The sequence below is a fragment of the Pseudonaja textilis genome, chromosome 1 (assembly GCF_049901715.1).
Source record: "Pseudonaja textilis isolate UNSWEBS1 chromosome 1, rPseTex1.2, whole genome shotgun sequence".
NCBI lineage: Eukaryota > Metazoa > Chordata > Lepidosauria > Squamata > Elapidae > Pseudonaja > Pseudonaja textilis.
Genome location: NC_141990.1, coordinates 82113785 through 83267217, shown reverse-complemented (window position 1 = coordinate 83267217; position 1153433 = coordinate 82113785). Strand labels below are relative to the sequence as shown.

The following is a 1153433-nucleotide window of genomic DNA, read 5'->3' as shown; positions in this document are numbered from 1 at the left end:
GATTGCATTAGCTTTTTTGGCTGCTGCTGCACACTGCTGGCTCATATTTAGCTGGTTGTCCACTAAGACTCCAAGATCCCTCTTACAGTTACTGCTATTGAGCCTGGTTTCACCCAGTCTATATGTATACTTTTGGTTTTTCTTGCCTAAGTGTAGGACTTTACCTTTCTGTACATTGAATTTCATTTTATTAGATTAGATACAGCCCAGTGTTCTAGACTGTCAAGATTCATCTGGATCTTGAGCCTATCTATCTTCTTGGGTGCTAGCTATTCCTGCCAGCTTAGCATCATCTGCAAATTTGGTAAATTCCCCTTCTATTCCCTCATCTAAGTCAATGAAAATATTGAAGAGTACTGGGCCTAAGAAGGAACTTTGTGGCACCCCACTGCTTACTTCCCTCCATGTAGACTTAGACCCATTAAGGACTACTTGTTGAGTATGGTTTGTCAGCCAGTTGTGAGGCCATTTAGTGGTGGTGCTATCTATTCCACTTTTTTCTAGCTTACTAAGAAGTAGGTTGTGGTCTACTTTGTTGAATGCCTTGCTGAAATCTAAATACTGATGTTATGTCCACAATATTTTGCTGGTCTACTAATTTAGTCACTAAGTTGAAGAATGAAATAAGATTGGTTTGGTATGATCTGTTCTTAACAAACCCGTGCTGACTGCTAATTATTACTTTACTTGTTTCTAGATGTTGGCAGATATGGTTTTTTTATGATCTTTTCCTGGGTATCTTCCCAGGTATTGATGTTAGGCTGATCAGTCTATAGTTTCCTGGGTCTGTTTTTTTTCTCCTTGTTTGAAGATGGGAACCACATCAGCTCTTTTCCAGTCCTTGGGTAGTTCCCCGGTGCTCCAGGATTTTTGAAAGATATGCTGCAGTGGTTCTGAGGTGACCTCTGCCAGCTCCTTTAAAACTCTGCAATGTAATCCATCAGGCCTTGGTGATTTGTGTTCATCAAGATCAGATAGGTGTTCTCTTACTATTTTTTTGCTTATTTTAACTTTTATTTCTGGTTTGTCTTTTACAGTTATGTTTTTGGTGGGTTGAGCTATAGTTTCTTTTTGCATGAAGACAGATGCAAAGAATGAGTTAAGCAGTTCTGCTTTCTCTCTGTTGCCGGCTACTTCCTTGCCGTCTTCTCTCTTTAGTGGACCGACTGTTTCCTTGATTTTGTTCTTGTTATTTATATGTTGGAAGAATCTTTTTTTTTTTTTACCTTTGACTTTTCTTGCAAGTTTTTGTTCATTCTGAGCCTTTGCTTTCCTGACTTTGTCTTTGCAGATTCTGGCTAACTGCGGATATTTTGCCTTAGTTGTATGTTCCTCTTTCCATTTTTTGTACTTGTCCTTTTTTTCTTTCAAACTGTCCTTCTGTGCCCCATTTTATGTCACCAATGAACCATGTTTTATATCAGAGGGTGAGCTTGTCTTGTCTTGGTCAACAAAGAACTAATTGTTAGTGGTCTTCTATCCATATTGATCCAAGGTGGGTGGGGAGGACTATCCCTTCCACAGACAGTCTTCTCATTATATACACTTATCTTGTAAGGAAATAACTGTATTTTTGAGATTCAGGTTTTGAAGATTGTTCTTCACACTTGGTTTTATTCATGTGAATTTTCTGGATTCCTCTGAAAACACACAAAATAAAGAGAAGTATGCAACTCGTTTTGCATCATTTTACTCATTTATTTAACACTGATAGTCCATAGCTTCTATTTTTAAAATTCAATGCCATGTGTCTACTTGTCAAGCAATATATTTAGATGTCAGACCTTTAATCTGTTTACCCTTTTTATTTCAACAAATCAATGTGGCAGCAATTAGATACTTTGCCTACAAAGCAATCATCTATATAAATGAAAACCAAGGGAATGAAAGGTCATCTGCTGTGGCTGGTATTCTAGCCTATATAGGGATGTTTCCCTAATTGGAAATTTGCAATTGGAGGTTTCATCCTACATCATGACTTCAATAATAAAGGATTCACAGAATTTAATCTGACTACTTCCTAATGAGTAATCTTTAAAAGTGTTACATTGAGTATCCCTAAAAATGTAAGAAGATACCATAATACTGTTGTTCACTACTCACCATGATAATAAGAACATTTTAGAACACAGGTTTTGCCACTGATCTCACTAATGGGTATAAATTAGACTCACACCTCCAAATCCAAATGATGAGTGTTATAGCTAAGAAATTTCAAAGACAAGTATCAGTTCTGTGTCACATACTATGGATGCCTAATAATGCAAATTATCAGCTATATGCATGTTACATAGTATGTATGAGCTGGTTTACTAATTTAGTGATCTAATCTCAGTTCAGTGTTCATTTTTAGTGGGTTAGGAACTCAGGACGATAAGCATAAACAGGGTTAAACACCACACATCCAGGATTTACTGCCTAAAAATAACATTTCCTGTATGTTGAACACATAAAAACTACACTACCTGTATAAGTTTTATAGCAGAGATAGCAAAATTAATATGTTGAAATTTTAAATGGTTGATGGCCTTAAGAACTAACTCAACTAACATAAAAGGTTAAGAAGATTATTAAAATGCTTTCAAAATTGTACTGACAAAGTTAGTCATCTGATCTGAATTATAATTTTATAATTTCATATTTTAACTAAAGATTTGGCCCCTCACCATTTGTTTTGATATGTTGTATTATCATATTTATCTAGTTGGTAAAATGACACAAAAAACTCCTTTTCTTAGAAAAACTAAAGAGATGGAGAGAGTAAACATAAAAAAGAAAGTAGCAAAAAAATGTCAACATTAATAATTGCAATCACAAATATACTTAAACTGAGGGAGGGAGAGAGAGAATAATCTGTCCATAATCTGCTAATGGAGAAATATAACTGGTTTGGTGGCATTTTTATTGTTTCTTTTTAATATACTACCAAGATTCATTTCTTTTTACATTAATATATAAATTTACAATATTTTGGAGTCTCTGCTGGGCTATTATTAACCTTTTGTGCCACCTTATCAGATAATGATCAACTTCATTGTACTAGAACATTCTTATTTTGTATCTTCATCCTGAAGTCTAAGTAAACATTGTATTAGTAAGCCAATTTTATACTTTTCTTTTAAGTTAATATCGGTGTCTCATGTTGACGTCATGATTCATTATTTTTTATCTTTTAAAGGTTGAAATTTAAATAATACATTCCATTTAGTCACTTAAATAGTATTAGTTATAATCATCAGTGGGTCAAAAATCTCCTGAGAATTACCTTACATGTTACTAGATATAGCTTTACATTGTATGTCATTTTTTTCTTTATAATTGTAGGTTCCTTCTTTCAGCCTATGAATTAAATAGGAAAATGACAATGGTGAGTAGACCAGCTCTTCATAATTCCTCTCTGGACAAGGGGACAACTTGAGATTGCCCACAAGTGACCCCTAAAGCTCCTCGTAAGGAGATCACAAAGCAGCATCTCCAGGATGTTTAGATCTCTCTTTGCTCTACTCATGGCTGCTGCCTTCAAGACACTGTGTTCTCATACTTCCTTTTCTAACCACTTTCAGATATTGCTTGTTAGCCAATTTTAGCTTTGGATTGACATGTTTTATAGGACTAGGTGAGTTTATTTCAATTCTTAGTAAAAGACTGTTTAAATATACTGTACATTTAAGGACTTTTTTAAAGAAAAAATCTGGATTATTAAAACTTTGATTTTAGAAAGTTACAAACAGACCAAAGATCAACATTAATTTGAAATAAGATTTTGGAATTAATTATAAGAATCCTACCAGGGGAAAATACTTTTGTTTTCAATTCTTAAAAAAATTAAACACCATGATGGACTGGGACATTGAAGACTGGACAATAGAGGGAACTAGAAGCAACTAATGATTATAACTAAGGGAGAATACTTAAATTTGATTTACTAATACAGAAAGGAGCAAAATACATTATGTCAATGTTCAATATATTGAAAGCAGGGGTGGGATTCAAAATTTTTAGAACTGGTTCTGTGGGCATGGCTTAAGTGGTGGGCATGGCTTGATGGTCATGTGACTGGGTGGTCATGACTTGGTGGTCATGTTATTGGCTGGGTGTGGCCAACTCAATATCACTCACATCGAGGCACGCATCTCACCTGGCCTCTCATGACTGTGGGGATGCTGCAATAGTCATAAGTGTGAAAAATGGTCATTAGTCACTTTTTTCAGTGCCATTGTCACTTTAAATGGTCACTCCACACAAGCAAAGTACCAGCAAAGGAGGGGAAAAAAATTCCAGAAAAGTTCCTGAGACAGGAAGTCTAGTCCTGCCAAGAATGTAATAAGAGTTAATGGAGAGGCAGTTTCTGTAAGCAACACCAGAATGTTTCCTTCCTGCCTTTCTTACAGTATTAGGCCAGTAATTTCTTCTAAAAACCGGTTCTCCAAACTGCTTAGAATGTTAACAACCGCTTCTAGTGAATAGGTGTGAACTGGTAGAATCCCACCCCTGACTGAAAGGTACTTTTGAACAATGGACCCAGAAGTTAATTTTAAGAGTGTCTGCCTCTATAAGTAGACTATATTTAAAACATGTTATGGAAAAGGAACATGTTTACTGGACAAGACTGAGGCAAATCTGAAAGTGGATCTAAAAATGACAAGATACAAGAGTGATATGGAAAAAGATGATACACTGGATATACAAAAGAAACTGCTGGTGTCTTTAGAATTAAAAGGAGTGATCTAGATAATTTTCCTATATTGGCTTTACAAAAAAAGCTTGTTAAAGTTTTGAAGAATTTTATGAAAAGGGACAAATGATGAAAAAAAAGTTTTAGAACATTATTTGAGGAACTAAAGATCAAGATATTGAAAAGTAAAAGAAAACAATATAAAGTTGGTTTATTTGATCCTGGTTAAAATAGAAATGTTATCTATGGTAACTCTTAAGAGACTTGCTGATCAGGACATAAATGATGAGATTTTTAAGGGTTTGTTTATAGATAAGTAACAGAATATGGAATGAAGAGATATTTGCTGTATTTTAAGAAAATATGTTACTAAATTATTTATATTTGTAAACAAGAGGGAAGTCATTTATTTCTTTTATTTTTCATTGTCTTATTCTTATTTTCTTTTCTTTTCTTTTTTGTTTTCTTCTTTTCTGGACCTTCTATTTTTTAGTTTGCATTATTTTTTTTATCACTGTGGTTGTAATTTCTAATAAAAGTACTATTTTTTTAAAAAAAAATATTTATTGTCCCCAATTATGTTTCACATTTTCGTCTTAATTCAGGCATGTAAAGTGGTGTTCAGGAGTGGGAGATAGGGACATAAATTTCTGGGAAGAGAAGGTTCAGTTTTCCCTTCTTCAAATCATGTTACAGTGACATGGTCAGAAACTCTATTTCTTAACATGTCACACAGTATCTATCTAGGCCAATGCTGCTCAAATTTGGCAACTTCAAGATTTATGAACTTCAGCTCTCTGGATTCCCTAGCCAGCATGATTAGAAACACGGTGATCTAGCCTTACTGTCATATCATCTATAGTAATACATTTTGCAAACAGCTCTTTCTCAGTATTCAGGTGTTAGTTAACATATAGCTGTTCTTGATAGGGTTGTTCAATTAAACCATATTTATTCATGTTGGCCCTTTGAAGTAGTCCAGATCAGAAAACAGATCCCATGAGAAATACTGTAACTCTGCTTTACTGGTATTGCTATAATAACACTCTTATATAGTGTTTTCCCTTCCATCCCTTTTATACTAAGTAGTCCAGACAGAACAAGTGTTATTGTTTTCCTGAATTGAGCTCCTGTTTTGCTAACGGTCGCTACATACCTATTCCAAGGTCATGTATGTCTCTTCTACAATTCTGTCAAAATGCTTCCATAAATTTTCAGAAAGAAAACAATTTTTCATAACTCAACTTCATTCATTCACGTGCCATAGGTTCATCATCATGGCTATAGTATGTTCTTACAATTAAGTTTTTTCTTTAATTGCTGTGTACATGTTGCAAGCTTGTTGTAGGGCTGTAGAAACTAGCCCCGTTTAATCACTTCCAGTATTTTCGGAAAAGAGGAAGTAATGAAACAGGGCTAGTTTTCGGCCTGGAAAGCCTGCAGAAGCCTTCCACAAGCCTTTTACCCACCTATTTTCTAAAATTATCCTGTGGTGCTTTAAAAGATTTTGTATTAAAGAGGTTAGTTATCTTCCAATTATTTCCATTTATCTACCCTAAACAGATAATCTGTTAATCATAGCTTCAGTGCTATAGAGGTATTTAGCATACAGTCAATACTGACATTACTAAAATAAGCAGTTTGTTTTATTGAACTTTAGACATAATATTATCTGAATGGCTTCTACTGATGTATATATCTTAAAAATTCAATAAACGTTCTCTTAAGAAATAGGTGGTAGGGCATGGGGAGGGGGTAAATTGGGAAACGTTCCTGGAAGAGATGAGTTAAAAACGTTCGAAGCAAGGGTGGGCTGCTGGAGGCTCAGGAGAGCTCCTAGCTCAGACTCTGCAGGGCTTGGAGGGCCCCCAAATAACCTCAGAAATACAAGCAGCAAGGGAACGCTCTTAATAGTCTTAATTGAACTTCTGGGCATTCAGCCAAGAGCAATTCACACCTTGTAAAGGTGTTGCAAGCTAGATAAACAATCCACTCAGGACTTGCCACGAAGAGCCTTGAGAAAATCAGATAACATAGCCACTAGCCTCTGAAGGGATTAATTCCCAAATAATAAGGATCACCAGAAACTCCACTAAGACTCCAAGATCACTCTTACAGTCACTACTATTAAGCCTGGTTTCACCCCATCTTTTATTTAAGTATTAAATGCACGAAATAATAAACAACTTTTGGGTATATATCTTTTTTTAGGTAATTAGGGCAAAGAAGCAATGTCGAGTTGGCCACACCCACTCAGCCACATGACCACCCAGCCACACCCACCCAGCCGGTCATTAGGGCAGAGAGCCCCTTGCTGAAAAATTTGAAGCCTACTCCTGGTTGGAGGTATAGAATCCCAGCAATCACCCAAGCAATGTATCACAGTTCTGAGCCTAGCCAGTGAGGGAAGAGACCACACTGTTAATAGAATAACTCTCTTATATTTTTTCTCAACAGCACACGGCGACACAGATAAGTAGAGTTACTCTACCAATAGCGTGGTCTCCTTCCTTACTGGTTAGGCTCAGAACCATGATAGTTAGCATTACATTCTTCTGCCTTCCAGCTGATTATGAAGGCTCAGCATGCCCCAGCCTCCAGGAAGGCTTTCTCCAGCAAAGAATTACCGGCATTGGACTCCTTGGCTCAGTGCTGGCCTCAAACGCTGCTGCTTCTTTACTCACTCTTCCGTCCCACCCTTCCATGCATCTGTCACAAAACCCAACATCCCACATCCATCCATGCGATCCCCTCCCTCCCTCCTCCTTGTGGCAACTATGAAACAGCGCACAGTGGCATTGCTTTGATGTTGCCATCTCAGACATTGACACAGTAGAGGTCATCCCTGCTACCCAACTAAAGCAATTATTTTGGGTAGCTGTGATATGGGTAGTTGCCACATGATCACTTCAGTGTTACAATGGCAAAGGCATTAATTCATTCAGTGTGGGAAAAGGCAATGGTAAACCACTCCTGTATTTTTACCAAGAGAACCACATGGCTATAAAATATAAGACAATACAGCACCAGATGGTGAACACCTCAGCTTACATGGCACTTGACATGCTCCTGAGTAAGAGTTGAGGATTATAAGTATTTCTTGATTTATGACCACAATCGGGACTATAATTTCCATTGTAAGATGGTGTGGTCATAAAATGACCACCATATAACCAGGTAATTATTTTTATCATGTTCATTAAGTCATTAAGTTAATCATACCTAGAAACCAATATATTAGAAAAACAGGTAGGGCAGTACAGTAAAGATTTGTACTAGGATTAACAACTAATCTAATATTGGAAAATAATTTTTATTACATGAATAGTAAAAGCATGTAAAGTATAATTATTGGCCTTCCGAGTCCATATGATCTTATATTCCCTGTGATAGAATTGCTTGTTTGAAACTTTGCTTGAATACTTAATGTTACACTGGGCTTTTTCTTTCCTTTTTCTTCAGATATTCCTAATTATTTTCTTGTGGTTTTTGTTCTACTATTTCATTTTCTGTAAAATTTGTCCTGGAATTCTAAAATTATTTCTGAGATTTGATGGTAGAAGTTTTAAAAATTAAGCGCTGGGCTTCTTTCTGCTCTGGTTCTTTTATCACCCTCAAGTTCAGTGTCTACGGAGATTCTCAGTGAACCAGGTCATGGTTGTCCCAAAGATGCTTTTTTCAAAAGGCAACTGGTCTTTGTTTTTCCTCGGAGATGTTTCACTTCTCATCCCAGTCAGAACTGAAGAAGCTTCTTGGATGAGAATCAAAATGTCTTCAACGAAAAACAAAGTCCAGTTACCTTTTGAAAAAGAGCACCTTTGGGACCTCAAGTTCAGTCTTTTTATAACATTTGTATTAATATATTCTCTACATTTTGTTTTGAATTCACATAAAAATTATACTTGACAAATTTCTTGTATTGTATGGCTTTCATTTCAACTTAGCTGCACCATTGAGTTATTTATTAGATGACAAAACCACAGCCATCTTTTCAAGTATGTATTTACCACAGAAAATGAGCTGTATGCATTATCCTTCACAGGTGACAGTTTTTGAAGAAACCTATAATATATTAACTAGACAGTGAAGCGTATTATATATAAACGGAATTGCATCGTATCAAAAAGTCCTGCGTGGATTGGAAAAAGGTATTTTCTACCCACCTCTTTGATTCCAGGAAAAAAAATGGCAAAAAAATTGTGATAGAAATAACATAAATTTTATTTAAATATATTATTGTACTATTGGTTGTATCATTAGCATATTTACATAAGCTAATACAAGGCAGGTATTGAAGAAAAGAAAAACTAGGGTTTTTTTAATTTGCTGCGTTCAGCAAATATTTGCCAGTGGTTTCCATCTTTTAGAAAAAAAATTGACGCAGGTTCAAAAGCACCTCAAGGACTACTGAAAAAAAAATCCTCCTCAGTCACTTAGAAGAGGGAGAAAGGCAGGGGAACCATTTAATAGATGCTTTTATATATTTGCTTTATAAAACAATCACTGTGTCTTTGAAAGTACTCAGCATGCAATATTTGCCTTATTTTCCTGTCACTTGGTTTTTATTCATACAATATTAAAAGTTGGACACAGCCTCTATCTCTAAGAAAATCTGCCTGTCAAGCTTGGTGTTTTATCCTTGCTCTCATCTCATGTCACAGCCACAGGGCCATATTCTTGAAGCCACAGGATCTGCCTGCTTCACTGGCTTCATTCAGGTGGATGGGGGAATTTCTATATGGAAGTTTCTTCATCACCATTTTTCTCAAGAGGTTGTCATTTAAACTTTCTCAAATGCATTGTCCTGCATTATCATACATGTAATTTTATCACCAATGAGGTTGAGGAAAAGGAGTAAACTGGATGGGAAATGGGATGGGAAAAGAGGAACAAATGGGAAAGAAGGAGATTATAAACATAGGATGAAGTTGGGGAAAAAACACTGGCTAGTGAGGGAAGATTTGATTAAGGCAGGGGTGGGGAACTATGGCCGTTTTATGCCCTGTGGACTTCAACTTTCAGAATTTTGGGAGTTGAATTCCACAAGTCATAAAGAGGCCGTTTGTCAGCGTTCCAGCTAACCTCCATTCCAATCAATAACTCTGAGACAGATATATCTCAAAGATACCTTTATTTGGATAGAAATCGGCACATCTCTGGAATCCCGAATCTGGAAGTTTTCAGGCTTCCTTGCAATATTCGTCACATCACGTGGCCCAATCACGATCCATGTTAAATTAAGATTCTTATTTCATTCTGCATCATACTCAATGACCTTGAACTAACAAAAGAATTTTATTTTGTCTACATAGAGATATTCAATTGAATCCCCCCCCTCCCAATTTCTCAGGCTTGTGGCAGCGTAGCAGCATCGAATCGCAATATGGCTTCCAAAGCTGACACCGTTGTTCTCCACCTCTGGGTTATGGGGTAGATATAAAAGACAGAGTGATCTACAGAGAGTAACAAGGTAAAAGCAAGGAGGAATGGGGAAGTGGGCATAACTGCTGGAAGAAGGAGCACAAGTCCAAAGAGGAAAATAATTTCAAGGTAAGAGATGATGGGAAGCATGGAAAAGGAATAGACAAGATAGCAGCAAAGAGATCAGTGCACAGATTCTCTTAGAAATGGTAACTCAGTGCAGGCAGAGAGAGATCTGAGTCACAGCGTTTCAAAGCATTCAGAGAAAGTCCACCTTAATTAACTCACTATAAATTAGACAAAGATATTCCTCTCACGATTTCCAAGACTTATATCAATCGGCCCAAAGCCATCTATTGGAATAAGAATATCAATGTGTTTTCTCCAAAGTTGTTATATTATTTCTTTCTATACCATATGCGAAGCAAGAGTTATTGCTGAGGCTAGATTCTAAATGAGGGCTTTTCAAAAAATTGGACAAAATAGCACGGTTTCTTGTTTTGCTGTGTTATGTTGCTGTTATTGAAACCACTTCCTTTTGTGTCTCAGAAAGCAAAAGGTAATCGCCAGAAGTGCAGTAAATATTTCTGAAACAAAGCTTGACATTATGTTCATTTTCATTGGATAGTGGCTGTCATAATGACATCATTCACTATTCCAGAATATTTTTTTTACAAGAGGAGGAAATGCCTGAAGAAATGTGAGTCTTAGAACAAATCCCCAGATATATTTCAAACATTAAATTCGCCTGATACCGCAGCACAAATGTTTGTCTTTCTGTGCATGTATGTATGCATGTGCATATCTGAACCTGTCCATGTTATAATAAATACAGTCCTCACTTAACAATCACTCATCCAGTGACTGTTCAAACTTATGATGGTACTGATCAAGTGGTACTGATGACCGGTCCTCATAGTTGCAGCTGTTCCCCATGATCACATGGTTGCAAACTGGGCGCTCTGTGATGGTCTCACAATTACAACATTGCAGTGTCCCACCGTCACATGACTGCCATTTCTGATCTTCTCTGCCAGTTTCCAACAAGCAAAGTCAACGGGGAATCTGTCAGAAAGAGGGAAATGGCGGCCATGTGATATTGGACTTTATAGCCATATCACTTAGCAACAGAAATTTCAGTCCCAATTACCATCGTTAACCAAGGATTACCTGTATTTACTAAATGTTACAGCTTGTCTTTTTAATGCAAACACCAGTTAAGACAACTAGCACCACCTAATTACCTATTTAAGATTATTTAAAAGAGAGAAAAAATCCTGAAAACACAAAATAAGGATATATTTTCTGACTGGGAGAGCTATGAAGTAGTTGCCTGCTGTGGTACTCTACCAATGGTGATTTTCAAGCAAAGGTTAGACAACCATTTATCCAGAATAATTCGAGGTCTTTTGCCTTGGGCTGTTGTTGGACTAGAAAGCTTCTAATGTTCCTTCCAACCTGTATGAATCTGTAAGCCTAAACACATGATTATGCCAAAACAACAACAGCCTAGTAATCACATCCTTTTTCACATGTATAAATTGTTTGTAAATATCTTTCTAACGAATTAGGATTTTTTTTAAAACACAGGAGCATAGATAGAGCATTTTTTTAAAAAAAATGGAAATTGTATAGGTTTTATAATTGGAACACTTAAATAAGGACTTAGGATTGTGATGGTGAACCTTTTTGTTGTTGTGTGCAGAAAGCATGCACATGCCAGCACCCACAATGCAATGCACCCCGCCCCCACTGTGCATGCATGTGCAACAACCCTCCTATACCTGCACTGCACATGTGTGCATCTCCCTGCTGATTTTCAGGCCATTTGAGGCTGTTTTTGCCCTCCCGGAGGCTCGAGGGAAGCCTCCGTAGCCTTTGGAGGCTGAAAAATGGGCCCACTTCTGGTATTTCTGGAAGGCCCGTTTTTTGACCTCCTGAGGCTGCAGAGGCTTCCCTCAAGCCTCCAGGAGGGCGAAAACGGCCTCAAATGGGCCGAAAATCAGCTGGGAGGCATGCGCATCTGCAATGCAAGTAAGTTTGGCTGGGGCTCGTGTGCCCGCACAAATGGCTCTGCATGCCACCTGTGGCACGTGTGCCATAGGTGGGCCATCACAGTCTTAGGATGTTGCTTGGTACTGCATTTTGCTATAGCTATTTTTATCTGGATAGCAAAAATCTGGATAATCCTTATGCTTGAATCCCTAGTAATCCCATTGTTTCTTAGTAGTCTTAATGAGTTTTGGGATTCTTTACATCACATGCTACATGTGTGCCTTAGGAAAGAACCAGATAATCAGATGCCATCTAGTGACTATCTGGATTTTAGAAGTTCCGATCTGTTAGCCTACTCACAATTCTTCCAGTTGATTTCTCAGTGTCTTAAAATTACTTTTACAGAAAGGTTTCCTGTAATAGCAGGACAAAGTAGAAAAGACTTGTGGAGAATTACCATCAAAATCTGTTCAGTAGAATGCAGGATATAAATCTATCTCTTTAAATGCTGAATAGTCTTGACAGAAATCCCTGTTGAGTTTTTTCTGTTTTTCAGCTGTATTGTTTATAGCCAAATGTCTTATTTTAAGCATCATTGGGTTTACAGAAGTAATGTTGCATTTAAAGAATGTTCAGAATTGCTGTCTCATTATTTCAAAGCTATAGTTTCCAACTGAGGGGCCAGAAGTACGGGTTGTCCTTGACTTACAACCAACCATTTAGTGACCATTCAAATGCACATCTAACAGCAAATCTAACCCTGTGTAAAACAAGAGGGGAAGAGTCCTTTTATGGCCTGATGACTAATTTTGCAAGTTGAGAAGTCTAAGTCAGGGGTGCCAAACACTGTGTTGTCACATGACTTACCTTGACTTTTTTCCCCCTTGCTAAACCGGGCATGGACGTAGTCAGTGCAAGGGCCACCAGTCATTGAGCAGTGATGTATAGTATTTTGAGAAAGAGCTAAGAACGTAAGAGAAACCATATGGAATCAAAATAAGAAACCCATCTTGTCCTGCATTCTGTCCAGATGTCTTTGGCAAGCCAAGCAGAAGATCAACAGATCAACAAAAGCACTTGGAAATAGAAAGAAAAAAATTCCATACAGCATTATTTACATAAATTGAGCACTTTAATTTTCAAGAAAAAAATCACTGTAGGTGTCCATTTTGTATATATTCCACAGATGCAGATAGTCCTTGACTTATGGTTGCTTAGCAATCAGTCAAAGTCGCAACAAAGTACCTCAAAAGGTACTTACACCCTAGTTCTGATGATGCAACAGCCAGTCATGTGACTGCATTTTGGATGCTCAGCAACTGACCTGCATTTATTATTTATTTATTAAATTTATATGCTGCCTATCTTGCTAAGAGGTGACTATGGGGCCATTTGCAGTGTCCTTCAGACACATAACTGTGATTTGAGATGTTTATGTCCAAAACTAGCATTTACTTCTGGGTTTTGGGGGTTTGTTTGTTTTTTAATAAAAATGTCCAATAGTGAACAATGGATTTGCTTAACAACTGTGGCACTTGCTTAAGGATCACTACAAAAAAGATCATAAAATTGGGTTAGTCATTTTATGACTATTGAGACTTACAAACATAATGGGCAGGTTTCACTATAATCATAAGTGATTACTATAATCACTTTTCCTTAACTATTGTATACCTTTAACAGTAGAATTTATGGGGATCTATAATCCACTGGATTTGAAAATAATGCTGCAGACCAGGGGTCGCCAACCTTTTGGACCTCAGGGACCACCAAACTCATAATTTCAGATCCCAGAGACCAATAACTGGTTCTGTGGGTGTGGCCTAGTTTGTGGGTGTGGCTTGGTGGTCATGTGACTGGCTGGGCATGGCTTGTATGTAAATAATATAAATATTTATTTAAATATTGAATTTTTTATTAAAAAAAGAGCAACTTTTACCCAAAATAAGGCAAAGCAGGCAGGCAGATTGAGTTGCTCACAGAATCAGATTCATTCAGATATCTATCTATCTGCCATTGGCTAGCTCAGTTTGTCACATAAAATTTGCTTGCAAGCAAACTCACAAAATTAACTCGCAACACACCATGCATGTAAACATTGAATTTTTTATAAAAAAGAGCAACTTTTACCCAAAATCAGGCAAAGCAGGCAGATTGAGTTGCTCACAGAATCATTCAGTGATCTATCTCTCTGCCATTGGCTAGCTCGGTCTCTCAAATTTGCTTGCCGTGAGTCTGCACTGAATTTGCTTGCAAGCAAACTTTAGTCCTAAGGGAGGTTTGGCTGTGCTGAGCCGAAGATCTAAAGATTAGCTAGAAAGCAAGAAATCAAACCATTTCCTGCTTCCTAGCTAATCTAAATCTCCCAGCACAGCAGAACAGATGATGGTCGGAAAAAGGAAAAATAGCAATTTAGCAGGCAAGTTTACTGAGTAAGGATGAATAGATGGGGAGGGTTCCCATGGGCCATGTGGGCAGCTCAGCCTTGTGTTTCTGCGCAGCCTGGATTAATTGCTTTGTGGGGGTGCTCTGGGGGTGCGATTTCTCTGTGGCCCACCAAAATTTTCTCACAGTCCACCAGTGGGCTATGGCTGGTGGGCACCAGTGGGCAACCAGTGGGCTACTGCCCACTGGTTGGTGACCGCTGCTGCAGACTATGCAAGAGGGTACCACTTATACATAACTCTTTAAAACAAACACATTCTTCCTAGGATTGATCCCAGAGAAAGATGCATTTGTTTTTAAAAGTTGCAGAAAGTTTTTAATATATTCCCTCCCTTAACGCACCTTTTTGTTCTTGAAATCTCAAGTACTGCACAGCTTCTCAGTCTAAGTTTTGAAATTGCCTTCCCTCAGTGAAAATGAAGGATTTGTATGCAAAGGAAATATTTATATTCCTTCTCTCTAGCTGTCTAAAAATTGTCCCAATTTTTGCTTGAATACCTGAAAAGTTCATTTAAAACTGAACTTATATATATATAATGACTACCCTTTAACCACTTTAAAGATTTCTCTCTGTTTCTCTGCCTGGTATATTTCCCTTCCCACACACATTTTCCTTTAAAGAGTTTGCAAACAACATTTTAAATTCAGAGTTTAAATTATAGTTCTGTATTTAATGACAGCAGGATCCTCTGCCTATTTATCAATACCCTTGTTCCCACAATCCTCTTAATTAGCAACAGGGGCTTAGCGTGTCATATAAAAAGGTGAGGGAAGGTAACTGCCTCACTTAACTAAGACTGAGAGGACTGGAATTAGCCTAAAGCTAACTGAGATTTATGTAGGTTTAATTGCAATCAATCCATATCATTGGAATACAACACCCCAACCCTTTTGCCCAACTATTCCTGTTAGTTTTTGTTATTTTTCTTCATTAATTTTTCAGGTATCCTTGCCAGGAATGTGAATGTGTTTTTCTCCCAATAGACTTCAGTTTGTAAGCACTGGCTCAAGAATTAGGACGGTAAAGGATTTTCAGTGTCCCTCAACAGGTTATCTTCTGCCCTCTCTAGCAGGTTTTTTTTTTTTTTTTTTGGTGTGGGGAAGACGATACAGTACAATATGAGAAGAAATCACAGCAGACAACAGCAAAATGTGACATTTTTAAAATCAGTGTGACAACATTAATGCGATTATCTCTCAAATAGCTAATTGAAATCTCAAAGCAATTAAATCCAGGCATAGTTACTGAACCAGTTTGTTCTAGTAGTTAAAGACTCCAGGTTAGAAACTGGGAGATTGTAAATTCTATTTCTGCCTTAGGGCCAAAAGGCAGCTGTGTGACTTTGGGTCATTCACTCTCCCTCAGCCCTAGGAAGGAGGCCATGACAAACCACTTCTGAAAATGTTACCAAGTAAACTGCAGGGGCTTGTCCAGACTGTTGTTAGGAGCCAAGGCTAATTTAGAACATATATACAATATATAAATAATTACAGAAAAATCAGTACATCTATTGAAGACCTCTTCTAGCAAAGAATAATTATGAAACAATTTCAGCATAAGGGTAGTCTTCAACTTATGACAAATTGTTCAGAGACCATTTAAAGTTACAATGCTGCTGAATGAAAGGACTTACATCAAATCCCTGAAGTTACAGACAGTCATTGCAGTGCCCCTGTGGTCACAAATAAAAATGTGGGTGTTGGTTGCTTGCCTTGACTTACTTACAATGGGCATTTAAATTCCCCTCACCTGCTTATCTCCCCAGTCTATTTCCTTTTGCCTTCTTCTAGTCCATGGTTCCTGTCCCCCTGCTGACCTTTGCTATCTTCTTGCTCCCATTGCTGACCAAGCATGCCTGGCCTCACCCATTGCAAGGCAGCTGCTGGCCATCCAAAACTTTCTTCTCCTGGTTGTGCATCATGGTTTCCTTATGAAACTTGCTACAATAGGTCCTGTTCTTAACTATGGGATGTCTTTAAACTGAGGAGTTCTTAACACAAGGACTTGCTATATAGTGGATCTATAACAATTCATGATGGATTGAATGCCAACTGGAATAAAATATAGCTAGCATTTTACCTTCTCTACAGAAAAAAAATCCATACTGGGTACAGACAGGGGTCTTTCACCTCTTCCCTTTAAAAAAATGTTATAAAGGTAAAATAAATCTATAGCCCTCAATTCCAGGATTTTCTTATGGTATTTTTAAACTATTGGTAGATTTTTTAAAATAAAGTTAGAGGCTGATTCCTCAAAACCACAAAAAGTTAGATGTTCTAAGATATTCTTCCCAGTTTTCAACTGGTAATGATATCCCAGTATCTGAGAATTATTATGGCTGAAAATAACTCTGTTACAACAACACCAAGTTAAAGGAAGGCTGATTTAAGCCATTTAATTTCAGAAAGAGCTCCAAGAGGTCAGCTTGATACCTGAAATCAGCTGCAGAACAGAAATAATAAAATAGTAATGCGCTGGTAAAAGGCTACTTCAAAATGAAAAACAACAAAATACTTCTAGAATTACTTGTAACAGATACTCTTCTGACAATGCTAAAAAGAAATCTTGGCATTTTCAACAGACTCTCTCTCTCCCTACAAATTGGTCCCCAGGCAGGAGGATATGATGAATTGCTGTGCTAGATTTTTGTTGCTGCATCAATATAACACTTAGAAAAATAAAAAGAACTACGTTTACTGACAGCATGAGAAATGACAGTCAGATCAATGAATGTTGGACTATTTGACACATCATATAAACCCACTGTTACTTAACTATGGCTTGTAGAGTAAGTCACAATTTCCTAGTTTTATACAGACACAAAATGGATGTTATTCAATGAAACAGAATTCAATAAATTATGTGTGAACTGTGCTGATTTGTATATATTGCATATTTGGTTTTGTATCAGTTTCTGTCTGTCTCCATTATGGCTTCTCCCAAAATCTAAAGCTTTCTTTTTGACACCAGCCTCTCATTTAAACATTGATGGCATACAGATATGTAACTCATCCAGTCTATAGAAAAACAGGTCAGTATATTTCTGGATTTACTGCCGGAGGTACTGAATTTCAAAATATTTCCTAATAGTTCCAATGGACCTTCCAAGAGCTCATAGCTTTATTTTTAATGCACTTTACTGTCTATACTTAAAACAGCCAGAGGCTTATATTGGTGGCTAACATATCATGCTAAAGATCTCTCATTTGGTTCCTAGTGGTAACATTATTGGAACTTGAATTAGAAGTTTACATTTGACGCTGGAAGGTAATGGAATATTTTCCTGCTTCTAAACCTAGCACTTTCTGACCTCAAATACCCAATTTATATAAGCCTGAGGGCTTCTGAATCCAAGTTTCCTAACCTGGTGCCCCCCAGATACAGATGAAATGAGTGCAATTCCAGCACATAGACAGCACTAGACTAGGATATCCTGGTCTTTATCAATTGGCGAATCCAAATTCATTTTTTGAATTACAAAATATGTTGTTTGCTTCCTGACTGAAAAGAATTATTTTAATTTTATACAATATTAATTTAGGATTGAGAATAGGGAATTAGAAAGAGAGCTTTCCATGTATTTGAGAAGTCTAGAAATATTCCTAGGGCTCTGGAAAGAAAGTATAAAGAAAAAGTTATATATTACAATATAGAGTAAAATAAGTAAATTAGAGCAAAACAGTTAGAAGAACGTATTAGTTGCAATGATAATCTTTCCATCGTAACAGCCTTCTCAGTTTTGCTGTGACAAATAAACACATACATACATACATACATACATACATACATACATGCATGCATACATACATAAAGCCAGTGCTCTATTTTAAAGGCAGCCCACAAAGAGCTACAGGGATCAGTGTGTATGTGGGTACATATACATGTTATTATAGTCTCTTTGGGAGACCAAAGGAAAGGAAATTCTGAAATATAAAGGACTCCCAGAGAGGCTCACATGATCTTGAGTCTTTTTCTTCACTGAACCACTAATATTAGCCCTAGTACGGGGAAAAGTAAGTCCTACACCAATTTTTCCCTTTGGAAATTTATAGCATTGTTGAGGTTACAATAGTTTGGCCAACAACCAACCCTAAATTTGGCCTTTTCTGATGTCTCCAGGAATGTAACTAGCATTACCATAATTGGATTGTAAAAATCCAAACCACCACTAAATGGTTGCAAAGGCAGACATTCACACTATTACAGCCCAGGCTTAGCTATAGCTTTATTTCCATTCAGACACTAATGGCTATTGAAGAGAGAACTTCCCTACCACTATTACCTGAGACTGTTTTCATCAGTGATGCCCTGTAATATAATATGGGACCTTTTGTGTGCAAACAAAGGTTTCTTGCCTGATGAAGGAAATTAAAAGATATGGCCCATCTCCAGGCTGCTGCAAATTAAAAGGCTTTCACAATTATTTTGCTGATGGGAATTTTATTAGTATCCTCCTTTCACACTCTAGAAAACGGGTTGCAAACAGTAATAATTTCAATACTACACAAATTTAAAGGACCGTGTTTGCTTTCTGCAAACAAATACAAGAGGATTAAAAAAAAACCTCAATCCTCATCTTGGCACAGTAATGCCATTTCCCTCTCTAAAATCCTTAACATTAAATCATTTTTGGAACAGGACATCTTTCTGTCCTGAAGGTGAATGTCATCCAGAGGGCAGAGCTGATTCTCTGCAGGTTATCCTGCTTTCCCAGTGCTACGCTACCATTGCTGCTGTTTTTTGCAGGATTTACTGCTTTTTTCCCTAAGCCATTGCAGGAATGAATTTGCACTGGCTCTTTGCCACACAATCAGAAGTCAGCTACTGTGCTACTGTGTTGTCTGAAGTGCACTGTATCTACTAGAGAGGGAGAAAGAGAGACTCCCCTCCTCTCTTGAAGCACTTGCATGTGATACACATGTGCACAGACGGGAAGAGAACATAGTGCAGCAAAAATTTGACTCTAAATGACGGCAAATAAAAATTAACTTGGCTGGAAGTGATGTATTATGGATGCAGGCTTTATAAATGGCAAATGGATTCAAATCCCCTAAAGACAAAAGATGGTGCCGCAGTTTCCATAGCTAACACTGGGAGTTGGGGAGCATGGTGCGGATTGCCAACTGAACTGAACCCCAAAGACAGGCATGTTTTCCATAGTCTGTTTACGCCAGCGAGGGGGCAAGCTGCTCCTTCACAGGAACGTGAAGCATCCCAGTGTGCTCAGGTCGAAGCCTCCGGGGGGCCCATTATGCTGCCATGATGATGAAACCTGCCTTGTGTTGTTTGCTCCTTTGCTGCAGCTCAGCAGGCTCTCTTGTTATTGCAGATGCTAAGGCACTCAAATAGATTGAAAACGAGAGAGGAAAAAGTGATATAAAGCAAGATGTGGAATTTCTGCCCAGCCAGAATCAAAGAAATGACACTTGATCCCTGCAGCTCTCCCTCCCTTTTCTCTGCAAAGGAGGCAGTTTTCCACATGCATGCAGCTGTGCCTACTGCTTGGCACAGAATGGGAGATGTTTGATCACTTTGCTTGTCAGCAGGAACATTTGCTGGGCGGAGATGGAGGTTGGGAAGGGCAGGGCTACATTTCTGCTGCACAGAATCTGCTTGTCTTCTGCCGCGGAAGGAGCAGGAAAGGCAGCCCTTCCTCACCTCTCCTACTCAGGAGGCTGCAAAGCCACTCATTTAATTAGTGGCCCAAGTGAGACAAATACAGGTGATATGTTGAGGGCACTTTTGAGAGTCTAGACATTGCAGTGGTAGTAGCTCTGTTTTAATGAGTCCCTCTCAAGCCCGCCCCCAGGCAGCAATTACAGACCCTTCCTTTTCTCATCTAATGAACTTGATCAAATTGCAAGTGACTTGAATGCAGCTCTTCTTTCCCCGCCTTATATGTAGGTGTGTGGATCATTTTTTATATGCCCCATCGAAAGTTCACAGCAAATGCATTTCAAGATTTGCTCTCGCCTTCTACTGAGCAGTATACCAGCAGAAATAGAAACCAATCACAAGAACGGGCAAGATCCAAGCTGCCAGGATCAGAATAGCTTGCTTTGATATTTCTGCTCTGTCAGAGCAAGCAACTGCACCAATAAGCCAGATGAAGTAGATATAACATCTCCCCTCCTTCCAGCTCCTTAACAACACCTTTTTTTAAAAAAAAAAATGGGTCTGCATTTAATGATTGGGATGACAACCTAACTTTCTTTCCTAGCCATGCAAATATTCTCATTGCTTCTCCTCTATTTCAATACATAGTCCGCAGTTCTACCCAGTGGGAAAGTTAGCCTTCCACAAAAGTTGGAGAGCCTCATCCACTTGTAATATATGATACTTCTTCCTTCTTGACAGCCAGTCTTGCATATTTTTGCTTGCAAAGATATTACTGGACACAGAGGAAGAGTTTAGGCAGTTTATGAGGAACATCATCTCTTTTTTTTTTGTAGGAACACATCGCTTGTGTCCTCTTTTCACCTCTGCTCAAACAGATTGCTCAGGTTTTGGGGCAAAAAAATAAAAAAAACTTGCTGAGTTTAGTCATCTAAGATAAAAATAGGAGGCAAATAAAGCCTAAAAGAGTCAGTTTTTGAACCAGTCACAGCTCCAGAGAGATGGCCTTCCACTTTTATCTAAGATATTTATCTACAGTTTCTTGCCAGGGGCTCCTACTCTATTACTCTTCTAGCAATCAGTCTAGCATATTTTTTTTGCAAGTTGCAGATAATGCTGTATGGAATATTTCTGAATCCCTTCTTTTTTATTCAATTAGATTTTCACCCTACAGCATTTTAAATGTATACGAAACTTGAATGCTAAATACTATTAAGTTAAATCAATATTTTTTTTAAAAAAAATGTTGCTTCCTTCCAAATGTGTCATAATTCTTACAGCAGCAGCTCTGCAAGCAGCAAATAATGAAGCCCTGGCTGTATCCAGTATGTTAGTAGGGTGACTAGATGTAAAGACTTGATTCCTTCACTGTGCAAAAGAGAGTATCTGTCAAGCAGAGATGAGAGAAGCTGGAATAACTTTTATATAAAGATGAAAGGAAAGGAGCTATCTTTTCCCTGTTTGCAAAAAAACTGTTTCCCAGTCTGATTTGAATCAGATCAGTCTTTTCACACAGGGATACAACCTAATTCTCCTGGCAACAGAACAATCTCATTTATTTTATTTTAATCCCAATAGATGGAAAAAAAATGGAAGTCAGAATTTAATGGGCAAATTCAACAAATGGTATCTCTGCATCAAGACCTTGTACAGTGTTGGTAGACCTGCCTGTTCTCCTCTGAGCTAAGAAGCCAGGTACAGTTGGGCCTTGTTTGTTTGGGAAATTACAAGGGAACACACATCTCTGAGCTGCACTGGAAAATTAAAAGAAAAAAAAATCCTGAAGGATTGTTCTAATCTGTTATAAAAGAAACTGTATTGATATAACCATGAAGCCATCAAAAACCAAGCTCAAGTTGAATGGTTTTGCCTTCCCTATAATAGAAATGTAGAGATTATATATAAATTGTCATTTCTGGATTTTTTTTTTCCCCTTTTAGTTTTCCAGTACAGCCCAGAGACCTGTGTTCCCTTGTAATTTCCCAGTCAAACAAACTTTCCTGAGCTTTCTTTTGCCAACTGGACCCACAATGCTTGCTAACATCATCAATCCATCTTGTTTTAGGTTTCTTTCATGGATGCTTTTTATCAAATGGGATCCATTCTATGACTGCCTTGGTCCACCTGCCACCAGTTCTTCTTGCTTTGTAATCAGTCCATTTCCATTTCAATTCTTTTACTCTCTTGATGATATTGTATACTTTCATTTGTTCTCCAATCCATGTGCAGATCTTTCTATTTTGTTCGACACACATACACACTTACACATACACACATGTGCATGTATATTTATACATGCATATACATATACAGTAGAACCTCAGGTGACGACCGTAATCCATTCTGAGAATTCGGTCGTCACCCGATTTGGTCATCACCATAAGCACATGAACATAAAAAAAAAAAAGGTGCGACATGAAAGGGCAAATCGAGGTGGCTGTTTGGTAGCCACCAAAGCACCCATTCATGACCAGAGGTAAGAAATTTTGGTTGTCACCCAGTTTGGTCATGAACGGAAGAGTTCATGACTAGAGGTTCTACTTGTATATGTAATATTTCTGTGTGTATTTGGCATAGAGGGTTGAGGGCCACATGATCTCATAAAATATCTCTGGACAATGCTGGCTCCCTTGGACAAGAAACGTAGATGAGCACCACGCCCTAGAGTCAGACACAACTGGATAGGGAAACCTTTACTTTTACCTTATATATACTATACTTGAGAGCTAGCTTGGTCTAGTACAGCGGTGACTAACCTTTTTGGGGCTCCTGTGCACCCAGAAGGCAACGCGCGCACCCCCCTCATGCCACCTGTGCAGGTACACGCAATTCCCCCACACCCCCTTACCTGCACTGTGCCTCACAGCTGATTTTCAGCATGTTTGAGGCCTTTTTTGGCCTCCCAGGGGCTTGAGGAAGGCCTCTGCAGGCTTTGCGGCCAAAAAATAGGCCCGTTTCATCACTTCCGGTATACAGGAAGTGATGAAATGGGCCTATTTTTCAGCCTGCAAAGCCTGCAGAGGCCTTTCTCAAGTCCCTGGGAGGCCAGAAAAGGCCTCAAATGCGCCAAAAATCAGTTGTGAGGCACGCACATGTGCAGTGAGATAAGTTTTCCTGCTGCTTCAGTGCCGGCACAAATGGCTCTGCATGCCACCTATGTCACATGTGTCATTCATACGTTCACCATCATGGGTCTAGTGGATAAGGTAACCAAGAGACTGTGACTTCTAGTTCCACCCTCAAATATAAGAGCCAGTTGGGTGACTTTGGGGCAGTCACTCACTCTCAGCCTATGACATAAGGCTCAAGTGTCAAGCCATTCCATCATTTCCTGTTGCAACCGATGAATGTTTGGTTGGTTTAAAGAAAAGTGGACCCTGCACCTGCAGGAAAATGCTAGAAAGAAAAATTTATCTATACCTGTTTTGTTAACTGGAGGAGAGTAAAAATATGGAAAACCGATCTTTTGAAGTGAACTTTGTCCACTCTATGAGACAGTGTTTCTCAAGCTTTCTTCAATCATGGCTCACTAGAGAAATATTCTGAATGCAATTAAAGGAACTGCCACTTCCTACATTTTCATCTTTAAAAGCATAGGAGTTCACACTTTTCAGTGAATAACATAGTGATTATAATTACATGTGTACAGTCCTGGCATATATCTTTAGATTGGTGTGGAGAACTTGCTGAACTAAAATATCCAGTAATTGCTAGCATTATGGCCAATGATGGGGGATGGTGGGAGTTACAATTCAGCAGCATATGGAAGAACACAAGTAGCAGCATCAAAAATTATGTTCTGTACTATTTCATTATTGTACATTATACTAATATTTCAAAAATCGGTAATAACACATATTAAATTGCAATTTCAGCAATGTCTACTTAGAAATAAGGAACACACAATTAATGGAATTTACTCCAAGATAAATATGCTAGGTAAATAAGCATAGGATTATAGCCCAAGAGTCAGTGTAAACATACATATGATTGTGCTGTAATGCATGAATTCATTCTAATACTTATCCAAGAATCTCAAAACAATCACTATTCATAAATCATTATATTTCTCTCTTTATTTCACAAGGTTTGTAAACTGCTTTAAACAACACTAAGTATCATAAACTTCCAAACTTTATAATTCAGAAAAATACCAGCTAACATAATATGAACAATAAGAATTCAGTCAATTCATAGACAGTGTGTGTGTGTGTGTATGTGTATACGTGCACGAATACACAAATACACACACACAGGCAGAGGAATACTAAAATCCATAATCTCAAATTAAAGCACAATTCCTTACAAAAAGGTACAATCATAATATTCTAGCTGCCATGGCCTGAATAAATTTTGTATCAAGGGAGCTACTTTCGGGTCTAATATTTCCTTAGGTCTCATTGACCAAAGGAAATATTAATATAATGCTTTCAAAAAAAGACTGGAGTAATTCAACATTTAAAGAGAAAGTCTGCTACTAGTAATTTTGCCATTCTGAATAGATGTTTAAGTGTGGCTTTGAAGAAGAAGAAGAAAGATTCCATTTAGTCCCACCATACAGCTGCCAGTCACAAATTAAAAATGTTGACAAACCAGTTTTGATGCTAGCGGGAGCAACATAGTGCAAGTCATGCTCATATTGACCTTTACCTTGTATAATTTGTGACTGAAAAACTGTAAATAGCAGTGAATTCAAAAATGTGGAAACAGAGTAACAAAATTGAGTTTTAATTGATAGAGGAGAATATTTGTAGAATAATTGATAGAAGAGAATATTGGTTTGAACTGTGGGGTCCTTGGTGCTCTCTGAGCTTGGCTGATTTTTGGAGACATTTCATTACCAAACTAGGTAACATCAGAAGTTCTTTAGCTGTTACTCTACATTTCATCATCCAGGCAGTCATTTCTAGAACTATTCATGTACATGCACTCCAATAAGTAACTCATCATGTCCAATGTTCAGGAGATTTGTGAAACAACCTGTAAAACAACTTTGTGCAAGATGCATTAGATACCAGCTAAGCTACCACGAACTTGCTCTTTGAACATGTATTTGTTCAAATTCATTTATTTTATTTACATACGTACCTACAGTACTAATCACTTTATTCTCTATCTGGGAAAGCGGTATTATGGGCAAGAGAAAAAAAAGGTATAAGTAAAAGAAATTGGAGGCAAGGAGCCAGAAAAAAAGGAAATTAAGTCAATTTACCATATACAGTTCCTAAATCCTCCTCATTATCTTCCATATGACACGGTCAACACCATAAAGATCACTCTCCACCACTGTCATGGCTTTGATCTATCAAGGATTTCACATTACATTTGTTAGCAGATAAAAAAAAAGAATAATCTAAGTAGCCTTAGCTGTATGAAAGTAACATGCAGCATTCCCTCAAAGGCATGATAACTGGCCAGTATGCAAAACATTTAACTAAAAATTAATTTATCCCAAGCATTATCATATTGCTCTATACAAAATAGGATCTCCAGGGATAAAATTTAAAGCGGTGTCTCTTCTGGTTTCAAATACTGATTCATACATGGTCACTATAATTTCTTCAAGGTCAAAGAGATAACTACAGTTAAAGCATGCAAATGCTGACAGACCCTTGCCTGAAGCTTTTTAATAGGGGCACACTGAAGAAAATTCCAAAATCAGTCCAAGTCTCCAAGAGCCAGATCACGGTTATCAGCCGGTCCAGACATCAGAATTTCTCAGCCAGCGTCCACACAAATTGTCATGCAAGACCTGGAAATCAACAATTGTTTCCAGCAAAGGAACATGAGTCAGGGTTGTAGTCAGGCTGCAGTCAACAAACATTAATCAAGAAACTTACTCCCTTGCTGGATAAGAAGCCTCATGGAATATCTTTGCTCTGCTATCCTCTCTACATACTGAGTACAGGGATGGAGGACAGGGACACCTGATGCTATCCTCTTCTGACTGCTCCAATTGTCCAGATGGTGCTTATTTTTCATCAGCCTCTGATTCTTGCTTGTCTCCTGAGGCTAAAATTCCACAGGTTCTGCTGGAGCATCTCCTTCAAAGTCAGAAATGGTATCTGAGTCCTAGTCCACTAGACTATCATTAAAATGTATTCCACTAACCATTAAAATGTAATTAAAGTGTTATGGTTGTTGACATTTATTTATTTATTTACTTGTTTGTTTGTTTATTATGTTGCCCATCTCACTGATGTAGTGATATTTTTGAGAAGTAAGAGAGTGAGATCAAAATGCATTACTTGGGAAGTGCATTCCAGATCTGGAGAAGCACAAAGAGATGGGCTGCTTCCTCAGTTGATAGGTCATAGATAGAATGAGTGTCTTATAACTGAAAGAGCTTCAACTGGTTCTTCTGCTTATCTAAATAGCTGACAAGAAAACAACACTATTTTCAGATGTTATTCTATTCCAAATGAATATTATAAATGTGCTAAATTCTATATGTACACCTAAAAAGTGCAACCTCTGCATAATTTTGTAATAATGGGACTGTTTGTTCATCTACAAAGTAGTGTAATTTAAAAGCAAAAAAATTATACTTTCCAGTTATATCTAGGGAAACAGAAAAGATCCTGGTATTTAAATGCTATTTACCATTTTCTAAGCAAGACAGTGGTAGAAAACTGAATTTGCTCTAGTTGTAAAGAACTATCACTACTTCTTTTTAAAAGCTATTGGAGACTTTTAAAATATTAAGTGATTTGCAAGTACTGTATGCAAAGCATTCAAATATCCTTGTTCTGCATGAATGTTCAGACAACTAGAAATAGCATTCAGAGCCTTCTACTAGATACATCTGCTGAAGGCTTTGAGGAAAGATACTTTGAAGACCAACACACTTTCAAATGCTTTCCACAGGCCTGTAGCAGTGCTATATGGCTTACAGACTGTCCAAGAATTCTAGCTAAGTAACCAGAATAAATAAAGAATTTTACATTCCAAGAAGCCACATAATTATTATATTTCATCTATGTGTCCTATGAATTTTATATAATAATAACTTCTGCCAGTTGTTATCAATAAACAGCAATATCAGAATTTAATCAGAATCATGGTAGGAATACACACCACCCCCATGTACTTGGAACAGGCAAGTCAATAAAGAAATACTATAAGTACAAATGGGAAAGGATAGCAAAGGTTTTACAGACCAAAGGCAGAAAACTTGCTTCAATCTGACAGTACTGAAATTAAATCTTAGCACTACCTCTTCATGCTATCCAATAGAACTGGAAGAAGATAATCTTTGTAAGATAATCTTTATTGTCATTTCTTTCTGTGAGCACACTGGCACACATTAAAAATGAAATGATTTGCCTGCTCTCAAAAGAAAGTACATATCTACTCTACCCATACACACGGGACCTGTACTTACCTGGCATCCAAAACGGGCCATGTGGGGACTCCTGGGAGGGGTGGGGAGGCACAGCTAGAAGTGGTATTTATTGGTTCGCTGAACTGGTAATTAAAAATGATGAAATTAGCTAGTGGTTTCTCCAATTTGCTAGTTGCCCACCCCGTGTGTGTGTGTGTGTGTGTGTGTGTGTGTGTGTGTGTGCCATCACTTGAGACTTTCAAGAAGAGATTAGATTGCCATTTGTCGGAAATGATGTAGGGTCTCCTGCTTGGGTGGGCAGTTGGACTAGATGACTTACAAGGTCCCTTTCAACTCTGATTATCTGTTATTTGTTATATACAGCATATATATATAGATATGTGTGTGTGTGTGTGTCATATATATATATGTATACTCCATATACATACATACATACATACATACATACATACATACATATATACACACACACATACATACACTATATGTATGTGTTTCTGTGTGCAGTGGTGTGATTCAACTGGTGTAACAACCGGTCGGTTGGTTGCTGCAGCCCCAGTGAGTAAAAACAGCTGAGGCGCGGCAATCAGTGTTGATCAGCTGGGCTTCAAACAAAGGAAATACAGGACAGAATAAAGCAGGGGTGGATGTGCAGGGCCAAATAATTGCCAGAACCACCAGTTTGGCCGAACCCGTCCATACCAGCTGATTCCCACCCATGTGTTTGTGTATGTATTTATATACATATATATACACCGTGTGTGTATAATATATATATCCCTGTCCATTTTGAATACATAGCAGAAAGAGGAAAGTTAAGAATTCATAAGGTTGATACTGTATGGAACAAAACTGTGACTGAATCTAGATGTTTGTTTAGGATACAATGTAACCTCCTCCCAGAAGGTAACAAGGAAAGCCTTTTATTGAGTTTTGGCCTTTGTTAGACAAGAAAGGGGAATGAGTTGGTCTGACTGATATTGGACTCTGTGGCACCCGGAAGTAGATATTTATTGAAACTAATGGACTTAAATCCTAATTTTCTATGTAATTTCTCAACAAATCCCTTAAATTGAACTTACTGTTTTCTCCTAGCCTATTCTCTCTAGTTACATTTTTCCTTATTAATGATGTTTCCAACACAACATATTCTAGCATTTGAACACTTGCCAGACTAATGAGGATATGGAAACCCCTAGAAGGCCTTGTTCAAGGTACCATGCAATGAATACTGAGTGGCTGGTAAAGGCATAAACAGCTAGCGCAAAAATGATCACTGATAGAAAGTGAATCATTTCACACAAAGACTGTATGGCAAAGGTAAAGAAGACAACAAAGTGGGAATAGGCAGAATACCATTTTATATCAATTATGGAATTCTATCCCTCTGCGCCCCACCACCACCACCACATGCACACATTCTAGAGGTACACGTTATTTACTTTTAGAAGGATGTAAACTCCTGTTTATTTAATAAAACAAGAATTGATGGAAGTGACAGAGAGTGGTGGTAGAGCTATTTTACTAGATATCTTATTAGTAAAGTCAGGTCAGAGGTAGACTTAGTTTTTATAAATGTTTAGAATTATTTTCATTGTAATTGTAAATATAATATTGTATGCATTGGTTTTATTCTTTCTGCATAATTTTAATTACTGTACTATTTTCTCATTTATCAATATTTACTGTGGTTGGATCATACTTCAATGGAGGGGTACATTATATATATTTTCTATTGTTAATATCCTTACTCACATGCTTACAAGTTAGATAAGAAGATATTTGCTGATTTGTTGAATTGCACCAGATATACATATAAAACCACTTTCATGAATCTTTCTTTTTACCCACAAACTAATGCGTTGATTCAAAATGTTCACTGTTGGAAATGCCAATGAAATCTTAACCAAACAAAGTGTACCATTTTGCTTTTCTGACTTCTTTATCAAGAGCCACTGGAAGAATATTCAGTTCAGAGTGTGATTTTTTTTATTGTTATTATGTATAGGCATATGCATACTTCATCAAAACATAAACACTCCTAGGTACACCAGTATAATTAAATAAAATCAGCACAAAACATTCTTTTTCCAAATACTTTGTTTTTCTAACAATAAACTTTAATAACATTGTCTCTGGGTTTTTTTAATTATTTTAAAACTACTGTCACAATTTCTTCAGCAAACATGAAAAATCACACATGTAACACAGCCTAGAACTTGATGTCTTAATCAATAGCAGAGCAATCTAATTTTTCAATTCTCCTGGTGCAGAAAAGCTGTGTATATAGGAATTGCTTAGTGAGAGTCCCACTTCTCTTATGAAAAATTCTGCAGACACAAAACTCTGTCAATAATCTTCCTAATAGGAAAAGCATAAGACCCCAAACTGAAAGTACTGGAGTACTTGGCTGCTAAAAAGTTAGGTTTATTAACTCAATAATAACTAGAAAAACCTCCAAGATTATTTCCAACTCTATGATTCTATGACTGTTTGTTTCCAGCCTCTCATTCTTTAAAATGAACAGTTTATAACATTTCTTTCCCATTTCTACACCCCCATGTCTGTGTCAACATTTCTGGTTGCCACAGCAGTGTGCAATGCATAGACAAAACAGATCTGTGGGTTTAAAATCGTGACATATTTGTTTGGGTTTGCTTCTGAAACCTTGACCCTGTTGTTAAGACATACCTAACTGCATTTAATTATACTTATTCTGAAAGGGTAGCACACAAGCTAAACAAACTTGATAAATTAAAATTATATCTAAGTTCCCTCATGTCAACAACCTATACCCACTATTAATTAGAATTAATAAGAGATAATCTTATGCACTGAAATTTAGCGGAAGCAGCCTCTCTGTGATTATGAATATAATTACATCCCTTGTATATAGAATATCCCTCAGAGTCATAATCAACAGTCAGTGGACAAAAGAAATTGCTTACATTTGTCTATATGATATTCTATCCAATGATTGTTTTGTAGTGTCTTGAAATATCTCATGCTCAAATATCATCTGATTTCTCAACATTTAAAAATATTGATTACTCGTTAGCATTCATGTTCAAGATTAGTTATTTCAAATGTTTTGAAATCTATAATTGAAGTGCTCTAAAATACAGCAGCATACATTTAAAGCTATAATTTGTTTTTTAAGAGCTTTTAAAATAATTCTATGTTTGCAGCTTCTGCACCTGATTCTAAATTACTCTCTTCAATAAAGGTACACTAGAATGCTAGATGCTCTTTTGCAATCTGATCTCATCCTGCTAGAGATTTTTGTAAGCATTTGAATCACACATCCAAAAGAGGATTCCCATTCCATCCTAATTCAATTTAAAGCTGAAAGATGACTATTTCTATAGATTTTTTTGAAATTAAATCAATCTGTTTACTTGAAAGAAGTACACATTTCCAACATGATGCGTGTGTTTTTAACATAGCCAAAATTCATCTGAGTTTTATGATGCTTATCTGTATGTATGTATGTATGTATGTATGTATGTATGTATGTATGTATGTATGTATTGGTAAGTGCAAAATCACTAAAAATCAGTAAACAAATTTTTGAACATCACACCTGAATTATACAGAACAAAGGGTAAAAATGAGTCTCAGAAAACCAAACCATAGTGACAGCCATGTATAATCAATTAGTTAAGTTATAGTTGCCAAAATAAATATACCTTTAACAAACCAGAAAAAGATAATTAAGGAAGAAACTGAGTGGATTATTTGCAACCTGAGACTCCTACAACCTCGTTCAACTGCAAAGAATGTTAGAAGTGATTTGTGTGTGAAGAGAGAAAATCTAACCAGAGTGAGAGCTAGTGAAGTAACTTTAATTTTAATAGAAAGATTTATTACTTGAAAGAAGGGGGTGGAGGAAGCAAAACCTACTTCCTACAACAAATTAAGCACAGAGTTAAACAGCAAATGTCCTTAGGAAAATAAAGGCAGGAAGGAAGTGTTAAGTTCGGAGAAGAAGGGAGGCCACACCAGAGCATTTCTCATAACACGCTTTATTCTAGGAATAAAGGGGCTGTCGCATCTGCAGCTAACAGCAGACCTGCCAGCGAACAGCAGCTGGCTCAACCTAGCAGCCGGCTTTTATAGCCGACTGTCGAAAGGAGCCAGCCAATGGGGACTAAGAACGCCCCTGCAGGAATTGCGGACCTGATGGGGAACTGGTGTCAGCCCCGAGGACATAACACCCCTTCCCCCCAGATACGAACATGAATAGTCTTTAAGGTATGAGGGCGGTTTGTGTTGCCGCTCTGACCGTCGTAGCTCGGGTGCAGGATCGGGTGGTACAGAGTTCGGGATAGCGGGGGTTTGGTCCATTGGGAGCTGTCCAGCCACCCGATCTTGCTCGCCGGTCGCCGGCCGGGTTGTCAAATCGCTTCGGTCTCCCGGTGCGGTAGAGGAGCTGCTGGGGACGGTTGCTGGTTCTGTAGGATGGTCACGGTCAGCCGTCTGCTCCCTCGGTTCGGTTGGTGGAGACAGGTCACTCTGAGTGTCCCAGCTAGGTGCCGGATGCGGTGCCTGGAATGTTGCTGTGGTCTCTGGGTTGGTGATGGCGTGCTCGTTCTGCCGGCTCCTCAACTGATCCAGGTGTCTCCGCCAAATGCGCCCGTCTTCTAACTGGACGTGGTACGACCTGGGTCCCGTGATGGCCACGATCCTGCCAGGTACCCACAACGGGTCTCCCGCGTAATTCCTGGTGAAGACTTGATCCTGTAAGACAAAACTCCTGACCCTACTGTTAGACCCAACAGGTGTGTCTGGGCAATAGTGAGGGTGCAGTCTGTTTAGTATTGTCCTTAAGCATCTGCCCATCAGTAATTCTGCCGGAGACTTGTTTGTGACCGTGCAAGGGGTCGAGTGTTGGCTTATAAGGAATCTAGAGAGTCTGGAGTGCCAATCATCTTGGGTGAACCTGGTGAGGGCCTCTTTAGTTGTTCTGACTGCTCTTTCAGCCAACCCATTGCTTGAGGGGTGAAAGGGAGCCGTTAGGATGTGCCGGATGCCCAGGTTGGCGACATACCAGCTGAAGTCTGTGGACGTAAATTGAGGACCGTTATCTGACACAATAGTGTCCGGGAGACCGTGTGTGACGAACAAACGAGTCAGTGCTTGGGCGATCGCTCGTGTGGTGGTTGAGAGTAGGAGTGCCACATCGATCCACTTAGAAAATGAATCTACTACTATTAGGAACGTCTTGCCATGGAATGGGCCGGCCAGGTCAACATGTAGACGAGACCATGGTGCGTTGGCGCTTTCCCATTTGGTGGGAGGGGTGACTGGGGGCACTGGTCGGGATTCTTGACAGGGACGGCAGGAGCTTACCCATTTCGCAATTTCGTCGTCCATGCCCGGCCACCATACATAGCTCCGTGCCAACGCCTTCATTCGTACAATGCCGGGGTGCCCTTCGTGCAATGCCTTCAGGACGGGTCTGCGTAGTGATTCCGGAATGACAACTCTGGTCCCCCATAGCAGACAACCCTGTAAACTGAAAAGTTCCTGTTGGCGGACTTTAAAGGGTGAAAATTCGTTAGAAGGGTTACTACCCGGCCACCCCCTCCGTACCCAGTCCAGGACCTGGGCGATCAGTCTGTCCTTCCTGGATTGGAAGGCAATGTCTCTCGCAGTGACTGGAATTCTGAACTCATTGGTGTCAAAAATGGTGTGGACTGGGGCTGGATCCTCCACGGGCGTTGGTAGTGGGCATCGGCTGAGGGCGTCTGCATGGCTGAGGTTTTTTCCTGGACGGTGAACTAACTTGTATGAATATGCTGCCAGGAATAAGGTCCATCTTGTCATTCGGGGGGACAAGACTTGTGGTGTTTGCTTCTCTCCGGAGAGAAGTCCCAGCAGCGGTTTGTGATCTGTAACCAGTTCGAAGTTGTGCCCGAACAGAAATTCATGGAATTTTTTAACCGCGGCTACGGCAGCTAGGGCCTCTTTGTCGATTTGGCTATAATTGCGTTCTGTCGTTGAAAATGTTCTGGAGAAGAACGCGATTGGGGCTTTGGACCCGTTGGGTAGTCTATGACTTAATACGGCCCCTGCTGCCAAAACTAGCGGTAGATTCTGGTTGAATTGAATCAGTACAGCGTCTGAAGTGAGGAGTGACTTGACTGCCCTGAAAGCGTATTCCTCTTTGGGTCCCCAGTGCCATGGAACATTTTTATCTAAGAGTCTATGCAGTGGTTCCGCCACTGATGCCTTGTGCGGCAGAAATGATGCATAGAAATTCAGCAGGCCTAGGAAGGCTTGTAGTTCTGGTTTGGAAGAAGGAGTGGGTGCCTCGTGAATGGCTTTAACCTTCGATTCTACAGGGTGGATGCCAGAGGCGTCTATTCGGTACCCAAGAAAGTCCACCTGCCCAGTGGCTATAGTGCATTTTTCTTTTTTTAGTTTGAGGCCATGCTGTCTGAATCTGTCCAACACCCCTCTGACTCTGAGAAAAGTTGTGTTCTGTCCCGGGCTGAAACCAAGATGTCATCAAAGTACGGAACCACGCCAGGGAGACCCTGCAGGATCCGTTCCATTAATGACTGGAATATGCCCGGGGCGACACTCACACCAAATTGGAGGTGCTTGCATCGGAAGGCCCCTCTGTGTGTAACAATGGTTTGTAATTCGGCCGTTTGGCTGTCCACAGGAAACTGTTGGTACGCCTGTGACATATCCAATTTGGCGAATATCGTTCCGGGTTCGAATGTGTGCAGTAAGTGCTGGATTACTGGCACTGGGTATGCGCTAGTCTGTAGATAGCAATTAATTGTGGTCTTATAGTCTGAACACATTCTTATACTACCGTCTTTTTTAAGGGGTGTGACAATAGGTGTCTCCCACTTGGCAAAATCCGTGGGTTCGATTACCCCTTGTTTTAACAATTTGTCTAGTTCCGCATCCAGCTTAGAACGCAGAGCAAATGGCACTCTTCGCGGCTTTAAACGGATGGGAACTGCCTGGGGTCTACTGAGAAAGAAATAGGTGTGCCCTTGTAGCACCTAATTCATCGCTGAAAACGTCAGCGTAATCAGAGAAAAGTGAGTCGGTGTCGGAGGACGAGACAGCATGCACCCCCGTTAAGCTAAGGCCAAGAAAGGGGAACCAATCCAACCCCAAAAGACTGGGGAGGGCACCATCAACTACCACTAATGGCAGGTGGCCTTTAAAGGTTCTGAATTTTACTAGGAACTTGCCTGTTCCAATTACTGGAATGTTCTTCCCTTGGTAGTCTCGCAAGGATAGGCGACTCTTCTGCAGCTGCTTTCTGGACAGGCTGGGATGTAGTTTCTTAAGTGTGCTCCATGAAATAATCGAGAGCGCTGACCCGGTATTGACCTCCATTAGGCAGGGTTTACCTTCTAAATGAATGGAGAGCTTAATTTTATTGGGTGTTAAGAAGGTATGGTTAGCTTGATAGCATGTAAAACAATTTTCTACTTGCCTGGATGGCCCTCAGGGGGCGTAAGATGGTGGCTTTTGTGGAGCCACATGCGCTGCCTGGCACACCCTGGTGATGTGTCCTCTTCTGCTGCAGTTGTTGCAGGTGGCAGTTTTGAACCTGCACGTTGCCCTGGCATGGGGACCCCACAGGAGAGGCACAGCTGGGTGTGCCTAGGTGCGTTGCCTTCTCTCGGCCTAGCCCCTACCTGTGGCTGCTTAAATGGCTTGAGACGGTGCACCTCAGATTGCTCGATGGGCTCTTCATCGTTCACTGCCTCCTCGGAATGCACAGTGACTGGGTTAGTTTTGGGGGTGCTTCCCTGTATCTCGGCCGCTGACTGTGTTGCCAACTCTGCAGCCAGGGCTTCTTCGATGGCTTGTGCGAGGTTGAGGTCCTTCCTTGCCAACAACCGCCTCTGAAGCCTCGTATCTTTGACCCCACAGACAAGTTGGTCCAGGAGCATGTCATCAAGGTAGCCTTTAAATTCGCAGTGTAGGGCTGCGGTTCTGAGGGCTGCCATATATTGGTTTATGGTTTCTCCATCTGCTTGCTTCCTCATGCGGAAGGCGAAGCGTCTCGCGATCTGTGACGGCTTTGGCGAATAATGATTGGAGAGGGTCTCCAGCAGCTCAGACCATGGGACATTCTTGAGTTCTCTTGGGGTGAGCAGTGCTGTTGCTGTGTCAAATACGGTGGCCCCACAATAGCTCAGGAAGAATGACTTCTTTTTGTTGTCTGTAGCATCGGCCAGACCCACAGCGTCAATATAATGGTTAAATCGGTTCTTGTAAGAGTCCCATTTACCTTCGTCTGGCTTGAATGGCGGAAACGCCGGATTTGTATTCATGTCTGGTTCAGTTTGCGGCAGGCAACAAGTCTCACTGGGAATACAGGCCCTGGGAAAGGTAGCAGCTACTGTTCGTAGTGCTATTTGACGAGTGTTCAGCTATTGAATTCTCTCTGGGTTGTACAGGTAGCAGCTGCGGCTCGCAGCGCTGTTTCGGTCTAGTGATTCAGCTCGAGGAATCTCTCTGGGTTTCTTGCTCTCTGCAGCCCTTGGTGGCTGGGAACAGACGTTATAACTGACGCCTGTTTGAAATTCGCGCCCTTACAAGGGCGAGGCGGCAATAGCTGCAGCTGCGCGCTGACAGCGATTTGAATTTCGCGCCTAGATTTCAGCGGTCGTGAGCGTCGCGCTGGGGCTCCGCTACACGGAATTCCGGCACACTTGCTAGAATACTACTGGGCGGCTGAGGCTTTCAGTGCCCTACTCTCTTGTAGCTCATTTGTGTTCTTGAGCGGCTACACGCTCCGCTTCGTTTCTCTTTGAAATGGCTGACCGAGCTCTCAGCGACGCGGCTGCGGTTCAGCGCTTCAGGTTCGTGACATTCAGCTCTTGTATTGCTGCTGGTTGGCCAGATCCCATCCTCGTCGCCAATGTTAAGTTCGGAGAAGAAGGGAGGCCACACCAGAGCATTTCTCATAACACGCTTTATTCTAGGAATAAAGGGGCTGTCGCGTCTGCAGCTAACAGCAGACCTGCCAGCGAACAGCAGCTGGCTCAACCTAGCAGCTGGCTTTTATAGCCGACTGTCGAAGGGAGCCAGCCAATGGGGACTAAGAACGCCCCCGCAGGAATTGCGGACCTGATGGGGAACTGGTGTCAGCCCCGAGGACATAACAGGAAGAATCCTCGTTTCTGAGCTGTCCCAACTTCAGCAGCTTTAATGGCTGCCTCTTTGCCGCTGGCAAAAAGAGCTTCTCCTGGATCTCCCAGGGACTTTGCGGTATCCCTGGGATCTACAGGATGCACTCTTTACATTCACCATCTCTTCGGGATGGTTTAGATCCGATTGGACTGTCCAGGAGCAAAGATATCGGCAGAGATCTCAGACCTCCAAGATCGCATGCCGTATTGTCGCGATGCCAGCTCTGCCCTCAGGAAGGAAGAATCCTGAAATGAAGAATTTCTCAGACAAGAATCAGGCAGGATGAAACACCTTAGATTATAAAATACAAATTACTCAGTGTAAGCTATATACTTCCACAAACTATTTTCCAAATATACTTCACATAAAAATAGCATATATATATATATATATATATATATATATATATATATATATATATATATATATATTTATATTTATTTATTTATTGTGGGGGCGGAATCTCCTAAGGTAGCTCTGAAGCCTGTCTTTAAGAAATCATCTTCAAGTATTTTGGTCCAAATCAATTAGAGCTTTAAAGATACAGGTAGGTATTACTTTAAAATATATTGTTCACTAGTTCAGTGGAAAACATCCTAGGCAAGGATAAACCTATTATGTATTTCATTGGAACCAGCAGAAAACATGGGCCTTTAAGTAAAGAAAATATCCCAGAAGGCAGGAAGGGCAAATCACACCAGAACTATTGCCAAGAAAACTGTGCAGATGTTTAAAAAAATAATCAGAAATCAAGACCAGATTAAGGGAGCTCTCTACCTCAAAGTAGCCTACAACTGAATCCAATTCAAAGTTCAGTTGCTCCGTTTTGTTGATAATAAGTTACCTGTGTGTAATGCTGTCACTCAAAGTTCTCTGCCTGGTGTATCTGCCAAATGAGGATGGTCTTTTTCAAATTGCCACTTGCCTACAAAACTCCCTAGAAGTTTTGTTCAACTCATATTTTCATTCATTTAGGAATGCAGGTAAAAATCTAATCTCCCAAGCTTTTTTAGAAAAGGCACTGCATTCTTCTTTTATACTGTTGATTTTAACTGCTATTATGCCATACTACTGTACTTGTTTTATATTTATCTTACATTTTAAATCCATTTAATTTAATTTATTAATGTAATTTATTAAAATTAATTTAAAGACCACAAAGCAAAGAGCTGGCAGACAGAAGTGATATAATTTTAAATCAATTTTGATGAAGAGGAATGTCATTCAAATTCCAAAATCTTAATTTCCTTTGGACAATATATATCTAAAGTTTATTATACATCCAGATAATACTTCAAGAGTGAGCAAGGAATAAATAGATAAATAAATATCACTGACATACACACAAATACACTTCTCATGGTCTACAGCAGGGCTGTCAAACTCACATCGTCACAGCGGCATCATGGGACTTTTTCCCCTTCACTAAATAAACCAGGCATGGCTGTGGCCAGCGCGTGACACATCCAAGCCACCGGCCGCGAGTTTGACAGCCCTGCTCTACAGTTTCACTTGTTAGCCCAGTACTAACCAACGTCAATTTGTGCATCACTATGTTAGTTTTACACATGCATGCTGATAGACAAGACCATATGAAAATTATCTCTGATGAAAATCAAGGTGAAAGGAAACCATGATTTGCTTTAACCACCATTACTGAATAAGCCACAATGACTGATTCACACAATATTCTAAATTATAAACTCATAGTTGAAAAACCAAAATAGCTATATTCACACATCATAACTAAAACTAGCCAAACCAGATAAAGCAAGACAAACAAATGAAAAGGAAAGCCAGCTAATATCACTCAGCCTTTTCTTGGTGGTATTGAATGGATGGTTACTAAAACAGAAGTGGGCTTGCCTTTCCCAAAACATTTCACACATTACATGACTGTGTAAAAATAAACAGTACAAATCTTAATTGTATTATAACAACTGTTTCAGAGTTATGCTTTTAAAGAACAAACTTTAGCAAATAAACAAATGTAAAATAAAATGCTTTCAAAGGTCATTAAGGTTTGCAAATTTCTATTAACACTGTCAATGCAAAAGCAGATTTAAATGAACACCATGGTGTTCTTTTGCCAATATAAGTGAGAAAAAAAAAACATCCCCAATAAAAATAAATTTTACCTAAACAGAATTTTCTGTGATAGCCCCCTCAATCTGCTAGGTTGTCAAATTTTTCAGCTTTCATTTTCCAAACATTAGGGGTGCTCAAAAGTTGTGATATGCCTTGGGGATTGTAAATATATGTTGGTTACTTTAATATAATTTCGATATGCTTAGTACCTGCATAAATATAATATTTTTAAACATTTTGTTTCATTAAAGTTAAAAAGTTATATAAATGGGGAAAACATGTCAATTGTTCACACTGAATAAAAATTTTCTAGCAAGCAGTAGCAGCTTCCTTTCTTGTCATTCTTCCTTTTTCTTAGTATAAGACCTGAAGCATTGTTTCAAAATGTAATAAATAGAAAACTAAAGATACCCATTCAGAAGTACATATAAGCAGGAGAATTTGTATTCTGCAGAGGTGCCTAAAAGCATTTATTTATTGGATTTTAATCCTGAATTTTTGGTTAACTTTTTGGTTAATACATATCTAATGTTTCCACTTCCAGTTTTCCCCACAACAACTCTCTGTGGTTAAGTAAGATAGATAGAAAAAGTGAGTGACGCAAAGACACCCTCCTGCCTTTCAAGATTAAGGGAGACCTAGAACTCATAATCTCATGGTTATTAGTCCAGCATCTAAGCCACTACTCCAGACTGACTCTCATAATAGCTACCACTTATTAAAAAACAACTCTCACATAATAACTGAAAACTCAAGGTATTAATCAATCTACCACAGCAAACATATCAACTACAGTATTCACTAATATTGATTCATTCAGCATTTATTTATTTATCCACAGTCAGAATCCCTTAACAGAAAACCATAGCATGTAACCTTTAAACAAAACTAAGAACCACATTAAATGGGGCATTAAACATGCCTTTTCATTTAATAAGCATTTTTAAAACAATCATGGCCATAGGACCTGAAGAGGATTAGGAACAAGGCAGAGATCAAATGGATATAGCTTTCTCAATTTGTAAAGCAATAATTCATAATAGCATGTTAGTAACTTTTAACTCTGAAAAAGTATATGCAACACTGATATATAATTTGTTTTCGTTTTAAACTAATTTTTAAACAAAATTTGTTGTTTTTGTTGTTTTGTTTTATTTTTAAATGTGGTACATGTTGGTGTCTATAATTTAACAATAACTGTTGAATACTACACATGAATTTTTCCTGTTATTTAATCTGTAATTCAGGTAGTTACATAAGAAGAAATCTCACTATATTCAGTTGAACATACCCCTTGGTAAACATGCTACAGGTCGGACTGCCAGTGAATAATAACTCATTCTGAATTTAATCTTGCAGCAATGCTTAGGTGGAGCTCTTATTTTATGGGAAATGGCAACTGTATGTAGTTAAAGTTTGCAGACAGGGTGTGCTGCTTCCAACATAATACACTAATATAAATCATTGTCTTTTTATTGCAAGGAATTGAGCTGGATTTTGTTATGCACACATGTCAAAAGAAAGAGTGTTTCTGAATCAAAAATATGCAAGCAGCTGTCAATTAGGAATACAGTAGGTGTCCATTATCTCCTTCCTTTTTAAATGGCTAGGTGTTTAAAAAGTATGTAGTACATTTTCTAGAATGTTTACCTTCATGTTAAAGATGGGTGGTACATTTTCACTTTTCAACAAGATCCTTAGCATATTTATTCAGAAACATTTTGTTTGATCTATGAGTTAACTAGTGAAGAGATTTCCTAGTATGGTGTGAAGTCTTGGTTGATGCATTCATTTTAATTTTTAATAAAATATTTATTGGGCAGGATGATGGCTCAGTTAAAACAATGGGCTTGTTGGCTGGAAAGCCGACTGCCCAGATTCGAGACCTGAGCATCGCACAATGGGTGAGGGTCTATCATCGCCTAGCTATCCACCTACAGTTTGAAAGTATGCAAATATTAGATAAACAAGTACCACTTCAATGGGGAGGAAACAGTGCTCCATGAAATCATGCTGACCACATGACCAGGGATGGGATCCGACTGGTATAACTACCGGTTCTGTCTATTAGTGTTGCGCATGCATGCGCGAGTCACGCGAGCGCAATTTACAACCTGCTGAGCTGCCCGGACAGCTGAGCAGCGCTGCGTGCAAGTGAGCAGCAGTTGGAAAAGCCCTTTTTTCCTGCTTTTTCAACTGCAGCTGTGTCGCACAAAGCAGCTGCAGTTGAAAAAGCAGGAAATAAAGGTCAGGTAAGAGCCCGGGCGGGGGGGGGTGGGCCACAACAGCAGCAGACATAGAACCGGTTCTATGCCTGCTGCTCTTCAGAACTACCGGTTCTACAGAGGTAGACAAAATGGGTAGAAACCCACCCCTGTACATTACCATAGAAATGTCTTCTAACAACGCTGGTTCAACAGCCTTAAAATGGAGATGAGGGCTGCCCCTATAGTCAGCAATGACTAGCAGAGTAAAATTCACAGGGACTCCTTTCTTTTCCATCTTATTTATTCTGTATATATATACCCACCCATCTTATTACAGTTACAGCAGTTCCCAGCCAAAAATTAAAATAACATAAATTGTAAAAGATTTTTTATTAGTTTTCAGTGTTTTGGAAATATATTGCAATATTGCTTCCACTACATTAATAAGATTAATGTGTTCTTATTAACATATAATAGAACTTCAGAAAGAATATTGTATCTATTTCATGGATCAGCTATCTTTCAACTAGACTTTACTTTTTGTTGTAAAAGGTTTACAGCTGTGCTAATGTACAGTCTTCCAGTTATCTTCACAACCTTCATTTAAATAGGTTATGTTTAAAAAGAAAATAACTTGAGTCATCCTGTGAATTTACAGCTAAGTAGACTGACTTTAAGAATTCTAAAATATGTGTGATCTAAATTTCATTATTAAAAAGGGGAGGTTAGAGATTATATATTGCTCTTCTTGATACATGTCAAAAACCAACTAGGATAAAAATAAATGGTTGTAGGATTGGACCTGGCCATGGCCTATTCAGCATAGCACCATGACCTCTGTGATGATTTGGCCCAGAAGGAAGAAACAAGTACTTTTCCTGAAGCAAGGAACATTTTTGAGGAAATAGCTCATCCTCTGAAATATATATAAACAATCACTCATGCCTGATAAAGAGGCAGGCAGAAAAAACTCAATTCTGAACCCTACAGGCTGTGTTCATTTCCCTGCATCGCTTCATTTATTGGTCTTTAAAACACACACACATGCACACTGTGGAGAGAGAGAGATTTGGAGATGTAATATAATTACTATTGAGGTCTGAAGGCCTATGGAATTGGAAAATATGAAAAGAGAAGCCATACCTTTATTCCAATGGTTCGCTTTTTCCCAGTAATCTGATCAAATTAATAAGATTTTCATAACTAATTTTAGAGACTGTCTTTCATCTGGCTTTCTGCGTCAGTATAGGAACACTGTCTCCAATCACTAGGCCACGGAGAGAATTAATATTATGGTGGCATGTGTTACTTTCTTCTCTCTTTCTCGATAAGGAACTGTAGTCTTCATTTCGCAAGAGTTTTGTGTATTTTTCCTATGAGGCCTCAAAGTAATTGAAAAGTATATTCTACAATCTTTATAGAGCAGTCAAGCCCAAATACAATTAGAGTGTCCTAAACAAAGATGCAGATTTTAAAAAAACATGATGAAGAGAAAATAGTACCTGAAATACTGCAAGCACATTGCCCATTGAGGTGGAGGAAAAGTTGCTCTGTAATTAACTTCATAAGGAAATAGAAATCCAATCCATTTTACAGGGAAGAAAGAAACTTGTCCTTATTTCCAAATACTATTAAAGAAAATTGAAAAGAAGTTAATTTCTGATCTGGCAAAGGGAAGAATGTAAAACAAGGACTTTTGAAAAGAATTCATCAGATAGTCTATTACTTCTAGGGAAGAGACTATTATACATGCAGTTCCTCACTGGCTAATTCAGCCTGAAGTCCTAAATACACATACTTGAAATCAATAAAATTTCAGTTGGGATTTTCATGTTGAGTCTAGACTTGGTGGTCATTAATATCTGACATATTCTCTTAAATTTGTGCCGAATTCAGATTCTGAACCTAAGTGATCACAAAATAATAATTAAAAAGGGGTCCACAAAAAAAGGAGGAAGCCTTTGGGATATCAGTTTAGATCTTTATGGACTCCCATACTTTAGGCTAGATGATGCTTAGGAGGAGTGAACTAGTCAGAACAACTCATAAGTTAAACTTTCCATATCTGCTACAAGTAATTTTTTTCCCCTTTGCTGTGGATGAATCAACCCACCTTTTGTACAATTAAACTTCCTAATTTGTTAGATTTTGCTAGGTATTATTTTCTAATCAAGTGGAAAATTTTAAAAGCACAGTGGGAAGGAGGACAACTAAGTAAAGGGAAACTTCACAACCAGACTAAGAGGAATGGTAAAGAAAGGTATAAAAACATGGACTTTATTTAAGAATGAAGACACATTGACTTGGTTGGCTATAGAGCTTCAATGACCTTATGCAAACATAAGAATCAACTAGTTAATGATTTTTCCCCCTTTTCCGCAACAGAAGTACAAGAAAAGATTCTTATAAGCCATCTGTCAGATCTAGCATGTGGGCTCTGGGACTATCTTCTATAGTGAGGGAGATATTTCAAATTGTCTATGAAAACTGCTGAAGGTATTTTTAGACTTGCAGAATATCCTCCTACACTACCAGGGAAGCCTGTCAAAAACATTTCTTCATTTGTTCTGCACTTCCAATTCATGCTTGTTTGCAGTAATATTTGTTGACCAAAGGTGGGTGGTTGAGCTTTTTGGCATCCATCTCAGCTAATGCGAAATTAAAAATATAATAGATCTTTTTGCAAAGTTGCTCAGAAAGTTTGAACACAGAAAATTTAAGAGAAGATAGGATGATAAAAACAATAGCTGTAAAATGAATAATGTAAGAGAGGTTTTACATTTCACACTAGAAAATTTTGGTGGGCCAAAGAGAAATCTCACCCCAGAGTACCCCCCCCCAAAGCAATTAATCCAAGCTGCACAGAAACACAAGGCTGTGCCGCCCACATGGCCCACAGGAACACTCCCCACCCACTCACTCCTTACCCGGCAAACTTGCCTGCTAAAATTGCTATTTTCCTCTTTCCAACCATCATCTGTTCTACTGTGCCGGGAGATTTAGATTAGCTAGGAAGCAGGAAGTGGTTGGATTTCTCTTTTCTACCTAGTCTTTAGATCTTCGGCTCTGCCAAACCTCCCTTATGACTGAAAGTTTGCTTGCAAGCAAATTCAGTGCAGACTCACGGCAAGCAAATTTGAGAGACTGAGCTAGCTGATGGTAGGTAGATAGATCACTGAATGATTCTGTGAGCAACTCAATCTGCCTGCTTTGCCTGATTTTGGGTTAACGTTGCTCTTTTTTTTAATAAAAAAATCAATATTTACATACATGGTGTGTTGTGAGTTAATTTTGTGAGTTTGCTTGCTAGCAAATTTTGTGAGTTTGCTTGCAAGCAAATTTTATGTGACAGACTAAGCTAGCCAATGGCAGATAGATAGATATCTGAATGAATCTGTGATTCTGTGAGCAAATCTGCCTGCCTGCTTTGTCTGATTTTGGATAAAAGTTGCTCTTTTTATAAAAAATTCAATTATTTATATAAATATTTATAATATTTACATACAAGCCAAGCCCAGCCAGTCACATGACCACCAAGCCACACCCACAAATTAGGCCACACCCACATAACCGGTTAGTGGTCCCTGGGATCAAAAAATATGAGTTTGGTAGTCCCTGAGGTCCAAAAGGTTGGTGACCCTGACTTAGAGGACCATGGATATTAACTATGAATGCAATGTTGTGGCAGCCATGGACAAACTAGGGGTATGTTCATCTAACCATATTTAATTATCTGATTTTATGATGACCAGAAATGCTTTATGGACCATAAAGCATCCTTTCCAAGGTTGTCATAACTTTAAAAGACTGGCCATTAGTTAGGAACAACCTGTCAGTACTTTTAATATTTTACAGAAAGCATTGTTATCTTAACAGGCATTATTATAAAAGAGTTATCTAAATCAGTAAAAGATACAGAAACTAAAGTATTAAGGTTATCTTGTTTGCTTCCAACTAGATATTTCCATGTGGCACTATACTTTAGGATGTATCCCGGTCAGCAGAGAAAAAGTATGAACTTGGAAAAAAATGCATTGTGAGTTAAAAGGTTTTGGAGTTAGCAAATGAGCAAAACAAATAGATGCATTGCTTCTATTTTCTATTCAAAAATTGTACACTGTCAAACATGAAGATGCACCAGTTTCACTCAAGTGGTACTATTTTACATTTTTTCAACTAAAATATGCACATTAAATTTGATTTAAATATACATACTTCAACATAGTAGGTCTTCACCACAAAATATGTTTAAGTCAACCAATTCCACTTCATTTTAAATATTTTGTTTGAAAAAAACCTACCTCTGTAAAGTAATTAAAACATTGACAAGTGTTATTAGATTTTGAAAGTGTGAACAAGGAAAACAGGCATGTTTCTTGTTTGATGACAACATTTAGAAGATTCCTGCCGATGACACCTTCAAATAGGTAACTCCCTATTCAAATAGGAACTTGTTTTCAAACAGGCACTTGAAGACATAAGAAAGAGGACTGTGCTGAATTCAAAAGGCAAAGTTGCTTTGGAGCATGCAAAATCCTCATGTAGCATTACTGGCAATTCCTTAAAGTAGCAGCTTCATTTCCTAAGATCAGGTGGCTGTTCTCCATAGTTACAGTGCAATCTTTTGAGACATTTATTTGACTTAAAGAATTATAACATTATAACAGTACTGTATGTGCTCCTAAATATACTGTACTTTTCACTTTGAAATCCTTGAAGATTGTTTTGTAAATGTTTTGCCAACATACTTCCCTTTAGTGTAATCTTAATGTACAAATCTCCTTATATAAATCCAAACACCAAAATGAACACAAATGGAAAGGAAATTTTAGGAAAGGTAGATTTATTGCAAATGTATAATTATAAGGTTCTTCACACCTTGACTGGATTCCCTCTGTTTCTTCCCCAAGGGGAAGAAACATTTCCATTTGGGAAACTATATTCTAGCTTGAGAGATATGAGAGCCAGTTTGGTGTAGGGGTAAAGTGCTGGCCAAGAAAGCAGGAGACTATGAATTGTAGGCCTGCCTTAGGCATGAAAGACACCTGAATGGGACACTCATTCTCAGCCCAACCCACCTCACAGGGTTGTTGTTGTGCAAAACATAGGAGGCAGAAGTATTGGTTATAGTCACCACCTTGTGATAGATTAGACAGACAGACAGACAGACAGACAGACAGACAGATACTGTAGATATGGAAAGATTACTGTATGATGAAAGACAGGGCTTTCCCAGACACCCTTTAACTAAATAAATACAATAATGTCATATTTAAAGAAATTTTGATACAATTTCTTTTATCAAATTGAATGAAATCTGATTTTAAAAAACAGCAGAATTTCTCTGCCTGGTAAATTAATTGCTAGCTGTACAAAGTACTAGTTGTGTTTTTTTTTTTCTTGAATTTTCTATCCACTGCCAATTTCATACTTTATACTGAAGTACTCACAGATACCACAATCTTTTAGACAACAAATGTTTTGTTAATATATTAAAGTTAATTGAATGCACCTGTGAGATTTATAGCTGTATTTCTAACCCTATTGCTTGGACTAACCTTCTTTTATGTCCCTTTTGAAATATATTTTCTTCATAGCTTTTTCAAATAAGATGCAACTATGGCATTTGAGCTATCATTTCATTAACTATACAGTATAGAACCAGGCTTGCACAGCCCCTCGTCCACCAAGCAGCTTTGTGCACCCAGCTGGCGTTTTTTTTTTTTTTTTAAGTAATAGATTCAGCTCTACTGTTGCCCCCTAAAGACACATTGCTGAGCACCTCCAGGACTCACTGCCGCCAACTCTAATACTGCCATAAATACAATTCAGGAAGACCTCGACTTATGACACAATTGAGCCCAAAATTTGTGTTGCTAACCGAGACATTTATTAAGTGAATTTTGACCCATTTTACAACCTTTCTTGCCACAGTTGTTAAGTGATTCACTGCGGTTATGAAGTTAGTTATATGGTTGTTAAGCAAATCTAGTTTCCCTGTTGACTTTGCTTGTCAGAAGCCACAAAAAGGGATCACATAACCTCAGGACAGTACAACTGTCATAAATATGAGTCAGTTGCCAAGTGTTTGAATTTTAATTATGTGACCATGGAGATGCTGCAACGGTTGTGTGAAAAACAATCATAAGTCACTTTTTTCAGTAACTTTGTAACTTCAAATGGTCACTAGATGAACTGTTGTAAGTTGAGGACTACCTGCAGTCAAACAACTGTTCAGTTGGTTGGTTGGCAAGTATTTTTAATTCCCTCTACAAGCTGTACAGGCCTGCACTCTTCTAAATACCTAACAGGACAAAACATGAAGCTAAATCCAACAGCCCCAGGAAATTTTCTTCACCTCATTTATAAACCCTATTATAACAGAAGATTCTCAATCATTATCATTATTATAAAATCATTATTTCTTTAGGAACATTTGTGCACTGTCATTGAATATTTTCAATGATGCATATATCCTAACAAATCTCAAGTAAGTAAAATTAGGTAGCCTCATGCCTTTGGAAGGATTGTCTATCCTATTTAAAAGAAAAGAAGCATGAAAAAAGTTGCTTTGAGATGTCATCTAGACCACAAATGAAATTTACATCTTTAAAGATGATAGGAATATGCAGCAGATACAAAACAACATAAAATGTTTGACCAAAATGATTCCTGCTTTTACATGAAAAAATAATTTAGCATTAAAATCACGTTCCTTTTGGGTCTATTTTTTTTAATTATTACTTTCAACAGATTTCTATAGAAGCTCAAGCAAGAACACTGCGTAAATGTTAACTATCTTCTAGAATTCTAATGTAATAGTAATAAGATCTATAATGTCAGACATTCTGCAAATGATATTTCTTATTCTATTTAGTAAGTTTTATATTTCAGTACTCATTGGTATATACACAGTGACATCATTCCTATTTTCTACCAGCTGGAGAGATAAGCACTGCTTCATTCACTCAGTAGGGTAGTTGTCATCACCAGAATTAATAAGACTGAATAAATCAGAATGGATTATTATTAGTCACCATTTTGTAGACATGATCTAGAACACTTTCTTAGTTGTGAATACATTATTAGGTTTATTGACTATGATCATGTTGTATTGTTTGATCAGCTGTTTGGTTCTTTGCCATGTAAATTAGGTTTTTTGTTAAATTAAAACAGTCGTCTGATTGTATATAATGGGCTGCTGCTCTGTTCTCCACATTAGAACATTTTAGTGATTATTTTGCATGGTATTTTCAAAGCTATATAGATACGTTTGTTATCAGAGATGAACTATTTGAAAAATTGTCACCATGCTTAAAGCATTTGGTAGAACAGAAAGGAATAAAAAAACAAAAGTATCATAAGTAACTTGCATTCAGTTTGCAGGAAAATGAAATAAGGAAGAAGTTGTTCTTTCTACCTAATGCATATGTCAACATACTTAAGAGCAGGAAGAATGTTTGTTGAACTAGATCTTAGCCTTAATTGTGTAGTTAAAGTGATGGAACTGAATTTTATTGATTTATTAACCTCTGGGATAGTATTTATCTCTCAGGTAATGTATTTATGACTTGTTTGTACCAGTATGTACAATTCCAACTCAAATAAAAAAATTCTAAAGGAAGTCTTTGACTTACAACTGATCTTATAACAACCAGCAAAAATTATAATGAACTTGAGAAAGTTACTTAGAACCCATTCTTGAAGTTGCAACTGCCGTATCACCCCCATAGACAAGTGATTGCATTTCAAGCACTTAGCAACTGGTTAACATTTATGACCAGTTGCAGCATCCTGCGGTCATGGGATTGTGTTTTGTGACTTTCTTGCCATTTTCCAGCAAAAGACACCCATTGGACAAGCCCCCGACTGCGTGATTCGCTTAACAATAACTGTAAAAACAATCAGAACATTGAGTCTGATTATGTAGTAACTCAATTTATGACTGCAATGACATGACCAAAATTTCAGAGTTAACTGTGGTTGTAAGCTGAGGGCTACCTGTAGATGTATTTCTGCTTTAGGAGTACAGGGAACCATTTGTCTGCAGATATTGCTTGATCATCATTCATGATCACTGATTATGCTAGATGGAAACCTAAAATCCAATACCATCTGGAGAACTAAACATTTTCAAATGACAACATGTACTCTAGTCTGATTTAATAAATATCCAATTAAAATACAATAAAAATAACATTTGTCACCTAACATGTTTTCTTAAAATGAAAAGTATTCAAGTAGGTGATAGTTTAAACATTCAAAGAATTAAAAAAGCTAGTTGTAAATGATGACATATGGAGTTTGCAGAACATAGCCCTCGTTCACTCTCAAATATGACCAGAGATCAGCTGGAGTATTAAAAAGTTAATATCTAACATTTAATCATAAAAAGGGAGAGACTATTATCTTTCAAATATGATTTATCTGTTCCTCCACTAGGCTGCTTGAGTTTATTGATGTTCAGAACATGATTCAGAGCTAAGACCTCTCCCAGATTTTTTTGTAAACTAAAAGACTAGACTGAAAATTGTAAATTTGTGTGACTATTCTACATCTGGAAAAAGATTAATATTGCTTATTTGTGTTATATCAATATATCTGAACTTGAAGAATACAATAGCAATTCTGAGAAAATTTCATCCTCTATGGTTTACTTCCTTTGGCTGGAGAATATCTTGCTCACATTGGAAAGGCTCTTCTAATCCTACAAGAAAAAAATAAGATCCCTTACAGCAGAACTACTCAAAAGGAAAGTCCCTTGGTTGAATTGGGCAGCTATAGAAACTGAATAAATAAAATAAACAAATCAATTATGAAGCAATAGTACTGGCAATCCTTGACATACCACCACAACTGAGCCAAAAATTTCCATTGAAAAGCAAGGCAGTTAAGTGAGTTTTCCATTTTATGACCTTTTCTGCCACAGTTGTTGAGTGAATCACTGCAATTGTTAAGTTAATAACATGATTGCTAAGTGAATCTGGTTTCCCCATGGACTTTGCTAGTCAGAAAGTAACAAAAGATTTTCACATTACTTCATGACTCATTGTAACCATCGTGTTAGTTGCCAAGCATCCAAATTCTGATCACGATTCTGGGGATGCTGCATCGGTCAAATGAAAAATAATTCTAAGTCACTTTTTTCAGTGCCATTATAATTTCAAATGATTATTAAACAGATGGTTGTAAGTCAAGGACCTGTATTAAATAGGCCATGCTTTGCTTGTTTGTGTTTAAAATTGATATGGCTGCCCAATTCAAATAAATGTAACTGAGCAGTGAACAGCATATAAAAATAAACAAATACATCTCATTATGTAACAATTAACAAATACAATATATAAACATAAAATAGCAACCAGTACCTCCTTCACAGGTATATATCAGCAGTGATAAGTAGATAAGTACATGAACTACATCTTACCACATCCAAAAGCTTTTGTTCACATAATTGTGTATATAACCATTTATTTGATTTGTCAATCGCTTACAAGATAATAGGAATACGTATAAACAGTTATGAATACATGAAATGGATACATATAAGAAAAATAAAAAGAAACAATAGGACAGGGAAGGAGTTCCCTTATTCATCCAAGCTTTTCTATTTACTTTAATAGAGGACCCTCCACAATGAATCCCGAGCATAGACATATTAGTTCAAAAGAAATGGGAGACATGATAGTAAACAACCAGCTGCAGTAAGGTTTTCTGAATGCAGCTGATCAGTACATGGATCTATGCATTCTTGAAGTATTTGTAAATCTAGTAGGCATATACTTTAACAATCAAAATAGATTTTTATCCTGCGTGATTGAAAAGATAATATGGTTGGCATATTTTTAAGTTTGTTTGCTTGCTCTTACTCTAAATGTATTAATAAAATACTCTGACATCAATCTTGGCAATATGGAATCTTCTCTGACAATTACAGATGAATTATAATGTGCAATAGGGGCTTAACATGGAAAATAATCATTCTATACCATTTGACTTCTTTTACTACTGCTTTTGTATGTTGTTGGGATAAACCTTTATATATACAGTATGTGTGTGTGTGTGTGTGTGTGTATACACACACACACACACACACACAATTAAAATTGTAAAATACATTTTATCAAAAAGCAGTTTCCCCGTTGAAACAGACACAGCTATACATTTCAGTGAAGTTCCAGAACAGTATTACTATTTTGAATGCGGTTTCACACATAGCAATATGTGCAACGTGCCAAAACAAAACCAAACAAATCATCTGGTATTTTAATGTCTGAATCCTATCATAATTTAGTCTGAAGAATTTGCAATATAAAATATTTTTAATATTTCAGTTTGCTTTAATTAGAAATGCCAGTGGTTGAACCTGTGACTTCATTATTAGAAACCAAGTGTTTTATTTAAGGTTTTCTTCTCCACTTCTTTCTATATATTGACTACCTTTAGGATAGATCTGCTCATCCAGTCATGTTTATGACAGTACTCTCAATCCTGGCTATTTAAAGAAATGTGGACTTCCCAGAATTCTATCCACAATTCAGTTAGGCATGATCCAGATTGGAAGGATGTGGTATTACTCTGGCATTGATCCCACTCTAAAACCAATAATCATCTAATTTTGAAATCAACTAATCTGGTTGATCAAAAAAAAGTTAAGTAGTATTAGAATTTTGAAAAACCCCACTGAAGATAAAAGCAAAAGCAAAGTACAGTATTTCCATATTGTTGCCCCAAAAAACTCAGGGAATGTAGAATTTCTAGTTGTGGCCATTTTATAAATTCAGGTCTTTTATTCTTTGTTACATTTATTAAAACAAGATTTAATTCATTTTAGTTTAATTAAATTCAAATCATTTACAGTATTCTAGCAAACAGATATCGTTTTATTATATATGCATTACTTGTGCCTACTCAAAATAAAAGCCCATCTTTTGAGTTCAATGAGATTTCATATGCCTAGGTATCAATATGCAAAACTAACACATTAATTTGACAGTATCTGTTGAAAGGAACAAGAATAACCTGTTAAGACCATTGCTAATTATTTCTAAACAGTGAGTTTATAGAAAATTTGCAGTAAGGAAAAAGTGGTAGTATATGTTAAACAAAATATTAAATTATATTTAGATGGAGGCAGAAAAAGCAATTTTCTTTTATTGGTAAAAGAAAAAGAAGCAGATATTCTTTGGAAGAAGTTGTCCTCATTAATTCTAAGCTGGCCAACGCTGATATGTGGTAGAAGACAGAGCAGCAACCCGATGAAACAAAAGGAAATAGTACTGTGCATTTTTAGACTGTAAGAAAGAAATTAATTAAGTCCTTGCAATGGTCTTTGGATAAGGAAAAAAAAATAGTCCTTTAGACAATGATACAATTACAATTACAAGAATGACCAGAAACAAATCTCAGGGAATTTACTCCAAAGGAAACCAAGCTAAAATCCTGAAGAAGAAAGAAAAAACACAAAATGAATTAGGGAAAAGAAAAAGAGGAAACATAATATTGTGTTCCAAATACGCTGTCCCATGCTGCTTTGAACACAGCTGCTATAAAACAACTGTATGTTCACGTGAGTGGGGTAAAAGACATTACCATGGTATGCTAAACTGTTCAGAGTAATATAAATGCAAAATCAAGTAGAAAAAATTTAACATAGATTTAGAATGCTCAGACCAATTAACCTTCAGGCTCATTTTGACAATAGGCACTCAGCCACCTTCTTCTCTCCATGCCTATCTGTCCCTGTCTCTCAGATCAATGTCTATCTTTATAGTGAAGAAAGTGAAATAATTATCTCCAAGAACTTTCCCATATGGCAGGAATGAAAGGTTTGAATTATGTGGGATTTAATGTAACATTGTCCTTTTGAAATACATAAGGGAACATGAACAAAATTTAAAACCAATGTAGGCTTGATTTCAGAAATCACAAAAAGTGTGAAATTATTTTCCTGCTTGCTTCCCTTAAATTGTTGTGGATTACAATTGGTAATCAGAATAGATGTAGCAATCTGACTCTACACTAACTCTGTATCTTTGAAGACAAACAGAATGGCTTGTGCTGTCACAACTGTAGTTGCAGCCACTGTTTGATTAGTCAAGTGACCACTGCTTGCCTCCATCATCTGCAATCCTCTTAGAAAAAAGTATCTGTGTCTGACAGTATTCTTTATCAGCTTGTCTGACAACACTAAGGTGCATCATACTCAATTTTTTCCTTCTGGCTTCTACAGAGTGCCAGGAAGTAACATTCAGTGTTTCTACTCTGGCAGTTATGTTCTTGTCATAGCAATACCACCTTCTTTGTTGTCCCATTTTCACATATTCCTCAAAAAGCCCACAATTCTTATGTAAACTCATAGACTCTAATACTTCATATAGATAATAGTAATCCACTTTCATTGCAGTGGCTTCTAAGTTTTTCAAGGCACATGATATTCAGTATGTGGTTATGAACATACTGCTTTTGACATTTTCATGGCATATTGATTATAGATATTATATGAAACCTTGTTGCAACATCTTTTAATAAAGCAAATGGCAATGGTTTATATTTCATGAAGCATATTAAATTTATTTTCATTTATTGCTATAACCATATATTTCACTTGTGGACAAGCTTGGTACATAAATGTCCCCTCTAAAACAAAATCTGGTGATGGCATGGGTAGAAATCAACAAAATTTGTTCCAAGCTCCAATAATTGAGGTATGACCAAATATCCATTGAACATTATGTTTAATATATATAATATAAATAGATCTCAAGGTTTACATACTGTAGAATGTGCTTTATATCCTCTTATGTAGAGAGCTACGGACAACCACTATTTAGTACCTTATTTATTTACATTTCTAAGATTTTGATAAAATATATTCTCCAAAAGTTGTATATTTAAAGCGTAACAATACAGCATAAAATCTAAAGCATAATAAATCCAAAACAATAGGCATTACAGGCATTACCTTGCCAAAACTGAGCAATTTAATGCTATTATATAGAATTTATAGCATATTATTTTTAAAGGAGAAAAGATAGTTTGGATCAAGATGAGCATACAAGCAAGTCCAGTTGGCATCTAGAAAATACGTTTTCACAGGATTGTGCTGCAGCTGTAGAGCACAGCTGCATGATTCAGAAAAAAGATGCAACTGCTTTAAAAAGTTGACAACAAATATCTATGAGCATTCCAACATCCTCTGACATACTTTTTTTCCTTTGAATCGTTTTGCTTCTTTAATCCTACAATTACATAAAATGAATACATAAATATGCCAAAATAAAATTTCAGAATTATGTAGTTTTTTTTAAATTAAATGTTAAAGTTTGTCATTTTTATAAGTTGTGGGCTAATTAGACACAATTATTTAGAAAAAGTACAAATAACCTTTTATTTTATTTTCTAATTTTGTGTTGTAATTTAAGTATGATTGTCTCAAGAATGAAATATTGGTTCAGCAGACATGATTTATGTATGGCTAGTCTTAGTTTTATATCAAAAACTGGATTTTGATGTAAAAGTCTTAAGTTTTTTAAATTCTAAAATGTGTCTTCCAAATTCAGTTATCTCCAAAAGTTACAAGTCTAATGCTTTTAAAGTCAGTTTTGCAGCAATCAATATAAATAGGATCTAACTTCAAACATACTTTGCTTTGATGTTCAAAAAACTGAATACTCACCTCTCTCATAGCAGGCTAAGCATACAGGAATAGGAATAGAATCTTAATGCTGCACAGCACAATGGAGGGGCAAAATATTTCTTGGAGCCAGTTTAGTATAGTAATTAAGGCACCAGACTAGAAACTGGGATACTGTGAATTCTAGTCCTGCCTTAGGCCCAGAATCATTTAGGTCATTTTGGTATACATGTGTGTTCCCAGCTGAAACATGTAAGCAAGGAGAAGGATTTGTCTTTTTCTTTGCTATATCAGACTTTTAAAATTTTACACAGTTTTTAAAAGGACCAGTGAAAAATGCTTCCAATAGCTAAAATTTTAGTGGAACTGTCTATATTTTCCTCAATATCAGAATAAAAGGATCAAACTGACTTCCATCAAACTGATTCCTGGTGGTTACATGTTCATGACTATGAATTGTTCTTGGCAGTAATACAGGTATCAATTTCCCTTATTTCTAGATGTTTACTTAAGTTCTCAATCCAGTCTACAGTCCTGTATTTTCTTAATTCAATCCTGAATACTATTGTTCAAGTTCAGCTAGCATTGATTAGGTGCTGCTACCAGCTTTAGGTCAAGATACAATACTACATATTTTCCCTTTAATTCCATTCCATTTTGATGTAAAACAGGCCAGGCTTATTCAGTTTCATGAGACATAAGTTTAACAGTTAACTTAGCTGTATTTTGGGAAATGAAAAATGACTGCTGAACTGCTCAATCTACAACAAAGCGAGAGACAGAAAGAGGCTAACAATGCTTATGGATATTTACTTTAACTGGGCTTGCAAATCTGCTATGCTTATGCTCAAAACACACTACATTCACTTACCTTGGAGTAAGTTTCCATAGGATTAAAGACTTAATTTATAATATCTGTTAAATTTCTGGGTCTGAAACAAGAAGTCTTAAGGTAACTAATACAACTGTTTTAATTAAAATAAGTTTCTGAATTAGTTTTAATGATTTCATGCTTATTTTATACTATTTTTCCCCTATTTTATTTTACACTTTACATTTGCTTTTGATTTAAAAGACTATTTAGATGTGGTGGGATAAAAATTTGTTCAAACACAACCATTTCCATATAAGCTAGCCTTAAACTGATCTAATAATTTCACTAGAAACTTGAAGGCACTTCTAAGATACATCACAGAAATCTGAAGAGAAATCCATTATGGCTATCTCCTGTTTACTTTTTTTCAAATTAACGGAAAGCAGGAACAAAACACCTCAGTTCTAAAAATATCCAAAGTCCCTCTGGAAAGCATAAGCTCGGTGGTACAGACATTCTGAGCCGAGGTCATTCCTGTCCGAGACTGGCCTGTCCTAATCTGCCTCTTACTCTGCTTTTACTGCTCCATGAATGAAAAAGCTTTAGCCCAGTATCAGCACCATCTTTTATTCCCCCACCCCATCCCCTCCATCGCTTCCTGCAATACAGCTGCCCTTTTTTTTCCACGCGGAAGAGAAGACTTCAAAGAAGTAAACAAACAAAGAAAGCTAACCACGTCGTCTCTTTTAATCATTTGGTCCCCACGGGGAACGGCCGTCCAAGTCACCTCGGGAGCGCTTCGACTTTTGAAGAGAGCAGCAGAATGTCCCTCTTACTGCCTCAACCTGAACGGAGGCGCACTGGCGCTCCGTCCTCACCTGGGCCATGCCGCCTTGCAAACCAGCAGGGATGCCCCTCCAGCCCCATCACCAGGCTCTGTGTGCCTGCATCCCTGGCGTTAGACGGACGCGGTCCAGAATGGTCGTGGGTCAGCGGGAACCTAGCCAAAGAATTGCCCTCCGACGACCCCCCCCTTAAAAAAAAAAAAACCTCTGACGCACATCCCACCGCGCTTCCTTGAGGCAAGGCGGGAATTGGGCTGCAGCCCCTTGCAAGTTTCCTCCGGGAAGCTACCCGAAATTTGGCCCGGAGACCGTCACTCGCCCGCTCAGCCCTTTCAAGGCGCGCTTTTGTCCCGGCGCGCACACGTCTGCATTCAAAAAGGGATTTAATTCCACCCCTAGCCCGGGCGCCCAAGAAAGCAACGCGCCCCGAAACCCCCCTGCACGCCTTCTAGGAAGGCCGTTAGGATCCTCCCCCCGCCCCCATAACAAGAAAAGACGGCAACATCCGGGTGCTTGCAGGAAGGCCTTGGACGGCGCATGCTCCACCTCGGTCGTTTCTGCTTTTGCCACTGCCAGCAGTTTAAAGGAGACAACAGCGATAGCTACCACAGGGGTGGTGGGGAAGGAGGAAGACGGTGTTGCCGCCGCCGCCGCTTCACGGTGGGGGTCGCCTTTCTGTGTTGTCAGGCGAGGAGAAGGCGGCAGCAGCGGCAGCAACAGCAATAGCAGCTGCCGGCATAGCCTTTGCAGGAGGATGATTGTGGGGGCGTGTGACAGCCGGCGGCAGCAAAGTCCCCAGGAAGCGCCGCTGGCGACACTCCCGGAGCAGGAGTCGCGTTGAGGGGCAGCGTTGCCGGCGAGGCAGGGTAGCCAGCCAGCCAGCCCAACTACCGGGCAGCGGGGAATTGCAGCTGCGCCGGGGAGCGAGAAAGAGAGAGAAAAAAAAACTGTGGTGGACACCCGGCGAGATGATGGACAGCCGCTTCTACTCCCTTTAAGTGAAAAGGGGTGGGAAGTTGAGGCGGCCGTCGCTGTCACTTCTAGGCTCGCAGCCGCACGAGGAAGAGGAGGAGGAGGACGGGGGGGGCAGAGGCAGGCTCGGGCTCCCAACGCCGCGCAGCGGTAGTAGCAAAGAGCGGGAGGGGTGGGCGAGGAGAGTCGGTGCAAAAAGAGGGCCGGGGCTTAGGGGTTTGTGCGGGAAAGGAGGCGCAGGCGAGACAGGCAGAGGGGCAGCCTGCGAAAGACGGTCGAAGCGGCCTTCCCGGAACCTAGAGGGCGCCCGGGGTGGAGGTGGGTGGGGGTCGGGGCAGAGGCGCCTGCCAGAGGCGAGCTGCTTCGCCTGAGTGTGGCGTGGAAGCGCGCTGGCGTGGCGAGCCGCCGAAAGAAGCCGCCGCGCTACGTTAATCTCGCTGCTAGATTTATTTACTTCGTGCGCTCCCCTCCTTCCTTTTCTCTTCCTGTTCGGCGCTTTCCTCTTCCTTGGTCAGGTCCACTCCCTCCCTCAGCTGATAAGGGTGACTGCTCTGCCCCCTTCGTCCGCGTCTGCCGCCTTGAGCAACCTCTTTCCCCCTCGCGCCTTGCCTTCCCACCCTGTGCCCAGACCGAGGAGGGAGGTGGGGGGAATGATAATGGTTGGGTGAAGAAGGCAAAGCAGGAGGGGAAAAAAGCCGAGACTTCGAAGCGTCCTTCCCTTTGCTTTCCCCTCCCTTTGCAGCGGGACCCTTCGCCCTGCCCGCCTGCTCCTTCCCTTTCTCCGCTCGTCTGGATGAGGTGTGTGGCCGGGCGGGAGTAGGAGCCACGGCAAGAGGGGGGTGGAGAGGGGGAGGAGGAGGGGGGGGAGGAAGAAGAAAAGGGTGCGCCGCCGGAGAGACCATGAGGAAATTTAACATCAGAAAGGTGTTGGACGGCCTGGCGGGCTCGTCGTCCTCCTCTTCAGCTTCCTCCTCCTCGCAGCAGCAGCAGTCTGCAACCCGGGAGAACGACATCCAGGAGACCCTCCAGTCCGAGCACTTCCAGCTCTGCAAGGTGAATGCTGCAGCCGGTTGGGAAGAAATGGGGGAGCAGAGGATGATGTAGCCATGATGGGTTCTGCAGACTCTGGACTCCGGTGCTTTTAAAGCTGTCAATTTAATGTGTGTGGGTTTTGTTTTGTTTTTAAATTTGTGGGTGGGGGAAGAGGAGCAACCGCGAGGATGACGTTATGAGGGACCCTCGGCTTTTATTGACAAGCATCTTCCCCTGAATGGCAATTTATCACTTGAATTTTAAGCCGCAGATATGTACATGTATATATCTAAGATGCTTGGAGGGAAGCCTCTAAATGTGTGCTTCGCTGTTGAACACAATTAAAATGCCACTGATGCGATCAGAGGACAGAGTACTAAATGCTCTGCATTACCAGCAAACCCGGGGATTTTAACAGTCTTCAGTAAATGTGGTTCCCTAAATAGAGGGAATAATTCTTCGTTTTGGGGATGGAGGAAGAAGTAATACTAATAGGAAGGGATATTTCTTTTCCAATGGGATGCAGTAAATGCAGTTGGAGCCTTAAATTCCAAAACGGTGATGCAGCAGATTAATTCACCAGCTGTGCCAAATTGAAACACAAAAGGAAGTGGATGTTCCTCTCCACCTTTAGACACCTGTGGCCTAAACTGCTGTAGGCTTGTGGATTGAATACTTTATCTAAATAATGGGTTAGGATGATCCTTAAGATAAAAAACATTTTGGTTTAACTGGCTTTGCCTGTGCTGCTTGCTCATTACCCCCCACAGGTTAAGTATACCTCTAATTGTTAAAAAATAAAAGGGGGACGTATTGGTGGCCATTGTAATGCATTAAATGCAGAAGTGCCTATGTGTGTTTTTAACTTTTGTGTCATTTAAGGCCTTCAGAGAAAGAGAACTCTCCGAAGAGCTATTTTAATAATTAGTGAACACTTAATTTACAGGAATGGCTGCATGGTCAAATTTCTCAGTCTGTCTCAGATTATAATAGTTGTTTAATTTCTGCAAGAGTTTGTAAAAATAGTAAAGTGAGAAGTGAATGAATTTATTTAAGCAAAGACTTTATTTTGTTATTTGTATGCTCAGTAAGATTCAAATGCATTCTAATCTATTTTCCCCCAAGTTAAAAAAAATTTTTGTACAGTAAATGAAATCATTTCTTCCTAAAACATTGGCTTTTTATTTTTCTTTGGTTGCCTGAATCACCACTGCTTCACTACCTTGACTTGATAGACTGTACGCCATGGTTTCCCCTATCAGCCTTCAGCCTTGGCTTTTGATCCTGTTCAGAAGATACTTGCCATTGGAACACAAACTGGCGCTTTAAGGCTGTATCCTTTTATGTTTTTAAAAGAAAATTCTTAAGAAGGCCGTCCTTGTGTTCTATTTAGTCCTGGAGTTACTGTGACAAAGCACTCTGCAAGCCAGGTATGCATTTGAATGGGGGAGACCAAAAAGTTGTTCCTTTGCATTTACTTCTGTTTGTGTAATCTAAGTATTCCAGTATTGGAAGTATAAGACATCATGGGAAAACATGTTGGTTATTTTTATTGTTGTGAGTTGATAGCTTTCCTGGAATATTAAAGCAGACTAATTATTTTCTATGTTGTAAACCAAAAACCTGAATTAGATTGTTGTGGGGGGGTGTTGCCTTGTAACCTTGTACCTTAAAATGTGAATCAGAAATGTAGCACTGGATTCTGTTATATAAAATGTTTTGTTAAATATTTTTGTTTAATGGTAAATGAAGTAGTTTTTGTGTGGCTTGCAACATGATCTAGTTTAAGATGATTTCATAACTCAATTCGAGAACCAAAACAGAGCCAATATATGGCTTTCTTGGTAGCACTGATAGTATTTAATGTTTCTCAATAGAAAAGGAATGGAAGTATATTAAGCACTAACAATATATTCTCCTTTGGGAAAACTTTTGAGATATAAAGGAATTGTTGGCTTATGTAGATGATCTAGGAGGTACATAGTTAATAAGTGATGGTGTTTCTTTAGTAGAAGTTTAAGGTAAACAAAAGTAATTCATTTGGGGATGGAGTAAAGAAACAGTAACTGCTTCTGTATTCTTGCCAAGAAAATTACATGGACATATCTATGAAGTTATTAAGAGATATTACCTTTTAATGACCTCTTCTGCTGTGGCAACATCTTAAAATTACAAAAATTATTGTAATGTTAATTTGTTAAAATTTTAATTTAATTAAAATGTTAATGGTGATTTTATTAAGATACCTATTCCATTTTTTTAAACTAAAAGATGATAGGGGTGAAGCCATTGGTCTTTTTACCAATTACAAACTATAAAAAATACTTCCAATGAAGTGTTACTATAATAAAATTATATTTCAAAGAAAGGTTGGATGCAATCTGTGCCTTCAATAATTAATCCGTTTCTCTGTTTACAAACTAAGCATCTTTCTGTCTGCATTGTATATTCTATCTGCAAGTCCTTCTCAACTCTTGGCACTTTTTGACTTTGCTTCGGAGGGAGGAATATGTGTTGCTAATTTAGAAAAATACTGAACATTTGGGATTGGTTTCCATATGTTGACCTGCCCTCATTGAGGGTAGGACTCATTGTGGAGGCTTATATTCCATGTGGAGTAAAATAAACAGTGTAGCCCCTTGGTGATTCTTTTTTTGACACTGCTAATACGTTAGAAACAAGTGAAGATGCATAGCAGTAAAATTGTGAGTCAGGGTAAATCATTTGTTGAAATTATAGCAAAATAACCAGTTGGATAAGAGCTCAACTGGAACACAATCTTGGAACACAATTTTATGTTAAAAGTCTTAGTTTTCAAATAGACAGCCGATAAAAATAACATAAAGACTAGAAAGGGCTATTGATTTCAATGTGCATAAGCAATTTTAATAATTGTATCTATGCCATCCATAGGGTGTTTGCAAGTAAGAATTGAAAATACAAAATGGCTATATTAACTGTAGAAAAATAGTTTTAATCTTGGGACATGTAACTTGATATACTTTTCAAATCTTTCTATACAATAAATAGTAGAGTGGTGTGGTTTTCTACCATTTAACATGTTCTCTAGCCTTTTAGTTGCAGCATATTTGCAGAATTGGAGTGTGATAATTAGATAGCTTATAATTTGTAAAATATTGTTAAGTCAGAAAAAAAATCTGGATTTGCAATGATAAGGTTGGTTTTTTTTTTCTACTTCCCCATGCAAGAAAAGGCATGGAGATAATAGATTGTTGAAGTCTAGGAATAGGGTTTTGTACTTGTCAATCACACATAGAAGCTAAAGAGGATTACTGCCCTATATTTCAAATTCCTGGAGTACGTACTTATTGAGACCAGCAGCACCATAAATAGTTTTTGGAAAGGTTTGCTACATAAATACAACTTGCTTCATTCACTATGGAAACTACAGTGAAAATTTTAAATTTAATAAACTGCTGAAAGCATTTTTCTAGTTTCTTTTAAATATTTAGTAAAATATATAGTGAGACCTACTTTCTACTGTTCTTTGCATAAATTCACCTTAAACAAAATTTTACTTTTACCAACTTTCATCAGACTAGTCAAATTCATCTCTAGTTTAAAGATCCTACATATAAAAATATATTAATAGGGGCTTCTACTGCTGCTTCCTTGTTCCTTAAGTAACTGCACATGACAAAGAGATTTCAAATCTGGCTCTTTTAAGGGCCCTGGAATTAATGGAATTAGTGAACTATACCTAACAATGTACATAGAAGTAGTCCTTGACTTACAATCACGCCCTAAATTTCTGTTGGCTAAGCAAGACAGTTGTTAAGTGAGTTTTGTCCCATTTTACATCATTTTTTGCTACAGTTAAGTTAATCTCTGCAGTTGTTTACTTAGTAACGAAGTTAAGTTTCAACTGTGCTTTTGTTTTAAAAAAATAATTTTATTGAACAAACACAAAAAAGAAAGAAAAGGACATTAAAAACAATGGACCTGGTGCAATCATCCTAACCCACATAGTTGTCTTACATTGCTAAGTCATATAACAATAGTACATATTTATATTCTATATACATAGCATATAATATATACATAAAATCATTTCTTATTTTCTTGATCCTTCCTCTTTTCTAACCAGCAGTAAAACTTATCCCATACTTTATAATAATCAGATTCATCCTTATTTTTTTAGGTCTTTTGTCAGTTGGTACATTTCTGCACACATCCAAATTTTCCTAATTCTATTTCACTTGGAGTTTCTTTAAATTTCCACTGTTGTACATAGGCCAATCTTGCAGCTGTGATTACATGAATTATCAGGTATATAGTATCTTTGTCATATTTTCCCACATTAATTCCCAACAAGGAAAATTCGCGTCTGTATTCTATTTTAAACTTACACATCTCTTCTAACCATTTCTGAATTTTCTGCCAAAACTTTTGGGCTTGTTTGCAATTCCACCATAAATGATAATACATTCCATTTTCCTTATTACACTTCCAACATACAGGGGAAAGATTTGGATACATTTTAGCCAATTTTGATTGCGGCATATGCCATCTATAAAACAATTTATATAAATTTTCTTTAAACGGTGTGGCCAAAGTCATCAAATGTGCTTTTTCAAAAGGCAACTGAACTTTATTTTTTCCTTGATGAAGACGTTTCACTTCTCATCAAAGAAGCTTCATCAGTTCTAACTGGATGGTGGGGGAATGGAAGGATTAGTTCTGATGTTGTTAAGTGAATCTGGCTTCTCTATTGATTTTGCTTGTCAGAATGTCACAAAAGGTAATCACATGGTCCTGGGACACTGCAACCATCAAAAATACATGCCAGTTGCCAAGTGTCTTGCATTGGTTGTAAATCTGAAAAAAAGTTGTAAGTCACTTTTTCAGTGCTGTTATAACTTTGAATGGTCAACTAAACGAATGGTTGTAAGTCGAGGATTACCTGTATTGCCTCTTCATCTAAAGTAAATTCGAAATTCATTCAGATGACAACATAGCTAAAATGCAATGTATAATTTTCTTTTGTAAAGTTTGCAAAGCTTTTCAATAATGAGATAACTAATTTTGTTGATTTCAATACATTGGCATTTTATACATTGCTGAATTGACACTGGCATTGATATTAATTGTATGCATTTTAGTAGCACTTCTATTTGTTTTAAATTTGTTTGGTAGCACCAATTGTGACCAAGATATTTTATTAAGGGATACATGCTTTTTACTAACTTAGTGCCCTTTCATTAGATGTTAAAGCGTGGCTACGTTGTCAAAGTACAGAAATCTGGCAACTTCAACTGCCCCACTATTCCAAGGATTGGAACCATCATAGCTTAAATATTGGGATTCATAGACCCCACAAATCTAGCCATTCCACTACCTCTAATTAAATGAGCTTAATTCACATGCTTTTAAGTAAAATTTATTAGTCAAAAATGGCTACACCTGTCTTCTGATTTTGGATACCGTAGACAAGCTGCCACTCAGCTCTTTTTTTACGGTATTTATTTTAATAATGGTTTATTATTATAGCATATTTTCAAAAGGTTTCTTTTCTATAGCTATTTACTTTCAAGCAGTGATCAATAACAATGTCCCTCCTGTCAAAAATAGTATTCTCTTAAGTCCCCTATAAGTTGTAGCCTAGTAACTTACTGGGTTTCCTATCTCTGAACAGTTGATCAATTTGAATCAGTTGACTTTGGGATTAGCAAGTAATGAGAGGGTTTCAGATGGGATCTGCAAAAATTCAACCTTAATAAATATAAATAAATATTAAAAAATTGCATGATTGCAAAAACCCATAAGCTATTTTAAATTTCTGATGACCCATAGCATTGAACAATATCACACAGTAGGATCTTAATTAGGAGACTTGTATCCCATTTTAGAGAGCCAGTTTGGTGTAGTTGTTAAGGCATCAGGCTAGAAATCAAGAGTCTGAGTTCTAGTCCTACCCTTAGGCACAGAACCAGCTGAGTGACCTTCAGCCATTTAGTTTTTTCAGCCCTAGGACGAAGGCAATGGCAGGCAGTCTCTGAGAATTTGACCTGATGGAACAACAAGAAAAAAACTATTTTGAATCCACTGGAGTGACTGAGTCAGATTCATCCAGATTCTGTTTTTGCCTAATTCTTAAATGTATTGAGGAGGTTATTTCTATTAGCACTCCAAATTTTGCAAGCTGTAGAAAAATAAAATTAGGATTTAACTATTGATTTAAAGAACTAACAAAACTCACAAAATACACAATAGAATAGAATAGAATAGAATAGAATAGAATAGAATAGAATAGAATAGAATAGAATGCTTTATTGGCCAAGTATGATTGGACACACAAGGAATTTGTCTTGGTGTAAATACTCTCAGTATACATAAAATAATATTTTTGATATTTGTCTATTATGAGCATAAAACAATATATTTGGGAAATCAGTTTTATACATTAGATAATACCAGGTACTGTTAGTTTCACATGTGATTAAATGATTAGGTGATTTCTTTATTTAAATTTTCACTATACATTTTTCAAAAAGACATTTCAGTCATAAAAAGAGAAGCAAATTCGTAACGGAGGCAAACAGCATCAGTAGTGCTATTGCTTGTTGCACATCATTCCAGAAAGTTGTCCATTTTTAATTTGTCTCCAATGTCCATATTGTATCTAAATTTTGAAGTTTATTCAATTAATTCTAAAATCCATTCATTCATTTGGCTTTAAATTTCCGGCTAAACATTTTAGGTTTTACATTTACAGTTCACAGTTCATCTTTGTTAACTCCTGTTATAACATTATTTGTGTAAAGTCTCTAATAGGTATAACTGTTAGGAAGTGTAATTTTTTTTAAGGAAACTTAGATATTCATCTGCAGTTTCCAGTATACGAATATGCCAGGACTTCTATTGCCTTGTTAGTTACCTGTGACAGCCTCAGTTCTGTTTTTCAATTGAAGCTTGATTACTTCATCCATTGAACTTTCAATAGTAATCTAGTGAACTTCAGAAAAAGTATGACTTGCAGTGTTGCTGATAAATACTAGATTGAATCCTAAGATCTAAGATCAAATTTTGTTCTTGTTGGTTGACAGTTATTGAGCAAAGAATCCTTTTTTTCATGATTGACCAAGTACTGCTACTGGTATTAGGATAAATAAAATTGCATAATAAAAGTAATAGATGTGAGTAACATCTTATTAACAAAATAAGTTAAACCATTTCAAAATAGATTTACAAATCTTTATTATGATCAAATTATTTGTGTGATCAATTCTGAAATTATTTTGTGTAAAATTTACATCTAGTCGCATAATAAGTTCTATGAAAGATTTCATAGATGCTTATAAAATCATAAGTTTTGCCTTATCTGGTAGGACTTGACAGAAAAGATGATAATATCCTAGGAGCAAATAAAAAGCATCAGTAGGCTTTTTATTGCAGTTTTCCCAATTTGCAAATAAAAACGTCAAAGAACAGGACTGCTTTTCCTGGGCTTGGGTCCTGGCAGGTAGTCTGGAAAAAAAAAACATGTTCCATCTGTTGCTTGATCTTGCTAAGGAAGCAAGATGTCAATGCCTGCAAAAAAAATGAAGCAGATTTTTTAAAAATCAAAACTTTACAGGAAAAATGTGATGAAACAGTGTTAGTTGTGCACTGTCTTCAAGAGATTGTTAAAAAGATCTCTGGTGTGTTTGTGGGCAGGTTCTTTTTTAATGACAGATTCCACTCTAAAGAGACATTCCAGTGGGTGGGAGCAGAGATATGCTGCTTGAGTCCTCAGTAATATTTTTTTGCAACTTGGTTGAAAGTAGCATTCAGGATGGGTTAGACATATAACAAGGAAATATCAATTCATATCTGGTTCACATTGCTTCTAATGGTCATAACATTCTAAATCTTTAAACTTGTAAGAGTGGAATAAAGAATACTCACATAGTTCTGAATTTTACTGAATAAGAACACAATATTTTGAATGAGGTATTTCTTTCTAAGCTTGCCTTCGTGCACACCTCTAGAGTACATTATAAAGGACTGAAATTGAGCATTCCACTAATGATGTACTTAGTGGCCTTCAATATACCGTACATGCTTTGTAAAATAATTCGATTGTTCAAACAACATGTTTTTGTGTAATCTTCAATTATATGAAGGCTGTAGTTCCAGACCACATTGTTCAAAGTTTATAGGGCAACCTGCTAGAATGGATGTTTATTAACTTAATTTAAAATATGAAATTTGATTTAAATCCCTTTGGTAATGAATAGAATAGAATTCTTTATTGGCCAAGTGTGATTAGACACACAAGGACTTTGTTTCTGGTAGGTAAACTCTCAATGTATATACAACAGTTGTGATATCATTAACATAGTCATTTTAAAATACATTCATCATAAAACATTAGATATAACACTTAGTGATAGTCATGGATACTAAATAAGCAATCAGCACAAATCATACTAGGATATTAAGTAAATAATATAAACTGTAAGATACAAGCAACAAAGCTATAGTCATAAGAAAATAAGGAGATAGGTAATAGGGAAGATGAGAATAATGATGTAATAATACTGCCTTTTTAGACAATTTGACAGTGTTGTGAGAATTAGTTGTTTAGCAGAGTGATGACATGAAGGGGGAGGGGGGAAACTGTCGTGTCTAAATGTTCTGACGTGTAGTGCTCTATAGTGTCGTTTTGAGGGTAGAAGTTAAAACTGTTTATGACCAGGATGTGAGGGGTGTGTAGATATTTTCATAGTCCTCTTTCTGGCTTGTGGAGTATACAGGTCCTCAATAGAAGTCAGATTGATAGCAATTATTTTTTTCTGCAGTTCTAATTATCCATTCAAGTCTGTGTTGGTCTTGTTTGGTTGCAGACCCAAGCCAGACAGTTATAGAGGTACAGATGACAGACTCAATAATTGCTCTGTAGAACTGTATCAACAGCTCCTGGGCAGTTTGAGCTTTCTGAGTTGGCACAGAAAGAATTCTTCGTTGTGCTGTTTTGATGATGTTTTGATGTTAGGTGTTAATGTTACCTAAGATTTAAAAAATGACAAAGTTCATGCTCTGTACTAAACCATTACAATTTTGTCAGATGTGTAAACAAGACCGATGTGGCGTATTCAACAAGTCATGATTAAAAAAATTAAGGCAAAGCATGCTGTGTGATTTCAGCTATAATTTTAAATGCGGTCACTGTAACTGTAAATGCTAAAATTGTAATAACTTTTTGAACTTTAGTATTTATTTCTTTATAGAAATTAATTGAAGATATTGTTAACAAAGTTTGATTGGAATTAAGCATTTATTATTATTGGTCATATAGTCAGACAGATGCTTAAATTGGATTTGGCATTTTTATCCACCTATTGAGTCTTTCCCTAAGGACCTGGAATAGGCAGAAGTTATTTAATGGTGTTTATATAAGTGGCTTCAAGCAAAGTTTCATTTTGCAATTGATTTATGGTGATTTTGACAATACCACTGGTGTACACTTGGTGCTCCAGATGCTCTGGTTGCACCCTAGGTGTGTATTACTATTCATACTATCTTTGTTTTTCATTGCTGTGGTGGCACAGTGGTTAGAATGCAGTACTACAGGCTACTTCTGCTGACTGCTGGCTGCCAGAAATTTGGCAGTTTGAATCTCACTGGCTCAGGGTTGACTCAACCTTTAATCCTTCCGAGGTGGGTAAAATGAGAACCCAAAATTGTTGAGGACAATATGCTGACTCTGTAAAACCACTTAGAGAAGGCTGCAAAGCACTGTGAAGTGGTATATAAGTCTAAGTGCTATTGCTATAGCTATTCTGTTTTTAGATCTTTGAATTTTGTTACTTTCTGCAGTTCTTTAACTTCGCCAAGTAATGTCACATCCATTATTCAGATTTTCTTTTGTCTTTCTTATCAACAATTGTTAAATCTAGGGCAGTGGTGGCTAACCATTTGGGCTCCTGTGCCAAAAAGCACCCAGAAGGCAATGCATGTGCTCCCCCAGCCCCCTGTGCATGCGCATGCAATCCCCTCCGGCTGCCCTCATACTGCACTGCGCCTTACAGCTGATTTTCTGCTGATTTGACGCCTTTTTTGGCCTCCCAGAGGCTTGAAAAAAGCCTCTGCAGGCTTTGCAGGCCAAATAATAGGCCCATTTTGTCACTTCTGGTATTACAGGAAGTGACAAAATAGGCCTATGGGAGGCCGAAAAATGCCTCAAACTAGCTGAAAGCCAGCTGTGAGGCGCGCACATGCGCAGTGAGGTAAGTTTGCCTGCGGCTCATGTGCCAGCACAAATGGCTCTGCATGCCATCTTTGACTCGCGTGCCATAGGTTCACTATCATGGATCTAGGGAGTTATGTGGCAGGTACTTGTCTGTCTAAATTCTAAAGTCCCAGAGTACTTTAGCTTCATCATTTTCTATTCATCTATTTTGTGATTTCACTGATTATTCTTGCAAACAAATGGTATTCTGCACAGAAACTGAAGAAACAGTGTACCATTGTTGCTAGTTTGTCATGTCCTTTTTTGTAACCAGTTTGTACAAATTTTCTTGCAGTGGTTAAATAGGTGGTCCACTGTTTCTTCAGTTTCTCTGCAGAAGCAGCATTTGCTATCTTTTGCTGCCTTCCCAATCCTGGCTTTGTATGCCGTTTGTCCTTTTTTGTAACCAGTTTGTACAAATTTTCTTGCAGTGGTTAAATAGGTGGTCCACTGTTTCTTCAGTTTCTCTGCAGAAGCAGCATTTGCTATCTTTTGCTGCCTTCCCAATCCTGGCTTTGTATGCCGTTTGTTCTTAAAGGTTGGGCTTGTGCCGCCAGAATTAGCCTTCTGTCTCTTATTTCAACTTTCCTGCTCTTAGCCATTGCCAGGTCTTGTTGTTATCTGCTTTGCCTGCTATTTTTTAAGTACTGTCTATGTAATATTTTGCTCTGCCTTGTATCTCTTTTCTATTCTTCATTTGGTCTATATTGTAGGCCAGTTTGGTCTTTCCAGTACTTGGTAGCTTTCATGGTATACTAGTTTCAGTGCATCTTCTTCACTGTCCTTCAGATATTCTTCCAATGACTTTTTTACTTCTTCAACTGTCTAGTGCACTTGCAACATTCCATGCCCACCAGTTTTCCTTGGTAAGTAGACTCCGTCAATATTACTGTGTGGACTTAGGGCATGGTTTATCATTCTTTTTCTGATCCAGATGGTTTTTTTTACTTCTTTTTGAATCCAGTCCATTATTTCAGCTGAGTATCTAATGATTGAATTGCCCCGGTATTAACTGCCCTGATGGTATTTCTGTAATATTCACTACATTGACTATTATATGAAATACTAATAATTATTTCATCACTATTAACAACATTTTCAAATTACTTCCAGAAATTTGACAGTGTACCTTTGAAACCCCCTTAGAATTGTGAGAAATAATTTGTTCAAAAAGAAAAGTGTGACTTGGAACTCATATGAGCATGCACCTGTTGAGAATACCTTAAACAAATTGATCTTTTCCTAGAATTGCTTATTGACCAAGAAGGCCACCCATGAAAACCCCACTAATACTGCAGCTACTTTAAAGCATTTCTGAGAGGTGATATAGGAACATCCCATCCAAGCTTTAAATCACATATTGCCCTTGAAATCCAGATCCATGTGCACCTATATTTTTATATTTCTTTATACTTGGTTTCTTTATCAAAAGTAAATGGAGGTCCTTCTTGAAGCTCCAGAAACCTAAGAATGCTTTAGATTAAAATGGAGATAAACACTTTGGCTTTGGCAGATATTTTGATTAAAAGCTATATTTTCTATAATTCTGGGGTTTGTGATTTTTTTAGGTTGATTCCTCCAAAGTCTTATGTACTCTTTGGTCACAATCCTTGCCTTTTTAGCAACTTTTACCGCACATTGCTCTCCTCTGAATATTTACTGCTGTGAGAGGAAAGTAATGTCATGCACATTTCTGGAAGTTCATCCAGGCATATATAAACATTGAGTTCCCAGTATGAGTCAGGACATTCAGTAGATGTAAAAATATTGCTTTGTGTTGTATGGGTCAGACAAATGCCAAATTCTCCTACAGTGGGCTCCAGCTATGGGGACTTCTTGGCTTCATTCCACCAACTGCTGTGGGCACCAGCTGTCACTAAGCTCTTCTGAGAATCTAATCAGCTGCCATATTTTGCTGGAGGAGGGGAATTCTGCTTCTTTTCTTGATAATTGGAGGAAATGACATACTGTCATGATTCTAGCAAATTCTTCCTTTTATTTTTGAGGAATTTAGCCACAGAATATTTTAGCTGAATAATTTGATTATTATTGGGCTTTCTTTGTTGCTGTACAGTGCTACAGATTTAACAGAAAAAATGTGCTTCAGAGTGACCAGACGTATGCAATAGTATCTACCTTAAAGAAGCTGAGTTTCTGTGGCTGCCTTGGTAAATTGCAGCACAATTCTAGGAAAAGACATATATTGTGTACAGAGTTACAAATAGATGCTGTGTTTTGTACCTCTGCAAGTACTGAAGGACCTTTTAGCCTTTGAACTCAAAACACTGCACAGTTATACTGGACATATTGTAGGAACTTATTTTTTGTATCCTTATGTTATAAAGAATTTCCATATGAGATAGGCTATAATTTTTTCTTACCTTACTGCCTAAGTTGATTGTTTATTGTGGCATCTCCATGTCTTATACTCTCAATTTGCAAGAAAAGATTCATAAGTGATCATCCAGTTTTATGCTTCTTGGATTTTTCCAATACTGTTTCTCTTGACTGATTTGCTTACTCCATTGTAACTCAGGGAGATAGCTTTCTGCCATGCGGCAGTGTGGGCAGTTAAATGTGCTCTGACATCTGCACATGTTACAACTCTGGTACATGAGATGTACTGATTGCCAATTTGCTTTGGGTCCAATTCAAGGTGCTGATTATAACTTTTAAAGTCCTACATAGCATGGACTGAAGATATCTGAGGGACTAACTCTTCCCAATTATATCTACATTAGCTCTGACAAGAGAGCACGTTGTGGATTCCATTGGGCAGGGAGTGTCATCAGGCAGGTCCCTAGGGAAAACGCCTTTTCTGCCATAGTCCCCACTCTGCGAAACATCATCTCTGCCAAGGTGAGACTGGGCCCAACCCTTTTGGCCCATCAGAAGGCCTTTAAAACATGCTTTTGTCAACTAGTTTGAAGATTGCATTACAATATAGTTTGCTGGATGGCTGTATCACAGTTAATGGAATGCATTTTCTCTGTTTTGTTGCCATTTTCATTTTTATTTTTTCTTCTAGTTTTTAGTTTTAATTCAGATTGGTTCTTTTGATTTTTTTCAAAATATATTTTGATTATCATGTAAGCTGCCCAGAGTTTCTTCTATGTGGGATGGCTGGCTGTACAAATGGGACTAAATAAATGAATAAATATTGTTTTAGTGCCACACAATTTATATTTAGTGATCAAATATAAATGGGAAAATATTTAAGTTATGAAGCTTTTCTATGCAATTTATAGTATTAAGCTTCAAAAGGAATGATAAAAAGTGCCCCACATACTGTATGTTGGCTGGTGCATTTTTATGTCAGAGTTATTACCTGTAAGAAATAATTTATTAGTTTGAATGGAACACTGAAGGCTATATATATAAAATCTGTGAATAATAAGTGAGTCTGCTACAAACTGTTTATGGCTTACATTTACTAGCTTTAGAAGCTATTTGTCTTAATGTCCACATTTCCTTTTCTTTTTTGACTTCTGATTCTCTTTCACAGCAGATAATAGATACAAATTTATATTAAGCTTTTTCTTTTAAGTCAAGGGTTCCCAAACTTGGCAACTTTAAGACTTGTGGACTTCAATTCCCAACTATGCTGACTGAGGAATTCTGGGAGTTGAAGTCTACAAGACTTAAAGTTACCAAGGTTGGAGACCTCTGCCTTAAGTTTACAACATAATTTTCATTTTTATTACTCTTTACCATTTTTGTAAACATCATATCCATATGTCATTTAATTATTTTTTGTTTCATGCAAAAAATCCAAAGGTGTTTTTTAACCAGCATTAAAATTAATGTCTTTCCTCTAATTGGAGCCATCGATTTTACCAGCTCCATCAACTTTATGATCCATTCTTCTGTTATACGTAATGTCCATTGTTGTGCATATAAAAGTCTTGCTATTGTTGTCATTTATGAAAACAAATGTTTTGATTTATCAAAAAATGTTTCATGTTTTCCAGCTGTTTGTCCATTAGTCCCAAAGTAATATCTCTGGGTTTCAACTGTATATTAGTTTTTACAATCTTATTATTATTATTATTATTATTATTATTATTATTATTATTATTAATAATTTTTTTGCTTTTGTACATGTCCATCTAGCATGATAAAATGTCCCCTCCTGTTACCTGCATTTCCAAGGTACATTTGAGGATGGATAATTTTAAACATTTTTTTCCGGTGGCAAATACCAGGAATACATCATTTTATAAAAAAACATTTTTAAGATTATAATGCAATGTGAATTTCAACCTTCTCATGCAGACATCTCATTGTTCCATTTGTATACTATATGCTAAAGTTTAGTTGATCTTATCATATGTTCTTTCCGTCATTCATTTTCTATTTTAAATATTAATAGCCGTTTATAAATTTTAGTAATAATACTAAATACTCTCTTATACATAATTCTATTTCAGATTCCTTCTTTTCATGTTTACTGCCCAAAGTCCTTTCATTTAATTTAATAATTATACATAGGAAAACCATTGACGAGTTCTAATATATCACTATAAGTTAACCATTATCCTTAATTATCATGCCTTTTTTGGTAATATGCTTCTTGTGGTGACAACCATAAACATATTTTCAGATATAACCTAAATGTCCATGTGTTCCATACTCTTAATAAGTCATGTTCAATAAAATGATTCTTGAACTCCACATTTACTTTAACTTTGTCATACCATAAATAAGTATGCCACCCAAAATCTCAAATCATGCCTTTCTACTTCTAATAACCTTCTATTCATTAGTGTTACCCAATCTTTCATCCATAGTAGATAACTTACGAACTATAATTTTAAATCAGCTAGACTTAAGTCTCTTCTTTAGCATCTTGTGATACCTTGATTTTTTTAAAAAAAAATAGTGTTCCAGAATTTTGCTTCCAATACTAGCTTTTTAACATACACATATTTTTGCACAATTCTGTATATTCAGTTCATATTCAGTTTGAGATCAGTCTTCCTAAATTCAGCTCTATTTTTAATAGTGTCTAATTTATTCCTCTTCAGGTTTGTTTAATCAAGCCTGAGATATCAAAAGCTGCCTTCACAAATGATGACTGAAGAGCTTAGTCCTTAAATGTAATTTCCAGGTTTCTAAATTGGATTAGCGTATTGCTGCCCACTGGTAAGATTTTTGTGCCTAGTCTTTCCACCTACTATCTTCAAATTGTAAAGGTATTTGTATATTGCTTCAGCACAAGTGCTAGTTCCAAACAAGACTTCATTTGCTATCTTTTCAGAGGAAGAGGCCTCTTGTGGAAGTATGTGACATCAGAACTAGCTTTAGGCTACAACTGAGTAGGCGCTGACCTAGGGCACCTAAACTCAGGGAGTGTCGGTACTGCCCCTCCTTCTGAATTGTCCTAAAATTGCAAATCTTTGCATTGGCAAGAATTGATACCATCGGCCAGTGTGACTTAAGAGTACATATATTCTTGAGCCAGACTTCCTGGCATATTTTGCCAAACAGTAGCTAAATCATCTGGGCTTGCACTGCAGTTTCCCAGTCAAAAAAGCTGGCAATGTAACAGTGATTGCCTATTGCCTTATTGAATCTGCAAAGCACAAAATTAGTAATAAAAGAGTGGAGGGGGAGGGTCTCGGAAACCTGAATTTTGACTGTTATTAAGATCAACCCCAACCCTATCAATTTGTATACATACTTAATAATTTGTCTAATTTGCTAAATGTGAAAACTGTAATTATAATAATGACTTACAGCATCAAGTATATTGCAGGAATCACTTAAATAATTGTTTAAACTAGATATATTGAACCCATGGCCCACAGACTGCATGTGGCCTTGGGCAGCTGATAATGTGGCCCCCACAAGATCGTAAACTTTTAATATTTTTATCTGATTTATATACACTAACTATATTGTATATTTTATATGCATCCCAAGACAGTTCTTCACTCAATGTGGCCCAGGCAAGCCAAAAAGTCGGACGCTCATGTGCTAAGCTAAGACTTTTTTTTCCAGCACAGCTGATAATGTAACATCTTTTAAAAGTTCAAACAACCAGTTTATGAGGGTTGAAAAAAAGCCTAATAGTTTTCAGAAACTTTGAGTGGGACATTACTGTTAAAAATAACAAATCTCAGTTACTATTGGAACTCTTTAGAATTTAATTGATATTGGAAAATCATTGGAAAAAGTGGGGGGGGGGGTTACTGTAACTTTCTACCCAGTCTATATCTCAGTTTGGTTGAATTTTCCTACAGAGTGTATTGATTATTTTTAAAATAAAATGATTACAGTAGAAAGGTTGCCAGGTTAAAAAATGTGGATTAATAAGTGCTATTTTGGAATCACTTCATGAGCAATATTGTTCAAGGCTCAGAGAGAAGATTGGGAAAAGTAACTAAAACATGCAGTAGGAAAGCACTGGAACATTTTAAACGTAAGTAAAAGAGGATGATGTTTTTAGACATTGCAGAGAAAGATTTGAGAAATTTATAAATGAAATTTGTAACTCCTAAAATACAGTCATACAAAATGCTCCAACACTGGAAGTTTTTAAAAAGATGTTGGATAACCATTTGTCTGAAGTGGTGTAGGGTTTCCTGCCTAGGGAGTGGGTTGGACTAAGAAAACCTCCAAAGCCCCTTCCAACTCTGTTATTCTAAAAAAAAAAACCAATTGTGAACTTTTATATTTACTCTTTAATATTGAATTTTGAAGAAAATAAGAAAACATTTCAGGCACTTTCAAAAATGATTTTATCAAAAAGAAAGCTATGAAGACAAATATTTGGATACTTCTAGAAATTTGGATTGAATTCCCTTTTAAACTTATTTTGCAGTATGTTTGTCTCTCTCTAAACATTTTCATTCTGTTTCAGTATGTGTTGGCAAAGATGTATATATGAGTGACAGTTATTAGGATTTCATTTCAAAGAGACTTAGGTAATCAGAGATGTTGTATATCACTGTCTATCATTTTCCACAAAACATTTCTTATCTTGCTGACTTGTTTGCATAAGGCTGATATAAAAGCTAATTCTTGTGGGCAATACCGTTGAGCCTCTTTTCTCCTCACAAAGTAATTTATTTTAAATAATCATATGATCATTATTCAGTACTAGGAGCCCTAGATATATTTAGAGTACAATATGTAGATTTTTTAACAATTGGTGGAAGCTGAATGCATCAATATATGTGTTTCTTGGCAGTCTATTAAAATAAGTATTGGGACAATTTTTGAGAAAATGTGGTGGTGCCACCAATTGTGTAAAATTTGCTAGAGGTAGGTTGTAGATATGAATATATTTAATATAAAATATATATTTTGCATTTCCCTTGCTTTATAGTGCTTTTATAAATAAACGAATTTAAAATGGAAGCTATATACCTAAGCATCTTACAAAAGAAATTGGGCAGTTAGCAAAAAGTCTCCCAAACCCCTAGAACTTTCAGGAAATGCTTAAACACATTAAAGAAAGATTTGAATTATGATGATGTTGATGATGGTTTGTCACACAGTCAACCAGTAGTTTAGAGTGGATTGGATATTTTATCCACCTATCAAGTCCTTCCCAAGAACCTGGGATATGATGTTGTTTGATGGCATTTAAGGTATCCTCTCAGGATGTAAGTGGTTCCAAGTAAAGCTGCATTTTGCAATTGGTTGATGGTGATTTTGTCAATGCCAGTGGTGTTCACATGGTGCTCCAGATGTCTTGAGATTGCCCCTAGGTGCTTATTACTATTGGTGCTATGTTTGCTTTGTTTTGCCACAGTTGTTCTATTTGAAGGTCTTTGTATTTTGTTACCCTCTCCAGTTTGTTCTCTTCAATTCTGCTTCTTCAGTTAGTATCACATCCACTGTCGAGATGTTTTTGACTTTTGTACAAAAGTTCTTAATTCATGGGTGTTATAGGGCAGGTTCTTGTCTGTTTGAATTCTAAAAACCCAGAGCACTTCTTCATTTCACGTTGTCTATTTTCTTCTGCAATTCATGCTTGCAAGCAAATGATATTTCTTGCAGATATTCCTGTTCACCTTTGTTGCCACTTTGTCATGTCGTTGCTTGTAAGTACAGTAGTCTGTGCAATTTTTCTTGCAGTGGTTAAATGGGTGGTCCACTGTTTCTTCAGTTTCTCTGCAGAAGCAGCATTTGCTGTTTTTTGCTACCTTCTCAATCCTGGTTTGTATGCATTTGTTTTTAAGGCTTGGTCTTGTGCAGGAGGAATTAGACCACTTGTCTCTTTATTTCACTTTTGCTGCTTTTAACAGTTGTCAGGCCTTGTTATTATCTGCTTTGCCTGCTATTGTTGTATGTACTGGCCATGTAAACTTTCATCTTGCTATGTCTCTTTTCAGTTCTTTAGTTGGTCTGTCTTGCTGGCCAGTTTGGGTACTCAGGAAGCTTTTGTGACATACTAGCTATAGTGCATTCACTGTCCTTCAGATATTTTCTAATGTTGATGCCATTAACATGGCTATTAGGATGAAGGGCATGATTCATTGTCCTTATTTTTTCTTCTATCCTGCCTTCCTGGTCTTCCTATCTAGGGATTTATTTCTGCTTATGCCCTATTCCAGTTGTTTATCTAATGACTGGAAATGCTGCTGTGTTAATTTCCTTGATGTATTTCCTCTACTGAGTTTGGGCTTTAAGATCTTCATTCTGATGATATATTCATTTTTAATGTTGTTGATTTCAGTGTGCTTGATGTTGTCAGTTTGAGGGATGCCCAGGTATTTAGTGTTATTTGCTGCTTTGTTATTTCCAGTGCTTCCTTAATCTTCCTTGTTTCTAGGTGATATTTCTTGATCAGGTATTGGTTCATTGTCTCATTTTTCAGCTTCTTTTCTTCCATCTGTTCTATCTTGCTTGCATCTGATCATAGCATGCTCATCTTATTTTCCAGCCTCATCTTCCAAATTAGTAATGTACTGTTTGAGTTTTTTCTTCTTTTTTGATTTTACATCCCAGTTATTCTGCTGTGTTGTTGTTCCTTACAATGAACTACTGCTTATATTTGATATTACAGTATTGGCATCATTTAACAGATAACAGATAATCAGAGCTGGAAGGGACCTTGTAGGTCATCTAGTCCAGCGGTCGCCAACCGATGGGCCGTGGCCCACTGGTGAGCCATGAGAAAATTTTGGTGGGCCACAGAGAAATCTCACCTCTAGAGCAACCCCCCCCCCCTCAAAAGCAAGTAACCCAGGCTGCTCAGAAACATAAGACTGCTCAGCTCACATGGCCCATGGGAACCCTCCCGCCCAATCACTCCTTACCCGGCAAACTTAGCTGCTAAGTTGCTATTTTTCCTTTTTCCAACTATCATCTATTCTGTTGTGCTGGGAGATTTAGATTAGCTAGGAAGCAGGAAATGGTTGGATTTCTTGCTTTCTAGATAAGCAACCTCCCTTAGGACTGAAGGTTTGCTTGCAAGCAAATTCAGTGCAGACTCACGGCAGGCAAATTTGAGAGACTGAGCTAGCCGATCACTGAATGATTCTGTGAGTAACTCAGTCTACCTGCTTTGCCCGATTTTGCTCTTTTTTTAAATAAAAAATTCAATATTTACATGCATGGTGTATTGTGAGTTAATTTTGCCAGTTTGCTTGCTAGCAAATTTTATGAATTTGCTTGCAAGCAAATTTTATGTGACAGACTGAGCTAGCCAATGGCAGATATATAGATTTCTGAATGAATCTGTGATTCTGTGAGCAACTCAATCTGCCTGCCTGCTTTGCCTTATTTTGGGTAAAAGTTGCTCTTTTTTTATAAAAAATTCAATATTTATATAAATATTTATAATATTTACATACAAGCCATGCCCACCAGTCACACGATCATCAAGCCACACCCACAAATTAGGCCACGCCCACAGAACCAGTTAGTGGTCCCTGGGATCTAAAATTATGAGTCTGGTGGTCCCTGAGGTCCAAAAATTTGGTGACCCTTGATCTAGTCCAACCCCCCGCCCAAGCGGGAGACCCTAGACCATTTCTGACAAAGCAGTCCAATCTCTTCTTGAAAGTCTCAAGTGATGGTGCTCCCACAACTTCCGAGGGCAAGCTGTTCCATTGGTTATTTAATAGTTGTGCTAGATTTTTCTTTGCAACAAGCTTCAGTGCAGGCAAATTTTGTCATGTTAGGCCCAAAGAACCAAGAGTTTCTTCTTTATAGTGTTCACCTATTGACACAATCTTGACAGACTAAAGCAATAATCTACCTAGCTATACTCTGTAAATTGCTATGGAAAGTGTTCCCTTGTCCTTTTACTGCATATCAAAGACACTCAGATTCTCTGCCTCTTTATTCTTTGGAAAAGGCCCCTTCCTCCTGCAACTTTGGACTACATTCCGCCACAGTTGTGTTATTTTTATGTTGTTCCTTGTTTTAATTTTTTCTTAGTTAGAAGGCATTCTTTTTGAGAAGGCAAAAGAAAGGGTACCTGATTTGGAAATTAAAATGATTCCATAGCTATGTTGGCTTCCTCTCCCATTTATTTTCCCTAGTTTGTCTCTACCGTCTGAGCTATTTCTGGAAAAGCTTTGATTTTTTTTTGCCCTCACTAGACCTTTGCAGTTCTTCCAATTCTGCTCCTGTGAGTAGTTTATTTGGTATTATAACATGACTGTGATCTGCTAGACTCTGTTATTTATAATTCTGGATGTTGTTCTTTGTAGAACTGATGTATTCTTTTCAGATTTCCTTCTCTTGTTGGACCTGATCAGATCATTATTTGTTTTCAAACTTTATATATTTCAGTATTTCAATTTCAAACACCTTGTCTTCTAATAGTCCTGCAGCTACTGGTCCTGGTTGCTCAATCAACAGTCCCAAGTCCTGCAGCCTTTTGTCATTGGATGTTCAGGAACTAGTACAGTCTTTGTTGGCCCAGGCAATGACCAATCCAATATGGGGTTCTGCAAATTACCTTTCACCATATTATTTATGGGATATACAGGTAGTCCTCGACTTACAATAGTTCATTTAGTGACAGTTCAAAGTTACAATGGCACTGAAAAAAGTAACTTATGACCATTTTTCACAGTTATGACTGTTGCAGCAACCCCCATGGTCATGTGACCAAAATCCAGATGCTTGACAACTGATTAATATTTATGACAGTTGCAGTGTCCAGAGATCATGTGATCACCTTTTGCAACCTTCTGACAAGCAAAGTCAACGGGAAAACTAGATTCACTTAACAACAGTGCTACTAATTGAACAACTGCAATGATTAATTTAACACCTGTGGCAAGGAAAGATGTAAAATGGAGCAAAATTCACTTTACAAATTTCTCATTTAGAAACATAAATTTTGGGCTCAGTTGTGGTTGTAAGTCGAGGACTCCCTGTACTCTTTGTCTGGATTCCCTGATGAGACTTGTCCAATATGATTGAATCTCTGACATAGCTCTCATCTTCTTCAGAGTTCAAAAGCCACACAACCACAGCAAGGGAGTGCCTCACTGGGGAATTATTATATTTTTATCATGTCTTTTATATATAACTCAAGGTGGCAAACTTACATAATATTTTTGCCTCCTTCTATTTTTTCCACAACAACGACCTTGTGAAATGGTCTGAGCTGAGAGTGACTGGCTCACAGTCACCCTGTGTTGGCTTTCATGCCTAAGGAAGGTCTAGAGCTTACAGTCTCTAGGTTACTAGATCAGCACCTTAACCACTACACCAGACTGACTCTCTAAGAATAACCATTTTGATTTTTTCTTGAGCTTTTGATAGAGATACTTCATAAGTTTTAATTCAGTCATGGATTCCATCAAGTAAGAAAGCAACTCAGGTGCCTTTGAAGCAACCAAGTATCTACTCCAAATTGATCTGTTAAAAATGCTTAAGTTCTGTTGTGAGCTGGAAAGGCCTAATTCAATTTGAGGTTGGAAAAATCCTTAAAATGACAATTATATAACAGTTAATATAAAATCACGACCCCAGCTTCCAATATAGATTCGGAGATGGGCAATTTCTTTTCACTCCAATTTCCCTCCAATTTCTTCAGAGAAAAAGGGGCAGGAAAATGGCAAATTTCAGTAGTATGATTTTCCCCATCTCTCTATCTCTTTTTCAAATTAATCTTCAATGTGTACATACTGGTCCTTTTTAAGGAAAAAAAAGTAACTTGCCCCCAAAGGCCCCAAATCACCCCACCAGTGATGTTACTAGCAAGTCACGCTGATCTTCATAGATAGTAGGTAGGTTGGTAGATAGAATGTACATTTCCAAGACAGCATGAGGCACTTCCTTCCATTATATCAAATTATTTGTAATGTAATTTATCTGAAACTTTTCTCTTTTTCACCTTCTGAGAGGAGTATGTTTCCACTGTAAAATTTTCTAATTTGGTGTCTTCCTTACCTCCATCTTTTTTCCTTTGTCTCACTAGCCCATTTCTCAGTGTCCCACATACATAACTTGGATACTTCCCTGTTAGAGGGTTCCTAGTGCTACAATCAGAACCACTGTTTGTTTTAATACCTATAATACTCCATCTGCTTTTCTGAAATTGATTTTTATGGAAAAAATGGCATTATGGTTCCACAATAAATGCATTTTCAGAAAATCCTTTATAGTAGGTATGCTGGATAATTGTTACTGTAATTTAAAATGGAGATGTGTGTAAGGATAAGTGGGAAGATCCAGTTCTGGGGGTATAAAGTCAATTGTGGAAGCTGATCAAGATTTCTTCTGGACTCTTGCATTCAGATTGTATAGGTTGGAGGTAAATAATTTATTGTTCTCTTAAAAACAATGTTATCCCTTAATAATTAAGAAAAGGCAATATATCTGGTTTTGGGAAGAAGTAAAATACGTTAAAATTTTATTTCTGGGAATTTCTTTTTGATTTTCTGCTTCATCATAATAGAGAATATTAGGTAAGCTTTATGCAGATCTGTTTGATTTCAGGAATGCATAGAGTGCCTTCAGATTTTAGGATTCTTAATGAGTTTGGGGCTTTCTGCTTTCAAAGTTTATTGTATGCTCACCTAAAATACTATGGGCAAAATTTTATCTTCTTTTCCTTTCCTTCTTGTGTTACCTTATTACTTACATCTCTTTTCTTTTGCATAAAAAGTTTGTAAGGAGCACAGAAGATTGAGTTGCTGCACCCTTTTGTGTGGAAGCATCATGTATAAGTCCAAAATAATAATATAGAGCATAAATGACTAAGTCAAATATAATAACTGAATAGACTTTTATTTTATTTGTTTCTGTAGTTTTCATTATAGTAGTACTAACTCCCTAAACTGCTGAGCCATTAAGATTCACAGGTAAACACTGCATAGAATGCATGAGTATGTGTGGGTAGAGGGAGTTGGTATTAGCAATCCTTGATTCACTCTTCTGCATTTCTGCAAACCAACTAAAACAAATACTTAATTTTCTACAAAACAATATAGGGAGTCCTACTAACTTATTCTATTAAGCGTTACTAACCCCCCTCCCCCAGATACACACACATACAGAGTATAAGAAATTGGCTTACTATATGATAACTACCATGATGCTAATATACATTTGGTCCAGGTGGGGCTAGAGGGATCCTAGTAGTTTGTTTTGCTAGCACTCTGCCAACAAAAATGGAGCTTGTGGGGGCATGTACACCCCTCTGGGCTCCATGCACACACACCCAGGTTCTGTTTTAGGCTGTGACGGCCTTCTGCATCTCTCTGCCAGCAAAAACAGAGCTCGAGGAGCCATGTGTGGCCTTCTCAAGCTCTGTTTTTGCTGGCAGAGGCACTGCGGGCCAGTCCTTCACTGTTTCCAGGGCAGCCCCACAGACCAGATCTAAGCACCCGCAGGCCTTGAGTTTGACATCCATGCCTTAACTACTATACCAACCTGGCTCTTTATCTCTACTTGTGATTATATGTCACTGAATTCAGGCTTCAGTCCTGGAATAAAATGGTAAAAAAAAAAGATGTATGCTAAGGAAAAAAAATAAAGTATTTATGTACAGTAAGAGAAAATTATGATTAAACCAGAAGGTTTTACTTTTTACTGAATGTTACTGTTATGTGACAAAATATTTCTCATGTACTCTCCAGATTTTTGCTGAAAAATAGTAACGGACTGTTCAGGATAAGGCATTAATGAAATTTTGGGCAAACTGTCATATAATGTGGCTATTTTGCTAATGAGATTCTTAAAATTTAGTATTCTGGATACTCCAGATGTCTAAAGCCAAACCTGTACATTTTTAAAAAGATTTTGTGCTCCATGGATTGTTGTATATTTATACTTCATTATAGTCTTAGATTAGCAATACTTTAAGAAAATACAGGCAGAACACGACAATGCTGTAGAAGTTAGTTACATTAATTCAATTTTCCTAAAGATAACATAATACAAGTTATTTTAAAGTCTTTTGCAACAGTTATTTAGCTTTAGCTTTTGATCTTTGAGGCAGTGAAAATAAAATTTCTCTATGTAACCTGGAATTTCTGTTAATAAAGGGCTTACATTAGCCTTAAGAAGTCAGAATAAACTTTACATCACAAAAATCACATGTTCAGTTCACTCAATCTCCTTATATTCACAAGGGCATCTTCACTGTGTAGCTTAGATATTATTAAATCTTCCTTCTAAAACTGCTGAGGAGAGAACATTGATACTGATTCTAGTAAAGGCTCATAGGATAAGTAGGTACTACTCTGATTTTGTCTAAAAGGTCAATACATTTTAAAAGTTTGACTGTTCACTTTGTGGCTCTGTATCACCCATCTTTGGCTTAATTCTTTCCTTGCCTCAATATAGTACATGCCAGAAGTTAGCAGCTGCTTCAATGAAAATTCCTAGTTTGCAGTTTGCCTACAAAACTGTCCCACCACTTGGATTTGTTTTCTTTCTAGTGATGTTGATGGTTGTCATTTTAATCCCTGATCCAGGCAATTACCATTGTTGGCCATGGATTTCATTTAGTTGTAGGTCAGGGGTAGAGAAACTTTGCTCTTTTATCATTTATAGACTTCAACTCCCAGAATTCCTGAATGAGCCATAAAAGGTTCTCCATTCCTACTGGTTTTTCAGTTGTGGGGGAAATCAATTTTTGACATACATGTGTATATATTAAACAGTCCCATTCAATTCAAAAATTGGTTTCCCCCACAACTGAAAAATCAGTAGGCCAGGGATGGGGAACCTTTTATGGCTCACTCAGGAATTCTGGGAGTTGAAGTCCATAAGTGATAAAAGAGCCAAGTTTCCCAACCCTGTTCTAGGGGGACACATTCTAATTTCAATGTTGCACTTAGGAAAATAACTTGATATAATAAAAAAAGTTATTTAAAAGCTTATCTGAATTTTTTTTTAGAGGTGTTGAATTTAGAAATACAATGCATTGGATACACAGAGATAATTCAGTAATGTTTTTGTAGTAAATATATTGATTTTGATGGTAATGTACTTATCTGTCTGGTTTTTATGTAGAAATTGTTTTAGAACAGCTAGTTTGACTACTGTATTACATTTTTAATATAGCATTGAGGAGACAAAGCCAAAGTAAGATCCATTCAGGAAAACAAACACTTGAATAAATAAATAAACTGTAGATTGTGCTTAATATAAATAATGAATGAGTGCAATTTGCTGCTGTTGGAAAGCAGGAGGTATATGAAAGTAATTACAATTGGTTGTGGTTTTTTTAGTAATAATAAGGCTGCAATTGTGATTTGAAATTTCTATGACATATAATACCTGCATATTGCTTTGTAATATAAGTCTAGTCATAATAATTTTTACTTTTAAATTTAGCAAGATGTTAAAATTATGTGAGAATATTTATGATAATTCTTAAAAGCTGAATGAGTGTTTCCTATTCAGTAACTTATTGTTCCCTTCAACTATTTAATGATGTATTTATTTATTTATTCATTCTTTTCCTTATATTTAATTGGAATCTACTTTTGTGTAATAGTTCTATTGCTTCACATCTTGCATCCTGGAATGGAAGAGATCTTGACTGTTTTCCAAGTGCTTGGAGAATGTGATATCATATACTTCATCATTCTTCGGAGAATGTGATATCATATATACTTCATCATTCTTTCCTTCTTAGGGCTAAATGGTTATTTAAATCTCTTCATAAGGATTAGTTGCTAGTTTCCTGGTCAGCTTTACCATCATTCTCTGAATCTGTTCCACATGACTAAAATTCATTTTAAAACCTGATCTCCAGAAACTGCATTTGCCACTTTTGTACCCAAATCATACTGCTGACTCACATTCATTATGTAACCAGGTTTTTTATTCCTATATTCATGTCACAAATATTGTTGCAAAGCCAATTATTTTCTATTCTTATCAGAACTGAATTTGGTGAGGTAGGAACCATTATCTTCCCTATCTTGAAATGTTATGGTTCTGTCTTTGCCAAGGACAGCCTTTGCAGTATTATATCTGCATTTGATTTCTGTTTTCTAACTGCATTAACCTGCATTTGTCTGGGTTAAATTATTCTGTTAGATCAGCCTGTTTATCTAACCTGTCAAAATAATTTTGAATGCTGTTCCTCTCTTCTAGGTTATTTGATTTCCTATCAGATTTTTTGTGATAACTAAATTTGATAAGGATACTTCCTATTTCCTCATTTAATAAAAATATAGCTCAGGATTGTAAATTCTCACTGAATTCCTAAATCTGCTTTGAAAAAGAGCCATTGATAAATTTTCAACTGCATTCAGCTTCTAGCTTTAGAACATTATTATACTCATGGTAGAAAATTTTTCAGTAGAAGTAATGTAATCATATAGCAGCTTACAACTATATCCAGAAATAAGTTCCATCTAATTCACTTGTAATATTTCTGTAATTTGTTTTCTGGAAGGACCTATAATTATCTGAGAGTATTAGGGGAGAAAGGAAGATATGTTTTAGCCAGTGCTTGAAAGTTGAAAGCCACAGTGGCCTTTACCTTTATTAAACCTGATTCAAGTTGTAAGAATGCATTAAAAACACAACAAAACATCTGAAATACCACCCTGAGCAATTTGTACTGAACAAGTTCCAAGGGGCTAAAGCTAGAAAATAGTGCCAGCTGAACTTTACATGTAAACTGAACCAGAGATTTAGCATGAAATATTAAAGCTGTTTCTAATTTGGGAGAAATCAGTTTAAATCTTAAGTGGGGTATCTGTAGATATGTGATACTTCAAACGTTACAGTATGTATTTCTATTGCTAGCAATGAAGAGCTAAAGGAAATATTATATTCACTGCAAAATGAAAAGGGTATATAGATAGTCCTCAACTTATGACCACAGTTGAGCCCAAAATAACCATTGCTAAGCAAGATTGAGTTTTGCCCCCTTTTATGACCTTTCTTGCCATAATTGTTAAGTGAATCACTGTAGTTGTTAAGTTATTAACACAGTTGTAATCTGGCTTCCGCATCAAATTTGCTTGTCAGAAGGTCGCAAAAGGTGATCACAGGACACTGCAACTGTCATAAATATGAGCTACTTCCCAAGTGGTTGGATTTTGATCACATGACCATGGGGATGTGTAAAAAGTCATAAATCATTTCATTCAGTGCCGTTGTAACTTCAGACAGATACTAAACAAATAGTTGTTAAGCCGAGGACACCCTACAATGAAGAATGATACCCTTTGTCAGAATTCTTTGACATCCTACCATTGCATCTTGTGTTTCTTTATAGATTGTTAAATCAACATTTGGTTTTTTTAAACATCATTTTATTGACATGAGGCTGCAATAAAGCTGGTATTAATATGTATTGAAGTAAAACTTAATTTGGAATATAGTATTTGGTTTTGCAGTACTTTTCTAAAATAGCATTTTAAAGATAATTTAACCTTTAACATTATTATTTTGTGCCTAAACTTGGTAGACATTACCAACTAGTAATTTAGAACAGATCAGAGAGCAAATAATTGTCATTGAGATATGTACCTCAGTCCAATGTTAAGATTGCCAGGCAATCTGTTTAATCTATCATTTGTTGTTTTCATTTCCTTACAAACAATTCTGAAGTCATATTTATAAAACTAAAATAAACTATCAAAATGGCCTTTTAACAGTCACCTTGATTGACATGGAACTGAATTTGAGAAAGAAAACACGTTTTCTTTTACAAAGAGTTTTTTTTTGGTCATTTGAAAATACAAATCACCAAGTAATACAGGCAAAGCAAAATGTGTTTATTAAGGGGAAGTGTCAAGTCTTTATAAAGGGTACAGAAACAAATGATACATACATTGGTATATGTGATATGTCAGAAATCAACAACAAATCGATTATATGTGAGTGAAGACAGAAGCCCTTAAAATATATTGATCTTCCCCTTTTTCATCTGTGCTTGTTTCTTTCACGCTTGCAACATTCAAAGATTGAAGGGCTCTCTATTGTTTAGTTTATAAATAGGCTAATTATTGTGTGTAAAAAAGAAGTGGATTTGGTTAAAAAGGAAACTTCCTGAACTTTTTTTAAAAAAAGCATGGATGTCATTCTAAAATGCTGTCACCTTTAATTAAAACCTAATAATAAAACCTAAAATTCAAATTAATAATTTGAAATGAATGTGTATTCCTTAAGTGTATTGAAAAAGTACAGTGCATATGAATGGAGCAACCCATTTTTAAAGCACTAGAATTTATAGCCAGAAGTGTCCTTTCTGATTTAATTCAGAGTTCTGTTTAGGCCTGGATTCAATACAAACACTCCAGATCAAATACATCTACACGTCTTATTTCTATCTAGACATAACATATGTTAGTTTTTGAGATGGCAAGTCTGTTAGTTCATAAGTAGATTAAGTACTTCCTTTCTTTAACTTTTTGTTTTAATAATGAAACTGTAAATTCAGATTATCTGGGCACTGTTCTTTCATTATCAATGGGCTTTTAGCTATTAATATTTCTTCCACGTTCATTCCATATTTACCAGTGTGAGTTACGTTCTTCATTATTTATACTGCTATTTCATGCTGAAAAAATTTAATGATGTACTTCATATGAGTGATATTATACCTAGTTTGATATTAATCAAATCAATTTTTGAATTGGAAAACTTTTAATTGCTATAAAGCTGTGATTTAGTAAATGAAACTAAAATATTGTGTAATTAAGTTTTCATACATTTTCCTGAAAATTAAAATAAGTTTAAATAAAATATTTGATTACATTATTTATTTTAGAATATTAAAGTCTGTGCAGAAATAAGCATTGAATATCTACTTTCCTTGTCATATCTTTTCATAATAGTGGAATTTTAACTTCATTAATTTTAACTTCATATTAGTAGGATTGAGATTACGTGTTGAAATATTAATATGATCCTATGATTATTCAGCTTTTCAGTTTTACATGCTACAATATTCTATACATTTTTATATAAGAAAATGAAAGAACTGTGTAAGTTTTGTAAACCAAAACTGAATTGGTGATTCATTGATGACAATGAGGTCTTTAAATTAACAAGTCTTAACATATTTTAATTATATATCATTTTCCATATTAGCTCAGTGAAAGATTCCAGTAGCTATTGTTGCTATTGTAGAAGCAATTAGTTAATAGATGAAGAATATGTAAAGTTTTGGAGAGTTTCTCATATTTTTATACAATGTTCCTTAATTAACCTAATGCCAGATTTGGTCGACCTGGAGTTGAATGCTACTGCCAACATGATAGTGGTGCTGCAGTAATCCAGCTTCAGTTTTTGATCAATGAGGTTTGTAAGCTTATGGTGTAACTCATATCTCTTTCCTTTACTAAGGGATTGTTTTTGTTTTTGGTAGATAGATAATTCAGAAACTTATTCTGTTGTAGTAGGTGGCTAGTTGCTATCAATGGTATATAAAAAAGAAGAATTTGCTGACTTGCTTTATTAACCCCCCCTCAAAATTAGGTAAACACTTTTTTTAACTTAAAAGTTGATGTATTTAAAAATTAGTTAATTGTGAATATCCTCATCTATTCAAATGTTATTTTTAACAGAACACTGAATATTTAAAATCCTTAGATTATGTGTTCTTTCCCCTCTTGGTAGTGTTTCCTTGTGATTGTTTATGTGTTTATTTGTACTACTTTTTATTATTAAATATGTGTTTAATTATTACAGTATGTATGATAAAATGAACAGAAATGACTCTGCCTGATCGAAAGAATAAGTTGTAGGTATTTCTGATAGTGTATACACTTGGGTAAAATGGCAAATCATATTTGTCATTCAGAGCTACTTTTACTTGTACACTGCCTCTTTAAGCATACAAATAAAAGAGGTCAGAAGAGCTTTGTTTTTCTGACATTCTTTTCAAAGCTATTATGAGATTCTAATATTAAATTATTGATTCTAAATGACATAATTAAAAATAAATGAAATGGATCTAGCCACTTTGTATTTACAAAACCAATAACTTCAAATACATTGATTTTACCCTTCAATTGCTACTATGAAACTGGTCTTTCTAAAAAGGACAATGTCCCTAAATCTCAACAGATTTTAACTATATTTTTCTCTTTTAAGGGTGCCCTTGTGAGTGCCTTGGCTGATGATACTTTACATTTATGGAACTTGCGTCAGAAAAGACCAGCTATATTGCATTCCTTGAAATTTAACAGAGAAAGGTAAATAAATAAATATACACATATGCACAGACTCATACATTTATTTTTTTCATGTTATATGATTGACATTACACACTTTTAGAAAGAAAACACTAGGATTCCTAAAAATCTTCCTCAGATTGGTACAGCCAAAAAAGGCATCTTGCACTATTAAAAAAGGCAAAAAGAATAGATGCATAAAAGATATTTTAAAAGGGCATATTCATTCATTCATTAATTTCATTAAGATAATAAAAAGCAATAAAATGAAATACAAGTTTAACAATGCTAATTAGGACGGGATACTCCATTGTTAAGTAAAATGGTTATAAGTAAAAGAAAATGTGATTGCATAGCTTATTAGTGGTAGCTCTGGCAGTCCTAGTTGTTATTGTTAAGTGAGAAGCTCACATGTCCATGATTCCCAACATTCTGCTGGCTTCCCCATTGACTTTGCTTGTGGGAAGCTGGCAGAGAAGGTAAGAAATTGTGATCATGTGACCACAGTGACACTGCAAAGACTTTTAAGTTCAAGATCCTGTCATTACTACTACTTATCTAGTACCATTGTACTGGTATTGATTAAAGAAGCATTTGGACTGTTCAATGAGAAATATCTGCCTCAACACCTGTAAAAGAGAAAGTGTCTCTAATATTAATGATATAGATCCTAAAATCATTTCTGTCTGTCACAAGGTGGGTTTCAATGCCTGAACAAGTAATGAAATAAAATATGAATTTCTAGACTGGATTTGTAAAACTGAAAACAAGTTAGACTGATATGTGAAAATTCCTTATTAGCAAAAATATAACTATGATCTTTACATTTGTTTTTCTCTTGACTAGAAAGAAGTCAAAGCAAGTTTGAGAGGGAATAATTTTAAACTACCGATTTCTTTAAAACCTTTAAAAAAATTAAAACCACCATTTTTCATGCAATGTACTGATAACCTCAGAGAATTTTAGGAAAAACATATAGTGTAACGCTACTATAATACTGCGGTTTGGTTAAGATCAAATGTACATTACTAAGCCTTTTCCCCCATAGTCTACAAATGCTATAGACTTTTTTTGCTTCCTTTTCAAAAAACTGTGATCCTTAAGTTGTAATTATTAAATTCTGATTGTGTTCCTTGATTGTCTACAAGCTGTGCTGTTGTGACTTTCTTCCTCCCTGATTCTAAAAATCAAAAGTATTTTGTTGCTTTTATGTTTTAATTGCATCAGATGATTATGTAGCCACCTTCTTTTAACTCTTGTGAGTAAAATGCACAGTATTAATTCCAGTATAAATCCATGGGGATACACCCCCCACCAAATCACTTGCCTACATAAGGCAGTTCAAGAGCCTTGGAAGAACAACTCTGTCAAAATAATCTAAGTAACCTATTAGATGACTCTTGAATATGTGCCTATTAAAGCACCAAGAATATAAAACTTATATTTACTACCAGGAGTTCAATTCCTGGTAGACAGTTTGGACCCCTCAGAAAAAAATCTCACTTACATATGTCTGATAAATCCATAAATAAGATGAAACCAATCAAGTGCAGCCTCCTGGTGGTCATTCTAAATAAAAATACTACACATGTCTAAAAATAGAAATTTTTCTCCACCCCCAACGGGGCATGGAAGTAATATAAAACCTCATGTGGCATTGGCATATGTAAGATCTCTCTGGTTTGAATGCTAATGGAAAGGAAGGTGGATTATATATTCCATTCTAAGAGGAGAGAATTGTAAAGATATTGACTTACAACTCTTAATGAAGAAAACTCATGGATTCTGAAAAGTATGAGCTCTTTTCACCAGAAACAAATATTTAGTTAATCCATTTGTAATTTGGATACCTTCTTAAATTGGCATATTTGCCCCTTTATTCCAATTTTTTAAATTGGAATAAAGGCAAGACAGATAACAGATAATCAGAGTTGGAAGGGACCTTGTAGGTCATCTAGTCCAACCCCCCACCCAAGCGGGAGACCCTACACCATTTCTGACAAATGGCAGTCCAATCTCTTCTTGAAGGTCTCAAGTGATGGCGCTCCCCCAACTTCCAAGGCCAGGCTGTTCCATTGGTTGATTGTTCTCACTGTCAGAAAGTTTCTCCTTATTTCCAGGTTAAATCTCTCCTTGTTCAGTTTCCATCCATTGTTCCTTGTCTGGCCTACAGGAGCTTTAGAAAATAGCTTGACCCATTCCTCCCTGTGGCAGCCCCTCAAATGTTGCACATAAAGACATAAATTGTTATTCAGTATAAAAATTATTATTCAAAACCAATTTTCAGAATTCCCATTAAAATGTAAAAAATAAAGGTTCAAAAGATGCAGAAACTAACAATAGTGATAATCTATCAGATTCAGAAAATGAGAGTGATAAGCAACACTTAATTGCGGCAAAATGTGTTTTCTGAGGTGGCTTATCTATCTCTTTCTCCTGAAAACTGGTGCTTTCTCTCTCTTGGATACAGTTGACAAAATATTATATATGAAGGCATGGGGAAGGGCCAGACATTAGCATAAAAAGCTCAATATGAGCAGTGCCTGTTTAGCAGCAAGAAGTTGCAGGGAGAGACAAAATTCTCTTTTCAAGAAGTCAACCAAGGCCTAGTGTCAAGACACAATTTATATGATATTCTAGAAGTTGTTCCAGTAGTTTCTAACACAGGTTTACATATTAAATACTTATTATTGATCCCAATCAAACTGACTGATGAAGTTTGGCTGTTCAGGATAATACTGTGCTCCTGAAAGTGGTAAGATATCTTTCCAAGCCGTCTGACAATGTAGATCAACTGTTTGCTCTTGTCTATGGAGATTCTCAGTCATCCAGGACATGGTTGTCTTAAAGATGCTTTTTCAAAAGGGAACTGGACTTTGTTTATTCCTGGAGGAAGATGTTTCACTTCTCATCCAAGAAGTTTCTTCAGTTCTTTTGAGCTAGTAGGTTATGCCTTTTTGATGAGATCAGGATTAGACAGCTGGGAACAATGGAGATACCTTTATTAAGGTCTAATCTCTGGCTCCTTTGGATCAAATTTAACAAAATTACTTACATTTTCCTATCTACATGGAAAAGGATGATGCGTGCTATAATGATGGAAAGTTGAAAGTATCCTTTATCAGCTTTGAGACTTTTTCATTTAGACTAAAATTAAAAACAAGTGCAACTTGTAAATGTTTAGTGAGGCTGTGGTGTTTCCTTCCTTTTCATGCTAATTAGTTGCTCATTCTTCAATCTTAGGCTACTAGATCAGGAAGAGGAATTTACTCTCTGTTTTGACCTTCCACACTTTAGTCCACATAAGAATGTTAAGTAGTTAATGCTTATTTGGTGGCCCTAGTAAACAGTTTTCTAAGCTTTTCCTGTTCTGGTTCTGATTGCTGTTCTTGCTGCTGCTTGACTTCAGTAAAATCAACAGGCTGGAAGCAATTGCTTCAATATGGGGGGGGTGGGGGGGGGAACAACTTTGATGTCCAACTAATGTTGAACTAAGCATTACCAGATTTGGGACCATTGTGATATACAGATATAAACTGAGCATGGATTATCTCTTCCTCTGCCATTGGTGATGATTCTACAATTCTACAGTTAGGATAATCAAGGGATTAGGGCAACTGTTTACTTAGTGTCAGTGAGGTTGTTGGTAGACTACAGGCTTGTGGGAGCAAACAGTATTTTTGTGATTGCTATTAGGATTACACTGTTAGAGGAGGGAGTAGTTGTGTAATTGCTTATTAGTAAGACAGTATATATTGTCTAGATAGTGATGAGAGGTCTTGGTTTACAGATAACCAAATTCAATGTTGCATAATCTTAGCTTGTTCCTTAATGCCAATGCTTTGTATATTTAGGATTAGACAAAAAAGAGTACACAAAGATTTTCTTGTGAAATAATTTAGTTGTTCTCCTTTTATTTGTAACATTTCCAGTATAAAATAAGACATTTATCAGCGAATATTAACTATGCTAGGAACATTTAGTCAAAGCATACAAGCCGATCTTCAGTTTCCCTTGACTTTTGTCTTCTGAGGAATACAGTGAAGTATTTTATGGCTAACTTCTCTACAATATCAATTATTAACTATCTCCATGCTGCCATAGGTTTGTTTCTGCTGCTGTTACATTGTATGTTTCTATCTTAAATTAGCTATTGCTATGTACATAGCAGCTACTAAATTCTCTATAGCAGAGGTGTCAAACTCAAGTCGTCATGGCGGCATCACGTATTGGACTATATTCCCCTTTGCTAAACCAGATGTGGCTGTCGCCAGCATGTGACGCATCCGACCCATGGGCCGGGAGTTTGATAGCCTGGCTTTATAGGGTTAATCATGGCTTAAGGTACAGTTTAGTCAGTAATCTCTAATTCTAGTACAACCATTATTATCATTTTGTTTCTGGATATTGGTGCATGATAGCAGAATCCTTGTCACATTAACTTCCTCTCTGGTGTATTAAATCACTCAGGAAGGTATGTCTCTTCAGCAAACTGATACTACCTAAATCTGTTTGCCTGCTAGCCATTTTTGTTTTTCTTATTTCCTCTGACTCCAACCACTTTTTGACAGCTCCTTAGCATGTTTCAGTTTCTCTTGCCAAGAAATACTATGCTTATGAAAAATGTGGTTTTCCTCTAAGCTGTTTCCCAGACTTAAGCTATCACAAGTAAAGTTTATGTGTCTGTCTGATCATGTAACAGGATGGTAAACAGCCATCTTCTCCACTCAGTCATACTGTAGCTCTATTCTCGTAGATAATCACTTTTTTTCTTGTTTTTTCCCAATGGTGCTACTAATGTTACTTCGTCTTTACTATCATTTCACTCCCTATAAATTATGGCTACAATACTTTATGCAGTTTGTGGACATCAGTTATTAAAATCACTAGGGGATGCTTTTAAATAAAGGCACGATTGTATTAGAATATTAAGGTATAAATCTCCACTTGATTATGAAAGTCAGTCATGAGCCTGAGCAAGTTATGGCCTTCAGTTTGGAAAATATGTATATATAGTAATTGATTTTATATTATTAGAATATCAATTGACAATATCTACCTATTATTTTTCTTCAGTGCCAATGATTAAATTGTAATTGAACTATTTAGGATATGTAGCATAATGTTGCTATTGCTGTTTTCTATATGTACCTAATTGTACTTTTAAGTAGAAGTTGTTCTGACCAAGGCTTCCTGAGAAACTAACAAACACACGTTAAATCCAAAACCCTTTTATTTTAGTTCAACAGCTATGAATTATCGTCATTCACAGCCTGTAATGAATCTCAACCAGTTATAAATAGTCCCATGGAAATCTGCCAAAGTTCTTCGGGAGAAGTCTGATAAGAATGCACCTTTATCTTACTTGACTAAAGTACCAATTAGTCTTTCAAAACCAAATGGAGCACAAATTCACCACAGAGCTTTCAGATTCCAAACAGACCAAAGCAAACAACATTGCTTCCTGCAAAGGTTCCTGTCCCTTTGCACTTCCTTTATATCTTATGGGAGGGGTAATCACCTCCAAGCCTTACTTCTAAGTCGCCCCTTTTGTCTTAACTGCTCTTGCCTTCTGGCAGCTCTGCGCACACGCGCACTGGGAACATGCTGCCCTTGCTGCCCTTGTTCCTCTGCCTCGCTGCTGTCAGATTCTGGAGGCTCCAGAGTCAGCACATAACTCCCAGATGGCCCTGGCCTCATCTCTGTATTGGATGCAAGACCTCCCCAGTCTCTAGCACTTGCCCATGTTCTTTCCCACTATCCAATTCTGCTGCTGTCTCCGCAGGCTGCCGGCGGACTACAACAGAAATAGCTGGGATTGTCCTTGAAATCATTTGAATAAGAGTTCTAAATAGTTAATGTATTTATTTTATTTATTAAATTTCTATATTGTCCATCTCAACTAAGTGCTATTATGCAGTTTACAAATAAAAAACATAAAAAGAGACATAGTTAAAAACAAAATTAAACAGAATTTGAAAATTATAAAAGTTAAAAAAGGCAGAGGGATTGTCTTCGAGCTGCCAATCACCTCTAGAATTGCATGCAGTTCTTAGACCCTCATGCCATAGCATATTCTACCTGCTTGATGCCATAGCATATCCTACCTGCTTGACTGGGTGGGACAGGTCAACAAGTTCCATAGGTAGCCCTATGTAGAGCACATTGCAGTAGTTTGTACTGGAAATGATTAGGGCAGGAAGGACAGAAAGAAGGACTTCTCGATCCAAGAAGGCACAACTGGTGCAAAGTCATTCTAACCATAACTGCATCCAGTTTTTGGAGCAGGAGTGGTGAGTCCAGGAGAAATTCCAGGTTGCACACCAGATTCCATCTGGAGCAGTGTAACCCCTCCCAACCCCAGATAAAAAAAGAGGTCCTACCTATAGCCACTCCATCTTACCAATGTTCATTTAAAACCAGTTGTTCTGCATCCAGACCTCTACAACCTCCAAATACCACTGGTTCACAAGAACATCCATAACATCACTACACCAGGGACGTGGATGTACTAATGCAGGGATCACCAACCTTTTGGATCTCAAGGACCACCATACTCATAATTTTGAATTCCACGGACTAGAGACCCTGGGAAAATCCCCCAAAAAAGTCTCCAGGAAAATTCCTCACCAGTTTTCCTACCGATCGATCATTCTTTATTTGGGATCGCAGGATACTGTCTCCAGCTCCATTCTCGGGGACAAAGAGAGGGAGAGAGAGAGAGAGAGAGAGAGACTTTTGGTTTCATGAAAGGAAAGCAGCAGAAGCAGCAGAAGTCTTTCTTTCTCTCCCCCAAACTCCGCCAGAAATGAGTCTTTGTGAGACTTGTCGCACCGGTGCAGCCTCTTGGAGCGGGATGCCTTGCATGGTCCCAAAGACTCATTTCTGGTGGAGTTTGGGGGAGAGAAAGAAAGACTTTTGCTGCTTTCCTTGCGTGCAGCCAAAAGCAGAAGAAGAAAGAAGAGGAAAGATGCAGCCTGGTGGCCAGGCCAGGCACCTGGGTTGAGTGGGGCAAGTTCACCCACTCTGCCCTTTCCCCCTCCCCTTACTACCTCGTGTTCTCAATGCAAGCGACACAAGCCTTGTGTTCCCAGGGGCCATGTGGGCAGAGCAGCCTTGTGTTCCTGTGCAGCCAGGATTAATTGCTTTGGGGAGTGCTTTGGGAGTAACATTTCTCTGCGGACCACCAAAATTTTCTCGTGGACCACCAGTGGTCCCTGGCCCACTGGTTGGCGACCACTTTACTAATGGATATCATCCACATACTGACAATCCCACTGTCATCCCATGGTGACAGATGATTTTACCCAGAGGCTTTATGTAGATGTTAAAAAGAAGCAAACAAAGCCCTGAGCCCTGTGGCACCCCACAAAGTAGGGGCATAGGCTGGATCTCTCACTCCCTATCAGTACCAGTTGGGATTAGCTTCGAAGAAGAACGTGAACACTATGAGCACAACACTATGCCCCGCTTCACCAGCATTCCAAGTAAACCCAAAAGTGCTATAGTTGATGGTATCAAAAGTTAGCAATAGGTCAAGAAGGGTCAGGATAGATTCACTACCTCCATTCCTCTCCTGCCAGACACCATCCAAAAACATAGCCAATGCCATTTGTGTCCCATATCCAAATCTGTAACATGACTGGAAGGATCCAGCTCCTCCAGAATCCTCTGCAGCTGCTGCATGATAATCTTTTCAATCACCTTCCCTAAGAAGGGGAGGTAGGAACATTGGATGAAAATTATCCAGAATGGTAGGGTCCAGTAGGGGTTTCTTGAGAAGGGGGTACATTGGTGCCTCTTTAAATAGTGCTAAGAAAACACCTTCCCTCAAGGATGAATTAACCATCTCTAGGACCCACCCACGTCATCTTCTTGGTGGTCTTGATGGTGGTCTTCATGGATCTAATTCATAGGCGACTATGGCCTTGTCCACTTCCTTGAGACTTAACAGGATCAAGCTGTTCCCAGAGAGCTGTTTTAAATAGTCTCCCAGGCATCTGCAAAAGAACATGCTTCTAAACTGAAAACAGATTATCCAATGTATGCATTGAAAATTGCTCAGTGCACTCCTGACAATAATACCTTTGAGCTTGTCCTACCCAGGAGGGTCTGAGTAAACTAAACACAGCCGCTGGGTGGTTCTCTGCAGACATAATAAAAACAAAGAAATCTTGGACATTTTGCTGCTAGTAGGCCTTAATAGGAATTCGTGATCAATTGGATTCATTCCTCGTGTTTCTCCAGTGGTGCTCTAGATATCTCTTTACCCTTTACAGCTTCTTGAACTCCTCTATAAACCACAAGAAGTACCAGGAGCAATCAGCCAAAAGAGATTACACAGGTGCAGTCCCATCCAAGGCCTCTGCCTCCCTGTTCCAGGCAGTGATCCAGGCCTCAGCAAGCAAAACCTCACATAGAACCACTAGTTCCTTTTGGAATCCCAATGGATCTATCAGTCACTGGTGGACTGATCAAATAGGCCCTACCTCCCTACAGAAGAGAGTAACAAGTGAATTTCAGCCATCAGGGCATGATCTGACTATGACAGAGAGAACAAAGATAGTTCTCTCCTCAGATCACATTGCCACTGCTCTGACAAGAAAGCCATGTCTGGTGTATAACCACTGTTTCAAGCAGGGACATAAATAACCTGAGACAGGCTCATGGCCACCATGGTGGTGATAAATTCCCAAAGTGCTTCCAAGGACAACAAATTGAAATTTCCCAAGACCATCTGCCTGGAGAATTCCACTGCCCAATTATCTACACATTCATAAATACATAAACATCCAGATTCAGCTCTGTCCCCTTGCTCTCACTCTATGGAAGGAAGGTCACCCCTACCACACCAATGGTTCCCCCATATTGAATTGCTGTCATATAGGGTCCCCACATGACCAGGACCTCAGCCACCAATCTCAAAGGTCTAGATTATTGCTGTAGCTGGTCCTGTGATTCCAGCCACTGTTTTATCTTGTTTGCTATGATGGCAAGTTAGCAACCTCACTGCAATCCACATGCCCGTCCCTCTAGTGTTGCTGCTGCCATCATCCCAACTCATTGCTACTGTTGGGTGCTAGCTGCTGGCCTGTTGCCCTGTCCTCCTATGAAGATCCAGCCACTTTCCTGGGCCTATTAAATCACTTGACCATTGCCTGCTCCAGCCTTGTGTGGCTGCTCCACTCCATCCACTAGCCTAAGCCTGATCCAGCCCTCTGCCTGGATAGCCCAACTAGGAACCCTCTAACTTCTTACCTGGGAGAGTTCAGTTGCCTTCCTGGGCCTGCATATTGCCCATTGCTCACTGCCACTCACTGCTCACTGCTCATTTTCCTAATTGTTCTGCCCCTCAGAGAGTTACCGACTGCTTGTTCGGTGAGTGCTCCAGCTGTTCTGTTATTATGGCATGTTTTCTGAGTTAGTATATTCTGAATGGCATTTTTAAATAATGTATTTTATCTTATAAACTACAACTAGTACAAAATAATGTAGCTAGATTGCCCAATAGTCAAATTATAGTAAACTATTTCATCTGTCCTGTAGTTATTGGACTGGCTATAAATTTACTTCCAAATTCAAGGTGAAGAAATCTGCTATAGTATACAAATCTATATATAGTTAGGATCTGGATATCAAGTGGTATGCTTACTCCCTATCAACAAAGATGTGGCAAAGATACCAGCTTGAATTTGCCAGGATTGCTGCCTTTTCATCACATATTGACTTGAAGGAGTGTATTCTCAAAAACCATACTGGTAGTTAGAGAATCATCTCTGTTTTGGCACCAAGCATCCAGTGCTAGTTTAAGGCCTATCTGTTTTACTTAGTTTTACTGTTTTACTTTACTTAGTTGATACTGCTATACGTTTTCTGCTTATTTTATTTAATAACTGTCCTATAGTCAGAGTTTTAAGATTTAAGTATCTTTGATTACTGATAATTTAATTTATAAACAATACATTATTTTGAACCATTCTTTTAACTTGTGATCAGTTTTTAAAAATGTATATATAATTGAATATTGTGATTATTAAAAAGCAATGTAAACATAGAGAAAAATAGACTAACACGAAAGCTAGTGCCTGCAAAGGTAGTATGTGGAACCATCTCGTTAGTATACACATTTGCATTGTACAAATGAATTTCATGTCAAAAAATTACTTTACACATGGTAATAGTGTCACTGCATCCATCATGAGGTGAATTAACCAGTTTTATAACATTTGAATAGTTACAGATATTTGACAAACTTGATTATGCATTAATGCATTTTTATTTGACCTTTAATGTTGAGATTTCACAATGAAGTTATTTTAGGCAACAAGTTTATTTGTTTAATTGTTATACATTATGCTAAGTTTTACAAATCATGATAAAGGTTTCTCTTAAGTAGCTTTGACAGTTTTATCAGAGGAGACATATGGCCTACAAATACCAAAGGAAATCCTTTGAAAACATCTGCAAATTGCCTCTCAAGTGACCTTGTTTTACTGTTAATACATTTTCATAAGTAATTATGCAGATTGCATTTAGACTCAATAATTTCATCATGTTTATTTTAATTAGAGCTGCATTGTAGAGCTACAATTTTACTATTTTATTAGCCACAGGCATGCCAATAAATACCAAGCTAAAACAAAGCCTAAATTAATCTAGTAAGTAGTACTTGACTTTTATTTACCATAAAAATACTCAATTATTGAAAAATCTCTTGTCATTGCTACATTTCCCATATACAGTTTGTATCTTTTGATTCTTGTGTTCCCAAAAGATTAGAAGCTAACAGAAAAATTATTAAAATTATTAATTTAAAATAACTCAGTTTAATTATTGAAATAAACTAAAACAAGACAACAGAATTGATATGAGTATTAAGATCCTTCACTCAAACCATGTATTTTATAGATTAAAAATATTGACTTAAAAATGCAAATCTCATAAAGAAGTATTCTGTGAAAGAAATGCTATTCAGTTTTTATGGTTGAATATAGTAGAAATAAATATTTTGGTAGTTTGCTTACATTTTTTTTCTATTGGATTTCATTTTATTGAGGAGAACATTTTAGTAACCAATTTTAGATTTGACATGTAGCAATTTGTCTCAGACATTTGTGACAAATTTGAAGAAAAAGTCATACAGTGTTAGATTTTCCAAAACGTTTTGGGAATATACTTACATTTTGTTGATCATAGAAAACTTTTAATTTCTTTCCATATTTAATGTAACAGAAGTATACTAGTTAAGAAGTAAAAGGTGTTATATTTTGTTTGTGTTTTTTAATAGAGGTACGTTTAGAAAATAACATCGTTGATGAAATTGAAAATTTGTGCTTAGCTTCCCTCTGGAGAAAAAAAAGCAGTTTGGATAATGTTGAATTAACTGCATGTGTTTTTGATTATTTTATGTGTCTGCATTTATTTTATTTTCAAATAAACTATTATTTTCAACAACTATGCATTTATTTTATTCTACTATCTGATTTTAGTATTTACTATTTTTAATATGTTCTCTTTCAGGATAACGTTTTGCCATATACCTTTCCAGAGTAAATGGTTGTATGTGGGTACCGAAAGAGGAAATATACACATTGTCAATGTGGAGTCTTTCACTCTCTCAGGCTATGTCATCATGTGGAATAAAGCCATTGAACTGTGAGTATGACCTGGGTGAAAAAAATGGATATAGTCCATTTGGACCCTGTTCTTTAAAATATATAAATAAATTAATTATACTTTTAATTTTTACTGTGGCTTTGATGCTTTGACTATTGCTGTCCAGTAAGTACAGACACTGCATAAAATAATAAAATCTGTCAGAGAAAATATGGTAAAACAAGGACTATTCCAATATTATTTTAAGTGGATATGTGCATAAAACTGTACTCTATTCCTTTACTCATTTATAATTTATTATAGACCCACGAATATAAACTGTTCTCTTCCAGTAGTCTCAGTAGCATTTCATTTAGGCTGTAAAAAAGGTGAATAAATATTGAATGAGATACAAAATAGGAAAATGGGCTAAATGGAGAGGTGGGATTTTGAACAATGTGGAGATCCATATTCTGCATAATGCTTTTGCCCAATTTTCCAACATGTTGACCTGCTTTACCCACTTCATCCTCTCAACAGAGATGCAGAAAAATATCTCCTAATAAAAATGTTAGTAAATAATGAAAAAGCAGTTAAATTGATTGAATAAGTGGGTGTTAAATAATTTTTAAGAATATGCTCTTTTAAGTGGAAATTTAAAAAATCACAATCAAAAATAATGCAAACTTACAAAAGAAAACAATAAAAAGAAAATGTAGAAAGTATAGAAAACGAGGAAGACATGATGAACTGAAGATGGCTCCCTGTTAAAAGTGGAGCCAATGATCATAGCAGAATGTAGAGGTAGCAAGTAGACCTGCAACAGGTTTCCATGTACTGGTGGGTCTTATAGCTGGTTAAAGTTTTCATGTGCCAGTGGGCTTTGTGGCCTGTGCTGGGCCTCCCGGAGATTTTCTCTACCCTCTTGAGGTACTCCTATGTGCCTTACCTCAGATTCTGCCTGCTTAATGACCATGAAATTGCTTAACAACCACAACAAGGAGTGTCAAATGTGTGAAATCTAGCTTAATGACCGCTTTGCTTCACACCTGAGATTCTGTCCCAATTGTGATCATAAGTTGAGGACTATGTATTTGAAGGGACTAAAGATCAAAATTATTAAAAGGAAAGAATATGATTTGGTTTATTTTATCAAGGTTAAAATAGATATGTTAATCTCAGATAACTTTTAATAGAGTTTTTCTGATCAGGATTGAATAACAAGATTTTAAGGATTTGTTTATAGATAAGATATGAGATATGAGAAAAAGAGAAAAGGTTACATACTGTACTTGTGATGAAGAGGAAAGTTTTTTCTTCACAACCAAGTGAAATTATAATAGCTGAAAGCACTTGGGCAGATGAAAAAAAAACCCTACTTAGAGCAGACTTGGGCATTTTATGGTCCCCGGATCACATCTGGCTCTTTGGTCGTCCCTGTCCAGCCCAGGTAGGGTCAGTCAGAAATTAGAAATAAAATGTAAACAAGCTACTGCAGAGTATATGCAGCTGGCAGCTCTAGCAGAGTGGAAAGAATTAGTGCTCCACGACCACCCCAGGATGGAAGAAGTTGCCTGTTCCTTTTTTAGGGCTCTAATGTATGACTAGCACCTTGACTTGGGCTCATTAATGGAAAGTGAATCTGCTTAATAATGATATTGTAGTTTATACTATAAATGTTGCAATATTCCATACATCTGTATTTTTGCTTCTTTAAAATATCGTTTAAATTTTAGGTCATCCAAGTCTCATCCAGGGCCTGTTGTCCATATTAGTGACAATCCAATGGATGAAGGCAAGGTATGTTTAAAAGAAAAAACATTAAACCAAATCTAAATTACATTGAAGAAGTTTGTGCTTTAGCACTAAAGTATGACAAATGCTTTATTGGATGTCCCAGGAATCACTTTTACATATATCAAGCATTAGAACAATGTATTTTTTGCAATTGTACCTCCAATGGCTATTTGCAACCATGTCTACTGACTATTCATAATTGTACTTTTAACATCCTGTGCTTCTAAAACAACTAAATGGAAACTCTAGTAAATGCTCAAATGTTTATTTTAATATGAGTTTGTATTATTACAAGCAATTACCAAACGGTTGCTTTTTAAAACATTACAGTAATTTTATTACTTTAATACATTAAAAAAGCCAAATATAGCAAAACGCAAGATAACAAAAACATGTTATAATGAATATAACTACGGTAGTTATGAAACACTGTACAGGTAGTCCTCAACTTACAACAGTTCACTTAATGACTGTTCGAAGTTACAACAGCACTGAAAAAGGTTACTTATGACCATTTTTTATATTTATGACCATTGCAGCATCCCCATGATGGGTGCAGAGTCCCGGGATCATGTGATCACCTTCTGCAACCTCTGACATGCAAAGTCAATGGGGAAACCAAGTTCATTTAATAACCGTGTTATTAATTTAACAACTGCAGTGATTCACTTAACAAATTTGTCAAGAAAAGACCTAAAATGGGGCAAAGCTCAATTTCTTAACAACAAAAATTTGGGGTTCAATTATGATAGTAAATTGAGGACTACCTGTATTACATTCTGAATCACACAGAATAACTCCATTTTAATAATAATCTTTCCACTGCTTCAGTAAATAGCAGGCAATTGACACACATCATCTAATCTGTGTTTGTATTTTTCCATGTTAAAAGAATCTTGTTTGCTATACCCTAAGTTTGTACATCATTAGATATTCATAAAATGATGAATTCTATTTTTTTTTTGCCAGGTTCAATGAACAACTTTAAATATATTGTTCTTTTCCATTGCTCTTTAGTTGTCTACTAAAAACACTATTTAGAATATTCCAAAATACAATTTAATAATAATTATTGTTAATAGTCTCATATTAATCAATTTTATCATATAATAATCATAATTGGGATGAATAAAATCTAGGTTATGCTTCACATTGAAAATATTTTTAAGAATTTATCAGTTTGCTTGAAATACTCTGAAGGTACAACAGTGGGAATCTTTTTAAGCACACATATTATCTAGGAAGTAATATTCATTTTGACAATATTTGTCTTTCCTTATAAGCTCATTGTGATTTTTAACTGTCAATATTACTCAGGTAAAATGTCTCTCTATACTGTACATATTCATTATATTGCTACCCTTCAGAAGCGGGAGGGGGTGATCCATTTTTCTTTTTACCTTTGGATCAATACTTTAAGCAGAGACTGTTATTTGCTTTTTAATTAAATAGCAAAACAGTTAAAAGATGAGAAGTTCCTTAAATTTGCAGAAAATTGGACTAGCAAATAATGTTTGAGGACATCAGCCAAAATTCCAACATCAAATTTTGGTTGATATTTTTAGGTAATTTACATCTTTTGTATGGAAGATTGATGTCTAATTTTCTATGTTTTCATTCATTCAGTTTGTATGCTGTTTTATTAGTTGAAATGGAATATAATGTAGAATAGCAGGATAAATTTAAATATTGGAAGATCTTCTCATATCTGATTTTAAATTTAAAAATTGATCTTCTATGTATTTGTGACTAAATGCCTTTAAACCATTTTGAGAAGTAAGAACATCAGATTGAGAATCTCAATTTCCAAAATGATATTGGTTGATCCGAAGCACAAATCTAAGCTTTTGTGTGCTCTTCATAAGTAATTTTCATCTGTTTTTTTTTTAACCTCATCTTGGTCCTCTTTGAAATTTTTTTTAATATTCTTAGAATCATTTAATATTCTTAGAATCATTAAAAAACTGTTTTAATCCTGAAATTCTATTAGATGTGGGGAAGGGAAGAAACCCCATTAAATCATCCATATTTATTTATTTATCTCAATAAAAATGTAGTACACACTAAATTCTATCAGTATAAATACTGGAGCTGATTTGAGATACTAGCAGAAACCCATTCTGTCTAAAACTTAGAAGTCTTCAAGGAAGTATTTACTTTTCGTTGGTCATATGCAATAACAACCTTTGCAGCTAATCAGCAAAGGCTTCTCCTTTCCCATCAAGTGGAGATAAACCAGGGACAAAACAGGACCATCCTTTGGGGAACTACTACCATTTTCAGATAATGTAACCTGATGAAATGTTTGCTGCTAGGTAAGATTGAAGAATCTAGACATCACTGTTATGAGACGAGTAGAGGGAAATGCAGTTTTCTATTATATTTAGGGTTTTTTTTAATGAATTGTTGTATTTGTAAATCTTTTTCTTGTTGTGTTTGTTTGCTTACACTCAGGGTACATTTTAAGAAGGGGTTTCATTCAAGTATGCTGTGATTTAGCTGCAGACTGTATTAATACAGGAGATGGTGTGCTTGGTGATGTTTTGTTATCTTAAGAGGTTCTTAAATATTCAAAAAGTTACTCACTTTAGTAGTGAGTAATTCAACACTATGTTGCACATTTTGAGTCAGACACAAAATTGCAGGTTGATTTACTTTCTATAAAAGAAAAAGAGACTAGCTATTTTAGAAACTGGTGGCAGAAAAGTGCAGAGGAATAATTTATTTTTCCAAATCAGTTTCTAGCATTTTTCAGCTCAGCTTCCACTTGAGGCAATAAACAGTTAAGCATGCCACATAAATCAGTGCAGTACATTGGTTTACTGTCTCCCTTATATATGTAGATATTTGTTAGTCTATCTACCTATTTACCTACTGACTTACCTTCCATCCTTCCACATGAACTGAAAAGGCAGTTATACAAGTTGTGCTGAGTTTCAGCTTTTGTCTCCATAGTTTGCAGAAGAAAACGTTATCTACCATAGGTTACAAAAGAGCTAAATAACTGTAGCGGGGGTGTAATATAGTGCGCTTATTTGTTTAAAATGCTAGCAAGATAATGATTCAGTTCACATTTTAGAAGCTAACTTGGGAAAAAAACCTGGTCTTGCCACTAAAATTATTGTGTCATAGGGAGATGGATTAGATCTTTTAAAAAAAAGAAGGAAGTAAGATAAAACAGACACTCTGACATATTTTCTACTGAAACATTGTTATGTAGAGAGTTTCTTAAGTCATATGGTATATTCTTAAAATAGACTTAAAAGTCTGAACACCATTTTTGCATCCTCCATTAAGTTTAAGAAATTCTAGAAGAAAAATTGGCTAACATATCACTCATTCCTAAACCTTGAAGCACTTCAAAAAGGTGCCACGATTGATGGTATCAAAACCCACTAAGACCTCAATAAGGGTTAGCCTAGGATGTATACATGACTACCATCCCAGACCAATCAGAGATTATCTAAAAGTGCATTCGATGCTGTCTCAGTGCTGTGTCCTGCTTTGAAAGGCAATGGGAAGGATAATTCATTTATTCAGGGCCCTCTGTAGTTGCACTCTTTTCAACAGCCTTCCCCCAAAAGGAAACCAAATAAAAATTGTCTTGGGAAGTTTTTTTGAGAAGGGGAGGGACCATAGACTATTGAAGAGCTGGAGATATCACTCCCCTCTTCAAGGAAACTTTTAACATCATTTGAATCCAATTATATACAATCTTCTGGGAGGCCTTAATTAATCTGCACTTTACATATTGAGGACTAGTCCATTTGTTTGAAATTGAGTTTAACTTACAGGTTCATTTCTAGTTGCTGTAAGAATTAATTTAGTTAATCTAATATTTGACAAATAAAGCAGCTTGAGTCAATAAACTATCAAGGGATGTGTTGAACTCCAAGGTACAAACCAGGCCAGGAAATGGACTCCTGGGTGGACTAAAAGTCTAAAACTACTTTAAGATGGACTGTTTTAACAGAGTCCTAAGGCATAAATTACTCTTGAGCATGATACCTTTGGATTGGTAGCACTATTTTTCTGTTTTCTCAAGACATATAATTTGCTTTCTTGGATTAGCAAGTTTGTCATGTACAAGTATCATGAAGAGAAAGAATAGGTTCCTTATTTGTATAACTGTAGTTCTTTATTTAGTTTCCTGTGCTTTTTGCAAGTATCTGTCAGAACAGTTTTTAAACTTCTGTGGTTGCTATGGCAGTTTCCATGATTCAGTGAAGGGGAGGGAGCTGGACTCATGTTGGATGTCTGCATTAAGAAAAATAGCACCCGTGAAAGTGCATAATGCATATTTTATTTATTCAAATAATCTGTAACATCTCCCCAAAATGACTCTGGTGACATACTAAGGTTAAAGCCACAATAACAATAAGTATTAAATGCCAAGGCCACAAATACAGTCAAACTCATACAGAATAATTTATCTACATTTAACCAGCAGAATTTGCCTAAGCACGTAGGAAGAATACCCAGAATCACAGCCATCCTAATCTCTGGACAGTGCTGTTCTATAGGACTAGTATCACCACAGAAAAGATATGACTTTGGGATACAGCAAGATAAGATTGTTCACAATAATGGAAAAGACATGTGAATGATCAGAGAGGTGACGATTCAGAACAGTTCAGATAAGCATCTTGTCCTTTCTAAAATCATCTACAATTTACAAACTTTATAGGATATCATATATTCAGGGAGTCCTCAACTTACAACCACAATTGAGCCCAAAATTTATGTTGTTACATGAGAAATTTGTTAAGTGGGTTTTCCCCATGTTATAAACTCTCTTGCCACATTTGTTAACTGAATCACTGCAGTTGTTAAATTGGTAATCTGGTTGTTAAGTGAACCTGATTTCTCCATTAATTTTGCTTGTCAGAAGGTTGCAAAAAGGGATCACATGATCCCAGGACACGGCAACCATCATAAATGTGGATCAGTTGTCAAGCATTCAAATGTAAATCCCATGATTATGGGGATTCTGTGATGGTCATAAGTATGAAAAATGGTCATAAATCATTTTTTTCCAGTGCTGTTGTAACTTTGAACAGTCACTAAGCAAACTGTTATAGGTTGAGGACTACCTGTATAGAATATTTATATGTATCAGAATATTCAATTATTGGATGTCCCAAACAAATGATATCTCAGTGATCATTTGTCTACAATACTTATTTAAATATTAATTTATCTAACATGCAGGTGTGCTTATAGTAGTGAATTGTATGGTAATTTGGTGAGCCACAGAATTGCACTGATTATTATGTACTAGAGTGACATTAATATAACTTGTAATTTATTACAGCTGTTGATTGGTTTTGAATCAGGAACAGTGGCATTATGGGATCTCAAATGCAAGAAGGCGGAATACAGATACACACATGATGAGGTAAAAAAAATTTATAAGTCTGGAATGTTTTGAGTCATACTGTAATTTTGTTTATTGGAGTTTTGCAGAAGAATTATTATTTAGTAAATGTTCACTCATCATTGTTACTTGTATTTATGGAAAAAATACATCTAGGTGCAGTCATCTCAATAAAGCAGGAAAATAATTTATTGATTAACATAGGAATTTAAAGATTAGTAAAATGGCTTTTAAGTATTGTAGTCTCTAAAATCTCATAGAGAACAGAGAAGATTATATGTTTTAACCACCCTTGTATACCTGGATTATGAGATGATTGGGGTACTTCATATGGCCCCAACCCATAATTTGTGTTTTCCCTCCAAGTGGGATCAAAACTATTGGACCAATTTTTTCCTGTTATATAGGATTTTGTGGAACATTAGTAAGGAAAATGAGTGTCTTAAAACTTACAGAAGTTATCTTAACATTTCTGACATTAATCTTTAAAAAGTGCCAGAAAACTGGGGAATAATAAAAATTGCAACTTTTAAAGAAAGGAGAAAGAAGTATCTACGGAATTAGTGATCAATCAGTTTAATATCTGTAGAGGCAAGAAACTAGTTATTAAACCAAAATAAGTGACTTTTTAACAGCATTGCTCTATCAGATAATTTTCTCTCCTTTATGACAGAAAAAGCTAGTTATGTAGTAGAAGTACACTGCTCAAAAAAATAAAGGGAACACTTAAACAACACAATGGAACTCCAAGTCAATCACACTTCTGTGAAATCAAACTGTCCACTTAGGTAGCAACACTGATTGACAATCAATTTCACATGCTGTTGTGCAAATGGAATAGACAACAGGTGGAAAGCATAGGTAGTTAGCAAGACATCCCCAATAAAGGAGTGGTTCTGCAGGTGGTGACCACAGACCACTTCTCAGTTCCTATGCTTTCTGGCTGATGGTTTGGTCACTTTTGAATGCTGGTGGTGCTTTCACTCTAATGGTAGCATGAGACGGAGTCTACAACCCACACAAGTGGCTCAGGTAGTGCAGCTCATCCAGGATGGCACATCAGTGCGAGCTGTGGCAAGAAGGTTTGCTATGTCTGTCAGCGTAGTGTCCAGAGCAAGGAGGCGCTACTAGGAGACAGGCCAGTACATCAGGAGACGTGGAGGAGGCCATAGGAGGGCAACAACCCAGCATCAGGACCGCTACCTCCGCCTTTGTGTAAGGAGGGACAGGAGGAGCACTGCCAGAGCCCTGCAAAATGACCTCCAGCGGGCCACAAATGTGCATGTGGCTGCTCAAACGGTCAGAAACAGACTCCATGAGGATGGTATGAGGGACCGACGTCCACAGGTGGGGGTTGTGCTTACAGCCCAACACCGTGCAAGACGTTTGGCATTTGCCAGAGAACATCAAGATTGGCAAATTTGCCACTGGCGCCCTGTGCTCTTCACAAATGAAAGCAGGTTCACATTGAGCACATGTGACAGACGTGATAGGGTCTGAAGACGCCGTGGAGAACGTTCTGCTGCCTGCAAGATCTTCCAGCATGACCGTTTTGGCAGTGAGTCAGTAATGGTATGGGGTGGCATTTCTTTAGGGGGCCGCACAGCCCTCCATGTGCTCGCCAGAGGTAGCCTGTGCCATTAGGTACCGAGATGAGATCCTCAGACCCCTTGTGAGACCATATGCTGGTGCGGTTGGCCCTGGGTTCCTCCTATTGCACGACATTGCTAGACCTCATGTGGCTGGAATGTATCAGCAGTTCCTGCAAGACGAAGGCATTGATGCTATGGACTGGCCCACCCGTTCCACAGACCTGAATCCAATCGAGCACATCTGGGACATCATGTCTCGCTTCATCCACCAATGCCAATTGCACCACAGACAGTCCAGGAGTTGGGGGATACTTTAGTCCAGGTGTGGGAGGAGATCCCTCAGGAGACCATCTGCCACCTCATCAGGAGCATGGCCAGGAATTGTAGGGAGGTCATACAGGCACGTGGAGCCACTGCTGAGCCTCATTTTGACTTGTTTTAAGGACATTACATCAAAGTTGGACAGCCTGGAGTTTTTTTTTCCACTTTAATTTTGAGTGTAACTCCAAATCCAGACCTCCATGGGTTACTAAATTTGATTTTCATTGATAATTTTTGTGTGATTTTGTTGTCAGCCCATTCAACTATGTAATGAACAAAGTATTTAATAAGCATGTTTCATTCATTCAGATCTAGGATGTCTTACTTTTGTGTTCCCTTTATTTTTTTGAGCAGTGTAGTTTACTGACTTATTAGTCTTACAACCTTATTAATAAAATAAAATACAATACATAGTCTAATTTCAGAATAAAATAGATAGGAAGCAATACAGTGATAAAATACCTATGTAGTGACACAAGGAGTTAGTAATCAGATAGATGAATCTCCCTCACAGGGAACACCAATTTGTTAAATATATCAGGTTCGTAGGATCCCTGCCTTAGTTATAAATTTACCTGTTTTGAATACAATGTGTACATTTGAGCCCAAGCGGAAATATGATTGTGGTTCGGATTGCAGTGGGCCGTTCTTTTCAATAAGGATGATAAGTATTTAAGTCTAATGGGGCATATAATTGAAAGTTAAACAATATTTGAGAAATATTTTCAGTAGCTGGGGCACTGCATATACAGGTTCTTTCATAATATGTCAAGTGGTGGAAATGCTCACATTTGGCCATGAAGTTCAATAATTCAAAGTTAAGTAGAGCAAAGGAAAGCTGTGGATGTTGTATGCCTTGATCTCAGTAAAGCATTTGACCAGGAGAATCATAATAGTCTTGTGAACAAGATAGAAAAATATTGAGTAGACGGTACTATAATTTGGGATATTTACAGCTGATTGAACACCTACATCCAAAGTATCCTCATGAGTGGTTTTGATCATTGTGATGGGAATGTTGAATGGAATCCTTGAAATTTTCATTCTCATTCCAATGCTATTCAACATCCTTAAATACCTGGCTTGCGGTAGTGCATATGATAAGAATCTATAAATATTGGTGTAGCACTAGCTACACCCACTCCTCATTTAGTGACCAAGTTCTGTTAAGCAAAATGGTCACTGAGTGAACATGAGAGAGAGAGGGAGGGAAGGAAGGGAGGGAGAGAGAGAGAGAGAGAGACAAAGAGAGAGATGTGTGTTGTAAAGATTACTGGTTGTTGCCATCTCATTCAGATAAAGTTCTTGTTCAGCTAGTAACTCCAGTATTACTTTGCCTCCATCATGCATTGTTGTCAAGTGCATGAAATTTTGTGGTAATTGCATGCATTAGTTGCAAAATGATTTTTTAAAATTACTGTGGTATTTGCTAATGGTCATTAACTGAAGAATGGGCATACATGTAAGCAATCTATGTGATGTAGCAACTAAAAAAGGCAAATTTCATCCAGATCAAGAGTCAGTAATTACCTGTGTACTCTGTTGATTAATCCTCATTTGGAGTACAATGGTATTTTGGTCCTCATCAGTAATTTGTTCCGGAAGGCTTGCTGAATATTAAAACTGATGGGTATTGAGAAAACCACATGACTTACCACTTGACCTGCTATTTTGGCCAGAAGAAATAGCGAGTCACAAGGTAGCCATCAGCAAGTTAATTGTTTGGTTGTCAGCTACTGGGAGAAAGACGAGCGTTGGACAAGATTTCTGCTTCAAAACACGTTGAATACCAAATTCACCAGGTTTTGACACATTGAGTGCCGAGGTATGACTATACTATTCCATTTTGGGCTGTACATTTTAAAAGGATAGAGACACTCCACTGAGTTCACAGGATATGTACCAGAATTATGAGGCCTTTGGAAATCGAGCCTTATGAAGAATGGTAATTTGTTTAGCTTACAAATAGAAAATTAATAGAAAATATGAAAGCAGAGAAATATCCAAAGTCTATCCCATTGCAGAACAGTGTATTGTTCTCTATTAAAACTGAAAGAAGAACAAGATTAATGTGTGTTAATTAAAGGAGATTGAGGCTAAATATCAGTAAAACATTCTTAATGACAAGCATCGCTAAAACAGTTTTCCTAAAACATTATCTGACTACCTTTCATTTGATGTTTTCAAACTGGCTGGATGGCCCTATTAGAAATGGTTTAGTGAATTTTTGTACTGTTCATCAATAACAATTTAATTCCTCTGTGGTTTCCCATCTGTATAATAGTTTTCCAGTTTTAAACATTTGCTTTTCTGCTATAGGTAAGTAGGTATTCCCATCACCTACTTCAAATAAACTGTAAATATTTTTCAACTGTGGCATATTCCAGAATGTAGAATTTCACAACTCATTTTATAGAATATATGTCCCCTAAAGCAAAAACCATTCATGTTCTCATATAAGTGTCTATAATATTGTTGCCTAATACATTTTGAGCATCTTTTATGCTCAAATGACAGCATGGATTGGATATAGGCATTAATAAGTTTTTAACCTTTTTAAAAAAGAAATTAGATGGAATATAATATAGTTCTTTTAACGTGTGGTTGTGTGTATCTGTTTGTGTGATATCTATAACTTAAAAATCTGATTAAATCTAAATTTGGCATTCTGCATATGGGAATCAATTCCTTGATTAATGGATTCTACAAAACTTTTGTTGTATTAGTTCAATTAATAATATTTTGTATCGACTGTGGTATTTTGCTATCTCATTAGTTTATTTCTAATTTTGGAGTGAATTTTGTATGCATATAATTAGATTGTCTAGCTCTTTTTCTTTCTTAATGCTTTGTTTTTAACTTTGGGGTAAGTTAAATTAGGTAGGCGGACATTTGCTGGACACAGTATTTAATTAATGTGGTGATAGTAGAAATTCTGTTCTGTAATTCATTATGCAACATGTATAGCAGATATACTGTGAGTGATAAAGGATAGGGAGATCATAAAAGTTTGTTAAAATATATTGGTTTAAAAGTCTTATAAAAACAACATCTTTTCAGTGATATGCAAGTCTGCTTTCAGAACTATAACCCATTACATATAAGATTTTCCTTGTCCTGTTCTTTGTAAAGGTACTTAAATTTACATCTCTTCTAGATAGCGAAGACCTCAGTTGACTGTAGGTTTTTCCTATCATCAGGAATGTACAAAATGTTTATGAGGAAAATGTGAGGAAGGAAGAGAGGGGCACCGCATTTATGATTCTTTATGAAATAAATGTTGTCATTTTTATAATTAATTGCATAAGCCATAATATTTTCAATATTATGAAAAAAATAGTGACCTTTTTCTAAGGCACATGCAAGGCTAGTATATGTTTAACATATTTAGGTTGGGTATTAAGATATAAACTCTTACCAGTGTTGATCATAGGGTGACATTTTACCAGTAATTAATAACAGTATGTCATAAAAGGTGGTAATCATAAAAAAATGGACATTTTACCCCTAAGTATTCAAAACCCATTCTGTTACATAAGAAAAAGGAAATAGAAAACAGTATGAGTCTTGAGAGTTTTCTTGAACGCTATAGGGATAGGACTTGGTCAATTTCAGTTAGTGAAGTACTCCGGAGATCCTTTAGGCATGGAGGAAAAAGAGGATCCTTTCCCATAGAGCAGGCACCCTGATTTGTTTCAAATGAGGACAGGTGAGAAGATATAAACAGCCTGGTAAGATTAAGGTAGTCTTTTAGGTAACTGGGCAGCAAATAATTTAATCTTTTAAAAGTTTTTAAATTGGGTTCCAACTAAACTGGCAATTAGCAAAGAGGTCACAATTTAGTGTCTCACAAATCATTTAATTCAGCAACAGGTATAGGTGGCAGTTTAAAAAAAGATTTCTGGCTGTTGCCATCTCTACCATCCCTATAAGAAACAAATGGTTTTGGAAGCCCAATCCTTCAGAGACAGGGATGCTCCTAGGTGACACCACCCAAATGTTGATTTCTTTATATCAAACATGGTGTTGATTTCCCTCTCTGAATCGCTTTTGTGTTTCCTGAATAAAATACATTTGCACCAATATGTATATATAGTGTATGTAAACATATACATGGAACTATATTGTACTCTTATATTAAAAGAAGACTCTTTACTCTTAACATTTCCATAAGAACAGTTACACTCCCACTTGGAGCCATATTAAATCCCACCTAAGTACTAAGATGGTAAATTGTTCTCATCTTGTTTAATCAGCATGATATTTAAACAGAAATTCCAATTTCTGGTATTTCGCAGTAGATGCTGCCTTGGTAACCATGATTAGTCCAAAGCAAGGAGCATATTGGCTATTTTAAGGGAGTATTCGGTAAAAGAGAGAAAATATTTTCCTTTTTTAGGACATCATATGGCGGGTCTTCAGGCCATTCAGGAGGCAGAAGCCTATTTGTGATGTGTGATGTCACTAATGTGGCCCTCTGCTGTACCCCAAGACTGGATGCCCTACATCCAAAGGTTAGTGAGTGTAATTAGGTTAGGTATTTATAGCTTTATTAGAAAGGAGATACCCACACATATTTAATTTCCTTAGAAATTTTATCAAGTCCTATGATTGAAGAACCTTAAAAAGGTCAGAAAATTCTTGAATTTAAAATACTAGTCTATGCACTGTAAGTTGGAAGTGCTTACCTTTAAGCTTGCATTTTATGTATCAACATAGCATATTCTAAAGAGATCCAAAATAAGATTTCTTGTAGCATTCCTTATGCAACTAGTGAGAAGTTAAACCTTACACTCCTATTGCAATAATAGTCCAAATTAGAACAGAGTAATTTTTCTTCATTTTAAATAGCAGCTTTTACTAGGAAATAGAAATACAGAATATACTATAGAAAAATAAATTAACAGTTTACTTCCCAAATGACTGAATTTTACTAATTTTTATTTTAAAAATGACAGAGAAGCAAAATATGATTTCAATATTCAAATCACCCCTATTTTCAAGTGTAATGCTTTTTAAAACAATATTTGATTACCATAGTGACCAAACAGAGATCTGCTTGCTTGTCAGAATATACCAATAACATCTACAATTTTAAAAAAAGGAATTATGGATTTTATAAGCAGTTGCTTTCCACAGTTGTCCAGTTGATTACTGCCCTGTCCTTGTTTCTCTGAAAAACTTTGCTCTCCAGGATTCTGTTGGCTGGGTTAGATCATTGCATTCTTTGAGATTGACTTTTTAATGCTGATTTTCAGATTACTGTTTATTTGTTGGAAGACTCAAGAGGAATTGTTTCAAACTATATTGCATATTCTTGTTTTGATTCTACATATGTAATCCTTTCTTTTCATAAATGAAGTTTGGAGAAGCAGAGTAGAATCTGCTTTGTCATTCTGTAACAAAACTAACTCTTTCTCAAACTCAACCATACCTCTAAAGTAAATAAGAATTTCTCATTGCAAAGAATTTTGGACAAACGAAATGCTATGCATTTTGTATCAGTTCTCAGTTCTTTCCCTTTTTAAAATGGCTACATTGTAGATAGTATATGTTTGGTGAATTGTTTTCTACCTCAGCTGGCTTTTGTGACATGCAGTATCTGCTGAAGTCTACTACTCTACAGCAGGGGTGTCAAACTCGCATCGTCACGATGGTGTCGTGATGTATTGGGACTTCCCCCCCTTTGCTAAACCGAGTGGGGGTGGGGCCAGCACATGATGAATCCATCCCGCGGGCCACAAGTTTGACACCCTTGCTCTACAGTAAAGGAGAATAGCATGCCCCCTTAATGTAAGCATTTTAATTAGATGCATGCTAGACATCATTGCAGAATTTTTTTTTTAAGTATCAACAACTATATAGTAAACAGCAATTACTGATAGCATGTTACAAGTACAACCTAGTACTAGTAATCTGTGGCACAAAATAAGTTTGCATGCCAAATGACACAATTTTTGTAGAAATTCTTCAGAATTTAAAAAAGAATGATTGCAGAAGAAACTAAAATCTGTTCAAAAGGTTGCTTCTCTGTGCTCTTTTGTGAAAGACGTTTCTAATAATACAAAGGCAAAAGAGATTCTTTTTACTATTGTTGAATGCTGGTATGTTACTTTTTTTTCTCTTTTCCCCCCTGATTAGTGTTGTGATACTTTTATCTTCTTAGTGCCTCTTTTGTCATGCAGATAATGTTCAGCATGTAAAGACTGGTGTAAAAGTTTTCTGAGGTTTTGAGAGCCAAAAGTAATAGAGCAGGGCTTCAAACCCCAGCCCATAGGCTGGATGCGTCACACGCTGGCCACACCCATGTCTGGTTTAGCAAGGGGGAAAAAGTTCCAATACATTTAAGTGTTGTGACTCCGAGATTTGAACCTGATCAGTCAGCAGATGTGGGTTCAAGCGAGGAAGAAGATCTGGCACTGAGATTCGAGCCTGCCTTAGAGGGGAGTCAAGTGGAGGGAGAGGAGTTGGATCTGAGATATGAGCCTGATTTATTGGAGGTTTCAGAGTCCACTCCCTCCCCTGAATCTACTTCCCTGATTGCACCTCAGTGTTAACTGTTAATCAGGAAAGTCTGTCAGAGGCTTCAAGCGGTGATGAAACTGCCGGATGCTGGCTGGATACCAGAACTAGGAGAAGATTGAGACGTCAGTCTCAATTAGAAAAGAGACATCCAGCAAAGGATTAATTAATGAGACTGACACGCCCTTTCTCAGAGGATATAAGGGAGCATACGAGTTCGTAATCTTTGCTAGAAACAAAGTGGATTTTGCCTTGGAAAGAAGTGTGTCTGACTACACCGTTGTGATTTACGAACTATACAGAATTGCCAGACAGATTCTAGGAGGATTGCCAAAGGACTGTGATAACAGAGCAATTGAATCTTCTATCTCTGGCTTTGTTTGCGTAAAGTATTTGAACTCTGTAACTTGAGATTCTCACCTGTGGATACAGGTGGGACAGAACATTTAAATATCTTAAATCTGTGTGTTTCGTTCTTGTTTTAACAGCAATATTTGAAGCCAATGTATTGCTGATTGGTTATCTTTGTAAACAACAATAGGATCTTTTACATCAATTCTCATATCAATTAATAATTGCTTATACAAAACTAAATCTGTACATAGTAAAGACAAACGTGAGAATTCAGCTTCCATTGTTGACAAACTTAGATGTTTCTGTCTAATAGATCTGCATCCAATTAATGCTTTTCCCAATGTACAGTACCCAATGTAGATTTTCGTGCATTTATGTCTGTAGAAAAACTTGCATCAGCATATGCAGTTAAATTCAGTTCATCTTTTGGCTCCAAATGCAATGCATAATGCATTGTTTGTTTCAGATATCTTAACACACGTTTAGCAGCTTGCCAGTGCCTTTCAGTTGACTCAGTGTTAAATCTCGCTAATCGATTAACACTGTATGTAATATCTGGCCTTGACCAATTACTGAGATAAGATAAACTACCAATCAAAGACTGATAAATGTTCTTATCAAAAACAGGACTTTGAACATCACTATGGCTAAATTCCTGGCTCATTGGTGTTTTAGCCGGTTTACAAAGTTCTATTTTAAAACTTTTTAGTAATTGGTTAATTTTATCTGCCTGTGAGATCTTGTATCCTCCCCTAGTTCTGTCTAACTTTAAACCAAGATATTGTTTGATTTCTCCTAACTGTTTTATCTTAAATTTATTTTCCAATCGTGAAATTATCTCGGTAGCTTCTTGTTCAGTTTTGGTGATTAATGCTATGTTATCAGTAAATAATAACAATAATGACACTATACCATTACTTTCCTTTTTTAAACAAACATGGATCAGCCATGCTAGCTACAAAGCCTATCTTAGTTAATTCTTTAACTATACATTGGTTCCACTCATATACTGATTGCTTTAAACCATAAAGACTCTTTTTCAATTTCCAGCAATCGTTATTATCAGTATTATCATTTTTGAGACCTAAAGGTTTCTTTAACTATATTGTGTGTTGCAATGGTGCATGCAGATAAGCTGTCTCTACATCCAAATGATTTACAATGTATTTCTCCTTAGCTGCCCACACTAATGCTGCCCTTAATGTAGTAGCCTTCAGACTAGGTGCAAACACCTCATCGTAGTCATTTGCTGTCTGATTGAACCCTTGTGCTACTAGCCTGACTTTATGGGTAACAGTCCCATCTACACCTGTCTTCAGTTTATATATCCATTTACATCCTATGGCATGTTTACCTGGTGGTAACTTAACATTTTGGTATACCTCTAGTCTTTTTAAAGATTTCAGTTCCTTATCCATTGCTTTCTGCCAAGCAGCCTGATCCTTAGCAGGATACAGTTTCAGTTCATTATAATTACTTGGAACTGTATTCACTTGGCATACAACACTAGCCTGATATCTATCAGGTGGTCGTGTTGCTCGGGTTGAACATCTTGGTAATACAGGGCTTACTGGTGGACTTTCCTGTGCCACCTGCTCCTGTTCATCTATTACCTCCTGTTTTTCCTCTTTAATGGCTATTTGTTGTTTACTGATATCATCTTTAGGGACTAATTGGGTGTCAATAATAATGTCATTGCTGGATTCCTGTTCCAGTTTATCCCATCCAACGTGCTCGAGAAATTTTGCATTAGCACTGCAATAAACATGAGCTGTGCCTCAATCCCAGAATCTAAATGATCTATGGTTGGCCTCATAACCACAAAAAATAACTTCTTAGCTCTATGTTGCCCTTTCAGTCTTTCTTGTGAGGGAATATGCACCATGCTAGAACTCTAAATGTGTGTAAATAACTTAAATTTGGCTTTCTGCCATGCCACGAGTGAATGGTAATTCTCCAGTTGTTGTATTTACTACATTGTTTAAAACATGGTTGCTACACATTATGGCTTCACCCCCACAGTGTTTCAGGTAAACCTGAATCAGATAACATAGTGCAAGCTATGGCTTGTAATGTTTGCCCTCTTCGTTCTACAAACGAGTTATGTTGTGGTCTGTAAGGTGCAGAACGTTTATGCTGAACACCAGCCAATTTCAACATAGTTTGGAATCTTTTGTTAACAAACTCAGTCCCGTTATCAGTTACTAAAGTAATTACTTTACTTTTCGTTTTTCTCTCAGCAAACCTTAGCCAGTTAAAGAAATATTGGAATGTTTCTGTTTTGTTCTTCATAAGATAGCAGAAACCGTATCGTGAGCAATGGTCCATAATACTCAAAATATAACAGGCACCTCCTAAACTTGGTTTCTTAGGACCAATTATGTCAGCAAAAAGGTTCTTTGGTCTTAAACCCATTAAGTCTGTTTGCAGGAGTAACCTTACTCTTTTCTTGACTACAAGCATTACAGTGTAAATACTTGCTACAGGGTTTCAATTTTACTCCCTCTGACAATTCAACAGTTTGTTTGAGCATTTTGAAATTAATGTGCCGTAGACGTCTATGTAGTAAATGTATACATTCATCATGTGGCTTAACTTTGTTATAAACTGAGTTAGTCATCTTCAACTGATCATCATGTATTACATATAAATCATTCTCTAATGTAGCAGTAACATTTTTACCCTCTTTCTCTATTATACAGTTATCTCCCCTAAAGGTTACTACATAACCAATATTAACTAAAGCCCTTACTGATAATAAATTAAATTTTAGTTTAGGTACATATAACATAGTTAAATGTTCATTTATACAAGAACAATATGCAGTACCTTCACCTGATGTGTTAATCTTCCATCCATTTGCCAATGATACATGTTGTTTACTCGTGGACATCTTTACAAACCTTTTTCTAACTTTAGTAATGCACTGTGATGCTCCACTATCAACAACTCACAAATCATTGTTTACAGTTGAATTGCTAGACATAGCTAAACTAACATTCTTCTTAGCCCCCTGGTCATTACCAGTATTCTGTTGTTTTCCCTTCTTACAGAATTTAGCTGTATGTCCCCTAGCCCCACAAGAAAAACATTTCCTAACAGTATAGGCAGTTGAAGATAAATCCTCTTCTTGTGGTTGTTCCTTCCTCAGTTGGTCCCTATCCAGCCATCTTCTTGCTTCTTCTAACAGTCTTCCAGTTATGTCAGTCAGTGTCAGTTTATCTCTGGGCATTACTTCCAGTGAAGATACATAATTATCATAACTTTCATCCAATGAGGAAAGAATGATGTAAACTTGATGCAGTTCTGAAAATATCAGTTCCTTTTCATGTAGCTCTTGAAAAGTTCTTTTCATGAAGTTTAAATGAGCTAAGATATCTCCACCTTTCAGAAGACGTGCTCTAAACAGTTTACGTGTAAGATGTATGTGTGCACCTACACTGTCACGAACATAAATCTTCTTCAAATTCTCCCAACATCTAGCAGCAGACTCTTCTCCATGAATATGGACTAGCTGCTGGTCACTCAGTGTTAGTCCAATTATACAAAGAGCTTGTTCGTTGTTCTGTTTAAAGTCAGCAAGCTTCTTGGCACCATCCCCATTTTCTGGATCCCAAGCATTTACATCTGGTGGGTCTTGAACTACATTCCATAAACCTCTACGTAGAAGTAGACTGCACTTCATAGACCAGGAAACATAGTTTGTTCCATCCAACCGGGTTATCAGTGATAGACTTGTTGATAGTAAACCACAATTAAACAGTAAACAGCTGTCTGTATACAGTACTGTGCATTCACACTAACTCTCAGTTATCTGAGCCTGGTATGACCTGGGCCCATAACCAGTGTTGAGGTAATGCCCCGTTAGGAGAATGAGCGCATACAGGGAGATGTATTTGAGAGTAGTGTTTGAATAATACACACACAGCACACAGATACACTGTACAGTAAATGTAGGGTTTTCCTTTCAATAAACGTTTAAGCAAAGTTCAAAATAGGCAGTCCAAAGTTATTCCTTCTATTTATTCCCCAGGACGGGAGGAGCTATTCAGCATCCACGTTTGATTTGCTTCCCAAGACAACTTCTTGTCCTCCATTGTTCACCTCTCTTATCTGCTCTGAGCATCCATGCATCTGGAACAGGCCCCAGCTGTTCTTCCTCCTCACTCATCTCTGACTACAAAGGCAGCTGCCTCTCCAGTGGCTGGGAAATGCCAGGTGGCCCTGGCTCTATCTCTGTATCTGACACTGAGCATCCATCAGAGCCTTCCCCAGGTTCCAGAACTGGCCCTCGTTCTTCCCCAACTTCCTCATTGTCTGAGTCTGCCACCAGCTCTGTTTGGAAATGACCCTATAATCCTTCCCAGGTTAATGGGCAGCAACTATCGCTTCTCTAAGACCATCACTGATGTCTTTCCTCTTTGGCATTGTGTTAATACACATCTCAGTGCTGGACACCAGCAAACTCCTAAAACTTAAGCTTTATTATAGAGATAGTCATACTTGCTGATAATTAATTAATGAAGGGCAGTTGATAGCAGCACCCGGCTGCATCTTGGCCTCTTCATACCTAAGTAGTAAGAGTGTACTTAGTTTTTCACACATGACATCTCCATTTTGACTTTGTTTTTGTAAAACAAATGATGACATTGTATAATATGTCATGTGGTGGTGTTTATCTGACATATTTATCTACTTTTATGAACTGCTAAGAACCAGATACTTTTTAATATGTCCTGATCCATAAAACCATAGAACTCAAAGAGCGTGTACTATTTCACATGACTGTATCATAGTAGTAGATTGGAGGTTATATTGTTATGAAATTTGAACGTACTAGTGGGTTATAAAATCTGGGATTTCTTACAGAGAATTCTTAAGTAAGAAGACCACGTTAGGGATAGGATTTCTTGAGAAGACAGACTACTTATAAATACCAATGTTCCCTGGTCAAATGTAGTGTTTCAGGAATATTGGATCTATTAACCGTATCTCAGCTGAATTAGTTGCATATCAAAAATATTTTTAAAATGATTGTACTGTGTAAAGAATCTGTGACTTTAGAAAAAGGTGGGTTTTTTTAAAAAAAAGAACTGCATGTATATATTTTAAAGTCATAGTTACAGATTTTTGAAGACTGAAAACTTTGTGATGCTTCTTTATTATTTTTAACAATATCAGTGTTTTAATTGTCCAAACTGCATCTTGTTCCACATACAGTATTTTAAGAATTCTGTTGCATTAGTTGATTCTAGCTGCTAATAAAAATCATTACCATTTTGTCCTGTTAAACATTGGTAATGCTCCAAATCTTCAGTTTAAGACTAGTAGTAAATATGTTACATATTTTATATATTAATTAATGCAATCATTTTAATATGTTTAGAAAGTAGATTTTTTTCAGAACTTTATTAATATAACATTCAAATGTTATTCAGCTGCAGATTTTCTTTTCTACAACGAAAACTCCCTGTAGTATATATATCAGGTTGCTTTTTGCTATATAAAATCAGCCAATTTTCCAATTATCCATAAAGGTTGATGAACTATGTGTGTGTTTAACATGCTATGACTATTTCTAATTAAGCTTTTGATGAGTTTTATGAACTAAGTGCTTCATAGATAATCACATAATGCAGTTATAATTGATACATCAAATTCTTAAATTCATGATATAAGAAAGATTTTACAGGTTGGTTTTCAACATGGAAATAAGTCTGCATATAATGGTCTTAACTAACTAAAAACATCTTTCAGAAGCTAAGTAGGGTGGGGAAGGACAAATATATTATTGCAAAAATAAAAATATACCAGGCTATCCTAATTTTCTGATCATCTACAAATGTAAAATTGAAGTAATATTTAACTGTAAGCAGTATGCTGCAGTCTAAGGCTATGATAAATAACCATTTGTATATGAATATAGGCTTACTTTCCTAATTTTCATCAGTGTAAAATTTTTGCATTAGAGCAGTATAAATGATTAACTGAAATGACATTAAATGATATAACTGATATAGCTGCATAAATAATACATGTGTCCTTTAAATGTGGAGACTTTTCCTTTCAAATTCATTTTGTATTAAAATATTGTTTTATGCTAAATTTAAGTACATTGAGGTATGTAAGCATATTATATACATATGCATGCATATTATGTTCAATTAATTGTTAGTTGCCTCTATGCTTAATTTTAGATATTATAATAGAAAAGCCATGTTAGTCTGTAGTGAGAAAAATCTGGCAGCACTTTTTCTGACTAACAGATTTTGTTAAAATACGTAAGCATTTTTGAGCTGCATTCACATCATCAGATCTATCTGATGACGTGAGCTGCAGCCACAGTAGCTTGGGCCTTTTAATGTTTGTCAGAAAAATGCTAGCATAATCCTGTGACTCCTTTGCCATGCTGTCTTTGTAATTGAATTTAATTAATTTTATATTTCTTAATATTTTAAATTATTGTTTTGCTCAGGCAATCCATTCTGTAGCTTGGCATCACGAAGGAAAGCAATTTATTTGTAGCCATTCAGATGGCACTTTGACTATATGGAATGTAAGGAACCCTACTAAGCCATTGCAGACAATCACTCCCCATGGTAAGTTCACAGTGTATGTGGTTTGTATTTAAGATGTTGGTACATTATACCTTAGGTTGCACTTCTATACATATCTGGAAGTAAATCCTATTGAATTTGCTTCCAGATTGTGCCTACAATGAATAAATGTGCCTAGATTGTTACATAATATTTGCATATTCTTATATGGACAAAAAGATTTTTCAGTGTCTTATTTTCAAATATATAGATTAGTGTAAGTAATAACAGCAATCACCATTTGCATATGTCCAGTCTTGCTTTATATTTTTTATTGTTAAACCTAATTTGACTTTTTAGAAATTAAAGCAAATATGATTCAGAATTAAGTGGTAGGTCATTACTACATTATAAGAATGTTACAATATTTCATTGTGTTTAAATACTAATATTGATTTTAATTTGGTCCTTATATGTAAAACCTTTTTTTAAGTATAAACGTTAGTATGACAAGAAAAAATGGTTATTAACTTTTGCCATTTTCCAGGTACAGGTTATATTAAATTCTATTCAATTGAGTAAGTGTTGATTACTGAAGGTTATTTTAGATAAATGCTCATTCCTTATAAAATACATGGAGATGATTCAACTTCTAAACATAACAAAACTGGACTAAAGAGATTTTCCTGCTCCTTCTTTCCATTGCATACTCTATTTAACAAAGACTCTTCTGAAAGATGGGAAGTACAGGTAGTTCTTAAGTTACAATAGTTCACTTAGCGATAGTTCAAAATTATAACACCACCCTGAAAAGTACTTATGATCCAGTCCTGAAGTTATAAATATTGCAGCACCATGACAGTTGTTCGTCTTTATGACTGACTGCAGAGACATTGCAATGTCCCCCCTGCCTATTACCCCTCCAGGGTCCTAACAGACACTGGCCCTGCTATGCTAGGCCACCAGCTCCTTCCCATCCTGTCGCTGATCGCTCGCTTACCTTTCAAAGATCTGCAGAGTTCAGGGCCACATGGCTGAAAAACAGCCATCTTCTCAGATGCTGGTGAAGCTGTTTTGGTTAGGTCCTGTGTTCTTAACCATCCTTCTGTCCCCTGTGTAAAAAGCTTTTAGCACAGATGACAGAGGCCTGCAGGAGCATGAGATTGTGCCCCCCCCCCCCAAAGATTTCCATCCCCTTCTCAAAAGGCTTTTGGCATGCAGAACAGAGGCCTGCAGGGGCACAAGATCGTGTCCCCAAAAGCTTCCATCCCCCTTTGCAAAAGCTTTTGGGGCAGAGAATGGAGGCCTGCAGGGGCATGAGTTTCCATTCCCTTTGCCCCTGCAGGCTTCTATTCTTCAGGCCAAAAGCTTTTGCAAAGCAGAACGGAAGAACATATGATCTAAAGAAAACACCTTCACCTGCATCTGAGAAGACGGCTGTTTTTCTGCCATGTAGCCCTGAACTTTGCCAATCTTCAAAAAATACATGCAGAGAAGACTGAAGCAGCTATGTGGACCCTAATGGGTGGGAAGGGGAGCATGAGATATCTCAGTGGGTGCAAGGAGGCCTTAGTTGGCCAGAGGCAGGTGGTCTTTTCCTGCCCCCGAAGTATCTCATGTGCGCTTAACAATCTGTGCATTTGATTAACTAATGCATTGGGAGTAAGAAGGATAGGGTTCATTTGTTTAAAGCGATTCAATTAACATTACAACCGTAATGGGCAGACTCCATTATGGCTGTAAATCAAGGAGTATCTGTATTCACTAGCAGTGATGCTCCATTGAAGTTTTAGGAACACCTAGCCACCGCTTCTCATCTAATTTCAATTTCCCATCCACTCTAACAATAAGGAGTTACCCTGAGAAGTTGAGAATAGGGATGGTTGTTCTCAGTAAGTCTTTTGCATGAGCATTAAGCTATATTAATAATGAATCTTGAAACATCATTTTCTAACATGGAACATACTGCTCATGGATATACTGTTCAGATCGTAATATAATTTCTAAGATTTTGATAACTTTCAAATCAATGTTAAATAAAAATAAGGCAATATTTTGTTTTAGGGAAGCAGGTCAAAGATGGAAAGAAGCCAGAACCATGTAAACCTATTCTTAAAGTTGAATACAAAACAACTAGAGTTGGGTAAGAATTGGGCTACAGTTATTTAATGATGAATTGGATATTTACTGTGTCTAAAGATGTAGTGTTTGAACCAGATGCCCTGGACAGAGTACCTTTGATGGGATATCCCATCAGAAGAGAGAAAGCAAGCAATTTCACTGAATTCCTTATTTTTTTCTATATATTATGACTTTTCCCATACTGTGTGAAACAATCCTCTGTCCTTCCAAATCTAGGACGCCTCAGAGGAAAGGCAAACAGTTCTGTTAGATCTCCCTTACAGCATCTAAAATGTTCCCTGAATCGAAGCCTGACTCTTTTCTTTTGTTCTCTCTGAATCCGGTCTACATTTTGCAAATTAAGATATGTCAAACAGGTATAAAAATATTTAATAAGAATGCAAAAATAACTATGTATTCATGAGTTCTTCAGTTTTATACAGTAAAAAATATAAAAATCTATATACTTAAACATATACAAATATCTGTAAATATATCACCATCAGAATTGTTACATCTCTCGAAAGATTTCATGAAACTTTATATTATGTCCCCAAATGTGATGTCCCCAAATTTATTTATGCATGGGAATTACAGAAAAAGAGCAAATTCCATTTCATGAATCGAATGTTTAGTACATTTTATGTGGAGTCTCTCTTTGATACAGGAGTGACTCTGCTCAATCCTTGACCGAGATATGAAGCCCAGGGAATCCCTACAGTTTATGTGAATTTGGTGGAATATGCTATGTTTGGGCACTAGGTTTTCCTTTTGTTTTTGTTTTTATTACTATTGCTTTTATTGTTATATTATTGCTTGTGAGTTACCCAGAGTTATGTTACATAAGACTTTTAAATGAATACATAAATATATAACATTCTTCGAGTGCTCAAATTATAGCTTGAAAGAGATGTCTTTTAAAAAGCACCCATTAATTCTTCATAACTCAGTGCATTGACAATTTTTTTCAATGTTTTATTGTTTTTGCTTTAATATGTCCAGTCCAATCCATATTGCAAGCCTTATAATGTTGTATAACAAGCAGGCATAGCTCACAGAGTTCTTAATATATTATTCTACTAAATCCAACAGCGTTCCATGTTTTTTAATGTTATCTTTCATTGCCTTAACTATTTATTTGTCTTGATTTTCAGAGAGCCCTTTATCATTTTGTCAGGTGGCTTATCATATGACACTGTTGGAAGAAGACCCTGTTTAACTGTTATGCATGGAAAAAGCACTGCTGTTCTAGAAATGGATTACTCGATTGTAGATTTTCTAACTCTGTGTGAAACTCCATACCCTAATGGTGGGTTCTTTATTTTTCTTTTCCTTTGTTCTATAATTCCAGAATTCCTTCATTACATTCTTTATTAACAGCATTCTCCACTCAACATCCAGCAGAAATGTTGGAACTAAACTCTAGAACTATCACATTCCAATCATGTTAGCTTGCAATTCTGAAATTTCCAACATTTTTGAAAACAAGTAGATATGTAAAGTAGCATATTCAGTTCAGATTTATTTTTGTTTATTTATTAAATTTGTTAGCCACTCATTTTACAGCAAGGTGACTCTGGGCAGCTTAGAACATAACTCTGGGCGGCTTACAACATCAGATTTACAACCTTATAGGCCATGAAATTGTACAAATATTTACCCAAAATATCTTCACTGATCACTCTACTGTAGAATAATCTACTTCGGGGTGTCAAACACAAGGCCTGCAGGCTGGATGCAGCCTGCGATGTGGTAGGATCGGGCCCGCAGGGCCGTCCTGGAAAAAGTAAGGGGCTGGTCCGTATCACTTCAGCCCAGTTTACCCAATGCGTGTAGACTGGTGGTCACATCCACCCAGTCAGTCACACCCACCCAGTCAGCCATGCCCACCTGGCCCCCGAGGTCAACCACAGCCGTGATGCAGCCCTCAGTGAAATCGAGTTTGACACCCCTGATCTATTGCCATGGTGATAAGGTTGAAAATAGATAAAGTGTATCGGAAAAAGTCATATATGAATTTTAATTGTTTGCAACGGTTTGACTAGTCCTAATTTCCAAGTTATTTACAAAGTGAGTCAATTTCTAACTCTGATTATTGCAATTAAAATGGTGGAAGAAATCCATGTAACAGAAGGAAAGTCCTTATATCAATTTTAAAAAATAGTAAATGAATAAATTAAAAAAGTAAAAGAATGTTTTAGGTGCATGACAAAATAGTGACTAGAAGTTTATGCTCTTTTTAATGGTTTCTTGTCCTGCTATTTTTATTATTGTTTATAGACCACTTATGGTTATGGTATATAAGATGGATATATAGATCCTATATAGATCCTATAAATAAAACCATATTTTTCATGATCTTTTTCTAATCTCACTTTTGGGATTTGGAGTTGAGAGCAAGTAGTTTCCTTTTTTCAAGAATAAGGATCTCTGTAATTCTAAACCAAATAGCACATTGGGCAGCATCAAACTTAATGGTGAGGAACAACCTTTCTTATGCTCTGAAGCTGATCTGAGTATTTTTCCATTTTCCATTCTCTTCTGATTTCACTCATAAAAATAGCTGTCTCTAATTTTCTATTTGTAAATGAGATGGTAATTTCACCACTTTTGAGCTTGAATACAATCTTACTGAAGTTCTAGAAAAAGAAGGCGGAGGGAGAGAGAAGGGAGATACTGTATTTGAAGAGTGGATATGGTGCACATTGCTGCAGATTAACAATGTGCTTTCCTGAGATTGCACAATTACCATCTAAATCAGAAAACATTGCAGCTTCTTAAACCAGGCCTAGGAACAGTGTGTGTACCCATGGCTCCTGAGAAGCACTTTGTGACCTTCAGATCTAAAGTGAGTCACATCTGTTATTTCTAATTCTTCCATTGATTGGCATGTAATTGGAATGGTGCAATGTGTTTGGGAAATTGCTAAGAAAGCCTTACAGAAAAATGGTAGAGATATTTGGAATGTCTAAATTGAGTGGCTTGGAAAATATGATCCAGATTCTTAAAATTAAAAATAGAAGAATCTGGTTAATTTTAGAATGGATCCAAGGAAAACTAGAGAGAGGTGTACTGGAATGAAAAAAATTGGAATATCCAGAATTTTCCTGTGAACTTTATGGGAAATTTCTTAGTTGCACCAATTTGCTCACTCTGCAAAGCTTCGATGCTGCTTGCAATTTTCTATCAGAGTTACTTCTTTTGGTCCATATGATTATCAGGCAGACAAGCAGAGGGACCTGGCAGTTGGCCAAGAGAAGAATGCAAGTTATATTGTCACTTGCATTTTTTTTATATTCTTATAAGAATATTGTGACTTACATTCTTCTGATTTTCCTTATCAGTGAAAGCTTTTAATCCTTTCTGCCAAGGATCAGCAAAGCTATCAGTTTTCTTTGAGGATTTGAGGAGTTCATTTTTTCTTGGTTTTGTTAGTTGTATATATGGCTGGTTATATATGGCTATTAATGGTTATTTGTGCTCATTTTGACTAGTTTCAATTGTTCTTAAATGTTAAACTGTGTAGTAATAAAGTTTTGGCAAAATAGATACAAAATACACATGCAAGTAAAATAATAAACATGAATTATTCTCATATTTTCTGATTTTTATTCACAATATTAAAATTGAAATAATCTCTTGTATGTCAATGCTTTACTGGTCTTATTATAGTCTGTGTGTGAAATCAACTGGCTAAATATTTACCAAATATGAATTATTAATTGACCTTCTTTGAATATTTGTATCTTTTTTAGATTTCCAAGAGCCATATGCTGTGGTTGTTCTTCTAGAAAAAGATTTAGTAGTTATTGACCTTGCACAAAATGGGTAAGATATAAAACTGAGTAAGATATAAATACCTATTCTTTGCTTATATTCCTATTCATGTTTAACAATATACTGTTTCTATAGTGGTCAATTATTGTTTTTTAAACAAATTTTATTAATTTTTGAAATCAATACACAAACAAACAAAACATAGAATATAAGAACATAAGAGATCTTTTCTGGAAAAACAAATAAGGCATCTTATTTAAAAACAAAATTCCAAATTATCATATTTCCTGTTCAACTTCATATTTTTTCCCAACTTCTCTTTATTCCTCCCTTTCCTTCTATTCAATTATATTTCCTTTACCTTGAATTATATATATTCATCGTATCCATCTGCCTTATTTACAATTTCATTATTCTCTTCCAACGTTCTTTTAGGGTTTCAATTCAAACATAGACAGACATAACACAAAACATAAATGCATAAAACTTCTTTTTGGAAAGCGGCTTACCCCGGGTTACATCTTTTTGTACAGACATAAATCAAATTCATGCTCACAAATATACCATTTCATATCTTATTTAACATTCTATATTTTCTATATATTTTCTCTCTTCTATTCACTCTCTTAATTCAATTTTATTTATTTCACCTCAGTTTAGATCATGTTACTTGCATCTTTTGTCCGTTCACTTTCAATTATCTATTTATCTTTTCTTTCTAATACAATATCTCTCCTGTGATTACTGGTTGAAGTATGACAACTTTTTATCTTTCCGCTAAATTAAACACTTAGAATAATACATACTTTCCATGATGATTCTGCTTAGTACATTCTAAATACTACATTTTGAAATAATCAAACAAGAAAAAGAGTATTGAAGTTTATAATATAGTAAAAACAATATTTCTTAGGAAGTTCAACTCTATTGTTAAGTCTTAAACATTTTTATAAATTCCCTTTATTGCATTTTTAACTCATGTAATATTTCAATTTTCTAACTCAGTTTCAAATACTAATATCTACAATACAGTCTTATGTACTTTCGCAGAATCATTTTTTAAGTTATATTTTACCCTTTATCTCTGAAAAAAACTTTTTTTTAACATCTTGTTTCAAACTTTTATGACTTCTCTTTCCTTTTCCCCTTCCTTTCTTATCAATTCTAGCCTTTTTGCCCCCCATCTCTCAAACTCCACTCTCTTAATCTTCCCTCTTTGTTGTATTTCTCTTTTCTGTTGCTTTCTGACATTATCTCGATTTTTCTTATTTTTCCCTTTCTTGGTTGCTTTTTTAAGTTCTGAATTCTCCATTCTCTTTCACCCCTCTTCTGTTTTCTTCTTCCACTAAGATTATTTGTCCATTAAAAATGGCTTCTTCCCAACCTTCTTCTTCATCCTGTTGTTGTATTTCTTGATAGGTGGAAATTGCCATTTCTAAAAAGTGGAAAATAGATCCAGAAGAGCCCTTGCCTTCATGTTCTTCTTTCAGCTTTTGAAATTCCATTTGTAGTTCTTCAACCGATAATGCCATTTTTAAAAAAAGAAAAAACAACCCAGATGTTTTTGATCTTTCAAGAAGTAGTTCCCAAGAATCCCAAAGTCACAAAGCAAATCCAAATCAGAACAGATTGTTTCGTTTAGCACTTTCTTCTTTTTATATTTTTTCTTTCTGGGGTAGAATTCAATTACACAGATCCAGAATAATTTTCTAGAAGTTTTATCACCATTTATTTCTAGTCTTATAAAGTCCAAGCAGTCTCCTTCAATACAATCTTAATAAGTTCTTTACCTCTTCCTTCCCACTTACAGCAAAAAAACAAGATTAAGAAATTTTTAAGTTTTTAATTCCAATATTCAAAAATCTTTTACCTCCTTGGCTTTAAGTTTCAGGTTTGTGTGCCCAAGCAGGTTTTCCAGATTCCCTCTGCTATTTCTGTGGTGAGGGAGAGTGAGAGAAAAAAACTTTCCCTTTAACTTTTCTTCCGCCGCTTTTACAGCCTTCTTTGGGAAACAATGTATCCTTCAAGCGGTTTAATTTCCAGGGTATTTAAGAGTTCCTTGTTGTCCCGGTTCAGCCAAAAAAAACCTTTCCCTTTCTCCAGCTTCCTCCTGCACAAATCTTACCTGGTTGCAGGCTTCTTTGTGGTGGCCATTGCTGACCGCCGCTCCACCGCCTTGGGAAAAAGGAGTTTTGCCAGCTGGGGAGGGGGTTTGCGATACCCCCAAATCCCTGTCCAGATCTCCTCTCTCTTCGGTTGCCTCTGTGGGGCAACCATATCCTCCAGAACCAACTGGATCGGAGGAACTTCGACAGCAAGTGCAGCAGGAACCATGCACGATCGCAGATTCCTGCCGCCGCCGAAGCCTTGCAAAACCGGAACCTATAGTGGTCAATTTTTTATAAACTAGGTTTACTGGACTCCTTTGAAGAAAAATATTTTATTGAAGTTTTTCCATCATTAAATTTAGTGAACTTATTTCTATAGTAATTGTACATGACATGCTATGGACATTCTAATTTTATCTAAATATCACTTTCTGAACTTAAAATTTGCATTTATTCACACACATGAAAAGTATTACTGCAGAGTTCAAGAACAGTCTTGAGGATCTTTCTCTTTGTTGAACCTTCTTAGAAGTCACTAAGCTTACATTTTTAATGTATTTCATTAACTGAAATTTTCCATAATAAAATCTTGTATTACCTTTCTGTGATGTACTTTTAATAGATCTCTTGTACTCCCATTTTTCATACACGTATTTTCTTATAAATACCAAATCTTTGGCACAAGGTACAATATACATGATTACACATGCACCAGTGAATGAACACACACATGAATCAAACTACTCTAAATCAATATATATACTAGTAATGATGTAGTGATTATGCTTCAAGTGTTCTTCAAGTGCTATATTTCTTCTGTTGAATTCATTTCTTTTTCTCTTTTAATATTTTTATCATAGAAAAACAATTTGAATAGTATCAAATTTAATATGTAAAAAATAACAATCCTTGTCTTTTCAACACCTCACTAAAGGTATCCTATATTTGAGAATCCATATCCCTTGAATATACATGAATCTCCAGTCACTTGTTGCGAATATTTTGCCGATTGCCCTGTAGATCTTATTCCAGCACTTTATTCAGTGGGTGCACGACAAAAACGTCAAGGCTATAGTAAAAAGGTAAAAAATAAGTGTTAATATCATATTCTGTTCTTTATATATTGGTGGGCAATTGTTGTTATGATTTAATTAATTATTTTTTAATAGGAATGGCCTATCAATGGTGGAAATTGGGGTTTGGTCACACAGAGTTATCCAGAGATTATCATTACTGGGTAAGTAATAAAATAGTAGATGCCAAATAGAACATATATTGAAAATCCTGTTCATAATATATATGTTATGTTTATTTCTTTTAATAGATTCCATTGATCATTCTAGTGTATTAAAAAAACATAGAATTGAGAACAAATACAGATAGGATTGACTTCTTGTGTAATTTAAAAATAACCTTGTTTGAATTCATTAGAGCTTATTCTCTGTAAGTATTAAGATCGTAGCCTTGGTTTGCCCTACTCTACAGAACAAAAAGGCTACAAACTGTAAAACGATTAATGAGACCAAAGACAACTAATCCTTCTAGATTCTAAGATGGTATAAAAAGAGGGGATTCTTTTTGCTTTTTAAGGAAGTTAAATCTCAACATTCAAAAACTATATTCCATGGGATAAAAAAAAATTCTCCAGACTTAGGTTGGAAGAAAAGAAGGCAATTCTAATTTCTCTTCAGATTACAGAGACACTTGTAATATTGCATCTAAGACTCTAAGCACAATAATTTGCTTATTATGTTGTTGAGCTATTAACATGTCAATGCTAAGAAGCCAATAACTATCTAAAGCTATACAGTTGTTACGTAAATTCAGCATAACTAAATAAATCTCACTACTCTTCAATTTCTAAAAATACTTTTTAAAACATTTCATATTTTAATAGACATGCAGATGGATCGGTCAAGTTTTGGGATGCTTCTGCAAGTGAGTGATTTGCCACTTTCAATAAGGTTCTTGCTTCCCCACACACCCAAAAAGCCATTTAACATGTAAACGCTAAGAGCAGCATAACATGAATAGCATAGTAGTGACATTACTTGTTTCTTTTTTTATTTGTTTGAATATTAAATATTAATATCAGTCTTGCTTGGATCCATTTGAAATGAATGTACTTTAAATTAGTTGTGAAAAAATTGTCTTTGTTGAATAGGACTTAAAACTTTTTGATGATGCATTCTATCTTAGAGCCATATCATAATTAGCAATTTTAATATATAAAATTAAGTACTCATGTCATTGAAAATCCTTTATTTTTCTTAAAAGGTCTATTTGAGACTCAGACTAGAAATTGTAAGGTGCAATATCTTTCTCACAATAAATGCACCTCAGACATAGCTCTTTCTGTGCATTGATATTTCAATCGCAGTTGAAATATCAACCGATATTGATGAAACTTAAACAGCCTGCAATATAACCTCTATTTCAGAATTGCATTGTTTGAATGATATTCCTATTCTCTGTTTTCAGAATTGCATTCCTTGAATAATAGTCCTATTTCTAAATGGAAAAATAGTCTCCTCAAAATGATTTCATTTAAATATATAACCAAGTTTATTTCTTAATTTATTCCTAGTAACTTTGCAAGTACTATACAAATTAAAAACAGCTAAAGTATTTGAAAAAACTCGAAATAAAGAAGATAGGCCAAGCACTGACATAGTAGATGAAGATCCATATGCCATTCAGATCATCTCATGGTGTCCAGAGAGCAGGATGCTGTGCATAGCAGGAGTTTCTGCACATGTCATTGTTTACAGATTCAGCAAACAAGAAATAACAACAGAAGTTATTCCGGTAATGGCATTCACTTAAGTTCATTTCTACTTAAGTGGCATTCACTTAACATTCATATCTATTGTTATCAAGATTCCTATATTTTAATGGTGAAAATACAGCAACAATGCCAACTTGCATAATTTTTTGTTTCATCATTTCTTCAGATTGAAGTTGATTAAAGAGATAATCATGTTTGTAGTTACTTCCCTGGGATTGGGAAATAAGTGGCCTTATTCAGTACAAATAAAAATACAATTGAACCAAATTTGATAAATTTAGCAATTAAATCATGCCTATGAAATGTTTATTTCTGATTACAGCTCAAGTCACAGGAAATCATTAGGCCCTATCCATTTTCCCTCTTGTGCTCTCTGCCATCTCTATGTACCTGTAGGACAGGAAGTTCTTGTACAGATAGTTCTTGGCTAACAGTCACTCATTCAGCAACTGTTCAAAATTAGGATGGCGCCAAACAAATGGTACTTACAATCTGTCTGTAAAGTTCTGGCTGTCCCAGCATTGCCATGGTCATGTGATCATGAACTGGCCACTTGGCAACTAGCTCATACCTATGATGGTTGCAGCATCCCACAGTCACATGATTGTAATTTGTGACCTTCCCTCTAGTTTACTACAATCAGAGTCAATGGGAATGTCAGTAGGAAAGGATGCAAATAGCTCCTTAAGTCATTCCCACTCCTGCTACTTTCCCATACATCCCATCCTCTGCACAGATGACCGAACTCATTCCAGGATACAGCATCCATCCACCCACCTTCCTTCACTCACCCCACTTTCAGACGTGCTTATGCCAGGCTGTAGCAGGCATGTGTGCACTCTTCCACACACTCTGGAGTACTCACCCACTGTCTGGCTGCACTTGTATCACAGCAGCCACTTACCCACCAGCCAGCTTGCTTGTGAGCCCCCTTGGATTTGCAACTTCCTGCCAGCTTCCTCATTGACTTTGCTTGCTGAAAGTCACAGTGAGGTCCTACGTAAATGAACTGCAATCCTCGCTTAATGACGGCAACAGAGACTGCCAGGATTGCTGTCACTAAGTGACATGGTTGCATGAAATTGCACTTTATGACAACATTGTCTAAGCGATGCAAATTCTTGTCCCAGTTATTGTTAAAACCTGTAGCTGCTTTCAATTGAGAAATGTTATAGTTTTTTGTCAGTTCATTTTTATCATGTTTAGGAAAATGGTTTATTCTACTATTGACTGATTAGGTTTATTGGCTTGATGGAGACTACAATGGGATCTCAGTATAAGAAGATAGAGTGTAAAAATCTGGCTGTCATTTATTCTAGATGGAAATGCTATGGAGTCTCTTAGGTGTTGAATGACAAGAGTAAAAAGACAATGATTCTTTAACCAGAGTAGGATGCTGAGCTAGTTCTGGCTGTCTAACGGTAATATTTGATTACTGCCTCAAGCTTGGAAACATGATATAGGAGTTCCAGTGATATGGAGTGCTGGAATTAGCTTAATTGACAAAGATGAGCCAAAATGTCCTGTTATTTCAGACTCATCTATTCTGGCTTCTTGTAAGCTTTTAGTAGCAGCTCAAAGTACTGGTGTTAATATTTAATGACATCACCTAGAAGCATTTGCCCTGTATGTAGCTCTCTAGTACTCAAATTTAAAAGTAGCATTCTTTAATGTCTGTCTTTATGGAAGTTAGAACCATGGATGACATCTTCATAAAATACCTGCTTTGTTTTTGTAATAGTTTGATGAATGCATTTCAAACTCAGGATATTGCCAAGATCAGTTATTTTCCTTTAAGAGAATGGGTCACTAATTTTAAATTCTCGTTACCAAGTTTGTGCTTTTTCATTCTCATTTGCAGATGCTTGAAATACGGCTGTTGTATGAAATAAATTATATAGAATCTCCTGATCCTGAGCAAATGCCACCATTGCCTACTCCAGGCACAGGTTCCAATCCTCAATCCATCATCCCCCAGTCTCATCCCTCCACTAGCAGTAGCTCATCTGATGGACTTCGTGATAATGTCCCATGTTTAAAGTAAGTATAATAGTGTACTCTAAATAATGGGCATTGCTTGAGTGCTTAAGCCAATGGAAATACTTCAGTGTATTTTGTCACGTATTGTTTTAGTTAGAACATTAAAAAATAGGCAGAGTCAGAATCTGAACACACAATGACTAGTGGTATAGAACTATCACTTGTTGATGCTGTGTGACTTCATCTTCTCTGCTTTAGGGGCTGACTGACAAGACATTGGAATTCTTGGCCTCCATCTATGGCCTGACGTGTAGATGGTCATACCTGAGATTTCATATTTGCCTTGGACTGATGCTATATCACCTGGAACTAAAAGGGATTTGATACCCTACCATATTGTTACTTAGTTACAGTTAGAGTCATCTCTTTAGGATGGCAAGATTATTTGAATGGCACATCCCAGTCACCTAATGGATTCTATTGATTTCTGAGGAAAGGGTCAATAGAGACCTCTCCTTTCAGGATGCTGTGACCAATTTACACAATACTTTGTTCACAAAATTGCTCAGACTCACCATAGTCTTGCATCTCCAAAGGCAGTGTCTGTAGTAATAACCGGGATATTATTTTGCCTTGTTCTCTGGAATTCCTTTTGGACTGTTTGCTCTGAGGAAGTGGACAGAGTGCTGTCTAGACTATCCATTGTTACATGTAACTTGGATCCCTCCCCATCCTGTCTGTTGTGAGGGGTGGTTAAAGGAGCATCCATATGAATCCATGAGCCTGTTACCACCCTCTTACATTTGGGCCAGGTCCTGGCTGCCAAGAAGAAAGCAATAAGCACTACCCTTGCTAAAGACAATGATTCTCGGAACATTCTCTATCCCATAGTCTTAGATAAATATTGTCTGATTTCGAATATTCATTTTCTGGGGAATGTCACTGAGATGGATGTTCTTTAATCTGGGCTCAGGCTCTCATTTGGACTGAGACAGCATTCAATTGCCTTTGCCATTTTAGACCTCTAGGCAGTTTTTGGATATTATTGATCATAGTACCTAACCAGGTGACTCTGAGCTTTGTGAAAGTTTTTGTTTTAATTCTTTTAATGTTTCATTATAACATCTGAGAGTGTAAGATTGAGGTGAAATAAAAACTGAATTAATACTATTCTTGTATTAATTCAAAAAGAGCATTTTTATGAATTAAATGTTTACAGTCATAAGCTTTGCTCTAAATATTTGCTTGTGCATGTTTATAGAATCTTCAAATCAATGAATGATTTCTCAGTAAATATTTACAGCTGCTCTAGCTTGCAGAAATATGTAAAACCAATAATGAAATATATGTCTTTTGAAAAAGACTTTCTTAAGGCACTTATTAATGCATTTTTCATTTATGTTGCAGAGTTAAAAATTCTCCCCTTAAACAGTCTCCAGGATACCAGACCGAGCTAGTTATCCAGTTAGTATGGGTGAGTGGTGAACCTCCTCAGCAAATAACAAGTCTTGCAATCAACTCTGCCTATGGATTGTAAGTAAACTGGTTTTACATTTTATCTCACTCAGATACTATATTAGAAAATGAATTCAATATTTTATCTCACACAAATTTTAAATGAACTCAGTAATTTTTATCCAGGTACTTTAAGATCATATGTAGCTGTGTTAATCTACTGGTATATATTACGGTAGTGCTATAGTCTTAGTCTAGAGTCCCCTTAATTACAATAACAACCTATTGCAATTCTGTATAATTAGTGGGAAAAATAATTATGGATGTAAGGTGTATGTGGCATTTTTTTTTGAGAAAAGATTATTTGCTTTAAAAATAAGGCACACCTTTGTAAAATTAATTAAACCCACATTTATACATGCCAATGTACATATATTTTCCTTTCAGAACAAATGTTTAAAAATAGAAATTTAAAGAAGTATGAATGATGTAAGGATGAAGAGGAAAGTGTAACTGCACTAGGAAGGGAACGAGAAAGAAAGAGAACAAAACTGAATGATAATAAGATGAGGGGAACATGTACAGTACAGGAGGAAAAGGAAATGCTTGTTTAAGTACTAGAGATAGGGTTAGAAATCGCTAGATAAGCAATCCTAGCTGCTGGCTAATCTTCAAAGACATCCTTACATTTTAGCAGAGATGCCTACAGTTAATTGCATCTTTGTCCATTGCTATCTATTCAATATTCTGTAAGAAGCCTCTCAATTCACATGGAATTATTTGGGGTGAAATGTCATTCTTTTAGGTATCATAAATAGTATTTATTCATATTGCCCAATTTGATTGGTGTTGTATCTGTTCATAATTAATTTTGTGAAGCTGTCTACATTTCTAGAAAATGTCAGCCAAAATATTCCCATGGCATAGCATAGTATTAATATTTTGTTTGTATTTTTAAAGTCATTGCTGTTTAATAAATTAAGACAGCCAATGTGGAACTTATAATTTTTTTCATAAAATAATGAAAGATTGATGTCAAAAATCTATGACTGTAATCAAATATTTATTTGTTTGATCTGTTGCTACGTTTTAGTCAAAAAATAGAATAGAAACTGATAATGATGAAACTGTGTATTCTGGAGCTCTAGCTAAAGGGAAGTATTTGCAAAAATTAAAATCTTTGATGAGAGAGTAAGAGCACCAGAATGTAAGAAGAGCAGGAAACCTTGGGGAAGAGGCTGATATTCAGATCCTTAAAATAAATCCATGTTACTATTACTAAAGTAATTTTTCAGTTACTCTTTTAAATGTGCATATTGGAAAATTAAGATAGAAAGTAGAAAACATTCATCTGAAATATGTTTTTTCCAATAACTCTTTTCCAGAGTAGTTTTTGGTAATTGTAATGGTATTGCAATGGTTGATTACATTCAAAAGACCATGCTTTTAAACCTTGGCACTATTGAATTGTATGGCTCTAATGATCCTTATCGGAGGGAACCTCGATCTCCACGTAAAAGTAGACAACCATCTGGAGGTAAGGGGCTGATAAAAATGTATACTTTGCTTTTTAGAAGTATGGATTATTAGGTTTTTCTTTGAAAATGACAAGTAATCAAAAGTAGATAGCAGCTATCTAGATAGTAGGATTTTCTTCTAGAAAACATCCCTTCTTGTTGTTATGGACAGACTTACTCCTACATAATTGTTAGGACACTAACACCTTTTTCAATTAAACAGTATGAGTTTATCATATTCTGCTCATTATTTCCAAATTCTTCCTCATGGATTTCTATATGTAAATTTCTGAACTAATTACTTCAGTCATAAACCCAACGCTTCTCTCATCTTTTTTTTTTAATTCCATACTTATTATAGTATATTAAATTTAATTGGCTAAAAAAAGTCAACAGTTTTTCTGTCATTAGGAGTGTGGCCTGTGTCTGAACAGACAATTCTGGAAATGCTGGATACTATTCACTAGGATTGGGCAGCTGTTGATACCTTCTTAAAGTAGCTCTCTTTACACATGTTTGTAAGTCTAGGATAGGCATGCTACAATTAACAGGAGTTGCCATGGGTTTGCCACAAATAAATCATGTGAGTTTAACTTTGTTTCCTTCTTTGATAGAGTTACTAACTTTGTAGACATAATGTTCAGTGTCTTAGTGGGGTTAGACGTTGGCAAGCTTTCAAAAGAGTACTGCATGATATTTCATTTATAAAACAGTAAAACAGTAGCTGGGCCTACAGTTGTTTGTATGATTTCTCGAAAGATTGATCATTAACATTTCTGCTTGGAGGGTGATATCAACTGAAGTGTCAGAGAGCACTGTCCTAGTCTCTATGCTGCTCAACCATTTTTTTTTAATTAATGACTTGGATGAGATTGTTTAGAGAACATTTGTCAGGTTTATAGATGATTCCAAACTAGGAGTAGGAGTAGTAGTTTAGATGAAAGAAAATTAAAAAATCTATACAATATTGAGCAGTTAGGCCAAATGGAATTAATAGAATGGAATTTAGTGGGCAGTAAAATTAAACTTGTAAATCCGGATAGGAAAAACATATAGAATGATGAAGATTTTCCTTGGCAGTAATACATGTAAAAAGGATCTGAGTGTTCTTGTTGATTACAAGTTAAATTCAGCCAGCCGTAGGGTACTGTTGCTAAAAGGGCAAATGCTATTTTCGGATGCATTAACAAAATAGGCTCTGGATCATGGGGAGTAATTATTAACTCTACTCTTGCCCTGGTCAGATCCCATTTGGAATACTGTCTAGTTAAGGGCATCGCAGTTCAAAAAGGATGGTGACAAATGAGAACAAGTTCAGAGAAGGACTTCCAAAATGGTGAAGTATCTGGAAGTCAAGCCTTGAAGAGTCAGCCCAGTAGAAAAGATGACTGAGAGATGATAGCAACTTTCAAATATCATATAAACAGGAATAGACTTTTTTGGGTTGGCCCAGAGGACAGGACCAGAACTAATGTTTTTTTCAAAGATTTTATAGTAGCTCTATATTGTGATCAACTGAACTAATTGTATAAAAGTGTATTTGTAGCTTTCTCCTAGGCAAATAATAGAAATCAGTAGCAGATTCTATTTCTAATATATTTTACTCAAATCAAGTCCTTCTGTAGATTTTCCTGGCTTCAAATGCAAAATGTTGGTGTTTTGTCTTTTCTTTTTATTGCTTCACTAAGGCATGCTGGCTGTTGTTTCTTGCATGTGTGGCCACTCTAGCTTATATTCAGACTCTATGAAAAACCTTCTCACCTCTAACATATGTAAGTTATCTAATGACAATGTAGTAGATTTAGGTTCAGCATAATTATTCGTGTGTCCTGAGATTTATTTTATGTTAGCACTTTTCTAACTGTTGTATGAACAAAAAATTGACTTTTATATTTACAAAGAAACATATTGTTATGCTTTTAGTGCAAGATAGAGAATACACATGGTTCCTCCATATTTAGTGCATCTCTTTGTGCCAGTTACACTGTGATGCACTGTTTTACAGCCAACAGTTGCCAAACCTCACCAGCACTATTTAGGTATTACAGGTACCTTCTGGTATAGACTTTGGAAAGAGGCTATGAGAAACTGTCTAATCTCTTTACTAGCCAGTAAATAAGGTGCCTTTCAGATTCAGTATTTCTATCATAAATTTTCCTGCCATGTAACATAGTTCATTCTTGTATCCTGGTACCAGATGAAAGTTAACTGTCAGATGAAAAAGGGAAAATTTAATTGTTGTTTTCAGTAATGCTATTTTCTTTTCTTTTCATAGCAATATCACTACAGATAGTTCTCGACTTATAACAGTTCATTTAGTGACCACTTTTTCAATGGTACTGAAAAAAATGACTTTACAACCGTTTTTCATATTTACGAGTGTTATAGCATCCCCGTGATCGTGTGATCAAAATTCAGATGTTTGGCAGCTGACTCATATCATGAGAATGACAATGGCAGAGTCCCAGGGTCATGTCATCCACTTTTGCTACCTTATAAAAGCAAAGCCAATAGGGAAACCAGATGTACTTCATAAACTATGTTACTAACTTGATTCATTTAACAACTGTGGCAAGAAATGTTGTAAAATGGGGCAAAATTCATTTAACAACTGCCTCACTTAGTAGCAGAAATTTTGGGCTCAATTGTGGTTATAAGTCGCGGACTATCTGTATATTGTCATTAACTGAACAGTATTATGTTTTTACGAACAAACATGCAAATAATGCTGCAGCTTTAAGCTAAATGCAAAGTAATTTCTTCCTACTGGATCCCTATGGATGAGGGATGGGAAGCCTATAAAGTCCACCATTTGGTGGTTATAGTTTCTCACCCTGCCATAATAGACCCCAGTTAGTATGTCTGCCATACATCTCGGTCACATGGTAGTTTTCTTTCTTGATAGTCTCAAAATTGATTCTACTCCATTTGTATTCTCTCTCAAGATTGGTCAACATATATCCTGCTAAGGGTTTGGATTCTTCTCTTAAGCATTATTAAATTGTTATCATCTCTTCCTACCCTCTTTGGTGAAATAAGGAGATGTCAATAAAGCAAGAACCCAGATTTCTTTGAAACCATCAAGAATTCACTAAAAGTTGCTTTTGCTCAAGAATGATTATTCTTCAAAGCTTTCTTATTTGGGGAATAGCTTGTCAGGGCTTTCTTCCAGAGGGAGGAGCAATTACACATATTTGGCATAGTAACTTTGAATTTGTCAAATATTTTAAATTTTTCACAAGGGCTTGTGAAAATTACCAGTTAATGGGAAAACACAATTGGAATAGTCTATAGGAATATACTATGAAGAAAAAGAGCATTTCTCTTCCAGTATGAATATTGCTTCCAGTATCTATTCTGACTTTCTGCAGGAATTTAAGGCAAGTTACTTGGAAGTTCTCCTTCAATTTGTCTCCACAGCAACAGAGTAATGCAGTTGGTTGAGCTGGATTTCAAATGGGTCATTCCAATCCTAATACAGCAGTTTAACCAATGCATGGTGCTATTTTTTGTTCTAGTTCTACAGTTTTACCTCAGCATCTCTCATACTACAACCCACCCATCTCCAATTTTATCTATGGACTGCCAGCATCTATTTCATTTTTGTGCTGGGTTCAGTTTTAATCTTTTAGGGGTATATTGAAGATGAGTTTTTGATTCCTGTGTTAGAGATAATATCCCCATTATTAAATTGCTTAATAGGCTTTCCATCTGGTTTTAATCAGCAAAAACTATTTGACCCTAAGTGTTTAAACTATATTATATACAACTCATTAAATTGTAATTGATACTGCTTTTTCACAAATGTAGTATTTAATGAAATTAAAAGGGTTATAATAGAAATGAAGCATAAACTATTTCTGTCTTTTCCAATCTGTTATCTTTCAACACATCTGAATGTTTCAAATGGAGAAAACAAAGTTTATGCTTTCGTGATGAAAGAAAGTATGGCTTATTCTTCCTTGTATTTGGAGAGGCCTGGCCAAATTCCATTATTAGAATTATTTTTAATGACTATGTAAACCAAATAAGAGTATTTAATCACAGTAACAACTGTTGTATCTTTTGCAATTCAAGAAGTATCATTGCACTGTGAACGATTTATGTTTTAAGGGTTTTTTATATTTAAAATGCACAATTGAGTTTCCCTGGGACAATATATAATAAAAGTGAAGTATTACTATAATACAAGGCTCTCTAATAGTTTGGCTTGGGTATTCATTTGAAATTTTTAGAAGTATCATACATGCCATTATAAAATGAGTGACAGTGGATGATTGGTCATTCATGAAATGCTACAATAATTGATTTTATAAAAAGGTTACTTCAAGGCTACAATAAAAATAATGTGAGACCCTAAATAAATAGCATAATTGATGCTTGGGCCTTTCAAATAAAAACTTGGTTGACTTAGGATTTTCTTCTGTATGACCATCACCAGATGCCACCCTCATATGCCAAATCCTCTGACAGCATAATTGAATCCAGAAGAGACTTTTTATGTGCACTATGTCATGCGCATATATTTCTACTTACCTATCTTGATGATTTTTGTTCTTTCATTCTCTCATCTTGATTTGTTCCACCTGCCTCCCTCACCTCCTCATAGCTCCTCATAGCCTTTTTCATTTTCTTTCCCTGGCTCCATCTGATCATCTACACTGTTCCCCTGGTGTTTTGTCACGCATGGGTTTTCCCTTCAATTACCAGTCTGGTCTGTACTTTCTATTGGGGCAGGGAGGCAATCGGGGCCTACAAAATGTTTTTTGGGGAAGCACTGTTCACTTCAATATGATAATCATCTGTCCTCTAACATGGAAATGTCTTTTACAAATCAGTTTGCAAAACTTTGACAAAAATATGCTATCCACACACAGTATTTGTGAGTATAAAGAGAAAGGAAAGATAATGTCAGAGACAGAAAAGGGAGTACTGGGGGTTAGAGATTAAAAAGGTGTTTTTAAATTAAAACAGTAGTTTTCCAGAATGGAGATTTCTGAAGTTTTAAATTTAAAAAATGGAGAGTAGTTATTCTGTTTCATTTGCTGTTTGTACCATAGATTGCATTATATTTCAGATTAATCATGTGCAGCTTCACTTTATATACTTATTACATTTATACACTTGGCCTCAATAAACAAAAATCTTATGTATTTTATTTTTCAAATTAAATCTTGTTAAAAATCTGAAAAAAGTCTATTGTATGCTTTCTGTTTGACAGCAGGTCTTTGTGATATCAATGAAAGTACTACAGTACAAGAGGATCGTTGCAAGTCACCCACTTCAGGTAATTAGTTAAACTTGCAAATAGTTTAAATAATACTTCAAAATGCTATATGACCTGGAGAGAAGTGTTCTTTGATTTTTGGGTTCCAGAAGGTACTTCACAATGAACTTCACAATAATTTTTCATATATACAGTTCAAGCAAGTATGTGGTCCTGTTAATATCTTTGTCAGGTGAAAAGTTGGTCCTTGATTTAATATACGAATTATCCTTATACCACATCCATTTCTGTGTACTTATAATTTATGTATATTATTGGCAACAAAAAATAATTACATTATGTAGGGGAAGTGTTTTAATTATCTGGGACTATGAGTTTAGATCCCAGAAATTTCAAGCAGTGTTTTTCTAATCATAGGCAAACGTGAACTTTGTTCTATTGAGAAGCATAATTTCTTTAATCATAAATGAAAGTTTGCAATTGAGTGTGATAATTTACTTTGGCATAAGCTTCAATTTATATATGAATGATATGATTTTTATATAGAAGACATCCAAGATTTTATCACGTATATATTAATTCTGGAAGTTAAGATGTAAAGATCAGAGTAGGGTCTAGAATAAAAACAAAAAGCCGTGATGATATCAAAAATACTCATAATTGGGTCAGCATATAAAATGATTATTTGTAATATGTTCCTTAAATATATGAGTGTAATGATATCTTTATCAATTAAAATTTTAATGGTGGTAGCAATCACTTACTTCATTCTATTCTATCATTTTTCCTGTAGCCTGAATTATTATAGTGACAGCAATCTGAGATGCAGGGAGGGAAAGGCATACCAAAGTACTATAAAAGGATCCACTACTGGTAGGAAGGAGTTTAGGAATTAGTAGTAAATTTGAAAAGAAAAAGCAAAAAGATCACACTGCCATAGATGATATAATTTGGAATAATTGCAGGATCTTCATAATTTTTTAAATGTATTTATTTTAAGAAGAGTCCCTTACTTATTTGAGCTTAACTGCAATCTTACCCGATATTGGAGAACAGAGTTAGCTATCATTTGAAAGAAGGAAATAAAGCATACTCCAAAATTCAACATAGATTCTTAGAAAGAAGTAGTTCAAAGTAGTATTTCCATCAGGTCTTGTTATTTTTAGGAGTAATTTTACAGGTAAGAAAAATGTTACTTCTTAAGAAGTTTTGATATATAGGAAAGCTTTAAATTTTGTTTAAATACTCCTGAAGAAATAGTAAATACAAGTACCCTTGTATTTTCATTTTTTTGCATGAGTCATCTCAATTTAGATAGGATCGCAATTTCTAATGGTAAGTCATCCTAGAGAATGTAATTGAGTTTTTTTCCCCTTGTTACTAACATGCAAATCCTAACCTAACCATTGAATATGTGCTAACTCAATTTTATTAGCCAGTTCTGTTACTCTTCATGGCTTCTATAGATTACACGTATGAGATTTGCCCTGTGCAGATGTTCTGGGAAGTTCTCTAAATGAGCTTTTTTAAAAGCAGGAAACTCATATAAATTAATCACTATGCCCAATTTTTTTTCGGTTTCTCTTCTACAGGTAATAGAAAAATCATTCTGCTTTGAAATGAAGAGCGTCACTTTATAATTTACTATTCAATAAAACTTTCACTGATCTATTTTCAGTCTTAATTTATTTCTTTTTTAAAAAAAATTAGATTGACTACATATATAATTTACCATTGGAATTTAAAATATAAATTATATTGTCTGTCATTATACACTATGAACTACTTTGTTAAATATAAAACAGTCTTGTCAAATTTTATTTTTCTTTACAGTATTAAGTAAATATGTATCTGCACTTGTTTAATAGATGGAGTTAGATTACCTTTCATTGGGAAATGAATACTTTAGCCAAAATAATGTTATGTGTCTGATTGAAAACGTAATGACATGGTGACATAGGAAATACAGAGTTGTCTATGAAACTGAGATCCCTTTACAAATTCTGTGGGCATCAAAGGAGTGAAGGAGGTATAATTGGAGAGTTCAATGTTATATAGACTTTCTTACCAGTACAAAAAAATTAAATACAAAAGTTATCCATTCTGATAGTATATATTTTAGACTATTATTTCATTTGATGCAGACTAGGACATTGTGTCCTTTCCTTATTTTTATAATCTGTTCCAATTCCTTACCTGTATGTATTTTGTTTTGAACCTCTTTATATTCCTTCATTCTTGTCTTCACTCATGTAGGTTCTGGTTCCCCCAACAATTCTGGTGATGAACAAAAAATGAATAATTTTATAGAAAAGGGTATAGTATTTTTATTTCTAAGAGTACAGTATTATCATTGATTTCACTAGTTTATCTTTTTAGTAAATTGACATTTTCTATCAAAACATTATTTGCAGTGAAAACCAAAAGCAGAAAGTTTTCCAAGATGATAGCCAGTGATATAGGTAGGAACTAGACAAAAATATCCTTTGCTCCTTCCTGGCACTTTATTCTATGCAGCGCTTAATTCAGTTGTAAAACAAAGCAAGCTGCAGTGCATTACTATTAAATTAATACTCTCCTAACCATTTATTTGCTTATTTTCTAAAATACTTCGCTTTGTTATTTAATCAAGGAGATGGGCTCTTAATTTTTTTCTAATTTTATGCACACATTCCTCCTCCAAAAAAATGGCTTCTGGTTTAAAATATTGAAGAAGTTCAATCGTGTAAACATTACTGCATAAAGCATTTGTAACTTGGTCCTCTTGAATAGATCTAATTATGTTGAAATGAATAGATCCTCTCCTATTTTAAGAATAAAAGCATGATACATTTTTATCTCTGAATTGCTGCTAACCAAACTAATATAATTGACAATAAGTTGAAAATTGTAACATTTGCAGTACATGTGAATGATGATTGAACCCTTCTGTTGTAAGGATGTAACTATGGTGAATGATGAATTAACATACAGGAGAGATAGGAATACTTTCTTGCTTGGATATGGTTATTTTGCTTTTTAACTTTTATTTTAAGGTATAGAGATACTGGTTTTCTGTTTAAATTAAAGCTGTAATTCTTTGGCCATTTATCTGGGAATACTTTACTTTAATTGAGTGGTGCTCACTTGAGTATATATTACATTATTGCACTATAAAGGCTTTTCTTCCCTATATTTCAGTTTCTGTCATTTTTACTTCTATGATTTTAGTAATTATCTAAGAAGATATATATGTTTGCATAGAGCTTGGCTCATTCTAAATTTCTCTTTTTATAGCACATTTGATAAGTTATCTCTTTTCTTTTAGACAATGTTCAAAGAATTTATATATATATATTTGGTTGCATATTTGATAAAACTAATGACTAATTACTTCCAGCTTTTGAGTGAGAGTGTTGAAATCAGTGACTTTCTTATAGTTCTTCTGAAATTAGAATTCAGTAAGTTCATGGTAATGGGTATTATAGCAGGTAGTTTGGAAAAATACATTTTTAAATCATACTAATGGCATTGAATAAACATTTGTTATATTTCATTTTGAAAAGGTTAATACTATAATAATAACCCAACCAGATAGATACATTTATGTTGTACTAGAAGTGTAATGTAAATTTTAAAATTGTATTATATGTTAGTTTAGGAGCATCAATATTAGGTTCTTTTGGATGTATCCTGTGCCATTCAGATAATGCTACAACTGAGAAAGATGGACAAATCTAATAGGAAATACAGTAAATTCAGTAGTTCCAATGCAATACAATACTTATGAAACAATAAAAAATAGCTAGTTTTAATGTGTTGGTTTCCATTAGTCTGGTGTCATCTATAATTAAAATAAAACTCTTCAAAATAAACACACTTATGATTACTTGCAGCAGTTGCTTTGACTAAATAGCAGAAAAAAAATAAAAATTAAATAATATCTAAAGGGAGAAGTAGTTCTGGTCATATAATTATTCCAGAAAAATAGTTACAAACTAATATTTCTGGAGTGGGAAAGAAAGAAGAAACTTTTTTTCCTCACAAAAAGGAATTTACATTTTTCCTGAAGAATTGGGGGGAATTAAACTGGACTGAAGAATTGGGGGGAAAGGTGATTTTTTTTTTTTTAGAATTATGAAAAAAATGACATTTTCCAGATATTGTAAACTTTTGTATTCCACCAATGATGCCTAATATCAATGCAACTACAAGCCTTTTCTGTACTGAATTATTCCAGTTCTATGCTTCGGACACATAGTCCTCTTAAAATAAGAGTTAGGATTATTGTTCTTGGGAAGTGGTGGGGGGATATTTTCATTTTCATAAGAGAAGAGAAAAGGATTAATTGCTTTTTTGTCTGACTCCTTATCTGCTTTCCTGCTTGCCTAAGTAGGTCTCAGAGAATAAACTAAGTTTGCAGTGAAGAACAAGAAAATGATTGCTTGATTCATGTAAGTTAGGGAAAGTTAGAAGGTGCACTCTGTTCCACTGTTTGCTCTTCAGATTCAAAATATATCACCGCAAATGTAATAGTTTGGAAAGAAAGCATCATATTTTTGTTGAAAGATAAAATGTTTACTTTCAGTGTATTGATCTTATTTTAGTTCCATTAGTACTTTGTAAATAAGGGTTTTTATTAACTTATTATTTAATGGAGAAATAATACAGGGATAATATGTTTGACTACAAAAACATTAATCAGTAAATCAAGATTTATATAGCATGTTTTATGTTTCATAGCACCACTTTATATTATTAAATGGTGGGGTTTTTTACTTTTTTCTCCAGGGTCAAAATTAAACAAGGTTTATTTCAAGATTAAAAATCTCTAGAAATGCTTAAATTCATATTCACAGGTCTATCAAAAAGTGCTTCCTACAACTACCAGCCTTGTGAAGTTTTATTTTCAGAGAAAAATATCTTTCATTTCCAGAGAATGGTTGGCAGTTTCAAATGCCATAAGGAAGTTCATTAAGATTACAAATGAATGCTAGTTTCTCAACACTAGAGAAGTTGACTGTATTTCCTCTTGCCATTCAAAACAGATGTAGATACACTAGAATTCTCCAAACCTCCTGTTAACAAGAAGGTGAGAAAGCAAATCTAAGCAAGAGGAATATCTAGTTCAGTTTGTACCCTAGCTGTAACAAACAATTTCAACAAATAAAAAGTTTTTATCTGCAAATGTCTGTCAAAAATGATAAACTATGCAATGTGATTTTGTTCCTGTATAAAATGAGGAAAGCATTGGATTAAATCTTAGTTTCTATAATAAGTGGAACAAGACAGGGGGGTCAGTTTGACAAATGATGTTTTGGAGCCAAAATTAGTCCGAACAGTGCATGGTTGTATTTAACACTAGTTGAGTAGAGTTGAGGGGAAAAAAACATAGAAGGATCAAATGGGCATTGAATAGTCTTGCATATAAAATTTTGAAGCAATAGATTTTAATAAACTTTCTATTTTTAATAAAATTATTATATACACAACAGTGTGAAATCTCTGCTTCCAATACTTTAGTTGGTATGGCCTTCCTATGCATCAAGTTCTCCCAAGAATCTAGGACTTTGTAGTGTATCAGCATAATAATGTGTTCCAAGTAGTATTATCTTTTGTAATTGAATGATGGAAATTTTTCCAGTGTGCAGATTTTCTAAGTGCCATAGAAATTTCCATTTGTCAATGAAAAAATTACAGACTTAATTATTATAATATATATGATCCATATATATGCACACACACACATCATATATATTATAATAAGTGTTTAATTTTTAATTAACAGATGGAAATCTAATATATGATATATAATTATTATTATGTCAGTATTTAGGATTTAGATGGATGATTTACATGTTATGCTATTGGTGACTATTTAATTTTTTTCTACTTTGTGGATTGTGTAGAATTTGCCCTGATAAGCACTTTTAATATATATTGATTATAATTCAATATATATTATAATTCAATATATTGGGCATAATAAAGTCCTGCTATTTCCGAGTGCGGGTAAATCTAATCAGATTATATTATTATTATTATCATTATTATTGACTATTGTCAATACTTTTTGGTTTCATTTATTAGACATTATTTGGCCATGTGTAAACTTTTTACTGGTTATTGTGCAGTATACTTGAATATTTACTAATGGATGAGGTAAAGGTACAATTTTTAATAGGAAAAAGAAGGAGAAATGTTGTATACTAATTATAATTTCCAGTCTTCAGGTTTCTAATGTCTATAGAAATTTAGCCTTTTAAAGCTGTTTGTGTGGATTCAAGTTTGCATGGACCTGTGTTGCTGTGTTTGTCTGTCTTCAAGTTGGTGAAAAGATTTCCATTGTGGATTTTGACCCCCGCACCCAAAAAAAATAAAGAGATAATTGTATTAAATTCTGTATAAACTATATGTAATAAGAATTAAGCTGCCTAGACGCTTAATTTAATACCAGAGACTGTGTTAAATTCTACAACTATTTTCAACTATATTTTAAGCTAAAAACATATAAAGTAATATACACAATATAATACAAACTGTGATTTTACATAACATAAAACAATAATTTTACTCCACTTACCTGTAAGCCAAATTAATTACTCTAAAGCAAAAAGCAGTAGGAAATAACAGCCTTGGAAAGCTCCAACCCCCAGGCCTTTTATTAGCATAAGTTGTATTTTTTGAAGAAGAAGGGAAATTTATAGAACTTCCTGGAAACAGTTCAGTAATTCCAAGGATGCTTGATGAAAAGGATATGTTTATAGTAGCTACAGTAGCTACAATTATGTTACAAGGGTTTTTCATTTGGATTCTTTTAAAGCTTTCTGACTCTAGATTTTAGCCACTATAGTGTATTTAATATTTTATTTTCCTGCAAAGCATGGCCTTGTCTTATTTAGTGATGTAAAACATGTTCATTTTATTTATTTATTTTTTAAAAAGCTGTATCACAAGATGCCTTAAGAAACAGTTTTATTCTTAGCAACTACAAGCTTTAAGGGATAAATCTTGTATTACATAACCAAATAATTGAATCCTCTTTATTCGGGTCATATCTGTCCTCAATAATAGGGACATAATGTCTCTTTGAAAACCTCTTTTCCTTTTCCCTACACAAGTTAGGAGTAAGAATACTGGGACACAGCGTTGTCATTGGAAAAATAATGCTCACTCATCCCAATGCTTGCTATAGCTGTCAGAAAGCATCATTTATAAATATGCTAGCAGTTTCTCCCATAGTATATCTCTAATAGCCTTGTGTAGCCCTATACCCTTTGTAGTGTTTTAAGTATAATTCTGAAACTTTCTAACATTCGGGGGCTTTTGGAGGCTCAATCTCCTGGCAATTTTCTGTGATCTTTGCCATTTTAGAATTGCAATATTTGGGACAGAATATTGTCTGTAAAAAGATATTTAAATAACTTTGGCTCCATCTTGATTTGTATTGTTTAAACATGTATTTGGGGGAACCCAAATATAAATCAGAATATCTAATGTGCCACAATAAAGACATTTGAAAACCTAATAATTTTAAATATTAATATTTTTAATTTGCTTTAATTCCAAAAAAGTAATTGTCATACTCTCATTGCACCTTTGTAATTAAACTTTTCATAAATATTTGTTTACATACACATACTTCCTTGCTTAGAACTAATATATGAATTCTGAATTTGAAAACTGACAATTTTAATTATTTCATATTCTCTGAAAATATGATCATTCTAGTTTTATTACAAAACTATACATTATTTTTCAGCAAAGATGTCTAGAAAATTAAGCTTACCAACTGAACTGAAACCTGAGTTAGGTAAGTATTTGTTCAAAGCCTGTATTAATGGTGTTTATAGTCTTTCAAAAGGCTATAAAATACACACTGTGTATTTTGAAATTTCACACATCTAAGTAGGGAAAATTTCCATTTATTTTTCATTGTTCAGTTCCAAGATTTGATGCAGTGCATGCTTACAATTTCTTTGTCCTCAATTTGGAACTACTTTTATGTTCCTCTTTAAAAGCCATGAAAATCTCACCCACAGAAGTATAATTTTGTTCATAGTTTATTTTTTAATTTTCATAATTTACACTATTACTTTCAATAGAAATCAAGAATATAAGGAAATCATACATAATTTTCAGGAATTAAATAATAGTAAGTAATTAGGTGGAAAATGCAAGTACAAATCTCTCTTTAGCCATAAATTTGGTGGAGAGAATCAGCTTTTTGGGGTGACATTATCCCATGTTCCATACTGAGGCATTAAAATAATGGAGAGAATCATATGTATAATACACCCTTTTTTGAGAAATAGCAGGACAAAAATATAATTTCAGACAATTTTCATGAAAATTATTTTATACATGGTACATGGTATGTAAACCTATATTTTATTGTTAACCTAGTACTTACGGAGAACTCTACTAATCTCTTGAAATGTTATTTTGCCCAGAAAGTGCTTCTTACAAACTATTTTATCCTGTAAAGCAAATAAAAATACATAGAAACTTAGTCAAAAAACGCTGAATACACCAGTTTACCTAATTCTCTATTTTCGGTTTTATATAAAACACTCAATTTTTGTTCATGGTAAAAAAATTTATGAATACTTTAGTAATTCTTCATCAATTCTTTTGTTTTATTTAAAAAGCAAAAACAATTTATAAAGCGCTATTCTAAAAACGTGCTGACTATATTGTAACAAAACATGCAAAACATTTTGATATTAAGAGGGACCAAGAATTCTTACAGTTCCAAATATAGAAGATCTGGACAATGAGTATAATCAGAAATCTCTTTCTGGTAACATAACCTTTTCTATTGGAAAAAGTGGGATTGGGTTTGGGAGCAATCCAAACCTTTAGAAAGCCTCAAAATCTTTTCTGGAAATTTTAGAAAGTTTCAGAACAGATTTGTGGGATATATTTGAGTTTGTAGGTGAGGAGGACAGTTATAAAAGAGCTATATTGCACAAGGAAAGGGTAGCATCTGTTCATGAGGCATGGGACTATTTTTACTTGGGTCAGTCTATATCCAAAAAGTTCAGCATACTCTTCTGATTTTCCATTTTCACTATATTTTTAAAAAGTGAAACAAATAGTACTTTTTAGAGTTTATTAATGTAGAGTGATGAGTGTATCCAAAAAGAACCTTAATTTTTTAAGGCATATTTAGTTTCTTTTGAAACACACTAGAATTGCCCCATCAAATATTGCTTATATAGTTGAGAATATATTTATAGCTGTATCCAATTGTCTGTTCTATATATTAAAATTACACTTTTGAAAAATATTAAATTTACAACTTAGGTTAAGGCGGTAATAAATAGTATAATTAAATATTCACAAAACCATCTGAAACAGCTTGATATTTCCCTATGCAAAGTTTTCTCAATTGGCATACTCTTGCCATAAGGACCCCACATGTGTTATTATTGCGCCTAATATATAATATAATATATACAATATAGCTCACTAGAGTAAATAACTTTTTAACCAGTATGTTCTCTAAAATTATCAGTCTACTTCCTGAAGATTAGATTAGAAATTTACAAGACAGACTCTAATCTTTAAAATGATACTGAAAACATGGTGAACAAATAACTTGCTACTTCCCTTCCAATAACTTCAAATAGATTTTTCACATGAATTCTTTTTAATTATGCTTCGGTACATTTACTATATTTTATCATAATCTTAATAGCCTTTACTATTCTGTAAACATATCTTCTCCAATCTCATCATCTTTAAAACCATATTCAGTAGGTTATGTGGTTGATGTTGATACATGCTTCAGTATCTGGATTTTTATTTTCTTCTGGATAACTATGCTTATTTTGGTTTTTGTCTGTGCTGTTTCCAATAATTAAACATTCATATAATTATTTCCTTTTTGTATCACTGATTGAAATTAGGTTAAAATACCATCATAATGATTGTTCAACAATAAAACTGGAATTTATAGTTTTGTATTTGTGTGTATGTATGTGTCAGAGAGGCAGATTTGAAAGAAGTTTTCCATTCCAGTGTGGTGCATCTAGTTTTCATCAAAATAAAAATGGCTGCATATATTTGAAGTAGTATATCATGTATAATATAACATTTATTTTTGAGAAAAGTATAATGGTAACTACTCTCCTGTTCAAAAATATAACTATGTAGTATGACCTAAGTATACCATACATGTCTAGGGTTCACTGCTAGATTTACAGTTCACAGGGAGCTATAGTCAGGTACCTGTCTAATGAACGTGCTTCTACATTTCCAATCTTATGTACTTCAGGTATACAATCCCTAAAAATGTAATTTCTGATATGAACCTAATATTACTGAGTTGAGATTTTGGAGGTGGATATACTATATGTAATACGTTCTGTAAAGTATGAAATAGAAACAGTAATGTTGTATTGCAGTATGTTTAATTAATGCAAAATCTTTCAGATATTAGAGACAATTCCTTCAGCCGATCCAGAAGTTCTAGTGTAACCAGCATTGATAAGGAATCCCGAGAAGCAATTTCAGCTCTCCACTTTTGTGAGACCTTCACCCGAAAAGCCGATACATCACCTTCACCATGCTTGTGGGTTGGGACTACTTTAGGCACCGTTTTAGTCATTGCACTGAATTTACCACCAGGAGGAGAACAAAGACTGCTTCAACCAGTAATTGTTTCCCCCAGTGGTATGTATTTAACAAGAAACAATGCACTAGCAAGACAATGATTTTACTATTATTAACTGATTATTACTGTGTATTATTAGTTCTCATTCTGCAATAATCTACAGAGAAGTCTCTTTAGTTATTTTTTTAGAAAAACTTTAGAGGGGAAATACAAGGTTTGGCTGATTGTTTTTGATCAGCATGCATTTCATTAGAAAAGGGAAATTTGTCATAAATGTCCCTTCATTTAACCTTTTTTTAAAAAAAAGATTTCACCAGCTTGGTTTTGGGAAGTACATATTTACTTTAAATTTGGACTTTAAAGACTTTTCAAAAATAAAATCTTAAATATAAAAGGCAGGTCAACAAACCATAAAAGCCTTAAACATAAAAATACCAAATAATCACTGTAAAATTTCACTGTAAAACACATTAAGGAAAAAAAAATGTAAATTAGATAAGGAAGAACATTCTAATAATTCCGTGTGAAGTCTCTTCTCCTCGAGAGATTGTCACTACTGATTGTTATTTCACACACATCAGCAGAAATACTGCAGCATGACACCAATCTTTTGTTGGTCTATTAAGCCTCTGGCTACCTATCTCTTCCTAATCATATGCCCCTTTGGCTGCTCTGCATAGCAGCATCACTGGCAGGGGCTAAAATAGAGGCCCAGGGCCTTCAACTGTCTCAGCCAGTTGCCACCACCCCAGGCCTCTCCTGTACTTCAACTCCAGCACAACCACTGCCACTGAGAAATGCCACTTCAAGCCTATTTACATTGTGAGAGTAACTGGGAACCAGTGTTTCCAGCTTGTATCAAGGAAATCCACCTACCTCCTAAGATTTAATGCTGCATTCTATATTTGAGATTTTAAGAAACCTTTAATTTACATACATATGAGCAGTGTAATATCATTTTTTAATGTGTGCCAGTATGTTCACAGAAAAAACAGACAACAAAGGTTATCTATCTTATAAAAGTTTCCTTTAACAAGAAGTAAACTGATTAGAAATTCATTTTTGTGTTTATGAATAGCTATCTAGGTTTCTAATGGTTTTGCAGTTTAAGAATTATTTTAAATACTTCCAATTCAGGAAATTTCTGTTTCACGTGTTATGTCGGAGATGCATGTAGTCTGTTATGAATGGAATATATACTAGAGTATTTTGCAGATAAAGTATCTACTAAAACATAAATAAAATACCCTTGAGCTATGCATAGCACTGAGTAATATCACTATTTTCTTCATCTTAGGAACTATTCTGAGGCTTAAAGGAGCAGTCTTAAGAATGGCTTTTCTGGACACAACAGGATCATTAGTTCCACCTGCATATGAACCCTGGAGAGAACACAATGTTCCTGAAGACAAGGATGAAAAGGATAAATTGAAAAAACGTCGGCCTGTCTCAGTATCTCCATCCTCTTCTCAGGAAATGATTGAAAACCAATATGCAGTGATATGCTCTGAAAAGCAAGCAAAAGTTATATCACTGCCCTCACAGAACTGTACTTATAAGCAAAATATAACAGAGACTTCATTTGTCCTTCGCGGAGATATAGTGGCACTCAGTAACAGTATCTGTCTTGCTTGTTTCTGTGCCAATGGACATATAATGACTTTTAGGTAAGGTGTTAATTGCTAAAAGGAGGGACTGTATCTGTTCCCTTTGAAATAAATTACAAAATAAAAATAGGAAAGGACAATTAATATTGTTACATAGATATCTAAATATGTTCCTAGATGGGACTGATTCCCTAGAATCTGTTTTACTTCAGATTACTTTTTTTTTCTTATGTTGCATTAAAAATATTCCTTTTTTATAGTGTCCCTTGTGCTGTCTGTAGATGTGCAAGGGAGCAAATCCTACTTTGGTTTCTTTTCTTGTGCCTGCAGACAGAGAGATGCCTTAGTCCTTCATCTTGTATTCTGGTTAATTTGATAATCAAACTATACTTTGTTTGCTTGGGTGATATAGTTTGAATTTTTAAAATAACATAGTATTTTTGCCTTTTTCCTTTTGCTGTCTTCATTTTAAGGAGAGGGTGCCTTGATTTGGTCTGAACTACTTAAAATTTAAATTAAAAACTGTCTTGATGTGACACTATAACAGTGGTTTAGAAGCTAGATTTTTTTCAGCAATTGGGGTTTATAACTGTTTGTCTGCTTTGCACTTCCATATGGTACAGAGTGTGACAAAGTCTCAGCAAAAAGTTAGTTGGAGCTCTAGGCCTAAAAGAATACCAGAAGGCCTCTGCTGGCCTCAGTGCTCACCCAAATAAGCATTCTGTGTATGTGCTAACGAGATGTGTCCAGAAACTCACAAGCAAAACATCAGAATAATGCTTCTTTTCCATTTGTTCCCCACTAAGAGTGTTATTTATGACTCAGGAAGTAATAGTTTATAATAATAATTGTTTTACTTCTATATACCCTTTTAAAAGCATTTAAATTGACGATCATCAATTCATTGGAGAATAGGAAATACTATTGTTTAACTATGCATTACATTAAAAAGGATTTTAATTGGTTTGGGATATATTGTCTTTATTTTGAGATTGGAAAGAAAGACTAAAATATTTCTCTCCACATTTCATATATTTATTTATAATGATATATTATAAGTAAACGATAAATAATAATCATAAATAAATGATATAATAATATATAAAAATAATTATTTTACCCATCTCTATAATGCTGCTTATCAAAAAGTACTAAACTTTGCTGTGCTTTCTTATGGGAAAGATGTTTTGATATTATGTCTTAAGCAGTAATATTTATTATAAAAGAACCTAGGGGAGAATGGCAGTTAGGATTGGTGTTATATTGTTGAATTTCTGCTAAAAAGTTTCATATTGGCGTATATTTGCAAACTTATTCAAATTATATTTTTTGTGACTTAATATATACATTTAGTAAGCTGCTTAAATGTCTAATGTCAGTCCTTCATAAACATTTATTTGTTCTAGTTTTCAGAATCAGAATGGTGTCTAATTGATTCCTTCTGCTGCCAACTTTCTTTAGATTGTGCAGCAGAAATTTTCTGTATAGGAACTCCTAGGAGCAGGGGCTAGATTGCAATATATTTTTCAGTATTGCTAATAGAAGTTAGAAGAGCTTTGTATTTCCAAGCAAGAATAACATAATTTTCTGTGACATTTATGATAAAGTTATTTGTGCTTTTCTATTTTATCTCCTTAGAAGCTTCTGTTAATATATTTTAATTGGGTGTTCCATCCACGGAGGAATTAAAGGGAGTATGTTATGAATTAGAAGAATCACATGGAAGTTTTATGTAGTGATCAGAATCCCCCCTCCCCCCCTCCCAAAAAAAAAAAAACCCTGTGATTTTAGTATTTGGTTATTTAGATTATCAATACTGTCTATTTAAAAAAAATAGATTATCAATACTGAATAATGGAGAATTTTCAATACAATTATTTAAACAGAATTTGGGAATATATGCATAATGATCTGTGAGTATAAATATGTTTGCTCTTTACCACTTATCAGATACAACATCAGTAAATTAAATATCAGCATTTTCTTTACTATATACCTGATGCAAGTTACCATGGAGTTGATTTGTTTCATGTACACAGTCACACAGATTCTTTGTTAAACATATTAAAACTTGTTTAGGCAGAACTTTTTAAGTCAAAGCTATGGAGTCAACAATATATGAGTACTTAAAAGAAAATGAAAACATAACCTATAAAACTTTATTAAAGACTAGAATAGGATACTGTGCTTTATTTTAACAAATTGTAATTCTGTTCTTTCAAGTTTGCCAAGTTTAAGGCCACTATTGGACGTATATTACTTACCACTTACCAACATGAGGATAGCCAGAACATTTTGCTTCACCAACAATGGACAGGCATTGTATCTTGTCTCACCAACAGAAATCCAGAGAATTACTTACAGCCAAGAAACATGTGAAAACCTGCAGGTAATTTTTAAATGTATTGCTATAGAAAAGCATTTATTGAAGAATGTGCTATTTATGTACAAATTGTAAATGTATGGTATATGTTTTCTTTTCTATCTCAGCATACATCACTTTAAGGTGTGGATATTTTAAATGCATCTTAAAGTTTCAATTTAATGTAGTCAGTAAATGTTACATTATACTGGGTATTTTTTCCTTCAGAAGAAAGTAAACTAAATCTTGTTATCTACACCCTGTAATAGTTTGGGATGAGCACAAGATGAAACCCTTATTCTCAAATTATGGACTCTGAGCAAATTGACGGTTTGCCAATTGGTGGCAGATTTGCTCATGCAAAGATGATCTCTGAAAATGTGGCCCAGCATGACCAAGTTCTTGCTTTGTATAGAATGATAGCTAAGGAACATTGGCACATCCACACATTCCTTCTTCAACCCTCAGTGGGCTTGAAAGCTGCGCTGTCTTTGGCTGGTTGGCTAGTGAGGTGGGAAAAGAAGGATCTTCATCTTTTTCCACTTTGAAAAATGTAGATATATAAAGTGGGCAATCTGGCACACTTGGAAAAATGTACACCTTGGAAATGGGCATGCTGGCATTGTGCTGCAAAGCAAAGGTACCTTTTTAGCAGAGTGGCAGGCACATGCAGTGGTTGTGCACATCTGCAAAACTGACAAATGAGAAGCAAGAGGATAGAAAGACATGTATAAAGCTTTATAGCATCTTGTTTACTTATTAAATTTATTTGCCGCCCATCTCGTTCGTTACAATCACCATTGAGTCCAAAATTTCTGTTAAGCGACACATTTATTAAATCAGTTTTGCCCCATTTTAGGACCTTTCTTGTAACAGTTGTGTCAGCTTTGAAATTCAGCTGCCACATTTTATTTGAAGGGATTGGAGGAGTTGAAAAGTTCAAGGTTATTCTGTATGTCATATTAAGAAATTCCAGTTGCACTTAATTGGTTCTTGTGATTTATGAAGTGTAGAAGTGAGAGGAGAGAAGGTGGATTCTGTGTAGCGCACAAAAATTTCACTTTGGGAAATTGCTTTAGACATACCAGATCTGTTTCTAAATAAATTAACTGGAGAGAAAATGTCTCGGAGTGATTGATATCATGGATACTTTCTGGATGCCTTACAAGTTGTTAAGTGAAGCACCTGCAGTTGTTAAATTAGTAACAAAGTTGTCAAGTGAATCTGGCTTCCCCACTTGTCAGGAAAGGTGATCACATGCAACCGTGTCATAAATATGAACCTTTTGCCAGGCACCTGAATTTCCATCACATGACCATGGGGATACTGCAATGGTTGTAAGTGTGAAAATAGCAATGGCACTTAGAATTATATGCCTCTTCATAGTGCTTTACAGCCCTCTCTGAAAAGTTTTACAGAGTCAGTATATGGCCCCCAACAATCTGGGCCCTCATTTTACCAACCTCAGAAGGATGGAAAGTTGAGTCAATGTTGAGCCGGTCAGGATCGAACTCCTTGCAGTCAGTTAGCCTGCAACACTGCATTCTGATCACTGTGTCCAACTACCTTTTTCATGCCATTGTAACTTTGAACGGTCATTAAATGAACTGTTGTAAATTGAGGACTAGTTGTACAAGGTGTCCAGGGCTGCATGCAACCCGTGGGCCACAGGTCAGATATGCCTGTCTTACAGGAAGGAGTGTAGTATTTCTAGGATGAATGGAAATCTGATCTGCAGAGTCCTCAAAAGACTGCCTTTTCCTTAGTTCCTCCCTGTTCATGATCATAGGAACAAATGATGCATAGAGGACTTTGCTATCTTTCAAGTATGAGATGCATCAAGACCCCTTTGGTGGAAGCAATTCATATAAAACCAGGGGCAAAGAATTAGTATGATGGTTCCTTGCAGCTAATGGGTATTCTTCTTCCTTCTTGGGCCCCAACAGGCCTGCTACTTGCATTGGAAGACGCACTCTAGATTTTATTTAATATTTTTGTATTTCACAGCCTCCAACTTTGTGGAGTAATACAGAGATTTGGGCACAGAACTTGTGTCCCTCCAAGTGATCTAGCTTTGTGTGCATAATTCATTGCCATGACAATAATTACACAAAGACTTTGCCAGAATTCTGAACTGGTATGCTTTCAGAAGTTACTCCAGTTTCTACCTGAATAAGCCAGGCTGGTTTGTCAGGAAAAGAAACAAGTTTTCCCAGTAATCTGAAATTTATACACAAACCATCAGGGTTGCACAGATAAAAAAAAACAGGCTCTTATAAAAAAATATTTGGCTCACCTAATCAGAGCTGGGTTATTGCAGAACCTGGTCCTATTCTTCCTGAATCAGCCAGCAACAGGACCAAATTTTAACATATTTAAAATACTGTAAATGTAGAAACATTTGAAGATGAGACCCTGAATTGGGAGACAAAGCAACCTTCTGATATGATTTAAAATGATTTTTATTTAAAGGAAATGTTGGGTGAGCTCTTCACACCTGTAGAAACACCAGAAGCACCAAACAGAGGGTTCTTCAAAGGTCTCTTTGGAGGTGGTGCGCAATCACTTGACAGGGAAGAACTCTGTGAGTTGATTTCATCTCTTTTTTTAAAAAAGAAAAACTTATGTCATATGAGGGGAATAGAAAATTAAACACAATTTATCAGTCCAACATAACTAAAAGTATGGAAAGAAATTGAAATAATGGAAACTATTGAAATATACTGCTTATTTCCTCTTACAAGTTGCTTTATTTATAAAAGGATGATTTTTTTTTTTGCAAAATTCTCACTCGTTTAATGTAGAGTTGATACAGTTGCATCAATATTTAAAGGTATATGTAATTTAAAAAATGGGATAGTCTCTGTGTTAAAACACTTTTTTAGTTCCATCCAGAGAAAAAACTAAAAAAAAATATTTCTAGTTTCCATGGGATGTAAAATGCACTAAAGTACAACTACAGATGTGGGAATAAGTATCCTGTAATCATTCCTCCTAGATTAGATACACTAAATAGATTTATATACTTTTGTATAGATTATTGTTCATTAATATATTTTCCATTTTCTTTGTTAAAAAGAATACAGAGTTTGCTACATGTAAAAAATAACATTAAAAGAATCCAAATGCAAAATTTAAATAGGTACTCATAAAACAGAAATTAATATCTCTGCAAGTATGTATCTATTAGAAAGATATTAGTGTTTTTTTCTGAAAACAAATGCAAAATATTTATTAGTTTCCAGTAAGGGAAAGCAGTTCAGGAGGCAGAAAAAAATAAAAATCTTGCAAATAGGGATTTACAAAGTTTAGAGAACATTATACTAAAATTAGAAGCACTAAAACATATTAATATTATTATATTTAAGACAAGTACTAAAAATTACTATGTGTGAGTCAGAACTGTGCTGATACACATTGTATCCACTTTTGTCATGTATATTCAGTAAGAGTGACTTTAAAATCTTCCAATACACGTAATATTATTAAAATATAATAATACTGATATCTTTTATTGGTAATAAAATACGGTCACTCATCACTTCATAGTCTCCTAGGAACATAAGAACCTCATATTAATAGTTTATTATATTACAATAGAACAAATTAAAAATATAAATCAGCAGTCTGGAAATCAGTGAAACAAAATAGCAAACCATTAGTGGTTTTACTGAATACTTTTCAGTTTCTGACTCATAAAGACAAAGGTGGTTGAAATAATACTTTTCCTCCTCTCCTCTTTCCTTTCCTTTCCTTTCCTTTCCTTTCCTTCTCTTTTGTTTTACATTTAGAAACAATGTTGCAACATAATGTGAAACAGCGTTTTTTCAAATTTAGCAACTTTAAAATGTATGGACTGTTGAAGTCCATACATCTTAAATTCCTGAAGTGAAGAACATGATGTAAAATATAAAGAACTGTTGAGGAATCAAACCAGTCAGTCTACACAACTAATAGCCACATCAAGGGCTTTAACTAATATTCTAATCCCCATGCCTGGAACACATCTAGATCTTAGGAACTTTCTGAAAAGCCAGCAACTCAAAGCCAATTTAATATGGGAAGGAGTTCTCCAAAGGGGAAACTGAGCAACAGAAAAGTCTTACTTTTTGGTTTACTACTTAATTATAAACTGAACAAGGAACAATTTATAGGTATATTAACTTTCTCTAAGTAATTTCAAATAATATTTTAAAAATCATGTATATAGTTAAATAGGGATAAGATATTGACTATATCGCTGTTAGGATTATTGAATAATTTTCAACACATTATTTTCATTTGGTTTTATCATAAAGTATATTGTTTCATCTCTCCCAGTGTGTAATTCTGCGTGCAAGTAGTAAGTTCTCCTCTGAAAGGAATGCAAACATAATTTGTTTTTTCTTGATATGATCAGTTGGTGAATCTGCTGCTGGAAAGGCATCAAGAAGCCTTGCCCAGCACATACCAGGACCTGGTGGTATTGAAGGAGTCAAGGGAGCAGCATCAGGAATAGTTTGTGAGTTGGCACGAGCCAGAATAGCATTGGATGAAAGAGGGCAAAAATTGGGAGAGCTGGAAGAACGAACAACAGCCATGTTAGCTAGTGCTGATTCTTTCTCAAAGCATGCACATGAGGTACGTCCTTCTCAGTATCAGTTTACTTTTTTTACAAGAAGACCAATTCTTTCGGTTTATTCTTTCCAGTTTGAATAGAGTAGCATGAACGTTAGTTCACTGTGGATATTCTGGGGAAGAATGTGAATATTCCCATTATGTCAGCAGTTATGATCAGATAGGCTTTCCTGGTCATCTTTATTTAAATTAATTGGTTGTTATATTTTTAGAGGTAGAAACTTAATAAAATGAATTTATGCAATTTATATTTGTGGGGTTCATTTTTTCTGTACTACTTTTAACTATCTATTCAGTTATTCACTCATTAATAATGTCATTAATAATGGATACTTTGTAGTCTTTAGAATAAATGGCATTGTGTATACTCTCAGATGCATTATTATATATTTTGTTCCTTTGTTTTGCTTTTAGATGATGTTGAAATGCAAGGATAAAAAATGGTACCAGTTCTGACAACACATTCTCAAATGCATCTCTATAACTTTACCTTGAAGAAAAATCTTTTCATTAACTTCTGCAGGACCAGCAAAGCTGGAAGGGTGTCAGCCAATGGGTACAGATGTTTCCTAGCACAAATTATGCACTGGTTTACCTCAGTCGTACAGCTTTAACTGAGGATCATTGTATTTAAAACTGACACCCACATCGTGAGGGTGTGTTTGCGCATCTGCGCATGTATGTGTGTTATCTGTGGGATGACTGGGAGCTTGAGAACAGAATTGATGGCAAAGAGAACACATGGACAAAAATAGAAAATTTGGAATCAAAAGAGCAGGGGCAATGCAGGATCTATCCTGTGTTAATATTTCATATGCCAAAAGTTTTGTGCTATTGTTGTTGCTGCCAGTGTTTCATCCTCCTCCAAGAGGCTGCAATAAATCAGGGGTCCAAGAGCTAGAATAAAGTTCATTTTATGGGACTATTAACTGATCTACACCTTTCCTCCTTAAAAGCACATTCATAAAGCTGTCTGAAAATGACTTATTCTGCTACCATTTCTCTGATCTGATAAACTGGAAATACACAAGTTCCATCTTGAATCTACACATAGTTCACATGCAGTCACATAGTCTCTTCTTGGACCCCTGATCTAATAGTATTGTCTTTGCATCTTTATATTGTTGCTGCATTGGGACTTCATAATAAACCATGGCATGCTTTTGCTTCAGTTTTTGTTTAACTATAGCTTTGTTCATACTCAACAAGATTACTTTTAATGCCTGTGACTTACTGGTCTGAAATAAGCCATCTTCATAACTCAGTTTGAAGCTAGCTTGTTTCAATAAACTTTAGGTAAGATTGACGACATATGACCATATAGCATTAAACTGCTGTTAATCAGATGTGAAAGCTTCCAATTTTGTATGGCCATATCTGAGAAGCAAAAGAAAGAAACTTGTAAGCTCAAGGCTTGCTGTAGCTCATTTCTCTCATAATAATCCATGTTTTTTGTGATGTCCACATGCAGCCAGCATCAAGTAAAAAATAAGATGATAAATTACTTTGCATCATAAAAACACAAGTGATTGACCTGCACATCATGCTAAAAGTTTTCATTTGTGTTATGGCTGTCTAATGTGAAAAGTAAAAATATCTCTTGCAATGATACATATTTGTCATCTTTCAACCAGTTATATATATATTTTTTATTTTCCTGCCAATATAGCTGGATCATTTTATAATTTTTTACATGGATACAAATTTAATTCATGCTGTACAACTTACTTTGTGTGTTTAACAGAATGTATTTGTGTAAGAATTTAAATATCAGGTATGTAGCTAGCTTACATGCCCAATCAGGTAAACTTGTCTTCAGTTCAGTGTTGAACTCTTAAGATACAACTTTCACAATTTATCAATTGCATTGTACTAAAATATATTCAGGAAAAAAAACAGAATTTAATTTGAAAATAGTTTCTAAGTCAAACCCATCAGCAAAGAAGTTGGCTCCTTAATTTGAGTGTGCTTATTTGGAAACAAGTCTTTTAATTTGAAAGGAATTTTCTTCCATGTAAGTGCCCTTTGATTCACTGCATAGATTACACAATAAAGGTAAAATCAGAGTGGATTGTTTTCAAAGCACTCAATATTTTACCACTTTAAGAACTGGTAGATTCTTATGTAGATTTGTACGAGAGGAGGGATTTAAGATGTGCCAAATTGAAGCAGTATATTTTTAGCTAATAAAGGCTGCACCAAAGCCATATTATAAAATAACTTATTTTAAAATATTTAGAAAAATACATAATTAAGAAATGTTTGTCATGTTGGAAATCAGAAATAGTGACTAATTTATGATCATTTGCAAACAGCCTTAATTAGTGTAGGCTTTATTTAAGCAAGTGCCAGTATATGGCCATTCGGAGGCTTGAGTTTTATTTTTCTAAACACTTGCCCAAACTCTGCAAATGTTGAATGAATTATTTGATATGCATGTCTGAAGTTTAAGCCAAAAGAAAATTTCCTGGTGTTGGTTAAGCAATGGTTTGGCTCAAAATATTATTTGGATATGCATTTATCTGTAATATGGTTCAGTCCACGTTAAAAGTTACTGACTGGCATTGTTTAATGAAGTCTTTCAAATAAATTAGACCTACTTCTGAAAGAATATGATTTAAGAAACCTTTCATTTAATAAAGCTAAGCCCTTTCAGTCTGGTTACAACACTGGGTGGATAATGTGCAAACTTCAGGAAAGCTGAAATCTGTTTCTCTCTTGGGGTTGCTAATATATTTTGCTAGTATATATAAAGCATTAGATTATTACCTCTCTTCAGTGCAGCTTTGGGTAAGGATACTATGAAATTCACTTAACGTATCAGAGAAGAAAATTTCAATATTCCTGCAAATATTGAACATTTGATTCAGCAAACGGTTCTTGCCACCAAATTTTGAGCCAGATATAAAATTACTTGCTTACTTATTTTGCTTGTATGACATTTAATTATAGTACAGTTGTGGGGTGTTTAAGGGATGTAAAATAAATTACTTGAGTTTATAAGAATATGTTGAATAAGATCCATAAGCCAAATTTTTTTAAAGATATGTGACATAGGCATAAAAATGTTAACAACTTATTTATTATTGTAACCTCCCTATGCATTAGTAATTTCACTTGTCAGTTGCTAATTTTTGTTGTTGTACAAATAGTATGATCTAGCTTAAAATTGTTAAGTTTGGTTGATTTCTGATGGAAACATTTAAGCACGTGCTAAAAAAACGTCCTATTGATTTCTTGGCTCTTACCTTGGCTTGATTGTATCTTGCAGTCTGAAGCATAAACCTTAGTACACTTAACTGAAACATGATTTCCTTTAAGGAAAAATGTTTTACAGCTACAAATAAACAGAATAGTAATTCTTCCAGTTGTAAAAGTGGATGGAAAAGAGAATGCTATAATGAATCAAGAATTAATGATGTCAGCTTTCTTACCTGCTGGAAGTGCTCCCACTCATTCTGAATTCTGAGGTGATCTCCATTATGCATTTGTGAACAAGTATTCGATAGATGACAAGCTTCATGAAGGAGATGCCAACAAACACCTTCTAAAATGTGCATTTTATACCATGAATGAAATAATTTAACTAGAAAATATTTGCAGAAAATAGACTTTGGCAAATATGCCATTTTACTGGTTATGTTCATTTAACACTATTTGTCAATTCTCCTTGAAGTAACATACAGTTGTAGGACAGTTTGCTTCATACATAATTTATTTGTTGTTGTATTAGGGACATTACCATTAGGTTCTTCAGTTGCATTTCATCTGGACAAGTAGTCAGAATAAGGCTGCATACATTTTCAAAATTTGGAATGCATATTAGAAATGTTTGGTGGTTCTGTCATATTGTGGTAGACATCCTGATGCTCTCTTTATTGCATGGCCAGTAATCATAAATTATGAGCTTTATATTCAAACTATATATGGAGCACCAAGTTGTATACTCCTAGTATGCACATTCATTTTTTGAGGCCTTCCACAACTCTATCAAATTAATTTGGGATAGTTTTCATAGTGCTGTGCTGAGCCATCTCTTATTTTGAATGTTGATGTGAAGGAGGAAGAACGCTTTTAGACTTGATGAAATTTCTTGAAAGGTTAGTTGTAGTTTATTAGTGGCAAATCCCTATTCACCAATCCGTTCATGCATTATTTAATAAACAAAACAAAAAGTGTTTTCTTTCTAGAAAGAGTTGGTTGCTTATGTAGACATTCAAACATGACAAGTAATCATTGCATTAAAGCATTACTATAAAACTTGTTTTCCTATGGTTACATAATCTGTTTCTAATGATTATTTTTAATGGTGTTGGAAGTAATTAATAGTGTCTGCAAACTTATTTAAAAGATACTGTGGGCAGAATTAAAAAACGGTGGGGAATGTATAAGAAGTTAATATATAGATGAGATAAATTGTAAGGACACATGAACACCTTGATAATATTTGAGACACTAATTAAAAATTAGCAAAATGGGAAAGCATGTTTTCATTCACAAAATATGTCCATATTTGCCCAGCACATTTTGTTTGGAAAAGCCAAAACAAAATACAAACAAAATCCTTCCTCATTATGGTTGTTGATTTTGAACTGTTGTAACTGCATTGACTAGTGAGAGAAATATATTTCACATAAATACGTATATCCTTTCAAAATCAGTGGAAAGAATGTAGTATTTCTTTTGAGGAAAATGTGTAGCTCAGAACTTTTTAGAAATAGATATAGTGGTTAAAATAAAGAATTAAAAGTGTGTTATCATTGTTTCTTTACTTACCACAACTGTGCAATTATTAAACCACTGATACTGTGTCAGAGGCTCATTCCACAATAGCCAGGACAGTTTGATAGCGTTGTAGAAAAAGAAGCAACTACAGTCCAGGAAAACTGCTGCTACCCGTCCTTCATGTAATGTAATATTAACAAGTTTAATTTTTAATAAACTAAAGACACAATTCTTCAGTTAAAAACTGCCAAACTGTAATTCCTGAATGTTTATGTAAATATTATTTCAAGCAAGCCTGAAAGTGTGATTCCATTATAACAAGAGTAAAGCAACTTTCCTGATTTGTATCAATAACCTTGAGATGATTTAATTTACATTTGTTGCTTGAGGTATTTCCTTCATGTGACATCTGTATATTAGAAGGCTATAGCCAAAGGTAATCTTGATGCAGTGGATTTTTTTTCTTTTTTTTTTTGCTTTCTATAGGACTGATCTTGTCTGAACTATAAACTTGAATTTCTTTTTCCTGCACTTTAAGTATTGCAAGCTTGAGTATTTCATTCTTTTCCATCTATAAATTTTAAATTCTATGTAGATATCATTTAGAAAATTAATTTCAGCAAACATCCAATCCATATACAGAATTCTACGTTTTCTCATGTATCAAGTTCCTTGTGGACAGGAGCTTCCAAGCTGGTAAAGGAAGGAGGCCTTCAGGACTAAAGACTTCACTGTATTAGTAGACAAGTAGAAAGTGCAGGAGGCACTGTACATTGAAACTCCAAAGGATTAAAATAAAATAATGTAAAATAATATTTTTAAAAGTTTTAAAACATCAGCATCAACTGAAACACTCTTTCGAATTTGTTTAATGGTCGCCTAAAGCTGCAGTGTTGTCCAAAATAAGATGTGCTTTTGGTTCTATATAAAAAAAAGTGAATTAAGCACAGGCTAAATTGAAGTTGTGATAATTTTTTTAATATAATGTGATAAGATATAGTTGGCTATCAAATCTGAAGATATTTCTCTTAATTAAAATTATGTTCAATTTGTCAAATATATATAAGAAGCATACAAAAGTTAAATCAGCTTATAGGAAAATTGTCATTTCATGTAGAAATGATAATAAGCATACCCAGTCTAATAAAATACTTCTGGCCTAAAGCAACATTATAACAATGAGAAGGGAGACATTTACATAATCCAAATGTAACATACCGAAAAGCAGCTTGTTGATGGATATCCATTATAACTCTTGTTTTCCATGAGTGCATTAAAACTGAATTCCATTTATTCTATTTTATTTCGGTTAGCTACAGTATTTTGTATTCTGAAATACTGTTTTCTCCATATTTTGTATTTGTTGGTCTTTGTCTTTAAAATTGCTTTTTTAATGCATATTCCTATGGTTGGTGAATAATCCCATTTTGTTAGTGCCCTGATGCATAGAGATGGAAATATGAGTCCACTAGTTGTGGTATGCCTAGTGACTGAAAAGTACTCATTGCTTGCCTTTGTTTATTGTGCAAATTCTCGGCTGCGCTTGTTCCCATAGTCTAGATACTTGTCTGTACAATGTTGTGAATTTCTTTCCCCTTGTGAATGTTAGTGATGTTACTACCAAAAATAAAGATCCTGTTAAATGAATTTTGTGGTTGGGGGTGGTGGATGATAAAAAGCTAATGTCCAGTCCATGTGAATTACCTTCATTTAAAAACTGCTTAATGTACATTGAGAATCAAATCAGGAATGCATGAATATGTTTCTTATGTAAATCATGTTCAAATCAGTGTGCTTTTTGAAGTCCAAATCAGTGTGCTTTTTAATTTTCAAACTAATTTGGTTATATGAATCAAAATGCAACTAAATCTGTATTAGCATTTTTCATAAATACATTTAGAAATTAGTATTTCTAAATGTCAAGCAACTGTATGTTTCTTCTTGACCTTTACATTTTTACAGATTAGTAAGTCTGATTTTTGGATAAAATCATGGCATCATCCATGGAGTTATTATTTAATATTGCAAAGTGGAGAAACGGAGTGTTAACTCCCCTTTTAAAAATGTGTAAATAAACTTGAGTTACTTCATCTCATATGCTGCTATTCATATTGGTTAGATCTAAGAAGAGCATTCTACTTTCTAGAATTGCTTCTGTTTCATTAAGCAAGCACCACTGAAGAAAAAGAAGAATATCAGTAAATGATTCTACCATTATTCTTTGGGAAAGCATGCTTGATATAAAACTTCTAGCTTAAATGTATTTTGCTCTATGTACATTGTGTATTTCATTTTTTTTATTGTCCTCTACCATTTTAGTCTTGCAGAGCCCCACTGTGTGTTCTGATGATGAAACTGGGAAATGCATTTTAGGATAGGGTTGCAGATTCATCTGTCTACAAACTTAGTTTCATACGAATGGTAAACCATACCATTACAAATGGAAATGTTAGATTGCATAATTTTACTTAAATGTACTTGATTCTAAACTATGTCATAACATTAAAATTAAGTATGGGATATTTTTGTAAATAAAAATACCTGTGCGGTTGGTATTTTAAAAAGGGGGAAATGTATATTATACATTAATGTTTCAGAAAATAATGTTCATATGTGTATATGAATGTGTCATTATGCTGAAGGGCTCTGACTGGGCAAAATAAACTTCAAATCTCTCCTGAAACAAAACTAGCTTTTGTTTCATGCATCATTAATGTATTCTTAATATGATCAATTCTTGAAGATCTATCCCACTTTCTTAATGCTTTCAAGTAGTAGACAAAGTGACAGAACTTAATGTAGGTTTAAAAAAGGGTCCAAATCTGAAAATAGTGCTAAGTTTAAGTTGCTGATTTCCTTGATTATGAACAAACACCTATAAAATGCTGCCTATTAAGTGTTGCATGTATTTCCATAATTTATCATTTGCTTTTTAGCTAAAACTCTTGGTAGAAAGAATCATCATCAAAGGGAAATATTTCCACATGTTAAAAGAAACATTACTTTATCCTTTTGTCAAATTGCCTTCATTTCCATGTTTCTGACCGAAGTATTGCATGTACTTTATTATTTGTGTTTATAAGATTTTGTAAGGCCTTATCAAGTTGGCCTTGTACCCTTCCCTTATAAGACCATGTAAAGTTAAAGCTACTCAGGTATTTATTAATTTACATATATTTATATACATTTACCTGTCTAGCCATTCAAAGTGGCTTACATAAAATAAGAAACATTAGATATGATACAAATTAATATATATATATATATATATATATATATATTAAACTCACATGATAAACATATAAGCCAATCTCTTATAATACATTTTAAAAACTACAAAGTTAAACTAGCCAATAATGTCAAACTGCCAGGAGCTATTTTAAAAACCAAGAGTTTTAAAAGGCATAAAATTTAAGATTACTAAGAATTTAATAATCTAATACCAGTTGATCTCTGTGGAAAGTATTCCATAACCCCAAAATCACCACTAAAAAAACATATTTTCATAGGTAATCTAGGGAATACATATGTATGGGGAATATATATAGATGAAAGCATTTCCACAGAAATAACATGCCTTCGAAACCACAACTGTAAGAATTAAGTGGCATGTAGTGCAAGGGAGACATGACTGCTTAAACATAGCTCAACCTTTTAATAAGGTTGAAACATAGTTCAACCTTATTAAAACTCTCATTAACAGCTAGAATTTCATAAGGAGTCCCATAGAGATCGCATTTCATGTATTCATACATGAGATTATGGGAGTGTATCTCTACAACCAAGATATCTGCCTAAAATCAGCGTTACAATGTATTCCCAAACACTTTAAATTATGAACCTGACTCCAAAACAATTTGAATCTTCATTGAGAAATTACATATCTACAAAACTGTCCTACCAAGTTTTTTAGAATTTTTGTAAGTAACAGCTCTTTTGTATCTTTGGCAAAGATACTTTGATATATAATATTACATACATACATACATCAGGGATGGGGTTCAAATTTTTTAACAACTGGTTCTGTGGGCGTGGCTTAGTTGGTGGGTGTGGCTTGGTTGTCGTGACTGGCTGAGTGTTGCCTACTCAAATCACATCAAGGCACGCATCTCGCCTGGCCTCATGACTGGGGATGCTGCAACAGTCGTAAGTGTGAAAAATGGTCATAAGTCACTTTTTTCAGTGCCATTGTAACTTTGAATGGTCACTCCACACAAGCAAAGTACCAGCAAAGGAGGGGGAAAAAACTCCAGAGATGTTCCTGAGATGGGAAGTCTAGTCCTGCCAAGAATGTAATAAGGGTTAACGGAGAGGAAGTTTCTGTAAGCAATACCAGAATGTTTCCTTCCTGCCTTCCTTACAGGATTAGGCCAGTGATTTCTTCTAACAACCGGTTCTCTGAACTGCTTAGAATGTAACCAACCGGTTCTAGTGAATAGGGGTGAACCTGGAGAATCCAACCCCTGACATACATACACATATACATTCATACATACATATCAAAAATGCTTTGATACATATTAGAGATTCCCATTTTAAACAATCTTTAAATATGACAAAATGCTGTTTTTGCATGTCTCAATAAAATATTAGCTATTAATTTAAGTCATTACCTTGAATGTTAAGTATTCATCTTTTTAAAAATACTCAGAAGTTTTTTATTCAAAGACTGTGTTCACTGTGTGATTTATGTCTCTAGTTCTATTAGTTTGAAGTATTGCTAGAACAAGCCTCTTAATCATTATACAGTTGAAATGCCATATTTATTTCGAAGTAACTCCTACTTTGAGATTAGGGTTAAGTGCAAGTATGTTTCTTGTAATTGTAACCTTGCAATTAAGGGCACCGTAATATAAAAGAATTTTCCCATAGAAGTATCTCTAATCTTAGAGACATCATTTGGAGCTTGAACAGTCAAGCCTTCAGGGGAAATATGGGAGCTTAGAGTAACACACTATACTTAAAACATACAGTTTCTACTAAAATAACTACTGAATTCAATGACCATGTCTTTTCTGAGGATAATATAAAGGACTGAAAAAAGATTGCTCCTTCCAATATCTTCTCAAAAAGCATTTCTGCAGTTCCTGAATAAAAGGTTAGTCAGAAAATGTAGAATCAATGTTAAAATGTGTATCTGTCATATAAGGTTCCTATAAATTTATTTTAAAACTATCGTCTATCTTGGAAGAGGTCAAAATTGTGTACAATACCAAGAATTTTTAAAAAATGAAACTTTTGTTGCTGTAATTTAACACCATTTCCCTCAAAAATATGAATATTTGAGTCAAATAGTTAAATGTTTACATCCACTGGTGAAATTTTCAAATTACAAGAGGATTTTTTTTTTTTAGCTGAGCGTGCATGTTGAACAGCATGGGTGCCTCTGCTATTACCCAACAGTAGTATGGTAAAAATGTGATATTGCAAGCTACTGGATCAAGCTATTTCATATATCAGAGCATGATAATGTTTTTAAGATCTTACTTTTTAAATCTAGAACAGGCTGTCATGGAGAAAATTTGTCTATGTGGTTACTAGGAGTTAAAAATGACTTGATGGCACACAATCAATTTTTAGAATATCTCCAAATGATCACTGAATTCAATAAAGAGTAAATGTCATATTTGAAAGACATTATGCTGGCCAATGTAGATCTTTTCCTATACTAGTTTTGCCATAGAATGTAATTTAGATTCAAAAATTGTTCCCAATATTAGATAAGGGAATATAGTTAGTACTCAGTTGAGGGATCACAATTGGGACCAGATTTCCAGTCATTATGGTCATAAGTCAAAGCACCTATTGCATTCAAAGCTTTCAAATTCCCAGAGATTGTTGGGAGGAACTGCTGGCTGCTTGTCAAGGAAGCAGAGGGTGAGTAGAAAGGAGAAAGATAGCGGCCTGCACGCCAACAGCACGCAAATCATATAACTATAAACCAAGAATACCAATAAGACATTTAGGGTAAGTGCGCTTGAGATTGTGATATTTTTTTTATTTCAAAATGACCGGCTTAGTTCAGTGTAATACTGGTTTTACCGCTGTCTTTCGCAGTACTATTTTCAAACTTGGATACTGTCCTGTTTGTAAAAAAATTACCAGTCTACATGGACAGATTACCCATCTAGAATCTCCAATCTGTGCTCTCCAAGCAGAAGTTAGGTGCCCAATCCAGCCATCTATTGAGCTGCCGTGTGACCAGCCCCCACTACCACAAAGATCCTACAGGAAAAGGGCAGTATGGACAACCGTGGGATCTGGCAGAGTGAGAGCTGTGGACCATAAACACAAAGCTTTTGACGTGTACCAGCATAACAGATACAGTGCCCTTGCTGACCTTAATAGGGACACTAAAGTGACAGGTCAAGGTAGTTGTGAAAATGATAACTTAAGTAAGTCAGGGATCATGGTCCTAGAAGAAGAACTTACTTTGGAAAGGAGAAAGTGTGAATCAGGTATTACGCACCAGTCACACAAGAAGAGCAAGAAATCCAAAAAAAGAAGCCACCTTCTGGTTGGGGACTCAATTGTAAGGGATGTAAATTTAGGAAAGGATACTGAGATTTTGAAAGAGATCAGGTGTCTACCAAGTGCTACTGCCAGCAGAGACAAGAAGCGTATTCCTAAGATAGTCAAGAATGCCAGCAAGGACTATGATGTTGATGCTATTATACATCTTGGTACAAATGATCTGTCCCAGAGGATGTACTTTCTGTTCAGAAAGACTTCCAGAGCTTGGGGTATGAACTTAGTAATATGGGCTGTAGGCTTATCTTTTCGGAGGTTCTACCAGTATACAGGGAATAAAAAGGGAAAGGGCAGCGTGTAGCAGAGTTTAATGTGTGGCTAAAGGAGTGATGTAAAAGCGAAGGCTTTGATTTTATTGGTCATGATGTCTGCAGCTGGTCCAATGAAAAACTACAAAAGAGATGGTTTGCATCCATCAAAGAAAGGGACTGAGTTACTTGGCATTAAATTCACAGATTTCCTGGATAAACATTTAAACTGAACAGCAGGGACAGAGAATTAATGGATTCAGAACATTTCTGTCCCCAGCAACCTAAAACTAATAAGGATACCAGTGCATGCAAAATAGATGTTTGTGCAAGTAAGATTATCAACCTTGATGCCAACCAAAACAAAGCATTTAATAGTGAGTGCCATACCATGTGCACTAATCAAACAGGTGTCAAGAAAGTAGAGACAGGCAGGCACAACACAGGTTATGTAGATAGTAAACACAGTGTCAGACATAAAGATCTCAAGTGCCTATATACAAATGCACAAAGTCTGGGGAACAAACAGGGTGAACTCGAACTATGAATACATGAACTATAAATGAATACAAACTATGATATAGTTGAAACTTGGTGGGATGAAACCCATGACTGGAACATACTGGTAGAAGGATACAGACTATTCAAAAAAAAAAAACAGATCCCATAAAAGAGGAGGTGGAGTTGCACTGTATGTAAAGGACCACTTTATTGCTACAGAAATGCATGAAACTAAAGATGAAAACCACCTATAATGCATATGGGTCAATATAAAAGAAAAAAAGAATGACATGGCCATAGGTGTATATTATAGACCACCCAATCAAGCAGAAAATATAGATGTCCTTTTTGCCAGCCAACTAACAAACCTATTCAGGAAACACACAACAATAATAATGGGAGACTTCAATTATCCTGATATCAATTGGAATACTAATTCTGCACCAAGTGAGAAATCAAATAAGTTCCTAACCAACCTAGCTGACAACTTTGTTGTCCAAAAGGTAGAGGGTGAAACTAGAGGGACAGCCATACTGGACTTAATTCTTATAAACAGAGAAGAAGTGATAGAGGGAGTTGAAACTGCAGGAACCTTGGGTGAGAGTGACCATGTCATACTAGAATTCAACATAACACAAACACAAGCAACAGAACATAATGACACCAGAGTCTTGGATTTTAAAAGAGCTGATTTCAGTAAACTCAGAACTTGGGAAAGATTCCATGGATGAAAATCCTAAAGGGGAAAACAACTCAAGAATCTTGGGAAACTCTAAAAAGTACGATCATAGAAGCCCAGACCAGCACAACAGCACTAAGAAAGAAAAACAAAAAATCCAAGAAGAAACCAGCATGGCTGCACAAAGATCTCTCTGGCAAATTGAAAAAAAAAGGACAAGTACAAAAAAATGGAAAGAAGGACATACAACTAAGGCAGAATATCAGCAGATAGCCAGAATCTGCGAAGTCAGGATAGCAAAAACTCAGAACGAACAAAGACTTGCAACAAAAGTCAAAGATAATTAAAAAAAGGTTTCTTCCAACATATAAATAACAAGAAAAAAAAATCAAGGAAACAGTCGGTCCACTAAAGAGAGAAGATGGCAAGGAATAACAGGCAACAGAGAGAAAGCAGAACTGCTTAACTCATTTTTTGCATCTGTCTTCACGCAAAAAGAAACTATAGCTCAACCCACCAAAAACATAACTGTAAAAGACAGACTAGAAATAAAAGTTAAAATAAGCAAAAAATAGTAAGGGAACACCTGTCTGATCTTGATGAAAACAAATCACCGGGGCCTGATGGATTACATCCTAGAGTTTTAAAGGAGCTGGCAGAGGTCATCTCAGAACCACTGCACCATATCTTTCAAAAATCCTGGAGCACTGGGGAACTACTAGAGGACTGAAACAGAGCTGATGCGGTTCCCATCTTCAAAAAAGAGAAAAAAACAGACCCAGGAAACTATAGACCAATCAGCCTAACATCAATACCCAGAAGATACTGGAAAAGATAATAAAAAAACAGATCTGCCAAGATCTAGAAACAAGTAAAGTAATAACTAGCAGTCAGCACAGGTTTGTTAAAAACAGATCATGCCAAACCAATCTTATTTCATTCTTCAACACAGTGACTAAATTAGTAGACTAGAAAAATATTGTGGACATAATATATTTAGTTTCAGCAAGGCATTCGACAAAGTAGACCACAACCTACTTCTTAGTAAGCTAGAAAAAAGTGGAATAGATAGCACCACCACTAGATGGACTCGCAACTGGCTGGCAAACTGTACGCAATGGGTCTAAGTCTACATGGAGGGAAGTAAGCAGTGGGGTGCCACAAGGTTCCATCTTAGGTCCAGTACTCTTCAATATCTTCAATTACGACTTAGATGAGGGAATAGAAGGGGAACTTACCAAATTTGCAGATGATACTAAACTGGCAGGAATAGCTAACACCCAAGAAGATAGATGAGCTCAAGATCCAGATGGATCTTGACAGACTAGAACACTGGGCCATATCTAACAAAATGAAATTCAATGTAGAGAAAAGTAAAGTCCTACACTTAGGCAAGAAAAACCAAAAATACACATATAGACTAGGTGAAACCAGGCTCAATAGCAGTAACTGTGAGGGGGATCTTGGAGTCTTAGTGGACAACCAGCTAAATATGAGCCAGCAGTGTGCAGGAGCAGCCAATAAATCTAATGCAATCCAAGGTTGCATTAACAGAGGGATACAATCAAGTTCAAGTGAGGTGCTAATACCACTCTATAAAGCCTTAGGAAGACACCTAGAGTACTGCATCCAGTTTTGGTCACATTATAAAAAAAATGTTGTGACTGTACAGAAAGTACAGAGAAGAGCAACCAGGATGATTAGGAGACTGGAGACTAAAACATGAAGAACAGCTATAAGAACTGGGCTTGGTTAGTCTAATGAAGAGAAGGACCAGGAGAGACATGATAGAAGTGTTCCAATATTTGAGGGGCTGCCACAGGGAGGAAGGGGTCAAGCTATTTTCTAAACCGCCTGTAGGCCAGACAAGGAATAATGGATGGAAACTGAACAAGGAGAGATTTAACCTGGAAACAAGGAGAAATTTTCTGACAGTGAGAACAATCAACCAATGGAACAGCTTGCCCTTGGAAGTTGTGAGAGCGCCATTCCTTGAGACTTTCAAGAAGAGATTGGACTGCCATTTGTCAGAAATGGTGTAGGGTCTCCTGCTTGGCTGGGGGTTGGACTAGATGACCTACAAGGTCCCTTCCAACTCTGATTATCTGTTAATCTGTTAAACCTACCTGACTACCCTATTTTATAACATTTTTGCAGCGTTGTTAAGCAAATACTGCAGTCATAAGTGCAAACCAATTCTTTTGATTAGGAGATTATTTTTGTATAGCAGGTCATGGTTACACAACTGCAAGATGTTATAACTGGTCATAAAGGGGAGCCAGTTACCAAATGCCTGAAATGTGATCCCATGACCAGAGGGGAGTGGCATCACATTTTACAACAGTCTGAGGTGCTTTACAAGCCATAATGTACCTGTTCTGGGTCTGTTGTAATTTCAAAGGTTGTTAAGCAACCAGTCTTAACTATAAAATATACTACCTGTCCATTTTATGGTTTTGTTTATCCACATGCCCTAAATTATTAAAGTTAATTATTGATTTTTAATTATTTTTGTTTCTTAACCTCAGCAAGTCTCAATTTTACATGAATGTTGTAGAATGGTTAAAAGAATGGCAAACATTTTAGGACTCCATTTGTTGATTCAATTACATTCCTGATGGAGGGAGAGTGGAGTTACTAGTTTGCTAAGTCACATCATGAAAGTTGCTGTTGTGGCCCACCAGCAGAGCTGGCAGCAGATTCAGACAGTGAGGAGCTTGGGGAGCAACATGGGCCAGTCCTGGAATCTGGGGAAGGCTCTGACGAGTGCTCTGCGTCAGAGGCAGAGATGGGGTCAGGGCCATCAGACAGTTATCAGCTGCCTTCAGAGTCGGACATCAGTGGGGTAGAAGAACAGCTGGAGCCTGTTCCCAGTATGCGCATGTGCAGAGCTGCCAGGAGAAGGGAATAGCTAAGGAACAAGGATCAACTTGGGAGTAAAGCCACAGGTGAATGACCCCTCCCATAGGGAATAAAGAGGAACAAAAGGAGAGTTGTGTTTGCAAGAGACAATTCGTTCAATTCATTAGGGTGAAGATCTGTTCCTGACTTCTTGGCAAGTATTGTCTAATGCAAGTATTATCGGACCTAGCAACTCTCCAAGCCTGATAAAAGGTCTGTAGTTGTGAAATCTCTTGAAAGACTGTTGGCCGGGATTTTTCTGGAGAGGAATTCACTTTAAATAAAAGGGGTTTTATCGGGATGAGGAGTCAGCTTCGTGCTTTTGGGAAGCCTAGGTCAGAACAGTTGCAAGTTGTTTTAAGCAACAAACACATAGTAATAAAATTTGAGTTTCACAATTAAACTCAGGTTGTCAAATGGTATAATATTTAAATTAAATAAAAGGGGTTTTATTGGAATGGGGATAATAATCTTCCTTAGTACACGTGACAGGAGTAATGATTTTTTCATATTCTGGATGCCCAAATTGGTAACGTGGATTAGTTCAGATTCTAAAAAATCTGGAACCAAGCAAGGCTGTTTTGAGTGGCAGCCACCTTGCCCTATTATAGGTAATATGTCATTTTGTCCTTTTCAGAGGAAGTGCAATAAGGGATTTGAATGCTGCTGAGAGTTTAATTCAGATAATTGGAATTACAAGCTCCAAGGCAATGACATTTAAAAGCATCCAAATTAGCCATTCTGTATCGCCTTGGATTTCTATCTTTCATAATTTGGCTTTTCAAATGATTTTATATTTATCAAATTTATATAGCTACCTTTCTCATGAGAAGTGATTCTGGGTGGCATAAAATAATACATATATAAAACCAGACATTTAAAAATAAATCAGCATTAGAACTAAAAGGATGTACAAATTCCAATTGGAAAGAGTACATCCATCTCAATAGTGGGGCTATATTCAAATTATTCTTTTTATTAATTTATGCTTAATTCAAGATTTTTTATTTTAATTTCATTTGTCTTTGTCCAGTTTTTTATTATATCACACTCTTTCAGAATACAGAATAGGCAAATAATTGTCATACAGTATTTAGAAACAAATTCTGTAATTTAGCCTTTGGCCACACGGTGGCAGCCTTATTTAACACTTTTTATTATCCAAGCCCATGTACAATGTGTACAATTGATGCCACTAATATTTGTTTGTTACACTAAAACAGTATATATATTTCTATTTACTTAGTTTTATCATATAAGAGATTATATATTTCTCAGCAATTCAAAATTATAGTGTAATTAGTATGCACAAGGTACACAGAACAGTTCGGCTTAGAATGGGACTTCTGGTAGAATAATTCTCACTAATGTAGGAAAAGCTCTTCATGAAATCTTACAAACCTCAGTATTATGCCAGCTTCTTGGTGAAAGAGAGGATTAATACTTGGATTCCTTTAATATTTATGTGTCTGTGTTATTTATATCACTGTACTGGCCACAAGTATTTTACAAACAATAAGGGGAAAAGGGATTATAAAGCCTCTTTATTTTTTTAAAAAAACAACAACAGTAACATCTGCTAAACACTTTACAAGCTTTGACTTGAGATGTAAAGAGAAGAAGTGAGGGTGCCAAACAAACGTTCTCTGGAATGACATTCCACAGATGGATGCCATCATACTTTATAAGGATCTTTAAAAGTTGTTGTTGTGCCATTGTTGATAGTTGTACCTGAAGATTTATTTAACTAAGCAGAAATAACTGTAAAAGGTGCTCTTTCATAAGCCATCTAGAATTTAAGATCAAACCAGTGCTTTGAATTGGATCAAAAGGTGGACTAGAAGCAAATATTAAAGCCTGTCTTATTTTTTTTTAAAAAAGAATTGAGATTCCAATGCAATTAACATTTAAATCTCACAAAATAGAGGCTACATCAGTGTTACCAGTGATAATAAGATAGATTTAAGGAGTCCCAACAGCAATGAATGATTTGTAAATCAGTAATAACTAGCCAACAGAAAAAAGGTTATGATATATGGCTTATTACATATAAAAATATATTTTGCATCTATTTTTGTCACTTTATGGAAGTATAGCATCAAAGAATGTCACATCATCTTAATTTACCAAAACATTATGCTAAATAAACAATTTTACAGTGTAACATGAAAAAAATGGTCTTAAGAATAAGAGAGGTTTCATTTTTAAAAGGTTTAATCAACATCAATTTAATTTTGAGTTTTCTAGTTAAAAACTTATCTGATGCAATTAATAAAGGGCAGTAATTTAAATAACTATAGTGGGTTAAGATACATTACACCACATACTCATTCTGCAAATAGATTCAATAAGATCCCAACTATCATAATTATTTACTTTGAAGTAGTTTCTTCAAATAGGTTTTTAAAAAGTATTCCTATGAATCTTACACCTTTTGCATTTCACAAGTCTTTAGAGGTCCATTAAACAACTGGTGTTAATTAGATTGCGTTGTCAGTTATGCCAGACCCTAAGCATGTAATTAGTTCAGATAATACATTTACTGATAATATTTTCTGGTAAAGGACACACATCTATTTTTTAAAATCCATATTTCCCTATTTCTACTTTAATGTTACTGCAGTGTTTTTTGGACTGCTGTGTCTGTTTTCTCCAATCTATTCACGTAGCTATTCCACACTGCTCTATTGTAGCTATATCTAAGCTACACCACAGCGGTGGTATTCCACCAGTTTGGCCTGGTTCTGCTGAGCTGATAGCGCCGATGAGCAATGGAATCTGAACTGGTTCTCTCCAACGCTTTGCTGTTGGGCCCGCCCACCCGGGCTCCATACTAACCTTTATTCCCTGCTTTTGAAGCACAGCTGCTTTGTGTGGCACAGCAGATTGCTGCACATCAGCTGCTGAAGCGACAGGGAGAATGCAGGATTGCAGGTGGTGAGTTGGAAAGCCTCTGCACCTGTGCAAAGTGGCGCATGCGTGCAAAGCACACCCACCAAGCCATGCCCACCAGTTTGGTGGTAAAAAGTTTTGAAAGGCACCACTGGTGCACCAGTACATAAAATCAAAATCAAAATCCTATAAAATAAGTAAACCCTACACTATCAACTCAGTTAAGCCACGGCTTCAGTTTTAGGAGAATGAAATAGATGGGAAATTTTTACACTGGATAACTATTTGGATAAAAGGAGCAGCGTGGTGATCTAGAGGTGAAGACACTCACCTCCCACTCGGAAGGTTGAAAGTTTGATCCCAGGCAGTGGCAGATGTTTCTCTCTCAGGGCACCAAGAGAAAATATTTGCTGTGAACTCCACATAGGTGTCAGGAAAAGCATCCAGCCAGTAAATGCTCAGCTCCACTCAGTTGCCCCAATGCCATCCTGACTAAAGGGATTAAAAAGTCGTAAGAAGAAAAACTATTTAGATAAAAGTGCCTCTCCCCCGCCATATAAAGTGGAGTTCTTCAAACAAGATTTATTTTCTGATGATTCTTTAGCTCAGACTGAAGAAGCTACTTGGATAAACAGCACAAAGTTTCAAACCAAAAAAAGTCCACTTACCATGACATAAGTCTGCCTGGATGACTGAGAATCTTCTCAACATATTTCTGATGCGAAGTTCAGTCAGGAAGTATTTAGTTTGACTAACTGCAGTTTTTGAAACATATATTACTCAAGAAGGAAGCCCCGAGCAGAGCCACATTTGGCAGAATAGGCCTTCCTACTTGATCCATTTTTCAATGGATCAAGCTATAGTTAGTTCCTACTTTGTATGAAGCCTAAGCTATAATGAGATTGGTTTGTTTTCAATTTAATAAGATTTCTGAATTCAGCTATAATGGTTTATAGTTTATGGCAAGAGTGAGCACCTTTTTCATCTGATGAATACTTCATTTTCTACTCATTCTTACTTTTAGCCTTAAGATTGTCCTTTTCAGAATGATGGGTGGTAATTAAGCAGTCCTCTTTACTTAGATAAATAATGCAAATTCGCATATAAAAATGCACTTTGTTTCATTAAACAAATACAATAAAATGGATTTTGTATTGTAGGTTGTCTTACCTGAAATCTATAAACCCATGTAAATTTACAAAAACAATAGTTATAAATAACATAATATTCCAGACAATCAAAACAGATGTTGAACACACATCAATTGCTATTCATTCAAAGCTTTGCTAATATGAAAATTGTATCTTGTTGCCTTCTATTCAGTGCAGAAAGCACCTAAAAATTGTGAATAGTAATGCTAGGATTACAAATGTGGTACAGGCAGTCCTCCACTTACGACAGTTCTCTTAGTGACTGTTCGAAGTTACAACAGCACTGAAAAAAGTGACTTGATCATTTTTCACACTTACGACCACTGCAGCATCCCCAATCCCCATGGTCTTGTGATTTACATTTGGATACTTGATACTGACTCACAGCGTCCCGGGGTCTTTTGCAACCTTCTGACAAGCAAAGTCAATGTGGAAACCAGATTTGCTTAATAAACGTGTTATTAAGTTAACAACTGCAGTATTTCCTTAACAAATGTGGCAAGAAAAGTTGTAAAATTGGGCAAGACTCACTTAACAAATTTATCTCTTAGCAACATAAATTTTCAGCTCAATTTTAATCATAAGTTGAGGAGTATCTGTATTGTAATTGGAATATGAGGACAAAATATTTCTTGAAATTAATCAATATAATTTATTTATTTTTTCTTAAAATTTGATAGCAGTAGCTTTCTATGTACTTTAGATTTGAGTATAGTTTGCCACTCTAGAAAATATTTCTACTGCATCACTAGGGAATTATTAATTTATCTGTTGCTTAAACACCTGTTTGGAGAAAAATCTTAAAATCTAGTATAGAAAGGGATAGAAAGCCAATGAATTGTATTCATATTGTGTTTAGAACATAGAATCATAGTGCTGGGAAGGACCTCAGAGGTCTTCTATTCCAATTCCCTAGTCAAAGCAGGAGACATCATACCATCCTGGTCCAGTCTATTTTTGATTGTCCAGTCTATTTTTGAAATTCCAGGAGGCAAGGTATTCCACTTATTGTTCCCACTGTCAGAAAATTTCTCCTTGCTTCTAGGTTGGATCTCTCTTTAAGAAACTTTAATTCATTACTTCTTGTCCTGCCCTCTTGTGCTTTGGGGAATAAGCCAATCCTCTCTTCTTTGCTATAGCCCTCCAAGTTATCATGTCTCCCCTAATCAACTTCAATAGGCTAGAAATGCTTAGCTTCCTTGACTGTTCATCGTACAGTTTAGTCTCCAGACCGTTTATCATCTTTGTTGGTTTTCTCTGTGCACTTTCTAAGATCTCACCATCTTTATTTGTATCATGTGACCAGAACAGGTGTGGCCTCACTAGTATAAAGTGGCATTGTCACTTCCCATGATCTCCTGACGTTATCCGTCTGTTGATGCATTGATGTTTTGTCAGTTGCAGCACATTGCTGGTTCACACTTCAGTGGTAGACCACTAGGACACCTAAATCTCTCACACAGTTGCTGCTATTGAGCCAGGAGCTACCCATTTTGTACCTATGCATTTGGTTTTTCCTGCCTAAGTGGAGGACCTTACTTTTTTCACCGTTGAACTGCATCTTGTTGGTTAGGGCCCAATACTCAAGTCTGTCAAGATCCTTCTTCCAAAATGTTAGCAATTCCCACCAGCTTAGCATCATTTGCAATTTAATGACTTTCCCTTTTATCTCCTTACCTGGATTATTTATGAAGATGTTGAAGGCCACTGGGCCCAAGACAGAGCCTTTAGGTACCCCACTGCAAGCTTGTCCATATAGCTATAGTTTCATTAAGGACTACAGGCTGGGTGTGGTTAGTCAGCCAGTTGCAAATCCATCTTGTGGTGGTACTGTCTATCTCACATTCTTCTATCTTATCAAGAAGTAGGTTGTGGTCTAATTTGCCAAATGCCTTATTGAAGTCAATTTGACAGTTACAAAGTTTAGTCTAAGCTTTTTTTTTTTTTTCTTAATAATGCAGCAGGGACTCAAATTACATTTTCACATTTGCATGGGAAATTTCAGTTGAATGTGTAAAGGAATAAATTCACCAAAGTCCAGTGGATAAATGTACACTAATATTTACAACATTTTGAATAGGGCTATCAGATTTGAGCTGTGAACATCCAGGTAATTACTGTACAAAATAGCAACAACAAAGAGAGATCTTTAACTACAAGGGTTGTCTTGAGTTTTGCAGCCCATATTTGATAGCCCAAATATTGAAACCTTTGCTCTTAGGATTCCTAACATACCTTTGGTAAAAGTAGAAGGGAGAATAACTTTTCCATAATAATTTGCATAGTTATATGGAAATACCTATTTTGCTCTTTTCGCTTCTTTCCAAAGGGAACCAGCATTTTAATAATACTGATTTATTGTGTAACATACCATTACACAACCTTATATTCTGAGATGTATTATTGGATATTGGCAACAAATAGAAAAGGACAATGCAAATGAGTTTGAAAAGCAATGTTGTCTTACATATCTCTATTCAAACGTCCACAAAATTGTACTAAAGAGTATTACTCTGGATTAGTTTTTAAAATTTTTACAAGGAAGCATACTGAAAGTATTTCAGCCCAGCAGCATGTTTTATTTTTAAAAAATTAATTTTTATACAGAAAGGCTTTAGTATGTCAAAGACTCTTTTTTCCCCGTGAGCTGATCTGGATGTCAGATTTTCATTTGCTCTCAGTAAAAGCACATTCATTCTATTGAAACAGATATAAAAGTTAAAAATGAAATTAAAAACCAGCCTAAGAATATCAATTCTTCAAGACACAAGGCCCACTGGAAAAAGCTTTCATTCTCTGAAGCTTCTAGAGATCCAGGTAGCCTTGCATTTAATGCCATTCTTATAACTTGATTCTTGCAGCCTCAAAGCAAATGGGTTTACCGCCACTCCCCTGTGCAGCTTTCACACGATATAAATTCATTCGATTTCATACTTTCCCTCTGTTACTTTGTGAAAATACTGTCCCTCTGTTACTTTTTGGAAACACTGTTTCCCTGTCTGTTACATTTTGGAAATCCCGTCCAAAAACAAACTATATTAAATGCAGCAGCAGCAGCAGCACTGAAACGAGAAGGAGTTACATTTTACATCAAGCGGCTGGAGGCGCTGCGAGCTCAGAATTGGAAGCGAAAACCCAGGCGAGAAAGGATAGCACTTACTGAAAAGGATGGGGTGGGGTAAGCGAAGAATTACTGGCGAAGTCTCCTCTTGTTTTTCCGCCTCTTCTAGACAACTCTTGTAGAAGTCCCGCCGGGGCATTTTGGATTCTTCCTCTCCAGCTAATTAAAGCGAAGTGTGAGTGCAAGACATTTTCAACCCACACCTACAAGCGTTGCTTTTGCAAGCCTAAGAGAGTTTTTTTTTTTTTTTTAAAGGATAAGAGACAAATTTCGGTGTTGTCGGTGGCGTCAAACCCTCCTCCTCCTCCTCCTCTTGCTCCAATTTTCCCATTCCAAGGCCAGTTCCGAGCGCAGGTTTGGTGCTCTTCCAGTAATAAGGAGCAAGGGCGTGATAAAAACGGCGCCACAATTATCCCGGCTTTGTCTGTTCTGCGACCGGCAATGCTCCCTGCAGCTTCGAGAAGCCGGCAATTCTCACCCCTGTCAGTGGCCTCCTCTCGTTCCACTTCCTGTCCCCCCCTCCCCACCGAAAAAAGCGCCTGTTGCTGGTGCCATTTGCGTCCGCAACCTCCGTTCAGCCTTTCGCTTTGCCTAATGCCTCTAAGGCGCTCCTTCCTCTCCCCATCGCGTCTACAGCTGTGGGAAATCCGGACTTCTCAGAACCAGGAGTAGCAGGAGTGAGTTAAAACAAGCGGGACAGAGGAAATCACAGCAAAACACTCCCGCCAGTCATGGCAGGGATGATCAAGACAGCTGGTTTTTTTCCTTCTGTAATGAAGGAAGTGAGAGAGATAATTCCCGCTAATGGCAAAGCCGGAATTGGGTAGTTTATATTTTAATCTGCGAATCAAGCTGTAGAAACTTTCCCCGCTTTTTGCTCTTCGGGAACCAACTGCGTCTCTCTCCCACGACACCCAGCTTCATCAGTCAAGGAAATATGTACCTGAAAGTCGATGGCACTTCTCAGGTCATCCCTGTCACGGTTGTCCCAAAAGTGGCTTTTTCAAGAGGCAACTGGGCTTTCTGGTTTTTCTTTGAAGACGTTTTGCTTCTCATCCAAGAAGCTTCTTCAGCTCTTTAGAAATTAACTTCTTGGATGAGAAGCAAAGAAAAACCAGAAAGTTCAGTTGCCTCTTACCTTTGTGATATGTCCCTGAAACTGATGGTTTTTCTTGATCCAAAAATAAAAGCTATACTCAGATGAAGTATGAATGATATATCTATAGAACAGTGTTTCTTAACCTTGACAATTTTAAAATGTGGGGACTTCAACTCCCAGCAATGCTTGGTGGGAGATGTTGGGAGTTGAAGTCCTTGAAGTTGCCAAAGTTGAGAAATATTGGTGCAGAAGTGGAGTTGTAGAGTTCTACAAGAGTCACAATTTCCTCTCCCTTTTCCTTCTTTGCTCCTGCAAGGGAGATTTATCAAGGCAAGGTGAGAAAGAACCACCAGCCAGTAAAGTCCAAGCCTCTGCATATCTGGATATTTTCCTCTGAATGTTTCCATTTCTGAGGCATGTCAAAAATGGGCAAAGGCTGCATCTCTTTGGGTTTCCTTGCCCATTTTCTGGGAAACTAGAAGAGAAGATTGGCTTACTATTCTTACTATGGTCATCTGTGCTGTCCCACCAGTTGGGATAGGCATAAACTTCTAGCTCTTTGTAACATTGTAGAACCAATCTTAGCAATCTTTCAGACTCATGGACTTCAACTCCCAGAATTCTCCAGCCAACATGGGGAATTCTGGGAATTGAAGTCCACAAGCATTAAACTTGCCAAGGTTGGACATCCCTATTGTAGAGGCTTTTTCCTTGCCACCAATTTCTAGCATCTTCTCGTGTTAGCCAACTCACCCTGTTCTGGATAAATTTATAATAGTCTTTCAATTGCTTGCCACAAGAAAGGTCAGGTCACACTAGTACACACTATAAAGCACTAATGATTAAATGACCACAAAGAGTAGGCCAGATTATAGACCTGAAATATCTAAACAAATAGGTTTCCATTGGAGTTTATTGAAATTGGGCAGCTAATAAATTCAAACAAATGTCTGTTGCCCAGAGTATTAGGGAGACATCTCTTACACAGACAGCAGGTTTTGCTGGCAAATCTGAGTTGAATGACACAAGATTTGGGTACCTGGATATAATCCTTGTGACTTAACAGTTTCACAAATGACTGCTGGATTAGAACATAGTTGGTGCCACAGAGAAAGGAAGTTGAAAGGAAGTGTTTTCTCATGAGCAGTAAATGTACCACACAGCCCTCCTTGTATGAATAAAATGGAAGGGCTACCATAAATTGTGGTATCATCATCTGTTCATTTGTCCTGGGAAGTAAAAGCCTTATCAAAGGGCTGCTAATGTTTTCAGACCACCTCACCAGTGTATACACCTTGTTGCTATGGTTTATCACAAGACATATATTCGGATGGGTGGGGAACAAGATAAACCCTTCAGGGAAGAGCTGCAGAGGATTCCTGAAGGAAAAGATTAAAGGAGGAAAGCGCCAGCATCTGTGTGGAGGCTGCTCCTCATCTTCTGATGTTAGGGTGTGTGCAATCCAACTTGTTTAATGAAGCATGAACGGGCAATTGAAGGTGAGAAAGAGATGAGACAGGCGCAGCTGCTGCTTTCTGTTGAATGCGCGCTTCCTTATTCCCCGTGCTCCAATATGGCACTATTCGGGGGCTAAAGAGATTCCGGAATTCCTGGCCTTGAAGCGGGACAGGCTGTTGCTCGGGAGAAAAGCCCCCTTCAATCCTTTTTTTCTAGCCGGCGGTTAATCCCGTGGAAAGGAGAGGCTGCTATTGGCTGCGGATTTACTATTTGCTCTGCGCTCTCCTCTCCAAATAACGGCGGCACTTTCAGAGGCACCTTTTTTTTCTTCCCCCAAATAAGGGGAGCCGCCTCCCGCCCTCGGCTCCGCGGCCGGCGTTAACGCGCGCCCGGTCTCTGGAAGGTGCGAGGCGAAAGGTGCAAATTCCAGCCTACGGGAAAAAAAAAAAAGGCGGGAGCCGGAAAACTTGATTTTCCGGCCTTTTCCCAGCTACACGGCGAGAGGTTTCTCTGCACCCCTCAAGAATATGAGGAGAGGCGAGGGACGCGGCTTGGAACATAAAGGTCGGGGGATGACAGGGTGGCTTGTCGGATGAGGTGTGTGGGGCGTTCTTCGCTTTTGGCACAAACCGGCGAGCGAGCGAGCGCCGGCAGGCAGCGAGGCAGCTGTTGCCGAAGAAGCAAGCAGGCGGGCGGGCGGGCGAGTGAGCGTCTGCTCCCGCCCCGCGTGAATACGAGGTTGGGTTAAAATGTAGGCGCGCCAAGCCCACGGAGCGCAAAGCGCTGCTGCGTTGAGGGGGCAACCGCGGGCGAGGAGGGCTGGAAAAGAAACGCCTCGCAAGCCGGAGAGCAGACTCCAGAGACAGCAGGAGCCGCCAAAGGTTGCCGAGACAGGCGGTCGCCGGTTTTACAGTTGACGATGGGACTAGGCGGGAAGCTCGCGGGAGGGGAGGGCGGGGGCGATGGATGGAGGCCGTAGTCCCCTTCTGAGAGCCGGGGACGCCCACAACTGAGGAAGCCGAGGGACTCGCCGCAAGGTGTGCTTGGCGTCTCCCGAGACTCGAGGCTCCCATCGCGCCGGGACTGAACCGTCTTCATTCCCGCGCAGGGGGCGGGGGGGAAGCCTGTTTTCGCCGAACGCGAGTTTCGGCGTTCCTCTCTCAGCAGATGCCTACATCACGTCCGGATTTGGCTGCCGGGCTTTGCCTTTTTCTGCCGGCGGGGCTGCGGGGTTTTGCAAAAGTTGCCTTTCGCACCTCCTCCTCCTCCTCCTCCGGCCACCCGGGCTGCTTTCCACCATGTGCGCCAACGTCGTTTACGAATGGTTGAAGACCCTGAAACTCACCCAGTACGCCGAGTCTTTTGTGGATAACGGCTATGACGACCTGGAGGTGTGCAAACAAATCGGGGAGCCGGACCTGGATGCCATCGGGGTGTCGCTGCCCCAGCACAGGCGGCGTCTCCACGAAGCCGTGCGGAGGCTGAAGGAGGAAGACGAGACCACCGCCGGCCTCTACTTCACCTTGGAGCCGCAGCCCCCACGGCGGGGCTCGCCGGGACCCGACATCTACACCAGCCGCCTGGTGGAGACGCGCCAAGCCAAGACGTGGAAGGACCCACCTCGTCAGACGCCCCCGCCGGGTCACTCTCGGGGGGCGCCGCGGAAAATGGAACTCAACTCCAAGGAGTTGATCACTTACCCCAAACTCAGACTGAAAATCATGATTAGGGATAAACTCATCCGGGATGGGATCGCTCTCAGCAAGCCGCCTTATTCCAGCCAGGTAAGGTAGCTGCGCCTTAAAAGGCCTGTTGGCTTTGCTGGGTTTTCTCGCCGTCGTTGCTCCTGTTGTCCCTTCACTCTCCTGGTTGGATGGAGAACGCACTGCCAAGAGTGGACCTGTTTCGCTTTCCTCACCACCTTGACTTCATTTGCTCTTTAAGTTTGTTTGCAGTTAGGCAGCGGGGTTGGTTTTGGTGTCGTTTTCTTCTGTGTGGAGTCGAAAGAGTGATTGTGGATTCCAGTTTCAGCACAATCCATTTCTGATGTGAAAAATAGTTCAGCATGAGGAACATAGGTGGACGTCCTAAGTCTCATAGTGGCTCAGTTCCGCTTCATTGCCTTGCCTTTCCCTTGGAATATTCGGGGAAAGGAGATGGCAATATGGTGAAGCCAGTGGTGTCCCTTAATGCTTCAATTTGATTCTTGAGGGACCAAAGTGTTTCCGAACAAAGCTCTCCAAATTGCCGTAGCATAAGGTGGAAATGTTTATTTATTTATTTGTTGAGGTATGTGGAAGTAACTGGCACAATCCACAAAAACATATTGAATTAGGAGAAAAAAGTTAAATAATGCATGTTTCTTTACATATTACTTTAAAACTGGGAACTTGCACCCAGTTTCTGTACTTGCTTATTCACAAGTAAGTGGCGCTGCAGTGGAAGTGATTGCCAAGAAAGCACAGGTAATCACTCAAGTTTGTTCTTTTATGGACAAAAATACCTGCCTTAAGTGATCTGAAAAAGGCACTGTATCTACTGACAATCAGTGTCAAGCTCTGAAAATTTTTAAGGAAGTGTCAAGTATCTGCAAGTCTTCTTTTTACCGAATTCAATAATTGTCTTGGTTCTTAGACATTTTAAAATCCAGGCTTTTGTATAAGGAGCAGACAATTACAGAATGTTTAATAAACTCAGTAGCACCACATGAGAACTTCAGGTTAATTTATTTTCACTGCAGAATTGGTTTGTGTGAGTGACAGGTAAAATCATTATCACAATCTTGTATATCTAATGTAATCTATAATATAAGCTTCTCACAGATGGGCATTGCACTCACAAAATGTATTTCATAGTTGTCATGGATAATGGATATGACTAGGTAGCATACAGGAAAAAAAACAGTTCTAAATGCAAATAAATGAATGAATGGATGTGAAAATCTGAAGAAAAAACATAATGTCACTCTGTCAAATAGAGGTATGCAGTGCTATAAACTGATATGAAATGAAATGGTGTTAAGGAAGAGTTGTATTAGTTGTGAAATGTATGTCAGAATAATTCAGAAATAATTGTAAAAAATATGCACAGGCACACATATACAGAGCTCAGCCATGTGATCTTTAGGAATACAGTAGGACTACAACTAAGAATATTGTATACTACTACATTAAAAATGAATAAAATCTTTCCTTTCCTCCCAGTTTTAGACAGATCATAGCAACTTTCTGACAAGTCAAAGAGTAATAACAACCCATATTCAGGGTACCAGATGTCTAATATGAATGGGCAAATAATGGTGTGTAAACTCTCATATTCACTATAAATGAACCGTTTTCTGAAGCAATTTACCCGTGGTGTTAGTCATAGAACTTTTTTACGGATCTGTTTACAACCTGAGCCAGAAATAGAAAAGCTGCTCCTCTATTGATAATGAGGCCTGAAATTATTTTGAAACGCACAAACATAAAATATGACTCTTGATAATACCTTCTAATCTAATAGGACAACATAAACACGTTTTGCATTTTGAGTTTTACAATAAATATTTCTTTCATTGGTTTCTTTTCATGAGAAAAAACAATGACAGGTATATGGAAAATATTAGGAAATCAGCAAGTATTGTTGCTTAGATTTCTTTAAGGTACGATATCTTGTATTTTCCTATGGAGAATATTTAAAAATTAGATGCTCTGACCAACTTTGGCAAGGAATCGTTATAATACTGGTTCTGATGAACAATATAAAGAATAATTGACTTATATCTCAGGCTTCTGAACTTAAAATGGCTAAATGCCCTTAGTTATTTCATTAAGTTCCATAGCGTTTCACATTTCTGTATTTAACATTTCTAATAATTGAAAACTATTCATTTATCAATTCCTTTTGTAGTCAACTATTTAATTTTTACCCTGCCTTTATTTATAAATAACTCCAACATTCCTAATACTCCTTTCACCTTTAATGAAAACTATCCCAGAATTGGTATATAAAATCACCAATTAAAAACATTTTTTAAAAAATGATAGACAAAAAAAATCATATTATAAATTTGAGTGTAATGATTACAGTGGGCCATTAATTAGTCATCAAGCATGTCAACAAAGTATGTAAATCTTAACCAGCGCTTAACCAAGTGCTGAATGAAAATCAAGTTAGTGCTTGGCACACTCTGTTTCAGATGCCAACAGACAGTGGTACTATCTCAAATCACTACCAGATGTGCCAACCAGCATTAGGGCAAGTTGGGACTTCCACCCCTCCAGTTTTGCCACCAGGTATAACAACACAGGCAGATCAGATTTCCATGTCCTAAGGCTGAAATGACTTACATGAGAAATAGCTGTTGTATAAATGTGGAACTGATATTGATTTTCAGAGCTTGGCTAGGAATCCATTGATTTGAAAAGACATGAGAAAAATGGGTGAGGACTTAAATCCCTGAGTCTGTCTGCTCCCCCCCCTTCCCCAACACACACAGAAAGAGTATGAGATTGTCAAATATACAGAGTATGTTTGGAAAGGAATTTCAGCTTGGCATGTATTGGATACAGACACAGACTGATTTTGTGACTGTAATCAAAATCATGATTCCTGGTGTTTTGATTCCAGCTAAATGCCCGCATTGCAAGCAGAGTTGGCTTATTTAAAGTAATGTTCCGATGACCATTTAGAATAGGATTTGATCTGTCCTTGTTCTTGCTCTATGAGTTCCCTTATTTGTTGTTGTTAAGAAAAAAGATGCTGTCTTACAAGATCCTGATCTCTGTAACTATTGGAGATCATTATCCTTTTCCCCTCATATTTGAACTCTTAGAGTGGCTGCCAAATTGGTCACCCTGAGTCGATAGTTCACGCCGGAAAGGGACATGGGGAATGTGACATGTAAGGTGCATCCATATATCTGCTTTGCTACGTTTTACTTCCATCTCAGAACTTTCAATATAAAACACAAGATGCCAAAAGGTGGTAATTGCCTATTTTCCCATGTTGAAATTTGAGTGTCACCAACCATGCAAAAAATTGCTGCTGATTGGTGTATAGAATGTGTGCTTGGGTAGCTTTTGGACGCTCCAGGTGCCTATCCCCCAAACCATTTTCTTCTGTTCTTTTCCAAGGAACTATTGACCTATCAAGCTAAAGATCACTAAATGGAAGCAAAGAGTTTTCTTCTCTTATCTGCACTGCAGTAGTTATCTAGATAATCCACAGCAGGGGTAATCCACAGTAGACATGGCAGGTCAATTTTAGTCAAACAGATTGGTGCCCCGGATTTTCCATCAATATACTATCCAGAGTATCTTGAATTTGTTAGCCCTACAAAGTAGTTCAGGCAAGAAGCATAACCAAGAGTCTTACTTCTATTAAAGAGCCCTGGTGGTGCATTAATTAGAATGTAGTATTACAGGCTAACTCTGCCGACTGCCAGCAGTTCGATCCTGACCGGCTCAAGGTGACTCAGCTGTCCATCCTTCTGAGGTCAATAAAATGAGGACCCAGATTGCTGGAGGAAATATGTAAACCACTTAAAGAGGGCTGTAAAGCACTATGGGGTGGTATATAAGTCTAAATGCTATTGCTATTACTATCTTTATCATAAGACCACATTAATAAAAATTTTCAAGACAAAGTATTTTCCAATAAGATCAAAACAGTTCATTACAGACTTGAAACAACTGTTTCAAACTTGAAATAAAGAACTTCAGATTTTAAAAAAAATATTTAATTTTTAAACACTTTGTAGACAAGTAGTTTGTACCATGTGTTAAATTGATTTACAATTTTATCAAATGCATGTTCCATCAATATTGAGGCCAGCAGTTGTGAGAAATGTACACAGGACTACGACATAATACTTTCTGAAGTCCTAGAAAGAGAGGCATGGAGAACTGTTTATTATTAGTCCTGATAAAAGTCTGAGGGCTGTACCTGAAGTTCCTGAAAGAGAATCACACCAAAAAATGTCAAGATTTATTCATGTATTTTATATCCCACCTTTATATATATATGTTTTACAAATAACTCAAGGTGAGATATCCTTGATACTCCTGTTCTTCCTATTTTCCCCACAACAACAACCATCTTGAGAGGTGGATTGGGCTGAGAGATGTGACTGATCATATGCCACTCAGGTGGATTTCATGGCTAAGGACTAGTACTCACTGTCTCCCGGTTTCTAGCCTGGTGCATTAACCACTAGACCTCTCCTCTCCTCTCCTCTCCTCTCCTCTCCTCTCCTCTCCTCTCCTCTTGGGTTAAAACAGGAAACAATGGTTTATTCCATTGAATATTTGAAAGAAGCTGGCACTGAAAGAGTAAGCTGATGGATTTATTTGTGGAGAGCTTGTTTATCAGGAAAGCTGTGGATTGAGATCTCACTGAGTAAAGATTTGGACTCAGTAGCCTAAATAGCCATTTCCAACTGATGATCCCATGAATCAACCAGGATGAGGGAGCACAAATAGTGTACCCAGTATTTGGTTGCAACTTTTATTGTTATTTTCTTTATTGTTAATATTTAATTAGGCATTATGGCTTCAGGAATGAATCAATGCAACTAAAAGATTGTTTTTCTTCTTCTGGATGCCATATGCCAATAGGCAGATGTGGCAGGCATCTGTTTGTTTTTATAATAGTTTTCATAGTTGTGCACTGCTTTGAGTAAACTATAAAAGATTTCCAAACATATTAGATGAATAAGCTTTCTGTTTCAGGAATATTCAGGTAAAGTAAGAAGGAATAATGCTTCTAAAACCTATGTGAAAAATGTAAAAAATAACAGTGATAGATATAGGCATGGTTGACAAATGATTTTTACCAATCAACCATCACGGTATGATGAATGCAGTTTCATTTTAGCTCAAAGCACACTATTCCACACCATGTAAAAAAAAACAGCAGAGATGGGAATTTATACAGCTAATGAATACTGATTATATAGCCAATAAAGAATGGTTAAAATGGCTAACAAATTATTAAAAATGAATGGAAGTTGGAGTTTCTCAATGTAAAAAAAAATTAGGGTTGTACAACTATAGGATATGTCATGAGGAATTAGGCATTCTATTCATCTTACATATAGACTAATTAGTATCTGATAGTTTAGTGAAATTTAATTAGAGCTTCTAATTGAAATAAATGACCTGACCTGACCTTATCCATTCTTGAGAAACTTTATTTCATTTCCCGCCCTGTGAGAATTGTACACGGTATGAGCAAAAATAACATTGCTTAAAGAGAGACACATATTAAATGTGTCCATCTCAATACATTTTAAAATAACTTTTAGTATAGTATAGAAGTTTTAACATAGATTTTAAAGTTATGATTTGTAATGCAGGAATATGCTTTTTGCTTGTGTTCAAACATTCATAAATGCTGATGTGTGGATCTTCTCTAAAAATTGCACTAGGTCTTAAGACATAAAAAGGAAAACTCATACAGATGGAGAAAATTATGCCTATGATTGTTATTAAAGTATCATACTCTAAATGGTGTAATTTTCTACTGCATTTTTATGTGGATTTTATCATATTAATTGCAAAAAACTTTTTACAGAGTCTCTAGATAATTCATTTGTCTTATATTTATAGAGTAATGGGTATGTTCTTTTGTCCAGAAATAAAAACTCAGATATGTAGGTAGCATCTGTCAAAAATGCATTTCATTATTTGATTCCAAACTATTTCTTGCTTAGTATTAAAATATACTTCATGTTCTTTGAAATAAAATAGACCTGTGTAGCTCAAGAATTACCATATTTTTTTCGTATATAAGATGCACACACACCCCCAAAGTGGGTGGAAATGTCTGTGCATCTTATACAGCAAATGTTGCCGAAGCCCTGCCCACCCGCTGGCCCCCACCCACTGGCCTATGCTTCCTAGCAATTTGTCTCCTTGCAGCAAGCAGCAAACAGCCAGTTTCAACTTCAGCACAGCCTGATAAGCACAAGTAGCTGATTGTCAGTTGGATTGGCCTCCTGACAACCAGCTGCTTCAGGCTGCAGAGATCGCCATCGCCTATAGCCCCTTCTGTGCACCCCATTTTCGGCCTCCACATCCCCTTTTCAGCCTCCGCACACCCCATTTTTGACCTCTGCACATCCCATTTTCAGCCCATTCCACACGGCGGGGATTGAAATGGGCGGAAAATGGGGCGCACGGAGGCAGCAATAGGCAATGGCAATCCTTGCAGCCTGAAACAACTGTTCATCCGGAAGCCGATCCAACCGACAATCAGCTGTTTGTGCTAATCAGGCTGTGCTGAAGCTCACCAGGCTGTTTGCTGTTTGCTTCAAGGAGGCAAATTACTGGGAGGCAGAGGCAGATTCCCCCCCCACCCCTGTTTTCCTCCCCAAAATCTAGGTGCATTGGATAGATACTTTGGAGTGTCTGTCTTATACTCTGAAAAATATGGTACTTTTTTGAAATTGTATATTTTAAAGTTAGATTTGATACATTTAGGTATTATTTTAGAATTGGACTAATGTTTTCATCTTTAATTTAGGAAGTATTCCCATTGACAAAACCCTACAGTATTAAATAACATTAAACATGATTTATCCTGCAGTCAAAAGATGTATCTTGTGAACCGAAAAACATCCTTTGGAGAAAGTAAAATAGATGCTGCATAGTGATTTGTTTATTATCCCAATATATATGTGATGATATACTTCCATTTTTTATTTTGAACAATAGTAATTGGCACAAATGAGCTCTAGTATCATTTGAAAGCTGTTCAATTTCATTTCAAAATTATAAAATCTTTTTATCTGCTTCACTGCTGAGGACACTGAGAGGGTATTTTCAAGAATGCGTGATCATTTAAAAAACATCCATAATTATTTTTAATTTTTTAAGTTTTATACTTAAGTATGAATTTTAATGAAAAAGAATAATTTTGAAATACGATTCGTATTCTTAACAATACCTGGTTTATTTTCTCAGCTGGATGAAAAGTGGCATGTTCCTTCATATTCTTCATATCGTAGATTTAAATTGGCATAACCTGTAGCTTAGTGGGAATAAGATAAAACCTCTATAGAATATTTAATTCTGTATGCAGCATTTGGAGTCAAGTTCTAACGTTCATCTTATATGATAGACCACATATTTTCAACATTTGCTCATTTTACATCTATTAATAAATTGATTTTCCTTTCTGTAGAGGAGCTATTCTGTCACTAAGAACTTTGCACACTTGTTAGTAATCACAACAACCTTAGATTGTACATTGGATTCTATATTGATACATCTTTTTACAATTTTTAAAGAGTAATCATTAAAAAAAATCAATCAATTTTATACCCAATATTCAGATAGGCTAATGTAAGGATTTTCTTGTGAAGCTTTAAGAATCTTAAATTTTGATGTATAGGGTGTGAGGGATTCATACATGTTCAATATATGGATTGTTTAATGCTTCTCCAAGGAAAACCCTTCAAAGAAGGAGTAGATTTATGGAACAGTGCATGTCATGAATCTGAGACAATACTCTCTCTCATTCACTATTGTATCAATGTAGGAAAAGTACTCAAATTTAAACTGAAATGCACTTTTCATATACTTTATTTAAATATACTTTATCCTTAAATTAATTATTTTTAAAATGATGTAAAGATGTCATTCAACTTTTTGTATTATCTATATACTCTGAGCAAAAATGATTATTGTATGATATATAACCTTATCTAAATGTGCAAGACATATGCTTTTGGACTTTTTGGCTGTTCAGATTAATTACAGTAGGCAGGGTTTTTTTCCCTAAAAGTGATGCAATATTATAAACCATTATACTTGCCAAATTATGAGTAAGTACACAATTACTGATAATTTGGCAAGTATACTAGTTTATAATTGAAGTTTGAGGTTCCTATTTATTAAAATTTTACTGTACTGTGTTTATCACAGCTTTGCATTATGGATTTCCTTCTCTACCAAGTGGATGGAACTTTAGCGTCATATCTGATAAATCCTGTAAACTCATATAATTACATTATTGTATACTATGCATTATAATGTCATCTTCATTGTCTTTTACATACAGATAGTCCTTGACTTACCTCCACTGTTGAGCCCAAAATTTATGTTGCCAAGTGAGGCAATTGTTAAGTGCCCCATTTTAAGATCTTTCTTGACACAGTTACTAAGTGAATCACTGCAGTTGTTAAGTTAGTAACACAGTTGTTAAGTGAATTACAATGTACATAAGAAATATAAATAAAATATTGTAAATCACAGCATAATCCTTATACCAAAATGTCATTGGTTAGAAATTGGTTAAATGTGTTAAATATGTAAATGCATGTAAAGTTTCTCTTAAAAGTATGATGGATGAAAAGGATTTCTAAACATTTTCTCCAATTGATACATGTACCATCCTTCGCACAAAGTTGCTGTTTCTGTTAGTAATAAGAGCTTTGTTGGTGGGAAAGGAAAGAATTCTATTTGGAATGAATTTCATTGGAATTGCAGCATGAGAATTGGAGTGAGAGTCAGAAGCAGACTAATGTTATATGTACTAATCAGTTATCATGTTATAATATGATTATCTGAATTGCCAATATTAGTGACAATCATAAAAGCTTTCATATTGTTGCATTTCAATTCCACGGGCTTTGCAGTAGTCTACAATTTGAGCATTGATATGTTCTAAGGAAACCCTTTTAGAACTTTCTTCCTGTTATTTAATCAAGAATAGTAAAATACAGTAAACAAACTCAGCAGCATTACCATTTAAATTCAGTATATTGAAAAATATGAGGAGATAAATTATTCTCCCAGCAGAATGAAATGGAAAAAACTATAAGAAAAGAAATAAAAGAAAGAATAAAGAAATAGAAGAAAACAATTGAATAGCGGGGACCAGAGATCTCTTCAAGAAAATTGGAGATATGAAGGGAACATTTCATGCAAAGATGGGCATGATAAAGGACCAAAATGACAGGGACCTAATAGAGACAGAAGAGATTAAGAAGAAATGACAAAATTACACAGAAGAAGTATATAAGAATGAGCTTAACGTCCCTGATAACCAGGGGTGGGATTCTACCAGTTCACACCTATTCGCTAGAACTGGTTGTTAACATTCTAAGCAGTTCAGAGAACCGGTTGTTAAAAGAAATTACTGGCCTAATCCTGTAAGGAAGTCAGGAAGGAAACATTCTGGTGTTGCTTACAGAAACTGCCTCTCCGTTAACCCTTATTACATTCTTGGCAGGACTAGACTTCCTGTCTCAGGAACGTCTCTGGAGTTTTTCCCCCCTCCTTTGCTGGTACTTGCTTGTGTATAGTGACCATTCAAAGTTACAGTGGCACTGAAAAAAGTGACATGACTGTTTTTCACGCTTATGGCTGTTGCAGCATCTCCGCAGTCATGAGAGGTCAGGCGAGGAGATGCGTGCCTCGATGTGAGTGATATTGAGTTGGCCACACCCAGCCAGTAACATGACCACCAAGCCATGTCTACCCAGTCACATGACCACCAAGCCATACCCACCATCTAAGCCATACCCACAGAATCTGTTGTTAAAAAATTTGAATCCCACTCCTGCTGATAACCACAATGGGGTAGTTACTGACATCTAGAACCATGACGGCAAACCTATGGCACGTGTGCCAGAGGTGGCATGCAGAGCCATTTGGTCTGGCACATGAACTGCAGGCAAATTTATCTTACTCCGCATGTGTGCACCTCACAGCTGATTTTCGGCAAGTTTGAGTCCTTTTTTGGCCTCCCAAAGGCTTGAGGAAGGCTTCTGCAGGCTTCAGCAAGCTTTGTAGGCCGAAAACTAGCCCCGTTTTGTCACTTACGATATTTCTGGAAAAACAGGAAGTGATGAAATGGGGCTAGTTTTCAGCCTACAAAGCTTGCTCAAGCCTGTAGAAACCTTCCTCAAGCCTTTGGGAGTGCAAAAAAGGCCTCAAACCAGCCAAAAATCAGCTTTCAGGTGCAGTGCAGGTAAGGGGGTTGTGTAGGAGACATAGGGGGACATGCGCATTGCCTTCTGGGTGCTGGCACACGAGTGTGAACGTGGAAGCATGCGCACAATTTTTGGCACAGGAGCCCAAAAAGGTTGGCTACCACTATCCTAGAATCTGAAGTCAAATGGACTATAGGAAATCTGAGCAACAACAAAGCTAGTGGAGGTGATGGTATTCCAGCTGAGCTATTCAAAATCTTAAAAGACGATGCAGAAAAAGTGCTACACTCAATTTGCCAGCAAATTTGGAAAACTCAACAGAGGCCACAGGATTGGAAAAGGTCAGTTTACATTCCAATTCCAGAAAAGGACAATGCCAATGAATGTTCAAACTACTGCAACATTGCACTCATTTCACATGGGAGTAAAGTTATGCTCAAAATCCTACAAGCTAGGCTCCAGCATTATGTGGATCTAGAACTACCAGAAGTATAGACAGGATTCCAAAGAGTCAGAGGAACTAGAGATCAAATTGCCAACATATGCTGGATCATGGAGAAATCTAGGGAGTTCTAGAAAAAGACCTACTTCTTTTCATTTACTATGCTAAAGCATTTGATTGTGAGGATCATAACAAATTGTGGCAAGAGATGGGAGATGGGAGTACCAGACCATCTTATTTGTCTTTTTAGAAACCTATATGCGGGTCAAGAAGCAACAGTGAGAACTGGACATGGAACCACTGATTGGTTCAAAATTGGGAAAGGAGTTCGGCAAGGCTGTATACTGTCACCCTGCCTATTTAACTTAGATGCAGAGCACATCACAAGAAAGGCGGAGCTAGATGAATCAAAAATTGGAATTAAGATTGCTGGGAGTAATAACAACCTCAAATATGCAGATGATACCACTTTAATGGCAGAAAGGGAATAGGAACTAAAGAGCCTCTTAATGCAGGTGAAGAAAGAGAATGCAAAAGTTGCCTTGAAACTCAACATTAAGAAAACTAAGATCATGGCACCTGGCCCTTTCAATTCTTGGCAAATAGATGGGGAAGAAATAGCGGTAGTGACTAATTTTATTTTCCTGGGTTTCAAGATTACCGCAGATGGGGACTACAGCCAAGAAATTAAAAGATGCTTGCTCCTGGGAAGGAATGCTATGGCAAATCTAGACAGCATACTAAAAAGCAGAGACATCACCCTGCCAACAAAAGTGCGTATAGTCAAGGCTATGGTTTTTCTAGTTGCAATGTATGGCTGTGAAAGTTGGACCATAAGAAAGGCTGAGTGCCAAAGAATTGAAGCTTTTGAACTGCTGGAGAAGACTCCTGCGAGTCCCTTGGACTGAAAGACAATCCAACCAGTCAGTCTTAGATCAACCCTGATTACTCTTTTGAAGGCCAGATCCTGAAGATGAAACTCAAATATTTTGGCCACCTAATGAGAAGGAAGGACTCACTGGAGAAGAGCCTAATGCTGGGAAAGGTTGAGGGCAAAATAAGAATGGGACGACAGAGATTGAGGTGGCTGGATGGAGTGACTGAAGCAGTAGGCATGAGCTTAAATGGACTCCAGAAGATGATAGAGGACAGGAAGGCCTGGAGGAATGTTGTCCATGGGGTTGCGATAGGTTGGACATGATTTTGCAGCTAATAACAACAACATAAGAAAAGAAAATGCAAAAGCTGATTGGAACATGAGGAAAAAGCTTTAAGTTACAGAACACTACAGTCTTATACCAATGTGGAGTATGAAAAAGAAAGCTTGATGGAGTGATAAAGTGAAAAAAAAACCTGTAAGAAATTGGTGATTGAACAAAATTGAGAGATAAGCGCTATTTAATGTACATATGAAAAAAAAAGATAGAAAGAATGTATTTAAAAGAAAAAGAAACAGTTGACATTAAAAGAGGCAAAGAAAATGCAGAACAAGTTTATATAAAAATAAAATGTAAATAAAAAATTGTTTTAGAAATGTGAAAAGAATGAAGAATGCTTGACTAGAATATCTTTATATTGTGTTCTCCTGACTTATCTTATAGTTTTACAATGCCTTCAATTATATTATACAAATATATACAAGATGAAATTAGACAATTCAAAACTTTGCAATTTTTTATTAATGACTGTTTCTAGACTGACCATTATAATATTTTCCTACTTAATTATCATCTGGTAAAGGAGAACCACTTCAGCTTCATTATTTAATTGTAAATAAATGTTATGTGAAGCTGCAAAATACATTTGGGATAGATTGGGTGTATACTTCCACATATCCATCTACTGTTGCAAGAGCATCAATATACATCCTGTGGGCATCCACCAAAATTTTCTTTTTCTTTTTAGATTTAGGGTTATGTGCATGAAAAAGTGAAGAAGCTAGAGGCTAGGAGAAATCTCATTGTATAAGATTTTTGTTTGAATAGTATTCTAGTTTCAAGCCCTATATACACAAAACACAAAATTAAAGAAATTTAATGGTGGAGAAATTGATTGATTGAATAACCAACCTAAGTTACTCACATTTGAAACTAAATTGTGATAAGAACAATAGTTTTTATTTCTGATAAAAACATCTAAGTTTGCTTAACAACCTTTCTTTTTTTAATTTCCCTCTAATTACATCTAGTGGAATTCTGTAACATGAAACTTTCCTGTTTGCCAGCATTTTGATGTTATATTTCTGGTTTTGGTCCCAGTCATAAAGAGAATGAGGAGTAAAATAATTGAATAATTGAGTCAGTATGTAAAATAACTGGAAAAATCTTAATAAAATTCTGCTAGTTATTATCCTGACCATTTTCTGCCACTGGGTAGCTTTTTCTTCTGATACTTTCCTTAAGTTGGGAAAGAAGAAGGTCATTCCTGGTTCAGCTTATTAGTTTTCTGTGCCTGAAACAGGTGACATGTTTCTTCTTGTGAAATTTAAAGCTTCAAATGGCACAGTAAATCTGTTCTAATCTTCATAGAGGCTTATATTTTTACTACATTAAGATTGTGGTACAGTATATGAAGCAGAAGCCTGCCAGATTTTGTTGAAATGAAGCTGTTTAGCACAGAAACACAGGCTCAGTTTGTGGCAAATGTTTCAACCAAAACCTATTTATTCACAGACAAATGTTAAATATCAAGCATCTGCCTCCCAGCTCTTTTATAAATCAATGTCAGCATAGGAAAGCTCATAAAATCTACTAGCCTGCAAAAATGTTTACTCTCTGCCCTGTTATGGGCTAGCAAAGAAAAAATTAGAATTGTGGGTCTCTTTTTAAAACAACTTGATAAAGTCCTGTGGTGGAGAGAGGAGTTTTCTCTTTTATTATGCAAAGCATGGACACTACTACACTTCGCTTCTACTTCAGAAAAATTTAGTTTGCTCATAACAGTCCTTCCCGCCCCCCAAATACAAACGGATCTTGAAAAAAATGGCTATGTTTTATGTACTTGTAGTGAAAACAGCTATCACTTTTAAAATTAAAACTGTACCATGTACTTCAGGAAAAATTAATGAAAGCAAGTAGTGACATTTGATTTTCACATTTCTAGTTTTCTGTTATTTTGTCATTAGGTATGATTGCTTAACTATTAAATGATAACTGTCACTAAATAATTTATTTGAAATTGCACTGAATTTGCATTTTTGAAATCTTTCATGTCCTTTTTCTAAAATACACCAGAGAAAGTACTTTAAAGCAAGGGTCCCCAATCCCCAGTTCATGGACCAACACTGGTCTGTTGCATGCCAGCAACTGGTCCGTGCAAACAAGCAAAGCCCCCTCTGCAGGATGCAGGCAGCATGCGAAACCATGTCCCCTCCGAGCCGGTCCCTGGTGCCCAAAAGATTGGGGGGCCAATGCTTTAGAGTACTGAAATGAAACTTCGAATTGGAGTTATATCTGCATTGCTTCTGATACTTATCATACTTATCATACTTTTGTTAAACATCAGCTTAAACCAAATTATTAGTGTTGTCTGCGCAAATTTCAGCTTATCAAGCATTGAAGTGGAACCTAGGTCTTGTTGTCCTAATCACTTTGGAAGATAAAATAAATATTTTCAAAGTCATTTCTGCATGACACTAATTCCCAGTGTCAAAATAACTTTGAATGCTGGTGTGGAAATTTATGGATTTCAATTAAAGCTTGTAATGCATCATAATTCTAGCTTTATATCCAGTGCAGTGCAGTATTTTGGATTTTTAATGGTTCTTGAGCAGTAACCATAAAAGTATTCAAAATGCGCACAGTAATTATAAAGATTTGCTGTTGCATATGTATTAAAATTGATGATTTACATTCCAAAAACGCTGTGTAAGGTTGTACTCTTGATACTAGACTACATATTAGTTATAGCCAAGTAATTTAAATCTATGAGCCACACATTATAAAGTCATATTATTTATTTTTAGTAGATAATAATAAATTTGAAATTGATGTTATGTTAATTACAATCTTGTATGGTAAAGAATACATGTGTATCATTTTGCAGGTCCTTTTTTAAAATTAATTGAAAGTTAAAGTGAAGAGATGGGATTTTAGTACCCGCCTTTTATACTGTAAAGTGTATTCTCTTCTCTTCTATTCGCAGTGTTAAGATTCCCTACAGAAGTAATTTCCATTATAAGCACATTTTGATGCTTTTATCATTATGAATACCTCTTGTCCTCCAAATATCTTACCAATATATTTTGGTTGTTTGCATAAAATGATTGTAAAATGTGTTGGATAGCAGGTTCTTACAAACCCAATTAGCACAGCCAATAGTCGTGCCTATATTATTTAGGTGTTGAAATACTACAGCCATAATGATTTCCACACTGAAAAGCAGATATTTTATAAAATGCAGTATATAGAAGGTTTATATTAATTGTAGCACAAATATTATCATATGGAAGAAGTTTCAAATTTTATCTAAGAGACAGTGAGCAACCAGGATTGTGGAAGCATCAGTACTAATAGGAGGCGGTGTCCTAGCACTTGGAAGATCTGCATAATCAGTTAACTAAAAGGGTAATTATCTGCCTTACCTTATTTAAAAGTAAATTAAAATAATTTTGCTCATTATAAACTATGAAAAATATTTCTTAAGGGCTAATAGTCAAGTGCTTACCTTCAAATTTCAAACCAGTGAAATTCACTCTTCAGAAATTCAACCCCTCCTTTACTAAGTAGTTACGGAAGAGGCTTCAGAAATTTGACTAATCTATAGAAATTGGTTTGTTTTAAACATGAAAGAATATACAATATTTGCAAAATACAGGAAATAAATGTGTGTGTGTGTGAGAGAGAGAGAGAGAGAGAGAATTTGGTGCAAACATTTTTATATATTTTATTGTATTTTTTAAAATAGGGACTCAAATCAAGAAACTTCATTGAATGTTGAAGCTTGCAAAGTTGGAAACTATTTGATGGCTTGCAAATTGCAAGCTAATGTGTGGGGGTATGATAAACATTTAAAAGATGTGTTTTGTAGGGTATATTAGAGCGAATAAAGAACTTCAAAATGTTAAAGCAGCTACATCTTTTTTAAAACCTGGATGGCTGCTTTAAAAGTCATTTTCATATGATCACAGATACACGTAGATTCTGAAGCAGGAGTTTTGAGATAGGAGGTGATACAATGAAATGGAAAGATAGCCCGAAGTCTAGCTTAGCTAAAGAACTCTTTAGCTCCATGTGGAAAAAAAACAACTGACTTTTACATTGTAACATAGAAAATAAGAAATTCTATTCAAAGCAGAATTATTTCAGAATAAAGATTAATTTCTAGCAGAGGTAGGAAAAAGCAAGATGACAGTAGCTATGATTTATTCAACCCAGTGTTTTATTTGAAATGTGTATGACCTTTATATGGAGTCAGAAAAAGGACAAGAAAGGAGTAAGGATAGTTTTACATACTTACGTATTATAATGTCCAAATGCTGAAATTGTTATCTAACAAGACAATAGCACAAACAACTATCTTTTTAAAAAGCAACTGGATATTTAATGGATGGTTGAAAGCATCTTACGGTGTTTTGCCTTGGGATCAGAATGAAATCAATGAAGTTTAAAACTTAACACAGTATGTTTTACATATGACTCTTTGGAATGTTGATAATGCATTTGGAACACGTAGAATTAGAGAGTGATTGATTGCATCTACTTTGCATATTTACACCCTTCTGTGCTCATTCTGAACAACCATAAAATTGAATGGATTGTATTATGTTAAATAACCTGTAGCAATCATGTTTATGGCATTCTAGGCATATTTTGTGATTCTTCTGCTAGTTAGATAAAACCAAGATTGTGTATTAAATGCAATTCTTCTGGTTTCAATCAGAAAAGCATTAACTGGTTTGTTGTCATTTTTGTTCAATACTCCATTTGAGCAAGAAACTTTAAAGTGAAAATGTCCATTTCATTAATTGACATCTATGCATAGAGCTCCATTTGCTAAGCTTAGGCCTGTCTTTAGATATTGCTTTTCATGCATAGACAAATCTAACCATAGGAAGAAACCACAAATCTTATTCAGCATCATCTTTTAGGAAGAGTCATCCAAGAAGAATGAATCTAATGAGGGTTAAAAAAAAAGTTAATAGCATGATCATTTGATCCTGCAGGGAGGATTATGACTTGAGGGTTCAAATTGGATAACTTTGCCTTCTTTTCTTCCTTGGATGGTTCTTTCCAGAAGATAATGCTGGATTAAGGACTACCAGAGAATCCATACCTACCAAGTTCAGAGAACTGCTCCTAACAGAAGGAAAAGAGCAAGTCTTTCTGTCAGTGCAAATTCTTAGTTTAAACACCAGGCATAAAGGACTCAAAAAATTAATGATGTCTCATGGTGTGCAGTCTTCCTTAATTAGAAAAAAAATGTTGCTACTAAATTGTTAGGATTTTGATTTTCTCTGTTCTGCAGGAGTAGTTGTAATTAAAGTCTCATTTAAGCAAGACGAAACTACCCCTCTCATTTTTTAAAAAGAACTGATTATTCAACTAGTTGCTTTTTTACATGTGCTTTCTCATTCCTTTCCATTTGTTTTTACTACAAGTCAAGTGCCCACATACTGAAAATAATTGAGATATAATGTAGACATTTTTGAAGTCCATTTGAAAGAGGATGCAAATAGTGTTATTATTTAAAAGACATTCAGGTATGTCGCTGTAAGCCACTGAAGGTTCCAGTATGTCCAGCTTTAAATAAACTATTAACAGTCTTGGGGAAGCTGTACGGGACAACATTAAGAATGTGGTAGCATTAAAGAAAAGAGGTTCATCAGTATCAGTAACATAAGAAACAAAGAAGGCTTCTTGGATATCTTTCATCTTGAATTGTCTCATGTAACACAAATACCAGTATACTTTTGTAGCATCTAGAACAGGGGTGTCAAAACTCAATTTCATTGAAGGCCACATCAGCATTATATTTGACCTCAGGTGGCTGGGGTGGGTGTGGCCAGCTCAACGCCACTCATGTCGGGCGGGGGCTGTGGTGGACCGAGCACTCTGCCTGAAAATGTGGCCCTCCCGAGTTCTGTTTTTGCTGGCAGAGGCACCATGAGTCGGTCCTTTGCTGTTTCCAGGTTGGCCCCATGGGCCAGAGCTAAGCACCCTACAGGCTGGATCTGGCCTGTTTGACACCCTGATCTAGCACTTGAGCCAAAAAGAAGGTTCAAAAATCAATAGAAATTTCCTGAAAGACTAGAAAGAGCATAAACACTGACACTACTTTATTTCTTCCTTTCCTTTTATACTATTGAAGTACAGGATGAAGCTAAACATTCTGGGCCAGCTGTTCTTCCATTTAACAGGTAGTTGAAAGCAGTTAGTTGCACGGTCTGTATTTCTGTTCTGAAAATTCCTTACCACTAACAGAACCCCGATTCTCATGGTGTTTTAGAATAGCACTTTGAACTTATTTTATCATTTTGACATGGAGGATTGTAGATTTTTTCTTCTTCTGTTATACATGATTTTAGTTACTTTGCAATCAATTTAAATGCTTATTCAGGGAGTCCTTGTTTAGCACCCGACTCATTTAGCAACCATTTGCAGTGAGAAGTTCCCTCAAGTTGTCTTCCATCAGATTTTAATTGAGGTGGGAGAAGCAAGGGAATTTGCAGATCATTGCACTACTGTATATCACTCTAGCTAAGTCTCAGTTCAAAACACCGTATCCTTTATCTGAAATAGCACTTGCATAGTAATTCAGTTTTTCCAAAGTAAATGATTTTACTTAATTTACCATTTCTTGAAATAGATTTTTTTTTCTGCTAGATAATCTGTGGTAGGTCAGTTTAGCATCCTGTGGCAACTGATTTAGTTGGATTTGTAATTAGTATATATTTTTCACATTACACTGTACTTTTTAAAGTTCATGTGATTTGGTTGGAGATAAAAACGATAAAGAATGTTGATTATGAAAATGGTGCTGATTAGTATGATAAGCCTATCATTTGATTGCAGTTTATAGTTATAAGGGCATACATCGCATAGCCAGCTGCTAACTCCTGTCTGATGTTTTTAATGAGGGCTCACGTGATAACTGAGTTTTAGTTCAGATGATGCTAATTGTGCACCAACTGAATTTTAGACAACAAGATTATTTAATTGATTTTAGAAATTAATTTACTTCTTCAATTATCACATTCCTAGGATATCCACACATGTTTTATCCTCACCTATCTTTCCTATTTACAGCCTAAACATACATTGCATGTAGTTTTCATATTTAATAACTGATCACGTGAGCACTATTAACAGTCTGTGTTTGTTGAGGTGTAAACATTCACTGAAATTGTGATAAACTTGGGTTTAATAGTGCCTTCTAGACAATCAAAGCCTGTTGCAACTGGTTTTTATATAGGATGTGTGCTAATAAATGTTTAAATGTGTTTTCAAGATAGAATGTGTGAACTTGGAGTGAAAACCTTTGTACAATGCATTTTAAGAATTGGAAGGGGCAGATTTGAAGAAAACCTTTGAATTTATTATAAAGGTAAGAAATGCATTGGAAAAATGCATGCCATTTAGCTTCATGCCAGTGAGTGTTAGAGGATAGAATGGAAAATGAAAATGAGCTGGGGAGTGGGAAGAGAGATGCTTCATAGGGAACAATCAGATAAAAGGGAGCCCAATCTGAGTAGCTGACAGAGAAAGAAACTTAAAAAGGATCTGCCCTAACTAATCAGGCAATAAAAAGAGGCAGTGGGAGATTTGGACTTTCAGACTCGCAAGATTCTGTTAATGTTGCCTTACAGTGAAGTAGAAATAGCTCCTCTTGACATGTTTCCTGTCTAGTTTACTTGGGAGGCTGACAGAGCTAAATTGTATTAAGCCGAATGACACACAATTAACTCTGCTCCCCCGCTTCCCATAATATGTCAGTTTATACATGTATAGATGTACTTTTTTTCTTTCACATATTCACTACAAACACATATATTTTATGCTGCAGCCCCTTTTCGTTCTGCCATTTTCATTTAAAAGAAATGCTGTTTTATTCCTGAGTTATAGTGATTTTAGGTTATTTTGCTTACAAAACCTCTTATCCTTTCTTCTGAGCAAAAGAGATCACCCTATTTTGGTGCTCTTCTCCCTGGTACCATTTGATGCCACTTTGTTTTTTTCTCATTAGGAAATAGGCTGAAAACTATTGCCAGGTATGTCGTGCAGCCATCTGAACCATTGATTAATAGGTTGCTTAGATTAGAATTAGGTTTAGGTTAGGTTTGGCATAATGGTTTTGTCAGATTGTTGTACTGCTGAGCATTGGAATCTTCATTAAGTTCATTTGCCGATTTGAAGGTGGCTTCTGCATGGACTGTGAGTTATTAGGAGACTGCAAAGTGTTTGTATAAAACTTTTCACAGCATCCACTAAAGTGAAAAAAGCAGGCCTTGTCATATCCTTCAACATTTTGCATTTGTAACCCCATATTTTGCATAGCTAAAGAAAAAGGAACACTCCTTTGTAGATTTTTAAGAACAGCATAGAGTCAACATATGCCTGTAATACCAATTTCCTTGGGTATGAACGAACACTTTGATTCTTTGTTCCTATCCCATTACATTTCAAAACCACACAGAGATTTGTAGTTGCTCAGAATGAACAAATAATAGTAACAATGGAAAAAGATTTACTGTTCAAGCTTTATACTAGAAGCAAATGAACTACAAAATCTCACAATATGTTTGTAACAACAAATCATAGAACAAGCTAAAGTGCGTACAGGATATAGCAGATTGTAGACCTCAGTTTGTACTTTCTTAGATCATGAACTGGATCAGATTATGGAGCATTCAGGAACTCAAATATCATTTAGATGTCAGTATGCTTGTATGGACTAGGACAGTGATGGCTAACCTTTTCGGCACTGAGTGCCCAAAGCGCATGCATGCACGTGCATCCTCAAAATGCAGTACATGCATGTTCCCTGTGCATATGCCCTGCCCCCACATATGCATGCATCCCCATGCATGCATCTTGTCCCCGCATGTGCCCCGCCTCCTGCACCCACGCGGCAGAGACCCAAAGACCAGCTGGCCAGTGGGAGGTGTGTGCGTGCATGCACAATGGAACTGAGCTGGGGTGATGGCTTGTGGAAGATTTCAGGTCTCATATATTCTAAAACGCTTTATGAGGTCTATATGTTGCTTGACTCATTACAGAAATAAACTTAGAATATTTCTCAGGGCTCTGTCATTTTTGTTCTTGAGCATTGTCTTTAACAGAACTTTTGAATAGTTTTGAGAAGGCATTTTTACACTAAGGATTGGATTAGTTGTCATTCAGGCAGTAGTTGTTCTGACCAAGGCTTCCTGAGACTGTAATTAAATGCACACTTAGTTAAAACAAACCTTGTTTTATTTCAACGCTAGGAATTATTTTCATTCCCAGCTGGTAATGAGTCCCAAACAGTCCCTTCAAGATAAGAACCCACCTTTCTGTCCTTAGAATTGCTGCCAACAGCTAGAGCGCCAAATGAATTATACAAAACCAACCAAAGTGCAAAGTCCACACAGAGCTTCAAGGATTAATCCGAACAGAATGAACGACTTTGCTTCCTGCAAAGGTTTCGTCACCTTTGCCTGTCCTTTATACCTTATGGGAGGGGCTCAACTGCTCTTGCCTTCTAGCAGCTCTGTGCACACGTGCACTGGGAACAAGCTTCCCTTGTTCCTTGGCCTTGCTGCTGCCAGACTCCGGAGGCTCCGGAGTCAACACTCCACTCCCAGATGGTCCTGACCCCATCTCTGCATCGGACACAGGATCCTCGTCCGAGTTCTCTCCAGGTTCCCTGACTGGTCCCCATTCTTCCCCACTGCCTGATTCCGCTGCAGTCTGCACAGACTGCCGGCGAACCACAACAGTAGTATTTCATTTTTCTCTTAAGTTTCTGATAGGAATTCCAGTATGGTTATATTTATTACATTGTTCATATTATTTCATTGTCTGGAAGTGACTCTTCTATTTTAGAATGTTTTTCTTCAGCATTGACTTTTCTGTGGAATTTTGGAGTCCTAGGCAGAGGAAAACAAAATGAGAATGCTTGGTTAGAATTCTAGAGGACTCTAGACTAATCTATAACATGGTTATTAGTTTTCATACTAGCAAACATGCTATCGAATTTTCTTGACTTGAATATTTGAACCATAAAGATATTTTAAAAAACACACATTCATTATCAAAAAGGGATTTTTTTTCACCCATGGAACATTTTAAAAAAAAAGTTTTTCTGCTTACTGGCAAAACCTTGTGTAGCATATATTGAAAAAAGACAAAGCAAACCATCTCTTTTTAATGTAGTGGTTAGCAGCAGGTTGGGGAAGAAGAGATTATTTTTGTCAGGATCTTGGTGAAGAACAAGGAATAGCTTACGGCTTCATTTAAAATGATATTTATTCTGATAGGGGAAAATATACTCAATAATGTGGATGCTGCATTTGCTATTAACATGAACTCCTGGGAATAAAAATGACAAATGCATGGAGAAGAGGTGCTGGCAATGAAAAACGTAAAGAAAATTACTCAATATGTTGAAAAACTTACTCCTCCATTTTTCAAACCAGAAAAAAAATACCATTCTTTCTGGTTTGAAAAATGAAGGAATACATTTTTAATTTAAATGGAATGTGTAATGAATAGTTACTCAAGGAAAACTTCCTAAAATGTCTTATAAAAACCTGATAGGCAAATTTATCCATTTTGGGGGGGAAAATAGTATTTGATATTTACATCTCAGAAGTAGAAATGACAATTATCAAAACATTGATGTAGGTTACCCCTCCTTCACAAAAGATGACTGTTTATAATCTGTTTTGGAAAGAAAAACTTGAGGAAACAGAGAAGCATATGTCCTAAATTATAGATATCTTTGGCCTTGTTGTTTCTTCAATAGAGTTGAGTAAAGGCTCTCATTGCCTATGAAATTCTTGACATTTGAATACCAGATTGCTCATGGCCAGTTCAAAGTCTTCCTATTTGGTTTATTATTGCCTCTCACTGTATTCCCGAAGGTGATGGTGACTATTGTAGCCCATTCCAGAATACAGTTAAGAGCAGGGGTGGGCTGCTGGGGGTTTGCAGGGGTTTAGGGGATCCTCTAGCTAAGATTCTGCGCAGTTCAGAGAGCCCCCAAATCCCACTTCTGGCTGGCCCCACCTACTCCGCCCTGCCCTGCCTCACCCAGGAGTCCCCATGTGGCCCATTTTAGATGCAGGTAAGTGCAGAGCGCACGCAGAGGCTTGGGGAGGTGAAAAACAGGCCTCCCGGAAGTTCAGGAAGGCCAGAAATGGGCCCATTTCTGGCCTCCGGAGCCCAGGGAGGCCATTTTTGCCCTCCTGGAGGCACGAAGAAAGCCTCCAGAGTCCCGGGAGGGCAAATCCTCCCTCTATAATGCAGGAGGCTGACTAGGCCACACCCACCATGGCCATGTCCACCCAGCAACCAGGCAGAGAATCCATTGCTAAAATTTTTGAAGCTCACCCCTGGTTAAGAGAAGACCATAGCATAATAGAATTTGGGAAGTTCTGCTCTCTCCCCATCACCTGTTGCTGTCCCGTCATTTTCTATAGCACCAACCCTCCCACTTCATTTTGCATTCCTTTATTACAGATGTAGCTTAAAAGCTCTTTTTGTTTCTTTTAGTCTCCTTTGCAAATCAAAGGTCATTTTGTGCTTTAAGCTTTTCAACTTCCTTTCTGAAAATATTAGCTTCTTGCTGGTACATCTCCTTTAGGGATCACACCAGTCTTCCATTTTCAGTACTTGTTCCTTTTCATTCTTTGCCTTGTCAAAGGCTCCATATATATCCATAGTGGTTTCCTAAACTGCTCCCCCCCCTTTTTTTCTTCTTAATGGAATAATGAGAAATTGTACTTTCTGTATTTTGTTTTTGAGAAGTTCCCAAGCTTTCTGTTTTAATTAGGATAACTAAGCTGTGTGCTGTCTGTAATAGAAAAGGTACCAGAATGATAGTATGATGCAGTCAGAATCCTTTCACAATTGTAGTTGAAATCTCTTGACATATTGGCATGCTTCCTTGATTTTGGGCAGGCTGCCCATTTCCTCCTGCACCAGTGGTGGGACGCAGTGAAGCAGTGCATTTTCAGATTCAATCAAAGTTTCAGTTGGGAACCTTAGCATCTTAGATTCAAGTTAAAAGGAAAAATGCTAGGGAGCTCCTGGAAGCTCGGCATTCATCAAAGAATGCGAATAAATACAGTATATTTGCACACCATTCAAAAGAGACAAAAACTTAAGGAAAAGAAAAGAACACATACTCTTCAGCATCCAACGTTCTGGGATAAACTGGGATTAACACAAGACAAACAACCAGGCAGAAAACAATACCTTAATCAAAGAAACATCCAAGAGAAAATCATACCCCAACCAGCATAGGCAGGACAAGTTACTGTATATAAACAGGAAGCAAATACCAAGCTCATTGGTGCTGATAATGTTATTTAGTTGGAAAATGAAATATCTGAAATAAACAGCCAAGCTCAGAAAGCACCAAAGCTCCACAGTGTATTTTCTTGTGTGTGCCTGCAAGTGACAATTAAAAAAATATGTGTTATGAAGTGTTAAGAGCACCGAAAATACAAAATGCAAAGGATTTGAATTTTAAATACTGCAATATATGAGTCCAGGGCAGCAGAACTAACCAAAATAAAAATATTGTTGCTTTTGTACCAGCATCTTCAGTTATTTAAATCCACTATTCAAAGATCAGAATATGTTTTCATAGTTGAGTGCTTTTCACTTGATGCTTATAGAGCCGACATATTCCATCTACAGCTTTATAATTTTGTTTTGTTTTTGTTTTTAAATTCTCTACATTGTAACAGCATTCAGCATCTGCTCTGTTCATCCGTACATCCAGCATGGGGTTTTAAAGGTGACTTATTTTAAAATGTATTTTATATCAGCAGCTATTCATTTTAGACTCTTCTTGAGCTATTTAATTGCTTGCACACTGATGAGAAAAAAGAAGAGCAGTTAATCCCAAAGGCACTGTCTGTGTGAAGAATTAGATAGCTTTGAGAGGGTAGCAGTGCATGTAAATATTTTGTTCGATTTTTGCTAGTTGGGAATTTAAGGTTGGGGTGCTTGCAGAATTTTAAGTGCTATTGATTAGCAAAGGACTATGAAGACCTTCCTCATTTCAGACAATGTACCAACGAGAGAAAAACCAAATGGCCTCTGCTTTTTAATATGAAATCAAGAATGAGAGTTCCAAAGGCAGAATTTAGCCTTGTGCAGTGTTTTTGAACAGTGTTTATAATTCTTTTTCAGTTCCAGAGCAATAGACTAGGTTGGTTGCAGTCCTATGTGGAAGAACAGTATGGTGTACCCGTTCTAAGGTCCAATCTGCCATATGATTCAGATCAATTTTTCTCCATGTTGTCCTATCATAATCTCTGAGTTTGCATTGCAATATTTTGGTCTTGGTTTTAACTATCCATAGCTTGTGCTGCTTTAGATGAAACAATACCTAGGCTTCATCATTAATGAGAGAAAGAGAAATATATGAGAAGTGGAGTATCAGACAACATGAATTTCAAGGCACTATGGCAGTGGTCAGGGAACAGGGGTAAATTACCCCAAATGGGGTAAAAGTGAAAATCTGGGGGTAATGAGGAGGTTGCGCTGGCCAATGGCGGAACTATCGGCATAGCAGCAGTTATTAAAACACCCTTGAGGCAAATTTATCCCCTCCACCCCACCCTTGTTTCCTGGGTCGGAAATGACTCCAGGCTAGATTCTGCAAGAGCCGCGCCGCCCGTTTTTTAGGGGAAGGCGAGCTTCTGGCATAGGGCAGAGCATTTTGGGAAAAGGGACGCTTTCCCCGCTGCGATGACTGCACGCGCGCGCAGTTTGTGTCACCGTGGCTCCCAAATATCATCCTCCCTTCCCGCTTCCTCGCCCCCAGGCCCTGCCTGCCTGCCAACTAGCCAGCCAGCCCGGCTCCCTCCCGAAGCCTCTCATCACTGCCAGGCACACAGGAAGCGAAGAGGCACCTGCAACTGCCGCCTTGGCCCCGAGAAAATTCCCAGAAGCCCTCGGGAAGCCTGGTGACATTTCATTCCCTGGAGCGAGCTATCCCGCCTTCTTCCCAGCCGCGGGGAGGGCACCTCCTCGCCGCCGACCTCCAAATTATGTGTCAGCAGCCTGAGGTGGCCGGGAGGGGGAGAGGCCGGGAGGGGTAACGTCTGCGTTTATAAATTTTTTGGGGGGTAAGAGGTAAAAAAGTTCCCTGACCCCTGCACTATGGCAATGCAGCTGAAGCATCTATTAGAATCAGCTTGCTTGCCCAGAGCTTTTATTATCAGATTTGTAATAATATATACATATATACTTGCAATATACATTTAGAAGAAAACTCTACTCATCTTTAGAGTAGCTTTTATTAGAGATGCATGTTAGATCTAGCCCCATCTCAATATGGAACAGAATACAAATAACATAGTTGGAAGGGACCTTGTAGGTCATCTAGTCCAACCCCCTGCCAAAGCAGGAGATCCTATACACATGATGGCGAACCTATGGCACGTATATTACAGGTGGCACGCAGAGCCATATGTGTGGACATATGAGCTCTAGGCTGAAATGGGTTTTTGTTAGTTTTTCCCGTATTCCAATTTTGAAGGAGGCCATTTTAACTTCAGGCAGCATTCCTGAAAGACATACAATAGGATTTTGTTTTACTGGAATCTCAAGATTAGTTTATGTTTTTGATTAGATCCAAATTAGTTTTGTTGTGGAAACAACAGTTTTCTCAGATAATATATTTCATAATTGCTTGAAATAAATTTGGGATATTCAGAGTGCTGTTTCTGATGGGTCTTCTTAGATTTCTGTTGATAGTTTTTTTTCAAATTAATCCTACTGCTAACAAATTGATAGAATTTTAGCAATTACAATTTGGGGTAAGAAGATATATTTATTAAAAAAAATACCTGTTCAAAAATGACTGTAACACTACATTGTTTTGTTAATATTTTTATTTGTTTTTGAAATCCTGAGGTGCAAAATTATAATAGAACAATGGACTATGTTATATGTTACCATCACCAGAATTTTAGCTGTTTGCAAGAACGTTTTCTCATTCTCAAGCTGATTTCACTGCTGACAGAAATGAAGACTTTGGAAATCTGGTATTAAGATTCTGTCTTTCTGACCCTGGGGATTAAGATATGGAATCACTTAATTGTTGTATGCAATGTATTGATTGGGGATGGATTAAATTTTGATCAAAGCACCCAGTTCGAATCAGCAACTGGTTCATCTGTTACTTATTACAAAATGAGATAGCTGGTAGAGACGACATTGAAATGATCTTGATGCTTCTAATTGCAAGATCAGTGTGGAGTGCATTGCCTTCTTAGCGTGAATCACTTCATACCAGGGCCCATCTCTATAGCATGGATACTGGAACTTTTGCCTAGATTTTTTTGCTCCCCCTACCCAATTCACTAAAAGATAAAAAGAGGAAGAGGGGAGTGTATTCGGTTACTATCGTTTTACCATAAAAGTACATGCCATTGACTTTCTAGTCAGATCTACACTGAAGGGCTGACTGGGGATACAGTCAGAGATGCCTTGTTTAAGGACAACATATTTGGTATGGGAAGAAAAGTCAGCAAAGGACCAAATTCAGGGGCTGTGGAGCAACAAATACCCAGGAAATTTGCCCACCACATACATGTGGATGATTGAGTTAGATGGTAGTTTGGAATGTTAAACATTTTTCTCCTGGTCATATGACCCTCCCATGGCCTACATAACCCACACTGTGTTTCTCCATAAACAAACCCAGCAAGAACAGGCAAAAGAAGAAACACCCAAAAACATAATACAGACACCTCCCATGTAAATGGGTTAGAAATAATCCTGGAAGCCTTGCTATACCTGTTGTTCCTACATTCCAGTCTAGCTTGCATCAGTGGTATTAATCAGAGTACTATTAGGTCAGATATTGTTTAGCTTCTTGAGATTAATCAATATTTGTAGCATTTTCTGTCTTATTTATTGTCACATAATAACTTGCATAATTGATTGGGAGCTCCCCAAAGTTTGGTATAAGCTGGGCAGCTGTATAAATATTACTAATAAATAAATAGTCCTAACACATCTGTCAAATACCAGAAGGGGGACAGGCTGATTTAGGTAATTGCATTTATTTTAAAAAAATGCAACAGTAATCTAAGACAAAATCACTAGCAATTCATGTTGGTGATTGTTATCAAAATCGTTAGTGCTGATTGTTCTTGTCAATATTTTTAAATGATTATTCATGGCTTTTTGTCCTAGAAATAAAGCCTTAGAACAATCTTTTATATATAAATATATTGCTTTATGTAAATATTTGATGCTACTTTCCAGGATGCTCAAAGCAACTTAAGAAATATTATCAGAATTTTTTGTGTACTATCATTCCAGTTTTGTTACCAACAAAATCTTGTTTTCCTTCATCAGGCCCAGGGCATTGAACAGAGCAATATCTTCCTCCTGAACCTGTTTTGAGATTGCTTTTGATGAGAAGATGTATCATATTCTTAAATTTAGACTTACCTGGATTTACAGAGCAGGCATGCCCATTTGCTCTGCCAAGTGCTCGCTCCCCATTACCTGAACTTTATCTCCTCCAATAATTCCATTAGCGTGTTCCTTTCCGTTCCTTCATGTTCCTTTACTTGGGTCCCATAAGTTCTGAGAATTCCCACTGAGCTACTGTCCAGTGTCACAATATTACATACCGTTATTTTCTTTCTTGGTTGTCCCATTTTGTCCCAATGAGATTCTGGCAAATGCAACAGCAAAATCTCCAACAGTTGTCCACTCCAATCTTCACAGCAACTAGCTGGCTTGTTGCCATGCCTCTTTGGGGGCAGGGATGGTTGCAAGTTGTTAGCTCTCCCCATTGCTCTTTGCCTTCCTTGGTCCTTCTCAGTTGGTTCCACAAGAAGCTTCTGTTTGAAACTCCTTTGCTTTTGATATCCAGTGTTCAATCAATTGTTGGAGAGGGAAGGACAGGTTTAGTAAATAAAAATGTAAAACTCCCAAAGGAGAGAAAAAAATGAGAACGCAGCATATGAGACCTACCCACAAGAAGTATCCTTGCTAACTCAGTCAATTCTCTCCTGTGGGTCAAACAGATCAACTCATCCCACCAGAACAGAAGATCAAGCAGAGCAAAGAAAATGAAGGCTTCTTCCTTCAGGGCAATTTGATAAGCTGGACAATGCCCAATTACATTGAAAGGATAGCTTTCCCTTAGGCAGTGGACCTAGTGGGGATCTAAGCAGAAGCCTGTGTTATAAGTTGTTTGTTTAATTTGCATTGTGATGTATGAGGCTTTTATTAAGGCAACCAGAGTGAATTTGTAAGAAGAAAGAAAGACAAGCATTTTTCCCAATTCTATTTGATTTTTGTTTCTCTCTTTTGAGTCTAGAGATAGAGAAGCCAGGAGGCTGAAGCATCAAAGGCCTTGAATGGCTCCCAGTTCTTTTGAAGTGATAATCTAAAACTGTAGACCTGTGAATCCTACACCACTGAATTTAAATCAAAGCTCCATCCACTGTGACAGAACTTATTTCTGAGTAGGCATAAGCTAAATTGGGCCACAGAGGTAAATTGGACTCTGGACATCTAAAGCAGAGAGTGAAAGAGACATTTGCTCTTCCCCTCCAATCTTTTGTCTATCTTGATTTGTAATAACTACTTGCCCTACTCAGTCACACTTTTTGCATTTTTACAACAGCTGCACGGCCTCTTTCAAAAAGGCCTGTAGGAGGAAAAGAGGCGAAAAATAGCACTTTTCTTTCCAGCTGTTACTGTGGCTTTTGGAAATTTGCCAAATCTAAATGGGTTGAAATAAATGGTCAAACATGGTACTTATATAAGCTTCTGGTAGAATTTGTATTAGAAGGAAAGATGTTTTCCTCTTCCGTCTAGTTGTAACTCCTTGGTTGGAAAAGGCTGCTATCATAGTGGAAAGTATGGGTGGCTTAAAAATTTATAATTTTGCGCAAGTTTGCAGTTTGCACAGCATACCAAGTTGTAGCATGGTGAGTTTGTGTGACATCCTAATTGGATCATACATTAGATGGTGATTACTACAAAGCTAATCATCATTACCCATAGTGATTTTCAGCTTGGTCATGGTCCATATGTTATATGAACCTGGCGAGGTGACTTAACCAATGGTTTACTTATGGGTCTGCTTTGGCCATACAGCTGGGAAATAGGAGTTACAAAATAGAATTACATTGTTTCCTTGTCTCCCATTGTTCGGTTGAAATGTGAAAACTGCATGTTGGGTCCTAATCAATTGGGCTATATTTTTGTAAGATTCTTTGCAAAAATTAAGAAAAACTGAACATCTTCTAGCAGACTTACCCAAAGAGGGCTTGGGATATTGGCTAGCACATGCTTAATTCTTTCATTCATTGCTTACTATATACCAAGGTTATATATTGTAGAAAAGATTCTTGCCTCTTAAATCTCCCTGCATGAAGTGCAGGTGGTTCTCAACTTAAGCTTGGTTGCAAAGTGACCATTCAAAGTTACAGTGGACTTGCCCAGGGCTACTTATGATCTGATTCCGATGGCCATCCCCCTCGTGGTCATGTAAACAGATTTTGGGTGCTCAGCAATTGGTCCACATTCAGCACTAGCATGATCAATAGCATTTAGGCTTACATGTATTGTTCCACAGCATTTTACAATACTCTTGATGGTTTACAATTTAAGCAGCATTTGCATATTGTCCCCAACAATCTGAGTCTTCATTTTACTGACTTTGGAAGCATGGAAGACTGAGTCAACCTTGAACCCCATCAGGATTGAACTCCAGGCTGTGGGTAGAGTTTGCCTGCAATACTGCATTTTAACCACTGTGCCACCAGGGCTTCTCTACAGCCATCTGCAGTGGTCCTATGACCATGATTTATAATGGTTTTGGCAAAAAAAACCAGCATTTACTTCCAGTTTCTGGCAAAAACACCCATTTTGGACAATTGAGTTGCTTAACAAATGCTGTTGTCACTCAATAACTGGTGTTTACTTAATGACCACCATGAAAAATGCAAGGTCACATGGTGGCCCACATAATAACCAGCATGACTTACAACTAAAACTCCAGGCTCAAATACTGTCATAAGTCGAGGACTATCTGTATCCCACTTTTCATTATGTTGTACATACTTTAATTAAATTAAATTTTTAAAATACTATGAATAGGAATAAAAATGGTACTAAATGCTACTACATGTATGATTTCCCGAATAATGTCAGTTTCACCACAGATTTCTGGGACTAAGACTTCCAAAATATGTGCTTATCAGACAATCATCCTTCTATTCGGCTGCTTGTATTTTGTAGCTCTTTTCTTTTCCATACATATTTTATTTATCCGTTAGCGTCTTAATAAATTACTTCTGAAAGAACTATTTATTACTTTGTTTCTGTACAGGACCTTGTATGCGAGCACTCCATTTGGGTTTCCAGCTCAGATGCAATCAACATGATTAATATTATGATATGAGTATAACTGAAAGTCAAGCATTTGAAGTTAGGACTTAAGGGAATCTGTTTTTAAAAGAGCTGTTTCATTGATTTATTCTTTACTAGTTTACCCAGCTGTCCTGAATTTCTGAGTTTCATTCAGTGGTCAATCTAATACAGGCAATAAATCATTCCATTTTCTCTTAATTCTTTTTATGCTTGTCAAACTTATTTCTAGAGGGATATTTGTTATTGCAAGAACAGTGATGAAATGCATTTATTGACTACACTCACAAGTCTCTAAGTATGTGCCTGACTTCACTTACCAGCACAATAATGAGATATAGGGTTAGGTTATTTTTTAAATAATCCTTGCATCGGTTTTCTTTAACCAGTTCTGAAATTTTCAATTCCAGAATATTGGCAAAGCCGGCAAAATCATTTTTCATATGATGGCATTTCATTTATTTTGTTTATATATGGGTGTTGTGATCAAATACTCTAGAGTATGTTGTAGGTAAAAAACCACTCTTCCTTGTAGTTTTAGAGTTATTTTCCTTGGTAATTTACATACTGTATTATGTGTGGTTTATTAGTGCACTGATGCTAGTGCAATAGTACTGACTTCATTCAATGTTTTGCATTTGCCCAATAGGAATCTGCCTTGCTGTATCCACTACACCAGGGGTGTCAAATTTGATTTCATTTCACATCAGGATTGTGTTTGGCCGGTGTGGGCATGGGGCATGGCCAGCTTGACATCACAGGTGTCGGGGCGCTTGTGGCCTGAGCGCTATGGAGAGAAAACTGGGTCCTGAGCTCTTTTTTCGGCTGGGACAGCTCCTGCAACCCTCTACCAGCAAAAACAGAGCTCGGGAGGGCTGTGTTTTCAATGCAGAGGCACTGTGGGCTGTTGTTTCACTGTTTCCAGAGTGGACCCATGGGCCAGTTCTAAGCACCCTGTGGCCTGGATCTGGCCCCTGGGCCTTGAGTTTGACATCCCTGCACTACACTCTTCATTGTTTGCAAAATTCTTTATTTCTATTTGAAATTTCTATTGATTACTGACATTGTTCCCAATCTTACTATGGAGCCAATGCAATATGAATAGCAATACTGAAATATTTTAACAAATAATAATTCTGTGATGTTTTGGGATCTTTTCCACTTAGCTAATTCAAATCATTCTTTTATTTTGTTTCTGTATTTATTTATTAGGCCAGGATAGTGTTGTTTATCTGAGGTTCAGGGTAATTATTCATTGTAAAGGTCACAATGATAGTGTATATCTAGTGATTAAGTCCCTAGGCTAGAAAGCAGGAGATCCTGAATTCTAGTCCCACCTTAGCCATGAAAGCCAGTTGGGTGATTTTGGGCCAGTCAGTTTCTCATAGCCCAAACCACTTCACAGGGCTGTTGTTGTAGGGCAAATAGGAGGGGGAAGGAGTATTCAGTATGTTTGCTACCTTGAGTTTTTTGTAAAAATAATAAAGACAGGATACAAATAAATAAAATAAATATAACCCTCTCATCTGAGAGTGAACTGATTCAATGTAATTTGCTTACAGAAGATCAAAAAGTGTAAATATATTTTAAATAATTAGGTATAATGGGAAAATAAATTTTTAGATTTGTTGTGCTCATTTAAAAGAGAGCGCTTCTCCAAGTTAGCATTAGTTTTTTAAGGGGAAATTCTGGGTATTAGGAAAGACAAAAAAGATCTGTAGGTCTTTCCTTTGCAGGTCTGGAAAGCAAAGGAAAACTGGAGTAAGTTGATAAGCAAAGTTGCAGTTTCACTTAGGAGATGCTTCACTTAACAACCAAGTAGTTGTTCCTGATTGTAGTCACTAAAAGAGGACTAACTGTATCTCTTCTAGGCGTTTTTGAAAAATGTCCCTCTTTTGAAAAGAACTGGAATAGATATAATTTTGATTAGCAGAAGGGCTGGTTTCATTTTTCTCCAACTGAAGTGTGTCACCAAAAATTATAAGCAAGTTGATTCAATAGTGGGGATGAAAAGGGGAAGCAGAAGTGAGGAAAGATAAGAAAAAAGAAAAAGAAGCGCTGACTTCCAACTCTTTCCATTGCAGTAAAATAAGGCATTAACATCAAATCACTACTTTTTACTTTTTACTAATAGTATAAACAAGCCATTAGACTGATAGATCTTTATATCAAGATCTGTCAGTCTAATCGGTAAATCCCAAAGTCAAAGTTTCATTCTTCTCCGCATCAAGCACAAAGTTCAGAAGCGGTTTCCATAAACAAAACAAAAGTATGTGTGTTCTTTTCTTTAATCAAAGTAGTCAATTTTGCCATTTCAGCTACCTCCATCAATTTTTGCAATTATTCGTCCATGGTAGGAATCTAAGCATACTTCCATTTTTGTGCATACAATCGTCTTGCTGCTGTTGCTATACCTTTTCTCCTAGAAATTTCTGATATTGACAGCAACCATTTACACTACAGGGTGAAAGAAGGAACTTTTGAATATTTCTTTCTGACCTTGAAATCAAGAGTTTGGATTATCCTTCAACTCCTAAAGTGTTATCCTGAGAACCCAGGAGACAGAGATAGTACCGCAGTCATGGGTGTTCATGTATGAAAATAAAGTAATCATTATATGCTGTATCTATAGAAATATTATAAAATCATTGCAAAATAAAACAATCACTGGCATAATCTACAGCAGCACACCTGTTGCACAATTCTATGTGGAATTGCATATTCTATTTAAATGTAAATTTTTCTTTGGTTGCTTCACTTGTTGGATATGTTATAGTTAAGCATTAATTTCTTTTTATCTTTGATAAAAGATGAATTGTTATCTTTGATAAAAGATAAATCTTTATCTTTAATCTTTATCCTGGTAAGAGGGTAGGTACTATAACAAGCTTACACCCAGTTTTATCTAGCTTGAATATATGCTGTATCTTTGCTAGAATGCTATCATTGATAATTCAAGATTCCCTGGGCACTGGCTGTTCATATTCGATATACTGTACTGTACTTGGTAAAGTGAAATAAAAATTCCAGTCCAGCAAAAAAAATAAAAAAATAATTCAGTTTTGACTAAAATCTAAATAATTAAGCAATTAGTTTTACATATCAAAAAAGTTTTTGATTAAATTTCTTTTAACAACAGCTGTCATGTTACATAGCAAATCACTTTTGAAAATAAGACGTTATGATATGATTTTGTACAGGGAAAAAAAATCTTTGGAGAAAACCTATTACATGGACATATTACCAGCATAGTATTTTCTTTGTTGGCATAATTGCCACAGTGCATTATTTCAATACATTACGTTTATTGAAAAGCCACAGAACTGAAACAACCTGAAATTAGTTTTTAATTGTAAGCTCCTTTGCCATATTAGGTTATGGTGATCCTTCTGATAATATTAAGTGATGAGTATCAGTTCTCAGCTTTACATGATTTGGGAAATAAATGTGCACCTTATGCCCGCTTCAATATAGACATGTTTAAAGTTACAAATATTACATAGATTGTTGAAGTATGGCTTAGGATTCAGACAGGCTTGTGTGTATATTTAATGTTTCTGGATAAAAATAGATTGAATGTATCATGTGTTTTTAACAGCTGTTTAGATCAAAATCAGCTGTGCTTCCAAAATATGCTAATCTCTAAACAGACCTTAAAACTACAGTACAGTAGTTACGTTCACTTTACTATGTGAACAAACCACAAACATACAAACTACTTATTGTGAAGTCATAATATAATCCTTGGATCCAGTTTTCCTGGAAGTGTTTGATATTTCTCTATCTATCAGAAGAAGACTAAATTAGAGTATTAATCTCTAGTGTATCAGCAAATTCTAGTGGCTTATTACTGTACTTTCTTATTAGGAATTTCTTATTATTACATATTACTTTGGGGGGGGGGCTCATACCTTTTCTACTATAAAAATATTTTCTGCTCCTGCTTTACCAAATTTGAAATTATTGACGTATCTTTTCTGGTCTACGTTATCAATCAATGTACAGATATTTCCATTTTTAAGTGAATTTTACATCCTGGTGATGCATTCTTCCTTTTTTTTTAATCACAGAACTTTATAATTTAATTTAGTATTGCAATTCTGAGAACTTTTTAGTAGAAATGCTGTGAGACTGCCTTGCTATGTGTTTGTGGTGAAGCATTCATCTAGAGACTCTTGTCTGAACCAAATATGCCAGTTGTAGAAGTTCAGAGAAGGACATTAATTAGTGAAACTATATCACTGTATGTCACACAAATCAAGGCTACAGCAATGAATCCCATCCACATAAGTACATTGTAAATTCACACTGATGATCTTAGATGAATAAGGAATTGTACCTCTATAGCCTACGCAGAGAGACCAGAAATACCAATTCTTGCTCATGCTAAAATGGACTGCATCAGCAATCTATGTACAGCCAATGTTATGGAATGCAGGTTTTGTAAAAGAAAAAAGAAAATAAAAAGAACTGTCATATTGAGTAAGTATGAAATTCAAGGTTCATTAGCGTGAAAGCAGAGAACTGAATTATTACCGCCCTATTGCCTTAGGTTTAATGAACAATACTAAATGCTGATGGATGCTAAAAAAATTTTCATCTGTTCTTGGTCTGAGATAGTTTGGAAAGCTCAGAGGCAACAATTCAAGGGGCCATCCCTTCTACTATAAGTAACTATTCAGAGATTGACTTACTGGCCCTTACTATTATAGACCAAGAGGGTCAATAATTATTTGCATCATTTAGGAATCTTCTCTAATACCAAACCTACTCTCTAAACACCATCCTCACATATTGATGATGGACATTTATGATTATATGCAATAACCAGTGCTGACCCTGTCACACCAGAAGCTGGATTTTACAGTATTGCCACTGCTAGATATCTTGATGCTGGTGTTTCCCCCGATCCAGCTATTTATAGGCTGATCTAGTTGCATGCTTGACTGTCTGGGATTCCAAACTAGCTTTTGTATTAAGCTGGGTGTAGAAAGGTGGCCAGGTAAACTAACATGTTACCAGAAGGATTTAAGGCATTCAAAAGCTTCCCACAAATGGTATCTCTTGTGGGGAAATTATGTAAAATTGACAGAGCTTACAAATGGATACAGATGCAGAAGACGATATAGTAAATTTTTACATATATATGATGTCGAAACATAATGTATGTATCCCCATTGTTTGTTTCTTCTTTCCCAATTTTCATTTTTCTGCAACTTTGTGAAATCATAAAGCATAAAGTAGAAAGACTGCATAGATGTCATGGAGTTGTCTTTGTATGTTTAAGAGACAAGGGCCATGGCCACTTTTAAAAGCTGTTTTGCAACAGCATTCCCCTTTAACGAGGGGTGTAATAAGTCAGCTTATAACAGTATGTTTCCAAATAATGATGTTAATTACACATAAGGGCATTTAGAAAGTCAGCATTTTCTCAGCTACAAGGTTGATGACTTTCTTTAGCATTAATTAAAAAGGGGTATTAATTCAAACAATTAAATTCTTTTCTAACAGTACATCTGTCTAATTAATTAATCTATTAATTAATCGGTGAGCTTTCCAGATGTCTAGTGAGATAAGATCCCTTGAGGAACAACTTAGTCAACTAGTTTTTTCTTTAAAAATAAATCTCTAATTAAAGTTACCTTTTTATAGCTGGATTGTAAGTACTTCATATATTTTAATTTACAGTATGCACGTGGTTATTTTTGAGCAAAATTTGTTATTATTATGGTTATTCCTTACATTTTAATGCCAGGCTTGTAAACTGATAACATTATGATAAATTGTAAGTAAGTCGGATATGTTTTTCATTCTTTTGGAAAATAGTTTTCAAAAAAGTAATACATCGTATGAAATGTTGTATTTCTGTTGTTGTTGTTGTTTCAAATTCCAGCCCCTAGAAGTGATCATTTTATTAGATCTATTACGTTAGTGTTAAAAAATTTTCACATGCTAAAGTCATTTTTAAAAATTGTATAGATACCCTAATTAAAATACATGGCAGAGATGGAACAGTATCCATATTATTCTACACATTATGCTTGTAATCTTCTGTGGTTTTAGAACTTTCTTGCATCTTTATGAATAATTCAAACATCAGGAAGAATTATTTCTACAATATTATCCAACTTTAAGCCTTCGCTTACTTATGTGCGCCCCATTTCCCTGTCCATGCAATACTCAAATTCATGAAACTGGGATTTCTTAAACCATGTTTAGAAAGAACAGAATAATTTAACTCCATATATAGTAACTTCATATTCACCTGTTCTGGGAATGTTGAAAGAACTATCTAATCAACTTTCCCTCATTCTCCTATTAGATCTCAGTCTGATGCAGATAAGGAACTTCTCAGGAGAATGGAATGGAATGGAATGGAATGGAATGGAATGGAATGGAATAGAATAGAATAGAATAGAATAGAATAGAATAGCTTTATTGGCCAAGTGTGATTGGACATGCAAGGAATTTGTCTTGGTGTAAATACTCACAGTATAAATAAGGAAAAGATACATTCGTTAAAAATCAAGAATCATAATATACAACACTTAATAATAGTCATAGGGTACAATCAACAATCAAATCATACTAGGAAACAGTCAATATAAATCGTAAGGATACAACTGACAAAGTTACAGTCCTACAATCACAAGTGGGAGGGGAAGGGTGATAAGGAGTGATGAGAAGATTAACAGTAATAGTAGTGCACACTTTGTAAATAGTTGAACAGTGTTGAAGGAATTATTTGTTTAGCAGATTGATGGATTTCGGGAAAAAAACTGTTCTTGTGTCGAATTGTTCTGGTGTGCAGTGCTCTATAGCGTCAGTTTGAGAGAAGGAGTTGAAACAGTTAATGTCCAGGATATGAGGGGTCTGTAAATATTTTCACAGCCCTCTTTTTGACTCATGCAGTATACAGGTCCTCGATTGAAGGCAGGTGGGTAGTAATTGTTTTTTCTGCAGTCTTAATTATCCCCTGAAGTCTGTGTCTGTCCTGTTGGGTTGCAGAACCAAACCAGACAGTTATAGAGGTGCAGATGCTAGACTCAATAATTCCTCTGTAGAATTGTATCAGCAGCTCCTTGGGCAGTTTGAGCTTTCTGAGTTGGCACAGAAATAACATTCTTTGTTGTGCTTTTTTGAAGACGTTTTTGATGTTAGGTGTCCATTTTAGGTCATGTGATATAATAGAACCTAGAAATTTAAAGGTCTCTACTGTTGATAGTGTGTTGTCTAGTATTGTAAGAGGTGGTAGTATGGGAGGGTTTCTTCTAAAGTCTACCCCCATTTCTACGGTTTTGAGTATGTTCAGTTCCAGATTGTTTCCGTTACACCACAAGGCAAGTTGTATAACCTCCTGTCTGTATGTGGATTTGTCTCAAATAAGACCAATCACTGTTGTGTCATCTGCAAACTTCAGGATTTTAACAGATGGATCATTTGAGATGTAGTCATTGGTGTATAGGGAAAAGTGGCGAAAGCACACAGCCTTGGAGGGGGGCCTGTGCTAATTGTACAGGTATCAGATGTGATTCCGCCTATCTTCACCTGCTGCTTCCTGTCTGTTAGGAAGCTTATGATCCACTTACAAGTGTGTTCGGGTACCGCTAGTTGGTTTAATTTACTTAGAAGAGTGTCTGGAATGATGGTATTGAATGTTAAATATGCCTTTGTTTCATCTTCTTAATGCCCACCAGATGTGTTTGGACAGCAGTTCCCTGAATTCTCAGTTAAAGCCCATGTGGGATTAGGAATTATGCAGGTTACAATCGCATCGCATCTGGGGGCTGATGAAGTGGGAAAGGTTGTCTTTGGTAATGAGAAAGTAATAATACTATTGATTTAATTTTCCTTTTTCTCAAGGACTTATATAAATACATAATGGTTTCTCTCAGTTGTAAGTATGGTATATTTACAGATATTAAATATCAAATTACGTTGCTACTATAGAGTAATAGTGAAGCTTGGGAATCCCTTGTAAGTTTCAATATTTCTGCCTAAATATGATCTCAACCATGATCTGTTCTCCACACAGATGTTAAAACTAGATAAAAAAATTCCAGTTAAACAGTTAAGTCAAAAACATAGTTATTAATTGAGGGAAATGATTCACGCCTACATCTGTGCGTGCAGCAACAGTATATGAACTTCTAGGAATATTTGAAGGCAAAATTAAAGTCAGGTGCTGCAATCAATGGGAGGATAACGAGGTATGAGTCCTGCTTATTTACAGAATGGAATTCTGGATATTCACTATCAAAGTCTGGTGTTCATAACACAGATATGTGGATATGTGATATGCTTCTGTAAGAAGCTACTAGTTGTTTACAATATGTACATGTACAATATCATAAATCTGTAGCATCTTTTATGGTCTCTTTCCCAAATTTATTGGCGTTTGGAACCAATGTTTAGAACCAGCAAGCCAACTTTTTCTAGTTTTATTTCCAATGCAATGCAGTAATCATTTCAGTTACATTTGTAAGACATAGAGGAACAACAACAAAAAAGGTGGGATAATAGTTGGTACACAGCGAATTAACTTCTATTGCAATTATTTAATTTATAGTTAAATACAATCCAGGAGTGGAAAGTAATGATCTGTCACCAATACAACATTAAAACCAGAAAGGTTTGTTTTATATTTTTAGCACAAAAACAAGAAATAACAATAAAGGATGTTTCTGCATTAAATATTAACCATTCTTAATGGATACCTTGCCTTATGACGATAATGACTTACAATTGTAATTTTAGGGTCAATTATGGCCATAAGTTGAAAAGTTAGCTATATTACTGTTTCTAATATTTCTGTTATTTCTGGATATTACACCCAATGAATTAATACTTGTAATAAAATTGGAAAACTCTTATTAAGAATGCAACTGTTATTATTACAAGTAGCTTGAAAATCTTTGCTTTCTGTCACAATAGCATTTACAGCATTTCCTTGCAGTGAGTGGTTTTTCAAAAAATTACTACAGTGGTACCTTGGTAGTCAACTGCTTTGAAACTCATTGTAGTTTGACACGAATATTTTGTCCCAGTATTCATCATTTGTTTGGTACTCCACACACCAGCTAGAACTTGTTGATGTCTGCTGTCTACATTATTCCCTGTGGGAAAAATTTGTTTGGTACTCATTGTTTTTGATATTCATTGCATCTTCCAGAACCAATTAATGATGAGTACAAAGGTAACACTATATATCTTATTAAAAATTTAGTAGTAATTGGATGGTTGCAATATAGTTAGTTTTCGACTTACAACCACCTCTGACCATAAATTTTGTTAAGCAAGATATTTGTTAAGTTTTGAATTTTGCCCCATTTTATGACCTTTCTTGCCACAGTTGTTAAGTGAATCATTGCAGATGTTAAATTAGTAACACTAATTGTGAAGCAAATCTGATTTTCCCATTGACTTTTCTTGTCAGAAGGTCGTAAAAAGTGGTCACATGATCCCAGGACATCGCCACCATCATAAATATGAGTCAGTTGCCAAGCGGCTGAATTTTGATCATGTGACCATGGCGCTGCTTCAACAGTTGTAAGTGTGAAAACAGTCATTTATCACTTTTTTCAGTGCCATTCAAATGCTCACTGAATGAACTATTGTAAGTCAAGAGCTACCTGTAGATCTTTTATGGCTGATAGAAACCTTAGTGATGATTTTGTTTAAATTTATTTGTTTGGATCATGTTGAAAAATGAAGCATATCCAGAAATAGAAAAGGAAGATAAATATACTGAGAATGTTGCAAGACAGAAGCTCTAACTAAAACAATACAATAGGAAGACATTTTCATAAATGTAAAACTTTATACTCTTTTGAACAGAGTATCACTTCAGGTATTAAAAGACTAGAATAATTCAAGCATATTTTTGAAAAGATCGTGATTACATAAAACATTTTTGATATATGCTACTGCCTTTTCATAAGCAATTTTATTGTTCAGGAAAAATGTATGTTTATATGGTTTTTCCTTTATCTACTGTATATGTGACCATATGAACATAACCTCTGTTTTTTCAAGGACTACCAGCAACCAAATAACAAATACAGTTAAAAAAATTGAGATTGAGAAATGTAATCATTCAGCTGAATTGTAGTCAATTATACAACAAGAAGAGACTTGAAGCCAATTGCAGTTATGTCTTGACACTGTGATAGCAATTTAGAACTGTCTTGCTAGTATGATACATCCTTACCCAAGAAATAGATAGCTAAATATGTAACAAATAGAACCACTCCAAGTTACAATTGCTTGTGGCAGAACACAAAATTGAACACTCAGGAGCCATTTCAGCTGGCATATAAATCTATCTTAAATTAAATATAACTAATAAAAATTAATACAAAGAGATATGAGAACATCAATTGAGATTACAGAATGTCGTGTGTGTGCTGAGTAGTTGACATCAGTTTTTCTTCAGTACCTCATTGATGGTTGCTTAACGTGCCATTTCCTGCTATCATCCAATTGGTAGTATGAGCGACATGATGGTGGTACTCTCGCCTCACAATCAGGAGGCTGTGAGTTTGATCCTAGATAGTGGCAGATATTTCTCTCTCTGGAAGCAAAGAGAAAATATCTGCTGCGAATTCCCCGGATGTGTCGGGAAGGGCATTCAACCAGTAAACACTCAGCTCCATTTAGTTGCTCCAATTTCACGCCAATGCAAGGATTACAGAGCTTTAAAAGAAAAAAAAATTCCAATTGATAGTATATTTCATTGTGTCAGAAATACCAATGTGCATCATGAAAGCAAAGCAGAAAGAACACAGTAACAACGTCTTCTGGAATCTTTGGCTCAGTCTGAGACTTTCACTGAATCATGTTTGTTCACTCACTCACTCACTCACTCACTCACTCACTCACTCATTCATTCAATGTATATGGGTGCCCGTCTCAAAAAAGTGATTCTGAGTGGAGAACAATCATATTAGAATAAGCTGACCAGATGACAGAGCTCATGATTTCAAGCCACTGTTAGAATACTAATAGAAGAGAATTTAGTAATTATTGTGAATCAGAATTTCACAGTTATTTGCAAATACGCAAATAATGCAAAGGACTTACATTGTACCTTTAATATATTATTATGTCTGCTGTATTTAATTATTGAAATTATAATTACATTATGCCAACATTAAATACTACTACTACTAATATTCATAAAGCTTTTATTACAATTAAAGAGTCCGCTGGGAGAAATATTGTGGCAGATCTAGACAAAATATTAAAGTATAGACACATTATGTTGACAACAAAGATAGGTACCGAAAGCCATGATTTTTTTCACTGTAACATATGGCTGAAAGCTGGACTATCAGGAAAACTAAACAAAGGGAAAACATTGTAATTGAAAAGGGCAATTAATTAAATATTAAATGAAATAAAATCAGACTGTTCACTGGAAGCACTGATAGTACAATTAAAGTTTAAATATTTTGAAAACATGATATAAAGCAAGAATTGTGGAGAAGAGCCTGATGTTTGAAAAAATGGAAGGCAATTTAGAAAGACGACAACAGAAAAAAAGGTTAGATGTTTTGTGATGATATAATCATGAGCTTAAATACAAATAATTGCTGACCAATTACCCTGGTAAAATGATGTCTGTAACTCATGAAGACCCTGAAATAATTAAAGGACTGAACTGCTATGACCTTTATTAAATATCCTCTAAAAATGATGAGTCTGTTTGCTGGCAATAAGCTGGACCATTGGTACCCCACTGGACAAAGAAAGGGCAAAAGATAATCCATCTGTGTTCTGAAAGGCTGCCCTGAAGAGGAGCCTGTAGGGCTTATGGTCAACTCATAAATCTGAATGCCAGAAGCTGTGGAAAAGACAACAACTTCACAACCCCTGCAGAACCTAAGGATACTGTGTTTGCTTAAAACCTCACTTTCTAATCACATCTGGATTATACAATCACTTGAAAGCTAAAAGATCTTTGGAACAACAGAGTAATAACGACTGGTGATTTAAAGACTGCATGAAAAAATGGGCCAGGAATTTTGTTTGTAATTTTCAGATACAGGAGTGGGTGAAGATGTTCCTGAAAGGACTGAAGTTTATCCTAAGGTATAATGTAAATATTTTTTTATAAAATTATGTACTTTTCTGGTATCCGATACCAGAAAAGTTGTCCAGATGGACAAGGGCAATTCCAGTCTATTGAAAATGAGGAGAACACAAGGTCATTTTACCATGCATTGTAAAAAAACAAAAAAAAATTGTGGAAACAAATGCCTATGACAATAAAAAGATTTTAAGAAGATTAATGTGCAATGGAAACAGATGTTTCTTTGGTTCCAACTTATGGATAGATGTCTTAAGCAAACTTTTGTGAATTTTCATTTTGGGTTATGTGTCATTCAAATGTGCTGATTTCCTTTTTTAAAGAGAAGATTACTTCAAACATTGCATTGAACATGAGTTTTCAGTGTGACTGTGTTCATGCAGCCACCATTTTACTTGATATCTACTTCTGGTTGACAACAGTGATGATGGGATTGTCAAATAGTCAAACAACATCATAATTTCATGCTTTTCTCTTTCACCAGTGTATTGCCCTAAATAGAACAGTTTAGTCAGTCCAAGTACCTTTTGCATATTTCCAAAGAAAAAGGAGAGGGACAACATACCAAATCATCATTTCTTCTGCAGGCAATTCCAACAAGAATAAGATACATCTGTGGAAAGCCCAAGAGGACGGAAGACATATGTTAGAGTAGTAGAAAAAGGCCAGAAAAGGAACCGTATATAAAATATTTAAGATTTTTGCCTTATTTTTACTTTACTATCAGCTTCCTGGCTTCTGAATGAACAATCCATAGTCTCATCTACTTGTGTATGCCTCTTTGTCTGCAAAATTGTCTTTGAAAAATTCAGTTTTATATCCATTTTAAGTACTTGAATCAAACATAATAATTTTTCTCTTGTACATGATCTAAAGACATGATGAAGACAAAACCTCAGGGGACAGGACAGAAGAAAAGAGCTTGTCAGTGCTTGCTTGTCCCATGATTAAATTAAACTGGGGTACGATGTTTTGTGGGGAGGTGTGTGTGGGATTATGACTGGGGCTGTTGGAAATGAGAGGATATTTTTTTTCCTGATTTCCATGGAAGATCTTTGCAGAAAAAATATAACTGACACTTAGAGATCTGATTTTTTCACAAAATATGGATAAGTTTATCAGAATATTCTTGAACATTGCACACAATATGGAAAATCATCCTTTCAATTTTCCCAACTAAAGCATCTCTGAATTCCACCCAATGTGTAGCATAAGGTGGTGCATGTTCTCTCAGAAGCCTCTCAGAAAGCACAGATAAATTTGTACGGCTGAACTATACTGATTCTATAATTATGACAAAAATAGCACAGGCATATAAGCATCAATTTTGAATAAAGGAGTAATAATAACTAGCTCAACTAAGAACACTTTCAACAATATTTTAAAAGAACTGGGAAGATAAAAGGTGTTTAGTATATTAGGAAAAATTACCACACCTGAAATCCCAAAGCAAAATGACATCCTAGCAGAGTTTCATTAGATTCCACTACATACAGTACTTCACCTAGGAAAGAGTAATGAAGATCTTAAAGCCATGTGAAATCTATGTGAAAAAGTATGTGCCCGTAAGTTATTTTTCTTAATTGTAAATGTCTTCTGTATCTTCTTTGTGCTCCTAATTTGTTTGATCCTGAAAATATGTTTACCTCAAAAGAAACAGAAATGTGGAAATACCCTAGTGATTTAGTTCTTTTACCTTTGCCGCCTTGACAGTGTCTTTTAAATTTTTGCATGAGTTGTCACGAACTCAATTGGCTTTCTACTATCTATTCTCACACCTCTTAACCATAAATCTTGAATAGATAGGGAAATCTGTGGAATAAGAAAGGCCACAGAAAATACTGTAAACCATTTCAAGAACCATAACAGGTATGGACCTGGTCATAAGAGAAGTAGAATTTCTCACATTACACCACATTTTTCACTTTAGAGTCAATAGAAAAGCATTTAAAAATTTAAAACTACACACATTAAAAATTTAAAATTATACAAAAAAACCAAAACCAATGAAACGGATGGCACAGAAATGAGGTCTTACTCCGTCGGCTACCTCCAGCAGTGATTGTGCCATCATTGCCCCAAGCTAACTGGTAAAATCAAGTTTTATTTATTTTATTTTTATTTATTTTGTCAAGTGATTATAAGATAACAGGTATAAGTATAAACATAGTTATGAATACATGAAATGGATACATATAAGAAAAATAAAAAGAAACAATAGGACAGGGACGGTAGGCATGTTGGTGCACTTATGCACGCCCCCTACAGATCTCTTAGGAAGGGGTGAGGTCAATAGTAGACAGTCTAAGGTTAAAGTTTTTGGGGTTTGGGGAAGAAACCACAGAGTCAGGTAGAGTATTCCAGACATTGACCACTCTGTTGCTGAAGTCGTATTCCCTGCAATCAAGTTTGGTGCGGTTTACCTTGCATGCTCTTGTGTGCTCTTATATTGTTGTGGTTGAAGCTGAAGTATTCATTGACAGGACATTGCAATATATAATTTTGTGTACTATACTTAGATCGGAGTGAAGGCAGCGTAGTTCTAGGTTTTCTAGGTCTAAAATTTCAAGTGGTGGCATAAGGTATTCTGCTATGAGTAGAGGAGTGGAGAACTCTTCTTGTGAAATATTTCTGGACTTTCTCAATTGTATTAATATCCAATATGTAATGCGGATTCCAGACTGATGAGCTGTATTCAAGTATTGGTCTAGCAAATGTTTTGTATACTCTAGTTAGTAGAGTGATATTACCAGAAAAAAAGCTACGCAGGATTAGGTTTACAGTTCTTAATGCCTTTTTGGCTATGTAGTTACGGTGGGCTCTAGCACTTAGATCATTTGAGATGAGTACTCCAAGGTCCTTGACAAAGTTTGGGTCATCAACAAGGTCTTGACTATTCAGCTTGTATTTTATTTTCTGATTATTTTGCCAATATGTAAGACAGAGCATTTATTTGTTGAGATTTGAAGTTGCCATTTGTTTGACCATTCTGACTCATAGTCGAGGTCTTTTTGAAGGGTACCAGTATTGTCAGTGGTGTTGAATAGCTTTACATCATCAGTGAAAAGAACGCAGTTGCTCTTTAAAAAAAAAGGTATTAAAAAAGTTTTAATACCTTTTCAGAAGGCCAAAGGGGTAGGAGCAGTAAAGTGTTCCACAGTGTTGAACCGTAATGGGAAAGGCTCTTCAGAATGATTTTAATACATCTGTTTATAATCCTCATGGTGTCATTGAGTCTGGTGTCTACTTGCTACTATGGCAGCTGTTAAGCCATACAGGGGCACATAATCTTCTGCAGAATAGACCAACCTCAGTGCTGATGACTTGAGGATGGCAGCTGAAGTTCCCTATTTAGTTATACATAATTTCTGGAGTATGTTGTATCCTATCTTTTAGTATTTCTATGCAACCAATTTATCCACATCAAGCAATACAAATATCAGTAATGATTTTAACTGTGGTTTACTTAGGAAACAATAATTGAAACAGCATCAAAAACCCTTTCCAATTGATGTAATACCCTTATAGATGTAACTGCCCATCCCTTCCTATAAATAAATTGTTCCCTTTTTTCCCTTCCCCAAAAAGAAAATCATTTCTAATATTTCCTTTTGCTCTGCAACATGCATATCTTGCTGAAGAATTAATGAATATGTATGGAGGTTCACATCTCTATCGCAGACACAGATGTAGAAGTAATCCATATGAATTGCATAAAAAGCAATCAGGGTACTGTATAAAATCATTCATCAAACACAATTGCATTATGATATTTCTTCTTCAGACAGCCAAACTAAGGGTAAATTGAGAATCAGCAGAAATAGTATTGACAGGCCATCTTGTAAGTTCCTTCTAATCTTTGTGGGGAGGAAAACCTAATCACATTTGACCTTTCACAGCTGAAATGATTTTTGAAGCCTTCATATTTTTTGGAAGATGGATATTCACTCTCTTTTTTTTAAAGAAGAAAAAATTGTCTGCATAAGTCCTGTGCACGGTCCAGTTTCTTCATGTCCTCATAAATACTTATTGCATTAGTGCTGAGTATTAGAGCAATGAATTGCAAAAAAAATATTATAATGTGGGTTTTGTGTGTATATATAAATGCCCTTCAGAACAGTTCTGTTTTTTCAGCTTTCTCTAAAGTCCTGTAGTGAAGGAGCCACCCAGATTTCTGCCAAGAGGCTGCTTCCCAGAGGGATAATGAAAAACTAATAATGAAAAATAGGAATTTCTTGCTTTCCTCCCAGATCTTAGGCCTTAAGCATTCCTATCAGAGACACACACACTGGATGGGTAGTGTTGACTTGAAGGAGACAGACAGACCTGAAAGTAAGTAAAAAATCAGCAATTCTGCTCTGCCTTAGGTAACCACTTATAATCTGTTGGTTGCAATTATTAATGTAACATTGGTATTACTTGTGAACAGTAATTCTAATGCACCAACAAGCAGACCACTGCATTTTGTTTTATCACATTTTAGATCTGGTGCTATCATAAGATTCTTGGTAACCTGCAGTAATTACAAGTCGTTTAAATAAAATGTCCATGTATAAAATCAATAGCCATAACTGAGGGCAAGTCTTCCAGCAACCCAAACACCTGGACCCAAACATCATAAGCTTCAGAGCCTGAAGTGATGGTCCAGCATCAAATTGCATTGTTTACTGAAATTGCCTCTCAAGAGCCTCTCCCTCTGTTTCCCTACCAGAGTTTGCTTATATTTTCTTCAAATGTTGCAAATTTGTCCTATCTTTGCAGTTTTGTATTCACAAAACTATCTTTAAGACGAAGCCCAAGTCTCTTTCCTTCCATTTCTCAAGTCCAGTTTTACTGATCCAGATGTGCCTGGATCTCTATGTACTATCTTCTTAGACCTGTTCCTCCCTCGCTTACTTCCCATAGGTAATCCTTTTCATACTCTTTTCATACTCTTCCCTAAAAGCAGAGGGGTCAAATTCACATTGTCGTGTTGACATTACATGACGCATTGTGACTTTTCCCCCTTTGCTAAATGGGGCTGGGAGTAGCCAGCACGTGATGCTTCTGGGCTGTGAGTTTGACACCCCTGCCTTAAAACTTTCCATCTGATTGCTTTGCCCCAGACTAATATCTCTCTCTCTCTCTCTCTCCCCCTCTCTCCCCTTCCCCCTCCCCCTCCCCCATTCTCTCTGTTTTTTTTTTTCTTAGTCTGATTCTTCATGACTTCACACTCCTGAAGGCGCTTCCTCTGGGATAGCGTTCCCGATAATAATTTGATTGTGCTTAAGTAAAACAAATTACTGTATGCTAAAGAAACATTTTCATGCATTGTGTTTCAACATACAAGCAATTAATTGAGATCTAATTTCAATCTAAACTACACATGATACTAATCATGTAGTTTACCTCTGAATACAGAATTTTGCTTTCAAACATAGTTCCGACAGGGCCCCCAATTCAAATGGGATCTAACTGTTATAACTCGGAAAGAAGGGGAGGCCACACCAGAGCATTCCAATAACACACTTTATTCAGGGGAATAAAGGGGGCTGTCGCGTCTGCTTCTAACCAGGCAGACCTACCAGCGAACAGCGGCTGGCTCGACCTAGCAGCCGGCTTTTATAGCTGGCTGTCGAAGGGAGCCAGCCAATGGGGGCTGCAAACGCCCCCGCAGTATGAACGGACCTGAGGGGGAACTTGTGTCAGCCCCGAGGACATAACACCCCTTCCCCCTAGATACGAACACGAATAGTCCTTTAAGTAAGCTGGTGGTTTGTGTGAGCGCCCCGACCGGCGCAATTCTGGTGATGCACAAAGTGGCTCAGAGTTCTGGGAGTCCGTAATTGGTCTTGCCGGGCAACAGGGTCGATCTGGAGTCCGGATTGGAGTCTGGGAGTGGTCACAGTCCTCGGGTTGGATTGTTAAATTGTCATTGTCCCGCAACCCGGTGGTGTCGTCGGCTGGTACGGCTGATGACTCTGCAGGACGGTCCCGGTCTACCGTCCGTTCCCTCGGTTCGGCTGGTGGTGACTGGTCACTCTGGAGGTCCCAGCTAGGATTCGGGTGCGGCGATTGGAGAGTCACTGAAGTCCCTGGGTCAGCGTCGGCATGCTCGCCCTGGCGACTTCTTATCTGGTCCAGATGCCTCCGCCAGATACACCCGTCCCCCAACTGGATGCGGTATGACCTTGGCCCGGTGATGGCCATGATCTTTCCTGGTACCCACAGGGGGTCGCCTGCGTAATTCCTGACGAAAACTTGGTCCTGTAATACAAAACTCCTGACCCTAGTGTTAGAGCCCAATGGTGTGTCTGGGCAATAGTGGGGATGCAGTCTATCCAGCACTGTCCTTAGCCATCTGCCCATCAGCAATTCGGCTGGGGACTTGTTTGTGACAGTACATGGGGTCGAGTGTTGGCTTAAGAGAAAACGAGAGAGCCTGGAGTGCCAGTCGTCTTGAGTGAATCTTGCCAACGCCTCTTTTGTTGACCTAACGGCTCTCTCCGCCAACCCATTGCTGGCGGGATGGAAAGGGGCCGTTAGGATATGCCGGATGCCCAGGTTGGTGGCATATCGGCTGAATTCTGTGGACATAAATTGGGGCCCATTGTCTGAGACTATGGTGTCAGGCAGACCGTGCGTAACAAATAAACGGGTCAGCGCCTGGGCAACTGCTTGGGTGGTGGTTGTGGGTAGGAGAGCTACATCAATCCATTTGGAGAATGAATCCACGACCACCAGGAAGGTTTTGCCATGGAATGGCCCAGCCAAGTCAATATGCAACCGTGACCACGGTGCGTTGGTACTTTCCCATTTGGTTGGGGTGGTGATTGGTGGTGCTGGCCTGGATTGTTGACAGGGGTGGCAGGAGCTTACCCATTTAGTGATCTCGTCGTCCATGCCCGGCCACCAGACGTAACTCCGGGCCAGCGCCTTCATGCGGACGATGCCAGGGTGCCCCTCGTGTAACGCCTTCAGGACGGGTGTGCGCAGAGGTTTCGGAATGACAATTCTGGTCCCCCATAACAGGCAGCCCTGTAGACTGGAAAGTTCTTGCTGGCGGGTTTTGAACGGTGAGAATTCAGTTGAGAGATTGCCGCCCGGCCACCCTCTCCGTACCCAGTCCAGAACCTGGGCGATAAGTTTATCTTTTTTGGAGTGGAGAGCGATGTCGCCAGCGGTGACTGGGATGTCGAATTCACTGGCATCGAAAATGGCATGGACCGGGGCCGGGTCCTCCACGGGTGCTGGCAACGGGCAGCGACTGAGGGTGTCGGCGTGGCTGAGGTTTTTTCCTGGGCGGTGAACCAGTTTGTAAGAGTAGGCCGCCAGGAATAGGGTCCACCTAGTCATCCTGGGGGACAAGACTTGAGGTGTTTGTTTTTCTCCTGAGAGGAGCCCCAACAGTGGTTTGTGATCTGTGACAAGTTCAAAATTGTGACCAAAAAGAAATTCATGAAATTTTTTGACCGCAGCAACGGCGGCTAGGGCCTCTTTGTCAATTTGGCTATAATTACGCTCGGTTGTTGACAAGGTCCTAGAAAAGAATGCGATTGGCGCTTCGGAACCGTTGGGAAGTCTGTGGCTTAAAACAGCCCCAATCCCGAAAGGTGAGGCATCTGCAGCTAAGACTAGAGGAAGGTGCTGGTCAAATTGTATTAGGACAGCGTCCGAAGTGAGTAGCAATTTGACTGCTTTAAAGGCATATTCCTCTTTGGGACCCCAATGCCACGGAGTGTTTTTGTCTAGAAGTCTATGCAACGGTTCAGCTACCGAGGCTTTGTGGGGTAGGAATGACGCATAGAAGTTTAGCAGACCCAGGAAAGCTTGTAATTCTGACTTGGAAGACGGAGTGGGTGCCTCGTGAATGGCTTTGACTTTAGACTCCACGGGGTGGATGCCAGAGGCGTCTATTTTATACCCAAGAAAGTCCACCTGCCTGGTGGCGATGGCACACTTCTCCCTTTTTAGTTTGAGGCCATGCTGCCGGAACCTATCCAATACCGCTCTGACTCTGAGAAAAAGTTGGGGCCTGTCCCTGGCTGAAATCAAAATGTCATCAAAGTACGGAACTATGCCAGGGAGGCCTTGCAGTATCCGTTCCATTAATGACTGGAAGATTCCTGGGGCGACGCTAACGCCAAATTGGAGGCGCTTGCATCGAAACGCCCCTCTGTGGGTGACAATAGTTTGCAGTTCGGCCGTTTGGTTATCCACAGGAAATTGCTGATAAGCCTGTGACATATCCAATTTGGTGAATATGTTTCCCGGTTCAAATGTGTGTAGTAAGTGTTGGATTACTGGGACTGGGTATGCGCTAGTCTGTAGATAGCGGTTAATTGTGGTTTTATAGTCAGAACACATTCTGATACTACCATCTTTTTTAAGGGGTGTGACAATTGGAGTCTCCCATTTAGCAAAATCCGTGGGCTCGATCACCCCTTGTTGGAACAATTTGTCCAGTTCCGCATCCAGCTTAGCGCGTAGAGCAAATGGTACTCTGCGCAGTTTTAGACGGACGGGAACTGCTTGGGGGTCCACCGAAAAGGAAATGGGTGTACCATTATAACAACCCAATTCATTGCTGAACACCTCAGCATAGTCTGAAAATAGTGAGTCGATATCGGAAGGTGAGACAGCATGTACTCCCGTTAAGCTAAGGCCGAGATAGGGGAACCAATCCAACCCCAAAAGGCTAGGGAGGGCACCATCTACTACCACTAAAGGCAGATGTCCTTTAAAGGATTTAAATCTAACGAGGAACTTGCCTGTTCCGAGTACTGGAATATTCTTCCCCTGGTAATCCCTCAAGGTGAGACGACTCTTCTGGAGTTGCTTCCTGGAGAGGTTGGGTCGTATTTTCTTGAGTGTGCTCCAAGAGATGATTGATAATGCCAATCCGGTATCGACTTCCATAAGACAGGGTTTACCTTCTAAATGAATAGAGAGGGTAATTTTATTAGGAGTCAAAAAAGTGTGGTTAGCTTGGTAGCACGTATAACAATTTTCTACTTGCCTGGGTGGCCCCGGAGGGGAGTAAGGGGACGATGACTTTTGTGGAGCTGCGTGCGTTGCCTGGCAGGCCCTGGCGATGTGGCCTTTCTTATCGCAATTGTTGCAGGTGGCGTTCCTGAACCTGCAAGTCGTTCTGGCGTGGGACCCCCCGCAGGAGAGGCACAACAAGATGTGTTTGGGCACGTTGCCGTTCTTTGGTCTAACTCCTACCTGTGGTTGTTTGAAAGGTTTGAGGCGATGTACTTCTAAGTGTTCGGTGGAGTCTTCTTCACTCACTGCTTCTTCGGAATGGACAGTGACTGGACTGGGTTTGGCTGTGCTTCTTTGTATTTCAGCGGCCGATTGAGTCGCTAGTTCAGCGGCCAAAGCTTCCTCGATTGCCTGGGTGAGGTTGAGATCTTTTTTAGCCAGCAGCCGCCTCTGTAACCTTACATCTCTGACTCCACAGATGAGCTGATCCAGGAGCATGTCATCTAGGTAGTTTTTAAATTCGCAGTGGAGAGCTGCGGTTCTCAGGGCGGCCATATACTGATTGATAGATTCTCCATCTGTTTGTTTTCTCATACGAAAGGCAAAACGTCTCGCTATCTGCGATGGCTTTGGAGAATAATGGTTAGAGAGGGTCTCCAACAACTCGGACCACGGAACGTTCTTTAATTCCCTGGGGACGAGTAGCGCTGTGGCGGTATCGAATACTGTGGCTCCGCAGTAACTCAGGAAGTACGATTTCTTCCTGTTCTCTGTAGTGTCGGCCAGACCGATGGCATCAAGGTAGTGATTGAAGCGGTTTCTGTAAGAGTCCCACTTGTCTTCATCTGGCTTAAATGGCGGGAACGCCGGATTTGAATTCATATTGGGTTTTCAGTCTGTTGGTAGACTGACCAATCTCTCTGGGAATACAATGGCCCTGATAAGTGTGGCTTTCAGTCTGTTGGTAGACTGGCCAATCTCACTGGGAATACAATGGCCCTGATAAGTGTGGCAGCAGTAGCTTGCAGCTCTGCCCCAGCTTAGTGTTTCAGCTCTTAGAGGTTCTCTCTGTGTTTCACGCTCTATGTGACTCTGTCGGCTATGGCTGTAGCCCGTAACTGACTTCCGTTTGAATTTCGCGCCTTCCCAAAGGCGTAGGCGGCTATAGCTGTAGCGTCGTGCTGACAGCTATTCAAATCGCGCGCCCAATGCGTTCTGGCGGTTGCGAATACAGCGCCAAGCTTGCTAACAGCAGAATTCGAACACAGCAGTTGAATTCTGCGCTTCAGTGTCGGCGGCTGAGGCTCTCAGCGCCCTGCTCTTCACGTAGCTTTCTTTTTTTTTTTACACGGAGCGGCTACACGCTCCGCTTTCACTTCTGCAATCCACAAACTGACCGAGCTCTCACGGCGCGGCTACGGTTCAGCGTTTGGTGTGTGATTTCAGCTCTTGCTATTGCTGCTGGTTGGCGAGATCCCATCCTCGTCGCCAATGTTATAACTCAGAAAGAAGGGGAGGCCACACCAGAGCATTCCAATAACACACTTTATTCAGGGGAATAAAGGGGGCTGTCGCGTCTGCTTCTAACCAGGCAGACCTACCAGCGAACAGCGGCTGGCTCGACCTAGCAGCCGGCTTTTATAGCCGGCTGTCGAAGGGAGCCAGCCAATGGGGGCTGCAAACGCCCCCGCAGTATGAACGGACCTGAGGGGGAACTTGTGTCAGCCCCGAGGACATAACACTAACCATGGATCAAAGAGTTACCATATTGCTACTCTTACTTATTCATAGTAATAAAAGAGATCCCATTTTAAAGAGGCGTAATCCTAATTATCATCATCTACTTCTACTGCATTGTAAATCTAATTTAGTTTTTAGTGTGTGAAATTCATTACAAGGTAGATATTATACCTGCTTGAAATCTAGAAGGCAGGTTTTCTAATAAAATGGATATCATACTCAGAATTGATATACTTTAGGTTATGTGATATTGAGTTAGTGGTAGTAGTACTAAATAGTACTTATGTGCTTACAATAAATGCAGTATGTAGTAATAAATTAGAGCATGAAAAATTAATGTAGTATCTCATTACAAATCAGATCCCAAAAGAGTACACAAAGGAGGGAACTATACAAAGAAGAGAAGGGCCAGAAGAGGACTGGAAGAATGTAATTCATAGAACCAAGAGACAATTCCTGAAAATAGTGCTGTACAATTCCTGGATGAGCTTTACAGACTTTTTGAAAATGATTTTTGCCTAGCATTCCACAGATGGGAAGGACAGAAAGTCAGACTTCCACAGAAATGAGGAATTCAACTACCATCTCAAAGAAGAAAAAGTATGCAATAGTGATGTATGACTCACTCCTGAGAAGAACAAGTTAGCAATCTGTAGACCAGACTTTTCAAAAGAAGTATCTTGTTTCCCACATGTCAAGACATAGGATTTGACAAGAGAGTCTGTTCTGACTAATTAAACTATTAACTACCATCTTTTCTAGTTCATATTGGAAAAGAAGGCTGCACATACTTCCCAAGCCACCATAGGGAAAAGGTGTTCACTTCTATACTGTTATTTTAATAAGAAATCAGAAGGAATAATAATGAATTTAGTATTTACTTATCAATAGAATTACAGTATTGAGAGTCATAATGGAAAAGTAGGAAAGAAAATATTTTGTAGATGTTCAGTTTTGTTAGTGTGTCAGTTTTGTTTTCTCCCTGATTGTTTTGCTTTTATATGTATATCAGTCCAGGTTATTATTCAGTATATTCTGTCTATGCATCACTAGTAATTGGTAATGATATGGCATCATTTTTGAAAAACAGATTATTTTAAAGCATCGGTGTTTCATGTGAACCCTGTGAACATTTTAATTTCTTAGTCAACCATCCCCAAATATGTCTTAACAGTTTTAGGAGTTTTAAACATAGTATCTATATACATAAAAGCAAAATATCACTCATGTATCATCACAAAATCTTCAGAATCATAAAGCCTACAAACTTGCAATTTGGCATGTATGGTTCCTCTTGGCTTCTAGGTGCTCACTAAGAAAGGATTTTTCAAAATGACCATTAGAGCATTAGTATTTTGTATATTATTATTAACACGCTCCGATGCTAAGGACTTCTACTCCCCCTCCCCACCTTAAAAGAAATCTGTTCCAAATGCAAAACACAAGCAGAGGAGTTTCAGTTTTAGTTTCACAGCACCAAGCAGCTTTAGTACAGAATAGCTGAGCTGAGCCACACCCAGGCTCCTTGCTGTCTCCTCCTTGCTTACACAGCAAATACTGTTTCAGTTTCCAAACAGCCCTCAACTCTCTCTCACACTGACAGGACGCTACCCAGATGAATACCGATGGATGCTGGTAGGCATAGGCAGAATTTTTTCCCCTTATTTTCGTCCCCACCAAAACTAAGCCCGACCACATAGTTTCGTAGTGAAGCACGGGTATCGAGCTAGCTATGAATATCACAGAATTTCAGGTATACGTGGGACCAAATACTTGAGAGAATTTCCAGGGTAGAAGATAATAGCTATCCAGTTGGGACCAAAAGTGTATATATTCAATATAATTTTCATCTCAATGATTATTAAATACTCCCAATGATATAAATTATATTTAGGAAAATTAAAACCTCTAGGAAATTTTGAGAAATCCTTATATTGAAAATGTTTTTTTACATTTCTAGATTGTCGCAATTTGTTATGCTTTTAATAGGAGTTAATATGTAAGTACTCCTTGTAATGTTTTGGAGATTCAGGGTAGATTTTCAATAACAGCAGCCTTGAGTCAGCCGTGATAATTGTAATGGCAAATCTCCTTATTCCATGCAGTGGCTAATGGCCTTCCTTTTCTTCCCCGAGTAGATATAGCATTACCCTGAGGAATACTTGGAAAATTGCTGATTCATATTGCTACAGGCTGTGCAGATTTGGGAATGATTGAAATTGGCATTTTAGAATGTTCTGTGGAGAACAGCTGCCTCCATACCTGTGCTGTAAACAGAAACCTGACTTGTGACATTTTCTACAAATTTATTTCATACATGGATAACTTAGAAAATAGATTTCTGTGTTAGAGCATGGCACAATTTAGATGCAAAAAGAACACGCAGGGACACTCTTGTAGCACCTGTTTACAATTCCTTAAAACAACTACATGTCTACAGTTGCTCTCTACTGCTGCAGCACAATAGCAGGAAAAGATGTCACGGTTTAAAGAGTTGTAGACAGGTGCCATGTATATGTTTCTTGCATGCTCCAAAGGACCTTCATGACTTAGAATCTGAAATACCGCATTTTCCTTATTAAAAAAATATAGATGAGGACCTGCCACTAGCTTTTAGGATGAAAACAAGTATGAGAAATTTTATCCCAAAGGCTAAATTTCCTGGTTGTTAAAATAGTTTAGATTTTTATAGTGCAAATACTTTTTCAACCATAACATTGAGTGGTGCTGCTAGAATCCATAAATATATGCATCAGTAGGTACAGTAGTAGAGGCTGTGTTCTGTGCCAGTGCAGTGCTGCTGTCACAATTTGTTCTTCATGCCATTTGTTATAGCTGATATTCTGTGGCTCTGCCAGAATGCTGACTTCAGTTCAGGCCCCAAGATTTCTAACAAGTGGACTATTAGTATTATTTAGTACCAACAAAAGTATACAGTTTTGCAGTTCAGATAAATTCTTTGTGTGCAATGCTTTGATGTCATAGAATTTTAAGTAATTAATGTCTTTTTACATACTAATATATACATGAACAATGGCAAGAAGTATGCTAGTTCTGAACCTAAGTAATTCCTTAGCATTTTTCTTTTTTAACATGGAAGGGAGGCAGTGATGGAAAGTTTAATACGGTCCATTAAGCTGTTGTTGCTGGGTTTCTTCCTAACACAGATGACTGAAAAGCTTGGGGAGAAAGTAAAATAATTTATCTTTTCATTTTCGTTCACTTTTTCCCTTGTTCCTATGATTCATTTTCTAATTAGATTCTGTTCATTAAAAGGAAATGATATAATTTAGCAAATCCCTGGCACTGTTCTCTTGACAAACAAAATCCATTGTAGGACAACAATAAAATGTTTTGCCCATTATAGTCTTGACAATATTACGTTCATTAACTATGTTTGCTATCTAAAAACATAATGGAGCCACTGGTAATGAAAAGAAGAAAGTCAAGAATGATGAGAATTGGTTTGGGAGAAGGGTTGCACTGACTTAGTTACCAACAACATTAAATAAGCTGCTTTTGTTCATGCCACAAAGAGGTCATAAACAATCTTCGAGAGCAATTGTTTGAAAAACCATTCACTTCCCATAAGGGCCCGTAAATATTGGAGCATGAATCTTAATACATTTGTGAAAAGAAGGGATATCTACGTAGAAAAATCCAAGCCCCGTTGCATGACTTGCATTGTAAAACATAGAGGAGTTTGAAAATTACTTGAAGGCTTGAAGTGGATTTTTTTTCCTTTTCTTTATAATTTAGGTAATTCTCCTAAAACAGCATCCCCAGAGGTGGGATTCAGCCAGTTCACACCACTTTGGGAGAACCGGTTGTTAACTTTCTGAGCAGTTTGGTGAACTGGTTGTTGGAAGAAATCATTAGGGCAGAGAACTGGTTGTTAAATTATTTGAATCCCACCACTGAGCATCCCCCAATTTTTCAGACACCAGGGATTGATTCTGTGGGGAGAGGTTGTTCTGGGGACCATGGGTGTGTGTGGTTTTGCATTCTTCCTGCATCCTGCAGATGGGGCTTCTCTTCTTTGCATGGACCAGTTTCTGGCATGCCATAGTGCCGGTCCACGGACCAGGGATTGGGGACCTCTGTCCTACAACATATACGGGAGGGTACAACAGAGATACATGGTTAAAAAAGATGTAGTATAAATGAATACATACATAAAGAAACATAATTCAGAACACTAGTGATTTTAGTACCAATGAGTATGCATAACAAGATCTTCAATAACTTGGGTTTTATCATTTTATTCTTGAGACATTATTTTATTCTTTGTATATTAGGCTTGGGATCAATGTTGTGTGAAAAGCTGTATAGGGAAAGCTCAAATGACAAAGTCTATCAACAATAGGTTCCATCATCTGCTCATGTGATGTGGAAAAAAGAGTATATGAGCAATTTGTGCCAATTCCTCATTCTGCAGATAGAAATACCTCTTATATTAATGGGAAAAGAACATAGATGCCAAGGCAATATAACTTCGTTAATGTAATTAATCCAACTTGTCCAACAAAAGAGTGCTAAAAACAGGGATCTCCAAACTTGGCAACTTTTAAGACTTGTGGACTTCAACTCCCAGAATTCCCCAGGCAGCCTGGTTGGGGAATTTGGGAGTTGAAGTCCACAAATCTTAAAGTTGCCTAGTTTGAAGACCCCTGGCTTAAGAAAACAAACCATACAACACAAAAAGAATGCAATATTACATTGAAAAATGAAAGGAAAATTAAATGAAAGCTGGACAACCTTAAAATTTGATGTCTTTGTGACTATAGTTGCTTGTTAAGTGGACACTTATGGCCATTGGCCTGCAGTGGCTGATTGCTCTTCAACTCTTTGAATTTGAAGAGTTATTTACTTCCAGGATTTACATGGGTGCTTATTTCATCTAATGTTTCTAGGTGGTTCTTATAACTATTAAGTTATAATTCGTTTATGGCTCATATTAATAATCTCTGTTAGCATATGAAAACAAAACCTTTGATAGTGCAGTCCTATTACAGCAAAAACTAATCAAAACACTGCTACTATTAATTCTTTATAGTTAAAATTTCTTTAAAATCTTTAAGATTTTTCTTTTTTAGTGGACGAAGACACTGTCACATATGTATCAGCCAGGTTGTGCAGTCAACAGGTGGGCTGCTGTCTGATGGGGTAACCAAATTTGATGATGAATGTGCACTTGGAATTGCCACAGGTGAGAAGTCCTGGTTAATTAGGGTTTTTCCCCAGTCCAATTCAATTAGCAGGCTACTGTATACTAGACATGTTCCCCATCTGTTTACTATATTAGTAGGCTGCGCTAACACATACACTTTGGATAAGCCTGGCTACATGTCAACAGCAGAATCAAGAAAATTGTTTTTACTATAAATTATGTTGAGTCTCCCCCTTCTTTATCAGAAGAATAACAAGTAAGAATTCCTCAGACTTTCTTCCATTAATTTCTGGTGACAGCTGCAATATATAAATACTTGAAGTTTTAATTAATTGAAACATTTGAAAATTTCATTATATATCTTTGATATAATAATCTACAGGTCAGAATAAGAACGTAAAGAAATAAAAATTCTGCTTTGCACATAACATTGTGACATAGAATAGAATGGAGATACATGAAGGACTTCCTGTAATATTCTTGTCTCTTCTAATAGCTGTTTAATGTGCTGTTTAGCCAGTCCTTTTTTCACATTCATCTTTAACAATTTCTTGGATTTTATTCCATAGTTCTTCTGGTTTCCTCTCAATGAAGTTCAGGACTTCAAAGCAATTAAAGATGTTTTTCTTGCAAATAGTTTGCTTATGCCTAAGGCTGTTCGTTTTCTGTTCCACGGTTAATTCCTGGCCATGTCTTTGCTATTACAACTGGGTTCTTCCATCTGCATAAACCAATACCCTGCTATCTGATTTCTTTCTTTCTTTTTTTTAAATAAATTTTATTAATTTTCTGTTGTTCAATTATTCTCCACCCTTTTTTCCAACCACTGGTAAAATAAATTCCATGTTTGATAGTACTCTGTATCTTCTTTCTGTTTAATTTTCAATGTAAGTCTCCATTTCTGCACAATCTAGTATCTTCCTAATTATCTCTTCATTGCGCTGTGTTTCTTCATTTTTCCAATATTGTGCGACTATTATCCTCACTGCTGTTAACACATGCAATATTAAATATATACTTTGCTTATCAAGTTTTTCTGGTATTATACTTAATAAAAACAATTCAGGTTTAAAATCTACATGTTTCCCTATTACCTTTTCTAACCACCTGTGTATTTTTGCCCAAATTTTTTTTTTGCTTTAACACAAGTCCATCACATATAAAATATGCCCATTTTTATTATATTTCCAACATTTACTAGATACATTTTTAAACCTTTTAGCTAATCCAGCAGGTGGTAGATGCCATCTATAAAACAGTCTACCTGATTTCTGAGTACTCTATGTAGTGATATCAGCTTTGAAATTTCTTTTCCTGTATGGCACAAACACAAATGGCACAACCTCCCAAATGGTTTAATCTTGCCACATCAAAACCATCATTAATAGTCTAGAATTAGATCCTCAGGTATTTTTCAATAGCATTTTGAGTACCATCTGACCTGAGGGGCCCTTCCCTATACCATAAATCAGTTGATACTGTCTGCCTGTGAGGTTTTCTTAATAAAAGATAGGAGTGTATTTGCCTTATCCATACAATATGAAATTATGTCTTTGCCATTTTGAAAAATGATAATCTGCCTCTGGCATCTTTCCATATTACTGCTGTAGGTGCCTGTTTGCTTTTGATGAGCACCTGCAATTATTTTCATACAATCCCAGTATTCTTTGGTCATTTCTCTCAGGACAATCCCCCCATGATGAGACAATCCAACAGGATTTGGGGTAATAAGTCTTAGGGATCATATCTTTCATTCTGTGAACATCAGACTAATTTAAAATGAATGGCTCAGTTTGGATCTTCTTATAGGTTGTTTTATGTTTGAACTATCTGCTATTCAATAAGTTCTTCACACTGTCCTAGTTACTATTTATTATTGATTTGAAAGAGTTTTTTTGTTATTTGCTTGATCTTCTTAATGGTTGCTTCATTTAATTATATCCATATTTCAGAATTACTCTTCACAAAAATTTATTCAGGAATGTGATGTGTGCAATATATCTAGATATAGCTTGGGAGGGAGAGAATGTGAATTATGCCAAATATTAGTGGTTGGGGAGGGAAGTATATGCAACAACCAGCAATTAATAATTCCTATCCTCACTTGTTCTTTAACCAGACCATCTTTGCTTCTTTGATTGAGATTATAATTCATGTCAGTTCAATTTACAATTATTACAGTTTAGCTGTGTCCCCATATCGATTAGGAGTAGGGTTCTATCTTATGGTGAGGTTCTTAGAGCAAGTGCCATTTCTCCAGTAGCATGGATTCTTAATTCCCCAATTCCTTTGCATGTTCTCCTCTCTTTTGGAGTCTCGGGAAGTCTTGTTGTATGAGTAAGTATCTCCTGATGTAAAGTTGGGTCTAATCCAATTATTTCTTGGAAATATTTCAAACTTTTAACCTCAAGAAATCAGAAATTCTTGAAAATAACATTTGTTAAGCCATCTGATACAGGACATTTGTAGAACAGCTTTGCTTTTGATGACTCTTCTATTTAAAAAGTAATAACCCAGTCTTAGTCTATTTTAAAGGTAAAGAACAAATTAGAGAAAGGAGGGATTTGAATGTGCTCATCTTAAGAAACAAACTAAGTAAATTTAAGAATGTAAAAGGTAGTGGTTTAAGTCTCTTTAATCTTCCCTGATGCAGTCCATTGGACATACAGGTAGTCCTTGAGTTACAACCACAATTGAGCCCAAAATTTATTTTGCTAAGTGAAACATTTGTTAAGTGACTTTAAGTGCCCCATTTTAGGACTTTTCTTGCCACAATTGTTAAACGGATCATTGCATTTGTTAAGTTAGTAACATGGCTGTTAAGTGAATCTGGATTCCCCGTTGATTTTGCTTGTCAGGAGGTCATAAAACCTGATCACATGACCCTGGGACACTGCAACCATCATAAATATGAACCACTTGCCAAGCATCTGAATTTTGATCATGTGACCATGGGGATGCTGCAACAGTCTTAAGTGTGAAAATTGTCCATAAGTTACTTTTTCAGTGCCGTTGTAACTGCCAGTTACAATGGTCACTAAATGAAATGTTGTAAGTCAAGGACCACCTGTATATTGCCAGTTGAGAGAAATAATCCAGAGAGACATCACACAGTAGTAGTTTTTATTCCACAGTAGCCACATTAAATGATTTCATTAGATAGTCATAACCTTTGGTAGTGGTCAGGGTAGGAGAGAATTGCCATATAGGGTTGTCAGCAAACCAGAGTAGCAAGATGTCAGAGCGTTTGCAGTGTAACTGCCATTATGAGATAACCCAGGAGCAAAACACAGCACACAGAGACTTAGACAATTTAACAGTGGTTTATGTACAATAGTTATATACAGAAATATATGTAGTAGATAAAATAATTTACAAGCAAGCACAACTTCTTCTTAACTCTTACAAGGAGATACTGGACACAAGGAGAGAGAACCATGCCCTCTAATGGCTGCCTCTTATATAAACACCTCTTAAAGGGATCTTTAATCCCCAGTCTTAAAGGGAAATACCCATGCTATGCTGAATCATCCCTTATTCCATCAGCCACATCTGGCAGCTATTCACTGCTGGTCGGCTCTTAAATCCCAAAACCTTAACACAAGAGAAATTGGAACCAAGTGTGAGAGTGCGCCAAAATACAAGATCCAGCATTCTGTACTAGATCTGACAAGTTGCTTAGATGAATTTTAGTCACCAGTAATTCTGAGGGGATGTAGTAAGAGCTGAATGAGAAAGATGCCAAGGCTTGTACGGAGAGACAGTTTTCTGCTTTAGGACAGGGAGAGTTTTTGATCTAGTTACTGAAGGTAACTAAGCTGGCCTCACATATCTTTCAGTGGTTTTGCTACCAAGGTAACAGAAGGAAAAATACATTGTTTGCTGTCTTAATTATGAATTAACAGCTCCATTGCCAAGTCTGATAACAGCTCAGCTGGCTCAGAAGAAAGCTGTTTGTAACCCTGCCAATACCATCGAGCATAAAAAAGTGTCCTTTATTACCAAATCTAGGTTCTCTCTCATTTCACTCCTTTGAATCTTGGAACTGGAATCTCCCAGAAGGAAAATTGACCACTTATTCTCCACTAAGATGTTTTTCTGAAATCCTAATTATTTCTAACAATTATATAAATATGCTACATTGTAACATTAGCATTATGTTGTGCAAATCTCCATCTTCTATTGTTCTATTTTGTGATGATGATTAAATACACACCATAGAAACTACTAAGGCTTTCGGGCATCATGAAGTATTCTACATCAGGCTCTTATATTACTGCTTTTAGGGATTAGATTTTATTCAAAGGGGAAAGAACAAACCCATCCTGTCATGTTGCAGCTTTATTGTATCCATGTATACAAAATTAAAAATAATTGTTCCCCAAATTACAAAAAAGCTCAGTATTTCTAAATTGGGTCAAAACCATTTCTAAACACTACTATGGTCAGCTTCAATTATTTATTTCTAGCATGTTTTTCTTCTCTTTAGTGTTCTGGAAGCTATTATTTTCCCTTTTGCTTTCAGTTTCTCTTGTGACTTCATGGAATGTATATAAAATGATGACACAAATACTGGAATCACTAAGAAACACTGAGATCTCAAGATCACTAAGCCAGAAAATGATTTTATACCAATTTATGAGTTATTCTAAATAAATGAAACAAAAAAAACAGGGATCACCAGTAATATCAGGTCCCTATATTCACAATTCCATGCTGCTGGATGCCAGAAACACACTTACGTTTACTGAAATGCTCCAGCATTGGAATGCTTGGAAGTCAGAATATTGCAATGTATAAATTCTGTAATTGTAAGAATGAGAGAAAATAAAAATATAAAATAATAACAAATTATTGTAATAATTTACATTTAGGAACAGTAGTATTTCATATGGCTTTCCACCAGCCTAGTGGGGAATTCTTCTCTTCCCTTTGCAGCTTTTATGTTGTTATAACTGAAGAACTGGTAATGTTGACAGTTTTAATAGATAAATGTTATTATTGTTCAAAGAATAATAATTTTAAGTTAAATAACAAACTTTTACTATAAAATCTTCTTAGTCTGCCAGGTGAACTTGTGTACCTTCATAGCTGTTCATGCCAAGTTAATTGCGGAAGAGGAATATCATAAATGAATAAATACATGTTGTTATTTAGGGCTTTCTCTCTGATTTTGGGAAGTAGGGAGGTCAGTTTAATGTTTGGCAAGGTAGCTATTTTGGAATTCTGATAAGTTGTTGTTGAAGCTACTTGGTGTTCAATTCTACATGGAATTACTCTTCTTTTAGCTATGATAATATGCATCTTATTAAATATGTGATGATTATCTGCTCTTCAGTTATAACAGGCATACCAGGCTGAATCTCAAGGGTTGAGTTTTGATATATTAAAAGGCTGCCAGGTGTTTAAAAGTGTGAGGTAGCTTTGATGGAAAAATGAATACAGCCACAATGAACTTCTTTTCAATTTTTCATGAATTAAGATTCTATTAACAATCCTAATCTGCCTCTTATTAAATGTACATTTTAAAGTTTGTATAGTTACCTGCAAAAATAACTGACCAAATCTGTGAGTGTTATAAAAAACAACAACCTATATTTCCACCTATGCCCCAAATAACCTAAACATAATCCTATTCCACCCACAACCAAGCAGTAGCCAAGAAAGGGCATGTGTAATTTCAGACAATGGCAAAATAGAAGTTGTGGAAGAGAGGAAGGTCTGAACTGATGCATTGCAGATGCTGTTTGACAATGTTTAGTTAATTCTCAATACATTTGTGTCACTCTTACTGTTACATTTTGACACTGGTAGACATTCCATAGAGTGAAGAGTGAGTTTATGAATGTACTATCAGGTTAGAATTAGACTATGGTCATATTTGTTTTCATGGATTAATATTTCATTGAATTAATGTTGCAAAATGTCCATTCAAATATCTGTAATACGCAGGGAGGGTGTTAGCAATTTACTTCACCATATTTTTCTGCAGAGCAGGAGTGAGGCTTTTTCTTAGAGAGGTGGGAAACTCTAAGAACTCTAAGAACAGGCTAGGAGATACTGTAAAGCATTGACTGAATGATAATAATCTTTCGTTATGTCCTATTAATCAGAGAAAGGAGAACAGATTGCTAGTTTATTGCTTGTGTAGAAGGCAAATAAAGACTTACATGATCACTGCCTTATAAAAAAAAGCAAGAAAAAAGCTAAAGAAATTTAAAAGAGGTTTAGATAAGACAGAGACAATGGCCAGAATGTAAAGAAAGAATAAAATAATAAAAATAAATAGATGCAAATAAAACAAGGTGAACCAGGATATATAAAAGGGGAAAAAATACTAAGAGATGAAAAACTGTGTAAAGACGTATAAAAGCTGTAAGTATATCATTTGGGATTGAAGCAGTGAGAGTTTAAGATAGTTTTATTTCCAAGATAAATTTAGAAATTGGGTGACTCCCGTTCAATTTTACCTCAAGCAGGAATGAAGATATTTGCTCTACATATACACATTAGAGCATGGTTGTTCAATCATTTGGCTTGCCTGGGTTGCATTGAATGAAGAGGAATTGTCTAGGGCTACATATAAAATATATAATGTTGGAAGTTAAAACCGACCCCTCTCCTAGGAAAATGAAATATTTTAGGATATACTAAAAAGGCAGAATGTTTCCCCTAAAAAGAGAAGTAGAAACTCAGAAGCAGAAACTTACCTCAGAAGCAGAAGCTCACTCCCACCTTTGTTAATGGGCAGGCCATTAAGGCCTGGGCCAGAGTATTCTACATAACAAAGGCCTCTACCCATCTTACCACCTGACCTGGGAAGATTGCATCAGCCAGCACTCAGGTGAAGCCATGTGGACAAAGCCTACAAAGTTAGCTAAGACTACCGCCCCTGCCCCTCTGACAGCCAATGGAATACATTTCTTACACAGGAACAGGAAACACTAAAGTGGGGCCCAACAGACCCAATAACTAAGGATCTCTCAGCATCTTGGCCCTTTTTTTCCTTCACCCAACATCTTGAAGCATGTGATCATCCCTTTCACTTTGGAGCTCCAAGCCATGTAGTGCTGTCCACCATTAAACTATCTTTCCAAATAGCCTCCATGTTTCCAGTGTCTTTTTCTCCACTTGGAACTGAACCCAGAAGGATAATTCTTCCAACAATAATATAGTGAATGTGTATGAATAACAAACTTCCTTTATTTTTTCTATATGTTTTATAATCTTGTGGGTCAAATTACTAGCTGTTCAAGGGCTGTATGTGGCCTCTGGACCGTGGCTTAGACACACCTGCATGAGAGCTAAGGAGATTCTTCTTATGCAAATTGTTGATATCAGTTTCATTTGACAGGAACTGTGGAATGACTCTAGTTGGTTCAAGTATACTGTACACTTTGGTTCCTTGTTTTAATAGCAATAGCACGTAGACTTATATACTGCTTTATAGCGCTCTCTAAGCGTATATCAATCAGCATGTTACCCCCAACAATTTGGGTCCTCATTTTACCCACCTCGGAAGGATGGAAGGCTGAGTCGATCTTGAGCCTGGTGAGATTCAAACTGCCAAATTGCAGGCAGCTGGCCATTTCATTTGCTGTACTTAAAACGTTGTTCAGTTTCCTTTGAGGAGTACATTTTCCTGGCTGTATGAATATCCTTCAGAAGGCAGAAAAAAGTGTTTCCATTTATAGCATTTAAAGTCTAGCTTTCCCTTTACAAAGACTGGCCCTAAGAGTGTTCAGCTCAGAACGATTTTATGTCACAGTGTCTTCACCTTTTCCAAGAAATATATTACCTAAAAGGGAAAGTAGTTTGAAATACCTCTTCCTTCAGGGCTTTAAAGATTTCAGCAATCATTGTCAACAAACTGTCCTTTCTGCTTAATTTGTTGTTGGGTTCCAGATAAGAGAATAGCGTTTGGGGTACATAGCATATTTTTGTGTCCATATCCCTCTCATTAATCTATTCAAGCTATTGTCTTCTGCATATACTCTTTAACTGCATATCCTCTTTAACTGAAAACTTTGTTGGTTTTTCTAATATTCCATTTTCCATAAAACAATTATATAGCAAATATAATGACTGAAGTATATTAAATTTCTGTAAATATATAATCAGATATATTTGATTACTCTGCAGTTAACTTTATTGAATTGAAATTAATTTCAACAAGCAAAACAAACACAAAACAATTAAACTTTTCACCAGTGTCTTTCACAGAAATTTATTCATAATAATAATATAAAATCAATATGGATTTTAGGCATGCTAATATAACTGAAATTTAAAAAGTACGTATTCATTTTTTCCTGTTTAATAGTAGATATTCAAGAAATAGGAATATTTTGTAAGACTAAATCAGTATGAGTAGGATCTACTGTAACTGTCAACAGCAGAACATTTATATTGTATAATCCGTAAATTGCAATTTTGGGATTCTCTTTTCCCCCTAAAAACCCACTAAAACTAAGTAATTTGCATAACATTCTCACAGCAGGAATCTGTATTCAGTGATCAAAATGTATATTAAGAAATATTCTAAAGAACAAAGCTGGGTTTGAGGTTGTTGAGTTTTTTGTTTTGTTTTGCAAACAAAATAAAACAGGAGTGTTTGTCCTTGCATATTATCAAGGCTAAAGTGTTATTGTTGTTGGAGATAATATTTCTGCATAGGCCATATATATGCATTTACCACAGTTTGCCACTGCCAATGGAAAAGCAACTAAATTTATTTTGATTAAGTGAGTTGTGATAACCTTGTGTTTGTATCCATACCCTATATGTAGCTTCTAGTCAGGGGGATGTAGGCAAATAGCATACAAGCTTATGAGGTTTAAATTCTGTAGCTTAGAGATCAAGACTTCTATAGAATAGAATGAATAGCACGCTTGGCATAATACCAGGCTTTGGTTAGGCTTAAGGCATAATGTTGCAAATATTTTAAAAGCAACCACTTCTGTCCTTAGCATTACAACGTGATGATGCGCAGGTATGTTTGTGTACACCTCTCTTTATTAAAATGCTTTGAATAATAAAACTCATGATGAGTAATAGAGGTTAGTAGCTTGTATGAAATCAGCTTAAGCCCACTCCATATCACCTTGGGGTCCACAGGTCCACCGGCAAAACAATGTCTTTGGGGTCTTTTGAAAGAGTATCAAGATGGGTGTCAATTTTATTTCTGTGGAGATTATGTTCTACAGGGAGGGAGCCACCACAGAGAAGGGCCTTCGTTGTCTTACTAGATGGATCTCTTTAAGAGAGGGAATCCATAACATACCCAGCCTGGTAGATCAGATAATATAATTGGGAAAATAAATAATCCTTCAAATAATCTTTATAATTAAGACTATAAGAGGCATAAAGTAAGTTAATGCAATGAGTTTATTAAAAATAGATATGTTGAGATTAAGAGATAGATAAAAATGCAAGCAAGGTACTATTGCATATAAATGGGCAGGAAACACCATACTCACATATATTTGATGATGCTAATAATGAAACACCTGCAACCAACCAAGCGCAGAGAACACCAAGAGCTTCACAAAAAAGAAGGATATTGTACAGTATTAATTTAGTTTAAGGAAAAATGATTAAACACAAATTACAGAAGTATATAGAAACTATAGAATACATCCCACTTCTAGTTATTTCGTTAACATATTGATGTAGTTTTCTTGGCAGTTTAGGAAGTAGGTTTCTTTTTTGTCATGTTTTTCCTTTGGGTAATCCATATATCTGATATTGGTATTTTTTCTTCCAATTTAATCCCTGGCAGTAATAGCTGCCTATTAAGTACTAAACTTACATCCAGGAGAAAAAAAAAGGGAGGGACACTTTTAGTGGATTTAGATCATTGGGTATTATGGTACTTATCTAAAGCTCATATGGAATTCAGCTTACTTTTCAACATCCAGAAATGTAGTTTATTCAGGATTATTTCCAAGCAGTATGTAAAATATCCACTTCCTCATAAATTAGTCTAATGATAACTAAGATTGTTTCTGGGCTGAGGACTTTCAGTCAAAAGCCATTATACTGTTATTCTGTCTTTCCTAATTAATACTTGATGATAAGGAATAGGAGTAGTTTAGAGCACCATCATGAAATACAAAATTCTCTAAATTCTATTTTTGAAACTGGACAATTGCATAATGAAAATATTGACCAAATCCAGCCCCAGCAGTATGCTCTGCATTATCAATATTGATCAGAACTACAGCAGACATGCACATGGGGACACACACACACACACGCACACACACATAATACCCTATGTATTGCCTTTGTGAGAGAGAAAGAATAGGGGAGATATTTGCTATGTTTTTTTCTTGATTTTTTGCGGCATGTGGGTTGAATGATAATAAATATAGTCATTAAAATAAAATGGAAAATATGCTGAGGCACAACCAAAGGAAAAGCATATGGATATGCTGATAAGCATATGGCCACCCATATGCAAAACAAAACAAAAATATTAAATTAATTCATGGTTAGACCCCTGAGGTTTGGCAAAATATGCAAAAATAGTTCATGAAATAGTTCAATGAAATGTGTTTATTGAGCTGGAAGTGGGAATAGGAGTTCAGATGCAGCTGAGAGAACGAAGTATAGAGTACAAGTAAGGTATTTTTTGGATGCACAAGCACTCTAGTCTGCAAGTAATCCATACCACTATTCTGATTATGGCAATACTTTCTGATTCTATGCTTTCTTGTGGAGTCCTCAGTGCCCTTTGAGCTTGGTTGTTTTCTTGCAGATTTTTTGTTACCTGGCTAAGTAACATCTTCAGTGCTAGAAAGGAGTGAGGTTTGCTCTCTGTTTATGTTCAATAGCTTGCCCTCCTAATACTGAAAATTTTACTTAGCTGGGTGATGAAATGTCTGCAAGCTATTTGAGCTCAGAGAGCACTAAAGTCTTCACAGTTCAACCCTGAGCTATATATATTCTATTGTGTGCTTCCTTCATAGTTTCATATGACTGTAGCTTTATGTTATGTTTAATATAATTGAGAAAAAGCTGTTCTTATTTTGATCAGATCTGATTATTTAACTGCAAGCAAATAGTTCACAGGAAGAAAGTAACTAATCAGGAAGCATTGTCCTATATGCAGATTTGCTTCTTTGTATCATTAGTGAATCAAGCCCGGCTGGTTTCTTGATGTCATTGTTGCTAGTAAAATTAAAAAGGTTTTTATTCATAATAGAAATGTATGAATGGTGCAGCCCATAATAGAGCACAAACAGTAGCATGCTTTAATAAAACTTTGAGGATTTTTTTTTTAGTTCTCTGCTTGCTTTTTCTTCACACTGAATATACACTGCAAAATATTTGGCTTATTTCTAGTTGTGACATACTAAATAAACACGGTAAGTTTTAAGACATGAACTGTGGCCAAATTCTTTGAGTTCATCTGGCTTTCTGTCAGAGATTTATGAACCATGAATCACGACTTACCGCTTTCTTCCTGTATTCTGTGCTAAAATTGGCTGTCAATAAAATGTTAAATTTTATTACAAACGATTAATTAGTAATATATCAATCAGATAGAATCAAGTCAATCATACTCAGAACTACAAAACAATTTTTAAGGTCCAAAGGCCAGATTAAAAGTACTATTAAACAATTACCACTAATGCAAATCTCCCTTCCTCCTCAGTTTTGCTCATTTCTAGAGTTCACAAAGCCATGGGTTTGGACACAAATCAAAAGAGATGAAAGAACCTTTACATAAATATCCCAAAGGTGCTTTTTCAGGAGGCAACTGGACTTTCGTGTTTTTCTTTGAAGACATTTTGCTTTTCATCCAACAAACTTCTTCAGCTCTTAATTGCCTCTTGAAAAAGCACCTTTGGGACAATCATGACCTGGGTGACTGAGAATCTCCATAGTCTCTTTTTAAATAATTTGTATATGGCTCCTATTGCTTTTCCAAAGAGACACAAAGGGAGCTCCTTGGAGTAGGAAATAATTGTTTACTTGCCTAGATTATCAGGAATTCTTACTTGATTGATGAATCACAAGTTACATAAACGAAGTAACTAAACTTCACAATAATTCATGCCAGTCAAGGCCAGAAGAATAAGACCATCTGCTTTATGCAAATACAGTATATGGTTAAAGCATTTATTATATGTATTTGCAATACAAGTTAAAAAAATCCCAGGTAAGGTTCAGGAGGACTAAGAGAAGAGAGTAAAACATCAGTATGTCTAGTTGTGTTCACTCTCTTTATTAAAGGTGTAAGAATTATTGGTCTTATAAACAATAAAAACTGCTTTTAGCAAAAGGTTCTCAGAGCGCTTTATTCTAGAGATTTGTATATCCAATCCTTAGTTGCTGCTCATCTTCCCAAGTCTGACTGCAAGTTCATTCAAATATCTCCTCCTTTTTGAGGAGACTTCCATTCCCAAAATGTTCTCCCTTGTAATGGACTGCTTTAGCCTTTCTGTACTTTTTGATATTCAGCCCAGGGCAGTGGTGGCTAACCTTTTTGGGCTCCTGTGCCAAAAATTGTGCGCGGGCCGCCTCCCACATCCCCTGTGCATGTGTGCATGATCCCCCCACCCCCTTACTTGCACTGTGCGCCTCCCAGCTGATTTTCAGCCCATTTAAAGCCTTTTTCAGCCTCCCAGAGTCTCAAGGGAAGCCTCTGCAGCCTTTGGAGACCTAAAAATGGGCTCGTTTCATCACTGCATTTTTGGAAATACAGGAAGTGATGAAACGGGCCTGTTTTTTGGCCCCCAAAGGGAAGGGAAGCAGAGGCTTCCCTCGAGGCTGTGGGAGACCAAAAAAGGCCTCAAACAGGCTGAAAATCAGCTGGGAGGTGCGCGCATTCTCAGTGCAGGTAAGTTGGGCTGAAGCTCGCGTGCCCGCACAAATGGCTTTGTGTGCCACCATCATGGGCCCAGGGTTAGTGGCATTCTGGAGTAGGATTGGACTGGTGAGTCTTGATCAGACTGCCTCCCATAAATTGGAACTAACTATATATCTCTGTTCAGGGATGCTGGATGTATTGCCTGACTCACTCTCCTCAGATGGGGTCATTATAACTATATAGAGAACATGTCTTAATGAACGCAATAGATAGATACTAAGATAAAAATTTTCAAGAGAATTTAGCAAATGCAAGCCCAATATTAAAATTGTTCAAAGGGAAAATTAACAGTATGCCTATTGCAAATTGGATTTTGGGAATGCGCACATAAAGTTTTATGACTATAAACATTACTGTTTATAAGTTATAGGAGAACAAATAATTTTGTCCATTTATGTATCATCTCCGTTTTGTTTCCAGGGAAGGTTGTAAATTATGCTGTCAAACGTCATTTATTAGGAAGTCAGCTTACCATGGAAAAGTGTGTCCAACTGTTAGTGTGAAACAAATAAGCAAATGACACTTTGCCCCAGCCCGTGACTGAAAAGCAATTGGACTGTGTAAAGTTCATGTCACAATTTGTTTTGCCATTTGTTGGATGTAATTAATTTAATATAGAAATTATAGAGTTTTTCCCTCCTTGTTTCTTTTCTGAATTGTGGGTGTGTATGTGTGTTTTTTCTAAGTCAGAACACTATATCTTCTAATTTAGGAGATTATTTGATAGAATACTATCACAATGTTATATTTATAGTAATATTATTTCAACCATTGATTATATAGTTAGAATAATCTTATATGTTAAAAAAACCCATTCCTAAAATTCTTAAATATAAATTAGTCCTTTACATAATTTTATAATTATTTCAATACATTTGCCTCGTCCTAGGTAAATGCTACTTATAATATACTTGTGTTAGTAAGCCACTATATCTGGCTACTTAATAGGTTCTACATTTATTGATATTTTTTACTGACTATTTTAAAAAGTTCTATAAAAAGAATCAGTTTTTCCTAACAGAGTTTTCTTTTAAAGAGAATTTACAGTTGGCCATAGATGGTGGATATAAAAAAAACTCATAGTGTGTGGAATAAAGTGAAAATGAATGGTGAGAGGGAAGAAAAAGTTGTGTGGCCATGGACACTGAAAAAGGAACATGCACAGTGGAAGCAAGATAGTGGAAGCAAGATATATGCTAGATGTGTATTGACAGAGCTAACAAAATTCCAGTTGACCACTAGATGACTTCGAAGAGTTACAGAAAACGTTGAATCCAAAACTGGAAATCCAAGCATAGGACTTAAGAAATGTATGTCAGGAAAGAGGAGAAAGACAGCAGGAGGTAGAAAGTTAAGGGGGTAAAATTATAGTATAGGGTTGTCAAACTCAAGGCCCACGGGCACCTTCTGGCCCGTGGGGTGTCTAGATCTAGATATGTCTTGCAGGTCCGACCTGGAAACTGGAAAGGACCGGCCCACGGGGCCTCTGCTAACAAAAATGGAAGACTCCATTTTCACTGGCAGAGGGCTGCAGGAGGTCATCTAGGCCAAAAAATGGGGTGCAGGGGGGGCAGCATGTGCCCCCCCTGACCTCTGTTTTTGCTGGCAGAGAGCTATCAAAACAAAAGGAGAAATGTTTCCTGTTTTGCATTTGAACATGCAAGAAGGGACAGGAAAGGGAAAGAGAAAGACAAAGAAAAAGATGGGAAGATGGAAAGAGAGCAAGGAAGGTAAAATAAGGAAAGAGGAGAAGGAAGAAGAATGAAGAGGGAAGGAAAAAGAAGAGGAAGGAAGAAAAGAAGGAGATTATAATGAGAGTGAGTGAGGGTCTCGAGGAAGTCCTGCCTTAGCACTTGGCCATCTCAGGTGCCCCCGACAGAAGTCTTGTGTCACTCCCATCATGGCCATGCCCCCCCTCCCCCAGTCATGCCCCACCCTCCAACCCTCCGAGGTCAAACACAACCCTCAATGAAATTGAATTGCATTCCCTCAATGAAATTGAATCTGACACCCCTGCTATAGTAGAATGGAATATTGAAGGAAGTGGGTTGTTCAGAAGGGAACAATCCACGGTCCTCTCTATCCTGATGCCATCATTGGATATAGATAGTCCTTGCTTAATGATGTAATTTGAAGCAAAATTTCTGTTGCTAAGTGATATCATAAAGCATGACTATGCTGCTTAGTGACAGTAGTTTTAGCTCTTCCTCTTACTATCGCCATGCAAATTTCATGACTTTAAGTGCGATATCATGTGATCACCTGCTGACTTCCCCATTTACTTTGCTTGTTGGAAGCTGGCAGTGAATGATGTAATCGGCAGCATATCACAAGTGGTGATCATATAACTGCTGCAGCAGACAGAACTTTGAGGGCCAGTTATAATTCCCACTTGTTCTGCACCATTGTAAGTTTGGACAGTCGTGAACCCATAGTCATTAAGTGAGGACCACCTGCACTCTTTTTTCTTATGAAGAAATCCTTTGATGTAAACGTTTCTTTTTGTTGTCATATTTAAGGCTTTTTTCAGATTATTCATGGTCAAAAAAAAGTTCTGATGGGGCTATTTGTTCAGAAAAAAATATTGTGAAGTCCAAATGCTGCTGCCTGAGTCACAATGGATGGATTTAATGAATTTGTTCTAATTAAATCTATGATTTGTTTGTATCTATACTTGGTTTTTGGGCCCATTCAACAATGTAGATTTTATGTAAAAAATAAATATTTATTTATAACCAGGAAGTAAATAATCCATATACTCTTTGGGTTTATTGTGTGTTAATTATCATTCCAGTAATGTGCTAATATTTTAGACTGGTTTCCTTTGAATACCAATATTTAAGATAGGAATGATCCAGAATGAATTACTGCATTTTCTACGTAGTAAGGTTTTTTGCGGGTCTATAAAAATATACAGCTGTCTAATTGGTCCAGAATATCTTGGCCCACCATGCATTTTACAGCAGCAACAAAGGTAATTGAAAACTAGCCAAAACTATAAAAAAGGAAGAGCAAAAGCAAAAAACAAACCAAAATAAATAATCCTGATGCTTATGAATATGTAGTCAGGGTATGGGAGAAATGCTTAAAATTAGCAGTTTAAAATAAGCATTTGGCGTTAAATTAAAATTTCAGTGGTTAAGCTATTATTGCTATTACTCTCATGGAACAGTAGTAGCATGTATTTTCCTTAGTACAGAGTGCTTTTGTATAAAGCATATAGTGTGTACAGACAAGCTAGGTTCATTATTTCATGCTAAGATTAAATACGTGGTTAGGTTGTGTGGGTTCCTTTGACATGTGAACTAAACCCTTGTAATTTGTAAATCACATTCTGTGACTTACCTATATATTACAAACGTACAGATAAATATTATGACTGATCTAAAATACCATTGTTAAAATAAACCATGGTGTTACTATAATTCCTAAATCTTGTTAAAAAATCCTTGAATTTTTGCTCATCAAGAAAAACAACTGAAAATACAGGAAAATACAGGAAATACAGATAAAAGGAAATCAGCAAAAAGGTGGATATTCATACATTTATTTAAAAAAAAACATGTGTGTGTGTGTGTGTGTGTGTGTGTATAGATATATAGATGTAGATTTTTAAAATTATCTATCTTGGTGACTGACAATGTTCCTCAAAACCAAAAAAATAATATAAATTCACAAAAATACTAGAAAGGACCCACCATAGCCCACCACTCTGTATTTTGAGACTCCCCATTTCCGATCAACTACATTTTGGGGCTCACACTTCATGCTTCAAGCCAGGTCTGTATGTCTTTCTGGAAAGCTAAGGGGTATGTTTGTTTCTGCCAAATATCAGGGAAGAGATGAATTTATACTATATATAATCAGCCTGAAAGTTTGACATTTCGATGTAACTATAATTTATGCTGTCCTGGCATTGCTTGTTCTCGTGAGTGATTATGGAAGCCTCTAACAGCTTCTGTTGATAAGCCCTGTTTGCTGACGCCTAAGAGAGATTCTCAGTTCCTTTCCTTTGCTGTTAAACTCATTAGAGAGGTTTTTTTTCAGTTTAATAAAAAGAAAGTTGGTCATGGTTGAAGTACATACAATCAGTCTTATATATAAATATATTATAATATAACAAGAAATATGTTTGCATGTATTTATAGAACTTAAGCAGATGCCAATCTCATATAATGATCTTAGGCAGCTGCCAATAATAAATAAAAATAGGAATAAAAACAAACACCGTGCACCAGATCAAACAGATTCCTGACTCAGCTTTCCTGAGGGAAAGGCCAGATCTTCACAGTCCTTTGGAAAGCTAAATGGGTAGGGATCCTTCAAATCTCAAGTGAGAGGCTGTTTTAAAGAGCTGGGGCAGCCATGAAGAAAACATATCTCTGTGGTCCTATCAGAAGACAATATTTAAGTGAGAGGATTCACCATACCTACCCTGCCTAGGGATGGGTAGATATCCTCAGCAAGAGGTAGTTCCACAAGTAACCTGGCCCTGGACTTTAAGGGTGATAACCAGCACCTTGAATTGTACCTCAGTGCATAAAATTTGTTTACAAGTATAATTGAAGAGAAAACTCCACATTCCTTCTGAATAAGTCATCACAACAGGGAATGAAAGTTTGCAAATTTAATTATTACTAATTATTAATAATAATTACTGAGGGTTTTTTTTGTTTATATGTATTTTCTTTATGTTACTGATTTTAAGTCATTTAGTTTTTAGAAGGGAATAGTAAGTTTTGAAACAAAACTCTCAAATGAACAAGCAAGTGTGTATGTGTTTGTATGGGGAGGAGAGGCTTTTAGCTTGTACCTTCTTCCAGTATCTTTTTCTCATTTCTTTGCATTGTAATGGAAATGTAGTGAGGGATATGAGGAAACTGGTATACAATCTTTCACCCCTGACAACGTGCATTGTAAGCTGCACATAGCTGTCAGGATAAAGATAAGTCTGGTGCACCAGGATAATTGGGTACTTGAAGAAGATTCATAAGGCAATATGCCGCACAGCTATGTGTTATGCCCTGGGGCAACAAGAAGAATAAAGAGGGTATCAGATCGGGTGGGAAATCTACTCTTGATAAATAATAATCTAGTTAGGTGTTGCAGTGATACAATTTTGTTTGTAAAGTAGATTGCCATTTTTTGGGTGGGGGCACAGAATTATTTTTAAGGGTTTCAGAGCTGTCTTGTACTACACCCCAAAATCAGATTGCATTTTACCAGCAATAGAATCAAAATATCCCATCGGAAAGCTTCACATGCCCATTAGATGCCTTTGAAGATGAAACATTTAAGCAAACCCTGTAAGGATACTGACTGACAGCTTTTTATTAAGAAATGCCACTTGCTGACTTCATTAGTATAGGATGTTGGTCTCATCTAAAAATAAGTGTATTTTTGTTCACTTGTGACTTGTTTATTTTTGAAGAATCACTTTTCATTGGGTACTATGGGCTGCTTCCACACTGTTGATTGCTTTGTGAACTATGTCAGAATCCCTTTTCCTTTTAAAGGGACTGTTCAATTATTGAAGATACTATGCTGTATTTGTTACAAAAAGTAGAGTAGTTTCAAACTCACATATTGTATTTTGGTAATGATTATTACTAGCTTACAAGGGAGCGTCTTACATGATAAGAGGAAAAATGAGAAGTTCCAAAAATGGGGGTTTAGTAGGCTACTGATGTTTTAATTCTACTGTACTGAAATAATGTTTTATTTATTATGTTGATTGGTATTTTTTTACTTCTACCCCAGGGCATTTGAGTAGCCTCCTCCAGCCCTGGATAGCAAAACAAAGTATTAAAAAGTTAAAACTTAGTTTTAATCACAACGGCAGGTAAACGCACACAACTTCTAAGCAACTGCATTATTCGTTGGAAACAGACAGAAAAAGGAACATTTCCTTCAGGCACCCCTCATTTGAGCATATAATTTCATACTGAGACATGCAGTCTCTCGTATAGTTTTATCTTGTTTATGACTTTCGTTCTTAAAACTAGCATGCTGTATTATGCCACCAAAACAGTGGTAATCAATAGCAGATCTTTCAACAAATTTAAAATGGATTCATGGCTTCATTGTTAGCAGCTGACCTGCCCTATTTTCTACTGATTCAATTTCCAAATACTACACTCATAGAAATGTATTGGAGAAATTATTTCAAAAATAAGTGATAGAAGTAGAACATTGTTTAAAGCATGTTTTAAATTTTATTGTTTGTGTTTAATTTTATCTTTTTTTAAAAACAAATTTTATTAATTTTCAAAGACAATACACAAACAAACAAAACATAAAACATAAGAACATAAAACATCTTTTCTAAAAACTGCTTATTGAGTTTTAACAAAACAAATAAAACATCTTATTTAAGTACAGCATAGTTCCAAATTATCACATTTCCATAGAAACACAATTTAATATGCATCATCTTATGTGTTCAACTACATATCTTATTACTCTTTTTCCAACTTCTCACTATTTCTTCTTTTACTTCTATTCAAATTTTATTCATTAAACTTATACTTTCATCTGTCTTATTTACAATTTCATATGTTCTCATCCAACATTCTTCCAAAATTTTATTAATTCTCAATAAACAAACATAAACAAACAAAACACGTAACATGAAAACATAAAACTTCTTTTTAGAAAGCGGCTTAACCCTGGGTTACATCTTTTTGTACAGACATAAATCAAATTCATGCTCACCTTATATACTATTTCATATCTTATTTAACATTCTATATATTCTATATGTCTTCTCCCCTCCTTTCACTCTCTTAATTCTATTTTATTTACTTCATCTCAATTTAAATAATTATACTTGTATCTTTTGTCCGTTCTTTTTCAATTATCTATTTAACTTTTCTCTTTAATACAAAATTTTTCCTGTAATCACTGGTTGAAGTATGACGCCTTTCTATCTTTCCCCCAAATTTAACAGTTAAAATAATACATAATTTCCATTCTGATTCTGCTTAGTACATTCTACGTAACATTTTAAAATAAAAACATAATAAGCTTATAGTATAGTAAAAACAATGTTCCATAACAAATTAATTAATTAAACTCTATTATTAAATCTTAAACGTTTTACACATTCCCTATAATATTCTATTAACACATATAATATTCCAATTTTCTAACTCTATTTCAAATACAGATACTACAATTCAATCTTATGTACTTTTGCAGACTCTCTTTTTAAATTGTGTTTTACCCTTTATCTCTAAAAAAACCCTGTTTTTTAACATCTTGTTTTAAGCCTTTATAACTTATCTTCCCTTTTTCCCTTCCTTTCTTGTCAAATCTAGCCTTTTTACCCCCATCTCTCAATCTCCGCCTTCTTAGTCTCCCCTCTCTGTTGTATTCCTCTTTTCTGTTGCTTTCTGACAATACATCACTTTTTCACCTTATTTTTCCCTTTCTTGGTTGTTTTTTTAGATCTTGAATTCTCCATTTTCTCTCCCCCTTTTCTCTTTTCTTCCTCAACTAAAGTTATTTGTCCATTAAAGATGGCTTCTTCTTCTTCATCCCAACTTTCTTGTTGCTGTATTTCCTGATAAGTAGAAATCGCCATTTCTAAGAAGTGAAAAACAGATCCAGAAGAGCCCTTGCCTTCTTCTTCCTCTTCTTTTAGCTTTTTAAATTCCATTTTCAATTCTTCAACAGATAATGCCATTGTGAATTTTTTTTTAAACAGTCCAAATGTTTTTAGTCTTTCAAAAGATAGTTTGCAAAGGTCCCAAAGTCATCAAGCAATCAAAATCAACACAAACTGTTTGATTTAGCGCTTTCTTCTTTTAGTACTTTCTCTTCCTGGGGTAGAATTCAATTACACAGTTCCAAAATAATTTCTTAGAAGTCTTATTGCAGTTTAGTCTCTGATCTTATAAGCTCCAAGGAGTCTCCTCCAGCAACATCTTAGTATAAATCATCTACCTCTCCCTTCCCACTTATAGCAAAAAGATTTTAATTTTTAAATGCCAGTGTTCAGAAATCTTTAATGTCCCCTTGGCTTTAATTTTCAAAATTAGTTACCTTCTGTTGCCAAAGTGGGTTTTTCTGATTTCCATCTGCTATCTCTGTAGGGAAGGAGAGTGAGAGAAAAAAACCTCCCCTTTTCACTTTCATCTGCAGCTTTTTACGATCTTCTTGGGAAACAATGTATCATTTAAAAAGCTAAATTTCCAGGGTATTCAGATGTTACTTGTTGTCCCGGTTCAGCCAAAAACTTTCACTTTCTCAACTTCCTCCTGCACAATCTTGTCCGGCTGAAAGGTTCTTTGTGGCAGCCATTGCTGATCGCCGCTCCATTGCCTTTGGAAAAGGGAGTTAAGCTGGCTGAGGAAGGGGGTTACGATGCTCCCAGACCGCTGTCCGGATCTCCCCTGTCTTCAGTTATCTCTACAGGATAACTATAGCCTCCAAATCCAGCTGGATCAGAGGGACTCCAGCGGCGAGCGCAGCAGGAACCGCACACAATCACGGATTCCTGCCACTGCCGAAGCCTGACAAACAAGAACTCCTAATTTTATCTGTTTTTGTAGGTACCTTTCTTCATTCTGACCTTGTCCATTTTATAGAAAAGCTTTTAATGAACCTTTTTCTCTAAACACTTAAACTCCCAGTAATATGCTTGCACAGTACAGTCTTCTCCAGTCTGATGCCCTATAACCATATTAAGTCATAATTATTCAACACATTTGGAGGACATGCTGCTAGCAAGAGACCATTTATTCTTATTCAAGAAAAGGTGGTAAGGCCAAGTAAATATCTTAACATTGCCAGTTTGCATTAATAAATAAAATGAAACGGGTATCAGTATGGGGTGATAAATGGTTGGCATGCTTCATAAATTGCTGGAATGCTTTCTAAAACGTTTAAGTGGAGAAATGTATTCAGTCTTTACCTTTTATAAAGAAACAAACTAGTGTACAGCTTATGTACAAAAATGAATCATATATACATTACCCATTTAATGCAAACCTCTGGGTCATATTGTATCCCAGTCACATTTTTCAAACCCTGATCAGCCATATAAAGCCTTTATGCTCATTATTGGATGGAACTCGAGAGAGTTGAGTAGTAAATAGAATAGAGATGAAGGGAGAAGAGTGAAGAGAGCATGAAAGAGTGGATAGGAGAAAGGAACAAGACTGCACAAGAGGGAATGAATGAATGAATGAATGAATACTGTAGATGATATGTATGTAGATGTGTGAGGGAGAAAAATACACAATGATAATGACTGTGAATTGAAGTATATGAATGTGTGGACATGTGGCATTGCGGTATTGGATCAATTCAATCAACCTTGTTAATATCCAACAAATTACGGAGGCATGGCAATACAATTCTAGGAGTTGAGTTCAATGCAACTTCTAATCCAGGTGATAGTCCTTAGCTGACTAGGGGTGATATTTAAAAGCTGACTGAATCAGAGACTACCAAGAAATCTTCATGTCTGTATGCTAGCCTGGGAAGTTTAAACAAAAACCTCCTGGAAGAAGAACATTTGTTATACATAAAATTATATGAACATGCCACATAATCATCAGGAATTGAGATCAATAGTATAGAAGAAATGTGTTTTAATTATTTTCTACACCTTTTCCCACATTTATTCATTTTCATTCCAAATGTTCTTCCATTTCCACTGACAAATTTTTTATTCTAAATTCACCCTATCAATTTTTTCAAGAAAGAGCTTTGCATGATAGAGAAAAATGTACCAATCTCTCTGGAAAAGGCTCTTTTTGTAAGGTAGCATGATGTATTCTAGAGTAATGTTTAATTTGTGAAATCATAGTAATACTAATAGGCTAATTAGTATGTATAGTAATATAAAGGATATGCTGCAAAATTATTTTAAAATATTAGAATACTATAGCTGTTAGAATTAACAGAGAATTACCTAATTAACACATTATTGATTTTATTTGGAAAAATCTGTTACTGTAATTAATTAACATTAAATACTTGGCATGTATAGTTATGATTGTTGATTTAATTCTAAACTTTTATCTGGTTTCTTTTGTTTGTATATGGTAAAAGTAGGGAAAGTGTCTTTATTTGGTGTTCAACAGCTCACCCAAGTGAAAACTATCAAAGCAGTAGGAAAATCAGAGGAATGAAGATAATGTATTCATTATTCTGGAAGTCCAAAACTAGTTATCATGTTAAATGTTAGATACAATTAACACATTTCTTAAATAATATAAGTACCAAGCAAAAAGATTAGATAGGGTGGAGGCAGAATTTAATTTTAACATCTACTATGGCTTGTCTTAAATAAAACCAATCTCCTGTTTGGATTGGGAGTGATAGGTCTGTTGTTCCATTTATTTTTGTGTGTGTAAAGACCTGCTTTTGTCACAACAACACAATATATCCTTTATTTCCCCCCATATATACCTAATGCCTCTTGAGTTCTTCTTTTGCTCTTAGTTCTACTTCTGTGGGTTTTGTCTCTATTGTTTTGATGGGGCTGTAATCAAGGATTCAGCTATGTACTAAGAAGACAGAATCCAGTGAATCCTGGGTCATTCAGTTTCAGAGAGCTCTTTTGTGTCTCTTCAGCACAAGGACACAGCCTTACTATTATCTACAAAAACTGAAATTGAAGGTCTCCTAGCATCTTAGTACTATACTACCTTATTTATGCAGACGCAAAAAATAGCAACAAAATCCTTGAGGGCCAGATCAGCAGGCACAAAATGGAGCTATTGGATAAATAGGTCATATAAAGCATCAAGTTATCTACAGCTGTCGTAGTGAGAGTGAACCCAAGCTCATCAAGATTTTGATTTTTTTTAACCTTGCCAGTCTGAAATGCTGAAATTCTGCTTTAGCATTTCTTATGAATGTTTTAGCCATAATCTAGTTTTGCTGGAAGACTATCTTTCATTCTATGTTCACTCCTATCTTGTACTCTTATCATAAGTCTTTGAAGCGTTTGAATATTATAGGTCAGTGATGGCTAATCTTTTCCACGTTGCATGCCAAAAGTGTGTGCGAGTGCATACGCTTGCACACTTGTGTGCCTTCGCCCATGATGCAATGCCGGTGCGACTCCCCATTCCCTATACATGCACACCGTATGCATGCACAGCATGCCTCTGCGCATGTGCGTGCAGCCCCCCTACACCTCATGCCTCTGCATGCATCCACAACCCCCCCGCACCACATGCCTCTGCGTCTCCCATGCATGTATCTCCCCCGTGCATGCACAGCAGATACCCGACAATCCGCTGGCTGGCAGGGGGCACGTGCGCATGCGCAGTGGGGCTCTTCCGGGCGACTTCTCGTATGCCAGCAGAAGTGGCTCTGTGTGCCATAGATTCGCCATCATGGTTATAGGTGAATATTACAGGCTTTTCTCTGGACTCTCAATGCCATGGATGAACTCATCCCTTGCATTAGATTTGGTATCTATCTTATCCATGCTTGGAACAGATTAATCTATAATGTCTGCCTGCCCCTCAAAGGTACTTGTTGAATATTATTAAATGGTCACCTCAAAGGTTTTCTGATAAGTTAGGCCTCAGTCATTATTTTGTTGAAGTAATTGCAGCAATGAAAATTGTGTTTTATTTATTCTTATCATTTTTAAAATGACCCACCCATGTCTGCCTGCCTGCCTGCCTATCTATCTATCTATCTATCTATCTATCTATCTATCTATCTATCTATCTATCTATCTATCATCTATCATCTATCTACTATAACATCCATTTATCTTCATCTATATCATCTATAGCTATATATGTCTACATACATTCACAAAGATGTCATGCCTTCCTGTTCACTCATAGTCATCTGTACCTTACTCTGTCTATACTATAACTGCAAGCATAAATGTTTTCTATGAATTTCATCGCTGGAATGACTTTGATCTGACCCTGATTTTTCCCCCCAGATCATTGTATTTCCATGTTAGATGCAGTTGTAACAGTTCAGTCTATAATGCACTTTTATTGAACACAGAAGTTGAGGAAGGACAAAAATATTGGCAGTCATACTCAGGAACAGCTTGTTTATGACATGGCTGAATTTATGACTGCTAGTGTAAATCTCTGTTGCGACCTGCATCGGATTAGATGAGGATTATCTGTGCTTCTGTAAGTATTGGATATTTGCCCAGTGGCAGACATGGCTAAATAGGAGAATAATGATGAATAATAGGTAACAGCTGCAAAAAAGAAGAATATAATTATTAGGTACTTGTTGAATATTATTAAATGGTCACCTCAAAGGTTTTCTGATAAGTTAGGCCTCAGTCATTATTTTGTTGAAGTAATTGCAGCAATGAAAATTGTGTCTTATTTATTCTTATCATTTTTAAAAAGCCTGGCTGAGAAAGAGCCACATTGAAGACTATTTCTTGTCTTCTTCATGCATTCACATATATACATAGAAATGTTGGTCCAAGGTGTAGAATTTCTTTTAGTTATAGCCCTAGGAGTCGAGTCTTGCAAAAATTATACCAGAGTAGGCACATGCTTTTGAACAGATTGTCTAGATAAGTCCTCTGTTATACTATGGCAGATTGAACTGTTCCTCTTGTGGACTTTTTATCCCTTTCCCTACAAAGATAAAAGATCAAGACCTATTGTTGTAAAGTAATAGAAGACAGATTTGAAAAATAGGACACAAGAAGGTTCATTCTATTCATCACGTTGGCCCTAGGTAAAAGAGTATTTAAAAGTGTGATAAAATGACACACTTCTACTTGGAAGCAATACTATTGGATATGATTATGATTAATGTGGCTTCCTGGTGGTAAATTGAAATAACTGATTAAATTATGCTACAGCTAATAGATTCACTGAGAGAACAGTCCAACATGTTGTGAGCACAGAACAACCCTAAGGCATAAATAAAAGTTATGTAATTGATGAGAGTGATAAATCAGTATGGAAGCAAGTGGCTTGTTAATTTGTTTGTGTGGAATCTTTTCCAACGTTAGTAAAATACCTGACTTTCTCCTCCATAAAGATGCTTTAATTGTGACTACTTTATTCTCCATTGCGTCCTGTCATGAGCCTGCTTTGGAATATATAAGAGATAGTAAGAAAGTCATGTGTAATTTTAAAAAGGCAGGTTCTTGTTTTATTGGTTTATTGGTTTTCATAACACAGAGTGAAACAGAATGAAAACATAACTGTATTAACTTATGAAAAACAATGGAGAACTTGGGGATAGGAAAGGGATACTAAATCTCATTACTTTAATCAAAGCTTGAACTTGGAAGACTGTTTATTTGAGTATATTATTTTGGAGGGCTAGGTACTTTCTACTATTTAATATTGTAGGATTTATATTTTATGTGGTTACTTATTCTAATTTACTTTAGTTTAATTTATTCCACCCTCCCTTGAGCTTTTTAACAGAAAAATAAAATATTAAAGATATTTTAGGGGACAAATGACCCCATCAAAGATCTATGCAAATGCATTCAATCTCCCTATAAGCAAGGGGCTAATTAAAAGCTTGGCTTTCTATTATTTTAAATGCCTTGATAGCAGGTTTTTTTTCAAGGGTTCCATGTTTCAGTACCTGATATTATTTTAAACCAGTTAAGAAGTTCCTGCATTAAGCTCTGTGTTCTCAGGGGGCTGTCCTTGAAGAGTATCCAAAAGCTTCATCTGGTGCAAAAAATGTAGTGGCATGGGCACTTACACGTGCTCCAAAAACTGTACACAATGCATTTCTTGAGCTGCATTGATTGCCAGTTTGCTTCCGGGTCCAGTTCAAAATAACTTTAAAGCCATACATTGTATGGGATCAGGTTAACTCTTTCCATTAACTCTACCTGCCCCATTAGGTCCAACAGAAGAAGCATATTTTATGGGTGCCTTCAGCTAAACAGTTTTATTGAGCAAATCCTAGAAGGAAAGCCGTTTCTCCTGTGGCCTCCCGACAATGTAGCCTTACAATAATATAAAATTATCTCATTTGGTTGTGATTTCTGTCTAGTATACTCCAAAGGCCTGACATTAATCTTGCAAGTATGAAGTATCCCTTCTCCTTTACAGCCCAAGAAACTAGCAAGGGTCTGTACTGAGGCTCTTGTCCTCCCACAGTCTAGCTGCAGCTTTTATGCTCTCTCTTATCAAACCATTCCCTTGGCAGCATCTCTTCGCCCCATCTCCTAAGGTCTTTGTTATGTATCCTGATACCCCAGCCCTGTCAAACATGATTCACTCTGGCAGTCCCCAACCCCATTGGCCTTCCAGAAGGCCCTTAAAACAAGCTGTCAACTAGCTTGAGCATTCCATCATAAAGCGGAGCCTGCTAATGGCTATATGATAGTTAATTGAGTGTTAGCATTCAAAAATGACTAGTGTTTGGCATGAAAAATAATTTTGATAAGTTAACTTAAACTTGATCCAACTTTCTTGTTCTGTTTTAATGACAAGTTTCAAATATCATAATTAGATCCCATTTCTTATTCTTCCCTGCTTATTAGATAGGGAGCAGTCAACTAGCTAGGGAATTCCATCATAAAGCGGAGCCTGCTAATGGCTGTATGGTAGTTAATTAAATGTACTCTTTGTATGCTTTTCTGTCATTTTGCTTTTTATTTTGTGTTTTATCTTTTTAATTTAAATTGTTTTTTTAATGTTTTAATGTATTTTGATTGATTTACGACATATGCCACCAAGAGTCACCTTAGGATGGGCAGCTATAAAAAGATGATAAATGAATGCATACATTTTAATTTTCTCCTTTTTTTCTTGCATCCTTGTGGTAGGTTCATAGGATACTCTTCTTATCCAAGACGTCTGTAAGAAAGGTGGTTTTTTTTAAGTCAAGATGGCACCCATTAAAGCCCCACCCTTTGATATGTACATCGGTGTTGGATGCACAAAGGGGAAGAGCTTTCTATCACACCATGATGACTTTTGTCTTGTCCTTCTCTAGGAATGCTAATAATCAAAACTGCAATTCAGTTTTGCCATCCAAGAACATCTCTCTTTAAGAATTTTTCTCCTAGACCAGGAATATGAGATGTAGGACTAGGGTCATTTCAGGGAGAAGAAGAAAAATCAGACATGTAGTTCAAGTTAGAAAATATTAATAATTAAGATGTTATTTCCATAAAAATACAGGTAGTCCTCAACTTACGAGTACAATTGAGCCCAGAATTTATGTTGCTAAGTGAGAAATTTGTTAAGTGAGTTAGATAGATAAAATATGAATCATACTCCACATTTTTTTTTGCTGTATCACATGTCCACCAAAATGATAAAAAGACCCTTCTTTATTTTTACACTTCCAACATTCATTTGACTTGCCTTTATACATTTTGGATAATTTATCTGGTGTTAAATACCAACGATACATCATCTTATAGAAGTTCTCTTTTAGATTATAATTTAATGTAAATTTTAAACCCTTCATCCACATTGTTCAAGCATCACATTATATCCAAAATTCCTTGCCCAAATTCCTTCTTGGTAGTACTGAATAAGATTTCTTCTAATAGCACTTCTCATAAAGCTCTTAGAATGGTTGTTTGAAATAACTTAATAAAATCATGATTTTGGATTCAAGTGCATATTCCAAATCACACTTCGTGTTTTGCTATTTTTTAATGCATGGTGTTTCTTTAGCTTAAACTTTACACATAATTATATATGTTAGGGAAGCTTGATAATTCGTGAAGGGCTTTTATATTCATCGCACTTAAGTCCAAAATCAGAAAACCATCTGTCCTACATAAATAAAAATGGGGAAAAACTTGTGACAAGCAATGTGATTGGATTTGCAAAAAGAAGAGGAGGAGGAGGAGGAAAGAAGGAGGAGAAGAAGAAGAATGGTGGCAGATCAGATTGACAAGGAAACCTTCTTTGTGTCTTTAAGTCTGGTACTTGTGGAAGGGTCAACTGGAACGACCATTCAGGAGATTAAAAAAAAATATGTCTGCTCTTGTGGCAGGTGTTTGCCTTGAAAGAAAGAAAAAAACCCCAACAAGCTGTTTCTTTCAGAGAGAGCTTCAAGAGAGCTTGGGCTCTTCTTACAGAGTCAGTTTTGCCCTATCCTTGAAATTGTCTGACAGGGATATCAGGATGGTTTCTTATTGAACTAGCCATTTCAGCTAAGCAGATGCTGTGCAGCACTTCTGGGATTCTCACCAAGCGTGTTTAGCTTTCAGTATGACAGATCCGAAATGGACATGAAGGTTTTGGTCTTCCCTGTCTCTGGAGTCTTGTCTGATTCCCTTCTGATTATCATCACTCTTTCAAACTAATTAAAAACTTGCCCCTTACCTTGTAAGAAAAAAAAAAGTCAAATCAATATTTCCATCATTAAAATATTGGGGGAATTTGAGTAATTGTTTTATAGCCTTTGCATTACAAGTAGCAAATATGCCAAGATTAATTTGGTGTTAATCAGTCAAAAGAAAGGAGGGGTAGGAAGAGTTAGAGAAGAAGAGCAAAAAGAGAATGGAGCTGCAATCGTAATAGACCACAAAATATATTCCTTTGAGGAATCTTGTGAAATTGCCTGGGTTTGATGCTGCACAATGCAGCTGCCACATTATTGATTGAAGTTTAATTACATCCTGCCAATTGTTTTAATTTGCGCCTGCATAGGAATGATTTTAGAACATACTGAAGAAAGACCAGGAAAGAATTTGATAATATTACTAAAATCAAAGGTAAAAAGATCCTTGTATTACTGTGATTTAATGGCACAGTAATCCTTCTAACCTCAAAGTAGTTCAAAAATATGTATTCAAATCAGTATTACAAGAGAGTAACATTTTATAAATAAAATATCTATTAGTTTCATGTTAAGTCAAGTACATTTTACTATTAGAATGTAAGATGTACTACTTTGGTTATTTATTCAAAATATATCCACCATTAATTTTCTTTGAAATGAAAATTACATATATAAAGTTTTAAATCCTGTATACAATAAAAATCACAGATTAGATTAAAATAGAACTAGCTAAGAAACAATAGGAAAAACACCACTTCATCAAGCATTTTAAGCAGTTGTTATGATTCTGTGCAGTTTGGAAAACTGGCAAATTGTACCCCAGGCTGGTCCCGTCCCTCTCCTCCCCCGCCCTCTCCTCCCTGCCCAGTCAGTCTTTATCACACATGCACAAATTGCGCACAGGCCCAACATCGCTGTCTGCATTCTTCCCCGCCCAGTCACTCCTTAAAGTATTTTTTTTCTCCCTCCCGATAATCAGCTGTTTCTATGATCAGCTGTGCTGGGATTCCCCTTGTTTACTTACTGCTTCACCCAGGAGGCTTCCATGAGGCCCAAGAAGGCAAAAAATGGAGGGGGGGCACAGCACGCACACCCCTGCCCGCCCTTCATTTTTTGCCTTCCTGGGAGCAAAAACACCATCCCAGGAGGCTTCCCTGAGGCCCAGAAGGCCCCAAAAATGGGGGTAGGGATTGCTGCAAAAAAGAGAGAAGTCACATGGCCACGCCCACCTAGCCATGCCCACCTAGCCACGCCCACAGAACCAGTTGTTACAAAATTTGAATCCCATCCCTGGGATGCGGTAACAGTTATAAATAAATGTGAACAATGGTCATAAGTCACTTTTTCAGTGAGGTTGTAACTTTGAACAGTCACTAAACAAACTGTTGGAAGTTGAGGACTGCCTGTGCATGTTTCTGGTGGATACCATGTCAGTCAAATGCTGAAACTCAGGCATTTACACTGAGCCTCTCTTTTGTTTTTATCCAGAATTTGTCTTTGGATACTTTATCTCACTTTGATGTTTCCTGGATATTGTAATTTTACGCCAGAACCAATGGTTAATTTGTGGCATCTCCAGTTCAAATGTGGTTGTTCAAATGTGTCTGAAATGGGATGGGCACACCGAACATTTTCCACACAGACAGTGGTAGCTTTTATTCCAATTAGGAGATCACAGATTGATTCTGGTTTTTTATTTGATGCCCCCTTCCAATTTTATAATAGCTGCTCTTAATTTCATCAGTTTAGTTACTTGAGGATGCAGTAATATGAAAAAGAATAAGGCAAATGATACAAAAAACTTGCGCTTTGCTCATTCATATCTATCAAACACCACATTGCATAACCCATTTCTTCTAATTTAGGAGTGATATTTTTTTTTACTCTATGGGGGGCAAAATGTATAAAAGAAGTTGTTATTATTGATCAAAAGCAGTCATTACTGGTCCGAACTCATGTTTATACATATAGTGCGTGAAAAATGTATATAAGAAGTTATTGATTACAATAATAACAAGCAGTCATATTCTGATCAGAACTAAAATAGTATATAATCACTTTTCTATATGAATAGAATATGATAGTAGCTGGATTCATATATCACAACAATAATGTTGAAGAAGCATTAATGACCTTCTTTATATTGCAGATATTTAAAATAACCAGAAGAAAATCCCTTAATTCATTTCTGTATTCAAAATTTTCAAGTCTCCCTTGTTTCCAAAAATGAAGAAAAAGCAAGGGCATTGAAGAACCATCAAATCTGACTGATAATAGTCGAGAAGTTGGAATCATATATCTTGCTAGTTATAGTAGCAATAACACTTAGACTTATATACTGCTTCACAGTACTTTATAGCCCTCTCTAAGAGGTTTACAGGGTCAGCAAAGTACCCCTGAAATTGAGCTAATAAACTTTGATTAAACAAATCATCGTCTTTTAACGACCCCAAAATCCCTTGCAGGGTGGAGTCTGGGCAACTGAATGGAGCTAGCAGAGTGTTTTAATGGCCGGATGCCCTTCCTGTTTCCAATGTGGAGTTTCATTCAGTAGATATATTCTCAGTGTGCCCAGAAAGAGAAATATCTGCCTCTACCTAGGATTGAACTCTCAGCCTCCTGATTGTGAGGCGAAAGCTCCATTTCTAGGCCACCGCACCACTCAATAAACTTTGGTTAAACAAATGCAACCCCAAAAGTATCTTCAGTAAAAACTGATTATTCTTAATTAATATTGTTATTCTGAATTCAATGCTATTTAGTGATCAAACAATAGCCAAAAAAAAGGAAGTATTAACCATTTTTCAGTATTTCAAACTTGTATTTATATTATATTTATCTTTCATCACATTATATCTATGGATGAATCATGATAGTTCATAACCATTCATCCATAGCTATAGGTCCACCAAGTTCATGTATTTTAAGCAGGTTCATATATTTTAAACAATTTTATTTTGTGTGCTCTTAGTTGTCATGAGCTTTTTCATTTTTTTGTCAGAAGCATACAGACCAAACAAATGAAACTGAAATGAACATTCTTCCCATTTCCTTTTTACTCTTTTAAAGGAATTTGTTAATTGTTTCCTGTATTTGTTATTTCAAGATCCTGGTAAAAGTTTCCAATCTGAAACTCAGTAATGTTGTAGCATGATGGTGTTTCTTTTCATTTAGCATTCAAAAAATGACTTGTATTTGGCATGAAAAATAATTTTGATAAGTTAACTTAAACTTGATCCAACTTTCTTGTTCTATTTTACACGACAAGTTTCAAATATTGTAATTAAATCCCATTTCTTATTCTATCCTGCTTATTAAATAGGCAGAACATATGGTTCTTCCTTCTTTTTTACATTTGTAGAGTAACGTCTGTGCTGTCTTCGCCCACATTTAGAATTTTTAAAAATCAAATACTGTCTTTTCACTATATAAACTATTCTTAGTGTCTTTATAATCATCTTAATTTAAGTATTTCAAGTATGTCAGCATCTTTTATAATCTTAGCAGAGATGGTATTCAGCAGGTTCTGACCAGTTTTAGAGAACTGATAGCAGAAATTTTGAGTAATTTGGAGAACTGGCAAATTCCACCCCTGACTGGAGATTTTACAGTATCTTTCCCCTGCCACGCCCACAAAGCCACGCCCACAGAACCAGTAGTAAAAATTTTTGAATCCCACCATTGGATCTTAGTATAATTCAGATTTACTGAAGAATAATTATGAGCTTAAAGAATGCTAATTTCAGTCTATAAAACAGGACCCCAACCCCCCCGGTATGTGGCCCAGTACCGGTCCGTGGCCTGTTGGGAACCGGGCTGCAGAAGCAGTAGGCGAACATGCAAACCATCCCTTCTCTCTGTTCTCCCCTGTCGTCACTGCCGGAACACAAGAGATGAAAAGGATGGGGACCGCTGCTATAAAAGAGAATTGCTGTCTTAAGATGATTTTTTTAAAAACTTATATTTTCTATCCTTTGCATTTATATTCTCCATCCTGATTCCATGTTATAACTGAGGGGCCATTATCTCTAATGACTAGCTTTGTACAAAGCAGTGCAATAGAATGAGAGCAAGAAAAAAGCTCTCTTAACAGAAGATAATGTATGGGTTAGAGTTAATATCAAGGCATGAAAAAATATATAAGGAGAATATGTAAAGAAAAGGCAGGACGAGGATATTATATGGCACTCTTCAGAGGCTGAAAGGATGTCACAAGGAAGAAGCTACAGAGCGTAGAGCATAATATAATGGATTTAGATTATCGGAGAAGCAATTTCTGATCGAGTGTTAGGAAAAAAATTCCCAACAATCCTAACAATTGGAGCAATTCAACTGTGAAACAAATTACCCAGCAAGGACATACAGCCCCTTGACTAGAGGTGTTCAAGTTTTGGCTGCATGTTGAGGGTGTTTTAATTTGAATTTCTGAAATAAGTACAGGTAATCTTCTACTTATGACCACAATTGAGCCTGGAATTTGGATCATAAATTGTTGCAGTTCATAAATTGAGTTACTACACCACCAGACTCAATTTTAGGACCATTTTTATGACATACTGGCTAAATATACACAGTAAAAGTACTTTACACTTATAAAAGAAAAAAAGAAATAAATAAAGGCAAGAATTGATGGGAAACCCCACACTCTTAAACAATCCAATGGGGCTCTTTAGAGTTTTCTTAAATGGCATCAGGTTGGTAACCACAGGGATATTAGGGGCAAATCTCATTCGAAAGGATAGGTGCTGCAACAGAGAAGGCATGTTTCCTTATGTCAGAATGTTCTTTGGAGACAGGAGGAAGAGCTATAAACTAGACACAAGGCAGGTAAGAGGCAGCTACGCCCACAAAATAAATGGGGAAATGTCAAATATCTCAGAAGTCCCTCTCTAGTTTCTTGGGCTGTAGAGGCAAGATGGGAGAGATGTACTTTCAAACTTGCAAGATTTTGTTAATGTAATCATACAATAAAGTTAGAACCATACTTGGGTGTGCTTTTTTCTGGATTACCTCACAAGGCTGATACTTCCTGGATCCCAACAGATGACATTTTTTAATTGAAAGTACCTGGAACACGGCCACTCTTTGACATTTACCACAGAAAACTAATATACAAGTAATTTATCACAGACTTATGGAAAAATCACAGATTTTTAAATAACCGGCAGCAAATATTTGTCTCTGCAGCAGGACTGATTAGGATTAACCCACTCAAGCATGCATTTTAAATAGATTTGTAAATATATTTCACGGGTGGGATGCTACTGGTTCTGTCCAGCTGTATAGAACCAGTAGCTCTGAAGAGCAGCAGACACAGAACTGGTTCTATGTTTGCTGCTTTTTGGCCCACCTGCCTGCCTGGGCTCTTACCTGTCCTTTATTTCCTGCTTTTTCAACCTCAGCTGCTTTGCGTGGCACAGCTGAGGTGGAAAAAGCAGGAGAAAAGAGGCTTTTCAAATGCTGTGCACCTGCGCGCTGCGCTTTTCAGCTCTCCCGGCAGCACAGCTTAAGGTTGTTTTATATGCGCGCATAGCAAAACATAATCACCGAACCAGCTGTAACACCAGTTGAATCCCACCCCTGATCTATTTAATAAATAAAGTAAAATGTTTTAATAGATTTGGGAGTGCTCTGAGAGATGTTTCTGGCTAATAAGAACAAAGAGAATAGAGTTACATATTTTGATAACTTTGCTGTCTCTACATGAAACTGCCTTGAAATTGGTTGAGAACTTCAGTTGGCATCAGATACTATAAGAATACTACTGTAATGCAATATTAATATGTTTCAGCAGTTTTATAAAATATTTGTTGATTCCTACTAAATTTCGAATATTAATTTAGGGAGATGGTGTTACTCTGTAAAGTTGCCCATATCTTGAAACCGCAATAGCTTAAGAGATATGTGTAGTATCCATATTCCAAGTGGCTCCCACGCTGAAGGGCAGGGAGAGGCTACCCCAAAACCTCGCTTTTTGATGGTAACCTCCCAACTCCATGGAATGCCTTCCCCAGTGACATAATATATAACTGGCATTATAATTATTAATATCTTTTTGGTGCCAAACAAAAACATTTCTATTCCCCCAGGAGCTGAAACAAATTAATTACCAGGGTTGCTGCTTTTAGTGCGTGTTTATTGCAAGTAAAGGCAAGATTTTTTTTTTAAAAAAAAAACTTGCATTGCAATCCATTGTTCAGTAAAGATTCACACTGCAATATGTAAAACCTGTCAAAGCAGAGAAATGGTATCTTTTTAAAAACAAGTTAAAATCACAACTCATTTTCCCTTGCTTTCCATCATGGTTCTGAACAAACAGGACAAAGATAGGAATACTAGCAATTATTGTACAATTGTATGGTGTCCACCCTGTAAAAATTAATTAAACGCTAAGAATGATAATACATTGGCTAAATTTCTCTGATATGAAACGTGCAATTCCATCTTGGAAGATGTTGCTGCTTTTCCATTCATTCTTTGGAGATGGTAGGGAGTATAAAAAAAGGCACTGGGATCAATGCAGAATTTTAATCTTCATTCATGTGTATAAATACTTTGTCTTTCAAGCTCTAAAAAAATTCAGTAGAATACTTTATTATAAATAGGAACAGACAAAGTAGAAAATAATTTTATAGCATGGCATAATTTTAGAATTAGCTTAATAATTCAGCAAGAATAAGATCATGCTGAACTAGTTAATTAGTATACTTATGTTCTTTTTCACTTAAATACCAATAGTTAGACTTTTGACAACCATGAAAGTCTTCATTCTCTTTTAAGTACACTACCTAAGCACTGATATTGAGGAGAATTTGCTAAGGCAGATAGTTTCAGATAAATTGTGATCAGGCTAGTGAAGAAAATAAGGTAATGATCAGGACTGAAATATTCATAGACGTATAGATGATCCTAGATTTTGTCAGCTAATAAGACAGGATTCAAACTTAAAATTCAGCTTGGAGAAAGGAGCTTACTTTGTTGAACAAAAATACCTTTGAAAAATAATTAGACAATAACTGGGTTGTTGGTGAGTGGAAGTTTTGGAATGCAAAAGGACAATCTCCTTGGTATCATTCACTGCCAGATGAAAGCTTTGCTGTAGAGCACAAATACAATTGCAATACCTTGGTTTAAAGCTCTTTTTCAAACAAAAATGTCTATTGTGGAGTAACAAAAGGTAACCTATATAAGCCATTTCTGTTCAGTCCTCATGATAGCTCTTATTTTTTGAATATATTTAAATTATTTTGTATATGCTTGCAAAACTGCATGTATTGGTTAGTTCTATGGCAAAAGTGACAGGGTCAAACATCTCACCAATATTTAATTAAATAAAAATAAGAATATATTTTAAGAAATTGCTACGTGTTACTGAAATAGAAGTCATCATTTATCTTAGATTAATAGTTTCAAGCTGATTTTTAAAGGCAAAACTAGATATAAATTCAATTACTTTTAAGTTGACAAACAGTGATCAATATTCAACTATTGCTTTGTTAATTAGCAGCTAATGTTTAATTTTTAAAGATTGTCCACCGATCTATTTCCTGCTTTGTTTTATTTGGTCTTCAGTGACTGCTGGAATAGCATCATGTAAAATTATAATCTGTTTCGATAATCAGATTTTTTTGGGAAAAATACAATGTCAGCTATTTGTATTTGTGTGTGTGTGCAATGTATCTGATGCTTGAAACTTAACAGAGTCTAAGTGTCTTCCAGAATCTATTATGCAATCGTAGTTAGTACAAAATCAGTGTTATAATTAATTAAATAATACGAGTATAATCTAGTTCACTAAAGTAGAATGCTTTGGAGAACTATGGATTGCATTATTTAATTACATTCTAAAAATATATACATTTCATAGTTACTGTAGATCCCAAAGGAGCTTTTTCAAGAGGCAACTGGATTTTCTTCTTCTTTTTTTTTGAAAATGTTTTGCTTCTCATCCAAGAAGCTTCAGAAGCTTCTTGGATGAGAAATGAAACATCTTCAAAGAAACCCCAAGAAAGTCCAGTTGCCTCTTGAAAAAGCTCCTTTGGGACAACCATGACCTGGATAATTGAGAATCTCCATAGACGTTAAGTTACTGTAGGTACCTTGAGGGGCTTAGACCAGCTTTTCCTAACCAAGTCTTCTCCAGAAGTATAGCATCAACTCTTTTAATTTCCATATAGCATAATTGACACAGGTAGAGAATTGTGGAAAATGAATACAACAAATCTGGAGGGGACCAATTGTCACTCATCCTTTCCTTTTTCTAGAAGGACCCTGTTACTTTTTCACATGTCAGTGGAGTTACACACTTGTTTAAGGAATAACTCCAAACCAATCGCCAATGCTTTAATAAGAATGGCTTACGTATGAGTAATTCCTTAACACTATCTTACAGGGCATGGTCACATCTACTGGTATGAATTTGAAAAGAGTGAAAGTTGTTATGTTCTGTATTAGCAGATAACAGTAAAATCAGTAGAGATAGCTTGGTGGAGCCTCTGTGGTACATGTGCTCAATTCTTCTTTTGCCTTGTTTTCCTGATTGATTCTCCTTTCATTTGAGCTACAGTTATTGCACACTTTACCTTCAGAAGGGGATAGAGAGCTCTAGGCTTTAATTGACATTAGAATCTAATGCTAATGAAAGTCTAGTGACTTTCAATCTCTTTTGTTGTCAGAGGTGTTGCCAGGACGGGTAACATTAATAAAACAAAGCTGTTAAAATCAGGACATAGTATAAATCTATTATCTTCTCTTGAATGCTTGATTATGAACAGAAAGAAACATTAATGAAAAGTTTAATGGGTTGAGTTAAAGTTTATTGATAGATATGCTGCTTAATGAATTAAAAGTCTTCTTTTAAGCCTCCCAGTTAATAGTAATATAGCATATTGGGATGAAATGTACCAGAATAGTCTTTAGACGTTTGTGTAAAAGTGAAACTTTTGGAAAAAATAAAACTTCTTGGCAAGTGCAAAGAAGCAAGTGCAAAAATATGGATTCCATTGCTTTCGTCCCCTCTGATGTTTACCAAAAGGAATGGGATACTATTTATGCCTTTTTGGAAATCAAATATTTGTAAAGGAGGAGAGTATGAAGACACAATAGCAGCAAAAGCCACGAGAGGTTTAAGGAATCCCTTTTCCTCTTAAAACCCCTAAATTCCCTCCCCAATCAGTCAAGATCTTATCTAATTTTGGAGTGCTACTCAAAAATTGAAAGCACCCCAAATTGTGCACACCAGCCATACAGAAAATTACATTATATGTAGTATTATTATTATTTTAAATCTACTCAGTGCTCAAGGGTCTTGGGTGAATATCTCAAAAACAGATAGAATTTGTGTTTGCAGTTCAGTCTGTTACAGCTAACTTTCAAGTCAACTTACCACCTAGGGTGGTTGTGAGGATAAATAGGAGCATCTTCAGTTCCTGTATGACAGGCACTATATAACTCTCATTAAATCAAGTTCCTCAATCAATCAATAGCAGAACATTCCTCTGTTTGGAAAGTGTGATTTTCTTTCAAACAACATAATCCAGCCTTTCCTTATTAGGAGCTCCCCCCTAACCTAACTGCTATTTCCCCCGCTCCGGCTTCCGTTTTTATTTTAATAAAACTTATTTTGTCTTTGTTTTGAGCTTCAGATTCAGATTAACAAGAGTTGGAAGGGACCTTGTAGGTCTTGTAGTCCAACCCTCCACCCAAGCAGGAAACCTTACACCATTTCTGACAGATGGCAGTCCAATCTCTTCTTGAAAGCTTCCAGTGATGAAGCTCCCACAATTTCTGAAGGCACACTGTTCCATTGGTTATTCATTTGGATATGCTGAGCATAAATATATTTTCTTCATTGTCAGATATTATGTCTTTTAAAAAAAATCTAGAAATATGTCCACATACAGAGGTGGACCTCAACTTGCAACAATTTGCTTAGTACCCTGTTTCTCCAACAATACGGCCTCCCCCAATAGGAAGTCTCAGCATGTTTTATAGGCATGAAATGAAATTAAGCCCCTCCTCCCAAATTAAGGCCTATATTAAAACATGCGAAATGGGGGGGAAATGGCAGGGGGGGCTTGCTGTTAGGAAGTACTTTTGTTGCACACCCTGATATGGTGCTGCCTGCATTGACCCCGATATGAAGTGCCCCACCAACGCCGACATCCAAGCCGTCGCCGCCCGCCCTAAGATGCAAGTGGGGGGAATTAAGTCAAAAGACAGCCTAGCTGTTTTTTCGGGGCTCAAAAAAAAAAGACCTGGCCTTATATGAGAAACACGGTAACTGTTTGAAGTTATAACGACACTGAAAAAAGTGACTTATGAATATTTTTCATACTTATGACTATTGCAGCATTCCCATGGTCACGTGATTTATATTCGGACGCTTGACATCTGACTCACATTTGTGACGGCTGTAATGTCTTGGATCATGAGATCACCTTTTGCAATCTCATGACAAGCAAAGTCAATGGAGAAAGCAGATTAACTTAACACTTAAGTGTTGCTAATTTAACAACTGCAGTGACTCACTTAACAAAGGTGGCAAGAAAGGTCATAAAATGGGGTGAAACTCACTTAACAAATGTCTCACTTAGCAACATAAACTTGGGGTTCATTTATAGTCGTACCTATACACCACAGATTATTCCTTTTAATTCCCAGCTGCCTATTAAAAATGAAAATGTGGTAGGAAAAAAAAGGGGTGAATGATAATAGAACCACTTTTTCCCATCAGAAAGCCTGCTCTGTGACTCAGAGGAGCTGCAGCACATTTTCAGAAATATTTTTACATGATATTCAATAATTTTACTTTGTGCAGAAGTAAGCTCATCATCCATGTTCCCCTTACTGTAATTTTTTTCCAGTTTGATTTAGCTGGGCAACACTTAATTAAACTCCATTTCCTCTCTTTACGCTTCAGGTATTATTATGTAGCTCTCTTGAAGAGTTAATTTGTGTGCCATGTATTGAAACTGTGAATGTAATCATTTCAACCACATGCCCATTGAATTTTAGCTGTAAAGAAATGTATTGACATGTTTTATGGACATATTTCCCCTCCTCATCCCCTGCCCCAAACTGCAAAGCACTTTGTTTAGCTAGTGAGCAGCAGAGACAATTAGTAAAAATACTACTTTACACAGCAAGATTATTCCAGCTACCTAGCTGTAGCTACTTTTAAAATAAATGTACTCTATTAAAAATAGTTGTTCCCAAGCACATTATGTTTTGGTCAGTCTTGAAATTCATCTAGATTGATGCCCAAGTAGGATCAAGTGGACAGAATTTACCTGAAATTCTTTAGTGCATGTTTCTTATACTATTAATAATGGATAAATTAAAAGTACATAATTGTCTTAAGACTCATTAGACCCCTCTATGTCATCTGATCATTGGTTAAGTAAATTATGAGAATGTCAGGTTTATGTAACTTACAAACGTTGACAACTCTATCCGTTGGTTTTTCCTTCATATAGTTGTTTCCTTCATGTTTTCACTTTCAGTGAATTCTCATTCATTCTCCCTCAGGGTACTTCTCTCATACTGGTCATTTATTCTTGCATTAGGTCTTGCATAATTCACACCTCTTAAGTACACCATTTTAACTGCATTTAACTCTTTATTTCCTAGATAAACCCAAGTGGACAGAAACATAATTTTCCACATAGCCATTTAATGTTGAAGTTGAACTTTGCATGAAGATAAACAAGTGACGGATTTTGCATGCATTAGATGCTTATTGTCTTTGGTGATCTCAACCAAGGCTGATGGGTTGATTGGCAAAACAACCTTCTAATGTCTGTTACCAAAACTGTTTATTTGTAGATCAATCAATACACTACTACATTGATTTAATTTATTAAACTATTTCTGTATTGTTTTTCAGACAGTAAATAGATTGTCAGACCAGTACATTATACAAAATAATTTTAAATGGTCACAAACGGGAAAAGAATATTGGAAGTATAAAAAACAAGACATAAGTATTCATTCTAGCAACCATGACAAATCAAAATAAATGAATATCACTGCACATCAAATGTATGAAACCATGTAATATTTTTGGATTACATACACAGAGTGCCCCAATGAAAAACATTCCATTTTGAGACAGAATTCCCATATAGATCAAGAGGATACAAACTGTTAAGTAAACATTGCCCAGGCGCAAGCTATTTAACTATATGAGAAGTAACAGTAAGCTGGCTACATCATCACCCCCTCCATCAGAACATGAGAAAAAATAAATATTAAATGCTCTGTGTGACATTTAGGCAAGGTTCACATTTGAAAGCAAAGGTCCTGATCAGAATTACTATGCTGTCCCCATAACCTTTTCTTAACAGGCCTAAATAAACAAACCTCAGAGTGATTAGCTTCCTTGGTTGTTTGTCACCAGTTTCCAGCTTGGTTTAGATCAAATACATTCATATCAAGATGGATATAAATATCTAGCCAACCCTGGCTAATCCTGAAAATATTAAATACAATTAGACCTGATTAATATTTGCTTAGGCAACCACCATAAACCTAGCAGCTAGACTGAGACATTTTAAAAAAAAATCATTTCCTGATTGGTGCCTGGAAAACTATATGCAGTGACCGGCAGTTGCACTTAACCTGAAGAACTTTATACCTATTATATTTTCAGACATGCTATCTGTTCTTTCTGAACATTATTGTCATTTGTTTTTGACTGAGAGTATTAATATGTGACAATAGCTGTGGATTTCATGACGAATGAGAAAGGAAATTTACTGTAGACCTATCACAATGTGTGTCAGGACTGGGGTGATGATTTGCATATTTATCCATCATGAAGGTGCTGTTTTCTGTTATTTTTGCATATTAATATAATCCACACAAAAATAACCTAGTTCTTTTTAAACACATGGTGTGAGGCCATGTACGAAATTCTGGGCATATGGTATCTGTTCATGTGTGTATTCATAGATGTATATGCAAAATTAGCTATTGATCTAGAGAGAGATAGAAAAACATCACTTCTGACTTCACTTTGTTATTCTGTTTTGATTGTATTAGCTAGAATATAACAAAAATGCATATTCTACATTCTGTGAGCATTTGGGTAGTACATCTTGAACAGCAAATCTTTACCTACTTTCTAGAGCAGGGGTGTCAAACTCGCAGCATCACAGTTGCATCACATGACATATCGCAACTGTTTTCCCCTTTGCTAAACTGCCAGCACAAGACACATCTGGCCTGCAGGCCATGAGTTTGACAGCCCTGATCTGGAGGGAAAGCACACTTTATTTTAGTAGCAAAGCCCAACTGCTACGTAGTTTACTTTATGGCATTTCATTGACTAACATGAATCATGGACTTGGTGCACTCTGAGCTTGGTTGTTTCCTTGTAGATGTTTCCTTATCTGACTGGATAATATCATTAGCATTAGTGAATGTGAAGTTAACTTAGGTAATGAAACATGTGCAAGTAACAACCAAACTCAAAAAGCACCAAGGACTCCACATTTTAGCCCTGGGCTGCATATATTGTTGTCCTTCAGAATATTTTTTTCTCTCCATATGATCGCCTTTTGTCTTGTACTTAATTCTTAATAGTTTTTTTTTCTCTTCTCCTGATATGGATGGATTTCTGGGACCAAAGCAGAAAAAGCTATCCGGACAAAGACAAAGGTAGAAGCAAAACAATGGTTTCAATCCAATGAAATGACACCAAGCAAATGCTTGTAAAGCTTTTAGGATGCTCAAAGGGGAAAAAACAGTGAATTAAGTGAAGGGAAAAAACCTATCAATCTTACTGATTCTCTCATGGAAAAGAAAGATTTGGGGCTGAGCATTTTGTGAACATATATTCTGGTCACTGAAACATTAAATTTTAAATGGAAAACCAACACAAATTATAAGTAATTCTTTTATATACTTTATTTGTCTGATTTGTAAAATAACATTCAATATCTAAGATTGGTATATTTCCCAGTTCCGTTAAGTAATCCTAAGAAGGAAGAAACTTAAGTGTTCCAAAGTCAGTCTGAACCAAGTATTGAATGTTTACATATTCATGATTTACAAAGATAATTATAACCACAAAATACCAAGTTAGGCGTGGAAAATGGTGAATGGAGGTGCTTTAGTTGCTAGCTGGAGGAGCTATACTCCCCCACCTGTTTTCATTTTTAAAAGAAGGGAATAAATCTCTAGCCATTCAGAACCCAGCTACGAAGCAAATAAACTGTGCAGTCAGTTTTCTACCTTTAAATGCTTTATTAAAAATAACATATGTAGGTTTGTAGGCTATTGATGAGAGCCAGTTTGATATAGTGGTTAATTGGCTACCAAATGAGTTCTAATCCTGCTTTAGGTGCAGTGTTGCCTGGGTGATTTGGGGCCAGTTACTCTCTTTCAGTTCTAGGAAATAGGAGTGGTGAACCACTTCAGAAACTGTTGCAAAGAAAATTGGTTATGCTTGTCTAAGTAGTTGGCAATAATTAAGACTGATTCAAACCTCCCACTTCCTCTTAAGTGCCTCATCATGGAAGGGAGGTGTTTCTGGGAGGAATGAGCAAAGAACATGGGAGCATCTGCCAAGAGTATATAATCCCAGCAGGGTCACTCAAAGTGTGAAGGTCATCCCAGCTGACGAATTAAAGCAAGCAAACATTTATATGTGGCACTAGTGAAACACAAAGAGGCTGAATGTTTTAGGAACAATGTCAAAGGCATCATTTCATAAAGATAAGGCACGCCTATATTTTACCAAGAAAGACCCATGGATAGACTAGGTTTCACAGAAGTAATTAAGCAAGATACCCATCCCTGTAATATAAAAAAATAAAATAAATATGTACCTAACACTTTACTCACAGCCAGTTACAGTAGAATTATTTGTGCTTGCACAGACAATCTGAAAATGTTCTTGTAGCAAATGTATGCAGGGGTGGGATTCCACCAGTATAACAACCAGTTCGGTGATCGCATGCTTCGCACCATTTTTAATTTTATTTTGTCTAAGAACAGGTAAATTTACTTTTGAAAAGTGGCCATTTTCCTATTAAATGTTGGCAGTACAATCTGGGTTGCTTTTGGTGGTCTACATGCAGACAGCAGCTTTCCTCTATCTGTCATCAAAATGTCCACGATGAAAGAAAGAACTGTAAATCAGTGGTAGCAGAATGGGACAATTTGCAATGGCCAACTTGCCACAGCCAATTCGCCATGGCCATCTTATTGCTGTGAGACAACTGGCCACAGCCAACATGCCACAGAACAACTTGCCAAGGAATAATTCCATGCAGGATAATTCAGTGCGATAAATGTTATCTGAAACTCTTTCTTTGACATTATTTCTATTGGAAAAAAATGGAAATAACGTTCAAGAAACAGTGGAGGATAACATTTATCAGGTTGAGTTATCCTGTGTGGAATTGTCCATGGCGAGTTGTCTCGTGGTGAGTTCTCCTACACCACAGTAGTAGAAGCTCTGCAATTACATAGAAGAGATTCCAACATTATTATTTCCTGGTCTTCCTGGATAAGCTTAGGAAAGATATTAATTTTCAACCCTTGCCCATCAGTACAGGGGGTTGAACTAGAACAGGGGTGTCAAACTTGATTTCATTGAGGGCCTCATCAGGGTTGTGTTTGACCTCGGAGGGGCCAGGTGGGTGTGGACAGGGTGGATATGGACAGCTCAACATCACTCACGTTGGGGGCGCCTGTGGTGGCCTCAGTTTTCGGCTGCAATGGCCTCCTGCAGCAAAAATGAGGCAGCTCCCTCCTGAGCTCCATTTTTGCTGGCAGAGGCATTGTGGGCTGGTCCTTCACTGTTTCCAGGGCTGCCCCATCAGCCAAATCTAAGCACCCCGTGGGCCAGATCCAAACTGGGGGCCTTGAGTTTGACACCCCTGAACTAGAAGACCTCCAAGGTTCCTTCCAACTCTTGTCAGAGTTCCAGGGAACATCCATTCCTGTCAGTAACTCCAAGACAAGCATAATCCCAAAAGTACTTTTATTAGAATAGCACCTGGCACATCTGTGGAATTCCGAAACTAAGTTTCCTGGCTTCCCCGCAATGTCCCAACCTACAAACCATCCCCTTTTTACTCATCATCACATCACATGAACTAATCCCAAAGTAAGTTTCAATTCTTTCTGCGCCACACTCTTTAACCTTCAACTATCAAAAGAATTATATTTTGACTACTAAGAGTTACTCAATTAACATCACCCCCCCTCCCACTTTCTCCAGCTATGTGGCAGCAATGAATCATGATTCCATAGCTGACAACTCTGTTATTACATTAGTGTAGCACAAAAAGAATGGAGCTAGATAGGCAACATTTGGTTGCCATGTTCTTATTCCTAGCAAACAATATAAAATGGCCAAACTTATAAAAAAAGTGTGATGTCTGTAAAGAACAGAATTCAGTCGATAAAACTGCTGCATTAGTTTGTGTGACAAAATATGCTAGTAGCCCACATATTGAAGGAAAAAGGTTGTGCGGCTATAGTACAGCACACTATAAGCACAAAACAAAACAAATCCTATATTGCAGCTTTGCCTTCATCCAGGAAGAAATCCTTTAGGCATGTGCACACAGAGATAAGCATAGTCAGCAACGTATCTTGTTTTTGCTTGAATTTCTGATGTTTCCACAGTTTCTTTTTTCTTCAGTCATTATTCCTCCTTTGTTTTTGTGTCTCAGTCTCACTGCCACAGGGACGTGCCTTAACTTTTTAGGTGTAGAAAGTCTATGAGTTCATGATGACACTGTCCTTTCTAACTTGTGGGGGAACAGTAGACAGGAATTATCATTTTAGAGCAGTCAGGCATGAAGTAATCCATAACATTCTCTGCACTGCATATGCACACTTTACCAACTCTTCAATTTCTAATCTGCAATCACTGAATATTGTTGCACCACTTTTCAGCTAAAATTGCCTTTTGAAATGCCATGCAATTAAAATGCAAACAAAAGCACAATTAAAATACCGATATGTGTGACATTCTTTTTTCCCTTCTGGGATTGATGGCCCACTTAAGTCCCAAACCTTTTTCTCCAGAGAGAAGTTGGTATTTGGTTTTTACCTTATTCAGTCCAACCTTCCAGAAATGATAATTACGCACCACAGCAATAATGCTATTGATGCCCAGCTTACAGGCAATTCCCTAACCTACATTAGTTACTTATCAGCAATAACACACCATGTAACAGAGACACAAAATACCAGATCAATATGCCAGTTGTGTTGTCTCCATGTAGCAACAGTACTGGAAGCTTTAATAATTGTTTCAGTGGGATATGCTATGATCTGCCAGAAATGCCTTTGTCATTCTATATAGAAAAGGCAAGACTGTTCCAGTCCCTTAAAAAAAATGGAGACAATTCTGAATAAAGTGACTTATTAGGCACTGAATAAAGTGACTTATTAGCGGTCCTCACATGGATGACCATTTCAGCATCCTCACAGTCATATTATTAAAATTTGGGGCTGCTCGTCTGTCCTACAAGATGACTCCGGGAGGGCCAGTGTGTATATGATGGTTGCAGTGTCCTGAGGAACTGGGGTCTTCCTGGCCAGCTTCCGACAAACATAACCAATGGGTTTATTCACTTAATAATATTCACTTAATAACTATGCGATTCACTTAACAATTACAGTGAGTTTCTTAGCAACTCTGTCACAATTGGGTTGTAAAAAGGTTGCAAAATTGGGTGTGACTCATTTAACAACCACCTTGTTTAGCAACCTAAATTCTGCTCCCAATTGTGGGTTGTGAGTTGATGACTACCTGTATGAAAAATGGGAGCCACATGTTCCTGTCAAATGCCAACCTTAATGGCAGTTTCTCTTTCAGCAACTGTGCTTAATCAACTCATCAATCTTTCTTGTGTAAAATTTGTATGCTGCTATCAAGATTTTAAAATCACAAAGCAGTTCTTCCCAATTCACCATCTTTGCAATTTTGAGCCCAGCAATATACACTGCTCAAAAAAATAAAGGGAACACAAAAATAAGACATCCTAGATCTGAATGAATGAAATATTCTTATTAAGTACTTTGTTCATGACATAGTTGAATGTGCTGACAACAAGATCACACAAAAATTATCAATGGAAATCAAATTTAGCAACCCATGGAGGTCTGGATTTGGAGTTACACTCAAAATTAAAGTGGAAAAAAACACTACAGGCTGATCCAACTTTGATGTAATGTCCTTAAAATAAGTCAAAATGAGGCCCAGTAGTGTGTGTGGCCTCCACGTGCCTGTATGACCTCCCTACAACACCTGGGCATGCTCCTGATGAGGTGGAGGATGGACTCCTGAGGGATCTCCTCCCACACCTGGACTAAAGCATCCCCCACCTCCTGGACAGTCTGTGGTGCAACATGGCATTGGTGGATGGAGTGAGACATGATGTCCCAGATGTGCTCAATTGGATTCAGGTCTGGGGAACAGGCGGGCCAGTCCATAGCATCAATGCCTTCGTCTTGCAGGAACTGCTGATACACTCCAGCCACATGAGGTCTAGCATTGTCGTGCATTAGGAGGACCCCAGGGCCAACCGCACCAGCATATGGTCTCACAAGGGGTCTGAGGATCTCATCTCAGTACCTAATGGCAGTCAGGCTACCTGTGGCAAGCTCATGGAGGGCTGTGCGGCCCCCTAAAGAAATGCCATCCCACACCATTACTGAGCCACTGCCAAACTGGTCATGCTGGAGGATGTTGCTGGCAGCAGAACGTTCTCCACGGCTTCTCCAGACCCTGTCATGTCTGTCACATGTACTCAGTGTGAACCTGCTTTCATCTGTGAAGAGCACAGGCACCAGTGGTGAATTTGCCAATCTTGGTGTTCTCTGGCAAATGCCAAACAGCCTGCATGGTGTTGGGCTGTAAGCACAACCCCCACCTGTGGACGTCGGGCCCTGATACCACCCTCATGGAGTCTGTTTCTGACCGTTTGAGCAGCCACATGCACATTTGTGGCCCGCTGGAGGTCATTTTGCAGGGCTCTGGCAGTGCTTCTCCTGTCCCTCCTTGCACAAAGACGGAGGTAGCGCTTCTGATGCTGGGTTGTTGCCCTTCTATGGCCTCCTCCACGTCTCCTGATGTATTGGCCTGTCTCCTGGTAGTGCCTCCATGTTCTGGACACTACGCTAACAGACACAGCAAAACTTCTTGCCACAGCTCACATTGATGTGCCATCCTGGATGAGCTGCACTACCTGAGCTACTTGTGTGGGTTGTAGACTCTGTCTCATGCTACCACTAGAGTGAAAGCACCACCAGCATTCAAAAGTGACCAAACCATCAGCCAGAAAGCATAGGAACTGAGAAATGGTCTGTGGTCACCACCTGCAGAGCCACTCCTTTATTGGGGATGTCTTGCTGACTGCCTATGCTTTCCACCTGTTGTCTATTCCATTTGCACAACAGCATGTGAAATTGATTGTCAGTGTTGCTACCTAAGTGGACAGTTTGATTTCACAGAAGTGTGATTGACTTGGAGTTACATTGTGTTCTTTAAGTGTTCCCTTTATTTTTTTGATCAGTGTACAATACTTGCATTAACACTGCCATCCCCACAAACAACTTGCCTTTAGTGGTGAATTGGATTTCATTTTTAATTGGAAAGTTTTCTTCAGTAGCCAAAAAATAATAATATCCATCTTGGCACATTGCTTAAATCACACTGATGATGTCCATTTCATTAACACATTCCCCCCCCCTCAGCTAGTTCCCCCAAACTGAAGTGAAGGAATGAACGCTAACGAGCAGGTCAGACTTTCTAGCACATCAATGCTGTCATTATAACACGGAAGCCTTTACTTTTCTTTCAACCTAGATGTCAGATTATTAAATTAAAAAAAAAAAACACTTCTTAAGTTCTGGTTCTAACTTAAATGAAAGAAAGTATGCAAAGTCTCTACAGATCCCCTTTCCCATTACCTGTGATTTTTTCTGAGCCCATGATTGCCATATGGAAAGAAGAAACTGCCCTCTTTTAAACCAATCATAATTATTCACAAAGCCTCAGAACGGGCCTATGCACGCTGTTGATTATATTCCTATTTCTTTGGGAGGGGGGAGGGTGTATGTCGCAGGCGGCTGTCCTTTGGTGGGTGTATATTTGCCACACTCCGTGTCTTCCATGGCTACCAGGCTCAGTCACTTGCTATTGGAGGAGAAGAATGGGAGATGAAAGCCAAATGGGGGCATGCAATATACAGTGGAATGATTTGCTGCCAATAGCACAGCCTAATGATGTCTTTCAAATGCCAGTGCTGGGTACCTTGCCTGCTTCCAACACGCTCCGCTCTCCATTTCCTTTTGCGCTGTTGCAGATAGTGTAGCTGTGATCTGTCACCACTTTGAAATGATCTCACACTATGCTGCCTCTGTTGTCTGGCCATTTTATAATTGATCCGGGCATGGAGCTTGGACACAGGATGTTTTTGCTCATCAGCACTGAAACAACGCACAGTCCTGGAATAATGCACTATCAGCAGGAACACCTGCTAGCAGTGGCTTCTATATGCCTTCTTTGCTATACTTTTCGTATAAGCACTATAGCTGACTTTCCAGGAACAGCTTGGGTAGTTAAGAAAAAGATCCCTCCTCTGTTATCAACCCCATGTCATCAGTAATAGATACTTGAGTCTGAGATGGCCTTTGCCCTCCTGCTTCCCTAAATTATCCTTTTTTCCTCGTAGCACCATAGTTACTACTGCCAAAGCTGTAACAGGAACAGAAAGTAATACCTCTAGCTTTTTCCACCCCTGCTTTGTCAAAAAATGATTTTTTAAAATTGGTATACTGCAAATATCAAGAATCATTTTAGGAATAATTGGAAGCCAGAATTCTTGCTTCTGCTTTTTTTTTTTTGGAGGGGTGGGGCAAAAGATATAACCATTTTCTAGGTTCCTCTTGAAGATAAGGTGGTGTATATAAGCTACATTCTGATTGGACTGCATCTATAAGATACACCACAGGCAGAAACAGTAAAGTTGTTTGTCAAGAATCTCCTAACCTTAATCCAAACCTAAATCAGTGGGGTGATAAAATGTAACACTTATGAAAAAAATATATGATGATGAAGAAGAAGAGGAGAACAAGTAGAAGAAGGCAGCAAAGGAAGGATTGGGTTTATTTTTTCAAAGATGATTATATTTTAGAAGAGAAATAATTAGTGAAATACATGGAGAAGAGAGAAGATGGGAAAGAGAAAGAAAAAGTGAACAAGGATGGAAGGAACAGGTTGACTACCAAATAAATTTTACACAGCTAGTCAGAATTGGGGACTGGGCAGCAGGAGGTATGATTTTGAATAATAAAACTAAAGATCTCTTTATTCACATCCTTTAAAAAAATTGGGATTGGGATTACCAAAGAAAATTATGATGATTCAAGAATACTCCAGTCATGTTGCTGAAACCAAATGTTTTATTCAGATAATAAACTCACCTCCCCTGTTGCTACTCCTTGCAGATTTTCAGTGTGCTGAGAAACAGATTGGGAGAAGAGCCTTATGAAGACCCAAATTCATGAGGGGGTAGGCCCAGATCCAATTGCTGCATCCCAGAAAAATGAAAATGTGCTCCATATTGTTCTTAGCCATATAAAGATAAAACACAAGTATTTGCTACTAACATGCATTATCAAAAACAATATGCATGACTCTTGTCCTTCCTGACTTCTGATGTCACAGGATTTGCATCATAAAATCATGATGCATGTTTTGTTAAAACACTCCCCCATATCTATGAGTTTTAGCAATATCTGATGCAAAATCTCATTTTTTTTAAGCAAGCAGTTGTGTAATTTTTACAACTGGCATCATATTTATGATCACTGCAGTATCCCTGAAGTCATATGATTGAGATTCAGGTGCTTTATAACCAGCTTCACAATTAAAGAATGAATTTATAAACTGCTTTAGTCAGTGTTTCTCTGAGCAATTACAAAAGCAACAGCTGCTGGGAAGTAGGCAGGAGTGAAAATACTAGAGCATAAAAGATATCTGATTATATCAGAATTTCCATTTACTGTATTTTTTTCCCTCTATAAGATGCACTTTCCTCCCCCCTCCAAAAATGGGGGTAAATGCCTGGGTGTCAGTGTTGGTCCTTTGGTGAATAGCAACTGGGCTGCTGCGGTGGGGTCCTTTTACAGTGTTGAAACCCACGTCTTTGTCGTTGCCTGTCTCTTCTGTCTCTTTTCCACCGTGCAGGAGTCAATAGGCAGAGCTGGCACATGAGAGGACACTTATCTGTGATCCTCTCAGGCTCCGACTGATTTTTTTTTTTCTTGTTTTCCTCCTCTAAACCTTGGTGCATCTTATGGCCAGATGCATCTTATGGAGTGAAAAACACAGTAATTGTTTTTTCCCAGGTCACTTTAATTTTATTTGAGCTTCCTTCCAAAGCATCTTTACTAGGTTTTTTTTTTAAAGACAAAGTGGTAATCTTGGCATTGGATGAACTCTATCTTAAAAAAAACCTTGCAACTTTTGGTTGTGAAGCTGCTGCATAAATTTATTAATATTAGCAGTAATTTATAAATATTGGGAGTATATTTATGGTAATCACAAAGCTGCACATTAACTTCATACGATATCTGTAGCAGTAAGACAAAAATGAGTTTCACAAAGTATGATCTCTGAAGTAACTTTTTGCCCACAGATTGCTATTTTTGTATTTAATTTCTATAGCCGCCCATCTCAGACAAGTGACTCTTTGTCTTTTTATGGGTGGCCATAAAACAGCTAAGAAACATGAACAAACGTTAACTAAAGTTTCATACAGAAGCCTACTTGAGATTGCAAAAGTTATTTCGAAGGAATTGAGGATTCAGTTTGTACTGCTAAACTGTATAACAAAAATAGTGCCCCTTAGCCAATTACTATATAGATAGTCCTTGTTTAACAAGCACAATTTGGACTGGTAAGTCAATCTCTATCAAATGGTCAGTAAATAGGATAGTCATTAAATGAGAACTATCTGTGTAGATTTCAACTTTTCAATAATAAATTTCCTTAAGTAGTACAGTGCTAGTGGGCCTTAATATTTATGATGGCCAGATTTTTAAAAATAATTTCACTCTCCATGAAATAACTAACTTTGGAAAAAATGTGTTCAATACTGTGGACAGTACACATATGCACAAACTATTTTGTTATATTAAAAATATATCAATATTGTAGAGTCATTACAATTTATCACACTTTGCCTAAACTCATTGTAGCACAATTATTTTAATGTCTGTGATTATGTCATCTTAGCATAAGGAAACTGTGTTTATTAATACCTCTTTTTATCAAACTTACTTAGATATAAGTAACCATGTCCTTTACCTGCACACATATTTGAACACAACTAATGAATGTGACTGAAAAACAGGACTATTTTCAGTATGAAATTTCAGAAATAGCTCATAGAGGTAATAATTATATGTGCAAGTAAGTAAGGATTGTGATGTTTAATCAGTAATTAAATGATACATCCTATGATTAGTGAGGAAGCAAGTATTATCAGCAAAATTTTATGAAAATAACAACTAATAACAAGAGGAAGTCCTTTTTAAAGGGTGAAAAAAAACCAGGACATCTCCAAAACAAAAATATGTTTGTTTCCCTTTAGAATTATTTTATAAGCAGATTTTATCTTTCAGTTACATTACATGAAAATCATAGCCAAAATGCCCTTATCAGCATTTTGAATATCATTTAACAATCAAATAAAGTTCACAGAACACCTTCTCAAAAATAAGCTAAATAAAATTGAGTGATTGATTGATTGATCATGTGCTGTCAAGATGGTAGTGACTCTTAGGAGCCATATAGATAAGATTTTCTCCATGATCATTTGTCCCTAATTGATCCTTCAGGTCTTCCATCAATGTTGTCCATTCACCTTGCTGTTGATTGCTCTCTTCTTCTCTTTCATTCCATCTTTCCTAGTAATACAGCTTTCTCCAGAGAAATATAATTACTATACAATTGTTATTTTTAAAAATAGTTTCATATTTAATTCAGGCTATACATTTCTGCTGCAAAAATCTGGATAGTTACTAAATGGCAATAAAGAGAAAAACTCTTACTTCTTCCTGCCATCTAGTGCTCATCTGCAGTTGTTTTGTACCCCAAATATTGTATGTATCTTTTCCTAAAAGTATCAGTGCTGTGCAGTGTGTTTTGTTGCAATGTTATATTCTCCAAATATCTGACAGATTAATATGAGAGCCATAAATTATAGTCAGTTATGAAGACGTTGCATCATTTACTTAACCAGAAATACTCTGAAAAATTTATACCTTACTTATTAAAATAGTGACTATCTTAAATTAATTATTGGAAGAAACCAATTCATCAGCAGAAATTAATCATTGTCATCTCCTAGATGAGCGATTGAAATATGCTGTATAATGAATAGTTTTTTGCTTCGAAAAGGGAGAAATATTGTTGTGTTTGCCTTAATAAAAAACAACGATCACAGAAATCTTAATTTAAAAGATATCTAGAAGCCATAAATCACATCAGCACCATATTATAAAGCAAATAAAGCTTCTTCATAACTATGTGACAAATGCATGCTGTATCATATTATATTAAGATAGTAGGTGCCAGCTAGTTTTATTTATTGATGCCTATAGTAGTTTTGTAATGTGTTTCCATTAAAACAAGAAAAGATTTATAACATTCTTTATTATAATAGGGTCATTTATTTGAACTACATTTTTTTTTTTTGCTTTTACTGCCACTTATCGCCCTTTCATAAATTCCATTCTTTTTGGGAATAGGTATCGGCATTTATAATATATTATTTTCTGGGATAGTAAAAAATTGCTTAATTCAGAATTTAAAAACTGCTGTAAAGTTTGGGGGTGAGAGGTAAGGAACATATCATTAAGGAAACTCAATGCAACCATGTATAAAAAGTCAGATAAAAAATGTTCTGTGGTGTAAAATGAATACCCAACAAGGCAAGTTTTGAAGATCTATATTAGAGTGGAACAGCATACATATACAACCAGCTAAACTAATATCTTTAACTTTAATAAGGAAATCCAGAACTACTTTAGGTTAAATTCCTGTGAATAGGTATTACCCCTTCCCCATAGAAGTTATCTAACTTAGAAGTTTGCTAGAAGCTTCTGTCTCTGATTGTACCCAGATCGTATATGAAAGAAGACACAAATCACGCCAAGTTAGTGAGAGAATTTTCCAGGATTTGGGAAAGAATGAATCACATATCTTTTTTTTTTTACAACCTTGTAATCCCTTAATTCAGGGTAGAATTGGGGTGACTGAATGGAGCTGAGAATTTATTGACCAGATGCCCTTCCTGATGCCTATGCAAACTTCGCAACAGATATTTTATTGATAAATGCTTTGTCACTCTTATCCATGATTTTGACGTAGAAGTAGAACTGCCAACATTTTAAAGCCTTTACATAAAATATAAACTGCATCAGCAACTGTGATACTGGGTCCACTTCTGGTAGTTACATTTGAAAAAAGATAATAGTATTGTAAAAAGGATCAGAGAATGCTTCAACACTGGAGATTTTAAAGAAGAGATTGGACAACCATTTGTTTGAAATGATACAAGGTTTCCTGCCTAAGCAGGGCGTTGGACTAAAAGGCCTTTTGACTTATTCTGTTGCGCTCTACTCCTTGCCTCTTGGTTCCCCCCCGCACCCCCAGGTCTTGGCCTGGTGCCAGTCCAGCCACTCAGCCACCTAAGGGAGCTAAAATTGGGCAGCAGAAGCTAATGGCAGGCACAGGTTTTAATCTTCAGCCTCCTACCCATCCAGCCACCAAAGGCAGGAAGCTACTGGTATTTGGGGGGTGGGGGCAGGTATTACAGTTTGTAGGTCTCATCCTGTTTCTCACTCAGCCACTCAAGGGATTTGTGGGATTCAGCCTGTTCCTCAGCCAGCTTTAGAGCCCAGTAGCACCCAATTTATCTTTCTGGGTTTTTTTTGTAGAGAAACAATTGGCAATGTGATGCATTTCCTATAGAGGCTGCCTCGTGACAATTCTGTAACTGGGTACTATTGTCATGAGCCTATAGGGGGGTCCATTTTTAAGGAGGCTCCATAAATAAATGGCGTTCCCAATTCCAAAAGCTAAAAATATTCCAACTTTAATTGGGCACTTAATCCGTTTGTAACTTTATTAGATCAAAAATTGTATTTAGCTTTTTGCAATTTATTTCAAATTCTTTAATTTCTTAAGCAAGTGATTGACTTGTTTATTCAGAACTGAAGCTAAACTCACTTGGTGACTTTTTCAAGCTTCTTGTTTTGAAAGTCTAATAGCTTTTAGATGGTTAAAGATAATTTCTGAAAGTGATTAGGAAGTGAGGCTTGCAAACCTAGCATCCTTTAAAAGTCTCTGCTTGTTTGCAAGCAGGAGGCTAATCCTTTCATCTCCTGATGAAACCCATGGAAGACTGTTATCCTGTGGTATATTCATGAAAAGCAGCTGCCCGGAGCATATTGGGTGATCTCCCATCCTCTTCTTCTCCAGAGAGGTTGCAAAAAAGACTATATAGTCATCGGTTCTTTAGTATTTGCTGCGGTTGTTGGCCCTGAATTTCCAGAGATATCTTCAGTTCACCATGCCTCTCTTAAAAGCCCATGGCATGACTACTCAAAATACTTACTTCAAAGGTAATTCCTTGGCTCATTTGGGCTTAAGTTAAAATATGCAATTTGGAAATTTTTATTTCCAAACAAATATGATTGGATGACAAGTGAATAGGTTGAGCACGTGGGTCAATATGAGCGGGCTTCACTAAAGTAGGTTCCATATCTGAAACCTAGAGCAGAGATCTGGTTTTGTTGAATGAAGGTGAATATACATGTCCTAGGATAATGTTTCAGGGATCCAATCTGGGTTGATCACTGGGACCAGGGGTTTAGTCATCTGAGCTTTTGGATTCATGCTCAGGGAACTTCTAGCAGAATCTGACCTGGCTTTGTCTTGGCAATATTCTTCTATTTTCTCAAATCATCTGTACTAAAGAAATGACCAGAGCAAAACCTGAAAACTGGGTCCAGGAAGAATGAAACTGAGAGAACCCTACTCTCCAAGCAATCGGTCAGGCAGCTATTTCTTATCCTATAGCTGCTATGGCAAACTGATGACTTACTGAATAGCAAAAAATAACTACAATCAACTTCTCTTGGTTGGGCGTGTACGATACAAGTAAGCAAACTGAAGTTGTAATGGAATGTGAGAATCTCTTTGGAAGATAGGCGAAAGAGATGCTGCCTAGGGAACAATCAGATAAAAGAAGCTGACAAGTGAGTAACAGGCAGACAAACCTAAAAAGGGTCCACTCTAACCTATCAGGCAGTTATTGAGAGATGGCTGGAGATTTGTTCTTTCAGACTTACAACATGCTATTAATGCAGTTTTATAATAAAGTAGAATTATTTATTTTTATTTTATTTATTTGTCAAGCAGGTATTAGATTACAGATATAATTAGAACATGATAATAATTACATGAAATGGGTACAAATAAAAGAGGACATTAGGGCAGGGATGGTAGGAATGTTGGTGCACTTATGCATGCCCTCTTAGGAATGGGGTGAGGTCAACAGTAGACAGTCTAAGATTAAATTAGCTCATCTTGTCTGATTTACTTGAGAGGTGGGCAACAGTAGTAATGCTGAATGTCTGATAATGGACTTTCACAGGGTTGCAATCCCAACAAAAGAGAATTGGTTCAAATATCTCTACATTACGAGATCCTATAAATAATGTTATCATCATAGCTGCTGATGGGAATAGCCATGTGTAAAATAGCTAGGGAAAAATGTTTCTCTTTAGAAGACAAAAGCTTTTCTTCCCTACCCCCAAAAGTAGGAGCTGGAGGTAATAAAGCCTAGGCTATTGTTCTTTCTGTATCATCTGGTTTGAATTACATTGCAAAATTGCAACTTATCAGCACAACGTAGAGAAAAGAAATGCATAGCCGACTCAAAGCACAAAACCAAAAGTATTTTTTAAAAAGGTGTTTTATCGCAGGCATATATTCTAATTGGTTCAATAATATGTTTTACAGAGTATATCCATGTCACCAGATAACTGTTATTAATTTGAATATGAAATACAAATTTGGTAAACTATATTTTATCTTAAACTAGATGATTATATTCCAATCTTACTATGATATTTGGGTTGGGTTTCCATGTATACTTGAGCTTATTATTATATGATTAAGCTTCAGTGATATATACAAGATGATAAGCCATTATGAGTTGGAAACAGGTAAGTGATGAAAATAAACATTTTACTCCTGCTATCTGACAAATTGATCATATTTATATCATATTTACCCTTCAGAGAGTCTAGAATATTGTTATATAACAGCCACCAATATCTTCACTTTCTTTTCCTTCAACATTATGAACAGAAAGCACTTCTGTCATGTAAGGTCTGCCTTCAAATTATTTGAATGATTTATTTGTGATGTTGGGAATGGGTTCTTCTATAGTGAGATTCTTGGTGACTTGCTTTATTAAAAAAATACACTATACATTTGTATTCTTCATAGGTTGCTATAGCTTCAGTTTGCAAGTCTTGTCTCCTTTGGGATACTTGCCTGAGGGAAAACAATTTTCTTGTTCAAACTGACTTGTTCAGCATATGCCAACATGAATGCAATGTCTGTATGTTTATGTAGTTTTATTACCAAATCCACAGTTTTATTTTCTACCAAAGTATATATAGAAAAATAATAGAGTAGTATTTCTTATACTGGTATATCTGGTAAGGACTTAGTATTTGTTTATTTATTTATGCCTTTAAGTTAAATTTCAATTCCTGGTAATGTCTAGATGAGTTTTTGTAATTTTTGTGCAAGTTTGGAAGTGGTTTGCCATTGCCTCATTCTTGAGTTGTCCCAATTACTTTCTGCCTAAGGTGGGTCTAGAACTCATGGTCCCCCAGATTCTAGCATGGTGCCTTAAATCATTGCACCAAACTGGCTCTAATATATGTTTTTCTTAATAAATAGACAGTTTTCTATAAATAGAAAAACAAAGTATCCATACACATATTTACCCTACAAAATCCTGTAAGTCAATCTTTAAATAAAATGTATAGCATTGAGTCTACAGACATTAGATAAGATTACCCCTATCTGGCCTCTCCTCAGTGGTCCTTTCAAGGAATCCTAGGAAATGAAGTGAGAAGTGATACCTAGAGTGACACTGATTTAACTTAAGAAGATATGGTATGGTTAATTGATATGGTTCGAGTTCAAGCCCACTTTTAAGCCTATTGTTCTGTGACAGTGAGGTACTACTTTTTGGTTCTTAGTGCATCTATAGACTGTCAACCAACTTGCTTTTCAAGATTAACTGTTCTCTTCTTGAAAAAATTGTTCTAGAACAATGGTGGCTAACCTTTTTGAGCTCCTGTGTTGATAATTGCATGAGGACTGTGCACACACGCTCACATGCCAGCACCCAGGAGGCAATGCGTGCGGGTCTCCCCATGCCCCTTGCGCATGCACGCATGAATCCCCCATGTGCCACATGTCTCTGCGCATGCATGAACAACACCCCCTGCACGTCACACATCTCTGTGCATGCACGCACATCTCCCATGCAGCCCTGCCCCCCATGCATGCACGTCAAATACCCGACAATCAGCTGGCGGGCAGGCGGCACGTGCGCATGTGCAGTAGACCTGTTCTGGGTGAGGGCTAGTGTGCTGGCAGTAATGGCTCTGCATGCCACTTCTGGCATGTGTGCCATAGGTTTGCCATCACGGTTCTAGAAGAACTAATTTTTCTGAATGTTAATCATATGGGTGATTATTTCTATATAAAATTATTCATAGTCGTTCCAATTTGGAAGCTAAGAGACAGGACCCCAAGAGTGGCAATGATAATATCTAGCAGTGTCAATTGGAGTTGAGCCTATAATTTTTGAGGGAGAAGAGAAAGGACTCCATAGCACTAGCTATGCCATTTGAGAAGTTGATCTCTGATCCTTTCAACTCTGCTAGATAGAACTGATCAAAAAATCTATTCCACAAGAAGTTTAATGTTACTTTTATTGAACTTAGCTATAATAACTCTTGGCTTTGCAGATTAAACCAAATAGGGACCACAACAAGATGAGCTTTTTCTGTTTTATTTTAAAGCTGCATTGACGGAATCATTCATTTATGAAAGAACAGTCCCCCACTTCCATCTCCTGTGCAACTTGAGAAACCGTTCTGAGCCTCTTGCCCTGGCCACTAATCCAACTGTGAGCTATCTTGTCTCTTACAGCAATAGCACTTAGACTTATATACTGCTTCACAGTGCTTTACAGCCCTCTCTAAGCAGTTTACAGAGTCAGCCTATTTCCCCCAACAATCTGAGTCCTCATTTTACCAACCTTGGAAGGATGAGTCTACCTTAAGCTGGTGAGATTCGAACTGCCAAATTGCTGGCAGCCAGCAGTCAGCAGAAGTAGCCTACAGTACTGCATTCTAACCACTGTGCCACCGTGGCTCTCTAACCATTCCTTTGACAGCATTTCTTCATTGAGTCTCCCAGATCTTTGTTACAAAATGTAATGGTATTGAGAATGGTCTTCTCAATAGATGGGGGTAAGCCTATGGTCAGATAAGAGAGGACATGGGCTGTAGCTGCATAATGGGTGAAGAATGATGCTCAGAAGGGAGCTCCCCTGCCAAGTTGTCAGGCTGTGAAGGAGACAGCAGAAGAGTTTGTACTTTCAGACTTGCAAGATTCTGTTAAAGTAGCCTTACAATAAAGTAGAATTAATCCATTTAGTTATGTTTCTTGTCTGGCCTACCTTGGAAGGCTAACACATATCATTGCAATAACAGGATATTGCAAGTTTCATTGTGCTATACCTACATTTTTGTCAATTTAGGCAGATGATTTTCTGGATGCTATGTGCAAATGAAGATGAAGATTATAATTATATAGTCACGTATGATCTGGTTCTTTGAGATGTTTGCTTATAGGTTCTGCTTGCCTGTCAATCCTCCCAGGTAAATCAAACAGGAACCAGGACTAGATGCATTACATCTACTCGATTGTAAAGCTACATTAGCAGAATCTTGTAAGTCTGAAGTGTAGACTTCCTGCCACTATTATTAACTGTCCGATCAATTAGGGTGGGTGCTTTCTAAGTTTCTTTCTCTGACCGTTAAGTGACGGTGGATTCCTCTCTCTCTTTTCTGAGTCCCACAGGCAGTAGCATCACTTTCCTTCATCCAACCTCCCTCCAAATTCATTGACATAGTCTATTACATCACTCAATCTGAGGGCATTGTGGGTCCCTGCTGAAGCCCCCCCCCCCCAATATTGAGAAGCACAATGAGAGAGGGGTATATGTTCATAAATAAAAGTTGGGTAACTGATTGTTACTTGCACTTGAACACAGGTAAGGCAAAAAAAGAACATTCCCACAGAGATTTTGGTGGGTATCTTCAGAAGTCAGAGCTCTGGCAATGCACTAATGCAGAGGTCCCCAAACCTGGCAACTTTAAGACTTGTGGACTTCAACTCCCAGAATTCTCCAGCCATAGCATAGCTGGCTGGAAAATTCTGGGAGTTGAAGTCCACAAGTCTTAAAGTTGCCAGGTTTGGGGACCCCTGGTCTAATGACTCAAAAGTCTCTCCTGCTGTTGAGAAGCCTTCAAAGAAGAAGGTTATGTGATAACATTGTCTCCAAATTCATGTTAGGAGGTCACACCCAAGGCGATTAAGTCTTTCTGTGATTCATTTTGCATTGCAGGTCATATGATTTAACTTATATGAATGCAACTTCCTTCCGAATAGGAGATCTAACTCCTGTGTTTTTTAAATTTACCTTTATTATAATGAACCTGGGACAGAGTATTAAGGTATGATAATTTTCAGGTATATTCAAGTATAACATTTATTATTTGTATAGTACATTTAATTTCTAATACTCCATTAAATTTTATGTAAGATTTTCCATGCTTGCTAATTATCTTTCATTTGCTAATTATCCTCATTTGTAGCTGCAAATAAGAGGAAAAAGAACTGAGAGAGGATTGTTTTCTTTTGAATCTTTCAACAGTGTATGTAGCTGCTTTCCTTTCTCGTGATCACCCAACAAGCCAAAATGCATTCATGTGTATCTGCTTAAAACTGAAATGAAAGAAGCCATAGTCAGGAGGGCATGTCCAGATTTAACTACAGTATGGATTATTGTACAATAAAAGAGTAATCCATTTCCCCTCCGATGGCTCTAATGTTTAATTCCAGCCTTGGCATGCTTTATGATGCTGTTTATCTTGTGCTTTCATGTTGTCATGAATCTGATAGTTGTGAAATTGGCAGATGCATGTGATGCTTTACCAGTAATCACAATATCAATCCAAGTGATTAAAGGGACTGCTGATTTGCTTATGTGAAAAGATTAATGACAGGCAACAAGGCTTTGGGTTCTTTTTTTAAAAAAAATCATGTCACATAATTCAATAAGAAAACAAAAAGGTAGACAAAAACTAATCCGTTGTTTGAAATTGTACAATGTGTTCCTGATTCAGCAATTGTGCATTTGGCTGTTAACAGAATTTCAAGTAGTGAAGGTTTTCTGTTGAAACGTATTATAGGACTCCATGACACATGAAAATATGCCCCATGGTCTTGCCTTTGTAATGGATAATGATATTTCTAGGCTGAGATGCAGAAAGATATTGTAAGCCATGTGGGAAACATTGTTTTGAAGGGAAGAATTCTCATTTTTTTTTATGTATTTCTCCCCTGCATTCTCCCTTTGGAGAATGCAGCTGGCCAGCAGTTTTCAGTTTGAGGAACTTTTTGAGATAAAATAAGATCACTATGTTTTCTATATGCTTTCATATTCTTACAAACACAGTTATCAGATTATTATTATGAGGTGTTTTAATTGAGCTAAATATATAAACTGCAGCTGTTGAACATCTAAATATACACAGAGAGGTTTTCAAAGCAAATCTTTAGGTCTATGCCAATAAACAATGTTAATTTGTTAAATATGTATTAGGCTCGCAAACTAAGACCTGTGTTTTGACAGGAGAGACAAGGTTCCTTTCTGCAAATCGGTGAGAAAAACAAACAAGAGCAATAACACCTCTATGAATGAGCTTGAATTTCACCCAAGCAGTGTATTTTCTGCAGAAATTTATGCTAGATGGAAAGCAGGTATCTTTTCATTTAGTTACTATTTCCCATGTAGCAGAAGTACTTATCTAGTAGTCATTTCTTTGCTTCCACTGTTGTTGTTTTTTTACCCTTGATATAAAATTGGCAGTAGACACCAGTGCCTGCATTAAATAAAACATTAGCATATGGAAGGACCAACAAATGTGTGAGACCCATAGGAAAAGCTCATTCTTTTCTGTCTTTTTCATCAGAGGCAGAGGAGACATTGAAATAGCACAGCCTTGGCATTTGCTCTATAATGGCTTACTGTAATGCAACATTTCATTAACCTTCTGTGGGTGGCATCCATCTAGTGTACACAGCATATGCTATACAGTTATTTTCTAATGCCAAGATCTATAATTGGTTCACTCTAGCATGATTTGTGTGTGAGAGAGCACAACACGTTTCTTAGGAGAATGAATATGTGCATATTAAATTCCGTACAATGTCAGAGAACTGCCACATGTTATGAATGGTTTTATTACAACCCACTTGATTGCTTTGTAAATAGGACAGCTTTTTACAGGGAATTGAACTAGATTTGAAAATGCAGATACACTTTAACTACTTTCACTTTTTTCCCCCTGCGGAGATGTATTGATGTCAGGTGCAATCTACAAAATGACCTTTTTGACAGTTGGGGGAAAGCAGTGCTTGGAAAATTATACTCACTGCTTTCTTATCTTTGAACATTTTAGGAAATTCAGGCACATTTATCTTTGGTTTGCCAATATGGCCAAGCAGCAGTATAAGATTGTCATGATGAAAACTGACCAAACGAAGACCAAGATTATTGATGTGGCTTTATTCAGATCAATATGTCTTTATGTCTCCCACCCTAAGATCAAACTTTTAGAAGAGATAGATTTTCAACAGCATTACATTTTTAATAATTCATAAAATATTCTTTGTAAAGTTGTGAATTAGAATTGTCTATGGAGATTGTCAATCATCTAGATCATGGTTTTTCAAGAGGCAATTGGACTTTCTGGTTTTTCTGAATTGGAATTGTGCACTTGAAAAATTGTGTCAAAGGATTTTGAAAAAGATCCTGGTTTTTTCCTAGTCATGCTGCTTATAGGGCTGAGTGAAGCGTGGAATCACCTTTTTATTTCTACTTTATGAATTGAGTTTGAGGTATCAAATCATTCTGAAGCTTTTGGATCACTTTAGAGACATTTCAATAGGCTGTGAAGACACAGTGGACTTTGTAGAGTCTTAAATATCCCTTTAGTTTACTTACTCCATATGGATGAAGCTAAAAAGTAAGATTTAGTGGTGCAGTAGGATCTTTGATATTAACAACAGTCAGTTACTTTTAATACTCTTGCGAACTCTGCTCTTCCCAGCTTTCCCAGGAGTATTGCTCTTCTCCCATGAGCTGTTCAGAGCATCCAGTAGTGTCAGGTGCTTCAGTCTCTGCATGTCAAGGCTGGGCTTAATTTGTGGAATGCTCCTCCTCCTCCACGGGACTCCTCCCCAGCATTCCCCAGTTTTGGCTCAGCCTCATTGTGGATAGGCAGTGCTTTTTGTTCTTCCTTGGCCGAAACAGGAGTATTACCCAGCAGGTTTGGATATAGTCCATTTCGTTTTTTTCAGGCTTTTAGCCTCCAAATCACTTTACGATCTCCCGACATTAGCTCTCTCCATCTGGTCATCGGAGATCATTTGCATTTTTGGACAGTGCTGTTTCACGCCCGAAGCAGTGGGCGGCTTCGGCATTGCTCTGAGCCCCCCCCATCTGCTTGTTCTACCCCCTGCCATTGTGATTCCGCATTGCCTTTCTTTATATCGGCAATAGCGGCGTGGGCATTTTCACTCTCATCCGAGTCGTATCATTGACTTTTCCCCCCAGAACGCCGTCTTGGTGTGGAAAGCAGTAAGAATTCTTTCCACCCCTTCCCCCGCCTTTCCTTTTAGCCACAAGGAGAAGCCGTCAGAGGCATTTCCCCATACGGCGGAAGTTTGTTGCTGGGAAGCATGCGTGCGCCAAAAATAACGGCCATTATTTTTGCCTTTACTTAAAAAAAAAAAACCTGTGTGGCCGCGCTATTTGTAACTCAAGCTGTGTGAGGTAGTTTTCCTTCCTGATCAGAGGTTTTTCCTTCTGATAACCTGAGGAATTATTACACCTCATTTTCTTCTTAGATTCAAGGACATCCGTGTATTATTGTTGGCTTAACCCTCACAGCCTTACCCAGCGGCACAACAGCGAGCACCCAGACCCATGTCCGCCTGTGCAGGGAAGCTGTTGAAGGCCTCTCTTTATTATCTTGGCCTTTCAGGCGTTCTTAATTTGGCTGTTTGGATATTCACTCTGTCAAGCTGTTTCTCTATTAATTAATTAATTTATATATATATATTTATGTTATGACTCCCCTTCAAAATTCAAACGAACAAAACAGAAAGCAGCCGTTTCACAATTAAATCAAATGGAAAGAAGTCTTACAAGATAATGGCTGGCAGAAACCACAGCATAAATCTTTACTCTGTCCGGCAAACCAGTCCTGGCAATAAATCCTCAGCCTCAGAGCTCTTTGCTGTAACGTCCTCACTCAAATAGTTATTTTGTTCCTGGCGAAATATACCAGCCCAGCTGTGTCCTTTTATACTCATTAAGGCAACGTGCTAATTTACTGACTTGCCCTTCTCATTCGCTCCAATCAATATTTGTCCTGACGCCTCCCTTCAGATTGACGTTTCCTGGTTCTTCTAGTTCTGGCATCAATCCACGATCTAACAGTCATCAGAGTCAAAACTCCCAGCAGGATCGATCCTTCCAGTCACAACATATTTATGTTATGTCCCACCTTCAAAAATAAACAGATAAGGCTGAAAGCAGCAGTCCTCGCAAACAAAGGCAGCAACCAGGAGTCTCCACCGATCACAGCTGTGGCCAGCCTCCACAAAACAATCCAAAATAATAGTTCCAACAAATCCAATTCAAACAAAAATACTTCAGACCCAAATCCTCCAAGTCAAAGTCTTCAGCTCTCCTTGCAGACAATTTGTTCCCGACAAGAGTGCAGAGTCATCCCTCTTCCTTTTATAGAGCAGCAGCTAATTAGTCTAATTACTGATCTGCCCTCCTCCTGTGCTCCCGTTGGTTTCTTCTCGTCAGGAGACGCCTGTTTCTGACATCCACCCAGCGATTATCTAAATTATTACTTTCACCTGAAGACTTCCCGGCTGATAACCTGATTGAGAAGCCGAGGAGGTTGAAGGTTCAGGCCGGTCCTGCAAATCAAATGTCCTCCCTTGTAACATTCTCATTCAAAACTGCAAGCAAAACTGTTAGGATTCCCTTTTGAAATTCAAACAGTCATTTCACGATCAAATCAAACTACAGGGAGTAACGTTCTCATTCAAAACTGCAAGCAAAACTGTTAAGATTCCCTTTTGAAATTCAACAGTCATTTCACAATCAAATCAAACTAAAGGGAGTAACGTTCCCTGGTTCTGACGTCAATCCACGATCTAACAGTCATCAGATTCAAAGTTCCTAACAGGATTGGACCTTCCAATCACAACATTTATATATATGTTTTCTTTATATATATATATATAAAATATAAATATAAATATATATATATATATATGGTATTCAGCTTTGTTCGGGTATTTTCCCACATCATTATAGTTGTGCTTTTAAAGTTGTAGCAATGTTTCGGCAGAATCTCCTCTGCCATCATCAGGCTTGTGTATTGTATTCGTCTGTGAGTCAGACTTTTACAGTTGTTTCAGTTTTAAATTTGGGGCTAGCCTACTGCTGTGCCAGAATGGTTTTTTTCTTCCTCCTGATTGGTCGGGAGTCTTGGTCTATGTATATTGGTCTTGGAGTTTGCTGTGTTCTGCTTGATTGGTGTTTCTAATATCTTCTGTCTGTTTTGTGGCTTTTTTTGTGTCTTGATTGGCTGGCAACATTGTTTTCCTGTATTGGAGGCTTTTAGTGCAGCTTGGCTCTGAGTAAATGGATAGCTATCATTTGTTAGGAAGCTAGGTTTCATCTGGGTGCCTGGTTGGGGTGTGTTTGAGCTGGAGGTATCAGGGGGGATCTGTTTGTGCCCAGGTGTTTGCCTGGCTAGTGGTGTGGAGATTTTTTTGTTTGTGAGTGCAGGCTTCCAAATGATTGACAGTCTGGCAGAATCATCTCAATCATCTCAATCATCTCAATGTATTCCCACCACTTCCACTGCTTCCCAAGGTCATCCAGAAACTGCTAGACGAGAGGGCGGAGCTGCTTCTAGTATCTCCTTACTGGCACAGATGGCCATGGTTTGCAGACCTCAACAGTCTATCCATATCAACACCATGAAGAATTCCACCAGACAGGGTCTTGCTAACCCAGGGACCCCTTCAACATCCGGACCCTCAATGGTTGTACCTGACCGTCTGGAGGTTGAGCGGAGTTGTCTGAAGAGCGAAAAGTTTTCCAACAGAGTTATTTTCACCATCCAAGCTGCCAGACGCCCCTCAACAACTCGCATTTACAATGCCACATGCTTCAGTTTCTGCAAATGGTGTACCAAGTCTCAAATTGATCCCATCTCTCCATCTGTGGCTCAAATCCTAGAGTTCTTGTAAGGGGGACTTGACAAGGCATTATCACCTAATACGTTGAAAAGACAGATGGTGGCCTTGGCATCAGTTCTCACTTGTGAAGGTCTACTATCTCTTTCCCATCATCCACACATATGGAGTTTCCTTCAAGGAGCCACAAATTTACACCTTCCAGCGGTACACCGTTATCCCACCTGGGACATTAACAAGTCCTCATCACACTCGCTAAGGGCCCTTTCGAACCCTTGAAATCATCAAGTCTCCAATTTCTGACATATAGTTTTCCTTGTAGCGATCACTTCTGCTCGTCGTATTTCGGAACTTGCAGCTTTGTCTATCAGACAAGATCTTTGTGTTTTCTATTCTGACTGGGTGGTCCTTCGTCCTGATCCTACGTTTATTCCCAAAATTAACTCTGTTTTTCATAGCGCACAAGAGCTGATACTTCCTAATTTTTGTCCCAGACCATCCCAAGGGTTGGAACTACAATGTCATAGGCTTGATGTGAGGTGAGCATTGTGAATATATATTAACCGCACAGCAACTTTCAGAAAAATGGAAGCCTTATTTGTGTCGTTTCAGTCCAACACTCAGGGATGCAAGGTCTCATCTTCTACAATAGGCCGTTGGCTACGGGCCGCGATAGCGAAAACGTATCAGACTTAATCACGGCAGGTGCCCAAGGGCATAACAGCTCATTCAACAAGGAGTGCCACAACATCGGCAGCATGGGCCACACAGGCACCAATAACTGAAATTTGTCGAGCCGCAACTTGGGCCTCTCCATCGTCATTCATTAGGCATTATAAAATAAATGTGTTTGCATCCGCTGAGGCCTCCTTTGGCAGAAGAGTTCTGCAACGGGTCCACCGGGACCAGGAGGGGTTTCCAGGCCAGACGGAGTCTCTCCCGTAGGACAGGCCAAGCTTTGGTATGTCCCACTACTGGATGCTCCGAACAGCTCATGGGAGAAAGGGCGTTGATACTTACCTGACACGCCTGTTCTCTTTGAGCTGTGAAGAGCATCCAGCCCACCCTTTTTCCATCTGGTGGAGTCCTGTTTCGGCCAACAAATTGTTAGGGCATTGAGGACGAGGGCGTTTATTTCTCTCGTCTTTGCCAAAACTGGGGAACGCTGGGGAGGAGTCCCATGGAGGAGGAGGAACATTCCATAAATTAAGCCCAGCCTAGACATGCAGAGACTGAAGCACCTCCCACTACTATCTCACTACTGGATGCTCTTCACAGCTCAAAGAGAATGGGCATGTCAGGTAAGTACCAACGCCCTTTCTCTTTGTTTCTTGAATTTGGTTCGACAAGGCTGCTTGAAAGTTGAGAAATAGAGAAAAAAATATTAAAGATTATTTCACTGTCCTTTTTCAACCTGGTGTAATATCTCTTACGTGAAACATTATCTTTTCTTAGCTTTATACATTATAAAATTATCCTTCTTCAGTCTTTCATGTGAGTCTGCTTTGTGATATGTTTCCTATTAGTTTCAGTGTCTTCTCTCTATCAGAAATTCTTAAGACTTTTTGTTCCCCTTCCATTCCCAGCTTTCATCTTGTATGTGAGTGATCTTTACATTATTAAACCTGAAGCAGCATGCTTGTTGTTAAACTATTTCATAAAAGACATGTATTTATGTCAATGCATATTATAGTAACAATATTATTGCATTTTTGAGATGCAATCAAAGTTTTTAAAAGAAAAGTTGCACAGATGGCATATTGTTTCCACAAGGCAGCAGTCTTGTTAACCAGCCATGCTGATACATCTGCCAGCCCGGTAAAACAATTGATACCAAGTTGATAGAGTCATCAATATTTAGCAGACTTTTGCAACTTGTGTCTGAAAGACAGAATAGATACAATATCACCTTCATTAGTTCACTATAGAATCTCTATGGGCTCTTTGCTGGACAATTTGGAGGCTGCTCTGCTGTTCCTTTTTCTATCCTTGCCTTAACTAAGATATTTGTAAAAAATTGTTGTTATGAAACCCATCTCAAACACTATTGAAGTGAAACTTTGCAACTTTTGAAAATTCTAATATCTCTCCTATTTTTGACCCATTTCCTCAGATGATGCTTCTCTATTCAGTATTATATAGTATTTGAAACTTTTATTCAACCGAACTCATCTGACTAAAAATAAAACCGAGCCAGATTGTTAATACCGTAAAATCTTAAAGGACCTTGTTTTCATCTTGAAGTCCCTTGTAATCTTTAAGATATCTTGGGAGATGCCAAAATGGAGAAGGATGTATTTCCCTATCATCATAAACAGTAATAATAATATAAAATAATAATAAAAAGTGCTAGAGCCCACTGTTACTACATAGCCAAAAAGGCATTAAGAGTTATTAACCTAATCTTATGTAGCTTCTTCTCTGTTAATATCACACTACTAACTAGAGCATACAAAACATTTGCTAGACCAATACTTGAATACAGCTCATCAGTAACCCACATTACATATCTAATATTAACACAGATGAGAAAGTCCAGAAATATTTCACAAGAAGAGTTCTCCACTCCTCTACTTGTTGCAGAATACCTTATGCCACCAGACTTGAAATTCTAGACCTAGAAAACCTCGAACTACGCCGCCTTCAGTCCGATCTAAGTATAGTATATAAAATCATACATTGCAATGTCCTACCTGTCAATGAATACTTCAGCTTCAACCATAACAATACAAGAGCACACAATAGATACAAACTCAAGGTAAGCCGCACCAAACTTGATTGCAGGAAATACGACTTCAGCAACAGAGTGGTCAATGTCTGGAATACTCTACCTGACTCTGTGGTTTCTTCCCCAAACCTCAAAAACTTTAACCTTAGACTGTCTACTATTGACCTCACCCCTTTCCTAAGAGGTCTTTAGCGGGCGTGCATAAGCGCACCAATGTGCCTACCATCCCTGCCCTATTGTTTCTTTTTATTTTCCTTATACGTATCCATCTCATGTATTCATAACTATGTTTATACTTATACCTGTTATCTTATAATCACTTGACAAATAAATAAATAAAAAATAATCACTGTAAGTTAGTAATATTCTATTGAAAGGATTTAGAACAGTTATACATCATATGAAGTGATGTCATATTCTTACCCACAAAAATTCACTGGATTATCTGAAAGGAGGACAAACTTGAATGTAGGATAATTCCTTCCTAAAAAGATCCAATTTGATGTAGTGTTTAAGGTGCTAACCTAGAAACCAGGACACTGAGTTCTAGTCCTGCCTTAGGTATAAAAGCCAGCTGGGTAACCTTGGTCCAGTCATTCTCTTTCAGCCCAACTCATGACACAGAGTTGTGGTAAGAAAAATAGGAGAGGAAGGAATATTATGTATGCTTACTGCCTTTGGTTAACTTACAAAGTAAAAAATATGGGATAAAATATCAAATAAATAAATAAGGAAATATGTGGCAGTAACATGGATGGTCCTGGGCTCCTCTTACTTTTATGCTAGGAACTAGGTCCTAATCCATCTAAATGGCCCTTGTGTAACACAGAATGCTAGACTAGGTGGCCCTATAGCCTGATCCAGCCTAGTTCCCTTTTAAGTTCATATTTTATGTTTTCAGAAAGACAATTTCAATACACAGCAAAAATTGTTATATATGTTTCTTTGATTTGTTTAGCGTGAATTTGTAAGATACTTTGGCTTTGAGGAGTTAACTAATTACTTCCAGTGTTGTGTAAAAATAGAAGATTAGAGCTGAAAATGAAACTGGCATTTTCATGAAACATTTACAATCAAGAAAAGGAAGTGCAAATAACACATTTATCATTACAAAATCAGATATTGTCTAATAATTAAGTTAAGTAGTAACTAAATAAAATAATAAAATAAAATACCCCCAGAACATACATTTTATAGATGAGTATAAAATGTATATTTTATGAAGTGTACAAGTGAAACTCTGTGTAAGTCAATATGTAGTGCTGGAATTGTAGAGCAAGTTCAGAATTAAAAATGAAGTTTTTTTTTTCTTATGAGTTGTGAAATTGTATGTTGGCCAAGAAGGTTATGGTACTTAGTAAGATAACACAATGCAACTTGTATCATTGTAGGAAATCCTCAGAGGTTTGGGGCTTCAAACACTGGACTCTGTAAATAGTTCAGGCACTCCAAGGACTATAGGAAATACAAGAGAAATACAAGTTGAATGACTTCAAACTTTAATAATGATGAGATTGTTCAATTTAAGTGTTTTTGTACTAGGTGAAATTTTATTAGCTAGCAATGAAAAAGATGAGATAAATCTGTAGCTTTATGTTCCTGTGAATAAATGTCCATTTCCATTTGATATGTGAGCTTCAACTGTAACTTGACTGTTGAAAACAAAAATATAATAAAGGTAGACGAGATTGCTTTATGGCTGACACATTCAGAGGAACAAAGAAAATGAACCAATATCCTATAGCAGGGGTCGCCAACCTTTTGGATCTCAGGGACCACCAACCTCATAATTTTAAACCCCGGGGACCATTAATATGAACTTTGACTGACGGGTGGCTTGCTGACGTTGGTGGGAGAGAGAGAGAGAGAGAGATCTGATCTAACATCTCTTTCTCCTTCTCCCTCTGTCTTTCTCTCTGTCTCTCTCTCCCTCTCCCTCCCTCCCTCCCTCTCTCTCTCTCACACACAAACACACACACACACACACACACAGAGGCAGGGGTGGGATTCAAATTTCTTAACATGTTTTGTGGTTCTGTGGGCATGGCCTAATTTGTGGATGTGGCTTGGTGGTCATGTGACTGGCTTGGTTTGTATGTAAATATTATAAATATTTATGTAAATACTGATTTTTTTTTATTTTTAAAAAAGCAACTTTTATCCAAAATCAGGCAAAGCAGGCAGGCAGATTGAGTTGCTCACAGAATCACAGATTCACTCAGAGATCTATCTTTCTGCCATCGGCTACCTGAGTCTGTCACATAAAATTTGCTTGCAAGCAAACTCACAAAATTAACTCACCACACACCATGTATGTAAATATAGATTATTTTTATAAAAAAGAGCAACTTTTACCCCAAATCAGGCAAAGTAGGCAGGCAGAATGAGTTGCTCACAGAATCACGGATTCATTCAGAGATCTACCATTCTGCCATCGGCTACCTGAGTCTGCACTGAATAATAGAAGCTTCAGATCTAAAGATTAGCTAGAAATCCAATTGTTTTCTGCTTTCTAGCTAATCTAAATTTCCCCAACAGCTGATGGTCAGGGGGAGAAAGGAAAAATAGCAACTTAACAGGCAAATTTACCAGGTAAGGAGTGCGTGGGTGGGGAGAATTCCCGTGGTCCATGTGGGTGGCGTAGTCTTGTGTTCCTGCGTAGCCTGGATTAATTGCTTTGGGGGGTGCTCTGGGGATGACATTTGTCTGTGGACTATCAACATTTTCTCATGGACCATCAGTGGGCCACGGACCACTTGTTGGCGACCATTGTCCTATAGAACAGAAAGTCCAAAGATGTATAACATACATCTTTATCTATACCGATATATTACATTTCATCAGCTCTTTAAAAAAAGAGTGGTTATAAAGACTTGGTGAATATACTATGAATATACTATATATCATGATAATATTTGATGCAGAATTTAGTCGTGAAATCTTTTTGTCTCCACTTTATTTATGCTAAGGAGAGCTGAGAAGATAACTGCACTATTATAATCAAAGATACACAGCGTTAGACCTCAGTGGAACCTCACTGGAACAGAAGGCCAATCTTTCCAGTAATGATGGTTTCTCATGGTGCAGCAAACTAAAAACAATTTTCTGCAGCAGCCATTGCAACCAGATTATATTAAGATAAACTCTTGTCACATACACATATACATGCACATTTTTTTTCCTTGCTGTGGTGAGATATTCTCTCCTTGCAGAGAACTCATTCTTTGAAATAAAACTGGAAGCAGGAATTACATTGCTATTTCAATTGCATGCTGTTATTGTGTCTTTCTTGGAGACAATATTTTCATATAATGGATTAAATGAGGTTTATGACATGGGTAAAGCTTAAAAATATCTGGTCGCGAATGTGAGCTTACATTATAGAAAGACTTGGAAGCATGGGTGTTTGTATTCCTATTGTGTTTGTCAAAAAGACAAAAGCAATGCCACACCAACATGCCACAAGCACTGCCCCTTTTGTACATGTGTGTGTGAGACGTCAAACATCTGGACAAATCCCCAGTTCTCCCTCCTAATCCTTCTGCTTGGTACCATGAAGTCATTTGATTTACCCTCTTTGATTTGTGCAAATATCAACTGAAGAATTATGAAATTCCCAAAAATAGGAATTAAAACAGATTTTGCAAAAAAGAAAATAAATTCAAATTACAAACCAGAGAGGAAACAATAAAGTGAAGCACTAATAACTTCCTAGAAATAGGCAATTTGGGTTCAGATACCTGCCATATGTTGCTTTTTTATATTACAAGACAATATCCATTTTAAACTGCAAGCGGCTTTTATATGGCAATTGTACTTACTCTGAATTATCTGTATCTGAATCCCAAACTCGTAGAAAGCTTTGAATAATATTTCAGCTAAAGTGCTCTTTAGGAATTTACCTAAGGTCCATGATGCATTGGTTCATTTTAATACTATATTTGGAATCATCTACTTCCAATAACAATGATAGCTTTTAATTATTTAAGCTTTTGGGGACATTCTTCCTTTAGAATACCCACCAGAATTGTCATGTTTAGGTTTTTGAAGTTAAGAAGATCTAGAAAAATGGATATATTTTTTGGTACAATTTTATTTGGAAGCATATCTTCATTCCCAATTATTTGGATATATTTTATGACTGATTGGGGAATATATATATATATATATATATATATGGATCTTTGGTTGTTCGGGTTTTCTCCCGCGTAAGATTCGAAGTATCTAGGCAACGTTTCGATGAAGTCTCATTCATCATCTTCAGGCTTCTGTCTCCGGCTCTGTGCTTTTCAGAGTAATGTGAGATTGCAGCTGCTTCCTCCTTTTAACTGCCAGTGGGGGTGGGACTTGATTGGGTGGGGGCTTGGCTGTGTTCTGATTGGGTGGGGGTGTGTTCTCATTGGTAGGGGTTTGGTTGTGTTCTGATTGGTTGGGGGTTAGCCGTGTTCTGATTGGTTGGAGGCGTGTTCTGTTCAGGTGGGGGCTTGGCTATGCTCGGTTAGTCTTAGTTGCTGGGGGATTTGAGCTGGAGAGTTGTGATCTTGCTGTTTGGCTTCTAGTTCGTGGTCCTGTTGCATCTTCATAGTGGGTGTCGGTTTGCTTCATGTATGGCTCGGAGGGGTTTGAAGTGGGTAGTGATGCAGCTGTAGTGCAGCTTCTGGTCCATGGTCGTGTCTCATCTTCTGAGTGGGTGAGAGTCTGTTTTCTACATGGAAGTGTGGTGGTGGCATCTTGTGTGGCTCTCATGGGTGTGGGTCTGGTGTCCTTCTTCATGTTAGGTACTCGTCTGTTCATGAGGCGGGTTTCCAAATGGCTGGAAGGCGGGAGGTGTCATCTCGTTTGTTCATGCTGTGTGGGCGTTTTTCTATCTCTATGGCTTCTCTGATTATTCTGCTGTTGAAGTGTTCGGTTTTGGCGATAGTTCTGGTATTTTTAAAATCAATTTCATGTCCTGTGGCTTTGAGGTGTTGGACCAGGGAAGAGGTCGTTTCTTCTTTTTGATTGAGTTCTTATGTTCTTCAATGCGTGCATTTATTCTTCTGTTAGTTTGTCCAATGTATGTGGTAGGGCAGGCAGTGCAGGGGATTTCGTATACTCCTTGGTTTTCTAATTGATTTTGTCTTTGGGGTTTCTTAGGATGGTGGATATTTTTCTGTTTGTGCAGAATGCTGTTTTGATGTTGTGTTTTGGAGGATCTTGCTGATTTTGTCTGTAGTGCCTTTTATATATGGGAGGAGGGCTTTGCCGTTTTCTTGTTCTCTGTCTTGGATTTTGGTTGGGGTTTCTTTTTGGATTAGGTGGGTAATCTTCTTTCTTTGGAATCCATTGGCTGTAAGTACGTTGGTGAGAGTGTGTAGTTCGGTTTTTGGTGTTGTTCATCGGCTAAGCATTTTGTTCTGGAGATGAGTGTCTTGGCTACGGAATTGATCTGTGCTGGGTGGTGGTGTGAGAGTGCATGTAGATAGCGGTTAGTGTGTGTTTTCTTCTGGTAGATGGTGTGTCCTAGGGAGCCATTGGATCTTTTGTATACCAAGACATCTAGGAAGGGAAGTTGGTTGTTGGCTTCTGTTTCCATGGTGAATTGTATTTTGGGGTGTAGGCTGTTGAGGTGTGTGAGGAAGTTGTTCAGTTTTCTTTCCCATGTGGCCAGATTATGAAGGTGTCATCTACGTATCTGAGCCAGAGTTTGGGTTTGTGGTCGTATTTTCTAGAGCTTGTGTTTCAAAGTGTTCCATGTAGAGGTTAGCGATGACAGGTGAGAGGGTGATCCCATGGGTGCTCCTTCTATTTGTTTGTATTTTTGTCCATTGTAGGTGAAGTATGTATTGGATAGGCAGTGGTTGGTTAGATCTAGGATGTGCTTGGGGGTTGTATTTGTTTTGGATGGCTGTCAAGGCTTCTTTTATTGGCACTTGGGTGAAGAGGGATATGACATCGAAGCTTACTTCGAATCTTACGCGGGAGAAAACCCGAACAACCAAAGATCCACATATAAATACCCGAGAACCTCAGAAAACAAATATTGCACCTCTACGGGAGGAAACCCACCATCTGACCAGGACTTATGAAAAACTTGAAGTCAAAGAGCCTCCATTTTATGTGACCTTGCATTCCTATGCAACTGCCGAGATCAAAATTTAATTCCCACAAGCTTCCAATTGAAATTCCACACCAACACAGCAGCCACCAAACGCATCCTTAAAAGAACAGAACTGGCCCTAATTAGAAATGAACTTCACACAAAAGGTTTCTCCTAGACCAAATCAACAAAGATCTCCTCACACTCCACCTCAGACTCAGCAACAAGATTCACCCTCTACTTTGGGACAAATCCAAACAACTTGCTGTCTGGAGAGCCGAAACACAGACCACCCTCAAGACAGATACTCACACCAACAAACTCAGGAAACTACAACAATGCCAGAAACCAACTCCCCCTCCCCACAGCCACACATGAAACAAACATTGCACAACATCTCAGACAAGATCCTCACTGAAGCTGAAACCAAGGTCCTTTCAAAAGGATTCAACTTTGCTGTCGCTCCCAAACACATCCCCACAGAAACCATCATATGTGGAGTTGAAACCAGCCTGACCAAAACCAACCCTGATGATGCTAACAAAATCAGACTCGAAATCACCAACATCCTCTGCACTAGCAAACCACCCAAAAGCAACTTATCCAAAGAAGAACAAACTGCACTACTTAACCTGAAAGAAGACACCAGCATAATAATCCTACCAGCAGACAAGGGCAATGCGACAGTGGTTATGAACACATCTGACTACCAAACCAAGCTAACCAACCTACTCCAAGACCCCACATACAAACCCCTAAAGACAGACCCCACCACCTACCTAGAAAAAACTACCAAATCCAAAATAAAAGCCTCCCCATCAGTGAAGAAATCCAGCAACGAATCATACCCAGAGAAAAATCATCCAGATGCCCCAAGCTTTATGGTCTCCCCAAAATACACAAAGAAGGAACCCACTCAGACCAATAGTCAGCTCCATAGGCTCACCTCTACAAAACCTAGCCAAATTTCTCGCCAAACAACTACAACCTTATGCAGAATCCATCAACTCACACGTAAGAAACTCATTCCAGTTCATCGAGATCATAAAGAAACAAAACTTACAACCTAGCGACCTACTAGTAAGCTTCGATGTCATATCCCTCTTCACCCAAGTGCCAATAAAAGAAGCCTTGACAGCCATCCAAAACAAATACAACCCCCAAGCACATCCTAGATCTAACCAACCACTGCCTATCAATACATACTTCACCTACAATGGACAAAAATACAAACAAATAGAAGGAGCACCCATGGGATCACCCTCTCACCTGTCATCGCTAACCTCTACATGGAACACTTTGAAACACAAGCTCTAGAAAAATACGACCACAAACCCAAACTCTGGCTCAGATACGTAGATGACACCTTCATAATCTGGCCACATGGGAAAGAAAAACTGAACAACTTCCTCACACACCTCAACAGCCTACACCCCAAAATACAATTCACCATGGAAACAGAAGCCAACAACCAACTTCCCTTCCTAGATGTCTTGGTATACAAAAGATCCAATGGCTCCCTAGGACACACCATCTACCAGAAGAAAACACACACTAACCGCTATCTACATGCACTCTCACACCACCACCCAGCACAGATCAATTCCGTAGCCAAGACACTCATCTCCAGAACAAAATGCTTAGCCGATGAACAACACCAAAAAACCGAACTACACACTCTCACCAACGTACTTACAGCCAATGGATTCCAAAGAAAGAAGATTACCCACCTAATCCAAAAAGAAACCCCAACCAAAATCCAAGACAGAGAACAAGAAAACGGCAAAGCCCTCCTCCCATATATAAAAGGCACTACAGACAAAATCAGCAAGATCCTCCAAAAACACAACATCAAAACAGCATTCTGCACAAACAGAAAAATATCCACCATCCTAAGAAACCCCAAAGACAAAATCGAATTAGAAAACCAAGGAGTATACGAAATCCCCTGCACTGCCTGCCCTACCACATACATTGGACAAACTAACAGAAGAATAAATGCACGCATTGAAGAACATAAGAACTCAATCAAAAAAGAAGAAAGCGACCTCTTCCCTGGTCCAACACCTCAAAGCCACAGGACATGAAATTGATTTTAAAAATACCAGAACTATCGCCAAAACCGAACACTTCAACAGCAGAATAATCAGAGAAGCCATAGAGATAGAAAAACGCCCACACAGCATGAACAAGCGAGATGACACCTCCCGCCTTCCAGCCATTTGGAAACCCGCCCTCATGAACAGACGAGTACCTAACATGAAGAAGGACACCAGACCCACACCCATGAGAGCCACACAAGATGCCACCACCACACTTCCATGTAGAAAACAGACTCTCACCCACTCAGAAGATGAGACACGACCATGGACCAGAAGCTGCACTACAGCTGCATCACTACCCACTTCAAACCCCTCCGAGCCATACATGAAGCAAACCGACACCCACTATGAAGATGCAACAGGACCACGAACTAGAAGCCAAACAGCAAGATCACAACTCACCAGCTCAAATCCCCAGCAACTAAGACTAACCGGAGACATAGCCAAGCCCCACCTGAACAGAACACGCCTCCAACCAATCAGAACACGGCTAACCCCCAACCAATCAGAACACAACCAAACCCCCTACCAATGAGAACACACCCCCACCCAATCAGAACACAGCCAAGCCCCCACCCAATCAAGTCCCACCCCACTGGCAGTTAAAAGGAGGAAGCAGCTGCAATCTCACATTACTCTGAAAAGCACAGAGCCGGAGACAGAAGCCTGAAGATGATGAATGAGACTTCATCGAAAGCGTTGCCTAGATACTTGAATCTTACGCGGAGAAAACCCGAACAACCAAAGATCCACATATAAATACCCCGAGAACCTCAGAAAACAAATATTGCACCTCTACGGGAGGAAACCCACCATCTGACCAGGACTTATGAAAAACTTGAAGTCCAAAGAGCCTCCATTTTATGTGACCTTGCATTCCTATGCAACTGCCGAGATCAAAATTTAATTCCCACAAGCTTCCAATTGAAATTCCACACCAACACAGCAGCCACCAAACGCATCCTTAAAAGAACAGAACTGGCCCTAATTAGAAATGAACTTCACACCAAAAGGTTTCTCCTAGACCAAATCAACAAAGATCTCCTCACACTCCACCTCAGACTCAGCAACAAGATTCACCCTCTACTTTGGGACAAATCCAAACAACTTGCTGTCTGGAGAGCGAAACACAGACCACCCTCAAGACAGATACTCACACCAACAAACTCAGGAAACTACAACAATGCCAGAAACCAACTCCCCCTCCCCACAGCCACACATGAAACAAACATTGCACAACATCTCAGACAAGATCCTCACTGAAGCTGAAACCAAGGTCCTTTCAAAAGGATTCAACTTTGCTGTCGCTCCCAAACACATCCCCACAGAAACCATCATATGTGGAGTTGAAACCAGCCTGACCAAAACCAACCCTGATGATGCTAACAAAATCAGACTGAAATCACCAACATCCTCTGCACTAGCAAACCACCCAAAAGCAACTTATCCAAAGAAGAACAAACTGCACTACTTAACCTGAAAGAAGACACCAGCATAATAATCCTACCAGCAGACAAGGGCAATGCGACAGTGGTTATGAACACATCTGACTACCAAACCAAGCTAACCAACCTACTCCAAGACCCCACATACAAACCCCTAAAGACAGACCCCACCACCTACCTAGAAAAAACTACCAAATCCAAAATAAAAGCCTCCCCATCAGTGAAGAAATCCAGCAACGAATCATACCCAGAGAAAAATCATCCAGATGCCCCAAGCTTTATGGTCTCCCCAAAATACACAAAGAAGGAACCCCACTCAGGCCAATAGTCAGCTCCATAGGCTCACCTCTACAAAACCTAGCCAAATTTCTCGCCAAACAACTACAACCTTATGCAGAATCCATCAACTCACACGTAAGAAACTCATTCCAGTTCATCGAGATCATAAAGAAACAAAACTTACAACCTAGCGACCTACTAGTAGCTTCGATGTCATATCCCTCTTCACCCAAGTGCCAATAAAAGAAGCCTTGACAGCCATCCAAAACAAATACAACCCCCAAGCACATCCTAGATCTAACCAACCACTGCCTATCCAATACATACTTCACCTACAATGGACAAAAATACAAACAAATAGAAGGAGCACCCATGGGATCACCCTCTCACCTGTCATCGCTAACCTCTACATGGAACACTTTGAAACACAAGCTCTAGAAAAATACGACCACAAACCCAAACTCTGGCTCAGATACGTAGATGACACCTTCATAATCTGGCCACATGGGAAAGAAAAACTGAACAACTTCCTCACACACCTCAACAGCCTACACCCCAAAATACAATTCACCATGGAAACAGAAGCCAACAACCAACTTCCCTTCCTAGATGTCTTGGTATACAAAAGATCCAATGGCTCCCTAGGACACACCATCTACCAGAAGAAAACACACACTAACCGCTATCTACATGCACTCTCACACCACCACCCAGCACAGATCAATTCCGTAGCCAAGACACTCATCTCCAGAACAAAATGCTTAGCGATGAACAACACCAAAAAACCGAACTACACACTCTCACCAACGTACTTACAGCCAATGGATTCCAAAGAAAGAAGATTACCCACCTAATCCAAAAAGAAACCCCAACCAAAATCCAAGACAGAGAACAAGAAAGCGGCAAAGCCCTCCTCCCATATATAAAAGGCACTACAGACAAAATCAGCAAGATCCTCCAAAAACACAACATCAAAACAGCATTCTGCACAAACAGAAAAATATCCACCATCCTAAGAAACCCCAAAGACAAAATCGAATTAGAAAACCAAGGAGTATACGAAATCCCTGCACTGCCTGCCCTACCACATACATTGGACAAACTAACAGAAGAATAAATGCACGCATTGAAGAACATAAGAACTCAATCAAAAGAAGAAAGCGACCTCTTCCCTGGTCCAACACCTCAAAGCCACAGGACATGAAATTGATTTTAAAAATACCAGAACTATCGCCAAAACCGAACACTTCAACAGCAGAATAATCAGAGAAGCCATAGAGATAGAAAAACGCCCACACAGCATGAACAAAGCGAGATGACACCTTCCGCCTTCCAGCCATTTGGAAACCCGCCCTCATGAACAGGCAGTACCTAACATGAAGAAGGACACCAGACCCACACCCATGAGAGCCACACAAGATGCCACCACCACACTTCCATGTAGAAAACAGACTCTCACCCACTAAGAAGATGAGACACGACCATGGACCAGAAGCTGCACTACAGCTGCATCACTACCCACTTCAAACCCCTCCGAGCCATACATGAAGCAAACCGACACCCACTATGAAGATGCAACAGGACCACGAACTAGAAGCCAAACAGCAAGATCACAACTCACCAGCTCAAATCCCCAGCAACTAAGACTAACAGAGCACAGCCAAGCCCCCACCTGAACAGAACACGCCTCCAACCAATCAGAACACGGCTAACCCCCAACCAATCAGAACACAACCAAACCCCCTACCAATGAGAACACACCCCACCCAATCAGAACACAGCCAAGCCCCACCCAATCAAGTCCCACCCCACTGGCAGTTAAAAGGAGGAAGCAGCTGCAATCTCACATTACTCTGAAAAGCACAGAGCCGGAGACAGAAGCCTGAAGATGATGAATGAGACTTCATCGAAAGCGTTGCCTAGATACTTGAATCTTACGCGGAGAAAACCGAACAACCAAAGATCCACATATAAATACCGCGAGAACCTCAGAAAACATATATATATATATATATATATAATCAGTTGCTTTTCCATTTGTCAGTTCAGACATAGTATATTTTCTTCGTTCACTTTGAACTGGCTTTGGAAAGTTGCATGATAGTTAACTAAGTTTGATCACTGTGCATATTGATGTTGATTTCAGGAAGTATGCCTTCATTTTGGATAGGTATTGAGAGAAAATGGAATGGTGCAGCTAATTTATGTGTTCTAGAAAAATATACTACTAATATCTCATGTTCTCATCTTCCTAGCATTTTTTCCACAGGAGCAGGGTTCACTTTTTGGATCAATAAATGCCATATTGCATGATCAAATGCAGTATGTGGGTCATATCTGCATTTTGATGGAGATGGCTATAGATCCATAGATTGCAGTGGGGGATTCAAATTTATTTACTACCGGTTCTGTGGGCGTGGCTTGGTAGGGGTGGCAGGGAAGGATACTGTAAAATCTCCAGTCAGAGGTGGTATTTGCCGGTTCTCTGAACCACTCAAAATTTCCACTACTGGTTCTCCTTAACTGGTCAGAACCTGCTAAATACCACCTCTGATAGGTTGTGACAAAAAAAAAAAAATCCCTTGTTGCCTGGGCCAGGTGTCTCTTTGATCTGTGTTCCTTTCAGCACCAACCTGGTGAGTGAGAAGTATCCAGTGCCATTACTATGAGGAGCAGACCTCATCCCCCAAAAGATACTACTAACATGATTAAATTAGCGCATGGGTTCTGGATGGATAATTAAAAACACAGTCTTTTTTCCATCAAAGAAAATCTAAGTATTGAATCTTAGGACAATTAGTTGTCAGTATGAAAAATATATAAAGCTTGTAGGTTTATATGCTGCAGAATACTTTCTGAAATGCAATAACCTCTCAAAATCATATGCCTTGTTAATTATAGTGTTGTTGCTAGTGGAGAATTTTCTATAAAATGAAAATAAATAATATTCCATGGAACTTTTTATTTAACAGATTTTCTTTTGCAAATTAAATAATTGATTTTAAGAAAGAAAAACGGTGAAGAAATCATGTAGGAGATTCTATGTTCTTTAAAAAACTTTTGGCGTTAATTCCACACTAATCCATTTCATTTTACTTTTCTTATTGGCATGCGGTGTTATAAAACTTTAATTAGAAAGTGTAAATCCACCTAATGATTTAACCATTTGCATCTATTTCAGTTAATTTATGTACGTGGAAAGATTTTCCATAAAGATTACTTCTTCCTGAAATTTAGATGACAGTTTGGCGAGATTGCTATCCCAATCCAGGGACCAAAATTTATGTGGAGAAATGTTCTATGCACTGCATGATACATATCCATAAATTTGATTTAGTTATTAATCCATTTGCAAAAGAGTTCATACAGTTTCAAACATGGTAAAAAGTTGTGAAAATATCAGGACTGAATGTTTTAATGGAGGTATATAAAAGTAGATCCATTTCAACTTCACAAAATAACTAATAAATTGTTTCTCTGAAGCCATGCAAGAATTTAATTTGAGACCAGTGAAGCAGAACTATTCTCTCCATATATATTCCTTAGCCATTATTATAAAAAAAATATTAACAAAAGTACAGTTATTTTCTTAGGCCTCACTGTTAGTCTGTGTCATTGGAAATGGTCCACCATCTATAACCGTATTGGTTCCAAGTTGAATAGGCAGTGATAATTTTAAATTTTCAAATAGGTTGCATCATAAACAGGTTTCCCCTAATTATTTCTTAGTTCTTGTGCAGTTGTATTCAACAGCTTTAGAAATAACTGCCTGGTTTTGGTTCTTTTGGTCACTAGTATCTGTAAAGTAGGGAAGAGACAAGTGACAACATATGTATAGAAACATTATCATACAGAAAATATTGGACTAAAATCCACATGTGGCTGGAAAAAATGACAAAGAAGCACATAGACTTGAAACCGGAGTTTTTTTTATTGGGAATCTTACCAGATGCTTATAGTAAAGAGTTGAAATATTTGATTGTAAATGTATTGACTGCGGCTAGGATTGTATTTGCAAAGAATTGGAAAAATGAGAAAATTCCATTACAGGAAGAAGTTATAAAGAAAATATTGGAATGTGCTGAGATGAGTAGATTGACTTTTGAAATCAGAGAGCAAGAAGATAAACAATTTTATATAATTTGGGATCTTTTCTATCAATGGCTGAATGATGAAATACAAAAATAGAATATTTGAAATGCTAGATAATAAGGAATAATATTGAATTTATTTTTCTTTTCTTATGCTTGGTATTGGATATTATACTTATATAATGGTTTCCTTTTTCCTTTTTTCTTTTTCTTTTAGGATAGAACTGGCACGACTATATGATTTGTTTTAGAATAAATCATTTAAAATATAGTTATCTCACAAAGGCATGATCGAATAAAAGTGTAGTCAAACTTTTTTTTTTTTAAATAATGATATGATGATTTATAAGTTTGTATTGACAATAAGAGTTATTATATAAGGTAATTGTAATTGTGACTATGAAGTGAACGCACAAAACTGATGAACCAACCGACTCACTGTTTGTATATAAATATGGGGGAGCTGATGTTTTTATGTTTTGTCTGTTTGTTTGTATGTTAAAAAACAATAAAAACTTTTATAAAAAAAAAAAAAGAAACATTATCATACAAACTTTGCCTTTTACATACAAAAGAATGGAACTTGTATTATGATGTCATAATACATGTTTTGTCATTTTGGCATCAACCGGGTTAAGAATGGATGCTTGTGCTCTTAAAATACATTTTAAAATGACTACAAAGGGTTGCATTTGTTTGAGGGGGTGGGCTTTCATGACAAAATGTTTGAAGATTTTGATTATGAATGTCTTGAAAGGGTCACACAAATATAACTAGATTTGATGTTTAAACAAGAGTTTAAATTTTCCATAAAATGATCTGGTGAGAAAATCATTTCTACCTGGTTTTGTAGTGCTTTGTCATATCAGTGTGGTAGATTAAACAGAGAGGAGCAAAAGCAAAAACAGTACTAGACAAAAATTGGAAAATGAATTTTAAGTTTTCTTTACGGGGGATGTGTTATTAATTACTATTAATTTAGTCTTATTTCATGATAGATGGTGATGGAATAGATGGATGGATAGATTTGTTTCCCTGAAATAATGGTGGTTTTATGTGAGTTGAAAGTTAGATATTGTTGCATCATATCTATACTACACTGTGTAGCTCTCTTGTAACTGCTTCTTCTTCTTCTTTTTCTTCAGCGTTTGTCTCGCGCTCGGGCGAGGTCCGCTAATGTCCTTGAGTACTGCTTCCACGCCTCTCTGTCTGCCACGTGTGTCGGGTCTGCCTTCGCGATCTCTAGATCGGCCTTGATCGTGTCCATCCAGCGTTGTTTAGGTCTGCCAGCGGTCTCGCTCCTCCGACAGTCACCTTCATTACAGATTTGATGATGGATTCTTCCTTGGCGCGGCTCACGTGGCCGAACCATCGTGAGCCGGGACTGCCTCATGACCGTGGGGATGGGCACGGCGTTGAACCGTCTCACGCACTTCTTCGTTCCTGGCGCGATCGAGTAGGGTGAGGCCTACCGACCATCGGAGCATTCGCATCTCCATTATCTGGAGTCTGCTTTCGACTTCTTTGGTGCGTCGGCCAGCACTCTGCGCCGTATATGGCCACGGGCGCACCACAGAGTTATAGATTTTCGCCTTCAGGCGCATCGGCATCTTCTTGTCACAGAGGACGCCCGTGACGGACTTCCATTTGCCCCACGCTGCATTGGTCCTGGCTGCCACCTCAGTTTGTAGTAGGCCTTCTTCCCAAGAGTAGTTCCCAGGTACTTGAAGGTGGAGGCGCGCGGTAGCTCCTGCCCGTTCACGTGGATGGAGCCTGTCATTTCATTGTCAGTGGTCAGGTATTCGGACTTCTTTAGGTTCAGCCGAGCCCGAACTGCTCGAGGCGATCGTGCCACTGTTGGACTCGGTGCTCGAGTTCAGCCTTGCACAGGTTGGCCAGGAACACATCATCGGCGTAGAGCAGCGTCCATGGGGCGGGCGTGTACAGGTCGTGTGTAATTGTGTCCATCACCAGAATGAACAGCAGTGGTGAGAGAGCAGAGCCCTGGTGTACGCCGACGGTAATATTAAACTCTCTGATATCCCAGCTGCCGCTTTACACGGCTTTTGTGACATCTGTATAGGAGTTGGACCCATTGTACGAGCAGCTCAGGCACGCCGTGATCTCGCAGTGCGTACCAGATGAGATCGTGCGGGACTCGGTCGAAGGCCTTTTCCAAGTCTAGGAAGGCGGTGTGGAGCGGGATTTTCTTCTCTCTGTGAGCCTCCATCAGCATCCGCACACCGAAGATGGCGTCGGTGGTGCGCAGTTCTTGATGAATCCAGCCTGGTTGACGCTGATGTCGACGATGTCCCGAATGCGCTTATCAAGGACGCGTTCAAAGATCTTCATAGTGTGTGACAGTAACCTGACCGGTCTGTAGTTGGAGCAGTCCGCTGGGCTGCCCTTTCCCTTCCAGATCGGAACAGTGGTGCTGCGGTACCAGTCGTGTGGCACTTTTCCCGTGGAGACGATGTTGTTGAACAGCTCGCACAGCCACAATGCCGAGCCCGGTAGTGCCTTTTTCCAGAAGTCGGCAGGGATGTCGTCTGGTCCTGTTGCCTTACCGTTTTTCATGGCCTTGATGGCGTCGGCGACCTCGCTGGCATAAATGCCTGAGACTGGGCCTTCAACTGGGTCACCTCGCGGGGTTCGTGGGTGTGGGAACTCTCGGTGGAGATCTTCTCAAGTATTGCCGCCACCTCTCCGCAGCGTCTCTGGGGTTGACGATCAAATTTCCCCTTTCGTCGTTGATCCCATGAAACTGGTCAATGTCCAGGGTCTTCCTGTGTCTGCTTTTGGCTAGGCGGTAGATCTCGTTCTCGCCTTCTCGCGTGTTCAGCTTCTCATAGATGTCATCGTAGTGGGAGCTTCTGGCTGTCGCTACTGCTTTCTTGGCTGCCTTTTTGGCCGCCTTGTATTCGCAGAGCTTCTCGCTGGTCTTGTCCTGAAGAAAGGCCTTGTAGAGCCGTTTCTTCAGGTGTACGGCATCTTGTACTTCCGGTGTCCAGAGCCATGTATCTCGATCTCATCTATCTTGTAACTGCTCTCTTCACTTAACATTATCATATAGAGGCTAAGCAATTTACACCATAAATTGAATACTTCATCTACTTTGCCTGCTGTGATGAATTTTCTGTATAGCCATATCTTTGACGCTCAGGCAATCAATGAAGAACTGTGGCAGGAGATGTTATTAGCAGAAGGAAAAGGGAGGAGGAAGGCTTTTGAAAAGAGACCTTCTTTTAGAACAACTATGATAATTGGAACTGCAGATTTTTTGTTATTATATATGCCATTATAATAACAATTAGTATTCTAGGTTTACACAAAGGAAAGGGCCAGCTATTGTCTACAGGCTACTTAGGGAGGAAAAACCCCTATCTCATTTGTGTTTTTAAAGCTATTAAGAAAAACACTTTATTCTGTTTTGTCAATGTTCTTTTTAAGAATGCACTGAAATAATTTGCTCTGGTTTTTTTCTTGTCTCCCCGATACATCTGTTTATATCAAAATTAGGGTTATGTGCACAAAAAAATATAGTATCTATTTGTTTCTGTTTTAACTCAATTTGCCCCCCATGGTTCTTTAGGCACTTCACTTGTATTATCTCTCCTCTGTAATATATTCATACCCTAAAATGGTGGCATTGCTCTGGTTGGGCCAGCATAGAATTTTAATAGTAAACAACACCCACAGCAACAATTAGAGTTGACATCTCTCTGCAAAGGGGCCTAGGATGTTACAGTGAAAATGACTGTTCTTGATTTAATCTGGAACTCATTTTGCTGATTGTCTTGTGCAGGGGTCTGCAACCTTAAACACTCAAAGAACCATTTGGACCCATTTCCCATAGAAAAGAAAACACCAGGAGCCACAAAACCTCGGTGGGCATAGCCAACTCAATGTCACTCCCACTGTTGTAGAGCGATGGTAAGGAAGAGGCATGAGACCAGAGCATACAACTAACAGGCTTTATTGTAAAGAATAAAGGGTTGTCGCGTCTGCTTGCTAACTTGCAGACCAGCGGGCGACAACAGCTGGCTCTGCTCGACAGCCGGCTTATATAGCCGACTGTCAAACGGAGCCAACCAATGGGAGCTGCTGGTGCTCCTGCTCAAACAGCGGACCTGGTTGGGGACCCCAACCAGTTCCACAGACATAACACCCCTTTCCCCCAGCTGGGGACATGCATAGTCCTGTAGATACGAGGGTTGTCTTCGCTGGCGACCAGAACGTCGCAGTTCGGGTGAACTGTCGGCCGGTGTCAAGTCCTGGTCTTTGGAACGTGCCTCAGCGGTCGTCGGAGCGTGGGTTTGCCCTGGCGTAGTGTCCTGTGGTGCTGATGAAAACCCCTGCTCTGGTTGGCCCAGCTGAGTCTCGAGGTCCGGCTGGTCAACTGGGTCGCTCGGTGGCTGGAGTGGTGACTCTGGCCGGAAACTCGTGTTCTCCCGCCAGTCCTCTCGCTCGTCAGGGAAAACCAGGTTCCGCAGGGGATCCGCGTCAGGCACTGGTGAGGTGTCATTGGGGCTGGCAGGTTGGCATGGGTTGGTATCTGTCGCGCCCTTCCGCCGCCTTCTGAGTTGATCCACGTGTCTCCGCCACAAACGTCCATCCTCTAGGAGGATCCTGTAGGACCTGGGACCTGTGACTGACACGACTTGTCCTGGCACCCACAACGGATCCCCCGCGTAGTTCCTGGCGTATACCAGGTCTTGTGGGGCGAAGTCTCTGACCAGACTGTCGGACCCTAAGGGGGTGTCTGGGCAGTAGTGGGGGTGTAGCCTGTCCAGGGTGGTTCTAAGGCATCTCCCCATTAGAAGTTCAGCAGGAGACTTGTTGGTGGTGGTGCAGGGCGTTGTGTGCTGGCTGAGCAGGAAACGAGACAGTTTAGAGTGCCAATCCTCCTGGCCAAACCTGGCGAGTGCCTCCTTGGCTGACCTAACTGCTCTCTCTGCCATCCCGTTGCTAGCGGGATGGAATGGTGCTGTAAGGACGTGTCTGATGCCCAAGTTAGCAGTGTACATGCTGAATTCACACGATGTGAACTGTGGGCCATTGTCTGAAACCAGCGTGTCAGGAAGCCCGTGGGTGACAAATAGACGGGTTAGGGCCTTAACTATCGCCTGGGTGGTGGTTGTGGGAAGTAAGGCTACATCAATCCACTTGGAGTATGAATCCACGACCACCAAGAAGGTCCTGCCATGTACAGGCCCAGCCAGGTCGACGTGCAAGCGGGACCAAGGGGCGTTTGCACTCTCCCATCTGGTGGGCGAGGCAGCTGGAGGGGCAGCCCTGGTTTGTTGGCAAGGCTGGCAAGAGCTTACCCAGTTGGCGATTTGAGCGTCCATGCCGGGCCACCAGACATAGCTGCGGGCCAGGGCCTTCATTCTTACGATGCCCGGATGACCCTCGTGATGCACCTTCAGGATGGGCACTCGAAGGGAGGCTGGGATGACCACTCTTGTTCCCCACAATAGACAACCTTGCAACTTTGACAGTTCCTGCTGGCAGGTTTTAAAGGGGACAAAATCAGTTGTACATTGAGTTTCTGGCCACCCCCTTCCCACCCAGTCCAGAACCTGGGCGATGATTTTGTCCTTCTTTGAGTGCGCCGCGATGTCCTTGGCTGTCACTGGGAGCTTGAGTTCGTTGACCTCAAAAATGGTGTGGATAGGCGCTGGGTCTTCGACTGGGACTGGCAGGGGGCAGCGACTGAGGGCATCGGCGTGGCTCAAGTTCTTACCGGGACGATGCACTAACTTGAATGAGTAAGCGGCCAGAAACAGGGTCCATCTGGTCATTCTGGGTGAAAGTACCTGCGGAGTTTGCTTATCTCCAGACAGAAGTCCTAAAAGAGGTTTGTGGTCAGTCACTAACTCAAAGTGGTGGCCAAACAAGAATTCGTGGAACTTCTTAACTGCAGCCACTGCAGCCAAGGCCTCTTTATCGATTTGGCTGTAGTTCCTCTCAGTTGGAGAAAGGGTCCTAGAAAAGAAAGCAATTGGTGCCTCGGAACCGTTGGGGAGTCTGTGGCTCAGGACAGCCCCAATGCCAAAAGGGGATGCGTCAGCAGCCAGGACCAGGGGAAGACGTTGATCGAATTGAACTAGAACCGCTTCCGATGTGAGTAAGGATTTGACTGACTTGAAAGCATGGGTTTCCTTGGGTCCCCAGTGCCAGGGCGAGTCTTTATCTAGTAGCCTATGTAATGGTTCAGCGACCGATGCCTTGTGCGGGAGGAATGAGGCGTAAAAGTTCAGGAGTCCCAGGAAAGCTTGAAGTTCAGTCTTGTTGGTGGGTGTGGGTGCCTCATGGATGGCCTTCACCTTGGACTCAACGGGGTGGATGCCAGAGGCATCTATTCTATAACCCAGAAAGTCCACCTGCCTAGTGGCGATGGCACACTTCTCCCTCTTAAGTTTAAGGCCATGCTGTCTAAACCTCTCCAGCACTGTCCTGACTCTCTGAATGAGCTGGGGTCGGTTCGTGGCTGAGACTAAGATGTCATCGAAGTAGGGGACCACTCCTGGGAGACCCTGGAGAATCCTCTCCATGAGTGACTGGAAAATGCCTGGGGCCACGCTGACCCCGAATTGGAGGTGCCTACACTTGAATGCCCCCCTGTGCGTGACTATGGTTTGTAATTCCGCTGTCTGCTCATCGACAGGGAACTGTTGGTATGCCTGTGAAAATGGTGCCGGGTTCGAAAGTGTGTAACAGATGCTGAATAACAGGGACAGGGTATGCGCTGACCTGCAGATAGCGGTTGAGCGTGGTTTTGTAATCCGCACAGATTCTCAAACTGCCATCTTTCTTAAGTGGGGTGACTATGGGGGTCTCCCATTTAGCGAAATCAGTGGGTTCTAGCACCCCTTGCTTAAGTAGTTTGTCTAGTTCTGCGTCCAATTTGGGACGGATGGCAAAAGGTACCCTACGTGGTTTTAAACGAAGAGGGGTTGCCTGGGGGTCTACTGAAAATGATATGGGGGTGCCCGTATAGCAACCCAGCTCATTGCTAAATACATCGGAAAAATCAGAAAATAGTGTATCTACATCAGAAGTTGAGACAGCATGGATCCCGGTTACACTAAGGCCGAGAGAAGGAAACCAATCAAGTCCCAATAGACTAGGGAGGGTACCATTAACAACCACTAGAGGCAGATGGCCCTTAAAGGCTTGGAATTGAACAAGGAACTTGCCTTTCCCGAGGACAGGAATGTTCTTGCCCTGGTAGTCCCGCAGAGCGTCAAGTGGCATCTTTGTAGCTGTTTCCTTGACAGTCTGGGCTGGATCCTCTTCAGGGTATCCCAGGAGATGATTGAGAGCGCGGATCCCGTGTCCACCTCCATCCTGCAGGGTTTACCTTCTAGGAAAACAGAAATTTTAATTTTATCAGGGTTTGGGAAGTATGGTTAGCGTGGTAGCAGGTATAGCAGTCCTCCACTTGCCTTTGGGAGTTAGGAGGTGGTGGAGGCCTTTGAGGTAAAGATCGCCCTGCTTGGCAGACTCTAGCGATGTGACCCTTCTTTTGGCAGTTCAGGCAGATGGCGTTTCTGAACCTGCAGGATGCCCTAGGGTGGGAGCCTCCACAGGTTAGGCACATGGGAGGTTGTTTGGGGGTGAAGTTGTTTCTTTGCCCCGCTCCTACCTGTGAAGGCTTCTGATGTTTAAGGCGGTTAATGTCAGATGCGTCTGTGGGGTCATCTTCGCTGATTACTTCTTCAGAATGGACAGTTGGTGTGCTGGGTTTAGATTGAGTGCCCTGAATTTCAGCTGCTGACTGGGCCGAGAGCTCAGCAGCCAGGGCTTCCTCCATGGCTAAGGTTAAAGTCAAGTCCTTTTTTGCCAGTAAATGCCTCTGGAGTCTTAGGTCTCTCACCCCACAGACGATCTGGTCCAACAGCATGTCTTCCAAATATTCTTTGAATCCGCACTGTAAAGCGGCTGTTCTCAGGGTGGCCATGTATTCGTTGATCGACTCCCCCTCTGCCTGTTTCCTGACCCTGAAGGCATACCTTCTGGCTATTTGGGACGGTTTGGGCGAATAGTGATTTGAAAGTATTTCCTGTAGCTCGTCCCATGGGACGCTTTTGATGGCGCGGGGTGCGACTAACGCTGTAGCGGTGTCGAAGACGGCGGCTCCGCAGTAACTCAGGAAATAGGACTTCTTCCTATGCTCCGCAGCGTCGGCTAAACCGATGGCATCAAGAAAATGGCTGAATCGATTTTTGTAGGAGTCCCATGTTTCCTCGTTTGGTTTGAATGGAGGGAATGCTGAATTAGTACTCATCGTGGAGAAAAGAACAGGTTCGTCTTCTTCAATCGCTATTTGAATTTGCGCTCTTAAAAGAACGCGGCTGCGTAGCTCTTTTTGAAAATCGCGCTCTTGGTGAGCGTGGGCGGCCTCGGCTGCGGCGCCTGTGGCTCGTTTCAGCGAATCAGCTCAAACAATATCAGTTTGAATTTCGCGCTCTTTGCGAGCGTGGGGCGGCTGCGGCTACAGCGCCCGTGGCTTCACTCTCCGTGACTTACAGCTCTTTGAATAAATGCGTCTGGTTAGCCTTCGACCATCCCATCCTCGTCGCCAGTGTTGTAGAGCGATGGTAAGGAAGAGGCATGAGACCAGAGCGTACAACTAACAGGCTTTATTGCAAAGAATAAAGGGTTGTCGCGTCTGCTTGCTAACTTGCAGACCAGCAGGCGACAACAGCTGGCTCTGCTCGACAGCTGGCTTATATAGCCGACTGTCAAACGGAGCTAACCAATGGGAGCTGCTGGTGCTCCCGCTCAAACAGCGGACCTGGTTGGGGACCCCAACCAGTTCCACAGACATAACACCCACCTAGGCACATAACCTCCCCCCAGCCATGCCTACCCAGTTTTCATTGCTCCCTGTGTTTTCTGTGGGAAATGGGTCTCTCTCTTTCCCCCACTCTCCCTCCCTCCCTATCATTTCTGTTTTTCTCTCTTTTTCCTCTCACTCCCTCCTTCTTTTTTTCTTCCTTCTTTCCTTTCCTTCCTTCCCCTCTTTCTTTCTCTCTCTACCATTTGTTTTCCTCTCATTCGCTCTCTCCAGCTCTCTCATTTCTCTCTCCCCCTTCTCTCTCTCACACACATTTGTTTCTCTCTTTCCCCTCTCTCATTCTCTCCATCATTTTCTCATTTTTTTCTTTATTTTTCTCCCCCTTTCTCTCTCTCATCTTGCTCGCATGCACAAGTGGGGTACCCTCCTGGGCTGAGATCCACAGCGGTGGTGGCAGCAACTCCTCCCACTGCCACAATTATGTTCTCAGGTGGGTAGCTGGCCACGCTGTGCAGGAGAGCCAGAGCTCTTCTCTCCTTGCATCCGGTGATGGCGCACTGCTTCTCCCCGTTCCCCTCCTTCCTGAGCTGACATGAAGGGGACCGCAAAGGATGCGGAATTGCAAAAAGCAGCCAGTCACGGGCAGAGTGGAGAAAATGCTAGGGATGCTTCAGCTGTGTGGCTCTACAGAAAGGCTCATGCCTTCTTGTGGTGTTGACCCAGTCACGTGACCGGGTCAGGCCAGTGTCTCAGGGTGGAGAGCAGGTTGCATGACCATGTTAGCAGGGAACTGCAGGAGAGGTGTCAAAGAACCGCATGAGGATCTGGTGCTGCAGGTTGCTGACACCCAGTCTTGTGGCTCCTTAGCAGCTCTATCATTTATCCAAGGATAATAATAGATAAATAAATCAATAAATAATAAATTCAGCTACGTGATGGAAATTCATTTTGAGATGAACAAATACTGTATGTTGCTAGTAACTGAAGAGAATACTATTTCTAGAGTATTTTTCTATAATAATCTTTACATTTTTAGAATTCTGGATAATGTTTGAATATCTTATTGACAAACATTGTCTTCTTTTTCTGTCATATAATTACCTTGCTATATAATTCCTGTTTTGATGCTAAAATGACAAACCAAGAGTATGAACTATGTAGAACAAGATCAGAGAGGAGGATGTTTTTGCCTTAATGGTATCTGACTCACACAAACACATGTACAACTCAACCCACAGAGAAGAACAGATTAATACATTGAGGAAAATTCAAGGAACTTTGCTATAAGATTCCACACTCACCTGCCCTTTAATGTGTTCATCTCAGAACACTTTAGCCTCAGTACTAAAATGTAGCTCAGTTATAACAAGGAAGCTATCACTAATAATGCCCCGCTACTACTAGCTCCTTATGTTGTCTGAAGAGCCAATCCCAAACTAGAATTTATTATTACTTCAGCAGTTACCTGTTTTGGGGGGGTTATTCTAGATCAATCCTTTATTGTGCTCAGGTATATGGGGTTTTAGGGAGGTGAGTAGGCCCCAAGTGACATCATTTGGAATGCTCTCATGCTCCCCACCACAATAAAAAGTCCAAAAGAAGGGTAAGACATAATAGTAGTACAACTGCTGGGGAATGTGAGAAAAATAAAACATACACTTGAAACAACTTGGAAGAAGGTGGATATTTTTACTTGCCCTTCTTTACCCTATTGTTTTCTGATGAGTCTCTTCAAGATCTTACCATCTTCATCAAAATAACAAAAACTGCAAAAGCAAGCATGCTGTTGATTTTATTTATTTGTTCAGAGAGATTGCATAGATATTAACAGAGTATCTCCACTGGAGGTAAGGAAAAAAAAGGGTTTGAAATTATACCGTAAAAATGATTATATAGAATAGACTATGGAGCATTTAGAAATGGGTAAGAATTGTGGTACTGTAGTTACATTCACAGTTGCCATTTATGGCTGTAAAAGTTGGACCATAAGAAAGGCTGAGCGCCAAAGAATTGAGGCCTTTGAACTATGGTTCTGGAGAAGACTCCTGCGAGTCCCTTGGACTGCAGGGCAATCAAACCGGTCAGTCCTAGAAGAGATCAACCCTGACTGCTCTTCAGAAGGCCAGATCCTGAAGATGAAACTCATGTACTTTGGCCACCTAATCAGAAGGAAGGATTCACTGGAGAAAGATTGAGGGCAAAAGAAGAAGCAGGCGACAGAGAATGAGGTGGCTGGATGGAGTCACTGAAGCAGTAGACATGAGCTTAAATGGACTCCGGAGAATGGTAGAGGACAGGAAGGCTTAGAGGAATGTTGTCCATGGGGTTGCGATAGGTCGGACACAACTTCGCAACAACAACAACAAGAAGTTACAGAAAGCCTTTTAGCTGGGAACTTCCCCCCTGGCTTAGGAAATATTTCTGGCATTACTATTGAGATGACCAATTATTTTTCCACATTTACCCCCACAAACCTTGGTATACTCCATCTGTAATGGTATATGACTTTGGGGGACCCTTGGGCCAAGATATCTTGCCAAGGTATGGCCAGATAAGTGATAGCATAACCCATAGTTGGAGAGTGGGCATGGCAAGAGGATCAGAAGAAACCCTCCCTAGTTTCTTGGACTGTAAAGGAGATGAGAGAAAGAACAGTTCTTTCACACTTGCAAGATTCTGTTTATGTAGCTGTAAAATAAAATAAAGCTAGCTGATCTGGTTATGCTTTCTGTCTAGTCTACCAGGTCTACATGGTAAGGCTGACATCAATTTACCTCAGCAAGGCTGATTTTTGATGTGCACCAATGATGCAGACAATATTAAGATAATAAAAAAAACCCTTTTCTTCAAAGATGAAGCACATAAGAGATTTAAAAAAAACACTATAGTATTTGTCCTTGCATATGATTAGAATTTGATGCCTTCAAATTAACATGGATCTTGGAGGATGATGGGTTGTTCAAAAATGTGGAAAAAAAATAGAATTAAACAAACAAACATTGAACTTTCTAGGATTGGAAATAGGATGCATAAATATTCACATGACTGTTTCTAAAGAAGAAGAAAAATTGCACAAATGATGCTTCAAATGTTTCCCTGCATTTCTCCTGGAAATTAAACAATATGTAGCACATTTTGGAGAAACAGAATCTGGTTTATATATTCTTTATATTTACATTATTTGTTTGAACTTAAAAGAAGTTGTGAAAATAAGCCACAAAAGGATGATTTAATAAAATATTTAATTTCACATCTAAATGATTTTCTGTTAGCCAGATATCCTACCAATATGGATCTTGGGTCATCAGTCTTAGCATCCCCTTTTGTTTTTAAGTAGTTGAATCTTGGTCAGGATATCCTGATAATAAATATATCCCATTATTTGCACTATTATTTGATTATTTGCTATCTGTCTATTTACCTACCTCTTTGTCCGTCCATCCACCCATTCATCTGTATGTAGGTATCTATATAAAACACTTTCTATAAGAAATATCATCAATATGTGTGTGCTTTTAAAACTCTTTTTCAGAACCACAAATATATAGCTTAGCACTCACTTTAAAATATATTAAAAACCGACAAGTCACTGTCAGTTTTAGTCTGACTTTATGTCATTGCCTGCTTGATTATAGCTCTCACTGGGAGAACAGAGCATTTTGATGTCATCCAACCCCCCTGAGAACAATTCAGACCAGCTGGTTTTACTATATATTACATAATTACCCAGCACATGGAGCATTTTTGAATCCTTAAGAGGCACTGGGGGCCACTTCTCAAAATATTTACAGCCTTTATTCTTCTCAGAATAATCATTTACATGTTAAACTGGGTGTATGCAGATTTACTTTATTTTTGTTTTTTAAAATCTCTCAGCAATTTGTATTCAGTAGTTAATAGGTCAAAGAAAAATTATAATAGCAAGGAAAGCTTTATATATTGCACACATTATTGCGTTTCCAGGGGGGAAATAGGTAGACTTTCCATTCAAAGAAAGAAAGAGACATTAGTAAAAGTTATGTATGTTATAGTAACATATGTTATTGTACATAATGTAGCAGTGTAAAAACTTCATGTATTCTTCCAAATATTCAACTTAGGACCTGTATGTGGAAGCAAACTTTGTAAGTCTAATTCTGTTTCTGAATCTAAGAGTGTTGGAATAACTTGCTTTAACACCATAATATTTTATTCATTTATCAAATTAATTCAGCCACCTATCTCACAAAAAGTGACTCCTATGCAAACTGTTGGTAGGCAATCATTTTATTTTATTTCTGTTAATAATTGTTGTCATTGAGGGATAAATACCTAAGAATTGGGTCCATCTTTAAAGGTAAAGTTGTTGCCCTGAGCCTCAGAAATAAGTTTGGCTATAAATCTGGATCATTCAATGCATAAAAAATTACTCTCAAAAGAGATCCCTGTCAATGACTGACTAATCTTGCTGTCAGCTTGGGATATGTCTATAATATATATCTTCTCTAACACTTTACTCAATCATTATACATTGTTGGCACTCAATAAATATTAAATTGTGGTCACCGTACCGGTAATATAATATGCATTACTATATTATAACAAGTATTAGATTCTTGTCTAATACATAGAAAATATGCATATTCACTCATAGGAGTTCTGGGTCAAAATAAATGAAGAAGTTTTCTTAAAACCATTGTAGAAAACCAGAAGAGGGGAAAAAGAGAATAAAAAAGTAAAACTGAAGAATGATAAAAGAGTAGTGGATTGACAAGTATAATTTCATAAGCCTTGCTCCCTTTGTGAAAAGGATTTCTGACACAAGCAAATTGCAAACCTTTCTGAGAGAAATGTATTACAGAGTCAATCAGAACTACTCAAAATATATATTACCTGTGTAGTAGACTTCTGATTATCCTTTTCTGGTAAAACTATTCTATTTTTTTAATAAAAAGATAAAATATTCTAAAGAAGTGTTCAAAAATTATTTAATCCTTCAGTATGGTATCAACTGACATCTCCAGATGACAAGTTTGAATAGTCCTAACCCTTCATTTCAGGGTCAGAATATTCCAACTTTCAGCATTCCTTTGGTAATCTGCAAAAGTCTGACAAACATTAATTTGATTCTTTTACCATGCTTGAAGATTTTCTCCATTCTTCAGTGGGAGGAATCAGTGATGTCTTAAGAGAAGTATGCATTCAGATAAGGCAAATGAACATTAAGAGATATCTACCAAAACTAAATGTCACCAAGGCATGGAAGATTCCAGGAATCCATTCTGTTGTGTCTCTCAAGATAAAAATTTCAGATTTTCAGCTTAAAAGTGTGATAAGCTTGTTAACTTAGCCTCAGATGGAACATGAAAAGGACTCTTGAGTGAGAAAGATTTCTGGGTTAGTATGTGCTCTGAATATCCAAAAATATGTAGTGCAGCCATCAGACACATGCAGCCATTCCCAACAACTTGCAGTTGTCCCAAAGGTGCTATTTCAAAAGGCAACTGGACTTTCTTTGGTTTTGTCTGACGATTGAAGAAGCTTCTTGGATGAGAAGCAAAACATCTTCAATTATAAAGAAAGAAACTCCAGTTGCTTCTTGAAAAAGCACCTTTGGGACAACCATGACCTGGATGACTGAGAACCTCCATAGAAGATTCTCCATAGAAGATAGAATTTGCAATTGTGAGTCAGGGTTTTCAAATCTAGTGAAAATGAAATAGAAATAGTGTCACCTGTCTAACTAATATGGGATATCTTTATCTTGAAAAATAACCTTTTCGTCATTGCATGATGAAAGTGCGTGCGTGTGCATGCGTGCCTGCACTCATAGTGCAATGCATGTGCACCCCCCACACCCCTGTGCCTGTGACCTCCCCATGCTCCCCGTGCATGCATGTGTGACACCCCAAGCATGCCCTGCACTCTGCGCATGCGTGCACATCTCCCCTGCACCCCCACACATGCATGGCAGATACCCGACAATCAGCTGGCTGGCGGGAGGCACGCGCACATGTGCAGTGGACCTAAGTTGGGGCAAAGGCTCGCATGCCAGTAGAGATGGCTCAGCGTGCCACTTCTGGCATGCGTGCCATAGGTTCGCCATCATGGAACTAGTTTCTTGAATAGTATGGCACAATTCCACTCTATTTTCTTTAAGGCAAGTAGCAGTGTGTTCACTCAAACACCCACAGTAGGTCCCAATTTATCCGACCATGCCTCTTTCCACACACATCACAAAATAGTCATTAGCCAAATGAGAATTTTATTTCCATATTAGTTGTCTTCATTCAGTTTTCCCTCGTGTATCTATTGCACATAAATGAAGAGCTCATTAGTAGCCCGCATGTCAGTTGTTTCGCCCTATTTAAGGCAAAATCAGATGTACACATATTAATTACTCATGGCTTTCTCACTCTTGTACTCATGTTACTACTTACATTATTATCTGTACACTTCAGTGAATCAGTTTTCAGTCACTGATACACTTTCCTGAATCAGTAGCAACTACCCCCAGCTGTGGTTGAATGTTAAAAAACAGAAACTGGGACAAAAAACAGTAAAGAGATTGGAGGGAGAGATTATGGAAGATGCCTGAGGGTCAGGTTTGAGACTCACTGGCATAGATAAATATAAAAGGAAAGGACTATTAAAAGAATCAGAAAAGAAGAAACAGTGCCTCCAGTGCATATTAAATATATGCAGTAACTCGAAAGTTACGATAACTATCTCCTTTGAAAATTTAAATTATTTATTTATTCAATTTCTATAGCCATCACTCAGCACACCATTCAAGGAGGCACACACCATCTATGCACAGCAATTGAGTGCTGACAAAAACACAGAAAATGGATAAAAGCTGGAAACATGATGATCTAAGTGCCAGGGGGGAAAAAATCAGTCAGTAGGATCATATCAGTCCCTGACCCGGTGCTTGGTATATGAGTCTTTAATGCCTTTAAAAAAAATCAGATAGATTGGAGTCAACCAAATCTCAGAGGGGATGCAATGGAGGGGCAGCCACCAAGAAGGCGCTTCCAAATGGGTTGAACCAGATGACTGTGCCAAAGCCATGCGATCTGGAACATACTAGAGTCAGAAATGGGACTTTTGACACTGGATGCTAAAGAAAAGGATTTTTATTAACGTTCTCTCAAAATTTGCTGTAGAATCTGGGGTGTCTTTCAAAAGAAATGGAGGGGGCTGTATTAGAGCAAGTGGAGGAGAGTTATTCTAACTCTCCATTCTATTTGGCAGTTCAAATCTCACCAGGCTCAAGGTTGACTCAGCCTCCTATTCTTCTGAAGTTCATAAAATGAGGACCCAGATTGTTGGAGGGGCAACATGCTGACTCTGTAAACAGCTAAGAGAGGGCTGTAAAGCGCTGTAAAGTGGTATATAAATTTAAATGCTATTGCTATTGCTATTCATGGACCATCCAACCAGTCTCATTTGCTTATCTGTTACACAAACAAATTCTGGTGAGGGGTCCTTATGCGGAAGCACATCTATTTTTTAAAAAAATAGACTCAATATTTTACCTTAGAGATTTTTGAAGAAGAATATGATTAAAGCCATTTAAACTCCAGGTGAAGAGTTCATAATTTTCTTTTAAAATGTCAGTAGTATGTTTAGACAGTCACTGCTTTAGAAGAATTACAGGAAGAGGGATAGTGGGTCAGCTATTCACTTTATCTTTTAAGCCTCTGAAGATTTTGTTCAATTCAGCTGTGATCTCAGCTTTTTCTCCCAAACAAATGAAATGGTGACTGTGCAGCTGAAATAGGCCACGCTTTCACCCTCCAAGTCATCCATTGATGTCACCTTCTATTTATAACTCTGCCTCCAAAAACAGTAGCATTTCCAATTTGCAATAAATACTTTTCAATGATCATCATTGTTTTATTACAGTACTATCAGCCTTTATATTTATACCCATTGATCAGAAAGGGTTGTGCTGCTGCAGCCAGGTATGTGAGCACGTTATTATTTCTGAGCCCTGACTGCTTGATTTGCACCATCCATTGTTGTTGCTAGCAGTCTAAGGCTGGCTGCGCTGTGTTTTGTTATTAATGTCTTGTCAGTCATTTTCAGCTTTGCAAAAGTACAAAAGAGCTCTCTGTGGCTTAGAAAAGAGCCTTAATCAGATCATTTTCTCTACCAAGGAAAGGAAGGAAAGAAAGAAAAGTTAAACAAACAGGAAAGTTAAACAAGCGAGAAGTGTTACAGCAAGCAGATGCATTTTGAATTTAGATGAATTAACTGGGATTTGAAATGGACATTGATTTCTTCCCTTATACAAACAAATTATTTGCATCAGGAGGATATTGTATTTTCAGAATCATTCTGTGAGACCTCATTAAACAACAATAATAATTAACCCTTCCTTATTATGGCTCTAAGTTGGAAGCACCTCATAGTCTTCTAAGCCAGCTCTTCTACATTTCTGTGAAAATAACTATCATCATCTTCTGTCCATCTGCTGTTGCAGCAGGCAATCCCAGATGCCAGAAAAAAATTCAGCTGTTATAAGAGATTACAGAAAAGTGAATGAGAGGGCCCATGCACCTTTGTTTCCCCTGAAATCTGAAATGATGCAAAGCCCAAATATATATTTTGTTCATATTTTTCTGAGAGTTTCTGCTGATCCAATCAGATACAGCAAATTGGGGATGCTGCAAATCCCATCAGCCAAAAAGGTGTCGACTGACAGGAACTAGAAGAGCTTTTTCTGCTGTTGCTCCTGCCTTATAGAATATTCTCCCCTCAAAGGCTAGAATGGCCCAACCCTGGTGGCTTTTCCCAAAGCTTTAAAAACTTGGCTATATATTCTAGCCTGGGATTCAGAATGTGTGAAGGGCCAGTTACCTGGGTTTATTATTAGTTGATCAATCATCATGGCTGCTATTTATATTTACTTATTTTGTAGAAGTTTTTATAATTTTATTGTTTTTTAAATTGTTTTAGAAGTTTAGAGTTGTAATCCATCCAGAGCCACTTGACTAAGATGGACAGCTATAGAAATATTGACTACAATATTGCAATATGAATCAGTATAAGGAGGCCCAATGGCTGAGTGGTTAAAGATCCTGACCTTGTCAGCTGGAAAGCTGACAGCCCAGGTTCCAGACTCGAGCGCCACGCAATAAGGTGAGCTCCCGTTACTTGCCCCAGCTCCTGCGCATATAGCAGTTCTAATGCATGCAAATATGAGTAGATAAGTAGGTGCCACTTCAGTGGGAAAATAACAGCATTTCATGTTCCTCAGCATATAGACATAGACATGCTGGCCAAGTGACCACGGAAAGATAATGCTGGCTTTCTTGGCTGTGAAACAGATAGGAGCATAGAGTGAGAAACTACTGGACAGAGGAAACCTTTACTTTTAACTTTCAGTGTAGAAAATGCTGCTGCTTCAGTTGATAAAATAAAGAAGCATAGATTTATTATTTATTAATTCACTGACACACGATGAGCAATATCCACTTTCTAAAAACTTTATATAACGATGCCTCTGTGACAAGACTTTTGCCTACATGTCTTCATTTATGTAGTTGCATCATTTGGTAATCTAATGTTGGAAGCATTGAATTCTTGGTCTGATTCTGTACAACTTTAATGGTATTAATATATGGTGACAATTAATTGCAGGATCCATTCTGAGTTGGTCACTGGGACCAGAGGTTTAGTCTTTCAAACTTTTGGATTCATGCTGGAGGCCATTCTTATGGAAGGTTTATCTCTCTAGAATGAGTATCGGCAACCCCCGGCTCCTGAGCCCCATGCAGCTCTTTGACCCCTCTTTTGTGGCTCCCTGTTGACCCGGTCACTGGCCCAACCTGGCCATGACTGATGCCAATCTCACTAACACGAGGGCTGGCTTGGTAAGAATGGGATCTGGCAGGAGGTTATGACAGAAAGGGGGACAGGCCCGCAGCTGAGGAATGAGCATGAGCTGTGGTGGTGGTTTCTTCTCTTCACTTGGCCCCCTGACTGGCTTTTACAGGGCTGGGAGGGTGTGCATGATCTGGGATACTCTTCTCAAGCGAGTGGCCGATCTCAGCGAAAGTGCAGCAAAGATGCACGGAGCTAGCAGGTTGACCGACTGACAGGCGAGTGTCTTTGGCGAGGGTGCTATGGATTTCTCCAAACAGGGCAGCAGAAAAAGGGATCAGGCTTGGGAAAAGCCGGAGCATCCTCGCCAAAGACACTTGCCCGTCAGCCAGTCAATCTGCCAGCTCTGCGCATCTTCCCTGTATTTTGGCTGAACCCGGCCACTCGCTTGAGGAGGGTATCCCAGCTTGTTCACACCTTTCTGGCCCCACAACAGCTGGCCACAACAGCTGGCCATGAGGAGGAGGAGGAGGAAGAAGTGGCGGCGGTAGCTCATGCTTGCTTCTCAGCCAGCCCAGATTTCTGAAAAGTTACCAAGAAGAAGGAAAAGGAGTAGCAAAAAGTCCCAAGGAGAGCTCGCTGGGTTGGCCAGCCTTGACTTTCCAACAGAGAGAGAATAGATACAGAGAGAGAGGGGAGAAAGAGAAAAGGAGAGAAAAAGAGAAAGAGAGAAATGAGAAAATGATGGAGAGAGAGAATGAGAGACAGAAAAAAGAGAAACAAATGAGAGAGAGAGAGAAGGGGAGAGGGAGAAGGAAAGAGAAATGAGAGAGAGCTGGAGGGAGAGAATGAGAGAGAGGGAAAAGAGAGGGAAACAAGAGAGAAAGAAGGGGAGAGAGATAAAGTGAGTGAGTGAGAGACTTATTTCCCACAGAAAACACCGGGAGTCACAAAACCTGGATAGGCATGGCTGGAGGGTCATGTGACTGGGTGGGAGTGATGTTGAGTTGGCCACGCCCACCCAGGTTTTGTGGCTCCCAGTGTTTTTTTTCTGTGGGAAACGGGTCCAAATGGCTCTTTGAATGTTTAAGGTTGCAGACCCCTGCTCTAGAATGTGCACTAGGATGTTCTAGGTGTCATATTTATTATGTGGTGCTTGGTTGTGTGTGGCTTTTAGTTGCTAATTGGGATGTTATTGGTTGTTGCTTCTTTGTGCTGTTGCATTCTCTACTCTTAAGTACTTAATAAGCTTATGGTAAATCAGCATTCCTGTTAGTGACAAAGTTTAGGATTCTGGAGAGAAAGCAGTTCCCTGAGGGCAAGCTCCAACATGAGTCTGAAAACTTGGAAGACTAAACCTCTGGTCTCAGTGACCGACTCAAATTGGATCCTGAAACATTATCCTGGGACGCACATATTTGCATTCATTGTGACAATTAGTATTTATTTATGCTTTTATAATTTCATTTTCATATGCATTTCATAAAACATGGATCTCATAGGAAATTGAATATTCTGCTTCTAGGCCCAATTTGGTATTATTTGTAAAATCAGTTCCATTCTACTTAACTCTTTGTTTTTAAACATAAATCTAAAATTGATGAAGTTTATGTATGTATGTACTGTATGTATGTGTGTATGTATGTATGTGTATGTTATTGGCTTGGATAAGACATATGGTTAAAAAAAGAAAAGATTTCAATCATGAATGGAAAGTAATAATTATTGCCACCTTGAATTTTGCTGTCTTGGTTGAATATAAATATATTTTAAGCAAAGTTAATAGGTTGACTTTGCCAGTTGCATTTTATATTTCATTTGGTTCTGTTCTTAACAGCATCAAAATGCTTTCGAACCTTCACAGTTTAGTCATCTGGGAACTCAGCCAGAGACATTTCTTCATTTATACAGAAAGGTGAATTTTTACTGACACCGCATTGGAGCTGGTCTGATATCCCCAGAGATTATTTATCTGAATAACAAGTTAGCACAGGCATTGCAGTGGAAAAGGGCCTCGTACAGTTAGCAGATTTCAAGGGATTATTCACAATTGGGAAAGGCTGGCAGTTTGCAAATAGTATAAATGTTTAGGTGCCAAGTATATTTTAAATTCATTCTTCAAGGTAGTAACTGTGTGTTGCTTCATAGCACTTTTTCTAGATAATGGCTGAATCTTCTACTCTTTCATAACAGTTGTTAAATGATGTTTAGCTTTGCATTTTAACTAGCATCTAGTAGGTTACATTAGAAGGTGGAAAAAATCCATACTTCATTAGCAGTCTAGTGATATTCCTTAAAAATTATTGTTCCTTACTATGTACGCAATTGAAAAGTGATCTTCTCTTATACTTGGCGCATTATAATTGAGGATAGCTGCATTGCTTGACGTTTTTTCAACTACTATTAATATCAGTAGAGTTAATGAAATTATGTTCTATGATTTAAATGTCTAGATAGTAATTCTTACAATTACTTGCAATTTTTATGCAGAATATATTTCTCCTATATTTTTTGCAACATAGCATGGATCAACTTCCAAATAATTATTCAAGTAGAAGGTATCTCTGGGTTTGTATAATTCTAACAAAAGTCCCTAATGTTATCAGGCAAACATCATTTATTTATTTGTTTGTTTATTTATTTGACAAGGAAGTATTAGATAACACATATAAGTATAAGCATGGTTATGAATACATGAAATGGATACGAATAAAAAAAAAATAGGACAGGCACAGAAGGCACGTTGGTGCACTTATGCATGCCCCCTCTTAGGAAAGGTCAATAGTAGACAGTCTAAGGTTAAAGTTTTTGGGGTTGGGGGAAGAAACCACAGAGTCAGGTAGAGTATTCCAGGAGTTGCAGATTACAGGATATTTTTTTTCTGAAACCAAATTGTTTGTTAGAGAGCAGGCTGTTTGTCTCTAAGTGGAGGAAAATGGATTGGTTAATAATTGATTCCATGACTTTAAAGGTGATGCAACATATAGGTCTGTAATTTCAACTAGGCTGGGGTCTCCCTTTTTGAAGATGGGGATGACCATGGCTAATGACCATAGGTTTGGCAAGGAGCTGGTCCTGAAAGATTTTTCAAAGATTATGCTTAGAGGTTCTGCGATGGCAAGGGATAGCTTTTTTAAGAAGCAGGCACAAACTCCATCCGGTCCAATAGATAGAGATGGCTTTAGATTGTTTAGTGCTTTGTCAACATTATCTTCTGCAAAATCGATATGTATTAGATCATTGTAGTTGTCTATGGTTCGACTAGGAAATATTGGGTATGATCCATTGCTGTTTACAAACACTGAGCCAAAGAATGTGTTAAAGATGTTGGCTTTAATGGTGTCGTCATTGCAGTCTTTATCATTAGGTCCTTTCAGGGATGGGATAGACCTCGAGTCTTTTAGTTTGTTGTTTACAAAACTGTAGAAAGTGCGGGTTGAATTGGTGCATAGAAGGTTTTTCACTTGCTTAATGTGATAATTGGTGCATTCAGTCTTTATCTGGTAGCATAAATTTTGGCATCGGCTTTTGAAGTTGGCAACATGACCAGATTTGTTTTTCCGCCAAAAGGATTTCTTTTTGGATTGGAGCTTCCTTATTGTTATGAGTAATTTGTTTTTTGGGGGGGAGTTGTTATTGGTACATATAATTTGATGACTCTTTTGACTTCAAGTAAAAATATGTTGTAATGGTCTTTGACAGTATTGCATCCAGTGAATAGAATTTGCCAATCAAGAGTTGAGAGGTCATTGTTTATAAGATCATAGTTGCCTTTCTTGAAGTTACAATTGGGTATCCCATCGTTATGATGATTTTTGTGAGGACGTATGTTGAGACAAAAGTCAATCATGCTGTGGTCACTGTTGGAAAAGCGTTCTTTTATTTGTATTCCATAAATTGAATTCAAACTGTTGCAGAAGATGAGATCGAGGCAGTTGTTAAGTCTAGTGTTGTTGGTTACTAGTTGTTCCAGTCCCAGATTTGTTATAGCATTGTAGAAGGTTGCATGTATGGGTTCAGTTGTACATTCATTTAGGGTCCAATTAATACGAGGTAGATTAAAGTCACCAAGAAAGATAAAAGTTTGTGGACAGGAGGTTGCTCATGTTAGCAGTTAATTTAACTTGTTCACATGTTTGATGTCATAATCAGGTGCTCTGTAACATAGTAAGGATTGAAATGTGATATTTCAGGACAGTTCACAGACAATGGTCTCAGGAAGAGCAAGCTCCTGGGTAACTTGGATGTTTTTTAGATGAAGGGACTTTTTATAGAAGATAGCAACACCACCTCCTCTATAGATTTCATGATCTGATTGGTAAACATGATAGTCTCTTACTGTGGTAATGGAGTCAGGGAGACATGCATTGAGCCATGTTTCACAGACAAATATGATGTCGAATTTAGCCGTATTTAGTAAGAGGAGAAATGCAGGTATTTTATTTACAAGGCTTCTTGCATTGAGTAGCTTGCATGTAAGGCCAGTTGTAGTTGGAATTGAGGTAATTAGGGGAGTGCATGCCTAGTTTTGGGTGATGATGGATTAGATGATGTAGGGTTGGATGCTGAGTTGTGGGTTGTGTGACTTATTTTTAATACAATCAGCATGGTAGTCAATGTACAGGTCCTTCTCTCCATTGTCTAGACGTTTTTTGAGTTCTGTGCAGAATTAACGGGAGCAGATTCTTTGTAGTATAGATAAGTCTGGTCTTGAGCGAAGTTTGTTATGGGTGGGATTGATTTTAGGAATGGCTTTTATTGTATGAATGAATATACATTTGCTGGACTCATTTTTGCAAACAATTCTACAAAATCTTGGGGCCACCGAGCCATCATTGTATTTGAACTCAGGGCCATCTCTGGTTATTTCAATGATATCTTCAGGAGAGATGTTTGTTGTATTAGAGTTGCTTGCGATGTTGCGAATTTTGGTGATATCATCTGATTCGTTGGTGTCTTCAAGACCAAATAAAATGGCATTTTGACGTTTCTGTTCATGTTCCATGATGTCTCTGATGAGTAAGGGGATATCATTTGTGGTATTATTTGATGGGATAGTGATTATTTGTGGCTGTGGTTTGGTGGTTATTTTTTGTTGTATTTGTGATTGTAGTTGAGGTAGTAGTTGTGGTAGTGGTTATTGAGTTGTGATTTGATTTTGAGCTGTTAGGTATTTGCTTATCTGTGCTGTATTTTTTTTCAAGAGAGATTAGGCTTGCTTGTATAGTTGTTTCAAAACGTGTTACTAAGCATTCTTCTATTGAGTGAATGGAAGAGTCTATGTTTTCAACTCTATCAGACAGGGTACTTAATTGGTTTAGCTTAGGTAAACATGATGGACATAGACAAGGAAATGTATGTGATGTTTTTAGATCAGCTAGGTTTTTGGTTATGTTTAAACAGGTGAGGTGGGCTTGATTGTCACATAGGTGGCATTTAATGTTATTTTCACTTTCATTGATGGTTTCAAAACATTTGAAGCATGTGTAGGAGACTGGGAGGTCATTGGTAGAGATATTATTCTTTTGTTGATGTTTGGTAGTGGAGGATTTGCGAGTTTTTGGCTGGCATGGTCAATGACAATAATAAACTAAACAATTATAATAACTAAATTAATATGATAGATAGACAGTTACTTAACAAATATTGGTAATTAGTATATGTTAATTGATAAGTTAGAGAACAAATCAATAGTAAGGTTACTTATTACTAAAAAAATCAATCAATCAATCAACTAGATAATGAATTATACAGTATTAAATCACAATCAATAAATCAGTAATTAGTGCTCATTTAACAATTAATTATTATACTGTTAAATGTATAAATGTATGCTATGTTAAATGTAAAAAATTCAATTATTTTAGACAAAGCATTATCTATCAATAATAAGTCTTGAGGTAATGAAATAATTGAGGTAGTGAAGTATTGGAGGTTGGTAGCGAAAAGTTCCTTGGTTTTTCCTTAAAACCTCGTTGTTTGGTTTTTCTGTTTTTTTTAAAGAGGAAGCATTGCTTGAAGGAGCTTGTTAGTGTTCCGTGGAAGACTCTTTAATCAGTTACGTTTCATTAGATCATGGAGATGTTCCAATAAGCTGCTTGAGAGATTTGAATGGGGACGATTTGAATGAACTCTCTGATCATTTACTTGGGAGTTTTGAATGGATGAGATTTGGGTGGGGATTTAAATGGAGCTTGTCCAATCAGCTGAGTGGGGATTTAAATGTCTAATCAGCTGAGTAATTTAAATGGAGGAATGAAAGTTAAAGTTTTGTAAACTGGTAGAATACCACCACTGGTTTAATGACATCTAAGTGATTGTTTCTTGGTGAGGTAGAGGCTAGTTTTGTTCTCCCTCTCAGGTCTCCCAGCCAGCTCAGAATCTCCACTTAGTTCAGTATCTCCGTTTATAATTCTCTCTCAGGACTCTCCACAATTTCGTCCTTCTCCTCAAGCCTTGGTTTCTCTCTACTCCCTCGTTCTTTCTCCCTGCCAGCTATCTGCTGTAGCTCCGGGGAAACTGTGTGGGGGATTTGAATGGAGACATGTTGTCTGGCGTGGAAGGTACTCTGATCAGCTGTGTGGGGGATTGAAATGAAGGTGCATTGTTTGCTCTCCTCTGGCTCCAAGTGATCCACTTCAAGAGCTCCGGCTAGCTTGAGCTCCACCGGTATGGTTAATAGGGCTCAAGGGAAGGAGCTCCACTTCTCTGTGAAAGGAGGGGAGGGCCCTAGAATTCAGCGGAGTTTTGGGGCTCTGGTTTATGTTTTTGGGAAGGCTCTCTGAAGAAGGCCAATAATGGTTCAATCACTCCAGCTAGCAGGAGCTCTGCCGGTGTGATAAGGGCTCCAGGGCTTCGGAATCCAGTGGTTTTGGGGCTCTGTTTTATTCATGGTTTCTGGCGCAGGCAGCAGCTTTAAAGGTGATTTCTGGTGCAGGAGGTGGCTTTATAGGGTGATAGTGCTCCAGGAGCAAGAGCCTCATCTTCCTAGTTGGGTGCCGCCATCTTCATGTCATCTTCTGAAACTAGGAGATTTTTAAAAATAATTTTGATATGCATAATGCAAAATAATATGTGAAGTATGCTGAAATCCTTGAATATGCATAAACATGACCAATCTGTACATGATTATCAAAACTAGGGGCTTTGTTTCTTATTTATGAAATTTATGTACATGGCTTACATACTGAGCTGGAATTAGCTTTGACTGAAATTATTTCTCTTGAGCTGACTGTTATATGATATAAAAGCTGTGAAAATTCAGCATCATATTTAAATGATTTTAGGAGTTCAAGAGTATGTCTTGAGGTTCTAAAACTGAATGGCAAATCTGTCATATTTTTTTGAAGAAGATAGATGCATCACCATAATTTCTAATATATGTAGTATGAGTTCCAAGAATAAGACCCAAAGCACATTAACATATTTAAATTTACATATTTATTAGCTTAGTTTAGTTTCTCAAATGTTGCGGGCAAAAATTACAAAAATAAAAACCATTGAAGAAATCTACTGTATGCATGTGTTTGGGTGCTCATTTATGAACCATAATTTTGCACATCACAGTAGCAGTATAAAAAAACCTAGCACTTCATTAGCACTCCTAATGCTTTAAACTAACAGTTCTTAATTCATAAAAACCAAACCATAAGTTCCATTAGCTTGCAATACTGAATTCTAACCACTGTGCTGTGGTGGGCAGTGTTTAGAATGCAGTATTGCAGGCTAATTCTGCTGACTGCCAGCAGTTCAATTCTTACTGGCTCAAGGTTGACTTAGCCTCCTGAGGTCGATAAAATGAGGACCCAGATTGTTGGGGGGCAATATGCTGACTCTGTAAACTGCTTAGAGAGGGCTGTAAAATACTGTGAACCAGTATATAAGTCTAAGTGCTATTGCTATTACCTAGGGGTAAATCCAGGTTTTAAGACCTTCCAGAAGGCTCAAAGAATTGGAGGAATTTTGGATCAAACTGGTAGATATGTCTGATGCCATTATAATCTCTTTCAGTAATATTTGGCCTACTACAGCAAAGTTCTGATAACTAATATTCTTCAGAACACACAGACACACATAAAAATTAACAGAGGACAGGATAGATGTTTGGAGTGAACTTTGGCTCAAAGAACAGCCAGATCTCTAGCAGCTGCCAAGGTATTTTGGTGCTGACACTGGTCTAATTATCCCTTCTTTCTCATACAATTTTCTAGTTATTTCTCCTCTCTGCAGGCAAGAAATGTATTTTTTAATCTGAAAAGCAAACTAAATGAAAACAATTTACAGAGGATCCAAGTCTTTGCTGTGCCAAGATTGCTAAACGAAAACTTGGCAGGAAGACCTACTTAATACTAGAATTGCAGTCATTGGGAATAGCTGTAAAAAATTGTTTTAAAGTTATATAAATAATTAGTTGGATTGTATCTTTTTAATTTCTTTGCTAAAAATATATTATTGTATATTTAATTGAATTTTAATTTTAATTGAAATTCGAAGTGTTTTTAATCCTTTAATTGTATACTTACACAGTCTGAAAAGCAGCATATTTTAAACAACACCAGGATTAAATATTTCTTTGCTGGCATTTTAATATGTCTTCTGCCTGTGCTACTAAGATAATTAAGATATGTGGGTACTTGTTTCTCTCTGAGCTTGGTTGTTTTCTTGCAAATGTTTCATTGCCAAACTAGGTAACATCATTAGTGCACTTATGATGCTACCTAGTTGGGTAATGAAACTTCTGCAAGAAAATAACCAGGCTCAGAGAACATAAGGACCCCACAAATGAACCCTGAGTTACAAATATTCTCTTCTATTGAGTGAAATTTCCATTTTGTAGCATACTTTTAAATTACTAGAATAGAGGTGTCAAACTTGTGGCATCATGTGATGTATTGGGACTTTTTCCCCCTTCGCTAAACTGGGCGGGGGCAGGGCCAGTATGTGACACATTTGGACCGTGAGCCGTGAGTTTGACACCCCTGTACTAGAGTGTGGGTTGATGCTAATTGTTGTTCAACGATGATCATCCTGTGCTAAAAACTAGTTCAGGATTTTTGTTCGTGAAAATAGTAACAGTGTGAAATGTGCACCAGCTACATGGAGAGAGATAATCATTTTATTTAAAATCTTTAAAACATTTGTAACTTCCAATAAAGGCTTTTCAAAGTCTTAATGTTTGCCTTCCAGCAATTTTAACTGTACGTGATTTATGTACTAAGATTTTGCATTTCATTTTTTATTATTAATGTGTATTTTTCTGTATTTATTTATCACTTTTGTAAGGCCGCCTAACAAAAAAACTCCTGGCTTTTCTAAGATCATTATAATTTTTTATGTAATAGAAACTAGGGAAAAACATCAGGGCTTGGTCAAGTAGATTGTCAGAGTTTATTCTATCATATTCAGTAGAGCAGATAATACCTTTTTAAAACTTACTTTCACAGTAGTTTTAAGCAATGTCACAGCTTGTTAGTATAGATCCCTTAACAGACATTAATTGAGGAACATGCAAATTAGCTCTCCAGAGCAGGGTGGAACAATATAAAGAGAAAATGAAGGTGCAAATATAATTGGTTTAGTTAATAGATCTCTCACAGTGTGTTTTGATTATTTCTCCCATTAGCTGGTTTGCCATTTGCACCAGTAGGTAGAGATGTGGAAAAATACATTCTAGAAAACAATGAATTAGAAAATGTCTGGGAAATTTCCCTATGCAAATGAATATAGTTCCAATTAACATATTTAACTTAATATGCATAATTTGCATGAGAATTTGGCTTCTGTACTTTAATGTGAAAAAAAATAATAAACTGCTGTTTTCAGTGAGGTTAGAACATTCCATTCAAAGAAACTGAGAGTTTGGTTGTGGAATGTGGGAAACAATATTGTGTAATACACAATGAAATAATACATAATCTAATCACCTTACACTTCTTCGTTGTAGAGCAGTAGCCTTAAAAATAAAGATATGACTTTGAAACTTCTGAAGTAGTCTGGAGTGGAGTATTTCCACACAAAAAATGCTGATACTGAAAAAAATTCCAGTCCACATCTCTTCAAGTAGGAGGTTGAAGAAAACATTTCCTTTTGTAACAGTGACATGACAAGACTAACTGTGTTTGTTGTCTGATAGCCTAGTTTCTGCTCTGTATATAGGGATTGTGATTGCCTCTATCCTAATCCTTTCCACTTCTATAGCACAATGGTATGTAGTATTACTTGAATATCAGGCCCTTGGGTAGCATAGATTCTGAAACTCTTCAAAGAATGTTAGATGATCTTTCCATCATACTAGATTACTGGTTGTTGCTGGCTATAATGGCTGAAGGGAATTGCAGCAAACAAAATCTGGGAGGTCAGAGGTTTCCCCTATCTTGATGAACAAGGCTGTGTTCTTAAGTCAGCACAGTTCCGGGCATTTTAACCATGATTCATATTTCCCATATTGGGACTTTGAGAAAAGATATATTTCCAAACATTGTGGAATTTTGAATTAATTGGAACGAAAGATTCCTTATCATTGTTTTTATATGTCTTACAAATGTTTCTTCTTCTTTTTCCCTACCAAGCCATGAGTCACACAAAATGATATTTTTCAACAAAAATAACAACTGGATTCTCTCTTTGTTCAGGGACCATCCCAATAGAAAAGTTGGCCTTAAGGATCCTTCAAGTGGGAAAGGGTTGTACTTGGAAGACTCTCTTGTTTTTTGCCTACTTGGGGATCACTTATTTTAATAGTAGTAATTGAAGATGTTTACAATCAATGAAGTAGACTTCACCTGCCTTCCTCTTCAGAAAGCATTCCAGTGTTATAAAACATTTCGATGTGGGACTCATCCAGTGCAGTTTGTGGGGATATTTTAATACCTAATTCTTCACCTAGTGACATAGTCAAGTATGCAATGATAATTGCTACATAACCATATAATGATCTATTAACACTTAACAAAGGATTAATATAATACTTCAAAATACACATTTTTGTATAAGATATGCTAACTCTATTTCTAAGAGAAACTTAGGCTAATTATACCTTAACAAATAACAAAAGGAGTAAAAGAGGAGACTGTGTAACTTCGTGGGCCCTCAACTCTATAATTACACACTTAATTGTTCCAAAGATTTCAGGTTTATATTGAACCTAATAGTTAGTTTCTATTAATTTTTTTTGGCTGAGCCACTAAGCATAGTGAAAAGAAACAATAACCTAATTATTCTCAAACTGCAATGAAATATTTTAAAAATCAGACAGAATTTAAACAAAATGCTGTCTTTATTCCTTCATTGAAGAATACAGTGTTAGTGTGCATTCCCCTCCCCCTGGAAACGTCTTGAATACTGGTAGTCCTTGGTTTATGACCACAATTGGGACCAGAATTTCCATCAATGAGTTATGCGATTGTTAAATGAGTCATCACATGATTGTTCCTGAATGTATGACCTTTCTGCTATTGTTTATTAAGCAAGTTTGGCTTCCCCTAATGACTTGTCTCTTGGAAGCTAGCTGGGAAGGTTGCAAATGGCAATCACATTTCCCTGGGAATCTGCAGCTATTGTGAATACACATTGATTACCAAGTACCCAAAGTGCAATCATGTGAGGATGCTGCACCAGTTGTAAGCATCAGGACCAATCGTAAGATACTTTTTTCCATACCATAGTAACTTTGAATGAAGACTACCTGTATGGCAGTTAAGGATAAATTCCTAGTATTTACTAAAAACAAATATTATTCTGTTGTAAACATATTTCTTTCAGTTTAACAATGTAACATAATATTTTCAGCCAGTACATTTTCATTGAACATTATAAAATTTAACACAGAGGTAATGCTTTATTGTTGCTTGTTTTGTTGACCTTTTACGTCTTGTGTTGGTGACATATTGGTCCTCTCTCTGTCCAGTGATATGGTACCTTAATGCTAGGATGGAAGGGGTCAGATAATGAAAGTCTCTGGTACATTAACTTTCAATTTCATGAATGTCTGAATCAATCTGGAAGATAAATAACGGGCATATTCTTCCTTGTACATATTAACATTTTATAAGATGGTTATATTCTCTGTTGTATTACTTAACAGTGGGCTGTATGTTATGATAGCAAAATGAAATTGTACATCTTTGACAAGGATGATTGCATAATAGCTTGTAACTTCTAAGAAAGATTGTCAGAAACTGAGCTTACTGAGTAAAATATTCTAAATGCTCACCTCATTTTGCCTAATGTAAGTGAAGATTAATCTTGCCTTTTGATGTTTACTTTGAAATTTTGGCTGGCCTAAGAGACTGAATTGTTATGGCAACATTCTCTATATAGCTTATGCAAATACGATAAATATATAAAAAAAAATTAGGACAAGAAGATAGTAGCTGGACTATCTCCTTGTCCTAATTAGTGAAAAGAAGCAAAAACCGGTGAAATAAGATCGCAAAAACTGTGAAGTCTTTTAATACCACCTATCACTTTTATGGCTCAGTGATAATGTCAATATTCCAGGAAACAAACTCCAACTCACAAAACTCTGAGACAGGCATTTTCTGAAACTTCCATTTTATTAAAGTTGTCATACTGGCACATCTGGGAAAATCTCAGAGTTCTGTACCCCTCAGTCCATCACATGGCCCAATAACCATCCCTCCCAGCTTGAGACATCCTCTAACCTCTCCTTGTCCAGGTGCAGGATGACATGACCTTGACTGTAAAGAAGAATGCTATTATGTGTAATTACATACACTCACAGAAATCCCCCCTTCAAAATTCCCAGGAATGTGGCAGCATGGAAGTTTCTGATGCTGATATGGCTTCAGCAAAGCTGACAGACAACTTCATATTTTTCTTGATACCCCAACTGAAAACAGACATCTAACACAATCTTCCTTAGCTTTGTGCTCTCCAAATATACATGTGTGTGTGTGTGGGGGGGGGGAATGATTCTAATAAATCGTTCATCCAGACAAATTACATTGTAAGCCTACACAACTTTCCGTTTTGCTCACTATTCAGGAATCAGAATTTTGGCCTCTGACTTTGCCCAGCTTCTTTTAATGACATCCCCTCAGTGTTGCTCTTAGCTGTTGTGCAGATCTCTTAGAAAAAGAAGGACGTTACAGGAAACTCTGCATAAAAATCCAAGGAAATCTTGAAGGAGAAAAAGTAATACTTTTCTGACCAAGCCAGATCTGAGATATACTTACTTATCACCTTATCCCTTTTTAAAAATAATGTCTGCTTTGCAGTGTCATCTCATAATGTACTGGACACACCAATTCTTCTTTTTTTTTTTGCTGTAATGAGTTCCATTGTTGACCCTCCTACATTTTATTCCTTGAGCCGTCTCTCTCCCTTCTCCAAATTCATAAGCTCCTAGTGGGTGTCCAAATCATAAATCCTTCCTTCTTTATTTAAATAGAGCTAACGGGGTGGATAATTTGTAGTTCCTCTGATCTTCTCTCCTTTCCTATTTCTTTATTACATCTCCATTCTCTTACCAACCTTCTTATTATTTATTATTTCCTCTATGGAAAAGTGTCGCCAACTAATCGTACAGTTTCTTCACAGTCTGTCTTGGGTATTTTTATAGGTAATTGAAAATACTGATTTTGAAATAATAGAATTCTGTAGTTGGAAGGGACAACCAATGTTGTCCAGTGCAATCCAGTGTAATGGCACATAAAACCAGTTAAACCACTTTTGAGAGATCTCTCTCCAGTCTCTTCTTAAAAACCTGCAGAGGTGAAGAACTTTTAATCTTTAATGGTAAATTGTTCCATTGCTGTACAGATATTATTGTCAGGGATTTTCTTCTTATATTTAAGTGAAATCTGTGTAGTTGCAACACGTATCCAATATTCTCATCCTTGTTTCTATGGCAATGGATAATACGTTCTGACCATCTTTCCTATCGCATCCTTTTATGCATCTGAACACTGATGTCTTGTCTCCCTTCAGTCTTCTTTTCCCTGAACTGAACATCTCAGGTTCCTTCAGCCTGATCTCTAGTCTTTTTAGCACTTTTGTTGCCCTCTTCTGGACCTGTTTCATCTTGTCACTATCCATCTAGAAATCTGATGTGCCGAATTACACATTATACTTCAGGTGTACTCTCACCAGAGGGAATCAGAGATCTTTACGTGTTTAATGCAGAACGTCTTGTAATTCTTTTTGTGATTGCCTCACATATTTCTGACTCTTTTTGAATTTCTTGCATGACGTCACCCAAGTCTTTATGTAGTGTCTTTTGAACCATGAATTCCCTGCATTGTGTACGTTTTTCTTCCTAAACGTAATGCACCTGCTATTTAAGACATCACTTAGGGACTGACTTGGCAGCAAAGCATGTGAGAAGAATCTAGACAATCTAGACAACCTAGAAGACAACCAAATATGTATATAGTGAATACAAAAGGGGGAAATAACCCAATGCAAACTTGGAGTGTATTAACTGAATAATTACATCCAGATTGTAGGACTTAAGTTGGTCTTTATTTTGGTCAGAATGCCAGTACGGCTAGATGCAATTAGGAATTACCTTCTTTTCAGATCTGTTTGAACAGCCTAGTTCAGCCTACTAACCAGATGTGAACAGCTTATACTTTTTAGATCAGCCATATTCAAATGATTCTATACTTTAAATCATATTGATAAAACTGTGATTAACAAAAAAAACTTTTAAGTTACATAGCAACATTTTGGGACCAATAAGTAATTGCTGATGACAATTAGGGGAATAAAATTTTACTGAGAATTTTCAATATGGAGTTAAAATGTTGCCCAGTGGAGCATTAGAAACATTTATTTCTCAGGATTTTTTGTTGCAGTCTTACATTGGTAAGAATGCCAGAATATATACCAGCCTTTCCTAACCATTTTACTCGGAGAAATCCTCGAAATAGTTTCAAGTTCAATAATACAATTGCATATAAAGTATTATACCTATAACTCAAGGTATGTTAGCATGATTAGTAAGTTGAATTGGGAACACAGTTTGAGAAAAGTTGATCTACACCTTAAACATAAGGTCTTATTCAGCATTAGCTTTAGATATGAGGCTTTCTACAACCAGTCACTATCCACTCTCCATTACAGATAGTCCCTGACTTATGACTGGCCATTTTCTGAAGTTATAATGGACCTCCCTAAAGGTCTTACAACCTGGAATGGAAGTTCTGATGACTGCCATCGCCCTCATAGTCACTTGATCACATTTTGGGTGTTTGGTAACCAGCTGTAATTACAGCGTCCCATGGTCAAGCAATTTATGAATTTTTTGCAGAAAATCAGCCCATTATAGACACTGGATTCATTTAATGATTTCTGTATTTACTTAATGACCATCGTGGTACACTTAATGACTGTTGCAAAAAGTCATTAAGTTGGCCACCATCACATCTGACCTGCTTAACAACTGGCATGACTTACAACTGTAATTCCAGGATTAGTTATAGTCATAAGTCAAGGACTGTAAATTTTATAAATAGAACATTGCAGCATCTGTTGAACAATATTGCAACAACCATGTTTCTAGAAGAATGTATCAAAAAACATATTTTATGTTCCAAAGTGAGACAATTAATTGCCTTGCAAGATCTTGCTTCTGTTCTGGTATAGATTTTACTGTTTCCTGATGAGGTTTAAATCACTGATCTAAATTCTACCATCGCCCCTCAGGTATTGAAGGATATCCAGCAGAGTTTAAGGTGGATACAATAACAGAACAAAAAGGGTTGCAATCCTTTCTTAGAGTTAGGAATTCCCTCTCATTTGGGATACCTTAAAGTAAAAGAAAAATTGAACCCTCAGCATAGAAATGGGGTGCTTTTCAGCTATACTTTGCTAACTGTTGGGCTGCAATATCATCTTTCTTACATTCCCGATTCTTTCTACAGATTAGATGACAAAAATGATCAAGTGTTAGAAATCTTTCACAGATGAAACCTGTCAACCAGTGCAAGGTTGCAGCTGTGCTACTATAATTGTTTATATCCTAGTGATGATTTTTATTTTATTTTTTCTTAGTGAAGTACATGTGTTGTATCTTGAATAAGATAATCAAACTTTAGTCCCATGACTAAACTGGGATATAACCATAGCTGATTGTGTCTGGAACCAGCCTTTGATTTCTTCTTCTGTAAAGAAGCAGATATTCACTACATTTTCCTTCACAAGTTTTTTATTAAATATATAATCTGCCCATGCACCTACTAGGCTCCAGGAAATTATGCCATTAAAGCTATAGTTTGAAACCTGTTATTAAAACAGGGAGGAGAAAAAAAATATCATATGCAGAGTAAAACCTGGGTGAATAATTAAAATGAGATAATTTTGAATTCACTACAACTACTCAGTTTGGCAAATAATTTCTTAATGTGCACCAGCATAAGGTATATTTAAAATATGATATACATGTGCAGTATATGTGCACATATAATAAAAGGATATACTAAAGGTTATAATATTTGTGTAGTTTATGTTACTGTGTTCTTCTTGCTTCAGATTCTTTATTCAGCTGCCCAGAGTCATTCTGGAATCAGGGGAACTCCAACTCTAATAAATAAATGATAAAAAATGGAATGCAGTATGTTCATGGAAAGGTACATTCATAAATCATTATTTTCCCTCTTTCCTACTAACATTATTGTATATTTAGTGGTAGTATTTCCATTTAGGAACTCAAACTAGATTTGATTTCCTACGTTGATGTCTCCTATTGCTGTTATTTACAATAATTACAACTCTCAGATGCCAAGTTATATTCTATAATAACTTCTGATGGGTTTTGAAAACATAGATAAAAAAGATAGGTTATAAATAAGTAAATAAATAAAAAATAATGTGCACATGTGTGCACATACCCTTTTATTTTCTCCAAGTTATTCTCAAGGTTTTTTATTTCTCTGTATATTTTGTTAACTACAATTGTTAAATTATGACTAAAGTAAGTAATATTGTGGGATTATGGCTGTTATTTAATTTATATTTTTGTTTTCTTTCCCAAGATCAATTAGTGTTTTTCCTTTGTGTAGATTTTCTTCATAATCTGAATAGACTTACTGTTTTTGAGTAGATTAGAAATAATATTAGATAATAATTTAATTTATTATTAAGTATATAATTACATAATGTACAACATTATATGATATATATAATTGATATTTTAAATTCTGGGGGGCTAGACCACTAGATATAAGAAAGATCATTGAAACTCTACTTGAAGGACAAAACAATTTTGTTTGAAAATGTTGCTTTCTAAAACTGAAGTAACAGTTTCTTAAAATCTAATGTAACCACATACTATAGTCATCAAAATGCTGTCGTTTTTGCTAATGGAAAATAAAAAAACATTCATTATAGTTCTATTATAATAGCAACATTTATTTAAAAACCCTCTGGATGCAATATGATAAGCATGAGATTGATGAATCTGAATGAATAGATTGCTTAATATGCTGGGAATTTGGCCAGTGTTCAGCATCAACCTAGAAATTGGAGTTGATTTCTTATTATTGGGAGGTCTTTCATAGCACATCTTGTAACCAATCCAAGATGTATGTGTTGCCTTCCAAAGATTTCTTTTTTAAGCCCAAAAAATTGCAAATCTCAAAAGACAAGTATTAAATGAGATTTTAAAGAAAATGGCCAGAAGTACACATGTAACAGGGTTATTCACTTCAAGAATCACCTTATGATGGTAGTAACTGAGTCAGTCTGCTGTGCATCTTAGAAACTAATTATATGTCAGATTTTTAGTTCACATTTTTAGCATTATTTATGATTCTGTAAGAGAATTCCACATATTCTGAGGGTGGATGGAATCTCATTTCATTAGTCCATTCTTTTGAATTTTGGTGTTTCAGAAATGCAATATTTATAAAGAAAAGGTTATTAGAGGTTACAGTTATATGATTAACCTTAATGTTATACAGTTAATCTGATTATTGTTAGTTGTTTCTGCTGAAAGAAAGAAGGAATTTTAATCATGTGCATGTACACACACACACACACACACCTGCCTGCCATCCAGCTTGCCTGCAAGAAAAATCAACATGATCCAACTGGTTATAAGCTGACATCTGCCATGATGTCATCTCAATCAGTTTTCCCTATATCAACTCTATTTCTGAAAGTGTAAAATAAGATGCACAAATTGAATAATATTTATATGATAAAAGCAGGCAATATTAAAATTGGAAGAGATAGGAATATTTTTTAATCTGCTTGTATCAGGTAAATAGATTCCAATTCTGTCTGAAGTAAAGTCCTGACAGCCACCAATGAAAAAAAACAATAATGGAAGGGAATACTTTTTCTTTTGTTGTCATAATTACTACAGAGTCCTTCAGGTGGCCTCCAGCTGCTTCTGTGACTCCAGCCTCACACTATACAAGGGGTCTCAGAAGAGTCTCTAATATAAGACCCTCAAAAAGCATAATTCTGGGATTTATTTGCAATCCCAAAATATTTGGAGGTTTTGGAAATTGGGAAAGATGTTCTATGGAAGTTATTCAAATCAAGGATTTTGGTCATCTGTTCCTCCCAGGAAGCCATCAGTTGCTAGCTGAATCACCAGTCATATTTGACAGTATCTTTTAAAGCAGTGTTTTTCTAACTTGGCAACTTTAAAATGTGTAGACTTCAACTTCAGAATTCCCCAGCCAGCATGTGAGCTTGTAGTCTTCACATTTTAAGGTTGCCAAGTTTGAAAAAAAACAGTTTTAAATTGATTCTTAAATCAAAATGCTTCTTTATAATGGGAACAATCTTTAAAAAATTTAAAAGTATTGGACCAATATGGGACAATCTTAAATACTTAAATACTTATGTCAGAGGTCTTGAAATTGGCAATTTTAAGACTTGTGGAAATTCTGGGAGTTGAAATCCACAAGTCTTAAAGTTGCCAAGTGTGGGGACCCCTGACTTAGCTGAATAATCATTCAAGTCACCAGTGGGTTTTAACCAGGGGTGGGTTTCTACCGGTTCTGTCCACCTCTGTAGAACCAGTATCTCTGAAGAGCAGCAGACATAGAACCGGTTCCATGTCTGATGCTGTTTTTGCCCACCCACCCACCTGGGCTCTTACCTGATCTTTATTTCCTGATTTTTCAAATTCAGCTGCTGAACAAGGCACAGCTGCAGTTAGAAAAGCAGGGCTGTTTCAAAGGCTGCTTCTCTGCAGGCAGCTGCTGATGACAATTTACAGGTGCGTGGCTCGCAGCCTGCAGGGAAGCTGGTAAATCCCGAACCGCTAGTTAATTCTGTCATGTCCCACCCCTGGTTTTAACACTTCAGTTTTTAAACAGAAATTTGCTCTTGTTTGGAATTAGTTCCAGCTAGCCTATATTCTTTGTAGTGGATAAAACTTTTTCTTTTTCTTCTTACTACTTGTACCATTGTCTTGCACCCAATCTAATGGGTCACCTTATTATTGAGAATACTTCGTCCCATGGAAATCAAAGTGAGACAACTTGCTGCAGCCAACTTACCATGGCCAGTTCATCACAGTCAGCTCACCACAGCCAACTCACTGTGAGACAAATCACTGTGGGACAATTCAATTTTATTATTTAAAATCATTTTTAAAATATATTAATTTTTGTCATTCCCATTTCATTTTGTCCCTACAATGGCTTTTTAAAAGATGATTCTGGTCACAATTTCTTTGATATTAACGTTACTCTTATCCTGTGGTGAGTTGTTCCACAATGAATTGGCCATTGCAAGTTGTCATGTAGAAGTTGCCCGCATGAGTTATCGTAGACCTTATAGGAATGAGGGGAGATCTGATCTGGAGTTGACTTCTCATGTTTGTTACTTGTGAGGAATAGCCTCACCCCATCAAACCATCACTTTAACATTTCATGCAGTTTGCTCCTGTATCTCTAGATTTGAAACATTCGAGGAAACAGTAATGTTTAGCAATTAGATCTACATACTATGGATTACGGCTGACTTCCCTTATCAAACTGAAAGGATAGCTAATACCATTATTTGTGACTGATGGCATTTTGCAGAGCCAAGAATTCAAACTTCTGGAAACAATTGTCTGTAATGAATTTCATCTATTAACATTTAAACTGCTGAGTATAGCAAGTTGTTGCTTACATGGCATATATTTGTAAAATTTCAAAATCTATATTTAACATTTATCAATATTATTAATAATGTAAAAATATAGAGTTACAAAATACATTCTAGCTGTTCAGCCATGCCATCCCTACAGGAGAGGGGAGGGTTAAAAAATAAATTGTGTCAGTGCAATGGAATTCCTGCCACTTTTATACATGTGTCACTGACTTTTATACAAATGTGCAAGGCTTCAATTGTACTCCATGACTGCTATCCTGATTTTTTTATAGTTCTCCATTCTCCAGGATGTTTGATGTTCTTATTGCAAAAAAATATACAATCAAAGTATACAATGGTAACTGCATAATTCTTTTTAATATTATATACATTTATATAATGTGAATAGGATGGAAGAAAAAATGCACCATCAGGTATATATTAAGAATCTGTGAAAAGTAATTTTGATGTCTTATTTGTTTCATGCCATAAATAGGCTTGGCATCCGGCCATCCAAACTTGCCCTTTAATTAAGGTAAGTTTAATTGATAAGAAAACAGCATTGACTCACTTTGTTAGAGACTCTACTTGACTGTATTAATGTATCAGTTAATTGAGATAGTTAACATAAATGAGGCCATCAACAAATAGCATGAAAGTGAACAAAGCAGTACATATGGCAAGAAAATGATCAGTGACTGAAGAAGTAATTTTTTCAGGCATTATTGTTTCATTTAATAAAACTCAGAACTTTTGTCTTCTGCTGTTTGACTTGGTCTTTGTATGTAAACAATACTGCTTTTAAAATAAACGGCATTTTATTGCATCAAATGCTAAATATATTACATTGATTTTATAGAAGTATATAAGCAATAGTTACATTAAGTGTTCATATTGTAAGACATTCTTGAGAGAAACTATAAAAGTATAGTGATGGAAGGTAAATTAAAAGTAATAAGGAAACAAACTTCCGGTTTGAAGGGCTTCGGCGACAGACAGAAATCTGCGATAGTGCGTGGTTTCTGTCTGGGCTCGCCGCTGGAGCACCCCGAGCCGGCTGGTTTCGGGGCTAAGCTCCCCCTGAAGAGGGGGGAGATCACCAGCAGGGTCGAGGAGAGCCACATCTCTCCTCCTCAGCTGGCCATTAGTCCATTTCTTGAAGGCGGTTGCAGCCGTGGTCAGAAATGGCCACCACAAAGGAGAACTCGACCAGAAAAGAATGTGCAGGAGGAAGATAAGAAGTGAAAGTTTTGGCTGACTGGGTTAAATTGTAAAAGGAACAACCAAGGTACCCTGGAATTTAAACTTACAAAAAATAACATCGCGCCCAAAGAAGAGTTGGAAGCAGCGAAGGAAAGTGAAAAGGGAAAGGTTTGCCTTTTTTTTTTTTCTCTTTCTCCTTCCCTATACTGACACCTTAGAGACTTAAATAAGAAATCAGAAAAATCCACTTTGACATCAATAGGCAATTAAGCTGAAAATAAAACAAAATGCCAAAGGGATAATAAAGATTTCTGGACATTAAAAACTTTCTTTTTCATAAGCAGGAAGGGAGAGAAAAAGAATAAGGGCAGGATCTGGAAGAGGGAGGAGACTGCCTGGAATTAAAAAGAATCTAAAGTAAAACTTCAACAAGACTTCTAAAAGATACATTTTAACTGAAACTTTGCAACTGAATGGTAACCCCAGGAAGAGAAAGTGAAAAAAAGAGCAAAAAACAAACAGCTTGCGTGTATTTGGATTATTTGGTGATCTTTGGATTTTTGGTTATTATATTTGAATGACTAAAATCAATCGGGTGGTTGTTTAAAAATTTATACAATGGCACCACTTCTGGATGAATTGAAAATGGAACTTAAAAAGTACAAAGAAGATGCACAAGAAGGGAAGGGTTCTTTTGGCTTCGTTTTTCAATTCTTAGAAATGGAGATTTGGAACTACAAGAAACAACAAGAAAAGGCTGCAAACAAGAAGACTGGGACAAAGAAGAAGCCATCTTTAATGAATGAGTAATTCTATGTGGGGAAGAAAAAGGAAATGGGGGGAAAGAGAATGGAGAATTTAAGAGTTAAAAAAACAACCAAAGAAAAGAAAAATAATTCAAAAAATAAGTATAATACTGGAAAGCAACAGAAGAGAGGAATACAGAAGAGAGTAATAGAGGTAAAGAGACAAGGGGGTAAAAAGGGGGGAGAGAAGAAGAGAGGGAAGAAGGAAAGGAAAAGAAGTTGCAAAGGACCGGAGCAAGATATAGAGAAACAGGACCTATTTAGAGATAATGGGTGAAAATCTAACTGAAAAAGGGATTCTGTAAAGGTACCTAAGATTGTATTGTTATATTAGTAATAGAAATAACTTTAGAAAATTGGAAACAACGTATGATTAAAATGAGGGATAAAATAGTGTAATTTAGTGAAATGTTTGTGAATAAAATAAGTGAAATAAAATAAATGAGAAAATTGAATTAGGAAGGAACAGGAACATTTTAATTAGTTAATGTTTTATAAAATATAAGTGAAGGGGGGGAATTAACTATGGAAAGCTTATAATTGTTCCCATAGAAGTATGATATTTAATTGAAAAGTAATGTTAAAGATGTTAAGACTTTAATGAATATTAATATTAATGATAGAATTGAATTGGAATGGAATGTTGTTTTAATTATATATTAAATTTAATTTATATTTTTTTTCTTTTTTTTAAGAATACAGTGTGTATTTTAAGAATGTATCAAGCAGAATCCGAATGGAAGTTATGTATTATATTGAATGTTACAACTTTAGGGAAAAGATATAAAGGCGTCATACTCCAGTCAGTAACTACAGGAGAAATTTTGTTTAATGAGAAAAGATAATAGATAATTGAAACAGGACAGACAAAAAATATAAATACAGTGATTTGAATTCAGAGGAGATAATTAAATTAAAATTGAGAAAATGAAAAGAGGAGAGAAGCTAAGCAGAAAATGTAAAATAATAATAAGATATGGAATAGAATATAAAAATGAGCATGAACCTGAATTTGTGTCTGTACAAAGAAATGTAACCCGGGATTATGCTGCTTTCAAAAAAAGATGTTTTATTTGTATTTTTTTTCTCTTTGTGAAAACTCAAATAAAATTTACCCCCCCACCCCTCCCACCCCAAAAAAAGTAATAAGCAGGAAACTCATTTGGATTGAATTAATAATGACAGTAATCCTGGGAAAAGCTAACTACAGTTCTTTCCTCATGTTAGATTTCTATAATTGTTTTAAACCAGAATTTCTGTCAGCCTTATAGTACAACCAATGTTTACAGACTGTGGTCCAACAACTAGAAAGAACCTGGCTAAGAAATTTAATCTTTCAGTTTTCCTGATGTCAAAGAAAGTTTAAACTTGTCAAGAAAGACCATCAAACCGAAGACTGCAACCATCTATGACTGCATCATTGTAGACAACAAATATTATTCACTTTTGGTGGAAATGTAGGATTGTTCTTTTGCTATATATAATAGGTTTATTTTCTTCCATAGGGAAATCACAAGAATAGTAGTCATATCTGAATTTCAAACCAAGGTATGTAAAATCTTAAAAGTTCCATAAATTGCTTATAGAAAGCTAGCTAGTTTTAACATCAAACATGTGTCTGGTCAGTGTATGTATGTGTATGTGCAATTGTTCAAGTGAACAGATGTACATACAACAGGTTCTCTGCAGGGGAGAGATTGAAAAAAAAAAAAGACAAGATGTGGGTTGCAGTTATGTGATCAATCAGATAACTTGATGATAAAATAAAAATAATAATAAATAAATAATAAATAAATAATAAATAATTATAATAAATAATGGCCGCATTTGCACCAAATAGTATCCCAAAAGAGAGACCTTGCCCTAAAGAAATGCATGCAGAAACATAAGCATTGCACAACACTAGAGTATTCAGCTTAATGTTACTCAATGATTCTAGCTATCACTTCTTAAAATTTCTGTTTTTGCTCTCATTTTATTCTCTATGCAAGGGCTTCAAAACCAATAACTTGAAATGGGAAGAGCTGAGCTGAAATTCAAGCCAGTTTTATGGAAAGTTGTGTGTTAGTTTCCATGTATAAAATATTTTACACCTATTGTTTTATTCATTGTCAAAGACAAAACCCTTTCAGACTCCTATCTCTCAGGGTCTACTATCCGTAGCTAGAGACACACAGTGGTTCAAGGCAAACTACTCAAGAGAAGTAGAATTAAGGAAGAAGCTATTTGGCAGCAAATAGTTCAGTCAATTTAGTCTACCTATCTGTCTCTGTAGACACAGGTTCTTAAAGACCAAAGTTAATGCAAATTTTAGAGTACTACGTTTTGCAACAACTTACTGCAAAATCTGTTTTGCTGTTTGGTATGTGGAACCCTCCCCATTATTTAAAGGTTGAAACTTATGTTATATGCTGCAGTGTGTCTACAGGAGATTTCTGCTGTTGTCAGAATAACAAAAATAGCATTGTGGAATCATGCCTCGGGTTCTGACCTTTTGTATGTGTGTATGACACACTTGCGAAAAGGTCAGGGCTCATTTCAGAAACCATTGGCACAGTTTCTATTACTCTGCTTTCCCCTTGCCCCTCCCACAGGTATTGGTTGGATTTGTGGATTGCTCGTGATGGTTAAAAATGATCTTCAAATAGCACATAGATACTGTTCTCATACACGCTGCTAAGAGTGTCCAGGAAATGAGTATGACTCCTCCTACTGATGTCATAGAGCTGGGTCTGCCACTATAAAACCAATCAGCCGTAGCTGCTCACCATCTTTTTGACTCAGCTCTTGACTTAGAGCTTAGTCTCCAGAAGATAATCTGAGCTTCGCAGGAGTTTAAAAGAGTTTACCTGTTATTTGATAAGGGTTTCTTTTCCTGCTTGTTTCTGCTGCTCCTGGGGCTCTGGTTGAGAAAAGGTTCCAGGAGGTGGGGGGATCTGTTCTCCGGCAGCATCGAGGCTTCAGCGCTGCCTGCAAGCTGCAGCTACAGGGAGAGTTCTCACGAGCCTCCCACGCAGCCGAAGGTCAGAAAGTGCTGCCAGGCTGCTGCTCTTCTTCCCACTTCACATCTGACTCCGGGAATCGAATTTCACCGCTTCGCAGCTGTTCAGGCTAGAGCGAAGCAGCTTGGGGCCAGCAGGACCTATTGAGCTGTGAGAGCATTGAGGCTGTTCCTGAGCTGCTGCACATGGCAGGCAACCATTTGGGAGTAGGTTTCTTTTTCGTTTTCTCCTTGGTGAATACGGACTGGGTCTCACAGCCTTAGAGCTCATTTGGCTCTCGCTACAGACTGCACTTAAAGTGGGGAAGCTCTCAGCACCCCCCTGTGTCTGTCCTGTTAGCGTAATGGAGAAGGAAGCCTGACATGCAGCCTCCATGGAGCCAGAAGAACTTTGTGATCCTCCAGCCCCTGTTAAGACAAGGAAAAGACAAAGGCGTTCTACAAACAGAGAAGTGGCTGCTAAAATCAAAGCCAAAGCCCTAGCTCCTAAAAAGACTTCCAAATCAGAGTTTAGGGCTGAGAAGAGAAGACATGCTGCTTTGGAAAAGCAGTTTGAAAAGACATTGGTGCAGATGAGAGATCCGATTCATCAGTCCTGCCCTGATACCTCTGCAAGGGTGGGGAGAAGTGGCCTCTACCTCTGCTAGTCACCTTTTAGATTGGTCTCCTGAGAGGGTGGATGGGGGGCATATGCCCAAAGACTTGAGTAAGAAGGGTCCTTCTTCTAGACAGGCATCCTGGGGTCCAGGGCCTTCCCTTCCATTGGGTCACTGGGTACAAGCAGGTCACAGGCCTATGCCAACAGCTACTTATACTCCTATGACTGCTGGTATGCATCCCTCAGAACCCCCTTCAAGCCATTGCCATGATGACATCAAGGGTATGGTGGCTGTCTCCATCAGACAAGGTATAACTGAGGGGTTTCAGCAACTCCTTCTCCCTCAAGGAGGTCAGTCCTTGTTGTCTTCCTTTCCCCAAAGGGTGGCTCCTTCTTTCAGAGTTTTCCCTAGCCATCGGCCAGCTCATTCTGATTGGGGGGAGGAGGAGGAAGAAGATTATACTAACCCTTCTGATCACAGTCGCTACTCTCTGAGGAGGAAGAGGGTGAGATTGTTGATCACAGTATGTTTGAGGAGGAAGAATTTAAAGTTGATCAGCCTTCCTCTACTGGGGTTTTCAAACCTTCCCTTTTCAAACCTTTCTTACACAAAGCCTTGGTTACAGCACAATTGACAGCTGAGAAAGTGGCCCCTGAGCCTCAGATGACCCCTTCAGGCCACAGTGATTCTCTGTTCATAAAACCAGTGATTCACACTGAGATTCTCCCTTCTCCCACCATATTCCTGTATCTGGTTAGGGAACAGGGTATCTCCCCAGGGGCAGTACCACGGCCTTCATCGTATGATAGGCGGTTTTGCAATGTGGGAGTGGCCTTGGCCAACGCCCTCATTGTCCCTACAGTAGATGCCCTGGTGGTGGCCTCTTTCTCCTCATTGGGCACACCTACTGAGCCTGAGGATGTGCTTAAGGTAGAGGATAAGAGGTCTGAACAAACCCTCAGACGCACTTACCAGGCTGCAGCATGGGCTATCAGGGCATCTACAGCTGCCTCTTTTTTCATGAGGTCCTCATTGCAATGGCTCCATCAGCTTCAAGAAAGACTCCCAGCCACTGATTCCAGGGCTCACCAGGATCTTAACAAAATAATTGCGGCTGCAGAATTTATGGCTGATGTGACCTTAGACTCAGCCAAATTCGCCTCCAGGGCTATGGCTTCCTCTGTGGCAGCCAGGCAACTCCTTTGGCTTCGGAACTGGTAGTCGGATGCGAGGTGCAAATGGAAGTTGGCATCGGTCCCCTGCTCAGGGGATAAACTGTTTGGGGAGGCTCTGGAGCCTTACTTGGTCGAAACCATGGACAAGAGAAAGTTTCTCTCTATGGCAGGGAAGAGGTCAGAATATTGTCCCAGTCTGTACTATCGACCAGCCACGTTCAGATCTGAATCCGCATCGCGATTCTCTAGAGGCCAGAGATCATTCCCTCAACACCAAGACCAACATCCTGAGGCTTCAGGCAGGCAACAACAGGCCTCAGGTAAATGGCCCTTTCAAGGGGGAGGAGGTCATTCGTTCCATTGCTCGAAGTAAAGAGGTGGTTGCCCCCGAATTGGACACTGTTTGGCCTTTTTCACCTCAATGGGAGGAGTCAACTTCAGACGCCTGGGTAATGGAAATGGTATGGTTTGGCCTGCAGCTTGAGTTTATATCTCCACCCCCATGATTTTTTGTTCGATGCCCTATGTCGAGGGACAGATCTCGATGGGACCTTGTGGAATCGGCCATTCATCACCTGGCCAAAATTAGGGCCATTGAGCCCGTTCCGACAAAGACTGGGTTTCTATTCTCGACTCTTCATCATCTCGAAGGCTTTGGGCGGGGTGGAGGGCCATCCTTGACCTTAAATAGCTAAACAGGCTTATTCCATACAGGCACTTTAAAATGCAAACTCTGCATTCCATTTTAGAGAGTGTACAAGAGGGCAACCTCCTTTCCTCCACTGATCTCATGAAGGCTTACCTCCATATACCTATTTAGCCTCATCACTGCCAGTTTCTCCGTTTCTGTTACCAGAATGTCCACTTCCAGTACCGGACCCTTCGATTTGGTCTTTCATTGGTGCCCAGGGTCTTCACAAAGGTTCTGGCAGCTCTGGCGGTGTCACTGAGGGCTGTTCCGGTGAGGGTCCAGTGCTATCTGGAAAATATCCTGATTCAGTCGCAGTCCATCAATTCAGCCCATCAAGATCTTCGCATCACGGTACAGTGCCTGTGAGACCATGGCTTCTCAATCAACTTCAAGAAAAGCCACCTCCCCTATGACCAGGCCAAAGCATCTCGGGCCGATCATTGATACTTCCCGCTGCCAAGTTTTCATCTCCCCAGAATGTGGGGAGAGCCTCAACGCCCTTACTATCCAGATCAGAAGGCAATGCACCGTTCCACTGTCTCTCCTGTCTCAGCTCCTGGGGAAGATGATCTCCTGCATTGGCATTATCCCATGGGCCTGCCTTCATGCACAAGTGCTTCAGTGGTTCCTGCTGCCATTCCAAAGGGCAGGCACCAGTCATTCATCAATCAGAATGCAGGTTCCACCTCAGGTTCTTTGTTCCTTCAGGTGGTGGCAGTCCCAGGCAGTAGGGTGGGGCTTTCCCTTCAGGGAACCAAACAGGGTCCTACTCACCATGGATGCCAGCCTGCAGGGCTGGGGAGCCCATCTAGAAGGTGAGATAGCATATAAGGAATCACCTTATATGTCAGGAATTTGAGACTAGCGGTTCTTATAGGCTTGAACGGGCCAGTTGTAAGTGCGGTTAACACCTTGTTGAGCTCCCAAGTAGGATAGCGGTGAATTACAGGAGATCGTAAGTTTGCAGCACCCTTAAGAAAGCTGCGGACATGTGGATGGTGTGCGATGGAATGAAGCTCACCCCAGGATATCACCGAGGCTAAGGCCGCCACCTGTCTGCGTAAAGTATTTGGAAATAGGCCCTTGGTTAACCCCTCCTGTAAAAAGTCCAATAATTGTCCTATTGATGGGGCAGTTGGGTCGATCTTAGGCCCCCAGCACCAGACACAGAAAGCGGATCATGTGGCCTCATATATATGATTTGTAGAGGACTGTCTGGATGCTTGTAGGGTGGCAATTGCATCCTCTGAAATCTGTTGGATCCTTAAATGGTTCCGCTCAACCTCCACATGGCTAGGCTAAGCCATTGTGGGTCTGGGTGAAGTACCGGCCCTTGCGAGAGGGAAACCCTCGATGGTGGAATTTTCCAAGGTCATTCTCTTGACAGGTCCTGTAAGTCCACGAACCATGTTCGCCTGGGCCAGTAAGGGGCGACCAATATCAGTTCCGCTTGTTCCTCCAATAACTTCTGGATCAACCTGGGTATTACAGGAAGTGGAGGAAATGCATATAGAAGTCCGGGAGGCCACTGACATCGCAGAGCATTGACAGCCTCCGCCCCCTGAGTCGGATACCTTGAAATATACTGGGGCAATTGGGCATTGAGGGGAGAGGCAAATAGATCGATCACCAATTGCCCAAACCTCCACACTGCTTCCTGGAAGAGAGACGGGTGTTGGCACCACTCTGCCTGATCTATTGTGGCCCTGCTGAGCCAGTCCGCTTGTGTGTTTAAGGGCCCTGCCCATGTGCTCTGCCTTGAGCGACAACAGATTGGCCTTGGCCCACTTGAACAACTTGGCCGTCTCTAGCATCAGAAGTTTGGAGTGGGTACCCCCCTGTCTGTTTACGTAGGCCTTGGTTGTGATATTGTCTGTCAAGACCAGAACGTGGCGTGATTGGAAAAGGGGTAGAAAACTGCATAACTGAACTGCTCGCAGCTCCAACAGGTTGATGCTCTGTGATTGTTCAGAAATAGTCCAACTTCCCTGTGAAGTGTGGGATTGGAAGTGAGCTCCCCATCCTACCAGGCTGGCATCGGTTGTGATCGTTGCCCTGCAAGGTTCCTGGAAAGGACGCCCCTTGTTTATCATGTTTTCCAACCACCAGTGGAGACATCAGAGAACATTGTGCGGTATCTTTATCTGGACGTTGGAAGTGGCTCTTCTGGATCGCTAGAAAGGTAACAGGAACCATTGCAGATCTCTAGAATGGAATCGAGCCCAAGGCACAATGGAAATACAAGAAATCAGTTTCCCTAACAGTTGAGACAGAACTGCCAGGGAAACCCTCTTTAAGGCTCTGATCTCTCTGGCCAAAGACTGGATGCTATTCAACCTGTCCTGAGAGTGAAAAACCTTGCCCTCCATGGTATCTATCACTGCCCCTAAATGAACTAACCTAGTTGAAGGGATCAAATGGCTTTTATCCCAATTTATGGAAAAGCCGTGACCTTGAATGGTCTCCAGAGTAATCTTGGTATCCAAATTTGCTTGATGTCTGGAAGATGACAAAATTAAAATATCATCCAGATAACATTGTAAACGAATAGATTTGATCCTGAGGGAGGCAGCCAAAGCTGCTAGGACCTTGGTAAAAGTTCTAGGGGCCAAAGCCAGACTGAATGGTAGGGCGATATATTCGTAGTGCCGATCACAATAGCAAAATCTAAGGTATTTGTAGTGAGCAGGTCTAATTGGTATATGTAGATAAGCCTCTGTCAGATCTATAGAGGTCAGGACATCGTTCTCTCTGGTGCTGAGCAGAATGGACTGGAGAGTAGTCATCTTGAATTTTCGATAAACCAATGATCTGTTCAGACGTTTGAGGTCCAGAATTGCCCTCCAGTTCCCCGAACTCTTTAGGACCACAAACAATAGAGAGTAACAGCCTTGACCCCGTTGTTCAGATGGGACCTCTCTAATGGCCTGAATATGCAGAAGATGATTGATAGCCTCCTGCATCAACACTCTCTTTATGGGGTCCGTGGACCTAGAGCTCCTAATGAAAAAGTTCAGAGGGGAGGATTGAAATTCTAGCACCAAACCAAACCTAACAGAGTCCCTGACCCATGTGTCATAGGTGGAGCTGTCCCATTGATCAGCAAACAATTTTAGCCGCCCTCCAATGGGAGCTGCTGTCAAGGACTCACTTGGGGCGACGAAAAAATCGGCCTCTGGTACCTCTGGGGTTTCTTCTGTTTTGGCCTCCCCACTGACCTCTGTTGGAAGAGTCCGACCTATCCTGTCTAAAACTGGGTCTGTAGCCTGATGTTCTTTGGGATCTGGGAACGTATGGGCCTTGATAGTAGGTCCGAAAGGAACCCCTTCGAAATGACTGGGGCGTTCTGTTTACAGACCTCCGAAAAAGAGGGGGAAGCACTATTTTCTTGTTTCTATTCTCAATAAGCAGGGGCTCCAAGACACTGCCAAATAATTTATCCCCCGATATTGGGGCTGATGCCAGCTTGCATTTATGCTTGGTATCTGCCTGCCAATGTCTGAGCCATAGCAGTCTCTGTGTTGATCCATGAGATGCTATGGCTCTAGACGAGAATTTGACTGCATTAAATGTGGCATCGGCGGAGAATTCTGCCGCTGCAATAATCTTAGCAATGTCCTGGTGGGCTCTGACATTTGACGCTGGCAATATATCCCTCAAGTGGAAGAGCCATCATAGGGAGGACCGTGTAAAAAAGGATGCAGCTGTAGCTGCCCTAATGGTCCAAGCGTCAGAAACATGCGCCCTACAAAGTGCCAACTCTGTTCACTTTTCCTCCGGTCTCAGGGCTTCCTTGGCCTTGTTGGGAAAGGTTGAAGAAGAGGCCAATGCCACAATGGGCTCATCCACAGGGATCCCGCTTCTGAAGTAGCGGAAAAGTCCGGATGGATTGCTGAACTCCAGCCGCAATGCCCTTTGCTATCTCCATCCATTGCCTCATTTCGATGGGAATAGTCTCAGGTAATCCCTCCTCCTGTCTTAAACCGGCGGCCATAGGTGTGACGTTTGCCTCTGGGATTCGCCGGGCAGTGCTCATTGGAGGAGATATGCCTATGGGAGGCTGTCCAGAAATAGCCTGCCTGGGCTGGGTGGATAAGTCCAAGGGCCCCAACAATGTACTTGGGCCCTGATCCAATTGTTGTGTCATGGCCATCTTGTCCACCTCCCTGGCCCATTTCTGCCACTGCCTTTCCAAGGCTTGGTGCCTTCTATGGGCATCCTTATCTGCCACCTTAGAGGCCTTTTTGGGGCCCACTGACTTATCTCGGGACTTATTTGTCTTGGAGCGGAAGATGTTGTCACCTTCCATTGTGGAGGACTGAATCTTGTGTCTCTAACTTTTTACTATTATTATTATTATTATTATTATTATTATTATTATTATTATTATTATTATTATTATTATTATTATTTATACTTAGGGGTGGTGCCTACCCCTGTGGTTGAAAGTAGAGCGCTTCTCCAGGAGTGTAAGTCTATATATATATCTCTATATACAAACACAAACATATATACATATGCTTATATCTATATGTAAGCCCGTATATATGCGAAACAGTATCTAAGGGTCCCCAGCAAGGGAAACCCCCCCAAGCGCTCCAAGCAAGGGAAACCAGCTATACAGGTCCTGGATGGATCCTTTCCTGTCAAAAACGTCCCGCTGATTGAAATGACACTTGAGGCTTTGTTCCAATATAACGATCCAAAAGCAATTCCTGTTTAAGGACTAGCCTGCTTATCCAATGCCAGCAGGCTAAGAGAGAAATAATCCCAGGAAATTGGAGTGGGAAAGTACTTGCCCCAGTCCCCAAGAAGGGAAACCAGCGGCTAATGGTGCCTGTAATATTTAGGCGCGAACTTGAAGCCAGGTGTTTAAAAAGGCGGGAAGGCCGAAACTCTGATGTTAAATGCCTGAGCAGTTTAACGAGCCGCTGCTGCTGACTCTCCAAAATGTCAGACAAATTATCCTGTAAGGAGAAGTGAGCTACAGCTGCGAGCGTTCCGGCAAGATCGCAAAGATAAGACCATCAGGGAATTAGATAAGCTAATTGCCTGAAGCGGCCGTCTAAGACTGCCTGCGAAGTGGCAGGCTCTGCCAGTCACAAAGAGCTGCTCTCAACTGATTGGGGTGATAACCTAATAGAGGCACAAGCCTTGAAATCGCCAGATTAATAGGAGGAAAAATTTGCAAGCCGAATTAACCCAAGAGCAAACCTGAATCTTGACTAGCTGAATCAGAAACCGTTCCAGTCAGGGAGTGCACAACCTCTTACCACGAAGGCTGAGCTAAAACTGGGGGACGCTGATGAGGTGTCCCGTGGAGGAGGAGGAGCATCCCAGAGTTTTAAGCCCAGCCTTTCCAGAAGAGAGTGAAGCACCTCCCTTCTCTTCTGGATGTTCTGAACAGCTCATGGGAGAATCATAAGGTACACACTTAATAATAGTCATACGGTGCAATAAGCAATCAAATTATACTAGGAAACAGTCAATATAAATCGTAAGGATACAAGTGACAAAGTTAAGTTATACAGTCACAAGTGGAAGGGGATGGATGATAAGGAGTGATGAGAAGATTAATAGTACAGACTTCATAAATAGTTGGACAATGTTGAGGGAATTATTTCTTTAGCAGAGTGATGGCATTTGGGAAAAATCTGTCCTTGTGTCTAGTTGTTCTGGTGTGCAGTGCTCTGTAGCATCATTTTGAGGGTAGGAGTTGAATCAGTTTATGTCCAGGATATGAGGGGTCTGTAAATGTTTTCACAGCCCTCTTTTTGACTCATGCAGCATACAGGTCCTTGATTGAAGGCAGGTGGGTAGTAATTGTTTTTTTCTGTGTTTGTCTTGTTGGGTTGCAGAACTAAACCAGATAGTTATAGAAGTGCAGATAACAGACTCAATAATTTGTCTGTAGAACTGTATGTTGCAGTTCCCCCCTTAAAACCTATTAGTAGGAATAGTACACTGTATATTCCCCCATAGGTAGCATTTATAATACCCAAGAACATCAGCCCTTTAAGGTAGTCCAGACCAGGGAACCAAAACCAGGAATATTTATGGTATCTTTTATTGTTCAATAATGGAATCCTACAGATGTGAAAACACACCTCCCCTGTCCTGCCTTTACATTCCACAGAACTAGAATGAGTCAATGGTGAGATTCTCCATCCCCATCTCTACTTTGGACTCTTCTTCCTATCTCTCAACATGATAGAACATTTAAATAGCTTAGCAATAGGTTGATTGTCTTCTAAAGTGTTTTCTTCCAATATATTCAGAGGTCTTCTAATATATTCAGAAAGATGAAAACATATTTACATATCATCTTCATTATCATAAGAGTTACTATTAGAAGCTATCTCTTGTGTCTCATTCTAGTAGTCTTAAAAAACAATCTTTGAAGACACTGATGTTAAGGTCAAAGTTAGAGCAACTACACCTCTGGAAATAAGAGCTGTTAGGCTGTCAGCTAATATTAGGAATAGCCTTGATATATCAGATATAAGCAATTAATGTAGGCAGGTTTAGTTCGTGAGCATCTATTTAGAAGTGATATTTGTTATCTTGTTTGCCAGACTGATGTTTATGAGGATAAGTAATATTCACAATATATACACATAGTGTGGATATATGGGAAATACGTGAAATTTCATGTAAAGATTCAGTGAATAACACTAGTAAATAGGACAAGATAGATACTTTTAAAATCTCAGGGAAAAAAGCTTGATGAGTAATATTCTGAAGCAAATCTGGTTATCTATTCATTATATTTATATCCTTTCTATATTCAAAGAGCTTAAGGCAACATGCAGATGCCTCTCTCTGTTATATTTTAACCTCTCATAAATTTTATGACATAGGTTGGATGAAGACTGACTCAAAATCAGCACTCATGACTGATAGGGAATGCCAGCCCCAAATATCAGTCTGCTACTATTCCAAGTTCAGAAATATAATTGCTGTATTATCGTAGGAAAACATATTGTAACCCAGGAGCAGGCAATATTTTTTTAACTTCAGCTACTGAAGTTTATTAAACATGGTCATGGTTTGTTGCACAGTCAGCCAGATGTTTAGACTGCATTTAGCATTTTTATCCACCTATCAAATCCTTCCCAAAGACCTCGGATAGGCATATGTTAATGTTTGATGGTATTAAAGTTATTGTCGCAGTATATAAAATTTTGCAACTAAAGCTGTGTTTTGTAATTGACTGATGGTGATTTTGTCAATGCCAATGATGTTCAAATGGTGCTCCAGTCATTTTGCAAATGTACCCAAAGTATCTGTTACTATTGCTACTACCCTTACTTTCTTTTGCTATAGTTCTATTTCTGTTTGCAGGTCTTTGTATTTTGTAATCTTCTCCAGTTCTTTCTCTTCTCTTCTGCTGATTCCAGCTACTGTGTCATGCTCCTGTTGGAGTCTGACTCTGAGGGAGAGATGGAACAGCTGACAGGGAGAGGGAGTGTGGCTCCAGTGGTCTACGGGGAGGAAGGGGCCCTGATCCCCTTCATGGGCTGCAGCTAGGAAGACTTTAAAATGACAAACTGTGCATGGCAAAGTTGCTGGAAGCAAAGCGTGCATTATTCTTGTTGGAGTTTATCGGTGTTTTGGACTCCTCCCAACTGTGGTTGCTGGTAGAAGTCTGCAATTAATCATCATTGCCTGTCGTAGTAGTTCCTTCGGTGTGGTTTATGTTGTGTTTTTTATTTCGAATTAACTTTACTTTGGGTGCAGACTGCATTTCCTCCCTCTGTAAACTGTTTTCTTTAAGAGTTTGATATCCAGCCAAGGATAATTGAATACCAAGTTGGAGGCATTAAAGGGACTTTATTCTATTTTTGTGACTTGGTTATTTTTGTGTCATGCCCCGGGTCATCACATACTGCCACATCCACTATCCAGACACTTTTTTTGTCTTTCTCATTGATAATTATTAAATCTGGGATGCTATGTGGCAGGTGCTTGTCTATTTGGATTTTAAAGTCCCAGAATACTCTGGTTTCTTCATTTTTCCATTACTTGGTCTATTTTCAGGACCCACCAATGCTTCCTTGCAGACAGATGGTATTTCTTGCAGATCTTCCAATGCACCACAGTTGCTACCTTGTCAGATCATTATTTGCAGTTAGCCTGTGTGATATTTTTTGCAGCAGCTAACCAGGTGGTCCACTGTTTCTTCAGCTTCTTTGCAGAGGCTGAATTTACTGTCTTCTCAATTCTGGATTTGCATTTGTTGTTAAGGCTTGGTCTTGTGCAGCCAGAATTACTCCCTTTGTCTCTTCTTTCAATTTTCTTGCTCTTAGCCATTGCCAGATTTTGTTAACTGTTATGTTTGCTAGCTTTTTAAAATGTGCTGGCCACGTAGTACTTTGCCTTGCCATGTCTCTTTTCTATTCTTAATCTGATTTTTCTCAGGTACTCAATATAAATCTTCATGGTATACTAGCTTCAATAGATTTTCTTCATTATTCTTCAGATATTCTTCCAATGTCCCCCTCTCCTCTTCTTCCTCTCCAAGGGCAATAGAGGGTGTTGTAGTTGAGCAATGAGAGGCTAGACCAGGGCTTGAGTGCAACAAGACTTTATTGTAGCAATAAAGGACTGAACGTGTTAACCCTGCCTGGAGCAGGCTCACAGCTATCAGCGACTGGCCGGACCCTGCAGCTGGCTTTTATAGCCGGCTGGCGAGGGAGGCCAGCCAATGAGGGACAGCAAACGCCCCCGCAGCATGAACGGACCTGGGTGGGGACTTTGGCAAGTTCCAGGGACATAACACCCCTTCCCCCCAGATGCGAACACGCATAGTCACTTAAATAAGCGGGCGGTCTGTGCTGGTGCCCCGAGCGCCGTAACTCCGGAGAGTTACCGAGTGTCTCAGAGTTCAAGGCAACCGGTGGTGTTGGTGATGGGGTGCAGCCTCGCCCTGAGGGTTGCACAGGCACCGGCGTTGTGCTTGTGTTTGGTGATGTCGTGGCCCCGTCTACTGGTTCTGGTGGCGGACCCGTTGGGCAGTCCCGGTCTACTGCCTGCTCTCCTGGTCCGGGCGGTGGTGGTGGAGCGACTCTGGCGTGGTCTTCAGTGGGAGCTTGGTGTGGCACCTGGGGGTCGACCTGAGCCCACGATCCGACATTGGCGAAGGTACCCTGTTGCTTCCTTAGCTGGTCTATGTGTCTTCTCCAGATGCGGCCGTCTTCCAGCTGTACTCGGTACGACCGGGGACCGGTGACGGCTACTATCACTCCTGGAATCCACAACGGGTCTCCGGCATAGTTCCTTGCAAATACATGTTCCTGCAAGACAAAATCTCTGACCCCCGTCGTTGAAGCGAGAGGGGTGTCAGGGCAATAATGAGGGTGGAGCCTATCCAACACAGTTCTTAGGCGTCTACCCATCAGTAGTTCAGCAGGGGATTTGTTGGTGACCATGCAAGGGCTCGAGTGTTGGCTTAGCAAGAAACGGGAGAGTCTGTGATGCCAATCTTCTTTGTTGAATCTGGCTAACGCTTTTTTTGTGGATCTAACGGCTCTCTCCGCCAGTCCGTTGCTGGCAGGATGGAAGGGAGCTGTGAAGATGTGTCGGATACCAAGATTTGTGGCAAAACGGCTAAATTCTGTTGAGGCAAACTGGGGGCCGTTATCCGAAACTATGGTATCAGGTAGCCCGTGTGTTACGAATAGGCGAGTTAGAGCCTTGGTAACTGAAAGCGTGGTGGTCGTGGATAGTTGAGCCACATCGATCCATTTAGAGTATGAATCAACGACCACCAGGAAGGTTTTGCCGTGTATTGGACCCGCTAAGTCAATGTGTAGCCTTGACCAAGGCGCGTTGGCGCTCTCCCACTTTGTGGGGGTGGTGACTGGAGGGGATGGTCTGGATTCCTGGCAGGGCTGGCATGAGCTTACCCACTTGACGATGTCGTCGTCCAAACCAGGCCACCAGATGTAGCTCCGTGCCAACGCCTTCATCCGGACGATGCCCGGGTGGCCCTCGTGTAGTGCCTCTAAGACTGGTGTGCGAAGTGAGGCCGGAATAACAACCCGGGTGCCCCACAACAGGCAGCCCTGTATGCTAGACAGCTCCTGTTGGCGGGTCTTAAAGGGTGTGAATTCGGCTGAGAGGTTAGAACCCGGCCACCCCCTCCTCACCCAGTCCAGTACCTGGGCGATGGTTTTGTCCGTCCTGGATTTGGTGGCGATGTCGAGGGCGGTGACAGGAAGGTCGAGCTCGGTGACATCGAAGATGGCATGGACCGGGGCTGGGTCTTCTGCTGGAGCTGGCAGGGGGCAGTGGCTGAGGGCGTCTGCGTGGCTTAGCGTTTTTCCTGGCCGGTGGATGAGCTTGTACGAATAAGCTGCCAGGAACAAGGTCCACCTTGTCATTCTGGGAGACAACACTTGGGGAGTCTGCTTGTCTCCGGAAAGAAGACCCAGGAGAGGCTTGTGGTCCGTGATTAGCTCAAAGTTGTGGCCAAACAGGAATTCATGAAATTTCTTAACCGCGGCCACAGCGGCTAAAGCCTCCTTGTCGATCTGACTATAGTTACGCTCTGTTGCTGAGAGCGTTCTGGAAAAGAAGGCAATTGGTGCCTCGGAGCCATTGGGTAGTCTATGGCTTAATACGGCGCCAATCCCAAAAGGGGATGCATCTGCGGCTAGTACCAGTGGGAGGTGTGGGTCAAATTGAATAAGGACCGCGTCTGATGTGAGCAGTGATTTGACTGCGCGAAAAGCGGTGTCTTCCTTGTGTCCCCAGTGCCAAGGTGCTTTTTTATCTAAGAGCCTGTGTAAGGGCTCTGCTACTGATGCCTTGTGAGGCAGAAATGATGCATAAAAGTTCAATAATCCCAAAAAGGCTTGGAGCTCGGCTTTAGTGGTTGGCGTGGGCGCCTCATGAATTGCCTTGACCTTGGACTCTAAGGGGTGAATGCCTGAGGCGTCAATTTTATAACCCAGAAAGTCCACCTGTCTAGTGGCAATGGCACATTTTTCCTTTTTTAATTTGAGGCCATGCTGTCTGAACCTGTCTAACACTGCTCTGACTCTCTGGAAGAGTTGGGGCCTGTCCCTGGCCGAGACCAATATGTCGTCGAAGTAGGGCACTACGCCAGGGAGGCCCTGTAGTATACGCTCCATGAGGGATTGGAAGATGCCTGGGGCAACACTTACGCCAAACTGGAGACGCTTGCACCGGAAGGCACCCCTGTGGGTCACAATGGTCTGCAGTTCGGCTGTTTGGTTGTCAACAGGGAACTGTTGATACGCTTGTGACATGTCCAATTTGGCAAAAATGTTGCCAGGCTCAAAGGTATGCAATAAATGTTGGATGACCGGTACTGGGTACGCGCTAACTTGTAGAAAGCGGTTGATTGTTGTTTTGTAATCTGAGCAAATTCTCAGGCTGCCATCCTTTTTAAGGGGTGTGACAATTGGCGTCTCCCATTTGGCGAAGTCTGTCGGTTCAATGACCCCTTGCTTTAACAATTTATCAAGTTCTGCGTCTAGTTTAGGCCGAATGGCGAATGGGACTCTGCGCGGTTTCAGCCGGACTGGAACCGCTTGGGGGTCAACTGCAAATGATATGGGGGTACCCTTATAACACCCTAGCTCATTGCTGAATACGTCTGAGTAGTCATTGAATAAGGAGTCAGTGTCAGAAGCTGAGACAGCATGGACTCCTGTTAACCCTAGGCCGAGGTAGGGGAACCAATCAAGCCCCAGAAGACTGGGGAGGTTGCCGTTAACTACCACTAGAGGCAGGTGGCCTTTGAAAGCTTTAAAATTAACAAGAAACTTGCCTTTGCCGAGTACTGGGATGTCTTTTCCCTGGTTGGTGAGAATCTCTAGCAATTCTGGCCAGGGAACATTCTTTAACTCACGTGGAGCGACGAGTGCTGTGGCGGTATCAAAAACGATGGCTCCGCAATAACTGAGGAAGAATGACTTTTTTCTGTGCTCCGCAGCAACAGCTAGACCGATAGCGTCGATGTAGTGGTTAAAACGATTCTTGTATGACTCCCATTTTTCTTCTTCCGGCTTGAACGGTGGGAAGGCTGGGTTGGAGTTCATGATGAGGACTCCTGCGTGATATGCTGTTGAGAAATCTCTCTGGGACAACAAATGGCACTTGTGCTCTTGTCAGGCTAGTGACTACGGCTCTGGAGAGGCTCCACAGACCTCTCTGCCCTCTCTCTGGGCTACAATTGGGCTAAGCTGCAACGGCTGTTGGCAGCGTTTTGAAATTCGCGCTCCTGGAGAGCGTAGGCAGTGATGGCTTGCCGCCTCTGATAGCGCTTCGAATTTCGCGCCTGCGTAAGTGTCAGTAGCTCGGAATAACAGCACCGCGCTGTATTCCGGCAAGAAATCCAAACGACAGCCATTTGAATTTCGCGCTCTTTTTGTGCTGAGCGGCTGCGGCTCGCAGCGCTTCACTTTCCTCTGTAGCTTGCTAACAAGCGGCTACAGACGCTATTATTTCGCTCTTGCTGACCGAGCTCTCTGGCGGCGCGGCTGCGGTTCAGCGGTTTTAGTGATTTCAGCTGTTGCGAATTGCCTCTGGTAGCCATCCCATCCTCGTCGCCAGTGTTGTAGTTGAGCAATGAGAGGCTAGACCAGGGCTTGAGTGCAACAAGACTTTATTGTAGCAATAAAGGACTGAACGTGTTAACCCTGCCTGGAGCAGGCTCACAGCGATCAGCGACTGGCCGGACCCTGCAGCTGGCTTTTATAGCCGGCTGGCGAGGGAGGCCAGCCAATGAGGGACAGCAAACGCCCCCGCAGCATGAACGGACCTGGGTGGGGACTTTGGCAAGTTCCAGGGACATAACAGAGGGCATCTTATTATAGTACTAACTTACTATATTAGTTAAGTAAGCCTGATATTTTAGCTCCCTTTAGTTGAGTTGGGAATGCAGGGGGTTGGTTAAAGTCCCAATCTAGAAACCAGGAGACTGGGAGTTCTAGTTCCACCTTAGGCATGAAAGTCAGCTGGGTAAAGCCACCTAGTCATTCTTTCTCAGCCCAACTCACTTCCCAAAGTGGTTCTTGTGGAGAAAATTGGAGGAGGAAGGAGTGTTAGATAATGTTTGTCACCTTTTATTATTTATAAAAATAATAAAAGTGGGATTACAAAATCTAAAAAATAAAAAATTGATGCCTTAATGACAAGCATCTATTCTAATTTAAATTTTAAAAATAGTTTAAAGCACCACTCTGATAATCAACCATTTTGTACATGAATATAAGCAATGGAATCTGAGGTTGTTCTCAGAGCTGTACAGTGGGAGCTGTGAACTAAATATAGCCTTTGGAATATCTAATTCTAGAATACACTAACGGAGTTCTTCAAGTGTTCAAGAGCTATGAAATAGCTGGACCTCTTTTCATATAACTACTTTATTTACAGTGATGTTAATATGGATAATCTACCTTGGTCATTCTTGGTGTTCCTATCAGGAACTTTGAGAATACCATTGGACCTATATTGTAGCTTCTGTTCTTTCTTCCACATGCAGCTCAAGATACAAAGGAAAAAAAGCATTCCTCCAAGGTAAGAGTAGATGGATTGCAGGCAATGAAGAGATAATTATCAAAGATAGGGATCTGGGGTTGAAAATAGCTTTCATTATCTTCAATCTTCACTAATTGTCCTTAGCAAGAAAATGTTAATCCTTATTCAATACAAGGACATTCTGCACACCAGTAGTTAAGGGCAAATCCACATTCTAAACTTTCCTAGCAAGGGTTTTTTAATTGCATATAGAATGATATAGCATCAAATACTATTCCTAATATTAGTAGTTGTAGAAAATATATTTTTCATAGTGAGGAAAATAGCTTTTGGAATCAGCAGCAAGCTGATTCAATAATTCTTACAGCAGCCTTTCTGAGGTGGCACAATATTATGTTCCCTCTATATTGATAATGAAGAGGATTGAAACAATATTGTCTTTCTTTAAATCATGTAAGGACTTCATAGCTGAAGTCAGGTTCAAACATCCTATTCTCCTTCAGCGTGCTATACCATCTCTGAAGTAAATGCAGTTTACGTTACTTTCATAAAACCATGAGATAATAATGGAGATTTTATTGTTCTGACATAGTATAATAATCTCATTGTAGAAGATACCAAGTTATTAAGAGATGGATGATTTATTAATTGAATAGAAGAGCTACATGATTCAGTTTTAAGGACAATAGATTTTCTTCTAAAATTCAGAATATTTATAGATTTCAAATTCAGAATATTTTGGAATGATTTGAAGGCATTTCAGAAATAATTTTTTAAATTCCATGTATGGACAAAACTTCAGATTATATTCTTCATATATTCAATTTGAAGTTAGCGGCCCTTCCCCTACATGACATGAGTTTAAAGATAACCTCCATGCAACATGGGTGTTAGCATAAATGTTTCTATATGAACTCTATATTCTTTTATTAGATTTCTAGTTTATCTTGAAGTAACTACATATTGATTTAGCTTGACTTCTGCAGAGAATTGCATGAAAACCATATCTGTACTTACTAAGTTTCAGAGAAGTACAAGCAAAATACTTCAAAAAATTATTCCAGCTGCAAGTTCTAAAAAGCCTACTAACCGTGCTATTTCCACCCCATTTTTTCAGAAGAACTGAATAAGTACAGTAACAACTCAACAACTACTATTATTAGGATTTCATGATTCTGCATTGTAATTTATTGGCAACATTGGTGGTAAATTGAATTTTAACCAGTTCAAACTGAATCTTTTGAATGTTGAATTTTAAATTCAGAATATCTATTGCCATCTTAAACCAGATATTGATGGTTTGTATGACTGCATTGATTATTGATAAAGAATGGCAGTATCAAAAGTAACTTTAGGTTTCAGCAATTAAAAGCCAGTAGATTTTTAAACTATTTTTTTGAAATTCTGGGAATTAACTTTAACACGAGTTGTGGAAACCTGCAAGGAAAAAAAATCATTAATTGTGGATAAATGATTTCTTTGTACAGAGTTGTGATACATCCTGCAGCTTGATGCAGAACCTCATTAGTGGTGTGTCAATCACTTTCAGTCATGAAAAGGGAAGGTTGATGTGACTGCCTCCAGCATAGGACAATAGGTCAGCTTGAGCCAACAGCTTTGGCTAACAGAAATACCAACAGTCCAGAGAGCTGCCTGACAGCTGACTCCAATAATTCTAACTTAGGTGTGCAGATGAGATCTTTTTTGGAGGAAAGCTAACTGGACAAGGGACACTTGCAATTGATTAGATTATCAGGTGACATATTTGCACATTTTTAATGCCCTATGTGATGTAAAGTTAATTAAGGAAAAGGAAGGGTCCCTTTAGGTTTAAGGGGCAAACATATTATCTCTGATATTTTCTGGAAGAATTATGAGGATATTTTTGGTTAGGTTTTAACATACAGTAATTTCCTTTATTCCTGAGTAGAAAAGAAAAATAATAATTCTACTTTGTGATATATTCTTATGGAGTCGATTAATAAGTTATTATTTTCTTCCTTAGAGACACTCCAAAAGATCAGAGCATAATCCACAATCTATTTTTGTGAGGATGAAGGACTTCATAACCCATACATAGAAAGCTTTCTGCAAATGCTTCCAAACTATAACCAAATTGGGGCATTATTGAGAAAGGATCTATGTTAATGTACATGGAATCTAAAATACAAATGTTATCAGTTGCAGAATTGTTTTTATATGCATGTACATGTGGAGATGACCAGTGAAATTTGCCTTTGAAGCAGCTGTGGTTAATCTTTCAGATGATGCACCCACTTAAAGCTCGAAGGAGGGAATCCTTCAGGTATACCAGGTACTTTACACAGGCCCCCTTTCAATTCCACCTTTCTGTTAAAAATAGAGGATTCCCAAATCCTCTATTAGTTAATTAAGTAGGCAACAATCAAAAATAGAATGATAATTACTGTGCAATTATAAGCATATATTGAAGCAAGATATATTTTTACTTAAACTGTACATTGATAAGACATAACATTCTCGTGAAACCAATCTGTACATACAAATAAATTACTTCCAGGTTGCTATAAACTTTGTCTGAGGTCATTAGGCAGATAATTTGTTACTTACTAAACTAGTTTGTCAAGTTATGAGACATTAATAAGTCTGATGAAGGAAATAATTCATAGCATGACTTGGCCTGAAAACATTCATAATACTCAATTATACAATTTTACATGCAGTGACAGATTTTTGGGGCGTGTAGTATGGAAACAATGGGACTTAATTAATTACCTTCAAGTTTCTGGACATCTGCTATAGCTTCTTTGAAGGCATTAGGCTGGAAAATTCAGTTTAACTAAAATTAGAATCTAGATCCAAAGGAAGAACAGAATCAAAATACAACTAGGAATATAATGCATCCTGTTTTTTCTAATTTCTTGAAAACTAAATAAATAAATAAACCCAGACAGTTGAAAATGTCTAGAAATGTTTAATGTAACTAACAAAATCATTGGTTTGTATGTTTTCAAAACAGTTAATATATATTTCATATGCAGTCACTCAGAGTGAGAGAGTGGCCACATAAATCTAGAAAGAGAAAGAAAGAAAGAAAGAAAGAAAGAAAGAAAGAAAGAAAGAAAGAAAGAAAGAAAGAAAGAAAGAAAGAAAAAATATTTGGGGAATTGGTACATATGCAGGTTCCATTGTATAGCTACATACCGTATTTTCTTTCCTTTCAACAAGTCAGTTAAATGAGATGAACATAAATGTTTTCTTTAAAATGATGAGATTGAAAACAAAGGGCTGGCTTTTAAAAATAATAAATAGAATTGTAACTGATTGAAAGGAAGGAAATTTATAAGTACATATATGGGATCCAGTCATGCAAAAGTACTTATTATCATGCAAAAATACTAAGTTATTGATAAAGTATACCATTTAGAAATTTAGAAATCCAGAAGTTCATGCAAACCTTCCAAAGTACCTGTCCATTGTATTTTTTTATAATCTCCTACTGAGAATAAGGTAGTTCTTGATTTATGACCATTTGTTTAATGATGGTTCAAAGTTAGAACAGCCTCAGAAAAAGTGCTTTGCAAATTGTGTTCTCACAATTGTTGCTTCAATCCTGCAGTCATATTGTCGCAATTTGGGCCCTTGGCAACTGGCTCACGTTTTTGATTGGTTGCAGCATCCTGTTGTCATATAATTACGACGTGCAACCTTTTTTTCTGGTTTATGGCAAAAAAAAGAGCTGTTGGGGAAGCTGAATTAACTTAATAACTATGTGATGTGCTTAACGACTGCAATGATTCACTTTACAATTAATAAATAACAAAAATGGTTATAAAATTAAGTCCCGAATTGTGGTGACTCAACTTATGACCACAATGAGTTATGACAGAAATTCCAGTCTCAATTGTGATCATAAGTCAAAGACTACTTGTATTATGATGCCCTTGGAGACTGCAGATTTTATCAATGCATCCATGAGACCAAGATAAGTCCAGTGGATTTGTATAGTTTACTGACATATTCAAAACATTCTTTCTTATATAAATTGATTTTTTTTCTGTTGGGCAGCCTCCTGCCAAAAGAAATCTCAGCATAACAGAATTAATTGAAAGACCTCAGTAGAGGTTAAAGCCAACATAGGAATATCCTTTTTCTACTAGTTAAAAAGGCACAACACTGGCTACTTTGCAGGATTAGATGGAATTGTTACCAGCTATTTCAGTCATAACATGTTTAGCGAGATCAGATGGTTGAAGAGAGATACTTGTTAATATTTAATTGTGATGATGTACATATAGTTTTTGTGCCATCATTTTGTCACGAAAATGCTGCCAACTTCCAGCACCCCATTTTCTCTATGACAATGTGTTCCTAACATGTTCTTCCAACTGTATCCATCCACCTAACTGCTGAACATGTTGTCCTTCTCTTTCTATTTGCTTCTGAAGAATGTGTGTGTGTGTGTGTGTGTGTGTGTGTGTCTGTAAAAAGAATGAAATAACTATTTCTTTGCCTGCTTTCAAGGTCAACAATCAAAAATAAGCTGAAATTTGTCCACTGAATGAACTATTCTCTGACAATGTGCAATGAATGAACTATTCATTGCACTTTGTGCTGTAACAGACTTTTAATGGTACTTAAGATTCTAAGATTAACTATATTCTGTTGGAGTAGAGTCTCAAATATCAGGGCACCTAAAATTAGTTCTTTTCACTAATTTCCTTAACCAGACGGTGTCACTTTTAATTAATTCCTGGAATTGAATCCAACCTGTCAGTTAAGCACAAACCACATTTTACATAAAGTCGGGGAAAATCTTTCTGATAAAAAGAAAACAAATATGTGAAATTTTATTTGAATTACTGTCTGTTTAGTTTTAATTGTTTCTTCTAACTCTCACTACATATTAGATTCTGGTTCTGTTTCATCTCAAAACATTCAGCCAACAAAATGGTTGAATTAGATTAATACCAATAGACAAAATAAGTCTATATATAACAAGATTGTGAAACATAGGTTACGAAGACAATTGAAAATCTCTGGGGTATTATAAAGGTATACTAAGTTTAGTTATTGATAAGGGTCTGTAACAATTGATAGGTGGCCTATGTTCAGCTATACAAGTTTTTTATATTGAAGGGTTCATAAAAATATATAACTGTGTTTGCAAAGAAAAAATATTGGGAGTTCAAGCCTGTCACCTCAAATCATTTTATTGGGCCAACTTATTGAAATGGTACAATCAATAAAATAAATGGTTTTGAAAATAGGCTTCAACTTACTGCTTTCTACCTCATTCTTTGAAAACTATATAAAACCAAGGTTGGAACATAATCCTTTGAAGAATGTATGAATCAGTTTTTTCTTCTTTTTTGTATTCTATCCAGTGCAACAGAATGTTGGAAATCAATTATGTAATGGGTTAGGATTCTATCCATCTGCCTGTCAGCAAGATGCCTTTCTAACACCAACAGAATGGGATCAAATTTGGTGTAGTGAAAGAAACCAGCAAAAAAAAGCAAATTAAAAGATGGGCTGACTATGCTTTTACTATTTTTGCCAGAAGAATCTGATTAATTCCAATTGGTATTTTTCTCTCCCTTGACCACATTCGCTGGAGGCCATCAATGCCAAGAGGCCATTTCTTTGTCCACATATATCTTCCATCAGAAAATGAAAGGAATCTTGCTATCACTTCTACTAATGGAAGTGAATGAAATAGTTTATAAATTGAACCTCTATCAAAATTTCTTTCTTTTTCCTTCCTTCCTTCCTTCCTTCCTTCCTTCCTTCCTTCCTTCCTTCCTTCCTTCCTTCCTTCCACACTCCATCTATTTTTGCTTCTCAAATCCAATTGACTTTTCATGTGCAATGCAACCTTTTTATCATCTGTATTTATTTTCATATTTTAAATTCTCAGTGTGAAAATTCAGCTTAGAAATAAAAATTGATCATTAAAATGGAATGCCACAGAGTATAGAAGCATTAAAATGGTTGATTGTAACAATGAAATTCTAGTACATGATATCTACCATACAATGGGAATTTGTTGATCAATTGAAATCTTTTAAATTAAGTTGGCTTTAAGTGCCTGAAGTGAATTGATTTGAACTCATTGAATGACCCTTATCATCTCTCCTGATGATAATTATGCTAGCAAATTCTCCTGTGCGGACAGCATTTTCCATTGTAATTCTTTCCATTAGAGAAACATTTACTGTTCTACTATTTTATTTTGAGTATGATAAATTCGAAGCTGTCTTCAAAGCATTACTCTGTTTTCTCATATATATCTTTGTTATTCTCTGGTAGTTGCTAAATAGAACGAAAAATAATGACCAACTTCCAACCTGTTTTATAACATTGTGCTTTTATCTTATTTTCGAGCTCACTGATCAGATAAAATACATCAGGACAGACTTTAATTTAAAATAAAATGAGATGCTTATATTACTGTAATAAACCGATCTGCTGTAATTTCTAATTCACCTGGTGAAATGATTACTAAGTAGTTTAAATTGCTACTTAAACTCTTGATCACTCTGCGTTTCTCTTTCCTTCCTCCAAAGTATAAAGGAAAGTTTATTATTATAATATTTGTTCCTTGAAAATGGAAAAAGGGCAAAAATGTTGTGACATTTTCTAGCTTTATGGAAATCTTGATGCCTCATCTTGCTGAAGCATGATGTAGTTAGCCTACAGTGATTTTGCTTAAGGACATCATATGTGTAAATAAAGATGAATGAAATACATTTTTGGCATAGTAATAAGAAACATTAGATTTCCTTTTGCAACTTTGATCATTTTCAGTTCAAATTATCAACATGACTGCCACTGCATGTGTGAAAAAAATTGGTTATTGTGACATAAATAAATTGATTTATCCATAACTGAATATGTGGAGAAGTAAAGTGGAGAAGAAAGCTTTTGAATAAAAGACTTACCAAATAATATTTTTGTGGACAAGCAATGATACAAATTCTAATGGTGCACTTTCCTATAACCCTTTCATAGATTTGTCTTTATAAAATTGTAGAAGCAAAAATTGTACTTTAAAATATTATACCTTTTTCCTCAAATATTCAATTCAATCAAGAATTGAAATATCTTCATCCAGCCAATAATTTCATTATTTCTTCAATTGTTTCTTCTAACTCTCACTACATATTAGATTCTGGTTCTGTTTCATCTCAAAACATTGTTTTGAAGTGTCTCTCTAGAATAGAGGAAATATTTGTCGTAAATTGTATTACATGATTTTTATTACCAGAATCTTGCGTTCAATCTAAAATGACCTTTCGTTTATCAGAAGGTTACTTTTCAAATTCTACTAAGGAATTAAACCATGTTAGTTTACAAGGAACATTTTTCATTTTGCTATCCTTTTTACAAATAACTATTTGGTATAAAACTTTTTTTTCCCCCTGATGTAGAATGTTATTCTATGCAACTTCTTTAAGACTGATTTACATTCTGATGACAAGGTATCAGTGTTCTGTATCTAAGGAATTGATATTGGAATGAAAGGAAATCAGAATTCATAAACTTCTTATCAGGTATTTATGGTATATGATCTTAAGCTCCTTATTTTTATTCTTAGCTTTGGTCTGCCATTGCATATAGTACTGCTCATAATCAGGTTTATTCCAGCTTGGAATTAAACTTGCTATATAATTCAGTGAAAATAGTTGACTTCGAGTTACCAGTTGGACTGTCACTGCTGAACTGATAGTTACAATTATCTTCACTGTCTTTGTACATTTAGCACTATAATGTGGCATGTTGTAATATTAGAGCAGAATAAATGTTGGGACAAGGATATACTCCGAAAGTCTTTTTTTCTTTTTTTAGTCACTACTGTGCCAGTATTATTTCTAAATACAGTGGGTACTCTCTCAGTACTCATTAGAAGTTCTTCACTGTCTCCACTGTGTTTGTAATATACACAACAAGCCATAGCACAGTGCTCAATTGCAAGAGACATAAAAGTTCATGCTATAGAATAAGTCCTGGCACTTGGGCCATATGTTCAAAAAATTAAAACTGTGTAATTATGTGTGACTGCTTAGATCAGGGGTGTCAGCACGTGATGCATCCAGCCCGCGGGCCGCGAGTTTGACACCCCTGGCTTAGGTGCATAATTAAAATTGCCCGAGGGAAAAAACACAGATAATCCACTAGCAATCTTCGACTTGTAGAAATACTGCAAAATAGAACATATATCTTAAAAACCACTCCCATCAATAAGAGTTATAGTACTATAAGACTGAAACACCCATGAATTATAGGTAGTCCTCAACTTACAACTATTCATTTAGTGACCACTCGAAGTTACAATTACACTGAAAAAAGTAACTTATTACTAGTTCTCTTACTTGTGACTGTCACAGCATCCTTACAGATAAATCATTCATTTCAAGAAATGGTATCAGAAATCAATAATATACAAAAGTTTACAAATCATAAACTGTAATTTCTGATATAATTACTCTGGATAAATCTTATTTCCAAGTATAGCTTGCTTAGTATTTGGATAGTAGAAATGCATTCTTTCAGTCATTAACCAATTATTCTTTCCAGAAGAAATTGAATAGAATAGAATGATGTCAAGTTGAAAATTCAAAAATAAAAATCTGGATAATAAGTCATGTTGTTGTAAGCATAGACAACATGTTCAAATAAATTATTTCTGCATTATGAAATTATATGGTCTAGGATATGAGTGATCAGAGCTGAGAGATGTTTAAATCTAAAAAAGTAAAGGAATAAATAAATCCCTCAATGGAAGGTTCAGGCTCAGTTTTTTGACTCTCAGATTTCTCTGAATCTTGGTAACGATCTCACACATTTCAGTTTGGAAAAATGCTAAATTGTCCTTCTAGTGAAATGTTCATTTTTCTTTCAAAATATGATCAGAACTATAGAATCAAAGTTTTTTCTATTACTGTCTTGCATGGGTTTCTTTTAATTAGGCCTATGATAGTATGCAAAAATGCACAAATAATTAGTATTTCTGAATAGGCTTTGATGTCTAAAGTGGAACTAGAATTCACAGGTTTCTGAGTTTTTTTCCTAGCCTGGTGGCATAACATGACATCAAAATGGCTCTGCAAAAATGTAGTGGGTGTAGTACTTGCTCTATTTTGAATTATTCTTTATGGTTTTGAATTATTCTTTATGGTTCCATAGATTGTTGCCTGCTCACTGAAGACATGCCTGTAATATTTAGAGACCAACAACTAGCATCTTGACTAAAAGGGAATAACAGTTTAAATTCCCCAAACAAAACAAAATGAAACAAAAAGCGGTGAAATGCCTTTCACCTGGTGATATAAAAGCAGTAAATATTATAATATGCACCGTTTTTAGTGTTTGATATCAGTTCACCTTAGATATTTTGAAGGAAATCTCATTGATCGTGATGTAACTTTGCATTCCTCGTAAGAATAAAGATTGTTTTGAAAAACAAACAAACACTGAAATATAACATTTATGGATCTGACTTTCTTCTCTTTTTTTGTGCCTTTGTGTGTTTCTTTTGAGTTTTTTTCTTCAATTACTTAGTTTATTCATTGTAAAAAACAAAAAGAAATGTTAAACACTTCTGTGGTAATTTGCCTACTCCCCCACTTCCATTTTTCTGTGGGCTCCAGGCAGTTCTTCAGAGTGGTGAATAAATGTCAAGATTCTATTCCAATTTTTTAAAGTCTCTCTATTATCTTCAATCCCACATTAGTTGTATTCCACATCAGTGCTTCCTTCATTTGAGGCACTGAAATTGATTTTCCCCATCTGGGATTGTGAAACTCAGTATTTATCTTAAACAAACACCTGCAAGTTGTATCACAAACCCAGCAGTAGAGATTGTGAAGGCAGATGCTTTGGGACTTTAGGAGTTCTGCTGTCAGCAGGAACAGTATGTGCAGTATCCTTTGATCCATATGTTGCCTTCAGGAGGCCAAATATTTATTGTGTACTGAGCTGTGAGGTACTGCACACCTTTTATAAGGAGTGCCTTTAAAGTACAACTGCTAGAGCCAGATTATTCCTCTTCCTGAAAGTCAACAAACTACTCACATGGGACTGTAAATCAAAGAAACTCATGTATAAACGTATATAGCCTTCTGAAATGGCTTCTGTACTCCAAAAACAAGGTACAAGATTGTTGTTTTAGCTGATATCTCTCTCTGTGAATGATTGCAGAGGTCAGGATACTTGTTCTAGTTGCTGTTATGTATATGAATAAAATCAATAGGTTTACAGTTGACTTTGCTTTTTATTAAAATGCTTATGATGCCTTCACTAGTTCTTTATTTAATGACTGTAAGTCAGAGATTTTTTCTTTAAAAATAATTTTGAAATCCATTATGACAATGCTATGTTTTTCTTCTCAAATATTGTTGTGGATGCCAAACAACTACACATATGTACAAATCATACTTGTATAGTTATCAAACCTTTGCAGATGCATACCGGTATTAGAATAACTAATCAATTGTTTTGTAAATCAACAGAAAGAGCGCCTTGGGTTAATTATGGAAAATCTCTTCATCTATTATGGAAAAAACTCCATTGGATGATTTGGAACAGGTATTCCTTCTCAGTCCAACCTATTCCTTATCATTGTGTTGTTATGAGGACAATGAAAAAGGCAATGCTATGTACATTACCTTGAATTCCCAAAAGGAAAACAGAATATAAACCTCACAAGCATCATATAGATCAGCCTTTTTTATTGGGCTGTTCTCAGGTTATTTTAGGACTACGGTTCTCTGAATTTCCAGTCAGCATATCTATATTGGGGAAAACCTGATGTAGACTACTGTATCATGTCCATATTTGCTTTCTTGCCATATAGGCCCTCTGCTTTATTTCTTCCACATATATCATATGCTACATTAACTTTTTAAAATCTTAAAGAGCACAGAAGAGATATGGTGGCAAGCTTCCAATACTGCCATATTTCTATCTTTATTCAGTGCTATAGATATTTGAACAGCAACAACTAGATCCAGTCCTAAATCAGATTAGTTTTAAATTTTGTGGGTTTTACCAATTCGAAACTAACTCCTCCTCTATTATGAAATGATAATACCCCCAAATTAGGAACTAATAGCAATAAGCACAATTAAATGAACAGATAATTGTAACTTACTGGTATTTCAAATTCTTCATTATAGTTTCAGAGAAGAAAGGACAGCATCTCATATCTCTCTATAGGAAGGTCTGAAAAATACTACTTACACAGTACAAACTGCTGAAGTTGGTGCATACAACTACTAATACTGTAATCCTAACAATCTCTCCCACACTGTCTTTTAGGCCTATTATTTTCTGAACAGGTAAAATGACTTTCCTATAATCTGTGAAAAAGAAGGGGGAGCATTAAGGATAGAAGCCATAATCATCTGTCTCTTAAGTATACTTTTTGTGCTTTTGTATACATAAGGGAATGAGATGATTATGACTACTATCCTTAATGTTCCCCCCTCCCCATAAACCTATCATTATTTCAAAAACATGCAAGCTGATCCAGCCAAATGTTAGTAATACCAGGGTAGTTGACATAAGAACGTCTATAATACAAAGCTCATTTCAGGCCTGCAGTATTGGGTGGAATAATTTTTGGTGTGAATTTAAATTAAAAAAATAATAATTATGAAATTAATTTTAGGCTGTCATCTTTCCTTTCCATATCCTAATGGATCCACTTACTTAACATTGAAGCTATCCTGAATCACTTTTGAATTACAAAGTTCTAACCCTTAGCAGTCCTAAGCGATAGAAGATTTGTAAAAGAATCGTATTACTTATTGCCCTTTTGTCATCATTTATCAGTCTCCTGCTAAAATCATTTTATTGTTTCAGAATGCTATGAAAAGGTCTGAATTAGACATTGTTTTTAAATGGCTAAAAAAATACAATATTGGAATTGTCTGTATTTTGGTTATCTGTTCCCATGTGAGAGTAGAACATTCCAAAATTACAAACCCCAAATGAAGAAACAAAATTGTCAATATCATGACTCAATTCTACCCCCCACCCCACCCCACCCAGTTTTAATTGTGAACTAGACATGTACAAAGAATATAGAAATTTTAATAGAAATTGCAATGAAATTTAAAAACAGGCAGAATGGAATCCTTCCACATTTATGTCTTGTGAGATTTTGAGATAAGTATGTTTCTTTTAATTCTGAAGTTTGAAGTTATTATCACAATTTACCAAAATTCAATTTCACAAAAACAGAAGTGACGTCTCTATATTTCTTTCCTTGTACTCTCATGTATTCCTCTATTGGTATTACAAAAGCTAATAAAAGAAATAAACCCTTATTAATGCCAGCATGTACATTTGTTTTATTAATTCTAGTTGCAACAAATAATGTCAGGGAAAGCCTAAAAATAAAATTAAAAAAAACCTTGCAGTTGCATTAAGGAAATGTTTCTTTATTGTCTGACATTATTTGTATGTGTATCACAGAGAAGCACAGATGTGAAATTGAACAAGCAAGAATCTCAGAGTAAGGTATTTTGACAATTAGAAAAGGATAAATATTTTATTTGATATAGCATTGCAAGACATAAAAGTGCGTGTACATTTCATGAACTCTAAGCCAACAAATACACAACTATGTAATTCTTTCTCAACCTGGAAGAAATCATGCCATCTTAAATCCTTCTGTACATTTATTTTCTTTTTTTTTTCCCATTGTATCATCAACTTACAGGTATTTGTTTTTTTTGTTCATTAGAAACAGTGGATTAGCCAGCTGATTGTCTGATCTGTTGATCATTAGATGGTAGCTGAGAATTGAGGAGGTTCTCTCTTGGCTGTCATCTGAATGTATGCAGTTGAGATGCAGCTAGTGGATAAGTGCAGCTGAAGAGCTGGAATTTAAGAATATGGTTTAGCTGTGGGGATTACTGTGTGGGCTGGAACCTACCCTAAGAACATAATGTGAAGGAAAGAAGTTAGAAGCATCCACCACTGAGAATGAAATTCCCAAAGAGGAAAAGAAGTACAACAGCTAATTCCTTTCAACTACATTTTCAACTACACCAGTTAAAACCAGGATCAGCTAGTCAATTTCAGGGCTTTGTGTCAAAGTCAAAGGTATTTCTAGGTCAACCAGCCAATCAACCCAGGAAAAAAAAACAAGTGGAGGGGATGCCTGCAAAAGTTTTCTTGTAGCCAAAAGAGCACTGAGATGCAAGTAAAGAGATCAGGGACTTAACTGGTGGCATTTTCCCCACAGGTTATCAGATTTTCTGGGTAGATCAGTCAGGAAATGAAACCAAATGAGTTTTTTCTGTTTTATTGTAAGGCTATGTTAACAGAACCTTGCAAGTCTGAATGTACAGATCTCCCGCCATCTTTTCTGCAGCCTGAAAAATTGAGTGAGGGAATCTCTCCTGAGCCTCTTTTCTCTGCTCCTTATGTAGCTGCAAGCTATGCCTTCCCTTAGTTGACAGTTCTCTGGTAGCATCTCTTCCCTGCCTTTCCTAAAGTGATTCCCACATACCATTACACCCAAAACTGCCAGCATGCCTTCCAGTTTCTCAGATGCTCATCAAAACACAAACACATTGCCTGCCCACTGCTTTACTTTCCCTGCATACTGTTTTCAGATGGATTATTGGAAAAACACCACATCCATAGTGTAACTCCTTAAGCCTTATATCTTAATTACAGGATGATACTGTGATGCAGGGAGAGAGATGCAGATTTATGACTAAGACACAAGTAGTGGGTTGCTTTCAGTGTAGCACTTCAGCCTTTGGTACAGACGCTCAAGACGGCCTATGTAGCCCTCCTTCATCCTATTTCATTCACAGGGTTCACATGTACTGATAAGCCAGTATGTGATTTATTTTTATTTAGCGTATGTGTAAGACCACTCTCGGAAAGGAACCATAGTTTACAAACCACAGTGAGTGGATCAGCGTATCATGCTGGGCCAGAAACCAGCAAACTTTATTGTGAAACCAGACCAGTGAATTTACTAAATCGCTTTAAAGGCTTTAAAGGAGTATGACCTTTCTTTCCTTCTCTTTTTTCCCCTCTGTTTCTTTCTCTCTCTTTTTTCCCTCTCTTTTTTTCCCTCTTTTTCTTTCTCTCTCTTTCTCTCCCCCCCTCCTCTCTTTTATTTTTTATTTTATTTGGTTTGTCAATTGTTTGCAAGATAATAGGTATAAGTAAAAACATAGTTAGGAATACATGGATACAAAGCTCTTTCTTTCTCTTCCATTACGTTTCTCTTGCTGAGGGGATAACATAATTACTTTAGGACATTTTTTTTTTTTGATTGCTGTCTCTGCTGCCCCAGAGGACCTTCAGTAGGCCATATTCAGACTTTCCTGTTTCTTTGTGTCTCATAAATGTATTCTTGTCAAGGCTTCCATGTTGTGACTCCATAGAATGAAAAATGAGGATGAGAACGGGAAAAGAATCTATTGCTGGAACATGTTTACTAAAACAAAGAGAAACATTTCCAGCAATGAAAGAAGGGCATTTTCCAGAAAGAAGAGCAAGTCAGAGTATAAAGCTGGATATGTCTGTTTCTCATTTATTCCAAATGTTATTCTGCTGCTATAAATAGGACTATAGAGAAGTAATGCATTACCATTTTTTTAAAAAAACTTCCCATCAGTGAAAGAAAATAAGGAATTTAAATAGAGGGCAAGAATAGGGTGAAAACCTGAACAATGAAACCATGAGAGGCTAGAGAACAGGGTGGGATTGATTTGACCTTAAACACATTACACAATCAAGTTGAACAGAAGGCTGTTACAGTTTTACAACAGTCAATCTGTGTAGTTATCTGTGGTTACTCTCCAGTGCATACTCAACTGGTAGGAAATTGTACAGAAGTTTGTAAGGTTTGCTTCAAAATATGGCTTTAAGCACTTAACAACTGACTAAAAAACACAATAATTTATTTGTTCAGTGAAAAAGTGTTAGCATGAGCTTTCTGCCCTAGTTCTTTAAGAATGATATATATCTGTCACAATATTTTTATGGTCTTCATTTTCAAGAATTAGTAAGAGTGCATATGTGTGTGTGCACATGTGCGTGCAATATTTTCTTGCAAGGTATTGTGTTCAATAAAACAAAAGAAGAGGTTCAAACTTTGACATAATTAGAATAGACCTATTGAAATTGAGATTCTAATTAATATGATTACCTCCCATTGATATCTATGAATTTACAAGGGTGTCTGAATCTGAATTCAGTCTCCTTTGACTTTATTTTCTGTATTGCATATTGTTTTGAATGTCTTCCCATAGTCTGGAAAATTACAGCTTTATAACAGCATAAGTATTAATTCAATTGGACTGTATATTCCTGATGATGGACAAATGACATCTATACCTTATAAAGGCAAGTATGTTTAATCTGCAGTGAACGATGCAACCAAAGCCTGAAATTCTTAACTGCATTAAAGTAGCTTCTCTTGTTGATAATTAACAACAACAAAGTTATATAGAGTTACAGAATGGGTATTGTGAATACATTTTGAGTGCCATTTAGTCCATGAGAATTGGAAGATGAAATAGTTTCAGCAAAAAGGTTTTCATCATTTCTGTTTATATTTTGTCACCGCTAATCACATTTTTGATGGCATTCTAACAATGTTAATGTTGGCTGGTTTTTAAACAAGTAAAATAAAGAATGAAATAGAGTCCATTTGCCATAATAAACTAACTATGGTTTAATAAACTGAGAATTCTCAGGGCAGTCATGTTTCCATCTGTTTTTCTTTTTACAGTCTTGGATAAAAGTAGAACACTTATACTTTGGATCTCACAAAAATTTCCTATGCCTTATTTGTATTCCTGTTTGAAAACTACAATGTGTTTTATCAGTGACTGGACAAAAAGACATGGTAATGTAATAGACTAGGTAATTTTATAATAGAAGTTTAATAGATTGATATAAAATATAATATAGACATACGGATGAAAGTACAATATAAATTTCAAAATAAAATTTGGAATATCTCATATAAAATGATGGAATAAATAATTTAGTCATGGATGATTAATAACTGATAAATATATAAACATATTAGTTTGACAATGTGAAAATAAACTGTGAGTAATGACTATGAAAGTATGGCACAAAAGACTTGTAACCAATTGACACACTGTAATTATATAAAATGGAAGATGGTTTTATGTTTTTATGTTTTGTTTGTATATGTTTGTCTTAAAAAATAAAAACTTTTTAAAAAAGAAAACTACAATGTGTTCTATGCAGGCATACCATAACGGAATGTTTAAAAGCTTTAATTGGTATATGTTCAGTGGTAGCCAGACAGATAGCTATGGGAATATTAACTTTCTAGGCACAATTCAAGGTGTTGAATGTGACCTTTAAAAGCCTGAATGTCTTGAGATATGACCAGCAAAATGGATTGCTAATCTTGATATGAACCTGGGCACACATTAAGATCAACAAGAAAAGCTTTCCTAGCTCTGTTTGTCAGGCGCAAAGGAAAGCTATGGAACATGCTCAGCCTGAGCTCTCTTATTTTTAGCAAGATATTTTCAGTTTGGATTTATAGTTGATATTAGCTGCTTCTATTGGATTTTAACCTTTTTTTAACTGCTTTGAATGGCCTCTGAACAGAAATGTAGGAAACAAATTAAATGATTGAATGATGATTATAATCCCAAATTGTATCCCTATCCATCTCTTTAGTCTCTTTATCTCTCCCTTCCCTGCAGTTATAGAAAACAAACTGAAGCTGAAATACTTGACTGGGTTTAACAATTCATTCAATACTAGAAAATTGTGTAGCTCCTATATTGGACTAATCAGAAGTCTTTAGACTTTCTCTCCAAGCATTTTAACAATATGCCAAAAGAAAGAGCTCTCATGTGCATTTATGTGCATTTATTGCCACTGTAACTGAGTCTAGCCACCTAGCTGTTGGTCATCTTTGTTTTCTCTTTCATTCCACCTTTCCCAGCACTAGAGCCTTCTCCAGATAATTGGGTCTTTGCGTAATGTGCCTCAAGTGAGAACTCGGGGTTGATTTGTCTCAGCCATCCAGGTCATGGTTACTCCAAAGATGCTTTTTCAAAAGGGAACTGGACTTTTTGGTTTTCTTTGAAGACGTTTGCTTGTCATCCAAAAAGCTTCTTCAGTCCCTTGAAAAAGCACCTTTGGGTCTGGGTTGATTTGTTCAATGGTTTTTGTTTTCTTGGATGTCCATGGTATTCCCAGGGTGACGTCAAAATTCAAAAGCACTGATATTCTTCCTATCCTGTTTTTTTTAAAGTTTAACTTTCATTTCCATAGAGTTTCATGGGTAACACCATGGCTTGCATTATTCTGATCATTGTAGGTGTAGACATATCCCAGCATTTGAATATCTTTTCCAAAGTCTTAATGGATACTGTTCCAAGGGTGGCATATTTCTTGGCTTCTTGTTCTTTTGCTGATGATGGTTGATGCTAAAAGGCAGAATCTGTCCATCACTTTGATATCACTTCATTTTCAGTTCTAAGGTTGGTTGTTCTATCTGTTGTCCTAAATTTAGTTTTCTTTGTATTTAATGTTTTTCCCTTTTTTTCACTCTGCTCTGACATTTTAGTACTAGGATCCTTGCAGATCCTTTGCATTTTCAGATTCCAAGTAGTGTCATCTGCATAGCACAGGTTATTAATGTTTCTTCCTCCAGTTTCAAAACCATACTCATCTTTTTCCAATCCAGCTTCCTTTAATACACATTCAGTATATAGATCAATAAATAAATGGAGAGGATACAACTATGTCACACTCCTTTGCTGACTTGCAGACAGTCTGTTTCACCAACTTCTATCTATACCTTGGCTTCCTGACATCTATATAAATTTCTCATGAGGACAATGAGGGTGGGTTTTTTTTGGAATTCTCATTTTTCTGAGCACTATCTGCAGCTTGTGTGATTGCCACATTCAAAGCTTTTTCTATAAAGCACATGCTGACTTCTTTTTGGTATTGTTTGGCTTTCTCAATTATCAGCAGTGATAATGAGACATTATGCATCAGCAATAATGTCTCATTTCCCTTGGCCTTTTTAAAACCCAGCTTGAGCATCTGGCATCTTTTTTGTGTGGCTCTGATCTACATTGGATGTAGATTAGTATTATTTTGCTAGCATTTGAAATTAAGGATATTGTATGACAGTTTGCACACTCTGTTAAATCTCTCTCAATGTAGATTGACCTCTTCCAATCAGTTGGCTACTCTGTTATTATCCAGATTTGCAGGCATATTTTAGTTAGAGCCTTTAGTGATTCTTTTTCTATTGCCTTCCATATTTCGGTGGATATTCTATCTGTTCTGTATGTACATTTGCATTATTGGAAACCTGCACTTCTGATTGGCTAAACGCACAGCAACCGGATTGGTCGAGTGCGCGGCACTGATTGGCCGTTACGAAGCAACCGCGATTGGCTGAGCCGATCGCGGGTGATTCGAACGGCTGTCATTGGCCGCGGCGCCTGGCACCAGTTCAATATAAGCTGCCGCATACTCAGCCGGCGGCCAGATTCAACTTGAAATAAAAAGAGCTTTAAACTAGTCACCGCCTCGCGTCTCTTTGTGATCAATCAACCGATACAACACTATCAGTTCCACTAGTCCTCCAATTTGGTAATGAGCAAACTAAGTTCATCTACTAGTACTAGAAGCTCTTCTAAGTAAACAATAACTTTTAAGATATCTTGGATGTTTATGTCACTACTGTATAGAACTTCAGTATACTCTTTTTTTCTTCCTTTGATCTCCTTTAAATCATTATAATCTGTCCATTGGCATTATTTAGCATATCAATTTGAAGCTGGAACTTCCTTCTGAATTCAGAGATCTTTTGAAAGACTTTTCTTGTTTTCCAAATCTGCTCCATCTATTGTGTCTTTACCGATACTGTAATACAGCTTCTTGTCTCTTTTAACCTGACTTAGATTCCATTCTGAACTTTTTGTCTTTGGCTTCTCTTCTTAGTAATTTTCATTGTCCTAACATACAGTCTACTTTCTTCTGTTTCTTCAGTCTCTTGTCACATTCATCCTTAACGACTTCTTTAAGTTTAGCTACAATTCCTCTTGTTCTCTATTAATGGAGTTCAGGACGTCAAAGTGATTTTTGATGTTTTCCTTGAAAATGGTGGGCATATGTTCAAGTTTATATTGTTGAAAATGACTGGTTTTCTTTTTCTTTAGCATAACTTGGAGCTTGTACATAAGCCGTTTGTGATCTGTTCCACAGTAAGCACCTGCTCATGACTTTGATACTTTTAATTGAGTTCCTCAACCTCTTTTTAATAATAACGTAATCGATTTGGTTTCTGTATATTCTGTCTGTCATGCATAGAGATATCATTCTGGTTGTTTGAAGACAGTGTTAGCTATGAACAAATTGGATTCCTGCTCCATTTTGGTCTCCTAAGCACCTACATTTTTCTTTCCAACTTTGGCACTGCAGTTTCCAGTTACAAGCAGCACACCTTGTGTTCATGTTCTGTTGATTTTAAATTGAACTTGATTATTAAACTAATCAGCTTCCTCTTTTCATGCATTGAAGGTTGGAGCATAAACTTGGATGATCATCATATTAAAGGAAGTCCAAGAAGTCTAATTGATATTATTGAGTCATTAATAGCATTGTAGCAAAGTTCTGTTCTTGTTATACCCCACCTAACTATAAAAGCAACATTATTTCCCCTTGTTTTTCATATCCTGTGAAATTCATAGAGTGATTTTCTGACTCACAGTGTCCCATGGCAGTCCATCACCATTTGCCAATGCCTAATATGTCAATTTGTAAATGTTTCATTTAATTTCCTTTGTTCATACTTCTTTCATTCCATGTTCTTACTGCAAATTCCATCATTGCATATTTGAGTTTTTCATTTCCTATATGCGTAACGTCAACACTGGGCATCCCAAAAGCTTTAATCTAGCCACGTCAAAACACAATTAGCACTCCAAAACATCTTCAGCTCTTTCTCAGTATCTTGTTGAGTGCCATCCAACCTGAGGGAGCCATCATCCAGCACTGTATTGTCAATCATTTTATATTCTGTATCCACATGGCTTTCTTAGTAGCTTTCTCCCATGCAGTATGAATTGGTGCCTTTGTCATTATCACTAAAGTGATAATCTATTTCTGGCATCCGCCTGTTTCACTGCTGCTCCAGATAGGTGCTTGCTTGTTTTAGCTGGGCAGTTAGGATGAGCTTCATAATGAGCTTCATAATGTAGATGAATATACTTGGTATATACTCCAGAACTTCTTTGCTAATCCCACCCCCTCAGGAACAACATGCATATATACACACACCCCAGCACAATGAGGCAACACAGTTGGACTTGGGGAAGGGAGGGGAGGGCTAGACACAATTAGGCTATTCCATATGTAATGATTTGCTAGTTTAATGAGGCATAAGGCATGACTTTTTTGAATTAAGTAAGTAAATTAAACCATCCTCCGTCTCAACTGTGTTGCACTTTTCTATAATTTGAAAACCAGAAGGAAGGTGTGTACAATGTTTTATAGCAATCTCTGTAGATAAACTGCAAAGCACAGTTAGTATGTCAAAGAATAAGTACAGGAGAGACTTGGATAAGTATGGCTTTATTGTCTTTTGTTTAGTATTTGTTGTAAAAAGCCTAATAATCACGTCCTAAAGACAAATTAAGCATTGAATTACTATTTAGAGACTGCTTAGGCACACAGCAATTAGAAAACAGTTTTATTGCATCATTAGAGGATTTAGTTGTTATAAATTCAATACCTTATGGAAAACTCAAAAAGCATTCTGTTTACAGTTTCAGTAATAAACCATACTCCTTGTCTATTATTTACTATCCATACCTTTGCTATGGCAGCGAGATGAATTTATGCAATGTTAAAACATTGAGAGTTTTGAATTCTGTACAATTGAATAACAGTTCTGTATGAGGAAAAAATACCATCTCTTTTTTTAAGAATGGGCAAAGTGCTCTTTTAGAACCTTCATGACAGCAAATCACTTGCCATGAATAATTTAGTCTTTTACATGGAAAATAGCAATCTGTTTTCACAAAAGTTGTCTCCTTGTTCAAACACGAATATGAACATATCTGTAATGCATTGGTTCTTATTATTTAGCTGCAATAATTTAAAATTCCTGGTTATTTTCTACATTCTATTAATTATATACATTAACTGTATGCTATAATTAAATTAGAGACATTTATGAAGGGTATCAGTGGCTACTGGGATTACAATTAAATTGTTTTCCTATCCTTCCCATGAGTGACATTTCTAAACTGCTTAGGGTGTATCTGTAGAACAGCTGTTTCGGCTATGAAGTTCCTAAGTTATTCACATCAACAGGAACAGGGCCTTTTAAAAGCTGCTCTGCTATCAGAAGTTTGTTGGGCCATTAAATGGGGAAGAGCATTATCCTACATAACTCTCAACTAGTGGAATGCTTTCTACAGAAATTTGCTTGGCATTTACAAGTCCCACTATGTACACAGGTAGTAAAAACACACATTTCTTCCGTTAAGGTTTTAATTGTTTGCTTAAATGAATATTTATTTTTACCTGGATTTAAATGGTACTGTTATTTTTACTTTAATATACATTTTAATATGATTTTTAATATAGCTTGATATGTTTTTGTGGCTTTATTTGTATTTCTTGGTTTCTTTGTTTGTTTTTTGCTGTTGTTGTTTTTAATTGCTTTGTGCCCCCCAGAGTCATGTATGTGAGACAGGTGGCTGTATAAATTTAATCAATTAATTAATATTTTTATTTAAATCTAACAACTAAGTATTTACTCCATCCCATCATCTCTATGCATGTAAAATATGGTAATAGTTCATTAGTTAGTCCTACCCAAGCCTCATAGGCATAAGCCCCATGGAGGGATAGTGACAGAAGGCAGTGCTGGCCTCTGTACAGTATTTTCTGGTTTTGAATAGGGTTAACTAATTTTCTAGTTTGAGGAAAGAAACACCAGGTCTTGGCTGAAAGGAAAGTAGAGTGTGGTTGCCTTTCAAAGGTCTACTTGTTTGACACGTGTTATTTTATATACAGTTCTGTCAGAGTGTGGTGACTGATTTCAGAAACATATGGATTGTGATAGAATGCTTGGAAGAGAAAAACAGCAAATATATGCATTTGAGTAGGAGAAAAAGAAGAAAAGGAAAACAAATTGAGATTGATGCCACATTATAACACATGTACAAAGCGGGGAAATTGTGTTCCATGAGACGATATTGAAGTTCAATTGCCAACAATCCAGCCAGCAAGACAGTAAAAAAAGGCTGGAAATTGTTGTTCACCCTAGTGTTTATTTGTTTATTTGTCACATTTGTATGGTTTATATGTGGTTATATGTGTACTGTCAAGACCACTGTGTTTTCATTTGAAATATACAATGGTGAAAGTTGGATGTTGTTCAGGAACACTAAAGAAAGGGAAATAGATGCCTTTGAATGCGTGAATGGTTGAGACTAAACAAAACAATGAGAGACAAGTAATTCAGTATTGATTGAAAAAGAAAAGTAAATAATTCAATACTAGATGAAGTAAAATCAGATCGCTGAGTGGAAGCTCTAATAATTAAGCTAAAGTAAGCATATTTACAATGCATATGACAATAAGAATCATTAGAGAAGACCTTGGTGATAAGAAGACTCAAAGGCTATCAGAAAGAACCTGTAGAGAACTGATACTACCACTAATGACAAAAGCATGAATTTACAAGAAATCAAGCAAATACTGACAAGTAATCCAGGAGAAATGTCAGGTCACGAAGATTCACAAACAACTCAAGGATGACCACAACAATTAATATTAAAAGAGATTTATAAATCACTGAAATATGAAATGGCACAAACCCTATAGAAATCACTTAAGCCCAGTAAGTAATAATATTGCACATTTTTGGGTATGTGATGTTAGATTATTTATTTAATTAATTAACTTTTGTCTCATTTTTATAAGTAATTCAAGGCAATAAACATGCATAATATTCTTTCCTTCTCCTATTTTTCTCCATAACACCAGCCCTGTGAGGTGGGTTGGACTGGGTTGGGAGAGGATGATGGGCCCAGGATCCCCTTGTTGGCTTTCATGCCTAAGGCAGTCTTAGAACTCATAGTTTCCTATATGCAATACTGAGATGAGATTCTGACCTGATCATTTTATATTACTTTAAAACTGTAAGTTAGAGCTTCCTCTTTGTTCATACTTTATAAGTATTTTCAGAAATATTTCCATGATAGCACCCAGCATTCCAATTACGTAGAATGCAGCAAAGTAAAATAAAACAAATCCAGAGTTTTCAGATAAAGTAAAATCTATTCCTTTAATGATTTCAGGTATTCTGATTGCACATTTTAAGGCAACAAAAATCGATAATGTAATACCAAAAAAAAAAAAAAAATACCTAAGAAAGACACACAAGGATAGGCTCCAAGTGGATTAGCATACTGTATGTTCAGTTTCCACTGTAATACATTTCTCCAACCATCCAAATTGCAATGCAGAGCACTTAGTTGCTGTATAATCTTAAGAGAACGTAATAGCATGCTCCATTATTTTTTTACAGCATGACATTTTCCTTAGAAATCTGGTCTGCACATTTGCCATGACAGATAAACACACACACACACGCGCACACGCACACACACACGGTGTCTTATATGACAGCAATTTTATTATCTATTTTTTCTTTCAATGTAATTTTTTTCATTCTGTTCAATAAGCAGACTGTATACCAACTACATCTAAAAGAGGAAACAAAAGAATTTCACTAAAAAATCTTAGAGAGAAATATATTCTGTTAAATATAGATGAAAACACTATTTATAAATGTATTCTTTTGAGACAAAATCATTCTGGGTCCCAGAATAACTGAATTGTGCGCACCAGCCCACAGAAGTTAAGCTGTGCACCTGTGTACACATAGCCTGCCACTAGCACGCATGTGCATGCAGCCCACCACTCACGCAAGAGCTGTATAAGTGTGCATATGCATTGGCCTGCTGCCCGCGCAGCCCAGTTCCCCTCTAACCCCAGCTGGACCACGAAGCTGGAAAGGTTGGACACTGTTGTTATAAAGAATGATCTTGTGACCTGTTGGAAAGTACAAAAGCTCAAAGAGTATTGACAGAAAGCAATATTTGTAGCTCAGGATTGAATTGTGGGTTCTTTGGTGCATTGATGATGTTACCTAATTTGGTAATGAAATGCCTGCAAGAAAACAACCAATCTCAGAGAGCACCAAAGAACTCACAGTCTGAGTTTGCAACAGCTCAGGTGGTCTCCTGATCAAAGTCCACTTTTGTCATAGACTCATTAGCAGCCTTAAGCAAGCCACTTCTTTCGCCAGTCTGCAGATTGGAATTAATAAAGAAAAAATCTTGCTGCCCTGTGTAAAAATTGCAAGGTAATGTATGTAAGACCAATTGGAAACCTTACTTTTGGGGTTTTTTTTGTTTTTTTTTTTTTTTTTGTTTTTTTGGGGTGGGTTTTTTTTTTTTTTTTTTTTTGGTTTTTTTTTTTTTTTTTTTTTTTTTTTTTTTTTTTTTTTTTTTTTGTTTTTGTTTTTTTGTTTTTTTGTGTTGTGGTTTTTTTTTTTTTTTTTTTTTTTTGTTTTTTTTTTTTTTTTTTTTTTTTTTTTTTTTTTTTGGTTTTTTTTTTTTTTGTTTTTTTTGGGGGGGGGTGTGGTTTGGGGGGGGGGGGGGGGGGGGGGGGGGGGGGGGGGGGGGGGGGGGGGGGGGGGGGGGGGTGGTTTTGGGGGGGGGGGGGGGGGGGGGGGGGGGGGGGTGGGGGTGGTTTTGGGGGGTTTGGGGGGGTTTGGGGGGTTTGGGGGGGGGGGGGGGGGGGGGGGGGGGGGGGGGGGGGGGGTTGGGGGGGGGGGGGGGGGGGGGGGGGGGGGTTTTTTTTTTTGGGGGGGTGGGGGGGGGGGGGGGGGGGGGGGGGGGGGGGGGGGGGGGGGGGGGGGGGGGGGGGGGGGGGGGGGGGGGGGGGGGGGGGGGGGGGGGGGGGGGGGGGGGGGGGGGGGGGGGGGGGGGGGGGGGGGGGGGGGGGGGGGGAGGCACTTCATTAATTTAAAAGATTTCTAACTCATCTTTTAGAACATGGCCCTTCTGAGGCATTGCAGTGCAAAAACTCCATAAAGTCACACATCAGCATTTACTTGAATAACCTCTGTTATGAAATAAATAGCAGCAATAAACTCAAGCAGTAGCACATAGCAAAGAGCCTTGTGGCATCTTAAAGGCTAACACATTTATTATTATATAAGTTTTGGTGGGCTGTGTGTATTATATCAGAGGCATGGAATGTTTATTTATTTATTTATTTGATTTGTCAATTGTTTACAAGATAATAAGTATAAGTGTATACATAGTTATGAATACATGAAATGGGTACATATAAGAAAAATAAAAGAATATAATTCTGTCTAAAGACTATTAGGTAACCAGATAGTTGTTGGAAGGAAAAGAGAGAATCTGGGAGGCAGAAATGAACAATAGAGAATGGAAGATAGTGAGAGTTACCAATGGTGACTATAAACAAAGCAATAGTTGGGTGTGATATACAGATTTTCTTGCATTCAGCACAGTGGTGGGATTCAAAATTTATTTACTACCAGTTCTGTGGCCGTGGCTTGGTGGATATGGTAGGGGCATGATACTGTAAAATCTCCAGTCAGAGGTGGTATTTGCTGGTTCTCCGAACTACACAAAATTTCTGCTGCCAGTTCTCCAGAACTGGTCAGAACCTGCTGAATGCCACCTCTGATTCAGCAGCTAATGGATGAATGTAGTATGATAAGGACAGTTTGCCTATGTTTAATTTCTGAAAAATAATCTTACATGTTCTAACTCCCATATTAACATGAGCATATAGAAACACATATAAGCAACACTATTTTGTTTTTTGTTTTTTAAAAAAGCTTTAAAGTCCTTGTAAAAGCCTCTTCTGGGAAATTATGTTGATCTGGGGCCTTACAAGTGCCAAAAGTTGCCGCTGCTTATTTACTCTACATATTATGTTGATTCACTTGCAAATGCTGCAAAATGACAGTAATTTCAGCTGTCTAGGATTTTAAACGGTAAAAAGCCTTGTTAGGAATATGGGCATCACTTGTTATTGATCAGCAAGGTTGAGGTGACAAATAATGGGGGAAAATACATTGAGGGCATTGCAGCTGAACAGAAGACAGTCAAGTGCTTTCAGAGTTCACACATTTTTTATATTAGATACAGTAATGGAGTATTTTGGTCTGCTCCCTTGAGGCAAATATTTGGAGTCCAAAGATACTTCGATAATGGGTGCTGAGTAGCTGCAAACAGCTAGGTACATCCTTCAAATAGTATTTAAAATATAAACGGCATTAATCAAACGTTCATAACATTAGGAAGAGAATTAAAGCTTTGCATATGTGTTTCAGTAGGAGAACCAACTTTTTAAAAGCCTGCTGTCTTGAATCTCCATCAGCTTCCCTAGCAAGCACTAATGAATATGGAACATCCTCCTTTTGTTTTCCTCCCTGGTCTCTGAGCCATAGACTCTCTGCATGACCTCTTTTGTGACTGTGTCACAGCTTTGGGCTGTCTAGTTTATTGACCTCCGTTTTGCAAGGTCTGCTTAGTCTGTCAAAACCGAGTATTCCCTTTTCCCAAACCTAATATAGTCTACACCATTCCATATAGTCACTAAGCAGACCAGTAGCTGTTTTGAGAGACACTGTAACAGCAGTGATAGAAAGGGAACTTTCTGCAGTAAGATTGCACTAGTAAAATACTGCATCTTAAAACGTGGTACTCTAGGAGTTCATTAATGTCGGTAACGTAATTTTGCATATCACATTTTTCAAAAGGTTTGTGCTCACTAGGTGTGGCAAAGAAACAGCAGAGCTTAAAAAGTTTGGTCAGGAGAAAAAGGGTTAAAAGGTCTTCTCCCTAGCTTTTCCCAGAGTTGATCTGTAGCTATGCAAATAGCTGCTTTAGTCTGGCAAAATTCTGTCCATAGGTGAAGAACAGTAAAGGAAACTAAAGTAACTCAATGTATCCTTCTTGATTCTTGGGGCTTAACATCAGGTGAGTTGGGACCAGTTGCTCTCTCTTAACCCAGTCCATCTCACAGGGATGTTTTGGGGAAGAGCTAAGTACGCCATCTTGAGTAACAGAAGGAAACTTATATAACAAATAAATTAAAAATAAAATTTGAAAATCCATTCCTTGGACTTAAATGATAAAAATGTCATAGTGGTTTTTTTGTTTTCAATTCTTGTTTTATTTAATCTCTTAATTGGACTAAGATCCTACTTCTTTCCAGTGTGCATCTTGCTTTTTTCCTCCCCATTTTAATCAGTTTTAAACCAAATGTAATGTTATTTATTATTTTAATATTTTACATTAGTGTTTTATTGATTGCATGTTGCAATCAAGTTGCAAGAGTTTATTCTAGGTGAGATGGGAGGCATATAAGTTTAATAAATAAATAAATAATGACCCAGTGCTGGGAATTTTGACTGCATTATAGATTACATTGGACCTCTGTCCCAGATAAGTGCTACCATGAAATCACCACCAACTACATAGATCATCTTCAAAATTCAATGGCAACTTTGCCTATTTCTGAATGGCAACTTTGCCTATTTCTAAAAAGATGTTAAATAGTATGTTAATTTATGTAACATTTAAACCAGCGGCCCCCAACGTTTTGGGTGCCAGGGACCACTTCCCTGGAAAGGTTTTTCCACAGACTGGAGGAGGCATGGTTTCATGTGCTGCCTGAATCCCACAGATGGGCCTTCGTTTGTTTGCATAGCCCTGTTTCTGGCATGCCACGGACCAGTGCTGGTCCATGGACCTAAGGTTGGGGATGCCTTATTTTAACCACTGTTTAAGACTTGAAAATAATATTTATTTTGAAAAGTATGTAAAATCTGCCTTGCTGTCTCCTGCCCATGTGACTAGAATGACACTGTGATTTGATGAGGTCAAGAAGAAATAAGGTTCAACCTATAGGCCAGGGCTGCCAAACTTCCAGCCCATGAGACAAATGCATCATGCACTGGCCACGCCCATGCCCAGTTTAAAGAAGGGGGGAAAAGTCCCGATGTCAAGATTCTGGCAGTTGCCCTAATTAAATCATGAGCCTCGAGCCAAACTTCAAAACCTATAATGAAATGTTTTATGAGTTGACACCCTATACGTCACATGACATCGCCGTGATGATGTGAGTTTGACACCCCTGCTATAGGCCAAATTAAGAATTAGTATCCCAATCAAGGCTGCACCAGTTCTATTTTTCCATTTCTTATGCTTTGTGTTCCTGCTCTGTGCTATGTAAATGTATTCCATAAAGCAGGTTGCATGTAACTGCATGAAACAGTGTGGGAATTAACTGCTTATGTTAGTGCAAAGAGAACTACATGCAATACAGATAATCATTGTTTGGCAATTACAGTTGGGACCAGCAAGTTGATTGTTCAGTGAAGTCTTCACTAAGTGAAATTGCAACTGTGTTTGTGATTTTACTTCAGCTTTCCTTTGCTTGACAAAACCACAAAGGCTGTAAATGTGAGGATTGGTTGCAAGATTAATTTTTTCATCACTGTCATAATCGCAAACAGTCACTAAATCATGCTTGTACAACCATTCAGAAGCAGACCTCGAAATAATATACAATTGCATGATTGAATTAGGTTTTTTTTTGCTTCTCTGCAGTTGCTACATATATGTGTTTTTAGATTTAACGTATTTTTCGCTCCATAACACACACCTAGGTTTAGAGAGGAAAACAAGAAAAAAAAATATTCTAAGTCGGAGCCTGAGAGGACCACAGATAGGTGTCCTCTCATGTGCCAGCTCTGCCTATTGACTCCTGCAGTGCGGAAAAGAGACAGAAGAGGCGGGCAATGACAAAGACAGAAGAGGGGGGTTCAGCACTGTAAAAGGACCCTGCCACTGTGGCCTGGCTGCTATTCATTAAAGGACTTGCAATATTTGCTCCATAAGATACATAGACATTTCCATCCACTTTTGGGGGGTGGGGGGTGGAAGTGTGTCTTATGGAGAAAAACTGTGTGTGTGTGTATGTGTGTGTACAGTATCCTTCCCCTGCCACACCCACCAAGCTATACCCACAGAACCAGTAGTAAAAAAAATTGAATCCCACCACTGATATAAACATATGCTATCATGCATGTACTACATGTACTATGCACGTAATCCTGGGTTACATTCCCATAAGTAGCAACACAAATGATAAAATTGGTTCTGAAATAAGAAAGCCAGCAACAAAAATAAAAAGCTGTGTTGTTTGTGCTAGCAGAGCCTCTGTGAAACTCTTTATAATTTTTCTGTAAACTCAGGAAATATCAAGGATATAAGTTGAACCAGAATTTATCTCCTAATCTGTCCATCAAGTTCACCTTCATGCTACTGTTGTCACTAGTCTCCAACAGTTACTGAAAATTCAGACCACTGAGACCATTTATACGTATAAAGAAAGCCATTCATGTACAAAGGCTAGATACCCAGGGATTTACCTTAACCTTTTCATACAGTTAAGTCTATCTTAACTCTAACCCTAATTATAGCTTGATTTTAGATTGGGATAGGCAACCTGTAGAGGGTTTTTTGTTTTGATTTTTTGATTTTGCTAACTACATTGTCCAGCATCCTTCATATTGGCTTTTTAGAAATACTAGGAGGTTATAATTCAGCAACATCTGTTACTTAACCATTTTATACAGAATGTTTGGAAATTATTAACTTCACAGGCTCAATTAACCGATAAATTCTGTGGTAGTATTGGTTTTGCTGCCTCTTAGCCACATGTTCCTCATTAGCAGAATGCAAATCAGTTTTTACCAACCTGGTGTCCTTCAGAAGTGTTGAATTTAAAGTCTTAGTTCGCATGTCTAATAGAAGTTGGAATCGAATAGAAAGGCATGGTGGACATTGACATAAGGACAATAAAAACTGTCCATACAAATAAATAGACCAACTCACAGAAATAATCACTGCTATTTTATTTGAGTTTAACAATGATATTCCATTCATCAACATTTATTGCGAGTTAGACTTTTGATTATTTTAATTTAAAATAGAGAATATCTTACCACAGAGTGGCTGGATAAGCTAGAGATTGATTTCTTATAGATATATGTAAAAAAAAAATTTTTTAAACCCATATTCCCTACAATTGCTTACTTTATAATAATTCCTTCTTCATTTTCAAAGTTCATAAAACTATGAACAGACTAGCCATTAATTTTCCAGGAATGGCAGTGACTAACAAATCTTTTGGAAAAGTAGTCTACTAACATTCTCTTAGAATCAGTGTCTAATTTCTCCTTGCAATGTTGAACAACAGCAAAACAACTTCTTTAAGGGAAAGAACTGCTACATTCTTAATGCATAAAAAAACAGAAGTAGATTTCTCAAAGATTAGACCAATGAGTTAATGTAAACATTAAAGGGAAGAAGTGTTAATATACAGCCTTGTTTCACTTTTTGTGAATGTAAATTAATAGGCAAAAGATTTCCTGAAGGACCAGAGAAGACTGTACTATTATTTTGTGAACTATCCAGAGTTGCTTGGAGTTGGCAGGTGTATGAATCTAATAAATACATAATATGTAATAAAGAGTATGATCAGCAATAAGGATATGGACTCTAACAGATGGTTAGAATAATGATGGCTGAACCATTGAAAGGCCAGGATGAGGACAGATATTCCAAGAGAAAAGCTCTGTGGTCACTAAGAGTCAAAAACAATGGACACATAATTAATCAAACTGATGAATCAATCCTAGTGATTGTCTTAGGTGGTTGAAAGAATAGGTTGAAGGACAATGAGTCATGAGATATTCTGTATTTGTGAGATCTAAGGACAGACAGGTAGGATGTTCTGGAATTCCAAGGGCCAAAGAACAAAATGCATTTTCAGTTCTCACAGTCATCCTACTAAAGAATAGGTATTGCCTAGATAAAGTTATAGAATCACTTGCTTAAGCACTTGGATCATATTATTGTCTATGAAAAGGAAATGCAGGGCCATGCGGGACAGGAAGCTGGACATCTGCTGCCTCCAGGAAAGGCAGTCCCGGCTACGATGGTTCGGCCACGTGAGCCGCGCCAAGGAAGAATCCATCATCAAATCTGTAATGAAGGTGACTGTCGGAGGAGCGAGACCGCGTGGTAGACCTAAACAACACTGGATGGACACGATCAAGGCCGATCTAGAGATCGCGAAGGCAGACCCGACACACGTGGCAGACAGAGAGGTGTGGAAGCAGTACTCAAGGACATTAGCGGACCTCGCCCGAGCGCGAGACAAACGCTGAAGAAAAAGAAGAAGAAGAAAAGGAAATGCAGAATGCAATTTTGGCACATAAAATTTGTTCCATGTGTTATTTTGGATTTCAACATTATTTTTAAAAATACAATATTACCACCAAAGTAGGTTTTTCCTCCCTCTCTGTTAACACCTTCATTTCTAAAGCAAATATATTTCATACTGTGTCCATCTTTAGTTTAGGCTTAACCCTGGAATTGGGGTAGATGGTACATTGTTTTCATAAAATATACCAATCAGGTGTGTTGTAATGAATAATAGATTTGAAATAAAAAAAGTCATTGCTGAATTGAATAACGTGCATAGTTCATTCTCTTGATTGTTTTCTAAGTTTAAAGTATTACAGAAGTTATAAAACTGCCATAAGATCAATACAACTAATCACAATTAACAGATTTATATGTGTGAAAAATGCATAATGATGCAGATGAATTCTTCAAGGAACCTAGGAGGTTTGGACTGGGGAACTAGGAATCTCCAGCTGGTTTATGTGACATCTTCAAGTGTAAACACATTTTTTCTTTCCCCATTGATTTCGTCAGCCATGGCAACATACAACATTCCCATTAGCCCCCTACTGTTAAATCTCAGAGTCACTATAATCAGGAAAACATCCAACATGCAAACAAACAAATAGAGCAGTAACTGAGGTCATCATCCATCTTCATTCCAAAGATGTATTTTTAGGTTCATTCAGTGTTTGATTTTAAGACACTTTTAAAAAATCTTAAATGGTATATAATGAAGTGGAGGAGAAATAGGAGATTTATTGGATATTGTGTATTCATTGACCATCCCAAAGCTTAATGTCTTTTTATTGTATTTTAAATATATAAAACAACCACATTTTCTTCTGAGGAATTGATTAATGTCTATTTCTCCCTTTTCTCAAATGAAGTAGTTTACAAATGGAGAGCTTTAGTTTTAAATAAATCAACTACAACATTTTCTTTTATTGTTTATTTTCATATTATTTGCAGAACGCATACTGCTACATTATAAACAACAAAACAGAAGCAAATTGGGGGGGGAGCTTTATATGAAAAATATTTATAGCAAGTCTAATTTTATGTAAACTATCATTCTACATTAGGGTGAGACCACAGCATACCTTTTTATATGATAGTTGCAATGACCACTTGTTAGCTAGAAATGTATGAAACTGCTGTCATCCTAGTAAATTTGTACATTTATTTTGGTAGTGTAACAAGATGCGCACAGTCTGTTTCTTGTATAATTTTTAACATATGGTCATTTGTTTCAAAACACCTTCCATATGTAAATCTCCAAAAAGCTGAATAGCAAAGATGCTTGTTTCTGAAAGCTGACTTCTAATATGATAAGCTGCAACCACTTGAGGCAAATTATTCCACATGGCAAAATAAGAAATATGTGCAAATCTTATACCTGGAGAAAAAAATGAAAAAGGGGCCAGCTATTTGCTGAGAAGTAACTTGGTATGCAAAATGTAAGAACTGGTTATTGTTTGCCTTTGTACGGGTGTAGTTTGTTGTAACTTTTAGTTCATATATACTTTCCCATTTCTAAGCTGCCAATTCTGCAAGTTCTACATTAATATAATGCCAACATCATAAAACAATCCTGAACTGAATACACGATATTGTCAACGTATGTTTTACCAACATCGACTAATATATTTATGCATAGGAAAACTATTAAGCTATTAAGAGTTCCTGTGATGCATGTCAGCAAAGTCCTAAGGACTCAAAGCAAAGCCGAACTTTATTATGGTCATAAACGAGCATGTCCAATGCAAGGTCTTTAGAGGAACCTACTGTGAGGTTCCTATGAGGAATTCTCTTATCCCATCGCCAACTATCTTGAATCCGCCAGGCCTGTTTCACATTATGTTAGTCTTTGAAGACCACACAGTAGCCTCTGTCCATCCCCAAATGTCCTGATTTCTCTGAATCTGACCTTTTGCTTACCATTTATGTGGTCATTCTGCTCTTCCCTGTTCTTTCTTGCTGATACCAAGAACTTTCCCTTCCATCCCATGTAACACTTTTGGGGGGGGGCCTTGCAATCCCTGCAACTTGTTAATGAGGATGAAGACCTAGTGGCTCACGTCTGGGATTTATTTTAATTTAAAGTTGACCAACTTAAATCAGTTCGTTATAATTGATTGTAAATAACGTTGAATTGTGACTTTTTTTCTTACATTGACTTTTTAAAAATAATTTCAGTAAAGAAACTGTTGAACAATAATTTATTACTAGTTATTTAAGATAAAATTAATTAAAATGCATGTCAATATTATTTCTGTATTATTTGATCAACATGCATTTGTCCAAAACGAGAAAAAGTACAATAAATCAAAAGAGCCAAGGTTAGAATAAATGTTACATGTGGCAAATACACAATTAATTAACAAATGCTGTCAGTTTACATGATGTAGGAACACAAGGTAGAGCAAAATGAATGAATGACATCATTACAATTTCTCATTTTTACCTATGTTTGGTCAAGCGCCTTAGCCATAAATTTTCATATTTCTAAAATTGTTTTTTTTGTGTGATTCTTTTCCTTTTAAGAATCCATTAATAAACATACCAACCCATTCATTATAAGAAGAATAAATCATGGATCATTTACACTTAGAAATATAGCTCAAGAGATTATGGAAGAAGATGTGACTATTTAAGTAACTGATTTGTGTAATCCTTTACTTTATCTCAGTAGTGACAGTTAATATGCATGGTGCCTGGGAGTAATCTTTTTGAGCAGACCACTTATCTAAATCAGTGCAATAATTTAAATTATTTTTCATAAAATTATGGTATGCTAAGAAGAATATTGCTTGACTGTCATATGCATTTTAAAAATTCAAGCCGTGATATGGGCAAAATTAAAAATGAATGTTTCCTATAGATTATTGTGATCTTTGCATATTTACTTGAATGTAGCCTTCATTGTGTTCAGGAATGATTTAGTGAAATTAAGCTTCATCAATGGCAATCAATAAAAAATGATGAAATCTGATTGAGTTTTATAACATTTTTTTTTACTTTTCATACAAAAAAGGAAAAAAATTAATAAGTTTCATTGATTTTACTCAGAGTTCTTAATTATAACTTTGATTAATTGTTAAAGCAAGAGTCAGTCTTATACCTAAAATTATTTATTAAAATTAATACATAGTTAGTAGATATGACTTGGTCAGTATCAGGTGCATGCAACCAGAGCCACACATGAAGACTTTAAAATAGCTACTTTATTGTTTTATTGCCTATTTCACAGGAATCTGCCAGACTGGGAATTTGCCTCTGGGAAAGACTAGGTAAGGTTCAGTGGCATTCAAGGTGGTGTTGAACCTTGTGTCTATGTAACGATTCCAGACTAATCCCCCACTTGATCCCTCCTCCCAACTGGAACAGTCTCCGACAGTGTGCCTTATAAGAATGCTTGATAGTAATTATAATATCAAGTGAATTCAGTTGAATTGTATTTAAATTATTGAAAAATGTAAATAATCGGTAAAGCTATATTTGAGTTAAATTCTTCTCATAGATGGTGCTTTGTTTTATTTATTTATATAAGTGTGGCTTGTGTTTATCTGTCTTACCCAATTGAGTAATTTAAAAGAATTCCCAAAAACGTATCTAAATTCAGATCTGTTTCTGAAATGCTTGCAGTTGTAAAAAAATCTTTAACATTCTGTTCCTCCCCCAATTTTATTTGCTATACTAGGGTTTAGATTCATTGATAGAAACTTTATTAAAGCAATGAGCAAGGAAACAACATTACAGTATCTTTCCCTTTCAAAAATCTCTGCAATTCTCTCCAGTTGCTTAATTTTATGAATGATAAGTTATATGAGAATTTTTTTTGAAAGAAGAAACAAAAATTAGGATATTAGAATAGGAATAAAAAAGGAGAGAAAAAATACAAGGTTCCATATGCTTATTTCTTGGACAACTTTGACCAAGAAAGTTATTGCTATTAATTTAATTTATTGTTAGGTTAGTTTAAAAAATTAGGAAATCCATATGTATGGATGTTTTGCAGGTACTGAATTTAATATTCCATGTGTAATTTAATTTATTGAATATTTTTTCTCCCTGAAAACCTAGCCTACTTTAAAAGAAACAAGCTAACTTAGAATACAGGCTTACCTTCAAGAGGTTGCAGCACCACGACCCACATTAAACAATACTTCTTCTGTTTCTCAAACCTGTACTTATATATGATAACGTCACTTAATTTACTGAATAAGTTAATAGGCATTGTTTTGGGTAGTACAAAATGATACCACACTGTTTCCAAAAATTGCTCCTTCTTCACACTACTCATTCTGATTATGACACAGACAAACAGATTCAACAGCCAATAAGAGCTGCCAAAATGCCTCTTGATGCCTTCTCTGTTTTCCATTTTGTTGGAAAACACTTCTGTACAAATACTAGTATATTCCATGACAAAAATATTTTTTCAGCTTTCCAATACATTAACAAAGTGACAAATCTGAGGATATATCACCCATCCGCATTGTTTAAAATTATTAAACATTTAAAAGATTAACATTTTTTATTTTTCAAGCCATAAGTCGTCTATGCAACCATACTGCATGATAGATAATTTTGAAAACACCAGTTTTAAGCCAGATGTTTGTAATCAACAATCTAAGCAGTTTAGTCTGCCCTAAGAAAAGACTGAAATCCATGAAAGCTTTTGCCACTAAACATGTGCCATAATATATAATCTTTAAGGTACCACAAAACTGGCAACAAATGAACTCTCATTTTATGGCAACAAATGAACTCTCCTGCCTCTTTGACATTTGTTGTGAAGTGATATTTTTCCAGCTGTGTGTGCAGAAAACTAATAGTTAAGGTGATTCATGCAATAACTGTTTTGTAGTTGGTTGGTTTGAAAAATGCTGTGTCCTTTTTAAAACAGCATCGTAAAGTTCATAGTATTAAAAGAGTTAATAGCAAAGCAGGTACACCTGTGTCAGACCTGCTGTTAGCCTTAAAGACACTTTCTGTGTGTCTCAGCCAAGAGAATTATCCAGGCACTTTAAGACAGCAGGGGTATTGGCACACATCCACCAAGAAACGCTGCTATGTCAGTTCAGGAAGGAGAATTGGTGTGATAGTCTTTGTAAAGCCAGAGCCTGTTTTAAAACTACCTGTGGTGCAAGACATCTTCAAGATGGCGGGGATAAAAGTACAAGAAATGATACTTGCCATACATTGAGTAATTTAAAGATGAAACATGAAAGATGACAACACTTTCCTCAGGATCACACTGTATGATCTATAAATTCCTTAGCAAACCTTTAATTGAGTAATTAAGGACAAACGAGTAATAATTTTGTAACTCTTTTAGTAGTCTGATAAAACTCAAAAATATGCCCTTGTGCTGCTGTGGCCTAGCTTCTTTCATGAACATTGTACATTAATGTGGAAATGTAAATAGGTATTCCAACAAACAACACTGAAAGTGATGCCCCCACTTTCCTGTTTTTCCCGCCCTGTCAAAACAAGATTCATCACAAAATATGACAGCAAGTATCTGTATGTGCCTCTCCGATTATATTTTAATTTTAAGCAATATATTAGGAACTGTCCTGGAACCATCTTCAAAATAGCTTGCTTTGCTAGCAAGATAGATTTCCTCTGGCATGTAAAAAAGGTTTTTCTTTTTTTTAAAAAAAAAGTGAATTTGAACTAATATTAGAGTAGATACAAGCCATCCTTTTTACTTGAGATTATGAATAAGCAAGAATATATGAAACAAAATAGTGATTTTTTAAAATAAAAATTAATCCTATTAACATTAGGGATGTATTAATGCGTTCTTATACCTCCTGTACTGATACTTTCTAATCCCAATTCAGGGTGCTTTAATTAACATACAATTTTTAGACCATTGAGTAGGAGGAAAAAAAATAAAAGCAGACTGCTAGCTATTTTGTTGTTTAATGAATATCCTAAACAAAATGTCTGGAGAAAAATCAATACTTAAAAATGGCTAGTAAAGGACAGTACTGGGCTTCAGAATACAGCTGGGTGGGAAAAGACTTCCTATAGCTTCCCAAAGCATTTATAATTATCTGAGTGACAGGGAACAAAGGCGAGTGGACTTGCTTTATGAGTAGGAAATGCCTTCTACAATGTTCCCACTGTGATCCGGTAATTTCATGCTTAAAAGCTCCCTATAGAAAAGTAGTTAACTGCATCTGTTTGAGACCAGTAACACAGCTCTGTTAAGGGATTTAACCACTGAAACTCTGTTCATGGAAAAGCATATTTTAAAATTCAGCTTCTTTTTTCTTTATAGCGAACTTAAAGCTACAAATTTAAAGCTGAATTTCAAAATAAAGGATTAAAAATATCTACTTTTATGTTAGAGTTAGGTGCACACTTTTAAAAAATAATGTAGGTCATAGAATGTTCTTTTATTATTAAAAACTCTTTAATACACTATAGAGAGAATCCAATTAAAAGGGAAACCATTCTTCAGATACATTTTAGCATATAAGCTTAAAGAAATCATTGTATAATAGTCAATATTATAGTGGTAAGTTAGAACATTGTTTGCAATTAAAAGCAACTTCAATCTTTCTAATAAATTTTCATATCTGTTAATTAAAGCTGCCTACATTTATAATAGGATATTATAAATTTTTTATTTTTATTTGAAAACTATATACTACATATTTTGGATATGGATTTGTAAAACTATTTTCTAAAAACTTTGCAGTTATTAGTATTTTTATTATTAGTAGTAGTATTTTATTATTATTATAGTATTTATTTTAAAAGAGAAAATATATGATCACATAGTGTAGCCTTTCCCCCCTCAAGAAAACCATGCAAAAGTAGCACAAGTATTATTAAGAGAACATACACAGCTTTTGTCTGGTCTCTGAAACTAAGCAAGGTAAGGTCCAGTTTTTATTTGAATGAAAGACCACAGCAGTGCATAGACTTGGAAGATGGTGGCAAATCACTTTTGTATGGTTGCCAATAAAACTACATTTTTAAAAATTTAATGAAAATAGTCCAAAAGTCCATTTTGAATTGAAGGATACATTTACCTTTTAAGGTTATGATATAGTTCTTGTTCCCATTTTTCCAGGGACATTTATTTATTTGAATATTTATATTTCACTTTTATTATTTTTACAGATAACTCAAGGTAGCAAACATATCCAACATACCTTCCTCTTCCTATGTTCCCTACAGCAACAGCCCTGTGAGGTGCGTTGGACTGAGAGAGAATGGTTGGCCCAAGATCACGCAGCTGGCTTTCATGACTAAGGAAGATCTTGAATTCAGTTTCTGCCTTCCAGCCTAGTGCCTTAACTGCTAGACCAAACAGGCCAAATAGACCAAACATTAGACCAAACCGAACATATCTTTTCTTGCACTGATCGCTTCTCCTGTTGGCCATCTTTCTCACTGAAGAACAGCTTTTGTGGGATCATGGATCTTATGAATACATCAAGCCCCAGCTGCTCTGTTAATTCTGTTAATTCCTTGAATGCTTTTATCATTAAAATGCATAAAATGTAAAACTATAGTATGTCTATATAAAGCAGCATTTGACCATTCCAGTGTGTTCCTATAGAGAGGAATTCCTGCCACATGTTTCCATGGGAACAATGAAATGTATTAGCCAGTATTTCATAGCTGTCTCTAATCTGTGAATGCTGGAAACTACCATAGAATTGGTCACACATATTGTAGGTGTAGCTCCCTCCTATTCCCGATCTGTTGTTTCAATGTATTATTAATAGTTTAATCTATTGTTTATAATTTTCATAATGACTGCAAAAGGTGTTAAATAATTAGCTATATAAAGACTTTGCTGCCTGATTTCCCATCTGGATGGTTGTGCTTCCACATAATCCAGATCTGAATATCATCATTTCTGAAATACCTTGGCAAAAATGTAATTGTTGGAAACTGGGCAATTTAGGTTGGACTTTGTTTAAGCTCATACGGTTAAATAATAACATCTGTATTAATTTCTTCATTACATTTGAGGAGATGCATGCTATCAGACCATAGCTCTTAATAAAGTCTGGTCACCAAGCTGTGACAGGAAAAATCTCTGTTAATCAAGTGGTTATTTAGAAAATCTAATTGCCTATATTCAGTGTTTTACCATATCCTTCAAAGTGTCTCAGCTAAACATCAATTAATAGTAATCGAATTATCTAGAAAATGAGGAAAATGTGTGTGTGCACATGTGTGTTTGTGCACATGCATACACTTTTTTCAACCATAATCACAGCTGCAGCAAGGCAATTTTAATACCAGAGCAATTGATTATAATACTTTTTTTTATTCAATCCCAAATAATAAGAAGTTTAAAATGTGTTTCTGAGTTTTTGAGGGCTGAGTTTTTGATGAAAGAAAGGAGGGAACCCTCTCACTGAGCATCGCATGGGTAGGGCTTGTTTTATAGTCAGCATTTTGGCTTTTTAATCTCCTCATGAAACCCCTAAGTGACATATGAGGTGTCTTTCTTAATAGGGTTATTTATAAGTCACTGACAGATTATAAGCTTCTCTACATTGAGGCCTTAATTTGAATTGTCTGAAATGTATTTCTATTTTTTTAATGGCTTTAAAGATTGATTTAATAAAACATACATTTTGGAATCTGAAAACTGTATGGATTCCTTCCTTCCTTCCTTTCTTTTTCTTTCTTCCCTCCCCCCCTCCCTCCCCCCCTCTCTCTCACACACAAACAAACAAACACACATTCCATAGTGTATTTTCTAGGCTACATTTATACCCCACCTTTCCCACAGCAGTTCAAAATAGATTTAATGGGGAACTTATTGGTATCCTTGCCCCAATAACCCTGTAAAGTAGCTTGTCTAGTTCAAATTTTTCAGTAGATTTCCATGGGGGAGAAAGACTTGAACCTGAACCTCTGGGTTTAGTACCAGACTATAAACCAGAAGAGTGTGAGTTCTTGTTCTGCCATAGGCATGAAAGCCAGTCACTCCCTTTCAGCCCAACTCACCTCACAGGGTGTTGCTGTGGAAAATAGCTATGTTATTATGCCTAGAGTTATTTATAAAAATAATAAAGGTGGGATAAAAATATCTTTAAAAATGTACTGTGCTGCAGTGTCTCTGCACCAGGACAAATCCAAGACAATAGAACGACAGCATTCCATATCCCATATTCCAGTTACATGCATTGTTTCATGTATTTCTGCTTTGTGATCTAGAAAGGACTTTGTCCAAAACTACATATTCAAGGGACAGCTTCTTGTTGATGCCGAGGCTTTCACAAAGCTCCCTAAAGAAATTATGAACAAGTTATTTTATGCTCCTGAGTAACTATAACCCTGAGGATCTGTACTATGTGAATCTCAAAATCAACTATATGTTTTCCAGGAAATTTAAGTACCTTGAAATGTATGGAATCAGGAGCAATAGTGAGATGTTTCTATGGTGGTAGAGGTGATGCTTATTTCTTGACCAATTACTATTGGTCCGAAATATTAGTTCAAATTTATCTTGCTACAAAAGATGACTGAGCTTTACTCTTGCATTTAAACAAACCTATTGTTGTATTCTGCTCCAACTGATTCCAATTTTATTACCCAGCCTTTTCCTAGGTGCTCTTACTTCCAACCTATGTAGATATGGTAGAATTAGCTGAAGGGATTTATAGCAAAAACTGCAATGCTATTATTTTGTTAATTAGTTTATTAATAGAGCTGCTGAACTGATATGTTTAAATATTGTTATAAATGTCTTTAATTTTTTCCAATAGTCTCTGCATGATTTTAACTTCCTTATATGAACAGTTAATTTAACTTAGAAGTATATGCCAACACTGTTCTTATGAAAACAGTTCATAATTCTAAAATCAACCCCCCCCCCCCTTGCTATTCATTGACCATTCCCTCCACAAAAGCTGATTTATTGTTTTTCTTTTGCAGGTAAGTGAAGTTTTCTCATTCATTGCTGTCCTGAGAGTGTTTGATTACTGTGGTAAGTGTTCTTCATGGAGTGATTACACTGATTTGCTTCTGTCTGTAAATTAGTGCTATCTGGGGAGCCTAGTTACTTAAAGCTTACTGAGGTTTTTGTGTGTGTTGTTTTTTTGCTGGTACTTAGCTTTACCCATTTTATCTTTGTTGAGTTGTGCTTTAATTTCTTTAAATGTAGTACAGAGTGAGCTTCTGAGGTTTTCTAAACATAACAAAATTACATTTTATGGTTCTTGCAGGTTATATGGGACTAAAGATTTTCACAAAATCTGTTTCAGCATTTTTAAAAGTTGAACGTGTTTAACATAGCATGCAGCTCACTTCAGAAGAAATGTTGCTTAGCTTTTGCTGAATTTTACTAAGATTAAGCAAGTGAACTAGTGGCTCATAGTTCCTTGGATTTCAAATACTGTTTTCAGTTGGCTGTATAGCACTACGTTTTTTTTTTAATGTGTTGCCTTGAAATAATATCTGTTTAATTATAATACACTGTATGCTTCATTGAGTTGCAGCCTATGTTATTTTGTGGTGGCACATTATTATTCATTTGCTGCTCTGATAGATTTTGTTCCGTGTATTTAACACATTTAGTTTAATATAAGAAAGAAAAAAACATAAATACACTGGCCCAGATGAATGTAAAGGTGGTTGGATTTAATCCTTCATGCATGCAAAGGTATTTGCAATTCAACAAGAAGAGATGACTGGGTTTGCTTTCTTTACGCAACTGAGGAAGAAATAAATTGCTTTCTCAGTGATCAGTATGTGGCTGATTTTTAAGCTTTTTCTCCAGCTTGATTTTCTCCTGATATATTGAGTTTGTGAGTTCCAGAATCCTTAGCAAGATTGATTGTGCTGACTTTAGAATTCTGGAAGGTGTAATTGCAATACTTTTGGAAGAGAATTTATATCTGCTAGGTATACAGATATGCTAGGTGGTAAATTCTGGAAATTGAAGTTCACACATCTTAAAGTTACCAAGTTTGAAAAACACTGTTATAGCGGGTTCAAATCAGGATTAATCAGTTTAATTGATTATTTAATCTGCTGACTCCTTTTTTAACCAGGAAAAAAGGTAATTATAAAGGTAAATTTAAAGTCTACTTGATATTAAACAGAATTTCATATGTGAGAATATAATTAAGTCTATGATAACAGTCTAATACCACACAGGTGTTAGTTTGAAATATTTAAATAATCATTTCCATGTTTGATGTCATGTTAACTGCACAATTGAAACAAAACAAAGATACAGTTTTTGTTTTCTTTGTCTAATTTTTCTTAATGGATTTTTAATAACTTTGGAAAAATTCATAATCATTTTAGCAAGGCATAATCTTCTTTGGATAACCCCATAATTACTATAATCAGAATAAATTATTTACTGAGAATTTGTAACATGCTTCACTTTTCTTTATCTTCTCAATATTCCTGTTTTAGTTCTCTCTAGTTAAGTAATTAACATTGTGTTGACTTTTGGGACTTCTTTATGTTAACACAGGATCTGGGTTACTATTGTATTATTTCTCTGATTCTATTGGTTCATGTCCTTATTTTCTGTCATCAGTGACCTCACCTTCACCTCACTACATTTTTTTGCGGAATTAGCCTGAATCATATTCCATAAAGCAAAAAGCACATTACAGTAGCTGCATTCATTTCTGAAGTCGCATCCAGAGGGATTGAGGTCAGAGAGCTTATCACTGTACTCTGTAGACCGGTAAATTTAATATAAAAGGATTTATAATGATCTATTCATTTTTTGCCCTTACCAAGTGGTTCTTAATTTTTCTGTAAGGAAATTGCCAACATGATCTTAAAAATGCACAGAATTCTCCAAATAGATTTGCTGCATGCTACACTGAAGAGAACTAATGTAGACAACAGTAGTATTGAGTTACTGAATGATACATTTTAGATTGCCTTGTTTTACTTGACTTGCTTAATGTCCCACGGATAAAATTAGTGTGCAGTAAGTTGGTAATGACATATTGTCTTCTAAGCAATAGCTTAGAGGATTGGATTGATACCAAAGCATTAGTATTACCTTTACTAATTTGTACCAATCAATGTCTCATTGCCATACCTTAAATTATGTTTTCATCACAGTTATTGGGATAATTAGTCTACCTAGAAAATATTTTATTGCATGTCAGTGTTCAATCATACTGTATTGTCCACTATTATTAGCTGTCTTGCAAATCTTTGGCAATATATTTCATTCTAGCTTTTCTGAACAGATGTGTGGTCATCAGCTCCTACAATTTTCAGTTGTGACTCTGCAGGTTAGGACATTTGGGGAGTTTAGAACATACATCTGGAGGGTACCCAGATTGAGGAAGACGGTGTTACTTTGTCTTGAAATTAACATTATGTCAGATTTGGGTTAATGTTAGTATTCCAACTAACAAGCTCCAAACCAATAAACTCAGAGACATGCATTTTCTCAAAGTTCCATTTTATTTTTTCTCACATTGGCACATCTGGGAAAACCGAAATTTGAGAGTTCCTGGTTTTATCCTCCCAAAAGAAATTCAAAGATCCATCCCCTGCACCCACCAGTCCATCACATGGCCCAATCAAACATCGTCCCAACTGGAGACCTTCCTCCAGACACTCCTCTCCAGGTGCAGGGTAACTTGTCCTTGACTTTCTAAGAAATAATGCTGTTGAGTCTAATCTTCCACCTCTCTATGAAATCCCCCCTCCCAAATTCCTAGGCACTAAATGTGGCAGCTTCGAAGCTTTGAAGTAAAATATGGCTTCCAAGGCTGACACATTTCAGCACTAACATGATTCTGAAGTCAGAGCAAATAAATATTCTTGTACAGTAAAGCAGTGGGTTTAAAATCAGATACCAGAGCCATGCACATGCTTCTTATTCATATATTTGTATTGACTATATATAATATATAAGGTCTCCTGCTGCTTCATTATTGTCCTTATACACAGATATTATTGCTACATGTGCGGGAAATATGTGATCAATTTGCATTCATACTTCTGAAGTGCTTAAGGCCTGATAGTACAATGATTAGAATAAGAATTAGAATTCTTTATAATGTGATTGGACACACAAGGAATTTGTCTTGGTGCACATGCTTTCAATATACATAAAAGAAAAGATACATGAGTCAAGAGTCAAGAATCGTAAAGTACAACACTAAATGATAGTCATAGGGTACAAAAAGCAATCAAATCATACTAGGAAACAGTCAATATAAATCGTAAGGATACAAGCAACAAAGTTAAAGTCATACAGTCACAAGTGGGGAGGGGACAGGTGATAAGGAGTGATGAGAAGATTAATAGTAATAGTAGTGCAGACTTTGTAAATAGTTGAATAGTGTTGAGGGAATTATTTGTTTAGCAGAGTGATTGCTTTCAGGAAAAAACTGTTCTTGTGTCTAGTTGTTCTGGTGTGCAGTGCTCTATATCATTGTTTTGAGGGAAAGAGTTGAAACAGTTTATGTCCGGGATGTGAAAGGTCTGTAGATATTTTCACAGCCCTCTTTTTGACTTGTGCAGTATACAGATCCTCAACTGAAGGCAGGTGGGTAGTAATTGTTTTTTCTGCAGTCCTAATTACTCTCTGAAGTCTGTGTCTGTCCTGTTGGGTTGCAGAACCAAACCAGACAGTTATAGAGGTGCAGATGTTTTGAGTATGTTCAGTTCCAGATTGTTTCGGTTACACCACGAGGCAAGTTGTACAAACTCCTGTGTGCAGATTCATCATTGTCTCGAATGAGACCAATCACTCTTATGTCATCTGCAAACTTCAGTATTTTAACAGATGGATCATTTGAAATGCAGTCATTGGTATATAGGGAGAAGTGGAGAAAGCACACAGCCTTGGAGGGCTCTGTGCTAATTGTACAGGTATCAGATGTGATTCTGCCTAGCTTCACCTGCTGGATGGATATATCGATGGATGATATTTAAGATTGGATGGATCATAGTATGCTGAGCTACAACTTTTTTTAACAATAAGCATTTGGGGAGGAAATCGGTCTTTGCAAAAAATATTTTTGATCAGACTAGTTATAATCCCAATTTTATAACTAAGTGTCTTACCAGAAAACGAATGGAATGGTGTGGGTTAATTTAAAAGATGCAATGTTTAAAACTGTATACAGCACTCATTCCATAAAAGAGTGTCTTTATTTTGTCTGGGTTCAAAATGTATAAAGGAAAAAGTCTAAAAGTGAGTTTGTAATAAATAACATTGAGTCTCCATCTTGGAGTATTTAAATAATTAAATTCCCAGGAGATTATTGGTTAATCATCTTCTATTACCTGGCAGAGAATAATATGTGAAAGCTTTAGTGCAGTATTTACTGTTAGAGATTCCAATAATGAGTAAAATCCATGAGTCTTACTTTAATACAATTTAAATGAAATCTCCCTTGGTGGGAGTAGATGAGCTTCTCCTTCTTCCCCTCCTCCAAGAAATGACAGCATCTTCTAGCTGTAAGAAAAGAGAGAAAAAAAATACTTTCCTGGAAAGCTGAAGACAAAGCAAAGGGTATTTGTTGGTTGTCATTCAGAATCCAGACAGCAGAGTTGGGGAGATGAAGCAGCAAGAATCAAAGGAAGAGAAATACAGGTAGTCCTCACTTAATGATCAAAGTTGAGACCAGAAATTTTGTTGCTAAGTGTCACCATTATTAAGTGAAACCTCACGTAACACAAGTTAGGATTTCAATTCCACATTCTCCATTAACACTGCCTGTCTCAAACTGGTTGGCAAGCATGCCAAAGGTGAGATCACTTGATCCTGGGACTCCGCAATCCCCATACACATATGCTGATAGGGAAGCACCTGAATGGTAATCACGTGACTGTGGGACACTGCAACTATTGTGAATGTGAGAATTGGTTGCAAAGCTGGTTTTTTTAAATACCACTGTAGTATCACTTTAATGGTAACTAAATGAGTCAGTCAATAAGTGAGAACTACCTGTAAGAGTGGAAGTGGAGAGGAGTTAGTAGGGAAGGCTTAAAAAGATAAAATTGCACAGGTGAGTTGAGACATGCAAAAATCTGTACTAGAGGGAAAGATTGGGAGGAATATACTTGGAAGAAGAAAGGCCTATCAAAGAGTTTTCCCCAAACATAGTTTATATACTGTATATAAACCTTCAACCTCTGTCAGTGGTATCTAATTCAGTCACAGCTATTATCAAAAGGCAGACTTATAAGTACAATGGCTTGTCTTGTCTTGTCTGTCTCTCTAACTAGGGCACAAACTAGAGTAGGAACTCTTTTTTAAAAAAATCCCATGATGGATGACATGCATTTTAAATTGTTCTTTTTTTCTAGCAACATGGCCACAAACATTAAGAAATAAGCTTGGTCTCTCTACTTAGAGCTGAAGTTGTGCTTGCTCCTTCAAATGCTGATGTTTCTTTGTTTTATGGCTTCAAAATAGTTAATTCCACTCCAATCAAGCTTGCAGCCTTACAACTTCTTGATGAGCATGCCTGTGTGAAAACACACTTTCAAACATATGGAACTATTCATATTCTTGGGTATACACGTCATACGTGAAGCAGTCTAAATCAATTTTATGGCACATATTCATCAACCAGACAAAGGCAGAATCTTTGGTTCACTTATTTGCCAGTAGTACAAGTCCTCCAGAGTTCTCCACCAATGTTAGTGGTTCCCTGCAGGAGAAAATCAAAGAAACAACAAAGTGCTATTTCTGGCAAATATCGGATCTGAAATCTCTCAACCGTTTCTCAGTATATCACAAGTTTAAAATGCACACCCTGCAATCTATCTTACTTGGCATCAGAAAGGCTGACGTCCTTACGTCTATAGATCTGGTGGAGGCGTACCTACATATTGCTATTTGGCCTCCCACTATAAATTTCTGAGATTCTGTTATAATAACCACCATTTTGAATATGTGGCCCTTCCTTTCGGACTAGCTTCTGCCCCCAGGACCTTCACGAAGGTTCTTGCAGCTCTAGCTGCTCATCTCCGTGATATCCCTGTACGACTCCGGTGTTACCTTGATGACATCTTAATTTTGTCATCTTCCAATCATCAAGCAGTCAGAGATACTCAAAACACATTACAATCCCTACAACAACACGGGTTCTCAATAAATTTGAAAAAGAGTCATTTAACACCATCGACTTGGTTAATCCATCTGGGGGGAAGTCATAGATACGGTGGAAGGCAAAGTTTACCTGTCACCTCTTGGGGGGGGGTTGTGGGGGGGGGGGGGGGGGGGGGGGGGGGGGGGGGGTGGTTTTGTGGGGGGGGGGGGGGGGGTTTTTGTGGGGGGGGGGGGTGGGGGGTGGTGGTTTTGGGGGGTGGGTTTTGGTGGGTTGTTGTTTTTTTTTGGGGGGTTTTGTTGGTGGGGGGTTTTTTTTTTTTTTTGGGGGGGGTTGGGTGTGGGGGGGGGGGGGGGGGGGGGGGGGGGGGGGGGGGTTTTTTTTTTTTGGGGTTGGGGGGGGGGGGGGGGGGGGGGGGGGGGGGGGGGGGTGGGGGGGGGGGGGGGGGGGGGGGGGGGGGGGGGGGGTGGTTTGTGTTGGGAGTTGTTTTTGGGGGGGGGGGGGGGGGGGGTTTGGTTGTGTTTTTTTTTTTTTTTTTTTGTGGGGGGGGGGGTTTTTTTTTTTTTTTTTTTTTTTTTTTTTTTTTTTTTTTTTTTTTTTTATTTTTTTTTTTTTTTTTTTTTTTTTTTTTTTTTTTATTTTTTTTTTTTTTTTTTTATTTTTTAAAAATTTTAGGGGGGGGGGGTTTTTTTTTTTTAGTTTTTTTGAGGATAAAATGGGTTGGGTGGGAGGGAATTTTGGGGGTTTTTTTTTTTTCTCAAGCAAGAGACCCTATATCATTCCAGACAAATGGATGTCCAATCTCTTTTTAAAAACCTCCAGTGATGGAGCACCCACAACTTCTGAAGGCAAGCCGTTCCACTGATAAATAAATAAATATCATTACCACCTCATCATATGATCATTAATCTTAATTTCTTATTTTTTTTTCATCTTGTTAAAAGACCATTTTTAAAAATAATTAATCATGTAGTAATGAGCATCTTGTGCTTTACTGTTGCTTTGCCTGAATATATTCCAAATGTGACCAAAGTAAACACCAGTCTATTTTTGCCACAATGAAAAAAAATATATGTATTAGGGGCTTTAGCACTGGAATCAGAATTAGACATGGCCTCCTGCTCTCTGCTTTTTCTTGATTGCTTCTTTGGCATGTTTCCTGACAGTAATTAAATTTCCAAGTTATAAAGCTCTCAGCTGAGACTTAATGAGAGTGAAAAGTCTTATAAGGTTTACTGGGAAGTGAGTTGACCTTTTCCTAACTAATTTGTTTGTTTCTGTTAATGCTGTACCTTCAATTCTAGAGACAGGTTTTTTTTTTTTTTAAATCAGCTTGGCTGTCAACATCAAATGGTCAAATATTTCAATCTCTTTTATGGGGCTGTTGGGTCAGTTAAATTTTCTAATTCTCCTTGGACTCTTTGCCTGAACAACAGATGATAAATGTGGTGGCCGTGGTAATAGTGACAATCAACTGCCCAGGAAAGAGAGCTTTTCACTTTTATGCCCTAAATGCCTATGTTTACCTTGACAAAAATGCTAGGCATCAGTCAGACTGATATTCACATTTTTCTTTGTTTTTATTTATTCATTTATTTTACTTTGTCAAGTGATAAGTAAAAACATAGTTATGAATACATGGATACATATAAGAAAAATAAAAAATACAAATAAAAAAACAATAGGACAGGGACGGTTGGCACATTGGTGCACTTATGCACATCCCCAACAGACCTCTTAGGAAAGGAGTGAGGTCAATAGTAGACAGTCTAAAGTTAAAGTTTTTGGGGTTTCGGGAAGAAACCACTGAATCATGTAGAGTATTCCAGACATTGACCACTCTGTTGCTGAAGTCGTATTTCCTGCAATCAATTTTGATGTGGTTTACCTTGAGTTTGTATCTATTGTGTGCTCTTGTATTGTTATGGTTGAAGCCAAAGTATTCCTTGATAGGTAGGACATTGCAATATATAATTTTATGTACTATACTTAAATCGGACCGAAGGCAGCATACTTCTAGGTTTTCTAGGTCTAGAATTTCAAGTCTGGTAGCATAAGGTATTCTGCAATGAGTAGAAGAGTGGAGAACCTCTTGTGAAATATTTCTGGACTTTCTCAACTTTATTAATCAGATACATAATGTGGGTTCCAGACTGATGAGCTGTATTCAAGTATTGGTCTAGTAAATGTTTTGTATGCTCTAGTTAGTAGTGTGATATTACCTGAGAAAAAGCTTCTGGGTGTGTATCCCACAGATTTGTTAGTAAGTTTTCCTAGTGATCAGCACCCTTGTCTTTACAAGGACATATTGTACATATTGTATTAAAAGATAACTCATAGCATAACAGAGTTGGAAGGGACATTAGAAAAGATCTAGTCCAACTTCCTGCTCAGACAGGAAATCCAATACCATTTCAGACAAATGGTTGTCCAATCTCTTCTTAAAAACATGCAATATTGGAACATTCACAACTTCTGGAGGCATGTTGTTCCACTTCCACTTTTAAAATACATATGAGTTGTTAATGATATGAGACTAACCTCCCTTTTATTCAGAATTACTAATCTTGGCTTGGAAAATTAATAATAACTATTGGCCTTGCCTTTCATTCTGAAGCTGAGGTACCTTTGGAATTTATCCATTCCACCTTCCTCTCCATTTTCAGTTTAATTAAATATCAACTAAGGATCCTAGTCAAATTAGCTATTTTAGCATCCATCGAGGTCAAAATGTTGTTATTTTAATGAGAACTAGTTCAAATTGATTTCAGAGTTCCAAATGAGTATCGGCTTCTAGATTGCATATTTATTTTCTTTTTTTTTAAAGTATTCTCTTGTTTCTTAGATTTAGAGAAAACATCATTTGGGAAGCAATGTAAATCTACCGGAAAATAACAATATATGTTCTCAACAAGTTTAGTGAAGCTTTGGACTGTAACTAACAAAATGCACATTCAACATCTCTTTGCACTCCAACATTTGCTTAACATTACAGAATAACCAAACTTATCTACATCCTTTTTCTTCCATGTGGAGACTGAAATGCCTTCCCTAAATTGAGCCCTCTTTGATCACTTCAATGTGCAGATATAGAATCAATAATTAACAAGAGGCAGGATGTTTTGATAGTGTCCTGACTAATAATTCTGTAACTTGCCAAGCTATAAAAGATGCAGAACTAGTTCTTCTTATAATCATTATCATATAATTATATACTTATAATCATGCAAGTGTGAATATTCAGACATGACTTTTATTCAAGACAGTGATAATCGCTCTGGAATCTTGACAGTGAATATTGCACATGCAATCCATGACCAGATCCTGCATGCATGTAATTTTTAGAATGGATGAGAATAATTTTTGTCAAATGAATAACATAGGTTTAATGTTCTGCTCATGTTTGACTGTTCATGCCAGAATACAAACAGATTGCTACAAAGCAGCAACCTCTAATTTTAAGATTGAACTCACATAATACATTCTAATAGAACTGCTGTGCACTGGAAATGTTTCAATTGATTTCCAAAGATGTATTTGGTATTTTTGTTATAAAAATCAGGCTATTATATATATAGAATCATAAATAGTTCAGCAAGCTACCTAATGATCCATAAAGAATGTATTATTAAGGCTACAAAACAAGCTATTTCAGAATGCTTAATAACTTGAATGACAACCTCTCTTCAAAGCATGAACTTGAGTTACTACATTAGCATACTATTTTTATTCTCGGGTTTCTATCTCTAATGCATAAAATGTTTTTAAAGTATTTGCATACATGCAAATATATTTCAGCTATCTGTCAGGTTCCAAGTAATGCAATCATCATAAAATGAACTCGGAGGCATTGCAATTCCTCAAAGAACTATTTTATTCAATTACATATCTTGGCATGAACTGGTGGAAGCCAGTACTGAAAGTTTCCTGGGCTTCCACATCACTATAGCTAGAATTTTCTCATTTTTCCAAAACAATATGCCACATTGTCCAACCAGGAGATGAAATAGTTTTCTGGCAACTTCACTCCTCCTTCCTCTGGCCAAGCAGCAGTTGGAATGCAGCTGACTCATCACCGAGCTATGTTGTTTTGGCTGGAGCTTCATCCACCTCAGTTCTCCCTCCCTACATTTCTCAAGGGTGTCAGACTGAATTCATACGATTCCACCACTAAACTAAATTCAGACATTGACATTATATTTAAAGTAATTAACATGTTCTTCCAAATTGAAACTGTGAAATAACTGAAAAAGTTGTTCTCCATTGAGCTGCTCTGAGCATCCAGAAAGTGGGAGGTGCTTAGTCTCTGCTCAGATAGGCTGGGCTTAATTAATAGGACGCTGTTGCTCCTCCCTGGCTCCTCCCTAGCATCCCCCAGTTTTAGCTCAGCCCTTGATGCAATAGGCAGCTTTCCTTAGTCGGAGCAGGAACAAATTGAGGTGAATAGATTCTTCATATGCAGATTGGCTTTTCAAACAATTTTCTCCAAATTTTCCTCAGCAGATCCAGCTGCAATTAGAGAGAAGCAGTCGGAGCGATCGCAGATTGCCACCGGTGTTCCGGCTGCATTTGTGCCCATAAGGGCAGAGGCTTAGATCCCTGCCACTCTAATTCAGAAATCGTGCCTTTTTCAAAGTACGAAGCTTCCCTTTCCTTCGATCATTTTCCCTGTGCCTCCCCCCTTGCTATTGCCTTTCCAAGCTTTTGCGCCATTTAGCAGAGAGCGTGTTTTCTCTCAAACTTCGCCAGTGGTGTTTCCTCCCCAAAGAGAATGCAGGGGTGGGGGCATTGGAGCCCTGATTCTCCCCTATCCACCACTCATTGCAGAGTAGACATTTTCATGGTTAGTTGGGCGGTGAAGTATTGCTGTGTTAGGCGCAAAAAATAAGTCTGCACCACTTTAATCCAGGGACTGTCCACCATTTTAAGCTCACCCTTCTCAGGCCACAGGGCCAATACCACATTGCATCATGGGGTCTTTGCTGGTGTTTTTTTTCCCAGCCTACTGTTGAGAGGCTTTATTCCCCTCAAAACTCTAAATAAAGAGACCAGGGGACAGAAAAATTCTACTCCGTTTAGCCCTGGTTTGGGAGATTAACTCATTGTTATTTGTTGGCTGCCCTCACGGTTCAAACAAGTATTTATATAACCAAGCACAACACCATCAGCCTGTACCAAGGCCTGAGACCTGTGGGGATGGCTGTTGAGGGCCTATTATTTGCAATGAATTGCCCTATTTTTTTAGCATTCTCAAATTTGGCTTATTTGATCTTCTCAGTATATTGAGGCATTTACTTTTTATTCAATCTATCAGATAGATAATATATACAAATGATGATAATAATAACAATAACAACAACAACAACAACAACAACAACAATAATAATAATAATAATAGAAACACCTCAATTCTAGATATTGCATATTAAAAAGGGGGGGTGAGTATCGATTGCGTTCCCTGACAGAAGCCCTTTTTGTATCTTTTCAGCCAACTACTCAGGGACAGAAGGTATCTCCTTCAACTATAGGCAGATGGCTGAAGGCCACAATAGCCAAGGTGTATGAGACTCAATCATTACCTGTGCCTAGAGGCATCACAGTGCATTCAACAAGGAGAACGGCAACTTCAGCGGCCTGGGCCACGCAAGCTCCTATAACAGAAATCTGTAGGGCAGCAACATGGGTCTCCCCATGACCTTTCATTAGACATTACAAAATTGATGTATTTGCTTCTGCGGAGGCCTCCTTTGGTAGGAGGGTGTTACAGTGAGTCCACTCAGACAGCGAGGGGGTTCCAACCCAGACAGAGACCCTCCCATAGGACAAGCCAAGCTTTGGTATGTCCCACTCTCTGGATGTTTGGAGCAGCTCAATGGAAAAAGGGCATTGGTACTTACCTGATACGCCCGTTCTCAGTGAGCTACGACGAGCATCCAGCCCCACCCAATATCCATCTGGTGGGGTCTTCTTCCAGCCAAAGATAAATCTGGATATACAAACAAAGAAAAACAACAAAGAAAGAAAAACATGACATTAGAGAGGGCAGGGGTTGCATCACTTCGTCTTTGCCAAAACTGGGACACACTAGGGAGGAGCCAGGGAGGAGCAACAGCATCCTATTAATTAAGCCCAGCCTATTCGAGCAGAGACTAAGCACCTCCCACTCTCTGGATGCTCGTTGCAGCTCACTGAGAACGGGCATATCGGGTAAGTACCAATGGCCTTTTTAAAAACTGTCTGTCTAGCCATCCATCTATCCTTTTGTAGGTTGGGTTGGATGTCCCATACCCTAAGGAGAATGTATCCTTATAGTCTCCATTAGCTGTTGGTGCTACTCATGAATTCCTCAGTCCAATGCTTCTGATGCCCTTAGATCATAACTGATCACATTTTCTTTGAATGCATTAGAAATTTTGGATAGAACCCAGTTCTCTGTGCCTCACTTTTAATAATCACAGAGTCTTCACATTGTAGGGAATCTAAAATGGTCACTATTCAGCACAGAAGGGAATTTTAGCATGGAATTGATGCCCATTCAAATATTCTGACTACTAGGTTTGCCTAATTGAAACCTCTAAAGAAATATATTCTATGTGAAAGCAATATGAGAGTGTACAATACTTGCAGGCAAAAGAGTTAGGCTCCCGTATTCTTATCTGCAGAGTAATTACTTTTTTGCAAACTCTGTTGCTATCAATGAGGAAATTCTAAAAGCCTACTTGGTTCATAAGAAGAGCAAGGATGAAGAACAGCACGGGGCAGATGGGGAGGCTGTAGAGACATAGGCAATTTAGAAATGTTAGAAGCTATTTAAATATATTTTAATGTGAAGCACTTTGAATGACATTTAGTTGAAAAGCTATGTATGAATTAATATCTTAATTGAATTTTCTGTCCATCAGCAGGGAAAAGCGGTAGAGTAGGGCATTCATTTTGACATTAAATTGTCCAACCAAAGATTCCAACAATCAGAAACAGTAGTATCTTATGACAGTGGAGCTAATTTATTGCTGAAAAGTTTTATATAGAACTTAGTAATAAACAAGTATGGCTTTGATTTCCAGAATGCAATAACAGCTGTTATAATATTCTAAGGGCCCTGAAATAATTTGTTTTTATACACTTGTATTATGTTAATATACAATAATTCGTGCTGCTATGTTTAACTGTGATGACCCAAAAATCCCAAAATAATAATAACACACCCACACACACTTGACTAAGCAGTCAGTCTTCCAATTTTTCAAAAAATATCAACTGGTTCAAGAAGTTTACTAATTATAATTGTAACCTATAACTGTAACTACATATATAATTGCAATCTATAAATGACTATAGTACAATGATGGCTAACCTTTTGGGGCTCCTGTGCCAAAAATTGTGCACGTGCTTGCACACTCACACTTGCATGCCAATATACAGAAGGCAATGTGCATGTCCCCACGCCCAATACGCATGTGCATACAATCCCCATCCACCCACCCCCGCTGCCCCCTTACCTGCACTGTGCCTCACAACTGATTTTCCATCAATTTGAGGCCTTTTTCGGCCTCCCAAAGGCTTGAGGAAGGCTTCCGCAGGCTTCGCAGGCCAAAAACTAGCCCCGTTTAATCACTTCCAGTATTTTTGGAAAAGAGGAAGTAATCAAACAGGGCTAGTTTTCGGCCTGCAGAAACCTTCAGAAGCCTTTGGGAGGCCAAAAAAGGCCTCAAACAGGCCGAAAATCAGCTGTGAGGCATGTGCCTGCGCAGTGAGGTAAGTTTGCTGCAGCTTGCATGCCAGCACAAATGGCTCTGCATGCCACCTGTGGCACACGTGCCATAGGCTCATCATCACGGCTATAGTATGTTCTTACAATTAAGTGTTTTCTTTAATTGCTGTGTACATGTTGCAAGCTTGTTGTAGGGCTTCAGAAACTAAGAATGGCAGTAGAGGGAGCAAATATTTTTCAACTATAAAACTTTATGTTCATATTTTTTTAAAAAAAAAAGTCAAGAAAAAAAAAGATTTTTTTCATTCAAAATTATTATATTTTTGTTAACTTGGTTCCAATTAATTTTGAGACATAGAGAAGATATATCTTAATTATCTCTGTCCACTAAATACACTTTCATATCCTACCAAATTTGCTTTAAGGGTTGGGGTCATAGGAGAGTCAGAAAATGTTTAGGGATTGCACAGAAAATGAAATCCAAACTAGCTAAAGTTTGGATTTTTAAACTTGGATGTAGCCTATTCCATATTTTAAAATCATTAATAAAACGCTTTATGTGTTTATACTGCTTTTTCAGTTAGAAAACTGTCAATTTCAAAACAATTGCTCAATTAAAATATCCGTACTACAATTAAATAGCATTAACGTTAAATGTCATTAGCTATAGCCAGAGTCTTTAAAAGCAAACAACCTAATTTTAAAACTCCATTTGGAAGCATTTAATGAGGAAGGCAAACATGATTTTCATTTGATAGGATACCTTTGGAGAGGATCTATATCTTGAGCCCATCAGTCTGGATAACGATGACAGACTTTTAAATGGGGCACTCTAACCAAGGGTGAGGCTGTTACATATTCATATATATGCAAGAGATATTTCAAGGAAATTTTGGGAGGGGGGGCTCAGTTCATCTGGTTCTTATACAGGCTTTTTTTTATATAAGAACCAGTTGAACTGAGTCCCTCCTCCCAAAATATCCAGGTAACCAATTATAAACTCCAGTCTTCTGCCTCTGCAAGAAATCAGCCACTACATCAGATGGCATTTCCAAACCATTTCAGAGCAAGCTATATGAAGTACATTATAGTAGTCCAGCCTTGATGTAGTTAGTCATGGCATAAATAACTGAATTGAATATACCATTGGATAGAAGTCTATGTTACTGTATTCATGAGCCATGGTGGCACAGTGGTTACAGCAGGAGTGGGATTCTACTAGTTCGCACCTATTTGGTAGAACTGGTTGTTAACATTCTAAGCAGTTCGGAGAACCGGTTGTTAGAAGAAATGACTGGCCTAATCCTGTAAGGAAGGCAGGAAGGAAACATTCTGGTGTTGCTTACAGAAACTGTCTCTCCGTTAATCCTTTTTACATTCTTGGCAGGACTAGACTTCCTGTCTCTGGAACTTCTCTGGAGTTTTTTTCCCCTCCTTTGCTGGTATTTTGCTTGTGTGGAATGACCATTCAAAGTTACAATGGCACTGAAAAAAGTGACTTATGACCATTTTTCACACTTACGACTGTTGCAGCATCCCCACAATCACAAGAGACCAGGGGAGGAGATGTGTGCCTGGATGTGAGTGATGTTGAGTTGGCCACACCCAGCCAGTCACATGACCACCAAGCCACGCCCACCAACTAAGCCACACCCACAGAACCAGTTGAAAATTTGAATCCCACCTCTAGGTTAGAGTGCAATACTGTAGGCTACTTCTGCTGACTGCCGGCTGACTGCAATTTGGCAGTTCAAATCTCACCAGGCTCAAGGTTGACTCAGCCTTCCATCCTTCCAAGGTAGGTAAAATGAGACCCCATATTGTTGGGGGCAGTATGCTGACTCTGTAAACCACTTAGAGAGGGCTGTAAAGCACTGCAAAGTGGTGCAAATAGTCTAAATGCTGTTGCCATTAACTAACTCGTCGCTTTTGGATTTCTTACATTGCTGAAACATGCTGATATATGTTACAGAACATAAAATATTCGTTGTGTAGTACTGTATTGTAAACAGACAAAGTGGCAACTGGACCAAATCACATTCACCCTTTAAATTAAAGACATAATGACATAACAAATTCATGAATTTAAATTCCAGAATAAATTCACAAAGAGCTGAATATTTCATTATGTATTTGCAGATTTATTGGGGTTTTTTTGTTACAAAGGAAAACATATTGCTGTTTTATATAGCCACATTCTGAAATCATTAAAATGAACAAACCAATTTTAAGCTCCTGGGCAACAAATAACTCATCAATCATTGACAAGAGTGACATTTGGATTAAGTATAATGAATAAGTATTTGTATAAATCAAGTGATGGCAGAAATGCCTGGAAAACTTTTTTTAATGAATATCCCTAATCAAACTGTTTATAGAAAATGTGCTTTGTTAGCAAATGTTAAGTTGGATTAGGCTGCTATATTTTGAAGTCTTTACAAAGGCAGGTATACCTTTTTCTGCTGCATCTTGCTGTCATCTGTTACAAAGTCAAACCAAAAACAGTAGGAAAAAAGTAATTGTAAAAAAGTAGTAATTGTGCTACTGGTATAACTTGCAAAACCCTAAAACAGAGCTGGCTGAGGAATTCTGGGAGTTGAAATCCACAAGTCTTAAAGTTGCCAAGGTTGGACAGCCCTGCCCTAAAACCTAGGGTGTTATTTATCTAGTTCTGCCACTTTAGCTGTGCAAAAAACAAATTTGCCCTGTCCTACCCAGGCAGAGCTGGCAGAAAAGCCTGCAATAGATCTGACTCAGATCGGCTTTGCACACACAGATTGAAAAAAAAACCCAGTTCTGACAAAATTGCACTCAGACTTCTGCAGACAAATGGCTTATCCAGGCCATTCTGAATTGAATTGAAAATACTGGAAATTAAGCACTTAATAGAGAATTAAATTCTATTGGTTCTTTTAAACAGAATTTTGGGGTTTATGGCTGAACACCTGTTCCAGTTTTTGACTGTATATATGCCTATTTAAATTAGTAGACCTACAAATTGTACTATGTTTAGCATTCATACTCAAGAGGAAAGCAAACTGCTGTCTTTTAGTCTTTAGCTTTCTAAGTAATAGATTACAAATATTCAATAGATCTAAATATTCTAATGTTGTTTTCAAGAAATGCCACTTAATTCAAAGGAGATTCCTCGTATTTAAAAAAAAAAAACATTTTCTTTTCCTCAGGCTTGCTTTCCAAAATCTCTAAATTTCTCAATGGTTTCAAATTAATTTTATTTTAATTTGCAATGTTTAGAGCACATTCCAAAATCTATGACCTCATAGTGATAAGAAAAGTCAATCCTATTTGAACCACTAATGGTTCAGGAGTAGTAAAGTTTCAGAACTCTTGACTTACGGGCTTTGTGGTAATTCACCAACTTTTTAAAGATGCACGGGCACAACCTGATTATTAATTACTTTGATATTTTCACTTTGAAGGGCTAACACAATTAATTCTTGTAGGAACTAGGTGTTGCTTAAATTAGCTAACATTCCTGCCTAAGAGTAAAGTGCTTCTGGTTCATGCTGAAAAGACCTTAAGTCCAGGATATAAAATTACCTAAATGTAGCAGGGCATCGAGGTAGACAGAAACCTATTCTCAGCAATTACTCAATAATCATGTAATTATTTCTCTCGCCTTTTGAATATTGTTCAAATATTTTGAAGTTATGATAGCTGAATTTTAGCCAGTAATTATTTTAATACATTCTGTCAAACATAAATTATTAAAGCCACTGTTGGATCAATTCTACTCAGCAAAGCAGCATATTAATATAATCTTTTTTAATATAGTTTGAATTAAGTATTTTGAATATGTCTTTAACTTAATAATGCCCATTCATGACAGATTAAAAATACAGAAAACTAGCCTATTAAAATTTTTCACCCAAGAAGGCATCCACAATTTGCTTTCATCCACAGTATTTTATTACTTTTAGTCCTATCAGTAAAAAACTTCAACATTTCCTTTTTATTCCATGTGTATTCTAATATATGCCAAAAAAGCACTTCTTTTATGCAGATTTTGTCAGCTATGAAGAGAAAGCATTTGTAGCTGTGATACTTCAAAACTGGGCTACCGTTTAATTTTTTCATCATCTCAGGAGAGCTTACATTGACATCAATTTTGGCTTGTTTCTTTCTCAGGAATGATATTTAGCTGATTTTGTCTGGTTTGTGAGAACCAGACTTCAATAAAATGAAATGCCTAAACAGGTAGTCCTCAACTTACAACCACAATTGAATCTAAAATTTCTGTTGCTAAGACAGTTGTTAAGTGAGTTTTGCCCCATTTTATGACCTTTCTTGCCACGTTTGATAAGCAAATCATTGCAGTTGTTAAGTTAGTAATTTGATAAGTGAATCTGGCTTCCTCATTGACTTTGCTTGTCAGAAGCTCTGCAACCACCATAAATAGGAACCAGATGTCAAGCTTCTGAATTTTGATCCCCTGTCCATGAGGAAGCCGCAAAAGTTGTGTGAAAAACAGCTACAAGGGGGTAAGGAAATGTTTTATGAAAGGTCGTGTTATAACCAGATGGTATAAATGATAGGTAGTAATCAATGAACACTTTGACTTACATCTAAGAAAAGCAAATAATCCTGAGAAAATACAAAATTCTCCCATGAACTGTTGAGAGCATCCAGTGATGGGAAGGTGCTTCAGTTCCTTCTAGGAAGGCTGGGCTTAAACTTGAGGACACTCCTCCTCCTCCACGAGACTCCTCCTTAGCGTCCCCAGTTTTACCTCAGCCTTTCTTCAGACAGGTTGTGTTATTTTCCTGGTCGGAACAGAACACTGGCGATTTAGCTGATTTAGCTGATTTATTTCTCAAGTCAGGTAAAACCATAGTTTCTGTCACCAACTACCCCCGCCACCCCTGGGAACCTCCAAAAGTCATTTCACTCTTTTTTTTTTTTTTACGTTCCAGCCTCCCGAGGCTAAAGCCTCATAAATGCGGAGGCTTATCTTTCCAATCTGCCCTGAGGCTAAAAGCCTCTCGTTTCAGAGACGCTGCCTTAAACTTCTAAACAAGGAGGCTTATCTCTCTGATCTCCCAGGCGGCTGAGTAAATGCTCTGTCCCTTCGAGGTTTGAAGTTTCCATTTAAAAGTGCAGCCTTTTTTTCCTTTTATCGAGGCTCAAAACCCCAACTTAAACAGTACAGCCTTTTTTTCTTTTATTACGAGGCTTTCCCCGCAGAACACCTCAGGGCAGGGAATTAGACCCTGCGCCTTTCCGCTGAGCGATTTTGCTTTCAGCAGGCCGGGTGGTGATAGCTGCTTTCATTTTCATTCTGCCACGAGCTGGCCACCATTTTAAAGGCCGCGTGGTTAAATTTGCTGAGTAATTGTTACTGTCTGTGAGGCAAGTTACCCAACAAGGTTTTCCTTCTTGGGGACCTGGGAAGGGGGGCCTCTACCACCAGTCCACTGGATGATAGAGAACTTGAACTGCTGGATTCCACAGGTAATAAGTGCAGCTAAACTGATCTAATTATCAGTTACAGACCTCTGTGCCCTCATATAGGTGCCGGGTCTGGAGGGGGATGTTCTGGTCTCCATATTTGATATTACAAGTACTTTATTCAAAAATTGACTTGATTGACTTAAATTCTACAAATCTTTAAGTTATTTATATAACTTAATGTCTCCTTTCTAAATTGCTCGGAAAAATGATTTCTTGTATTTCTATTATCCCTTGGGCCCAGTTCCATGCAAGAACCCTGCAATGGTTCCTGCTGTCACACCAACACGCCGGGAGAGACGATGCCAGGACTCGCGTAAAAGTTCCATCAACTGTTCTCAGGTCTCTATGATGGTGGACACGACCCGAAATCAACAAGGGATGCCCTTTCAAGGATCGATTGTTACAACAGACACCAGTCTAGTGGGATGGGCCCCCCACTTCCAATCACATACAGTGCAAGGCCTTTCGACGAATTCAGAGAAGGCACAAAATATCAACTGGCTAGAACTGAGAGCGGTGTACTTGGCACTCCGACAATTCCTCCTGCATCTCCATTGCAAATACGTGCTTGTCTTAACAGACAACATAACTACAAAGGCCCATGTCAACAAACCAGGGTGCACTCATTCCAATCTGCTAATGAGGAAAGCAGAAAGACTATTCCTGTAGGCCGAAATCCATCTTTTCTCTCTAAAGGCGGAGCACATATCTGGAGTAGTGAATGTACAAACGGATTGGCTCAGCAGAGCCATGTTAGACCAATCAGAGTGGCGTCTGGACCCCAAGATCTTTCTGGAGCCTACTCGGAGGTTGGGCCTACCGGTAGTCGACCTGTTTGCCTCCCCACTCAATGCAGAGCTTCCCCGATTCATTTCTCGTTACCCATTGCAGGGAGCAGAGGACATAACACCCTCAGATGTCACTGGCCTACCGGACTGCTATACGCCTTTCCTCCCCTCCCCATGATCCCCAAATTGATTCAGAAGTTGCTGGAAGAAAAAGCAGACCTACTATTAGTGGCTCCTTATTGGCCAAGGTGAGCATGGTTTGCAGACCTGAAGGACCTCTCGACAGCACCACCGTGGAGGATCCCATCATCGGTCATATCACTGTCTCAAGATCCAGTGCTACACCTAGACCCCCAATGGCTAAACTTAGCCATATGGAAGTTGAACAGCGATGTCTGAGAGATGAACACCTTTCTACTCAAGTCATTCACACTATTCAGTCAGCTCAACATCCTTCAATGAACCAAATCTATGAGGCCACCTGGTCTAGCTTCTGCCGTTGGTGTCAGAGGGTTCAGATCGACCCCACTTCCCCATCAGTAGCACAGTTATAAGAATTTTTACAGGAGGGCCTAAACAAAGGGTTATTACCCAATACTCTGCGGAGACAGGTGATGGCCCTGGCTTCGGTCATATCTTGGGATGATCTTACCTCCATATCTCATCACCCTCGCATTCACAGTTTTCTGCACAGTGCCAAGAACTTGAGGGCCCCCCCCCCAGTGCACCGATATCCAACTTGGGACTTAAATAAGGTACTATTGGCCCTTACTACAGGTTCCTTTGAGCCACTAAGGACCACAACGCTTTGATTTCTAACCTACAAAGTAGTTTTCCTGATAGCAATTACATCTGCCCGAAGAATATCTGAACTAGCTACATTATTGGTGCGCAAAGATCTCTGCATTTTCCATTCAGATAGGGTGGTTCTCAGACCAGATCCCTCCTTCATTCCAAAAGTTAATTCGGCATTCCATAGAGCTCAAGAGCTGGTGCTCCCAAATTTTTGCTCACGTCCATCACACAGGCTCGAACACCAGTGGCACCGCTTGGACGTAAGAAAGGCCTTACGCATCTACGTAGAGCTCATGGCGCCCTCCAGAAAGACAGAAGCCCTCTTCGTGTCCTTTCAGCCTAACACCCTTGTGCGCAAGGTTTCACTCTCTACCATAGGTAGATGGTTAAGGGCTACCATCGCTAAGTCATATGACTCACTCGATACCAGTGCCCCATGGCATTACCGCTCACTCCACCAGGAGTGCAGCCACCACAGCAGCATGGGCGACCCAAGCTACAATAGAGGAGATTTGCCAAGCTGCAACCTGGGCTTCTCCCATCTCCATTTATTAGAAATTATAAAATTGACGTATTTGCTTCTGCTGAGGCTTCATTTGGTAGGTGAGTTTTGCAGCAAGTTATTTCAGAGACAGGTCTGCAACCCAGATGGAGTCCCTCCCTTAGGACAGTGCCAAGCTTTGGTATGTCCCATCACTGGATGCTCTGAACAACTCATGGGAGAAAGGACGTTGGTACTTACCTGATACACCCGTGTGAGCTGTGAAGAGCATCCAGCCCCACCCTTTTATTCTGTCTGGCAGGGGGTCTATTCCGGCCAGGGTTATTACATAGGCTTAAGCATATAGGGTATCAACACCTCGGCTTCTCAAAACGGGACGCTAAGGAGGAGTCTCGTGGAGGAGGAGTATCCTCAAGTTTAAGCCCAGCCTTCCCAGAAGGGACTGAAGCACCTTCCCATCACTGGATGTTCTTCACAGCTCACAGAGAATGGGCGTATCAGGTAAGTACCAACACCCTTTTTATCTTCAAAAGAAGCTAACTTTTTAAAAAGCAGATATTAGCATTGTTTTTATTTTAATTAATTAAAATAGGAAAAATAATAGGCAGAAAAAAGAAATAAAAGAACAGAGGGGTTCTTAATATGACTGGAATCCTTAATAAAAGAAAAAAGAATTCTGAAGTAAACACACTACTACAAATGAGAAGGAAAGATAAAGTAATGATAATTAGAGATTGTCTTGTCTTCATCTTACCTAAAAAGAAAGGTAAATATGCTTGTCTCTTATTTTTAAACTTGAATTCCAACTTTCCTTTCTTCATAGCTTCACAAATCAGAACTCAATTTTTCTTAACATTCTGCACATTCTCTCCTCGGTACTTAGAAGATATTGAGTTTAGCAATCTGCTAAATCTGTTAGCATCAATTAACACTGTTTTCACACATATGGTACATAGTGGCAACCTGTAAAGATAAGGCACTAAAGTGCTATTTAATTAACAAGTATTAATTAGCCCATTAGAATTTAGAAAGTGACAGTGTTTGAAATACCAGAGTTGTGAAGACTGTATGGTCATTCTTAAAAAGCAGTAACTTTTATGATTATGAGTGGGAGGATATTTCTTCTTTTCTTGATATCTCTAGCAGTTGGAACATTTCTTCATGCTGCAGGTATTCTTATTTAGATAAATTATTCTAAAAACAATGTAAAACCTGTATAGGAATTCTCTATTAATAGTTTTAGTTAGTTTTCAATTCCATGTGAAGGTTAATCATATGTCCATTTGTTTGCATATTCTAAAAGCCTTTTAATTACAGATTTCCAAAACCAATGGCTACAGTTTTTCATGGGTACAGTGCTAGCAGTTGTTATTCTGATAAATAGGACAAGTTTAGCCCCAAAATAGCATATCCCAAAATTGTATGTGAGAGATACAACAGGGTAGAAAATGACACACGATGTATTTCAGGAAGCTACTCTAAACCAGAGTTCCTCAATCTTTTCAGCTTTGAGGACAGGGGAGGAGAGGCAATGGCTCCGTGTGAGTGCAATGGGCAAGCATGCACATGCAGCTCCATTTGCGTGAGTAGCGGGCACGCACCCACGCTGCTCATGCAAATGGACCGTGCATGCATATGCTCATCTGCTATTCACACGAGTGGGATGTCTGTGCACTCACCTGCCACTTCTACAGCCTGGTCCTGAAAGGCTCAAGGCCCGATAGTGGGCTGCAGCCCGGCGATTGGGTACCCCTGCTCTAAATCATGTAGAGTAGAAAATGATGCATACTGTATTCATGAAGCTTCTGTAAACATTGCTTTGAAAACTCTGATCCATAGTAAACTGCTTTTAAGGTTTCTAACTTGCTTGTCTATTCTTAGTTTCTTACTGATTCCCTAGTTTAGCAACCATTTAACAATGGTGTGAAAGAAAACAGCTTTGTGCCCAATCCTTGCATTTTGACTGTTTAATCCAGTTCTCGCATTTATGACTGTAATTGCCATTTGTGTGTTGCCCAATTTTCAGAGAATGCAAAAATAAAAGCACAACTCAAAGTCATGAGATGTTTCATTTAACTATTGTAGTGATGCACTTAATGACTGAATGGGTAGTGACGTGATAAGTCCATCACATGATTTCCCACTTAGCTACAACAGTGCTTAATGATGGAGTTACCAGTCCCAGTTATGGTCACTAAACAAGGATTATCTGTAAATTGAATCATTCTAAAATTCTAATCCTTACAAGAAAGGATGTGTCAAAAATACTATCTTCATAGTGCTGATTAGATAAACTGACCAGGTATTTGGACATAATCAGAATCATAGCTATTTCAAGTTTATTAATAGTTCCTCTGTAGTGTGGGAAGCAAACTGTTCACAGTGGACAGGATTGATGTTTTTCTTTTGACAAGCAAAGACTGTTCATCACATAGAGAGATCTGCTAGCTGGTTCTTTGGAGAATAACATTGGAGATAGAATAATATTGAATTACAAAGCTTTTTAAGGTATTCTTGTGTGTGTGTGTGTGTGTGTGTGTGTGTGTGTGTGTGTGTAAGAGCTCATGTGTATCATTCTCTTTGTTCTATTATTCTATTTCATTGTCACTATTTGTAAAAAAAATGACGTGAAAAAACTCAAGAAAAGAAGATATGATTTTAGTTATATAAGATGCTTCTGGAATAAACTGAAGAGCTTTTGTGAATTTAAATTTCACTGCAGGTACATTGAGGAATAAATTCAAAGAATAGTGCTAAGGAACTTTGTTGTACATAGTTGTATATTCCCATTGGCAGCCTTGTAAATTAAATACAAAATGGTTGGAAATCACAGTAGGCTTTCATTTTTATTTATTTTATTGGGAAGGGTATCTTCTATCATAAAAATAATTCAGACAGCAGCAAGAACTAATAGAAAATGTGGAATATAAAATTGCTATTCCTAGGATATAACGAGAATAGCCCAAAAGAGTGTTTTCCTCCTCTTTCTACTTCTAGCTATAATTTTATTGGCTTTTGTGTTTGTCATCAGCTGAATTCATATGCTTTATCCAAACTGTTAGACATCAAGGGTTTGATATAAAGCATCATTGATTCCTCCTTTTCTTCTGGTTTCTCAATTCAATTAAATGAAAATATTCGTTACATTTTAAAAATTGTTTCTAAAAAGTTTGTACATACAAATTTTCTTGGTATACATATAATGTAAAAGATTTCCAAAATTATCTGTTTTGTCCTTTCTGTCAGTTACCTAAGAGCATCGCTCCAAATAATCTAAATTCAAGAACAAAGAAAAGAATTACAGAGTTGAAAGGACATTGTTAGCTGGCTAGTCCATGCCGTATCTCGCAACTCAAAATCCAGAACTAGAACTAGATGGCCTCTTTTCAAAGAACTTCAGCAAGAGTGATCCTATCCCCACTCTAGAGAATTGGCTGCATTATCAAATTGCTCTTGGCACTTTCTTTACATTTTTAAAATGAATTATGCTGTCATAACATAGATGCTGTTCCTATTGTTTCTCCCATCACTGATATCCTATCCTCCCTCTTTCCAACTCTCTCTGCCTCTCTGTGTAATACACTCCTTCTGTCTCTTTGTGTATACACCCACGCAGAGAGAACTGAAAAACTTTCATTCTTTCCTCTTAAGATTTGTTTTGTTTTCTATAAATTATATATTAATTCCCCCCCACACACATAAAAGATTTGTTCCATTTTTACATTATTTTCTAAAATGTGATGCTCAGAGCTGGACACAGTTATCCAGGTGAAATCAAGTTAGCATTCAAAATATAAAAGTACTACTTTTCATAACTGGGATGCCATGTTTTGGTTAAGGTACCCTAAAACTCACTTTTCTTTTAGTTGCATTACTCTACTTCAGTTTGTAATGAATTTCAACATCCATGTCCTATAGGTCATCCACATCCTGATCCTCAGCCTAGTACTGGACCCTGGCCCATTGGGAATCAGGCCATGCAAGCGGCAGGCAAGTGCACAAGTGTGCGAAACTCCATTTGTACAAGTAGTGGCACAGACACCATCCCCTTCCCCTCCCTGCCACTGCTGCTGCTACTTGTCAACAGACCTGGAAAGCCGCTATAGATGTTTCTTGGTATAAATAAGAACTTGATTGCTTACCTAAAATGAAGGTATTCGCTCTGACTTTCTTCTCCGCTGAAATTAGTTCCGTTAGTTCTGGAGGACTAGTTTTCCATTCTGTCAGTCCTTTTGAGAAGTTTGCTGCTTCTCCTGGTTTTTGCATTGAGTACAAATTTAAGAATGAAGCCAGGTAAAGCCAGTAGCTCATATAGTCCAGTAATCTGTGTCCTGCAGTAATCAAACTGATGCAGTCAGAATACTGCAGGGCCAAAAATATGATATCTAAACATACTATATAAAATCATACATTGCAATGTCCTACCTGCAAATGAATACTTCAGCTTCAATCATAACAATACAAGAGCACACAATAGACACAAACTCAAGGTTAACCGCACCAAACTTGACTACAGAAAATACGACTTCAGCAACAGAGTGGTCAATGTCTGGAATACTCTACCTGACTCTGTGGTTTCTTCCCCAAACCCCAAAAACTTTAACCTTAGACTGTCTACTATTCACCTCACCCCTTTCCTAAGAGGTCTGTAGGGGGCATACATAAGTGCACCAATCGTGCCTACCGTCCATGTCCTATTGTATCTTTTTTATTTTTCTTATATGTATCCATTTCATGTATTCATAACTATGTTTATTCTTATACCTGTATCTTGTAAGTGATTGACAAATCAAATAAAATATAAAAATGTAAATGATAGCCTTCTTTTTCTATTGTTTTAAAAATAAACATTAAAGGTACTTACATTTATTAGACTTCAGTCACTCATATTTAGGTTCACTCAGGATAATTTTTTCCAAAATTAATGTTCTTATTATTTCTGCCCAGGTTGTTATGCTGTAGTTTTGTTTATTGTTTTAAGTTGTTTATTGGATGGGTCTTCAGGGAAGCTATAACGAATCTAATAAATAATATAAATTTCTCTGCCGTGTCTGGTTTTATATTATCTCTTACCTTATCTTGCTTTTATCTATACACTGCCACCTTGTTTTAAAGGGAAGCCGTTTAGGCTTTCTAAATGTTTGGATTGCTTCCTCCCCCCCATCCCTTTTTTGGCACCTTGTTCAGCTATTAAGCAGAAAGTCTCTTTGAAGTTGAGATTTTATGAATAGGCCCATGCAGCATGCAGTTTTCTTGACAATTGGTCCACAGTAGTTTGCCATCTCTTTTTTCAACATGTTTTTCAAATTCCCTGTCTGTGCTACAGCTGTGAAATTTTCTTTTCTTTTTAAAATTTTATTTATGGTTTTTTTTCTTTAACATCCATAAGTACCTGGTGAACAGTGTATTGTCTGGGTCAATATACTTTACATCAGTGGTGAGATTCAAAAATTTTTACTACCGGATCTGTGGTCGTGGTTTGGTGGATGTGGCAGGGGAAGGATACTGCAAAATCTCCAGTCAGAGGTGGGATTTGCTGGTTCTCCAAACTACTCAAAATTTCCGCTACCGGTTCTCCAGAACTGGTCAGAACCTGATTAATACCACCTCTGCTTTACATACAATTTTGATAAAAATATTATCATTTAAATATACATAATCATTCAACTTCTAACATTTGTGTATACGTAGTAATTATAAATGTTCTATTATATTTCAGTATATATAATACTATTTTCCCAATTTCTACTTTCTAGATTTTTTTTCTAACACTTAATACAATAATCACCATGTTAAAAAATATTCTATATCTATCATCTCTTGCTCTTTTTAGAATTTCAACTCTTATTCACTTTTTGGTGAATCTTTCATGCTTCTCGCCTGGTATCTTGTAACTCCTTTTCTTCTGTTTATTTAATCTAAATATTTCTTCTGCCTCAGCATCTCTCTCCCTTGCTGTTGAACCTCTAGAGGAGCTGTGGGATTTTCTGATGGTTTCCCATTCGAGCACTAGACAGATCCAATCCCACTTAAGATTCAAGCTCAACCAGTAATGTTTTTTTTATGTTGTGAAAAACATTGTTTGTATCATTTCTTTTGGTTTAAAATACCTCCGTAGTTTAAGAACCATATGAAAAAGCATTTGAGTAGGCATTATTCTTTTTGGTCTGTATTTCCTAAACAGTCCTAGCTCCAATCCGTCTTAGCTTTATGGCAGTCTATCTCCAGCAGCGATTACTTTAATGAGCTATTATTACCCCAGCAAACGTCAGTAAATAGCATTTCATTCTCTTATACAGTGTTAAAATGCCTGTGTATAAGCTACCCACATTTTTTATCTGTGTTTGAAATTTCTGCCTGTACAGGTAGTCCTCAATTTACAACCATTCATTTAGTGACCATTCGTGGATACAACGGCACTGAAAAAAGTGACTTATGACCATTTTTCACACTTATGACTGTTGCAGCATCCCCATGGTCACGTGATCAAAATTTAGCCACTAGGTAAATGATTCATATTTATGAGAGTTGCAGTGGCCCTGTGTTATTTAACCCCTTTTTTGCAACTTTCTGACAAGCAAAGTCAATGGGGAAGGCAGTTTCACTTAACAACTGTGTTACTAACTTAACAACTGCAATAAGTCATTTAACAACTATGGCAAGAAAGGTTGTAAAGTGGGGCAAATTCACTTAATGAGTGTCTTGCTTTGCAAGAGGAAATTTGGGCTCAATTGTGTCATAGGTAAGTCGAAGACTACCTGTATTTGAAAATTTGAGTTACTGTAGTCAATTTTTAATTTTTAAAGCAAAAATACAAATCTGCATTCAGTGGATATATATGTGAAGATTCTTACATCAATTCTCTTACAAAGGGTGAAAAAGTAGAACAGTAGCTTCTAAGCTGGAGATGAGCTGCCATGCCCTATATCCTACAGTGACATTTCAACCAAATCATATTGAATGGCAATATGAATTAAATGAATGGCACTGAATTAAATGAAACAGGATTGTACAAATCATGTCGGCAGGACTGCAAAGGATTAAGGAAACCATATTCAACCTTGATTACTAACCACTGCATTGCAGCTTGGATCTTCTGTATTTCAAGTCAATTTCTATTTCTTATTCTATATACATAAGGATAAATCAAGGTTGGCAGTTCTGGGAATTGAAGGGAGATGAGTTGATGAGTATCTGAAGTATGATATACTGTAGTTAGCTTGTCCTGCCTTTCCCAGCTGAGAGTAAAGAAATTCCCTTTCTATGTGCGGTAAACAGGCATTAATGCTCTTGTACCGTTTAGATATAATTGCACTCAGAGGAGTGCTGTAACTGTCAGACACCTCTTCAAAAACCAAATATGTCATTTAAGGCAACAAAAGATAGAACTTGTCTCTCCATTCAAAGACTCACGGGAAATAACTTTAGCAGATAGGAGAGTTAAAATTTGAATGGATTTAAAAGCCAGGGATAATTAATCCATAATAATAATAAAAATAATACCTACCAGGTGATGAATCTGTCATTTTCATTATTTGTCAATTCTTAATTTTTTTAACCATACATTTGTTTATCTTTTTTTAAACAGAACAATCTAAATTAGTCCTGTGATGCATTTTCATGCATTTTTCCTAATACAAGAGTTTTGTATATGTTGCTTAATATGCACATTCTACAAGCATTTCCCCATTTTTAATCTAATTTTTAATTATATTTTTGTAAATGTGCATTTTTTCACATATGTGAACATTTGGAATACATTTTTAACTAGAGCAGTGCATCTAAAATTCAGATAAGATTATAAAAGATAACTTCAGATTGGATTCTGCCTTGGTTTTTACAGATTATAAAGGATAATTGCAGATTAGATTCTACCTTGGTTTCTACAGATTAAGTGTCTTCATATTAAAAATGAAACTGAATTCAGAGTATTCTCCTTCTAGAATAACTACAAATTATTGCACATTAGGATTGTTATAATAAATTTTAAAACTGCTTTACTAGAATTCACTTTGTAAAATGCAGTTTGTTTATTTTAAAAAAATTGAGTCCACTGATAGTTTATCTAGTTTATTTAGTTAGGGGAGGATGGAAGGATATGATCACTAATATGTAAATGCTACCTCTTTCTATTTCAGAACATTATCCAGGTGAATTGTGCCTGTTTTAAAAATTATTTTTTGTACCTCCAATCTTCATCTAATACCTTTTGGGTAATCAAGAAAAATTCTATCAACCTATTAAATTGCTTTTCAAATGGACTGTATCCTGATCAATACAATTTAGCTAAACAGCAAGGTCATAACTCAGCTGAATACATATGTAGCGGAGGTATTTGTGTGTGTGACTTGCAGAAAATTAGCAAACATTAATAAATATGGCGAAAAAGCAACATGGGGGAAATCCATCCTCTAAATTAGAATAGAATAGAATACTTTATTGGCCAAGTGTGATTGGACACACAAGGAATTTGTCTTGGTGTAAATACTCTCAGTATACATAAAAGAAAAGATACATTCATCAGGAGTCGAGAATCATAATGTACAGCACTTAATGATAGTCATAGGGTACAATAAGCAATCAATCATAGTAAGAAACAGTCAATAAAAATCGTAAGTATAGAAGTGACAAAGTTACAGTCATACAGTCACAAGTAGGAGGGGATGGGTGATAAGGAGTGATGAAAAGATCGACAGTAATAGTAGTGCAGACTTTGTAATAGTTGAACAGGGTTGAGGGAATTATTTGTTCAGCAGAGTGATGGCTTTCAGGAAAATACTGTTCTTGTGTCTAGTTGTTCTGGTGTGCAATGCTCTATAGCGTCGTTTTGAGGGAAGGAGTTGAAACAGTTTATGTCTGGGATGTGAGGGGTCTGTAAATATTTTCACAGCCCTCTTTTTGCAGTATACAGGTTCTTGATTGAAGGCAGGTTGGTAGTAATTGTTTTTTCTGCAGTCCTAATTACTCTCTGAAGTCTGTGTCTGTCCTATTGGGTTGCAGAACCAAACTAGATAGTTATAGAGGTGCAGATGACAGACTCAATCATTCCTCTGTAGAACTGGATCAGCAGTTCCTCAGACAGTTTGAGCTTTCTGAGTTGGCACAGAGAGAACATTCTTTGTTGTGACATTCTTTTTTAATGACGTTTTTGATGTTATGTGTCCATTTTAGGCCATGTATATAGTAGAAGCTAGAAATTTGAAGGTCTAGTATTGTAAGAGGTGGTAGTATGGGAGGGTTTCTTCTAAAGTCTACCACCATTTCTACGGTTTTGAGTGTGTTCAGCTCCAGATTGTTCCGGTTATACAATGAGGCAAGTTGTATAACCTGTTGTCTGTATGTGGATTCATCGTTGTCTTGAATGAGACCAATCACTGTTGGGTCATCAGCAAACTTCAGTATTTTAACAGATGGATCATTTGAGATGCAGTCATTAGTATACAGGGAGAAGAGAAGTGGAGAAAGCATACAGCCTTGGGGGGCCCCTGTGCTGATTGTACAGTACCGGATGTGATTCAGCCTAGCTTCATCTGCTGCTTCCTGTCTGTTAGGAAGCTTATGATCCACTTACAAGTGTGTTTAGGTACCGCTAGTTGGTTTAATTTACTTAGAAGAATGTCTGGAATGATGGTATTGAATGCTGAACTGAAGTCTACAAAGAGGACCCTTGCATAGGTATTTGGAGATTCAAGGTGATGTAGGATGTAATGCAGAACCATGTTAACAGCATCATCTGCTGATCTATTTGCTCGGTATGCAAACTGCATGGGATCTAACAGCGGATCCGTGATGGTTTTCAGGTGGGACAGCACAAGCCTTTCAAAGATTTTCATAACTACAGATGTTAGAGCAACTGGTCTGTAGTCATACAGTTCCTTGATGGAGGGCTTCTTTGGCACTGGGATGATAGAGCATTTGAAGCAGGAAGGAACATAGCACATCTCTAGTGATCTATTGAAGATTCGGGTGAAGATGGAGGCCAATTGGTCAGCACAGACTTTTAAGAAAGGAGTTATCTTGTCTGGCCTTGGTGCTTTTCCTGGCTTTTGTCTGTGTAATAGATCTTGCACTTCTTTTCTGTGATCACCAGAGGTTGTGAACCCAATAGATTGGGGCCAGTTGCATGAGGCTTGGCTGATGTTGGTATGCTTGAGATGTAGGTTGTGGAGATAGGTGGCTGTAGTTTCCTTTCAAACCTGCAGTAAAACACATTCAGGTCATCTGCTAGTTGTTGATTTCCTTCTGAATGGGAAGGAGTTTGCTGAAGTCAGTGATGTTTTAAAGAGTTTTCCACATGTTTGCTGGTTCATTTGTTGAGAACTGATTCCTTAACTTTTCAGAGTAGCTTCTTTTTGCTGCTTTGATCTCTCTTGTTAATAGGTTTCTGGCCTGGTTGTATAGCATTCTGTCACCTTTTCTATAGGCTTCCTCTTTGGAACGACATAGCTGCTTAAGTTTAGCTGCGAACCAAGGTTTATTATTACTATATATTTGCAGGTTCCTTGTTGGTGCACATAAGTCTTCGCAGAAGCTGACATATGATGTTACAGTATCCGTAAGCTCATCTAGGTCTGCAGAGGCATCTTCAAAAACATTCCAATTAGTGCAATCAAGGCAGGCCTGGAATTTCAGCTTTGCCTCATCAGACCAAGTCCTCACTGATTTAATTGTTGGTTTAATGGTTTTAAGTTTTTGTCTGTAGGCAGGTACAAGGTGAATCATGCAGTGGTCAGAGTGTCCCACAGCTGCTCATGGTAAAGACCTATAAGCATCTTTTACTGTTGTGTAGCAGTGGTCTAAAGTATTTTTGCCTTTTGTGGGACAATTTACATGCTGGAAATATTTTGGGAGCTCTTTCCTTAAATTTGCTTGATTGAAATCTCCTAAAATGATGGGAAGGGAACCTGGATGTATGGCTTCAACTTCCATAATTTGATCAGCAAGAGTTCGTAATGCCTTGTTTACACAGGCTTGTGGAGGAACATACATAGCTATTAGCAGAAATGAGAAGGACTCACGTGTAGAGTAAAATGGCTTGCAGTTGATATGTAAAGTTTTCATCACAGAACTTATATATTATAGTTATATCCTGAGACCAGCTGTTGTTGATATATAAACATAATCCTCCACCCTTTGTTTTACCTGACGTCTCTACAATTCTGTCTGATCAAAATGTCTGAAATCCTGGGATGTATATGGTCTTGTCCCCATGAATTTGTGGATTACGCCAGGTTTCAGTGAAACAAAGAACATCTGAATTGTAAAAATCAGAATTCCATCTATTTAAGAGATGAATTTCATCCATCTTGTTAGCAAGTGAGTGTAAATTAGTCAGAAAGATTGAAGGGAGAGGAGTTTCCCCCCACTCCGATTCCTTAGTCTGTTTAAAATTCCCGCTCATTTAAAAGTGCTGCCGCTTCTTTGCTTTCTTTGTTGTAATCCATAGCACTGGGGAATTAGTTAGAATCTCCTCCGCGTTTGCAGAGACAGGTAGGGGTGAGAAATCAGAAAGCTGCTCCTTTGCCTAATTTTTAGCAGATGGTCTCATGAGTATGAAATTCATAGTGAATTGCAGATAACAATAAGGAATAAAGAAACCATTAGAGAGCATTTCACCGAGGCAGCTGTCATCAGTGCCATCTTGGCAGGGGAAAAAAACTAACATTTTTTAGGTACATTTAGCAATTTTCTGTTAACTATATACATCTAATAGAATGTATATCGTTGATAGAACCACATGTGCACTACCTACTATATATAAAAATGGTTGATTCAGCAACATCATTATTATTTACTGATCATTGCAACATTGACAAATATTTGCATTTTGAAGTTATGATGAACTCGTTTCTATTATTACTGCTAAACAGTTTTCTGTTCAGTTTTCTTAACTGTGGAGCTCCTACTATTGTTTCGTTGATATTTCTTCTAACATTACTTATCAGAGGAAGAATGTTAGTCATTCTACATGCCAGTTTTTCAGGGATTATAGAAGTAAAATATCCATATTCTATTTTCTAAAACTTACAAAAATACCTTTTTGCAATCTATTTCTGAATGTTTGATGATTCCATTCCTGCAAACCATTTTCATTAGTAAGTAAATATAACTTAGAAGGTCATTTCAATATAAATGTTAGAAGAAAATTGAAATATGTGATCATATTAATGATTTATAACCTCTGTTGGATTTCAATCAAAGCATTCATAACTCGAACTCTCCATAAGCTGTACACACAGGAGAAGAAAGGGATAATTAAAAATAGCATCACAAATGGATTGCATACATTTTCTTAATCAAATGTCCCTGTTTCTTTCATATTCTTTATTTCTTCTGGCCTACACTCAAGGTCAGCATTAAAATATTTCCACATATTACAGCTGAAATACAATTCATATTAAATTCCTTTGTTGTGACTTACCTGAACATAATACCAAAATTCACTATAAACTTTTCCAGATTATAACTCCGGTTCTGTGATTGTTTCTATTATGTGCAAATTTTGAAAATATGCTTTATCTAGTTTAGTATCCTCTAATTGTGTTGGAACTATGACTTCCCATTCTTGCCACCTCTATCTATCTGTGGCCCAGAAGATTAGAGGAGGAAGCACTAGCCTTTCCAATAATATGATTATAGCAAGGGTCCCCAACCTTGCTCTGTGGATCAAGCACCAGGCCATGAAATGGCAGAAATTGGGCCATGCAAACAAGGGAAGCCCCATCCACGGGATGCAGGCAACGTGTGAAACCATGCACCCTTCGGTCTGCGGAAAAACTTCTCTCCACAGAACCGGTCCCTGGTGCCCAAAAGTTGGGGGCTGCTGGATTATAGAGTATCTAAAGATACTCTACCTAGAATTGCCCCAAAGAGACAGATGGGAAGTAGATCCTGTAAATGTAATAATAATAAATACATGAATTTGTAAAACTATTTGATGAGAAGGTCACTCCCCACCCCACCCCACCCAAAAAAATACTGTGCATTCTATTTCCTGTATCATAGAAATTCAGGCAGAAATAAAATACTGTACAGAATGATCTTGATAAATTAAGGGAAATATTCAAAAATAACAGAATGGAAGTAAACAGAGACCAATGCAAAATTACTAACTTAAGAATTATCCTGCACAAAGATAGAATGAGGAATATCTGTCTTGGCAACAGTACTGTTTGTAAAAGTATTCTCGTAGTCACAGTTGTTTGCAAAAGGAACAAGACAACAGTATTGTGTGATTTCCTAAAAGCAAACACAGTTATAGGAGTATTGACAGAACTATACTATCCAAATCATAGGAAACCATGATTATTTATTTTGTCCTGAACAAATCTCACCTCAAATATTCAATTGTAGGCAACAGTTTCAGGTGAACCAAAACAGAAAAGTGCAATAATAATAATCAAGGGCTAAAGGGTGAAACCTATGCAAAGGTATGGGGGGAAATGAAATATTTGAGAAGACTGAATTACAACATAATATCACTTCAAGTAATTGAAAAAAGTATTATACAAGAAGAACACGTATTCCCTGACTTGAGGACAAGGAATAGAAGAATAGATAAAGAAGCCAGATTCCATCTTCTTGGTGGTAGCAGGAAGAAAGTGGAACAAACTGTTTGACAGAGATTAGCGCATGGATACCTTCAAGGAGCAGCTAGATAGCTATCAGTGTCAGTGCTTTGATTTAGATTTCTGCACAAGCAGGAGTTTGGATTTAGTAGGTCACTTCCAACTCTGATTCTATAATTAGTGCTGCTAATTGTAAACATATTTGGGCAATAATAAACTGATAGCTTATTCCAATCAGGATGTGCAACTTGACTGAAGCCAGACGGGAATCAAGAATTTGCAATGCTTGATTTTGAGCATTATACCATGTCTTCAAGTTTGCCTCATCAGCTCATATCATGTGAATTTGTTCTTCTGTCAGTTCTTTGTTCAGGAATTGTGCTAGAGGATACAGGGTTATTAGGATTAACGATGTGGTTCCATTTCCTTTTCTTCACACTTCTCTTCAGAAGCGGGTAATGCAAAATGTTTGAAATGTAAGTTCTGAGCATTTCAAATCAGAAATGTCTTTAATCTTCAACCTTCCCTAGAAACAGAAGTGATAGCTATGGAAAAGTAATGTTGACTGTACAGATTGCAAGGCTGCAGCCAGGCTAGTTTAAGTTAGTACTAAAAAGAACAACTCCGTTCAGCTCAATTCAGTAATTAGGCAGAGAATTGTCTGTTTCTCTTTGTGCACAAAACATTCTTACCCATCAGCAGGCTGCTGCTTGGCTCCATTACTTTCTTGCATTTTGTTTTGCCTGTGGACAGCAGGAGTTTAACTAAAGTAATCTGGGCATGTGTAGTTACTGCTGCATCTTTGCAGCCCATAAATACCTGTTTTCTTCAATCTTCTGAAATCCAAGAGAGAAGTATGGAGATGTATCTTTTCTGTGTACATCCAGTGATCCAATTATTTTGTTTAGATCTATTTTAATACTAGGGTTCTATGAGCAACTATTATAAAGTTTAGCTATTTGCCTTACTAGTATATCCGTTCTGGGGTGTGAGAGCAAATGCTTTATATTCAGAGACTTTGTGAACCTGTCAAGCCACTATTCCTCTGCTGCATTTAAAAGCCTAGCAGTGATAGTAAAAATCATAGCATGCTCCATCTTTTGCATCCAAACTCTTTTTCCAATACAGGGGCTGTAATTATGGATGCATGCTTTGTAGCGGCTGGAGTGGGAGAGAAGCGAGAACAAAGAGGTGAAGCGTATTAAAGGTTACCTGTTATTGTGAGGGAAGGAGTAAAGAAAGATGTGCTTAGAGCAACAATCCCACCCACACACATATACACCCCCCCCCCAAATAAGCAAAGTGAGCCTGTTCTTGTAACAGCCTGGCACTTTGCAGATGGCTAGGCCCTTTTTGAAAAGAAGAATGAATGAGACAGAATTATAGTGAGATTGATCAGATTTATATCCCGCCACAATTTCTTCATAGTTACAAAATCTTGGTAGATCTATTTTAAAAATTGACATAAATAATAACCATTATTTTAATGATTATTATTTTATTATAAATTATTGATTATTTAATATTATTTAATTATTAACTATTTACTATTTTATTATTTTATTACAAATCATAAATAATAAAAAGACAATACATACAGATCCCCAAACAGAACTTGACATCAACAACAAACCTCCTTTGGAAATGTCCAATTTTCATCTGTTTCCAGAAATTGAATAATATTGGAGCCAATTCCAGAGAGACAGATCTACCTAGAAACTGTATACCTGACTTTGAACCCTTGACTTCTTGGAAATGAGGGACAGCTGGTTGTTTCTTTCAGCAATTTTGAAGCAGTTGGTTCCACTCAAAAGGATAGAGGCCAAACCAAAAAAGCCTTTTATACATTGAAAGCAGTGTGTCATGCCCCTATAGGAGTCTGAATCCGAGGAGGAAGATGAACAGTTGACAGGGAGTGGGAGTGTGGCTCCGTTAGCTGTGGAGGAAACTGGGGAAGGGCAAAATCCAACTGGGCAGAGCAGGAGAGAAGTAGAACAAGAGAAAGGGAGTTCAGAGGAAGACCCAGGCCCACCCACTCTTCATCCTAGGGCATGCAGGGAGGAATGGAGAAGAACAACGTGGTTTGTGTGGTTTACTGGGGAGGAAAGGGCCCTGATTCCCTTCATTAGCCACAGCTGGGAAGAGTTTAAAAGAAATGTATCCTGAGTGCAGCAGCTGCAGGGAGCAAACATGAGTTTATCTTGTGTTGACTTTAATTATCTGTGTTCCTGGTGTCTTCTCAACTGTGTTGAGTTATTGCATGCCTTCACATCTGGGATTCTTGTTCCTGTCCTGCCAGACTAATTACCTCATTTTGCCTTGATTAGACCTATAGTTACAGTTATTGTTGACCATGTTTTGTACTTGATTCTCTGCAGCCAAAGGCTGTTCCTGAGAGAGTTTTTTTCCAGCCAGAAGGTAACCAGGACATTGGGGGCAAAGTTGGAGCTAATAAAGGGTCTCCTACTAATTATCTTAATATGTTGCCTTTGTACCATACCCTGGGCCATCACACAGTGCTTTATATTTACACCTGGAAGCTAATAAGAAGCCCTTCATTTGAATGTTCATCCCAACTTCTTTCCTCTGGCTATTATGCGACCAGTATGATTTGCAGGAATCTACAAACAATCAAATCTGATTTGGGTGGCATTCAAAGTTCTTTTTAATATTAAATGCATACATAACAACCCTGATCAATCTCATATGTATTTTAAATTGAAACAATAGCAATAGCACTTAGACTTATATACCATTTCATAGTGCTTTACAGCCCTCTCTAAGCAATTTACAGAGTCAGCCTATTGCCCCCAACAATCTGAGTCCTCATTTTACCAACCCGTAAGGATGGAAGGCTGAGTCAGCCTTGAGCCAGTCAGAATCGAATTCCTGGCAGTGAGTCGTGATTTAGCCTGCAGTGTTGCATTCTAACCACTCTGCCACCACCATGGCTCTTACAAGATGCCCATTTGACAAATCATGTGTTTTTTTTAAAAAAAATGCTGTTTTTTAAAGTCCTTTAAGCAGAAAAGTGCTTTGGGTTTGTTTCATATTTGAGTAGAATTCATTTTTCAAATGACATTTTTTCCAACACCGGGGAAGTAGTTGAATAAAAATAATGATCACAACTTCTACAAACTTTGTTCTCATGTGAGAAAAGCATGGATTTGTAAGAACGCAAAACTTTTGCCTGGGATGTGAATAACAAATTAAGGAATGCCAAAAAAATGTCTTTATGGTTATGGGAAACTATCAGAATCAAGCATGAAACACATTAAGTTGAAGCTGAGTCCAATTTTATATTAATACGGGATTCAACAGTCTCGTTTTATCTGTTACACAAAAATCACCGTTGGAAACATCTCAGGAACCTTCTCAGCACAGCTCCTTGTTCTTGTTGTCCCTGAGAAATTGTGAGACCTGTGATATCACTTGTTTGGTTGAACAGAAGCAGACAACAGGTCAACAGTGACATCAACTAAAAGCATCAAAGCCTAGGTCAGCAGGACTTTAAAACACAGAAAAATAAACAGGCTTTAAGCTAAAAGTCAAAGCAAAGCAAGTCCTGAATTAAGGCTAACATTGTGCTCTTAAACCCATGTATTGCTTTCTGTCTTTGATAAGCATTAACTAAAAGAGAAAGTGCAAAAAAATTCAGCCCTGAGCTGTGTCTACAGTACTTGGGATTAAGAGTTACAGTCTTAATGCTATTAATACTTTGTTGAGAAATGCTAATCTTCCCTTTTTTCCCCTCTTGCCTTCTTAAAAACATTGAACGTATTACAGCTGACACTTGGCATGTAGTGATTTGAAAATCCGCTGTCTGCCTCTTGATGTCTTCATCTGACAATATCTATATGTTGCTTGGTTTCCATAGCAACCAAGCACTGGTAATTGCAACCCTGGAAAGATAATTATTTAACTCAAAACACTGTGTACATTTCACCTGTCTGAAGTTTCAACAATCCATCGTTTAATGACAAGTGTTTTGAAAGGTTTAATTTGAGCTGGTTCTTTAGTGCCATATTTTAATGGTGGTTAACTTGCATGTTTAACTAAATTGTACGAATAGCTTTTTTACTCCAATGGTTTCAAGTTTCTTAAGTGATTGACTTTACGTGTCTTTGTATATGTGTGTGAATGATAAACTCCCATTCATTTATGGATTCAGCTAATCATCCTTTATAATTAGTCTTTTTTATAAATAAAGCAAGCTGTTAAAATTATTTTGGTTTATAATTCCTTCTAGTTTTTATACCTATGTCCACAGATCTTACTTGATTGATACAAATGCGGTGTTGAGGTAATTGTATTGGTAAATAATTTTCCTCAGGAAATTTTATTAATGTTAGGAGCCAAAAGCCCATTTGATCTAGTGGTTAAGGTGATAAAATCTGGTGGTTAAGTGATTAAAAACCTGGAGACTGTGAACTCTAATATCACCTTAACATAAAACCAGCTAAGTGACCTTGGGCTAGTCACTCCCTCTCAACCCTAGCAGTTTCCAGAAGTCAACACTGAGGGTGCGCGCGTGCGCGCGCGCACACACACACACACACACACACACAGACAAAGAACTAAGAGCAAAAAAGAAGAAGCAAAACTCAAAAGGCTTTGTGTAGATCTTGAAAATCATAGAAGGGATAATAAAGCCATAAGAAATTGTATAATTCCTGCTGATAGAGCTTGTTCTCACCAGCACAGTCTCAGTACAGATTGGAAAGAATCCAAGAAAGGTTAGTGTATTGTTGCCTTCACTTATTCTAAGATCTTACTTGATTGGCCAGCATTTATCTAGTGTCTTAGCACATAATAAAAACTTATTTTACACAATATTGGTATTTAATAAAAGTTGTTGGTAGCAATGCTAGAAAAACTAGAATAAACTTCATTTCAGACAAGCATTTACTACTCATACCACCAAATCAGTTCGCTCTCTTCTGAAAACCTTTTATCAGCCATGATTAGCAGTTTGAAGGCACAAGTAATTAGTCTTTCTCCATCCATCAAGCAAATTGTCTAACAAAATTCAATCATGTTTTAGATGATTGAATGATGATCCACTGTGCTGATCTAGTGGAGCCAGGGAAGGGGGACTTGTCCACATTACTATCAAAGAATAGTATTCCATGAACTAGATTTTCATTCCCATTCAGTCAGTTTTATCCTGTTCTAAAATTATTCTAGTAACCTATTAACCTGTAATGTTGAACTCCTCAAAGATATTTAGATACAGATAAGAAAAATCTTCATTGGGAATCCTTCTGGATCCAATTATTTTCTAAGAGCAGACCATTTTAAGTGTTCTTCATTACTACAGAGGCTAAAAATTCTAAAAAAAATTATTAGTATTAAGCAGTGACTCTCCTTTATATTGAAATTATATTCTAAGTCAGGGGTCCTCAAACCCCAGTCTGGGGATCAGCACTGGTTTGCAATACACCAGTAAACACATTTTGCATTTTCCCCAAAATAAGACCTAACTAGAGAATAAGCCCTAATGTTATCTTTTGGAGCAAAATTAATATAAGACTCAGTCTTATTTTCAGGAAAACATGGTACATATAATATTAAAAGGTAGAAAAATTCCTTCTTTGCACATATCTGTGTTAAATGCCCTCTAGAACCTATATTGTTTTGCCATATATAATGAGTGAAGATTCCCCACAGGCCATAAAGAACCCTTGATTCCTTTTTCACCACCTCATTGTTTTCCAAGACTGCATCTTTGAACTTTGAATGCAAATGAAAAAAAAAACAACCTTAATTCTATAATTAAAGCAAAAATAGAATTGAACCCTCTGAGGTATGTAGGGTCACAAAATAAAAGCCACAAAGTGAAATGTATTTCATCCCATCCTGCTTGAATAGGATTATGCATGTATTACACCTGGAATATAATATTCAAGACTGGTTAAATAATTTTATAGTTTGCTGCAAAATACATATTTATGGATTGCATTGCTTAATGTACACTAACTAATTTTTCTAATGGGTACAAAGTGGTGATATTGGAACACATGCTAACTAACTCCAGAAACTGTCAGGAATCCTTCTAGTCTCTGTACAAGGAAAATAGTTTTTAATAGAAATCAGTAGGACTAAAGAGTCACCTAAAAACATCAGCACCATTCATATGGCACATCCTGAATCCTGGAAGAGTTTTGATGTGATTTTTTCCCCCTGAACAAAAAAGAAACTGTATTGTCCCATGCCATTGGCTTCCCCAACCCTTACTTACTTTTCACCTGTCCTTCCAGCTGAATCCTAATTGTCCAGCTGGAAGCCCACAGGCAACATGTCATCATTTTGTCACAGCATTTCTCAGTTCTAAAGGTTTAGTCAGTGTGAGAAATTCTTGTTTCCATGTTTCCATGTCAATCAGATACATTCCTTTCTTGGAAATATAGGTCAGAGATTTTGTGTATTATTCTTATCAACTTAATTGTAATTCAGACATAACCTGAGAGAATATGACATAAGTAAAAAGGAACAATTATCAGAAACCATTGAAATCTTCCATCTCTAACAGATCACTTGTACTGCACATGGTTCAATCCCCACCATTTTTGATGAGATAGTCTAAATAACTTATTGCAATACCTGCAATTATTTGTTTAAGAATATGAAAGAATAAGAAAACATTTACTTCTCTTATTTACTCAGATGGCTTTTGAAATAGCTAGACCCTTTGTTCTTAAACTGGGGTTATTATCCCAGGTATATCTTGGGGATAGTAGAGCAATTTCTCAGTACTTGCTTGTGAGTTGAGAATTCAGTTTGGGACTACCATCGTGTAAAACCACAGTCTTGATTTTTGTTTGGGTTCTCTTTTGTGTTTGTGGGGGTATTGACATTCAAGGCTGGAAAAAGAGGTGAACAGGGTCAGTTTGAGAACCATTGCTGTAAGTAAATAACCTTGTAACAATTACTGTAAGCAAGTACTTTCTTCACCTTTATTGAGGTGAAAAAATAAGAATGCATCTGCAAGAACTTAGCAACTGAAGTAAAACTGCCAACACATCTGCAGTCCCCAAATGTCCCTCCTCTTTTTTATGATTTATGTTTTTTAGTCTTACAATTACTTGAAAACAGTATTTATTCCTTTCAAATGGGAGTCTCTGTTGGTAGAAATGCTGCGTGTTCTGGGGCTTGAAAATAAAATCCACTAACCATGCATGAGATGTGACATAACTTATTAACAATTAATCAGTGGAACAGCTTGACTTCAGAAGTTGTGGGTGTTCCATCACTGGGGGCTTTTAAGAAGAGATGGGACAACCACTAGTCTGAAATAGTATAGAGTCTCCAGCTTGAGCAAGGTGTTGGATTAGAATACCTCTATTCTAGAATACCTCTTTTCCAATTCTATTTTTCTGTTAACTCTCTCTGTGTGTGTGTGTGTGTGTGTGTGTTAATTCCTATGCATTCCCACTCTCTGACACTATGGCAAAATTTAACATTTCTCTGACTGAAGTTCAGGTCCTTCAGACTCTGCAGCAATAATACCTAATAGCAACTTGTCTTTTTTTTTTAAAGAAAAAAATGGTGCTCAGTCTCAGTTTCTTTTGAACTGATCTGCAGGTATTCATACTCAGTATAATCTAGTTTTCTGACTTCAAATAACTGAGGTAGCTAATGGGAATCTTTGAAGTTCCTATTTGTTTATTAATATATGCTTAATAATTAAGATTGCAGCTTAACTCTATTACGTGACAGTTTTACTCAACTTTCAGCTGCTGAAATATGTTGGGTTTTCTTACAGTATTAGTGCTCAATTCTACCCCTTGGTAACTTGTTCTATAATTCATATTACTGATCTCAAGTTTTTAAGAGTTAACATTCTACAGTATGGAGAAGGAAATGCAAGCACAATAACAAGGAAGCATGTATATAAATTAGTTTCATTTGCAATGGAAATGACAGTTAAGAATTAAGTCAGAGATTTTATGGAAAAAATACAATATGACATATGGGTTGAAGGAATATAAATGGGTTTTGAAATCCCAGGGTAAAATTGGCATCCCAAATCGGAGAACCACAGGGACAGTAAAAAGTTGACTGCTGTTTTACAAGAATACACTGCCAGCTGGCTCATGAAGATCTGCCATAGATATGCAATTTTAAGCTTAATTTGCATTATCTGATTTCTTGTTGTAGTGTCCCCAGCAGGGTTGTTTTGGTTTATGATTATAAAAGATGTTTAGCTGTAAAAAAACAACAACAAAAATTCTATTTGGTTATTTTAATCATTTGCAAAACTGAAGAAACTGTTTGGTTTCTGACTAATGTGTAAGATTTAGAATAATTGTTGGAATAATGAGTGGGGGCATTAGCAGTGGAAGTTTTTTTTTTTTTAAAAAGCAGCACTTGTATTGACAAATTTCACATTTTAAACTCCAGAACGATCAGGATGAAATTGTTGTTTTTTTTTTTATCATATATTGCCTTATCACACATCATACCAAATTTGTTGTGACTCTGCACCATTTGGGGCTTGCAAATAATGATTTATATCTTAGGGTGATTAATAAAAATCTACCTAAGAAAAACTACTTCAAATGGTGAAAAACATATTAAAGATGTTAAATTTTTAGGGCCTGATCAGATTATATGACCAGTATGAGGTAGTGATCAATGGAGACTTAGATTCAAACCCCAATTAGTCATAAAGCTCACTGGAAGACTTTTGCCCATGTTACTAATGTACTTCACATTTTTTGCCTAGTTACAAGGGAATGGAGTGCGATGGAACCAGTATACTAATCTGCACTCCTTGGAGGGGAATGGGACATAACTGAGGTAACTATAAAAATGAAATCTTCTATTTCATTCATCCAGTTTGGGATTCTCTTAATTTGGGCTTTTCTTTGGACTATACTGCCTCCTCTCTGTACTGCCATGACTCCCCTCCATTGTTTCATGGCAAAGTTCAATTTGAAAGCAACAAAACATGCATACAAGATAAGTTGCTTATGGACATTGGAATGCTAAAGTTGGAAATGTAAAAGAGAAAAACATACTTATATGGCCTAGGAAACTGAAATGAAGTAGGAGAAAATCAATTTTTGCCAATCCAATGATTTCTTTCATTGCTAACATTCAAACAACCAAAATAATGCCTATATATGAAACAAACAGTATGTTAAAAATTATGATATTTATGTAGTTACTTACAAAGCACATCTAAATTACATTAAAGTAACCAAAATATCTTTACAATCCCCAAGGCATGTCATAACTTTTGAGCACCCCTAATATTTAGAAATTGAAAGTTGAAAAAAAATTGACACACTCTATACATGAACATCACCAGATGTTGTATGAAAGATAAAGGTAAAGGTTCCTCTTACACATACGTGTTAGCCATTTCCGGCTCTAGGGGGCAGTGCTCATCTCCATTGCAAAGCCGAAGAGCCAGTGCTGCCCGAAGACATCTCCATGGTCATGTGGCCGGCATGACTAAACACCGAAGGCACACAGAATGCTGTTACCTTCCCACCAAAGTTTTTTTACTTGCATTTTTACATTGTTTCGAACTGCTAGGTTGACAGAAGCTGGGACAAGTAACGGGAGCTCTCTCCGTTACATGGTGCTAGGGATTCAAACCGCCGAACTGCTGACCTTTCTGATCAACAAGCTCGGTGTCTTAGCCACTGAGCCACTGAGTCCCTGCAGATGTATAGAGAAATAAAATTGAATATATTATTTGTATGAGAAGCTCAGTTATAATAATAAAGTCATAACCTGGGACTGATGTTGGAACAGATCATGAACTGCTCACGTGCAAGTTCCAAATTAAGTTAAAATGAAAGAACAAAGCCAGTTGCCATAATAAGATCTAAGTAGTGATCTATGGCTATGAGGCAAACATAGAGAATTCACCAGCTACGTTACTTTCTTGTCATTGAAAAGACTTTCTGATAATATCTTTTAAACAAACAGAATCATCCTGTTTTATGACAACATAGTAATTTCAAGTATCATGTATTAAATTTTTTTCTCTCCTTATTAAAGAAATATACAAAGTCATATAAAATATTTTAAACTATTAAAATAATGTTGACACTTTTCTTTCAAGAATACTGCTATAAATTATTGAATTATACCATGCTATAAAATAATGTTTTCTACAGCTCCTTTTATTTATTTTTTAATATATTGGATAGCTTTAGTGCTTATTTCTACAACTGAATTTAAGCCATTTTACTTCCTAGTAATAGGAAGCACATAGTATCAACTTTATAGCAGTAGAGATTGAAGGGAACTCCATTAATCTTACAACTCTTGCTGTTGTTTATGGATTGTAATATCTCACATATAGAGACAATTAATTACAGGAACCCAGAAAATATAGACTAGGATCATAATATTGAAGATTTACCAATATATGTTAAATTACTAGGATGTAAGTATCATATCATTATTTGTATCTTTTTCGATTCTAAGTTGTTAAGTCTTTGAAGCCTTGAAGCTACAAGCTATGCTTGTAATCCAACTACATTCTTCCCCTGAGCTTTTGCATAATTCAAGTGCACTTCAGAATCCATTAGGAATGTCATAATGAATTATATATGTGAAAGAATAAAGTGAATCCATCATGATATTCATTTCATAGGATATTCTGAAGAACCTCTACTTAGTGCCATTCTGGTCAGGCATCTGGTGTAGAAGTATTTTTAAAGGCAGACTTGGGATCAGCATAACTGGACAGATGCCAGGAGACCCCATGGTCATGTTGACAAACTGAAGAAAGATAGGCTGAAGAGAAATATATCTGACATTTGACTGCTGGGATTGGAGCCAGTTATAGTGAAGAATGTGGAGGATTTCTGTATGCGGCTGAATACTGAAGTCAAGAGAGAGTGTGAGAAGGTGCAGTCTTTGTGGTCTTGCTAAAAAGTCTACTCTTTTATCTGTATGTCAGTGGTTCTCAACCTGTGGTCCACACATCAGGATTGCATGATGTCATCACAGGGGGGTTGTGAAGGGTTGAAGAAATGGTATGATTTAAATCTTGAGTTAAGTTTGGGGGTCTGTGGTCATGGTCCTTGGCCACAAAAGGTATTTAATGGGAGTCCATGGTGAAGAAAAGGTTGAGAACCACTGCTGTATGCAATTTGGAGCATATAATATTTTAATAAAATTGTTTTAAATGTAAAACCTAAACATTTCTCATTTATTTATTTGTTTCTCTGTTTTTCTGTTTTATTCATTTGTTTGAAAGATTTCTTGCACATTTCTATGCTTAGAAACCAAACATTTTATACCAGAAGTGTCAAACACAGCGTCACAGTGGCGTCACGTGACGTATTGGGACTTTGTTCCCCTTCACTAAACTAGGCGTGACCGTGGGCCAGCATGTGACACACCTGGCCTGTGGGCCAGGAGTTTGACAGCCCTGTTTTATATCAATAAAATGTATTCATATAAGTTTTAAAGGAAACCTTTATTATTATGAAATTTATAGCATAAATGATGTACGGTGGTGTATCTTTTTAATGAAATGTATAGAACAATATTAAAATGTCCTTTGGGAAGTGAAACTAATGGAAATGGAACATACTGTTGAAGTTATATTCATAAGAGTGCACTAATGTAAATGGTCATTGGATCTCTGTTAGATAAGAACTCAATTTTTTTTCCAAAAGTATTAATTACTGCAATTTGATACTTGGGAATGCAATTCTTTGGTAAATCCGCATGAGACTGCACTAGGAATCAGACAGCATAGTTAGTGTAATTTATGCAAATCACAAATCCCAACTGTGTACCATTTACCAGAACAAGTTCAACTTTAATTAATCAAGGGCCTAAGATCCTTTGCCAACTTTCTTTCAAAGCTGATTTTACAGTTCACAAAACAACATCTTTCAATCTCATTTCTATAGTAGAATCTCATTAACCAGTCAGGAACTGGCTTAGGGAATTTATATATCACATCTTATATAGAAGCCCTTTTCTTTTTGATCTGGTGAACAGTATACAATCCTTCGTTCAGCCTGGAATATTCAGCCTAAATTATGCTGAAAGGCTATATAAATGTTACCTAAAAGACATGCAAGAAATTCAGATATGCAATACATTTTCATAAATAAAGATAGAGTCACTCAGATATGCCATGTAGGTTTTTCATACAATCTCATTGGAATCAATTCTATCATATACTCCTATCATATACTCCCAATGAAGAATATTATATTTGTATTTTAGTATAATTGGCTATATATTACACTATTTCAACTAGTCATTCTAAAATAACAGTGAAATGAAGCATTTTCTTTCCAAAGCTATAAAAATTAAAACATTACCTATAGAGATTATTTGGGTGTCATCTTTTGGCCAAAAATGAGCAGTACTTACTATGCTGTAGAGTGAAACACAGTAATTGCTATTCTATACTTTTTAAATGTTTAAGTCCTCTGCAAAAATAGTTAGCATATGATCACAATAATGCTTTCAAAAAACATTTTAAAAACTTCCATGAAGACCATTTTGTAATGGCAAGACTTAAAATGAAATATAGCATTTATAGTTTAAACGCTGAGAACAGATAAAGATAGTACGACTAATGTTAGTTTAATGGGATTTCTATCCAAACTGTCATGTTTCAACATGACAAACCTTTGCTGTAGTTTTGATAGTTTGTGTGTTATAATATTTGCCAAATAATTCATCTAACCTTCACGTTCGGTGAAAATAATGTTTTAAATAGGCATTGGCTCATGTTAAAGAACACATTAAAATATGTTCCAAGGTGGTAGTTTGCTAATATGCAGCTTTCAGAGGTCACTATTTTCTTAATATCTGAGAATAGTGTAAATATATAAGTAAATTTTAATATATATTTGTCAAAATATGTGCATCATAATAAAGGAAAATGAAATATTCCAATCTTATTGTCTTTTCCCTCTATGCTTTATAAATTGAATTAATTCAAATATAAATTAAAACCAATACTGTTTCAATCGAAATCTTCTTGGTTATAATGCTAGGGTAAAAACACCTGTTCTTTTCCATGAGGAGAAGAATAGCAACATAAAAACATCCCCATTTGAAAAGCAAGCCTGATTTTCTTATGTTGATGACTGTAAAAATACACCTATATTGCATTGCATTGCATTGCACTGCACTGCCTTGCATTATACATATCCTGCCACAATCCAAGATGACTTTCAATAAAATTATAGAAATATATAAATCACTAAAATATCCATGGTCTCATTAAAATAATTAAAAAAACAAAAAAGTGCAACAAACAAGAAACAAAAACTAAACATCAAATCCTAAGGGCCTTTGAAACATATCCATTTGCAGCTGCTTGCAGAAGCGAGCCAAGTTCAGAGATAGCTAACCTCAGCTCCAAAGGGACAACCATCCCATAGGCAACTGTTACTATAGCAAAACAAAGGCATCCATAGTTTCCCACTTTAGGGAATTGATAGACTCCCCACAATTCCCTAAAGTGGGAAACTGCTATTTGCTCACACAGCAAATACTCTTTCAGTTTCCAAACAGCCCTCAATTTTCTTGCACACTGACAAGACGCTAGCCAGATGAATACTGATGGATGCTGGTAGGCAGAAGCAGAATTTATTTTCCTCCCCAAAAGCTAAGCTCGACCACATAGTTTCATAGCAAAGCACGGGCATCTAGCTAGTATAATTATAAAATCATAAAATAGATAGTTAACAGCCTTCTAATACAGAAATTATCTATCCAATTCTTTTTCAGTTCAGTTTCTTGGTATACTTTCTAAGTGAAAATCATTTTTGCAGGCTTTTTACAGATTTCTGGGAATTATCTGCTACCAGAGAAATGCATTCAGTCCAGCCCAGATGGAGAACAAGGAATAGGATTCAGGGTGCCATGTATGATATAATGGACAGCTCAACAAAATACGCCATGTACATTTCATTATATTCTCTGCAGAAGGGCAAATGTAACATAAAAGTGGAATCTGCTATACCTTCAGGAACTGAAGGAAATCCATATTGTACATTGAGTGAAGATCCCATAATTCTATAAATTATGGAAGATTACAGACAGATTTTTCAAAAGCCCAGAACCCATTTACATAACTTCACAGCTGATTGCTCCAAGAATCCATTTGTTTGCATTAGTAAGTAACCAGTTCTTTTAGATTTGTTTATTGGTTCAGTTAGATGAATGCTGCTACTCTAAATCCTGTATGTTGTTGTGTACCATCCAGGGCTGTGTTTTAGAATGGTTGGCCATACAATTCTTTTAAATAAATAAATGCAATAAACACATAGTGCCTTAAGAATAGTATTTTTTTTTAAAAAGGCCGCCTAATCCAGTATTAGAAATACCATCAAAATAATTCCAAAATAAAATTGATGTTTTTTTCTGATATATTTGTAACAGCTTTTTTGCTGTTTTCCTCCACTCCCATCTCTTCCTTTCCCTTCCTTTCCTTCCCTTCCCTTCCCTTCTGTCCCTTGGTAAGATTAATTTCTTTTTCATAACTTTCTGGATCACTGTATATTTACTTCTCCAATTCTAGGTCACATGGCTCAAGCTGCCTTTACAAATAGAGCTAATCACACTTTAGTGCCAAAGAAGCTTTTCAGAAGAGGAGATAGAAAGGTCATTCTGAAATGCACCATAGAACAGTAGAAAGAGGAAGTGATACCATTATCGTGTTTGGTTTGCCATCTCTTCTTGTCCAAAATACTCTGAATATATTAACTTTATTCATATGTATCTTCAGCTCTGTCCTAAGCGAAATAATATTGAAATACTTCCTTTAATGTGTGTAGGAAGTTGCTAATAATTACTTTTCTTAAGCATTAACATTTTCCTTTCCAAGATATGAAAACATAATGCCCATTATCACTGGTATTTAAATGTATACTTCCCATTATTAAATGTCTATTTCTGAAATCATTTAATGATATGGGGAAGGAGCTATTCTGTAACCTTTAACATAATATATAATTTGTATTAGCATAAATATTAAACAGATGCTATTGCTGCTATGTATAGCTAATAGGTTTTTAATGCATTTAAATAAGAATATTAGGGCAAAGGCAATTATTCCAGTTCCGCCATTATAATATTGACTTCACAGTACATTGTTGTGAGGTAGAGTTGGAACAAAATTCAATTACTATCATCAGTATAAATGAAATTGTTTGTTGGCAGCATTCATATTTGCAAGAATATCAACAGATTGGGTATATATGTGCATATGTGGAGATTCTTGAAGTCTTTCTGCTTTGGTGGAGTGTGTAGAACCTAGGGTGAATTACATAGGACTAAATGTACTTAATTAAATATAATAGATGAATATATACTCTTGAGCAGTAGATTATATGGTAAAGTCAAGAACAAAGTGAAGCCAATGTTTTTCTTCCACTGGTAGAACACCTTCTATTAACATAGAGAGCAATTTCTCTATAGTTGCAGGTCCAGACACTTCCAGAATCTTCCCAGCTGTCCACTAGTGTTAAAGGGTGCACAGCCCTACCATAGTAGTGGTAGCATTCAATTTTTTTTACTACCGGTTCTGTAGGCATGGCTTAGTGGGCTTGGCTTGGCTTGTTGGGCGTGGCAAGGGAAGGATATTATAAAATCTCCATTCCCACCCTATCCAAGGGAAGAATACTGCAAAATCCCATTCTCTCCCCACCCCACTCACCTGTTTTCTAGCTCTGTTCTCTTGTTCAGGGCAACAAAATAAGACCCAGCTGATCATCTGGGACTCAGGAGGCAGATAATAGATGGGGGCAGGGCCAGTCAGAGGTTGTATTTACCAGTTCTCCAAACTACTCAAAATTTCCGCTACCGGTTCGCCAGAACTGGTCAGAATCTGCTGAATTCTACCTCTGCCTACAAGTGCACAGAGAATTGTCATGTCTATCCATGTCTCTGGGGCAGAACATTAAACTCTTCCATGTGGCCCTGAAAATCTGCTCCAGAAGGCTGCAGTGCAACATTTTTTTACAAAATGAAGGGAAATTTCTTTTCTATTCTTTTAAATCTAAACATAATATGGGAGAGCCAGTTTGGTGTAGTGCTTAAGACATTAGGCTGGAAATCAAGAAACTGTGAGTTCTAGCCTGATTTAGGCCCAAAGCCATATGGATGATTTGGGGCTAATCGCTCTCTCTAAGCCCTAGGAAAGAGTCCACAGAAAAGCACTTCTGAAATCTTACCAAGAAAACTGCAAGGACTTTTTTAGACAATTACCAGGAACCAACATTGATTCGAAGGCAAGTACAAGCACATGCACGCACTCAAACAAATGCAGACAAATAATTTTGTTAAGCTTTTAAATCTCTTCTCCCCGGCTGTTGGTATCTCTGGAGAGTCTGAGGCTAAGTACCCTGTTCAAATCCATCCTATTTGCTGATGGAAAAAATAAGAAATTATTATTGTTGTTATCAGTGGTGGGATTCAAATTTTTTTACTACTGGTTCTGTGGGTTTGGCTTGGTGGGCATGGCAGGGGAAGGATACTGTAAATTTTCCAGTCAGAGGTGGTATTTGCCAGTTCTTTGAACTACTCATAATTTCCGCTAGTGGTTCTCCAGAACTGGTCAGAACCTACTGAATACCACCTCTGGTTGTTGTTGTTGTTGTAAGAATGGTTTATCATCCATATGTTGGGGGTTTCTTATGGATTTATATGCTGTGTATGAAGGCATAGGGCTTGAGTAAAATCAAAAGTTACAGAGCTTGTAAAGAATGAATCAAATTAAATGTCAACAAAAACTGAGAAGTGGCCATCACAATTCTGCATACGTCATATCATCATTTTATGCTACCTCTTTGAAAATCCCTAAGTAGGTATTGACTCTGTCAATATTAAGATTTATTAGTGCAAGTTGTATTGATTGGGGCACATATAAGTCATTATTAGATCACAAGGATTAATAAATCTTAACAGTAAGCCATACACAGGAATCAATAATGTTACACTTCCAAAATATATAGATTCTTTGCCATCGCTAAAGATTCATGTACAATACTTTTGAGTAAAGTGTCAAAACATTTGTGGATGAAACTTTAAATATATCCCCTAGCTCTCAATAAAATCTTTAAACTGTTGCCCTGAAATATTGAAATATATAATGCTAGCAGAAAGATAAATTTTGTTTATAAAAGCAGTGAGTTTTGTCCTATTTCAGCTTTCTTGAAATGATTCACTTACCTAGCCTCAATGTTGCTAGTTGACTACTGATTGCTGGTGACATAATGTGGTAGGATAGAGGTGTTAAACTTGCTATGACACATTGTTGTTATGTGATGTATTGCAACTTTTCCCCACTTCGCTAAAATGGGAGTGGGCATGGCTAGCACAAGATGCATCTTGCCCTTGGGCCGTGAGTTTGAAACCCCTGCAATAGGAGTTTCAGCTTGCTTTAGTTTGGCCTACAAAACAGAAATTGCATTGCAAAACAGTATTACAAACCTATGGATGCTTGTTTATACTGTTTCACGCCTAACAGTTTAGGTTCCATAGAATTTACAGAATAGTAAAAATACAGTAAAGACCTCAGGCTTCCAATCTAAACAAACCTGACACAGACAATATCCCAGTTACTGATTGATAATGTTTCATGGGTTTTTTTTTTTATAATGGTGAATTGTGATGAAAATGGGCTGTTCGCGAGCCCCCCAGATGGTATTCAGGTAAAAAGGTAATTTTAACAGCATTTGATTGCAACAGTTATGTCCTTCACTTTCTGAAAGCTGCTGATTACCCATTGTGGGGGTGGATTAGTAACCTGAGGCTGTTGCAGAAGGAATATAAAGCAACCAGTTTCATGGAAGTGATGAGTAAAATTGAAAGTGTTAGGGGAAATTTCCCTCTAACTCAGTAGAGTGAATTTGGCTAGCCTGAGAAGGAAACAATCAAAATCTTCCACTGATGACTCCATTCAAGTAAAGATTAATAGGAATGACTCTGCACTTATCAGACTGCAATGCTTGTGGCATATTTACATTCCTTTCTGAAAACAACCTGGCATATAATTGCAGTATTTGTAAAATGTAGCAGTGCTTGGTGAAATTAATGGCTACCTTTCACCTGACAAAAGTTGAAGATTTATTAAATTGGGCTAAGACAAGGATGCCAAACTCAAGGCCCACAGGCCGGACCTGGCTCATGGGGTGCTTAGATCTGGCCCACGGGGCCACCCTGGAAACAGTGGAGGACTGGCCTCTGCCAGCAAAAACGGAGTGCTGTTTTTGCTGGCAGACTATTACAGGAGGCCGTCCCAGCTGAAAACGGAGATCAGGACCCCGTTTTTGCTGGCAAAGCGCTTGGGCCACCAGAGGCTCCCCCAACATAAGTGACGCCAAGCTATCCACGCCTACCTTTACCATGTGCACCCTGATCCCATGAGGTCAAACACAACCCTAATGCGACCCTCAATGAAATTCAGTTTGATACTCCTGGGCTAAGACATTATAATAGGAACTCTTACTCTCTCTTTCTCCCTCTCCCCTTTCCCTCCCTCCCTCTCTCTCTGTCATGCCCCTGTCGGAATCTGATTCCAAGGGGGAGGCTGAGCAGCTGACAGAGTGGGAGTGTGGTTCCATTGGCTGTGGAAAAAATTGGGGAAGGGCATAGACCGGCTGGGCAGAGCAGGGGAGAGGTAGAGCAAGGCGGAAGGAATTCAGAGGAAGATCCAGGTCCCACCCCCTCTTCATCCTAGGGCACACAGGGAGGAATGGAGAAGGGAGCAACATGAATTGCATGGCATATGAGGGAGGAAAGGGCCCTGATTCCTTTCATTAGCTGCAGCTGGGAACACTGTTTAAAAAGGGAGTTTGCGCACAGCAACTTGTTGGAAGCAAATCATGAGTTATCGTTTATTGTCAAGGCTTATCTGGGTTCCTAGCATCTTCCCAACTGTGTGTGTTTTGTTGGCCTTTGAAGTCCGCAAATCCTTATCCTGTCCTGTCCAGTTAATTGCTGCAACAGGGTTTGTGTGGATTTTTATTTACAGTTTATATGTACTTTGTTTTCGGACTGAATTTCTTCCACTTAAAGACTGTTCTTGGGAGAGTTTTTTTCTCCAGCCTAAGGTAACTGGACATTGGGGGCAAAGTTGGCGGTATTAAAGGGACTTTTCTTACTTATGTCACTGTGTTGCCTTTGTGCCACTCCCCGGATCATCACACTCTCCAATAAAATAATCAGAAAATAAAATACAAGCTGAATAGTCAAGATCTTGTTGATGATCCAAGCTCTGTGAAGGACCTTGGAGTGCTCATCTCTAATGATCTAAGTGCTAGAGCCCACTGTAACTACATAGCCAAAAAGGCATTAAGAGTTGTTAACCTAATCCTATGTAGCTTTTTCTCTGGTAATATCACACTACTAACTAGAGCATACAAAACATTTGCTAGACCAATATTCGAATACAGCTCATCAGTCTGGAATCCGCATTACATATCAGATATTAATAGAAATTGAGAAAGTCCAGAAATATTTCACAAGAAGAGTTCTCCACTCCTCTACTCGCTGTAGAATACCTTATGCCACCAGACTTGAAATTCTAGACCTAGAAACCTTGAATTACGCCGTCTTCGGTCTGATCTAAGTATGGTATATAAAATCATACATTGTAATGTCCTACCTGTCAATGAATACTTCAGTTTCAACCATAACAACACAAGAGCACACAATAGATACAAACTCAAAGTTAACCGCACCAAACTTGATTGCAGGAAATACGACTTCAGGAACAGAGTGGTCAATGTCTGGAATACTCTACCTGACTCTGTGGTTTCTTCCCCAAACCCCAAAAACTTTAACCTTAGACTGTCCACTATTGACCTCACCCCTTTCCTAAGAGGTCTGTAGGGGGCGTGCTTAAGCGCACCAACATGCCTACCGTCCCTGTCCTATTGTTTCTTTTATTTTTACTTATATGTACCCATTTCATGTATTCATAACTATGTATATACTTATATCTATTATCTTGTAAGCAATTGACAAATAAATAAATAAATAAATAAATAAATATTCATTAACAAGAATGCCATTCCCTTGCTGATTTATTTCAAAATTTATGTTGTTCCCCCATCTTAAATAAACCCCCCTATAAATAAAACAAAAATACAGTTAAAAATAATGATAGCTGATGATAGCACCACATAACCAATTAACAATACAAAAGGGCGCATGCATTGTGCTCCCCGAACATCCTGACCCTAACATCTATCAGAAAAGCCAGATGTTTGCAACCCAGCAGATGCCAGGGCCCTCTGGATGTCATAGGGACATCCTGCGACCTGCATTGGAAATAAATTGGTAATTTTTATAACAATTCTTGTCCTTTTCTTTCTTCATTTGCTATTTTATTTATCATAGTTGTACAGGATATTATAACTCTGAGTTTAGGCACTGATATGCTTGCACCTTTTCTTCCATAAACTTTGCACTGCTTTTTGTTGCTTATTTTACCAGATAGTCCTTACAAGACTTCTGTACAATATATTTATGTATATTAATAAAATAGGTAAATATTAAAAAATGTATATTGTTTCTTTGATCCATTGTATGTAAGCATCAGAACTGGGGAGTAATGCTTTATTATATACTGTTATCCCTGGGGAAAGGAATCTTTTTCCAACCTGCAAATTTCTATGTTGGATCAACTTAATTGAACTTTTCTCCCCACTGTGCCAAGCTTATACTTCCAAGAAAGATGCTTTTTGTGTGTGTGTGAGTGCCTATGTATGCCAAGAAAGGAAGTAAAGAAACTTTTAATCTGACATCCACGAAAAGCTGTTTTACTCCATGCATAAACTTGAGCCTTAGTTGGCTGATTTTCAGTAAAGGGTTTAATTTCCCCTGTCTCATTTACAGACACTGAGAGGTATAACTACTAAACTTTTACAAATAGTTTAAACATGTCTTTAATCTCAGTATTGGTTATCCTTTCTTCCATCCCTCCTTGCATTAATACTATAAAATACTATAGTAAAGTATTTTCTGCTTCTCTAAAAGTAATTTACATTTGTCTGTTATAAAAGCTACCTTATAGCAGTGCTTTTGCTGTAGAAATGAATGGGCAGGTGTCTGTTATTTTCCTGAGTAGCTCAGAGAGTAAGACAAAAGAATAAAATTGTTATTAGAAAAATAAATTTCAATTTTTTTAATAAACCACTGGCAAATGTCTATATGAAAACCGTAATTGTTGATTATGATAAAATATTAGAATATTTTGTTTTCTATTCAAAACAAAATCTGTTTCTCTGAAGTTGGAACTGCTGAAAAGTTCAGTTATTCTTGCTTTACTGAGCATGAAATAGAATTGAAAGGCAATATTAAATGGGTTGTTAAATTTAAGACATGGTATTTTGTAATCCTTCTCTTCATGTTTTCACCTGCTTAGATACTGCTTTGCCATATTCTCTGAGGCATCTGACAGCCTCCTGCCGCTTTTAAATTTCTGTAAATTTAAGTATTTCGGTTATTTAGTAGTATTTATATGGTAAGCTAAAATATGGTTCCCCAAGGATTCGAACTTCTATTTAACTTCATTGCATATGCATGCATACACATATCCCATTACACAAATCATTACTGGAAAATGAATATTCATGTTTAGTAATAAAAGCATCACAGTTTTCAAGTAAGGTTCTCAATTTTGCTAAGCAAGCTTTTTGTGACAAATGTAATTCCTAGTCTTTTAAATTCCTGAATTCTTCTGGTCCATTTCACAAGATAGAGCATTGGCTGCATTTCTACAATGGCTGCAGATTTCTGGGTTGGTTTTTCCCCACTCCTATTAATACTATAGGCCTTTCACAGCTTATAACATTTTAATTAGAACTTTCTACCATGTCTGGGGGCAGGCTTCAAAATCCATTTAAATTAAAGACTCTTGTGTTAAGTATTCAGTAAGCCTATAGCCAGTTTAAAGAAAATATGTGAAGGTATTTCCAGAATAATTGTTACTGTCCGCTATGTTTAGTCAGAAGCATTAATAGACAGAAAGTTTGGCAAAATTGATTGTCATAGATGAAATAGATGGATAAATATATAGTTGCTTGAGCAGTAAAATCTTGTGAATTGTGATACATATTCATCTGATTTATATTTATATTTCTGAACAAATTGTAATAATTTAACCGTTCTTTACTTTTTGGTGACAATCAATCTTAGTGAAAATCTTTGAATATACTAATACATTTATCAGATTAAAAAGAACCAAACTAGACTTTTCCCATATTTATTTTTACACCAATATGTAAAATCTATAAAATTCTGCACATCATAAAATGTGTTTAGAATTGTGTGTTTGAATAAAACATACATAAATACTGATTTATTTTTCTTGTTGGGATGTTTTCTCCTGCCATTATTCCATGTCTTGCATCTTGCAGCAACAGAGAATGTGGCCTTCTAAATTACCTGTATATCCTTCCAGGTAATTTAAAACTGCTATTTTAAGCTCCATCATTGTTTCTCAGGATTCACATATCCAGTTAATATTCATTCTCATATTTTCCAAGTTTCCAGTTGCCCTTCTTTGCAATTTTTCCAGTTTACAACGTTTCCATCCTTAAACTGGAGTGGGAAAACCTGGAAGCCACTTGCATTTAGATAAGTGAAGTAGGTATGAGGTGATCTATGAGAATAGAGTACAACGATCATTTTCCCTAGTTTGGAATCACTTTCATTTGTGCATCTTAACAGTTGTATGCCCATTAGGAAATATTTCTTTTATGAAGTTGATATCCCACTTTTCACAAAAAAGGTTTCAGTTATTTTTTATATTATCGAAGGAATATATAGGCTATAAGCCATCTTCAATCTCTTCCTATCATTTTTCTGGTCCATGACTTTCATCTTGTTCCTTTTACTACCTGAATTGTTTACTTTCCTGTTTCTATTTCTCTCACAAATGCAATTTCATATCTATGTCTCTTCCATCTTCATATTCTTAACATGCTCTTCCCACAGTCCCTGGTTTTGATAGATATGAATGTGTGCCAATGTAACTAGTCAACTCTGTCTTTGAATTCTGTAATACGAGCCATTCCTGGTTTTTTTTTTTTAATTACATTTTGCAGTAGGATTAACAAAGTGATTAATTTACATTGCATGACTAGGCCACCCATTATTTGACAACATTAAAAATTACTCAGCTAAGAAATTTGCTTACTGCCTGATTAGCATAAGTGAATTTAAGAGGCTTTTTAGTCACTGCTGTCAAAATTATTTTTGCATAGTTGTGTTAACATTATGTCTTTTTTACATTCATAATTACTTCTACAGTTGAAAAATTATAAATGCAGCACTGTTTATCATTTTTATTTCTAGTTTTATTGTCCTGCTATTTTCATTTTTTTTCCACATAACCGCATCACAAGGAAATGTTTCATTTTCAACCAGTGTTGTGTAAAGATAACTGTTAGAATAATCAAAACAAGGGTACTTGTGCAATAAATGGGGATTTGAGTCACAGCTCTGTTTAGCAACTTTTGACACATCCAGACTATTGGCTATTCTTTCTCTGCCCCTGTTCTTTCTTTGCACCTTCAGTGATTCTCTTTGTGGCTCGGTATCATGTTATTACATTCAACCCAGCAGAATGAGCCCAAACAATTAGATTTTGCAAGAAAAAGCAATTAGTAGTGCCTTATTGTGTTAGGGTAAGGGAGGTTGAGGATCAGAAGTACTGCTTTTCAATAGCAGCAATCTTCTGAATTGCCTCCCATAGAGGTTAAGCTAGCTCCTATTTTTACTGCACTGCAGAAACATCTGAAAATTGGAAGCTATTCAGGATTTAATGCCAAGATTTATTGATTGATTGATCAATTGATTGACTGATTATTGGTGACCATAGATGTTCTATTGATTGATGGTTTCCAGTAAATTGCCAAACGTCCTATGGGATTGTGACAAAGTATAAATAAAATTAAATAAAAAACTTTCTGAAATGTTACCAGTAATGCATACTCTAATTAATAAATAGTAATGCTTGCACATATATCTTCTAATATCCACAGGACTTCTGGTTTTGACTGCTTTTGAAGGTTAAAAAATCCTCTTATATCAGGGGCAGGAGCTTTCTCAAAATCAGAGAGCTCTGCGGATCACTGAATCTGCCAATGAGATTGGTTATTGCATTGCATTATAATTACTGCCTGTCCTATTGTCTCATATGTAACTGCAACAAGAATTGTTGCTTTTTATAACAAGGTAATAGATACAGAATGGCAATGTTCTTTAAAACCAGCATCCCAGGGCACTTTACAATACATTAAAATAAAACTTGTGATTTGTTTTTTGAATGCACAGTAAAACATTGCACATAAATTACTTAACACTGTAACATTACTAAACAATTAATAAAAGGAGTTATTTCTTTAATTAAGGTTTTTGGAACAAAATTAACACATTAAATGTTAATGTGATTGAATGTGAAAGAATTTAAAAGTATTCTCCAAAAGAATTTAAAAATTATTTTCCGAAGAGACAGTTAAGTTGGTTATCAGGACTACCTCATGCTGGAAGACAACCCAGAGTCAGGGTAAGAGTGGCCAACTGAAACAGCCTGTTCCCATGTATTCATTCACTACAACTTAGCATGGAATCTCAGCTTCCAAAAATGATATTGTGGTCCCAAGTTCTGAAGGATTTTTAGATTAAATCTAGGACCTTGGATTGGGATTGAAAATGAATTGGGGGCTAGCAAAGATCACAGAGAACTATCCAGATTGCTCCAGACCAGTCACCGTTTACTAGAGTAATTTAGATTTCCGAGGGCAGCCTCAGTTATAATGCATTGTAATACTACAAGTGAGAAGTTACTACGGTTAGTGCAAAATGCCGATCTCTGTTCAAGTATGACTGAACCTAGGGCACAGAAACCACTCGTGCCTAAATAGCTAAAGACTGATTCAAAAGTGTCCCCCAAGTTACAAACTTGAATAGGGAGAATGCAATCCTATCCAGCAAATTCTACATACCTGGATAAGTAAACCTTCCACTGATGGCATATCTTTCTTGTCTCGGGTGACTTTTTTTTCTCCTCTCCAATTGCATTATCACCATTACTGGTTGGATTCTGTGACGAGAAGAGATAGAGTTGATAATATTTTACTGCAAAATCTTCAAATCATGCTTTTTAACAACATCACAGAGATGTTTTAAAAAATATGGTGGATAAAATGGAATCTTGTAGACACCCAGACTACAATGACCATGGTGTTGAGTTGAAATTATTTGGGATCACATTCTTGACATGTGTGAGTTAAATCTCTTCAACACTCCTCTGATCACTCCAACTTGAAAACTTTTTCTGAAAAATAATGTAGTCCAGTCTTTCTCAATACTTTGAGATGTGTGGAATTCATCTCCCAGAATTCCCTAGCCCACATGGGAGTTGAAATCTTAAAGTAGCTGACATTGAGAAGCACTGGTTTAGTTGATGGTATTGAAAGTTCCTGAGTACTCTAGGAGAATCAGTACTATTCTACCTCCATCCATTCTCCAAGCAAAGATAGTTCAGTATTGCGATAAAGGTAATTTCAGTGCTTGAACACAAAATGGATATGAATCTAGAAAATCTAGGTCATTCAGGAATATTGTAATCTTTCCTCCATATAAACATTTAATCAAAGGAATAAGAGTCAAAATAGTCTGATTGATACTATTTTTAGAAGGAAGAATAAGATTATAATTTCAGCAAGTATTCTACTTTCATATGAAACACTTAGTATGCTAACACCTGATAACCAATTCAAAATATTTATTGAAGTTAGAAATATTTCACCAAAGTAACTCAAAGCATGCTACAAGCTTTCTGCAATCTCGAATTCAGGAAGTTTCAAAAGTAGCCTGTTTTCAGTGCATGGTTTCAGGTAAACCAACAGCAGCATAGACACAGAGTGAATAGGTAGCATATTTACATAGTTTAAAAGTAATATCTTGTGTTAAGCTCTGATGCAGCTGGATTGTGCGTCTTTCTTATAGGTACATGGCTTAACTTTTCTTAATTTGTGACATGTGGCAGGGCTTGGGACATTGCCTAGCTCAGGATCTGGGTCATCTATAATCACTGTAACGCAACCAGCTCAGACTGACCAAGCTTATCAGCTTCTAAATCTGAAGGTTTGGGCTGATCTCTAACACTAATTCTTATATAGAATATAGGTAGTTTGCAGTTTAAGAACAAGTTCTGCAGTTGTGGTATTCTACTGATCTGGTCTAGTTTGGTAAAAAAATGTTACTGTTTGGCCAAACCAGTAGTAAAAAAAAAACAGCTATTGGTTCAGCTGAACCAGTATTTCTTTTTTTTTCCCAACGACCAGCTGTTCCGATGATCAGCTCTGCTGGGATCCCCCTCACTCTCTTATTGCTTTACCCAGGAGACTTCCCTGAGGTCCAGGAGGCAAAAAAAACCGAGGAGAGGGGGAAGGGTGTGCTGCAAAAAAAAAAAGAAGCCATGCCCATCCAGTCACATGGTCATGCCCATCTGGCTACACCCACCTGGCCATGCCCACCAAACTGGTAGTAAAAACATTTGCATCCTACCCCTGGAATTCTATTCCCAAGGTCTGTTTTTAAGTCAAATTAGTATGTGGGCTGAAACAAGATTATTGCATAATACTCTAAATAATATTGTGTACTGAACTTGAACCATTGTGTATTTAACTCAAATTTTATTACAGTAAACTCCATTCTTAACTATGGGTCATCCTGAAACCAACATGTTCTTAATCCAGGGATATGCTGTTGTTGTTGATGTTTATTTATTGGAGAAGCTGATTCCTGAGGGACGAATTTAAATGTTATTGTTTAATACTAATTATAAACTATTTGAAACTGTTTATCCATCTGGTAAATTGAGACAAAAGAAAACAATAGGAACAGTTTTCATTCACACAGTGATAGTAGAAAACAAAGGGAAAATTTCACTGCAAGAATGTAGATTTGCTCATATAAAATTGAATGTAAGCAAGTACACGGAATCATTTATGTAACACTCCTATACTCAGCCACCTGGAAATAAGTCCCATTGCATTTAATGAGTCATATATGACTAGATATATACTGCTTATCTGAAATTTTAGATAGGAAGTTACTAATGTCTGAGGAAACATATTTCAGATGTTCTTAGAAGAGATATCAAGCTGAACTGTTCTACAGGCTAATTAAAGTGCTATGAAAAATAATATTGGGAAGATCTGGCCAACTGCAAAAGAAAAATGAAGAAACTAATGGAAATGGAAAGTTCTACGATAAATAGCTTCAAGCAAGAGCGTATTTGAATTAAATATATTATCTGCTATGTTAGTTTTAGTGCCAACGTGGAATTTTGTGATTGTATCATGAGGCTCACTGAACATGAATGGAGTTATCTAGCATTTCAGTTTTATTTCCAATCCAGTTTTTAAAATGCACAGCCGAAAACCTGGAAGCACTATAATTATTATGCTACTTAAAATATTAAAATGTCAGTAAAAATATACACATAAAATCAAAGAAGAAAGAACAAATACTAAAATTTTGTTGATGAGATGGACAGATACAAAAAACAAGATCTGAATATTAAGATATCTGATGAAGCAGTCTGAATCTAGCAAAATAAGAACTTGGCTTGTTTTACTTTAGGAAAAAAAAAACAATTAGAATTGGGTTTAACATAGAGTCCTCTAGTATTCCATAATATTATATTAACACAACATAGCTTACAGATTTTTTTGCTCCACCCAATCACTATGCAATTTCCATGTAAAATTTTAATTAGGCTTTCCCTACTACCATTGCCCCCATTTGAATTTTTAAAGCTCTGCAGGCAATTTAATTCTTGAAGGTCCTTAGTGCTGTGTGAGCTTGGTGGTTTTCTTGTAGACGCTTCATTCCCCAAACTAGGTAACATCATCGGTACTGGTAGAGAGTGGGGTTTGGTCTTAATTTATATTCTAGCGCCTAACCAGTCAATTCAACATAGCAAAATGAACACAAGCTCTTTCAAAAACTTATCAGAAATCGCCAACAGACTATTTCAACCACATGGCATCAGCATAGCATACCACCCAACTAAAGCCCTCCAAAATATCCTAAGTAAACCAAAAGACCAGCAGCCTCAGAAGAAAAACAGGAGTCATCTACAACAGTGGTTGCCAACCAGTGGGCCGGGGACCACTGGTGGTCAGCGAGAAAATTTTGGTGGTTCGCAGAGAAATGTCACCCCCAAAGCAATTAATCCAGAATGTGCAGGAACACAAGACTGTTCTGTTCACATGGCCCACTGGAACACAAGGTTTGCACTGTGAACAACATAAGGTAGTGAGGGGAAAGGGCGGAGAGGGGGAACTTGTCCCACTCGTCCCGTGTGCTTCGCCTGGCTACCGGGATGCTTCTATCCAATTCTTTCTTCTGCTTTTGGCTGCACACAAGGAAAGCAGCAAAAGTCTTTCTTTCTCTGCCCCAAACTCTACCAGAAATGAGTCTTTGGGACCCTGCAAGGCATCCTGCTCCAAGAGGCTGCGCAGGCACAACAAGTCTCACAAAGACTCCTTTCTGGCGGAGTTTGGGGGAGAGAAAGACTTCTGCCACTTCTGCTGCTTTCCTTGCATGAAGCCAAAAGTCTCTCTCTCTCTCCCTCCCTCCCTGAGAACGGAGCTGGATACAGTATCCTGCAATCTCAAATAAATAAATAAATGATCGATCGGTAGGAAAACAGGGTGGGGAATTTTCCTGCAGCCTTTTTGGGGGGATTTTCCCAGGGTCTCTGCTGCTTTCTGAAGAGACCCTGGGAAAACGTCAGCAAGCCATCATCAGTCAAAATTCTTATTAGTGGTTCGTGGAATTTAAAATTATGAGTTTGGTGGTCCCTGAGATCCAAAAGATTGGCAACCCCTGATCTACAGCATATAGTGTAAGCACTTCAATAGCCACTACGTAGGACAAATAGTCAGAAGACTAACAGATGACGTCCATGAGTACCAAATAACAGCCAGAAAAAAATGATGAAAATGCCTTAATTTCATGACACATACAGACTTGATCATAATTTAACTAGAAACTCTGATCATTGTAGACCATGCCAGGTCCAAAAATGCTAGAGAAATCCTGAAGCCTGGCACTCTGACAAATCACCCATCAATAGAAACATAGCATCTCCATAATGTTCAAAAGACACAATCAACAAGGCAAAAAGGGAACAAAAAGACCAAAATACCTCCCCAATAGCAATCAACAGCCAGAGGAACACATGTGAATTACAGAATTAACTTAAGACATTTACTTCATAATCAAAAAGTAAACAATACCCCAATCAAGGAACTTCCAAATAACCTAACAGTAAACAGCTCAACAAAAGAACTTCCAAGACAACCCCCACTGACGCAGGCAGGACAAGCCACTAAAATACAAACTAAGAACAAACCCTACTCCTTACCAGCATTGATGATGTTACCTAGTTTCTCTGCAAGAAAACAACTACGTTCAGAGAGCACCAAGGACCCCTGATTTCAACTCTGAGCGACATACATTTTCTTCTCTCGATAATTTAATTCTTATTTTGCTCCTTGGTGTGATTCTTTTCTATTGCTGTTTCATCTCTAATGATCTACAGCTTGAAGACAGCCAAGTATATTTTATACCTGAGCATGTTAAATGTTGGCCCAGCACTGAAAGAGATTGCAAAAGGCAGTTGTTAAACAGAATAAATATTTCAAGATTGCTGAGTGTGTGTTATGTCTATGGATATTCTCAGTCATCCAGTTCATGGTTGTCCCAAAGATGCTTTTTCAAGTAGCAACTGGACTTTCTGGTTTTTCTTTGAAGATGTTTCACTTCTCAGTTCAGTTCCCTTCAGCTGAAGAAGTTTCTTGGATGAGAATGTCTTCAAAGAAAAACCAGAAAGTCCAGTTGCTTCTTGAAAAAGTATCTTTGGGATGAGTGAGTGTTGTTTCTATAATTTAATTTAATGCTAATTATTTAACCAGTATGACCAATGTTTATATTTGTATCATTATGGTTGATTGCTAAGTGACTTATAAAGATAATGGAATAGCTACACACATACACACACACACACACACACACACAGAGAGAGAGAGAATTAGATGTCAGAATGATAATTAACTTTTTTCCATAATCATTTTTCCATATAGGTTACTGATAAAATATTGCATGTGGATACCTCAGAACAGCCCCCCTCCAATAGTTTGGACTATTTTCAACATAAGTATAGATACTTGGAGATGAAATATTTCTTTATACTGACTTATCAAGGGAAATAAAGCTTTCCTATATATGGCAAAACAACTAGAGGACCCAATTTGCAGCTTGCCTAGTACTTCCAAATGAAAGCACCAGAAAACTTTATAGGATGAAAAGATAAATCCAGTGATATAAAATATTTCTAGGAACTAAATTTATGTAATAGGAGAGACAACGTGTTTTTATCATATACTGTACTATTAGTGCTTCTGCTTCAAAGGAATAAACTATTGCCATCATTTGGTACCATTTCTGTCATGTTCAAGATTGAACAGCTGTTGCACTGCTCACTTTTCAAAGACTGACCCTTTAAAGAAAGCAGATGGGCTACTACAATGGATTGTGAAAATGTAAATTAACATTTGAGATGCATATTTTGTTGTTAGAAGATTTGTCCCAGCCATGCTTAGCATAGAATGCAGTCTATTCATTTCTCAGGTTCTTCTTTTATAGGCAGTATCTATTGGGGGGGGGGGAGAGCAGGACAGTTGGGAAGAAATATAATTGGTTCATCACATCAAAGTATTTAGACAGATGCAAATGCCTCTTGCTGTGAAATGTTGCTTTGAACTGAATAGAATAAAAAAAAAATTTTTTTTTGTGTACATGCATTTGAGTCTGTCTACATATCTTGAATGTCTGTGTTATGCCTGAATGTGTCGTCTTTGGCTTCTAAATACAGTAAAATAATTAATGCTATTACCTTTCCCTCCCTTATCTAAATCACATCAGGATTCTACAGTAAATCAATAGTTATAACAAAGAGGGCCAGTGCTCTAATTCCACTGAGACTCATTACTCTCCTGCCTAAGATTTAGATCTAGATTCTTGGTAAGGTTATCTAGTATTCCATAGTAGTTAACAACTGGCAGTTATTAATGGTTCATTGCTACTTCAAGCTTTACAGCATTTGAACTGATAAAAGGGTATATTTAACAAAATGAAATTATTAGTTCTTTTTCTATGGATTTTTCTTCCTTCCTTATCTTTTCTTATTTACTCTCCAGCCCACCTGGTTATAATATATTCTTTATTGGAATTCTTTTTTAAAAATGGAAATTTGTTTTTAAACCACAAAATATTTACACCAGTATTATAAAAGCCTACTGAAAATAAATAGCAATCTTAAACTAGGCTTTTCAATAAGAATTACTACACATAGCCATCATGAAATAAAATACTTCATATTGTAGCATAGAAAATATTTCTGGGTTTTTTTTTTTACCACTGATGTCAAACCTCCCCTTCTATAGAAAAAGAAAAATTAACATTTGAAATTTCATAATCTATCAATAAACCACCAGGCAGTTTTTCTTTACTGATTTCTCTTTAAAAAAAAAAGTTCAGGGAAGAAAAAAACAGTTTTCTTATCAGTGTGGACAGCATTAATCCTTTTCATCAAAAATAGCCAATTTTCATTTGCTAAGTAAATACTATGGCAGATAATTTACGTGACATGTCATAAAATCTTCAGTTCAACTTTCCCTGAATTAAATTACTAGAGTTGCTGCACATTCCTCTTTCTATCTGGTATCTTCAAAAATACATGACATAATTGAGCAAAGAAAGGGAAAAAATTAATGGTATTTATGAGACTGAAACAGATACATATGTGAAAAATACTTTGAGACTCTGCAAATGGTTGTTATAGTCTGCCTTAGGTACAAATTGTGCCATAGAATTTGTTGTGAGATAGAACTGAATATTTTATAAATATTTCACTCAGCTCCAAACTTCATTTTCCATGTTATATGGCAGCAAATAAGAGAGTGGTTCCAAAAATAGCAGTTCAGCTGCTAAGACAGATCTATTCTGCAAGCAATTTCATGATTTTTTTTAAAATAAAGCTTTCTGCTTTTCTATTTAATATGAATAATTTTTTTGATAAATTTTGACGGTATGTCTTAACTACAGTTGGGCGGATGGGTATCTGCTCACTTTTCTTTTGTTAACATATTTGAGTGATTGATTATGGTTGTGAAGTTGGTATCCATTCTTAAATGCTAAAGATAATTAAAATACATCATTATTAGCAATATAATTAGCATTATAAAGAATTTTGGTTTTTTTTAAAGCGGAGTAAAGCCCAAAGCAAAGCATCAAATTCTTTGTCTTGAAACCAATATCAAAATATTAATTTAGTGCTATTTTAATAAATCGCACTGAATCATTGTGTGGTTTTTAGTTCATTGATTTCACTAAAAATATACACAGAAAAACAGAAATAATTAATTACTTTTATATTAACCAAAATTGGCTACAGATAGACTTCCCCAAATTTGGAAAATTAACAACAGTAGACCCAAAGGTGCTTTTTTCAAGAGGCAACTGGTCTTTCTGGTTTTTCTTTGAAGACTTTTCACTTCTCTTCCAAGAAGCTTCTTTAGCTCTGTCTGGATGGCGGAGAATGGAAGGATTTATACTCCTTGCAGACAGCTGGTCATTTGCATTCTTTTAGTGGGTCGTTAAGGTCACCTGGAAGTTTATCTGTGTCATCAGGGTCACCTGAGTGGTACAAATTGGTGCGGAGCCTTCTTGGAACTGTTGAAAGGACTGTGTTGTAGATTGGAGATAGATGATGTCATATCCCCCCCCCTCTGTTGAGAAAGAGTTGTTCAGTTTTGACATAGATGACCTCTTTAACCCCTCTTTCAACCCAGTAGCCCTCTCTGTCGAAAATATGGACTTTGTCGTCTTCAAAAGAGTGGCCTGTGTCTTTTAAATGCAGATGGACTGCTGAATCTAGTCCTGATATGTTTGTTCTCCTATGTTGTGCCATGCATTTATGAAGTGGTTGTTTCGTTTCCCCAATGTACAGATCTGCACATTGCTCACTGCATTGTACTGCATATACCACGTTGCTCAGTTTCTGTCTGGGGGTTTTACCTTGGGGTGGACAAGCTTCTGCCTTAGTATAGTCTTGGGTTTGAAGTGTGCACATACGTTATGTTGGCTGAAGATCCTCCTGAGCTTTTCCAACATGCCTACAACCTACAGACAACATTGCTTCGTTTATTGTTCTCATCATTGTCTGTTACAGAGGAGCTCCTGTGTAGCCTTTTTTGAGATTTGATGAAGGCCCACTTGGAATAGGCACATGTTCTGAGGGCTTCCTTGATGTGTTTATGTTCTTTTTCTTTCCCATCTTTGCTGGTAGCCAACGTAACATATGTGCACCCTTCAAGAAAGTGAGCAACGTGAGGTGAGTTGGGCTGAAAGAGAATGTCTGGCCCAAGCTGGTTTTCATGGTTAAGATGGTACTGGAATTCACAGTCGCCTAGTTTCTAGTCTGGTACCTTAACCACTAGACCAAACTGGTTCTCTTATTGTTTATTACATGTAGTCCTTGACTTATGACTATAATTGAGCCCAAACTTTCTGTTGCTACATGAGAAATTTGTTAAGTGAGTTTTGCCCCATTTTATGACTTTTCTTGCCACATTTGTTAAGTGAATCATTGCAGTTGTTAAATGAATCTGACTTTCCCGTTGATTTTGCTTGTCAGAAGTTCACAAAAAGTGATCACATGACTCCGGGACACTAGCCATCATAAATAGGAACCAGTTGTCAAGCCTTCCAAATGTAAATCACATGACAACGGGGACGCTGCAATGGTCAAAAGTGTGAAAAATGGTCATAAGTCACTTTTTTCAGTGCCATTATTATTTCAAACAGTCACTAAATGAACTATTGTAAGTCAAGGATTATCTGTACTTCACCTGTGTGCTCTTATTTTACAAATAAAGATTGAGCTGATATTAAGCAGCATACTATTCTGGATCTAGTGGGCAATTGTTGTTGCCTCTTCTTCCAAAACAATATATTTTACAAATGTTACAGGATGAAAGGAACAGAGGGGTTTTGTTTAAAGACTATTTTCTACTCAAGCCATTGTATAAAAGCCATTATAAAGCATGACAAGAAAAAAATGCCTTAACAAGAAATAATGGGATGAAATTGGCAAAAAAAAAAAAGGCTGCCATTTCTCATAGTGAGATCTATTAGAGGGTGAGATCGACAAGCCTCGCAAGGAAAGTGGTGTATGACATTAAAGTGTTTGGTTCATTTAAAGGACTATACTGGCATAGGTTTTAAAGTATGAGCTGCGGCAGGGAGAGAGATATAATATGAATAGTGAGGAAGGGCCTTCAGTTTCAAAACTGGAACAGGAGTTAATACTATTTTAAACAAAATAAAATGAGCAATAATGCCTATATATGTCATGTCAGGGAAGCAGGCTCTAGGAAATAGCGTGGAAGGCCAAATTTGCTGCAAATAGTTTGAAAATCAGCTCCAAATTGGCAGTGGTCTGGACAGCATCTCAACTCAACTGTTTTTCTATCGGCTTGCTCTCAAGACTCTTAGTAGAAGCCTTGCCAACTTGCCTCATTAAAAGGCTTCCAGAATCAATTAAATATTTGCAAATCTGACAATGAAGGGAAAGACTTCTTGGGGTGATCACCAGGCCAGAGGTGACCCTGGAAGGCTGCCATGAGATGCAACTGACTCAGGTATGGCTTAAAAATATTCTCCAAGAATATTCATAATGCTGCGTCTATCTGAAAAAAGCTGATCCTAAACTTATAAGTACTGGCACACTTTACATGCTCAATATTTGCTATGAAAGAGTTATTGTATATATGTAAAATATGATTTTTGAAAATATCATTTAAAAATGTTAAGATCTTTTTAAGTAGATGAAACTGTTTTTAAACTGTGCAATGTCAAGTTGAAATAATATTTGAAAATATTCCACATTTTTAAAGAATAAACTGAATAAACTGATTATTCTGTTTCCTTTTTTTAACTTAACACTTTAGTATAATACATATTGACATCGTTTTCTAAGAAAATTAAATTACTAATGCTTGCTATACAGACAGTGCTATATAATATAGTATGATTAGAAAATGTAATTTCAACAAATTACAGACATTTCATTCTCTATAGCTGTGATGGCGAACCTATGGCACGCGTGCCAGAGGTGGCACACAGAGCCCTCTCTGTGGGCACATGAGCCATAGTCCCAGCTCAGCTCCGCCGCCCATGCATGCATGCCTTCTGCCAGCCAGCCGATCTTCGGGTCTCTCCCGTGAGTGCGCGGGAGGTGGGGCGCATGCATGGGGGATGCACATGCATTCCACTTTGGGGATTAGCACACATGCATGCGTGTTAGGCACTCGATGCTGAAAAGGTTAGCCATCACTGCTCTATAGTTATAGCAGGGATGTCAAACTTGCATCGTCACAGCAGCGTCACGTGGCGTATCGTGACTTTTCCCCCTTCACTTAACCGACCATGGGAATGGCCAGTGTGTAACACATCCATGAGTTTGAAAGTTTGGTCTATAGTGTAATCTAGAATAACATCTGTGTTGTTATATAAATCAGTTAACAAGAAAGAGCTTATATTTTTTACTCAGTGTTGATATATTTAGAATTTAAATTACCTCCCATTCTTAATAATATTTCAGTAATACCGATATTTATTCCTTAGATGGCTATTACATGGATGTAAACTATTTCCATCCATATTATTAAATGCTTTTAAATGCCTAGTACCTGCAGACTTGCAATATTACAATTTCTTACAGGATAATACTTCATTAGGTATATAATTGAAATAAAAAAAATCTATTGAAAATACAATTTATTATAACTCTGCTGCATAACTGCAAAGTCAGTATAGTATCACATATTTTACTGATTGTGCAATATGTACACCAAACTCCAGTCTCTGCAAGAAAGTCCTTATTTAATTATATCCTGTATCATCCATAAAAGACTTCTTTTAAAATCTGGCTGCCAAATTACAAAGAGATAATTGAACTCACATTATCACATCACTAAATTGCAAGGTCTACCACTAAAAAAAAAAAATCAGTATTACCTACCTCTGCCCATTAAGATCATATAATTATAGAACAGTGGCCCTTCATACATTTCCCATTTTCAGAATGACTCAGAAATATTTTGATATTTTAAAAGTATCCTTTACAATAATATGTTGAGATTAACGTACATTGTCTCAAAGTCCTGTGGCTATTGAAGTTACTGATTTGAAGTTAGAGAAACAGTTACTCTTTTAATAAATATTGTATGAAAATTTCATCGCTCAACTGCCATATTACTGAAACTATACTTCCAGAGAAAAATATTTTTACATGATCCCTGTTTGCATTGCATCCAGAGCCATTTTAAAAGATACATTTCATAATTTCCAAGAGAGAAAAAATGTCCTTTCTAAAATGTTACTTTCCACTCTGTACATTCTTATTTGTTTAAAAAAAGAAAAAGAAATAAATGTCCACCTAAATAATTGGCAACTTATTTTCACTGAATGACATGTTTTAATTAATTGACATACTTAACTGACTCAATGATATTTTTTCATTATCAAATTATCAAGGATTGTGATTAGCTGATTCTGAGAATCATCGTTAGGTTCACACTGAACAGCCTTCAGTCATTTAGTCTCCTTCAAAAGTTTTTTAATATGTCCTCCATCATCTATAGTCAATTAACTTAGTGAATTCTGGGAGCAGACATCCAATGTATCTATTGGATTTGAAAAAGACTTCCCTATTGGCTCAAACCTTGATGCTCTTATTCCCATATGTGTTATAAAATCTGAAATATTGGATAAATCTCAATGCATGGTCCTGACTCCTAACATAGCATGCAATCCAAATATACTGCAATATGAGTGAAAATAAAAAGTCAGCTGGTGGAAAACAATGCTTTTTTGGGTAAGTATTTTTAAGATGGATTAATAAATGACATCAGAAAAAAAAAGAGATAATAATAATGTAACAATATATATTTCTATATTAGTGGTGCAAAGCTGTTTCCCATGAGGAACAGGTTGAGAATATGTGACAGTTCTCATTATGGTAGTGATAATGGATTAGGGTTAGGGTCTGCCAGAAAGATATGATTTTTTAGACAGCTGAAAACTCCTAACATACTAATGTAAAAAGTCTCAGAATGTCTTCAAGGATTCCAGCAATAATATAACATGATTAATTTCAGTATTCTTATCTGAATAGAATTATATTTAAAGTCATTACTTAAAATTAATTAGCTGTGCAAAGATATTGAATGCCTCAGAAATGCTACTTAGTCACAAATTACAATATTGTTTTTTATCATTTGCAAGATTATCAATGCAAAAATATGGAAGCAGGCAATAAGCCAGTATTGTGAGTATTATAATTAGCAACCTTTTAAGGAATAGTTTCATATATATCGGGGAATCAATTCACAGGAAAATTTGATTGCATTGCCAAAATATAAGACATCAAGAAATGGAGCTCTGATTGCCATAGGTAATCTATGATACATATTTCAAGGAGGAACTATACAATAGATTAGTAAAGGCATAAGTAGACCTGGCAGGGGAGTCTTAGTGGCAAAATAGAATGAGAAACTACACAGAATTATCAGAAAAGCCATAGAGATTGAAATAAGACCTGAAAGCATGAATAGAAGAGATGATTTCACCACACTGTCAATTATTTGGAAGCCTGCAATCACAGAGAAAAAAATATCCACACCACAAACCAGGCAAACACCTGGGCACTAACAGATCCCCCCTGATACCTCCAGCTCAAACACACCCGAACCAGGCACCCAGATGAAACCTAGCTTCCTAATAAATGATAGCCATCCATTTACTTGGAGCCAAGCTGCACCAAAAGCCTCCAATACAGGAACACAATGTTGTCAGCCAATCAAGACACAAAAAAAGCCACAAAACAGACAGAAGATATTAGAAACACCAATCAAGCAGAACACAGCAAACTCCAAGACCAATAAACACAGACCAAGACTCCCAACCAATCAGGATGAAGAAAAAACCATTCTGGCACAGCAGTAGACTAGCCCCACATTTAAAACAGAAATGGCTGTGAAAGTCTGACTCACAGACGAACACTATACAGAAGCCTGATGATGGCAGATGAGATTCTGCCGAAATATTGCTACAACTTTAAAAGCACAACTATTATGACATAGGAAAATACCCGAACAAAGTTGAATACTATATATATATATATATATAGTATGTGTGTGTGTGTGTGTGTGTGTGTTTTCTTAAGTTTTCGCGGGTACTTACATGTATGGTATTCAGCTTTGTTCAGGTATTTTCCCACTTCATTATAGTTGTGCTTTTAAAGTTGTAGCAACGTTTCGGCAGAATCTCATCTGCCATCATCAGGCTTCTGTATTGTGTTCATCTGTGAGTCAGACTTTCACAGCTGTTTCTGTTTTAAATTTGGGGCTAGCCTACTCTGTGCCAGAATGGTTTTTTCTTCATCCTGATTTATTCCTGCTCTTTTAACTTCCAGCTTCTCATAGGTTTTGGTATGGCTGTTTATTTCCTCTCCGTAGAGGTCTGGTATTTGTTTTCTTCAGTTTTATATATATTCAGATCTTTAATAATGTAGTTGATGACATGAAAGCTGGAGATTTCAGAATTAGATGCAAAGCTTTATTAATTAACGCAGTATTATTTGTAACAACCATCCTGAGCTACTGGTTATTTAGATCTAGATGTTAGTACTGTAATAACTTTCAGTTAGCACAACTGGCAAGCAACTTAACTCAAGAAATGTGTATCTGTACATCATATTAGCCTTATGATGAACTATTTACCACATACCATTGTTGCTGCAGCGATATGTGTCATTTTGAAACAGTGGTTGAGTTCAGCCAGTGTGCCTAATAAATATAATGTCAGACATAAATCTTGTTTGGATTCCAAATAGTGTGAGGACCCAAACTGGCAAGGTGAAGGTTTTGTATCTCCAGTGCCAGGAAATGAACAGAATGTGCATTTCTCACACCAGCTAGTGGCAAAAGAAAAACACCCATTTCCTAAGTCCTTGGTTGCTGCATTTCTGATATTCTTTATTAATAGGACATCTCAAGTCTGCAGTAAAAACAACATATCTGTCCACATCTTGTCCTTGACTCCGTTGTTAGTTCCTAAATGCTGATTGAGTTTCTAGAGAGAGATTTATTGCTGTGTCTTGGCTGAATGTCTGATACGAAGGGGCAAATCATGATTTAAAACAGGTAGTGTGCTTTCATTGTCTATTAGCTCAGCAGTCTTGGTTTCCAGGGTAGTATAAACCTATAGCTGAGATTTCCCGATGGCTGAAATGAAGCATGGAATACAGTAAGCATGGAATACAGTAAGCTTTTATTATACTTAAGTATTTTAAATTTCAAACCCAATTCCTGACAGATTTATATTTGAGCTATAAGAAGAGCATAAAGAATCTCTTACATTGTCCAGTTGTCAATGGAACCAATTTGTTTAAAACAATTCCTGGATCCCCGGTTCATAGGCTCTAGTGATATAAAATTGAGTGAATTTCCCCACACCCCCTCCAACTTTTAGTCTCTTATAGAATCTCTGAGGTTCTATGGAACAAAAAGTCTGGCTTAGATTGATATTTTCAGGCTGTCATCACTTCTAGTTCCTGCTTTTTCAGTTTTTTTCTGTTTCTCTGGTATTGGACGAAGCACTATGCTAGTAGTAAGTTATAGACTATGTAGACAACTTAGGCTTTCCAGTCATAACACTGTATAAGCACAAATCTCCAGAATTCTTTTTATAAACTTAATTCTTGAAATGCTATACTTTCTCTCTGCACAGTTTTCATCTGTGCAAAAATTACCTGTCCCACCATTAAGCGGGATACTTCGGAGAAAAGCAAACAGGGATTCCCATATATGTTCAGAGTCATGTGTGGAAGGATGCCATCAGGGCAAATATACCATCATAATGCAAAATCCACTCCTTTGCAAAGTACATAGAATGCCTTATCTTATTCTCCTTTAGAAATCCCACAGAACAGGAAATGTTTCAGATGATTTTAAAAAGGGAGGGAAAACGGATCCAAAACCTGCTGTCCAAGCAAGCTCTTACAGATATCTAGGAAGATTCTAAAGCACATCATAAAGCAATCAGTTTGTAAGCATCTTGGAAATAATATAGTAATTACCAGAAGTCAGCATGAATTTGTCGAGAATAAATCTTGCAAGATTAACTTCATCTCATTTTTTATCAGATAACTTGTTTAATAGGGAATGTTGTAGACATAATATATATTGATTTCAGCAAAGCATTTAAGTATCTCACATCAGTCTGCTCAGCAAGCTAGTTAATTGTGGTCTGAGTGGTATGACAATGAAATGGTTACGTAGCTGGCTTGAAGAAATGTTCTTCGATGGTTCATTATCATACTGGAATACAATATCAAGTGGGATACCACACAACATTCTGCCCCAAGCCTTCTGTTGTTCAATATTTGTTTAATGATTTGGATAAAGAAAATGCTTATGGTATTTGCAGCTGGAAAAAAAGAAGGATCTAGCTGATATTCTAGAAGCTGGAAATAGTACTGAAAATAATCTTTCTGGGATGAAAATAATAAAATGAAATTCAGCATAAAGAAAAGAAGGGTAAAATTCCTTAAAGAAACAACAAACAAATACCCAATCATACAACATGTGATTTCTCTCTTGGTAATAATTCTTTAAAAAAATTGTTAACTGGCAAACCAAATAGAATTCATCCATATGTTTTTAAAAAGGCAAATAAAATTATAGGATGCATTAAGAGAAATTAACATCATTTCCAAACACATAAAATTATACTGGATTTGTTTAAGTGTAGACTAGCTAGTGATCCATCAGGAATATTTTAAGCTGGATTCCTGAAGTAAACAGTTAGTTGGGGTCAGCTTGGAAGCCATTTTTTTCTTTAAGGCTTCTGAGCTGCCATATTCAGTGCCTGGGAATTTGGGAGGGGGGATTTCAAGAAGCAGTGGAAGATTAGCCACAACAACATTCCTTTCTCAGGAAGTCAAGGAAATGTTACCCTGCACCTGGAACAGAGTGATTGGGGGTAATCCCCAGTTGGAACAAAGTGAGGATGGGACAATGTGATGGACGATTGGGTGCAGGGGTTGAATTTTGGGTTAGGCAAAGCCCAGAAGTTTCAGATTTGGATTTTCCCCAGATGTGCCAATATGACATTTCTAATAAAATGGATCTTTGGGAAGATTATATTCTCGGAGTCTCTTTCTTTGAGGTTGTTACTTGGAACACTGACACTTGGATCCAATGACCTAAATGGCTCTTTCCCATTTTTTAATTCCTGGTCCGTTCTTTAGAATAGTGTCCCGCAACCTTTTGGGCACCAGGGACCAGTTCCATTCAGAAAAGTTTTTGTGGACCAGAGGAGGAGTGGTTTTGCATGCTGCCTACATCCCGTGGATGGGGCTTTGCTTGTTTGCATGGAGCAGAGGTTGGGGACCCCTGCTTTACAGTATGCTGAAATAGATTTGGAAGAAATTCTGTGTAACCCTGAATTTTTATTATTGTTCTTTAAAGGAGGAGTATGGAATAAATATGCACAATAGGAATGAGAGTTGACAATGCTAAAAGGTAGCAACAGCCAAATGTGTTGCAGTTCGCAAGGATCTGTTTTTGTTGTCTCCAATTTTGAAAGAAGAAATTGGCGATTTGCATGCTGAATTTGAGGGGTTATCAGTCCACTTCCCACTGTGCAACTGTATTTACTAATCTCCTTTCTTTTGCATTCAGAGCTTGTTTGCTGTAAAAACATAATAGTGAGAAATGTGTACATATAAATATAATTCTCTAGAGTACTCTCTGTAACAAGCTTTCATCAGGTGGATCAGCTGATCAATGTGTAGAAAGGCATAGGGAGTATGATCATGATCAAAAGCCAAGATTAGCTGCAGCTGCCAGGTCCCCTGAAATAGATGGAAGACATGCGATTTCGCATCTTCAGCTGCTTTTTGTCCTTGTTTCCCACTTTCAAATATGAAACAGCAATAAGGCATCCATCTACCTGACAGTCTTTTATGTTCACTTTCAATCACGGACTGCAGAATATTTCTTTTCAGGTTTATTCTGATTTGGCAGCCCTTTTATTGCCCTATCACTTTAGAGGAATTGAAAGACTGTAGAGAGAGATCATTTACTTTCACGGAGCACAAGTTTTGTTTCCGTTTGCTTCCTTGCCTTAAAAAAATTAAATGGAGCCTAGTTTTTCTCTTGTCTGCATTTTAATCCAGTGAATCTTTATCTCTTCCACTAAAAAAATTATGTATTTCTCATCAAAGAACTGAATGGAATTTTGATTGCTTGAGTTAAACCGAAGTTTGTATCAGTGCAGAGGTTTGGTTAAAAACCTTGAAAAATAAATGTTACAAATTAATTACAAATAGACCTCGCTTAAATATGATAATTGAGACTAGCTGTCGCCAAGGAATGTGGTCATAAAGTATATCACATGGCCACAGTTTCTTATACAATTGTTTATTTATTTATTTATTTATTTATTTATTTATTTATTTATTTATTTATTTTGTCAAACAATTATTAGATAACAGGTATAAGTATAAACATGGTTATAAATATATGAAATGGATACGAATAAGAAAAAAAAGAAACAATAAGACAGGGACGGTAGGCACATTTTGGTGCGCTTATGCACGCCCCCTACAGACCTCTTAGGAAAGGGCTGAGGTCAATAGTAGACAGTCTAATGTTGAAGATTTTGGGGTTTGGGGAAGAAACCACAGAGTCAGGTAGAGTATTCTAGACTACTCTGTTGCTGAAGTTGTATTTCCTGCAATCAAATTTGGTGCAGTTTATCTTTAGTTTGTATCTATTTAATGCTCTTGTATTGTTTTGGTTGAAGCTGAAGTATTCATTGATGGGTAGGACATTGCAATATATAATTTTATACACTATACTTAGACGAACCAAAGCCAGTGTAGTTCTAGGTTGTCTAGATCTAAAATTTCAAGTCTGGTGGCATAAGGTATTCTGCTATGAGTAGAGGAGTGGAGGATTCTTCTCGTAAAATATTTCTGGACTTTCTCAATTGTATTAATATCAGATATGTAATGTGGGTTCCAGACTGATGAGCTCTATTCAAGTATTGGTCTAGCAAATGTTTTATATGCTCTAGTTAGTAGAGTGATATTACCGGAGGAAAAGCTACACAGAAATAGGTTAATGCCTTTTTGGCTATGTAGTTACAGTGGGCTCTAGCACTTAGATCATTTGAGATGAGTACTCCAAGGTCCTTGACAAAGTTTTTGTCATCAACAATGTCTTGACTATTCAGCCTGTATTTTATTTTTTGATTGTTTTTGCCAATATGTAAGACAGAGCATTTATTTGTTGAGATTTGAAGTTGCCATTTGTTTGACCATTCTGACACATAGTCGAGGTCTTTTTGAAGGGTAACAGCATTGTCAGTGGTGTTGAATAACTTTACATCATCAATGAAAAGAACACAGTTGCTCTTAATATAATCGCAGAGGTCAATAATATAGAGTATGAAGAGAGTTGGTCCTAGAACACTGCCTTGGGGGACACAACTGTTGACAGGTATAGAATTTGATAGGATGCTCCCAATTTTGACCATTTTTTGCCTGTTTGACAGGAATGCTTCTATCCAGTTATGCAGGTATCCAGAGATACCATAAGACCTTAGTTTTAGGAGTAGTTTGTCGTGTACCACTGAATCAAAGACTTTACAGAAGTCCATGTAAATTGCGTCAATTGCTTTGCCCTGATCAAGTTGTGTAGTCCATATGTTTTTACAGTGCAAGAGTTGCAGGTTACAGGACAGTTTCCTTCTGAAACCAAACTGTTTGTTAGAGAGTAGGTTGTTTGTTTCTAAGTGGAGGATGATGGATTGGTTAATAATTGATTCCATGACTTTACAGGTGACGCAGCATAAAGAGATTGGTCTGTAATTTTCAACTAGGCTGGGGTCTCCCTTTTTGAAGATGGGAATGATTGTGGCTAGTGACCATAGATTTGGCAAAGAGCTGGTCTTGAAAGATTTTTCAAAGATTATGCTTAGAGGTTCAGCTATGGCAATGGATAGCTTTTTTAAGAAGTAGGCACAAACTCTGTCCGGTCCAATAGATAGAGATGGTTTCAGATTGCGTAGTGCTTTTTCAGCATTGTCTTCTGTAAAATCAATATGTATTAGATCATTGTAGTTGTCTGTGGTTCGACTAGGAAATATTGGGCATGATCCATTGCTGTTTACAAATACTGAGCCAAAGAATGTGTTAAAGATGTTGGCTTTAATGGTATCATCGTTGCAGTCTTTACCATTTGGTTCTTTTAGGGGTGGGATGGACCTTGAGTCTTTTAGTTTGTTGTTTACAAAATTGTAGAAAACGCGGGTGGAATTGGTGCATAGAAGGTTTTTCTCTTGTTTAGTGTGATAATTGGTACATTCAGTCTTTATCTGGTGGCATAAATTTTTGTATCGGCTTTTAAAGTTGGCAATGTGACCAGATTTGTTTTTCTGCCAAAGGGATTTCTTTTTGGATTGGAGCTTCCTTATTGTTAGGGGTAATTCGTTTTGTCTGGTTTTGGGAGTTGCTGTTGGTATATATAGTTTGATGACCGTTTTGACTTCAAGTAAAAATATGTTGTAGTGGTCTTCAACAGTATTTCATCCAGTGAATAGAATTTGCCAATCAAGAGATGAAAGATCATTGTCTATAAGATCATAGTTGCCTTTTTTTTGAAGTTATAATTGGGGATCCTGTTGTTATGGTGATTTTTGTGAGGACATATGTTGAGACAAAAGTCAATCATGCTGTGGTCACTGTTGGAAAAGGGTTCATTAATTTGTATTCCATAAATTGAATTCAAACTGTTGCAGAAGATGAGATCAATAAGTCTAGTATTGTTGTTTACTAGTTGTTCCAGTCCTAGCTTGGTGATGGCATTGTACAGCGTTGTATGAATGGGTTCAGATGTACATTCATTTAGTGTCCAATTTGTAAGAGGTAAGTTGAGGTCACCAAGAAAAACGAGAGGGTGTGGGCAGGAGGCAGCCCATGTCAGTAGTGAAGTTAGCTTGTTTGCATGAATTATATCATAGTCAGGGGCACGATAGCAAAGTAAGAAGTAGACTGAGATGTTTAAGGACAGTTCACAGATGATGGTCTCGGGAAGAGCAAGCTGATGTATAATTTGGATCTTTTTTAGATTTAGAGACTTTTTATAGAATATAGCAACTCCAGCACCTCTGCGGATTTCGTGATCTGACTGAAAAACTTGATATTCTCTTGTAGTGGTAATGGAGTTTGGGAAAGATGCATTTAACCATGTCTCACAGAAAAATATAATGTCAAATGTGGTGGAGCTTAGAAGGATGAGGAATTAATGCACTTTATTTGTGAGGCTTCTTGCATTAAATAGTTTGCATTTAAGATATGAAGTAGTGGGTCTGGAGGAAGTAAGGGGCGTGCATCCCTAACGTTGGATGTTTGGGTGATGGATATTGTGATGTGGGTTGAGGCTCTTGCTTTTGATACAGTCAGCACGATAATCAATGTATAGATTTGTATTACCCAATTCATGTAATCTTTTGAGCTCAGAACGTAGCTCCTGGGATGGTACACGTTGCTGTAAGGTTAGATCAGGGCAAGAATGAAGGTTCTTATGGTTGTTGTTCTTCTTTGTGAGTGAATTTATTGAGAAAATGAATTTGCGTTTGCTTGTTTCATTTTCGCAAACAACCCTGCAGACACATGGGATCATCAAGCCGTCTTTGTTTTTAAGCTCGGGACCAACATGTGAAATATTAAGTATTTCTTCAGGGGAGATGCTTGATGCTTGATTTTCTCTGATGATGTTTCAAACATTAGAGATGTCATCATTGTCATTGACCTCTAGACCAAATAAGATGGCACTTGGTCGCTTCCGTTCACGCTCAATAGCTTCTTTGATGAGGATGGGGATATCAATATTTGTAGGATTTGTTGTTTTTTGTGGATTGGGTTTTGGTTGCGGTTGTTGAGTAGAGATATGGTCTGTAGATGTTTCATGTTCATTTTTTAGTGCTGTCTCTTTTTTTTCAAGGTTTGCCAATCTAGTTTGTATAGTGTCCAGGGATGCTACAATAGTGTCAAGAGATGTTATACGTGTTTCAGTGGTATTGATTCTTTCAAACAGGGTTATGTATTTTTCTAGTTTGGGTCTGCATGGTGGACAGAAATATGGAAAAGCATTGGCAGATGTTTTTAGGAATAGAGCCATTTGCTTGGGTAATTCTAAGCAGTTATCGTGAGCATAGTTGTTACAAAGAGAACATTTGATGTAATCTTCATTCTCCTTTAAAGATTCCTTAGAAATAAGGCAAGAGAAAGAGTCTTGTGGTTCTTTAGTAGGGGTTTCTTTCTTTTTAGATTGAGGTTTGACATTGGATTGTTTTCCTGGGATGGTGGGTTTGTTGAGATGGTTTGTTGATTAGGTTGTTCAATCAAACAAGGTATTGTGGTAATCAATAAAGTAATATTGGGCCAAACAGTCTATTATACTAATCACGCTAGTCAATTAATTTAACTAATCAATAATCACCCTAATAATTCATTACACTAATCAATAAACACACTAGACAATTAATTGTCATCATTACCTAATCATTAATTTGCACTAAACATACTAATCATACTAATATTCAAAATAGTTAACCAAACTAATCAATAACCACTAGTCTATGATAATCTATAATAATATATTACTCACTAATGATAAATAATTGTAAAAATTGATTAATCATTTAGTAAGTTCAGTTAATCAATTAAACAGAGTTATATTGGGAAAAATGAGGGCAGGAAGAGAATAATGGGAGGAAGAGGAGAAGATTTAGTTTGGATGGTCCTGGGGGGTATAGGAAGAGGGCATATATTAGGTTGGAAGTATAGATGAAAGTCTTTTGGCAGAAGGTTACTCTTTACTCGTTTCTTCAGATCTTCAGTTAGTGATTTTTGGAAACCAGATCTATCCTCACACGGATCTTCTTGTCTTCAGGAATATATTAGGCTGAAGGTAAGTATGAAAGTCTTTTGGCAGAAGCTTAATCTTCACTCGTTACTTCAGATCATCAGCTAGTGATCTTAGGGATTCTCACGGATCCCCTTGTCTTTGGTCAGCAATCTTAGAAATTAGGCTACTGCATGAATTAGCAGGGCTGTGCTCTGAGATCAGGACCTCCAATGTGGGATTTGACGATTGCAGATGATCGATGATGTAGGCAGCAGTTTGGGCAGTAGTTTTACTGTTGTGGTTGTCTCGGTTGCCACGAAGGAAATTTTTTGCATAGTTGCAGTGTCCCATGGTCACATGAGCATCCTCCTGCCAGCTGTCCCATTGGCTTTGCTTGCAATCACATGACTACAGGGACACATAGCCAAAATCTGCCTAAATTAATCAGTACGGTCATTCCAACCACGTAAACTCTTTCAGATTAAGCCTCAAATTCAGCTCTTCCATGGGGATTCTGGCTGGCTCTCCAGCTCCTTATTTCATCTCCTTGAAGAGGTATAATTTAAATTCATCAGAGCAGCTCTCCAGATATTTTTCCGTGTCCCAAATGCACATATTCAACTGAAGTCAGGTAGGATGAAAATTTAGACAAGAGTATGTCTAGCTGCTATATACCTTTGGTTCAATACTGAACATGAGTAAGATGGGTGAAGTTAGGGTATACCTTTTTTATATTATTAAAAATCTATGCGAAAGCTTTGATCAAAGCCATGAAGGCCCATTGAGGTCAATGTCTATGAACCTGCTGGTCACAACCTTGGCATAGGAAATTTTGTACTTTAAGAGGAGTAAATAATTAAAACAAAGAACAAGGCAATAAAAGATATTGAAGGTGTTCTGATATCGTGAGAAGAAATTGTTACGGCATACTGATCAGAGGTGGTATTCAGCAGGTTCTGACAGTTCTGGAGAACCGATAGTGGAAATTTTAAGTAGTTCAGAGAACCGGTAGTAGAAATTTTGAATAGTTCGGAATACCACCTCTGACGGACCCTGCCCCCATCTATTCTCTACCTTCCAAGTCCCAGCTGATCGGCTGGGTCTTCTTTTGTTGCCCTACACAGGAGAACAGAGCTGGAAAACAGGTTAGTAGGGTGGGGAGGGAATGGGAATTTTACAGTATCCTTCCCCTGCCACCCCCACCAAGCCACGCCCACAGAACCGGTAGTAAAAAAATTGAATCCCACCACTGATACTGATGATACCAAAACCTAAACCTATGAAGGGACTCATTCAAAAATTTAATACAGTTAGTCCTCAACTTAACAACAGTTCACTTAGTGACTATTCAAAGTTACAACAGCACTGAAAAAAGTGATTTATGACCATTTTTCAAATGGTCATATTATTTACATTTGGGTGCTTGACAACTGACTCACATTTATGACGGTTGCAGTGTTCCAGGGTCATGCGATCACCATATGCAACCTTCTGACAAACAAAGTCAATGGAGAAACCAGATTCCCTTAACAACTGTGTTACTAATTTAACAACTGCAGTGATTCATTTAACAAATGTGGCAAGAAAAGTCGTAAAATGGGGCAAAACTCACTTAACAAATTTCTCACTTAGTGACATAAATTTTGGGCTCAACTGTGGTCATAAGTCGAGGGCTACCTGTATAAAGACTGGAGAAAAGTCAGGCCCTGTGGCATCCCACAGAGGAGGGGCCTCGAGTGTGACCCCTCCCCTCCATAGTCACACTGGTTGTACCTATGCTTCACGACTTTCCTGGGCAGGGGGTTTGCAGATTACATGTCATTTAGAAATGTATAATATGTAGGCAAATGTATCCCTTTGTTAATTTATAGGAATGTATAAATAAAGTGAATAACCTTAAATTACAAAATACAGATAATCCCCATTTAATGACTGCAGTTGGGACTGGAGTCTTGGTCATTTAAGTGAAGCGGTGGACAAGTAAAAAACCATGTGGCCACAACTATGCCTATGATTTTATTTCAGCTTTCCTGCACTTTACAGTGTCAGTAGGATATGGCCTCGAAGTGAGGGAAAAAATAGGTCAGTCATAGGACAATGCATAGGACAATAAATGACTTTAAGAGAGAGATGACTGAGAGAGCGTTTCTGCGAAAGTGGTAAATGTGACCATCGCATTTCTTTTTCACCAATGTCATAATTGCAAATGGTTGCTGTCTGAGGCAGTTGCTAAATGAGGAGTGTGTTTTTGACAAGGATGAAGGTCAATCCTGGAATATTATATAATTAAAAATAAAGCATGTATGAAAATAAAAAGAATGCAGAGAATAGGACAAGGGTATAAGATGTCACTTTGGTTATTTAATGTCCTCAGAGAATGCTTGTGGTTATACATCTTTAAGCCTCTTCAGGGTTGCCAAAAGGTATGTTAATATTGAGAAATGCGTATGTGCCTATTTTTATATGCAGATGATGAACTTGTTCACTGAAAACCAAACTTGTTTTAATTGACTAGCAGAAATATTTTAATGAGCAACAAAGCATACGGATCTGTTTGTATATAAACATTATTGTCATTATCACAGCTTTAAATTATTCCTTCGTAGCAGATTACAACACTGAAAGTGTTTTAATCATATTTTAATCTTGCTATTGAATTGCTGTGTATAAGTATTAAGAAATAATTAGAGGTAGTGGGTTTCCATAAATGATACTTGTAATTATGCTCTTGTAAAAATGTAATGCTGCATTGCTCTCAGTACTGTAATGTTTTGGTCATTCAGAATTTCCACAATCAAGACAGAAATAAAGAACCCAATTTAAACCATCAGATCCGAGGAAGAGACATGATGTTATCTAGTTTTATTTCACTGGAAAATATTGTATTGCTAATATGCCTTCTTCTTTTACATTTTTGGCATTTAAATTCACTACACCTCACTGAAGAAATTTCAGAAGTAACTCTGAAAAGCTTGATGACTCTAACCTGAACAGAGGCTTATAGGCAAACAAGGGTTTAATTGAAAGGTCTTTTCTTCTTAACTGAGCAATTGTTGAAATGAATTAATTTTAATTTCATCTTAATTGATTGCAACATCTGGCTAACCTTGTCCAGGCTGTGAAGTTAAGCTAACCAAGGCCAGTTCTTGTATGGCAGTCCAGCAGACAATACAGAGCTGTAGCTTTGAGTGGAAAATAATGTCAAATTATTTCTTCGTAATCACGAAGAAAATGACATAGATGTGTCAATAAGATCACCAGGAGTTGAGTTTGATGTGAAGAAAACTTCATTTTGAACTCAGTATATATACACTAGAACTTTTCCTCTGGGTAGAAAAATGCAATTCTACTATATAAGAGAAAAAAGCAATAAAATAGTTAATAAAATAGCAAGAAAAAGTTCTTATCAAAGAAAAGTCTCAAATCTGCATAAAATCAATTAAAATCAGAGATCATATAATACTAAATATTTTTGAAGTCAACCTTTATAAACGAGGTGTGTAGTAACTATAGATATTCCTTGATTTATTTTTTTAAAAAATTAATTAATGGAAGCCTTGGGAGCAATCAACAATAGTTAATATCTTTTTAAAAAAAGACAAAAGGGGAAAAGGAGGAAAAGAGGGTGAAGAAAAAAAAAGGGAAATAAAAAATGCAAAAAAGGCTGTAAGGCAAGTATAATAAACAGAAGTACAACAGTGAAGTTATTTTTTAAGCTGCAATCTTATGTAGACTTCCTTTGGATAAGCACAACTGAAGTCCTCGTGAAAATCTTATGTGCAGAATGCGAACATAGTTATTTTTAGATTGCAATCATATCTCCTTGAATAATACTTGAGAAGAGCATTGTATTCATTGATTCAGGGAACATTCCATTCCCTGGCACTCTAATCTTATCTTCTGTTGATTAGTTCTGGTAGTTTTTTCCTATCAAAATTGATGTCAAAAAAGCCTGAAAGGATGCATGATGGTGATAATATATAAAGTACTTAGAACCTGAAGAATCTGCAGTGTCTAGAAAATACAATGGAAACTCTGTTTTTTTTCCACCTACCCAAAGCACTTTAGAATATCCACCTAGTTGAGTACTGTTTGACCTCTCCGAAGTGGTCCTTCCTGATACCTTGGAGCTGAATACTGTTTAACCGCTAGGCAACCTTAAAATGATAAATCTCTCACTTGAGTTTCTCCTGGTTATTAACTTTCCCTAAACAAACAAGTGATTTCTGCGAAGCTGACTTAGACTTAGATCTACTGTCAAGTCATGATTGATCTCCCGACATTTTCAGCCACATTTTTTGAATTACAACCATTGTTTCAGTAACAGTGGCATTCCTGTTACAGAGTTGGGTTGCTAGCCAATCTTCCTTTCTCTCATTAAGGCTTAGTCCAGTAATGTCTATCTTCTGTTTGTTTAAACTGATATGTTAGATTTAACACCAGCTGGAACAGTTCCATTTAATGTGTGATTATGCAGTGATGGATTTTCTGTTTGGATTACTGTAATGATCTGTGCAGAAGAGACTATTGGGGCTGAATAATTTGAGCAGACTAGAGTATGCTAAGTTGATTGGTTGATTGTGCCATTGAGTCAGTGTTGCCTCCTGATAATTGCCTGAACTAGTCCCTATAGTTTTCTTGGTGAGATTTCAAAAGCAGCCCTTGCTTACTTTCTAGGACTGTGAAATAGTGAACGGCCCAAGGTCATCCAACTGGCTTTGGGCCTAAGGCAGAACTAGAATTCACAGTCTTCCAGTTTCTACTCTGGTGCCTTAACCACTACACCAAACTGGCTCACTTTTGTTACTATTTAATTTTTTTCCCCCTAATAGTTTCTGATCCATTTATAAATACAGTTTAGTTTACTGGTAAAATGTTCAAACTGCATATTTCAATGTTGTTTCTTAACTTGCTTAACAGATAATTCTCATTTGTTTTCTTTCATTTGCTGTGCGTTCACTTTTGCTTCAAAGTATTACTAAAGTTCACATTCTCACATTACAATGAGAAGAAAGCAATATTGTTATTTTATATCAATAAAAATATAATATAATGAATATAATATACTTAGCAAATAGATTAATTACATACTAATAAAGTATCCTAAAATCATAAAATACAGTACATTTTAGAAACTTTCAACCTAAGAATGGAACTCTATAGTATTTGTAGCCTTTATCTGAATTCAATTTGATGTCAGTAAATATAGAGCAAAAAGCCAGTTTGGTGTGGTGTTTAAGGTAGCAGGATGAAAACTAGGAGACTGTGAGTTCAAGTTCTGCCTTAAGAATGAAGCCAACTGGGCAACCTTGGGCCAGTCATTCTTTTCAGAAGGAACAGCAAAATGCTTCTAAGAAAAGTTGCCAAAACTGACCTGTGCACCAAACTGTGTGCTTAAATTATTTCTGAAATAAAATGTTCACACTAGAAATCAATATTCTATAACCAAACAGTCCTCATATAGAATAAATTAAATGAGTATTCCCATTTTTTTTTAGCATGACACAAATTAAATATTAGGTAGTATACTGAAAGATCAGTAAGGAAAATAACTCATTACTGTTTCCCTCTAGCTATTTTTTCCCAAACCAAATATCCTTCAGATGTTTTTTCTTCTTCATCTCAAAGGTTGTGATTATGACTGGAGTACAAACAGCAGTGGAGTTTAAGATTAAATTACTGCTGGAGATTAGTAACTCTCAAAGAGTATTTTTCAGGTAAACCATATTGCAGAACTATTCAAGATAGTTCAACCACTTTGCACCCATAAAACACAAAAGCCAGTGTATTCTAGCAAATGAAGTCTTTGGATTTTAAGAATTAGATTTTAAACTTGGATATCTGTAGTACGCAAAAAAAATTGTTTCACAGCAGATAAATAAGTACGTAATAGGTAAAAGGTGACATATACTCACTGAGGCACCAGAATAGATCAGAGAATGGCATTACCAGACCTAAAACAAAGAATAAAAAATAAATAAAAAAGATGCTAAAAGTAAAGGAGGAAGAAAAAGAAAGAAAATCAAAAGGTGCAAAGAAGGAAGTGTGAAATGACTCATTTTAGAAATATTCTAAAGAAAAGTAAACTAGTAAATTAAGTAAGGTGGACTGTTTATGACTATGAACCTGTTTTGATTCAATGCACACCAAAGTCTCTTAAAACTATTTTTTAAGTCTTATTTTGAGCTATACTATTATTTCAGCCTGAGATTGCATCTTACCTTTCAATTCCAGAGCACTGTTGGGAATGTTTTCTATATACATGCATATGAGTTTGGGGTTGTTGGGTTTTTTTTTTTTTTGAGTTTGCCAGTGCATGTGAAATAAATATCAGATTTACAATATGCACAAGGAACTGAAATTATGATTAATTCATTTCCCAAGATTATCATGTATGGTAAAATTACCTTGAGGCTTTTCTTTTAGTGTGAAATATTAAAGATTCAGCAGTTCATATTATTCATATTGCAAATCCTATGAGTTTCAAAGAAGCTTTCATGTGTTACAGAATCTCTAAAGGTGGCAGGTTAAACATTCTAGAACTGTAACCAGCGAGAGAATTTCAGAATGCAAAGAAACTATTCTTTGCTAAATGCTGATAGGAATGATTTTTTTATCAGTTTATAGAAATATAATAGAAATATAAAACAAAAATGGATAGAATAAATTGATAGTGTGATAGGTATTTTGTTAAGTTTATAGTATTTTCTAAATTATTTTGTGTGGTCTCCACTAGAATAATGGGAGGTGTGAAGAAGCAGCCAAACTTAGAATCCGTGCACAATAAGAAGCAGTGCAGATTTTAATTCCCCCACAACTCCTGAAGGCTATCTGACCATTCCCAAGGAAATGCAGTTAGCTTGGTGTGATTCTTGAAAATCAGGCATGCAACAGTGAAAAACATAACTGATCAACTCATGATACCTTTCTGATTTCTTTTGCCTGACATTTTGATACTGATTACAGAAGGATTTGGCAAGAAAGGGTTCAAAATGACAATAGATAACACTTTCTCCCATGAGCTGTTCAGAGCATCCAGAAGTGGGGAAGTGCTTCAGTCTCTTCTGGAAAGGCTGGGCTTAAAACTCCAGGACGCTCCTCCTCCTCCACAGGATGCCTCCCCAGCGTCCCCCAGTTTTAGCTCAGCCTTCATAGTAAGAGGTGTGCACTTCCTGACTGGAACGGTTTCTGATTCAGCTACTCAAATTTCAGGTTCGCTCTTGGGTTAATTTGGCTTGTAAATTTTTTCCCCAATTAATTTGGCAATTTCAAGGCTTGTGGCTCTATTAGGTTACTCCCCCCGATCAGTTGAGAGCAGCACTTTGTGACAGGCGGAGCCTGCCACTCCGCAGGCAGCCTGAGATGGCTACGTCAGGCAATTAGCTTATCTATTCCCCCGATCATTTTTATCTCTGCAATCTTGGTGGAGTGCTCGCAGCCGCGGCTCTCTCCTCCATGCTGTTTTGACTGACAGGACCATTTAGAGAGTCAGCAGCAGCGGCTCATTAAACTGCTCAGGCAATCAACATCGGAGATTCTGCCTTCCTGCCATTTTCAACGCCTGGCTTCAACTTCGCGCCTAAATATACAGGCGCCATTCCCCGCTGGTTTCCCTTCTTGGGGACTGGGGCAGGTACCTTCCCACTCCACTTTCCTGGGATTATTTCTCCATTATCTTGCTAGCGTTGGATAAGCAGGCTAGTTCTTAAACAGGAATTTCTTTGCAATTCCTTTTGAATCATTACATTGAAATGAAGCTGCAAGTGCCATTTCAAACAGTGGGATGTTTTTTTGACAGGAAAGGATCCATTCAGGTCCTATATAGCTGGTTTCCCTTGTTGGGGACCAGGGATCCAGGTCCTATATAGCTGGTTTCCCTTGTTGGGGACAAGGGATCCAGAATATTTTTGCTTGGAGCGATTGGGGGGTTCCCTTGTTGGGGACCCTTAGATACTGTTCACCATATACTCTGTGTGTGTGTGTGTGTGTGTGTGTGTGTGTGTGTGTTTGTATGTATGTATGTATGTATGTATGTATGTATGTATATATATATGGTATTCAGATTTGTTCGGGTATTTTCCCACGTCATTATAGTTGTGCTTTTAAAGTTGTAGCAACATTTTGGCAGAATCTCATCCGCCATCACCAGGCTTCTGTATTGTGTTCGTCTGTGAGTCAGACTTTCACAGCCATTTCTGTTTTAAATTTGGGGCTAGCCTACTGCTGTGCCAGAATGGTTTTTTCTTCTTCCTGATTGGTTGGGAGTCTTGGTCTGTGTTTATTAGTCTTGGAGTTTGCTGTGTTCTGCTTGATTGGTGTTTCTAATATCTTCTGTCTGTTTTATGGCTTTTTTTGTGTCTTGATTGGCTGGCAACATTGTGTTCCTGTATTGGAGGTTTCTGGCTCCAAGTAAATGGACGGCTATAATTTATTAGGAAGTTAGGTTTCATCTGGGTGCCTGGTTAGGGTGTGTTTGAGCTGGAGGTATCAGGGGGGATCTATTTGTGCCCAGGTGTTTGCCTGGCTTGTGGTGTGGAGATTTTTTTGTTTGAGAGTGCAGGCTTCCAAATAATTGACAGTCTGGTGGAATCATCTCTTCTATTCATGCTTTCTGGTCTTTTTTCAATCTCTATGGCTTCTCTGATCATTCTGTGGCTGGGGTTTTCTATAGTGGCTAGGGTTTTGGTGCCATTGAAGTCGATGCTATGACCTGTGGCTTTCATGTGTTGGACTAGTGAGGAAGTGTGTTCCAGCTTTTTGACTGCATTTTTGTGTTCATCCAGGCAGGTACTTATTCTTCTATTGGTCTGTCCAATGTATGTGGCCGGGCATGATGCACAGGGGACTTCGTATATGCCTTGGTTTTCCAGGTCAATTTTATCTTTGAGGTTTCTAAGGATGGCTGCTATTTTTCTGTCTGTTTTGAAGGCAGTCTTGATGTGATGCCTGTGTAGTATCTTACTGATTTTGTCTGTAGTACCTCTTATGTAGGGCAGGACAACTGTTCCATAGGTCTGTTCATCTTCTAGGTCTCCATTACGTCTCAGTGTGTTTTTGTGCGTACCAACACCCTTTCCCCCATGCAAGGACATATCTAGGTTTGAAAGAAACCACCATTGCTAATAGAGTCAACTTTTTGTAAGATATGTCAAGTCATGTCTTTAAGAATATAGAGGAAGGCAGAAATCAAACTTTCAATACCATTTTTAAAAACTGCACTAGCAACAGAAAGATATCTCAGTAGGTTGTTGTATCCAGCTTTATATAGGCACATTATTTAAATCCCTCCTGTCCTGGGCTCATGCCAACTGAACTTTAAGCTGGTTTAGGAGATTCCTGCCTGGATCAAGATATTTTGGCAAGAACATGGAATATGTTTACTGTGGCCATAGACAACCTTAACACATTGGTTAAGCACCTTTGTGGCACAGTGGTTAGAATGCAGTACTGCAGGCTAATTCTGCTGACTGTTGGCTACCAGCAGCAGTTTAGCAGTTCGATTCTCACCAGCTCAAGGTTAACTCACCCTCGCATCCTTCCGAAGTCGGTAAAATGAGAATCCAGATTGTTGGGGTCAATATACTGACTCTGTAACCTCTTAAGCAAGGGCTGTAAAACCCTGTGAAGTGGTACATAAGTCTAAGTGCTATTGCTATTGTTTAAGACTCATTTGCTATGCTTCCAATTTTTCTTTCCAGGAAAATCAACTGATTTCCTTTCTGAGAAAGAAAATTTAACTCAACACAAAGTTAAATTAAATGTGTATAAATAAGTTTCAAGCATCAAAGTGCAGATCCATGAAGAGATAAGCATCTTTAAGTAAAACAAAACAACAAAACATGTATACTAATGTACATGTGGGTGTACATTAATGGTGACAGTAAACTTGTGGGTTTATTCTTTTACAAAAGCTGTGTAAAAGATTAAATCATTTTCATAGATCGCTACCTATGAAGAAAATAAAAGAAGAATGATAATTACAAAAAAAAAAAATCCTTCCAGGTTTCACATTGGCAGTTTCCTTTCTCTTAGCCAAAGATTTTAGACACTATGTTATTTCAGAAATACTTGTAAAGATAGGAATATAAACATTAAAGTTCCTGATTAGCAGTGGCTCAATTGAAGGAGTATATTTTTCTTTGCAAAGGAGCCAGTGAACTACCAAAGTTGGTCTGCAACAAACCGATGTATTTTCTTTAAAATATGAGCACTTGAGATGATATAATAGGAAAATAACTTTAGATGTCGGACAGAAAAGTGCATCCAAGTTTGCTTTGAAGTTGATTAATGGAGTTCAATGCCCAGTTTACACAAAACTACTAAGGACTTACCAAATAATGTAACTGCACAATTGGGGTGCAAAGGCATGCTTTTAAGACATGCAAACTCTTAAAGATATTCAGAGATATTCAATTATCTCTGGGGAAGCTGGTCCAGAGGCAGGTGCAGCGATAAGACAGCTAGCTTCTAAGTCCCATTAGGTGACATTGCTAAATTGTGGGAACTCAAAGGTCCCTCACTCTGCTCAATCATATTGGGCAGGCAAAAACACCGGAGACAAGCAGTCCCTCAGCTAACCATTCTCTATGCCATCAATCACTGTAGGTGACCACAGCATCTTGAATTGTTTATTTATTTATTTTGTCGAGTGATTATAAGAGAACAAGTATAAGTATAAACTTAGTTATGAATACATGAAATGGATACGTATAAGAAAAATAAAAAGAAACAATAGGACAGGGACGGTAGGCATGTTGGTGCGTTTATGCACACCCCCTACAGACCTCTTAGGAAAGGGGTGAAGGCAATAGTAGCAAAAGCCAAATGGTAACCAATGCAGCCGGTAGAGCAGTAATGACACGTCCCGCTTATGTGACCGTATTTTGGACCAGCCGTTATTTCAAAATGGTTTTGAAGGATATAGAACTCATTGTAGTATGTGACATGACTAGGACATGAGCAACCATCTGAAGGGTTTCTCATTCTGGGAATGGATGCAACTGGTACACAAGATGAACCTGTGCAAAGGAGCCAGTTGATTCAATGGTGCCAAAATAGCAACCTTCATTAAATAAATTTAAAATCTGTTGCCCTATTTCGGCAGCTTCTGCTTTCTTCTACCTTTCTTGTGGTCCCTAAGGCAGATCACTTCACCATGTTAGAGGGCAGGACTGACCGGGTCGAACAACTTCTAAAGTGAAAATATTTTTGAAAACCTTTTTGAATTCATAGCTCTATCTAGTGAAATCTCAATTTAATGGAGCAGACTTTGGCTGTAATGGACCAAACTTACCTCTAAATATTCTTTTGAAAACATAGACTAATCCAATGCATATTGTGGAACTAGAGTTAAATCTAGATCATTTTCAATGGTTTCTGCCATTTGCCATGGTAGCAATTCTAAAGAAAAACAGCATTATCCTGCAGATGACAAGCCTTTATATTTAAGAATAATGGATGTTTACTGTAGCTATTCAATTGTATTTCATTTGTTGCTGGTGAGTCAGCCTTTCTGAGAATAGACATACACAATTCGAAGGCCAAGGTTGAAAGACTTGGGTGCGGCATTCACCCAGTTTTTGTAATTTTTAATGTAATGAAAGATGGAAAATATTAAATGAGGGACCAAAGACTAACCATATTATCTATATGTAATTTTAATCAATATAAATAAAACACAATTATATGAAAATATTCTTTTCTCCTGTCACTACCTGCTATTGTTTAAAGTGCTACCCTTGATGTATATTTGATTTGGACAAGTTTTATCCTTGGGCTGGAAGAGGTTTCTAAGAGTCGCCTACCGCTGCCTCATTTTAAAAATCAGCTCTGATATGCTGCCCAGCTAGGAAACAGCTGACAAAGACATAAAATGTAACAGTAACAGGTTCACAAAACAGCAAAGAATGAGGTATGATATCTCTAATGCTTCATGGTATAGCATGCAGCCAGTGGCCACTGATAAATTAAAATTACCTATTCATGAAATGCTGTGGGCAGCCTGAAATGTTTTTTCGTTCAGCCTTCAGAACATCCCAGGAAATATCTACAGTTTCATTGCATGCATTTTAGCTTTTTATGTGGTGATAGCAGGGCCTATACTCCATTTATTAGAACTCTGGCTTATACTTTACTGTGTGTTTTTTCTTGGCATTTCCAACAACCTCTGACTAGCTTGTTAAAGGAATATCTGGTTTTGCTTAAATTATTTAATGCTGTGACTTCTAGGTGTTTCCATATAGCCTAATCTTCTCTGCTGAATTTTTTGCATGCCCTATCTTGTTATCATTTCTCCTTACATTAATGTTTAGAAGTTTCAGATGTCACATTTCATTCATATAGACAAGATTAAGTTGTAAGCATCAACAAAATGAACAGATGGTGGTGTTCTACTGGTTTGGCCCGGTTCTGCCGAGCTGCTAGCGCCGATGAGCAGTGGAGACCAAACTGGTTCTCTCCAACACTCTGCTGTTGGGGCCACCCACCCGCCTGGGCTCCCACACTAACCTTTATTCCCTGCTTTTGAAGTACAGCTGCTTTGCACGGCACAGCAGATTGCCTCACGGCAGCTGCTGAAGTGACAGGGACAGTGCAAGATTGCAGGAGGTGAGTCGGAAAGCCTCTGCGCCTGTGCAAAGTGCATTCTTGGGATGTTCATGCGCACAAAGTGTGTGCATGTGTGTAAAGTGCGCCCACCAAGCCACACCCACCGAACGGGTGGTAAAATTTTTTGAAATGCACCACTGGAACAGATTATTCCTAATATTATAAGGGAGCAAAATTAAACCAATGGCCAGGTAATCTTTTCTATTTATCATACTAAAAATAGATGGTGATATGTTTATGTCATCTGTGATTAATTTAAACTCTTAATTATTTCATTAACCTTTTTGGATAGTGACAAACAGTGACTTTGCAATTAGGGAGATCAGGTTTGTTGTGTTGGGCAAAGATACTTTCCATAAATGCCAGCTGCCTCTTAATGCACTTCCTTAGACAGTAATTTAAAAAGCAATAAACTTGATGTAATATATAGCCTGCCTGCCTGCCTGCATATGTGTCTGTCTGTCTATCATTTATGTATCATCTATCTATTATCTAACTACATTAACCTACAGTAGTGGCATAAGGAAAAAATAAACAGCATATAGATATTAAACAGCAAATGCTTGATTTAATGTGCACTTTAGAATACAAGAAGATTTACAATATTTTCTTCATTGGTAAACTAAACCAAATTCATAGAAGGTTGAATTCTTCCACTGGCAGGCCTGGGGCCTCTTGGATTCTGTCTGAGGCCACAGGAGAGGTAGACGACAATGCCCTAGCCTCAGAAGGAGAGATGCAATCATAGAGTCATCTCTCTTTCCCTTCAGAATGTGTCATACCCATCATCTTTCCAATTTCAGCAGAGTAACGTTGGAAGAGATAAAAATGGTAAATGGCTGCAGCCAAATTCTTTATTTGTAAATGCGCCTGTTGGTCCAGAAAAAAGAATCTAAAATGTAAAAATATGCACAGGCAATACATTTACTGATACTATGCATCAGTATCTGAAATTTCCTGGTGTTCTCCCACACATACACATAACACCTACAGCCCAATATTTTGGAACAATGTGTATTCACTTTATATAATTTAAGTAAACCAGTAAGACTGTAGTATACCTAAAACGTTAATGCAACATAAACATTAATTCTCTTCCATTCAGTTTATTAGATATATAGAGATACAGAGATTCCTAATCAGACTGTGCTGCCTTACAGATTCAGTCTTTAAAAGATGCTTTGTAATGCATACAAGTACAAATATAGCAGCTGTCTGTAACATCTTAGAACAAATGCATGATTTCTTGGGATTCCGTGTGGCTACTTATGCACCCTGAAGCACCTTCCTGAGATCTAACATGATGAACTAAACAGCCTTAAAGGACTGAAAAATCTGATCAGAGCCTCACTTTGGGTGATACAGCAGAACTGCTCTTGATGAGAAGTCTCAAATGATGTGTGTTCCATGAACCCTATATGTGCTTTTGTAAAGGATTTGATTTCAAATATTCAGTGCCTGTTTGACCCCGATTTTCTTGGGTTATTTTGAATATACATAAAAGAAAGTAGCTACTTAATAATGGTCTATTATTCTGCTGCATAGCTCTCATTTCCATCAGTAAATGGGAAAACCTTCACAATAATGATTTATCACCTGGACCTATTCGTGTTCTGAATAGAGGTGCTTTTTGGGGGGACTGTTTCAGACAGCTACATCTACTGCCACTGAAATCTCTCAGCTCCAGTTTATTAGAGAGTTTTTCCATTAAAAAAAAACATATGTGGCAATGGTATGTCAGGCATATTCTTTCCTTCTATCTAAAATTCCATCTCCTTATTCCTTCTCAAACCACAGGCATTTGGAATGGAATGACTATACAAGTACATCTTATAATGGGCAGAGACACATGTTTGTGTGCACTTGCCATGCCACGGGGTATTTGTTCTTTTATATTCATATTAATGGCACAGAAAGAGTAGTTCTCAACTTATGATAAATAGCTACTCATCAATATGTAGAAGTGCTGCATAGTATAATGTTTCATTCCTTTAATTTCCCTTTGGTAAATAAATCTGTTCCCTAAGTAGACAGCAGCTCTACAATATTAATGTTGCTATGTGTAAAAGGGGAGGAATTTTCAAGAACTATGCTGGAAATAGCATTTATTCAGCACTCAGAAAAATCTTCTTAGGAAGGAAAGTTTTATTTATCTAAGTCATTTCAGATTCTGGCAAAGTTACTGCTTTAAAAAACCTCTTGTTAAATTAATTTCAGCTTGCCAACTGTCCCTTATACAATAGACCAGTCTTCAAAATGAGGGTTTGGATTGCACTATTATTCTTGATCTTTGTCTCACGTTGTCCATTGTGCTTCATCTTTAGGTTTGTGATCTCCCCATTAGCATCAGACCATTCGTAAGAACAGAAGGAAAACCTTTTGGTTTGGTTCAGTACAATTGCTTTCTGTTCATAAACCAAGCCAGATAGCATATTCTTACACACAGCGGACCAGAAGTCATCCTATTGAGTTCAATAAGGCCGATTCCCAGGGGTTTCAATATTAAATTTTATTTACCTCTTGCTTTTCTGTAATTACAGTCAAGGTAGCTGAAATCAGTTAAAATGAGGATGACACTTTTTTTAAAAAAAATTAAGGATCTCATTAAACTGATGCAAAGATTATTAACATTTTTAAAAAAACTGCAAAAAAATGGGATGGCTGCTCTTCTAAGGGATAATTAAATAGAAGCTCTACCTAGCACCTGAGAGAGTACATTGCACATCTTGGAGATGCTGCAGGAAAAAACCCTCTCTCTCACCTGTCAACTAAAGCTGTTTCTGACAGCAGGAGGCATTTTCAGGACCACTTCACCTGCTAAACTTAAAAATATAAGGTGGTTTATAAAGGAAAGGCAGCCCCTTAGTTAAGTTCTGTAATATTAAGGCTGTAAATTTGTGTGTGTTTATTTGACTCTCAGTCCTGAATAGGTCTTTTCATTCCTAAAGATAAGCTTAAAATAAGTAGACATTTTCAAAGCACTTGGTTAATAAATATTCATTTATATTTATAATAAATATTCTATAGCTCAAGCCATGTATCTCCATACTTATATTTCATACATTTATATTCCATAGTGAGAGACATATCTAATATCTATTCTGAAACAAAGTTGACATATTTACCATCTGATAGTAGATGTTTACCAAAATAGGAATTTATTTCCTGATCAATATGCTTAGGAGGTAAAACTTAAAAGTTAAAAAGTTAAAAAATAAAGTTAGAAAAATACGAATGTGCACAGAAATCTACACAGAACCTCATATATAAAGAACTACATTGTAATACCATTGTGCATTCAGACATTTTGAAATTAATTCCACTGACATTTATTACATTACAAAAGAATAAAAAGCCATGTTCTGAGATTTTTCCCTAAGAACAGAAAAAGCACTGAGTTTAATGTTCTGGAACTAGTATAAAAGGATTGCAAAGCAAAGTTTAAGGAAAATGTTAATTATTTTAAACTTAATTACAGCCAAATGCATGAATATATAAATATAATTTTATTAACAGTTTTAAATAAAAAGAGAAAAATGAACACATTATAAGGGGAAGAAGAAAAAAGAAAAAGAAAGATCAAGGAAACAACAGTGTAAGAAAAAAGTGAAGAAAAAAATAAAAAAGATATAAAATGAGTTCCAATATTCTTCACTGCAGTTATAACTACAAATATGTGTTAATCTCACTCTCTAAAATTATATCATATTACTCTTCTCTCTATAATCTATTCTATCCTATCTATGTATTCTATGAGCCGTGGTGGCGCAGTGGTTAGAATGCGGTACTGCAGGCTACTTCTGCTGGCTGCTGATTGCAGTTCAGCCATTCAATTCTCACCAGGCTCAAGGCTGACTCAACCTTCCATCCTTCCGAGGTGGGTAAACTGAGGACCCAGATTGTTGGGGGAAATATGCTGACTCTATAAACCACTTAGAGAGGGCTGTACAGCACTGTGAAGCGGTATATAAGTGCTGTTGCTATGGCTATCCTGTCCAATCATCAGAATGATAAATCACAAGTTCTTTTTTCATGTTTATGCAAAAACTCCATAAAAGTCTTTCAGTCACCAATAAATGTAGATAATGTCTTTCCTCTAATCAAAGAAGTCAATTTATCTCCTTCTGCAAAATCTTCTGTCATCTTCACCAAACATAGTGGTTGGATGGCCGAATCTTTCCACCTTTGCATAATAATAATAATCTTGCAGAGGTAATCATATATTTAATTAATCCCGAATGCATGATAAAAAGCTTAAAATGCAAACAAAGGGCTTCTCAAGAGTATTACATTAACAAAATTTAGAAACAGAATAGAACCATGTCTGCAATTCCATACACCATTGTTTTCCTAGGTTTTGGGAATACATATTTCCTAGGTGGTTTGGGAACAAATAAATTCAATGTTTGGGTTCAATCTATTGTTTTATATCATGATAACTATTAATTGATAAACTGTTCCATTTATTTATTTATGTAAGACTGCAATCCTAAACTCATTTTCTTAGGTGGGGTGGGGGGAGTGAATATATTGGAAATTACACCTGAAAAAGCATCATATTATGCCATGAACAATAGTTGGTAGGCTTGAGCCTTCCAGAAATTCTTGTGCTTCCACTCCTAGCACCACCAACATGCAGCAACTTCAACTCCTACCAGCATAACTAAGGAAGGTGGATCTTGTAATTCAACATCTGAAGGCTACATGTTGCTTATTCTGTACAGCAGAGGTTTCCAACCCTCCGGCCCTGGACCAGTACTGGTCTGTGGCCTGTCAGGAGGCAGGCCATGAAAGCGAAGCGTCATCTGTGCATGCATGGGAACTACGTTGCAGTGAAATCATCCCCCCCTCAGTCTGTAGAAAAATTGTCTTCCACGAAACGGGTCCCTGGTGCCAGTAACGTTGAGGACCGCTGCTGTACAGTATTATCAGCTGAGAGTCAATGTGATAAAATCTAATGAAAAGCCAACATGGTTTGCTTTGATATTGCATGTATTTATTTCATCATTCTTTCAACTTATGAGATCACCCAATCATCTAGCAATTAGCAATTCAACTGCTTTTTTTAAAAAAAAACTATATTTCCTTTCCTTCTTGGGCCCAATTTGGAAAGCATCAGGTTGGGAAAGGCGGATGCTTTTTAAACATAAATTGGCCTGTTAACTCTGAGTTGTCACTGAATTTCCCCTTGGGGTTAATATCTCTATTGGCAAGATAGCTCCTTGTTACAAGAAGATTGACACTTATATGAAGAATATGAAACATCAGTGATATGCACCTGCCCTCTGCATAATTAAAGGAATGGGCTTGTCATTTTAGGACTGCAGTGAGTAGCTTTGTTCAATGTGAACTGAAGCAGAAACAGATAATGAGAGTTTTGTATCTCTCCATCTTCAAAAAATATAATCGGTCAAGAAAACATTTAAAAAAACCCTCAACCATTTTCATTCAGAGATATTGCATTACATTATAAATTTGTAATCTCATTCCATAAATGTCTTCAAATGTCTTTAAAATGCCTTCTTGATTGTTATGTGGAGAACAATCCATTTTTAAAAATGTCAATTTTTTCCAATATCTCTGCAGCAAATTACTGAAAGAAGTGTTTACAAGTAAAAGCCTGCCTAGATATAATACCTCTATATATTTATTCTGAAAGATGATTCTCTCATAGGGTGACAGAATTTCATGGGGAAAAAATATTAGCCATTTTTTTATTGGCAACAAAATGTGTGCTATTGCCTTCTTTTGGGATGCCCCCCCCCCAAATTCCTAATTATACCCTACAGTTCTGTAATTTCCTTGTGGTCTCCCATCCGGTTTTGACCCTACTCAGTTTTTTATAAATCAGCCCAGATTGAATAAATACTTCCCTTTAAGCGCTAGCAAGAAAAAAAAGCAACAACACCAGAGATGTCATTCAGCAGGTTCTGACCAGTTCTGGAGAACTGGTAATGGAAATTTTGAGTAGTTCAGAGAACCAGTAGGAGAAATTTTGAGTAGTTCGGAATACCACCTCTGACTGGCCCTACCCCATCTATTCTCTGCCTCCCGAGTCTCAATGATCAGCTGGGTCTTCTTTTGTTGCCTTGCACAGGAGAATGGATCTGGAAATCAGGCTAACGGGGTAGAGAGAGAATGGGATTTTGCAGTAATCTCCCCCTGGAGTAGGGTGGGAATCTTCATCCCCTGCCTGCCCACCAAGCCACGCCCACCAAGCCATGCCCACAGAACCGGTAGTAAAAATGTTTGAATCCCACCACTGAACAACACAGCTCCTTAGAGTTCAAACTTCAGATGCGAATTTCCAGTTTTGCTTACCGCTAACCAGGCTGACTGAAGATAGGGTTCACATTCTGAGAAATAGTGAGACAGTAGTATAATTAACTTCCCAAATAGCTCTTTCTGTTTGGATTTTATTAAGGAACTATTGATTTCTTCTTGATGAAAAGTGGTATTTTAATAGAAAGAAACAAAGTGAATATGCTGAACATTCGGGAAATTCTGTGGGTTGTGAATCCATCATAGAGAAGATTGGGCAAAGATTACATTTTCAGTTTCTCCGGTCCCTGGCAATTTCTCATTATGCCCTCCCAAAATCGACTCTATAGCTTTTCTCTTTCTTTCAGTTTCTTTCAGTTTAAGCACATAAAGAATACAGCAATCTTTCTGCCGGTGTTGTGGCAGGAAGCCCCCACTGCCACTGCTTTAATTAGAGTATAGAATTGCTTATAGTTGCAAATCATTAGGCTATCCTTGTGTAGTTTCCATTGATCTTAAATAAACTTCAGTATAACTATGCATGGAATGAAAGCCTACAGTTTTAATTGATGCCTGGGGTCATGTCCAAAATTTAACTGTTGCTTATTAACACCAGCAGAGTAAATGACTTTGCAGTAGGAAATTCAGCAGGCCCCAAAGAAAAGAATTCTAATTTCTTTTTTCCGTCCCGTGAAGAATGCTTTTAAATTTAGCCTAGTACAAAAATGAGAACAAGGGGAACTTGGATGGCATAACTGGGTTACCAATAAAAATACAAATGTTCCACTGTGCCTTTTCCCATTGTTTTAATTGATTCATTATATTTTAGCCAATGCAGAAAACACTGCAGCTGTGCAACAGATGGTCCTGTTTTGGGCTGGGCAAGAGACAATAAGAGATAATAGAGCTGTAGCCACTAGCAGATTCAAATGGGCTGAATGTATGGCACGAAAAGAAAAGTAGAACATGCATAGATTACAGTAGAAAAGGAGACATTTAGCACAGCCAGCCCTGATATTACTTAACTCTATTATACTATTTTCTGCTGTTTGAGCATATGGAAGGATGAAGCCAACACCAAAAAAACATAAGATGTGGAGACTAGTGGGCTCATAAACATTAAATTTATTAGTGTTCCCAAGAGAGTCCATTTTAGAAATATGTACTAAGTCAGTTAGAGGAACAATGTGAATTGCAATACAGGCACAGAAAAAGACAGTGATGATCTACCACAGTTGAAATGATTATAGCTTTCTGTGGTATGCAGGGTTTTTTTTAGCAAAATGTTTCATTTTCTATATCAATTTGTAGAAATTGTATTTATTTGTCTTCACAAGGATATGAAAGGTCTACAGTAGCAATAGCAGTAGTAATAGTAATAGACTTGTGTACCATTCCACAGTGCTTTACACATGCTTTGAGTGGTTTACAGAGTCAACATATTGCCCCCAACCATGTGGGTCCTTTTACTGACCTCGGAAGAATGGAAGGCTGAGTTAACCCTGAGCCAGTCAGGATCAAACTCCTGGCAGTGAGCAGAGTCAGCCCGCAATGTTTCATTTTAACCACTGTGCCACCATGGCTCATAACAAAAATAGAATATATTCTGCTCTAGGAAGATAGATGGAAATTGTATTGTATTTTTGCTATATCTAATTAAATTTTTGATTCAATAGTGTTTGCAAATTATGATCCAAAATTCCAGATGGTGACCAAAATGGTGTATCCAAAACTTTGTCCTACTTTAACAAAATGCACATAAAAACAGGTGGAGTTTCAGTCACACCATAATGATCACCATCTGTTTGGCTGCATCTTGTAGATACCTCTGTTCTGGCTATTGTGTTTTCGATTTCAATTTTTCAATTTCATTGTACACATGTTGTGCATTGACAATAAATGATTGATTGATTTTTGACAGTTGGGGCACACATATTTTAAAATATAAAGTCTCCCCAATCCACTGAAGTGGACTACTGATTTATAGTTGACCACAATGATCTATGTCAATGGTTGCAAACAGTGCGGTTTTGCAAGGGAGCCAAGAGGACTGCAAATAACAAAACATCAGACCAACCTAATACAAACGCTACACCTTTCATACATGCAGTGTGACACTGCTTCAACTCAGCCTGTGCAATCTGAACAAACAAACAAGGTCCTTGGAAAGGCTTCCATGTGAGAATACTGAGCTAGTTTACAAACAGTTTAGGTCATGGATCCCACAATACTGACTATGCTTGGTGTGATTTATTTCTGATTTGGCTGTAGTGTATTGGAAATCCAAATAAATCTATTTTTTTAGAAAGCACCTCTGCTAGTCAGTATCATTTGTGGAGTTGCAGGAATTCATGCCTCTCCCTATCTTGAGGCTCTTAGCAAATTATCCAAGATGCAATCGAAAATGAATTATTGGAGTACTTTGCATACAACCCAATATACTGTAGCATAAACTAAGAGCATGAATATACAGTATATGTGCAAACTGTTTATTCAGTTTTCCCTTTGCATGATGTGAGAGATACTTTTCATTGGTCCTTGACCTGCAATCCCTTAAGGAAGACATAGTTTCTGCTCCTTCTCATACATTTGAAGTTCATCATGGATCTTCATTCTATTTTTGAGAGATAAAGTGATGGCAGTGTGAAATGTCCTTCAGCTAAATAAAGCAGCCAGTGTGAGTTCAGTCCAGTAAATTTTGTCCTTTTGTTGGTCAAGAAAAGATTAACAAGAAGGAATAGATATTAATAATTGAAAAAATACAAAACCTGCACATAGCTAAACGTGAGCTCTCAATAAGAGCATGAGAATACCACTGGAAAAGTCATCAGTAGTCAGCATAACATGCTTCTTGATAGCTTCACATTTTTAACTAATATTTGTAATGCATAATTTTTTTTTTTTTGAAAGGAAAACTGACTGGCATTTCAAAAGGGTGGGAGAATGAGAGAGAAAGAAAGAAAGAAAGAAAGAAAGAAAGAAAGAAAGAAAGAAAGAAAGAAAGAAAGAAAGAAAGAAAGAAAGAAAGAAAGAAAGAAAGAAAGAGTAAAAGCACATTTCCAGTGTTCTTGACTTGGATAAATCTTCTTGAAATATAAAGTAGTTCTAGCAGCCAGCTGAAAATAAGGTGTGAGATTTTCATTCCATGTGTGACAATTAAAGTAACACTGGGAAGAGCCCATCTGCTCAGTGACTGATATCAACTATCGGAAAGGTGTAAATAGACTTCTGAGGCTCAAGCCAGGGAATAATATTCTATTGTACGTAGTGAAATATATTCTGAAATCTTGGGTGTTTTGACAGAATCTGCTTTACCCGCTATCATGTATTTTATATTTTCATTCCTTGAATTATTGCTTTTATTATGGAATTGCAAAGCTGATAAATCAGTTCAGGCTGCAACCCATATTATTAGAAATAAGTCTTTAATTGGGCTCACTTTTAAGGAAATGTGTAAAATTGTGCTGCTAATTGTTTTAAATTAATAGATATCATTTTATACCGCAGTTCTACTAAAGAATAGGTATCCTTTAGTCAGGTCACTTGTTCAGAAAGTAGATATTTCACATATTCATATGTATGTATAGCATATGCTATTTTATCAGATTGATTTTTTTTATAAATACATGGAGGCTTTCAGTTACACTATAATAACTTATATTGCTAAGAACAATACAAATATATAAGCTGTTTACAAATCCAGGGCCTCCCTTTCTTAGCTGACATTCAGAATGTGCAGTGCTTTTGGTATGGTTTAGAAGTTTAGAATATGGGAGTGCAAACACAAGAGCTACCTATAACTCATTAAAGGAGCCACAGCTCTTAAGGAAAAAACCCTCCTTAGTAGAAAAATTTGAAAGCCAGTTTGGTGTTGTGGCTCAGTGCTAGAAATTAGGAGATCATGAGTTCTAGACCGAGGCACGAGGCACACTGGATGACTTTGGGCTATTCATTCTCTCAACCCTAGCAAGAAGGCAGTGCAAACCATTTCTGAAGATGTTGCCAAAAAACTGCAGGGCTTGTCCAAGCAGCTGCCAGGAGACAACACTTGATTTGACTTGAAAATGCACGTATACCCACACAAAGTTGAAATTTCATTATTCAGCTAATTCCCGCATTTTCAACAGTTTTTCCCTGTCAAATAAGATATCGATGCCTACAAGTCCTAGGCCAGTGACTGCAAACCTGTGACATACATGTCAAAGGTGAACACCATGATGTTTTGGGTAGCACACTAGGATTCACCAAGACCTGACAACAACTATTCCCAAAAGCATGCTCTTTCAGCAGTTCCATGAAAGTTCCACACCCATTTGTACTATTCAGATGACCCTGAGGGTGTAAATAAACCTCCAAGTGGCCTCAGCGACTTTTGGAGAAAGTGCTAGCAACCAGATGACTGCACGGAATATAAATCCTTCCATTCTCCATCATTTAGTTAAAAATGAAGAAGCTTCTTGAATGAGAAGCAAAATGTCTTTAAGGTGGGGGGGAGGAATGAAAACAAGAAAATCTGACTGCCTTTAAAAAAAGCAGTTTTGGGATAACCATGATCTGGACAACCAAGAATCTCCATAAATAAAAAGCATGCTCTATTCTTGCATGATTTTTGGAAGCTGCTGAGGCCGTGTGAGAATGGGGAGTGCTCTTAGGCAGCCTCAAACCCTCCCCTCAAAATGAGTCTGTTTTACTTATATTTCATTTTTGTAATTGCCATTTCTTTATATAGCATACAACACCACAAATGATTGGAATGCATTTTTCAAAAACAATAAATGAATGTGTGAAGAATTGTTTCTCTGTTTGGAGGGGTAGCAATGACACGCCATCATCGTCAAATTAGGTATTTTCCAAATTTCTGACATGCTGAGCCCCCCAAATTGCCATCACTATCCTAGGCACTGATTAGGAACATCACTTCCAGAAACTGTGAGAGAAAGAATGTGTGTCTTCTTATGGAATTGTCACCCTTAGGATTCTGCCACCCTATTAAAAAAAGTTCCCATGGCAGAGTTAGAGAGATAGAATATTATTAGATATTATGAAACTGCTGGCTGGGCATAACTATAAATAGAGATAATTATTCACATACCCAAAGTAGAATTTGCAAAATAAGAGTCATTTTTTCCTACCTGGGACTTGCTGGAGAGGAGTATTTGGGCTTAACTAAGAGGTCACAGCATGTCATCTACCTGTCCATTATTCTTAGCTTGAAGTTTATTAGCTTTTTAAAAAGTAGAAATGTTAGCATTTGTGTTTTAGGAAAAAATATTTGCCCAGTCAGTGATGCAAGGCACGTGGGTTATGGTTTAGGGATAAGAAATCAATTTAAGATAAAATAATATGGCTTGTTTTGACAGTAAAGTTTTATTTGTATTGTCTAATCTTCTCTTTCTCGTCAGCGTGTGCAATAAAATTCAGCCTCCTCCAACTGCTTTCTTTTGGTTAGAATGAAACAAACAAACAAACCCTGTATACTATCTCTCAGTTTGAAAGCATTTGGTAAAGGCAACAGTTATCCATTTTCTGGCAGATTTATTCTCTCCAGCCAGCTTTATCCTACTAGCAAATTCAGGTGAAGGATTCATAGCTCAGTTGAATGTGAATATTTATTTGCTATACTTTGTTTAAGTCCTGCCTTTCCATTAAATTCAACACTCGTGGCCACAACCTTTGTAGACTATTAAGAAACACCACTTCCTCACCCTGTAGATATCTACAGCTTATCAGTTAGTAGAATAGATAAAAGTATTCTTATAAAGTAACCAGTATGCTGATTTACTACGGGGCTTCACTTCACAGTATGCTCCAAGTTGATTGTAAGACATTTATGAGTAGTCTCTGGTCATTCAAGCAAACTATGGATTCAACTATATTTAACCTATATTCTATCACAAGATTAGTTAGTGTATAATTATTTATCTGAGTTATTAGCTGTCTTGATTCCAGGGGACAAGGAGAAAATTTATCAAAAGCTTTGCTGATTCTACTAATCAAAGGATGCAGCAACATGTGTTACCATGTTAGAGATTTTATGATATCTTACAATAATTTTATTCTTCATATTGTATTAAGTGAGTTCATTAGTAAACCAGTGATTATTGATAAGAATAAAATATTGGATTCTCTCGCCTTTATTCTTAGCCAAATCTTCTCAACAAGAATTTTACATTGCAGTTTATAATTTGTTGTTCCAATATTAGGCTTTTGTTATGTATACTGAAAGATTCTCTCATTCATTCTCTCCTTCCCTCCCTCCCTCCCTCCCCTCTCGTACTCCCTACTGACCTTGCTTTGCTGTGCCAACATCTAAGTCTCCTTTGCTCTGGTGCCACTCCATTGTGTTCTACATTGTTGGCCCCAGTCCTTAGTAAACCTATTCAGTTCTGGGTTTATGCCACCCCAACCCAACCATTTTCTCTAATTTACTCTTTATCTGGAGCAGAAATAATTGCTCAGGTCTAAGGAGAATCTTACTTCCACAGCCCTTGGATTTCCATACATTAACTGATATGAGTGTAATAAGAGGAAATAAATGCAGAGCAAGCTTATGCTAGAGAAGTAATTCCTTTGTATGTGCTCTACTCTGCACCATGAGCCCTAAGATAAAAAATTGTCACTTACAAATACACACACACACACACCCCTGCCTGCAAAATGCAGCATGAGATAGTAGTACTCATCATCTCTGATAACAATCTCCTACATGTTTTCTTCCCTAGCTGTAATAATAGATGACTTTATGTTCTCTGCAGATGCAGTCAGTGATGGAATTTAACCTTCGCAAGAATTATAGCTCCATATATTTCTTTTCCCACCCACATACCATTTCTTTTCCAGAGACAGGGATGTATAGCAGCTTTCCATTGAGAAACAGGTACATAACTGTGGCTGTCTGTGCCAGTTATATAATTGATTGAGGAGAGCAATGCCCTTAACTTCTTTTGTTACTTTCATTCCCATGTTGTGGGGATAAATAAGAAAATAAACTATTACTATGCATTTTACATGTTATAAAAATATTTTAAAAAGCTGTGCTGTACATCAGCAATTGCACTGCTGAAAAGCCTTTAACTGCATTAGTATTATTTTTAAGTTTTTTATAGCTTGCACTTTGTAGCATTGTTTTTGCAAATGCAGAAAAAATAATTTCAGAAAAATGGTACTGATAAATAAGTTCCATAAGTCTTCCCAGAAGTAGATTGCCTCTTAACTGAATAAAGACCTCCTTGCTTGAATTGGAGAAGGAAATACGGTTTTCTAAAAACTAAGGTGTAAGTCATGACTGCAGGATTCAACTCCCTGTCATCGAATGCAAATACTTGTCACCCTGAACAGAATTTTTTGAATTAGCAACGTCAGTGGGATAAAGCAATAATTTCTTTGAAATAATCAGTGCTGGATGCAATTGGCGTATCACAACTGCTTTCTAAAATGAGCACATCATCTTTGATATACAGGCAGCAGCATACATGTCATGTGAGAAGAAATGAATCGGTTTTCCTGTGTGTGAGAATTTTCAAGGACTTCTAGATACTATGTTGTCTTTATGGGTTACATGCTGGTTGGGGAATTTTCTACACAGAATTTTCCAAGATTGAGAAACACAGTTGTAGAATCTGAAAACCGTGTCCATGTGAATAAATGTATTTATATGCACTCAAATATCCACAGATATTCACATATTCACAAGAAGCAAAAACACAATTGTTCATGGCATCTAGAGGGAAGATTCATAAAAAGAAAACTATATGAGATGAAAGTTGGATAGATCCATTCCTTCTTAAAACAGGTTCACAGTAATAATGCTGCATTGTTTTCTAACAAAAGAAAAAAAAGGTAAGTTTCTATCATCTTAAATCATCTGACATGATTGCTTGTAATATTGCCTTCTTCACCCGATTACCCCCAGTTTAATGCAATTTATAGGCGAGAGTTGATACATATAGTAGTGAAACAATCTCCTTGCTCAGACAATATAGTACTTTAGGACTTTCAAAATCCCAGCCCATGGGCCAGATGCGTCACACACTGGCCACGCCCACACCCAATTTAACAAATGGTAAACAAGTCCCAAATACATCGCATGATGCCTCCATGGCAACGTGAGTTTGACACCCCTGCAGTGCTTGGTTATTTCGTTTGATCTATTCGTAGTCTAAAATTGCCAGATCAGCAAAATTTCAGTAGAAATAGCAGAACTGTAGATTATCAGTATAAAGTAGAGTAAGGTTGGTGAACTAGATGCAACCAAAAGGCTAAATCCCTGTATCTTACACTGATCACCATGATAGAAGCATCCTTGAAGCTGTGCTGCAGCTGATCAGGGCAAAATAGTTATCCAGCTAATTCTGCCCAATTGTTTTAAGGAGAGATATGTGATATACTTCTCATTTTATTATATTATGGTAATATAATTCAATGATAAATATATTGAAGAAATAGTTTACACTTTAAACAAAAAAGAAAAGCTTGATAATTTTGCTTTTGACAATCCCATGTCAAAAACACCAGTTTCCTTAGCTTAATTTACTGTTTAGCTTCTTATTCATTGGTGGGTTTTTAAACATTCTGCATTCTCAGATTTTTTTTAATCCATAAATATAAGGAAAAAGCACAATCTGTAGAAGAGCAGAGATGAGTTTTAATTGATCTCTAGAGACACAGAATGTCTTTTCATTGTACATGTTTGGTTTTTCACAGATTAGTTGGAGGCAAACACAGCATCTCATCTCTGTACAAAAAAGTACAAAGTTGTAGCGAGGAACTATCTGAAACAATTAAGACTAAAACTCTTCCTAATCCTTCATTTTTTATCAATAAAATTAATCACTTTCAATTTATTTTATTGATCAAATAAAATAAAACACCCATCTCTCTCACGGACATCTTATAGACATCTGTACTTGTAGACATCCATTAATATTAGTAATGAAAGCAAAACTGGAATCAAATTCAAATGCTTGTGCTCTTTCTAGAAATATAGGTTGAAATAATTAAAAGGCAATTAGTATCTGCCATTGAGGTCATATATATGAATATTCTGCTTAGGTAAAGGGGTTCCAAAAGATATATTTTATGTCTTAAACAAGTTTGGCTTGTTCAATCTATCGTACAACTTACAGAGGTAGTTAAATTCTGCAATTAATAAGTAGATCGGTGTTTTCTGTCTGCTTCAATAAGTAGCTCTTCAAAATGCTTGAAACTGCCTTCCTTTTGGGCAGATTAAGATGAAAACAGCAAGGATGGTAGACCCTTTAAAGAACAGTAACCTGCCAGGTTTGAAATCAGTGCCAATAAGGGTTATACTGCAATATTTTTTTAAAAAAAAGAAAAGCTTATCAAGTGAACCTATTTTAAGGTATATATAGCTAGGTTAAGGAAAATAATCCAACCACCTCCAAATCAAGATAGGCTAACAGCCTGCAGAGAAATGGTCAAATCATTGAAGTGTCTTACATTAAAAAATCCAGTGTTTCAAAATATTTTTTTTAAAAAATAAGGCTTTCTAAGATGCCACAGGCTTGTGCTTTGTGGCTTTGGATCTTTAGGATCCTTTTCTAGATTCTCAGGAGAGCTGGCATAGCTGGCAAAGTCTGTCATGGCATAGGAGAAGTTATCTTAGGAATTGTCTTATTCCAATGGGATTGACCCGTTCCCCTCGCTCCAGTAGAAGCGGGCTTTGATGCACCCCATCAGCTAAGGAATTTTGGCTAGTGGGGTCAACAAAAGCCATTTCTGTCATGGCCACTATCCTCTGGAAGATTTGGCGGTGGAGGGGAGATTTGCCTCCACTCTTCTGGCCTTCCAGAAGGGCCTCAAAACCTGGCTCTTCTGATTGGCTTCATACCATTTGTGCTCTTGGTTTTTAACCTTTCATTTATTTTTTGTTAATTGTATTAATTTTTATATTTATGCTTTTATGCCATTGTAAGTCACACAGAGCCACTCTCAATGGTGAGGAAAATAGTTGATTAGATTAGATTAGATTAGATTAGATTAGATTAGATAGATAGATAGATAGATAGATAGATAGATAGATAGATAGATAGATATAGATAGATCAATAGATAGAATCAGTGTTAGAGTCAGAGTCAGAGACAAACAGATTGCTGACTGGCATGCATAGTCCATTCTAGAAGGACTCCCTCAATACTGCCCTCAGTGGAGTACCTGACTAGGAAGGAAACATTTGTCTCCTCAGACAAAGACTCAGAAGAATGACCAATGACTTGCTGTTGTAGAGTAGTATAGTTTGCTGGATTTCTTATTTTGCCAGAAAGACGGTCATAATTGTTTGGTGAGACTGGCACCTCTTACCCTTCAATACTATCAGAATTATAGCTTGCTGACAATCCTCAGTTAATTCACAAAGACAGCAGAGGCAAACTGGCCAGAGTGATAAACATTTGACTCAGAGCATTCTGCGTGTATGTGCATGCACTAGGAATAGTAGAGTGACACAAGCTACACTGCAGTGTCAAACTATATTGCCAAGGGGGGCAAGGTTATGTAGTTGCTGCTTTTGCCATTCTTATGAAAGTAATGAAGCCGGTGGATTGAGCAGAAAACGGCACCAAAGGAACAGCAGAGATTTGCTTCCTGCTTCTTAAAAGTAGTAAATGACTATACCTATCAGTATAAATTTGAGATATAGACACTAATTGTAAATAGGGAAGACTTCAGCTTATACAAAAATAAAGTTTGACCCAAGAATTAATACCGTTGAACTGGTTAGCCCCAAGTCCATATTGAGAAGTGAATTAACTTCCAGTTACACCAACAGACCCAACAGTAAGGTCTACCATTCCCATTAATGAAAGAGAACAGCAAGTTAAAATTTGTGTCTGGCCATATCAATAGCTGAGAAAGTGAATAACACCCAAAGCATTTCTACTCTTCCTGCCATCCCATTTGCAGCCTGGCTTAGCAATTCATATAGACAACAAAAATCCTGGCCAATGATCAATAAAATAATCAGCAAGTGTCATTTGCAAACATGAAGCAATTGCCTTATTTGGTGATAATGCATACATTCTCAGTCCTAATCCCAACAAACATTGTTATACCCAATCAGTTTTGGTTGATTTGAGATTTTGAGCAGCTGTAAGCCAATAATAAATCCTAGGTTAACATCCTGATATCAGTGGGGTTTGTTGGCAGAAAGGCAACTTTACATGGCCCCCAGGAAGATGCAGCTCTCAGACATTATAAATGAGAATGCCCTTAAGCCCAAAAACTGCAATTGGTAGTGTGGGAAGCTACTCTGCCCCTCCTAGAAGAATGAAACATTTTGAGAAATATTTTTTTAAAAGGCAGGATAAAACACTTCCCCTAAAACAGAAATACAGTAGGAATTGCCCAACACCCTTTGAGAACACAAGCCTCTTCATTGCATCACCCAACAAGCTTCAACCAAACTGGGAGCTCAGACGACCTCAGCCATGACCGCTGCATAGCCTCATGGCAGTCTGACAGCAGCCAGTAGAATATATTTCTTGCACAGGAACAGGAAGTTCAAGTGCAAAGCCCAAGAGAGGGTATAAATACCCCTCAACTCTCAACTCCATGTAGTCAGCTGCACCAGCACCATGTGCTTGGTAGTCCTGTTCACCATTAAACCCTCTTTCCAATCAGCCTCCATGTTTCCAGTGTCTTTCTCCTCACTGGGAACTGAACCAGATGGATATTTCTTCCAATAGTAGAAATGGAACAACTGACCTTTTAGCAGATGAAATCTGTTATAGTCATGTAAAACCATGTTTCAGATTCTCCACTGGTTACCAGTAGGCTTCTGGTAACTGATTTTAACCTACAAAGTTATACATTGCTCATCTCCCAGGAGTTTTCAGGATTTTCTAGCTTTTTCTTTTAGTAATCACCTTTTTGTCTAATCTACATATTCCATATAGGATCACAAGTTCATAAACAAATGGATAGATTCACTCAAGATGCTATTCATTATGTTTGTCTATTTTCAGTTTAGCTTAGCTGAAAGACAGTTTAGCTTAGCCGTATACTGTTGCAGAAAATGCCTCAGAGAAAACACAACATTAGGTTGTATTGCATTAAAAGTACTTCTATGTAATTAAGTTTTAGAACTGATTTCATTAATAATTTTTATGAGATATTCTGTCAGAACATAACTATCTTCATTTTTAAATTAATAAGCAGTCTGAAATAAACTTCATCTTTATGCCTGCATTTAATAGTCCATGCACAGATTATGATTTCAATTATGGGAATAGGGACTATCAGTAAACAGTCATAATTATTTAAAACATCACCTTCATAAAGGGCATATTTGCATCTTATGTTGGCTAGATTATCTGAGCAAACAAACGCTACATGAAAAATAGAGAGAATGATGGGCATTATAGCACCAAATCACTCTTGCCCTGTCATTCATAAACAAATGAGATGCTGCTTAATTGAAGTGACACTTCATCAGAAAAAGGGAAGACACAAAACAAATGACACTGCCTCTACACATACAATGCTTAACACACACACACACACAGAGAGAGAGAGAGAGAGAGATTCAAATGTGCAAATTTAGAATTATTTCCAGGATTTTTAAAGTAACCGCTAACTGCTTCCATGCCTAGTCTGTAAAAAAGAAAGAAAGAAAAGCAAATAGGATATGCCTAAGCAACTAAATGCTATAGCTCTGCAAATCTTTGTTTATTCTGATAGCATTCAAGTCAAGTGTTCCTTTGTCACAAAGAAATCCCCAAAGAAAATCCCCTGTGCGAACAGTTACTAAATGAGGCAGTAACTCAACATGGACTAGAAAGAAACCAAATACAACTGCCAACAGTTTCGTAGCCTGAATACACAGCAAGAGAAGGTTATCTTCTGCGTGCCAGAAGGTCTGTGTCAGTGAGACATGTTTAGTAAAAACTTTCCTGTGGACATTAACAATGAATACTGGTAGTCTTCGACTTCTGACCACAATTGAGCCCAAAATTTCTGTTGCCAAGTGAGATGGCCATTGAGTTTTGCCCAATTCTATGATCTTTCTTGCCACAGTTATTAAGTGAATCACTGCAATTATTAAATTAGTAACACAATTGTGAAGTGAAGCTAGCCTCCTTGTTAACTTTGCTTGACGGAAAGTCGCAAAAGGAAATAACATCATCCCGGGACAACCATCATAAATATGAACCAGTTACCAAGCACTTTGAATTTTGATCCCATGAACACGGGGATGCTGCAATGGCTATAAGTGTGAAAAGCGATCGTAAGTCACTTTTGAAAGTGCCATTGTAACTTTGAACAGTCACTGAACAAATGGTGGGAAGTCACAAACTACCTGTATCTGGTTATTCCTAATGAGAATGGCAGCCTGTCATATAGTCAATTCCTCCATCGCTTAAAGCTTTAGTAGTCAGTAGTATTGCTCAACTGTCCTCTTTAATAAAAAGAAAGGGAATGGAAAGGGAATGAAAATGATCTCATTTTCCAGATACTTTAAGGGTTACTCAAAATTGCATCTTTATAGACTTGAGGATATACATTATCCTATTGGGAAAGGTACCAGAAGCCTTAAAAATCATTAGGCAGTTTAATTAAAACTTTCCAATAAAAATGGTTGGTTTTCTTTCATAAGTGAAGAAATAGTTTTAAAAATTACTGGATTAATAAAGAGGGTAAAGAAAATACATGGAGTGAATTGCTGGAAAAAGAGGGTGTAGTTGTATGGAGGGTTTTTGAAGAACTGAAATAGAGACTGTTTACAAAAAAAATTCTAGACTTCAAGTACACTCTGTGAGGAAAATTATGACATTTAAATAATATTAAAATGCTAGTGATAATGAGAGCAACAGCAACAGCCTACTGACAAATCAGAATCAAACAATCACTCTGGAGTGTTCTCCAAGAATTCAAGTATAAAATTGTAACACCTGAAGATACTGAACTTCTAACAAATGGATCCCTAAAATTAGCTTGTGTACTGAAAAGTACCCAATATATGTCACTAGTTACGTTGACATCCATGAATTGCTGGAAAGTGTGATTAACAGTCAGCTGTTGTTATGCATAAGCTTATAGATTCTTGGGCTTGTCAGTGGTCTGTTGAGCATTGAAGTGGTAATGGGTATTAAATATATCAGGACAGGACAGGGAGAAAATTGTGGCCCTCTTTAAGCTATCTTAGCTACACAAGAAGAGATGGGAAGTGCATTTTATAATAATTCTACTTCTACTACTATCTGGTGGTTAATAAGAAAATGATTCTTAAATCTGGAAAGATTTAAGGATTTTTTAACGTCATAATCACTATAAACTAAAGTGTATAATTTAAAGTTTAATTATGTAATTTAAATTATGTATATAATTATGTGTAAATTAAAACAATTAAATGGTATAATTTTTAAAACTTGTATGTTTTTTAAAAGTCTCTGGTTGTCTGTGTTTGCATGCTTATTTAAAAGTAAGACAATTAAAATATTCAATCCAAGACAACCAGAGACTTATTCAGTGTTAACTATGTTGTCCTTTGCTCTAAATCTAGAAAAAGCATATCTGACAACATTCCTATGTGATTAAAAGGTATTCGCAAGTTCTTTTATTCATTTTTGATTGGTAGTCAGAAACAGTTTTATTCTGTCCATTTATTCTGCTAGAGAGTAGGTGTCAACTCATAAAACATTCCTATGCCTGTTTTAGTAGTTGCCATAAAAGGGGGGGAGGGGGGAGGAAAGAAATCTGGAAGAGCAGTGCAGCAGTTTGAAAGCAGAAGTACATTCCAACTCTTATCTTTAAAAGATCGTAACTAAAATACCAGAGCTTTTGCCTGAGAATATATTTAATTGGAGAACGTGAATGATGATACCTAGCCTGTGAACCTGCTCAGTTGGAGAATCTGGTTTATGAGACACCCGGGGTGGGGAGGAACAGGGTCACAGATGACTGTAAGTTACATATACCAGAGTTGGCTTCATACAGGGCAGTGCCAGTATGTCACCTCTAATAAATCCTTTGAAGTTATTTGAAGTTTGGCTCGAGAATCATGATTTAATTAGAGCGATTGCTGGAATCCTGACAGTAGGATGGCCAAAAGGTTCAATAGTGGCCCTCTCTAGTTTCTTGGACTGTAAAGGAGACAGAAGGAAAATTGCACTTATAGACTTTCAAGATTCTGTTAATGTAGCTGTACAATAAAGTAGAATTAGCTTATCTGGTCATGTTTTCTGTTTGGTCTACTGGTAATGCTAACACATATACACTTAAATGTGCTGTGTTATTTTTATGTCTCTGTAGAGAAAGATTGGAAGAATTGGGTTCCCCAGCCACCTTGTCTCATCAATGAGAGGCAGTTTCATGTTCACAGTCTTTGCAGCCTTGGCATTCTCTCTAGATAATTCCTACCAGTTAGGATGACATCTTTGTATCATTAATGGAGTCCAGATATCATATGTGCAAATGGTCTTAACAGCATCTTTGAAGTGATGTTAACAAATGAAGGCCTTCTTTGTTGTTACTTGTGTCCTGGCCCTTTAGAATAAGTTCTCACATGAGGATTGGATGCCCCCAAGGGTATTGGCCTTCCATAGAGCCAAAAACACTTGGCTTTTCCCTGTGTGCTAGATTGTCAGGGTAGATGAGCCAGTTTTGTGAAGAGAATGCAGCTTATTATTATACCAACCTCAATTACATTAATTATATTGTTAAGAAGAAATCTGAACTGTCCATATGACCAGGCTCCTTGGTCTTCTACTGAAACTTCAGAAGTTTTATTTGTTTATTTTTGAATGCCAGTACTAGTTTTGAGTTGGATTTATTTCCTTTTGATTTTCTTTCCTATTTCTATTGTTATATGCCACCCTATGACAGTCATAGAGATGACTTTACAAATCTCTTAAATAAAACTATTAAAAAAATCTTCATGCAAAGGTATACCGTTAGGAAGCCTAGAGTTTTACAAACAGCACAAACATTTTCCTAGTTCATTCTGTGCAACTTTTTCATTTTTGCATTCTCTCCCCCGCCCCCAAGTACTGACATCCAATATTGTGGTCTCAACATTGACATTTATGTTAAAAATATTCATACACAGGCTCCTTTTACATGAACATAATACATAAGTACATGCATGTCTTAACATACCTTCCTCTGTTATGGCAGTGGTGTCTTTAGCTTTAATAATTTTTGAAAAGCTGAGCTAAAAAAAGAAAGAAAGAAAGCATAGGCACTGGTTTTTCTCGCCGCGTGTTTAATACCTCTTTTTTTAAAATAAAAAAAGTCTGAGATGGAAACATCTGGTCATACTTTTGAAAGCCTTTGTCAACATCAGTCTGTGAATTAACATTTTCTCTTCCCCCCCCCCAACCTATTCTTCCTGTTCTCTTCTGTAGTTTCAGCTACACTCACTTCTTTTTAAGTCAACTGGAAGTCAAATATTAATCAAATAAAAACTTTCTAAAAGTTCTATTTTGTTATGTGTAAAATTGCAATTTTTAAAAAATTGCTTTGAATAAAGTTTCTGGTCACATAATGGTTTTTCAGCTAATCCAGGTGATTATACTGCTGATTTCAACCAAAAAATGTTGTATTAGTTGAACTTAAATGATTAACATTTACAGTATTTTATGTTAATCATATATACTAACTAGTAGCAAGAAAAGCAAGACTACCTCTCTGGGAGCGGGTCTAATACTATGTACTGTATGTATATGTTTATATGTATAAAAACAGCTCTTTTTAAAGTAATAAAATTATATATTACATTACTATATACTGTATATTCAGTTTAATACAAATAGCAATATATGTATTATTAAGCAACTCCTGTAACCTTAATTTAGAATCATCAAGCATGTCAAATACATCCTGACTTGAAAGCTGATTTCTTTCATTCACATGTTAATAGAGGAAAAATAAAAATAAAATAGACAATATTCAGAATATTTTACATACTGCATATCGATTTATTCTATTGATTTACATTTGTGTATAGGTTCTTTCTACTGCCATTAATACAAATAAAGTTCTTTGAGGCATTTTGAAGAGTAAACCTCATATATTTAATTAATTTTATTCATCAACCATGTTGGAACATTGTATTAAAATTCTCCAAGTCAAGGTTGACTTAAAGTAATATCTGTGCAGAATTTTTGGGAATAATGCAGAAGGGATTTATCTAGGGCACTTGAATGTCGGGGAAGTGTTACTGTGGAGCAGTATTTAAAATGTTGATCTAGGGCCAGGAAAATCCCTGTTCAAGTCTATCCTTATCCATGGAAGTTCACTGTGGACGCTCTCTCACTCTTTCTCAGATTAGACTCAAGCCTCATAGGGTTTCCAAAATTGGAAATAAATGAATCTAGATCTCCATATAAGTATCTTGACATCTAAAGAAAACTATGGAAGCTCAGTTATAAATCTCATACATAACGAATCTAATTCTAATGTTAATTCTAATTCTAATGCTAATTCTTTGTGAGATGTGTATATCAAATAATAGTAACCATATCAAATAATTGCTAGACTTTGCAAAATCATACCCATTATATGGAATTTATTTTGTTAACGGGATAAGTGTTTCTTTACAAGACAATCAAGTTTATAATTAATATTCTTATGATTAAGACAATCAATAAAAAAGAGTGTGGATTACTGTTGGGCGGCAGGAGAGTTTTCTGCATCTCATTGCTGTCATCTACTGCTGGGAGCCACAATCCATGGGCCACAGCCCACTACCAGACTGTGGCCTATTTGGAACCAGGCTGGTTTTGTGCAAGGGGCAGGTACCAGTGCTCACAGTCTTATTTACATGTGCCCTACACACACACACACACACACACACACACACACACACACACACACACACGAAGCTTTGTGCATCTGGGCCTGCCCCTTGCACAAAACCATCCCCTCTTCCCCCCCTCCTCTCCTGTGCCAGCCCGCCAATGTGGAAAAATTGGGAAACACTTATCTAACGGTCATCTGGATGTTTGCAAAGAAGACTGGGTAGCCCAATCTGAGCTATGTATGGAGAAGCACACACAGACCCTCAAAAACTACTTTAAATAATTTTAAAATTATTTATAGTGTGACTAGATTGTGGGGCTGAGATATCTCTTTTTACTTGAGTAGATAATTCCTGCAAGGATGGAGCACCAATTTCATTCATTACTGAGAAGATGAATGTTCCCACACATGTGTGACTTTAGAATCCTAATAAGGTAACAGCTTTGTTGACCGTATAATAATACACACACTCCCCGCCTCATCCTGAAATAAAACAAAAATGACACGGGAAAGAAAGAACCAGAAAAACGTTGAAAATTGACAGTAGAATTGGAGTTTCGTTATGTGGAGGAGTGGAGGTAAAGGTGTGAATTACACCAATGCCCATTGACATTTCTATTCTGTATACAATTCTTATATTTGAAGCTAATTCCTGTATATTGTAAAAGAGTATTCAGTCAATCTAACTAAGTCTTCCAAAGTGAAGCTGAAATATTTATGGTTTCACAGTAACGTACTATGTAAACATAATTTAATAATCCATTAACCTTTAAAGATTCTGAAGAACATGTTTTGTACTTTTTGTTTTGTTTACGAGCATTATATTATCATTAAAACTTAATAAAGATTTACTGCCATCTAGTGGAATGTGATAAATTCTTGTTAACACTGCAAGGCAAGCTGTTTTGCACTCTGGTCATTTTCTCTGTAATTATCTAAAGGAGATGTTCCTTGATGAGGCCATATTCTAGCAAAATGAGACAACCCCATATCTATAGAGTAGCGTTAATGGGGTGTTTACTATTCTAGAACGTGAATGGATTTTAGTAAGATCGGTAAAGAAATGGTATTTTTCATCTCCTCTTTTAGAAAGGTGTAGTTGCAGTTAGTATTGAATGCCACAGACTAATGAATCAGAAGTATGAAACAAACAAACAAATAATGACATAACATGACATGACATGAGAGGTACAAGTGTGCATTTGTGCACCTCAGTTCTTTGAAGTCATGCCTAATTTCCAAGAGGAAGTTTCTGAACCAGTCTTATTCTTGGAGATCTCAGTTGTTTAAGCCCAAATTTTATAAAAATCTGCCATCATGCTATTCTATCTTCCAAATTACATGTAATCTCAATCTCATACCCACCAGCCAGGATTCATACCAAGTGTCTCCTGTCTGTTGATTCCATCTATTGAAGACTATGGTGGTCAAATCATAAAAAATGTGGATGAATCTCACGATATGCCATTAGTTTCTCTTGACAAACTGGCAATTTATTCCAATATTTTGCCACAAGAAAGATGATCCTGAATTTAATAAGAATCCTCTCCCTTAAAAAAGGAGCAATCTTCATAAATTGCTATGACAAGCCAACTATTTCCTGCATTTGAATTTTATCAGTAAAGTCATAATATTTGTACTCTAGTTTTATTGACCTGCAGTAGTTCAAAATAATGTGGATAATGTAATGACTGTATGACAGAGCACTGAAACAATTCTATGTGTAGCTCTGTTTGTCCATTAAAATTTATCATATTCAATTGTAATTCCGGATCTTCCTTCCTTCCTTCCTTCCTTCCTTCCTTCCTTCCTTCCTTCCTTCCTTCCTTCCTTCCTTCCTTCCTTTCTTTCTTTCTGCCCATGCGTATCTAACTATCTATCATCTTCTATCTATCTATCTATATCTATCTATCTATCTATCTATCTATCTATCTATCTATCTGCCACTGGACAATATCATACAAACAATATTTCTTCTTGTACAACTAATACATTTTTGACACAGTGTATCAAACTAACTCTGCATTTTTTTTTTTTTTATATATATAAATTTTTATTATTTTTTTAACATAAAAAACACAACAACAAAGCATAAAAGTATCAGCTCCCCATATTTTTGTACACACCGTAAGTCGGTTGGTCCATCGGTTTGTGCATTCACCTCATAGTCACAATTACAGTTACTTTATATAATACTCTTATCAATACAAATTTATAAATCCTAGTATCTCTATTAAAAAAAAAAAAAAAAAAAGAAAAAATTTGACTAAACTTTTATTCGGTCATGCCTTTATGAGATAACTATATTTTAAATATTTTATTCTAAAACAAATCTTATAATCATACCAATTCTATCCCAAATATGAAAAAGAAAGAAACAAAGAAAGCTATTATATAAATATAGTATCAAAAACCAATAAAAGGAAAGGGAAAATAAAGTCATTATTATTCCTTATTATCTAACTTTTATATTTTAATATTTCATCATTCAACCATTGATAGAAAAGATCCCAAACTAAATAAAATTGTTTATCTTCTTGCTCTCTAATTTCAAAAGTCAATCTACTCATCTCAGCACATTCCAAAATTTTCTTTACAACTTCTTCTTGCAATGGAATTTTCTCATTTTTCCAATTTTTGCAAATACAATCCTAGCAGCAGTCAATACATTTACAATCAAATATTTCAACTCTTTACTATAAGTATCTGGTAGTATTCCCAATAGAAAAACTCCGGTTTCAAGTCTATATGCTTCTTTGTCATTTTTCCAGCCACATGTGGATTTTAGTCCAATATTTTCTAGCATCCTCACAAGTCCACCACATGTGATAGTATGAACCAGGTTTCTGATGACATTTCCAGCATTTTTCGGATTTGTTCTTAAACATTCTTGCTATCCTTGTCGGGGAAAATGCCACCTGTAAAACATCTTATACAAGTTTTCTTTATAGGCTGTAGACATTGTCATTTTATAATTTTGCACCATAATTTCTGCCATTTCTCTAAATCAATCCCATATCCAAAATTCCTCCCCACGCAATCATAGTTTCTTTAACTTGTTCTTCCTCAAGCTTAATTTGCAATAAATAACCATACAATTTTTTAATCACCTTTTCATCAGTACCCATCAAAATCTTATCCAAGTCAGTTTGCTTATCATAAAATCCTCTGCTTTGGAATCCTCATGGTACTTTGAATATATTTGCAAATATGAAAACCAATTCATCCGTATACCTTGTTCTTCCAATTTTTGCATCGATTTAAGTTCACCCTTTTCATCTAATAATTCCCCATAGTTAACTGTTTGTTCCTTTTATAGATTATAGGATAAGAAAACGCTTCTATCGTCGATAACCAAACTGGAATTTTCAAATAACACTGTTTTTTTATCTTCTCCCAATTCAACCACAGAGACTCCCGTATATAATGCCTTCTAAAATACCCCTGTGTTTTAGTTCCCTTGTACCATAAAAAAGCATGCCAGCCCAACAATAAATCATGACCTTCTAATGTCAACAATCTGGTTTTCCTTAATGTTATCCATTCTTTAATAACTAACTCTGCATTTTGAAGCAGTATAGAATAATGCATTTTTCCTCCTGATTGAACTTTAATGCAAAATTCAAAAATTTAAAATTCAATAATGGGGAAATATATAGTCAGTTTTGTACAGTCAGTGCCAAATAACAAATTTCTGTTCTAAGGCATGAAATATTTCTCCAGTTTTACCAAAAGGTATGTGATATCTAATCATGACATGGCAATTAACTTCCTCTTGTTTATTACAATCTGCACTCAATTTGCATTTTAGAATGAACAAATCTGTCCATATTACAAACACTGATATATCTCCTTTATGTTATACAATGTGCAGTGTTATACATATTTATGTATGTTTGCAATTGCTTTGCAGAAACATGCCTTAATTTATGTAAAGTAATTTATGTAAACTCCTTTTTTTTTCCAGTTGCAACCTTGAGAAACTCTTCAGTAAAATATTATTGGAAGCTGGTAGTAACAATTGTGCAGCTCTTACTGCACAATTTGATACAAATGTTATGTTACTAGCATACATTCTTTGATCTGGATAATTGACAGTTACCAAGTTTCACCTATTAGTTTCTCAGGACCCAGATGTCTTGCAAGTTTATAGATTTAAAACCCTATAGAATGCTTAGTAATGGCCATGCTAGTTGGAAAAATTTGGGAGTAGCTTGAATAAATCAATATTTGCATGTCACAATATTTTAATCTGCAATCAATCAAACTATTTATACCTCTTGTCTCAACTATAAACTGCTTTCCCTTCTAGGATCAATCAGGGCACTTCCAGACATAATTATAATACTGTAGTAAGCAGTAATAGAAAGAGAACAACTATAAAACTGTGAGGGAGATGGGCAGTTTCTAAATTTGATAGAAGATAGATAGATAGATAGATAGATAGATAGATAGATAGATAGATAGATAGATAGATAGATAGATATAGGTAGATGACAGATGGACAACAGACAGACAGACTAGAAATGTCTTAAAATTCCATTAATAAAACCCAACCTATAGAGTATCAATTCTACTTGCTTGCAAGCCTGCAAATAGAAGACTTCCACATCTGAGAACCCTCCAAATACCCGGGGACTCAACGTATGGGAATTCTTGGCTAGCATGATTTCTGCTGGAAATCCACTGTGAGCTCTTGTAACTTTTCTATGCAAATCAGGGTTATCTTATTTTCAGAATAGTAGAATAAGGACTCTCAAGTCTTTTGGAAAATACAACCAGACATTAGAAAATGTTCAATTGTAATCCATTGTAAAATAATATTCATAAATATGTGTGCAGCAGGTGGTGGTACTTAATTGAACTTGGCTGATGTGGAAAAAAAAAGATGCTACAGTGGTTTGAACCCAATTAGTATTTGAGTAGAAGACCATCAAGAAGTCTCAGAGATTCTAATAGTAAAATCTGGAAGAAGAAAGTTGCAAGTTCTCTATTGTTATCAAGTGGACATGGACATGTTACCAGAGTTCAGGTTTGACTATCTTATAATATCAAAATTGACCTCATTTACAGTATTTGCCCTTAATATGTAAGTGGGTACAATCTTCCCTCACCCCCAAATATATCTTTATTGGCCATTCTTGATTTTTTTTTAAAAAAATAAATCAATCCAGAATTATGTGAATTAGCTTTCAACTTTCATCGAAAGGAATGTTTTCCTCTTCAGCACAGGGAATTATTTGTATGAACTCCTAGATCCTAAAGATTTTTTTTTTAAAAAAAAAATCATGGTTGGATGAAATCAAACATGCTGCCAAGTGGAAGTACTGCAGAAATGGTATATAAATATGATTTGTTCCTGTTCCAGTTTTTTTTTTTAAAGGCTGCTATTGAAGTTCAAATTTTTCACTGAATTACTTCACTTCATTCTTGATAAGCATAAAAAGATTTGGATGCATGGTCATTGTGATCTTGAAAAAATAATCCATAAGTGAAGCTGAGGTTTAAATCATATTGCATCAGAAGTAGGTATTGTGTTCAATGTATAAGTAAGGACACAGTGTTGTGGTTTGTTTTGTATTAAGAATGGCATCAACTACCACAGTAGTATACAGCATCTCATAAAGTTTTTTAAGCGTTTACAGGATTGTAACTTTACATGACTTTATTTTATTTCTGCCACCAAAAGTAAGAATTTCCTTTACAGAAGCAGATAACTTATAGCAAAACTTTTGATAAATAAATTATTTATCTTTTGATAAAGAAATTGTTCCTGTTTAAGTGACAAATTTGAACGTTTATTTACCTCAGTATTACTGATCCAATACAAAAAGGCCGACATACCTTGTTATAAAACAGAGGGCAAAATACGAAATAACAACTATTGTCACACTGGTAAGAGAATATGGAAATACAAATTATTGCAGATTTTTTGCTAAATAATTGAGTTAAAAGAAATATTTGAAACTCTTTGGCCTATGTTCATCCAGTTCGGAACAATAAATAAAGCACTGGAGACATCCTGACTGCATTTGGCAAGGCCAGAGGGTTCACAATTCCTTGCAAAGAGACAATGTTGTCTGTGTTTTACAAAATGTAAAACCAAATAAGAAAGATTCAGTAGCTGGGCAGCAGAGTTCACAGAAAGAAAGAAAGAAAAAATAAGAAAGATACATTCCCTGAGAGACTCCAGTTTGGCATTTTTGCAAATGAAGAACATGGATATTAAGCCACAGATATTAATCTAACCCTTCTTTCTAACAATCATCTGACTGTTCATAATAAATAGTTAAGCAATTAACAGTCTAATAATCCTGCTGTTATTGAACTTCAAAAGAAATGAAGACAAGTGTAAATCCTAATATAATCCTGTTCCAAGGAAATGGGCTAAAGTTCTTTAGCAATTATATCTTTTTCTTAAAAAGAACCACTGAAATAGGTCCGGTTTAGCACTAAGGGGCTTGGGAAGATGCTGCTAATGGCTTTACTTGACACATTGTCTTCTTATCCATAATAACATTTGCTTTCTAGAAGAGAGGAAAAATGGTTCAAGTGGAAAATGTTTCCTTTCTGTTTAATATTTGGAGCATGTAGTTAATTCTGAAATAGCTTATTTCTGCTATTTAAGATAAAAACAATGCACAAGTCAGTCATGCTGATTTTAGTAATAATTGTTTCCACTGTAAGACCACATATTTTGTCTTTGTAGTGTAGAGCCTACAATTAACGTAGACAAAAGGTAACACTTATCTTTTATGAAATAAGTCTACTTGTGTATTTCCTCATCAAAGATTTCATTGAAATTCACAGATGTTGTCATATTCCTGAAGTACACCTCCAGGCTCTGGGAACTGTTAGATGGACAATGAAAATGCATATTGAGAGCTTTCTTGGTTGAAAAATAACTGTATTAGAAAATTGCAAAGAATTTTTCCCCCCAAAAAGCAATCCGTCAGTCACTTTAGCTGCTCATAGGCTTTTTTTAAAAAGAATATTATATTTGTAAAGTGCACTAAACCCAAAATATACCTTTGTCCTCTGAGAATAGCTATCACTTACATGGATTTTGAGTAATTTCTGTCTCTGAGATCCAAAATTATATATAACCAGACTTTTATTTTGTTCCAAGTAGAAGGCAGTCTGTGGAGACTTCAGCAGGAGACAAAACAAAGTTATGTGTATATTTTTAAACAGATGGGACCCAAGTATATGATTATGAAGGTGTACAAAATAGATGATGGATGGATGGATGCTGATCCAATTTCTCTACCCATGCTGGCTAATTGTAAAAGAAAAAAAAAGCAATGCAAGAGAAAAGTACTGTATATAACAAAAATCAAATTTGGTTCTGATCCTGTGTAACTAAATAAAGTGATGATTAATGAGAAAAATGTGTTTTTGAGCAAGTCATGACATGGAGTAAGATTGGATTGAGCATATACACTAGAGATTTTACAGGAAATAAAGAAGTATAAGTTATTCCAATACTTTAATTGTACCTCCCAGATGCAAAAAAGCATAAAAAGTTTAAATGTATGCAATGTTGTTCATGTGGAATATTTTCTTGTAAAAAAATATTTAATTGCAAACTTTTGGTCTGAAGCTCAGTTTCCTTTCTCAAGGACACCCACTGGGAGGCTGAATTTGGCACTTACATTTAGAGAGTCAAGAAAAAAAGAAGGAGGGGCAGACTGACACAAGATAACTTGCACTGAGTGTTTTCAAATAGCAGTAATGCTAGACGGATGTGTATTATTTTCATTTTGCCCTAGTGTTTTGTAACCATTCAATCAAATGAGACATAGTTAACGTTTGAATCACAAAATACAAGGCTATTACCGTGATCATTCTAAGCTCATTTGCCACCGAGCCTCTTGTGCCAGGAAGTGCTTAGAAGGTTCTGTAGGTATAATGTTTGTCTGGCAATAAAATGTTTCCTTTCTAAGAAGGCAAAGTTATTTTACATTCTGTCTTCATTATGGATCATTGTTCAGAGGAGGCAGTGCCTGGGAAAGAAACGGTAAGTAAAGTGCATGTCGAATGAAAATGTTTTCCTGTACATCTAAAATATGTAAAGTGTTAAACTTTTCAAATGAAACTAATTTTAAAAACTTAAATCTTTCTTTAATGAACTATATTTCTAGTTCCTAAGTATTTATGTATTTGTGTTACAAATAAGTCCTAATAGCTTAATTCAGCAAGACTGCAAACAAAGTTTGCATTGATTTTGAAACATTTTTGGGAGAATGGGTATTTTGACAAAGGGTTATAACAGTTCAAGAAATTGGTTTTTGTGCTGAAATTCAGTGTGTCCCCTCACAGTAAACTGACATTTACTTTAATTAAAAAAAATGAATGAAATTGAGAAATGAACTCATTGTAGAAATTAGTTCTTGTGGAATTATATTCGTTTTTCTGTATATCTGCTTCACTTTAAATGTTTGTTGAGAACTGAGTCTCAGGCCCAGAAAACATAATTCACTGTTTCTAAATGTTTTAAACTTCATAAGAAAGAAATATGTCTATTGTTATCCTACATGTTGAATTCAAATGTTTATCTTCTAAAGGCTTTCACAAGTCTAACGTTTTACATAAATTAATATCAGAGTATATCTGATCAAAGACAGATGCATGCTTCAGTATTAGTCATATTTATTGTGACTTTATTCATTGTAAAATTGAAGGAAGGAAACAGTTCATAAAATGTAGTGGGAGAAAGAGGAGATTATAGAATGAGCAATATTGTTTCTTAGTAAAACTGACATCTTAAAGGCATCTTATTGGATTTCTCTTTTAACATAAATGCTGTCCAGGTGCAACAATTTGCAAGATGTGGCTATATTTTAGCAAAAACCCGAGATGGGGACAGGCTATTAATAAAAACAAGTTTGGTTGTTTTGGAATCATGACTTTGCCTTACAATAGAGCACTTCAGCCCACAAATTATTAGGAGAAAGTGAAGCATGGGAAATCAACGCAGTTTAAAGTTGTCTAATCTGGGCTAAAAAGATGTTTAAAATTTAACATAATTTGTTTTTTTTTTTTAATGCTATAAGTAAATAAAACGGGAATGAAGTCTCGGGATTATATGTTGATTTAATTTCTACTGAGAAGCTACAGAGTCACAGATTACACTAACAAATAATGCAGTATCCCAGTACTTTAAAGAGTAACCATTTTTATTGATCATGTAAACTTTTATAATAACAGTGATTATTGAGTGGAGAGAAAGGAAAGGGGTTGAATGGAGCAGATAAATAGAATTGTTTTGAAAGCTGTAGGCAGCAAGATGCACTTGTAGTTAGAATATTGAAAAAAAACTTGTTTTTGAATAATAATCCTGGTTAGAACTGTGCTGAGAAAAAAATCATTTGTTATTTAAAGGCAAGTTAATTACCCCAAGAGTTTGACTGCCTTAGAAAAAGGTATGTTTGTATAGTTGTTTGAGGAAATGAAAAAGAGTGGGAAAAACTGCATTTTAAAACAGCTATTCGGCATGTCATAGATATAATTACAGTAGCTAGTTCAAATGATAATGGCTAGTTCAATTGATAATGCGGGGAAAGCCTTAGATACATAGTCCATCTCCCTGAAATCCTTTTCAGTCTTTAAAATGAATTCCAGTTTTTTTGTTTCAAATCCATTTGATCCTTTATCTCTTTGAAGTGAGAAAGTGTACATTCTAGGTAACTTAAAAACATCACTGGTTTGGAGACACTTTGGTTTCCATCCGTTAAGTACCATTTCCAAGTTTATGGCTAGTGTTTTACTAAGATTCCTCATTGTGGTTAGCATTGTCCCAAATCAAGTATTGTTACAACAAAAAGAAAACATTGGATATGAGTATATACTTTTCTGATGCAATTTCCTTTGGATAGTGCATTAGTTTTAAGAGTGCATCATACATGAAAAAGGAGGGAGGGGGTTAAAGCTGGACCCTTTAATACAGGGGCCTCTAACTTTGGCAACTTTAACTCTGGGAGTTAAAGTCTGCCAAGTTTGGAGACCCCTGCTTTAAAATACATGAAAGAGCCAAGATCTTTATACTGCATTATGTTGTTATGCATTCTCTGGGGTCAGAAAATAAAGAGTTTGGAAACTGAAAGATAATCACCAGTTAGAAAAGTAAGGGAACCTTGGCGTACCTCTCCCATTTCCAAGGTGAAGTCTATGCTGTTTATGTAGCAGAAAAGCTGCTTTTCCAGTAGACGGGGCCTGTCTTGACTTCATCATCCCTGATCACAAAGCCTTTTTTGTTATTATATTATTTCTAAAATAATGGTTGTAAAGGCAAGTGGCATAGCCCTCCCCCCATGTCTTGCTCATTTTTTCCACTCTTTTGATTCCATTTCTTCTGTGTGGTCTTTCGGATCTCTGCTTCAAAAAACAGATTTCTCTTTTGTTTGGACCTCAGGAGAAAGCCAAATGAAAGTCCCACTCAGTGGCCAGTTCTGAAGTTCATGTTCAGTCATGACAGGAGGCTTTATGTTATATATGCTTGCCATCTATGAACAGATTATGAGTTTGGGCTGAGATATGACATTCTTCATGGGTTCAGGAGTGTGCAATGGTATGCATTATCAAGAACAAATGAACCCATTCAGCAAACCTAATACCCTAATACCTTTCCAGAGTATTGATCACCAAATGGAGGAAGACTGCAGAAGAAGGGGGAGGTGATTCAAAATGCTTTTCTTTTGTAATCTGCTCCTTTGAGCCATTGTTGGAAAATTCAATTTCAATAGATGGTTTACATTTTGAAACTTCATTGGATAATGAAGGAACCTGAATTATCTTCAGCTAACTATTGGTTCATACATAATACTGTTTTCCTTCTGAGCTTGAAACAATACTTCAATAGCAATACTTTTCCAGCACTGTTATTTAGGGGAAATGGTTGGATGGTGGCTTGAATTACTTTCTTCCTGAAGAACTCATAATTTTCTTCCTTTGCTTGGCTTGAAAATATTCAATCATATCTGGTTTGGATACTGTATTCTACATTCCATTATTCCGTCTGCTTTCTACTTACCAACAATTTCTGTGGTGTCTTATGGGTACCACACCAAAACTGGTTAACCTCTGACTGATTTTTATCCTGCATATTTTGCAGGATCTTTGTATAGTAATGTGGAGGAGAGGTCATATTTTGATATACTTCCCTCACAATAGTAATTTCTATACCACAGTTCAGAAAAACATTTAGTGAAACTACATATTTCCTGTAAATATTTAGCCGAGAGCCAGTCCGACAGTAGTTCAAAGGGCTCTCCCCCTTGCCCTTTAATTAACAATAATAATAATAAATTATAGGAAAGTATATCATCCCTTAAGTATGCATTACAGAATTAATTTTCTACAAAGATATTTCTTGACATTTAAGAAAAAAGATGACTGAAGGAAAAAGTGGAAATGGTATGTGGTTCTTCCACGCTTGCTCTGTTGTTCACTCCTGATAGATACTGGAAATGTTAAGCTATTAAACATGTGATTTGGGGGAAGGGACAGGAGCCAGATTACAGATATTTAATTTTGCTCTCATGGTAAACATGTGCCACTTAGGAACTGAAATGAAGGTCTGATATCCATATAATAGTTTTGGAATTTGGGGTGGTTTGCTAAAATACTTTTAAAAAGAATTTGCACTTAAAACGATTGTTCCTTGTAAAATTGCATGTTTGTTTTGCTCTTCGTGCATGGAGATAGCCCTTTTCTTTTGGTTATTAAGGCTGATGTTGCAGGCGGTACTCTCTGAATGTATGTCTAGAACACTGAAGAAAAAGCCTGAGAACTCCCCCACCCTCCCTTAGGCTAGAGCTAGCTAGGTTGTCCCACACCTGACTAATGATATAACTGACCTCATAAAACTCCCAGGCACAGATTCACAATCCTAGGTTACTAATTCGGAATCATATTTTATGCAATTAATCTGCCAAATGATGCAGTAGGTACAGAGCTTTCCGTAAGAAAGGTCCTGGAGAAAACCTTTATTAACTCTTTCTCTTTGCTATCAAAAGAGGGCTCATTCAGTCTTACTGTTCAAATATCTTCAGTTCTGTTCTATTTTGGAAGCCTATTCTGTTCTTGGTCCAATCTGGTTTCACAAAAATTTTCTGAAAATGTTGCTGCCTAATTTGTTTGTTTGTATCCCACCTTTATTATTTTTTACCAATAACTCAAGGTGGCAAACATATTCAATACACATTCTTCCTCCTTTGTTCCCCACAACATCAACCCTGTGAGGTGAGTTGGGAAGAAAGACAGGCAGATGCCTTTTCTGAAGTCTGATTATGTGATAGTTGTCTAAAGAAAAGCGTGAACATTGACAGCAATAATATTCATACTTATATTTGTCCAGTGAATACTCAGTATAATTACATGCACGTTAATCCCATGGCAACTGACTCATCCCTCCTTTTGTCATCCTGACCCATGCTCAGCTTCCCACACTTCATAATTTAAAGATACTCTCTCTGTATATGCATGCTGTTGTGGTAAAAGCTTGATTGATGAGGACACAAGAAGGACCTTCTCTGTAATTGTACTTCGAGGAACTCTTTGCCCTATGAGGTTTGATTAACTCCTCCTTTTATTATGTTTCACCAGATGTGAGAAATAAACTTTTCTGGGTTTGGCATGATTATTTTACTCAATAGATAAGAGGGAGTTTTTATGTAATGCTTCTTTATCATTGCTTAATGAAAAGCTGATGCATTTAACAGTTGGTTTTAATTATTGTTAACTAGCCTGAATGGAGCATTAGGCACTAAAAGAATATAAATCACTAAAAGTATAAATCACTGTGTAAAATGAATATATTTAACCTATACCCTTAATATAATCTTGTATCTAGAATCTCTTGCACAATCTTTTAATCTGCTTCCAGTTTTCCTGTCTCATGTCTGCTGCTGTTACTTAATGATGAATTCTTAGTCCAGTGATGCTAAATTCTGTTTAAATCCCAGACCTATAATTTGAAAAGTTAATATGGTTAGATATCTAAATGCATCCCTTTCAGACAATTGGTTTACTGGAAAGCAGACAATATTTAAAAAATTAGGTTGAAGACTCCATACTTCCCCAGAGAGAAGTCAATGTAGCGATCTGTTTATCCTCTGCAATAATAATATTTGTCCATGTGAGAATTTGCATGGAGGCTTCTTGCCATACCATATGGTTTATTACTATTCTCAGATCCAAATTATAACAGCTGCTGCAGTTATATGAAATGAGTTTTCTCAAACTGGAGATGGTGAATGACAGAGTTGTTCTCTCTAGATTTATTCCAAATGGCATACTTGTCAGCTGACACTTCGTTCCTCATTCTCTTCTTCAGGGCATAGCTGAATGTTAGGTTCTTGTCTATTGGAATAAAACCTGAAAATTGATGTAGGAAACAAGGCAAGTATTTAATAATTTTAAATAAATAATTTGATTAATGTTGAATCCAAAAAAGGTAAGTAACTTAAGGGTTTACATACTGGTATATTAGAGATTATTCTTTTTCTCTGGATGTTTGTATAATACACAACCCATTCAGCATGTAGCTTGTTCATGATCAACTTGTATCCAAACTAGACTACAAAAAGCCCTCAAGTTGTGACCACAATTGAGCCCAAATTTTATGTTGCTAAGCAAAACATTTCTTAAGTGAATTTGCCATATTTTCTATTTGGATGCTTGCACTTTCTCAATGGAACTGATATTTTGAAAGACTCTGTTCATTAGGCCATATCTCACTAAGCATTCAAAAGAAGGTGGCATTGTTGTAAAGAATATTTCCTGGGTAAAAAAAATTCAAAAAAAGTGCAAGTTTGCAGGCTAGGTCCTCTTCCTCCTCTTGAGCATAATTGTCTCTTTAAGTTTGGCAAAAGTTGCTGTGAAGGAAAATATTTTTCCCTTAAATAATCATACTTGCTGGGGTGATAGTGGATTTGGCTGAATCCTAACGGAGCCGTTTAGGATTGATTTTAAAACCTATTAAGCAAAACGGTATGGCTCTACTATTCCTAGAGTCAGAAGGCAACAAACATTTCTAGCACTATTATAGATAGCACTAAGTTTTAGGAAAAGTGAAGGGAAAGTAATAAGTTCTTCTTTAGTGGGAATGAAAAGCAACTGACCCAATTGAAATACAACAAAATTGCAGTGTTTGCAAACATCCAGCTGAACTTAAAATTTTAACTTTCTACTAGACTCTAAACTATAGTATATCCTACAGATTCAGCGGAAACTGCACTCTGAAATGTCTCAAGTGATCTTGCTTCCTCTCCTTCTCTTTTCAAATAAGTAATTTAGGTGGTGTATTATGGTCTTAGCCCATCAGCATTTATAAATATGTAAAATATCTTTTCATTCAAAAATCTATTTTAAATGTGACTCAAGGTTTCCTCAGCTCTTATATCAAACAAACAAAAACCTTTTGATTATAACATGTTTGAATTTTGAGCAATTTGTGATAAATTGCTTTCAGGAAATAAAGTGATTGAAGATTATGAAAGCTAAAAATATGTTTATTTATGTATTTATTTTTATATGCTGCCCACCTCACCATTCAAAGTGAACCTGGGCAGCTTGCAGTGCCATAAAAGCATAAATATGAAAACATTAAAATGAACAATTAACTAAAACCTAACAAACCAAGGAGATGAACAGGGTGGGCTTCTGTTTCTCACTCAACCAACCACCTCCAGCATAGCACAACCCCATTAGATCCCCAGGCCAACCAGCACAACCAGGTTTTGAGATCCTTCTGAAACAGGACTGTCAAACAAAGCCGCGGGATGGATGCATCATGTGTTGGCCATACCCACACATGGTTTAGCAAAGGGGGGGGAAAGTACTGATACATCATGTGACAACATGAGTTGATATCCCTGTTCTAGAAGGCCAAAGGATGGAGGTGGATCTTGCCCCTGGCAGCAAGATGTTCCAGAGGGTGGGGCTACAGAAGAGAAGGCCCTTCTCCTAAACCCCCTAGCCAAAATGACTTGGCTATTGGAAGTTTGTAGAATGCCTCTTCTGTTGGAGTGAATGGGCAGGCCAATCCCATTAGAGCAATGGTTGCTCAGATAACCTGGCCCCATGCCATGAAAGGTATTAAAAGAGATTACCAACACTTTGAGTTGGACTTGGAATTAAACTGGCAACCAAGGCAGCTCTCGTAAGAGCAGTGTTACATGCACCACCCAGGGGCATCCAGAGCTGTCTGTGCTGCTGTATTCTGAGCCAGTTTCGGTTCTGAATGCTCTTCAAGGGTAGCCCCATGTAGAGGACATTGCAGTAATCCAAAAGAGAGATGACTAGGGCAGTGGTGGGATTCAAATTGTTTTACTACCGGTTCTGTGGGCGTGGCTTGGTGGGCGTGGCAGGGGAAGGATACTGTAAAATCTCCAGTCAGAGGTGGTATTTGCCAGTTCTCTGAACTACTCAAAATTTCTGCTACCAGTTCTCCAGAACTAGTCAGAACCTGCTGAATGCCACCTCTGGACTAGGGCATGAATGACTGAGCTCAGGTTCTCACAATCTAGGAAAGGTTGCAATTGGTGCGCAGCATGAGTGTACAAAGTAGTATTCACCAATGCCATGAAACATGCCTAGGCTTCCAAAAAAACTTCTCAGCTCCCCACAAGTCAAAGAGAGAAGCTTTAGCATAGTCAACATGATTACAGTTGGCTTATGTTCTGTTGATGTGGTTTCTGACACTAAACCTTTAGAGTAGGAGCAAGCACAGTAATGATCTAGTGAGATTATGTGAGTCTTAGATTCATTGCCTCCCGCCTTTCTCTGTTATGTTGGGCTTATAATTGGCTTAAAGGAGAGCATGATGCTAGCAGACTTAAACTGACAAGGGTGTTAAATAAGATGTCTTATGAATCTCTTGTTTGGCACTGAAAGAAGCCAGCCTATTAGCTCTTTATTCTACAGCAACAATTGCCATTTATAAACTATGACAGATTAAGATCTTCCACCTCAAAGTATTTGTGTTCACTATACTTACCTGCCTACAGAAGATTAAATACTACTAGAACCTATGAGGTTTTAAAGCAAAACCTGAAAGCTGGATAAAATACTCCTAAGAGAAAAATGTACAGATTCATTATCTTGTTAAGCACCAGTGAAAAGTAAAAATGGCAAATCTTTTCTGCTTAATGATGCTGCATTCTTTAGAGATTCACTATTTGGCAAAAGGAACTCTTGATACAGGTGTCCAGACTGTAAAATTCCTTCTCAGTTCAGTTACAGCTGATACGAAAAGATTTCCGAGTTTGATGTCAACATCTCATCTTGGCTTTGACTGACTTGCATAGTAAATTTTTGCTTTTGCTTCTGTTGTATTTTTACTGCTCTGTTTTTATTTTCCGTCTTAAGGCTTTGAAGCCTGCTAATTTTAGATGCTTTTATGGTTTCACCCCATTTGTATTCTATTTGATATTGTTTAATTTTTTTAAAAAAATCAAGAAACACTTTTTAAAAAATACCCAATGATGGCAATATTATCCTGAACAACCTGAAATATTAAAATCTCCACCTAGTAATATAGGTGAGCCTGGATGCAAAGTCTTCAGGTTATACTTATAAGGAAGCAATTGCTCAAGCCTTCCATTCGGTTCAGAAATACTACTGAAATAGGAATGAAAGAGAAAAGAGGCTTGTTCATATGACAGTGGAATAACTTCAAAATCTGAATGTACAAAACTAACAAAATAGTTACTCAATTATACTTCAGTCTTCACATTTTTCTTAATTCTGCAGTGCAGTGTCCCAATTTAAAAATGTTTCTGTCATCTATTTGTTAAAAATGGCATAGAAAAAGAGAATAGATATGCTAAGGACAAGATATCTGACAAAACCCAGAAGTTGGTGTCTTTTTAGCAGTGGCTCCTACCCTCTGGAACATCATTATCAATAGTCTGATTGTATGACCACAATTGAGCCCAAAATTTCTGTTGCTAAGCAAGACAGTTGTTAACTGAGTTCTTCTCCCTTTTATGAACTTTCTTGCCAGAGTTGCTAAATGAATCACCACAGTTGTCAAGTTAGCAACACCTTTTCTAAATGACTCTGGTTTCCCCATTGACTTTGCTTGTCAGAAGGTCGCAAAAGGTGATCACGTGATCCCAGAACACTGCAACTATCAAAAGTACAGGCCCGTTGCCAAGGGTCTGGATTTTGATCACATGACCATGTGGATGTTGCAATGGTCATAAGTGTGAAAAACATAAGTCATTTTTGTCAGTGCCGCTGTAGCTTCAAACAGTCACTAAAGGAATGGCTGTAAACCAAGGACTACATGCATATTCACACAAACACAGAGACAGAGTGAGGTGAGGTCAGCCCATCCCTCTTAGCCTTCCAGAAAGGTCTTAGAACATGTTTTTTTCCTGCCAGCAACCTTGGGGATACCATTGAGAGCCCATAAGATGGCTGCTTTGGACCTAGATAGTGGTTATTCTCTTGCAATCTTGCTTTTTATGTAGGTTTATTTGTTTTAATTGTCATTGGTTATTATATTATTTTAACTGTTGCTAGTTGTACACCACCCAGAGTATTGTTCAGTGAAATGGGCAGCCATCACATAAAAGTTGGAATAATTTTGTTTGTAGAATAATGCATGTCATTGCATGTATGAACCTCTAAAATACATGTTAGACAAAAACAGAAACAGGACAGAGTGAGCTTCTGTTTGAAAATTATTACTATTAGAGAAAACAAAGCACGGAGAATAACTCATCCGTATTCTGAATTGGCAACGATGGTAATTGTGGACCTGAACTATATTTCCCAAAGCCTCAAGAAGGAAAAGTCTTCTGCATATTATATAGTATATGTCAACCTTCAAGCTACTTAGTTTTGTATATGCTTAAGCCTCAGGATATAGGAAATGATAGAGGGAAATAAAACATTTTCAAGAATAAATTGTAACTGTAAGTAGTGGCATTATGAATCACTACTATTATTGGACTGGCCTATGAGTTGTTTTTGTAAAGTAAATGTTTTGAATTGGTGTCACCAAATATATTTAGATCAGTTGCCCATCTTGTCCTTCATGAAGGAAAGCAATGTTTTTGATTAATCCTGCCTTTTTCAGTCACATTCTCTGTGTACTTAAGGAATACTTCTTCCTGTTAGTCATCACAATTATATCTTAGTAATGTAAGCAAGATGCAAGTATAACAACAGGTGTGGTCACTGGACGACTGAAGCTGAAGGAAAGAGCTCCCGCCCAAATGAATAAGACCTCTCTCTTAAAAGTATGTATACATATGACCAGACCTGCAAAATAGTGCGTAACACTGATTTAAGTAAGGTTTGGCAGCATTCCCATTGTCATAATTTATATTAAGTTTTCTTGGTTTTTAGAGTTGTCTCTATTGGTTTTTATGATTACTTTTATTGTTTTTTTATTATTTTTTACTTTGTAAGCCGTACAGAGTCACAACAATGAGATGGGAGGTTGTATAAATCCAGTAAGTAAATATAGAATAAAACTTCTTTAAGCATCTATGCTTAATGCAGGAGTTCGCAAACTGTGGGTCATAATTCACTGGATGATCATAGAATAGTTGGAGTGGGAGAATATTTTTAGGTAGTCTGATGGAACTCCACCCCACCCTATCTTGAAGACCAATACACACTCATCTGTCACCTTTTCCTCTGTAGGCTCTCTGTGGAAGAGAAGTCATGCCAGCAAATATTGGCCCCTATTTTTTTCCCCTGGGTCTACCTTCTCCCAGTCTAGCTAAGATAAATCCCTGAAGCAGGACAGTCAGAAAAGCCATCTAGAAGGTGATCCAAGCTGCCCAGTGTTAGCAACCATGGGTTCTGCTTAAGTGTCCAGCTTCCATGTCAAAGAAGGTCTAACTGGGGTGGGGGAAGAAAAAGCGAAACATTTTCTAGTCTATGTTGTCCTTTTCCTGCTATTGCTAGCAGTCTCAGTGAGTAGAAGTGGCAGAAGCAATGGTAACAGCTTTCCTGCTCTCGACGAGAGGAGAATCAAAGTGAAGTCATTGCAGAGCTGGAGCATTAATTCAGCAGTGAGTTAGCAGCAGAGCATCTTATGTAGGATTGTTACAAGTGGTCTAGATTGTAAGCCTCTCATTGGGGACTCTTCCACCTCCTCTTTTGCAAAAAAAAAAAAAAAAAAAAGAGCCAGGAAGAGGAACAAAGAAACCAATGGAGAGAGTAAATGAAGTTTGCCAAAAAATGTAATCAAAGCAAAGAAAGCAAAACAGAAAATGGAGAATGATTTTGAAGGAAAGAAAAATGTAGAAGTGAATGAAGACAACTAGAATAGAAATTCCAAGAAGAGTGAAGGGAATTAAAATACGTAAGAAATAAAATTACTTTGGGAGTGGAAGTGGGAAGTAAGAGGGTGCTAAAAATGTTATTTTGGAGATTTTTAGGGAAATAATAATAATAATCCTCCAGTGAATCTTGACATAGTTATGGGGAATGTATGCTCCAAAGAGAATGAGAGCTATGCCACAGGTTTAACCATATTTGCTCAGTCTCATCAGAGAAGTGAGATAAATATGGTGAGACCAGTGGTGAGATTCAGGTTTTTTTTACTACCAGTTCTTTGGGCATGGCTTGGTGGGCATGGCTTGGTGGGGGTGGCAGGGGTAGGATAGTGTAAAATCTCCATTCCCTCCCCACTACCTGCTTTCCAGCTCTATTCTCCTGTGCAGGGCAACAAAAGAAACCCAGCCAATCAGCTGGGACTCGGGAAGCAGAGAATAGATGGGGTCGGGGCCAGTCAGAGGCGGGATTTGCCAGTTCTTTGAACTATTGAAAATTTCCTCTACTGGTTCTCCAGAACTGATCAGAACCTGCTGAATACCTCTGGGTGAGACTTAATGTACGCAAACTCACGCTGAATCAGTCACCAACCTGATCAACAAGAACAATGATAGGTTTTGGTGACAAATGGGGTGCAGAACTCAGGGCTGTTGACTGTTGAACAATCAGGGCCAGCTGGAAGGAACTTGCTTACCCATTGCAAATATACAAAGTCTGAAATGTAAGAAATAATTATCTCTGTTACAAATCAAATTCAGTGAGAAGATGATATCTGAAAGGAAGCATTAGTAATAAGTAAACAATTTGAGTGTAATCCCAAAACATCTGGAGCAACACTTGAACACCATTGGCATTGATAAAATCACCATCAGTAGATTGAAAAGGCAGCTTTATTTGGAACATCCTACATTCTGTGATTCAGAGGTGGCATTCAGCAGGTTCTGTCCAGTTCTGGAGAACTGGTAGCGGAAATTTTGAGTAGTTCAGAGAACCGGCAAATACCACATCTGACTGGAGGTTTTTCAGTATCCTTCCCTTGCCACTTCCACCAAGCCACGCCCACAGAACCAATAGTAAAAAAAAAATGAATCCCACCACTGCTGTGATTATACTTTTAACACCATCAAAGGACAACCTATCGCTATCCCAAGAAAGGACATTATAGGTGGGTAAAAATACCAAATGCAATCTAAGTATCTGGCTGGCTGTGCAATCCAGCCACAATAAGTGAAAAAGTAGAATTGAGATTAATGCTGTAAGTGTTTCAAGGAAAAGAACAATGAAAAGAAATTATAAAGGCTGTAAAGAAGCTTGCAGTTGTCATAGTAATTGGAGAAACCTTACAATATTAATGTTATTCACTTATGGGGCTGTTGTGCATGTTTGGGTAAAGCATGTATGAATGATATTATTGTTCACCAGTATGAAGAAAAAGCTTAAAAGACTTTAATATTGTAAACTGCCCAGAGCTACCATGGTGGCAAGATGGATGGCTAATAATGTTTATAAATAAACTAAATAAACTAAATGTAAAATCCATAAGAGGGCTAGTTTGTTAATAATACATGAGAAGATATTTGGCAGGCACAGACCTGATTTTCTCAGCACTTTGAGGTAATCTTATTTCTGTGGGCTGGGTTGCCTCTTATCTGAATGTTGTACTGGCTTGCAGCCCTTCCTCCTCTTGTTCCTAACAGATATTCCCACAGACTTTTATAGATGTGAAGAGTACAAGAAATGACAACAAAAAAAGCTTGGAAAATGAAGTTTGGCATAGAATGGCATAGACCGGAGTTTTGCTCTTCAGCAGGGCATTGAGAAATGTATGAATATAAGAAGGAAAATTTGATATTACTGTTTTATGCAAATATGGCCTTGAAAGATATCTGTATATGATGGAAGTAAAGCATGTGTGGGAATACACACAGTATTTAGTGAATGGTTCAAGACTGAACAGAAACATATGGTTGTTCCCTTTGGTTGCTGCTGTATTAATGGATATGTTTTGTAAGGAATGCTCTGACATTAAAGATTGGGACATAAATGTGTGTATATATCTCTTCCATGAATGAAATGAATAACAGATATATTAAATAATGCAATGAATAGTACAACTAGAAAAATGGACTGAATAATTGCAAGTTATGCCTAAATAGGAAAAACCTAGGCCAGGAAGTTGAATTTTTGTCCCTTGGAACATTTCCTAAAGATAGGAAATTTTTATGATGTGCAAATTCCAGCAGAAAAATAGTGGATAATTTGTGGTCTGTTGCAAAAAATGAACAGTTGTTGAAAAATGATTTTTAAAAATGCCTACACATGGACTTCCGGTTTGAGCTTCTTCAGCGACAGACCGAAACCTCGTCTCTGCGAGGCTTCGATCCGTGCTCTCCGCTGGAGCGCCCCGAGCCGGCTGGCTTCGGGGCTAAGCAACCCCGTAGAGGTGGGGAAGAGGGAGGAGACTGCCTGCAGGGTTGAGGAGAGCTGCATCTCTCCTCCCTAGCTGGCCATTACTCCCTTTCCCAAAGGTGGTTGCAGCGGTGGTCAGAAATGGCCACCACAAAGAAGAACTCAACCGGAAAAGAATGTGCAGGAGGAAGATAAGAAGAGAAAGTTTTGGTTGACCGGGTCAAACAGCAAAAGCAACAGGTACCTTGGAATTAAAACTATTAAAAAACAATAGCATTGTTCCCTAAGAAGATTTTAAGCTGCGAAGGAGAGAGAAAAGGGAAAAGATGTGGGTTTTTTTCTCCTTTTCCTATACTGACAGCTAAGAGACTTAAGTAAGAAATCGGAAAAAAATCCACTTTGACATCAATAGGCATTTAATGCTGAAAATAAAAAGTCAAAGGGATAATATGATTTCTGGATTCTTGGTTATTATTTTGAATGACTAAAATCAATCGGATGGTTGTTCAAAACTGTTTAAAATGGCTCCACTTTTAGAAGAACTGAAAATAGAACTTAAAAAGTACAAAGAAGAGGCACAAGAAGGGAGAGGTTCTTTTGGCTTCGTATTTCAGTTTTTAGAAATGGAGATTTGGAATTATGAGAAACAACAAGAAATGCCTGCAGAACAAGAAGATTGCAACAAAGAAGAAGCCATCTTTAATGAACAAGTAATCTTGGATGTGGGGGGGAAAGAGAATGGAAAGTTTAAGATTGGGAAAAACAACTCCCCCCCCAAAAAAAAAATAGAGTGAAAAATAAGTATAAAATCAGAAAGCAACAGAAGAGGGAAATGCAGAAGAGAGAATTAGAAATAGAGAGACAAGGGGGTAAAAAGGGGAGGGAGAAGATGAGAGGGAAGAAAGAAAGGAAAAGAAGTCATAAAGGACAGAAACAAAATACAGAGAAACAGGGCCTATTTAGAGATAATGGGTGAAAATTTAATGGAAAAGGGGATTCTGCAAAGGTACATAAGATAGTATTGTTATATTAGAAACAGAAATAATTTTAGAAAATATGAAACAATATATGATTAAAATGTCTCATAAAATAGCTATCGTAATTCAGTGGAATGCTTGTCAATAAATAAATGTAATAAAAGGTATATTTAATGATTTATAAAACATATGTGAAGAGAAATAGGGGAAAAATTAATTATGGAGATTATATGTGTCTTTAAGGAAGTATGATATTTAATTGAAAAGAAGTGTTAAATATGTTAAGATTTTAAAGATTATTAATGATAGAACTGAACTGGAATGGAATGAGGGTTTATAATTACATATATTTACAATCTTTTTTTAAAGAATATAGTTGTATTATGGTTTACAGAATAAAACAATTAAAGAAAAGAAAGAATTGTATGATCAGAAAGAGAATGTCTGGCAAAAACATCAACAATAATTTTAAAAATCAAACATCATATCAGAGATACATCACCCACTGTCACCCACTGGAAATAGAGCCAGTGGGGGTGGCAATGTACACATTTTTGAGGGACAATTCCAGGATGTTCTAGGACAGGGGTGGCCAACCTTTTGGACCTCAGGGACCTCCATCGGTTGGCAACCACTGTTCTAGGATAATTAGTAGCAACAAGAAGTTGGGAGAAATAAAGTCTGTAGTGTTAGCGTATATTAATTTCATCTTTCTATTTTCTTACATGCTGCCCTTAATATTGTTTGTTTATTTTTTTCTTATATCTTTTCAGGGATTCAGGACTTTCTGTCAGTGAGTATGGAATCAAATCTGGTGCAGGGGCAGAAAGTAGCAAAAGAATTATAAAAATTGAATGTTGTTTAGGAGCTGCAAAGAAAAAAAAACCCAAATTCTCCCAATACAGCCTTATAGAATAGGCAGTGGTATAGTGACTTGGAATATTGAAGGCTGCTCCCTTCTGAACCTTCTGACATATTATTCCACTCAAAACAATGATAAAAGTGTTGGAAAGAATTCCAGAAGCTAGGTTGTGCATGCTTTCTCTATCCCCATGAACCATTGTTCCTTACACCAAAAGGAAATAACATGGTATACACCTGGTTGTGTATTTTATCGGAGAAAGCATTTGTTCATTGTTAATCTAAGATTTCTTAAAGGATGCCTGATTCATAATAAAAAAAAATGTGACATGAAGGCTGCTTTCAGTGTTAGAAACAATCTGAAATTAAGGCTGTTACAGTAGGTAGACAGAAAATTACCAGCAATTCCCTTTTCGGCCTGTAGAGCTTCCCTACCTTCACACTGTGTGTGTGGAGGGGGGTGTAATAGAAATATTGATAGGGTCCCTTTTTGCATGTTGAGCAGTTGTGGGTTTTAAAGGGCAGCCTTGATTTCCCAAAACAAACATTGGCCAATTGTTTAGTGTGTGTGGCTATCTTCATGCCTTGCAAAGCCCTTGAGCAGGTGGAAATACACAATACCTGTTTAACACCATGAAATGTGCAAAATATCCTAAAAGGATTAAGAAAATATGAGATCTCAGGTTTTTTTCCCCAGCCCTATCAGAAACTGTTAAAAGCTTTGGATTTTCTGTGTGCAAAGCATGTTCTTTATTGCACAGCTACAGTTCTTTATTTCGGTTGTCAAGGATGGAAACTTTTTGACTCAAGATCTTGCCTGAACTAATTTCTATCTCATAGGTGTGCTAAGCCCAGACTATGCTTTTCCTGGACGAGAGATAACTTTTGAAAGGGAATGAGATATTTGCAACTATGTCTTAGGAAGTCTTAATAGCCTCCACGAAGATTTTCTTATCTAAAATCCAATCCAGGGATGTAAAAATGTCCAGAGAAATCAAATTCACCAGAAGATGTTTCCAATTAATTCCTTTATTTAGTGCACAATGTATTCAGCAGATTCATTTACCAGATTATAAGTGGGTGCCCTGTGTAGAAATTCCTTTTCAGAAAATGAAGCAGCATTTTTACTCTTGTTCTTGAAAGAGCATAAATTATGCCTTCTGGAGGAATCTCTTGAGGAACAAATGGACCATTGATCCTTGGATCATCTTTCATATTTTTAAATTATAAAATGAAGGGAAATGAGGGGATGAATTTTTACTGCAGACATAAAACAAAAAAAGAACTCTTTCAAAGCATTATAGTGTGGTAATCTTTTTTTTAACGATAGTGATTTTTGGAATATCTTATCTCATTTGATTTTTCATTTAAGCATGCAAATAAGGATATATTTAATTTACATAATATTTCACATGGAGTATTTTTTTAGTTTAGTCACACATGTATTTTTGCCAGCAGAGAAAAAAAATATCACTAAATAAGAAGAAAAAAAATTGCATATACAACCTGTCTGACAATTGATGACTATCTGGTGTGATCCAGACATTACCACATTATTGTGGGTTGTACATTTTAATATCATGAAAAGATGCTGAAATCCTTATCTCGGTGTTAACTGCTTGTTTTCTACTGCACTGAAGAGCATTGTAGCTTTTAAGTGTCTACATAAAATATTCCAGCAGTGAGGTGCACTAGATTTAATAGATCTAACCCAAAATTAAAAATAATGAGATAAATACTAAACAGTTAGGAAAATGGGAAGTCATTATGCCCTATGATCTTCTTCCCAGCAACATTCAACCTAGTGTGTGGGGGGAGGGGGATAGCATTACCATTATTGGCATTATTATTAACCTCTGTGAGCTTATTTTTCCATCAAGTAGCACATGCTAAATTGATTACATACTGTATAATTTGAAAAGAATGCATTTGCGATTGGATTTGCAGTCCATCTAAGAACCACCTCGGCAACCTCCATAATATATAACAGGTTAATAATCCTCCATCTTTCTCCCTCTCGCCTCCCCACAACTCATGTTTTAATGACTCAACTGCAGCTCCACAGAACTACTAATTTCAACCTACTTGTCCAGGGGAAGGGCAAAAACATGCAATTTTACAGCAATTATAATCAGAGAAGAATGTTTAGTGGTAATAGTACGCAGAAAAAATTGACAGTTAAGAATTTAAATCAGCGTTTACTACTTTTTTTGCTTCACTTTTAACTAAAAATGGTTTTATGTTCTCTATAAAATCAAGATTGTTGAACAGCCGGACTCTTAATTCTATACGTGTGTGTGTGTGTGTGTGTGTGTGTGTGTGTGTGTGTGTGTGTGTGGAATTTCTGTGAATGGTTCATTTGCACAAACATGCCCTCTCCTAAATGTAATTTATATTTGTGTATTGTTCTTTTGAAAATGATGGAATTGAACATTTGTTGCACTTTTGATTCTACTTTAACGAGCTTTTTGTGTGTTTTCAATACTTTCATTACAAATAAATAATTCTGTGTTCATTCTGTATGTGGGTTTGTGTGTGAGAGAGAGAGGGGGGAGGAAGGGAGAGGGAGAGGGGGGAGTGGGAGAAAGAGAGTATGTATAACAACCTGTGCCTAATTAGGTCACCTATTGGAGATACTACCTTAACTAAATAGAGAAACAAAATGACCACAGGTGGGCAAAAAAGCAGTGAGAGTGGGAGTGACTTCTGACTTTCTGCCAGTTTTCCCATTCATGTTTCTTTTTTGTGGAAAGATGTTATGGAGGATCAGAAACCTTCCTTCCTCCCTCCTGGTTCTTCCCTCTTTCTTCCCTCTTCCTTCCTCTCTTCCCCCATCCTTCCTTTCGTCCCTTCCTCTCTCCTCTTTCTTCCTTTCCTGCCTCCTTCCCGCTTGGTAGTTTTTCTACCAAGGATGCTAAAGTACTGATTTATTTATCTGATATGTGATAAATCTCAAAAGATCCCTAAGAAATTAGAGAATAAAATATGTGTGTTGAGCCCCTGGTCCTTTGCCCAAACCTACATTATATTTTCAATTGTAACTTCCATTGGTTTAGTTCTCAAGACAACAGATTTCACTAAAAAAAGGCACCTAGAAAATTGCATCTACAACTCTTGGTTGTAAAGACTGAGAATGGATTGCTTTTTAAGGAACCTTTAATTTATTGAAGATGCTGGGTAAATGAAATGGAGACTATAAAAGTGTTAACAGTGCATTTTCAAACTCTACACCAAGTGTCTTAGTTGAGCTTTAGGGTTAAAGTCAACATAAGTGCAAATCTATAAATACCATTTTCATGGCCTAATTACTGATCAACATAACTTATGTTCTAAGGTAATTTCCTTAATTTGTATCTTGACAGATTGGCAAAAAGTTGCTTTCTTTTTGAGCTGTTTAGAATCTGCTTATTAGATGAGATCTTGATCTGCAATTAAGTTATTTTCCCCCTGTAGCATTAATATAAATGAAGCTGTTCATTATGGAAAGACCATCTTACTCATCTGGTAGAAAAGGGGGAGGCAATCAAGTGGGAATTGGCTTCTTTTGCGGTTATTATAAGAATTAGACTACTGCTTTTTATGTGTCACTCAACTTAAGATTTTCCAAACGTACGGATCAGATACGGAAGGCTCCCTCCCATTCCAGTCTATTTACCTCAGATCACACTGTTATCAGGCTAGAGTCATAGGCACAAATACTGCTGTCCTGAAGACAGGGGTGTCTTCTTACATTGTTTTACAGAACCCCATACAACTCAATGGTGTATCTTACAGGAAAGCGTTGTTACGCCTGCACAGATTGAATTCTCCTGCCCGTACAGAAACTCATTTAAAGCTAAATGGTAGGATAGACAGCACAAGATTGCCTTATGCAAAGGAAAATGTAGCCAATGTACAAGGAGCTTTGTTGTCCTTACTAATCCTGTGGTAGAGATTATACAGCAGCAGTGTGAGGTGCAGGTAGTCCTCGATTTAAGACTATAATTTGGCCCAAAATTTATGTTATTAAGTGAGACAGTTGTTAAGTGAGTTTTGGCTCATTTTATGACCTTTCTTGACATGATCATTAAGTGAATCACTGCAGATGATAAGTTAGTAACCCAGTTGTTAAGTGAACCTGGTTTCCCCATTGACTTTTCTTATCAGAAGGTTGCAAAAGGGTATCACATGATCTTGGGACACAGCAACGGTCAGAAATATGAGCAAGCTGCCAAGCATTTGAATTTTGATCACATGACCCTGGGGATTCTGTAAGTCATAACTGTGAAAAATACTCTTAACAAGTCACATTTTTTCAGTGCCGTTGTAACTTTGAATGGTCAGTAAATGGACTGTTGTAAGTCAAGGACTACCTGTATAAATTTGGAAAACATTTTTCTACATTTCAGGAAACACAATATCAATTTACTTCAAATTACACAGTATCTTATATACTAATAACAATTTCTTATTAACGTACCCCTTTTTCATGTCCCATGAGAAAAATAGTTTCTTGTTGAATGTTAAACATGAAAACCAAATCCAATGAGAAACAGCTGGGAGATTTACTTATTTTACCATATTGCAGTCATTAACCAACACAAGAGGATGGATATTCAAAGGTCCAAAATATCCAAACTTAAATTGAAAATGTCCTAATAATTTTAAAAAAGTAGAAAAAATGGAAAAACAAAAAAAATAGATGAAAGACATTAGCATGAAGTGTTGGCGACATTGTGAAGAACTTGGAAAATTGCTCTTAAAAATTTAGATTGAACAACTTTTCATAAGATAAGATATGATGGAGGAAATTAGATATTGGGCTGAACAAGAACAAAAGATCAAGGGAGCCATAAGAGCCTGAGCTCTCTTCAAATATTTGAAGATGACCGTGCACAAAAATAGAACAGAATTTTTCTCCATGATAACACTACTATCAGTCAATAATTGGATAATTGATGGTTGAATAATAGATAATAATAGTTGGGTAATAGATGGTTAATTTCATTGATCATCCTCTAAGGTTGAAATTGTTTGATAGAGGTCAGAATAACTCTGGAAGTCCAGAAGGTTTCTCATTAAGGATGCTAGTATCCTTTACTGCCAATCATCCATTAGGTTAAAGTGTGGAAAAGAGATTTTTAAGCTGTCTTCCTTCTTTGTGATTTTGCCTTCCTGTTGCTAAAAGGATTAGTCATGATCATATATTGCTCTGGGAAAGAAGAAATTGAGGTATCAGAAAGGCAGTGGAGTGTCAAGGGAAAGCTAGAGCTATTTCTTCCATATTTTGTCACCCTGTATGGATCTCAATTATCCCCTGGGAATCATCTAAAGAGAAACGGCTGCCTAATATCACAGAAGAAAATATTGAAAAATATTTTGAATGGATTTAGAATCTTTCTGATCTACAATTACTTCGCTTCACCTTCACAGAGCTAAACCTATTAACTGTGTCTTTTCAAAGCTATAACTCCACATCACACAATAAATTGCAAACTTCAGCAAACAAAACCCTCCCAATAATGGGTAGAAAAGCATTACAAAATTCCTGATGAAAACATGAAATGGAGGAACCTGCCAAAACCAGACACTTTGTCTTTTCTCTCTTCTGCTGCCACCATCGCTGCATATAAATCAGTAGCCTTCATCCGTGGTATTTTTCATGATATATTAGGCCTGTCTTGAGATAGTTTTATGATGGCATTTAAAATTGAATATAGATAAGCTGCACAAAAAATAATGTGAAAAATTCTTCCTACTTAATCTTGCAATATTTTATAATGCTTAGTATGCTGATGGGTGCAAGTTGGCTAATCATTTTAAATACTGTATGTATTACATATATATCTGGCACAGCACCCATCTTATGAAATAGCCTTTCCTCCAAAATTAGACTAGATCCATCCCATTTTTATCGTCCCTCTCCTGCGATTTGTGTTTTATTATATTTATTAATAAGTTTTCATTGTATATTTTTTGTTTTTATTTATTGTTTTGATTGATTCTGATTGGCCTCCCAGAGTTACCTTTGGTGAGATGGGCAAACTATATAAAATTGATTGATGATTGATTACAGTAATAATATTCGTATGTGACTTCTACAACAACAACAATATGAAATCTGGCAGATAGGCTTTTTATTCTATTTTATATTTGGGGGCTTAGGTGAAAACGTCTTAATCGCATTCTTGGCACTAATATTTTAAGGAATGTTTCAATATCCAGGTAGGCTATATATGAGCTCATAATTGTATCCAGAGCAAGAAAAAAATAAATCTAGAAGAAAATATGAAAATGGCTTAATGTTGAACACTGATTGTTAGCTTTAAGAAGCATATTTTCATAGTGGACATCACAACAAAGCGTTTTGCTCTTCCCAGTTAAGAGACCCAATTGGTGTACCAGTTAAGCAGCTTGGGTGCCTTATCCTTCTCTTCGACACAGAAGCTGACTGGGTCATTTTGAGCCAGTCATTCTCTCTTGGGCTAACTTACCACACAGCTTGTTGATGGAGAAAATAGGAGGACATTATGGACAAGCATTGTATTGTACAAAATGAAGGCAGGATGTAAAACAAATAAACAAAATTTCCATACATGAGATTTTCTATCAGTTCTCTGGAAATGATGTAAGGGAGTCTAATGAGATACTCCATACATATGTACTCAGATGTTAAGTTTCAGTCCAAAGTTGCCTAGTTCAGTGGGATGTGCTGATGCTGTAATTCTATTTCTGATTGCAATCTTATGGCTCATCCTCCTACCCGTATGTACTGATAACTTTTTTTGCTATCTTCTCATGATGATGGTACCCACATTTCCTCCAGTCCACAGCAGTTTAAAGTAATCTTTCGTTGCTCTGGTTTGAAAACAGTGTTTTCCTTTATTTCTCTCAATACCGTTTTGGGTGATGTGATGGGAATCTGAGGGTGGGCCATTCAGGGGCCCAGTGACTTAATTTTGTCCCATTTTGTCCCATCAACCAGTCCTCAGAATTCAGTTTCAATACTGACCCACAGTATCTAGGAGGCCCTGGACTCCAGCAACCACTTTCAGTTTGGTGTGCAATAAAACCATCGTCACCCTGGACTCCAGCAACCGCTTTCAGTTTGGTGTGCAATAAAACCATCATCATTTGATAATAGATAAACCTGGCAAAGGTTATTTGACTCTGAAGATGGCCTTCTGTCAGAGATGCACCGTCCTGTTTTTTGCATTTGGCACCAGCTGTGGTTGAAGGGCTGAAGAAATAGTTGGAAATAGCCTTAATGGCTTTCAGGGCCTCAGGGCCAGACAATAATGGATATGAGACTTTTTTGGTTGAACTTCAGCCCTAGGGAGCAGTTGGGTTTATTGTTGTAGTACTAGCTCCATGCTATGCAGTGACAACCCTGTCAGTATTGCTTTTTTGCTGAACTGGTGATGGCTGAACTGATGATACCGGTAGTGATAGAGAATTTCAATTTCCTTTAGGGTGCCATTGTCAGAACAGCTCAGGAGTTCATGGCAAACATGGACCTAACCCAAATAATTCAACCTCTGATGTATGCTGAAGATCATGGGTTTTTTTTTTTCTCTTGGGTCAGCTGAAACATGATCTGAAAGTAGGGGTTGTTAAACATCTGTTCCTTATTATGGTTAGATCACTCCCTGGTTGTTTTTGGTTAGCTGATGCTACTCTCTCAGGCAGGGACATGAGACATGATTTATTAACTTTATCTATTCCAAACACCTGATGAAAGATGAAAGGCAGATGACTTTCAGAGAATGCTTGGAGTTTTCCCCTGTTGCGCTGTTCATCTAAATCAGGGGTGTCAAACTCACATGGTCATGGCAGCGTCATATGACGTATCAGGACTTTTTCCCCCTTTGCTAAACTGGGCATGGCCTTGGCCATGGCCAGCACATGAGGCATCCAGCCCATGGGCCGGGAGTTTGACAGCCCTAATCTAAAGCCTTAATTGCTGCCTGAAATGAGCAGATGTCAAGGACCTTGGATCAAATTACTTCTATGGGTCCTCTCACTTCTAGTAGATTATGGAGTTTTCTGAGAAGCTCCAAGAGATTCAACAGTGCTGGAAATTTTCATCCAAGCCTTTTGTTTTAAGGAAGGCTATGTGAAAGTGGTTGGCTTATAGAAAGGATTCTGGAGGAACTGGTTATATTGACTCTTTTGAATTGAGCTTTAGATCTGGACACAGTACTGAGGTTGCATTGATTTACATCTGTTGGTGATCTGTCAGGGAACTAGGATGAGAGTGGTATATTTATGCTGGTCCTCCTTAATCTCTCAGCAGCTGCCAATACTATCAGTCATAGTATTTTTCTAGACTGGCTTTTGGAAATTGGAAGTGGGGGGATATGGTGTTATTGTGTTTGTCCTTCTGCTTCCAGGGATGATTCTACTCAATGTGTAGAGGGTAAAGATCTATCCCTAGACTCTGATTTATGCAGGATCTACAAACTTTGTTCTCTCTCCACTACTGTTTATTTTCTACATGAAGTCATGGGTGAGGTTATCAGTCAACATGGTATTAAGTACCAACAGTACACTGGCATAAATTTCTAACTCAGTCTGATCAAATGATGCTGTCAAAGTTAATTTTATGCCTGGAGGCTGTGGGAATGAATAGGCTTCAATTTAAGTCTGACATAACTGAATAGCTGTGGGTTTTAAGGTTTCTTAGATTTGGGAACCTTTCATCTTTAGTTCTACATAGGGTAGCACTCCCAATTCGGAAGTTCTTTGGATTCTCAGCTCCACTCAAAATAGCCAGTGGCAACTATCTTTTGCATAAATCAGTCTTGTACGCCAAATGTTTCTGGATTGGAAAGTCCATAGTCACTCATGCCTTGCCTTGACCATTTTCCATGTGGACTTTTGCAATGTGCTTTTCATTTAGACACTACAGCTGATCCCAAATGCAGCATTTCATGTAGTTATAGGTATACCACAGTTTCTCTGTGTAATGCTGTGTAATTACTGCATAGTTCTACTTCCCAGTATCCTTTTAGGTGCAATTCAAGGTACCTATAAACCCTTCATGGCATAATCTGAGTTATGGGGCCTATGTCTTTCTTCCAATATCACAAGATCCAACAGGGTGAGCATGTTCAAGTCTCCTCCATGTAGCAATGCTAATTGATAAAACCCAAAGGTGTGCCTTCTTGTCACGGTGCCTGCCCTATTGAACATTGCCCCCTCCCACACAAAAAGTTTGAGGGCCCTGACTTTCCATAAAGCTTTGAAAACTTGGCTCTTCACTCAGACATTAAACTAGAGTAATTAGATGACTGCATTCATAATGGTTTATAAAATTATACCGGTTAGCCTTGAATGTATTATTTTTAATGTTTGTTTTGATTATTTCTTGTTCAGTAGTTTTTAATGTATTGGTAGCTGCCCAAAGTCACTATTTATGAATTAGGTAGCCATATAAAAATGGATATCTGGATTGCGACAATCCCAATAACAATTACAGTTTTCAGTTACCACCACCTATTGGTCCTCCAGATTTTTTCAGCCAGATGTGACAATCCTAATTGTACCCATGTGAGTATTTGAGCTTTAGGATTAATCTTAATAAATGTTTAATTTTTTGCACATTAATATACCCCATTTTCAGCACTTGGAAATATTGTCACACTAATTTATGCAAAAAAGGTTAATCGACGCGTGAAAAGAATTTTAAAAGGAAAAAAGGCATACTGGTTATTTGAAATGCAAAAGCTTCTGATAGAAAGGAATGATCAATGTATCTCAAAATTTCACATATGCCTCATAGGAGAATAAAGAAAAAAATGCTAATTCTGGCCGGATAATTTTTTAATAACTTGGCACTGCATGCTTTGTTTTGACAGATGAGTGTGTATTTAACTATGAGCCTCATAGATTATTCATGTATATCTCAAATGTCTGGTGGCTGTGTCTTTGTATGTGGCTGTGTGCATTTCTGTGTGTGTGTATACATATGCCTATAAAATATCTTTTTAAGCTTTTTAAAAAACAACAAAAACTAGGAGTATAATAATTTTAGCAACCTCAAAAAAAAATAGAATTTCTCAATTCCATACTCAATTTTTTTTTACAACAGCTGGAGTCTTATTATTTTATTAAATTGCTTAATACACAATTGCAACATTAGGAACAAATGTTGTAAAGACCATATCCTATTTCCTTTTATGATTATTATCTACAGTTTTTTAATTGCTCTTTAGTTCTCCCTCCCCCCAAAAAATCTTAGAGTAGTTAAGTGAGTTTTGCTCCATTTTTTTGCCACAGTTGATAAGTAAATCACTGTAGTTATTAAGTTAGTAACGTGGTTGTTAAGTGAATCTAGATTTCCCATTGGCTTTGCTAAAGGTCATAAGAGATAGTCACATGGCCCCGGGACACTTCAACCATCATAACTACATGCCATTTGCCAAACATCTGAATTTTGAACACATGGCCACGGAGATGCTTCAACAGTCATTACGTATGAAAAATGGTCATAAGTCACTTTTTTCATGCTGTTGTTTACTTAGAGGGGTTCACTCAGTGAAATGAAAGGTTGTAAGTCGAGGAGTATCTATACATGACACAGGATGATAAATAAGAAGGATGGAGGAATATGAGAAGCATGGCATTATCTCATCTTGTAGTTTGCAAGGATAGACCAGATCATGTGATGGCCAAACTACACTCAGATAGTTAAGTATCAACTTGTCTCTCAGGAAACAAAAAAACTTAGCGGATGCAAATTAGTTCGTATCTGTGCAAACAAATACTGTAAACCATGTGTTGCCCAAGACAAGCCGTTCGCTGTCATGCCCCCGCCAGAGCTTGAATCTGCAGAGAAGGACAAGCAGGAGCTGGGGCTGATGGAGGTCATGGAGGTGGCCTCATTGGCTTCAGAGAAATGTTGGAAGGAACAGGAAGAGACAACCACGAGCCCCTCTGGCTTGGGATGGCTTGACAGCAGGGAGGAACAGGAGCAGGACGACCAAGAGAGGGCAGGCAGTGGAAATGAGGAGCGACAGAGCTCAGGCGATGAGCAAGGACCGCTCCCTCCTGAACCCCGACACAGAGAGTGGAGAGGAGGTGGGAACAGCACAGGCCAACCCAACAACTTGGGAGGGGAGCGCCCCATACCTCTTCACAAGGCACACCTGGAGACTGAGACTTAAGGAGATGCTGTGGGGAGGGCGTTTGTTGGGAACAAACGCTGAATTTGTGGGGTTTTGTGTGCTGTTGCCGACATCTGGCATTTGCAAAACTGCTTGCTTCTTCCTTGCTTCATGGACTCATTGCTTATTCCTTGCTTCATGGATTCATTTTCTTGTTCCTTTGCCTCACTGGACTTGCTTTGAAGCCATTGTACTAACAGTGTTTTGCTGGACTACTTGTAGCTAGGAGCTGCTGTGAGTATCTGTGAGTGCTTTGCTCTGGGACTTGCATAATGTGGGAGCATTTGGGGGAAAGTTGGAGCCTTAAAGGGGAGTTTGAACTCTCAGCTGGCTGTGTGATCTTTGTGCCTTGTCCCGGGTCATCACATTTGCCTTACATATGATCAAATGCGGCAGAGATGAATAAAATGCGGCAGAGATGAATCCAGGATGTCTGCAGAGTGTGATAAAATAAAGATGGCAGCCATCATGGTCAATCAAAGCTCCATTGACTTTTTATAGGTAAGCACAGGTTATCTCTTCAAAACTTCCAATCATTTATTTCAAAAGTTGTTAGATATGCTTTTCCACATTATCATTATGATATGATAAACCTAAAAGATAGATTTTGCTTCAAATTTTGCCATTTAAAAGAAGAGCTACTACATTTCAAAGACTTGCAGGATTTCAAATATTTATGCTACAGTATTTATGACTGCCATCCGTGTGCATGAGGTCCAGAAAACCTATTCATGAGCCTGTATTAAAAAGCAAACATAACAGACAAATAGCTTTCTTGAATGAGCATCACTTTGCAGATGAATAAATATAATAAAGGGGACTTTAAGTTGGTCAGGTTTCTCTGCAGATCCTACAAGACATGATACTAATTTTTTTTAAAAAACACATTTTTTAAAAACTCACTTAATCTATATTGTTTGGCTTTGCTTTGTGAGACATCCTACCTTCCTTTTGTTTCTTTTTCTTAGCTGACTGTATTACTCATTGCAAGCAGAAGGCTGTGCTTAAGTTCAGTGAGCTGGAACTGCATATTGATAGGCAGACTACGGCCACACTCAAAGAGTGATGCGCTTGGCAATAAGCAGCACCTCGGGTTCAGGCAGAATGCACATCTGTGCCTTGTTCTTAATGTAATACCGTTCATTATGTTTTTGGCTAAGAACACCTGTGCACATCCCTAAGAAGTCGGCCTAGGGCAGCCATTTTGATTGAGGTGATCTTAACAGCTTTCATTAAAACTGATGGCTCCAGTGGTCCCCAGCATTTCTGCCTCAGACAGAGTCTGATGTGTGGCTATTCCTACTATCAATCTCACTTTTTTCAGAGTTCATAACCTAGCAATAAAAAGTTTGTTCAGTTCTGAGGTCAAGGTGCAGCACACATACCCGTACGCATAAAGGCAAGAATTGCTGCTTTTAATTGCTCTGCCTTTCATGTACTTTTTTTATTATGAAGCGATTATAAACTGGTAACATCAGCGGCAAATCGATGGGGGGAAAATTGCAAATTTAATGTTAGATAAATATAATATTTTGATGATGTGTAAGTGTGCAAACTTTTAGCAGGTGTATTATTTTTAGGCTACAGTTTTACTGGCTATAAGCCCAGGGCTGGCAATTGGATTTCACTGTTCTTGACTTCTAGAAATGATATAATTACTCCATTGCAAATGATGGAGCTGGCTTCAGTTTTTAAGCATATGCATCAGAATATGGATAATTTAAAACAGTTGAGGAAATCAGGTCAAGTGTATCTGAATAAGAAAGTCCAGTAGCTAATTTGTCTGAAACTAACTTGTTGTACACCTTTTAGAAAATTACAATGGCTTTTCTGTTCTTTGAAATAAAAGAATTAAGGAAATTCTAGCAGCTGGTACTACCTCTTGGTAAAAGGTAAACAAATGAAAGGCAGTTTGGAGTAGTGGTTAAGGTGTTGGTCTTAAACTGTAAATTCTAGTCCAGCCTTAGGCATGAAAGCTGATTGGGTGACTTTGAGCCAGTCAACCCAACCCACTTCACAGTGTGTTGTGGGGAAAATAGATAGATAGATAGATAGATAGATAGATAGATAGATAGATAGATAGATAGATAGATAGATAAATTTATTGTCATTGTACTCAGAAACCTGAGAACAACGAAATAAGGTGCTCTTCCACAGCATACAACTGAACAACACCAAAAGACATATACAAATAACAATGTAAAACAAATTAAAACAAATAACAGTTAAAAACTGTACAACCAGGATATATATATGTTAAGACCACCAGATTCATAACTCTGCATCTAACCTGATCACAGCACTTGGGTAAAAGCTATGTTTAAATCTACTTGTCCTGGCTTTCAGCACTCTATATCATCTTCCTAATGGTAGGATCTCAAACAACGAGTGGCCTGGATGCGAAGGGTCTCTCAAGATCTTTTGTATCTTCCTTCTACATCCCATGTTATACAAATCCTCCAATGAGGGAAGAGGACATCCTTTTGTGCCCTTTTTATCACTCTTTGGAGTGCCCTTTTCTCCGCCTCTGTACAACTCCTAAACCACACACAGAGGCAATAAGATAAAATGCTCTCTATAGAGCTTCGAAAAAAGGCAACCAACAGACTCTCTGGCAGTTGTTGTGATCTTAAAAGTCTTAAAAAATACAGTCATTGATGAGCCTTTTTTTCTAGGGCTAAAGTATTTGCCCCCCATGTTAGATCTTGTTTCAGGGTGATACCTAAAAACTTACATTCTGCCACCTGTTCTACCAAAACACCATCAATATGCAACGGCTGGATATCTGAACTGCTCTTCCTGTAATTCACTATGAATTCCTTCATCTTATTTATATTAAAAATAAGATTGTTTACTTTGCACCAGAGGGACAGCTGATGAACTTCATCCCTGTACGCAGACTCATCATTATCAGAAATGAGCCCCACCAACGTTATATCATCTGCAAACTTAATGATCTTATTGCTCAGATAAATAGAGGTGCAATCAGACATATAAATAGTGAATAAAAGTGGACTCAATACACAGCCCTGAGGAGGAGGAGAAAGGAGGAGAAGAGGAGAAAGGAATATTTGGTATATTGGGCACCTTGAATTATTTAAAAAATAATAAAAGTCAGGATAAAAATCTAATAAATAACTAAAATGATATGCTTCATTCCAGCATTCATTACGATAAGTGCTACAAATGAGTCCTATGATCTTTTGAATCACATAAATTAAAAATATTCACGTTTAAGAAAGAATTGTAGAGCTGGGTCTGAGCTATGACAAGGAGAATAAGGTCACTGTTAATTAGTCATTTCCAATAGATGAAAATGAAATATACTGCAACACACATAATATGAATTACATAGTTATGCATGTTCTTTTAAAGAGACACAATGAATGTCAGGTGGCATACAAGTTAACTATTATTATTACAGTTGGTCACTCAGGTCAGCCAATTTTTTAGATTGGATTTGGCATTTTTATCCACCTATTGAGTCCTTCCCAAGGACCTGGGATAAATAGAAGTTTGATGGTAGTAAAGGTATCATAACAGGATGTAAACTGCTCCAAGTGAAACTAATTTTTGCAATTAACTGATGGTAATTTTGTCAATACTGATCGTGGTGTTGAAATTGTGCTCCAGATGTTTTAGGATTGCATTGGTCCAATCTTTGCTTTCTTTTACCAAATCATTCTATTTTCGGGTCTTTGTATTGTTTATTATTACTGCCATACTGTTTCTATTTGGGCTGCAAAATGCCAGCAATATGTATGTGTATGTAAATGTAGGTGAGTTACTGCTTTTTATTCTTTTTATATTGGGAATTTATCTTTAAGCCACCCAGCATCACTGAGAGTGAGTTGGAAAGCTATATAAATTTGTCTGGCTCTCTGTTATTAGAAAACAGTACAATGGACTTTTATGAAAAATTACAAGAGAAGTGAGGAAAGGAGTTGTCTTCTTAGCCAAAACCTGTTAATTCTTCTATCTACAGTATTTTTTTTTCTTTAGTGATACTGTCTACTTTGAGGTATTTTTCAGTGGAAATTTATTGTCTTTTTTAAAACAAAACCACTGTATTAAATTTTGCTAAATGTAAATCAGATTACAAGATTAGGATTTTGTTTTCCTATCCTTGATTACCAACTGTCCTCTAGGAGGCAGTGTAAATCTTGAATTTCCAAAACGCTGACCCTAATGTCTAGAAACCTTGCCTAAAACATGCTTCTAAACATTTATCCGTGTGATTTGCAGTTTTGGAGGGGAGCTATTCACAACAAAGAGAAAGAAGACAGATATGTAAGACCGCACACCAATTGTCATTAAATGCATATTTATTTCAGGTTGATAGTGTCACAGGAGGAACTGATAATTGCAGATAATTTGAAAAAAAATGTGAATAAAGATGATTATCGGTCATTTCATGAAATGCCTGTTTTGCTAGCATTTATTTGAGAATTCAGGAATTTGTTCTCTTATCACAACGTATGCTGTAGTGAGCACTTTATGCATCTTCTGACTAAAGTATCAACTAGAGAGAAAGAAAAACTTAGTATGTGTTGAAGTGAAGTGCACTTAATATGTGCTGAAGCGTACTGCACTTCAAATGTAATTTCATTATATCTTAAGAGAACTGCAGTCCATGAAAGCTTATGTCATAATAACATTCTACGTTTTTAATGTGCCACAGGGGCCTCTGTTTTCATTGCAAAAGACTAACACTGTTATTCCTTTGAAAATTGTGACATGTTTACTGATATCCTAAAGCATATTTGTCTGAAGCAAAGTCCTGCTGGAATTCATGATCCTTCCTTTCATGTAAAGTATTCTTATAAAATACTGGGTTTTTTTTTTCTGTGAATGAAGGGTCTGCAAAAAAAAAGGGAGGAAAAAAAAAGATACAAACCAATTTCTTTTGTTAGTCTGGAATGTCCAGCTCTGCGTTTAGAGCATAGAAATGTGTTTTACTTAAACTAGTTCTCCCTAAATTAAGCAATGACCTCACCTTATTGGAGAAGGCCTATTGTCTGGCATGATAGTTTGATTGATTGATTAATATGGATTCTCTGGGCTAGCGTCTGGAAGGCCTTGGGGTGATATTTTGAGTGTCAACTGAACTCAGTATAAGTCATGTTGGAAAACCACCTTTCAGAAGAATTTGTGAGGAAGACAATGGTATTATTTGCCCAGTTATTCACATTTGTGGATGGCTGACCTCTTAACATTTTCTGCCTTTAGACTTTTGCAATTTTACTCAACAGTGATTGATTTATGCTAATAACATTAAAAAGCAGGAATGTTATTGAAACTGTTCATACTATAGGAGGCATCTTTCAGGGTTTCTCTTTTTTTAGTTCAAATTACCATAGTGTATTGTGTGTAACTATTTGCAGTATGTTTTTGTTTCTATTGATCTCATTGTGCAGCCCAGCATTGATCTTCTATAGGTTGAATTCAACAGAAATGGGTTCTAAAATTCCAAAGAAGCATATACAAAAAGTGCACAAAACTGGGAGGAGGGAAGATAAAAATGCAGATTACTAATATAAAAATGCAGATTACGAATAGCTGTTTCATTGGCTTGTCAAAAAACATTATGTTTAATAGATGTGAACCTAACATATTGAAATGTAGAAATATTCTATACGATACCTTATTGCTTTTAACAATTTGAATATCCAAATGTTCACTTTTAAATTCAGAAGAATTTCATTGCACGAGTACTTGATAATAAGAAAGCTGAAACTGAAAAAAAATGGGCATTTTCTCATCACTTCAACTGTAATTTATGAGGAACAAAGTTCATAGCTCTACATTTTATATTTAATATGGAACCTACATTTCAGTGAAGGCTGAAGGTAAATCTCACAGCAGATCTTAATAACTATAGATTATGCTTCATGAAAATAAGGCACAAATTATTTGCTGTAATGTGAACACTTAAGGTATCCCACACTTGCAATCTCCAATGGTTCCAATGGCTTATTGTGTTATTGTGTGTTACTTGGATGTACATTATAGCCAAACTAGACTTGTATTTATAGTACTAGTTTTCCAATAATATTACCCAAGAGTGAACTTTTTCAGTAATAGCCCCTGACCTATAATGTACACAGTAGAGAAATCTTTCTACAGAAAGATTGGCTTGGTATCTGCTGTGTTATAATAACTAGACTAAGGAAACATTTTCTTAAGTTGCAATTCACTTTTGCTATGGTATTATTTTTTCCTATTGTTGCTTAAACTAAGTGTTCTTTTTTTGTGCATGTCATTTTTTATTTTCTTTTGCAAAGGTATACAAGCTTTTACCCCTGGGGTGACAAACATTTTAGAAATACCTAGGGGAAACATGTAGTAATAAGATACTTAAAAGGTAGTTTGATTTCCACCTTAGTGGAGGACTGAATAAAACTTTAGCTAAGCTGGAAGTCCTGGTTGGTCATCCTATAGGATAAGGACAAAAATGGGAAGAGAAGCTAAGAGTTATCCACCGTGAGGATAAGAATGGGTGGGAGCATAAGGAAAATGAACCAATTTGGAAGAAGGAACTCTACCATCAATAAAATAGTGAGAATCTACTTCAGTATTGTTCTAACTAAAAGTGTAAGGACATGACTACAATTTTAGATGGTTTGACCATCAACTGATACATCAAGTAATCCTCTGGATATGGAAAAAATGTTGAATTTTCATAAATAGACCTAAAAGTGATGCTACAGCTAGACCAAAATTGTCTAATCACTAATGATTTTAGTATTTAAAAAATGTTCATAATTTTTTAAGAATATATACAGTCATGACATAAACTGAGCGTTATGTTTAGAAAAATGGAGGTTGTGAAACCAGAAATGAAGCATAAGAAGTTCCAATTTAGGAATGAGTGAGCTTAGGTAGATTGAAATAGCCTATTTTAAATAAGACGATAACATGATATATTATTCAGGACATGAGACCATATGGTGGAATGGAATAGCAATGACACTCGAAAAGTGTATGCAAAAGATACAAAATACAACATTAAGAATGAATATAGTACTATTTTTTATTATTGAAAGGCAAAAATAGAAAAAACAGGAACAGGGAATTATAGGAAGATTTAGATTGGATGGATGCAATAATGAGGAAATAGGTTAATAGAAGTTTGTGAAGATAATTACAGTCGTGATTAAAAGATTGGGAGCCCTTTTGAATTTTTAAAATTTCTGCATAAATATGACCTAAAACGTGATCGATTCTCCACTCAAGTCCTCAAAGTAAACACAGAGAACCCAATTAAATCAATGAGTAAAAAAAAATTATACTTGTTAATTTATTCATGAAATATTAAAAAGGATGCTTGGTAAAATAATAATGTGAAAAGTCTGTATAAGAAAAAAATGCATGTTCTGGGTACTCCACGTTTTGCTCACACTACTGCAGCATGAACTGCTCTGGTGTCCAGGTTCTTTCCAGATTTTTATTAAATTATTCCCTGCACATTATGTATCTGAATGAAGAATTAAATAGTTGAGAGCTGAAAATCCATTCTATAAATAGATGCAACAACTTCGTCCTCCACCTTATCTATTTCCCCCTAATTGGCCATTGATTGGAAGCATCCAAAACAAGTATATTGGAAGTAGATAAGACCTGGCTTCAGTTCAACTATAGAAACAAGCTATGCAGTCACTGGAGTTGAAGGTACTCCAAACTCAATTGCAGGAAGTATGATTTCACAGAGTGGCCAGTGTCTGGAACTCACTACCTGATTCTGTTGTTACCTGCTTAAACCCCCACTCCTTTACCCTCAAACTAACCTCTATTGACCTCACCCCATTCCTAAGAAGTCTGTAAGGGGCATGCATAAGCGCACAATCGTGCCTACCGTCCCTGTCCTATTGTCCCCAATTATTAGTTCCTATTTCTTGTATTTAAATTTATGTTTATTCTTGTTTCTGTTATATTGTAAGCTTTTGACAAATAAATAAATGAAATGAAATAAATAAAAATCTATCAGACCTCTCAGGTAAACCAGACAGGAAACATGACTAGGTGAACTAAGTCTACTTCATTGTAAGGCTACATTAACAGAACCTTGCAAGGTGCCAACTTTCTACCACCATTTCTAATTGCTTAATCCAGTAGGGTGAATTCTTCCTAAGTTTCCTCCTCTTACTGTTAAGCTATTAGGGGCTCCTGCTTGTCTGATTTGTTTCCCTAGGTAGCATCTCATTTGTGTTCAGATCAGCTTTAATATCTATTATTGCTGATCCTGGACCATAATAAAATTATTATATGTTAATTAATCATAAAGAGGTCATCAATCCAATCTACTCTGTAACTATAATTATAAAATGCTTTGATAGTAAACTTCTGGGAAGGATAATACTGAATGCTGTCCTCAAATATCTACATGAATCCCAGATACATTGTTCCGGGCCAGTAGGAAGATGGTGAAATCATCCAAGTATTCAGCACAGGCCAGAGATCAGGATTTTGATGTTGAAGCACCATTAACAAACAAGTAAAACCTTACTTGTTCTGGGCAGAAGGTTCTAGCACCTTTCAGTAAGAATCTTAACCATTCTTGAGAAGCCCAGGAGCTTCAGAAAGACTGAGCAAGGGAAGGAACATATCAGCCCAAAACCTGTTGGAGGGTGAATTATTCTCTTCTTTTCCGTATCTGAGAGGCGACATACCAAATTTCAGTTGTCTGGTAATTATCAAGGGAAGAAATATCCCAGAATATTTTCTTACAAAATGCTATATTACATAATACATATAATTGCTCAAAATGTCTAAGGCTTTTTAAACTTTTCTTTCATGGTTCAAATCACTTGTAATTTCAGTTAAATCAGCTTTTAATTTTTTAAAATTAATTTTTATTTACTGTTTTTGCAGTTTATCCCCTTAAAATGAAAGTTGTTTGCCTAAAGCAAAAATATATTAAAATAAATTAAGATAAAATAAAGATTTTATTAGGTTTAGAAAATAGGGTTTTAAGAACAAAATTGGAGATATACAGTATTCATCTCCCTAAGACTCTTTGAGAAAACATTGATTACTTTTCACCATTACTTTTTTTAAAAAAAAATCTTTGATTTGATCTCATTCAGGCTGCAGTTACAATCAATTGCTTCTATAGGTCCCAAACAGACCCAATTGTGTTAGCCTTATTTCTGTATTCAGGTGTTACATAAATAACATTTAGTAATTATTGCTTCCTGTGAACCTCTTCAACCTTAGGGAATTCTCTGCTATTTTTAAGACCTATGTACAATTTGTGCCCTTATTCTTGACCCACTTCTATTATTGCCTTCCACGTAGAATACAGTGAGGTGGCACGTGAAAGATCTCTTCTAAGATTGCCCAGACGAATATTAAATGTGTTAGATTAATTTTAAATATTTGTTGACCATTTCTCCCACTTGGTGTCCAAAGATTCAGTTGCAAATTGAGCATCAAGCAATTCAACGCAACTAGTTGTTAACAATCCAGAAACATTCCAAAAGGAAGAAGGAGGGGAAAAAATAAAAATTTTGAGGAAGAGAGAAACTTAATATAAATTGCAAAGAACTGTGCTCCCAGCAGTAATATAAAAAGTGCATAAATTCTAGCCTAGGCAGGCTCTTCTTCTCATAGGCTCAAGCTAGATATTTTTCTTCTAATTTTCATTGCAACATATTTAATCTATCCCACCTAAGTGCTCTATTTAATTAAAATTTCCTTTGATTCCTCATAATTGAAGATGTGTGTATTTTGTGAGTAAATATAGTATATGTTGTGAAAGTGTTGGGGCGCAATTCTCCTAAAAGTAAAATTGAATCCTTGTGTAGGTGCATTTAGAAAATTTCTGGTCATTTATACATCTTATCAGTACAGGTAGTCTTTGACTTACAGCAGTTCATTTAGTGACCTTTTGAAGTTACAATGGCACCGAAAAAATTGACTTATGACCATTTTTCACACTTACAAGCTTTGCAGCATCCCCATGTTGACATGATAAAAAATCAGATGCTTGGCTGACTCATATTTATGATGGTTGCAGTGTGCCATATGACGGTTGTAGTGTGCCAGGGTCACGTGGTCTTCTAACAAGCAAAGTCAATGGGGAAGCCAAATTCATTTAACAACTGTGTTAAGTGAACTAAGTGTTAAGGTTCACTTAAGGTTCATTGCACTGATTTGCATAAGAAAAGTTATAAAATGGGGCAAAATTTACTGAACAAATGTCTCACTTAGCAACAGAAATTTTGGGCTCAATTGTGGTCATAAATCAAGGACTACCTGTATTAGACAAAAGTGTGAGTGGAAATTTTAGGTGTGCCTTCTGTCTGTGGTGAGGTCCCAAATGTTACTCTATTGCTTTAACACAGGGGTGTCAAACTCGTGGCATCATAGCGGTGTCACATGACATATCACAACTGTTTCCCCTTCGCTAAACTGGGCGTGGGCATGGCCAACACTGGACGCATCCAGCCTGCAGGCCACATGTTTGACAGTCCTGTTTTAACATGATACAAAATTAACATGAAACCAGGATTGAGAAAAAAATATCCCCGCACAATTCCTATTCACTGTCAGCAATTCACGGTAATAATATATAGTATTTTTCACTTTTCCAATATTAATAATTTTAACTTAAGTGGCCTAAGCTTTCTGTTTGTGGGCATTTGCATATTTGATAGGAGAAAATAAGGCACTGTGCTAGCTTTCTTTTATATAGGAAGAGATTGCCTTAGTAGATTCATGCTGTTTGCAGTTTTATAGACCATAAATGTTAAAAACTATTTGTAGTTATTTGATGGATGTGTTGCAAGAATTTTAACTTTCCTGGTTTATCTTCCCCTTTAGCGTTTGCAAATGTGTCAATGGATTGGATGCTTAAAGTGAAATTTATCTTTTCCCCTTAGAAGCAGAAACAAAATCTGAACAAAGATCTGAAAAGAGACTCTTCAACATATACTTGGCTTACTTGGCCCAAGATACAGCGAGCCACTGAGAATTAGTGTTTACCACTGTGTACCCTGGCATCATTCTTCTTCCTTTGCAGCTGTTATTTACCAAGCAGTATTTGTACTGAATGTTGCTGGCAGGACACGTGGTCTACTAATGCTGAGAAGGATTGAAAAATGCTCACACTACTCCTGCTGCTAGCTATTTAAATGCTTTCAATTTAGATAAAATTATATAGTGACATTCTCTACCATAAGAAGCTCAAGATAGTTTATTTCAAAATTCATTTTTATTGTGAAATACAAATCAGGCAGAGTTTCGTTTTTTATTAAACTAGCTTGCTAGTGCTTGTTGCCTTTAGGCATCTACTCTAAAGAGCAATTTGAATAGATTTTGACAATAGATATTGGTTTCACCCTTCAGGAAAAGAATGGAACCATGATCTGAACTGGAGCTGGACACCACAAAAAAAGGTTTCAATGAAGTCCTAGCAGTTTCATAAAGCTCTTCCACAACAGAGAAGGCCTTGAAAGCCTTATTTGGGGCATTGAGTAAATGCCCCAAATAAGGTTACATCTCCTGTTTTTTTTGGAACATAATAATTATCTAAATAATTACTTTAAAATGTGTCCAAACTCGTCATTACTTTGTTTTGTGGCATGAACACACACAACCCACAAATAGGTATTGACATCCTAAAGTACTGAGCAATGAATACAAAAGTAAGTCGGTGGTTCATATTACACGGGGAAAGTTTGAACTTGGATATTATGGGTCATATGAAAAAATTGATCATAGAAATCCTATTTTGCTTAATGGTAGTCTCAGAAGGTATCATCTATGAAAAGCAATTGTTTTGATTTATAATTCTAAGATAGCAAATTTCCAGAGCTATCATATTTATTTTAGCATCCATGTATGTATTTTGAAAATGAATATGAATCTGCTAAGTAGAGATACCATATACAAAATCTGGAATATAAATTTAGTGAAGTTATTTTTACTATTGCTAGTCATTTTTAAAACAGATATTATTAGCAATCGAAGATCCATCCATCCATCCATCCATCCATCCATCCATCCATCCACGAAGATAATTTCTTAAGTATAATGTATTATCTTAGCAAACCCCTAGTTTTATTCTAATCCAGGAGCTTAAATAAATAGAAATCAGTTTTTGTCTCCTGAAGGAGATTTTCCCATATAATCCCATTTACATAAAGCCTGAATTGATTAAAAAACAGACTGGATCTTCATAATTCTGCTAGTATTCCTTAAGAATGTGTGTTTAGCTTGTAGACTATTTCTGGTTTTCAGACTAGACCCTGCACATCAGAGATAGAGTAAAGAAATTTTAGAGTAAAGAAATTTTGCCCCCAAAGGCTTGCTTTGATTTTGCCTCCCACTTCTGTGAAACTAATTGCTCAGAAGGAAAGAAGAAGCAGGGAAACAAGAACAGGGAAAATCTAGAGATCTAGATTTTCTTTCCCTATGATCTTGTTTGCATTTTCTTCCACTCAGTTAAGGTCCAGATCTCAGAGACTTCCTGAACAAGTCCCTGCAGTTTTCTCGCTGAGGATTTTCAGCAATGGTTTGCCATTGCCTATTTCCTAGGGCTGAGAGAAAGTGACTGAACCAAGGTCACCCAGCTGGATTTGTGCCTAAGATGGAACTAGAACTCACCATCTCTGTTTCTAGCCCGATGCCTTAACCACTACACTAAACTGACTATATGTTAAAACCCAAGGTCTTATTTAAGGAAGTTTGAAGCTATCCTTTCTCCCAGTGTGTTACAGTTCCCCATGAATTTCTCATAGCATCAGTGCAATATTTTTTAGCAGTAACCTATTTGGGGAAGTGTAAAGATCACATAAAAGTTCTTGTACCAGACACTGTTGCCTGTGCTGACCATGGGCTTCATCTGTTTATTGCCACCATTCTTTGATAAAATAACATTAAAACCCAAAATCTTGAACCTTGAGAATACCTTCTTATAGCTGTAGGAACAAATGAGAAAATTGCCAGACATATCAGTCTTAACAAATATTTGTGGTACAACACAACAGAAATGGGAAATCAAATATTTTTGTGCAATATGAGCATTCCCAGAATTATTGCATTGTATTTAAAGCAGTATGCTCATGAAACAGCCAAAGCAAAGAGTGCAGCACAGTGCAGACATTTATAATAGCTTATTTCTTCTAAAAATAGAATTCTGATATTTTTCTTCAGTTCTAAATGTTATTGCTTATTAAAAAATATACAAATCAAAGTATTGTAACATCAAGAGACCTATATCTATATAAAAGTAAATCTAATAGGATAAGCAGAACAAAAAATATGTCACATATATATTCTTTTTAAGATTTTAGTAGGGAAGAAATAGAATCATTATATTTTAATTATTTTTAATTAATTACTGCAAATAGGATCCAATATAATAATAATAGAATGGGCATGATAGAACAATTATCTATTTTGACAAAAATGTTATGCAAAGCTTTTTTTCTTTTTTAAAAAAGAACATCCGTGTTCCCTTTTATTAAAAACATATTCTTTTAAAATATTTTCTGGTTTACCCTATGGTAGATAGGTACTGTCTGATGGGCCTTACTTCTTTTTTTTTTTAAATAAAGTTTTATTTGGGTTTTCACACATACAAAATACAAGTAAAACATCTTTTTTGAAAATAGCATGGTCCCGGGTTGAACTTCTTTATACAGACACAAAACTCAATTTTATGCCCCTTTTTGTGTTCTATTCCATATCCTATACTATTCTACGTTTTCTACACAGTTTTTCTCCTCTTTTAATTTTCTCAATTTTATTTTGATTATCTCATCTCAATTCAAATCATTATATTTATACTTTTGTTTGTTCTGTTTCAATTTCATATTATCTTTTCTCATTAAACAATTTTTCTCCTGTAGTTACTAATTGGAGTATGATACCTTTATATCTTTTAATTACATCCATTCAACTCTTATTTAAACTTCAATATATACCTTAAGGTTATGACCTTCAATATAATACATAATACATAACTTCCAATCAAATTCTGCTTGGTACATTCTTATAATACACACTATATTCTTTAAAAAAAAGGATTATAAATATATGTAATTATAAACCCTCATTCCATTCCAATTCAGTTCTATCATTAATAATCATTAAAATCTTAACATCCTTAACACTTCTTTTCAATTAAATATCATACTTCAGTAAAGACACATATAATCTCCATAATTATTTTTTCCCTTATTTCTCTTCACTTATGTTTTGTAAATCATTAAATATTCATTTTGTTACATTTATTTATTGACAAGCATTCCACTGAATTACAATAGCTATTTTATCAAACATTTTAATCATACATTGTTTCATATTTTCTAAAATTATTTCTGTTTCTAATATAACAATACTATCTTATGTACCTTTGCAGAATCCCCTTTTCCATTAAATTTTCACCCATTATCTCTAAATAGGCCCTGTTTCTCTATATTTTGTTTCTGTCCTTTATGACTTCTTTTCCTTTCTTTCTTTCTTCTCTTCTGCTCCCTCCCCTTTTTACCCCCCTGTCTCTCTACTTCTAATTCTTCTGCATTTCCCTCTTCTGTTGCTTTCTGATTTTATACTTATTTTTCACTCTAATTTTTTTGGGGGGGGAGTTGTTTATCCCAATCTTAAGCTTTCCATTCTCTTCCCCCCCTTTCCTTTTTCCCCCCACCTAAGATTACTTGTTCATTAAAGAAGGCTTCTTCTTTGTCGCAATCTTCTTATTCTGTGGGCATTTCTTGTTAATTCTCATAATTCCAAATCTCCATTTCTAAAAACTGAAATATGAAGCCAAAAGAACCTCTCACTTCTTGTGCATCTTCTTTGTACTTTTTAAGTTCTATTTTCAGTTCTTCTAAAAGTGGAGCCATTTTAAACAGTTTTAAACAACCACCCGATTGATTTTAGTCATTCAAATACAATAACCAAAAATCCAGAAATCATCAAGTAATCCAGATAGTCCCAAGTTATTTCTTCTTATTTCTTTTTCCACTTTCTCTTCCTGGGGTTTTTGTTGTGATATTTCAGTTAAAATGTATCTTTTGGAAGTCTTGTTGAGATTTTGCTATAAATTCTTTTTTAATTCCAGGCAGTCTCCTCCCTTCCAGATCCTGCCCTTTTATTCTTTTTCTCTCCTTTCCTGTTTTCAAAAGCTTTTGATTATCCAGAAATCTTTATTATCCCTTTGACTTTTTATTTTCAGCATTAAATGCCTATTAATATCAAAGTGGATTTTTTTCCAATTTCTTGCTTAAGTCTCTTAGCTCTCAGGATAGGAAAAGGAGAAAAAAAACACAAATCTTTTCCCTTTTCTCTCTCCTTCGCAGCTTAAGAATTTTCTTAGGGAACAATGTTATTGTTTTTTTAATAGTTTCAATTCCAGGGTACCTTATTTGTTGCTTTTGCTGTTTGACCCGGTCAACCAAAACTTTCTCTTCTTATCTTCCTCCTGCACATTCTTTTCCGGTCGAGTTCTTCTTTGTGGTGGCCATTTCTGACCACCGCTACAACCGCCTTCGGGAAAGGGACTAATGGCCAGCTGGGGAGGAGAGATGCGGCTCTCCTCAACCCTGCAGCCAGTCTCCCTCTTCTTCACCACCTCTATGGGGTGGCTTAGCCCCAAAACCAGCCGGCTCGGGGCACTCCAGTGGCGAGCATGGATCAAAGCCTCGCAGAGACGAGGTTTCAATCTGTTGCTGAAGAAGCTCAAACCGGAAGTTCTGATGGGCCTTCCTTCTAATTGAATACCTCTGTAGAATTAAGATGGTCCTTAGATGGCTAAGAGACTTGGTACAAAGGAGTGAAAATTCTCCTTTAGATTTCATTATGCTTTTTTTTTTTAGGGTTCATTCCTAAATCTGTAAACTATTGACCCTTAGTTCTAGGAAATTCTGTGTAATATTTTCATCTTACCATTACAATAATGCTGAACTAGCAAAAGTAGCAGCTGAGATGAACTGGACAAGAAAGAGATATAAAGGATTGACTGCAAAGAGGTAAGATAATAGATTTCATTCTAGCAATAGGTAGTCCAGAAGCAGAATGAGTGGACAGCACATGATTGCATTGATGATAGAATGAACAGAACATTTTGTGACCGATGAGGGAAAACAATTTGGTTGGTGGGTGGATCACTTAATCTTAGGAAGTTCTGCCAATCTTGTTTGTGTTTGTTTATTAGTCAGCTGCATTGGAAATGGCTCTTGAAGTACATAAAGGATTAGGGTCAGGGGTGGAATATGACAGGGTTAACAACCGGTTCGGGATTTACGAGCTTCCCTGAAGTCTGCGAGCCAAAAATACCAGAGGCTGAGCTGTCTGCCTTTGAAGTTCAACCCAGAAGAAGCCTGTCAGTTCTTCCCTTTTCTGTGGATTTCTGGGAAGGCTTTGCAGCATTTCTCAGGAAGCTAATAGTTTTGTTTTTCCACACACACACCTGGATGATAGATATGGGCCTAAGTCAAGATGGCATTTATAAAGCGGTATATAAGCCTAAGTGCAATTGCTATTGCTATTTATCCTTGCTATGGAGTTCTGAGAACCAATTACCAAAGGCTTAAGAGTTATGCAAATCAGACAGGCACCGATGTGGTGACATGTAAAATCTTTTCAAAAGAAGGACCCCTTTGAAAGAGAACTATTTTTATATTGCCATGCCACGATAAGTAATGAAAGTTTTTAATTCATGATGGGATTGGAGGCTGTGTACATTTGACACTAAGATTCTTGCATGGATGCATTTTCAATTATGGCTGTAAAGTCAGTTGCTGCTGAGTTTAATACTGATCATATACTAGGAAAGCAATTTCCATATTTTGTTTTTATAGACTGTTATGTAGAATGTTGAAAGAAAATATATAAGTAGTTTATAGCTCAGCAACAGCTGCTACTTTTTGAGCAATTTTAAATTCTAAGATACATCATTATGTGGGTTAGATTCTCAACCAAATTAATGTAAGACCTGGATGTAAATTACCTATAATTTTGATATAATTTAACTATCTTTTCTTGTTTTTACAAACACATTTTCAGAGAAAGGTGCATCCGTAAGACCACAAAACTAAAAGAAAGAGAAATCATGCCATCAATATTTATATGTTTCAAATACTTTTAAAATAAAGTATTTTCCATATTATTTTATATAATTTATACCGCTTTTTATAAAACTATAACAATATGGCTTATACAGATAGTCCTTGACTTACAACAGTTCATTTAATGGCTGTTCAAAGTTACAACGGCACTGGAAAAAAATGACTTATGACCTTTTTTCACCATTGCAACCTTGTAGCACCCCTGTGATCATGTGATCAACATTCAGATACTTGGCAACTGGTTCATACGTACAATTATCTTTGCTGTATCCCAAGGTCATGTGATTACCTTTTGCAACCTTCAGACAAGCAAAGTCAATGGGGAAGCCAGAGTCACTTAACAACCAGGTTATTACCTTATCAATTGCAGTGATTCACTTAACCACTGTGGCAAGAAAGGTCCTAAAAGGGGGCAAATCTCACTTAACAAATGTATCCCTTAACAACTGAAATTTGCGGCTCAATTGTGATCATAAGTCGAGGACTACATGTATTGGAAGTTCTATTACATCTACTAGAATTTTTTTTAAATGGAAAATGGTAGAAAAGATAAAACAAATGACAAATAATTAAGGCAACTCATTCAAATTAGTAAGAGATATCAAAGTAAGGCCTAATGAAATGAATGTATTGTTAATTATGGGTTAAACTCAGGGGTGGGATTCAAAATTTTTAACAACTGGTTCTGTGGGCATGGCTTAGGTGGTGGGTGTGGCTTGGTGCTCATGTGACTGGGTGGGCATGGCTTGGTGGTCATGTTATTGGCTGGGTGTGGCCAACTCAATATCACTCACATCTAGGCACCCATCTCCATGCCTGGTCTCTCGTGACTATGGGGATGCTGCAACAGTCATAAGTGTGAAAAATGGTCATAAGTCACTTTTTTCAGTGCCACTGTAACTTTAAATGGTCACTCCACACAAGCAAAGTACCAGCAAAGGAGGGGGAAAAAACTCCAGAGATGTTCCTGAGAGAGGAAGACTAGTCCTGCCAAAAATGTAATAGGGGTTAACGGAGAGGCAGTTTCTGTAAGCAACACCAGAATGTTTCCTTCCTGCCTTCCTTACAGGATTAGTCCAGTAATTTCTTCTTACAACCAGTTCTCTGAACTGCTTAGAATGTTAACAACCGGTTCTAGCGAATAGGTGCGAACTGGTAGAATCCCACCCTTGGTTAAACTCCCCCCAAAAGAAAAATAATACCCTTCACAATACAAAACAGACTGATCTTTTTCACAAGTTCTACTGTAGTAAAAGATGAGTGCCACAAATCTGTAGAACAGACATTCAGGTATTCTTCCAGAAATGTAAAGATGGCTTGTACAAAACCATCTAATCATTTAGACTACATGCAGACCTCCTCATTTGATTGCTCTAGATTGTTAATCTTAAAATCACTTACTTGGAAATAAATACCAGCCAGTTGTACCTTTCAAAGAGTTGACTTTAAATGTTTGAAAAATACCATATAACTGATTATATTTATTCATTTGTATACGATTGTATAGCATGACCTGATTCAAAGAGAGAGAGAGAAAGAAAGCAGGATTCATCCATTGTTGTAATTGTGCCTGCAATAGAATTTCAGCAGGTGTAGCTTGCATGATATTGTACATTCCTCTTCTTCATAGATACAAAAGTGCCAAGGCCACCTTGGTATAGATACAGGTGAGCATGTATAATAAAGAAGAAAGACAGAGTGCAAAGGTTGTTCAAACCATCTTCCCAGAATAAAACTACATGGGGAAGTATCGATTAGGCGGAATTCAATTCAAAGAATATGGGAAAGTGCTATTTGTATAAAGCCTTGATGAACTCAGTGAACTCAGGAGAACAGTATTTTAGCAATCTGTTGGACACACTGCCTACACTGATGTATGCTCTTTCAAACCCAAGACAAAGCCAGTTCAGGAGAGTTGACAGCATGTAAGCTTACTCATGAAGCCCCCCTTTGCTTTCATAAAAGGATAACTAAAGAGGGTTGTGATTGCTAAACCAGATTACAATTATTATGTCAACATCACCTTTTTGCAATGGTAATACTGTCGCTTAGGAATGTATTAATGATTCAGATGCAAGCAACTCAGTTGCTGGAGATAGGAGTGACACAGGAGTTTACTTAGTAGGAGACATTTGGCAATTTCATATTGATTTCAGATATAGTTTTTCTGATTTTCCTGCCTGTATATCTATGCTACCCACCCAGCCCCTTCCAAAAGACCACTCTATCTAGTGTTGCAAGATGAAGAATTTTTGACAACCACATTACTCCAGAATAAATGAATATTTGTTTCAAAGAGCTCAAACACCAAATGCTAAGAAAAACGCAGTAAAAACGCAGTAGTGTATTTTATACCAAGGTTTTCTTCCGCTTCCTAACCCATATGGACATATTCCTAAAAGCATTGCATCTGAAAGAATGCTGGGATAAATGACAGAACTAAGCTGTTTGATTCTGGGAGTGACATTTTACCATCCTTCTGTTTTTAAAAATGTAATTCAAAGTTTGAAAAAATCCTAATCAAGAGTAATAAGCATATATATATATAGAAAAAGCTTGGTGAAAGCTAGTTTTGTGGAATGGTTAAAGCATCTGGTTAAACTTTGGGAGACTGTGACTTTTAGCCTTACCTTGGGCACAAAGCCATAGGTAATTTTGAGTCAAGTCATTCTCTCTCAGCCCTAGGAAGGAGGCAAGGGCAAAATCTCACTAAGAAAACTAGAATCCAGGCATTCACCAGATGACAACTCTGATTCAGAGGTATACCCTTGTACACACCCAAACACAGACAACCTATACAGGTAGTCCTCGACTTACGATCACAATGGAGTCCAACATTTATGTTGCTAAGTGAAACATTTGCTCAGTGAGTTTTGCCCGATTTTATGATCTTTCTTACCACAGTTATTAAGTTACTAACATGGTTGTTAAGTGAATCTGGCCTCCCCAGTGGTCAGAAAAGGAGATCACATGAGACCAGAAGACTGCAACTATCATACATATGAGTCAATTGCCAAGCATTCAGACTTTGATCATGCGATCATGGGGATGCTGCAACATTCATAAGTGTGAAAAATGGGCACTTTTTCAATGCTGTTGTAACTTTGAATGGTCACTAAATGAACTGTTGTAAGTCAAGGAGTACCTATACATAGAGATGCAAGAAATATAGAGCCCTTGATAGAAATAAGATTTATTATGTAATGTTAAATCCATGTAGTAATTTTTTTTAATTATTGGTTCTGTGGGCATGGCTTGGTGGGCATGGCAGGGGAAGGATACTGCAAAATCTCCATTCCCTCCCTACTCCTGGGGGAAGGTTACTACAAAATCCCATTCCCTCCCCACCCCACTAACCTGTTTTCCAGCTCCGTTCTCCTGTGCAGGGCAACAAAAGAAGACCCAGCCAATCAGCTGGGACTCGGGAAGCAGAGAATAGATGGGGGCAGGGCCAGTCAGAGGTAGTATTCTCCAAACTACTCAAAACTTCCGCTACTGGTTCTCCAGAATTGGTCAGAACTTGCTGAATGCCACCTCTGGTTAAATCAGTCTTTGTAAAGATTCTTCCTACAATGATTTAAATTTTTTTGTTCAACATTTTATTTAAACCATTTAATTGATTTACCTTTCTTAGAAATGATACTGTACCATTTTTTTTTCAAAATAGAGTATTGTTCAAGTATATGAGAGAGGAATTTTTTTACAAATGCTATTCTTTGAATGCTTGTTAGTTGAAATGTTTTAGGCACATTAATAGTACCATATTTTGTATCTATGTAGCTAACATTTTATCATTCTTTTTTATTATCCTCAGTTTTCTTGGATAAGACTTTCACTGTGTCTCTTTGTTGACAATGTGCTATATTGTACTGCAATTTTAATAGTAAATAGCATGTGATATGAGTAGGAGATGAAGAGTTTCTGGGAAATCGGTTATAAAATCATAATAGAATCTGGAGTAAAGGTTTCTGTAGAAATAGAAATAGAAAATCTACAGACACTAAAAACAATGGAGTTAAAACAAGCTCTTCATCCTATGAGTGTTACGATGTTTGAAGTCCCCATCTGGATATCTAAGGCAGAATTTGCTTTTCAACACAACTGTTGTCAGATACTTGTATAACTAATGTTTGGAAGGTAGTTAGCTTTTGCATTAGCTTCACTTATTTATTTTATTTAAACATTTGTGTATTTGCTTCCTGCTAAATACCTTGAAACAGTCAAATTTGTGATGTATAGTTGTGATATATCCTCACATTCCACATTTACTGAATTAGCATTGAAAAGGAAGTGATTGAATATCTTTACAGTATTTCATAAATACACTAAAAAATGTACTCCCTTTGTGGGTATCATAGCATTATTGCCATCTCACATAGAAAACAAGGTTTCATTGTATTTTCTTTAATTATGACTAATCTATCTGTCACTAATAGACGCATTGACATTGACTTGATGACATATAATCAAATCCATTGTTTCTAAAAATGGTTACTAAAAACTAAGCATCACGAACTTGACTCTACAAATAGCACACAAATATTATCTGATAAGTTTAATTAAATTCTACAGTGGTTATATTTGAGCGTGATTGTCATTTTTTACTTTCAACACAATTGTGGATTTTATTGCAGGATAATTAATGTGCCAAGGGAAAAAAAATAGGCAGTCGATAGAAACCAGCAGAAAAGAATAGGAAGGCCTGAAATACTGTGGACAATTTTGCTCTTTAGGTACACAAGAACATGGCATTTAAAATGTGCCCATTTCCTTTACTAAAAATTGCACATGTTTGACCAAGGATAGAGTCATTGTTGCCATACATTGTTCACATACAATCAGCATGGCAAACAGAACTATTTTCTGGCTAGATAGAAGGAGAGATTCCATCCTTGTTCTATCCTCTGGAGATAATGCCATTTTCCAGTTGAGTTGCTTCTGAGAGTTCATAGTCTAGCTTTCATTTTCCTGGAATGAATCCCTTGTAAAGATTGCCAAATCCCTTTATAACCTTCTGGCAATTATCCTCAAATTATGTTTCAGGAAACACTTGGAATGCTTTGGAACTTATTTTGATTCCTCAACTTGAATAACAAATTGTGAACAAATTGCACTTTGCTCTTGACCAAGGAAAGGTATGCTTTTCCTTATTTCATCTGTCCAACAAGCTTGACCAGCTCTGAGGCCTGTACTTGGTTCAAGCCTGAGGGTGCACCCTAGATCTTACCAGTCTATTCTTGACGGGGAAAGAGCTTCATGATACCAGAACGCTTGAAAAACACTGCTTTGTTTGGTTTTTCTAGGGCTTCTCCCGGAAACTTAATTGCACTGAGAAAATTAACAAGAATTCCTTCACTAAGAGGCTTTGTGGCCCAATTACTAGTCAGAACAGTTAAACATTCTTCACTTGCCAAGGCTTCATGAGCCTGTCAGACAGGCAAGCTATAAAATTCATCCAGTTCCATGGAGACATTATCTTTGTTCAATTAATATATTGCCAGGAGAAAAAAGAGGCAAAAATTGGGGAGATTTTTCATTATAGCAATCTTATACTGATGAGCCCAAGTGGGCATCCATGACTGGGCAGAGATTTGAACTTGATGTTTTTCATTTTTTTAGCTGAACCTATTTAATATCTGAAGGCTGTGTTTATATTTGGGAAACAAAAATTTAATAAGAGCATCATAATCAGAAGTTAGCGTAGAATTTTTTAAACAGTTATGGAAGCTGTGTAGGCAGCAAACAACTTTGCATCAATCTAGATTTTTTTTCTTCATGGAATCACATTCAATTCTCTAAACATGTCATTTGTTGTAAAAATAGCTTTTAAATCAACATTTTCTAGGCAACAAAATCAATTGTAGACAAATACTTCTGTCACCATTGAGCATCTTTGTGCTTTTCACTATTTAACTCACAAATTGATATTATGAGTATAAAATTAGGGAGATAGATAGATGAGAGACAGACAGACAGACAGACAGAGATATCCTAATTTTATACTCATAATTATATAAATATAGATATATTTTTTTTTTAAGAAATTTTTCCAGAATAAAATCAATGCAAACTTAAGTAGAATAGAAATAGACATAATGGAAAAGTGGAAAAGAAATAATAATAATAATAACAACAACAAGAACAACAACAACACAACAACAATAATATCCCTCCTATGCTATCTTAACAGTTCCTAGGTCCTTGGTTAGAACAATGTGGCTTCTGATCTTAGCAGAAGTTATAAATACATTTATATTTTATCCTCTTTCTGTAAGGTTACATTTATCTTTCCTTTTTTCCATAATCTACTCTTTCGAATCATAAAATCCAGAAATCAATTCATCTTTTTCTTTTTTCTGCAAGAAGTCCATAAGGGGTTTCCAGTCACTAATAAATGTAGCAATTGATCTTTCTCTAAGCAGAAAAGTTAATTTTGTCATTTCTTCTGGCTTATTCATCTTCACCAAAAATCCCTCTGTAGCCAATTGTTCCCTTGATTTCATCTTACATTGTATTTACCTGTTGTTTCTTTCTTAGAAAATGTTTTTTGTGCTAAGACACATGAAGTCATATGGATATTTATGTATTTATATTCTCAATATAACACTTTTGGCATAGTGGTTGTAAAAATCTACATTAACCTTAATTATCATATCATAGAAAACCATGCCATCCAAAACCAGGTCCTGCTTTTCTAATTTAAAAAATGTTTTATTTCTTAGCAGCACCAGTTCTTTATTAAACACTGTCTGCAAAATATATTTTTAAATCAAGCAATCATAATCCTCCTTGTCCCATTGCATCTTGGAGAATTTTATGTTTAGTCTTTGGCTTTTTCTCTTGCCATACAGACTAATACAGATATACTATCTTTCTGCCTTTGCTTAAATGATACATTGATTGTCAAAATAGGGATGTTTGAAACAAAGGCATTATTCTAAGCAATACTGTATATTCATTTTTATAATGGAGATTCTCCAAAATAGTGACAGTTGTAGCTTGCCCTCCTTAATTTCATTCCATGTCTTAACATAATTATTCTGAAATAACATTCAGTTCATATTAGTCATGGTAATACTCAAGCATTTTATTTTTTTTCTTGATGCCAAACCTTTTTTCCCCCAACTGTATATTTGGTTTTCTAGTCCATATTTTTGTTAACATTTTCATCTTGTGATTGTTAATTTTCAAACCAGCTAATGGACCAAAATTCTTTAGTTTTTTTCTATTAATATTTTCATTCCTTCCAAAAGGTCTTCCAAAATTAGAGGCAACCTTCTAACAAAATGATAGTAAATTGTTTTAAATAATAGTGATGTAACTTAATGCTTGTTCTAATATAGATTAAACTTTATTAATATTGAAAATCCCTCAAATATCTTTAATGTCAGAACTAGGGCAGGAGAACTATTCTGTTTCACTTGCAAAATTAAACTTGACATGAAATATTCCAAAACTTTCTGAAGCTGCTGTTGTCCAAAGCGTTCACATAACAGTTGCTTTGTATTATAGATATACCAAAACCTGTATCAAAGCATGTGCTCTTTCTTCACCCCAAGCAGGTGTCATGGGGATTTGAACAGTTGCTGAGCAGATGGGATGCCATTTTGGCACATGTGTTTAATAGAACCTTAACACTGGAGATGGTCCATGTTTGAAATCATATGGGCATTGGAATTAATATAACCCTTGCAATGTGTTTCATTGAAAATAATATCTTGCTAATAAGCCTGCCAGAAAAAGAGGTGAGGAGAGAGAGAGGGAGAGGGAGAGGGAGAAAATGTGTATGTTTCTATACTGAGCAAATATAGCTTTTCTTTTTTGAGATTGTATTTCTTGAGATTATATAGCAAAGCAAAAAGCAACAACCTCTTTTAACTGCATGGTAGAATACTGTATATTTCTACAAGGATGTTTACCATGAAGGATGGAGTTAAACTGAACAGTATGTCCAATCAATTAGTTATCATGTTAAAAGCCACAAGTAATGCTTATTTGTATTGCTTTTATGGAAAGGGACTTACAGTCTTTCTCTGCAGTAATCCTTAATTTCTGTCACGAATTTACTACCTGACATATACTAAAGTGAAATTTAGAAAGGAAATGCAACCAAATCTCTAAAATAGATTTGTAACACCTTGCATACAAATCTCCCTGGTGGGTTTTTGGAGAATGAGGAAACGGATCTTTTTGCCAGAGCATTTAGGAGACGTTAACTTAGTCACTGACCCCGGTTCTCTTTGTTGTATTTGATTGTCTGTTTATGTTGTACATTTTTCAGAACGTGCTGAAACGGAATGACATAGAAGAACTGGAAATTAGATGATGTTGTAGTTGAACAGGGTTATCAAAATATGCCAGTGTCTATGGAGAGCCAGTTTGAACTTGTTGGCAAGGCATCAGGCTAGAACCTAGGAGACCATGAATTCTAGTCCCACCTTAGGCACAAAGCCATCTGGGTGACCTTGGGCCAGTCACTTTCTCTTAGTCCCAGAAAGGAGGCAATGGCAAACCATTTCTAAAAAACCTTACCAAGGAGACTGCAAGGACGTTTCCAGGCAGTCTCCAAGAATAAGACATGATTGAAAGGAAGAAAAAACACACAAATATACTATGTAACTATTCACTTCTGCATATGGCAATGTTCAAGTACATTTTAATACATAAACATGTTTCAGTTACCAAAATCCTTGCTATTTTTCCCAAAAGGGTGTTTTATATTTTCTCACATTTCAAGGAAACTTTATTTTCATCCGTTGCTTTTGCTATCCCAAATAATGAGGCAATTCTCCATGTTAAATAATAACATACCTTTATATGCATGTATGAACATGATAAATGGATGACATTATAGATCTGTCAATTTGGGGTAACAATGTGTACATCTCAAGTAATATATGAGTTGGCAAGGTTCAGAGGAGGAGCCAAAATAAAGCTAGGCAAACATAGGGTTCTATGTTGCTGAACGCCCATCCATTTGGAAGTTTTAACATGTGACTTGTCAACAACTCCAGCCTCTGAGATCAGAGACTGTGTGGCATGTGAGAGCAAGCCTTGGCGTGTTCCCTCATTCTTGCAGCTCCCAGAGGGATGAAGTTATGGCGCACATGATTACATGGTGATTTTAATGCCTTTTTGTTTCTTTTGGGAAGGAATGTGAATAGCTTCACTGCTAGATCTTTAAAAAATGTATTTAACTCACTGCTAAAAGCTGTCTGCACAAGACTCAAGAGATGAAACTGCTTGCATATACATGTCTGTAATCTAATACAAGCAAATTTGCTATTTGGTTCCGTGCTAGAATTTTTCCGTTTGCGAAAAATGAAAATATGAAGTCTTTGTGATATTTTACAAAGCATATATTATCACTCAAAAAGAAACTAAAATTATCCCCATATTTACAAAGGGGAAGCCCCTCAGATGGACCCTATTAGCAAAGGAACAAGAGGGGTCGGGTGAATACCATTTGTGCCAGGGGACCTATTCATGTCAAAGGCATGTACAGATATGAACATGATAAATGGAAGACATTATCGACCTGTCAGTTTGGGGTAAGAATTTGTGCATCTCAATTAATATATTAGTTGGCAAGGTTCAGAGGAGGAGCCAAATGAAGCTAGGCAACCAGGAATTCAGAGGGAGAACAGGACTCACGGCCTGGATACCTGGCCTTAAAGATTCTTCTTCATACCCTGAAATCCACAAAAGGTGGAGGTGGCAGAGCATAATACAGAATGAATACGTGTGTGCAATTCAGATGTGACATCAATGAATTTACTGATTGCCGGGAATGATTTGTCTTGTTCCTCTCTCATCACTCCATATGCTTCTTATGGAAACTGCACATTCAATTCTTGGTTGGATTCCCTAGGAACAAGGAGACCACATTCCATGAAAGCAGTTGAATCCCTGAAGAATTTAAGAGGACTTCTCTGATGCTAACTGCATATATGAGCAACTGCTGAGCATGCCTGTCTGGTTTTCCTTCTGCTATTTTCTCCACAGTGTGATCCAGTTTATGCTAACAGTTCTTCATACTTTTCTGTCTCTGGATTATGCCTGTTCCTTATACTTTCTTTCAAGGTATTTTCCTTGGGACTGAATTGACTATTCTTTCTGCCTCCTGCAATGTTTCTAATATATGCTTCGATGTAGGTTAGACTAAAAAGTTGAAAAGACATCCTGTGTTATTCTACTGTGCAAAATATATACAGGTGCCAATAACAATCCTTAACCTTGGAAGCTATAAGTGAAGAGATATTGTGTTATTTTTTTTGTCTCTGATGATGTCTTCTTCCAGCTTCAGGCTATATGTGACAACTGTCAGTTATGTCAGTTGCATACAACCACATTTTTTTTTCATCTAAAATATACTGGAATAACCAATCTGACTTGTGAGGGACAAGCTTATGCAGAACTACTCTGAAATCCAGATGAAGCAATATTGGTGAGAGTTAAAGTTTTCCAATCTGCATGACATACTAAAATAGTATTAAAGAGCAAGAATTGGGGAAATGGATAGATGGAAACAATTTGGCAGTGACACAGACTGTGAAGACACTACGCTAGGAATAAAGATGAATATTTGTGTCCCAGGATAATGCTGCAGGATCCAATCTGTGTCAGTCACTGGGACCAGAGGTTGTCTTGCGAGCTTTCAAACTTGTGCTGGAGCTCATCTTCAGGGAACTTATATCTAGCAGAATGTGTGCTGTTCTCTGTGTGGTGCCTGTTGTGTGTGGCTTTTCAAATGCTGATTGGGATGTGTTGATGGCTGGCTTTAAAATATTTGGCTGTCCTTTGCTTGTGCTGTCTAGTCCTCACCTTCTAAGTACTGGATATGCTGGTGGTAAGGCAGCACTCCTGATGATTGACAACAGGCCTATTTCCCAGCTTTCAATTCCCTGGCTGTTTTTGTGCCTGCTCATCCAACAATCTTAGTAGCTGCAAAGTTGAGTGTGTGTCCTTGTTCATTGCAATGTGATGCTACCAATGAGTACAGGTCTCTTTGTCTAACTGTTTGCTTGTGCTTGCAATCTGGTGGTTAGATTTCTGCCCATCTGTCCCACATAGCCACAGGGACAATCCATGCAGAGGATGCGATAGATTACATTGGAAGTATCTCCCACCTCCAGGCGATTTTTACAATGCATAATTTGTCCTCATATGGTAGCCTCTGGGCGATGAGTGATGCCCATTTACAGATGTCAGAAGCTGCTTTGTACAGCTTTTGAAAGATTTTTGATGTATGGCAGGGGGTGCCATTTGGCTGGTCTTGTACCTTGTTTCTTCCTTTCTCTCCCCACCGTGTTGCACAGACATCTTGTGACAAATTATTGTGGGTACCCATTCTGCTTAAAGTGTTCACATATGTACCTACCTTCCAGCTGTTTGGCTTGCTGGGTACTACAGTGGGTTCTCACACTGCCGTATAGTGTTCTGATGCAACTCTTTTTGTGTAACAATAGACTGTTGCTGTTGAAATTCAAAATGCGTGGAGTGTTGGTGGCCTTGCCACAGTTTATCACAAGGCCACCAAGACTCCACACATTCTGAATTTCTGAGCCATCCTTATGGTGAAAAATGCTGCAGAAAAGAAAACAGAGATCATCATAATGAAGCAAAGAAGCTGATTGGTTTTTAATGTTGCACTGAAGTATCCCACACTGTTATTTTGTCACAGATCTCTCTTCTAGCCAATATCAAGGAGAAAATGTATGTCATAGTGTAGGAAAATGTGATACCTGTCTCTGCTCAAACACCTCACAGATACTCAGGGTTATACATCTGCAAATTGCATACTTCTACAAAAATAATTTTCACAAGTTTCTTCAGAATATTCCAGTTAATCATAATGGACAATTAAAATGAGATTAGGAAATGTTTTTCTAGTTTCACATTACTTTGTTACAAGATTATCAAATATATACTGTTATTTTAGAAACTACTAACTAATTCATATGCAGGTATTTCTTTCTCATTGGTTAGACCTCACAACCAGAAGAAATTAATTCCAGGAAAACATCTGGCTTGTATATAGAAATACCTATTTAAAGAATATGATAATTATTGGTATTTGTTTCCCTTTTAGTTTGCAGAACTCTAATTCAGTCAATCTTCATATATTTAAAGAATTTAGATTCTTTAACTTGCCTTGATGAAGTAGCCACGATATAGGTATTTATCTAAAGTTTCTTGAACTCAGTTGGATTTAAGATTACACATAGTTATTCATTCTTATTTGATTAGTGTGACATACCTTTGATCCATTCCATTCCTTAGTTTGCTTAGCAAATTGAGGGTTTTAAAAGGAAAAGCTATAATGATTGAAATATCTCACTACAGTCTTACTATCAAAGTATTGTATAATTTCAGCAAAATATGTTCAGTTTAGAATAGTTTTGATATAGCTTCTATTTATATTTTAAAAATATTGTACAGGGCTTGCTACATCAAAATGTAAATGAAGTAGCAGATTCAAATGCACATTTGTCTGAAATGCTAGATCAGGGGTGGACAGTTATGGCCCCTTTATGACCTGTGGATGTCAACTCCCAGAATTCCTGAGCCAGCCATGCTAGCTTAGAAATGCTGGAAGTTGAAGTCCACATAAAGCGGCCATAATTTCCCACCTCTGCTCTAGATGCTGCATTGACATTTGAATGCTCTCTGTATTTAGATCTGCGGCACATTTGCTGATCCTGCAGCTGAAGGAAACAGGGAAGGCTTTTTACAGACAAGAATCTCTTTAGCTGAATTGAAGAAAAGTGACTATGTCTCCTGTAACAACTTTGTTGCAGTGATATAAATATTTTTGTGTGCTTAAATGCTGAATGAATATATAGTTATTTTTAAATAGAATATCAAGTCAGTTTCCATAATCATAATTTCCATAATTGTCATAAAGAATGCATTCTGAATTAGGCAAAATGTGATTTTTTCTTGAAACATTATTACTCTAGTTCTTTCAATAGATGCACATTTTTGTATTTTTGACATGTTTTTAAAGCAGCGAATCTCTTTACTTTGCTCATGTAACACATTCTGGGGAAAAAATGCATTTCAATACAATCATAGCCCTGAAAGCTATTGTGTTCTCACTGATGCATTTGACTGGTCTTGGAGAGAAAAATTCCTCCCACTCATCCTCTCCTATTAATAATAATCCTTCTGTTCACTACCTGCTCAAAATACTAATTGAGAAAATGACTGAACTATTATTAAGTCTGCATTCACTCTCTTTCAAAATCTTTTTCTGTGTTTCTTCAACATAATTTGAAATGTTAAGCTATAGAAATCCCCATAATGTGAAATAAAGTAATTGGTTACTTTGTATACTATTTGGTAAAAACATTTACTTTTCAACTGAGTTCTCCTTACAGGAGACAACAAATTTTCTAAATTGTTCTTCATTCAAAATCCTTAGCCTCTTTTCATGAGAATTGTTTCATCCTTGCGTCCCAGTGTTATCTGTGGAAAGAACAGAAATCTTCTCCCTAGTTATTTAAAAATCTGCAAGAATGAAATAGCCAAATTCCAAATATATGAAAAAAAAAATCCTGATGCCTGTAATTGGATTTTGGTTCGATATGTTTTTGCCAACAAGATCAAGCCACAAAATCATCAATTTTTTAAAAAATTAGCTTACATAATATCAATAGCACTTTGACTTATATACCACTTCACAGTGTTTTACAGTCCTGTCTAAGTGGTTGACAGAATCAGCATATTTTCCCCAACAATCTGGGTCCTCATATTACTGACCTCAGGATGGAAGGCTGAGTCAACCTTGAGCCTGGTGAGATTCAAACTGCCAAATTGTAGGCAGTCAGCAGAAGTAAAAACAAGAAGCCATTCAAATTCTTAGGAACAAAATTGCCATAATAATCAGTGACAGTTACCTTTGTGAATAAGAAGGATTTTTCCTAGGAAGCTGAGAAGCATATCTCCAATGCTATGGTTTGGTCCAACTTCTATTATCAGATTTCTCAGTAGTATATTAGGAAAAACTACACAATCTGATGAAAGAACTTCCTAAGGACATACATGGAGCAATCCCAAGAACCCAACCAGGCATCTTCTACCTATCTCCAAAAACTCATAAACTAGGCAATCCAATCCAATCCAACTTTATCCTGCCATCACTCCCAGTTATACAACAAACATCTCAGACTGAAGTTTGAAATCCATTGGCAGCTTCTCCAACAACACTATTTTAGCTAACACAGATGTTGTTGATACCCAATATTCCAACATCCCTGGCAAACATGGATTCCAGACAATCATCATGGATGTCAGTATAGCATACCTTGCTAGATTTTCACTCATATTTTCACTTGTATTCACTCATAACTACTTCATCTTTGTCAACAACATTTCAGGGTTACTGCAATGTGCATCTCATGGGGCTGCCTTTGTGGGGCATTCAGAAGCTTCAGCTGGTATAGAATGCATGGGTTGTAAATAATGTCAGCTTTTTGACACATGTAATACCACTTTTATGGGGCTGCATTGGTTACCAGTATGTTTTGGGGTACAATTCAAAGTGCTTGTTGTTACCTTTAAAACCCTTTGTGGCTTAAGACCAGATTACTTGAGAGAACATCTTCTTCCAGTTATTTCTACTGTTGGGCAAGGTGTCATGTTCTACTGTCATGTTCTAGGTCCCAACAGCCAAAGAATATCAGATGGTGGGGAAAAGGAAGCATGTCTTTCCTTCCATAGTACATGCCCTCTGGAATACCATCATCCTGAGATTAGGTCCTGACCCTGAAAATCTGTACCAGTGGACTTGAATGTTGGAAGGGTCCCATTTCCTAGTTATGTTGACACTGACAGATTGTAATATCTCTTGACTTCTATTTTTATTTAATTTATTTTTGTAAGGGGATTCAACTATTTTTATGATTGTTCACCACCCATTGGTTTGAAATGGATGACTATATAAGTTGGGTGGGTGGGTGGATGATAGACAGACAGACAGACAGATAATGGATGGATGGACAGACAGATAGAACAACTGTGGGCACATGAATGTTCCCATATTATGTCAACATCTACTTGACCAACCCAAAACAACACTTTCTCAGCTCTTACCTACTAGAAACCCTTCACTTGAAATTCATTGATTATATTTTCATCATCATTGGGAAAAATGTTCATATTCTGTTGAGCCTTAACAGCTTTTACCCCACATTTAATCTTCATTTCAACCCAATTATAGAACAAGTTCATTTCCTTGATATTACAGTGATTTAACACAATAAACACATAAACACTATGTTCTTCACAAAATAAACAGTAGAGCCAAATCAGTTCCTGAAAAAACGGAGTATCAAAATAGAGCAACAGAACACCACTATTTTAATCCTACATCAATTTAAGCAATCCGTGCACCAGATGAAGCTCAAGAAAGTTTGGAACTTAAACTTTTTTACTCTTGCTGTGATTTCTATTTCTATGCCTACCATTCCATTGTAAATTATTTTCTTTTTGTCTCCATTATATTTATTTTTAGGCTTAACAAGGCTATGTGTAAATTCCTTATCTTTAACAAGTTAGTACTGTCAGTCCTGGAAATTTGTTAGGTTTAAGCATTTGTTGGATATTATGTACTGAGAAAAATAGAAAACAGTTTTATATGTGATTAGGACATGGTTTGCAAGATTTTGGCTTATTTTATTAGGAAGGAACAAAACATGGACAAGTGGTAAAGTCATTATAGCTCTGGTCCTCTGAGATTATATTTAATTATGGCTCTAGATACTGGAAATAAAACACTTCAGGTATTTGGTTCATAAAGTTGCTGAATAATAATAGGAAAGGTTTATAAATGCTGCTGCAACATAATTAAGGATTTCTCAGAGCTGCACAGGACATGATGCTATTGCTGGAAACACTGGTGTATAGTGAAAAGGATATGAGCTTTTCATTTTCCGTTTGACTCAGTAAAAAAAAATAATACAGTGTTAAAAATCTATGCTTTAACCAAGGAGTCCCCCTTCCTTAAGTTGAGTTCGACTCCTGGTACCCTAATCTGGGTAATTTTTCAGGATATAATATAGCCTTCGTTTTAACTTCTCAGTCTACCATACAGCCCTGATATTCCATGGAGAAATGCCACTCAAGTACTAAATGGGCTTGACTCTGTTCAACAGTCTGCACAGACAAGGTCAACCAGGTGCCAACAGCTGCTGAACCAGAAATCTAGATTTAAAATTGGCCACAATCACTAAGATGACTATATCTTTCCTCTGTGTACTCAGATTTGGCACATTTATGTTTTCCTCTCTAAAAGGGGGAGAGGATGCTGGTTTTTCATCCGTGTGAAAAGAGAAAGAGGATTAATTTCTTTAATTAACAACTGCACTAATGATTCTTGATAAGCCTTTCTATTGATTGATTGATTCTTCTAGATTTGGGGTTGGTGTTAAAGAATTATAGAGGAAGTAGCTCACCTATGTCGATAAAGTCTACATAGTTTTTTTTTTTAATGGAAACAAAAATCAGATCCTAGTTTCATTAATTGTTTACAAGAATATTAGTTTAATTCTGTACTGTCCACAGAATGGTGGCTGTTTGGCATTGCCTCAAGAAGTAGGCAGATGAAAATGAGATGGGTAATATCTACCTGGAACAGTCATATTTATCCCTGTTTATCTTGACCTACTGAAATAGGAAACTACTGTGATTGGACTAAGCAGATACAAATTCAATAAAATAAATAAGGGCAGCAAAAAACTCTAGAGCACTATGTGTCAATTTTCATCTCTGAGGAGCCTTTCATATTGGCTGGTTGTAGGTAAAGGGCAGCTGCCTGGCCCTACTTAATCCTGCTGATTGATAGGACTGGGGCCTGAGCACCATTGATATTCTCTCTGCGTAGCATCCTACATCAGCTACAGACCTTTTAAGAAAGTAACTGTATTAGTAATACATTCCAAACAGTTAAGAATTTTGTGGCACTTCAAGATGTAATGCATTGTGGTGTAAGCTTTTCTGCTGCATTCCACTTCATCGGATGCATAAGTGGAACCTTGCAGGAACAAGGTCAGGAGAAATAAAATTCAGAAAGAGAATGAGCAGAGCTTGGATGGATGAGAGTCAGATGAGATGAGATGAGATGAGATTAATAGAATTGGAAGGGACCATGTAGGTCATCTAGTCCAACCCCTCGACCAAGCAGGAAACCCTACACCATTTCTGACAAATAACAGTTCAATCTCTTCTTGAAAGCCTCCAGTGATGAGTCTTAACATTACTGCTCTGATTAACTCAAGTAGTATGATAAGAATCATTTGTTTCTATCTACAGGATATAGAATTCAACTAATTGATGAATTCTACCTCAACTGTCAGGAAATGTCTTCTTAATTCTAGGCATGTATGAAGTCTTGCTGTTTCAATTTTTTGAAATAATAATAATGATAATAATAATAACAGTTCCTCTTAATTACTAAAATGTCATTTTGCACTCACTTGGGCTGTATGAATTTTGTGAATAAAGATCAAAATGATCTTCCATCAATTTCAAAACATATTTCAAGCAGAAACGGAGCACATATATGGGTTATATACATTGTATACATTACAGAAATTACTGTGCTGTTTTAAATACGACAATGAAGATTTTAATGCATTTGTATGTTTAATATTATTTTAAAACCTGCATTAATCATATTGAAATACTCAATTATATTACTTAACCTGTGGAATAAATGAATGCATAACTGACATTGGCTACCATATTTCTGAGTTAAATACAATTAAAGGAGGATAGGTTTATCATATATTAACAGAGATATGTTATTTAGGTTTAACACAATTTCTGATATATTCCTTATTCCTGACAGTAAATATTTTTATAACATGTACATAACATTCCCTTCCTTTTTTATTTGTGAAAATCAGTGCTTGAATGCACAAAAGATGGGTTTAATTGGAGGCACTTTCTTTTATGTAGTTATTTAACAGTTATTTATATAATTAAATTTAACTTTAAAGTTCTAACAATTTCACTAGCTATTGTTAACCAATAATTGTCTCCAATTTTTGTGAGCTTGTGCAATGACTATGTAAGCCTGAGAAATGGTTCTGCTTCTTTAAAAAAACAACAACTGATAAGTAGGGAGATGTGCCCACGCCTCTGCCCACCTTGGACCCAGTTACTGCTCACTTCTAATCACCAGCCCGTGGAATTACACCTTCTGATCATCAGTGCATCTCATGCAAGATAGCCATGAGTTAGTCATGAACTAGGTCTGACCTGATAGCAGTTGGGCCCCTGGATTCTGAACTAGTTGGAGTTTCTGAGAAGTCTTCAAAGACAAACCCCCAAAACATCAGTAATCCAGTAGTGGAATGATGGTGGCACAAGTAATAGTTATGAGAACAACTTGTTCTGTGCACCAGCAGCTGTCCAGTCTATGGCCTCCATCCACTGTTCTAGCAGGATCCGAATGCAAGAGAACTCCATTGTGCTGCTTCACTGAGGAAATGCAATTCCACAAGAAGTAGAAGTAGAATTATATTGGATTCAGGGGACATGAAAGATAAGCAGCCTGTGTTGTCCATCAAAAGCCTAACACCCATCAAGTACCAGATCAAATTTCTTCAGGATTTTCCAGTTTAATTGCAATTGCAATAGTACTTAGACTTATATTCTGCTTCACAGTGCTTTACAGCCATCTCTAAGCAGTTTATAGAATCAGCACATTTCCCCAACAATCTGGGCCCTCATTTTACCATCCTCGGAAGGATGGAAAACTGAGTCAATCTTGAGATTTGAACTACCAAATTTCTGGCAGCTGGCAGTCAGCAGAAATAGTCATAGTGCATTCTAACCACTGTGCCACCACGGCTCTATTAATACTTCAGTATGAATTTTTAAATTGTAGGGTGAAAGTAGAGTTCAGTACATATCAATCAATATCATAGCTAGAAAGTCTATCTTCCTCCCCCGCTTTTGATTTTTAAATTTGCGTATCTCCCTTGCAATTGTCACCTGATATTTTTTTCCTATTGCCCTAGGTTAATTCATTACAACTCTTTCAACCAGGAAGAAGCAAGAATTTTTCTAATAGATTTGGGTGAGATGGGAAATCTTTTAATGAGTATTCATGATACTTTACAGTTGTTTGGGGATTTTCTTTCTTTCTTTTCTTCTGGGCATTATGAACATGGAGAAATTGGGAATATTTTCCTTCAGCTTTAATATCCCTTAACTAGGAGACCCTGTAAGAGGAGAACCATGATGGGATGAAGAGTATAAAGTTCCTTGTGGTGCTTTGTGTGGGATTGATATGCTTCCGTATGTGGTTGTTGTAGAGTCTTGTGTGATATTTATCATGTAAGTTGCCAAGTTTGAATGATGTGTGAACTTTGTTGAATTGGCATGGAAATTGGCCATGGTCATGACCAGCTGTGCTGAATTTCAACTGGAAAAAATCAGATTGGAGAAGGCTGATTAAGATAGCACGGATAAAATGGAGACCTCATATGATCCTATACCCTTTTGCCCATGGTAAATCTTGCTGAATATTGTGTTGTGCAGCTGCATAAGTGCAGCATTACTGCCTCACCAGTTTAGAAATAGCTTGCACTGGGATAAGGTGCAGGGCAAAAATGCTTTGAGTCACACCAATTACTGCATTATTATTGCTCTCTATTTCTTCTGTCTCTGATCTCTCCTTTTCCACCTCCTGAGCTCACCCTGACAACAGCTTGATTAGTGTATGTGTTTGTGTATAAAATACTCCTTTCTCAAAGCATTGCATTTAATGAAGTGAACTCTGATCTTGTGAAGACTTTACATAGTATAGTAGTAAAATGTTTAGACTTTAACATGCTTCTCCCTCCCCAGAGTGTTTATTGTCTCAATAACACATTGTGAATTAGGCTGTAATTCATGATCCTTTAGACATGGTCCTTAGGTTCTTAGGATTGTATGTGAGAGACATGTAAGATTGGGCTTTTATGCGTCGGCAGTTGGAAATCCTTAATCCTTAAATAGGGATGCTGCCCTTTAGATGAATCAATGGCCAGCTTTTTTGCCTGTGCTCAGTCAGCGATTAATTGTTGACTTCTCCCTGGTGTGTATAATATCATTTATAAATGGCACTAACATGAATATTTATTTAGTCTTGCCTTCATGATGTACAGTATATGAATGGATTTCCAAAGCAACTTCCTTCTAATCAGCTGCCTTCCTCAGTTGCTATGGCCAATGGGTTGTGGAGGCCAATACCTTGATAGGGCATGAATGTAGAAATAGGCGGAAAATACAGGTAGTCCTCAACTTCCAACCACAACTGAGCCCCAAATTTATGTTGCTAAGTGAGAAATTTGTTAGTGAATTTTGCCCCATTTTATAACTTTGCTTGCCCCATCTGTTAAGTGGATCACTGTAGTTGTTAAATTAGTAACATGCTTGTCAAGTTAATCTGAACATGCTTCCCCATTGACTTCCCCATAAAAGTTCATTGTATTTCTATGCAGTTCACTGTATAATTGAAACAGAGAGCTTTGGGTAGCACAACTTTCTAATTCAAGTATGTTTGTTTCAGATTGTTTGTTGGTGGCCTAGTAATTTAAATGGAAATGGCAGCAGTTTAAATAAACACTCGGATCTTTTGAATTGTCTTAGGTGAGATTTAAGAGGGGAGAAGGAATTGCACCATTACAATGCCTTTTTCCCTAAGGCATTTAAGCATTTAAACAAATTATAACTTCTCTTTTCAAAAAAGTATGGGTAATTTTACTTCATTAAGAAAAATAGTTTTCATAAATACTGGGGGTTTTGTTTCTATTTGTACTGAGGCTTTTCTACTAAAAATCAAAACAAAAAGGTTTGCTACAGTATCCTTAGGTTGCAATTTTATGCCTAACTCTTGGCAGTGGTAAATAAACATGGTTAGGATTGTGATATATAATGCTTTTGATTCAGTTGCGCCCTTTCTAAAGGATTTTGTGTGAAGAAGCTATGTTTGGCAAAAGTAATTTTTTTCTCTTTGAACATTGTGCTGGTGCTTTGTTTATTACTTTTGTCTAAGAAAACAAGGCATTGTTGAATTCTTTAGGCACAATGCCCTTGCTGATTATGTTAGGCTGCTCACAAAAGTCCTCTGTAAGTTTTTTTTTAAAAAAATCTTCTTTGAGGTTCTGATATGTCCACATGAACTCACCAGCACTTTCTACATTCCCAGGGACAGCCACAGGGAATATGAATGTGAGGATGTCAAACCAGGTAGCAAATACTAGATGGAACAATTAAGATGAGGAAAAGTTAGGGAGAAATGCACGAGTGCTGCATTGTGGACTATTTCAGAAGCAAGTTTTTAGACTTTTTGCATATGGGGAAATGTGTCATGGAGAGGAGGTGTGGAGTCTGGACCATCTTGACTGATTCATATCCTCAACTTATTGAATATTCATAAATTGAATGTGCACAGGGGTTTCTTCATGTGCCACAGTTCACAAATGTAGCCCAGCATGAAAAGTTCAGGTATCCCAAGTGCGGTTCTGATCAAACGCCACTTGTATAAAACCATCAATGTACCTTTTGCATTTTAAGTGTATTAAGATATTCCTGGTGGGTGACTACATAATTAAGTGAGTGCAAATGCAAGAAAGAAGGGGTCAGGTCTATTCTGCAGTTTGGAAGCAGCTGAATTCCTGTCACACTACAGGAAACTTGCATTTTGTTTGTGCTCCCCGCAAATGGATTTTTCCCAAAGCGTCAAAGGAGCCACGAGCAAGGCTCTGTTGCCAGCTGTGTTCTGATGCTGAAACGTGAAAGAGCCCAGAGACACCGTGTGCCAGTGCTGAAGCGAGGGGAACATAGACAAAAGTGTCAAGGCTTGAAATTTGCATTCCCGGGCGAAGAAAGCAGCAGAGGCAAGCTTCGATAAGAGGCTTCCTGAAAAGCTAAGAGAAGGTGGTGGTTGTTATTTTGAATTTTGTTTTGTTTTGCTTGTTTTGCACGTCTGAAACCTTGGGAGGTTGGCTTGGCTTCCTTAACCATTTAGCTCTCTGAGCGGCGATGGGTTAAGTCAAGTCAAGTTTGGCCATAATGCGATGGGAAACACGGACAATCGGAGCCTTCAGCGGCTCGGCCCTTTCCCCCAGGATATTTGTTCGTCTGTCTGGGGCTCATTGCCATGCAAAGGGGCTGACATCAGAGCACCTTTTGTTGCTTAAAAGCTTTCTCCCGGAGAGCGAGCGAGCCCGATCTAGGAGTCATGTGGAGTTGGGAGAGTCCATGTCGGGAAAAGGGCAGAGAACCAGAGTGATTCCACCGACCAGTTGAAAGCTTAACGCCTTCCCAATTTTACCTGGCAGGACCTGGCTACGCTTGTTTGGTCCAGACCTCTTTTTGCCCTCGCCGGAAAGAAGGGAAGGGACCCTCCGGGTTTTTCCCCCCACCTCCTGAAGGCTGGAGAGGGTCCACCCCCCTCCACAGAAAGAAGATGGTTCGCGCCTCGCTCGGCTCTGCCAGCCTGTTGCTTGGCCGCGGCAAGTAGGCAAAGTTTGTGCGGGATATGGAGGCGCTCTGGCTCGCCGAGGAGAGCTGAGCTAAGCCCGAGTCCGGCGGCGGCGGCGGCGGCGGCCTCCCGCCTTCTTCCCTTGCCTCCCCGGGGAGGGAGAGCCAGGCAAAGGACGCGGCGGCGGCGGCATGCTGGAGAGGCTGGCCAGAAAGATAACCGGCTAGGAAGGCTGGAGCAGCAGCGGCGGCGGCGGCCGGGCGAGAGGTTGGAGGCTTGCGGGGGTTGGCCCTCGGCCGGCGCCAGGCTCCCCTCTGCGGGGCTCCCGTGTTGAGCCGCGCTGGCTGAGAGGCAGCGGGCGATGGAGGAGGAAGAGGAGCAAGCCTCGGCTGCCGAGACCCAGGAGGGGGCCAGCGCCAGCACCGCCGGCGTCCCCGAAAGTTTCGCCAGGCTCTGGACGGATGTCATGGGGATCTTGGTGAGCGGCTGCTCTACGGAGACGGGAAAGGTGACTGGGGTGGTGCGCTGGGGAAGTGCGGGTAGGGGTGTGGGCTTTGGCATCCTTTTTTCGAAAGGGGACTTTGGGGAATAAAAATTGGACAAGTCCAAAGAGTCGCCTTGCTGGCGCAAGGGGATGGTGGGGCGTTTCTTGGATCGGGCGCACTGGGAAGGAGGAGTGCGTGCGTGTGTGTGTGTGTGTGTGTGTGTGTAGCACCGATAGACTAAAAGCAGCACCTCTTGCTTTGCACGCCGACGCTGCCATCCTTGGTCCCGGCTTGGCTTGCGCAACCCGCCCAGGAGAGTGTCGGGCGGGGTAGGAAATGCTGGCGGTTTGGTTTGGTTTGGTTTTGGGTTCCCGAATCCCTCCCTTTTCTTGTGCTTGCAGAGGAAGGGACAGTTTGGGGTGGGTTTTCAATGGAGGGGCTGAACGCGCGCACGTTTCCACCTTTGCGCCAGCATTAAAAAAAAAAAGCAAAGTGTGTGTTTGGCATTGGGGTGGGTGGGTGGGATGTTCACAGAGTGATTCATCGGGTCTCCGTAAAGCTCTTGATTACGGAGTACGAGGGAAGCTCAACGTGTTGCTTTCATGTTGCCGATCTCTTTCCTCCCTCCCTCCCCTGAGGTTCAATAATTCAATAGCTGCGGTGGATCTAAAATGTTTAGCTACACTATGCATGCCCTGATTTTAATTAGTTTAAGCGTTATAGCCACACCAGATGCAAAGTAGGGGGAGAACTGACTGATGGAACACCTAACTCTTCGACTTCTAACCACTGAATGGCAAGCTAAGATCAGAGAATAAGTTGTTGTTGGCTTTTGAACACAAATGATATGTTTTTGTTCTAAAGCACAATCAGGTTTCTTTTCTTGCACAGTGCCCATTGTTTACTTTTGTGACACCCACCGCTCTGAATTATCAGCAATGTTATCAGCAAGCGATTGGAAGCTACCAACTCCCAGTTTATTTATTTCAAAATATTTTAACTCAAGGCAACCATCAGGAGTCAAGCCTGATTTGAGACCCCCCCTGATGTTTGGAAATAAATTGAAATAAATAAGTTTTTTGAAATAAGTTTTGAAATAAACTGTTCTTTAAAATAAAACCTTTTCTCAACTCTTTTCTTTTTCTGAATTTCTTTAGGTAAATTGGGAGGCGAGGAAAGAGAATCAGCAAAGTATTAGTATATTAGAATCTGGCAGTGTGTTTTTTCTTTTAAAATACATTGTTTGATATGTTTAAATATGCCTGTGGCATGGAAGGCAGCAAGAGATGCAATAGCCTGCAGGCTTATCACTTTATGTGATGCTTATCTAGCAATATCAATTAGTTGCATAGTTATTAATAACTTTAAGAGCTAGATTCAAAAAGCAATATGTATTATTAATTGTCTTCTCTCCTTCCTTATCCTTTGATATCAGAAAAGTAGCAAGTGAAAGTAGAGTTTCCTTCAATGTATTTTTGGCACATTTCAATAATGCATTGAATGGAAGGTAATGTGCAGGTGAGTGAAACTGAGTGAGACAAACTTTAAACTAGGTATATGAAGACGGTTAATGTATCAAGTAAAGTCTGATAAATTTGTAGTACAGTTGCTGCAGTGAAATTGCGACCTATAGCTGGGAATTCAGGTTGAATAATCAGTGGTGTGGATGGTTCTAGGGTCACAATGAAGGAATAACTGAGTATCCAGGCTGAAATATTTTTAACTTGAGAAATGAATGGATGCAGTGGTCTTTATGACTACATACGTAAGAGCTTCCAGGCTGACAAAAAGAATGCAGCAACAGTCCCTCTGTTGCTATCCCCCACATGATGTAACAGGTTATTTTACCTCTCTGTCTTCAGAGACACAGGCGATGACAAATAACCATGTAGGATGAATGACCCCAGGGGATAATATGGATGGACTAGCCTGCAGGTCAGGAGTGCACACTCTTTCTCAGCCAGGTGTTGTATGGCATGGCAAGGGCTATCCTTCAAAGTTGATGGAACCAACATTCAATTTGGGGAGGAGGCATTAAGGGGTGGAATGAGCCTTCAGCTCTACAAGGTTTAAGGCAATAATTTTGTCATCAAAAAACCCCAAACCCCTGAAAAAGCAAATGAAAAGGATCTTGCTCAGAGCCCACGAAAGGGGTGTGTGTGTGCTTGTGTGTCACATGTACCCCTGCAGTTATGACATCTAGACATGTAGTCTAGAAACCAAGATTTTCCTTGTCTAATGTAAACAAGTCAATTGTTGATGGTAGACTGTTGGCATTATTTGAACAAATCAGTGTTTCAGACATCAAAAACAACCATTTATTTCATAGGCAGACTGGTTCTTGGAAAAACAAAGGTAGTTTTCAATAGACTTGTATATATTTAATTATGTTTGAAAACCTTCAGAAATGGCCAAAACTAGGATATTGTTAGTATTATATTGTTGTGCTCTTATTGATAGTATCATTTTCTGCTTCAGGATGTTTGTGACTGTGGAAATTTATATGTAGTCTTTATTTCTGAAAATGTAACATCTGAGAATAAAATGTTGGTTTTTTTTATCAATGGCAATTTGGCCTGTTCAGATTCCTTGCGAGACAGAAGCCAAAGTAAACTGCACATATACTCTGGAGTTATGGAATAAGAATCTTAATTGTATAGCTTGTGGTGTTAAATAATCAGATTCTTGAAGCCATACATTAAAAAAAAATCTTATCTCTACAGGAAGTCACTACCAATAAACAAAAATGGGTTGGGGATTTCAGAAATCAGAATTGCAGGAAAAAATGTTTATACTATTGTTTTTTTAGGAAATGATATCATGCTCTCACTCCAATCTGAATAATGTGTTCCTGCCTTGAAATATTTATTATCAGAATAGCTCACTGGCCATATACTTTATTTACTGGTTTCCTTGGAATTTCATAAGAGTAAATTTATCTCATGACATGTTTCACAAGTTTTTTTATTTAAATAAAATCCTACTAAACTGGATTGTTAGTGGGTCAGATTCTGTCACAACTGGCTTTTCTTCTTTTCAATAATTATTTTTATTGTGTAATAATAATAATTGGTCGATTATTCCATTGTGCTGATGAAAGGAGAACTCACACCATAGTTATGATGTGCACTTATCAGAGTTGATTGGAAAAATGGCTCTAATGCCACTCCTACAACAACTAACAAATACTTCAGGAAATAATTGTATTTGCTGAACTGGAAATGACTATCCTGCCATGTTACTTGTTCTTTCTAATTAACCTTAGGAAACGCTATTCACTGCACTACAATCTTAGCATATAAGAGCGGCTTTCCTAGTTCTTAATTAGGGCAACAGTATTCATTGGGTTCAAAAAAAACCTTTCTCCATAGTGTTACACTAATTACAGTTTGGAGTTGTGTGTGTATATGTCCACATGTAGACAATAAAAAGTAGGTAGGTACTTTGTTTTTTAATACTGTAACTGTTTAGCACTGATGAAGAAAATGTTACTTTGTCCACAATCTCAGAAATGTATATAGAAAAAATATATAATAATGTCTGGTTTAATTAAAAATATTAAATTTTTAGTTTTTAAAAAGTAACTATTATGTAATCTAACAGAATTCAATAAAATATGGAGGTTCATATACTATTTTGTCACTTTTGGTTATTTGAAAGAAGTCTAGTAATTTCAGGAGGGAACAATATATTTATTTTTCCTTTTTTATTATTTTCCTGGAAAAAAAAACCCTTTTCATTAAACACTGGAACAGGATCAAACCATATAGAAGTATTAGACCAAAAAAAATCCCTTTAGCTGTTAAATATTTACAAATTTGCCCAACCATTATAAAAAGATATTTAAAATAAAATATTTATATTTGAGCATCTGGAAGTACATAATTTTTTAAAAATCTGCAAATTTTATATTTTTCCAAATTTTATTTTAAAATTTGAAATTTTGTTTTGCAGAATGAGGTGTTTGGTTATATTATTTTATGTTGTGAATATATTAACCAACGAAAAGTACATTTAAATATATGTTGAAGATTGCTAACTATTTAACCGCAGTTCATCAGTGTAAAGATGAATTACATACATCAGTTTACCTTTTCATTCAAAAGTTTAGCCTTGCTAGTCAAACCTTTTCAATTAACAGAATCTTTCAGTAGTAGAAAGTTAAACATGCCGGTATATCTAAGAGATACTATAGATTCTATTCAGACCATCACAATAAAACAAGTCTCACAATAAAACTAGTTACATGAATTTTTCGGTTTGCTAATAAATACCAAATTTCTGTTTATACTTATACTGTAGTCTTTGAAATATGAAAAAGCATTATGTCTAAAAAAAAACAATGTATGTACCTCAGTTAAAATACTTTATTGCAAAAAATGCTGTTCATCTTCTGAGCATGCAGCAAGTGCTGGTGGAAGGTCTTGTAAAAAAATGCAATAACTATGAAGTGCAATAAAACACAGTATGCCTGTACATCTTTCTTCACATACTGTATGAATATGTATTTAGTATTTAAGTACACTTGTTTACAGAATCAGAATAAAAATCAAGTGAGTACAGCAGGTGCAAACATTTGAATGCTCAGTCAACACTTTGTAATACTTCCTTTGGCAGAAATAACAGCTCCAACTGGTTCTAGAGTTGGCCAAGACTTTATTTTGTTTTTGGAATTTTCACTGTCTTCCTCGCAAAAGCCTCTTTCACTTCTGTAGGTTGGAGTTCTCTCCACCAATTTTCAATAAAAAGTATGTCCAAGGTGTCAGGGTTCCAAGTAATAGATCGATTGCAAGCAAAACTCCGAGGAAGGTAGATTCCTCAAGGAATAGCTTTATTGGAAATATCATACTGGCACATATCTGGTGAAAACTGACTCTGAAGGGTCCCTTGGTTTTCACCCAATTAAAAGTGAAAGTTCCCCCCCCCCCCAATCCCAACAATTAGTCACATGGCCCAATCAAGGCAGCACCCGCTGATCTGGTGATATCACTCCTTCCTCCGGCCAGGTGTGAGAACATCCTTGGTTCCCAAGAGAAAGTATTTTATTTTGACTTCACAACTCCAGTTATCTCTAATTCCCCTTCCCTATCCCTCAGCCCCAGTGTGTGACAATACCGAAGCTCCAAGATGGCTTCAGCCAGCCAGCTTCAGGGTTGACATGAGGGATGTGAAGGCCGTTCCAAAATATTTCTTTTCTGTGGTTCTCCATGGTTGATTTCAAAGTACACTTCTAATCATTGTCTTGTTGAAAAATATCAACCTCTTTTCAGCATCAGTTTCTTTCCTGATGATATTAGCTGGTAGGAGATTTTTAATTGAATCCATTCATCCTTCCCCCTATACAATATTTCCTGGGTTACTGACTGCTATATAGTTCCAAAACCTATTAGAGGAAGCCCTAGGCTTTCATGGTTGGCAAGGTGTCCTTATCTCCAAATATATCAAATGCAATCGTGACTAAACATTTCAGTTTTCGTTTCACCATTACAATCTTTTGGTTCCACAAATTTAAGTTTCATAGGCTTTGTTTTGCACATTTTAGATTATTATTTTTGTGACAAAGTTGGAAACTATGGTTGAATAAACAATAGTGTCAGCCTATAGACAACTAATCCAGTATCACCTAAAATTCCCAGCAGGTTGTTTATAGTGAACTGTGGGTTCTCCTCTATAGGTATATAGATAGATATTTTTGTTGTATAGGTATGGAAAACTAGGGAGATTTTTTCCCATGCAGGTAGTCCTTGATTTATGACCACAATTGAGTCCAAAATTTATGTGGCTAAGCAAGACAAATCGTTAAGTGAGTTTTGCCCCATTTTCCAACCTTTCTTGTCACAGTTGTTAAGTGAATTAAGTAGTTGTTATGTAAGTAATACGGTTGTGAAGTGAATCTGGCTTTCCCATTGACTTTGCTTGCCAGAAAATCACAAAAGGAGATCCTGGGTCACTGCAACTGTCATAAGTATGACTGGGTTGCTAAGTGTCTGAATTTTGATCACATACCCATGGGGAGCCATTGCAAATGTGAAAAATGGTCATAAGTCACTTTTTTTAGCATCGCAACTTTGAAGGTCACTAAACGACCTGTTGTAAGTCGAAGACTGCCTCTATTCTTCTAGATATTGACTTGATTTCAACAGTTTCAGGTTATGACTGTTTCTTAATCTTTCCCAAAGTTGAAAGTACTAGTTGGAAATCTAGCTGGAAGTATTTAGATATTTATAGTTGTCATTTTAAATAACCTTCCCTGGCTTTGCAAAAGTACATTATCTTTATTTTCTAATGTTCACACAGCTGCTTAGAGGAGCCAGTGGCTATTGAAAGTATTGTTGAATAGAGGTTAGAGGAGACAAATTCAACTGTGGAGCTGTCTCCTAATTGCAAACCTAATGAGACAGTTGTCTTTTTTATGCACTATTAATAACTTTGCAGTTAAGAAAAGGTAACACTGAACCCATTGAAATTAATATTTTGATTTTGAAATAGTGAAACACCGCACTAAAGAGCACATTCAACTTTGTAGAAAGTTTTTGTTAACTACTGTTCATTTTGACAATTGACCAACGTTGCCTACATTTTTGCTAGCAACTACCGGTATACACATTATAGGAATTGTAAGTTAGTCAGCATTTAGTTAGTTGGAACAGCACAGAAAACTAAATAATTAAGTACGTGCACACTTTTGGTATATATATAAGCCTGAAGTAGATAATTGATATAAATAAAATGGCATGTATATCTTCATAATTTTTAAGAATAAGATTGACTTTTTTGTCTGAAAAGACCAACAATGCTTTTTTTTTTTTTTATCAGAATCAACTTCTTTAATGTCAGATCCTGGAAAATATTTGAATGGTGAAGTTTTATTTTTTTGAAGAAAAATCAATAGCATGACTGTATTCTCAGAAGAATTAACATTTGTATGAATTAAGCTACCATTTCTTTACCTTTGAATCCAAGGCTAAATGCCCCTTGGAGTAAAAGTAAAGTCACAAAACTTGCAAACCATAACTTTGCTGTACTTGAACAATAAGTAAACAATAAGTAGGACACCAGGGAAAGTAATTTGGTTGGAAAGAAAGCTTTATGTTTGTGAACATTAAAACTGCCAAGGCCAGAAACAAAGAACAAAAGACCAGATAAGAGTATTCTCAAAATATGATGCAGATGTCCCTCTTATCCAAGGCTGATAATGTCTAGCAAAGACGTTGGTGACCACATAAAAGTGAGAGTAAGAAATGGAGTGTCCAAACTTTGGGGCTGTTACATTAGAGTAGGCTGGATTGCAAGATTCTTCAGTTACTGATATTTGACATTATTTGGTCTACTTGTATTTATAATAAAAACAAATTGTCTATCTGAGCCTTGACTTATCTGCTGACCATACTTAATCTTTGTTAGCTACTTCCTCCTGGCTTTTCCAAAAAGTGTGTTTTTTAATGAGGAAAATTTTGACATCCAAAGGGGTTTGCTTGGCATTCTTAAACATACGTGGCAAGATTTTGAGTTCCATTTTTCTTTTAAGCTCCTTTTTATTCCTAAGAAGTTATTTCTGGGGTTCAGGGACGAGGGTACTATTCATCTGTTGTTCCTTCACTTTAGAGCAGGGGTGTCAAACTCGATTTCATTGAGGGCTGCATCAGGTTTGTGTTTGACCTTGGGGGGCTGGGGTGGACGTGGCCAGGGTGGGCGTGGCCAGTTCAATGTCACTTGTGTCGGGGGCACCTGTGGTGGCCAAGTGCAGGACTTCCCTCAGACTCTCCCTCACTCTCATTATAACCAATCATGCTTCCTTCCTTCTTTTTCCTTCTCTCTTCCTTCTCCTTTCTTCTTCCTTCCCCTCTTTCCTTGTTTTTCCTTCCTTGTTCTCTTCCCATCTTTCTTTTTCTTTGTCTTTCCTCTTTCCCTTTTTCCTTTCCTGTCCGTTCTTGCATGCAAAAGAGGAAACATTTTTCCTTTTGTTTTGTTTTTAGTTTGTTTTGCTACCCCTCTGCCAGTGAAAACAAAGCTCAGGGGACCATGCATGATCTTCCCAAACTCCATTTTCACTGCAGAGGGCTGCAGGAGGCCATTGCGGCCAAAAATGGCCCTCCTGAGCTCCGTTTTTGCAGGCATAGCGGCATAGCGGTCCGGTCCTTTGCTGTTTCCAGGGCAGCCCCATGGGCCAGATCTAAGCACTTCGTGGGCTTGACTTTGACATCCCTGCTTTAAAGCTTACAGCATTTTCACTTTTGTTTCTTGGTACTGTGTACAGATTGCATCATCCAGCTTTACATTTAGATACTTGACTGATCATCTGCAGTGAACCAAACAAGGCTTACAGGTACAGAACAAAAATTTTGGTCATTGACCAACAAAAATGCATTTTATCCTCTAACATCATTAACTGTTGGCAACTGTTGGTATGCGAGTGAAACATCCACACACAATGTAGCTTTTAGAGAAATAAATTGCCAACAGTATATAGTCATGCAGCCACATGACCTCAGAAGCATCTTTAGCAAAGGTTGGTTTCCTCAGCTAATAAACAGAGATGAGCCCAGATGACCCCAGGGTCAGACACAACTGGAGAAGGGAATCCTTTGCCTTTTTTAAATTATTGAACAGAGAACAAAATTTTGTCCAAACAAAAAAAATATTTTTGTTTGTTTTAAGGAATGTGTTTTGTATTGGTCAATGATCAAAATATAGTTTCTGTTCCAGTCAGCCTTGCAGGTACATACATATATTATTACTGCCATGTATTATTACTTCCACTTAATTTTTCAAAAACTGAAGCTAAAAAGGAGAGAGGAGAAAGAAGCATTTTTATGACCTCCTCTGTAACACTCATTTTCAAGGCTCTACTAATCTCTTTGTAGAGGTAGGCAGCAGAATGAGATAACTTTTGTACACAGAAGTTTCCTTTAGACTCATGTTGAATAATAAAAATGCCTTTATCAAATGCCTCTCTTGTCACTTAGGCTTAACAATCTCAATCTTTGATAATAGTCCGTTTTATGTTTTCCAATTGCCCCCTCCCACCAAAAGCTTGCTATGGAATAGGCTATTTACTTAGCTGTGGTTTCTAACAAAGAACAAAATAGTTGTTGTTTCAATTGGTTCTGGTTTGGCTGTTAAAAAGAATAACTGTATGGATAACATAGTTTTATGTATGGCTTAAAATATTTTTCACATATAAATGTTAGAAAAATAATCTAGTTGCTATAAATTTTATGGAAAAAATAACATTCCAGATATTAAATATCAGCATTAAATATAAAGGTTTCTTATTTGATAATTCTACAGAATGGTAAAAATTCTGTCAGGGAAGGCCAAAAAATTAGCTTCTGTGTGCAGCAGCGCCAACAAAAAGCAAACACACTTGCAAAGGCACACAACTACTCTGCTTCTACTTGTGTACGCTGCTCTAACATTATCCAACAACACTGTTGAAACCTTACTAATTTCTTTCTCTTGTTTCTATGTTGATGATCTTACCTATGTAGAAACCTGCTGCCAGAATAATTAAGCTGCATTGCTACCCACTGTTATCACATCCAGCTATTTTCAAGTTTCTTTTGTACTGAACAGCTTGAAAGCAGAAAGTGCCACTTGAAATTAAGTTGATATCTGGTAGCAACAAATGTCTCCTAAAAAGCCAGAATTACATCAAGTCTCTCTCTGCTAAGCTCTCTCCACTATATCTTCTTCCAGCTCAACACATCAAGTAATTCTTGCATACTATACTATCCATGGACATACAATGCATTCAAACCCCCTTCACTTTGTCAATTTTGTTATCATGCAGCCTGATTCTACCGTTGTTGAAATTCATCTTTTAACCAATAATCTTCACTCAGTACCCCATAATGACAAATTTTTTTAGAAATGTCTGTACATTTATTAAAAAGAAAAAATTAAGATATCCCATTGGCATAAATATTCAGACCCTTTGCAACAACACTTGGAATAGACCTCAGATAGGTTTCCACATCTTGATGGGAGTCCACCTGTGGTAAATTAAATTGATTGGACATGATTTGGAAAGGCACTTACCTCTCTATGGAAGAGCTCACAGCTGACAATGCATACTGTACCAGAGAAAAAGCCATGATGTCAAAGGAACTGACTGCAGAGCTCAGAAAAAAGATTATTGCAAGGCCCAGATCTGGGGAAGGCTACAATAAAATTGCTGCTGCACTGAACTGAGCAACTTAGTAAGACAGGTGACCAAGAGCCCAATGGTCACTCTGATTGAGCTCCAGAGACCCTGTGTGGAGATTGGACAGAGTACCAAAAGGACAATTATCACTGCAGCCCTCCACTAATCTGGGCTTTATGGCAGAGTGGCTAGACAGAAGCCTCCCCTCAGTGCAAAACACATGAAAGCACCTGAAGGACTCTCAGACTGTGAGGAACAAGATTCTCTGATCTGATGAAACCAAGACTGAAGTGTTTGTCCTCAATTCTAAATGTTATGTCTGAAGGAAACGTCACCTGCCCAATATAATTTCAACAGTGAAGCATGGTGGTGGCAGCATCATGCTGTGGAGCTGTTTTTCAGCAGCAGGGAGTGGGAGACAGGTCAGGGTTGAGAGAAAGCTGAATGGAGGAAAGTACAGGGATATCCTCAATGAAAACCTGTTCCACAGCACTCAGGACCTCTGACTGGACCAAAGGTTCATTTTCCAGCACAAAAACAATCCTAAGTACACAACCAAGACAATACAGGAGTGGCTTAGGGACAACTGTGAATGTCCTAGAGTGGCCCAGCGAGAGCCCTGACTTGAACCCTATTGAATATTTCTGGGGGAACCTGAAAATGGCTGTCCACAGACAGTGGCCATCCAATCTATTTGAGCTTGAGAGGATTTGCAAGAAAAATGCCGGAAAATGCCCCAAGCCAGATATACAAAGCTTGTCACGTCAGACCCAAAAAGACTTTAATTGCTGCCAAAAGTGCTTCAACAAAGTACTGAATGAAGGGTCTGAATACTTATGCCAATGTGATATTTCAAGTTTTTCTTTTTAATAAATTTACAGACATTTCTAAAATTCTGTTTTCACCTTGTCATTATGGGGTATTGAGTGTAGATTAATGAAGGGGAAAATGAATTTCAACAACTATAGAATCAGGCTGCAACATAACGAAGTTGACAAAAGTGAAGGGAGTCTGAATACTTTCTGAATCCACTGTGTCTTTTATCAGTAATGATGTTTCATATTCAGTAGTATATATCTCTGAATATTAGGAGCCTGATAATGTCTTTATGCCATTTATAGGCTTCTCTGGAAGTTACTTGGTGCTTGTGGCAATTGTATATTACTATACAGTAAAGAGCAAAACATGACAGGAAGAATATATAATCATTACAGGGATTTTTTAGACTAGTTGTCTTATGGAGAGCCATCTGGGATTGCCTGTATAAAAAGGAATACTGCCTATTTAAGTCTCCTTCATTATGCCATCTTTCCTTACCTCTGCCTAATGCCTGTTAATTCTGCTTGAATTGATTTAGTTCTAAGTATTTTCCAAATGAGCTGTGCAGTGGCCTAGTGGTAAAGATGCTCACCTCCTATTCAGAAGGTTCAGAGTTCAATCCTAGGCAGTGACAAATGTTTTATCAAGGTGCAGAGAAAATATCTGCTGCGAACACCATGTAGGCATCAGGAAAGGCATTCAGCCAGTAAATGCTCAGCTCCATCAAGTCACTCAAATCCCACCTTGAAGCAAGGGGTTACAGGATCATAAAAAGACAAAAATATTTTTCCCATGATCAGAACCTGTTATCTTTCCTAGCTTTATTATTGTCCTTGAGTTCCTTTTCTTATTAATTTATATAGGAGCAGAAAGTTAAAAACATTAAAGATATGAAGCAAAGCTTTTGTACTTTTCCAGTTTAATCTAGAAAAAAACCATTCTGAGAAATGTTGGGGGAAAGAAAGCAAAATCAATGTAACAAATTGAGCACCAATAATATTTTTAATTCTATTGTGTGCCGCATAGATTACTAAGCCCAATAAGGACTAGATTTCTTACCATATGTAAATTTATTACTGTAAGGGCATGAAATGTATCATAAATTTATTCATGACTATATAGCATTTAGGAAGATTTAATTAAACACATATCTTAATTTAAATTAAAAATGCAAATATACTCAGAATTAATCATAGGCACCTTAGATTAGTGTTTCTGAATCTCATTTCTGGGATTTGAAGTCCACAGATCTTAAAATTGCTGAGGTTAAAAAAGACTAAAGATTAATCAGCTTACAGACTGAAATGCTTGAGAGTTTTTTTTTTCCTTGTAAATAAAACAAGGAAAAATGTTTCTTCACACCAGTGAACTAATTTTAGGCTTTGGGCTAAAATATAAATTTCAGAATTTATTTATTTTTTCCTTAGAGAAATGAGTTTGGGGGGACGACCCATTCCCTGTGGTAAAACTGAAGTATCTGGATTCAGATCTTCAAACTTTAAAGTATTTAATACGGTTTTCGGAAAGAAGAGTGGATAAGCAAGGCTGCTTATGAAAAAGAGCATGCCTAACTGAAAAATAAAGAATGTTTCTTTCTGTTTTGAAGAGATAGGGATTTAGTATAGCAGTGGGGTAAAGAAGCAGAAAGAGGACACAGCTGATAGATTCATTGATGCTAATGAAAGGATACTAAGAATTTCACATAGAGTATATATACATACAGGGAAAGGGAGAAACGTGTGAAAAATTGTATGCATACAGCAGAAGGTAGGAAAGTATTGACTATACAATTATTAATTAAATTGTGGCAGATATTACTAAGGTTTGTGTAGAATAAAAATGTCTTTAGTGATGTAATGTATTTTATAAATGTCCTAATAAACCTAATGTTCCACTGGACAAATATATCAATGCATTCTTGCACACATCAGAATAAGCTCTATAGCAGGGGTGTCAAACTCACAGCTCCACATTGTTGTCATGTGACATATCACAATTTCTTCCCCTTCACTAAACCGCAGGAGGGTGTGGCCAGTGTGTGACGCATCTGGCCTGCGGGCAACGATTTGACACCTCTGCTCTATCGTAATGTGTTACTGCTATGCTTTCTGATAAAGGAATTGGAAATTCAAGATTTTTTTAGATTCTCATTGGACACAGTGTTCAATGGGAAGGGAGGTCGGGAAATATAAAGTTGGTAAAAGTGGGAAAATATAACATGTGAATATCAGAGAGACTTGTGGGAAGAAGCATGGACATGGGCATAATGATGCTACCTATACTATATAAAAGAGTGGTTAGAAAGTATTTGGTTCTTGTAACTGTTGAAAGTGCTTTATATATCTTAATAGAGAGAGTCGCTATAGATCCTAAAATGGATTGAGTGATTTTTGTCCTTCCGAAGGCTCATTATTCCTAAATAGGGTGAAATTCTATGAATTTTTTGAGGATGGGATCAAAAAGAAGAAACACAAAAAAGGAAAGGCAGTTTTGGATCTCTCAAGCCAATACAGAAGGCATAGAGGTATGCCAGAAGTCTGATGAAACAAACATCAAAGCTTTACTTGTCAGAGAATAAACAGATATCAAAGATCCAGGCCAGTATCTAATCTTTATGACTGAGAGAGATGGCAAATGTGTCACTAAGTTCTTTAAACCCTGTTCTTAAATCTAGATAGGAATAGTTCTAGTAGCAAAAAAAAGAAGGGGGTACACATAAGTTGGGTACACGTGTATGTTAGCTTGATTGGCTAAAATATGCTCAGTAAGCACTTGCTTTGAGGCTACAGGTCAGAAAGCAGAAAAATGCTTGCTTGGATCAGGCTATCAGGACCGGGAAATGTTCACAAAAGAATGCAAAACAGTAAGACTTGAAACAGGTAAAGTGACACTGCTTGACTTTGTGACGAAGCTTGGCTGAAATTGTTTCTTGTTGCCTTTTAAGTGAATTAAAAAGTACGGAAAACTGGACAACTGTGCTGTTTCAATCAAATCTCATGCACATACCTATACATGTACTTCATCACAAACAATCACTGTTGGGAAGAAGTGGAAGATCTGAGGAGGGTTACTGGAGGTCAAAATGATTCTGAGATTCATGTACCTTAATTTAATTGTTTGTCTGAATGCTCTAAAAACAGCTGGGTATAAGATTTTAACTAGCCTGAATGACAGAAGTGCCTGATGAAAGGAAAGAATGGTCTTTTAAAAATACATTTCAGACCCTACCAATAAAGAAAAAAATTACAAATGACAAAAATATATTAAAACTTATTTTACTTTGAACAAATTGGCTTTTAAAAGCTTGTACTTTAAAGCTAAATATTTTTAGTACAGTCGGGAGCATGAACTATATTTCCAGAATATAATGTTTGGTCCAGATGTGAGTTTATATCTATTTTGGTTTAATTTCTTAGATTTGGAGTAGCTACTTTTCTTTTGTTCTGTTAGTATTGTTGTGTAAAGTTGGATATTTGTGGCACACTTTCATCACACTTTCTATTTTCATTGAAGGTATACAGGTGCTTTATAGATATCTCAAAACAAATGTTAAGAGTGGGTACCATTAGAAAACAGAACACTTGAATTTTGCTTAACTACAAACCTTGAAAGATTATGCAGAAAAATTCTAGAAGTCCTATTTATATGAATGGGCTCGTAGTCCAGATTGCAAGGTCTTGAATACAGTTCAAAATTCTGAGTCTGAAATATTATCCTCTTGACCTAAATGTAATCATCCATGTCTGCATTCCAAAAATGAGCCCATATTTGAGATCCTTGCATTTGTGATAATATCTTCCACAGGTTGAAGAATTAGTTCCATAAATAAACAATACAGATGTAATTGTAATAAACATAATAAAAGAATCCACAGTAGGTCCCTCAGCTGTGCTACAAGTTTCTTTTTTGCCGGCCTTTGCAGTTTGAATGACAGATGTACATACCAGGGTACTAGATTACTGATTCAGCTGTCAGCCTGACCCATCTATTCAAGTTCAAAACAGGCTTCCTGCTTTTACATTGACAATAAAATATTTAACCATCTACAGCCATCTTTCAGCCTATATTGAACTAGGACAGGGGTCTTCAAACTTGCCAGCTTTAAGACTTTTGGACTTCAACTCCCAGAATTCCCCCTCCAGTCATGTTAGCTCAGGAATTCTGGAAGTTGAAATCCACAAGTCTTAAACTTGCCAAGTTTGAAGACCCTTGAATTAGGATCATTTTGAAATTGTACAGAATTGTTTTAGAGGGGATTGAGGGAAGAATATTAGCTATCACTTACCAGAATCAGCTAATTTTTAAGAATAAAAGTAATTTGCGTTCAATGCAATGAAATACTTCCAAATCAGTATTTTTCTTTTAATTTATTTAAAAAATAATACTTCTGTATTATCCTTGAATGTTCTTTTTTTCAGGCTGGATTATATATAAGAAACAGAATGCAATCAACATATTAATAGCGCTAACAACAAACAGCATTACAATAACTCCTTTTTAAAGGCTGGTGAATATTCTTTAGCAAGGTACTAAAAGTAAAAACAATTTCCCAATTGCTACCTACCTTGCCACAGTGAAAAGAATGAACAGAAGATGCCATAAGTTTCTGACCAACCTGTGATTTCATTTTAAACCTATATACAAGCCACTATAACTACATATATATATATTCTTTGTAACTGATTGCACTAAGAAGTAGTGTAGTTTATTTTATTTCAGCCTAGTATTATGACTGAACATAACCATTGTGTTTTTTAAACCATGATTTATGGCTTCATATTATTCTGAATCAAGCCATAGGTGTTTGCTCAACAACTCATACTTAAATCATGGATATGTTTGATGCATGATTTAAGAACAATGGACATTCATGTATATTTTATAAACCGTCTCTGAATCAAATGAAGGTCTTTATAGCTGCACAGTGTGAAGTTGATCTATTTGATCTAAAGATCTGATTTATCTTTTTATGATGTTTCATTTTTAAAAAAAAACCTCTTTAAAATTGAAGGTGGGTATGTGCTTGCAATGCAGCCCAAAATATATACATGCATATCTATTTACAGCTACCCATTTACCACATTCACATCCCATTTGAAGACCTGCAGTGGTCTCGCTGCTTCCTCTTTCCACCCAATGCCTAGTGCCAGACGCTGCTGGTTTTCTGCTGGCATTGGCTGGGAGAAGTTAGCTTTCTACTATAGTCACAGACCAGAATAAAAAATTAAAATGTTGAAATAAAACAAAGCAGAACAGAACAACACATAATAGCGCATTGCAGTTAATGGTGAAATCGTTGATGGGTGTCCACAGCCTGTCTAATTTTACAGACAGTAGCTGTTACCAACAGAACGACAGAGTTGGAAGGCACCTTGGAGGTCTTCTAATTCTGTGCTGAATTTAGCCACGCTCAAAGAAACCATATCATACTGATATAATAGTAATAGCAATACATAAAAGAAACCAGAATTTCCCAGATATTTTATAACGTAAGAAATTATAAAATGAGTCTGGGAAATCTTATAGAGCGGCGGTGGCTAACCTTTTTCAGCTCCCGTGCCGATAATTATGCATGAGCTCACTTACGCACGCTCATGTGCCAGCACCCAGAAAGCAATGCATGCTGGAGCCCTCACGCCCCCTGCACATGCATGCATGACTCCCCGCACATGCCACGTATCTGCGCATGCGTGTGCAATTCCCCCTTGGGCGCCGTGCATCTGCACGTGCAACTCCCTCACATACAGCGCGTCTGTGCATGCGCGCACGATCCCCCTTGCACGCCATGCATCTTTGCGCATGCACATGCAACTCCCTCATGTGCAGCGTGTCTGCACATGTGCATGCTTTCCCCCCTCGCTGCAGCACATCCCTGCACATGCGCGCGTGTCTCCCACGCACCCCCCTTCATCCCCTGTGCACGCACACCAGATACCCGACAATCAGCTATCAGGCGGAAGCGTGCATGCGCAGTGGGGCCCTTTTGGGCAACCTCTCGTGTGCCAGGGGAAATGGCTCTGCATGCCACTTCCGGCACGCGTGACATAGGTTCACCAATACTGTTATAGAGGGTACAATGTGTTTTCAGTGGCCCCTTGTGGACATGCTATGGGAAACTCAGTTCCTGATAGGCTTGGAAGAGGGAGGGCTTATTTACCAACAAACAAACTCAAGATTATTGAATTCCCCTTGCTATTTCCAGTAATATATTTATGGTTCGTTGCAGATATGTCCTTAGCAAAGCTTTCAAATAGAGCTGCTCTGAAGGTTGATGTTAAGCTGAGGGTGACGAATGGCATCCAACAGCCTTTTCAAACCTGTACTTGCTACATGTATTGAATACTACCATTGGCTGCAGATCAGTGGTGGGATTCTATCAGTTTCCCTACCAGTTCAGTGATTGTGCACATGCGCAGCTAATGCCCACCTGCGGTGCAGCTTTCCAAACACCAGCTGAGGCTTTGCCGCGCCAATCAGCTGAGGGAATAAAAAACAGAAAAGCACAGGGGCGGATGGGAAAGCAGATCCTGTGCTTTTCTCTTTTTATTCCCCTCAGCTGATCATCAGAGCTTTTTTTTTACTACCAGTTCGGCAGAACCAGTAGCATTTCACCACTGCTGCAGATGATGATAGTCACACACATCTAGAGGTTTCTGAAAGTGAGAAGGCTGGAATAGAACTTAAATAGTAAGATTGGGGTAAAGAATGCCATGTTGCTGGTTTGGGTGATCAGGGAAGATACAGAGCTCTATCGTCTGAGGGCTCATAGTTGTATTTGTATGCTTGCCTATCGCAGCGATCCATTTAAAACTTTAAGTGAGCATATTTTTTTAGAACCAGCCATTATAACGTGGCTTTCTGTTGGCAAGTAGAGTGAGATGTTAAATCCTATTTATTTGAGAAAATGGGCTGTTTTGCTTCATCAAGGAGTACTTTGGCACCGATGAGGCAATATGGACATTAACATAGCACAACCAATAGTTCAAAGGCTTGTAAAACTGGCAAGAGATAAACAGTTAACAGGCTGGCACCCGTAATTGATAAAAACATGAAGCTCTGTGTAGTCCCCAGTACTTAGAAGATATATATCTATATAATATCTAAATGGGTATGCACAGTTTAAAGCCCACAGGAGTGTGATTGGACTTGGTTTAATTAAATGAACTTGAACATACTGGTAACTGTATTACAGTTTGGAATAAAATAGTTATTGTGTGCCTGGCTGAGACAGTGAAGAGCTAATTCCCAGTACTATGGCACTTACATGTGGGGAGTTTCTTGATTCAAGTTAGTTTGTCTTGCTATGAACTGAAAGAATGAATGAATGAAAAAAGAAAGAAAGAAAGAAAACCGGATTACAAATGTCTAGAAATTGTACAGTGTTCTCAAAATAAGGCATAATGCAAGATAGTACAATTCAAAGATTGGTACTAACATAAGGCCTGGGCAGAAATATGCAATATTGCTTTTCTCCATTTGTGTAGCTTCACCTCCTCAATTCACCCACCAGCCACCAAAACAGTGAGATATTTGTTTGCCTGGAAGCCTTGCCTTTCATTTTGGGATTATACTGTATGCATAATCACCTGCACACCCATACACTATAGACGTGTAATTCATGATGTGGCATTTCTGCAAAGGCTTAGTTTGCATGTAGTGTGATGCCAGATTATGCAAATTAAGTGTACATTTGACTGCCATAAGAGGAATTATGTCAATGTGGGCTCACAAGGCTATATATATTTATGAATTGAACATTTGTGGCTAAATGAACATCTGTTAACTTTTTACTTTTATCCTGGAGACCTATATTCACTTCACTTGTGGAAAAAGTACTATCAAGTAACAATTTTAAATACAAGTGAAAGATCAAAAGAAAAGTTAAATAAGGTTGGGCCAACAGTAAGCTCAAAATAAAGTTAAACTTGCCCAAATATGTTACTAAAGGAATGAAATTAAGCTTGGGTAGGGATTAGGCACAGAGTTTTTAATTCTCAGAATCCTTTGAAGCAACATCCTCCACTATGCAATAATAATAAGTGGTGGAGTGTCTATGCTTCCTCAGGATACAGCCAATCTTTCTATTCAGTAAACTTCCAGGTGACTTTGATAAATATAGATAGTTCAGACCTCACTTCCAAATAAAATACATTGTTTCTCAAGAGTCCATGTGATTGATACAATTAGAATTAATTTAGGGTGAATTTTCATCAGTTTGATATGTGTAATTGAAAGAAAGTTTTAATCTAAAGTTTGAAAATGTATTTTTCCTTTATATACAGTATAATGTTTAAGTAATTCCTAAAAGTTGTAAAATATTATTGAAAGTGTGTTTGAAAAGACAAAGTTAAAGAAAAAGATATATTAGCCGAAAGAAAAATCTTGAGCTTTGAAAAGGAAGTATACAAGAAGGAAAAAAAAATTGTTCTATGAGATTAATTTAGAGGGCATGATATAACTTTAATGAGTTAATTGGAGTTAGTTGGAATTTTATTGGTCTGAAAATGAACTTTAAAGTATGTATGCTAAGAGGTAGTTAAAAAAGATGTTTTAGAATGTTTTAACTTTAGAAATGTTTTAAAGAGAAGCTTAATGCTTTAAAATGGATGAAAAACTATTTTCCTTTAAAGTTAAAGAATCTGAAAGAATACAGTGAATTTTGTTAATATAAATAGTGATAATTTGTAAAGATTATGAAGTGCAAATAGAAATACATAGTATTTCAGCAGCAAGGAAGATAACGCAGTAATAGTTAAATTGATTGTTCTATTCAGAGAGGAAAATATATCTTTTTTATTTGGATATCACTTCTGCTTATGAGCATATGATGAAAGAAAATGAAATTTTGACTTTGGTTTTGCCAGTTAGATAGTTTCGTTGTTATAAAAAAGGCTAGTTATACACTGCGTAAAAGTAAAAAGTTGAGAATGTAATGTTGTTATCTTGTACTGTGCTAAAAAGAGTCGAAACTCAACACTTTTTTCTTTCTTCCCCTATACTCCTATTTTCTTTCCCCCTTTTTTTTCCTTCCTTTAATTTCCTATTTTTATTTTTCTTTGTATTTTATATATTGATAAACAATAAGTTTTTTTAAAGGATTAATTTATGGAGCTTCACCAAATTCTGATTTAACTGAAACTTCATCACAAACAAACCATTACAATGAAGTTTAAGTGTATTTCTCGTTTCATTCCCTAAATGGAGAGGTGCTCAGGCTGAACTTCATTCAAATTGCAGAGGCATATTGGATGAATGCTGTCATTTTGAGTCTACTTTAAAGAGTAATGGTTGTACTGCATCAAAACTTTCAAATTCCCAGAATCTCCTTGGACAACAAGATGGGCAGCATATAAATAATAGTGGAAAAAGTATGGAGATTCTCAGTGATCCAGGTCAAGGTTGTCCCAAAGATGATTTTTCAAGAGGCAACTGGACTTTCTAGTTTTTCTTTGAAAACATTTTGCTTCTCATCCAAGAAGAACCTGAAGAACCTGAAGAAGCTTCTTGGATAAGAAGCGAAACGTCTTCAAACAAAAACCAGAAAGACCATGTTGCCTCTTGAAAAAGGACCTTTGGGATTGGAGAAAGTATCCAATGAAAATATTCCTCTTCATATGTAATAAAGCTGTTGCAAAAATCACAGACCTGAGATAGGGTTCTTATTGAACCTTGTTGACCCATAAATCTTACATGTATGATTATCTTCAAAACCCCATGGAAGTCCAACTGAAGGTGGCAATTAGTAGGAAATAAATCTTTAATTTATTAATTTACCAATCATAACTAATATTTTGTATAATAATTTATGTGTTTGAGATAGTGGGCATATAAATGTAATAAATAAATAAAATACTGATTATATTAAAGCGTTCCTGTCTGGAAGATGTTAATATATCGGTATTTTTTGTATCATACTTAACCCCATTTCCCATAAATAGACATATATGCCTATAGAATCTGACTAGTTCGAATCTGACAGTATGAGTAAATTGTTGTTTCAATGGGCTCAAAGGGGAAAAAATAGAAAGGAGTAATTTATTTCCATTCCTAGTCTGATAAGAGTTCTTTCAAATATGGCTTATTTAAAAGTGTTCGTAGAGTAGTTTGTGCAGAATGTATGAAACAACAATGTCTCTTTGTCTAAGCAGCTGCCAATTCATTTGCTATGTAATGAGAACATTCATGTTTCTCTAATTGCTACCATTTGGACTTGTTTGTTATTTTTTAAGATAGCTTTTCTGACATTACTGACCAGGACTTTGAAAGTGACATTTGAAAGTCTTTGATGCGGTACACAACCAAGAATTAAAAGAAAATTGTGCTTCAGAGCTTATAGACATGGTTAAAATAATAAAATAATCACAGCATACCTAAAGCCATACTCAGTCTTGCTTAATATTATAGAGACAATTTTTCCATGTAGTTGAAGGCCAGGTTATTAGCAAAACCAGTGAACCTTGAAACTAGAAAAATAAAAATCACGAGGTACATTGAAGTCATAAAATGAGATATCCTGTAAACATATGAGCATCTTGCACTTTCTGTAATTGGATTTGTTTTTTATGACTTTTTTGTTATTGTTATATGGAAGTTTCACCAAAGTCACATATCACAGAATGAATATGAACTAAAATTCCAGCTGTAATGAAATGGCTGCTAGTCTATTGGCAGCTTTGTGCATGGTCATGTCCTACAGCAAAAGTAAGTCCAGCTTTTTACCTGAGAATGCAGGCCGACCAGCCATGGAGCAGCCATTGAATCAATATAAATAATATTAAATAAACTATAAGAGAAGGAGGAATGTTTTTCCAGCATTTATACCAGGAAAGGCTTGGGTGAAGAGGTTGTCTTGCAGCGAGATAGGTGGCAAGCTAATTTAAGAAAACTTAATGTTAAACTAATTAAATAAATAAATAACTACAGTGGTTCACTTAACTGTGACAAGAAAGATTGTAAAATGGAGCAAAGCTCGCTTAACCAATGTCTCACTTAGCAACTGACATTTTGGACTTAATTGTGGCCATAAATCAAGGACTACCTGTACTTCTTTTGGGTGATCAAAGAGAGTGACAAAAGTGACAGAATTCTCCATCCTCAACCAGGATTCCTGCTTGTGTCTACTGCGTGCACTCTGGAGCAGAAAATCTTTTAAGGGGCAAGAGATTGGGGAGAGAGGTGGGAAAGGTTTATATTCTGAAGGTCCAATTACTTCTGAAAAATGATGGGAAGTTGGAGGGTTACTGGAATCATTGGCAAGTCAACTTGATTTCTCAGAAAAAAAAACAAGTGAAATGCGATTACTAAAAAAAAAGGCAGATGTTTTAAATAGGAAATTCCATCCTTTGACCATCTGGCAATCTCCCATGCCAGATGAAAACTGCTTGAATTTTTAGCCAGCCAGCAATGTTGGCTGAAAAACCTGGTAGCAGTAATCCCAGCATGATGGGTAAGTGCCAAATTGGAGAAAAAGTAGACCATTATATGCCTTTAAGTATATCAGTTATGTTGGACTTTATGTTTCTGTTAGGACCTTGATCAAGGGAAAGTGTTTCCGATGACGGACTAATCTCTGCAGCTCTTCAGTAACATAAAGCTTGTGGGATAACTTTGCTGAAGCAAACAACTCTGTCCTTTGTCCTAGCCATGGCACCCAAATAAAAGATGGTACATGTGCATTACTGCACAGTTCTTCATGGCTGCCTCTTCTAATTACATTGAAGTCCTGTAGATAAACTGTTGGTGCTTGCAATGGCCTTCCACACGGTGTCTCAATTAGCAATAGAAATGCCTGTCTTTCTATGTTTATCTAATAATAACTAGAGCTAAATATGTGAAATATTTCATATAGTCCACAACCTGTCTGTATTTTCTGGGTACTCTTTTGAAGGATAAGATTTTTCAATCTACATTTTTATTTTCTTTACCTGTTGAAATTTAGGAAGTTAGCAACAATTGAACTACTGAGGAAATGCTTATAATTAAATTACCTACAGTGTTATTCTTTAGATTGTTGTTAAATTTGGAACAACTGAATTCTGATTGCAAAGTCAGGTCATGACCATTCAGAAGTTGTGAAGTTAATTCTAGAGAATCTATTAGAAAAGGAAACATCCAGTTCTATAAGCTATTGAGTATCTTTTTGATTGTGGCAAGGTAGAAATACGTTTAATAAAATAAAAGTTCCCTACAATGGTAGAGTGAGTATTTCTAGGTAGGCTTCTGGGTGGAAATTAAGAATTCTGTTAGCAATTAGAAAAGTAAAAAATTATCCAATAGTGTGCAGGTTTAAGTTACAGAAATTTTAAATTAAATTTTAAAAAAAAACTTCCAGAAAGTAAGAGCCATTGGGCAATAAAATTAATTAGCAAGGAATGTTGCAAACTCCACTTTACTAAATGTTTTCAAACAAAAGTCAGACAGAAATAGTCTAATTTGGATTTCTACTCTGCATATATGAATGGACTTGGTGAGCTTATTATAGTCCTTTCTGTCCCCAATTCTGAATTCTGGAAAGTTTTTTTATAATCAGATGAACTATTGTTAAGTTTTACCCCTAAGGGTTTTTAAAATTATTTTATTGGGTGCCCTTGTGGGGGATATCAACAGAGATATTTATATCCATGGAAGGTTACTATTTTTCTCTTGTTTATTTTAGTTCAATCCTCCACAGCCAGGTGTCTTCCAACTCTGTTGAAAGAATTCTTGTTACGATTCTGGATGTAAATTCTGTGTCTAAAATCTCAACACATCTGAAACACACCAGTTTCCTAAAAGCTGCTTTATTTCAACAAAACAAGAACAAGAACTATAAGTGTTACTTCAGGCTGATTGTTACCAAAACATATAATGGAGGCCGATTTATCTTCACAAAACAGGAAAGTTAATCTTTGGATTAACTTACTTCAGTGAACACTTCAAGGAGGAAACCTAACAATATAAATGACCTGTTAGATCTTCTATAAAAAAAGCTTTCTTATTTCATAAAGCCTACCCTCTAATTGTACTTTCTTTGCCCATACCTTTCTCCCACATAAATTACCAGTTACCTTACAATATCAGTATTATTTTGGTGTATGTATTGCTTGCTGGTCTCATTCTGTTGAACTTCATTTATTCCCTGCTAGAATGACAAAACTTTTATAAAACATCATCAGATTCAAAAGCCAAGCTGACTTTGGATTCTGACATAGTAAAAAAAAAAGCTATGCAAATGAACTTAAAACTACAAAAATATTAAACAATATTTTGAGCTGAATACTTTTTTATAATGCTTATATCATTTATTTAATTCAAAGCATTTAATGAAGAGTTGCTCTATGTTATTATTAACATCAGTTAAAAATAATGCAGCATATTCATCATACTAATGTGCAATAAACAATGAATCTTGCACAGTAACAATTAGATTATTATAACTTGTGTTATTCATTTCATTTACATGAATCATGATGGATGTTTCTGATATTTCCACATTATCAGACTAATTCTGCGGGAATTTCATACCAATTTATCATTTAGAGCATGTGTTATTATTTCAGCAAAAATTCTGAAATAAATATATAGACTTAAAAGGGGAGTATCCCAGTGCAGAAGCCAATCTCATAAGAAAATATTGGACAAGTATTGTCCTGAAATGTTATAGATAGTTTACTTTTAATAAATGTTCCCTTCTCCCCCTATTAAAATGTTATGTTATTTCTTTATGATTTATTTCCACTCTGAAGCCAGAAAAAAACATGCTGTGAAAAAGTGTGTAGGAGCCGATAACTTAATGTTAAAGTTTCTTTTATTAGACAATAACTTACTTGAATCAAATGAAATATAACCTATTCTTTCTGGAACAGGTCTTTCCCTGTGAAATAACTTTAGTGGAATTGCAAGGCAGAGTCTGTTCACAACCATTTCCAAATTAAGAATATGAAAATATGAATAATGGTAGAAACATTCATTTATGAATCCTGTTGTCCAGTTCCTACATCAAACTACAAACTAAGCCTTATGTGCACTTATAAACTACATTATTTAATATATTGCATTTTATTCCAATTTAGATTTTTCACTTGGCTGAATCACGTTAGTTTAATTAGAAATAAAATTTGGTATATCAAAAACTGAAGTATGATAGATCTGGGCTCTTTGTATACATGAGACTAACCCCAAAAGAAAGTCTACTGATATTTCAAATGGATATTATTTGGAATGTTTAGAATTGTGTAACCCAAGTGAGCAAGAAAAAAAGATTACAAATTGTCAAGAGCTTCCTTGATTGTATTAAGGAGCTCCTTGAACAGTTCTGAGAGAGAAGACCAAGCCGCTTTAAGGTGCTGTGTTTCTATGCTCAAAAAATGCTTTTGGAGACTAATCTAAAGCATTGCACAGCCTCATTATCTAATAACGTCTTGACAATGTATCTTTTTAAAGTTAATAGGAATTTCTTGTATCCTCACTGCTTTTTGAGCACTATAGATCGATATTGAAGTGCTATCCCTGTTCTGTAATTACACTGATGTCTTGATGTCTTAATTATTGAATCCTTACACTCTGTCCCTTCTGTATCTTTCTGCAGGATGGGTCACTGGGCAATATTGATGATCTGGCTCAACAGTATGCAGATTACTATAATACCTGTTTTACTGATGTATGTGAAAGGATGGAAGAACTGCGTAAACGAAGGGTATCTCAAGACCTTGATATGGTAAGATGATGAGGAAGACTACTCATTTGCAAACTAAACCATTTTAGGATTTCAGGAATGTCCCTGCAACAACAACCCTGAAAGAGAGTGATTGCCTCAAAGTCACCCAGCCAGTCATGGCTAAGACAAGACCGAAATTCTTGAGTTCTAGTCACCAAGTGATTCTCCATCCATTCTGTCCCAGGCCCAAATCTGTATTAGAAAAGGATTGATATAACCTGAACAATAAATTACTGGAATTAAACAGAGGAATTCACAATCTTGGACAGTCTCCTAGTTTCTTTTGGCAGCTCACACTGATATCCAGGCAGATCAAGACTTGTATCAAGCTATCCTTTGAAACAAATTGATCTACAGGGGATTGAAGGTCAGTCCATTAGAAATGCTGCTATCTCAGCTTCCCCCAATATTAACATCTTCCTGTAAAGCTGTCATATAGTCCCCCATGTCCTTATATCTCCGTTAAAGATGTAAGTTAGCATCTTTGGGCTGGAGAAAAGTTCTCAATAAAGTCTAGGTCTCTCTATGCAAGAATTCTACCTCAGGGATAGCTCTGGGGGGAAAAGGGTCTGGCTCAGAAGATTCAAATTTAATGAAGGCTCCTTTTCTACAGTGGAGATAGGACAGGCCTCTCAAACTGGTGATTTGTGGACCGGATACGGCCTGCATAAGCCATGCCCATCCCTGCTCTGCAAAGGCAAAAATGTCCCGATATGTCCTGCGATGCAATCGGGTTTGACATCCCTGAGATAGGACAGCCAGCCCACCAAGGTATTATCAGAAAAAATGATTGGGGACCATGTCAGTATTTGCAATCTTAAAAGCATATCTCTCCTGCCTTCCAGCCTTTTCAAAAGTTTTATCTTTGAGTGTTCTTTCTCACTTGTTATTCTTGAACATAGGGAAGAGTATTCTTCCCTCTTACAGGAATCATAATCAGGATTTTTTCTATTCTGGCCTCCAGAATGACCACTTCAGAATGTTCAACCTCTGATGTAGAAAAAGGATTTTTGGGATAAGTCCATGCTCTAATGGACTTTGGCAGAAAAAATAATAAATTTTGAAGCTTAATTTCTAATCCATACTAAGTTAAACTCAAATTGAATGGTACAATTTAGTTCAATGGTAATTGTAAGACAGTAGAGCAAAGGAGCATTACCAATCAGAACAATAGTAGAACAAGATTTATGTGTGGGCCCTTTATGCGTGTTTTCAATTGCTCTCTCAGATAAAGCGGACGGTCTAACTTAACTCTCCTGAATTGAGCATCTTATTTATTTTGTTGCTCTGAAAGAGAGCGCAGCATTGTTATAAAACACCATCCGTGTGACAGGCCTTTAACTGTTACTTGAATCATAGCCTCATTCCTTGTTGACTTGCTTATACAAATTTACTTTTACAAATGGACACTATATAAGATGCAAGATCTGAGCAAACCTGCTTGGCCTTAGCCAATTTTTTTTTTAACTTCCAGGGCAAATAGCACTCTTTGTCATCTCTCACACAGCTGGGAAACTGTTTTTTTAGGAAGATGCAAAACTAATCTGCACATGAAATCTATAGCACCATATGGTTCAGATTTCTAATAATAAAAAAAATAAAAGGAATATGAAGGACTAAGCCAGAACCTATTATTAAAACAAGAACTTTGTATATTTGCATATTAAATTAATAATCTCTTTTTAAAATAGCCCTGAAATACTTAAAGTGCTTTTTCCTCCATGAAAACAATTCATTTACTTTCTTCAGAGGTGGAGAAAGTCCCATATCCTCTTGGTAGAGCCATAATTTATACCAAAGCCCTCATTTGTTGAGTTCAACAAATAAACAAAAGGCTGGCTCTTTCTATTAAAAGAATGTAATTAAAAGCCTACTCACTGGCAGGCTGTTATGTTGTCTAAATAACTAGTTGTAGCATGCAGGGAGACTCCGTCACTATTACAGAATCACTGTAAACCTCACATTAGGCAACTCCCCTACCCCAAAGCTTAAGCTCAAAAGTTTTATTGATTTTAGTGCAGCAAGCCCCAACTTGGATGACCCCAAATATGCCAGGCAGAACTGGTAGATTGGTGGTCAGTTTTGAGGGTTGTAATCGAAACTTTTGAAGAATTCTAGTTTGGGATAAATTGATCTAATTCAGAGATGAAAGACCTCTTTCTGTATCCAAATGGAAGATGCAGCCGTTCTGTCTTATCTTCCCAACCTGCCATGCAATGGCCACTTCAGATAATACCTCTTACTGATGATGTTATTTGCCTCCCAGGCATGTAAGGCATGCCCTAGCAATTTCGTTGGTGTTAATGTAGCCTATTTTATGGATAGAGAACTCCCTTCAATTTAGCCAGATGGGTGTAATTTGCCTCACATCATTGTTCAGCTGAACAGGTGGAAAAAGCCCTGTGAGTTGAATTAGTGGACATCAAAGATGGAAAGCAATTAGATATTTGGACCTTAACAAATGCAAGCCAGAATGATTGAGAGCGTGGGGAAAGAGTGATTAGAAGAAAAAGATAGCAGGTGCTAGTACACCCACAGTATATTATGTGTCAAGTATTTCAAGCAGACATTCAACCAGGCTATCTATGTTCAAAGCAAAATCTGCATAATTCAAAAGAAACATCCTCACTCTTATTTTTATCAGTGTTCCTGAACTTTGTTATCTATGTTTGCTCTACATAGTCTTGCAGTGCGAGGTAGGTAAAACTTTAGCCCCAGTGAAGAGACTTTCCATCATTCCATCTCTTCCAGAGCAATGCCTCTGATCCCAGTGCGTTCCAGCAAACCTCCATTCCAATCAATAACTCTGAGACAAGCATATCTCAAAGGCACCTTTATTTGGATAGTAAACTGGCACATCTATGGAATCCCGAATCTGAAAGTTTTCAGGCTTCCTTCAATATTCAGACTACAAATCCAACCCCCCCCTTGGCCGTCATCACATTACATGGCCCAATCACGATCCGTCCTAAAGTAAGATTATTATTTCATTCTGCGCCATACTCACTGACCTTGATTAACCAAAGAATTTTATTTTGTCTTCTTAGAGCTACTCAATGGAAACCCCACTTCTCCCACTTTCTCAGGCTTGTGGCAGCATCGACTCTCAAAATGACTTCCAAAACTGACATCCAGTCTTCTCCTTTATTCTATATCACTGGTGGTATTCAGGTGGTTCACACAGGTTCAGTTGAACCGGTAGCAAGGATTTGGTGTGGGTCGCCGAACCAGTAGTAATTGCTGGCTGGCCACACCTCCAGCCTGCTCGCCACTCACTTGCCCCAATGCCTGATGCTCACTGACTCCCTCCACCCGATGCTCGCCCGCCCAGTCACTCCTTAAGGTATTTCTTTTTTTTTTTAACCTCCCAATAATCAGGTGTTTCTCCCCTCGCTTCTTACTACTTCACCCAGGAGGCTCCCTGAGGCCCACAAAGGCAAAGAATGGAGGGAGGGGACACAACCCCCCCTCCCATTTTTTGCCTTCCTAGGCCCCAGGGAAGGTTCCTGGGAGCAAAAACACCCCCCATAAAGGTTTCTCCAAAGCCAGGAAGGCCCCATAATGGAGTGTGGAGGGGTGCTGCATGCCCCTCCTATGGTCCTTTTTTTTTTCTTCCTGAGCCCCAGGGGAGCCTTCTAGGAGCAAAAATGCCCTCCTTGGAGGCTGAGGCCAGGAAGGCCCAAAAACGTGGGTGTGGGGGGGTGCTGCAAAAAAATGCGCACCCACCCAATCACATGGCCGTGCCCGCTTAGCACGCTCACAGAACCAATAGTAAAAAAAATTGAATCCCACCACTGTTCTGTATGTATGGATTTAATACATTTGCATGCGGTCAATTATATTCATTTAATATAACCCATTTGTTACCTGGACTATTAGATGAACATTGCACAAGAGACATGGAAGCTGGTATAATTCTCCAGTCTGGTCGCTGGAATTTATATTTGTGGGTTTTATACCTATACAACATCTTGTTCATAATATCCTAAAGAAAGTTCTTTGGCACTAACTTTGTCTTTCTTCCCCACATGTATTATCTAAACATAAGGCAACTTCCATTTGTCCCCACCTCTCTTCTGAAGACTGCAGAAGTAGCATCCTTAGGCTTCTTTTGGACATGATCTTATCATGACAACTCAGACTTTCTTTGCTTCAGAGACTCATGTGTTGGGTGTGATCATTGAACTGAATGGCCCCAAGAGCCATATTTGAAAAACAACAGTGCTGCATAAATTTCCTTCTACTATCAGACAGCAGCCTCTGTGTTTGATTTGTTTGGACAAAGAAGGTGGTACAACTCTGCCCCAGTGCCAATGTTTATTAAGGAAGGCTGTTGTAGTAGATCCACCCATTTTAGCACTTCTGTAAAAGCAATTTCTCAGCTGTCTTGCAGCTAAATGAGTAAAAAGTTATTTTATAATACTCTATTTGTTCTAGGTTCCAGTCATACAGAGCCAAGGTACTCATCCATATCAAAACTTACTCGTACAAGGAGTCAAACTAACATTAATCAAGCTAATTGATCAGTGTCAAATTTGAAACATATATTATCCTTTTAAGTTTTGTACAACTGACAGTAACAAGCATTTTTCCTAGTTGCTTTCCTCATCCAATACCTGGCAAGGCTTTCAGAAATTAGACCATCTGAGCACAGCAACTTAAACCTCTTCTGAGAATGAGGGTGGGTGTATCAACGTGGCATCATGGTTAAGATGTGGAGTGCTACTAAAGAGACAGTTCTAGTCTAAACTCAACCATTGCGAACTTTTGGGCCAATGGTTTTCTCTCAGCTCAAACTATCTTGTGTTGTTGCTGTTGTGGGAAATAAATGGAGAAAAGTTGGGGTATGAATCCAGTAAACAAAGTAAGTAAGCAATACGTTGCTGCTGCTGTTGCTTCTTTGTTATCTTCATGAAATGGGGTTGACTTCTGTGAGACTGACTAGCATAACTGCCTGCAGAGTCTGCAAAGTCAGATGGATATGCTATATGTTGTTAGCCTGGGTCTTCAGTGAGGTAATTATTTTATCCTTGGGCACTGAGGGTTGTATGCTGAGATTGCATGTTACGATTTTGTGGTTTTTAAATCCTTACTCGCTGCCAGAGTGTGAAATGGACAGCCATATAAACCAAATAAATCAAGAAAGCAAGTTTGGCATCATGGAGGGTTCTGCTTTATTTTTGTGTCGTTTTCTAATGTTGCTAAAAAGTAAGTAATGTTAGCAGCAATTCAACACTATCTCTGTCAAAGCAAGAGGCATATGAGGGATGAGTAGCAGGCAACAGTTTGAAGGGTTAACCATGATGGTTTACAGTTTTCCTCCTTACCTGTAGTACCTTTGCCCCTTCCCATTCTCCCCATTGGATGATGAAGAGATATGTATGGAATGTCCTTGAAACCCACTGAGGTTACTCTTTAAATGGCTGATGAACTGAAACATTTCAGAATAGTGTACTTAAAACAATGCTTGTCGAAGTACTTGTAGCATTAAGAGTGCAGGGAGAGGCCAGGAGTTGAAATAGAATGTCAGTACAGAGAGGAAGAAGAAGAGAAAAAATTACACCACTTCCTCTTTTTCCTGTCTGTAACTCATCTGCATAGGAAGCTGTGCATGGGCAGGTTCATTTCTCAGAGTGAAGGTTTGTTATGTAGAGTTGCAGTCCTTTGAATACTAACCAATCCAACTATTAAATATACGCCAGCCACAGAGAAGTCATAGAGATAGATAGTCCCTCAAATAACACAATATTATTTATGCTTGTTGAATTGATCTTAAATTGTACCCCAAAAGCAGACTGGCAACCAGGATGGCAGAGAAGAGATGTCACATGGATATGTTGAGATATGCACCTCAGTGCCTGTTTGCTGCATTCCGGACTAGTGGAAGCTTCCAAGTAGTTTTCCGGGTATCCCCATGTAGAGTGTGTTGTAGTAGTTGAACCTTGAGGTGACTAGGGCATAAATAACTGTCTGAATCAGTCCAGGAAAGGGTGCAGCTGGCTTATTATTCTCAGCAAAAGCCCCCTTGACCATAGTTGAAAACTATTCTTTAAGTGGTAATGGTGACTCTGGGATTGCAGAGTAAGGATGGAAAATCCCCAGATACATGGTGCCCTTATATCCACAGTCATCCAGTTTTGATAGGATTGAGTCAGCGTTTGATCTCATGTATATCTTTTCCATGATCTGGAAAGAGATCTTCCTGTAATCTGAATGATCATTTGTCTCATGGCTGAAACCCATCAAATATCTTTTTGTGGTTGGGAAATTTAGTGCTTCATTCTAAAGTCTCCGAGTCAATGGTCTTTCATTTAGGGTTGCAACATTATTCATTCATTCACTCATTCAAAAACATATTTTATTAGTGTTAATATATTTTGATTTTCAATTACAGTTGTATTAGCTGACATCTTACTTTTTAACACACATATATTTTCTTATAATCATAAAAATGCAAGATTGTTGAATTTTCAAATTCAGTCCTCTGAATTCAAATACATTTCAGTTTTTATTTCAGCCAGAAGACTGCAGCTAGATGCCTATTAAATAATAAGACAATAATAACATTAACATGTTGGAATTCCTAACATGTAGGGATTCCTACACTACTTATAATCTTTATTAAGAGTAGTTGTACTGACGAATACATATAAATTATGAGTGTGATACTTAATATACTGCATTGCTGACAGATGTTAAAGTGCACATATTTAAATTAAATGGTTATATGTGTACAACACCTTGTTAAATATGTCTGTTTTCTTTCTGCCATTTGCAATTTCATCTGTGCAATTTGAGGGCAAAAATGATTTGTACTTCTACCATTGGAGAATAAAACAGCTGCGACAGACTGAGTTGTGTTTCCTTGTCTTAGTCATTACTGTTTATAGATGAATACCTTTTAATATTTTATTGCAGCAACAGATAGCATAATAAGGAACTCAAAATAGTACAGATTGCAGAATTGATTCAGTGCAACAATGTAGGAGATCTGATTATGTTACCTGTAGCCCCAAGACCTACAATTTGCTAACTAGCAATTAATCATTTAAGGCAGACCATAAGAATTGGCACAGGAAGATAGCGTCAGAGATATGGCACGATTCTATTTTATCAGCAAGGATAGAGCTCTTGTGGTTTGTCCTTAGATTATAAAGACTTTAAATGTGCGCAAGCTCCAAGAAAATAATTTAGCTTTAAGTACATTGGAACAGAAATGTAAATGAAGGAAGAACAATTTGTATGTTTCAGAGCATATCATTGCTGTATTTTCATGTGATGTCCAGAAGTTTCTGGTCTACAAATCTCACAGGTCATTGGTATTCAAGCCAGATCCTTTTTTTCTCTCTTAAGATTGATATAAATGAATTCAGTAGCTCTTGCCCTGCCTTTTTTAATTCTGAATTTTAATTATTTTATTCTTGTTTTAAATGATTTTATGATCATATTTATATATAGCTTTCATGTTTTATGTCTATTTGTATACTCCCCAGTTACTCTATGAGGGACATGAGCAGTCTGTAAATAGCATAATGTAAAAATAAATGAATGAATTAAAATACACTTATCTATTTTTTTAATTCATTACCACTACAGTCCTACACATACTTGCTCCAACTAAGTTTCATTCAAACCATTTTTAGTTCAGGTAGGGGGTCATTTTTCAATGTTAATTTGTCAGTTAACTGCATGAAGACTAGCAAAAGGTTTGTACTTTATTGTCCGAAGATCAGCTTAAATACATAAGTGTTGTACCAACCTAGATATACCAACACAGATTTACATGTAGATCTACATTTCTTATTATTTGTTCTCCATCTCTTTCTACATGTTAGTCATATGAGTACGTTTTTCTTAGTCTTATCGCTGTTCACACAGCAAAAATAGCAAGGTCAAGGGCCTATGGAGAATTTACATCTGAGGTGTGCCCCCGGTTGGCTCTGGTCTTGGGAAGCATTTTCAGTTTCTCAAATTTAGTTGATATCCAGAGGTATTTACCAATAAAGCAGAATGTTTGTAGCTGAAGATTGAAATGAGTGATCCTTGGTGCTCTCTGAGCTCGCTTATTTTTTTGCAGATGTTTCATTACCCAAACTGATGGTGTTACCTAGTTTGGGTAATGAAATGTCTGCAAGAAAAAAACAAACAAACTCAGAAAGCACCACGGATCCATCAGAAGCCTTTACATTTGAAACCATTCATTTATTTAGTTTCAGATTGTCCTGAAATGCTGCCAAGTCTATCTTCAGTTGATAACGGAAGTTGTTGTGATAAGAATTAAATTGTTGTTTGCAAAAATGGCTTAGCTTATTCATAGCTTTGTTTATGTGATTTTTATCTACTCTTACAGGCTTTCTCATATTTGCTTAATATAGTGTTATATTTTATAGGAAATTGCAATATTCAGATTTATCCTAAATTTCTAAACAGTCTACATAAATTCCAGTTTTAACATTATGCCTAGCCACAAATGCTGAGGATGTGATATAACAGCATTGATCTAAATTTGTGAAGCTGTTTCTTTTGAAGGTAGAATCATACCAGCATTGTTCTATGTGCATGACACCATTTGTTTAAAAATACATTTAATCTTGTATATCAATGAATGATATCTGCAGTAGTGCTCTTTTATGTCTGCTGCTCCATCAATTCAACAGGCCTCATTTCTGAGTAGATAAGATTGCTCTTTCAATATATTGAGCCTCAGATTGTCTTCTCCAGATCAAAGGCTTGGGCTTCTTTTCCAGTGTAGTTTTACATAGATGTTACCAAGTGACACTTCAGCATTTTCTGTATCTTAAATCTTGGGAATTCTGCAGCCAATTTATTAGTTAGCTCACTTAACTTACATTGCAATAAATGTCTTCTTCCAGATGAACTGTATTTAACATTCAAGCCACCCTCTCTCCTGGTCTTCCTTTTTTGAGATGTTCTTTAAGGGAGAGAGGAAATGAACCAAAATTATATATTCTTTTTTAATTTTAGAAGTCAAAATGCCATCTACAGCACAACTTTAACATGGAGAGGACTTGTTTTCAGTTGTAGCTGCATATAATTACAGAGATACTTCTAAATTACATTTCCCATTCTTTTCTTATATTTCCCAGCCAATTCTTTCCCATTCTTATATTCCTCAGCCAAAACAATAGAAATCCTTTTATCTGGGTTGTCCCATACAAGTTGTAATGATATGCATTCTAGAAAAGTGTAACTCACAGTTCTACCTCTCAACAAAAGTAAATAGATTGCTGCATAGAATTGTCTTTGTTATATGCTCCTAAAATAAAAATGTAGAATAAAGCATCTAGGTGCATGGTACGTGCATTTTTACTTTAAACTGACTTGAGTTGGGAATTATTTTTTTTAAAGAAGAAGCATGAATCTACACATTATCAATGGTAGTTTTTGCATAACATGCCACAAAGTTTGCACTACACTAAGCACAAAGGCAGAACTTCCCCTGAGACCACACGTGCATCTGCATGCTAGGAGCAGCTTCCAGACCTTTCAAAAGATGTTGATGCTTTCATTGTTGAAAAAGAGGGCTTCCATTGTATTCTTGCAAGGTGTGAAGCTCCTTGCCCTGGAATTATCTGAGCCTGGAAAGGACACATCTGTTTGCCAAACACCCCAAGGTAAAAACAGATGTGCATTTATGCCATATCTAGTGAGCAGGGAACAACATCCCGCAGAGGGTCAGAGAAGGCCTGTCTTAACATACTCACTGAACAATAGGGGTTAAAGAACACATCTCCAGTTTCAATAACCCCTTTCAATGTATACATCTAATGGGAAACTGTGAGAATCTGGCTTTCTTGCTGGCAAATGTCTATAGAAACTCGGTGTATCTCTTTGGAAGGCTTTGCATAGACGTAGAGTAGAGTAGAGTAGAACAGAACAGAACAGAACAGAATAGAATAAGAGAGTTGGAAGGGACCTTGGAGGTCTTTCTAGTCCAACCCCTTGTGTAGGCAGGAAACCCTACACTACTTCAGGTAAATGGTTACCAACATCTTTTTAAAAACCTCCAGTGTTGGAGCATTCACAACTTCTGGAGGCAAGTTGTTCCACCAATTAAGCTTTAACTGTCAGGAAATTTCTCCTTAGTTCTAAGTTGCTTCTCTCCTTGATTAGTTTCCATCCATTGCTTCTTGTCCTGCCCTCAGGTGCTTTGGAGGTGCTTAATCTTAATCATCACATTGTGTATGATTCAAATAATGCAGTCTCTGCCAAAATGTGTAAGTAATGTTGCGGTTCAGACTGTTGTTTTTCAAACTCTGCAACTTTAAGATGGGTGCACTTTAGCGCCCAGCACACTGGCTGTGGAATTCTGATAAAAAAATTGCTGAGGTTGAAAAAAACACTGATTTAGTCTAATGCACTTGATTCCATTCTTCAGTCTCTGTATTGATTATGAATATGAATGAGGAGATAGGAGCAATTGATTAAGAAAAGGCATGAAGATCACTGGAAGATCTATGGAAGAATTTGTTTACTTGAACACATCTCCTCCACTTGTCTGTCATAGGCATCTGTACCAAAGCAACATTGCATCAGAGTAACAGTACACATGCCATGACATCATGATGCAAATTCTGGCTTTCCATCCGTGGATTGTGACTGGTGACACAAGCTTAGACACATAGTCCTCGAGTTATGAATGTAATGGAGCCTGACCATTCGTGGGAATGAATCTTGTATTTTGAACAGGTTCACTTCCTCCTTTCACCCATGCATTCATTAATTGAATGGTCAGTTCATTGCACATGAGGTATTTTAGGGTGGGGAAGGCCATGGGGGGGGGGGGGCTAGTGATGGAACAGGCCAGCTACTTAAGACCACCCAAAATCTCCCCGACCCTCTGAAATACTTCATGCTCTCCACAATTGCTTTCCTCCCTATCCAACCTGTCGCACTGGGTCACTTACCATGCAAAGATCTAAAAAGCTGTCTCCTCTCCAGTCTCTCAGCTGCGTGCATCCTTCCGACAGTCCGTTTCTGCCTGTGCAGCCCTTATCTGGCATTTTTCTGGCCAAAATGGAGCTCTGTTTAGGCCTGTGCAGGCCTCGCCTGGCACTTTGCAGGCCAAAATGGAGTGTGAACGCTACATTTTGTCTGGCAAAGTGCAGGACAAATATTGCAGAGCCTCTGCAGTAGTTTGTAAGAGCAAACAACTGCTGTGGTGCTGCAAGATTCAGTTTTGGGACTTGTTCATAAACACTAGAGGGCGCTGATTGTGTAACTTCGAACGACTATTCGCTAACAGAATACTCGTAACCCGGGGGTTACCTGTACTTCTGACATTTTGCATCATGATGTGATGGCATATTGGTCACTTGTCCCCTGGCCCTTTGCTGGTATGTAGGTCATTTGTCTCCCAGCCCTTTGCTTTCCAGCTATAGACATTTGTGGTTTCCACATAGTTCAACATCTGACAGAGAAAGACACAATATATTTTCTTGCCAGAACTGTCACATAAGATATGCTGATAATATTTCCAATGTGGATATAAGAAAAAAGGCTATGTGATACTAGCAGTTATGTAATGCGTCCCTTAGTACTATGCTGTAATATAATAACAAAATAGCTGTGAGGAACTATTTTATTTTCACTCTTCACTGAAGGAAATTCGGTATTTTATTTAATTACAATTTATCTAAAGGCACAAGCCAAAAAACACTTGTCCCTGGATTAGATTAAACCAATGCATCTTGCCTTGAAATACTATCCTATTTTGTTCTATCAGTGTTTTATTTGTCTATTTTTAAATTTCTATCTTTATGTATAAACCATTTCATTCATCCATAATGAATACAGATCCTTTGCTTTTAAAACTTACGATAGAAGGGAAATGCATGCTACTTTTTACATCAATTTTATTAGAAACATATTTTGCTTCTTAGACTGTTGTTTTGACCTATTTTATTTTGCCATGGCTCAGAGGGCAAAGCTGTCAAATTCTGATCTGATTTCTTGGCTTTATTGGCAGCATGAAAGAATGCTAGCCAGAACAACTGGCTCGGAAGATAACTGAGCTTATGACATATAGCCTGCATTTCCTCTTACTTTGCCAGATTAATGGAACCATTTTGAAGCTTATCTGTTGCTACGTGGTGGTGTTTTGCTGGCAGCAAAGGAAAACTTTGACAGCCTCTTACTTTTTTTTTTTAAATAATTTTGCAATGAGTTTGGGTCTCTCGTAGTAAATGTTGCAGTGATATTTTCATATAAATGGTATCTAGTAATTAGCATAGCACAGCACAGCATAGCATAGCATAGCAGAGTTGGAAGGGACCTTGGAGGTCTTCTAGTCCAATCCCCTGCTGAAGCAGGAAATCCTTTATTTGGACAAATGGTTGTCCAGTCTCCTCTTAAAAACTTCCGGTGTTGGAGCATTCACAACTTCTGGAGGCATGTTGTTCCACTGATTAATTGTTCTAACTGTTCTTTGTATGTTTTAGCTTCCAGTCCCCTCATCACCTGTGTTGATATACTCTGCACTCTTTCTAGAGTCTCAACATATTTTTTTTATATTGTGATGACTAAAACTGGATACAATATTCCACCTGTGGCCTTACCAAGGCTTTATAAACAGGTACTAACACTTCACATGATCTTGATTCTATCCTCTGTTAATGCAGCCTATGATTGTGTTGGCCTTTTCTGCAGCTGCAGCCTAATAATGGTTCATACTTAAGTGATTGCCCGTTAGGACTCTAAGTTCCTTCTCACAATTACTACCACTGAGCCAGGTACCACCTTTTCTATTCCTGTGCATTTGTTTCTTCTTGCCAATATTGTTATAACATATAACAGTAGGCCTTCATAAATGAAAAAGACGAGTAATATTATATAATTATTTTAAATATCCTTCCTCTCCCCTTTCTAACTCCTTCACGCTTTCTTTTCAGTTTGTTGCTATTTCATGTAACTAGCGTTTCTTTGTAGACTGAAAGATGTTGAACATATATTAGGGTGATCATTTTAGAAATATTTCACTTCATATGGCTGCAAAAAATCAATGTCCAGATATGACTACTTCTAACAGAACATGGATATATTGCTTTAATTTTCAATAGTTTGAATCCAGTGTAGGTTGAATTTAATTTCCAATAAGATCTATGGGAGAAGAATTAAGTCACGACTAAGTTGCTTTTTAGTTGATTCAAATAACACTAGTTTGATGTCTTTCTTGGTTAAGGCGCTGGGCTAGAAAGCAGGAGACTGAATTCTAGTCCCGTTTTAACATGAAGGGTGCCCTTGGGACAGTCATTCTCTCTCACCTCTAGGAATTGGGCAATGGCAAAACACTTCTGGAATTTTGTCAAGAAAACTGCAGGGGCTAGTCCAGGCAGTTACCAGGAATCAACAATGACTTGAAGGCACAAAAAAGGAAAAGAAAAGAAAATTACATGTATTATGACACTAAATTATCTATTCCAAAGGTAGCATTTCAGACTAAGAGTCCCACAATTTAGAATTCAGTTCTGAGGTAAATTCTTATGCTTCTTTCTGCAAGAAAAAGCACTTACATCTAGTATTCCTTCTGACCCTATATTACAAAATATAGATGAGGGCTGAAAGGATTCCATATGACAATCCCTTATCCATGGAAAGCTATCACATCAGGAAGAAAGAGAGAATCCTTTTCTGCAAATTGTTTTTCACAAGATCTAGGGCTTTTTTTAGGGTTGCATTGTGGTTGTTTTTTTGGTGCTACACATGGAGAATATCAATGTTCTCCCAGCATTTTAAGTATTCTGAAGAAAGCTGCACGGTGTGATTTCTGTTTGATCATTACAACCTAAAACTGAGGTTTTGTTTCTGACAGATACCTGAGTACTTGTTAGGTGACAGCTTCACTCAACTAAGCATATTTTCTCTTTTCTATGATAAGCTTGTTAGCTTGAGACTTGGTCTCCACCCCTCACAGTATGCACCTGTTGAAGGACCAATCTGTGAATCAGGATTTTGCAGTGCAAAACTATGAGTCAGGCATCTCACTATATCCTTTGAGATTTTAAGAAGTAGTGGAGGTCTAGTCACGTTTCTTGGCCAATAGTTCATTTGATTAAGGCTTTGTATGTATAAAAGGTCCTGAGCTGTTTCTGAGGACCCCTCAGTGCTCTGGGGAAGATTTCAAGAAAGATGCAGAGGACTGAAAAGGAGAAACTATCTTGCTTAAGAAAATATGCTCAGCCAGATAACAAGTCTGTGTTTCACAATGTTCCCATGTCCTTAATTTGCTGCTGCTGCCTTACAGATATCAAGATCTTTTTCGTTAAGATTCATATTGTGATTCCAAGGATATTTTTCTATCAGTTTCAGGAGATACAAGGTGAAGGATGACTCCCCCACCCCTTTGCTAAATAAAAACTAGAAAAGAGTAGATATTTTACAACGTTTCTGTTTCACCTAGTGCCATATATACAATGGCAGATGCAAATTGGAATTAAATTGCACAGTAACGTGAAATTATTACATCTATTTAAACCAGTTTACATTAAAGCAGTCTTATTTTAAGCAAACGCTTTGTATTATTTTGTAGTTAGAGCTCACTTTATGTTTGAGATACCATGAATGAATGCTTAATTTATACATGTCAAAAGTTAAAAGCGAATGAATTTAGGAAAGAAAGAATCAAGAACTTTGGCAATGTTGTTGGAGAGGCGCCCCGCACTGTAACTTTGAGAATAGCTATAAAATAAGATTCTTTATTTTATGTAATGCATAAAACGCACTGAGATATAGCGAGGTTATACATTCAGTTCTTGAAACAGATGAAAAAAACCACTGTCTAATACAGAGGTCTCCAAACTTGGCAACTTTAAGACTTGTGGACTTCAACTCCCAGAATTCTCCAGCCACCATAACTGGCTGGAGAATTCTGGGAGTTGAAGTCCACAAGTCTTAAAAGTTGCCAAGTTTGGGGACCCCTGGTCTAATACTTTGGGTAGAAGTACACACACTCTTTGTAGTAATAATACTGTACTCTACAGTACAAGGGCATTTGGGCTTAATGTATAGCTTCTTTTTCTGTTCATGTCTTTAAGATGGGGAGACTGGAAATAATGATACCAAACCACTTTGCAACTAGTTATGTAATGTTCTGAGCAGCTGGAATACTCTAATCTTTATTTAGGCTATTTCTAAAAGCAGATTCGATTATTCTCTTGTGCAGAAAATGGCTTATTTGTTCTGTGACATTGCTGGCTCTGAAGTTCTTCTTTTCCTTTTCTTCCAGCATTCCAGTGTGATTTTTCCATCTGGCTTAGAAGCAGATGGCTTCAAGATAATTTAATTTGTCTTCCTCTCAACTCTCCCCATGCCCCAGGGATAATCAATTAACAGCCACTAAGATAGTAATTTTCAGCCCAACCTTTCACAGACTGTATCATTAACAAACTAGCCCAGAATTCTGGAATCCTGGCATTTTTTTTCTTTTTTTCCCCCCTGATTTTTGCCCAGTAGATGTCAAAGTTCTAAGGCCTCTAATCTCAAAGCAGATATGCACTTGACTGTATTTTTATGTCTTTATTCTAAACACTTTTCTATAAAGTAGGATAATCTTCAATGAAATTAATGGAATCTATGTCCACATAATCTTTTATGTTCTAGTACACAGGTGTCAAACTCACCGTGTCACATTGTCATCACATAATGTTTCGTGACGTTTTCCTCCTTCCCCAAATTGTGGTGGACGTGGCCTGTGCGTGATGCATCCGGGCTGCAGGCCATCAGTTTGACACCCCTGTTCTAATAGAATTGCAAGCTTGGGAGATTTAGCAGGTTAAGAAAATTGTTTATTAATTTTAGAAAAAAAAATATGTTAAATATCGAAGTGGTACTTTTCTATACAAAATTCCATTCGTAGGTTGTTGTTTTTTTTAGGATATGTTAAGGCATTCTTCACTGTTCATAAAAAGGGTGGAAAGGAATGCAGAACTGATTTTTAACATTAGAACTACTTACGTACTGTGGTATGTGCTGCATTGTTGGAGAAGAATGCCCATAACAAGCCAAAGGAGTAGAATGCCACCAAAGAAGTGGAAGGAAGAAGGAAAGTAATCAGAATGGGGATAGAGAGAAGGAAGGTGAAAGGAGAATCAATGGAGATATAGAGAAAAGGAAAGCAGAAAAGGACAGCTGAAATGGTTCATGGGAAAGAAAAAAGTGATCAGGGGATAAATCATCAAAGAGAAAAACAGAGAAATAATGCCCACGATAGAAGAGGATATTTGTAGCTCAGGAATGAACTGTGAGGTCTTTGGTGTGCTCTGAGCACTGATGTTGTTACCCAGTTTGATAATGAAATGTCTGCAACAAAACCACCAAGTTCAGAGAACACCAAGAACCCCCAAATAATTCCTCTTCCAATGGACCCACTACAACCAGAACACAAGTTCATTAATGATTTGGAAATTTGCATTCAAGGATTAGCCGGTGACATTGCCATTGCCCTGCGGACGCTCAATTGGGGGCTTCTTTTGGTGTGGGGTATATTTGCACTGTATGTTGCAAGTGCATCGGGCTTTGCATAACAACCTATAGAAAATAATTTTAAAGTTAAATGTTATGCCTAAGAATTTTACATATATTTTCAAACACAGACATACGTATACAATGAGACATTTCAACTGTAACGCCAATTATTCCCAGCAATTTTTCAAATCTAACAGGTTTTTTTAAATTCAATTATCTTTTAATTTATCATGAATTACATTTCCAGAGCTAACGTACTCTCTTTTTAAAACACATTGTTTTATTGTATTTTTATAAAACACAAGTCGTACACTATTTTAGGTACAGTGGTATTTATAGAGCCTTTGACTAGAGATAGTTAGCAGTGATGATTTAGTTAACTTAACCCTTTAAAGATAAAGAAAAAAGAGTTTATATCAATATTAACTATTTTTTCTATCTTGTTAATGCTGGTAAGCATGAGTTTACTTAAATTTTTCACACAAGTCTAATGTGATAAATGGCATTAAATAAAGCCGGATGGTCAAGAGGGAATTTTTTTCCTTCATTTTCATTTTCATCCCCATCTTCAAAAAGGGAGACCCCAGCTTAGTTGAAAAGACCAATCTCCTTATGCTGCATCACCTGTAAAGTCATGGAATCAATTATTAACCAATCAATTATTAACCAATTATTAACCAATCCAACAACCTACTCTCTAATAAACAATTTGGTTTCAGAAAAAAAAATATCCTGTAATCTGCAACTCTTACACTGCAAAAACGTATGGACTACACAACTCGATCAGGGCAAAGCAATAGACACAATCTACATAGACTTCTGTAAATTCAGTGATACACAACAAACTACTACTAAAACTAAAATCTTATGGAATCTCTGGACACCTGCATAACTGGATAGAAGCATTCCTGTCAAACAAATGGTCAAAATTGGGAGTGTCCTATCAAATTCTGTACCTGTCAACAGTGGTGTCCCCCAAGGCAGTATTTTAAGACCAACTCTCTTCATACTCTGCATAAATGACCTCTGTGGTCATATTAAGAGCAACTGCATTCCCTTTGTTGATGATGTAAAGCTATTCAACATCACAGACAATACTACTACCCTCCAAAAGGACCTTGACGATGTATCAGAATGGTCAATCAAATGGCGACTTCAAATATCAACAAATAAATGCTCTGCCTTACATATTGGCAAAAAAAAAAATCAGAAAATAAAATACAAGCTAAATAATCAAGACCTTGTTGAGGATCCAAACTTTGTCAAGGACCTTGGAGTACTCATCTCTAATGATCTAAGTGCTAGAGCCCACTATAACTACATAGCCAAAAAGGCATTAAGAGTTGTTAACCTAATCCTACGTAGCTTCTTCTCTGTTAATATCACACTACTAACTAGAGCATACAAAACATTTGCTAGACCTATGTTTGAATGCAGCTCATCACTCTGGAACCCATATCATGTGTCTGATATTAACAGAATTGAAAAAGTCCAGAAATATTTCACAAGAAGAGTTCTCCACTCCTTTACTCATTGCAGAATACCTTATGCCACCAGACTTGAAACTCTAGACCTAGAAAACCTAGAACTACGCTGCCTTTAGTCCGATCTAAATATGGTATATAAAATCATACATTGCAATGTCCTACCTGCAAATGAATACTTCAGCTTCAATCATAACAATACAAGAGCACACAATAGGTACAAACTCAAGGTTAACCGCACCAAACTTGACTGCAGAAAATACGACTTCAGCAACAGAGTGGTCAATGTTTGGAATACTCTACCTGACTCTGTGGTTTCTTCCCCAAACCTCAAAAACTTTAACCTTAGACTGTCTACTATTGACCTCACCCCTTTCCTAAGAAGTCTTTAGGGGGCGTGCATAAGTGCACCAACGTGCCTACCATCCCTGTCCTATTGTTTTTTTTTATTTTTCTTATAAGTATCTATCTCATGTATTCAAAACTAGGTTTATTCTTATACCTGTATCTTCTAAGTGATTGACAAATCAAATAAATACTAAATAAATACTAAATATTTTATTACTGATGTCTAGATTAGCATTCATGGAGGCATGCTGACAGTGAGCAAGCTAAGTATATAACAAATGCTTTGTCAGAAGCAAAATGATGGGTTGCTAAAGTACCACTTTAAGGGATTTCTCTGTCCCACTCCTTTACTTGCAACACTAGTGTTAATTTGCTCTGAAAATTAAAGACCCCCACAAATGTATGTTTGTAACTGAAACAGAACAGTGGGGCATCCATTTATCCTTACTCAGCAAGAGACAGACAGATTGCCTCTAGTCTTTGCTGACTGCTAGTTTTAAAAAGTTAGTATCATACATATGCAGCAGTCCTGCTTTCATTATCACCCTATTTATGGTACTGGAATATCCATTTGTATCATCTGTCAGTAACCCATGTCTGTATTTGGGAAAATATGAGTCTTTATTAAAAACTTCCATCTTTCGTTCAAGTGAGCCTTTTTGACCCTTTCTTTTCCATAAGGCACCAAGTAGAATTCTTTATATGTGAAGTGGTTTGGATATAGCCCTCGGCAACATTAATGTGAAGTTGATGATTTAAAATCTCTTTGCTAATTCATCAGATGTTTCCCTTTGTCAATCCGTATTTTATCAGTATCTCTGCCTATCTGTAACAGAAGAATGAGGGAGGAAACTAAGAAGGATTTTTGTTGCTATTGCTTTAAAAACACGGCAGACAGAGCAGATGAATATCTATTGATAGGCATTAGTCTGATCATTTTGGGGATTCAATGCTGCTCCTCTTTTTAACATAATGCAGATTATTTTCCAAGAGAAAAGACAGTGATTCATGACTGATTAAAATTTTGTCATCTCTGGCATATTATTTTGGAAGTAAGTAGAAAGCAAATATGTACACCTTACTTAGGACTGTATTTTATTCTGCTGTAAAATCAGAATGAAATGCAAATGTTTATTACCAAGCAGTCCTTGACTTACAAGCACAATTGAGCCTGGAATTTATGATGCTAAGTGAGAAATTTGTTAAGTGAGCTTTTCCCCATTTTATGACTTTTCTTGCCACAATTGTTAAGAAGATCATAACATGGGATCGTTGCATCCGTCCTAAATGTGAGTCAGTTGTCAAGCATCTGAATGTAAATCATGTGACCGGGGATGCTGCAATGGCCATATAAGTGTGAAAAATGGGCATAAGTTACTTTTTTCTGTGCCGTTGTAACTTCAAATGGTCGCTAAATGAACTGTTGTAAGTCGAGGACTACCTGTATTTTTCAGCAAGGGATGTCATATAAGAGGAATACTGGGCAGCTTTGGTGACATGTTTTGTACATATTTATCTATGGATTAACAGGCCAGGTGATTCCTATCAATTCTGGTGGATTTGACCACAGCCTTCCTTCCTCCATACAAGAGAATGATAAAGAAGGACCCCCAACTGGATCATTTTGTGATAATGACTTAACAAGCACTGTGTCCCTCTACCTTAAACAGACGTACTTCAAAGAATTTAAGCATTGCCTTGATACATGGGGCTAAAATCTATCAATACAGCATTTTGTCAATCAGCAAGTAAACTATATGTCCCCTGCAGGCAAAGTAGATGTCTCCTGGCAGTTCAAAAACAAGATTTGATGTACCTGTCATTTTTCTCTTTATCAATTTGTTCCCAGAAATAGAATGTTGTATTGCTTTAGTATTGATTTAGTACAGAGAGAGGCTCATGTGGGATTGTGGATTATATGCCACAATTTTAGTAGTATTATGGAAGCTAATCATATTTCTCAAATCGGCCATAGAAACTGCGGGATTATTTTTCTCTTGACTTGTTAAGGACATTTAAAACAAGATGTTTTAGGACAACTTGAGACCCTATAAAGCATTTTTGCCAAGTTGGGAATCTTCAGAAAATAGGTAATTTGATCTTCAGAAAAGAGGTAATTTGACCTTCTTAATTCCTTGTTACTAATTTATAATTTTTAGAATATATTGTCAGAGTCAGAATAAATATTACACAAGTTTAAATATTTTTGATTTTGTTTTTCTAATCACTTTCGCATGTTGCATTATTCATGCTGTGAATATTGCAGATCAGAGAGTTTTTAGGAGATTAACTTCTGTTTAAGTTCCTAGCCTTATTGAAGAACTTGAGCATCTGCTATTAGAGAACACCAAAATGTTCAGGAAAAACAAAATATGAGCAATTGATGCCAATTTCCTTAAATATAAAGTTTTCTATGAATTCTTTTTTTTAATACAAGGCTTAATAAAGACTGGTTGCATTTCTGTTTCCTTGTAGATGACATAAAAACCCTTAACATGAAATAAGTGTTTATGAATGCTGTCCTCTTTATCAAACAACACAGTGCTAAGCTGGATGTAGAATTCATGTGCTCTTTCACATATCTCCTTTTATCCAGTGGCTAGCTATATTAAGCCTTTGTTGTTTTGCTTAATACCTTCCACTGCTAACAGTGTCTTCAATAGACCAAGAATAAGATCAAAAAATAGTAGGCTGTATCTGAACTGATATCAAAAGATGTGGCTTATCCTGAAATAAAGCAACTTCATTTTATATTAAGTTTTTGAACCACTGCAGTATTTAGGACTAGAAGACCAGTAGAACAACCAGTTATCTTTTTGCTTTGTTTTCATTCATCTTGTACAGATGGAGGAAAACAAACATAGATAATGCTGAACCAAAGATATTACCATTATTAATTGGTTTAAAATATCAGTGGGAGCACAAATGTATATATTTATATGATTATGGAACAGTCCATAATGAAAGATAAAAATGCGTATGATATATATGTGTGTCATAGTTTCATAATAAAATACCATACCATATTTTTACAACCTGATTTGGTTTGCAAATTGAAACTGTCTTTAGAATAAAAACATTTTACGTTTTGCTCTTCCCCCATTTATTTATTTGGCTGCCTTGACCTGCTTTAGTTTTAAAAGCACTCTGATTGCAATCAATGCCATTCTTTAGATTCAATTTATCTTCCTTGGAAAAAGTTGCAGAAGTGAAACCTTTAAAAATATTTTAGCTCTAGCACTTCATTATTCATTAATATGCAAAACAGCTACATGAATACTTTGCAGGGCCTGATGACATGAGCAAAGCAACCATCTCCAAAGGGCTGAATCAGACAATTCTCCACAAGACTCACAAGACTAGTTTTCTTCATGGGGTTGCCCATGAAATGAAGGAGCTGTGAATGTCCATGCCAACAGAGACGCTCTGGGAAAGTCATCCAAGCAGTGGTGCTAAGTTGCCAATAAACATGCTTAGTTCACCACCTCAAAGACATTCTGTGCACATGTCTAATGAAGTGGTCCTTCAGGTGCTTTGAGGTAGTTCCAGCTCATCAGCTGATGGAGCAGTGTTTTCTTGCCTCTTAAGTCAATTCCAAGCAAAGAAAATATGGACTATCTCCTCATAAATGATGACCATGAAGGAAAACAGGTGTGATTAATTCTCAAAAGGAAGGACTGGACAATTCCCTATTGGCAAGCCACAGCTTTCAGGTGACCAGGAATAAATAAATCTGCATATATGCATGCACATGTACACATCCCAGACCCTTAGCTTTCAGAGAGTGGGGAAAATTTAACATGGTACATATGTGTTCCAAAAGTAACTTTCTGCATTCAGGAGAGGGATAAGACTGCAGGCTAAATTTCACATGGATGTCCTTGCAGCAAGGAGAGAAAGAAGAATAGAGAGAAAAGGTCAGGGGGGGAAAAGGAAAGTGAATTCACTACCAAGTATTTCTGCTCCCTTTTATTCTTATTGTTAGAATCATAACCGCAGGGCTAACCAAATACCCCAAAGCTGTTAAAATTAGAACTAACACAACAGAATTATTCCCAGAACTAAAATAAAATATTCTAAATACCTGTATCTCACTTGGGCTGTTTCAGTGAAAACACAAGGTTGTACAAGTTCTCATATATGCAACCTGAGATGATAGAAAGACTTAGCCAAATATATATAAAGTGTTAACCAGTGTTGGTTAAACTGAGTATGTGCAAGAAAAGCAGCTCTGTTAACTAACAGGCAGGCAAGGCCATATGGTAGTTGCAATGCCACCAGAGAGTTTTAGAGAACGGGTAATTAATTAGAGATAACAACGCCACATATTTTGGTATCCAGACAACAGCTTCAGTGTCTGAATTCTGTGCAAAGACTTCAAGAATTTGTGAGATAGGCTTGTAGCAAATGAATTACAAGAGCTCATTCTCAGAAGTTTAAATCCCAGATTATCATGTTTTGCTACAGTGGTTTCACAATCTGGCAGTAACTCAAGTCTCAAGAAAGAATGGGAGGGAGGGAAGACTAATAACAGGAAAACCTAAATATTAAGGCTTGTTAAGTAAAAACTGTTTAATTTATGTTGAATGCATCTTTGGTGACCCTAACATAGCAATGATAAATACTTTGGTTGAAAATAATTTCAGATGAGATATGAAATGTAAAGTTATGGCATAAACTTCTAGACCAGGGGTGTCAAACTTATGTCGTGGTGGCGTCACGTGATGTATTGGGACATTTTCCCCCTTTGCTAAACTGGGCATGGGCGTGGCCAACATGTGACGCATTTGACTCATGCGCCAGGAATTTGACAGCCCTGTTATAGACAGACATGGTGAAATCTGAATGTTACAGTGAGAGAATTGTTGTTTAAACTATTCTGATATTCTCCTTCTGTTCTAAGATTTTCTCTGCAAGACGATCGTGTCTTTTATTTTTGCTGTTATTTCTGACATTTCTAATCTGTATTTAATTATTTTCTTGCCCAATTACATAAATTTGGCTTTCAAGACCTCACAGTTGACCCCAGTGTGGTATAGTAGGCATGCCACAAAACCAGCAGCAGGGATATCTAAATTCAAGTCCATTCACAGCATGGAAGTTCACTGAATGACTTCAGGTCATTCTATTTTTGCCCAACTTCCCACACAAGTTGGTTATTGTCAGGAAAAATTAGAGGGGGGAGAATTATATATGTTGCCCTTAACCCCAGGAAGAAATAAAATGAATGAAACAATGAGCATTGTAACAGTTCACAGCACCACCCAGTTATTTAGATAATACTATCTGGTTCTGTAGCTCCAAGCAGTCTACCATTTCATCATAGACAATCTTGACTTTAATGACCACGAAGTCCCAACCATGAATATCTTGCTTCTAGAAGGTTCAGCATGAGAAGAATCTGCCACAAAGACAGCCTCTGGATTCTCAGGATTTGATAGAAACTCCATGCAAAACTCGATTTCAGGTTTTTCTTTTTTATGCAAACAACGAGATGAAAAAGCAAGTGTGTTATTTTCAGCCTCCCAGGCACAGTCTTCAGAGAGTTAGTAAATTTATGACCAGGGATACCAAGCTAGGTGTCTCACATTTTTAATACTATTCCAAACTAGTGAAATTGAACTTCTTCTCTCTAATAATGTTATAGCCTATGTGTTCAGCTTAATCTATTGCTCTATTTCTACCTCCTATCTATCCTATCCTAATTTTGAGTTAAGGCTTACCGTTCAGTCAGCAATATTCTTTCTGGCACTTGCCTTTTCCCAGGGTGATAAAAAATCTTTGATTTTTTTTCCTTCATGCCTGATCCTTGGAGGATCAGCTGCTCAGAGTAGATCCTGTCCTGTGTAACATCCATTTTCTCAGATTCCTCAATTATCTTCTTCAACAATTTTCTCCAGGTTTGCCCTGGAAATAATATGCCTTCAGCTATGTAAATAATGTGCAATCCAACACTGGTCCACACTGTTCTTCATTAAAACCATAAATCTGTTATGAGAGCATGGGCTAGGTCCATCTTGCTTGTTAGCCATGTCTAGTCTCCATTCAGGAAAAGCACCAGGGCCGGACAAGATAACTCCTTCTTGCTTAAAAGTCTGTGCTGACCAATTGGTCCCCATCTTCACCCGAATCTTCAATAGATCACGAGAGATGTGCTATGTTCCTTCCTGCTTCAAATGCTCTACCATCATCCCAGTGCCAAAGAAGCCCTCCATCAAGGAACTGAATGACTACAGACCAATTGCTCTAACATCTGTAGTTATGAAAATCTTTGAAAGGCTTGTGCTGTCCCACCTGAAAACCATCACGGATCCACTGTTAGATCCCATGCAGTTTGCATACCGAGCAAATAGATCGACAGATGATGCTGTTAACATGGCTCTGCATTAATCCTACAACACCTTGAATCTCCAAATATCTACGCATGGGTCCTCTTTGTAGACTTCAGTTCATCATTCAATGCCATCATTCCAGACACTCTTCTAAGTAAATTAAACCAACTAGTGGACACACTAGTTGTGAACACACTTGTAAGTGGATCATAAGCTTCCTAACAGACAGGAAGCAGCAGGTGAAGCTAGGCGGAATCACATCCAATACGATACAATCAGCACAGGGGGCCCCCAAGGCTGTGTACTATCTCCACTTCTCTTCTCCCTATATATCAATGACTGCATCTCAAACGATCCACCTGTTAAAATACTGAAGTTTGCTGATGACACAACAGTGATTGGTCTCATTCGAGACAACAATGAATCTGCATACAGACAGAAGGTTATACAACTTGCCTCGTGGTATAACTGGAACAGTCTGGAACTGAACACACTCAAACCGTAGAAATGGTGGTAGACTTTAGAAGAAACCCTCCCATACTATCACCTCTTACAATACTAGGCAACACAGTATCTACAATAAAGACCTTCAAATTTCTAGGTTCTACTATATCACATAACCTAAAATGGACACCTAACATCAAAAACATCATCAAAAAAGCACAACAAAGAATGTTCTTTCTGCACCAACTCAGAAAGCTCAAACTGCCCAAGGAGCTGCTGATCCAGTTCTACAGAGGAATTATTGAGTCTGTCATCTGCACCTCTATAACTGTCTGGTTTGGTTCTGCAACCCAACAGGACAGACACAGACTTCAGATGATAATTAGGACTGCAGAAAAAACAATTACTTCCCACCTGCCTTCAATCAAGGACCTGTATACTGCACGAGTCAAAAAGAGGGCTGTGAAAATATTTATAGACCCCTCACATCCCGGACATAAACTGTTTCAACTCCTTCCCTCAAAACGATGCTATACAGCACTGCACACCAGAACAACTAGACACAAGAACAGTTTTTTTCCCGAAAGCCATCACTCTTCTAAACAAATAATTCCTTCAACACTGTTCAACTATTTACAAAGTGTACACTACTATTACTGTTATTCTTCTCATCACTCCTTATCACCCATCCCCTCCCACTTGTGATTGTAGGACTGTAACTTTGTTGCTTGTATCCTTATGATTTATATTGACTGCTTCCTAGTATGATTTGATTGTACCCTATGACTGTAATTAAGTGTTGTATGTTATGATTCTTGATTCTTAACAAATGTACTTTTTCTTTATGTATACTGAGAGTATTTACACCAAGACAAATTCCTTGTGTGTCCAATCGCACTTGGCCAATAAAGTGTTCTAGTCTAGTCTAGTCTAGTCTATTCTCAGTGTTCCTCTGGCAATTTAAGACTCAATGTTTTCAATGCCAGCCCAGCATCTGCACCACTGCCTTCTCTCTCCTTTGAGAAATTTTCCCTTGGGAAACTAAACCATGCTGTACTCTCCATTTTTATTTATCAATGAAACCAGTGCATAAACAGAAACCTTTATTTAGTTTTCAGTCCACATACGTGGACAACCAGCAAAAAGCCCTGACTAAATGCAGACTTTAATCCAGTAAGGAATAATCCCCCTTTCTATAACTTCATTGACTTTTTCCTTAGGGGCGGTGTTCCTTTCTGCTTTTTTTTTTCATAGCATAGCACGTCAGGAGTTGGACTCTGTAATTGTGATTTAGGAAACCATAGGTTACTATCATGGCTTCAAAGGCACATTGAAGGCTTTGTTGCATTAGGCACATACTTACATTTTTGTCAGCAGGCAGATAATCATAAATGCAGCACTTTTGCAGTGCATCAGAGAATCTTCATACCCTTTGCTTTGTTTATCCAAGAAATTAAAAGTCTATAAGAGCAGATATAAGAGCAGATATGTTGACTATGCTGACCAACTCCCCTTGAGAATGTTAATTTTTCCAATAGCATTCAGGAAATTAGGTATACAATATATAAGCCAACTCTGTGAGATGGGATATCAATCAATGATATATCAATGATATATCTTGATTTTTAAAAATGAAAATATTCTGCTTTTAGCTGTAATTTTTCTGGAAGATGAGTTTTCAGTCTTTTGATAAATACCACCTTTGCTATTGGTGTGAGAGTCAGGTTACGTATGGTATTTTGTATAGTGCTGCATGCATGTTCAAAGGCAAAGAGCTTATAGCTTGGGGGTCTCCAAACTTGGCAATTTAAAACTCCCAGAATTCCCCTGCTAATATGTTTCCTTTGCCAGGTTCATGAAACAGCTGGATCTTGCAGGGATACCTGCCAGTAACCATTTTGAAATGGAAATAAGTATTTCACTACACTTTGGATGCGCCTGGTTGCTTTTGCTCTTTGCAATTGGGGTGACATTATAGACAACACATATGTATACCTGCCCCTTGTGCCCCAATCAGTGTACACTTGAGGATCTCATGGCAATGTGATAGAACACAATTAACGTTGCTAGTTTCTGGACAAGATCTGTTTAACCTACGTACTTTAATCTTGTATTTTATATTTTAAATTTTATGTCATATAGTATGCTTTATTAATTGTGGTACTTCTGACATGAATAAACAAACCATTTTGAAGAGCGTTCTTTACAATTGTAGAGCCACCTACAAAAGACAACATGATCAGTGTAAATTCACTAGGAAGGAACATCACCAGGTTGGTGGCTATTCTGGTCGAGACAGAATTCTTGGTACTCTTCATTATAAAATCATAATCAGAGAAATTTCTTTGATAGTCCATTAAGTGGTGGTACAAATCCATACTTTTTTATTGCTACTATTATTCCTCCTATCACGAACATGGAATATACGAGCTTTAGTAAAATCATTTGCAAGAAGCCCTTTTATTTTAAAAGTAAGAGAAAGGGTATGAAAAAGACTTTTCCTTCTAAGTTTTATTATGGATTGTTGATTTCATTATTATGCAATCCGCTACATGAGTCAAAAAATACATCCAAAATTTTCCTTCAAGCCCACATTGTAACAATAGGGCCATATTATATTTGCAAGCATTTCTTTGTTTTTGACAGTACAGTTTATTTTCAGAAAGAGGCCCCACTCCAGCAGCTGAATAGAAAGTTTATCCAGCTGTGAAAATATCTAATTGCATGTCTGGAAGCATTTGTTCTTTTCATTTGTACCTGCAGGCATGCTTGTAGAAATGAGTTTGTCATTTTGGCACTGCTATTAGTGCTAAATTTTATAAGCAGTGTTTTATATCATGGTGTGTGTTATCGTATTCTTAAGTCTGTTGATATCAATTTATACCGTAAGGTGGTATGTTTCTCTTTCTCTTATTTCATACCATAGGGCAGAATTGAGTCTAGTGTAGACAGCTCAGAAATTTGTGCTCTCCACAAAATTTGGATGTCACAGAGAAGTCAATAATTCTACTTTATTTATTATTTATTGTGGAATTTATTTTAACACAGGTATGATAGAAAACATATGTAAATATGTGTATATATATATGTATGTATGTATGTGTGTATGTGTATATGTGTTTGTATGTATGCATGTATAAGATGAAATATGTCATCCAAAGCAAAAGACATCAGTATAAATTTATGAAATAGAATGCTGAAAGAATAATATCAGAAATATAGCAAAGTACAAGTAAAATACATCTCAGATTATCATTTCATTTCTCTTTCTCTGTTTGCCTTGAGAAGTGTTGGACCTGTCATATAATAAAAATCAGCATATTTTAATGCTAGAATATAAGTTTAACAAAATGTTAATATGGGAATGAGAGCTCTGTTGTCCTTAAAATACCCCTAAATGACAATTCACTACTGCCCATAGTGGTTAAAAGTATTCCAATTTATAGTTCAATAATCTTTGTTAAGATGAAATAAATCTTCATTTAGCATAATTAGATTTAACATCAGTTGCACACCTTTTATATTAGACAGCATTTTCCTGGCTTATATAGTTACTAGACTCTTATCAGCTCACAAAAAGCAATAGTGACTGCAGAATTTTAGGGTCCGTGTGCTGTATTGTTCACTTTTATTTCAATTTTGAGGTTATTTCAGAGATAGAGTGAAGAGATTCATATCTTGCTTGCTTGAAATCTGAAATCTGCTGGATTTGTTAGCTTTCTTTAGTTGTGTGGTTTTGATAACAGCACTACAAGACTGGCCTATTCCAATATGCATTTTTAATTGAGTGTCATTGTGAAGCATTACTTACATAATTTATTTTATTCTTTGGCATAATTTGTTTTACCTGATTCAGAACCCCGTGTTTTAATCTGTTGTTTGTCAAAAAGTTGGATATATAATTCCTGTACTTTATAAAGTGAGGAAATTATAGAATCCCTTGAAAAATTGATGAAACTTAAATGTTTTGCTTTAAGAAAAATAGTCATCCATATGCAGATTGCTTGCATTCCTTCTACCCACATAATAGTTTGTAAGAATAACTTAAGAATAACATGTTAGTAATTATTATGTCTACTAAAAGTGGGGTTTTGCTTGTTTTTTTTAAATGAAATATCTATTAGAAAATTCAGTTTTAAATAATTCTCCATAATTCTTCCTCCTTCCCCTCATTTATGCTGCATTCAGTACAAAATGTTTTCATTTAGCTACAACTCCAGTGCTAATATGTAAAGGTAATGAAGCAGAAAATTTCCCATGTCATACTATGAGGGCTGAAAAGAACAGCTTGGGTTAGTGCAGACAAACTTAAAATACACACTTTAGTAATTGGAACGATTGGAAAATCTCTGCTTTTGTTTGTAAATTTTATAATATGGCTTCAGTTGTGAGTATTATAAGCATTGTGCAACACTTCTCTTATAAGTTAATGCTTATTTTAAATAAATGGTTATATATTGTAAGGATGATTATTTATAGAGATTCATAGGTTTTTTAAATAACTATACTGATTTTAATCTATTGGAAAGTCTGACATAGTTCCAATTTAACCTTGTAAGTGATCTAGAACAGCGGTTGCTAACTGGTGGGCCATGAGAAAATTTTGGTGGGCTGCAGAGAAATCTCACCCCCAGAGCACTCCTCCAAATCAATTAATCCAGGCTGCGCAGAAACACAAGGCTGCGCTGCCCACATGGCCCGCAGGAACCCTCCCATCCACTCACTCCTTACCCAGCAAGCTTGCCTGCTAAATTTCTATTTTTCCTTTTTCCGACCATCATCTGTTCTGCTGTGCCGGGAGATTTAGATTAATTAGGAAGCAGAAAATGGTTGGATTTCTTGCTTTATAGCTAGTTTTAGATCTTCGGCTCTGCTTTTAAACACAGCCGAACTTCCCTTAGGACTGAAGGTTTGCTTGCAAGCAAATTCAGTGCAGACTCAAGGCAAGCAAATTTGAGAGACTGAACTAGCTGATGGCAGATAGATAGATCACTGAATGATTCTGTGAGCAACTCAATCTGCCTGCTTTGCCTGATTTTGGGTAAAAGTTGTTCTTTTTTAATAAAAAATTCAATATTTACATACATGGTGTGTTGTGAGTTAATTTGGTGAGTTTGCTTGCTAGCAAATTTCATGTGACAGACTGAGCTAGCTAATGGCAGATAGATATGAATCTGTGATTCTGTGAGCAACTCAATTTGCCTGATTTTTGGGTAAAAGTTGCTCTTTTTTATAAAAAAATTCAATATTTATATAAATATTTATAATATTTACATACAAGCCATGCCCAGCCAGTCACATGACCAACAAGCCACACCCATGCCCACAGAACTGGATCTAAAATTATGAGTTTGGTGGTCCCTGAGGTCCAAAAGGTTGGCAACCCCTGGTCTATAATCATATAGTGATCACCAGTAAGCTATAAATCAGGGGTGTCAAACTCGATTTCATTGAGGGCGGCATCAGGGTTGTGTTTGACCTGGGTGGACTGGGGGTGGTGGTGGGTGGTGGATGGCCAGGGGTGGGCATGGTCATGGTGGTCATGGCTGGGTGAGCATGGCCATGTGGACGTAGCCATGGTGGGCGTTTGACACGGGCTCAAGATGCCTTTTTTTCCCCTTCTCTTCTTTCTTTCCACAGTTCTTTACTATAACCATTTTTCTATCTGTTCTACCAGATATTACTGGCAAACATTTATTACTTATTCTTCATATGCCACTAAACATTTTATTTCTAAATTTATACCCCATTGTTTAGTAGTAAATGGCTGGCCACCAGAGTGCTGCAGGAGGCCAGGGAGGCTGAAAACAGGCCTTCACATTTTGGCTGGCAGAGGCACCACAGGCTGGTGCTGCTTTGATATTTCCAGGCCGGCCCTGTGGGGCAGATTTAAGCACCCCACGGGCTTTGAGTTTGACACCCCTGCACTAGAACAATCAGTGTTGTTTCTGTCACATGTCATAAACTGAACCATAACTAACAAGGATTCAAATAAATTCCCTCTTGCAAAGTATACCATAGCTACATCCTGACCACTATCTCAATAAAATTTTCTAAAGGATAGACCGGGCAGTAGTTGTCAAAGAAAAATAGCCAGTGCAAGGAGGGCCTCTTGAGAACAACATGAAACATAACTACTTTCAGGATTGGTGGCACTGTGTCCTTTGAAACCGAGGCACTAACAATGACTTACTAGCAAACCGCTGTACAAAATATAGTGGCCAGATGGGAGATCTACCTGATGTTAAATCTGGAAAAGAGAGTCACTAAAGAAGGCCATTGATACAATATAGCAGGAGAGGTTAGAGTACTTCACCTCTATTATTGTGATGTTGTAGGCCCAAATCTTGAGGTGATACTTGTCTTGGTAAATAGTAGTTTTGGTTTTCCTCCACTGTCTTTCCAAATGTTTCTTATATTTTATTTATTAGTTATTTGAATTTAATGAAAAAAAAAAAGAATTTTAAAAGGTACTTCTAATTTGTCTTCTAGAGCTAAACCAAGGAGCCACCTGAAATGAGCACACAGGGAGTGGTTGCTTCGTGAGCCTACCTTACCTCCTATTGACAATGACTAACGAGGCATGCAACAGAACTGCCTAGCAGCTCACTGAAAACTTCTTAAATACCCTCTGGAATCTGTTGAGGTTCCTGAATTTCATGGGATAGCCCACCGAATAGACCTTCTCACCCCAGTCTATTTTATCTGGAAAGGGAAGTTGCATAATGACAAAGGGTTGAGGGAAATCTCCGCTCCCCATACTTCCCTCAGAGATGAAAATGAAGTGAGATGCCAAGGCAATGGTCATCTGGGAGGCCATGAACACCTAAGCTCTACCAGGACCTTATACCTGTGCTCTACCAAGATTTTAAAAATTTGACAATAACTAAAGAAAATAACTAAAGACTACAATTAAAGAAGAAAAAAGAATGGATTAAAAATATGCTAGGATTGGATATATTGAAGGATATTTTTGAACAATGGACTCAGAAGCTAATTTTAATAGCCTCTGCCTCTATAAATATATAATCTCTAAAAGATGTTATGGAAGAGGAACAAGTTCTGCTTGACAAAACTGAGACTGAGTTGAAAATGGATTTAAAAATGAGGGGCTACAAAAATGATATGGGAAAAGATATTATACTGGGCATACCCCAAAGAAGCTGGCTGACGTCTTAATAATTAAAAAAGGGTATTTAAATAACAAACCAAGAGAATGACCAGGATAATTTTTCTATATTGGATTTACAAAGCAGGCATCTTAAAGTTTAGAAGATTTTTTTGAGAAGGGACAAAGAAAAAATAAAATAAAATTCTGGGGCATTATTAAAAGATTAAAGATCAAAATTGTTAAAAGTAAAATGAAGAAATATAAAGTTGATTTATTTGATCAAGATTAAAATAGAAAAGTTGCTATTTCTGGTAATCCTTAATAGACTTTTATTGATATCAAACATGAAATGATAAGGTTTCATGAGGTTTTGTTTATAGATTAAAAGATGGGATATAGGAAAAATGATCATATTTTAAGAAAAGGTAATAAGTTACTAAAATTGTCATACTGTGATGAAGGGGGGAAATTACTTATTTATATATTACTTTTTTTCTTTTATATATTCTTATTTTTATTTCTTTTCTATTTCTCTTTCTATTTTCCCCTTTCTTGCATCTTCTACTTTTTATTCTTTCAGGATTTTGGTATTAGCTTTTATTGTTGTTATAATGATACATCTTAATAAAATTACTATTCAAAAAACAATTTTTGAAGCACTTTTGACAATAGCTTAAATTTCAGCATGATGTCTGCCATATTTACTGAAGCAAGTTCAAAGCTCCGTGAGAAGAGAGCATTCCATGCTATTTTTATGAAGTTTACACATTGTCTAAGAGACTACCTATGGAGCTTTTGATTACCATTCAGAAATTACAATTCATGTGCTACATGTAGAGCCATCACTTGCAAACAAGGACAAAGCAAACCTTTATTAAGCAAAATAGTATCCCTTTAGGGCAAGGGTCTTCAAACTTGGCAAGTTTAAGACTTGTGGACTTCAACTCCCAGAATTCCTGAGCAAACATGACTAGAGGAGAAATTCTGGGAGTTGAAATCCACAAGTCAAGTTTGAAGACCCCTGTTCTAGGGTATTTTTATTATTTACCAACCAGTGCTCTTTTTTTAATGAAATCCCAATGCTTAGTTTTTGTAAAGAACACTGTGGCTTTTTAGTTGTGAGAACAAAAGAAGTTACTCACGTTGTAATAAGAGAAAGAGAGACAGAGCAGGATCTGGATTTTGTTAGCACAGGATGCAGCTGGTCTTTCCCTGAGAGGGTTTGAGGAGGAGGGAAGAATCTGCTCTACCTTCCCTTCCCAATGATATCTGCTGTGCATAGTAAATCTTGTTTATGTCAGCTTAGGTAATCAAAGTATCTCCTTTAAAAAGATAAAAGATAATGTGAATTAATATAGATCTTACTTAAGCTAAAAAGCACCTCTAGCACAATCCCTATCTTTTAAGTTCTAACTAAATTCCACAAAGCCAAACATTTACTACCCAGAAGCCAACAAGAAAAAATATTCTTGGTGCCCAACAGGATCTGCTTTCTCATGGTGCATGGATTGAGCTGCAATATCTGTAAAATGTCCCCTCTCTTTTATTTCCTGGATACTCGGTAGAAACCTAAATTAACTGGATTCTGCACAACTGCAGAGCTGTCCCCTTCCTTTTCTCACTGTTTTATGTCATTGGAGGTGGGATGACAGGAGACAAAAGAAGAACCTTAGTAATGTTCCCATTGCTTTTCCAGCTGGATAGTTGGCTCGGCTTAATGAAAGAGGAAGTTGCATACATCTGCTTTCTATGGAACTTTGCTTTGGTGAGAGAATGAAGACTCTCTAACTTAATTTTTGCTAATGTTTTCATTACTTTGACTACTTCATACCAACTTTTTCAACTCAGAAGAAAAACATCACCAAACTTCATATTCATAAGTTGTTTTTGTTTCCATCTCTCCAAATCAATGACATTAAAGCTAATTGCAAATTTCAGAGGAATGTGCATTTGTTTCCTTGATGTAAGGAAAAGGCATTGCACAAGCCAGCAGGGAACTTATAAATGTCTTGGACTGAATTAGGTTTTGGATTGTATGTAGGTTGAAAATGTTCTGATGGTATAGGTCTTATATAGCTGTATGCTTATCATGGTTTATCAGCCCATTCACAAATCTTGGTTTATTTGGTTGAAAAGTACTTACATGTTTGAGATGGTCAGTGACCACAATAAAATACTACTACTACTACTACTACTACTACTACTACTACTACTACTACTACTATTTACAGATAATTTTCAACCACAATGGAGGCCAGAATTTTGGTCATGTCATTGTGGTTATAAGTCAAGGCACACACAACCAGACTTGATTTTATAACCATTTTAACAATGGTCATAAGCAATTACCATGGTTGTTAAGTGAATCATGTGGCTGTTAAGCAAATCCAGCATATCCAATTTACTTTTTGGGAATTTTCTGCTAATTGTGGTCACATGACCATGGGACACAGCAACCAGTCCTCAATGCTGGCTGGTTGCCAAAGCCCAAAATGCAATCATGTGTCTTCAGGCCTCTTTGTGTGTGGCAGTCATAACTTTGAGGATGGATCATAAGTAGCTTTCTTGTATTGTCCTTCATTATTTTGAACAGCTGTTAAGTGCCAGGTTATAAGTCAGAGTCTTTGTATATGCATTCAGATCAATCCCTCTTCCATTGTTTGTAACTAGTTCTTCATTATCAATTAATTGGGGCTTTCAACCCTTTGTTATTGCTATCCTTTAAGTTATGTTTCCTGTCTGCTTTCTATAATTTTGCATATCTTGATCATGTCTTCATCCAGTCACATTTGTTTTCTGAGGTAAATCTTCAGTGTTGTGTCTCAAAGAACATGTGTTCAAGCCCCCGAGTCATTTTAATTATAGTCTTTAATGTTTTTTCCATTTCTGTTATATCCTTCTTGAGATGTGGCAGCAGAACTACACACAGTTTTCCACATCTGGAGAAGTAGACTTAGATTACTACTCCAAGGCAATGCAGATGTTAACAGGATTGTTTATTTCTTCACTTCTGCTCCTTACTTTTGTTTCCGGTTTACAAAACTGTGCAGTATGCTGAGCCATCTAGTGTTCCCACTGTAGATTGCATAAAAAAACAAAAAGTAAGAGAAATGTTATGACAAGAGATTGACAGTGCTTCTAAAGCAGGGTTTCTCAACCATGGCGGTTTTACGTTGCGTGGACTTCAACTCCCAGAATTCCCCAGTCAGATAAGCTGTCTGGGGAATTCTGGGAGTTGAAGTCACGCATCTTAAAAGTTGCCAAGATTGAGAAACACTGTTCTAAAGTAACATATTACTGCTAGTGCTTTCTCATCCAATTGAATGACTGTTTTTTGTAATCCAGGATAGATGGAGATGTTCTTGTGAGATGTATCAAACCAAAAAGATTCAGGTTCGCTATCAGCCATTAAGGTTCAGGGACAATTTTGAGCCAATCCTCCTCTCTTCACAGCCAACATCACGGGGTTGTTTTTGAACAGATGTTGGAGAAGATATTGCTATGCATGCCACTGAGCTCCTAGAGGAAACTCAAATAAAATGAAATTGTGAATTTACTTTTATATCCCATCAGTGTGTTCTAGCCAGTTTCTGGAAGCATCTGAACTGAAATAGTTTGATGGTCTTTTCATTCCTGTCCCATTTTGTTCTTCTTTTTGCTGTCTTGCTACTTTGTTTGTCAACACTGCCACACTTGTGTATTTCACTAACTTGACATCTGTTCTGTTTCAGGAGAAATCTGATGCCAGCTCCACATCCCTACAGCTGCAATCCCAGATTGAAGTAAGCACAATGGATTCAATTCTTTATTTTTGTTCCTGCATCCATCAGATAATAAAGCTTTTGGTTGTTCAGCCTCAACTCAAAGCAATGAATCTTCTCTTCCAGGAATCCCTTGGCTTTAGCAGTGTAGCATCCACACCAGAAATAGAAAGAAAGTAAGTAGGCATTTATACTTCTGCTTTACATTCTGCATGAATTACTAATTCATATCAAAGGGTTTTACTTTTACGTGACCACATCACAAGATTCAATAAGCGGCAGCCTTTTCTTTCTCTGCCACCCGTGTTCTCTCAAGTTATATTTTCTTGTCACTTTCTCTTTTTACAAAATAGTGTCTGCTCAAATAACAAGACTGATAGAATCAAAATTTATTGATTTTGCACTATACAAAGAATAATGTAACTTCTCCAGTGGGTAAAATAGTGTAGGAAACTAGCAGCTCGGGTCCCTTTGACCAGCTTCAGGGTTTTGTAGATCTAAATTTCTTAGTTTCAAAAATAGTTACAAGAAGGTGGGCAGAGCGGGATATGATTTCGCCTATTGCCATAGGAAGTATGGTACTAGACCCAGGCACCTACACAAGAGCATAGCATTTGAGAAAGGGAAGTCATTCCCAAGTCCCTAAGGGGATTACAGGCATTTGAAACGCATCTGAAATTTAAGTAGACATAATGAGTGAGCTGATCTTCTCAGAAATGTGTCCTCCAAGATTCCAAATGTGACACCAAATGCAACTCCAGGGTGGGGGTGGTGCAATTACTATTATTCTGGAGCCACTAATGACTTTTATGGATGCTCCCCCAAACATTGCCGGATATGAGATTTTCTTCATGAAATTGGGTCTCCAGGATCTTCCTGTTTTTCTACCTTCTACCTGGTTCAACTCCTTTCTCCATGGCTGGTACCAATCAGTGCTAGTGAGGGAAGAGAGGTCCAGAGGGGTTCCTATATATGGATTGCCTCAAGGCTCTCTCCCTTCCTATTTAACATCTATATGGAGCCACTGGGAGAGGCCATCTGGTTTTCAGGATCCTCAAGTTTTCTGATGATATCCAATTATGCATCTCTACCCCATGCAAAGCAAATGATGTTCAGGAGCTAGATCAGCATCTGGTGGCTATAAGGGCCAGGCCTAGGGAGAAATCAGCTATGACTCATCCCTAGCCAGATGGACTGATGATGGGATTTTGGCACTGAGAGTCAGGAGAGTAGACATCTCTGACTCTGGATGAGGGTTATATCCCTTCTAGGGGAGGGTGTGCAAACTGGGGTCTTTTTAGACTCATGGTTCTTCCTGGTAGCTAAGGGGGCTTTTGCACAAATCTGCTTTACACCAGTTGCATCCATTCCTGGGTCAAGAGGCCTTCCACATAGTCACCCATGTCTTAGTCACCTCCCACTTGGATTACTAAAATATGCTCTACCTGGGTGTTCTTTTGAAGACCATGTGGAAGCTGTAACTGATCCAGAATTCAGCAGCATGCACAGTTCTACCTACCCCATGGTTCACCCAAATAACACCACTGCTGTATGACCTGCATTGGCTTCCAGTTGTTTTCAAGGTGCAATTCAAGGTGCTGGTAATCATCTTTTAAGCCCTTCATGGCCTGGGGCCAGGTTACCTGTAGGACTGCCTCTCCCTGAGGGTATCTGGCAATACAAATTCATATAATCTGCTTGTAATAGCAGCAATCCGACAATTCATCTCACTTTTTTCCTTCTTACATACTGTGTAGGATTCTTTTATACTTTTTATCTAAGAAATATTCTTTTGATAACCAGTACAGCTGGAGAGTTAAGTTTTAAAAACATAGGGTGCAGAGGTACTTTAGCTTCCAGAATTTTGAAGCAAGATAAAGGTTAAAATGACTCAAACATTTCTTTGAGAACGTAGTATCCTAATTTTCTTTAGCATTATTTATTTCCTTATGTTTCAATGCATATTCTTCAAGTGGTGCTTTACTTTAATAGTATCTTCAGAGGTTCAGCAGTAATAAAGTTGGCAAGTATTAGAAAGAAGGGCTTCTCAGGGATAATTCTACCAATAAAATTTCCTCCTAAGCCAAAAATTATTCATTTGTCATTCAGTGTTGCAATGGTTATAATCACTCGCCAGTGAGCTGGCAGAATATTCTAGTTCCTGTATGTATTTCTTCTCGCTGGCTTTCTACTGAGATTTTGTACTATTTCCTGCTGGTATATTTGAAATTGTACTTTATTCTAACTGGTTTATTTAAAATAGCTCAGAATTAAGCAGTTCGGTTGTGAATTGCATTGTTATCTTTAAAAGTTCACAGTGCAACGAAGTTATTTAATTGTTACTCCAAAAATAAAGTAAAAGGTAACCATAAACCAGTGGTGGTATTCTACCAGTTCGGCCTGGTTCAGGTGAACCAGTAGTAAAAAATGCTACTGTTCGGCCGAACCTGTAGTAAAAAAACAGCTACCAGTTCAGCCGAACTGTTTTTTTTTCCTAACAATCAGCTGTTCTGACAATCAGCTGTGCTGGGATCCGCCTTGCTGTCTTACTGCTTCACCCAGGAAGCTTCCTGCGGCCCAGGAGCCAAAAGGGACATGCGGGGAATGCTGTGCAGCCCCCATGCACTCCATTTTTTGCCTCCTGAGCCTCAGGGAAGCTTCCTGGGAGTGGGGGGGGGCGCTACAAAAATAGAAGAAGCCATGCCCACCTAGCCATGGCCACAGAACCAGTAGTAAAAATATTTGCATCCCACCCCTGCCATAAACACATTTATGAGGGCATATATGAAAATTAGGTTTATCTCCATTCCTTCACATGAATCGCTTCCTAGAAGTGGGTGCTTTGTTGCTTACTAGATTCACCTTCTTATAGGTGAAATTGAATCTAAGCAGTCAGCCATTTGCAAGTGCAGGATGTCATCAGTAAAAGGAGGTAAAACCACCAGCAAACACACTGTCAAAAATGAGCTTTCTGTGTTTTTTCCTGTCATAAATAAAAACAGTCTAGGTACTGTTGAATCACTTGAGAAGCACACAAATGGCTTTCCAGGTAACACAGTCAATCTTTAAATCACATTTTAGGTATCATCCATGCCATTCTTATTTGTATTAAGCAAATCTCAAGTGATAAAGCCCTTTAAAATTTTAGTCTTTGACTCAAGACTCAACCTCTGACTCATTCTCCAAATCTCTTAATTGAAGGCTGCATTGTATAAAAATTAATAATTAATATTCACACTCCTTCCTAAAATGTTGTGTCACCAATTAAAACTTAAGAAAGTATGGATGAGTTATTTGATCTGTATGAAGAGCCTTGTGATGCATACAGGCTGATCAGGTTTAAATACTCCCTGTCACACAGGAAAAGGAAATTGTGATCTGATTTTAGCAAACAAAGGGCATGGGGTGAAATCTAGTAACATTTCTTTGTATCCTTGTTTTCAATAACTCTTCCAAGCATTTTTTTTTGGGGGGGGGGGCAACAAAGGCAAGGCCAGGATTGATTGGTACTCAGTTGGGAAAAAGGTGAGCAGGCTGAAAAATTATGGAGTGTGGGAATGGAGAAAGTTTTCTTATCTCTTTCCTACTTTGCAATTATGAGAACTTCACCTAAAACATAAGAAGCGTTCATCCTGCTCCTGGGTCTTATTACTTTCCATAAACCTAAAAATATTTTTTATTGAAGCTCTCCTTTACCTTGAATACACTTAAGCAATATTGATACCTTGTTTAGACCTTTGTAGCATCTTAACTTTCCACCTTCGCATATTGAATGGTTTCTGTTATTACAGAGAATGTATCACAAGCACAGCATATATCTAAGCAATAATAAATATAAGGTATTATATCTTGAAGGAGTACTAATTACAGAACATCATATAATGTAGAAACTATAGGAATCAAGAATTAAGGATGGAGTAAATCCAACAGCCACTGAACTGTTTATTTTGGTCCTTACAAGAGAGACTCGCAGTGTATAGCATTTTGATTTAAAATGCTTTTATTCCCATTGCATTAATAAATTATATGAAATTTAAAAGAGGTGATTTAGCAATAAATAAATAAATAAATAAATACCAGAGACATCTGTATGATATTTTTGTTGGTAAAAAAATTATATTTCTTTTATATGTTTGAAATCATGTCACTGTAGCAGAGAATTTTAACAGCTGTTCTACCAAATTCTTCAAGGGTAGAATAAAGCTAATGAGAAGGATGAGTTTTCAGACACTGGAAGGGAAAAAGTCTCTCCCAAAGGTTAAAGTTTTCATTGCAGCGCTCAAAAGCATAATTCTGGATCAACAGTATAATTTTCAGAACGTCTTGAAAGCCAAGAGTATATTGCACGCTGTGGCTTATAACAGGTTAGTGTTATATCATACTCAGGTATGCCCTGTCAGTTTGTTTCACAGACCAGTTCATCTGCAGTGAGATGGTTAAAGCGGGGTTGGAGTGCTGGTTATTTGAAACCCATGTGTGTTTGTCCATGGTGGTAGCCAAAATAAAAATTAAAAAAATAATAATCTCTGAGCTTCCCTGTGTTCTGCCACTGAAAAATAGACACAGCCATACCCCGTGTTTACAGATAGTAACTCTATCTGTGGAGTTTTAAAATAAGGGCTCTGCCCTGTTTAGAGTACCTGACATCTGTTCAAAGTCTGTGAGAATTGAGTTGGTGGTTTGGTCCAATTTCCCTTGGACAAATATCTTACCAACTACCATAACATTTGGTGTTAGACTAAGGGAAATCTTAACTGCCAAATGTAAAGTGTTGCTAAAAGGCATACCAATTAAACTGGCTTGGACAGTGGAACATTCAAAGCTGGAAAAAAGTGGATCTCTTGTATGGCATGCAATATATGAATGCGCCCCATTCCTATAGCAACCATCCCTTCAATAAATGAAGTAGGGGTAGTCCTCGATGCACAACAGTTCATTTAGTGACCATTCAAAGTTACAACACCACTGAAAAAGGTGACATTACCATTTTGCACGCTTACGACCTTTGTAGCATCCCTATGATCATGTGATCAAAATTCAGATAGAATAGAATAGAACAGAACAGAATAGAATAGAATTCTTTATTGGCCATGTGTGATTGGACATACAACTGGTTCATACTTACGACCACTGCTGTGCCCCAAGGTTGTGTAATCACCTTTTACAATCTTGTGACAAGTAAAATCAATGGGGAAGCCAGATTCATTTTACAACCATGTTGCCAGCTAAACAATTGCAGTGATTCATTTAACAACTGGACAAGAAAGATTGTAAAATGGGGCAAAATTCACTTAACAAATGTCTCACTTAACAACAGAAATTTTGGGCTCAATTGTGGTCGTAAGCTGAGGATTACCTGTACACATCTTCATCTTATTTTTGTGTGCGCATAACCTTTTCAAATGGATGCAACAGTTTGATAGGAGTTGGGTGCCTATTTGTTTTGGAAGAAAACTGGAGAACTTTCTCAAGGTGGTGTCAGGAATAAATAAAGGCTGCTAGTGCCTACCAGGCATAAAGTTTCAGGTGTCTAGGTTTTCCTTTGACTGTTTGGACTGGGTGGCAGCTGTCCTGAAATTGTTTACTCAGCCATAAAGGGAGAGGTCTAGTAAGCATATTTTGGCAGGAAAGCAGATCAAAGAAAATTAAGCCTCCTCCTGCATACTGTGTTTCATCCTGTTTTTAGCGGGACACAGAATTTCTATTTCCAGGGATATGCCGCTATTGAAGAGGAAAATGTTGCTTATATTATCAGAACCATTGTTTGTTTTAATCTTCCTAAAGCAAGGTAGGATCCTGTATTAAAGTTGAAAAGGCAGCTTCATGGTTGACATATTTCTTGACATAGTTTATGTTTTCTGAATGTAAATATATATAGTGTACAGATAGTCTTCATCTCTTTATTGATCCAATTTTTCATAATGGGCGTGATGTTAAACTAGAACTTTCTAAAATTATAACAAGTTCACACTAAACCTAATCTTTTCCATCCTTAGCCATAGAATAAGCATTGTTCTTCTATAAAAGTTTTCCTACCAAATGCATTCTAAATGAGTAGACACCAACCTTACTTTACAACAGGAAGTGGTCATTTTGGCTAAGGACTAGGATGGCTTATTTTTCAAATGTCAGCATGCAATGTTTTTGACAGATTTTTTCATTTTAGGCCATAGGACTGCCTCTAGCAGCTCGCAATTTTGCTCAATGAAAGTTTTAGAAATGTAAAAATTTCTGTCTAGACATCTATGGTTGTTTCTGGTGTGTTATGCTGTTTGATTAATTTAGTGACCAGTTATATTCTCGTATCACTTCCCGGTTCATTACAGGAAAAGTTGGTATTATTGATACAGCAGGATCAGCACAGTTGCTAATTTCAATGTACTGAAAACAGGATATACTGTATGTCAGTCACTTAGCATTAATTGAATTTATTGACTTAGCTGTGCATTTTTAAGGTTGGGCAGCTATAGAAATTGAATAAATGAATATAAATGAACACACTGGTTGTATTGTATTGTGCCCTTGACCTATCACATTCTTTTGTTCTTCTGTTACAATCACCAATGCACTTTTCAGTGAAGATAGTGGACCTAGAGCTGGAAAGGAAAATCAGTATCTTCACAGTTTACATGAGAGTGAATTATTTTTGGCTTGTAAGCAAAATGCTGTAAACAACTGTAGATCTCAGTCTATATTCTATCACATTTGGCTACTTAGAAAGCACTTGTGTCATTCTTTTTTAAAAATAATTTACATGTAATCATGAAATAGTGAATCAGCACTCTGGGTTATATTGCTACCGTAGTAATTTAAATTATTTCAGCCAGTTCTCAAAGGCACCAATTTAATTGGCATTTTAACATGAGTTGATCTATAAATGGGAAAGCTACAGTGTTGAGAACTACAAAGCAGAAAATGGCAAAACTAAATCAAGGAAGAAAGGAAACTGTAGGTTGAAAATTGGCTTTTAATTAATGTTGGGAATGAATGCTTCTGCCTAGCTTTGTAAGGTAGCAAGAAAGAAAGGGAGAAAAAGCAAAAGCAACAGACCCTTACTAAGCATAAATTTTACTCCACCACAAAGTGATGAGTGAAAGAAGGATTGTGAGGACTGAAAGGGAATAAAGAGTTCTGATGATGGAGGCTAGAATTTTTTTTCTGGCCAAATTGTTCATGTTGTGTGCAGACAATTTCCTTGATAGAAGTGGGTCAGGAAACTCCCACAATAACATTCACAGGGGAAGTGAAAAGGCAGCCAAAAAGTGCTCGTGACATGTGACAAGCCAGACCAATGTGCCTCTGAGCAGCTGAAGGAATATTTCTTCCTGGCAATTGTTCTCAGAGAAATGAAGGCCTCTTTTCAGAAGAATGTGGAGCTTGTCGTAACCACTTGATGCTGTTTGTTGTGCATGGTGATGTGCTATGAATTTCATACCACATACTAAGCCACAACTTCTTCCCCTTATTTTTATAGGCTGTTAGTATTTCAAGTAGGTTGAAAGATTTATCATTGATGGGATAATATTATTGTTGTTTTAAAGGGGGCCACAAAAAAAAAGGTCTATACCATATTGGATATTCTGTCCAATTCCAGAGAGGCATAATAATAATAACAAATGAGAAGACTTGGCCTTCATCAGCATTAAAATTAGTAGGTGAGTAAGTGCAAGTCATGGTATATTAAAAAGATTCAGGAAGAAGAGAGTCTAATTCATTGACAATTCTCCCATCTTCCACTAAGAAATCATCAGCAGACATACCTTTTATGCTTTGCAGTTGGGATTATCACGTGTTATTGTTTATGTGTGAATTCTTTTAGATTTACAAGAGATCTATTAGAAAAACCAAGGAGAGCCAAGATAAGGTTCCTGTTTCCATTTACATTAAAAAAAATAATTAGAGCTCTGATCTTCAAGCAAGGTTGGGAAGAGATTCCCAAACATTATTTTAGAACAATAGAGACAGGAATAGAGTGACACCTTTCTCCTAGAGGAACAGGATGTCTTCCTGCAAACTGTTATGTTTTCTCCAAACTGCTGCCCTTAAGAGATGGAAGTCATTGGGTCATAGCTTAAGCTTTGTCCAGAGTTGGAACAAAGACCAAAGCATAAAATGAAAAGTAGGCATGCAAAAAAACCCAACAACAACTTTAAAACAAAAAGCAGCCAGATGGCTGCTGTTGTTGTTTTCCCTCTTTCTTACTTCTGGATTTTAAGTAAACTTGACCAAGAATAAACTCAGCAAACCAGGCTCATTAGATGAGGAAAATGCTGGAAAACATCATCTGAAGCAGAATGTTTGAACAGGGCAGGATAGAGCTTAACTAGGAAAAGATAATTCGGTATAGCACAGAATCTCAATTCCAGTCTTTTCCCAAAATTATTGGAAAATATATGGCTAAATAATGTTGAAGTGGGCCATAAAGATTACAGGTAGTAAGGAGAAATTCTATGCATTTTATGATGGGACCTGGAAAGGGGCTGGATTAGACCATAATTACTATATTTCTATTTCCAGCCTATTTTTCCCCTTTCTTTTGTATAGCTTTTTGGAATACTCAATCACTTGAATTTAAACTGAGCTTTAATTTAACCATACAGCTTTCACAGACTGTAGTTTTACAGTAGTTTGTAGCTTTTACCTCATCCCATCATTGTTTAATTCCATAGTCACTGTCCTTGCAGTTTCTAAACATTGACTATGTCAGGTTACAGCTTCTGATTCCACACTCTAGTGTTTTTATCTTATGCTGTTGAAAGATCAAAGTACATATGTTTTGTTGCATTGTACTGCCTTATACTATATTATTAAATTGTAGAAAATCTGATTATTGGCAGTTAATAGAAAAGGTACAATGCGCTTCTGTGACGAGTCTTGAGCAAACCAACTAATCATTAATGCTGTCAAGGTTAAAAGAAGATTGGATTAACTGACTGGACAAACCATATTTGTGTGCTCTGGAGCAGGGGTCTCCAACTTGGCATCTTTAAGCCAGGAGGACTTCAACTCCCAGAATTCTCTGGGATGATGTATTAAAGTTGTCTGTGGCACCAAGGTTTAATAGGGCTTGAAGTCCCTTTTTTAGTCTGTCTAGGTCTGTAGGATAATAGCTAAACAACTTAGAAGCTTGGGCAAACATGTTTCTTAACAGATCTGGAGCATTTAGACCATCTACTTGCAAACTGCCTTCCTTTCCTGTAAATACTAATTATTTACCTCAGAAGAGAATATTATTAAAAAGAATGATCTTCAATTGTTGCCAGGTTATCCATAAAATAATTATGACTTTTGTGTCCATTAGTGCAACTTTTCTTGAGAGGCTACCATTATTTTGGAGGCTCATACCTGCATGGGTTCAACTTCCAGAAGTATCTGATGAAAAGGCACAAAGACACTAACATTTTCCTCTTCTGCCCATAATTTTCTACAGTTAGCAGATATGAATTAATGTAGAAAAAAAATCTCTGGACTGTCCTGGTGAATGAGTTTATTCCATGTGTTAGGCCCTCTTTAAACTGGTCAGATAAGTCTGTTTAATTCCAACCCACCATTTGGGAGTCCTGAGGCTGAACAGTTGTTGTATGTTTATATTACCATCTCTGGCTTGTGATCTACTGACTCTACAAGGGGATGTAGATTTTCTGATTGCATCTTTTACAACATACAACATATATCATACTCTACCATCACTTCTTCCTTTGTTTTATAATAGATGGATCCATTTACTTTTGTTTTTATTTAGCCCTTAGAGGTTTTTATAAATAAATGGCATCGCTCACCAGATGCAACTGCCTACAAGGTATAATTTTATTCCTTTGTTTATACAACTGGCTCCTAGTTGTATATTCCCATACTGATCTGTCTAATCATGTAGCTCTTTCTGCTCTTAAAGTGACTTGGCCTCCCGGTCTGTTATGAGATATCTTCCTTTATTTTCTTGCAGGTAATCTGAGTCATGGGAGCCAGGGTAGATAATACCAAAGATGTTGCTTTGCTGTTGTTACTATAACTCTCTATGGTTTAAGTGCTGTACACAAGATCTCTTCCCCAACAAGAATCAGAGTCATATGCTTTTACTGGCCATAGGGTGGCTGTGGTCTAAATTTTGAGGTCTCTTTTATGGGCCTAATAGTTCAATAATCCTGCTTTAGACATACATTAAGGCAGAGGGAATATGGCACTTCCCTCTTCCTTAAGGCATACATACGATGACATACATTAAGGTGGAGGGAAGTGTCATAATAAGCAGTGTTTAACTTTTTGCAGCAGAGGTAAGATAGATGCCTAATCTGGCAATGCCTTCCTTTTTTTCCCTTGAAAAAGAACTCAGTTTTGCACATTTCCATCTATTCCTTTGCCAAAATTAAAAGCATTCTCACAATACTTGGTGGCCTCAGCAGCAGTGCTGACTCTGTTCTTTTGTCTCATTCACTGGGAGTACCGTTGCCTTCGAAGTTGACCTGGTCTCCTCTATAATAAATCAGGAAAGAGCTTTTCTGATAGCCAGAATATGGTCTTGGCTAATTGTAGGCCTTTCTCCCCCCTCCACCACCAACAAAATCCTTCACCCAGATACTCCCTTTTTTCCAAACATATTCCTAGCTTACCATTTGAATCAAGGTACTATCTCACTGGGCTTTGCACAGGTGCACTCCCCTTATATATGAATTTACATATAACCAATATGAAGGACTATAGTCAGGGGTAATTCTTGAAGATTTAAGGGACCCCTAAGTTGGGAGAGGTAGTCTTACAAGGCACAGTTCATTGATGCAATATTGTCCAGACCGTGCTTGACTTGAATGGGCCAGAGCAAAGGGATGAAGCTAACAGCTGTTTTATGGTGCTACAAGATGTAGACATTAATGATGGGAGATGAAAGATCATAATCTGCATTTCATATAGCATCTTGCCATACCAACTTCAGCTCTATGCTTTAAATAAGACCCCTTAACCTAATTTTTTTTTTTGTAATTTTATAATATGGTGAATGAAAGATGGAGATTTTGTCAGACTTTTTTTCAATCAGAGACTGAAAAATTGTTTTTCATTAGTGTTGGAAGCAATTGTGTGGATTCTTTCCAATGTTACAGTCTTTAATATTTCCTTTATCTCATTTTTGGCTCATCCCGTGCTATCATTTCTTAGCCACAATTTATTGTTCTTTTTCTGTTCTTGTTCTGAAGATTTGCGATTTCCCTTCCCGTTTTTCATATGTTGGGTTGAAGGAGATAGTTCCTTTTTCTTGGAGGAAATTACCATTCTGTTTGTGCATCCTGCTGCCTCAGTAAAGGGACTTTTCCAGTGCTTGAGTAGAATGGAATTTAAATAAGATCCCACAATATTCTTGGAAATATGGTGGATGCAATAAAACCAACAGAAGATAACTTTTAACCAATGACCAAGGGGCAGTGAAAGAAAACACTGTGAAGGTAGAGGGTAGAATTTCAAAATCTAGGAGGTTTTTTTTAATGACTACTCTGAATCCTCCAGTGATCTACATGTAAATTCTTGTTGATAATTTGCAAATCACACAGAGGTTCTGGTCTAACTTTTGTGGGGCCCTGTCCTAAAGCAGTGCAGTTAACATTGCCATGTCTGTATTGCCTGTAACTGGAGAAAAAAGGCAAAGCAAGAGAAATGGCACATTTGTTACTGCTGAGAAGACATTGACCCCAGAGCCATTGCTATGGAGACATAATGACAAGATAGTTGAATAGGACTTCTCTGTTTTCCATCTTTCTCATATAGATGCTAGCAGAGACATGCAAATCGCTATAGGAACCTTAAAGACTCATTTGCCACATAATGTCTTTCATCTGTAAGTAAATTATCTTGTCTTCACACAGAAGAGTATCATCACAGTAGGTTAGTCATTGGGCATTGTATAATGAAGGGAGATAAACAAAATGCTGTCAAGGGAAGGTAGCAAGGGGCTTTTGTATGGAGGTGTTCATGGGGCCCCAGATGTAAGATGCTGAAACAGGCCAAGCTATTGTTTACAACTGGCTTGTCAGCAGTGGATGGGGTGGGAGTGCAGAATATAATTCATGCTTAATTCTTAATTACTGTAGGTACCTGTGCATTTCTCTTCGGGTATATTTTATACTATGTCTGCATTTGTTATTTATAAATAATTATAGATTTATTTTAAAATGAATTTGGATAATCTCTTTATGTAATTCTTGTTTTATTGGGTAATTTTTTTTCCACATACTGCAGTGTTCTGTATTTTATGTGCATTTGATAGAACAGATACACTGTTTCTAGAGATGGGTCTATTATCAGGGGTGTCAAACTGGTGGCCTGTGGGCTGGATGTGTCACACTCACCCCAGCTCCGTGAATGGGGAAAACGTTGTGAAACGTCAGGTGACGGCAACGTGACACCACAAGTTTGACACCCATGGTCTATATTATCAGTTGGAAAAAACAAGTCTCATGGCACCTTAAGGATTCATTCTTGATATATAATTTTTGTATGAACTATACAGTCAGCTGCTCTAGACCCATGAGTTTTTGTCTATATAGAGTTGTCATGAATACAATAGTCAAACGTTTTGCTTATTTTTAAGCAATGGTATTCATGTCTTAGTATAAGTTTGATATATATAGTTTTATAGTAAACAGATCTTCTTTCACAAAAATCTATATTGACTGGGTTTTTTTTCCTCCTGGGGCAAACCACTGTCTGTAAGTCCTTTTACTATGTGCCTTGGAGGGCATTTCATTTGAAAGCTGGCTAATGAAGCTGTATATAAGAGTACAACAAAACCAAAGGGCCAAAGCTATGGTGTAATGGCATTTGACTGCTTTTCAGACATAACAGCATCAGAACTACTGCCAAGTGTGACTGCATCATTAAGTTTCAGAGCGAGTTAGCCTATGAATGGAAGAACACAAATTATGTCCCATATACATTCATGAAGAAGATGCAGGTTCCACACAGAAGAGTGTAATTGTCAAATCAAACAAGAAGGCCATTCTTGGGCACCATAATTTTTTTTTCTCATGTATTTAAGGAAATTCCCAGCTCAGCTCAGAAACAAGATCCTTACTTTATAGGATGCAGAGTTGAAGTCTGCTTTTTTCCATCCTCTGAACACCAAATATTTCCTAATATAATTATCAAAGTGCTGTGAATGATTTCTTTGGTAGTCCACCAGTTAGAACGTTGTTATAGAACTATATATTTTCAGTGATGATTCTGAATTGCTCTGGAATTCAAGAAAGTAATTCTCCACTAGTCATTAAAGCAGGTGCTTCCAAATGAATCTGAAAAAAATATATAGGTATTTGGTTCAGTTAAAGCAATTCTTAAAATGGCAGCATCTTTTTTTTCAAGCTCACACAGAATGCTGAAGAAGGATATGGCATCTTTAATTTATAGTAGAGTGTGCTGCATATTTCAGGTTGAGAGACAAGCTTGGCTTTCAGCTAGCATGCCTGGAGGCTAACCTTGAAAAACTAAAAATTTAAAACTAAATTTAGGGGCCTTACTAAATTAGATCTAATGTATAATTAAGTAAAATATAATTTATTTTATTTTATTCATTAGATTTATATCTTGCTTTTTTTCTCCATCAGTTCAAGGTGGTAGAGATAAATAATATTTTTTCTTCCAATTTTCTCTCACAACAGCAACCCCCTGAGAGGACTGGCTCAAAGTCACATACTATAGTGAGCTTTCATGGCTGAGTCTCTCCCTGGACTTAATCTAATATAATCAATATGCATGTATTTGATTCTGTCTGCTTTCTCTCATGATAAAATGATAATTTGGCAGCATTTCTGAGGTTGTTTTCTGAAGACTTTGGGGACTTCTAATTTTATACCCTTGAACTTTGTGCATAACAACTCCATTGTGAAATAATCCCTTTCTCTCCTGCTTTTCTTTAAAGTTAAAACACCTTCAGAAGCCTATGTGTTTAAATGGATGGCAGAAAGAAAAAATAATTTGCATTCATTTTTTTTCTAAGCTACTTAAGATAGTGGATACTTGAGACAGGAAAAAAAAACTCTTTATTAAAATTTTGAGTCCAGAACTGAATGGGATTGTCTCTGAACATTTCCAGGCTTTTTTTTCAGTTCTCAAAAGATCAACTCACTATTCTTTGAAATGTATTTATGAATAAATTTTGAGGTATGTGTATTATATTTTTTCACTCTTAGTAATACAAACAAACAAGCCAACCAAAATGGCATAATTCCTGGAAATGATTCACACATTCTTTTTCATAATAATAAGACAGCGCTGCATTTATAAATTGTGCAAATAGTCTTATGCTGTGCTTTGGGAGCATGTTTTCTATTTGATGTCTTTCTCTTGCCTATGGTGCCATTTTTACAGTTGTTTATCTAGACATACCTGCATAACTGGAAAAGCTGGGCATTGTGATTTTTATGTGTTCGAAAAAGACGCACCACTTCTAAGAAAAAGAGAAGCAGAGTATTTGTTGAGTGACTGAAGTCTGTTTCCTTGTCAAGAATAAAAGGAGAAACTCCCAATAAACACGCTTACATGAAAGTGCAAAATAAAGGCAGAGACATGTTGACATGAGATAATTTTGCAGATAAGGATAAGAAATTAAACAGTACAAAGACCTACAAAAATACCTCTCTAGAGCTTATGTCATTTTCTATTTTACTGAAAAGGTCCAAATCTACATCAGGAACTGGCAAGCTTTTCCAAGTTTAGACATTTTTGAAAGGCTAACCTGCTTTTCAAACTGCATTGTTGCCAGTCTGCAGAATAATAGAATAGCAGTCCACACCCTGTTCAGGCAGGAAACCTATACCATTTCTGACAAGTGATTGTCCAATCCCTTCTTCTGAAGGCAAGTCATTCCACTGGTTAATTGTTCTAACTGTCAAGAAATTTCTCCTTAGTTCTAGGTTGCTTCTTTTCTTGATTAGTCTCCATCCATTGCTTCTCGTCCTGCCTTCAGATGTTTTGGAGAATAGCTGGACTCCCTGTTCTTTGTGACAGCCACTTAAATATTGGAACATTGCTATCTTGTCTCCCCTAGTCCTTTTCACTAAACGAGACATACCCAGTTCCAGCAACTGTTCTTTATATGTTATTAACCTCCAGTCCAGAGGTGGAATTCTGCAGGTTCTGACCAGTTCAGGAGAACCCGTAGCGAAAATTTGGAATAGTTCAGAGAACCGGCAAAAACCACCTCTGACTGGAGATTTTACCCTATCCTTCCCCTCCACACCCACCAAGCCACGCTTACAGAACCGGTAATAAAAAAATTTGAATCCCACCACCGCTCCAGTCCCCTAACCATCTTTGCTGCTCTTCTCTGTACTCTTTCTAGACTCTCAATATCTTTTTCGTTGCTTCTGTATCAGAGGTGGTATTCAGCAGGTTCTGACCAGTTCTGGAGAACCGGTAGCGGAAATTTTGAGTAGTTTGGAGAACCGGCAAATACCACCTCTGACTGGAGATTTTACAGTATCCTTCCCCTGCCACGCCCACCAAGCCACGCTCATAGAACCGGTAGTAGAAAATTTTGAATCCCACCCCTGTTCTGGATCCAATCCAAGGAGTTAGTTTCAACTTTCAAAGCTCTTACCAGCTTAGGATCAGGTTATCTGGGAGACTGCCTCTCCCCAGTTAATATTTCTCTGCCTCATCAAGTCGAACAATGAAGGCATGTTGTGGGTCCTCTATACATCTCATCCCAAGAGATGGGACTTCTCTGTAACAGCCCCTGCTTTGTGAAATCTTCTTTGACCCAAAACGAGATTATCTCCATCACTCTCAACATCCCATAAGTCTTTCAAGACCTGGATATGATATCAGGCTTCGACGTCCCAGAAGACTGGGGAGATTTTGCGATAGCTGTCTTATTGTTTTTCATATCATCCTCTACTCTACTCTCCTTTTTAATGGTTTTCAACTGTGGTTGTTTTAATGTAGTTATTGTTTCATTTTAATTAAGTGCTGTACACCACCCAGAGTCATTTTCGTATGAGATGGGTGGCTAAACAAGTAAGATAAATAAATAAAATCTCTCTTAAAGTGGGTGTGTCCATATGCACATACACACACATGTACCACTATCCTTCATACACACAAATGCAAACATATTGTTGGGGGCGTGCATAAGCGCACTAATGTGCCTACCATCCTTGTCCTATTATTTATTTTTATTTTTTTCATATGTATCCATTTCATGTATTCATAACTATGTTTATACTTATATCTATTATCTTGTAAGCGATTGACAAATCAAATAAACAAAAATAAAATAAAATATTCAAATTCAAAAGCCAAATGGTTCCATTCACTTCAGCTGCTTATAAAAAGAATCCTGCTTTAAAACAGCTGAAGAAGCTGGAAGCCAAAGCATTTTGCTCCTAAGCTTTTATCTTTCTTTTTTTGTTAGCTGCTCTAATAAATATATTAAGCGATTAAATGCATTTTTCTAGGTTCCTGTACAAACTTGACTGAAACACTGCTTGATGGTTTAGAAATTGTTATTAAATCTGTGCTTCAAACGACAGAGAGAAAGAGAGAGAGAAATCTTCTGTATTTCTTGAGTCCTTTTGAAAAATCAGATCCTTGGCTGCTGGTGCTGGGAATCTAACCAAGCTATCAATTTTCTTTTTGCAAGCTGTTGTCCTGAGTGTAAACTGCATCTGTCAGGAAACTAGCAGTGGCCTTCTTCCAGTGTGCACCTGGTGCACACCCTGCTCTGGAATTGGTGTGTCAATTGGCTGCCCGGCTTGCGCTGATTAAATTTCTAATCAGGCTAAAGAAAGATGATTTGCCATGTCCAGGCACCGCAGTTACTGCCTCTGCTTGGATGAATTTACTGAATCAGAATTTAACTTCTTGCTATCGTTTTCCCTTTCATGATGTCCCCTACAAATTGATGATTATGTTTTTCATGCTTATAAACAGTTGGCCTCTAATCATTTGGATCATTGACAGGGATTGTGACTGATCTAAAACAAAGCACAATTTAATTTCTTCTTGGAGCTTTTCAGAGGTGATTAAAGACCGTGCACTGCCCTCCACTGCTAATTTTAGAAACTGCACACCAGGATGGTTTGCAAATTCAAAACCATGGGCCAAAGTATATAATACAGCTTCTGTGTGTATTTGAAATGAAATTTCCATCTTGTTTTCCAGAAATATGACAATTACTATCCAATCTGTGTGCTTTTAAACATAAAATACATACTATGAAACAATAGAACAAATACAGTGTTGCTTTGGAATGAAGACAGGATCTGTTTGTTGTTTGTGTGGGATGTTTTCTGTTCGATTTGTGAACATAGTTTTTCTATACAATTGATCATTACTTTTGGTAGAAAGCAAAATGGGAAATTTAAGATTGTTTATGAATTGCAATTTAAATATAGGTAGCCAAATAATGGCAGAGGATCTTTCTGGATTATTTATTTCCATCAAATACTTATCAGAATATGATATGGGAAAGGTTGTTGTCTCTTTAATAAAGGCAAATTAAGCACAGAAAAGAGAGAAACAAACAGAAGAACTTTGTCAGATGCTTGAAAGATTCAGCTGGGATTTATCTCTTAAGTAACTACTCACATTACTCACTGGTTAGCTGGAAATGTAGATGGCCCCACAAGATTTGTGTATTGGAACTACATGTGTAAAATGGTGTTTTTCTAAGAAGTTTTCTGTCTGTCTCTTGTGGCAGAGGGAGAGGGAAGAACTGAAGACTTCCTTTAGTCCATTTCCCTTTTGACCTCACAACTTTAACATTTTTGTCCTCTGTAACATATTTGTCTGCATCGGTCACAAGAAGATCATTTCAAAGCATTCTCAGTGGAGCTGAGCTCATGCCATTGTATGAGCATGAAGCTGAAGCTGAGATGCTATTTCTTCCTCCTGGCTTCATAGGAAAAAAAAGAGGGGGAGGGGATATGCTATTTTGCAAAAAAAAACATTAATTCATTAATTATAAGCCACCCAGCTTTCATGGAGCAGCAGATGTTTGCCACAATTTGCACTGTCTCTTTCTCTTTTGTGTTTTAGGTTCTCTCTCCATAAATCAAGTTCTGAAGAAAGTGCAGTTGGTCAGTATACTTCCTCTTTTTTAAAAAATTTATCTATCTATCTATCTATCTATCTATCTATCTATCTATCTATTTATTGGGGGGGAGCGCTTTGTTTTGAAAAAGCCATAACCAAATGTATGCGAATTCATGATTCTCAAAACAATAAATTCATTTGTTCTTCTACTTAACACTTTTACTTCTGAAAGAGCTTTTTCCTCCAAAATCCACGTTAAGCTCTTAAAAGTTACAACAGCACTGGAAAAAGGGACATATGACCTTTTTTTTCCACTTAACAACTGTTGCAGCATCCCCTGTGGTCACAGTTCAGATGCTTGACATAACTGGCTCATATTTATGACGGTTGCAATGTCCCAGGGACATGTGATCACATTTTATGACCTTCTGATAAGCAAAGTCAGTGGGGAAGCAGAGACTCAATTAACAAGAAAAGGTCATAAAATAGGGCAAAACTCACTTAGGAATTGTCTCGCTTAGCAACAGAAACTTTGGGCTCAATTGTGGTCATAAGTCAAGAACTGCCTGAGGTATTTCCTTGTGTCTGTGATCAATTATGTTGAGTCATACTAAACCCAGAAGAATAAGAGGTGTTTTTATTTAATTGTTGACCATAATCTGTTTTTCCCTAAGTTATGGATGCCTATTGTTCTTCTCCATACCCTTGGCTTTTTCCTTTTCCTTTCTCTTTCCCTTTCCTTTCCTTTTTTAGCAAAGGTCTTCCCTACTTGAAACCAAATATTTTGCAGCCTTTGGATTTCCTTCTAACTCTGTATTTGCTTTAATAAAGAAAATCAGAAAGTGCGTCTTAATCAAATGCTGGACATCACCAGTTTGTAAATGAAATTTCAAAACAGAAAGCAGAATATATTGTAGAATTTTAATCTACATGGTTCAAAACCACTGGAATTTGCAAAAATGTCTGCAGAGATGCAGGTTCATTAAAAAGAAACCCTATATGTTACTTATTTATTAAAATATTTTAATAGCTTTCCTTATTCAAATATAATAAATATGTAGGACAGCTCATTTAAAACTGACGTTGTTTTTGTGAAGGAAAATGCACAATAAAAATATTTTAAAAATAAATAAAACTGATATTGTTTTTGGAGCTGAATGATCATAGTGATTTTCTTTTCTTATTTAAAATCTTTTAAATCGCATTTTTAAAATCTTTAGGTAAAGTAGATTGGAAAAAGAAGAATAAATACTTCTGGCAAAACTTTCGAAAGAATCAGAAGGGACTAATGAGACAGTCTTCAAAAGGTAAAAAAAAATAATGAATTTTTTTTTTCATTATTAAATTGGGAAAGAAGGTTAATATAGCTATTGGGCCCTTAAGCAGGATTTATATACTCAGCTTTAATCTTTAGCAAGGATGGTCATAATTATTTTATAATGCCTTGTGTTCAATGAGTTCCAAAGTATTAGAAAAGTGGGTTATCTACTGTATTGTCACTTATTAACCCTGAGCAAAGCTTCAGGTATTTTTTTATCCCATGGAACAATTATATGCTAATTATCATGAGATAAAGCTCTTTTTAATGTCATTATGCTACTATTCACAAGTTGGGTCTCTTGGGGGGGAAAAAAAGTCCTTTAGCACCCTTCCATTGGAAGGGTCAGCTTAATCAGAGAGTGTCTGAACTTAGGTCAAGCTCACAAAATTCATGGTTCTCTACTTCCATTATGCAGACACTGTCATACAGACATCCCCAAGGTAGGATCAGGGCAACTGACAAAATGTGCATTATGACTATATAAAGCAAGTCCTGATTTATATAGTTGCAACCAAATATGATAAAACCAGTGTTTGTGTTGTCATGTCACAATATATATTTTGTTACCTTTGTTCATCAACTCAGTGTCAGGGCTCCGGTAGTTACCCACATTTAAATCATGAGTCTGTAGCCAGATTTTCAAAGCTTAAAGAAGATTTATTATGAGTAAACATGCTGGTGCTGCCTGGGTGTAACCGACTCTGAGACACATCATTCATTGTCACCCTTAGCCCTGCTTTCCCTCCATCCCCTGGGTGTATCATTCTCCAATGGGACACATCCACAACCAAGAGTCACCAATCATACTCTCCAGTTAGAATTTTGCATGGCAGAAACTTCGTCGCCTAGAAACTATCTATGAAAACATTTATGGAATGCAGTTTTGGTTTTGTAAGCTGCTGCACTATTTCCCCCTTCCACTTCTATTGGCAACTTTAAAAATTCAGAGAAATATTTTATGAGTTGACATTCAGTTTATAGTGACTTCAGCTTTGATAATTCTATATTGATTTTATTATTGTTATGAACCAATGGCATCTTAGATGACTTTGTATCTCATAGATAAAAACATATTTGCAGTTTTAGGAAACATACAATTTTACGATAAAATTAAGTAGTCCATCCTCTCTTCCATATGGCTGCCTTCAAAAGTATAAATTGGGTAACCCTTGATCAATTTTATTAAAATATGCTTTGGTTTAGCAGCTATGGATAGTTCCAATTTTATAAAATTTACATCTTTCATACAAGATATTATTCACTAGATGTTAGAATCTAAGATGCTAAACCTATTAGTGTTTTAATGTTGATAAAATTGTCATAATGTCAAGCAGCCCAGACAATTTGCATAGTTTCCCTATTCAGATTCCGCAAAAAAAAAAATGCATACTGAGCAAAGTGATGTCATAACATGATATTAATATAATATCCTCAATAATTTTCTGAATTGTCACATAAACATCATTATTTTCCCGAATCGTTGCAAATCATATACACATCAAATGAAGCATTCCATACAGAGGAGTTAAAAATAGCAATTTCCTATCTCCAGTGTCATTCTCATTCTGAAATGTTAAGATCATTGCAGTTTTCAAAACTTAAATAAAGATGTTGAAATGTGAGTAAGCAGGGAATTAAGTAGATTAAACATGGGAAATTCACTGGGAAAATCATGCCTTACTTTGCTTGACTCATATTTCTTTTGTATTGAAATACCTTTATTCTTTCATCTTTCCTATTTATCTCCAGGGGAAGATGTTGGTTATGTGGCAAGTGAAATCACAATGAGTGACGAGGAGCGGATCCAGTTAATGATGATGGTCAAGGAGAAGATGATTACTATTGAGGAAGCTCTTGCAAGGGTACAGAATGCAAATACATTATATATGCTAGGGACAAATGATAGGCCTGATTACATCAGGGAATCACAGAATCTTGTGCATAGCATCCATAATTATGAGAATCAAACAAATACAGGGAGTTTCTAAATAGCTGATTTTGTGGATCAAACAGACATTTCTGTCTTCTCCAGGCAGAAACAGAATCCTGAATGAACACATTAAAGATCTTAACGTAAAAAAAAAAAATCAGCCCTGGAAACATTTATTCTATTCTTTAATGTTAATCTGAACAATAAAAAGATTATATATGTGTGTGTGTGTATTCAGGTCTTGGCGTGTTCAGGTCTTTTCCCTTGTAAGATTGAGAGCATCTTGGCAATGTTTCAATGAAGTCCCACTCGCCATCTTCAGGCTGGTGCTTTCAGTTTCGTGCTTGTTCAAAAGCACGAAGCCAAAAGCACCAGCCTGAAGATGGCAAGTGGGACCTCATTGAAATGTTGCCAAGATGCTCTCAATCTTACATGGGAAAAGACCCGAACACACCAAGACCTGCATACCTGTACCTGTGAAAATCTACAAAAACAAATATATATATATGCCCTGCCACATACATCGGACAGACCAATAGAAGAATAAGTACCCGCCTGGATGAACACAAAAATGCAGTAAAAAAGATGGAACACACTTCCTCAATAGTCCAACACATGAAAGCTACAGGTCATAGATCAGCTTCAATGGCACCAAAACCCTAGCTGCTATAGAAAACCCCAGCTACAGAATTATCAGAGAAGCCATAGAGATTGAAAAAAAGGCCTGAAAGCATGAATAGAAGAGGTGACTCCACCAATTATCTGGAAGCCTGCATTCACAAACAAAAAAACCTCCACACCACAAGCCAAGCAAACATATGGGCACAAATAGACACCCCCCCGATACCTCCAGCTCAAACACACCCCAACCAGGCACCCAGATGAAACCTAGCTTCCTAATAAATGATAGCCACCCTTTTACCCGAAGCCAAGCTGCACTAAAAGCCTCCAATACAGGAAACACAACGTTGCCAGCCAATCAAAAAACGCTACAAAACAGACAGAAGATATTAGAAGCACCAATCAAGCAGAACACAGCAAATTGCAAGACCAATAAACACAGACTAAGACTCCCAACCAATCAGGATGAAGAAAAAACCATTCTGGCACAGCATAGGCTAGCACCAAATTTAAAACAGAAACAGATGTGGAAGCCTGACTCACAGACGAACACAATACACAAGCCTGATAATGGCAGATGAGATTCTGCCGAAACGTCGCTACAACTTTAAAAGCACAACTATAATGATGTGGGAAAATACCCAAACAAAGCTGAATACCATACATATAGATACCTGCAAAAACTTAAGAAAACACACACACACACACACACACACACACATATATTACATTTATACAAAACATATTCACAATGGATGAAATTTTAGACAAGACTATTTTCAGCTCGGTAATAATACAGTATATAACTAAAATTCCTATTCATATAAAATTATTTCTCCATTGAGGATTAGGTTTCCAGATTGGTTTGTGCGTGTGTGCACGCAAATATGTGTTTGGATGTGTAATTTTTTCAAAATAGTCTAAACAACAAAGATTCCCTTGTACAGTAGGTTAAAAAAAGATGTGATATAAATGTATTAGAAATATATACATATTTGAATAATACTTGCATTACACAAATATATAAAAATTGTAACTTTATTGTTGTACTGATATGTCTTTTCTTGTATTTTTCAGTTTTTTGATACAGCACTTTTTATATATTTTTCCTTCTTTTGGGCAATGTATATAACATTACCACTATCATTTTTATGTTTTGCCCTTTTTTCTTTTGTTATTAATAAATAAGCAATATAAATAGTTAAATAAATAAACATCTAAAGAACAAAAATACCTTCATAATTGTTTTGTACTGATACTAACAGAGCTTTAATTTCTCCAATAATTATTTGCTTATAAAAAAAAACCCAAATAAATATACTTTTAGCAAGTGAGAAAATTGAGGGATTACTCTTTGTTTTATTTTCATTTCAGCTGAAGGAATATGAAACTCAACATCGGCAATCAGGAAACTTGGATGCATCTGAATGGTCTGAAAGTCCTTATCCGACATTTGATGTTTCTTCCAATTGCAATGTAAGTCCGTAGGATTCTACCAAGTTCATGGTTACTATAGACTTTTAAAAACATACAGTAGTTGAATGTCATTAGAAGAATGGAAAATAAAAAAGACCTTCAAATTGTAGGTAGTCCTTGACTTTCCATCCTTGACTGACCATTTGAAGGTATGACACCCCTCCAAAAAGGGACAACCAAGATATGCTGGTCCAATGGCCTCCCCCTCATGTAGTCACAGAAATGCATATTGCACATTTGGCAACTGGCCTACAGAGTCCATTATAGTGGGGAGATGGCAACATGAAAATGTAATAATTGAATTTATGGCCATTTGACGCATCCCATGGTCGTATAACTGCAATTTGGTTTATGGACCGCTGCATTCACTTAATGACAACCAGAAAAAAATTGAGTCAGTCATGTGGGTGCCTTGAATTATGACTGTCACAGCATACAATGAAAATTCCAGTAGTAGGACTACCTATAGAAATATAAAAGATAAATTCCACAAGGATTGAATGTTGGGTATTTTTACTTCAGAGAAGTTTAGGATAGAACTGGACAGGAACAAAAGTTAGCCAGATCTTATCTTTCTTTCCAAAGACCCACCAGAGGAACTGGGTAATTGGACTTATTTCTAAAGGCAGTCAAATATCTTTCCAGGCTTTTTATTTTAATTTCAAGGAGTCTTTTTATTTTATTCTAGCACTTCTTGAAAGAAAGGTCAACATAAAAGTAGGAAAAGTCCTATTTTACCATTTAATTAATATTGAACTTGCTTCTTCCTCTTCACCTTTTGTTATTTATGGTTTTTCTCATGGCAAATTGAGATGTTTGGTCTCTGTCTGAGCCTAAAAAGAGTTAGCAAGTTACCCATCATCCCTTTATCTGCAGTAAGGCTGCTGTCTGTTACTACTATATTCTTAATTATATGCTCCGTTTAGACCAGTCCATCTCTGACCTTCTGGAACTGTGATGGCGAACCTATGGCACTTGAGCTGCAGGCAAACTTACCTCACTGCACATGTGCGCGCCTCACAGCTGATTTTTGGCCATTTGAGGCCTTTTTTTGGTCTTCCAGAGGCTTGAAAAAAGCCTTTGCAGGCCGAATAGGCCCATTTCATCACTTCCTGTAATACTGGAAGTAACGAAACAGGCCTATTATTCATCCTATAAAGCCTGCAGAGGCTTTTTTCAAGCCTCTGGAAGGCCAAAAAAAGGCCTCAAACCGGCCAAAAATCAGCTGTGAGGCGTAGTACAGGTAAGGGGACAGCAGCAGGGGGGATTGCATGCCCAGGGTGTGTGTGGGAACGTACATTGCATTTTGGGTGCTGGTGTGCCAGCTTGTGCGCACTAGTGCACCCACAATTTTTGGCATAGGAGCCCAAAAAGTTTAGCCACCACTATTCTAGAACATGCCAAACTGGCGACTGCATTGGATTCAGAGAGATTTATTTCAGTATTCTGATAGCTCCATGTCCAGTTTGTAGTTTAGGGAACTTTTCCACATCTTTCTTACTGTGTGTTCTCTAAGAAGTGGTGATGTGTCATGGTGTAATTCAGGCTGACTTTTCATAAATATTTTGTTATACTTACTATGGGTTTACTCATAGAACTAATGTTTAATTTAATTATGACGAGTTCAATAAACTACAATTGATTGAGTTTGTACAAATTAATCCATAAGCCATAGTTTATAATAATGATTAAGTTCACTCAACATATCAAAACAAAATAAAGCATATTACCTTATGATTTAGCATAAATCATAAGCCCAGTCCTGCTTTTCAAGGACGTACTTATCAGATCATAATTTGAAGGAATTTAGAAACCATAATTAATTTCAAATGACCCAATGACCTCTTTACTTCCAGAAGTCCTTGAATCTAGTCTACTGTTCCAGAAATCAATGTCCACAACTACAGATCAAGTTGTACATTTCATAAAGGAGCAAGAAAATCAACTTAAAATTGTTGGAGTTCTCCAAATCTCTTTAAAATATCCAATTTAAAATATGTTGATTCAGCAATAAACCCTTCAATGACTCTCCAGAACAGCAGCCAAACAGACAGCAACAAGTACTTTCACTCCACCCAACATCTTGTCATTATCCTGTCAATAGCAGACAGATAAACAAACAAAAAAGTTCAAGTTCATCTACAGATGAAAAGGACACCACATTTCAAAGTCCAAAAATCTTTCTTGAACCCAAAGAATGTTAAGACAGGAAGTACTCCAATTTATTTCAGAGACTGTCAACCCACCTTATCAGTCAAGGTGGAGCTGGTGTTCTAATTATAATTAATAGTAGTATAGCCCTGTCAGTGTCTGGCGACATGTTATGAGTAACAAGAAAACAAGACTTTCTGAGAAAACTATCATATTTAACACAGACAAATATTAACACAGATGAGATAAAAGGGAGGAGAAAAGTAGAAGGGAAGATTACAATGCTAATATTAAAGGTGTAATATATTAACATTTTTGCTTTTCAGTGGTTCTCTCTGCTGGTGTCTTGTGAAACTTCTAATAAGATCACAAGTTATTACTCAAGTAATATCTGCAAATATAAATATAATTAACAGAAGCAGGGAAAACCATTACTAAAACATAACATCATCAAAAGCAGCTTAGAGTCAACATGTTGTGATAATCCGTTCTAAAGTACAATAAATATGTATCTCCCTGGGTTCATTTTATCCATATATAGATTTGTTTATCACTATATATAATTTTGTCTTAGTGAAATAGGTAGCCTTAAGGCAGTTAAAAAATGACTACTAATATTAGCTTCAGCCTTAAAATGTATCTTTTTTTAATCTCACTGTCAGTGCCAAAAAGTAATGTATTATTCCTCCTACTTATTGCCAGCATTTAAATATTTTTTCAGTAAATTAATACATTGTTTCTTGTTATCCTTAACTTCTCAGCTACATTAGTTCTTTCATTTCTTTTTCTGTCTCTCCCCATGTTCAGTACCTACAGAAGAGCATCTTCTAAAGTTTCCATCTTGGTTGAGAATTCTAGTAATTAAAATCTCAAAAATCTCTTCATTGGGGAACATGAGATTAGTAAAAGGCAGCATGGTATGATTAAGTGGCTATGTAGTACATAAAATCTAAATTATATAAGAATTAAGTATGTATTCAACGTATTCTGTTTTTGTTGGGGATGGGCGGAGGGAAAAAATCTAATTCTTTGCTCCATTCCTCACTCAAAGAGAAAATTTTAATTGTATAGTATTTGAATACCTTTCCCCACATCTCTGATTCAAGGAATCAACATAATAGAAGTGTTCAAGCCTTCTAGATGTGCTGGATCACAAATCCAATCATTTGCTCAGCCAGGGCAACAGAGAATTGGGTTACAGAAGACTGAATAATGACAGATATATTCTTCTCCTCAGGAGGGGCTTATGAAAAGCTTTAAGATGGTTCAGAGTGCAATTCACTAGCTAGCTTGCATTAAGCAGTGCAACTCAGGGAGTTCCTTATGACAGAGCGAAGTTATGGCCAATGTCCAAAGCAATCCTACATGAACCAAATGCCTCTCTGACTGCATGTTGCTGTCATGCTCGATTCTGTGCCATCAAATGAAAATAGAATAATAGATCCTTGCCAGTGAGATTTAAATGGAATTGGAAGTTAATAATATGTTCAAACTACATCTGTGCATCTACAGTTTAATTGAGCTCCAGATCCAAGGGTACTGGACAGAACAATAGAGCTTCATTAACACTGTTTTTCCACTGTCTTGCCCTGTAGTTCCTTTCTCATTTCCTACGTGTGACAACTTTCAAATTCTCATTTTATATTCAGTGGGAAAATCAAGGCTTAACAAGTTGAAACAGCCAGCAGGGGATGCTGTAGAAGTAATGAATTTCTTGGACCTCTGCCTCACAGGAACATATATACAAATCAAAATTAAAACTCTCCTCATTTTCAAATATGTGAATTTCATAGTTCCATAGGGAGGAAAAAAATGTATAGTTTTCAGTCATTCCAAACCTGGCATTTTCTAATTCTCCTATGTTATTTGGAGTTGATGGGAATTATAGTCCAAGCTATTGGAAAACCATCAGGATAGGCAACATAATATGCTGAATTTTCAATGAGACCAGGCATTCTTTCTTTTTTGCTATTTCTTAGGGTGATTTCTCTCTGTAACTTAATGAAACTATTTTTAAAACAGAAATGAAAGAATGGCTGTATTATACCACTTTTAAAAGAGTTTTAACCTTATGATTTTAAATGTTGATCAGTCAAATACACATACAGTATTTGTGTGGTGATCTGACAACATATTTACCCCATATAGCATGGAAATATGACATGATTAAATAGTTCCGATGAAATTGGTTTAATAGTTAGTTCTATTAATAGTTTGTTCAAAAAGGGAACTAGGTTTCTATAACAGGACATAACTCTGTAATGTCTTGCTGTGTGTGTGTACATGCATACATACTTTGTGTATGTGTGTGTGTACATATATACACACCCCAGAATCAAGAAGGAACTTATTTGGTAAATGTTTTTTAAGTAAGTGACTGGAACCAATCTTTTGAAACATGTTTCAGAAACTATTCCATTATTGAATCAAGCCCTCAGTTGAAATTACAACATATTCCCATCATGAATACCTAAAAGAAAATCCCTATTTGTTTTATCAGTTAATATTCAGTGTGCTTCTTGCTAAAGTGGCCAGTGGAGCATGCTTGTTCATTAGATGCCAGGTAGACTGGCACACAGTAGAGAACTCTTGCAAATTGATTGAAGAAACTGTTGTTACTGCTTACATGTTAGATGGATGCAGAGTTAAACTATGTTGAATTTTCCATGTTCCATTTCACGTGAGTGTCCTCCCATTTCTTCAAGACCCTAGAAAGTTGATGCAATTTACCAGGTTGAAATTGGGACTTATGGATTTATTTTGTCAATTACATAATTTCAAGCTCAACTGTTGTAAAACTAATAAATGAATTCTATTACATTTTGGAAATGTATAGCTACTCATTGTTCAGATACCATTTTGCTTTTAAGTTCTTAGCAAATATATATATATTTAAAGGAACATAACTCAAGACCTCCATGAAGCTAATAGATGTAAAAAAGTTAGTTTAGTTTTCTGTACTTGACCTTATTTCTTAAAATGTGATATAGTAAACTACAGCCCCAAAATACCTAAATTCAAATCCATTCTCAACTGTGGAAGACAACTGAATGATCTTGGACCCAGCCTCTATAAATGGGTATATATGGATCTCACAGGCCTATTGATATCCAAGAAAATCACTTTTCAAGTGCCTTCCATTCTAGTTTCTTAGAATTGTTAACATAAGCTTTTTAGTAGTTACGTCAAAGCAAACATAATTAAATTTAAAAGAAATGCAGGAAGATAGGACATTTTAAAAATAATAGAATTGCAATAAAATTGCATGTTCTAAGCCGGCATTCTTCTATTTAGGTTCTTCCAGATATTTGGGGTTACAACAGCTCCCATCGTCCCTAACTATTGATCATCCTGTCAGGGATTAATAGGAATAGTAATTGAAAACATCTGGGGGAAAAAATCTTGTTTCTAGGGGAAAAAAACCCTCTTAACCCAATAAAACCAGGACAAAATTGTTAGTCATTCTTTGAGTAATGCTCAGATCTGTCTGTATATCCATCTTTCAATGAGAGCTTTCTGTTCCTTAGCATTTCAAACTCCTTTTGCAGAGGTGCAATCGTGTTTTATGAGTTGCTCTTCTCCACCCATTTTTCAGTCACTGAAATTCCATTGGCAATTATTAAGGAACTGTGGGGGTCAGAAAGTGTCAGTAAACCTCTGGTGCAAGAAAGCTGGCATTGTTTCCTCTCTTCCTGTCTTTGTGCTGAATAGATTTAGTTATAATCTGCAACCTCTTCCGGAGATAGAGAATTATATGGGTAGAAAGCAGCCAATGGGTTGTGTTTTTTTATTCCTTTCCCCCATTTTCTTCATATAGGAAATGGCCATTAGTAAAACGAATGCTCTATCAAGTTGTGTGGCTCCCAAATCCAGTCACTTTGTCAGAAAGTGAAGTCCAATATCACTCACTTAAGTAAACTGTAGATAAGTCTAAAATTTAGAGTTACGCAGCTGAGAAGAGCAGCCCTCAGGGGAGAATTATTCAGAACAGAGTATTAGGCTTCTTAAATGCCAGAGCTGGTAAGTCATCCAGCCTGTCACATAACATTCAAAGGGTGTATTTCCCTTGTTGCAAAGGGGAAAAAAGAACAGGAAGGGCTCCTCTCTGTGGCTATATATGTCATAAGCCAGCATGCTGAGTCTTTTTGATCCTTTCCTTTCCCTTACTTGATGTCTTTTTTGAAGATATGTGCCTTGCTCTGTCAGACATATTTTTTCCATTTTTGATTAAAATTTAATTTTCTAACTGCTTTTTCTCAACAAGATGCATGGTTTTTGAAAAGTTTCCCCCACCTGTTAATTGTTTTTACAAAACAATTATCTAAGCAAGTGAATAAAAGGGTTGGTTAAAAAAATCTACTTGGGGGAAGATAAATACTGTAGTTAATTAAACAAGAGGCAACAATGCCTCTTTAAAATGGACTAGCAAATCCTTCGACCTTTTCCAAGTTGAGCTTGGAAATCTAGCATGTCTAATACAGAACATGTTGTATATAGTGCTGGACTAATCATCTATTTATATTCCTCTGGAATTATTTGAATCCAATACTTAGAAAAGGTTGCTTTTGTACAGGCAAGCTTTGATCTAGATAAGTAGGCAAACAAATGATTAGACTCTCCAAATATGTTAGTTCTGCTTCTCTCATCATTTTAACCAAGCTACTAGGTGGCTAAGAAATCCAGGAACTGCAGCTCCAATACAGAGGGTGTGATGATATCCTGTTGCACAAGCATAATGCAGGTAGTCTTCGATTTACAACAGTTCATTTAGTGACTGTTCAAAGTTAAAACAGCACTGAAAAAAGTGACTTATGACCGTTTTTTACACTTATGACCGTTACAGCATTTCCAGAATCATATGATTTACATTTGGATGCTTGACAACCAGTTCATATTTATGATGGTTGCAGTGTTTTTTGCGACCTTCTGATAAGGTCAACGGGGAAGCCAGATTCACTTAACAACCGTGTTACTAACTTAACTTCAGTGGTTCACTTTACAAATGCGGCAAGAAAATTCATAAAATGGGACAAACTGACTTAGCAAATTTCTTATTTAACAGCAGAAGTGTTGGGTTCAATTGTTGTAAGTTGAGGACTACCAGTACATTGCTATTTCTTTGTGAAAACATTGGACCATCTTATTTAAATGTTAGTTAAAATTGAGAAAGAGGTGTAAGTTTGTACATGTAATAAATACCACAGATTTTTTGGTTATTACAAAACCAGCTACTTTGCTATAGAATGTCCAGCTGACAGAAAAGTGGGCACCTTTAGACTGACGATACTATGGATTAGCTGACACCCCTGTCAGCTAAATTTTTTAGGAAACTGTTTGCAGTACTCTATGGTTTCTGAACTGCTGGGCGGAATAGTTGGGGACCAATATTAGCGGATTTTTTCTTGTTCTTCTAGGTCTTGTCTTGACTTCAACGGTTTTGTGTAATTTCCATTTCTTAACAATGTTTGCCAGAATCAAAATTGCTATCTGGAAGCGATTCTTGTTTTTCTTTTAAATAGCCTTCTCCTGTTTTGTAAGAATGAATTGTATTTATTTTCAAGTCCTCACACAGCTGTTCAGAAGAACTAATGTACATTGAAAGTAGATGGAAGTCCAGTCCCAGCCTTAGAGGGTTCACAGTATTCATTTATCTGTAGAATTATAGGCCTAACAAATCAGCCCCTTTTGGGAATCTCTGAACAACTGTATATGAAGAGTAAGACTCCATTCATATTTGCAGAAATATGTAAAGATTAGATAGCCTTTGTTTACTTGATAATTGAGTGAATTGTACCATTTAAGCAGGGATGCCTAACATGTGCATGAAACTCTATCTCTAGATAAATGCAATAAAATATATTATAAGATATATTTTCTTTATTGAAATGCCGCCTATTTCTTGTAAGTAATCACATAGCCATGAAAAGAAAAATTAGTTGTGATACCGATAGGAAATAAGGTTAAACTAGTATAACACCCCTGAGTTAAGCAGTAATTTGGTATGTTAATTAGTCATTTCTTAGATGGACTTTATTGGCATAGTTAGAAAGCAGATCATGACTGAAGAAGCAATAAATGTAGACAGATCAAGAAACAGAAACCTTAAAATGTGACTTTCAGGAGTTGTTTCTTTAGATAAGGGGTCTTCAAACTTGGCAAGTTTAAGACTTGTGGACTTCAACTCCCAGAATTCCTCCTTCAGACATGTTAGCTCAGGAATTCTGGGAGTTGAAGTCCACAAGTCTTAAACTTGCCAAGTTTGAAGAGCCTCGCTTTAGATGGTAAATACGTACTTCCCCAAATTATATGAATAAGCTTGGCTTGAGATACAGAATTCAGTGGAGTCACACCTTGCAGAGAAAACTGAAAACTATCCCTCTTTTACGAAGATCATATTAGCAACTGAAACAGTTTCCTGACTTCTAATCCCACTTCGTTAATGAAGAAGCACAGAGAACTTCCAGGCAAACTAGGTTGGGAAGCTTTGGACCATCTGGCAAAAGTTTTGTTTCCGTTTATTGTTGGAGAACTCCACAACTACAAATGCTCTTGGTCTGATTTTCCCTGTGCTTTTTCATCCAGCATTGACCCACTTTTTGCTGATATTAGAACGCTGCTGATGTGTCAGAGATGCACTTGTTCCAAAAGAAGCTGGGAAAAAGAGTCCGCCTTCCTATATTTGCCAAAAGTGAGCCCTGTTGGCCTTGTACTATTTTGCTGGCGGCTGAATAGCATGCTATCTCTTTAAAGCAGGATAATTTTCTGAACTAGCTTGGTCAATTTGTTATGGTTTAAAACTGTGGAGCCAGCTGTCTGCAATCTGATGTAATGTTGCCATGGAAACTAGAAATGAAACACTTAAGCATTCACTACAGAATTTCTGCATCCGACATTAGCCAAAATAATTAAGACTTGAGCCATTAGGGGCTTTTGAATGAAAGGGGTGGGGGCTTACAGTGTGGTTGAAAACCAAGCTGTTCCTGTTTACAGTATTCCATGTGTTTTCTTCTTTGAAATATGCAAAGAAATCACTCTGTAGAATGACACGTTGTGGGGCCCTCTTTTTTTTTTTCCTATTTTTTTGGCACAGAGTTACTGGCTATGTCGAAACATTTTCAGGCAGAAAGAGGCATGCATGTCTGTAGATGCAAACAACTCAAAGTTGTGGAATTGGAAGCATTCTGACCACTGAGTGGGATAGCCAAAGTGCCACATGCTGTAAAATGTTCCCTTTTGGTATTAATATGCAAACGCCTTTTTGTGTAGGGAATTACTTAACGTCGGGCCAGTTCATACATTTCCTATAACACATGTGCATTCAACGCAGCAGAATCTCAGAAGAGCATTTTTCTCGGAAAATGTTTATACATATGCAAAGAGAAAGAGTGTATCTGTAAGGATTTTTAAAATGTCCTATTTTATTTTAGAGTCCAAGCAGGACAATATATTATATTTGCACATAAAGCTAAATTGTTTGAATAATGGCCCAAAGCACTGTAGAGTGAAACTGAGACATCCAGATCACAAGGAATAATCCTTTGATCCTGGTCAGACTCGACTAGAATTCTGTGTCCAGTTCTGGGCACTACAGTTCAAAAATGACAATGGCAAAGGTGAGCCTCCAAGATCATTGAAAGACTGTGGACCAAGTCCTATGCACCCTCAGAAGGGGAAGTAGGGGGCAATTGATCTGCTTTGTCCCATGTGGCTAGTGTGATACATAAGTAAAGGTTTCAGGTGTGAAACATACCTCCATGTGTGGTGCCTTCGTTACCCGAAGACAATTCTCTGGTCATTGGCCAGCGTGACTGTACACCAAGGTGCATGGAGCACGGTTACCTTCCCAACGAAGTGGTGCTTATTTATCTACTTGCATTTGTATGCTTTCAAACTGCTCAGTTGGCAGGAGCTGGGATGAGTTCAGGGGTGGGATTCTACCAGTTTGCACCTATTCGCTAGAACCGGTTATAAACATTCTAAGCAGTTCGGAGAAGAAATTACTGGCCTAATCCTGTAAGGAAGGCAGGAAGGAAACATTCTGGTATCGCTTACAGAAACTGCCTCTCTGTTAACCCTTAGTACATTCTTGGCAGGACTAGACTTCCTGTATCTGGAACTTTCCTCGAGTTCTTTTCCCCTCCTTTGCTGGTACTTGCTTGTGTGGAGTGACCATTCAAAGTTACAATGGCACTGAAAAAAGTGACATGACCATTTTTCACACTTACGACTGTTGCAGCATCCCTACAGTCATGAGAGGCCAGGCGAAGAGATACGTGCCTCGATGTGAGTGATATTGAGTTGGCCACGTCCAGCCAATAACATGACTGCCAAGCCACGCCCACCAACTTAGCCACACCCACAGAACCGGTTGTAAAAAAATTGAATCCCACCCCTGGATGAGTTTACAGGAACTTACCCTGTCCTGCGTTTCTCAGGTCTCAATCCTGGGCTGTCTTTAATTGCTGAGCCATCGCGTCCCCAGCTTGATACATAGGGACATTATATACATTTGCTGTTAAATAAGGCCTATTTTGTCTGACTTAAAACACAGCTAGACAATAAGGCCCAATTTCAACCTGGTAACTGAAATGCCCCAAAGTTCACCCACAGGAAGTTGCTCTTGGGGTTCTGAGCTGGGGGGACTGGAACTGGGATGAATTGATCAGGGCTGTGTGTGAAAGCAAAGGCCGAAATAGAGCCTTTGGGGAGTTCCAGCTGGAATCTTCTCCGCTCCTTGGAATGCAAGCCTTGTACAGTGGCAGTTCTGTACTGTAAAAGCCAAGAGTGAAGTCCCCCTCTTCTTTTTTTTTCCCCCTTCTTTCTTTTGGTCTCCCCCTTTCTACTTTCACACACAGAAATTCTAAATGGGGCCAAACAGAGGAAGTAGCATATTGAGCGCTGGGTCTGGCTTGAAAATGAGAGCTCTGATTTGGTTCACAAGGAATGGATTGTTTCAGGCTGTGGTGTCACTGCTGCTGGAGAGGGAGGATTCTTTCTGTCTCTGTAATGCTGGATACTTGAGGGAAAACAGCTGGAATGGAGCAGGCAGCATCTGATGTGAGACCAGATGGGAAGCTGGGGAATATGGGCTAAACTAAAAGCCTGCAAAGGTCAGAGTTTTCCTTTGGTCAATTCTTGAGGAATGCTCGGTCTATATTAACAGACAATCTTGAGAATCTTTAGAATGAGAAGCCCGGGATGGGGGATAAAGAGAAGGAAAAAAAAATCTATGACTATAACTAATAAAATACATCGGAGTGGAGAGGATGAGCTCTCCTCTTCGTTTCCCTCCCCTCCCCTCTCTCCCTCTCTCTCCCCCTTCCCATCTCCTCATTTTTGCTGCTGTTGCTGTTTTTGATTTTCCCTGTTAAGGCTGGAAAAAAGGAGTCAATGAGAGTGTTTCAATTCAGCGCAGAAAAGCAGTTTCTAACCAGGCTTTTCAATGTGAAGTTTCGCCAGGCCAGGAAGACCATTGCCTGACCCAAACCACAGCAGCTTAACTAACAGGGCTCAGAGTGCTAGGACAGTGTCCTGCCTGGGCTGTGTAGGAAAGCAACGTGGAGATTGCTATTATCACACAATGTGCCAAGGCAGAGAGGACGATGAGGACTGGAACACGTTTCGGTGTCTGAGGTCTCACTTTGTGCTAATTTAGAAGTGAAATGGTATGTTTCATTCTTTTTAAAGTACTCTGTGTGCGTGTGGGAGGGAGGGAGAAGAAATTGTGAATATTCAGGATGAGAGAAGAACTGTTTCAGGTTTCAGGATTTGCCTTGTTTTAGGACTCTGGAAAAAGAGACGCTTCCCTGCCTTGAGCTGTGCAACTATTCCTCTCCTAACATTTCCTTTTGCTTCCCTGCCAGTCAAGAGAGCAATCCGATGATGAATCAGAGGAATCAGTGAAGTTTAAGAGACTGCATAAGTTGGTCAACTCAACTCGCCGAGTGAGAAAGAAATTAATTCGAGTGGAAGAAATTAAAAAGCCCAGCACTGAAGGTAAGAATTGGCAGCTTTCACGAGAAGATGTGCAGGGTAGCGGTCAGAATGGCACGGTGGGAAAGAGAGGGCGGGTGTGCCATCCCTTTGGAAAAAGCGTATGAGAAACTTGCCAGAGGAAAGAAAAGAAGAAACATTTGGTGGCCCTCTGAATTGATTTTTTTTTATGCCCTGTGCTCATATAAATCAGCCGGATCAGAATAGCTCTTTGCATTAGCGGTCTGAATTTATGGCTGTACTGTATTGTACACTATTTTCTAGATACTGTTACCTACTGTGGGTTTGTGTGTGTGTGTGTGTGTGTGTGTGTGTGTGTGTGTGTGTGGCTGAGTAGTCTTGCTTCTTTTATTGCAACATAATTTATTGGGGACAGTCTCCAGTGAAAAGGCTATAGAGAGGTTATTATTGGTAGATGGATGGACTGTATCAGACGAACTTTCGCCACCTTCCCCCTACCCTCCCATCCTACAAAAATCTGCAATCCCAAAGGGACTTTTTTTTGGGGGGGGGGGGTGCACCCGGAGCAGAAAGCGCTATCAGCCAAGCAGAATTCTTCCTGAAACTGGACAGAATCAAGAAAAAGGGCTCCCTGGTCCCATAATCTTGCCTACCAAATTGATTAGAATTCTTAGTTCTGCCTTTATCAGTATAGTAGGAGAATAAGTGAGTATTATACACTTTTCCAGGAAGTGACTAATGTTTCATGAAATTTTCATTAATGAAATGTAATAGCGAGTACCAGATTAAGAGTTTGCAGGGAGCAGAGTACAAGTAAGAGCAAAAGATACATTACCCTTCTGATTTAAAAAGGTTTTCTTTTTTTTTCCTAAAGCCTCTGTCACTTTTCCTCCTGCAAGTTCTAAAGCCAAGAAATGTGACTCGTAAATGAGCTGTGTGGTTCGGGAGGGATGAAAAACTGTAAGAGAAAATGGAAGTGGGGCTTATCCCATAGGGTTAGAAAGCGAGTCAGTTTCTCCTGGGATGCTGAAACATCTGCTTGACCGAAACCACACCCTTCAAGTTTGGCAAATGGTTCTTTCAGCAGGAACGATGAGCTTGTCAGAAAATAGACACGTATCACTTGAATAGAAGTCAGAGAATGCCACAATTGATTCCACAGTAGAGGGAGATTTTAGCCCTTTAAAGTAAAATATAGTGAGTTTCACTTTTATAATATTTATTTGGAACTGATTTTAAAAATAAAATAACAGATAGACATTAAATATTATTCTGTGGCAATAACTAATTATTATTCTAATATTGTTATTTTTCTATTATTCTGCAGCAATAACTAATAACTAACTAGTTATATATATTTAAATTCAGGAGAGGAAAAGAGAGGCCTGATAGAGATGTGATTGGGTTGGGGTTTGTTTGTTTTTGGGGTGATAATGAACTATTGTAAGTCGAGAACTACCTGTACCATTTTCCTGTGAACATTTACCAAACCCTTATATTTTTTACAATATATACAGTATATATATAATTTTAAAATAATAAATTAAGGCTATATGCAGACTTATCCGTATTTGGCCCGGGAAGAAAGATCAACAGAGGATAGGAATTTATCTTGACATACATAGACACACTATATTTGTAGTAAGTGTTGGATTTGACCTCTAACTCAAAGCATTTTTTGTGGCTGAGACCAATGCACTTTTGGTCATTTGCTATGGTGATACATCGCCTTAATAGCTTATTATTTTGATGACTCTGTTGCAAGTCAAAAGGGGGCATTTCAGCCTTCATCAGCATCAAAATCTGATCTTTTGATGGGAGCCAGTTGTAGGTAGGTCTATGTTTGACTCCACTAGTTGCCAATTTGTCTTCAAGCACAAGCCGGAATGCATTTGAGACCAGATTACTAGAACACAACATCTGCCATTTTCTTTGCTCCCCAACCTTCCAATGCCATAACTATACCTAGATTCTGGCCTTCCTATTTTGGAGAAGTCCTCATAGACACATCTCTGATGCCATTAGGCAAAGGTGTTCCCACAGTAAATTCTATTCCTTTCAGCTTTTCACAATTGGATTTTGTTTTGTATTCTTAGGATTGAAATGTAATCATTTTAAGTAAGGTTAGTTTATTTTCTGTAGAGCTTTAGTCTGCAGAATAATGCAAATATGTGACTGTTAATTTTTAGTATATTTAATCTTTTAGTTATCTGCTCTTCCAGCCAACATTTGAAAAATGTTTGTGTTTCTTTTTTTCTCATACAATGAGTAGTAGCTCTTGCTATTCTATAAATATGTAGACATTTCTTGCTGTGACCTTTCTAAGTACAACATTAGCCTTTTTAGAGTTGACAAAACCCAGTGCATACTTTTCAGGATTTTACTTGAGAGGAGAATCAAATTAGTGTACAAAAACTGAGTGAATGTATTGCAAGTTTTGAGTTTAATCCAAATGAAACATTCGAGTTAAAAGTCAAATATTCAATGTATTTTGTTGGATTCTTTCCCTACTATATCTTGTTCTACTGTCAAAGTGGATAAATATATCACAATATGGTGTGGGTTTTTCCCCTCTACTAATAAGCAGAAGGAGGAGGAAAGGAATTTTTAAAAATACAGCTTTTCAAATAGAGTATTTCTATTCATATATTACTTTCACTATATTCGGCTTGACTATAGGTATAGAGAGAGAGGATAGGTTATGATACTTATCATTTTCCTTAACTCCTCCATGTAATCATAGATGTGCAACTTCCCTAGTTTTGTCCTTTCTTACTTAAAATGTCACATTCTGTAAGAAAAACTCCCTCAGACAGAAATTCTGTCCACTGTTTTGCAAGATTATTGCACACAAACGTCACAGGCAATAAATTCAACAATTGATGACACTATTTTAAGCCCAAACTACCTATTTCTAATGTTAAATTCATTTCTTTGGCATCGTTGACAGTTGTGTATATTAGAAACAAAATAGACTATATCCAGAGCTGCTGCTGCTGCTGGCTCCTTCTTACACTCCTTTAAATATATGAAAACTGACACCGCATTCCCCTTTCATTCATAAACTCAGTCTTCTGCATCTGGTTTTCCTTTGATCTTCCTATCTATTTCTCATTTTACTTTATTAACTGCGTATAAATAGTTGAATTTATTCTTGCATAGTAAATTCTATTCCTTTCAACTTTTCACTATTGGATTTTTTTTTCTTTTTTGTATTCTTAGGATTGAAATTTATTTTCAGTTAGGTTAATTATTTTATGCACAGATTTGGCCTTTTCCAAAAAATCATCTATTACTGTTGAGACACCCATCAATAGGCCAGTATTGCTTCTATGCATCTGTTTTATTCCTTGATGGTGCCCAGATTCTTCTGTTCTTCAACTACAAATAGTCCTCGACTTAACAACAGTTCATTTAGTGACTATTCAAAGCTACAACAGCACTGAAAAAAGTGACTTATGGCTGTCTTTCAAACTGATGACGGTTGCAGCACTCCCATGGTCATGTGATCAAAATTCACATGCTTGGCAACTGTGACTCATATTTATGGTGGTGCAGGAGTCATGTGATCCCCTTTGGTCACCTGACAAGGTGGGGAAGTCAGACTCACTTAGCAACCCTGTTTTTAGTAACACGGTTACTATACTTGACAATTGCTCTGATTCATTTAACAACTGTGGCAAGAAAGGTTACAAAATGGAGCAAAACTCACTTAACACTTAGCAACATAAATTTTGGGCTCAATTGTGATCGTAAGTCAAGGACTATCTGAATTAACTTATCCCCACACGTATTTGGTCGAACAAGACTAAGAAGTCTTCACTTTGGGATATACACCTCTCCCTCCTTCCCTCCCTCCCTCTACAACCCCTCCCTCTCTTCTTTTGTTGCAACCATGTTAGCTACTGAGAACTAATATAGTGGCATATTCCCTTTCAGGTGTGGATGATCACTCCTTTGATACTCCCACAGGACCAGATGGTCGACCTGCACTTTACTCTGGAATTCACAAGAAACCATTCATTTTGGATAATTCCTGTGAAAAACAGCCAGATAATGAAAGTGATTCACTGACCTTATCTCCATCATCCAGCTACCTGGACACTTGGGGTACAAACAGGAAATTGCTGAAGACCTTCAGTAAATCTGATAGTCGTGGCCTTATAAAACCGCCCAAAAAGCTTGGGACATTCTTTTCTTATCCAGAAGAGGATAAAATACCCAAAGTTTGTCGTTCTTTAACGGATGGAGAAATGAAGAACCTTGGCTCTCTCAGTCATGGGGTAAGTAAAGAAAGCATTTGCTTTTATGACAGCAGGTGCAAGCATCATGTCCTGGTATCTTTGGAGGAAATCCAAAGTGTCAGGAAGCAGATCCGGCTAAAAAAGGCAGATCCTAATTATTCATGTTCTAGAGCTTTTCTCTGTCAGCGTCCTGCTAGGAAAGGTGTCTCGCCTTCCATCTGCGATCTGCAGCTGCTTCATCACAAACCCAAGAGGCTAGGAAGAGGTGGAAGCTGTGGCTTCTCAAACAGAAGGCTTCGAGGGTGCAATTCAGTCAGCGAGTTCAACATCACATATGTGGTGGAAAGAAGCCTGTACAGTCACCTCAACCTATCGCATCTGGTGCGGCCCGTGACTGACAGAACCTTGAGCAAAAGTGAAGAACAGGAGTTGAGGCGGTGCCTACTGGAGGAAGAGGCGGCGGCAAAGAGGAAGTGGGCTTCTACAGTCGACCGCTGTACAAAAAGGGTTCTTTTGAGAATCCACCAAAAGTCTGTGAGTTTTCACCAAAGGTGGCCACAAGCTCCCATGAGGTTGCAGTCAGCATTGCTTGGGGTTTGTTTGCTTTTCCCCTCATTGTGAAGTTTGAAAGGTTTACCATTTCATTGCCTTTCTCTTCTCTCCCCTCAATCTTCTCCTAATTATTGGCCAATGAGATTTTCTAATAAATATTGAGACACGCTATTCTCATTCCTTGTTCCTAAACTGACAACATTTTAAGGGAAAATCCTTGCCTTTTAGAATCAACTAAATACGAGAAGGACATATGCGGACAGAAAATGGCTTTTATGTTCCATATTTGCTTGAATCAACAATATTAAGAAGAAATAAATAAATAAATAAATAATGTAACTAAATACATGGAGAGAACCAGTTTGTCTAGTCACTAATGGTTAAGGTATCGGGCTAGAAAGTGGGAAAGTGGGAGTTAGCCATGAAAACCAGCAGGGTGACCTTGGGCCAGTCACTCTCTTTCAGCCCAACTCACCTCACAGGATTGTTGTTCTGGGGAAAATAAGAGGAGGAAATGGAAACTCAGGTTTACCACCCTGAGTTATTTATAAAAATAATAAAGGCATGAGAAATCAAAAATAAATATAATTTTAATTAACGTCAGTTGTACAGTGCATTCAGATGATAGATTCTGAACTGAGGAACTGTGGGGTGGTTCAAATGATGCTTTCTGGCCCATCATATGGAGAAAATTAGAGTTTTAGAGATACAGAATTTTAGGAAGGTAGGTCATCATTCGCCTTTCTACCCTAGTAGGTTGACAAAAAAGCTCACCCGTTGCCTCTAAATTATGGTTTGGAATACCTTCTCAAACTGGCGCCATGTGACTGATGAAAAGGTGCTGTGAATCCTTCCTAAAAAGGAGTAGAAATACTATATAGATCAAACTAGAGCAGGATCTTCATCTCTGGTTTTGTTTTGTTTTGTTTGGCACTTTTTATATCTTTCCAAATATTCCATATGTATCTGATATGTTTGTTTTTTCTGTGCTTACTTCCATATTTCTCCAGAGCAGCCTCTGATCAGAGCAGCCTACCTTAAGCCTCTGCCAGCATCTTTGCTCCTTAATAAACTCCGATTTCCTCAAGCCCTTTAGAAAGACTTGCAGCAAGACAATTTCATCAGAGAAGAAAAGGAGGGTGGGGGGATCATTTTCATTGCTTTTTTTGGCACGGTTGCAAGGCTGCAAGCCCACCAACCAGCTCATTATGCTGCATATGACAATATCCAGGGAAAGCAATTCCCTTGCATTGCAATCTCGGCATAACTGTGGCTTTCCCAGCTGCCAAGCTAGTAGTGGTGATGAGTGGGTGATGTGGAGAAATGAAATGTCTGTGTACTCTGCATCATTAACTCCTTTAAATGTTATGATTCATGAAGGGGTAGAAGAAGTAGAGGGACTCAGATTGGAATCTCAGCTTATTCTTTATCTCTGTATGCTGACTAGTGAGGGAGAAGTAAGGAGTATGTATGTAAAAGAGAGAAAGAAAAGCAGTGAATTGAGGAGAAAATTGATACATAAATGAAAAAGATACACATAAAGAAGAAAGAGATAGAGGGCCAAAGGGGGAATCCTACCCATTTTTTTGACTGAGGATCCATCCATCATCACATTGTGTGACTATTGATAACTTTCTTCTCAGAAAATATGGTTCTCAGTTGTTATTTAAAAAAAAAAAGATTGCCACTCTTAATTTTCACCAGGCAAAGATCTGTACAGATCCTTTGCCCTGGCAAATGTGCTTAGGATTGCAGTGCATAATTGCTCTGTAAAATAAAATATTTAATTCCCAGAACAGATATAGAAAAGTAAGGATGAGAGCCAGGGATCTAAAGCCATCTGGGAAGTTCATAGCTGGATTATATTTTTGAACCAGGTCTCGGGTTGAGGCAATCATGACTAACGTTCCAAGAAACTTGAGGGAAAAAATTGATTCTGACAGACAAAAATCTCATTTTTGCTAACTTGTAATCTATGGCTTCAGTTGGCTAGAGGCCATTGTAAAGCTGCTAATTTTTTTTAGTAGGATAATTTATCATTTTTCTCCAATGCTTTGTATGTTAGTGAATTCTTCCCTACTTTGTAACATATTTTATTAAAATAATTTCTTTGACGAAGATGGTATGTAGAGAATATTTCAGATGGTGAATATAAGAAGCAATAACATACTCTTAAAAATATTTTGTCCTGCAAATTATTTGATTGTAATCCTGTTACTGTTATTTACTTTGTATTGCCAATATTGGTAGCAGGAATTAAACATCCTTATATGACATGACATAGGCTAGAAAGTCTACATACCTACAGCCTATAACCCAGGTGTGTTCAACCATGGCTGCCTGGGGAATTCTGGGAGTTGAAGTCCACAGGTCTTAAAATTGCTCCCCCACTATCAGCTACCCTTGTCACAGTTGAATTTCTGGAGGTCCCTCAAGATCTGGTGATGGCAGCAGAGCTGAGATCCCCAGAAATGGATGAACTAGTGAGATACTCCATTATTGTTAACATCCCTTTGTCTATTATTCTTTGTTTTAGTTTGGGTTTTCATACTTTTTAATGTATTTATTAACTCCTTTTAGCTCTGTTGTACCATGCCCAGAATTGCTTGCTTGTGAGAAGGGTGGCTATATAAATTGGTCTAATAAATAAATAATAAAATAAAATAATAACTAGGAGGTGTTAGATTGCATCATTGAAGAAAAAAGCTATATCTCTTCTCTTCTTTTTTTTTCATGTGAAAACTTGGAGTAAGCCCTCTTTTAAGAAGAGCAGATACTTTATACCCTGCTTGTGAATTTTAGGCACTATTCTACACTGTCTTCTTCTGAGATTATAATTCATGTTTACTGCAACCTCAGGAGCTACGGCATCCCTTGTCAATACGACTGATATTACATGTGTTGCTTTTACATATGTTTTGGGAATTTAAATTTATTTTAGTGGCAAAGGCATGCCTAGAACTTTTAAAGTATGTGCATGATCATTTCATTTAAGGATATACAGTCTCTTCATCTATAGTTTTATTTAGCATGTTTTTGTGAAGTAATTGAAAGTAATGAACTATATATCCAATAGCAAGCATAATAATACAGTTCCTTGAAATATAACATATATAGCATATTGCCAAAAAGCAACTTGGAACTGTGAAGTTTTTTGTATGTGTGTATGATTCCATATACCATCCATGTGAATTCTGCTGTCATACATACTCACTGCCTGCATACACAAATACATGAAGACCCCCAAATCCTTGTAATCCTTGTTTGATATTAAACTTTCTGAGATAACTTTTTAAAATTGTTATAGCATTCCTGTGCTATTGACTTTCTTGTTAAATTGATGTTTTCATGGAAGTAATACAATTATATGTTCAACAGCAAAGGCTTGTTTCATGAGGATAAAAAACATACTTCATATAGGTTGTCTAGAAGAGCTTATAATGGGCTTTTAGTAATGTTTTAATTGGTAGCAGACTTAATAATGAGATATTACATATACAGCATTTACTATTTACAAAGGTTATGATGAAGGATAATGACCATGTCCTGATTGCTGCTGCTGTTGTTTTTCTATAAGGTGAAGAAAAACAGAGGGAATAAGGTTGAAGGACAAGATATAAATGCATAGCTCAAAACATAGAAATAGCCAATTTATTTCTGGAAAAGGCAAACATCTGTATTGTAGAACTGAAAGGGAACTGGACAGTTCTATTGAGCTCCAAAGGGCTACCATCTTTTCAATAATGAACACTTTACATATGAGGATCATTATTAAGCACCAAGTAAATATGCTTTCACTTGGCTGCGCTTTTCAGCTTTAAAAAGAAAATTAGTGTCATTACGCTGACCTGTTTAGGCAAGCAGAACTATTGTATTCAGTGTCAGTGTTTCTTGCTTGAGATGTTTCTTTGAGAACAACTTACTTCTCTAATTACTTCTGCAAAATTATGCCACTGCATATATCTGTATTCTCTCTTGTAGTAGTATGAAAACTGCTTTGTTCCATACAGTCCTTGGTTATAGTCTCTGAAAGTGGAAATTGTCAGTTCAGAGATTGAAGATGTCATTACTGAGTGAATCAACCATTTGGGCAGATGCTTAAAATTTCAAGGCTTTTGTCTATTTCAAGTACAATAAAGTGGAACATGTTGTTGTTGTTAATATCCTGTGCCCAAATGATTCCCAAAACATGGGATTATGTAAAACTATTCCTCACTTAGGAGATAGTTTTAAAACTCCTTTATTGAAGATCCTGATTCCAGTATGAAGCAATAAAATAATTAGTAAAAGTCCAGGAAGGGAACATGATGCATGAACATAATCCAGAACATTTTTTCATGCTTGCTTTTGTTATTTGTACAATTGAGACATTTCTCTAGTGTCTTCTCTATCCGAGAAAACAATTGACACCATGCTGATTTTGTGGTAAAGTATTATAAATTTGCCTTGTTTCACAGAGAACCTGCAGCTTTGGTGGCTTTGATTTGGCAAATCGCTCACTGCACATTGGAAACAGTTCAGATCAAATTGTGAGTATGACATTCAGTCATAAGATACATTCATACATACAGCCCAATGGTGGTTTTTGTGAGGTGTTTCAAAATTAAAATGCAGTGGGATTTGCTATAAAAGTAGCTATGAGGATAACATCAGTTTTCAATTACAATACAGTGAGCTGTTTCTTCATACAGTTCTTTTAAATTGCATTTCAAAAAAACATCATTTTCCAACAATGACAAATACCTTTATGATTGATTGCCATCAAGTTGGAATTGACTCACAGGGACCACACAGATTTTCTCCATGAAAATCTGCCCCTGACCTGGTTTATTCAAGTCTTCCAATGATACACTCATCACCATTGTAAATGAATTCATCTACCCTGCCGCTGGTCATCTTTTTTCCTTCCCCCTTTCCCAGCATTAGAGTTTTTTCCAGAATGATAGTTTTTCCTTAATATACCTGAAATAGGATGATTTAAACTTGATCATTTGTGTCTTGAGTGAGTTGATTTATTTGATGATCTATTTGTTTTACTGGTTGTCCTTGGTGGAATCTCCTCCAACTTCAAAGTTCAACAGTGAAAATACTCTTTCTAGTCTGTTTCTTGAAGTTTTACTTTCATTGATTATCAGAGGAAATACCATGATTTTCACTATTTGATCTTTGTACATAAAGCCACATCATGGCATAATAATTGTGGTGTTATGATGCTCTCTGACTACATCAATAATTTGTTGATACTAGAGAAAATTATTAGCACTAAAATGAATGTCCAAAAGTGTATCTCCAAATATGACATGCTTATTATTCTGCAAACACTAATACCAGACAATGCTCTCTGTAATTCTGAATATTTTGTACTTTGAAATCTTTTAAATTGGGCACGTCCAGCCAGTGGGCTGCATGCAGTCCTGGACAACTGGTAATGAAGCCCCACAAGATCATAAACTTTTAACATTATTACGTGCATTTATATGCATTAACTATATTTTATATATAGCCCAAGACCTTTTATCTTCACTCAGTGCTGCCCAGGCAAACCAAAAAGTTGGATATTAATGTTTTAAATTATGATTTTTAATTTTTTATATTCAAAAGGAGGATGCGTATCCTCCTTTTTTATATTCAAAAGGAGGATGTGTAGCAGAATGTCATAAAATTATGAAAGTGACAAGGACTGTACTAGAAAGCAGCAGAAGATTACTCAATCTTTGAAATTCCAAAAGGATAAAAATTTAATTCAGAGGAAGCTTGTCATTTTTTTTTAATTCAGCCTTGTGATCACTGAAAAAATCTTCTTTTTTTGAAGGTTCTCATTTGCTAGATATTATTTTCTGCATATGATAATTATAACATGAGGACAAGTGAAATGGGGTGATTCCTAGGCAATTAGAAAGCAGTAGTATTTATTCCACAAGAAAATAAGATATCTAGTAAAAGCCAACTGTTCCAACCATATTTGCCATGGTTTTATTGGCCAATCAAAGAGTGAAAATCCTCCTCCCCATTAAGTTATTCTATTCACTGAATAAAGTATACCAAAATAAGCTGATTAAAACTAAACGGGAGTGAAAAGCTTGGGAAAGGTGTAGTGTCTAATGCATAGAAGTCCACTTTTCACATTCTATTTATTCTACTCTTGTTTTCTCACTAATCACTCTGAAGGGGATCTGTATCCACTTGGACAGCTCTCAGGTTAATCCTGGATTCAATGAACATAGTAGGCTGTAGCTCAAATGTGAGGGAAGGTCACCTTCCAATATCTCAGCAAATATATAGTTCTTCTTCCCACATTCCAGCTGCAAACAAAGCTGGAAAAGGCAGGAATGAAAGATAAAGAAAATGTGAGGACATGAAGAACATAGCTCCATCCTGGATACAATTTTTGTCCTGCTTATGTTATCAGTGGTGGGATTCAAAATTTTTTACTACCGGTTCTGTGGGCGTGGCTTGGTGGGCATGGCAGGGGAAGGGCACTGTAAAATCTCCATTCAGAGGTGGTCTTTGCCGGTTCTCCGAACTACTCAAAATTTCCACTTCCAGTTCTCCAGAACTGGTCAGAACCTGCTGAATACCACCTCTGGTTCATTTAACATATCCTTGGGAAGGATATCACATTGAGAAAATGTTCAATGGTGAATTGAGTTGTTTCCAAGTTGTTTAGATCAGGGGTCTCTAACCTTGTCCACTTTAAGCCTGGAGGACTTCAACTCCCAGAATTCCCCAGCCAGCAAAGCAAAGCAAAGCTAGCCAGCTCCCAGGGGAATTCTGGGAGTTGGTCCTCCAGGCTTAAAGTGGCCAAGGTTGGAGACCTCTGGTTTAGATATTAGATATAAGACTGAGCCAAGAATTCTGTTCAAGTAGTTCCAATTTAAAATGTAGAGTTGTGTTTTATTGCCCTGAATTGTCTTATATATCGCCCTTTTCCTTAGGATTGCCAATCTGACTGTAGGGATAGTACTGGCAGTGGGACTAAGCAGCTAAGCTCATCATGTTTAGTCCCTGAAGGATTACGCATATCAGTGGTCCTGTGTGATGAACAAGAATAGAGAAATTAAACTTTTCCTGGCTGTTGCCAGTTTCATTTTATTGAGTGTATATCAATTTCAATCCAAAAGCAATTGCAATTCACACATAAAAATCAAAGCAGCTTTTTAAAATTCATAGCCATTAATTTGTGTTGCAGAAATGATAAATGCTCAACCAACAAACGAGAAACTTGCCTTTCAAGAGCATTATTTGCATTTCTTGTAGACTGCCATAAGAGGAAGTTATGTCTAAAAACCTTTCTTTTTGATTTTCTGCCAATGAATTGCTTATTCAAATGAACTGTGGATTGGAGAATGGACAGGATTTAGACAGATGGGAAGAGCAGGAAAGAACAAAGAAAGGAATGTTATTCATATTGTGTGTGTGTGTCTGTGTGTGTTCTCTCTGTTATGTGACAAACAAATTCACCTGGAAGAGTGCAAGGAAGAATGTAGATCAAGAAAAAGAAAGTTGTGGGAAGCAGTGCTTTGCTGAGCTGATTTAGGAATTCTCTGGGTGCCTTGAATTAAAAAGGGAGGGTGGGCAGTTGATCTCATCCTCTTGTCTCTAAGTATTGCCGCCTTTTGTGCTGAATGGCAACTCATCCATGTGGCTTTGTGTTGTTCACAGAATCATATTTTGAGAAATGGTTACTGATGTATAATTTCTCTCTGAAACGTTAATACAGTATTCCTAGACTAGGCAAGTCTTTCGCTTGAATGACTGTGATGTTCTTTTGCTTGTTTTTTTGGGACTAAGTCCCTTTCATTTATTTTCCCCCTGCCTTTGTGTATCTAGATTGGTTTTTTTCCTGCTCCGGGAGCCAATTTTGTGGTTTTGTTGAGTGTTTGGGGATTTAGTAGGGCAGGCAAGGGAGGATTGAAATTAATCTGTGATTCCGTTACTAAAACACATCCTCCTCCTGTCCAAGTGAATCCAAACCATCGAGTTCCTGAATTGCCACAGAGTGATGTCTGTATAGATGGGAAAGGGAAATGTCTCTGAAAACATCTGGGCTGAATCCCTGGCCAGATGGAAAGTCTCTGGAGGATGGGGATGAGGCACAGCTGCAGGAGGATGGATGGCTAGAACACACGCATACGAAGAAAGACTTATCAGTTAAGCGGGGTCTTGCCAGAATTTGGAGCTCCCCTGTCCACTACTTAAACAAAACAAAAGCCTTCTGTTGATCCATGTTTTTAACTTTCATCTCTCTAGTTAGGAGTCTTTCTTTTTCCATCCATCCTGGAACGTAAAGTCATTTCATGAAACTGTTCTGCATTGGGTTCTAGAAGTGCCAAGTGAAGCATTTCTTCAGACAGCTCATCATTTTTTCTGGAAATCCCTATCAATAAGGCCAGTGATATGAATGGCAAATTCACCAAAAATATATTTCAGGGCAATAGGCCTTTCCATTTTCAAGCCATGTAAACTTCCAAAGGCATCTGACTTCTGACAATATGGGACTGGATCTTGGTCCAATTGTACCAATTAGTCTGGTGCAGTTTGCAACTGCTTTAATCATTAATCTAAAATATTTCTGGTTGTCTTTCATCCTAATTGTTCCCAACTTTCTTGAGCATTCTTCTTTTCACTTGTTGCTTTTAAAGGTCATGTAATCTTAACTAGAAGTTCTTTTTCTCTATTCAGAACACATAACTTGACTTGGTGGGGATGTAATCACAAAGTAACTCAGAAAGAGAGATTATCTTATCCCAAGGCCAATAGTATATTTCCCCTGGCTGCCTTTGATGTTGCACTTGAGCATCATTGACTAGATTAACATGGCCTTCAGATGAATATGTGTGAGGTTAGCAATGTTTACTTAAATCTATATAGAATTTAGGCAGGCAGAACAAAATAACCTTATAAACAAGCATTCATCTCAGTCAAAAACCAAAAGTATTCTGAAAATTGATCTTAATGTGCAAGTATCCAGATATACAGGATGTGAGCTGCATTTCAAATAGCTTTTCATAACTTCCAAAATATTTAAAAAGGACAAGAAAAAAGAAAGTTAGCTGAAGAACAATATATATTGGGCAATACTGGTATAAATGAGTTTCATACAAGAAGATTATGAGTGGGGTAGAACTGTAATGTTTCTCTTCAGGAGTTGGCAGAGACATACCTAATGGAAAACATTTGGATTATGGCACTTGTGTTATTAAATGAAAATGCATGCATGCAGGAATTATGTTGTTTAGCATTCTGCCTATGAGTATAGCATTAAAATCAATATAAGTTGCTAAGTTGAATATATTGGCTGTGTGGTAACATTTGTCCCACTTTGTATGTAATGGGTTATTCTGGCTCAATGCCCATCAGGATTGTTATGCTACATGGTAATGAAAAATGACTCACAATGACATTTTAAGTCACTTTTAAGTGATGGCTTAAGAATTGGAAGACAAGCATCATAGGGTAGTCAACATGTAATAACTAACTGCCCTCTCTTCCATTATTTATCCCCCTGAGAATTTCAAGGAAAACATTGCAAATATTGTCAAAGGGGAAGCACAGATTCCCAGGAAAAAGTGGTCTGGTTAGAAGAATAATATATAACCCTCTCCTATTGCATCCACTCAGCCCACCAGGATGGGAAGGCAGAGCATGTTATGAGTTCCATCGATTAGAAATGTCCATCCGATGGGACCACGAAGAAGGGCCTTCTTGGTGATAGTCCCTTCTTTATGGAACATCATTCCCCGTGAGCTCCAGTTGGCTCCCACCCTGTTCCTGTTCTGAAAGTCCCTAAAAATGTGATTTTGTCAGCAGACCTAGGACCACAAATGGAAGTTGGAGGTGCTCAAGTGACTGATTTGATTGTATTGTTGCTGCCATGGAGATGGGGGGGTTGTCTCTGTGGGAGGTGCTTTTTTATGGGTGTTTATTATGTGGTGGGTTTTTTTAAATGTTGTAAGCCACCTGGAGTGACCTATCTGTGAGCTGGGCAGTTATATAACTATTGTTTAATAAGTAAGTAAATAAATAACATGTTTGGAGAATTTGCGATTTGAACAATCTTTGTGAGGTACGCTGAGTCTGAAGATGGCCACAGAAGGATAAAAGATGAGAAGCTGCTCTTTGTTTCAACTTCCCTTTCTTTTGACAGGGAAAGGATGGTGATTTTGTCTACAAAGAGGTGATCAAATCCCCTTCGACTTCCCGCATATCCCTTGGTAAGAAGGTGAAATCTGTAAAAGAAACCATGAAGAAAAGAATGTCTAAAAAATACAGCAGCAGCAACTTGTCAGAGCAGGTATGCCAGTTTGTTTGTTCTTGTTTGCTTGAAATGAAATCACTTCTCAAGCCTCTTTTGAGACCTCATGAAAAGGTACAACAGCATTTACTTGAGAAGCTCCCCAGGGGTATCATGTACTAAACCAATTCCAAGGTCTTTCAGAACTAGTTACTGTGAAAAGAGCCTCAATAAAATCATAAAAGCAAGGTAAGATTGAATTAAGCCAGTAAAATTTACGATTTCATTGGATATGTGGTGGTAGTTCCCATGTTATAAAGAATGACTGAGTTTATACAGTATATACCCTGAGCAAGTATCCAACATTGTTAAAACGCAAGCAACATCCAAATCAAGGGTTTCTAACCTTTTTGAGCTAGTGGGAACGCTTAGATGCGTCAAAGAAGGGGAAGGAGGGGCATTTTCCCCAAATGGTTCCTAAGAGGATTCTGGTCAGTCTCAAAGCACCTATTTAACAGAAGCCAAACCCAGCATTGGACTGCACGTTATTTTATAAATCCTTTGGAGATCTAACTTCAGTTTGTGCTTTCCTCTATAGCATGTTAGTTCCCATTGATTTTTCCCCCTAATAAAAGATATAAACATGGATTACATGGGGCAAAGAACTTACCAATGCCAAGAAGTATGGCTGAGGAACATAAGGGCTCACTGGAGCTGCAGAATCCTGCAGCTTTGACATCTGTGCAATATGAAGGCTTTACCATGAGGTTATCTGAATAGCCTATACAGCGGGTCAAAAAAATAAGTCAGCAATTTATTTGATGAACATAGTGCGCTGAATGAAAAAAACCCACATTTTTCCTTTACAATACACTTAATTCTCTTATTACCGAGATCTATGATGATCGCTGAGTGTTTTAAAACTCCTCTTTCAATTTTCCCTGGCTGAAATCAATTCATTTTTCCAAGCTTGTTGCTTTTGGCAAATTTCATTCAATTTAATTTGGGAGGCTGTCAAAACAGCCAACACTTTTTATTGTTATTTTTTTCATCAGTCTTTCCACTTCAACTTCAGTATAAACATAACAAGTCATTGGCTTCAGCTGGGGAAACATCTGATTAATATTGACGAAATATCGCCCTCTAGAGGTCTATCAAGTAATCCAGTTGCTATAGTTGGTCATTGTATTCTGCATTCAGGAGTAGGAGAATGCTGATCTTTGATAGCCAAAGCACTCTTAAACATGTTTTCTCTGAGATACCTTTATATTGCCAAGCTAAATTCAGTCCCTCGCTCTTATCTGTAATTACATGGGACAGATTTCAAGGCAGAAAGGCTCCGTGGAGGTACAATAGCCTTTCCCTGGGAATTTGGATCTGTTAGTTGCAAACAAACAAATCAATAGTTTGTGACTCTATGCAGAAACAAGGCAGTCCTCATATCCAACCTGAAGTCCTTTGTTTACAGCAGACCATCACAGGTATATCAGATCTCCAGCAGAAAACAAACCCATTTGTTGTCATGTGGGCTGTGGAAGCACAAATGGCCTGGCTGGATTCTGACGTTGGCTGCTGTCCCGATATACTGAAATATTTGCAAATAAATATTTCTTCTGTGATAGAAGAGCCTGATTCCTGCCCATGTTGTTAATTTTAGTCAAAGAAAAGCAAATGTGACAATCCCAAGTATTATGCAGGTAGTACTTGACTTAGGACCACAATTGACCCCAAAATTTCTGTTGCTAGGCAAGACAGTTGTTAAGTGAGTTTTGCCTCATTTTATTACCTTTGCCACAGTTAGTAACACAATTGTTAAACGAATCTGTCTTCCCCATTGACTTTGCTTGTCAGATCACACAAGTTGATCACATAACTCAAGGACAGTGCAACCATCATGAATACACCCAGTTGCCAAGCATCTGAATTTTGATCACATGACCATGGGAATGCTGCAACAGTCATCAGTTTGAAAGAGAGCCAAAAATCACTTTTTTCATGATGATGTTGTAACTTTGAACAGTCACTAAATGAGCAGTCACTAAATGAACTTGTAAGTTGAGGACCTGTATACAGCTTTATAATAATCAGAATGGAGTGTGATTTCTAACAGCGTATTTATGTTATCCATTTTTTAAAATTTCTGAACCTCAGCCTTTCAGAGAAAGTAAACAATTCTCTGCATCTTTTAGAAAGCAGAACCTATTATAAAAATGCATTTAGCTGTGTGCACATACCAAAATAGATGACCTTGTTCTATATCAAAAGCTAGTCTGAAAAATGGAATGCTTTAAAATGTTATGTTGGTTTTATTTTTAAGCGTAAGAACATAGCCCAAAGTGTTGCAATTAGGAAGAATGATCTGCTCCAGGACTATCATACCAACTGTTCATAATGGTAAATTGTCAGACAGATAGTTTGAGATGGGGATGTTTGTTACATTTAAAAACTCCTCTCAAGACTATACAGTAAGAAAAATGACAATGTTTCTAGAGTGTTATTTGGCTGGCAACATGGGTTTTTAATCTGCTCCTTTCCAAGCCTCCCAAATCTGCAGAAAGTTGGCCTCCAGAAGCAACTTTCACAGGGGCGTGCAGAGATCATGAGTAGCCATAGGAAGGAGAAATTCTATCAAAAGAGAAATTCATGCATATATTGATATAGCCTATAACTGTGATGGCGAACCTATAGCACGCATGCCGGAAGTGGCACGCAGAGCCATCTCTGTGGGCATGCAAGACATTGCCCCAGCTCAGTTCCACTGCATGCGTGCCTCTTGCCAGCCAGCTGGTTTTCAGGTATCTGCCGCACATGCGGGAGATGCGTTCGCATGCACGGGGGGGGCGTGGGGAGCATGGGGGCAGCGCGTGCATTGCGTTATCAGTGCAGGCACATGACTTTCAGCATGCAACAGCAAAAAGGTTAGCCATTACTGGCCTAAAATATACATAGAAAACAACAAATTCCCTGTTCCTCCCCAGAGCTTGGCTTTGTAGATGATCTTATAATTTCAGAATTGGGAAAGAAGCAATATTAAACAATACTGGTTTTATGGCTCAGTCCAACGATTTGACTTCTGTAGGGTTCCAATGACCAAAACTTCTCTAGTAAGAATGTACAGATAGATCTGTCAAATTAATGGCAGCTAAATTATCTAAAATATAAGAAAAATAGACCTCAGGAAAAACAGAAGTCGCTTTCTAACTAAAGGTTTGTGGCTTTGGTTTTCCCTGGAGAGTTACTTGATTTGTGGGAAGATATTTCCTGATGACTCTGCAATACACAAATAATAGGCTTCATCAGATGGTTTGTGATTGCACGTCAGTGGAATAGCCAGCAATTTTTGATATCAGCAGGTTTCTTCAATTCTTTGTGGCGGGTATTCTAGAAGAGTCTACAACATTATTTTTAACACTTTCTGTCAAAGAAGTGCTTTTTAAAATGCACACGCGCCCCCATATCCACACACTGAGAAGTCTTCTAAGTGCAGATTGGTTCAGAAATTACTGTTCGCATCCTTTTGGATCTGTTTTGATATCTAAATGAATAAATGAAGATGAAAATGCACATTATTTTTCAGGTAAAGGATTGTTGATTGGTTTACCATTTTCAAAACCAAATTGCAGTTCTAGACTAGTAGATTCATTCATTCCATCACAATAACACTTTTGGTTATTTACTCCAAATAATAATACTTTCGTTACTTCATCAACCATTCCATTAACATTGTATTAACCACTGTTAGCAAATATTACATGAAATACCTGATTCCAGGGTTTATAAGGCAGGACAATTGTAGAAAACATACTGCAACTGCATAACAAAAGAAATGGATACTAGATTCAGATGAGTTTAATTAATGGCATGGTTTGATTAGGAATAAGTTAAAAATTGATAGAATTGATATAAAATACATGAAATGAAATATTTTCCAAAAGGAATTGAAAATAGTCTTGGACTAGCAAACCCTTCAGACTTGAAAGAAAAATCTAGATTAAATCCTAGATCTCTCTCTCTATTTTAAAACAATAGATTAGACAACACACATTAGAAATATGGGAATCTCAAGTGTAAAATAGAACACAATTATGAATTGTTCAAATGTGCTGAATACAATGACCCGTTAGATTCACTTATCACAAGATAACTTTGTATAGATATGCAAAACCTGTATGCAAATGAGGAAGAGGTTTCCTTCACTTATAGAAAAATACCTGGGTTTTTAGGTTCTCTTTGGACACCATTTTCTGTGTGACCCTTATCCTGATCTTCTCATGGTTCGGGAATACTGCTTTCTGGTCATTTACTGTTTCTTTTTAGCTTACAAGGGGTAAAAAAAGGGAAACGATAGATAATTGCTGCTTTCTGTATCGTAGTTGACGTCAGATCCATAGCAATGAATTCTTCTATGGTACTGCGGAATTTTAAACCACACAAACCAATAGTTCCCTATTTGAGTACATGAGAAATTTAATATCAATGGTGAGGTTTTTGTCTTTCAGGAACCCAATCTGGATGTAAGGCCAGAGTCTCTTCAGGCACCACAGCCAGATACCGATACTTTGGATAAACCAAAGTTAAAAGCTGGTGGTTCAGTAGAAAGTTTGCGGAGTTCCCTCAGTGGCCAAAGTTCAATGAGTAAGTAATGAATATAACGTCAGCTCAGTTTAGATGTAAAAAATCTCAACCTAAGGAAACATGGCGTAGACCAGATGCTAATACTTTGTTCATGTTATCTACCTTCATCCATTCTTCTTTGCCCCTTGCTTACCTGCATCTATTGTGGGGGTTATTATTTCAAGGTTTTTTGGAAGTGGTTTGCCATTGCCTCCTTCCTAGGGCTGAGAGAAAGGGGCCGGCTTTCTGTTTAAAGTGGGATTAGAACTCACTGTCTCCCATATTCTAGCTGATGCCTTAACCACTGCACCAAATTGACACTCTCTTAATCGTCTTAAGTAGTGAGAAAAGATCTTTTTTTACAAGCTGAATCTGAACCTTCAAATCTGAATCTTGAGTCAATCATAGATTGTAGGGATTATTATCAGAAGGGGGTTTTTAATCTGTTTTTGTGGCTCTTCATTTAGGATTCATTTAGGGTTCAATCAGTGGTGGGATTCAAATTTTTTTACTACCGGTTCTGTGGGCGTGGCTTGGTGGGCATGGCAGGGGAAGGTTACTGTAAAATCTCCAGTCAGAGGTGGTATTTGCCGGTTGTCCGAACTACTCAAAATTTCCACTACGGGTTCTCCAGAACTGGTTAGAACCTGTTGAATACACCTCTGGGTTCAATTGAAGACTAGGGTCTGCATTTAAGATTTGGGGAGAAGCAGGAGTTGTGCTAAGGCAAGATCAGCCACACCACATAGATTTGTAAACCACCCACAGTCACTTAGGTGTGAGATAGGTGGTGTAGAAATTTGATAAATAAATGAATTTAAATAAATAAATAAATCTCTGGGGAGCTAATCAGATTAGATGGTAAGCATGCCATTAAAGAAGCAAGAGGTCTATGGGATCTATTGTATTTGCTGTTCTAATCACACCTAGAATGGTGATGTTCGACTAGTGTCAGAGGAATGTTCCTGACATCTTACGGTTTGCACATGTTGGGATCTGCTTGTTGTCTTTTGCAATTCCTTTGCTTTTGCCTTGTTTCCCTGCACAAATAGGTGGGCAGACGGTAAGCACAACTGACTCTTCGACTAGCAATAGAGAAAGTGTCAAGTCTGAAGATGGTGATGAGGAAGAACTTGCATACCGAGGGCCTTTCTGCGGTCGTGCCCGGGTTCACACTGACTTTACCCCCAGTCCTTATGATACAGATTCTCTTAAACTCAAGGTACTTTTCATGAACTAACCAACGAATTTGAATTAAGGGATATTGCTTACAAAGTTACTAAAGGTTTCCTAAATGTTACATAGTTGGACTTGAGATCTGGTAGAAAGGGCTAGCTATCCAAACCTCCTTGATACACTAGTTTTCTCATTTTTATTAGATTCTAAATGCTTTCCTTTTTACAAAGGCTATCATTTTTACAGATATTGATTAATACCTTTAAAGTGATTCTCTGACTTTAAAATAGCTATGGAGCTACTTTGTTGTAATGTAACATGTGTGTATGCATTTATTTATTTCTTCAAATGGTTTTATATGGCTGCCCCTCTCACTAATAACTCTGGGTGGCTAATGAAAATTTAAAATACAATATAAATACAATATAAAAATGCACATCTAGAGCAACTACAACACAAGGTGGCCACCAAAGCTAGCAAACACCAACATTGTAGGTTCAATTACTCTCTTGGCACCCCTCCCCATGTTCAGGAAAATAGCCAAGTCTTCAATGCTTTCTTAAAGGTGAATAGTGTCAGGTTTAACCAAGGCTTGGATGGTATGATGTGCCAGAGTAGGTGCAGCTATGGAAAAGTCACACATGCTGGATCCCATTAGATGCAATCCCTGACTGATGGGCCCTTGAACATATCCAAGGCAGTCCCTCAAATACCTGTTCTCATACATTCATATTCTCTCTCCCCCATTTTTTTCTGGATAATTGATTATATGACTCTTCATTCAGGTTGGAAAAGTCAACCCAAGTATTTATTTTTTATAGAAAAGGTCCTGTAAACAGCAGGAACACAAGTGTGGGTCAAAACTTGAGCCAATAGTGAATTAAGTTCCATTTATACCTTTGACAAAAAATATATATATATATATATAAATTGCTCCCACCTAAATACTTAGCCATGAAGACCCACACCAAAGATGTTTTTTTTTAAAAAGAACAAAACAAACGGAGAAGTATGTTTTACATTCAGTTAAAATACTGCAGAATTAAGAAGTGGATTGTGAAGTCTATGTAAATAGACTTTGCTGAGTTTATTATTTAAAAAAAATACAAAGGGTTCCACAAGAGGTTGTATACAGAACAGCTATCTAGTTTGATTTAGTAGATCTTTCAGATGCATTATTTCTTTTCTCAACTACAGAAGGGTGATATTATTGATATAATTAGCAAGCCTCCCATGGGTACTTGGATGGGACTTCTGAACAATAAAGTTGGTACTTTCAAATTCATCTATGTGGATGTGTTAAATGAAGAAGAAGAAAAACCTAAAAGGCCCACAAGAAGGCGCCGAAAAGGAAGATTACAGCAGCCCAAATCTGTTGAGGATCTCCTTGATCGTATCAATTTAAAGGTCAATTTCCATTTTTTACTCTTCTGTTGCTTTTGTTCCTTTTGAACAAATTGTATTGTTGTATACCTGTCATGGAAGTCAACCAACCAAGTCTACATTATACCTATTAAATCAGATTTGCCTTCCTGTACCAAAGGTTCAAGCTCATCTTCTTTAATTCCTATAGTCTAATCATTAATTTATAGTGTTGTAATCACCCAGATGAAAAAGTATTCCTCTTGCTTTTCAGAGTGCAGAGCTTGTTCTGAAACTTTACTTAAGATTTTACTTGTCAACTCGCAATGAATTCAGCTTAAAGCTCTCCCCAATAAGCTCAATGTGCTTCAGTCAAATTCCAATCCTTTTTTTACCAAACCTTATGAGGTCCATTTCATGCCAGCAGTTGATTCTCTAGATAATGCAATCATAGCCCTAGAAATTATTTGAATAGCTGGCGATCCATTTCCAGTATTCTTCTTTTTCCTTCTCAGTCTTCCTCATGACCTAACACTAGATAATTCTCTAGATAATGCAATCATAGCCCTAGAAATTATTTGAATAGCTGGCGATCCATTTCCAGTATTCTTCTTTTTCCTTCTCAGTCTTCCTCATGACCTAACACTGAAATTATTGATTCCAGAAAATTAAGCCTGGATTCAACTCTTAGATTTTATTTAATCAACACTTTTTAATTTGTTTTGCTTCATGCTTATTATCAGATGGAGTTGACAAACCTTATTTCTTTTTATCCTTTTCCTACTCTGCTATTAAAGTGAAGTAACTTTTTAAAAGCAAGCTGATTTTAGATGTTTGGAGTCTCAATTCCACAGCAGGAATAATGTGCCCAATTTAAGTGGATAATATTGCCTGTGGATAAATCTCTACAGATGTTCTGTGATCACATATTGTGTTTTCTTAGTATATAGTATACTTGTTATTTTATATTGTCAATAATTCCATTTATTTTCTCTCCTAAATTGCTTGATAAGCTATTTGTCACAGTTTTATTTACAGAATCAGTTATCGATGCATAGTGTTTAATTTACTTTTCTAGAAAGATTTATTGTACCTGCTTTGCTTTGGTTTTGTTTAAATTCCGTTTGACATTAAGACTCTGAAAGAGCCAGGAATAAATTAAGCTATTCGATGAATAATTCCATCTGTTCAGCAAGGATGGATAGATGGACTCAGTCTCAGACTTTTTCTTATAAATTAAGTGTGGCTCCTCCAAACATCATTAAAATGTAATCACAGCTAAAATTTTGACTGTAAAGAAAGAAAGACAAATCATTAAACAAAACAAAGATTTACAGGAGAGTGAAAGCAAGAAGAGTTCAGGAGATATTAAAATATTATAGCTATTGAGAAGGCTGCAAGGATCAAATGTCTAAGGAAAGAGAGATGGTAGGCCTTTTGAAAAGAGAATTCCAACATCAGTGAGACAATAATCCAACTGTGGAGCAGTGAAGGAAGAACAAACTTTTTGAGAAGCTGTTACCTGTCTCCCCAAAGCCCTCTTACATTTTTTTTATTGCCAGTAAAGCTACTTGAATAGAAGAGAGCAATTGCTAACAGCTGGGCTTCTGGCAAGAAAGATGTTTTTTATTACAGCAGCTGTCTAAAATAAATCCATAGTCCCCATTCTGAGCTATAATATGTGCAACTATCTCACTCTAGAGGTATCTCAGCAATCTTGCCCTAACTAAAACACACTCAGATGGAACATGCCCAGGCTACCATCATTTTTTCTTCTCCTCATTACCATCCTTGAAAGGTAATTCTTCAGAAAAGATAGACTACTCTTCGTATGGAACAAATGTCTCTTTGTTTCGTCTTATAGATTTTATTCAGTCAAAAGTTAAAAGGAGGAGGAAAGGAAAAGATTTTTAATATTTCAAATAAATAGGAGCATATTATACATGATGTTTAAATAAAATATATGTTGCAATTGTTTTTGACCTGACTGGATAGGCTTTCAAGCTTCCATTGATTTTTAATTGAAAATTGGTTTTCAAGATTAGCTGCAGCCATCTCTGCCTACAATCTTTGCATGTAACTAAGGCATGTGTGATGATGTCTGCTTCCAATGAAGGAAGAGTTAATGTAATAGACTGTACAATCAAGTTGATGTCCACTGTTAGCAATCATATACAGCTAGTCCTCAGCCTATGAACAGTCTCTTGGCAACCATTTAAAGTTATGACAGACTCTGGAAAAGCTACTCATGACCCAGATTCAAAGTTCCAATGGCCACCATCCCCAATTTATTTATATATTTTCTCTTTACATACAATAAGTGCTTAGTGAACAACGTCCTGTCTGGGTCAATTTGCTTCTTACATAATAATACTTTTTCAGTTCCTAGCGTCTACCTCTATTATCCAACCATTGATAAAACAAATTCCAAGTTCAAAAATATTTGTGTCTTCTTTCAGTATTAGTCTATCCATTTCTGCACAGTTATATCATCTTCTGTAGGTGTTTCCTTGTTTTTCCAGTATGGTGCGAATACAATCTGGCTGCTGTCAAAACAGTGTAATATTAAATCTACATTCCCTCTATCATATTTTTCTGGTATTATGCCTAATAAAAATAGTTCTGGCTTATAAACTATATGCCTTAACATTTTTTCTAACCATGTATGCACTTTTGTCCAAATTTGTTTTGCTTTTGGACACATCCATCACATGTGATAATATGTGCCCAGTGATAATATGTGCCCAGGTCATGTAAACACATTTTGAGTGCTCAGTAACAGGCCCCCATTTATGGCAACATCCTGTGGTTACATGACCATGATTTACTATGTTTTTGCCTGAAAGCTGCACTTATTTCTGATTTCTAGCAAAAAAAAAGGGGGGGGGTTCACTTAACAGCATTCCCTGTATGACTGCGGCATTCACTTTATGACCACAAAAAAATAGTAAAATCAGGTGCAGTTACATGGTGACCTGCTTATTAACATTCACGAATTATGAGTGTAATTGCAGGTTCTACGTTGAGAACTATCTGTAGATAGATTTTCACAACAAGAATTCATCTCCATCTTGGTCCTTCAGGTCTTCCAATAGTGTACACATTACCACTGTAACTGAGTCCATTTATCCTACTGCTGGATGTCCTCTTCTTCTTTCCTACCACCTTTCCTAAATTTTTCTGAGAACCAGATGTTTGCCTAATACATCTGAAATATGATAATCTGAATCTCAGGGTCAGATTTATTCAATGATCCATTGGCTTGTTTCCTTAGCTATCACTGGTTTTCTAAGGTTTCTTTTCCAATATCAAAGTTAAAAGATGTCCATCCTGTTTGTTTTGAAGAAAATGTCAGTTTGTTTGCACTATTCTGGTCTTTGTAGGAATAGACACATCCCAGCATCTGATTTTTTTTCCTCAAGGCCTTCATTGCTACTCTATGAAATCTAATCTGAGATCTTTCTTGACTGCTGGTCTTTCAACTGTTGTTAGTTGGTCTTAAAAACTATCCGCGACTTCAATATTTTTATTGTCAGTTCTTAGGTTAGTTGCTGTACCAGTTGCCATTAGCTTCGTCTTTATTGTTAATCTTAGTTCCATTTTCTCACTCTTCTCTTTGATTTTCACTACTAGATTATATTTGCATTTTCAGCTATCATAGTGTCATCAGTATAGCACATTATTGATGGGAAGTTTTTTTATATCTTGAATGAAGAACTCAAGGAGTTAACGGATTAACTTCTTAGTCACTTCACCCCATGTGTATTGTTTCATCTGATGAACTACCTGCCAACGTGGCACATCAGTGAGGAAAATTTCACATTGGCACTGAAGTGTGTGACAGCTGTGTTGCAGAGGAATTTTTATAGGGAATACAGAATATAAAATCCACTGCAGTCAAAAGGAAGAGGAACTCTGTTCTGGTTGAGAGAGAGAACTAAGGAAAGACTATTATCTATACTACTGCATATTGTTTTTAAAGCATCTAAAATGGGATGACTCAAAATGTTCCTTTTATACTTACAAATCAGTTATAATATAGCAGTCAGCATTCATCAATTAGAAACAAACAAAATTTAACTCTTGTGAAATATACAGCATTGAAAGTAGCATCTCTCTTTGACACAGGAGCACATGCCAACCTTTCTGTTCAATGGCTATGAAGACTTAGACACCTTCAAGCTCCTGGAGGAGGAAGATTTGGATGAACTCAACATTCGAGATCCAGAGCACCGAGCTGTTCTCTTGACAGCAGTGGAGCTTCTGCAGGAATATGACAGTGAGATAGATCTTCTTTTCCAGTGCACAGCTAAGGATCTGTTACCTACTTGGGACTTTGGAGATTCTGTGAACCTCAAAGGTCTTGAAAATCATGGCTTGCAGGGACCTAGAGAGAATGTAGAATAATCGTAAATGGTTTACAAGAAATAAATGTCACCGTGCATTGGGAAATTTCCATAAAATATAAGGTGGCTCATAACTAGAGAACCTGCCAAGGCAGGGCTTGTAAATATCGCCCAAGAAGAAGCCCACAGAGATACTTCTCTGACCTAAATATATTCTCTGCTGGAAAAGAATTCCCATTTGTCCCCATTAGCACCTGAAAATATGCTGTCCTTAGTTTTTCTATTTAATTTGCATTGATATAGTTATGTAGCAGTAGCATGAACAGAAGCACTTTGTCCATAGGAAGCACAGAGAGGGATGATTATTTCTCCAGCCTCCTAAATGCTTTGCTTCAGGGCGGAAAGACTGAGGAATTATCTGAAGATTTTTTTTTGAAGACCTTGAAGGTTAAATTTCCAAACATGCCCAGCAGTGGCTATACTACACCAAACTCCTTAAAGATAACAGCCAACATTTCTTAAGTCTTCTCCCTTCTTTCTCACTGGCTTCCCAAGCATTTTTTAAGCAAGTTGTTTTATAGGTTGCTTGATATAAAAGAGATTGTTTTCAATTAATGTAAATGCCACTTTCTTAGCTTTGCCATTACTGTTCTTTACTCAAGGTAACAGTGACCAGTCGGGCTCTCAGGAGAAGCTCCTTGTAGATGGCCAAGACCTTAGTGGATGTTCTCCCCGGGATTCAGGCTGCTACGAAAGCAGTGAAAACCTGGAAAACGGTAATCCCAGCTGTGCTCATTTGAATTACATGCCTAATTCATTAACTTCTCAAAGAACACCAGATTCTTTTTCCAGGAACAGCACTATAGAATTTCTTTTAGTGGTGACTTGGGCACTGCTTTCATTGTCTAACAAAACAATTGTTGCAGACCTAATTAGTGGAGACACACTAATGCCGGGTCTTGTGCACTTTTCCAAGGTTCTCTGAAGAGACAGTTTTCCTGCAGTGTCTATAGAGCACTCATGTTTGCAGCTTTGTTTTTGATAGTTGCTTTTTTTTTTAATATTCATGGAGTATAAAGGACTCCACCTCTTCCCTGCAGGCAAGCTGTGTTGAATGAAGTTGCTCCACTAGTACCAAAGCATAATGAGGAAGTGCTTCGGATCAAGATTTAACTCATTTGCTTACAATAGATAGAGGAAATTATTTGGAGCCTTGGGTGGAGGGTGGGGGGGAAAAGAGGCTGTTTTCTAGCAAATGGTTTCTTTACTTGGTATGCACGTGGCGTCCTTCTTGGCTCAAAGGGTTGTGTTGCTGAGCTTCTACTGGAGCCTTTTATGTAAACTGCAGCATGTCAAGTGGAATAAAGCACTGACAGCCTGCAAAGTAAGAAGCACCTGCTGTGCACTATCCCAGTGATCACAGCTTCTTCCAGCCTTTGTAAACGGAATGCATCCCTTTCTGAAGAACAGGCTTCAGCACAAGAAGTGGATATAGAAGATGCAAATATTCTAGGTTTACCTAAAATGCATGTTGATGCATAATATTTGCCAGGGATCTGTTTGAATCAGGATATTTATTTATTTATTTTTATTTTTTTTATTTTTTTGTCACACGATTATAAGTTAACAGGTATAAGTATAAACATAGTTATGAATACATGAAATGGATACATATAAGAAAAATAAAAAAGAAACAATAGGACAGGGATGGTAGACACGTTGGTGTGCTTATGCATGCCCCCTACAGGCCTCTTAGGAAAGGGGTGAGGTCAGTAGTAGACAGTCTAAGGTTAAAGTTTGGGGAGTTTGGGGAAGAAACCACAGAGTCAGGTAGAGTATTCCAGACATTGACCACTCTGTTGCTGAAGTCGTATTTCCTGCAATCAAGTTTGGTCAATTAACCTTGAGTTTGTAACTATTGTGTGCTCTTGTATTGTTATGGTTGAAACTGAAGTATCCATGGACAGGTAGGACACTGCAATATATAATTTTATATACTATACTTAGATCAGACCGAAAGCGGCGTAGTTCTAGGTTTTCTAGGTCTAGAATTTCAAGTCTGGTGGCATAAGGTATTCTGCAAGAAGTAGGAGCGGAGAACTCTTGTGAAATATTCCTGGACTTTCTCAACTGTGCTAATATCAGGTACGTAATGTGGGTTCCAGACTGATGAGCTGTATTCAAGTATTGGTCTAGCAAATGTTTTGTATGCTCTAGTTATTAGTGTAATATTACCAGAGAAAAAGCTATGTAAGGTTAGGTTAATAACTCTTAATGCCTTTTTGGCTATGTAGTTACAGTGGGCTCTAGCACTTAGATCATTAGAGATGAGTACTCCAAGGTCCTTCACAGAGTTTGGATCATCAACAAGGTCTTGACTATTCAGCCTGTATTTTATTTTCTGATATATAGATAATACATAGAAAGATAATACATAGAAAGTGTTAATAGGGCTTACCATTTAAGATTACAAAGGACATTTCAGTTGTGTGTTTTGGGCTATTTTTGCCATTTCCTCCTTTTCTACAGTCCAGATAAATACATTTATTGCATCTGTTCATGTAGCTTTAGAATGGTTGAGCAGAAGCTGTATCAAGTGCAGGAGTCTTGTTTCACTTGCCTGTGCCTCCAGATCTCTAACTCTAAGGAACTTCCAGCTGAGGAATCAAAAATTCTCTCCTGAGAAAATCACTATGTCAAATGAACTGGGGAAAGAAAGGATTAAACTGCCCCTTTTCATACAAGGTTGTTCTAATTGTTATTTAAAACATAAAACGTAAGACAAACTTCATCTGTACAGGTCACATATACCTCAGAATTGTGTTTCTCTACATATACATACATACATACATACATACATACATACATACATATAAAAGATAAATAATAAAGGTATCCCAGGATGCAAGGAGGAAGCAGATGCTGATTTCTTTCAAATATCTGTTTCTTTTCTAAACTTTATCTCCTTTTGTTTCAGCTAAAATACGACAGCCTTGTCTCCTGCCCTCAAAATTAGCCAGTGGATATCATTTTAAGGATTTCCACCGAAACCCACTGGCGAATTTTCCAAATCTACCCTTAATTAAATCAACGGAAGCTTATCAGCAAGAAAAGAAAATCCAGGTCAGCTGTGTGCATCCAGTCTCCAAAAACCGTCTCAAGCTGCCAGCAGCTATGGATCTCAAGAAGAAAGGCAGAAGTTTGCCAGTTGGTGTGTGCCGAAGCTGGGAAGTTTTAGAAAGAGCCCCAAATATACTGATGTGGCCAAGATCCCATTCTCTCGGAGACCTTCATGGAAATGTTGGCACTGGTAGTATAAAATCAGCGGAGACATCACCTGTGGATTCATCAAAAAAATCAGCTGAGTCTGAAGGTGGTGGGCAGATGATAAAACTGTTGATGGCTAAGCAAAGCAAAGAAGTTGTTGATCCCCTTAAGGGGAAGAGAAAGGAATTCCACTTGTCAGCAACCATGCCTTCGACAAGAATGTTCCCTCAGCATTTGCCCGAGAACTGTGATGCTCGGACATCTTCCCTGTCATATGGTATGACCTGGACTCCTTTTGAAAGTTGTAAAAAAAGCACCCATGATCTTGGAAGAGCTAATACTTCTATCTCCAAAGAAAATGTGGAAACTGATCAGAAGGACATGAGTGAAGCAAAAATGCAACCCAAAGCGTCTTCACAGCCACCGCCAGTCCCTGCAAAAAAAAACAGAGAACGCATTTCTAACGGACACTGTCATCTCCCCTCAACTCTTTCTTGTTCAGATGTACCTTCTTTGCCAGCAAAAAAAGTTACACTACAGGGTTCCTCCAGTTCCCATGAACTGACTGCATGCAGAACATTTCCTGATCAGGAACCCAAAAGTCCTTCCAGCATAAGGCCCCCTTGGTTGTCTGACCTTCCAGAAACGGCTAGTGTCCAGCAACATGTGTTAAAACTAGACCCTTCTTCAGTAAGGAAGATATCCTGTAATAGAGGACTGGATCTTGAAATGTTGATAGAAAATAAGCTGCAGTCTGAAGATATTGATCTTACAGAGGAGCCCTATTCTGATAAGGTGCCAGAAAATTATTATTTTTCTAATGTTCATTCTTTGGAATACTTTTTTAATTCTTTTAACCTTTAGAATGTCTTGTATCATACCCCAATTGGATTCATGTATTTTAGTAATCATAAGTAGATATACTTTGCTCCAGTAGTGAGTATAGTAAGCCATTGGCAGAGATATATACTATACTAAACAATTTTCACTGTTCTGCTAAAAGGTTTTCATTTTGAACATTAGTAATTATCAACGTGGGAACTACTATACATCAAAAATGTAACTGAAGTTGCAAATCCTAATATAGTTGCAAATCCTGATATAGTTTCCATGTAGTGAATATCATCTGTATGGCAGCACAAAATGGCCTACCAATAAAGGCCACTATCTATACTGCCAATGAGTATATAAATTTAGCTTTTATAAAAGCAACAGATCGTATTCACTTGTATAGTGCTTGGAACAGACTCAATGAAGCAAAGTTAGGGACATCTCCTTTTTTGGTGTCTTCAAATCACCGTTGACCCCTAATTGCTACCAGGACAAGTAAGTCCCTGCTGTTTTCTTGGCAAAATTGCATAAGTTTTCTGCCCTTGCCTGCTTCATAAGGCTGAAAGAGGATGATTGTCTCAAGGTCACCCAGCTGGCTCAGTGCCTATGGTGGGACTAGAACTCTCAGTCCCCCAGTTTATAGTTTGATGCCTTAACTACTACACAAAAATGGCTTTCCAGGAACATCTTAGATCTATCAATCTTAATGATAAAGTGCATACTGAAGTCTGCTTTTTTAAAGTCTGCTTGTTTTGATTTTGTTTGTTGAGCCCCTTTACACCAATGTTCTCAAGACCAGCCTCCCTCAATATTATGCCATTCAAATGTTTTGAATTTAACACTCATAACACCAGTCTGCACAGAAATTATGAGTAATACACTTAGAGAGCAATGGATTAGGGCATTGATTTTTAAGACTTCTTAAGGAATATCCTAAAGGTGGTTTTCAAATAGCATCTGTGTTTTCTTGATTTTTCCTTGAAAATATTTTGCTTTATATTCAAGAAGCTTCTTCAGTTCTGAAAAATCAAGAAAGTTCAACTTCCTTGAAAAGGATCATTGGGATAACCACAACCTGGATGATTGAGAATCTCCACAAACATTCTTAAGAAATAGATTTACTCCCTGGTAATTTACATAAAACCCATGTACAATTACTGAAAAAAATATCGAATCATAAATGTAGATGTGCAAATATATGGAAAAGATAGTTGCCAAGTTAAACTTCTTATAATTCCTTAAGGAACCATTACTTAATATCAGAAGGAACTCTTAAATAGAACTTTGCTTAAGTCATTATAACTTGAATTTTCATCTGGACCTCTGCAGCATGGCCGGTGTGGGATTCCTGAACCTTTGGTGCAAAGATATGCTGAAGACTTAGATCAGCCTGAAAAGGATGTTGCTACAAACCTGGACCAAGTACGAGTGAAGCAGCTGAGAAAGCAGCACCGCATGGCGGTAAGTCAGCATTAAATCCCCCCTGGCAGGTTCAAGGGCCTGTGATAAAAGCAGAGAAAAATGATGTTCTGCCACTTTTGAATCGCAGATTGGGAAAACCTTGAAAAGGTTGAATATTAAAAGATGCAGCTTATCTTTTCATTTAAAAAAAAAAAACAGCTCGCATATAAAATTAGCCTATTTTGGTTTCTTGGCAGTGGTGACAACCTTCAGCCTCTGAAGTACTAGTAAAGGCCTGAGAGAAAGTTACTGGCAGCTATCTCATTTTCCTTAATAGATGGTGGAATCTTTGCTTATATGCTACCTATCAGTCTCCTCGACCAGCACTGTGTAAGCAGCACAGAAATTGTTCCCAATGTATCATTGGCATCCTTGCCTTGAAAGATTTTTTGATGTTTTCTCTTATTTAACTTTTGCTGCTTCCACATGAATTGTTAGAAGCTGATGGCAAGAAGCAGTTAACTATTTAGTGTGAAATTCCAGGTGACTCTTTACTAAGAGCCATGGTAGCGCAGTGGTTAGAATTGCAGGCTAATTCTGCTGAGTGCCAGCAGTTCAATGCTCACTGACTCAAGGTTGACTCAGCCTTCCATCCTTCCAAGATTGGTAAAATGAGGACCCAGATTGTTAGGGGCAATGTGTCGAGTTTGTAAACCGCTTAGAGAGGGCTGCAAAGCACAATGAAATGGTATGCAAATCTAAATACTATTGCTACTCTAAGTGTACAAGAGTTTGGATGCATTATTTAGTTTAACATTTGATAGGTAGGTAGGTGGATAGATTAGATAGATAGATGATAGATAGATAGATAGATAGATAGATAGATAGATAGATAGATAGATAGATAGACAGACAGACAGACAGACAGACAGATGATAGATGATAGAATTCTTTATTGGCCAAGTATGATTAGACACATAAGGAATTACTGAGGTCACTAACAAAGAACTCAGAAAAAAATATTCAAAGAATAATTAATTTAGTGCTCTCACCATACGATTTCCCCACAGGGAAAACTGACATATGTTCTCACATTCTCTCACATTAAGATATTTTGTATTCAGATTGAATTCAATATTCACAGCAGCTTCTTTATACATGGAACAGATTGATGTTGCTTTTTCTTCAAATTAGAGAAAAGGCCAAACAACAGCTTGAATTGTTGTTTTTTTTCTTTTGCTACAGATTCCAAGTGGTGGCCTCACTGAAATTTGCCGAAAACCTGTATCGCCTGGAAATATCTCTTCTATAACTGATTGGCTAGTTTCTGTTGGCCTTCCAATGTACTCAGTCTCTCTCAGAGCTGCAGGAATCAATGACTTAAGTAAAGTGCCTTCTCTGTCACAAACGTCACTTCATGAGGCTGGCATCACTGAAGAGAGGCATATAAGCAAGCTTTTAGCAGCAGCGAGACTTCTGAACCCAGAAACAATTTAACTCATTCTGGAATATAGTATTTTTTTTTCTGTTGGAAAACCTATCATTTCTTTAAAAGCAATTTCATCATTAATTGCTCTCGAAAAAGCTTTGGGAACAGGCAAACCTGGTCCTGGAGAAGACTGGAGTTCTTTGCGGTTTCATCCCTCTTCATATAAAACTGTAGTATCAGCTGTCCACAACAGGGAAGTGGTATGACCCTAGTTTTTCCTCAAAGAAAAGGCACAAGCAATAGTTTTCGTTTGCTAAGGACTCTTAGCCTTGCTTTTGGCATTACAAAAAAGGGGATCATTCTACATTCTTGAAAATTCAACAACAAACATCTTCAGTTTTTGGGGAAAGGGGTTAGCAAATTGTAGATCTCTAGATACTTTGGTTCTATTAAAAGGCTAAAGCATAGCTAACTGATCATTAAATATTTTTAATTCAAATTTATATATCCTATACTGAGGGAATATGTAATCCCAACAAACATATTAAAGATTAGATCTGTTTCTAACAGAGGTTCCTTTCACATCCTTTCCATTTCAGCAATTTATATAAAAATATATTAATAAAGCACTGCCTTCCCAATATAGTTTCCTAGAAGGTGGAACTGGAGGTCAGAGTGGAGGAACACAGCTTTCGAATTTCCCCATAAACAGAAGATGAGTCATGGACCAACAGATGAGGGCCACAATTTTATACCTTTTAGCTGATCTTCATTGCAACTTACCAATTTTTTTTAAAGCTCCTTTCTTTAGAATAAAAGTTATTTTTAGAAGTTTTATTTAGCAGCCAGTTTTAATTTGCCTTAAAATGCTTTTGAGCAGTTTACTTACCAGTCTTCAGATTTACAAGATACTTCATTGTTGCAGTTTTAATTTACCAATAGCTTATTTTAAAGATTTCCTATATCTCAACATCTCCTTGTGTAAAGTTGCTGTTTTTGAAATTGCAGACTTTAGTTCTCAGGCTAACAAGATGTTTATAGCTGTTAATGTTTGCTGGCATTACTAAAAGGCTGAAAGATATTTTGCCTTTTGTATGTACATAGATATATATAAATATGATAAAATGCGTTTTCATGTTAATTGCAATTTTGTGTATTGTGATGCATTGTTGTTTGGTTTGCAGCAGCTTTGACTTGGTATCCTGACCATATCAGTGGGACATGGGTTGTTCTGTCTTCCCCAAAGAAAACCTAACTGGCTGAACAAGCAAAATATCACTCATCATCCAGAGAATCAGAAAAGGAATTCTATTTCAGTGAGATTTGGGGTGGGTGGGGGGAACTCTCAAGCTATAATTCCTGTAAGAGTAGCTAAACATGTCAATTATTAGGTATTGAAATGAATTACTAGAATGGGTTGCTGAAGCAAACTGTTTTTGTGTTTTTCTTTGTGGTACCATGTTCTTGTTTACTAAAACTATTAAACTATACAATGTAAAAATCTCTTCCTTGTTTCTGTGAATATAGATAAACTTTATTTTTGTACATGATTGGGCATATTATATACCAAATAAGCTTGACACTTCGATTGTCCAGTAGTACCTACTAACTGCTAATTAGCTATAATAATGAAGGCTTTTCAGGATAAGTGATGCCCCAATAGTTTGAACGTATAACGGACTCAGTCTGACCCTGGGAACATGAAGCCTAATTTCAAAATAGTTTCTCATCACCTCTTTGTGCCTCCCATTGCATTCATTACCTCTAAAAAAGAAATCGTTTTACAACTTCGAAAAATGCAATATTCAGCTAAGAACATTTCTGCAAACCATAATTCTGCCTTTCCAAGAACTCTTTCTCAACAGATATCTTCCTCCTCTTACTGTCTTTAAGGTATCAGGTATTTGAGGACTTTTACTTTAAAAAAATCTTACCATTCCAACCTTCTCTATTTTATTAGTTTATTGTGATAAGCACAAAAGTGATTAAAGATTTCTACTCACTAAAGGAAAAAAGGACTATGGTCTTTCTTCTCATGTACAAATTTATTGCTTTTTAATTAAATTAATGGACGACTATATATGCAGAGAAATGTGCTCCGCATGTAGATTGTGTGGTTATAAGCTTGTAAGATTAGCTGGAATTCTCATTTATTTGTAATATACTGTAGAAGTTGATTTTTTAAAAAAATATTACCACAGAAGCTGGAAGGCATAATATGTCAGAGTATAAACAATGGCACTAAGATTTTACATTTACAGAATGACAAAAAGAATCCGTATTTTATACATCTCAAGAAGTACATTCATTAGGAAGGATACGAAATTGTTAAACTGAGATCAGAAGTGCACAAATCCAATGCTGGTTCTGTTGATATTGCCATTTACTTCAATGTATTGTTTATTCTTTTATTTCACATGCACACAATCCTTATGCATAGAAATTACGTATTATTTAGAGTACAACAATTAACGCAACTGCTGACCATTTCCCTGGTATTCATATTGATTCTGAAAAAGTGTTAAATCGTTTAGTATTTCCATGTTTCAGAGAAAGTCCAGGTGATAGAAGAACCCTCTAGGTTGGAAGCTGTTAACATTAAGCCAGACTCTTGTATTGATCTTCTACGGACTGGTAGGGCCATTTTAATATCCATGGAGGATGGTTTTTAACCAGCAGTTAATCAAAGAGGCAGCACTGCATGCTTCATGGACCTCCTGAGAATTGTTCTAATTATAAATTTGCCTTTGGGTGCAAGTGGTAATGCTGTAAATAAAGATATCAGAGCACAACTCCTCATTAATCTTATTTATGCAAACTGTACTGCAGCAATAACGGTCAGTTCACCAAGTCATAGCTGTACATTTGTATTGTATTATTTTTAAGCCACATATTTTGTCCATACTAAACCCCTAAATGCGATTTATTTGGGAGTTAAAAAAAATAAGCAAGTTATGTAACAACTAACAAAAGTTGCACTTTCTGTATATTTAAATAACTTATTTTTCTCCCATTTACTGTTCTTAAATAATGTAAGTAGATGTAATATACCAGCATTTATATGTTATGGCAATTTGCTTCCATTGCAGAAAGTTGTGTAAAGAGAAAAAAAAAGGAAAGAAAATCTTACGAATGTGTAAAGATTACCGTGCTGTTTTACATCGAGAAAAGAAGCAGCAAAATGACTTCTCTGTGTATGAAAACAAGTCTACAATTATGTACTGTTGTTCAAAGGAAAATAAAATTCATGTTGATATATTATCTTTTTAACGTTCTTTTACACGCTGCAATAAAAATGGAAACGATAAGACAAAAGAAGACTAGAATTTTGCAGAAGTGTTAAATTTCAAAGAAAGTTGGAAAAGTGTCTTCCTTAGCAATCTGGCAGATAGGCCTCACAGCTGTCACAGTATACCACTGAAAGGTTCAGCCAACAGAGATTCATTGGTGATAATATTTGATACTGATCACTTGGGAAAGAGAATTCTGAAGATAGATGTGGGTCGATATATCATTCCTAACCCCTTCATTCCTGGATATTCTCCCAACGAAGATTTTGTCAGCCATGGGGTGAAGTGGTTATTGATTATGAAACCTATCTTGCAGCCTTCTTTTCAATAATTTGTATCCTGGGATATCTCTTGGTATTAAGATTATATTCAGTCTTAATCCATTAAAATTAAACCAGTTGGGATCTGGGATCCTCCAGAGTATTATCGAAGTACAGCCTCAAAGTGATGCTCCCCTGGAAATTCAGTCTGGTTCTATTCTCTTGTCATTTTATTTATACTTGTGTTTTTCAAACTTGGCAACTTTTAAGATGTGTGGACTTCAACTTCCAAAATTTTCCAGCTAATATCAAATTGCCAAATTGAAAAACAAATTCATTGTTTTTCTCACCCTGGCCAAATTATACTTACTATCTCCATAAACGGGCTTAATTTAGTCAGATAATGGTTACTAAACTGAAAAGTTATTGCTTCCGGTGACTGACTTAGTTTATATTTTTGCTCTTTTTTACATAGCATTAAATACAACAGCTAGCAAATGTTCTGTATTTAGTAAAAAAGACAGTGAAAATGTGTATTTTACACAAGTTAAATGAAGTATAAAAAGTAACACATAGTAACATTCCTTTCCATGAAATCACCCTAATAGTATTAGTACCTAGGATAAAAATATATATTTCAATTTTCAGTACTGAAGGCTGTTACAAAAATTTACAAAGATACAATACAATATATGGTGGAAAAACCAGGCCATGGTTAACAATTATCTAGGATCATACTAATTTATATACTGCTTGGATTGAATGTATCAACTGCCATTTTGCTATTAGTTTGAAATTTTCCCTGGGCTGCTTATCTTATTTATAATATCTTTTAATATTTACACAAATTGCAGATGGCTTCCAATGAGGTAAGACGTGACAGTAAAACCAGAATATAAGGATAAAATATAGTCAATTTCAAGGAAATATTTTTTTAAAAATAAACTTCAAGAACTTTATTAAGCAAAGCCTTCACAAGTAGACAACGCTAAATGGTTTCCCTTTTTAGCAACCAAAGTTTCAGTGACATTGAAAAAATAACTTTACAACCAGTCCTCTTACAGTTTACAACTGTTTTGTAGTGTCCCCCTCAAGTCATTGAAATTCAAGTATTTAGCAATTGGTGGCCATTTACCATCAATACAGCAGCCCACAGTCACATGACTGACACTTGTGTGAATCACAGCCAGCGTCTGATAATTAATGGAGAATCTGCTAGTAAAATCGCAAATTGCAATCATGTGCTATCTTAAAGACAGTGACTTCATTACTCCGTTGTGGATTTCTGGGTTTTTTTTTAATATCAGTTGCTTAGTGATTAAGTTTTTGCCAGTCTCAATTGTGGTCCTTTAGCGAGAACTACCAGTATTAAGTTGTAGAAGATAAGACGTGAATTACCATTTATCTACCAATAGTAGGATGTTCCATCGTTAAAGAACACTCTCAGAAAAGCCCCACTTTCAGTCAAACAAACCTGTCTTTCAGATTTAGGCAACTGTCAGGCAGCCACTTCTCAACTTTTATCAATCATAAAAAAAGGAAGCAATCAGCAGAAATTGTAAGCATCTTTCCTTTGCAAAGTTAGTTTGACATCCATCTTCATCCCTGACTCAGCAGTTCATTCCGGCAAGAGGGCAGGTTTCCAGCAAATGGAAAGAGGGCATTCCCTACAGGCATTGTTATACTTATGATACAGCCACAGGCTGTATTTAAGCTACTTTTCAGTAACAAAATAGAAATAAAAAAACAGCATGACAGTAACAGTCAATTCTTTCCTATGTTCTTTTAACAAGGAATAGTTATGTCTTCTGAAGAGGCTGCAGCAGAAGTAATTCTGGAATCTTGTCAAAATGAAAGTATTTTCTGCTCCTTCTGTGATGGTATGAGCCTGATAAAATTTAAGCAAAATCACTAATGTGCATTTATAAGAATATAGAGAAGTAATGAAATTGCTTTCAGAAAACCATCTACAAATATTCTGGTTCTATGTTCTAACACGGGGGTGTCAAACTGGCAGCTGGCAGGCCGGATGCATCCTGTACAGGCCACACCCATCCCAGCTCCACAAAGGGGGGGGAGTCGCAAAATGCCACATGACGGCAACGTGATGCAAGTTTGACACCCGTGTTCTAACAGAAGTGAGGAAATGCCTTAATGATCCTTTCAAGTAACTTGATATAATCCAGATAATCATCATGAACATCATCAGCATTTTTTAATAATGTGGAATCTATGCAATATATAGCTAACCAGAAATTGCTATAAAAAAGTAAATTCAGATTTTTAGAGATGGCAAAATATTAATACTCTAATCTTCTTGGCAGTTGTTTGGTTTCCAGACTGTCCCATTTCCAATCTATTCCAAATAGTTAAAACAATCCAATAGATGCACAGTGAACCAAGATGTGACAAAGTTGAATGAAATGTGGATTTTGTTTGGAAAAGAATATCCCTAGGGAATATTTATCAGCAAACACTTCTTTCAGGCCAATTTTAAAATATTATTGCTTAATAAAATGGCAAATCTTGTTTTGTGAAAATTATAAAATTGCAGTGAGTTGAACAACAAGAAACAAATAAGACAGCCACCAATAGATTCATTATATGAGACAGGCAGTGATATGAGTTCTGTAAATTAAAACAAGAAGATTTGTGGGAACTAACAGTCTCACAGAAACACCCCAGGGCACTGACCAAATCTCTGTTCAATTTGATTTTGGCTTAAACATTCTTTTAATTGAAAATAAATTAAAACAAGAAACTGGCTTGCTGCAGTCACAGCCATCAGCATCATCTTGATTTTTTAAGAATACTTCTGAACTCCATATTTGCCTCATAGGCATTCTTTAAAAATAAAATAAAAAAATGAGAGGCCATAAAAATAACTATGCATGTATAAATAAATTAATAAGTGCCTAGAGCAAAGCCTTCAAAAATTTGCTCACATATGCGGTACAAATAATCAGGTATATTATGAAAAGTTAGGAAGATTAAAAGATGGGGTCATTGAAGTCTAAAGGGAATAGTGGGGTGTAACATTTTGAGGTTGCTCTTGACTGTTTTATGAACACAGTACCATTGCATTCATAGGCCATTGAAATAAGGTCCTTACTTTGGTACCAAGAAAATATCTATCATACCTTCTCTTTCTTCATTAGTGAGCAAAAGTTAGTTACTTACCCCCTCATTTCTTGATCCAGGCTTACTAGTCATCTATATACTACTTAAACTCATTGACTTTTAACTGGGTGAAACAGTGCATCATTGGGCAATGGGTTTTGAACCGAGATACCTCAAATCAGCTAACTTACATAATGTGTCCAAACTCAAGCACTCATGACTCCTAGGCAATGAAATTTGGGGGATCTGTGGTTGTTTCAGTGCTACCGGCTCTTGCTGCACTGCTGCTGGGGTCATGTGATTTTCATTTTTTTTAAAATAAATTTTATTTGGGTTTTCACAAAAAAAACAATACAAATAAAACATCTTTCTTTGAGAATAGCCTGATCACGGGTTATCACTTCTTCATACAGACACAAACTCAATTTCATGTTCATCCTTGTATTCTATTCCATATTTTATTACTATTTAACATTTTCTATGTAGTTTTTCCCCTCCCTTGATTTTTTCAACTTTATTTTTAATTATCTCATATCTCAATTCAAATCATTATATTTGTACTTTTTGTCTGTCCTATTTAAATTTCATTTTATCTTTTCTCATTAAACAAATGTTCCCCTGTAGTTACTAATTGGAGTATGACCTCTTTATATCTTTTAATTTTATCCATTCAACTCTTATTTAAACTTCAATTTATACGTTTAAGATTATAACAATCAATATAATACATTACTTCCAATCGAGTTCCGCTTGGTACATTCTTAAAGCATACACTATATTCTTAAAAAATTATATATATATGTAAATAAAACACTCATTCCATTCCAATTCAATTCTATCCTTAATATTCATTAAAATCTTGACATATTTTTCTTTTCAATTGAATATCATACTTCCTTGTGAACACTTATAAACTTTCCATAATTAATTCTTTTTTTCATATTTCTCTTCACTTATATTTTTATAAATCATTAATAATAATTAAAATTCTTCCCTAATTTCATTCTCTCATTCACTTTCTTTCACTTATTTATTAACTATATTACAATAAATATTTTATCCATCATTTTAGTCATCATATTTTCTAAAAATTATTTCTAGTTTTAATATCACAATACTATCTTATGTACCATTGCAGAATCTCTTTTCAATTAAATTTTCACCCATTATCTCTAAACAGGCTTATACTTTCAATCCTTGTACCTTTTCCCTGTTTCTCTGTATCTTGTTTCTGTCTTTTATAACTTCTTTTCCTTTCCTTCTTCCCCCCCTTCTTCTCCCTCCCCCTTTTCCCCCTTGTCTCTCTACTTCTAATTCTCTCTTGTGATCCCCTCTTCTGTTGCTTTCTAATATTGTAATTATTTTTCCAAGTATTCTTTTTTTGTTGTTTTTTTCAAATCTTAGACTTTTCACTCTCTTTCCCCCCTCTTTCCACATAACTTTACTTGATCATTAAAGATGGCTTCTTCTTTGTCCAGATCTTCTTGTTGTATAAGTGTTTCTTGTTGTTTCTCATAGTTCCAGATCTCCATTTCTAAGAGTTGAAATACGAAGCCAAAAGAACCTCTCCCTTCTTGTGCATCTTCTCTGTACTTTTTAAGTTCCATTTTCAGTTCTTCTAGAAGTGGTGCCATTTTAAACCCTTTTAAACAACCACCTGATTGATTTTAGCCATTTAAATGCAATAGCCAAAAATCCAAAAATCACCAAGTAATCCAAATAATCCAAAGCTGTCTTTCCCCCTGCTTCTTTTTTCCACTTTCTCTTCCTGGGGTTCTATTATTTTGTTACAAAGTTTCAGTTGAAGTGTATCTTTTAGGAATCTTGTTAAGGTTTCATTGTAAATTCCTTTTAGTTCCAGGCAGTCTCCTCCATTTTTCCAGATCCTGCCCTTTTATTCTTTTTCTCTCCCTTCCTGCTTTTAAAAGTTTTTAAATATCCAAAAAGCTTTATTATCCCTTTGACTTTTTATTTTCAGCTTAAAAGCCTAATAATGTCAAGGTAGACTTTTTTCAATTTCTTAGTTAAGACTCTTTAGTTATCAGTATAAAGAAAGGAGAAAGAAAACCCAAATCCTTTCCCTTCCCTCTCTCCTTCACCGCTTCAAAATCTTCTTTGGAAATAATGTTATTTTTATAGTTTAAATTCCAGGGTACCTTACGTTGTTGCTTTTTCAGTTTAACCTGGTCAGCCAAAACTTTCTCTTCTTATCTTCCTCCTGCACTTTCTTTTCTGGTCGAGTTCTTCTTTGAGGTGGCCATTTCTGACCACCGCTACAACCACCTTCAGGAAAGAGAGCTGTGGCCAACTGGGGAGAAGAGATGCGGCTCTCCTCAATCCTGCTGGCAGTCTCCCCCCTCTTCACCACTTCTACGGGGTGGCTCTTCAGCGATGGGCCGAAATCCACGGCTGGTATTTTCATTTTTATTATTTCCCAACTAGTCTTACAATCTCTCATTCCCTCTCCCAGCCAACAACAGCCATTTACCGGGGGGGTGGGAGGGAGGGAGGGAAGGAAGGAAGGATTTCCAATATTCCTTGTCATAGTCCCACAAGAGAACTCAATGGTGAAGCCAGTAGGAAGTCTCTCCTGCTCCCACTGTTCTTTGCCCATACTTAGTCATTCTGTTTCTCTGTTTAACTAAAGAGATATCACTGAAACTGTAACACAACAGGTTATGGGCTAACTAGTCGTATATAATATCCTGACAGGCTGGGATTATTTAAATTCTGTATTAAGCATGACCTTAGTTGACAATTATGAAAAAGTATTTGCTAATATTGTTTCATCCAATGAGAAGATCACCCAAATAATTCTTAGCTGGATTTAATGAACATAAAGAACAAGTAAAATAATTACACTAAGAGCCAATGAATTATGACATCTAAGTGTACCACAGATTAGCTAAGGGCTGCTTCAGAACAAAAATAGTATCTATTTGATCCCTGCAGGAATTAAATGTGACACCAAGAAGAATCAGTGAAACCATATTAGAAAGAGCAAAGAAAGGATAATAAAAATATAACTTGAGAAGGAATCTTGATTGCTATCAAAATCAGAAGCCATGGACAAGTATTTAGGCTTGACAGATGAAGTCCTAACAGAGCAAGATGGGTCAAGATCCCAAGAAGACAGAGCACAACCTCTATGAAAGCAATCATGAGAAAGGGACATTTAGAACTGAGCTTGTGAACAAGCATAGATAGCTGCTTTACTAGAAATATGACTTAATTCCACTTTTCTTTAGTCAGTGAATTCAGCTGGGAAGAAAGTAACAATGTTGTTATACGGGGAGGAATATGGCAGAAAATTCCACAGATATTCAGGGAGTGAACTCTGAGTAGTTTTTTCACCTTTATATTGCCATTCTCCCAAACAATTCTCCACATGCACATTTTAAATTAATTAAATTAGCATTCACTGGAAATGTGAACGGTGAAGTTCCAAGTAAATGATGTGAGCTTGGCAATCTTTTTCTTTTTCTTTTTTTATTAAAGATTTTTATTATTTTCCACCAGTACAAATCATAATTACATTTTCAACAGCATTTTGCATCCACATATATTGTCTTATATTTCTATCATCCATTTGTAATTATCTTTACTTATATTTGTTATTGTCTAACTTTTTCCATTTTACATATTTACATATCTATGTATCACTCTCTTAGGAATTCTCCTATGTAATCTTCTTTTCAGTCTTTTCAATCTTTATCTCTCTTTTCTAACCACTCGTACCACCTATGCCAAATTGAGTAATAAACAGATTCTTCTTTTTCCTTCATTTTCAGTGTGAGCATAGTCATTTCTGCACAATCTGCTATTTTTTGTAAGACTAATTCTACCATTGGTACCTTAGGCCCTTTCCACATTTGCGCATCGGCTATTCTGGCCACCGTTAAAATGTGTAACATTATGTATTTTATCTTTTTCGTATATTCATTTTGGATTATCTCCAATAAATAGAGCTCTGGCTTGAATTCAATTTGATGTCTGGTAATTTCTTGTATCCAAGTTTTGATTTTAGTCCAATAAGTCCTGGCCTTGGGGCATAGCCACCACGTGATAATTGGATTTTCTTGGTTTTCTTTGAAGGTGTTTCGCTTCTCATCTAAGCAGCTTCTTCAGCTCTGACAGAAGCTTCTGGGATGAAAAGGGAAATGTCTTCAAAGAAACACACCTTTGGAACAGGGTCAGGCTTGTTAGTAGTTGGATTTTTGACCGCTAGACAATCTCAAGGCCATGGGCTAGACTGAGAAAGCATTGGCAGAACCACTTCTGTTCTGTTGTGGAGGAAACAGCACGGCCACCAAGACTCAGGTTAAAATTGAAGGCATCTTTGCCAGTTTATCTTTACTTTTCCAAACTGCTTTAAAGTTGCTAGTATGTCTTTTCCAATTAAACTGTCAATGTACTAAGCAGGTTATAATTTCATTCTCTTTGGTGCCAGACAAATAATATTTTATTCTCCCAAACCCCAGAATGTTAACTTTTAATGGTGCTGTTTAATTAAACTTGTTTCTGCTGTTTTATGACTGTTTTAAATATTTTAATTAGTTTTTGTTTTATTATGTTATGTTGCAGCTTTTAATTTAGTTTATTGTGATTCTAAGCCACGCTGAGAAAATATTTGTTTCCTAGAGCAGCATGTAAAATAAAAAATTCAGTACCCTCTTCCAAATAGCTTCCTAAATTAAATGTTAAGGTAGGAAGCAGGACCTGCAGCATAATATCACAGGACTGCATTGCTTACTGACAGAAAGCCCTGCAGCTCCTGTTACCATTGTAACCCAAGGCTATGCAGGAAGAGGAAAAAGTCTCAAATAAGGAGGGCAGGCAGGTATGCACAGGTCCTGTGTGGGAGGACCACAGATGGGCACTTGGGAGAATGGGAGTCCATGGGGTCCACAGATGGGCATGGGAGGCGATGAGAGGACAGAACAGAGTAGAGCTGCAGGCATGAAGGCAAAGGGTACTAGGGCATATGAGATACCTGAGGTCTCATAGTCCATAGTGCAGTGGCCCCCAACCTTTTGGGCATCAAGGACCAGTTCCAAGGAGACAGGTTTTTCTCTGGACTGAAGTGGGCATGGTTTTGCTTGCCACGGATGGGGCTTCACTTGTTTGTGCGATCCGGTTTCTGGCATACCGCAACCTGGTGCTGATTCACGGAGAGGAGTTGGGGACCCCTTCCATAGTGGACTTGTCAGGAAAAAAAACAGTGGAAGCAATTTACTGGGGCAATTTGAAACCTTTCCTGCCGGCTTCCTCATTGGTTTTGCTTGTGGGAAGCCCACAGGGAGGGTCACAAAGGGAGGTGGCTCTCGGCAATGCTGTAATTGCAAACCAGACCTGGATTGTGATCACATGACCACAGGGACCATTCAACAGCCAGAACTTCAAGGACTAATAAAACTATCATAACTTTGAATTGTCCCTGAATAAATGGGGATAAGTGGAGACTACTTGTAGGTTTTTGTAAGCTCATCTTAGACAGTGAGCTGCAAAAGCTTATGCATTTTAATAAAATTCATTCGCTGGAAAAGATGCTAGCAAACTCTTGATTTTTTTGCCACCAAAAAATAACACGGCTCTCTTCCTATAACCATCTTTCTGCCAAAATCTACATGATCATTAAAGTTTTCAGAAAGGGATTCCCAATTCTTTTTTCCCCAAACTCCATACCATTTAAGGCAAGGGTGTCACACTGGCAGCCTGTGGGCCGGATGCATCATGTGTAGGCCACACCCACCCCGAAAGGCAAACAACATCACAATATGCCATGTGACGCAATCAAGTTTGACACCCGTGATCTAAGGAATGCTGTTTACACGTCACAGAAAGCTATACCCAGAAATATTTGCAGAACCCTTTTTGTATTACTAGAGAACTATAGACTTTTGTAAGTAAATTCTGACAGCTCAAAGCAATTCAAAATTATTATTTTTTATCATCTTTTCAATAGGTCAGTTAAGTTAGGCCAGTTTGGATTAAAGTCCCATTTCTACCCTTACAACTATCTCAAAACTTACTCAGGCTGTTAAAAGACTGGTGCCAAAATTGTCGTGTATTTTGTTCCCTATTCTCTGAAGATTCTTTAGCTCTATTTTGCCATGTAATTAGAAGGAACTCGTGTGAAGCTACGACAATTATACAAACATTTTAACTTCCTGTCCATTTATACTTCACTGATCATAACTTTAGAAATTCTATTATGTTAATTTACCATAAGACCAGTAGGACTATATTGTGTGGCAAAGCTAAGGAATTGATACCGATGCAACAATTATCAGAAAAGTTTATGATCTTTAAATCGGAACATCTGCTAATGCCCCATCGTATGCTCATCACCATATACTAACATACAGACTAAAGGATTCTAAAAATAAATGCTGCGGCATACTCTAAGCTTTCCATCAACCATCGAGAGTTTTCTTAAATGAACTGTATAAAATGAAAATTCAATTAAGTTAAAGTGAAATTCAAGGATGCCCCTGAGTCATTTTTATCTTGATGCCTGAAAACAAACAAGCAGCTGTGGTGTGGTGTACAGGAAGAAAACCTATTTTATAGTTTCCACATTAAGCTACTATCCAAGTGTGTACTGCCATCTACTGATCAGAGGAATCAAGTTCAATAAATAACAAATTCTACTTTGCCTTGAACTGAAGGTTACAATATGCCAATACCGTATTGTAATTAAAGTAATTAAGTAATTAAAATGAAACGAACTTTTACATTCATCTAAATACTTATAATCAAGCTAGACAAAACATTCTGGAAGATGAAGGAGGAGCAGGAATGTAGGCTAAAGATGAAAAAACAGATTGCTCTTGCAATGGGAGACAGATTAGACAAATGTTTACATTATCAAAATGTTTTGAGATATATCAAAAGTAACATAAAAATATTAATTCCTGTCATTGGTAATTATAACGTTATTTGACTCTATGTCCAATATTACACAAGCAGAAGAAAAACAAAAACAGTCACTTTTGTATCAGCAAAAGTAAAAATTAATTTTAAGATAGTTAATAAGAATAGAGTTAAGAAAAGGAAACTAGGATCTAATGCAGGGGTGGGATTCTACAGGTTCGCACCTATTCGCTAGAACCGGTTGTTAACATTCTAAGCAGTTCAGAGAACCAGTTGTTAGAAGAAATTACTGGCCTAATCCTGTAAGGAAGGCAGGAAGGAAACATTCTGGTGTTGCTTACAGAAACTGCCTCTCCATTAACCCTTAGTAAATTCTTGGCAGGACTAGACTTCCTGTCTCTGGAACTTCTCTGGAGTTTTTTTCCCCTCCTTTGCTGGTACTTGCTTGTGTGGAGTGACCATTCAAAGTTACAATGGCACTGAAAAAAGTGACTTATGACCATTTTTCACACTTACGACTGTTGCAGCATCCCCACAGTCATGAGAGGCCAGGGGAGGAGATGTGTGCCTGGATGTGAGTGATATTGAGTTGGCCACACCCAGCCAATAACATGACCACCAAGCCATGTCCACCCAGTCACATGACCACCAAGCCACGCCCACAGAACCAGTTGTTAAAAATTTGAATCCCACCCCTGATCTAATGCCTAGTGGTAGCAAAATCGTTTTTTCTTTGTACCACTACATGTAGTCCTCAATTTACTACTGGTTGCTTAGTGACCATTCAATGACTGACCCAAAAAACAGTCTTGTGACCCATATTTGGAATTCCATCAGTCGAGCTCCTTCCATGGTCACTTGATAACTTCAGGCACCCAGCAACTCAGCCACGTTTACAGCCATTTGCAGCATCCCATGGTGACTTTACTCTGTTTTAAACATGGTTTTGCTAAAAACTGGCACGTACTTCAATTTTGGCAAAACCGTGCCCGCAGCAAACCATTGGTGCACTTTCTGACCATGTTGTTTGTTCAAAGAATGCCACCAAAAAATGACATAAAATCGGGTCAGTCACATGACATAACATGGACAGTCTCCATTATGGCTGTAAGTTGAGGACTATGTGTACAATGTGTTTCTTGTTGAGATAGTTCATTGATTTTTATTTTCGACAATACAGTTGTCAGTCTGGAAAACACAATGCAAGATCCACTCTGCTTAGAATGTGAACACAAAGCACATGTCTTCTGTTAGCAGAGATTAGGCGAAAAGCTATGTGCAATTTTTAACCAATGGCATTTTCCAAAGTTCCATTTGTTTGGAAACTAACACAACAGTTACAAAAAGAGACACAGTAGAAGACTGAAAAGAAACATATGCCAGTTATACAATAATCTGAAAACTGGTTCATTCTTTCTATATTTGAACAAACATTTCAAGGAACTCATTTGAAGGGGTCTTAGAAATTTGGATTGCTATGCTCGATTTCTCTTCTTTCCATCTTCAATGCCAAATGAACTTATTTAATTGCATCTTGTTACATGAACATGTCTTCAGCACTTATCTTGGCTGATCTTGAAAAAGCTAAATAGGATTGATTCTGATTAAGGTTGTGGCTGTATCGGGAATTGGGGGGGGGAATTGTATAAGGAAGTAGCAAAAACTTTTCATTGTCAAGAAAACTAAATGGATATAACCATGAAATTACCAGGAATGGAGTTTGACCCAAGGGATATTTTACCTTTACATGAACACAGAAGAAGGACTAATATTTTTACTTAATAAATAAAAGAAATGGGCTTTGTGGATTTGGGAGAGAACCTGGTTTGGTCCTCCCCTTTCTGAAGATAATAAAAATAAATTATGCATACACAAACATCCTTCCCCCCAAAGCACTACAGTTGTGGGGTTCTAGTTCAGCCTTCTTCCAACTCATGATCTCCAGACCTATAGACTTCAACTCCTGGAATGCTGAAATTCTGGAACTGAAATCCATTCATCTGGAGGGCTCTTAGATCAAGGGAAGCTAATTTAGTTAACACTATTTTTCAACTGCAGTTGTCTTTCATAACAGGGTCTTAATCTCCTTAAGCAATGTCATAATGCCTATAGAAAATTCTATTGAGCTCCCCACACCTTATAGAGGTAACTTCACCTAGGAACACCCAACAAGTCAAATTACAATATTTGTATAAAACACCTCAGTGAAGAAAGAAGTCCCTGAGGACTTCACTCAGCTAGTTGTTGCCAAACTATAGGAAATGTAGCTCATCTCCATTTCAAAGCCATGAGCTATCTGAAGACATTTCCGTAATCATGTGACCAGTAGGACATTTTGAGGTGCTGTTTCCTCCCCACTGAAGTGCTACCTATTTATTTACTCACATGTGCAAGTGTTCCAACTGCTGGATGAGCAGGAGCTAGGCAAAGACGGGTGCTCATTCCATATCCCACTTGGATCTCAAACTTGGGCTGTCAGCTTTCCAGCTGACAAGCCCAGTGCCTTAACTGCTGAGCCATGGCACCAACCACCCCCACCTCAATTAAGACCTGCCATAAAATCACCAAGGGCAAATTATGCTTTTCTCTGAAGAAAAATAAGATCAATAAGATTTTGTAGTAAGATACATTCCTATTAAGTATTTGTTATAAAATCACCTTCCCTTATATAACCACATTTGTTTTAAGGCAAACTACTAGTTTACTCCTTTTAAAGGAAGCATCTAATTTCTATGTTCCACAATTTTCAGCATTTTCCATTTTTTCACTTTTAATACAAATTGCTAGCAATACCCCTTGAGATTGCTTCTAATTTTATATGCTCAATTGCCTCTTGCTCAATCATTTCCATCACTAACTACGAGACATTTACTACTTTCAGATTCACATTCTGATGTCCTGTTTTTAAGATCTGGTATTATTTTGAAGTTTGAAAGCACAGTCCACAAAGCTTTGCAGATGGTCTTGTTGTTCTTAGTTTGCAGTCCTCATAACCAATTTGATTCAACTCCTGAAGATTTCACAGACACAGTCATGACATTTCTTGGCCACAATACAGAAGTGGTTTGCATTGCTCTTCTCCAGAATATTTTGTCTCAACTTCCTCATATTGGCTACTGGTCTGATATTCCCTGATTGCCCTATCCAAGCTTGCTTTAGTATTCTAACCCATATAATTTTAGTCAGGCCCTGACACCTGCTGAGCTACATTAGACTATCTAAAGGTAGCACCTTTTCTGACTGAACATTTCATTAAAAGGTATGAGCTTGAAGTGAGCTCTAGCCCACATCAAATTTATACCTTTCAATAAAAAATGTTAGTTGGAAAAGTTACTACCAGTAAGTTTTGCTGTTAACCTGAATGTGCTGATTATGCTATAAGTCAGGAGTAGAGGTATTTAAAGTAGAAAATTGGGGTTATCTTGCTATCTTTGTTTCAAGATTTCTAAAGAAATGAGATTAGGGAATTTATCATTATTGAAGTATGGTTCTAAAAAGTGTGAATTTTAAATGAATGAATGAATGTATGAATTATTTATTGGCCAAGTGTGATTAGGCACACAAGGAATTTGTCTTGGTGCATATGCTCTCAGTGTACATAAAAAGAAAAGATACATTCGTCAAGAATCATAAGGTACAACACTTAATGATAGTCATAGGCAGAGGTGGTATTCAGCAGGTTCTGACAAGTTCTGGAGAACTCGTAGCAGAAATTTTGAGTAGTTCGGAGAACTAGAACTCTGACTGGCCCCACCTCCATCTATTCTCTGCTTCCTGAGTCACAGCTGATCAGCTGGGTCTTCTTTTGTTGCCCTGCAAATGGAGAACGGAGCTGGAAAGCAGGTTACTGAGATGGGGTGGGGTGGGAATGGAGATTTTACAGTATCCTTCCCCTGCCATGCCCACAAAGCCACGCCATGCCCACCAAGACGCGCCCACAGAACTGGTAGTAAAAAAAATTGAATCCCACCAATGGTCATAGGATACAAATAAGCAATCAAATCATACTAGGAAACAGTCAATATAAATTGTAAGGATACAAGCAACAAAGTAATAGTCATACAGTCACAAGTGGGAGGGGATGGGTGATAGGAACGATAAGAAGATTAATAGTAATAGTAATGCAGACTTAGTAAATAGTTGGACAGTGTTGAGGGAATTATTTGTATAGCAGAGTGATGGCGTTTGGGAAAAAACTGTCCTTGTGTCATGCCACTGGTGGAGACTGAGTCTGAGGGAGAGGAGGAACAGCCGACAGGGAGTGGAAGTGTGGCTCTGGAGGTTGTGGAGGAGGCTGGGAAAGGGCAGAGTCCAGCTGAGCAGTCAGAGGAGGACCCAGGCCCATCCCCTATCCATCCTAGGGCACACAGGGAGGAGAGGATAAGGGAGAGACATGGTCTACTCAGAAGGAGAGGGCTTTGATTCTCTTCAGCTGTGATAACTGAATAAGAGTTTGGACCTGTGTACTGGGGAACGCTGGAAACAAAGCGTGTTTTATTTTGGTCTGAAGTTATCTTGATTGGCATCCTTCCAACAGACAGTGCCTTTCTCCTTGAATTTGGTAAATACTTCTCCTGTTCTTTTGTGGAAATTTCATCATTGTAGTTTGTTTGGTTTTTTATTTCACCTCTATCTGCTCATTAAGTTCGGACTGTATTGCTTTCTTTGAAGACTATTTTTGAGTACGTTTTATCTCCAAGTGAGTATTTTTGAACAGTGGGACCAAGTTGGAGGCATTAAAGGACATTTATTTACATTTTGGATTTTGTTACGTTTGTATCCCACCCTGGGTCATCACACCTTGTGTCTAGTTGTTCTGGTGTGCAGTGCTCTATAGCATCGTTTTGAGGGAAGGAGTTGAAACAGTTTATGTCCGGGATGTGAGGGGTCTGTAAATATTTTCACAGCCCTCTTTTTGACTCATGCAATATACAGGTCCTCGATTGAAGGCAGGTGGGTAGTAATTGTTTTTTCTGCAGTCTTAATTATCCCCTGAAGTCTGTGTCTGTCCTGTTGGGTTGCAGAACCAAACCAGACAGTTATAGAGGTGCAGATGACAGACTCAATCATTCTTCTGTAGAACTGGATCAGCAGCTCCTTGGGCAGTTTGAGCTTTCTGAGTTGGCGCAGAAAGAACATTCTTTGTTGTGCTTTTTTGATGACGTTTTTGATGTTAGGTGTCCATTTTAAGTCTTGAGATATGATAGAACCTAGAAATTTGAAGGTCTTTACTCTTGATAAAGTACTGTGTTGTCTAGTATTGTAAGAGGTGGTTGTATAGGAGGGTTTCTCCTAAAATCTACCAGCTTTTCTACAGTTTTGAGTCAAAGTTTCAGTTTCAGATTGTTCCGATCTCACTATGAGGCTAGTTGTTCAACCTCCCTTCTGTATGCAGATTTATCGTTGTCTCGAATGAGACCAATTTCTATTGTATCATCTGCAAACTTCAGTAGTTTAACAAATGGATCGTGTGAGATGCAATCATTGGTATATAGGGAGAAGAGAAGCGGAGAAAGCACACAGTCTTGGGGGGGTGGGCTATGCTAATTGTACAGGTATCTGATGTGATTCTGCCTAGCTTCACCTGCTGCATCCTGTCTGTTAGGAAACTTATGATCCTAAGCTGGTTTAGTTTAGTTAGAAGAATGTCTGGAATGATGGTATTGAATGCTGAACTGAAATCTACAAAGAGGACCCTTGCGTAGGTCTTTGGAGATTCAAGATGTTGTAGTTTCATCCCAAGTTATTCTGGCTACTAAATTATTTAAATCCCTCAAATGTACAACTTCTAAAGAGAATAGAAAAGACTCATAAATCACATCTGTATGCTTTTTAAATGGACTTGCTCCTGCATGTTGCAAAATGATTTTGTTTTCCTATTCCAAAATCCAGCAAGCTATGCCTTCTCAGGGTGCTCCATTCTGTTCTACGTTCTCTCTAGTTTTATCCTTTCTCCTGATAAAGAATTGGTCTTTTGTGCCCACTGCGCATGCTTGGCTTTACCTGGGCTGCTTTTGGTGGAGGGAGGATCTTCTTTTTAAATATGTTTTTTTTTTCATATTTCTGGAAAGAGGCAATTGCATAAGACTGCAGTGGCAATCTATGCACATTTAGTTGTAGAGCACAAACCCAGGAACTGAAATGAAACTATCCTGAACAGATACCTCTCTAGCCTGCAATGAAGTGGAGTCAATGAATTCCACTGTCAAACTACTCTCTCTCTTAGAAATCCCCCCTTCCCCCCGCTCTCCCTTCACTTAGAGCAAAATACATCCCTTTGGGTATATAAGAAGTGGCATGTGGCTACCAAATTAGTAGTTCATAAGGAAGATGCTGCTTTTGGCTAGGTGAGAATTGGCATGTGGAAAACTGAGTATTAATATTGTTATGAGCGTATATCAATTTACTAGTATTCCCGTGCTTGACTTCAAAGCCCACTCCATTAGCAGATAATTGTTAAAGTCAAAATTCAGTGCAGTGCAGATTTTTATATGTTTCGCATTTAACCTTATTTTTCATTATAAAAGCCTTAAGGGAAGAATATATGCAAAGAAGAAAGAAGATGTGGTAGAAGTCACATATGAATTAGCTTTAACAAGCAAAAAGTAACAGAAGAGCAACATCACACTATTTGTTTTCAGAATATACAGAGTTGAAGTCCTAAACAAGCCAAGTAAGAGAGGAAAGTAAAACAATCTAGAAGTCAAGCAAAGCAAATCTTATATTGTTGCCTTTCATGAAAGTGTGCTACATTACCAATGAGATTTAAAGCACCCTCCACTGATGGGAAGGTAGCAAGAATATATCTTTTCAGGATGGCTGCACTTTTCATGCATAAAATTTGAAGCCCAGAGATTTCAAGTTCCGAGTTTTGAATTGCACAGCTTGGCAGATAACATTAGAATTTATTTCCTCTGCCTGTGAAAGCTGCCAACAGTTCAATTCTTTATTTCTTGACAGGAAGTTTGATTTAAATCACAGATATAAAATAAATCATCAGTATATTATATTTCTAATCCATGTTTTCCATAATCTATTATTTTGGTTGCAGAAGTGGTAAATTACTATTATCTCCTTTAGTCAGCTAGTCTCTCCTTCAGTATAGTTATTTTGTCATGATTGCACAATTATACAATTGATTCAAATAATTTTGATTAAACTTTCAGCCAAGATTGTGGAGTCACTTGTAGTATAAAGTACAGTAGAATCAATTCCTATCTTTCTAACCTTATGTCACGAAAGCCAATAATTTGGGAAGCAATTAACCATGCTGTGAACATGGAAAGAAACAGAAATAATTATTTATGAAGGTAATCAAAGGTAAGTTGATGTGCCATAACTTTTAAAACTTTCATGTTAGCTAAAATTATTAATATAGTATAATGTAATTAAAATAACAGGACAAAAATATGAGAAATTTATATAATTTAATATGATATAATAATGTATATTATACATATATTCACATACTTGCAATATTCTTTTAAATTATACATGATATAATCTGAAGTACAAAAGTATCTTTTCTCCCTACAAGTTGCATTTCAAAAGAAAACAAAATAAATGCATTCAAACAGAGATGTTCTGCATGTTATGCAGTTTCAATATTAAATAATTCAAAAATGAAATGAAGGGCACACATAATTGTGGAAACGATTGATCAAATGTGATGCTTTTGTTGAATAAGCATTTGGTTAAAGTACATTTACATCTGTTCTTTACCTCCAGATATTGTACCTAATATACTTATAATTGACACCCATGCTTGGATCTGGGTACAATAATAGGTTACCAGGTTTCCCGATTTCCTATCATTTTTTCCTATTGTATCAAACAATGTTTGTTGTTTTTATTTTACAGTTTTCCTGGTATGAGTTTGAAGGTATTAATGTTTATGAAAAATATCTGAATTTGTCTGAATACTTGGTTCAGATGTATTTTGAGTAGAATTAAATCAGCAGAAAAACAAAATAATAGAAGCATGGAATGAAATTAATTTTGAGAATCAACATTTCCTGTTTCACATGAGTTAGTAAAATTTACTCTTTAAATTCCAACATTTTTAAAACCAATTGCCTTACCATCATTAGCTGTTCTTGTATATACTAGTATTTATCCTTATTTTAAAGAATGATAAACCGATATATAGTCCAGAGAATTCAGATCTTATAACCTAGAATATTAACAATATTCAACAGTTTCCTGCTGAATTTTTAAAATTAAATATTGTATGTTAGATTTTATTTATGGTAACTTTTAGTGACAATTAACTGCATATAAAAGAATTACTGCCATAGCTTAAGCAAACTATTGGCAGTCATTTTTAATATCCCAGGATCTTTTTTTTGTGATGGATCACAAGGAGTCTTTTTTTTCTTCTTAAGTATTATCATCAAACAGTTGTCACATAAATTTCACATGGTCTTTATTGCTTTAACTTTATAGCTGGGACCTATTTTTCCATGTTTCTGATGTATCTGAAGTATATAAATTAAAAATTATTGTGAAACTGACAGTGAAACATCGTTCAGAATACAGGTAGTCTTTGACTTACAACAGTTCATTTGGTGACAGTTCAAAGTTACATCACTGAAAAAAAGTGACTTATGACCATTTTTCACACTTATGACCATTCTAGTATCCCCATAGTCATGTTGTTATGACCCAAACCTTGTTTGGGGAAACAAACCAAGGAAACAAACCCTGAAACAGAGGTAACAGCAAAAAAAATTAATGATTCTTTACGAATACCATTCCTTCACGGTTAAAAGGCTGTTTCAAACTAATTGTCTCTGATAAGCACGGGCCTTGCCAAGGTTGTGTAAGGCTGCCAAGAATACTAGATAAAGTTACTAAGAAATATTTCAAACACAAAAAGTCTCCAAACACCAACCAAGATACTCCAAACGTCCACAAGGCTTGAGTACAAAAACTTCTTTGCTTCCTGCAAAGAACTCTGGTTTCTCAGCTGGCTTTTATCTCTTAAGGGAAGGGCCATTACCTTGCAGCCTTACTCCTGAGTTGCCAGTGCTGCTGCAGCTGCTCTTTCCTTCGAGCAGTCCTGCGCACATGCACACTGGGCACAGGCTCCTCTGGGACCTCTTCATCACTGCTTCCAGCCTCCACAATCTCCAAAGGCAGCATTCCACTCCCTGATGGTCCTGGCCCCATCTTTGCACCACACGTTTATTGGTCAGGTCGCGAAATCCATAGAGAAGGTAGAGTTGCTATCTTCTACAAAAAATCCCTAAATCTAAAAAAGATTCAAATTACACAGGAACTTGCTCTCCCAGAGACCATCGTCTGTGAACTGTCCTCAAATGCCACAATCCGCTTCCTACTATGCTACAGAGACCCGGATTATGACATAGTTCATGCAAACAAACTAACTTCACTGTTAATGTGGGCTGCCTCTTGCCCTCACCCTCTTATTTTCCTCGGTGACTTCAATCTACCTCTTATAAATTAGACACTAAATGAATGTACATCCGAACCCATACATGCAACCCTTTACAATGCTGTTACTACACTGGGACTGGATCAATTAGTAACTAACAACACTAGACTCAATAACTGCCTCAACCTTATCTTCTGCAACAGCTCAAACTCAATATATGGCCTACAAATACAAGAACCCTTTTCAAACAGTGACCACAGTACGATCAACTTTTGTCTCAGTTTATGCCCTCACAAAGAAGATCGTAATGATGGATCCCTGAAATAACCCTAACCCTCACTTTGGTAGAAAAACAAATCTGGTCACATTGCCAACTTCAAAAGCTGATACAAAAAAATGTATGCCACCAGATAAAAACTGAATGCACCAATTATCACATTAAACAAGCAGAAAACCTTCTACGCACCAATTCCACCTGCGTTTTCTACAATTTTGTAAACAACAAACTAAAAGACTCAAGGTCCATCCCACCCCTGAAAGGACCTAATGGTAAAGACTGCAATGACAACACTATTAAAGCCAACCTCTTTAACACATTCTTCAGCTCAGTATTTGTAAACAGCAATGGATCATGCCCAGTATTTCCTAGTCGAACCACAGACAACTACAATGATCTAATACATATCGATTTTACAGAAGACAATGTTGAAAAAGCACTATACAATCTAAAACCATCTTTACCTGTTAGACTGGACTGAATATGTGCCTACTTCTTTAAAAAGCTACCCACTGCCATAGCCAAACCTCTAAGCATAATCTTCAAAAAATCTTTCAGGACCAGCTCTTGCCCAAACTATGGTCATCCCCATCTTCAAAAAGGGAGACCCCAGCCTAGTTGAAAATTACAGACCAATCTCGACTTCTGGTTTGGGTTTCTTCAGTGACAGACTGAAATCCACAATTGTGCGCTGTTTCAATCCATGCTTGTTACTGGAGCGCCCCGATCCTTTGGATTCAGGGTGAAGTGGTAGAGGTGGTGAAGAGGGGGGAGATTACTAGCCGAGTGGAGGGGAGCCACATCTCTGCTCTAAACTCCCTTTCCCGAAGGCAGTTGCAGCAGTGGTCAGAAATGGCCACCTCAAAGAAGAACCCAACTGGATAAGATTGTGCAGGAGGAAGACAAAGAGGAAAGCAGAACAGACAGGGCTAAACAACAGAGAACATCTAAGCAAGGTACCCTGAATCTAAAAGTACCTAGACGGACACTTCTGAAAGAAGATTTTTAAGCAGCGAAGGAGAGAGAAAGGGAGGTTAAAAACCCTTTTTTAACCTTTATATTGACAATTACAAATGGTATGGAAAGAAATTTATGTTAATCTATTTTGACACTAATAGGCAACTTTAAGCTGAAATCTAAGTGTCAAAAGGAGAATAAAGATTTTTTCTGGGTCATTTTAAAGCCCTAAAAAGGAGAAGAGTGGAGACAAAAGGATGGGACCTGGAATAATGGAAAAATGGAGTGCCACCTGGAAAAATAAAGAGGATTAACAGTGAAACTTTGAAAAGACTCCCAAGGATACATTGTAACTGAAATCTTGTTAAAAGATACAGTAGCCCACGGAAAGGAAAAGTAAAGGAAAGAAACAAGAAGGAAGTCTGGGATCATTTGGTGATTTTTAAAAAAAGCTTTGGCATTGTTTTTTTTCTTCTGTTTTTTCTTAAAGTCAATCAGGTGGTTGTTCAAAAGTATTTAAAATGGCATCACTCCTGGAGGAATTGAAGATGAGTCTTAAAAAACAGAAAGAAGATGCAGAAAGGAGAGGAAGATCCTTTGGCTTCCTATTTGAATTTTTTGAAATGGAGATCCTGAACTATGAAAAGCAAGAGGAAAAGCTTCAAGAGCAGGAAGAAGGGCGGGACAAAGAAGAAGCCATTTTCAATGATCAAATAATGCAAAGTGTGGTAATAAGGGGGAAAAGAGTTAAAAGTTTGAGATCAAAGGGAACAGCCAAAAAGAAAAACAGCCTGAAAAAGAAGTATAACAGCAAAGAGAAGCAGAAAAGAAAACTACAGAAGGGAAAATTAGAGAGAGAAAGGTATAAAAAAGGGGATGAGAAAAAGGGGGGAAGATAGAAAGGGAAAGAACTTATGAGGGACAAAAGCATGAAATAAAGAAAAAGGGGAAACTTACTAGGATTAAAGGTATTTACTCAGCTAGAAAACACAGAGACAATGGCTAAATTAAGTTAAAAGTGAGGATTCTGCAAAGGTACAAAAGATAGTGTTGTGACAGTAGAATACTGTAATGAGTTAGAAATGAAATAAGTAAATAATCTATGAGATAAAACTGTATTGTTATATAATGCTATGTTTATTTATAATTAATGCAATAATAAAGAACGGAGGGAAACATTCTAATTGTTTCTAAATATTGATAACATATTGAAAAGAAATGTGAAAGATTTATAAGGAAATTTATACCAGTTACTAGAATGAATTTGAATAATTATTTTGCTTATTAATACTAAATAATTTATAAGATTATGTATGACTATCCAATGGTATACTTATTAACAACATAATAATGAAGAAGGGAAGGAAACATTTCAATTGCTCTCAAAGATTGATAAATATTGAAAAGAAACATGAAAGATTTACAAGGCTCATACCAGTATGAGAATGAATTTGAATAACTATTTTGTTTACTAATGTATATATATATATATATATATATATATATATATATATATATATATATTGCTATGTTTTTAGAATTTTTATTTTTATATTTTCAAGGGGAAGTACCAAGCAGAGTCTGAATGATGAGATTTACATGATATAAAATAGATATTAAAAATTTGAATGTTATAATTTTAGAATGCACAAATTTAATGTTTAATGAGATTTCATATGATAATAACAATAAGACTTAAAGGTGTTGCACTCCAATTGGCAATCATAGGGGGAAATTTGCTTTTTAAGAATGTTGAAAGAGAACATATGAAATTGTAAACAAGACAGACGAAAGTATAATGAATAAAAAGATATAAAAATTTAGGGAAAAGAAACATAATTGAATAAGAAGAAAATGAGATAACCATAAAAGAAAATTAAGAGAAGTAAAGGAAGAAATAGTGAGAAGTTGGAAAAAGAGTAATGAGATATGAAGTTGAATAGATAAGATGAATATGCATATGAAATTGTGTCTGTATGGAAATGTGATAACCCAGAATGATGCTCTACTCAAATAAGATGTTTTATTTGTTTTGTTAAAACTCAATAAAACTTTATTTTAAAAAAAATTACAGACCAATCTCTTTATGCTGTGTCACCTGTAAAGTCATGGAATCAATTATTAACCAATCCATCATCCTCCACTTAGAAACAAACAACCTACTCTCTAATAAACAATTTGATTTCAGGAAAAAACTATCCTGTAATCTGCAACTCTTCCACTGCAAAAACATATGGACTACACAACTCAATCAGGGCAAAGCAATAGACGCAATCTACATAGACTTCTGTAAAGCCTTTGATTCAGTGGTACACGACAAACTACTCCTAAAACTAAAATCTTATGGTATTTCTGGACACCTGCATAACTGGATAGAAGCATTCCTGTCAAACAAATGTTCAAAATTGGGAGTGCCCTATCAAATTCTGTACCTGTGAACAGTGGTGTCCCCCAAGGCAGTGTTCTCGGACCAACTCTTTTCATACTCTACATAAATGACCTCTATGATCATATCAAGAGCAACTGCGTTCTCTTCGCTGATGATGTAAAGCTATTCAACATCACAGACAATACTGCTACCCTTCAAAAAGACCTTGACTATGTATCAAAATGGTCAAACAAATGGCAACTTCAAATCTCAACAAATAAATGCTCTGTCCTACTTATTGGCAAAAACAATCAAAAAATAAAATACAAGCTGAATAGTCAAGACCTTGTTGATGATCCAACCTCTGTCAAGGATCTTGGAGAACTCATCTCAAATGACCTAAGTGCTAGAGCCCACTGTAACTACATAGCCAAAAAGGCATTAAGAGTTGTTAACCTAACCTTACGTAGCTTTTTCTCTGGTAATATTACACTAATAACTAGAGCATACAAAACATTTGCTAGACCAATACTCAAATACAGCTCATCACTCTGGAACCCACATTAGGTATCTGATATTAACACAGTTGAGAAAGTCCAGAAATATTTCACAAGAAGAGTTCTCCACTCCTCTACTCATTGCAGAATACCTTATGCCACCAGACTCAAAATTCTAGACCCAGAAAACCTAGAACTACGCCGCCTTCGGTCCATCTAAATATAGTATATAAAATCATACATTGCAATGTTCTACCTGTCAATGAATACTTTGGCTTCAACCATAACAAAACAAGAGCAAACAATAGATACAAACTCAAGGTTAATCATACCAAACTTGATCGCACCAATACGACTTCAGCAACAGAGTGGTCAATGTCTGGAATACTCCACCTGACTCTGGTTTTTTTCCCCAAACCTCAAAAACTTTAACCTTAGACTGTCTACTATTGACCTCATCCCTTTCCTAAGAGGTCTGTAGGGGGCGTGCATAAGCGCACCAACATGCCTATCGTCCTTGTCCTATTATTTCTTTTATATTTTTTATTTTTCTTAAATGTATCCATGTATTCATAACTATGTTTTTACTGATACCTATTATCTTGTAAGCAACTGACAAATAAATAAATAAAATAAAATAAAATAAAATAAATAAATGTTGTTGATTGGCTCATTGCAATCTTTTCACAGAAGGATTGGTAGAAACATTTCTGGTTTGACTGAAATTGAAGATTCTGCCTGTCATGCGCAATTAATTTACTTGGAGCAGCTTACTTACTAAGATGATATCTTTAGCACCATCAAACAACAGCTGTTTATTCCAGATCCTTAGGAAGAACTTGGTAAGTGGAGAAAAATGCCAAATCCAGTCTAAAATCTGGCTGACTGTGCAACCAACCATAATGATATAATACATTTACTATTATTAAACAATATCTTCTCACGTTCATGGGAAGAATTTATATGGACAAATATGCCAAATCCAGGATAAACATCTAGCTGACTATACAACCAACTATAATAATAGATACAGCACATGGAAGTCTCCAAAAACAACATCACTGGTTGTCACTTATAGTTCACAGCTTAAGCTAATCAGATACATTTTTAGCAAGTTACAACCCATCCTAGAAAATAACACCACACATTCTGAAACAAACCCAAATTTGGATCTCTATTGGATGTGATCATGGGAATCAGACTCTGCAGCAAACCTCAATGTTTTACTTTGCCCCCACATTTACACCAATAACACATCACAGGCCCCAACAACTTCAAACATTTAGATGTGATTTCACATGCTTGTCCTCCAATGTAATATACTACAGTATATTACAATCATTTGCCAGCAATATTCCTTTGAATTCTGCATTGGACAAACCAGTCAGACTTTGTGCAAAAGGATTAATGAACACAGGTCTGATATCAAGACTCACAAGAATAAAGTGCTATCAAAGCATTTTAATTTCCCAGCATACTCAATTGCAGATTTCAAAGTTGTCATTTAAAGATACAGAAATATTGCAACATTGTACAGCAAAAAACTGTGGAATCCATGCACATCAAGATGTTTCAGGCTATCTCCCAAGATTTTAATGATGACAATAGATTTTTAACACATTGCAATTGCTAGTTGATTAGATATTTTATCACTCTCAATGTTCACTGTAAAACACTACAGGTTTTGTCTTTGCTATATTAATTTTAGTGTGGTGTACTGTACCTTGTTACCCATTACAGCAAATAACTCAGACTCTCATGGCATCAGCTGCACACAAACGTTCACACACAGTCTTAACTCACTTTTAATACCGCCATAAACATTTCTTATCCATTTAAACAACCAATGGGCCATCACTAATTCTTGTCTTGCTCCCTGTTTAATGTTGACCCTTTCACTAAGCATTCTATCAGATACTACTCTCAATAACCAACTTCATACAGTATTCACACAAAGCATTCTATAATTCAAACCAATTCATTTTATCATATGCTCATACTAAAATTAACAAAGGTATACCATATAAATCTATCTTTCTCATACATTTCTCCCTGAGTAATGTTCAAGAGTAAAAATCTAAAGCTCATAAAGCTGCACTGAAGTTCCTCTATTTTGTTCAATTTCATTTCTCACACATTTTCAGTCAGAATACTGTCAAATCTCTTCCCAGGTAATTCAACATAGTATTCAACCTACAGATTTTTTTTTAATTCACTCTTGCTACTTATCCCTTTGTATATGAAAATAATAATGGCATTTTCCCAACCATCAGGTTCAGATGCATTCTTAACACGGAGATTAACCAAGTCATACAGACCCTCCATAAACAACCGTGTCCATATTTTAACATTTTTCCGGTTACATATTTTATAACTACAACAGTATGTTTGTCAGTATTCATTTAAAGAACTTCTGCTCGTTCATTTTTCTCCTTAAACAACATTTATGCATTTGTTTAAAATCCAGTTTTTTACATTTCATTATCATTCCCATACAAATCTCTAAAATATTCATACTAACATCCCCTCATTGCAGTTTCATCACAAATATATGGTCACTTTTATTTTTAGTTCTACTTACTTTAACTATGAACCAACCCTACATAGTATGGCTTTGTTGTAAATTCATGTTTCCTGAAAAAAAAATGTTTTAGAAGATTGGCTTGTCTTCCTCAATATTTGTGGGCTTGAAAACTGCTTATCCTGCCAATGAAGCTAGCTATTTCCTATCACAAATCAAATATTACACTATAACATAAGCTAGACAGGAATATAAGCATTCATACAACTGCCAAAAGGAACATAGCTAGCCTTTTAGATCTAAGTCGACTATATCGGCCTATCATGTTAGTCAGCAGGAAATGTTCTTTTGCTATGGTGTAAAATTCTTTGAAGATGCCAGTGACCACAGAAAGATGAAGAACAGCCAAAACAAAACAACTGAAATGCAAGTTTCTAAAATGGCAATTCAGAACTGACAGGATTGCCTTTCTTCAGGGTTCATTCATAGCTTTCTTTGATCTAAAACAGGGGTGTCAAACTTGATTTCATTGATGGATGGATCAGGATTCTGTTTGACCTCGGGGGGGCGTGGCCAGGGGGGGCATGGCCAGCTCAACATCACTCATGTCAGAGGTGCCTGTGGTGGTCTGAGCAGTATGCCAGCAAAAACGAGCTCCTGAGCTCTGTTTTCGACTACAACGGCCTCATGCAACCCTCTGCCAGTGAAAACAAAGCTTGCAAGGGTCACCCGCAGAGAGAGAGAGAGAGAGGATAGATAATATGCTGATTTAGCCACAAATGAACAAAAAACTATAGTAACTCATTGTCACAACGTGTGCTGATATGTAACCCTCTGGTGAAGGATGCCATTCACATTTTAATAATGAAACATATAAACTCACCATATCAGCCCTGTAAGTACAGCTAATGGCCCGCAATACTAGGAGTTTTAGTTAAATATCCCATTGGGATTTCCAGGTTTGAAAGTAATATATATTAGATGCTGGTAAAAAAAAAAATCATTATTCCTTGTTTGTATGTTTCCACAGATCAGAAATATAATAGAAGTGTATTTCATCTTTGTTTTTTTCAGAGTTTTAATAAGGACCAGCTGTTCTCTAAAATTCCAGTTACATCCCAAGAATTCCTTTGCATCACTGTCAACATTGCTCAGCACTTAAACTCTCTTTCCTGCCAAAGCTAACTTATCTCAGCTTGTTAATTGCCTTCTTGAGTATCTTATGTTGTAGACTTAAAAACAAATAAAATTTCTCTCCTGCCATTACAGTTCCAGTCAGTGCAAACATTTATCTATATGAGCAATATCAACAAAATAGAAATGCTACTTTAGTCATATATGTATCTCGGTTTAAGACATCATTTAGTACTTCACTACAAATGATATGGATCACTTTCAGCCAGACATGCCCTCTCCAAAATGTCTTGTAGGGATAAAATGGAGGAAAATCCCAGTCTAAGCTATCTGGAGCTCAGAGAAAAAATAGAATATAATACTACCTCATATGAAATACTAATGATGTTGATATGATATTGAAAGCACAAAAAAATTTTTTTTAAGATCCTTAGAGTATGACCTAAAGGTCTAAGGCCACTAGTGCAGCTTGCCAGTGAAATGTTAAGATATTGGCGAGGATCAGAGCATTCTTTTTAATTGTTAATTTGTTTTTCTCTCAAAAACAGCAGTAAATGTGTATTTCCAAGTAGAAAGTTATGTAAGGGAGGGAAAGTAGGCACCAATATCTATAGAAAGGGTAAAAGGTTCTACCACTTTCTATATACATGAAGTATCAAAACACCTACAGCAAGGGTGAGATTTTTATTTAATGCATTTACAGACAACTTATCTCTGGGCAGTCTCTAAAAATGACAAATAAAAATAAATAAAACCCAACCATTTTCATTTTGCTTTCCCAGATGCCAGCGAGAGTAGCAAAGTCAAAACAACAACTTCTACTCAACATTTCTGTTTCACAATTCTTATTCTTACAAAATAGAGCAGTAGCTTCTCATAGTGATGTATGTCTACCATGGACCTCACCCCATTTTTAAGAGATCCGTAAAAGGGACGTGCATAAGCCCAGCAGCGTGCCTACTGTCCCTGTCTTACTTATCTGTATTTACTTCCTTGTTCATGTTTATGTTCATACTCATACCTGCTATCTTGTACATGTTTGACAAACAAACAAACAAACAAATAAATTTTAAGCCAGGAGAGATCATAAGGATTGTTTGGTTGCCAATGTAGAAGAATTAACTAACCCTATGTCATGGCCCATGGTAAAGGATTCTTACACTTGTAGCCACTCTCAGGATTTAATCTGCCTTGTAAGACCTGGTCAACCTCAACACAGGTGCTACTCACCTCCATAAATGGGGAAAGCTCTCCTCTTCCAGTTGGCTGTGGTGCTACAAAGCAGACAGTGTGACACATTGGGAAATCAGAGCACATATCAGGGAAACCTGAGGCTTTCTGTATGCAACTCCATCACTATATAAGCAGTCTACCTTTGAATTTGTAAATTCATTTATAAATAGATATAAAATAGTTTTATATTTGCTCATTGAGAATGTAACTGTGATGGGCTTTTTAACATTTTTGCCATATGCTTAATAAATAATAAATAAGAGCAGTAGCTATCTGCAATATATACAGCATAATCAAACTCCATAAACATTTAACATGATTGACTAGTCTTTTCCATAGGCACCACAAGTGACACAGAAAGAACAGAAACAAAACTCTAAGTCTCACTTTTCCCATCCTCCACTATTGTCTGCATGATGGCTCTGCATTCTAGGAGATGTTTGAAGACATGTAAAAACTACACTGTGCCCGCAGTGCGTAAAAATTGCATTTTCCAGCAACAATGCTTGCAAAAATGCTGGTCACTAGTTAAATATATTTATTTCTTATTCTTCTGAGATGAATATTCTCAACACAAATCCAGGATCCAATTCCCTATTTAAGCATCTTCTAATTAGCCTTTAGCCTGTTCACCAATTATACATTATATTTCCTTAAAATGAGGAAAAATTAAATTAAGATTCTGTTTAGTTCAGAAGGGTTTTCTATAGGTGAAACCTAGGAATCTTTTGAAGATTAATAAGTAGAAAAGCAGCAATATTAGAAATGTTACATGCTTGTAGGAGGAAAAAATGTCTCGGCTAGAAAATATTTCAGTAGCATCAGTGAAAGCAGTTTTCTTTTTCTATAGTGCTTCTCAATAGTGCTTCTCAATTATACCAGATGGTCAACAGTGACTTTTCATTCAAGAACATTTTGTTTAGCGATGGAAAAACAAAAAGTCTGTAAATAAATTGAGATATGAAATACTACGAAAGCAGGGCAGTAAAATTGCCAAGTATTCTTAAGTTAGATACACATTATATTTCATTTTGTTGTGTTGTGCAAAATAAGTCAAGTGCAGACAGAACATTATGCAAACAGTCTTTTCTTTAACCAAAAACCCAATTAGACTATTTCAAAACATTAACTACAGGCACAATCATATGGAATTATTTATTTGCAAGTCCCACTCCCACTAAAAAAAATTGGGGTCCTGGCCAAGCTTTGTAATAAAATCAGACAAGTTACTGTTTGGATGAGAGGGTTCATATGGTTTAACTTTTTGTTACAATTTCTTCCATTAGGCTTTGAAGAATCATGGAAACAGCCACATTGCTGAGGGTAATAATCTTTTAGCAAGATCAAGGGGGCTTCAGTTTAGATTTGTGCAAGAGAGTGCAAAAGTACAGAACCTGTTCAGCTGTGTATATGGGGATGGTAAAACACCATTTTACACAGGCAAATTATGCATTCTAAATGGTGAATGGATTTTGTCTGATGCATCCGAAGTGCAGGGCTGTCAGCCAAGGTCTGGTAACCTGAAGATTCACAGTATGCAAACAAGTGTGATCTCTTCTGATGGACCCTTCAATAAATATTTCACAAAGAAATTTCAAATTACTTAACAAGTAAAAATAACCAATACACAGATAAGGAAATGAATGTAAGAAATGACCTTACCGTTGTACATTAGCCAAATAGACCATTTGTACCCTCTGAACATCTTCAGTAACACAGTAAATGGATTATATACTTGTAACTGCAGTGCCTCTGGCAATGACAGCCTATATTGTTTCCATGTTAGAAGTGTATTTATAAAGCACTGGTAACTTTATTTGAGCTTATGAATTATCAGCTATCAGATCATAGACAAAGCTTATCCACACTCAGATCTGGGAAAAACTGAGCCATGTGAAATTCTAGGACAAAGGAAGTACTCTAATAACAAAAGAACATTACGGGAAAGTCAGAAAAGAATCCGATGCAGATATTACGGCAGTACTATGTCATCTTAAACCAAATATTTGCTGCAGGCATTTGCAGATATTCATTTTTCATTATTAAAATATAAGGTTAACAAGCATCTGTGTTTGTGCTTAATATATATCTGCTATTTCGTAACAGTAACAGAATACACTTCATAACAAACTTTACCAGGAAGAACAAAATGATACCCAGCAGATATATCTGCTGCCTTAAGTTCTATCTTTCATTTCATAATCTCCCAATCTTCCCTATAGTCTCCACTTTTTATATATATCATTTCATTTATTCTCTTTCTATTTCTCTGTTTTTTTCTGTGCTTTATTATTTTAGTTAATTTATTTTTAGAATATCCTTGGTGCTTACAATATGCATCCTGATCTTAAAATATGTATATTCTATCAGCAGAGTATGGTCCTGCAAATTGTATATATTTGTAGTGTATAGTAGCAAAGGATTTAAATTGAAACTTCCAATCACTTATATCTCTGTCTCTTATATCCTCCCTCTGCAAGGTATATTTTATACAGATTTTGGCACAACAATTTCCCGGCCTTCATAATTTTTATTTGTATATGACTCTTTCAATGCTGTATATTTTTCTAGGCAAGAATAAACCTGTCAGGAGTTCTCGGCACAATCCCATTCAGCAATGGTGTGCCAGTTTCCATGCTTGACGTATTTTTACATTTGCAAAATCCAAACCAGCCAGCTAAAATGTTTGACTGAGCTAGTACCATCAATATGTAGATTTCTCTTCTTGAAATGATGCTTTGCAAATCCATTCAAATGTCAGATATGCCATGAAATTGACTAATATTTCCTTTACAAGTTTATTTATTTTTTTATATATATATATATATATATATATATATATATATATATATATATATATATATATATATATATATATATATATATATATTTATTTTACATTATTTCTAAATTGGCTCTTTGTTTACCATTTTCAGACACCAACCTGTTCTTCTATTGCCAAGCCACTACATATTTTAGATGTATTTACTAGTTCGGATAATTGGTTCAACAAAAATAAACGAAATATACAAACGTACATAAAGAAGCCCCATATTATGAACAGAGCAATAGAGAGGGAAACAGAAAATTCTTCATATCATTAAGATCCTTGTACACAGGTTACAGTCTTCTTTCCTTAATTTTACTGGAAAAGCCAAAAGCACGTACAAAGGAATGTACATGCAGAGCTGATGTCTCAATTTATTTAAACAAGAAATTCTATGAAGGAAAGCAAGGCCATATTTTCTCCAGGAATGTGATCCACATGCCTTCAAGAGGATTAGAGATTTACAATGTGATTCTATATGTGTCTATTAGCACGTAGGGGGCATTAAGTTCAATGGTACTTTTATGCCTGGTTATCTGATGCCTGTACTGGTGCAATACAGCCTTATACAATTTGGGTTGTGAGGTATTCCCAATGCCAGGCTGTGAACGAGAAGTCACAGCTGCACAATGCCTTTCCCTTTCGCAAGGCATGGGGATCCCCTGTAGCCCTCCTCCAGGTGAGCTCACAAAATGGGCTGATACCGGTCAGGAGGAAAGAGGTCACATAGGCTTTATCAGCAAAAGTCAGCATCTTGCATTGGGACCCGGCAGTCAATGGTCAAAGCAAAAGTGTCATGCCACTACAACTGTTTTCCTTTGTTAGTAGCCCTGAAGCTACATTTTGAATCCATTGCAGCTTCTAAGTCATTTTCAAGGGCAGGCTCATGTAAACTATGTTGCGGTGATCTAAATGCAATCGGTGCATGAGTCAAAGTTGTGTTTTCATACAGTTACAGCCATCAATCTCCTTATGAAGTTTTCAGTTGCAAACCTTTGCTGCTATGAACAAACCTGTCCACAGCTCCAACCTTGAAGTCAAGAAAAGGCGGAAAAGGGCTAGTCTCTAGTGCATGACTTACATAAATGGCACACCAGAAACTAATCCTTTCCTGCATTCTCCCACCTTCTTTTTCCGTCTTCCACTTTACTGCTCAGATACAGGTAGTTCTGAACTTACAACCACAAAGCAAGGCACTTGTTAAGTGGGTTTTGCTCTATTTTATGACCTCTCATGCCATAGTTGTTATGTGAATCACTGCAGTTGTTTAAGTTAGTAACAGGCTGTTAAATCCAGCTTCTCCATTGACTTTGCTTGTCAGAAGGTTGCAAAAGGTGATCACATAACTCTGAGACAATTCAATCGTCATAAATATGAGTCAGTTGCCAAGCATCTGAATTTTGATCACAAGATCATGGGGATATTGCACTGGTTGTAAGTGTCAAAAACGGTCATATGTCCATTTTTTAATGCCATTGTAACTTCAAACAGTACCTAAACAAACTGTTATAAGTTGAGGACTATCAGTACTGTAAGGTAAGAAATGAACTATATATTTTTTTATGTTTGTTGGACTTGTGAACAAAACAGACTTAGGAGCAGCCTCTCGGTACATAAAGCATTTGTAAATAGAGCACTGTCTGTGCTGGTGTTTCTCCCAGCCTGCCCTATTTCTGTTTTTTTTTTTAAATAGAAAACTATTTTTGTTGGCTAAAACCAGTAGCCCCAAAGAAACTAATACAGTGCAAACACATGTTCCTCATTTTCTCTTGTTGAAAAATAATTTCATGCACTGGATGATAGATACTTTCAGTTTAGAAACTTTCTCAGGATAATGTTTCATGGATGAATTTGGGGTTGAACAGCAAACACAGAACATTTTTTTTACTATCACCTTCTTAATTTTTTGGCACTTGCTATTTTCCTGCTCAGGACTATTTTTGTCACTGTTTGGTTAATTCTCTATGTTCTTAGTTTGAACAATATAAACTTCCTCAAACCATGTAATAAAGAACTATGGAACATGTAATCTATCCTTTTGACTCTGGATAGATGGCTGCTATATTAAACTATATAAACTATATATAATATATATACATATACATACACATATACTAACAAATAAAAACTAACGCCAACTAATATAAAGCAAAAAAGTGCAAGAAAGTATGGTTGAAGAAAAACAGAAGAAAAACTATAGAGAGAAGTGGCTTTTGATATTCTTCATAGCAATACTTCATAGCAGTACTGCTACTATAATAAATTTAAAAGAAAAAGGAGGAACAGCTTCAAAAATCTCATTTTTGGAGTCAATATGACATCTTAATATTTGACTGCCTCAATAGTTTCAGTCCTTGATTTAGCTCAGGGATTTCTAAACTTGGCAACTTTAAGACTTGTGGACTCCAACTCCCGGAATTTCCCAGACAGAAAGGCTAGCTGGGAAATTCTGGGAGTTGAATTCCACAAGTCTAAAAGTTGCCAAGTTTAGAGACTCCTGATTTAACAGAATGGAGTTGGAAGGGACTTTGGGGGTCTTCTAGTCCAACCCTTGCTCAAGCAGGAAACCCTATGCTATTTCAGACAGATGGTTGTCCAATCTCTTCTTAAAAACCTCCAACCCACAACTTCGGGAGGCAAGTCATTCCACTGATGAATTATTCTAATTGTCAGGAAATTTATCCTTAGTTCTAGGTTGGTTCACTCTTTAATTAATTTCCATTCATTGCTTCTTGACCTGCCTTAAGGTGCTTTGGAGAATAGGTTGATCCCCTCTTTTTTTCCTGCAGTCCCCTAGTTATTGGAACACTACTATCATGTCACCCCCACTCCTTCTTCTCATTAAACTAGACATATCCAATTCATACAACCATTCTTCATGTTTTAGCCTCCAGTCCCCTAATTAGCTTTGTTGCTCTTCTCTTCACTTTCTAGAGTCTCAACATCTTTTCTGGCGACCAAAACTGGATGCAACATTTCAGATGTGGGTCTTACCAAGGCATTATAAAGTAGTATTAACACTTCTCATGATCTTGATTCTATTCCTCTGTTAATGCTGCCTAGGATTGCGTCGGCTTTTTTGGCAGCTACAATACACTGCTGGCCTATATTTAAGTGATTATCCACTAGCTTAGTGGCCAGTTCCACAAAAACTACATGAATATTATAAAAAAAACATACACTTATTTAAAAGAATGTTATTTCCATCTTGAATTTCTTATACTTTCACTCAGTCTTTCGTTCAGGGGCTCAAGCCCTGTTTTCCTATTTTCCCCACCACAGCCCTGTAAGGTAGGATGGATTAAGAGTAGAGAAATTGACCCAAAGTTACCCAGTAAATTTCAATAGGTGAAAGGGAACTCCTTCAGTGTAGTAGTGCCCATGAGTACAAAATTGATGCTTTTTATCTACTCTATTTGTTCACTTAGCCAAGCTGTAGAAAATTTTACACATACTTTCTTGATAGCTGAACTTGACAAACAAAAAATTCCACAATAATAGTCAGAGAATTATACTGAATTTACTCATAGGAAGACCAAGTGCTTTCCTTACATAATTACATATGAACAATTCTTGAATTTTCTCTCTATAATTTTTTTGGAATATTCCACTTTAAATTCAGGGTAGCGCAACACTTTTACTATCCACACTGCATGAAATGGTTTTGCGTGTGTGTGCTTTTGTGTGATTTCAGATATTTCAAAAACACTCACTGAAAATTGGTCGGGTGCTTTGAGTCTTAGCACTGATAGGTGACAACACCGAATATTTTCAACTGATAATATTCTTTTCAATTACATATTTGAAATTTGACACCCGGATAATGTAGATGGATTTTCTATATTTACCATCGCCAAAAATTGCAGCAGTGAAAAGACAAATATATGGCTCTATTTAATCAATGGATTGAGGACCTAATTACACATTATGGTATTAATCTTAGTTCTTTATTCTAAAAACAAGAAAGATATTTATCTTTCGATGGATAAATTACTGATGGATTACAACATTCCTCTAAAAGCTTCCTACCCTCAATTTAAAGTGGAATAGTCCAAAAAAATAATAGAGAGAAAATTCAAGAATTGTACATATATAATTATGTAAGGAAAGCACTTGGTCTTCCTATGAGTAAACTCAGTATAATTATTATTGTGGAATGTTTTGTTTGTCAAGTTCAGCTATCAAGAAAGCATGTGAAATTTTCTACAGCTTGGATTAGTGAACAAATAGAATGGATAAAAAGCATCAATTTTGTACTCATGGGCACTACTACACTGGTTCCAATTTAGTTTAAGATACAACACAAAGTACACTTACCCAGGGGTACATCTCACTTGAAAGCATGGGACTTATTCCTCAGTAGAAATAGAAATGATTTGTTTCCTATTTTAAGTGTTTAGATTTGGCTGAATTGTTCTGATTTTCTCCCTCTTTCATACCATGTGTATGCCTTTTTGTTAATCAGGGAAGTGGGAGAAAAAAATTAAAGAAAATGAGAGATTAGAAATAAACTAATTTGGAACAATTTATATACAAAACAGAATGTTAAATGCTGTGTAACACAGAGCTTGAGAGGAAGAAGAAACAATTATATATAATTTGTCAATCACTTTTCTTCAGCTATAAGTATGCCTGCAATTTTTCTTACAGAACATTTGGATTTTGGATGAAAAATAAAAATCAGCCAAGTTTTTGTTCAATGAATCATTTTATCTGTTTTAACTATATACCATAAAGTTTTTATCACCTGGAAAAAAAACGAAGCAGAAGATGGATATTATAAGCTGCTTATATAACAACCAGTATGATTGGTCTGAAAAGTAATAGATGTCACTTTCTTTCAAATTACTTCCTGCCACAGAATGACATGAAATGTAAAATAAATTATCTAATTATCATCAGATAATATCAACCTGCTCAAATGACATAATCATGGTTTTTAACCAATCAGTTTTCTACAGAGTAGTACATTCTGCTGATTAAAATGTCAGCATAAAGCACAGCTTCTCATTTTAATTCTCACTCTAAAAGTAGCTTCTATAATGGTGAAATGTCTTAATTAAGTGGCTGGGGAAACCAGGGGTGGGATGCTACCAGTTCTGCCCAGCTCTATAGAACCATTAGCTCTGAAGACCAGCAGACACAGAACCGGTTCTGTGTCTGCTGCTGTTTGGTCCCGCCTGCCCGCCAGGGCTATTACCTGACCTTTATTTCCTGCTTTTACAACCTCAGCTGCTTTGCGTGGCAAAACGTAATCACCGAACCGGTAGTAATACCGGTTGAATCCCACCCCTGGGGGAAGCCCCACAAAACTGTAAACAAAATGTTCCATATTAGGTTTTTTTCCCCAAATTAAAATGCCTTAGGATAGTTCTGCCCAAGTGATTGTGAACTATGCTACCAACTTTCTTAAGCCAAATTAAGAGAAGGAAGTTATCACAAAGCAATTTTAGGCATGCCTACTCATATATTTATTTTCATTCTTCAGATGCTGGACATGATTTATTCCTAAATGGAACTGCATCAGTGGTGGGATTCAAACTTTTGTTGCTACTGGTTCTGTGGGCGTGGCTTGGTGTGCATGGCAGGAGAAGGATACTGTAAAATCTCCAGTCAAAGATGGTATTTGCCGACTACTCAAAATTTCCGCTACCAGAACCTGCTGAATACCACCTCCAAACTGCATACAATTTTGCTGTTAAAAAACTAAACTTTCAGAAAGGAGTAGAACAATGCCCCCATTATTATATAAACATTTCCTATTTATAGGATTGATAAAGCTAGATCTCTTTTATAGATTCTTGAGAATTACAATGACAATCCAAGATTATGGAAGGTACTTGAGTTCATTGTTCTATATTAACATTCTTGAAACCCTGAATTCTGATTGGTCCATACGGACCGCAACTTGATTGGCTAACTAAACTCCTGTGATTGGTGCGCTAAGAATCTCCCACGATTGGCCGAGCCAATTGCAGGAGATTCAAAGCGCTGCCATTGGCTGCCGAGCCGCCGGCCGGCTTGCTGAATAAAGCCAAGCGGCTCACAGGTCTTGAACGGAACTGTATATTCAATAAAGAGCTGAATGTGCACTTTGAGTCTTGCCTCTCAATGTGACCCGATCTACCTGGGGCCGATCTACCGGACTTAACATTCATAGGAGTCTCTGTCATTTTAAGTACAGATTAATTTATACTCTGCCTTGTTTCACCAATTGGTAGGGGAAAGCTTTTGTTTTTGATTTGTACTTTCTCTAAAGGTGCAGGGCTATAAGCGAGAAAAGAACTTGGGATGCCTTTTTAAATATATCATATGTAATGTACCCATATTACTGTTTGTTCTATACATATAAACCAGTATAACCATTAGCTATTCTAATGCTGTTAAATAAATGATATTAAGCTATATGTTTTAAGTTCTTATTTGGGAGCTGTCTGCATAGTTTAGCACAATCAGAATTGCTTGACTGTTTTGCTTGCAGCATTTTCCTATTTATACTCTCCTAGTCTAAAGGAGAGCTGGATGGAAAGGAAATCCTTTGGCTTACAAGGAAATCCTTTGGCTTACAAGGGAATAGCATTCTCTGTGGGAGTTTCCCAAAGGAATTTTTTTCATTTTACTGAGATCCCCTGTCTAGTGCACTAACATGATTACAATTTAAGAATAGCTCTTATTCTCAGGGAAATAGTATATATTTATACCATATTTTTATACTATATATTACTTGAATTGATATGTTCTAGGTACTCTCCTTTCTATTTTTCCTAGAACTGGACTGAATGGAGAAGTAGTTGACAGAAGAATATAAACCTCTTAGCTAGCCAGACCAGAGGAATTCAAGATTCAGCCGTTACTAGTAGCACTTTATTATATATCAGGCCTTAAGATGGGACATTTGGGAAGAAGAGATTTGGCAATCACATTTTAAACTATACCATCTGCCTTTTGGGCATGCTCAAACTTTTCAACAATTTGTAGTGGCTGGGAAAAAATCCCCAATGCCCACATCTAATTATATTCTACTAGCATCTTCCTTCTGATATGCCAGACTGACTTCCTTGAAGTTTCTTATCTATGCAGATAAATTCTGACAATTGCTCCTTGGATAGAAGAAGAAAAACTGCCAATCAAAGATCTCCCAATCAGCAGAATAAAACATGGGAAATTGACCTTTATTCATCTTCCTTGTTCTATCTTGTCATTCCTTAATAGTATCTGTTCTTACTGGCTGATTTATTTGACTCTGAAAGATCAATGCTAAACCAGAGATATTTAATAAATCTACTCAGCTACCATACATTTATTAATATATAGCAGTCTAGATAGACTGGTATAAATTTTGATTTGCTTTTGATAACTAACCTCTTGCTATATTCTTTTTATATTTTTCCCAATGAACTTGGGCTTTGATTGCAGATTGGCTTGGATTACATTGCAACTTTAAGGGATTGCCTTCTACAAGCCTAAACTGCTGCATAATTCACATTAGCCTTTGAACTAGAGGGATGATAGGTGAGATAGGCTTAATTACTGAGAGAGGTGGATGGATGGATGGATGGATGTGGAGCTTAGTTGTTTCCCTATTCCCAAGCAAAACGCCCCTTATATTGAAAGTAAATTGTCTTCCTGCTGACTCCGATTAACTGGCCTGAAAGATGCCAACTGAGTCATTTTATGCAACTAGCACTGAAACAGCTGCTGCTAGTTTTGATTAGGAAGGATATTTTGAGAGGAGCGGAAATGTAATTAAAATGAGAAGAAAAAAAAGGGGAAACAAAAAACTTATATTAGTATCAAGCTTAAAGGTCAGAACTACTATGACTCATGACAGTAGATAGTAGATCTACTTATTTAAATTAGGTCTACCCAAGACACAATTTTTAGAGCATGTGAGTTTTGTAAGTGCAGTGTCTTCAACTTGCAATTACATTTCTGCTTTTATCAAGTTTGTTTTCTCAGCTGATTAAGAGAAAAGTGCTTTGGAAGGAGAAAATTCTTTCAGTAAGCAATATGTATAGAGGAATGACTTCAATGTTCCAAGAAAGCTCTTCTTGGAAATCATAGACATTTGATACTATATGATTGAGACAAATTTAAACACATGCTAATATTACTATTAATTTGGGTTCCAGAACAAGGTTTTTTTTAAATAAGATGAGGATTATACATCTGATTGCACAAGTAAGTCCCACGGTTAATATTTCAGTTGTGCTTGTTCTATTAATTCTGACTCATTCAAAACTTACTAATTTTCTCAGGAAAATCTATGTTGCCAGTTGCCAGATTTTTTTAATAACTGCTGGAATTAAATCATGTGATTCATAAGATCTAATTTTGCAAAACCTTGCTCATTATTTCTGTGAACAAATGCGACATTTGGTTATTGCAGAGTTCAACAAGAATTGTATAAAATGATTTGGGCCTTTGATTTGGATTATCTCTAATGTTTTCTATTGTCTGTTCATGCAGACATGGGGAAGGAGTGGAAGGAATCAGCCACATAATAAAGGTCCAGATTGTTATTTAACTTAACTTCTGAGCTATTGTCTGAATATCTTAGGACATATCCCAAGAAAACATACACTTACGATTTACATACACTCATGAGTTAATTCTTTAAAAATTCAGTCCACTTTTTATAACCTTCCCCCAAAAGCTATAAATTTTATTAGTCTGGTCATAATTATAAATTTACATTCTAGTATCAATATATTGCTGAAAATCAAATAGAACCTAAAATGTATATGTAGGTAGAAGAAATTAAATTAGAAAATATTGGAATCTGAAGTATTTAACTGCATAAATGCACTGAAGTCCAATGATTTCAGTCGGCTTGAATACATCAATGTTTTTTTGGAGTCCATTTAAACCCATTGAGCAATTTACAACATCTTCATAAGAAAACAATGCTCATGTGATATAGTAGATGTATAATTCAAAATGAATTAGTCATCACAAAATAATCCATATTTGATTGCCTAACTATTCTTGCTTTTATCTTTCCAAGGATGAAAAGAAAATTCCAATTCCAAGCACAGCAGGACATGAATTTGAAATGGGGTTAAAAATAGCAAATGAAAAAAATATTCAGAGTCAAAAAGTCATATTTGGGATCTAAGCTGTTCACATGAATGCATTTATACTAGACAGTTCTGTGGCTCACTCTTTGAGAGAAAAGTAACTAATCTGATATGGCCAGAATGAATATTGAATTTTAGCTGACCAGATATTTTTTTACTCTGATGCTAAATGGTCCCATGATAATCTAACAAGTACAGTAGTACCTCAGTACTTGTCAGTAATTTGTTGAAGATGCAACAAATATTAAAACCGACAAGTACTGAAAAAAACATGTGACTTACACGTGACACGCTATTTCATTCAGGAGATCAACCCTGACTGCTCTTTAGAAGGCCAGATCCTGAAGATGAAATTCAAATACTTTGGCCACCTAACGAGAAGGAAGGATTCACTGGAGAAGAGCCTAATGCTGAGAAAGATTGAGGGCAAAAGAAGACGACTTTAAACAGAGAATGAGGTGGCTGGATGGAATCACTGAAGCAGTAGGCGTGAGCTTAAATGGACTCCAGGGGATGATAAAGGGCAGGAAGGCCTGGAGGAACGTTGTCCATGGGATCGCGTCGCAACTAACAAGAACAACAAAAGCTTCCCAGAGCTCGTAAAGAATAGGTGGTTATAAATAAATGGCATGTAACCAATGAGTTCATATGTGAATTTACAGGTATCTGATAACACTTCCAATATTTCACTTTGTCTTTAAACACTTTCATTTTGTCTTTAAACATCTTTGCCAATCTTGCAGGGAAGATTGTTCTGGGGAAAATAAGAGAAGGAATGAGTGTTATATATGTTAACTGCCTTGAGTTATTTATAAAGTAATAAAGGCAGGATAAAAATCTAATAAATAAATAAAAATAAATTCCAGCTCTTTGGTTGCAACAAGATACAATTCATAAATATTTTCAAAATCTATATACTACCGTGTTTCTCCAACAATATTTACTCTTATATAGAGTAAATCATTTATCTTTGAACTGCTAAATAGACTGCAATTTTATAAGCTTAGGGTAAGGGCTACAGTTGCTTCAAAAACCAGCTGTCCCTGTGTGTGAATTTTCAGGCTAGGCATCTGAGCCTGCACCTTGCACAAGATAAAAGATAAGAGAGCTTCATCTATTCTCCTGTTAGCCTCACAAGGCAAATAAGAGAATAGTGTACTAGTTAAATCATTATTACAAGGTTCCATTAATAGCAGCTAATTAGTGTATTTATTAGTTGCAGACAAAAAGCATTCAGGAGTACTAGTTCTATCATTATTACAAGATTACATTAACAGCAACTAGTCAGTCTATTAGTTCCAAGCCAGAAGCACGCAGTTCTATATTTATTGCAAGGTTACATTAACAGAATCTTGCAAATCTGAAAGTCTTCCTACCTTCCTTCTATTCTTCAGAAAACTAGGGAAAGTCCCTTCTGAGATGTTTTCCTCCTCCCTCTTCTTTCCCACTCAAGTTGTATCAGACCATGATCAGCTTGCTTTTCCTCTTTATCTTCCAAGGTCATTTCTACATACCATTATAGCTCCCAAGAGATAAAAATGCTTGTATGCAGTTCTATTTTTTCTGAATCCAGATTATCAGAGGATTGGAAAAGGGAGCATTTCTTTAAACTGGTAGTTAAGAAGCAAAATCTGAGCAAGTCCCAGTAACTCCTGCAGAAGGAGGCAAACAATGTTGAGTCTAGCTGAACCTTTATTAGAAAATTGTTTCTTTCTCTGGACAATACCCCCTCCATATTTGAATTAGTAGTCTTTAACACAATAAACATGAAAATGGTTCACTTGCAATGGGTTGGAACTGCCCCGTAAGTGAAAAAGTCATGACTTTAAAAAAGAGAAATAGCATTGGGCGGGCTGTAGTATTTTCCCCAGCTTTACTGCACTCCTTTAGACTTAGGCCAAGTAGAGAGGTTCCTTTTAGTTATGAATAGAAACACTGTATTGCCGGCTGCCAGCAGTTCGAGTCTCACCAGGCTCGAGGTAGACTCAGCCTTCCACCTTTCTGAGGCGGGTAAAATGAGGACCCAGATCGTTGGGGGCGATATGCTGACTCTGTAAACCGCTTAGAGAGGGCTGTAAAGCATCGCGAAGCAGTATAATAAGTCTTATTGCTATCTTTCCAAATACCCCTGAGAACAAGGAAGCCCTAGTTTGCTATCTAATCATTTAATATATATATATATGTCATCCCGAAGCCCATCCGCCTTTTTCGTCCAGAACAAGGCGGTCTGTGGAAACGGGGACCCTCCCTCGCCTTTCCCTTCCCCCGCCCTTTTCTCAATGGGAAAGGAGGTCGGTGACGTCTTTCGCCGCTAGGGAAGGAGTCGAGCCGAGTTCGGAGAAGCCTCGAATCCGTTCCGTCGCGGCCGTCCTCCGGGGGCGCTGGTGTAGCGAGCAAAAAGGAGGCCCCCGGGGAGCTGGAGAGAGTTAGGCAGAGAGAGAGAGAGAGAGAGAGGGGGAAAGGTGGCGGCGGGAGGGAGGGAGGGAGAGAGAGAGAGAGAGAGAGAGAGAAGCAAACAACTTTTTTTTTTTTTTGCTTCCAGTGAGTTGCAGCCACCGGCCCGCCGTCCGTCGGACTTGTAACCTGAGCCTGCAACTGGCTGGAGTGCGGCGCTGCAAGGCGAGAAGGAGCTCCGAAAGCCGCGGCGGCGACGGCGGCGGCAAGACCGAACTAAGCCCGCTCAGAGGGCTACGGCGGCGGGGGTGCTGGTGGGTGGGTGCTTTCTTTTCCCCGGGTCCTAGGCTCGCCCCGACCCTGGGGAAACCCGGCAATGAGTAGGAGAGAAACCGCGTGAACCTCCGGCGAACTTTTCCCCTCCATTGTGCTGGGCAGGCGGAGCGGGGCAGGCGGATGGAGGATGCGCTCTGCCCGGCGAGCTGTCTAAGAAGGAGGCGGCGGCGGCGGCGGCGAGGGAAGCGCCGGGGACGACGACGATGAAGCAGCAGCAGCTGCCGGCCTCGCCGCCTCCGAAGCACTTCGGGGCGGGCTGCCCGGAGCCCCGGCCTCATGTGGCCCCGGCTTCCTCCGGGGGTCCCGCTCACGGCATGGGCTGGAGGAGGAGGAGGAGGCCCTTCTCGCTGCTGCCTTTCCTTTCCCTTCGCGACTACGGCTTCTGCATGGCCGCCCTGCTGCTCTTCTGCCTAGGCTCCCTCTTCTACCAGCTCAACGGGGGCCCTCCTCACTTTCTGCTGGACCTGAGACACTATTTGGGTAAGGCCCCGGAGGGAGAAAGCGGGCAGGGATGCTCTTGCCGCGGAAAGGAGGTGGAGGACCCAGGCCAGGGACCCCTCGCGTGTCGGGGCTGGAGGGAGCCGGGGTGGTTTTTGTTTTTTTTTTCAGAGAAGGGAAGACTTCCTGGGATATTTTACGTACTCTAGGTAGTAGGCGGAGGTCTCCGAAGTTTAAACTTGTTGTCAGGGGCATCTTTGCCCAGCTCTCTGCCTGCCATCAGTTCGTAAGTGGACCCGTGAAATTTAACATCCTTCTCTTTGAAAGGGAGAGTGAGATTACACTGAGAGTGTTTGGTTTGTTTGTTTGTTTTTTTTAGCTTTCTAAATAAGATGTGCTTGCAACAGTAAGTTGGTGAATAGTAGGAGCCTGTGTGAAAACGCTGAATTAAATGTTTGGAATTGGGAGGGGAGTTGTCTTTGCTACCTAATCAGGACAATTTCCTTGTACTGTATGCTTTATTAATACCCAACAAGTAGCCAAAGGTTTGTCTTGTTATATTACATAAGCATACCATGGATGGAGTGAGGGGGAAATCATATTTATTATAACCACTGCTGACAGGGTGAAACTTATTAAGTGAATTAAAGGATACTTTAATCTGCATTTAAGTGGCCCTAAATAACAAATAAAGTTTTTAAGGCACAAATAAGAAGTAAGAAGTATTTATAACAGTGGCTTTTATGAATCCTTAGCAGTGATGGGATTCCATTTTTTTTACTACAGGTCTGTGGGCGTGGTTTGGTGGGCGTGGCAGGGGAAGGATACTGTAAAATCTCCAGAGGTGGGATTTGCTGGTTCTCCGAACTGTTCAAAATTTCCAGTACCGGTTCTCCAGAACTGGTCAGAACTTGCTGAATACCATCTCTGATCCTTAGTCATATTTTTGGACAGATTGTTTTAATAGGGTCCTCAATATGCACTTGCCATCATATAAACTAACCCCATAGCTTTATGTTTCAAAGATTGGTGCTTTAGCTACTACAATTAACGTTAGTTTCTTTTCCTTCCTCTCACTTCATAATCCTTGGGATGCTTGGTAACTGTCACGTTCATAATTATAAACCTGTTCTTTAGTAAGAAGAAATAACATCCCTAGTGCTCTTGTTAGCTCCATGGAAGGCCTTTGTGTGGAATAGTAGGGGAACTAGAGGGTGACAAAAAAAGTCCTACATCACTTCTGACTTTATTAGATAAATCATTGAGGTTCACAGCTGATCCCAGCCACCCAGGGATAAAATATTGTTCAACAGACAGCGGCAGACTGTTGCTGGTCTTTCAAGATAGTGTTAGATAGAATATAACTAAGCTATAATGAATTTTAATGTAGGAGACTTACAAAATCTCAGTGGAAAGTAATGACACCCTATGTTAACCATAAACCTAAAATAGTTATAATAAGATCTTTGGGTCTAAACATGTGTCAAAATCATTCGCTGATCACAGCAGTGTTGCAGCTGGAAGCTGGCAGTTATTTTCCCACAGAATGAAGCCTCTCTTTTGGTTATTATTATTTAATGCCACCTTCCTAAAATTATTTTATTTTAAGTCATTGTAATACATGAAATGACCTTTAGAGATAATGTCCATTTGTGCTATTTCCTTTATAATAGTTCTTCTACTTATATAAATGTCACTGTTAACTTTTAATTAAAGGTGTAATAGATTCACATGTATTTTACATGCATTTGATTTAGTCTCTACTACTTTCAAATGACATTGTAGACTGTATAATTGTAAGTTAATTTTTTGACATTTCTGTATATATCATATCCAACCGTTGTATATATGTATTTCTTTATTATAAAGCACATTTATTATTGAATACATGAGCTTATTTCAGATATTATTGTGTTTATATATTTCCTTCAACTAACATCACCAATTCCCAAATTGATTGATTGTGAATGTTCCTTTTGGAATTCAGTAGTGAAATTTCCACATCTGGGTCCTTTTTTTTTTTTCTTTTGTAAGAGAGACAAGAACTGGAATAGTATTTTTCAAGAAAATTCCACCATTACTAAAGAAATGGGAATAAAGCTTCTTTTGAAGCTGCTTTTCTATACACCAAAGGTTGCTTGATGTATTATATTGCGTTGTGAGCTTTGGTATTTCTCTGTTCTCTTTACCCACTAAATGTATTTAATAATGAAAATTTATTTGGAGGAATGTGAATCACTCTCAGGTTTGTGATTCAGAAACTGATAGGAGTTTATTATCATAGAAATGGCTAGTATACATTAAATATGGAACAGTAAAAGGTTAAGGATGAACTATTGTTATTTTATTCTACTGCACTGAAAAGAGTTGGAAGCTAACACTTTTCTTTCTTCCCCCCTCCATTCTACAGTTCTCTCACCCTTTCCCCCTTCCCCATTTTCCCAATGTATGTGTAGATACACAGACAGACAGAAAGACAGAGCTTATATAAGTGATGCCCAGTTTCTAAAGTCTACAAACTCAGTAGGTGGAGAATTATGAAGTACTGTACATAAAAGTGTTTAGAATGGCTTTCTTTTTAGTTAAGGAGAAAGGCAGTCATACTGTGTTAATTTGTAGTAAGGAAAATACTTTGATAGTATCAATGATCTTGATAAAAATACATATATGCTTATTCTCTTAGACATATCTGGAATACAGTTATTTCAGAAGATAAAAATAAATACTAATAGTCATAAAAATCTGTGTGGTATGGTTATATTCACCATCACATAAAAGACATATTCTTGTATGGTGAAGCTTTTCCTTGTTTACTTCCTTCTGTATCACTTCCACATCTGCTCCAGAAAGTTCCTCTCTGGCAAATACCATTCTCCCAATAAAGATAATTTTTAGCTAAGAGTTGAAATGAGAAATCCTTGGTGATCTCAGATCAGATGTTTCATTACCTGAACTAGGTAACCTCATCAGTATTACCGGTAGTCTCTCAAATTAGATAATTATCTGGTTTGGGTAATGAAACATCTATAAGAAACAAGCAAGCTCAGAGAACACCAAGAACCCCTCAGATACTATTGTTAGGGAACAGATGCAGTTGAATTCTTCTATATTTCAGGGATGTAGTAATCAATGATAAATGTGTCTATCATTTTGCTGGTACGGCAGGTAGTATCTCTATTGTGTAGAATGCTATTGTGTAGAATCCTATGTCTCACATGTCTTCTTTGAGTTAAGATACAAGCAAATGGTAGGAAAAAGGTGAAAAAGAGGCTGTTTTATTGTTCCCTGTGCTACAATATATGGTTTGTTGAATGCAAAAAAGGTTTCTGCCATGGTTGTGCCAGAGTTTGGTTACTTTATTGGTAGAATTATCACTATAGTTGATAGAATGGTTCAAGTTGCTGGAATATAGTTGAAACTTTGGAATACAAATAATAGTATTTAACACTGTATTTTTTGGACTTTTTCAGTCTAGACACTCTGAAGTATAAGATACACATAGCTTTTGGGGAGGAAAACAAGAAAAAAAATCAGCCTCTGCCTCTGCCTCCCAGCAATTTGCCTCCTTGCAGCAAACAGCAATCAGCCTGATTTGCCACAAGTAGCTGATTGTTGGATGCATTGGCCTCCTGACAATCAGCTGTTTCAGGCTACAGGGATAGCCATCGCCTATTTTGGCCTTGGCATCCCGTTTTCGGCCTCAGCATACCTCATTTTCACCCTTCGTCTCATCCCATTTTCGGCCTCTACGCACCCTGTTTTTGGCCTCCATGTGCCCCATTTTCCAACTGTTCCCTGTCCCTACCACCTGGAACAGGCCAAAAATGGGGAACGTGGAGCCTGAAAATGGGATGCAGGGGCACGTGGAGGTGGCAATAGGTGATGGCGATCTCTGCAGCCTGAAACAGTTGATCGTTGGGAGACCGATTCAACTGACAATCAGCTGTTTGTGCTAATCAGACTGTGCTGAAGCTTACCAGGTGGTTTGCTGCAAGTAGGCAAATTGCTGGGAGGCAGAAGCCAAAGGGTGGGGGCCAGCGGGTAGGCATGGCTTCAGCAACATTCGCTTTGTAAGACGCACAGACATTTCCACCCACTATGGGTGGGGGGAAGTGTGTCTTATACACCGAAAAATACAGTAATTTTTATTTGAATTAGTTTGAATCTGTGATCCACCAATACCAGGAACCTCTAGAAAGTTAATTCTGGTGGCTAGTATGGAAAGCTTTCAATAAACTGCCACAGAAGTAACAAATGCTTATAAGCCAACCATCCCACAAAGAGTGCCTCTTTTAATAAAATGTAAAAAGGTACATCTACCGGTAGTACTAGGATATAAGCATCAGTGGAAGAAAGAGACTACTATGCATACATTTCTGCACTTCCCATTCAGTAAGGAAACGTACACATTACCTCTGTGAATTAGAAAGTTACATCCAAATGTGTAGGCGCTGCCTTTAATAATTGTGTGATATGTTTGGCAGAAAAAGAATCAAACCTAAATTTGGGGGTTTTTTCCCACTATAAACAGTGTGTTTGCATATATGTTTTTCCTAAATCCATATGAGACTTTCATATTAATTGACTACATGGTTCTAAGTTTTGCATACTAATTTTATTGATTCTGAACATTCAAACTTTTTCTAGATGCTTTTTGGGTGTTAGGTGTTATCTATGTAGAATTTGTTAGGCAAGGGTTTTGAAATGTACAAAAAGGCCAAAAGGTAGATTATTAAGAGTCTAAAAAATTCAGCCTTCATGAAGTGCAATCATATTGCAGTTTGTATTTCTTGTCAAGGAGTTATTGAGAAATAAATGATGTATAGTAATGGTGGCTATTAATGGTCTTTTCAGTCTTTCTGCCCAGAAGGCTAAGAGGAACACTGTATACTAAAAAAACTGAATATGCATGAAATTTAGAAAAAGAAGCAGAAATTATATTCCTCTTCCTTTTGCAGCTTCCTTACATTGTTTAGAGTGCTTTTATAACATCCATCCAAATGTCTTGTACATTTGGTAGAAGATTAAGCAGCAGAATTAATGTCTCTGATGAACATATGCAATGGAGTAACAGAAAGGTCTTGTATGAAAAAGCCACAAAATGCATTACAACAACAGGATGGGAGCAGCAAGATTACATTTGCCCGTAGTAGGCTCAAGCATGGAATTTGTCATAATATACAGTCAACATGTCTGACAAACTGTACTCCATATCAGCTTCTGTTATCATTCACCCTGATGAGAATAATATTTCTTCAGTCCTGTGTGTTATTTATGGCTGTTACCAAGTATAACCAAAATGAGAAATACAGCAGAAATTCCAAGGAATATTAATTCTGTCTGTTCATCCTGATTATTTTATTTTAACAGTGTCTGTTTACTTTGCTATATCAAGGTATTTCTCTTTTCAGGTTAATTTATTTTCTATTTATTTTCTATTTATTTTATTTTTATGAAATTACCTGAAGCTATTAATACTGGACATAAAAATAATTCTGAATTATAATCGGTCTGCAGGCTTACACCTTACAAAGCATTTATTTATGTTAACTTCGTTCCCTCATTGTAGCCTGCACACAGATATTAGTATGAGGAAACATACTTGTACTGCCTGGGAGTAATTTTTTCTACGTATTACGCAGGAGTTAGCTACATATTGGCAACAAGTTCAGAAGCAATGAAAAAGTGTATAATTAGATTGTGACCTAGTAGATTGCATCATAAAGATATGAACATTGGAGTATTTTTCTTCCACAAATGGGTAATGGTATATGTGTTTTTCAAGGGTTTTTCCAGTTCTTCACAATCTCTTCTAGTACTCGGGGGTCATACAGAAATTATGAGTCTACAAAAGAGCGTCTGTTAGTAAAAAGAAAATTCCTCCCTATGCCTTACACAAGCGGAGAAGCAGTTTAGGTTCCAAATTATTACTTTGTGTATGGGAATAGAATAGAATAGAACAGAACAGAACAGTTGGAAGGGACCTTGGAGATCTTCTAGTCCAAGCCCCTGCTTAGGCAGGAAAGCCTATACCATTTCAGACTAATGGTTATCCAATCTCTTCTTAAACATTTCCAGTGTTGGAGCATTCACAACTTCTGGAGGCAAATTGTTCCACTGATTAAGTATTCTAACTGTCAGGAAATTTCTCCTTAGTTGTAAGTTGCTTCTCTCCCTGATTAGTTTCCACCCATTGCTTTTTGCCCTGATCTCAGGTGCTTTGGAGAATAGCTGGGCTCCTTTTTTGTGGCAGCTGCTGAGATATTGGAATATTGCTATCATGTCACCCCTAGTCCTTCTTTTCATTAAACGAGATGTACCCAATTCAGCAACCGTTCTTTATATCTTTTAGCCTCCATTCCCTTAATCATCTTTGTTGTTCTTCTCTGCACTCTTTCTAGAATCTCGACATCTTTTTTTTATATCGTAGCGGCCAAAAGCGGATGCAGTATTCCAAGTGTGTCCTTACCAAGGCATTATAAAGTGGTATTAACACTTCACGTGATAAGGGAACTTCACTTTTCATAGACTCCCAACATTTCTGACATAGGAATGTTTCTGACAAAGAAATATATCCATCAGTTTGGTGATGACTGAAGTGCTGCTGCAACTTCATCTAGATGAGATTCATGTAAATAGGAAATATTTTCTAATGCGGGGGTCCCCAACTCCCAGTCTGTGGATCAATGCCTGTCTGCAGCCCATTGGGAATTGGGCCGTGCAAGCAAAGGGTGAGTACACAAAGCTCTCTTTGCGCATGCATTAGATTAGGATCTACATTTTACTTTTTGTCCTTGAAACAATGGAGGGCTGTGTTTAACTGGCAGACCACATATTTACCAGGTTTAATCACAGGCATTAACCATGGAAAGAGTAAGTAAGAGTAGGAAGGATGCCTACCTTAAGATGGTAGTCAGTGTTGTCAGTTGTGGTTCAGTTAGACAAATAGTTAAATATAAGACAGCACCAAGGCTTATGATTAGAATAGGATTTGGGATGAAAATACCAGTTTTTCTTTCTACATCTTTTCTCCCTGTCTGAAATTATTTTGCCTACTTCCTTAATGCCATGTACAGTGAAGTTCCTTACAAAAACATTCCTAATTATTTGGAAATATTATATAGAAGTTGCATGAAGTATATAAATAAATTAAATTTACATGATTTATATAAATTAATGCCATGTATAGCAGTTTTTTTTTCAACCTTGTTTTCCCCAAGTATTGATTTCAAAATTTCAAAAGCTTTAATCGGTTTCTGCCTTTCTGGTTCCTCCTTTAATATGAATATATATTGACAGCAAACCAAAGTGCACCTTTCTTTATGATATTTTACATTGATTTAAAAAAGAATGGAAAACATTTATGATGATTTTACTTTTTCATCGGGTAATTCAAGGCATTGTCTATACTATACAGACAAAAGTTGTGTCTGTTTTGAGATGTTTGTACACATTAAATGATTTTCAACTGAACAAACATAAGCACTTTTCAAAAGTGCTTGAAAATACAATCTGATATCACTAATTTTATTTGCTGGCTTTTAGAGTATATCCGATCAAGTTCCTACATTTATTGATATATCTTCAATTATTAGAAGCAGGCTGTATTACTGAATGACAGTATTAGTAACTGGATATATTTTTTACAGGATTTGTGTTGAGTAAATATTAAAAGCAATTTGAATATATTTGTTTTCAGTTCATTGTACCTACTTTATATGCATGGTAGTTCCTTGATATAACTGATATTTTTTCTGTTTGATTTTTCTCCATCCATTTTTTTCAATTTATTCTTCCAACAGCTGCATATGATATTTCTTTATGGTTTCTACTTGGGGTGAGTGGGTTGACCCACCATTAACCAGATTAACTTAGATTCAATAGAGGTAAAGTATTGGAAACCTCGATGGTTGGATGAGCTTTTCTGTTTCCCTTAAGCAGCAGAGAAGAAACACAGAGTAGTTATAAGCGGCCTCAGGGCGAGTGCACACACACACACTCCCCTCACCGCGAGGCCACTTCTATCAGCCGATCAATGTGGCTGGTGACTGCACTTGGGGAGTTTCCATCGCCCGAAAGAGACTGCCTAAAGGCGAGGGGACATGGGCAGCCACGCCACGCCCTGAAGCAGCTGGGGACTCTGCCTTCGGGGAGCTTCTATCGGCTATTGGGGTGTTCTAGCCTAGGCTACCTGCAGGGCACTCCTAAAGGCAAGTTTTCTCCCCACCCCACCCCGCCCTTCCCCCCCATTTCTCTTCACCTTGTGTAGTTCTAATGAACGATATGAGAAATGGCGGGGAAATGCATGGTTTAAATAGGCCTAAATTGGGGGGGGGGGGGGCAGGGCTTAATTTCACCTCATGCCTAGAAATCATGCTGGGCCTTCCTATTGGTGGAGGCTGTATTGTTGGAGAAACACGGTAAAACTGATCATAAATTTAGATTCTTTTAAATTGGAACCTGTATTTAAAAATTAAGGTGTCACCGAATTAAAATGTTGTTAACCAAAGTGCTAGCTAGCCTAAAATACTGTTTCATCTGCATGAATCTCTCTTTCTCTTAAAAAAAAGTTCTTTACTTCCTTTGAATTTATGTATCTTTGATGCTGGAGGGTGTTGGGTTTTTTTTTAGTGGTTCTGTGTTCTCTAAATATTGTGCACAGGGTTGATTCATACCCTACCAGAAAAGTATACTTTGGTTATTTTGGCCTTTATGGTAATTATGTGCATGGTCATAAAGCAGTTATATTGCAGAGGTTGGTTAAAAGAAACAAAACAAAAACACTGAGCCATAACTTGTCCTGTACAGTTATTTAAAGGGAAAAACAGGATACTGAGTCAACATGCTTTCATATTGTGGCTTTTCCTCTTTTCCATACATGTTTCAGAATGTAGCCTCCATCCAATAAAACATTTTTGCTGTGACACAAATAGGGCTACTGGATATTTTCATTCTTTTTAGTCAACATTATTGATCTGCCTTCATTATCTGGATTTAGACTTGCTTCAAATACAAAAATATTTAATGACTGTACTCTATGGATTAAGCTTGAATTCAAGCTGACATGTGAATGCATGCCATGGAAATGTGTTGTGGAATACCATAAGTAGTTAAGACCTGCCATATATGTTTCCACTGAGTGTTTAAAGTGGGGGAATTTACTTCTGTACTAATAGAAGGTACATTCTTCCAAGACCCAGATTGTTGGGGGCAATTTGCTGATTCTGTAAACCAAGTGCTACTGCTATTTCCTTAAGCTATACAGTAAAATGTGAAGTGTCCTATAATTAGGACACTTAATGCAGATTGAATGGAAAGTTTTGTTGACTTGACAAGCTGCTTGTTAAGAAAACACAACTTTTTATTCATGGTAAACCATCTTTTAAACAGCATTTAAATGTCAGTTCCTAGACTTTGGTATGTGTGGTTTCCTCCTTATTTCATGATACATTCTTAACAGACAGTAGTAATGTTTCAGAGATAGGGATTGAAAGATTCTGTGGTAAAATATATTTAAAAGGCTCCATTGAAGTTGGTAGTTGTTTCAACAGCTGCAGTTTTGTGAAACTATTGAGCTTTTTTATGAATGAATGCCACAAAGATGATTTGTGATATAACATTTTTCCATGGGTTAGTTTTAGTGTACTTAACTTGGTTGTTTGGATATACATTACAGTGTTTCCACCCCAATATTCAATGTTGGTTTTTCTTTGGTCATCTACTACTAGTTGATTGATTACTGCTTGTTTATGCATTGTTTTGATGCAATCCACTATACAGTATATGCCCCTAGATCATTGCTTTTTTCAGCTCCAGAAAGCTGATTGTCAAATAAGTTTATAATGTTTATCTGCAAGAAAAAATATGAATTATTTGTTGAAAACTTACTTTTTCCTCAGCAAAATTGTGATGCTGATGTATACATATATAACGTTTATGGAGGAAAACTGGACTGCTTTATTTCTAAAATGTTATATTGGCAAATTGCGATAGATTTTCACACTAACAGAAAGGAAAGTTCACTTGGTGGTAATTGGAAGAAAAAGCATTTAGCTAGTCAAGTAGCAGTACCTTTGGGTTGATGGCTATTTTATCTGTGTGGTATTCCCAGAGCAAAATATTTTTCATTGAATGATTCAGATTTAAGATCTTGTCAGTCTTGCGAAGTAGACCAGACAAGTAACTTAGCCAAATGAGCTAATTCTACTTTGCTGTAAGATTATATTAACAAAATATTGCAAATCCAGAATTATGTATTTCCCCCTCCCTTTTACAGCCTAATAAACTAGGGAGGGTCTCTTCTGAAGCTTTTGCTGTAGGCCAAATTGCCTTTTATGAGACTCCGCTGCCTCTCTTTGCTCTGACTCCCAATGTCATCCCCACAGCTCACATTGGAGTAGGGTGAGGAGAGAAGATGATAGTAAAATAAAAAAGATCCCATTTCTTTAAAGCTACATACTTGCACATATGTGATTATATATATTCATGCAAACACATTGAAGTATATTGTATTAAGTTCCTTTTAGTAGGTGTTCCTGTGCTGTGTCATATGTGTCCACTAGGACAGGGATCTCCAACCTTGGCAACTTTAAGCCTGGCAAACTTCAACTCCCGGAATTCCCCAGCCAGCAAAACTTTGCTGGCTGGGGAATTCTGGGAGTTGAAGTCCACCAGTCTTAAAGTTGCCTAGGTTGGAGACCCCCTGCACTAGGATAATGTTTTCTTTATTTAAGGATCACTTTCTTTTTCTCATATAAAAGAGATTACTGTATGAAGAGTTTCAGAGGATTATAAAAATGACTGGCTGACAATACATTCTTATCCACACAGCCCTGAAGGTAGTGAAAAATGTTCAGAAAGGTTGGCTAACCATAATAGAACAATAAAGGTGGATATTATCTGATAACAGATACTTTAATGCAATAATTGAGAAAACATTGTTCCCACTCATGGAAAATAAGAGCAATATAAATGCAAAATATAAATGGCTTTATAGTTAACTTCTTCATTTACCAATTTACTTTCTCTGTTCATTTTTTTAAAAACAAATTTTATTCAGTTTTTCACATTAAAAACGAAAATGTCTTTTTAGTGGACAACATATTTCCGGGTCATCACCTTTACATACAAATATGACAGCAATTATATATTCATATATGCATACTTAATTCTATTATTACCTTTTCCATTCCAAATTTTTAGTAAGGAGAGAAACAAACACATTAATTCTAGCCTCTTTCATTAATCTCAGTCGAAACATCTTTTTGTTTCATTTCAATTATTTCAAATATAATCCTTTAATATTTATTTTAAAAATAAAGATAAACAATATGTGTTTGCCTAATAATAATAATAATAATAATAATAATAATAATAATAAAAAGTTACCAATGTCTCTCCTTGCTTTTAATAGTCTATATTAACTTATTAATTTAGCTGGTTCTTTAGTCTGTCTTATTCCCTTTCCATTACACATTCTTTTTATAAATTCTAGATTAATACAAATTTTAACACTAAAAAAAAAACACAACTATAGGTTTCCCCCCTTTTACTGTTTTGAGTGTGACACCTCAATGATTAAAATATACCTTTATTCCCTCATCTTGATTCCCAATAAACCATTATTTTTAAGAAGTTTACAATAATAATCATTACATCTTTTCAATTGGATTCCGCAGCATATTTCCCCCCCTTGATTTTTAATAAGAGTTATCAGTATCTATATTACCCTATTTTCTAAATATTTTTAATTGCAGAAATATTCTTATTACCCCTTGTCACCCTGCAGAATCCCCTTTTTAATTCATCAACCATTATCTCTGAAAAAACAATTGCTTTTCAACATTTTACTATTTCTGTGTTTCTTTATTTCATGCACCTGTTTCTTACTGCTTCTCCTCCCCCTCTTATCCCCATATCTTTTCTCTTATATCCCTCTCTTTCTTAATATCTTCCTTTCCCCTTTTCTGCTGGGTCTTTCTGCCTTTCCTGACTTCACAGGTATTCCCTCTTTTGATTGCCTTCTTAAGTCTCAACTTTTTAACCTTCCTTCTTTCCCCACTTCTTTGTAGCATTCTTTGTGTTAATTGTCTTTTTAAAATGTCTTCTCCTTGAGTCGACTCCTCCACCTCTGAAGCTTTCTTCTTGTTCTTCAATCACCATTTCCATTTTTTCTAACACAGAGCAAAGTGATTTGCCTCTTTCCTGTAGTAATTCTCTCATATTTTTAAGTTCCATTTTTAATTCCCGAAGAGATATCATCATTACACACTCTTATATTTTATGATCGTTAAAGTCCACAAAAAAAACCACTTTTACTTTCCTTCTTTCTAAAGTTCTCAGTTATTCCAGCCGAGGGTCTATACCAAAAACATCAATCAATCCCACAGTCAGTCTTTCCTTGCTTTTTTCTTTATTCTGGTTCTGCTTTCACTTTCTAAGATTCTTACTTTGTTTCAATATTTCTGTAATGTTATATCTACACAAGTTCATTCAGAAACAGGATGCTTTCCCTTTTGTTTGAGCTCAAGTTTTTGTCAAAAGGTGACACTCTCCATTATACAAAGTCTTCACCTTTTCCCCCTATTTTTTTATTTAGGGTTTTTCAAACCTCAATATTCCAGCACAGTCCAGTCTCCAATTTGTAAACTTTATTATTATTATTTTTTGACAATCTTAAGTCCAGCTTTATTTTATGCCTGTTTATTCCCAAAATATTTTAGTCCAATTTTGTTAAATCTTTAGTTCCAGCTTCTTCCTTTCCTGGTTCGAAGCCCCGCTTAGCTGTCAAAAATATTTTCTTTTTTTTTCTCTGTCCCTTTGTAATTTCGCCGCTCACTTTTCTTTTCTTAAAAATTCCATGTTACCTTAGTCCCGGGGTACTTTTGTTTAGTTGTATTGCCCAGTTGTCCCAGTTCAGATGTTACCCACCTCTTTTTTCCCTCCTGCACAAATCTTAATCCAGCTGAATCGTCCTCTTCGGGGTGGCCATTTTAAACCACCGCTGCAGTCGTCTTCATGGGGGAAAAGACCAAGCCCAGGGGGGGAGATGCAGCTCCCCTCAACCTGGCTTGCGGCTTCCCCTTACTCCGCCACCCCTCCAAGGCAGCTTCAGCCCCTAATCATAATAATTGGGGCTCTCCAACGAAAGAGCACAGACCATAGCCGCAGAGAGTCGTGATCTACTGTCCGTCAGCGAGGAGGCTCCACCTTCTTCCACTTTCTCTGTTCATTTTTAACACACAGTAGTATGCTTCCTGTATTTTTTTGCCCTTTAATAACCCTGATTGCTGAAAAGCAATTTAATTCTTCCTTGACCCTTTAAACTAATAGAAGAAACAAAAACCCATTTGAACTGTTACTGCTTTGGCTGACTTCCCACATGACTAAACTCACTTGAACTTTGTAGTGTTTTTCTAAATTCCAGTTGCATTCATTTACCATCACACAATTCAATATACCGAAGAAATAAATATAATGTCAATAAAATCACTCATCGTTATAATTTTAGTTATTGTCTGTCCATTCCCTAAAATGGATTAGGAAGATAATCTCCAATTCAGTTGAAGTACACTTACAATGAATTCACTGCAAAATATGTAAGGTTACCAATACTAATAAAAAGTCTCAGCTTTTTTTTATTCATTGTTTACATTATTTTCTTAGATTTACCTAAATACAGTATTATTACAAAACTAGATAAGGTTAAAAAATAAAACTGCATTTGAATATAAGTTAAGACCTTGTATTGTAGATGGTGATAAATTAGGACTATTATCTCTCACGCTGCTTTTATCTGTGTGATTGTAATTATTTTATTGATCTGATTTTGAATTCATGTAACTATGAACTTCCCCAAATCTTTCCTTTGAAGAAGCATGCAAATTTTTAATCTATATGCTATTAAAACTCTTGTATCTGTTTGATTGTAACTTTCAATTGGGCAAAATGGTGCACCATAGGGCAACAATTGCCGAATCAGCATACCTCAAATGAACTGATTTACTCTCTGAAATCTGGAACTCATGACTCCCCGTGGGATTTAAATTTGACAAAGTTCTGGCTACTTCAGTGCTGCCATGCTACTACACCTTCCAGAGACATGTGATTGTCATTTCCAACACCTGCTACCAGATTCCTACATAGAAAATCAATGGAGGAGTTAGCAGGAAGTTTCTTTGTGAATCCATGAAAACTTCTTTAATGTTGATTTATCTGAGGATTGCACTTTCTTTATAAACAATACAAATTGAAGAAGACTTTCAGTTTCTTTTGATGGCTTGTTGCTACTTTAGTTTTTGGCAAAGAGATAATTCTGTCTTGATTAATTAAATGACCAAGAAATATTTTGCATAACTCTTAAAAAAACACAACTGTGGGTGGCAAGGAAATTTGGTTGTCCAGCATAGATTTCAGCAGTGGGTGGTTCAGTTAAGGGGAGATAGGATTATAAGCATGTAGCTTGGGGCAAGAATTGTATTTTGGACATGTGTCAGATTTCAAGTAGAATTTTTTTACGATTGCTTATTCTGAGCAGTGCTATAAATGTAGAATACACTTAATTTTTTTTAGCAAAGTATTATTTTGCAAGCATATGTAATGTTTTAGTGAATAGTTTTATTTAGTTTTTATTTTATAAGATTTTGTCCTGATTAAAGATAATTTCAGTGTACATTTGGAAACGTATTTGTGTATTTTTGAAAAGATTGTCACATCTACACATTTTATGATAAGACAAAACTGTGCAATGCTGTTAAATTTCACATGACAGTTTGTCTATACATGTAAGTCTTATTTGTTGATATTACAATGAAGCAAAAAATTCTAACACAAAATGATGTCTTACAGATCTCAACTTAACCATTTGTATAATGATGGTTTGAAGTTATGAAGGCTTCAGAAAAAATGACTTACACCCTTACACCCTCAAAGTTATGACCATCGTGCACTTTGGGCACTTGGCAGCTAGCTTACATTTATCCAGGTTGCAGTGTTTGCAGTCACAAGGTTGCAATCTGCAACTGTCAGAATCAGCTTCCAGCAAGCAAAATTAATTAGGGAGGCTGGATTTGCTTTACAATCACTTGATTCACTTTAGGTCTGCTTGATTCACTTAGCAAGCATGGTGATTCACATAACAACCATGCTAAAAATGGTCCAAAATTACTGGATGTTCAATTATGGATGACTTGCTTAAAAACTGCCCCACTTAGTATCAAAATTCAAAATTCCAACTCCAGTAGTGCTCATAATTCGAGAATAACATGCACTGGAATGTGTCTGGAAACAAATTGTGCCCATATGTGTGGTTATGTATTCTGTTCAAATTAAAAAAAAAACTTTGATTTTCTATTTTTTCTTAACATTGATTAAAACTAGCAAAGTGTGATTCCATCTAATGAGTTTGAAATTGATTTCTATGACAATACATGGGTGTTTGTGTTTTTGAATTTAAAAACCTAAGCCGTTCTTAAATTTCCCTAAAAATGAAAACTTCATAATGCTTCAAAAACTAAAAATCAGAGTTGGCTATATTTATTTTGTACTCTAAATTGTAATTATAAAGTAAAAGCCCACCTGTTTTAATAATAACAACATACTTGGGCATTCAAAAAAGAGAAAATACTTTAAATTGGAAACAAGTCTTAGCTATTTTCCTTTTAACAGCAAATTTAGCAGCTATCTGTTTCTACAGAACCATCAGATGCTGGAGTAAGTATAAGATACCTTCTGACTTCCTCAGCATTAACTTTCCTTCAAACATTCTGCTACAGGTAATACACCTGAGCTGACCTTGATTTATCTCAAAAATTAATAATTGACATCTCTTGGGTAGTTGGACCACTTGTAGTGTGAAGTGAAGCGCACACTCACGGAACCAATTGTTATACCAGTGTTAAATCACATCCCTTCTCAGCAAGCAGGAGTTCTGAAAAAAGCCAGAAAGATGGATCTTAGGAGTAGGATGAGCAGGAAACATCTTTTTGTTTGTTTTTTAATTGCTTGGAGCATTTTTATGTGAATAAAACAGAGGCATTGAGGAAAGAGGAGATTTTGGATCTTATGCCCATTTTAGATGCTAAGTTTATTTCTGCTCTTTATTTCTATACTGAATATCTTGCAATGTGCCATTAATTAGTAAATTACAGCTGGTTTTCTCCATTTAATATTATGCCTGTTTTTCTGATTTTTTCAAAACTGATTACTTGAGTGTTCTAAATACTTGTGTAATCATATTCTGGAAATATTTTGATAAAACTGATTCCTGATTTAAGTTGTCTGCAACATGTGGGTTTGTAGAGTCTTATGTGGTTTAGGATGAGTCTAGTGGAACTTTGGGGCAAGTTTCAGTATTTCTGGATTTGGAAACTGTTCAGGATGAATTCACCTTCATTTCTCCAGTTCTTCCTTCTCAGTAATTCTTTTATTTTTCATCTTTTTAAGAGAGTCCTTTCATAAAAATCCAGCAAACATGTTGCTAGTGTATCCAGTGGCTCTGGGGCTCCACAAAGAATCATTGTGATTTTATCCTGAATAGGAATACAATTGTTAATAAAACTTGTACTAGTACCTGAGACAGTTAGAATTTTTAATCATTGTGTAATTTAAAAAACAAGTTATAGAAAATTAGGTCTCCCTTCCTATTTTTCTCATTTCTTTCTCATTTTAACAATCCTTCTCTTCAAGAAAGCATTTGTTGATCTAGCCCCAGATTCTACAGTTGGGGATGATTGCACAGAAGAATTAGGCTGGAAGATTTGGACTCAGCTGTTTGACTCTTGGAAAATAAGATGAGAGAATAACTTAAAACATCAAAGAACATTTCTTTCCTCTTGGTTATTTCTTTGTCTTAGTTTCCAAGTTACATTTCGTTAGTATTTTCACACTGAGTTTGAGGCAATTTGTATGGGTCACTATTTGAGCATTGCTAATTTCATTAGTAAAAATTTCAAACTTGATACAATCAATGAATCAACTTAAATTAAGAAACATGTTATTGCTCAGCAGTCACTCTAAAAAAAAGGATTGAAGCCATCTAATACTTGAACAGCTTTAAGAATTCTTATACCTTTTAGTGATGAAGGAAGAAGATAGAGACTTGATCCTCAAGAGGCCAACATTATTGTAAAATAGCTTAGATGTTTTAGAAGGTAATAAAATTGCAGAAATAAAGCTTTCTTTGTTTCTAAGGATTTGAATCATGCTGCAGTTAGTAGTAAGGTTAATGAAAGGAAAAGGAGAAAAATAACCAAAACTGACCATGAACTCTTAAGTTGTCAGTCAGCCCGAGAGAAACTGACTAAATCAGAGGAATGAAAACCAGCTTAAAAGGAGAAGCTAAAGCAAGTCCTCATATTTTATTGCCATTTATTTAAAGATTTTCTGCTTTTTTAAGCAAAAACTTAATCAGATGGAATTTGATTCCTTGTGAGCTTCATAATATGTCTATGTGATTTTTTTTTCTTTTTTAACAACATTGCAATTGCCATTGCTTTCTTCTGGAATATTTTGATTTCTACCCTCTTAGGATTTTCTTTTTTTGTTTCCCATCAACTACTTACTAAGCATGTCTGATGCTGTTAGGCTTTTTCAAATTCAGGTAGCAACATGCTATGACGTTCATTTAATTCAGGGGGTTGATAAATTCTATTAAGAAGTAAACTCCTCCGAAAATGTTTCCTCCTCCCTTCCCTCTCCTTTTTGTCCCTTCTGTGCTCCTCAACTTTTGTTTTGCTTTCTCAATGGGACAAACAGATGAACGCCACATCTGTGATATAGATTATTGATTCTGCAGTTTTAAATGCTGGGTTCTTTATTATATAAGTCATGATCATATTTCTGGATGTTCTGGTTTTTCTGAATTCCTCAGGCTTGCCAAGAAATTGTGGAGGTTTGCCTCCCCCCTTGTGACTCTAAACTAAGCTCTATCTGAATTAAACACTAATTAGCTGAGTATGAATCAAAGTCTTTCTTAAGACAGAAAGCTTTTAATGTCAATAGCTTACAAATATTTTATTGTGATATTTTTTGGATTTTTATTTATTTTGATTTTTATAAGCATGTTAGATACTGAAGTCTTCTTCTTCTTCTTCTTTTTCTTCAGCGTTTGTCTCGCGCTCTGGCGAGGTCCGCTAATGTCCTTAAGTACTGCTTCCACACCTCTCTGTCTACCACGTATGTCGGGTCTGCCTTCGCGATCTCTAGATCGGCCTTGATCGTGTCCATCCAGCGTTGCTTAGGTCTACCACGCGGTCTCGCTCCTCCGACAGTCACCTTCATTGCAGATTTGATGATGGATTCTTCCTTGGCGCGGCTCACGTGGCCGAACCATCGTAGCCGGGACTGCCTCATGACCGTGGGGATGGGCACGACGTTGAACCGTCTACGCACTTCTTCGTTCCTGACGCGATCGAGTAGGGTGAGGCCTACCGACCATCGGAGCATTCGCATCTCCATTATCTGGAGTCTGCTTTCGACTTCTTTGGTCGTCGGCCAGCACTCTGCGCCGTATATGGCCACGGGGCGCACCACAGAGTTATAGATTTTCGCCTTCAGGCACACCGGCATCTTCTTGTCACAGAGGACGCCCATGACGGACTTCCATTTGCCCTACGCTGCGTTGATCCTGGCTGCCACCTCAGTTTGTAGTAGGCCTTCTTCCCCAAGAGTAGTTCCCAGGTACTTGAAGGTGGAGGCGCGCGGTAGCTCCTGCCCGTTCACGTGGATGGAGCCTGTCAATTCATTGTCAGTGGTTAGGTATTCGGACTTCTTTAGATTCAGCCGGAGCCCGAACTGCTCGAGGCGGTCGTGCCACTGTTGGACTAGGTGCTCGAGTTCAGCCTTGCACAGGTTGGCCAGGAACACATCATCGGCGTAGAGCAGCGTCCATGGGGCGGGCGTGTACAGGTCGTGTGTAATTGTGTCCATCACCAGAATGAACAGCAGTGGTGAGAGAGCAGAGCCCTGGTGTACGCCGACGGTGATATTAAACTCCTCTGATGTCCCAGCTGCCGCTTTTACACGGCTTTTGTGACATCTGTATAGGAGTTGGACCCATTGTACGAGCAGCTCAGGCACGCCGTGATCTCGCAGTGCGTACCAGATGAGATCGTGCGGGACTCGGTCGAAGGCCTTTTCCAAGTCCAGGAAGGCGGTGTGGAGCGGGATTTTAGATACTGAAGTGTTCAGTAATAAACTCTGAAAAATTAAATTCTTTCACAAGTTTTTGAAATAATTTATAATTCAAAATGTTTCTTTTTACTATTTTCTACTTCACCATATGAAAGGTTATCTTCAGGCAAGTCAGTAGAATTATGTTCATTTACAACGCATGGATACCAGAAAAGATTTCTTTCCCATTTCCCTCTTTAATGTTGATGATATACAGCGTATTAGGAGCAGGGTGGGGATTCTACCATTTTGCACCTATTCGCTAGAACTGGTTGTTAACATTCTCCTCCATGCTGCATCGAGAGCCCAGGATGGGTTGATTCCTTCCTATGACGGCATAGCTGAGTCTGTACTAAGATATAAAAGCCAGCCCCCGGGAGAGACCCCAGCTTTTGACTCAGCTGCTTTCAGTCAGTAGCTGTGTCTCTGAAAGCTTCTGTTAGATAACACTCACCAGCGATCTTCAGTACCGTTTTTCCTCCTTTCAAGCAGCTCCCAGGAATCTGGGCAGCTGCTCTTCCAGGAGAGCAGGGCCCTCTCTCTCTCTCCTGCACGTTGGGAGCAGCTTTACAGAGCTCTGTGCAGGCAAGCTGGGCAGTGTCTGCAGACCTCCCCCACGCCTGCAGTTTGGAGCGATCGTAAACACGATCGGCAAACTGATAAGAGCTCAAGCCAGCTGATCGTGTAGCTGGTTGCTGTGTTTTTCCCTTGCTGACTTCGCTTGGGGCTCTTTATAGCCTAAGCAGCGATTCTTCAATCTTGGAGCCTGTTTTCCTGTAGTCAGTGGCCATCTTGGATTCAAACCTTCCACCATGAGGTGAGCGGCCATTTTGTAAGCCCAGGGGCCATTTATACCCTAAGGGGCTTAATAGAAAAATTTCTAAACAGCTTCTTTCCAACGCAAGAGCCTTTATTTTACAAATGGAGCAAGATAAGGCTCTGGCAGAGCTTCCCCCTCCAGTGGAACAGTCTCTTAAGCCCAATAGGAGAAAAAGATGTAGGCAACGCGCCCAATCAGTCCAGAGGGAGGTGGCTGCTAAAATTAAAGCTAAGGCTCTAGCCCCTAAGAAGGCAACTCAGGCTGAATTGAGGGCAGAGAAGCGCAGACATGCAGCTCTGGAGAAGCAGTTCAACAGAACTATTCAACAGAAGGGAGTGCAACTACAGCATGTTTCAGGTGATACTCGTGGGCCTCAACCAAGCCCTCCCAGGGGAGGAGAAGTTATCTATGAGCCTTTCCATCCTTCATCCTGGTCTCTGAGGCTCTTGCTGTACAGTCAGATCCTCAGGATTTAAGCAGATCTGGGCCTTATTTCCAACAGGCTTCTGTGCCCTATGCTCCTCCCCCTCCCTCTAGGCATTGAACCCTCAATCTAGGCCTGAAGCCACCTTCACTCCAACAGCAACGAGCCTTTGGCCTTCTGCCTTTACCTTTGTGCATAGACCAAGGGATATCCAAGATGTAGTCTCATCAGCCATTTGGCAGGGATTGGCTGAAGGCTTCAAGCAAATTCTTCAACCTCTGGAAAGAGTTCAGGCCCTTCTCCCTTCTCAATCTATAAGTTCCTTGCCTCATCATCCTGATTTACACAGGCCTCAGGACCTCAGGGTCCATTCTTCTCTACCAGAATGGGAGGATGTTGATGAGGAAGGAAGGCCTTCACCATCTGAACACAGTTACTCCTCTCATTCAGAGTGTGAAGAGGGTGAGCCAAAATCTTTCAGAGGAAGAGGATTCTCACCCAGAGCAGACATCCTCTGCATTGGTCTTCAAACCTACTCTCTTCAGACCATTACTCAGCAAGGCCTTGGTCACTGCCAAGCTGTCGCCAGTGGAAGTGGCTCCCGAGCCACAAGGAAATTCCTCTAGCCAAGGGGATTCGCTCTTCTCCAAGCCTGTAGTGCATGCAGAGGTTTTGCCTTCTCCCATTTTGTTCCTGGACATGGTCAAGGAACAGTGCGCTTCTCCTTCGGCAGGTCCTTGCCCATCTTCTCTAGATAAGCATTTCTACAAGTCAGCGCAGCTCTGGAAAATGCCCTGGCAGTGCCTTCTGTTGACATTCCAGTTCTGGCTTCGTTCTCATCTTCTGGCACTCCCACAGAGCCAGAAGATATCCTGAAACTGGATGATAACCGTTCCGAACAGACCCTCAAGCGCAATCACTAGGCTGCTGCTTGGGCTGTTCGGGCTTCAGCAGCAGCATCCTTCTTCACCAGGGCATCCATACGGTGGCTGTGCCAACTCCAGAATAGATTGCCTGCTTCTGACCTTCGGTCTCACCAAGACTTTAATAAGGTTATTGCTGTGGCGGAATTCCCTGCGAATGCCACTCTCAATTCCATCAAATTTGCATCCAAGGCCATGGCATCTTCTGTAGTAGCAAGAAGACTTTTATGGCTCCAAAATTGGCAGGCGGAGTCACACCAAAAATGGAAGCTGGCTTCAGTTCCTTTCACAGGCGATAAGTTTTTTGGCGAAGCTCTGGAATCTTATCTCATCGAAAGTAGAGATAAACGTAAAATTCTCTCTTCCTCTGGGAAGAAAGCCAACTATTGCCTTGCTCCTTATCACCCTCTTGCCTTCTGAGTGGAGACCTCATCTCGCTTCTCCCACTCTCACAGGCCATACTCCCAATGCCAAGACCAATGGGCGGAAACATCTGGCAGGCAACAACCTTCTACTGGTAAACGGCCCTTTCGGGGGGGAGGGGGTCATTCCTTCCGTCACTCTAAGTAATCCCTCGTTCTCCCCACCCATCGGAGGTCGCCTAGCCTTCTTTGCCTCCAAATGGGAGGCGTCAATGACAGATGCCTGGGTGCTCAGCACTATTAGGTCAGGGTTACAATTGGACTTCCTAACCCCCACCCCACACAAATTTTTGATCTGTCCTGTGTCTCGGGACATTCCCAGGCAAGCCCTCATGAATCAGGCCATTCAGCACCTTCTTGAAATCAGGGCTCTTCAACCTGTTCCCCCGTCTCAACGGGGGATTTTAGAGAGCGTTCGGAAGGGCGACCTCCTCTCTTCCATTGATCTAATTGAGGCTTACCTCCACATCCCAATTTGGCCTCATCATCACCAGTTTCTCCATTTCTGTTATCAGAATACCCATTATCAGTATTGAGCACTTCCCTTCGGCCTCTCATCGGCTCCAAGGGTCTTCACAAATGTTCTGGCAGCATTGGTGGCATCTCTGCGTTCTATTCCAGTGAGGATCCAATGCTACTTGGGCGACATTTTGATTCCTTCCTCTTCCATCCTTGCAGCCCATCGGGATCTGTAAATTACCCTTTCATGTCTCCAGAGCCACGGATTTTCCATCAACACCAAAAAGAGCCAGCTCTCTCCTACAACCAAATTGCAACACTTGGGAGCATTCATCGATACCATGTTGTGCCAGGTTTTCCTGTCCCCAGCTTGTGGAAAGAGCCTTGCAGAGATCATCAGCCAGATCCAGCAACATCAAATTGTCCCCCTGTCACTGCTGTCCAAACTTCTGGGGAAGATAGTTTCCTGTATTGGCACAAATCTGGAGATATCTCAATTGATGGCATTCCCCATCTATCTGGAGGGGACTCCTGTTCAAGGACCCAGACAGGCTAGTGATAACCACCGATGCCAGCCTCCTGGGTTGGGGTTCCCGTATGCAGGGCCAGATAGCTCAAGGCGTTTGTCCAGATCGGAACAGATCTTTCCCATAAATTGGCTAGAGCTCAGAGCCATTTTTCTGGCTCTCAAGCATTTCAGGCACTCAGTGACTGGCTCTCATGTTCTAGTCCTTATGGACAATATGGTCGCAAAGGCTCACGTCAACCAGCAAGGGGGGACGAGGTCCAAAGCTTTCATGAAAGAGGCTCTACAGCTGGGGTTATGGGCAGAGAAGTACCTGTTATCAATCTCGGCGGACCACATCTCCGGGGTCGACAACTCCCAGGCCGACTGGCTCAGCAGGAGTCTAGTCGACCAGGCAGAATGGTCCATTCCTCCATCTCTATTCAGGGATCTTTCCCTCAGATTCGGAACACCGGAGGTGGATCTTTTCTCCACTCCTCAAAATGCCCAAGTCACCAGATTCTTCACCAGGTTTCCTTGCCAGGGAGCGGAGGGGACCAATGCTCTTCGGTGCAGATGGCCCAAGAGGGTCTCCTCTACGCCTCTTCCCCGCTTCCCATCATTCTGGCAGAAATTCGGAAGAGGTTGGAGGAACATGTGGAGCTCCTCCTGGCACCCTATTGGCCAAGGAGGCCCTGGTTTGTGGACCTGGTGAAACTATCAGTGGCTTCTCCTTGGAGGATCCCTGCCCATCTAATCTCCCTTCACCAGGGGGCCCTGTTCCACCCAGAGCCCCAGTGGTTCAAGCTGACCATGTGGCACTTGAGCGGCAGCGGCTAGAGGAGGCTGATCTTCCAGAAAGGGTCATCCTCACTATCCTGGCTTCTCGCAAACCTTCTACAAGGTGCATCTATGATGCCATCTGGAAAGCTTTTTCTCGATGGTGCCTTAGGGAGGGTCTTTCTCCTGCTTCAGCTCAGTTGGCAGAAGTTCTCAGCTTCCTTCAGCATGGGCTGGAGAAAGGTTTGGCCCCCAACACCTTACGCAGGCAGGTTGCGGCCCTCTCCTCAGTCCTTTCATGGGATTCGCCTCCTTCCTTATCTCATCACACTTCAGTCAGGAGGTTTTGAAAGGGGCTTCCAACCTACGGTGGTTCACAGGTATCCTTCCTGGGACCTTCATTTGGTCCTTAATGTCCTTACAAAGCCTCCCTTTGAACCCCTTAGAACAGTGTCTCTCTGTTTCCTGAATCAGAAGGTAGTGTTCCTTGTTGCCATCACTTCTGCCAGGAGGGTTTCTGAGCTTGCTGCTCTTTCCATCAGACAGGACGTTCGTTCCTTTCATGATGATAGGGTTATTCTTCTTCTGGACCCCTCATTTATTCCAAAGATTAACACCTGGTTTCACAGGTCCCAGGACATTGTTTTGCCTGACTTCTGCCCCCTCCCGCACCATGACTTAGAGCGGCAGTGGCACACGCTAGACGTAAGAAGGGTCTTAGAATATACATCCTCCTTCAGGAAGTTGGAAGCCATGTTTGTTTCCTTTTTCCCTTCTCACTTGGGGCACAAGGCCTCTTCTACTACTACCAGCAGGTGGGTCAGGTCTTGCATTGAGCAGGCCTACAAAGCTGCGGCCCTTCCGGTTCCCCGAGGTCTGACGGTGCACTCTACCAGAAGCGCGGCCACTTCTGCTGCCTGGGCGACCCAAGCATCCTTGGAGGAGATTTGTCATGCGGCCATGTGGACATCCCCATCTTCTTTCATCAGACACTACCGTCTGGATGTTTTTGCCTTGGCGACTGCAGCCTTCAGCAGACGGGTGCTTCAACGAGTGCTTCCACAGTCAGTGTGATGAGCCAGACGAGGACCCGCCCATGGACATGCAAGCTTTGGTATGTCCCATCCTGTGCTCTCGATGCAGCATGGAGGAGAATGGGCATTGGTAGAAGTTACCGCCCTTTCTATCTATGCTGTGAGAGAGCCCAGCCCCTACCTTGATTCGTCCGGAGAGGGTAAGACATATTTCTGTATTTATTTTGTGCTTTCATAGACACCTTTCAGTCTGTCAAGTATCTTCGCCAAAGCTGGGGTCTCTCCCATGGGCTGGCTTTTATATCTTAGTACAGAGTCAGCTAAATGATGTCATAGGAAGGTGTCAACCCATCCTGGGCTCTCTCACAGCATAGATAGAAAGGGTGTTCACGGTAACTTCTACCAACGCCCATTCTAAGCAGTTCGGAGAACCGGTTGTTAGAAGAAATTACTGGCCTTATCCTGTAAGGAAGACAGGAAGGAAACAATCTGGTGTTGCTTACAGAAACTGCCTTTCCGTTAACCCTTATTACATTCTTGGCAGGACTAGACTTCCTGTCTCAGGAACGTCTCTGGAGTTTTTTTCCCCTCCTTTGCTGGTACTTTGTTTGTGTGGAGTGACCATTCAAAGTTACAATGGCACTGAAAAAAGTGACTTATGACCATTTTTCACACTTACGACTGTTGCAGCATCCCCACAATCATGAGAGGCCAGGCGAGGAGATGCATGCCTCGATGTGAGTGATATTGAGTTGGCCACACCCAGCCAATAACATGAGCACCAAGCCCACCCAGTTACATGAGCACCAAGCCATGCCCACCACCTAAGCCATACCCACAGAACCAGTTGTTAAAAATTTGAATCCCACCCCTGATTAGGAGAGAATAGTATCATCCTAGAATTGAAAAATCACAGAGATTTTCTTTACGTTTCTAGAAAAGGAAGTTGCTATGTGGTACTGCAAAAAGAATCACTGTGGTTTTAAAGGAGTAGATAGAAGGATGCCAAATGTAAATAAATAAAATAATTGATCTGGCTGATGGTAAGATGTATCGGAACTTATAAACAGCATTGATTTCTTCACTTGATGGGGAAGGTTGCCATGCCTGAAAGGATTTCAACAATCTGTGCCCTGTGGATGCATTTGCTTTCTGCATGGCTTAATGACTATATTGTATCATATTTTGGACACATCATGCAAAGACTGAATTCCCTTTGGAAGTCCACGATGCCTGAAATATTTGGGTGAAAAAGAGGATGTCCAAAAGCAAGGTGGATGGATTTGATTAGAGCAACAATGAATACATTATTGAGAGACTCATAAGGCTGAATTGGAGACAAGTGATTCTGGAGATAATCTATCCATATGATTGCTAAGAGACGAGGTTGACCCAATGACACTTAATTGGCATTTTCCTGCTACCCATCCACTTAGAGAATGAAATAACTTGGCCAGGATCCTGCAAAAACGTATGGAACTTTTACAGCCTAGATAATTTCCTTTTAAGCTGGGCATAATACAACATGGATGAAAAAAAAAACACAATTCTGTAGCAGAACCTCACAGTCCTAGCAGCTTTGAGACACAGGACCAGAGAACAATAGCCTTGCTTCCTTTTTAGGAGATGAGAACAGAAACGGGTTAAAAAAATTTTTTTAAAGAAAAATGGTTTTTTTAAGCTTAGATAGCCTAACGCCCAAATAATTATAATGGAATAAATCATTTAGTACTCCTAAAAACACAAACAAGCTCTGCAACATTAATCTGTCATAGAACATCGTGGGAAGACTGTGATCAGGACCTGGGCTCAAATAGCTGGAATGTCATGAAATATACAAAATCTGAATTAGCACAAAAGCCAACAAATTTCTGACACAAAAGGAGGAAGAAGAAGAACAAGTCCTTGAGACAAATTTATTTGTTATGCTCGTATCTTGCTGCAGTCAGTTCAGAGTCCAGCTGTTTCTAGTTTTTTCTCATGCTTACATCTTCCTAGAAGTCTGGCTTCCTCTTTTTTTCCAGGTCTTCTTTCCTTTTTTTTCCCTCTCAGATGAACCACTTCCTTTCACACCTCTCAGATACCGTTCTCCTCTTGTCACAAGAAAAAAGGTTTTTTTGCTAGCAAGGGAGAAATCTGTTGGGCAAGACTGGGCATGGATATTGATTATCTGGTTTGATATGGGGAAGGGGAAAGCATCATAAGAAAACATTCAACATTTGTCATATCTTTTCGTATTCCAGCCTTTTTATGGCAGTATTTAGAAACTGGATTGTTATCACTACCTTACTCAAAATATTCCAAAAGACGGTTGTAGCTGTGAAAAAATGCTAGACAACAATCACAATTCACTGAGGGTCAGAAAGCCATAGCTTTGCTTTCAAAAACATTTGTTGTCCCTTGACATTTTATTTATTTTTGCAGAACACAGATAGAATGCTCTACAGGCAGTTTTCATTAAAACGTTAGTATTTATGATGGTTGCAGTGTCTTAGGGTTATAACCTTCTTACAAGCAAAGTCAATAAAGCCAGATTCACTTAACAACCATGTTACTAACTTGAGAAATGCAGTGATTCCCTTAACAACTGTGGCAAGAAGGGTCATAAAATGGGGTAAAACTCATTTAAGTGTCTAGCTTAGCAGTGAAAATGTTGGGCTTATATAATGTACAAAACAGAAAGAAGCAAAATTTGTGTTGCTAAAGATAACAAAGCATTGACAAAATAAACTATTATCAATTTTATTATATCATTGTATATTACCAGTCATATATTTTTTCCCCAATTTGTTGGCAGTTGAAAGAATCCATAGTAATAAACAGTGTGAGTACAATAAATCTTTAGGGAATGTTTATTTTTTACTCAGCGGTTTAAGCCCAAACCTTAAATATTAAGTAATTTTTACATTGTAATAAATAGATTCACTGTAGTTCGTGGAATAATGATATGTGCTGGGAAAATCTGTGAAACCTATTGTTGCATAGTTGCATAGTCTTGGGAGCTCAAGAGAATGTCATAGGGATTTCTCTGTATTTTATTCTCATAGGAAGAGCTTTATGTGTTTAGGAAAGGGCCAATTGAAAGTGCTCCATGATGAAATTGAGATGTGAACCTTTGTAAATCAAACACCTAATTGCACTATACTGGCACCCAGAGATGAAAGCTAACACCAGGGAAGAAGTCTAATGGCCACTTGTATGTTTTCCTGTCTGCATTTTATTTCCTCATAGATAAAATATAGAAATATGAGGATGCAACAAAATGGACTGAGGCACCAGCGGAATGAAGAACTTGAGATGACATGTTAGATATCATATATTCATAATGAAAGAGTGGACTGAAACATTTTCTCTGTTTGTAACAGACACTGTAATAAGTTTCCACCTTTTGGTTCCCTCAGTTTTTAATTCTTAAACCTTTTTGTAGGTACTCAATTTTTTTCTACAAAATGAGACATATAAATAATTTCTATAATGCCCACATTTTTGGTGCACCATGATAGTGAAAACTTGAGCTTGAGTTCGTATGGTAGAAATGTCTAAACCAGAGGTCCCCAAACATTACAGTTCGTTAATCCCTGTATATTTCTGTATATTGGAAAATCATTTGTCTTCAAAAGACAGAGTCAGTTACATAGTTTATGTATATAGTGAAAGAGAGCTAGAAGTTTCCTGATGTAGACTGCAGTAATGAATACTTCTGTGGTTTGACAAACTAAACAAAAACAGGAAAAGCAGAAAGAAATAGCCTGTTAAGTAATTATTGTTTGTTTCTGAACTGTCCAGGCTGGTCTGAGCATTTCTAAATTCCCAAAATAACATTGGGAATCACATTTCAGTGGATGTGAATGTCATAAGACCTGTTCAATCTCTTTGTGCAAATTCATTCTCCAAATCTCTATCCAAAATATAAAAGAAAGCAGGTATGGATGGTGTTGTTCTGTGTTTTCAAGTAAGAGACCTTGAGATACACACACACACACACCATGTTTTAACTAACTTTTTATCAATATGTATATATTGTACATACTGTCTTCAATTTAGGCATATGTCTGTTATTTTACAGTACCATAATACAAATAACTACCTTTTACTTATCAAACAACTGTGATTGGCAAATTTGTGAGATGGTAAGTTTTGCATAAATCAAACTGTTATCTGCTTCCCAGTTTTATGGTGTAAATGCAGGCAATTCACTTGACTGTGAATGTAACTAAATTTTGAAAGACTTCCTTCATGACAGAAATCAACACATTCTGTTACCTCAACTCAAGAATGAATTTTGGAAGGAGAGCTCCTGCTTATCAGAATCACTGTAGTTTTTATTAGTGTGAACTACTACTCTTTATACAGACAACTGTCCATGCGTAGGGTATTCAGAATTCCCATTTGTGTAATAAGTACATTACAGGCTTTTACAGAAGTTGATGACTTGATAGTAAGGATTGATTTTTTTTTCCTCCTACTGGTTCTTTCTTTTGCATTCCAGATAAATCCTAAATGTAGCAAACAAAAACCCATTCCATGGTCCTGCAGATGTCCATGAGACTGTATTAACCATTTATTTTATGCTGTGCAGGCATGTACAGAAGTCACTGCCAAGACATCTTATGGGTCTTTAGAGACTGAGCTTTTGTAAATGCTAATGAGTTATCAATTTAGTTTCTCTTCAGAAACATGTGTTTTCTATAGAAGTTCAGTCACATGTTAGAGTTCTAAGCAAATATACTTAGTATTTCTTAAACATGATTTGGCAGTTTGAATTGTTTGGAGAAATGTGCAAGAAACGAGGAACTGCAGTAATTTTCTTCTCAAATGATTAGCATGCTTTTGTATTACTAGTACTTTTTCAACCTAGCAGAAAGACATATTAATCAGAGGTGGTATTTAGCAGGTTCTGACCAGTTCTGGAGAACCGGCAGCAGAAATTTTGAGTAGTTCAGAGCACCAGCAAATACCACCTCTGACTGGAGATTTTACAGTATCCTTCCCCTGCTACTCCCACCAAGCCATGCCCACAGAACTGGTAGTGAAAAAAATTGAATTCCATCACTGATACTAATGAATTGTATTTGAGTAGTTCTCTCATGGGAGCCATTTTTTTGTAGTGGTTAAAGTGCTGCGTACGAAATTGAGAGTCCATGAGTTCTAGTCCTCCCTTTGGCATGAAAGTTGGCTGCATGACTTTGATCTACTCACTCTCTCAGCCCTAAAGTTTTTGTTGCTGGAAAATAGGTGGGATAATTAGGTATGTACATCATCCTGAACCAGACAAAAGATAAAAATAAGATGTTTAAATATTACTGGGTTTAAAAACATTTCACCTTTTCATTATAAGTTTGTCTCTCCCATGATTGGGGATTTCAGGTACTAAAAGACAAAGAATTGATTATAACAATGCCATGGACATATTTGAGGTTTCTGGGAGTTCATAGATTTGGGAGTGTACAGATTGGGTGCACTAAGCCAAAAGCAAAACAAATCATGCCTCATATTAAGATTTAATATAAACTCAGTTTATGACAATTCTCCAGGAATCAAATTTAGTAAATTCATTCTTTAAAATACACCAGTCTTTTCTCAGGCTACAATCCAGACTGGATTTTTGTCTCTACTCAGATCTTATAGAGTAGGTATAATAGGCATTTTTGCATGTCTTTGAATATGATTCAATGCAGGACAATGACTGAGCTTCAACTGTGTGATGTTAATATGTAAAGTAAAGTTTACTTTTACAGTATTATGTATTATGTAAAATTTAGTTCCTGAGCCTGTAAATTATGTAAAATAATACTGTATTCAACATCTGCTTATTACAATGTAAGGTTGCTGTTCCTAAAAGTGAAGAAACATGTGTGAATTAATATCCTCTTATTGTTGCAATCCTGAAAGTGTATCTGTAGTATAAAAAAATATGCTTTTCTTGGTCTTTAAGACACGGTATTTTATAAAGAAAGGAGCTGCAGAACTTTCCCATGGTAGCAACTAATGATGTAAACTTATTTTGCTTAAAAGAATAGGAGATAGATATCTAGTAAAAATCTGTAGCAAAAGACTTCAGTATTCGGAAACTGTCAAATAAGTGAACTGAATTGTCCAGAATGTGTTAATTTAGTTGCCTGCCAAGGTTTTGAAAGGATCGACTAAAATACAGTGGCCTCTGCACCCTTTGTGTATTGTGATGCCTTTGTCAGCAGGTTAATTTCTTTTTGGCTTGCAGCACATTTCACATACTTGGAATTGAACTGGAACCAAACAATTTCCTTTGTGATTCTGAGCACATCCCATGCTTTTCACAGCTATGTAAAAACAACTGAAATCATCTCTCTAGAGATGACTATTACTTTTTGAGATTTCGTCCTCTCCTTTCTTCTCCTCTTTTCTTTGCTCTTCTCCTTTTTGGCACTGCAAAAATATTTTCATAAGGTAGCATTGATGCCTCCAAAGCTGACTGCCTTATAGCTGGGGTGAAAGAGCTGTTGCAGGAAAATCTATATTTAGGTTTGTTTCCTTTATAAAAGATAACGCCATAAAGTTGTAATTTTGTGAATACATTTCTAAGGGAAAGCATACTTTGGATTACAAACCAAGTAAGAAAAAAGAGTTTGCTACACCCATTTTAAAATTTGGCTTCTCCAACTGAAAAATATTTTTATACTTGAAGTACTTGAATGCCTGCTCTCTCTTCAGACTATATTAGTTCATGGGAGGACACACCCATAATGAATAAATCAGTGCTTTTATAAAGAGAAATCCAAATGAATATATATCAATACTCTTCATTTTTTATTGTTTTCCTAATGTTGTGTACCTCAGAATTGAGGAATGAAAGTAGAAATCTTCCAGCAAACTCACACAGCGTATAAATGATGCCTCTACATTGAATGAAACTCATTTAATATTATTGTTGAAATCAAATAGACAAGTGCCAATGTGAAGAAAAGCAAATAGAACTTTTGGTATCAGATCTGTAACAATCAGATGATTAATAGATTTCAAATGGATGGAAGCAACATTTGGTGCTTAATAGCACATTAAAATATATTACAGAATTGAAAAACTTTACAGCAAAATATATTGAAATTAAAATTTATTTCAGAATTTAGATTATTATATCTAAATTTATTTATTTTATTATTAAACACATAGCAGTAAAAATGAAGAAAGAGAAGCTTTCCCTTTAGTGAGATTAAGGATTCATTCTTTTGTTTCAAGTTAATGATGAATACTGGTTAATTTCCCCCCCAAATATAAAGTGAATAAATGGTCTGAAATATGTTTCCAAGGAACTCCAATCTTGTTAGTCATATTATTTGGCAAAAGAGGGATAGTTTCCTAGTGAAATCTTATTAACAGTACAGAGTGAGTTAACTATAGGGTGAAAAAGTAGACTATCCCAAATAAAGTATTTCTTGAGCAAATCCCAAATAAACAATGTCTCATAAACAATTCATATGTTATACTATATTTTATTTAGGAAAGATCCTAAATCTTATGTAAAATGTTGGTGTATTAATCTTCTAAAATCGCATCACTGTTTTTTACTAAGCAATCATATTGTTAACTAAACATCAACATAGGTGGACATCTGTTTGGTAAGACTTAAATTGTATTTTTAAACACAGCTTCTATTATTGTGAACTGTAGAAAATTTAGAACTGAATTCAATGGCATCACAAACATTTGGCAAACAGAGAGTATAAAAACACATTTTAGAGATGTCTTTGATGTGAAGCTTGTTTAATTCATTTATATATACGCTAACATTTAGGGTGCCAAAATCAGGAATCTGTAAGAAATCAAAATGAAAATTGTAAGTTATGAGTTTCGATAAATATGCTAAGAACTATGTGGGGCTGAAAGTAAAGTAGGAAATCAAGGAATTCTGTAGTAAAATTATTATGCTCTTGTCTATTGCAACTTATGCTTTTTCTCATTTCAAGAGTAAATTGCATTGTTATATCTGACGACTTTTTAATTTTGTTGCTACTTAACTATTTTCTCACATTTTAAATGGAAATAATATTTTTAGCTGAACAACATTTCTCCAACTAAATGGGGTATAGGGTTTTTGCATATTTTGATTCAACTGCTAATTCAGAAACAAATCTTCATTGGAAGTTGGATGTATAATCCTGATATAGCAGGAGTCTGCGCATAAAAACACTTATGTATGAGGAATCATTTTTTGCTTTTGTTTATTTTCTTAGCAATTAAGATTTTGAGAAATTCAAAGAAAGCAAGAAGTATTACTTTTTTCTCATGCAGAAAACAATACTGAAGCATGGAGTATTAGAAGATAATGTACAGTGCATTCAAAAATGAATTTCAACAACTGAACAACTTCAGCCCTCCTTCACATTTGTCAGCTTTGTTATGCTTCAGCCTGACTCTACAGTTGTTGAACTTCACTTTTAAAAATCATTAATCTATACTCAGTTCCCTATAATGGCAAAGTAAAAGCAGAATTTTACAAATGTCTGTAAAAATTCTAAAAAGAAAACCCTGAAATATCACATTGGCATAAGCATTCAGACCCTTCACTCAAAACTTTGTTGAAGCATCTTGGGCAGCAATTATAGCCTTGAGGTTTTCTGGGTATGACATGACAAGCTTTACACACCTGGATTGGGGGATTTTCTGCCATTCTGCAAATCCTCTCAAGCTCAGTCAGGTTCGGTGGTGACTGTTGGTTTAAAGCCATTTTTAGGTTGCTCCAGAGATGTTCAATAGAGGGCTCTGGCTGGGCCACTCTAGGACATTCACAGGGTTGTCCCTAAACCACTCCTGTGTTGTCTTAGCTGTGTGCTTAGGATCATTGTCATGTTGGAAAGTGAACCTTTGGCCCACTCTGGGGTCCTGAGTGCTGTGGAACAGGTTTTCATTGAGGATATCCCTGTACTTTCCTTCATTCAGCTTTCCCTCATCCCTGACCAGTCTCCCAGTATCTACTGATGCAAAACAACCCCACAGCATGATGCTGCCTCCATCACCATGCTGCACTGTTGGGATGGGATTTATTTCAAGGGATTTATTCTGCAATCTTTATCTGAATCTATAGGACACTGCTCAAAAAGCAAGTATATCCAGTTTACATTATCTTTAAAGTCTGAATATAGTAATAGATAGTTACATTAGTACATGATTCACATAACCAATAACGCATTTCTTTAAGCTGAAGGAAGATTTTTTTAAAAATCTAACATGAAATAAAGAATACTTGTCACAAAATAAAAAAAAAATGCTAGGAACATTCTTGTTAAATCAATAGCTTTCTGTTGAATGTCTTAATTACAGAGAGGATTCTTCAGACAGACTTCTCATTGTTAAGAAAAACTGGTGTGTACTAACAGCTGGATATTAGGGTAAATTAGGCACTTGCTAGTGATGGAAAGAGGACTGATTAACATAAATTTAGCCTGGCTATTAAAAGTTCTTTTGTTCATTAATCTGGTCATTTAGAGCCATAAATAAAAAACTATATTCCTTTTCAAAACGTATTTAGAGTATTATATAACATATATATACCAAAACCAAAATAGTACTCATATTGCATTCTTCAGTTTTTAATGTCTTCATAATTACTATAACTGAAAGGAATCATTCCCTTGTTATAAAACTGGTGTTAGAGATCTCTGAATCATTTAAATTTAGTCTCAGAAATTGATATGGGGCTATATATTTAGAATGAATGCTTGATCTACTTGGTACAGATTCTATTACATTTGCTCTTTCTTATGGATGAAATAGGGAAGACATTGTGGCTAACAAAGACTCTAAAGAATAAGAAAAATTCTACAAGACTGTTCTCTGACTAAATTATATTACCCATTGTTCTTTGATGGCCATGGACCATGGGGTTAATATATAATCTCAGTGATCCTAGATAGTTTTCTGTGATGTCTAAACATTGCATAAGATTTAGGTTATATAATAGAAAATTTCATTATACCAATAGAAGAGAATATAGGTCGCTCAGGGCTGAACTGTGGAGTTCTTGGTGCTCTCTGAGCTTGGTTATTTGTTTACATATACTGTATTTCATTACCTTTCATTACAACTACGTAGGTAACAATTATCAGTAATAGCAGTGTAGTGTTTGCTCTGTGTTATATCCAGTAGATTGCCCAGCCTGTGTTAGTGGGGTGTGGTTTTCTCCTTGGAAGTTCTGTGATTGAACTATTGTTTTTTACTTGATTGTTTGTCTGACGTTAACCCCTGCTTATCTAGGTGTTGATTACTGAAGATGATGTGTTCTGGTCTTTTTTGTTTCCTTAACTTTTTTATTGTCTCTTTTAACTATGGTTTATCTCTATGTGACTATTGTCTTCTGATTGCCATTTGGTGTTCATGGATGTGTTCTGTTTGTCTGTCTGTCTGTCCTACATAGAGACTGTTACAACCTTTACACTTTTTTTGCTTCTTGAGCTATCGGGTATTTCATTTTACTTGTTTTAAAAGAGTCTTAGTTTGGTTTGTGTGCTATGGTGATACCACATGGTTGTAATAGTCTGATTTTCCTGGTTTTCCCTGTTTTGATGTGTAGTAATGTTGTCATTTTCATAGCTTGTGTTGCTTGTACTATAGTGGGTTGAGTGGTCAGGTATTTTTCATAAAGTTGCATGGGTGTCCATTTTATTGGAATTTGTTGTAGAGATGTTCTGTTCTACCAAGGACTCCACAACTTTATTATAGCATGAACAATCCATAATGGAATACATCACAGTTAAGAAATCCTTATCACTAGAAGCATTTTGAATGCATTCATTGCAGTAGGTTATTTCTGTAATAATCATATTAATAAACACTTTTTCTTTCAGACCTCAAATGGTACATGGAAGATTTCCTCACTTTATTTTCACATTTTCTCCCATGAGCTGTTCAGAGTATCCAGTAGGGGGAGGTGCTTCAGTCTCTGCATGTCTAGGCTGGGCTTAATTTGTGGAATGCTCCTCCTCCTCCAGGGGACTCCACAGTCTATCCATATCAACACCATGGAGAATCCCGCCAGACAGGGTCTTGCTAACCCAGGGACCCCTTCAACATCCGGACCCTCAATGGTTGAACCTGACCGTCTGGAGGTTGAGCGGAGTCGTCTGAAGAGTGAAAAGTTTTCCAACAGAGTTATCGTCACCATCCAAGCCGTCAGACACCCCTCAACAACTCGCATTTACAATGCCACATGGTCCAGTTTCTGCAACTGGTGTACCAAGTCTCAAATTGATCCCATCTCTCCATCTGTGGCTCAAATGCTAGAGTTCTTGTAAGAGGGACTTGACAAGGGATTATCACCTAATACGTTGAAAAGACAGGTGGCAGCCTTGGCGTCAGTTTTCACTTGTGAAGGTCTACTATCTCTTTCCCATCATCCACGCATATGGAGTTTCCTTCAAGGAGCCACAAATTTACGCCCTCCAGCGGTACACCGTTATCCCACCTGGGACCTTAACAAGGTCCTCGTTGCACTCTCTAAGGGCCCTTTTGAACCCTTGAAATCGTCAAGTCTCCAATTTCTGACGTATAGTTTTCCTTGTAGCGATCACTTCTGCTCGTCGTATTTCGGAACTTGCAGCTTTGTCTATCAGACAAGATCTTTGTGTTTTCCATTCTGACTGGGTGGTGCTTCATCCTGATCCTACATTTATTCCCAAAATTAACTTGGTTTTTCATAGGGCACAAGAGCTGATACTTCCTAATTTTTGTCCCAGACCATCCCAAGGGTTGGAACTACAATGGCATAGGCTTGATGTGAGGTGAGCATTGCGAATATATATTAACCACACAGCAACTTACAGAAAAACGGAAGCCTTATTTGTGTCGTTTCAGTCCAACACTCAGGGATGCAAGGTCTCATCTTCTACAATAGGCTGTTGGCTACAAGTTGTGATAGCGAAAACATATCAGACTCAATCACTGCAGGTGCCCAGGGGCATAACAGCTCATTCAACAAGGAGCGCTGCCACATTGGGCACCAATAACGGAAATTTGTCGAACCGCAACCTGGGCCTCTCCATTGCCATTCATTAGGCATTATAAAATAGATGTGTTTGCATCTGCTGAAGCCTCCTTTGGCAGAAGAGTTCTGCAACGGGTCCACAGGGACCAGGAGGGGTTTCCAGGCCAGATGGAGTCCCTCCCGTAGGACAGGCCAAGCTTTGGTATGTCCCACTACTGGATGCTCCGAACAGCTCATCGGAGAAAGGGCACTGGTACTTACCTGACACGCCTGTTCTCTTTGAGCTGTGAAGAGCATCCAGCCCCACCCTTTTTCCATCTGATGGGGTCCTGTTTCAGCCAATGAATTTGTTAGGGCATTGAGGACGAGGGCGTTTATTTCTCTCGTCTTTGCCAAAACTGGGGAACGCTGGGGCGGAGTCCTGTGGAGGAGGAGGAGCGTTCCACAAATTAAGCCCAGCCTAAACATGCAGAGACTGAAGCACCTCCCACTACTGGATGCTCTTCACAGCTCAAAGAGAATGGGTATGTCAGGTAAGTACCAACGCCCTTTCTATTCAAAACACATCTAATTATAAGGATTTCTTAATTGTGATGTATTACATTATGATTGCCTTCTAAGGCTGTTGTGCTGGATGGTGCATGTATGTGTGTGTGTGATTGAGAATGTTATTTGAGTTACAATGATAAAAAATGACCCTATTTAAAATATTGTGATCATTCCTGCCTGCTTTGATTTATATATTTGTAAAAACAGAATTTATAATAGCATTAACAGTTATATTATAAACAACATCTAAATTATACAACAGTTTCTATTATTTACAAACTTTAATGTATATATAACTTTGTGTTATATACACATTAAACAAACTCTTTAAATTCAATCCATTTAGCCTACCTGCAGTTTTGGAATATTGGGATCCAAGGGTTTGGATTTTTCCTCTCTCTGAGAAAAGTTATTGACTTGCCTAAATAATTGAAATTCTAAAAATATTAGTCACAATATGGAACAGAATAAAGTGCTGTGCAATATGGAACAGAATAAAGTGCTATTACTTTCAAATCATTACTCTGAAAAAAGTAATGGTCTATGAAAAAATGGAAATGTAAAAACCATGTAGAATGAATTAAATAGCAATGATTTAATCAACTGAAAAGCTTTTAAAATGACATTGCAGTATAGAGCACAGTCTTAACTATCAAAATCTTTCCTATCCTAATGCTTGAAATAAAATATTCACTGGAAATATGAAAATGCAAATAAAAAGCAGGAGAGCTATTCTGAATTTTTCTTAGACAGTTTTCTTTAGCACAAAATTGACCATTTTGACCATATCAAAAATGTTCCAATAATGTTTGAATCTCACTGGAGGAGTTCTGAACTTCTGGAGATCAGAATGCTTCAGGTAAAATTGGACTGGCCCATCCTGATCTCAAAACAAGACACAAGCTCAGAACATTTTAAAGTTGAAATATGCCCGCTCTCTCCTAGGAACTTGCATAAAAAAGAGAGCATTTTCCAACCACCAGTGGACTTTTAAGCAGACTAAAGATTTGATTACAACTTGCCAATCTTAGGCCTATGAAAACAATTCAAAAGAGTGTTTCATTAGTGTGGAGCAAAGAAACTTTCCTTCAAGTGTTAAAGTCGCGATGGTTTTCCCCATCTGTCTGCACTTTTGTGTGTACAGGGATTCCAAGTCAAATTGTTCTCGTAGGAATGATCTTGATGATTGTCCATGCCTGCACAGAAAACCATGAAAAGCCTTTGAATCAGCCATAACTGTTTTCTAAAGGACATGGTTACTTTAATAGCAATAGCGCTTAGACTTATATACCGCTTCACAGTGCTTTACAGCCTTCTCTAAGCAGTTTACAGTGTCAATCTATTGCCTCCAAAACAATCTTCATTTTACTGACCTCGGAAGGATGGAAGGCTGAGTCCACCTTGAGCCGGTTAGGATCGAACTCCTGGCAGTGAGCTGAATTAGCCTGCAATACTGCATTCCAACCACTGTGCCACTATGGCTCATTAATGCTTGAAAAAGAGTTAGACTTCCTTCTAATTCTTTCATAATTAATACTTTTTTAAAAAGTATGATGGGCGGTATAGAAATTTGATGTAAATAAATACATAAATATTTGCAGTTTTTTTTTAAAAAAATTACATTAAGGTCTTTAATGCTCTGTTTCTTTTTTTTCTTTGTTTCTAGGAAATTCCACTTACTTAGATGATCACGGGCCAGCTCCTTGTAAGGTGAGATGCTTTGTACATTATGTTACATTCAATCAGATTCTGTTCTGCTGTTCCATTTTTCTGCCACTGCAGCTTATAAATGATAAATTATGCTAAGTAATGGCATTATTTCTTTCCCATCAGAAAGGCATAGCACAAACAATTGTTCTAGCAAAGTACCTGCATGTAAAATTGGAGTTGGGAGTTTTTACACTAACAAAGATATCTGAAAACTTACAAACAATTGTGAAAATTGGCTTTGGAGTTGCCATAATCCTTTCCTGTTCTATCTTTATTTTACAGAATATATCAAGAAGAGGGGTGTGTGTGTGTGTGTGTGTGTGTGTGGAAGGATAGAGATTTCCCATAAGAGAAGGGAAGTTAAGAATTAAGCTTAATTACTTTCCCCACCTTTGGTATCTCCTTTCAAAATTAGCTGAACTAGTTGGTATTTATGATTTCTTTAAGGTGGATAGACAAAATGTTTGCATTTTTCTTTACTTTTAATAGTTTTTGATTTGAGCTCTGCCCTTTCTTGTTTGTTGGCTCTCCTGATTGATGCTGATTGCAATTTTAGTCCATCTGAATCACATTATATTAATTCTATATTATTCTATGTTATTTAATTCTATTATTTTTTTATTTTGCTTTATGATACTGGAGATCTTTATTAAGACAGAATGCAATATAAAAATATGTGCATGATGTTACTTTCATAAAATGTTCAGCAGTAATCAACAAGTTTAAAAATAGTTTGCAGTTAAATCAATTGTGCTTTATGCCAGCCTTAGTAAGCATTACTATTTCTGTTTTATTTTTGAAGGGTTGATATGTACACTGAGAAACATTTTGAATAAATGTATTATTTGTCTGTCTTAACATACTTGTTAATTCAAAAAGAGAACATTTATTTTCTTCTTATTAACTGCTGTGACATCATTGCAATAAAAACAGGACAAATTTGGCTTCTCAATCTTAACTAACACAATTATTCATTTCTGCTCTAGTGCTCAGAGTTTGTGCCAATAGAAGAAGTATCATAAATAAAAGAACAATCATTAAAAATCTTACATGTGTTCTAAATAGTAATAATAACATATTGCCATAATATATTTCCAATATTGGTCTCACTTTATACTCTTTTTCTCAGTTTGTAACAATGTAAGAATCAAGTGAAAACTCTATTTGGACTATCTCAATTCTAGATAACTACACAGATCAACAGAAAGAAAATAAAGCGCAATTCATAAAATAAAATAGAAGGGTGTGTGTGTGTGTGTGTGTGTGTGTGTGTGTAAATTCTTATCAAAGCAAACATAATAAAGGAAGATGGATCTTAGTTTTCTTGCCACTAATAAAAAATTAGTTAGGGATTTTGGAGTCTGGTAGAAACCAAGAAATGTGTACCTTTCTGATTTCAGAATATTTTATTTTGTGCTAAAACCTGGTTATTCAAAACAACCAGTTTGACCATTAACCTGTAAATTTTGGCATTTTTAAAATTTTGGAGACCCATATACTGAATGTCATAACAAGAATGTTTTAACAAATGAAGAACAAATTAATTCAGTTCAAGAAATATTGCTTCTAGAAGCTGAGTAAACTATACAGAATTTTTAATTTCCTGGCTTGATGAGAAAAGATCAATTTTCTTTAATTGGTTTTACCTTGCTCATTTTTCTATTTAATTATAACTTATATTAGAGTCCTGATCTTATATTTAGTTATATTTTATTTTATGAATCATTGTCTTTTATTTTCTCTCTGCTGATTTCATAGGTTTTGATTATATGTCTATGTGGTATGAAATGTGTGTGTGTATGTGTGTGTGTGTGTGTGTATAGGTCTAGGTGTGTTTGGGTCTTTTCCTGTGTAAGATTAAGTGTATCTTGGCGACATTTCAGCAAGATCCCACTCGCCATCCTCAGGCTGGTGCTTGCGGCTTCGTGCCAGTGCAAGCAGTGTGTGATCGGAGCTGCCGTCTCTCTATAAATACTGGTGGTGGGGGCTGGTGTGCTGGGCTGGTTGGCTGCGCTGCTGCCCCTTGATTGGTTGATGGAGTTGATGTTGGTATAATGGGCTGTGTGATGGCCTTGTGAGTTTTGTTGTGGAGATATCCTGGATCTTGTGCTGTAATCTCCTGGGTTGTTTGTTTTGTAGTGATCTTTTTTCCATTAGCCTCTCATGTTTTAACGACTTGGGTAATGGGTTGTGTGATGGGCTTGCGAATTCTTTTGTTCTGGTATCCTGGGTCCTGCGTTGTAACTCCTGGGTCATTTATGTTTTGATCTCTTTTCCATTAGCCTCCTGTGTAGTAACAGCTTGGGTAATGGGTTGTGTGATGACCTTGTGAGATTTATTGCTGTGGTATCCTTGGTCTTGTGCTGTGATATCCTGGGTCATTTGCAGTTAGTTTTGCTAGAGGAATGCAACTAGAAAGTGTTATGAATATTTAGTCTTCTTGGTAATTGAATATTTGAGGATAGTAATTTTCAACGGTATTTTTCTATTCTTATAAAATTGCCAGCTGTCATGCCCCTGTTGGAATCTGATTTAGAGGAGGAGGCTGAACAGCTGACAGGGAGTGGGAGTATGGCTCCATTGGCTGTGGAAGAAACTGAGGAAGGGCAAAGTCATGCTGGGCAGAGCAGGGGAGAGGTAGAGCAAGGGAGAAGGAATTCAGAGGAAGACCCAGGTCCACCCCATCTTCATCCTAGGGCACGCAGGGAAGGGAGCAATGTGAGTTGCATGGCTTATGGGGGAAAAAAGGGCCCTGATTCCCTTCATTAGCTGCAGCTGGGAATACAGTGTTTAAAAAGCGAAGCTGCGCACAGCAAGCTGTTAGAACCAAATCGTGAATTCATCTGGTATCATCATGGCTTATCTGTGTTCCTGGCATCTTCCCAACTCTGTGAGTTTTGCCATGTTTTAAAGTCTGAAAGTCCTTCTGCCCTGTCAAGTTAATTACTGCAGCTTGGTTTGTTTGGATTTTTAATTACAGTCTGTACGTACCTTGTTTTGGACTGAATTTTCTCCAGTTAAAGGCTGTTCCTGGGAGAGTTTTTCTCCAGCCAAAGTAACCTGGACATTGGGGGCAAAGTTAGAGAGATAATAAACTCTTCTTGCTTATTTGACTGTGTTGCCTTTGTGCCATGCCCCGGGTCATCACACCAGCAGTATCTAATCTTTGAGCAACATTCAACTTAGCCTACAAAGTGTGCTGTGCCTGGATTATCTTTTCTACTGTTCCCATGAGCAGAGAGTATGAGAATTTGCTTGCATAATTGTTTCCTGTTATTGAATAAAGCTTTTAATATAAAAAAATAAATCTAATATTGGCTCCCTTTTTCAAACTATTTCATTTAGTTGGTCAGCCAAGGTTATGGTCATTTAAGGTTTGAAATTCAAAGTAATTTAAATGCTCAAATTTTAAATTAATTCACCTTTGAAACCTAAAAGTAAGTTGGGTTTTCCTTGCCAGCTAGCTCAAATGGCTCATGTCCTCTTCTTAATTACTGTTCATTTACCCACACTCTTGAATAAAAATAATCATTTATTTCTATGGAGATTTTCAGTCATCTATGCTTGTCCCAAAGGTGCTTTTTCAAGAAGCAACTGGATTTTTTGGTTTTTCTTTGAAGACATTTCGCTTCTCATCCAAGAAGCTTCTTCAGCTCTGAAGAAAGAAAATGTTCCTCTTCATTTGTAATAAAGCTGTTACAAAAATCACTGGCCTGAGATTTGGTTCTTGTTGAACCTTGTTGGCCCATAAATCTTAAACGTCTAATTATCATCAAAATCCCTTTGAGGCTCCCCAACTGAATCTCAGGCCAGTGATTTTGCAATAGCTATATTACAAATGAAGAGGAATATTTTTGTTTTACTTCAGAACTGAAGAAGCTTCTTGGACAATCATTTATTTCCTACAAATATAGTAGGTTTAAATATCTGTTCTATATACAGATACATATTTGTGTATTTTTATTTTAAAATGGGAGCCTTCCCTACCCTCGTAGTTCAATTGATTGGGGTGAGTTAGCCAGAAATATAAAAGTAGGCAAACTTGGGAGGAAATCTGCATCCTTGAGTACAAGGGAGTTTCATCTGATGAAGCATTTTGTTGCAATGGTAAAGTCTTTGGGGAAAGCTTAAAGAGGTCAATAAACATCTGTACAAGTTTAGAAGTAGGTGAAGAAGCCAAGACTGGACGGTTGTCAAGGCAGTGTGCTCAGTGCAGTGTAATTCTGGCTCTTAATAAGCTACTTGACCTCAAGTGGCTGGCTGAGAGAATTGAGAGACAGAAATTTTACAGGATGGAGAGACATAACCGTGGGGTCATTTGACCTAGTCTCATCTATGGTTTGCTTCAATATTTGCAACCATCACTTCACATTCAAAGCAGAAAAGCATAATACTTAATTTAGAATCTCAAGAAAATAACAGAGTTGGAAAGGACCTTCTAGGCCAACCTCTGCTCAAGCAAGAAACCTTATACCATTTCAGAAAAATGTTGTCCAATCTCTTCTTAAAAAACCTCCAGTGTTGGAGCATTCACAACTTCTGGAGGCAAGTTGTTCCACTGATTAATTGTTCAGATTTCTGTTTACTTCTAAGTTGGATCTTTCCTTGATTAGTTTCCATCGATTGCTTCTTGAACTGCCTTCAGGTTCAAGTAGCAATGGATGGAAACTTTGGGGAGTAGGTTGATCCCCTCTTCTCTGTGCTTATTTCAATGTTTTGGTTTCCCCCTCCCAGTATTTTAGCTTTTCCACATACTTTGTTGGACTACTGACCAAGGGGACATTAAAAAAGTACATTGGTGTAAGATAAAGTGATAAGAAAGTGGGTTCAAATAAACATTATTCTAGGGCCTTTCAGGTTTTACAAAAGCACCACAGCATTTCTGTGATAAATAGTTAAGATTAACCTATTTCACTGAATTTAAATGTAAGGATAAACAAGCAGCCCCATCAAGGAGCACTGAACCTAAGTGCAACTCTATGTTCTTGTTCCTGCTTGTCTATGGAGATTCTCAACTATACAGGTCATGTCCCAAAGGTGCTTTTTTTCAAAAGGCAACTGAACTTTCTTGTGTTTTTTCCTTTGAAAACATTTCACTGCAGGAATTTCTTCAGTTCAGAAATGAAGACGTTTCTTGGATGAGAAGTGAAATATTTTCAAAAAAAAAAACAACTAACAAAATCCAGTTGCCTTTTGAAAAAAGCACCTTTGGCGCTGTTCCAGCTTGAATATAATGTAAAGTATATTTAGCAATAAATACATTTAAATTTAATCTGTTTAATTTTGTTTACATTACTATAAAGTATATATTATTAATGGCAGTGGTGGAATTCAAAAATTTTTACTACCGGTTTTGTGGGCATGGCTTATTTGGTAGGTGTGGCTTGTGGTCATGTGACTGGGTGGGCATGGCTTGGTGGTCATGTGACTGGGTGGGCATGACCAACTCAATGTCACTCACATCAAGGGGTGCCTCACCTTGCCCCTCCCCTCCATTCCTTGTCACCCAGTCTCAACTTATCTATAGTTCTGTAAAAATGTTGTTCACCTTTTTTAACTTTATTATCTGCATACTATAGATGTACTTTCATGGACCACTGAAAGGAGGAAATGGCTCACATGCTTTGTCCAAGAGTGTGATATAGGCAACAGGCTTTTAAGGGGCTGCCACAAAGTAAGGTGGGGTGAATTTTCCAAAGCACCAAGAGGCAAACAAGAAGCAATGGATGGAAACTGAACAGAGAAAAGCAACCTAAAACTAAGGAGAAACTTCCTGACAGTGAGAACAATTCACCAGTGGAACTGCCTGTCTCCAGAAGTTCTGGGTGTTCAATCACTGGAAGTTTTTAAGAAAAGACTGGACAGCCATTTCTCTGAAATGGTATAGGGTTCACCCCAAGGTCCCTTCTAAGTATTATTCTGACACCTTTCCCAGGATTTCTACTCAGAGTTTGGCATCCTCAGTTTTCTTGCCTCAGCTGGGGGTTGGACTAGAAGACCTCCAAGGTCCCTTTCAACTCTTGTTAAACACATGTGTATTTTATGCTCTGGACTATTGACATTGAGTGCATGTAAACCCTGAAAAATATGTGGTAGCCCTGGGCAAAAGAAAGGCAGAAAAATCACTCTAGGTATAGGGACAGTGTAAAATATTAACACATGATAAATAATGGAACAATTAAAAATAATAGCAGAGTTTTATCTCTCTCTCTCTCCCTATTTTTTTCTTTCTTTCTCCCATCTTTCTTTTCCTTTCTTTCTTTCTTTCTTTTTTTCTTTCTTGCTTTCTTGCTTTCTTGCTTTCTTTTTTCTTTCTCTCTCATACACACACATACACACACACAGAGCACTTAACAGACAAGCATTTTGGAAGCAGCTCCTTTAAATTTCTCCAAGACTTGAGTGGATTCCCCCAGCCCCCTCTGTCAGATCACACTCCTTTTCACTCCAGCACTTGAATTCACAAGGGGAAAGCAATACTTGCAGCGTCCATAGGGAATCCTTGGAGAAGTTTTTAAAAGACCTGCTTCCAAAATGCATTTCTTTTACATTGCAAAAGTGCCCACCCCCTCTGTCAGACCGCACTCTTTCTCACTCCCCACACTTTAACTCACATGGGGAAAGTGATACTTGCAGTGTCCATGCCTTTCTTCCATTTCCCCAGGGAGAAAGAGGACACGGGGGACGGAAAGCTAGGAGAACGATTGCAAGTGAGTGACTGGGCGACTGGATTTGGGGCATGGTCACCGGTTCGGTGACCCATGCCAAATAACCGCTACCGATTCGCCTGAATAGGTGTGAACCGGTTGAATAGCACCTCTGATTAATGGAGCAGTATTTAAACTTCACAGTTCATTTCTTGAAAGTTCATACCGTTTATTTTTAAAACTTGAGAACGCTTTAACTTAAAACGTGCAAAAGCATTTCAACCAGGTGAAATAATGCAATAAGAAAATAAAGATACTCCCCCTCTTGTACAGAAAATAAGTCTACAACAATCCAAACAAGACTGGGATATTTTTCAAGAGTGATGGATCTGGACAGCTGAGTGTTGCTCTACCTGTCCTGTAGAGACCCTCACTTTCTCTAAGGAGCAGATTTGCACTTTGAAGATGCTCCTGGATCACCACTGTTAATAGAAGTCCAGGTGGCTTCATTGGCACCTAATGCCTTTTATCAAGGCATTGCTAACTTACTGTGATCTTACTTGGATAGAGATAGACACAGAGATGATATTCAGCAGGTTCTGACTAGTTCTGGACAACCGGTAGCAGAAATTTTGAGTAGTTCAGAGAATCAACAAATACCACCTCTGACTGGAGATTTTACAGTATCTTTCCCCTGCCACACCCACCAACCACGCCCACAGAACTGGTAGTAAAAAAATTTGAAACCACTGGACAAGCAGCATTACAATAGTTAGCCTTACAATTACTCTCTGATATCATCTCAACTAGATTTTTTTTAAATTAAAATTTAAAATTATTTTGCAACATATCCATTTTTCAATTCAACAGTGTGTCGTCTGGGTACATATATCTTATGCGCATATTCATATTTGATATACATCTCTTACTATAATGTTAATAGTTACATTCACATTAAAAACTACTCATCCTTATTTATCTTAACATGGTAGTAATCTTAATGCATACTGATCCTTATTTATCTTATCATTGTAGTAATCCTAATGCATTCAGCTAGATTATTGTAATGCATTGTGAATGGGGCTCCTTTGAAAAAGATTTGGAAAGTTCAAAAAATAGCAGCTTAATAGAACTGGCCATTATGAATATATTATGCCAGTCCTTTGCCATTATACTGACTGCCATTCATTTCCAGACTAATTCAAAATTCAGGTTTTTTTTAAATCCCTAAGCAGCTTAGGGCAAGATTACCTGAAGGAGCACTTTCTCATGCGCCTTACCTGGATTTTAAAATAAAAACCTTTCTCCAGGTCCTTTCATCAAAACTGAGGTGGACATCTTTAAGGGGTAGATTTTTTTTTTCTGGGGTGGCATTTCATTAATGGAATTTCCTTCCCAACTGGCACCCGCCAGTTGGCATCGTTTCAAAACCAGGTGGAGACTTTGATATTGATATGAATGGATATGTTGAACCTCTGGGTTGAAGAAATTCCATAAACTGCATTCAGGTACTTAACATTGCCAGAATGGAAAATATCCAACAAAACCAGATTAGATTCATGGTCTGATCCAGATTAGATTCATGGTCTAGATCCATGCATTTTTGTCTTTCAGGCTGTATGTAACACTTCTAGGTCATATACCATTCACAATTTCAGAGAATTTTTTCTATTTTGCCAGAACCAATATTTATAGTACAGGTAGATCTCAGCTTATGACTTGTTGTTTTATGACTATTCAAAGTTATGACAGAGTTCAAAAAAAACTTACTTACAGCTCAACCTCAAAGTTACAATTGCTCCCCCCTTTCCAAAGACATATGATTGCATTTCAGGGACTTGGTAACTGGCTTGTATTTATGTCTAGTTGCAATGTTCCATGGTTATGTGATCACAAATTGCCATGTTTTTTTCCAGTTTTTGCTATTTTCTGGCAAAAAATGTCAACTTGGAAGAATAGATTTGCATAGTGACCATTGTAATTCACTTTACGATTGTTCTAAAAACAGTTGTAAAATTGAGTCCCAGTCACATGGTTCCTCAACTTATGATCACAACATCATACGACTAAAATTCCAGGTTTTATTGTGATCATAAATCAAGAATTGCCTGAACATACCTTGCTTACCATCAGAGCATTTTAAAATATACAATTATACATGAATAAGTAATATCCATGAGTAAATATTTTCTGTTACTACTCTCAAAGATGAAAATCAAATATAGCCATGTGACCTTTAGTCTCAAGCAGTGAACAAAATTGAGCTGAAATAACTCATATTAACAAATAAATTGAATAGTAAATGAAAGCTATGATTTTCCAGCTTTCTGTGAAAAAAGACCTTATTAACTTATCCGTGCATTAACAGAGAGAGAGAAGTCTTAATGCATGGATAAGTTAATGTGTGAAGTATTAAAACCACTTTATAATGCCTTGGTAAGATCTCACTTAGAATACTGCATCCAGTTTTGGTTGCCACAGTGTAAAAAAGATGTTGAGAATCTAGAAAAAGTGCAGAGAAAAGCAACAAATATGATTAGGGGACTGGAGTCTAAAATATAAAGAATGGTTGCTGGAATTGGGTATGTCTAGTTTAATGAAAAGAAGGACTAGGGGAGATGTGATAGCAGTGTTCCAATATCTCAGGGGCTGCCACAAAGAAGAGGGAGTCACGCTATTCTCCAGAGCACCTGAGGGCAGGACAAGAGCAACGGATGGAAACTAATTGAAGAGAGAATCAACTAGGAACTAAGGAGAAATTTCCTGACAGAACAATTAATCCGTGGAACAACTTGCCTCCAGAAGTTGTGAATGCTGCAACACTGGAAGTTTTTAAGAAGAGATTGGACAACCATTTATCTGAAATGGTGTAGGGTTTCCTGCCTGAGCAAGGGGTTGGACTAGACTACCTCAAAAGTCCCTTCCAACACTGTTATTTTGTTCTGTTTGCTTGGTAGAAACTGCCTTAATTTGATTTTAAAGTGAAATGCAAATATGGAAATATATTTACTGGTTTACTGAATAAGCACAGAAGATTACTTCAAACAATACCTGTCTAGCTTTATTAAGTTTAACCTATTTATGTATATTTGTGGTTAATGTTTAGTCATTGAGAGCCGAATATGTGTATGAATCCATTATAATGTTTATACTTGGAGATATGTAAACAGATATGAAACCTTATTCAACAAGTCATTACTTAATACAGTCGTCCAAATAAGAAATGCATGTGTTTACTATTTGAGGTTCTTGGATTAATATTAGTTCACCAATTCATCATAGTCAAGACATAATTAGTATTCTGTCTCACCAAGGATTATTCGTTCTTGTTCTTTGGATAATTTCCTAGAAAGGGATATAATCCTAAATGGTTTGTGACATTTTTAGACCTTAGATTTACAAGAAATAAAACATAAATATGTATTCAATATTCTGTCTTAAATTACAAAGAGGGAATATGCAGATAAAAGTCCTCTGTTAATTGAAAAGTGCAATCAGACTAAGTAATGGAAATTTAATTTTATCTTTAGCACACTGAAGGAGAAAAGAAGAGTATGATAGCAATCTATTATTAAACAATTGTGACATAAATAATCTGTGCACTAGAGCCTTTCTTCAGAATACTTTTGCTAGTATTATGATGCCACAGGATAATTTCCATCTTTGATATAATAATCCAAGAGTATTATTCTACAATGAGAAATAATAAATACTTTCTGCTTTTTTAATATTTCAAACTTTTGGATTTCTTTGCACCTTGAAGTACTCATTTTCAAAATTTCAGTCTCAAGTCAAAACAAAAACATTTTTGGCAATTAAATATTTCCAAATAACATTTTTTTTAATCTTTTCTGCTTAGGTCCTTCCATTCCCAAGCCAGGTGGTCTACAACAGAGTTGGAAAATGTGGGAGCCGGACTGTGGTTTTGCTGTTAAGAATTCTGTCCGAGAGGCATGGGTTCAATTTAGTTACTTCGGATATTCATAATAAAACTAGGCTTACGAAGAATGAACAGGTAAGTCATCTGCTTATTTTTTCCGTTTTTATGTTCAGAATATATGAAAGTAAGAATAGAGTTGGAAGGGACCTTAGAAGTCTTCTACTCCAACTCCTGCTCAAGAAGAAGACTTTATAACATTTCAGACAAATGGCTGTCCAGTCTTTTCTTAGAAACCTCCCGTGATGAAGCACCTACAACTTCTGAAGGCAAGCTGTTCCACTGGTTTATTGTTCTCATAGTTAGGAAGTTTTTTCTTAATTCCACGTTGCTTCTCTCCTTGATTAGTGTCCATCCATTTTTTCTTGTCTTGATTTTTGGTGCTTTGGGAAATTCGTAGCAAGTCCATTTCAATGATGAAATTTTAAAATGCATTATACTATGTTAAAGACAGAAATAGAGTAAATAGAAAGAGAGAGTGTATCTCACTCAAATATTTATCCTGGTTAATGCTGTTACTGAAATATGTTCTGCCGTCAGGCATTTTGATGGAAATTAGCTTCATGAATGGAATAATATATATGAATGGAATCCAGTAATACTTTAGATATTTTTGGTTAGCATCCATAGGTGCAGTTTTTCATGTACAAGCAAACCAATTTGTTTTCAGAGAGTGGATTTTCCAAAGCACTTTTTGAGAGTAGGAAATGGAACTGCTGATGGAAGAAAAAATAATTTCTGTTCTGTCAGAGGAAATTGCTTTCATTGATGGAATATACAGTTGGATTCTAGATTAAATGTCCATTATTCAAGAAACATTTTGAATAAGCTTTCTTTAGTTTCACATTAATAATATACAGTATGCATGGACAACCAGTCTGGCATTTGCATTTATTGCTATTTCTTTTCCTGGGGTTTAGTTATGTGTCAGTGTGATGTCACTGTGTTTTCAGAAATTTGCTCAGATCATTCTCTGAAGACATTTCTAACTGAATTAAAAATAGCACCAAAGCACTGCACTGTTACAATTGCTTTGCCAAACAGGTGTGAGAGAAGGCAAATATGCCTGGAAGTAGATGGTTATTTTTCTGGGAAAATGTTCAGTCTTATTCTCAAATCATTTTTTTGTCCTGAAAACCAAGATTGCTAAACATTGAGTGCAACCCTAAAATTAACTTTGGAAAGTTTAAGTTCAGCACATTTGTGCTTGTTTTGGGGGATCAAAGTTAAAAGCAAACATCACATTATGAAGTTCAGTGAAATCCTGTAACTAATAGGTACTTAAAAATGATTTATGATATAGCCTTGAAGTTTAAAACTTGTAACATCAAACAAAATATATCAAAGAAACTAAAAAAAAAAGTCCCTCTGTGAGGGAGATGGGTGGTTCAAAAATGTGAAAAATAAATAAATAAAACATTAATTGGGCCTTTGGGAAGATTAGGTGTATGGATGACAGGAAATATTTGGAAAGAATGATGCAGAAAACTAGTGTGGTACAATGTTTAAGATGCTTGATCAGGGTGGAAAATCCCAGGTTCTAATCCTCCCTTGGGCAAAAGGTTATCTGAGTGATTCTGGCCTGGTCATTCTTCTCTGCCTTAGATTAAGAAATTGAAAAACATTTATCTATCAATCCATACTGGATCAAAGTGGTAGAACACAACAGCTTTGCAGTTATACATCTCTCTCTCTCTCTTTCTCTCTCTCTCTCTTTCTCTCTCTCTCTTTCTCTGTTCCTCTGTCTCTCTGTTTCTTTGTCTGTCTCTTTCACACACACACACACACACCCCTGTGTATGTATTCATACTCTCACAAAAAGAACATCTTTTTAATGTCAAATATGTCAGCTTCCTGATTCGAACTTCTTTTCCAAATTCTATTCTCTTTTGTGTGCATACTGCATGCGTATATGCATGGAAAAGACTTATACAGTGTTACCAGATAATTAGTTAAAAATCTTTTCTGTCCATCAGAAGAAGGTTGCGTGATTCCTAGCAAACTACAAATAATACTCAGCACCTTATAAGCAGAAGGTTATATGTATCAATATTTTATATGCCTCAGACTTAGACATGATAAGAATATATTCAGGCTGTTTGGTATTTGTCTACGATGCTGATAAGGTAATGGCTGGGACCTTTTGGAATTTGTGGGATGAAAGGCAGTATACTTATTGGTGAATCTGGAATTCACAATATACAGAGTTAAGAGTAAGCAGAGGAATTTGAAGAGGCAAGTTGGCTGAGGTCATAAGCATATTATAGATGATTGGGGAATTGACTTATCTGGATAATAATTCAAAAGCACTCCAAAGAACCTACAATATTGCTTTTCCAGCAGCAGCACATTTCATAAAAAAAGACAAATTGAGTTTAATTCTGTTTTAATGACTCAGATTTTTAACAGGATTCCATTTTAAAAATGTAAACATCAATTAATTAAATTTAGGATATGGATTCATATGCATACACACCTTTTTTTTTTCTTTCGTTTAATCATGAACAATTCTTGGAAACTGCATGGACACGTCCCTGCAGTTTTCCTGGCAAGGTTTTTCAGAAGTGATTTGCCATTGTCTCTTTCCTAGGACTGAGAAAGTGACTGTCCCCAATCACCCAGTTGGTTTTGTACCAAAACAGAACTAGAACTCGCATTCTCCCAGTTTCTAGCCTGATAAATTAACGTTGGACTATTAGGTCATTCCTAAATACATTCAAAACACCATATTAAGAAATAAAAAAAATAATTGGAACAGTTTTTGAAAAGAAGTGAGTTCCCCTTCCTCACAGCCTTAAAACATAGCTTTTGCAATTGTTCTCATGATCTCATGTTCCCAGTTAGTACCACCTCTTTCTACCACATAGACAAAGACGTAGACAGGTACATGCCCGTGTAACAAAGGATTAACTTAATCCTGATTGATTGTAAGGAACAACAATCAGGATTAGGTATAGAAATCAGGCAGATTGTGTCAACTAAATGCTCTCCCTACTTTGATAGGCAATGAGAATCCAATACTGTAGATATGATGCTGAAAGAAAACAGGTTGACTTTGGTGCAGCTGCCAGTTAGAACTTCTGTGAAATTAGAACATGAATATTTGTTCCTATACAGTGAGGCTAGGGAAATAACATTTTTCATTGCAATGTTTCTGTGGAGATTGATTTGCAGAGGGAAAGGAAGATGGGATCACAAGGAGGTGGCATTTGTTCACCTATCTTAGGAACATCTGATTTGAGAACAAAAAATTGTAGAAGTATATCTTACAATAATATTTAATGGAGTTTATTTTAAATCAGTCAGAACGCCAAGAGTCATAACAAAAAAAAATTGCAATGTTTAAATCACCCAGCTTTAACACTTCAAGTTTAAAATAAATAAAACATATATACATTTTCTCACATCATCATGTTGTGATTTTCAGAGAGATACATTAAATTGTATGTTATTACTTAGATGCATATTTATTTTTAAAATAACACACCACCATATCTAATATTATTGCAAGCATTGGCAAAATAATGTAAGAGGAAAGAGCCTTAACTGTGATATAAAGAAATTAAAGCTCTTTCTAGTTTACTTTCTCTTTGAAATATAACATAATTTTATTCCCAAGTAACAAAATTATGTTTTATTTGAATAACATTTGACTTTATTTTCAATCTTTGTATAAGCAGCCTTTACCATTCTCCTACGAATCATTTGTTAATGCCACCAAGTGGAGTATTACTGAAAATACAATCTTTTTCAGTAAAAATACTTTTACTGAACTTGTAATATATTCGAGTAAGAAAAAATTATTATTTATAAAGCTATATTTTAAAAAACACGAATCAATAGTTTTCCATAACCCTGAGTTATAAATACTTACTAGGAAATAACTTCCCAGTCTAATGTATAATCCATACTAAGGTATAGTGTACTCTGTGTTGGTGTATTATTTTTTCTCTGTGACTTCAAGTTGTATACAGTATTGTGAAAGTAAAGAAGTTATAAGTATGATAGTTTTATTGAATTGAATGCTTAAAATTTTTTTTAAAGAATTAAAGCTGATTTCTGGTCAAGTTTTGCAGTATATTGTTAGTATATGCATACCCATATAACCTACATTAAAACATACATAGAATATATGCTCATCTGTTTTTAAAGTCAAAGAAATTATAGTGTATCACATAAAAAAGAGAAGAAGATAAAGCTCATCTAATTTACATTAACATTTTCTACACCTCTTCATATCTTTCTATAATTTGAAACATCGAATAATTACAATCCTTTCTTTCTTTCTTTCTTTCTTTCTTTCTTTCTTTCTTTCTTTCTTTCTTTCTTTCTTTCTTTCTTTCTTTCTTTCCTTCCTTCCTTCCTTCCTTCCTTCCTTCCTTCCTTCCTTCCTTCCTTCCTTTCTTCCTTCTTTCTTTCTTTCTTTCTTTTTGCAGTAATAATTTTATAAGCATTTTCCTCTCATCCATGACTTCTTTCACTTCATAATTTCACAAAGCATCCTTATTCACACTTCCCCTTAGCATAACATGACACAGTTTTATGGCACTCATAATTATTTTCATTCTGTCCAGATCCTCTTTCCTTACCTACTCCATTCATTGTTTCATTATTTTTTCATACGAAGTGTGTATTTTGTGTTCTTGCAGTCATTCAGATTATCATTTTCCCCCCAATGTCTTTCTTCCATGCTTTTCCCACTCCATGAAGATCTATTCTTGGCGCTACCAAAAAATGATCTGGCCCACATTCTGAATCTTTCATCACCCTCATCAGACTAATCGTTTCAGACGTTTATCCTACACAATCAAACCAGTCACTCTTTTATATTCATTCTTTTGCAATGTGTATGAATTTATGCATAAGCTTAAGTTTAACCATGTATTCAAAACATGCATTTCGGTAGGCAGATACTAAAAAAAAAAAGAGCTGTTACCAGTCACGTTCATTTTTGACTTCTGAATAGACCAGTGGGGTTTGTGTATGTGTCAGTGTGTGTGTGAATGGTGTCTTGTCTCATTCCCATGTGTCCATTCACGTCCTTAATAATTTTTCCCCTTCATTTTGTTCATTACACCATTGTTTCATCTTTTGTTCTTCTGACATGCATTATAGCCCTTTCATTTATAATTAAATTTATATCTTCACTTCCTTAGAGGTATTCATCAGCATCAGTGTTCAAGGTCAGATCATCACCCTTTATTTCTGTTACTGTGCCCTGCCTTTTAATTTCTCAGGACACATCATTTAATGTTTTTATGACCAGTCATGATGGCCTCAGAATGGGAACTTTATGGCTGGTCATGGTAAAACTTTGCATTGCAATCACATAACCGCACTTTGGCGCTTGTCAGCCTGTTCACATTTATAACCAGTTCCTAGTAACTTGCAAACATGTGATCACAATTTTCTATGCCAGCTTCCCGAGAAAGTCACTGGGGAAGCTAGCAGGAAAGGTGGGAGGTGGAAGGGAGGTTGAGTTTTAGGCCCATTTCCCCAGCATGCTGAGGGATTTTCCTTTCCTCCATGCAGGGAGGGAAAATCTTCCTGTGTGCTGGCGGAATGGACTTCAAATCTGGCAAAAATGCTATTGAACCACTATCATTCTGCTGATCATTTAAAAGGCCCTTCTTCAAATTGCACTATTTGGAGAAAAAGCCTTTAAAGCAATAGCGAGAATGGCTGCCTGCTCACAGGATGGAACAAGGCAGCCTCAATAGTCAGCAGCTGCTAAACAACTGAAAGGTAAGTGGATGTTTTTTGTGAGGCTGGAAGAAGGCCCAGGTCTCCTGGGTGTGGTGAGGGGGATGTATCCTCTCCTTACTCTATCATGTCCAGGAGGCCTAGACCGTCTCCCTGGTGTTCAACTGAACAACCCACATTAATACTTAATGATTGTAACTGGGTGAACTGATCCTATGAGTGATCCTATGATTAATAACTTTCAATCAACAACTATGGTCATAAATGGAGGATTACCTGTGTGTTTTCCTTACACTTCTTTTCTGTTTGTTTAGCCAAGAAATTTGAAATATAAATTTCCAGGATCACAAAAGCTCTAACTTGACTTACTGTAGAGAAACTAATGAAGAAATTTCAGAGATTTTCAAGCTCTCTTTATAATGAAACCAAGATTCTCGTTCTTGCAATGGTTTCTTCTACTCTCACATGCAATAGGTTAGAAATCATTTTTCTTGAGCAGGAGGGAGAGTGATAATTTTCACTTGTTTTGGTAACGAGTTTGTCTGGCAGTGGATTTGTGACTACATGAGGAATCGTCACATTTAATCCATTAACTGATGGTCTTTATTATGTAATCCTATTTCATTCCAAAACACAATTCTCCGTATGCTACAGTTGTCACCAAAGAGACTGATAGTTGTTGACTTCTGTTGAGCAACATGGACTTAGTCAATTGAGGCTTTCACAAAATGCTTTTTATTAATATAGAGTGGGAATAGACTGGTTTTGCCCATGCACAGGTGGGATTCTACCGGTTCTGTCCACCTCTGTAGAACCAGTTGCTCTGAAGAGCAGTAGACATAGAACCAGTTCTATGTCTGCTGCTGTTTTGGCCCACTCGCCCGCCCAGGCTCTTACCTGTCCTTTATTTCCTGCTTTTTCAACCTCAGCTGCTTTGTGCAGCACTGCTGCGGTTGAAAAAGCAGGAAAAAAGGGCTTTTCCAACCACTGCATACCTACACGCAGCACTGCTCAGCTGTCTGGGCAGCTCAGCAGGTCGTAAATTGCACTTGCGTGACTCATGCATGCGTGTGCGAGGCAGAGCACACGTAGTTATACTGGTAGTTATACTGGTCGGACCCCATCCCTGTGCCTATGCCACATGCAGCTCTTCTGAGAATAGTAAAAACGGTACTGGTCAATCTTGGTGTGTTTTGACCATTGTGCCACAAGAATAAACAATGCACAGTTCTGTCCTGAGCATGTACATGTCACAAACCTTGCACATAACTGATACATGGTCAGGATGCATGTATTGATTTTTATCCCCTAACTAAAAGTATCTTTGTACAATTGTGCACAGTTGTGTAATTCTGTGATTTCAACTGGATATAATGAAAATACAGTACAATCTTGTGCAGGTTTTTTTTTTAATTACCACTTGGATATACAATATAAGTATTCAGTTTATAAAATAAACTGACTAAAGCCTAAATCCCTGGCAAGAAAGCCTGGAATTCTTTTGCAAATATCTAATTGTAACACTTTTGGATTGATGTAACACAGTATGTTCCAGAAATGTTGAGGCTTTGCAAAATTAAGCAGAACATAGTTACAGAAATCCCTTAAATTCAAGCTTTCAAAAAAAGGGGGGCAAGGAAGGGTATTAAAATTAAGTTATCTTTTGAAAGCAAAATCTCTATGGAAATTAAACACAAATAATATTTGTGAAAAGAATTGAATGAAATAATGAAAACATTGGCGCTTATTAATTGCTATGTTTATTTATATCACAATGCACTGATGAAATTTAGGAATGGAAAAGTTATTGTTTCAGGAGAAATTAGCTCTGATTTAATGAAATTTAATGTAGTGTCTTTGTAAGTACATGAAAAGTGTGCACATATCGTTGTGTTTGTATGCTTTATGAATATATGGGAATCTCAGGTAGCTGATTGATTTGTTTCTGCTGCTTCTGCATTAGTGCCTGATACTTAATAAGTCTGCCAATAAGAGAAGAGGAAAATATTTTTTTAATTAAAAAGTTCAGGAAAAAAAGTTGAATATTTTAATATTTTAAAAAATTATGTTTTCCCATTACTGTTGGTAGACAGTCTTGCTGCAATCTAATGAGTCAAAGCCCAATGAAATAAGTAGCTTTTCAGAGCTTCTCTTTGGAATTGTTTATCTTAATTTTGTTTTTGTTTTTCTTTTTAGATGGAATTGATTAAAAATATAAGCACTGCAGAGCAGCCCTATTTATTCACTAGACACGTTCATTTCCTTAATTTCTCAAGGTAAGGAAATTCCTCATTTAATTTTAATAGTATGTTGCAATTAACAGACAATTGATTTATAGAATTCTTTTACTTTTAATTTAATGCTTAGGTACAGAAAAACATATAATTGATAACTGTTTGTCATGGCAGTCTGTCTGCTGCTTTATTTTGACCACCCTGTGATTTATTTAGGGAATGTACAGTATGAGTACCGTAACAGTATGAGATTGTACCATAAGGAAGTTGCATTTCTGTCACAAACCAGAATGCAAACTTCCCCTAAGATGCTGTCGAGGATAAGGATTTTTTGACAAGAAGGAAGAAAGAAGGATTTTGTATGTTTGTATTACTGAGCAAAAGATTTGGGAATGTATACCTTTATTTTTATTCATTTGTATGACTATATGCTTTTTTCAGAGGTCACTTGAGTTTCCAAACTTTCCAACTGGAAACTCTGCATCATGTTATGCAAAAAGGAATCTTCTGCCAAAATTCCATTTGATTTTTTAAAATGTTCCTCTGCACGTATACTTTGCTGTTGAGGAGCATTCGCTGTTAAAATTTACTCTTGTAATATGAAAAGTCTTGAGATATGATATTTCAAGTTATAATCACATATGCTTTATGATCTAAGATATTACAGAACGTAGAGGAATTAAATACAGGTAGTCTTTCATGTACAATCACAACTGAGCCCAGAATGTTGGGGGTAAGTCATTGTGGTCACAAGTCATCACGACACTGTACTTGATTTTGCAAGCATTCTTATGAAGATCATTAAATGAATCACACAATTCATTAAGTGAATGGCATAGTTATAACTGGATGGTTTTTGCAAAAAAAACCTGCAAAAACATTGCAAAATGTAATAAAGTGCCTGTAGGGTGCTACAACCCGTTGTCATTGTGAGCTGGTTGCCAAATGCTCAAAATGCAATCATATGGCCACAGCAGTGATGCGGCAATAGTAACTTTAAAGGTAAATTGAATGTAACTTTTTGACCCTGTAATAAACTTTGAACAGTCATTAAGTGATTGGTCATAAATTGAGGATTACTTGTAAGTCAGAAAAACACAATTAGTTGGAGGAATAAATTTAAATTTGCACAATGTTGGTTGAGGGAGAACAGAAGAAGAGGCGTGCAGGCTGTTTTAATGCACATGTAAATTTGTATGAAGTCCAGTTTCATTTGAAAAATGGTGCTTTTCCTAAAATTTCACACAAGGAATGGTTAAAAATGAAGTGTTACAGCACACCTTTGTGCTACCATTCTACAGGCTGATATCAAAAACAAAACAAAGTTTATACCCTTGACTTATAACCATTCAGTCAACAATTTTCCAAGTTATAATAGCACTGAACAACTGGTGGTTATGACTTCAGAGTTCTAGCCATCCCAGCACCGCTACAGTCACATGATCATGAGCTGGATATTGACAACCTGTTCTCCCTTAACAATGTGTTGCCAATTGTCCCACAATCACTTGATCATGATTTGCAACCATTCCTGGGGAAGCTGCAGTAAATCTCTTCCACTCATGCATCCGTCCCCAGCCATCTACACTTGCACTATATAATCCACTCACTCACCCCCATGTACCTCCCTGAGCAGTACTGCGGCCCCAGAGGAACTCCCTGAACTACACTGCGCCTCTTGCCCGCACTTTCTGACCTGCACCTCCGCAACCCATACTGCGACTCTTGTGCACTCTCATGCAACCTCCTTTGCACACACTTGTGTGTTAGCACCGTGCCTCTTATATACCTTTCCAATCCTCTCTGGCAGCACTTACCTTTCTGTAGGCATGGGATTCGCCAGCTCCCACACTGACTTTGGCTGTAGAAAGCCGGCTGGAAGTTGCCTCGTCTAATGATCATGGGATTCAGTTAATGATGGCAACTGGATCGCAGATATTCCTGCCAATAAGCAATGTTATTCCTCTTTATATCTGCATCTCACAGCCATCTTTCATTACTAGGACTAGGAAAGAAGGCGTGCTTTGCCTCCATGTGGCATTTGCATCATGCAGGTAACATGTTGTGCTGTTGTAAGCAGGGGTGGGTTTCTACCGGTTCGGACCGGTTCTATGGAACCGGATGTTATGAGTCTGAGCAGTTCAGAGAACCGGTAAATCGCGCCCCTGGTTGGCTCCGCCCCTTCCTGCCCAGCCACTCCCCACCCCGCCCAGTTATTCCTCATCTTGCCAGCCATTGCTAACTTGCCTTTGCCCGCCATTGCTACCTGCTTTCCACCATGGCCCTGATCTCCCTGGGTGAGTGAGCCTACAAGCAAGCCCCGGTCGAGTCAACACCCAACCCGGGCCAGCCTAGGCTGCTGCGCTGTCTCCAAACACCCCGCCCCATCCCAGGGCTTGCCTGGGCTGGGGCCGTGCTTGCCAGGGAGAGGAGAGAGCGTTCTCCTGCCCCCACTGGCCACAGAAAAGCCCCTGTGGGGCTGGAGTCGTGCTTGCCAGGGAGAGGGGAGAGCGTTCTCCTGCCTCCGCTGGCCACATAAAAGCCACTGTGGGGCTGGGGCTGTGTTTGCCAGCGAGAGGAGAGAGTGTTCTGCCCCCGCTGGCCACGGAAAAGCTGCTGCAGGGCTAGGGCTGTGCTTCTAAGCGAGAGGAAAGAAGAGAACGTTCTCTCCTCTCCCCTGCCAAAGGCTCCAGTCAGCAAGGCACCCCTTGATCAACTCCAGGACAACTGACAGCGGCTGGGGGCAGAAGAGCCTGGAAGCCCTGATGCACCACATGTGCAGCCGCATGGATAGCGGAGGTGGGGTGGGAAACTATCCCGGAAGCCCCTATGCTGCCGGAATCGCCATCGCCACCTCGCTCCTGCTGAATCCCTCACCCCCTGCAGGACTTTCAGTTTACCTGGGCACGAACTGGTGAACTTCCCTCGGAGCTCGACGCCTTCATGCAAGGATAAGGGGCGTGTGTGTTTGTGTGTCTAAAGTGAATGGATAATTCTAAGAGACTGGATGGCTTTGCACGGTTGCCGATGGCTGCACAATCCTAAAGTGCTGGGACTCAAGCAAGCAAGTTCTAACCATGAGTGGTTTATGTTACGTTTTTGCTATCATCCCCTACCCAATAATTATATATGATTTTTTTTTGTCTATGCTATAATCAGTGTCTCCCATTTTTCATCATTTTGTCTTTGTAACCCATTTGTATGGTGTGGAAGTGCTTTGTATGTACTTCATGTACATGTGGTTGAGCTATGTCAGGAGTCTCCAAACTTGACAACTTTAAGACTTGTGGACTTAGCTGGCTGTAGAATTCTGGGAGTTGAAGTCCACAAGTCTTAAAGTTGCCAAGTTTGGGGACCTCTCGACTAGATTATCAAGGAAGAGAGCATAACATGCAGCAGATGCCTAGCAAAATTTAGTAATACTGCAGATTGACTGTTTACATTGAAATGCAAGGTGCAAGATAGTGATGGTAGGTAAATTATTGGGCAGTTTAGTCTGGTATTTATTTCGGTAGGCTGATTTTAGAAAGCTAAACAGGATCAGACCTGGTAAGTACTTGGCTGGGAAGCCAACACAAAATGGGATGTGGGGAGGAAAATGGGGTTGGGAAGGAAAGAAGGAAGATAGGATAAGATAACTTTTATTGTCATTTTTTTTACTGTGAGTACACTGGAACACATTAAAAGTGAAATATATATATACATGTCCATACACATACATAACACACATATACACATGCTACACACACACACAAAATCATTGCCCATTTTGAAACATAGCGGAAAGGAAGAAAGTATTGGATACAGATACACAAATGTGTGTGAAAAAAACTGCAAAGAAATAGGATTGTAAAAATACAGCTTCCAACCTTAGAAGTTATAGATGAGAGAAAGAGAAATGAAAAACAGAGAGGGAGAAAGAGAGAGAGAGAGATGAGAAAGAGAGGCGGAGAAAGAAAGAAAGAAAAGAAAGAAAGAAAGAAAAGAAAGAAAGAAAGAAAGAAAAGAGAGACCTTTTTAAAAGAAAATAGAAAAATGGCGCTCTGAGTATTTAAGGTTGCAGACCCCTGGGTTAGGCAAACACCATGATCATTAAGTGAACCTTGTGGTCATTAAGCGAACACTGGTTGTTAAACAAGTCCATTTTTCCCACTGGGCATTTTTAACCAGAAACCAGAAGGAATTGTTGGAAACTGGCAAAAAACAGAAAACCTTGGTCACAAGACTGTGTGGGATGTTGTAACTGGTCATAAGTGTGTGTGTGTGTGTGTGTGTGTGTGTGTGTATGTGTGTGTGTATGTTTGTCAAAACACCAAAAACAGGTCAAGTAGATCTGGGGAGGTCAGTCATAAATTAGAACACTTGCTGAGCAATTGGCCGTTAAGCGAGGACCACTTATATTTGGTTTGCCAGTAACATGGCCACCTAGCTACACCCACCCCAGTCATATGACCACCTGGCCACGCCCACCCCATCACATGACCACCTAGCCATGCCAGTCAGCAATTTGTGGGTGTGGCTTGATAGTCACGTGACTGGTTGGGTGTGGCACCCAACCAGTCACATGACTACCAAGCCACACCCACAAATTAGGCCATGCCCACAGAACCGGTTGTTAAGAAATTTGAATCCCACCTCTGGTTGTAAGGAATGAAAATGATAGCTGCCTTTCTTAACACCAGGTCAGACCAGAATTATTTAGTAGGGAATGCCAAAACATGGCTGCAAAACTCAAAGTGACCATTAGATGGCAGACAGCGGAGATTTTCAAAAACATTTTTTTAAAAATAGGAACCATTCCTTATTTTTTGCTATCATCAACTGGTTGCCCAGAATTTTGCAGCTCAGATCTTTCAAATCTAATCCTAGGAATAATGTTTTCTGTCTTTTTCCGTATATTTGGGGCTACACATAGGTAAACTAGCAAGTGAAACATCAGGATCAGTTTAATTGGATATGAAATGGGTTTTTTTTTTTTTTTAGTTTTGAAAAATATTACAGTGTTGGATTGTGAGTGTTAACTTCCTCCAGCAGCTTATTTTTTAATTGAAATATTGGCATTTAGGGAAGAAGGGGCACAGTAAATACTTCTTAGCTGAAGCAATTGCCTTAGTTATACAAACATAAATTGAAGAAGGGTGGAAATGCCTATAATACAAGTGCCTATAATACAATCTACATCTGTCATGATGAAGTGATGTATGTTCTGGAAGATGTTGAGAATTCTTGAGCTCATTGCTAAATGAACAAAATTCTGTTCTCTTGAGGCTCATGGGAGGTGTGCCACAATTTATAATTTATTTCATATTTTATTCTGCTTCCCCATCTCCTACTTATACACTTGAAGTTTGGCATTGACCAAAGATATGTACGTAAATATAGGTCTTCTAGTTCAGGGGTCGCCAACCTTTTGGACCTCAGGGACCACCAAACTCATAATTTTAAATCCCACTAAACGATTATGTGGGCATGGCCTGATTTGTGGGTGTGGCTTGGAGGTCATGTGACTGGCTGGGCATGGCTTGTATGTAAATATAAATATATAAATATAGATTTTTTTTATAAAAAAGAGCAACTTTTACCCAAAAGCAGGCAAGCAGATCAAGTTGCTCACAGAATCATTCAGTGACCTATCTATCTGCCATTGGCTAGCTCAGTCTCATAGAATTTGCTTGTAAGCAAACTCATAAAATTTGCTAGCAAGCAAACTCACAAAATTAACTCACAACACACCATGTGTGTAAATATTGATTTTTTTATTTAAAGAAAGATCAACTTTTACCCAAAATCAGGCAAAGCAGGCAGGCAGATTGAGTTGCTCACAGAATCATTCAGTGATCTATCTATCTGCCATCGGCTAGCTCAGTCTGTCACTAAAAAACTTTGCTTGCTGTGAGTCTGCACTGAATAATAGAACCTTCAGTCCTAAGGGAGGTTCGGCTGTGCTTAAAAGCAGAGCCAAAGATCTAAAGACTAGCTAGAAAGCAAGAAATCCAACCATTTCCTGCTTCCTGGCTAATTTAAATCTCCCAGCACAGTAGAACAGATGATGGTCGGAAAAAGGAAAATAGCAATTTTAGCAGGCAAGTTTGCCGGGTAAGGAGTGAGTGGGTGGGGAGGGTTTCTGTGGGTCATGTGGGCAGCGCAGCCTTGTGTTTCTGCATAGTCTGGATTGTTTTGGGGGGGTGCTCTGGGAGTGAGATTTGTCTGCGGCCCACCAAAATTTTTGCCAGTTGGTGACCGCTATTCTAGTTCAAATGGATAACTTCTGAATGCCAGTTAGGTCAGTAGATACATATAGTTATAACTGATAACTATAGGTTTTGTAGGAGAAGAGCACTGAACAACTGGTGGTTATGATAGCCAAAAGGAAGATCTGGTAGCCCATTTTTTTTTTACTAACAGATGTTATCTAAAGGCATAAGCCATTCTGAGCCGCAGAATGCATCACTTTCATTTGATGCATGGGATACGTAATTCGATGTGGAACTTAAAGGGGCCAGGGAACAGAGGAAAGTAGGGGGAAGATGGGGTGATTAGGGAAATGCAGGTTATATGTGAGAAAGATTATGAGTTCCTTTTAAAGTACCGCATCCCCAATTAAACCCTACATCACTTTAACCATTCCATGCACTGGATAAAGTGCACTGCAGTTCATACAATGTTTTACCTTTTTAAATAACTTTTGTCAGTCTGAAAGGTACTGGCAGACTTCCTGTGATAATTGGTAACAGCATATACCTAGAATAACAGAGTCCTTTTTTAAAAAAAATTGTTGCAGAAGATAGATCATAGATAGTTCCAGGCAAGTGAGCAAAATATAAATCAGGGACTAAATTCAAGAAGACTGAATTTTCTCTGACTGTGCAGCTAAGTTGTGGTTTAAAATTGGAAATTTAAATGGCAACAAGATCTAATTCATCAATACTGCTTGAACCAGTTTGGTGACAGAACATTCCACAGTTACATGTGCACCTTTTTCTCTTGTAACCATCTTTTCATGTATATTGGTAAATCTATAGAAGACTTTGGTAAATGTGCAAATCAGTAGCTAGCATAGTCAGACAATTGATACACCTAGTTCTGCAATACCTGTTCTGAGTTGGGCTATATGCCACATATGGGCATTATTAATGATGAACTGCAGGTATGCCCAATCTGTGGCCCATGGGCCACATGCAACTCTGGACAGTTAGTAATATGATTGCAATGATTGTAAACGTTTAACATTATTATGTGATTTATATACATTAACTCTATTAAATATTTTATATACCGTCTAGCCAAGCATTGTGAGTGAAGTGGATAATGCGGATTCCCGCTTGATAATTTAGTCCAACAATAAGATAGAGTTTGGGATTTTCTTGCTGTAATTAAAATCAATTCCTATTTACTAAATATTTCTATTTTGTGAAACATTAATAAATTAATAGAATTTAGTATGACAATCCCTTGTTTTGGTATGCCACTATAGACAAAATCCACACCCACACCCACACACCTTATTTCCATTTGGTTGAGATTGACATTCCCAGAATTATAAATTATGTGCTGAAAGAAGACTTCCAGACTACGTTCACTAATATGCCTTTGAAGCAATTTATTCGATTTCAATTTCTTAAAATACTTTGAGTATTTGAGTATATTGAGTATGCTTTCTCAAACTAGTAATTCTTCCTCCAAATCTTGTTCTTAGCTGCTATACTTCCTAGAACAGGGGATCCCAACCTTTTGGGTACCCGGGCTTGGTGGAGAAAGGTTTTTCTGCAGACCAGAGGGGGCATTGGTTTGCATGCTGCCTGTAAATTGTGGCTGAGGCTTCACTTGTTTGCGTAGCCTGGTTGCTGGCATGCTGTGGACCAGTGATGATCCATGGACCAAGGATTGGAATAGTTTCATGGGTGAAACTACACATACATTTATGATTTAATTAAAGGGTCTTTGTTTTCTTTATGTTAAGCTCATGGGGGTATTTATGTTGACCTGATGACTGATGGTGATCTTTTATACAGAATTGATTTGTTAGCTGAACTGGATTGACTTCATTAAAAATAAGAAAGAAAAATAAGCACTTGGCTTACAAATTTTGTTCATAATCCATTCTGAGATTTAAAATTAACAATTCTGTTTTAATAATCTTAACATTAATACTTCAGGAACAATGAATTGTCACAATTCGTTTTGTCAAGCAGTGTTATTTTGAATGGAGGATTTAGTTCCTGTTCTAAAACAAATAATTACCAGTATATAAATACATTTTATAGTATTTCAAGTTTTGCTACTGGAAAATTATCTGTACAAGTATCACAGGACTAAAGTTTGGAAGAAACACAAAGCACTCTGAGGAATAACTAAAATGTCAGTCTTAAATTAAGACAAACTCTGGTTTCTATTAAAAATAAATTTATATTCATTAATTCCTAGTATTGCATTTACACTGATGACATGGTGCAAAAACTAAAAATGTGTAGAATGCCTAAATTTCATGAAAAATGTATTAAAATTTAACATCAGGTATCTTTTTATTAAATTTAAAACATTTACACTGCAATAAGGCTATGTGCTAGAATAATTGTATCTAAATCCTATTGGTTTCCATTGACATTCTTCCAAATAAATTATGTATATTTTTTCCAGCTAAATTATATATATCAATACTCATTTTAATCTTGTTTTTATTTGGATCTGAAAATAATAATCCAATTTATTAGAACATATTTTGAAATTAATCATTAAAATGATCTTAACATAGAATTTGTACATTACTTAAGGATTTATAATCACTAGTGAAATTGAAGATCTTAGCCCTCATCTAAATAGGATAACATCTAAATAGGATAACTATGTTAGAGCTAAGGTCTCCAACTCACTCGGGACAGATTTATGCTCAAACATTTTTAAAAAGTTTGTATTACATATTTGTCATGAATTCTTTCCATCCTTTGTAAGCTTTTATATGTGAAAATAATATAGCTAGCCATGGTGATGATATAATTGTCCAACAGAGTACCCTCACAAATAATTGTGTTTAGGATCATAGACTTGGAATGTTACACTGAATTTGAAATTGATTTATTATTTATTATTGTGTACTGCGGGAAATTTCACATCTGGATTTTCAATTTTACCCTGACATTTTATTAAGATTTGTTATGTTTTATCCTGATATATGTTAGCCTTTTTAATTCAGAAAAATAAAACATTTTACCAAAAACAGTTCAGGGCTTTCCTCTCAATTAATCCTTAAAATAAAATATACATATTAATCTCCCTGAGACATGGAAAAGTAAGAAGAAAACAAGGCATTTGATAAAATTATGCTGTTTTTATCTGTAGTCTTGTATCTGATTCTGTTGGCAACAATAGTATACTATACTTTATAAAATAGGATAGAGTATCCTATTGAATTAAATTAATATTACAGTAAACTGTCTTCTACCTGGTAAGATAAGTTATTCTACATTAAGTTCAATATAAAAATACATTGAAATAGTTATTACATTCTTTTTGATGTGCCTATTTAAATTTCTGATTTAGTTATCTTCAAACTTAAAAACATTTTATCTCTTGCCAATGGTTACTTTACTTCTAATTTCTACTCGTATATGTTCTCTTCTGACACCCTTTGAATTTTAAAAAGTTCTGTTTGCAGTTTTCTGATTTTTCTTTATTTTTGTTTGCCAGATTTGGAGGAGACCAACCAGTATACATCAATATTATTAGAGATCCTATCAATCGATTTTTATCTAACTATTTTTTTCGCCGTTTTGGAGACTGGAGAGGGGAGCAGAACCACATGATCCGTACTCCAAATATGAGGCAAGAGGAGAGATACTTAGTAAGTTATTCCAAATGTTGCTACCTCAAATTTATTACTTTATTAAGAAGTTTTAAAGTTGTGGTGGTATCTTTGTATAACTGATGAAAATGAAAAAAGCATAAACTCTGATGATTTGATCTTGGATAATAGAATTAATTTGGCATGTTCTACGTAGACTACGTAGACTTAGTTGGGTGAAAGGAGCAAATAGAGATATTACAATTCTTCACCAAATTTCTCCCAACACAAACATCGATCAAGACTACCTAGGGAATAAGAGTAGTTTCATTTTCTTGAGCAGCTAACTAGTTCAGCAGTCTTTCATATCTTTCATACGGCTCTTGAAAAGTAATTGAGAAAAAATTAACTCTGCCTTATTTGAGGTGACAATGTTAATGTTGAGGTCCACCAGAGATAAGGAACTGTTACCTACTGAGGTAACTTCTACATGCAAAACCCACCATGTCAAGAACAGCTTATAGCAACAGTGGTCTGTAACATATTATATTGGTCCCAGCAGGCTGTTGACATTATTTAACTTTTGCTTTGGTTGGTTACAGCAGGAACAGTATGTGGTCCCTTGTCATAGATAAATTGCTACCTAATGGGGTTTAAAGGAGTCCATTGCAGTGGTGGGAAGGGACCTATTAGACAGTTCAGCTTCGCAGTATCCCAGCAGTTTATGAGAATCTCCTCCAATGATAATCATTGACTCTTGACACTTAATTTAGTTATTCTGATTTCTTTTAACTTCTTAAAGTATGATGCCAACTATTTTATAGTTCAAAACTGATGTAAATTACATTTACATTACACTTCTCTTTGCAGAAACCTATTCAACAATTGAGCATATCGAACAGTAATTTAGACGAGAAATTCCATCATTAAGCAATGCAGTTGTAAATTGCAATATCACATGACTGTATCACTTAACAACAGCAGTCCTGACAATTTCCATTTCAGTTGTTAACTGAATCCCACCGATCATTATGTGAGGACTCACCTCAATCCAAGCCATTCCCAGTTGGACTGCAGGTTGTCCAAAGCGCTTACTGTCATACTGGGAAGAAGAAGACTATGAAAGTCAGCTGAGAATGGTAGGACTGGCAGGGCAAGTAGAACAAGGGCAGCCAGAAAGGCAGAGAGAGCGGGATAGATGAGAGAGGAGTTGAAGCACCCCTGTGTTCTTTAGTGCAAGCAGGTTGCCAAGCAGCAAAATTTTGATAATGTGACCATATAGGGGCACTGCAAGAGTCATAACTTTGGGGACCTGTCATAGCTAACATTCATTGTTACAGAATAGAACAGAACAGAATAGAATAGAATTCTTTATTGGCCAAGTGTGATTGGATACACAAGGAATTTGTCCTGGTGCAAATGCTCTCAGTGTACGTAAAAGAAAAGATACATTCGTCAAGAATCACAAGACTCAATAATAGTCATAGGGTACAAAAATAGAGCCTCGGTGGAGCAGTGGTTAGAGTGCAGTACTGCAAGCTACTGTTACTGCAATTTGGCAGATTGAATCCCACCAGGTTCAAGGTTGACTCAGCCTTCCATCCTTCTGAGGTGGGTAAAATGTGGACCCAAATTGTTGGGGGCAAGAGGCTGACTCTGTAAACCACTTTGAGAGGGCTGCAAAGCACTATAAAGCGGTATATTTATTGCTATTGCTATAAGCAATCAAATCATACTAGGAAACATTCAGCACCTCATTCAGACTTCGAACAGTCACTGAAAGAATGGTTGTTAAGTATGCCCTATCTGCATCTCCACAAGAAATTATTTTTGAAAACATTTCCGAGGTTCAGTAAATGTTGCTTCTGTTTCAGTTGGATGAAAAATAGCTCCGTTTCTGTATATAACTTCTGTTTTTTAGACGATTGAGAGAGGCTTTTGTTCAGATGCTTGATGTGTTATAACAGGGGTTCCTGTTTTTTTTGCTGGTGATAGTATTTTATCTTGGGAAATTCCCACAAAGCTCCCAAAGGTGCTTTTTCTTTTTTTTAAAAGGACAACAGTGACCTGGATGACTGAGAATCTCCATAGACATCCCACAAAACTCCCAAAATATTTCAAAATGCTGCAAAAGAATATCTGTTAGAAGGATCTTTCAGAGAGGGTTTAAACTCAAATTATTTAAATTTAGTAAATGAGATTAAATCCTTAGTGGCTGTTTCTTTATGCTTAATTTATAATATAGGAAATTAAAACTGACAGCTGTGTTTTAAGGTTTTTTTTTACCATCTCATATATAATGCCCCGTACTTTTACTCTAGAAGAAACCAACGATAAACATTTCAGGCTTGATTATATTGCCGAATATAATACACTAGTGCCCATAAATACAGAGGTTTTGGCTTCTGAAATCTCAGAAATATTTGTGGAAAATTCTACTGACCATTTGGAATCTAAGTAAATTGTTTCTGGCTTTGAATCACTTCCAGAAATAACAGAAGTTTGTGCAAAATATTGGATAAACTTGTTTTAAGTGTTTTCATCGGGACTTAATTCAAATCCATCAAATCCATTTTCCAAAGTCAGATTTGGCCTAAAGTGCACTATGCTGCATTATGTTCACAAAACCTTTCTACATTAATTAGTTCTGAGAAAAGTTAAACTGCAATCTTCTCTCTCTCCCCCCCTTTCATTCTTCCTCCAGCCATAGACGCAGGAAGAAAGATCAGCTAAGTAGGTTTAAAGCTGAGGTAAGGCTTATATCACATCCCAGCTGTTTTAAGATGTGTGGACTTCAGCTCCCAGAATATTCTAGCCCGCTTGCTGGTTGCTTGCTGGTGGAGAATCCTGGAACTAGAGGTCCATACCTTTTCAAGGTGCCAGATTGCTAAAGCTGTATTTCTCAACTTCAGCAACTTTAAGTTGTGGCCTTGAACTCCACGAATTCCCCAGACAGACATGCTGGGATATTTTGAGAATTACAGTCCACACATCTTAAAGTTGCTGAGGTTGAGAAACACTGACATATAGGAACCCTTAAAGTCATTCTGGACAGTACTCAGGACATTAAGAATATAAACAACAATTTTCAACCGATGTCCAGTGGCCATTAAAAAAATGCTTCAACTGTTTTTTGCTTCAATGGTGTTTTTTTTTTTAATTTCCAATAGCTGCAAATGCCAAATCAAGAATTTAGTTCAGTATTAATTTTGTTAGTGTAACTGAAAAAAAGGAATGTGCTTTACAAAAATAGCTAATTCCTTTCCATTCTTAGTCAAAGGTTTTAATTATTCTGAAAGCACATGGCCATGCCGTGGATATACATTTGTCATGTATGATCAAATGGTTCGGAAATTCTAGAAAATCCTGTAACATCTCATCCTCATTCAAAACCCATGCACAGGTCAGGAGGCCACAGGCCAGACAGAATGTGGCAAAGCAGGTTGACAAAGGAATAGAATCAGGTTGTAGGCTTTCCCCTTAGTTACTCAACCTGTATGCTGAATATATATTAAGGGAGGCTGGATTGGAAGAAGATCAGCATGGTTTCAGAATGGGAGAGATAAAAACAGTGGCCTACTTTATGCTGATGACACAACTCTGGTGGTGGAATACGCAAAAGTTCTATGAGCTCTAGTAATGGAAGTCAAGGAGCAAGCATAGGGAAAAATGGGACTAAATGAAATATAAAGAAGACCAACTAATGACAACATATATAAAAAGCAGGCTTCAATTTAACAGAGAAGATATTGAGGTGGTAGATAGCTTCTCCCTTTTAGGATCAACTGTCAACAGTAGAAGAACCACTAGTTGAGAAATACTTGAGAGAGGAGAATAGCCATGAAAGCCTTTGAAAAGATATTCAGATGCCCTGATGTATCTGTACCTACAAAGATCGAAATGTGAAGTCAAAGGTTTTTCCTGTGACAACCTATTGAAGTGAAAGTTTGACTTTGAAGGAGCAGGATAGAAAAAGTATTACACTTTTTTGGCGTTAGAGAAGACTCCTAGAATACCATGGAAGGCCTAAAAATAAATGATTACTAAACAAAACAGCTCAGAATTCTCACTTGAGGTACAAATGAGTAAGCTCAGATTATCAATCTTTGGTCATATTGTGTGGTGACTTATCTCCCTGGAGGAGCAATTGCTAAGCAAGATAAAAGAGGATGACCCTCAGAACAGCTCAATTACAATGGTGATGGTTATATCATTAGAAGACCTGAAGGACCAGGTTGGGAACAGATCAATGTGGAGAAAATGTATCTATGTGCTTGCTAAGAGTTGACCCTGACTTGATGGCTCATAATCAATCATAACAGCTGAGAAAAATAAGGCTGTTACTAGAATGTTCAGAATTCTGGGTGGAAGGGAAAGGAAATGTGCCTGAATGTTTTTTGTTTTGTTCGGTGTTTCCTAGAAGCACTGGAATAAGAATGAAATATTGTACTTTATGGATTCTGCTCAGTCACAAATACCAGAATGTACAAAGCAGTATTTCAAAATTGCTTAGAATATGAGGAATACTATGTTCCATTTATTTAGCAATTTTCCTTCTTCCAATTGTTCTCAATTATTTCTTTCAGTTACAATACTATATATTGTATATTTAAATGTAACTTAAAATTTATGAGTTCTTAGGAAAAGATCACTGAATAATAATAATTCATCCACACTACCTAAGATCTAGTTCCAGTCTTTATCTTCCATCGCTAGAAGCAATAAATTTTATTTGTTTGTTTTAGCAGTTTTAACCTACACTTTTGTTATTAATTTAGAAAATCGAATACTTGTACATGGCTTACATAGAAAGTATGGTTTTAGTTTTGGTGACCCTGATTCACACTTAATCCATATGAGAGAGAATATTTATCTACAAGTTCAACATACCAACAGGCTTCCTGAATCACTGGGAAAAAATCCCTGCAATGTTATTATTGATCATACTGTGAACTACTTGTGAAAAACAGCAGTTACAGCATAAATTTCTCAAACTGTTAATATAGAACCAGTGATACTCACAAAACGATATATTTAGAGTAGAAAACCTGAAAATACATTTCTGCTCAGCCATGAAATAGCCACGTAGTCTAGGGAAAAATCACACTTCAGGAAAAAATAAAATAAGTGTAACATGAGTATAGAAAGACTATAAATATTATAAATATGTATCATGCAGATATAAATAATATCACAATAAAGCATCACACACACACACGCACACACACACATGTATGTATTTATGTATCTGTATGTGTATATATGTGTGTGTGTGTGTGTGTGTGTGTTAAGTTTTCTCGGGTATCTATATGTATCTTATTCAGCTTTGTTCGGGTATTTTCCCACGCCATTATAGTTATGCTTTTAAAGTTGTAGCAACGTTTCGACAGAATCTCATCTGCCATTATCAGGCTTGTGTATTGTGTTCGTCTGTGAGTCAGACTTTCACAGCCATTTCTGTTTTAAATTTGGTGCTAGCCTACTGCTTTGTTAGAATGTTTTTTTCTTCATCCTGATTGGTTGGGAATCTTGGTCTGTGTTTATTGGTCTTGGAGTCTGCTGTGTTCTGCTTGATTGGTGTTTCTAATATCTTCTGTCTGTTTTTCTGTCTGTTTTTCTGTCTGTTTTTTTGTCTTGATTGGCTGGCAACATTGTGTTCCTGTATTGGAGGCTTCTGGCTCCGAGTAAATGGACGGCTATAATTTATTAGGAAGTTAGGTTTCATCTGGGTGCCTGGTTAGGGTGTGTTTGAGCTGGAGATATCAGGGGGGATCTATTTGTGCCCAGGTGTTTGCCTGGCTTGTGGTGTGGAGATTTTTTTGTTTGTGAGTGCAGGCTTCCAAATAATTGACAGTCTGGTGGAATCATCTCTTCTATTCATGCTTTCAGGTCTTTTTTCAATCTCTATGGCTTCTCTGATCATTCTGTGGCTGGGGTTTTCTATAGTGGCTAGGGTTTTGGTGCCATTGAAGTCGATGCTATGACCTGTGGCTTTCATGTGTTGGACTAGTGAGGAAGTATGTTCCAGCTTTTTTACTGCTTTTTTGTGTTCATCCAGGCGGGTACTTATTCTTCTATTGGTCTGTCCAATGTATGTGGCAGGGCATGATGCACAGGGGACTTCATATATGCCTTGGTTTTCCAGGTCAATTTTATCTTTGGGGTTTCTTAGGATGGCTGCTATTTTTCTGTCTGTTTTGAAGGCAGTCTTGATGTGATGCCTGTGTAGTATCTTACTGATTTTGTCTGTAGTACCTTTTATGTAGGGCAGGACAGCTGCTCCATAGGTCTGTTCATCTTTTAGGTCTCCATTATGTCTCAATGTGTTTTTGTGGATCAGGCCTGTGATTTTGCTTTTGTGGAAGCCGTTGGCTGTCAGTACTTTAGACAGGGTGCATAGTTCAGTCTTTATGTGTGTCTTGTCTGCCAGGCGTTTGGTTCTGACAATGTTTTGGCCACAGAGTTTATCTGTGCTGGGTGGTGGTGGGATTGGGCGTTGAGGTAACGGTTGCTGTGTGTTTTCTTCTGGTATATGGTATGTCCTAGTGTGCCATCTGTTTTTTTGTAGATTAGTACATCTAGGAATGGTAGTTGTTTGTTTGTTTCCGTTTCCATGGTGAATTTGATTTTGGGGTGTGTGCTGTTTAGGTGTGTTAGGAAATTGTTTAGGTTTTCTTTTCCATGGGGCCAAATAACAAATGTGTCATTGATGTATCTTAGCCATAGTTTGGGTTTGTGGGTGGCATTGACTGGGGCTCTGGATTTGAATTCTTCCATGAACAGGTTTGCAATGACGGGTGACAGTGGTGATCCCATAGGGGCTCCTTCAATTTGCTTGTATCTTTGTCCTTTGTATATGAAATATGTGCTGGTTAAGCAGTGTTCTGTGAGTTCCATGACGTGTTTGGGTGGTTGGTATTTATTTTTGATGATTTCTAGGGTTTCTTTTATTGGGACTTGAGTGAACAGTGAAACCACGTCAAAACTTACAAGCAGATCTTTTTGTTCCACATGTAGATCTTTGTTCATTTCCAAGAGGTGGTATGAGTTTTGTACATGTGAAGCTGCTGCTTCAGCATGGGGCTGTAGCTGCTTTGCTAGGTATTTGGCTAGGTTTTGTAGGGGTTCTCCTCTGGAGCTGACTCTGGGTCTGAGAGGTATGCCTTCTTTGTGTATTTTTGGGAGGCTGTATAGTTTGGGGCATCTGGAAGATTTTTCTCTTGGGATGATCGTCTGTTGGATCTCTTTGCTCATGTGGCTGGTTATAATTTTCTTCTTGGTTATTTTTTCCAGATATGTGGTTGGGTCAGTGTTTATCGGTTTGTATGTGGAGTCTTGGAGTAGGTCTGTCAGTTTTGTTTTGTAGTCTTTTCTGTCCATTACTACTGTGGCATTACCTTTATCTGCTGGAAGTATGATGCTGCTGCTGCTGTAGTTCCTTGGGGCTTGCAGGGCTTTTAGTTCCTTTTTGTGTAAGTTGCTTTTGGGTGGTTTGCTTGTGCATAGGATGTTAGTGACTTGGTGTCTTATTCTATCAGCTTCATCTGTATTTAATTTAGTTAGGCTGGATTCCACTCTGCATATGATGTATTCTGTGGGGATTTTGGGGGGTGCTGTAGCATAATTGAATCCTTTGGTTAGGACATCTGTTTCTATTTTTGTGAGTTCTCTGTTGGAAACGTTGTATACTAATTGTATTGTGAGTTGTTGTGAGTTGTTGGGGACTTTCTTGTCATGTTCTAATTCTTTAGTTTCTTCAGGAGTTTGTCATTTTTGTAAGTGGTTTCAGTTACAGCTCTCCAAGTTGTAAGTTGTTTTGTCTTGTCCCAAAGTAGAGGGTGGATTTTGTTGCTCAATTCCAGTTGTAGGGTTAGGGGGTCTTTGTTTAGCTGGTCGAGTTGGAATCTCTTTCTGTGGAGCTCGTTCGTGAGTAGAGCCACTTCAGTTCTTTTCAGGATATGTTTGGTAGCTGCTGTGCTGTGATGAAATGTTAATTTGAAGCAGGTTGGTGTTGTATTGTTGTCTCTGCAGCTGCGTAGGAATTTGAGGTCACATAGTATTCCTGCTCTTTTAACTTCCAGCTTCTCATAAGTTTTGGTCTGGCTGTTTATTTCCTCCCTGTAGAGGTCTGATATTTGTTTTCTTAAGTTTTCGTGGGTATCTATATGTATGGTCTTCAGCTTTGTTTGGGTATTTTCCCATGTCATTATAGTTGTGCTTTTAAAGTTGTAGCAACGTTTTGGCAGAACCTCATCTGCCATCATCAGGCTTGTGCATTGTGTTCGTCTGTGAGTCAGACTTTCACAGCTGTTTCAGTTTTAAATTTGGGGCAGCCTACTGCTGTGCCAGAATGGTTTTTTCTTCATCCTGATTGGTTGGGAGTCTTGGCCTGTGTTTATCTCCACACCACAAGCCAGGCAAACACCTGGGCACAAACAGACTCCCCCTGATACCTCCAGCCCAAACACACCCCAACCAGGCACCCAGATGAAAACTAGCTTCCTAATAAATGGTAGCCATCCGTTTACTCGGAGCCAAGCCGCACTAAAAGCCTCCAATACAGGAAACACAATGTTGCCAGCCAATCAAGACAAAAAAGCTACAAAACAGACAGAAGATATTAGAAACACCAATCAAGCAGAACACAGCAAATTCCAAGACCAATAAACAAAGACCAAGACTCCCAACCAATCAGGTTGAAGAAAAAACCATTCTAGCACAGCGTAGGCTAGCACCAAATTTAAAACAGAAACAGCTGTGAAAGTCTGACTCACAGACGAACACAATGCACAAGCCTGATGATTGCAGTTGAGGTTCTGCCAAAACGTTGCTACAACTTTAAAAGCACAGCTATAATGACATGGGAAGATAGCCAAACAAAGCTGAATACCATGCATATAAATACCCGCGAAAACTTAAGAATATACATACATACATACATACATACATACATACATACATACAATTAATTTAAAATGGTCCCAATTAATGGATGCAATAAATATATTAAACGTGCTATTAAAAGCAAGAAGAAAAGATCTTGGGCAGTCTCTAGTATTTTTCTTTGCCTGCAGTGTCCTATATTCTCTAATGAATAAGGGGAAAAAGTGTTACCAGGGGTCAAGCACATATTTGTATGAAGTGCTGGTAGAAAAATAGCACTAAACATGGGCAGTGGGGTTTTTTCTGTAATTGAAGACTAACATCTATAGGAAGTCCTTGACTTATGATCACAGTTGGGCCCAAAGTTTTTTTTAGTAAGTGAGACATTTATGAATAGAATAGAATAGAATAGAATAGAATAGAATAGAATAGAATAGAATAGAATAGAATAGATTTTGCCCCATTTTACATCCTTTCTTGCCACAGTTATTAAGTGAATCACTGCATTTGTTAAGTTAGCAACATGTTTGTTAAGGGAATCTGGCTTCCCCATTTGCTTGTCAGAAGGTCCTGAAAGGTGGAAATGACCCTGGGTCTCTGCAATCAAGATAATTCAATTGCCAAGCATCTAAATTTTGATTGTGATTGTGGGGATGCCATAATGGGTTGTAAGTGTGTAAAATGGTCTTAAGTGATCTCAAATGGCCACTAAATGAACAGTTGTAGGTCGAGGACTATCTGTATATTAAATATATGTTTCAGAAACATCTTTCAGGTAACTTGGGCTTGCAGTTAGCCCTTTGCCAGCACAGATCACAGTGTCATGACAGCATTAAGTCAACAAAAATACTTCTTGTAGTAGAACAGAGGTGTAAAACTCAAGGCCCAGGGGCCGGATCCGGCCTGGGGGTTGCTTAGATCTGGCCCATGGGCCACCCTGGAAACAGTGAAGGACTAGCCCATGGTGCCTCTGCCAGTGAAATGGATCCCGGGAGGGCTGCATGCAATCCTTCCCAGCTCCGTTTTTGCAGAAGGTTGCAGGAGGGTATCACAGCTGAAAATGGAGCCCAGGAGCCTGTTTTCTCTGGCAGAGCGCTCAGGCTACCACAGGAGCCCCCGACACGAGTGATGTTGAGCTGGCCATGTCCACCCCAGCCCCCTGAGGTCAAATACAATCCTGATGCGGCCCTCAATGAAATCAAGTTTGACATCCCTGTAGTAGAAAAACAATTCTTTTGTTCCCAAAATAGTAAACATTTGGATCCAGGACCACAATTAGCCTCCTAAATTCTGCCAAAAAAACTATTCTACCCTAGTAACATTGTACTGTTGCTGAAAAGGGCAGGATTTCATCATGTAGGGTTTTTGGGGGGGAGATTTAAGATTGTAATTACAGTGTCTTCCTTCACGGCACTTATTATATCCTTAACACTAGTGAAAATTATGACTTAAAAATAATTGGTGCAGACTTGGAATTGTCTGAACGAGATGATGGGAGGTAATTGCAGCATAGAATCTGTAGATTGCTCATTCTTTCTTAGACTAGTGAAGACAGTCATATGTTCATTTATATTCTAATTAAACCAGCATGGAACCATGTTATCAGAAATTTTCCAGGTATTCCTGTCTCATCACAGGGATTAAGAGTAGTCTTGTGCAAAAAGGAGCTTGGTTTTCTTCCGGCAGTTAAGTCAAGAACTCACCAATTCAATTAATCCTTAATTTTCATAACACATTGAGCAATAAGAAATTAATAAAAGTGTGGGTAAAGCTATATGCGATGCCTCTGTAAGGTTGCAAATCTCTTTATTTGTGTCATTTAAAGGAAAGATGCATGCTAGATGTCTGAAGCAGAATCAGATGTTTGGGTGACATTTAAAATTCTGTATAATATTGTTAATGTATACAAAGCACATAATGTTAAACATTTATGATCTTTTGGAGCTGCATGCAACCTGTAGGCAGCGGGTTGGACAACACTCACTATAATTTATGCAGACCTAATATGTTCAAGGTATTTTATGTAATAGAACCCAAACATATGTGCTTTGTCCAAAGTTGGCATATTTGTATTTTAACCTATCCTTACATACAGTCTGCTTGCATCTCTGTTGCCTCTCCATAATTTCTTTCTCCAACCGTAGACTTTCACACAACATAGCATGCCTTCTGAGGCTCTTCCACAGGCTCCTTTGTAGGGCTCAAAAGGGCATCGAGTGGGCATAGTGCCAATAAAGTTTCAAGCACATTGGATGAGGTTGTAATCCTTCATTTAAACCTCATTTCAATCAAATAGATAAAAAAATAGGTTTTATAACACCGTATTCAATTGTCCTAGAAAAAGGCTGATCACTGAACTAGAAACATGAAAATGTCCATCTTCAGAATAAATTTCAGTGTTGATGGGTTGTTAAGCAGAATTTATAGAGCTCTCTCTGGAAATCGAAGAGAGATGATTTTTTTTTAAATATATGTTGCTAGCATTCCTGAAACATCTGCCTCTGCAATAGAACAGCTGCTATGGTAAATATATGGTAAACTTCTAAAAAAAATTGTTGGTCAGTGCTTACATGAAGATTATGAAAAATTTTAGCAGGCTGGATTAATCAGTTAGAATTAAAGACCTAAAATATTGGCCAAACTGAAAAATTAGACATTATGAGAAAAACACATCACATACTTTCTATGTAGACTTGCATACAAATACAAATACATTGTCCAATTTTTTTCTGTCCATGATTTCATAAAGGAAATAAGAACCATGCAAATTGACTGCCAGTTGGAATAGAGATTGTGGTTTCTATGGAGTAGGAGTGCTTTCTGGAAGTATTTATATAGAATTCATAGTAGTAAAATGACAGTCAAGCTTTTGGGTTAAGCAGATTAGATCCGTTAGACTACATGAAGAATTTGCAAGTAGGTCTTTCTGGAACCTGAGAGAATTCCACACAATAAGCAAATTACCACAAAAATTCTTAATTGGAATTTATGCATTGCTTACCTAAAGTTCAGCCTGTAATAATAACGTTCACTACTGTGAATGGAAATATAATGGAGACATTTTAATAGAATGTAAATAATGTGATTTCCATAAGATAATTTTAGCAACAAATTGTTAGCCAAGAGTAGTTGGATATTCCTACAGCTGCCAAATTTGAGAAAAATTAACAGAATGATAAATAGAGGGAGGGGGTTGTTTAAAAATACCTGCCCTTTAGAAATGTCCTCAGCCTTCACTATTATGATGTATAGAAACTTATACTGGTGCTCCTTAAAAACAGTGAAATTTATCATTCCAAATTTCTTTTCTGGTTTAGGAAGCTGATCCAGTGATCAAACTAGCTGCTGTAACTATATTAAATCACTAGGAAATATGGTTTCTCAAGGCTCTGACTCCATTCAGAGCAAATAGTTCCCAGACTTTCATATACTAATGTGACTGCTGTACTTCCTTAATAGCCACTGAGGCCTGGGAGTTACGATAATATTCATAAAATGTAAGAGATATGAAACAAAACTAGCTGCATTTTCCTTTGAACTACTATTCATGATCATTGCTAGTCAAATTCAAATGGAGAGACTTCAGCTACATCTGGTTCTGACATTCATGTAATTGTATTTATCTTTACAATATTCTGGAAATACTTGTTTTATAATTAAATCCTGGCTAAAACATTTCTCATATATTGTGATCTTAAGACATGAATTTGTTCTAGGAAGGAGAGGGTGATGCGGTAGGAATCTTTCCTATAACTCCTGGAGCTCAGAACTTAAGTCAAGATCATGAATCAGGGCACCCATGTGACTGGACTTGGTTTTACATTTTTTGTGTCAATCATGTGAAGCAAATACCACAGTCATTAAACAAACCAATATATTCCCATGGGTATTTTTTGTTGAGCCATTTACCAGAAAATGGTTAAAAAAACCATTGTAAATTGCATCACATAACCATAGAACATTGCAAAAGGCCATAAAGATGAGGCCAAAATCTGCAAGAAGCCTTCCTCAAGCCTTTGGGAGGCTGAAAAAGGCCTTAAATAGGCCGAAAATCCGCTGTGAAGCGGGCACATGCAAGTTTGCCTGCAGCTCGCATGCTGGTACAAATGGCTCTGCATGCCACAGGTGGCATGCGTGCCATAGGTTCACCATCACGGCTGTAGGCAGTGGGTTGGACAATACCCACTCTAATCTTTGCAAACCTAATATGTTCAAGGTATTTTATATAATAGAACCCAAACATATGTGCTTTGTCCAAAGTTGGCATATTTGTATTTTAACCTATCCTATCCTATCCCTGTATAGTTTACATTGCGTCACATAACCATAGATAAAGATGAGGCCAAAATGCAATTATGTGACTGTGTGTGTGTGTGTGTGTGTGTGTGTGTGTGTGTACGTACATACAAGTGCACATGTGTGCATTCTCCAGAACTCTGGAACTGGTTTTTTTAAGTACTGTACTTCGAATTCTCTGTAATTTTTCCTCTTTCTCTAATACAGTATTTGTCAACCTTGCAACTTTAAGATATATGGACTTAAACTCCCAGAATTCTCCAGCTGGCATGCTCACTGGAGAATTCTGGGTGTTGAAATCCACATAGCTTAGTCCACAAAGCTATGTGGACATGAAGTCCACATAGCTTAAACACTAATGTGTTTAAACACATTCCTTCTAATGTGAAGGTTTTTTTTTAATTTAATCATTTTCCCTGATTGTAGAATGGAATTGTGGTTGTTTATAGGACTTTATGCTAAAAACAGCAATTTTTCATTCTATCAATCTAGTAGTGACCTTGAAATACTGCTGTTGGCTTCATTGCAATCCCCAGTGGACTCTTACCCTTTCACAAGACACCCACACAATCTGGCATGATGCGCTGTCATTGGCAGACCCTCTTCCAACAGGATCCACGGAAGAATTGCCCTGGCTGAAGAAGTCTGGCTTCAATTGAATTGGTTTGCATCACATCTGCTTCCCATATGGTTCCTTTTAGCTATTTCCTTGCATTCATAACCAACAATCAAATTCTTCTAAAATTTAGAAATTGAAATTTGAAGAAATAACTTAATGTCTTAATTTGTGTCTTGATGCGAGGGTAGCCTGATCTTGATTTCATTGTTTAAAGAGTAAGCTTATAAATCTTTCATAGGGATTGGACTTTGCATGCAACAAAACCATTCTTTTCTATGGCCTAAGCTCCCCTTCCTGACATTTGGCCTTTATACATGGGACAAAATTCTTAGAAAGTAGGATGCTAGGGAAGCACCTGGTTGCCCAGTCTATTAATATTTTGGGAGAAAGTGAGGATTGTGTAGATGAATATCTACAGAGATTCTCGGTCAAACAGGCCATAGCTGTCCCAAAGGTGCTTTGTCAGGAGGCAACTGGACTCTGAAGAGGTGAAGAAGCTTCTTGGATTAGAAGCAAAAGTCTTCAAAGAAAAATAAAGTCCAGTTGCCTCTTGAAAAAGCACCTTAGGGCAATTATGTAGATGGGACCTTGGACCAGGGGAGAGATGGCTGGGGTGAGGAGAGTTTAGGAGGAGAGTCAGGCAGCCAGGAATATCATGGATGACAATGTATAAAGGGAAATATGGTGGGACTTGGGAGGTGGACCATTCTTAGATAATGCAGTTCCAATGTCTTGCACTGGTGTCATGTTCCATTTCTTGGCCTTTACAACTTTTCTTGTCATAGTTGTTAAGTGAATCACTGCAGTTGTTAAGTTAGTAACATGGTTATTAAGTGAACCTGGCTTTCCCATTGACTTTGCTTGTCAGAAGGTCGCAAAAGATGATCACATGACCCCGGGACACAGCAACGGTCATAACTATGAGTCAGTTGCCAAGCATCTAAATTTTGATCACGTGATTAAGGGGATGTTGCCAATAGTTGTAAGTGTGAAAAACGGCCATAAGTCACTTTTTTTTTCAGTGCCATTGTAACTTTGAATGGTGACTAAATAAACTGTTGTAAATGTAAGTCAAGGACTACCAGTAATTACTGAATCTTCAAGTCTGGCTGCATTTTCCTTTCTCTCCCTTAGATATCCCAGGGTGCCTCTTGTGAGTCATTTTCTAATTCATTCTCTTTGCTATGGGCTCAAAGCATTCTCTAGCAGCTATTGTCTTAATGGTCTCTGCATAGTTTATCCAAGGTCAACCCTATAGCTCCTTATTCAGAATGTGTGTGAGTTCTCTTCTCTGAAATGCACCCATCCAGGATTTCCGTACGCTGTGATCCTGTGATAGAGGGGAGGAGAGGAAGCTCAAGATTGTCAAAGGTACTGGCTAGCAGATAGTTGGCAGGAGACTTTGCTTGTGAGATTGGGTGTGAGGCATCAGTTGGGGATTGCGTCTACTGTACCAACCTCTGCTGCTATGTGGCAGCCTCCCTTCCTGTGCTGCTCAATGCTATAGTTGGGTTAATGGTGGAAGTCCCCCGCTTTAAACAGTTGAAGGACTTTAATCTGCCTTCCTTAGGCACAGAGTCATAGTCAGCTCAGGAGTTCAGGGCCATTGTTACAGCTAATAACCTGACCCAGCTCTGTGTTGTTTGGAGTCTACCATGATTGCTCCTTGCTGCAGGGAGGAAGGCCCTGCTTGTTCAGTCCTCCTCTGGTGCCTGATGGATCCAGGTGGATTTTAGAGGGAACTTGTGATTGTCTCTGAGACTCTATTCTGTGATCATTGCTTGGAAGGAGAGGGCAGTAGTGGCCTTGGACTGGCTCAAACACGTGTAACATACTTTGCATGTGGACTCTAATGGACCCTCTAATTTATAGAGGATCTCTGGAGGATAACGTGACAGAGGAGATACTGGGAGAAGATGAAAACTAAATCTGAGCCATAGGTAAAAACTTTATTTAAGGTCTATATTGTGTGGTAGTAGAAGCAAGCTCATTTTTTGTTCTTAATTTGAGTGACACAGGGTGAGAAGGGCAAGGAAATACTTGTGGGGTTGCTATGATGATTATTGAGTCTCTGGACCATTTGTACTTCATTTATAGTAAACATTTGTCACCAGGGTGGTTTTAGCATAAACTTGCTGAGCACTGACATTTAACGTGATGCTTTTCAGCAACTGCAGTGCAAATGTGTCACTTCTTCAGATTGTTTGTGAAGTAAATTGGCAAGAAGACATTGATAATGTTGAGGGAACTAGCAGTTGTGATGGCAGTGTCTTTGTAGTGGCAGAAGGAATATGGCAGCAGTCATTGCAGTCTTCATCAGGACAAACAGGACAACATTACTTTGCTCTGCCTTCAGTCTTCCCTCTCCTTCCCTCTGTTGTGAATATCACTACTAGATTAAGGGGAGTAAATTAAAAACAAGGGAAGACATGGGAATGTAAGTGTGAACCTTGCGAGACAGTCCAGACAAGAAGCACACCCAGGAGTGCTAATTCTGTCTTTAATTATTACTTTAACATAATCTTTCAAGTCTGAAACCTCATCTCCCTCCCTCACCCTTATAAACCAAGAAACTAGGGAGGGTTCCTTCTGAGATATTTGCCATTTCCTCATTTCTTCTGAGGTCTCAGCTGTCTCTTCACTGAACATTGCCTACTTTTTCTTCTGTCTCCCAAGGTCATTCCCATATACCATTACAAGCCAGCACTGCAGTGGTGGTATTCAGCCGGTTTGCACCTGATCGGGCGAACCGGAAGCAAGAGTTTGGCATGGGTCGCTGAACCAGTAGTAAGTTCTGGCTGGCCACACCCCTGATCCAGTCACCCTCTGTCTGATGCTCGCTCACCCTGCCTGCCTGACATTCGTCTAAGATATTTCTTTTTTTCCCCTCCCAACAATCAGCTGTGCATAGATCAGCTGTGCCGGGATTCCCCTTGCTGAGGCCCAGGAAGGCAAAAAATGGAGGGAGGACCTCAGGCCCCCCTCCATTTTTTGCCTTCCAGAGCCTCAGAGGAGCCTTAGGGAAGCAAAAGCGCCCCCCAGAGGCTCTTCTGAGGCTAGGAATCTCCCAAAATGGAGCCTGGAGGGGTGCTGCGTGCCCCTCCCATGTCCTTTCCTTTTCTTCCAGAGCCCCAGAGGAGCCTTAGGGGAGCAAAAACACCCCCCAGAGGCTCCTCTGGGCCTAGGAAGCTCACAAAAATGGGTGGGGGCTGCAAAAAAAAAGGCATGCCCACCCAGTCACATGGCCACGCCCACCAAGCCATGCCCACAGAACTGGTAGTAAAAGTTTTTGAATCCCACCACTGGGATATAATATAGAAATGCTGGACAGGAAATTTAAAAGGTGCAGGATGATTTAGAGCAGTGGTCGCCAACTGGTGAGAAAATTTTGGTGGGCCACAGAGAAATCTCAGCCCCAGAGCACCCCCCACAAAGCAATTAATCCAGGCTGCGCAGAAACAGAAGACTGCGCTGCCCACATGACCTGTGGGAGCCACTCATTCCTTGCCCGGCAAACTTACCTGCTAAATTGCTGTTTTTCCAACCATCAGCTGTTCTGCTGTGCTGGGAGATTTAGTTTAGCTAGGAAGCAGGAAATAGTTGGATTTCTTGCTTTCTAGCTAGTCTTTAGATCGTCGGCTCTGCTTTTAAGCACAGCCGAACCTCCCTTAAGACTGAAGGTTCTATTATTCAGTTCAGACTCACAGCAAGCAAATTTTATGTGACAGACTGAACTAGCCAATGGCAGATAGATAGATCACTGAATGATTCTGTAAGCAACTCAATCTGCGTGCTGCTTTGCCTGATTTTGGGTAAAAATTGCTCTTTTTTAAAAAAAAAAATTCAATATTTACATACATGGTGTGTTGTGAGTTAATTTTAATTTGCTTGCTAGCAAATTTTATGTGACAAACTGAACTAGCCCATGGCAGATAGATAGATCTCTGAATGAATCAGTGATTCTGTGAGCAACTCAGTCTGCCTGCCTGTTTGCCTGATTTTGGATAAAAGTTGCTCTTTTTTATAAAAAATTCAATATTTATATAAATATTTATAATATGTACATACCAGGCATGCCCAGCCAGTCACACGACCACCAAGCCACACCCACAAATTAGGCCACGCCCACAGAACCGGTTAGTGGTTCCTGGGATTTAAACTTATGAGTTTGGTGGTCCCTGAGGTCCAAAAGGTTGGCGACCCCTGGTTTAGAGTGTGTGCGATTGTAGAAAGAGTAGAGTCAAGAATGTTTCAAACATGTGTCGTATTCAAAATCTAAATAGCCATTTCAGAAAAGAAACATATATACATTTTAGGAAATATGTCTAAACATAACACGAATGCTGATATCCAAAAGAGTTTGTAATCTTCTGAATCCTTGATAATGTACACTTCAGAGTCGTGAATACAGAATTATTTTTATTCACTTATATATATTTTAGTGTATAAATTGAAATGTGTGTGCAAATTATTTGAAATAGCTTCTTTTTAATTTGAAACTGCATACAGTATATTAAGCACTTTTCAAACTGTTGTGTCTTTCCAGGTTTTTGCAGCTGTTTGGAACTGGCTCTGCTTTCTTTCTTTTTTTTTTAAACAAATTGTATTAATTTTTTAAAAAAACAATACATAAACAAACTAAACGTAGAATGTAATAACATAAAGCATCTTTTCTGAAAAAAAACCAATAAAACATCTTATTTAAAGACAGAATAATTCCAAATTATCACATTTCCATACAAACACAATTTAATATTATATATTTATCTTATCTATTCAACTTCATATCTTATCCCAACTTTATTTCTCCCTTTCCTTCTACTATTCAATTATATTTCTTTTGCCTTAGATTGTATATATTCTTTATATCCATCTGTCTTATTTACAATTTCGTTATTCTCTTCCAACATTCTTCTAACATTTATTAATTCAAACATAGACAAACAAAACACAAAGCATAAATACATAAAACTTCTTTTTGGAAAGCAGCTTACCCCGGGTTACCTCTTTTTGTACAGACATAAATCAAATTCATGCTCACTTAATATACTATTTCCTATCTTATTTAGCATTCTGTATTTTCTATATATTTTCTCTCCTCTATTCACTCTTTTAATTCTATTATGTTTATTTTGTCTCAATTTAAATAATTATACTTGTATCCTTTGCCCATTCTCTTTCAATCATCTATTTATCTTTTCTTTCTAATACAATATTTCTCCTGTAATCACTGGTTGAAGCATGACAACTTTCTATCTTTCCCCTAAATTTAACACTTGAAATAATACATACTTTACACACTGATTTTGCTTAGTACATTCTAAGTAATACATTTTAGAATAATAAAACAAAAATAGAAAAGGAATTGAGTTTATAATATAATAAAAACAATATTCCATAAAATATTAAACTCTATTGTTAACTCTTAAACATTTTATACATTCCCTTTAATGCATTATTAATTCATATAATAGTTCAATTTTCTAACTCAATTTCAAATACTAATATTTACAATACAATCTTATGTACTTTTGCAAAATCATATATATTTTTTAATAACTTTTACCCTTTATCTCTGAAAAAAATCTGTTTTTATCATCTTGTTTTAAACCTTTATGACTTCTCTTTCCTTTTCCCCTTCCTTTCTTATCAATTCCAATCTTTTTGCCCCCCCCCCCATCTCTCAAATTCCACTCTCTTAATCTTCTCTCTCTGTTGTGTTTCTATTTTCTGTTGCTTTCTGACGTATCGATTTTTCATCTTATTTTTCCCTTTCTTGGTTGCTTTCTTAAAAGTTCTGAATTCTCCATTTTCACCCCCCCTGTTTTCTTTTCCTCAACTATGACTTTTTGTCCATTAAAGATGGCTTCTTCTTCTTCATCCCAGTCCTTTTGTTGTTGTATTTCTTGGTAAGTAAAAATCGCCATTTCCAAAAAGTGAAAAATAGATCCAGAAGAGCCCTTGCCTTCTTGCTTCTCTTCTTGTAACTTTTGATATTCCCTTTGTAGTTCTTCCACAGATAGTGCCATTTTCTATTTTTATTTTTTTTTAAAGCAACCCAAATGTTTTTAATCTTTCAAAAAATAGTTGCCCAAAGGTCCCAAAGTCACAAAGCAGTCCAAATCAGAACAAACTGTCTCATTAACACTTTCTTCTTCTTTTTTGTTTAATTTCTCTTCCTGGGGTAAAGTTCAGTTACAATTTCAAAATGATTTTTTGGAAGCCTTATTGCCACATATTTCTAAGTCTTATAAACTCCAAGCAGTCTTTTTCAATGGAATCTTAGAATAAGTTTTTTACCTCTTCCTTCCCACTTATAGCAGTAAAATTTAATTTTAGATTCCAATGTTCCAAAATCTTTTATCCCCTTGGCTTTAATTTTTAGGTTTATTTACCTTCTATGCCCAAGCAGGTTTTTTAGATTTCCATCAGCTATTTCCGTAGGGAAGGAGAGCGAGAAAAAATATCTTTCCCTTTCAAAACTTTCTTCCGCCGCTTACAATCTTTTCTGGGAAACAATGTAGCAATCAAAAAAATCAAATTTCCAGGTTTTTAAAGGTTCCTCATTGTCCCGGTTCAGCCAAAAAAACCCTTTCACTTTCTTCCTCCTGCACGATCTTGTCCAGCTGCAGACTTCTTTGTGGCGGCCATTGCTGACCGCCGCTCCACCGCCTTGGGAAAAGGGGGTTTTGCTGGCTGGAGAGGGGGTCTGCGACACCCCCAAACCCCTGCCCGGATCCCCCCTATCTTCAGCTGCCTCTACGGGGCAGCTATATCCTCCAAATCCATCTGGATCAGAGGCACCAAGGCAGCGAGCGCAGCAGGAACCGCACTGCATCGCGGATCACTGCCACCGCCGAAGCCTGGCAAACCGGAAGCCTGGAACTGGCTCTGCTTTCTTAATAGTAAAACTTACTAGTGAAAGTTGCAGTTGTTTTAGTAACTTGATATGCCTTGAGTCTTGTGCATTGCAAAGCATCTCTTTCAAAAGTCTTGCATAATCCTATAATTTGTCCTTTGGAGTAAATAATTGAAATAATCAGTTCATTAAACTGATAGGCAGCTCATTCTCATTATTTGGACTTACTTCTGGTCTTAGTTTAAAGGAAAATTATTACTGATGTAGCTGACATTGCTTGTTACTAGTTGTCTCAATCACTAATACCTTATTCACTTGATTCTATATGATTAAAACTTGGGAGATAAAATTGGTGCTTGAGAGTAGCATCTACAGTTAATAGATGAAAATTTTGCCCCTTTCCTTCACTCCATATTTTTAACATAACAAATTGCCAGCCCCTTCATACATGTTTTGATATAATTTTGATTGAAGCTTTTAACACAAAGATAAAAATTAATGCAAACAAATATAAAGGAAGAAAAAACTCAAAAAGAAATCAATCGAAGAAGCAAAAAAAATGCAGAAATGAAAAAAAAAACAGTTGAAGGAAAAAAGAAAAGAAAGATGAAAAATATAAAAAAGAGGCTTCCCCAATATTCGTCACTGCAGTTATAAGTACAAATTTATTGTAACCTGTCTCCATCTAAAGTTTCAACATATTACTTTTCTTTCTATAATCTCTCCTGTCTAATCACAATTTCTCTTTTTTTTTTCATTTTTACATAAAAAGTCCATAAGAGGTTTCAAGTCACCAATAAATGTAGATGTCTTTTCTCTAATAAAAAACTGACTCTAATCTAATCAGTTTATCTATTTCAGCAAAATCTATCAGCTTCACCAACCATTCCTTCAGTGTAGATAATGTTGAATCTTTCCATCTCTGGGCATATAGTAATCTTGCTTTAGTATTCGCTTTGTTGGCTCATTTCATCCGTGTAATGAACCGGAAAGTTTATAGCTTCTTTCACAATAGTGAACAGAACTTTTAGACAATTAGACTGAGGAAATTTTGGTTGAGTTTCCAACTTTTATTTGCTTTTTCTTGAGAAAAACTGCAAAATATAGTTGTGATGATGAAACAAAATGATGAAAACAGGAAAATGTTAAATACATATTTTTCTCAAATAATGACAGATTTAGCTTTTGTTAAGTTGCTTAAAGAGAAATGTGCCATGAATTGTTTTTGAACCTATAGATTAAGGTAGTTGTAATAAGTATAATTCAAAGCCACAATTAAACACTATTCTCAAAAACACACTTCTGAACTACGCTATTATAAGAAGTTTAAATATTTGATATCGCTACACATCATCGTTAAAAAGCTTCAGAATGCTCTAGAATATGAAATTGCTGGTGACAAAAGAGAAAGGCAGAATGGGTGACTTAGTCACAGGATATACTTTTAAAAAAAAAAAACAGATTTTATTAATTTTACAATTAAAAAAACAACAACACATCTACAACATATACACAGAGAAAAGGGGGGAAAAAAGATACAAGGCCTTGACAGAGGCCCAAAATAAAAGGGAGGAAAGAAATGCGGGAACAGAGAAGAAGACAAGAAAAAAAAGAGGGAAGTAAGGAGGGGTGAACATTTGAAATAGAACAATATCTTTTTGGACGGTCTGTAGGATCTTCTTACACAGTATTTTTCTCAAAACATTTTCCAATTCAAAATGTTAATGTGGCTGGCTGCATACTAAATTAAAAGTATTTGGGGGGGGAGATACATGTTAGTTTGTAAAAATAGTCAATATCCTGATTGACAGAATGGACCAATTAGAATGTATTCTAATGCATCTTATATTGATTGGCATGTACTATATGGAAGCTTGTGTAGTATAGTGCTTAAGGTGTTGGACAAACATTGGTGAAATCCCTGTTCAAATCCTCCTTTGGCCATGGAAACTCAACAGGTAGGGGCAGTTCACTGTCTCTTACCCCATCCTACCTCACAGGGTTCTTTTTGTAAGGTTAAAAGGAAGGGAGGCAAGTTGCCTTGTGCTCCTGAAGTAAGAACAATGTAAATCTGACATTGATAACAAATATTTTTAACCTGAGCTCCTCACCAATAATAGTAGGAGGGTGTTTTGTTTTGTTTTTTGCTATTATGGCTTGTGCATAAGGGCTGTTACAGTCTTTTTTAATTTATCCCAGCACTATTTCCCCAAATCTTAAAAGAATCTCCTCATTGCTGACCTTTTGACAATAGTGTTACAACATTACAGGTTGTAAGTTGTAACCTTATGACCACAGTTGCAGTCAGAATTTCGATTGTTAAGCAAGGCAGTTAAGTGTGTTGAGCCTGATTTTGTTTCCCTTGGTGTTAAAAGAATCATTGCAATTGTTAAGCGAATCTGACTTCTCTTGTCTTTTCTTGGGAGAAGCCAGCTGGAAAGATCGCAAATGGTGGATTCCATGACCCCAGAACACTGCAACTATTGTAAATGCAGGCCAGTGGCCAAGCACCCAAATTTTGATCATGTGACTGTGGGAATGCTGCCATCTGTGGGAATTCTGCCATGGTTATAAATGTACAGACCAGTCATAAATCACCTTTTTTTCTGTGCTGTTGTAAGTACAAATGGTCTCTAAGGGGAATGGCTATAAGTCAAGGACGGCCTGTAAAAGAGAGTGGAAAAAAAAGGAGTTGGATTGGAAGACGTCCAAGGTCCCTTCCAACTCCATTATTCTGTTATGCTGGAGTGCTTCAAGATACTGCGATTGACGAGCATTTTGAGATTAAAATGTAACGTCAAAGAAATTAATATTTTAAAAATTGTTGATTGTCATTTAAAGAATATAGCAATATTACTGTTATACCCAATTAATTGTTATGGCTTCATTCTAGTAGTAGTTCAGTTCATCTAGGTTCATATAGCATTCTATTTTAAACATTTTTGTTCCATCATTTGCCATAGATAGATTACATTCAAGGATATATATATTCTTAACATTTTTAATGCCCATAGTTTTTTTTTTTTACTTTGTACACAAGGTTTTTTTTTCAGTATCAAATATTTGAAAAAGGAAGATAAAAGGGAAGTAGCAGAGTGTCAAAGAATAATGAGAAAGGTTTTCTCAAAGTAGAAACTGTTACAGAGGGAAAGGGATGATAAGGTGGTTTGGGGCGTGTTAGATCTTTACCTCTTGTATAAATTCAGGTTACTTTATTCTTTTTATAAAAGGCTATTAAAATTTGGATAGCTTGCCCCATTTTGTAAATAGACTTTTTTTCTGCATGAATGGAAGAGGTTTAAAAATTATTGCTCTCTTTTTGTTTAAAAGGTTTTTTAAAGTAATTAGGCATGAACTTTTTTTTTCAGCAAGCAATACAGGAAAAAGCTCTATGTTTGGAAAAAAGGCTATCAACTCTGCATTGAGATTATTAAATGCTTAAAAGTGGATAGACTCTACCCACAATAGAATAATGACAGGTGAAGATGATGGAACTTGTAGAGATGCCCAAACTGTCTTCTTTGATTCGAGAAAAGATTTATGTTTATTGCTGACTTGAATCCCCTTTTAGACCTTTTTACATGAATAGAAAAAAAATGATCGTATTTTTTATGTTTTTGCTGTTCAGCAAAAATAGTTAATAGAAAAAAGACAGCTTTTAGGGGAATCTTACAGTAAAGGTTAATTTTGTTGTACCTAATATTTGCTGCTACGAAAATCAGAAGGTACTTTTTTTATTTTCATTATTTCTTTTTTCTTTTTTTCCTTTATTTTCTTTATACTAGTTCTTGTTAGTTTTAATTTTCTATTAAAAACTCTTAATAAAAAATATATGTAAAAAGAAAGTTTACCGCTGATTAGTTTTGAACATCAATTTATCTCCCTGATATTCTCCATTTGGCTTTCTGTTACTTCTATCAGTTGATACCTTTATCAACTCTATTAGTAATTATTTACGAAGAAAATGGGATTATTTAATGAATGGTTGCAACATTATTAAAAAGTCTTAGATTTTTGAGAATATTTGTTAATTGTTCTTATCAAACAATGTTCATGAGAGTTCTCAAATAACCTAAGTTGTTTTACTTTGTGGCAAAATTAATTTTTGAAAAGATTAAGTTTGAGAGGATATGCATGAGAAGCAGTATAGAAACCATTAAATATGAAATATCATATACAGATTTGGTGAAATGGACAACTATAGCTGTAGAAAAATCAGAAAAATTCATCATCAGATATTTTAAAATTGAAACAGCTTAAAAAGAAGGAAAAACTGTTAGCTAAGAAAGGCCAGTTGAAGATTTATCATTTGAATTGATAAAATGATAAGATGTCATTTGCCCATCAGCAGTCAAGGAATTCTTTTGAAATAACGTTTCCGGAAACAGCCAAGATAAAATATATTGCTGTAAATTCAATAGAATGATACTCTTTTAATTCTTTAACCAAAACAAAATAAAAACCCTGTGAAATAGTATGCTTTAAGTGCACATTCAAAGGACCATTAGCTTAGTGATATTCCTGACCTTTATGGTTTCAGAACTGTGTAATGAAACATTAGAATATAAAGTATTTCAAATGCATTGATTGAATAATATTCCAGACATTACTGTGGAAGAGTTTTCACTTCTCTATCTCATAATTGGAATATATCTCAAAATTTATTCAGCATGCAGTGTACCCTTGAAGATTTATCATGCATGAAAACACTGCGCCAAATGCTTTATATTATTGTTAAGGGAGAATATTTGTAGCTCATGGGTTGAATTGAGGAGTCTTTAGTTGTTTTTATGCATGTATGTATGGTATTGAGCTTTGTTTGGGTATTTCCCCACATCATTATAGTTGTGCTTTTAAAGTTGTAGCAACATTTCGGCAGAATCTCATCTGCTATCATCAGGCTTCTGTATTGTGTTTGTCTGTGAGTCAGACTTTCACAGCTGTTTCAGTTTTAAATTTGGGGCTAGCCTACTGCTGTGCCAGAATGGTTTTTCTTCATCCTGATTGGTTGGGAGTCTTGGTCTGTGTTTATTGGTCTTGGAGTTTGCTGTGTTCTGCTTGATTGGTATTTCTAATATCTTCTGTCTGTTTTGTGGCTTTTTTTGTCTTGACTGGCTGGCAACATTGTGTTCCTGTATTGGAGGCTTTTAGTGCGGCTTGGTTCCGAGTAAATGGATGGCTATAATTTATTAGGAAGCTAAGTTTCATCTGGGTGCCTGGTTGGGGTGTGTTTGAGCTGGAGGTATCTGGGGGGATCTGTTTGTGCCCAGGTGTTTGCCTGGCTTGTGGTGTGGAGATTTTTTTGTTTGTGAGTGCAGGCTTCCAAATAATTGACAGTCTGGTGGAATCATCTCTTCTATTCATGCTTTCAGGTCTTTTTTCAATCTCTATGGCTTCTCTGATCATTCTGTGGCTGGGGTTTTCTATAGTGGCTAGGGTTTTGGTGCCATTGAAGTCAATGCTATGACCTGTGGCTTTCATGTGTTGGACTAGTGAGGAAGTGTGTTCCAGCTTTTATACTGCATTTTTGTGTTCATCCAGGCGGGTACTTATTCTTCTATTGGTCTGTCCAATGTATGTGGCAGGGCATGATGCACAGGGGACTTCATATATGCCTTGGTTTTCCAGGTCAATTTTATCTTTGGGGTTTCTTAGGATGGCTGCTATTTTTCTGTCTGTTTTGAAGGCAGTCTTGATGTGATGCCTGTGTAGTATCTTACTGATTTTGTCTGTAGTACCTCTTATGTAGGGCAGGACAGCTGTTCCATAGGTCTGTTCACCAATCAAGCAGAACACAGCAAACTCCAAGATCAATAAACACAGACCAAGACTCCCAACCAATCAGGATGAAGAAAAACCATTCTGGCACAGCAGTAGGCTAGCCCCAAATTTAAAACTGAAACAGCTGTGAAAGTCTGACTCACAGACGAACAATATACAGAAGCCTGATGATAGCAGATGAGATTCTGCCGAAATGTTGCTACAACTTTAAAAGCACAACTATAATGATGTGGGGAAATACCCAAACAAAGCTCAATACCATACATATAAGTACCCGTGAAAACTTAAGAATGAATATATATATATATGTATACATATATACATACATACATACATACATACACACACACACACACACACACACATACGCACATATATACGTACATACATGAACACACATATATACATATATAATTTTATACATTTTTGCAAGCAGTTATTATTATTGCTTAAAATGCTTTTTAAAAAACTTGAAATGCAACTGTGCAATGCAGAAGCTTCTCTCAATCAAGACAGTTTAGCTGTATGAGAGCTCCAACCTCTTTTAACAAAAAATGCAAAATGCTTTTAGTGTATATGTATGCAGTATTTGTTTGGCTTGCTGTATTCAAACCACTTACTTTAACATTTATTTTGTTTCTTCCATTTCATTCTCTTTTTTCCCACCCTTTTAGGATATTAACGTATGTATTCTAGAGAACTATCCTGAATGTTCCAATCCCAGGTTATTTTATATTATTCCATATTTCTGTGGACAGCATCCAAAATGCAGGTAATTTACAAACTTAACTTTTCTTCTAGCTTGTGTCTTCTTATAGTCTTACCTTTTCTTCTAGCTTTTGTCTTCTTATAATCAGGGAATCTACAACAAGTTAGATTTAAAATGTATACAGGAAGTCCTAGATTTATGATCACAATTGAGCCCAAAATTTCTGTTGCTAATTGAAACATTTGCTAAATGAGTTTGCCCTGTTTTAAGACCTTTCTTGCCATAGTTAAATGAATCACTGTAGTTATTAAATTAATAAAATTGTTGTTAAGTGATTCCGGTTTCCCCAGACACTACAACCATCATAAATATGAGTCAGTTGCCAAGTGTCTGAATTGTGATCATGTGACCATGGGTGTGCTGTAATGGTTGTAAGTATGAAAACTGGTCATTAGTTGTTTTTTTAAGTGCCATTGTAACTTTGAACAGTCACTAAACAAACTATTGTAAGTTGAGGACTACCTGTACTGTACTCTTTTTTTTTTTAGAAAAAGCACAAATAACTTATAGAAATAAGTTTGACATCTTTCCTTACTCAAAAGCCTTGTAAGATTGACTGTCTTCAACTTTTCATTGCATTGTTCTTAGATGAAACAAAATATCAGAGAACTCATTACTTATTTTACTTAGCAAAATAGCTGACTTGGCTTTGTTACTTTGAATGACTGAGTGTAGTTAGATTTAAAATGTATACAGGAAGTCCTAGATTTATGGTCATACTGGCCCTGTAGGTACCCTTCTCCAAAATACAGTCCCAATGTTTTAGACTACAACTGTCACCAGTGTGGCTAATGAGAATAATAGTCCAATGATCAGAGCTAAACTGTAATACAAATCTTTTGGAGTACATATGTTATGGAAAGTTGCCTATAGTATATATCAGCATCTCAAAATCTTAATTATGAGGTTCTTTAAAACATTCTAAATATGATTCTGAAGCTTTTATAGTTACAATTAAAAATTACTGTTGTTTCATATGTGGTGATTTGCATCCTAGCAGGTTGTGTCGTGTTCAGTATGAAGAATATTGTTAACTTTTTTTTTTAGGGAACCTGGTGAATGGGCCCTCGAAAGAGCAAAAATGAATGTGAATGAAAATTTCCTCCTTGTGGGTATTCTGGAAGAGTTAGAGGATGTGCTGCTTTTATTAGAAAGATTTTTACCTCATTATTTCAAGGATGTAGTCAGCATCTACAAAAACCCAGGTAACTCTCGATAGTATATCACTAATAGTTTTTATGACTCAGAACAGTGATGACTAACCTTTTTGCTACCAAGTGCCCAAAGCGCGCCTGCATCCCCAAAATGCAACGTGCATGTGCGCCCCCATGCATGTATGGCAGAGACCCAAAGACAAGCTGGCTGGTGAGAGGCACATGTGCGGCGGAGCTGAGCTGGGATGACAGCTCGCGTGCCCAGAGAGAAGGCTCTCCGTGCCACCTCTGGCATGCATGCCATGGGTTCGCCATCACGGATTCAGAATAAAAGTTGTTGCTCTACTTGATCTCTCTATTTATTAATTTAATTTAGGAAATCTACTCATTTGGCATATAGACCATTTTATGAAAGGTATACAGTTATTGTTATCAGATTGTAATTGTTTACTGTATGTTAGTTAGATTAGAAAAAAAATATTTGTTAGATGTTCTACGTTCCCCAGGAATTCAAGATAATGTAGGTCTTCTCTAGTCTTCCCCATATTGATAACTCTCAGTTTGGGATGATAGTGAGTGTCCAAGGATACTGAGTGAGCTTCTGTAGCTAAGAACAGACACGAATCTGACTCCCCTTTGTTCTAAATCTAAATGAATATTTTAACTAGTATATTTTTTGGCACTCTGTCATTCTTAATAGGCTGCAGTGAGATATCAACAACTTAGCTTCTTGTTTTTATCCAAATAACTTTGAGATCGACTGATAGAATAAGGATGTGGCTGAAGTCATGGTCATTTGTAAAATGTGTGCTCTTTAATTCTATTGATCCTCTATTCATATTAGCTTGATTTGGCCAGACGGTGGCACTATACCTCTTCTTTTCTTTTACAAATATAAAATAAACTCTTAAAAAGAAAAACACTCTGCATTTGATTTGCCCTTCACATTGTCAGATTTTATATTTCATTATGAAAAAATGAGGGAGTTGACATTTTCCCACCCTTCCTTCTCAATATGTAAGACTCAAAATTATCTAGAATAATGATTTTAAGAAGGTTTATGTAGCATTTTTAAAAACAAGTTTTATTTTATTCCCTTTATAAATATAGCTGGAATACTTCTGCTTGGAATATTTTCATATGAAGAAAGAATAACATCTATTAATTATGAAAATATTGCTGTAGTGTTGCTTTTGGCACAACAAAAAAAGAAACCATGCATATAAATATAAATTATACATTATTTATTTAAATAGGAGCCATAAGTCTTCAGTTAGCTGGTCATGCATGCATCTAGAATTGGTGTTTACTACGTTGCATAAAATTTCCTCTACATGGGTTTATGACATGCATTTGCTATTCAATAGACACAATTAAAGTAAACTAAGAATATCAGAAGGGACATAAACGTGCAATCAAGCACAATATTTTCAGAACAGAGGGAAAACATTTTCACCTTTGCTTAATTATATAACAAAAAGTTAGTGACTGAGATTTATAAATTCAAAATTGGCTGGCTCAGATTGGATAATAGCAAGGAAACATATAAATCTGTATATAGCAGTCACTGAGACAAGCAATTGCATAGATACGGTTCCCAATACTTAACCAGATCTATGAATCAGATAATGCCTAGATTTTGTAGCCTCATGTATTATTTTTTTAAAATGCCTCCTTTTGCAAACTGCAAAAGAACCTTGAAAATAACCTGAGATAAGATGAAGGCAGAGAAACAAAGCAGCAGTCCATCAGTAGCCGGTCCCCAAGATGGGTACTAGAACTAAATCTATAATAAAGAAAGTTCTATATTAAGAAACCAGATATGAGTATTGAAAGAAGTAGCTCCACAGTGCACAATCCTAAATAGGCTATGAAATGTCAACTTCATAATATTAAGTCAAAAAGAAATAAACAAAATCCTATAAATATCAATAGGAAATTAAATAGGAAATGTGTGTGAATCTTGAGGCAAATACTTCTTCTATTGGAAACCAAACTAAAGCTGCATAAATGGAAAAACAAGGATTCCCATTCTTTCTTCTCCCACTCAAGAAAGGCCTGTTGAGAAATGCCCCTGTTCTCATGCCTCTATTGTATGGATTATCCCATACATAAAAAGAGGACAAGAGAATAACCTGCTAAATCAGTGCTAAGAATACTTTAGTGGGGAAACAGAGTCTCCCTAAAGATTCCCATTATGGTCCAGAGCCCTCACTACGTAACTTGTGGAACCTCTGCTATTGCGACATGTGTACAAATGGCAGAGAGAGGGGTGGGGACAGAGAGAGAGCAGTACTTGGCTGTGCAAAGAAGTGCCTTGTGTCAGATAATCTATTTGAAAGGGGAATATGGTTCTCAGGTAGACTGGTTTTTGTGATGAGTTGTTGACCATCATTGGCCAAGCTTAGAAAATGGGGAGTTTCCTGCATATCAGTCTATACTGTGGCTGAGCATTCCATGATAAAATTGAGGAAAAGATTCATCAGTAGAAAATTCAAATGTATAATGAGAAAACAGCTTACCCGAAACAGTTTCCCTTTGTTGTTGTTATAGAATTTGTCTAATAATTTAATGTAACTAATACACCAGGAATAGGATTTGAGAACTCACCAATGATACAGAAAATCAGAATAAACCACAATTGATTACATCTCTGTCCCAATAACAGAAGAAGACAAATTCTATTAAAGGCTTCTAATAGGCTGTATGCTAATGAAAGAAACTCTTATGATATCCCCAAAATTGCGGTCCACAAATTTGTAAGGTATTCTAGATGGGAAAGTTTTAAAAGACCACCCAAATTTGATACAGGTGGTCCTCAGGTTACACCCATTTGTTCAGTGGCTGTTCAAATTTCAATGAGCTGAATGAGACTTAAGAAGGTCCTTAGAGATCCATCTATCACATTGTCCAACTTTCTCCTAGCATTCCAACAAGGAAAGTCAGTGAGGAAGCTAGCAAGAAGTCAAAGATTGAGGTTATGTGACGTCCTTGCTTAACAGCCAGTGCAGTGTTCATTAAATAATAGCATGCAAGACTAAGCATTACCCATGTTGCTTAACAATGGCAGTTCCAGTCCCAATTGCCATCATGATGCAAGGAGTACTTGTAGCTCTTCTCCTTCACATTGACCTTACAATTACAGCAGAGTAAGATTTAGGAAGATCACGCAATACCTAAATGGTCTTTTTGGTAAATCATGTGTAACAAAGTTTTTTCACCTATGCATCCTTTGTTTATTATAAGTATTAAAATGCAAATATTAAGATATAAATAAGATAAATTTCACAACTTCCCAGCTGCGGATAAAATAACTGTTAACTGAAAAAAACAGTTTACGAAAGAATGCAATACTACAAAAAGATGCTAATCTCCTACAGATAGAGCAGTTCTACTCAAGAACCCAGAAGAAGTGCTACCAGGGTACAAAATTATATTATAAATTACAAGAGTAGTTTATGGGCATTTATTATTTCTTCATGCCTAACCTGAGATAGGAACAAAAAGGGTAAGACTACACAGAATTCCTGAAATTGTACAGAGAAATAAAAACCGACTAGATTTGATTTAGCACCACATCAAAAAAGCCTTCTTTTGTATCATTTACTGGACTTCCTCCAACTTTGTGGAAAGAATCTACTGACCTTAATCAAAAGTTCTAGAAGAAATGGTAAATCCCCAGCTCTGGGCCATAGATTTCTGTTAGGGGTATCCTTAACCCCTCAAATTCTGTTGAGTTTTTTTTAAAAAAATCACCTGTTCAACAGATGAGGAGGCTGGAGTAATCTGACCCTGTACATGAACAAAAATAATTTTTGACTTACGACCATTCATTTTATGACTAATAAAAGTTACCATGGTGCCGAAAAAAGGGACTTGTCACTGGTCCTCCATTTACGATCATCACAGCTTCCCCACGGTCACGTGGTCAGAATTTGGGTTGTTGGCATTTGATGGAACTATGAAAAAGTATGCTCAAATATTTAAAGATTGTGAATCGTTCCATTGTTTGGCCATTCAGAGCTATGCATTAGAGAGGGAGAAAAACAAATGTATGGTTTCGGAATGGTTTTAAATCTGGCAAAAGTGAATAGCTAGGCATTTCTTGGGCTTCAGTGTACCAATCAAGCTTAATACATTCTGAAAGCTTAAAACACATTTCCTTTTTAAAAACTGGATTCTCTTAGAAGTATTTATTACTACTTTTCTAATATACTTACTTTCTCTTGATTTTTTTTACCTTTAATTTTTTTAACCTCTTTCTCATTTTTTCTCGTTATTCCATGAAACAAAACAGTCTTCTAGTATCCATCTTCTTCCTAGCGTTATTCCCACAGGTGCAGGGTCTACTTTTTGGATCGATGAATGCCATCTTGCATGCTCAAACATAGCATCTGGGCCCAACTGGGCAATTTCCATGCCTCCATTTATTGTGTCTTGCCAACTTTGCTTTGGTCTTCTATGCAAGGCACTTGCCATCCGTGTTAAAGTGGAATGTGATGGAGCCAATGAAGTGGGGTGCAGCTTGTAGGATAATATCTAAATAAAAAGTAATTTACTGCAGAAGTGAATTTTAATAATTTATATTGGATGAAATACATCTTTTTATTTATGGAGAAAAGGAAGTATCCAGAAGCAAGAAGGCATAAAGATAAAATTCAGCCATCAGTAGCTGAGAACTTCAACTCAATTGAAGTAAATTAAATACATTATTTTGTTCCAAATGCTAACAAAACTCATCCATTTCCCACCCTAAGAAATAAACTGGTGATGAAAGCTTAAATTTTTGTTATAAAGGAAAAATTATGTGGAAGAATAAAAACAACATAAGTACTTACAAACATCAGGAAGGGAAATAACCAATCCAAATTGGTTACTTGGATTACTTGTTAGTCTAATGTCCAGTAGGTGGCAATAAAATCTAATCTTCCAGTCTGTTTGAATGAAAATTGTATATAAACTCCAATTTTTCTTAATATATTAACAGTATAAACATGTATGTTTAGCCAGTGATTTTAAGGTTTCTTCTTCTAGGTTTGGATTGATACTTCTCTTTAGGCTACTCATGCTGGGCTCATACAGTTTGACTGGGTCAGGAGCATTGTAGACATTCAGTAACCATATAATAGATATTAGTCAGGGGTGGGCTGCTACAGGTTTGCACGGGTTCAGGTGATCCTCTAGCTAAGAGTCTTCGCAGTTCAGCGAACCCATAAATCCCATCCCTGGCTGGCCCCGCCCACCCCACCCGACCCCTTCCCTCTTTTCTTTAGTACCAAGGTTAGATGAATGTCCCACATCAGTGCTGGATTCAAGAAGTCACCCAATTGCAAACCTGATCCATAGAAAACTATAACTCCATCCAGAACAGACATTTCTCCAGAATCATAAAATCCATTTTGCAAAATCAATAGCAACTTTATCAAAGGTCACAATTTTAACAATCAAACTAGTACAAACTAAAAAAGAAAAGAAAAAATAGAAGGTGTAGAAAAGAAAAAATGAGAGAAATTGAAAAGAAAGAAAAAAATATAGTAAAGAACACACACACACACACACACACACACACACTGTGTTTCTCATATAATAAGGCCGGATCTTATTTTTTTTGAGCCCCGAAAAAATGGCTAGGCCGTCTTTTCGGGGGTGACTTAATTCCCTCCCCCTTGCATCTTCAGGCGGGCAGCAACGGCTTGTATGTTGACCTTGGTGTTGGTGGGACACTTTGTATTGGGGTCAACGCAGACAGCACCATATCCGGGTGTGCCACAAAAGTACTTCCTAATGGCAAGCCCCCCCCCCCACCATTCCCCCCATTTCGCATGTTTTAATATAGGCCTTAATTTGGGGGGAGGGGCTTAATTTCATTTCATGCCTATAAAACATGCTGGGACTTCCTACTGGGGGAGGCCGTATTGTTGGAGAAACAGGGTATCACTTTTCCCTTCATCACAAATACTGTATAAACATCTTTAGCAGCTCATCAACTTCTCTTAAAACGCAACAAATGATCTCCTTCCCATAATCATTTCTTATCTGTGAAGTCTTGTCACTTCAGTTTTCACCGAACTTTCTTCAGTCTTACCAGTCTTACGTTTTCTTTAAAGGTAAAATTGACAGGAGTTCTGGTCTGGTCTAGTTTGATCTAGATATTTCAGTATACTAGTTGATACACGTGATGAGAAGATGTCATACATGAGAGAAAGTTGTATAAAAGGCTGACCAATAGAAATCACATATTCAGAAAAATCGTACTCATGGAAAGGAGAAGGATGTGGCTTGTTTTCCTAGCATGGGTGGGAGATGTAAAGAAGCATGGCAATCCACTAATTAGAGATCAGAATGGATCAGCGAAGTACCAGGGGATAATAATGTTTAAGGCAGAGGAAGGAGTTGATAGTTGTAAAGGGATTTCTTAAGCAAGCTTTATTTCCAGCCAGTTTTATGTACAGGACTAGCTTAAGATTGTAGTAGGAAAGAGTTAATAATATTGGTGATGGTTAATAGGAGTGATGGAATGCCAATTGCTTTGGGAGGCTTTTGCAGTAGCTGTTCTGGAGAACTGTAATACATCTTATCCCACATGTTTCAAGTAACAGATAACAGATAATCAGAGTTGGAGGGGACCTTATAGGTTATCTAGTCCATATCCCCCCAAGCGGGAGACCCTAGACCATTTCTGACAAATGGCAGTCCAATCTCTTCTTGAAAGTCTCAAGTGATGGTGGTCCCACAACTTCCGAGGGAAAGCTGTTCCATTGGTTGATTGTTCTCACTTTCAGAAAGTTTCTCCTTATTTCCAGGTTAAATCTCTCCTTGTTCTGTTTCCATCCATTATTCCTTGTCTGGCGTACAGGTGCTTTAGAGAATAGCTTGACCCCTTCCTCCCTGTGGCAGCCCCTCAAATATTGGAAGATCGCTACCATGTCTCCCCTGGTCCTTCTCTTCACTAGACTAGCCAAGTCCAGTTCCTGTAACCGTTCTTCATATGTTTTAGTCTCCAGTCCCCTAATCATTCTGGTTGCTCTTCTCTACTTTTCCTAGAGTCTTAACATCTTTTTTATAATGTGGTGAACAAAACTGGATGGAGTACTCTAGGTGTGGTCTTACTAGTGAAGAAAGAGAGCTATCTATTGTGGACAGAAATTCATAGCTTACGAGTGCTACAAATTGTTTTTATAATTGGGAGCAAGTAAGTGAGAGTAACAACATGGCATATACTTCAGAGCTGTATGCCTTTATAAAAAGGTCTGTCTAATACAATTGGGAAGAACATTAAAATGGTTGCCTATAAAAATATAAAAATGAATTTAATCTCAATGACCTTTCTATTTTTTAAAAACGTTCATCTTGGATGCAGGCATTGGAGATGTTTAAGGACTCTTAAGAACACCATCAGTAATGTTTTTCAAACCCTCTTTTATTTCCTGTATCATTATAGTCCAGAAAGAGTAGATCCAATTATTCCCTTTCCAAGAGACATAGGAAACCTACGGGGAAAATTGTGTTAGTTGTCATCAGAAGAAAACGTTAGTATCTCTTTTCCCCTCTTTATCATTTTGTTTACTTCTGAAGCAAGCTTTCTTGACAGTGGGCTCTCTGTTCGTTTAGGGCTGGATTGAGGATGGCTTTGATTCTAATTCTCTGGCTGTTAGTCAGAACAGTCAGTCCATGTCACAAATGGAGTTTTCTAGAGAGAGTTTTACTCTCGTTTTGATATTCTCTCCTCTTTCCCTCCCCTTTCTTAATGTCAAACGTCCTCAGTTTTTGAATCAGAGTCCTTACATATTCTGTGAAGTATTCAAACTCAAGAGGAAGGGGAAATGGGAACGTATACTTTAGTATTTTATTTTCATAAATGATTAATGGTATTCGTAATCAGAGCAGTTTTGAAATAAAACAGAAGACTGTCATGAATTTGATACCCTTTTACTTATCCTGCATTGGCTTTGTGCCATGACACAAGCAAAAGGTTTGGCTGGAGAGGCCCCACACCCTGCCTCATCCCCACTGACCCAGCCCTTGCCTATCCTCCACAAAGCAGCCTTATAAGCCAAACTTTCTCTGTTGGACATTAAGCCCACTTTCCAGGCTAAATAAATGTTGATGCTGATGATTTTGTACCCACGTAAGAATTTTATATGTCAACCTTTAAAAAACAATAACAAATGTTTCATCTTGCTGTCTAAATCTTACTGTATCTGAGGTCTATCTACTGTCTAAGGACCTGATGAGTTGCTTGAACTCCCAGCCAGTTAAATATGTTTAGTTTTCTTGTCATCTTTCTTTCCATCTATTGATAAAATTGCTTTTAAGTAGAAATCAATTTTTTTAACATGGGCTTTACATATGAAGCAAAAGCAAAAATTGCAAAAGAACCATCAGGTATCTCCCTCCATGTTTCAGTTTTGAATGGTTAAAAACCACCCATTACTCCTCAAAACTCAGTGCAGCATACAATCCATATTTAGTTCAAATAGCCCATATAATGTTTTCCCCCCAAAAGTGGAACTCAGAGTGAGAAGTCTCTGAGAGGCAGCTCACCTCCCTTTCTTCTTCTTTTAAATTGTCCCTATAACGTCCCAAATTCACGTACCTGAAGTTCAGCGGTTTGCCATCTATTTCCATGGCATGATTTTATAGTGTGTATGAGGGGGCAGCTTCAATGGTAAAAAAAGGAATACTTTGCCTCCTAGAGTTTTCCGCTACTAATTCCCAAAACTGGGCAGAAATAGCACTCTTATTGCTGCAATAGTGAAATCATCGCCCCATTGAGGGATCCTGCAGCTTTCCCAATATATAAATTTGATAAATAATTTGCATTCCCCAGCCAATAGAAGATCATCCCCCCCAGTTTAATTACGCAAAAGATTGAAATGGATTACAGATGCAGTACTGTTTAGTTTTATATTTGTGATGAAGAGGAAAGAATTCCTCCAATCACAAAATTCCTTGATTGTTTCTTTTAAGAAAACAAAGCAGTGATCAAACCTGAACATGAGAACTGTTTAACCAAAAAGAGAACTTCTAGCCTTGAAATATTAAGAGAACATGAAGGAACATCGGCTAAAATAAACATATTTAGTATATTCATTTTTAACCAGCTAGATGTTATGTTTGAAGAGAGAATCTGGCTCCCCACGTTTCTTGGACAATTGCCAGTCTTTAAAATTAAACTTCTATAAACATTGAGAACTCTGTATCAAAACATTGCCTATGGGATTTCCCATTCTTTCACAGGTTTAAGCTGCAAGAGTAATAAATATGTGCGATCTATTATCTCAGCACTATCTTGATAGCGCATTGTAATATATTTTGTAACAACTATTGAATGTCATCATTTTATTATAGAAAATAGCTAGAGATATCCTTTGTACAATTAGTGGGTCACACAGCTGTAAGTACTTTGGCCTTTAAAAAAACAGCCCGTTTAGAAAAATATACATAATACATAGCAAAGCATTACTTTTGGTTTTCCATTGCTTTTAGATAGATAAAAAGAAATTTGGGGTTTTGCTTCACTGTTGATGGCAAATATTTGTGACTGTTTTCTTATTTTTTTCCCCACTATCTTATTTTCAGCATGGATTTGATCAAACTTAAGTAATGAAAAGCCCAAGGAAGATACTGTAAGACAAAATAAAGTTTCTAAAATAAATGGCCCGCAGTTTGCTGCCCTCCATATGGCAACCTGTCTAGAAGGTCATAAAATATGGCTCTCCTGTCTTCAACTGAAGCAGCTGAGTTTACACAGCATTTTTAGTATGTTTGGTCTGGCATAGAGCCAAACAGGCATCGTGGATTTTTTTTTTTTTCATTATGTGCATTTCATAGATGAGTTGGGTTGGTAAGTTCAAAAAACAGGCTTGAGAGTTACTTCGGATTTTTATTAGAAGATTATTTAAAGAAAATATAGAGTTGTATAAACAAAATGAGAAGGCGGAGATTAGCACCGTGATAGAGGGTAGTAATTTGGTTAATTAGACTCAAATCTCTAATGTTTAAGAGTTTTGATGGTTAGCGTCAATCATGATACATGAGGATATTATTGCAGTGGATGGGCAGTTTTTCATCACTGTTTAACTTTCCTAGAAAGACCAATCTGTATAGATCTGTGATGGTGAACCTATGGCACACGTGCCAGAAGTGGCACGCAGAGCCATCTCTGCAGGCACGCGAGACGTCGCCCCAGCTCAGTTCCACTGCACATGCACGTGTGCCTCCCACCAGCCAGCTGATTTGGGGGTATTTGCCGTGCATGTGGGGGTGGGTGGGACAAATGCAGGAGACGCGTTCGCATGCGCAGGGGGGCGAGGGAGCACAAGGGATCGCATATGCATTGCATTATGGGTTCAGGCATGCATGTGCGCTCCTGCACGCATGCACTTTTGGCACACAATGACAAAATGGTTAGCCATCACTAATATAGATGAACAGCCAGACCAGAAGTGGTATTCAGCAGGTTCTGACCAGTAGCAGATATTTTGAGTACTTCGGTTGTAACCTTCCCCCGGAAGTGGGAAGGGAATGGAGATTTTACAGTATCCTTCCCCTACTACGCCCACAGAACCAGTAGTAAAAAAAATTGAATCCCCCCACTGAGCCAGACTATTTGAAAGTAATTCACTCCACTTATTCTCCTATGAGGCAAACTAGATGATATATTAACTTGTTTTTCCACTGTGTGGTTTTAAACATAATGTGGACCTGGATGAGGCAATCATATTAGGACAATGACCTGGCATACTTTTAATCTTTTACTACCACTGGAATCTCTGTCAGAATCAGGTCCAACCTATATAGTACAAATTAACGACCACAATTGAGCCCATAATTTATGTTGCTAAGTGAGAAATTAGTTAAGTGAGTTTTGCCCCATTTTTCAACTTTTCTTGCCACATTTGTTAAATGAATCATTGCAGTAGTTAAATTAGTAATCCGGTTGTTAAGGCAATCTGGTTTCTCCATCGACTTTGCTTGTCAGAAGGTCACAAAAGGGTATTGCGTGACCCAGGAGCACTGCAACTCATAAATTTGAGTCAGTTGTCTAGGATCTGAATGTAAATCATGTGGCCATGAGGATGCTGCAATGCTCGTAAGTGTGAAATATGATCATAAGTCACTTTTTTCAGGACCACTGTAATTTCAAATGGTCACTAAGTAAACTGCTGTAAATCAAGAACTACCTATACATGGGGGAAGTAATGGAATCTGATATGGGTTTATAGTAAAATGACATGCACAAGCTCATGAGCCAGCAGGAACTCTCGTAAATAGTTGCCTGTACAAGGTATAACATGTCAATCCTAACCATTGACATTGGGATGCCCAACCAATGTCACAACTGGAGATAAAAAGGTCTGGGGTAAAGAAAAGAAGGTCCAAAACAATAACAGCAGCACCATCTAGAGCTGTGATGGCGAAGCTATGGCACACGTGCCGGAAGTGGCACACAGAGCCACTTCTGCCAGCACATGAGAGGTTGCCCAAAAGAGCCCCACTGTGCATGCATGCGCACCACCCACCTGACAGCTGATTGTTGGGTATCTGGCACACATGTGCAGGGGTGGGGAGGTGTGGGAGACGCATATGCAAGTGCAGAGACACGTGGCGCACACGAAATCTGGCGTGCATGCGCAGGGGTGGGGGGGGCCACACACATTGCCTTCTGGGTGCTGGCACACAAGCGTGTGCACAATTTTCAGCACAGCCTAAAAGGGTTAGCCACAACTGAGCTAGAGACAGGGGTGGGATTCTACTGGTTTGGACTGGTTCGGCATGATCTCACCAAACCGGTTGTTGCACCAGTTGAATTGTACCACTGTCTAGAGACAAATCAAAGGATCAAGTAGTGTTGTGGTTTGCCAGTAGCAAGTGCGAACGGCTAAGGTCTCGGAGAGTGAGGACTCAGATGAGGGGCCTGTGTGTGATGCAGGGATGGGGCTAGGACCATCAGGGAGTGGAATGCTGCCTTCAGAGATTGTGGAGGCTGGCAACAGTGATGAAGAAGTCCCCAAGGAACCTGTACCCAGTGCATGTGCGTGCAGGGCTGCTCGAAGGAAAGAGCAGCTGTAGCAGCACAGACAACTCGGGAGTAAGGCTGCAAGGTAATGTCCCCTCCCTCAAGAGATAAAAGCCAGCTGAGAAACCAGAGTTCTTTGCAGGAAGCAAAGAAGTTCTTGCACTCAAACCTTGTGGACATTTGGAATATCTTGGTTGGTGTTTGGAGACTCTTTGTGTTTGAAATATCTCTTAGTAACTTTATCTAGTGTTCATGGCAGCCTTACACCACCTTGGCAAGGCTCATTCTTATCAGAGATAATTAATTTGAAACAGACTTTTAACCGTGAAGGAACGTGTTTGTTTCCTTGGAACAAGATTTGGGTCAGAACAAGTAGAGTCTCAGATAACTAGCCAGTAGGTTACTTTCTTTTCAATGCCACTTCCCCAGTTCCAACACACATATGGTCAGGGAGGAAAAACTGGAATTTATCTTCTGAAATCTATCTTTCACGTAATGGTTCCAGGTAAGTGTTGCTTCAGCAGTTGATATTTAAAAACTATAGCAGTGAATGAAACTGTAACTTACAGCTTGTCCTTCAAAGGATGATACAGAGGGTGATATATTCCTAGTATTTCTGTCTTTGTGTAGAGGCTGATTGCAAGGATTTAGTGCTGGAGGAAATGAGGTTTGAAAGATTGAATCCTTCATCTTCCCATCCCACAAAAAAAAATGTTCTTGTTATCTGTAATATAAACATAATGTTCCAAAACCGTTGAGTCATAGTCTTGGATTTAAGGTAGGAATGCAGAAGAGGTAGGAATGCAAGGAGTCATATTCCAAAACTGGACGGGGACATGACAAAAAATAAGACAATTTAGTTGATTAAAATAATTTCTCTCCATTTGTTTATTGGGGTGTTTTCCCTTAAACGGCTGCTTATTGACCAGTTGAAGTTACAATGGCCTTGAAAAGGGTGTTTTATGGCCTGTAAAGCATTGCTGACTATCATAAAATGTTGCACTGTGTCAACATCCACAACAGTCACATGGTCACATTTTGGTGCTTGGCAACCAGCTTGTATTTACAACCAATTGCAGCATCCCACAGTCATGTAAACCAGCAGTCTGCAACCTTTCCAGCGTGGCAGATCAGTGACAGTGGCAGGGAGGAAAGTGGATGGTGCACCGCTTTCACAAATGCAGTTTCCCATGAACATGCACACACACACACATATTCACACACCACTTCTGTGACTAGTTCTGAATGGGCTAAGGCCCGGCACCTGGCTGCAATCCACAGGTTGGGGACCCCTAATGTAAATGCAATTTGTGCCTCTTTTGTAGTTTTCTAGCAGAAAATAGCAAAAATGCCCATTGCGTATGCTGGATTAGTTTAAAGACTAAGCAGTTCATTTGACCATTATGACTCGCTTTATGATTGTCATAAAAAAAGGTTGCAACAACTACCCCAACTGTTATTTATAATCCAGTTCAAACCCCCACATCCCCCGCGCAAGCAGGAGACCCTACCCTGCACCATTTCTGACAAATGACATTGTGGGATTTAAATTGTTACGAACTTTTTAGTCTGTCTGTCTGTCTTTCCATCCATCCATCTCTATCTATCGTCTATCCATCTATTCTGTTTAACCTTGATTACTTTTGGTCTTTGTAATCTCATTGATATAATTTGAGTTTTCTGTTGGATTTATTCATTATGAAAATTCTAGAGTCCCGATTAAATCTCCAAATTCTATTTAGGTTATAATATTGTAAATACTATCTCTTATTCAGAACCTTGCTGCAATGGTTTGCTTAGACTATGATAAATAAAAAAAATTAAAAAAAAATGATATAATAATAAAAAATAAAGCCCATGTTTCAGTTTTGAGATATTTGCAGGCTTATTTCCTTCCAGGGGTCATGTTATAGCAGAGGGCATGTTAGTAATTCAGAAAATAATGAAAGTGATTGTCTGGACATAAATTCTTCTTTATTTCCATTGTCTTACAGAGCATAGGAAGCTTGGCAATCTAACTGTGACAGTGAAAAAAACTGTCCCTTCAACAGAATCCATCCAGATCTTGTACCAGCGCATGAGATATGAATATGAATTCTACTACTATGTCAAAGAGCAGTTCCACCTGCTAAAACGCAAGTTTGGATTAAGATCCTCAAATGGTAACTCTTCTCCTAGGCCAGAGTTTGCCATTCCTTCTCCTCTAGAAACTGAAGAGCCAGTAACAGAAGATGAGGAACAAGATGATGAAAAGTGGTTAGAAGATATTTATAAAAGGTGATGCAAGATGGATTCAAAATTGTTTTTAAAATGCTAATAACAATCTGAAGAAAGTGAGTTAATACAAAAGCAGCATTTAAAAAGACATTTCCCTTACTTTGAACTGATAGATCCCTTTCTGAAAAGGTGTATTTGTTGAAATATTTTGTTCGTTTGTTTCCTTGGCTCCATAGAATTATTGTAGTTAGAATATACTTTTAAATATATCATCTCTTGTTTCATTAGAAGTAACATTGATGTTGTAAAATATTTTCGTATATGGTACTTTACAAGATGATATTACCTTGTTGGTCATTTGCAATTTTCACAAAATTAGCTTGTCTGATGTAGCGTTTAATTTAACCTATTACAGTTTTATTTGAGCACATTGAAATAATAGCATGATATAAGAGATTTGTCATTGCCTGGATAAGGAGTGCTGTTGCCCTGAAATAACAAAACTACCCATTGCTACTAATACCATTTGAAAAGAGGCAACCAGGCTGTTACCAACAGTCAAAATAGCAATATGGAGAAACCTAGTTGATGAGTTTTCCACAGACTAGCATGCTCTGGACCAGGGGTGTCCAACCTTGGTAACTTTAAGACTTGTGGACTTCAACTCCCAGAGTTCCTCAGCCGAGGAACTCTGGGAGTTGAAGTCCACAAGTCTTAAAGTTGCCAAGGTTGGACACCCCTGCTCTAGACCGTTGGACTACAACTTCAGTGATTCTCACTGAGATCTGTGTTGCCAGTAACTGGCTGGCAACAAGGAGAGTTGTAGCATGTTGGGAATTTGAGAAGGTGGGTATCATTAAATATCAATACGGTGCTGAGGTTGAATAAAATTGAAGAGGATAATATTAATGGAAATTAAAGTTAGGGTGCAGGGGAAAATTTGGGATTTTGTTTTTTATTTTAAAGGAGATCCCTTTTTCTGCAGTAGTTTTGACAATCAAGCAAATATCCATAAAAATAGGGGAATAAGAAATTTATGGGATGTTACATTTCTGTAACATTGTAAATGCATTAGTTATTGATTAAATTAATTGGTTCTAATTTCAAGGCATTATTTCTGAAGGTAGAAATTTATAATGAATACACCTCAGCTACTCTGAAAATCTGATACGTTCTAAGAAACAAGATTGAAGATGAATATGCTGTGATCCCTTCAGATGTCATCAGTTCTTTTTCTCTCTCAGAGAAGTCAAAGCCTAACTCTTGCATGTAGCTAAGGAGCAGATACTCTTTAACAGCATACTCGAATTGTACTCTGGCTGCAATAGTCAACATTTATGACTGATAATCAAAAATTACCACTTGAAAGAACAAAGTGGTAACAGATGGCTGTGTGTTCTGTTTATCCAAGCTACTGGTTCTTGTTTTGGTGTGTATTAGTCAACTCCCATTTAACAAATTCCCTTTTCAGAGCTGATGGATATCTGTTGCATTCTGTTTTTTTTACAAGGCTACTAGCAGGATTTGAACACACAAAATTGTGTTGTGGCTGCACACTTACATGAATAAAAAAATCTCACTAGGTGGTTCCAGTGCACTATTCTGAAGGAACACACTGGGAACTCAAAACAATAATTAACCAAAATGCTGCATTGTATATTAAGTGGTTTCTATGAAATTACATTTAAAGAGTAATGATTAGTTTACACACTGTGGAATTGTTTTCTTTTGGGGAGCAATTTAATATTCAGATGCTGGAATGTTTAAAAAAAAAGTTAAAATTTGTGTGTGCTACAAGAATCCTGGGTTACTTAACATGTTTGCTTTCTCTGCAATTTCACTAGAATCTATTTTTATCATGCTATTTAACATTATTCTTTGCCACGAACACTTCGAAAAGTTAAAAGCAAGAGCTGCCAGTTGATTTATTTGCTAGATGTTAATGTTGTATATTTTTATATAAGCAACTTGACTTCTATTCTATTTCCAGAAAGGTACTTCATAAATTTATTTGGCACATAAGCTTTTAAGATTTCTGAAAGAACAGACCATATATCTGTCATAAAACTATCTAGTTTCAATAATTTAAAAGCACATTTTAAGTTTGTTCATTTTTTTTACTTATTTATTGTGACTTTTCAGCACATTCCAAATTTTAAGTTGCTCAGGAAAGAAATTCATTTGAATCATTTTCTTTTTCTTTTTCTTTTTTCAAAAATAGTGATTGTTGCTATAGAGCCTTCAGCCCATGATAATCTTCTAGAAAGTGCCATATTGGTTTGTAAATCACTGTGAGAGAGAAAGATGAATTCTTGGAATATGTGAAGATAATAAAGAGAATATATGTACATTAGGTTGGTTATAAATGAAAACAGCCAATATTGGAATTAAATATATCTTAACTTATTCACTGACTCTTTGATCTAACCTGTCTATTTTTAATGCACTAACATTTCTACACTGCTTGTTCTTCACAGAGTCATATAGTTATGTCTCTTGCCTCCTTCCCCTGCCCCATGTCTGAATGTTGCAAGTTTTCCCATTGAATCACCTTACAAATGTTTATTATAGTTTATTGGCTGAAGGTCATACTTCAGTTGGGTTCTTCTGACATCACTATGTGAGAAATACAATCAACAGTAGAACTGTGCTACATTGCACTGCCAATGTAAGTTACATAATTGATAATAGTTATTGTTTTTTCCACTCACAGCTAAGGTATTGTTTTAGCTAGTGTAAATAAAAGTGATGGAGAATAATTTCTGTCCAGGCTAAAATTATTTGGCAAAAGTGCTCAGACAACTTTATGAAGTTTTATAAATGATCTTAAATGGCTTTGAATTGAAAAATTTGATTAAGAAATGTTCCACTCAGGTGTACTGTAATCTAGGAAGATTATAATCTTCTAAAATATGGGTGCATTGCAGTTATCTAAAATATCCATGCCTGCTTCTAAAATTAGAAGGTCTTTTTGTCTTTTAAAGGCAATTATAGTTTTTCATCAATATTTTAGTTGTCACCTGATTTTTACGATAAACAGCCTTCATTCTGTTGTAGAATTTAATAACTCAAGCCAAGTAATCAAAACTGGATGCTTTTAAGATCCAGTGTTGCAATTAATCTAAGTAAGGAAGCTATAGAGTCCCAACAGGTTTTAGAAGGGAGTAAAGGAACAACCCCTTTCGAAATCTTCATGTTGAATTGGGTATTCTCACCTATTGTTTACCAAACATGCATTTGAATATAATTATATTCCATGCATTTTAATAAAGACCTGTAATTTGCAACGTTAATTGTGTGGTCTGGCCTCTGTGCATATATTTGTGTTCCTGGCATTCTTTTTAAAAAAATACCAAATAAGAGATTTATATGGAGAATATAAAAAAGGACCATTTTCTTTTCTGGGGACTTTTTAAGTTGATTCATTAATGCAATAAAAGAATGAATTTTCTATTTGTGTATAGTGAAGTGTTTATATTTAACTGTAGATAATTTGCAACACTTTCTAATATCTGATATTATGATGGGAAAAGGATTTTTTTTTTTCAAATTACTCCACCTTCCCTCAGAAACAATGTTGAAAGTTTATTGATATGTTCTTGCTCAGTGAATTTTGTAGAATTTCCAAATGATTCAAGGGCTGTTCTAGATTATGTGGATTGGATAAATTCTAAAACTTAAATTGGTCTAAAAATTGAATATTTAAGACAATTTAATGAATATACCTTTTTACTATAAAAATCATAGAAAACAAATTGTACAGGACTATATTGAAACATTGTCATAATGCTTTAATAGATAACAAAAACTAATATATCTTTATAATTTTAATCTTCATAGGAAATTTACAAATAAAAATACTGAGGGAATATCTGGATGGTATTATTATTATTAATTATGGCTATTTTCATTTTAAAATATTCATTCTCAGTTTTTCATAAAGCTGTGAAGATCTGGGTTTTTCCTGTGCATTGGATCCAGATTTCAGATATTTGCTACACCTGACTTCATCCCGGTGTTGGTTGTGTTTTACTATTTTGGCTCTGTATTGCATTTTTAAAATTATCTTTTTTTTTTTCCATCAAGTACCCCATTCAGAGTTGCAACTTGTGAAGAGTTTTTAAATGGTTTTTAAAAATCATTTTAATAGATCAGTAAAGTCAACTTACTACAAGTGGCCTTGTGCTGAAGATGCTTGCCTCCCACTCAGAAGGTTGAGAGTTCAATCCTAGCAGGGGTTTCTCTCTCAGGGTACAAACAAAAAATATCTGCTGCGAACTCCATGTGGAGTCAGGAAGGGAATCTGGCCAGTAAATGCTCAGCTCCATTCAGTCGCCTCAACTCTACCCCAAATTAAAGGTTTATTGGATCATAAAAAGGGAGTTTTGGTAAAGTTTACTTACAATGAGTTTATAATATGAACTTGAAATGATAGGTATAAAAAATACTTTCTTTCCTAAAAATGTATCTTTGATATTTCGATCTTTTGATTAAGGGTAAGGATAGATAGCTTGTTGGCAAACACAACTTTTGAATTCATCATTCATGATCACCAGAACTGTTATACATTGTGCCACTGTCAGCAAAAAGCATTTAATAACTATGTAAGCTATATTATTTATTTAATAAATTTGTAAAAGCACAACAACAACAAAAACCCCAGTGCCTGGCCATTTTATTGATGTAATGTTACTAAGCCTTCTTCCCCTCCGTGAAATGTCTATTCCCTTGGTTGAGAAATTATGTCAGCCCATTTGCATTAAGTTATTGATGTTTTAATGCAGTAATATAAGCCCCAATGGGCAGCCATTTTAAGCTAGAAGCTTTTTTGAAATGTTCAGAGCATGGGCACATTCACAAAATGACTGTCTTGAGAGATTTGCCTTTTCTGAAAACAGCTGTTACAGTGAGCATAGTTTAATACCACAAACCCCATTTATCAAAATGCAAGCTATTAGGATGCTCTCAACAAGCCTAAAAAATATTTTGTATAGTACAAAATGTTGCTGCAACTAAATATAATTCTGTAGCTTAATTTTATTTTATTTTACATTAACATAATGTTTGGAAAAGTTTAGTGGAGTAGGGATCCCAGCTGGCATTGGGAGTGTAGCTCAGGTTCACACCCTATGACAGCAGCTAAATTAGAATAGGGTAAGTTCCAGGTTTACATCTTCACCCTGACGCAATGTCATAGACTGACTTTTGAGGAGTCACTAATCTCAGGCTAATCAGGATGTTAATGGACAACCATGTGAACGAACTGAAAATCTTGGAGAAAAATTGAATAGAAGGATAATGCATGCATGAGAAAGACAGTAGTTGTTGAAATATGTCCAGTTGTTAGGATTTGTATAAAATAAGTTGAATGGAGGAGTCAGAGAAATAATATAACATTCATAAGTTTGCCACTTTCTAATAAACATGGCATATTAGTTTGTTCAAGGGTCTTTTCAACCAAATGAACTTTGAATGGCCATTATCTTGAATCAGTGGCTTTCTACTGAGAGGTAAACAACACAAACTCTTTTATTTATACCCATTTTCTTTTTTTCTTATATCACTGTGGTCTGGTTTACTGTATATATAACATTAAGTCACAAATTGGCAAACATTTTTATACAGTAATATTCAACAATCCTTTAAGATTTCTGTGTCCTCCCAGAAATTTCACAATTCAGATGTTTAAATTTGAAAGTTAGATATTGAGTGATTGCCAAAATGTCACACCCAGTGCCTAATTTTTTTTCCCTCTACTGCTCTAAATTGTAATTGTTTCCTCACTTATGTGTGAACCAACCCTCTATGGCTTATCAATAAACCAGACTTTCATCAAGGGGAAAAAATGAAAACTCTTGACTTTAAACAATGTATAACAGCAATGATGTACAATATTCAGCTATGGTATTCTTGTAATTTCTGATGTGTCAAAAATTATCTGCTAATACATTTTTTGCTAAAAGAAACCCATCTTTTTTAAAACTTGCACATTTCCATCTTAGTCTACAGTATTCTGAGATTTAAGAGCCTGACTTTTTCTTCTCCGAAGATGTCTTCTAAGAGGTCAAAGAGAACAGTTTATATTACAATGTGGTGTTCCAAAATCCTGTTTAGGAAAAATAATATCCATAATGTAAGTCACAGAAGCTTTATTTATTACAAGGAAGCTATCATTTTCAGCAAAATGGCTAATGGAAAAAATATCTTTGTATGTGCATGTGAAGGGTTCAAGATTTTATTTTATTTTTTAAGTAGTTGGAGCAGAAAATACTGTTTTTGCAATAGAAACTCTGATTAAACTATTTATTAGACATCTCAGAACTCTTTGTTCAAAGTCAGCAATATGGGTTCTTGCTGAAGTACATGCCGTTTGTTATCCATGAGACAGGATGTTGTTTCCTCAAAAAGTTTACACTCTTGCCATATTGCAATTGTTGGAACTATTTTCAAGCCATTCTTTGTTTGCTGGGCCCATCCATCTGTGCCTACAGATGTAATTATGTACCACCCCAATTATAATTATACAATGTTGCTTATATTTACTTTTAATAACCTACTATGTCCCCAAATTAATCTCAGGCAGTGCTAATGTAAATTATATCAAGTATTGCTATATTTTTGCCCTCACTGACCAGAAATACGTATGTCCACCCAAAGCTAAAGACAGATATGGACAGCAGCTGAAGTTAGGGTTTTCAGAAATTGGAAAAGCTACTATTTCTTTCCTTCAGAATCCTAGATGTAACCTGATACCTGCTGCTTCTAGCAGCACTAATTCAGGCAGCCTTCATCTTGAGCAAATACAGATATTAGCTCAATGGAAGGCTCTTAAAACCTACGCCGTTTATTTGTTTACTGGTTTATAAAGATTGGAAACTGTGTTTCCCAACCTCAGCAACTTTATGATGGATGGACTGCACCTCCTAGAATTCCCCAGCTAGCAAGGGTGAGGTTAAGAAACACTGATTTGAAGAACGCCCAGCCACATAATGGACAGTTTACATAATAAAAAAAAGAGAACAGTCAGATGAAGAAACAAATGATACTGTGTCCATAAAGAGGGGGGGGGGGGCACAGGACAAACTCTTACAGGCAGTGGTGGGATTCCAATTTTTTACCACCGGTTCTGTGTGTGTGGCTTGGTGGGTGCGCTTTGCACTCACGCAGAGGGTTTGCTACTGACCACCTGCAATCCTGCACTCTCCCTGTATGTTAAACAGCTGATGTGTGGCAATCCGCTGTGCCGCGGGAAGCAGCTGAGCTTCAAAACCAGGAAATAAAGTTCAGAATAGAGCCTGGGTGGCAGCTGATTGTTGGAGCGAATCGGTTTGCTCACAGAAGATCCTCGGAGCTACTAGTTTGGCCGAACTGGGCCGAACCAGTAGAATACCACCACTGCTTACAGGGGTTCACCAAGACTTGATAAGGACAGATTTCTAATGCTTTTTAGAATATCATTGGGATCGGGGCCAAACAGATCTGAAGGGGGGATATTGATCCAGAGATCAAACCCTGTGACTGTTGGCTTTCCTAACACCTAGGGAAGGAAAATGCACATGAGCTTGCCCTGTATGTCCCCATCCAGCCCCAAGATCATTTCCTTTGTCTTTTTCTGGTTCAGGTCTGAGCAGCCATCTTCAGTGGTGAAACCCTGGGTAGAAGTTCTTTAAAATTAATGTGGCATCATAGTCACTTTCTGACTCTGATATTTTTTTAAAAAATTAGACATATTACACATGTTGTCCTTCTCGCCAGGAAGCAGTTGTTTCTCTGATTAGTGCAGTAATGTCCGTAAAATTTATCCATTTGTTAATATAATTAGCACAGGAGGAGAAACCATTTGTATGAATCTTTATAGACATAACAATACCAAAAACAGCAAATGGAAAAAATCATGACACAAGAGGGAGCCCTAGTTACCAGATAATTGAAAACTTGTTGCCAAAATCTGAAATCACCGCTTACTAATTAGTATCTTATTGAATCCTTTAGAAAGTGAGTCATACTGGGTTGTCAGATTGATATTTTAATACCTCTATCCTAGCCCATTCTTTCTATAGCCTGTAAGGGGGAGTGGGTGATGTTTACTTGCCAATAATACAAGAGTGAGTTGCTATTGTTGTTTTTTTCTCCCAGCTATTTTTAGACTTCCTAATTAGTTTAAGGTACTAACTATCCAATGGCCCAACCCTGGCTTAGTTTTCAGCCAGGGCTGCCATCTGTTAAGAACTGGTCTGAATTCCTGCAATTAAAAAAAAAAAACAAGTTTCTGTATTAAAAATTCCCAATGATGTCCAAAATTACTTCCCGACATTGACATTTAGCACAAATCAAAAGGGCAAATAAGGCTTTAGTGGAAGTGATAAAGCTTGACAAAAATTCTACAAACGTTGCACTTTGGAAATTGCATGGTGTTCAATCAAGGATTTTGAAGCACAAGTGCTTCAATCCAAGGATTTTGAAGCACAAGTGGGTTTGATTTCCATTGGTGGTGAGGAGAACAATTCCTTTCTAGACAAGCCCTCCTATGTACACATATAGATGAAATAACGAGATTTCTCTTTGATGTGGCAAGCCCCACTTGTGCTTCAAAATCCTTGGATTCTGAAAACACAAAGGAGGCATGTAATAATCCACTCCATATAACATGTAAAACCATTGTTTAGCTCCTATGCTCTATGTAATAGCTTTTCTAGTCAATTTGCTATTCTTCTTGTTCCATATCCGTCATTGGACATTGGCGATCATGTTGGCGATCCTATTTTTATCAACAGCCACACAAAAAAGTGCTGCTGAGTTTTGTCCAAACCAATTCCTTAGATTTTGACGCCATGATGTTCTTCTTCTGCCTGGACCTCGTTTGCCTTCAATCTTTCCCTAGATGATTAAGTGAAATACGCCATATTTTTCCAGGTGTCACATCACGTGTCCAAAATATTCTAACTTTCCCTTTTTAATAGTTTGATGATTTCCCTTGGCTTTCCCAAGCGGCTTATCGCCTCCTCATTTTTTATTTTGTCAACCCAGCTTATACGTAACAGCCGTCTCTAAATCGACATTTCAAATGCTTCTAGTCTCTTCAGGTGGCTTTCTGTCAGAGACCAAGTCTGTATTCTGTAGAGCAGGATAGAAAAGATGTAAATGCTATAATCAGTGGAATTCTGGGGAAGAATCAGCATACATTTTAAACAGGGATTTTTTTAAGTGCACTATCACATTCATAACCCGAACCATTTTTATTGGATTGGATCTGGATTTCATAAATACTTCCAATTTTACACAAATTAAATTACATAAAGTTAAAAAGGAAAAGTTGTAGATTTACGAGTGAATAAAAGAAATGACAGAATATGTAAGATTAGAAATGCATTTCATCTCTTGATTGTCAATAAGGTTTATAATAACCTAAACCTAGATACTAGATAAAAGCTCGTGCTTCTGATAATTTCTGATTATTTCAAAGTGAAATAATTATACTATTGAAATAATTATACTATTCTTTTTTCAACAACTATTCCCTTTCCCAGACAAGAGGAATTGAAGAAAGCAAGACCTTTGTCTGCAAAGGATGATGGTTGCATTTCTTCTGGATCAGCTGGCTGGTAACAAAATAAGATCAAACAGCTGGATTAGCTTCAGTGAAGATAAAAGGCAATGTACAGTTGTATTCAACATCTGTCTCATTTCTCCTCAATGATTCACAGAACAGAACATGCATTTCTCTGATCCGTTCTTCAGCTGATAAGTGATAGCAAACTTCTTTCTCAGATTGTGAATATAATTATAGGAAAAGGAGGCAATTCATTATGACCTTAAGAGCTTTCCAGCCACTATATCAGGCATGGCTCTCTAGCCCTTTTCTGTACAGCAAGTGAGGGCAGCCTTTTATCATCCATTTTATCAAATTTTAGCCTGACAGCCCCAGTCCTGCACTGGATGAGGCTGTTTCAAAAGGGAAACCAGGCCAGGATTTTTTTCCCCTTAAAAAGTATACTAGCAAACTAAAAATTGCATAATACGTGTTTCCGAAAAGATACAAAAGCACATTGTGTATCCTAAGTGACCTTGGGCAAAAAATCAAGTGGGGCTTCCTCCTCCTACCAATACCTTTTAGCTATCGCACATAATAATTTAACCTCCTCTCCCACCTTTTTATTTTGAAATCTGAGGTACCTAATGTTACTTTGTTCTGAATCAGCTGTATGAAAGAACTACAGTGGCTCCGGGAGCCACTCATCAAAGCTCCACATCTCTCTCTTAGATGCTACAGAGGAACTGTAGATAAATGCATCTTTGCTGACATTGGAAGGATCCACCAGTGCTGTAAAACTGGGGATTACTCAAATGGAAGTGTCCAACAGACACTAAAAGCAGTTTTAATGTGCCTGGGATAGTTATTTGCAGGGTCACATGAGACTGAGTCAGAAGGAGAGAAATATTCAAACCCCCTTCTATTAAAAAGGAGTGCTGGAAAGAAAGAACTGTGAATCTTGTTTTATGCAATGCAGTGCAAGAAAACTTATAAGAATGGAGAATTGGTTATACAGTATATTATTAGCTTCTTGTTCAGTGAAGGAGGTAGAGGGTGTTTGTAAGTGTGTTTTTCAAAGAAAAGAGTTTGAAGCTAGGGAAGTGCTAAGAAAGAGAAGGAGGTGAAACAAAGCAGCAGGGATTAATTGTAGCTGAAGAAATCACAGGAACAATATATTTTGCTGGAAGGGACAAGAATGGAAAAAGTGTCTTGATGAGCATGTTTGTAATGTTACACCGCAGTTTATTTTTAAAAATATATAAAGTTTGGGAAACTAGAAAAGAATGTGAAAAACCTTTTCCACCGTGGAGTTCAGACTGTTGGCTGAGTCAGTTTAATATTTTTAAAAATGTTTTAATGGCAAAGCCTCTTCACAGTGACTCTGGAAATAATAGCAATTAGTCTGCATTCCCACTGCAGAAACTGTCTTTAAAGGAAACTTCAAAAGAAGGGTTTCTGGATGATCCATATTGAGCTACTGCCTTCCAGGGTTGTTACCTTCAACTCTCAACCAGTATGGAATTTGCCAGAGTGCAGTAGACGGAAATAATTTCATTAAGTAGAATTAAAGTCATTAGAATGCATTGTTTGTTTCTGTTTTCTTTAAAGAGCATTAGTGCAGAAAGGTGATGCAATGCATTTTTCAGGCTGTGGCCCTTTTTCACAGTCCCTTCCAGTATTACGCATATTTTTGCCAAACCGGATCCCCTGGGAAGCCCAGGGGCTATTTTCAATCATCAGCCTTCCCCACTTGCTGTTACTAGAGTTTGCATTGCAGCTAGGATAACAGAGCACACAATACTGCCTTTCTTCCAGTTGTAGGGGTTTCCAGTGCAGTTTGCAACACAGTTCAAGATCTGAGTTAAGAGCTTTAAAACTCAAAACAGTCTGCAACCAGTCGACTAGAATGACCACCTTTCTCCCTTGAATCTGCTTGGTTTGCAGGAAGAGCTACAGAAGTTTCCAATAGCACAAATATTTTGAAGATAGGGAGCAATCAGCTTGAGAACCTACAGGATGCACACACACATCCGGCCACCCACTTCTTTAATAAATGTGATTGCATCTGGTGGATCTACGATATCTGGGCTACAGATCTCCAGATGAACACTAGATGGCAGCAAACAGCCACTATTTTCTGCATCTCTTTCCTGCTCAGTGGTATTCAGCAAGGTTTTTGTAGGCCAAGCATGGGTCACCAATTGGAACCGTAGCTAAAAAGCAGCTTGGTGGCAAAGAGGCAGCCAATGAGGGAAGAATTGCCATCACCAGCTCCTCTGATGCCATTTCCAATTCAACTGTCATTGCAACAAAAGCACCATTAAAAGATTTTTGGTGAGAGGCCTGCTTCTTCATGCAAGTAGTCCTGAATTAGCAATTGATTTGTTTCGTGATTGTTCACAGTTATGACAGTGATTTAAAAAGTAAGTTTGCAACCAGGCCTCACATTTATGACGTTGATAAGTCTGTAAAGCTGAAGCAAGATTATAAGTACAGTCATGGTTTTTGCTAAGTCACCTGTAATTACTAATTATGGGCACCAATTGTGGGTGCTAAACAAAGACTGCCTGTAGAGTTAAATATCATCCCATTTTTCCCAGTTTGCTTTTAGAATACCTAAGGAATATCTGAGGGTCTTTTTCAATCTTATAACCCTTTTTACCTGTATTTTCTTCTCTGTAATGTCTTTTTCTTGTTTCATTTCCATAGATGCTGGACAGTATCTTTTCCACTACTACTACTACCCATATTTCCCTGAAAATAAGACCCTGTCTTATATTTTTTGCCAACAAAAAAGGCACCAGGTCTTATTGGGGGGGGGGTATCGCCCACTAATTCACCTCACTTGTATGCATCGCCCCGGCCTCCTTTTCTCTGTCAGAGGCCTTCAGGAACTTCTGCAGCCGATAATAGAGCTCTGGATTGATCGAGAATTCTGTTATTGGCTACAGAGGCCTTCAGAAAAGCCTTGCAGCCAGCAGAAAAAAATGGGCCGGTACGGCAGGTGTTGGGGTGGGCAAGGCCTGGCTGCAACTGTGCAAAGGTAAGTAGTAGGGCAGTTCCAACCCTCATCCCCACCTTAGTTTAATTTTTACCCATGCACCCTGGAGTGGGCAGGGTTTTAATTAGGGCTTATTTTGGGGGTAGGGCTTACATTGGGCACATGTGTAAAAATCAAGCTAGGACTTACTTTCAGAGTAGGTCGTATTTTCAGAAAAATGCAGTATGCTGCACAATTTGATATATATTTTATTTGACTTTCCATGTTTTTATTTCCAAATTTATATTATTACTATCATAAATAAATAGGCATGTAGTTGAGAATCTTGTGAATGCTACGCATCTGGAGGAAACCAGGTTAAAGAGAACTATTTTCAAGATATCTGTGTGTAGACACGTGCAAACCTCTGAATCAGTGTTGACTCCGGGAGACTCGTCTTGGGAAGATTTTCAGAAGTGAGAATTAGATTGGTCTATTAGTTAAAGCACCAGGTTAGAAACTAGGAGGCTGTAAGTTGTAGTCCCACCTTAGGGCACAAAAGCCAGCTCGGTGACTTTGATCAGTGACTTTTCTCTCAGTCCAACCCATCTCACAAGGTGCTTATTCTGGAGAAAATAAGACGAAGGTCTATTATATATTTGTAAAATTTGTACTTTATTTGTAAAACAATCATAAAGGCAGAATAATATAAATAAGTGGTTTGTCATTGCCTGCAAAGACCCAGTTGGCTTTATGCCTGAGGTTGGATTAGAACTTATGATCTCCAAGTTCCTAGCCTTTAATGACTCTACCAAAATGGCTCTCATCAGTTACTAGGTAGAGTTCTCTAGCTGCTTTCTAAACCTGACAAGACTGATACAAAAGATGTGGCATCGCTTCAGGGAAAACATGATGATCTGAAAGAAATCCTCCTGGTTACGAGCAAGATGATCCCAATGTTGCTTCCCAAGGCACTTTTTGCATTCAGAGAGATCCAGCTTTCTCAGTCAGAAATGGAAGTTCCCAGGAATGAAAATCGTATCTAACGAGAGAGAGCTACACGGACTCAAACAATCAGTTAGTCAGCAAAACAGCACTATCATTTCTAGAACAGAAATTCCAGATTCTTTTTTGAATCTTGCATTAATGTAGCTGAGACACATGGATGAATGAACAATTCCAAATTGAACAATGGGACATTTGGCCTAGATGAAGTTTCCAAACCTGGTCTGCTATATGGAATGTACTAACCATATGGAATGTGCACTATTTCCTGGAAATCAAACCAAAGAGACAAATTAATGGAGAGATTACTTGCTTAGCTCTTTGTGCCTGTTGAGGACTTTGTGCCTGTTGAGGACTTTGTGCCTGTTGGGGTTTTGTTTTGGAAATAATGTTTCTTAAGACATTAATAATCTCATTTGTCTATGAGTACAAAGTGTTCTAGATACTGTAAGAAAGGCAACGCTGACAAGTAAACATTGGCATGTAAATTTTTAGCCCCTGCAAATCAGATTTTTGTAAAGGCACATGATAATTGTTTCCAAAACAGTCTTTGCTAAAGTAAACCAGGACAAGGCATCTTTTTATTTAAGTAAGGGAAGAATACATTAGTGGGACAAGGTAGAATACAAACTAATGTGCATTCTTTGTCTTTTTTAAAGTTAGGTGATTGGCATGACTCACGGTTTATTTATTCCATTGATGGGTGCTTCATTTTATTGATTTTTACATCCATAAAATAAACAAATATGAGAGAGGAATAATTCCACCGGTACTGCAACTCTAATGCAGAAATGTGTCATGATTATTTTATTTGTAACCTGCCTCTATTATTATTACCAATAGCTCAAAGGAGCGATGATATCTAACATACCTTCCTCCACCTATTTCCCCCACAACAACAACCCTGTAAGGCAGGGGTGCAAAACTTGGGGGCCATGGGCCAGATGCATCTGGTTTAGCGAAGGGGGGGAAGTTGCAATACATCACATGACAACAAAGTGTCATCACAAGTCTAACACCCCTGAGAGAAGGTTGAGAGAAAGTGACTTTCCCAGACTTGCTCAGCTGGCTTTTATGGCTAAGGTGAGACTAGGACCCACGATCTCCTGCCTTCTAGCCTGTTTCTATGCACATTTGCTTCCTACGTACCTTTTTAGTCCCAAGCCATAGAAATGGACATAGGGTACAAGCCATAATCATTAGAACAATTTTGTATCCAGTCTGTTTCCAGTTAGAAGCTAAAGATTTTGTTTCATCTAGCAGTTGACTTTTATTAAAGCCATTGGTGACTGAAGGGGAGTCAACATTGTCAAGATGAGAGATTGTCCCATTGGAACCCCTGGCTGTTGTGTACATGTGACAATGTCACATGCATGTCAAAAGGGGAAGAACCTGAATCATGGTAATTCTTCCATCTACCATCTTGTAGTTTTTGACGCACTGTCCTGTGGACATCCTGGATTAAAGTTGATCATGTTTTACAAATTAAATAATCACTCTAGGGAAAAGCAACTGTGTTGATCCTAATAAGTTGAATGTTATTTATTTCTGCTCTTTGTGAAAGTCAGGTGTGTGAAAGTCGGGTGTGTGAATCATTGTACCTGGAAATTTAGCTCTTTGTGAAAGTTGTGTGTGTCAATCATTGCACCTGGAAATTTAGCATTGTACTTTATGAATATACTGCAGTAATTGATGGAGAATGGCAGATATGTCGAACTCTTTGCATCCTATTGTTTCCTGAACCATTGGTTGCCAGCAGATTCCTCGGAGACTACAGAAATCATGGAAGCTGACTTCTGAACTATTCATTTACAGATTGGTTGTTGTTAGGATTAATAAACCTCTGATTGAAAAGCCATTCCAAGGAAATGAATAGGCTCCTTTGAGCCAGCATAATTAAATGCCCTTTCGGCCAGCTTCTCTCTCTCTCTCTCTCCAGCCATTATCCCCGAAACAGAAATGCATGGAATGTGCTTAAAATGTGAAATGCAACAGAGACTATTCTTATGGTTCCACATTTCTGCCCTAGCCTGCTCCCTTCATCAGAAATGGTTTGAGGTGTTTTTAAATTAATGCCAGGAGAGAGGGCAACTGTTTCAGGTTCTTAAGTGAGTAGTTTGGGGATAATTTAAAACATCATCAGTTGCCTTACTTACCCTACTTTGCAACTCAGAAATAAACACGCTGTTTGGTGCAATCAAATGACACATTTATCAAAAAGTTACTCAATTATCTGATTCAGAAATCTGTTTCCGATTTAGTTTGCTTCTTTTAGGTTGAGCATGACTGCTATATTTAATGTCCCTATGGCAATTTAATACACTGCTGTGTGAACCATTGGAAAATGCTAAACTAGAAAAATATGGTCAGGCTTAACCATATAAAGAAATTAATTCTTAAAGAAACAAAAAAAGAAGGAATGTAGAAGTACAGCTAAATATGAACCTCCGAACAGATAATATATCATACCAGTCTCAGAAACCTTGATTAAGGTGGATAAAATATAAGAAGCCAGAGGAATAGCTTAAAGGAAGAAAACCAATTAGGCTAAAAAACATACTGTAGATACAACAGAAGAACAACAAACTGTCTATTAATTTTAAATTTAATCTGATTATCTAATGTTTAACCATTAGAAATACAGAAATGTTGGATAGTTTTCTTCAAACACAAAGTAGGTTAACAATCCTCAGCTGAAGGTAGAGTTTCATAAGTACATTCACCAAAGCATCTTTACTTCTTGACTGTTAAAGAAAGTATCTTTCAAGTTGACCTTGACTTTTGTTGAAAACCATGTATATAACCATGTACTTTACTTACTACCAATATGGAAGAGGTTTGCCACTATTACTTTGATGTTTATTCAACTTTTTAGTCTAACTAACTTACTACAGTAAGTTGTAGCCAATTGGGACAGGAAGGGTTTCATGTCTGTCCAACATTGAAAGAAAACAAAGGCTGTTTCTTCCTAATATGCTGACTGAGCATCATATTTGGAGAGAGAGATTATAGCATTCATTTCTAGATATGCATAATTAATAAACAAAAATGAGTCAGAATAGCAAGAGTTTGGGCCATTTAGCAATTTTAGCCATTTTGTTATTAAACGTAACATGAGCAAGTTGTAAGAATATTTTTGCTAAATACAATAAGCAAACTGGAGAAAAGAAAGAAATTAATTTTCTAGCTTTTAAATGCAAAGAAGCTTTGATCGCACTCTCACTTTCTTTAGCCTGTCCACAGATGCTCCTGCAGGCAACAGATAACGCCAAGCCTAGCAAAAAGGATGTCCCTGGTATTGTGTTCTCAGCAAAAAGGGAAATTTGAATCAATTTTTTTGAATTGTGATCCCTTCTTTTTGCCTACTGGTAATTTAATCTTGCCTTTTCTGTTTCTGCAGTTTTACTTTTAAAAAGTAACATAAATAGAAGAGGCAGTTCTTCTGTCACAGCCTGGGTATCTATAATATTTGGGAAAGTGACTCCCAAATTGTACCTTTTTTTAGTTTTCAACAGCTCAAGGAACGTTGATCATAGAGCAGAGACTGGAGGTACCTTAGCAGTGATTTTCATAGATGAAAGTACATTTCAGAGAAGTTTTTTTTATTCTCACATGTTGAGGAAAGTCTAACCAGTATAGACCCACATTTATAGACATGGAAGTCAGAGTATGAAAGAATACTTGCCTTCATTTATGAAAGTGTGTGTGTGTGTGTGTATGTGTGTGTGTATTTAAGTTTTCGCGGGTACTTACATGTATGGCATTCAGCTTTGTTCGGGTATTTTCCCACGTCATTGTAGTTGTGCTTTTAAAGTTGTAGCAACGTTTCGGCAGAATCTCATTTGCCATCATCAGGCTTCTGTATAGTGTTCATACATACATATAGTGTGTGTGTGTGTGCGTGTGTGTGCATATATATACACACACACACACACACACACACAATATTAATATACATAAAATGTATATTATTTAAACATCATAAACTACCTGAGATAGGATATTTAACTAGACAGTGGTAATCTGTAGTGCTCTGTGCTGCTGTTAATAAAACAAAGTCTCTGCCAATATATAATAGACTAGACATACATTCAGATTAGTTTTAAGGACCATTAAATAAATATGCTTTTGGTGGTGGATATAAGCATTAGATATGGAGTGGTTTTTAATGCATTTGCTAACTGAAACATGAGGTAGCATGTTTGTGTTTTACTCTCCTCTTCAACTTTCCTGTCTAAGCAATAAAAGGTCTAGCAAATAGAGAAAAATAATGTTGTAGGCCTCATGCTGAATGAGGCAGAACATAAAACAGAGTGGATCTTGCCACTCTCATTTCACAGCATTCAAATGGCATTTTGCAAGACAGCAGCGCTAGGAAAGCAGTCCTTCCTTAAACAGCCTGCATATTTGTTTAATTTCCTGTCTGAATCTAGCCTGTCATCTTTGGAAAGAAAATTTATATATTCTGTCTAGTCTTTCTTTGTCTCTAGGGATTCTCAATGTAAATGTCATTAGTTTTTTTTTTAACTTAGCAGAAATGTGGTTACTTAGTTCTGGGGGTATCAGTTTATGTCCAACTGCATTTGACTCCCAGCCTGGGATGTGCAGGGTTACCATTAAAATTTTTAATAATATTATTTTGATATTGCCACTAAGATGACATGATACACAGGTGATGCCTGTAGCTTTCTTGCTGCTGCTTTTTATATGCATTCTGACACTTGTGTGTGGATTTCAGGAATTTGCTTTATTTTGCAGCCTGAAGCAAATCCATGTTGCCCTGCTCCAGTTACAAAAGAGAAATTGGACCAGTAGTTAAATGTTGTTTTAAGCCTGCTAATAAGAGAATGTCATCCACAGCATATCAAAGATTATTTTAGGAGCAGAACAGGCCACATGGCATACAAAATGATGTTTTTTATAGTGAGAAATGTTGGGAAAGAGCAGGGATGTCAAAAGTGTGTCCTCATGGCGGTGTTGTGTGATGTATTGTGACTTTTTTCCCCTTCATTAAACCAGGGTGGGTGTGGCCAGCACGTGATACATCCAGCCCGTGAGTTTGACACCCCTGGGAAAGAGGGATAGAATGACTCCCCTATCATTAAAACAATTGTCTTGGACTGCCTAATGACAACACCTGACCTTATTAATTTCTATCTTCTGCCTACATAGACTAATACAGTACTTCTATCATCCACTCATTGTTTCTATTTCAGTTGCACCTGGCCAAGCAGCTGCAAAATAGTGTCACTTGTTTAGATATTCATGAAGGTTGCACTGCCCAGCATGCTAGCGAAGTCCTCTGGCTCCATTCCATTTGTGACTGGTAAGGCATGCAGTGCCATCTCCATACTTGTCTCCCAGCATTGACTTCAAATCATTTTTGACGCTGAAGAGCTTAATAATTTTGCAAAACCTTTCTGCACCTTTATCCAGTCCATTTTAATGTCCTGATTACAAGTCTCTTTTATTCATACTGCAATTAATTCAGCAGCAACAAGACAATCCCTGGTTGTTTTAACCATTATATCAGTGCCTGTCCATCTGTCATCCCTGAGGTAACGGGTATTTATTTTTAAGTCTGCAAACAAAGGAACGGGCTTCAGTCTTTCACCTTGTTTTATGGTGTACCAGCTTACCACAGAAACAAAATGGCTGCAGTTGCTATTCTTTCTTCCTCTATACAGTGGTATCTTGTTACTTGTCTTTAATTGTTTCGAGGAGGCACAACAAATACCAAAGAGGATGAGTACCAAAGAAGCCATGTGACTTACTATGTGACCCTTTCTTTTGGCTGGGAAGGATTTCCTATCTGTCCCCTTTCTATGTCAGCAACTTTCTCAGCAAGGCCGACTTCCTGTCCACCCTCTGCAGCTGTCCCTTACTTCCTTTTACAATATGATGAGGACCAAATAAACAATGAATACCGGGATAACATTTTCACATCAAAATGCGTTGAGTACCAAATTTGGTGAGTTTTGAGAACAGATGTCAATGAGACAAATTTGTCAGGGATTGATGCTGAAGGTCGCAGGGCAGTGGGGACAGACCATCTCCTGAATGTCTTGAGTTTTCCTTCTCTGTTGTAGGACAGAGGAGTGTGCTACACAAAGGCTGCTCTCAAAGTATCCTGCTGTTTTTAGGTGCTACATTGCTTTTTTTGCTTTTGTGATGGAATTGAGGGTTTCTCCCTTGCCCTGTTATCTAGGCCCAGAGCAAAACTCCTTTTTTTGTTATGCATTTGGCAAATGGGGGCTTCAACAGATATACTGGATTGATGGCACTCGCAGACCTGGTGCTAGGCTTGCTCCTGTGGGCTGGTATTTTGAGCTAAGTACAGTGCAATAGAGCTAAGTTCTGGCAGCATTTGTGGCTGCATAGTAGCAAATTACCACAAAGTGCTGTCAAAGAACATATTTGGGAAATAGTATGATGGAAAATATCTATCTTCTACCACAAAAGGAAAAAATAGACCAAACTTAGTCCTCTGAAATAGCTCCTCCTGAATTAAATCACTATTTTATTAGTAAGCTATATGAAAAAGACCAGCTGGAATGGCAATATAATTCATTTTATTCTCTTCAGCAATTTTTTTTTCTAGAAGAGTGACACTGAGCTTTATTTCCACAGTTCAGAGAGCTACAGAAATGGGTGGCAGTAATTAAAATTTACTCATTATTTAGGAAAAGCCATCTGGACTCAAATGTCTTGCACAAAATCTTTGCCTCCATTGTTTCCACATTCTTTTTTCAATCCACTCTCTCTTTGTGGCATCAGGTTGTGATTTTTGTTCTTGTTTTGTTTTGTGTTTTGCTTTTTTAAAAAAAAATGAGAGGAGATTCAAAATAGATGGTAATTTGCAGATAGTTCTGTCAGGAGGGAAATAGAAACATAACTCCAGATTCTGTCCTGAAGCATTTAAAAAAAAGAAGTAAAGAGATATTTCAACACAAAAAGTTTTTTGCCACCCACTCACAGGCTTTTGTGATGGTTAATCTGAGTAATAAAGAATTAGTATTGTATGTGTTTTTTTGGACAAGAGGAACTTGTGGCTCTCCAAATGTTGCTGGATTATAATGACTATAAAATCCCTGACCATGATGACTGAAGTTTATGGGATCAGATTGGGAATTATGAGAGACATTTGGAGGACATGAGCAAAGGATTTCCCTATCATGCAATGCTCTCCATGATGTTCTCCAACTTTCCACAAGTCTGGGATATCCATTGCTCAATTACCCTATTATCAAGTGATGTCATTTGACAAAAATGTACCGATCTGCATGAACAAATTGCTACTGAAAAGGAAAAAAAAAAGTTTGAACTCATTCAACAGAATATTAAAGTACTGATTCATACATATTCATGTACTGAATCTACTGTGAAAGAGAATAAACACAACAGTTTCTGATCAATGCCAAGGTATAGAGTCCTTATATGATCACTTCAGATACTAGCACCATAATTTGCTTGTTAATGTTAGTGAGAGCCATCTGTAAAAACAGTGTTATCTGACCATGGTTTTCTGGAAATCAGTGTGGGCTGCTTCACACAAGTAGCTGCAAATGAAAAAATGTAATGTAATTTAACTTTTCAGCCGCAACCACAAGACTGATCTCAGAATATATTTGCCCTAATTTCTCTGTATTTCCAAAGTACTCAAAGGCAGTCCTCTCCTTCAACCCTGCTTTCATTAGATTGTTTAGCAGCCACTTTACTACAAAAGATAAATACAGGCAGCACTTGATTTCAGCAGAACACTTTAGATGATGTAAACATATGTTCTCTGCAGTTTTGCATGAGAACTATGCTTTATTTCGCAGAGTAATTGAAGAGACTTACATTTAATGGGTTGCTCTATAGGACTACATAGAGAAACACTTTCCGTTTTTCTACAAAAGTATTTAAGTGCATGAACACTGGTATATTAATCAAAAATGTATGACTGAAAATAAAGTCCTGTGATTACTCATAGGTGAACTCAAAGGTGAACTAAAGATAAACATGTCTGAGAGTGGTGCTTTGGATAAGTTTGCTTTCCTTCTAAGCCCAGTAACATCCAGAAGATGTTATGATCTCTGCTGGATCATAGGCCTCTGGGGTTTATCAGTGCACACCATGCGGCAGGTACACCCATTGCAGGAGTCTTGGTACACACCGAAACAATTCAATTTCAGCACTAGTTCAATGCTGATTAGGTCTGAGTTGATGTGTAATTTTAGGGAAGAATTTAGCGGGTATTGTCCCTCAAGAATCAATCTATGCATTCAATAAAGTCAGGTGCTCAAGTTTCTTTTGGATTTTAATCATCAGATTGTTGGAACAATAAGTTTGAATATTATTCCAGCACAATACAATGGTTATCTGCACACAGAAAGGTAGCACTTCAAGGAAAGGTCTCTTCTGGATATTTCTGCACGATGATGTGGTTCAGTATAGGGACTATCTGCAACTGTAGCACTACAGCAATTTAGGATAAAAGATTTGGCGGGGCGGGGGGAAACCCATAGAGATTCTCCCTCTGTCCATCTGGAGGTTCAGTTTCAGGGGAAAGTTGCCCTTCTTGATGTGCTGCATGTAGATATTCTCTGACCTGCTAACAGTATGGAGGAAAGGAATCCAGTATGGAGGGACAGAATCAATGCGACTTGAAGTAAATGATGTTTGTAAATTATGTGTATGATGTAAAGCAGGGCTGCCAAACTCGTGTCCTATGGATTGGATGCATCACCCATTGGCCATGCTCACACCTGGTTTAGTTAAGGGGGAAAAGGTCATGATACGTCATGTGACGATGCTGTGATGAGGTGAGTTTGATACCCCTGGCATAAAGTATTGAAAAAAATACCACCTTTTCCTTTCTCATTGATGCTGCTCTTATCCATGTCTCTTTCCTGTGCTTGCTGTTTTTTGCTTAACTGAATTTCATGATTTAAGGATGTTTACATATAAAAAACAAGCAATTGATTTTTCACCTATACAATCCCTAATACATCGGTTACAAGGTGCCGAATATTACAGTAGATACACTGGAGAGCAGATTGTGGAGCTCCTAGTTTTTAGAGTCTTGAAGTAGACAGTAGAAGAAATGAACAAGAATGTGCAGAAAGTTTTATAAGATTAAATATCTTGTTTCCTTACAAAGCCACTCAAATGCTTTTTTGAAGGCCACAAAGAAAACATTTAAAGTACAATTATTTCAATCTGTTTTACACACACACACACACACACACACACACACACACAAACAAAAAAAACTGGTATTAAAAGGTAGCTATATACCTTTATGTATACATACTTTAATGTAATCATTATCACTAACAGGCATTGATAAATCTATAATCTTCCTCAATTTATTTGATGCCTTGACAAATATCAAAGCCCCTGGCCACCAACACATTGACAGTAGAAAAGTTTGAAAAGCATTGGGTGAATCAGTGCTTTTTCTATACCAAATCTACTCCAGAACTGGAAATTCTTTTATTACAGTAGAAAGAAAAAAAATCTTTTTTCAATTAGTCCTTTTCTTTGTAAACACAGCACAAGTTCCTACTCCCCCACCTCCCAGACAGCTTTCCTTTCAAGCTAAAACAAGATTAGTTTGCAATAGTGGTGAATATCTACAGCTTGGGTGACAGTGAAGGTTTGTTCTCTGAGCTTGTGGGTTTGTTCCTGTACCTTTCATTACCAGGTTGGGTAACATCTTCAGATATCAGATTAGTTCTGATAATGTAGCTAAATATTTTACTTTTTCCTCCAAGGAACAATACACCAACTCCCGGAAACAAAGAAAACTGTATATTTGGAATAAAAAGTATGACTACATTGATTTATCATAGATAAAATCATATTATTGACTGTTCTGTTAGTCATCCTATCCTAATAATCCTCAGTGGAGAATTTTCCTTTTTCACACCTGCAGCACACTGATACCAAATCAGTGTTTTAATTTTGCTAGCTGCAGGTTAAGGATCTTTTCTCCCAAGTGGCTCACATCTAGTTGGGTGCCTTTTGTAAAGGTTCTAACAATGTAGTAAAGAACAGTATCTGTTGTGGTTCGCCGGCAGCAAGTGCAGACGGCTGAGGGCTCGGAGAGGGAAGACTCAGATGAGGGGCCTTTGTATGATGCAGGGATGAGGCCAGGACCATCAGGGAGTGGAATGCTGCCTTTGGAGATTGTGGAGGCTGGTAGCAGCAATGAAGAGGACCCTGAGGAGCCCATGCCCAATGCACGTGCATGCAGGGCTGCTTGAAGGAAAGAGCAGCTGCAGCAGCATGGGTGACTCAGGAGTAAGGCTACAAGGTAATGGCCCCTCCCTGAGAAGATAAAAGCCAGCTGAGAAACCACAGTTCTTTGCAGAAGGCAAAGAAGTTTTACACTCGAGCCTGTTAGGATGTTAGGAATACCTGGAGCACCGGAGAACTACCAGAGGACTGGAAAAGAGCTGATGTGGTTCCCATCTTCAAAAAAGGGGGGAAAAACAGACCCAGGAAATTATAGACCAATCAGCCTAACATCAATACCCGGGAAGATACTGGAAAAGATAATAAAAAAACAGATCTGCTAACGTCTAGAAACAAGTAAAGTAATAACTAGCAGTCAGCACGGGTTTGTTAAAAACAGATCATGCCAAACCAATCTTACTTCATTCTTCAACACAGTGACTAAATTAGTAGACCAGCAAAATGCTGTGGACATAATATATTTAGATTTCAGCAAGGCATTCAACAAAGTAGACCACAACCTACTTCTTAGTAAGCTAGAAAAAAATGGGATAGCACCACCACTAGATGGACTCGCAACTGGCTGACAAACTGTACTCAACGAGTAGTCCTTACTGGGTCTAAGTCTACATGGAGGGAAGTAAGCAGTGGGGTGCCACAAGGTTCCATCTTAGGCCTAGTACTCTTCAATATCTTCATTAACAACTTAGATGAGGCAATAGAAGGGGAACTTACCAAATTTGCAGACGATACTAAGCTGGTAGGAATAGCTAATACCCAAGAAGATAGGCTCAAGATCCAGATGGATCTTGACAGACTAGAACACTGGGCCATATCTGACAAAATGAAATTCAATGTAGAGAAAAGTAAAGTCCTTCACTTAGGCCTTAAGAAAAACCAAAAGTACACATATAGATTGGGTGAAACCAGGCTCAATAGCAGTAACTGTGAGAGGGATCTTGGAGTCTTAGTGGACAACCAGCTAAATATGAGCCAGCAGTGTGCAGCAGCAGCCAAAAACAGCTAATGCAATCCTAAGTTGTATTAACAGAGGGATACAATCAAGATCAAGGGAGGTACTAATACCACTCTATAAAGCCTTAGTAAGCCCACACCTAGAGTACTGCATCCAGTTTTGTTCACCACATTACAAAAAAGATGTTGAGACTCTAGAAAGAGTACAGAGAAGAGCAACCAGGATGATTAGGGGACTGGAGACTAAAACATATGAAAAACGGTTACAGGAACTGGGTTTGGCTAGTCTAGTAAAGAGAAGGACCAGGGGAGACATGATAGCGGTCTTCCAATATTTGAGGGGCTGCCACAGGGAGGAAGGGGTCAAGCTATTTTCTAAAGTGCCTGTAGGCCAGACAAGGAATAATGGATGGAAACTGAACAAGGAGAGATTTAACCTGGAAATAAGGAGAAACTTTCTGACAGTGAGAACAATCAACCAATGGAACAGCTTGCCCTCGGAAGTTGTGGGAGCACCATCACTTGAGACTTTCAAGAAGAGATTGGACTGCCATTTGTCAGAAATGGTGTAGGGTCTCCCGCTTGGGGGGGTTGGACTAGATGACCTACAAGGTCCCTTCCAACTCTGATTATCTATTAGCTGTTATCTGAGTTGGTGTTTGGAGACTCTTTGTGTTTGAATTATTGCTTAATAAGTTTATCTGGTATTCTTGGCAGCCTTGCGAAACCTTGTCAAGGCTCTTTCTTATCAGAACTAATTGGTTTGAAGCAGCCTTTTACCTGTGAAGGAACAGGATTCGTAAAGAAACATTAAAAAGTTGTGCTGTTACCTTTGTTTCATGTTTGCTTCCTTGGAACTAGGTTTGGGTCAGTGAGACAGTAGCTTGGAAGAGACTCCATGATGCTAAAACCTGATATGCACAACCAGTTAGCCCTAGCACAAGACAGCCACTAACCATTTCTCAAGTGGTTGTCTACATGCTCTCAGTCTACCCAAAAGGCAATCTCTGCCTGCTTTTTGCTGCACATTTGAAAACTATGTCGCATTTTGGCTTAAGCATTTCTGCTGTTTTCCCCTTCTTTGGTGTTTTCTTTTTGTTTTCTTTCTTCCAAGCCACAATTCCAGCAGGAGCAAAAAAGCAAGGAAACCACCAATCAGGGATCCGGGTAAACACAGTCCAGATAGAACTTCTGGCCTTCGTTATAGTCAAAATTGAGGAAGAGGTTGAAATCTGGAAAGAGATCTTTTTAAAAACCGGCATCATTTTTCAGCCACTTTATGCACAGCAGTCAAACAGCTTAACTAACACTGTAGTGTGTACAATTCTTAACTCTTATTGTTACAGACCATTTGGAGGATGTAAACTCTTTTTTTTGTAAACAACAACATAGGTTATAATATAATCTATTTCTTCTCACCTAATTGTGGGATATGCTTTTGTTCATTTATCCTCAACCTATTCTTCCCTTATACTTTATCATCAGAATTAAGGTGTAGTGATAAATCACTTCTCCGATTTGCCAGAAATTCTCCAATTTACTGGAACTGAATTATGAGAGTGGATAGTTTACTCCTCTGAAATCTGATCACTCTCATGATTGGGGGAGGGAGTTTGGTCAGTTACATATTTTGGAGATTTGAAAACATGGGACAAGGCTAGTTGATTTAATTGAGCTTGTATAGTTTCGATGTGAAAGCTGCAATGGACTCATTAAGCATGTCTTTGCATTAAAATTCTCCATTATATCTCCATATAGGCATCTGGAATTAGTCGACTTTTTAAAAGTTTGCCTGTCTGTGTCGACAACTGCACCCTATGGCAGATTTATGTTTCATCCACCGTTCTTGTCTTCGTTGCTTCTCCTTCTGCTCCCAATGTTTCATGAACTGCATCTAGCTTTGCTCAATTCATTTGTGGCCTGAGTGTTCTTCTTTGCCACTAGACTTGCACGTGATAGAAAAGTGTCCTGTTTACTTAAATATGGGAGAGCTGCATTGTAACCTTTTGCTAGGAGTTTCCTAATCAGTTTTTGCTAGACTCATCACTACCTAGCATTGTTTCCAAATGCGAAACAAAAGTTCACATCCATCAAAACAATTAATTGTGACAAAGCATATAAAGGATACTCTTTTCACTTTCAGTACTTCTTTTATTATGGACGTTAGCAGCAAGACAAAGGAGCTCTTTAAATATTTGCTTGACATCAGGAGAAAAACACTAGACCAGAAAAAAAAACCAACCATGAATATTTCCAAGAATGTAATTTCATGAGTACACAGGTAAATGTTATTTTTCCTTAATGTAGTACTCCCTCTCCTCTTTTTTTCCTTTCTTTTAAGTTGAAGGTACATTTACAGTATCTGTAAAACACAGTCATTCCTTGTAATTGTCCTCTTTTCTTGGATATTTTAATGGCCACCCTACTTGGGTATGAAATCTTAAAAAGTGCAGAATTGTTAGTTTGCAATGGGTAGCCAAGACTCTCCCAGAGCTTGCTGGGAAAGAAAAAAAAACCCTCAAATAAATAACATTGTATTCCCATTGGAAATATAAAATCCAGCTGTTAAAATATAATCTAGTTCTCTCCTTTACAGTAGATCCCTTGAAAAGTATAAAACTGAAACTAGGTGAACCAGATACTTGTTATAATAACAGAGCTGGAGATAATTTAATTTTTTAGTAGGTAAGGAAAGTCAATCAAAAATTAATTGATCAATATAACAATGATGGGAGGAGGCCATTTAAGGAGGAGGCACCTTCAGGCCATTTAATTGGTATGTGTGTGTGTACACATATGTCCAGTGGCCTTTCCCTCCTGGCACAATATGCCTTGGCCATATCTTTTTCCTTCCTGTACCCTTGATTTTATTTATTTATTCAGTCAGTCAATGGCTCTGCCTGGCTTACAATTACTTTTGCCTCCAATTTCTCCTCAGTCCTTGTCTGAGTCATTGTGAATTGATTGGGCTGTATCAGGCTTACACTGACATTGAGATTGGACAATGTGTTTAAGAGTTTGCCATCCATTATCTCAGCAAATTTCAGCGACTTGAAACAAAGATAATAGAAGCGGGCTAGATGTCAGCAATGGTGGCGCCGACTTTTATGCTTATTTAGGTTTCCGCCTAATCAAGAAAACTCAAGAAAGGTCCTGCCTCTGTAGGCATTAGAACTATTTGTTGCAATAATCATTGTGTAAAGAGAGCTAAAGAGCTGGTATGAGCTGTAGCAACTAAAGTCAGAGAGATGTACAGTTTCCAGTTAAAAAGGAAGTGGAAAGAAATGATCAGGTTGCATTTGTGTCATTAATATTAATTCAGCTGCATGCTCGGTCACCAGTTCAGCGCAGGGATAATTGTTTTCAGAAGGGAGTGAAAGTGAAAAACAGGGGGAGGGGGGAGGCACAGTTCAGAACTGGAAACAAGCTCAAAGCCTGTTCCTCAATTTCCTGCAATAGTGATGCTGAGAAATATTCGTACCACCCAGGAAACGCAGGCATGGCGAAGGGGTGGGTTTGAGGCTGCTTAGCTTGCAACAAGATTTCATCTGGGCAGAGCAGGGTTTAGCACATTCTTTAGCTTAGCTCCCTCTTGTCTGTCTTGAATGAAAGCCAGAAGTATCTGATCTTATCTACAATTATTGCAAAGACTCTGCAATCTGATTGCAGCCTAAGCAGCATTTACCATTTGCTTCCCACCCCCACCCCCACCCCGCACTCTCCCCCCCACCCCCAGTGAGCTAGGGCTGCTTTCCTTCTCTTGATCTTAAGATACCCAAATAAAGTTCAAATCTCTTTAGAATTCTTTAATATGCTAATTCTTTTACTCCTGGCTGCTTTGGGATTTATGTAAAGGAGTAAATGTGAAATATCTTAGACTTAGAGCAACCGTTACCTAAGTTGGTACTGCCAGATGAACTGGGACTGAAAAACCCATAATACTGAGCTGGAACAACCCATTGCCAAGTTGACAGGAACTTGGGGGATTTTAGCCACAATATATCTGGAGGAGAGGAAATTGTGGGAAGGCTGCTTAAGGCTTACCAAAAGAATAAGCTTTCTCTGTAGAAAGTCATGATGTGCTTATATGAGTGGTTTTTACATAAGCAATTTGGAGATGAATCCATCTGATGTTCCTCAAGATCCAGACAAGGCACATCTCTAATTGAAGTATCCGTGTGTGTGTGTGTGTGTGTGTGTGTGTGTGTGTGTGTGTGTGTGTGTGTGTTTCAACCAATCTTTGGATACAAAGCTAGTTAAGCTGTTGAAAATAAATCCATATGGCTTGTTCTGATGTGAACCCTGGATAGCATCTTACAAGAGATGGGATATAAAGGTAAAGACATCTTGAAATTTAGCTTGTATCCTTCATCACATGGGTACATCACATTCGTTCATTTTCTCTGATAAACATTGCCTTCTTCTAGTATGGTGTGTATTTTTTCGTACTTAGGCTAGTGAACTGTGATGTCCTGAAGGTCTCATATCCAAGAACTGATATGATCAGGACTTGTTTAGCTTGCTCAAAGTCAGCTATGGCTGGCTAAGGATATTACAATAAGTCCACAACTCCATGTTCAAATTACTGGTTTTCTCTTCTTACACTAACTTGGTTCAAATGCATTGCATGGAAACAAGAATCAAGCATGTAGCCTACTATACGTAGGTTCTGTTTTCAGTGTTTTGCTCTGGGATTCCCATCTGCCCAGAGACTCTGAGGACCCAGTCAACATAGAAGCATTGGACTGCCATCAGGTGAGACATGGTGTAGTAGGGTCTCCTGCTTGGCTGGGGGTTGGACTAGATGACCTACAAGGTCCCTTCCAACTCTGTTAATTTGTTAATTTCATCATGTAAAATCCTTCTGAAAGAAAAAAAAAGGCAAAGCAAAGAATATATTTGAACATTTGCCGTATTCCTTTTCAGTGATCTTGGTACAGAATTGGACAAAATCCCAAAGCAGAACTCTTCATGCAGTCCTTGTTCAGATGCATTGCCTCCCTTTCTCTCTTTTCTGATGGGTAAAAAGAAGACGCTAAGTGAAATGCTTACATAAATACAGGCAAAGATGTTGGAAGCAACAGGAATTTTAAACAACTCAGATATAAAATAATTCTTTGTGGCATCATTTGAACTTGGAGAGAAATTCTAATCACTATGCTGCCTGGGATATTCTGGGAGTTGAAATCCACACATCTTAAAGTTTACAAGTTTGAGAAATACTCTGGTTGATTGGTGATATAAACATGCTACAGAATAGGATGTGCAAAATTTGGGTAATTTGATTGGGTAATTTGATTCCAATCAATTTTGGGTTAATTCTCCACAGTTATTTCTGTTCCAGTAGTTTATATTAACTTTTGCCTAACTCACAGCCAAATGCCTACTTATATACTTGTGCAAGATTCAGGAGGGAAAATAAATATTGTACAGTAAAGTAAAACTATCTTTTAATCTGCTACAGGAAGTCTGCTTGAAAGCTGTAGCTCCTTTTTCCTCTTAACTGATAAATTAATCAAGTAAACTAAAGATAATATGCATACAGTATATGCATATCCAAATCTCCATAAAAACCTGTTTCCCATTCTCCTGGTCATTTCTATTGCCCTATTCAAAATCTATTCCGATATATCTCCTGAAGTTTAATGCAGCATCAAGGAACTAGTCACTACGCTTCAGACAATATTGAAACAGTAAAGAATAACATGGAACGATTATGTCTTGAAATTTGGAAATTTTGATTCAACAAATACAGTATAAAACACATTTTCTCACCTCACGATAGTATTGGCAGATTCTGGGATAGGAAATTAAGCACAGATGGACCTGGTTACTACTTGGATGAAAAACTATCAGGGATTTTTAAAGCTGTAGATCTGACTGTAGTTAAACAACAATCCAACCAAGAGCTCGAAAGAAAGCAATGGTAACCCACTTGTGTGCTGTTGCCAAGGAACTATTAGGTATTACTGCCTGAAGTCACCATTCTTAAATTATTTATGCAAGGCTGTGTATAATTCCTGTCTTGGGAAAAGAGCGGCAAAATAAAAAGCAGTCTATTCTTGGTTTTTTCAGCTGTTAACATTTTATCCTTCTTACTGAGCCACAGGGCTTCTTCATTCAAACATAGCTGAGAGAATCTTTTTTGCCATCTTAAAATCTTCAATGAATAGTGGCATCTTCCCAAAATGATTCTGAGGTTGAATATGAAGGGCAGAAAGGAGAATGGGCTACCTTGAACATAATTTCCTTTGATCTAAGGTAATAAAACTTAAAATGTAACACAGCGAAGGTGAAACAACCAGCTACAAAGTGTGTTCTTGCATGTAATTCTATAGGTCATGGTCTCCAATCCCTTCTTGCACTCTTCTTCATAGCATCTTCAGAATACATTGATTATAAAATAGTTATAAAACTGGTGAATTGATGGCACCATCTTCAAATTTGAAATCTATTTTGAATATTAACTCCCCCTCTCCTTGCACAAGCCTCTCCAAAAGATTCATTATACAGAGGTGTCACCATATTCCCTATGATCATCATAAAGAAATAGTCCAAAATGTTGTTAGAAGAATTATCCTTCTGGGTTCAGTTCCAAGTGGGGAAAAAGACACTGGAAACATGGCTGTTTGGAAAGTTGGCTTAATTGTGGACAGGACCACATGGCTTGGAGCTCCAAAGTTAAAAGGATGATCACATGCTTCAAGGCAAAGGAAGCGCTGATTATGCAGAGTGTGCCTGGGTTTTATACCCTCTGTTGAGATTTGAATTTGAGCTTGTATTCTGATTGGTTGTCAGACTCCCATGGGGCCATGCAGGGGCAACTCTGTAGGCTGTCCTGAGTTCCAGGCTTGGTTGAGCCTTGCTGGATGATGTAATGAAAAGGGCTTTGGGCAATTCCTATAGCTCTACCTTCGTTATGAAAAATATTCTGGCCCAGGCCTTAATGGCCCACCCATTCACAAAGATGGGGGTGAGCTTCTTCTTCTGAGATGAGTTTCTGCTTCTGAGTTTCTACTCTTTAGGGGAAATATTCTGCCTTTTTAATATTTCCTAGGCTATTTCAATTTTCTAGGAGAGGGTTGGGTGCTAACTTCATATAATGTGAACTCTGATTACAACAAGTTGCTCATTCCTTTTGTATACCATGACTTGAAAGATTTGCTGAGGAATGTCAATCTTGTCACAGATGACAAAGATACTGAGGATTCTGAATAGAAAAGGGATCTCTTTTAGGTAAACACTGATAATCAGTTGGATTGAATGAGACTGGAGATTGGTTATCAGTATTCAATTAGTTTCAGTTATTGTTGACTATAGCAACCCAAATGGGGATAAATAAATCAATTTCTAAAGTGAAAAATAAGGATGCAGTACATAGGCAACCTTTGAAAAAGATATTCAAATGTACATGTTTCATGTCAATAGCTATAATTATTAACATACTCCAGCAGCAGGATCAGTGATTTAAGTCTTAAGAGGCTCCATTCATATGCAAAGGAAATTTCAGCTTGCTTGGGAGGAGCCCAAGAAGTAGAATGAATAAATTTTCTAGGAAAATTCTTAAAATGGCAAACACAGTGGTCTATATTTCTGATTCCCACTGTAGATGTTGCTGAAGGTCCATGAAGACATGAGATGCAGAAAACAGTTGTCCAAAAAGTGAGCTTTACAAAATGGAGACTATTTGAATAAAAAGGTAGATAAAGTAATCCAGGATCCCTTCTGAGTATGTAGCTTATCTTGGTTATTTATGTACATTTGTAGTATTACCACTATTTCTTTTTTATTTCTGATATTTTTAGATTGCCCCTCTAAACAAAAAAGTTGACAAAGAAACAAGATTTTGAGATAGAGAGCAGTTGGTCATTATTCAGCGATGGGGTGCAAAGAATCTGGCGTACAAATTGTTTGTCTTAATATCCACTCCTAAGGCAGTAAAATAAAATTCTGTTTATTTTATTTGCTAAGCTCAAATGTCTCACATAATGTTAAAAAAAAAAACCTTTCTGAACTGCTTATGGCAACACTGGGTTTATTTGGTCAGAAATGTCATGTTGACTTCTAGGTTTATATTGGGAAGAAATAAATCTTGCTGCTGCCACCCAAAATGATAAACTTAAGACTTTTTTTAAAATACTGATGTTATCTTCTCATTTCTTGGAACTTTATGAGCAGTAGTGGCACAGTGGTTAAAATGCAGTATTGCGGGCTAATTCTGCCCACCTCCAGGAGTTCGATGCTGACCGGCTCAGGGTTGAGTAAGCCCTTCTGAGGACAGGTGTTCTCTTACCATTTTCTCACCTGTTTTAATTTGTATTCCTAGTCTTTTACTATTCTGTTTTTGGTAGGTTGGGTTGTTTTTTTCCTTATAGACAGATGTAAAGAATGAACTAAGCAGCTCTGCTTTGTCCCTGCTGCCAATTACTTCCTTGCCATCTTCTCCCATTAGTGGACCAATTGTTTCCTTGACTTTTTTTTGTTACAAAAAAAAAATAAAACTGGATTTAATTACAAGATTGTCTGAAAAGGTACTATCAGATATGTTTCTTTTTCAAGAGGTGTAGCATCAGAGCTCCTCAGAAGAGACAGATTATCACCAGGGCTACCAAAATTTCATTTCACTTCATTTTTCTTCTCTCCTTTTGCCTTTCCCCTTTTTGTTCTTGTTCATAGTCAGCTGCCTGGCTTTCTCAAAGTCTCTTAGCTTCCCTAATATGAAGTGTCCAGTTAATTCTTAATATGAATTAGTCAAGCCAAGATAATTTGTTATTTTATTCTAAGTTCTGGCCACAAATCTCACTTTTACTGCAGAAAATTAGATGATTTTGCTTCTGCTATAAGAGTTAAAAGAAGAGGGAAACAATTGGGAAGGGGTGTCATAGTTTTAATTCTGCCAGAACAGCATAGTGGCCTAGAGGTGAAGATACTTACCTCCCACTCAGAAGGTTGAGTGTTCAATCCTAGGCAGTGGCAGATGTTTAACAGGGCACAAATAGAAAATATCTGCTGCGAACTCTGCTTAGGTGTCAGGAAGGGCATTCAGCCAGTAAACTCTCAGCTCCATTCAGTTGTCCCAACTCCATCCCAAATAAAGGGATTAAAGGGCTGTAAAAAGAAATAAATATAGTTTTGATTCTTTCTATTGAGTATGAGTTCATGGCTTATAGTGTACATTAACGAGCATAGGCTGCCTAATCTGTAGTTGGAACTACCTGAGATATTTGCATAGGTTGAAATAAACACTTCCAAGCCTTCCATCAGGATCTGGTACCATCTTTAGGAGTACCATGGAACATCTTGCCTTCAGAACTTGGCAAGCCGTTTCATGACCCCAATTACCCTTCCTGCCCCTGATAGGAGTTTGAGAACTGCTTAATTGTACAGCATCTGCCTGAGAGAGAAATGGACAGGTTTTTTCAAATCCCTTTGTTCTCTGTGAGTTTATGAATCTAACCATGTGATCCTAAGGGAATGTCCGCAGGCTATGTCCAGGCAGAGTTTTGATTGCCTTATTATGGCTCTCATCTTGAATCTTTTGTGGACACCACTGTGATCCTCAATTGTCTTACTTGGTAAATCAACATATGCACTGTATTTTATATTAATAGCTAACTGGAGTGATGTGTGACTATTCCTCAGGCTGATAACTAGTCATGCCTACAAATGAGTTGGTATGCCTGTATTATGCTACATACTATACAAAACATAATTGCATTTATGTTTGTACAGATAGTCCTCATTAGTGACTGTCTAATTTAGTCACTTTTGCCATTATAATGGTGACTAAAAAAATAATTTTGCAACTAATCCTTGCATTTACAATCTTTGCAGATTTTTAAAGCAAAGGAAAACCGAAGTAAAATTTTAAGCACAGTGTGGTTCCACTGAGTGAGTACTTGGTTTAATGATCAAGTTGCTAGTCCCATCATAAACAAGGACTACTTTTATTTATTTCATGATGAATAAAGTCATGTCTGCCACATGCATCATTTATTTGTTAGACTGGTATTCTGTCTTTCCTTCAGGAGCTCCAAGTAGTATATATAACGCTCCCTCCTCTCTTTTTTCCCATAGCAACAACCCTATGAGGAAGTTTGGGGTGAGAGGGAGTGACTGGTTCAAAATAATCAAATGAGGTTTCATGGATGTGAGCCTGGGACACAACAGTGCCAGATCCTCCCATTGTTACAAGATCCGCTTTTTCTTTAGTGTACAGGTAACCTACACTTCAACTTTAAAGGCAATTTATTGAGAATTGGATCTAAAAAAAAGAATAGCAAATAATCACTAGCTCAGTTCCATATACCCTTATGCAAACATGGCAGTGATCCTTTTTACTAGTTCTTATGCTTTTGCAATTACACATTTAACCAGCCTTGCCTTCCTAGCATTCAAAAATATTTAATTATCCAGTAAATTACAAGCTGTTCATTCCACAAACAGCTCTAGGTGGTTTACAAAATGCTATCAAAAACTGTCATAATTAAAAGACATAATTAAAATTTATGGCAATAAAAAGTGGTACTGTAAATATTAAAACATTGGAAAAATAAAAGGTCTGGAAAAAAAGAGCAGACTTGCTTCAACCTGGTAGTAGTTTGTTCTATAATATGAGCCCTGCCCTGGAGAAAAGTGTCAGCTCTTCAAGAGCATATTAACAGAATCTTGAAAGCCTAAGTTTTCTCTTCCCTTCCTCTTATACCAGTCTGAGTTTTTCCCTAATGTTTACTTTGTTTCCCAGGCATAAAGCATGTTTTTGTATAGTTTCTTTAACCTTCCCTGCATAGATTCTCCAAGGCCATCTCTGTAGTCCTCTACAAAAGCAGAATTCATCATCACTGTCAAAGGTATTCATAGAAAGACCCATAAAAGGACTCAATTAAAATAATAGTGTGGAGTAGGTTGCACCGAAATACTGAAAGGAGTTATGTCACTAGGAAGGATGGAGTTGGTTCATCAGCCAACTAAAAGGCCCTCCTTCCCAACAAATTTAGTTGGTTCTCCTTTGTCAGTACCTGGCCCAGAAGAATCTGATTTTTATGGAAGAGTATAATTTCATCCAGAAAAGGTATCTGCCTGAAATCAGGAAAATCCATCAATCAGACTTCCCTTGTTTTCCATGTTGTTTCCATCTATGATGCCTCAACACAAGTCATTGTAATATTGCTTCTCTTCTAATAATACTCTGAAATCTTTTGCTAAATTCCTTCTTCAGATCTTTGTCTTTCCTGGCGTTGGCTTCTCTCCTCTTTTTGGCAAATTCTACCAGTTGGTTTTCTTCTGTTACTTTGACAATGGGAGTCCTTTTCATCCTTGAAAATTCTTTAAGTTCACTCCATGGTTTCTCTACTTCCCCATCAGTAAGATCCAGGACTTCAGACTTGATTCTTGATGTTGTCCTTGAAAATGGGGAATATATGCTCAAAATCATATTGTGGAAACTGATTGGCTTTGTTCTTTTGCTTCAGCTTGATGTGAAACTTACACGAGCAGTTCATGATCCATTCCATAGTCAGCTCCTGGCCATGTCTTTGGTCTTATAACTGAGCTCTTCCTATTACTACTATATAATAATAATTTGATTTGATTAATTTGATTTCTGTTAAATGTTCATGTGTATAATATCATTTTGGTTGTTGGAAAAATGTGTTAGCCATGAAGAAATCAATGGACTGGCAGAAAGTAAGAAGCTGCCATTTCTGTTTCTAGGGAATGCATAATACTTTTCTTCTGTGTTAGCGGTTGGAGCATAAACTTAGGCAATTATCACGTTAAAGTGTTGTCCATATAATTAAATTAATATTACTCAGTCATTGTCCTTGCAATATCCTTCCTAATTACGAGAGCAATGTTTTTCATGTCCTGAGTCAGTATTTTACTGAAAATGACAATTCCAGTCCCTTTCAGTTAGGTGTTGCCTATATCAATATGTACAAGTTGATTTATTTCATTTTTCACTGTGTTGCACTTCCCACGATCAAACTTCCTGTATTCCATGTTCCCACTGTAATTTTGTCTTTGCAACTTCAATCCTGGAATATTGCATCCACCCATCCTCATGAGGAAGCACAACAAGACTCCAGGGTGCAAAGGGATATTGAGGAGCTATTATATCAAGCCTCCGGGAGATTCTGTTACTCTACCAAGTCAGTGGAGAAAACTCTTTTGGACCAGTTACTCAGTCACTCTATCCTACAGGATTCTTCAATGGCAATAACTTTGTGGGAGAAATAAGATTCAAACTAAGTAATCTTGGGTGGATGTCATCACTAGTCTGATTCTCACTGAACTTGATCTTTAATTCCCACAAGATGGGTGGGATAAAAATAAAATAAATTCATTTTTAATCAAATTTAGCCTAAGCAGAAATCTAAGTTACTTGCTCTGGATAGAATGCACTGACAGTCGTGCTTTGTGAGGACAGATTAAAATGTCCTGCCATTTCTAGTGTTATTTTGAGAGCCACCTGAACAGTAACATAGGCTACATGTTTGTTCTGCAAGTTCAGAAAACCTGTTAACCCTACTATTTTTATTATTGTTGTTGCCTGCTTTCATTTTTCACAAAGAATGAATCTTCATAATCTGTAGTTTCAAAATCTTGAGGCTTTTTTCTCTCCCCACCCCCCACCCCCAATTACTCTCATGTCAATTTGACATACAATACTTGGAATCCCTGTTTTTAAATCTCCATCACATTGCTTTGTGGTGGGGTGTCTGAGATTTTGGTCTGAGTGACTGGCTGTATTTTTAGACAATGATGTTGTTTCAGCTGCTTGTGTGAAAATATGAAACTTTCTCTTCATGAATGGACATAATTTACTGACTTCAAAATGGCAGAATTCCTTCTGTTTCCCCCCCTGAATAGATCACAAATTTGGTTTCAACTTCAGTTAATGTATTCCAAACTACTGTGTTAGTTGCCACTAGGAACAATTAGTCCTTTATTTTAGATTGGGACCTCACTTAAGAGCAGATTGAATACAGATAACTCCATATATTTAAAGCTGGAGCCTCTATGGGGATTGTCATAAATAATTTAGCTTAAGTGAATGCTGAAATTAGTTAAGGCTCCACGTTGCTTGGTTCCAAGTAGTCTATTTGCAGCCAAGTATGTAGAAGGGTCCTTTGGCGGAAGCTCAGTCTTTCTCATCATCTTTCACTCTCCCTCAACATAAAAACTCAAGTGGAAAACAATATAATCTTCTTTAAGCCACAAACATCTGTGATCCCTGGGATTTAAGAGAGTTTAGTTTTTTTTAATTGCTGCAAGTAGAACAGATAAAAAGGGCCAAAAGCTCCAAAGTAACCTAATGAATGAGGGTGTTTGTGTACTCCAGGCAAGAATGGTAAATGGTAAGGAGGAAATTTAGCAGTGTAACTGTATTATCTTGCAAAACTGTGGGCTCATCATTCAGCAAAGTAAGTGCTTACTATATTTAGAAAAGCTAACATGGCCTGAACCTGTTTCAAGTACCAATTCAGTCAGGACAATATACAGATGCTTTTGATTTGGGGAGCAGGATTTGGTTTTTCTATCTGAGATAGAAGGCAAAGAGAACCACAACAAAGGTAATGATGATGGCACCACAAAGCCCATCATGACTCTATCTTCTCTAACTTGGTACACTGTGTATGTTTGAAAATTAAGATCCTTTATTCTTGGCAGCAATTGAGGGAAGGAAGGCAGGAAATAGGTGATCCCTATGCAAGAGGTATGAGCCTGTAGTGTGCTACAGCTGCCAAAAAAGGCCAATAGTCCTAGTCTGTTATCAACAGAGAGATAGTATCAAGATCATGTGAAGTGATAATACTGCTTTATAGTGCGGGGATCAGACCACACTTGGAAAATTGTGTCCAATTCTGGTCACCACAATACAAAAACGATGTTGAAATTCTAGAGAGAATTTCAGAGAAGAGCAACAATAATGATTAGGGGATTAGGAGCTAAGACAGAAGTGGTATTCAGCAGGTTCTGACCAGTTCTGGAGAACCAGTAGCGGAAATTTCGAGTAGTTCGGAGAACTGGCCTATACTACCTCTGACTGACCCACCCCCATCTATTCTCTGCCTGACTCCCAGCTGATCGGCAGGGTTTTATTTTGTTGCCCTGCACAGGAGAACGTAGCTGGAAAGCAGGTTAGTGGGGTGGGAAGGGAATGGAATTTTGCAGTAAGCTTCCCCCAGGAGTGGAGAGGGAATGGAGATTTAACAGTATCCTTCCCCTGCCATGCCCACCAAGCCACACCCACAGAACCGATAATAATTTTTTTTGAATCCCACCACTGAGCTAAACCATATGATGAAAGGTTGTGGGACCTGGGAATGTCTAGTCTAACCAAGAACTAAGGACAACATGACAGCAGTTGTCCAATATTTGAAGGTCTGACACAGAGAGGAGGGGGACAACCTATTCTCCAAACTAGCACCAGAGGGCAAGACAAGGAATAAAAAATGGAAGCTTAACAAAGAGAGATCCAACCTAGAACTAAGGAGAAATTTTCTGTTGGTAATGAATGGATTGGCTTGTTCTCAGATGTTGTGAGTGCTCCATCACTGGACCTTTTTAAGAAGGGATTGGGAAGGCCTTTGTCCAGAATGGTATAAGGTCTCCTGCTTGAGCAGGTGGTTGGACTAGAAGGCCTCTAAGGTCCCTTCCTGCTATGTTATTCTGTATTCTTTATTATAGTCTGGATAAAGTATGGAAAAGCAGGGCTGTTGCAGTTTTCTCTAGCTCTACCTTCTGTCCACTACAGATAAGTCAAGCCAGCCTCATTTTTCTACACCTTTAGACCTATAACCACATTACCAATTGGATAACTGGAGCACAAAAGATAAAGATGGCATTTGGGGGCATTCTTATTGTCCTAGCAAAGGATAAATGCCTTTTACATTCCATCCTAAGAACTGAAGATGAATTATTTTTTGCCATCCTAAAGTCTGGCAATGACCTGGCAAACCACTCAAAAGCCTCAGGATGAGTGATCCACGCAGAGTATGAATCAAATTTAATCTGCATATCAGGTGGGTTTTTTTTAATTGCATGTGTTCATCACAAATTCAGCCTAAATTTAAAGGGTTTTCCCCCCCATACACACTTGTTTTAAAGGTCGTTTAAACACTTGCAGGTTTATCTGTGCCCTCAGGGTCACCTGAATTCTATAGTTTGCAGGCAGGCAGGAAGGGGGGCTGTTCTGGAAATCCGTTCATACTCCTGCACCATTTGAAGGGTGTTTATCCCAAAGTGCATAGCTAAACTTCTATGGAGATCCTCAGTCATCCAGGACATGGTTGTCCCAAACCATGAACTGGACAATCATGACCTGGACAACTGAGAATCTCCATAGACATTTAACTATGCTAAATGAACACCTTCTATTGGTGCGGGACTATGGACAGATTTCCAGAACAGCTCCCAAACTATAGGATTCAGGTGACCCTGAGGGCACAGATAAATGTCCAAGTGGCCTCAATGACTGTCAGAAAGAAGGCTAATGACCACATGACTGCAAGGAATATAAATCCTTCCATTCTCCACAATTCAGTCAGAACTGAAGAAGCTTCTTGGATGAGAAGTGAAACATCTTCAAGCAAAGCAAGAAAGTCCAGCTGGCTTTTGAAAGAAAACATCTTTGGGACAACCATGGACAACTGAGAATCTCCATAGATATTTGTTTTAAAAGGATAATATAGGTTCTCTGCCTCTCATTCCCAGATCTGCAGATGCAAAAACCACTATGTTGTTCAAAGTATTTTCCTGGTGATTCAGTAAAATCATGTTTCCATTTCTTGGGAATAATCATAAAAATGTTTTAATCACTCAAAAATGCTCAGTCCATTAAATAAATGGCTAGGTTGTATTTATGGAATAACTTTGGGGACCTTTTAAACTGATTTTAATACTACACACGCTGCCAAGCAATTCTACTGAAAGCAAGCTTTGAAAGATCTAAGAAATGTGTATATTGTGTGAGAGGGAAAAGGCCATAATAATGATAATAACCCAAAATAATTGCAGAGCTTTGCCTACGCATCTAATGAGAGACTTCCTAATATTTCATAAATATTATTGCTCACTCTGCATAACTACTGTAACTTACTGGTACTCTGCCTATTCCTATTTCTGCTGAAAAGGGCCATTATTTTCTAATGACCATGGTGTCATTTGTTTTTACTAGTTCCCAAACGTGAGTCTTGACATTGCAAATATATCCTCAGGCTAAGTCTAAATACCTGTTTTAAATTCTCCAATTACTCAGCAGAATAAAGGACTTGCTGCCCGGTTAAATTGTCTTGCTGGATCATAATTATTAATATCCGATATTATCCTATATTAAATAAGTGCGTCGAATGGCATTAAAAAAAATCCACAATCAAGTCAAAGGTTTTCTCACGGGTTGCGGTACAGAAAACCTGCCCCCTCCGGTTCCGCGGCAATTTGGCTAATCTTTCTAAAAAGGTAACACCAGGCTGGAGATTTTCCGCAGCGATCCTCTTCTCGCTGCCCGTGTCAGTTTTATGGTGCCAATGTGAAGAAACGCATGGAAGTGGAGGTGGGTCCCTCCCTTATATGGGATACATTCCAGTTCCGCGGTCTGGACAGAGCGAGCTTCATGGAGGAGGAGCGGATTTTAACTTGAGCGCGGAAGCTTGAGAGGTATGTCCCATCTCGTGCCATTTTTCGGTTCTTTGGCATGCCGGTTGTCCCCCCTGGGAGAACTCGCGAAGGGAACCGCTTTGCATCTCAGCCGCCGTCATCCCGCTTGCGCCGGGCAAAACGGCGGCAATACCCGTTACCGAGGCAACGCGGGAGCTCCTCCTCCTCCTCCTCTTCTTCCTCCTCCTCCTCCGCTCTCCCGTTAGCCTTCGGGGCCAGTTCTCGCGAGGCTTGCCAACTAGTGGGGCCGCCATATTGTGTGACACTATTTTGATTTGGACTTGGCTGACTGAGACACGCAGCGAGCGGAGGAGGAGGAGGAGGGACGGGAGCGACTAGGAAGCCGGAGCGGTTCCAGGCGAGGTCGGGAGAGGCGGTGACGGCGGCGGCGGCGGCGCCTGAAAGACCCTCCCCCCTCCCCGCCAGCCATCCCGCCTTCCCCCGCCGCCCCTTCCGCCCTGCCCGCCACAGCAGCAGCAGGAGTAGCAGCAGCCCAAGCACGGACACCCCCCCCCTTGCTCCCTCCCCCGGTGGCGGCGGGAGGCGGCGACGGCTCCGGAGTGGCTCGGAAGGGTCGCCTGTCCGGTTGGAGGCGGCGGTGGCGGCGAGTGCCGCTGCTGCGGGGGACGGAGGAGGAGCAGCCCGCGCGGAGGAAGGGTGAGCGAAGTCGGCTGCGGCGGGCCTGGCGGGACTCTGGCGGCCGCGTCCCCGAAGGGGCTGTCCGCCAGGCGGCCAGGAGGGAGCGCGGGGACCCGGCTGCCTGTCTGGGCCCGGCTGGCCGCGGTGCCCGGGAGCAGGAGGGGCGGAGGGGGGGCGTGTGCAGGCAGGGCCGGGTGGCGGTGGCCCCGCTGGGGAGAGGAGGAGTCGGGCTGAGCTTCCGCGGTCTGCCGGGGAGCTCCGCCGTTCGGTCCGAAGGCTGGGAAGCGCCTGCCCATCCGCCGACCGGACTCCTCTTCGGGGGCGTCCCGGGAGGCGACGGGCCTTTTTTGGCCTCCTTGACTTGGAAAGCTTTTCTTGCGCTGGTTCAGTTTTCTCTTGGGCGTCGGATCTGCTTGCGCTTCTCCTTCTCCCCGAAGAAGAAGAGGCCCTGCTCTTGACCCCCAATTTGATGGATATATAGGAAGTGTGGGCTAGTTATTTATTTATTAAAAATCACCTATTGTGCATCTTCTGCAAGAGTTCCTTAAGGGAAGAAACGTTAGCATCTGGACCGTGCTTGAGAGGCCATATTTTGTGGCATCCCCCCGCCAGACTTCATGCTCCAGTTCAAATTGGATTTGCAAGAGTAGAATCACCTGTTCTAATTGTTATATTTTACGACTGTTATTCAGGCGCTGAATATTCCAGGAGCTGCTCTGCATTCAGTGCAGTGTAATAACCCATCCTGAATATGACTAACTCATGTGTGACAGTGATCAGATCAGCTTTCTCCAGGAAACTCAAGTGAACAAAACACACACACACACACACACACCAGTCATTGGGGGGGCTACATCAGAATCCAGGAGCAAGCACTTTCAGATCATAAAACTGATTTTCGGTGGAAATGCAATGATGTTAAGATTCAACCCATAAAGTGTCATGATCTTTACCTGTGTCCAATAGCCTTTGGTTTTTAACATCAAATCTTTTGCTGCAACCAATCAATTTCTGTTGTTACCTATGTTCAGATTTAAAGAGATAATTTAGTGAGATATCATCAGCATATTGGTATGGTGGTCCAGGTCCCTAGACAGTCTTTTCCAAAAATGTCTTGTAGATAGCATGGGTAAATATTAACTCTTGTAAGTAGAAAAATGACACTATATTGGATGACCAGGTGTTCTTGAATTTAAATGTCAATACCATGGCAATAAGGAATGCTATGAATTATCCAAATTATATGGAAGTTACTTTTTCTTGTATTAGGTTTAAAGAGATTTTCCCTTAATCCCATTACTTTGTAATTCTCACACAGCAGTTGAACCCTTAATAATACACCACCCCCAAACTGTTATTTTGAAATGCATGGTAAGTTGTCACAAGAACAAATATGGATGCAATCACTCTGCACAATATTTCTTTTAAAAAAAAATCTAATTGTCTTAAGTTGCACACCAATCTTTATTTAATACAGTTTTTGTTCAAGTGTACTATGTATCAAAAGAAAGCACACTTTCTGTAAGTACATAAGAAAAAAGCTACAAAACTCTATGAAATACTTAAAAATAATTCTTGGATCAGCACTTTCAACAACTGTCCTTTTAAATATTCAATAATGTTTAATAAAACAAACATTTCGTAGAATGTTCATTAATATATTTATTATGAAATGCTGCATTGTGTAAGTGCTAATCTTAGTGAAGTTACTTCTGGATAAAAATCTATGGTGCAGATATATATTGGGGTCATATATTTTTGGATGACAGTATTATCTATGTACAGGTTAATTTTAGTTAGCTGAATGCAGTTTTTACAAATAAGTTTTACTTATTTGAACAGCTGGTTTGCTTCTTTTATCAAGTGTACTTTTTGGAGGAGTTATAGTTATAGAAAGCCCTATAACTTCTCAGCAATTCTGATAAATCAGAATTAAAATGTCACTTCAGCTTGATACAGGAGGATGGATAAAGCTGAGGCAATATCATTGACAGAGTGTGAATACTGTGGGATTTATAAAATGTTTGATCACAAAAGGGGGAATTCTATTTGGGGCAGAAATTGCTTACTCTAGATTTTTATTTGACTCACAAAAATGAGAACTTTTAAAATTGCGATTGTAAACTAAAGTTACATTTTACTAGGAAATTATACATTTAAAAGGAATCCATGAATGTGGTACCTTTTTGATATAAAGTTTTAGGTCTTAAGACTTTATGAAGCAATATTTAGGGCTTGGTTAGTCTGCAGATAGTGTTGTTTATGGTATGGGAACACTAGTTACTGTAAACATGTTTTTTTCTTTTTTTTTCTTTTGTAAATATAAACACCAAAGTGATTTTTAAAGATATGTTTGCAATGGCTGTTCTAGTTCAAAGTAGTATTAAATGTAGAAAATAACCTAAGTATTGATACTTTAATAATTCTTATAGATTACTATATATTGCTATGTAGAATGTTTCAATTTAGAATGTCACACTTATTCAGTGAGATAAATGCTTTTCTTTTTCTTTCTATGTCTTAACTCAAGATAATTTTCTTTTTATGTCTTAACTCAAGTGATTGGAAATAGAGAGCAATGAATTTTTTATATCTCGTTAAACTAATGCAGAAATGGAATTTCAGGCTTGGACTTATCTTTGTAGGAATTTTACTACACTCCTTATTGAATAGATGTTTATATACCATTGAAATTGAGACTTTATAGTTTGTTATGTAGCAAATTATTGCTAGTTCACATTAAGCCTGATATATGTATTAGTAGGAAATTTAATTATGCATTTGATCTAAATTCATTTTGGCCACAACATTGTGGAAAATATCCAAAACCAGGAGATATAACTAGGTTGAAAGAAATGACTTATTCTCAATTGAAACATTTAATGTAAATGTCTCTATGTATTAAAGTTAATGGATATTAAATTTATAAGTATATTTTTTCATATTTTCAAAAAAGTTTATTAAAGAAGGTATTTAAGAAAACGCACAGAAACCATTTGTAGTCTTGTACAATTGTTAATTTTGTTGTGCAGCCTAGAAATTTGGTAGTGTATAAATCTGTTTTGCCTGAATAACTGCCTGTTGAAAACATTAAAAAAAAAAAAAAACTATTTTAAATTTTACAAAACTAAAACATTTTAGTTGTTAAATATGCTGTTAAGTTCCAGGACCTCAAAGTGTTGTGCATCCCTCTTTCCCTGTACCAGTAATAACCTTGTGATATAGGTTGTGTTTGAGAGAGTGAGTGAGTGGCCCAGAATAATCCGATGAGATTCATTGGTTGAGGTAGATTTGAACATGGATCTTCCTGATCCTAATCCTTGTATATGGTAACCATTGTATCATAGTGCATGTTCTGAAGTACCTTTGAATAATTTATTTTGAAGCATTGCTAGCCATATAAAATAATCTACCTATACTGTTTTATAGGAAACAGTTAAAATAGTTCAGTTGATTCAGAATTTAAAGTTTAGACATATAAAAGTAAACTATATCTAAGATTTTTATTATTCCTTTAGTACTATTTCTTTTTAAATGTGTCTAATATTTATTTTTCCAATAAATGCACTATAAAAGAAGCTAGCAAAAGGGTTTCAAGATTAGGGTAATCCTTAGTTAGTATTTTTCTGTTGATGATCCGAACAATATTTTTGCCAACTTCTCTTGATTAATATTAATTTTAGGTAACAATTTCATTAACGCAAAGGTAATTGTGGCAAAATTTCAAACAATATGAAGAAACCAATAATTGAAACAATAACTAAAATTCCAAATTTCACACACAGGAAATATTTTTTTGATCAGAACTAGTGAAGGTAATGAGTTGAATTTATTGTTGATTTTTACTTTCTTTTGCCAGAAGGATTTAGATATTCCTGTCTTTCTGCTACATGTCAGTTATTTAAGTTTTGTTCCTTTGGAAGTAATTGACCAATAGCATGCACAGAAGTCATTCCTTGCAACAGTAGCTTTCACCCATTCCGAACTGTAGTTGGAAGAATTATTAAAAACCAGCATATCTTCTCCCTTCCTCTATTGTTAACTTGAAGTTTTTTTATGGCTATCTCAAGTTAACACACATAAACAACATATGGTACTTAATTTAAGCACCCATTTATTTTCTAAAACTGAACAGAGCTCTCACATGTATTTATTTGAAAAGTTATCTCATTTGATAATAGCTCAGTGGGCTAAGATTTATGATTAAACATATTTGTGAATGTGCTTTGTATTTGGCTGCATTGTTATTTTTAACTGTATTATTGTCATTGCATCTGTCTAGGATATATCTTACTAATAAGGATTCGGTATCAGATCAAATGACAATATTTTTATGTATATGATCAATAATTGATTGTTTGGCTGTCTTATGAATGTCTACTGTACTGTACTGTGAAGCTAGATTTAGTAACTCTACAAATGTTAAAGCACAGTCTCAAGGTATATTGATTGTATAAATATGTGATTTTAAAAATACTTTTATGAAAATTGCATACAGAATTTCCCCCCTCAAAAGCCATAATTCAAATGTTGTAAGGAAATTACATTGCCTTGAAAATAAAACAGCATTGTAAAGCATGTATCCATGGGCAATCTTAATAGCAATATGAAAAAATTATATTGATTCAAATCTAAGCAAAGATGTTGGTATATATTTGCTTGTTTCAATGATGCACAATTTATAAATAATAACAAAGGTATGTGTGGAACTAGATGTTTTCCTGTTTTTATTAGTACTCAATATGAATAAGTACTGCTTTAAATAATTGGAAGTAGTAGAAAAGATGAAAGAACATACTTTATTTCTAATTTTTGCTTTAATTACCAGTGTAAACTTAACTTTTGATAAATAATCAGCGTTGCTGTCTAGAAGTTTATTTAAAATATATACACCCCACAAATAAATCTGTTATTTGCCTGAAACCATCTAGAGCCAATAATTATGGGCAGAATCCATAAAAAGTATTTATACTGAATGCCTTGAGTACAGCTGAGTTATTGTGAAGCTGTGTAATTTAATTTTGTATAATTTGAATAAAAGTTATTGTATTTCTATTTTTTCCTTGTTTTTCATAAATACGACGTCCAAACTGCGATAATATGGAAAAAATATTTTTTAGGAAAAATATTTTTTTTCTGTGTGAGAAGCTTTAGTATATGCATATATACTATAGAGTTGCTCACTAAATGTGTGATAGAAATGCCCAATTTCTCTTTCCTTGGGGGCTTTGTGTAGCATATGGAGGCCTAAATTTAAAAAGTAGGCAGGAATAAGTCCCAAATTTGGAATGTATTCAGAATTCCCAAGGGATGAAACAGTGGCTTCACTATGACTGATCTATTTTTCAAAAACATTATAGCCTAAAAAAGGTTGGTCCAGGACATATATTTATCATCATAGAGAGCTAGTTTGGTGTAGTAAAAGCATAAGGATATAAACCAGGAAAACATGAGTTCTATTCCCGCCCTTGGGCACAAAGCCAACTGGGGGATCTTAACCCAGTCACTTTCTCTCAGCCCTAGGAAGGAGTCAGTGGCAAAATACTTCTGAAAAATTGGGCAAAGAAAACTTCAGGGATCTATCCTGGCAGTCTCCAAAAACCAGATAATTATTAAGATGTCACATTAATGTATGTTTATAAAACGTGTTAATGGAGTGGGCTGTGCATATATGCTTTGGTAGTTTAAAATAAGGTAGTAAAGTTAATAAATGCTTCCATAAACGCTTTATCAAACAAATCTTACAAATTTGTACGTTTATCATAAGGTGCTTATAGGACATTTTCTGCATGGAAGGCCCAAGAGAAAGAATAAATGTTATTTTTGCATACAATTTCAGGTGGGAGAGAAAGATTGCAACCCTATGATTGACAGCAATAAGAACAATTAAAACTAACTTGACAGGGATCAGGTTCCATACTAGAACTATGTGCTAGAGAAAGTTGCTTGAAAGATAGTGTTTTAAGCATATGCTACAATGTCATGTTTGTCTAGACATGTAAATCAGCAAATTAGATACTTGAGAAGATTAGTGCAAGCAGCACTATTTCATAAAGTGCACCGAGCAATTATTTCAGAATATGCTTTGGGCTGTTTATAAAAGAAATATTAAAACAGCATTTATTTTTTGTACCAAATATTGGGTGGATCTTTATTACACGTCTGCTTAAGAAAAATATGTTATTGGGAGAACATTTACAACATGAAGAGTTTTCAGCAAATTTGGATGGGTTTTAGAATTCCATTTGATCATGGCTGTTGACATTGTAGCTTCAGTTGGTTGTAAATGATTCAACAGTGTGCATCAATGATTTTTCTTGTCAGAAATAATTGTGACTTATGTCTGAAACAGATGTTAACTTAAGTACATAAGAAGAGCCCTTCTAGATCAAAGTTCACCTATTTCAGCATTCTGTGTCACGCCAACTAAGTGCATTCAAAATATTCAGAAACATGCACGCAGGGATAAATCCTTTCAATTTTGCCTTAATAGCATTTGGTATTTAAGATATATTTCCTGTTATTCAGAAGGTAGTAAACTATCATTGACAGTAATAACCTTTGGTATCCAGTTCTTCCAGGTCCCTTTTAAAATTATCTGCATTAGTCTCTCCCATTACATCTGAAAATGGCAAATTTTAGTTAAATTAATTAATTTAGTTTAATTTAAATACAGAAAGATTTAGGATAGGTATTTATTTATATCCAATAAATACCTATCCTAAATCTTTCTGTATTTATTTTCAAAGAATGTTTCAGATCTACAATATGTGTATGTGCGCACATAAATACTTTGACATGTCAATTATGTTTTATATGGGATAGGTTTATTTATGGACTCACTCTGTTAGCAATTTTATTTTTGTTTCCCTTAATGATTTCAAAGTTTAGGTTCCATTATCTTGGAAATTATCATTTTTTTAAAAAAATGTATGGAATGTTGATATATTTGTTGAGCTATGTGTTCTTTATTATCCTTTCCTGAGTAATCTCTGTGAACTATTAATCTTCAGGTTCTTGTTCCATTGTGCATCAAAATGTGATATGATTACTGTGAACTATTTTTATATCTATAAATTCTGGTGCTTAGCTTTGCTAGGAACATTTTGCAAGATAATTTGTTAAAATATTTTTGAAAATCAGTGTACTCAGTTAGTTGCCACTGTCTGCATGCTTGCTAACATTCTAGTGGTTAGTCAGGCAACGTGTAATTTTGCAAATGGCAAGTTGATTTGTTTTTAACAAACATGGGTTCTTACAGTTCAGTTGTTTTGAGTCAAAAGTAACATTTAATTCACTATGAAGATAGTTGTCCTTTTAGTGGTAATAGTATTGGATAGCGTCACTATTGTGGGAAAACTGTTTAATGAATTTAGTGTCTTTTGCATTATTTCCAAGTATGGATCAACATGTAGATATAACTGGTAATATTGTTCTCATGCAAAAACGTCTGTTTACTGTTTTCAGTCTGTATAACCCACTCCAGCATGGCTTATATTTGAGACTATGCAGGTGACTATTTGTGTATTGGATTCATGCCAGTTCTGGCTGATGAAAACTAACTGAGATAAATTGAGTTTTAGAATTGATAGGTTGGTCTATGTAACTTAAAGCATAGCAGTGCTCGGTAACCTCAAATTAGATAAAAACTTGATAATAATTGCACAATCTTCTTAAAGTTTTATTTAATGTTTTACGGGGATGTGAAGGCGTTTGAATATCTTTTCTCCGTAAATCAAGAGTAATCTCCTGTGTACCTTTTATTATGATTTTACTGGTTGATTGTTCTGCAACATTCATATAAACTCTGAGACGATTTAGGAGCAGGAAACTTTAAAGCAATCTGTTCTGAATCACAAGGCCACTTATGGCAACTTGGCTGTTCGGTGTGTTAAATAAAGTACATGTAGTCCTCAACTTATTTGTAAATGACTCAGGGTCAGTTAATGGCCAGCGTAGAAATTTAATAAACTCACAACCACCATTGGGACCTGAATTTCAGTGAAAAAGTGATATGGTTGTAAAATGAGGTGTCATGTGACTGCATCACTTAACATCTGCAAACTGGCAATTTTGCTATCCTTAAGCAAATTTTACTGGTAGTTAACTGGGCACCCACTCCATCCGAACTATTCCAGTATGAAATGTTTAATATGCTATGTACTTTACCTAGGCATTACATTTAACACCCAGGCATTATGCACAATGACAAGAACTATTTCAGCAAAGTGTAGAAAGAGAGTCATGAAAAGGGTTAGAGTTAGGGTTAACCCTAACCCTAATCCTTCATTGAAAAGACATCTATGAAAATGAAAGATGCAAAATAAAGTACAGGATTTCTTCCTGGAGAAAAAAACAAGATGAAGACCAGTATTGAACTACTACTTGCAACAAGGAAGGCTAGACTAGAATTTTAGCAGGAGTAAATTATACTTTGCTAGTTTGTATTTTGGCATTGCATATAATGCCTAGGAGATGTGTGAAATATTTTGATGTCCCTTTTTTGGCATTCCATAGATTTCCTAGGCGTTTTTTTACTCATTTTACTCACTGATGGTAATATATAAATTCCTTCATCACCACAGTGTAAACAAGTTTAGTAACATTTTTTCTTAAAATACAACGAATGATTTCTTCCCACATCCCATCTATAAACAAATCCTATTATTAAAAATGGCAGATGGTGCTCTCCTTACTGAAGCCAATGAACCACTGAAGCCATGCATTTTTTTCACTGAAAAGCATGGGTTCAGTATGAATTGTCCAATGATCAGGCATTTTTAAGCCCAGGACTTCCTGTACTAGTCTCAACATAGATCTTGGGGATCCTAATACCTGTTTTCTTCTATGGTACAAACTGCTCAGTCAACCGCTCGGTCTGGCTTCAGTCAACTGGGTGATTCAAACACACGATCCTTTTTTCTTATTCCATCTGTACTTGTGTGAAATCCTATGTTTTTTCCTATGCATAGGCTACATAGTCTTAGCTAAAGAAATATAAATCAAACAAAAATAGTGGAAATTAGGTTAAGTGAGACTTGATTAAGACAAGTTATATAACACAATATAAAATGAAACAGATGTAGTTATTTTTCCTAGTAGAGTATCTGCAGAATACTTTAATTTCAAAAATGTGTGACATCTGTTTTTTTGCAGCACATAATGAAAGATTTATTCAGTTTTCTCAGCTTATATTTCAGTCACAAATTATCACATAATTTATACTTAGTGGGAAGTTAAAATATCTAATTATAATAAAAAACAATGTAGTAAAATATTGTTTAATTATGTACCATTAAGTTGGTGTCAACTCTTAGCAATCACATAGATTTATTTTTCTCCAGTATGATTTGTCGTAGTACGGTTCTTCAGTCTCCCAATAATGCATCCATTACTACTGAAATCAGTTGGATTTTCTTCTTGAATTAAGACTTGCATAGGATTGATTTATTGATGATGTGCCATTAATTTGTTGTCAACTCTTAGTTTTCTCTGTGTGATCTATTTCCAACCTAGTCCTTTAGGTCCTCTAAGGATACATTCATCACTGTCACTGAGTCCATTTTCTTTGCTACTGGTTTTCCTGTCTTCTCTTTTCTTCCAACTTTTCCAGTATTAGAGCCTTCTTTAGAAAGCTAGGTCTTCCAATAAGTCCACATTTCTGAAGTAGGGTACTCTGAGCCTGGTTATATGCCTCATGTGGCAGTTCTGAGCTGATTTGCTTGGTGATCCATTTGTTTGTTTTGTTGGCTGTCCATGATTTTGTCAGGAGTCTTCTCCAGCATCAAAGTTCAAAAATATCAATAGTCTTCTGCTGCTTCCAACTTTTATTTCTATAGAGTGTCACTGGGAATACTATGGCTTGCATGATTTTGATTTTTGTAGCCATAGACACATCACTGCATTTAAATCACTTCCAGTGGCTGCTCTACCAAGTGCTAGTTAGTGGTGTATCTGAATGCTTATTCCTTTACTGTTGAAGGTTGATCATAAAAGATTGAAGCTATTCATCACTTTGCTATCTTCATTGTTGATTCTAAGCTTGTTTGTTGTATCGTCATTAGTTTGAACTTATTTATATTTAATTTTAGAACCTTTTTTCATTTCCTGTCTTGACTTTTAATATAGATCCTACAGATCATTTGTATTCTCAACTAACAGGGTAGCATCATCAAAATAATATAGATTATTAATATTTTTTCCTGTTTTAAAACCTTGTTCATCACATTCCAGTCTAGCCTCCCTTAATATATACAGTATACATATATTCAGCATATATTATAGATTGAATGAATAAGGAGAGAATATTCAGCCTAGTTGCATTCTTTTGCAAAGCTGGATCCAGGCTATTTTATTATGTTCTTTCCACATTGTGGTTTTCTGACTTGTCTACAGGGGTGGGATTCAATTTTTTTAACAATCTGTTCTGTGGGCATGGCTAGGTGGACGTGGCCATGTGACTTGGGGGGCATGGCTTCTTTTTCTTTTTTCTTTTGGCAGAACCCCCCACACTCTGTTTTGGGGCCTTCTGGGCCTCAGGGAAGCCTCCTGGGGAGTATTTTTGCTCCCATAAGGCTTCCCTGGGGCTCAGGAAGGGAAAAACAGAGCCTGGGGCGCGCGCAGCACCCCCCAGGTTCCATTTTGGGGCCTTCTGGACCTCAGGGGAGCCTCCTGGGTGACATCCCTGGGGCCCAGGAAGGCAAAAATGGAGGGAGCATGGGGACCTGCGCCCCCCTCCATTTTTTGCCTTCCTGGGCCTGAGGAAAGCCTCTGGGGTGAAGCAGTAAGACAGTAAGAGGAATCCTAAAACAGCTGATCGTCTGGAGGGGAAAAATACCTTGGTGACTGGGCGGGGAAGAATGCAATCAGCAATGTTGGGCATACATGAGATGTTGCACATGCCCGATAAGGACTGACTTGGTGGGGAGGGGGGCGGGCGGAGAGAGATGGGGTCAGCCAGGGGCACGATTTGCCTGTTCTCTGAACTGTACAGAATCATAACAACCAGTTCTATAGAACCAGTCCGAACCGGTAGAATCCCACCCGCTTGTATATGAGTTTCTTATGAGGACATTGAGAAATTCTGGGATTCCCATTTTTGAGTACATTCCACAGCTTGAAGTGACTAATACAAAGACCTTTCTATAATCAATGAAAAACATAATGACTTCTTTTGGGTATTTTGAAGGACTTTTTCTGCTACCTAGCATCCCTTAGCAATTATATCTCACATAATGTGGCCTTTTCTAAAGCTCACGAACATCTGGCATCTTTATTTCCAGGGAAGGCTCTAATCTGTATTGGATGATCCTAAGCACTATTTTACTAGCATGTGAAATTAAGGATATTTTATGATAGCTTGCATACCCTATTGAGTCTCCTTGGGATGTAGATTAACTTCTTCCAATCTGCTGACCACTGTGTTGTTTTCTAGATTTGCTGGCATACCTAGATTTGAACCTTTACTAATTTATCTTCTATTTCAGTGGGTATTTCTGTAGTCTTGGTAATAACTAGACTGCTACGTTAACAGTAATCTTCTAGAATTAAAGTTTGTTGTAAATAAAGAATATTTTCTAAGGGAAGTTGACATCACTATTGAATAGTATTTCAGTAAACTCTTCCTTTTTATGCTTTCATTGCATAGGAAGTAGATGGGTATTGCATTTCCTGCTACATTTGAGAAATCCTCAATTGGTTTGAAAGACTTTCCTTATCTTGCTTGAACTAAACTTGCTTGAACCAAGCGTGAGAAGATTGATATAATTTAGAGTTGGACAATGAAACTTACTCATTTTACTCACTTAGTCACCAACATTCTTTTGTGATGATTACTACACTTACATCTCTTCTTCCTTTAGATAATTTGATGGTTTGCATATGATTCCCTGGCAGTTTCCTAGTATGGCAGTCAGATGTAGAATTGCATTATGTAATGTTAATGTAGTTTCTCTGCTTGCAAATCAATATAGGTCTCTAGATTTTTGTTGAGTCAACCATTTGTTGTGTTTACATTTGTTCTTCCTAACTTGGATCAGGCACTTATAGGTATATTTCTTATCTTTGATATGTGGAGGAAACAGAAGCAGTTTGATTCTACCACCTCATGAAAGTTCTCTTGACCCCAGTTTGTTATCAAGCATAGAAAATTTAGGAGCATGTATGTCTCATATCACATTGACATTTGGGTTAAGCAGAAGTAGAATAAGACAAGTAATGTTGTTTTTGCTTACATCAAAGTTCAGTGCAGCAATAAAGAAAAAACACTCTTCTCAAAAGAAGAACCAAGTGGGAGATCTCCTGTTGTGCCAGATCAGTTGTAGGCAAAAAGAATTGGAATCATCTCCAAGATTTCTTAAAGGTAGTACATAAACCAATTATCTAGTTCCTTCAGTATTGTGAGATAAAGCTTATTTGATTCTTGAGGTTTAAATATTAAAAGGAAGTAGACATTTCCTGGCCAGTTTCTGTTTTAGTCCTGCTCCTTTATACTCTTTGCAATTTCCAAGTTGAAAATATACTATTTAAGAAAAAAAACTGGCTTAAAATAGCAGTTGAGAACTTCTGTATTTTCTTCAACAGTTATTTTTCAGTGAGCAGCTGGTATATTTGTTTTTTTTCCTTCCTGTTCCTTACCTTATTTCTCCTAGAATTGGTACTTTTTAATTGGCTTATAAATGAAGGTATGCGTTAACAGCCAAAATAGTCAGGTTTGCTGATGAAATCACATTTTTAATATTTTAGAAAAAACAGGAACAGACTGCATGAATGGATAGCAAAATATCAGTGAGTTCCATACAGTGTAAGCATGTGTAAAGTGCTAGCAGGAAAATCATAATTTCACAAATAATTTCTGTTGTCTCCATTTTTAGTGATTAACTAGGAGAGGAATTTGGGGTTTGCAGTAGGTAGTTTAGTGAAAATACCTAACAGTGCTGTTAAAATATTATGATAAAAGCTTGCAGGCATCCTAAGCATTTCACAAGTGATATGTTTTCAACAGTTTGGTAAGAGAAACATAGGTGTGAACTAAGGAAGAAGAGAGTAGCGTGCCTAAGGGAAACTGAGAATGAATTCCTTATTGAAATATAGTTCAGTTTGAGGGCTCTGTGGTCCTCTCTGAGCTAGGTAACATTGTTAGTGCTAGAAGGCAGAGGGACTGTCAGTGTTGGTGCAAGTGATCTTGGAGGTTCTTTGGGCTGTTTACTGCTAGCTTGTTTGGTAGGTCTTTGATTGGGGCATTGTTTTCTTCTTGAAGGTTGGGATGATGTTTATCTTGGAGTTAATTTATGCTCATCTGGGTGTTGATTGCTGGTGGGAAGGTGTTTTGGTCTTTTTGTTTCCTTTTTGGTTTGTTGATTGTCTCTAACACAGTATGTAGATACTGTTTATGTCGGTGTGTTCATTGGTGGATAATTAATTTGTCAGGGTGCCAGGCTTCTATAAATTATCTTGCATTTTTGGAGTTGCCTTGCTCTAGGATGGTCTAGATCAGGGGTCTCCAACCTTGGCAATAAGAATCATATAAAAAAATACACATTTGGACTTTTCCACAGAAACTGGCAAAATGAAATACTATAACTTTAAGATAACATTTTGAATGGCAAAAAGTTATATGGGCTAAAATAGACTTAAATATATTTTTCAGAGTAAATAAATGGCTTTCTGTAATTTTCAACATGCAGACTTACACAACTGGAAGAAAGGCCTACCTCATTCAACCAGATAGTTCCAGAAAGCTCCCAAGAAAATAGAAGCAATAGCTCTCTACTGTAGTTATTGTTCCATAGGAAGTGTTACTAAGAGATATACTGCCTCTAATCTGAAGGCATTAAGGAAATGTATCTCTTATACAGCTGTTGCTACCTGTGACTTTCTATATTTACTCTTTCCCTTTAAAAGTCATCTAGGATAGTAGCTAACAACATAAACAATTAATGACAAAACCAAAGCAGTATCAGAACATTAAAAACCACAGCAGCAGCAGCATTATTAAAAGCTTTTGTCTGGTATGAAAAGATAATAAAGATTATACCAGGTGTATGAGGAAAGAGGAAACTCTAAAATTGGAGGTTCTAAGTGCCGGTTCTCAGCCCCTTCACCACACCTCCCCATGTAAGGATACTCCGAGGCAGGCCTTCTGAAAATGATCTCAAGGTAAACCTACAGGAAGAAGGATTTCTTCAGATTCAGAAGTATCTCAAGCTGTGAGAAGCTTTATAAACCAACACCAGGACCCAGAATTGGGACAGCCAATGAATTAGATATCATTCATTAGTTACAGTTATGTTTTTTAAACAATAGAGAACTTTACTTCATTTTCTATGTTGTCATGTAATCTTTTAAAGCTAAAAATAGGTAACTTTTAAAATGATTTATCTCAGAATTTATTTTGTGAACCCTTGCAATCCTGATTCCTCTCTTAAAATGTGACACCCAGAACTGTGCACAGTATTCTGAATGTATGCTTGCTAAAACAGTAAGGAGTGGACAGAAGAGTAGCAGAACACATCCATGAACACCAACTAGCAGTCAAAAGTCATGGAGAAACTCATTCTTAACAATCTATTTCTGAAGTATGACAACTTTTTATCTTTCTCCTAAATTTAACACTTAAAATAATACATACTTTCCATACTGATTCTGCTTAGAACATTCAACCAGTGATTACAGGAGAAATATTGTATTAGAAAGAAAAGATAAATAGATAATTGAAAGAGAACGGACAAAAGATGCAAGTATAATTATCTAAATTGAGATGAAATAAATAAAATAGAATTAAGAGAGTGAATGAAGAGAGAAAATATATAGAAAATATAGAAGTTAAATAAGATATGAAATAGTATATTAACTGAGCATGAATTTGATTTATGTCTGTACAAAAAGATGGAACCCGGGGTAAGCCGCTTTCCAAAAAGAAGTTTTATGTATTTATGTTTTGTGTTTTGTTTGTCTATGTTTGAATTAATAAATGTTAGAAGAATGTTGGAAGAGAATAACGAAATTGTATAAGACAGATGGATACAATGAATATATACAATTCAAGGCAAAAGAAATATAATTGAATAGAAGGAAAGGGAGAAACGAAGAGAAGTTGGGAAAAGATATGAAGTTGAACAGATAAGATAAATATACATATTAAACTGTGCTTATATGGAAATGTGATAATTTGGAATTATCCTATCTTTAAATAAGATGTTTTATTTGTTTTTCAGAAAAGATGTCCTATGTTATTATATTCTACGTTTTGTTTGTTTGTGTATTGTTTTTAAAAATTAATAAAATTTGTTTAAAAAAGCAACAATCTATTTCTGAATATTGCCTGTAATGTCTCACAGAAATTAAGTAGGTTTATATATGTTTATTTCTATATAGTGGAAATAAAATTAACCTGATTATTATTGCTTTTTAGGGAATTTGAAGAAATCTGAAAACTTATAATTTAGTATAAGTGGTAAATGGTAATGTTTTCTTAACGCGATAAATAAATTTTTATCGGAGTGAAAATTTTGAAGGAGCATACTTTTGCTAGTCATTTGGCTACTGTGCTATATGAGAACAAAGTCTGTGCAATTTTGTGTTTGAATGTTGTTGTTTTATCCTGGGTATATTTAGATATTTTGCTTCTCTGTATTTAATGTGTCATAATAGCAAAGGGTGTAGAGAGGTTTATGAATTGTGACAAAATATAATAAAGGTTATGTATTCATTTAAAGGTAATATCAATAACATTTGGATGTGAAAGAATGTGAACATTTTTAGGCCATAATATTAGTTGTTGGGTGTGTGTGTGTGTGTGCGTGTGTGTGTTATTGAATACCAAACAATAATAAAATTTGTTTACATAATTTCTTTAACTTAGAATTTAAACAAATCAAGTAATGTCGAATTGAACAATTACGGCCCACTGCAACTATAATATGGTAGCCAGTTCTGTGGAACTTCATGTTTCTGATTGCACTTGTAAATAATTACTGTGTTTAAATCCTGGCACAGTATGACTAATCCTACTCATTTTCTGGAAAGCAGAGTGGATGTCTTGCCAAGAGTGTTGAGTGGGATCGAAGTGGTAAAATATTGTTTCTGAAAAAAAAAAAAAAACAGCCATGCTGGTATAATTCAAATACAAATATTGTTTTTCTGAATCATTAAGAATTTGGGGGAGCTGTGAAATAATTCCCATTTGTTTCAATGAAATGTAGAAATGGCTGGAATCTCACTATTTCCAACGATTTCCATAATACAGAAATAAAAGATCTATGGTTTTCTGTGCTTGCCAAACAATTGGGAAAGAATTAGGGCAACCACAGTTACTGCCTGGCAACTTTGACCAGCCAGAATTTTGCAACCAGTTATTTTATTACATTATATGTGTGTCCGTGTCCGTGTGTGTAACATGTTCACATTTATTAACCCACAGTACTTTAAAAAAAAAAAAGCTGAATGTGCTTGCTCCTGTCCCTTGGCTTACATCCTTCAGCTAGTGGAGGAGCAAGTTTTTTTCAGGCATTTTGAGAAACACCCAGCTTTTCCTTCCTAAGTTGTCTTTCTTTCCTGAACTCAGCTATAACCATTAGCTTAGTGATTCAAAGTTCCAACAGCAATGAAAAAAGTAACATGACAGTTTTCCCACATTTATGACAGTTGCAACATCTCCATGGTCATGTGATCAAACTTTGGATGCTTGGCGGCTGCCATATATTAATGATTGCAGTGTCCTGGGGTCATGTGATCACCTTTAGTGATCTTCTATTTAATAAGTAAAAACAATGGGGAAGCCAGATTCACTTAACAACCATGTTACTAACTTAACTGCAGCCATTCACTTTACAACTGTGGCAAGAAAGGTCGAAAAATGGCGACATTTAACTGTCTCACTTAGCAACAGAAATGTTGGGCTCAATTGTGCTCATAACTTGAAGATTACCTATACACCAAAAGGAAATAGGTAAAACAGGACTCTTTGTAAAAGATTCCTAGACTGAGGAATGTTGACCATACAGTGAATTGAATCCAATTAAAGGTAGATGAATTCTGTTTTCAGGTTTAGAAATGCTTATGTTTAAGGATTTGAAATAATCTGAAATATATAATATGAATGCTGGAATATTCAGATAATTATGATTTATCAGGATAAATTCTAATCCTTTTTTAAAAAATTATGTATCCATTAGACCTATTTATTCACCTATTGTTCAAGTCCTTTTAGGTAGCTTACATAGGTGAAGGGGCTAACATCTACTATTTAACATCATTTATGATCTCCATCTCCCTTTTTGAGTATATAAATAATATTATCTGGTAAACACAAAATTTATAATTACCATGGCTGAAAACTACAATAATGTATCAATAATGTATTCTTTCTGCTGTATTAGTCACTTGTAAAATCATTCAGTAGATTGGTGGTCAGTAGCATGTAGTTTTCTAATGAGTGCAAGTTATAAACCTTGGCCCTTCTACCGTACTTGATCAATAGTTATTTTTTGGATATTTCTCTAACTATAATGTATTCTATTACCAAAAATATTTACCAAACTGTACAAGAAAAATGAAGGAAAAAAAAATCCCTTTCTCCCCATGCAACTAAATATTTAAAGCTAATAAATCTGGCAGGCAGTTAGAAATAAACATTTTTTTTAAATATTAGGGTTGGGGTTAGAATTAATTTATATGTAGATGCTCTGGATGTGGGTATAAATATTGGGAACCTTTGCTATATATGGAGGTACATAGTTAATGAAAGAAATAAAAATAGAATTCTGTTTAGAAATTTTTCACGGTAGAACATTATTGGAAACATAATGGCTTTAAATTTTGGCTGGCAAGCTAAATTGATTTCAGTATTGTTTCTGACACCTAGTATTATTTAGGGAAGTAATGCCAAACTCTATCCTTCATAGGAAGTTTTTGTTCTACTTCCCATGAGATTGAACTCAGAATAAATATGTGTTCACAAAAGGCTTGCTTTGTTAAAGCATAAGGTGTTGAACTGGGGTGGGGTGGGGTGATGGAGTCCCCCAAATAATTGATTTAATTAATGCTGCCCTACTGTAAAGAAGTTGTGCCTTATGGACAAATGTAACAAATATGCATTTGTTTCAAAAGATAAACTTCACAGTGGTTTTAATCCATTTGTAATTACTGCATATTTATATTACATGCTTTTTACATGATTTTCAGATTCACATGTGTATATATCTGAAGCTCTAATTCTATTCTAGGTGGTTATTCTTGCTGCATAACACTGGTGAGAAATTAATCTAGTTATTATTAGTGCCTTAGTTTTTTAGGAGGATGTTTTCACTAATTTTTTCCTGGATTATAAACAACAGTAGAATTGATTGCAATAAAATATATTATTTGAAATTATACTCATAAATTTTATATGATACTGTTTTACTCATGAATATTATCCTTGGATTTTCTTTTTCTGTTTTGAGGTCAATGACTTTTCAAACATATAAATCAGATAAAGGTTCTCTGTAATTTTGCTTATGTTATAATTATATTTATATAGAAGAAATAGTCAAGCCAGTGAAAAATAAGATTATATTTCAGGACCTCTCAGTTTGAAGTTAGAGGTGTTAGTAGACATTTAAATTCATTTAATTGCTTGTTTTTGTTTTTAACATGACTCACTAGAGATTCAATGCTTTGTTGGGAAAAGAAAACCACATTATTTAAATGAATTGAAATCTAACAATAAAAAAATATACCACCTCATTTAATATAACCCATTTTTCATTTTCAATGTAATATACACTTATTTTGTGGAATAATAGCTGTTTTCATTTAAAAGGGGGGGGGAATAGGGCATAAAACTTCGAAGTATCTTCACATGCTGCTGTTAAGAACAAACTTGGAGGTTTATTGTGCCCTCGGAGTTACCTGAATAGTGCCAATGCAAACTTTGTGGAGCTGCTGAAAGTTTACAACACAGTCCTTGCAGCAGTTCCAACAAGGTTCCACACCTTTCAAAAGTAACAATTTAAAAAGAAAAAATGAGGAAAATTCTAGCCATCCTTAAGAAGATTATTTCTTTAACTTGTGATTAAAGAGCATATAACTTTCTAATTCAAAAATATTCAAAGTCTTATGGCTTCTTGTACTGTATTGAGCCATCTGCATTTTGTATTCATTGCTTCTTTGGAAGCCAAATTACAAAGGGGTAATTTGATCTTTTAGCAGTATTTGGTAAATACTATCAATAATGGGTACAATATGTTCTGCTGCTAAAAGAAAAAATATGAGGGTTGTTTTGTCTACATTTTTTTCCTCTTCAAATTGTTGGCCTACACAAATTTCCATTTAATAGATGTGTTTTCATTGATTAAAACACATTGATTTAATTAATTGATATGTGAAATTGTTGATTAGATATAGAATCTTCTGTATAATGCTGGTCTTCAGACGCACAAAATTAAAGCTAGTTGTTTTCTGTATTACAGGGTATAAACGTGTAGGATTCTACTGGTTCAGACCGGTTCTATAGAACCGGTTATTATGATTCTGCATAGTTCAGAGAACCAGCAAATCATGCCCCTGGCTGCCCCCACTCCTCTCCACCCTCCCTTCCCAGTCAGTCCTTACTGCGCATGTGTAACATCGTGCACATGTGCGACATCACTGACTGCGTTCTCACCGCCCAGTCACTCCTTAAGGTGTTTCTTTTTTCTCCATCATGCTGCTTTGAGAGTCCAGCATTGGGATACCATCGAGTTGAGTCTGCTACTATAAAAAAACAGCCTCTGCTGAGAGCCCCAGCTTTTTGACTCAGCTCTTTGACATTAGAGCTGGTGTCTCTGGACTCTTTAGGGCTAGCTAATAGCAGCAGTTTGTAGATGGTCTTTTCAAAAAGCATCAGAATATCACCAGTGCAGCTCCCAGGGCTCCAGTAGAGCTATGCCTGCAAGGAGAGTGGGGATCCGCTCCTTCGCTGCTCAGCCTCCATCAGGGCGCTGACAAAACTGTGAGTGTGCCCTGGGAGAACGCAGTGAAGAGCCTCCCATGCCAGCCCTTCAACAGCGCAGTTCATTTAAGAGTGATTTGGCCGGGAGACCTCCCATGCGGTTCCTTCTGCAGCACGCATCTCACGGAGTGCAAATTTGAAGCCACAGAACTGGAAAGGGAAGCAGCAGCAGTAAATCGGCTGGCTTTCTCCAAGGCCCCTCAGCGATGCTAGACCGAGATAATGATCATGCCTCCCAGCTAATGTTCGTCGCCGTGCACCTGGTGGGTCCTCCCTCTGTACCAGAGAACGTTACAAGGAGGTCCAGCTCTCAGCCTTACAGCCATTTGTCTGCACAAACATCCAGGCAGACTCCCAGAACAGGATTTGAGAAAAAGAGGTGCCTGGTCTATAGGCCGTCCTCAAACACAACCTACAGCCTCGTGGCAGGTGGCCATTTTGGGATTGTGTTCTTTCGGGTGCCATTTTATTGAAGACTCAAAGCAGTGATCCCACCCATATCTGGGGGGCATGACTAGTGAGGAGCTGACAGCACCTCCAGTGTCCTTCCTAGTGAGATGGAGAGCAACTGGCCCAGCCAGGACCATCGAACATGGATGCCACACAGTGCTCTGAAGTATCAAGAAGGCCTTTCAAGAGAAGGTGACAGAAGGTCCTTTCAGCCAACAGGGAGGCAGCAGCGAAGATCAGGGCCAAGGCCCTGGCCCCCAAAAAGATCTGTAAGACAAAACTGAGACCTGAAAGGAGGAGACATGCTGCATTAGAAAAATAGTTTGTCAAGAACTTCCAACACTTAAAGGAAGAGTGCCTTTCTCAGTCAAGGGTCTCGGGCCTACCCAGATCAGGTCCCCAGAGAAGGAGGGTCAGAAGGTGGTTTAGAAAGCCACCTTCAGGCATAGTCCCGGAGAGGCCTGATGAGGCTTCCCTTCCCCAAGACCCTAAGCAGGTCTGGGCCTCACTTTAGGCCAGCAAATTGGGATACTGGAATTTACAATCCTCGGGGATTTTTGCCCCAAGGGGGACATGGGCCCAGGACAGAGGCCTGTTTTATCCCCACTGTGGCTAGGCTTCGTCTAGTGGTTACCACCCTAGACAATAGGCCCGAAGATATCCAAACCCTGGTCTCTGTGGCAGTTAGGCAGGGCATCGCTGAGGCGTTTCAGCATCTCCTCCACCCCAGCCAGTGGGGCCCATAGCATTCTATCCTCCTCCTATCAGGGGAATCCTCCAGTGCAGAGGGAGCTCTCCAAGCCCCACAAGTTTCATTACCCCTCCACTCACCCTGGCTGGGGAGGGTATGAGGACAGAGGTTCTTTCTATCCCTCAGAGCATAGCAGATCCTTGATGTCAGAGGAGGAGGAGGGGGTGCTCAGGGATTCCAACTACTCTGAAGAAGAGGAACCTAGGCTGGAGCAGCCTACATCCGCGGCAGTCTTCAGACCTTCGTTATTCAGGCCCCTACTCCACAAGGCTTTAGTCACTGTGCAACTAAGCCCTGATGAGGTGGCACTGGAGCCACAGGTGGACCTTACGGCCCAAGGGGACTCATTATTTTCCAAACCTGTAGTCCAAAATGAGGTGCTCCGTTCTCCATTAATATTCCTGGACTTGGTGAGGGATCAATGCACTGCTCCTTTGTCAGGGCGTCGTCCCTCATCCCAGGACAAGAGATTCTTTAATGTGGGGCCATCCCTGGCCAAGCCCTAACATGCTTCAGTAGTAGCTACCTTTGCATCCTCCAGAACCCCCCAAGAAACTGGAGGATGTCCTTAGGCCTGATGGTAAAAGATCGGAGCAAATCCTGAAATGCACGTATCAGGTTGCAGCTTGGGCAGTAAAGGCCTCCACCGCCGCCTTGTTCTTTACAAGATTGGCAGTACGTTGGCTACACCAACTCCAGGACTGATTGCCAAGCAGCAATGCCAGGTCTCACAAAGACCTAAACAAAATAATAGCCACAGCAGAATTCATGGTTGACGCTACACTCAGCTCCACCAGATTCGCATCAAAGGCAGTGACGCAACTGGCAGACTGACTCCCAGTGCAAGTGGAAGCTGGCATCTGCTCCATGCTCCGGAGATAACTTCTTTGGAACGGCATTGGAACCATTCATGGTGAAGACCAGGAATAAAAGAAAAGTTCTGTCTACCAATAAAAGATCGGAATTCCAGCAGATGCCATACTCCAGGCCTCCCACTTTCTGTCCTGAAGCCAGACCTCAGTTTCCTCGGGGCCAGAGACTGTTCTCTCCGTGCCAGGAACAACACCCTGACCACACAGCCAGGCAACAGCAGTTCTCTGGTAAACTGCCCTTTCAAGGGGGAGGAGGTCGTTCATTTCTGACGCTCTTAAGTAACTACATCAACTCCCCTCCCATCGGAGGTCATTTGTCCTTTTTCACCTCAAGATGGAAGGAGTCAACAATGGACACCTGGGTTCTCAGGACTGTATCATCTAGCCTTCATCTCGAGTTTCTCTTCCCTTCTCTGAGTTTTTTTGTTTGCTGTCCTATTTCTTGGGACAGATCCAAGCGGGCTGTCATAGAATCGGCCATCCAACACCTGGTGGACATCAGAGCCATAGAAACGGTTCCTGTGGATCTGCGGAGGTTGGGATTCTACTCCCGCCTCTTCATAATTCCAAAGCACTTGGGCGGGTGAAGAGCAATCCTCGATCTCAAATGTCCAGGAGGGCGATCTCCTCTTATCCATAGACCGCACAGAGGCTTACCTCCACATTCAGTCTGGCCCCCTCATCGCCAGTTCCTGCGCTTCTGTTATAACAGTAAGCACTATCAGTACCGGGCCCTTCCATTTGGACTTTCATCGGCCCCAAGGGTCTTTACAAAGGTCTTGGCAGTATTGGCAATGTACCTCCGAGCTTTGCCGGTGAGGGTCTAATGCTACCTGAATGACATTCTGATCCAGTCTACCTCCATCCAGGTAGCCAACCATGACTTCAGACCACGATGCATCTCTTGCAGGAGCATGGATTCTCCATAAACCTTGTTGAGAGCCATCTTCTTCCAGTGACCTGTCTTCTACACCTCAGGGTGATCATCGACATGACTCACTGCGAGGTCTTCCTTTCCTCGGAGTGACAGGAACGTCTACCAATGCCCCTTTTCCCCTCCCGATGATCAGCTGTTCTGATGATCAGCTGTGCCGGGATCCCCCTTGTTGTCTTGCTGTTTCGCCCAGGAGGCTTCCCGAGGCCCAGGAGCACAAAAAAGGGGGGGTGCAGGGAGAGTGCTGCGCCCCCCTGCACTCTTTTTTGCCTTCCTGGGCCCCAGGGAAGCCTTCTGGGAGCAAAAACACCCCCCCAACAGAGAGTTGCCTGAGGCAAAAAAGCCACACCCATCCAGTCACATGGCCATGTCCACCTAGCCACGGCCACAAAACTGGTTAAAAAATTTGAATCCCACCCCTGGGTATAAATATGATATGAATATCATATGACAAGCATATGATATGAGTATGTGGTAATTTGTTACAAAAATAACATTTAATTTAACACATAGATTCTCATTAAAATTATGTAAGAGTTGTTTAATAAATTACAAAACATTTAATACCATTATCATTCTTTTAAAATTTAACAGTATTAGTGAAGTTACCCCTCATTATTTGTGACGTTTCTTACAGGTTTTCTTAAGGGATTAATACAGTAAAATGTCTTAAGAATCACATCTGAAAAATGTTGTGAATAGAACTGCAGGAAATGGAAATAAAAAATGACTTGAAGGCATAAAAATTTGTATATATTTAGTTTCTATATATTAAGAAATATGTAAACATTATATGCTATTACATGCAGTTTACTCATGTACTCTTATTATTGTACATAAATATGAATTGAGAAAAGGTTCACAAAATAATTTTCCATATAGCATGTCAGGAATTAGCAGCAACATTGGCAGAACAGCATTCCTCGCCAACTAGAGTTGTTTATACTCTGTTAGTACTGTGATTCCCCCTTTCTGGAATTTGAGTTATCCTAGAAGTTGATGGCCACCATGACAACTGTGAACTCCTTGGCCTGACCCACGTGGCCCATTACACTCTTAGATCTAGCTTTTCCCTCAGAGAAGATGTATCATGATCTGATCATTTCCATTAGTCCACTATCATGGAAAACTAACTACAGGTAGTCCTTGAATTACAACAGTTCATTTAGTGACTGTTCAAAGTTACAACATCACAGAAAAAGTGACATGACCATTTTTCACACTTATGAACATTGCACCATCCCCATTGTCACATGAGCAAAATTCATACATTTGGCAACTGACTCATATTTATGACAGTTGCAGAGTCTTGGGATCATGCGATTACGTTTTATGACCTGACAAAGTCAGTGGTAAAATCACTTAACAACCATGTTACTACCTTAACAACTGCCATGACACACCTATAACAACTGTGACAAGAAAGGTCATAAAATGGGGCAAAATTCACTTAACAAATATCTCGGTTAGCAACATAAATTTTGGGCTCAATTGTGGTCGTAAGTTGAGGACTACCTGTATCTTTATGACAGTGGGATTAACTAGATTTACTATCTCTGCTTAGTGAGGAGGATCCCATCCTACATATTTGGTGAATTCAGTAGGTTTCCTGGTAGCACTTGGGCAGTTTTCCAGTGATTGGGAGGGCACCTCTCATGAGCATCCTGTTGACCTCTAGAAAATAGGAAAAAAAATAAACTGCTTGACAAAATTGCCCTGAGCAACATCTTTCCACTGATCCTGTGTAGTCATGTTGTTTCAGAGTAATTGGGTAAGAAAGTCATAGGTTACGTGCGGATTTCTATAAAAGCTAGTTAGTATACAGTAGTGCTTCGTTTGCATGTGTATTTTGCATATGGTTTACCTTATTGATAGTGTATTGTTGGAATATATGGGCATCATAATCACTGTTTACAGTGGAGTTGGTGAAAATGGCAAGATTGACTATTCTCCATAAGACTGCTGCGAAAGTCTAATGTGGATTGTCCTCATCTCCTCGTCAATTGACCGGGTCTGCCAAATCATTGATCTTGCCACCGTTGCTATGGATACCCCAGCTTTTGGTGAAGGATTCTTGACAGACGTCTTCGTGTTCTGAAAAATATTAAAACATCCTTCTCCCCACCCGCCAGACCTCAGTGTGGGCCTATACTCTTCTTGCAGTCAAACAAGAAAGTACATTCACCAATAATTATACCAACGTCCCTTCTCGGTTAGACTGCTGCGAGAGTCTAGTGTGGGACTTACCAAAGTTGGCATGTCCCTGGGAAGCTTAGGTCTGGTCCTCATCTGTCTGCTCTGATGCAACTCGTTAGAGCACCCGTCTGCCAAAGGCCACATCTGCAGAGGCAACAGAGTCCAGATGGTAATGACAGATAAACGGGGAAGGAGTTGACTAGGTGGCAGCCCGGCAAATCTCCTCAATAAATGCTTGAGTAGCCCAAGCTGCTGTTGTGGCTGCACTCCTTGTGGAATGAGCCATAAGTCTACTGGGCACAGGGTGTCCCCGAGTCTCGTAAGCCAATGCTATGCAGGATCGAATCCACCTGCCCATCATAGAAGGGGAAATCTTGTTTCCTAACGATGCTGGTTGAAAGGAAACAAAAACAGATTCCGTCTTTCGGAACAGAGGTCCTTTTAACATAAATCTTCAGTGTCCTGCGAACATCCAGAGCATGCCATTTCTTCTCCAGTTCATGAGTCGGGTTAGGACAAAAATCTGGTAATACCAGTTCCTGTGCTTTGTGTAACAAAGAGTTAACTTTCAGAACAAAGGTGGGACCACCCTGTTATGGTGAAAGATGCAAAGATCTGCCCTAACAGAGCGCTGCTAGTTCCGAAACCCTTCTAGCTGTTGTGATGGCCACCAAAAAGGCCACCTTAATAGTCATGAAACGTAGGCCAATAGTTCTAAGTGGCTGGAAGGGAGTTCCTATAAGAGTCCGCAGGACTTTGGACAGGTCCCAAGTAGGGTATCTGTGGTCTACCAGAGGACATAGATTTGATGCCCCTCTGAGAAATCTGCGGACTAGAGGATGGTGAGAAATAGATTCCAATGACCCATGGATAAGACAGAAGACAAATCTGCTAGCTGTCTGTGAAGAGTATTGGACAAAATTTTATTAAAAGATTAAAAATCACTATTTACAAACTATATGTATCTAAATTCAGCTGCACTTTTGACAGTAGAGTGTTTGCGGATTAGTTATTGTAGTTATAAGCATTTTAATAGCTGCAGTGAAATATGTATTCAGCACATTAGTTCTTGATATATTATTGATTTTTGAAAGTTTAGCTTGTATAAGAACATTTTATAAATTTTCAAATAATGGCTCAACTGAAAATCTGTTTATACTATCATTTTATTGGTATATTGGATTTCTTAATTTTGGTGACTTTAGCAGTTAACATTAGAACAAGGTTTCTCAAATATGGTATTTATGGTCAGTGGAAAAAATGTCCTTTGAAATTGCAGATTATATGTTTTAAAGATTGCTGATTTATTTGAACAGCAGTTCGTCTAATAATAACTAATAATAATTGATATCTACTTGTTTACACTCCGAGGCACCCTTTGCTCCACTTCCCACCCATCTGGCTCTCACACCCTCCTCTTCCCAACACAACCTGCTCCAGTTACCTTTTCCAAGGATTGCCTTTGGGAAAGAGAACTGCCAGATCTGCGACACAGCCTAGTGCTGTCCCAGAACCGGATGCCATTTTGTGAGCATTTACATTTTTTGCATTGTGAATGACACCTGATTCTGGCATGGCACCACGCTGCAGATTGGCTGGTTCTCCTTAGGAAAGATAATCTTTGGAAAAGGTACCTAAAGGAAGGCGTGATGGGGTTGTGGGACCCAGTGGAGCGGAAAGCAGGCCCAAGGTCTGTAGGGAACTAACTGGGTAGGAGGTAGATCCAAGGGGTCCAGTGATTGTGTTGGGGGAGAAGATAGACAGAGCAGCTGCAGAGTCCCTGCGGTCAATTGTAAGGATGGGCAAATTGCCAAGTGCCCAAATTTTGTTCATGTGACTGCACAGCGTTGCAGTGGTCGTAATTTCACATACAGGTTGTAAGTTCCTTTGTTCATGCCATTGTAATTTTGAACAGTAGTTGAATGAATACTTATAAATTGAGGACTACCTGAAAGTAATAAAATATAAATAAATAAAATAAATAAAATATATTAATTCAATTAAACATGGTGGGAGAAAATGGTACTTTTCCCTATGAGCAATAGATTTATATCCTCCCACACACTAATAACTCTCAAGGGCTTACATAACATTAAAAATATGAAAATAGCCATGGTAGAATGCAAGTAACACAAATATAGTCTTTTCAGATTTAGTGGACATTTGGATTAACAGTCTTTCTCTTCAAGTGACTGTTAAATTAAGAATGTACTATTTATTATCATATCTTTAGCTTCAACAAGAAGCATATTAACAAAGAAAATAATTAAAGATGCTGTGTGAAGGAACTATTAATAAGTTCTTTAATTTCTTTGTGTCATATTTAGGTGGACATAAGAACTCTACACATCCGTTTTAAATGCCAGGTTTCTGAGATGTAAAATAATCAGACCAAGATAAATCACTTCAAAAAATTTTCCACTTTTAATATAACAACATATAAGCTACACAATTCAATTGAAAAACAAATAAAAATCTTTTATAGAGAAAAATAAATAAATAGGTCATATACTTTGTCCCGTGCCTGATCCATTGTTTTCCGTCATGGGGCGTCTTTCTACTTCTCATAGGGTGGAGAGATTGTTTAAGCATTGTATGTCTTCCTAAACTGCTTTTCTAAAAAATGCTTAACCCTAATTAACAAGCTCAGTTCTATTCCTGAATTCTGATTAGAACCCTTCTGTCAGCTGCAGTATGAAACTGACCGGACTTTAATAAGTTCAAATTGAAGACTTTTGTTGTTCTATTTGGAGGCATTGGGAACAAAGTTACTTTTCATCACCTTTTAATTGGGAACAGTCTCTATCTGAATCAGTCGCTAAATGAGGAGGTTGTGACTAAGCAACTTGCTTTGTTCTTTATAGATCATAAAGCTTGCATTGAGAATGTTGTAATCAAATGCATGTGATGATTTATTTATTTAACTGTTTTTTGTTTTGGTTGCAGAAAATGCTAGGACAAAAGAGATGATTTTAATTTCACACTAAGGCCTGGAACCGCACATTGAACAAACGTCCTGATCAGGCAACATACGAATGGCCCAAGGAAGCCAGCAAATTGATTTTCAGGTTTTAAATGACCTGCGCCAAAAATTTCCTGAGGTACCTGAAGTTGTTGTGTCCAGATGCATGTTACAGGTCAGTGCTATGTTGTTACTACTTGGAGGCATTATAATATTGTGATATTAAAAATTAATTTTTTTAAAAAAAGGGCTAACTTATTAAATGTATAATTTCTTTGGTATACATTTTCCTATCACAAATTTAATATTATAATTGGTTTTCTTTTTGTATGCTTTTAATAGTTTTAGTTCTGCTTTTCTTGGTTTGCATTTTATTTAATTTATTCTGCTTTGTATTTCATTTTAAATTGTTGCGTATCAAATATATATATATATATATATATATATATATATATATATATATATATATATATATATATTCTTAAGTTTTCGATGCGTACTTCACATGTATGGCATTCGGCTTTGTTCGGGTATTTTCCCACGTCATTGTAGTTGTGCTTTTAAAGTTGTGTAGCGACGTTTCAGCAGAATCTCATCTGCCATCAGGCTACAGAAGCCTGATGATGGCAGATGAGATTCTGCTGTAACGTCGCTACAACTTTAAAAGCACAACTACTATGACGTGGAAAATACCCAACAAAGCCGACAACTTCCAGTTCACGGCCCAGTACTAGTGCAAGTGGCGTGCATGGCGAAAGCATTCTCTCTTGCCCCTCCTTCACTGCAGCCACCACTGCCAGTCCACACTGCCTTGTAGTACAGCATTCAGTATGCTGATAGATATTTCACAATAAGTATTCATTTTAAGACTGTAAAACAATAGTTCATATACTGTTTGATCCAATTAACCCCTTTTCCCAGTCTCAAATAATGTGATTACTCAAGACAAAAATAAAACACAACAAAAATCCAATATTTTATATAAGCCTCTCTATCCACTTAAAGCAAGCAATTACAAATTACTCCATTACTCCTAGGATGGGCCCAAATTATCTAGTTTAAAAATCACTGATGTAGAGAGTATTGATGTTTTTGATTTGGTGGCATTGCTAAACTATTTTTCTTTTTCAAATTTGATTCTTGATCATTGGCACATTGGAAATGGCTAGCCTTTTGGCCAAAAATGCTGTGTTTTTCGTGAAGTTTTGGAATAATATAAATTCTACTGAATTTATTTATTCAGTTTTATGTTTGTATTAATTATATTGTAGTTACCAATAGGACATCTTTGTACCTATATTATTAGTAGATATTTATACAGAAAATAGTTTTCTAATAAAAATACTATTTGGGAGTTTTGTGTCTTTTTTCTATTTTTATTACTAGGTCATTCTATATTTAAAAATCAACACATTTAATTTTTCCTCAAATTAACTTACATCGTTAAATCTTTGTGGACTTATACACAAATACCCTGTAAATTTAAGACCTTTCAGGTACTGGTGCTAATTTCTCATTTTTACTTACATTACAAAAAGTAGTGTAATACTGGATAAAAATACTTTCTATGTGAGAAAATATGGAGATAACGTTTGAAATGAAATTGAGATTAAACTCAAAATAAGTATGCATTTAATCCAAACCCAAATGCCATTAAGGATCTTTTTAGCAGTAAGGTTTAATGAGAAGATTGGTGAACATAATTAGCTGCAATAAAGATATACTTTGTTATATTCATCCCTTTACTATAGTCTTCTCCCTAAACTACAGTAGACCATGAATTCTGGTCCTGCTTAGGTATGAAGCCAACTAAAGTGACTTTGAGTAGTCATTCTCAGGTTTAGGAAGAAGGCAAAGGCAAATCACTACTAAATGTTGCAAGACTACTGCAGGGAGTTGACACATGCATACACCCTCACATATACCGGAAAGAAAGAAGGCTAATTGAGTTCAATATTATTAATTCCCAAGACAGTACAATATTTGAAGTTATAGTATTTCAATCTTTCTTTAGCTGTAACCCAGATGCATACTATTTTATTGTTTCTCTTCTGAGCTTTCTTAACCCTATTTTACCTATTTTCAAATAGATTTACATGTCAAAAAGCTTGTATTTTGTGAAGTTCTTGAATAACTGACAAAATAATAGGAGTTCTACTGATGCCTGTTTTTAAATTTGTTACAGAATAATAATAACTTGGATGCCTGTTGTGCAGTTCTCTCTAAAGAGAGCACAAAATATCTCTACGGCGAAGGAGACATTGGTTTTTCAGATGATTCTGGAATTTCTAGTCTGCGAAATCACATGACATCCCTTAATTTGGATTTGCAATCACAGAATGTGAATCTCCATGGAAGAGAAGGAAGTAGAATGAATGGAAGTAGGACTTTAACTCATAGTATTAGTGATGGACACCTTCAGACCAGCTTGTCCAACAGCGAATTGTGTCATCCGGAACCACAGACTGCTCCAGTCCAAGTTCCACAGGGATTCTTTGGCATATCTAATACTCCTAGTACTTCCAATTCAGGACAACATTTTGGATTTCACTTGGGCAGTAAAGGATCTTCTGGTTTGGCTCAGCAAATACCTAGATTTAACCCCATTATGGTAACTTTAGCCCCAAATATTCAGCCTGGTCGGAATACCCCAACATCTTTGCACATACATGGTGTACCTCCAATAAACAGTCCACAAGGCAATTCTATCTACATTAGACCTTATATCACAAATCCAAGTGGTACAACTCGCCATAATCAGCAAAATCCAGCCTGGATGTCTCAGTTCAATCCTATGCATTCTCAACAAAACTATCAGCCTTCACATTCAAACCCCTGGTCAACTATGCCCACAACCAGTTCCTTGACACATACCTCATCACAACAGTCAACTCAGTCAAATCAGCAAGGCCATCAGACCTCTCATGTGTATATGCCTATAAGTTCTCCTACAACTCCTCAAGCACCCATAGTTCATTCATCTGGTGGCTCACAGTCATCTTCAACCCAGAGCCAATATAATATCCAAAATATATCAACAGGACCTCGTAAAAACCAAATTGAAATAAAACTTGAACCACCACAAAGAAACAATTCATCAAAACTTCGTCCTACAGGTCCCCGCTCATCCACAAATTCTTCTTCCAGCAACAGCCAGACTTTAAGCAGAAGTCAACCCACTGTTTACATAGCTGCCAGTCCACCAAATACTGATGAAATAATTACACGAAGTCAGCCAAAGGTCTACATTTCTGCCAATGCTGCTTCAGGTGATGAACAACTTGTACGGAATCAGCCCACACTCTTCATATCAACAAATCCAGGAGTGACGGCCACATCTAGGAATATGTCTGGTCAAGTTAGCATGGGACCTGCCTTTATTCACCACCACCCTCCCAAAAGCAGAACAATTGGAAACAATGCTTCTGCCACTTCTCCCCGAGTAGTGGTTACTCAGCCTAATACAAAATACACTTTTAAAATTACTGTTTCTCCAAATAAACCCCCTGCAGTTTCACCAGGTGTGGTATCCCCAACCTTTGAACCTACAAACCTTCTAAACCTTCCTGAACACTTTGCAGAAACAGAAAATATCCAACACCTTAATGACCCTGTTTTAGCACATGTCGATAGGATTAATGAAGCACGAAAGTTGAGCATGGGGTCTGACGATGCAGCCTATACACAAGGTAATGCTTTTGTGTGAATTATTGCAATTTCTGCCTTGCTGCTTTAGTCCATTATGTCCAACTTACTTATTCATTTATTTTAAGTCTTTGTAACAAAGAGATTTAGGAAAAAAACACTAGTATGTTGACACAGATGTATATTATCAGTTCGAGTACAGTAATCAAGAAATATAGAAATTATAACTTTAATACTCTAGAACTAAAAATGCTTTTGTTAATATTCTCAGAGAAAAACCTATAAATAATTAAAGAGGTTGGTGGGTAGAACAGATAACAGAGGAGAGCCTGTTCATAATTTCTGGAAAAGATAAATTGCATTTTTCATTATTTCTATTCCTACTCTATATTTATAGAACATTTATTTCCAATTAAATCAAATCAGACCAGATTAAGATTATGAAATTGATTTATCCACCCTAGTATATGTGAAGGTTTTGATTTACAATATTGACTATCACTCACACACAGAGAGAAAGACTCAGACACAACTATATCCTAATAAATTTTATATTTGTTTAATCTAAATTTGCCAAATTGTGGCTCTGTTTTATGAATAAAACGTAATGAAAAAAAAAAGATATATGTTATTTTCAATTTAAGCATCAATTTATATTTATTTACAAGCATCACTAGATAGAAGTTTATGTCATTGATTCCTTGGCATATTTTTATTTAAGCTTTTAAAAATAATATCATAGGCCCCACAGATTTCATACATTGTGCCTGTTGTACAAGATGACTGAGATACAGATGGCCAGGATAGATGCACCACCTCTGTCTTTCTCCTGCCACAGATTATCAATAAGGGCAGTCAATGCTACCTTAGTACTATATCCCAGTCAGGTTTATTTTCATTAGACCGATACTATACATGTTTGTTTAGAGAGTCTTACTTAACGTCTTTTTAAGTCCCTGTGCTTGAATTCATTGGCAGCATTTTCATTTGATGTTCCCTCTCCATTTTCTTTTTCCTTGCTTTATTTCTGTGTATTTTTCATCTTTTTAAATATTGACATAGTCATCAATGTGTGAAGCAGTTCTGCAGATCCCCCTGCATGTAAATGCTGTACAGGTGATCTTCATTTAATAAACACTTGTTCAGTAACCCATTGATGGTGCTAAATGAGTGGTACTTACAACACTGCTCAAAGTTCTGGCTGATGCAGCATCCCTGTGGTCATGTGATAGTGATTCAGATGCTTGGTGACCAGCTCGCAATGACAATGTCACAGCATTGGGACCTTCACTGCTAGCTTCTGACAAAGTCAGTAAGGAAGCTAAAAAGAGGTCAAAAATGGTGACCACATCATACTATGCTTAATGATGTTGCAGGACTGCTGTCACTAAGCTGCACATTCATGTGATGGCATGCTTTACTACCACATTACTTAGGGGTGGAAATTGGTCCGAATTATCATTTCTAACTGAGAACCACCTGTATTGTGCTTTGGCTTGGGACCATTCCAAGGCAAATGCCTGTAGCCATTGGTCAGTTTTTAGAAAGGTCCCTCCTTCAATGTTAGCATGCCCAAAATTGTAAACCAAAAGTTTAAGCATCTGAAATGGCCAGGAAATTTCAGTTATACCAGTTATTTAATTTATCACATTAAGTCTAGTGTGGTTTATTGATTTTGAGGGTAATAAGCTGTGGTAACTGCTGAAAAGTAATTTGCAGGATAATGAGTCAAGATGATTACCTTCAAAACAGTTTTTGAGAATATCAAAGGAAAGGAAAGGTGAAAAATTAGTGTGGATTATAATCAGAAACATATCCCCTTTTACCTCAGCTTTTCTTGAGATCCTAATTCACATCAACGGAATAGAAAAGCTCATCAGTTTAACTGAGAATCAATATGTTACAGTCATCAATTGTTAGACCCAGATTCCAGGCCACCATAAATCATGGAAATTCACTGGGTGATTTTGGGCTAGTCATTCTTTCTCTAACAAGGTTTGGTTGCCAGAAAAACTGGAAGAGTTAGTGTTATATAAAAGCCAGTTTGTTTCTGAAAGAAGTGTGGGATATAATAAATTAATAATCTTTTGCAGGATTGCCTTCATTCACATTTTTTACATTTATTGCTCTCAGCCTAAAAATAAACAGGCACCTAGATTAAGATGAACAAGGCAGACAGCCTGGAGGTCATTGTAGTTTCTTTCACTCTTACAAAATTCCTTGGTATATTCAATTAAGGAAAAGAGGCTAGTCTTTATGTAGGTAGGCATTTCACTTAATCTACTTATCAAGATTGTAATTGGCTTTGTTTATTTAATCTTTTGGTAAATTGCCTGTCAGGGATCAAATTCAGCAAATGCAAATTGCTGCTTTTTGCTGCATCTAAAGGTAGTTGCTGACTATGAAAAGTAGAGAAAAGAAAGATTTGTGGGAGTTTCTTGACTGCATAACATTATTGTTGCACTAAGTGACAAGAACATGCACAGAATACGGTCATCCACACACATACAGTCCAGAATTTTATCCTCAGAAGTTTAACTTCAATATTACAAATGACAACTATACAGACAGTACATATCCATGCCAATCAACATTTAACAAGTAAATGTTTATACAACTTGGATTATCAGTCCTTCTCTGTGAGGTACAGTAGTTCATGCACTTATACCAATCTTACGAATGAAGGCAAATATACATGTCCCAGGATAATGCTGCAGGATTACCAGGACCATAGATTTTGTCTTCTGAGCTTTTGGACTCATGCTGGAACCCATCTTCAGGGAACTTCTCTCTGCTAGAGTGACCCAGTTTGGATCCTGTACCAATCTTCTATCTGATCATGTGCTTAATTGCTGCTTTCCTATGAATACTCTGATTCCATGTTACGTTATCCAGCCTAAATGTGCTGATAATTGGTTAAATTGGAAGAAAAATTATACATACAAGTTTAACCCAATAATAAACAGTAAGACAGCAGCCCAATCAAAGTGTTTGTAATGCTGAGAACAATACTTCCTGGCATGCATTTGTATTGCTTTGAACCTTGAATAGGTTTTCAGGATGTGAACCATACCAAGGTCAAAGCATTTTGCACATAGAATGCAGAGATATATAATAAAATGAATATTAAAGTTCAAAAACAGTGTATCATTATCTTTGCATGCAACTTCACTGTGTTTTATAAAACGTTTCTCTGTTGGACAGCACTGACTATAAACATAATAGTTTTAAAGAAAATTTCTCTTTTTCTCTTTGTTACGATCCCAATGTCTGAGGCATATAAATGACAATTGACTAGGACATTGGAATGTATTCTATTTCTGATGGTCCTCAAATACATATTCTCTCAAAATATGTCACTTGGTGGAATCATCTGTGTTTGGCCATTGACTCTTGCTCTGGTAAGGACTGTCTTATGATACTGAATGAAATCCAGTGTCACATATTTTTCTATTTAGAAGGCCATTTTATTTTTTCACCAACCATTGCAACAACCTGATGTTTGCAAGTGATTCAAAATCAGGGCCTTAATATCCAAAACACTTTGTCTAGATATTGTCTTGGCCTTGTCTGACTGAGGATAGATAATAAGCCATAATGGAGATGATTTGGAGAAATTGATTGATCCATATGGTATGTTGTAGTAAGCCCATCTGTTCTGGCATATTTTTGATAGTTGTTGGGCTCCATTGAGAGAATTGTCAGCTAATAATTAAAGGCTTTAATTGCTGTTAGACCACAAATTAACTGAGTATCTGTTTCAGCTTTTACTGCTAAAGCAGGTGTATTCTTGTTGGTCCCTACAACCATACTTAAAAAGTGTGCTTGCTCAAATAATAGAGGCACTCAATAGGCCCACAGATCTGTACCAATGCCTGTTAGTGTTGGTACAAGTTTTGTCTTGTGGACCTTTAAAATGAGGAGCAGAGAGCTCTGATGGTTGCGACCAAGTAGTTTATTTAGTAGTTTTGAGATTGTTGTTGCTTTTATAAAAAAAATGTTTGAAGTGGTTGGCCCAAGACCCAGTATTTATAAAAAATATTCCTATGTGTGAGAAGGAGTCTATTTGCTTTATAGGTTCTTCTTTTAAATGCCAATTGTGTTTGGGCCATCTTTTTCCAAAAACCATTACTTTGGATTTATTAATATTTAAAAAAAAATAGAAGTGCAGTAGGAACCAAATTTCCCCATCAATCTTTTCAGGCATGCTTGGAACTATGCTATCAGAACCATGTCATCTGCATACAAAAGGATATTGATGTGCCTTTTAAAGTTCTTTGGCATGTGAACATCTGTAGAATGGAGAAATTCTGGATGTTGTTAATATAAAGTTTAAAAAACTTTGTTGTTTAACTTGGGACCAAAGTAGATTCTTGTCTAATACTTTTATAAGTGGATACTCTGGGTGAGAGAGCCATTTATTCCAGCATGGACTTTCAGGTATGTATTTGTAGAGGGCCTTCACCAGGTATAGAAATCTAGGTTCCATATGTAGTTTGGCAATAAGGTATCTCTATTTATGGAATCTAATGCAGCACTGAGATGTATGAAATATGTAAACATATTTGCAATTTGTTGTGCATTTGGTAATAATATGGTACAGAATATGGGCGTCTTAACTCGCCACATCATGATGTGATGTTTCGTGACATTTTCCCCATTCACGGAGTTGGAGTGGGCATGGCCTGCGTGTGATACATCCGGCCTGCAGGCCGCCAGTTTGGCACCCCTGGTATAGAATAAATCAATGATCTATTGCGGAGTCCCAAGTCTGAATGTGGCCTATACTTCTGCTAATATATTCTTCTCAATTGCCATTCTTTTGCTTTCTTCAAGAGATGTTTTACATTTTTGCTGTTATATCAGTAAGGCATTTCAGTCTGTAATGGATGGGAGGATCTTTCTTGTTTTCTTTTTTGTTTATGGAAAGTATAATGAAAAGTTGTTTGCCAGCCTAACTGTCTTAAACATAATCTCCTTGGGGCTCGCTCCTAAATTTGCATGCTGTTGTATGCCATGATTTGAACCCTGGTAGGTGAATTTCTTCATTAAAGGTAAAGTAAAAGTATCCCCTGTCCAGTTAATTCTGACTCTAGGGAACAATGCTCATCTCCATTTCTTAGCCAAAAGAGCCAGCATTTTCCGAAGACTCGTCCGTGATCATGTGGCCAACATGACTGTATGCTGAGGTGCATGGAATGCTGTTACCTTCCCATTGAAGTGGTACCTATTTATCTTCTTGCATTTGCATGCTTTTGAACTGTTAGGTGGGCAGGAGTTCTAGGGCAAATAACATGAGCTCACCCGCCTTCATGGCACTCCGGTTTCAAACTTGGGCTGTCAGCTTTTCAGCTGACAAACTCAGCATCTTTAACCACTGAGCCAATCGCACCCCCCTTGAATATCTTCATTACCAGTGGTTAACCATGTCTCTTTGAATGCTATGATGTTGAACTTGAAAAGGAATTCCAACAAATCTCCATTTGACATTTTATTGCATCCGGTTATATTCCCTGTCAGTAGCTGAATAAAACTTGTTTATTGTCAGAAGGGGTAGTTGGTGATGTAATTGAAGTCTGTGGTTGAATAGTATGACTCATGCAGTCGCTCAATAGGTGAGATGAGATCCAAAATTTCTTCAGTATGTAGGAAAGCAGATTGGTTGTAATTTGGCCCACCTCTGCCACTCTTTTGCTGCTGTATTGAATCAGGTAGGTTTTGTAATGTTTGCACACAGAATAATGAACATTAGAAAGTTATTGTTTCATGTTTATATCATTGGCCAAAGGAGTTGTCTCAGCCCTGGATGGTTATTCTTCCTGTCTCAGGGGATACCTTTGTCATTATTTTCTGTGGTTCATGGAGTAAAGGTTTGTTTGGAAAGCTGGAGAGTATGCTAGTTTGTGTTAGACTGCAGATATCCATCTCATGTTCCTGGTGAAGCCTGCCACCTTGTTCCCAGGATTTTAGACCATCAAAACCTTCCTGTTGTCTGTCAATAGCATCCAATTTTTCATTCTTTGAAATTTGGAGTTTGCATCCATTCTGCGGCACTCTTGTGTTGATGATCAGCTTATGTAGATTCGCCTAAGAGGAAGGGGTATCTAGTTAATAATCTGTTGGATTGCTTAAAATACATTTCATTCAATTGCATTTACATCAGTGCTGTTTCAGCATTTAGGCTAATCCAGTTTTCGGTCAATTTTCAAAAGACCTCATGGTGTTTTTAATTAAGATGTGGTTCCCAAAGCTTTACTTTCTTTGTTAAAATGTTGAGCTTTAAGCTACAAACAGATTAAACTGAAGCAATTATTTGAAAATAATTAAACATAGATGTAAGAAATGTCTTTGTTTTTATGTTTCTTATAAAGAGGACTATAAATTTTCATTACAAATTCACAAAAGTAGGGTGTTTTTAATGTAATGAGGTAAAACAAGCTCTGAGAGATTCATCAGCACTATCCTATTTGTAGCTCTAACCACCTTTCTTACTACTACAGTAATATGAAAGAATTTGAGATACAGTTAGGGTTTAGTTTTTGTTTCATTTTGTTGACATGATAAGGTCATAATCTACTTTGAGAAGATTTCTTAGGAGAAATTGATCACAAATGTTTGGATAACTAGGATAAGGTTCTAGTTGGTTCCTGCTGGCAGAGAGAAACTGATTGGGAAGAATAATCAGTTAGGATTTGTAATGGGCATTGGAGAATGAAAACTGAAATGGTGGGTAGAAGATGTAGACCGTTTAGAGAGACAAGAGATGAAGAAATTTCATAGCATATATGTGGTTATCACCAAGACCACCTTCTCACAACTATTTTCATCTACAATAAGAAAAGCAGAAGGGGGCTCCTTTCAAGCCATTTCACCAGTGTCCCCTCAGGTCTTCTCAGTCACCTCTTCTCTTCTTTAGAACAGCTGAGGTCCCACTGAGATACTCTTACTCCAATCCTGCTGGGTTTTAGGAAGTTTTAGGAAACTTTTTTTTTTTTCAGCAAGCCTTAAGGGCAGATGTCCTATTCCTTTTGTAGTGTGATATTTATTTTCAACAGAATTTTTGATTTAGAATTATGATTCAGATTGTGGTTTATCATTATTTATGTATAATTCTTAATTGAGAAAATAGGAGGTGTAAACCATCTGTAGTTGATAATAATTGAAATGACATGTAAATTAATAAGTAAATAAAATAGGAAAGGGAGTGGGCTATAATTTGATGAATAAGGCTATATGGAAGCTTGTTCTTTATAGATTAGAAAATTAACTAAGGAAGCCAAAGCCAGCAAAGTTTAAATTTTATATATTGATTAATTTAATAATGCACTTTGAAATTATAATAATTAGATTGTTATAAGCTTGGTTTTTATGGTTTTTGTAAGTCATTATTTATGTGTCCCTATATTTCATATTGGACAAACTGGGAAATTATCATATAATTGTTTGTCCTAGGACTGCACTGGGTTAAAACAAATGCTGTGAAGAGAACATTAAATTGGTTAAGATGGTATCTTAATGTTCTTCAGCTTTACTAGTACATCAGAAGGCTAGGATGGAACGGCTTCAACGAGAACTTGAGATTCAAAAGAAAAAGCTGGATAAACTAAAATCAGAAGTCAATGAAATGGAGAATAATCTAACACGAAGGCGGCTGAAAAGATCAAATTCTGCTTCCCAAATTCCTTCAGTAAGTCACCATTTCTGAAGATACAGAATAATCCAGTATTACCATAAAATTAATATAAAACAAATCAAAAGAGCAGTTTTTAAGTATACAATCTGCAGGATACATGGTGAGCAACTACAAATTGAGAAATATGGTAATATTCAGAAAATAGATTCAAGAAAATTAAGTCATATGGAGTACTTTTTCAGTCATTTTTGCTTAAACTGTCATATCTCTGTCATTATCAAGCCTGTTCTTGATATAATTATTCCTAGGTAATATGTCTTTTATCTAGCTTTATTTTTTTTTCTGGAGCTTTCATTTATTAAAAGCTAAAATTTATTTCGGTATCTAAGATTATGATTATGTGATCTAGGTAGTCATTAATTTGATTTCCAAATATTTAATTGGTTTTCAGCATACCTGAAAGGTTGTCTAAACTGCTTAAAACTATTAAAATGATTATATAATTCTAATGATACCATCATCAACCAATAACTATGTCTTGTTATTATAGCCATGAAACTAATTATTGTGTTTTTCAGCTTGAAGAAATGCAACAGTTAAGAAGTTGTAACAGACAGCTTCAAATAGACATAGATTGCCTAACCAAAGAAATTGATCTTTTTCAAGCAAGAGGTATTGTATTAGAAATATGAGCAATCTTTTTAACTTATTAACTTTTAGTATGCAGGGTTCGAGGACTGTGCACACTTGGAAAATTACTATGCTTTTTGCTTCAAGAGAGCAAAGCTTTATCAAAGTAACCAATTTTTTTCAGACCTCTACCGAAGAAAAAGCTGCTGCTGCTTTAAGAGTTGCATTAATTAACAAGTGGCTTCCTTAGAGCAATGCTATAGTAGACTTCCTAATTGGAAGCACCAAAGCACTCCTGTAGTGAAAGGATTCAATTTGATGTAATTAACGGTGCTTTATAATAAAATGAAAATCCTTAGCTGTGTAATTTACAAGTTACCTTTTATTTCCTCTGTTTCAGTTTTTGGGGTGTGTGTGTAAAAATTTAAAATCACATTTATTTGAGGAGGGAGAAAAATAAACAACTTAGCACAACTTAACAAAAAGACATTACTAATATGTGGCCATATTCTATTGTGCGCAGAGATCTAATTCAATACCTGCACTTAGATGCAGTGCTGAGACTTAGCTTAGCCTTCATTTTGAAGCACCCTCAGAATTTGGGATAGAGGAGAAAGAGGATATATGTTCTAAAAAAAAGTCCTATTAAAAATCAGACGTAAATTAAATTGTGTCCAAATCAAATTAAAATTGGTCTTTTTACTATTTCAGAATAATGTACAGGATACAAGTTGGATATGCTTTGTAATTTCCTTGTTTCATAATCATAGATATATCCCTGGAAAAAATGGATCAAATATTTGCATTTTTCCAGTCTCTTTATCACTCAAAGAATTCCTCTTTTGGGTATATTAAAAGTGCAATAAAGTAAATTGAAATTAATACATTGTAGCAATTGGAATGTGGCCAAGCAAAACTTAGTGTTACTGTATTTTGATTATTTCAAAATACAGTAATACCAAATATCAGTATAATTCTTTCTTAAATTCAACTAAGATAATACACTGACTAGATACTCAGGATGGGGTTACCCACTGTTGTGTCTATATTCTTAATTCTCAGTTTTAAATTTGCTCTGTTTTTATTAGAAATTCTATCACACTACAGAAAAATCCCAGAGGGGAAAAAATTAGGGTTAGGTTAATAATTAGGCCATTTTATCTATGAACAAATTTTTATACTTTTTAGTGAAAACTCTTAAAGTCACCTTGATTATCTTTCTCTTCGAAATAAATATTTTCTCCCCCATCCCCTTTGTATTATAATGTAGATGTTAGGTATGGGCTCATATATGAATATACAAAGCTGATTGATCTTATTAAATGGCCTCAGAACTTTCTTTTAAAACAAAGGAAAGCTATGCAATGTTACCAGTGATAACCATAAATACCCCACTGCTTCAGTTTTAATTGCCTTTTTTCTCCTAGCTCTGTATGATGTATGCTTCTTTTTTTTCAGGACCACATTTTAATCCCAGTGCCATCCATAATTTTTATGACAATATTGGATTTCTAGGTCCTGTGCCACCAAAACCCAAAGGTAGTGCTAGTAATTTTTTTCTTTTCAAATTATCACTAATATCAAACTTTATCATTTAACTTATTGCAGTTCATAATATTTGTAATCTATTGTTGGTAAAAACTGTTGGAGGTCTGTAGCATACAAATAATAACCCATCATATTCATTTACTGTGATTATTCTTGTTTGTTCTTTCTTTTTCTTGCACCATCCCATTTTTTAAAGACAGGAGCTATGCATTCACACATGCTGGGACATTTGATTTCTCTTTAATTTTAAATATAAGAACTGAAAAATTATCTTGGGATGCGCATACATACTCTTTTTCCCCAAAGACTGTATTTCGTTAGTATTTATGGTGCTATGTTCTCTTTCTGATCTATCTCTGTCTTTCTTGGAAGGCTGAAAATGAGGGACAGATAGATCTTAACAGAAAACCCAACCCTCTTGAAAAAGCATTGCCTTCCCCCAGTTTCTCCAAACCAGGGGTACACCAGCATTTCTTTTGCACCTCTCCCCAAAGGAAGTGGGGAACCTTTCGTGTTTTTTCAGAATTTGGGGTATAAAATCTTAAAGCATTTGATTTGGCACTTTTAAAACAACCATTAAAAAAACCCAAATCCTTTAGCATGCTGCACAGTTTCTATGACTTTGAAGCTAGAAAAACTGGGAGGCAAATACCTAAAACCAAGAAAAGAAAGAGGGAAATATGTCAAGTACTAGCAATTTGTTTTACTACAAGAATGCCCAGTACATTTCAAACAAGAACCTTTGTCAAGGGCCCTACATACTCTTTTTTTTTTTCATGGCTCTTGAACTTGCATATTTCTCACCTTGCATATATAGTAATTTATTTGCTCTTGAATTATGAGTTGGACTTTAAAATCACAGTAGTGGAAATAATATTTGAAAGTTTTAACATGTAATCACTGTTGCTTACATAGAATCTGCTTGGGTCAGATGGGTGGTTATATAAATTTGTTTATTAAATAAAAATTGGAAAGGGGGGGACATACATTTATTTTCTTCAGCTATTCATATTTGACCATTCTTTTTTCCCTCCCACCTCAGCTGATCAAAAATCCGTGGTCAAAACACCAAAGACTGTTCCAGATACTGAAGAAGATGAGGGCGCTCAGTGGAATTGTACAGCTTGTACTTTTTTAAATCACCCAGCCTTAAATCGTTGCGAACAGTGTGAGATGCCCAGGCATTTCTGAGCCAGGGAGGCTCGCTTATCTTCTGTAAACTATTGCTGGCTATTGTGTCATTTCCTTGGGATAAATAATCATGTATGCATAGGATTTTGTAAAATTGAACATGTGACAAGGTTTATTAGTAATGTTAAATGTCATGACACAGAGATAATACCTCAGTCTTGTGCTGCAGGCAGCTGGAAGTTCACCGGCTGGAAGGTGATCTCCTGAAAGAACTTGGTTGCCAGCTGCCTGACATGTACAGTATTACTAGATGCCCGTAAGAATAACTCTCACCAGGTTCAGTGCTTTGGTGTTCCCAACAGCCTTTCTCCACAGATGTCACTACTGAATTTTGACAGGGGAAGGAATTAGATTCATAGCTTTTTTTGTTTTTGTAAAGCTTTCAGTAAAACACTACATTCACAGAAGAAATGAAAAAGGAACAAATTGAAACTATTTGCTGCCACAGAGGGCCCAGGAATTATAGAAGAATTTCAGAAATGTAGAGGTACTCTTCATCTTGTCTTCTGGAAAGCAGTTCCACATTGTGAAGACAAAAAAAAATCCATCCAATCATCTGAAGATGAAAAAAGAAAACTGCATGCTCTGTCTGTACCATAGTCTCCGTGAAATACCCCCAAGGCTTTTCCTACTGTACATAGTTCTAGAATCTTCTTTAAATGACTTTTCTTCACCTTTTATTATTTCTTGTATTTCTTAATGTATAGTGTAATAGTTGTTGTTAACTTTCTTTCCCCCTTTAAGTGATTATGCACGATTGTGATCCCTTTGTGTTAAAAAAAAAAAGTTTTTGATCTGAGAGAAGCCGTGCCTTAAAACAGCGTTCTTGACAATGCACAAACTAGCTCTTGTCTGCCTCTTCTGTATGTTGCTCTTGTAAATGCTGGTAATCTGTGAAGACCTGCAGATGCAGCCTGTAAAAATGCAGGAGACGTCTGTGCTTCTAGTTCACTCAGGACACTGATTTTTACGGTGGGTGACACCTGGCGTAATATTCTGCATGACAAACAAAAGCACAAGAGAAATTGAGTCCCACCCCCCAGCATACCTGCCTCTGATAGGCGTGCTTCATTTGCTGGGCATCTTTAAAACTCCCCAGAAATAAAAAATACTGGGACTGGGTGGGAGAGAAACATATTTGAGTACACAGAAATAGCAGAAAATATGAATATGCTCATTGTTGACAGCCAGTTCTTCAACCCGATTTGGTGGAAAATAGCAATAATTGGAATCATTTGAAAGAGAGCCTGGAAAATAGAAAACAAGCAGACTTGAAGCCATGCCAAGCATCTCTTCTTTTTTTTTTTCATGTCCTTGTTTATGAGGAAATCTATTCAGGTGATTAGAAAACTTTGAATTGAAACCAAGATCATGTTTTTTTTATTTTTATTTTGCTCTCCTGCATAAATGATATGTCATCTCTCTGAATGAGGTGAGAAGAAGCAATGAACAGCAAAACTGTATTATGTATCTGCTCAGAATTAAGTGCCGTTATGTTCAGTGAGACTTACTCCAAGGTAAGTGGATATACTATTGCAGCCTAAATGTAGCGAGAGACAAAGTAGACTGTCACCCACTGTAAACATTTGCCGGTGGACATCTTTAACAGCAATTTTACAAGTGGTTTATGAAAATATACAGACGCCTTTGTTTTAAAGGCTTTGCATTTTTTTAAACATGGGAATTAAATTAGTATCCCAAGTAATCAGTAAATCCAAAGTCCTTGAATTGAATGCATTATGTTATTAAAAAAAGTGTTCTTTTTCAGCTTCATCTGCAGTTGTGAAGATTGATAAATGAATTTTTACCTGTTTTATTAATAAAACATAATTTGGATATCTTGAGTTGATGGTTTTGTGATTTAGGTGGGTTAACTGTCTTTGTAACAGATAAGTTATTTATAAAAATTAAAAAAATATATTGTAACATCTGTTTTGTGTCTTTTTAACTGGAGATAACATGGTTTGCTGTAGATCTTCCTTAAATAATTGGTCAGTGCATGTCAGTCAATACATGATGATTCTGATTTCAAATTCAGTCCCTGAAGGCTCTTTTTTAGGTCTAAAATCCAGAGCATAATTGCAAAATTAACCCTTGTTCAAATGTTACCACAGATACTTTTTAAGAAAATAATCTGGTATCTTATATTTACAGTTACTAAGATGTAACTTTAGTAAGCGTTCTGGCACAATCTTTAATGCTTATTTTTATCTTTTATATATTAATATAGGTAGTTCTCAACTTACAACCATTCATTTAACAATGATTCAAAGTTGTTGAATCATCAGAAAAAGCATTTTACAACCTGTCCTTGCACTTACGATCATCATAACACTTCTGTGGTCACATGATTACAATTCATGGTCTTGGCAATCTGCTCACTTGCAACCAGTTGCAGCATCCTGCAGTTACATAATCACAATTTGTTACTTTCTCAACCAGTTTCTGACTAGCAAACTAAATTTTCTTAAATTAAAACTGCAAGGTTTGCTTGTCAACCATGTAATTCGCTTAATGACTGCAATAAAATTGGGTTTGGTGCCATGATAACCGACTTTACAACTGCACCAACTTATTGTGGAAATTCTGGTCCCAATTGTTACTTGTATGGAAGTTATAAATGAATCACTTCCTTTGGTTAGTAAATCCTTATAAGAATCAGCACTGCCTGGGATAATGACAAATATAGAGAATTATAGAATGAAATTTCAAAATGAGCATTTTTGTCATAGGGAATATAAGAGCTCATGGACTCAGCCAATGATACTTTGCATTTTTCTATTATTTATGCAGTTGGTGTCACTTTCCAATAGTGGGTAAGTTTCTGTTAATAACTATCAGGCTCCATTAAGTCATAAGCCAAGAACCACCTGTAAGATACAGGATCTAGAACTTGGGTGTAGGGTAGTACACCTTTTTCTAACAGCAGGGGGAAGAAATATGGCATGAAAAGAAAGGATCTACTGTAATATTTTCCTCTTTGATGTACCTTGCCCCTTGACTAGCAATCTAAACCACCACCCCACCAATACATTAGCATTCCCTTATATATCATAACTTGTTTTATTTGACAAAAGAGATACACTAGAAGTAATTGTGTCAATTATTTTTATTTAAAAGAGCTGTCCTTCACTTTTCCACAAATAGGTCCTCATGGTAGCTTCCATACTTATTTTGAATTCAAAAATAATATATCAATATAATTTGTGCAATACTTCCACAAGCAGACAATAGGTAAATTGGGAAGCAGTTGCAGAATAAGCCATTAACATACATTATATTCCATCCACAGCTTCAGCAATATGAGGAAAAGTTAATTGGTGCTTTCAAAAACATGTTATCAAGTAAAAAGATGTGGGAGAATATAGTATCACCATTGTTCCTAGCTGTTTATATTTGCCTCAGCACTGTGAACTAATCTTAAAAACATCACAGAAACCTGTGAAGGTTTTTTTAAAACATTGAAATATATCAAAATGGAGGTTTTTGGATAACAATCCAGGTATCTCCCTGTACTAGTTCAGCTGCAATTTCTGAAAATACCATATTCAAGGATAGTTTAGTAAATAACAAACTAAACCAGTCTGAGGAAAGTAGTATTTGTCCAGGATGGGTTTCAATTAATATACCAGCCAAAAAGTGGAGGAGGCGTAGACTTGAACATATAGGCCATCTGAAGGCTTATTTTTCTCTGTTGGCTATTAAGAAAAGGAGGTATAAATGTCTGTATTCATAAGCCTAATACTTGGGAGTCCAACTAGTCATAATGACTGAAAATATATCCTTTGGTGACTGGGAGAACACTGTTGTCATTTGTACCTTTGCCTTTCTACTACAAGACTAGCATGTCAGAGCAGCTGGCAGTCCTTACTGAACTTGGCTGTTCTCTTAAGGACTCAGCAATAACAGCCCTGGATGGGAAACCACCAGGAAATCTCAGATCTGTTAGAAAAACATCCTGGAAAAAGGCAATTGAAAATAACTCGTATTTTTATTGTATTGTTGCCAAGAAAACTACACATAGGATAGTCCAGTAAATAACAAACTAAACTTACTGTACATGGTCATATCTAAATAGCCACTAGAGTTTGACTTAAGCCTAGAATACCTTTGTTAAACAGAAACCTTACCAAACATTGAAAAAAAAAAAACCACTTTGCTCGTGGTTTGATAAAAGAATAAATTGTTGGGGAATGTTTAAATACGGTAGAAACATATGAAGCTAAAGCCATCTAAGAGGATGTTTGTGGGAAGTGCATATAGGAAGGATCCAAATAAGAATATAAATTGGCTTAACGGATTGAAACTTTGGATGTTTTTGAGGATGGCAAAATAGGACAGATGTTTGAAACCAGAAAAACATAAATTTTGTGTGTGCTTGTGTGTGTGTGTATTGATTTACTGAAGTTGAATGTACCTTGTGTAAAGAAGACATGAGAAAACCTTTACCACGGTTTCCTATTAGGGAACCTACTATGCAGATTCCCATGCTTCCTAGCTAATGGTATAAAATTTCTCATTATGTCTGTGTTGGATGACATTAAGGCTTGGTTTTCCTGAAAATATGGGAACCTTAGGGGTTGCTGGACATTTGCTTGCTCTTGAGAAAATGGAGTTTGAGCCAAATTCTGCTGAGACTCCACACCAGAAGGACAACTGTGCCTTATGAGTGAGTTGGAATTTAACAAAAATAGTTGGTCATAAGGTCTGGCTTGCAAATGTCCAATGTGACCCATCTCCCCATACTTGCTATATAAAAATACCTCTGCTGAAGAATCTATAGAATCCTGTTCTTCCTTTGAGTTCTGTCTTGCTAAAAAGGAAGGTGCTTGTAAGGCTTGTATTGCTGATGCCTGTTTTCTACAACATCCCTGGATGTTACACATTTCTAAACATGGACAGTCCAGGCACCGGTTATGATGAGACAAAAGTGGACCCTGGCTGTACCTGAGATAATGGCCCCTAGAAGGCTCACCTACTAAGGCTTCATATTTTACAGATCCTCCAAGTGTATTTCCAGAATAAGTCCTGGCAGTTAGAGAAGATGCTGTGAATTGTTCAGATACCGTTGCTGCATGTGCAGTTTGACCATGTTGTAATAAAGTTAATGGGACCTGATGGCTGTCCTGATACATGTTTATCCAATTGTTAGCTGAATCCACCTGGTACTCTCCTATCTGTTGTGGGATACTAGTGTGAACTACTTCTGAGCTGAATGCTGTGCTGCTCCTGTTAATAGCACTTTTATGAGTATATAGAGATGATGGATGTCCACTCTTCGTGAGGTCTTCAGTCTTCTGACTGGATGAGTAGGTTTTTGCTTTGACCCGGAGTTCATCAGCTACAGAGAGATAGTCCCAGTTCAGTCTTTCTGGGTGATAAAATTTGCATTTGATGCCATATGTGCATTTTTTGCCTGTGGAAAGTAAAATGACTAGATAATTGGCTGGTATCAGTAGGCATGGAAGCAGATTGGAGCATCTTATACTTTTTAATTTTGTAAAAATAATCTTTCGTATACAGGTAGTCCTTGACTTACAACCATTTGTTTAGTGATCATTTGAAATTACAGCTGGACTGGAAAAAGCTGACCCTCTCACAACCATCACAACATGCCTGTGGTCACATGATCAGATTTCAGGTGCTTGAAAACTGGCTTATAGTTTAGTTACCACAGTGGCAGAATTCCTGGTTCACCTGATTACCGTCCGCAACCTTTGCACCTGTCTTCCATTAAGCAAAAGCAATGAGGGAAGCTAGATTTACATAATAAATGGAGTGATTTGCTTAACAACTGTGGCCAAAAGGTCATAAAATTGGGTGCAACTCACTTAACAACTGCCTTGTTTAACAATGGAAATTCTGGCCCCAATTGTGGGCCACACATCAAGGATTACAGCACTTTGATTTTATACAAATACTGAAATAATATTGAGAATTTTTCATACAGTTTTGGGGAAGATACATTTCTGAATGTCTGGAGAATATAATTTTGCCACTGAAGAAGCAAAACACGCCGTCTATTCCTGTTAGTGCCGTAATAGCAAGTTTCTCTTATATAAGATTTTAATTGATGATAGGCAGCACATATACTAAAATTGGAACAATACAGAGGTGATAGATGAAAGAATGTATACAGAGTGGGGCAGGGATATATATTTTTGCACTGTTTTATTAATTTTCACTGTGCAAAAGGGAGCGCAATGCACTGAAGTCTGAAATTCTACTACCATAATATTCCTTATATCCTTGCATTTGCATGAAGCATATAAAAATGCCTTGCCTAATAATTTCTATAACCAAATTCCTACCTCCATATGGTGACGTTTACTGCATAGAAGAAAAAATGAAACTGGGGATAATTTTAAGATTTTCTTGAGAGGTTCACTTGGAGTCTTCCTGGGAATTTCTGGAGGTGTGCATAAAATGAAAAATGTTTTTTTGTTTCCTGCAAAAAACATTGTTTAGCCAAACCATTCTGGATGGGTTATGGTTTGGTTTGGCCAAACTGAAATCTGGAACATTTGGGTTTTTCTGTGTCTGTAATGTCAGATAAGGTGGGTACTTGCTCTTTTGAAAGACGTGTGGGTTCCAGATGTAAATATCTGAATATGCAAATAATGTGCAAATTATCATTAACTATTGTTGAGAAAAGCCAGTGTTTTAGTCTTATTCTTTCTGCAACCAGTTTCATGGTAAATCTTGCAAACAAATGGACTGAGCATTGAACAAAACTTACCGTAAGGACAGAGCTGCCATTTTGATTCAGGGAAAAGAGGTTTTTTGCTTAGAAAATTGTCCAGAGAAGGTCCATATCGGCCCAAAGGATCATCAGGTGGCATGAATCTAAAAATAAATAACAGAAATTACTGAATCAACATTCTCATTATTTTCTGATACATGCTGAAGTTCACAACATATCTTTATATCTTTAAATATTCAAACCAATCTCCTCAGAAAAAAACACCTGCAAACATACATGCGAACTCTCAAATAAGTTTTGGATATTTATATATTTCTAAAGCCATCATAAAAGTTGCTCAGTGGCTAAGATGCTAAGCTTGTCAATCAGAAAGGTTGGCAGTTCAGCGGTTCGAATCCCTAGCAACATGTAACGGAGTGAGCTCCCATTACTTCTCCTAGCTTCGCCAACCTAGCAGTTCGAAAACATGTAAAAATGCAAGTAGAAAAATAGGGTCCACTTTGGTGGGAAGGTAACAGCGTTCCCTGCATCTTTGGTGTTTAGTCATGCCGGCCACATGTCTGTGCTAGCTGATCTCAAACAGTGGACCATTTATTTAAAGTTGCAAGCAGACTTTCCAGTTCTATCCTTTCCTTCTTGAGCTAATCTGTACATCTTCTGCAATCGGCTAGGTATCTTAGCTACATAATAATCCCAAAATTCAGAAGAGCTTTCTCTTTAACTAGATTCATTGCCCTCCCAAAATTATTTAAGGAAGATCTGAAGGATGATCCCCCTTTAAACAGAAACTGTCCATGCAGTGGAAGAATAATTGAAATGATGGAATACAATATTATGCATTGCCCTCTTGACGTTAAGTCCTTGACAGGAATTATTTCCATACCTAAATATCCAAGTTGTTTTGATTTGTTTTAAGTTCTTATTTTTAGATCAATCTGATTTTATTTCCTTGACCATATCCATGCATTGTTTTAAAGTTTGTACAGTACATCGTAATATTTACTCTTAATACTTTTTGGATATTTTACAGTGATTATGTTTTTCATTTTTTGTTCTAATTAATTGTGATTTTGTTCTTCATCTGCTGCTCTATGAGTGAAAAAAGATTGATTGATTGATTGATTGACATGCTCCTGCTTGCAAATTTTAAACTTTAAATCTTGCTCCTTGAAATCTGCACTTTGTAACCTTAGATCAGGGGTGTCAAACTCCATTTCATTGAGGGCCGCATCAAGGTTGTGTTTGACCTTGAGGGGCTGGAATGGGTGTGGCCAGGGTAGGCATATCACTCATGGCGGGGGTGCCTGTGGCGGCCTGAGTGTTATGCCAGTGAAAACGGGCTCCTGAGCTCTGTTTCCGGCCGCAATGGCCTCCTGCAACCCTCCTGCAGGCCAGATCTAAGAACCCCATGGGCTGGATCCGGCCCGTGAACCTTGTGTTTGATACCCATGAGCTAGATCTTGATGAAACCTTGTTTGCACATATACCAGGCTCTTACTTGTCATTGACGAAAGAATACATGAGCAGTCGCTGCTCAATGAACCATTTCCACTCAGGGTTTTCATTCTGCAGATCTCGAAAGTTGTCATTGGAAACAATGACCCCGTCTTGCTCATAGGCCAATTTAACAATGTAGCGATCATCATAGCACATCATTCTTTTGCCCTTTATTTTGCGGGATGGTGTGTAGATGAGAATTGCTTGCTTGGCCAAGCTTTCAAGGATATGTGGATCTAAAAGTAAAAATGGGGCAGGAAATGAACAAATACTACCACACATGCACACACATACAGAGAAGAGTTGCATGCAGAAGTGGAAGATGGGTTTCAAAATATCAGCTTTGCACAAGGAAACAAAAACAGCTTGCAGTGTTTTTCATTCAGAATACAGAATAATAGAGTTGGAAGGGTACCTTGCAGGTCTTCTTGTCCAACCCCCTGCTGATTGGTCAAGCTCATGTATTTATAAAACACCATTTTGGTGCCCATTTAATTTGAAATACATCTGAATGCTTCCCATTTAATTAGAATACGAACTGTCTGATTCATTGTGGTCTCCCAAACGTTCCTGAATAGAAATTCTAGCTAACCTGGCCAATGCTGAGAGATGCTAGAAGTTCAGCAACACTTGAAGGATCACACATTCCCTGTTTAAACATTGCTTGTTATGTTTATTTTATAAACTGACTCAATAAACTATCTGTTACATGCTCAAAATTGGCTTGGAATCTAGGATAACTGAACAACTGATTCTCACATCTGGGACCTGAGCAGCTAATACATTAAGTTGTCTGCCACTTCTCGGTACAGAAGTGCAGATATAGCTGAGGGTCATGAATATGGAAATTAAAAGGTAACTTGTCCACAAACAAGCACTTTAATGAGGGTAGTAAGTGAAATACTGCCTGGTAGAACAATCTCTTGAGAAAATTATGTAAAATTGTACTATAAACAGACAAATACTAGTAGAGCTTACAATAAGGAACATTGTACTATACTTCCTCTACAATGAAATATTTATAGCATATTCTAGATACGTTGTCTGATACAGGTAGTCCTCGACTGATGACTACAATTGAGTCCAAAATTTCTATTGCTAAGCAAGACAGTTGTTAAATTAAGTATGCCCCATTTTACGACCTTTCCTGCTACTGTTTTTAGGTGAATCCCTGCAGTTGTTAAGTTAGTCACATGGTTGTTACGTGAATCTGGCTTCCTCACTGACTTTGCTTGTCGGAAGGTTGCAAAATGTGATCCCATGACCCTGGGACACTGCAACTTTCATAAATACGAGTTAATTTCCAAGTGTCTGAATTTTGATCCCATGACCATGGGAAAGCTGTGATGATCATAAGTTTGAAAAACAGTCACAAGTCATTTTTTTCAGTGCCGTAACTTTGAACAGCCATTGAATGAACTGTTGTAGGTCAAGAACTGCCTATACTTTGAAGTACACTGTTATTTTGGGCTTCACAATAAAATGCATCTTATAAATAAGAGTTGTTAAATCTGTCTCTAACTTATGAGCATAAGTTGTCAGCTAATCGACTGATGTCAGAGTCTCTGATAGTCTGAATTCTAGGTATTACTGCTACTAGTGCAAAGGAAAAAGCATACTCTTGCTAGTTTTTTGAAGCTCTGGTTATTGGTAAAATAAACAAATAACCAAGCTAGCTGTTTCTTGGACAAAAATAAAAAGAACTTAAAGGTTGTTTAAATATTTGAAAACCAGTAGCTATAGCAAAACCGATTGGGAGTGGTTCTGGTTGTGTTTTCGGCCTTACGCTTTTGTACTTCCAAAGAAACAGTGTTCTGATAAATGTTTAATCTTATTGATTGCAATATGAATCATTTAACATATAACTGGGAACTAATACTTCATATTGAAAACCTGTTGGATCTGTTCATACCTGTAACGGGGGTATCAAATCGAGACTGTTCCTTTCTCCAAGATGGAACGAAAACTTTGATGTACTGGTGACCTCTTTGTTTGAACCAGTCTACCACCAACTGAATTCCTAAGCATGAAAATACTTCTTTGTTTCCATGACTGGAAAAAAGGAAAAGCGATTATTTTTGAATGTTACCAAGTTACAGTACTTTTTAATGGCTTCTGCCGTATATCATATACTGGATTTAAATGAGTTCTTGTGTCTGGCAGCTAACATTTCTGGCAAGTGGGAATGGCTTTTTTCCATTAAAAATGGATTTGTAGAATTTCATTCTATACTGAAAACCATTTCCTAGCTCAAAGTTTGTCTAGAAGTATTTAGAGAAGAGCAACCAGGATGATTAGGGGATTAGAGACTAAAAGATATGAAGAACGGTTACTAAAACTTATGAAGAATGGTTACAGGAACTGGGCATGGCTAGTCTAGTGAAGAGAAGGACCATTTTTTACATTTTACATTTTATTTGATTTGTCAGTCGCTTACAAGATACAGGTATAAGAATAAATATAGTTTTAAATACATGAGATAGATACTTATGAGAAAAACAAACAAACAATAGGACAGGGATGGTAGGCACGATTGGTGCGCTTATGCACGCCCCCTACAGGCCTCTTAGGAAGGGGGTGAGGTCAATAGTAGACAGTCTAAGGTTAAAGTTTTTGGGGTTTGGGGAAGAAACCACAGAGTTTCTTCCCCAAAGGACCAGGGGAGACATGATAGCAATCTTCCAATATTTGAGGGGCTGCCACAGAGAGGAAGGGGTCAAGCTATATTCTAAAGCACCTGTAGGCCAGACAAGGAATAATAGATGGAAACTGAACAAGGAGAGATTTAACTTGGAAATAAGGAGAAACTTTCTGACAGTGAGAACAATCAATCATTGGCATTGGAAGTTGTGGGAGCATCATCACTTGAGACTTTCAAGAAGAGATTGGACTGCCATTTGTCAGAAATGGTGTAGGGTCTCCCACTTGAGCAGGGGGTTCGACTAGATGATTTACAAGGTCCCTTCCAACTCTGATTGTCTGTTATCTATTAACTATTGTGTAATTTCATTTTTTTTCAGCTTTCTCAATTGAGTCAATTCTATATCTCTGTTCTTGCCATGTGAACATTAAACCTTCTGGAATCAGCCATCTATAATTCACCTCTTTTTAAAGTAGCAATTTGGTCAAGAATCGGTATTCTCTTCTCATCTCTCTCACTCTTCTGGGTACTTGTTTCAAGACTACAATCTCCTTATCTTTGTATTTCAATGTTTTCTCTCTTGCCACTTGCAATATTTGCATTTTAATGGCTTTCTTTGTAAATCTGACGTGAACTCTTGGTAAGCTATTTCTCATCGCATATCTTGTGAAGACTCGATAAACCTCATCTATTCCATCTTATCTTCAGTTATTTCCAAAGCTTCAGCCAATATTTCTATCATTATCTCAGCTAGATTTTGTCCTTTTTCTTTCTCTATGTTTTGGAATCTAAGATAAAATTCTGATCTGTCCATCTCCCATCTCAGCATCCCACTTTTATCTTGTTCAACCACAGTTAATCTATTATCAATGTCTCCAATCTTCTTGTCTCTTTGTTTATCTTCTTCTTCAATTTTTTGGAGTCTCTCATCATACTTCATCATCATTTGTTGGATGTTCTCCACTTTTTCATCGGTTTTCCCTGTTCGTTGTTCAATGTTCTCTATTCTCTTTTCAATATTCTCTGATCTTGTTTTAAGATCTTGGAATCCTTGCATAATCATCTGCAGGGTCACTTTTTCTTGTTCTTTTTCTTGCCTTAACATTGTCTGTATTGAACGTTGTCCTCCAGATGGTGGAAAGGAAGAAGTAGAAGTTGAAGAACTAGGAGCTGTTAATTTCCTACTCATTTTGAGCAATTCAAAATCTTCAGGTTCTTCTAAACCTTAATCCAATTGTGGAATAACCAATTGCAGTTCCAAATAAAAATAGTAGGAAAAAAGAAGCCAAATAGCAATAATAATAAAAAAGAAGAAAAAATTTCTTCAGGTTCTTGTATACCTTAATCCAATCGGTTAGTTAGATGGCAGTAAAAATTCAAAAATGAAGGAAAAGACTATAAACACACCATAAACACACACAAAAAAGAGAAAGTTGTAAAATCCTAAAAGAGGCAAAAAAGTGAAGAAAAAGGCTAAAAAAAGAAAAGAAAAATTCTTCAGGTTCTTCAACACCTCAATCCAATTAACAGGTCTCAGATATAAAAGGATGCATAAGAATAAACAACAACAAAAAACAATATGGAAGGTGGATGGAAAGACAAAAATACCAGGAAGGGAGAGAGAGAAAAAAGGGTACTCCCTTAAAAAGAAAAGGAAGGGAAACATTAATACTAAAGCTTTTCCTTTAAAATAAAAAGCAGGCGTAGAAATTTAACTTCCAAAGACAAGAAAAAGAAACAAAGACAAGTTCCAAAGAGCCAAAAATCCAAATAGCTATTACAAAAATAAAGTAAACTGATGAGGAGGGGTAGCACAGCTTAGAAATAATAAAAAGAGCACACTGCACTTTGTTTAATTATCCAAGGCTCTTGTTATAACTCTCTTCTCCAAAGACTTATCACCTTTTCTTTTCCTAAACTTCAACACCAGACTCCAGATGTTGATAGAAACCCAGAAGAGCACCTGCAATAATACTCTCCCATGCTCTTCCCCTCTATCTTATCAAACAGGCAATGTCCTTGAAAAAAAGTCTCAGTTCTTTCTCAGCTTTGTCTGGTCAAAAGAGGAATAGAATATTTCCAAGCCTCTAGTTGGCAGTGTTACAAAGTTTCTTTAGCTTTCACTTTCCCCCTCCTTTTCCAAGCAAAATATAATAAGAATTAATTAAAAAAAGAGAAAAAGGTATTTAAAAAAATAACTAAAAGGGAGTCTCTGGCTTAGAATATTATAAAGTCAAAAAGGAGAAAAGAATAGATAAAAAGAAGAGGAAAAAAAAACCAGTCCAGTTTCAAAATGTGTAGAAAATCCAGCAATGAGAAAAAAAATAAAAATATTACTCTGACATTCCTGTTTAAAATCACCACTTAATCACTTCTGTCAAAACTTTTACAGATTCTTTCTTTCCCTTAGGGTGTCCTTTCAAGTCTTAAAATAAAGAAAATGTTCTCACCAAACCGGCACACTTTCTCTTTCCGTTCTCTTTTGTTTCAGAGCTGTCCCAACTTCAGCAGCTTTAATGGCTGCCTCTTTGCCGCTGGCAAAAAGAGCTTCTCCTGGATCTACCAGGGACTTTGTGATATCCCTGGGATCGACAGGATGTACTCTTTACATTCACCATCTCTTCGGGACAGTTTAGATCCACTTGGACCGTCCAGGAGCAAAGATATCGGCAGCGATCTCAGACCTCCAGGATTGCATGCCATATCATCGCAATACCAGCTCCGCCCTCCCCAGAAAAATAGGAAATATATTAATCTAGCAATGCAATTATAATAAGATGTCTAATAGTCAGGACTAGATCTGATTTGAAAAATCCCAGTGAAGTTCTTAGATGTCTGGCAGACTTCTATAAAAAGAGTGGAGTGTTTTAACAGGCCAGGTATCATCTTATTAAAAAGGTGACACCTGAGTAGTTTGAATTTTGCCTGAAATCAAACTGTTGGCAGTAAAATTTCTTTCAGATTGAAGATGTTCATTTGAAATGTAACAGGGAATAGAATAGAACAGAATAAACAAGTTGGAAGGGACCTGGGAGGTCTTCTAGTCCAACCCCCTGCTTAGGCAGAAACCCTATACCATTTCAGACAAATGGTTGTCCAATCTCTTCTTGAAAACTTCCAGTGTTGGAGCACCCACAACTTCTGGAGGCAAGTTGTTCCACTGATTAATTGTTCTGTCGGGACATTTCTCCTTCATTCTAGGTTGCTTCCCTCCTTGAATACATAATTATGTATTCTGCATGAAGTAGAGTTTCTACCCAGTTTTTAATTATTTAAATTCTATCAGATACATGATTATTTCAAAATGGTGGATTTTGAATGCTATGCTATGGCAACACCTAGAATCCTATAAGAACAGAATCTCATACAATTGACTTAAAATTGTGTTTAAATTAATTGCATATAATTAATGGGATTTTCCCCATATTCACGGATTCCTTTCTTTTTTTAAAAGAAAACACAATGGGAATTTGCATGCTGGACACTAGAGGGAACCAGAAAGAAATAAAGATTACAATACAGATATAAAATGAATAACACCAGTTAAAAATGAAGTGCTTGGGAGGTTTCTCTCTCTCTCTCTCTCTCTCTCTCTCCTTCAGTTAATAGCTCCAAGAACCACTTAAGAGTTGCAGCTGGAATGCAGCCAATACAACTGAATCAAGTCAACAAACAACAGAAACTGACAGGATTAGGGCAGGGAAATCCATCTATCACCCATCTAGGGATGGGATTAACCTCTTCCCTCCAGGAAGAAGGAGAAGATTACAAACATTTTCATTATAAAGAGTATTAAGTAACACTTCTGTGATCAGCTGATACTCCTTGGAGTTCCCCAAGACCTTTCATAGCTGCTGCAGTGTTGGCTACTGTTTCTTCCTGGGGAGAAAGATACAGGAGAGGACAATGATGCAGCTTGATCATACAGGCTGTGAATTTAATGCATGTGTGGTCCAGCCGGCTGTATTGCTTCTGCTGTGAAGCACTCAATTTAGAACATAGAGAACATAGAATAACAGAGTTGGAAGGGTTAATGGCATTTGACAGCACGCTCAGGCTTTCAATTAGCATGAGCAGCTGCTCTTAGTTTCCTTCTCAGCTGCTGCATTTACTTTGGGGCTGACTTTTTTTAAAAAAGAGGGAATGGCTGTTTTAAGTTTTCTGCATTGTTTTAGTGGTTCCTGGCACTGTTCTTTTGGGGTGTACTTCCCTCACTCTTCTTGAAAGCCTCTAGTGATGGAGCACCCACAACTTCTGAAGACAAGCTATTCCATTAGTTGATTGGTCTCACCCTTAGGAAATTTCTCCTTCGTCCTAGGTTGCTTCTCTCTTTGGTTAGTTTCCATCCATTGTTTCTTGTTGTGCCTTTTGGTGCCTTGAAAAATAGATTGACTCCCTCATTTTTGTAGGAGCTCCTCAAATTTCCTGACAGAACAATTAATCAGTGGAACAACTTTCCTCCAGAAGTTATAAATGCTCCAACACTGGAAGTTTTTAAGAAGAGATTCGATAACCATTTGTCTGAAATGGTGTAGGGTTTCCTGTCTAAGTAGGGGGTTGGACTAGAAGACCTCCAGGGCCCTTTCCAACTCTGTTATTCTATTCTTTTCTAAATATTGGAACGGTGCTATTTTATTGTGCTATTTTATTGTGAGTTGGACTAAGAAGAAATTTCCTAAGGGTGAGACCAATCAAGTTGGCCACACCCACCCAGTCACATGACCACCCAGCCATGCACACCCAGACAGGTTGTTAAATTATTGGATTCCCACCACTGATCTACTCCCTGGACTCCAGGTAGTTTCATATAAAACAAAAAAATTGAGCAAAACACAAATTGTGAACTTGTAACAAAAAGAAACATGGGGGTTTTTTTTCTTGGAGTTTTTCTTGTCTTCATGGAATCTAACCAAGTAGGCAATAATTTTAGCAATATCGCACAATTACATAGTAAAGCTATTTAATTTCTTCTATGTTGTAAAAGTATCTGTTCAAAAATCCTAGAGTAAGCTAATGATGACTCTACATTGAATATTCTGATTAGTTACTGCTTCTATTGTATTTTATAGAGTAAAATTCACTTCAAGTCAAGTTTGATTAGTGATAACTTCAAGGGCATTTTAGTGTAGTTTTCTTGGCAAAAATATGAAAGTCATTTGCCATTGCTGGCTTCTGAGGTGTTTTTAGGGCTAGGGCTTCCAAACAGAAACTAAATTGAACCCTGTTTAGCTGCTGCCACCTAGCTGAACATTATATATTATACATACTTTCCCCCCAATTGTGCAGCAATTTCCTGTTGTTCACCTATTTGCATGTACATCTTTCCAATCTAGAAAAAGATCTTTTCTGCAGCCAGCTGGAATTCCAGTTCCTATGACATGGACCAAGGGGAGATGCACATAGATTTGTGATGGATTAAATCCATTGTCAGGTTATCAGAAAGCGTTGGTATCTTTCTTGGATTTAATTGTACTGAGACTTTATGTCGATTTTGGTATGCAAAGTAACTAGATGTCTGCTATTTGCTTAGGGAGACAAGCTCATTATTTTAAGACAACTTGCCAATATAGAGCAGTATAGTCATTATTTGAGTAGTAAGCTAACCATAACTGGCTAGAGAAGGCTGGTATTGAACAAAGTGGTTTTCATTTCCTTTAGTTTTACCAACTGGGTTTTTGCACATTCACTAAGCAAATTCACAGAGCTTTTTGATTCCTAAACATAAGAGCTTATTTACATTAGCATTGTTGAATTGCCCTGTTAGATACATTCTGTTTGATATTTACAGACCCCTCATATCCTGACATAAACTGTTTCAACTCCTAACCTCAAAACGATGCTATAGAGCACTGCACACCAGAACAACTAGACACAAGAACAGTTTTTCCCCGAATGCCATCACCCTGCTAAATAAATAATTCCCTCAACACTGTCAAACTATTTACTAAATCTGCATTACTACTACTATTAATCTTCTCATCCTTCCTATTACCCATCTCCTCCCACTTATGATTGTATGACTGTAACTTGTATCCTTACAATTTATATTGATTGTTTCCTAGTATGATTTGATTGCTTATTTGTATCCTATGACTATCATTAAGTGTGGTACCTTATGATTCTTGACAAATGTATTTTTTCTTTTTATGTATACTAAGAGCATATATGTTTTGACCCAAGCCTTGTTCAAATTAAACAAACACAAACTGTGTATAAAAGCAAATCTTTTTTCATGCGGCGCTGGGAATTCTTTGCATTCCCAGCCAAGAGTCATTTAAACCTAATTGTCCAAGATAAAAACAAGTCCTTTCAAGGTTGTAAAAGGCTGCCAAGAACAGAAGTCTAATTACTGATAAATATCAACCAACAGAAGTTTCAAAAACAAACCGGAGTTCACAGGCTTCAATGAGGACTCAGAATCTAAAGAACTTCTTTGATTCCTGCAAAGAGCACATCCCCGAGGGCTGGTTTGTATCCCCTATGGGAGGGGTAATCACCTTCCAGTCTTACTCCTGAGTCGCCCTTCCTGCTTCAGCTGCCCTCACCTTCTTGCAGCTCTGTGCACATGTGCACTGGGCACAGGCTCCCCAGGGTCCCCTACTTCACTGCTTCCAGGCTCCAAAAGCTCCAAAGGCACCACCCCACTCCAATAGTCCTGGCCCCATCCCTGCATCAGATTCAGGACCCTCGTCCAAGTCCTCGCCAGACTCCCTGATTGGTTCCCTTTCGTCCTCAGTGTCAGAGATCTCTGCCATCTGCACCTGCTGCTGGCGAATCACAACAATATGCACCAAGACAAATTCCTTGTGTGTCCAATCACACCTGGCAAATAAATAATTCTATTCTATTCTATTCTATTCTATTCTATTCTATTCTATTCTATTCTATTCTATTTTCTATTCTATTCTATTCTATTCTATTTTCTATTCTATTAATGTCCCCTCCAGGGGTTGCTTGTTCTGGGTTATTTCAGACAAATTGTAAAATCCTTGTTGACTCTCACACATAGGTTACTGCATTTTCCTGAGAAACTGTGGACTCCACTCTGAAGGAAGAGCAACTTATTTGTATGGTCACCTAGGCTGGTTAAAGAGGTGAGTCAGGAGTCACTTACTCCAACTTTTAAGCAATGTCTTCGTTAGGTTAACAGCATTGCTCATTCTGAGGCCATTAGATGTGCTGGACTACCACTCACACCATTCTCAGCAGATGGGGTCTTGCCTGTTGGGGATTATAAGACACGTAGTCTAGCAGGTGCCAGTTGTTATTACTACAACAATTCATAAAAGCTGCATAATTGCAAAACAACTCAAGGCAATGTACATTTTTTTAAAAAAAATCATAAAAACAAACAGAAAAATTAAAAGCCAATAATGTTATAAACAAAAAAAAGTTAATCTAGCAGTGTTGTTAACTTTTAAGTTGTGTGGATTTCAACTCCAGCATACAATAGCTGGCTGGGAAATTCTGGGAGTTGGAGATCCACGGATCTTAAAGTTGCCAAGTTTGCTCAAAGGTACATCAAGAACACACAAAACTGTCATGCCTATCTGAGAAAGGAGCCGGGCATACTGCCTGCACAATCCAGGAACTAATATAGCAGATAGACTGAAGTTTCACCTTTGAAGATTCCAGCTTTGTGAAACTCTTCCTTCAATGTACCATGGTAAGAAAACTTAGCAAAAATGGTTAGTGCCAGAGCTTGCAATTCAGTACAGCTGGAGGGCACCTGATTCTGAAATCAGTGACGTGTACATGTATACAATTTTTTGTTCTTTCTCCACCCTCAATTTAAACCTAAGATCAGAGACTCTGCAGCCTCTTTCCTGAACCACTCACCACACTTTGGTTTTTGGCATCAGAAAGTCTACAAAAAAACCCCTCCAAAAACCCAGTGAAATCTGTTGTTATGAAAAGGCTTTTATTTTCCCTTGGATTTTGTAATAAAACAGGGAACAGCACTTTAATTGGCCTTGGGTGCAGATCTCCCTTAGATAGGATGCCTGTCAGTTTAGGAAATGTCCATAAGTAGATTTTGAAAAGAGAGCTTGTTTGCATGTGTGGTTATTTAATCTCCTCAGCCATAATTTAGATAAGATCAATTCACACATGAAATGTCCTTCCTGGGTTCCCTATTTGAACAAGGCTCATCTTCATGCTGTCATAGCTCAAATATGTGAGAGAAGAACTTCATGTCATAAATATTCAAATGCAACACAATCATAACGTTAATATTATGCCTTCCTGAAAAGACCCTACAGTTGCATTCAGTATATTTTAAATCCTGACCTATAACATTCTAGGACTGCAGAGCAAATAGAAGCCCTTGGGACAAGAAAATGGAAAGATGCTTGCCTCATTGCAACGTTGCTCCCATCGATTACAATAGGCCTCAAATCATCAGACACCTCACTTGGTTCCTCAGTAGAGCCCTGGGGAAATGGAAGGGGTACTCCTTGAGCAGCAAGATTGGGCTGAAAATATTGGGTCCCACTCTCTGGAGGTCTTTTCCCCATGAGAATCAATTCTTGAAGCAAATCATTCTCCGAAGCCTCTTGACCTAATTTCTCCAGCACTTCGCACACCTCCTTCTTGCCATAGCCCAGCTTATAGAAGAATTCAAGCTTGTTCTGTTGGGCTTCCATGTTTGCACAAAGATAGGAAATCCTGCAGGAATAGTACTTTCTAAATCAGATGGAGAATCAGATGGTATAGCTGGGTGCAGGGAATATTTGTGCTGCTTTTAGTCAGTAAGGATCATCCACTGTAGCAAACTGAAAATATGTCCTTTAGAGAGAGAGAAAACAAAAACAAAATAACTATTTGGCTACAATGATAAATCAAAGAAGTGCCAATTAGATAAAAAAAACTTCAGGATTAAGCAGTTTTTGCAATATAATATTATTAATTGTGACAGACAATTGAAAAATTCCAAAAACACAATTGAAAAAGTCCAGAAATATTTCACAAGAAGAGTTCTCCGCTCCTCTACTCATTGCAGAATACCTTATGCCACCAGATTTGACCTAGAAAATCTAGAACTATACCGCCTCTGGTCTGATCTAAATATAGTATATAAAATCATACATTGCAATGTCCTACCTGCAAATGAATACTTCAGCTTTAATCATAACAAGAACACACAATAGATACAAACTCAAGGTTAACCGCACCAAACTTGACTGCAGAAAATACGACTTCAGCAACAGAGTGGTCAATGTTTGTAATATTCTACCTGACTCTGTAGTTTCTTCCCCAAACCCCAAAAACTTTAACTTTAGACTGTCTACTATTGACCTCACCCCTTTCCTAAGAGGCCTGTAGGGGGCGTGCATAAGTGCACCAACGTGCCTACCGTCCCTGTCCTATTGTTTTTTTTATTTTTCTTATAAGTATCTATCTCATGTATTCAAAACTATATTTATTCTTATACCTGTATCTTGTAAGCGATTGACAAATCAAATAAATGCTAAAATACTAAATACAGAATCCACTTTTTAAGAAAATTATAAAAATGAAGTATTGTTTACAAAATAATCAATTATTTATTTATATCCCACCTTTATTATTTCTTTTATAAACACTTAAGATGGCAAACATATCCGACACAACTTCCTCCTCCTATTTTTCTTACAACAACCCTGTGAGGTGGGTTGGCTGAGAGAGAGTGACTGACCCAAAAATCACCCAGTTGGCTATTATATTGCAAAGATATTTATTAAAATATCTATATAATTTTAATAAACATAATAAAAGTTTGTTTTCTATCCTTGAAGTGCATTGTTAAGCAAACCCTAACACTTCCCAGTTTTATATTCATATATATCAACAATATTCATATAATATCGCCAGGTGTTCATAGACAAAAAGCTCTTAGAAGATACCTACTCATATGAACCTCCTCCTTTTTCAAACTGATGATCACTGTCAGAATGTGTAACTCGCCTGAAGAACCTGGAAAAAATAATCCTAAATCATTTGTGAAAGGCTGATGCAGAGTTTTTGCTGCATAGGATTTAGTCTCCTCAAGTGACAATTTATCATACATCAATATAATGCTTTGTAAATATTAGATAAAACAAAACACCATTTCTATTCAGATTTCTCTTGAGTTAAAAAAAGCTCATGAGGATAAAATAGAGTCTTTACTTTACCTATCTCAGATTGTGTTAGCCTCTTTGACTTACCAGATGTGTGCTGCCTGTCTTGAGATGTTCTGAGCATCAGTAATTCTCCCTTATTAAATATAACCTCGAGGAAACCAAAATCCATCAGAACATCAGGTAATGTGCCTAAGATAGGTGTGCAAGAGTGACGTAGGCCAAATCCTGTGCAAGTACATTCGCACGCAGATGCTTGACTTATCTCTGATTACAACAAAGAAAAACAACTTCACCAGGGAGTTGCACTGTGGTTAGCAGAGGACAGATACCATCTCTTTTGCTGGTGAAGTAACAAATAACAAATGGTTAGCAATAAACAAACATTGTCCATCGCTACTGAAAAAGAACTTGAGGCCCGATTATGAGGTAGGTGGGAGACGTTGCTTGTTTGATGGCTAGTTTAAGAACCATTTTGTAAAGAGAACCCACAGCCTCTAAAGATTTTGAGCTCCAGCTTCTAGTCCCTGTGAGGGGAGGGAAATTCAGCGTTGTTGTCGTTCTGCACATCCTCTTTTTCAAGGCAGAACTGCACTACACTTCTAAATTTAGCTCATTATCATGTTGCATACCCTTTGAATTCGGCTAAATCCTGGACGCATTGAACAAACATCGCCCCCTCCATATTTTTTATTCACTTGTGTTACTTTTCTCCTTGTAAAGGGAAAAAAGACATTTTTTTCAGTTATTAGACATAGATGCAGGCCTCATATTCATGAAACAACTTATAAGCAAACTAAAGCGATAATACTTTCAAATTGTTACTTCAGCTAACATACATGTTTTAACATATGCATAGCGTTTATGACTGCAACAATTTTTCTGGGGCCCTTGGTGCTCTGGAATCTTGGTTGTATGCTTGGAGATGTTTTGTTACCAGAGTAGGTAATCTCTTCAGTGCTAGAAAGGAGTGGGGTTTGCTCTCTGTTTATATATAGTAACTTTCCCTGTCAGTGTTGAAGGGGGTGTTATTTTTCTCCCTGGCACAGGTGAAACTCGAAAAATATCATGCAAAAGTTCATTTATTTCAGTAATGCAACTTAAAAGGTGAACCTAATACATGAGATAGACTCATTACATGCAAAGCAAGATAGTTCAAGCCGTGATTTGTCATAATTGAGATGATTATGGCTTACAACTCATGAAAACCCAAATCCACAATCTCAGAAAATTAGAATATTACATGCAATCAATAAAACAAGGATTGTACATAGAACAATATTGGACCTCTGTAAAGTATAAGCATGCATATGTACTCAGTACTTGGTTTGGGCCCCTTTTGCAGCAATTACTGCCTCAATGCGACGTGGCATGGAAGCTATTAGCCTGTGGCACTGCTGAAGTGTTATGGAAGACCAGGATGCTTCAATAGCGGCCTTCAGCTCTTCTGTATTGTTCGGTCTCATGTCTCTCATCATTCTCTTGGCAATACCCCATAGATTCTCTGTGGGGTTCAGGTCAGGCGAATTTGCTGGCCAATCAAGCACAGTAATCAAACGGTCATTGAACCAGGTTTTGGTGCTTTTGGCAGTGTGGGCAGGTGCCAAGTCCTGCTGGAAAATGAAGTCAGCATCCTCATAAAGCTCGTCTGCAGAAGGAAACATGAAGTGCTCCAAAATCTGATAGACAGCTGCGTTGACCCTGGACTTAATGAAGCAGAGTGGACCAACACCAGCAGATGACATGGCTCCCCAAATCAACACAGACTGTGGAAACTTCACACTGGACTTCAAGCATCTTGCGGTGTGTGCCTCTCCATTCTTCCTCCAGACTCTGGGTCCTTGGTTTCCAAATGAGATGCAAAAGTTGCTCTTATTAGAAAAGAGGACTTTGGACCACTGAGCAACAGACCAGTTCTGTTTTTCTTTAGTCCAGGTAAGATGCTTCTGATGTTATTAGTTGTCCAGGAGCAGCTTGACAAGAGGAATATGACATTTGAAGCCCATGCCCAGGATCCGTCTGTGTGTGGTGGCTCTTGATGCACTGACTCCAGCCTCAGTCCATTCCTTGTCAAAGTCCCCAACACTTTTGAATGGCCTTTTCCTGACAATCCTCTCCAGGCTGCGGTCATCCCTGCTACTTGTGCACCTTTTTCTTCCACACTTTTCCCTTCCACATAACTTTCTATTAATATGCTTTGATACAGCACTTTGGGAACATCCAACTTCGTTTGCAATTATGGAAGGTGTCAATGATGGTTTCTGCACAACTGTCAGGTCAGCAGTCTTTCCCATGATTGTGATTCCTACTGAACCAGACTGAGAGACCATTTAAAGGCTCAGGAACCCTTTGCAGGTGTTATGGCTTAATTAGCTGATTAGAGTGGGACACTTTGAGCCTAGAATATTGAACCTTTTCACAATATTCTAATTTTCTGAGATTGTGGATTAGTTTCACCTTTTAAGTTGAATTACTGAAATAAATGAACTTTGGGACGATATTCTACTTTTTTGAGTTTCACCTGTAGTTCCTCGATAATGGTAACATTTATTGTTTGTTTGCCTGTTGTACAGCTATAACATTACAGTATAAATATATGTAAATAAGTTATGGCACTCAGGTATTGATATAATTTGCTGTCACTGGCATCAAAATATACAAAAACGGTGCTAGGATTTACTAAAATATTGTGTCCTGGAAGATTACATCATAGGGCAAAACCTGGAGTGGGCAATGTTCATTTTCACAAATTGAAGGAAAAAAACCCTTGATGAATGAGATTGATTTATGTATAACTAGGTCCAGGTATACTGTCATAAGGACATCTTATTCTGTGAGCTGTTAAAATTCCAGGTAACTCTATGGGCTGCTAACTAGTCATCTCACCTGTGATTTTGGAGGGATCAACCCTTGCCTCTAATTTGCCAAGGAATGAATTTATACTTGATCATTTTATTTCTGAATGTATGATCTGCCAAATATTGCAGTACATTTGAAAAAGTGTTTATTTAGTCAAGCCTATTTGCCTGCTTCCTTGTTTGAGAAGCATTTTATAAAAATTTGCAACCCTCACCCCACTCCATCTCCACCTCCTACTAATTTTCTGTATTAATTCTCTCTTATCCTACAACGAACATGTTCCAATCATCACTTTTCCATAGTTGGACAGATTGAGTGGCTGTTTCTCAACCTGCAGCTTTGGCACACAGGAATGGAGAGATATGGTTGTTTTCCTTTGGTCGTGGCTGCTTAATTTTATTCCCCTGGAGTCTGTCAACATTCGGTGCCATTATAGTCTCACACTCTGAAAGCAGGGAGGGAGGTATTTCCTATGCTTACATTTTTTATTCTTAAAATACTTTGCCTGCAAACTTAATGTTTCTCAGGTCTACTGACCTCCCTCTTGGATTATTTGATTCTAAAGATATATTAAATAACCTGGGCCCCAAAAGCTAGCTCTGGGTACTCCTTGTATATGTGTTCCTGATGTTTTGGTCCAGTGTGAACCCCCAGAATGATCGTTCTAGGCAGAAGTGATTCAGAGAAGGGGAAAAGAGAGACATTAATAGTGGTAATAAGGTAGTAACAGGAAGAGAAGGAAGGACACGTGTTGGGAATATCACAGGTGGACTGGCCAGTAGGATATGCCATGTTAGGGCCCTATTCCTGTTGAGACCTTTGTTAAGCTAGTTAGTACATCAGTGGTGAATGAGGGGAGAGAGGGCAAGGGCTAAGAATATTGGGAGGGTGGTAGAGTGTTGGGATAGGTTTTACATGGAGCCATGCAGGGAAGAGAAAGGGCAACGGACACTAATCTTGACTTCTAAAATTACTCTAGTTTCCCCCCCCAGATTCTGTTTCTCACTAGAAGGGTTTGGGTTATCTTTGCTCAGCCATAAGCTAAAATGGTTGAGAAGTTGGGAATACAATAGTTTGTATCAGGGTCAAGAAAAAAAAAAAGTAATGTTTTCCATTCTGTGCCCACCCGTTTAATTTCCTTTAAGACTGCAGAGATAACTCTACTCTCCAAATAGATGGACTCTATGCCAGTTCCTTGCTGGCGCTCAGGGGGCTTCTCAGAGCAGGATAGAAGCATGCAAGACTACACATTAAACAAAGACTTAAAGATGCCGCTTGGTTCAAATTCGGTCCTGCTCCGACTCCTCCACCGAATGCTTTGGCAGAACTAGGTCAAAAGAAAATGGTCTGTACTCACAGAAAGCGAAGTGCCTTTGCTTTAAGAGACCTAGGTTGGCTGTGCCTTCACCGTAGCCCAAGGAGATGCAGAAGGTTACACTGCATTTGCAAGCCTCAAGGAAGTCCAGATATTTTTTTAAGGCATACTGTTATTGATTTTGAGAAAGTGCAATGTGCAGATTGTAACTCATTTCATGGGAACATTTCTACTTCCTTAATGGGCAACTCCTCATTTTACTTACTACAATACACATACTTCGTCTTAGCAAAACAGGGAGGGATAGCAGGATTACAATACAAAGGTCATTGCCCAAGTGAGAGAAACAAATCATAATCAGCAGGGTTTTTAGCTTCATTAGAATGTTTAAAACCGACATATTAATCTTATCAACAAATGTGTTTGGTTCTCTCTCTTGCTTTTCGCTGCATTGTGCATTGCAAATTTATTAAGCTTTCCTTTGTTTCCCTTCTCATCACACAAGCCTTGGTGGAACTGCCATGAGAAACACATATGGAAACAGGCTGGGTGCTTTTACTGCTCCTTATCTTAACACAGGGCTCTTAAACCGTTTAGTAAAGAAGGTAGAAGTTGCTGAAGTGATCAGGCCTAACACGAAGGGTTCCAGCATTGGTTTAAAATGCATATTCCTCTAAGAAAACCTGAAAATTTATGTTTATTTTCTGTCTTGTAGCTTCTGAAAGAAAATTTTCTACCCTGCAATCATGGTTAACAGGAGAGATCTTAAAGCAATCCAGTTTGTCAGATCAGGGATAACCAGGGCAGGATTTTGGTGGGATTTAAAACAGAGATGTAAGCCTTCTTCAGCCAAGGGCTGTTCTTGATCAGCAGGGTAGGGCAGCAATTAGTAGGTCAAAATATATTAGCTTTATAACTTAATGAAATTAATGATGCCTCACTGTACAAAGTATGCTTTTCCTTTTCTTTCACGCTAATAAAATTACAATTTGCTAGGATCTAGGAGCTCCATGTACCTCTGATTTGTCCATTCTGATTTAGAATCATTGTGACGATTAATAATCAAGTTCTTTCACTGCACTGTTTAATGAACAAATAGTCCATAGAAAATGACATGCATTTGTAATGAAAGTTTTAAGGGAGATCAAATCACTTGCTTTTAAAAAAAAGCATAGTTGCTCATGAAAAGGCCTAATTAAAAAAAAACGTAAGAGACAGAAAAAATTCTGTTACAGATTATAGCTATAGTTTAACCGACATGTTTGTTGATACTGTTTGCTTATACGAACAAGATGTCTTCCAGAACAAATCATCTATGTCTTTCTCATTGGCATTTAGGGCTTGCCAAATTTTTCAACTTTTAATTTCCAAACATTAGGGGTGCTCGAAAGTTATGACATGCCTTGGGGATCGTAAAGATATTTTGGTTACTTTAATATAATTGAGATGTGCTTGGTAAGTAACTACATAAGTATCATAACTTTTTAAAACATTTTATTTCATTTGAATATTATCATTTGCTTTCATAAAATGAATCCAGTTAGAAGGAAAAATAAACCTACCACATACGTATATAGGGTCTGATAGCTTTTTAAAATTAAGAATGTACAATTTTACATTACCAAACAAAGCTACATTTTAAAACCCAAATACAAAACCCACAGGATTTGCTACAGCTTCCTAACTGACATCGATTTACTAATATATTTGCTGAAATAGATTAATGTCGCTATATTAGATGGAAGTGAAACTAATGGTTTGCATGGAGATATTGCAGTTAGCACAAAATGTGGACAGCCGCTCTTTTGTGGCAATCTAGATGTATCAGTATTGTATATACTGTTACGGTGCAGAGTGAGGCTTCTCACTTTCTCTCTGAAACAACAGGTATTTAGAGCCACTTCAATGCAATGAAGTCTTAGAAGTACCAACTGCATGGGCTAGTACCATACCAATGATGAACTGTGTATTGTACTAGTATATATTTCCATATTTTTATATATAAAACTTCAATATTATCTATTTGTATAAATACAACAGGGAAGCCTCAACTGGCAATAAAAACAGATCTCCCTCATTCGTGTAATTGTACAAGCTTCACTCATTAAGAGTTTCCTATGAGAAAAAAGTAAATTCATCCAGTCTTGAATAAAGTCCTCCATGTTCCTTTTAGAGTTAAAAGAGATTTGGAATTCCTTTCTGGCAGTAACAGCAGCAGACTGCTAACAGTAATAATGGGAATGCTGCAGCTTCCTTGTTACTGTACTACAGCACGAAATTCTCTAATCTCTGCAATCTGCCATTTTCAAAGGCAACAAAAACAACAGGAGAATCCACCTGATGAAGATATCCTCCCACAGAACTCTTATGAGGCAAAATCAGAGGGAGCTTAAAGATCTTCTGGAAGAGAAGGGAAGACACTGGCAGTTTCTAAGGCAGATAAATGCTTAGAAACAGTTGCTTTACATTAATCCGTCCTTATTTATATTTGGACTTTTCCTTATCTTTGGACTTTTTGGGGTTCTTGCCAGACTTTTTCTCTTCATAATAGTCTCTTTCCCCAGCTTCCTCGGAATGCTTGTCTTTAGACTTTTTGTGATGGCTTTCTCTCTCCCGAGAATGGCTCCGACATCTCTCTCGCTTGTCACTTTTTCTTTTCTCCCTATTGAATTCTTCTTTGTGCTTTCGGCTGGGCTCCTGAGAGGAGGAAGAGAAGGAAAATGCAGTTATTTGAATTGAGGAAACAGAAGAGTGGAGAAGAGGAGCAGGTAGAGTGCTAACAGTTTTCAAAGTCTGCCTGCTGATTTTCATGCTAGTCCTACAGGATGAATAGTAATATACCAATTAATTGTAAGTAAATAATGCCTAAATAGACCTTTAAAGGAAACCTCTGGGAAGAACAAAATAATCTCAAATGTCCTCAAATGTTTTTCCCAATCTGTTATCATTAGCAAAAGGTCTCTTTGTTTTTCAGTGTTGAATCAGATTTGTTGTCGTTGCTAACAGCATACATCTTAATAAATTGTAATTTTTAAAAAAACATGTTCTAGGATAATTCCTAGCAAAAAAACCCCAAACCCTGAGGTTTCAATTCAGACTTTGTTTTTGAGAATATTTCTTTCTTTCTAGTACTTCAGGGTTTTGTTTTGTTTTCATAACAATCACATACGATAAAATATTCCAGCAGTTTTTTGTTGTATGATTTACCTATTTTTGTGATTATTAATAGTTATTTATTTTTATGATCCTGTAATCCCTTTTGTCGGGGCAACTGAATGGAGCTGAGCATTTCCTCGCCGGATGCCCCTCCTGATGCTTACTATTTATTCTTTGCATCTTGGCAGAGAAACATCTGGTGCTGCCTAGGATCGAACTCTCAACCTCCAGAGTATGAGGTAAATATCTTCACCGCTAGGCCACCGCACTGCTCCTTATTAACAGTGTTTAATATACCATCTGTAAAATATTTATGCCAATTTTCTCTTAAATTATAGCTACTCAAAAGATTGGAACCCATCATTTTGTCTACTAAAGGCAACTCATTTACTATTTACTAGCAGAAGACATTTTTAAAAATACCCCTTTCTTTCACTATGAAAGGTATTCCAGTTTATTGATGTTTTTAGGTAGCACTTTAGAACAATATTAATAGGTTTTGGTTTCAAGGAGTTTGCATTTTACAATGTATCAGGAAAAGACTATTTGCTATCCAAAGGAAATCAAATTTCAGGTAAAAAAGACATCCAAACAGAAATGCACAATTAAACTAGAAAAAAACACTGGACTGGATGAAAAGGGTACACTCAAGGGTAACGAGAGAGTAGATCATAACTAGAAAAAAACAGTTCTGAAAAGCCTGAAATTCGATGAATTATTTAGAATGCCCAGGGAATATTTAATATCCAAAAACAGATATCTGATGAAACTACGTTGGAGATAAAGTCAAAGTAAATTTCTTCTTATTTACAAATGAATAAATAAGATGGCAAGATAAATCAGGAACAGTGCATGAAATGGCAGGACAGAGAAAGTAATTGGGTACATTAAGGAAACAGAACGTGCAAGGAGTATCACAACAGGCAAAATAACTTTAAGGTTTAGCAGTGAATCTGGTGAGGACAAGGTAGAAACTTCTTCCAAATAGAAAACAGCAATGCAAAAAGTGAGGCTACAATAGTAAAGTGGCTTGTTCTAAGAATATGGAAAACAAAGGACGTGGGAGATGGCTCTTCCCTTTATTCTCCTTTCATTCATATAAATAAGTTAATTAGCTCAGTAAAAGTTTTTTGCATTGCAGCAGCCTTCATTTAATAGCTGTGCTATCACCGCATTGCAAACTTTTGCCCTGAATTTGTGTTTGCACCGCTACAGAGCAGCTAAGCAACAATAAGAAGAATCTCTAATCTTTTCCTAGCTGTCACAAGGTAGGGGGGGACGACAACGAAGGGGATGAGATTAATTTTTGATAGTAACTAAGAACGTTTTCTTGCATCATAAAAAACCACACACAGAAGCTAACAGATCACAACTACTTTTTCAAAAGGTCACTTGTGTCAGATTCTTAGCTTAAGAGCAGCCTTTTTTTTCCCCCTGCCTATTGGCAAAGTTGAATTTCCTGTCTTTTAGTGAGGTCATATTTAATTTAGTTTTTCTTAAAAAAACTAAGGGGCTGCAGAGCTGAGGGGATTTCCAGTAGAGTGCAGAAGCCAAAAGAAGTGGTTAAGAGTGGTTAACAGTGAGCAAGTTCTGTATTTGAAAATGGGAAGGTAGGGAGTAAATTTTTAATCTGTGTTAAGGCAGCAAATAGAACAATCCTGGAGTAGAATATAAAGGAATTGACATCTTTAAAGGCAGGGAAAACCCTAAGGCTGATTTCTTTTTACAGGAATGAACCATTTAAAGCCATCATTCCAAGCAAAGGACAAACATTTAATACCTTGGATTTTTTGCTCCTCTTCTCATCCTCATCAGTGTCGTCTGAATGGTAATGTTTCCTCTTTTTATCAGAGTGCCTGTGGCTGGTTTTGGCTTCCTCTTCTTCATTCTCCAGCAAAAGATCGTATTTGGAGCTACAGATGTCAGTTAAGGAAAACATAACCAATAGTGCTGCCAGAGCGAGCTGGGAAGGAGAGAAAATCCATAAATGCAGACACCAGCAAACCGTCCCTTTCAGTATTTCTTTGCAATAATTTTGCCAAGCTTTGAAACACACAAACAATTTTGAATGGAAATTTTAAATCATCCAGTTCTTATGTGCAGCTATCAGAATCAATCCCAGATTTTCTATTTTGTAACTGTTCTGAGACACAACTTGGTAGTTGCTGAGAGATGTGTCTGTGTGGTAAACTGATGGCAGCCCTCCACTTCGCAGCTTTAATAATTCGTTTTCCTGTACATCCCAGCCAGAATGCAAAGCAACATTAATATAAGGCAACATTAGGTCTTTGAAAAATGGAACTGAGAGTGACACTTAATACACAATCTCCCCAATTCACAAGAAAGTGAAATTAAACTAGGAGAATCTATAGCAAATACATTCAAGACATGGAAACATTTTTTTACAACTGTTATAACACTTCGATTCTTGTCACAATTAAACACTGCTTATTTCTTACAGAGAAAAATTATCATAAAGCCCAAACAGGCATTTAACTGAGATTATTCAGAGACACATAAAAGACGACGTACTTGCCAGTGACTCTTGATTTCCTAAATCCAACTTGGCTCTTCACTAAATATTACATGTACGATAGTTATATAACAAGAGAGTTTACATAAAAGCCCTAAGAAAATAAGGTTTGAAATTGAATGTGAGAATGCAAATCTATCCATGAATAGTCAATGTATTAGATCTAGAGATATTCAGCAATCGCTGCAAATACTTTAATATTGGTGAATAAAGAAGAAGCATATTCTATCAGCTCTGAATAGTTTCATATTCTTATTGAATGTTATATATGTTAATGTTCTATTTATTAGAATGGAATAGAACAGAATTGGAAGGGACCTTGGAGGTCTTCTAGTCCAACCCCCTGCTTAGACAGGAAACCCTATACCTCACTTCAGACAAATTTTCAATACCAGAATGCTGTAGTTAAGGTGCCGGATTAGGAGCAGGGAGCAGACTTGAGTTCTAGTCCTTCCTTAGGCATGGAAGCCAGTTGGGTAATTTTGGACCAGCTGCACCCTCTCAGCCTTGGATTGGGAAGTCAAGAAACTATTCTATCAACCCACAATAGACCAGCATGATGACACTGCTTTTAACAACTATGATACTTCACACAACAATATAATTGATTAGGATACTCTTGCTTGGGTTTTGCTTTCTCCTTCAGGCTTAATTTAGAAGATTTGCTGTGATCTTTTTCATATTCTTTGAAATCATCCTTGGTGTATTTCCCACCTGTTTATAAAAAGAGAGATAAGTTGATATTTTGAATACAGGGCCCGTGTGGAAATAGCTGTTAACTATTGCTGTGCTGAATAAACCGGTTTATGGAGATCCTATTGAAATAGGCTCCAAACAGAAATGTTTCAGAAATAGTTAAGGCCTCTAGGGTGTGCCTGTCATGAGATCCCCTGCAGAAATCTAAACAAATACTTTGTGCTAAGCTTTCTTATAATCAGATTTGAAATAGTCTGGTTCACAAAGGAAGCCCTTCTCAAACAGTGCTCTTCAGCAAAAAAAATAAATAAATGATGCCAATTCTAATGGGCTCATACACGTTTTGATCAAATTCAAATAGTTTGAGCTACTTCCTTTCAGTCTACCAGCTACAACATTAATCCTTTTAATACTGATACTTAATACTGATAAAGCCAGAGTCAAACTTCACCATTCCCACATGCATTTATTAAGCAAATTTAGCTTTTTCCATCTGTATAATTACAAAATTGAAAAACAGAATATGCACCTTTATAAATGGCTAACTGATGGTCAACAAATCTATATCTGACAAATAGTTTCACTGAAAACAAATTTGTGTCCCTCCCAAAACAGATTTGATAATGTCTATAACAGGAGTGTCAAACTGGATTTCTTGGAGGGCCCGTTTTGGCTGGCAGGGTGCTGTAGGAAGCTGTCCAGGCTGAAAACAGGCCAGAAACGTTTTTCTAGCAGAGGCACTGTGGGCTGGTCCTTTGCTATTTCTAGGCCGGCCCTGCAGGCTGGATCTAAGCCCGCACAGACCAAATCTGGCCCTCGGGCCTTGAGTTTGATAAACCTGATCTACAAGGAATTTACAACGGGTGAAATTAATAGAAATAATTTATATATCTTGTTACCTTTTCCTTTCCATTTAACCTTTGCAACAGATTGGCTAAAATCAACATGTATTCGCCTGTCATCTATTAAGACATTGTCCATCTTAAAGTAAGCTTTCTCGCAATCTTCTTCCTGGTATAGGTTTCAAGAAAAAGTATAATTAAATTTAGAAAATTTGATACCATCATAAAAGTGGAAAACATAATTATTGCCATAAAAAGTTCTGACAGAATTAATGCTACCTTTCAGTTAGCTTAGAATGCACAATACCAATGGCATATTGTTAAGTAGAATCTGACTTTAATATAGAAGTCTAGTGTTAAGGCACTAGAAATTTCAGTATTTTATAAGTTCTTACAAAACTGGAATCACAATTGCTTCTGCAGGGTAGCTGCAAACTTGTCTACATTTTAAATTAGCATGTTATGTGACCTTGGTCCATGAAGTTAATTAATTGTTAATGAGAAGTTGCCTCATGCCCTTTGAAACATTCTCCCCACAGAGGCGAGGTGGGGGCTCAGTTTCCTGGTTTTCCAAAAATATCTATCTTGCTTAGGATTCAAAGAGCAGCACCCAGTTATGGGGTTGTTTAGTGCTCTGAAGCCCTTCCCTGTCTTTTAATATGCTTGGAACTGAAGTGTTCTGAATGTTAACTTTTTAAAAAAATAAAATAAAATTGTATATAAAGCATTCTGTTTGGAAACAATACCATTTATATGGTCACACTGTACAGTTAAACACTATATACGTATGGCCACATACCTTCTCAAATTCAATGAAGGCATAGCAAAGAGATTCACCAGTTTTCCAATCTCGAATCACTTCACAACTGAAAAACCAACACATTTTATTCAGGAAACAAATACATATGGTTAACATATGACAAACAATGATGATATTTTTTCATACATTATTTTTATTGCACTTTTTTCTCTTTACACATCTTAAAACATCTTTAACAGTACTGAAGCATCTTTGTCACAAATACACATTTCCATACAATACTGATTATTCATATACATTTCTATACCTTCTTTTTATCTCTACAATTCTTATTCCTATTGCCCATCCATTCATACCAATTTTCCCATACCGCATAATACTCCAAATCTTCTTTACCTTTTAATTCTAGGGTGAATTTATCCATTTCCGCACATTCTAAGATCTTTTGGATTACTAAACCTTCTGACGGTATGCTATCTTTTTCCCAGCATTGTGTGAGTGCAATTCTCACTGCCGTAGTCATGTATTTTATCTTTTTATTATATTTCCCATTGATTATCCCTAGAAGGAACAATTCTGGCTTCAGTACTATTTGATAGTTTGTTATTTCGTACAGCTATTTTTGTATTTTAATCGAATACTTTTTTACTTTGGCGCATAAGCCACCATGAGTGAAAGAAGGTACCTTGTCCCTGTTTGCATTTCCAACTACTTGGGTTCAGATTTGGGTACATTTTTGCCAACCTTGTTGGGGCCAAATGCCAACGATAAAACATCTTACATTGATTTTTTTTATATGCAGCGGGAGATTTTTTTTTTTTAACTCATTCCACAGCTTTCACAGCCATCATTTGTGGAGGTCCTTGTAAACCACTATGGTATCAGAAGTTGCAGTATAGATGATAAGAATAATATGTGAGTTTAGTAAAACTACAGACGAAGTCTCGCTTTTTACTTTCTATCCTATAGGGCTACCTTTAGACCCAAGGATGAGTTTCAGGGTTGGTCCAAATTCTAATTCAGTTAATGGGGTCAGTAAGGATCACTGGGTTCAGCATCAATATACTAAACACTACACTAAGCTTTAAACATACCTTCAGGTCAGCCCTCACAATTGAATTAGACCAGGGGTCTCCAACCTTGGTAACTTTAAGCCTGGCGGACCTCAACTCCCAGAATTCTCCAGCTAGCTGGGGAATTCTGGGAATTGAAGTCTGCCAGGCTTAAATTGCCAAAATTGGAGACCCCTGAATTAGACAACTGCACTTTCTTACATAACATTGATTTCAGATACAGAAAAGCCACATAAAAAACCCCTAAAGGTAGACATACATTTATTACAATACAGAAGGAAAAAGTCCTGGAACAGTCTACAGTAATTGTTTTTCTAATACTTAATAAATGGCTTTGTAAGAGTTGGTTCTCAGACTAAAAATTCAAACAACCATAATTCACAGCAATTCCTTTAGCAAAGGACCTGACTCCTCCCCAATGTATAATATAGTTAGTCCTCAACTAATAACAGTTCGTTTAGTGACCTTTTGAAGTTACAATGGCACTGAAAAAAATGACTTATGACCATGTTTCACATTTGTGACTGTTGTAGCATTCCCTGTGGTTATGTGATTAAAATTCGGATGCTTGGCAACTGACTCACATTTATGACAGTTGCAGTGTCCTGGGGTCATGTGATTCCCCTTTTGTGACCTTCTGACAAGCAAAGTCAATAGGGAAACCAGATTCACTTAACAACCATATTACGAATTTAACAAGTGCAGTGATTCACTTAACAAATGTGGCAAGAAAAGTTGTAAAATGGTGGCAAAACTCACTTAACAAATTTCTCACTTAACAACATAAATTTTGGGTTCAATTGTGGTCATAAGTTGAGGACTAGTTATACTACGAGTCAAAGACTCAAAATCCTTACCCTAAGACACACATAAATATATTGATTTTAAATCAAAAACAGTTCGCCTGCTGAACTTCCTTGCTTTCATCTTTTTAAAGTCTGCTAAAGAGAACTTTGTTGAGACTCCCACTTAGGAAAAAACACTTTCAGTTTAGGCACTCACCAAAAGTCTGAAAAGTATTTGTCAATAAAAGGATCTAATTAATATCTATGCAAAGTCTCTTGCTAGGCCACTGTGACTAAAAAATGCTCCTTGTGCATTTTTCATTTGCACTTTTTATAAAGGTCTGCTAATGTAGTCTTTGCAATGTTTGACACTTACCTTTTTATTAGACCAAATCGAGAAAATATAATTTCAAGGTCTTCATCGGTTGTCACAGGATTAAGTTTGCAGACAAAAAGAACATTTTCAGGTGGCTTGATATTTGCATCAGGTAAGTCTCCAACCTGGAGGGACAAAGCAATACAGATTATGTTATTCCGAAACTCCTACAATTTACACTTATATACATATCAAAACGACTCCATTTTAAGATGCTGAGAATGACTCAATCTGAATGTGCTACTCAAGATTGCTCTGAAGCCTTAAGGATGGAAAAGGCAGACCTTTCAGTTCAATGACCTCTCTCGGAGGAGCTGCTATAACTGAAATAGCAATTTGTGAAGAAAGATTCATTCATCTCTTTTTTTTCATGTTTGTGACTTTACCTGTAAAGATTTTACAAAGATTAAGGACTGATTTATAAGCAATAATTGTGGTGTCAAGTTGTAACCTGACTTACCAATGCATTATATGTTTACTTTCATGGACCATCACAGAAAAAAAAACAATTAAAGAGAGTTATCAATTTAAATGCTTTTTTAATATACCTGATTCATATACTTTATTTTTAAAAAGTTCCAAATTACAGTAGATCATAGTAAACAATCCTTATTCATGTCTTGCAATGAGTAGGGATTACTAAAGTTTTAATGGTAAAACACTAAAATATACATTGTTATTACATGCTGGGTGCTCTTACATAAAATCTGGTTCCACATATTTGTCACACTAGAGCAGGGGTGCCAAACTGGCGGCACGCAGGCTGGATGCGTCATGCACAGGCCACACCCACCCCAGCTGTGTGAATGGGAAAAACGTGAAACTTCACGTGATGGCAATGTGACACGGCGAGTATGACACGGCAAAGAGGGATGGAGGAAATAATGGCCAAGGTCTGGGACTTGCCATCAGCCCTTCCTTCAGTTTGGAAAAATAGTAGTTGGAATTTAGCTTATGACTTATGTCTACCTGGGAGGAAACTAGTTGCTGACCACAAGTCAGATTCATCTGTCTACATTTTACAAATGTTTACATGAGTTTAGTACAATAGCTTTAAAACTCAAATGTAAGCACAGATGCACATTTAATCTGCATTCAAGTTCTTTAACAAAGAGTGATTCTGCATATGGATTGATTTAACCAAATTTATTATACGATGTTTTAAATCCTTTAGATTTCACTATAAAACAAGTTTTAAATTTAAGAGGCAAAATTTGCCAAAGAACACAGAGCATACCACTTTTAATGTGGTAATCATTTGGTATGTGGTATCATTTCTATAAAACTAAGCATCTGCTAAGCATCTGCATTTCTACAGCTTAGCAATCAGATCAGGTACAGTGTTTTTACCATTTCCAAGAGAATAGCCTGTGTTTTTGCTTCTTTCTCTGCCAGAATTTCTTCTACTTCATTGGTAGATCTTCCTTTGAAGTCATCAATTTCTTCATCAGCACCTATTCGCCCACTCTGTCTTATATAAAAAAAAAGAGACAGATATTTAATACAACTTAGAACGAACACTCCATCTTTTTAGAACATCCTGCAGCAGCTACCTGAAACCTCACCATGCGTATCTTGTACTGGCTCTCCACACCTTGAAGCAGCCACTTACCTGCCCACTGGTGTCCTTGTAAGCCACCTGGAACTTGCAAGTTTCTGCCAGCTTCTCCACTAACTTTGTTTCTGGAAGCCAGCAGGAAATTGCAACCCATGATTCCTGCTCAGTGAGAGCAATGAGAAGTGTTGGAATTGCTGTCACTAAATGATGAAGTCATGTGAGATCACACATTACCATTCCGTCACTTAGCAATGGAAATTCCAGACCCTATTACCATTGTTAACCAAGGACTAGCTGTATTGAGATTACACTTCTACAGAATGCAGTTATAGAATTTCATTCATTCTTCCCTCTTCCTTATTGCCCTCTTATCACCTGATGATTAGGTGATAATTTTGTTCGCTGCCCAAAGTGAACAAGTGAGTTGGTGAGATGGGCAACTACACAAATTAAATGAATTAAAAAAAATAAAATTAACGTGCATCCCTATATAGTTGCTGTATAAATTTTTGAAAGCATAATTGTGCACCTCACTGCTAATGATACTTCCATAATGCTTAGCACACTTTCTGGTTTCCCACAGAATGGAGAGAGATCAGCAATCAGTAAAGACAAAGATATGTCTTCTCGGCAGGAATGTGCATGAATTACACTTCTAATGTTCATTATTTTGCAGACATAGTGGTGTGCAGTCAAATATTCCCCCCAAAACAATATATACTTAGAAAACAATACTTGCAACTGTTGCCATTGATGTTTTTCCTATCTTGAAGCTGAAACTAACGTTCTATTGAAACTGAAGAACTTGTATTATTGCCAATGAAAATGATACAGGTTATTGAACAATATGTCTCCTAACTAAAGTCAAACTTGACTCTGGGCCTCTGTGAAAACATAATCACAAAGTTCTATACATCTGCAAAATCAGCAGGAAGATTAGGAGAATATAAACATGTTTCTTGATCTACTCAACACTCAAGTTAAAAGCAATACTCACATCCAATTGTTCTTTTGTAGGTTCTGGTGAACGGTCTGGTATTGTCAAACCAGAAGGATCATCAAATGGATCATCTAAGATCACTGTATGATTTATTCTAAATTTAAAAAAATGTATTTAAAGAGTAAGTTCAAAATTCTATTTCACAATAATTTTGAGTATTAATTCACTGCTGCATCAAAAAACACCTATACAACAAAACTCATTTATCTGAAAACAAAATCTGTAAATTAAGCTTTCTTTCAAGTTTCACACTGACAGGATACATGTGTTATTATAAAACTCAGAACTATTACACACTTAATTGAAAGCCTTCATCTGGTTTATGCTGAAAGGAGATTCAACAATTATCCTCCAATACCAACAACCGCCTTCCAATTATATAAAATTTAGTTCATATAATTGTTCTCATCTACTACCAAATAGAGTTAAGAACTAATGTCATACATGAAAAATATGACAGCAAAAGATTTAGAGGAAACTAAAGAAACTCTTTTACTTCATGGCACATAATTAATTTATGTAATTCACTTCCACAGCAATTGTGACAACACTTGCTTAAAGAGTTTTGAGGTCATAGCAAATAGATCTACCAGAACTTTAGTGGTGATAGCACAACAGAAAAATTACAGCTACTTTTGATTTGGGTTTCAGAAGCAGAGGTAGTATTCAGCAGGCTCTGACCAATTATGGAGAACCAGTAGCGGAAATTTTGAGTAGTTTGGAGAACCAGCAAATACCATCTCTAACTGGAGATTTTACAGTATCTTTTCCCTACCACGCCCACCAAGCCACGCCCACAGAACCGGTAGTAAAAAATTTTTAATCGTATCACTGTTCTGAAGACTTTGATAGACACAACTTGCTGATTTTTAGCAATAGCACTTATATTCTGCTTTATACTGCTTTACAGCCCTAAGCAGTTTTACAGAGTCAGCATATTGCCCCCAACAATCTGGGTCCTCATTTTATCCACCTCGGAAGGATGGAAGGCTGAGTCAACGTTGAGCCTGGTGGGATTTGAACTGCCAAATTGCAGACAGCCGGTAGTCAGCAGAAGTGGCCTGCAGTACTGCTCTCTAACCACTGCACCACCGAGGCTCTTTTGTTTAATTCAGCAGAATTTTCCTTACACATTGCACTTTTATCAAGTGTAGAAGTAAAATAGTGAAACCTGATGTCTTGATATGGAACAAAATCCTTGTCGACAAAGGACTCATTAATTTTCATCAATACATCCATGCCTTCTGTTACTTCACCAAACACTGTATGCACACCATTCAGATAATCTAAATTTTCTCCTGTAGTAATAAGAAACTAAAAAAAAAAAAGAAATCAAGAAAAATAATGAATTGGAGTTGACAAATTAATGAAAATCTTCATCTACTCATTTCAGTCTATTGGTACTTTAGCTGATTTTGGTCTCATTCACCAGAAAATCTTCTGATATCACAAACTTTCTGTGATTTTATGCACTGAAGATTTTATATTGTGATGATTTCAGTCTTTCCTGGAGATTATTTCTGAGGATAAAAGAGATGACTGATTGTTCTCTACAGGAATTTTATTAGAGTTCCTCCAGATTAAGTGCTAAATCTAGGTCCGTGTTGGCAAACCTATGCCACACGTGCCTGAAGTGGCACGCGGAACCATTTCCCTGGCACACGATAGGTCGCCCGGAAGAGCCCTACTGCACATATGTGCGCTGCCGCCCGACAGCTGATTGTTGGGTATCTGGCACGCATGCACGGGGGCAGAGGGGGGTGCGTGGAAGACACGAGCGCATATGCAGGAATGAGCGCAGGGGGAATCGTGCGTGCATGCACAGACATGCTGCTCCTGAGGGGGAATCGCGCACATGCACAAAGATGTGCGGTGTATGAGGGGGAAACTGCATGTGCATGCACAGATGCATGGCACGCAAAGGGGAATAATGCGCGCTTGCGCAGGGGGCATGGGGAGGCCCCAGCACGCATTGTCTCCTGGGTGCTGGCATGCGAGTGTGCGTGCAATTATCGGCACGGGAGCCAAAAAACTTTAGCCACCACTGGCCTAGATTATTTAACTTGTTATAGCCAACAATGTTGAGATCTCGTTCCACTAAGGTTTTCAAAAAAACCCAGAAAACGATGTCATCTTACAATAAATCTACCATCAACGTAACTGAAATGGTTGAATAAGCTGAAGTTCAGTTTGGATGATATCAAAAGAATTCACCCAATAGTGTGACTTCACCCAATAGTGGAATAGCGAAGGAGTGGTCCATCTGCCAGAAGAACAAATTCTTTCTCTCAGTTCTCCTTCCATAATGTTTAAATTTGTTTCAGAAAGTGGAAGATTTTTCCAGAGTCATCAAGCAGAAGAAGAGTGGAAATAAAGTCATGAAAAATTTACATGAAATGGAATTCTACCTGAATTATGTTGGCTCTGGTTCAAAGCTGATAACCAAATTTCTCCCTTTAAGTGAGATCAATTATGCCTCCTCTGTCAGTCAAAATTGTTTTTATGCCTAATTCTATGTTTACCAACAGTCTTGTTTGATAACTGTCCACTTAAAATATGAAAGCATCTGGTATGCTAGTACTGCAGAATAAACACAGATTTTTTCCAATGCCAGTTTTTTTCCATTTTCAGTTTTTTAAATAATGTCACATCTGTGCTCTGCAGTACCTGTCAACTTCCATATGTCCTAATATGTTGACATGACTTTTTCACATCTGTGGACATACCTGAGATCCATGCTGATCACTCCCATTGTTTACCATTGACACAGTTCCCTTTTTCTTGTGTTTAATTCTTGGCACTTTCTCTGCTTCAAAAAATCTAGCTTGATCACCATACAATTTGCTGAAACATGTACAAATAAATTATCAATTGGAATAAATTGCAAAACTTTTAAGTACTATCCACGTGAGAGAGAAAAAACAACTGCAGCACAGTGCATGGAGAAGTACAAATTGACAGTTCTATTCATTGTTAACTTAATTTTATATAACTGAGACTACTTATTTATTTTTCATATCACCCCAATCATAAAACTCTTGATACTACACAAAAAACTTTAAAAATCTTAATGGTAATATACTGCATTAATCTAAAACCAGAATAATATGCCATACACATACAATTGCATTATGTTACACACACACACACAAACACACACACACATCCATCTTAAGTTACTTCTGAAATGTCAACCTGTGTTGGAGCAAATGTAATTTCCAGGGAAAGATTATTTCATAACAGTGACTACTGTATAATTGAGGCAATTCCTTATGCCTGAACTTAGCAATGGCAATAGCACTTAAGACTTATATACTGCTTCACAATGCTTTTCAGCCCTCTCTAAGTGGTTTACAGAGTCAGCATATTATCCCCAATAATCTAGGTCTTCATTTTACTGACCCCAGAAGGATAGAAGATTGAGTCAACCTTGAGCTGGTCAGGATTGAACTGCTGTCTTGCAACACTGCATTCTAACCACTGTGTCATCACAGCTCTTCAAGGAAATGAAGAACTACTAAATTATTTTCCCTCAGAAGTTCAGATTAGATGCTTATATCAAGCAATTCTAAGCATAAGCTGTCCTTGGTGCCAAGCCATTTAAGGCTTTTTAGGTTAAAACCACTTTAAATTTTTCCTGCATCATATATTGACCAAAGTGATTGATCAAGTGCATGAAGACTTTCACTATCATATTTTATTATTTATTCTTGTTCCAACTATAATTATCCAATAGGTAATCTAAATGAATGCCTATGCAAGAAATAGTAAATTTGCTGCACCCCAAAAGTTTTATGGACAACTATGTAAATAAAAACTAAACATTTACCAAAATATGGATTCACCTCCACGACCAGTCCCCAGGGGGTCTCCAGTTTGTATGATAAAATCTCTCTGAAACACATATAACTTATTATCATCATTTTTAAAATTCTCATGTTATTAAGAATATTCTGTGTGCCAATAATTACATAAGGCAGGCTATGCTATTATTTCTGTTTTACAACTGAAGAAATTTAAACATACACATGCATGCATGATTAGGAAGAGGACAATTAGCATATGTATCTCTTAGATTTAAATTCTATATCTACTATGTAAGATTCACAATTAAATTATTGTCTAATATATGAGAGAAAAGCAATGAAAAAAACCAGATATGCTTACTTGTACATTATGTATAAGGCAGTAATTGTAGTATTTGGTCTTGCAAAGCTTCAAGAAATTTAGACAAGCTAGAGGGAATAAAGATAAGACAATTGAAACAGACTACAGCCTTTGCCTAATAAAAGAAACAAGCTATTCTTTCATGCAAATTCAATAAATAATCCCCAGCAACAATCCCCAACAAGTTGCATAAAACAAAATGGCATGCCGTGAATAAATGTTCAGATTAAAATGACAGTGAAATATTATCTATTGTTTTTATCAAATCTTATACAAAAAGAGTATTGGAAAAAGGATTTATTTTCAACTCAGCAATCCACTTTTTTCTAAATGTGGACCATAGACCAGCAATGCATGTCATAATCTTTGAAGTACATCTATGTTAACATGCAGAGTGTCTTCTGTTTATATTAAGCAATCAATCACTGCATGTTTTGATACATGGGTGTTCAACCTTTTGGTTTACCTGGGTTGCAATGAGTGAACAGGAATCATCTGGGCAATATAAAATATATAATTAATGTATATAAATCACACAATGTTAAGTTTATGATCTTGGGGGGGCACATTACTAGCTGTCTTAGATCACATGCTGGACATGCCTGTTCTAATATGACCCGAATTATAGTGTCATGAATACATACTGTGCTTTACAAAGTGAGAAAAAGCAGGTCCTTGTCCTAATTAATTTCCAATCAAAGTTCAATAAGGTAAGAAGTACAAAGTAAGGTTAAAAAAATGGCAATGCAGTGGCAAACAGTATAAAATATATAGTAACTGAGTTAGACAAGGGCAGGATGTGCAAGAGTGGACTATCCACCGATGCAACATTTAGAAACACGAAAGCTTGTTAGAAAGCATAGAAGCAATGAGTTATTTTCCTTTTTATACAGACTTTGTTTCTATGCTTTAATAACATCTTGATGGATAAGAAGTTTATTTCTGAAGCTTTTCCTGCTATCTATGGGTAAAGAAGGGTAAGGAAGGGTCTTGTGGTGTAATCTATGAGAATCAAGCTGCTATAAAAGTTGAATAGGAATTTCAGTGGAAATTGGGCAGAAAAAGTTCTGCTTTGCATCTCAGAAAAAAAAAAGAAATTGAGAACCCATTAGTTAAGTTCATAAAGCCAAGCTGGAAAGTGAGAATTAGCTGTGTTTTACTGTGAAGTCACAGTAAAGCAAGACAGAGGAAAAATCCCATGTACTCAATGTATGCGGTTGTTTTTTGCCCTACAACCAATGCTTTTTCTTAAATTTCAGATAAAATACAACTCCAGAGTACTGATAAAACTGTCAAAACCGGGGTGCCATTTATCATCTTCATAATAAATACTGCATAAAGTTATTTTAAAAAATGGAGCCATCCCAAAATTAAAAAAAAAAATCTAAAAGAGCTTTTGCACAAATCCGTCCAGGTTCTCCCTGGAAAAAAACGATACAAGACTGAGATCTTTGGATCTCCTGTGGAAAAAAACAACTGGCATTAATTTCAATCTATGTCCCATCACCCATAGCCCCACCTTCTGAGACCACCCCTATCTCTGGGACCTTCCCAATCTGCATTTTTGGGTGCTTCAGATTCCGAGGCATCCCCAAAAACTATAACCCTCCCTCTCCTTTTTTTGTTTGGGTTTTTGCACAATGCGCAAAGGTTATGCTAGGTTACCCAAGCGCGGCAAAACCCTGCTGGAGAAGGATCGTTACATCGGAGTTTTTCTGCAGTTGCCCAAAGGTTTCTGGACCACAAATTGTCCCACGCGATACCCGCTGCAACGCCACTACCTCTCGGTCTCTCCTCCGTGTACAAATCAATCACTAGGTCTCCCAGCGTGGTCTCCAGGAGAACAGCCATGTCGCCACCTCCAGCCGCTTTTCCGCCACTGTTTCTTACTCCTCCGCGATCCCAGCATGCCTTGCGCTACCCCACTTCCTCCCTGGGTTTGACAGCTCTAGTCTAAGGCAAGCGGCGCCCTTTTCCAAGGCACGGGGACCGTAAACTTATGCGACTGTAGAGTAGCCCTTCAAGGTTAGTTTGGTCGGAAATCCCGGAAATGAGCGTGATTCGGAGAAGACGGGGAAAGTTTTTTTTTTTTTTTTAAGAGATGAGCTTTGGCAGCGACAGGGCTACTCAGGTCCGGCTGTAGGAAGGCAGCCGGCCTCGAACCAGCTGGTTTTCAGACGAGTCCACTTTCTAATTTGCTTTCTTAGGTAGTGTAATTGCTCCAGATACAGGGGGCCCACATTTTAATTTTTTTATCTTGCCTTTATTATTTTTATAAATAATTCCAGGTAGCTAATATACCTAACATACCTTGCCCCTCCTGTTTTCCCCACAAGTTACTCTGTGCTGTGAGTTGGGCTGAGAGAAAAAGAGGGAAGGAGGGAGAGAGGAAGGAAAGAAGGAAGGTGACTTAGCCACCTTTCATGTCTAAGGTGGGCTAGAACTTACAATCTCCTAGTTTCTAGCCTTGTGCCTTGAATACTCCACCAAACAGATGCTATTTGGCAGTTTGACCATACAAACACTTCAAGATTTACTTGCTTGCTTGGATGCTATCTAGATTTCTGTCCACTAGTCCAGGGGTCTCCAACCTTAGCAACTTTAAGCCTGGAGGAGCTTTGCTGGCTGGGGAATTCTGGAAGTTGAGGTCCTCCAGGCTTAAAGTTGCTAAGGTTGGAGACCCCTGGACTAATCAGTTGTGCTTTTACCAAGAAGGCAGGCAAACTTCCTGTCTGAAATCTCTGAGGATCAGCTTGTTTTGCAATTCCAAAGACAGCTGACTTCAGAAATCCTCTTTCTTTTCTTCCAAACAATTGGCTTTCTGTGTCAATTAATACAGAATTTTTGTGGGCTTTTTAAAGGCTGTAGATGTTGACTTTTTTTACATAGATAAACCTAAGAAACAAATTTAGAAAGAATATTATGTTGAGATCATACTACAGTGTTCTTTCCTGAGAACATGTAGTTTTCTTTCATGTGCAGAGAATCTTAAACAAGGAAAACAGTAAATAAAACGGGGTGAAACTATGTATGCTTTGTCAGCCTTGATAAACCTCTTGATTTAGTGATTATGAAAACTGGTTCAGAATTGATGTTCTACTCAAGATACTTCTTCTTCATTGCCTAAGGATCTATATTTAAGAAAATAGCCTATCTTTGAGTATGATTCACTAAGGATAAACAGATAAAAGACATTATGCTGCCGTTCAAATCCTAGTAGTAGAATGCTGATCTTTTTACACATTATTTTCTTAGGATCAATTTCATTCTTTATAGCCTTTTGGTTATTCTTTTTACTATGTAAATTGGGAGGTAAAAGTTCATTGATTTGCAAAATTCTAGAGATGTTTAAATAAAATATGGTTTAAATATTCATTTAGCATTTGGTATGCCATAGTATTCTCTCTCTATAAAACCAACAAACAAAAATCCAGTGTTTGAATACAGCAACATTTCCCACCAAGCAGAAAGGCTGTGCCTTATACAAAGCCAACCAATTATGGTTTATTGAATAAGCCATGATCAAACCACAGCTTCTTCTTATATGTATCATACATTAAAATAGTTCCCTTTCCTCTCTTTTGGAGAGCCTAAAAGCTTCCATATATTGTGTCAGACCAATCTTCCATTTATTCAGTAGTGACTCAGTGACTTCAAGGATTTAGACTCCTTTTTTTATAGCCCACAAGTCATTTCATATGCTTGGAACTGAACATGAGACTCTCAACATCAGCCTTAGGAAATATTATCCTGAATTAAAGGCTGTAGTGGTAGATGTGAAAGGCAATTCATATCTCAAGAGGATGTAAATCTTCCCCCTCTCTCATGTTTGCTTTTTATCATTCCTTCCTCTTGAGCTGCCAGGTAAACAGAGGGTTTGCCTCTGTCTATCATGACAGATTTAAATACTTCTGAGGCGGAGAAATATACATATGGTAGATGCTCTGCCAGTTTATTTGCAAATTGGTGCCTACAGTCCTCCCTGATTAGTGTCCCAGCCATCTTGCAGTGGCCAATCTGATATTTTTTTAAAAAAAACTAAGCAAAACCACATGTGTACTGTATATAATTGAGGTTGGCCTCACTACACCAAATGGGAAGGTCAAGGTTTTTTACGAGCATCTATACAGTATTTTGAACCAAACATACAGATGAAAACTACGTGAATGGGAACAGGAGGGAGCATGTTAATAATTAATTTATGATAAACAAGATCTTGAGTTTCAAGACATTTTTTATCAGGCTAATTGATTAAAGAAAAAATATTTTTAAAAAGGGGGCGGGGTGGGGCTAATCTGGTGAGGCTCAAATGCAGTTGGGGAGCAAACAGTGCCCAGTGCTGAATTCTTGGGAAAGTTGTAAAACCCAAAGGTGTTTTTTCAAGAGACAACTTCAAGGAAAAGCATCTTTGGAATAACCATGACCTGGATGACTGAGAATCTCCATAGAAAGTTGTAAAAGTATTTTGTTAATCAAGGATTGGCCTTAATACGAATTTTGTTTTATTTTTTAAAATTACCACCAAGTTTTTCTTTAGTCTCTTCTGACCTGCTACTGGTTCATCACGTCCAACTAAATGAAAGGGGTCTTATTGTGATGCGCTCCGCCAATCCTCGTTTTAAAGCCAGAAAGCTTTTTTTGCATTTGATCGGAGCGGGGCCGGGATGCGGAGGACGCTTGCCCTCCCGCCTTGATTTCCTTGTCTTCACTTCTTCAGAGGCATCCACCGAAGGGAAATCACTGCTACGCCGCCTTTTCCGTGCCCCGACCTTGGAAGCGCCTCGCCCCCGCTCGCCATCTCGGCTTGTATCGCATCCTTCCCGGCTATTTCCTTCTCCTGGGCCCGCCGGACTCCTCCCAGCTTCTGCTCGGCGCGTCGCCGCCTTTTGCTTTGTTGATGTTTCACTTAGTTTTAATGCGCAGTTCCCAAGATGGAGGCAGCGCTGGGGCCACGGGAGTTGCTCGGGCTGATGGCAGGGCTCCTTCTGCTGCCTCCGAGCCTTTTCGCCCCGAATCCGACAGCCGCCTTCTCCCAGGTGGTAAGCCAGGTAGGCAAGGGAAAGTTTCCTGGGAAGCTTCGGCTTCCGGCCCCGAAAACGTGTTTGTGTGCGTATGCGGGGTGTAGGGCTGGGGAGAAGAGAAAAGATCAGGTCTCCCTTCAAAGCCCTAAGTGGGGGAGCGGAAGGTGTGATTCGGCACCCCGCTTTGTATGAGTATCGGCTCATGGTGGTTTAGAAGAGAGATCTACTAAAGGAGGGACACGCAATGTTGCCATGCTGGTGGCTTGTCTGCCAAGTCCATTTGCAAAACTGAGTTCTGTAGTACGTGTCGGGATAACTAAGATTTATGCAGTTTGTATATGGGAATTCTTCTTTTCCCGTCTGTTTGGAAGGAGTGCTTTGTGAATTAATGATTTTACAAAAAGGTGTGATCCAGATCTTGTGTATCTGTGTGTGTGTGTGTATGTGTGTCTTGAATACAATACCCAGCATCTTGTCCTTTTAGATATATAACTTGCTACCATATTAGATTTTAATCTTTGTAGTAATGCAATTTGATTTGGGGGATTGAGTACTTTGTGTAATAAACCTGCTCTTTATGGAAAGAACAGTATGTTCTAAGAAGTCTGTTTCCGTATTTCTGTCTTTGTCAAACATGAATGAAATATTTCAGGCATTGTGATGCATTTGTTATCCTGTTGCCCTGGCTAAAGCAGTCACCTGTTATATTTGTCTTAGTTTGAAGTTTAAACATCACGGACTAGTGGTTTTAGACATTATTTCTAAATATTTGATGTAGTTAACTGTCATGATAATTGATTAAAGAACCCACAAACTCTATTGCACACATATAAAACATTTGCTTAGTTTTACTTCTGGTTTACCATGGAGTATTTTAATAAATAATTGACTTTATGGAGAGCTGTCAAAACAAAGATTACAGGTCTATATTTACTTAGCTGAGGTAGACCTTGATTCTCAGCCCTACTTTAATAACAGTAGGTTGTTTTTCAAAGCCATATGGGAGAGCCTCTGTATTTTACAGCAGGGCAGGAATATGAATTTGAGGATCATTCTTTAAAAGCAGAGAATCTCCCTACATCCTTAGTCCTGACCCCGTTTTTTGCCTAGGGTGATTCTTCACTATAGAGAAGATGATTACATGCAAGAGAGATGATAATTACATGCAAAAAAGGTGATTAAGTACAAGAAATGAAATAGCAGACCATGTTGGGATTCTTCTGCCTCCCTCCCTCCCTTAACCTTCAACCTCAGAGAATGAAGATGTAGAAGATACTCAGCATAAAAATAGAGTTTGCTGAAGGAAGACAATGAAAACCTGCTTCCAGACTATTGCCAAGAAAAACTACATGGATGTGTTTTGAAGGCATCAGGAGTCAAGCTTCATGCAGAAGGGGTTTTCCTTACTTCACTGCTCCACTCAGCCAACAAACCAAAAACTTTTGTTCTCAGTCTAAACAAAATATGGAAATACTTTATTATTTAAAAAATACTATTCATTGGTGTAAATGAAGAGATATCAACTTTACCTCAGACTTCAACGGTGGCAGCATAGTACTTGGATGGGAAATGTCCAGGAAATACCAGATTGGCATGATCAGAAATATGCTAAAGAAAGACAATGAAAACCTCTTTCAGACTGTTGCCAAGAAAATAATATGGATATCTTCTGAAGGCATCAGGAGTCAAGCTCATGCTGAAGGTTTATTTCCTTACTTCCACTTCTTCCAATGTATTTGCTTCTTTTCCTGATTGTTTTACTCAAGTTTATTCTAAGCAAGTAGTTTATCTGAAGATTTGAAAAGTGGCTGAAGAATAGTAGATTAAGCTCTCCCTAAAAAGACTGACAGCGAATTCTCTTTCCATCTACCATATTATATCTTCAAGGTATTGTATTCATTTCATGCCCGAGTTATTCATTTTGTAGCAAATGAGAATAAGATCTCTTGTTTTAGTCAGTTGTGGATGCTTCTGCTGATGAATGACAAATGTATCTAATTTCCTTTCCCAAATGTGAAGGCTCCAAATATCTTGATTGATTAGTTTGATCACAAAACCTCCTGGTATAATTTCTTTTCAGAAGGCAATTTTTTTAGAATAGAACTTCAAGCAGTTGTTAATAGGACAAGTTAAAAATATGAAAAGATAAACAAATATGTGCAGTAAATTGGTTCATGCAATTGTCGTGCAAGTCCACTGTTACACAATTCCTGTGCCTTTCCAAATATTTATGCAATAATGTACTTTCTCCCCTCTCCGATTTTTCTAAGATGAAATGTTCACAGCTGCCACATCATCTTTGGTTTGTTGAAATGAGTTGGTCATTTTTTGCATTCGAGTCAGAGAAATCACAGTGTAATCTAATACTCAGAATTATTGTGGAAAAGCCTGGAGAGTTTTGAAATAGAAGATGATTAAATGCACTAAGGAAGTACTTCCACTATGTCATACAATATAGATAGTATATATTTGGCAATACGAGGATTCTGGGAAGCCACAAGGGAGAAGAATTTAGTAGTCATTGTTCCGTAACTATAATGTGTAAAAAAAAGATAATGTGGTACTTACCGATTAAGGCAAGAAACTTTCAGATCCAAATTAATTTCTTTGATGCTTATGTTTTGTCTCGTGTATACAGTAGGCTTTTAAACTTTTTTGAGAGAAATGTGTTTAAATTAATAAGATTGCAAGCTGAAATTTTAATAGAGTAACTACCTATTTAGCAAGCAAGATTGTGTTGCCCTGATACAGGGATGTTAAACTCAAGGCCTGGGGGCCAGATCTGCCCTGCAGGGTGCTTAGATCTGGCTCATGGGGCCACCCTGGAAACAGCAAAGGACCAGCCTGAGGTGCCTCTGCCAGTGAAAACAGAGCTCAGGAGGGCCACGTGTGGCAGAAGTTTGCAGGATGCCACTGCAGCTGAAAATGGAGCTTGGGAGCCTGTTTTCGCTGGTAGAGTGCTCAGGCCACCATAGGTGCCCCCAACACAAGTGATGTCAAGCTGGTCATGCCCACCCTGGCCACGCCCATCGCAACCCCTCCCCAAGGTCAAACACAACCCTGGTGCAGCCCTCAATGAAACCAAGTGACACTCCTGCCCTAATACATGCAGCCACTTTACAAGTGTTCATGTTAGAAATTACTTAGAACATTTATTTTCATACCAAATAAAGCAGAGTAGAAAAATATACACGTATAAACTAGAAAATCTACATAAAATTGCTCATTTAAATTTGATTTCTAGGAATGGAAAACTAAATGTGTTAGTGCCAATTATGAAACAATATGCACAACCCTTCTTAAAAATAGATACATTGATTTGAGGAAGAGTTTGGTCTAGTGGTTAAGGCATCAAACCAGAAACCAGGTAACCAGGCCTTCTAGGCACCAAGCCAGCTTGATGATCTGGAGCCTGTTACTTTCTCTCCGTTCTAGAAGGCAATGACAAACCACTTTTGAAAAACCATGTCAAGAGAACTGCAGGGACTTGTTCAGGCAATCTCCAAGAATAAAACACAAATGAATGCAAAAAGGAAAAAAAGAATGTCTTCTTTTATGGTTTGGTCCCAGTAGTAAAAGCATAACCTGATTGGAGTTCTGCTCTGAATGTTACCTTTGGCAGGATTGAGTGTTTAACTGTGGCTGGTTGTGCTTTGTCTTCCCAGCTTCTAGCACTTTCTTCATTAGTTTTATCTTCAAAATAATACTTTATTTCCCTTGGAATGACAATTCACACAGAATGAATGGTCCCATGACTCAGCGCGCACACAAACGCTACTAGACACAAGCATTTCTCCCTAAAAGGTGATGATCAAAAGTCATGTATGTAAAATGTAGCCGGTTGGTTGGGAATCATTGTAGTGAAGGCTGTGGAGAAAGTCGTGCTTTACCTTTTCTTATGGAATTACATTGTGCTCAGAATTGTCTCCCAAACTACTTTCCATCTTCTGGCTATTGTTTCTTTTCTTTTTTTCTCTTTTCATTATGGTGGAAACGGAGTCTAGAGATTTTTGTTTGCAGAAATGGTTTATATAGAAAAGATGAAGCAACCCTTTTTCTTAAGATTGCTGCTGCAAGAGTCACTGAGTTCAATTGTTAGGGGGAGATATTGCCAATTTGGGCCATAAAGTGGAGAGACAGCATGAAGAAAGATGGAGAGAGATAGTCTGTGTCACGCTGAACATTGAGATAATAAGTGTCTTTGGAGTCACTGTGTGGGAAGATGATAGCTGGAGAGCGATGTACTGTATGTGCTGGAACATTGGAAATGGGCAGTTTCTATTTTCTGACCCCAGAAGAATGAAGATGTTGGTTATAGGTGAAAGAGAGAAGAAATGTAAAACCAGAGAGAGGAATGTGCTTTATTCCAAACCCAAAGTAGATGGAGGCACAGCCAGATGGATCGCTTCCTGCAAAAGGACACCTGGAGGAACTCTCAGACCAGGATAGGTTGGGCAGAAGACCTAGAGGGAGATGTATCATGCAACATTAATGCAGGGTGATGACTGTCAAGGTCTGAGAAAGCTGGAAGAAACCCTTTTAAGTGCACCGCAAAGTAACCCAGCTAATTCCCTCTCTCTTTCTCTCTCACTCTCCTTAAAAAGCTGTGGGAGAAGGAGAAGGGAAAAAAGGGAGTTGGCAGCTAAGCAGTGAAGTGAATGTTTATTGGCAAATACTTGTGGAAAGCAGAAAGAGAAAATTTTAAGATTTGTGAGAAACGGGAGAGAGGAAGAAACTGGCAAGTTTGGACACAGTGCTATAAATAGTTCTGCTTTTTCCCCAATTCCTGTAAATATATTTGCACATAAAAATACAAAAAAAAATCTTCCCTGGTCTTGGTCTTTGGGCTGAGATTCTACTGGTTCGGAAAAACTGGATGTTACATTTGCATCTGGTTCACCGAACCAGTATTTGAACCGACTAGCTGGCCCCTCCCCCCCCCTCCCAGGAGTCTCTACACAGCCCATTTTTGATGCAGGTAAGTGCAGGGTCCTCATGGAGGCTCTGGGAGGGGGAAAAATAGGCCTGTTTCCGGCTTCCAGAGGACCTCCAGAGCTTGGGGCAGACTGTTTTCGCCCTCCCAGAGGCCCGAGGGAAGCTTCCGGACCCTTGGGAGGATGAAAAACAGCCCTCCTGGAAGTTCCAGTAGGCCACCCCCACCATGGACATGCCCACCCAGCAACTGGGCAGTGAACCAACCGGTTGTTGAGATTTTTGAATCCCACCCCTGGGTAGGAGCTGTTCTATTTTATTGTGCGCACACAAAATCATAAAACAAAAAAGTACAGTCAGTCACACTATGGCAGTCGTCCTCCCCCCCCAAATATAAACCTGTACATTTCCCTTGCTTATCCACTGTATTCTTGGGAGTCTCCTCCGTGCATCAGTATTCAAGGATCTATTCTTGCTAGCCTGCTTCCTCACAGTCCAAGTTCCATAGAATATCGTAGAGAAAACTATTGACTGCATGATTGTTTTTCTTACAATCCAGTATGCATCAGCAATAATTTTTCTTGTTCCTTGGCCTGCCTAAAGTGAGGTGGAATATCTTGTATCTCCCTTTCCATGTAAGGTTGTAACCTGTGTTGAATGATGCTAGGTATTATTTTGCTAGCATGTGAAATTAAAGATATAATAGTTTGCACACCCAGTTAAGTTCCTTTTTTGTTGTAGGTTTATAGATTGACTTCTTCCAATCTGTTGGCCATTATGAGTTATTGGCATAATTGGTTTCAGTTTTTATTGAATCTTCCTCTTTTGCTTGCTTTATTTCTGTAGCTATTCCATCAATACCTCTTGCGTTCTGACTTAGTACAGGTAGTCCTTGACTTACGACCACAGTTAGGGCCAAAATGTCTGTTGCTAAATGAGACACTTGTTCAATTTTGAATTTTGCCCCATTTTAAAACCTTGTCTGTTATTAAGTGAATCACTGCAATTATTAAGTTAGTAACATGGTTGTTAAATGAATCTGGCTTCCCCATCAACTTTGCTGGTTAGAAGGTCACAAAAAGTGATCTCCTGATCCCGGGGCACTGCAACCGTTATAAATGTGACTCGGTTATCAAGCATGTGAATTTTGATCACATGTCCATGAGGATGCAGCAATGGTTGTAAGTGTGAAAAGCAGTGATGTCACTTTTTTCAGTTCCACTGTAACTTTGAACAGTCACTAAATGAACTGTTGTAAGTCAAGGACTACCTGTAATGACTTACTAATGATTACCGTGCTAAACTAACTTCATCCTCTATTACAGGGGTCTTCAAACTTGTTAGCTTTAAGACTTGTGGACTCCAACTCCCAGAATTCCTCCTCCAATCATGTTAGCTCAGGAATTCTGGGAGTTGAAATCCACAAGTCTTAAAGCTGTCAAGTTTGAAGTTTCTTGCTCTAATACTAAAGGCTTTTATAAATACAGTATTTTTTCTAAGATATCTTGGATGTTGATATCTCTATTGTATAGAATTTCAATATACTCATTTCTTATTTGTTGGATCCTATTTTAATCACTTACTATCTGTCCCTTGACGTACATTTACCAATTGTAGGGACTTTCTTCTGTAACCCAGGATATGGTTCCTACAGTGGAGATCTTTGGGAAGACCTTGTTTTTCTGTGTTTATGTTCATATTTGATATCTTTACAGATAACATCTTAATTCTGCTTCTTGTCTCTTCTAACAGCTCTCCAAAATTCTTTGTTAAATTCCTTTCCGAATTCTTTGTCTTCCTTTGCTTTTGCTTCTCTTCTTTTCTTGGCATATCTGCTGATTGTTATCTGGTTGTTTTCTTCTGATTTTTAGTCCTTTTAACTTTTCAGGGTTAGCAACTTGTTTGATTTCGTTTGATAGTCCCTCTGGTTCTTGATCCATGAGGTTGAGAACTTCAGGGTGATTTCTGATGTTCTCTTTAAAAATGACCCGCCTATTTATTCGTTTGCTTAATAAATATACGTGGTAACCCACCTTGTATTCGTAACCCTGGATAAAACTGGATAAAACATAATAAAAAACAATCAAATTTTAAAACAACAGAAATAACATAAAATAACATTGCAGGGAAGAACATTTAGTTAACATAACTGAGTTCATGCAATATACTAAAGAGCATGTTAGGAAACTAGCTGGTCATAAGTGTGAAAAAAGAGCCATAAAATCTTTTTTTCAGTGCTGTTGTAACTTCGAACAGTCACTAAACAAACTGTTGTATGTTGAGGACTACCTGTAGTTGGAGGGTACACTGGGATAATTGTCATGTTGAAGGGTTGTCTGTGAAGTCTAATTGATATTATTTAGTCCCTGATTGTGCTATATCCAAGTACAGGCCTTGCTATATTTTGTTCCTGACTAAGAAAGACGACCATTCCTTCTTAGTCCTAAGACCGTAGATGATTAATTTCATCTTCCACTGTTTTGAGCTTTCCATTATCATCATTCTTACGTTCCATGTTCCTATTGTAATTCTGTCTCTGCAATTTTGAATTTTCTTTTCCTGCGTGTTGAGTTGACAACTAGGCACCCTACATTTCTTAATTTAGTCACGTCATGAACAGATCGGTATTCTAAAAGATTCTCAGTGGTTTCTCTAGCATGACCTAAAGGGCTTATCATCTGGCATTATAGTGTCAGTCAGTTTTTATTATATATCTATATGACTCTCTTGGTAATACAGGAATTATTTTCCATTTGTCCTCCAGCACAAAACGAAACAATGGCTTTGACATTGTCACTAAAGCAATTATTCGCGTTTAGTATCTTCCAATATTGCTGCTGTCCAATATAGGTACCTACGTGTGTTAGCTGGGCAGCTGGAATGATGCCCAAGCCTTGAGAGATTACAGTAGAACCTCTGGTCATGACTATAATTCATTCCATAACTTTGGTTGGAACCAGATTTGGTCGTGACCCGAACCTAATTTTGGTATTTAGCACTTACAAAATTTGGCGCTTACAAAATAATGGCGTAAAAGAGGAAATCGGCTACACACAAAAAAATTGTGCATTTTTTGGTCAGAACCCGATTTTGTCATAGTCAGAAGTGTTTGTGACCAGAGGTTCTACTGTATAAGTTTTTGGCATTCTCTCCTGGATATCTTTGCTCATTCCTTATAGGAACATGCCTCCTCCCTCCATAATAAAGCAGCACAGCAAGACTTCAGAGAAACCCATTAATAACCTATCAAATTTCAATCCTGTTGATTTCAGTAGGTCTCTTTTAGAAATTAAGGTGGCTCAGTCAAATATGCATAGTAAAATTTTTGGTTGCTCATATTGCAATTATTGTGAGGATTATGCCACTAATTAGGATGAGTATATGTTGAATCACATAAGATTTACATGAACATAGCTTCTCATTATTTAGAGTTCAATCCAGAATGTATGGACAATTTGACTGCACACGTCAAGCCTTTAGTGATAGGCAAACACAGTAAATAAAAAACACTTTAGTTTTGGAATATTCTTTATTGATAGCAAAGTATTATAATAGAAAGCATATGAAAACAATTCTTCAGCTAATGTAATTAAGGCAAAGTTATTCTGAACCTATTTCTCACATTTTCCTCTTCCCCTGTATTTAGATTTTCTGTAGTAGTCCTGTTTCCATCTATATCTATTACATCTGACCTGCACTTTCCCAGGATCTGTTAGACATTTCAGTACAGAAAATCATCTGATTGTTTAATTTGTGTTCATGGACAGCATAGTATGCACGATTAGGTATAAAAGGCACTTTGGGATCTTATAGTTATATGCACCATACTGGCCCCTATTAATACTCTGTGGTCACTGAACCTGTTTATGGCATTTTGTTTCTCCTTCAGTTTTTCGACTCTGGTTACTTAGACACAGACTTTAGAAATGCTAGATCTTGACAGACCACATTGTGGATTGAAACATAAATTTGTCTCACAAACTAAGAATTGAATGAAGCACCTTATTCAGTTTATAACCTCTACTGAATATTTCTTTCTTTTTCTCTTTTTTCTTTTTCTGTCATTCCTTTATTTCAGGAAGACATCAAGATTAAAGTAAATATACTGGAAACCACCGGGGATATTCAGGAAAGACAGGTATTGTATTGTATGTTCAAATTCCTGGTACTTTCTTTAGCAAAGTCTTTTCTTTTTTCTATTGTGATTCATCAGAAGAAAATCAGCTTAAGGGTCTTTCTAGTTACTACAATACTGTGACTAAAACATATGAAGAACTGGGCTTGGCTAGTCTAGTGAAGAGAAGGACCAGGGGAGACATGATAGCGATCTTCCAATATTTGAGGGGCTGCCACAGGGAGGAAGGGATCAAGCTATTTTCTAAAGCGCCTGTACGCCAGACAAGGAATAATGGATGGAAACTAAACAAGGAGAGATTCAACCTGGAAATAATGAGAAACTTTCTGACAGTGAGAACAATCAACCAATAGAACAGCTTTCCCTTGGAAGTTGTGGGAGCGCCATCACTTGAGACTTTCAAGAAGAGATTGGACTGCCACTTGTCAGAAATGTTGTAGGGTCTCCCGCTTGGGGGTTGGACTAGATGACCTACAAGATCCCTTCCAATTCTGATTATCCGTTATCTTTCATCTTTGTTTCCCGCAAAATAAGATCCAACCGGAAAATAACTCTTAGCATGATTTTTCAGGATGCTCGTAATATAAGCCCTATCCCCAAAATAAATCTCAGTTAAGATCGTCAGCCAGTCGGATGCATTTAGTGCCATATTTTCCCGTAAATAAGACCTAACCAGTAATGCATCTTTTTGAGCAAATTAATGTAAGATCCAGTCTTATTTTGTGGGGAAACATGGTACTACAGTAAATATACCGAGTTGTTCATTAACATTTTAGGAATATTCAATAATTCCTTCCAATAAATAATTTGTTATATTTGTACTACCTTCTATGTGTTTATAAAAGTTAGAAGGTTATTTGTTGGGTTCCAAATTTGGTGCTTAATTGGCATTATTATATATATATAGCAATGTGCCTGAATGTATGCATTTTGTATGTGTACTTCTTTCAGACATAATAGTTGTCAGTAGTACATAGTTTTATACCATGAACTGACAGATTATGATGTCCTGTGGATAACATGTGGACCCTTGCTCAGCTTCTCTCAGTTGACGGTGACAACTGGCCTAGCTGTTTTTCACTGGCTGTTCCTGAGATAATACTGTTCATGTTCCCAACTCTTAGCTTCCCAACACTTAGCTTGGAGAAACTGAGGACATGGTTTTCCACTGCTGGTTAGAAGTCCAAGGTACCAGTCTTGAGTTAAAGGACTGATTTAACTTAACAGACTAATCAATAAAGTGAGAGTCCTTAGTGCTCTCTCAGCTTGGTTGTTTACTTGCAGATGTTTTATTACCCAAGCGAGGCAACTGTTCTGTTAATCGTGGTAAGCAAAACTGAGAAGCAGTGGCATGAGTATCTAAGTTACAGCCAGACATTAGATGGCTTCCTATCAAACAGTGTTACATTCTGCTTCTTGCTCCTCTTGCAAGACCTGTTTTTCCACACAGAGACACTTCACTGGTTATATTTTTAGGATACAATCCAAAATCATTAAAATCAGTGGCAATATACTGTAGTAAAGAGATCAAGCCAGTTTGGTGGAGTCTTACCTTAGGCACAAAGCCAGCTGGATCTGTTTCAGTCCTAAGAAGAAGATAATGACAAGCTGCATCTGAAATCTTACCAAGAAGAACAAACACAACAGGATAATAGAGTTGGAGGGGCGGGGGTGGGATTCATCTAGTCTAACCCTCTGCTCCATTTCAGATAAATGACTGCCCAGTCTCTTCTTAAGAGCCTCTAGCGATAGAGCACTCACAACTTCTGAAGGCAAAGCCATTCCACTGATCGATTGTTGCCTCACAGTTATGACTGTGCAGGGATTTGGCCAGACAGTCACCAGGAATCCATATTGACTCAGGGGGAACACACACAAAAAAGAACAACTAGTGAGGGATCAGTATGTGATGATCTTTAATTCGTTTAAAGGATGAAAGCATAACGATGGCAAATTTATCAACACATTTGGATGGTAACTGATTTTGAATCTCTTATATTTATGACTTACTGTGATAATTGCTCTCATGATTATGTAAATTAAACAAAACTTGGTCAACCTTGTATCTTGAAATGTATAAAGCTCCCTTTTTATAATCCTGTACATTCAATCTATGTTATTCTATGGATTTTTTTTTAGGTTGTCCTTAATATTACTTATGTGAACGGTCAGGTGTATGTAAATGACTTTCCACTGAAGAGCGGAGTCACACGGATAAAATGTCAAACTTTAATCTGTGAGTAATTCTTAATTCCTTATCTGGATTGTATGTTCCTCTATAACTCTATAGAGGTAGTCCTCAGCTTATGACTTTGATTGGGACTGGGTCTTCAGTTGCTAAGTGATGTAGTCACTGAGTCATGCCAATTTTATGACATTTTTTCTGCATTTGTTGAGAGAATCATTATGGTCATTAAACAAATCTGGCTTCCCTTTTGGCTTTGCTTCTCTGAAGCCCCCTGGAAGGTCACCGATGGCAATCATGCAACCCCAGGATGCCCCAGTCATCATAAATGTATGCTAGTTGCCAAGCACCCAAATTCTGATCATATGACTACGAAGAGGCTGTGACAGTGCTAAGTGTAAGGACTGGACATGAATCAGTTTTTTTATTACCATTGTAACTCTGAATGGTCATTAAACTAATAATTGTAAGTTGAGGAATACCTTTAACTGTTGTTTGCGTCCCCAAAGTTACTTTTCGTGAGTTGGGCAGGCATATAGCAATAGCACTTAGACTTATATACCACTTCCCAATGCTTTACAACCACCTCTAAGCGACATATTGCCCCCAACTATCTGGATCCTCATTTTACCAACCTCAGAAGGATGGAAGGCTGAGTCAAGCTTGAGCCAGTCAGGATCGAACCGCTGGCAGTCAGCAGAATTAGCCTGTAATACAGCATTCTATCCACTGCGCCACCACGGCTCCCCATCACTAAAAAAAAACCCCTCTGCATATAAATTAGTAAAAATAGATTATTTTCATTTCTAAAGAATTCAAGATTATTTATTGGTGATTATTTCTAGTTTTGAATTAATTCAGGGTAAGTTCATTATTGTGTCTATAATCGAATACAAATGGAGATTAAGAGCTGATTTTAGGAAAGCCCTCAGCAAGTTCCTGTTTGGTTAATTGAATTGTGCCGCAGGCTGAGATGTAGAAATTCAAGGATGTGACTCCACCCTGATAAGTCCTGTCCGTCTCCTCTCCCACCCAGCCCACATCCAGCCGAGTTGGTGAAGGAGAAAAACAGCCTGGTTTCAGATAATCTTAGCAAAACACTTTTTAATGAGACTTTCCTATCATATTTTCTGTAAATAAACAATAGGGATTTTTCTTGAAAGGATAAAAGAATTACCCAGCACATACAAATTTAAAATGATACTTACTAGAGGAAGCAAAAATTCTGGTTTGTTTACTTTTTTGCCATTTTGTGCCTTACATTGAAAATAAAGATCCTGATTGGATACCTAAGCGTAATTTATGAAGCCACAGCAATTATGTGCTATTTACAATTTTTTTAATATACTAAGTATTTACCTGATATACTGGTTGGGACAAGTTTCAAGATTAGCTACTAATCTACTCAGTACTCAAGGACTTGCTAATACACTTTAAAACTGGTTCTTAACAGTTTAGGGCAGGGATGTCAAACTCAGGGCTCCCAGGGTGCTTAGATCTGGCCAGTGGGGTTGCCCTGGAAATAGTGAAGTACCGGCCTGGGTGCCTCTGCCACCAAAATCAGAGCTCAGGAGGGCTGCGCACGACTCTCCCAGGCTCTGCTTTCACTGGCAGAGGGCTGCAGGAGGATCCCCCCCAGCCCCTCCTGGGACACCACAGGTGCCCCTTGACATGAGTGACGTCAAGCTGGCTATGCTCACTCCGGCCACGGCCGCCATGGCCATCCAGCCCCCCGAGATCAAACCCAACCCTGATGTGGCCCTCAGTGAAATCGAGTTTGACACCCCTGGTTTAGAGCAATTGCATAAAAAGATGCTGCAGAAGAAGTGAATCCCAATAGTGGATCATTGTGGCCTTTTAAAGGGAACTGTGTTTTCCAGTGTTAAACTAGATCTAATACAGGTAATCCTCAACTTACAACCATTCATTTAACGGCTGTTCATAGTTCCAGTTCCATTGAAAAATGTGATTTACCACCAGGGGTGGGATTCAAATTTCTTAACAATTGGTTCTGTGGGTGTGGCCTAATTTGTGGGTGTAGCTTGGTGGTCATGTGACTAGCTGGGCATGGCTTGCTGGCTGGGTGTGGCTTGGTGGTCATGTGACTGGCTAGGCATGGCTTGTATGTAAATATTATAAATATTTATGTAAATATTGAATTTTTTATTAAAAAAGAGCAACTTTTACCGCAAATCAGGCAGGCAGATTGAATTGCTCACAGAATCACAGATTCATTCAGAGATCTATCTTTCTGCCATCGGCTCATCTGATTCTGTCACATAAAATTTGCTTGCAAGCAAACTCATAAAATTAATTCAGAACACACTATGTATGTAAATATTGATTTTTTTTTTTTATTAAAAAAAGCAACTTTTACCCAAAACCAGGCAAAGCAGGCAGGCAGATTGAGTTGCTCACAGAATCACAGATTCACTTAGAGATCTCTGTTTCGGCCATCTTCTAGCTGAGTCTGCACTGAATAATAGAAGCTTCAGGCTCAGCTGTTTTTAGAGTAACTAGAAAGCAAGAAATCCAACAATTTCCTGCTTTCTAGCTAATCTAAATCTCCCAGCACAGCAAAACAGCTGATGGTCGGGGGGGGAGGGGGAAGGAAAAATAGCAACTTAGCAGGCAAGTTTGATGGCCCGCATGCCAGGTAAGGAGTGAGTGGGCGGGGCGGGGCGATTTGCCAATTCTCCAGCAGGTAGAATCCCACCCCTGGTGAGAGTGCGTTTTGCACGCGTGTGTAGACCATTTCTTAAAAGCCATCAGCTGTGCTGCGTGGACAGCTGATAAGTGCTGTGCATGGGTGTGCAGCGTTTGAAAATCCTCTTCTTTCTTGCTTTTTCAACCTCAGCTGTGCCACGCAGCTGTGGCAGGCGGGTAGGCCAAACAGCTTCAGAGCTACTGGTTCTACAGAACCGGGCTGAACCGTAGCATCCCGCCCCTGTTTACAACTGGTCCTCACACTTAACTGTTGTAGCACCCCTAGGGCTACATGATCAAAATTTGGGTGCTTAGTAACTGCTATGTATTTACAATCCTTGCAGCATCCCGGTATCATGTAAATTGCCATTTGCAACCTTCCTAGCTGGTTTCTGACAAGTAAAGTCAATGGAGGAAACTGAATTCAAATTATGATTGCATGGTTCATTTAATAACTGCAGGGATTCACTTAACCATGGCAAAAAGGGTCATAAAATTGGGTGTGACTGACTTAACTTGCTTAGCAACAGAAATTCTGGTCCCAATTGTGATCATAAATCAAGGACTTCCTGAATAGACATAATCTAAAGAGACAAAGTCCTTCTTGATTAATGGGGCTTTACTGTGGAAAAGTATACATTACATTTAGTTCTCCAACAAAATTTCATTTGATGTAATATAGTAACTATTTTTATTTCTCTGAATTTCTATTCAATTCTGAAGAGAATCATGTGAGTTTGAGAACTCCTGATACAAGGTGTTATGTTTTTCTCCAGATATAGGAAGCTGAATGTTTGCCTACAAATCATCACAGATTTTACTGGATGGAATGGAATGGGAGGAAGTTTGATTAGGGAAATTCAGGACTCATAATACAGAAAGCCATGAAAACAAGTCCTTGATACTACAAAACTGGATCTCAGTTCAGTGGTGCATAATAAATGCCAAGGCTTCTGTGCCACACAAACATCTTGAATGATAGTTGTATTCTATGCAAATTTAATTTAATACAGTGGCAGCAATAATTACTATTCTTCTACTGAAATCAGTGTAAGTGCAGTGATGGTATTCTACGGGTTCGGCCCAACTGGTAGCTCCGAGGATAATCTGTGAATGAATTGGTTCGCTCCGACAATCAGCTGCTGGGCCCTCCCACCCACCCTAGCTCTACACTGACCTTTTCAACCTCAGCTGCTTTGCGCGGCACAACTGATTGCCGCGCGTCAGCTGTTTTACACACAGGGCTTGCAGCAGAAGGTGAGCTGAAAATGATGCGCATGCGCAAAGCACGCATTTAGTGTGCAAAGCGCGCGCTCATGCCAAACCGGTAGGAAAATGTTTTGAAATCCACCGTTGTGTAAGTGTACATGGCTGGAGAGGAAAAGAAGTTTGGTGGTAGCATAGTAGTAGTGAGCTACATAATCGAGAGAAACCTACGTTATATACAGGAGGAAAGTTTCCATTTGAAAATGACGAGAAAATAGTCCAAGAGTTTGTCACTTTATGTGCTATTCCATATGTTGTATAGGGGCTTGGATTATGGATGCTTTAGTTTGGATTGAACATGTTAAATGTAAATCTAAATACCTTCTGTCAACTCTTTTGTACAGTGATTTCTGAGGCCCCTATAGGAGAAGGAGAACTGCTGGATTTTCTAATTTTTCCTTTAGGTTATATAAAGAGTGGTTATCAGTGGTGGGATTCAATTTTTTTTACAACCAGTTCTGTGGGTGTGCCTTGGTGGACATGGTGTGGCTTGGTGGGCATGGCAGGGGAAGGATACTGTAAAATCTTCATTCCCATCCCACTCCAGGGAAAGGATACTGCAAAATCCTATTCCCTCCCCACCCCACTAACCTGCTTTCCAGCTCCGTTCTCCTGTGCAGGGCAACAAAAGAAGATCCAGCCAATCAACTGGGACTCGGGAGGCAGAGAATAGATGGGGGCGGGGCCAGTCAGAGGTGGTATTTTTCGGTTCTCTGAACTATTCAAAATTTCTGCTACCGGTTCTCCAGAACTGTCAGAACCTGCTGAATACCATCTCAGGTGGTTATATAAAGTTAGTTTATCCTAGCAATTCAGTAGCTTCCACCAAATAGTATGGAGAGGGGCATTCGACTTAACTCAATTAGTGGAAGAACTTACAGAGCAGATTTGGGAAAAAGAAACTACCTTCAGGGCAGGGGGGAAGAAAAGAGAGTGGGAAAGTGTAATTGTGCAAAAGATGATCTTTGTAGAAGACAATCTACAAAGTAGAAAATATTCCTGTTTCCATTTTAATAGTCTAGCCCTCTGTCATTTCTCGTAAAAATGTAGTAACTATGAAATCTAGTCAGTGATATTCCACACTGAATTGCAATATGGCGTCCAATCCAGTTTGCAATACTATTTTAATGTGTAACTTGTTTCTAGAGATTTTGTTTCTCTGCCTGGCCACTGTATGACACACAGTTATTTCTTGATAGTGAAGAGTGAAAACCATGATACCTTAGGAATTGTCAGTGTTCGCATTATGATCCATGAGTGGCCATTGGCATCCAGCTCAAACTTGCGATTAATTGTTGTTCAAGAAGAAGTGACAGATATAGATGAAAAGCAGGTAAGTATCCTTTTTCTAAATGATTGTATTTACTAGCTTACATATAAATCCACAGTGGAAGATTGTTTTTGCAGAACAATTACACATTTTAGTTCTGTGGCCAACAAACTAAGAATACTGCTGTCTGATGTTATACGGTTCTGTGTCCTTCTTTTGTATCAGAATATGTACTTTTTTAAAATTAAAAAGCCCTAAAAGGCAAAACCCTTTATATATTTTTGTGATTTTACAGGAATTTTGACAGTATTTATATAATCACATTTTAAGAATGTTTATATATATTATGTATCTCCAGGAAATGGAGGAAAGGAAATGGCTAACTTTTTAAAAGCAGCTACTTTGTACAGCATGTGAATTATTTTGTTGTATAAGGGTAAAGGGTAAAATCGCCATACACTGAGCTCAATTCTTGGTGACTTTCATGGATATATCCTTGCAGTTTTCTTGTGGACAATATAGAGTGGGATTTTTTTTTAACTTCCCAATCTAATATACAGTGATGATCTTTCATGATGATCTCTCTCATCTGATTATTAACCAGGACTGCCCATAAAGCTTCCAAATCCAGACAAGATCTGGCTAGTGCCAGATGCTCAGACTTTGTTGGCGTAGACATCCTCAGAATTATTTTTAAGATCAAAGATGATTCTAAGATTTGCTGCTGGTTATTATTTACTTGTTTTCACTTATGAAACGTGGGAGAGAGTAAAGATCTGGATAGTTAAATTTGAAAATCCTAATAGCACACATTTATCTTTATCTATCTGGAGTTAGCACACATTCTGCCAGCATTGAATAGGATCAGTCAAGACCTCCATCTGATATTCCTAGTATTAACAATATCCAGTAATATTTGTCTTGTCATACATTTACTCTTTGTTGTTCAGAATCTGGAACAAATATGCTTTCCTACAACTTCCTTTTGAAGCAAACCCTATCCATAATTTAGACCGGTTCTACTTAAAATTCCCATGTATAATTAGACCATGAATCATTTTCATTGCAAAGCTTATGGAAAAGCCTTCCTGTGGAACACAAATCCTTAAAAATAGTACAGGAGAATTCCAAATAACATACCTGTTTCAGGTTGATTTTATTTTGAACTTGACCACAAATGTCCACCACATATCATAGAAAGGAGCTAGGAAAATAACAACTTCCTTACAGTTGTCATATGAGTTGGAGGAATGCATGCCCTGCTAACTAGCTTCAAGAACTTGACCACTTGTTTAGAATATACTTTTTAAATTCTAGAGGAGAAAACTTACCTTGTCCAATTACATTGTACAGTTCTGGGATGTTGGATTATTTTTAGTACCATGTTTCTCCAACAATACGCGCCCCCAATAGGAAGCCAGCATGTTCTCTAGGCATAAAATGAAATTAACGCCCCCCCCCCAAAAAAAAATTAGGCCTAGTTTAAAACATGCGAAATTGGGGGGGAGAAGGCGGGGAGGGAACTTGCCATTAGGAGTGCTAAAAACGGCTAGGACATCTTTTCAGGGGTGAATTAATTTCTTTCTCCACTCCTGCATACCCTCGCCTAGGGTGCCACGCGGGCAGATACGCCTCACCATCACCCTCTCCTAACAGCCAATCATGGTGGAGCACTGAGGGCTCCCTTACCCCCACCAAGCGCTGAAGACCCGGGTCAGCGGGCGGGCAGGGATGTCTGCTGGCAGCATTTCAGCCGCTTCTCGGGCCTCCGTAGCTTCCACGGTTCCCACCAGTGCTGGCGCCTCTCTCACCAGCGCCGTCTCCAACAACAGCGTCTGAGTCGCTCCCGCTTTCCCCCGTCCCCGTAACAACGGGAAAAAACACATTTTGAGGTACCTGGGAGCGCCGCGTGCTGCATTTTGGTTTAATCCCGAGCGGCTGGGTGGGCGTGAAAAGAGCCAAGCGAGTGTCTCTGCTGCTGCTACCCTTGGTGCTCCAGCCTCGGGCTCTGCAAGTTTGCAAAAGTCCAGGTGCACAGCCCGTTCCTGCATTCTAAGCGCGCCCAGGCCGAGCTGCAGCTGTCCCTCTCTCGCCAGTGCTTTCTCCAACAACAGCAGCAGCAGTGGTGGGAACTGTGGAAGTTATGGAGGCGGCTCCCCCACCCAAGAAGCGGCTGAAACGCTTCCACGGTTCCCACCGCGGCACTCCCAGGTACCTCAAAATGTTTTCTTTTCCCTGTTGTTACGGGGACGGGGAAAAAGCAAGAGCGACTTAGATGCTGTTGTTGGAGACAGCGTTGGTGAGAGAGGCGCCAGCACCGGTGGGAACCGTGGAAGCTACGGAGGCCTGAGAAGCGGCTGAAACACTGCCGGCAGACATCCCTGCCCGCCCGCTGACCCGGGTCTTCAGCACTTGGTAGGGAAAAGGGATTGGCTGTTAGGAGCGGGTGATGGTGAGGTGTAGCTGCCCGCATGGCTCCCTAGGCGTGGGTGCGCGGGGGTGGAGAAAGAAATTAATTCACCCCTGAAAAGACGTCGTAGCCGTTTTTGGGGGGCTCCAAAAAGAAATAAGACCTGGCCTTATTATATGAGAAACATGGTATTATCACTGTTTATGCAACACTTTTAGACGAGTGGATAAATAGATCAATTCTGCCAGGAAGCAGCCTTCAGATTGTTTAATTGCCGAAGTATTCAAGACTTTCTCCTTTCTGATTTTCAGTGAAGAGATGAACCCTGACTTTATTTTATTCTGGAGGCCTCCCAGATTGTCTGGTGATAAATGTTTCTCAACTACAGTGTGAGCCAAAAAGTGTCTTTACTAATAAGATTTTTTATTGCAAGAAAGGTTCCAATAGACAAGAATCAGGGATAGTCTTCTTGTTTTTAGATTCTTGGTTTATGAATTCAGTTTTGGAGAAGTTCTTCTATCTTCCATCATTCAACCATGGAATATTTGATGCTGTCTATAAGTCCACTGAACTTTCATGCAACTCCTCTTCTTGGGGAGAATCATTCATAATCATTCAGCATCTTAAGCACAGTCACTCCAACCAAAGCTCCTAGGTATCTGTATTCAGACACAAGCCCCACTAGTTCATTTGTTTCCAGTTAATCAGTTTCATTATTTGGTATGGTATTTGGACCACTGGGCTGCAAACTTCTCATCACATAAAAGTTGCAACAGCAAAATAGCCACGAGTCTTGTTTTTGGTCGAAACAAAACAAAACAAAATTCATTGTTACAAAAGCAGACAGTTCTTGCTTACTGTCTCATTTAACAACCATTGGAAGTTATGATGATGTAAATAAATTTTTTGCAACCAATGCTTGCATTTATGACCATTGCTGGGGTCTTGTGATTGCTATTTGTGTACTTCACAACAGTTTCTGACAAACAGGGTAATGAAGACAGAAGTAAAATTGGAAGTTGCAATTGTATGATGTCTTGCTTAATGACTGAGTGGGAAGTATTGTTGTAAGCCTGTTGTGGTCATATGATTTTTTGCTTAGTGACTAGTGTTTGGCAGCAAATTTGCTGGTCCCTATTCTGGGTGCTAAGCAAGGACTATCGATAATTAGGAAACAAACTGAAAATAAAATGCTGTTAGAATTGAATATTGAGTACAGGTTGTCTTCGAATTATGACCACAATTGAACCCAACATTTATGTTGCTACGTGGAACATTAGTTAAGTGAGTGTGCTCTATTTTACGACTTTTCTTGTCACTGTTGTTAAATGAATCATTGCACTTGTTAAGTTAGTACCATGGTTGTTAAGTGAATCTGGCTTCCCCATTGACTTTGCTTGTCAGAAGGTCGCAAGAGTGGATATAATCCACTGAGCCCGGGACACTGTAAGTGTCATAAATATGAACCAGTTGCCAAGCATCTGAATTTGGTCATGTGATCATGGGAATGCTGCAATGGTCATAAGTGTAAAAATGGTCATGTCATATTTTTCAGTGCTGTTGTAACTTTGAACGGTCACTAAATGAACTGTTGTAAGTTGAGGACTACCTGTATTTCTTGTCTGAGTTAAGGAGAGTTATCTTGAAGTACTCATCTCTAATGATCTAAGTGCTAGAGCCCACTGTAACTACATAGCCAAAAAGGCATTAAGAGTTGTTGACCTAATCTTACGTAGCTTTTTCTCTGGTAATATTACACTAATAACTAGAGCATACAAAACATTTGCTAGATCAATACTCGAATATAGCTCATCGGTCTGGAACCCACATTACATATCTGATATTAACACAGTTGAGAAAGTCCAGAAATATTTCACAAGAAGAGTTCTCCACTCCTCTACTCGTTGCAGAATACCTGATGCCACCAGACTCGAAATTCTATACCTAGAAAACCTAGAACTACGCCATCTTCGATTCAATCTAAGTATAATATATAAAATCATAGATTGCAATGTTCTACCTGTCAATGAATACTTCAGCTTCAACCATAACAACACAAGAGCAAACAATAGATACAAACTCAAGGTTAATCACACCAAACTTGATTGCAGGAAATACAACTTCTGCAACAGAGTGGTCAATGTCTGGAATACTCTACCTGACTCTGTAGTTTCTTCCCCAAACCCCAAAAACTTTAACCTTAGACTGTCTACTATTGACCTCTCCCCTTTCCTAAGAGGTCTGTAGAGGGCATGCATAAGCGCACCAACGTGCCTACCGTCCCTCTCCTATTGTTTCTTTTATTTTTTATTTTTCTCATATGTATCCATGTATTCATAGCTATGTTTTTTACTTATACCTATTATCTTGTAAGCAATTGACAAAAATAAATAAAAAAATAATCATCCCTTTGAGGTGATAGAGTAGGAGTAGGAAGATCCAGGTGCCAGTGAATCCTTCACAGGAAAAAAAATCACTAGATGCCTTAGAGTCAGTTCTTCTTTTCAGATGAACTGATCTGACATGAGGTTTTTGCTGTGAAGGAAAAAAAAAATAAAGGGATAAAATATTATTTCCACCTCTTACGATGAAGATGAAATATTTATCTACATAATTGGTATGCTGCCCATTCCCAAAGTTATAAAATTATCATAAAATAAATAGCCCCCAAATAAAAAGAAAGCCTCCAAATATGAACAAAAATTAACACTGTTAAATATTGTAGACTGGGGAATACGAATTTATGTGTCTTCTGGAGTCCCATCTTTAGTCACAATTTACTTATAACTTTCTAAGTAAATAATACAATAGTAACTCTTGGGTTATAGATTATTTTGCCTCTAAAAAGATTCAGAATTCATTTGTAATTCTCTTGATCGATTATTTTGAAAGGCAGCATTCTACTTTTTTCTTACATTGTTTCTCACTGAGAAAATATAATCCATATTGATGCTAGAAATGGTGCCATTTGCCTTCCCTCTTGATATTATACACAATATACATGATATGATGTTGATGATGAATAACTAACGGAGGGCATTTCCTTCTAGTATTTCACGTACTTCATGAGGTGAGGGAAAAACGGGATAGGAACACATTTAGCTGTCACTTAAGCAAAAGCAACTTTTCATCTTGAAATCACTTCTTGCAATACTTGCTCTTTTCTGTCCAACTTTAAAAAAAGCTTGACTGTTTTCCACACCGTTCCCAACATGTGTAGATAAGAAAGGGGCTCCCATTGTTACACTTCTTTTGCAGGTTAAACAAGACGAAGTGATAGAAATAGACCTATTGGTAAAGGATCAGCAAGTCCTGAGACATACAAACTACACCGTTCCTCTGGAGGAAAGTATGCTGTATTCCAGCCCAAGGAACAATGATATTTTGTTTACGCTTCCAAACTTTGCAGGAAAAGGTACTCAGTCTTATTGAGCTGCAAGAATTGGATTTTGTTTTATTTATTTATTCATTGAGTTCTTAATACCCACCCATCTCATGTAAGTGATTCTTAGTTTTTTTTTTCTTTAAAAGATGCTATTGAGTTTATTTCTTGCCATTTCACTAAGGGTTCTGACTTCTTAAAAAACGTTCTTCATAAGAGAGGGAGTTGATTAAATTCATCGTTAACTGCATCTGGACTCTTTCAGTGTTCATGGACTTTTTAAATATGAACTTTTAAAGAATATCATAGCCTGGTAAACATACAAAATAATGCAAACAATGACCAAAAAGTTCTCAACCTCATATTTAATGACTCCACCACGCAAAAAAAGGCCACACCAACAGCCATAAACTGGCCTTTCTTTTATAGGCAGGTCAAATTAATATGCTTTCTACTGGCTTATATTTATTTATTTGTATTCTCTCATAATGTTCTTATTAAAAATTAAAACATGAGCCAGATCTATGTTTCTTTATTAGCAAGTTTCAGATTTGTGTGGACTTCAGTTCCTAGGGGAATTGTGATAATTGAAATCCACGCATCTGAAAGTTGCTGAGGTTGAGAGACCTTGGACTAGAACTAGATGATAGCACAGTTGGCTCAACCAGCCTACACAAAGAGTGCTCATTAAGAGGGCTTCCACTTTAGCTTGGAGGGAAACATCAAGCCAAGGACCAGAAGGGTCTGTCCTAGCCTCTGTGTTGTTCAACACTTTTATCAATAACTTGGATGGTGGATCCTTAGCAAATTTTCAGATGTCATAAAACTACCAGTAGGAGATCTGGTTAAAACTTTAGATGAAAGATTTAAAAAAATGATCTAGGCAACTTAGGCAGTGGGCTGAAATGAATAGAATGGAAATACGTAAAATTCTACATCTTGATAGGAAAAATGTAAAGCCTTAGCATGGGACGGAGGAAACCTGGCTTAGCCTGTCTTGTGAAAAACTCCCTTGTCAATCGGAAGTTAAACATGAAGCAGCATTTATACAATTGCTTGGGATATTTTAAGGAGAGCACCAAGTCCAGATCACAAGAAGTAACTGTTCTATTTCATTCCTCTGTGGTCAGACCCCATTTGGAGTAGCGGGCAGCAGAATCCAAACAAGACAAACTGGAGCAAGTTCAAAGGAGGGCTTGCAAAATAGTGCTGGGTCTGGAAAGGATACCCTATGAGGAACAGTTAGCAAATCTGGATATGCTTAGCATACAGAAGAGAAAATGGAGGGAGATGAGATAGTCTTCAATAAAAGTGATTGGACTTGGACATATTCTCTTAGACTTTGTGCCCCAGAGAGCAGGCCAGAACCAAAGGGTTAAAACTACAAGGAAGTAGCTTCAGACTTGATGTTAGGAGGAACATCACCTCTATGCAAGCTGTCAGCCAGTGCAACAGGCTGCCACATAAAACAATGACTTTTATTTTGCCGGAGGACTTCAAACAATGGCCGGTTAATTTCTATCAGAGATTTTCCAAGAAGGGGGTTGGAATAAATGACCAAAAATCTATGCCAACTCCATAATTCTATAAAAGTTTTGAATAAGTTTTACTTTTTGAACTGTTATTTCTTGTCCTTACTCTGCTTCTTTTTACTGGCTCACGGTATGATTTTTTAAAAAAAATAACCAACAAACCAATGAACCTGTCTTCTTGACTTTTGTGAAATAGATGTTGAAAGTCCTCTACAAACAACCAGTCACTATCTTCTCAGGCAAGTAGAAACCACTGTGGATGAACAGACAATGCCTGGCAAATTGCCAGAGACTCCACTCCGAACAGAGCCACCGTCATCTTATAAGGTAAATGTTTTGTCACGATGATTGTGAAAGGCAATTATCACGGTCACCTAATGTGAGTTAACGGATGTGTAAGGAAATTATTGGTGCCTTGTGTATCTGGTATCCCCTCAGTCACTCTATCAAAGAAACGAAGTCCCACAAAAATGAAAAAGGCACGGACACAAGGTGGTAATTAGAAGGGAACTAAAAAAAGCGCAGATAGGGTTGCAGCTGTGCTTGAAATCCTCCTCCTTCCTCTATGCATATGGTACACATACTAAGGAGGGCAGCTTCAATCATACAGACGTGACCCTCATGTCATAGTTCCGAGTAATGAACCCAGGGAAGTCAGGACTCTTGACACCTTGTGCAGGTTCAAGAAACCCTTTACTGAGTACATCATATCGGCACATAGAAGGTCAAAGCTAGCTCTAAATAGTTCCCATGCATGGGGATAGTTAAAAGAATAGGATTTTTCCACCCGCCCCTGTGTCTTTTAGGTCACATGGACCAATTAAGTCAGCCACAGATTCCTTCTCAGCTCCGACAGTTGTCCATTGACAGGACCCTGGTTCACATGTTGGCTGGTAGATGTTTTGAGTAGCGGCTGAGGCACCACTTTCCTAAGCTCCCCAATCCCTCCCCCCATGAATGGCAACCAACAAATGAAGGAGTAAGCCTGAAAAAGAATGGCTTCAGCTGAAGTCTTTTGCAGATTGACAGGCATCTCCCCCAATTTCCCCTTCACCTGATGCTCCCATGTGTATATGTTGTGCCTTTGAGTCAGTGTTGACTCCTTGTGACTTATCTCAACTAGTGAGGTGTTCTCTGAACTTGGTTGGTTTTTCTTGAAGACATTTCATTACCCAACTAGGTAACATCATCACTGCAACAGCAACAGATGTTACCATCTGCAAGAAAACAACCAAGCTCAGAGAGCATCCAGAAGCCCTCATTTCAAACCTGACATACAGATATTCTCATTGATTGGTATCTGAACTAATCCCTACAGTTTTCTTGACAAGATTATAGAAATCTTCCTTCCTTCCTTCCTTCCTTCCTTCCTTCCTTCCTTCCTTCCTTCCTTCCTTCCTTCCTTCCTTCCTTCCTTCCTTCCTTCCTTCCTTCCTTCCTTTCTTCCTCTTCCTTCCTTCCTTCCTCCCTCCCTCCCTCCCTCCCTCTTGAGAGGGAGCGACTGGCCCAAGGTTACTTATCTAGCTTTGTGCCTCAAGCATTACAACTCAAAGTTTCTGAATTTTCCTGATGCCCATGGAGGTGGCTGACAGTGTACTAGCTTGATTTTCTCCTGATAGGCTACTCTCAACAGCTAGTACAGATGGTACTATCCCTGATGGTAATTGGGACCAGGAACTCCCTCACTAAGCAACAAAGTCATAAGGCATGATGTCACATCACTGTGCTGATGGCACTCCCAGCAGTCCTAGTTGCCATAGTCACACAGTGCTGTAGTCATGTGATTGCCTTTAGTAACCTCCTGTCAGCTTCCCCATCAATTTTACTTGTTAGAAGCCAGCAGTAAAAGTTGCAAGTGACAGTCACATGACTGTAGGATGCCACAATGTTGTAATTGTGAGCTTATCACTGGGCACTTGAATTATGATCACATGGGGCGGTTGCAGTTATGAGGACCTGGCATAAGTACCCCTCATTTCATTGCTCTTGTAACTTCAAACATGCCAAGGAATTTTCAAGGGGGGAAAGAGTAATATTTGAAAAGATATATATGCGCAACATATATGTGAAGTTCCCACATCATGACAGAAGTGTAAATTATAAATAGATGCAACAAACAACCACACAAAAATCGGCTTTTGCGGTGTCCTTACTGGATTTCAGTGGCTGTGTTATTATTTTGCAGGTGATGTGCCAGTGGGTAGAAGATTTGAGAAAGGAGCTTTGTACATTTTGGCTCAATTCTTTTCCTGTATTTTTTAATTTTATGGAGGTCATTGTGGTTGGAGTTGTAGGAGCAACTTTAATAATAAAAGTACTAAAAGTGTTTTGTCCCTCATGTGAAGCCAGGTAAGCGCCTCTTATTTTTTTATCCTTAAAACAAATTTCCTTTGGTGATAAGAGGTTTCATATAATTTATTTATTCAGGCTAGGCTGGTTAAATTGATAAACAAAAACTAATCCACAAGGTTTATAGTCTGTTAAAGAACTAATGTACCTCACCTGAGGCCTTGATTTGATGACCTTATAAAAGCAATCAATTAAATGATAAATATTAATGGGAAATGATCCCCAGAGGATTCAAAAAAGTGAGGATGCTAAATGGATTTCTCTCGTATCTCCCCGCCCCCTTCCAGCAAGAGCTCTGCTTAGAGCATGCCCATTAAGTGGGAAGGGAAAGAAGGACACACCCGTTTGGTTCCTCCCCATCCCTCCGTAGCCCTACAAAAGCATCATCAGATAAAGACTGAAATGCTTTAGTGGACAGAATTGATTTTGATCTTCCAATAATTATAAACAGGAGCCATATACACAGCAACAGGCCATGCTCCATCGGTCTCATTTCTACCTTTTCAACATAATTGGCATTGGAAGAAATGAGGCTCAAAGTCAGACAGATCAGGTTATGGAGCCTCAGAAAAGCTCTGGAAGATTTATGGCAGATCATCCTGAAAGCTTTATCTGTATCTCCTGCTTGCTCAGACTTTGGGGTCAATTAGTCTTGCCCTCACGGTTTTGAAACCTCTAAGGAGTCCTGTCTGTGGAAGGCACATTCACAACCCCACCCACTCATATATTATCATAGAGAGGTGGGTCATGACTGCTTTCTTTAAAAAATACTTTGTGGCACGTACCAGATTGTTTGAAGTACTAATTTCTCATTGCAAAAAAAAGGATGAGGAAATAAATGAAGGAAAATCCTAGCACCAGTTCTCATAAATCGTTTAGATGAAAATGTTAGTTCTCTGAGAGTACTGATACTGGAAGAGACAGGTGAATGAAAATGTTTTTTTTCTAGATAGCATTCATCCTGAGAATTCTTTGAAACAAGATTTAATTACATCTTAATATTTGCAGTATATATAAGCCATTTTCAGAAACCAATGATCTGGTTTGAGAGGCTGAAACAATTTTCCTTAGTTGTTTTAACTATGAAGTTAAAATGTTTATATATGATCGTATTTCCGAAGTTGGTATTTAACTCATTTTTTCCTCCCTAGGGGAATCCTTCAACTTGATGCCAATGTCATACCCGTGGCTGCAATAAGTTTACTTCCAGCTACTCCAGAGAAGATAAACAACATAGAGGAGAAATGTATTTAAAAACACGAGTACTGTAATTATTTGAGTTTGTTGACCTAATGAACCTGGCACTTGGATCTTAATATATTACTTAATTCAGCCTTCCGAATGTACTGTCCTCTAGACTTTGAGACTACAACCCCCAGTATTCATAAATAATTGCAGTTCTGACATATCTAGAGGACTCTAGTTTGGGAACTGCTGATGTCACAGCAATTCTCAGCCTGCTATTTTTATTAAATTTATGAATGATTCATATTTAAAGGGCAGTTAAGGCTGACGTCCAGAATAATTTTTGGATTTTTTTTCATTTCAACCATTATAATTATTCTTGACTGGGAAAAAAGCAGTTTCCTTACCTAAGGACTTCAATAAGATCTGAGTTCTGTGAAGTAATTGCCTGATCCCTGAAATGATATCTTCCTTGTATCTTCCCAATATTGGCTGCAGGACACACAAGGCTAATCCAGGAAATTTGACTCAGACTAATGGAACTGATTAAGTAGCATCAACAGGAGCATAGACCTGTGACCATACTAAAAGCTATTTTAGGCCTTTAAGCGTGCCTTATGGGGGAAGTCAAAATCAAAACGATTTTCATACTGCTCTGACAGTAAACGGTGTAATTTTTGTTTGGATTTTTCAAAAATAATCTTCATATTGTAAGCACTTTCAGGGTCTTTCCTACTGAATTTATGAACATTTGTGAAAATGTACTTCTTAAACAGTTACAATACACACTACAAATGTCTTTTATCCAGGAGTACCAAATGTCTAAAAGTACTGTATAAATCCAGAGCATTTTTATATACCAATTTGTCAGATCATCAGATCTTATTGCAAATTTACATCTTGAGATAAACTGGAGACCATCTTTTTTCAAGTTTGAACAGGGAGCAAATCTGGATCTAGCCCATTGCATTGGCCAAGTATTCTTGTGTTCTAGTTGTAGATAAATATTAGGTAGGATCTTGTGGCTTCAACTGTCCATAATGTTTGGGTATGACTATATTACAAACTGTTTGAACTGAGTTTAAGTCACTGTTTCTCATTTATCAAAATCCATAATTGGTGTTTGAAAATGCTGCTGATCAGGAAATACTGTAGAGCTCATGTTTCCTTTCCTGTGTGTATGAACACTATGTTAATTGATGTTTGGTGAATGCTGAAATAAGGTGTTTCAAGTTGTTAGCACATTTGCTAAATGAGAGGCAGGGTTCGTTGAAGTTCATCACTCCAAAATGAAATTTACCTAGGACATTTTTTTCAGTTTTGCTGATTGTTACCAACACAGGCATTTATTTCATCAGCAATCAATAATATTGAAATAACATTGTAGGAGAACTCAAAGAAGCTGCACATCACCAAGAATAATGCAGTTGCTGCATCATACTATGCTGCCTTAGTGGTACATTTCAGTGGAAGACACCCCAAAAAGGCAAATGGCACTATTGTGCGCTTTGGAATTGAATAACTGAATTGTGGAAGCAATTATATCCAACTGCCTTAAAATTGTTATAGAAGACATCTCAGTTCAACCAATTGTTGATAGTCCCAATGGCAATATTGAAAAAGGTGAGCACAGAATGTCAAATAAAGGCTGTCATCCCTTCAGTTAAAAAAATGTGAAAGCTACTCAAACAGTTGATGTCACTGTTGAACCACTGCAGCCAGGCGGTGGTGATACATTAGATTGTATCTAATACTGAAATAGGAAATAATGGTGCCATATTTTTTTAAAAAAAGAGCCTTTTTCCTAGGGCTGAGAGAGATTGGCTCAGTCAACAGCTGGTTTTGCATCTAAGGCAGAACTAGAATCCATGGTTTCAAGCCCAGTGCCTTTAACCACTATATGAACCTCTGTGGCTTACCTATATATGTTCTGACAAGACCAAAATATTCACAACTAATGATTCTTGGGCAACCATCAACGTTGACAGAGCTCAGCTTGAGCAACATCCTAATTTAAATATCTAAGTCAAAAAAATTGTTTGCCACAGTTGGCATCAGTCATCAAATCAGCCAGACTGTCTCAGCCTTCAATGTGCAGATATGTTGCCCTGGTGAAAAAGCCAAAATGCAATTCATGTAATAGTGACAATGTTGTTGTAAATGGTGCAGAATCCTGCTTCAAACTAATTTCAATTTTTTTTTAAAGCTTTCCAAATGCCGTGCCTACCATTTCTATTATTGTATATTAGGGACTTCAGTCTATTGACAAAAGGTTACATGAAACAAATGCTGCAATCAGCCTATAATAGCGGATAAGGTTCTGGAGCATTGCATGTAATCATTTGGGCACATCTGTGTAACTTAATACCCACTTTCTTATTGACTACTCTGGAAATGATGCTGTTTATTGATTACTCTGGAAATGATCAAATACATGATCAGCTCTTAAACTTGGCTGGAATGTGGAAGTTCTAACAAAACTCAGACTCAATAAAAGTGAAACAGCTGGGCCAGAGCAAACAAATATGGAGAAATGTGCGGTGATCTCAATAAATACTGATTACTTAAGCTAAGTACTGATTAAGCTATAAATTACCAGATGGGAGTTCAGGACTTGAAGGAAGCAAGATGAGTAGTATAAAACTTTTCAAGTGAACATTCTGAGAAATTGAAAACTTCCAAAGCATTTTTTTTAAAAAAAATAGAATTAGTTGGGCAGGTGGTAGATCTACAGCTGGGGTTCACAACCTCTGGGCCATGGACTGTTACCAGTCTGTGGTCTGTTAGGAACTGGACTGCATAGCTGGAGGTGAGTGGTGGGCAAATGAGTAAAACCAAAACCACCACTCCCACTCCAGCCCATGGAAAAACTCTTTTCTCTGAAACTCGTCCCTAGTGCCAAAAAGGTTGGGGACTGCTGATCTACAGTACTTACTTCAAATGTCTTATTTTCTGTACGGGACATCTAGTTGCCCTTTAAGCAGTTTAAGTTTGAAAACAGCAGCTGACACTGTACTCTTGTGCAATTCCTGTTCAAATAAACCTATCGCTCTTTTGTCAAAGTCCCATTGATGGACTGACTTGCATATATTTGTTTGCTCTCTTTTTCAAGTCATCTACATTCTGGCAGTATTTTTTTCCTAGTTTATACTTCCAACCTCTACTCCTGTTTCTCTGACTGATTCCCAGTTTTAAGTTTTATGAGGTAAAGCTTACTTCTTTTCATTATTAAGAAAACAAACCTCCAAGGTATCTTTTCTTTGTGAGGACTTCCCAGTGTTAGTCATTGAGATCATGTTTCTGTTTTTGCAGCTGTACATATTTGAAACGAAGTAGAATATATAAGCTTCAAGTGACATAGTGCCATTTTTCTGAAAAATGACTTTTATCATTTTCTTGCCTCTGCCTTTTAGCCATGCTGGCACTCTTTTCATCTAGCTAATGCCTCTACCAAGCTGTGGTATTCTTTCTGTCCAAGTTCTCATTACTGGAAGATTAATGAAAAATAGTAATCTCAAAGAGATTTAAAATTCCTGCTTCTCCTGGTACAATTTTCCCTTAACAAATCTCTTGGAAACTTAATGGAATTTATTTTTTGCCAGTATTTTATTTACATTGGATCTAAGAATGCTTTTCTTAAATGATTGAACACTTAGGTTTCACTAAGAGATAAATCTAGTGCCCTCTCCTTTCTGTTCAGTTCCACCCCATTAAATGTGTGATATGTATTCAATCAGTGTTAAGTTCTAATTGGGAATTAGCTTTAAAATACTTGCTTTGTGATCTCTAAATATGACAAAAAGTGAAGCATTTACCTTTATAGAAAAAGAGGGGCAACTTTTTCCACGATAAAAGGACTGTAAAGATAAAAGGACTGTAAAGATATTTTTTTGCGGAGATAGCTATGTGTACTAATTGCCTGAAAAATGGAATTGTATATTTTAACAGTGACTACTTTTAAAAATATAACCAACCAAATGGAAATATGTATTATATGCAGAAATGTTGCAAGTAATAATCTAATGTGCCAAGAAACAGAACAAGTATGGGTGCAAGAACCTATTCTCATCTGGACAGCTAGACTAAGAGAGAAAAAATGAGCTGCACTTTAAAAAACCAACTTTACTATATATGGTTGTTACAAAAAGTTAAAAAATAGCACTGAGCACCCAGGTGTACTACTTTTTCATTACTTTTGGAACTCTTTTCAATACTTAAGGCAGATTTCTCAAAGGTAGAAAGGCTTAACATGATCCAAATTCAAAAATCCATTTCTCATATTTCTCAATGTCCGCAGCAGAGACTGATTTTGAAACTTTTTTTAAGGCCATTTCAAAATCTTCCATTGTTGTTGGCATGTGCATTTCATCTCTGGAAAGATTTCTGATTTCTTCTGGCGTCAAGCCTTCAATACGCCTTCTCATAGCCATCAGTGAAGCATCTCTGTTGATTAAAAAAAAAGTGTGCCTTTAATGAGAATGCAGAAATGCCAAATAATTAACACTAAAAAACTTGATTGCTTATTTATTTCTACTTTAAATCTACCCCGTCCAGAGTGGCTTACAGCATAAAAACAAGACAACGAACTCACAATTCAGATAACAACTTAGCAATAAACAGATGACAGGGCCAGGCAACACAATATCACATACAAAGACAAAGGCTTCCAATCACTTATCCCAAAGCCTGGGAAATTAAAACAAAAACAAAACAGATCCTTAAGCCTTCTGAAATGCCATAAAGGTAGAAACCTCTCAAGTTTCAGGGAACTTCATTCCCCTCATGGCAGGTACCATATGAGAGTTTAAAAGACAAATCAACTAAATTGTGAGTGGTTACTTTGACTTTTAGTAATACCATTGGAAATATTTGGATAACATGGTATGTAATAATGAGAAGATCCAGCTCTTTACACAAATCAGGTTCTTTAATGGCAAACATAAAGCATAGCTTCATCTTTTCAAATGCTGATTTTTGGCAAAAACATCGAATGACCACAGGATGCTGCAAATAGCCATAAATGTGGGTCGGTTGCTAAGCACCAAAATGTAGTTATGGGTGCTTTGGGTTCTAAATACATGGGGTGGGGGGGAGGTTTTCTGTTCTAAATCTGAATGGCTGCTATGCATCTGGCCATACCTGTATTTGAATCCAAAGCAAAGAAAGTGCACTATAGGAAGTATGGATGTACCCTCAAAATTCTTGAACTAAAACACTTATTTTCCCGGGGACTACATGGCTGCTGTATGAGTGTAGAAAAAATTAACTGGTTCTCTAAGAAGGCACCAACAAGCATACCTCTGATCCCTCTGCATGAGTTACTGCCCCAAGCAACAAATAGAAAGTTTGAGGAAGATGAAGATACAGCAATTTGAAGATACAATGAAAGTAATGGTATATTTTCAATATACAGAGTTGGATTTCTTGACCCCTATTTCTCTGTTCATCTTGATAAGAGTCACAAAGTGAAAAGAGCTGAAATGTAGAAGTTTGGATATGCAGAATCTATGATGAACTAGATGTTTTTCTCCAACCCTCATCATCATTAACCATTGATTGTATTACTAGCTGTGGTAAACAGCATCTAGGGGAGTCAAAGAGTTCTCATCCCAAAATAAAACTAAGGCAGTAAATTGAACAAGTTAGCAAAAATTGAGAGAAGCAGGAAGCAAAGTGAGAAAATAACTGAAATGGATAAGGAGATGAAATAATGATTCTGCACGGGAAAAGGAGGAAATAGAAGGGATAGAGAATTATAAATAATAAAATAGGCAATGTGGTTATATTTTTTAAAGTTAAGCAGAATATAATTTGTAGTGTGTAAAATGATGGGTTATCAAAAAAGATTAAAAAGTATATAAGTATCTTGAAAAAATGGGCAAAAAAGTAAAAAGAGACACAAAATGAGCAGCAATAACCCAAGGAGAAAGGAGTAGTAGTGGGAACACAAGCACTGAACCAAAGCCAGCCAGTATAGCAATCTTTAGGATCAGCTTCAAAACTTACATTGACATAAGGATAGGATGCTTTTCTTAGGTGATTTCCTTGCCAGGCAGCAAAATACCTTTATTGGTCCTGGCATATCATTTTACTACTCGGGATTAAGCCAATCTGTCCATACTAATGAAACTATAATAGCTTGAAGTAGAAAAAGGATCTCTAATTTGGCCTGTCGATATCATCACATTAAGTCATAATGTTATTTGATCACACTGGCTGGGAAATTCTGGGCTTTAAAGTCGATACATTTTAAAGTTGTCAGAATTGAGAAACACTGGCTTAGTATAACCTACACATAAACTGTTTCAGTATGGCTTTATCAATCAAAATCAAACAAGTTTTTTTTAAAAAAAATCTTATCCTTCTCTTTTTTTACTGCTTTCTTTAAATCTTTTACAGAACCAGTATTTGTACTGTAATGGGAGTCCTTTTCCATGATATAAGATTAGAGCTAGTTCCTTCAAAATAAAATATTAATAAAACAATAAAATAAAAATAATAAAAATAAAATAAAAGCTGTGCAGTTTTCACATACCTGCACACATTGGTAATGTCAGCTCCAGAATAACCTTCCATATTCTGTGCAATAGTGACAAGGTCAACATCAGCAGCAAGTTCCAACTCCTGTAGATTTATTCTGAGTAGCTCCTCTCTGCCTTTGGCTTAACAAAAAAAAGTAACCAAAATGAAGCACAGAGAAAAAGCATCCTTTCACCCTTGAATAACATGGTTAAAATTGTTTCAATTATATAATTCCTAATTTTAATTAAAATACCAACATCTTTAAACAGAACCACTTAGTTTGTTATCCTAGGATCTTAACCTGCTACTTAAGACTGTGCAGTTGAATGTAAATATTCATCATCAAAATCACTGTTCCTGCCTCCTAGAAATGGCAATGATCAAATATGCATTTGATATTAAAAATTCAGGATGTGCCAACTATATTGGATTTTTTTTTAAATGGAAGTTTATACCTGATGGCAAAGGAATATAAATTCTTTTTTCAAGGCGACGTCGTAATGCTTCATCAATATCCCATGGAAAATTAGTAGCAGCCAGTACCATCACCATTTTGGAAGGATCATCATTTTCAGAAGCACCTCCCACTCCTATTATTAGAAGATAGGAAAAAAATTAGAAAGCAGAACAAAATAATATATGTTCAAGTTTGCAAGTCAGAAAGTTATCATTACATTGAAGCTGAATTTTAATTACCCACTTTCATGGAAACAGGCTTGAATTTTAATTCAAATGCTTTATACTAACGAGTATTCAATTGCTGATAATTTACAATATTTGATATGTAGGTAATTACAGATACCATCCCTCTATTCAAGTGCAAATAAAACTACAAAGCTATTGCAAATTAAATCATCTAGGCAGACTAATGTCAAAATATTTGAGACATTCTGGTTTGTGGATTGGTTTTGTTTTTTGCTGGACAGATATCTCAATATATGCCTCTTACACATTTTATTTGCTCATACAATTTCTACCGCTGCCCATTTCAATCCAGTTGACTAGTTGCCAACTTTCTGCAAGTGTGATTTTACAAGAGAGAATTTGAAAAATCCATGTGTAGATTCTAATACGAGTGTCAACCAAGTTGCAGGTATTATTTCAAACATTTTTTAAAAAGGCAACCAAATTTGTTTACACAATCTGAAAATTTCTAATTTAACAAATTAAATTAGAATTTGGGATTTGTAAAAAATATGTGCCATTTCCAAGAACCAATTTCCTTGTTAAGCCTTTCTCCTTTCAGTTTTGTTCATAAATTCTTGTACTGTATTCGTATTTGTCTACTCTGTTTTACTAATCTATGTTCTGATCCAAGAATTTTTTAAAAAAATTCTAAATAATGAAAATTAAAGTACAAAAATAGGCCATTTATCCATAAATGCAACCAAACTAGAATTGGAGTTAAGGTGGCTTGAGTAGCAGCATCTCAGACTGACTGAAAGTTGAAATCATCACTGAGTTTGGAAAAACACCAAAGCATACATTTGAATGGATTTTAGTGTCTTAGTGAGCAGGTGATAATTTCTAATGCTCAACTGCTACTCTAATATTGAAGGTCCTACTTTTTTCTTAATACACTTTCAACTAAGCTTGTTTACCATCCATCTGAACAAGTAATTCTGCCTTCACCCTTCGGCTGGCTTCATGTTCCTCAGAAGTTCCTCGACGGCTACAGATGGAGTCAATTTCATCAATAAATATTGTTGTTGGTGCATAGAACCGAGCCTGGAAATATAAAATGGTAAAGGAACATTTAACTAAAAATTATTCCAACAAACTACTCCTGTTCTAAAACAGTATTATCTACAGTAATGTTACCCAAGTAAATCAATTCTGGAATGATTTTCAGTAGGAAAGGCCGATCTTTTTTATCCACTACAGCCCCAACCTAGATTACACTATCCCACTGACACATTTTGACTTCAAACAAGCAGTAAGACAGGTCAAATGTACCTTGTAAAAACTACAATTAGAGTTATGTGTAATTTGGCTTAGCATCTTCTAAGTAACAGACTACACTATTATAATAATAGCTGTGTAAATACACTATCGTACACTATCCCAATGGAATAAATTAGTACAAATTAAATCGCCAAAATGTTAACTTCTACCACAGGTAGTGTCAAATTACAATTGGGATCGGAATCTTGGTCTTGGAATTAAGTGGTCATTAAGTAAGATCTCATGTGACTTTGCTCAATGTCTGGAACTTGTAGTTGTGGTTGTTAATAATCAGCTGGGTTATTAGGTGGATGGAGTAAAGAGCTGCCTGCCAGAGAGATTCAGCTCAGTATGGAGCTGAAACCCTCTGGAAGGCAGCTCTTTCAATCATCCCCCAGAGGCGAGACGGAGTCTTATTGGCAAGCAGCAGCTATAATGTTTCGGATTTGTTTGGGAAGAAGACCTTGAAAAAACACAGGAATGCAAATACAGCATTTTATTAAATCAGCTATCCACTGAGCTGGAACAGCATAGTAGGAAACTATTTAACTTCTGGTAAATCTGTATTTTATAACTGATCACACTCAATCTGATGGCTATTTTTGAATAATTTCCCCATAACAGTCAGTTTGTGACCACGACATGAATTTAAAATTCCAAATGTTCCCTAGTCCATAAACTGCCTATTCTATTTTGTGCTAGCATCCTCTCCAAAGGCTCAGTGACTTTGAGCCAATCACTTTTTGTCAGCCCAACCCACCACACAGGATTGTTGTTATGGGTAAAGCATGAGGAAGAAGTCCCAAAGGTGCTTTTTCAAGAAGCAACTGAACTTCCTGGTTTTTCTTTGAAGATTTTTAGCTTCTCCCCTAAGAAGCTTCAGTCAGAGCTGAAGAAGCTGCTTGTATGAGAAGCAAAACATCTTCAAAGATAAACCAGAAAGTCCTGTTGCCTCTTGAAAAAGCACCTTTGGGACAACCATGACCAGGATGACTGAGAATCTCCATAGAGTAGACAATTAGGAGGAGGAGGAAGGCATATTAGGCATGTTCAGTGCCCTGAGTTACATATTAAAGAGCCAGAGTAAAAATACATTAACACGAATAATAGTATTCCTGTATCAAATCTTAAGACAAATCAGTAAATCACCATTTCAAATAATAGGCGAACAAGCTTTTCAGATTCTCCTCTATATTTTGAAGTGAGTGTTGATGATGATATGTTGAAAAAGGTAGTTTTGCATTCAGTAGCTACAGCTTTTGCCAGCAGTGTTTTTCCAGTGCCAGGAGGACCAACCATCAATACACCCTGTTTATAAAGATATCAAGAAAACAGCACTGATAAGAATATTTGTTTAAAAATATCTACTATTCATTTTCCATCACAATATAAGAAATACGATATAATTTCATAAATAAGCATTTTAAATATATATATAATTTCATAATTATATATATATTATAATTTCATAATAAGCGTTTTAAATAAAAGCAAAAGAAACTAGTGTGCATTTAGTAACTTTTAGCAAATAGCAACTCTTGTTTAATTATCTATGTTACACTAACTTAAATAGATTTTATTCTATTTGTGGACCACTGTTACAAGTCCAGAACCAACAGGTTGTCAGAACATAATCATGTTTCCAAAATGAAAGGAATTTTAATTGTTGAAGGGCATTGTATCACCAGACACTGTTTTACTTACATAGCAAATGACAAGTGAAAAACTTTAGCGATAGTGTAATGGCTTTGCGCCTTAGATTATATGAATTTATTTTAATACTATATAAGCAAAATACTTTATATGGCTTGTATTATTATTCTGCTGTAAAACCCTTGCATTATTTATTTGTACAGGTGTCAAGATTCCATAGTTGGAATCCACTCTGGCTTATGTTATTTGCATTGTTTCCACCTAGTGCTTGAGAAATCATTAATGGGATTGCATATCCTTGATTTTTTTTCACCCTGGCCTAACACTGAATACAACCTAATGAAAACTATTTTGATGTTCCAGCAATAATTGGGTTGGCTTTACCTTCCAGGGCCTTCTGATTCCTTTAAAAAATTCTGGCATCCACATGGGTAAAACTACTGCCTCCTTGAGTAATTTTTTAGCATCCACTAAATCAGCTATATCATCCCTGATGAAAAAAGAAACGAGCAGATTATGACTTGCCACAAGCACTGTATCCCTATTAAATTTCATTGTAATCTTGGCTGAATGCATGATATTTCAGCATTGAATATTAATATTTTCTATTCAAATTCACTCCACAGGAAAGATTTAACATTCAGTTCATTTACATTTTTAAATTTTAGAATTCCATCTTTTTCAGGTGTTACAAAAACCAGAATGTTCATCACTTGAATGCTCATTTCCATCCCAACATTGTTCACTGCTGACATTTTTTTCCTGTAGACATTCATGAATTGAATGTGTGTGTGTATATACATAAAGGATCATTTTCTGCAGATATCATCTGAACGATGACAGAATGTGGGCCTATTAATAAACCCACAAAGTAAGCTGCCATTTGTTCACTGAAAATTGATCACTTCAGTATTTTATTATAGTCATATGAGATGGAATAGTATAGTTTACAGCTAGCTCATCAATGCAGTCGAAGTGTATCTACAAACAGCAGACTTTGTCTTTACAAATAGTACAGTAAAATTTGGCTCATAAAAACTGAATCATTTTGGTATGACAGCAATACATGTGCACAGAATAAATTGCTTGTTGTGCTTGCAGTACTTTGCCAAATAAGTTAATAGTAAACCGACTCTTATGTTCTTGTAAAAATGCAATATAAAATGACATTGACTATGGAAACAATAGATCCTTCTTCATAACAGCACAATCTTAGTTCATAAGGGATTATTTCTTTTTTTTTGTAGCTGCCCTCTACCGGTAGAACTTGGGTAGGGAGGACATTGAAGGCATGCTAATGTTATTGTAATTTTTACAACCTATCCTATGCCATATTGAAAGTGATTTATGTAATCCTTTGAAAAAAACTGACATAATTCATTTTCTGTTTCTAGAAAAAGGAAGGAAAAGTGAATGTCACTTGTTATATAATAACTATAATGACCAATTTCCAAGAAAACGTTAGCATTCTTGGCGAAGGTTTTTGAAATAAAAAGGTCTTATAAATCTTTGCTTATAGTTACAGATTGTCCTAAGCACATACAAGACTGCAGCCATCTTAACTTTTCCATTTGCCAAATAAAAAGATGATGGTGTCTTTCCATTAAAACACATCCAATTCTGATAATGAACTTTATCTCTTAACAAAAAAAATAACTTAAGTGTAGGCAAGCGGACTGATAAATGTTTTTTTTCCACGTCAACAGTAGATTATTATGAATAATAATGCTGTTATGTTCCTTGTAAGCTGTAGCTGTAGCTCTATCATTATGTTGCTATTTTTGGTTTCAGGATAAACTGCTCAAACTGCTGTCTCTATTGTCTGCCAATTAAAAGGTCTTTGCTTAACTCAGTTTAATACTAGAGAGATTTGTAAAATCCCAGTGAGTTAAGATGTCTCAGTAAGCAAAGTGTACTTCATCATTTTCATAAATTACTGCCTCAATCAATTTTAGCCAGATTTAATTTTCTCTAGAGGCAGCATTATGTATTTCAAGTTATAATTGATATTTCAATTGTAAGCATCATTGATTGACATGTGGCTATAGAAACTGAATGAATGCATGAATTTATCTAAAAATTATGAAGCTTAAACACAGACCTCCCAACTTAAAAGAATAGAGATGGTTTATACTTACCATCGAACATTGGGATTTTGGGAAATGATATCTCTTTCTAGAGCTTCTACTAAGTCTTTATCATATCCAGTGCCATCAAATTTCTTTGGCTCAGGTTCTGAAATATCAGTTGAGGACTTATTCTGCATTACATAAAAATGCTTATCAAACATATTAATATTGCTCATAATTATTCCAGTAACTTGTTTAACATAAGTTACACAACAATAAAAGGATAAAATTTCAAAGACATAATTATATAAAACATATATTTAAAACCTCTGGTGTTTACAACCTTTTGTATAATGGCTTTTAATTTTAATTGCTAAAATGTTTTTGATAAGCAAATATTAGTAAAATACACGACCTTTCGAAAGTCAACATTGTCAGCTTTTCTCCCACCATGGGAAAGCAGTACAAGTTTCCCAACAAGTCTTCCGGAATCAGAAACAGGCAAAATACCATTTTTACAGGCATCTAAAAATAAGGATAAGCAGCTTGCATTTCTCCAAACTGCTCTAACACTGCACAAAAGCCAGAATTGTTCTACTATAAATGTATCATTGTTGCGATCCAATCACAGGTCATCATACAGATCATCATTTTTCTTTTTGTCTTGGGTCAGTGGTAATATGATCTGGTGTTGGAAGATCACTTTCTGGGCATGGCATATTTCTGAGGATTGGGAGTATCTTTCTTTTCTGGTAGTTCTCCTCTGGTAGTTCCAGTTAAGGTTGGTACTTGTCGAGAAGCCTAGGCTCAAATTCCTGTTATGTATAGTTCTGATGGCTCATATCTCTAACTTTTTAAATATTCACCTGAAGCTACTAGGTAAACAGATGGCATGAGGAACAGTATCATCAGCATGCAATGGTATTCCTTTATATCTCTCTACTCCACATCAGACAGTTGGTCCTGTTTCAAGTGCTTGCCCAGTCACTTGAGGCCATAAAGGTCTGGATGGGAAGAAACTGGCTTGGACTCAACCTCAGCAAGATGGAGTGGCTTTGGGTTTTTGCCCCTACTGCAAATTGTCATTGTTGACTCTTGACAGGATAGTATTCTCCTAGAGAAAATTGATTTGCAGTTTGGGGGTGTTCCTGGACAATGGGTCCTGCCCAAGAAGCACGTGTCAATCACTGCTAAAAGGCTCTTTGTGAAGTGGAATCATCTTCTGCACTGGACTGCGAGGACCTGCTCACAGTCTCTCATGTTTCACTAGATTGCTCAATGTGCTCTACAATTGATCCAGAATGCAGCAGTATGCACAGTCCTGTACACTCCACAATTTGTCCATGTTACATTGCTTTGTGAGCTACACTGCTTCCACTTTCTTTCCATGTGGAATTCAAAATGCTGGCTGTCGTTTTTAAAACCCTGAATGATACAAGGTAAGATTATTTGCATGACTGGCTCTTACTGAGGGTATCTGCCTATCCCACTGGGTTTTATAGGGTGAGCATGTTCCAGACCCTCCTCTTAAAATGTGTTTACCTGGAGGGTCCTAAGAGGTATGCCTTCTCTGTATCTTCAACAATTTAAAACAGTTTCCCCACTGACATCTGAAGAGCTGCTACCATCTTAACTTTCTGGAAGGCCATAAAGACCTAGCTCTTCCCTCGAGCTAGCAAATGTAGTGTTTGCCTAGTAATATCATAACTTCTTCCATCTCATGGACTTCCTCCATTTCACATGGACTGGAAGAAGTGCAACTCATACTGTAGTATGAGGCTTATTTTTTCCTCTATGTTTTAGTGTTAACTTAGTTATCTAAGTGAGATGTATGGTGTAGAAATGAGATAGCTAGATGATAAATAAATGTTTTATTGTTGTGAAATGTCAAGGGTTATTGTATATAAGATGGGTAACTATATAAATCTCTTAAGTAAAATAAGTAAGATATACCCTAATCTGAATAAGCAGAACATTACACTATTATTTGTGGTTTCTCTTTTAAAACATCTTCATCAAACTTCTACACAGGTTCTTTCCACTAGAAATGCTGGTAGGTGAAAGACTAAAAAGAGGCTCAAATGATAAGAGGGATACTTTATAAGATTTGGAGGTGTTGGTTTCACATTCAAGAAACTTACTTTTTCCTCTTTTCCTTTATTTAATGGATCTTTCTTTTCCCGACCACGAACAACTTTGCCTTTATCATTAGTACTTCGGGAAGAAGGTCGATGAAGGACTCTAGCAGCTGCTCCAACCCGGTTATTTTGATTTCTGCAATCACTGCACTGAGCTGACTGACGTTTCCTAGGCCCTGGTGAAGATCTGAATGAATACAAAATGGGGAAAACTGTAAGATATTCTTATCCTACCGTGTTTCTCATATAATAAGGCCGGGTCTTATTTTTTTTTGAGCCCCGAAAAAATGGCTAGGCCGTCTTTTCGGAGGTGACTTAATTTCCCCCCTTGCATCTTCGGGCGGGCGGGCAGGGACAGCTTGGATGTTGACCTCGGCGTTGGTGGGGCACTTCATATTGGGGTCAACGCAGGCACCATATCCGGGTGTGCAACGAAAGTACTTCCTAACGGCAAGCCCGCCCCGCCATTTTGCATGTTTTAATATAGGCCTTAATTTGGGGGGAGGGGCTTAATTTCATTTCATGCCTATAAAACATGCTGGGACTTCCTATTGGGGGAGGCCATATCGTTGGAGAATATATTCAAGATTACACCTCCCCCCAATCTCTCAGAATCTATGTTTTGTACAAATGTGTTATAATTCCATAACATTGTTTTTGCACATACTAGTTGTTTCTAGAAAACAGATTCAATCATTCATTGGAGCCCTGTTACTGGTAGGAGATAGCACTGAATGCTTCTGGAGTTAAAGGTTAGAGGCTCAAAAACAACAGGTAACATACTTTTTAAAACATTTAATATTTGAACCCCCCAATCTGCTTTCCCCTCATGGTGTCTCTTACCTACGTTCAGCAGGTACAGGCAACGACCAAACTTCTCCATCATGAGCTGGTAATTCCTGATGTGCCGCTTTTAAAGGAGTGCTGTCTAATTTAAAACTTTCCAGTGTCTTCATGATATCCTTCACATGCTTAGCTTCTATACTTATCTCCTGCCTAACCTGATTAAAAACATAAAATACAAAGAAGCATAAAGTTAGCTTGTAGAAACTTGTCAACTTTAAGTACCTAATGAAATGTTTGTGGCTCAGATACATGAACAAATGTAAGACATTATAGAAAACTGATGAGGCCTATTACAGAGAAGCAATTCTGCTGACTCTTCTTGCGGGAAACCTTTTAGAAAAAAAGTATAATGTATGAATGCTTTTAAAAATAACACAATTTGAAGTGGGACAATCTAAGAAATGCTCACACATGTACATGGCATATTTCCAAATTAATTACACCAGCTCAAGATAGCAGCTAGCTTTAGATTAACCAAGTAACATTTTTAATCAAACAGGATGCAGAAAATGGAGGTGTTTTTGAGGCCAGTTTTACTTTATCTTTTTCACAGAGTTCTTTCCAACCACAAATAGAAACTTCTGTTTATTATTATTTTTGTACTCACCCTTGTAATTCACTAGTATTCAGCAATAGGCATGTTTATTCAATTTAGCTCATTGTTTAAAGTGGGGACTAATTGAAATGTTTTTGATTGATCATCCTATTTAATACATGAAGGTAAAGGAACAAAAGCAGAAAATGAAAGCTCACCTGTTGCCATTTCTGTTGAAGATACGTATCTTTGACAGAAGAGTGGTATTTGCTCATTTGGTCAAGCACTCCCTGATAGTAAACCATTGCAGAATCATAATTCCCAAGCAATGCATATTCACGTGCTAGCTTCACATTCTCACTTATCATCACAAGACTCATAGTCAACATAAAGCTAGAAAAAAAAACACGAAGACCTTCTGTAACTTCAAGATAAAAAGTTGTCAGGGTATAAAATTCAAAAGAAGAGTTATCTATCACTTTAAAAAACAGAAGGGAGAAATTTGCTTATTGTTAATCTACTTTGATACATATTCTATTGAGAAACAATAATTTTAATACTTTAGAATAGTTACATTCTGCCACAAAGTCCTATCTCCAAAGACAAGGCATTCTAAGATAGCAAAGTCATTTGGAATGGTTAAGTAAAAGGAAAATTCATTTATATTGAACACAACTAGTGGAGATTACATGGCCTATATCTATGTAGCCTTCTGGGCAGTGGAGATTACATGGCCTATATCTATGTAGCCTTTTGGGCAGCAATATTTAATGATTGTCATTGCTTTCTTCCAGGATATTTTCTGACTTTCAAGTCTAACAAATAGCATAGCAGTTTTATACAAGTGGTTACCAGCCTTGATGCCACTTGGGATCAAACTCAACACATGTTCTAAAAATGTCTCTAACCCCAGACTCTTTTGGGATGGTAATAAAAATGATGGCCTGACTCCAAAGTATGTTCATTTACCCAGAAAAAGAAAACAGATAATACAGATATCCTGTAGGACAAAAAGTGAGAGAGGGTGACAGGCAATATTTTAGTAAAATGGTGCTTTCTGATGTGATTCAATAGACAATTCATAAATGCTTAAACTCCTAGCAGATATTTTGAATGTGCAGTATATATTTCAAATGTCAAATATGCCCACCAAAAGGCTGGAGAACCCTTGAGTGTTACTTTATATTATTTTGAGATACCCAATTGTACACAGAATATCTCACCCCTTGCTGATTTATGTTAAACATTCTCCTATGTAAATGACTTCAGAGCTTTTGCATATTGTGCTACTTCAGCTTCATGCATTTTTCTGTATCAGATTCAAGAAATCATAACAGTAGTATGTCAATATTAATTGTTGGGAATTTTACTTTACAAGGCTCCCAACAAGCACAACATACTGGGCACAAACCTTTATTTTAACAACATAATAAAAAATCATGTTTATACAAATAAAAATCACTTTTAGCTAGATAAAATTAAATCAACTAATCACCCCAAAATGTAAGAATGAAATGAAAGTCTGTACCAGGGTATGGACACCAGGGCTGTCAAACTCGTGATCTGCAGGCTGGATGCATCACATGCTGGCCATGCCCACCCCCAGTTTAGCAAAAGGGAAAGTCGTGATACATCCTGTGAAAACCTGACGTGGCGAGTTTGACACCAGTGGCCTATTCAGACAGTGTTTAGTTAACAACTATTGGGATGAGGAACTGAGTGAATAAGCGTCATGGTTGTAAAGTGTGACATAACGTGACTGTGCTGACTTACAACGGCAGTTCTAATTATTTCAGTTGCAGGTAGGTGAATCCCATGTGGTGGTTAGGCATGAAGACATGTGCTCACCATTTGTGACCTCCTGCTAGCTTCCCCACTGACATTGCTTATTAGAAACTGGCAATGGTGATCATGGGACCATGGGATGCTGTAACGATCAAAATTGTGAGCTGGCTGCTAAATGCCCCAACTGCAATCAGGCAACCACAGGGGCACTAGGATGACCACAACTTTGAGGACTGGCCATAATCTGTTCATAAATGCCATTGTAATTTTGAACAATAAATAAAGGCTGGTAAACCGAGGACGAGTAAGAATTTCATCTATAAGTAACTGTACTAACCAGAACACACGTACAAAGGAAAATCTGATAAAATATAATTAACTGTTAAAATAAATCATAAACTTTTCTAATTGGAAATTTAATAATGAAGAGATGAGCAACATTTTTTTACACCTTACTTGAGTCCAATCAAAAGTAAGTTTAAAGCATTATAGTGAAAAAAAAACCCACTGGTATGTATCTCAAAAGAACACTATTACATTTTGCTGAAAATAAACCTTAATATGTTCATATTGATTTTTAAAATCAGGATCATCATTTTTCAGACAGCTACATTGTGATCAAGTGAGATATTAGCAACAGTATTTGTGATTCTTTCAAGAAAGTTATACTGCAAGAAACAGCAACAAAAACAGCTCCTGAAATTTCTTTCTACAAAAGTAGAAAGAAAACTTTTTCCATCCACATTTTTGGATCTGAGATCATGCTGACTGAACCTGACTTGAGCACCTTTGGAAGATATCCCATAATCTTTGCCCACATTATTAATTCTTATTATCATTATCACTGAAGATCAGAAACCCAGAGATGTTCTCAACTGGTAATTGAGAAGAAAAGAAAAGCCTCTTACATTTGGGAATGAACTATATTGCTCAGCAGAAATGCAGACACAAAATGTATGTATAGCCTTGACAAAGCTGTGCTCTTATTGAAAATTAGCCTCAAGATCTAAGAGTACTTTGCTTCTGACGCTGATGTAACAATTATGCACAGGGATGTTTTCATTCAGCTTAGATTTTTGGAGATTTAGTCATCATCACATACACCTTACTCACATCCAGGAGCATTAGTACTCAAATAAAATGAGCAATTTCTAAAACTTTAGTAGGTGAATATTGCTTGAACCAAGTTTTGAAATTAGGGGACAGAGTATATATTAAGACAAGGATACACCTGTGCTCAATCTCTCCCAGATGTCCCAACTAATCTCTAGCATCTACTAACATATCCTGCCTGATAGATTGCTGATTAAACATGGCCTTCTCAGCTAAAATTTTGGAATTTCCTGCTTCAATAACCTGCCTTTCCACTCATCCCAGCACCTGAAAGCTTTATTTTGTTTTGCAGAGCTTTTAGACCACAGATCTGAACAGATAGTATCTTATAGTGATTAAGCTGCTGAGACTAACACTGGGAAGACCCTGCTTCAGTTCCCACATTCACCCAAGGAAGCTCAGCAGGTGACTTGGTCTAGTCATTCTCTTTTCCAATCCCAATCTATCTCAGAGGTGTTGAGATGGTGACAAAGAATGTGATGACTGAGTGCTATGTGCATCAACACAAGCTCCTTAAAAAATGCAGGATATCAATCCAACGCAGAGGTCTTCACACTTGACAGCTTTAAAGACTTTGTGGACTTGAACGCCCAGGATTCCTCAGCTAACATGACTGGAGGAGGGATTCTGGGAGTCCAAGTCCACAAAGTCTTAAACTGACCAAGTTTGAAGATCCTTGATCTAACAAGTAAAATATTCCTTTATCTCCCTTTACAAACGAGCTTTTGCTCAGGCTATGTTTGAATCTTAAAAATGGCACATTTTAGGTATTTATCATAAGCACTCTGGATAGCCTAAATATTTCTTAAATAGAACAAAGAACACCTAAACATATACATACAATCAGTGCCACATTTCCTACGTCCATTAAATTGGGGACAATTGGGGGTCAAGAGCAGGGCCTCTTCTTCTTCGGGGAGAAGGAGAAGCGCAAGCAGATCCGACGCCCGAGAGAAAACTGAACCAGCGCAAGAAAAGCTTTCCAAGTCAAGGAGGCCAAAAAAGGCCCGTCGCCTCCCGGGACGCCCCCGAAGAGGAGTCCGGTCGGCGGATGGGCAGGCGCTTCCCAGCCTTCGGACCGAACGGCGGAGCTCCCCGGCAGACCGCGGAAGCTCAGCCCGGCTCCTCCTCTCCCCAGCGGGGCCACCGCCACCCGGCCCTGCCTGCACACGCCCCCCCTCCGCCCCTCCTGCTCCCGGGCACCGCGGCCAGCCGGGCCCAGACAGGCAGCCGGGTCCCCGCGCTCCCTCCTGGCCGCCTGGCGGACAGCCCCTTCGGGGACGCGGCCGCCAGAGTCCCGCCAGGCCCGCCGCAGCCGACTTCGCTCACCCTTCCTCCGCGCGGGCTGCTCCTCCTCCGTCCCCCGCAGCAGCGGCACTCGCCGCCACCGCCGCCTCCAACCGGACAGGCGACCCTTCCGAGCCACTCCGGAGCCGTCGCCGCCTCCCGCCGCCACCGGGGGAGGGAGCAAGGGGGGGGTGTCCGTGCTTGGGCTGCTGCTACTCCTGCTGCTGCTGTGGCGGGCAGGGCGGAAGGGGCGGCGGGATGGCTGGTGAGGATGGGAGGATCTTCCAGGCACCGCCTTCTCCGCCTTTCCCGACTTCGCCTGGACCGGCTCCGGTCCCTCCTCCTCCTCCGCTCGCTGCCAAGCCAAGTCCAAATCAAAATAGTGTCACACAATATGGCGGCCCCTCCAGTTGGCAAGCCTCGCGAGAACTTGGCCCCGAAGGCTAACGGGAGTGCGGAGGAGGAGGAGGAGGCGGAGCTCCCGCGTTGCCTCGGTTACAGGTATTGGCGCCGATTTGCCCGGCGCGAGCTGATTGGGATGCAAGGCGGTTCCCTTTGCGAGTTCTGCCGGGGAGTCAACAGGCATGCCGGGCTCAGCGTCCGGGGAAAAGAAAAATGGCAAGAGATACTTCCTCACTGAAGCTGTCGCCCGCTTCTCCTCCGTTAACCTCTGGTTCGCTTTGCGGATTTTTACCGAAACCGAGAAATGAGGCGGATAGACCACGGAATGCACGTTAAGTGTGCTGCATGCCCGCTAACCGTGGAACTGAGATGCGGCTGTGCAGAACCAGATAGCGGGGAAGGGGAAGAGATAGCATACGTCGTATCTTTGGTTGTAGGAAGTTAGCACCCACCCCCTCCTAGAAAATTGAAATATCCTAGGAAATATTAAAAAGGCAGAATATTTACCCTAAAAAGAGTAGAAACTCAGAAGCAGAAACTCACCCCCACCTTTGTTAATGGCTGGGCTATTAAGGCCTTGGCCAGAATCCTCTACCTAACAAAGATCTCCAGGTAATTGCAGGAAATATGACTTCAGCAACAGACTGGTGAATGTCTGGAATACTCTACCTGACTCTCTAGTTTCTTCCCCAAACCCCCAAAACTTTAACCTTAAGACTGTCTACTATTGACCTCACCCCTTTCCTAAGAGGTCTGTAGGGGGCGTGCATAAGTGAACCAACGTGCCTACCCTCCCTGTCCTATTGTTTCTTTTTATTTTTCTTATATGTATCCATTTCATGTATTCAAAACTATGTATATACTTATACCTATTATCTTGTAAGCAATTGACAAATCAAATAAATAAAAAATAAATAAATAAAAGTAAAGCTATAGCAATTGCCAAAAGCCCTTCTCAGTGCATCATCATCCAGCAAGGCTCAACCAAGCCTGGAACTCAGGACAGCCTACAGAGTTGCTCCTGCATGGCCTCATGGGAGTCTGCACCAAGTGAGAAATCAAATAAGTTTCTAACCAATCTAGCTGACAACTTTGTTGTCCAAAAGGTAGAGGGTGAAACTAGAGGGACAGCCATACTGGACTTAATTCTTACAAACAGAGAAGACATGATAGAGGGAGTTGAAACTGCAGGAACCTTGGGTAAGAGTGACCATGTCATACTAGAATTCAACGTAACACAAGCAACAGAACATAATGACACCAGTCTTGGATTGTAAAAGAGCTGATTTCAATAAACTCAGAGAGAACTTGGGAAAATCCTAAAGGGGAAAACAACTCAAGAATCTTGGGAAACTCTAAAAAGTACGATCATAGAAGCCCAGACCAGCACAATACCACTAAGAAAGATAAAAAAGAAATCCAAGAAGAAACCAGCATGGCTGCACAAAGATGCCTCTGGCAAATTGAAAGAAAAAAAGGACAAGTACAAAAAATGGAAAGAAGGACATACAACTAAGGCAGAATATCAGCAGATAGCCAGAATCTGCAAAGACGAAGTCAGGATAGCAAAGCCTCAGAACGAACAAAGACTTGCAACAAAAGTCAAAGATAATAAAAAAAGTTTCTTCCAACATATAAATAACAAGAAAAAAATCAAGGAAACAGTCAGTCCACTAAAGAGAGAAGATGGCAAGGAATAACAGGCAACAGAGAGAAAGCAGAACTGCTTAACTCATTCTTTGCATCCGTCTTCACGCAAAAAGAAACTAGCTCAACCCACCAAAAACAACTGTAAAAGACAGACCAGAAATAAAAGTTAAAATAAGCAAACAAATAGTAAGAGAACATCTGTCTGATCTTGATGAAAACAAATCACTGGGGCCTGATGGATTACATCCCAGAGTTTTAAAGGAGCTGGCAGAGGTCATCTCGGAACAACTGCACCATATCTTTCAAAAATCCTGGAGCACCGGGGAACTACCAGAGGATTGGAAAAGAGCTGATGTGGTTCCCATCTTCAAAAAAGGAAAAAGAACAGACCCAGGAAACTATAGACCAATCAGCCTAACATCAAGACCGGAAGATACTGGAAAAGATAATAAAAAAACAGATCTGCCAACATCTAGAAACAAGTAAAGTAATAACTAGCAATCAGCACGGGTTTGTTAAAAACAGATCATGCCAAACCAATCTTATTTCAATCTTCAATACAGTGACTAAATTAGTAGACCAGCAAAATACTGTGGACATAATGTATTTAGATTTCAGCAAGGCATTCGACAAAGTAGACCACAACCTACTTCTTAGTAAGCTAGAAAAAAGTGGAATAGATAGCACCACCACTAGATGGATTTGCAACTGGCTGGCAAACTGTATTCAACGAGTAGTCCTTAATGGGTCTAAGTCTACATAGAAGGAAGTAAGCAGTGGGGTGCCACAAGGTTCCATCTTAGGCCCAGTACTCTTCAATATCTTCATTAATGACTTAGATGAGGGAATAGAAGGGGAACTTAACAAATTTGCAGATGATACTAAGCTGGCAGGAATAGCAAACACCCAAGAAGATAGGCTCAAGATCCAGCTGGATCTTGACCGACTAGAACACTGGGCCATATCTAATAAAATGAAATCCAATGTAGAAAAAAGTAAAGTCCTACACTTAGGCAAGAAAAACCAAAAGTACACATATAGACTGAGTGAAACCAGGCTCAATAGCAGTAACCGTGAGAGGGATCTTGGAGTCTTAGTGGACAACCAGCTAAATATGAGCCAGCAGTGTGCAGCAGCAGCCAAAAAAGCTAATGAAATCCTAAATTGTATTAACAGAGGGATACAATCAAGATCAAGGGAAGTACTAATACCACTCTATAAAGCCTTAGTAAGACCACACCTAGAGTACTGCATCCAGTTTTGTTCAACACATTATAAAAAAAATGTTGAGACTAGAAAAAATACAGAGAAGAGCAACCGGGATGATTAGGGGATTGGAGGCTAAAAGATACAACAAATGGTTGCAGGAACTGGGCTTGGCTAGTCTAGTAAAGAGAAGGACCAGGGGAGCCATGATAGCAGTCTTCCAATATTTGAGGGGCTGCCACAGGAAGGAAGGGATCAAGCTATTGTCTTGGCCAGACAAGGAACAATGGATGGAAACTGAATGAGAGCTTTAACCTGGAAATAAGGAGAAACTTTCTGACAGAACAATCAACCAATGGAACAGCTTGCCCTCAGAAGTTGTGGGAGTGCCATCACTTGAGACTTTCAAGAAGAGATTGGACTGCCATTTGTCAGAAATGGTGGTAGGGTCTCCTGCTCGGGCGGGGGGTTGGAGTAGATGACCTGCAAGGTCCCTTCCAACTCTGATTATCTGTATCTGACAACCAATTAGAAACAAGCTTCAATTCAAATCCCAACAAAGGTTATAAAACCCAGGCACTCTCAGCCCCTCACTTGATCTCTTCCTTCACCTTGAAGCATGTGATCCTCCTTCCTTTTCACTCTGGAGCTCCAGGCCATGTGGTCCTGTCCACCATTAAACCTTCCAAACAGCCTCCATGTTTCCAGCGTCTTTTTCCCCACTTGGAACTGAACCCAGAAGGATTTTTCTTCCAACATGGTAAAACCAGATGGACTCAGAGGAGAGTAAAACAGGGTCCGAGGTTTCTATCCAATTGTTTTGGAATGAGATTTATCCAGTTTTGGATTTGTGGATAGTATTTATTTTACAGTAGATTTTTCTTTCCTCCTTTTTATTCCAAATTAACATTTTCTCACTCTGAGCTATCCCTTAACCTTTAACACAAATCCATGATTCACTGAGACTGGAAACTACAGAAAATACATTGAAGCAATAGCTAGCCTGCACTTCTGCTATGGTATCAACTGACAAAAGCACAACCAAATATCCTGGCTTGGAAAAGGGACTTAGAAAATTATTTTGATTGAAATAGAAATCCTTGATGCAGGAACAATAAATTTTAGGAGTTTAATGCAATACAACAAAACAGCGTATAATTAAAGAGGGCCAGAGGAAGTTAAATTCAAATTCTGTTGAGTAATTCAGGTATTTTTATCCTTGTATTTTTCCATAATCATTAATTTTACATGGACGCTGTATTCCAGTATTGCTGGGAATTAACCAATGTTGCTGGGAGTTGGGCAGTATATAATTATTTTACCCAATCTCATTTGCTAGCTATACACAATCATAAATCACAGGGGCACAGCTTGTAGAACATTCTAGGCTAAATGATTGCTTACATTGTGATTGTCATTCACATTCATAAGCGATGTGAAAGTAGATAACTCATCACTAACTCAACCTTTTTTAAAAACTTGAATACTTGTTTATTTACCTCTTTATTAAATTTTCTGGCTTTGCATACAAGACCAAGCCAAAATTACCATATTGTTTGGGTTTACACAACATACTGAGGGATAATCAACCATATTTCACTGTGGTATGTTAAGTGAACCTAAATGCCAATTCCATGGGAAAAAAATAGTGATATTCCAAATGGCCATTAGAGTACACAGATTCTTCAAAATATTCAGATGTAACAGTTTTCCAGGTTTACTTTGTTTTTAAAATTTACAAAGAACATTTCAAAAATAGTGAGAAGCAAGTAATAAAGATGAAGAAAAAACATTAAAATAGAAAGAAAACCTGCATCTATTGCAGAATAGTGATGTAATAACAGTTGCATTTTATACAGGACTTCAGTAAGCAAAAGCTGCAGACATATGTAGTTATTGAGTGCTAGATAGACAGGGTCTACTTGTATCAAAATATCTTTGCCATTTAACCCTATTTGCTTTATCAAAAGTGGTCAAATGGCTGTGCCCCAAAAGATCAAACCACTTCCATTTTTACAGTCTCAGTTCTGAGGAGAAAATAGTTGTAACCTAAATCAGAAATACCTAAAGTAAATCTGCACTTATGAAGAGCTTATGATATTCTGGCACAACTCAACATTAAGAATATTAATGTAAGAGAAAGCGATGATTGGTACCATTGTAGTTGATTAGCCCACATGGTAGAAATTGGGAGAGTCCCCTTTCTTTTTTGTACTGAACTTAAGAGCATTTTTAAGAACATGTTCTTCACCGCAGACATATGGAATGTCTGACCTACATAAGTTACTTGAACCTATTAAATTTGTAATAATCTATTACACTAAAAATACTTAGCTAAAACAACTTCAGGATCCAAACAGGAAATTGAGACTAGTATGATATGAAAAAAAAATCAGTCATCCTATTATGCCCAATCATGTCTGGCAGTAGGTAAAGAATGAGAAAACTGCAAAATAAACAAATGACTGGGGAATGCTACCTTTTAGAGAAATGCGTCAGGCTAATTTATTTGTAGAATCTGAGCAGTTAAATGAAATACCTACTTTTGAGATTGCAAGCTGAATAGAAAGAAGCAAGATACAGTAAGTCAAAAAGCAGTTAGGATCAAAATTCTTACGTTATTCTTACAGTAACTGAAAAGTAATGTAAGCAGCAATCATGACATTTTTACATGTGTGGTGAAGATAGAGGGGCAGATTCCTATTGTTTAATCTGTACTCATGTAAATTACATGTATGTTCTGCAGATTATAAAAAACATTTCTATTAATACCACAAATCTGTCTTTATCCAAAGTTTAGGTGTATCCAAATTTAGTTAATTTTTAGGAAAAAAAGATGAAAATTTCTTATAGCAGATGATTTCTTACAGCAGATGACTTTGTTGCGAACTGTTCATGTAACCAGACCATGATTTATTATGCCTAAATTTTGCCAGTCCACAGCAAAATAAATAAAAAAATCCTAGGATTTTTTCAGTCTGAAGTATTCATATGCTACACAGAAATACTATATTGGTTTATGGAAATGTGATCATAAAATTGCCAACTAAAACAAGTTTTGAATGGAAACTCCATTAAAATTATATCCGTTACACTATTCTATTTTTCTGAGTTTACTAAGTTGTTTATATCACCTTGTGAATTTCCTCTTGATGTAATTAGAAAATATGAGTCAGGCAATAATGAAAAAGTAGCATACCATGAAATGAATAGGAATTTTGTATTCCATTCTTACAGAAGGTCAATCAATCATATTTTTCAACATTACAAATTATATCAACTTAAGTCACTGATTTTAAATTTTATTATCCTAACGTATGGTACACTAAAGAAAACTGATTTCAAAACATAAATATATCTGTACAATACTCCAGAAACTTAATCTACTATCAGGTATTACAAGCAGAAATTTGCAAAGTTGATGCATGTATACAGTATGTAAAGACACTACTTTTCTAAAAATAATTTTTTTGTTTATCAGCAGAGTATTTATAATATAAAAAGCATATATAAAATGCAATATAAAAGTTAATTTTGAACAGCACCTTTAAGAAGGCACTCTACTATTAGATTCAAATATTACGTTACAACAAATGTTTCATTTCAAAAAACATATATTGCAGAGAATTTAATAGTACTTTGGGATAACAGCAGTATCTATTATTCCACTCACATTGCATTTTCTGGATGTATCAACAATGTCCCAAGAACATATCTTCCATCACAGCTTTGCACACTGGAAATGAAGATTTGCTTTTAAGTTTCAAATTAACTTTAATCATATGTTCTACTGCTTCTGCTCAAATATGGTAGAAAAGCTCCAGTAAAAGGGCCTGCCCTAAGATGGAATGTAAGAGAACAGTATGCCAATATTTACAGTACAATGATTTCATAATAGAATATTTTATAAATACAGTGCTTATGTATATATATAAAAAAGCAAAGCATTGACATGTTTAATTGAAGACATTTTATTCAAAACCACAATGTGGAGTTGTGTTTTGTTGAATTCAAATGCAAAAATGAATTTGGACATACTGAAAAACTGAAATGTGAAAAAAGCCAGAACTGAAATATATGCAAAGATAAATGTGGCAAGACACACTACCCTGGATTCATACTAGAGATAACTCTAAAACAAAGTGTAAGAAATCCTGCACAAGAAATCCTAGAAATACAAAAAATGAATTATCATAGGCAAGAATAATAGTAATGTCACAATTCATAGGGAATATTTTTGTTTTCCAAAACAATTTATAGGTGTGTTAGAATATACTAGTGTTTACATTCAGTAAAATAGTATTATTCTAAAAAAGGCTTGAAATACATTAAATTCACGTCAACCTGTTACATGAAGCTTTTCATGATATGAATTTTAGCTGTTCTAATTTAACATTGTCCTTCATTAAAATTGAATAATTTTAATCTTTTTGAGATGGCCTGTAAGACAGAATTTTATTGTTACGTTTCAAATCATTAGAATTATAATACATGTACTTTTCAGCATACAAATACTAACAAGCTTAATTAAAACAATTAATGTAAAATACACATTGCGCTATTACTCCTTAGCTGAAAATAGCAACATATCCCAAAGATCACTTTCCTCAATTTCCATGAAAATGAATGTGTCTTTGATGTTTATCTGTGTAGTTAAATACCTATCAATTTCAGTATAGTATATGCTTAACTTTTGATTGTATTCAATAAGTTAATCAATGAAAATTCTGTTTTCAAATTTACAAAGTAGTATCCCAATAGCAGATTTATCTGGTTTTAACCAGGAATATATTATATTTCATTGAAAGACAATAATAATAATTTGCCAGTTTAACTGGAAATCCAAAAGATTAAACAAAGGTCAATCCTCTTTATATTATGAATTATTTTACAAAGCAAACAAATCTCAAAAATTATAAACTGTACACTGCATTGTCTAGACTCTGGCTCCATATATAGAACCTATTGTTTTGGTGGTAGCTTGGCGCAGGATTATGTGATTGTCTGCAGAATGGTGTGTGAATAGGAGAGCTGAGTATACTAATCAAAAAAAAGTACATTAACATGTTTATTATGCTCACTCATATAAGAAGTACAAGGCTGAAGTGTGGATTGGAATTGAAACAGTAGATATGTTAGAAAACATTTTCAGAAGATGGGCATTTTCCATTTGTCTAAATTCTAATGAAATTTTAATAGATCTGCTCAAAAGAGAATCAAAGGTAAGTAACAGACATTGCTGCAAAAAGACAAGTTGTACTATTGCTGAAACTAAATGTGTTTGGCCTGAAAAACAGGCCAGATAAAACGTTATTGAGTAGTTACTTGTTAACTACTCTTCTTTTAAATGAAATATTCAGTTTAAATATAATAAACAATAAATAACTGGCTGGAAAAAGAGAGAACTATTTTCTAATTTTTTTATTTAAAAAAAGACCCAGTACATACATATTTTAATGTATGACATTAGAAAGCACAAAATGTGGTGCTTGGAGATTCTTCAGATACAGGAATACAGTACTAGCACAGGGAGCTTGAAATATTTACACAGTGCTATGGTATATATCTGTAGATTAAAAAATATTTTGTATTGCCAGGAGAAGGAAAAAAAGCTGCAATAGCAAAAGATGCAGCTTTTTTCTTTAATTTCAGAGTGTTGATTCAGAATAGAGCAATAATGTAAATTATATTTAATCCTTGTTAATGATGGACTGGATTTATTCCAACCTGGTAACTTGGGAATGCTAGACCATGCAAAATAAAATTATTAAAACAGATTTTGCAATTAGATATCATGGGGGTTAAAACATTTTTAATTTTTTTATCAAAATTTGCAGGATAAGAATTACAAAAAACTAAAATCAAACTTCTAACATTAATTTTGTGATAAACTGTCTCTGTTAGCTATCAACAGCCGACATTGAGTTGCTGCATAGGATCACCAATTACAATGTTATGCAAAACTGAAAATAATTACAAATCCGATATAAACTTTGTTTATTGTAAGAATACAGATAGTTTGAAGTGCAATCTTTTTTTAATTTAATATACTATTTTCAATGGACTTAATCATTTCATGAATGTTAGATTGCAGCTTTGTTCTTTGCCAGAGCTCATAATAACTAATGACCTTATACTTTGCTTTATATATATTGTATTTGATTGATAATATGTCTAACTAGACATAGTGTCTGTGAGTTTACTAAGAATTAGCTAATGCAAGATAGGCAAAGACTGCAAAAGTCTGGAAGAAAAAAATGGTTGTGGTTTATAAAAAAAAAACAGGCATCTCATTTCCTAAAAGAAATCTATTTTCTGTTTACAAAAAGCTTAAATTTATAATTTATTTTTCCTAATATTACTACTTTCTATATTAAGCACTAACAATAATGAAATAAATTAAAGATGAAAAAGGGGCTAGTTATGAGAAAAAATGTGAAAAAATGGGAATAATTACCATTCCCCAATCCAAGAGGGTACAAAAGTCAGCTTTCAAAGAGCATCTCAGGTTTTTTCCCCACATGATTTGAGAAATTCAGAAACACGGTTTATTTTCTCTATTAAATGTAAACTAGATCACGATTTTGGACCTCTCTACTGGACCTCTCATCATCTTCATCAGACTGCGATTCTAATCTACAAGAATTAGTGTATTCATATTCAATAGGCTTTGGATAGCTATATGGATACCCATTGTCATCAAAAAACCTTCGAAACGTGAATTCATAAAAAGCATGCTCAGGATGTTTACCATTTTTATACCACCCATTAAGTGTGTCATTTACATTCCCCTCTTTATCTTCACTCCATAATTTATCTGGATCAATTGGATCAAAATTTGATGTATCAGTGGGATGTGTAATTTTAGGAATATAAAAAGCAGGTTGCTGCCGTAGATCACTTGAAAAATCAATAGATTTAAAAAATGGGTGTGCTTTTATTTCATCTGTGCCATTCTTGCCTAAGCGATCATCTGGTCCTCGGCAGAGCTTAATAATAAGATCTGATGCCTCTGGAGTTAGTTTTGCTTGTAGTGGGATGTGCAGTGATGTTTTCCAATTGATAACCTTATTTAAACACAAAGTTAAAGTTTCAAATTAAATACACATTTGTACACATTTTTCTTCAGGAACTAACATGTTCAAAAAACTAAAAGCAAATATTTCTGAACCACTACCGCCCTGTTCAGGGAAAGAGCCTAAAAACTTGCATCATATCAAAGATTTATGTTGGGGCAGTTTGCATAAGGAATAAAAAAAATCGGGATGGTGGCCTTGCCCCTTTTTCATGTTGTGTTTGTCACGCATGTAAAAAAGGGGTGGGTCATTGATTGCATAATTGCCATCTTGACATTTTTGATTCCTACTGATGACCCTGGATAAATACTTAGTAGAAGGCAAAATCTAAGTTAGCATTTTGCCCTTATTAGACAGGATAACTTCCTCTTGATTTTATGTATAAATATTTTAATAGAAGAACAGAATTATTTTGTCACCTTTGAGGATATGTTTTGCTTCATAATTAAATGTAAAATAAAATTATTTCAATTTTAGTGAACTCTATATCATAGAAATTCATTATTATGAACTCTACACAACAAATATTTTTGTTCTATCTTCAGTGTGTTTTAAAATTCTAATTGAGGCTTTCACTGAAAGACTGGAGCAAAATGATTTCTGGGGAAGAAATTGCAAACTGAAGAATGGAGCCAACATCTGTGATAGAATGAAAACTAAGCAAGTAAACCAGCTTCAATTCCTATCCAGACAAGGAGAGGAATTAAAATTGCCCACAAGTGCTCCAGACAGTTGTTCCTTATGAGGAATCTACAAGATAGCAGTTTATGTGAGACAAAGGAATAGCCATCTTACTTAAACCATGACTGGTGCTCAGGGACACTAAATTTACATTTCTTATCAGTTTCAGAAATGTTTGTCTGTCTGACTGTCTAGAATGAAGCAAAATATTTTAGTACTGGACATATTGAAGAATATTTTTGAACAACGGACCAAGAAGTCAGTTTCAAGTGTACCTAGGCATTATGGAAGAGGAACAAGTTTCACCTGACAACCTTCAGACTGATTTGAAAGCAAATTTAAAAATGATAGGCTCCAAGAATGGGAAAAGATGCTATACTGCATATAAGAAAGAAATCATCTGATATCTTAATAATTAAAAAGGATGTACTATAACAAATTAAGATACTGACCTGGACAATTTTCCTATAATGGATTTGCAAAAGAGGCTTGTTATATTTTGAAGAAGTTTGTAAGAAGGGCCAAACAAATTAAAAGAATTCTAGGACATTATTTGAAAGGATTAAATATCAAGATTGTTAAAAATAAAAGGAAAGAATAAAAAGTTGGTTTATTTAATAAAATAAATATATTTTTATCTCTATATTTTTTATCTTAATGCTGATCAGACTTTAATGACAAGACTTTAAGGTTTTGTTTATAGAGATGGAACATTCTATTTTTTTCTACTTTTTCCTGCATTTTCTGTTTTTCTTTTTCTTTTCTCTTTTGGTTTGTATTAGTTTTAATTTTTCCAATAGTAATTTTTAATAAAATTACAATTAAAAAAGACTGGAGAAAACCATTACTACACTATTCTTCATTTACTATGACTTCTATTTCTAAAGAGTGACAAAATACATAAAGACATCAATAAAAACATGTTTTGCAGATGAAACAAGATAACTATAGTAGTCTACTTATAGCGTCTTATAGTGAAACCTATAGTGAAATAGTAGTCCACTTATAGGTCTTACAGTGAAAACATATTACGGTACCTCCTCTCATTGATTAGGATAATTTCACATTTCTATATTAGAATAATTTCACGCTTCTATAAAAAGAAAACAAAGTAGGTTGGTAGCCCATTCTATTAAAATTTTGGGAAGAAACAGTATCAAACTATAATTTCTAGTTACAACTAAAATCATGTAAAAGCATTTTGAAATACAGGGAAAATATATTATGTATGCATTGTTCTAAGTTAAATGCAGACCAAAGCTTATCTAGCTTCTACACATATGCACAGAGGCAACTGATATCATTTTTTTCCAAATACCTTCATTTGTGTTTCCAATGGTGTTTGTGCTAAGAAGGGAGGTTGACCTACTAGCATTTCAAAAAGAATCACCCCAACACTCCACCAGTCACATAGTTGTGTATATCCTGAAGCAAAAGAAAATCCAGTAATTATACAGACCAATAATAATTCTAAATTTCTTTCTAACAATGCACTAGCTATTATGTCAGTATAGTATTTCCCAAACATCTAGCACAGGGGTGTCTAACTAGTGGCCAGTGGGCTGGATGAGTCACATGCAGCTCCACCCCAGCTCTGTGAAGGGAGAAAACTTTGCAAAACATCATGTGACAGCAACATGACGTGATGAGTTTGACACCCCTGATCTAGCACATCTGACTTTTAGGCCTTACGATTGACCTTGTTATATATTAATATATTACCTTCTGTTTTTTACAAATTAATTTATAATTTTTGTGCTCAACGTTATTAAGAGTTATTGGCAACAATCCTGTAGCATCATGGAACTTCCTTTTAGTTAGAGTAATTGTTTTTCAGGAGCAATTTTCAAAAACCAGCCATCAATTTAGCAACCCCAGCTACAGGAAAAAAGGAAAGCTTTACCTGTCCGTAATAATACTTCTGGTGCAATGTAATTTGGTGTCCCAACAAGTGAATGAGCTAGACAGCGTTGATGTTGACGTGCTGCTCTGCGTTCAAGAGGCTTTAATCTATCTCCGCATCTACAGCTTGCTGGATCTCCCCATTCATTACTGAAATCCATGCTGTCCTGACGGGGATGGTCACCTAGCATGCAAAAGCCCAAACATTACCATTATTTTAAACTCCAGTCATCAATCAAGTGTCACAGAATCTATTTTAAAAAGTATCATCTTTTTAAAAAAAGCATCTGATTACAGTATAGCATTTCAATATATCGAATTACAGCGCTTTGATTAAAAGCAAGTAGGGATTTATGAGGATTTTTACTTTGATAAACACTTATTGGGAGCTATCCAAGAAGAATATAATGAATTGGAAGGACTCTTGAATAAAACGTCATGATGTTGTAGCCTCAATAATTAAAAATATTGTAATTTATTATTTATCTGTACAAACATGCAGAACTGACAACAGGATTTCGGCAGGGAGGATTTTCAGGCCCTGAATGGAACCTCCCAGAGTCTATCCCAACCCGTAACTTAACACTTAACAATCACAACCAGGAGTGCCAGGATTGCAGTCAAATGAAGCAGTCATGTGATGTCTCACTTAACAACTGCTTTGCTCAATGATCAAGATTTTGGGCTCAACAGTGGTCATAAAGTGAGGACTTGCTGTATACATGGTGAGCAGAACTGCTAAGTTTGTAGTTAAGGCAGCTCAGCTAACAATCCATTGTAATGAACAGACTGGATTGTCACATAAAGGTGGGTATATTAATCTGAACGCTGATTCCCTGTATTTGTCACATATTTTTAAATTATTTTATTATTGTATTTTCTTTATTTTATCCTGGAATTACATCCTGTATTTTACTATTATTTTATTTTCTCTGATATGATCATAAGTCTAATCAATTAAATATTACAGTTTTATCATTTAGCATATATTCTGACCTCAATTCCTTTATGAAATGTCAATGATCAAGCAAAAAAAAAAAATTGTGAGTACAAATAGAAAATCATTATGAGACCCTTCTGATACTAGGAGATTGGATTTATTTTTTAACAAAAAGTCTAATGTATTTTAGGCATTAAAGATTGCAAGGCACATATAGAGAATATTGGGATGGAAGTACGATGATCTGTATTTACATGATATACTTTGGGACAAGTCTGAAAATAGCTGATAATGGAGACCAGCTATTTACCAATTGTAGAGCATTTTATTACCAATCAAAATTTTAAACCGCCTGAATTATTTTAGTAGTATTTCAATTGCCTAATATTCCAAAATGGCACTATATCTAATTAAACCTTTGACTGAATCGATTTATATTAGATTTAGTATCTAAACTTTCCTAATTACTATCAGTACTAGAACATGCTTTGGATTATTCTAGCTGTCTTTTAATCAACTGAAAATTATTGTTGGTGGTAACTTTTTTACAAGAACTCTGGAATAAAAATATTAAATATTAATAAATCAATAGCTAACTTAAGATGATAGAAAATTAAAAAGAACATTTTCTTATCATTTTAAAGTGGGACTATTTTCTATTTATTGGCAATCCAGTGAATGTTTAAAAAGTGGTGGCTATTAGTTTCATTAGGTTGTAAGGGTAAAATGGGTAAAGGAACAAGAACTAATACTGTGATACTGTAGATTATTGTTCTTCTTTTCTTTACATTAAAGCAATGTAAAAAAGAAGGGAGCAAGATGAAAAGAGAAATTGCCTCTTAGCAGAAACTTCCCATAACTAGAAAGCCTCCTCCAACTCTCAGGCAATATTAGATTTTTTTTTAGTTTATTAAATATCATCTGGATCCCTTTTTTTCCTCACCTTAATGTCAAAGAAATAACTACCTAACAAGGAAAAGGCAAGATTATTATTATTATTTATTATTATTAATAATAATACAATAACTACACAAGAGTATTTTTAACTGACTAAATAAAAAACATTCAGCAATCCTTAAATTTCTGTTCATAGTCTCCAACATAAACCTGGAAGTTTACTCTTAATATACTCTAAAAAATCCCTGTAATTTTCTTAATTCTACCTTTGACTTTTTGGAAGTTGTGAGCTCACAGGCTGTCAATGTCTGATTTAGTTAGCTGTTTCAAATTATTTTAATTCTATGATGTAGACACCAATCAGGTCTAGGACTACCAGTTGTAAAATGGCAAGCAGATTGAAACAAAAAATTAGAATTTTCTGTTTCTTTTTCCTGTTATCTAGGGGCTGTCTGGATCTTTTTGCAGTCCAGATCTGATAACCATGAGTGAGTGCCCAGTAGATGTAGAAATCACATGCTTATTTTTTTTTTCATAACCTTGGTTTTCTTCTGGACTGAGAAAAAATTAATTTTAATGTTCTGTATAACATAAAGAGACACTGAAAGACAAAGTATGAGGCTATATATCCGTGTTGGTGAGCCTATGGCACGCGTGCTGGAAGTGGCACACAGAGCCACTTCTGCCGGCATGCGAGAGGTCACCCGGAAGAGCCCCACTGCACATGCGTGCGCCGCTGCCCGACAGCTGATTGTTGGGTATCTGGTGTGCATGCGTGTGGCAGATACACGAAGCATATGAGCAGATGCATGGTGCATGGGGGATCACAGTGCATGCAGAGGGGGCATGGCCCCCCCAGCATGCATTGCCTTCTGGGTGCTGGCACGCAGTGCGCGCACACAATTTTCGGCACGGGAGCCGAAAAAGGTTAGCCACTACTGCTATATATGCTTTTCCACCTTTCTATTCCCTACTTTCAACGAAACAATTTCTCCATCAGATTTTGCAACTTTTAAAAACAGGAAAAGAAGTTCTCTCTGTTTTCTTATTCAGACTTACAGTATTGCACTCCAAATTAAGAATTAAGTAGATGAAATCATATAACTGATAATAAGAGAATAATTTTTAAGTTTCAAAGGATAGTTACTAATACTTTAGTTTTGATTGGAAAGCAAAAAACAACAACCCACCTGTACTATTATAATTCTAGTTATTGTTGGGAAAAAGCCTGAAATTGAAACATGTGCTAAACAACTAATTTTCAGAAATTATAACATTTTAAAATATGATACAGACAAATACACACTATTTTCCTGTTCTCAGTGTAATATTCTTTTGACTTTATTTTTCTATGAAGTTCACAATGGAATGTTCTGTGGAAGTTAAGATGTTAAGAAGTTAAGATTTACTATTCTGTACTAGAGATTTTTGAACTGATTTTTTTTTTTAAAAGCTGTATTCAATATGTTTTGGAAAAGGATTTCATCATGCTGCTGCTGCTCTGGAAGATTCTAATTCCAAATTCACTTTCCTATGTTCTGGAATAAATGACTACATTGATAATTATTCAGCAGCATGTTATGATATCCAGCCAAATCATCTGGTAGAAAATATAATACAAACCAATATCTAGTTGTTCTGTGTGATAATAATCTAACACATAAAGACAATTTTGGGACAAACTGCTTGCCTTACCACTCTGATAGTATTTGGAATCGTGTGTCCACCGAAAGCCAGTACAAAGTCCAAAGTCTGTCAATTTGATATGGCCGTCACGATCAATCAAAATGTTATCAGGTTTTATGTCTCTATGAATGAAGCCCATCTTATGAACACTTTCAACAGCACAGGTCAGTTCTGCTATGTAGAATCGGGCCATATTTTCGGGAAAGACTCCCATTCGAATTAACAAGCTCATCATGTCTCCTCCTGGAATATAGTCCATTATAAAGTATAAATTGTCCTTATCTTGGAACGAATAGTACAGACGAACTACCCATTCATTATCAGCCTCTGCAAGAATATCCCGTTCAGCTTTAACGTGAGCAACCTGGTTTCGAAGTAGTACATCCTTTTTTCGAAGAGTTTTTTTTGCATATAAGGCATTTGTATCTACCTTTCTTGCCAAACAGACTTCTCCAAATGCCCCAATTCCAAGAGTCTTAATTTTAACAAACATTGATTTATCCATTTTAGCTCTTTTGAGACGGATGTAGTTGGACTCCTTTTGGCATAGCATTTTCCTCATTTGATCTTGGGCCTCTTGGGATAACCCAACCTATGCAATAAATGTAAAAAAAAAAAAAGTGAAAAAAAAAAAGAATTTAGGAAAAGTAAACAATATCGGTCCTTAGGGAATAATACTCCCATTTTTATTATTTCAGTTTATTTTATTGCAACATATTAGGAAACAATCAAAACACTTCAGAACAATATACAACAAAATGTTAAAATGACATATTATAGACAATCATACACAAGAGCCATGCACAATAAGGCTCAAGATTCAAAGACAACGTTTTAGCAAGAAACTCCACTGATGAAACCAGATAAACTAATTAGAAGATTCTATTATTCTTAAAAGTCACATATTTTAAGAAAAGTGATGATTGACTGACATTCCAAAAAATACTTTTACGTTGTCAGTTAGGCTAGACATATAGGACATTACTATCTATTTACTAGAAAAATGCACTTAAATTGCTTCCAAATGACTTTCCAGCTTCTAGCTTTCATTCAAAAATCTTATTTTTAATTACATTTAATACAATCTTAAAATAAACATCTACATAAATATCTGGCAGTATGAGTACAGTACTAACACTTCAGCCACTTTGAACAATGTAAACGAAATAAAATAGTGTATTTGTATTATTGTTCTTGTGCAACTGTAGAACATAAAAATAAATATGGTATACAATGTTAGTGATCTAATATAAATACATCCAAGTACAGTGAAACAAAGCATGCTTAATTTAAATGCATATAAGCATGCAGAGTCCCATAAGAAAGGATCCATGCTATTCTTTAAATAGAATACTTGTCTCCAAAATATTACTTGCCTACCCAGTAACGAAGGCTACAGATGTCAGGAAAGCTTCCAACACCTTAATAGTTTAAACCAGCTGTTAGTGAAAGTGAAAAGGAAAGAGACTAAGGATGAACATGTAGAAAGAACAAGAAATTTAACTGACTCAGACATCAGCTAGCTTCCTACTCAAAAGAATGAAATTTACCAAAGAATTTTTGAAAATACTGTAATTAAAATGATACTTCTACAGATGACATGAGAACTTCAAACTGAGCATATATATATAAAGTAGAAATTAAAAATAATTGAGGTTGAAATGTCTATATTCTAGTGCAATCAAAAAATAGAAGCAATGTCACTACTTTTCCAACATGTAAAAAGTAAGAATTTTAAAGCAGCTTATTTTTACTGGGAAATCAATTGTTAGATCTTTTAAAAAAAATATCCAACAAGTCATTCTATTATAACAAACAACACTAAACATACCCTTATTTATAGTGAGATCAAGCAAAATATATTTTCTATTCAACTGCCCAATATGTACAAGGTTCCACAAACCCCCAAATTTATGAAGCTTTATCTATAACTAAATTATAGAATGCACTGGTTCATAGCAGTTTTTATTTGAATCATGAAAACTTATGTGCACAGACAATTAGTTGTAAGTATCAGATTTGGGAAGCACTTTCTGGTAGTGCCAAGCCCATGGCAGTGCTTGGATATTAAATCCTTAATCTTCTTGTCCCAGTTTTATGGAAGCAGCCAGTTTCTGATGCACTTCTGTTCTATGTTCTTGGCGGATATCTAAATATTATCTATCTCCCCATCCACACTCCCATAAGCACTTCCTGTTATGAGCAATAAAATAAAAATGAAATGCATTTGATTTTTTTTTTCATGGCTAATTTATTTCTGTTTCCTGTTAGCCTATTTTTTCTTTACAATTTCTCGGACTATAATGCAATCAATCACACAGCCAGAAAGATATTTAAGAACTTAATCTGACTGATGTCAATAGGATTGCACTATAAAAATTGGTAAACTATTACCATTTTAGTAAGGGTAAAAATGTCCCCTAACCAGTCATGTTCAACTCTAGGATGCAATGCTCATCGTCATTTCTTAACTCAGGGAGCCAGCATTGTCCAAAGACATTTCCGTGGTCATGTGGCCAGCATGACTATATGCCAAGGTGCACGGAGTGCTGTTACCTTCCCACCAAAGTGGTACCTATTTATCTACTTACATTTGTATCCTTTTGGACTGCTAGGATGGGATGAGCTGAGGCACCTAATGAGAGTTCACCCTGTCACACTGCGCTTGGGTCTCGAACCTGGGCTGTCAGCTTTCCAGTCTTTAACCTGCTGAGCTATCATGTCTATTACTGATAGCTCTTTAAGTCTAATTACTGTTTAAGTCTAATGCAATGGTAATATTACAATTTCAAAGTATATTCCATGCAAAACTTAAAGAGAAATAATTTTAAAAATTACCCTCATCATTTCATTTTCAAGCTGTTTCTTACGATGCAGTCGCTGTTGATGAGACTTGAGTATATTTTCAACATGCTGCTCCATAAAGAATTTAAAGGCTTGAGGAGAATAGCTTTGAATGCGGGATTCCCTCCGTTCTTCATCTCTTTTATTCTTCCTGACAGGAACAGGGGAAGTTGTTATTTGCTTCTTTTCTCTATCGATTGTCTCACTGTTCTCATTCCTTTCAGCATCCTCTTCTTTAGGAAACCCAGGCTGATCTTCTTTGCCAGGCTTTGTTATAGCTTCATATGGGGTGGCAGATAGATTTGGATGTAATAAATGCTTTGGATAAGGAGGGGGTGGTCCTTGATAATTTCCACCTTCTGCTGCAGGTGAAATAACTGGCACAACTGTACAGGGTCCCTCAGAAAAGGAGGCGGGCTGGACTGTTTGCATTGGTTGCGAAATCCAAGAAGGGTGAGTAGGAGCTAAGGCAGTTTGCAGTTCTGGTTTTAATACACGCATACTTTTTACTGGCTGCTGTATAGGAGCTGGTGTAACGGCTGTAACTGTTGTAGCAGAAGGTTGTGAATTTGCAGCATGGTTTTGTCTGTTTCCAGCATGATTATTGAAAGAATTTGACCTTACTGGAATATTGGATTGCCATACTGGGATGTCATGTCCATTTCCAGAGGATGATTGTGACCAGGTTGTTGGAATTCCCGGAACGTTTATATTATATAAGTCCATATTATGGCTGTTTCTGTTTGGCACCATCATAGGTTGAGAAATATTCCCATTAGGATATGCTGAAAGGGGAGCAGGACCTCCTGTTTGCATCTGCAAAAGTGTAGGACTTTGTCGGCTTGTTGGAGATATTGGATAAGGAGGTGGTTGGCGACTTGCTGAGTTACCAGGCACAATATTTTGATGAATAATATATTCAGTCTGACAATTGCCGTTTTGTATTCCACTCCTTCCCGATGAAAAACTAAATTTGCTATTAACTGAACTTTGCATGATTATTGGTTGTCTACCAACCGGAACGGAACTCATACCTCTTTGTCCTTGCACAGAAGGATTCATAGATGAAGAATTCATAGTCTGGGGAGGATAACCATCCTGCCATGATCCTGGAGGCACCGGAGAAATACGAGATATCATATATTCCATGTTCCCCGAATACCGTTTTGTTTGAGAATTTGCTTCCCAGGAAGGAGGAGGTGTTCCTCTGGGAGGGGGAGGGGGTGGAGTAACACTTCTGACTTGAGGTGGAGGTGGTGGGTTCACTCTTTGTCCATTACCAGGATGAGCCTGAGCAAATGCAGCTATTCCAGACCCAGATAATGGTCTTCCTACTTCACCCTGAGAAATAGGGCTTTCTGAGTGGAAAGTAAGGCCATCTCCCAGTGCAGAAGCATGTCTCTGGGGTACCAAAGATTCTTTAGAACCTTTCCAGCTCTGTCTACGGATAACTGACTGCTGTACTGCTCCTCCTGCTTTTTTTTAAAAAAGTAAAAAGGGTTTTTTTACTACTCATTTTCAAATTCTGGAATAGTAATTATATAAAAGGTTAGAAGCAAGCATTTCTGACATAAAAACACACTAGAATGAACTGATATAAAAATGAGATGAGAAACAATTTAAATCAAATTTCATATGAATTTATTTTAAAAAAAAAGGATACAGACTAATTTTTGAAACAATTAATCTAAGTGCATACAGATTTGTTTAGTATTGGCTTGAAATTACAACAGCACTGAAAAAAGTGATTTATGACCATTTTTACATTTACGATTGTTGCAGCATTCTCATCATGTGATCAAAATTTGGACACTTGGCAACGGGGTTGTGTTTATGATGGTTGCAGTGTCCTCAATTCGTGTGATCACCTTTTGTGGCCTTCTGACAAGCAAAATCAATGCTTGCCAGCACAGATTAAGCAAAATTGTTTCACTTAACCGTATTACTAACTTAATAACTACAATGATTTACGTAACAGCTGTGGCACGAAAGTTCGTAAAAGGGGCAAAACTCACTTAAGTGTCTTGCTTAACAACAGAAATTTTGAGCCCAACTCTGGTCATAAGTCAAAGTACTCGTATGATAATGTACTCATATGATAATGTAAAGTCCCTGGACCCAGACTTCACGTGGCACTCCTAAATGATCTGCATAGAGGATGTAACATTGACCCTAAATAATTTTTGCAATAAAAACGCTCCTAAAGAATTTTGTTAATTGTCTTCTTCCTATTAATTCTTTGTTGCAAGTTGGCCCTTTTCAAATTGTTTTTTTTTTTAATTCATTAGTACATTCAGTACAATGAGCATGTTTTTGATACAGCTTGAATAAAGTGCTTCTTTTCCCTTCTATTTTAGGTTCTTTTCCATAAGTAGTTTTTTTAATTAAGAAAGGAAAATAACAGGCCTTACTTTCATGTTAAGATATATGTGCCACTGGCCTTTAATTGTGGAGCTTGCCCACGCAATATTTTTGGCAACCTTCTCACCTTACTCCTTCCTTCTATTTCTTCTGCATAAATAATGAGAGAGGTTACATGAAGAGTAAAGAATAAGGCAGAGGAGTACCTTCATATATTTATGCTACTGTATCCTATTGGTGTTCTCCCTTCAATATACTATACTTGCCAATGAAGTTGTAACTAAAAATTTCATTTTAACTACAAATGTTAAAAACACCATTTATTTTTCAGTCAGTATCTCTGACTTCAAGTTATTTCTCTCTTGTCATTAGTTTTGAAAAAAAAAAACCACATTCGATTTCTCTTTCTGAGGAGTATATAGGGAGGTGCATACCTGGGGGCTTGGGGCCAGAAGTAAGGGGTCTAGATGCAGCTGCTGCCATTTGTTCTCGACGAGAATCTTGATAACTCATTTTACTTATAAATTCAATGGCTGCTTCTATGCTGCGGCTATTGGTTTGTCTTAAAGCTTGCACAACCATATCCTATTGATGGGAAGAGAATAAAAAAAACCAATTTCCCAATAAGATAGTTAATCATTCATAATAAAAAAAAGTCAGAAACACTGTATTTAATATTAGATTGAAAAAGTAAAGACTTAGTGCTATTATTCCTAACAATGCAATATTGGTGCAATCTAAGCATCAATGGCATCGGAAATGTGGTTATTACAAAACAAGATGACATTAGCATGCCAGGAGTGAATCTCAAATTATACAGAAAAACATTTTTCTAAACTCCAAAATCAGGTACTTCACCTCCACCTTGCACCCCCAAAAGCAAATCCCATTAACATATTTGAGGCAGTTCCCTCCACACAATTTTTATTAAATGCCAACTAACAATATCAGGTAACTACGTTAACATAAATCCAAGATGGAAATAAAATAGATATAGAAAATACAAAACTACTACAATATGTATTCTGTTACTATATGTATTCCATTTCTTTATCTATTTACAATATAAATAAATAGATACTGCACATGTAGAAATTTACCATATATCTAAACTATTCCATATTATAATCTATTGTTATGGTATTTGCATAAAATCTATTCAAATTTGATAAAACTGATTCCTACTTCTGATGTCTCATTATTTTAATTTTATGTGATTTTTTTCCCCTTATGCCGCAATTGAATAACCTTTGTTAATCCACATAAGTAACTTTAAAATAAGGAGAGAATACCAATCTGTTCAACTAATTGATCTCTAAGTGATTTTTAATACTTTTTACCATGGTATCCTTCTGGACTGACTCAGAGGATTGGAGGTGTTTTGCTGGTTTGCCTTTTTTTGTGTGATCAATTCCAGCTGGTCATGACTGGGGGTGGGGGTGAGATCCTGCCTTTGACCCGCCTACTATATTGAGGGATTGGAGCTCACTCCCCCCCCCCATTCAACATCTACCCAAGACTGCTAGGTGAACTCATCCATCACCACGAGGTGAGATCTCATCACTAATTGGGTACCATCAGTACACTGATGATACCCAATTTATACATCTCCGTTGCTGTTGAATTAAGCAATCCAATGGACATTTTATTTTAGTGCATAGAGGCTGTAAGCATCTTGATGGGAAACAGTAGACTTTAAATGAATTCTAGCAAGACTGAGTGACTTGGAGTTTTGGGCCTGCAGGTTCTAAGACTCTATCTTCTTTGGTACTGGATGGGGGTCACACTACCCCAAACAGGTCCTGTGTGCAATCTGGGGATTTTTCTAAACTCACAATTCCTGCTCAAGGAGCAGGTAGTGGTTAGGAAGGCTTTTGCTCAACTTTGTATTATGCATCAGTTGCATTTATTCTTCAAGAGGGTCTACTCAGAGTTTATCGTATGCTATCCAGTTACTTGCCTGTGAGATGGGTGTCTATATGAATATGGCAAACAAATAAAACTTGGGATTAACAAGCAAATTCAAATAATGTGCACAGGAAACAACGGAATCATAATCAAAACACATTTTTGAATGTACTTCCCCAATAAATCACAACAATTTTTTGCTATTACCAATTTGATATCCCACTAGGAATTATATTTTACCTCATCAAATCCAGCAGCTTGCAGATCTTGCAACATCTGACGATTAACTTCTGAGGTTCCTCTGGTTGAACTTGTTTCATTTGCAAAAGGAAGTAGAGAATTTCTAATTTCTTGCAAAGCTTTATGGTAGGTAACAAACTTGGGGGGATTTCGACCTTGTCTGGGATCTTCAGTTGGAATTTTACCCATATTTTGTTCAACTTTTGCAGCATCCGAAGGCTTCGGCAAATTTCTAAGGCTCTCTCGTATTTCTTGTAACATCTGCCGGCTGCTGCTAGTATAATTACTGGCAGGAAATGTTTTAGGCCTCATTTGTCTATATCCCTCTGGTTTCTCGCTTCTCTTCATGAACTCGTATAATTTCTAACCAAGATTTTCAATATGCTTAACACTTTAATCAGTTGGATGGCAATCTCAAAACACAGTTGATCTTGATTCCAGTAGTACATCCATCCATTCAAGTCTAAGAGAATAGAATAATAGTCATTCTAAATAGAAAAATAAAACACTGTTACATTATTGGAAAAAGTTTTATTCAACTCTTATTTTATCACATTCTTATGAATATTTGGTATGAAAACAAATTTCCTTCTACTTAATATTTGGTGTTTACAATCTGAAGAAAATAACCCAAAATAGCTTTCTCTAAACCGTTTACAGAGTCAGCATATTGCCCCCAACAATTTGAGTCCTCGTTTTACCGACCTCAGAAGGATGGAAGGCTGAATCAACCTTGAGTTGGTGAGATTTGAACTGCCAAACTTCTGGCAGTCAACAGAAGTAGTCTGCAATACTGCATTCTAACCACTGTGCCACCACGGTTCTGAATGTACCTTATGTTATTATAATGCAAAAACTTTAGGATAAATGGTGTTATCTTAAATGGTTACATAAATAAATGATAAGATAAATTTCTCATGAAGATTATTTTGATCTCTATTTTTTTCCACAAAACATACCTAGTACCTTTTAAAGTTATTTTATTCTTACCTGAAATTGGCTATACTCTTATGGAAGGTTACTAATTAAAAACATGATTAAAATGATAGAATAATGAAACAGGCAGAATATCAAATACTATCTAGTTCACACCCCAGATATCAGGTGTACTGAGACCTTCCTCTCTATTGCATCACACTGTTATAATTAAATTATTGTATTTTTAAGCTACACCTCTGTACCATACATTGTAAATCTTTTAAAAGCTGCTTAGTAAAATGTGTTTTTCTCTATTTTACAAAAATGGGATACTCTGCTGTTTCTTTTCCTTTGTCAATATATATTCATTTATCTTCAGAGTGAACAAATAGTGACTGGAATGAGTAGTAGTGACAAGAAGAAAGAAGATAGAACCCCCCCCTCCTTCAGTATGCAAACTTGCCACATAAAAAGAGAGCAAATAAATAGGAAAGAAGGAAGAAAGTCACAGCTGCTTCCAAATTTGTAGCCAATATACAGAATACAACTTAGTGCTTCCTACATTGAACCAAGCTGGAATAAGATAAACGATTCACACTGTGCCTATCCAGAGTTATTAATGTATTATTTACCTGCACTGAAAATCACCCAGTCAGCTGGACTTCGGCAGCATCAAAATAAAAAATGTTAATAATGAAACTTCTACAGAATAGTTCAGTCAACAATCCCATAAACATAATTTGATAGAAAATCACACATAATTGTATGCATTGATTTATTTATTCACAAGACTTATATGGCTGCCTAATTCATATGATTATCATTTAATTTTCTGTAACCAAACAGCTGATGAAGTGAATCATAAATATATTACTATGCATTAATCTGTTAGTTTTAAAAAACTATATGTGTTCTCAGTCTATTTGTAGTTAACACAATGAGACACTTATAAATAAGCCAAAGACTGCATTGTTAAAAAGAAAATATGAAGCAATAACATAAGTTGAAAAACTTATGTCAGTGATTATTATGAATCTGGAGGACAAAACTAAAACTGTTAGTTTGCTTTTGCAAGTTGTTAAAACCTGTTCTAAAACAATCATTATGTTCTTTAAAGCTATAGTTTTATATAGACATATTTAAGTAACCAGAAAAAACATGAACTAAAACAACTGAGGACCACATTATGTAAATGTTACTTTTTTAAAATAGAGCTGATATACCTTAATTCATTTTATTTCCTCTTTTCTTTCACATCCTTTTTCTATAAGCAATACAATGGTCTATTTTATTATAAAGATAAGAATTGAACCTTTATAATATTCAAAGCACATGCTATTAATTATGAAAACTGGTAAAATTCTTAACTAAGCAAGCAGATGAGAAGCCTTATATAAACAATAAACAATGAACACTTTTCACGTTATCTTTACTACGCTAAGGACAACTATACAAAAAAACATAAAACTCTAAAACAATTCAGTGAGAACGTCAGATGATTCCCCTCCCCCAAGTTGGGATATGCCTCCGTTGTTTAATAATCAAATGAACAGCAATAAGCAAATAAAGAAAAACGGCGTACATTTTTTTTAAAAAGCTCACTTAAAACCCTACAAGAGATGCGATTTAGGCTTAAGGGGCAGTAAAAGGGAAAGCGTTAGACACGCAAAGGCCAGGCGCTCGACGTTAACCGGGGAGCTTCCAACGAAGCAATCTTAGGTGACCCGAGCGATGGGCGGGTGGGAAACACAAAGGAGTCGGGGCGATTCCCGTCAAAGCGGCGGAGTGTCATGAAACCTTAGGCCAAGGCGTGCCTCGTCTCCGAGGCCTTCCTCATTAACTAGCCACCCAATTTTCCTTTCCCTGAGGCGGAGCCCAAGCAAACCCATCTACCCACCTGCCTGGGGGAAAGGCGGCGGTGACAGCGCCTCAAGCCCAGCAAACAGGAGGAAGGTGACGACGACGACGACCACGGGGATTCTCAGCGACAGCTACACAGTTTACCATAAAACGTCCCGGCTCTTCGTCCCCTCCCCCCTCAATTTCTATCCCCCCCCTTTATTTATGAGGGGGGGTTTCAATTCCGGGCCGCCATTTTGTCGGTGGGTTTGTAGCCCAAGATTCCCGGATATAAAACCTTTTCCCGACTTCCTTTGCGTGTTCCGCCGGCTTATTCTTTCTCCTCCTTCTCGCCGCCCCCCCGCTCCCAACCAAGGCCAGAATGTGAGAAGCCGGGAGCGCTTCGCGAGGGTTTTCCTCCTCCACCTCTTCTGGCGGCCACCGGGCTTGCAGGCTTTTCTCCCCCCTGGATTCACTTCGTGGGAGAGTCGCGTCTGCACGGTCGGACAGAAAAGAGCTGCGGGAATAGCAGTTTAAGAAATGTTTGTAAAATGCGGAGAAAGGCCGGGGTTGTGCTTTGGCTTAATGCAGAGGTCTCCAAACTGGGCAACTTGAAGACTTGTGGACTTCAACTCCCAGAACTCTCCAGCTATGCTGGCTGGGGAATTCTGGGAGTTGAAGTCCACAAGACTTCAAGTTGCCCAGTTTGGGGACCCCTGGCTTATTGCGATAAACGCGACGGGTACAGTCTCTCGCCTCGGTATTGTGTCCTAATGTACTCTGGCTAATGAAACCTACCACGTCTCAGGACAATGTGCGGCGTGTGGTTCCCCCCCACGCCCCCAAAAAGATATGTTGAGGGAAAACAGCCTCTCGTTTCTTGTTGCTTTTTCACCGTGTTGTAAAGTAGGCTTTTTAAATGTCCACCTGCGACTGCCGGCGTGTATGCGTCAGGCACGGGAATAAGCGAAAAGGAGCGGAGGTTGAACGTTGCTTGTGGTTACGCTTGGGAGAGGTTGGCTGGTTGTCATGTCGAAATGAGTCTACTGTTTCGGGCCAAGCGTGGCTAGCTCTAAGAACCTTCCCCTTTTTTTCCCTGCTGCATATTTGTTCTTCGAATGGATCCCCAAGGTTTCAACAAGGAAATTACACCTTAGAGCCAGGACACGCTTTTTGTGTGTGCCTGCAGTGTATTTTTAAGGAATCTTCCCCATCCCCCGTTGTGTACCATTTCACTCCTAGGGGGAAACTCTCCCTTTGTCACTCCCAAAAGCATGCCTGTATCTGTAAGTAATCCTTGGCTTATGTCCATTCAAAGTTCTCCTGATGCTGAAAAAGATGGTCTTACAACTGGTTCTTCCAAAGTTTATTAATCAAATGTATATGGCCCATCATACAGAAAGCAACTTTTGATGGCGCATACAAGTTCTGACTACTGCAGCACTCCCATGATCACATTAACTCGGGTTCCTGTCTTCTGTTATAGTGAGCCATAGTTGCATGATCTTACCTGCCAGTTTCCCACAAGCAAAGTCAATGGGGAAGCTGGCAGGGAAGCTTTCAGGTCACCCAAGTAAGTCTAAAGAAGCTGCTGTGAAGTAGACCCAATGAGCTTGTATTCTGTAGCAAGCAATCCTCCATTGCAGGGGTGTCAAACTCGCATCGTCATGGCGGTGTCGTATCAGGACTTTCCCCCCCCTTTGCTAAACCAGGCAGGAGCAGGGCCCAGCACGTGATGCACCCAGCCAGCGGGCCACGAGTCTGACACCCCTGCTCTATTGTGTCCAACTGCAGCAGCCTGTGTGCAGCCACTGCCAGCTCTCCCCCGGCCCACCTGTGGCATCTGCTCCACATTGCTCCACAGCACCTACCTGCAACACCCCAAATGCACCCACAGTATTTCCCATCTGTTCCCATTTAACAACCCGCACAAATTTTGGGCATTATGATAATCAGAACTGCCATCAGTAAGCTAGGCTGCCACATAATGTTATTCTTTACAACATCGCTTAGTGACTGTATATAGCAAAACAGAGCATGACAATTGAAAGGGTTGTTTTTGTTGCTTTCTTAAGTTTATTCTAGTATCAACGAGAAATATTTCAAATAAAAATGTAGCCTTAAGCATCACCAAAAAAATCCCTTCTACAACCTAGTTTGGTAATACCATACTTAGTATGAGTACTACAGTACTTGCAATTAATTCATCTGTATTGGAGAAGAGTTGAAATAATATTTAAAAAATAAAGACAACGTAATTAAGTAAACAATGCATAAATGGAAATTTTTTAATATAAACATGATGAACCACAGAAATGTACTGTTAAAAAGCTTAAGCTGTAACATGAATTATGTTCAGTTGTACTCTAAATTATGACCCTAGTTTAACTAGGATTCTAGAGATTGGTTAGAAAAAGAATTCTAAATTTACACAACAGCACTGTTTTGGGAAAAATAAGGTTATACAAAGAGATCCTTCTTAACATAAATAGATTCTGTATCAGTTCCATACACAAGAAATGATCCTAATACATCTAAACTGTTTATTGATAAAGCTGAATTTGAACTTAAATTTGTAATCTCAATGCGATCTTTAGTAGGATCATTGTTCAACCAAGCACTAATTATGGACTGATTAGCTGTAGAATGAGGTAGAAATGAAGTATTTCTTCCACCTAAAATAAAATACAGAAATATTGTTTTGTTATCTTCAGGTAAAAAATGAGAATTACTTAAACGTAAGGCAAGTATCAACATAAAGTATACATAATATTTTTAAAGAACTTGGGTTTGCCATTTATAAAAAAAACAGTTTACAGTTTGCTGCTCAAAAATAACTTTAATGTTTGCTTCCTTTTCATTTCAAGTTAGACTATTATTAAAACTATGTAGATATCTGGAACTGAAGGCTAAAATAGCAATAGCACTTAGATGTATATAACACTCCATAGTGCTTTACACCATGCTGGGTGGTTTATATTCAAGTCAACCTATTGTTCCCAACAATATGGCTCCTCATTTTACCAATCTTGGAAAGATGGAATGCTGAGTCAATCTTGAGCCCTGTCAGGATTGAACTCCAGGCTGTGGGCAGAATTTGCCTGCAATACTACATTTAACTACTGCATCGCCAGGGCTCTTTCCAAAATATGATTTGGCACATGTGGGTGTGCATATAGCATTTTCAAGCAGCCTCATCTTGGTTCGCGCAATTGCAGAAGATACATAAAGATGTTCCCAAAAGATGCAAATTTCAAATTACATATGCCCTTTGAATCTGAATCTCTGTGCATAAAATGCACAGCCATACTAATTATTAAACTAAAAGCAATTATTCTAATATTTTTTTGCATTTCCTCTATTCTCCACTTGCAGAAATCTGAAGTGAATGTGGGCAGCGTGGAAAAATACTATACAGTACAAGAAAGCATTTTATATTAGAAATACAAGAGATGTTTAAGTTAACTATAGCAATACTGGGCAACAACGGACCTAGAAATGTTGCTATTTCTATGCTAGTCTGTAAGTAGCATGAAATACTCATTAGGTTAATCAAAAGTTTGAATAAATCTTACTTGTATGAAGAAAAGATTTTCTGTCAGTCACATCAGAGGAAGCATCCCAATGCCACAGAGATCCATCTTCTGAACAAGTGAACAAATGATCAGGATTGGAAGGATGAAAGTGTACTTCCCATACTGTAAAAGTAAATATATGGCAAATATAATATGAAAGGTAGAAAGTTCTAAAAATGTTATTTATATTTCAACAATCTGGTACCAAATGTTTAAAAATAATTTTGTACAGAAAGGTGAAACTAGCAATACATGAAAGAAACACCCAAGAAGTTAGGAGTCAGTGCCTTCTATTAGCATACTTCTACATCCTGTTAGCATAGGTCCAGTGGTGGCTAATCTTTTTGGCACTGAGTGCTGAAACGGGAGCGCATGTGCACAGGAAACCAGAAGAGCAACTCCCTGATGCGGGAGTGCCGGAAACCGGAAGTTTAGCTTCCTGGTGTGGACATGCGTGCTGGCCACCTGGTCTTCCAGTTTCTAATGCGCATGTGCGTGCGAAGACCATCTGGCTGGCGCATGCATGTGCTCTAGGGAGCCCCTCTTTTTGTTTCCGGCGCTCCAGTAAAGATCAACTGGCGCACTGGGGGAGCTACTCTTCTGGTTTCCGGCGCTCCTGCAAAGACCAGCTGAAGCGTTGCGGGAGCCATTCTTCTGGTTTCCGGCGCTCCTGCAAAGACCAGTTGGTATGCTGGGGGAACTGCTCTTCCAGTTTCTGGCGCTTCCACAAAGACCAGCTGGCCAGTGTACATGCGCACGCCAGAAACCGGAAGTGATGGGCAACGGCTGGTGTGCCCAGAGAGATGGCTGTGTGCCACTTCCGGCCCGCATGGCACAGGTTTGCTTCATGGGCATAGGACATCTTGAAATTGTTTAATGCTTATATTACTTCTTTCTTTAGAGTCCTGTAGACCAACAGTCCTTAACCTTACTGGCACAAGGGATTGGTTTTGAAAGGAAAATTGGCTTCCACAGATTGGGACCGTGGAATGGTTTCATGCACAACCTAGATCCTGCACATGTGCAGATGAAACTTGGCTTGCTCACCCGCTGCTTGCACGGACCAGTTCCTAACAAGCCATGGGCCAGTACTGATCTGCGGCCAGGGAGTTGGGGACCCCAGCTTTAGACTAAGAATAACAATCACTTCCAGATATGGTACTGATTGTTCGGTTTAGTCCTTAGCAGATTGTTAAATAAACCACATTTAAATAGTCCCAGATAAGACTGTTTGCCACTTGAGGATTCTCCTGGATTCACAACTCCTGTTCAAAGAGCAGATGGCAGTCGCAGCTAGGAGAGGCTTTATACAACTTTGTTGTGGACTTTCCTGGATCAGGAGTCACTGCACTCATTGAAGCCCTGACTCTTGGCAATGTGCTTCACATAGGGCTTCCCTTGAAGAGCATTCTGAAGCTTTAACTTGTGCAAAGTGCAACAGCATGGGCAGTGTTTGGGGCCCCTAGAGTGGCCCCTGTTACATCGCTGTTTGTGAACTGCACTGACTGCCAGTTTGGTCCCAGGTGCAATACAAGTTTAAAGCCCTGCATGGCATGGGTCCAAGTTACTCGGGAAACCATTTCACCCCAATGTGACAAACCCACCCCTCATAACAGCAGAGGAGGCATGCTATTGGTCCCGTCTGTCAATGATTTCTGGCTGGCAGTCCAGAAGAGTCCACTTTGTTATAGCACCAGCTCTTTGGAACATCTTGCCCCAAGTCTATATTCACCCTCTTAATCTTCCGTAAGAGCCTGAAAACCAGGCTCTGCCAGTTGGCCTGGGCCTCAATGAACTAAAAGTAGATTCCAGGTACCCATTGTGCACCCTTCTTCCTCCCCGCTCCCATTTTGTATTCTTAGTGTGTATGCATGTGCATACACAGTTTTACTGCTTTTAATGTAAGCGCTCTGCAGTTGCCTTGCAGTGAGAAATGCAGTAAATAAGATATTTTTTTCAAGTACTGATGATGTGTCAATGTGTTGAAAGATTGTTCCCCTAGTTGTTATTACATTAGAATTGTTATCCTGTTTGTTTAGGCACTTACATTCTGCTTGATGAGCATTTAGTAAGGAAACTGGCATGCTGCCTTGTCTTACATCCCAAATACTCAACATTCCATCTTGACTACCTGTAGCAACAATATGTTGTTGATTGGGATGCCTATCGACACAATGTAGTGGTACTCTTTCCCCTGTCCTACATAGAAAAACATTAAGAAATCACAAAGGTTGTTGTCAAACACTATTTAAAACCCTGGAAATATATACAAACTGTCATGCCCTCAAAATTTCTGCTGAAAAGTATCAGACTGCCTTATTTTGGTAAAAATAAAACTAGAATATTTTGGGTGTTCTGAGTTTTAGCTGAAGTAAAATCCAGAAGGATCCCAGAGTAGTTTTAAACAGGCAAAAGTGGTCTGTACCACCTCTCTCCCTTGAGAGCTTTCAATCAGGGATATCTCCAACCTGTAGGTTTTCCCAATGTTTTGCTCTGCTCGTCTCCAGGCTGTCACTGGCGTGGTTTGTACCCATTTTCTTTATGGTGACAACAAGGAACAGGGTTGCAGTCTGATCTGCCTGATCTTACCAGTGTCTTTCTTTCTCTCCTTCACTTCCCCATAGACAAATCTGATGTCCTTGTCTTTTTCTCACACTTGTCTAAGTAAGTGTTACCCAGATTAAAACAGTCTTATTTCATTTTGCATCTGGAACAAAACATCCAAAACACATATTTTAATTTAAATAGATTGCCTAATAGCAGCTGGGCAGGCATTTTGCACATCCCTATTGTATAACAATTTGGCTTCATCAGAACTTTTTATATGAAAGCAAAATGCTTACAATGAAAATATTTGTGAAGGTTCATTTCCTTGCTGTCTGAAGTCCCATATTTTTAGCTGACCAATGGAATTGACTGTCAGAATCTCTGTTGTACGAAGTCGAGTCACTGCTTGGAGTGTACTGCTATCAGCATTATCTATGAGAAATTAAAAGAAACATTTATACTTAATGCTTCTTTAAAAAAAATCAAGATCTGGTGACATAGCCATATTATAGAATGAAATTGCTTAGCAAGTACCGCATTGTGACATATTGTCTCAAATTTGAGCACACTCCATTTCTCGTGTACCAACTCTACATGTGAATCTAAATGCAATGAAGGATTGAGGTAGAAATCAATTACCCTAAACTAAGGGCAAAGATTCTTACGCAGCACTCTTTTCAATAAATCACAATATTGCAGATATTGCTCAGTTGAGAAAACAATGCTACCTTCAAAATTTCTGCATACTAGAAATAATAGCTTTACAATGCCAGTAAGGGCAATTCACAAAATTTTTAAGTATTGGTATATTCTTTTCATATAATCTTTGTGAATACAAAGATTAAAGCATTCTTTAGCTGTATATGAAGATTTGAGATACAATATTGTCTGTCCAATCAGAATATAATACTGAAAAATAGAAATCTACCTTCCACAGGAAAATACTTCCCCTTATGCACAGGACACCCTACTAAGTGGATTTAGAATCTGGTGGGCACCAGTATAGAATAATTAAAAATTATGTGGAAGCAGCTACCGCAATTGAAATTATATTCATGGAAGCTGTTGTCATCTAATTTTCTTGGGAATGTGCCACAAATCATTCCATTTAGTAAAGTCCTCTAGTATTTTAAAATGTGATGACGATTATTATCCCAATAAAATAATTCTTGTTTCCAAATGTATATAGTGAAAATTGAATTCCTGCTAAAAGAGGAAAATAAGTAAGCAAACTGATACTTTTTCTATTCTGAGCCTTTTGGAAAAATCTGTAAGATACCTTATATGCTGGCATATATTTACATCTTCATTATTAATCCTATTTGCCTACCTATAGTACGTACAGCTTCCTTACGGTCAGTGGTGAACATGTTTATTCTACCATCTTCTCCAATACTAAAAATTTCAGGGCTATTGCAAATGATCCCAGTGCATGATGCACTTCCCCAGGAGTGATCGTAATAATGTGCTTGTTCCCATTTCTGATTTAAGGAAAGAGTCTGAAATATAAGAAAAAAGAATCAAACTATCCATTAACTGCATAAAAAGTTCAATTACTAAGTTGCTTCAAGCAAAATACTTCAGACTAGACTTAAGCGCAGTGATTATTATATACAAATTAATATAAAATTATGCAAATTTGAAATGATAGAAGATTCATAAAAATACAATCTATATATTATATGAAAATACATATATCGGAGATTTATTGCATTTTCACAACTACAATAATGATTTTCACTATGTAGCTCTCAATTATTCTGCTTGGGTCAATAAACTTACTCAAAACCAGAATTCCCTTTTTCTAATAACTAAGTATTTCAGACTGTTCACTTAAGACTCAGATTTATATTGTGAAAATATCTTGGCAACCTACTATCAGTAAAATCTTAAGTGTTGCACAATTCAATTCTAGGCACCAGCAATACACTGTGAAATCTCAAGGCAGTGGGCAAGACAAGGAATTACCCCCCCCCCCCAGAAAGCATGGAGACAAAATACTGTAAAACAATTAACTGTAATTTACTTTCTATCAGTGGTAGAAAATTTGTCTATATAGTCAACTCAACGGACTTACCTCTGCTGATGAAGCCTTTTGTTTACAGCGGGACCAACTGTAAAGAGTTTATATTCACCCTTGCATTTTTAGTGTTATATTAAGATGGCCCTATTAAAAATTTATATGTCTGTATTATTCTTTAAGGATTCAGAACAACTTGGCTACGGATTTAAGTAAATAAATATTTTATACAGCAAATTTCAAAGACCGGAAAACTTTATTTTAGAAAAAAATAGCTCTATGGCAGTGTACAAGATAATAATAATACCAGACTACCCAATTTTTCTAGACAGAAATTCAGCTTTGCTTCCATAAGGCTTTAGATGAACTAATTAACTGCAAAATAAATAATGAATATATAAAATAAAGCTGTGAAAGACAGGATTCCTTAACAATTTTGAACAAAGTATTTTGCCAAAGAGGAAAGATCTAGGTTTCACAGTACAGATAGTGCTTGTCTAGTTTAAATTCAAGTTTCTTTGTACTGGTAGCTTTTGTGCCATTTATCTGATAATTAAAAACAAATACCGTTTACCTGATTATTTTGATGATGCCGGAAAATGGCCACACTCCCAGTAGATGAAGCAGCAACAATTCTCTCTTGATCCAAAAACTAGGGGGAAAAAATCTAACATGTTAACACATGTTTCACGTATTTCATCTTTTGTGTAAAAACATTTAGCATGGTAATGTTTGTATTTTTATGTGAGAGTGTATATATTAATTATAATGGCAAAAAAGAATTTGGAAACCTACTTTTATAAGCATGGAACTCTAATATCTTGAAGCTTCTAAAGCAAAGGTAATGCATATCTTGAGGCCTCCTAAAAAGTATTTAAACTATTTTTACCTGCATATCCATAACATCACCACTATGTTGGATATCACAAAGCAAATGTGGTTCTCCATGATATTCACCGTTTGGGACCAAGCCTACAAAATCTCCAACAGACCAAATGGAAATCTTATTTTCCTGTAAAATTATAAGAAATACATATTTTTGTTCAATGTTAATGAAACAATATGTGTTTATCATTTACCAAATTACTATTTTGTAATTTATTAAATTTGTATACCTTTTGTACAAGATCTCAAAGTATCCTATTTTTCTTCCTATTTTCTATTTTTCTCATAACAACAATCCAGGGAAGTAAGTTGGGCTAGAGAAAGGAGGACAGTACCAAAGCCACCGAATGAGTTTCTGTGACTATAGGTACTATCAGAAAATAGTAACTACAATATTAACAATATAACTAATGACTTCTGCTTCTAGGTATAGATTATGTCCATAAAATGTTATTGAACAAAAGTCAGATGTAGAACAGAGAAGATAGGATCTCCCCACTCTCAGTCCAGTGCTTTAACTACTATTCTACAGTGGTCTTGCTATTTTCTCATTTTCAAATAATCTAGAAAAGTACCTAAGATAATTATGTATACAAAGTACTATATATTTTATTGTATATTTAAATATATAATTACTGGAATATTTTGTTATGTTGCATAGATTGTCAATTAAGATTGTCAATTAAGCATGTTCAGAATTCATATATATATATAGCTCTGAAAAAAGGTTGTTTTGTGCTCCATTTCCAAAGCAAAGGCAGATACCGGTATTAATTACTATTACTACACTGCTCCGTTATCTCCAGTATATTCCTATTTAAGTTTCAGTAAAATGGGAGTAATTTAGTTCAGCTGACAATTATTGAACCCTGAGGCAAAATTTAAAAAGAACAGCAACAGCATTTAAGCTTAAAATTACTAAACATTCTTAAATCTTAGCCACGTGGTGCTTCACGAAAGGAAAATATGGGTCTATTCACCGACGACAAAACAAGTAGCGCACGAACTAACAGGGATCAGCTTTAGGATTAAACTCTCCACAACTAAGGGGAAGTCACGACCGTGGCTCAGGAAGACTCCACATCGAGAAAAGCAAGCGCATCAAGTTTTCGCGAGCGTGACAGTTGGAGCGCACAGAAGGCGACTGGGGGAAAAGTCGAAAAGGTGGTTAGGGAGGAAAGTCGAAAGACCTGAGGAAGAAGGATCGCCGGTCACGCAGGCGTCCGGTTTACCTCATTATCCCACGAGCCGGTGGCGAAAATCTCGGGAGGCTGCAAGGCAGTGGCAGATACGGGCCGCCAGCGAGTCTTGCTGATTTTCTGAGATACATACTTGCCCACTACGTCCTCCATATTCAGGGAGAGACTCCCGCTCAGCAAGATCACGCCGTAGGCTTTCAAACCCACACTCTTGATTGGCTCGCAAACGTCACGAGAGACGGAATACGAAGAAGGACAAAAAGCGCTGTACCTGCGCCTTAGACTAAAGGACTGAGAATTCCGATATTGTCGCGAGTAGGATGCGTCTTCCCTTGAATGTCTAGGTTTTTGCTTTCCGAAAGTTGGAGTATCTAACTCAGAGATTAAATATTTGTCTGGCTTTAGGATGAGTGGCACTCTGCACTATATCTCACAATGTCGTTATGCACGAGTAATTGAAAAAATATAGAAAAACCGATGTCATTAAGCTGCAAGTCCTAAACTAATTTATTAAGGAGTAAGCCTTACTGAATGCACAGGATTTTACATCTACAGTATATACAATATGCATTGCATGATTGGAGCCTACAGTAGTATCAATGCATTTTCCAACTTGGCAGAATGGAGACTACTACAGTGCCCAGAATCCCTTAAACAACAGATTTAAAATGCCTGGATGAGAATTTTGGGAATTGAAGCCTTTCAGTACAGATCGCAAGGAGGCTAGAAGACAACAGGAGCCTCACTGAATTTAATACATCTTGTTGAATCAAGAAGACATGATTCTGCTGGTTAAATTTCAATGTTTCCCTATAATTCCTTTTAAAAGATACAATCTCCCTTGAGTCTAGCTCAGTTCCTGGAGAATTCTTGCGCATATTCAAAAACTATTCCAAGTTATTTTTGAAACTGTTTTTGTAATTTAGCTTTCAATTTGTATTGATGTACACCTGGCTGTCTTTGCCTGATCTCAAAAAGATGAGCAGGATTGCACCCGGTTAATAATTGGAGGGGAACCCACTGGGGAATCTCAGTACTGTATATTTAATAGGAAAATGTTAAACATTCTCCAAAAGCAACAATGACGATTTCCATACTACTGCTAAGAAATTTACACAGACACATCCATGAAACTATAGGAGTGGAGTTTAACTCAAGAAAAACTTTTCTAAAGGTAGACAGTTATATAACAGTTCCACAATTCTGAGAGAAGCAGCAGCATGTCATATATGAAATTTAATGCTACAGCAGCATGAAGTAACACTGAAGACAAAGTGCAAGTAGTACTCAATTGACGGCCACAACTGAGTCCAAAACCTATGTTGCTAAGTGAGAAATTTGTTAAGTGAGTTTTGCCCCATTTTACAATTTTTCTTGCTTACATTTAAGTGAATCACTGCAGTTGTTAAATTAGTAACAATAAGTGAATCTGCTTTCCCCATTGACTTTGCTTGTCAGAAGGCTGCAAAAGGGGATGATCACATGACTCCAGGACACCGCAACTGTCATAAATGTATGTCAGTTGCCAAGCATCCGAATGTAAATCGCGTGACCATGGGGATGCTGCAATGGTCCTAGTGTGAAAAACAGTCACACGTCCTTTTCGGTGCCATTGTAACTTTGAATGGTTACTAAGTGAACTGTTATACGTTGAGGACTATCTATATCACATTTAATTTAAAAAATAGCCACTAATTTATTTGCATCCTTGAATAAGACTGGATTTAATTCATAAAATTAAATTTTATGACTATTTACATAGATATACATAGACATAAATCTTACTAATTATTATGCTTATAACCCAAGGCAGAGGAACTTGCACAGTACAAGTGCCTCACAGCAACATTCCCTTGGAAGTAGATTAATTTGAGACATAATGAGTGCCCTAAAGACGTCTGGAATGGGTTAGCAGTGAAATGACTTTACATTTTATTTCTTCATATTGCCTGACTGACAGTGGCTTTCCAATATCTCAGGTTGCAGTTACTCAGCTCATTTAACCAGAGACACCAACATTAAATCTGTAAACTTCAGAATAACAAGTACACTGCTCAAAAAAATAAAGGGAACACAAAAATAAGACGACCTAGATCTGAATGAATGAAATATTCTTATTAAATACTTTGTTCAGTACATAGTTGAATATGCTGACAACAAAATCACACAAAAATTATAAATGGAAATCAAATTTAGCAACCCATAGAAGTCTGGATTTGAAGTTACACTCAAAATTAAAGTGGAAAAACACACTACAGGCTGATCCAACTTTGATGTAATGTCCTTAAAACTAGTCAAAATGAGGCTCAGTAGTGTGTGGCCTCCACATGCCTGTATGACCTCCCTACAATGCCTGGGCATGCTCCTGATGAGGTGGCGGATGGTCTCCTGAGGGATCTCCTCCAACACCTGGACTAAAGCATCCCCCAACTTCTGGACAGTCTGTGGTGCAACGTGGCATTGATGGATGGAGTAAGACATGATGTCCCAGATGTGCTCAATTGGATTCAGGTCTGGGGAATGGGCAGGCCAGTCCATAGCATCAGTGCCTTCGTCTTGCAGGAACTGCTGACACACTCCAGCCACATGAGGTCTAGCATTGTTTTGCATTAGGAGGAATCCAGGGCCAACCACACCAGCATATGGTCTCACAAGGGGCCTGAGGATCTCATCTCAGTACCTAATGGCAGTCAGGCTACCTCTGGTGAGCACATGGAGGGCTGTGCGGCCCCCTAAAGAAATGCCACCCCACACCATTACTGACCCACTGCCAAACTGGTCATGCTGGAGGATGTTGCAGGCAGCAGAACATTCTCCATGGCGTCTCCAGATCCTGTCACATCTGTCACATGTGCTCAGTGTGAACGTGCTTTCATCTGTGAAGAGCACAGGGTGCCAGTGGCGAATTTGCCAATCTTGGTGTTCTCTGGCAAATGGCAAACGTCCTGCACGGTGTTGGGCTGTAAGCACAACCCCCAGCTGTGGACGTCGGGCTCTCGTACCACCCTCATGGAGTCTGTTTCTGACCGTTTGAGCAGCCACATGCACATTTGTGGCCCGCTGGAGGTCATTTTGCAGGGCTCTGGCAGTGCTCCTCCTGTCCCTCCTTGCACAAAGGCAGAGGTAGCGGTCCTGATGCTAGGTTGTTGCCCTCCTACGGCCTCCTTCACGTCTCCTGATGTACTGGCCTGTCTCCTGGTAGCGCCTCCATGCTCTGGACACTACGCTGACAGACACAGCAAACCTTCTTGCCACAGCTCTCATTGATGTGCCATCCTGAATGAGCTGTACTACCTGAGCCACTTGTGTGGGTTGTAGACTCCGTCTTATGCTACCACTAGAGTGACAGCACCGCCAGAATTCAAAAGTGACCAAACCATCAGCCAGAAAGCATAGGAACTGAGAAGTGGTCTGTGGTCACTACCTGCAGAACAACTCCTTTATTGGGGATGTCTTGCTAACTGCCTCTGCTTTCCACCTGTTGCCTATTCCATTTGCACAACAGCATGTGAAATCGATTGTCAATCAGTGTTGCTACCTAAGTGGACAGTTTGATTTCACAGAAGTGTGATTGACTTGGAGTTACATTGTGTTGTTTAAGTGTTCCCTTTATTTTTTTTGAGCAGTGTATATATATATATCCATGACTGCTTCAAATTATTTTTATTCAGAAATTAAGTTTATAAAATTATTTACAATGCGTTATGTAAAACTCTAACTTCTACAGAATTAAACAAGTTTTCAGTAAAGTCTGATTCTGTGGAGCTTCACTATCACGGCAAACAGGTCTATTGGTTAACTGAAAATCCATTTTGCTAATTTTCAAGAAAATATACACTGTATTGAAATACTACAGAAAATTTTTATTAGAACTCCATGTCTAATAAACATTATGTTTATTTTTGTTTATTTAAAGTGACAAGAAATATGAAATTAATCTCATCAGACAATACATATTTAATTCCCATGGCACAGCAAACATTAATACCTGATTTTTTTACTTGTATCTCATTAGAATATAAATACATATTCTGGTAAAGGAAATTTACATATTAACAAGTGAAAGACAGAAGGCTATTTTGAAGTGTTTAAAAGCAAGTCATCCTCCAAAATTAATAATATAACACTCCTAACAGGATTCTTTGGATAACACAGAAAAATGTACAAAATATTTGAAAATCATAAAATAGCATAATAAAGCAGTTTGTCATTGTCAGTAAAAATACTTTGTCACTGTGCACACAACTGTACTGTTGATATTGAAGAAGATCAATAATGCGTTGCACATATTCCAGGGCAATACAAAGATAGACAGCATCTCCCTTTGAGTGATTTAATTGCTCTGAATCAGTTCATCAGATTGATGCTGTTATTGCAGATCTTTCTCTTCCATTTTTGATCATACAAATCAGCTCTTTCTGGTTCATCGTATTTATATTTTTGGTCCAGCAATAATTATGGCAATGTAATCATCACCGTAAAGAACTTATTTGCTTTCAGCAGTGAATTTCAATTGAACGGACTTCTTCAGCAGTCCAAAATTCACTCATGGCATATTGCTTACCTGTTACTTTCAAAGCTACTGTACTTTCCAACAACCAAAATAAAATAACATTTCAGCGTTTCTAACTACCTTTTATGGCAACTGACATCAGAATCTTTTTTTTTTTCACTCAATCCTTATACTTTGTAAGTGGAGGTGAAATAAATACAACAGGCAGAGGGGTAGGAAAGGAGAGAATCCTGAGGAAAAAAATGCCCAGGTCAACATTAATTTGAGAAGCAGCTATGATCCTGCCATGAGATGCTAGTACACCATTTCTTTGGTGTTTTACACAATCCATGTTCAGCTGACACATCTTACAATTGCCTGTGTTTGCCCACCTTGAGCCATCCACTAACACACTGGTGAAGTCCACACAACACACAGATCCAACAGTATGCATAGTGTGAACACAGCACACTGCTATTTATACATATGTGCACTGCTTTAGTGCACATATATAAGACGCATATGGCTGTTTATATGCCTACAAGCAGTGTTTAATCTAGCATCACCCTATTTCAAGTGTGTGAAAAGCATTTTTGTAAACTTTCAGCTCCACTCTAAGAACCTTCCACCTCACATCCCAAGCTGTTGAGTTATATATAGAATTGTCATCGCATGCTTCCGTTTAAAGGAGACATCTTCATCCGCCCCCAACGACACCACCTTTATCCTCCTCCTCCTCCTCCCTCCTCAGTCAACACCACTAACCCCACCCTCACTGGCTCTCCAGTGTCCCCTTTATTCGGTTAACTGCGCCTGCGCATACCGGCCCCGGTTGCCCGGCGGCGGCAGCGGCCGTTCAGAATGTCGAGGGCGCGAGGAGGCGGGGGAGCAGTCCCTCCCTCCGGCGGACGCGCAGCAGCAGCCGCTGCCGCTGGAGGAGAGGAGGCGGCGCCTGTGTCGGCGCTGGAGGTTGTGTCCTTCCTGGGGAAACTCCTGTGCGCAGTCGCGGCACTGAAGGCGGCTCTCTACCTGCTCCGCAGAGTCTGTCTAACCATGGCCTGGAAGTCTGGAGGCACGAGCCACTCGGAGCTCATCCACAACCTCCGCAGTATGTGTGCGCGCCCGGCTCGGGGGAAGAAAGAAAGGAGTGGGAGGAGGCAGAGGGAGGGGCCAAGGGCGCGTGCTGCCCATTCTTGAAACCCGACGCAGGCATGCGAGCACCCACCCTTAGCTCCCGGCCGTTGCTAGGGAGTGTTCGCTAGGATTCCTGTTAGCCCTCCGTGTCGCGCGCTAGGGCGCGAGAGGGGGTGAGGGGTGAGGGGAGTGAGGGGAAGAAGAGAGAGGAAAAAAAAAAACCAACCGTCACTCGGCGACCTCTGGAGACTTAAAGCGGGGGCGGCGTGAACTTTCCCGCTCGCGGCTGCTTTTTGCGGGGCGAGGATGGAAGGCGCAGTTGTGCTCGCTGTAGTCGCCCGCCAAGCGGGCGTGTCTCTTGCTGCGGGGAAAGCCTGTTTGGAGGGCAGTGTCCGCATAGCTTCACTGTCAGGCCCCGCGGTGGGAGTTAACGCCCGGAGCCTGCCTTCCCGCAAGCCTTGCTTTCTTTGCTGCTTTCGGTGGGATTTCTTCCTCGCTTTGGCGTTCGGCTCTTCTTTCTATATACGGGTCTAGGGACCTTTATGGCTGCATGTGCCGTGAAGGCTGCGCCTACGTAGTTTCCTGAACTCGGGTCCGCTGTTAATGCATGCCTCTTTAAAACGGAAGGGTTTCTGATGGCACCCCTTTAGGCAGATGTAAGTTTCTAGTCCGTCAGGTTGCCCATTAAGGAGGAAAAAGTGCTTTTCGGAAAGCGTGGCAGGTGCCCTGTCTCTTCTGTCCTTTGCTTATTATTATGCAACATTTCGTCTCTTAGTGTGAGTCTTATCAGTTGGTATAATAAACTTCCTTCGCTTGAGCTGCCAGCCTTTTCTGTTTATTGGGAATAAACATGTTGCACGTTGTCATACAATAAGAGAGCTAAACAAAATACATAATACAACTATAATATAATTTTGTGAACTTATTCTTTGGGGCGTTTTTCAGAGAGAGGGTCATTGGAAGATGCACATATAAACTTCCTGGCCCCCCAGATCTGCCTTGAATAAATAGCATTTTGGTGTAATTCCTTATGAAACATTGAAGTTTATGTTTACAGGACTAAGATAAATCTATTTGCCAATTAAGATTCTAGTCGTTCCATTCAGTGAGGTATTCAGCACCAATAAATTTGGCATAATAACATGCGTCCTGGTTCATAAAATGGGGAAAAAATCATTTAAAGCAAATCTAGTCTGCTGTTTTCATTTGGCTTCCAATCTGGTTCTACTGTCTCATTAGTGATTGGGAGGAGCCCATTGCTTGAACCCTCCTTGAGGTCTTTCTTCCAAATTGGAGGGTTGTATGGGCGTGGGTGCGCAAAGGAAGTGTGGAAAGTTTAGTTTGCCTTGTTCCTTTGGCTCTTCCTTTGACAGCAGTTTTTTTTAAAGAGTGCAACTTAATGTCTGCAGACGTAGACTAACCATAGGGTTGGGGAAGTGGGGGGTGCTACAGTTTTTATCCTGGAAAAACCCAATAGGCAAATGTGGGTTGGGAAGAGGAATGCAAAAGCACAGGAAAAAGAAGGTGGCAAAACCAGATCCTAGTTTGACACAATTCTGCTGGATCCTTTCCTTGCAATCCCTGGGCAATTCCAATCCATGGATATCAAGATGGCTTTTGGGTACCCTGAAGCTCTGGGGCTACTTGCTGCCTTCAAGGCAGAATGCACAGTAGCCGAAAGGGCAGAGATAGTAGGGGAGATGGGTGAGGGGAGTTGCAGCACTCTTGTGATTGTAGGTATTTACCAATCACCCTAATTTTGATCACGTGACCATGGGGGCATGGGTCATAAGTTTGTTCATTGCTGCTGTAACTTTGAATGATCACCAAATAAATGGCCTTATGTTGAGAACCATCTGTAAGTACATAAGGTGCTTGGATCAGATTCTAGCATGATAATGGTTTGAATTTTATATATCTACACACTTCTAGTGGTTTGTAAATTTGCAAGAGTAGTAATGTTACTTTGCAGATTCTCAATGGCATTGTCATCTTTATAAAACTGATTTAAGAACCTTAAATATACAGACACCCTATAATCAACTTGGTGGTAGTTTCAGATATATTTTCTTACCAGATTCCTCTATGCCTTCAATAAAAACAGAGCTTCTAATGTACTGCCTTCACTGGAAAAGTCTTTTAAAACTCAGGGAGATATTCAGAAATGCATAAGCCTTGAAAATAGGTAATGTTGAATTATATAGCACAATCAAACATCAGGGGTTGAGCACAAGAAATGTTTATGACATTTTATATTATGTCATAAAATGTTTAACGATAATTTTATGATGTAATTTGTTTATAAAATTTACTAAATTTCAATTCCATCAGAGTCAAGAGGTTCTACGGTAGGTTCAGGATTTTGGATGTAAGCAGTTTGAAGTATCTTGGTTCAAAAAGTCTTGCCCTATAGTATACCATTTTTCCCAGTTAAATGTTACAGATACATAAGTTTTAGTAGTATATAGATTTAAAAGTTATGGAATCTATTAATTTTGAACATGTTGGTAGTAATCTTAGTGATTAGATAAGTGTTGGAAGCTCATATATTGTAAATATGTAGGCAAACGACTTGAGATTATTTTTTAGGAACTGAATAATCATTACATAAAATATAATTTTTCAACTCCTCTTATTTATTTACATCTCAAAAAAGCTTAGGAATGTTTATTAAAACAAACCTAAATAATCCTTTGGTACAGAGTACCAAACTGATAGTAATAACATAGCTTGGAAGTTCTGCTAAAAATAAAGAACTGTACTATAATGTGGATCATGTTTTACATAACTATAGTCTTTGCAGTGTTAATACAAAATTGGTATTATAAACCAATTATTTTAAGGAGAAGCTTAATGCTTTCCTTTCCTTGAGTAGTTTTTAATGTTTAACAACATTATGTTTTTTTCTTTCCTGAGCAGTTTAAGTTGTACATGACTGCTATTGTACCAGGATACCAAAGACATAACTTCAGACTCAATGGAATCTAATTCCTTGTGTGACATATGAAACAAATATTATTTGTAGAATTTGTAGAAGACCATAGCTCAGTTCATATTCACATAGTTCATATTCTTTGCAGGCAAAAGTTCTCAATTTCAGTCCTTGTCATGAGCTTTAAAGAGTAAATAGCAGATAATGTAAAAGTTCTCTGACGTGTATTATAGTAGATAACTATAAACTCAATTTCAATATACACACTCATGTTTTAAATGTTGCAGAAACGATAATTTCATATATAGTTAGGAACTGGAAACTATTTCATATCAGCAGTTGAAAGACACCAACATAATTTTTTCTTCTGAAGTACAGAAAGTAAATTATATCAGTTGCTCATACCTTCCTCGATGGGAATGCTGTAATTCAGTGATGGCTAACCTTTTTGTTGTTGCGTGCTGAAAGTGCACATGCGCATGCCTGTATCCATAACACAATGCATGTGCGACACCCCCCCACCCCTTGCGCATGCATGCACAACCCCTGCTGCACATTGCGCACCTCTGTGTATGCATGTGTGGCCCCTGTGCACATGGCCCACCTCCCATACATGCATGGCAGATACTCAGCAATCGGCTGGTGGGAGGCACGGACGCATGCTCAGTGGATCGATTCTGGGTGACGGTTCGCGTGCAGGCAGAAATGGCTCTGCGTGCCACTTCCGGCACATGGGCCATAGGTTTGCCATCATGGCTGTAATGAGATTATGAACCATTTATGTATTTGATTTATATCTCCACTCAACTTATGGAAAGTAGTTGTTCTTTGGAAAGCTAAACTGAAAAAACAGTGACAACAGATTAGGTTTACTTGCCTTGATATTAATAATCTGTGTTTTGTATATATTTTATATATTTATGTAAAAAAAACATTCATTTGCATTTTTCTCTTTAATGTATTTCATTTAATTGTTAATCTATTATTTCAGTTTTATTTGCTTAATAAAATCAATTTTGTTTGCTTAATAAAATCAATTTTGTATTTTTTGTATGAGATGCAGCTGTGTCTGTCATTTGCAGCTCTCAGAATCTCAGTACAATAGAATGCAGATTTGAAACATTCTGGAGGTTGAACAGAAAGGCTGAACATATGGAGAAAAGAACAAGGAAATCAAATGGGCATCAAAATAGACTATGCTGGCAAATGGAATGTACTGTATCAGAACGTTATTCTGGTACAATGGGGGCAGGCATTATAGACAGTTTAAGAATCTAGAATCAAGCTTTTATTTTAGTTTGTTTTCATTTTTGTAATATTCACCTGTTTTTGTATTTATAATTGGATATTTGTATATTTTATTACAGTAAGCTACTCAGAATTACCTTGAACCACAAGATGGGTGGCTAATAATAATAATAATAATAATAATAATAATAATAATAATAATGCTTCAGAAACCTAGCAACAAACTTCTAAATAAAAAATCATTAGATCAAAAGCAAAGTGTTAAAACTAGGAAGATTTATTAAAGTGTTACAGTGCCTTAAAGAACAAATAAAGCTGCAGGTTGAAAACTGGCAGGCATTGTTCCTCTAAATCATACATTGTTCAGAGGCCAGACACTGATTCCAAAGAACAAATGAAGCCATAGACCGGAAAAGCATTTCACCAACTCTTCTGCTCTGTGGTGCTCTGAAAGCAGCTGCAAATCATACCAGGTTTCTGTCAATGTGAGGCCTTCAAGTATCTATGGCAGATTGACAACAGCAGTGAAAACAGTAACTTCTCAGAGAAGTCTGAGGGCCTCATGCATTTTTGACCATATTATTTTTCCCCATTCCAGAACTCCAAATAAGAGCAAAGGAAGAAGCCAGCCAGCTGAGCTCCCCCCCCTCCCAAATTAACTACCTTGATTGTTGAATTCTCTCTGTTTTGTACTTTAGTTCATAAATAATGTCATTTGTGAACTGATTTTGAAATATTTGAATCTGAAATATATATGTGTGTATGTATGTATAGTATGCACACTGACACATATGTCTTACATGCTTAAAAAAATAGCTAATTTACTGCAGTATCACAGTGGCACAAACTCAAAGGTTCTTCTTGATTCATGATTATTTTATAAAATAATTGTTTAGTTTCAAAACACCAGATGTTTCTTTTTTACATTTTTCACATAAATTGATATAAAAATAATCAATAGATTTTCTTCTAGCTATATTTTCAAGGGCTATGATTATAAAAATGTAATTTGCCTGAAATCCACGAGAGGTTTCATAAGAATAAATATATGTGTAAATATATTTTAGCATTTCATATAGTATCTGAACTGGATGCAGCTGCAATTTTAATAGCATTAACATCATTACATTTTGACTAACATCTTTCCTTTTTTCAGAAAACGGAATAATTAAATCGGATAAAGTATTTGAAGTAATGCTTGCAACAGATCGAAGCCATTATGCAAAATGCAACCCATATATGGATTCACCTCAGTCAATAGGTATAACCACATATATTCTGTCAGATTAACTAAATGTTCGATTTTCTTAAAGATTCTGAATTTGAGTCTGCTTTCTATATGCTTCAATCATGGTTTTGGAAAATGCAAAAAATGCTAAAATAATCAGAGAATATAGTGTATTTACTACAAGAAATTAGTAATGCGGAAAAACAGCTGAGGAAGAACATAATAGAAATGTGTGGAAATTAATATTGTAGTGTAGGAGTGCTGAAATGTATTTTCTAGATAGTACTGGAAGTCATTTTTCCAGCCCCCAAATTAATTATTTAGAATTCATGCTTCCAGGTGGTTATAAAAATTATATGAGATGCCAGATTTGTCAATGGCACTTAGTCATCATGACCAAATTTAGTCTCTGTGTTCTGAGGCAATATAGAATAGAACAGAAAAACAGAGTTGGAGGTCTTCTACTCCAACCACCTAAATATTTCTGAATGTGTGGAACATATAACAAACCATTATCTTCATGTTCTGCTTGTGAATTGTTTTCATTCATGAATGTTTTATCTGTCACTGTTGGAAGCAAGAAGCTGGAAAAATGGATTTGTAAGCTAATACTCATCAGAAACAACTTCTCCCACATTTATTCATATATATTGATTTCTTTGTGATGTAAATTCTGTGTGCTTGAGTATTTGCCTTTTGCAACTAAGAGATGAAAATATGGATTAGATTAATGTATTGCATTTAGCTATAATGTAATTTGTTTGGTTTTGAGTTAGTGTATATAAGTTACCACATAGTGTTAACTATGGTTTATAGTACTTAGCCCAGTGTACAAATGAAGCAGTTGGGGAATCAATATAGTTAGTATAATTATTCTCTAGCTCTACCTCCTCTTTAATAATCACTTTTTAAATTATGATAAAAGTTATAATTTGATAATAATTTGAAGATATTTAGATTCCCAACAAAGGTGTATGGTTTTAGCTGTGGCTGAATTTGCAATACTGAAACAAAAGGAAAAAAACTTTCTCAATATTCACAACCTAGTTTACGAGCAAAGCTATGTCTAGACAAGACATAATGGTTGGTTCAGTGAACTTTATAATGTTCTTAATGGGCTTGACCAGCATACCTTAGGAAAAACCTTTTCCGATACTCATATTCTCCATTTTTTTAAATTAAAGAACAAAAATTAGTTCCTTCTTGCACAGAACCAGAAACTTATAGATTTCAATATTTTAAGATGATTGCTTCTTCAAAATCAGGTCGTATTGGACAAATCCTTTGCTGCACAAAGTGGGAACAGTAGAATAGTTACAGAAACATTTTTTTCATAACACCAAGAACATATATCACGGAAAAGTGATTATATGGAGGTATAAGCTGTTTTTGCTGTATGAATTAGAAGAGTGATTCCATTCCTTCATTGCAAGGATCTATTGTATCTTTTGAGTGAATTATTCAACATCCCTATGCCTGGAGTCACACATTGTATTAAGTCAAAATGTGATTTGTTTGGCTTAATATAATATATGAACATTGGGGTACTATGGCCCAGTCAACTTTTGACTTTTTAAAAAGAAGTTATATCTGTCTGTCTTTTTTTTAAAGTCCAAAGTTGACTGGACCATAGTACCCCAATCTTCATTTATTACACTAAATCAAACAAACCACATTTTGAGTGTTGTTTAAATAATTAAAATCTAGCTGATGGTAAATCAAGTAAATATAAGACTAGGAGATGAAATGAAAATAACAGCTATGGAAATATTGTTACATAATATTTCATTGTAGAAAATTAAAAAAAAAATGTAAGGATGCAGTTGCCAGAATATCAACATGTTCATGTCCATGAAGTCACTAGGAATTGAATTTGATTCTGATACTTTATGAATATTTAGCACACGAAATATCAGTACATATTCCCAATCCAAGATCATGTTCTCCAATGATATTGTTTATTCTTTCCTACTCATTTAGTTATATGGTAGGCTGGCTAAAACACATCTGCTAGCTGAATCTATTTACTTGAATATATTTGATATTACTCAGTAAATTTTCTTTGCCTTGTAGGATTTCAAGCAACAATCAGTGCTCCACACATGGTAAGTCTTAGGTTTCTTACTACTGCAATTTCATACTTTAAATCTTGCTTCCTCATTTGAACTGCCAATGTATTGATCTTAAAATAATGAAGGTCTTATGTTAATCTTAAAGACTGATAATTTATTGTTACAGAAGTCTCATGTTATGGGAGAGGATTCATTTAATATTAGAATGTAATGTATGTGTTAATTCTTTAATTCCACAGGTTTATTCATTTCAGCACAAATTAAAACATTTCCTGAATGCATATTCTTTTTCCTGGTTTGGAAAGCCTTTACAAATGTAGTTAGAGGAGTGTGTCTTCTTCTATAACCTGCCTACTTCTTTTTCATTATGTCATCCTGTTCTTTATTCACATCTTAGTTGTCTAAAATTAAAAAGATCTTTGGTGCTTCCAAGCAGACAGCATCTATTGATACCAGCCGAAAGGATTGTGCAGTTATTACATAATTCTTCAACAAAAAAAATATAGTTTAATAAAAAGAAAATAGAAAAAGCTGTAGGAAAACATTAAATAAAAAAAATAGAAGACATCATCTAAAATTACTTGTAAAATGACACGAGTGAGACAGATTGACAAAAATATAGTCTGGAAATAATACCTTTTAACATTTCACTAGTGCTTTTTAAAATTGTTTTACTACTTTATACATTAATGAAGTTCATGCAATTGTTTTGAGAGAAAATACAAATAGTTCTTCAGTTATGTCCATTTATTCAAACTTCAAAGTTACAGCAGCACTGAAAACATATACTTACAGGTGGTCCTGTCACTTATGACCATTGCAGCATTCCCATTCCCATAGTTACATGGTCAACATTCAGACACCTAGTGACCGGCCTGCATTGTGATCACATTCTCCTGCCCTGCACAAACTATCTTTGCTTCAGTTCCCTTCATCTGCCTGTCTCTCCCCCTCTCCATCTCTTCCCTTTTGGCTGCCCTGCACGGCATGGTCCAGATGAAGAGACTACTGTATGGTGCTGCTGTTGCTGCTGCTGCAACCCCCAGCTAGTTGTTTTCTCACCTCCCTGGTTGCCAGGCTCCCTTTTTTGGCCTACTCCACTTCAACACTCTTAGCCTGTTGCCAGTCAAGAGCGCTCTCACACACTGTACATTCGTACCCCACACAAAGAAGTTCATATACTGCCCTGAACAAAGGAAGGAGCTGGGAAGGGAATATGCTGGACCACAAATCCTCTGCACCCTACATTCTGCTGGCCAAGGTGATCTGCCTGCTGGGTAGTGAGGTAATGCCTCCCCCTTGGCTACCTGGCTGCCTTGCCTTGCACAATACAGTTATCTTTTAGAAATATGCTTTATTGATGGCTTTTGTTTTTTAACTTTCTCTAGAACATTTTTTTCTAGGTCCAGATTCATTTGGCTTTGGATGCAAGCTTATAGATTCAAATTGGGTAGTTCTAGAAATAAAGGGGGAAGGAGATTTTAGAAATACATTTTTCTTTCAGTTGGCAAACTGCTATATATTCAGAGTACCCATTTCAGATGTAGTAGTAAAGCCCAGATCTTGTATTTGATTTTTAAAAAAATGCATTTACTTAATGAATTTTATTAGTTTGCCTTGAAATTTTAATGTAAAAAATATGATGACATTTGAGGTATCCATCTGTCTGTTTCAGTTTAAATACTGTTTTCTTTTTAGCGTTTAAAAATGTGTTTAAATCTTTATAAAAACAGATTTAATGGTGGGCAGAATCATAGTAAAATATATTTTTTATTCTTTCTGGTTAGCATGCATATGCTTTAGAACTACTATATGAACAGTTACATGAAGGAGCAAAAGCCCTTGATGTAGGATCTGGAAGTGGTATTCTTACTTCATGCTTTGCCCGGATGGTGAGAAATTGATTTTATCAAATAAATGAAATGTTTTGCTTTTGTTAATCAATAGAGTAATTATTCTGTTTAATTTTTAGAGATATTTAGAAAACAGTTACAAAGGTTTAGTTTTTTAAATTAAAAATATTCCTTTATACTCATAAAGTATTCAGGAAAGTGTTTGCACTTTGGGTAGCTGTACCCAAGTTATCTGGTCTACAAAATATTTCCTTCAAAAAAATGCATAAAACTGGAATAGCTAAAACCAGCTAATTGAGTTTCAAAAGTTAATCTCGCCTAATAGTTTAAGTTTTTGAAAGAGAAAAATCCTAAAAAATAAATAGTAAGAAATTCCAAGTAATTTATGCACTAAAGTGGTATCTATTATCTCCTTCAAAACATTTCAGAACTAGAAATCAAGCTGGTATTTGGGGTGCTGTGCATTGTGAGGCATGCAAATCTGTTCGTCTCTTGAGACTAATCTCTAGACTTGGAAACTATAACTAGCAATATTTATTTTTAGTAATAATTTCAAATGTTTAATTCAATCTAGTCTTTAGTTTGTTTTCTAGTAAAAATATAAGAACTATTTCTTTTATTGATTGAAGCCAATTGGTACCCTTATTACATCTTTTCAGTGGCATTTGTGTGGGGGCAAGGAAGGCTGGCAAGGATATATGTAACTGGCAATGTATTTTACTTGTGTGAATAATAATCCTTTTGATTTTGTTTCAGGTTGGTGCCAAAGGACAAGTTGTAGGAATTGATCACATCAAAGAATTAGTTGATGACTCAATAAATAATGTCAAAAAGGATGACCCTCTATTGCTGTCTTCAGGAAGAGTGAAACTAATTGGTAAGTACTAGAAAATATTACAAAATAAATACAGATTACATTGCATAGTGTGTAGCATTTAAATTTTGTTAATAAATTAGATTACATTCTCTTGTACTTTATTTTTATATAACTTTATATAACTGCTTGATCAGAAAGATTCAGGATGACATACAGATTTAAAAAAACATAGAAACATAGGAATGTTAACAACTTTTCTTAAAAAAAAAAAGAAAAAATGATCACATCCAAGGCAATTACACAGACTGAAGACTGTCAGAATAATCAGTGAAAATAACATGTCCTGATTAAAGGAGAAGGGAAACAGCTAGTTTTAAGTGTTTTTTTAAAAGCAGACATGGTTGGGCCATCTAAATTTTTCTGGAAATTCTCTTCTTTAAGGAAGACATAGCAACAAAGAGAAAACTATATTTTCCCAAATGACATTATTTAAACAGTGAGACCCTGTTCTTTACCATAGACATTTTTTCAAAAAAAACTATTAGCAAACAACCATTATGAGCCGTAGTGGCGCAGTGGTTAGAGTGCAGTATTGCAGGCTACTTCTGCTGACTGCTGGGTGCCTGCAATTTGGTAGTTCAACTCTCACCAGGCTCAAGGTTGACTCAGCCTTCCATCCTTCTGAGGTGGGTAAAATGAGAACCCAAATTGTTGGGGGCAATATGCTGACTCTGTAAACTGCTTAGAGAGAGCTGTAAAGCAATATATAAGTCTAAGTGCTATTGCTATTGCGAACTTCCGTGGCCTCCAAATCTGACATATCTTGCAGAGCATTTGAAAACTCTTTTTCACAAAGATTTAGTTAATAGGTACTTGAACAAGGTTATTTATTCCTTCTGGCTAGTGTTGTGAACTAAAACGGACAAGGACAGCAGTTATAGATTGTAAGTTGTATGTATGTATTTATTTATTTATTTTGTCAAGCGATTATTAGATAACAGGTATAAGTATAAACATGGTTATGAATACATGAAATGGATACGAATAAGAAAAAAAAGAAACAATAGGACAGGGACGGTAGGCACGTTGGTGCGCTTATGCACCAACTTATGAAACTTACCATATAATCTTAGGAAAGTGCATTATGTTGGAAATAATTATACCATGCTATTCTTCAACCGTAATCATTTGCACTATGAATTCTAGTTGGTAATACTATCAAAAATTAAACGGCTATCTTTTTTACTACATTTGAAGTTTTGTGTCAACTAATTTTGATATTCCATAAAAATGTTTAACCATTTAAGTAGAAATTTAGTGCTTTGACTAATAACATTAAATTCTTTATCCTATTTTTCTTTCAGTGGGAGATGGAAGATTGGGATATCCAGAAGAAGCTCCATATGATGCTATTCATGTTGGAGCTGCTGCACCTGTTGTACCACAAGCAGTAAGTAATATGTGTATATATGTACGTATTTGTGTGAGATAGGTGTACTTTGCATCAAATCTCTTTTAAGTAAAGAGGGTTAAGAATTTGCTTACACATGGTTTAAAAACATATTTAAACCACGTGTAAATAAATTCTTAATAGTATAAACATATTGCAGAGATGGAAATTTAATTAGATATGCTAAACTTATTAAATCATGTTGCTGGAATTTGAGGCTATAATATGTTTAAGTTTTAAAAAGCTTTTAGCAGCCCCGGCCCAAATTCCATTCATTTTTTTATAGGTTCATGAATAAGTTGCTTCCTACTTCCTTTACTTCCTTTCCTTTTTAATTTCCCCAAATTTATATTTCAACGATGATGGAGTAAAGAATGGAAAGGGCCCAAAAACCATTTCAGTCAATTTTGCAGTATAGTAATTATTGCAGTAGGAATTATTGCTTTGCAATGCTATATATTGAAGGACTGTTGTTTTTATACATTGTTTTTATAATAATATATATTAATAATATTTTAATGTGTAGCTTATAGATCAATTAAAACCTGGTGGAAGGTTAATATTACCTGTTGGACCTGCTGGAGGAAACCAGATGCTGGAACAATATGATAAGCTAGAAGATGGCACTGTCAAAATGAAGCCTCTGATGGGAGTGATATATGTGCCTTTAACAGATAAGGATAAGCAGTGGTCCAGGTGGAAGTGATTTTCAGTTCCACTGTCTTCTTCCACGCACTTGCATATACAAGGTGAAACTGTCTTAATTCTTAAGAGGGTAGCTTGCCACTACATCATTTGTTGTCACTATTGCTTTGTGCTTGATTATGCATTGGAAGTTTTGCATTGCTGCATAACCATGCAGTTTTTTTAATGTGCAACATTAAAAGGTAAAAACATAAAGAATTGCATGTTATTTCAGTATAATTTATTATTTCTTTAAATTCTGTAGTATGTTAAATAATAATCTCAATTGCTTAAAGTTATTCCCTAAATTTAAAGCTCTTTTTTCTTCTTAGGTCTGATTTCAACAGAGAATAAAATGTAAAATGGACTTTGGTAACTTCAGTAGGTTCAGAAAATAATAAACTCAATTTATTTTCCAGTCATTAAAAAATGAAATATAGCTCAGAAATCTGGAGGAAACAATACGACTGATACATTCTAATTTCAATTAATCTGGTTTTAGAGAAGCAAGTTATGCTTACAAAAATTGCTGAGCCAAATTCTTTATATTAGCATGTATCAGAATATTTCTTTTAAGTGTGATAAATATTGTTTGGTCTTCTTCAAGCTGACAGATTGTTCTTCCAGTTCAGTTAAGTTTTTTTAAATAACTCTGATGATTTGTCCAAGCTTGCTAATTATCCAGTAATACAGCGGAGACATAAGTATAGACTGCATTAAACACTTGCCAGTTATTAGTTTATAAATAAGTAAGCCAGCAATCTCACTTTGTTACTGGCCTAGAAATGATATAATATTGACTTTTTAACAGTTGTAAAGCACTTGTGCTCAAATGAATTCTTGAAATGTATAGCAGTTGAATTTACTAAAAGTACAGCAAGTGTATATACTAAATGTACTAAAGTATATTTTACATGATTCCATGTTCAGAGATCTAAATTCTGTGAAGCTAATTAATCATTATTTATGCATAAGACATATCCATATCTTACGCTTGAAGCTACAACACAGAGTTGAGAATCCTGTGACAGCAATGGAATATGACTTAAGTGGTGTTGCAGTCCATCCTCATTGATATGTATTGGTCCTTCCATGCTTTTATATCTAGTACAGGCTTGTAAAGTATTATTTATTTCAAAGCTTAGCATTTGCCTAATATATTTTCATAATCAATTACTTCCAAATATATTTTTCTTATTGTTGCTAAATTAATTCTCTGTATGATGGGGGAAGGGGGCAAGCCTATACATATCTATTTTAGGTAACACAAGTGCTTCACTTCGTTATAAATAAGTATGGTGACAGATGGTACGCTCATTTATCCTTCTGCTCTCAGTTGCATATCTGCTTATAATATGACTAGTCTGAGACAGGAATAGGCATTTTTGAAATATTCTATTGTAACTTGGAACAGTAGCTAATAAGGGGGGGAATATGGAAAAGAGAGAAAGAGATAGCAAATCTCTATCACTGTAGTAGTTATAATATATGGGAGATTGTTGTCTAATCTCTTACACACAAAATTATTGCTTTATTTATGGAATTGTGAAAGTGGCTTAAATAAAGCTTTTCTGAGTCATACAATAGAGATATCTCATTTCCATGAAAACTTGAACCAGAATCTTTTTAGCTTATTGAAGACTAACAGAAAGTCCAGGATTGAAGTTAAGTACTAAAACGTTTATAGACAAGCATCTGGAGGTGATTCAGTTATAAAAATACTACACCATCCATTAATTCAAATATTGTTTAAAGAACTTGAAAACCAACCAACTAGAAGATCTCTTTACAGAATGCCAGTTTATACTATGGAAGAAAAAACTACCAACCAATGTAGTAAAGGAAATAGCTTAGCTTTACTATAATATTTCACGAAAGTATTTGACGATGGCATGGGTAAACTGGTTGGTAGATTGTTCCTATTTCTCTTAATTTCAAGTAACAAACTTCCAGCCATGTATCAGCTCAAAGCTTTGTCAGAAGACCTACTAGGTTTGCATTAGTCCACATATTAATATCTCTAATATTCTAGTTTAGGGCGTGGAACCTGATGACATTCAGGTGTTCTGGGCTGTATCTCACAAAAAGCCAGCTAGAAAAGCCATGGGAAGATATAAAAATATAATTGTAGCCCCAAACACACAGATGTTAAAGTTGCGTTTACCTGTCCCACTTTGATGGTACATTTCATTAGTCATCAAATAGTTTGGAATAACATCACAAACTTGAAACATACATTGTTTTACTAGATTCAGCATAAACGTTTAAACATTTTAATTGAACCACAGCAAAGAGAATTTGAAAAAAAAACATGTATCTTGTGGTTTTCAGCTTCTGAATTATACATTGTGAAAAGCAAAGCTTAAAACTATTGCATACAGTATGAGGTGACTAAAAAAAATACTAATTTGTACAGAATCATGACTGCAAGTTACAACCTCAAATCCATAATCCTTCATGTTGCTCTTATCTTGCCCTTATTGTTTTTTCTGTGATAGTATTCATCATCATTATGTCTGCCTTCTTTCTTGTCCTATAATTTGAATCTGGAAGCTCCACATATTCCATAATTTATGCTGCCCTTTTCATTTCACCTCCATCTGTGTTTATATTAAATGGCTATGAATTATACTTTACACATATGAGAGTTTCTGATTTATAGCTGAAATCTAAGGGTTCTTGGGAAAGAATCTTATGCAATTTTGAGAAATTAAAATTGTAATTTTATACTCATTTTCCTTGGAGTGAGTACTAATAGATTCAGTGTAATTGATGCAGTCTTTGTTCCCACTTATAAAAAGGTTTTATTTTTCCTTTAGGCACTTGATGCTTTCTGAATTTCTTTTCTAAAATACACTGCTCAAAAAAATAAAGGGAACACTTAAACAACACAATGTAACTCCAAGTCAATCACACTTCTGTGAAATCAAACTGTCCACTTAGGTAGCAACACTGATTGACAATCAATTTCACATGCTGTTGTGCAAATGGAATAAACAACAGGTGGAAAGCATAGGCAGTTAGCAAGACATCCCCAATAAAAGAGTGGTTCTGCAGGTGGTGACCACAGACCACTTCTCAGTTCCTATGCTTTTTGGTTGATGGTTTGGTCACTTTTGAATGCTGGCGGTGCTTTCACTCTAGTGGTAGCATGAGACAGAGTCTACAACCCACACAAGTGGCTCAGGTAGTGCAGCTCATCCAGGATGGCACATCAGTGCGAGCTGTGGCAAGGTTTGCTGTGTCTGTCCAGAGCATGGAGGCGCTACCAGGAGACAGGCTAGTACATCAGGAGACATGGAGGAGGCCATAGGGGGGAAACAACTCAGCATCAGAACTGCTACCTCTGCCTTTGTGTAAGGAGGGACAGGAGGAACACTGCCAGAGCCCTGCAAAATGACCTCTAGGAGGCCAAAAATGTGCATGTGGCTGCTCAAACGGTCAGAAACAGACTCCATGAGGGTGGTATGAGGGCCCGATGTTCACAGGTGGGGGATGTGCTTACAGCCCAACACCATACAGGACGTTTGCCATTTGCCAGAGAACACCAAGATTGGCAAATTTGCCACTGGCACCCTGTGCTCTTCACAGATGAAAGCACGTTCACACTGAGCACATGTGACAGACATGACAGGGTCTGGAGAAGCCGTGGAGAACGTTCTGCTGCCTGCAACTTCCTCCAGCATGACTGGTTTGTCAGTGGGTCAGTAATGGTGTGGGGTGGCATTTCTTTAGGGGGCTGCACAGCCTTCCATGTGCTTGCCAGAGGTAGTCTTGACTGCCATTAGGTACCGAGATGAGATCCTCAGGCCCCTTGTGAGACCATATGCTGGTGCGGTTGGTCCTGGGTTCCTCCTAATGCACGATAATGCTAGACCTTGTGTGGCTGGAGTGTATCAGCAGTTCCTGCAAGATGAAGGCATTGATGCTATGGACTGGCCTGCCCGTTCCCCAGACCTGAATCCAATTGAGCACATCTGGGACATCATGTCTTATTCCATCCACCAACGCCACGTTGCACCACAGACTGTCCAGGAGTCGGGGGATGCTTTAATCCAGGTGTGGGAGGAGATCCCTCAGGAGACCATCCGCCACCTCATCAGGAGCATGCCCAGGCGTTGTAGGGAGGTCATACAGGCACGTGGAGGCCACACACACTACTGAGCCTCATTTTGACTTGTTTTAAGGACATTACATCAAAGTTGGATCAGCCTGTACTGGTTTTTTTAACACTTTAATTTTGAGTGTAACTCCAAATTCAGACCTCCATGGGTTGCTAAATTTGTTTTCCATTGATAATTTTTGTGTGATTTTGTTGTCAGCACGTTCAACTGTAATGAATGAAGTATTTAATAAGAATATTTCATTCAGATCTAGGATGTCTCATTTTTGTGTTCCCTTTATTTTTTTGAGCAGTGTATAATCAAGTGATTTTTGATGCTTTGGGAAAGGAGATCAGCAAAGGATGTATCTTTTTGTCAGTGATCATTGCTTCTGGTAGATAGAAGAAGCATTTCAAACTCTAGATTCAGCCCTTTGGGATTTACTGCTGAGTAGATTCAGGTGTAAATTGAATTATTGTTTCTTTGAATCTTCAATAGTATTACAGATTATTCCTTTTGACAATGGCAGATTTTGACCACTGACGTTCAGTATTATTCCTAAATGTGAAAATTGCCCTAAATCTCATTATATTGTTGGGATTTATATTTTGACAGAGGTATTTTTAAAATATTACACTTAAAACTTTTTATTTTGGCAATCTATAGTATATGTACCTACCCAATAGTATCAACTACTAAAAATTGTGATCCCTAGTTTATGTGATTTGGGGAAAGACAAAAATATTCTTGGGAGTTGGAAGGTGGGTGGTATGAAATCTGCAGCAAATATAAATATCTGTCTACTGAGTGTAATTTTGTTCTATATGTACTGCTTGGGCATCTTTCAAAATTG

The 1153433-nt window shown here is 37.2% G+C and overlaps 11 protein-coding genes and 1 pseudogene across 26 annotated transcripts in view; 6 read left to right on the top strand and 6 right to left on the bottom strand.

Moving 5' to 3' along the window:
* Positions 1-56830: 56830 nt before the first annotated feature.
* Positions 56831-165940, top strand: STXBP5 (syntaxin binding protein 5). Of its 7 annotated transcripts, XM_087939658.1 has the most exons (29): positions 57270-58290; positions 59505-59602; positions 88120-88201; positions 88997-89097; positions 100597-100731; positions 102408-102471; positions 107783-107866; positions 123110-123233; positions 125235-125313; positions 126446-126600; positions 129047-129119; positions 132111-132258; positions 132346-132413; positions 133074-133114; positions 133764-133984; positions 135826-136004; positions 137352-137477; positions 138785-138936; positions 140605-140688; positions 144138-144203; positions 146400-146459; positions 146558-146605; positions 151885-151935; positions 154563-154802; positions 156041-156410; positions 158574-158739; positions 161185-161296; positions 163112-163332; positions 163744-165940. In XM_087939658.1, exons 1-29 carry the CDS (start codon positions 58138-58140, stop codon positions 163783-163785), a joined length of 3543 nt encoding a protein of 1180 aa, XP_087795784.1. In that variant the 5' UTR covers positions 57270-58137; the 3' UTR covers positions 163786-165940. The 7 variants fall into 7 exon arrangements, with proteins under 7 accessions (XP_026561419.1, XP_087795784.1, XP_087795791.1 ...); XM_026705634.2 differs by lacking the exon at positions 140605-140688 and having other exon boundaries at positions 56831-58290; XM_087939665.1 differs by lacking the exons at positions 146400-146459; positions 146558-146605.
* Positions 165941-189840: 23900 nt separating this feature from the next.
* Positions 189841-761272, top strand: LOC113439673 (SAM and SH3 domain-containing protein 1). 4 transcript variants are annotated; one of them, XM_087939638.1, is made up of 20 exons: positions 189841-190419; positions 652994-653122; positions 689055-689105; positions 689211-689260; positions 707106-707146; positions 708323-708409; positions 710173-710285; positions 712349-712450; positions 724465-724597; positions 728495-728838; positions 733809-733880; positions 739499-739645; positions 744085-744220; positions 745252-745421; positions 746573-746782; positions 750866-751016; positions 751746-751859; positions 754061-755145; positions 756511-756642; positions 757828-761272. In XM_087939638.1, the coding sequence occupies exons 1-20, from the start codon at positions 189934-189936 to the stop codon at positions 758077-758079; spliced, it is 4005 nt and encodes a 1334-aa protein (XP_087795764.1). In that variant the 5' UTR covers positions 189841-189933; the 3' UTR covers positions 758080-761272. The 4 variants fall into 4 exon arrangements, with proteins under 4 accessions (XP_087795764.1, XP_087795759.1, XP_026561423.2 ...); XM_026705638.2 differs by lacking the exon at positions 189841-190419 and adding an exon at positions 626983-627454; XM_087939642.1 differs by lacking the exon at positions 189841-190419 and adding an exon at positions 626983-627484.
* LOC148127701 (uncharacterized) lies at positions 514587-516452 on the bottom strand (annotated as a pseudogene).
* Positions 761273-804383: 43111 nt separating the features above from the next.
* Positions 804384-915292, top strand: UST (uronyl 2-sulfotransferase). Its single transcript, XM_026705406.2, has 8 exons — positions 804384-805058; positions 843725-843768; positions 854275-854430; positions 862252-862331; positions 871974-872127; positions 899180-899277; positions 900322-900479; positions 914445-915292. The coding sequence occupies exons 1-8, from the start codon at positions 804782-804784 to the stop codon at positions 914729-914731; spliced, it is 1254 nt and encodes a 417-aa protein (XP_026561191.1). The 5' UTR covers positions 804384-804781; the 3' UTR covers positions 914732-915292.
* A 40983-nt stretch (positions 915293-956275) lies between these two features.
* TAB2 (TGF-beta activated kinase 1 (MAP3K7) binding protein 2) lies at positions 956276-1001391 on the top strand. Its single transcript, XM_026705641.2, has 7 exons — positions 956276-956699; positions 984803-984993; positions 987004-988507; positions 995990-996150; positions 996675-996768; positions 998185-998265; positions 999317-1001391. Exons 2-7 carry the CDS (start codon positions 984892-984894, stop codon positions 999463-999465), a joined length of 2091 nt encoding a protein of 696 aa, XP_026561426.1. The 5' UTR covers positions 956276-956699; positions 984803-984891; the 3' UTR covers positions 999466-1001391.
* Positions 1001392-1002566: 1175 nt separating this feature from the next.
* ZC3H12D (zinc finger CCCH-type containing 12D) lies at positions 1002567-1025132 on the bottom strand. 2 transcript variants are annotated; one of them, XM_087939615.1, is made up of 7 exons: positions 1024623-1025132; positions 1020494-1020749; positions 1018662-1019093; positions 1009578-1009717; positions 1007667-1007901; positions 1006205-1006311; positions 1002567-1004881 (listed from the first exon to the last, which is right to left on the bottom strand). In XM_087939615.1, the coding sequence occupies exons 3-7, from the start codon at positions 1018949-1018951 to the stop codon at positions 1003911-1003913; spliced, it is 1743 nt and encodes a 580-aa protein (XP_087795741.1). In that variant the 5' UTR covers positions 1018952-1019093; positions 1020494-1020749; positions 1024623-1025132; the 3' UTR covers positions 1002567-1003910. The 2 variants fall into 2 exon arrangements, with proteins under 2 accessions (XP_087795741.1, XP_026561427.1); XM_026705642.2 differs by lacking the exon at positions 1024623-1025132 and having other exon boundaries at positions 1020494-1021787.
* A 925-nt stretch (positions 1025133-1026057) lies between these two features.
* Positions 1026058-1043450, bottom strand: PPIL4 (peptidylprolyl isomerase like 4). 2 transcript variants are annotated; one of them, XM_026705643.2, is made up of 13 exons: positions 1043308-1043450; positions 1041527-1041594; positions 1041189-1041253; positions 1040086-1040203; positions 1038531-1038673; positions 1037357-1037453; positions 1036152-1036268; positions 1034802-1034926; positions 1032607-1032673; positions 1031865-1031976; positions 1030887-1030983; positions 1029517-1029649; positions 1026058-1027277 (listed from the first exon to the last, which is right to left on the bottom strand). In XM_026705643.2, exons 1-13 carry the CDS (start codon positions 1043375-1043377, stop codon positions 1027059-1027061), a joined length of 1431 nt encoding a protein of 476 aa, XP_026561428.1. In that variant the 5' UTR covers positions 1043378-1043450; the 3' UTR covers positions 1026058-1027058. The 2 variants fall into 2 exon arrangements, with proteins under 2 accessions (XP_026561428.1, XP_087795737.1); XM_087939611.1 differs by having other exon boundaries at positions 1027106-1027269; positions 1029508-1029649.
* A 2995-nt stretch (positions 1043451-1046445) lies between these two features.
* Positions 1046446-1076985, top strand: GINM1 (glycosylated integral membrane protein 1). The gene is made up of 8 exons (XM_026705647.2): positions 1046446-1046574; positions 1055558-1055617; positions 1057754-1057850; positions 1062971-1063104; positions 1068710-1068866; positions 1070562-1070692; positions 1072551-1072714; positions 1073866-1076985. Exons 1-8 carry the CDS (start codon positions 1046458-1046460, stop codon positions 1073966-1073968), a joined length of 963 nt encoding a protein of 320 aa, XP_026561432.1. The 5' UTR covers positions 1046446-1046457; the 3' UTR covers positions 1073969-1076985.
* A 1016-nt stretch (positions 1076986-1078001) lies between these two features.
* Positions 1078002-1094222, bottom strand: KATNA1 (katanin catalytic subunit A1). The gene is made up of 11 exons (XM_026705644.2): positions 1093834-1094222; positions 1089825-1089999; positions 1089069-1089226; positions 1088229-1088412; positions 1086157-1086278; positions 1084403-1084508; positions 1083515-1083673; positions 1082023-1082149; positions 1080877-1081011; positions 1080435-1080561; positions 1078002-1078342 (listed from the first exon to the last, which is right to left on the bottom strand). Exons 2-11 carry the CDS (start codon positions 1089993-1089995, stop codon positions 1078144-1078146), a joined length of 1488 nt encoding a protein of 495 aa, XP_026561429.1. The 5' UTR covers positions 1089996-1089999; positions 1093834-1094222; the 3' UTR covers positions 1078002-1078143.
* An 8807-nt stretch (positions 1094223-1103029) lies between these two features.
* LATS1 (large tumor suppressor kinase 1) lies at positions 1103030-1120774 on the bottom strand. 5 transcript variants are annotated; one of them, XM_026705649.2, is made up of 8 exons: positions 1120400-1120774; positions 1117585-1118047; positions 1115871-1116021; positions 1113070-1114550; positions 1110241-1110823; positions 1106710-1106892; positions 1106125-1106231; positions 1103030-1104116 (listed from the first exon to the last, which is right to left on the bottom strand). In XM_026705649.2, exons 2-8 carry the CDS (start codon positions 1117930-1117932, stop codon positions 1103610-1103612), a joined length of 3360 nt encoding a protein of 1119 aa, XP_026561434.1. In that variant the 5' UTR covers positions 1117933-1118047; positions 1120400-1120774; the 3' UTR covers positions 1103030-1103609. The 5 variants fall into 5 exon arrangements, with proteins under 5 accessions (XP_026561434.1, XP_026561433.1, XP_026561437.1 ...); XM_026705648.2 differs by having other exon boundaries at positions 1117585-1118072; positions 1120400-1120663; XM_026705652.2 differs by having other exon boundaries at positions 1113070-1114547; positions 1117585-1118072; positions 1120400-1120632.
* A 1825-nt stretch (positions 1120775-1122599) lies between these two features.
* Positions 1122600-1130932, bottom strand: NUP43 (nucleoporin 43). The gene is made up of 8 exons (XM_026705653.2): positions 1130601-1130932; positions 1129373-1129495; positions 1129058-1129135; positions 1127794-1127962; positions 1126760-1126895; positions 1125964-1126115; positions 1123917-1124039; positions 1122600-1123016 (listed from the first exon to the last, which is right to left on the bottom strand). Exons 1-8 carry the CDS (start codon positions 1130718-1130720, stop codon positions 1122802-1122804), a joined length of 1116 nt encoding a protein of 371 aa, XP_026561438.1. The 5' UTR covers positions 1130721-1130932; the 3' UTR covers positions 1122600-1122801.
* A 4933-nt stretch (positions 1130933-1135865) lies between these two features.
* PCMT1 (protein-L-isoaspartate (D-aspartate) O-methyltransferase) overlaps positions 1135866-1153433 on the top strand; it is a 21127-nt gene continuing 3559 nt past the window's right edge. Inside the window, exons 1-7 of the mRNA XM_026705655.2 lie at positions 1135866-1136167; positions 1141530-1141634; positions 1143675-1143706; positions 1145461-1145565; positions 1146283-1146403; positions 1147708-1147793; positions 1148320-1148542. Of these exons, the coding sequence (XP_026561440.1) occupies positions 1135921-1136167; positions 1141530-1141634; positions 1143675-1143706; positions 1145461-1145565; positions 1146283-1146403; positions 1147708-1147793; positions 1148320-1148499 (876 nt within the window). The 5' untranslated portion in view covers positions 1135866-1135920 and the 3' untranslated portion in view covers positions 1148500-1148542. The remainder of the gene's footprint in view (positions 1136168-1141529; positions 1141635-1143674; positions 1143707-1145460; positions 1145566-1146282; positions 1146404-1147707; positions 1147794-1148319; positions 1148543-1153433) is intronic.

Excerpts from the sequence above, each read along its gene's own strand:
- STXBP5 (XM_087939658.1), top strand. The coding sequence starts at position 58,138 with ATGAGGAAATTTAACATCAGAAAGGTGTTGGACGGCCTGGCGGGCTCG. Across the intron at positions 126,601-129,046 it reads TGAAACTCCATACCCTAATG|ATTTCCAAGAGCCATATGCT; the intron begins GTGGGTTCTTTA and ends TATCTTTTTTAG. Across the intron at positions 132,259-132,345 it reads GTCAAGGCTATAGTAAAAAG|GAATGGCCTATCAATGGTGG; the intron begins GTAAAAAATAAG and ends ATTTTTTAATAG.
- LOC113439673 (XM_087939638.1), top strand. The coding sequence starts at position 189,934 with ATGTGCGCCAACGTCGTTTACGAATGGTTGAAGACCCTGAAACTCACC. Across the intron at positions 707,147-708,322 it reads TTCTGAAGAAAGTGCAGTTG|GTAAAGTAGATTGGAAAAAG; the intron begins GTCAGTATACTT and ends TAAAATCTTTAG. Across the intron at positions 708,410-710,172 it reads AATGAGACAGTCTTCAAAAG|GGGAAGATGTTGGTTATGTG; the intron begins GTAAAAAAAAAT and ends ATTTATCTCCAG.
- UST (XM_026705406.2), top strand. The coding sequence starts at position 804,782 with ATGAAGCAGCAGCAGCTGCCGGCCTCGCCGCCTCCGAAGCACTTCGGG. Across the intron at positions 805,059-843,724 it reads GGACCTGAGACACTATTTGG|GAAATTCCACTTACTTAGAT; the intron begins GTAAGGCCCCGG and ends CTTTGTTTCTAG. Across the intron at positions 899,278-900,321 it reads GGACAGCATCCAAAATGCAG|GGAACCTGGTGAATGGGCCC; the intron begins GTAATTTACAAA and ends TTTTTTTTTTAG.
- TAB2 (XM_026705641.2), top strand. The coding sequence starts at position 984,892 with ATGGCCCAAGGAAGCCAGCAAATTGATTTTCAGGTTTTAAATGACCTG. Across the intron at positions 984,994-987,003 it reads TGTCCAGATGCATGTTACAG|AATAATAATAACTTGGATGC; the intron begins GTCAGTGCTATG and ends AATTTGTTACAG. Across the intron at positions 988,508-995,989 it reads CGATGCAGCCTATACACAAG|CTTTACTAGTACATCAGAAG; the intron begins GTAATGCTTTTG and ends AATGTTCTTCAG.
- ZC3H12D (XM_087939615.1), bottom strand. The coding sequence starts at position 1,018,951 with ATGGAAGCCCAACAGAACAAGCTTGAATTCTTCTATAAGCTGGGCTAT. Across the intron at positions 1,009,718-1,018,661 it reads GGGAGCAACGTTGCAATGAG|TCATGGAAACAAAGAAGTAT; the intron begins GCAAGCATCTTT and ends CCTTTTTTCCAG. Across the intron at positions 1,007,902-1,009,577 it reads ATTTGATACCCCCGTTACAG|ATCCACATATCCTTGAAAGC; the intron begins GTATGAACAGAT and ends TTTTACTTTTAG.
- PPIL4 (XM_026705643.2), bottom strand. The coding sequence starts at position 1,043,377 with ATGGCTGTTCTCCTGGAGACCACGCTGGGAGACCTAGTGATTGATTTG. Across the intron at positions 1,040,204-1,041,188 it reads GGAGGTGAATCCATATTTTG|CAAATTGTATGGTGATCAAG; the intron begins GTAAATGTTTAG and ends TACATGTTTCAG. Across the intron at positions 1,030,984-1,031,864 it reads GGTTAAATGGAAAGGAAAAG|GTGGGAAATACACCAAGGAT; the intron begins GTAACAAGATAT and ends TTTTATAAACAG.
- GINM1 (XM_026705647.2), top strand. The coding sequence starts at position 1,046,458 with ATGGAGGCAGCGCTGGGGCCACGGGAGTTGCTCGGGCTGATGGCAGGG. Across the intron at positions 1,046,575-1,055,557 it reads TCTCCCAGGTGGTAAGCCAG|GAAGACATCAAGATTAAAGT; the intron begins GTAGGCAAGGGA and ends CCTTTATTTCAG. Across the intron at positions 1,055,618-1,057,753 it reads GGGATATTCAGGAAAGACAG|GTTGTCCTTAATATTACTTA; the intron begins GTATTGTATTGT and ends ATTTTTTTTTAG.
- KATNA1 (XM_026705644.2), bottom strand. The coding sequence starts at position 1,089,995 with ATGTTGACTATGAGTCTTGTGATGATAAGTGAGAATGTGAAGCTAGCA. Across the intron at positions 1,084,509-1,086,156 it reads CAAAATCCCAATGTTCGATG|GGATGATATAGCTGATTTAG; the intron begins GTAAGTATAAAC and ends TTTTTTCATCAG. Across the intron at positions 1,080,562-1,080,876 it reads TTATATTCCTTTGCCATCAG|CCAAAGGCAGAGAGGAGCTA; the intron begins GTATAAACTTCC and ends TTTTTTGTTAAG.
- LATS1 (XM_026705649.2), bottom strand. The coding sequence starts at position 1,117,932 with ATGAAGAGAAGCGAGAAACCAGAGGGATATAGACAAATGAGGCCTAAA. Across the intron at positions 1,106,893-1,110,240 it reads TTCCAAATACTATCAGAGTG|GTGACCATCCCCGTCAGGAC; the intron begins GTAAGGCAAGCA and ends TTTGCATGCTAG. Across the intron at positions 1,104,117-1,106,124 it reads CATTGGAAACACAAATGAAG|GTTATCAATTGGAAAACATC; the intron begins GTATTTGGAAAA and ends TGTTTAAATAAG.
- NUP43 (XM_026705653.2), bottom strand. The coding sequence starts at position 1,130,720 with ATGGAGGACGTAGTGGGCAAGTATGTATCTCAGAAAATCAGCAAGACT. Across the intron at positions 1,126,896-1,127,793 it reads GGAAGCTGTACGTACTATAG|ATAATGCTGATAGCAGTACA; the intron begins GTAGGCAAATAG and ends AATTTCTCATAG. Across the intron at positions 1,126,116-1,126,759 it reads CCTTCACAAATATTTTCATT|GACAGGGGAAAGAGTACCAC; the intron begins GTAAGCATTTTG and ends TTTTCTATGTAG.